Raw genomic sequence first — 1,092,678 nt, forward strand, 5'->3', positions numbered from 1 at the left:
ATTTTCCCTCCTACAAGGACATTTGTTAAGACAAATGATTTTAAAGAGTTTCCACAACAAAAATTGTGCTTGTTGTTAAAGAAAAAATATTAAAATAACTCGTTGTTCCAACATTTCTAATTAAAGGTATCATCTATCAAATCCTAACAAAGGCATAAACCTGACTCCGACGACCTGCTCTGTTCTTTTGAGCCTTATATGAAAGATGTTATGATAACCAGATAAAATTCGGGTTTATAGGTTAAGATAACTTAAAAATACAACTTTATTATGATGTATTTGATTTGATACTATTTCAGTTATAGGATACAATATTTACACTTGCATTGTCTTTTACCACTGTTGATCGAAAGATGGACGATAAGAAGGTTTATAAAAAGGGGTGATAACGGTTTGATGATGATGTTTTTCTCTCATGTATATCGAATATCTATGTTTGTCTGGTCTCAGCTTCGAATCTGATTTGAATGATTAATGTTGTTGTTATAAACTTTTTCTAGGCATTCAGTGACACGGGTTGGTATTCCTTTTATTCGTTTATTTGATGAGATTTGAGGTCGTTTCTCTTGAGAACTTGATTTTCAGTGGTTTTTAAGCTCAAAAAAGCCGGCGTGTGGCGCGATATTTGTTGAGTTTGCGGGGCAACTAGGCGGGGATCAATCTGGTTTTACGTTATGCCATTAAGTACCTTGTGTTAGGTATATATTTTAGGTGCGTCGTGGTCGCCCGCACTAAATTAATGCTGGCTAAACTTTTCTTTCATGCTATCCATGCGTGTGTACACATAGATGTGGTTAAAAACCTTCATTGGCAGGACAGCTTCTTACAACTCTTTTTTAAAAGTTGTGGCACGTGTTTCAACAGTGTTGACAGTCAAGCCTGTTTATCCTAGACGCACGTTATTAGCAATGGCTTCTATATTAGAAGAGAAATCATCCGTAGTTTCCTTTGGGGGGTATCAAAAAGTATTTTCTCATGACAGTGTTGAGACAAAAACGAAAATGTTTTTTGCAATTTTTCTTCCACCAAAGGCAGAAAGTGAAAAGTGTCCTGTATTGTATTGGCTGTCTGGATTAACCTGCAATGAACAGAATTTTATCACTAAAGCAGGTGCTCAAAGAGTTGCATCCGAGCTTGGTCTGATAATAGTTTGTCCTGATACAAGTCCTCGTGGGTGTTCCATTCCAGGAGAAGACGACTCATGGGATTTTGGAACAGGTGCAGGTTTTTATGTTGATGCAACTGAAGAAAAATGGAAAAACAATTACAGAATGTATTCATATGTAACCAAGGAGTTGACAGAAATAGTGGAAAACAATTTCCCTGCTGTAAAAGGAAAGCAGTCCATATTTGGCCATAGCATGGGAGGGCATGGAGCACTCGTTTGTGGTTTAAAGCATCCAGGAAAGTACTTATCGATTTCTGCTTTTGCACCTATTTGCAATCCCATGAACTGCCCTTGGGGTATCAAAGCATTTAATGGATATCTTGGAGAAAATAAACAGTCATGGAAGGAATATGATGCATGTGAACTTGCTGCAAACTATTCAGGACCTGAGATCAGGATCATGTGTGACCAGGGAACAGAGGATGGATTTCTAAAGCAAGATCAGCTTTTGCCAGATAACCTTGTTGCTGCCTGTAGCGAGAACGATAAAATCCATTGTGTGTCAAGACTTCAGAAAGGTTATGATCACAGCTATTATTTCATTGCAACATTTGTTGAAGAGCATATACGCTTTCATGCAGAAACTCTGTTAAAATAAAACAAAACAAATAAGTGCAGGCGAATCATTCTCGCTTTTTATTTTCAAAAAACATTGGATACAAGAAGTAGTTAATGTTTGTTCTTTTATATGTTTTATTTAGAAATGTTTTTTTAATTTATATAAAATGGTTGTGTGTGTTTATGTGGTGTCCTTGTTTTTGTATTGTTTATTTTATAATAAGTGCTGCAAATAATTTATTTTTGAAATTTGAGTTAAATTTTAAACTTACTATTGCAGTAAGATTGTTGTTTTCCATTAACACCATTTGTATTTGATTCTTTATGTGCACTATTGTATATAATATCATCCACTTTATTTTTAAAAAATTAATGAGTGGGCTTGAGTGTTTTACCATAAAATAAAACTGTTAATTCATAAAACAAAAAAATACATTAGAATTTGGCACAGCAAGCCATGAGGAAAGAATCACATGCATATGTCATATTAAAATTTAGAGAGAATTATATATTAGATATTATAAAAATTGCATAAAACTTGTACCCTGACTTATAATTTGTTGTTAGCCTTCTTAGATTACCTTGAGTTGATTTGTGAAACTTATTTTTGTGAGGTCTATAAAAATAGTCATGGAAATATTTTGCAAAGTTTTTTTTGCAAATTAACCATTTTACGGTTTGTTGTGAATAATTAATTTTAAAAATATAGTATTTTTTCGCAATCTAATTTATTTCAGATCTATTTCCTGAGATAAGGTATGAAGGCCAGGAAAATGTGTGCAATTATTTTTACAGTCTATTGGTAGGAAACATCAAGTAGTTTTTTATCTACCATTGCTAAATCATATGAAGCTGATGACATTTTCTGTTTTTGTATTTTAGAGAAAAAATAAAAGTAAGCATGGAGGAGATTATTGCTAACATAGATGACATACGTTTTGATATTGAAATTGCCCTGGAAGAACAATTGGGAATTCAACCATTGCCTTTTCCAGGCATGGATAGTAAGCATTTTATGCTATGTTTATGAGCAGATAGTGAGGACTTTACCAAGTAATAAATGTCTGAGTTTGTTAGTGTTCTGCATTTTAGCATGTTTGTTTTTTTAAAAAAATAAGGTTAAAGTTTTTTTATCACTTTCTTCCATATTTTAGAATCGGGTTCAGCAATATGCGATTTCTTTATTTCACACAGATGCCACAGAGGACAGTTGTGTCCTTTGCGTCACGTGAGTGGAAATCAGATGGTTGTGTGTAAACATTGGTTAAGGGGCTTGTGCAAAAAGGGAGATGATTGTGAATTTTTGCACAAATATGATATGGAAAAAATGCCAGAATGCTACTTTTTTATAAAATATGGTAAGAAATTTGTGTGTTTAAAATTAGTGGTATTTCTTTTTGCCATTAAGGTATTTCTTTTTGCCATAAATTATCAAGACATAATGTATTTCATACTTTTTAAGATTTTCCTTTTTTTTAACCTTTTGACGGTGACACACTGTTAAAACACCTACATTTTTTTCAGAATTTGTGTTTGTATTAAATTTTGTATACATGGACATATATAATTGTTTTAAGTAAACGTTATTTCAACTTAGAGTGTTGCTTCAAAATCTTTCCCACTTGAATGAAGCTGATTTGATAATGCTTAGTTAAAAACTTTAATTCTACCAGGTCAGTGCAGCAATAAAGAGTGTCCATTTCTACATTTAAATCCAGCCGATAAAATAAAGGATTGTCCTTGGTATGATCGTGGTTTCTGCAAACATGGTAAACAAACTGCTTGTGTACATCTTTCATATTGATTGAAAAAATGTGTTACAGTCTGAGTGTTACTTATTTTGTAAGCGCAATACATTAAGCATATTTGGGGTACTACTTAGTACTATTTGGGGTATGTTTTCCAAAAAATACTGCATTGTTTTAAGCATAGAATTATTATGTAGGAGACATAAAATATTTCTGAAATTGAAATTCACACATTAATGCTAGCTAAATCAATTTTTTAAAAGATAGAAAAATAATTTTGCAAGAATTGTAAGTTGTTGCTTAAGGGCTTACATTAGGTGTATGCTTAGTGTTTTTAATTAGTTCTTGTTTTTAGGTCCACATTGTAAAAATAGACATGTGCGAAGAATTATGTGTGTTAATTATTTGTGTGGATTTTGTCCAGATGGTAAAAAATGCAAATTTTCACAGTAAGTGCTCTCTTCTCCACAACATGCTCTCTATAAAACAGATAGCCTTTTTGTTAATGCTCTGCTTTTGTGAAAATCCACAAATAAAATTACTGTGGCAAAAAAATGGAATCTGATTTGATTTTATATGTATTCATTGATTTCATAAATTAAACCAAAGCATGATACTAATTATTGTTGTTTTGATTATTAATTATTTTTTAGTCCTCGATTTGAAGTTCAAATGGTGGAAGACCGCAAACCATTTGCTCATATAGTCTGTCATGCTTGTGGTGAACAAGGTCATAAGTCGACACATTGTGCAGTAGCTCGAAGACTAGCTGCAGAAGCAGCAATGCGGGTGAGTGTTAAACATAAACTTCGAATCTATGATGTTTTTTTGGAGGTGTTTCTTGGTGTGTGTGTCACAATTAAGCAATGTTGATGTTTAACTTAGCTTTTGTTGCTTGTAATGTTGTCTCAGTGTAAACAGTCTTGCGTCGAATTACGTTTTGTTTATCTAAGGCTTCCTATAAAGCAGAGTTTAGCTGGTAAAGTTTTTCTATAATTCAGAGGTTGAAAAAAGTGTTTAAAGAAAGGTGTTTTAATAAATAAATACTTCACTACAGACTTTTGAATGTACACGTTATGTGTACACACCTCTGTAATGTGTTCTCAAAAGTCACGAGTTTATCAGTTCGAAGTATTCAGCTGCATTCCTGAAACGTTTCCTGAAATGTACCCAATATATAAGATTGCTAAGTGGCACTTATACCAAGCTTGTTTTTAACAGCTTGACTTTGTTTGAGGAACATTGCGGCTATGTTTCGACAAGCGAGATATTTTGATATGTGGCGTGTTTATTTCTAGGGAGAGACCGTCCCAGATTTTCAAAGTTCGACGGAAGCAGCAAGTGAAACGACGAACGATGCAAAGCAGTTTCCACCTCCAATTTCGTATCCTGCTGGTATACCTCGTGAACGAAGTGATGGTCAGCCATACCCACAACCTGTTGTTGTGCAACAACCACATCCTTCAGCCGGCGCTGCGTTCGTTCCATTTGGAAAACGTCCTCTGGAGTTTGTAACGTGTTTTAAGGTAAATGCTACCCAATGCTTTAAGCGAATGCTACTTATAAAATTCTGGCGTTTTAAATTAAGATGTATTGTGTATTTTACTACGTGTTAATACAATCCAGTTATGTTTTTGGTTTGTTTTAGTGTCGTGGTAAAGGACATTACGCAAATAGGGTAAGTTTATTTGTGTTTCTTAAAATATGAAAAGAAAAACCTCAGCTTAAAGTACTTTCGTAATAGGTATCGAGTGATGATAGTCTGTTTAATCAAATGCTGTTATCATATTGCTCTAGAAAGTGTATAAAAAGTTGGGACAATGCAATGTAAATTGTAAAAGTTAACTCCATCTTGAAGTTACTGTTTGCAATGTAATAGCCTCTACTGAAGATGTGTTTGTTTTTTAGTGTCCGTTCACCGCAATTCAGCGATCTGCGGGTGTTCCGCAAGGACCCCCGCAAAACTTTAACAGACATCCGCACCCGCAATTTAATAACCAATCAAATTACCCAAACCCGCATTTCAACCAACATCGTCCACCAAACCATAATATAAATCAACCGGTGAGTAGTCAGTAAGCGTAATCGACAACTTCATGCAAAATGCTTCTCTCGTCTGGGGTATGAAAACAAAGGCGATAAAAATTTAGTGTTTTTTATGCTAGCTTGTAATATATTGTTTATAAAAATTTGGAAAGAAGATTAAATATTCGATATCTGATGAGTTTTACTTGGTATTGTTTGGTTTAAAATCTCTTTCCTTACGCTTCCTCAAAGTTGTCACACCTCAAAACTCCTCTTAAAGTGGATTTTCCAATACGTCTTCTCAAATCTCAGTTTTACGACGTGTAAAGTTTTTAATCTTTCGAAAAATATTATCATGTATAGAATAATGTTGAGTCATAAATTAATTAATCGCGGCCTAAAATCAACATAAGCGTTTGCGTTTTTTTGAGGAAATGTTGGATTTGCTAGTTTTAGTATTTTGTAAGTAGTACACAGACTTATAGTCAAAGTTAGGATCATATTCACGTTCCACACCATTCAATTTTATATGTTCTTTATTTGACATCCAAGAGTGTTATTTTGTCCGACCAATATTCCATAATGGCTGATTTTGTCGACCTTGATGGTACAAAGTACATAATCCATTTCGTGGGCAGAATATAATGAATAGTGAATAAAAAAGAGACCTAACCAAAAATAAAAAAAATTAGAAATATTACTTTACGGGGAGTTTTCTCATATTTAGTAGCTGTATTCGACAGTCGACGGTACAGAAACCAAAACAGCTGGCGTTTTATAAGAAACAAGTTTTCATTAAACTGATAATTAATTAATAACTATATAATTGAGAATCATACAACTTCTTAATAATTTCTAAATTTTTCACATTAAAAAAAAGATTTAAAAAAGGATTTTATAAAAAAGATTTCTGGAAGTATATAAACTGTGGATATCGGCCCACATTTTGCTTCTAATGTTATTTGATATTTGGTGTAGCCTTTACATGGACACAAAATGACTTTATGCGAGCTGCACATGTTAGTTTCATTTTGGGTAAATTGTGTATGCATGAATATTTTGAGAGCGAAATGAAATCAACACCTAAATGACTTTCAACTAAAGAAGAGGATGAAACTCTCGTTCCCCACCCTCTTCGCCCACACGCGCCTCCCTCCCGCCCAAATGAAACTAACATGTAAAGGCTGCATGCAAAAAAAGCCAAAAACCTGTTAATGAAAAACGTACTGCGAATTTTCGTTCTCATATATTACGTAAGACTCATTTTATATAGGCTAAGACGTGATGTCTCTGTCATGTGTTGCATATACACTTCTTTTATTTCACTTCAGTCCAACTTCGACGAACTCAAAATCCATGGCGTGTAACAAGATCTAAAAAAAGATAAAAAAGAGTAATACAAGAACATAAATAATTCTATTTGGTCAAAACTTAAAGACATGTTGCGTCTGTGTAACAAATTCACGATTTACAGCGATGTTTGGAGTAAACGAGACAGGCAGTTATAATGTCTGGGTAATCAAGTCTTGTTCGTTGGATGTTTTTCACACTTCTCGTCAACTATCTACAGTACAACTTCCAATTGAATTAGGATAAGACAACCTGCTAATTTTGTCCCGCTTATTCTGAGTTCATATATGCTAAATAAAACAAGAAAAGACTGAACTTGCCTTTGTAACTATCGAGTTGATCCACCTCTTTACTTGACGAGGATGTCTGAGAAACATTTTTCTGTAAAAAAAATTAAATGGAGAGAAAAAAATGCTAAAAAAACTTGTGGTTTTTGAAAAATTTGCAAAAGTTTATTCTTGTAAAACTTTCCAATTAGAAATGGTCTCTAAGAATATCGCTGCCATAGGACAAAAATTATAACAAAATCATAAAAACTAGTCGAAATATAAGTCTGCCAACATAGTTAACAGAGGACAAATAAACAATGAAAAATATTTTTTATTTCCATCAACCGACTTCTAATTTCGTAGAACTGCGGTTTGCCGAACCTCGCCTTTAAATAAATACTACTAAAATTGTAAAATTCAAATCACCACATTGCGGGCAACAAACACTAAACTGCTCCAGTTCATAGAGCTTAAAAATTTACCAGCAGTGGCATCGATGACAAAAAAATAAAATCATCCGTATATACCTTTAACTTTGGCGGTGGAATATTTAACAACCCGCATATTTCATTACGAATAGGTCGAAGACTGTCCACAGGATTGTCCCTAAACCAACCAACAAAATTAATTTAAGTTGAAATGTTTAACACGGAAGTTTAACATACTTTTAAGAAACACATCTCTTCGCACGTGCAAGCCTCGCAATAACAGGCTTGTACGGATAAAGAAAATATGTTTTATCGAGCTTTTTTTTAGTACTAGCATTGGAAATTGAGCGTTATTAACTCAATAGTCATGCTTCTTTCACTGCTAAACGCGGTGCTAAAATGACATTTATTAAAGCTTACAAGTGAGTTTCACATAAAAGAGCTTACAAAATTGTCTATGAATCTTTTTATTTTTTTAATATTCTTGACTGGTTCTTGAGATTTGGACTAAAAAGTTTCACTGCTTATCCACGACATTATGAACTATGTTTTTTTGACCATTCAGTTTGGCGGTATGAACATTTTACGTGAATTTTAATATTTAGTTGCTATAATTATGCTCAATAACAACAATTACGTGTTTTACAGCTAGTTGATGACGTCATAACTTCGCATATTTGGCAAAAATTTGAAGACAAGATCTCGAGAAACAAAAAAAAAAAATTCAAAAAAAACTAAAACATTTCTAGAGAACTTTCAAAGATCTGTTACATGAGCTCAACTTGATTTTTCGCAGGAGGTAAGCTTTCAACTTGCCAAACCAATTCTCAGTCGTATTATTAAACAACAGAATGGCGGAGGACGTACACCCTTCCTCACTTTATGTCTATATTAAAAGAAAAGGCTTCAAAAAGCAAATTTAACCAACGACAAACTTCTACGCACCAAGCTACGTCCGTTAGTTTAATTGTAACTTCATCAGCGCATTCTGCAGGTAAGATGTCATCATACGTCAAAAAGGTGGTATAAAGTTGCTCTGCTGTGGCTTTACGAATCTAACAAAAAATTTATCTTCTTTTTATGTTTTATAAATGCTATAGAAAGAACGTCAGCAAATTATCTACTTTGTGGGAGACCCGGAATAAAGCTGTGTTCCGTCATTCCGAACAAACAAAATACGGGCATTAACATAGACATTTATAATTCCCGATATTTCGTTCAATTTTATCCGCCAGTAATTACTTGCTCAGTCTGAAATAAATAATTTTAAACAACCAAAGTATTACTATGGAGAAATGGCATATATCGAGGTGGCGTTAAATACACATACAAAATTCTAGCCTGTTTAACTTTAAGGAGCAGGTCACGTGAAGCCTTTAAAACTGGAAAGTTACATGCTTGCACGTAAAAACGTTTAAGCTTCTTATATCTATCTCTCTGGTTAGAAAACTGCTTCATACTTCCTGAGACAAAAAGTAAAACATCAAAACATTAAATTTGATTAGTCGGACAACAAGCAAGCTCTTGACAGGTTAAACTCGTTTCTACTTTCTTGGATGAATTGACTTTTTTGCCAAACATACCCAGGGTGCAAGTACAGGTACACAACGCTTTCTCGCGCTGGAGGAATAGCAGATAGTGACGATGATCCATCACCCCATGATCAACCCTATGACGGACAAATCACGTGAATTAAAAAAAATACTTACTCGAGGGTATTTGTGGCAGAGATACATCATGACATGTTGTAACGATTTTGTGCGCACATCACCTTCAAATTGAAGCAGTCCGCAAAATCTAAACAAATATTTATCAGTTTAAAATAAGTATTATCGCAAAAAAATTATTGTAAAACTTTAGCAGAATATGAGATTAAAATCGGTTTTACCAGGATGTAAACCAGCGTTCTCAGAAGCCAGAAAACTTTCCAAATTGGAATTTATCCTGAATTTCCCAACTCACTATATTTACTTAAAAAAAGGCAATTATAACCCATTTTATAGAAGTTGTGAAGATATAAGTTTTATTGCCTAAAAACCATCTTGGTAAAATTCCCATTTGGCCCCTATTTCACCTTTCTAGATCACACACGGATTATGGAAAGGCCTTTATTGTTGATTTCTTGGGAAAAGCATAAAGGAGAATGAATTTTTTATGGGGAAATCCTTTTTTTAACTCCATCGCTTTTAATTGAACAGAGGGGTTGAAAAAAACACGAAGCAAAATTCACGCGGTCGGAAACATTACAAAACAAGCATACATATTAATACTGGCCAAAATTTTTTTCACTTCTCCACAAGACTTCATTTCGTCTTTGATTGACAACAACAACTTGAGTGGAAACTTTTGACTAAACAAAAATGCGACAGTTTAAGCAAGACACGTCTCGAATACCTCAAACAATAATTTTCTAACACTTCGTCACCAAGCGACAAAATTTTCAACATTTAACACTAAGTTTAAATACGTAAAAAGAGAAAATTGAAATTTCACGGGTGTGAAAGCTCTTTTTCAGACATCAAAATTTAAAGAATACCTTTTTTGTATATCATTATAAAGTTCTAAACTTCCAGATGAAAGAATTATATCCAACATTCTCAACATCGGTATCACAACTCTAATATAAAAGCAAAATACAGTCATGAGGTGGAAAAACATCGCCAACTAATAAAAAAAGAGGAAAGTTTAAAATCGAAAGTGAAAGAAAGATATACCTGTCATCTTTTGAATGTGTTTGGAATATTTTCAACAAATTCTCTGTAATCACATCGAGATCAGTTTCGCTAAAATATATATATATATTAAAATCAATATATGCCATATAAAAATAAATAAGGAGTGCCTATGGTCCTATGGTAGAAGATCTGAGTTGTCACACAATTTTCGTTACAAAACGAAAGTATTTTTGAGGATGATAAGGAAAAAGGACATGTTCCCAAACTATTTTTTCGTTTAAAGAAGCTAGTTTTAAATTAAAAAACTTTGCAGTATTTCACAGAAGGTGTGGCCAACCTGAATCTATAGTTCAAAATTATGTGGGTGTGAGGTTTGTATTTCAGGGCAGGGATTGTCGTCAATTTAACTAACCTCTCTTGATACTTGGTTAAAAAGGCTAACAAGTAATCTGATGAATGCCGCACCTATAAGAAAAATTTGAATTTCAAATTGACTTACGAAGTGTAACAGCTCTTTCGCAGCAAGAAAGTGTTAAGCTGTTTATCAAAAGCCTTATCTCGTAATATTAACCTTTTAGACAAGCCTGGCAATTATTGTGCCGTCATGCAAGGTCAAATCTGTTCGCCCCAATGACTTGAGTAGAAATTATCACTTCAGCTACATGCACTTACCAAAGATTCTGTGAGACCACCAGCACTTATTGTTAGTCCAAGAAGGATCGAATACTGATATGTTTTCAAGTGCAGTAATCTTGTGATAGCTTCAAAACCTTCATCAGGCGCCAACCAATTTAACGAACTCAACATCGAGCTACAAATTAAATTAAATATATTTATTTAAATGTTTTATTAGACTAAAAGGTAATTTACACATTTTTTATCTGTGATTAATAAACAACGCAGAGATTTCCGATGAATAGTTTTTTTAGTAAAAGTAACCGTTAGATTCAGACATCATTATAATAGACACGGTAAGCAACTAAACACGAAGGGTAAAATATCAAACAAAGAATTTTGCTATAACTTCAAACAATAAAATTGCTATCAACAAACCGAAACAAAGAAATTGCAAGCTACAAGCCCGGACATAGTACTTTGTACAAAATAGTTGCATGTTGAAGACCCTCCCCACAAGCAATTATATGAGTTTCTATAACATACACCCACTTTTGGTTCGATACAAAATTTTAAACAATTCTAAATTTTACTGACGTCAGCAGTTTTCATTTTCCGATATTCCTGACATTACAGACACCACAGCTAGCGAATTTTCAACGTTACCTAGCCTACCCATCTGCAATAGTAGAGATTTTGCAGTCCACTGAATGCGAAGTAATGGTCAGGTGAAATAAATAAATGTGCATGATGCAGGAGTATATGCAACATTAAATCCACCCCCCCCCCCCCCCCCAACATTTCTGAAGAGTATTGACTTACTTTGGTAGCAACTGTGTCAATTCTTCTTTGTGCTTTATATATGGTATTTCAGGACTAAAAAGTAAAACACAAACGTTAAAAACAAAAAATATAAACGTGCAAAATCCAACAACAACATTTTTTCAGATCAAAAAATGTATCCGGGTTTGACAACACTTGATCTTTTTAGAGTTACGTTCTTCACGACTTGACTTTATAAAGTACGACATTAAATAAAGCATGTCGAAGTTTATTGTAGGAGAATCTTTAGCGTCAGATAAGACCTGTGGCACTGCACTGTTTTATAACTTTTCTGAATAAGTCCGTCCTGTTCCGTTATTAGATTATTCCGTTATTCGTGTTATTCGATTCTTCAGCAAGACATAAACCTTGATGTCATTCATCATCTATTAAAAGACAAACATACCTATGGTGGATGAACTGCAACAAAAGTTTTCCAGCTTGAACACGAGTGCGATCGATTTTTTCTGATGCTTGCTGCACAAGACAACACATTATCTTCTCACAACTACATAAAAAGACAGTATAATCGTTGACAATAATATCCCAATGATAACAAGTTAAAAATTAATACCAAATTGTGTGGAGTACACTGTGTTGTCATCCGAGAAGTACACAACTCAAACAATTTATTAACGTCAAGTAGAAAAAATGCAGTAATTAAAAACATGTCTGACTGAATGAGTATATTAAACCTGCACATACATATCAGGCGTAAAATGCTCCGTTTTCTCTTCGACCAACATGTAGGTGAGTTCAACCAGGGCTGTCATTGATGCTTCTCGCACCCTGAATAAACACATTAGTAGAAAGTTGAAACAAGTACGGCTTTTATAGTCGTATTTTTCATATTTTAAGCTCAAAGAAAAGCTAAGGTTAAGGCCAGAGTTTTTGCTAGTTACATGAGAAGCCACTCTCACACTGGAATATGACCACGCCTTCAAGGAAAGAGTCAAGTACTTGTTGCCTAGCCTAACATCTGAGTCTTGATCAACAAAAGTATAAAATTAGTAGGAGCGGTTGCACAGAATATTCGTGACAAAAACAAATCTCTCATGTCTTCGAATCTCTAGCAAGTATAAGGAATAATGTATGAAATACTAAACTAGGTACCAGGCTCCCACATCACCACGACTGTCCATCGTGTAATCTTTTAAACCATCGAAAAAACAATCGTACATATCTTGAATTTTTAATTTCTCATATGTTACACCAACAGTTTTACATATCCTTAAAAAGAAATTGACATACCATTATAACAATTCTTCATGAGTTAATTTAGAAACACTGATGCTAAACTAAAGACTGGGTAAAAATTCCAACTGTGGCAAAAACAGTGTTTTAACGTCACCTTCAAATAACAAACGCAAACGAGATGCAAAGACAGTATAGCTTTGTCGCTCATCTTTTCCATTTTGTGCCAATCTTTACATTTAGTGCGTCTTATTGAAACTAAACTGCACAGGACCTAACTAACTCAAAATTCACCACCAATTCATAATAAAGTTAACGGTTACACGATATGACATAAACTTTAAAAAAGGGGCACCACAATCAACCAGTTACAACCGTTCAATCGGGGTGATGTAATCGAAAAACAAAATTTATGCTTACTTTAACAATGCTTCAACTGCATTCCACCTTGCTTCAGCATAAATACCAGCATTTGATTTGTTTTCACTAACTTTACAAGTTTCAATCAATTCTTTTACAACCTGAACATAGTGAACAAAATAAGTCATTTTGTGGAAACAGGTTTTTAAGCTCACAAAAGAAGCTTTCTAAAGAAAAAGCTGTCAGAATTTATTTTTTAGGTATAAAAAAACCCCGAGAGTTCTGACTCACTTCTGAGAATGTTGATTCGATCATAAAATTTGGTAATACACCAAGTGCTTGTGCAAAGCCCATTCTAAATATAAACCGAATCAAAAAAGTGATTTCTGGTAGATTACATATGTGACAGATAACCAAAACAAAAATACTCAGCATAATATCTTACCTGTCAAATTTTAAAGGAGCTTTTAACTTCGAGCAAAAGCTTTGAACAAGAATATCTAAACACAAATTAATATAAACTTTATTCATACCTTATATAAAAGTCATTAGCAAACTAGAATCTCTTTTGACATATGGTGGAGAAATCTCTTTACATATGGTGCAGGTTAAAATGTGTGTTTGTTTTTACCTATCTTAAAATGCGTAGATGACGTCATATACTGCTGGCAGAAGGGCGGCAATGCAGTGATAGCAGTATACTAAATGAACAATATAGGAAACACGGTTTGTGGTACAAAGATGTAATTTATATATTTCCCCTTAAAAGTATCGTTCCTAAACAATAAAGATAAAGAACAAAGAAAAATAAGGAAGAAAAAAAATATGGTTCTTACCCGTACAGTGGGTGCAGTATGTGAAATTGTATCAACTATCACAAACAGCCAGTCGTCTAAATATTAAAAATGAATTGAAAAGAATTTCCTTAAAATCTGACAAGTCAGAAGTTAAATTTACAGCAGAAAGTTGAGTTATATACAATTTAAATACAATTCTCTTTGCAGCGTCATTGGTTGTTCACAACACTCAAGAAACTTCAAAAATTATAAAATAAGGTTTCCTTCATACAAACAACGCTGGTGTGTACAGCTTATGAGACCTCAATGAAGGATTAGCGCTTAACATAATTGCTAAACATATTAAAACTTTGTAATAACTTTTTTTCTCACATAAAAAAATATAGAAAGAATCAATAAATTAGTTTTTGACGACAAAAAGATAGAAGTATCAAGCATCAAGAGTCAAATTTTGCTGATTTCTGATCCTAAGGGTACAATATTTTGCTGCTTTTATTAAAAGATGAGCAATCCTTGCATGAAAATAAATTTAAAGATGAACTTTTACCCCTGGAAACCAATTTGTATAAATAAACAAGATCTCACCTAACACAGATGTATCATTTATCTTAACATCTGAAGATGCAATCTTTTCAATCAATCTACAAACTAAAAACGGAGAAAACATTAGAAGCATACCAACCTCACCTACGTGTGACAACCAAACAAGTACCTCAGAACAGTGTACTGTAACTTAACAGTATGCCTGTAAGAGATGTGTATATTTCACAGGTGTACTGCTAAGTTATGGTGAAAAAAAATACAGCATGTGATAGTCAAAAATTGTAAAGTATGGAAATAGCTACGCCGAAATCATACCTGCTTTTCTCATTAATTCACCACCATAACCCCTAAAATAGAAAATATAAACCATCATGTTATGCAGTACCAGTTGCAATCACGTTAGGTGATACTATCTGCATTAGTCAAAAATGCATAGAAATTCACTTGTGGATATTTATAGCTACCATCTTTGGCGCAGAAAGAGTTATTATAAATTCTCGCAGACAAGACAGGACAGGACAGGATAATGAAAGAGGATAATAATACAGGCGACTAGACAGTGTAAATTACAGAACACCGAATAACTAACCCAGGCACAACAAAGATACAACTGAAAGAAATATTTTACCTAAACTGATTTGTCCTTTTCAACTAAAAAAAAAATCACAAATAGAACATAACATATTTTGTTTATTCATTTGGATGCACATCTAGCTTATTTTTACTGGTCCACTCCCTTGTGCTAATTTTCAATACATTCATCAAAGAAAAAAAAACAGAAAAAGAATTTTGCAAATGAGACGTTAAAGGGACAAATTTTAAATTGGTAAAAAAAAGCAGTACATACTGCAGCATAATCGTTAAAGTACCTTACTGACCAAGCCCATCACTTCATTCAAAATGGAATCATTTAACACAAGGGGTATATTTGTCCTAAAACAAACATGAATGAATTAGTATTAAAAGTCTTGCTTCGAACTTTGTTGTCAGAATCAAATATTATAATATGAACACCATTCCTTAACTCCCAAACTTGGCTTATTATTTGATAATTGTCATTTAAAGCTTTCACTAAGCATTCCTCAAAATTTTTATATCAGTCAATAGTGAAGCATTTTTTCTTGTTTCATACTTTGTTCGCGATTCTTCAGACAACGCATGAACAACTTCACCAACTGCTAAGATGGCGCCATGTTTCGTGCAGATATCAATCGATTGCATTTGATTAATTAGCAATGGTAGAGCTAAATGATCAAAAATATGCGTGCTGTTAAGTTACTTAATCAATTACAGTTGTATTTTTTAACAAGAATTTTATCATGCTTCGTTTTTTTTATAACACACAACTTCATTTAAACTTGCAACATGTTACTAGGTATGATAACATTTTCATAAGATAGGAGGTGTATTTATAAAGATTTGACAATTTTTACCAGTAATAATTTGTGAAAACTTGTGCAAGAAGGATGTGATGCGGTATGGTGTGTTTACTGATTGGAAAGTTAAAATTTAAAAAAAATTGCTACTCTTTTTATACAGTCAAATTAAAATTTCATAATATTCAAAAATTTTCAACCTCTTTGTAAATTGGCTATATAGTTTTTATGTAAAACTAAAATTATTTAAGTGGTAAGTTACGTATTAAATCTTTATATTTTTTAATTAGATTTTTTAAGGGTCTTTTTTTGCAGGATTACTATTATCAAAAAAGGCCATTTTTCCAGGACTATTTTCTAGAAAGACTGTTTTCCCACATTTTCCAGAACTTAATCATTTTTTTCAAATTTCTAGGAATTTACAGGAGACGACACTGTAGATTGGTAAGCATTTCACAATGTTCTATTGAGAGCACTCGAAATCATTTTCCAAATGTTTATGGAATGTGAGCATACAATCTCGTGTCTCTCCAGGTCTCCAATTATTGTGGCTATATCATCTATAATGATCTTTCCCTTAATTTAATTTTAAGACCAAGGTTACTTAGCCTTTTGCTATACCCTAATTAAAAGAATGTGTATACTTGTTATAACTTTGCCAGAGACTACATCAACATAATAGTTGATATTTTTTCATTTTGTATTAGAAGTACTCACAAACAACACACCTGTTTCCAACATATACACTGGTGCTACAGCAGTCAAATTATGTAATGCATGTGATGTAAGTTCGCGGATCGCACTAAACATACCGAAAAATACATTTTTTTTCAAGAAGAATATTTCTAAAAACAAGAATGTCTTGGAATTGACGTAGATGAGGATGTATTGAATCCAGCATACCTATCCCAATGGGAAATTTTAACTGCAACGAGATGATCTATCAAAGCTTGTGTGTACTCGGGAAACTCAGCAACAAACACGCTACAAAGAAGATTTTATGTTAATTGGCACAAATACAAAACACTATGGTTAAATAGTTAGAATATTTTTATGTACCCATTTATCAATTAAATTCGCAGTGCTTGAAGTCGCGTTTCTGTTAAATGGTTATTTTATATAGTTTTACAATGAATTGTATATCATTATTTTTTATCAGCAGGTCCATTACCTGATAAAGGATTGCATTAGAGTACAGTCCTTTCCCGATCAAAAGATTGTTCAAGTGTACATTAAAACTGATTTTCAGTCAAAAGCTTGCATGTCTGATCACAATAACTTATTACCAAAACCAATCCAATCAAACATGGATTATCTTCATAAAATATTTTTATACGACATAGAATGTCTATGACTAGAGAAATCAACTTAGTGTAATCATACCTTAAACTAATGTAGCAATTTGTGCGGTTACTGACAGTAAAATAATCTGCAGTAGTCACAATATCGATACCATGAGGAAAGGAGCCCTAAACAAATAAAATTACTTTAGCAACTTAATGATCCCTGTCTGTGTAACATACTTGATGTAAAATATAATCTTTAATTTCCTATTTTTTCTAATATAAACAAATAGCACATTATACTTTAATGTTTCATGCTAAATAAGAAGATTTCTTTGTATTTTTTGATTTAGAACGAAGTAGAACAATCCAACATAACACTACCTGTCGGCCAACATTTTCTTGGAATGCAGCCTGTAAAAATAATAAGCGAATGCAACACATAATTGGCTTGAATATCAAAGCATAATAGATACAACTTATACAACTTAACTAACAAAGAAATATCATTCTTCATTAAATGCAGACAGAAAAGCTACACATTCCACATTCAAAATTCTAAATAAATCTCATTTTATCATGTGGTTCACTATATTTAAGGTTAACTTACAGAGGCAGCTCTACGGCAGTTTATCTCTCGATCAAATATAGTAACAAGAAGTAATGCTCTAAATTAAAACAAAATATTATTTTTAAACTCAATAAATGGCGGTTCAAAATACTTACACAAAAAAGAAAAAGAATCTTTCACCTACCTAGCGATATCCAACACAAAAGGTTTGATTTGATGTGGGTCGTATGCTCGCGCAAATGACCAGCATACATAACAGGCTGCATCACGAACATGTGAACCTATGTTTAAATAATATGCATATGGGTTAAATGAAGGTATATGTCATTTAAAGTTAAATATATGCAATTAAGGGAATTTATCGTCCTCGTGTGCTTTACTTTGTATTGGTCTCTAAAGGCTTTTAAATTAAACTTTTGATTTACAAAACGTCAACACTTAATAATACGAGAATAGTATTCAAATGCATTAATTTCTTTAATTTTACTAGTTAAAAGAAAAAAAATTTCAGGATATTTTAGAAAAAATCAATTTCAGACAAAATAGGACATTTTTGGAGATCACCCAAAAATTTCTTTTTTTAGGTTTCAGGGATTGGTGGCAGCGCTGTGCATAACTCTTAAAATTTCTTATTTTTTAACTTTTCGGAGACCTTAACTTTAAAAAATATAGGTTAATGAACTTTTAGAATGTTCTCATCATACCTACGCTATATGATCCTCTTCGTTCATCATATGTTAATGCTTTCAATACAATAGGAACAACTAAAAAAATAGAAAACAACATCGGCTCCAATTTCAAAATCAATAAACTAAGCATCTTCAACTTTTTTGCCTTCCACGGATACCATTAAGAAAACACTTTACAAATTAAAAAAAATAAGTTTTCTTCAATAAAAGATTAATAGGAAACTTAACAAAATCTTTACTTCTGAAAGTGTTTACTTATTTAAATCCAGTGGAATTTTGGCGAGCTATCCAAATTGCACACACACCCTTTTCAAGGAGCTGTCTACAAGTATGACTTTATTTGTGTGGAATTCCCTACTTCTCAAACAGTTAAACACTTCAAATATTTGAAGCATATACCTTCAGGCAAGCGACTTGGCAGCAAAAGTCCTCTTCGACCAAGTTCCGCTAATGCAAGACAACCTAAAATAAATTTATATCAAATTAAAACGACCTATATTATAATATTCACTGTTAACCTGCAAGTGAATTTAACCGCACCTATAATAATAATAACTAAATTTCATTACTTTATGCTAAGAAGCAGTCAAAGATGAATTTTACATGTGTAACGACTAATTATTCCTTAAAAGAACAAAAATAATTACCTCCATGCCAGGCTCCATCAAGTTCAGAAAACCTGTAAGTTTGAAAACAATTAAAATATGCACAACAAAGTAAAGAAGTTTGATCTCAATGGGAAATCTACATTTGTCAAGTATAGACAATACCATATTGTTTAAAAATAACAAAAACTAGCCGTACGTAAAAAGTTCTAACAAGGAACCAACAACTTCATCAGCAAGTTCTTCTGGTAAACGCCCAGTTATGCGGCCAACTCTATAAGGAAAAAAAAAAGAAAAAGAAATAATCTAATGCGATTGTTATTAACTTAAAAAAAAGGGAAAAAATAGGAAAATAAAGTTCACCCTTTTGCAGCTGACCATCGAACTATGGTGTCCTTATCTTTTAAACCTGTCATCAAAAATTCTACAACAACAACGAAACAATGACATTTTGATAACAACACTAAAAATATAAACAACTGGAGAAAATTTTCACTTAAACAACAACTAACACAACTTGTTGCAAAGACCTCGATATGTTCCTTCAGAAAGAAATTTTATAAAATCATTAAGGGCTACCTAACACAGATTCAACTTCTTCTGGAATGTCAAACTCCTAAAACAATTAAAATTGCAACATATCAATTTCAGGTCACACTTTTCTAAAAGAAAGTTATTGCTCACAGGTAAATTGCATTACAAATCATAAAACATAAACAAGGGAGACACATATTTCAAAGAGTTCAACGTTTTTGAAAAAATCTCTATAATAATAGCCATTGTCTGTGTGTCCACGCGTAATTATGGTACTTCAGCAACGATGGTTTGCGAATTTATTGAAAAAGTTGGGTTCTGTTCATTTTATTTTATTATTTAATATAAGAATGGGATCTTTCCGTCTCTGTATTTTCAATATAAACCTTGTGTTATTTTAATAAGTATTACCCAAACTTTCAGCAATCCCATTTTAAAGGAGGTTTGTAGGTTGTTTTTTTTGCACTTCATATGCGATATGTTGTGTCTAGCTTTTTGCATTATGTTTATGTTACCAGCAAACTGTCACAGTGGCAACATAAACAAAACTCTTATAAATTAGAATGTGCTAAATAGCAAATATCCAGTGAGTATAATATAGAGATACAATGCAGCATTTTCAAAAACACATATACACCATTGTTCATTTGGAGCCCTAATACTAAAATACGATTTCATTGTCACAAGTTCTACAGGACAATTGTTGAAAATACAAAACAATTTTCATAAAGACGTTCATCATTATAATTGCTCAAACTGCTTATTTTAGCCTGCTCAATTTATACTCACAGCCTTCACACACACCTGAAGCAAAAATGGCATGATGTTCACTGACAAGATTGTTTGCGGTTTCTGTCATTTAGGGTGCTTTGATATTGCATGAAAAAAGATAATTATTGCTGGCGTGTATTATTTATAGTGACTGACTTGTTTTTTTTATATACAGAATACAAAGACTTTTTACAAAACAGAATGTCAAAAACTCCATCGCAAGCTACTGATATTATTGGTGGTTGACTGTTGAAAATCGTGGAAATGAGGCTATCACAGCAAAGTCGATTAAAATATATTACATTTGTTATTTTTTATTTAAAGATTTTTTTGTCTGGTTTGTTAAGCATGACCTGGATTTGATTGACAGACAGACAGCCAACAGCTATTGTTGTAGAGAATTAAATCATAGCAAATACAACTACAAACTTCTTCGTTAGTGTTTTTCTTTCCTTCATCTTTTTCTTCTACCTACAAAAGTTAAAAAGACAAACAAGTCAAATATTATTAATTAAACAGGACGATCTGAAACTTACATTAAGAATAGAATTTTTTTTTTCAATTCAGGGGGAAAAATTTTCGGACGAGATTAATAAAGTCAAAAAATTTATGGGTAAGTTTTTTGAACAAATTTAAATCAAATTTTTAAAGTAATGATCACAAAAAGAAGGCTGAATTTATTTATAGTGCCCATATATTCAATCACGATCTAAAAAAGGGTCTACAGAATCTAACTTTATAGATAGAGCCTGAGCTAAATGTGAAAATAACGAAAATAATAATTACATTATGTATAATTACTATGCACTGCTTTTTTTTTAAAAAAATTAAAAAAACCAAAATTTTCGGACAAGAAAAAATACGAAATTTTTTCGTCCAGAAATTTTCGTTCCTAATGTAGTTTGCATACTTTTTAAAAATGGAAACCATCAACCAATACTTACTGTAGGCACAGTTCCCAATTGTAGATTTTCCCCCAATGATCGGCTTCCTCTCATGTATCTAAAACAAAGTATTATGATGAGAAAAATTTTTTGATATGCTGTTATGTGATTTTAAATTAAACAAGAATTTTTGTGAACAAGCCGTTCAGTAAAAAAACTATTTTTTATAATACTGCTAATCAGATGCATGTTTTCTTGTTTAATTTTAAATGGAAAATTTATTAAATCAACTAATGACACACTTACATGGTGTCTAGCAAATCAAATTCAGAGTCATTAATTGTGACTTTTTAGGATTGCTTGATTTTTCTGGGTCTTAGATGGCGATTTTTACTCTTAAAAACTTCATAACATAATAATTTTGGACCAATCCCTTTGTATTTATTAATTTGAACTTTTCTACTCCTATGCGTCTTCAATAACACACATTAACTTCAAGATTTAAACTAAGGGAAAATTATTTATACAAAGTTGTTTAAGATGGGTCCAGTAAAAAAAATTTTAGAGCAAGTTATTCTTTTCACATCATATAAAACTATAATAATGGAAATAAAAAAGACAACTTTTATAATACAAAAAAAATCATATTTATGTAGTTGGAAAAAGGGAACAGGTAAAGTTGTGTTGTTTATGGTGTATTCTTTTTAAAAAAAAAAGAAAAAGTAAAATGCATGGATATAGTTAGAAAACCGTACAGCCTTATTCAATTTTTGAATGCAAATCTTTAACATTTTTATTTTGAAACATATAGCCAACTTTTTCAAAGCATCTACTGCATCTCACTATAACTTTAAAGCGATAATATTCATCCTGATATTTGGAGCAACAAAATAAATTAACGTTAAAGAAAAAACATTTTAAGCTAAATGGATGTTGCTGAGTCAAAATTTTGGACTTAAATATTTACTGGACCACTTCTTCACCAGTAAGTTATATTACCCATAATACTGTGATAACCTTTCGTATGGAAAATCTGTGGAGCTAAGGGAGAGTTATTCAGAAGGTCCATCAGATCTTATAGTAAGATTAAATAAACGAGGTTAAACATGTTACTGGCATAAAATCTGATTGCTGTCTTGAATATGATTAAATCAAAGCATTTTTGATATCATCATGAGGTCTGGTAAATGACTGATATATCAAAAAAGGGGACTCATAGGAAATGATTCTCTTTTTGTAAACAAACAATGTCTGTAAGATTTTGTAGAATTTAGAGTTATAATATTGGATTTGTTGCTTTATCAGAGAATAAGTTGATAGAGGCATGCATGGGAGTATAGCCACAGTAAAACCCCTATAGCAATGCCCTAGTTTCGAACATAGATAAAGTTAATAGACAAAATTTTTTCAGGACTAAAAATTTTGTAGAACTTGAAACACCAGTCAAAATAACGAACATATACTGTTGATGAGTCTTAAGGGAGATTAGCACTTAAACGATTTTGAATGACGTCATTAACCATTTTAGTTAGCGCATTAATATAAGAATATGTTAAAAAGGTTTTAATAATAACTTATTTGGGTGTGGCAGATAAGATTTAGGCTTATTGGTAAAACTCATGCAGTTTGGGATAAAAAAATCATAAGAAAGTTACCACAACAATCCCTGTTTTTAATAAATAAATAACTTTTATAAAAAAAACCTACCTCCACGACACTACGCGAGGAGCCAAAAACACCAGGCCGACTCTCTAAAAAAATTTAGTTTAAACTTTTTTAGTAAACAAAGAAATGAAGAAAAATTTATTAATAATGTAAGAGGGAAAAGTTTTGTTTAGCTGCTTATCATAATTTTACCTGCACAAGTTTAACAGCCAACTTTCTGATCAAAGTGTTTTGGATATCCAGAACTTCCAATTGTTCAACAAAGTTAAAAATTCTTGATGCTGAAAAACAATTTTTTTATACAAGCAATACAAAGGAATTCAGCAAAAAACATTTTAAACTAGAAAAAAATAGTGTCAATGTAGTAGAAATTTATCACTGCCTTGTATAACAATAACATGATTCACAATCCTACCATGTGGCAATAAGTCTTCTCTTCTGCCGTGTTTAAAAATCAAAGCCTAAACAATTAAAAAAATACTTGCTTTAACATCTCTACAAAATATTTTTATAAAAAATTTCATTTCCAGCAAATAAATTACCAATCTTATACAGTTTATCAGGGCATTACCGTAGTGAATAAAGTTGAAATCCTACCTAAGCCAGCATGACTGCAAAAAAAACAAGGTAGGCAAACTTTAATTTAGCATTTGTAAAGTTTCTTCCATAGGAGTAGCTTGTTAATATGAAAATATAAATGTTTACGATGAAAAAAAAAACAAGGAAAATTCCAAATGCGTTTCAGCATAAATCATAGCGCAAATTTGAAGATGCATTTTTTAATATAATTGCACATTTAAAGTTTTCTTTGTTGAAACATTAACAGCGTGTTAATGAAATGAAAAACGGTAAAATATTTGCTTGTTAATTTGTCATTAAACATAAAACAAGTTTTGAAATACTGTTTAGAAGGTAAGTTTAGGTTTTTGAATTATGTCCTGTTCTTAAATTCTTTCACTGCTTCACTTTCAGTTTACAATAAAAGAAGTTTCAGTAGGCATTACTGGCAGATACTGGTTTCACAATAATCGAATGCAGACTGATTGATTATTGTTGAGTATTGATTATTGTTCCTCATCCTCATCCAGGTAATAAATTATGACATACAGTAACAAGTACAATATTTTTACACAAAAATATGTTTTAAAACTTACCAGAGTTGCTAGCACGCCAGTGATTGTATGCATTCCTATCATTGTACTTTCTAAGATATTTAAACAAATAAACACTAGTAATATTTACAAAAAGATTAATCTCATCTTCTGTAAAACAGAAAGGTATGTGGATTGTGCTTACTGTCTGCTGTAGGAAGTACATCCAATGCCCAATTGAAAAATTCAGGTAATTTAACTGATTTTACATCAGGTCTAGTTAAAAACCTAAGTAAATGAGAAAAACAATAATACAACAAAAACAGATATAGTTAGTTTTTACATATTTATTATATATTTATATATTTATTGAAGCTTCCTATGGACTCGCTTACAAAATCACTGATAGGGTGAAGAAGATTGCAATTACAGATGACAATTAGTTGCTTACAAATGATGAGAATCACAGTATTTTTCAATATTTTAAATACAGGCAAAATACTGAATTTAAGGCTAAATCTTCTTAAATTATAAAAGGATTTTTAAGGGGATTCTCTTTCACCCACTTTTCACCAGCATTTGAGTTCATTTTTAACCTTTTAAACTTTTTGTTCAATAAATGATGTCATTACATGATTTGCAGAAGTCCTAAACTAAACTTTTTTAATTATCTTTGTAAAGTAAACTTAACAGGCTTTTTAGGAAGCTTTTTGGTTTGCCCTGGGTGTGATGGATGGCAATAAATATGACATTCTCTAGCCTTATATAGCACTTGAATATGTAACATCATACTTTGCAGTAAGATAAGCAGCTGCATCTTTAGACTTGTCGAAAACATTTAAATAAGGCTGAAATAAAAAGAAAATTAAACAAATTACACTCTAACACACTCATATAAATTGAATGAAAAAATAACAATGCATCACCTATTTGATAATAGTGAGAATTTGAAGTTCATAATCCATAGTTTATATATACTCATTACACATGTAAAGCTCTGTTCAGAAACACCACATGCTTAATGATGGATACCATATCACATATGATTCGATACATTATCTTCTTATATTTCTCAAAACTTTAACCCTATTCGGTCCGGGGTTTTTCGAACATATTATGACCGTGGGGGAGGACTTTCCGTAGGCTTGTCCAAATTGAATCAAACTTAGCACACTTATAGTACGTCACAAAATGGCAGCAGTAAATTTTTGCTTGCGCACATTTTCTGTGACGTTAATAAAAGCTTGAAATTTGTTTAAAATGCTTCTACTGCTTAAAATTCAATTACTTTAGTTAAGACCAAATTTTCACATTCTATTGAAGTTTTCTAAAGCTAAATAAATGTTATTTCACTTATTTTTCGGTTTTTACATAGATTGCATGGAAAAATGTCAAAAAGTGCCCGAAAATTCGTTTTTTCGGATTTTCAGGTAAAATCCGAAAAAATCGGCAAATTGGATTAATGACGTGTCTAAAACATGCAAAATGATTCTTCTTGCTAAAACAAAGTTATGTTGTAAGTTTCAAGTTCTAAGGATAATCCTAACAAGACTTTTTCCCTATTATAAGGGTTTCATCGAGATTTTTAGGGGTAGTTTCGAGTAATAGCCAATATTAAAGCTTATGACAGGTATGGGACCTAAAAATTTGGCATGCAGGTGTTTAATAGATAATTATTGAAACTCAGTTAGTATTGTAGCAATGCAACATAGCGTTAGGAAGTTTTTAAAAAAAATAATAGCGTTGATTAAGGCCAACATAAATAGTCCATGCCAAAATAGGGACATAAAACAGGCTTCAACAAGATTCCCATACTCACTAGTGCACTTTTCAATACTCTATTAAGAACAGATTCATCATCACTAACACTTGCACCATCAAGCTTTTTCAAATCAAACGGGATGATACAAACAATTGCAAGCCAGAGGAGCAATATGTAACGAGTTTCCCAAGTCTGTATAAGAAATATTAGAATAATGATAAACATTAAAGGATCATAACCCATGTGCGAAAAAACAGATATTACTGCACAACATCTTGTGTATATCCCAGAGGTTAAAAAAAAACTCCCTTATTATATTTACCAATAAATATAACAAGACTGATTTCAACCCTTGTACATGTAACTAAGAGAGATGCGTTTTTTTTTTAAAAAAAAATTCAAATCATACTTTGATTTACCTGGTATTCTGTAGGTGACTGTTCATGCAACAACTTTAAAACGAATTCAAGATCAGAAACATCGTGGGAAAACAATCTAATGATTTGTTTATAACCACGAACCTACAACACAAAAGACGTATGTATATATAGCACACAAATATATTATTATAAAACTAACTAGTTAATAAGGCCCGTGAAAAAATCCACTTAGGCTGAAGGAAAAAATAGGTTATTTTAGGTCTTTTGCTAATGTCAGCAGTGCATTAATGAAAAAATTGGCGAAATTTATCTGTTTCCTGTGTGCAGTATTTGGAACACTGAGGAAAAAAGTGTATCGTATCATGTGCTATTGATGAACAGTTAAAAAGATATAAAGGTTTAAAAATTTTGCTTAACAGGCTTTTTATAGGTCAATCTGATAATGTTTAAGGAGAAGGAGGCTTGCCAGTATTTTTACTATTCTAATAACAAAACTTAACAGCTCGATTATTCACTTTTGTTTTTACACCACATTGAAAACATTAGAAACAAAATAAGTACCTTTGTAAATAGATAGAGATATCTGAATGCTTGATGAAATGCTGCTTGTTGTGTTGATGATGACTTCACAATATCAAGTAATTTCGTCACAAACTGCTCTAAAAATGTATATAATTAACACATTAAATTTTTATCCTTGCAAACCTAAGTATTTGTATTTTTAGAACTTGGTTTACCTAGAAAAGGATCAAGAAGATGTGGTTGCTCCTGGTATTCATCCAGTATAACTAAAATTTAGAAAAAATGAATCAAAACATCAAAACAAGCATATCGGGAAAATGAATTAGCTATAATACTAACCAAGAGTGAATAATTCAAAATTTGCTATTATATCGGGACCAGAATTTACAGCAGGAACTTTTTTTAAGGGAAAAATAATGGAGGGGATGCATGACAATTCGTAAATGGAAAACATTTTATTTCTCATAAAATTTTTATACACGATTGCTCAGATATTTACTTTTTTTAAAATTTTTGTGTGATTTCTCTTAATTTCTTCAAAAGATTCCTCCAACTCTGTTTAAATGACATTTTCTGTTTGTTACTTTGTCTACTATAACCATATTGAATACCATTCCATATTAAATTTATCATGGTGCTGTGAATATAAAATCTTAGTCTGATCTGCAACATCCCCCATTTAAGGGATCACAGCCCCTAAAATTAGCGTCGGCATTCAGCACTGCCAACGTGATTGCCGACGTAAAATGAGAAAATACCGTAGTTGCGTCGACAAAAAAATTGCCGACGTAATTTTGTTGTGAAATTTTTAAAAACAACAACTCATTTTCAACATCCACGAAGAAAAAAATTAACAAAGAATTAATTTTTATTTTGGCGGACTTTTAAGAACATGTGATCATGTATATTTCTATCGTACCTGCTCACTTATTATAACCTGGTTTCTACTACTATTTTTTTTGAAAAACAAACTTTTCAACTGATCGCATGTTATTCTTTGTAATATTAAAGCCTTTGTGGTGAATTTTTACATCACATTTTCTCTGTCGTAATATGAAAACTGGCATACATTTTTCTCGTGTTCCTTATCCTAAAAGAAACCAGGTCTCAACATGGGAATGCAAACAGGAATCCACACAGTATTCGGCGGGTGGTTTATTTCATTCGAAATTAAACGGATGGAATAATTTCCTGAATTCACGAAAATAAAATAAAAAAGTAAACATGGTGAAAAAGAAAACGGTTCTTTCGTGGAATTTTCCTGAGTTAGGGTTTGAATCTGAAAATGACTCTAATGAAATTGCTAAAGTGCTTTGCAAAGTTTGTAGATGTCATTATCAAAACAACAAAAATAATGAAAATTTGAAAGGAACTGTGGCAAGCAGAATCAAATAATGTTAATTGTGATATTGTTTGAGCTTCCCCCACTCATTGCGACTGAAGAATAATTACACTCGATTTTCAGTAAGTTACAGTACAGTCCAGATGTAAGCGTACGCGTATGCTCAACTTGCAAAAATAATTGCTTTCATTAAAAAAACAATCGGATAGCGAGTTCCTTTCAAATTGCGCGAAAGTAATTGCTTCGTGTAAAAAACAAAAGCATAGCAAGAAACATTGTTTAAAAACAATACTCTGCGCGAAAATAAATTAAACACGAAGGCCATTGAATTTTTATTTTTTTTAACAACGAAACTATTTATAGTAACGCGATTTTAAACTCGATTTATTTAAAAAACACAAGCTCTTTTAAAAAACAACAAATCCAATGAACTAAATATTTTAAAAAAAAATAATGCTATTTTTAAAACTTTTAGTAATATTTCTTTATCGTCGAAACATATTTTAACATGCGAAGCTTTCCTATCGCCGTTCTTCGTTCTTTAACTTTCTAAAAAATCATTTCTATCGCCGCTCTTCGTTATTAAACTTTTAAACTGTGATATAACGAAGCTTTTCTATCGCCGTTCTTCGTTCTTAAACTTTTAAAATGCGATCTAAAAAAACATTTCTGTCGACGTTTTTCGTTTTTAAACTTTTAAAATGCAATCTAAAAAAACATTTCTATCCCCGTTTTTCGTTTTTAAACTTTTAAAATGCGATCTAAAAAAACATTTCTATCGCCGTTTTTCGTTCTTAAACTTCTAAAACACGATCTAAAGGTCATTATCACTAAAATTATTCACGTTACAGAAATACCGTGATGCCATTTGATTCGTAATAACAGTAATCAAAAAATTGTATATCGTATTAAAATGAAGTCCGGTAGCCCACACGACACAGCAGGCAATAAGTCAGCCCTGCCCTCGGTTTTGTGAGGAGAGATGTTCTGCGAAGACTCTATAAATTGAGTCTCCTGTACAGTTTTGCTTTATGGTGAACTGTGCCGGTGACAAGCATTTTCGAAACATGTCACCGGCGACTTCTGCGATATACAACTTATTGAATGCCCTGACCTTCAGTTCGTAAATAGCACGTGCACAACTTTCTAATGAGTTCGTCTCGAAACATATAAAAAGCCAGTTGGCAGTGAACTATTAACTTAACGAAGTACATCATCGGGAAAGTAGGTCATGGGACTTGTAGTCCGTTTCCATTTGTCATCGTCTTAGGAAATCAATACATTGAATTTATGTGAGGTCTAGCCCCAATACAAGGTGAATGACGAAAGTTTTTGCCAGCTTAAAAATTTTACTACGAAAAAAAAAATCCGACGCAATGCTGACGCAAATCAGTTGAAATGTATCTCACGTCGGCAGTTTTATTGCCAACATAAAAAAATTCTAATTTTAAGGGCTGGATCATCCCTTAAATGGGGGATGCGTAAACTGGGATAAAAAGGGGCAGGTAATAGCGAAAAATTTAAATACGTATTTTGCCAAATCATCTAAATCATGTCAAATCATCCAAAAAAATTAAAAAAGGCACCTTAGATATTATATGCTTAATACAATGGCTTAAACCTTTTAGCTAGAAGCCACAGGAAACCTTGGTTGTTTGCATGAACCTCACTGTGTTTGGCACATGTATCATAACCTCAGTGTCTGTTTTTCCAGCCTGAATAAACAATTTTAGTTGCTGCTAATAAAAATAAACCCAGTTTTTATCTGCTTGTGGTTTTAAAAACTAAATATTATTTTTTTAAAAAGAGAAAAAATTGAACAGGAATACTTTTTCTTTTATTTTCAGTTTTTAATAACGTTGGGGTAAATTGTTTTTTCTCCTTGTTATTTATATGCAAATACCCAGTAACAATTTATTTTTTCTGACCAGTAGTAATGTTAAATTACTACTGGTCAGCAAAAAATAAATCCATGCACAAAGACATGAAATCAACCTGGCCTTTTTGTAACATTAAAAAAGCATAACAAAGGAGGGTGTTCTGATAACATAAAAAACACACAGAATCTTTTTAGCAAGAGTGGTTTCATATGCATTCAATATAGTATTTTGCCATATGAATTAGAATTATCAAAACGGAGGAGAGTGTTATGACAAGCATATATTCTAGTGTTTAGTGGGAAACAAAGCTGCGGAGAGCAGTTTCTAGAGGGCACTATTAAAAACGGTCACTGCAAACCGCAACATCAATGTCCACAAGTGAGCTAGTTAGTGTCATAAACTCAAATTTTTATTTGCTTAGTAATATTTTTAAATGGCACAATGCAAGCAAACCTGTCAATCTTTCCAAATCAGTTTCAAGCAGGATGTCGTCATTATGAATTTTCAAAGTTTGGTCAATAATTTTGTGGACTTCATCCGTCTCTTTAAAACGTTCTAATATATGCGTTGATATATTTTCTGTCATACTATAAAAAAATAGAAACCAATCATAACAAGCCCTTCTTGTTCTTATTAGTTGCGGGTAGTTCCACAAAAGGGTACATCAACATCAGCATCATTTCCACTACAATATTTTGTATCATTAGAAAGTCTGAAGTCTCAAGAAGAAAAACATCAAGTAATTTTATGCTATTTCTGTTCAAATGTGAATCTTGAAATACTGTACTCTAAGCAAAAAAAAAAACAAAATTTAATGATTTGTTTTTGCTTAGAAAGCTTTGGTTTTAACTCTCACACTTTATGCGAGAGAGTAGCATTCCATTCTCCTTGGTGACATGAACTGTATATAAAAATAAATTTATTTTTACCAAAAAGCATCTTAGGTTTGGACTTATAGTTTTTAGACACTCAGTCATTCAGTTTTTTCTTGTTCTTTCTTCTCTTTATATTGTAAACTCTCTCAGTTATAAAGTCATGCATTTTTACAGCCCAGAGGGATTACAATGCAAGTAATAAAAGACTATTAGTTTTTTTATTACTGTAATTTGAGAATACTGTGTCCCTAGGAGATCAGTTACAATTTTTGTATATAATTTATTTATGTGATGGGGCCCCTATTTCAGAGCTCACCCAAAAAATTAATGTTTATGTCTTGTTCCTGAACACTTGGAGAACGTTCTCTCTTTGACAACTCCATGCGTTCAGGAAGTGAATGCATGGAGTTGTCTGTTAGAGCGCAGACCCTAATTGGGTCTGTGTTAGCTCAAAAAGAGCATTAAATATTCTAGTACTCCCCATCTAACCCATTGCCTGTCCTGGAAATAATAAACATATCACTCAATATTTTTGGGAAGGCTTTTTTGCCAATTTGTTGACCAAGGGAAGTGTGAACCTGTTTTTTGAAGCTCCTCTTGTTTGATGATTTTTTGTTAAAAGCAGTTTTGAGCGCAAGTAATCAGGAGCAATGTGATTTATGGCTGTGAAAACTAATATGGCATCGTTTTTGATGATTAAATTATTCAATGAATATTCCCTCTCTTTCACAAGGAAGGTACAGACACATTTTAATAATTTTTCAAGTTTTCCTAATCTACCTTGGGTGGTACAAACCAATGCAGAGGAGCAGTAGTTAAAATATGGCATGAAAAGTGCATTAATAAAAAAGGTTTTTTGAGTGAGGTGTTAAACAGGATGCAATAGTTCTAATTTTATAATATTTAATTATTTCTATATGTCATTGACGTGCTCTTCCTATTGCATTTTTTGGTTAAATGTTACCCCAAGATATTTAACTTTTGTGCTCCTCTTCAAAGGAATACCCTTATAGTCGTACTTACTAAAACAGGAAACGACCACAAAAGAGCAGAAACCACCAAAAACCACCAGGAATCGAGCAGGAAACAAACAGAAACGACCAGAAACCAGCAGTTAACAAATAATAAAACCTATGTTCTCTCTCTGTGACCCATGGAGGACTCACCAGAGTAAGTTGGCACTTTACTCTGCAATATTTATTTTAACAAATAATAACCCCCAGGTTGTTTTAAATTTGGCTGAAAGCTTCGTTTTCATGTAACTTGTAAATTTGTGGCGCCGTAGATTAGTGGTTATAGCTCTCGTACTCTGTGCGGGAGACCGGGGTTCGATTCCTCTTGATTCAACATGGGCGAGTGAATGTTACCATAGCCCCTGGTTAACCCAAGCCATGTGAGGGAAATTGGGAAGATGGCACACTGTGTGGGCCGTTGGATGTTGCCGGGAGTTGTCTAGTAGAGCGCAGGCTCTAATTGGGTCTGCGTAGCTCAAAATGAGCATTAAATACTCTAGGACTCTCCATCTACGCCATGGCCCCTCCTGGAAATAATAGACAGGGTATATCCCTTGATATTTGTGAGGCTAGCCATGTAAAATATGCACATCTATCTATCTATCTAACCAACTACACAATTTTCTCGTGACTCAGCGAAAAAAGTTTCGTGTGGAAGAAAAAAGAAAGAAAAAAATGTCTAGACATTTAAAAATCATTCTTGAAAAAACTTCTAAATTTGTTTAGTTTTTTTTCAATATAAAATAGTTGTTGCTCGCGATATGCATGATCCATGTCATTTTTAGTTGTCTACTTAAACCGGTAATAGGGCAGGAATGTTGAAGATATCATACCAGCTCGTCACCAGGGCTCTTCTATGCTTATGTGTCGGCATATCATAGGCGTAGAAGAGCCCTGAAGATAATTATCTATATATGTATCAAACCCAGACATAGAAAAATCAAAAGAAAAGTTTATAAATTTCCAGACATGCGTGAAACAAAAATTTTCTTTATGTCACCATTCATTCTTTTCAAATTTTCCTCTGCCGCGCAGATTGTTATTTTCCAGCGGTTATTTTTGTGTGGTTTGAAAAGGTGATATCAAATGCGTGAACGTGTAACCATTAAACTAAATAAGAAGAAAGTTGTTAAGAGGACCCTGGATAAGTAGAACTTTCACTAATTTGGGACAAAACTTCTCACTCAGTTAAACCTCCATACTAAATCCAAGCAAAAATACTTCGCTTAAGAGAAAAGACCCTGGATAAGCAGGACCTTTTTTTACGGTCCCTTGAGCAAAAAACTTCGGCTAAGTCACACATCAATGCAATGGCTTCCCAGAAAAAAACAAAAAATGAATGAAACTTGGGCGCATAATCAAGCATTTTGGTAATCTTTTTCGCCTGTCATATAGCCATTTGCTCTTGTATTTTGGTTGTATTTTGAGCTTTTTGATGGTTTACTGGTCGTTTCTGGTCGTTTCTGGTCGTTTACTGCTCGTTCCTGCTTGTTTTCTGCTCGTTTCTGGTCGTTTTCAGTCGTTTCCTGTTTTAGTAAGTACGCCATATAGTTGATAGATTTGTTTTCAACTTTTTTTATGGCTGTGGTTGCCGAAAAAGATTGTTTCAGATTTATCCGTATTAATAGTCATTTTGTTATTATTTAGCCAGAGGTTAACTTGCGAAAGTTCTAACTCGACCTGGGAGACAAGGGTATTCAAGTTTTTATGGGACGAAATAATTACTGTATATATCATCTGCATATAGATGGTGGTATTTTGAATTGATAACAGATTTTAAGTCATCAATATACAAAAGAGCAGGGGAGGGAGCAACACAGATCCCTGCGGCACCCCAAAAGCATCTTCATGAAACAGATCTGATCCTGTGTCATTTACAAGAGTCATCTGCATTCGGCCTGTTACGTAGGACTCGAACCAGTCAAAGCCAGCATCTCTGATGTCAAACCACCATAGTTTTTTAATAAAATTTTATGTTCAATGTACATCAACATACATTTAACTGATCATACATTTATAGACTTGGCCAACTGACTGACTAGAATATTAAGGGATTATGTTATGGTTTGGATCAGCAAAAAATAAATCTTTAGCATAATTATTTGCTGACATCAAACAAATATTTAGAAGGATCAGGCCAGGGGAAATAAAATGGATTAAAACCTCGCTCAGGTTCTTATACCCATTGGATAACAAGAACCTGATGAATTGATGAATGAACTTGGATTCCAAGATTGTCAGAAACTCATCTCTTCCTAAAGAAGATCCCCCAAATTGTGGGCATGAATGCGAATGAACGTATGTGTAAATCGAATGCCAAGTATACAGGTTTTAACACATATACTTAGCTAACTACCTTTGGCTATTACTTTCTCACTTTCTTTTTTTTGGGGTGGTGGGGCAGTAATCTTGGTGGGATGGATTTCTACATAAAGGCTGTTGTTTAGATGGGCAGAAATATCAGCAATTTTTGTAACCTTTGTGGTCCGTCTTGGCACTTGGAAACATTTGGCAGGGTATCTTATCCCTTGAAATGAATGAGATAACCACAAAATATGTATCACTGCTGTGAGCCTCTCGTCTCTGTTTCGAAGGTCAAGTTCTCCGGACATTTCGGGCCACGTGACCCGGCCTCTGCCAGGGTCTTTTACCTGTTCCGCGTCATAACGGTTCTGAGCAAAAGTTCCTGGGAACGAGATTGCAAGCAAACAAGGAATTACCCACCAGGGGAGAAAACTCCTTTTGCTTTTGATTTTTCTTTCTTGCAGACTGCAAAAAATAATGCAACTGCTATTCAAATTGTTTTTTTTTATGTTTTCATTTTATGTCTGTATTTTCTATATGTCTATATACAAGAAGGAAAATAGAGAGAACACATCTAATTGGCGGACAGATTTTTCAGTAGACTGACAACTGTATTATATGGACGAGTTTTATCGTGACGTATTGTTGCTTTTATGCTCCAGACCTCTTACATAAACATAAGAGAGAAACTCATCTAATTATCTTGGCAACAAATCTGTCTATGTCAGCATTCTTTGGCCAATCATAACATCCCGAAGTTATTTTCGTGTTTAAAAAGACAGATTATAAATCTGAAAGTAAGAAAAAATATACTATTAGTTTCAAATGCTATATCCACAACCTCGTTTCCAGAGCTGCTTTTTAATGACAGCCAACAAAATATTATTTACGTTGGGTCAAATGTTATAAAGAGACAACGGGCCCTGAAATTAAGGTTGTTCATATTAAACCCGATCATCTTTTTTGTATTCTTTGTTTCAGTTTACAAATGTGTATTTTTAACTTTTACTGTTTTATAATCAATACATCTTCATTGGAGATAAGATTTAAAAGATTGTATAAAGCTTCTCTAAAGTGCAGGTTTTTTTATCTTTAACCTATCTCAAACAAATTTAAGATATCTTGCAAGTTTGCAGGGCTGGTCATGCCATCTCCAAATTTTTTGTCGATCATTTAATGGTTAACATCGGTTAAGCCCTGTGCAGAGGTTGCTTTACCAATTTTGTAAGGTCAAAATGTATGCTACGTTCTAAGACAGTCCGCTGCACTTCATATTTTTCCTCTCAAGAGAGGGATTTTCACGAAGTGAATTGAACGGAAAAAATGTTATTAACAAGTGTTTTATAATAAAGTCCTTGGCTCGCGGAAGTGTACTGTATAAATTGTTCGACTCTTCTGCTTTGCTGAAAAAAGTGCTGCGCTTTGTAAGATCGTTACAAAAAGTAGAATTACACGTTTTTTATAAGAACCTATTTTATAAAACTTCAGGTCTTCGCCAAAAAGTAGTATTTCCAACGTTTTATTTTTCTTTATGCGTTTTTTCTTGCAATAAGATAATTTGAGTACCGTCTACAACTCGTCCCAAAGGCTCTTCTACGCCTTTGATTTCTGACGGGCCGGCTTTATACTAATACAAAGTTGTCCCGTTAGAATATCATAGGCGTAGAAGAGCCTTAGGGACAAAGCTGTAACGTCTGTTCTTTTAAAAATATGTAGACCAAAAAAGCGTGCTGTGATTGGATTGTCATTCTTAGTAAGCAAAAATGTACAACTTTAAGGCAAAAAAACTATATTAACTTTTATTCTACTATTTTTGTGCCCAGCTCTGCTTTTGACCGCGTTACAAGAAGTTCATGTTTTTAACTTGGAATAAATTTCGAGGTCTGGGATTCGTGTCTTCACAGTGAAACAACGCTTTCGTCAGACCTGTTAATATAAGCGCAGTACCAAGTTACAAATTTAGACGTTCTTGCATGTAAAAACACGTGTACAAACTGGGAACAATTTCCAATCCCCAAAACAATCGATTACTTTAAAGAGGTTTAAAAAAAGTTGAGAATTTAACATGACTGAAGACACAAAATCACGAGACATAAGACTCTGGACAAATATTGACTTTGAATTACCAGATATTTTACCTCGATGTCTATACATAGAAAAAACACCAGTTGCCAAAAATAAAATTCTTTGGCATATGTCTTTATCTTGCCAATAAATCTTCTTTTAGTGTCGCATGACATGCATGCAAAATAAAACTCTACTGCCGACTGAAATCTAGACTTCAGTTTCTCCCGGATTAATGTTTCAAACTATCTCTAACGAAGGCGTGGTAGTGTGTTATCGTAAATTCCGTTAGCTTACATATTAATTCGAGCAAGATTTCACAACAACAAAAACTTGAATTCCGTTACGCTTATGCCTGCTTGACAATTTCCTAATTAAAAATTAACGACAAGTTCCATATTAGGGTGTTTATAAAAGTAAAATTTCAAATTATAAATTCTCCACCACGGGATTTATTTGTTATCTTGTTATGAACTTGTTCTTTTGTTGCTGGAAACCATGAAGGAGAGCAGGAAACGTAACGGTAAGTGATCAAGGGAGTAACGTTCTTTCAACATAAACAAACGGTTGAGGCTTACTTGTCAATTTCAGAGAACAAAAGAAGCCACTGACGTATTGTCGTTATGTTATGATTATTCGTGTCAGCGAACCCAGTAGACTGTATCGTAGTGTCGTCAGAAGAATAAAAACAATGCCTTATTAAGAATTGATCATCCCTTTTCTTTATAAACATAAATATCTTTTATCTTATATTCCATATTTGGTCAAAAAATGCTACAACGCGTTCACCAGACAATTGCTTTAAAATCAGGGATGAGCTTCAACGATTCATTCAAGGTTAAGCTTTGAACAGAACGTACACAAATCACTTAAGTTTATCTTCTAAACTAAATTTTTTGAAAAATGGCTGATGATGATGTTGCTGCTCTCGTCGTAGACAATGGATCTGGTATGTGCAAAGCTGGATTTGCCGGAGATGATGCTCCAAGAGCTGTCTTTCCCTCAATCGTCGGACGACCCCGTCATCAGGGAGTCATGGTTGGTATGGGACAAAAAGATTCATATGTTGGAGATGAAGCTCAAAGCAAACGTGGTATCCTTACCTTAAAATACCCAATCGAACACGGAATCGTCACTAACTGGGATGATATGGAGAAAGTAAGTTTTCTTCTGTTGCAAGAAAGTTTTTTGAGACATTTGACAACGCCTACTTTTCACAGTTTTGTCAAGAAAAAGTTTAACCAGAAAAATAGGATATAAAAAAAAGTAGGAGTGTTTTGGAAATACTTTACAAAGATTATAAAATAAAAATAATGTCAAACTTCTTTTCAGATCTGGCATCACACTTTCTACAACGAACTTCGCGTTGCACCAGAAGAACATCCAGTCCTTCTTACTGAAGCGCCATTGAATCCAAAAGCCAACAGAGAAAAAATGACACAGGTAAGAAAATGCCAAAACTCCTCTAGTGAAAACGCCCACAATAGTGAACGCCCTTTCATGTTGGCTACGCCAATGGTTGACGAGTAAAATAATTTTTCTTGTTTAGATCATGTTTGAAACCTTTAACTCACCAGCTATGTATGTTGCCATCCAAGCTGTCTTATCCTTGTACGCTTCTGGTCGTACCACTGGTATTGTCCTCGATTCTGGTGATGGTGTCTCCCACACTGTCCCAATCTATGAAGGTTACGCCCTTCCCCATGCCATCATCCGTTTGGATTTGGCTGGACGTGATTTGACCGACTACATGATGAAAATCTTAACCGAACGTGGTTACTCATTCACCACCACTGCCGAACGTGAAATCGTTCGTGACATCAAAGAAAAACTCGCCTACGTCGCCTTGGACTTTGAACAAGAAATGCAAACCGCTGCCAGCAGCTCAAGCTTGGAAAAGTCGTACGAATTACCTGATGGACAAGTCATCACCATTGGCAACGAACGATTCAGATGCCCAGAAACTCTCTTCCAACCATCCTTCATCGGTATGGAATCTGCTGGTATTCACGAGACCACTTACAACTCCATCATGAAATGTGACGTCGACATCCGTAAAGATTTGTACGCCAACACTGTCTTGTCTGGTGGTACGACTATGTTCCCTGGTATTGCTGATCGTATGCAGAAAGAAATCTCTGCTCTCGCACCACCAACAATGAAAATCAAAATCATTGCTCCACCAGAGCGAAAATACTCTGTATGGATTGGAGGATCCATCTTGGCTTCTCTCTCCACCTTCCAACAGATGTGGATCTCCAAACAAGAATATGATGAATCTGGTCCATCCATTGTCCACCGAAAATGCTTCTAAATTATCACGTTATTTTTTTACTAATTTATTTATTCTCTTAGGAATATCTTTCAAATTTGTCTACGTTCTGTGTAAATCGTATTGAATGTAAATACACATAAATGTTCTGTCAATTAGACTTATCTGTTCTGTCCACAACCGAACAAACCGAAACCGAAATTTTAATAATAAAATCAAGGATAAAACTACCCCAACAGAAATAAAATTTTAAATTATTTGCATCTCTTAGATGAATGGAACTAATTATTCCTCATTCTTCTAAATCCACCCCGCCCCGAAAAGATTGCTGCTCTCAGGCCTGCAAGATGGTCAGTGCGAACCTTAATTCTACGGAATAGTAAATTACCCACAACTCTAACGCGCATTAAAAAATACGCTCGTGCGTTTTAAGGGGGCAACGGAAAGGCTGTTGGTTTTCGACTTTACTGACTAACACGAAAGTCAAGCTTGAGGCGGCGAAGAACAAATGTCTATTTTTCCAGCATGTATGTAAATTACAGACTCAAATAAAGATATATCTAGAATTTTTATCTTCTCCAGCCTCGGTCATGTTTTCATCCAGAATGAGTCTAGTTGAAATATTTCTTTGTATTATACGTTTCAGAAAAAATAGGTGCATTTGTGAGCATTTCAACCTGTTCGTAGCCCCTTAAATAACAACGTTTGGAAAATCATGAAGCCCTTAGTATATCAACTTCATTACCACGCCCTCTTAACTTTTTTTCATCAAGTAAAAAAACAAGGAGACTCAACTTTAGTTTTTAAATGTTTTACCTCATTAAAATTTACTTCAGACAATTATTAATTCCCAACCTCTTTCCCAAAGCTCTGAAAGGATGCCGTTAGAATAATCTCGATCCCAGCACCTTTTGTCTCTTTAGCATATCGGACGGCGAGGCGTTTTTGTCAGACCTGTCAATAAGCGCAGCACCGATGAGAGGCAACAAATCCTGGGACGAGGCTGGGGAACATTATTATTAATTTCTAATTTTTTTTTCAATTTTTTGCTTAAAATATTATTGGTTGTTTCGTCAAGATGACACTGCAAGGATATCTTATATCAACTTGTCAAGCAACGATATATGTAAAAAATGATGGCTTCAAGCCGTTGTAATATTTTTATAGGGTCGTATTTATAGGGTCGTATTTCTGTACTAGGAAGCAGTATTTTGGTCCCGCTTAACTTTGTTCTCGAGTACAAATTCGACTTTCATAGCTAGCGCATCTCATAAATAATCTCAAATTGTCGCTTCTAAAATATAATCTAAATGTGTAGTTTACGAAAAATATCTCCTAATACCGGCAATAATTAAGAAGTATAAAACGCAATTTCCCAACAATAACATCATTGTTTTTCGTCATTTAAATATTTACAAAATTAAAAATGTATAAATTATAATGCAGAGTAAATACATGTATGCTCAAGCGCTGCCAGAAGGATTGTGAATAATAACTTTAGAAAGTTTTTACTATTGTACATCATACATCAAAACAGCCACACCTGCTGCTGCACGTGCTGATCCCATGGGAACGGATTCTGTCCATTTGTCAGCTGTAGGATCATAATACTCAACAGTGTTCAAATACGATGGACCATCAATTCCACCAATCGCGTAGATGTATCCGCCGTACGTCACCATACGAAGTCCGTCACGACAAGTGTTCATGGGACTCACAGATCGCCACTCGTTCATGCGCGGATCGTACATATCTACTGCGTCCAATCGCTTTGTACCGTCAAATCCACCTGTAAAACGAATGTGCAAAATTATTCGTAGAAAAAAAATTTATAAAAAAATATTTGTCAACGGAGGAGAATTTCATCCCTTTTTCTCAAAAAATATTTCTGATGAAGGTGTATAAAAAACTTTATTAGGAAAAATAAGATCCCGTGTGATATGCAACACCCGCGACCCCTACATTCAAACCCGATATCTAAAAAGCTTTTTTTTAATTGAGCAAATTTAGAATACCAAATACACTCCCCTTGCTCTCCCTCTGGAAAAAAGCGTTCTTTGAAATTACTCTGCACAATACGTGTTTATATAAATTTCCTTTTATAAAAGAAATCTGAGCTTTAAATAGCATATGCGATATTGTTTAACGACTTTGCTGTGGCGGCGAATTCCCGTGGATTCTTCTTGTTTTTATAATTCTTTTTTCTCTAACAACCGTCATCTCACGCGGAAGTTTCCACTTCACAAGCAAGAATATTCTAAGATGGCTTTTAAGAGGTTTTCAAAAGTCATTAGACATGAATTAAAACAGCGAATTTTCGCTTACTTGGTTTCTATTAATGACTATTAGAAAGTAATTACTTAAAAAATCGCATATATAAAATACGCCGTCAATTTCTCAACGTTAGATTTTACTTATTTTATCAACGTAGCCAGAAAATCTGCGAGTCAGACTAAAGTAAACTTACCAGCCACATAGAGTATTTCGTCGAGTACAGCACAGCCAACACCAGCACGAGGAGAGCTCATCGGTGTAATGTAACTCCATCTGTTGGTGAGAGGATCGAAGCACTCACAAGAATCTAAGAACGTCGTGCCGTCGTTTCCACCAATGGCAAAAAGACGATTATTTAATGCAGCCACGCCTAAAGGGGGATTTTCACGAAGCGAATTAAAAGGCGAATTCAAGCTTTTTAATTTTCACAAAATAAATTAGGCGCCAAATTCATTGTTCACATTAGTTAACCGCGTTCTAATTGGTCAAAAACTACCAGGGAAACCTTTGCCCGCGAAAAAGTAGGAACTGTTTCTACTTTTCAGCGAAGCGAATATTTCGATTTTTATTTTTTTTTTTTTTTTTAGATTGGTTGTCTGCAGCAAGTTTGATGTTTCGGAACAAACAAAAACTCGAACATTCACTATAGCTACATTTACACAATGAAAATTATTTAAAACATTCGAAAAACCAACCAATCTCATGGAGTTTACTCTGAAAGTTCGAGCGCGAACGTTTAGAGATTCCAGTAATAACTTTTAGTTCCAAAAATCACGAAAAGTTAACTTCAGAATATAAAACGTCCAAAAACAAATTTTTTAAAGCGTCATGTTTTATCTTTGCTTGCGTTCAAACAGAAATATCACTGGCTTTGAATTATAGACCAGTGCAGTATATACTTCGACAAACAACAATTACTATTCTACCTGGAAAGCTTCGAGTTATGTTGATTGGTGCTACATATTCCCAGCGTTCATTCGTAGGATCAAACCGTTCAACAGTCCCCAAACAAAATCTTCCATCATATCCACCTAATGCGTAGATAGCACTGCCCAGTACACCAGTACCTGCACCTGATCGACACGTCTGAAAGTACACACGAAAACCATATATGAAAAAGGTAAATTGTTCCTTCATTCTTAAAGTGCTAGGTATGATTTAATTTATAACTTTAGAACGTTTGTGAAGTGCGCACATGTTCACATTAGTATAAATGCATTGCACAAACGTTCATAATTTCCTTATAGAAATGGCAGGTTACCTGATATCAAGGCGATCAACAGATATTTAAAAATGCAGAGTAATTCAAAAAGGTTTCCAACACATTTTCACATTTTTCAACAACATGGAGCAAACAAACAGGTGCGACACTCAAGAGACCGTTAAAATTCGTCTTACTTAGCGAATGTCTTACTTAACTGAATCTCCCCATCAATTGGGACTTTTTTAAAATATCCCACTCATTGAGATTTTTTGAACTGTAATAAATACGTTGTATTTTTCGTGAATTAATTTTGAAATTAATTTTTCGTTTTTTGCCAACTTTTAACATCCCTTCACAGTCCGTGGCTTTTACACAGCAATAAAAAAGCTTTTTCAACTCAGTTAGCAGTGTCAGGCAACAGTGTGTTTTTCTCTATACGATTTTTATTATTCGAATTTCATTTATTTAGTTTCATTTATTTTTGCTTTTTCTGGGAAGCCATTGCATTGGTGCCCCTTTTAATCAAGTTTTTCGCTTAAGAAACGTAAAAAAGGGTCCTTTTTAACGAAAGTCCCACCTATCCGGGTCTCACTTAAAGTGAAGTATTTTTGTTTGGATTTAGTAAGAAATTTAAGGAATTGAGAAATTTGGTTCCAATTAGCGAAAGCCCCACTTATCTGGGTTCTGACTTAACGCGAGTATCCTGTGGTGTAACGCGAGAAATCACTCAACTTCAACAACAATTCCAAAACAAGCCTGAAAAACTATCCAGTATCGAAAAACCGTTTCTTCTGCACAGATTCCTTCAGAATTTTCGCTATGTCCTTGGTGGTAGTAATTTAGCACGTCAAATTTCATTACATGAAAAGATTTGCTTCTGTCGCACGAAAATGATGCACAAAAATGTTGCGCGAAAAATTAATAGTAATATAATACAGTACGAACCTGCAATGTGGTGGTCTCCTGCCATTTATTTTTCTCAGGAGAGTAAACTTCAACAGAACTCAGTCTATTCACTCCGTCCGAACCTGCTATTGCATACAACTTATTACCCAGACCACACACACCATGTTGTTGTCGACGTCGTTTTAAAGCTGCAATTTCTCGCCATTCATTGTCAAACATGCTAAAAAGAAATGAATTTACCACGTGAAATAATTAACTCGAATCCGCCTACTTTGCTGTTAACCATCTGTAACATAGCTAAGGTATGTCCAAAAGGAAGGAGGCGAAATGATGAAATGCCATTGCAAGACAGAAGTAATTTGATTCTATCGTTGTTTTTGTCTTCGCATTGTTTTTTTTTTTAATTAACGCACATTCTGATTCAAGCTTAATCTCCTGCCTATTTTACACGTCTTAAGTACCCACCCAAAGTTACATCACTTTGAGCACTGTTCAACAGCATGCAGCTTTAAGATAGGTATTGAGCACTGTTCAACTGTATGCAGCTTTAAGATAGGTATTGAGCACTGTTCAACTGTATGCAGCTTTAAGATAGGTATTGAGCACTGTTCAACAGTATGCAGCTTTAAGATAGGTATTGAGCACTGTTCAACTGTATGCATCTTTAAAATAGGTATTGAGCACTGTTCAACTGTATGCAGCTTTAAGATAGGTATTGAGCACTGTTCAACTGTATGCAGCTTTAAGATAGGTATTGAGCACTGTTCAACCCTATGCATCTTTAAGATAGGTATTGAGCACTGTTTAACTGTATGCATCTTTAAAATAGGTATTGAGCACTGTTTAAAAGTATGCAGCTTTAAGATAGGTATTGAGCACTGTTCAACTGTATGCAGCTTTAAGATAGGTATTGAGCACTGTTCAACTGTATGCAGCTTTAAGATAGGTATTGAGCACTGTTCAACTGTATGCAGCTTTAAGATAGGTATTGAGCACTGTTCAACTGTATGCAGCTTTAAGATAGGTATTGAGCACTGTTCAACAGTATGCAGCTTTAAGATAGGTATTGAGCACTGTTCAACTGTATGCATCTTTAAAATAGGTATTGAGCACTGTTCAACAGTATGCAGCTTTAAGATAGGTATTGAGCACTGTTCAACAGTATGCAGCTTTAAGATAGGTATTGAGCACTGTTTAACTGTATGCAGCTTTAAGATAGGTATTGAGCACTGTTCAACTGTATGCAGCTTTAAGATAGGTATTGAGCACTGTTTAACTGTATGCAGCTTTAAGATAGGTATTGAGCACTGTTTAACTGTATGCAGCTTTAAGATATTTAAGATAGGTTTCCTGCTTTAGCTATCTTATTTAGAATGGTTAAGCTATGAGAGTTTGATTAAGATTTTGTTCAGCAAAATAAAACCGCCTTATCAAGGTGTCTTCTTAAACTCTCTCGGTATTGTTACAGAATAAGATTTTTATAGTAATAATAAGTGTCATGAAAGATTTGTAAAATTAATTATTTTTTTCAAGTTTCACCCCAAATATTCATTTTTTCCCTGTTTCTGAGGCAAGAGGTGTTACGTTTTTTTAGTTGTTGTATATTCGGGTATATTAATACAAAATGAACTTTTATACAATAGAATAGATTTGGATTTTTAGAGCGCTGTAAAAGGTATTTCTTAAACTATTTATTTGAAATATATAATTGGAGCGTTTTTACGAAACATTTAAAACTAAGGACAAGACTACAGTTTTTTAATCTGTAGTCTCAAAATCTATCTAGCTTTTCGCTATTTTTCCAAACCTCTTTTTTCTTCTAATTTCTTCTTTTAGCATTTTAAAGTAAGATCCCTTACTTAGCCTTATTAGAAGTGGAGTATAACGTTACAATTTTATATATAAAAGCTAATACTGTGGAATTAAAAATCCTAAATCCTACTTTGCAAATTCTCTGGCTTTAATGTCACAAAAGAGTCAGAACTACCTGGCAAAATTTTGCCTTAATTTACTTTATTTTATATTAATTAAATTATGATGAAAAATAATTAAATTCTTTTTAGTTCGTCTGATTCTTTACAACTTTTATGTCTATTCCCAAAATAACACAGACCTACCTGAAGCATTCTGCTTTGTTTATTATTGCTTCCCCTGCTTCTTTTCCTCCAACCACGTAAAGCAAACCAGCAGTTGAATGTCTTGATACTGTTCTAGGTGATCGCAAATTTGCATGATTTTCTGGATGCAAGTAATAGTTTTTAGCCTCATCAAGCAAGTCTCTGGACCTGAAGTCGTTTTTTATTAAAGGTTCTTTATCTACATGTTGTGTTAGAAAATGTTTTTGTAATAATGGTAACCTAGTTGCAGCCAGTAAGTCATGTAAATAGTCTTTGCGTTTTGCTGGGTCGTGTTTGACCCATTTTATAACACAATTATATACTTGCTCTTCACATTTCACATTCACTTTGTTGCTTGAAATTATGTCTCTTAGAACATCAAAAGGCATGGACACAAATTCTTCGGAATTTATTACATCCATAAAGTGTCTCTTAATAAATGCATCAACAACTTCTAAAAACCACGTACAATTGTGCAAATTGACAAATTTTCGAATTCCAACACAATTCACTGGATCTAACTGTTCTTCTAAAAAAGTACATGCAAGTTTTCGCACCTCACTAAACTGCAGTAAGGTGGCATGTTCTAGTATCGATTCTACATTTTCAATGTTTACATTTAAATTGCCTGTGTAAACAAAGTCGATAATGAGTTCTATAATATCTTCTTTGACATCTTTCAAAACAATAGTTTTTTCTGCACTTTCTTTTAAATCTCCATTAAACATTGCCAGAAAATATGGACTGCACGCAGCTAATACCGAACGATGGGCGGGATATTTTTTATCATTAACCTGCAAATTCACATCACAAAGTTTTGTGTTTTCTTTTCGATGTCGATTCATTAGGTAGAGTATTTTCGAACTATGTGTGTGAGTTGGCGAGTCCAGTTCTGGTATGTTTGAGGTTGACGACATGGTGAGCATTGTGGAAATGGTGTAAATACTTAGCTCTAGAATTTGAAAAAAAAGGAAACAGGTTATGTTAATACCTTATTTTGTTAGGATTTCTAACCAATTCTAACATAGCATATTGTAAATTCTAGCAAGATTTTAAATTCAGGAAGAGTTACAACAGAAAATTAGAAAATGCCGCACATGCCACATACAAGAAAGTCATGAAACAAGGTTTTCTATTATAGCACAAATCAACCAATTTAAGGCTTTTCTCCTGTGTACACATGTTAAAATAACATGTTTAAGAACATCAGAGAATGCAAAAGGCAAGACAAATACATAAATTTCATAAAAACTAACATTTTTTTACCAAATCAATTTTTTTCAATTTATTTTCAATATTACTTACTTTCTTATAGACACCATGTTAAAAGAACTGTTGCAGAACTTGAAAACAAAAAAAAGTGAACAGAAAAAAATAATTTGAAATAAAGACGGAAATCGTGCAGAATAAAATTTTGTCTTTGAAATAAAATTTATCTTTCAAGCAACTACACAACCCCTGTTAATCGCACGAAAAGAACTCCATTTAGATGCAAAAGAAGGGCTTTTCCTCACAAATATTTACACAGTGGAAATAGAAAATCTGTAATAAGCTCAACCTTTCTATTTTGATTTTAACGCAACAGTTTAAATTTGAATGATTAGGAAAAAAGGGAGGAAACACAGCTGTATTTAAAACTTTTTCACCTTATTGTTTAATGTTTTCTTATTCTTTTACCTCCTTTTAAAATTTTTAATATTGAATTCCTTTTTAGTAAATCAATATTAAACAACCTTGTTTCCATATCTCTGATTATTTTACTTTTACACACTGTGTTTGATCACAGTTATTCTTCATAGATTTCTTTTTATTATAGATGTTCTTTTTTCTTTGACATGACACAAATCTATTTCAAGATAAAGAAAAAAAAAAATTTGTTCTAAAGATATATAAAAATAAACAAACATCACAAAGGTATCCTTTCTAATTCCACTTGTAAATATTTTAGCAAGTAAATAATAAAGTTTTCATTTACAGCCTTAATCCAAAGTTTACATCAACAGCTACTGAAAATGATTCCTGCGTCATATCCGTCAATAAACTTATCATATAATTTTAAACACCTGTCTAAGTCGAATAAAAACAACAACAACATCTATAACACATCTTGTTTTTAAACTCTGCAAAAAAACCACACAAAAAAATAATCAAACCACAAGAAAATTCAGGCCAGTTAACTGATAATATCTTGGATAAAATAAATGAATGTGGTGAATATTGAATAATTATTTGTGATTGTTTTCTAATAAAAAGTTGAAATTTAATACACCCACAAATATGTTTACAATTTTTTTTTAAAATACGATATAAAAAACAACAACAATGCACAACCACAAAAAAGATAACAACAACAACACAAATAAAAACAACAACAAAAACACAATAATAAGAACAACATGAAATTTGTTTTTGCTTATAAAAATATATACCACCATTTAGAAGAAAATAAAACCTTCACAAAAAACAACTTTAAGATTTATACACATCATAATACAGATATTTGACAAAAAATGTGTCCATTAAAAATAAATAAAAAAAAACTATAAATAATCAAAAGTAGTATCACATAGTTCTTGACATAGAATATGTACACTTGTTATCAGAGACAAATCTAAACGTGTGCATATCTGCAAAACACAAGCATCAAAAACATTTGGTCTACAGGTCACTGAACTGTTTAATAGAAAATTCTAGTTTGTTACTAGGGGGGAATCAAAACTTACATTTTAAAGCAAGCAAGGATGTGGAGGGATTTAAGGTTGGTTTGATCAATAAAAAAAAATTGTTTAGTAACTGTATTTAAACAGCTGCCTTTACTGTTTACTGTTCACTGGAAAAGATCATAACAATGACGAAAAGTAAAAAAACAATATGTACAAAAAGAAACACAGCATAACACATATAATCCTTATATGTTTACACCATCAATTAGCACAGCGGATCCTGCTGAAGCACGTGGCAATATCATTGGAACTGTTTCTGTCCACACATTAGTAGTTGGATCATAATACTCCGCAGTGTTCAAAAAACAAGAGTCGTCTATTCCACCAATAGCATAAATGTAACCGCCATACGAAATAAGCGATAGACCATCTCTTTTCTGATTCATTGGACTGACTTCAGTCCATTTATTCATCCGTGGCTCATACATTTCAACTAAGTTTAGGCAGTCAACACCGTCAAAACCTCCTGGAATAATAATAATAAAAACCATGAAAATCATGTACAATGTACTAAAAATAGGACACACTTTATGAAAATCAGTGTCATAGTCAGAGGTGTGCATTAATGTGAAAACAATTTATGTTTTTCAATTTTTATTTAAATTTTTTTTAAAAAAAAAACACTTTTTCTATTTAGGATGTTTGTGTTAAAAACCTTTGAATACATTAACCTTGATCAAAATTATTTCATTAACATTACAAAATTAAGTTTTAAATCCGGTTTCTTAAAAGCTTATACCTGTAAACTTGATGTCAATTTAAGTAGTTAGTTCAATACTTAAGCTTTAGACCAATAAAAAGAAAATTAATTATACCAGCCACATAAAGCATTCCATTCAGTACAGCACAACCCAGTCCAGCACGTGGAAATTTCATTGGTGCAATGTACCTCCATTTATTCATGAGAGGGTCAAAACACTCGCATGTGTCCAAGAATGCTGCACCATCATTTCCACCAATAGTATAAAGGCAGTTTCCAAGGGTAGATATGGCTACAAAAAAACATAATTGTGTTTTCTTAAAAAAAAATTGAACTTGCACTTATTGTATTAACATAAATTTAGTGCGTAAATTTTTATCAGCTAAAATTTAACTGTTCTGTATTTTAGGTTTTGCAAGTGCTACAAAAGTGGACATGGACCTACAAATATTTGCTTGCCAAGTGATTCGTCTATTGATCAGGAACACAGAGGAAATAAGATTCTCAAAATTTTTAGGCCATTTTAAACAAATTTCTGTGGCCTGTGTTTGAAATTATATAAATCATGAAATTAGTGTTGCATCTACTTTGATTTATTAGGTATTTTTTTGTAGTCCACAAGTGCTATAGATTTTGTCCTATTTTTAATAGTTCAAAAACCGCTTTCGCACCTTTTTTGTTGAAAATCAACAAATTACTGCCACTTTTAAGGCCCAAATTTGGTTACCCATTATTCAAGAATAAATGATGACATTGGGTAGTGAAGTGTTCACTTTTGTTGAAAAAAAACATTGCTCAGTTCCAGGCCTTTTTTCTGGAATAGAAAACATTAAAAACAAAAAAAGAACAAAAGAAGAAATTACTTGGAAAGCTCCTTGCTACATTCATAGACGCCACAAAATCCCAACGTTGAACAACTGGATCAAACCTTTCCACAGAATTTAAACAAGATCTGCCATCATATCCTCCAGCAACAAATATTGCGTCACGAAGTGCACTTCCAACTGCACCAGATCTACATGTCTTAAAAACAATTGTTGGTTTGACTTTCGGAAAATGCAAGTTTACCCATGTTGTTAAGTTTGAGGGCAAAATGACTAATTTTAATTATGGCATTTGGCAATGTGAGAGTGTGTTAAGATAAAGGTAGTATACAAGATTTAATAATATTGTTGATTACCTGTAAAGAAGAGCATTCTTTCCACTTGTTTTTTGTAGGAGAATAAACTTCAACAGAATCCAGTCTGTTTACACCATCAGAACCAGCAATGGCATAAAGCTTTTTATTTAGTGTACAAACACTTAGCTGCTGTCGATTCTTCCTTAGATTTGCCACCTCACTCCATTTATCATTAAACAAACTATGATTAAAAATTTTTTTTATTATCATACACTCCCAAAAAGCAAACTTCTGAACCAAGTGTTTGAAAAAGCAAAAGTGGTAGAATTTACTGCTACAAATAATATAAAATATATAATATGGTCGAATCATTAAAAAAAGTTTTTGTTTGGAAGTTAAAGAAGAATGTAAGGATAGTTTGACACATTAGCAACAAAACAAGATCCTATAGTGAAAAGGAATTATAACTACAAAGCCTTGATATAGTTCTTTTTAAATGTCCTTTTTGAGTTTACCTTAACCCCAACTTTAAAGGAAACTTTCTGAAAATTTATAAAAAACCCTTGTGTCATACTTTAAAAATTCTTCTTAGCATGAGCTCTTCCAATCTATTATTTTAATTTTTTAATTTTCTCTATATTTTTCATATTAGCAGTTGGAAGGACCTCGAATTCATCCTTATGGTTTTTAAAATTGTACCTCTTATAAGAAAAACTGAGGCATATAAATAGCATCATTCGCAACCTAATTAACGTTTGTCGTAATACAAATGATAATATATAAATGTACCTGTAGGCTTCAACCTTGTTTAAAATTGTTGAAACATCTTTCTTTCCACCAATGGCATATAATCGCCCACATGTAGAATGCCGGGGTATTGTTCGTAGAGATCTTAACTTTGCATGTTTTTCTGGTTGTAAGTGGTAATTCTTAGCTTCATCAAGCAAATCTCTGCATTTCGGATCATTCTTAATCAGTGGCATCTGATCAACAACATCCATTAAAAATTGTTTTTCCAGCAATGAAAGTCTAGTTGCAGCTAAGAGTTCTGAAAGTTTTGGTTCACGTTTAATAGGATCATGTTTTATCCATTTTAAAACGCAATTGTACACTCTTTCCTCACAATCTACATTCAGTTTTTCACTTAAAAGAATTTCTTTTAAAACGCTAAAAGGTATCGATGTAAATTCGTCCGAATTTAACACCTGTAAAAAATGTTTTTTCATAAAATTGTCCACCGTGCAAATAAATTTTTTACAGTGATGTAAATGCACAAATTTACGGATACCAACACAATTCTCTGGATCAAGCTGTTGTTCTAAAAAGTTACAAGCCAACAATCTCACTTCACTAAACTGCAGTAGCGTAGCATGTTCCAAGATTGATTCCACATTTTCAATATTTACATTTAAATTTCCAGTATAAACAAAGTCAATTATGAGTTCTATAATATCTTCTTTGACATCTTTTAAAACAATAGTTTTTTCTGCACTTTCTTTCATATCACCGTTAAACATAGCTAAAAAGTATGGACTACACGCAGCTAATACAGAGCGATGGGTAGGATATTTCTTCTTGTTAACCTGCAAAACCACATCGCAAAGTTTTGTGTTTTCTTTTCGATGTTGATTCATCAAGTAGAGTATCTTTGCACTATGTGCCTCATTATATGTCTCACACTCTGGTAATTCGGAATCTGATCTCATAGTCAACATGATGGATAACAAAATCCAGCTTCTTTTTGTTATGTTTTGCCCTGATTGAAAAAAATAATGTGACAGACTCAACTAAGCTGAATTTTCTGAGCAGAATGATTTTGATTTGTTCACAAAATATTTTGCTGATTTATAGTAAATTGAATTAGTTCTGTGTATATAATTGACTAAGCACACACCACTTTAAGTTTCAATAATTACCAAAAAAACAGCAATTTTAATAAAAATCGAATTGTATAAAAAATCCACGTTAACAAAAAATCATATCAAGTGCTTGTTCCTCCACAGCGTCAATAATAAGTAATTACCTGCAATTTCAACTTCCACTATCACAATTAATTGCTAAATGTTAACAAAAAATGTTAGTTTCACTTTCCAAAGCAATGACGAAGGAGGTTAGTAAAAATAAATAAAAATAAATCACACATCTTTTTTTGACAGAAAGAAACATAAACATAATATCATCCACACTCATAAAAACAAATTCTAAACAATATTCTGCTCGCTGGAATAAATTAGATCAAAGATAGAGTCACACAAATCTCGATTCTTTGATGTAAAACCATAAAAGGTCACATGATTTAACATTTAAATACAAATACAGGAAGTAATGGATAGTCATAATAGCATCTAATCAATTGCAATAATTTTTCTTTTGTCTTTTTATAAAGATAAAATAGCCAAAATTTATAATTAAAGTTTTTTAACAATAAAGTTTAAACAAAATTATAAAGCTGTCCATTCTGAATATGTTTTGTTAAAATCAATCAGCTTTATTTAAAAAACACTTGTCACATGTTGAGACAAAAAAAGTAAACAAAAACCAAAAAAAAGAATAAGAATATGTTTTATACATAGAGCATAATAAAACAAATAATTTTGTGCTATGCCTCAAAATCCTTACAAAACAAATTTTGTTTTATCAGTGTTCAAATATTAAAAGTAAGCCATGGACAAACTATCTTCTCTAAATTTTATCCCTAAATCTTAAGGTTGTAGAATTCATCCTAAGGCTTTTCTTTTCTTTTGGTTTTAATGTTAACTTAATCCCTTCATTTCTTTCTAGTCATACTCAGCATAATAAAACAGTTCGATTTTGATGACAAAGTAGACAAATAGCTATTTTTTCTAAGTGTTATCAAATTCTCTTTTAAGGTCACATTTTATAGTTATCTAGCATTAGAATTTCTTGTCTTTAAAAAATAAGTTTGTGCTTTTGTAACAAACATTGGTTTGAAAGCTTTAAAAAGAAATCAATTTGTATTTTGTTAATTTGTTTCTCCTCATCTGAAACTTCAAGTCACCATTTTGTTAATTTAATACAGCAATTTTACATCAAAAAATACCATTAGCATCAAAGAAACAAGAGTTACCTTGTTTCGAAAATAAAGTTTTTTACCAGACAGAATACAAATCTACTCTGCATAACAACTGAAAACACAGCATAAATAAGTAAAGCTCTCAATGTTACAAGGTCATACTTTAAAAATACTTTTATTACACAAAAACTTTTTGTAATAAATCAAACTTCTACAATCTTTTTTCAGTAATTTTGGCATGTCATTTTCTTGATTTGAGCAAGTTCTCAATAAAGTACTCCCCAGCTTTGTAAGACGAACGAACCAATGGTCCACTGGCTGTGTAACCAAAACCCAACTCTCTCCCCAACTCCTCCCATTCTTTAAATTGCTTGGGGTGGACATATTCTTGCACTTTTGCATGTCTTTTGGTGGGCTGCATATATTGACCGATTGTAAGGCAATCCACATCAATTTCACGTAAGTCCTTCATAGTCTGTGCAACTTCTTCTGGTTTTTCACCAAATCCAACCATAATACTTGATTTCGTCAAAATTGTGGGAAATTTTGTTTTCACATATTTTAGCACAGCCATACTTTGTTTATAATTAGCTCGAGGGTCTCTAACAAACCACTGTAGACTTTCTACAGTTTCAATGTTATGTGCGTATACATCTAGTCCTGATTTAGCAACACGAGAAACACATTCCATGTCTCCTGCAAAATCTGGAGTTAAACATTCAACAAGTAAAGTAGGGTTCAGTCTTTTAATTTCCTCAACTGTTTGTGCAAAGTGATCTGCGCCACCATCTGCCATGTCATCACGATCTACTGACGTCAAAACAATATAATTTAAATTCCAGCTGGCAATAGCCTTTGCCGTGTTGAGTGGTTCCATAGGATCTGGAGGTGGTGGTCTACGTGAAGTTTTTACAGAACAAAATCTACAACCTCTTGTACAGGTGTCACCTACAAATCAACATGGGATATGACAGATAGAAAACAGAAGGAATAATTAACATTTGTTCATAACCTATTCTGTGGTATAAGAGATGTTGTTGTATTTAGAAGGAAAATGTAGCACTTAGTCTTCTAAACTGAATCATGTCACCTCATGACAAATGAGTTATAATCTCTATTCTAAATGAGCACAAAGTATAGCTACATATAACTTTGGTGACGTACATCAACATTGACAAACATGCCAAAAACATGCAGTAGAGATGCAAGTAATGGGGAAATTTATCTTTTTATTGAATAACGGTAGAGAAGCTCTTCATAAGTAATAACCAAGGTTAGCCCTCTGAATAAACATCATTCAACACTTACCATTAAATTTACAGCAGTAAAGTTTTGCTATCACATCGTTTTTATGCAAAACTATGTGATAAATAAAATTTTTTTGGGGCTTTTATAGACTTCATTTTTGATCTTACTTAATCTTTCAAATGAATGAATTATGAAGATATTTGTAGATCGAATAACATGACTTTTAAAACTGCTGTCCTAGAAAAAAATTTACAACATCTGTTTTTCTATTGGATGCTGTTGTAGAGATATCTGCAACATCTTTTTCTTAATTCAGAGGGCTGCATGGTGTATAACAAAAGACAGTAAGGCTAATTTATGGGAGATTAACATAATAGGGGAGGGTGTGATAAAATGGTTGTTTTTTTTGGAAATTTTGATACATTTTGGTACATTAAAAAAACTCAAATAAATTAAAATTTTCTTATTTATTCTTAGCAAGAAACCATTTTGGTAACCGAATCCATTAAAATTAATAGCTTTCCCCAGCTCTTTTTTACCCCACCCTCCCCTAATCAACTTATGGCTGCAAAGATTATATACACAACAGAATAAGAAAAAAGGATTTGTTACGATAATAATTCACAGAAAATCTATTCAATCTACATATTCTATGCAACCTTCTACATTACTTACTCTTTTTTAATTAGAAATAATTTTTGGACATAACTTTGCGATTTAAAACATGTTAGAATTTGGTTTTAATATACCGCCTTTGTATTAAAAAATCAAAGCATATATTCCAAACTTTGATTTCTAAATAAATTGTACAAAGAATTCACAGGGCTACAGATATAAAATCATACCTAAAATCATAATGGTGGCTGTAGCTGTTCCTTCTTTACCACCCCAACACTCACCAATATTTGGACATTTAGCTTCCTCACACACTGTGGCTAAATTCAATGATCTCAAAGTACCTTTTAACTTTTTATAATCTTGTCCAATTGGTATTTCAGTTTTTAACCAAGGAGGTAAACGCAGTCGTTTTCCTCCCACACTTCGGACAAGATTTTCTTGTTGCACACTCTCAGATATAAAATCTCCAAGACTTGGTCCATCACGTATATAGTTTTTTTTGTCGGTGGGTACTGCAGAATAACACCTGATATTTGATAATATCAGTGGTCGTAATTTGGTTAATTGAATTGATTTCATTTTTTTATATGCTCCTAAAAAATAAATCAAATTAATATACACACAAAATTCCTGCATAATTTAAAAAGTGTGATTTTAATATTAATTCTCAAAATAGTTCATATTCCAGAAAATTTCCAATTTACATATATAAACCAAGTACAAATTATTTTTGCAGTGTTAAAATAAAATAAAAATACGAATTTGTACATCCTGAGGTAACAAACTTGAACTAGGATTCTTTTTGATTCAGATCAAACTGGGCCGACAGGCAAAGTTCAGTGCAGATTATAAAAGTTTAAGCAGTTTTTTAAGGCTGATTTTCACCCCTCGAAATTAAACTTTTCAGCTACTGTGATATTAATTTCATAGCTATTGCAATGCTATACATTATATATATATCTAAAAAAGAAGTATTTATATTCAAACAAAATTTTAATTGTGACAACTTCATAAGATACAAAAAAAAAATTAAAAAAGAAGAATTCAAAGACTTGAGTATAAGTTTGGTAGCTGTATAAGAACAAGTCAAGTTAAAAAACTTGTTCTAACCTTTTTATAACTAGATTAGGTTAAACCCCGGCACCTGCACAAAGTGTGAGAATTATAACCACTAAACTACGGCTACAATTGTCTTGGACTCTATATTATGATGCTTAAGTTGCCAAGTGCAAGTAGTGGTGTCTTTTGTGGATAGATAGATATTCTTTGTGTAACGAGTGTTTACATTTTTAGTTAAAAATAATTTAACAGTTTTGTTTTTCAGGTAATGTATACAGTTAAAAAAGAGTTGCATACAGTTCAAAAATGAGTAAAAACAAATATATACATGCTATGTGATCAAATAATCTTTCTGGAGGTTCACTAGTGTTGGTTGTGGAAAAAAGCTTGACACAGAGAAAACCATAGAATTAGCAGGGCTAGAAAGCCTACAGTGCTGATCCCGAGTAAAGCTACACATTTTCGAGAGTAAGAGTACAAAAATTAAGCAGTGAGAGGGCGAGTAATTCACTCCCTAGTACAACGCGAGTATAACTAAAATGATATTACTCGCATTTTTCTTAATCATACTCTCAAAGATAATTATATTTTTACTCGCGAGAGTACTCACGTAAGCACAGCTTTTAAAGTCAAAGTAATACATGCGTGAACATATTTAAGTTTTGTAAACTTTAAATTCACAGCGATGTTTTAGCTTCTTCTCATCTTCTTTTATGTTTTTTAAACAATCTACGGCGATATTTTCGCTTCACACGATAGTGTTTTAATGGTTTTTAAACCATCTACAACAATGTTTAAGCTTTCTACGATTGTGTTTTGATAATTTCTAAACGATCTACGGCAATGTTTTTCGTTTCTACGATCGTGTCTTGAGAATTTAAAAATCATAAAAATTGGAAGATTACATACTGTAATAAATATTTATGAGAGTTTCTTTTGAGACAAAATACGTCATTTTAGCTAGCTAACATACCGACAGCACAACTAAGCTTTGAAGTAAGTGAATTCATATGTTTTTTATACTGTAAATGCTCATCTAGGATAACACCCATATATTTGGTATAACTACTTGGAAGAATTTTCTGTCCACTTATTTTAAAAATAGGGTGTTTACTAATTGTTTTCTTGGGGATTTAAATATAATGAGCTTAGTCTTAATAGCATTTAAATTTCTTCCAGGATTTGTTTCATTGAAGAAGACTTGTGTCATCTGCAAAATGGAAAATTCTGAGTGAAAAATTGAAGAGTGCAGATCATTTATTTAAATTAAAAACAACAGGGGACCAAGGACAGACCCTTGTGGAACACTGTGTTTGATTAAGCATTTATGTTTTGGTTTTTTTACCTGTTTAGATAAGATTTAATCCAATTTTTTGCAATTCCTCTGATACCATAGTATTTGTAGTAAGTAGAATAAGGTACGGAGCTTTCACTAACAGTCAACTTTAGCACATAGTCATTTTTAGCACATTTTTACCTGCATCCTCTGGCCGCGTTTCAAAGCTTTTCTTCCAAAAGCTGTCCGGCTAAAAAATAAACATAAAAAAAATAAATGCTGATCAAGCGAGACAAATTACTGGGCGCCATTCTGCCAACAAATATTTTGTCTTTCTATCCAGAGCCCTCTTGTGTTTTTTCTGCGCTCCGCCGTTGAGATTAATAAAAAATTTTGCACCCGACCAGGCTCGTATATTATCGCATGATTTTCTTATTTTGCTCCTGATTTTCTGTAGCTAGCTGATTGTAAGTTGTAACTCTTTTCCCTGCTCACGAGAAGATTCTACTATTATGTTATTATGTCATTACTTTTATTGTATCTATATAAGTGGTAAAGTGGTAAAGTTGAACGATGCAGTAGCTATTATAGCTATAGCTAGCTAGCTAAATAGATAGATAGATAGATAGATAGATAGATGTGCATATTTTACATGGCTAGCCTCACAAATATCGAGGGATATACCCTGTCTATTATTTCCAGGAGGGGACATGGCGTAGATGGAGAGTCCTAGAGTATTTAATGCTCATTTTGAGCTATGCAGACCCAATTAGAGCCCGCGCTCTACTAGACAACTCCCGGCAACATCTAACGGCCCACACAGTGTGCCATCTTCCCAATTTCCCTCACATGGCTTGGGTTAACCCGGGGCTATGGTAACATTCACTCGCCCATGTTAAATCGCCGTCAAGAGGAATCGAACCCCAGTCTCCCGCACAGAGTACGAGAGCTATAACCACTAATCTACGGCGCCACAATAAATGTGCATATTTTACATATGTCTGGCCCCACAAGTAGTTCAGAGATATAACCCTCTTTATTAGTTTCTGAAAGTGCCATGGTTTAAATGGAGAGTCCTGAAGTGTTTAATCCTTATGTTGACATGCAGTTTACTATACCAATCAGGGTAAACACCTATTTAGCTAGTCTAACCAGGCGAACAAAATTTTTTGTTGTAAATCATTGCGTTTCGCACTACAGAAATTTTGACCAATTATCGTCTTATTTGCATTGCGCATTAGGAACTTATAGCCCAAACCTTCGTGTGGCAATATTTGTTGTTTTAAATAATGGATTTCAGCCATGGCGCCGTAGATTAGTGGTTATATCTCTCGTACTCTGTGCGGGAGACTGGGGTTTGATTCCTCTTGACAGCGATTCAACACGGGCGAGTGAATGTTACCATAGCCCTGGGTTAACCCAAGCCATGTGAGGGAAATTGGGAAGATGGCACACTGTGTGGGCTGTTAAATGTTGCAGGGAGTTGTCTAGTAGAGCGTGGGCTCTAATTGGGTCTGCGTAGCTCAAAATGAGATTTAAATACTCTAGGACTCTCCATCTAAGCCATGGCTCCTCCTGGAAATAATAGACAGGGTATATCCCTCGATATTTGTGAGGCTAGCCATGTAAAATAAGCACATCTATCTATCTATCTATCTATCTATCTATCTATCTATCTATCTATCTATCTATCTATCTATCTATCTATCATCCATGCCACAGGAAAAGAAATATGGCGGACGAAAACATGGTATTGTTTGACAAAGATTTTAGCGTTTTAAGTTATCCAGAACGAGGTAAAGTCCCTATCATGCAGTGTGTAATATGAGCACAAGGTAAAGTCCCACAACGCATACGCAGTATCATGACAAATCTCGAAGCAATCTACTGACTTCGTTGAAATGCGTATATAAGAAAGGGGTTGGTTTAAGAATGCAATCAGCAAACTATATAACACCGTGTTGGCACCAGTAGCAGCAACTTGTGACGCTTTTTGCCGATCGACTACAGAGTGTGCGAAATACCGTTGCCTTCTACTACAACAAGAAAAAAGAAAAAATTTCGGGAAGGGATAACGCTTCACGACGAGGTCAAACAGGAAGCAAGGGAAGACTATATGGAGGACATCCAGGGGGACAGTATGTTGGAAAATCGAAATAGAGTAAAAAAATGGCGGTTTAAAAACCATTTAAATAGCCCTCTTACTAACACAATTATGGAAAAAATTGAACCCCACATAGAAATGCGTGTTAAGGTTGTGTACAGCTTCAGCTGTGATATTTAACTAAGGGCTCCATGTTCCTGTCAAGTATAGCGAAAATCCAAGCGTTCATTGAAGAATGCGAGACGAAGCGCCTTGATAAGGAGGATGGTGAGTCTTAGTGTAAGGCTTATTTACCACCTGCCAGGACCACCGAGACCCCAGGAGCATACGAGCGCAAAATTGTCTTTGATCACGTACAGATCAGGGTGATAAGCATGCATGAACCTCTTCTGGGATGCGGCCCTCTCCCAGATTGGTTACGAAAAAAAGAGGTTCATCTACGCCATGGATGGGAAAAAAGATCGAACAGACAACTTATGCTTCTGGAGTAGCTTAGCAGTAAGAGAGAGGGTCGACAAAGTACGGGGAACAGACTGTCTAACAGAAACAGCTCTTGCCTTACAGTACTGTGAAAAGGTTTGTAAACATTGTGGTTTGTGTTCATTTCATGTTACGCACGAACCACAATAGCCCACGATACGCATTTTTTTTAAAATCGTTGACCTCACGATCATGTTTCGTGGACTATACATGAACAAAAATTAAATATAACATTGTGGCTTCCACGATAGATAACTACTATTGTAAAACAACAAAGACTGTATTAGTTTATCAATTAAATTAAAAACTGACTGAAAAAAATAAATTAACACTTTTTTGTTTTAATTAAACATATATACCTTACTGTCGCTAACGCTTTATTACTTGGTGAAACAGGTCTAATATTATCTATTGTAAAACAACAAAGACTGTATTAGTTTATCAATTAAATTAAAAACTGACTGAAAAAAATAAATTAACACTTTTTTGTTTTAATTAAACATATATACCTTACTGTCGCTAACGCTTTATTACTTGGTGAAACAGGTCTAATATTATCTGGCGATTTCAGGTTATTATACATTTTTTTTAAAACAGCAAGGTTAGTATTTTTTTCCACTTTCTTTCACGCCAGGACTTCAACCCTGGGGGGGGGATTTGATTTTTTTAAAGTTTTTTATAAGAGTTTTTTCGTAACCCTTTCTCAGCCTTAAATTTTCTTATTTGTTTTCTTTCAAAATATTAAAATTTTTGAATAGATTGTTAAAATTATACTATTAAAAATCTGTTACTAAAAAGTAAAATAATAGATTCAAAAATAATGTGGCATTGAACTTATGAACTATTTTTTTATAACAGCAAAATATCAGGTTTTACCTTCATAAAAGTCCATGTGGCTTCTGTTATTGAATAATTAATTATTAATGATGTGCAGTTTCGAAGCATTTTCTGTACAAATAAAATAGACCAAAATGACCTTTTGATCATTAGAAAAATGTTTGAAAATAGTATTTCTTTCATGAATTTTAGACTCATATTGCACGTGATTTTAGGCTGAGCTTGTTCTTATAAATAATTTTTATTAAGAAATAATGTGTCTAATTTTACGTTCATAAAAAGTTCACCTAGCTTCGTTATTGCATAATTAGTTATTAATTATGTGAAGTTTTAAAGCATTTTCTGCACAAATAAAATTAGAAATAAATTGCTTTGCATTGAAGGGTGCTAAAGAAATCAAAGTTTTGATGTTTTCAGACTTGGAAGGTGCAAGTGCAATTTTTTTAAGAATATATATTTTTTTTAAAAAGTGTATAAAATACAATGTAGTTATAATTTTAAAAAACTAAAAGAAATATTAATTTTTTTGTTAATTCGTCTTCCGAACTCGTTAATGGCATCCTTGCATTTTTTCCATTAATCGATTTCTTCACTGGCGTTGCTTGGGTACATCTCAAATACATAATCTCTTATTCGATTCAATTTGTCTACATCCAGTTTTTCTTTTCCTCTTGTGCCTCTACAGTTTCTCTGTGTCAATTTCTGAAGAGTGAAAAGCTTAGTGGCTAAAAGCTTCACAAAATTAGGGATTGATTTGCTTGAAAAGATATTTTATGAAATTCTGCGAACCTGAATTTTCTGCTTGTGTAGCAGATTCCTCAACTGTGGTATCCACAGGATCACAAATTGGTGTTGATGAAGATCGTGAAGCAGAATTACTAAACGATATCTGTTTTGGTTTTATATTGAAACACTTCGGTGGAAAAGAAAATACAACCTTGGTGGCATCCAAGACTGCAATTTTCCAAAACATATGTTCTTGAGTTGCCATCATTTTATGTATTAGTGTTTGCATATATACTTGGTTGGCATTCAATACTGCTACGTTTTCTTTTAATTCCTCACACTTTTGTGTTAAGCTTGCTATTGTAGCAGTTGGAATAACCTATAATCATCATCATCATCATCATTCTCGGCTTAAAGTCCGTTTTCCATGCTAACATGGGTTGGACGGGGTATATTAATGACCCTCTTCCAATCTGATCTAGACTGTGTTAGATCTAAACTCTGTATCAAGTCTGTCCTTATAACCTCCTGCCAAGTCTTTCTCGGTCTGCCCATGGGCTTTGCCCCAGGAACTATAGCGCGTGGCCTTGTGGTTATGGAGTTCGCTTCGCAATCACAAGGTCCGTGGTTCGGTCCACAGCACCTGAGTATGGTAAAGGGTGGTCTAGACATGGCCAAAAACGTAGGTACAAACAAAACAAGCTTGATTTCTTGGCATTTTATGACAAAAGAGTGGTACATGACGTAGGATACGTATCTCTCCGCTTGCAGTTTGAATAAAAAATGGAAGTGTGTTTGTATATTGCTGTAATACTACCTTATGCCCTGATGGCTTTTTGTTTTTTCCGTTATCGTCGTACAATAAAGAGAATGACAGAGCTTGCACAAGTATTTGACACCTCTGCAGAGGCCTTCGAACATGTTGATAAACCCATCGATAAGAGGCAGGTCTTAAAAAATGCTCTGCGCAAAGGCAAGGGATATCTATTGCAGAAAAAAATTACTGGGGGAGGGGGGGTTGTAGACAAGGCTGATAATGGAACCATCGAGAAGGTACACGCCGAGTATGTACAACGTGAGCTTCCAGAGAAGGGAGAGAAAACGGCTAAGGCTTTACCTACCCACGTGGTCTCATTGTATGCGAACCTGATTGGAAATTATGTGGATATCGACAGCGTCGATGACCTCCAAAGAGACATTGAAGATGACCCCATAATCCGAGATGCCATGACAGACCTGGGTATTCTTGTGTACTGCACCGTTGGTAGGTGTTTAGCGCCTATCTTGGTGGTGGGGCATACTTCCCGGCTTATAAGCAAAAAAAGAGGATGAGGCGGAAACTAAGAAGGATCCTTAAGAATCAGGCGGTATAATTTCTTATAAGATACTTATAAGAAATGAGTGAAGAAGCTAATCAAGTCATAACCAAGAAGAACGAAGGTCGTGTTGCTGCAGGCAAAAAACTTGCAGAAAGGAGTCGTATCAACAAGGAAAACTTACAAAAGAAATTGGGTAACAGTTCTTCAGCAGATGATCAGGAACTTACCTCAGGTCCTCACAAGTCAATTGACAACGTTTACCTTTACGGGGTGGGGGAGCTGGCTGTACTCGCCATAGGGGTCAGCGTCTATTTTAAATTTGGGGGAAAGGAAAAGCCCACAGCTCGGCCTGAGGTCCAACAGGACAAGCCTAAAATCAACATTTTTAGGATGCATTAGATTTTCCAAAAAAAAATGTATTAATAAATGACGAGTAAAGCAAACATAACCCCCCACGAAACACACGTCATTGATTCTCTATGGGAATTTGTCAGGCTGGTATTGTATACGATCCTAATAGCCTTAGGTGGAAATAAGACCCTAGGAGTTTCTAGGCCAGGGGCTAAAATGGATCTGGAGGATGGTTTAAAGCTTGCTGGCTATATGACAAGAGCAATACTAATCGACGACTATGCGATAAAATACCATATAATAAGTCAATATGGAGGGAACCAAGAAATGCCCGAAGTGTAAACACTTTCTTTCTTTGGACAATTTCAGGATCAAAGGAAATGGTCAACAGACAAAAAGGTGCATCAAATGCTTGAATGTAGTCAAGGCGTCACGGGAACGCACAAAGTGCCCCCATCAAAGGAAGAGGTCAATGTGTAAAGAATGCGGGGGTGGTGGTATCTGGGAGCATGAAAAGGTAAGATCCCAGTGCAAAGATTGTGGAGGTGGTGGTATCTGTGACCATAAAAAACGGAGATCAAGGTGTAAAGACTGTGGAGGTGACCTCCCTATACTATCTATTCTAAGGCATAAACACGATCCTCCAGCTCTTGAATTAATTGTTCCTTCTCCTTTAACAATTCTGCTGCTAATGCCAACGTCATAATGGGTAAAGAGATACCAACGCCGGCCAATAATATCATGGCTACCGCATTTCCAAACATATCGAATTTTGAATCACAGTTATTGCGCATTTATTAGTAGCATTTTTTTTTGAATTTTTATCTTACAACCTTGTTGTAAGATAATCTTGGTTTCAAACCAGGAATTTCTTTTGTGTCAAGTCACCCCCAAATCTTCTGAGGAGTCTCCAGTCTTGGGCAGGCACACACAGCGACATTTCGTACCCGCTGTCATACACCTTTCGCTCCTCCACAAAGCCAGCAGCACGCATCTCCACAAAAGTAGCCCTCGTACACGTACTCACCTTTGTGTTCGCTCCTATAAGTAGCCATGTTTTCTTTGACATGAAAAAAGCCAGATTTTGTTGTATGTTTTATACTCACCTGTGGTGGGTTATATCTCATGGGGCAACTGACATCTAATTTGTCACCCAGTTCTACAGAGCACCAGTAACAGAGTACCATTTTATTGATCTTCAATAAGGTCCAAGAATTTTACCTACATATGGGACACATGTTGTGACGCATGTCTTGCATTTTGAACTTGCTTGGTACAAGCCTTAGCAGACATAGATGCCACTCAACGGCTTTGTTGCACATGTCCTGAGTCTTGAATTGATCCGGAATAAACCAGAACATCTTGTTGTCCTTTATGAGAGCTTTGCTGCACATGTCCTGTGTCTTGAACTGATGGTATAAACTTGAGCATCAAGGAGTCTTTCTTAACAGCCTTGTTACACACGTCCTGCGTTTTGAACTGGTCTGGTGTATACTTGAACCGACTCATCTTTTCCCTGTTCACAAAATTCAACCTTAAAAGATGGACGTTTGTCACATTGTTGCACCAGTTACCTAAGACCACAACTTTTCGTGGTCTGCCTTTTTATCCTCTAAAAAGCACCAATCTATGACCCTGTCACGATGCCAGGCCATCAGAAGCAGCTCCTCCTTAATCCTAGCCTTCTCGGCTTTCCTCTGGCAGTAGGCCTTGAGCACCTCAGGATCGATGGAGCTACTACTACACATGTCCCGGGTAACAAACCAATCCGGGACGTATATGAGCATTGTAGGATCCTCTTCAACAGCTTTGTTGCACATGTCCTATGTTTTGAACTGGTTGGGCATGTACTCTAACATGTCGAGATCCTTCTCAACAACCTTGTTCCACATATCCTGCGTCATAAAGCGGTCCGGCACATGCTTAAGTGTATAGGGATTCTCTTCAACAGCCTTGTTACACATGTCCTGCATCTTGAGCCGGTGTGGTACATATTTGAGCACCTCAGGCTCATCTTCAGCAGCTTTGAGGCACATGTCCTGTGTCTTAAACTGGTGTGGTACATATTTGAGCACCAGGGGATCCTCTTCAACCAATTTTTCCACATGTCTTGCTTCCTGAACCAACTCATGTTTATCACTACAACCCTCTTTTTTCTCTCCTTGGTTTGGTCGGTATGTTGGATGCTACTGCGCATGTGTTGTGGGACTTTACCTCGTGCGCATTTGCTGCATTCTTTGATTTGCATGACTCGACACCGCATGATAGGGATTTTATCTCATTCTGCATGACTAAGCATCTCATGCGTTGATGATCAGCGGATTTTTGCTGATGATCAGCAGATTTTATGGTAATGAAAAGCTGTGACATCACAAGCAAAATTGTGTATGATATTTTTTATGATAGTTTGACCGTAGATTTTGGTTGCTTGCGCGAACATATGGAGACACGATTGACAATTTGAGAATCATGGTTGCGTAGACTATCCATTCTGAACAAAGAGTTTTTTTGCGATTTTTTCTTAGGAATATGTGACAAGCCAATAAATATTGTAAAGTCTTAACTAGGTTACATATGGCCTAACTAGGCTACAATGAGTCGCCTAAATAGGTGGTATGCCCTAATTAGCCTATCGTTGCCTAATTAAGTGTTAACCCTGACTGTATACACCAGACAACTCTGTGCACAACATTCAATCAATAACTAAAAAACCTTCACAGTGGTGTGCAATCTCTGTCTTGTGGCGCCATACCTTAGTGGTTATGTTCTGCCAAGATTATGAACGCTGACCGGATTATGTATGACAGCTGCCTGGTTTATAAACAGAGCAGGAAATACATAATCAGGGCAACATAATGCACAGTCTAATATCATTTGTTACTGAAAAAAGACCAATCATTTGTCATCCCATCTGACAAGCAAATTTAGTAACTTTTTATCAATTCCCAATTCCCACAAAACAAATAATTTAGGTCATCCCCAGAATTCAATTCCTATGAGAATAATTAGTCAACGTTTTATTCACAAAAGTTCAAAGGAAATGCCAATCATAGCCTGCCTGGCCATCAGTGTTTATAATCCAGTTACCATGACATAATCTCGGAAAAAAACATATTCAGGCCCAGCTCGTGAAATTAGCCAAAAAAAGACATAGTCATTTGCAGCAGCAATTCCTCGGCAATAATTTGCCGATGCAAGAGAGCGTCTGCAATTTTAAAAATATTATTTTTTGAAGCTTTAGCCAAAAATACCCGTCAGCAATATATTGCCAACGACATAGTCGTGTGCAGCAGCAATTTCTCGGCAATAATTTGCCCATGCGACAGAGTGAAGCGTCAGCAATTTTGAAAATATTATTTTTTGAAGCTCCTTTAATCTTACATCAGGAGAGGCATGCAATCGCACGTGCACGCCTTGGCTCACTACTTAATCGTTTCAGATGTGTGAATAATCGCACGCCTGAAAAATAGAGTTTTTAAAATCAACGTAGAAATTCCATTTTGTAGTGTGCGATGGCATCCCTCAAAATAATTTTTGGAGCCATGTCAAACAAAATTTCCACCACATTTCGTCGGACAAAACGTCCAATAGATTTCCGTCTTGGTTGAAAACTTTTAGTCTCAGAGTTATTGAATACTCCTGGTCCTTTAAATCTTCGAGCAAGCCTATTCATAACCAACCTGACCATCCTAGCTAAATCTCAGACTCCTGACTTAGTTAAAAGAACTACGTAGACATAAATACAGCCATGCGAGTCTTAACTAATGCGGAGGCGAACTTCGAAGGAGCATGGATAAATTAAGTCTGTTTAACTGCACTTACAGATTTAATTGCAGATAATTTCTTCATTTGACAAAGCAATTGGAAACCATAGCAGGTCCGAATTTAAGGTTACTGTAAAGGAAACAAAATGTATGGTAATTTACACAAATCAAAAAATTTCAAATTTTCAGATGGTGTTTAATTAACCCGAATTCTCAACAACTGAGAGAGCAAAAAAGAAATAATAAAATGTCATTACACTTATTTTATCTTTTGTCTAAAATGCTCAAAAAGGTTGCTGAAAAGGGTTATCTGTCAATTTTTGTAACAATATGTGATTTGTCATTCTGAGGAGAAGATTAAAGATCTTAAAAATTTTGACATGTTTGTTCTAAACCATATATCCACAAGTTATTCTGAAGGCTTTAAAAAATTATTTTAAGAATTAAGGTTAACAAGGGATTTTTTAGCGACAGACATTAACGGAGGAAAAATTTACGCAATCAATAAATTAACAGGGTTTTAATTGTTATTTACTTGCATCGTTATTTTCATTTAATAAGGTATTAGAGCCTCTAATATGGCATGTTACGACCATATAGCTCTCCTACACATAAATCATGTGGTTCTAGGTTCCCAAGAAGTCATATCTTCAGAAAGCCATGGGTTAACTTGCTATTTACACCATCAGTTCTTCATAAATTAGGGCTGAATTTTTCACAATTTTTTCTTATACCATCCAAAATGTGTTCACAAAAGTACTAATGTATAAGCAAAATAGTCCACAAGAGCATTGTTTAAATATGCTTTTATTGCTGGCATTGATTTGCTGGTTGTTACATAGGATAATAGTTTTCACCAATTTTTTTATCGTATAATATTTTAATAGTTTCTAAGGTAAATAAGAAAATTAAGTTTATTACTGTTTTATTTATAATTTAATTCTATGTGAATACTAAAGAAATTCAAAAGCTATTTCACTTGATGTGGAATAAAATGACCATTCATCTGTCCATATATTTTATTTGTTGGCATGATCACACTGAGTTACAAACTAGTTCCCTAACGTATTAAATACTGAATACAAAAAAAATAAAATAAAGTAAATGGAACAATAAGAATAATTAAAACAATTTCAAAGGCATCGATTTAATAGTGTTATTAAGAATAGGTCGGTCATGTTCTATAAGAAGACTCTCCATCAGAGTGAGTTTAAAGTCATTCGACTCAGTAGTTCGATAGAAAAGTTCTAAAATATGGCAGGAGAGTGATCAGCTGTCAAAACATGATCAAATACAGCGGTGGTCTGGGGACCACCTTTGATACGTTTTCCAGTAAGAGCAGTGTCAATATTTAACGGAACTGCTCCTGTACAACCTATTTCACTTGCTTATTTTTGTTTTGAAATATTCTTTAATAAACTAGTTTTGTGTGCAGTAAATCGGTCACTTTGTGTGTGAGCGTGCGTGCATGTGATCACATGTGTCTCGTGACCAGGCCTCTATATAACATTAGAATAAAGTATATTTATTAGACACCCTTTGGTGCTTAATGGAGAAGGACATATATATTAAAATGTTTCCTAAGGGTGTGCATAGTTGAGATGGATGGTTGACAGAGTGCATTATGGTACTTATTGTGTGTTTCTATTTCAGAAAATTGTATTTGATGTTCCAAATGTGTGCATGACTGAAGAATGCCGCCTATGTGGAGACAAGCTTGTCCAAATATCCCAAGTTTTCCAAATCCCAGGGCTGCTATCCTAAATTTTGTTAAAGGTGTTTGGGGTAAGTCACAAACTGTTTTTAGAATGTGTTTACACATCAATTTTTATAAACTCTTACTTGTCAATACAGTATTATCAGTCATGCATTTATTGTAATAGATTAAGAACCTCTATTTTTGATTATCCCAACAAATCACATTCTAGGTTAGAGGGAACATAATTTGTGCATGGTGTTTTGTGAGCGATTTTTAAATTTGAGATATATTTATTGTATTTGTAAAGTTAAATTTTTTTTAGATGTGTCTTGATTATTTATTGTATATATACTGCTTCTTGTACTGTGAAGAAATGGATTTTACATGCCACTTATATCCAGGAGTTACTGATTTTTAATTTAACTAGTGAATACTGTGTTTTTATAGGACGTGGAAACACTACACTTAGTACAGCCATTTATTCAACCGATATGAAGGTTAAATTACTTCCAGCATTGCAAGACAACTACATGTACATGATTATAGATGAGGAAACAAAAGAAGCCGCCATAATAGATCCTGTGGAGCCTGAGAAATGTGTATCTGCTGTGCGAGAGGAAAACGTTAAATTGACACATATTTTAACAACCCATCACCACTGGTATAGTCCTATTTATTTAATGCAGAAAAGCTTGAATTTATGGGACTAAACTTTACGTTTTATTTCAATATCTCATCAATAGTTGCATTTTGTCTGTTTATTGTCCGAAAATCACTTTGTTTTCAGGATATGGAAATGAACATATTGCAGTTAAAAACTTTGTGCTTATGAATAAGGTTATGACAGATGGTTCTCTTTACTTTTCCACTAGTGTTTCACAGAGCCCTTTCGTTCCCCTTGTGTTAAATGTGATGTCTTAAAAGTACACATTGTATTCTGTCTTTTAAAGCTAAAAAGCATAAAATTTTAAAAATACTATAGATGACATTTTAATGTTTTTTAAATAAATTTTCGGTTATTGCCAGTTTTGCCATATTTTCAATTGTTTCACATTAAATGTTAAAAAATAATGTGTTATTAGGGATCATGCTGGTGGCAATGAGGAGTTGTGCAAGCTAATTAAAAATCTGACAGTTTGTGGAGGAGATGATAGAATAGGTGCTTTGAATAAAAAGGTTGAGGATGGTGACAAGCTGAAGGTTCGTAAAAATATTTTTTGCAACACTTGTGCATTGAAAACACAATTTTAATTTTAAATTGCTTCATAAAAATGCTGTTTTGTTTATGAGTTTATTAAATCTGCTGCTGAGCCATACATTTTCACATGATATCCATAAAATTGAGAATTCTAAACCAACTGAACCATGAAAAACATTAACAGCTGAGGATGTGTGTGAAGAAATAGTATTTTAATTTGTAATAAAATTTTGCCTAACAACACCTCTTACACCTCTTTTGTAGAGAGAGAAAATCTCTTTTCTTATTTGGTCTTTGGTCTTCTTTTTGGTGCGTTACCAATCATTTTTTTAAACGGTATATACAGTCCACTGCAGTCTTTATTAAAATCCCACCACTTGAGATATCTTAAAAAAGAGACAACTGAGACAAGGAGAATTACCTTCACTATTAACTTCTTGTTGTGTACATTGCCAAATAGATAGTCCAAAAATTTCCTCTAAGCAACTAAACTTTTTTGTTTTTTAGATTGGAAATTTAAATGTCACTTGCATCTTTACACCATGTCATACAATGGGTCATATCTGTTATCTAGTTGAAAGTGGAAGTAGTGTCCCAGCCCTTTTTACAGGTGTGCATTTTATGTAATAGAAGTTTCGTACCAGGAGAGGGTTTATTTACATTTGATTTTATTGCCAAAAATATTAAATTCTTGGATGTCAGCAACCTGAAACCTGTCTTTTTCTTCATTAACAATGACATTATTACAAACTAATTTACGTCATTTTTGTATTTCTTTATTGACTCCAAATTTTAAATGTTGTTTCTTCACCAGCATACCCTTTTTATACTCTATATATTAATGCTAAATTAACTTACGAAGGATTTTAAGTTTCTGAATATTATGATTGTCAAATGGGTCTGTTTTTTCTCATTATGATGCTGTCCAAATAGTTAAATGATTTATACAAATTTCCTTGTTTCTTAATGATATGGGCCTTAAGTAAAAAATGATTTTGACTTATTTGTTAATTGCTCGGTCAATAAAAATTTTCAGTTCAAAATGTGTCGTTTTACAGCCATGTGATTTTTTTCAGCTTCTGTTTTTATATAAATTTAGGGTTGACCAAACAAGAGTTTTCTTCCTAATTCATATTCTTTTAACATATTCTTGTTTTTCTTAAAAGAGTCTTGCGTTAAAATCGGAATGAGGATCCAAATCTGTTAGAACATTTTCAACACACATGAGAATTCCTCAACCCTTTTGTTAATTCCTCACGGAACTCCTGCACAATGTATACAAACTTTCGAGTGATGTATGTTTTAGATGACTGCTCAAAGAGCGCTGTTTACTCACTTTAGACAACATTAAGACACCAGTTTGTATTTGGAAAAGTCTGTTATTTAACACACCTTATTCAATACAATAAGCAATTGAAGTGTTTCGTGTGACAGCTGAATGACACAACAGTTACGAGAATATTTGACTCCAAATCAACTCATTATTTCTTTTCTTTACTTCTACGGAAGGTTTTTAAAACGAAAAGTGTGACATGATGAGAATGATTTTTGTTTAAAAAAATTAAATTGATCCACTATTTGTTGTCAACAGATGGTAAAAAAAACGCATCACTGAAACTCATTTTGCTGCACTAAGTAGATAAGCTTATCTGGATCAGATAGAGTAATCAAAACATGGCCTCAACTGCAAAAAAAGTTGTATCAGTAAAAGTTTAGTTAAAGCTTTCGTGTTTTCAAGAGATATGCATTTAAATAAACTTACGCTCTGAAGATGTCTTTTTTAAGATATTTATTATTATTTCAATTATTTACCCAGGGCAGGCTTTTTAGTTCTGGTGCTTTTTTCAAAATGCAAATTTTAAGAAGACGGGTATAAGCCTGTGTTCTATAATGCGAAGTTATAGGGTAATAAATAAGTACTTGATTGTTAGACTAAAAGAGATTCTGATCTCATGTTCCAACCTGTTTTTAGGGGATACACTTTTTGTGGGAGGATGCGGTCGATTTTTTGAAGGAACTCCACAACAGATGCATGAAGCTTTGATTGAAAAATTGAGAAAACTTCCAGAAAGTACAGTAAGTGAAGCCAGTAATTGAAATTTTTATTTCTATGGACAGCCTTCCTCAATTCTTGGTATGTAATGATACTTCCCTTAAAGTTAAAAGTAGAATTGACGCTTTCATAAAATCTCTGTGTTTTTGTCAAAAATGCTTATCCTTAGGAAGTACAGAGAGGGCAGGCCAAAGTACTAAAACTTAAAAACAAAAGAATATTTTAATAGATTTTCACTTCCTCTAAAGGTTGTACAATCGTTTTAAATTTAAACTTAATTTTTATGATTTGATTTTTACTACGCCGCAATATAAATTACGGAGTTAAGTCGACTTGTGTTTTGGCGCCACATTAAACAATGAATTCGATTGTCAGCAAAATAAAAAGAATGTTTGAAAAACGTAAAATTTTTCGTTTTTAATGAACACTGGAAATAAGTGTTAAAAGGTGTTAAAATTAACCTTACGTAGTTAAAAATTGATTTTCTTTTTTCATATCTTTCTTTCTGTCATCTACTCAGTGCTCAGTGCTGAGATCAGTCTTGGTGTGTATCCAGCTTTTAATATATTTTTCATTAAGCACCTCACTGGCCCAAACCAGCAAAACATAGTTTGACGAAATTCTATTTGTGAAAATTAGAGCTATTAAAGAATTTGATTTCTGGGTAACCTGCTAAAATCAGGAAAAAACATTACAAGTGAAATTTTAATAACTCATTACCACTTTAAATCCATCGTCAGCTTCATGTTTTTCTTTCTTTAGAATGTGTACTGTGGACACGAATATACGGTGAAAAATTTACAGTTTGCATTGCATGTCGAACCTGACAATAAAAACATCCAGGACAAACTTGAGTGGGCCAAGGTAATTTCGAACTACTACAGTCGTTCTCGGTACCTCAATAGTTGGGTATCTCAAGAACTCGGTATATTGAATACTTTGAACCTCAAATTCTCGGTATCTCTAATTCTCGGTATTTTAAACACTTGTCATCTCGATAGCTCAGTATCTTAAAATCTTGGTATCTCAAATGCTCGACATCTCAAATACTCGGTTATACCGTTTATTTATTACGCTACCTTAGAATCGTCGTGATCGAAACTTGCCGACAATTCCGTCGACAATCGGCGAAGAGAAATTGTACAACCCCTTCTTGCGAACAGAGTAAGTATTTTTTTTTGCTTGTTATTTGTTTCTATAGTCGAACGCTCATTGGTCAAGTATACATGTGAGATGTTTCTAGCTACTGTCAATATTGGGGAGAATAATAATTACAACTATTAGTCCGTTATATAGTAATATTGGGGGCCAAATTAGTTTTATACCAAGTATAGACGCCATTTACCAAGTATAGACGCAATATACCAAGTAAAGACGCAATTTACCAAGTATAGACGCAATATGCCAAGTAAAGACGCAATTTACCAAGTATAGACGCAATATACCAAGTAAAGACGCAATTTACCAAGTATAGACGCAATATAACAAGTATAGACTCAGTATACCAAGTATAGACGCAATATAACAAGTATAGACTCAGTATACCAAGTATAGACGCAATATACCAAGTAAAGACGCAATTTACCAAGTATAGACGCAATATACCAAGTAAAGACGCAATTTACCAAGTATAGACGCAATATAACAAGTATAGACTCAGTATACCAAGTATAGACGCAATATACCAAGTAAAGACGCAATTTACCAAGTATAGACGCAATATACCAAGTATAGACACAGTATACCAAGTATAGACTCAGTATACCAAGTATAGACGCAATTTACCAAGTATAGACGCAATATTGGTACATTACCGTATATACCGTGTATACAAGGTACAAACGACACTGTACTAAGTAAAAAAGGCACACAATGCAACTACAAGCTGATTGTTTGCGAACTAGGTGGATTTTTCTCAGTTTTATTTTCAAACGTGTACAGTTATATTCTTGCAGGTCGCTAAAATAGAGAAAAAAAGAAACTCCTTTCGTTGCTCCTCTAATCGCCCATCATGCCATAGATATATCATGACTATAATTTGTGCAGGTTAAATGTTGCCTCGCTTATTATTGATGCAGGTGAAATGTTGCCTCGTTTATTATTGATGCAGGTGAAATGTTACCTCGCTCATTATTGATGCAGGTGAAATATTGCATCGGTAGAAATAAGATAAACTTCTTTTTTAGCCAACCAGTGGTTCAACAACATGTGCAAATGACAGATCCGATCGATGTAATGGGAGCCATACGAAAGGATAAAGATAACTTTAAACCAAAATAGACTGTTCAAGAATATTTATTTGGTATTGGAAATATACTTCTCTGTCGGCGATATACTCAAATCAAATACGCATTTTTTTATTTTAGTATTTTGATGTAGTGTGTTTGTTAGCGTGTCGTTTTTTGTTTGTTTATTTGTTTTTCTTATGTTGTTTTTCTATATTTTATTTCAATGTAATTTTTTGTTTTTTAGTGTTATTTATATTTGGGTACACAGTAGAAAGGTGATTAGTTAGAAGTCATTTTTTTAATGTTTTAGCAAGCATGTTGAGTATATACCTGGTATGTTATTGATATTTAATGATTATACCACCTCATATACACACCACGTGTATATATACATTTTATGACTCCTGCAATATGTGTACGATATATATGTTATCATGCAAAATATTTGCCTTAAGGCTATATCTTATTGTTGACAAAGCCAAGTATGATGATTCGTAATGCAAGCTATTGTTTAGGTAACAGTGATATCACTGTGAAAAGGATGCACTGAATTTTCTATCGATATGGCGCGTCATTGTACTGGCAATGATGTCATTTTGAACGTAAAGTACAATATTCTGACTTATTAGTTTCCATCTCCAGTTTTATTTCGACGTTGATTTATTATTGTTTTCAACTTAATTTTGTTAGATCGTAGAATATTTTACGTCCGACTGATATTATTGTAACAATTATATGTGTGAATTACGCGCTAAATTGATAATGTGGCTTTTTACTTGTATATTTTGCAACGGTTTGTTCTCTACTGAGAATGGTTTTCCCAATTGGATTTTCGATCATGACGGGCGAGTATCATCCGATTGAAACAGTGTAAATCAGTGTAAAGTGTGAATCTGTAACATAATGTGCGGTACAAACATGCTACACTACGTGTGAAAGTTTGTTAACGGCGGAAGCAGATATTGCGCGGTAAAAACTCACTACATTACGTGTAAAGGTTTGTTAACGGCGCAAGCCGGCATCTTACCGAATGAATTATTACAAGCTCGTGAGCTTGTATTAAAACGCAACTGTGTCCTACAAGAATGGAAATTTTTGCCTCTCTGAGCACCGACCGGGAGTCGTCGTGTGTTCGAATCTCATCTTGGTAACTATTTTTACTTTTTTTTTCTTTTTTCTTTTTTAAAAAGATAAGACAAGTGTTCAAAACACTTGTTTAACTAACTAGTAAATAAAGGTGTTTCCACCAAACTTTTTAAAAGTGAATGTAGGCAGAATTAACTGAATTAATGAATTTCGCAAATTTTGGGGTTTATGGGTTTGTGGTCTTTCTTCTTCCTGTCAGTCGGTTCACCCAAGACGGACCCATCGAAAATTAAAAGTTCGAGGAATTTTCCGTTCAGGAAGGTCTCACAAATCAATTTTGAAAAATAAGTGTGTAACAAATATTATTGCGTATCTGAATAGTAAAATATGTCGTGTCTAACTTCGTAACAAAAATTGTAAACTTTATTCGCGAGGTTGTTTGCGTATATCATACGTCTTGTTAATAATGGTGTATTGAAGTCACGATTATGTTATTGCACAGTGGTACTGTTTCATTTTAGGATGTTGATTTCTCGAAAATGTAATGGTTATTAATGCGTCTGAAAAACACCAAATTGGTAGAATTTATATATCTTTATGTTTACCAAACGATATTTAGTTACTTTACGAAAAGAAATGCTTTTTTTTCCTAACAAAATTAATCAACGTGCTGATTTGGCGCAGTAATAAATAGCTTGTTCACCTTAAAGATGCAAAAGTTTAACGGAACGTATCGCTACTTCATCTCCCGACTATGAACAGACTTTTAATGCGCACGTTCAAGCAGGGTGGGAGGAGTAAAGTGAAAAAATTGCGTAGGAGGGAATATGGTGAACACGGCTGCAGACATTCTCGTCCGCATGGTTTCTTTGTCCCTGAGCCGTTATCATGGTGCTGTTATTATTAAAGTTAGGCTGTATGGTAAGCAGAAAGGATGTGTCATTAAATCAAAATATTTGCTTTACTCCATTGTCGTCAAAAATATCACCAAATATATAACAGCCCCGTTTTCCAACTCAGTTGCTAAAATTCACTACGAAAGTGTTTGCGAACCTTGTCCACAGGCTTATTTGCACCTCCTGGCCCTCTTGTTTAAGAGCGTTGATAAGGGGTTGGTGACAGGATATGATGACTTTTACGTTACCGGGAGTTTTGCACGTTATATGTGTGGGAACGAGTTTGTAGCAAGAAGAGCAAGTTATTGTGTTTTGGGGTTAAGTAACCCTCGTACGCAAACCTAAATTTTATATCAGCAGATTAAAAGACAAAAATTCAATCTAAATCTGAATTTGAATCTGGTTCTTTGTAGATAGACCGCCGCAATTATATACATGGAGTTTGGGTAAATAACAACTTCGTCCCCAAAGCTTGTTAGGTTTTTAAGGTCCGTTTTAATACAAACACCCTAACATGTCCAGGTAACGAGGTTAATCTGATAAGGTATCTGAGCAAATTGCGAAAATTTCTTATTAGTATATTTATCATATTATGTTTATGAACTTAGAAGTAAGTATTCTAAAGTTTTTGAACGGTTTTGAATAAAAAATCAATGTTCAAACCACTCTCGACCCTAGAGCTCTTTGAGATAAACTCGGTTTTAATCTCAAAGAGCTCTGGGGACGAGGATGTGTACAAACATGCTAGAACACAAGGGTTCGTAGTTTCGTTTTTCGTAAACACGTCAGTTAGTACTGCACAACAGACATGCTGTTATTTTTCCACCGTATGCTTTATTCGCTCAGTATGAGCAATGGTTGTGGTCACACTTCCTTTGAGTGTATAAATTATTTAACTGTAGGCGGTACTAACTAAACTGTCATTTATGACCTTCACTGGATATCTTACAGCGATTCTCGTGCTTCTTTCGTTACAATCTTGTGAAATGATAACTACCTTCCGCTAATATCATCACAGTATATGTGGTTCTATTTTAGGGTGTCCATTACGTGGCGTGTAGATTACGGTCTCTGATATCCGCTTTTTGCGAGAAAAACCGTTGCTTTCTTTATAATTCGAAGACAAGAATACGCCACTGTATCTATTCCGAACATTGTGGACAATTATAGCAAGTGTCACTATTAGCACAATAAATCCAACAATCAACCCGACAGCTATCCAGATGACCGTCTTTTTACTCAATGTCGAATTATCTCTAGACATTTTTTCAGACTGAAAAAAATAGAATATAATAAATAAAATCTTGCAAATAAATAAATAAATAAAAAAGTTTAAAAAGTCAGAACCTACATTTGCAACGACTGGTATATTTGTATTTTTCGGATTGTTATTGGGATCAATCGGACCACTGATACTGACAGCCGGATCTAGTTAACAAGTAGATATAAAAAATACTACACGAAACAAACATGCAAAAATACATGTGTTTGTTGCCACATCTCATATAAACAATACCAACATTACTTCTACTACATAAACACAACAACAAAAACGTACCTGGATTTCCGCGAGTATTTTTGTTTTTAAGTTTCTTCACTGGGCATCCAATCTTCACTTTACCGAATAATTTAAATCGATTACTTTTTGTTCGAGTGGCTTTATACACTATGTCGAGCTGTAAAATGTAAAACGATGCAATGTAAAGCAAGTTATGACATCATCTATTCCATTGGATTTAATTTCAAGGAAAAGCTCATTTTACCGCGGATTTCGCGAAATTAATATTTTCCGCTTCTTCCCAATTTTCGCCAATTTCCTTGTCTCTTTTAATTCGTAGTTATCGCTGGCTGATGTTTACAAATTGTCTCAGCTTCCAAAGTAATTTAAGCTTTATGAAATACAGCTTATAAAAAGCGTATAAAAAAAACAAACTGAAAAAAACGAGAGAAAAAGTCAACTTACACCATTGTAAAAAACATGTTGTAGACACCCGTTAAAATTCTTTAGGCTTTTCGAGTTGACGGTATTTAAAGTTTCAACTTTTGGATGACCACCCATGTACAAAACATCACGCAGATCAAACTTTCGAAAAGCACCGGGTGTGTTCGCTTTTGTTGTGTATCTAAACAAATTTCATCATTTATTTCACACAAAAAATCGTAAAATGTTAATGTTTGACTCGATTTGTCTCGATTCCGTCCTCTTTGTAGAGAATAAGTTAACCCTCTTTAACGCCATTTTGTTTTGTGGCACAACTGTACGTTTCGCTAGCGTGGGAGGTCGTTACGTATAAACCAGGTGACCAGGCAATAAGATTGTATGATAAAAGCTTCAAAATAACTAAAAATATAGGGTGGCCAAAACTTTCTTTTTTATATGAAGATCCCACAATGCATTGGAAATTGTAGATAGGGATGTGGTCTCAGTGCTAAACATCTATTCTTCTTTAAAATAAATAAGAATGCCTGGGTACAACTTTGTAACGTTGTCTAAAGTCGAGCTATATAAAAACTGAGTTTTAAAAGGCGTGGCGAATTCATGCTTGAAGGAGAGGGGCGGAAATTCAAAATTAAAGTCTCGGATCACAGATCTTTGTTGTTGTTGAAATTCAAAAGTTGTTTACGCGAACCCCTCCCCCCTGGTATCAGCCATCCCGGTTTTGCCTCCCAGTTTTGTCCCCCCCGTTTCGCCCCTTCTGGTTTCGCCCCCGCATTTTCGGACCCTGTATGAAATGTAATGTATGTTATAGTATCTAAATTTCCGTCAATAAATTGAAATCTAACAAAACTTACTTCCTATCAACGATTAAATCCAACTGCCTCCCTTTACGAAGAAACTCAATCAAATGCCAATCTCCATCACTGAAGTCAATATTATTCACCTTCATAGTGTAGACTCCTGGATAAAAAATATATAAAAATAATCAAGTTATATAGTTATTATATATATTTTTTGAATAGAAATTTTTAATTTGCCACGTCACATGTAAAATTTTTTATCCCTTTGTTGTGCAATGAAGTGGTTGGCCCTGAATTCTAAAAAAGGTCTGAGCACAAAATTGGATCGCTTTTATGTTTTTTTATGACCGCTTGGGCATATCAAGTAAAAGCACACCACTTCAATTAATCTCGTCCCCATGGTCTTGTCGCCCCTGACCCGTTATTACGGACTGGCTAACAATTTCCGACTTCATCAACAAGACAAAATACCCTTGGAACGATTTCTTATACTAAATCCTTCAAACTGTCTGGGTTAATTGAAAACATGGGGTACCCAATTGGGATAATGTTTAGGTTGATAGTTTTATTTTACAGATCAGTTAATTATGCGCTTTCCTCTGCCGCTGACCAGTTTTGCAGATGGAAACTGTGCCATTAGATTTGCACTGAATGGTTTCTATAACCGGTAATTTCACATGCAAATAACTTGAAAAAAATGCTTTTGATATGCAAGCTTCTTATGACAAATCTTCTCGCTATAATGTCCTCTTGTCAATGACCAAGTAACATGAAGATGAGGCTAGCAACTTTTTTCAAATGTAAATAACTTCCTTTTTCCCGGCAAGGTTCTTGTGTCAAATTTTTGTCTTTACAATGGTCAAACAACATGAAAAAAAGGCTATAGATGTTAAAGAGTTTCACCACGCCACATGCAATGTACAGTCCAACTTCTATGCTCTGAAAAATTGGTTGCATTAATACAGACAGCGGCTCAGTTTTGCAAAGGCATCTGGTCTGCAAATTATTACGTAAAAATGGCGGAGCTACGCCTTTAACAAATTTGCGCTAAATTCGACATGTTAAGCAAGCAAAAAGCCGTAGTATTGGAGTAAAATTGAATATATAGTGTATATTTACATATGCTTTAAATATCAAAATTATCTTCTCCAATCACTACCCCAAATGCTACCCCAAATTGGGGTACCCCATGTTTTTAATTAATCCAAAATGTTTTGGTTGTTTACTTTAGTTGGAAAGTTAACCAAATTGATATTAAAAACTGACCTCCTCCTAAATTCATGCTCAATCTGATTGTTGTGGAATGAAGTTCAATCATGAAATGATCTTTCCCACTCTTTGCTGCAAATATGACGCCGTCAGGGTGCGTGGTTTTAAAACGTAGCTTAATATCGTTTTGAAATGTTGAGGTTAACGGTCCAGCCACACTTATGCTGACATATTCTTTCCCCTTGAAGTGCAGCGAGTCTGACTCTAAAATGAATTTTAAAACATAAAACTAGTCGGAGAAAGAACAAGAGCAACAACAAAAACAACAAAAACAACATTGAAGACGACGACAACGACAACAAAAACAACATTAACAAAATTGACGACTACGAAAACAACGACAACAACATTGACGACTACGACAACAACCACGACAACGACAACAACAACGAAAACAGCAACGACAACGACAACTACAACGAAAACAACAACGAAAACGAGAACAAAAACAGTAACAATTTTTCACGTTTTTGTTCTTGGTATAGTCATTCATAGACAAGCAATCAGATATTACCTTGGGTACAGTTTTTTCCGTGATAGCCAGTTCCGATGCAATTGCACTTTGCTGTTGTAAACCGGTTTACACATTTTCCTTGATTCGGGCATACTTTGTTTTTGCAAGCGTCTAGACAACCATTCTGTACGCCATCTGATGCCTCAATTTTATTTTTACCAAACGCATCTGCTGAACCAGATTTAAATCTAATGTCTTCTATACAACCAATAAACCTGCTTTATTTGAATAGAAAAAACAAAATGAGCATATAGAATTCAAGCGTAAGTGTTAGTCGAGGTTAGTGATCGCAGCTTCGTCCGCCATCTTTAGTTTGAGTTAAAAAGAAAATAAGAAAGGCAAGGAAGTTAAACATTTTTAAAATTATATGAATAGGTGCGTGTGTAAAGAAGTGATTATGTTAAAAGATAGAATGATAGTTAAACTTTTGATAAAATGAAAGACTGATAGTAAATTTTTAATACAAGATCGGAGAAAGGATACAAGCCAGCTAACAAAGCATGGAAACAATGCAAGGAAATATATTACTACAAGAAAATGTGGAATCCAAAAAAATCCATTTTAGAGATTGTTTACAAATGACGTCATTTATTTTTAAACCCCTCTGTCCCTCCTCCCCTCCGTTTAACTGCTTTAATTTTGCTTTACTCCCTGAGTTCACCTCTTGTTTTGAAAAAAGACCCCAAGGTTAAGCATAGAAACTTTTAAACGTAACGCCAAAGATAGTAACACGGAAGGATATTTACACGCTACTGATCACACGCTAGCGAAACCTTTTAAACTACTGCCCCCTAATGATTGACGTCATTTGTAAATATTGCTTGAGTTAAAAATTAGTCAAGTTAGTAAAATTAATATTGTGAGAGTGTAAAAATAAAAAAAATATTAACTGCGTTATAAATAACAAAACATTAATGTACATCAAAAAACAGGGTTATTATAAATTCAAAAATAGTGATCTCTGTGCAACTCATACCGCTAGTGCTCAATGGAAATATTAGGCGTAGATAATTTTGACAAAAATGAGGCATGATGATGAAGAGTGCTTACAAATATATTTCTGAAAATTTTACGTCGAATTGGAGTGATTTAAATTAAACATATTAATACGTTTGTACCAAGTCTTTTAATTTTCTTTCCCAGAGCAAAATGTTCGAATGTTTATCGAATGTTAATTAAAAGAATTAGTTTAGAGTTCTTAATATTTATGTTTCATGATTCGAATTTTACATGTATATGTCTCTCAAAAGATTATTTTAACCTCGATGACGTTATTCTTAATTAACCAACTTTAATCGATATATGCATAATTTAACAAAATAGAATAGACAACATGCATAATTAAGAAATTAATTATTAAATGTATTACTTTGTTTGAGTTAGTGAACATGACAACACAGTTACGGATTGCAAATATATAATAATGTCATGCTAATGACGTCATGGAATATTTTAGAAAGCAAAATTTTTCATTTTTACGCCGCCGCAACATCGCCATAGTTTAACGCGGATTGTATTTTAACATCGGTCCTTCATTAGCTATAGTATTGATTAATGTTATTTCATTCGTATGCTCTCCGACTTAGAGGGAGGGGGTGGAGCTATACTCCCCCCCCCTTACTTTTTAAATACGTGGCGTATAAAGTCGGTGAAGACCGATGCAAAGAAAGAACGGTGATTGACTATAACCTATCTAAAACGGGTGATAAGCATTTGATTCATCAATTCAAAATGTATTTTAGGGTTACAGTTAATCTAAACGCTTAATAGTGGACCAAAAGCCACGGAAATTTTCCCGCCATTTTCGTGTATATATTTTGTGTCTTCTTAATACACTTCGTGCATGCGCGCACTGCATGTGTTTGACCCACAAACAGACAAAACAAAATTATATAATTACCTCCCACAAACAGACACACTCTTCGTAGTAGTATAATATACTAGTCCATAAGGTCCGTGAAAAAATTCACTTAGGCAAAAAAGAAATAAAAAAAGATCCGTCATTTGAATTTCGATGACGTCAGTAGTGACCTGTCGATGCACAAAAAAAACTTTTTTTCACAATTTTATTGCCACTGTTGTGTAGAGCTTGAAACGCTGATCAATATATTTTATAGGTTGTATTATAGAACTTAGCTTGTGGAAAAATCCACGAGAATAGGTTCGTCATACATAGTTTCCGCGCATCACTATTTTATACATCTTGGTTGTCTATAAAGTTGCCCGCAATGGACAGCATACAGGTATTTTTACAACAGGTAAAAAAATTATTAAACAAATGAAGCTAACTAAAAGAGAAACAAACTAAGAATGAAATTACCTTGGCAACGCCCTCACTCTTTTGTCCACCACATCCGCCGCCATTTGTTTTGAAATGCCGCCAAAAAATACGCCTGAATTAAGTTCCAATTTATCATGTTCTCCATCATTAATCAACATGACCTCGTCATCCTTATCTAAAACCAACTTTGTTTCTCTTCCCGTTCTGTGAATCTCAACATGGTGCCATTTTAAATCATGCAGATTTTTTCCAATTTGGCCCGACTTCTTTGATTTATAATCTTCCGCGCCCATCTGGACGGTAAGAGATAATTTTCCACTATTTAACTTGACAACAATGAAGCTTTCTACAGAGTTCGACGACTTGCTGTTGTCACTGTACAGCAGTAGTCCGTAATGATTATATGTTTTGAATTTAAACTTTACCACACCAGTGTCAGAGGCGTCCCAGTGCTCGTACTGTATGTAAGACGCAGCACGGTTTACAAACGTGTAAGTTAAACAAGTGTTGAACATATACAACAAAAAAAGAATCTGAAGCTGGTACATTGTGTATTTGTTATGACTAAAATTACAAGAAATATCACAGTGAATAATGACAGTCAACTTATAACTTTTCATTCTCTGATGTTACAAAGCCTAATGGAGTGCATGATTCTCTATTAAAGGAAGAAACACAGGATTTTAACTGTATTTCATCTTTCAACACAAGTCTTACCTAATGAAAGAATAGTTTTAAGAGGGAAAAAAATTGTCACGTTCGTCATTGAGATTTGCACAATGTATAGTCTCATGCTTCTTATATTTTGGCATTGCAATAAAATTTGTCGGTCAGCTTGTGAAAACAGCTATAACGAAAAAGCCTGGGAGTAGAAAAGCCTGGTAAATGTCCACGTAGTAAAAATAAACTTTTACGTCTATTCCACATCAAGCAATTCCTTTTAAAAAGCAACATACCCAACAACATACCGGAAATAAAGCTACAGTTACCGACAATTTACCGACAATATAGCTACAATTACCGACAATTTACCGACAATAAAGCTACAGTTACCGATTACCGAAAATATAAGCAGCAAAGACCACTTTCAACCTTGATGTTGATGTGGTAAACAAAAGTGAGTAAAGTTTTAAATGTGTAAATAAAGATTGAATAAGAAGGATGACTTATTTAAAGGAGAAAAATGTAGAAATTGTAGAAGTCCTTTCAGCCAAAGATTACACAAAAAACTTGAAATTTATGACTGGAAGAATTTTATTACCTCTGTGTAAGCCACTTCAGTGAGTTTGTGCTAAATAAAAAAATCTACAACTCCCTAACCTATTTATATTTAATATAAAAATGAAATGAATAAAATAGATAGAATTATGGAAAGAAAGCATCAAAACATTCCGTCGTGAAAAGTGTGAACATTTTAGACATGTACAGATCACACTATACCATACATCTTTGTTCTGTTGTGTTTGTGAACAGTGTTTGCAGACTGTTCCTTCTCACTCTCTTCTTTTAACATGTATTCAGAAAATAAAAAAAAAAATATGTATAAAAAATATATATATATATATATATATATACTCCCGTTTGAGAACTTGAAAATATGGAGTTGTAAAATATTTAAGACTCGTCTCAATACGGTATACACTGTCGCGTATTCATTCGCTTTTCTCATACTCTTCATCGTAGGTGATTTTCTAAAAATAGATTTCTAAATATGACTGAACATACCAAAAGGGTTTTGACAAGGGGAATAAAACCCAACCATGGCCTCGTCCTCAATAGACGAACAATAGAAAATGAAGGCGGAACATTTTCTGTGATAAAAAAGTACCTTATTTATGCAAGGATTTTGATCCAAATAAGGAAAAAAAAAATTAAGTTAAATGCAGGAAAAAACATAACATTTTGTTTTTGTTTCTTAAATTAGCGTTAGGTAGACTCGATGAGTCTTTAGATTGCATTTTAGTCTTTCCTTCCTTCTCCTCCTTCTCATAATCCTTCTTTTTCTTCTTCTTCTTTTTCTTCTTCTTTCCACCATAAGGTAAATTCTTGTTTCATAGGAGAGGAGCGCACATTTTTAAAATGCGCAAATGCAACAAGGAATGAACGAAACCATTATTTGAAACTAAGGATAAAGTTAGATAGAAGAAGTGATGTTAAATATTTAAACTGTCCGCTATTTTATTGGCCTCAATATTTTATTTACAGCTTGTATACTTTTTTTCTATTCACATTTCTACACAAAAACTATATCCTATCTCCAGGTTGTCACACATGTATCAAATATATATATTTTCCCATGTTTTCACATATATTTTGTTCTCTTTTGAACTAAAGATAATGCGGAAATAATTAAAAAAGTATGCATGTGAAAAAGTTGTATTGTGTCTACATATCTCTCTTTTTTCTTCTGTCTTCTATTTCTTTAGCTTAAAAAATATAAACATTCGTCTTTTTTTCTATACTTCTCTTGTAAAAGAACAATTAAGGCTAAAATTGCAAAAAAAAATAGGAAAAACTTAGTTCAAGAATTTTTATAGGGGTCATTATAGATCAGGCTCAGTTCTCTCTACATTGACATGACGTTGCATCAAGGTCGATTTTTTCTTCATGATAACATTGATGAGAAAAACTTAGTGCAGTAGTAATAATCGAACTCGACCATAACAATAAGAAAATACTTTCCCAATGATGTAGTTATGATGTTTCGATCTCTGATGCTTAACAATGTACAATACAATACACTAACGTCAACTCGGTATATATAAAATTCCAAAAAACTCCTCAAACGCTTTCCGAAACAAACAAATTTCTATAAAACTACTAGCAATGAAATTGAATTGCTATCCAGAGCAAGCCTTCTCATGATTATATGTGGATATTTTATGTATGTTTATATGTATAAGCGTTTATCAGTTCATTACGAATCTAATCGACATCCAATTTTGTAGATTATGACAATTACATGACGTAAGACTCACATACAAGGTGTGACAATTAAAATTTTAATTTCTTTTTTGTTGTGCTAAGCTTTTATACAGTTTTAAGTCTGCCCTTAGCTTTTAAAATACAAAAACTTTGTTCACAGGACTTGTTCATTTTTAGTCTAAGTAAAAGAGCATGAGGTCAAGACTGAATATCAATCTTGTAACAGAGATCTTATCATTTTTTGTTATTACTGTCACTTTATGTTCCAGCTACAGATTGTGCACATCGCAACAATTTGATAAAACATTTTGGGCCAATGGTTTACTGATTCGATAAAAATATAATTCAGCAGGATAAAATCATCATCGATAGTACATTCATTGGATAAAACCATCAGTCGATGGTTGTATTGATTGGATTAAATCTTCAGTCGTTATTGGATTGATTGGATGAAGTCATCAGTCGTTGGTACACACATTGTGTAAAATCATCAGTCGATGGTACACTGATTGGATGAAATCAGCAGTCGATGATGCACTGATTGGATGAAATCAGCAGTCGATAAAACATTGGTTGGACAAAACCAATTATTTTTTGTTTGTTTTTGTTTATTTTTTTTGTTACTCTTTCCCTTAAGTTTGTTTGTTTGCTTGTTTGTATTTTGTAACAGTGCAACCACATTTCTTATGAAAAGTGTTGTCAAAGCATCCCTGCAGTTATGATTCTTAATCCATTTTTAATCGGATATACTAAATCGGATTGGAAAAAGTTTGTTTTGAAGAATTTAAATTAAAGAAGTTGTACAAATATGCATTTTACAGCTTCCAAATTAACGTCTTGAGACAGTACAATGTACAATTAAAACCTTGTTTACACGATAAAGGAACCGAAAATGATAAAATTTAACAATACAGTTTCTAACTGGTATCAGTATCCTTCATGTTGAATGTTTATTTGTCGGGTGTGTGGTTCGAATATTAATCCAATTTTTTTTCCTGTTGAAGTTAAGTAATATAAAATAAAAAGTCACCAATTGTTATCAAAAGTTGATAACAGGAATAGTTTCAAATGTTATACTGCATATCATGTGCTAAAATACATACATATTTAAAGACATGATGTCATCTGCATTTCTAAAGCGTTGCGCATGCGTCGGATTAGGCTGAGATAAAAAGCAGACCAGAATAAATATATGCTGGAAAAGCTAGACTTTTAATGAGAAGAAGTTGGAATTTAGAGGATAAGACTTGCATGATAAGACAACGTCGTCTACTTACTTTTTTCAATGTATCTTTAACTTGAGTATATATCTTATCTATCTATCTAAATTTCTCACTGGGAGTAAAAAATATATTAGCTAGTTGATTTTGTCGGGCGAGGGGATTTTACGTGGTTAACCTGTTTTCAGAATGAGAATATTAAAACAAACGAAATATATCATCGCACTCGTGACAAATATTCAAGTCATGCACATGCATCTTGATGTGAAAATCTCTTCTTTAACAGTCCGGTTGCCTAGAACTCAAACTAATTGCTTCTACGCGGGAGGCCTTATGATTAACGACCCGCCAGTAGAATCTGAAACCACTGAAGGTTGACCGCTAAGACGATATAAAACCCAACACACACCAAAACGTTGGTACTCACAATACTCGTGTTGGCGTCGTTATGCACATGGAACACGTCTTGTTTTGGTAAGATACAATTAGTTTATGTTGTCATGCCAACAAATCGGTTCCGTAATTACTATCATATTTGTGCCGCCTTTATAATTCATGTCTGCCTTCACCACAGTTTCAGTTTTCGTCACACCGTACAATTGCGGTTCGTGTGTCACATAACTCACAAATGACAGGTCATCAATTCTTTTGTAAAAAAATAAATAAATAAAATGCAGCACAATTTCTGATACACACAAAAGGCCTTCATCTCAGGACAAAAAATTGTGAAAACGAAATTAAACAACGCAGAACGAACTATCTAAAATCAACAAAATTAAAACAGTTCGGTAAATTCCAGATACGCTGCACTGTGAAGAGATGGTATAGCATGACAATGCACAGGTCTGTAGCAACGCCCCTTGAGCAAGGCACCTTTTTCGCCCTTTTTATGTTACTATTTGACTTTTTTTATTTTAAGTGAAATAGTGTAAACTTACGCAAAAATAAGCACGCGCGAAAATAAGCACGCGCGAAAATAAACGCGCGCGAAAATAAATACGCGCGGAAGTAAATACGCGCGGAAATGAACACGCTCGAAAATAAGTGCGAATAAGCGTATTACATGCTTATTTTAATAAGAATACGAAAATTTAACTACACTGGTAATATTTTCATGTCTCTATCATTGTAAACAAAAGAGCTATTGTTTTTAACCTGAAATCATAGCTTGATATTCTTATAAACCATATTCTTATTTATACATTTATACATGCATTTTATATATTTCTTTAGAAATATATAAAATACACTAGTCGTTAGCCCGTGGAAAAATCCACGGGGTCGCCCGTCCTTTAAATTAACCCGTTGCAACAAAGTGGAGAGAAATATATCGCATTTGGTATTGGTGCGCATTTTAAAAATTTCGTGTTTCCGTTACGGGACACGGTTTTCGCGGACACACAGACAGACAGACGACGGCTATTATTAAAGAGATGTTTTAGTTTCACAAGCCTAGAACTTCTAAAACTAAAACTTCGAGTTAAACTTCCAACTTTCTGCCAGATTTTTTATCAAAGAGTTTACATTACCTGCAATCCGAAACTAATTTGAAATTTCGAAAGCGTTCACCGCTAAATCGTGATATCTCCTTTAGTCTGAATGCGCCTCGTTGTTGTGGAGTTACTTTATAAAAAAGAAGAACGATAGCGCGGCACTTAGACTTTTTAATAACTATTTTTCTTTCTTTGGTGAGATAAAATATTTTGGTTTAGAATTTTAATTTTCCAGTAACTAGCAATTTTGTTAATTTGTTATGAAGAATTTTAATCAACTATAACACGCCTTCACGCATTTTTTACTTTTTTGAAAAACAACATTACATTGCAAAATTTTAGCAGCGTTATAAATGTTAAATTACAACCACTGTCGATTAAATTTCCGTAAGATATTAAACTCTGAAAATACCAACCTCGATCCCAGGACTTCAATTTAGAATTATACTTCATTGATTATCATAACGGCTGCTCTGAGTCAACAGCTATACGTTGGCCTTTATCTGTAGTATTTTGAGAACATTTACAGTAAACCCCCTTCAACATAAACTTAACACTAACAAGAGTGAGCGTTAAAAAAAGATATAAAATATATTTAGAATTGAGTAAAGAAATGTGTTAATCCAACCTCGTCCCCAGGGCTCTTTTTCACTTTTTGATCCCATTTTCAAAAAGAACCCTGGCGACGAGGTTAGTGATAATCCACAGCAACAAAAAAGAAAAAGAAAAAAAGCTATACCCTTAAACCACTGTATCGTTCTTTACGAAGTTCTGCAATTTGATAAAGTTGAAAGCCATAGAACAAGTTATTGGTCATGCTTGATGTACGGAAATAGAATCATCGAAATTGACTCCGATATATCTGACAACTGTTCTAAGTTAACATCACTAACAAGTTCAAAAGATAATCCAAAGAAAAACAAGATGGTAGCCTGAGAACAACGTGCGTTACTTTCTAAGAAATTCCAGATGTATTTGGTTGTCACATTTTCATATTTATACAAACCTCGAACATGTTAAAATTATTAGAAACAAAGAAATATAAAAATAATTAGTTGTAAATTTGTGTACAGTCTAATTAATCAAATCAAACAAAATATTAAAAAAGCAAATGTTTACCGAAGCTTGCAACAAGAAGTTTGAATAACGCCAGATGTACAGTGTCTACACACACGCACTATGTGAATGCTTTCATAGAAGATTCCCTGTCCCCCCCAACAAAACTTGTCTGAGGTCTTAGTTGTTTCACGAACTCAATCAGAAGTTATTTAGGGCCCTCATTAAGGGCGGATCTCCACGGGACGAGTTTTACGACGATCGTCATAAATACTTGAATTTGATTGGTCGCGATTTTCGCCATGACGAAAAGTTGAATTTGTTTCTACTTTTCGTCACAAAAATCGTCGCGAATATCGTCCAGTGGAGATTCGGCTTAAAAGTAACACCAAAAAAATTGATTTTGTAAGCAAGTACTGCTTATTCAAGATCTTCGTTAAAAAAGTCGTCCTTAGTTCTATAAAACAAGCTACTATACCAATCTAACGAGAGGATCTTGGTTGTTGTCAATATTACAGTATGCATTGCCACACTTCTGTGTTTATTTCTTATCATGAATTAACCCTTTGATGATTTCGTCCAAGATTAACCGTGCTAGTGATATAAAAATTTATACTATTCCTGCATGCTTTGTGTTGTAAGAAAAGCAAGTGGAAACCAACCTTTATCTTACTCCTTAAAGTTCTTCACTCATTCTGTACTCATTTTCACGCGTATTAATTACGCGCAGAGAAAAAGATCTTTCTCGTGTTTATATTAGTTTAAATTATTTTACAAATAAAAAGAGAGAAAGTAAATTTTACAGTTTTAAGCAAAACATAGGTGCGTTCAAAACGTTCACAAACAATTTTGCTCCTTAAAAAAAGTATATTTTGTTGCAAAACGTCATTTTTGATTCTTTTCTGTATTAAAGCGCAGGAATTATTACGCGCGAAAATTATATTGCGCTAAAATTAGCACGAATACTATAGTAAATAATAACTAAACTAATTATTACGTACGTTGTGAATTATAAAACCACACCTTCGTCACGAGGTCAAGTTACGAGGTCTTTCACACCTCGTAACTTTACAACCTGCTCCTTTAACTGCAGTGCCATGATAGGGCAAAAGCTTAGGGGTAACAAAATTGTATTAGGGTAACCTTTCCCTCGCAATCCATCCTTCTAGTACTAAATTGTCTAACCACCACTCTCTTCTCGTCGTCCAATGCTTTTTCTAATAAGTCAGCCGCATACCAGAAGTGGAAAGATGAGACATTACCATGATACCTATTTTGAATTTTTCGAAATGCTTCATCAATGTTTCTTTATATGGTTTAGCGATAATTTTCTGGAATGTTAGTGCACGTGATTTGTGTTTTCAATACATACATCAACACTAATAACAAAACTTCTAAATTTGAAGTTATTAAAAAATTCTATCTCAGCGGTGGTCAATATTTGAAATTCTGTCTCAGTGGTGGTCATTATAATTACATAGCGGAACACAAATCTTGGCAAAAATAAACAATGTATCTAACATGATGCGTAAGATTTGTCATATTGAAAAAATGACATGTCATAAAGTCATGTTTCCAAACGTGTCAAACCTAGTGAGCAGGTCATGAACAGGTGACAGAAGCTGGGAGCATAATAAACGTTCCGCAGAAACAAAAAGAACTAAAATCAAATCTAACTTTTCCTTCTTACCAGATTCCTTTTTTGTTCTGCATCATACAGATATAAAATGTGAAACGTAGAGGCCTGAGAAGTAAATTGACCTTTGTTTCCATGGTTACTATCGTACGCTTAGCGTGTTACATACTTCTGCTGCTTTTAAGGCGAATCTAAGAAATAAAATATCATATTTGTTTAAATGACGAGTCTTCTAAAGATTTTTCGAGATTGCAAAAATAGAAAAAAGCTCTGGGAAGGAGGCTGACGAATACTTTAGGCGCCTTGGTCATGTACGTGTAACCATGGCAACCTATAGGCATAACACCATATTACTTCAGGAAGTAAATATTTCATGATTGCCACATATTTAAATTTTGTTTCACATATTCACATTACATTCTATTCTTATCCTTTAAAACCACTAACAGTAATGTACAGAAATTGCACCTGTTTAAAAGATAATGACCTGGTTAGTTGAGCAAAATCATTTAGCTCGATCACTCATAAGTAAAAAGGTATGTTAATCAGGTAAAAAGTAAGTAAGTGAGTTTTTGAATGAAATGAACTTTAAGATGTGGCATTATAAAGATCTTTACTTTCGGTAGACTTGTATGAAATGGGAGATAAGTTTATATTTTGGTAAAGGTATTCGACAACTTTAAAAGAAATAAAATATAATAATAAAAGGATACAACCCCGTCCCCGGGGCATCTTGTATCTTTTCGGACAAAAATGAGACAACAGGCTCTGGGAACGGGATTGAAAGAGGATATGCTAATTCAACTTTCTAACAAAGAAGTCAAAATAAGTTTAAGGAATTATGTTTAAAATGAGGTCTGATCTGATCATTTACTAAGAAATTAATTGAGGCTCAACAGAATCCTCATAAAAATGGCGAATCAAAGACTGCTGTTGTCTCGCCTACCTTGCTCCAGTTCAGTGTAATACAAGTTTGTCAACACAATGTAAAAATTAACACTTAGTTTGTTTCTTTTTTTCGGTATCAAGAGGAAAAAAAATCCTGGGGCCGAGGTTAGTTAAAACACATTGCTAGGTTAACAAGAAAATTGACTTATGATTCAATCCAACAGAAGTATTCTTTATTTGCTGCTGTAATAAGAAAACTAAAATAAAAATATTCCGCCATCAATATTGTTTTCAAGTTTCCACTAAAATAGGACAGCATGAGTGATTATAAGAGGAAGAAATAAAAAGAAAATGTACAATTGTTTTTCCGTCTCTTTTTTTGTATTGTAAAATATTTCCTGTTACCAACATGGTTGCAAGCTTTTTTAGCCACTTCGTGCGCAGTCTCCGGACGTAGGCACAGTTTCCATAACTACAAATTTCGTATGTAGCAGTAGATTATAAAGTACTGACCGTATACAAAGTCGTTGGACAGAAAAAAATTTAAATTGTTTATCATTGCGAACGGTAAGCATATTAAGATTTTTTTTTAGGTTCAAAATGTGTTTATAATTTCCTTTTTTTTTTTGAGTTTACAACCACAAAAAATACGACTTTATAACCATAATGTTCTTTTCCAAAAAATATTAATGTAAAGTTGACACACATCATTTCATAATCCTATTCTAGCGACGAAAATTACTCACCCTTCATAAAAATTCGACGTAGCTCTGAGCCTTAATATATTTTTACATGTTTTTTCTTGCATGTAAAAACATGTATTGCCTAATGATAACGATGTTGGAACAACTAAGTTCCCAGCTTTCCAGTATGCGTATGTACTATTCAGTAATTAATAATTCCCTGGGCAAGAGCATTCTCGACCCCAGAGCTCTTTGAGATAAACCTCGAGGTTTTAATCTCAAAGAACTCTGGGGACGAAAATGGGGAATTGATATTATATGGTAATGACTTAAGAGTTGATATTTTCCCACGCTATGTTTACCTCAGCAAGTAATTCAGTTAATGAGAGTAATCTTTTAATTAGTAAAGGAGCTACAAATTGCTTTCGAAAGCTCTCCTTACATACACACATCGCTGTATACAGCTCTTCTTCCCTGTATACAGCCCTGTACTCAGCTATCATCCCTAAACATACTTCTCTATCCCTAAAAACGGCTCCTTAATCACAACTCTGCATCCCTGCATAGTTTTAAAAAAACTCAAAGTGCAGTGTTAATTTTCTTCGTCTTAATTTAATTTAATGTAAGTCAGTAAATGAATGCCTACTACGAAATGTTTAAAAGATCACTTGTACTCTCCACCACACATTGAAAACCATCAAATGTAAATTTTACTTAAAGTCAGTTGAGCAGCGTTGGTCAGAAAACTCCATACTTTTCTAATGACAAAAGATGCGAAAAATGGAAAACGTTGGTATACATTATCACCTCATCAAAAACTTGCTCCCAACTTCTCATATATTTGCTTATAAACGTAAACGCTGGCTAGGTGGAGGTTGCATCGAAGGAAGCGAGACTGTTTGAAAGTTTGTTAAACTTCTCCACAGGTATATAATTATTTTGATTACATAAATATTGACAGGAGATTAATTCGATTAATTAAATGTTTCTCTTTGACCTCACCCTTAGGAGATAGTTGAAAGCTTACATATTATTTATCACTGAAACAATTATTTCCAAGGAGGAGGGTGCACATTTGTTTACATTTTTTTATCAAACTTCTGCCGGGTGTTATTAGTAAAAAAACACCTGCTGAAAGAAATTCATAAGAACTGTACGAATGTACAATCAAAGAAATTTTAAAAAGGTAAAATCAAGTAATTTTCTCAAATTAATAATCGCAATTAATTTTATTCATCCTTGGCGTATAAATGATATCTCATATCAATAAGCAGTTTTAATAACCTTTCATGTCTCAACGCACCTAACAACTTATTCGTGGTTATTCGGATCATATGTTTTATTTCCATGCACCCTTGCTGTGCGAAAACAAACCCTTTAATACTCCTGCATTACGTCATCACCAACTTTTTCCATGTCAACAACTAAAACTTTATGTTATTGTCTAGGAGGGGCCAGGTGACGAAGTATTAATATTAAATAAATAAAATTGTAACTAATTAAAGAGGTCGATACTAAAAATATTTCTCATCCCTAAGTTCCTTAGCAAAAGGTAGAACAAATTACCTAATTTCGGAAATATTTATTTCCTCAATTGCGAGCTGAAAGTCACAGTCAAACCCTTCACAAAGACGAGCTAGAATATTATAATGCTCTAAAACATTTCAGGTTTGTCATGATGATTTGATAGAATATCCTTATTTAAAGAGGAAAGAACTATTATGAAATTTTGGATGACGCCATAATTATTATAATTTATGAAATTCGGGAGAGGTGTATTATTGTACATTTATTGGAGGGAGGTGCAAGGAAACCCAGCCAACCTGGCGTTTCAGACCACTCCGTGGAAAAGAACGTGATAAGTATTATAACAGGGAAGAAAGTAAAAGAGAAACGTTAGGCCAGCCGAATCACTTTGTCCCTCCTCCCAAAGACAAGGGTAAGGTTTTTTTTGACGTTTTAACTTTTTACATCTGATAAAAATACCGCCTTTACGCAAGTCTCTAATGACCAATAGTCGATAAAAAGAAAAGGGGAGTACCCCTTAGGCTTCCACGACCCTTTGCAACCATTTCTCTATTATTTATTTTTGAGACATTTATTTAAAAGTCATTTCACAGAATTTATTTCAAGAGCTTTTTTCTGTAACCCAACAAACAAGCAAACAAACAAACTCATTCCCGCGTCATTTACTGCAACAGTATTTGTTTAAACGCTCAGAAATTATTTGACTGACTAACTTAACCGGCTCGTTTATAGGCCTTCACGCTGAACATTGAAGCCTGCTTCATCTTTCTCTGTTCGTGTCTAAGTAACATCAATTTTTAACCTTTACTCAAATATCTTCTGCAGTGGTTAATATAAATTCAACCGGACCACACTGTTTTTTTTACTCCTCGGTCAATTCACAGAAACAGACAATCTCAAACCCAGAGTCTATAGTGTTAACTTCGTGTAAGAGACGCTGCAAATCCTGGGTTTAAGGTTAAAAAGAAGGAAGCAAATCAAAACGATAAAAAAATTGATGACGTCACACAGAATGTTCACGATAAATATTTATCTCTAATCTTATCATAATTTTCGTAAAAGGAGGAAATATAAAAAATATGTACGAAGAAAAAGAACACAAAATATACTCATTTTTTCCCGTGTGTAAAATAGTTAGTTTAATCTTGAGCATGATTATTTTGATACAAAGAGCAGGAAAACAACAACAACAACAATAACAATAACAATAACAACAACAATAACAATAACAACAACATCATCCTCAACAACAAAAACAACAACACCATTAAAAAACAACCTAAAAACAACAACGACAAAAAGAACATTTTTTACCCAACTCCATTTCAGTAGTTCATGTCTGATAAAATATGTAGAAGACGAATTCATACAACGTTGCGAATTTTCTTTATAAACTTTATTCTCGACGACGAGGCTTGCGGAAAAAATATATTGAAAGAAAACATGTATTGAAAAAGATTAATTGTGATTCGCGAATTGTTCCATCTTGAAAGCAAAATTCCTTCTTTCGAAATCTTCATTTTCTTTTTCTTTGTGCTAAGATGTAATCGCATTAGTGAAAAATAGATAAATCAGGAGATAACAGTTCCCTTCAGACGCAAACATAAAAAAATAAAATAAAGAACGCCTTAAAACTTCATTTTATGAATTCCAAATTGGGGACAACAAACACAGGGCGAACTAATGATTTTATTACGCTGTTCTAATTGCTCGGTCCTAACCACCCTCGTCCCCAGGGTTTATCCCTACCGAAATCGACCAACACACGGGTCACCTTGTTCCCAGGGCATTTTGATGAAGTTGACCGTAGTAACCGCTCAGAGGCCACAAGACCCTGGGGACGAGGTTGAAAAACTGCTTCACTTGACAAAAAAAGAAAATATTGATTAATTTCAAACAGACGCTATTGTATAAATATATTCTGCTGTAAATCCTGATGATGAGTCATGATGAGCAGAATATGGTTTATTATAAATGGCGCCATGTCTGTGTTGTCAAAAAAAGAACAATCTTAAAGCTTTGGGCTTTCGTTATTTTGTGCATTTCCAACACAAAGTATCGATTTGACAGCCATTTTTAATAGAATACCGTATCTCTATAATAATAGCCGTCGTCTGTCTGTCTCTGCGCGGACCCCCCGCTGAGTTAGAAAATAATGTTACAGAAACACGAAATCAAATGCAAAATATTTTTATCCACTTTGTTGCGACGGGTAAATATAAAGGACGGCCAAACCCGTGAACTTTTCCACGGGCAACGACTAGTTTTTATAATAATAACCGTATTTCGTCTGTCTGTCTGTCTCTGCGCGGACCCCCCGCTGAGTTAGAAAAAGCTGTTACGGAAACACGAATATCAAATTCGAGACATTTTTATTTACTTTGTTGCGACGGGTAAATATAAAGGATAGGCAACCCGTGGATTTTTCCACGGGCTAACGACTAGTCTATATTATAATACCCGTATACGTCTGTCTGTCTGTCACGCAAAATGGTAGCTTAGCTACGCAAGTAGCGAGACATACGCGATGTGGTATAAAAAGGATGGGCGAACCCGTGGATTTATCCACGGGTTAACGACTAGTAGAATAGAATTGTCTTAAATTTATTTGTAATTTAATCCTTTTTACACATCATAATTCAGTGACCTCCCAAATATTCCCGTCTCTTATAGTAGTAGTAGTATATATTCGCCGACAACAGCATATACAAAAAATGTAGTCATATAAGTTAACAATATGACAGAAGCAAGCAGAAGACATATTTTGTCTTATCATCAAGCCCCTTAAAAAGCGAGCAAATCTATGGTCAATTAGAAGGGTAAAGTAAAAAAAAGAAAGATTAGGCTATTTTGAACTAGCAGAGGTTTTTGATGTCTTGATTTAGAAGAAATTTTTTTAACTGATTTTTAAAGGAGTCAATAGTTTTAGTCGTTGTAAATAAGGTATCGTTACGGATAATTATTGTTCCGTCCAATAAATCGATTTTTTTATGTTGTTTGTCATGTGTTTTGGAGATTTGACTTTTTATTTTGTATGTCTTACTCTTGCCATTGACATTTTATATCTAGTAGCGATTTAAATACAAAGATTGATTTATTTTGAAGAACCCAGCGTTTATGTATAGATAGCGTTTTAAGACACGGGGTGTTCACACCAATTTCTTTTTCTGTCAACCTCGTACCCAGAACTATTTGCCTTTCAACTGCGCTTTCTGAGCTTGCTTTTCCCGTTACTGATACGTTTTGGCGGTAAAATATACATTGCTTTTTGTGTTGTTTTTTTCAAATACGAAAGCCTTCAAACTCTATAAAACAAACCACGTCCTCACTTCTATGCCTACAATATGGTGATGAGACGGCTCCACAATATTATTGAACCATCTCGGCAGCATATCCATGCATATAAAAGACGCAAATGAAGAGCCCTGGGGATGTAAATGTCTAGGAATTTTATAACTTTTTTTCCATTTTATTGATACCTTTATATATCGTGTAGGACTTTAAGCTAATCGAATGTTATGTGCAGGTGTGTATGTGAGCAATCTCATGTCTTTCATGATGGTTAGCGAGAGCTGTATTGATTTTTCATTAAATTATTTTTTTTCAACTTTATTAAATTTAATTTTTTAAGTCTAAACAGTTTTATAAAAACATACATTGGTAGCCTTGGTACTAATTTGCTGAATATTACATACAAAAGCTTATCGGTTGAGCAGAACAGACAGGAATAGTTGGTAAGGAGGTTGTTTACACAGCAGGTGTTCGAGTTAAAACAGCTGAAGCGTGAACGTTCGAATGTTTTTACGAAATGCCGAAAATGATGCAAACGATTGTTTCACAAGATATTCGTAACGCCGGAACTCAAAATTATCGACAGGTTCGATGGATAGAGGATATTTGCAGCAATTTGCAAAAAATTCTTCGTACACATTAACATTATGAATTAGTTAGCAAGAAAATTCGATCAAAAGCGAAGTTATAAACGAATATTAACTGAAAAATGGCAAGGTTTTCGATTCGACAGAGTTTATCCTCGAAGATTTTTATATTTTTAATGTGCGGAATCTTCATAGTCATCCGGAGTAACTACGTTTATAACAAACCTCGTTACGATGAAACCAAACAAACATCACGAAAAATACTTGGAAGTTTTGATGCAGAAAACTGTAAACATTCGACAGGCGCAGTGGAAGAGTTTCCATCTGATTTATTCACGCAGGAACAACGTATCCGTGGAGGAGTGTTAGTGCACATCATCGTCATGTTTTACATGTTCGGATTACTTGCTGTCGTATGCGACGATTATTTCGTGTTGTCACTATACCACATCTGTTCACGGTTAAATCTGGATAGAGATGTAGCTGGTGCTACCTTTATGGCCATTGGTTCTTCGGCTCCGACTTTGTTTATCGCGATCGTGTCCATATTTTTTACAGAAAGCGCAGGTGATGTCGGTTTAGGAACAGTCGTTGGTTCAACAATATTTAACACGTTGTTTATCGTTTCTATATGTTCCATGGCAACGACGATACCAATGTCGGTAACATGTTGGCCGTTAATGCGTGATTCGTTTGTGTATACACTTGGTACCCTGACGCTTGTATTTACAGTGCGCGACAGACAGGTGCACTGGTACGAAGCAATTATTTTCGTATTTATTTATCTATTTTACATCCTTATAATGTGTTACAATAAAACCCTGGGAACCTTTTTTACTAATTTGTCTGATACATTTTGTGGGACGTGCGGCGAAATCGAAGAAGACGACGACACAGACGCTATTCTTATTGAAACTAATAATGACTTAAGTGAAGGAAGATTAAAAGCAAAGGCTGGTGTCGATAAAAATAAATCGAAAGACAGTTCAGCCAGCGAGTCGTATAATGAAAAAGACATCATCCTTGCTCAATTTGAACATAAACAAAATTCACCACTTGATATACCAGACGGTATTTTACCGAAAATAACTTGGTTACTTGGATTCCCTGTGATGATTTTGTTTTATATCACCATACCTCCATGCTGCAAACAAAGATGGTCGGAATGGTTTCTCGTCACCTTCGCAATGTCCGTAATGTGGATGGGAGCGCTGTCTTACATTTTAGTATGGATGGTTTGCGTTATCGGGGATACATTCGGGATTCCCGATTGCATCATGGGTATGACGTTTTTAGCCGCCGGATCTAGCATTCCCGACGTCATGGCATCTGTTATCGTTGCTCGTCAAGGCATGGCCGATATGGCATTGTCTAACGCTATTGGAAGTAACGTCTTTGACATGTTATGTCTTGGTATCCCATGGTTACTAAAAACAACCATAATGGAGCCTGGCAGCTTTGTTGAGATTCAAAGTCAGAGTATTATGATTTCAGCTCTCCTCCTTATAGGCTCTATTGTGTTTACAGTAATTGCAATTCATTTGAATAATTGGAAACTGGACATGAAAATCGGGATTCTGTTTTTAATAGTATATATTGTTTTTATCACCATAGCAACTTTATTAGAATTTTTAGCCTGTCCTTGTCAAATTGAAGATTTTTTACCTTAAATTACTTCTTTAGAACCGAAAATAAATACTATTAATTGTATATTTTTTCATTTATTTAGTTATTTAAGTCATTGTCTTAAAATTCATATGGCGATAGTAAAGTGTTTAAAATTTATATGGCGAAAGGACCAACCACAAGTGTTTGAAATTCTGCTGGTGTCTCTGATTTCTTGTCATCCTAAAACCTCACTTTTAATGAAAGTAGTAGGTGTAAAAAAATGGAAATAATATTAAAACTATCTGACCCTCAAAACCCCCTCTTTGAACCCATGCCGTAAGTTTTTGTTCAAGTAAGTCTTTGGTTTACACGTCTCATCACTTTAGCTCACTACGGGGGCATAAACCTCGCAAACAGAAACTTTCGCAAAATGTAAAAATTCGCAAAATTTTTGCGTTTTGCGACCACAAACTTTCGCGAATGAGCCTTAATTAAAATTTTCGCAAACATAAACCTCCACGAATCAATAATTTTCAAGATTTTTGGGAGAATCAATTTCCAAAATTACGAGAAATTTCCTTAGAAATTTAAATCTGGTCACCCATGAGCTAGTTAAAACATCTTTTAAGATCAGTAAAGTCATTAAGACAACGTATCAACTTAACATGAGTTATTTTTTTTCGGGTTACAACTTTCGCGAATGAGCCATGTCAGAAGTTTTTGCGAACATGAAATTTTGCGAATTAGTCTAAAATTCGCGAAAGTTTTTGTTTTCGAAGGTTTCTTCCACTAAAGTAGTATGCACAACGCTAAATCCAAGAAGGACGAACAAAAAGAGCTAAGTAGTGTTCATTATCTTAAACAAAAATTACTTGATAAATTTCTGCAGGTTGACTTTGTACACTATATTCCAAATCCATCTGAGTGATAACTTTCATCGTCGGATGACGCAAGAAGGTCATTGTACTCGTCTTCCGTTAAATCAGTTTTATACTGTTGCTCGCGCGTGGAATTCACGTCGGAACCCTTGTGAGTAGTGTTACAATGTTTTGTCTTTTTACCATCCTTCAACGACGTATTCACTAACGGATTAGACGTCTCTGTAAAGTCAATTTTTGAACTGCCCGGCTTTGCTGATTGGTTGATCGAGCGCGTGGTTAAATTCGATTGGTCGGATGCGTTAGGTAATTGGTTAGATATAATTTCCTCATCTTCTGATCTAAATTCTTTGTTTATGTCTATATCTGACAGTTCTTCACCTGATAGTTCTGTTAAACTACCCTTTGAGCCTTTTTGTCTCGATAAACCAAACCGACGTATGGCTTCCGCTTTACTCATATTACTGGATGACAAAGACTTCATGTTGGCAGTAGCCTTCGTGTTAGCGGGTACATCAAAAGAGTCTTGCTGTTTTTCTATTTCCAAAGTTTGTTTATTTCTTGTTTTACTTTCAGCCTCGTTCACAGGTTTCACAAGCTTTGTCTCGATGTCTTTTTTCTTAACAACTGGCCGTTTCAATTTGCAAGTAAAAGACGTTTCTGAATTTGTCTCGACGCCTTGCTCAGCCAGCTGATTTACAACTCTTGAGCGTCTAAAAGGTTCGTTAAGAACTTTGTGCAGCTTTTGAGCCTGAAAAAACACACAAATAGTTAGTTGGTCTAGAATAAATTACAAACTCCATTATTTCATAATGTCTCAACATTCCTGACAAGGTCCTTTTATGGCATAATTTTTAAAGTAATTATCAGTTGACAAAGTTACTCGCAGATAAAATTTGGACTTATTTCCTTCTTGGAGATGTTCTTGGAGATTTGATAAATGTCCTACTTTTTAAATATTATCTCCCAACATTTCGGGGGGGGGGGGGGGGGGGGGTAATATTTCAAGGTTCTTGTTCTTGACATATTTACGATATTTCATAGTTCAATTCATTCAAACCCAGAAAAGATTCTGTAAATGTCGTTTTAAGGATACGTTGTTAAAACGCATCAGGTGTACAGGAAAGACAGTAGGACCATTCTTAATAGAGATTGTCAACACAGATATGTGATAATAATATCTCTACTACATGGTCACGCCATCTGGATAAAATATCAGCGTGTGTTGTTAGCACTTTGTCACAAATTGGTGCAGTGGGTTTACAGTTTAAGTCCTTTTTACTACAATATATTCCGACGACCAGTGTTGTATAAAAAAACGATGGCTGAGTGATGCAATGACAAATTTTATGTTTCTTGAGTTAAAGAGGAAATTGTTATCATATATTTGCGAGAGAAAACTCTTTCACAAAAATCCAGATTATTTTTCTTTTACATAATATCGACATACGATAGGACGTTTAAATATCCACAAAAGGCAGAAACAACAGAGCGTTTTATGCAGATCGTTACATAACAACTTTACCTTTTGCGGGCCGAAACCAGGACAGAGTCCAATCTCTTCTTTAGTTGCATTTACAATATTTCTGAATGACTGAAAAAAAGAAAAATCCAATGTTTTTAAAAAAAAGGAAAGAGATTCATTCTTTTACTTTCTCAAAGCCTATAGAAGAAGCACATGGAATAGGTAAAAAATCTGACTTACACCAAATGAGGACAACAAGGTGATGACGTCAGTCTTATTTATAGATTTAATAGTTGTTAGGACATCTTGCATCTATAAAAAAATCAATCCATCAATAAACATATCTCCCTCCTTGAAAAGTGCAACCAAATCAATCCACCGAGAAATCGCCTCTATAAGTTCATGGTGTCAAGACCTTCTTAAGTTAACACAAGACTGTAAAAACGTCATTTATGTCTTAATAAAGTTTCAGAGTGAAAAACGCGATCAGTAGTTTTGCAAGAAGGTCGAAATAAAATGAGGACTTTTAAGGTTTTAAAGGACTTTAATTTTTTCGTTAAAATATGAAACCAAGGCAGCAAGGAGTTGTTATAAACACAAGTAAGTAGGTAGCGGGGAGATTTTATTGTCCTTGGGGATTCCATCCTAATGTTTAGCTCTTCCTCCCCTCTGACTGTAACTATGTTACATTATATTAAGGGAAATACGTAAAGCACTCTAGCTTGCTTGCCTAACTATCATACAACATGGTTAGCTGTCAGTAGTTGGTACCAAATGGGCTGACAACAGTACATTTAAAGTGAGCCGGAGTGGAGACTCGAACCTGAAACCTTGTGATTACAAGTCGAATGCGCTACCACTACACCATCTCTGCATGTGACACAATGAGAGCATACCTTTGCAATGAAATCCGATTCCACTCTTTCTTGTAACACATCTGGTGGCTTATGTTCATATGATTTGTATGTTTCAAGGTATCTTCCCGCTTCTTCAGAACTTTAAACAGAAGAACAAAATTAGAAATTTATTTTCAAACAAACATTCGCATTTCTTTTATCGCCAATTCATCTCGTTCGACACGAACATTTTCGCTTGCTTTGCCCCGCCTTCCCGGTGTCATTTCTACGGTTTTTTCACAGAATTTAAATTGGAGATTTGTAAAATATTTTTATAATTGTCTTGTATTTTGTCACAAACAAAATAAAATGTGTCGAATTATACTAAAAAGTCATAATAATAAAGCAAAAAAAAAAATGAATTACAATCTTTAAAATAATTCACACATGCAATTAAGATTCAGAGCAGTGAATAGAAAAAGATTGTTTACATCATGTTCATATTAAGTCTGTAATCATTAAGCTTCATCTGAAAAAGTAGGCACATTAGAAATCAAAACAAAATATTTCAGTTTAAAAGTAAGCAGCCTTAAAAAAAACAATAGCCTCTGACATCTTCCAATTCCCCTCATCAGAAAGAAAATATTGATGTTGTGCAGCTACTGAAAAGTTTCAGGTTCACAACTTTTCGTACAAAACAAAATATAACTATGAGTAGCAACTTATTTGTCTTGTCAAGAGAGCCTTACCTCCATGCCAAAATAAGAGTACAATCTGCTAGTATCGCCATTTTTCCCAACTCTTTAAGACAATGCTTTGTATTTTGCTAAAAAAATAGCAAGCATGTAATGTAAACATTACATAGGGATTTCAGAATGAAATTTTTTCGCTACAGATTTGGAGTTGCAAGAAAAAATTATCACAACAATTGTCATAACTCACAATGTCAACTTGCACCAATAAAACACGTAATGAATATCTCTTTCCAAGCTGTTTCAATCGTTCGTGAATGTAATCAGGATTCAAGTTGTGATACCGCAAACTAAGAAGCAAAATTGTACCAACAAGGTAAATGTAATCAGATTTTAAATCCCTTCTTGTGTCTTCTTCATAATTTATAGCTTTCCCGGCTTACTTGCCAGGCCAGCCATGTTAAAAAAAGAGAATTGTTCTTTTAGACACAAAATATGCTACGTAGTTCCTTCTAATTTTTGAGCTTTGTTTAAACACTTTTTTTTAGTAAAAATTTGATACATTTTCATACACTAAAACCACAATAAAAGGATAACAACGAAACATAAACAAAGATGGTTCAAGGTCACATATACGAAACCATCAAAAAAAACAAACGGAAAGACAGGAACTTTAAAACTTAAAGACAGGAACTTTCAACATTACTTTTCAAAGTCTTGTTTTTTTAATTCAGCTATTCCTTTGCAGATACATAGCTTGTATAAGCGAAAGAAAATTACCACTGTATATCAACAACTTACCTTAGAAACAAAACACAGCTGGTTAGTCCAATTTCATAGTCTGGAATAATATTTCCAAATTCATAGGGTATATTTCGGACATGTTTTAATATTGGGTTACCACGCTAAAATTGAAATTACCACGCTAAAAGTGTAATTTTGATTGTACAGATGTCATTATTAAAGGTTATAACTTAGCATGCCTGTCAATCATCAGTTTTCCACAACCATTTTGGGGTTAAAAGAACCTGTGTGCAATTGCATTGTTCAAATTTTTAACCTTGCTTGTATTGTTTCATTATATACATATACAGTAGCCAATTCTCATTGTACAAGCATAGTGCCCTGAGCCACAACTATTTCTGGTTATTCCTTTTGCCTAATTTTGGAAACAAAAATGTTTAGTGTTAATAAAAAGATAAAACAAGAAAATCATCAATGTGGAAAAATTATGTTTCAAGAACTCTAGAGTCAATTCGGGTAAGTTAGTGTTGGCATTTATTTTTCATTTGTAGCAAAAATTTTAATTCTCCTAATTCAGCCACTCTAAAGGTGTCTTCATACCTGGGTAGGGGTAAAACCACGATTATATTTTCTACCATTCTGTTTTATAAGTTAGGTTGTAAGCTATAGTGTACCACAAACACAATTCGTTAAGAACACAAAAAGATTACCTGCTTTGAATTTACAATGATAGCATTCTTGTTCTTTGGTATAACTTTCCTATAAAGGTGTATAATAGTGAATAGTTCTTTATTTTTCAACCATGTTTTTAAAAATTGATATAAAACTATCTATGGCATATAAATCTCTCGTTATATTTCCTAACTACAGAATTTTTTATCAGCTTAAAATAAAGCTACAGGAAATGTTTAGCGAATACAGGACACAAAATATGTCCACATACTCGGGAATTTGTGGCTCTGGTGGCAACTGAAACAAATCAGAGTTCTTTAAAAAAGAAAATGTTTGGGCAAATGTCTTTCCAACTTTACGTGTTGCATGTGTTGCTGCTGCATGGGATTGAACTCCTTGTGATGTCTCCTCCACATTGTTCAGACAAACATTTTCAGATGACGACACTGGAACTGTCTGCAACTTTTCTTGAGCATTTTCTTGCAAAGAAACTTGGTTAGTTGAGTGTTCAACAGTCTGTACTTTAGTAGGTGTTTTTTGTTTGTATTTTTTAAATAACGAAACACCATCCATCTTTTTACTACTACCTTCTTCTTCATCACTTAGATTAGCAAGATTAAACTTTCTTTTGGATGCCATATTCTTAACATTCCTGTGTAGTTCTAAATTAATAAATATCTACACCTGAAAAAAATTAAAATATAAAATAAATGTAAAACAGAATAAACTTTCCTGAGAATAACATTTCTTGATTTTTTGGGCTTTTTGCAAATGCTTTAATTGCAATTGGCGCCATTCGCAAAAATGAATTCTTGTGAATTTTCGTTAAATCTGTCATTCACAAAATTATTTTTTTTCAATACCAAATTTTTGCAAATGCCTTAATTGCAATTGGCGCCATTCGCAAAAATGAATTCTTGTGAATCTTCGTTAAATCTGTCTTCGCAAAATTATTTTTTTCAATACGTAGTTTTAAGAAAAATGTTGTTACAAGTATTGTGTTTACGTAAATTCGCTAATTTTTGACCCTGACAACATCATGTTAATATTATATCAAAATGAGAAAGCATTAGTTCTAGTGAAAAAATGTCATGAATCATCAGCAAATTTTCTCAACCTGTAAATATGAATCCTTTTGAAATAAAAATAATGCACGTTTACTTAATTTTTTGTATGATAAACATTTTTATTTCGGTTTGCAGCAAGAAAGCAACTGTTTTAGCTATAACAGTCAGTAATCATTAAGGCAGGCCTGACATAATATAAAACAGGGTCACGTACCAGCTGGATCTAATTTGAAAACTTTAAGAAAAATATTTGTATTTTTAAAGTTTGTACTGCCAGTTGAGGCAACAAGAAAAACAGTATTTAAAAAGCTATTTTTATTTTCTAATTTGCCGTTCCCAACAAAAAATAACACTATTTAATTTCCGAGACAGGGAAGACTCAAGAGATTTGACAAGTAGGGTACCATCTTAGTTAGTGCAGCATGTATCATCAATAAATTTCACAATTTCTCTTCCAAAATAAATCCTTTTGAAATAAAAATCATACATTATGTGTGGCATGTTGAACTATCAGTAAATTTCACAACGAACCCGCATGTTGAATAAAAATGAACATCATGCACATGTATTTATTTTTTTGTTTATTACCTTAGCTATATATGCGAGAACATTGATGCAGAATTATTTTTTATATTTTTTATATATTTTTTTTAAGAAAAACAATTGTTTGTAAAGAATTGTTGTGGTAAAAAGGCATCTGGTTTGCCTATGACAGTCAGTATTTGCACAAAATATTATAATAATTCCTGGCTTAGCTAAAACTCATAAAAATCATACGTAATGAAAATGAAAAAAGCTAGGTTGTCAAAACTAAGACTCCCAGCAACCGCTACGGGGTCCAATGCCTTATTTTCGAGAAAACAATAGTATAGCTGTTCTACATAGCACTTAACACTTGAAAGTTTAAAGCCAGCTTCTGGGGAATTATCCGAGGCGTCAAATATTGCATGATACTTTTTAACCAATTACCAATTACAACCAATTACAGGTACACATTTTTAGGGTAGCCAATTTGATTTAAGGAAAAAAAACGCCGTTTACGCATACATATGCAGTAAATTTCTTGAAAAATCTCTGTTTGCTAACTTTAAATCGGACAGCTTTACTTTACTTCATATACTTGTAGTTTTTGTTTAGTCGAACCTTCTTCTGTTAGATTTTGACCGTGAAAAGCCTGTGTTTGCCCTCAAATAAAAATGGTAGCTACCACATGAAGAAGAGGCAAGAGGGCAGACGAGGTGGCCTAATCTCTAAGTGACAGTCATGTTATGCAACACAAATTTAATTATTGTTTAGTACAAAACCAGTTTATGGCATTTTAGGTAAGTTTTACTGACATGTTGATGAACTTAACTCTATATAATACACTTAGGATAGAAGATAGCTAGCTAGCTAGTTTATTTAGCTAGATAGTTTGCTAGCTATATGTAGCTATAGCTTTCATTTAAATAAGGCAAAACACTGCTAAAAATAAGTAAGGTTAACTATTTAATATATAATTCACGACAAAAAACTTCAACAATTTACTGAAAAGAAATAGATAGCTATAGCTTAGCTGGAATCCCTTTGTAGATCGCCATATGCTATGGAAAAATGGCTGACGTCTGAACTGTGCGAAATCGAAAGTGAAAACTAGCGTATAGCAGTTCTGCCCGGATTATGAACGCTGGCCAGATTATGGCACCTTTTGCCCCCCTGTTTATAAGGATTCGCAATTTACGTCGAGACGTTTTTTTCGCTATGCCTAGTTTTCAATGGTGTTTTATCTTCCGGAGAAAAATTACACCGATACTATTTTTCTCTCGCCATGCCTAATTTCATGGTGAACTTCATGGTGAAGTAGGGGAGTTTTCTTGTGGAAGGGTGGGGAATTCAATCTGTGACAATATTTCGTCAATGTTTTATGCACAAAAGTGCCAATCACAGACTGCCTGGCCAGTCATTATATGCCAGCGTTCATAATCCGGTCACCACAACAAAATCCAGGGCAAAAAACATAATCGGGCCATGCGTACATAATCCGGCCGTCCTGTTTATAAGCAGGCTTCGGTCACATTAAAAGATCTTTAATTTTTGTAAACAAAACAAACCCCCTTCGTTGGCAACACCATGTGCTTTTGAATTTTTACATCAGGTTAGCTACACAAATTTTGAGTATTTTTATCCTTCCTTTACTATGGTTTACTACAGCTACAATTTTTTTATTTCATAGGTTACACTTGCGAGAGCAATGGTTGCATTCAATGGTTTAAAACTTTGCATTAAATCCAGAAATTTTCTCCCATTGCTAAGAAGAAGTGAAGTTGCATGTTTGTTATTACAGACCAGAAAAACACACCATCAGCTGCCTTGTTACAAAGCTGAAAAATCAGCAGTTGGCTTTGACAATTATGAGGATGAATTAAAACAGTTCAAGCTCGAAGTACCTGAATACTTTAATTTTGCTAAAGACGTTTTAGGAGAATGGTGCAAAAAGGAGAAGGTCAGAAAAACACATAATTGTCAATTGTTATACTTTATCTTTCCATACAGGTGGACAGAAAATATGTATATACACCACAAGAAGTTAATTCAAAAATAAGGCTTGCAGAAATTGGTGGAACTTTTTTTTGAAATTGGAAAAGCATAGTAGTAGAAAAAGATTAATGATCTTGTTACTCTAAAAAAAATTATAACTTTTATAATTTACTATTCTGCTCCATGTATTTGCCTACATAAAAAACATGTTTTTTGTTTTGCACACCTGCCAAAAGGATGCTGAATTTTATAAAGTGAAAAAAATTGATGAGTTAAGCCCTGTAACTTGTGGTTATAACTCTTGTACTGTATGCAGGAGACTAGGGTTTAATTCCTCTTGACAGCGCTTCAATATAGGCAAATGACTATTACCATGCCCCTAGATTAACCAAAGCCATGTGAGGAAAATTGGGGACATGGCACACTGTGTGGGCCAATGAATGTTGCAGGAAGTTGTCTGGCAGAACGCAGATCCTAATTGGGTCTGTGTAGCTCAAATTGAGCTATCACTCCTCCTGGAAATAATTGACCCTTGATATTTGTGAGTTAAGCCATGTAAAATATGCACATCGTTCTTTAACAGATATACTAAATTGTTAATAGATAATTGCCTAAAAAAGTTGGACTGGTGAGTCGTAGTGATAAAAAAATTATAAAAGTTAAATTTTTTTTTGGAACAGTGACAGGTATAACTTTCATCATCTACATGACTCATAAAAAACTCAGACTAAACCTTAGACACCAGCATTGTTAGGTGTTGGATTATAAAGCTAAGAGTATTTTTAGAAAAATCAGGGTTTTATCATATTATCATATTATCAGAATTTATTGTTTACTGCTCCCACCTGTGTGTGAGCAAAGGTGCCTCAACTGGACACAGATAATGACTAAAATTTGCAGCCAAATTTATTTACAACTTTGTGCACAGACTTTTTTATGAATGCTTGAGACGAGGTCTATATATTCGGCTTAGGAATATTGTAAAATCAAAGCAATTCTGTGTCGTAATAAGTTTTTATTCATTTATCTTTTTAAATTTGTATTTAATAAAATAAGGCTACTAAAGTTCTACTCCAAAGTTCAAATTTAGCCCTGTTTTCGTATTATTGAATTTGTTGCAGAAATTGGGGTTCTTGTTACATTTAATTGTTTGACATATATATATATTTTTTTTAAATTTTAAATTTAGAGTGGTATTCGAAATGCTGTCCCACCTGCATTCTGGTGGGTTGATGATTTTGGCAATGAACTGCAATGGGGTTTTGAAGAGTTATTGCAAAAGTCTAACCAGTAAGTTGTCATGACAAATTTCTTAAGAATTTTTAACTTGTTATGTAAAGTTATATTAGAAAATTCACTAAATAAATCATTTTGTCTAATCGATGCTTCACAAAGTTAATGGATTATGGCTAAATAGTTGCACTGTCATTTAAAATAACCACCTGAAAACATCAATATTTTGGACTATCTAACTAAAATAAAATAAAAATTAACTAACCAGGACTGTCATTGGATTGAATAGGCATGTTTGTGATAAACACTTGTTGTACCTGTATGGTTGGCAGAAGGGTAATTACCCCCCCCCCCCCATTTTTAAAACAACCCCTATTATTAGGAAATCCACCCTTTTTGAAAGTAACCCTCCTAATGAGGTCAAGCTATTTTCTTTATCCTGTAACAAATCAGAAAGCATTTTTGTTGTTGCTGTTAGTGTTAAAAAAAAACTATATATGGAACCTACCAAAAAGTAATGTTAAATAGTTCAGCAAATTGATTGTGAGAAAAAGTTCTAGCAAATCAAATTTGCTTTTGTTAATTCCATTTGTCTGCCTTTCATAGCCACCAATTGTAACTGATTTTTTTTCCAATTTCAGAACTTCCCTTTAATATCTCTAATGCATGGATAAGTCTTCCGTAATTTTGAATATTGCCACATGCTTAGTTTGCTGAGTTTATTAAATCTTTTAAAATGTCAACTTAAATGATTTTTATCTAGAAGGTTTTGAGAGGCAGAAACATGAATTTAGACATATCAATAAATAAACAAGATTTAACTTTCAAAAGAAAGAAATAGAAACTGGCTGCTAATTAAAACAATACAAAAAATTAGCAATTAGTAGCCCTAAGTAGCATGAATAAGGTTAAAATCAGTTAGGATTGTTTCAAATATATGTTTTAGAGGCTAGGTGATAATGCTCAACTTTTTTCTCATAATGTTGTACATGCAATGAGTTACAAATTCATCAAGGTTTGGATTCAAAATATTTTTAAATACAGATAACTATTTAATGTATTAATCTCAATGGATTTTGTACTGATTAACAAGTTTGTAAAGACAGAAAAGTAACTAAATCCAAATGTTGTTGTCCGTGAAATTAAAATTTTATAAAAATTAATCCAAGTAAAGTAGTAAGCAGTAGGTAGGAAAGTATAAGTGATAACATAATTGAGGCTGAAACAAATTTAATGCTACCGAACAAATATTTAGTTTGAACTGGAATGCCATGGTGGTAATAATTGATACTTACGAGGGACCAGGGTGTAAAATGATGTTGGATTAACCAGTCTTATGATATGACTTGACATATGATATGACATCATAATTTATGCAGCATAATTAAATCTGAAGTTTTTAAATGCGAATATCTTGAGAACAAAAAAGAGCTTTTTAAAAAATTTAAACAGACTTGTTAATCAACTTTTTAAGCTATATAATATTTATAATTTTTAGATTATCAAACATTCTTTCTGATTTCTGTGATGTCAAAAAAGGTGATTGTGTCATCGTGATTTTACCAAGATTACCAGAGTGGTGGCTTGTCAATATAGCCTGTTTACAAACCGGTTAGTTGGTTTGATTGGTTAAGCACTACTGTATGTTTTTGATTCTTTTGATTTTTTTTAAATTGTTCAAATTTTTTTAGACTACAATTAATAAAGACTAAAAATCACAAAAAAATTTAGAACGGATGTTTCAGCTACTCAATTTTATGAAAAATTTAACAGCTGAACAGTTATACTGTTTACTTCCATAACACACGTTGAGCACAAAAATACAAAATTAATTACAAGCATTATGAATAACTATTTGCATATTCATAAATGGACCGACTCATTATCAAACCTTTTTGAGGTACTGAACTAGACCAGTGCCAAAGTGGTACCTATCATTGTACATGACAGCTTGAAGGTTTATCAAAGTCACCACAAATAAAATGAGCTAAATATTTATTAAGCTCTATTTATATCTTAAAAAATTTATAATAAGGTTCATAAAGAAGGTACATGTGTGATTCTATTTTGATAAATATGTTTTGTTTAAAAACCACATTTCGTTCACTGCTAACACGCTACCATTTTGTAACATTTGCAAGATTCATTATCTGCCTCTTCGTGGTGACATGCCATTTACTTAAAAATCTACCTTACATTTTATTTTCAATATTGTACGTTCAGGCAATCACCGCAAGTAAGAAATGGTTAACAATGAAATTTTGTTGCCTAAACCAAGCACAAACCAAGTTTCACAGTATACCTGAAACATAAGTAAAGAACGTACATTAGTTAACTGTTATTTAAACCATATTATGACAGTACAGTGTACTCACATGTATAATATTTTTACATAGGTGCCATAATAAGTCCTGGGACTATATCTTTAACAGCAAATGATATACGCAATCGTCTACAAACATCAAAAGCAAAATGCATTATAAGCATACCTGAAGTAGCAGAACTTGTTGATGAGGTTTGTACATAGTTTAATTCCACATTGTTTATGTTGGAAATGCAGTACTTGTTTTGTTGAAATTCTAAAGCGATTTGGGAAGATTACTTTTAGTTTTTAACTTTAAAACTATACCATTAGCACAAATTGTTAAATAGCATGCATTGTTATTGCACAATCTGTCTTTTTTATTCTATTTTTTATTCTATTTTTTATTCTATTTTTTGTTCTATTTTTTATTCTATTTTATTGATATTATGTTAATATTTATAGCATATTTTCCCACTAAGTTTCTTGAGTCACCAAGATAAATGCAAGTGAAATTAGATTACTAATTTTAATCCATAATGAAAGTTTTGTTTTAGACAATGTAGAATGCCAAATAAAGGAAATAACCTGTTTTAATGTACTAAGGGTACAATAATGATATCGTTATTCTCAACAAAAAGTTATCGCCAAAGCATATTTTTACATCACATTAGGCCAAGAATTAACACTTATAGTTACCAAGTATTTTCTAAATACTCCTTCCGAAAACACTTTCCTTCAGTAAGCACCCGTTAACAAAGGAGTTGTTAAAATTTAATCCACGCAATTTTAAATACCGTAATTCTTCCGATAAACGCCTGGGCCATTTGTTCAATTTTTTGATTTCAGGGTGGGCTTTTTTTTTGTTGATGGTATACATATTCTTTACATAATATCTACATCATTATTATTATTATCATTATTATCATCCATATCTTCTTTCCATAATTCATATGAGTATTTATGAAGATCCTTATTGGTAAAACCCAACATTTGCATCATATTTTGAACAAAGGCTCCTTTTAAGGGGTTTATGAGTTAATCAATAACGGTGTCTAAAAGTAGCCGTAATCATTTCATTACGTTTCTTTTATATTTATTGTTTTGAACTGTTTTTATAGGTAGCCCACACTGTACCGTACTTAAAAAGTAAACTTATTGTTGATCCAGTTGATAAGTACAGGTGTGTTCACTGTAAGGTTTATTATTTTACTTCTTGTTTTGTATGACGAGGTGTTGTTTGAAAGAAGAAATTTCCAAAATAATGTTTAGACACAAGTGGTTACCTCTCAAACAGTTAATGAAGGATGCGTCAACTACATACACTGTAATAATTTTTTTTTGATTTTTCGATATCTTTTTGTAACAATACAATTACCTTTTTAAAACTGTCTTTCCACATGAAAAAGCTTACGAAAATATTGCAATAAAATCAGCACTCTCAAAATCAAACATTTTTACTTTGTTCATATTTTTTGTATTTTCAAGAATTTTCAGATTCTGAGGACCATCTTGAAGTATTTTGGTTACTCTACTCTGAAAAATTATTTGTCAGACAAATTTAAACAAGTTTTTTTTACTGATTTTGCAAAATCGGCTTTATCATTCTCAACTATTAGCATAATATAGTCATCTTCCGAAAATATTTTATCTTTCCCTTGCTTGCTAATTGCTGTGGGAATACATTATTTTGTTTTGGTTTTTGATTTACAATTTTATTTGCCATATTTTCCAGACTTTTTGTGGATTTATGCTATTTGGATTAAATAATTTTAAAAAAGATCTCTGCTGTATCTGCTAAGTAAAAATTCACAAAGTTAAATCGAGGTAAAATGGATTTAACTTTGTGACTTTCTGATAGTATGTTTCATAATCATAATGTTTCATAATAAACATTTTTACAACAGTAAAATAGTTATATATATTTACAGTGTTTAGAGACAAGAAGTGATGATCCAATGTCTTGGTTTTTTACGAGTGGTACAACTGGATATCCTAAGATGACAGAGCATAGTCATGTTAGTTATGGCTTGGCACACAAGTTGACAGGAAAGTAAGTACAGATACAGAAATATTTTGGTTGCAGGTTCACAATTCTATCACATAATGTGTACAGTAAAGAAGAAAATGACGTTGTTCATTTGTTGTGGTCTGCAACCAAAAACTTTGATACAAAGAGAATATTAGTGTGTGGTTTGTTATTGTTTGCAGAGTAATTTATGACTTGACATTTCAGGTCCTTTCCACTTCATTACCACAAAATATTTTTTATCCTTGTTTTATTGTTAGGTATTGGTTAGATCTGGAATCAAATGATGTTATGTGGAATGTATCAGACACAGGCTGGGCAAAATCTGCTTATTCGTCATTTTTCGCTCCATGGTGGCAAGGATCATGTGTTTTCGTCCATCACACACCACGGTTTGATATAAGAAAAACATTAGAAATCATGCAGAAGTATCCCATTAGTGTTGTATGTTTGCCGCCAACAGCATATCGCATGATGATACAAGAGGATCTATCAAGCTACACATTCAAAGGTATTGTTTATTGTGTAACGTTTTGTATCCTTTCGTACAGAAAGCAGAATGTTTTAAATGATTGTGCCTTTACAACAGATTACATGGTTTGTTTGCAGTTTACAATTGTTTATATCTAAATAGCAGACAGGACTAGGAAAACATTATGCAAAAATTTAATTTAAATCTGACTTCTTTTTATTCGATATATCTTACATCTCCTGTTAATTTGACTTTTTTTTGTGGTAAGCTATTTTTTATACATCTCCACTTTGTGCAATAGCTCTTCGTCACTGTGTATCTGCTGGTGAACCATTAAATCCAGATGTAATTGAGAAATGGAGTGAAAAAACTGGATTAGTGATAAGAGAAGGTTATGGACAAACAGAAATGGTAATTATCAATTTTACTATAATATATACAGTAAGTTTACACGCAAGAATTTTACAGGCAACTCCAATTGTTATTTAGTTCCTTATAACCTATTTGTTTTAACCTGTTCAACTTAATGTGTATTTTTCAGGAAGTATGTTTAAATTCGTTAAGTTGATTTATTGTGGCAGTAGTGAACTCAACACACTTCCAACTTTCGCCGACTGTTTAAACGTTAGACTTTTCTCATAGTTTATAACTGGGAAGGTTGCTAAGTGAGCAAAATGTGTAAAGGAAACAGATGCCTAATATTTGTTTAGAAGGTTCTTAATTTTTGGCCTAATTTGATGACATACCCTTGGCAACTGGGTTGCTTTGAAAAACGTGTGTGAAATTGTAGAACTACTGCACAAGGTGGGCTGCTGGTAAATATTCAAGTTATAATCTAATCGTTCATATAAATAACGCAATCGTTGCGTCCACCAAACTTTTATGTTATTGTTTCATCGGTGTGACAGGATTTTCGTAGAAGTAGATGCATGCTACTTAGCTAAATCAAACTGATTATATTTTTAAGAAAAGAAAAAAAATCTCCCTCACTCGATTCCATCGACAATGTATGAACAATAACAAGCATTGTTGAGCATTTCTATTTTGTGATGTTTTCAAAATTTGGAATATTCGACACTGACTGTTTTATAAATGTGGTAACGTGCTTATATACACAAAGTTTTATACAATTTTTGCAAACTGTCGTTTTGCAAGGGGTATAAACGTGTTTTCTGCTTTAAGACACTGAGTTGTGGAATATTTCGATGTCTGGATGTAAAACCTGGTTCTATGGGAAAACCCGTTCCTGGTTACGACATACAGGTACGCCACATTTTTGTGCTAATTAAATTCAGCAGTATGTTTCGTCAACAAGAAATATATTTAAACAGTTTTTTCTTTTCTTTTCTCTTGAAGATAATTTATTAAATTTTTGTAGGAGTTTCTAATGTTGAATAAGTTCCATTAAAAGAGCTTAAATAATTTTGGTGTAACCCAGTCTGGGAAATATATTGTATTTAAAACTTGTATGGCCACTCTTTTATGGTAAACCTGTAATATAGATTATCGATAAAGATGGTGAAATGGTTGGTACAAATATGGAAGGAGATGTAGCTGTGAATTGTGCGCCACAACGCCCAGTTGGTTTGTTTACAAAATATGTGGTAAGAAGTTGTTGAAATACCAAACCATATCTACCTCGAAACAATTGGTAAAAATGTTTTATTAAAACTGATTATGAAAGAGGCTTTCGTAGTTCGTCGCGTAGAATTGAATGACATGTTTTGCTACCATTTTGCAACAAAAAGAATCAAAAATAGGTTTTCACATGCCGAACTTTTTGCTTTTGGTTTGGCATCTTGCCAATAGTTTTTTTTATTAATCTTTTCTTTTTGATGAAAAGCAGCTGCCTGTAAACGTTTTGTGATTGAAACACACCGAATGATTAGTAGTGACTTCGATTAAGATGCGAGTCGTAGTTTCAATTTGTGTTTTTTTAGAATGATGAAGAGAGGACGGCTGCTGCATTTCGGGGAAATTTTTACCTCACAGGTTTCGTGTTTTTTTCTCACTGCTAGAATAATTTTGTGTGATGAATTTATAAAGTTTAGACAACATTTCTGTATGTGTTACAAGGTGATCGAGGCTACAAAGATGAAGATGGTTATGTGTGGTTCGTTGGTCGCTCAGATGACGTCATCATCTCTGCGGGGTAGGAGTTTCTTACTAGAAAAGCAAGTGAGATAGAATTTTATCTTGCGTTTTTTTTTCAAGAGACGCAATGCGAAGTGGAAGTTTAAGTGGAAAAGAAATAGTTTTCAAAGTTCACTACTTGAGTTCTGTGCATCATAAATATAAAAATTATCTATCTTTCTTGCAGTTATCGTATTGGTCCGTTTGAGGTGGAAAGCGCATTGATTGAGCATCCAGGTGTTGCCGAGTCAGCAGTTATAAGCAGTCCATGTGAGACAAGGGGAGCGGTACGTATTTTCCTTGGAAAAAGTATCGTGATTCTATTTGGGAGAGTCACCATTGAAATAGTCTGTTTATAAATTCAGTTAAACACAACCTTCAACCGGAAGGACATTTAAATGAAATTTATGCCGTAGACAGCAAAATTGTTTTTTTCGAACTTTGAATTCCAATTGGATGATTAAGACAGCGTGTGTTTACAAAGACCAGTATTTAGGTATTATTCGTCTCCTCTGTAGGTTGTTAAAGCTGTTATTGTATTAACGCCTTGTCATCAGAAGAAAGATAAAATAGCACTAACGAAGGAGATACAAAATCATGTGAAAACACTGACTGCTCCTTATAAATATCCACGAAAGGTAATAGTATATATTTACGTGTAATTTTAAACGGATGCTCTAAACACGGTATTTGTCAGACTCTGAAAATCTTAACATCACACTAGGTGATCTTGAAAACTGTGAAAACTAAACTATTTTGTTTTAGGAATTTTTTCGAGTATGTTTTACGAGTATTTTGCATAACTCGTTATGTTTCATGGCTGTGTGTTTCGAAGCCGTGAAATATCGAACCCCGTTGAACGACACAGAAGTTGGATCTTTATTTTGCTAGATATGGGAGTTTCCCCCCTTGCTGCACAACAATAAACACATTTGTTAAATTATTATTTTAGATCGATTTTGTTGATTCTCTTCCAAAAACAATAAGCGGTAAAATTCGTCGAGTTGAATTGCGTGAAAAAGAATGGTCGAAAAATGCCGAAACGAAAGAGTAACGAAAACACGAAAGTACTTAACGATACGAAACATAAAACATGTTCGGTTAACAGAAAGACCAATGCTTACGAACACTGTGGGTACTTATTAGGGCCGTCGACATTACAATTGAAGTAGAGGGGCTGTATTTTTATTAAAATATCAGGAAACAATGAATTATTTTTTTATTTTCGTTTTTTATATTATAATATAATTTTAATGCAGACATCACATCACTTTGAAAGCTACCATTTTTTAACACGTTGTTAGTGTTTTAGTATTTAAAGAAAATAAAAATATGTGGTTATTATTTGTAGAAAACTTACTCACTTCCCTAGCTCATATATTATAAATTTTTTTACATAATAATTTCGCCACTTCTGTTTCTTAAGAAAAGCTACGGGAATAAAGTGTACTCATGCAAATTGAAATTCATGCAAGTGTAAAAATTTACGCAGGGGGTATTTTTTATTACACGTAAGGTTCCCGTCAGCGTTTTTGCCAGTATTTGTTGTCATCTCTCCCTTTTTTCTTCGCATAGCTTGTCACTTGTTGTATTTTTTGTAGATATGTTGTATTTTAGATAGATGATAATTTGAGTATGTTTTCTCCACGGTTGATTTCGCGTCGGCACAATAAAATTTTAAAAGACGCAAATTGAGAATTGACTTCTATAAAGCACTGGATTCAACTTAAACCAGCGTGAAAATTTTACCTCAGGAAGATTGCGTTTTCGTCGAATACACGCACGGCGAAATCAATTCATACAACCTCGTTCCCAGCTTTTTTTAGCATAAAGTTACAAGGTATATGCAAGTAGCTAGAATTCGTTGTTACTTTTTTCTTGGTAACCTAGCTAAAAGTTTTACATCAGTCCCGTCCTCTTGTATTAAAAAATCGAAAAAAACCCACACCTTCAACCATAAGAAACAAAAGTAAAGATCATGTGACATGAAACACAAGCTACAATGAAATCTGAAAGTGGACAACCTCTAAAGCGGACATCTTAGGACGTACAAAAAACTTTGTTCTGGACAATTTCATAATAAACATTTTTTGCAGGTCCTACACGGTTATTTCCCCCTGAATTTACTTTTATAAAGCGGACAAAAATTTTTTTTGACTAGAATATCTTCTTGTCTAACACCTGTCCACAATGCTTTCGTGGTACTACCAAAAATGCCCAAAATATCTCTATTTAGTAAAATCTTTTCAGACGAAATTGTCTTTTGAAAAATGTTTCTTTGTCTAGCTGGTAAAGGGTAATATGGGCATGGATTTCCAGTGTTAAAGTAGAACAAAATAATCTAAAGCGGACAAAATCTTTGGTCTCTTAAGTGTCCGCTTTAAAGAGGTTTTTCTATAGTTACAACCTAATATGGAGGGCCCTAATAACTTAATTTAAATAAAAAATATATCCACACCTAGGGAGAGCTGTTGCTGATCCCTTCACACCCTATTTAAGACCTCGGAACATAATCCTTCCCTTTCATGAAAATTACCACCCACCCTACGTTACATAGAGTAGATTAGTTTAATTATTTGTATCTACGGGGGAGTGCGTATTTTCAATCGGATGATATTTCCACTTCTCATTAATTCCTCGAGAGAATTATAATTGAGACGCTTTTTAAAGTGACGAATGGAATAAATTGGAAGCGTTTATCAGACAAATACAAATAACACAGTAATGAGATGTAGAAAACATTTGTAAATAAATAAAAAAATAAAATGAGTTTAACCCTTTTACCATGCAACTTACTTCGAAAAGACATAACTGTCTCACCGGGAGAACAAATAGCTGTACTACAAAACGCGAATGAAGAGCGAAGATTACACGAATGTTTACACGATATCGATACGATAAAGAATCAAGAAAAACGATTAATGAATCGGGATATACGGATAGCGGCCGTCCAAATGCAACGTTTGCTTAAAGTAATCGCATCAACACAAACATACAGTGAAAAAATCTGTAAAAAAAAGGAGCTCAAAAAATTCGAACTAGAATATCAACAAAATGTTCAAAACGTAAACAAACGTTTAAGACAACGAGCACAATCAGCACCTGCTCGTTACCCTTCGATAAAAAAACATGTAACTAAAACAGACATTGAACGTCCAAAAACAGCACAGATGACTAAAATGAGGAACCACAATGATACGTCCTTTTCGCATAATGGAAAACTTCAATGCAGGGACTATTTGACACCCGCAACAACACCAGACACACCGTCACGTGGTCGGAAGCTTGGGTGGAGCGCTGTTGAGTCGTCATGCAGCGAAAAACAAGTCGATCATGTAATACCAAGGCATGCAGGTTGTTTACAACGTAAGGACTCAAAATCGATGTTTATCGTGCAAAATAACCATAGTGTGAACGATTTTTATATAGATAGAGGAAAATTTACTATAGTGGAATCGACAACATCAGCCGTTTCGAATCATACTTCAACACAAGGTTCAAGCACGTGCGAGACCGAGAAGAATGCCAACCCGTCTAATAGAGAGCTGCTTGATAATGGATATTCCAGTAAAATTAAAAATGGTCTTGATATTTCCATGGTGATAAGTGTACATGTAACACAACGCCAAACCAAACAACAGTCCAATGTTTCTGTGGTAAACAAGGTTAAAATGTCACGTGATAAAAAGATAATCGAGACAAAAGATCATTTGCAAGCAAAAGGTGAAAAAAAACTAAATAAAACACCCAGCCATTTAGCAGCAAGTGTTTCGAAGCAAAAAATTTCAAAGCGTGACAAAAAATCTGAGCTTTCTGAGAGACAGATGAAGAGTGAATCAGGGAAATGTTTTGTAAAAAAAAATAACGAAAAAGAGCAACGGTGGATATCAGGTCATACAAGAGCGAAACAAAAATTTAAAAAGTGTTTGCACACGAATAAACGTGTTGAACAATCTACTTGCCAAGCCTAAAATATCGAGTAAAATTAATACAACACATGAAGAATCACAGAAAACAAAATCCGCCATTTTGTGTTGTAAAGAATCCGTTAAAATTGATGGCAAACTTTGTAGAGCTGAACGAGATTTGCAACAAGTTAAAAATTCTCTTTCATCGACTTACCTTTCAAAGGATGTTTCGTATAGTGAGACTGAAGAAGAAAAAGAAAACGAACAAGAAGAACATGTTTACAAGAATATGGAAAACTTCTTATACTTACGAAAAACAAAGAAACACAATGTTGTTGGTAGCATTACTTGAAGTTTAGTTTTATGGTATATTTCTAATGTTTGAACTTACTACGTAAGATACGTGAAAAACATAGACAAGTTCAGCATAGACAGTTTGACCACTAATTCTCAAAACTTAAATTTAAAAACTTTTGTTTAACAAAAACGAAAAATTTCAATGAGAAAAAAAAGTTCTTAAACGTAACAACTAAAAACCCGAGCCTAAACAACAAATAGATTCAGGAAAATTATTTTCCAGAATTTTCTCTAACTTCGTGCAACCCTCATATTTCACTTCCGAGAGTTTTAACGAGTTTTCAGAAGCAGTGGCCAGCCTGTATAGAAAACGAGGATCGCTATTAACAAAAGACAAATCTCAACATATAAAAAATTTGTTCATAGAAAATTATTTACAAAATGAAGTTCAATATAATTAAGATACTACCAGCTTTATATTTTTAAACAGAAAAAAGTCCGACAAAAAGACAGACCCGATAAGAGGACGAGTTTGAAGCTATGCTACATTTCCATTCATAAAAAAAACCGCAAAAATTTCGAATCGCCTACCTATTTTATCTAAGATTGTCACACGGGATTTCGGCTGCTATTTTGACTTAGTGAAAAAAAACACTGAGAACAATTTTTTGCTTGCGAAAATAGGAACCCTTTCCTGCTCCGCAACCCTTTATATTTATATAGCGAAAGGCAGTGTAGTTTACGGGCCGCCCCTGTTTTACATTACTGATTAACTCATTCAAAATTACGTAATCTCAAAAGAATTTAGTAATATATCTAAGTGAAAAAAAATATATGGAAGGAGATTATTATTATGTTAAGAGGGCTGGACCAGAGCATTAATGAAGCGTAACAAATCTCGATAACCAATATCGTTCGAAGATCTTGCCTCGATCGTCATTTTAAACCGCGCCTAAAATATAACGAAGGAAATTTAACTTACCCTATTCGATTCAGGGGAGGGGATGGTGTTAAAAAGCTACTCTCTCACAATTATTTTGGAATGACCTCTACAATTTGTTGACTTTTCATTATTTTTATTTAGCTTTGGGATAGTCAAGGAATTTTTGTCATTTTTTGTGGTAATACAAAGTCTCCTTTGCCACTCCCTACCTCAGCTTTTAGAGATCTCAAAAAGGCAGGCCTGGATAGTGTTAAGTGAAAATTGGAAAAATGTTTTCTACAAACAAAATACCCTTTGATATGGTTCAAAATTTAAGAAATAAAATGTTTAACAGCTATCATTTATAATTTAGAGAATTATATATGTTTTTACTTTTATCTTACATAAAAATAACCTGAAAAAAACGAAACGAGATAAAATACATCGTCTTATTAGTAACAACTTGTTAAGGTCGGTTTAACTACAGTGAATCCTGATGAATATTATTTTTAAGCGCCTTAGCGCCTAGATTGAACGTAAAAAGTACCTGTAGCGGTTATTACGTTGCCACTCAAACGCCTGTTAGACGTCAACTGTTAAATCAGAAGTGTTAATAATTTTTGCAGGCGGGCTAATCAAGGTTTACGTTAAGATCGAAGAAAACCGACATATATACATCCTACATGTTTTCTCCATACTTTTGAATTAGACGCCCAGTGAAAACCGACCTTAATTGGGGCGTTTAACATACAGATACTGATAAACGTCAGTTAGACGGCTAGTGGTAATCGACCGACAAAATCATTCTGCGAGACTCACTTATGAGTCTGTTATGATGACAGCCAAAGTAAATTAAGTTTAACACTTCAAAATTAAAAACTTTTTTTTAAAAAAAATGTTACCAATAATTCTTTATCAGCTTGTCCATGTTGAGTTGCAAGTCGCCATAAATTTTGAGCTAGTTTGACCATGGTTGGGGAGCTTAATCGACCATGACTAAGTATTCTAAAAACAATGTAAGAATTAATAGGATGTGTGACCATTCTTTTTGCAACTTATAAAAGTAAAAAAAAAAGCAAAACATTTAGAAGAAAATTAATTTGCGCAAAGCGCGACAAAAGGAGTCAAACTAAACCAGAAGACGAAGTGGGAGATAAATGCTGGAAACAAATAGCAAGCGATTGAGATAAAAATAAACTTATTCTAAGCATACGTATTTACCTGTTAAAAAAAGCTGTTGCCAAAAATGATTGCTTCTTTAAATTCTATAACAAAAGAAAAGTTAAATACAGAAAGCACCCCATTTATCCACTTACACGCTTTTCGCGGATTTTTCGTTAAATTAGCGAAATTATAACCGCGAAATATTAATAAAGCTTCCACTCGCCAAAATTAATACCAGCAAAAATAAGTAGAAAAATAGAACGCTAAAACTCAAATTATTTTTATGAAACTTTTTTCAACTCGCCAAAATATCTACTTGCAAAAATTAGTACCATTATGAGTTTAGAAAGGTTAACGACGGAGAAAAAAGGTCGAAATAAAGAACATTAGAATAAATTCGATTTAGCACAAGCAAACAAACGAACGAAGAATTATTTCGACTACCTTATTTCCCATATCTTTTAACTGTTCAAAAATTTCCTTCACGATTGTCTCGATCATACTTGTAATCTCGTTAATAAATTTTTGTCCGGAACCGTACAACTTGTCGTTTGAATCCACTGAAATAAGAATAGCACATTAAGTTAATACACTGGACTTGTTCAAATAGAATGAAATAAAATTAAAAATTTATACCTTTGTATACTTGATATATGTATAATTCCTATTATTAAAAAGAAATGTATAAAAAGATTGTTATACTTTATTCCAAGAAAATTTAGCGCGGATTTAAATTGGTGCAGCAAGATTTTTTGTTTTAAATTAGGCGCGGATGCGTAAGAAATATTATATTAGGCGCGGATTTGGTGCAACTAGAAAGATTTATAAGGAAATACAAACAATATAAAAATGTAAAACATATCTTCTTACTTGAAAAATAAAATAACAAAAAATTGATACAAAGACTGCAGGTTTGTGTCTATCATATATTTTGTAAATAAAAGTAAGTTGTTGGGTCGGGGTTATCAAGTCATTCATCAAACATGGTACATTCGGAATCAACGCCATTTTCGTTGTGATTTTGCATTTAATTTGGCGCAGCGAGCAATTAAATTTAGTGCGGATAATTTGGCGATTTCTGCCATTTCGCCCAAAAAATTCTTAGTGCCAAATTGTTTTTTAGAATAAGGTAAAAAAATTTAAAGTCGTTTAAGAATACCTAAATCGTCCAGGTAGTAGAAAATGGCGAAACATTGTGAAAAAATGTACTATTACATATCTTCTACTTGTCTGAAAAAGTTTTGAAACTATGCGTAAAGTTTAAGAATATTCACCCCAACTATTTAGTTATAATTTAAAACATTAACAACGTAATTTAAAAATGCAACTAAAAAATGCAATTAAAAACAACCCCCGGCACGTCTTTCAGATTTTTTGTTTCAACCTGTTTATTTATGACGCATTTTAAAACTTTTAAGTAAAACAACATTACGTACTGGGATACGACAGTTTAAAAGACAGACCGATTTTAAAAAACCTTTTTAGCTAAAGAAAACCTACTTGGCAAGCAGCTGATAAAACACAGACTGCGTTCAAATAAACCCTTGTCTTTGCGTCAGTGCTGTCATCCCAGGCATAGTCTTGCAAAACATTGAGTAAGCCGCGGAATAAATACAACACCTCGTGGTCAGGGTGGTCCTGAAATTACACATAAAAAGATAAACAAACTCCCACACTTATGGGATGGCGTTACTCTAATTAACGTTGACTTATTTTTTTAGCTATGGTGGCTGTTTAGAACGAGGTAAAATGTTTTTTTCTAAACAATTGGACCGGTTGATTTATCAATGTGTATTCCTTTTTATTTACAAAGCACAAGGTTACAAAGCTTCGATTAGATACCGTTGATAAAAAAATTTAATAATCATTTAAATAATAGAGAAAGATTAAAACCGTTCAAAGACCTCTTGGAATTCAGTATTTAAAAAATCCGCCCATAAAAAGAATAAGTTAAGGAACATACTGAAAAACAAAAAAATGATATTCAAAATTCTGTTAATCGAGTTACGTATATTAAACAACGCACAAAGATACACAAACAACTTATACTACAACACTCGTGCAATACAAGTTCGCACACAATCATAACATAGACGATAAAAGAAGATTCCAAAAGCACACATAAAAAAAACTATTATATTTCTCTCACCGGAACGATAAGAAGAGTCGATAGCAAGCTGTTAATATATTCAACAAAATATTGTTGTGATGCTCGAGCCTTGTTATCCAGTTCTAAATGTCGTGAAAAGAAAACCTAAAATAACTACATCTCTTTTTCGATTCCCTTAACCTTCACTACGAACGCAAACACAATAGCGTGCAACTACGGTTAAAAAACGGGTGGTGTGGTTATACCGTGTTTAAATGGTTTTTAGAGGTACTTTTCACACTTTGTTACCACAAAAAACAACAACAAAACGCAATTACTGGAATGCTAAGTTGAAAAGTTAGGCGTAGTGAAAAGGCATACATCGTCTTCACAGAAAAACAAAAATAGGGTGAAACAATTTTATCAACCTATTGCGGTTAAACAATCTGGGGTATAATCCTGCCCGGTTATAGCGCCTTTAAATGCACCTGTTAATCGGTTTTTAGGGGTATTTTTAACTATTGGATGTTAAAAAGAACAGCAAAACGCAACAACCAGAATGTTTAAGTTAAAAAGTTTGGCGTAGTGAAAACACACAAAAAGCGTCTTTCACAGAAACAATTTCACCAACCTATTGTTTTAGGTACGTCGGGTAATAAGTTGATCGCAGCTCGAAAGAATGCATCCGCTGAAATAAAAAGACACATATTTCAATAGATGCGATTTGATGAAGCAATTTATGTTCGGGGATCGAAATTTTTCTAATCTGCTGGGTCAATGTGACGTCAGGCAGGAGAAGAAACAGAAGTATATACTTTATAAAAAATAGGTTTGCCAAACAGAAGAAAAGTGAAAAATATGTTAAACTATTATTTTTAATTGCTGAGTGGCTAAATTATTTTACACATTACAGCCCCGTAGCTTTAAAATTAGGAAAGGGGTTTATTGCCCTCTCTGCCCCCGACCTGAATTATGAACCCAAAAGGTGGGAATGAAATTTAATAGGATAAAAACCTTGTCCTATGGCTTGATTGGCCAACGCGGTTTGTCCACAGAGCAGGTAGAGCTTCAGCCTTGTGAAAATGTCAGTCATTGAAGGGATTGTGATAAACGAGTACGCCATACAAGCCTATGAATGAAACAAAAAAAGATGAAGTGCCACGAAGAGAAATAGGAGAAGAAAACTACTTCCGTGGCCATGGTTTTACTTACCCTAACAAAAGCTGCGGTTTTCCTAGTGTGGTTACATTTGACTATAAACTTGGTATTCATTGTCAACAGATTCACGCTCTGAAAAAAAAGGCTAAAATTAAAGCTTTCAAAATCTGAGAAAATTTTGACAAGTAGGAAGTTTCGGAGGAAAAAGCTTGTTTTATAGCTCACGACTGAAAAAAACAAAGCAGTATAATATTTCAGTGTAGTCCTGCTGCAAAATCAACTTTTTTCTTAAATAATTGCAGGTTTACTGCAAAACCGCTTAAAACTCGCCATTCATTTCTGATGTTATGTAAGAGGCAGCACGAAATAATTTAAACTTAAAACTGAGCCGATCTATTTAACGTGCCTATATATACAAGTACGAAGGTTTAAATTAAATAAAAATACAATCCGATATAAATATGTTGCTTCTTCACAGAACACAAAATAGCAGGTGAATAAGAGAAGGCATATCAAATAAGACGTTCGAACAATATATAAGTTAATACTCCTCAAAAAAAACAAGACAGAAAAAATGGGGGATGAATAAAACTTAGTCTTCTGTTTACAGAGTATAGGTTAAATTCCCCGTGGTAGTGGTAGATTGGGTACGAGTTGTATCCGTCGGACAAAATATTGAGAGCAGATATTTATGATTTAATTACAGCAACAAGAACAATATTATTTCACACTTGTAAGACATTAACTTTTCATGAAGATCCTGCCAAGTAATCCATAAAGCTAAAACAAAGCTAGCACGAAATTTAAACCGATCTGTTTTTTCATTTAACAAGATGGCAAAAATAGTAGCTGTGTTGGTTTTAACTTTGTTTGTGCAATGTTACCACGCCTCGCCTCACTGGAAGAGAAACAGTCGCCCTCTTGTAAAGAAAAGTGACATTTCGTTACGTGCCGGGGCTGTCAATACGTGGCCACTTCACAAACGCCAGTTAACTCATGAAACGGATGATCAATTTCAGAGTCAAGACAACCACGACAAGATACACCACTCAGCAAACCTGGAAAAACGAGATTTTTCAAATTCTCCTCACATACACAAGCGACAAGTCCTGCAGAAGAAAACACGTGGATACCCTTTGGTAAACAAGCGACAAAACAAGCTCGGGGAACCTTTCCCAGACCACTTCATGGAAGAGAACAACGAATCAGATGAACTTCAACGCCGTATTTTTGGGAACGATATAGAGGACCAGACAACAACTTCACCGTTCATAAGGAAAGGGAAACGAATTCTCGACACAACATTCCGAGACGGTCAAAAATACATGCTCCATCAAGATGTTGAAGGCGAATCACAAATACGTCAACGCCGTATTTTTGTACCTCTTCAAGTTCAAATTACAACATCAGCACCAAGCGCATATTAAATGGACATATCAAATACGCAAGAGTATTACATATAATAGCTTGCATAAAAAATACACAAATTGCAGATTTTTTTGTTTTTGTTTGTCATACCCTCTACCGTATAAGCTAGACTAAGCACACATTTCCAGCATTCACATTTTTCACCTTTTTTTAAGACGGAATCATTTAAAAATAGCTACTAAAGGCCGGTTTTCACTAGACGATTTTAGCATGATCATTTCATCAGTATTTTCGTGGAACATGCTTAAAGTCGGCTAGTGAATATGACCACTTTAAGCCACTCAGTTTACCTGTACCAACATCACCAAAACAACATCTAGATTTGAAAACATGGCGCGAGCTTCCACATAGAATGTAAGCTGGCGTTCGAAATCTCGTCCGAACGAAACCTAAAAATAATGTCAACAATCGAAAGGAACAAAAAATATTACGCTTAACATACTTCACCCTCCACAATTTTTACTTCTCTACTATTTTTACTTAAGTTTTTAACTAAATGTTGATGCCCTGCACTTTAACATAACAGGCGGTAATATGCACATAGCCAAAGAGAAGCATTTGAACAGCAACTGGACTTTTAGATTCTGCGCTTATAAGGAAAACATTAGAGCTCGTTAAAAGCCACGCCCAAAAAAACTAATCACCGCAAGGTGGTCGTAAGGAAGAATGTAATAACATATTTTTAAAATAAGTATATAGAATACTTACTGTTCGTAAGAAGCCAGATATCAAATTCCCCATCACACGGCGATCATCGTCGAGCGTGATTGCACTAAAACAAACAAGTAAACAACACGTGTTCAGATTGTGTAAATAACAACAATTATTTTTCGTAATTTTTCAATAGTGTGTAAAGCATCTCACAAGTAGACTGAATGTGAATTGTGTAAGCCAAAATGGTAATGCAAGTACCGCTTCTTGAAAAACGGAGATTATAATGGCACGTTACTTACACTATTAACCCCCGTCCAGCCCTCTCAAATATAGCGTTGTAGCTATAACTGACTATGGTAACCAAACTTCTGCTTCTTTGTTTACTTCCTTATTTATATTTTTCTTGTTTAGTTCTTTTTTACATATATACAAATTTTAAATATATTTATTTTGATGTTTAAGCTACCTAAATTCTCCACAAAGTAAACTAAGGTCCATTCCCACAAGTAGTTATATAGGACATTTCTACACTACGTCGTTCATGCAATAAGGGCTTGCCAAAGTTCACTTGTTCACAGCGGACTTAGAACTTAGTTTATTTTGTTAGATCCAAGCTCCGAAAACGTGTTAATTGATGCTCCTTTTTCTTAAATTTAAACCCTGACACAATGTTAAGTCTACTAACCCAACCTAAACATTAAAATGACTTCTAATTTTAACAAATATTCGCATTTACTGTTCAGAAGATTTATATTTTCTATTCGCGAAAAGTTTTTTCGCGAAATATACCTTTCATATTTCTTCGGCAAAATTCACAATTTTCGAACCCCTGAAACCGCGAAAAATTTTTTCACAAAAATTTATTATTGGGTAATTTTCTTCCCTTAAGGTATTATTAAAATCTGTCATATCTTATCGGCCTTCTTAAAATGCCTAAAATTCTGAAACTAAGGAAATATAACTATTAAATTGGTCTAAAAACGTCCCATTAACATTCAAATTATAAAAATATTTTCGTACTCAAGTTTTTTTTAATTTTTATAAAAAAGTCTATGAAAGAGGCCCAGGAGAGACCTAATCACGACTATATGAGGAGCACGGTTGACTGTTGAAATTTTTAGTCTGTCTTTTATGTATTATGTTCACCGTTGACTAATGTTTGAGAAAAAATACTTCACTGAAAAGGCAGTGACCAACCACAAAAGCGCAAAGGCAGTTATCCTGAAGATTACATTCGACATAGGACGCCAAGTCCCAGCCAGTTGACAATACACCATTTCGATACATACCTGACAGAGTCATGCATTGTTTTGCATATTGAAAACAGAGAATTGATCAGAACAGGATCAGACAGTTCTTTTGCTGTTCTAAAAAATAAATAAGTAAAAAAATCAATATCCAGAACCAAAGCACGACAGTTGTGAGAAGAGATACTTTTTTGTGTGGTGGTGGTGTTTTAAGGATTGACTATTTTTTCGTACCTGTTATATGCTTCCATAATGGTGCGAGAGGCTTCCACTTTAACAGATTCTTTTTGAAACATGTCAAAAAATGGCAAAAAGTTATCCTGAAAATAAACACAGCAACCTTTTTTAATCTCACAGTTGCTTTAACACCTACTGAGTAGATTCTGGGTTGTTTAAAGGGCGTCCGAAAAGCCCGACACGACTAAAATAGTTCCCATTTTGGGATTTTGTTTTTAAGGACTTTATCTTATTTTTAACACTGAGAAAACAGTACATTTGTTTGCATGCATGCCCTTTTATAGATCTAAAGTTATGACAACTGAAAATATTGGCAATTTGGCGAGACAAATATGAAATCATAATTTATGCAAATAATGAAAAATTTCGTAACATGGATATCTAGAATGCCACACAGAGCTTTTTAAATTTATTAAGTTCCAACTATAACAGTTGAACATCATTGTCATCTTGCACTCCCTTAAATGACAGCACTCTTAAGTGGATAGTTTTTTTTCAGAAACAAATTATGTAATTGTATCTTCGAGTGGAAAGTGGAAATGTTTTCACGCAGAAACGAGAACCAAACATTTATATCCACAAAATTGGAGACCAACTAAAACACCATGGGAATATTACTTCCCGCTATAATTCCCTCCATATTTTAACCAGGGAAGTTGTCTTACTATGGTAAAAATAACCTACCATTGCAAGCACATTGCTAAATTCGTCTTTCGAAACAACTTTCGTCAAAATAGATAGAAGCTAAAAAAAGGGCAAACGTTGAAGCATGGAGGTATAAAAGAATCGTATAAGTGATGAAAATAAGTATGTAAACAACATCTGGCCATTTAGTTTATCATGTTTTCTTTGTGGTGACGAATAATAAAAAAAAAGACTTTATTCAAAAATTAAGTTTATTTGACAAATTTATTTACATGTTAAAAAAAGTGATTTTCAGGACATTTCAGAACTTTTCAGGATATATTTTGTCATTTAACAGCACAATTTTTTTGACATTTTAGGACGATTCTTGCACCAAACAGCTAATCATGACAAATTTCTAGGAATTCCATGACTTATGAAAAAAAATTAATACATACTTCTTTTTGATGAAATTTTTGAAAGGCTTGTAAAAAGATTATTATAATTAGATATACAACAATTTTGATAACTTTTTATATTCCTGTCGAAAGTCCAGGCACTTTTCAGGATGTTCGGGGACAACTAATTTTTTCCAGTCCTGTGGTCAGCATATATTAAAACTGAAGTCTGTCAATATAAAAAAGGATAACAAATTCACCTGTGGGTAAAAATTTTCGAAGGCGCGGTCAGGTGTTATATGTTTCACAATATTTCCTAAAAGTGTGTTCACTTCATGGCACGTAAAATTCTTCACTGGGTATTCGATCCATACTTCAGCACATGAGATATACTCCTGTACAAACAACATAAAAAAACATAAGGGAAGGTTTAATGTAGAGACAGAAAAGAACCTTTAGTTCGTACGTTCAGTTCTACACAGAAAGGTTGATTCAAACACTTCCTTTTCTTAAATCTTTCCATAAATTCTGTTTCTCAAGATACGTAAGAGCACATTAAGGCATAAGTTAATATCGGTTAGTACCACAAATCTCAAAAGGAGTTGTGCTTTTCAAAAATATCACAGCTTACTGAAGGTTCTTTTAATTTGGTCACAACTTTCCAGACTTCATTCAAAATGGTTAACTTAATATCATCAGGAGGATCTTCCATTGCAAGACTTGTACCAAGAGATCTGTACAAGAGATACTAAAGAAAAAAAATATGTATTACATATTTCTTTATAAGCATAATGCCTATTTAAATATATGCTGAGCCTTTTTTTAATCATACTGATGTGTTTTCACTTGTGTTTTTTAATTTAACTAGTGTTATAATTAGACCTAGTCTTTCACAGCCAATTTAACACCACTACATTACACTGGCTGAATGTGGCCTTGTGTAATTTTACCTTAAGTTTTGTGGCTACTCCTTTAAAGCTAAAATAATTTCTTTATTAAGCCAACGGAAGCATACTCTAAGCCTGATTGTGTTTTTTTTGCATATGTATATCCCAGTCTAAATTTGAATTTATTGTCAACAACTTTATATTGCAGCATCTTCGAAGATGGGTTTTATTAGAGTGATCAGTAAATTTAGAAAAAAATAAAGCTGTACAAATCTACAAGCGGTTTTGCGATAAAGTCAAGAACGAGAAAATCTACAAATTTACCTTTGGAAATCCAGAGTCTTCAGTGTCTTTTATCAAGTTGCTAAATTCCATGGCTCTATAATAAAAGCAACAAAATGTCTTTCAATGTTAATGTCTGAAAAAGCACTGCTCCTTCAGTTAAACTTGAATTACCAGAGAAGAAAACATTCTATTAATACTTAACAAATCATCAAGAAATAAACACTGTTAGGTTGTCTAATATTAAGCCCAAAACTGCTTACCTTGATGCAATGTACTTTGGATCAAATGCTGACATCACAGAGTTCAGGATTAAAGCACTAAAAACAACAGCGTCTTTTATAATATAAAAAATAGAAAAAAATAACAAATTATGAAGTTATTTTATTACCTGTTGCATGTGTTACATTTTGTGAGAATTTCTGTCAGCGCCGTCTAGAAGGGAAAAGCGAACAATAAGAATATTATACCCAACCAACCTATGTTGCTTGTAAATTAATCAATCTTGAATTGATATTCAACTTGTGGCTGTAAAAAAAGTGTACTTCATCTGTGACAGAAGGGAAACTGTATGTTACCTGTCTACACAGTTATACACGAAACTCAAATCTTAAATAAACTTACATCGGAAGCTTTATATGCAATACACTGCAGTAGCCAATCCAAAGCTGGCGGGAATAACTGTAGATAAGTTGGCATGCCTAAGAATAAAAAAATATTGTACTAAGGTATGAAGAGGTTAGAAATAAATGAATCACCCTATTTAATAAACATACTTAGGCCTTGAGCTGCAAGCTTGTTCTGTACAACACCTTCCTTTAACTAAAAATAACATGGCATTATAACAAACAAAAAAATTGAATAACTTGACAACAACTTCGCAAACACATTATTTATATACATTCTTTGGTTTGGCTTTGCTTGGTTTTTTTTAAAAAAAAACTCAAGTGAGGGAACAGTTTCTTCAGTTGACTTCCACCACAAAAAGATAGGTGTGCATAATTTTGGGCATATTGTAGGATAACAAAGTGTATCCAAGTTCCTTTAAAGTTCATCAATCGTTGACTCTAAGCAAAATAGCTGTTGTTGGTGTGTAAAGTAAGTCACTGGATATATGACACACACACATTTTTACTGTAAGCACAGAAATATGATTGAGTATCTAAAACAACTTCAATTTTCAAAATTGACTTTCTTTCAAAGTTTTTTTTTAAAGTTTCCTAAAAAGTTACATTCTGTTTCTTATAACAAACAAATGGTTAATTTTCATAAATTGTATGACGTAAAATGGCATTGATGTGCTAAGTTGTACAAAACATATTTCTTAAAGTAATATACCCTTAATTTTAGTAACTTTTTCATAAACATTTCAGGAAAAAGTTTGTGCCTGATAATGAAAACAAACATTGACTAAAACCTGTTTATAAGATGACAAGTAGTCAAACCAACATGGCTTTAAATGATCTTTAAACTGTGGAGCTACAATTATACCAACCTAAACATAAGTAATTCTTAAAAAATGTTACATCATAAAATTTATACTTTATACATTTTCATACAAATTTACAGTCAATGAAGGCATTCAGAATTTTTATTCTTGTTGTCACCATTAACCAACAGTAATTCAAATTCTCTCAAGGCGGTAATTAATGAAAATGTGACCCACAAATTCGACATGCAAATACTCACATCAACAATTTAAGCAGAGGAAAAATTGTCAAAGAAATTACAAGAGTTATTTAAACAAATGACATACTCTGCATAAGTAAGCTCGCGCATACACAGCTACTAATGGATCAGCAATTCCTCGTATCTGGTGTGTCAATCGCATTAACGCTTGCGAATACTCCCTATCAAACAAAACTTTCACTGTTAGATGATCAGATCACTGTGAAACTATAGTGCTGAAGCTCATTTCCATTTGACTAGTGCAAAAAGCTCTTGAGCTTTTTTGTTAGCGCTTTGACACTTGGAAAAATCTTTTATTTTTGCATGCGCTAATGCACTCAAATGAGAATGACCCTTAATTAAGAAGCTTAAATTCCAGGTTTAGAGAACAAAATTCCAGGTAATTTTTTAATTCCAAATATTGTGTTGTTCACTTAGACCATATGAAGAAGGAATCAATAGTAAAAAAAATTTATAAACAGAAAAAATAGTACCCTGTAGTTAGAAAACTGTAACACTTCAAGATGGCCATCTCGACATATCTGAAAAACTTTTGTTAAAGATAATAATATTCACCAATCAATTTTACAGTGCATCTTAATATACAGCATCAATACAGATATGTCTATGTGATTTTTGTTGATTGTAACAAAATTCTAATAACTGCCATCAATTTATGGAAAAAAATCAAAAGACAGATCCTTTCTTTATCTACATAATTTAGTTTGACCTAAGATATTTGTTTTTATTTGGTTCAAAGCAGGCCAAAGAATATTTATTCCTTCGTAAAAATAGCTCTAAACATAGTAAATTTATTGATATTTAACAAGAACTTTCTTTAACAAAAAAATGCTAGTGTGCTGTTGATAGAAAATACAGAATGCCAAACATTATGAGAAGTTAACCAATACAACACATTTTAAGGCTCGATGTGTTCTTTTTGACATACATGTATCAAAACATTCTTGAAGAAGCTCAAACATTGTTCACGAGCAGCTTAAGATTACGAAAAGATACAATCTTGGGATGAGTTCTCGAATTGATGCTACTTTATAAAACCAATTGCGGCATGTTTCTTTTGCTGATTCTGGTACTTCTTCTGGTGTAAAATTTTCTGGAAGTGGTCGTGGAGTATTACTACCAGCAGTGTATGTAACAGATTTTCCATGAATTCGCTCAAACACAAGCTTGCCTAAAACAAAAGAGATAACATAAAACAAAAAAACATAAATGAAATCATGAGCAAAATGCCTAAACAAAAAGAAACTCAAATTTGCACACCACTTACCAAAATTGTCCAGAATATCAGTTATCAACACAAATTTACTTGGATAAAATTGCAAGACAGCTGTGTCACCCAACAGCTTTGAACACTAAATGAAAAATAATAACAAATTAAAAGATCAGATTTACATCAACCTGTTGGCATAAATTTTACTGATTGGATTGATATCACATTGTGTTTCTTGTCTTATCTATATTTTTACTAAGATAATTGTTTTGTATTGACATTCACTAAGATATGGCATACCTGAATTCCAATTTTTAAAGCTTTCACTCTTTGGTCTAATCCCCAAGCAGATAATAATGTCTAAAATAGATAAGAGTGAAAAAAAATATTGGGTCACTTAAACTAATGCGCTGTTCTAAGCCTGACTTTAAACTGCTCCATCGAAATAGTAAACAATACCATGATAAAATAAGGTATTTTTATTTAAATTTAAACATACAACCATTTTGTTTTCTGTCCACTGACAGAAAAACCTAAATTGAGAGGCTCAGATAGCCTTTTTGGCAGTTTCACAAAAAATTGTTTATAAGCTTTTGCCCAAAATCTAGCCATCTCCAAGCTTAAAAAGCTTCATTGTTGCCTTATATTACCATAAAACTGTCAAAAACATTTTATTTTGCTATGTAACTGGCAAAAGCTTTCATACAAAAAAATGCTGTATTAGCGCTTTTGTATTAAGTCTAAACATGACCATAGTTCCTTTTAAAATTGTTCCCACTGAGAAAGTCTGACACTCAAGGTTTAATTTGGTGGAAACATAAAAGGTGTGCACATACCTTCCGCTGTTTTATTTGTTTGTTTGTCTTAAAAAAAAAAATTACAAACACTTACTGAGTTAAGTTCTTCAATACGATTAACATATTCGGTTTGACTAAGATTTAACATCTCTTGGATAGAACCCTAAAATAAAAACAACTTTAGAAAACGTTTAAGCAAGGAACTCACCTAAACTCACTATTATCATTTTATATTTATAAATGTTAACCCTAATTTCTTTTCTAAGATAGCTGCAAAAGATCAAAATTTTATGCTTTGTGTTTGGTTACTGAATCAAGTGAAAGACATGTTCTCATCAAAATATTTTTTTCGAAAACTTAATTTATTTAAAATCTAAAAATTTGAGGTTTAAAAAATATAATGTAACATAGTTATAAATTATCGAGAAAAAAATTATTAAAATTTAAGTTAAAAAAAGTTTAACCTCCTCAAAATCATCAAGTTGTTCAAGCCGGGTTTTCAATTTATCTGTTGTTGATGTCTGTTGTTTTACCACAACTAAAGAAAAAAGGGATAGGTTGTATGGCATTTCTTTATGTTAACATTGCTGTATGTTTGAAATAAAAGCTGGCTATAGGCGAATTAAATATAGCAAAGTTGTTAATTTTCTGACTATAAAATGATATACAAAGACATGCTTTTACGGAAATCCTTCAGCAATTCTAATTCACGTAAAAATAGCAATTTGCATCAGCAAATTTTCATTGACATGAAAGAAATTGAATTCTATTTACAACTTAATGATGCATTGATTATAAAAAACTTGAGAATGGTCCCAGTATTGAAAGTTTCTTAAGAACTTCATAATTTTAGTATATGCAATTTCTTGTGGGCTTTTTCAAAAGCCCACAAGAAAAGGGAAGACTGGATTAAAAAGTAAAAAATTTTTTTTTAAAAAATTTTATTCCCATAACAACAGCATTAAACTTTTATAAACAATTAAAATTTCAAGTACAACTTTGTTATAAACCAAAGAAAAAACATTGACAAGATATACTGTACACCTTTCATTTAAAATATAGAACTTTTTAATTCTGCTTTAGTTCGAGATTGCCATTAATATGGACTTACGTTTTTCTCTATCACTGCCAGAAAGAAAGCTCTAAAATAACAACAACAAAAATATTATCAGAATCTGTAGTAAAAAGATACTGCCTAATTTTGTACTACATGTACTGTGAAATACGAAGCACAATGTCAAAAGTACACAGACCAAGCTTTTGAGATCTGTGCCCTTGACAAAGAGCATTCTATTTGTGATGCTCTCTAGGAAAATCGACCACTTCTCTTTTTGTATTAAAAATTACGAAATACGGAAATTTCGTATTTAAAAATACGGATGTCGTATTTTAAAACACGCATATTTTTTAAAATACGAATTTTCGTATTTTTAAAAATACGCAATTCTATTTTTGAAAAATACGAAATACGAATGAATGTATGAAATGATGAGTTGTTGAATAAACTGAATAGAACAATTACTCAATTTTACAAGTTTGTTTTTAATAGGTTTTTAATTGGCTCAATGATTTCGCAGGGACGTTTTTCTTCACTTTAGAATGAAATACGGCAACTTTAGAGCTTTGTAGAGAAGTTTTCTCGTCACTTTAGAATGTTATATGAAAACTTTAAAGCTTCGTAGGAACGTTTTCTTGTCATTTTAGAAAGAAATATGGCAACTTTAGAGCTTTGCAGGGACGTTTTCTTGTCATTTTAGAATGAAATACGGCTACTTTAGAGCTTTGCAGAGAAGTTTTCTCGTCACTTTAGAATGTTATATGAAAACTTTAAAGCTTCGCAGGGAGGTTTTCTCGTCATTTTAGAAGGAAATATGGCAACTTTAGAGCTTTGCAGGGACGTTTTCTTGTCATTTTAGAATGAAATACGGCTACTTTAGAGCTTTGCAGAGAAGTTTTCTCGTCACTTTAGAATGATATACGAAAACTTTAAAGCTTCGCAGGGACGTTTTCTCGTCATTTTAGAATGAAATACGGCAACTTAAGAGTTTAGCAAGGATGTTTTCTCATCATTTTAGAATAAAGTACGGGAACTTAAAAGCTTCCCAGGGACGTTTTCTCGTCATTTTAGAATAAAATATGGCAACTTAAGAGCTTCGCAGGGACGTTTTCTCGGCATTTTAGAATGAAATACGACAACTTTAAAACGTCATATATACGCTTTCATGTCATTACGATTATGGTTACGGCAACTTTTTAATAAAAGACAAGTTTATATTTTACAAGTTAAATTGGTTTTTAAATAGTTCATTTATTTCAAAATCTGTTTCAATAATATAAAACATTTACTTTTTCTCATAAAACGATTATGAGATAATGTAAAAAAAGATAATGAAACGATTCCTATATGATGAAAATTGAGACGATGCCTTCCATTTTTTATGTTTTCGAATTATATATCTACAGCATATTTTTAGAAATGCGTATTTTTAATACAAATTGCATGTTTAAAAATACGCATATTTTTAAATAAGAATTTCGTATTTATGAAAATACGAAATTTTTTTGAAAATAAGAAAATACGGTTTTCAAAAAAATATGCGTATTTTTAAATATGCAATTCGAATTTCCAAAAATACGAAATACGAAATTCTATTGTTTTAAAAATACAAACTAAAAATAGAAGCGGTCGATTTTCCTAGAGAGCATCACATTTGACAGTACGATGTCAAAAACTGGTCATTTTTTAATGTAACAAAAAATTTGAAGCCAATTTATGTTTAATTTGTTCTTCCCAAGTCACTGAGGAAGGAACTAAAACTTGTTCAATTTTGATACTATTTCAGATTAAGATCGTTCGATTTTAAACTATTGTAAGTACAAAAAACATATTCAAATGTATGTATTTTAATTAAAACAAAAAGACACTAGTACTATTATAAAAAGTACCTTCCTAAAACTGATTAGTATGGCTCCAGACAAAGCCCTGTTTTGATAAACCGTAAGCCAATCAAATCATTGGATTTTTTCATCCTAATTGAGTTTTTTGTATCAGACAGATAATAAAAATCATAAAAAAACACTTCAAAATTTCACAATTCAAACACAACAAAATTGTTGACATACTGTTGAAATGGACAACTTCTCAGATGTAGTGTACTTGGATAAAATGCCACTTCTTTTGGTTGACCATGGTTCAAATGTGCTATCAATGTAACCTTCTGTATCACCGAATTTTTTGCCGGAGTCAACACTTCCCTGAACATAATAAACATTAGACACAATTTGATAAAATGATTGTACAACAAAAGCATAGACCATCTATATTTAAAGTTTGTTCATTATATAGCACTGCATTTAGGATTTCATTGGTAATGATACTGTGTTTCACTATAAATAAAATTCTCTTGGTGTAAAAAGTATTAATTTTCCCTTTTCTACTAGAAATGATAGTGAGTTTGCAAGGAGGAAAAGAATTATATGCAATGCAATCAAGTTAAAACCACTCAGCATGGCAAACACAACACGTTTTGATATTTTCACAAATAAAGTAAGAAACTGTTTTTTTGCAAGATATCCATGCATTCACTGCATTCCACTTTTTCAAATGAGGCTATCAATGAACTATTTTTAAATATTGTTAAAATAATTGGACACTGTGTGGTAATTGTAAAAAACAGAATCAAATCTAAAATTATATACAATTATTTTAAACAAATATTAAAAATAAGCCTACTTTCTTTTTTCTTCCAAAACTTGGTACATCTTCTCCTCTTGCCAACAATGATAATGGATCGGTCCCGTCTAAACCTTCTGGACTGGCAAACAATGACAGAGGATCTGAGGGTGTTTGTTTTTCAAGTTTTTCAGATGTTGAAGAGCGAATGTTAGTTCCAGATACATTCTAAAAGGTTTTAAAAATTTATTCTGTAAAGGCTTTTCAAATAATATTTATTGCTAGTTACCTTGACGACGTTAAAAAAACAATCTTAAAATAGTAATATAGGCATTGTAGCATTTTTAAATAAAACGCCACCCTTTATCAATCTCTTTTTTATATCAATGTGATGCAAAAACCAAATCTTATACAATAACCTCTCCGCCACCTTTTAATTTAAAAATCTTAAGAGCTTTTTCAAAAAACAAAAAGTTAAAGACACAAAAATAGTATATAAGATAAAAGAACAAGTTAATCATTGTTACAAAGGTGTAGGATTTTTAATTTATGTTATTGTATAAAATGTTTCTGTCACACTTACTAATTTTTGCATTTCGAACATAATTCTATTAGTATTTCAATATTTTTACATATCCAGAGCTAATACAATCAATTTAAACACGGTTATACCGATTTTGGGGAATCCAATTTGAGCCCCCAAAATAGAGAGATGAAAACTGCCTTACTTCTCCTAATGATGAATAGGGAAAAAATGTGACGGTAACGGTCCTAGGCTTTGTAGGTTTACTTTAAAATAATGAATTTAACAAATTGAGTTTCTCGTTTTTTGAAAGACAATTTAGGGGATTACCGACGCCTAAAGTAATTTTTTTGGATTAACCCCTGATATCATATCATAATTTTTTTCAAGTGGAGTTATACTACCGTCATAAAATAATATCAATGGTAAAGAATGTTTTTGATTAAAAGGTCAATATGTTTACGCTTTTCTTTTTTCATAAGCATTTTGTTTATTAAGGAAATTAGGAAATGAGAAAAACAAAAAAATATAAAATAAAGTTGTCAGCCTTCAAAATGATGGTTGGACATCAAACATTGTTGGACACAGTGCCAGCATGTCATTAGTAAACTTTTTATTTCAACAAAGAATCTTTCTTTTCATTTCCCTCTTTAGCATATGATTGAATTAGAACTTGTTTCGCCCCTAATTAGGCAAAGAAAACCTTTTTCAGAGAATGTCAAACATGGTGGTCATCTGCTTTTTCTCAGAAAAAATAGATTTTTGTGTTTACATAAGCTAAAAACATACACTGCGAAATTGTTTCTTTATTTTTATAAGTTTGGTGCATTTCGGGCTTCTGGTTAATTGTTGAAATCGAGCTATCAAACATTTTTACCTTTACCACTGTACCTCTAAGCGGATGCTCACTTGTCTCTGCATAGTTACTCCTAAATTTCTTTCTTTCCAATTCATAATCTCGTTTTCTGAAAACCCTGAAATGCAAAAAGAAATAATTTATGCCATACTTTTTATATTATATAGGAATTTAATTAGGAAAAAAAACTGCTTAAAATCCAACTACTTTGATTCTAGATCTAATTTTATCATTACGTTTGATGTTTTTGATGGCTAAATAAAAATTATTATAGATGATAAATATTTTTAGTTGAAACAGGAAATAGATTTGCAGGTCCATAAAAAGCACAAGATCTGAATGGCTATACACGTCAATTCCTAATGGTTTGGTAAAAAATCTTCATAGACTGCCCTTTACAATGGATGACCAAAAAAAGAAGTATTGAGCAAGAGTGTTTTTTATAAAAATGGCTTATGCAGCAAGATTTAGTATAGTGCAAAATAACAATGAAAAATAAATTTGCATGTGTGTTACAGCGCACAATCTTTTGCTAATGCTTGCGTACTTTTCCAAAAGCATTAATATTTAATATACACAATATTTGCAAAATTAAAAAATGCAAAAATTACTGTTATTTTTTTATTTTCACACAAATTTGATTATGGTTACTAAAAGTTTCTTGATGGCACGTGGTTGCAATTCAATGAGAAGCTATCATACAAATACATACTAAATGGCAGACTAAAAAAATTTTTCACTGAAAATATGCATCAGTTGATTATGTTGAACTTTGAACTGTCATACGATATGATAAATTCCCAGATGCAATTAACTGTGCATGGCATGAAGAAGTTTATTTACGATTTATTTTGTTGTATTTTATATAAATTTAGACTTTTTCATTTAGTCAAATTCAAGTTTTCAAGTTTCAACCTTATTCAAATTAACTCAATTTCCAACTCGGCCATATTTGTGGCAAGCTGGTAATTAATTATATCTTATATTCAACTTGTAATAATGTATGCACTTTGTGTTCAGGCTCTTTTTTCAATCAACTAAATTATTTTATTTATTATTCAATTGTTGCAAACACAAAGCAAATTGGTGCATTTTCTCTTCAACTGGTTTGGGTCTGCCTTAACCTTACACACCATTGGCACCTAAAAATGTTTTTATTACATTTGCTTGTAAAATACTTTGATTTCTAATTCCGGCCAATATATTTGTGTTTATACTCACCAGTCAGCTCTTTCGACAGTTCCCATTTTACAGCGTTACCATAGAATGTCTTACTCTAAGAAAAAGAATTAAAGTAATTAATATGGAAGGAATACACCAAAAAATAATTTTCACCCATAGGAGATAACTTGCTCTATTGGATTTTACATGACAACAATTATTTTGCGAATTGCGTGTAAATTTTTATCTGGAATGTCTAGTAGGTTAAAAAACAGATTTTTTAAACGGCAAAATTGTTGTCCCTTGCTATGTACATGTACTCACAAAAGCAATTTTTAGAATACTTAATACTTCTTTTTACTTATTTCAGCATTTTTTTTGAGAAAATGTCATAGAAAAAGATTTTTCATTTTGACTTTCTGGATTTGGAGAAAGCTTTCAATAAAGTACCAATATCAAGTTATTTGGTGATTCTATGCACAGCAATGCTAGAAGTCACATTAGATGGTGTGTGGCCTTGTGGCTATGGAGTTTACTTCATAATCACATGGTCCGTGGTTCGGTCTACAGCGTTGGCATGTTTAGCAAATGTCTTTATCACAGCTACAGGGCAACCCATGCCATGTGAGGGAAATTGGGTAGGTACTGCCGGGGTATACTTAATGTATACATTCCAAACAGAGGACCCAAATTGATAACTGTGTTTTCGACATTGAAATAGCTATCCTGTATAAATAATCAGAATAATAATCAGAATAATAAAAACAAAGCAAAAAATTTGACATATATATCAGCGCTTAAAATAATGGCCGGTCAACAGTCACTGACCGCCGAATTTTGTTAATTGACAGTCAGGATCACGTTACGAGCGGTCAGACTGACCGGCGATCGATTCTTTGCTTCGCAAAAAAAAAATATTTATCTACTATTAAGAATAGATAATAATCTAAATATCTCGCTTCACATTTATTTACCATTGATTCATACACATTTTTTCATATAGACAATTGAGCAGCGTTTTCAATCACGCACCAAAAACACTTTAGTCACTTCAATAATGCTCACCTGGAATGTCTGTATTGTTTGTATAAAGTAATTATTTACTATACTAAAAATCAAAGAAAAAAATTACTTAAATTTCAGAATTTGAATGTAAAACATGTGCGTTTAAAAATGAATTATTTTTAGAAATTGAATACGTTACATTGCGTAATAACACCTGTTGTTCTTTTCGAATGTTACTGGCTTTTTATGTTTCGAGATGAATTTATTAGATTGTATATCGCAGAAGTTGCCGGTGGCATGCTTCGAAAATGCTTGTCACAGACAGAGCTTAACATGAAGCAAAACTGTACAGAAGACTCAATTGTTAGAGTCTTCCCAGAACATCTCTTCTCACAAAACTGAGGGCAGGGCTGACTTATTGTCTGCTGTGTCGTGTAGGAGACAGAACTTCTGGACTTCTTTTCAATACGATATACATTTTTTTATCGATTATTATTACTAAACATATTTGATTTCTCTTTCCCCTTTTAAAAAGATTTTTTAAACTTTATTCAACATGTTTTTTCTTTGGTATTACATTACGAGAACATTCGTCCGAAAGCTGTATTAAGGTACAGGACACCTAACCTCTCCCATGTTCTGGTTATATTTAACTTGCAGGGGTGCGCACTCTTCTCGCAGTATTCTCTGTGACGATGAAGGTCGGACTGACTTGTGGCATGGTTCCAAATGGTCTTCCGTCTTTCGTTCGAGTTTCTGTGTAATGCACCAGCCGAGCATAATAGTGTCAGCATGAAGAAAAGGGATCGACTTTAATGTTCTCTATACCTTACGTTCTTCATAAAAACACCGACCGTTTTTGATTGTGGCATTCATTCAAATTTCACAACAAAATAACGCCAGCAATTTTTTTGCCAATGCAACTGCAACGGCAGTGCCGAATGCGACACTAACTAACTGTGCAACCTAGTTCCCAGGCAGCTCGCTTTTATGAGCGCGAGGGAACCAAAGTTCACTAATTATCGTTCATTGTGTATTCACTTGACGAAGTACACCAATGTGAAGGTAGGTCAATGGGACTTGTATTTCATCAGGGAGGACGGTCAGTATGACCGCAGTGATCAAATATTTATTTTAGGCGCTGTATATAAAGGGTCCTGTACTTATACTCATATGTTGTGTTTTGGTTTATAAGTCCTTCCAGCTTTAATGAGGTACAACGATGGCAAGGTAGAGAATCTCTCAGAAAATTACTGTCCAACTAGACAGCAATCTTGACTGAGTAACAAATTCAAGAAAGACTTTACCAAAGATATAAGCACAGACTTAATGCAAAGGAATTTAAGTAAGTAAGTTATATTTGCCATCATTATAAAATCGTTAAAAATATTTACAGAGAAAAAGAAATTGAAAACAAATAAATAAAATAATAAACTATATATAATATTAAAATGTATCATAAAAAATATAAAAAAAATTAAATGCAATTTTCCTGAGTGTTGATATGTTTGATGGCTGGATAACACAAAACAAGCCAAGGCGAGATTTCCATTGTGGTCCATTTCTACCCTTATAGAAAAAAAGATAAGCATAACGAAAACGAAAGGATTATCAAAAGATCATATGAATTTAATTCACAAAATCATCTGAGTCCCTTCTCGTTATAACATCAAAATAGTGCTTTTTTAGGTTGTGTTTAAAACTGTTTGTAGTACTAGATCTTTTAAGACCCTCAGGAAGAGTATTCCATAAGGAGGGTCCAAGGTAGGAAAGACACTGTTGACCTTGGGATGTTTTTACACAAGATTGTTCAAGCCTCTGGAATGATGAACGAGTCGAAGCTCTTCTATGACTTGATGGAATAAATACATCAGACATGTACAGAGGACATTTTTTCTGAAAAAATTTATATGCATGATTGTTTACGCATACTTTAAACCTTTCGCCAACTGGTAGCCAATTTATTTCCTTAAAATCCGTAGCACCTACATGTGATCTGCTACTTTTTTGTAAATAGAAGCGAACACATTTGATTTGAGCAACCTGGAGCTTCTTTTTTAAAACTTTTGTCAGGTTTGGATACCACACAGTACTGGCATAGTCGAAATGTGGTAGAGTTACAAAGAAGTCGTCGCAGATCCTTGTTCAAAAATGAGCTTTGACGATAAAGAAATTTAATTTTGCCATTAATTTTGTTAATCACATGTAAGGCCATTGACTCACCAGACAGTGATTGGTCAAAGATGCAACCAAGATATTCAACTTTCGTATGCTGCTTGATTTCTACTCCATTGTAGGAAATATTAAGTTTTTAATTTGAGTTTATAACATGGTCAAGTAATTTTTGCAATGATGTGAAAATAATCAATCAAAATTCTGTTAGTTTCTTTTTCTTTATTAATTTATCAAACCACCTTAAAATGTATAATGGAGCTAAATGAACATTTAGCTCATGTTAATTGTGGTGACTGCAGTAATGTCTCGGTTGCCTTGTACTTACTAATGTTCTTAGGATCACATATAAGGAAACTTTACTTGAAACAATATTGGTCAATACAGGATGGGAGACTTGCCTCGCCTACCAGCTTTAAGATGCCTCGCTTATTAGGACAGGCCTATAAATACCTGTATATTACCCATTTCAAGTTTGGCTCTGCAAACAACCAGTTAGAGCTAAAGATTCCCACCCGCCCTCCCTATACTATTCATAATGCTGTGTAGGGTTTGCCAAACTAACAACATTTTTGTTTTGTTTTATGTGATGTCACTCGGTCAACCAATGCGGAGTATCATTGCCTCATCACCACATAGCGTTCGTCACCGCAACCATTGTTAAAGACACAGTTATCCGAGTTCAGTATATGACTGGTTTAAAATGGCTTATCGCTCACGCATCAACAAAGATGGAGACACTTGCTCTAGCTGCACGGTTTCCTTGAACAACTATTTGGCTAGCAGTGTTGTCAAGGTTTTAGTCCAGCAGTGGGAGCAAGAGTCCTGGCTAATTACACATTGCGCGTTTTAACTGATGGGGATGTCGGGCTTCCTAAGTCAGCCAGAAGTTTGGACAGATACACGTGTGTGGCCTGTTGATTATATCATTACTTGATATTATTACTGTATGCTATTATTAATTTATAATATTATTATTAATTATATTGAAGAATAGAAGAGAATAATGAGATGTGAGGAAGTAATGCCGTGGGAGACATTCACAATTGCAGTGCAGCCAAGATGTGCATGTCGTTGTGAGTGTGTCATACCATTAAAGTGCATTATGACGAAGAGAATAATGAGATATGCCGTGGTAGACATTCAAGCTTGTCGTACCATTGAAGTGCATATGTAATGCCGTGGGAGACATTCAAGCTTGTCGTTCCATTGAAGTGCATTATGATGAAATGATGATGAAATGCCGTGGTAGACATTCAAGCTTGTCGTACCATTGAAGTGCATTGTGACAGGAGAATAATGAGATATGCCGTGGGAGACATTCAAGCTTGTCGTACCATTGAAGTGCATATGATGAAATTAATGCCGTGGGGGACATTCAAGCTTGTCCTACCATTGAAGTGCATTATGATGAAATGCCGTGGGGGACACTCACAATGGAGTGCAGCCTAGATTGCATGTCATTGGGAGTGGGTCATACCATTGAAGTGCATTATGATGAAGAGAAGAACGAGATATGTCATGGGAGACACTCACAACGGAGTGCAGCCAAGATGTACGTGTCATTGTGAGTGTCTCATACCATTTAAGTGCATATGCTGGGGTTAGTGCTGTTTTTGTATCTGCACATGTATCTGTCCTGCCTGTTATTGTTTAATCTTATTGCCTGGCATCCCAATCCATGCCCCAAATATACAATTGCGTTCCAATGCGAAGGATGTTGTATAAATTTATTTCATAATACAATGTTCTCTACTATTATGATGTGTTTTCACTGAGGAACCCGGACAATTAATGTTTGGTTAATTACTAAGTTCGAAAGCTGCCAGTCAGTTAAGTAAAAAATTTTACCAAAGATTCAAAACTCTTGTCACAGAAGTAAGCAATCTACTTTGTCCTATATGTTGAAATTAATAGCAAATAATTATACTAAATAAACATTGAAATTTATGTCAAATGTTTTAAACATTATATAAACTTAATGGCCAAATGCACCTTGGTTCTGCAAGTGGTAGTTAGCGAAGAATGAGGTAGTGGAGTTAATTTGTGGAAAAACAACAAGCATGGAATATTTTTTGTCGCTCTAGTTATTTGACACAGAATGTCAAAAATTGTGATCTGAAAAAAGGTCAGTCGGTTGATTCAAATATCAGAATATGATGAAAGAATATGTGAAAAAAGTATATATATTGATTCGATTTGTAAGTCTACTGCTTATGGTACGTCATCCTGCGTGTACCCCAGTAAGGACATTGTGTGTCAAGCTCAGGTGTATGTTAGGACATACCGTAAATTAACAATAAGACGGTTCAGGAAAGGAAAGGTACAATGGGTAGTTGTTAACTAAAAGAGTGAATATGCTGTGCTGCCTTCATCAGCATTTGTTTTGTGGTGTGTGCGTACTCATTAGATAAGGGCAATTTTATACGAGTAGTTTTAAAAAAGACATAAAGGAAACAACAAATGTTGTAATAAAAAAGAGAGAAAGGAAACAATGAAGTTATAAAAAAGAGAGAGAAAAGAAAACAAGGAACAGTTGTAAATAATTGCGAGAAGGAAAAAATTGTGAGAAGGTAACAACAAGAAGTTGTTGAAAACAAATACGCTTTATGACAAATTCATTAAATGAAATACATTTGTCTTTCTAATACTGTGTTTTTTCTGGAAACATTAGCAATTAAACAGAAAGTTTTTTTTTTCATTTTCTGCGAAATTTAATATTTGATCATCTGTGAAAGTAAAATCCTGCAAAATCCATATAACTTGGTCAACTAAAAAAAATTAAATGAGCTAGAGAAAATACAATAATTTTATTGTTTTTTGTAATAACAAATTTCTCACTGGCAAAACTTTTCTCCAGAGGTCATGAGGGATGCAAATGAGTGTAAAAACTTTGAGTGTATTTCAAAATTTGTGGGAAAAAACACTCAAAAATTCACTCAAAAAAACCCACATCAATTTTAAAAATAAAAAAAAAATTTTAGCTGAAAGGGAAGCAGCCATGTTTTATCAACAATTTGTATCAACATAACTTGGTCTATCAGCAATGTGATGCTGATGAAAAAACATGCCTTTTATAGCATCCTTTAATCTAGCTATTCTGATTGCTTGTGAATACGTTAAAATAAGTTAACACAAACATATGATGCAAAGCAAACAGATGGAATGCGAGCAGGCAGATGATCATCCAAAAACTTGAACAACAAAAACAATACGTTTAGTGTAATTTTTACACGGAAGCAAATATTGCTTACTAAGCTATTTTATGCGCATGCGTTGAAGAAAACGAAAGATCAAAACATTACCAGTGGTCAGTCTACATTCACAGCAATTCAACTTATGTTTAGAACTTACACTAAGTGAGTGTGATCAATGATCAAAACATTCTCCTGCAAAACTGATTACGGGAAAATTACCCACACTTCAAAAAATCCAACACATATCAAAAAGAGTATCAAAATATTCCATTTGTTTTTATTATTTTTATTATGTAAATGTTTCTTAGTAGCTGTTAACTCATGAATCTTGCAGCCAATGGAGCTGATCCTGCGGGAGAACTTCTTTTTTCCAATTTTAACCAGGATAAAACGTAAGTGAGAAAATATTATCTAGCTAGCAAGGTTACAAAATGTTATTCTTTTTCTTCCTAACTTTCTACATTTTGAAACTTGTGAAAACAAAGCAATACCAAAGAAAGATTTACCTAAATATTCTGTGTAATTTAAATAGCTTACAGTCACACAGACACACACTATAGCACTTGTCCCAATATAGATTAGTAGTGAATGTTTACAAAGAGGGTGCTGATAAGCCACAATCGCCCCAGATATAAGGGCGAGTTTCCCGAACTAGCCTGGAGCATTTCCAAAATGCAATTCCTTGTAACATGCCCTTGGATAAAGGAGTTGATAAAGTTTATATATAAGTTATTTTTAAAGTAAACTTTATCAAAAACCGTTAAAACAGTTCTTTTAAGAAATTCGGTACCACATAGTAAGTTTACTTTAATTTTATAGTTTTTTGGATCATATCGGTGTCTGTTTTTTTTGTTTTTTGAAAAATTGTTCAGGCCTATGCAGGTTTTTTCGGGTGATTACTTGAAATTTTTTTCAAAATGCCGAACTTGTCCGAAAAAGCATGCACTTTTTACGACGTATGCAGCTTATCGGCACCCTCGTATGTTTGCAAAGATCCATATATATTTTACATTCTGACAGGCAAGAAAAGAAGAAGGACAGACTTTCCTTTCTTGCCTGTCAGGATGCATGCGCAATAGACCAAATTAGCTAAAATATTTTTAGGAATATAAGTTTGAAAATGCATTGGAATTGTTTATCTCAACTATTTTAAGCTAGCCTAGCATATGGACCTATATATATATATGATAGATAGATAGATAGATGTGCATATTTTACATGGCTAGCCTCACAAATATCGAGGGATATACCCTGTCTATTATTTCCAGGAGGGGCCATGGCGTAGATGGAGAGTCCTAGAGTATTTAATGCTCATTTTGAGCTACGCAGACCCAATTAGAGCCCGCGCTCTACTAGACAACTCCCGGCAACATCCAACGGCCCACACAGTGTGCCATCCCAATAGGGATCTGTGGGGAGGTAATAAAATATTTTTCCTAAAGTATTCTCCAGCCTGTCTAGTTTTTTATTATTATTATTATTATTATTATTATTATTATTATTATTATTATTATTTTGTTTTTAAAAAATATATATAAAATATGAGAATGTTAGAAAAAAAAGAAAGAAAAGAAAATAAGAATCAAATAGCAGATTATGGACAGAAAATTAGCAAAAATGGGAATTAGAAAAAATTTGAGTTTAGGATTCAAACTAAGGTAATAGACCTAGAATTCACTTTGTTTCAAAAACTTTTTAGAATTTTTCATACTCTTTTCTTCCCTGATATTAGAGAAGAGACTATTAAAAATTAAAGCTCCTTGATAATACGTAAGCTTGCGACCAGCTTCCGTCTTGATGCTAGGTAAGACTAATTTAGATCTATTTCCTCTGGTGTTAATCGAATGGCTAACCAATGTATAATTGCTGTCAACAGTAATATCATTAACGGCTTTGAACACCTCAATTGCTACTTTCCGTTTTCTTTGAGTGACGAATGTTGACCAATTCTTGCGGGTTTTGATGATGTGCTTAGCTCTTCTCAGCAAGGACTCAAATTTTCCAATCCATGTTTTATTCATTCCACCAAATATGCCGTAGCAGTAGAAGAACAGTGGATGGATTATTAAGTTAAAGATGGTTTCAGCAACATTTGGAGAAATTTTGTAACATATTTTATATAAAAGTTTGATGCATGAGGTTATACACTTGTATGTTTTTTTAAGGTGATGGTTCATGTTAAGGTGAGTATCCAGTTGAATCCCAAGGTATTCGTAATAATCTGGTTGGTTTATATCATTTTGATCAATCACAATACTGACAGAGGCTTGTGGTTTTCAGGACGCAAAGACAATAAATTCTGTTTTGCCCTTTTTTGGATTAAGAATTAGGCAATTTTTCTTCATCCAATCGTGAATGATATTTGCATCCAAATTTATACAATGTTCAATTTCATCTAACGACTTGCTTGATGAATATTGACCGTGTCAATACTCATCAATACTCGACAGTGTTTCAATTGGCACGGTAAGTCATTGATAAGAAGAATAAATAGCAATGGACCCAGGATGGAACCTTGGGGTACACCATACGTCATATTTTCAGGATCTGAATATGCTCCATCAATAAAACAGTTTGACTTTGTTTAAAAAGATAACTGCTTAACCAATCAATTTCAGTGCTAGTAATACTATAAAAAGACAGTTTCTGGAGAAGGCAGCCATGGTTTATGGTATCAAAGGCCTTTCTGAAATCCATGAATAGAGCTCTGGTTGTCTTACTTTTATCCATATTGTATCTTATATCGTCAACAGTGATTTAACCGCTTCACGTGTAGATCTTTTTTGTTGAAAACCATATTGGTGCTCACTCAATAGATCTTGATTTTCTAAATAATCGGCTAGCTGGTCGTAGACGATTCGTTCGATTACTTTAGACAACACCTTTAGTACGGAAATGGGTCAGTAGTTATCTATGTTTGAGCGATCGACAGATTTATGCAATAGTATTATTTTTGCAGATTTTTCACAGGTTGGAAATGTGCCAGTTTCCAAACTCTTGTTTATCAAGAACATGACAGGTGCAGCTAGTTTGTTTGAGATGTCTTTAATTATTCTACTGGGGATAGTGTCAATACCAGCAGCTTTAGCCGTTTTAACCGATTTTAGTACTCTATTCACCTGATTAATTGTCACTGGTTGGAATTTAAATGATACATTCCTTTTATTAATCATGCACATATAATTACGTATGTTGAACAGTTTCCAAGTAAAGTTGGTTATTGATGATTTCATGAGACTTGAACCAACTTTGGTGAAAAAAGAGCAAAAATTGTTCGCAATTGATTGAATATTGGATGTTACTGTACTATTGATTACGAATGTTTTGCTTGGACTTGACGAATCTTTAGCAGGATAGCACGACTTAATTTGTTTCCAAAAATCTCTTGGATTTGCTGAAGATTCTTTCAGAACAGCACGAACGTGGTTTGCCTTTGCAACACGAATGCGATTGGTTACAGAGTTTCAGTAAGATTTATAACTTTCCCAATCTCCAGTAGAATTTGATCGTTTAAAACGGCGATGATGATAATCACCTGTATTCATTAAGTTTCTGATTTCTCTGGTTATCCAGGGGTTGGATTTTCCACATACAGTTTTTTCTTTTAGTGGCGCATGTTTATTGATTGCGGTTGATAAGTAGTATTTGAATAAGTTCCATGCTTGGTTTAAGTCAGTGACAGTTAAACATTTCTCCCATGACACGTTGCGAATTTCATTCTTTAGATCTTCTTTGTTGTATTTTAAATAATCACGTGCTTTGATGTTCTTTTGAAGATAGCGTTTACAGTTAGCTTTTCGGCTGATTCCGATTAGGCAGTAATTGCTGAGAGAGTTAGTACACCAAAGAGTCGTTTATTTTTGATTTATCGGTTGTAAAAATTAAATCAATTAGTGATCTACTTTATTTTGAAATGCGTGTAGGCGATTTAATGACCTGACTGTAGTTATACAGTTTAACCAGATCTTTTATGTTAGAGTGTACTCTTGGGAGATTGTAATCACAATTATTATCAAACTTTGAGATAAAGTTTTTATCAAGAAACTTTAAGGAATCCGAGGTGGTTGATAAGCTGATCAGATTAACAAAGATTTTGATTTCAGAATAAATAATTCTATCTACAAAAACTCAATTCCATTGATCTCTAAATCACACCTGCGATATTGTAAATCTTCCTAAATATAAAAAGAAACACCACCATCACGACCATTCTCGCGATCCTTTCTCTCAAGTACATACCCCGGGATAAGTAGCTCTGAATTCAATGCAGTGTCGTTTGTGTGTGTCTCAGAAAACTAACAATATGAAAACAGTTTTTCGCATTGGACAAGAAAGATTTTATGATATTCAACTTTCCGCAGATCCCATTTATGTTTTGATGTAGAAATGTCATGCCTCTCTTTGCAATGAAGTCTGACATAACAGGATCAAAGGTATACAGAATTTTCGGTTCATCTGGTGGGATACATTCGCTGCAGTAAAATTTCTCTATGTTTTCATCTATTCTGTCTGTAAGGCATTTAAGATGGAAAATATTTCCACAGGAACAGCATTTCTCAGAGGTTTGATTTCTTCTAATACTTTCACCACAACCATAACAAGAAATACCATAATTAAAAACCATAAACAAAACAGCAAGTAGCATTATCGAACGCACGTCTGCCCATGCTGCCGTCTTGAATCGTATCTAAGAAATAACAATATAGACGTTTGTTTGGTAATTAATTAATGATCACAAAGATATCATGTCAAAGCCTTCTTGCCAGTAAAAAGAGAAAGTTACTGAGAAAGATTAAATCAGGGAATTAAGATGTTTACATAATTTGGACAGTTTAGCTATATCTTCTCTGTTATATAAGAACTGAGTTTACCAATTTTATCAACAGGGTTATTTTCACTTTATATTATTGATTGGCACAGTCTATTGTTTATATTAATTGGCTGTGCATATGCATGGTATCATGAACAAACTTTGTTAAAAGGGTTAGTTCGGGAATAATTGGTGCAAGTTTGGGAATTACCAGGCGGAAGGCGCAAAAATTTTTCGCACAAGTTTAAAATCCGGGCGTTTTTGTTGAGTCTGCATCTTCGGTCAGATCAGTCTGTATTTAATTTTAAGATCAAAAGATGATTTACTTCAAAAAAGCATTTGGAAGTGTTGGTTAACAGTGTACTGCTTGCATTCACTGGGTAAACAACATGTGTTATGATATAACTCATCTATTAAATCGTCACCAACTGAAATTGTCAATAAACATGATAAGTTTCTATGTGGTATAGCTATATACTACTATTTTGAGATCCTTTGTTTAGTGGTTTTTCCTGAAAACACACGCAACTCTTTTCACATTATGTATGGAAATAACGATGTTTGCAGAAATATCCTTAGTTTGTGTCATCAGACTGGTAAGTTGGAATAAGGGAGAAATTTTACCAACCACTTACAATCTTCTTGTTTTATTAGATGTTTGCGATGTATGTGCATTGAAAACAAACTATATACACCCCAACCCTCACACTTAATCGCAAAGCTGGTTTCTCCATGTATACTTGTGATAATGTCCCTTAGAGTTTTGTAATAACATAATGCAGCTGTATTTGGAAACCAGTTTTTTTCTTGGTAAACAAGTCAGTTGATGTGGGTCAAAAAATGAGAAAACTTGGAATGTCTTAGGTATTAAATCTAAAATGTTTCGTACTATGCTGTTAGTTATTAGAAAATAAGATCCGTTAATTTTAAAGGTAAAGACCAGGATACATTTGTTATTATCATTAAATATATTCTATTATACAGTTATAATTTTCCTACAATATACTTTTAATTTTGTGGTAATATCATTATATCTTCATTTAATTTCATATAATTGTTGCCACAACTACGCTAGCAGATATTATTAAAATCAAACTCGTTTGATTTTACTCAAATGCAGCAATTTATGAGGTTATGGCGCTCATGCCAGATGTAAAAATTATACATATTATAGCTATATTATGAGAAATTATAAGAAATTATAACCATATTTTAAACATATTTTAAGAAATTATATTGATATTATAAGGTATATTTCAGTGATATTATACTCAGTACTATACTATATATTCAGTGATATAAGGGTTTCAGACCCTTAATTCTACTTTGTTGTTTAAACAGATAAAAGGTATATGTGTGACAAGGCCTCCAGTGTGTGGAGTTTGCTGATTAGAGAGAGATGTGCATAATTTACAGGGCTAGCCTAACAAATATTGAGGGATATACCCTGTCTATTATTTACAGGAAGGGTCATGGCTTGAATAGGTAGTCCTAGAGTATGTACTGCTCATTTTGAGTTACTTGCGTAACTTAAAATGAGCATTACATACATACCAAAGTAGGGTCCACTCTCTACCAGACAACTCCCCGCAATATCCAACAACCAAACAGTGTGTCGTCTCCCCAAACTTTCTTAACATGGCTTAGGTTAACTGAGGGCTATAGTAATATTTACTTGGCTATATTGAAGTGTGAGAGGCCAGGGTTATAATCACTAAGCTACAGTGCCACTTAAAAATTGTTAAATCGTCCTCTAGTTATTTAAATCTTTAAATTTATCGTAATTTAAATAATTTTGGACCAAAGCATATAGATATAACTAACACTGTTCAGGAAGTGTCATTTTAGAAGTGTCAAACTTCTTTTTCATTGTACAGTCATTAAAAACAAGGCTTCATGTTAAATTGAGAACACTATGAATTTGTTCCTATAAACTGTTTGAATGCATAAACTGCTGATGTAAGTAGTCAGTTTGCTAAAGTGGTCTGTTATATTTAGAAACTAAATTTGAGGCTAAATAACATGAAAACAGATGGGAATAACTAATGGCATCTTTCCTGGTGTAACCAGGAACCACCTGCACCAACTCCAAAAAGCTGGTCCTAAGTGATTTTGATATGGGCTAATTGGCTAGTAAAATTAAAAAAACAGCCATGCTAATTAAATTTTCTATACATGTTTTTAAAAAGGGCAAATTCTCAGTCATATAAGGCTTGTATTTTATTTATAAATGTTGACAACATATAACATTTATTACAAGCCACCATATTTTGTTTCAGAACAAGGAAAGCACAACCATACAAAACTATGAGTTGCCATATTCTATTGGAAAATAACAAAGCATGGTTGTACAAAGCTTATAAATATTTTTTATAATATGACGACAATTGATACAAAGCTTAAAAATCTGTAACTTATACAACATATATCCCTGAGAAATAACAACGTAATAACAATAGTAAGACTAAAATTTTACTGATTTTTTTCCTAAAAAACATATCAAGCATCGGGAAATATCTTTTAAATATGGATTTTTTTATAGAATTAATTCGACACTTTAAACTGCCATTTTTTATAGTTTAAGGTGGTACCTTCTATGGTACAGCTCAGGCCATTCCTTGAGACAAGTGTGATCGCACGCGCACTCCCCCTGCACACTCGTAAAAGGATTTACGAGTGCTTTTTATCGCACTTGTGAATTTTTTCTTTTTCTAAAATATTATATAGCGATGAAAAAGGCTATTATGCTGATTACATAACATTCATTTCTTTGTGATTGATTTGTTTAAAAAGAGAACATTAAAGTTGGCCCCTTTCCTTGCATGCCAACACTCTTATGCTCGGCTGGTGCATTACACTGAGACTCGAACGAAAGACGGAAGACCATTTGGAACCATGCCACTAGTCAGTCCGACCTTCATCGTCACAGAATACTGCGAGAAGAGTGCCCACCCATGCAAGTTAAATATGAGATATCTAAAATATCTAGAAATATATTTAATGCCAAAAACATCTAGCAAATCTGCCAAAACATCATCTTGTTCAACAGTGTTTCAACCTTGCACTTGTGGTTAATACGTTTTACAAAATTCATTTCTATACAGCTTAAATAACATATAACGTTGCGGTCAACAAAAAATAGTTAAGTGTGAATCACACCTGCAAATATTAACATCGCACTTGTAAATTTTGCTTACGAGTGCGATTTTTCGCACACCATAGCACTCGTAATTTTTTTAGTGGGTGCTTTTTGTAGCTCTGGCATAGTTTTATTCAAGAAATGGCCTGCAGCTCTATCCATAATACACCCAAGCTCCAATCTGTTTTTACAAATATTTAGACAGTTCTTAATTCATAATGTTAGCACAACTTGTTAATAATCATTTTTAAGCACCAAAGTTTAAAATTACACATCCTTTTAATTTTAATTGAGGATGTTGTTGTTTACAGGTGACTGTCTGCAACAGTCACCTGTCTTAAATATGCAAATCTATTGTCGCACTCCTAGCATGGTATTTGATTTTAAATCAGTACACCAAACTGGACTTTCCAGTGCTTAAAATCTAAGGACCTAAAATGCTGGCTAAACCAATTTTTTTAAAAAAAACGAAAAAAAATTATTGTGGACAAATATTGTAAAATGACCAGTATTTAAACATAGATAAATGCATCATAAAGGTGGAAACTTTCATTGTACTTAGATAAAAAAAGTATGACATTTTGTTTGAATAAAAGCACACATTTTACCAATTATACAACATTGACACTTCAAAGTTTGTTTTATAATGCTAACATTTTAACAGGAGTTTTGTAATAAAAAATGTGACATTATATTTTTTTCTTCACAATACTTTAGTTAACCCACAAATGCTTTATGCAAATATAAATTATACAATCTGGATAAACAAATTTTTTTCCTTGCTTGAATTTCAGTGATTTTACGCTTGTGGAAGGCAGGATTAAGTGCTGGTTGACCGTTTGTTTTTGTATCCTGATATTTGAATTCTTAAATTTCGGCAGTTAGTGACCATTGACCAGCTGTTTTGTATTGTTTCAGAAATGTTGTGGTACTTACCTACACATTTTACGTTCCAGATAAGCCACATGTTACACTACACACACAATTTTTGTAAAACCAAATTGTTTCTATCAATTTTTCTTTTTTCAGCATTTTTCGTGGCATGCAATGTTTAAAAATTAGACCATAATAATCTTGTCACAAATGTTGGATACAGTTTAATCAGTCACCAGAAACAAACAATCGTATCAAAGTGAATTTTTCTTTGTAATAATGTGTTATATATTTCCATTATGTAAATTAATAACAATATTGCTTGCAAACATATATATCAGTATCACAAAACATTTTGTCAACAATTAAGACCAAATTATCTTATAAATTTGTTTTGCTAGGCAATACATTTACCACCAAAACATAGGTACAGGGCTAAACATTATAAACCAGTAGTTTCTTTTCAAAACAAAGTCTAAAAAGAGAATTTACAGTTACAGTTGTTAAATTTCAAATATGTAACATTCTGAATAAAATTCTTGCAATGCAGGTTTATTAATCATAGAAGGTGTCAAAATTATGCTAAATGGGAGCATAAGTATTTTTCAGCACAAAAAATGTTATGCAGCATACCTATTATACACACTAGAAGCTGATATCAAATAAGGATGTATAGATTTAAAGGAAAAGAAACTTTGCTTGCTAAATTCTTCTTCTCATCAAGAGAGTTACGGAATATATGCTCTTATATGTAAATATACATCTTTAGTAGTTTGTGCTTAATTTCTAACAACCTTACATTTTGTGTCAAGTTGCTCTATTTATGTTTCAGGTCTCTTGCTGTTGGATCTCGATTTGGATATAAATTATTCTCTCTAAACACCATTGAAAGACTAGAAGAAATTCATGAATATGGTATGTGTTCTACTTTCGTTCGATTTTGTCGGATGTCTCATCTACAAATCAGAAATTCTTGACATATATCATGCTTATTTGTGATATTCTTAGTCTTCACTTTTCTTCAGATAAGGGAGATGTGTGCATAGTTGAGCGACTTTTTTCCAGTAGCCTGGTAGCTATTGTTAATTTGTCTGCACCAAGAAAATTAAAAGTTTGTCATTTCAAGGTAGGTTGAAATTAGTTTCTGTTTTTCTAACACAGAGTATAATAGATTCCACTTAATCCCAAATTCTATTAATTCACTTAAATTATATTTCAGACCAGGAATTTTTGAGAATCTTGTAATCTTAAAAAATGATGCAAACAAACTGGGGCTTAACTACATTGACGCAAAAAAAGTTAATTTACAACATCTCTTTTTAATTATAGTAATCTTACCTTATTTTGAAGTATCATTTAATATCATCAAAAAAGCGAACCATTTTTTCAAAATCCCTTCGGTTTTAAAAAGCTCAGTAAAAAGCGCTAAATTCAGCAAACAAATCGTAAATCAACCCTTTAGGCATTTACCAAGATAGCACTCTACAATATGATCAATAACTTTGACTACATCATCGTTATCCGTAACAAATAGTTTTGTATTAGAGTGTCTTTCAAAATTGTACGTGAACACAGAGAGTAGTACATGAAATTGATTTTGTATATCCTGGCATGCTAAAAAAACAGTAAGGTAACCTACTTAACATGTTAGCTTGAAATTTTGATAATAATAATAAGCGTCCCATTAACATGTGTTTTGTGGTGTTTTTTAAAAAAAATAGTTTACAAACTTTCTTTTTGTAGCCAGCTTATTTGGACAGCAAAGTCCAAATACAATTCTACTGTAATGTTTTTGGGTTTTTTAAAAATACAAGCATTTAATATAACATATGTTTTTCTGTTTATTTAGAAAGGAACTGAAATATGCAACTACAGTTACCCAAATACAATACTTGCTGTTCGTTTGAACAGAATGGTAAATTCTTATTTATGCTAAACTAATTTAAAATTACACATAGTTTGCACATTTTTTACCATCACACATTTTTTCCTGTGTCAATTTTCACAATAAAAAATGTTTTTATCTTTCAGAGGCTTCTGGTGGTTTTAGAAGAAAGCTTGTATATACATAATATTAGAGATATGAAGGTAATCTTGTTTCTGTTTTCACAAACCTTTTGTTTATCACTTATAATTTTTATTCTTTATTTCTTTCTTACCCTGCCCCTTTGTAAACAATTAAACATTGCATATCTAGAAAAAATTCAATAAATGTTCCTGGCTGTTCTATTCTCATTTTTTTAAATCAAATGTCATCTCTTAATGAACAAAGCTCGGAATGAGCACATATCATCACTTGGCGAGTACGTAGCAGCCAGAAGTACATGTTACTTTTATAGAAATAGCGTTCTTACTTGCTTGTGGTTGGGGTCATTAAAATTCGATCCTTTCTCCCAATATATTATGTATATGGTTGCAGATGTTCCAAATGTTTTTCTAAGTTTCCCATGAATTATCACACAGGTTCTTCATACGATACGTGATACTCCACCAAATTCTAATGGTGAGTATACTATTCTTGTTAGAACACTTCATGAAACATTCGACTGTGAGATAACAGGTATAAAAAATATATCTTTTTTGTTTTTTGTAGGTTTGTGTGCTTTATCTGATAATTCTGAAAATTGTTATGTTGCTTATCCTGGTAACAGTCAGGTAAAGATATCCTGTTTATTCATTAATTTGTCCTCCCAAATCACTGACTCATTTTTTACCAGTTTTCTTTGCAATCATGGCAATGATACAACTTATTTTTAGATTGGAGAAGTTCAAATATTCGATGGAGTCAATCTGGTATGTTAAAATTGATGCGCTATGCATTCCTCATATAGGCTTTCCCCTTGATTATTCTTTTGTGGACTGTTTTGCTGTGACGTTATTCGAAATACATTAGAAAATACATTAGAAAATACATTAGAAATACGCAGACTCGAAACTGCTGATAGTAAAATAGATTTCATAGATCTGCAAATTTTGCTTATTTTACCAAAGTATAAAATATGATAGAAGATGATTTTTACTTTAATGTGTATCTTTTTGAGTTTTTTAAACTACAACACTGCATTTCTCAATGCTGTAACGCAATTCTTCAAAGTTCAAGAATAACTACACTGTTAATTCTAAGCACATCCAATAGTTTTTTTGAAACATATATATACTGGTTTAAAAAATTAAATGGGTAATCTTCAATATTTTGCTTCCTTTAATATAGCATGATTTCATGATTTTAGCATCATTTACCTTTTTTTTACATATTTTCCTACTTTTTTTGGCATCATATGGAATCTTCATGTAATAAGTACACATCAAATTTCTTAATTAAATGTCCTTCCAAGGTTGAAAATTAAATAATTGAAATAAAAACTGATTGAAGCATTACAGTAGAATTACTTTGACCAAACCCTTGGCAAGTACGGAGCAGTAAATATAGCATGTGTATTTTATATACATGCTATGTTTACTGCTCAGTCATGTGTTTTTTTATTTGGATGGCTTCATTAACCGTTATCCTCTTCCCTGAACAGGCATATAGTTATTATTGCCAAGTTTTAAGCTACCCAGTCTCCATTAAAGTTGAGTAAGGTATTTTTGTTGTTCTAGCGTGCTGTTACGATGATTGCTGCACATGACACTCCAGTGGCAGCAATAACATTCAACACCAATGCTACTCTTCTTGCTACAGCTTCTGAAAAGGTGAGAAAATGACCTATACCTTCCCAGGTATGACGTTGAGGCTCTTATTCCTTCGGGCGATTGCTTTAAAATTACCTGAAACTCCAGCCTAAAGTAAATTTGCAAAGTTTAAGAAATGTGGACGGGTAGTGGTGTATCTTTTTTTCTGCTGTGTCTTAGTTCATATTCGAACATCTTATGCCAGTGACTATGAAAATTTAAAATAAGCTCTACTGTTGAGCAATCAACAATTACAATAAGATTGATGTCTTGAGCTGTCTTAATGGTTTGTGTGCTTGCGTACTTGCGTAACCTTTTGAGTTGGGACTCCCTTAACAAACTCAAAGTTTATAAAGTGTATATTTCAATGGATAAGTTTTTAAGTTTAACTTTTTAGGGAACTGTTATTCGCGTTTTTTCTATACCCGAAGGGATTAAATTATTTGAATTTCGAAGAGGAATGAAAAGGTAGTTTGGTTTGTTTATTACGTTTTTAATTAATATTTTGTTTATATATTATTTTTTATGTAAGACACAGGTTCAGCCTTGATGTTTCTTAACTTTCGAAGATGATAATGAGTCTAACCTCTGTTTTACACATTTAAAAACGCTATTCAACAAAAGCTCTATCAATCCATCAATATACCTATATAATTGTTGAAATTCCCTATAATCTCGATATTGCATTAAAAAGATGTCTCTTGTATATAAAAAAACGTATGCAATGTCATTCCATAATTCGTTAGTCTCCACCTATCGGACTTCTCTTACCTAACTTTTGACCTTTCTCCTACAAATAGGTGATCCGAAATGTAATGTCAGTCTGCAAATAACTGTCTTTTCTTTTGAAGAGAACACAGCTATTTCATAGTAAATAAATTTCCTCTTGATTTTAGGTGTGCACAAATCAACTCATTATCCTTCAGTCACGACTCTCTCTTTTTGGCTTCTTCAAGTAACACGGAAACTGTCCATGTGTTTAAACTGGAAACTGATACAGACAAGTATGTAGATGTGGTTATTGAGTGCTAATCGTCACAGACCTCGTCAGCTGTTTTACAACATCGTCACTCATAAATAGAATTTGTGTTAACCTTATACGACTAGATATGTTTCCTGAAAAATCACAATTAAGACTTGCCATATGCATCTTTAGAAGATATTTTTTACTGTTTTTCCAACGCGCAATATTAAAAAGATGAAGATTAAGGAGAGAGTTGACGCTACTGGCACCTAAATGGGCTCATAAACGCATGGCAAGTATTTTAGCATTAAATTTTCATTCTTTTTTTACAGAAATAATAAAGACGAAACGCAAAGTCAATCTTGGATGGGATATTTCGGCAAAGCATTAATGACACCAGCGAGTTATCTTCCGTCACAAGTTACAGAAGTGTTTACTCAAGGAAGAGCATTTGCTGTGGCTAAACTGCCGCGTGCCGGTAATTATATTCACGATTTTCATAGCATAAAACTACTAGCTGTGTAGAAAATTTAACAGACAGTACACTTTTGTAAGCTTCGGGCAAGTCCAGGCCAGACTGACACTTAGAACTTTCAAAACCTGAACTTTATGGTTGCAATGGCTGAAGGCGAAAGTGTAACACATATTCGCTTCAAATAAAAACCCGCTTGTTACTTATGTTTTTTAAAATGCTTAATTGAAAGCTTGTTAAGCCTCTTCAAAGAGGATAGAGTTTTTTCAAACAATGTCTAATATTTGGTATCGTTTTTGCCTTAATGTGCTTTTAGGTAAAAGCACATTAAGGCACAAGGGTGAAAAGAAGGCTGAAATTTGGTTATTAGGGGCCAAATAATTCTTTAGATTTCACTGCAGTGAAGTCATTCGCATATTTTTATGTTTTTTAGGTGAACGGAATGTTTGTGCACTTGCAGTTATAAGCAAGTTACCAAGAATTCTGGTGGCTAGTGCGGATGGTTACTTGTATATATATAACCTGGATCCCACTGACGGTCAGGAGTGCCCGCTGTTGAGACAATTTCCGTAAGATTTGTTGTTGTTGTTGTAAGAATGTGCAATCATGTGCATATTTTTTTTCAAAATGACAGAACAGCATCGCCTGACGAATGTTCCGCAGCGGAAAGGTTTCGCGGGCTCTGCTTGGCAGATCTGTAAGGCAGATGACGAACGTTGAAAATGCGCTAATCGCAGTTACTGCGATTTCTGCGTTATAGAACAATCAACGCGACAGCCCGCGAAGGTCCAGGAAATCAAGTAAATAGGCCTCGCTGACGTCAGCAAGAATTATCACAGATTTAGGTTTCGTTTCCGTTGTGAATATAGACAAGTGAACAAGTTCAATTGCGCAAGTCTAATATGAAATAGCCGTATATATGGTTTGTCGGAATGATCTTAAAAAAAGAAAGAATAATTTTTATTTAATAATTTTTAAACAGGACTGCAGAACATCTGTATTCACGCAACTTGTTGTAATGAACGCTGAAGAAAATCGCTTCTTATAATATCTTAATTTTTCTTCTCGAGCTATTGTTCAACTGTATGTTTAAAAAGTAGAGAGAGAAAGAGAGAAATAAGGAGGTACGAAGATTAAACTAGATTGTCGCATTTTTATATCGTCCTTTTTTTGCGTTCCGACAAGTATGTATGTCTACAAATGCAGATCGAAAGTGCCTGTTAAAAAATTATGCCTTATTGGTTATTTAACTTATTGGTATTCCAGTATTTTTTTTTTTTTTTTTATAACGAGTATATAACAAGTCGATACTCTGTTTTTCTAAGGTTGATACCCGACGAAGATGATACGTTAAAATTACAGGTAAAAATATCTCATTAACATTTTATTTTATAAAATCTGAAAGAAAACTGAAACAAATGTCGTTAGTTTTCGAAACTGTTAACTAATGTAAACAAAGATTTTCTCGTGATTTCGCTATACTGTCAAAGATAACAAAATGCCATATAAGGAGAACAAAAGAATACCATATAAGGAATTGAATCATCTACTAATACGACATTACGAGTAACTTATGTTAATTTTGCTATTATACTTCTTCATTTATTCTCGTGTAGGAGGGTGAAAGATTTTCTGCTGGCCTTGCAGTGTCGTCGCCTACGCGCACTCCATCGCCTGGTACAAATTCGCCGTTAAAAGCCACCGTCACAGACAATGAGCAAAATTTAAGACTTGTTGATGACAATGAATATCCGCCATTAAATGTGCTGAATGAATAACGGCGAGGGAGACCTGTATCAATTAAATGCGGAGGAGATTTGTGTCACTTCTGCGGATATATATCGAGATGTTTTTGCATTTTTGTTCGAAAAATTTTCTGTATCAGTTTCTAATAGCAGGTTTAAATGTCTTAAGATGAAAGTCTATTTTTCTAATTATCGTTACAAAAAAGAAGAATATGAACAGGTTGGGAACAGCTTGAATATCTTCCTTCACCTAAACCCTTACCATTGTCTTCAACATAGGAAGGACGTGATTAGGGAAATCCGCAAGTTAAATGTTTATATAATATGCAAATCTTAACTCGTGCATGTTTTGCAGGAAAATATATAAGACAAATAATGTATTTTATTGACTCGTATATTTTATTGTTGTCAATAAATATTTTTAATTTATATTTACGTTGTTTTTTATTTTTTCCCAAAATTGTTAAATATTTCGCCCGGGCAACATATCTAATTGTTTAACTAAATAGTTGTTATTATGAGCTGCCTTTACGCACTGGAAGAAAAATCTAGTCAACACTGTTCAGGGGGAAGGGAAGCAGAGTCTACAAATGCTTTGTCCATGATTGAACGTCTTGTATTGGTACAAGTATTAAAATTTAATAGCGAAGAATTGTTTTCAAAGTGCGAAAAAATTTTCCCCCGAATTTTTTGACAATACAGTGGAAAAAAGGTGCAAAAAAAGCCTTATAGAGGTATCCGTTTTTTAGAGATTGTATCCAAAAATCACTTTCAGACCAAAATTTTGCCGAAAACATTTTTTTGTTTATATACGTTTTTCTTTGTTCCATTCATTTTAAATTAAGGGAATAAGACATATAATTTGTTGAATTGTATTATTCAAACGCTCTACTGTTATACAAACAAAAAAATATCAACTTAACAATTATAACACTGTATTTTATAACCTACTCGAAGAAATCTCGGATTGAAGTTTACTTTCTTTTTTTGTATATAAATTTGGAATTCCTCCAATTTTTTGTAACTGTTCGCTTTGCACAGAGCTTTTTCAAGGGAAAATCTTATTTGGTGCGAAAAAATGTCCGTTTTATAAAGTGTCTGCCTTATTAGAGATTTTGTTGTGACATTTTCACCCGAAATCGGTCAGTTCAAAGGAATACTTTAGAGAGATTCCACTGTACCATAAAATGTAAAAATCAAACCATAGCGCACGCCCCCGAACGTGACAAAAGGTTGCACCCGGGGACAAGGTTAACGGAAACGAACAAAACTTGTTTCATGTATATTATCACGAGCAGGAAAAAACAAATCGCAAGCAGCTAATCCATTGAATTCTAATCTCTTCTATTTCTTCCTGCTGCTAGTTTCTCACTGTTTTTCTTTTCCAGCCTATAACCCGATTTTTTCATGCTGACTGGGTGACCTTATTTAGATTCACGACCTGTGGTTTCTGATCTAATTTTGATTGTATTTGTAGCTGGCTATGGGGGAAACCTTTGTTTTGTGGTTTAAGGCTAGCTTTTTTGGCATGTAAATACAAATGAAGGATATATGTCAAGTATAGCTATGTATATTATATTAGTCAGGTAATATTTAAATTACCTTTTTTCCGTTTAGCTAGGTGAAAGTGCAAGTATTTTTCTTTTTATCAATATGTGATTTCAAAATTAAAAAAATCATGTCTGTGGAAACCTGATGTGTGAAGCTTTACAGAATGACTTCCTCTACGAAGAAATAATAAAGGTTATTTCCAAAAACACGATTTTAAAATTAGGATACCGTATTTAATTTTCTATTGTGTGGGACAAGTTGGATTTTTACCCTCTTATCAGAGGGGGAGAAGCATACAAAACTTGCCAACCATTAAAGCTGGATTGTAGAAAGCAAAAACATTGTTGTACACTGTTAAAAAAACATCAAAAGAGGATTGTATAGAGCAAAATCAAAAGTCTTGTAAATTATAAATTATGCACATTTATAATTTTTAGTTTGATTGCATAGGTACCTGTGTGAGAAGATAATGCAAAATTTTTTTATTTTTTTTAAAGAAAAAATAAACGTTTGTAAAGAACTTTTGTTTTACTTTGCCATACAAAAGTATCTTATCTCGCTCTAACAGTCAGTAATAATTGAAGTGTTAATTTAATTCATAATAATATTCCTGTTTGTTTTATTATGAATACAAATTTATTGAACTATTGCATGAATACATGAGGTGTACTAATATGTTCACATGTGTCTACAAGGAAAATACAATGTATATACAATGTGTACCTGTAAGCAAACTATGAGGTACACAAAGCATGTGTACCAAGATTTTAATTTTTGAAGCCCTGTCATGTATTTAAAGACCAGGTTCTACTTATGACAAGTGTTAAAGCCATCAGGTCTACCTTATTTTATATTACTTTAAGGGTTGTCATATTTCTTTCTATTGTGGCAAAACCTAAATGATGTGTGTCAGTCTTTCTCAGAAGAGGCATGCGATCGCACGCGCAAGCCTTGGCACACGCCTAAATCGTTTTAGGGGTGTGATTAATCGCACGCCTGAAAAATAAATATTGAGTTTTCAAAATCAACCTATAAAATCCATTTTGTAGCGTGCGATGGCAGTCCTCGAAATAATTTTTGGAGACTCGTCAGACAAAACGTCTGATAGATTTCCGTATTGGTCGGACACTTTTAGATCTCAGAAATTATTGAATAGTCCTGGTCCTTTTAATCCACGAGCAAGCCTATTCATAGCCAACCTGACTATCCTAGCTAATTCACCGACTCCTGACTTAGTTAAAAGAACTACGTAGACATAAATCTCTTTTGCCTGGCCCCTTCGTCGTTGGTAACCAGGTCTTACCAAGAAATCCAGCTATGCGGTTCTTAACTAATGCGGAGGTGAACGCCGACGGAGCACGGATGAAGCAAGTCTGCAAAACCAGGCGGAATAGACATTTTATCATGGATTTAATGGTAGATAATTTCTTTATTTGACAAAACAATTGGAAACCATAGCAGGTCCGAATTTAATGGATTTTTTCTTTATGCCTGTAAAAACGAAACCCACATGCAGTATAATTTTTTTTCTGTAAAAATTTTGTCAAGGTGTAGCTGAACTTTCTGAATGAATTTTGAAGTTTTATTTAGGCCGCGTGGATAATGATTTTTTTAATTTGAAAACAAAGCATATTTTTGCCTATTTGCTTGTGATGACTTTAAAAAAAACAGTAAATATAGAAATGACAGTATAGTCATGCATACTATTTCAGACATGTAGAAAAGGAAGTTAAGATTGAGAGAGTCGCTATACCAGTGTCTACTTGATCATCGTGTTTGGGGTTCACGATTTAAAGCGTCCCTCACTTTTCTACCGCCAAATGAATGCGCAACAAAAATAACCTCGGAGCCTGTAACGAATGCGTAACATTCTTTGTACATGCGTTTTACATCGCACGCGTTACTTGATGTACACGTGCGAATCTACGCACATCTACTCAAATATTCCTGAAAAAGACTGGTGTGTATAGCTGGTGTGTCCACTCCTAATGTGTTCTTTTATAGTACTTTATGTTGTTTAGTAAAATGCAGATGAAAAAACAGTAATAGAATAATGAACATTTTGGCAACACTTCTTTGTTTCTATCTCTTTATCAATATTGTGTCATCATCACAGTGTCCTCCAAACAAAGATGAACCTAATAAGGCATCAAAGCATGTTCAAAATGTCTCAGCTACGTAAGAGTTCTTCTTTTTTCACTTTATTGTGATAGTTATGAGATATAATATATATATATATATATAGTTATATGTCAACAGTGTTTTTTTTTCCAAATAAATTAAATTATGCTCTAAAAAACTCGGATATATATCACCTTTATTTGAAAATCTTTCAAAGTGATTGTTTTATGCCTACCCTTTGTAGCAATATTTAATCATATTTTTGTTAAAATTAAATCTTTTTTTGGTGAAAAATTGAAATGTATGTTCAAATTCAGACCTTTAAAAACAGTTTATTTTTTTAAAAACTATCCCATCCTTAAAGCTATTCAATTTTTAAGCGCTGTCCTAGAGATGGATGTGCATATTTTACATGGCTAGCCTCACAAATATACCCTGTCTATTATTTCCAGAAGAGGCCGTGGCTTTGATGGGGAGTCCTAGGGTATTTAATGCTCTCTTTGAGCTACGCAAACTCAATTAGGGTCATCAGCACTCTGCCAGACAACTCCCTGCAACATCCAATGGCCCACACAGTGTGCCTTCCCAATTTCCCTCACATGACTTTGGTTAACCTGGGGCTATGGTAATATTCAATTGCCCTTATTGAATTGCCGTCAATTGCCTCTTGTAGGCCTTAATGATAATGGTAATAATAATAATAGTAATAATGGTAATTAACCTCTGTTTGTCAAAAGAATAAGAATTTTGGCTCTTTTTTAAGGCCCTGTTTGATGTGTTAAAAGGGGTTGCAAGTGTAAATAGTTTTTATGATAACAAAATTTGTTCGCAAATACTAAATTGCAGATTTGCAGGTAATGTCTGAAGTACCCAGGGGAGATAGACAGGAATAGAGACAACATATATTTAGAACAAGTGTAAGTCTTTCTTTCAAATTTCAAAGAGAAATACTGAGGCTTTGTCTACCATTATTTACTCCCCAAAAAAACTGTTTTTACGGAACCGAATAATATAAACATTCGAATGTTACGACGCGGGAAAATATAGTTATATACATCATCACTCTGAACAATTAATTCTCAGTCCTTAACTTATATATCTAATTCGTAGTCGTCCAAGTGTTTTGGTGCCCATCTTTCATGGTGACTTCTTCGAGGTGCATCTCCTATTTGGAACTGGTTCTTCTGGGTCGATGTTTTGTGTATCCTCGTACGGAGTGTCCTCCTGTTGGTCCTGGTGGAAGTTGTTCTGAATTGAAGGTTGATGATACGGTTTGACATAGTCCTTATGTTGACGAATAATTTTGCTGGGTCAGTGGGTTGCAGAGGTATAACCCTCTTCCATCGATTGCAATAACGATGTACGGATTTCTCTCGAAGAGTGTTTCGTACTTGGATTGATGAGAACTTGGTCTCCGATATCATAGGTGGTGGCTTTTCTCCTGACAGACTCATTTCTCTGGTCCTTCCTTGCCTGTTGTTGTTTCCAATCGTGCCTTTGAGCTTCGGCAATTTATTGGTTGCTGTTTGTCGTATGTGGGAAGTCGTGGTGGTAGCCATGATGGAAGAGCATGTTGCCTAGTGAGCAGCAGTAGCTAAGTGAGGTGTAGATCGGTAACCGAGGAGAAGGTCATTCAAAGCGGTAGTTTTATTCTGACCTGAATCGTTAGCGATCTTCATTGCTTTACAGAGTGGACGCATGAAGGTTTCAGCAGGTTTGCCTTAGCGTGATATTGGAATACTTTGGTGTGTTGGATGCTGTTCTTTGTTGAAATATTGGCAAATTCCTGGCTGTTAAACGGTGGGCCGTTATCGGTACGGTGGCGTTCAGGATTTCCATAGCTCATGTAGATATCATTAAGCACATTGAGTTCGGGTGCTGCTTTAGTTGAATTCACAATCTTAACAGCAGGAAAACGGGTGAAACTATCCTGTACCAATAAGATATGTCTCTTGTCATGCATCAGCCGAAAAGATCAATTTTGGCGTCTTCCTATGCTGTTTCAGGTAGAGGCCTTGACTGTAGTGGTCCCTTAGTCGTTTTCCATGTAAATAGTTAGCAGCAGTTGCACTCATTAACCTTGGCGGTGACCTTTTTGTTGTGCAAGGGGAACCAGAAGTGACTTCGAAGGCGTTGTTTCATGCGAATTAGGTCTTAGATCTTTTCCCTTTTGAGGATTAGACCTTTGTCTGAAACAGTGATCTCGTCGAAGACTTGTCAATAGGGCATAAGGGAGGTGGTTGGTTTTGGTCTATATCCTTTGCTGATGGCATCTTTCAACTGTTGAAGGCATGGATCGTTCTCTGTTGCTTCAATTATCGTCTCCATTGACACTGACTCAGTGTAGGGTGAATACTGCAAAAACCAAACAGTTTTCTCGAGTTCTTATGTCTCCTTCTTCCACGACGTTGGCAGTCTAGAGAAAGCTTTAGAATGGTGGGATAAGTAATCAGCTGGGTTTTTCTTACCCCGCAACCATAATACATTGTAAGAAATATCTTGGTGGTGCAGTTTAATACGGTCAGTTCTAACTAATCCCTTTCCTCTGTTCGCAAAAATACTGATCAAGGGTTTTTGATCTGTGAATATTTTCACAGTTGGCCCTCCTACGAGGTATAGTTGCAAAAGCGTCGAAGCGCAAAGTCAAGCTTGGCATAGCAACGTTCAACGGGAAAGAGGTTGAGCGGCTGCCAAAAGCAATGGGCTTAGATGTAGCTGGATCATTGTCCTGTGTGATGATAGCTGAAATACCTGTGATATACGCATTCGTAAAGAGATATGTATTAAGAGAAAGGTCAAAGAATTTTAAGAGAGTCTCTTAACAAAGGGCCCCTTTTATTAGTTATAATTCTTCTTGACATTCTTTGGACCATACAAACCTCAGCTTTTTCTTTGTTAATGCTCTCATGTGGACGTTCTTCTTGGGCAGGTATGAATTTTGTATGGGACTGGATCATACATAAGAATGAAACAACTTCATCTTTTGAAGGTGGTGGTTCTGCATCTTTCAAGGCATCAACTTTAAATGGGTCTGGTCGACTCATCTTTTGATATAATTATGCCCCAAAATGGGACTTCTGGCTTGGCGAATATACACTTGCCTGGGTTCAGTGTTAGTCCCTTTTGTGAAAGCCTTTTCAGAACTGCATCAATCTACAGCAATGATTACGTGATTGTGTAGAACGTGGGTCTCAGGTATGCCTGCAAATATCGGTTGCAGTGCTCAGTGGAGTTCACCCAAAGCTGGCTTTGTACCCATGGTCAAACGTTTGTATCGCATCAGCTTTCCATTGGCATGGAACTCTGTGATGTAGTGACTCTGGGGTGCGATTTTGAGCTGGTGGAATGCAGCTTTAAAATCGAGTTTGGTGAAAGAGTTGGGCTCTAATATCTTCTTCTCTTGGTATTGGAACATTGGTGTCAAGAATGCCTTGATTTGCGTTGCGCATATCCACGGTCACTCTGATTCCACCGTCGTCCTTAGGGCAAGTACGAAATTGGATACCCATGGAGCCGGGCCGTCGTGTTCTTTAATAATTCCTTGCTCTTTCATTCTCTCAATCTTGTTTTTGAATCTCTGACACAGGTGGAATGGTATGGGACAGGGCTTTTCAGCTACTGGTTGAACATCCTCATCAATGTGGAGCTGTACTTGATGGTCCTTCAGCAACCAGATTCCATTAAATACATTTTTGTGTGCAGAGACAACTTAGGAAAGTCGCTCATTTTTTTCGACCTCTGCACAGATCAAGTCGATTTCGATATTTGTTTTGGTTAAGGGTTGAACTTGATTATCTCTAGATCTTCGGCTGCTATACCACTTAACAAGAATTCCACCTTCTGCTTGACAACATAGATTCCGTTGTTTTCCGCCCCTTCACCACACATAATCGTACCCTGGTAAAGTCCAACACATGTAATGGACCTGAAACAGTATTGCTTTATTTTCATTTTGGTATTTGAGAGTGGTAGGTTACATCAGCAAGTTCTCTGGACACTGATATTGGCTCCTGTGTCAGCAAAAGCTTCTACTGTCTACTCGTTAATTATTAACTGAACCTGGTATCACGGTTTGTCTTATATTGTTATGTTTCCTAGCCTGGCCCACTCGACGGCAGGAACATGTTTCCTGGACATGTGTTTTGTACTGGCAGTCTCCTCCTCAGACTCACTTGAGGTGGTATAAGTCTCAGTCTTTGAGCTTGATGCAGAGCTTGGTGAATGGCTGTGATCCTCAACACGGTTGGTATGCTTGTCTCGTCCTTTGCAGGCTTTCGATCCTTTAAAATGCCCTTTCTTTCCACATTTGAAGCAAAAAATCTGTCTCGCAGGGCAGGACCTTCCTCCATCATAGGATGTTGATGAACATTTAGGGCAGGTAGGTTTGGATGGTTTACCTTGCTTTAGCTGGTAATCTTGTTTGCTCCTTGATTGGCAACCTCTAAACTTCTGCCATTTAGGATCAGTTCCTGCAACCCCCATTACTGTTTCAATGCATTTTTTCAAATCTCATCATTGGACATTCCAACAATAATTTGGTGTCGAACGAGTATGTCCTGTACTGTGCAAGCATCACCACATTTAAACTCACACAACGCAGCTTCGTGTTTAACTATATGTTGACGTGTTTTTGGTTGGCTTATACCGTTTTTTCAAAGTGTCAACCATTCCTTTAAAAGTCATGTTACTCCTTTCCTCAGAAAATATCTCCTCCTTAGTATGTGATGTGTTGTTGATGTTGAAAGAGCTCAGGTGCCTTGGTTTTATTTAAGACAAAATTGTGAAAATATTTAATGTGTCTAAATGGAAAATTGCCAATATTATTAAAGATTACGTTGATCGTTATGGGCAAACAACAGAAGAACCACTTGTGTCTGGGTTTGCAAATTAAAGGGGATTACAGTTTGTAAAATTATGTAATTTTTGTGACATCTTGAGGGTCATCATTCCCTGATCCAATGGAAATTTCTTTTTTGCATTAATAAAAAATCAAATAAGGCAGTCGCAATTTAATTAGTTGTTTTACAGGCAAAATTGATAGTAGCTTAGAGTCAGTCAGTCGGCGAAATAAAAATAATTTTATCGAGAATGTATGGTCGGAACAACAACAAAAAAATAATAAATAACAACAACGGAAGAGGGTTACGACAAGCTTTTTTTATGTGTTTTCGCATAACGCACATGGTTTATATTTTTAGTTGCGAAGGAAAAATCATAATTTGGCTAACTAAAAAAATGTAACTAGTTCTTCAGGTAAAAAGATAAAAATATTTGAAAGTAATTCAGAATATACTTGTGTTGTTTTGAAAGTTATGCAGCAAGTTATACTTCTCCCACTTAAATTAGTAAAACAAACAATTTTAGTTTTCTTTGTTTTTTGCGCAGTTTTATAGGAAAGCTAAATTTAAGTGTGAATTCCTTTTGCGGACTATGGTTTAGTTGATAATATTTGAAATTTTTCACAGCGTTAAAATCATTTTTTTAAAATTCTTAACGGAGGTGTTATGAAAATCGTATTCTATCTTGTTTTATTTATTTTTCCTAAATGCTATTGACTGAAAGTCTTGGTGTATTACTGCTTAGCTAGCGTAATTTAAACATATATAATAATCATAACGAAGGAGGGTGTTACAACAATAATAATCTGACTTGCTATTCACTTGTATTATAACTAATTTAGCTAAAGTAGCTATTTTTCATTAAAAATCATATAAAAAATTAAAATTCTACATAACTATTTTTGTGATAATAAAATTAGCGTATCCCGCATTTTAGTTTTATCACAACAAATTACCATAAACAAAGATTCAATTTCAAGTGGCCTTACCGATGCTGATCCTAAAGTAACGTTATTGATTCACCTTGTTTAGTATAATTGAGATTGATATTCAATCAACAAAAATAACATTAATTATCTTCTATGCTTATAATATTTTCACAAGATGGTATGAGAAAATGTTTGTTTTTTCTTTAAAACTTTTTTGCTTCATATTATTATTTTTTTTGGGTGGAAATTAGGGCCCGTAGAACAACTAATTAAGTTGGATTCGCCTAAACACAAAGCATTGATATTGAAATAATTTGGCTGAAACTGTAAAAGCGTTATTTTAAATTTGAGTTGATTGTGACGTAGAAAATGTCTCAGTTTGCAATGAAATAGTAATCTTCATGGAACCAATCAAAATAGTTTTATTGCTGGTTGATCTATACACTTGAATTCAATAATTGAATGATTGTGGAGAGGTGTGTGAAAAAATTAATAAACAGGTAAAATAATCCTTTAAGTGACTCAATAATAATTTCACTGTCAGTCTCGCTGACAATAACAATCTCATTAAATAGCTACAGCACTATTCTATTTTATGCTCTATCTTGTACTACAGAAGAAAGTAAGGCAAATCTAACAGGTTTCTCATATGTACTTTAAGCTTTTGAACTGGCACAAAAGATCATACAATTTGTGACTTATAAATCTTTTCCTGTTCTCCAGCTAATGCATTCGTCTCTCAAAACCTACTTGGCAAAGTCAGCTAAAGATTTTGTTTTTTTATTCATCAAAGCATTCAATAATAAAATGATTTAAATTCAATGATTTGATATGTTTGATAGAAATCTTGGATTTACAGGGAACTTGTGTTGGGAGAGCTGTTTCAGCATTTGGGAGAGTAAAAATTCCATTTTTTCACTGTGAAAATTCAATTTTTTTGGTCCACATGACACTTTTGACCATCCTCTATAAGACTCTCAAGGAAATTCCAATTACAGCCTAATGGCCCTAATTGAGAATTTCTAGCTAACACCCTGGCTGTAAATGCTTTTAGCCTGTCATTCTTGTTATGGAAAATGGAAATCCCAGTTGATGAAATTTTCTATAACATAGTTGTTTTACCTAAAAAGATTGAATTTGAACCAGAAAACATGATTGAATATTGCTAGAAAATTCCATGAAATTAACTAGCCATGAAATTAACCCAGTTTTTAAAACTTGTGTTAATATAATAACTGGTAATTAAATGCAGTATTAATTTAAAGACTGGTAATTTTATGACTCGTCAATTAAAATACTGTTAATTTGGTGACTTTTTTATAATATATAAAAGCCCCAAAAACATAAAAATACAATTTTTTTTACAAATTTTCTACTATGTCCTCCTCATCAGACGATAGCTCAACAGTGTTCTCTTTTTCAGCAATCTTTTTTAAAATAACTTTTGTATCATCTTTATACTCTGAACCAAGTGGAAAATTAATTGAAAGCACTATCTATCACTGATCGTGACGTGACAAACATTGATGTTGATCTTCAAAAGTAGAACATGAGAAACTCATGAAGAGCATCTACAAGTTTTTCCAAACTGAAAAAGGTTGTAACATCATCACTGCTGGTTGTAGGGCTGCTGGGATAACAGAAACAATAAAAAGCGCCAGAGAAGCAAGTAGCTAGATCAACATGGACCCATTTTTGTAAAATTACAAGTTCATTTCATACGAAAAAATTTACTTACTGTTAAAAAATGTTTTTCCTGCTCAAATTTTTTTTTCTCTTTTTTTTCAAATTTGCATTTTGAAAACAACCTTGCTCAACCGCGTTAATTAAATGCCTTTTTTTTCAAACTAATTTAATTGAACTGCGTTAATTTCTTGACTCGTTAATTTAATAGAATAAGGTATATAACATTTCATTTACATCAAAATTCACTTGTCTCTTATGATTAAATTTTAGAGTATACCATTCTTAGTTAAAAATAGCTACATCATTGGCATTCCGACATGTAGTGTAATAGCTTTGCTTACTGCCAGGCAATATAAACAATTACACTTCATTTTTTTTATTTTTGTGTGAGAGGATTTTGTTATTTACCATGGTTGTTTTTGCCTTTAGATAATACGAGGCTTTATTTGTTTTGATAAATTTCACCTTAGTTGCAGCCAACCATACAGCAAACTGGTAAAAATAAGTTATATCTCAACGTATTATACTAGGTGTTGGAGTTGGAAATGGTTTACATGCAAAAAGACAAGGTTAGTAGATGTTCAGATGGTCACCAAATTTATTTTTACAACATTTTTTTACCCTATTCAAACCAGGGTATTTCCGTCCCTTCTCCATAATATTTGATAAACTTTTCAAATTGGAATTAAATTTAGGTTACTTATAGTAAATCATAAAAGGACCAAATTGACAGCAATAATTTTTTGTTTATGTCAGCAATTTCTATTGCTGATTGAATCCACTTGATGATTATTCCCCTCAATCAAATAAAGTTATGTTTCATGTTCTAAGGGTAATCCTAATGAAATTGTAATTTCATAGAAATTTAGGAGGTCGTTTTGAGTAACTGCCAATATCTAAGGTTCTGAGAGGTACTTAAAAATTTGGCTTGTATGTGTCAAATAAATAAATATAGAAACTCATAGCCATGCAGCATAGCAAAAAAATATAACTGGCAGAATAGGGCTTTAAGTAGAAAGTGGAAAATTAGTTATTTAATCCATATAGCATTTATGTCCATGACAAATAAACATGAATTACTGTGCACCTTGTTTAGTAAGCAGGGTGATTCAGAATAAGTACTACCCACCCAAATGCATGTCAATTAAAAAATATAGCAACTAATGGAGGACTTTTCATTTCCCAAGATTTTACCATGCATGTATTAGGCCAAGTATAAAACAAACAAAAATTAAAAGATACAGATAACAATAAATGAGTAAAATCACATATTAAAAAAAGCCAAAAGATTTTCCAAGTGTATAATCTCATGTTTTTTGTTGTTCTAATGTTCAAAAATAAGAAAAAAATGTATTACCTTTTTTGGATTCTATATAGGACCAGCTACAGAACTGTTAAAAAAACTTTTTATAAAGAGATACCGTACATCTACAGAGAATGTGTGAAGAACTACATTCTGAATGACACCAAAATGTGTATTCGTAAGTAATTTTATATTATCTGTGGTAATTATCCTCTGTACCTTTAATAATTTTGTAGTGACCAGATTCGTATTTTGTTTATTTGAATGTTTACTATAATATCTTGTTATCTTTTCTTTTCTTTTTTAAAAGTACGGTGTCACCTTTCAAATCAGAGATTATTTGTTACTTTTGTCTTTTTTCAGGCTCTTTATAATTTATCTGGTGTCTTTTTATTAGTATTGTTTAATGTTTTTGGAGGTGACCTATATAATCAAGGTGAAATATGGAGTAAAACTTTATTGTTTTTTCACCATAAAAAAATAATACAGATTGAAGAAGCTAACAAGGAACAAATAAAAAATTTGCCAACTTAATTGTGACACCATTGTTGAATAGCCTATATTATAGTATAAATACATGCTTTTTGTTGTAACACTCTCCTCCATTATATTTGAATGATTTTCATCCTTGTTGTTTGGGGAAATTGCTAAACTGATAAGAACAGTGACTGGAAGGATGCCGAAAATGAACCAGTAGCTCCAGTGTGTATGCCATGTATACCAGAGACAAGTAACATACTTTGTTGGGCATTGAAAGATCATAAAATAAAGCCAGTGTTTCCATCTAAAAACATCTGAAAGACAAAATACGTCTAGAGAGTCAATATAATATTATCTACAAAACCCTGTGTAAGATTGTGATGCTGTTTATGTTGGTGAATCATGTGCAAGAGTACAAAAGAGGCTTACGCAACGCAGATACAGACAAAAATGAGATTGCGGACATAGCTGGAAGAATGATCATGTTATTGACTGGGACAATAAAACCGAGAGTCTGGTTGGACAGCAAGAAAAGTCAAAGAAACCATAATAGTATAGACAAAAAAACTCACATCAATACTCAAATCAACTTCCAGAAATATGGTTACCAGCATTTCGGAAAACGAATATTTAAAGAAAAGTGCACAATGGTTCGGGACAAAGGTAACAAAAAGCGAATTTTAGAAAAAGAAACGTAACATAAAGCGAACTTTTAGAAAAAAAGAAAAGATTTTAAGTCTGTTTTGATAACGAAGCGTGTGGTACTGTAGATATACGATAGTTCTGTGAACCAGAATTAATGCCTCAGGATAATTCTTTGATGAATCGGTGGAATCATCTCATTCTCAACATAAAGTCCATCTCTTTTCCATGGATACAAACTTTAACCAGGGATGATCTCTTCCACTTATTTTACGTGTTGATTTTTGGGATTTTTCTCTCCTTGGAGGACATATTTTAAATTATCGTTACTCTATGGCAGGATGAAATTTGTTTTATGAATGATGAACAGAATTTTTTCTTCTCTTTTAAATATTATATTTATAAACAATAAAAATTATGTCAACAAAAAGATATCTTTTTTTCTCCCCTAATAGTTGTTATCATACGCAATTTTATTTTTATGCAACACTTTTGAATAGTAAAAGATAGTAAAAGATATGTCTATTGAAAGAACTCTTATGTGCACAAATGTTTATTTCAAACGAATGAACACAGTGTTAAAAATATTAATAACGATCAGACATTTTTTAAGTTTGTTAAAAAAATTTTTGACCAATGCTCAGAAAATGATGTCTGGATGTTATTTCCGTAACTGTAACAGCAGTGAAGGTAATTTTTTCAAGTCATTGAAAGACCATCAAAATAAAAAGTTATAATTTCATAATTTTTTGTAAATACTTGCATGTGGAAAAACTTCTTTTTAAAATTATTTAGCGTAAGTTTTTCTCATGCTATTTCGAAAGAACGGTGGAAGTATAAAACTTTTAGGGTTATTTTAATATCTGTCCTTCGTTATGTAAAAATTTACTTTTGTATCAAAATATATTTGCTTGTGTATGGCTGGGGTCTTTAAAATATTAAAAAAATCTTCACAACAGAGGAGTGTTTGTAATTTTCGCCTTTTTGTAAGTATTTCTATACAGTGGACTATTTTAAGTGTATTCTTGCCGACATTAAAGTATAAGCATGTTTTTTTAACAGTAAGAAAAATTTAAATATCTCATTGAGGAGACTGTTTTAACAAATTATGCCTATGACACATAGCGAGAAGGTGGTACTAGGGATCCCAGTTCTGTAGAATTTTTTCATTAGAAATATTTCTAAAAGACTAGAATAATATCTTGACATATGAAAAAGGCGAAACCTCCATTCCCAGTTTGCATTTATAGCTATACCTGTAGTGTACTATAACTTCCTAGAGCCATATTTCTGCTTGGTGTAGTTGAAAAAATATATATAAAACTTTTTAAATGTTTTTCATATTCATGCAAGGACTTGATTAAAACCGAAATGGTTAGAGCAGAGTTTTTCTTAGCAGGGAGATCTAGCGTAATTTTTTTTATCACCTGGAAACTGGAAGAGTACCAATTTTAACATTGTCTAATCAAGGAAGGCTTATTTCTAACTAGGCCAAGTTTTTCTTAAAATTCGAACTAACAGAAAACAAAAATCCAGCTCTTGTTGAGTCGACAGAAGTACTATACTTTAAAGTTTACAGAAAACAACAACAAAAGTATTAAGTTTGAAAATCAAGAAAATACCTAGATGAGCGAGCATGATCTTTTTTACCATCAGGAAATCAGCATAATACAGTGCTGAACTCAATTTTATATCCGCAGAGAAAGCTTAGTTAAATATGTTAACCAATGAAAGAATAATGCGCTAAATGGGCTGGAAAGGAAAAATATAGAAAACAAGATTAATTCTAGCTTGACATTATTCTTTATAAAAATACTAACTGAATTTTCCAGTAAGGCATTCTTTTATTAATGTTTTTATTTTTTTCCTAAAACCCGCCTGACTAAGCCAGCTAAAATTTCATTTATTTATTATTTATTTGTCGAGTGTGCAACAATAAAGCGTGAATTAAAAATAAATTTATGAAGATTAGATATGTTTGCACATAAGGACTTGAAAAATAGCAGGCAAGCTATAAAACACCATAATGATGCAAAGTCTTTGATCAGGGAGAATTAATGCTGGAATAGCTGTTTGCGAACATCTATGACCAAAAAAATTGAAACTTTTTTCCAGGTGGCACCATGCGGCATCTTCCAGAAAATTCTTGTGGAAATTCTTTGTTAGGACATAGCAGAGACAGTGCAGCTAGGCTGGCAGTCCAAAACTTATCCAGGCTAAAGCCTAAATCCTCGTTTTGACAGATTTTTTTCTGAGAACGAGGCTAAAATGAGTATTAAGCAAATAGGAATCCTAACAGTGCAACAAATTGTTTTATTATCCAATAAACAATACTTTATTTAATGTTATCGAAAGTTAAAGCTCATGCAGTTTAGCATAATGAAGATCGTCTTATAATGCGCCATCTTTGATGTTATTAACGTTTTCCTGTAATAATTAAGTAACTTCCTTCTGTACAATTTTTCAAGCACGTAGAAAACTTTGTTCAGCAGAACTAATTAATTATTCATGAATTTTAATTTAAAGAGGAATTGTTGAGGCTGAATATTTCTGGTGGAAGATAATGTATTATAGCTCTAAAATTGTGACAAGTGTGTTATAAAAGAAGAAATTAGAATATGTAGTCTGAAAATAACCTTTCGTAATTGATTATGTAAAAGAAAATTTGCTGTCACCTTTAAAGATAATTTCCAAGTTGTATTCAACCTTGCTGTTGTTCTTATTTTGTTTTTATTGTTCATCAGTTTTCAGTTTTATTAGAGAAATGAAGTAAGTTAAGTTAGCTATAATTTACAGTTATAGTAATAATAAAAAATTGAATTTTAAAATTTTAGAATATTCAATGATTTGTTCTCCCATGTTACTCAGTCCTCTTCAAAGTTCGGTACTTTTTCAGATTATTGCTAATGGCAGAAATCTTTAAGCCACAGGGCTTCTTGTTTTCCAATTTAAAAGCACTTCTCGTCAATGATCCAAACAGTTCTCTTCTGCATTTTCCCACTTCTCTTCTGTATTTCAGCGCTCTTCTACACTTAACACTTCCCTGCATGTGGTCAGAAACTTTCTCTTAACAACTAAATTTAAAAATCTGGTCCTCAATTTTACACCCATGGTCTGTATATATTTTGTTTGCAACAATAAAGAAATAAGAATAATGACCAGCCTGGTTAAAATTTTGGTGTTCTTATGAGAAACGTGTGTATGAAAGAAGATAAATGAATGCCTTAAACAGATACCCCAATGTTTTTTATTCACCCTCATCTCAAGGGGCCCCTAGGATGAGGGTGGTTGGTCAAAACATAAGTTATCAAAATCCAGCTCAATCAATATTTCGGACCAGAATTGGGTCTGGGAATTTTTTAAGTTCGTGGAAGAGGAGTGTTTCTCACTTTGGAAGAGAAGTGTTTCGAACAGAAGGGAAGATTTCAGAGGAATATAGAGAAGTGTTTTGACGGAGAAGAGAAGTGTTTTTATTAAGAAGAGAAGTGAGGCATAGGGGCCATCGTACATAGCAGCTACATTAGTGAATTTCTATCCAACGCTCTGTCACTAAGAATGCTTGTGCCTGTTACTATTTTGTGCTTTTTTTTGTAACGGAGAGATAACAAGTTGATTATCACTTCTTTGTCCAGGAGACCAATGGTTCACATAAATTGGTTTGTTATTTCATTTCTACTTTCAAGGATACATAATTTATGATGAGACTCTTATAAATAGAAAATAGAAAATGTTGCTAAAAAAACAATAACAGCAATTTCTTTGCATTCAATATGCCATGTAAAAACAACAAGACTGGATCTAGTAAGAAAAATGACATTGCAAACTGCAGCACTTTGCAAACTGCAGCAAAGAAGACATTAAGTCAGTTTGGTAAGAAACCTACCCAATTCTATTTGTTTTAATTATATTTTATAAGCATGATCAAAAATATTAACAATCAAATTGTTCATTGTGCGATAGAGAATATTTGCCAGAATTTTTTCTCACTGCAACCTTATCAGCTTGAGCTAGTATTATCATTAAATGAACAAGAAAATGCTTTTACTATCAATTACACTGATACAAACAAAGAGGTCACACAGACTAGTTTCGTTGAACCATAAATGAACCATAAATGATCGATTAAGCCCCGGGCCTTATTTGTCAAAATGGGTTTTAGGGAAGGGGGCTTATTCAGGAGGGGGGTTAAATGGGAGTGGGCTTATAAAATTATGCAAAAATCTAGTGTGCTATTTTAATAAACACAACATATCTTTCTAAAAGTACAATAATAAAAACAAACACTAATCGATCTCAATAAAATGGTTGGAAAGAGAAAAAGGGAGGTCGGACTTGTTGTTCCAGCAAAGTATGTATTAATACCTCAACCTGCGAAATAAATACCATTTAATTTATTGTTTATAGTAGTATTTTCTCAGTCCCTATGTCAACTATGTTTAAATTACTGTGAATTCAAATAAGCCCTCCTGGGGGCTTATTTGTCAAAATGGGTTTTGGGAAGGGGGCTTTTTCAGGGGGGGGGGAGGGTTGGGAGTAGGGGCTTAAACGATCATTTACAGTAATGGAGGTTGTGAACCAATATCAACGAAATCGAAGAAAAACTTTTTGAAGGAAAATTTATGAAAACCAAATGTAAGAAGTAAATGCTTTTTTACCAAAAATAATATTTTGTTACCAATAACGATCATGATGTATTTCTTGAACAATCAATCAGTCTTCATAAAAAAGTTTGGCATTTTGAAACTATTTTTAATGCATTGGCACTTCCCCGTTGATAAGTAGTTTATATTTGACAAAAGGTTTACATAAAAAGGAATCGATGAAGGAGACATAAGGTCATCCTTTTTTTAATTCTATTGTGTGATGGACCTCACATTGAGAATTTGCATACTAAATTCAGGGGATAATAAAAAAAAATTTTCTGTTAGGAAGTGTCAAAGAAACTGGGATTTTAAAACTGTGTTCCTATACAAACCAGTATTAACAACTCAGTAATCAGTTTATCTGTTAGCTTAATCTAGCAAAATATTATTAAAGTGTTTACCTCCTGTCAAAAATTAGATTCTTATTTGTGCAAAACTAAAATACAAAACTGTGCTCTTAGTTTTGAGAGAAGATAATCATAAAATGCGAACAGGATGAAAATAGAAAAATTAATAAATTTAAATATGGATTAAAATATGGAAAGGACAAATGAGTGAAATAACATAATAAAGGAAAAGCGAACATAAATTATGCCATGACATAGGTTTGATGACCCGTAAATATATACAAATACATAAAAATCTTACCGTAATATCCCTCTGGAAACAATTGTCAGTGACGTGTTTTAAGTAGGTGTAAAGCCCAGATTCTTTTGGTAAAGTCCCTTTCTTTCTGATTGCTTGCACCCATTTTTTAGGAAGTATTTTGTTTGACTTTTTTCAAGGTGTCTTATAAAACTGAACTCTTTGTCAAACGAGAAGCTACTTGTACAACCAAATGCTGAACAACTTGGCATATTCAGCGTAAAATAAAATTGCTAGTATACATCATCATCATCATCATCATCATCATCATTCTCGGCTTAACGTCCGTTTTCCATGCTAGCATGGGTTGGACGGGGTATATTAATGACCCTTTTCCAATCTGATCTAGACTGTGTTAGATCTAAACTCAACTTCCTCTGTATCAAGTCTGTCCTTATAACCTCCTGCCAAGTCTTTCTCGGTCTGCCTCTGGGCTTTGCCCCAGGAACTATCAAGTCTCTACACTTTCTTACCCAATTATCCTCCTCCATTCTTTCCAAGTGCCCCAGCCAATTCAATCTTCTTATCTGGATAACATCTTTAATTCTACGGAGACTTAGCCTGCTTCTTAGCTCATCTGAACTCTTTCTGTCTCTCAGACTGGCATTACACATCCACCTAACCATTCTCATATCATTCTTTTCTAAACGGTCAAGATCTTCCTGCTTCACTGCCCATGTCTCACTACCGTACAACATAACACTTCTTACACAGGCCTCATACAACCTACCTTTTACCTCAATTGACAGGACTCTGCTAGTCAATAAAGGAAGTAACTCTCTAAACTTTTTCCAAGCAGAACCTATCCTGCAAGTAACACTTCTTCCAACACCCCCTTCACTGCCCAACATATCACCTAAGTAACAGAAGTTCTTAACTATCTCTAACGAGCCACTGTTGTACATCATTAAAGCTGGAAATACTTCATTCTCTATAATCTCACCTTTGCAACGCTTGCATACAAACTGTATGCCAGCTCTTAACCTTCCACTAATACTACTGCACTTCTTATGTACCCAATGCTTGCAAGTCTGACAAAAAATTGAGTTACTACCAACCCCTTTCCTGCAAACTCCACAAGGCCACTTTCCAACTACAAGGTCACACTTGGCTGCAATGCTACTTATCATGACTTTAGACTTTGCCGTGTTTACCTTCAGCCCTTTCTCTTCTAGTCCTTTCTTCCACTTCTCAAACTTTTCAACTAATTCTTCCATCGACTCTGCTATGAGAACCAAATCATCTGCATACAATAACTCCCATGGACAACCTGTTCTGAACTCCATCGACAGCGCTTCTAAGACTAGAATAAACAACAAAGGACTAAGTACAGAACCCTGATGTACACCAACATTCACACTAAATTCATCACTAAGTGAATCGTTAATCTTGACACGACTTCTAGCATTGCTGTACATAGACTGAACCATCGTAACTAGCCACTCATCCACACCTAATTTTCTCATAGCCCACCAAATAACTTTACGTGGCACTCTATCAAAAGCTTTCTCTAAATCTACAAAGGCAAAATAGAGATTCTTTCTCTTTTCTAAATACTTTTCCTGAAGCTGTCTGAGTAAAAATATTGCATCTGTAGTGCCACGCCCTGGAACAAAACCAAATTGCATCCTATCTATATTAATTCTTTCTCTAAGTAACCTATCAATCACTCTTTCAATAACTTTCATTACTTGATCAACCAACTTCAAACCTCTATAGTTACCCCTTTCTAATGCATCACCCTTGCCCTTGAAACAGTTCACTATTACACTCGACTGCCACTCACTCGGAATAGCACCATCCTTTATAATCTGGTTAGCAAGACTTGTAATAAGCTCAACTCCAAAATATCCAGAAGCTTTTACCATCTCTGCAACAATACCTGATACTCCTGCAGCCTTGCCAATCTTCAATTTCCTAATAGCCTCCACTACCCATTCTGTCTTGATCTGCATAGCTGGCCCTTCTACGACATCATCATCAGACAAATTATCCTCGTCCCAATCAAACTCAGTGTTAAGCAACCTCTGATAATGATTCTTCCAAGCTACCCTTTTCTCCTCCTCTGTGCTAGCCAAAACACCTTCATCATTACGTATACACTTCTCACCTACAATATCTTGATTAGTCTTCTTCATTTGCTTTGCTATCTTGAATACCTCATTGCGCTGGTCTTCCCTTCTTAACACATCTGCAAATCTGTTTCTCTCTGCTTCTGATTTTGCCTTATACACTGCTGTACGAGCGTGACGCTTAGCTTCTAAGTAAATATTTTTACTACCACCTGACTTCCACTCTTTCCAAAGTTTCCTCTTTTCCTTTATACACTGGTCAACCTCATTATTCCACCACCAGGTCTGTCTATGTCTAGCTGGTCCTTTCGTCCACCCACAGGTATCATCAGAAGCTTCTAGAAGACAATTCTTCAAAGTAGTCCAAGTACTTTCAACATTGTCACTATCACATTGACTATTGTAGGCTAACTGCTGAACTTTTGCACTAAATTGTCTTGCTACAATCTCTTCCTTCAGCTTCCAGACTTTTCGACGGGGCCTGTACTTTCCCTTGGCTTCTTTGACACTCTTCAAGATAATATCACAAACCAGCAACCTATGCTGGGAAACACACTCTTCCCCCGATATAACTTTCACGTCCTTCACCACTTTCTTGTCTGACTTTCTAACCAAAAAGTAATCTATCTGTGTCTTACAACCACCTGACTCATATGTTATCAGCCTACTCTGTCTCTTACTGAATGATGTGTTGCAAACCACCATGTCCGTTGCCATTCCAAACTCAAGCAATCTCTCCCCCTCCTTATTTCTGCTCCCAAATCCATAGCCTCCATGCACACCTCTATAACCTTCAGATGACTTCCCAACATGACCATTAAAGTCGCCGCCCACCATGACAAGTTCAGTGTCTCCAAACTTTGATGTGACTGCTATTAACTCATCATAAAACTTATCTTTATCTTCCTCACTGAGTCCACACTGTGGAGCATAAACTGACAGAAAAGTGACAATCCTATTACCTATCAAAAACTTTATCACTATAATACGACTATTAACACGCATAACATCTATTACTTTTTCTACCCACTTCTTCGCAACGAATATGCCAACTCCTCCATATCCATCACTATTACCAATCCAAAAAAGCTTATACCTTGCCCTCCTACCTTCCACAAATCTCACTGAAGCTCCTCTCCACCTAACTTCCTGAACACAACACATATCAACAGATCTACGTTCTAACATTTCAACTACTTCACCTGCTCTACCTCTCAGAGTACCAACATTTACACTAGCCATCCTCAACCTAGTGTTATCTACCTTGTGATGTGATAGCTGGGTAACGGTCTGACGATGCTCACATCTGACATCTGTCCTACCGTGCGCGACACCTTCACTCCTTAGAGTTCCAGCCCCGTTTACGCAGTTTGTCTGATTAACTATTCTTACGGCCATTAATAAAGAGTTTTGGCATTGTTTTACAGCTGGATGCCCTTCCTAGCGCCAACCGTTCACAGACCGGACTGGGTGTTTTTTAAAGTGACACCATCACTATGTGGCATTTCATGGGACTTCCACAATCGCCCCTTTAAACTAAGGTATGGTGGAGGACGTTCAACTCCTCTCTTGTCTCTTAAGGAGACCCTTCACCCTAATATATATATGATATATAATATATATATCACCCTAATATAATATACAAACGATTACAAAAATTCCTAGCTCAAATAAACCAGCTGTTACATAATTGTTACAGAATTCAGGTATCATTTTATTAAGCGATCTAAAGGCCAAGGAGGAGGTGTAGCCATTTATATCTCTGAAAACTAAAGTACAAAAGGTGAATAGATCTTGAATCTAAAGATATTGAATGTATCTGGATGGAAATTTTTCAACAAAAGGCGAAACGTTTTCTGGTTTGTTGCGTGTGCAGACCCCCTGATTCTTCACTTTACAACCTCAAAACATTCAATAAAGTGTTTAAAAACTATTCTCCAAAAAGTTAACGAGATAAGTAAAGAGACACTGATCTTGGGAGAAATGAATATCAATTATCTTGAGAAAGCAGATCATGGAGATTTGAAAGCATAATTAACGTTGCAGGCTTTAAACAAATGATAAAAAATCCCACTAGAGTTACATCAGAAACAAGTACCCTAATTGACATTATTTTAACCAACAGGCAAGCAACATTATCATTTACTGATGTGATACCGCTTTCCTTAAGTGACCATGATTGTATTGGGTGCGTACAGAATTTTAATCACGTAAAATATGAACTGAAGACCATCAACATTATAAATTATTCGAAATACGATTCAACAACATTAGTAAGGAAATTGGTTCACAAGAGTGGGGATATTTCTATGGAATGAACAACATTACTGAAGCATGGATTTACATGAAGCAAACTTTAGTTAGTGTCATAAATAAGCACGCTAGATTTCAGTACCATCATAATCTGAAAACGAAAATTACAAAAAAATTTCCTTGCAACAATGCTAGCAAAATTGCGACGATCAATGATGTAGCCGATAAAAAAGCTATGGCAAATAACTTTTGTCAGTGTTTCTCCACTATTGCATTTACATTAAGACAAAAATCGCAACCATCGCGGGACTTTATATGGTGAAAATCTGCAAAACTCAACATGATGACATTCCCCCTGGGATGTTAAAAGATGCTGCAAGTTTAGTATCTAAATTGTTATCTTATCAATTTATCCTTACAAACAGCTATAGTACCTGCAGAGTGGAAGATAGCAAAAGTGAATCCTGTACACAAAAGTGGTTCCACTTTGAATTTGGACAATTATAGACTAATTTGGATCTTGCCAGTGTTGTCAACAATTCTAGAACGAACTGTTCATAAACAACTTACAGATTATTTGGAAAGCAATAAGTTACTCTCTAAAAATCAACATGGCTATCGGCGAAAGAGATCCACTGAGCAAGCCACAATATTATTAACTGATAGTATTCGAAAGGAAGCAGACTGCGGAAATTTGGTTGGCATGTTAAATGTAGATCTGTCCAAAGCCTTCGAAACACTTTCTCATTGTATTTTATTGTACAAGCTGAAATGTTACGGTATGACTGGGATTAAACATCAATGGTTGTCAGATTACAGGAATCTCATCTGAAGAACATTCTGTAACATGTGGTGTACCGCCCTTGTTATTTTCAATTTTTTTTTAATGATCTCGAGGACTACCTCATTCATTCATATGTAATCAATGTTGCTGATGATACAGTGCTATTCATCAGATAGAAAATTCAAAATTATTGGAAACAAATTAAATACTGACCTAGATGCACTATCAAGTTATCTAATGGAAAACGAACTAGTTATTAATTTGGAGATAAATAAAACTGTATCTATGGTATTATTGAAGATATTATTTCGGTTTGTCTGTTCAGTATTCATATTACTGTGGAACTTTATCATTTCTTGAACATGATAGTTTAGTAGGCGACGTTTCAGGAGATCCTTCTCCCATCATCGGGCAAAGTAAAATGATGTTGAGCATGTTTTTATATAATTGCAGAGGATCAAAATTCATAAAAATTAACCAATCAGAAACAAGCTGATAATTACAGTTAATTACGGTAATTAACATTTTCGGACCTAGATGTAAGTAACTACTTCTTCTGTAGGGCTGGTAACCAAATCTCAGGAAGTTGATACGAGATGCTCTTTATGTGTTTGTTACGTTCTACACTGTTGATGATTTCTTTAATCTTCCTGGCCGTTGTTCTGGATTCTCTGTCAATGATTTTCTTCTCATCCCAATTAAACTGATGACTTCTGCTCCAGCTGTGGTCCGCAATTTCGTTTTTCTTTACATCTCCGTTTCTCACGCACGCATATGTTCTTGTACTCGTTGCTTAACCTTTCTTTTTGTTTTGCCTATGTACACTGCATCACAATCTTTACACAGGATTTCGTAAACAACATTGCATTGTTCTTCCAGGTTTATTTTGTCTTTTGATTTAGACAAAGTGCTTCTTAGGGTGTCTTTTGAGTTAAGAATGCTTTGATCTTGTGTTGCCTTAAAACTCGACGAAAGATCTCGCTAGTACCTGGTACGAAGGGTAGGAATGCTGATGCGATAAATTCCTCTGATGTTTCCCTATTGTCTCCATTGCATCTTCTCTTCATTTTATTTTCTACTTGTGTGATGACTTTATGACTGTATCCATTTGCGATTAATGCATTTCTCACACGTCGAATTTCTTCTTTCCTCTCCTGTTTGTCACTGACTACGCTGTTGGCACGATTCAGTAATGAAGATATGACACTTTCTTTGCAAGATTTCTGATGGTTTGATTCGAAGTTAAGATACTGGTCAGTGTGTGTTGGTTTACGATACACTGAAACTGAAATAGAACCATTCTTGCGTCTATGGTGTTTGGTACTGCAAAACGATTAAGTCCTGACGAATTGAATCTTGTTTATCAAAGCACTAAAATTAACTCTACGATGACGTAGACCAAAACCTAAACATGGGTGAGAACATACAAGAAATTGTCATTCAAATTACGATTATTGGAAGCATTGAAACCCTGCTTAAGGAAAAGAGCCGTAACAAAATTTATCACGGAGTAATTTTACCAACGTTAATGTTTAATTGTGTTGTTGATTTGAACTTTTCCAGAACACGACTCTATCTACTGAGTTCGATTGATCGAAGAGTAGAAGTCACTTTGGGTGAGGAGCAGACTTGCGTTATTGATGAAATATCAAGCATGCAGTCCTTCTTGTAAAGAAATGTTTAGATTGTAATATTTGTGAAGGTCTAGAGTGTTATTTTAAATTTAATATCCATTGTCAAAATACTCGTCAAAACTCTACAATGTTATCTATTCCTAAAGTAAAACTCGTGCTCGCAAAATCTGGCTTTTTCTCTATGGGTGTAAAAATTTTCAATACACTGCCCATAGAGATACAGCAAACAGACTCATTCGCAGACTTTAGGAATAGAGTCATCATCATCATCATCATTCTCGGCTTAACGTCCGTTTTCCATGCTAGCATGGGTTGGACGGGGTATATTAATGACCCTCTTCCAATCTGATCTAGACTGTGTTAGATCTAAACTCAACTTCCTCTCTATCAAGTCTGTCCTTATAACCTCCTGCCAAGTCTTTCTCGGTCTGCCTCTGGGCTTTGGCCCAGGAACTATCAAGTCTCTACACTTTCTTACCCAATTATCCTCCTCCATTCTTTCCAAGTGCCCCAGCCAATTCAATCTTCTTATCTGGATAACATCTTTAATTCTACAGAGACTTAGCCTGTTTCTTAGCTCATCTGAACTCTTTCTGTCTCTCAGACTGGCATTACACATCCACCTAACCATTCTCATATCATTCCTTTCTAAACGGTCAAGATCTTCCTGCTTCACTGCCCATGTCTCACTACCGTACAACATAACACTTCTTACACAGGCCTCATACAACCTACCTCAGTCATTTTAATTGCAAATAAATTTTATTATTTTATTTTTTCAGCGATAATTATACTAATCTCTATGTTTGTCCCTTGAGTCATCTTGAACACTCCTATCTTCTAGTCTTTCAAGAGTGGTATTCAATTTTTTGTTTTTCTATGTTATTTGTTTCAGTCGCATGTATGTTTTACCTGACTTTTTACATAATTTTTTATTATATATATATATATTTTTATTTTTTTTGGTTTTATTATCAGGACGCTCAATAATAGTAGTAATTTATTACTGAGGTGTAAATCCTGTGTAAATACTCATAATAAATAAATAAATATCAGAAACTATGATGTTTGGTCAAAAATACTTTGGCATCATTTTATCATGTCTAAAACCATAACATATCATACATAACATACAAGTTTTAAGTCAGTATATAAATTTTTACAGAAATTATCGAACTTTTATTTAAAAGTACAGTCTCTTAATACTGGTGAAATTAAAATTGCTGAGTTGATATTTATTGCGTGTTTAGGGTTTAGCATTCCCTCGTCTTCTTTCATGAAAATAACAAAATGCAAAAATTTGAGCAAAAAGGTAAGGACTAGAAGGTTGTTATGGGGTAATTTCAGACCAACTTAATAAAATTGCATCACCTGTATTTCTTGAGTTCAAGAATTTTGCATTTTATTATTTTAAGAGTGACAAGACTTCTCAATAAAAAATAACAGATTTGACCAAACAATAAGGAAATCATTGGCTGTCTCATTGTGACAGATTTTTATAGGAAAGCTAAAAAATAAATGTGCCCAAGTTATTTTCAAGTTATTTGGCCTCATAGGTAAAAGTACAATGCAATGGCTTCGCTAATTTTAAAAATGCTATTAACTGAAGTGAAAATGCATTGACGTCAAACTATAGTTTTCCTATTAATATTGAAGATACTAGCCGGTGAACCGGCGTTAAACGCTGGTTAAGCCACAAGAGCATATATGTCATAAATCAAGTGGAGCGCACACAATGTTATGGTGTTTTGGGTCTAGTATATTTGTCAAAATATAACTTTACTACAAATTTAGCTGAAATGAAAACACAATTTACAACCTGTTTTTACCTCGTCAGCCAACCTCTTTTATTTTTAGAAAATATTCCTTACAGGCTGAGCCCTTTGGTACAGGTAAACAATGTCGCACATCCATATAGGTATAATACCTTTTGCCAAAAAAACTGTATCGCAACTTCGGTTTAATAGAAACACAGAAATCAGACCGTCGTTAACAATGGCTGACAACTTTATCCAGGTAAACCATGTGGCACCTCTGCTATAGGCGTAATATAGACGTAATACCCTTATCGCACCTGGGTTTAAAAAAAATAAGAAACAACCTTTTGTTCTAAATCAATTACTCGTTTTTTTGATGTGGTAATTATACAGTTTTTAACCTGTTTTTACCCTGTTAAAGCAAAAACAATTGTGCAACATTGTTTAATTTTGCAGTGATGGTTCCTGTGTACGTTCACAAATTAATCGTAAAACCGGGCAGAGCGCTTAGTACATGTAAACCCTGTTGCATATCCATATAGGTCTATATAAAAACACAGTTTGTTACCCCATCTAGCTTAAACAATCACCCAGCAATTGTATTTTGTTTAATAAGTTTTATGACATTAATAAAAGTTTTATAGCATAACCTTACAGCATTTAGCATAAGAATATTAATTAAAAATTTTGGTGTAGCCAAACTGCATTTGGCTATTTTCACTTTTTAGCCAGATCTAAATATACAGTTAGTTAGACAGCAAAAAGAAAAAGGAACCTAACATAAGGCAAACTTTTAGAAAAAAAGAAGATTTTAATCAATTTATTGCTTTTCTCTAGGTCCATAAAAAAGTTAATTACTTTAATTGCTGTGATCTGATTGGTTGATTTCCATCCTCTAATTATCTCCTCAACTAATAAATAGTCAAAGATGATTAAGATAATTAGCAGTATATAACAGCTGTAGCTGTCGAAATGTGGCGTAACTGTCGAAATGTGGCCTCATTTGTTTATGCAATGATATTTTATTATTAAATTTTTCTGACTGGGGCCTGGGTTTTCTTACAAGCGTAAGCGTACCATATTTCTTTATAACTTTTTTAAAAACTTGATTTTTAATTTCAAATCATAAAGTAACGATTTGCGAGTTTTTTAAGTGAATTTGTCTTGCAAACAAAAAGAACTTATTTGTAAATTAAGATTCGCAGCCCCTGAATTTGAACCGCACATGGTGGGTACTCCTACATAATAAAATTATGGTCTCTTGAGTGTTTCTGAACCTTCAGTTTTTTTTACAGTTGTTTTCTCCTTGATTGTTTTCTCATTCTCGTTTTTTGTCCAGTTTTTTGAGAAATTGGAATTTAAAAAAAATGGGTGCCAGGTATGACAAAGTTTTGCTTTTTATTTTAGCATATTGTCGTACTTGTAAACATGGAAAATGTGTTGCACCTTATGCATGTCAGTGTTATGATGGATATATTGGAAATGGCTGTGAAGCAGGCAAGTATATAATTTAATCAGTGGGTTTATGTTACATCTATTTTACAATTCTTTGTGTATGATCAGGGGAGTTTTAGAATTAGTTGCAGTACATTGTACTGCATTAATATGCAGTACAATCTAATACAAAGCTACAGTAGAATTTTCTCAATATTCAGCTTTCTATAACTCAAATTTTTGTGATTCAATTAACTTTTGTAATTCTAGCCTTTTAGGCCAATTGATTCGACTTAACATTGTTTTTGATGAGCAGGCACATTTGCTCTTTCATATGTTATGTTATGTTATATTTTTATAAAAAATATTTTGTGCCCATTCATTTATTTATGGGCCAAAAACTTTAAAAAGAAGAAAACTTTCTAAAAGTTAAATAATCCTCTAGTTGAACTTTTATAGTTTCTCCATTTTTCTCCAAAATTGCAGACTGCAGAAAAGGAAACATTTTGCAGATGTGATCTGTTGCCATTGATTGTTGATGACTATTAATGAAAAAATTAGGTTCGCAATTTTAACATAGATTGACTAACAAACACAGGATTTGGATTCACAAATTAAGAATTTCAATGTGCTAATTCAAACCCTGTATATACGTGTGGTCATATATGCATAAATATTACTGTTTCGGTAATGGAATTTAAAAAGGCTATGTTTCAAAGACTTACAGTTCTTGTTTTTAGTGTGTCCTGTGAACAAGTATGGTACAAACTGCACTCTTTCATGTAAATGCACAAACAATGCAATTTGCAGCAACATTGACGGTTCTTGTAATTGTACGGCTGGTTGGAAGGGTGAATTCTGTAAAACTCCATGTGATAGAAAATCCTTTGGTTATTATTGTAAACAAAACTGCACATGTAAAAACGATGCAACTTGTAATCCTGTGACAGGTCAATGTACATGCAAGAGAGGCTACATAGGAAAAGAGTGAGTTTAATTTTTATTTCCTTTTGCATAATATACTTGAGGTCCTCCAAGCCCCCTGTTAAAAACATTTCTTTGTTTATCACATTTTGTCGGATTGAAAGAAAAAGTTTTTTTATGACAGCTAGCCCACTCTCTATTTCAATCTAGAATTGTCTAGAATTGTGTTTAAAAAACCATTAAACTGAATAAAATGTCTACTGAATCAAAACAAAAAGGTTTTATTAAAATTGGGTCTTTTTTTATAAAATACAAAATTCATGCCAAAATCAATCTCGTATTGAAAGACATACAAAATTATAATAACAAGTCTTAATAAGATAGGCAAAAAGAGAGTTGTGATAAGAAAACTTGAGCAAACAATGGGGGCAGCAATTGACAAATTTAAGCAATGCAATTTTTAATTGCACCTAAACCTTAGCAAAATTGGAAGTCTATAACTAACTGAGGGACAACAGCAGAGACCTGCGAAGAACAGCAACAAGCCATTTATCTCGCTGTCTGTCTGTCTATCTGTAAGTTTTTTTGTAGGAAGGGTAGCATATGAGATATATAAAGTATAGGAAGCAGAAAAAGTTTAACACAACATTTTGAGGAAAAAAATTTTGTAATATGAAAACTGGAAATGGTAATCATAACAAAGTAATTTAGAAAAAAAAGGTTTCAGGAAGTTTCAAGAAGGCATATTGTCAAAAAACTACTGTTCTTTACTAGTTGTGAAAAGACATGTCCACCAGGAAAATATGATAATAACTGTCAGCGAAATTGCGCATGTCATAATGGTGCTACGTGTCGCTTTTATGATGGTGTTTGTAATTGTACTGCTGGTTGGGAGGTAAGTCTTTGTTTATACATGTTACAAGCTTTTTATCACTGAAAACCACGTGTCAAAAATAAGTATATTGTGGGTTATGTGATTCTTATTAATTTAGATAGTACATAGCGAAAGTAAGTTATAGTCCCCTTTTTCTAAAAACTAGAGATTAAATTGATTGAAAGTTTTGACCGTCTCTTGTTAGGACTAATCATGAATGAAAATTTCACCAAATATATACATTTTTTACGAATATTTTAGAAATTAGTCGATTTAGTAGAAAATGAAAGGGAATTAACAAAAAACACACTAAAAATGTTATTTTGCTTGTAATTTAACATTTACAACTTAATAAATTATCATGAAATTTTGTGGTTATTCATTTTTGCGAATGATATGTTGGAAAATATAGTGTAGATACTTAACTTCTTTAACTTGGCCAAACATCTTTTCATTTTAACACTTTCCAATTTCACTTCTTTTCGATAAACCACCAACAGGGATAACATAATAAATTTTGAAAAGAATTTTTATTTCACAGCTCAGAACATAATACTTCGAATATTAAATGAACACTATCTTTTTGATAGTTTATGAAATCCGTGAAGAATACAATAACATTGGGATTTTCCTTCATTTTCTCATTTTATTACATATTGATTTATTTTTGATTAAATAAGCACTTTTCTCATCTACAGACCATTTTGATCATTGAATAAGACCACAGAGTTTATTTATGCAGTAGTTTTATATTTCAAACTAAAACATTATACATTGTCCTTCCGTAAGAATGAGTAGCTAGCCCATATATATGTTTATTTTTTTTTTGTTTACAATCTCAGGGTGCATCGTGCAGTCTACCATGTAAAAATGGATTTTATGGAAGTGGGTGCTCGAGAGAATGTGGATGTTCTAATTCTGATTCATGTAACCCGTTTAATGGATCCTGTAATTGTGTGCCTGGTTTTTTTGGTGAAAAGTGAGAATCCATTTTCCTTCTTTATATCAAATTTAAGAAAAACCACGATACTTACAAGAGTATAATCTGTTAAAATTCACCTAAGACAATATCGGAAAGGAATCTAAATAAAAAAGTCAGGAATATACCCTTTAAACTTCTAATAAACAAAAATACACATTTTTAGCTAATTTTATTAATTTTTTCTCATACTTAATTAAATATAATATTTTTAGATGCCAATCTCCTTGTAATAATACATATGGTAAACATTGTTCTTACCCATGCGAGTGTAACACAAGCAATACTGATAGTTGCGATAATGTTGATGGTACATGTAACTGTAAACCAAACTGGAATGGTGCAACATGTTCAAATCCTTGCAGCACAACTGTGGGCAATGCTGAGGGTAACCAAACAACTTTGGAACCCTGTCAGAAAGTCTGTAATTGTACAGTAGGACAAGGCAAGTGCCAAAAGACAACAGGATTATGTCTGTGAGTATTTTTATATAAAATTTAAAATAAAAAAATTTCTTTAAAAGCTATCTGTTGCTATAAAAAACGACAAACAGATCAGCAGTTGTTTATAACCAAAACATTTTTAAAGCAAACTCTGTGCTAAGGCTAAGTGCGTTAAAAATATTTTGATGGTGCTTTGAATAAATAAAAGAAATACAGACCAGACCAGGTCAATTATTCTGTAAAGTTGCCATGGTCACAACACCCTGGCACCATTCTTATCCTTGTAGCTTTTATCAAATCAGCATTTTTTTTTTGTTTGCTACATATTTGATCTTCTTGTTTCAATGTTTATTTAAGAACCCTTGTTGTGCGTTCTTTAGTCGGGCTCACATTACCTTGTGGCTTCTGCGATAAATTTAATTTACGATAAAACTCCACAAAGTTGAATTTATCTTTTAGACTGACAGCTTTAAAATTGGCAACTTTAAAACACTTAATGTGTTTTAAGGATTTTAGAATACAAGGTTTTAGTCAATATGTTGTTTGAGTGTCGCTTGTTTTCTAAAATTTAAATACTCCTTTCCTGTTTTTATGATTGATTCAGTTGGTGTTTTCTGTTTCCTTGGAACAAAAAAATTAATTTATTCTCTGCCAACATATTTAAAAATCCACAACCGTAAAACTATAAACTTTAAAATACCTGTCCAGTGTGAGGAGGTGGGCTTATATTCTGTTGTTTCCCTTAACTTTTAAAAGGCTTTCCTAAATGAGTGAAAAGAAGAAGATTAGAATTTGTTAAAATACCCGCACATGCTTATTCAAGTTCACTTCTGCAATTTTGAATTTTTAATTAACTTGTTCACCCAGATCAGGTCTTTGGTTATGTTAATTAGTATTATTGGTGATGAAATTTGAATAGTGCTCGTTTGTATATTATAAAAATACTTTATAAGTGAACAGCCAGACCACAAACCAACTCTTTACACTGTATGTAGTATCCCATCATGCTTGAAATTTATAAAAAAAATATTCATACTGACCTGTAAATAATTAATTTTTTTATTAATTCTGTTTTCACTGGCTTATAAATTTACGTATTTTTATAGCTGTCATCCAGGATATACTGGCACTCATTGCGAAATGAAATGTAAGTCTGGAACATTTGGAGTAAATTGTAAAAAGAAATGCAATTGTGCTCATGCAAAGTCTTGTAACATCACAACTGGTTATTGTAATTGTAAAGCAGGATGGACAGGACAAAAATGTAATACAACATGTGATTATGGTTTATTTGGTGAAAATTGTCAACAGTCGTGTAGTTGTAGTATTCATGGAATATGTGATCGTCTCAATGGTACATGTGCATGTAACGATGAGTACCAAAATAAAAATTGTTCTTTTAGTGAGTATGTTTCTTTCTATAAAGTGAATAGATGTAAACCAACTTTTTTAACCACCAACAACCTTTGTTGTTCCATATCGTTGATTATCAGAGTGTCTTAACTTTTTTTCGGTTCTTTTAGTTAAATGTTGAAATTTAAGGCGCTGACTGGAATTATCAGGATTTTTTCATATACATTTCATTGGTTGATTTTTTTATTGTTTTTACTCCTTGACGAAGAAATCCTTTATATGTTTTACTACTTTCACAATAATAATTTAGCACAACACTTTCTTCATTCAGAATGCTCAGATAATGATGTCACAAAATGGAAATTTGGTTTAGGATGTACCAAAGCATGTTTGTGCAATCAAACTAACACTGAAAGGTTAAAGACTCAATCACTTTTTATTTATTTTTCTTGTATATTATTTTATGATGTTATATTCGTTTGTTTAACAATATATAACTATGTAATTCAATTTTCTTTTAGTTGTCACGGTATGTCAGGCAAATGTACCTGTAAAACTGGCTGGGCCCCACCCTACTGCCACAAAAAACAATGTATGTTTTATTTGTTGATATGCCTGGCTAAAATTAGTTCAATGTGTTTTGAATTTAATTTTATTTGTCTTGTTGTAGCATGTAACGGGACTCACTATGGTAAAGATTGTTCAGAACGTTGTAACTGCGACCTAAATCATGGTGTTTGTGATTCTGTAACAGGTGCATGCACTTGTAAGAGTGGCTACTATGGAACTGATTGTCGATTACGTACGTATATACATGTCAATTTTTTTGCTTCATGGATTCATTTAATGTTTGATATTGGTAGTGCACTTGCAAAAAGTGAACTGCGGACATATTTTTAACGTAGCGAGAGTTAAGGGTAAAGCTCCATTCAACTATGACACACATTTTTAAACTCACTATACCATCGAAACAATGTTCTAGTTAGCTACAACGTTGCTTTTTTTCTAAATATGTGCAGTGTTTTTTAAAGGTCTAACAATGCCTACTTTTTTAAAAAAAAGTTTTAAAAAAATTGTTATATCTTTCAACTGTAACTATTCAACACTTTTTCTCTAAAAGTATTAAAAAATGAATTTATACAAAAAGTTATCAGTATCCTAAGAATATGACCATTTTGAAATTTGTTTGCATCCTAAATGGAATATGAAACAACGTACTTTTGTCGTATCATTGATTTAAATCAGGTTTCATTCTTTTGTCCACGAAATGTACTTGTCTGTTTGTCACTTGAATTTGCTGCTTAAATAATAGCACCTTAGGGATAATTATTACACTAGTTATCATTTTCAGATCTTTCAATTTAGACTGTGATAAAAACAGGTCAGGATGATTTTGCCTTAAAAAGCCAAAAATCATCCTGTTTATTGAGTATTCCCATAAAATAAATCGTGTGTGTCCCTTGAGTTCTCTTTGAAGTAAAAAATACAAATTTAGTTAAGCCGCACAAATATTTTAGTATATCGAGAAGGAGATTAGACACATTTTGTTGTTTTTGGCACCCTTTTTTTATAACAATTTCTTTTTTCTTTTGGGATTAGAATGTGCTACTGGTTATTATGGCCAAGACTGCGCATCAACATGCACGTGTCAAAATAACGCTGTTTGTAATCATGTGAATGGCAAATGTAACTGTTCAGAAGGATTTATGGGAGCTGCCTGCGACATACGTAAGTAACCTGGGGTATTCTGCTACCAGACGTAACATTTTGTCGGTATCAGAAATACTTGATTTAATACTTTCATTAATATGCCTGTTGTGAACAGCTAACTGTAGCACAAAATGAAATTTATATAGTTTAAAAAAGTAATTAAATTTTTAGTCACGAAAAACATAAATTTCTAGGGAAACGCTTTTTTTAAGATACAAAATAAAATATATCCAATAAATGAGAATAATTTTTAAAAAATTTTTGCTATCAAATCATCAACAACCTGTAGTCTTTTTTTTCTTTTTGACTGTTCATGGGTGAAACCTTCACTAACACAAGTTACTCTCATAATAATTTCGTTGAATAATATTTCAGAATACATATAAATGCAGAAATATTTTGTTTTTCTTAGCATGTAAAGAAGGTTATTATGGACGAAGATGCGAATCGCAGTGCCATTGTCAAAATGAAGCCACGTGTGACAGGTTTACTGGTAAATGTCATTGTCGCAAGCATGGGTGGACTGGAGACAAATGCAATACTGGTAAGAGACTTATTTGTGTGGTTAAAAGTAGGGTGACTTAATTTCGGTTGATTTAAACCATATATTCGGATAAAGTACTTTTTTACCGCCATTATGTCCTAAAATTAAAATTATTTTACTGTGGATTTTTGAGTAAGCGATGGTGTGTTTGGTAAACCCTGCATAGCGGTTAGAAATTCAAGTTAAAACAGCTAATCAGACCGCTTAGAATTGTTTTCTGATTCTTTTGAATAAATTAAAATTAAGAAATAAATATGTAAACAAAGTTAAAAAAGGAAATTTGTACCTTTCGAAAATGTTTTCTGTATAATGCTGTATAACCCTTGTCATAAGGTGTTCAAGCAGAAGTTTTTTGTGAGTTTAAAAATTAAGATTAAAAAAAATTAAGTTTATTAACAAACATAAACTCTTTGCTGTCAAGTTTAAGTTTGCTTGAATGGTCACAATTACTAAGTAATTCTAATAGTTTTGGCATAGTTTAACCTTTTTTAAAAGCTTATCGACATTCCAATAAATCAGAGCATGCCACAATAGTTTACCGAACGTTAAATATTCTCAATTTTTTTTTTACCAAGGAACAAGAATTTATAATTAAAATATTGCTTTGGGTCTTCTAAATTAGGCTGAAAATGGCTGCAAGATGACAAAAAAAATAAGCGAATGGCGCAAGACTACTGATATTTTGTACTGATTTTTTTTTCAAATTTTTTTCTGAGGAAAAAGCAGGGAAATACAGTAAAATTTGATTGTTGATTGTGTGAAAGTTCTAATGTTGCAACTCTAGTTTTTATTGTACTGTATAATAATAATGAATAAAATATAAAAACAGTTACAGGATATATTAAAAAAAATTTTAAAAAAAATAAAAAAAAAGTTTAAAATATAAGGACATATTTTTTTTGCGTGGCAAATTTTTTCGGTTGCAAAATTATGGAAATCACATAAATGAGCATTTCTGGAGCTGTGATAGTCTTTTTGCTACAAAATTTACGTTGCAGATGTATTTTCATAGCATGATTCGACACAAACAAAGTTATTTTTCAGAATATGAGCATGATTGGAGTGAATTGTCATTTTACGAAAAAGCTCTTGCAGGTGCTCATTAATGCTAAAATACTTAAATTAGTGATTTGGACTCGTAAAATAAGAGTTACTGATGGGAAATTTGAAAGAGGAGCAAGTTTGAACAAATTTTAGAGTAGATATTAAGTAAAGTAGTCTTCGTAACAAAATTCATTTTTTACTGAACAATAAATCCGATACATACAATTTATTAACATTTTAAATAGTGTGAAGTGTAATATAACAGAGCAATTTTGGAGCAAATAGTCATTAATGATAATACGCTTTATGTTTTTGCACAAATTAACATACACACATAGGATTATAGATATTCAAATACCCGAAAAAATGAACAGCTTGAAGATTAGTTTAACATAGCTCAACTGTTGCTCTTTTTCACACATCCGAGTTAAAATAAACTTTAGAATTATAATAATAACAACATTCCTAATTATTGAATTAAAGGTATACTACGAATGGAGAAATAGCAGTCGTGTTTAATTCATTCATGCAAAATAGTGTGATAACCTTTGGAACAGAACAGTGAGTTTTTATTTCACCTAGAGTTAGTAACTCTAGGTGAAATAAAAACTCACTTTGCAAAGAACTTTTGAAAATAGTTAAAATTGTCCAATCTAGTGACTATATTACTCCATATTTGCTCATTTTTTATATGCTTTGGTTACAATCTGGAAGATTAAGTCATGAAAAGCGCTTTCTGCCATATTATAATAATAAATATTTTATAAAATAATTGATTACGTGTTGTATTAACACCAAGCCAAAGTGGTAGTTTTAAAATGACTATTTTGCTCCAAATGTGCTCGTTTTTTTATAAAAAAAGGTAATTATTTTTTAAATCAAGCTATTTGTAACCGCAGGAATCATTTTTGTATCTGTAAAAAACGAATTTTTGTAAGATACTATTCCATTACAGTTAGTCGCTAAATTTATTGCTAGGGACTATTAGCTCCAAACTTGCTCTTTTTTTCATATATTTTTTTGTAATCCAAAGCAGTAGTAATACCTAATAAACCTATATCAATAAAAGTATTTAGAAAAATTGGGATTAAAATGGAAAAAAATGGAAAGATTTTTTACCTCAAATCTTATGAAAGACTTTTTTGCTCCAGTCTTGCTCCGGATAAGAATGACTTAATACTCCAAAACAAAAGATTGTTTTAAGAAGGGAAAAAACAGGACATAATTTCAACATTTTTCTAATTAGGTCCATATTTTGAAAAAGTTGTACGCTACAAGTTATATTTCTCAAGTCACGTCAAACTTATTTATCTAAAATCTTGCTTTTTTTGCCACGCAAAAAAAATGTGTCCATAAAAACATATAGTGACATAGCCATAAAAGCCAACTCGCATAAAATGACACAATTTTTCTTCAATTTCTTAATGTAAAATTGGTGAAACATCAAACAGAATTTAATTGCGACATTGGACATAGAATTAAATGATCTCCTTACACTACTCAATTATCACGTTCTTTGGACGTTTTACCAGTCTTTTTGTAACAATTTCTGAAATCTATCTTTTCAGCTTGTCCGAATTGGAGTTATGGTTTAAATTGTCTTCTTCGTTGCTCGTGTCCAAAAAACAACACTGACTCTTGTAATCGAACGAATGGTAACTGTGTGTGCAAGTCTGGATTCAATGGGACAGACTGCTCAGAAAGTATATTTATTCATTCAGTTATTCATTCATTCATTCATTCATGTATTCATTCAGTTATTCATTCATTCGTTCATTCAGTTATTCATTCATTCATTCATTCAGTTATTCAGTAATGTCAACTTCACAATGTAATATCGAGATAAGATCATTAACAGAGATTCTGACGTTAAATTTCTATTGTTTCACCCCTTTCAACCCTATCTTCGAGCCTGGGGGATGAGACTAGACATAACATTCCGACCAAAATAGTGGTAAAGTTTTTAGTTCTTATGGTGACATCGTCATTTTTCGAAAGTATTGACTTTTCACCAACATTTTCTTCAACACTCTGCAAATCATTTAAATTTTTAGATTTTTATTTACACAATGTTTTTAGTAGGTTTGCCATGTATAGATGTCTTCCATATGAGGTTTTAAAGACTTTAAAGAATCGAAAAAAATATATCAGTCTAAATTTCTATTGTTTCACCCCTTTCAACCCTATCTTCGAGCCTGGGGGATGAGACTAGACATAACATTCCGACCAAAATAGTGGTAAAGTTTTTAGTTCTTATGGTGACATCGTCATTTTTCGAAAGTATTGACTTTTCACCAACATTTTCTTCAACACTCTGCAAATCATTTAAATTTTTAGATTTTTATTTACACAATGTTTTTAGTAGGTTTGCCATGTATAGATGTCTTCCATATGAGGTTTTAAAGACTTTAAAGAATCGAAAAAAATATATCAGTCTTCCATTTCGTAATTCTGCTGAAATTTTTTTCCCTCCTTTTGCACTTGTAACCAGTAAGAATACATTATTTTGGTTTCTAGTTTGCATTGGTGGTTATTGGGGTTCAGGATGTGTTTACAAATGTGGTTGTCATGAGCAAAATAGCAACATATCGAAAGACTGTGATGTTCAGTCTGGTCAGTGCGCTTGTCTCAAAGGTTTTCGTGGACGCACATGTGATAAACGTAAGTGTCATAGTGTTTTTATCAATACCTGTGAATAATTCTAAATGTTGGCTACCTGTGAATTTAATTGAATTATGAACTTCAAGGTGTTTTAATTAACAAAAGCAGAAAATTTGACGAAATTGAGAAAAGATAAAGAAATGCTTTGATGCGATTAAAGGCGAAAATGAAAGTTTCCCTTAATTGATTTTCCCATGCCGTTAAAGCAGGAGTTGGTTCGTAGAGTCCGTAGAAAATTAATCTCTAAAATCTCAAGATAACAATAAAATATTAGAAATTTAGCTATCAGTCTTAAATTCTTCTGATCTTTTACCTGTATCATTATTCACTTTAGTGTAAAAACAATTCACGTATATATTTCTTTCTATTAATCATAAGTTTGTACACAAGTACTCTTTGGGAGTAAAACTTTTTAGAAATCTCAATTCTCCTTGGATTTTGTTCTCAAAGTACGGTAGAATTCTATCGTTTTGTTCAAGAGTTGTTATCCCAAAATTATTCACCTATTTGCTTCAATTCCACAATTTAAATTTAAATATGCTCGTTTAAAATTTTGTAGGCCTTTGTTTTCATAACTGTTTGGACCAAACTTCATTCTTCTTTAACCAATGGAAGAAAGTTGTTAAATTTGTAACTGTAGGATGTAGTAAATGTCACATGTAGACAACGTCATGTTTTAACCTCTTCTTTCATCTTTATTCTGTTTTGTTTTAGCTTGCAATGGTACTCACTTCGGTGATGGTTGTTTAAACAAATGTCCATGCAATGGAACACATGCGACTGGTCTTTGTCATCATGTCACTGGTCAATGCAGGTGTCAAGCTGGCTATACTGGATTCCTTTGTAATGAAAGTAGGTGCTATACTTTGTTGCAGAAAACAAAAATTGTGTTATGAACAAGTTGAACATGAGAATACACTAATGAGATACTAGTTTTTTTTGTTTTTTGTTTTGTTATTTAATATATATATATTTATATATTTAAGATTTTATTGTTGATAACATTTGAGTTTATTTTATATCATTTTGTACAGATTGAAGAGCCATTGTAGTATATAAACACCCTGAAATACATTTTACTTCTGATGTGATTGTTTCAGGAAGTCATAGATGTCATTTTTAGATGTCACTATTGCATATTTTTGATTCAATCTTTGATAATCACAGTAAAACACCGCTATATAGGGACTATTTTCATACTTTTTTTTTTATATCTTTCTTACAAATAAGTCTCCTTTTTATTTTAGCATGTCCAGTGAACAAGTACGGTGTCGGTTGTGAGTTTGTTTGTTCATGTGATGATTGTGATCCGGTGGATGGTTGTGCAGGTAAACTTTTCTTTGAAAGCTATAAAACAAATTTATTGAGAAGGGTGGTTAACGCTTCTTGTTTGGTTACCAAGCTTGCTATCTGTTTTTCTCCACGTGAGACTAAGATACTAGTTCGAGCTATCAAAAAGATATTGAGTAGTGGAGATATTACGTACTAGTTTTTTAAAGCTGACAACTAACTTTCGTTGTTGTTGTTTTTCAGCTAAACGGTCCAGCAATCAGATTGTGAGTGTTTACGTCCCTGCAGGTGTGGTATGTTTGGTTGTGTTAGTTCTTCTCATCGCAGCTTTCATTCTATGGAAACGACGTAGTACAAAGAAAGATAAACTGAATGATAAGAAGTTTAATCAAAGGTAACGTTCATATTTCTTTAGCATAGCCGAGGTGATTTTTTTTAATGTCGGTGGTAACATGGGTTCGTTATTGTCTCTTTAGCGTTACTAAGAAGGAGTTGATGAAGAATGAATTTCAATTAAAGGGAGCTAGTAAGTACTGTTGTATGGGTTGCGAGGTAGTTATGCGTGGTGTACTTCTGTGGTATTTATCTGACTTATGGTAGTTTTCAGTGTATAAGTTCAAAATATATTTTTGTTTTGTCTAGCAAACACAACATATGATGGTAATGATGGAACCTACCAAGATGTCAATCACCACAAACCTAATCCTATTTACGAATCAAATGTTGACAATCTACAAAATCCAATCTATTCCTCCACACAGGATCCACAAAGCCAGTATGATACGTTGTTTAAGAAGAAACAGTTGGAGAAAAACTCTTCCGGATATGCCCACCTTGGAACTACAGCGTCCAAAGCAGAGAATAATTATGACAGCTTGCATGACAGCTCACATGACAGACCCACATCAACGCAGTCCAATGATCTGTACAATCAGCTAAACTTTCAGCAGCATGGTCATGATAATGTCCATGCTAATCTAATTTACGGGTCAGTTGATACAGGTGCAAACCATTCTTCGTATGATTCGTTGTCTAGAAACCAACAGCCGAACGCAGCTACCGTTGACCCATGTTATGATCACATTGGTAATCAGACATTAGCCAATCAAAATAGTTCATATGATAGCCTCAACCAATCAAACTTAAAGAAAATCTCTCTACCAAAAGAATCAGAATACGCAGTAGCAAACGTCGGAATGTACAACAGCTTATCAAATAACGTCAAAGCTACATCGCCGTCGGATATTTTTGCTGCGGACGAGGAATATAATACTTTGCATAACACACAGGGTAACCAAAAGCGACAACAAACCTATGATCACCTTGCGCAAACATCAGAATATGAAATCCCCAACGCACAGAAAAGCGCGGGAGATGTTTCTGCACGATCGTCGAACAAGATTGGAAAGAAAGAAAAGAAAAAAGATGAAAGGGGGAAGGGTAAAAATAAAACGAAAGAAAAGAAGGAGAAACAAGGTGGTCGTTTAAGATATTCTAGTCTGGATGAAGAGAAGAATGATGATAATGATAAGTAAGTTACTTTCTTTGCATCAAGTTCTGTTAAACTTCAGTAAGTTTTTACCTACAACCTTGCCAAAATTGTGGAGACACTTTTCAATATTCCAATTATTTACACACTTTCACCCCACCCCTTATACAATGTTGCCTTCATGTTTTTTTGAAGACTGAAGTTTGCTGCCATGACTCTCCAACATCGTTTAAAGGGAAGATGGGATAAAAAGAATCGTAATTCTGCATTTATTGCGTTTTCTGCCATTGATTATCATTTTTTTGCATTTTTTTCAACTACTTTTAGCAACCAATACAGCTGCTCTGCTGGAGTTGTCATGATTGCTTGAAATTGTTTTTTTTTTTCTGCGTGACTCTGAATGTTGTTTTAATGTGTTTAGTGGATACTATGAGAAGCTTTATTATGTTTTTAACCTAAATGTGTATGTTAATTTAATTTGTTTTCTTTTAGTATGTATGCAGTTGTAGAGAAGAAGAAATGAAAATATTCAATTGGCTGGCCAATCTAACGTTATTAATTGTATTGTTAAAAAATATTTTGTTCACAAAACGTCGTTGTTTCGATGATTTAGTCTTCTTATCTACAAGTTATCTGCCTTTTTCCTGAAATTCTAGTTAAATATATATAGTTTATAATTCTAGTCTTTTCAACTATATATATTCTATATTATATATTTTATATAGATGTATTATATAAACTATATATATATATATATATATAGGGACTACGAAACGGCTGTTGGTTTTCGACTTTAGTGACTTACACGAAAGTCGAGCTAATGGCGGTGAAAAAATTTCTGATCACTGAAAAACATCTTAATCTTAAATAAGTTGGAAAGTCACAAAAGTCAGCAGGAATAAAAAAAATCGTTTTTTTTGTCAAATGTTAAACTTCTCCAACAAACATTAACTTTATTTTTCACAACCATGATTATAATAATATATATTTAATAATATATTTTCTGACAAATCCAGGTAATGTGGGTGAATATTTAGTAAAGTGGGAGTCACGTGGGTGGGTTGATAGGGTTGAACAAGTGGTTACATGTAATAAAGTTAAATTCCTGTTATTATTTATTTTCTATAAAATTTAAGAATTCACAAACGATTTAATAATATAAAGTAAAAAACGAATAGAATAAAAAAAAGAAGACAGAATTAGCAGAGTCAAAATCTTTGTTCACAAAATATTTTCCTATTTTCGTTAAAAATAAGTTTAGAGAGTTTTTTTATTAAAAAATTTTTTTTATATAATTTTTTCTCTAAATAGAATTGAAGATTTAAGCATTTTATATTTTTCTACATCAATGTTCTGATATTGTTTTTTATTTGTAAATTTTTAGATACATAATTTTTGTATATCTGATTGGTTGAAGTAGTTTATAATTTTTTCTATTTTTATATAATTATTTTTGTTGTTTTGTTTTATAATATATATATATTTTTATAAGGTTATTTGTTACAACTAAATATATACTTACTTCTACAGATTACTGTTGTGAAAATATTTTTTCGTTGACGACCTGATAATTTACAGACCGTGAATTTACAAACCGTGTATCAAATGAGACATTTTTCTGCTGTCTATCAATCCTATTATTTTGAAAAACATTAAAGAAAAATCTTCTGAGTCAAATCTTCTATTTTTTGTATTTAAAGTTCAAATCATGAAATAAAAATGTATATTGAATACTCTTTCTTCTATAAATTTTACTTGATCCATTTTATTTCCATTTTTTATGCTAAAATTTATTTTTAAAGAAAAAGTTGAAGAATTTATGACGTAATCATAAGAATGCTGAGCAAAGCATTTTATCTACATTGTTCATGCATGTCAGATTGAGTGCAAGAAGAAAGGGATTGTTTTATGTAATTAATAATGTAATTTAAAAATGTCTTTTTTTTGTTTTGTTTTCCTCTTCAGGGTTGAAAATGTTTGTTAAGTCACGGTTGTCAATCATGCGAATTTTTTTTTTAATTTTTAATTTTTTTTCCATTCTATCAAAATCAATAAAATTTGTAACTTTCCCAACAATGCTTGAAAGTAATCAAGCAAACATATTTTTAAACATTCAGTCCATGATATTAATTGCCCTATAATATGAGTTCCACCTCAAAGTATGTTCTATTGACGGGACAGGTGTGCATTGGGTTGAAATTGTAGTAGGTGGCGATTCAACTTTTTAGGAGAGTAATTTTGTATATGTTGTAATGTCGTCATCCATGTATGTAAATCATGTACAAAAATAACTCTAAGTTTATGACCTTTTTTTTAAATCTCTTTTTTCTCAAATTATTTTAAAACATTTTTGTTGAGTCAGCAATTATCTACGGATTTATGTCAGAAATATTTATGGTCGGAATTTTTAAATGTGACGGAAATTATAGTCTAATGGCGACCTTATGACGTTTCGAAATGTGCGTTTTTTTAGTATAGTATAGATGCATGTTGATGTACGAACATTATTGTAAAAATTTTAATTTTAGGCTTAAAAATGTATCAAATAACATTCTGCGCATGCGTGAGTCAATTTATGAAGAAAGCATTTTCGTCTGGAATTCACGTTAGAGTAGGGGCGTTGACATCAAAACAAAATGAAAGAAGTTTCACATCGATTACGTCACGCGTACCAAACATAATATTATCAAGAACAATCTCGTCTCGATTATTCCATACAAATTCTAAAAGAAACTATGAAAATGTGAGAAAATTTCTACCCAGGGTTTTATTTTCAAGAACTGCAACATGGGCTACACCACGTGTTAAAAATACATTTATAAATACACATTTGGATAGGATTAGTTCTTCTCACAGATTGCTGCAGAGAAGGTACATCAACACACCTGTACTTAGTTTTCAACACCGCACTGTTTTGTTATATCTGACGTCTGCTGCTGTACTTGCTGTCGGTTTGTCGTATGCTGCCGTACCCTTGTACAGGCTTTATTGTCAGGTAATACTTCTTTTAATAAAAAAATTTATTTTATTAGACTTAATTTTGTTATAAAGAAATATTTACGGTAATCCAGCCTTGAATGTGAGCATTTTAATAAAGATTATTAGATAAATGGCCTATTATGTGTTGTCTTTTTGGTTGCGTAGCAACAAGTATTTTTCTTCTTGTTCATTGCGTTTATATCGAGTCGAGTTGAGGTGCAGTTACTTCACGTTCGCTATCACATAACACTTTAAATTCAGTGAAGCTACAAGGCTTCTTTTTAAAAAAAACTACAGATGCTTAAACATTAAAAAACTTTTAATTGCTAAATTGTTGCATGCATGCACACTATTAAGTTAATTCATTTTTACGAAGTTTAATTTTTGCGACTTTTATACCTTTTCGCGAAAATTCATCTGAAATAATTGGAAATGAGTTTTGCGCTAAACTTTGCAAAACTTTCGGAAAAAGTAGTTCTTCTCGCTAATTTTTTTTCCGGAATTGGAAAAATAAATGGCCAGTCTTTGTGATATGAGCAAATTCAATTAAAATGCTACCTTATCTCAATAAGTAGGACTGAAATGAATTTGCCCTATAAAATTCTAAACGTTCGTGAAAATAATTCTTGTGAAAAACCTTAAATTAGTTCATTCTCGAAGAAAAATATTCGCGAATTATTTCGACAAAATTGCGAAATTTATCTTTTTTTGATAAGTAAATACGTCGAAAATTAATCAACTGTCTTGTCGTCGGTTTGTTACAGGCGTCAGGTTATGGCGGGACGACAAAAAAAGCTGTAGATGTCGGCGACAAAATCATGGATATGAAACGAGTTGAAGATATAATGATAACTATTCGATTCGAAGCTGGCACAAATAAAACGCTACAATGGAAGTTTAAACCACAACAAAAAGAAGTCAAGGTAGGTTGTTTGTGCGTATGACTTTAAGATAATATGCTGATATATAGGAATAAAGATCCTAAAGTCAGGGTTCCCACGCCCCCTCATAACCCCTCAAATTTAAAAGGTCTCCTCAATTTTCCTCAAAAGTATCTTAAATTTTTTCAAATTAAGGTTTTCTCAAATCTCCTCAAAAGCGTTTTGACAATTATTGACATTAGCGAATTTTTAATTTATATTTTTTTATCTTTTATGCACTCTACGCTCAATTTTTAAGCTCCAGTTTGTTTTCTGTACACATTCTACATCCACGGAATTAATTTTCCGCGGAGCAAGTAGTGTGTATGAATAAAATCCATATTTTCTTACGTACAACCAGTTAATACTGCATCTGATCCTTTTTTTTGTTATCCAGCTTGTACCGGGAGAGACAGCGCTGGCATTTTATACTGCTGAGAATTTAACTGACCGTCCAATTATTGGGATTGCCACGTACAATGTTGTCCCGTTTGACGCTGGACAGTACTTTAATAAAATACAGGTTTGTCTCGTTATCTCGAACTGTTTAATCAAACGAACGGTTATTTGTAATGCATTCATCGAGAAACAAGGCACAGATATTTTGGCCAAGCAAAGCTCAAATCTTATAGTGTTATCGCCTGTTTTGAGATTATACTATTTACATAATTGGCCTGGCTTAAAAAAATTTTCCACCTCTGCAATTACGACTTAAAAGTTGAAGCCAATGTATAATTCACCTTAAGAAAATGTTAATTTATGTGCTGTCCATTGGCGTGTATTGTTGTTTTATAGAATTTTACCCATAAATGAATTCATTAATTCCGCCTAATATCGAAATCTGTTTAATTCGCAAAGTGAACATAGGAAGAGAATTTTGCTGTTAAATTGAAATATTAAGTGTTACTTTATTCTAGTGCTTCTGTTTTGAAGAGCAACAGTTGAATCCGCATGAAGAGGTAGACATAATTTCGACTATACGTTTTGTTTTGTTTTATGTCGAGGCTAAGATTTTTCTAAGAACGTGTTAAGACATGCACAGGCTAAATTCCTGGAATTACTAACAAATAATTATTTCTCAACAGTTTTGTATTCCTGTTTTTACTAAGACATGTATGTTTTTACAATTTCATAAATTTAAAATCTATTCTATAAAACCTTATCCTCAATGTAAATCTGACCGCATATTTTTCGAAAAATAACATTCGACGATCAAAACTTGTAACACATCCAGCCTCAGCTGAGACATAGACGTTCTTACAAAAAATGTAAAACCTTTTCTCGGTAAACGGTTGCGCAAACACATATCATAGCTCCTTTATTTGTATTGGAATAACAAAAATTATTTCTAACATGCGCATGCGCAGAAGACACATTTTCTTTTTTCTTTTGTGCATTATATTTTATTAATTTTTGTCTCTAGGTTGACATGCCTGTTTTCTTTTACATCGATCCGGAATTTGTTGAAGATCCGAAAATGGCGAAGTATGATGAAATAATATTATCTTACGTTTTCTTTGAATCGAAAGATACCGACTCACCCATTCCTCGGCCGTATGGTGTTTCTTGAAACGATTCTGAAACCAGACAGATATTATCCAAAAATCGAACAACTATGCACCTTTCAAGCGTATAATAATGACGGTAATGTTTGCTGCATGTCATCTCCCTGCACCTCTGCTGATAACAAGCGTATTTATTGATTGTTTGTGGAATCTGAGTAACGGATGCGAGACAAAATATTTGTGATGACAAAACATGTACGATTTTATGAAACCACGATCGATGAAAATTAAAAAAAGTTCAGTTCCAGTTGCGTTTTTCCCAGTTCTTGTTAAAATTTTATTTCCCATGTTCAATTCTTTGTTTCGCTAAGTCTTTTTTGATATTTTAAGACACTGTGGAGAAGAACATACATTTACGAAGTATTTATCATCAACCTTGAACAGGGTCAAGTCAATGGGAGAAAGTGGGAGTTGGGCAGGTACCCCATCCACTCCTTCCAAAAAATAAAGAACCTGCAAAAAGTCTTCTTTGACTAAACATCATATATTTTCGTTGTTTTTTTTTAAGTAATTTTATGCTGTAGTCCTACAATTTGGAGTGCGATCTAAAGGATTGAAATTTTAAAAAATATTTATGGTGTGACATAGTGGAATCGCCTTAGTTTCACGTTAGTAATCGATAAAGGATCCATAAATTTTATCATTTTGGAAAACTGGCTACGCCTCTGAACGATGTCACTGCCACAGTGGTTACACTTGCTATTAGTGATGCATTTAAAAGTAAAGCTTAAATATCCCATCATGCCTTACCTTCATGACAGTTTAATCCTGAAATTTTGAAAAATGACGTCATTAATGTGCAGGGACGAAATTTTATTTCTAACAAACACAATACAAAATTTTTAATTAAAAAAGGGTACAAAATCGCTTTTTCTTTATCAAAGTTTACAAAGTCAAGAATTTACGTAAAAATAGCATAAAAATGTTTTGTGTGATCAGCTTTACTAAGTCAATTTTATGGAATTTGTAATACTGTAACACGTTTTTTATTTACTGTTTCGCCATACTGACGGGCCATGTGGTTGATAATATCGCTGAAGCATGAGTCCTTAAATTCAATATAGAAAGGGTTGGAAAGTGCTGCTATAGGTTAGTAGTGTACTATTGCGATGAGAGCGAACGTGAGGATCGAGCCAATTAAGAATAACCAAAACAACGCTCGATCATAAATCTCTGCGGCATAGATCGACCGCACAGCTAATCGGTTTGATTTTGCTCCATCATATTCTCCATCATTTAAGAATTTAATTTCGCCAAGTATATCTTTCACTTTTGGACTTAGCTCGACGTTTCGTTTCCGCACTTTTTCCGTCTCCAATTTAGTGCGGTGGTAGTTCTGCAAAATCATATTGACAGACGATAGTTGAATGGTTTCTACTTGATTCTCATCGCTCGGATTCTCTTCATAAATTCCTTCACTAATCAGCGTAGATTTCCACAAGCTCTTTGGTAAATATCTTTTCTCGAGGAAACCAGGTATCCAAGTTAAATAAGCGTCTCCTCGGTGAAATAAGAGGAGGATGTAGATGCTTCCAAATATGGAAAGACATACCTCACAAATAAGGATGTTATAAATCTTTGTTATGGTGGATGTCTCGCTAGAGCGAGGTAGAGACCCTGATGTGACATGCAGCATCACTACGTATGTGAGCGCAATGGTTATACCCAATGCGATGCGCTCACCTGATTGAGGAGGTATCCAGTGTCCGGCCAGCATGCACACGACGAGAAAGACGCAGGGAAGGAGCAAGTTGAATTGATAGTAGAGAGGTTTTCGTTTTAGATGCAAATGAACTTTCAACAAAGAAAATGGATGTTCACAGCATGGGTATTTCACATTAAGTGTTTCTTGTCTCGCTGACTCGATGTCCCATTCACCACTTGGAACGTACTGCGATGTTGTGATTGGTAGCGTGCTAGCTTCGCATATTACTTTGCTCGAATCCTCTGTCCACGGACCGAATTCGATCACACAGTGTTGTTGATCATAAGGAAAGTCAACCACCTCAAATATGCATGAACTTTTAAAAGCAATAGGCGTTAACCAGGTTGTTGTTCCGTCATGTTTTAACGTCACTTGCGTCTTAATGTCGTGCGAAGACCATGCTTTTCCTGAACCAGTGTTGGTGTTCACACTAAATAGTAAGTCCTAATAAGTAGGCGTTTGCACAAGAAAATATTGCAATAAGTGGGCGTTTACACTAGAAAATTTGATAGAAAATTTGATAAATTTGATAAAGAGTCATGCTATGGAATTTCATGCCAATAGGATGGTGTTTACATGCAATACCAAATGTGGAACACAAGGTATTGATGAAACGTGGTCCGCGAACCTGTTTTTTGAAGTTGATGGAGAGAGCAGGGGGTGGGGGGAGAGAAAATTAAAAAGACATTCCCAGTTCGTTGTTGTTGTTGATGTTTAAAAGTCATTCTCCCCCCCCCCCCCCTCCACCCCCACCTGAACCTGTTTTTGAAGTTGGTGGAGGGAGCTCCCTCCACCAACTTCAAAAACAGGTTCGCAAACTAAACCCAGTGTCTTCAATTGAAGAGACTAACAGTTTTAAAAATCAATAAGCAAATCACCTTGTGTAAATTACAATTTCTGGTGTCCAGCCCTCCACCTCGTCAATGTTGATCGTCTGCAGACCATTATAATCTTGTGGATTCCAAAATAACAACGAGTTGTTCCATTGCTACAAAAACGGTGACGTATTTATAGTTCGTACGAACAGGATGGTATATTTCCAAGCAAATGCGTAAACGATGTCAAATTAAGGTTAATAATTTTGTTACATAAGCACTGACAAAAGCTGATGGTTACAACTTAAAGGTAAGTCTCAAGCAGCACCTTAATGAGGTTACTGAAAATAAGTTTGCAGTATTTTGGAGTGTTATATTGACCGCTCTCCTCCTCCCTGTACGTACTCTCAGTCTCGCTAAATGCTGCATGACTTGCACAAATTTAACGTTGAGAGATCAAAATATCATTGTAACAATTTCTGTCGTACATTAAGGTGTATATATGCCCCAATAGTTAGATTAATTATAAAACTGATAAAAAATACGTATCGTAAAACCACTGTGGAGTTTTTGTTAAAAATAAACTCAACAACATAAACTTCGATCCCAGTCTCCGTTGTCTTAAAAACACAACTACTCTTTACTTACCTTTCGTAAAAATCCTGTAAGTACCAACGTTTGAGAAGTTGTGGACTGAAAGAAATAAAATAATATTAATCAGCATACTTTTGCGCTTTTTGAATGGTTACTTCTATTGTTATTTGCTCACGTGATAGTCGTCGGGAAATCTTTTCTTATTAAATGCTATGAACGCGAATGGTTTTACTCACCCGAACAATCATAATTAATTCGCTACTAATTAAAAGGGTAAGATGTGACCATTTTGATTTTTAGGGGTTAGCCCTGATCCATTCTTTTGTGCCTAATTTTTCATATGAGTAATGATATGAAAAAACATGAATTTTGATACCCTCGAAGAAAGCTTACTCGATAGATAGGTTAACAAACTTTTATAAGACACTGAACATAACACGTTCAAAGTCTGAAATAAATAAACTATTTTGTAAAAAGACGTTTTAAGAACCTGCTAAGCAAAACTTGAGAATATTATTTAGGATGAAAATAATCTTTACGAAGCCACTTTTTTTTACATTTGTCTCTGGACTTCTTGTATCGTTATCGATATTTAAAAACACAGCAGTGCATTGTGGGTATCACTTACCACGTCAATCAACTGTGCTATTTCCAATCCGACAATGATTTTCATTGGATTGCTCACGTTTGTCACCGGACGACCTTGATAAGCTTTCGTTTCAAGTAAATCATCACGCAGTCTGCTTTCTGGAGATGAGATACCTACAGGAACAAGACATTTTGGCTCAAGAGCATGAAAAACAAGAATTCTGTTCCTGTCATATTATAATATTTATGTGTTACCCTACCTGAAGTTTTTACAACAAACTGCACGATATAAACAAAAAAGAGAACTTGCTGCCACTTCTTCATTTCTACTGTTATATACTGTATCAATACATAATATAAGCGGATATAAAAATAAATATAGTAAAAATAAAAAATAAATCAATTTTCCTTTCTGAACCAAGATCGAATTCCAGGCATTAAGTATGTCGAAAAACATTTTGTAGCAAGACATATATGTGGGTAGCGACTTTTAGTAAGACAAACACGAAGCGAGTTGTAAAAAAAATTAGAATGAAAAAAGCTCAATGATAACATTAAGATTTCTTAAACCAATTTTCACAACAGACATATACCGCGTTCAGTCACAGGTTGGACAATGTTGGACAAATAAATTTATCATTACACATACAACGATTGAAGAAAAGAAAACATTTCTTCATAAAATATTCCCGAACTAAATGCTCACACAGCTTTATTTCTCCAACGCAAATACAGTGAAATAGAGATTTTATGCATCCCAAACGGTTGTATTCTTAAATAATTTTGTCCGTATCACTAGCTCTCACGTTTATTTCAAAACATAATACTCTCTTTTTTTCAGGAACGAACAATTCATCTAAAAAATGGTATATAATCTCCGTAGGATACTTTTAACAGCGGAAGAAAGTTTGAATAACGTCTTGCTGGTTTTATTTTATCTCTGTCTATTTCTTTTGTTTTATATATCATTTATATTATTTTCTCATGACAGAATTTTATGACAATTTATGACATTCTAAAATTATCTGATTGTTGACACACCAGGTGCTCAAGTCGCAATACAAAACCTAAAAAAATTATTTATACTTTTAAATCTGCGCAACTTTTTTTCGACTAAAACAGCTTCTTACCTTTTAAGACTTCAAACTCGTTTCCATTTGACTGCACTAAACTTGCGGGTTCATTTTTAGTAGAAAATTAGAGATTTTATCATTCAACTTTTGTAACGTACGTCAGTAACAGCAATATACATTCTGTGTCGTACGTCAAAAAGTCAGCATATATATTTAGACCGTGTTCACACGCTGTGGATAGAGATATATTAATTGGTAGAATTCATTTTTAACAAATGATCAGTTTTTAACAAAAATTTGGAATTAACAAAAAGGCTGTACCTGAAAAAGTTTATTTCAATCAACCAATGCAGTGCAAGTTATTTCGCGCCAAAAAAGAGAAAAACAGGGACTGGGACGAGATTGAATACAGCCTATTTCTTTCAATAACGCTGCTTTTAGCGTGGTTTATGTACACATTTTTAAAGATAAAAATGTTAAAAAAATATTCTTTGAAGAAAAGAGAGAAAAGAAATGAAGAAAGAAACAGTGCTAAAGTCATTCTTTTCTGCAAGACGAATGCATTTTATTGCGTCTTACTTGCCATCCTTCTCCATGTTTTTATTGCCTGATATAAAAGCTGCTGGAACTTATAAGAAGCCCTGGGATTTCGAGGCTGCTCACAAACCTGGATTTATGACTTTTCATATTACTATGTATAGACTTTATTACCGACATTTCATGCAGTGCAATAAAAAACATGTAATTACGAAATAAGGCTTTATTGTTTTGAGATGTTTAAAATTGAATGGATGATCTCGTAATTAAGTTTTTTATATTCGTTCGTTCGTTCGTTCGTTCGTTCGTTCGTTCGTTCGTTCGTTCGTTCGTTCGTTCGTTCGTTCGTTCGTTCGTTCGTTCGTTCGTTCGTTCGTTCGTTCGTTCGTTCGTTCGTTCGTTCGTTCGTTCGTTCGTTCGTTCGTTCGTTCGTTCGTTCGTTCGTTCGTTCGTTCGTTCGTTCGTTCGTTCGTTCGTTCGTTCGTTGTATGCGACAACAAAATTAGAGTCGTTTAGAGAAAAACATGGTTGACACAAAGCAAGCAAGATCACACAACAAACAACAGCAACGACGTCGTTTATCGTGTCCGTTGCGTCATTTTACGTCAGGAGGTGGTGCTGTCGTATATATTTTGACGAGCGATTAGATAGAAGTCAGATCATAAGCCGTGCTACTCATAAACGACGTTGTTCAATCGAAAACCCTTGCTTTTCGTCTTGTTTTTTAGAACTTTTGAGAAAAACGGTTCCTTTTTTGTATAAAGTGTCTGTCAAATTGACATGTGAGTTTCCTTTCACAAACAACGTCAAAGGTTTTTTTTCTTTTAACTTTTAACTAAATATTAATTTATTTCATCTTATCTTGTTTTTATTTACAACGGAAACAAAACTCATAAACAGTCTGCTCTTTTCTATTTTAACGAAATTTCAAAACAATTTCTACGTTCAAAAATAAACCAAAAAAAAAAGTTTAGCTGAAAAATAAATTTTAGTGAACAGTTGAAAAAATATTGAAGAAGAAAATGAAAATGTTCTTATTTTCTTCAATGCTGTTATTAGCAGGGTGTTTTGTGCTCCCGACTGGAGGTAAGCATTTAAGTGATCTATTAAGCTCACAATTAAGAAAAGGGCGTTAGTTCTGGAATAGAGTGTTAGTTTGGGCGGGTCATTTGCGTTGGGGTGCTTTTGTCGGTTGACACAACACGGTACAAATTAAATCATCGGTAACATAAAACAAAGAAATACAGATGAATATAAGTTAAATATGTTAAACGAAACGAAAATTTCCCCTTTTTATTATTCGCAATTGCAAAACTGTGACTGTTTCGTTCTCATATTTGTTGCCATACAGTTATTAAAGTCAATTTTCAATCATGCATCAGTGCCATGGATTAAATGGTCATCTTCATCTCTGGGAACGTGATTGTTGAACGGTGGACCGATTTCTTAAAAATACCGTTCATTTGTTCTCTACTATAGCTGCATCACCGTCAGCCGAGCAAGCTCTGTTGAAATCCATCATAACAGAAGAAAGAAAATCTCACGCACGGCCTATACTTAACTCAAGTGACGTCATGGAATATTCTATCGGTCTGGAAATAACTCAGATATTGGACGTGGTAAGTAAGCTACTCAAATAGTTAGGGTTTTACAGTTTTGATAAAATACCATAGATTACGAACTTGCAAAAACAGGATCTGCTTTAATCTAAATTTAAGCTTTGAAAATGGAAGAAAATTTTATTCGATAACAGTGTTAGTTAATTTTTAATTTGACATAATTTTAATCCAAACAGAAGAATAATTGGCGAAATAACCAATCGCAGCAGTTTGTTCAAAGTTAATTTATGAACAAGAGTTATATCATCTGTATAAATTTTTTTATAACGACATGAGGACGGCGTTATATGATATTAGCACAGCATGACACAGTCCGTACATTATAGATAGGATTGATAAGGGAAACAAACAAAAAACACGGCTTTTCTATTTCAAAGCAAGTCAGAAGAAAATATATTGGGCATATTGTAATGCGGCCTGTTTTTAAATAAATGATTTATATACCTCATTGTTCAAATATTTTTCTCAGCCCTTCTTATTATATTTTTATTCCAGCTTAACTTCGTTTCTAGGCTCATGTTTAATGACGAGGTTGTTTATTTGCAAATATAGAATCAATTTTCACTTATTTTCATTTTAGTCCACTGAAAGACAAGTGATGCACGTGACAGGTTTCTTGCGACAGGTATGTCCTATTCTGACACTGCAAAATATCGTGGGCACAAATATTTGCGAATTTTTTTTCACTACTTTCGCGCGTTGAAAAAAATAGATATTTGCAAATAAAGGAATCTAAATATGATCAGCAGAATATGATCACAGGGTATACAATGTTACGAATACATAATTCTTCGCGAAACTATATTTCTGAGATGTGTAATAAAAATAGCATCGCTCTTTGCAACTATTAAAATCCTCCATTATGGCCCTTCCTTAGGCGCCTTCTGGTCAAAAAGATGCTTTCTCCCAAAATATAATCTATTGACGCAATCCAAAACTTTTTTGACTAGTTTAAGTTTGACGAGTTCCCGCACTGAAAGATAGCACCATTGATCGTGCTTACAAAATTACAAGTAGTTGTATAAGAAAGTATTAATGACTTGATTATTGTAAGTATTATATTTCTGTGTAAGCATATTTTTCTTCCAGCAATGGAAAAATGAATTAATAGAATGGAATCCTGATAATTATTCGAACATAACAGCCGTCAATGTTGATATGCACCACGTGTGGCATCCTGAAACAGTTCTTTACAATGGGTAGGTTAGTAAAGTTTAAAAAAGGTTAACAAAAAACATTAAAAGTACATTTTGTTGAGTATTCGCTTTAAATTTTGCGGTCACCATGTTTGTTATCTCAAAATATTCTTAGATGAAAATCTGAATATCTGACTGATGCAAACTTAATTTTTCGTCAGGACTTTTCATTTTTACCATTTGAAAATCTCATCACTTAGGATGAAGAATGTATTAAATCATTTTCTTTTGTTTGTTATTGTTGTTGCAAAAATAAAACATGTTTGATCAACTGCGTTCCCAGGGCATTGCCTTTGTGAGACGCTCCGTAATAACGGCTCAGACGCCAAGAGATCCTAGGAACGAGTTTAATCCTAGATAGAACTATTCATTATTGATGGATGGAAGACGCAAAACATCATTAGTGCAGTGTTGTATTTGCTTAAAAAAATCATACGAACTCTGAAAAATGTTATACCAAAATTTCAAAATTCCAAAAAAATGTAGTATATACTACCTCAACCCAAGGATTCTTTGTCTCGTTTTTTTATACCGGAACGGGGAGATCAAAAAACCTGGGGTGGAGGTAGCATTTTGGCAAATTTCGTCGCTCCGTTTAAAATTAAAAACTGGTAGGCGAGTTAACATTCGAGTTAGAAACAAGAAAGCCGTTAATCGCTCAAGTGTATGTAGGTATCCGAGAAGTGGGTAACAAAATTAAAGAGGATCTACTGGACAAGAATTAGAATTATTATGTTTCTAGAAAAAAGAAGTTGCGTTTCAAGCATTATATTAAAACAAATTACAATAAATTTAGAAAAAGAGACACATGGATTTATCCCGCTACTATATGTTTTTTTTCAAGTAACTATCTCTTTTTCAGTATCGGCAAGGTTAGCAGTCACGATGAAACTTCAGAAGAATGGACCACACATGATATCAAAACAAAAATCAACATTAAACGTGATGGTATCAACTCTTGGTTGTCGCCCCTCACGTTAAAAAGTAGTTGCAATTTCGACGTGTCAAACCTGCCGCATGACGCGCAACGCTGCGTCATCACGCTGGGTCCATGGACCGATTCAAGCAAAATCCGATGTTATTCAAACAATCTCTCGGTCATCACAACAGACTTTAAAAAGAATGTGGAGTGGAAGATTGTATCAGCGAGTCAAACTATTGTTGATACATACTACGAGTGCTGTGAAAAACCTTTCTCGCTTCTGCAGGTCGAACTGTTACTTGAACGAAAACCTCTTTTCTATCATTTCAATTTTATTCTTCCATGTACATTTCTTATAGCAACGATTTTGATCAGCCACTGGGTACCTCCTCAAAGTGGCGAGCGCATCGTGCTTTGCATAACAGTAGGACTTGCATGTTACTTTATGCTAAACCTTATTACTTCACGTGTGCTACCACGTACAAGCGAGGTATCCATGATTTACAAAGTTTATGTTTTGCTCATTAGCACAGTATTGTTCTCCACCTTAGCGACTTGTTTGGTTTTGATCATGTACCACACTCCGGATTTACATCATACCTGGCTACCGACTGTGGTGGAGAAAAGATACTTACCAAGAGAACTCTGGTTATCGAGTTTAATTGCTGACGGGATAATCGAGGAAGACCAAAACAAATCGAAAAATAGAGGAGAAGACAAAATGGAGGGAGTAATGCTAATTGCTCGAAATGTAAAAGAGAAATATGGAGCAAATTTTATCTTTGATCCACTGCGTGCTAAATCTTTCGACAAAGTGCAGAAAACAAAGAAAGTGGGCAAGCAAAAAATCCTAAAGGAAGTTCAGTTTTTGAATGACACAGTTTACGAAGAAGAGCGAAAAAAGCGCGTTCAAAATCGATCTGAACATATCACCAGGCTGGTTGATCGAAGCATATTTTGGGTATTACTAGTTGTCTCGCTTACCACAGTCTGTTTGACCACCTTGCCCAGTTATTTTTAACAAACGGTCCTTGCATAAAAACAAAGAACAAGGAAAAAGAAACAAACATACAAGATACTTATTCTAATTTTTTTGTAAACACCGGTAACTACGGTAGTTACGGTCTTCTTAGCCGTCACACCGAAAAGTAGAAGTACATTCGCTGCCAAGAAAAATTATAAAAAATTAAAGAATGTATCTTCGCAAACGCTTTTCCATTTTCATAATAAAACATTTTTGAAATTTGAAACTTAAGATTAAATAAAAAAGTCCCGGGTATGAGTCTGCGTACGAAGTGGTTTTATTGCGTTAGATGGCTATGTGCTTACTTATATAATAAGACTTATCTTGTAATGATAAGTATCTGTTACATAACACCAAATGTTTATCAACAAATCTGTCGTAGAATGTAATATTTTTCATTTTCCCATTACTTGTTATTTAATGAAAGTAATAATGTTTATCTCACACATAAATAAACCAGTGTCTTCACAATCTCCGACATTGAATGTGATTTATTTTCTCCAATACAACCAGTAAATAGTTGGAAATAATTTTTGTCAATTTAAATCTGACTTTATTATTGCGAGTTATTATTTCTAACCTAAAAATGGCGAGTTTGTCTACTTGTTATCTCTATAAACACTATGCTTTTAACCACTTTTTATCTCCACTATAAACAGCCAGTAGTCATACTTCTGGTTCTGTACAGTGCTTCTGCAGATAAAGCATTTCTGTTCACTTGTAGAGACTTTAAAAATTCTAATGCAACAGTATCAGCCCACGAAGTTGGACTTGTACCTTGGAAGAAACCACAATGTCCGCCATATTCTGTGGTAAGCAACATACAGCAATCCGATATTTGAAAAAACGGAACCGGAATACATTGATCGGGGATCACGGGATCATCTTTCGCATGAATAAATAAAATCGGCACTGTTACTTTATTTAAGTAAGCCAATGGATTGTTATATTCGAGATATGTTTTTATGGAGTCATAATGGTTGCTTCTGGCGTGAATTTCACCTTGGAGATCAACGATAGTTTTACTTACTTTAGCTTGCGAAAAGTCAACTTCCGTTCCCAGCAAATGTTGCTTTAAAAATATAGATTTAAGTTTCTCCGTGATGATATAATTGTATGGCTGTTTCATTGCATGCTCGTCTAACTGACTCTCACACCCAAATGTTGAGGAGACACACACAGCGCCCGACACCATGCTTTTGCGTCCTTCGTTACCAAGGTAACTGATTAGGTTACCAGACTCCATGGAAAATCCAAGAGCATAAATGTCACTGAATGGATTTTGGTTTTTAATGTATTCAAGTACTTCCCGAATATCCGATATATCGCAATAGGTGACGACTTTTGGTGTCGTTAACGGCGTCTTTGAGTAGCCGCGACGATTAAAAAATACCGGTTTAAACCCCATTCTGACGGCTTGACGACACAGGTCGAAATAATCATGAACATTGGTATTAATAGCGCTTGGTAATATTAACAACATTGGTTTTTCTTGTGGTCGAATCGACTTTCGACGAGATTTTTTTCTTAATGATTTTAATTTGTCAACATTTATCCAGTCCAAAGAAATAATTCCCTGGTCTTTCATTTCAATGTATTCCCTAACCACATTCAATTTCGCTTCTCGTCGGAAATTTAAAAATGTTTTTAACCACGTTTGAAAATGGTGTGTTGGTGCCCAAAAGGTTGGGATGAAAGGATATTTTAAAGTTTTGCATCCTTTCACTAACTCTCTGTGAACATCAGTGTCTTTGTAATAGAGGACAGGTGATTTGATGTAATAATGTACACGAAATTCGTTGAATACATACAAACACGCGCTGACGAATGATATAATCAGGACCAGCTCAATCATCATGATGCAACCTCTGATTTATTTATTTATTTTTACGTTCTAAAAATAAAAAGGAAATGCTTTCGCTCTAGTAAATTTAGCGGGAACACAAATAGCATCGGAAACAAATTCAAAATGGCAGATTTCAATCATTTAAAAAGATTACTGCACTTTTGACATCAATTAAAAGTTTAATACAAAATCTAAAAATAATTTATAAAAACTGTTTTAACACTCAAGAAAAATTTCAGCCTAGCTACGATTTGAGAAACCACAAAAGTAAGCGACCACAAATAACAGATTCTGACAAAAATTTTGAAAAAAAACAATCAGCTAGACGTATCCAAAAATTCTTTCAGATATTCACGCTTCACTGCATACTAAAATTTATAACGTTCTTCAATAATCCAAAAAACAAATACGAAATCTGAAACGTCTATTCATAAAATGACAACATACTTATTCACATACGAACGAGCTTCAGAGAAATGGCCAGCTTGCTATAAAAAATACATAATACTCAACAACGCTTTTCAACACATCAAATCTCGAGACATCAACAAATAATAATAAACTAACCGATGCTACATATTTTTACTCTCTCGGAAACCATCGAAAACAAAGAGCGTTGAGGATTTTGTTATTTCACAATCGATTATGTAATCTCGTATTAAGGTGAAGTTTTTCATCATCAAGGAAACATTAACTCTGACGGATGATCTATAACATTGCCTACGCCACTTCCTATCTAGGCTTTTTTTAAATTTCATGTGCACTATTTCGTTTCTAGACTACCTAAATGCGAATACATTACTTTAGGTTAATGTACCGTAGCTACTTCGTTTCCAGACTAATATACAGCGAGTAAAAGTTCAACATCTTTACCAGGGAATAACGCTAACGCCTCCTCGGCATTAAATATAAGAGACTGGGTCTGAGATCAAGGTTGTTCTATGCACACTATCTAGTTCTAATGTTTTACACGATTACTTTTGCATGTTTGTTTACAATTATTACTGAGACGTAAGAAAGAAATGAGATTTTTTTAGAAATCAGGACAAACCCTGCAGTGATGTTCTTCTAAATATCTAGTCATATAAATAAAAAATCGAGACAAAATATCTTGCCATGAGGTTGTGTCGATATGCTCGAAATACTTTGAAGTTATTTACAAGTACTCACCTCTCTGAAACAGGGACTCCCGTTTAGTTCGTATAAGCAACTAACTTGATTTCAAAATCATCAATGTGGCAATAATTTTTAATTTTTTATCTTTATAATTACTTTATTTAGTTAATCAAATATTGTGAGTAATATAAGATGTTGGCTGTGATAAAAGATATTTATGTTTCATCACTCAGCAAGATTATTTACAGCGCTTAAAAAACACTTCAATTCGAGTGGCACTTGTAATAAGTATCCCGTTTTAACTGTTCCTCTTCCAGTAGGGACATATTTTGAAATTATATTTTTTATGTGAGTGATTCACAGAGAGGCTGAATGCCCGCATAAAAAGGCATGTTATTTTGGGCAACAAATTTTATTTTTCTGTTATTCCCAATATATTTCCACTTAGCGATACTTTTGATTGCTTTTAAAATGACTGAGAAAAACTTAACGTGTTAATGCTTGCAACGGCGCGACGACAAAGTTTTGACGACAAAACATACTTGAATTTAACTTGACGTTACGACGTGTAAGATAAGAAATTTCTGTTTTTATCTCAACTATATCTGCAGAGCTTGTTAGGCATTATTGTTTAGGTTTCGCTCGAATATAAAACCAAAACTGATGGAGCAAGGTCGGCCGGTACTTTTGACCTCAGGGTTTCTATTCTTGCCATACGACATCAACACGAGTCACTATCCGTTAATTAAAGTGGCCCACATTAATTTACTTAATTTTTTGATTATGAACTATGATCATCCAATTAAGTTTTGATTGGGAAAATATAATTAATGTAGAATATCTAACGTTATTGTAGTATTTAGTTAATTATTCTTTTTACGAACGACCTCTTAGCGTTCTTTGACAAATGTTCTCGGTCAAAGAATTAATGCAGTGTAAGAACGAGACTTTGGGATGAGGTTATACGCGCATTTTGACATTTCTCGCCACAAAGAAGCAACTCTTAAAATTTTAACGAACGAACGAACGAACGAACGAACGAACGAACGAACGAACGAACGAACGAACGAACGAACGAACGAACGAACGAACGAACGAACGAACGAACGAACGAACGAACGAACGAACGAACGAACGAACGAACGAACGAACGAACGAACGAACGAACGAACGAACGAACGAACGAACGAACGAACGAACGAACGAACGAACGAACGAACGAACGAACGAACGAAACTAGGAGGAGGGAAAAGTCTATTTTAAAAATAATAAAAGAGTAATACGAAATGCTACAAACTAAACTTTATACAAACAAAATCGTTTAAACTCTTCTAAAAAGACTGCACAGCCTGGATCGTGTTTTCTTCGTTTAATAAGTTATTCTACTTGATGCGTGTGTTCCACAATGTTACAGCTGGTATAGAAAAATATGTTACCAAAATAATAAACAACTGTCTTTTCTTAATTCATCTTATAACTAAAATTTAGATAGGTAATGCCAACAAGATGCTGGCGTGGTTTCAAAGTTTTACAATTATATACGCATGACGTATTAGAGAAATTTAAAATGGCGTACACCTTTTTTTCTCTGCAAGTAAGAAAAATATTGCGGCGAGGCTGTACATACAAAGGTCTGTCGATCAACATTTCCTTCTTTGGAATAAAATTTTAGAAGTCTCAAATAAACAGTACAAGATTAATATTTTAAAACTTTTTCCGATTTCGTAACTTTGACAGCTAAAACTAACAGAAAAAATTCTCAGTTGTAAAAATAATCTCTTTTTTGTTGTTTTTTGAGAAATGGTTTGCTAAGGGATTATATTTTTGACGTGCTTCTGTCTGGTAAGATTCTAAAGATCTAAGAACAATTTCCTGATCAGTTTTTTTGAATTGCATACGTTTTAGACCAGGTGATCCACCATCCAACATAATACACTTCCCATAATTATCAAGAGACAGTAATAATGATAAAATTGAAACAGATGATGTTACAACCGACACACAACACGTCTTCTTAACGATGTCCCAACTAACACTTGGCATACAGAATTATCTCAACAGAGTTCTAGCCGGCAAATGACGTCTTTTTTAAAGCGCGGCACGCAACACCTTTAACGGTGTTTATACGACACACTAACGTCACTGTAACCGTGAACAATCTTTTAAACGAATATTTGGCTGATACCAGATTGAATTTTAGCCGACTTATCTACCTAACTACCCACCTTCTAAGTTGAGACGTTGGTGCTGCCTTTGCAAAACAACAAGTCAACTATTGTCTTCAAGTTTTGTTTAGAACTGGAATTATTTCGCGGGAAATAAAGAAGCAAAGTTGATACGTGCTTTTATTGATTGATTTATTTCTTAACTTAACCAAGGCATACGGTTATTAGTAGGCCTTTTTCGCATAAAAACTTACCTTCTTATCCAAAGGTCTTTCTTCGTCTGCTTGAAACATATGTTCGTATTGAAAAAAAAAAAAAATTCTTTTTGATCACCAAGAGTAAATTAATATTTAACCATAAAAACCTAAAATAAATTTTAGTTTACGTATATAATATATACTTTTGTTTATTTTTCTCTTTCTTTATTATTTAATATTTAAATGCGTTTTAATTCTCTCCAAGTGGAAGCGTTAAAAATAAAACTTAAAAGGATCAGACAAAAAAAATCTGTTTAAGTTTTTAAAAAAAAGCTATTACTATTCCATCCCTTTTAACAGAAGAAAAAAAAGAAGGAAAAGAACACGTACCACCGCGGGAAAAAGGGTGGGTTCCACAAATACATACGGTTAAAGGAACACCATAAAAGAATTTAAATTCTAGACAGAAGAAAAAACTTTTTGCTTTTTGTGTATAATCTTTAATAGAATTTTATATTTTTTTGTTTATTTTTCTTATCAATTGTTTCCATTGTATACATTACTTTAAATATTATCAGAAAGAATTAACAGTGTCATTTTACATGGACACAAATAACGTATTTGACATTTTTGAAGGCGATTTAGTCAAATAAACACCAACGCTTTTTATAAATAACTTTAAAAGCCAACCTCGACCAGGGCTCTTTTACGGGAAGGGGTTTTTGTAACACGGAGCTTTCGCGTCAGAATATTACGAGGGAAATATCACATGGGGACGAGGTTGTTCAACTCTATTAACACAGGGCTTTTCTAGTCTAACGACACTGGGGGCAGATGCGTAAGGTGCCCGCGGGCCATTAGTCTATAACTAATTTTGCCTAGGTAAACTTGTAGAAAGTCTAAATACAAACAGATTCCAAGGTAAAATTAAATTGATGACGTCATTGGGATCAGAAATGACGTTACATATGCCTAAAATTGGTCATTCTACAGATTTTGCAATACATTTGAATTTATCAAGTATTTTTGAAGACACGGCTTTAATTTTTGGCAGATTTGTCCACTAAATCACGTCATTGGGATACTTGTACGAAAGTTTCTCATTTTTTAACGAGAAATGTAAAAACATTTCTTCTCTCTAAAATATTGATGTTTGTCATTAAACTTAGTACAAGGATAGAATATGACTTTGATAGTTCTTCCAGGTAAGAAAAACAATGTTATGACGTTATTTGGATCAGAGATGACGTCATTTCAATGGAACGATATTTCCTTCAGATCTGGTCTGTATTTTAGCCCTCTGACAGATATATCTCCTTAGCAACACCTTAGTAACAACCTAATAACAGGCATGTAATAAATTACTTTTTTAACTAATACAACATCCTACGACATTCATACGAGAGCATGACTGCACATTTTAAAATGTACGAAAAAATTACCCCTGTCCGTGCAGTATAAAATTTTTGATTGCACGTCCCAATATAAGTTGGAAAAAGTCACAAAACTTCATCACTCAATTACATGCAGAAAAAAAGTTAAGCTCACTCAAATAGGCCGCGGGCACTTTGTGCCCCTTCCTCCCCCCCCCGCACTCCAGTTGCTAATAGGGTTAAAAAGGAGATACAAACAAAGAAAAGTATTTTTCTTGTTTCTTTTTGCTACTTTAGTCTGGTTTCTTACACTATAGGTTGCCTATCACGTGACCGCACCCTTGGAATGCGGAGATGCAACGAAATAGTTATCCAGCTGTATGTATTATAAACCTTTTTTAAAAAAAAAATATAAACATCAATTCTCACCTGAACACTGATCGTCAAAAATATACTCATTTTTTACTGCGATATAAAACATGTAAACAGTTTTGCTCATTGAAAAACTTTTACAACTTAAGTCATAAATGTAATGCGGTGTTATAACTGCCTTGGACACCTGGATGTGTCATTGAGACATTTTGAAAGAAGGTTTACTCATAAACAAGTCTTTGTTGAGATCGAACGTGACATGTGAAGTTCCGACATGTAAAAAATATAGTCATCTTTGACATCAGTGTAAATCCGCTCTCATTAAAATTGTAAGGTTTGGTTCTTTGTGGTAAATATGTTAAAATGCATGAACCTCATTCCCAGGACTTTTTTCTATAGATAATTGGTATACTGAGAAAAAGTTTGCAATTTCTGCTGCAAAACAAAACATTTAGCTAATTAAGTTGACTTAGGTACCAATTATAAATGACTCATAGAAGGTAATGTACCGTCCTAAAAAAACTATATTTTTTAACAGGGCTCTTTGAACAGTTTGATACGTTTTTTCAATATTTTTTAATTTTCAAACATACTTTAAAAGCAGGACGTCTTGCGAGAAAAAAAACGCATAAACTTTGCCAGAGACCATGGTGTTTGTAAATTTTGGGAAATAAAATTTTAATAGCGATTTTTCTTTATTTCATTTTCAAGTGAAACACAATTCAAGATGATTGTTGAAAACGTAATTTAAAATTTTGGATGCATTTTTAGATTTTAATAAATTCAAATACTACTAAACACGTCAATCTTATCTTGAAATAAATTTCTACTCGTGTAAGTGGGTATGTCTCAATATTGGACCTCTAATGATACGATTAATAATAAGAAAAAACGTGGAGGCTTTCTTATATGGCCATTAATTTAAAATCTAAAGAGACTAAAGATACGAATGAAAACTGGTTACTTTTGTTGAAACTGGCAGGACAACTTTTTCTATCTTTTTAACGTGCAATGTGAAAAAAAATAGACTGGAAAAAGCTTTCGGGCGCCGCCCGTTGATTTGTTTGCTTAATTTAAATACAAATTTACAACTGATGCAATGTGTAATTTCAAAGTTGCAAGTTATTTTCTATCAACACCTACCGAGGAGAAGAAAAGTCTGGGAAATATTTGACTTGCTTGTAAAAACCACTTTTCTTAATTTTTTTCGAACAAGATACATAAAAATGTTTACACGTGCAAGAACTACAGTTGTCTCGCTTTCTTGGCAACTGTCATATCTCTGATTTGCGTCATTCTACTGAAAAGTTCTAACGTGACACTAGCCAGGAATGCTGGGATCGAGTCACCGTTGTGTAAATAATCCTTTTGCAGTTCCGTCCATTCACGTGCATATGCCGTCTCGATCATCCCAGTCTCGGAGACACCTTCTTTATTTTTGGCGCACTAAAAACAACGAGGTTTTGACAGCTAATTAGAACAAAAGCCTACACGAAAAGTACAAAACGACAACGACACAACAACAACAACAACAACAACAACAACAACAACAACAACAACAACAACAACAACAACAACAACAACAACAATAATAACAACAACACAACGACAACACTTTTGGCATTTTGGTTAGCCAAACTGAAGTTAGTTGCCATTTCTCTTCCAGAAAACTCAAAACAGTACTTTATGGCGATTAGTTTTAACACAAAAAGTAAAATCTTCTCCATACATGTGAAAAAACATCTGGGATTTTTTTTCTCTTTTTTTTGTACTCAGGCTTGTCGTATAACTTATTACATTGCGAGATAGGCGAAGTAAAAAAGAGTGAAAAATTTGTACTGCCAAATGTGTCTAAACCTATTCAAAAACAGAACAACAAAGGAACAAACAATAAAACAAACAAACAAACAACTCACTGTAAATAAAAAGAAATCATCAGGCTGCTCGGCGTATATACTTTGCACGCGATATCGCTCGTCACTAACAGCTTTGAAGCTGAACCCGAATATGTAAAAGACAGCCTCACGAAATTCTTTTGCTGTTTTCGTGAATTGCTAGAATAAAAAATTGTTAGAAGAGCTTGTTTGTTATATCGTTAAACCAAGCAAGTATCCCTTTCAATAAATCCATTGTTTTGATTATCCTGATTGTATTTTTATAGGACTTCTAGGTTTTTGTCATCCTTAACCACGATAGTACAATTTTTTGAATTAAGCACACTTGGGAAAGACAGACAGGCTAGGCAGGTTAGGTTCTCCAATATTGTTTGGATAAGTGAGACTTCTTACCTCAGTTAACCGCTTAATTTTTAGTTTTTCTGCTTCCAACTGCTTCCGAGCTTCTACAAATTAAAAATGTTAATTGTTATCACATACATAATATAACTTGTTTAATGCAGATGTTTTTGAACTGCAAAACCTGACCTTGGTTTTAAAAAAAGAGGCATAGAGCAGGTCAAGAAAAAAGGTAAAGAACTGTTAGAATTGAGTTTAAAAAATTCTTTTGATGGCAATTCTTATTTCGGAAACGATTTCAGATCAGTTCAAGTGCAAAACACATACCTTCTACCGGCTTGGAATTTTTTATTAACTTTGAAACGTTCAAAGATTCATCTGCGTCTTTTTGGTTACTCTCCTGTTCTGTTTGAAGCTTTACAACTTTCTTACGCAATTTTTCATTCTCCAATTTGACGTTTTCTAACTCGCGAAAATACGCCTCGCGTGCGAGTTGGATGGGATTTTTTTTCACTTGTAGCACTTTCGTTTTAAACGGATCATAATCGCCCTAGAATGTACAACAGCGATGATTAAAGATGAAATAGTTAGAGAAGATACAGTAAAGCGTACCGTCAAAACAGCCAGCCGTTAGTGTAACCCATCCTTGTATAATAATCTACAATAAAAACAAAAACAAAAAAAAGGTTCAATAAACAAAAAAATTAATTTAAAAATACCTGTAGTTCTTTCTTTTCCAATCTTATTTCTAATATTTCTTTTTCTTCTTTTAATTTCGCGACTTGTGCTTCCAGTTGCGTCCTGTACAAAGATGGTGGAGACAAAAGATTGACGGTTACATACAACTTAAGATAGCACATCAATATGAAAGTAAAAAATTCAACCCAACATACTTGATTGTTCGTATCTCCACATCTTCTTTTACACTCACAGAAGGAGGGGAACCTTCTGTTTTCAACCTATCGTGTTCCAATTGCAACTAAGAATTATAAGGAATTATAAAAAGCAGGAAAAAATTTGAACAGAACAGGTGTAATAGATTTCTCATTTAACTTAGCTAACTGATTTTCAGTACAGATTTTCCGCGAATTTCAATTTATTTCCTGCAATTTAGCGAATTTTAACGGCCGCAAGAGGCTCTTAATTTGCGAAAATTTATTCTCGAAAAACTCTTTTTGGCAAACAATTTACGTAAATTTTAATTTTTTAAAATGCTCTTTACACAAAAAGTAAAGCACTGTTCTGGAGAATATATTTAAAAAAATTCGCAATTTTCATCAATCACAGAAGAAGTTTTTGAAATCAACCAACAGCAAAAAATAATTCCTGCAAAAATCGAAATCTGTTTTGCGATTCGCGAAAACTAGCATATTTAAGATGAACAACGATTTTAAATGAAAAACAAATAAAAAACAAACAAACAAAAAATAAACAAGAAGCCCTGGGGGCTCTAAGAATTTCCGCTCGCTACCAAAATATTTGATGAAAACCTGCTAATTCGTTGTGTTATTGTGCTAAACATTCGAGGAGGTTTGGTGCATGAACCTCTGAAGATAAAGCACACAAGTGACATTATATCTTACAACAAACGCAAACAAAACGAAACGTGTCATAATAAACTGACATTTTAAAATAAATTGCTAACAAAAAATACAGCCTATCATTCATGGTTGAAAGTCTTGCGATTGAAACTTTTATGATCTTAAACGGCATTTAGTTGACAAAAAATCAAAATTTTGCTGTGACCATCATTTTCAGCACACTTTTTTTATTAACTGTGCCAATTTTTGTCGAAAATAAAGCAGTTTTAATTTTTGGTTAAATTTTGGCCTAAAATGACATTTAGGTGACAAAAAATCAAACTTTTGTACCATCATCATTTTCAGCATACTTTATTTATTAACTGTGCCAGATTTAGCCGAAAATGAAGTGGTTTTAATTTTTGTACCAATTTTGGCCTAAAATGACATTTAAGGTGGCAAAAAACCAAAATTTTGATGTCACCATCATATTCAGCATACTTTATTTTTTAACTGTGCCAGATTTAACCAAAAATGAAGTGGTTTTAATTTTTGGATCAATTTTGGCCTAAAATGGCATTTAGGTGACAAAAATCAAAATTTCGATGTCACCATTATGTTCAGCATACTTTTTTTGTTAACTTTGCCAGTTTTTGTTGAAAATGAAGTAGTTTTAATTTTTGGACTAATTTTGTCCTAAAATGACATTTAAGGTGGCAAAAAATCAAAATTATTATGTCACCATTATGTTCAGCATACTTTTTTTGTTAACTGTGCCAAATTTGTCGAAAACAAATACTAATTTTGTCCTGAAACGTCATTTAGATGAGTTCCCAGTAGTTAGGGACATTGGGTACGAAGTTTACATCTGTGACGGAGGAACGTGTAATCCCAGGGTCGATTTTTTCTCAAAAAATGCTCCAAAAGAAAAAAACGACGGTTTTAAAGAATTTCCTACGCCTTCGGGCGCGGAAATTCAAAAAACAAACAAACAAAATGAAGAAATAAATAAACAACAACGACAAAACAATTCTACCTGCAGAAGTGATGTTTTCTGCGTGCTACATTCTTTTCTTGATGCTAAAAGCTCAGACTGCAAAACAAAAGTGAGAAAGAAGGTTGAAAAGAGCACGTTTTATAAACAGAACCATAAATTTAACTTTCGAAATTAGCCAGAAAAAACAAAATGTGAAAAGAAACATACACCACAAGGTGTCACAGCTATCTACTGAGAGTATTAAAGCACACCAACGCCCCCTTGTTCAAACGCCCCCTTGTTCAAACGCCCCCTTGTTCAAACGCCCCCTTGTTCAAACGCCATATCTCAATGTAAGAGGAGTGTTTATATGAGACATTACAGTCCGTTTAAAAAAGTTGTAAAAGAGCTACCTCTAACTTTTCGATTTGGTTTTCGTATTCTTTTATTCTTTCTTCAGCCTGAAAAATAAAATTAAGGAGAAGTTCTACCAAATTTCAAGAATCCAAGTGTACGTTTTCTATAATGTTCCCGATAGCTCAGGTACAAATTTAGGTCAAAACTAAGTAATTGGCCAGCCTAAAAATTTGAAAAGTTAGACACCTAACGCTTATATCTAAATAAACACCTAAAGCTGAAATTTTGTAAAATTTAAATATTACACAAATAAAAACTGGAGTTGCTTATAAAACCGTCCGTGTGCAGGAGGCTTAAACAGGAGGACATATTTTTTATTATGTCATATCAAACTTAAAGAAGACGAATATAAATTATCTAGCCGATCTTACCTCTTTTACACGAATCTTACTTTGGCTGCCATCTTCGTTTTCGTAACTGGACAGTACACGTCGAAGTCCATCTCTGTCTGACGACACTAATGTAAACCGTCTTTGTAATTTTTGGCATCTGTCTTCCAACTGCTCATTTTTATCCTAAAATAAAAACGATAGCTTTTGATTGTGTCTTATCTCTTTCACGAAAGTGTAAATACATGTTTAAGGTTTGAATGGTTGTATCTCGAGACTGGATAGCGGAAAACAGGTTCATTGTGGGTACATTTGAAGTTGTTTAGGAGATCTCTTGATTCCTTTTTTCGACTGTATTAAATTTTTCATTAAAATTAAAAAAAAATTGCTCAAAAACAAAACAACAACATAAAAACAACAACAAAAATAGAACGGAGACTTTTGACAAGGTTTGTTTATTAAAACTATAAAAACAACAACAAAAACAACGAAAACAACAACAACAACATCAACAATTTACCTGTAACTGCATTGAAACTTCATGCAACTTTGAGCACTCATCATATTTGCTTGATAGTGTTGTGTCTTTTATCGAAACACTGGTTAAAAAAATAACACAAAATAAGTATGTTCACACACTGTACTGAGTGCAACATGGTGTATATATTTGAAGGTTCTTCAAACTTTGCAGAAGATTATTTTACGAGCCCTTGTGGAGCAAAACATCTAGTTCAGCATTAGCACGAAGAATATTCTTTAATAAAACGGTTTTCAAAACATACAAACACTTAAAAGCGTTGTTCGAAACTTCAAGGGAAAAAAATCAATTTTTCAAAACAAACAGTGTGATGCTCTCCAGGAAAATCGACAATTTCTCTTTTCGTATTAAAAAATACAAAATGCGGAAATTTCGTATTAACAAAAAAGAATTTCGTATTTTAAAATATTCGCATTTTTAAAAACACATACGGAAATACGAATTTTGTATTTTTTAAAAATAGAAAATACGAAATTCTATTTTTAAATATAGAATTTCGTATCTTTAAAAATGTTACTTGTATCAAGTGAGTGGTTAATTATTTATATAGAAAAATTACTTTTCCTCATTTTAAAATAATATACGGCAACTTTGGACCTTCACAGGGACATTTTTTTATTACTTTTAGAATGATATACGGCAACTTTAAAGCTTCACACGGACATTTTTTCATTACTTTAGAATGAAATACGGCAAACTTAGAGCTTCACAGGGACATTTCTCGTCATAATCCTATCAATCAGTTTCAACCTTTTTTACAAAAACGTTTCATAGTTTTTTCATAGTTAATTATATTATAATTTCAATTCGTATCAAAGATAAAACGATCTCGGAGACTATCCCTAACCAGTCATTAATTTTTTATCTACAGCGTATTTTTAGAAATACGCGTATTTTTAAAAACGCAATTCGTATTTTTAAAAATACGAAATACGGAATTGTATTGTTTTCAAAATACCAATTAAAAATAGAAAAGTTATAGAACAATTATTAAAGCGAAGTCTATATATTTAACTTTTAAGAATTTTGACGGCATGTTTACAAACAGTTTTTATGTTTTACGCTATGTTGTTTCTTTGAGCTTTTGTTAAGTGTTACCTGTTTCCCGCCAATTTCTTATCACCATTTTAACCTATTTAATGCATTTATCTTCTACTTAATTAAATGAAAACACAACACTTTGTTGGCTTCGTCAGTTCCCGCCGTTATAAGAAGTTTTTTAATATTTTGCACTCCAAATTTGAGAATTTCACTTTCACATCGGAAGTATGATTTATATTATAGGAACAACGGTACATAGGTAAGGTATATTGGTATATAAGTAATCCTGCACATTATCTTCCCCAGTGCTGCAAAAATGATGGATCGAGTGGGATATGATTGGTCTGTTAGTACTTAAGCTCCGGTTGGGCATCATTCGGTGATATCTCGTTGGTACGTATTAGTAGAAAGGTATGTCGCAAGGAGGACATACGCCTCGACCTCGTGGAATGTTGCAAGGAGGTAGTATCCTCACCTCGTCTACTACATGTGCTAGGGAAATACCTCGATGGCGCAGTCGGTAGAGCAGCGCCTGGCAAGCGAGAGGTCGTGGGTTCAACTCCCACTCGATCAGGATTACTTAAACTAATCTAATTTTTACTTTTATTTTTTTAAAACTTTAATCAACGACCCCACCAATTATATTATGAGATTTGTGGACAGAAGTAAGCTTTGAGGTTACACCAAATTTACGTTAGCATATAAAAATTATAATGTCAGGTTATGTCCAAGTGTTGGGGACTATTTTAAGAATAGCTCTTGTCTAAAATAATCCTAACTTATTCAGAAAGCTTCAACTGCTACAAAATACACTTTATACATGACTATATTAGAACATGGCACATATATAAGTAAAAGCTACCTTGCTTCCAGTTCCCCTTGTTTTTCTATCATAGACAGTTGACTCTTTTGCAGTTCGGCTATCATTCTAGTCAATTCTGTAGGTGACCTTAAGAAACAAAGCTAAATCATAACATAGTAATGAACATCCAGTTTGGATATTTAGAAATAAGGTTAAACATGTTGCAGTGTTTCAGGTCCTGCAACACAGAGACACAAGAAAACCTCCTAGGTAGAAAATAAGGTCATTTAAAAAAGACTCCAAAAATAGCACTGCTGTGAATTTACCTATAGAAAGTTAAATATGTAAAAGTGAAGATAAAACATCTTTTAGGGTGATAATTTATAAATAGGCAAAAGTTTTTTCAGATATTTTTATATTGAAGAAAACGACTCCGGTTGAGAAAATTCAAACCTTCAGACAATTTTTTCTACGCAAAGAAAAAAACAACACTTGCTTTGCCCCACATTTTTGTCATTAAGAGAATTTAAACCTTGTTTCTGGTTTTTGAAATATATATTACACCCAAACACTCACTGTGACAGTTTAACTAAAAAATGTATACCTTGGTCTGACGTCATCACCAAATACATCATAGGATTCCCACTTTTGCAACTTTGTTCTTAATTTCTACAAACGAAAAAATTACCATCGAAAAAAGTTCAGCGCCATCAAATAGTAGAGGCTTAATATCTGAATGTGCCATGTTTTATTATGAACACAGTAGAGAAAACTTATAGAGAACGTTAGCCAGTGGAAAATTTAAGGGTTCAGCGGTCCTCATAATTTCACCTATCGTACATTGCATCAATAAAACTACTCCGACAGGGGTTTAAAATAAATACATAAAGCTGCACGGGTGAGGGGGAGGGGGCATTTTAATAATAATAATAGCCATACAGAATATGGCTATTATTATAGAGATAATCTTGTTGCAAAGTAAAGGCTAATTTAACAGCACAGGCAAAAAAAATATTTTATGCCAAAATATTTTCTAACGATTATTATTATTATTATTATTATTATTATTATTATTAGCAAACTATAAAACACGAAACAACAAATAAATAAATTTCAACCAGAATAAAATTTTGTAACATAACTAGCTCAATAAGAAATACCTCATTCTCATATTCTAAGTTATTCAACTTTTCAATTTGTTGTTCAGAACGTTTCAGCTTCGAAGTAAGGTAGGTAACTTTCTCTTGAAGAATTAAAGCATTGTCTGCAGCGTCTCTAAGAATGGGGAAAAAAGAATTTATCCAATCTGCATGTTGGTCTACTATTTTGTGACTACGATTCTGGAGGTTAGAAACCGTTCACAAATTAGGTCATCAATTGTTTAGGACTTTCTGACTTCCCGCCTTTCCCTGTAATCACGCAAAATCACTTTGTAGATATTCCTTCATAATTAACTCAGTGTCTTCTTAAAAACAATGTAAGAATGAGTAGAGTATTTTCTTATAAAAAATTTTTTATAGCTATTTTGAACTCTTTGAATTATACAATAAAAAAAACACAGGCATGGGTTTAAAATACTACTGTTACCCAAACCTATTATTAAGCACCTGAATAGTATTCCATTAAACAAAATAAAATCTTGCTAAGACAAGATTTTAGTTCAGTTATTGTACTTTTTTAACGCCTCCCGATAATCAACAGCTACTTGATAATGTGATGTGTGAACTGTCCCCTTGATCAAGCTTGATGGTTACAATTCCAGTTTGTTTTTTAATTTTAAAAAATTAATGATCCACTTCAAAGGTTCTTTACTTCTTTTCTTTTTAATAATTCACGTATCTTGTTACCTGTACAATTTATTGTCTTCAAGTAGATTTTTGTTGTGTTTTTGAAGTTCCCGAAACTTTGCAAATTCTGCTTGATTTCTCTGCATAAGGAGTGAACTTTCATCTACACGTGACAATTTTTCTTCTAATACCTAAGAAAATTGGTGACCAGTAAATGGTGTGTGGAACAAATTATTGATTTACGATATACTAGTAAGGCCCATGAAAAAATATATAGCTTTAAACTTATAATTACACCACTGCAATGGCTTTACTAAGTTTAATAATAATACCTTTGATGTAAATTTTTTAAATGATTTATGGCTTTTTAGTAACTGATAAACAAACTTAGACTTTTCGAAATCATTCATTTTTAGAAAAAATTTATCTTGTTAAATTTCAGCCCGGTTCAGTATTTTCAATCACAGACAAACTTAGCCAATTGATATAAAAGATATAATTTTTGATTTTGCAATTCTAAAATTAATTGCTACACCTGTTTCTCAATAATTAGCAACTGTGTCTCACAGCACAAACAAGAACAATCCCTTTAAAAGGGTTAAATTAAAAAAAGTGAAAATTTTAACAAGGTGATCATAACACACATTGTATTATTTCAACGATTTATACCTTTACTTTGTGTTCAGCTGTTTCACATCGATGTTTTAGTTGATTATAATCTGCAATGAGTTCACTCGCTTCTGAATGACGGCTGTAAAAGATGTTCCCATTATGTTTAATCTCTTATTCATGTTAGGTTTTAATAAAACCATATTCCACAACATCTTTTTTTGTTACAAGTCTTTTTAAGGTTCAGTTTCCATTATAATCAAGATTAACATAAGTTAAAACTGAGTACGAAAAGATCTACTATGGTTTCTTTAAAAATACTGTAATGGTTCAGACCATTTAAATTGGATATAAAATAATAGAAATATGAAATCTAATTTCTTTTCCAGGTAGTCATAAATCTACATTTTTGTTTCTCACTAAGGGGCTTGTTCATACGGAAGCGGGCGACTGGCTCGGCTGGGCAGAATCTTGCAACTATCAAGTAACATATATAAAATTAAAAATGTGTTCATATGGCAATCAGGCCATTCTGCTGTGCCAAGATCTTGCTTGTCTTTAACGAGATCTCAGCTAGGCAGAATAAAACATTTTACATATGAACAGGCCAGCGAGCTGACTCATTTTATTCTTGAGCATGATCAAGATTATTTTATATATCTGTAAAAAGCATGTTTTTACCAAATATATTAAAGGGTTTAACTTTTTTGTCATTTATATAACTGAATGAGATGACTGGATGAGAACATTAAAATATAAAAATACTTTAGAAGAATATCCTTAAATTTATCGTTGTTTTGACAAAAAAAAGGCATTATTTGTGGCATTCTTATGGATTATATATTTTTAAAGAATTCCATGCAATTTTAATTTCCCTTAGAACGTGATATAAAATATATAAACAAATTTTTGTGACTTTCTTTAGCCTACCTAACCGGTACAGCTTGCCTCATGAACGTAACAAAATATCAGCCTACCTACTAACCGAGCTAGCCTGGTTAACCGGGCAACTTGCCTTATATGCACAGTCCCTGAAACTTCCAAAACTTGCGTCAGTTTTTTCAGCATTACCATAGCAACAATGCTTTGACACATTTTTTTAAAAATATAATAATTTTAGGGATTTAGCATTATAAAATAATTTTACAATAAAATTCAAATTGTTTGCTGATCTCCAGACGAAAAAAAAGTGTAGAAATTAATAAGTTTAAAATTAGCATATTAATTTTAATATATATTTAATTCAAATCCTGAAATCAATTCATTTTGTGTTTACCTGGTATACATTTCAAGTTGAGTTTCGGCTTCACCCTTGTAATTTCTCAGTTTGATTAGTTCTCTCTCTTGCCTGCAGAAAAAACAGAAAATGGAAAAAAATGAATAATGACATGTTTCAAGTTTCAAAAAACCCTGTATCAAATAGGCTTAAACAATAAGTACACGTGAGTTTATCCACTTGTTGCATATTTTACAATAATAAAAGAATGTGTAAAACACAGAAAATAAAATTTATGCGCATTATATATTTTTTAAAATCTGCAAAATTTATGTTAAGCAGGCAAAAAAAATGACTTGCGAATGGCTATTTGCAGGCTGTTAATTCGAACACTTTTGTAATTTATGTTACATTACATAGCAGCATATTGTTCTCGTAAGTTTTTATGTTTTATTTACTTCCTAATTATTTTTAATGGAAAAAGTAGTATATTTATGATAAATAAAAACTATAAAATAATATGCAATAAAAAACATAAATAAATAATAAAACGTGATGCAGAAAAAATGACAAATAAATAAATTTTAGCATTGTGATGATTTAATTAACCACTAGTGCATCGATTTTTTTGCTAAGAGTTTTTAATTAATTTTTAATGTTTATGCATATGAAGCAACTAAACTGTGCTTTGAAAAACCATTTCTTCTTTTTTATTCTTATATTTTTCTCTTATTGCACAATAAGAAAAAAATAAGAAAAATATAACAAAGATTGCACAATTATTTATTATGTACCAAAACAAATGATTGCTAGTGTGAGCTTATATATTCTTAAAAAAAGTCGGCAATTACATCGGCAAATGCGAGTGTTGTTGAGAAATATTAAGGCTGGCTATGTAAATATTCTTTACAAAATATCCACTTTTTTCTGGATTTCCATTGAGTGACTGTCTTAAGCAGGCTTGACGTGAAATTATAAACTATAAATTTCCTTACTTCAAAGTCTTCTCTCTCAACTCTGAAATGTTTTTACTGGAGGATACTTGCAACTAAGAAGTGACAAAAAGAACAATTTAGTAAGGTGTGGGCACATACAGAAAATGTTAAAACTTTACTTTGCTTACATTTCCAATTTGTGTCGTCATATTTAATCTTTCAAGTTGCCATTTTTTTTGTTCTTCTTCATAAAGTTGCTTTAATTCATTAAATTTCTTTTGAAGTTGCGACAGGTCCTCAACAGTTGTATCTTTTTCATTGACAATATGACGAAATCTGTAAAAAGGAGAAAATTGTTATATATTTAATGATCACTCACAAATTCCAGTAATGTTACTTCTGCGTTTTAGGCTTACACAAGGTTGCTTTGAAACCAGGACGGCTAATTAATGTATAAAAACCAGGACGGCTAATTAATGTATAAAAACCATTTATTGTTTATTAACAATAACTGTAGGTATAAAATGTAAGATTTATTCGCGTCAGTGATGTCTGATTTTTTGTTTGCTTTGTTAACACAGCATTTGCCTCAACACTCATTTAAAAAACCTGGGTGATAATATGAACATTTTTTCATTTAACAAAATATCATATACATTTAGGTTATATATAGATTTTGGATTAAAACTAAACACCTGTGAACAAACTGATAATGAATAATTTTTTTGTAAAACAAACCCTGACAGACTTGATTGAAAGGAATTTGAGTTGAGATCAAAAACAGTCCAAATCATAATTAAAGAGGGTTATTAATATACCCTGTCCAACCCATGGAAAACAGATATTAAGTCGAGTTTAATGATGATAAATTCGCAATTTGTAAATTCATATAATCTAAAAGTAAGTCTTTTGGCGATAAAATAAACTATGTTCTACAAAATTAAAATATCAGTAGAACAGAAGTTTGTTTTGAAGCAAAATCAACACAAGATTCTTTTATAAAATGTAATAAATACCTGTGAAAATTGTGTTTTCTTGACTTTTCTTTGTGCAATATTTTTGCGTGCTTACATGCAAAACTTAGAAGAATGAGCTGACTAGGTCAAAAGGTTTTAAACTCTTATCTGCAAAAGGATTTAGTATAAAAGCAAGGTATAAGTGCTTATCAATTAAATTATGGATGTTAATATATAAAGGGAGGGGGGGCGGCTATTCTGTAACACTTTTTTTAGAGTTCTGATATATTTAAAGTTGATTTGAAAACCGTCATACTTTCTCCTTAATGCATCACACTGTCCTTGTTCTGTCAGCATTTTATTGGTATTTAAGTTTCGTTCTTTCTCTGCTTCAATTTCTTTTCTTTTTTGATCCATTTTTAACGACTCAATCTCACTTTCCAACTTTGCGGCTTTGCTTTTGGCCAATATCATATCTGCCTTTTCACTATTAGTTAGAGTTTTGTAATCTTCATGAATACTTCGTTTTCTCTGAGAACTGGAGGATAGATTGTGAGGAGAGTCTGTAGTAAACGAATGTGATGAATTTCGGCTCCTACTCATGCTTAAGTGTTGACGAACATGTGGATATTGAGGCTGTCCAAGAAAACTTTTCAAGCCATTCATCATTTTAACAACAGCAGTGTTATCCTCGGGGCTCCTGGAAAAATCCATTGTATATATATATGTAATCTAAAAACAACAAATCATAAAAATAGCATGTTAAAATTTATTAAATAAAATGCAGTCAAAACAAAAGAGCTTCTGGAACTGGGATTGATAAAAAAATACCCCCAAAAATTAGTTCTTATGATAAAAATCTGAAATTGCCAGATTAATGAAATGTAAAATTGTATGCATGAACTTCTTAGGGATAAATTTAGATTGGATATATGGTCAAATTATTTTTTTGATGCTACACACGTTTGGTGTTTAAATAGCATTGTAATGTCACACAACATTCACTTGCTACAAATATCTGTATCCATTTTTCTTTCTTCTCATTCTTGAAAATGAATGGTCATGTTAAGCAGACAAACAAGAAGGTACCCATATCTAAATTAAACTTTTAGTTTGAATGTTGTTACAATACAAGCCTAGCAATTGATTCTCTAGTGTATATGGTATAGAAAATATACAGCCTAAAGCCTAGACTAAAAAATGTGTAATTAGTTATTATGTACAATAAACAAAGTGCAAAGTGGGAATCTAGCCTAGTTCCAGGGTTTTTTAAGGATAACGCAAACAAATTTCTTACACCAAACATCTAATTTATTAATTTACTTTGCAATTTGATTACAATTTTTGTGTTGGCATGGATTATGTGTATGCAAGAAATTGGATAAAAAAGCATATTTTTGCTTTTGACAAGTGAAAGGATGCCATGTTTTAATTTCGGCTTACTCTTGGCAACCTAATTACCAGGACTTTTAATTCCAGACTACACGCAATAGGCTAAATATGCTTATACCAAGGCGTCATAGCTTAATGAAGCTAAACACAGTTTAGTCCATGTTATTGCAGTTTCCAATACTTGATAGTTTCTAGGCAAATGCATCAATAGGTGTACATAAGGGAGGCCATTTCTTGAATAAAACTATGCCAGAGCTACAAAAATCACTCGCTAAAAAAATTAGTGCTATGGTGTGCAAAAAATTGCACTCGTAAGCAAAATTTACAAGTGCGATGTGAATATTTGCTAGTGTGATTCACATTTAACTATTTTTTGTTTACCACAACGTTATATGTTATTTAAGCTGTATAGAAATGAATTTTGTGAAACGTATTAACCACGAGTGCAAAGTTGAAACAACATTGATGTGTTGGCAGATATGCTATATGTTTTTCGCATTAAATATATTTCTAGACATTTTTTATTTCTCTTTCCCCTTTTAAAAAGATTTTTTAAGCTTTATTGAACATGTTTTTTCTTTGGTATTACATCATTCGTCCAAAAGCTGTATTAAGGTGGCGCCGTAGATTAGTGGTTATAGCTCGTCGCCACACTATGTTGGAACAATAACAGGTTATCTACAATCGAACTAGTTCATTGAGGATACATAATGTTGTAGAGCAGTCAGGGAAATCCTCTTAATTAAGCTGTACAGCTTAATTTGGATGTCAGCTTAATTAGGATGTATCATACAGCTTAATTAGGTGACATACATCTAAATTAGGAGATAGAAAAAGTTTTTCCCCGATTTCTCGAGAAATGTAAATTTTAGCAGAATCACCGCCGCAGCTCTTTCATTATCAGTTTGACCACTACATTATAAAAAAAGAATGGTATCTCCAGCACCCCGGGTTCAAAAGATATGGATAAAGAATGTTAGAAATCGCGAGCCCGGCGTCAAATAACGCGCCGGTCATGTAGTTTCATTTTAACTTGTTCGAATTCATAATGGCAGCAACCCAAGTCCGGTGTAAATTAAAACAACGGTTCATCGTAGCGATAGTCTATTTAAGCTGTACTGCATCCTAGTTAGGATGCACGTCACGTGATACAGCCTATTTAAGCGGACATTTTTAAAACTTCAAATTTAGCGGATCTCTGGGGTGCTACGAAAAAACTAATGTATTGGAGATGTTTATATGCACGTAAATATTGGATTTATTGAGTTAGATAGATGCTAAAATTCAGTTAAATGTGGCGCCGTAGATTTTGTGGCGCCGTAGATTTGTGGCGCCGTAGATTAGTGGTTATAGCTCTCGTACTCTGTGCGGGAGACCGGGGTTCGATTCCTCTTGACGGCGATTTAACATGGGCGAGTGAATGTTACCATAGCCCCGGGTTAACCCAAGCCATGTGAGGGAAATTGGGAAGATGGCACACTGTGTGGGCCGTTGGATGTTGCCGGGAGTTGTCTAGTAGAGCGCGGGCTCTAATTGGGTCTGCGTAGCTCAAAATGAGCATTAAATACTCTAGGACTCTCCATCTACGCCATGGCCCCTCCTGGAAATAATAGACAGGGTATATCCCTTGATATTTGTGAGGCTAGCCATGTAAAATATGCACATCTATCTATCTAAAAGTATAGTGAATTAAGTACAGGTGTGAGGAGATGAATGAGGGTGCCCCACGCGAGCAGGAAATATGACTGGGGAAATAACAGGATGGGGATGCGGCGCTGACAGTCTGGAAAATGCATTTCAAAGTATTTCAAGTAAAATAAAAAGTTGTACCCAAGAATATCAGTTCAAAACTTTTGTGGCCTAATTATATAACTTAAAATCATAGTTATATTAGTCACAAAATACAATGATGACATTAAACAGTTAAAAACAAGTGACAAAACAAAGTCAGCGATGAGAATACAGCTTTATGCATAAATGCAGGATCGTGTCTGAATGTGTTTTGGTCCAGAATACGGTTGCCGCCAAATAAACGAGACATTAATACCGCGCTGGTTATTATAGCGAATTTAGAAGGAAATGCAATACAGAAAGTGCTACAGACTTATTATATATTATAAATTATTTTATTTTGAATTTTAAATTTTTGCTAAATAAATTTACTTTTACATTCACTTTTCTAAGATTTATGTTTTTATAAATAAAAAAATGCTGCATCAGATGTAAAGCAGAATAGAAACCAGTTCACGGCAATTAGCTTTCGTTTTTCGATATGCTAATCCAAATTAGCATTTGTACTAAACACCAGACTTTGATATTAATCAACAATAAAAGCACGCCGGGTATACTGGCCTACTTAATAAGTACAAAATGTTTGAGTAATCGAGTTAACAAAACAAAAACAAAACAATGTGCTTTTTACTCTTTGAATTACATACAAGAATACCACTGGGATTATAATACTTCACTGCTTATCTCGTCATAATTGTTAATCAGTTCATGTTGATGTCAGGTATCTATCTGAAGAAACATGAGTACTACCGTTGAAATAGTAAGTTCTAAGCGAAGCAAATCTTTCACAAACTCAAAACTACTTGGAAACAATTTGTCTACCAAAGCCATTTTAGCTCAGACGGAAAATGGTAACAGTGATGATAGTGGTGTTGACGAGAACGAAGTGTTTGACAGTCATTCAAAAGGCGATGAAAAAAAGAAAATTGATGTTTACAAAAACAAAAGGCCAGTTTTGTCTAGATCCAAACGTGGAAGCATTTGGAGTTTATTCAAAGTAGGAAATAGTAAAAGTTGGACTTTGCCACATAATGAAGGTATTGATGACAATTTTTACAATGAAGCAGAACATAGACGCCTTCAAAAGACCAAAAGTCTACCAGCTATGTTGCCCTCAAAACTTTCATTATATGACACATCATCAAAAACATCAGATCTTGGTGATTCAATTCCATCTACACCTGTTTCAACTATCAGTAGTACTGGCCAAGTGGAAACACCAGGTCTTGTTGGTTTACATAACCTTGGAAATTCATGTTACTTTAACTCAGTTTTGCAATGTCTAGCTCATATTGATATAATTGGCGAGTATTATGCCACTGATCATTTTTGGGAAGATATCACATCCACAACTATTAAAAGGGGTGACAAAAAATATAAGTTAGTAAAATCAGAACAGATCGTAAATAATAATAACAATAAACATGGTCAACTATCATATGTATTGTCACAAATGATAAAAAGTTTATGGCAGAATGAACTGTACAGTATTGATCTGGTTCAACAGTTTCATCATATGATTGGATATTATGGAAAGCAATATCAAGGTGGAGAGCAGCAGGATGCACTTGAATTTTTGATGTGGCTTATTGACAAAGTACATGAAGAAAGTACGATAGCACCAAAAGCAAAGCAAAAAGATTTAAAGCATTTAAATGTTAAAGTATGTATAAATTTTTTTTCTATATTGTTTGTTTGTCTTGTTTTCGTTGTTATTTTTTTTATTTTAAATTTTTTTGGTTTATGTTTAATTATTACATTTTCTTCTTTCAATATTTGCTTTTATTTGTATTATGAGTAGTAGTATAGCAGTAGTATTCTGGCTATAGGAAAAATTAGGAAGTAAGATTTAAGATCAAACTGTAAATATTTTTTTTACAAAAATAAAGTAAAATAAAGTAACTTCTTAACTTTTTTCTTTTACTCTCTATGTTATAAAAACCCTTTGGAAGAAAGGGGTAGTCTTGGTTAGAGAATTACTAAAAAAATACTTGGATGTGGGTTTTCAAATTTCTTATAAAACATTTCTTAATTTTTTTCTGTTGGTATGTACAATTTTTTTATTTTTCATATTTTTTGCTTCATAAGGGGAATATTATATTGATTATATTCAGCAAATCGTTGTTATGCAATTATTATCTTTTATTCTTTTTAATTTGACTTAATTTCAGTTACAATAAATCTAAGTAAATTAAGCTAATTTAATTAGAAGAAAGTTTTGTTGATTAAAAATCGCAGTGAATGTGACCAATTAAAAATCATGGCTAATTTTCCAAATTACAGCTTTTTATTGCTTTGTTTTTGTATATCTGCTTTTTTGTCTATTTGACTAATTTAGTCCAATCATTTATTAAGAAATGTGTAAGTTTTGTCCTTTGATTTGTAAGTTGTTATGACATCCATAAAACTTCATTAACAATGGAATCTTATTATTAAAAACATAATACCTTCCTTTTATGAGAAAGGAACTAAAGAGAATTTCGGATTATTGTTTATTAATGTTGTTATTTAGTTCAAAGCACACTAGGTGTGTTAACTTAGGTTATTAATTTTGTTATTCTTTTGTTTTGTTTTAACTCCCTCAGTCATTTAAAGTATTTCTATATTATAAAAAATCTGATATCAGATTCCATGGAAATGTGTATTTTAATAAGTACAGTGTAGCTGGCACATTTAAAATGATTATGAAACAGTTAAAGTTACAACATCCAGTTAGTCCTCCCTTATTTCAAATTATTTGCTGTTCACATTTGTGCCTGGAGCACAACATAGAATATGTCAAACACTTTGTCATCAGTTTTCAAAACAAAAAAAAGCCATCTTTTCGATAGAAAATAAATAAGGCTAAATTGTAACAGAATTACCGCTAAACCTGCTACAAATTTACCTGATCTTAGAAAAAAGTTTTTCCAAAGTTTTTTCATAAAAGTTATACCTTTGTATGAAATCAAATTACACTAATTATTCAACCTACCAATAGATTTTACAAGTTGCTCATCATATATATTCCTGTCATTGAATTTTTCTTCCTTAGCATTTCTATTTTTCCGTATTCAGCACAGGATAGCAATTTGGCTACCATTTTAAACAAAATAGGGATGCTTATATAGGAGATATAAAAGTAAAAGTATGGATATGTTTTTGAATGACAAATCTTTTTTTACACTACAGAAAAAGAAACATCAAAGTGAGCATGAACAAGCTGTTATAGCTTTCGCTTCATACACAAAGTATCATCAGAGCTACATTCAAGGGTTGTTTCTCTCTCAGTATCGATCAACAATAACATGTCCAAATTGCTCCAAGCAGTCTTCCACATTTGATCCATACACCTGTGTATCCTTGTCAATTCCACAACGAAAAACACAAGCTTTGTATGTTACCGTCGTATACAAGAATGCTTCCTTGAAACCTCTAAAGATTGCATTTAACATTGATAGAAAAACTTTAATTGGTGTGTTAAAACAGAAAATAAAAGAAAGAGTCAAATTAGAAAAATTCAGTTTAGTTGAATTGCTGTATAATGGCACACCAAAAATTCTCCAAGATAGCAGTCCTGTTAAAATTTTGTCCAAACAGGAATATTCTGTGTATGCTGTGGAGATTGGTGATGAAGTTCATATGCCTGCAGGGACAAATTTGGAAGAGGAAACCAATCGTTTTGTTCTTGTAGTCAGCAATGTCGAAATTCTCGGTACCGAACATAGAAGGTATGTATGTCAATAATGTTACTTTAGGGAAGTTAAATTTTAAAAACATTTGACTTCATTCTGAATTTAGTAAACATAGAATCTGCAAAATTTATTTTGATAAAATTTTGATAAAATAATTGCATGAGCTTTTAAATTTTTATACCTTTGATTTTTTTTGAAAAAAAAAAATCAATTCTCAGTTATTCCTGCGATTTTTATTTCTGTTTTTTATTTTAAGGTTTGGAACTCCCATTACTATCAATACAACCAAGGATATTTCTTTTAAACAAATACAAGTATTAATCCGAAAAAATCTTGCCGAAGAAGTGAGAAACGTGCTGAAAAAGACGGTTAGTTTCTATTGTTGTTTTCTCAATTCTATTCAGCATGGCGTTTCTATTCAAGAAAAAAAACAATGTTTTTCAGCGACAATTATTTAGAAATTATTTATCTTTCTGTTGGATTACATCCTTGTCCTCATGGTTTGTTGCCTGAAGTCTAGGCCGCTTACTTGACGGCCGACCTCAAAGTCAAAAAGGCAAGAACCCCTGGGGACTAGGCTGGTTCTATCACGTACTCTTATTATTTCTTTGTTCTTGTTGTCAAAATTACGCCTTTGCGATGGTAAAATTAGCCAAAATTCGTTATTAAAATTCATTATTAAAATGTTTTTATGTCAGCATACTCATCCGTAAATTAATTGGCTGGGTAGAATGTGCGGTGCAATTGATCCATTAAATTCACTAGGGTTTGGTGTGAAGTTCAAATTAATATGCATTTCTCTAGCAACGGTCAATTGTCATTGTGTTCTATAGCGCCATCTTTTAAAAAACTGAATAACTTGCGTAGATTAGATAGAGTCACATGCTTATCAACAACAATAAATAAATCCATACAAAAGCTTGTCATAGTTTCCGTTGCTGTTATGTTGTGAATAATATTTTGAATTGGATTACGCGTTTGGATTACGCATGAAACTTTCGCGCCATTAAAAAAGCCATGTTGAATTTTATTCAATAAATCAATAAATAAAATTTAAGACGTATCTATGTGATAGAATTATTGGAAACACTTTGTAAACATCACCCTGAATATGCACAACAAATTGAAAAGATTTTGTATAATTTTTAATCTATTTTAGATCAAAGAGCACCAAGTTAGACTTGGCATTCGCATCATCAACCCGCATGAAGCTAGTCAATCTTTTGTTAACAATAACTGCGAGTTTCCGCTGAAAACAGATGCCGTAAAACGGTACACTACATTCTCCATAAGTGCAAATATTACCTATTACATATATTTTGTCCCCTTTCTATTTATGCGTTTTTGATATGTTTTAGAGCGTTGGTGACCGACCTCAAAGAACAGGTTGAATATTTATACCTCGTAGCTGAGTGGGAACCAGTCCCCTCTGGATGGTGAGTGACCCACTTTTAATGACGTGGCGCTAATCGTGATAAAGAAATAATTAAGTTTGATAAAATATCTAAGTTATTACGAAAAGTATTACCTTTTAAGTGAACACATTTCATCATCTTAAGATAGGAATTTGAAAATAATTGGCCTAATTAAAATCGATTTCTTTGAAAGATCTGTCTTGATTACACGCCCTCTGTTAATTAAGGATACATTAAGAAGAAAATTAACGCAAATTTTAAAAACTGTACAAATATATATCAATTTAAAATCGGAAATCACGAGTGAGAAACATGGAAAATATCGTATATATTATTTTAATAGCTAAGCCTTTATATTGCTCAAAAAGGACAACATTGTTGGCTCATAAAAGAGTGTATTTAAAGCAAAAACATGACCTTATTTTTTTGTTTACAATTTTAGGTATGTCAGTAAGGTTAATATTACGCTACCCAAAGACGACGCATCATGTAGAGAAGTTCGCGCCAAATTTTCAACACCATATACAGTCAGTTTAGAGGACTGTTTAAATCTTCAAACAGAAGAGGAGAAAGTAGGTTGAGATGTCTGCAAACGCCTCTCCCCTACTGCTTTTGTTGACCCTTTCCTGCTCTTTTTCTTGTCCCTCCCTCCCTTCCCCTGCTCTTTCGTTGACCTCTCATAATATGTTTGAAAGCTTATCTATTACTTCAATCACACGAAGCATTCTTTCTAAACCACCATTTAACAATGTTATTCGAAGCATCAATATGAGGTCATTATTTTAATTGTTAAGGTTCTGTCTAATAAACAATATTGGGTATTATTTTTTTTATATATTGCATATTTAATGCTTCCGTTTTATTGAACTATACTTTTAAATTGCTTAACTGTACACGGATATAAAAGGTCCATTATTTTTTCACGCGATATGGTATAATTTTCACCTATGCACGCTATAAAAATGTATAAACGGAATACTGAATATCGTAACTCAATTCTTCAATGCAAATTGAATCCAGTACACTTTGTTTATCATGTGCAAAGTAGAGTACAGAATCTTCATGCTCCTGAAAGAAGTTGATTAGCAGCGGTGGTCATGTTTGATAGTTCCAATTACTGTGTACAGTTCTAATAAGCTCCCTCATCCTAGATCGTACAGTTCTAATTAAAAACCCTAATCCTAGATCGTACAGTTCTAATAAAAGCCCTCGCAGCTTCCTAAATATAAGAGTATTTTCTGGAGTCTTGTATAAATCTATTTTCCTATTTCAGCTTGATGACGTATGGCAATGTCCATCTTGCCGCACAGAACAACGTGGTGTGACCAAGAAGCTTACTTTGTGGTCACTACCTGATGTTCTGGTGCTGCATTTAAAACGATTTGACCAGGTAAGAATACTCATTTAAATTCTTCGGACAGTTTTGTTTTGTAGGAGTACAAACTGCAACAATTCGACTCGCTCACCCTTGTATCCGACACTTCTACATAAAGGACCACACCAGTATTTCATTGTGGTCGCGGATCCTTAATTTTAATTTTTTGGAAAACATGGCCTTTATTTGTTGATTTTGTAGTTGACCCTAAGTTTTAATAACTCCAGTGTAATTTCTTGCATGTGTTGTTTTCAGTTGCACGAGTTTCACGACAAAATCTCCACGCTGGTTAAATTTCCTGTGGAAGGTTTAAACATGTCTTCTCACGCAGCTACCTCAAGCAGCAAACTTCTAAACAGCAAACAATATTTGAAACACAGCGCACGATTGAATTATCAGCCACCTCCTCAAACAGAGGCTGAGTGCATGTATGATTTAAAAGCTGTGTGCAACCATATTGGATCGAAACTGAATAGTGGTCACTACACAGCGATGACGTACAATTCTGTGAATGGATTTTGGTACTCATTTGACGATAGACACGTCCGTCAAATCAGCGAGAAAAATATTGTAACATCGGGAGCTTATTTGTTATTTTATCAAAGACGGGACTTGAGTTCACGCATTCCAAGTAACATTTACTTATCTGTTTCGAAATCAATGCATTCACCGCTTGAACATTGGTCCTATAAAATGCCTAGACCGCACCAACTTGGTTTGCATCCCATAACAAGAGAGGACAATAATGTGTATTAAGTGTAACGGTTAACCTGCCGTGAAATAGTAGATTTGTTGGTGACAGGCAACAAATATCGAACTTTTTTTTTATTAAAGTTAAAAAAAAAAATTTAAGTACGTATTTTTTAACTTATTTTTAAAATAATTTTTGTAATTTTTATTATCATTAAAGCGTTTTTGTAAAAAGGATAAAAGTGACTTTTTATGGTTATCCAACCAATCAATAATAATGAGAACGGAAATTTTTATCCAATCTTTCGTCGTTAAACAAGAAGTAACACAATGGTGAAAAAAAATATTAAAAGTTTCAATATTTTGTTTTTGTAAATTTTTTATTATATATCTATATATTTATATTGCATTAAATATTTTGATATCATTTTGTACTTATATAATTTTTCCTATTTATCGAAGTTGTGTTTTTTATGAAATGCACATAATAATTTTCACGCAGTTGAAAAAAAACTGATGATTATTTACATTATTTATAACAGAGGATCAACTAGAAACCTTGGAATGGGAGATTAAGACTATTTCAAGGAACAAACGTATCGACCTAACTTGCAGAAAAACGTGGAAACCGTTACGTAGAAACCTTGACAGCGTGCAAAATAAAACGTGCCTAACATGATAATGATCAACCTCGTCCTCAGGGCATTTTGTAAATTTCTATTTCGATATGTCGTGGACCTGAGGATTTATCTTCGGCGACGTTTCTAAAGATCCTTCTCTGATCATTGGGCGATGCTAATGAGACTGTGTGATTGTATCTTTCTGTTGACATGAGCAAGAAATGCTTTTGACCTATGCGAGTAACTTCGCTTGGATTAAGGTGATGATTTCGCAAGCTGCGTCAGCCTCTTGTTCTGCAAAATATCAGCAGTGGTTGCACAACATATTGACAACCCACATGTGTTACTCAATGATAATGTTCGCATTAACCGTCAAATGTTGACCCCACCCCTTATTCGCGCATAATCGTTTGAACAACAACAACAACCATAGAAAAAATTGCAAATAGCAAAAGTCATTTTTTCTTTAATATTTTTTTAAAAATATAATAAAAATACATAAAAATATGTTAGTTTCAATATTAGATATTGCCATTCCAAAAAAAACAAGTACAATAGAGTTTAACCAGAAACATAAATTTTTATTTTTACAATACTCATAACATTCAAAAAATGAACAAAATATAATGAAGACAAACATTCTCTAAATTATAAAAGAAACGGAACTGCTTGCAGCTGAACTGCTTGCAGCTAAGATTTAGTTGCAATTTTATATTTTTCATAAGCGAAAAAATAAGTTGACAACAAAGAAACTACATTATTCGCGACGTTTCGGATGCTCACACACCCATTTTCAAGCAATCAAAAACGTACAATGTTCTCCTAAATGTATACAAGTTTAACAGCAACCATAGTTACATATTAAATACTAATTGTATAAATACAATGGAGCAGATCTAATGTTGTTATTCAACTGGGGACTATCCCGCATTATGAACAAACTCTCTTTAATCTCTAGCAAATACCGGTTGTTACCCCTAGAGAGTATACTAAAAGAGAGTGTAAAAAAAGAGTGTAAAAAAATCACACGTAAAAATAAAATGGTCGAACCATAGAGTAGTAGACACCAGATTTTCGCGGTATTATTCCTGTTAAAGAAACATCTGTATTGCGGCCACTCCGTGTCTACCAAAAAGATTCGACTGATTTACATAACCTCCAATATACAATCTGAATCAAATTTGTTTTAGGGATAAATCAAACGTCATAAACAATGTTTTATACTTTTCGATTTTTACGGGCTAAGTCTCTGCTTAGCTTGCCCAACGTCGTGTCTAACAGATCATGTGTGTACTGCGCATGCTCGCCTGTAAAGATTAACGCTGGCCTCGATACCAGGGCTCTGCTGTTTGTTCGACCAAAATGCAAACCTAAACGAAAGAATAAACTTTTACTGTTTTCAAACAACAACATCAAGGGAGACCATTCTCACGGTATTGGCACACAATATTAACGATGATGGGGACGTAAAGACAGTTTTGCGTTATGTTTCACAGTTATGTTTGCTTTAGGAACAAATTATGTCGAATGTTATATTGACATTCCCTAGATCCCATCTACTTCATTCGTACAATTTTGGCACGGATAATATTAGGCGATATCGGATATGTTCTTAAATTGACAAATTATTTGCTCTGCATCAATAGTCATTTTCTATGCCATCTTTAAAATTTTTCTGTAGTTGCCAAATTTAATTAAAGAATATTTAAATTCTAGTCAGTGTGAAAATCCACGGGTTCGAACGTTTTTTTACTGCATTGCCTGCGTCTCGCTACTTGTGGTACCATTTTTCGTGACAGACACACATCTCCAGTTTTAACGGAGAAATTTCAAAAAATCGCATGAATTCGAATAAAATTCATCTGCTCCTTTTACGAATATGTTAGATAAGGTACTTGGATCCATAGAAAGGCGGTTGTTAACAGTGAAATATCGAGTATTTTTAAGAGAAGCTAATTTTGCTATAATGTCCGAAGCGAAGAATAGAGTGGTGACACTATTTAACAGGTAGCACATCTTACCAGCATTGAGGAACATCAACTCTGCTTCTTTGCTAACCAACTCATCAAGAAAGGTCACTGCGCATAATGTTCCATGACAGTGAATAGATTCAATCAAATCCGGGTAAGATTCCTGCAAATGAAAAAAAAAAAATTCAATCAGGTAAGGTATTAATACACAAAGCATATCTAACACGTCAACAGGCTGCATATTTATGGAATAATTAAGTGTATGAAAGATCGGTTATTAGTGACGTCCCTGGCAAAGGGGTGTGGTCAGTAGAACTCCGCAAAATAAGACACGCCGAATTACGAATCACATTTGCATCACCATTACCTCCAACATTTTGCAGTTTGTAGCCAGTACAAGAGAAGCTTCGTGGGTACGTTCAAATAAATTGTCTTCACATATTGTGCGCAATATAGTCTCCAACAATACCAAGTTGGCCGGTTCGTCTGTTGAACCGCATATCGTTGAGAATGACTGAAACAACAATACTAGTCGTGTTAAAGTTTAAAGTTCTATCCAAACCTTCAACAATAACATCAAGTACACACCCACAGGGTGTCTAGCGAAATTACTAAATTAATTAAAATGTGTCAACATAAAAAAGATTAGCAAGAAACTACCGTTATAATTCAAGTAAATTTATAGTTACGAAATATCTCATTGAAACCTGTGATAAAAAATCTGAAATCATGAAAAAATCGGTGTTTTGTACTCCAAATAGTCTCTTACAATAGCTTTGGCAAACTGGTTACTACAAAATGTTCAAGATGTTTTAAAAATTTAATCTTAATTTCAGTCTTCTTACGGCCACTTATTCAAATTAAGAAATTTTGATAAACACCCTAAATAAACTTTTTCTTGGATTTGAAAAATGTTTCTGACATTTTCGGGCGTAATTTCATACTTATTAGATGCTTGAATAATATTAAAAAATCTAACCTATTTACAAGAATATTGACAAATTGTAAAAAAATGATTCGAATTCTTTAACAGATCCTTGCTGATATTTCAGAAAGTCAAAATAGATTGACCATAAACCTGCAATTCCTGAGATCTCACACTTTACATTTTGAAAATCCCAGACAGAGTGGAAATCCTGAATATGGAAATAAGTATCAAGTGACTTGATGAAATGAAAAGTTATTTACCTGGTTCGGATGAAAATCAGGACGAAAATAAAATCCAGACATCATCATCTTCTTACCAAACACTACAACATCTGGTGATTTTGTCAAATTCCAATGTTGATGAGCCCTGGATAGAAAAATAACAATAAAAACGTGTTGTTGGATAATACTATAAAGTCAAAGTTTCTGTGCCTACATTTGCATACATAAGAAAATCTGAGGACAAGCTGGGCGGGTATGATTATTAAATTTTCATTCTTGGGCTCGAAAAATATGCTTCCGTTGTGCTGATTTCAAAAATTTTATGTTTATTTAATAATATGCTTAAGCCTACATATGATCATAAACATTATGCTATAACAAAATGTACTAATAGTCGATTGCTTGTGAATAAATCCTTTATTTACCGTACTTTGTGTCTCACTACTGCGGTTACCATTTTGCGTGACATACAGACATATTTGGGTATTATAATATAGATCTTAATCAGAGCTAAAGACCATGGGATAAGTTAAGCTGCTAGAAAACGTTACCTCAACCATACCTTCCGAAATTTATCAGGCCAAATGAAATAATCCTAAACAACCCTACAATTTCATTTCATGTTTCATTTTTGTATTTATTATTTTTTATTTATTATTTATTTTTTTCTATTTAGCATATTTGATTTCTGTCAAAATGGGAAACATTTTTTTCTTTAAATCTTCAATGAAGTGCTAAAAAGCATGATAGAATAATTTGCAAACATAACAGCTTAAATTCTTTGGGTTCTGCATACCTTTATGACATCTACATGACAGAGGCAAGTAACTTACCAAAATTTTCCAGTAACACCTAAACCTGTATCAACTTCATTCACAATGAAAGCCACATCAAACTAAAAGTTATACATACATTTATTGGAAACATTATGAACTATAGTGAAAACCAAACAAAAAACCAAACAAACACACGAAATAACAAGCTACTTTACCTCTTCACATATTGTTCGAAGACAGTTGTAAAATTCTGGTGAAACGTCACCTGCAAATTGATAATTATTATAACACAACAGAATGTCCCGATTCAACACAGGGCATGATATATAATGTTGCCTTAATAACACAGCGAGGTCATAAAACATTAAAAAGTAATTATTTCGTTTCACTATAAACTTTTTCATAAGCAGTAAGGTAACTTGAAATATGGTGATTCTCTCCAAGTATCTATAAGCCTTAACATGTTCATTTTATATTTGTTAGCATTTTTTACTGACACTTTAAGATTATGTTTTAAGGTATGGTTGACATATGTGTAAAGTAGGGTTGTAATCTATACCAAGTTGTACCTTCACAAAGCAAGGTTGGGTCAACAACAAAAGCAGCTGCATGCTTTAATTGATTAGCACAATCTTTGATTGTTTCAAAACACTAAAAACAAAAAATGATTTTTCAAACAAGTATAAACAACGGTGTCGTAATAATTCAGGTAAGTTTAAAAGCCCAACAAAACAATTATTAAACACAAGTAGAGCTCTATCTATAGATACAAGTCACATCTAACCTTTTCTAAACATTGGCTTTCTTCTGCTCTGTTGTACATAATGTATTCATCAAATGGATATTTTAATTTTGGAAATGGAACGTACATCATATGGAAGGGTACTAAGAAATTTAAATAAGAAAAACATTCAAGATTGTCCGTCTTTCGTTCTTACCAGACATGAGCAATTGCTGCAAATGTCCATTGCATATTGGAGTGTACATTTTATTTTTCGCATTTTTCTTCAGTTATATAAACAAAAGCACACTGGCTACTCTTTTTTACAGGGTCAAATTGGAGAAGAATCAAGAACTTTGATGAGAATTTTTAGATTTTTTGAGAAGAAAATACGTTTTATTACCAAATTGAGGATATTTTCAGATTTTTCTGCAGAAATTAAAAATATTTGAGGAGATAAAAGGTAACGCCATGAGTGAAGAACAAATTATATTTGTACACAGGTAGCATTTCTATGCATTTTGAAACAAAAAACGTGGTAAACCGAATTTTTGTCAAAGAAAATTTGAGAAAGTCTTTTTTAAAGGTTTAAAAAGACTTTAAAAGAGATGAGAATTAGGAGTTTTGATGAGGCCTGAGAAGCTTGTATGCTGACCCGAGCTGACAAGTTGACACGAGGTGGCACAAGCAAGCACTTACCTATGGGCAAGTTGTGTGAGGAGCCTTGAAATGCAAGAACAGAAAAACATTTGGCAGATACTCTTTCTTCATGATGAAAACCTTTATATGTTGAATCCCATATTCCTTGATGCAATGCCTAAACGTAATTACAGAAAGCACTCTATACATATATATATGTATTGATTTGTAAAAATGGAGATGCTTTGTGACTCAGGAAATATGTGGGCTCCTAGAAAGTTAATGATTCTTCATACTAGTTGTTAATTTGTGAAAATCGTCGTACATTATATTCCAGGCATCAGAATTTCACCTATTTTACATATTCTGGCCATTGCTATTTCCTGTATTTTTAGCATCATTGGCCTTATTAAACTATTTTGTGAATCCTTGCCACCTGTTTACATAAAGTAATGCAATTTGTTCAGGCAGGGGTAAATATTATAATTATAGGTGCCATTATAATGATGTTTTCGATTATAAAACGCCTAAATTGGTTCATAGGCCAACAGCAATATTATAGAAGATGCAGAAAATTTTTGTAGGATTTTAATGGTACCGAATGGTAGTGTTATCAATGAGGGTGCTGCATTAAAGCTTCCATCTGAGCTATCAAAGACGTGCATACAACAACCACCTAAGATATATCAATCTTATTCTCATGTTGATCTATTCACACTTTTATCGTCTCTGGCATAACCCAACCATGGTTTAAACCCAAGACCTTCCACATGGGAGGCGAAAGCTCTATCACAAAAGCACCAGTTGAAATCAATTAAAGCAAGAACCATTGTTTTCAATACTAACAAAACAAATGATTTTCATACAAAAGGTTGCTAAAAAAAATTTATGACATAAATGCACATTCGCATAAAGTTCAAGAATTCATAGAGTTCATAGAGTTCAAGAATTAAAAATGAAAAATCATACTTGGTATCTAGTTACAGCTGCATTAACTGCATGCATTATGGGATTAGACATGGTATCCACTGTTTGCACACATGATAAACTACTTGGAGCAACCTGCATAGAAATAGTCACTAAGTAATTGTATATGATATTAAAAATGGAATTTCCGCTTTACGACTCTGGTAATACTAATAACTTTTATTTAGTCACAGCCTGTTTTTGCTTTTAATAAAGTTTATAAAATATATTGTCCTTGATTTCTATTTTATTCTGGACGCTTTTGAAATGTTCTTTTTGCCACATTTTTAATTTATGTAAACAACAACTGATAAGTCAATTCAAATAAAGTGTATAAAGGTTGACCTCTGTTACAAAACTAAAGAATTTGTTTATGTTTATGTTTGTACCATGTTAAATTCCCAAAACGAAATAAATAGGTGATTTTTATTAACTTACTGCCAGCAATGTTTGATCCAACAACTGAAAATATCTATCAGGTGGAAATGAATTTGGGCCAAAGTTGGTGTATGCCGTCTAAAAGTAAGAACATTATTGCTACTAACTATAAAGAGTTAAAAAAAAAAATGCCATAGTCAACTAACACTATACAACATTTTCCATGTTATGTAATAGCCTAAATAATAAATTAAAACTATCACACATGCAAATTGTTTTATAAGCATAACCCTTTACACATCAGCATGGCAAGAAAACTTCATAATAATATCCTACGTTTTGATAAACAAAACATACCATTTTAGAAAGTACAAATAGCAAATAGCAGCTAAATGGGTAAGAACTAAAATAAACAGGTTATAAGGAAGGACAGGCTTTTCCAAAAGAGGTGTCTAATAGAATAAACACACAATTAAGATGTGTTATTTATTAATAGCACATGCAAATGTTCAACTTTTTAAAGTTGATAAATGCAGGGCACTTGTGAGCACACCTTAAACATTTGATGTGCGCTTTTTGCTACACATGTAAGAAATGAAAAAGCCTTTTAAACGTAACACTTAAATCAAAAATGTGTCAGGAAAATGCTCTTACCTCACATGTACCCAACTAAAACTAAAAAGTATGATAAATATGTGTATAAAACCCCACCCAAAGTATTCATCTGCTTCAGAAAATTTTACGCAAGTGGTGAGTTATTGTGGCTATTTCTGAAGACTACAAAATATGACTCAATTTTCAATTTCTTGCCATTAAAAACTAAAGTTACATACATGTAATAAACAATGAAACAGGACAAACACAAACAAGAAATAAACAAACACATATAAAATTGACAAAAACACAAATAAATCAAGTTCAAACACAGAACAAATAACTAAAAAAAACATTAAGTATATATAAAAAAAAATAAAAATGAAATAATAGTTTCAAAAAGACGTAAAGTTCAGTTGCAGATGCAAAAAACAAAGCAAATATTTATCGATTCAAAATTCAACTTGTTCCAGAAATAGCCACAATAATTCAGCATGTGAAAATTACTAACATATAAAGAAACAATTTTGTTGCCAATGGCAACAAATTGCCAAAAAACATACTGTCATTTCCAGCGACTGGACGGCGTTGGCTAGGCTGGGATGGTTGTAACCTTGAAAAATTCAAAATTAAACAAAAAACAAAGTAATATCTATTTCTGGCTATTCTTTAATGAGCACTAGCTAAGCATTTGTTAACAGTGTTGCAAAACCAGCTAATGTAAACAAAACCAAAACTTTAATCAACAGAAGATTTTTCATTACTAACCTAGAGGCAGGGATCCGTTCTGTTGATATAAATCCAGTAGTGTATTTTCATAGTTATCAACAACATAATTTCCAACACATTTTGTGTAATCAATTCTTTTCAACTGACTAGTGTTCAGCTAAAACAAACATTTTAAAAATAAAAAATGAAGTTTTAAAACTGTAACTCCTCTTCTTTCACCACCCTTGAATAAAGTATTGATAAACACCATGGAGGCGTAAAATATATTAATAGCTCCATCTCAGTTTTCATTCCTGTGTACCTTAGCCAAGGGCATGTTCAAATTAATCGATGTTGCAACCCATGTTGCAAATTTGAAAAAAAAAGAGATGTTTTTCAAGGATAACTTTTTCAATAACTAATTTTTTACTACACAACTTGATTCAACAAAAAATTTAGGCAACCCAACCTAAAACTGGATAAACACCAAACTACCTTGTTGAATTTTATGTCAAAAGGTTTTTCTCTTTAACATCATAGAGCATTTAAACCTTGGGATATGTTTCATGTTTTTATATTTTATACTGACTATCAGTATGAGATATACTGATACTGATAGTCACCATTGTTGCAGGACACTAGAGTTTCTAAGAAAGAAATCACACCGTTCCTCTTGTGTAATTGTAAATTGAATTTTCTGGGTGCAACTTATTAATATGTTTATAAAATGCCTCTAGATGTACCTTGATTGAATTAATTTTCGCAAGGATTAATTTTTGCGAATTTCGGCCAAATTCGCGAAACTAAGTACACATGAAAAGTTTGAAGTAGCCCAATGTGCAAATTAATTGTCATGAAAATATTGAAAATGGCTTATTCACAAAATTAATCCACACGAAAATTTTGAGAACATCATTTTTGTCTTTATTTTTATTTTATATTTTTTATAGAATTCTGTGGAGACAGGGCATCTAATCAACGTCGAAAGTCATATAGAAGTTGTGATCATTTTTGTTTTTGCCTCATGCTTGCAGTATACATAATTCAGTATTTACAGTCAACAATAAATAGTATAGACAGAAATACTCATTCAATAGTACTTCCTATCAAATTCCAGAAATGTGGTTCTCCGCAATTCAGAAACCGAATATTTAGAAAAAGTGCAAAGTGGTTTAATACAAACATAACAGAAAGCGAACTTTTGGAAAAAGAAAGGATTTTATTCAATCTATTACTTCCATCTAGCTCTGTAAAAAGTTAATTATTTCGCTGTTATCTGATTAGTTGATTTCCATCCTGTAATTATCTCTGCAACTGATAAATAGGCAAGATAATTACAATTAGGCGACTCCAATTTAATTAGTTGTTCTACGGGCGAAGTCGATAGTAGCTTACGGTCGGTTGGTCGGTCGACGAAATAAAAATAATTTTATTGTTTTGAAAGTTGTACACCAAGTTATACTTGCACTGTTTGAAACTTATACAGCAAGTTATTCTTCTCCTACATAGAATAATTAAACAAACAATTTTAGTGTTCTTTAAGGTTTTTTGCGCAGTTTTATAGGAAAATCATAATTTAAGTGCAAATTCTTTTTTCGGACTATGGTTGTTTAGTTGAGACTATATAACGTCTTTCGCAACGGTAAATTATTTTTAAATTCATAACAGAGGAGGGTGTTACGACAAGCGTATTCATCTTGTTTTAATTATTTTTTCTAAATGGTATCGACTAAAGTCTTGCTGCATTACAGTTGAGCTAGCATAATTTTAAACATATTTATTAATCATAACGAAGGAGGGTGTTACAAAAATAATCTGTCTTGTTTTTCACTTGTATTAAAACTATTTTAGCGAAAGTGGCTAATTTTTGTTATAAATCACATAAAAATTTAAACTTCTGCACATTTTAGTTTTATTGCAACAAATTACCATGAACTTCAAGCGCAGAGAATATATTTTTTCATGAGGAAACTATGTTCTATACTAAAAAAGAAAACAATATGCTTGTATTTTGTTGCCCTAAAAGTTTTTTATCTGTGGCACTATCGACACCCAAAATAAATTTCTGGATCAGCCCCTGAGAATATCTATATTATTTAATGACAATGACTGAACAGTGGTAATATTTTTAAAGTTAGAAACCTCATGATAAACACAATAGTATATTTGCGTTAACTCTCTGTTGCAAAGACTACATAAACTTTTTTTAAAAACAATAATTTACACAAGGCTTACAGTATTATCATAAACAAATGAAGTTTTCACATCTGGTCTGGTGATGATGCCATCTTCCTTACAAAAGCCATTATAAACTAAACATAAAGTTTTATGATATATATACATAAAAATGAATTATTTCAAATAATCATTTAAAAATACAATAAAGTTGTATATATATAAAATCAACAACACTTTGTGGTATAAACGTCAAGGAAAAAAACTTACCACTTCTCATTGACAATTTTGAAGCAAATTTAGGAGTAAAATTGAACTGAAAAAGTTTCCTTGTAAGTTTGATTCCTATCATCACAGCAACTTCTACATATATAAAATAGGACAATTAATTCAATCAAAAGATGTTACAATAAAACCGAGTTATCACATTACACTATGTTTTATTACTTATTTTCTTTATATTTTTAAATTTTATAACTTTTGGACAGACAACACTTATTCCATGATCACCGTCGATAAACATTGCATAACTACTGGATGCAAGATTAGTACTGCTTCTGTTCTTTGTTTTATAGCGCTATGTGTAGCTGTTTTTGTGGATGGGTAAAAAACATATGCAAAATTCATGAATTTTATTCTATGACAGACAAAACGACCAAACTAAAACACTCCACTGTAAACAGATGATTATCAGGTGTGCAGAAGTAATCGAAAAACAGGCTAATTTTGTATCTTAAACATTAAGGTAACTCACTAGATCAGAAAAACATGGAATTCGTGTCAAAATCTCTTTTTCTCAACAAGAACAGCATGAGCCACATGCCTTTTTCCTAGTGGCAGAAGTGGTTATCAAAAATCAAGAAAGACATCATGTGAACTATGGTCACTATTAAAAACAAGTGTGGGAATTGATATCTTAGAATGATTTGTGTAGATAAAGTTATCTAACTTTTGCTAAAACTGCAAAAACAAAAATAGGTTATTGCTTGCACTCACGTGTAGACTTCCGGCTAAAGGATCTATATATAAACTCTGCACTTGGAACTTTGCTTCAATTTTCGGGATTGGATACGAAAAGCTTGAGGGAAGCTTTGTTCCATTCAGCTGATGAACTTCCACTAAAATTTTACTCAAAAAGTATAGTCCTGTTGCAAACACAGCTTGGTCCTATCGTCACTATTTGCGAAACCAAAGAAAAATTTAGATGTTTTTTGGCAAACAAAACGCAAGTCCTTCAAGTCCTTCAAGTTTGTTGTTGTTGGTGTTGGCATTTTGCACTAAAATGCAGTGTCCTGCTTTTTTTACATCGACGCGCTTCTTTGGTATGCTGTCTTATTTAACCCGTTTCACTAGTAATTTCTGAGTATTTTAGTCATGAAAAACTACTTGGAAAAATAAACAGGTCAATCCTCCAAAATGGACTTTAGAACTGTGTGTTTTATGTGTGTTATAAAGAAAGATGAACATCTGAGGAACCAAAACAAAGTGTCGTAAAAAATTAAAGACGTAGATATGTTTTAGAAATGGCTCAGTTGTCATTTTCGTTCCCAGAGAAACTTCGAGGTTTATCTCAAAGAGCATGGGGTGAGGTCGAGAATGCCCAGTTGTGTTTGGAGGCTTTACTTGAAAATATTTTAGCCTTGCAAAAATCCAAATTATTTCCCTGTTTCTAATCTAAAGTAATCTTACAATTTTTAATGGGAATTTTTTTTCATTCTTTTAACTGACTTTTAAGATGTCCTCTTCAAACTCGACCAATCAAAAAGCGCAGCGCCGTTGAGAAGCAGATAGTCCTGGTGACGAGGTTCCCTTCTCTTTTCTTTGTTTTACCATGTTGTTACTAATTTCTCACATTTTGTTTCGCAATCTTTTTAGAATACCAAAGCATGCCTCTATACTTTACTCAATTCGTGCAAAAGTTTTCATGAGAAAAAAGAATTAACAAAGATGTTAATCCGATAACCTGATATATTTTTTCTGTCAAATGCGCAACTTAGTTCCCCTGTTAGTTTTTTTGTATTTGCACGAAACATAAAGTTCAGGTCCCGTCTTTTTAACTACAATGAACCTAACAAGTCCTGGGGTTGTCTAGTAAAGGAATAAGACTTTTTTCTGTTTGTTAGATGCTTCAGGTTTTCTAGGTTAGGTTAGGTTATAGGTATATAAATGTTACAGGTTTATCTTGTAATATATACAAAAATGGCAGGAGCAAAAAGAAGGCACAAATTGCCTTATCACTAAGCCCCGTTGTTAAGCAAAAAGAAAGAGAGAGTTAAAATAATACTTAACATAATAAAGCAATGTTATAACTATATGTATTCCATAAAAAGATTAGTTGAATTTACAAAGGTCTATGTGGGAGTGTGAATCTAAAAATATTTACAAATGTCTATAAGATCAGTCGTTAATAATTTTGTTTTTACATTTTTCTTGAAAATATTAAGAGTTGAGTTTGTTTTAATATCATCAGATAAAAATTTATTCCATAGGTATGGTCCCCTATGTCTAATTGAAAACGTGCAAGATTTTAATAAAATCTTTGGCACTTGATAATTATTTTTTGAGAATCTAGTATCATATTTATGTTGTATTAAACTAAATTGGTTAGTAAACAATTTTGGTGTTATGTTTTGTTTCATCTTGTACATGAAAAGTAAAACTTGATGCATATTTCATTGATAAGCCCCAATTTGAAGAAATAAGTGTTGTGTTGGTGCATATCTGTCTAAACCAAAAATTATGCGACAAGCATGTTTTTGCTTATTATACAACTTTTTTAATTTATTTACATTGTTACTTGCCCAGGATATATTACAATACGTTAAGTAGCTGTGTATAAAAGAAAAATATAGGTTCTTTAAGCAATGGAAATTTAAGTATCGTTTGGCCTTATATTATACCCCTAAGTTTTTAGAGATTTTATTTTCAAGGTTTTGTATATGTTTATTACATGTTATAATTCGTCTAAAAGTAAGCCAAGAAATTTAATTGTTTCTTCTCTCTTTATGTTTACGTTATTAATTTTAAGAGCTGGTAGTTTGAGTGGAATATTATCAGTTTTGTAGCGGTTATAGAATAACACATATTTAGTTTTACTTATATTAAGTGAGAGTTTATTTGCTTTAAACCATTCGTTTATATGCGCAAGTTCTTGGTTAGCTGTTTTAAATAAATCGACAATGTTAGTATGGGAGTCAAAAAGATTAGTATCGTCAGCAAATAGAATAAATCTCAACATTTTAGAGGAATTGTGTAAGTCGTTTATGTAGATTAAAAACAGTAAGGGTCCAAGAATGGATCCTTTTGGAACACCACATCTTATTAGTGAAAAGAGGTTTAATTTATTGTCGTATGCTATGCATTGTTTTCGGTTAGTCAAGTAATTTGTAAACCATTTCAAATTGTTGTTTTGCACACCGTAAGATCTTAGTTTGGATAAAAGAATATTATGATTTACAGTATCAAAAGTCTTTGAGAGATCAATGAATATCCCTAGTGTAAACAACCTTTTATTAAAGGATTCCAATAATTCACTTACCAATTCTATGACTGCATGGTCCGTCGAATGGTGCATTTGGAAACCAAATTGTTTGTCATATAAAATATTATTTCGTACTAGATGGTCGTAGAGACGGTTATACATTATTCTTTCAAGAACTTTCGAGAAACATGGCAATACGGAAATAGGTCTATAATTAGTAACATCGGAGTTTTCTCCTGATTTAAATATTGGTGTCACTCTAGCATTTTTTAATTGGTCTTGAAACTGTCTATACTTTAAGGAAAGACTAAGAATATAGAATAGAATAGAGATGGTTCAATAATATCATAACATTTTTTTACAATATTTACACTAATATCGTCAAGACCTGGACTTTTGTTTGGTTGTAATGATGAAAAAGCACTTCGCATTTCTTTTATGGTAAGTTCAGATTCACTCATTAGAGTATTGCAAGTATCTAAGTAAGAGCTGCGTGTTTTGTGGAAGATGGAATTTTAGCAGCTAGTTTTGGTCCAACATTGATAAAAAAATCGTTGAATTTGTTAGCAATTTTATCTTTTTGGAGTGTAAGTTTATTTTCAATTATAATTTGTTTTGGGAATTTCTCAATGTTGTCTTTGATTTTGCCAATTATTTTTTTAATAACGCTCTAGAGGTTTTCTTAGTATTCCCTATTGATTTCGCTATTTGATCTGCATAATAATTCTTTTTTGCTCGCTTTTTAAGTTTTTCAAAAATATTTTTATAGTTCTTGTATTTGTTTTCATTGGTGTAAGTTCTTTTTTTCAAAAACGCTTCATATAGTCGATGCTTCTTTTTAGATGATTTAATGGGACCTTTAGTAAACCATGGGTTTTCTAAAGTGCTTGTTTTTATACTTATTTTTTTTTTAGGAAATGATTTCTCATAAAGATTTATAAACATGCGCAAAAAACATCGTACGCGCCATTTGTATTTTTAGTTTCACTTACCACCTCCCAGTTTGCTTCTAAAAGAGATTGTCGAAACTTTTCTATGGAACATTCATTGATCTCTCGTTTAAAACTTGTCGGGGCAGATAACTTGTCAGGGAGAGACTCATCAGATAGTAAAAGGTCGAGAAATGGTCAGATACATCAGTTTCAATCACTCCAGTTTGATATTCGTTGTTATGAAAAGTTATTTGTGATTACGTTATCAATTATGGTATCAGATTTCAAAGTCACTCTCGTAGGTTTGGTTATTGTTGGAATAAGATTATGTTGAAGGAGCGTATTTACAAAGGTTTTTACTTCATTATTTGATGTATATTCAAGAATGTTTAAACTTAGATCTCCGGCAATGTAAATGTGCTTATTTAAGTGATCTAGTTTAGCGAGGTGTGATTTAAAGTGTCGTTTAAATTCTTTGAAGATTCCAGCAGGTTTTCTATACATAACAGTTACAATTATATTTCTAGTGTTTTTGTTTATAATTTCAACGGTTAATGATTCACAGTCGTCAGTTTATTTAAACTCAAGTTACTTCTTAATTTATGATTAATAGAGTTGTGTATAAAGAGACATGTACCACCACCTGTCCTATTTCCTGAAAGTAAGTTAGTTTTCACCTGTATTTTTGATTTCCGCCGCGTAAGGCGGAATCCTTAAAATCGCCTTGGAAGATAGAGAGATAGGGACCACCTATAGCCTGGACGCGCGGTGTTAAAGTATTTTACCCTGGGCCTGGAAGTTGTTTAATTTCTTAAAAGCCAATAGAAATGCGTTATTTGATTTTTTAGTCAATAAGGTCTCAGATTGTCAGAACCTGATATCGTGGCTTCCTGTGATGCTTTGTCTCGAAGTTCTTCGAGTTTCAGGTCCCACAGGCCAAAGTTTCTTGCCCAAAACAATCGGTTACCGTTCCTCTTGATATGTTTGAAACTCTAAATCAATGTTTTTGCAAACAGGAAGATGCTTTATCCAAAATGCCATTCCGTGGTTTAAAATTAACTCTTATTCAAAATACTTCGGCATTAAATATGGCTTCCTTTAGCCGCACTTATTACCCAGATCCCCGATTTACCCAGATTTTATTGCGGAAGTAGATATTTGGGTAAAACAGGAAAGAAATGTTGAATGATGATGTGTTTTTTTGGAAGAAATTTATTTACATTTTTTACAAAACCATTTCCTTCGTGACAAAGCTTGGATATTCGCAATGTTTGCACATTTATCGTGAAACCACTCCATGCACTTTAAACATTCCACCATTTCATCGTCCGTATTGTATGGCATACGGCAATCGCAATATATTTCTACCAAATTTGTTTTTTCGGCCTTAAAGTTCTCTTTCTTGCGCGTAGCTTACTTGGAAAGGGAGTCATTTGACCAGCATCTAGACATGACAGAAGGTGTGGACGAAGAGAATCATTGCCATATATCTTATCGCATGCGTTTTCACCGAATGCTAATGATGTAGCAAAAGCAATCGAAAACAGGCCGCAGTCAACTCCATTTTTCTGTTGCTGAACAGGCATAACATCGATAACAAGTTCTTCTGATTGGCAGTAAGAAAAGGCGGCAATTTGATTTGCAACATCTACGGAAACGTTTCCACTTGTCAAGCTATCAAAAATTTGGCAATACCTGTAGTCAATTTTGTTGTTGTTGACATTTGCCACGCATATCCAGTGCAAAGAACCAGCATGAAGCAACTGGATGTAATTTTCTTCGTATTTCACGATGTCAAAACTTTGCGTCTTCCCAACAACCGTGTCTTGAAATCCGCCTATGGTTGGGAATTGTGACACCAAAAGACTCTGTGCGATGTTTATTGACTCGTCAGTTAACATTTGTTTGTTAACAATGGCGCTTCTTTCTTCTTTAGAGAAAAGTAACTTCCTTCTTTTCGGCAAAGAAGTGTCACACTCAGACACATGTGTTATCATAACTTCGTCATCTTCAGGAGTGTATTCGTCCTGTGGTAGTTAGATAGATGAGCAGAAAATGGTCAGACTAAAACGGCAAAACGAGTAATGGAAAAATAAATGCGCTTACTTTGAAGTATGGGAAAAAGGCGATGTCACGAATTATGATTTTTGCTGGACAACCAAGTTTTTTCGAATTTTGAACCATAAACCGAGCCTTACTGTATACCTTGCGATGTGTTTGAGAATCCTATAGATAAGAAAAAGGTTATTATTTTTCCTTTCTTTTTCCTTTTCAGATTTCAAAGCAAAGGTAAAACATACTTTTCCTTTGATTTTTTCATCCTGTATTTTCTTCTTTTTCAATATGCCATGATCTACGCCGTGCGTGCAATCTAGCGACTTTTTTCCAACAATCACAAAAGGAGTTCCGAACCAAAGGATTTGTTGGGGTGACTCCTTGTTCTTGATATCTTCGAAGAGAATCTTGTGATTTCTTAAATTAATATCTAAAAAATTAAGTTGGTAACACACACAAAGATTTTCTTTTTTAAAGAAGACTACTGCTTTTTGTTTCTCTTGGTCAAAAGATCAATTTTTTTTATTATAACTTAAAACTCACCAGCAACTCCGAATGATTTATCTTTTTGATAAACAGAGAAATGGGATAATGATTTTATCTCGAGATTTCTAACTGCTACATCGACATCTTCCATGGATTCGAATATATATTTCTGTTTTTCTTTACAATCTACGAAGTATCCGGTGGAAAAAAATTTTCGATTTTGATTTACTTCTAGCTTTTATTTTTTCTTTATGATATCCAAGAATAATAAAAAAAACTTTGACAACTTATCATCTAGATTTTCATTATTCGTTTTATTTATTTCCATTATTGAACGATGATTACAGTTCGAAAGGTTTTATTTTAGTTGAAAACTACAACGGTATACAAAATCTCAAAAACACGTGCGTGTGCCTCCAGCAGGCTTTTTCCGCGAACTCCTGCTAAATGCGCACCCAATGCATTTCGGTGTATTACGCAACAAAACGTCATATTTGAATGACGTAATTCTAATAATAATTTAAATTTAAAACCACGGAATGGCATTTTGGATAAAGCATCTTCCTGCAAAACAGGGTCGGTTTGGTTGATGAGACTTCTCAGGTAAAAAATGCTGTATGTTCTAGCTAGTTTGTTACTTAGCTATGTTAAAGTGATTTACATTTGCGATTCTTCAGAGTGTTTAAAGCTCTTACTTAAGCTACGCATTTCCCTAGCATTTCTGTCCAACTATAAAATGGCCTTCCTTATATGTAGTTAGGGATCAAACCCATTACCTGACTTAACAGTTTAGATAGATAGATAGATGTGCATATTGTACATGGCTAGCCTCACAAATATCGAGGGATATACCCTGTCTATTATTTCCAGGAGGGGCCATGGCGTAGATGGAGAGTCCTAGAGTATTTAATGCTCATTTTGAGCTACGCAGACCCAATTAAAGCCTGCGCTCTACTAGACAACTCCCGACAACATCCAACGGCCCACACAGTGTGCCATCTTCCCAATTTCCCTCACATGGCTTGGGTTAACCCGGGGCTATGGTAACATTCACTCGCCCATGTTGAATCGCTGTCACAGAGTACGAGAGCTATAACCACTAATCTACGGCGCCACATTGGGTTTGGGAACCAAAACTGATGATTAATAGCCTAAAAGGTGCAGTAGTTTTCAGGAAAGTTTGACCGATTTAAGCTACATTTGCATGTCATGTAGCTAACTAGCTACAGACTGTATTGCATATAAAGTTTCACATAAAGAGCGTAAAATAAATGTTTTCTTATATTTAACACGACCATCGTTATAATGCAGTATCAGCAGCAGATCAGAATTACAAACTTTGACAAGCAAATCTACAGTGCAATTTTCTGATAATATTCTTCATGAACTTTATGAAAAGGGCTGTGTACTTTTGTATTAAGATAACAAGTCCTTTATTAATTGCTATTTTGTTTTGTACACAAATACTCAAAAAACATTTTTATAAATTTGAATCCTAAATCGAACATTTTTTCTTACATATTTTGGCCTATGGACTACATTGTGTTACATTGTGTTACAAGCAAAACATTTTGCTCCATAAAAAACCTGACATACGAGCTTAATTTGTATGTAAGTGTGTCGTCACTTACATAAATAAGGTTATGAATAAAAATTCTCCCTGATGTGCACAAAAACATGTGAATGTAGCTTTAAAAAGCATCAAGCATACTGTACATATTTACTATATTATCCAGTTTCCCTGTTATTCAAGTAATCCTGCCTTTTTTGCCATGGATTGTAAAAAATATTTTCAAAATTAGCATACACTATCTGTGGAAGAAATTTTTGTGAAACTTTTTTTTGCAGAACTTTGGGCCAAATCTGCAAAAATGTTCCACAGAAATTTTAGAAATCAGTCAAATACGGTTCTAAAAAATTATTCTGCAAAATTTTCCATTTCAGCTAGCCGCAACAATTAAAAAAATTTTTATTTCTCCATACTTTGATTTCTTTAGGATCTAAGTTATTAAGTTCTATGTTGCTCATTTGTAAATGCCCTAACTTCTGAATACTATGTTAGACAAAATACTGATTTTGCCTCTGCTAAAATAATTAAACTTTAGGCAACCAAAAATTAATACTGCACATTTCGCATATATTCTGCAAATTGAAGCATTTTTGTGTACCACTCACCCACAAAAATAAGTTTCAGGAAAATTTATTGTGCAAATAATTTGTACCCTTGGTAAGTTTAGGCTGTTACAACAATTTTGAATGCATATTGAAATTGAAAAAAAAAAGTTATAAAGGTATTGCTTATAGCCTGGAAAAGATTTGAGGTAGGTGTTTATACGTCTTATGCTTCATATTTCCAAACTTTGTTAAAAATACCTAAGTTTTGCTAAAAAAAAATACTACACTCAGGTTTTTTACCCAAAAATAATTCAACATATCCGGCCTATATATCCTGCAATATAGGATTCCTGCTAAACCCACCTCTATTTGTTGGTTAAAACACTAATCCAGTGGTGAAGTAATAATAGACTAGAGTAAATATGGTATTCTTGGTCACTGTTGAATATAACATTTTAGGGATGCTTTTAGGCAAGTTTAGGAACTTTCAAAAAAATTAAATATTTATAAAACTTCCAAAATTTGTCTTTGAACACGAGGTATTCTTTTTGGAAAGACAGACATCACAAATACTTGGCGTTTCACAGTATCACCTGATTTTTTTATCAAAACTTCATAAAATGGTGAAATATTTTATTTTATCTTGCATTTATACCTGTCATCTTTAAATATATAGGGCACAGAACAATATCACATTAATGTGCTAAGATTATTTTGAGTTCTTCATATATGTTTTTTTAGTATTTTTCTTTCTTTTTTAGGTCAGCCATAATCTAACACAGCCATTATCAGCATTTCCAAAAAAATGTTGACAGAGTAAACTGCAAACATTAATTTGTGAAAAATGAATCACTAAAACTAATATATATTTATATAATTTATTTTAGTCTTATTTTGGTTAATAGTATTTGAAAATTTTTAGAACTTTCTAGGTAGATCCCGAGTTTTTATACTTTTTATAACTGTGTGTAAATCTGTATATTTTTGTTATTTATTCAGGTGTAATTAAATTGAAGTATATCTAAATTGCGTTATTTGTCGCCCATATTTAATACTTTTCAGACCAGGTTACTTTAACCCCTTTTTTATATAAGAACAATGTTATAAGAACATGAACCTTAGACTCACAATCCCAGACTCAAATCATTGTTTTTACAACTAAAACTACTTAAGAAATGGAATAGTCAAAAAGCCTCAAAAAGCGGTTAAGTCACATAGTTTTGCGCAATTATTCAATCATTTATCCTGTTTTTAAATTGGAAATCTCAGCCTTGGGTCGACCATTGTACGTTTTGCTCTGTGGAAAGTTTCTCTTGACAAGGCGGAAATCTTCAAGCCTTGAGGATTTTTGTTCTCTTTGAATTCCCTTGTGATCAGTCTATCATAAACAATTCGCGAGAATTTTCCGTTTTCCCTCTCTTTTTTCATTTGTACTCTCAATTCCTTTCTTATTTCGTTTGTTGCATCCGAAAAATCCTCATTAATGTAGATGTTCGTGTCCTTTAATCTGTTAGCATTTTTTAATATTAGGGTTTTGTCTTTGTAATTCCCCGTTCCCTCTATACGGCTAATTCGCAATGCATTATGGTAGTTGTATTCCGCGAAAACGTAAACAAACCATTCGTAGTAACAAAAATGGCCGAACAAGTACACTTCATCCTTAATTCTACTCAAAACCAAAGCGATATACAAAATTCTAATCAAGACAACAGTTTTTTTCAAAACTTGGGCTCTCCTGCAAGCATTGGCTCAAACTTTTCATCAAGTTCAAGCTTTTTATTGCAAGCTAAAAGTAAAGGAGGAGGGATAACTTGCTGTGTACCTCTCTGTCAAAACAACTCAAAGAAGAATCCAGACTTATCTTTTTATGTCATTCCTAAAGACTCAGAGCTTCGAAAGAAATGGCTTTTTATGATCAGTAGAAAGGATTTTGTACCTTCTACATCGCATAGAGTTTGCTCTGTTCATTTCACTGGTGGAAAGAAGACATATATGAACAATGTTCCCACAATAGTCCCAAAAACTATCAAACCAACAGCTAGCAAACCAAGAAAAACTCTCAACAGTACAAACTGTAAATTGCAACTATTTTCTCCTGTGAGGGCTACGACAAATGACATTGCTGCAGAATTATCTGTGGAGGAAGAGTTAAAACAAGAGTTGGAAAAATTGAGAGCCGAAATTAGTTGTATGAGAATTCATGAAAAGGAACTTGATCGAACTATTGAAAAACAACAAGCCACTATAAGTGACATAGCATTTTCAATTGACCGGTTTAAACACAATGAAGCACACTTTAAGTTTTATACCGGATTCGAATCTTATAAATTATTCAAAGCAGTTTTAGAATATTTACAACCAGCTGCAAATAAACTAATATATTGGGGTTCAAATACTAACACTGAAAATACAAAAAATATAAACTCTACAAAACGAGGCCGATCACGATCATTGAGCGCAGAAGAAGAATTCTTTATGATACTGGTTCGAATTCGATGTGGACTTTTGTTAGAAGATATGGCTGTTCGATTTAATATGTCGACAAGTCACATAAGCAGAATATTGATTACATGGACAGATTTTTTACATTCACAATTCCGTATGCTTCCAATATGGGCTTCAAAAGAAACAGTACAAAATAGAATGCCGAAATGTTTTCAAAAAAGTTACCCAAATACCCGTGTCATATTAGATTGTACAGAAGTATTTGTGGAAATGCCTACGTCATATCGCACACAGTCCAGTACCTTTTCAAATTACAAACACCATAATACAGCAAAAGGATTAGTCGGAATAGCTCCTGATGGATCAGTGACATTTGTCTCTGATTTGTATGGTGGACGCTTTTCGGATAAACGAATAACAAAAGATAGTGGTATATACGATTTGCTAGAGCCTGGGGATTCTGTGATGGCTGATAGAGGATTTGAGCTCGAGGAAGATTTACCTGATGGAGTAACATTAAATATTCCACCATTTTTAGATGGAAAACCTCAGCTAAGTTTATTAGAGGAAAACGAAACTAGAAGAATAGCATCTGTACGTGTACATGTCGAACGAGCAATCGAACGTATAAAAAATTACCGAATTTTACAAACAGTTTTCAAACTATCAATGGCTGCTGAACTCAATAAGATATGGGTTATTTGTTGTTATTTAGTTAATTTTTTACCACAGTTGGTACCAGATGTAAATACGAATGACTAAAAATTATAAACTTTCGTACACTATATATATATATATACTAGATCATGAAATATAAAGACAAAACAATATTGTGAGGAAACAATTTTATTTACTCACACTGTTGTTCTGTAATGTTGCTGTGCATGAAAGTGAAATAAAAGTGTGTTAGCTCAGGCAAAGTAATTCTGTTCCATTTTTCCTTTTGAAAAACTATTGTTTCCACATGTCGGTCAACTTTTGTATAAACAATAAAATCAATTTCATTGACTTGTGTTACTGCCATCACACCTTGACATTGGTGAAAATAATTATGTCTTTCTTTGAGTTTTGGCTTGCCATTCGATATTTGTAAAAAAAAATTTTTATCTTTGCATGCGTCAGAAATAGAGCAATCCTTTTTTGAATATGGGCACTTCACCTCAATCAATCGAGCATTCCCATTCAAAGTTGTTGCGCCATCAGGACTTGCACCTAACCACGGCCATTTTGGATTAATAACGAAACCACATTTTTCGACTTCAATATTTTTCTCGGTTTGATACCAGTTTAGAGCATTAACTTCATTTTCTAAGCCCCATTTGCAGGCCTCTGATGTAAAGTTTTTATTTTTATTTAGACATTTTTGTAATATGCTTTTTGGATGTATATTTTTTCTTCTATTTATAATAGATCCAAAATTGGATGATGTTATGCGTTTCTTTCTTTCTGTGTACCACATATCACATTTATACTGAGTACATGTGGATTTTTCTATGTCTCGAACTTGTTCGGCATTGACATGAATGAAATTGTTTACAAATGACTTTTGCTCATCTGATAACTCTGCTATTTCTGGTTCAAAGTCAAGAGCCTGCAAAAATAAATTAACTGTCGGACGTAATTCAACTGTTTCACTGTTTGTCTGTTCAAAATTAAATTCTTTTATAGATGTGTCATAAAATGATGATGGTTTATAGTCATTTCCTTGTAATAAATATGCCATTGAAGTTCCTTGCCCTATTTCAAATAAGTCTGTCGCTAATTTTTTGACTTTTTCGGTTGAGGGCTCATGTGCAAACAGTGGTGTAGAACAAAATTTTCTATTTCCTGTGACCAACGGTCTTTTGCGACTTTCATTTGTGTCTTTCGTAAGGTCTGCTTTCTCGAATGCCATTGCAGAAAATTTTATTGGTGCAGAATTTGCACTTTCTCCAGGTACATGCCATTTTTGTAACAAATCTGTGCATGTCTCACCACTTCTTTGACACAGGTGGACATAAACAGAATATTTTTCTCTTTTCATGGAAGCAGCTACAAAACATTTCACAAGAAAAGTTAATTTTTCAGCCATAACATTACTTTTAACTCTCACTTTCTTCACGTAGCTCTCCTTGAATAGTTGGTATCCAAGAATTTTATGCTTTGTAGCACCCTTCGGCTTGCTATCACAGCTATTTCCAAGAACTAAATATTGGTGAATTTTCTCCTGGGTGATCGAAGGCATAGCTGCAAGATCAGTTGACCATTGACTTATATCTTCGTGTGTTCTTTCCTCCACTTCTTCGTCCCTCTCGGCATTTGTTAATTCTTTAAAAACAGGTCTTGGTACCACACAAGAGCTTTGAGAAAAGCTAGGCCCAAGATCTGTAGAGCTTAAAATTATATCTAAATCTGTATCCTTATTTATTACTTCCATTTCGACTTCTTTCACTCCTAAAACCTCACTAACTAACAATATTTAAATGTTTACATCAATAACACGGGTTTTGGATAAGGGAGATAATGATTTTCTTGAGGAGATTTGAAAATTATCACAAACAATAACGGCTTTTTGTTATTATCGCCACAATAAAAAGAATGCTGTTATTTATTTACAAACTCTCGCTTCTGGGAGGGAAAACTGTAGAATACAACTACCATAATGCATTGCGAATTAGCCGTATAGAGGGAACGGGGAATTCAGTAATTTGAATATTATTGTCCGTGGTCTGGCGTTATCTTGTGCTGTATTTTCTTCGATTTCCTCTGAATTCTCTCCCGCTGTTTCACCAATCCCATCTATACGAAGATTGTGTCGACGATTTCTGTCTTCTAGTGTTCGTATTTTGTGTTTCAGTTCTGTTTGTTTTTCTACGTATATTTTTTCTTTTGTTACTCGTTGCTGTTCGTTCGTTTGTTTAATCTCTTCAATCTTTTCGTTTAATGCTTTATCCATGTCCTTTATTTTGTCATCAATTAACCCTTGTGTAAATTCAAGGCTTGTTTTAAATTCACCAACCGTTGATTCCAATTCCTTTTGTTTGTTTTCTATTAGTTCGATTCTTTCGTTAAAACTTTTTACTTGCTGTGTCAGTTTTTCAATTTTTTCAGTTACAATTTTTGCGTTGCCTGTAATTATATTTAACAATGGCTGTTTTTGAATCTGAAACTTTTCTTTCATGAGTTCGGTTATCTCTTCAATTGATGCCATTATGATTAAAAAATTTAAATTAAATTAAATTAATGATTGCAACAAAAATATTTTTAATTTTACTAGAAAAATTCTTCAGCTCAAAAAACACGTCTGCTCTAAATGCCAACGTTTTCGAAAAACATAACATTTGTTTACAATACCGTGATGTACCACAAACGAACTTTATCCCATAAAACGCATAAAACGTCCCATACTAAACAACTTCCTGAGCTTGCCTCGGAAAAAATCAACAAATGAAATAATTTTCAACCATCATGACCGACACACTTTAGAAAACCTTACCAGCCTGAGCATCCCAAATAGGGAAATGCCGTCTCTTCTTTTTTCACTACAATATTCCAAACTAGATCTTTTCCTTCTTTCGACTAAAACGCTGTGTACACGTACGTACCAAACCTCGTTACCGGCAGCGCGTGTTGTTTCTTTTGATTATAAGCCCCCAGCATTTTTTAAGCCCCTCGATTAAGCGCCCATGCAAAAAATCCAAAAATTTAATAAGCGCCCAGGGCGCTTGTTCGGTTTATTACGGTAAAAAATATAAAAACAAGAGATGTGTTTATTACGAAAATAAATAATTGTAATCGGATAAGAAAGATAAACTCCTTTTCAAATTTTGCGTGTATTTTTTGGCAGATCATCCAATCCGTAACGTTTTTTACGTGGAGTTATTTTTGCGAATTTCGTCAATAATAACAAAACTCGCAAAAATTCATTTACACAAAAATAAATCCGAATAATGTAGTCCCGCGTATTATCGGACAAAAAATTAGAAAAACTAGTCTGCTGCTGTTTGAATGAAATGAGCAAGTTTCTCTATATTCCCAATAGGTAAATTACACGGCAAATTTGCCGGCGAAATATATGATATCATGTGCTGTTTTTTTTTTTGTTTTGATGTTTTTTCGAAACAATTCATTCTTCAAAGAGTAAATACAGTTCCATTTTTAGCGGCTGAAAATTTCACTATGTAAATAGAATGCTGAAAAGAATTACAAAAAATAACTATTTCGATTTTTAATGCTCAGGAGTTTCCACAGATTCTTCTCCATGTTCAAAATTTGCATCATCAAGCTCGTACACAGAACCCTTTTTGTCTTTCTGCCTAAGTCACAAAGAGAGAAAGACCTAACGTTTCCATTGCCATCGCTCATCAAAGTATTCTTATTTTTACAAGGTTATACTTATTTTGCAATCTCGGGTTGTGATGTAGCGATTTATTGGTATGCGAGGATGTATTGCTGCACGTAATTTGAGATTACAGACAGTTGCGACTTCAAGTGTATTGGAGGATTAAAATACTAGTAGAAAAAAACACCACAAAATCAATACACACAAATGCATTTTATGACCGGGTTGGTCAGTCACGTATGCAACCAGGTTGGTCAGTTAGTTAATTCAACTGAGTTTGAGTTGTCAGTTGTTTATCCAAACAATTTAGTCGAGCATTTTAACGTCGGTTTTCGTCTTTCGTGGTAGAATTGCGTGATGGAATTACAAAGATCAACGAATTGCGTGCGTGTGTTTCTTATTCGATTAATCCAAAGGTGGATCCTTATCTTGGTTACGTATCTTCCAAATTGACACAGTTAAGTCTATGATATCATGCATATTTCTCTTACATCATGCGAAAACTGGTCTATTACAAAAAAGAAAAAACCCAGGGCATGACCTTGAACACAGGCCTATTTTTCTCTCTACGCCACTACGTTTTATGTGGCCTAAAGGTGGGTTTCGAGATTGAGGGTGCACGCATAATTCTGGTGTAAAAGCTTTACTCATTTTACGATGTTGTATTAAACCAACCTCGTTTTAGATCGTTGATGATGGATTTACCGTAAGAATAAGATGGTATAGCTAAAAAAAATATTGTGCATTGTACAAAATAAATTGTAGTTTGCCCACTTTGAAAATTCTTTGCTACTCAATTTGTACGAGGCCAAATATAAAGAACAAAAAAAACAAATGCAATCTTACGTTACGTTGGTCATACACCGGCCGTTTTCTAGTCAATCTCTTTTCAAAAAGCGGACACCTAATTAGCGGACACTCTAATTAGCGGGAAATATTTTCTGAACCATAGAGCAAATGTGGCTTCTTTCTCTCTTCAATTAGCGGACAATTCAATAAAATCAAAAACAAGCAAAGAAAAATAGACAAAAATGAATAGTTTTTCTAACATTTATTTCAAACATTTTGCAACATTTGTGTCCAGCTTCTCCCCAATTTTCTTTACAACCACTTTATCAGCTTTTCATGGTTGATAGAACTAAGCGTTTAGAGAGGAAAGAGAAACTCTCTCCTCCATTAAGAAGAGACCAAAGACCGTCAACAATTAATTAAAAATTTCAAAATATAATCTTTAATCACTTATCCATCATTTGTTAAAATTTGTTTGAAAGACTTTTAAAGATCTGTGAAGATTGAAAGTTTGGTTTGTTATCATTATGTTAATATTAAAATATTATCATTTGTTATTTTTCCTTTGTGATACAAAAATCGGCTTTAATTTCTAATTTGCGGCTTAAAATGTTAGACTTTCCAAAAGGCGGACACTTCAAATTAGCGGACACTTTAGTTGATGGTGTCCGCTAATTGGAGAGTACACTATAGTCACAAAATTTAAATCCGTGGCACATATTCTAAAAAAATTCTATTTCGTCTTAACAAATTTTCTTCGTTTGTTTTAACTCAGCTTTCCACCACCAACAAGTCAGGAGTACAGCTATCTTATGAAGCGCCGATCCGAACAAAAAAGCGCCAGCAAAAAACAAAACACGCTGCACTATATTCATTCCTCTCAAGAATGGATACACCCAGAAGTTACCACGATATGCTACCCACAGAATCCACATCAGATAAGTAGCTGCGTACAATACCCAACCGATGCATCCTTTGAAAAAACTGACGCTTGGCTTATGAAAGGTAATCAAGGTTTCCAACAACGATGTTACAATCGGTCCCGTATGAATGGCTTGATTGTAAAATCCATAAGGGTGCATATATTTTCTTTTGAAGGCTGGTAACATTAAATCTGGTTCGATTGCGTATATCCCCCAAAATAAAATGCTAACGGTAAGAGATACTGGAAAAAGTACACCGAGAAATATATAATCGAGTATCTCTCGGCTACGGTTTTTTTGGTTTCGTTGAAGCTTTTCTTTGTTGACAACTAAGTCTTTCAAATCCACCAGAGTGGCGTAACCGAAGTAGAAAATCGATAAAAAAATATTCAACACTGTCAGGTACTTGTATCTACCACCATAGATAAGATTGGATCCCGGTATGACAATCGGATTGTATTCTGTGTACACATAGAATGTGAAAGTAGAGAAGTGGTACAACAACTGTAACGCGATTTTAGACGCCATCTTTAAATCTCGTTTTCAATGTTTGTCTAGTAAAAAAAATGTAATTTGATGCTTCGTCGATAATTCTTGCTGGACATTAGTGTTTGTAAACATACCTACTGGATTTATATTTCTATTTGACAATTTTATAGTTAGTTAAAAATACTTTAAGTGCAGAACTTCAAGAAAATATTTCTTTAAGCGTGTTATAAACACGATTTTTTAACATAGAAACGCCTACACTTTATGTTCTTATTTTTTGAACTTTACCAGAATGAAATCATTGTTTGTATAATTCATAAATATAAAACTGAAGGAAATATTAAAATTATACGTTGAAACGCATGGTTCAGTAGAGAAAACAGATAATTATTATTGTGGAAAGTTTAATCATTCCTTGAACATGGTAGTTTAAAAAAACTAACTAGATGTTTTAACAAAAAATGGGAAATAGTTAGACTGACAGATGGTGATGAAGAGTTTTAGGATTGGATGAAATAGATAGTGTGGAAGTTTTGTTGTTTTAAAACAATGTCTATTCGTGCAAAAAGAAAATTAGTAATCGTGGACCCCCATTTTTTTTTGTTCTTAATCTATATGAAGATGGAAATTCAGGCTTAGCACGTTCATAATATGTTCTTAACTTTTTACAGAATCTCAACCTCAACGTTCTTATAAACTAGGTTCTTATTAAAAAACGTGTATTAGCGAATTAATTTAATCTCAGTTTCAATTTTTTGTTTTGATAATGAAAGAATACGATTTTAGGTTCAATCCTTAAAATTCTTAAGGTTAACTTTTGGTGATTGGCAAAAGTTAATACCATGAAATTTTCTACAACATCCATTCCTTAATGCTTATGCAAATGCAAAAGTTTCACAAATAAATGAATAAAAGTTTCTATCCGCAGAAGTTTTTACATTTAGTGTATTTATATGAAAGAAATACTGTAAGTCCTAAGTAGGATAGAATGTTTCCATGCAATAATTCGAGCATAATAAGTACCGGTGAAAAAATCTTTTTTTTAAGCCGCTAGTAAGACGATTAAAGTAAAAGAAGAAATATTGTGTTTTAGCAAAAAAGCACATCCACTAAAATAGTTGGTAAGCACATCCACTAAAATAGTTAATTAGATATACTCTCGGGTATTCAAAAAGCACGTAAATATTTTCTCAGAGAATCATAAAAGTATGCGCAGTAACATGTTCGTTTGCAAGTGTTAATTAGTCTTAGCAACAGATCCGCCAAAACTTCTTCTCCAGAAATTCTAACATAATTCTAATTATCACTTCATGTAACTTTAGTCAATATATTAAACCTTACAAGACAACGCCAGATAACTTTATGACTTCAAACTGACCATAAAAATTGTTATCGAAAGTAATAAAACTTTGACATCGGCTCTAACGCTACTTTGAATTTTGTATCATACACTGATCACATGCCACCCTCCTTCGCTCTTATACATGTCACCCTCCCTTACATTTCTTGCTTGGAACACTCCCACACACTTCTTCCCTTCTCACCCTCCTTCACTCTTTATGACATGTTAAACTTCTTCCACTCTTCATAATGTCACCCTTTTTATGTCACTCTCCATCGCATTAAAATACGAGAACATAAAACACAAGACAACAAAATAAATTCACTTGAAAAATTTTTTTACGCAATTAAAGTAAGGTTTGACAAAAATAATTAAAAAATTAAATTTATTCATTCTGATCTATATATCTTGTCTCTATGTAGCTAGTTTAAACCAAAATGAAAATGCAACTTTTGTATAACTGCCACGAATAAAATGAAAATATGTTGCACAACAAATGCTGTAGAAACTCTTTACATCTCTACAGAAGTAGCACAACGAAGTCGTGTAACTGTTACCCCGGACTTCTCCACAGCAGTTGCACAACAAAGTGGTTGCTTTCTGATTGGTAACCAAGCTTAACAGAGACGGTCTGGACACCAGATTGTCCTTCCATCAATCCTTTTTCTTCTCGCTCTCATCTTTTGTTTTGGCCATCTCCAATTCGCACATGAACCAACATAGCGATAAAAATACACCAGTTGCTAATAGCAACATAATAATAACATGAATATTGAAGTTTGTAGCCACCATCATCATCAATAAAACTATAATCAAAAGAAGAAAAACCAAGCATGTGAAGGTTCGCACCGAGTTGTTTATTCCTGGCGTAAAGATGGAGTCAATGATTTCTTGAAGCATTGTGACTGGTTTTTCCAAACAACGTTTTGTAAAAAAATTCGTTGGGGTGTTTACCGGAGCATCTAAACCAGTTTTAACCAATTAGATCAAGCGTCATGTAATGTTGGTAATTACACTAAAAATAAAGACATTTATTTTGTATTAATAATACCAACAACTTGATGCGGTCACAAGAATGTCCACCATGTTTGGAGGTCATAATTTCAACTTTTAATGTCAGTAAAAAATACTTATGTGCGAATTAAGAAAATATGGAATATAAGCACAAATAATGATTAATATTTCAACGATATTTCTTTCTCTAGTCTCCAGTTTAGATAATGATTTCACCCGAACTTAATGCACCTAATTTACCGATTTCGTCAAATAAAGTTCATGGTTATAACCGAACAAGCAATATCTTCCACTGAACATAGTCAAATATATAGCCTACATACCCATTTATATAGTCTACATATAGTATGCACGTGTATATATATATACAACACAGAAAAATTATTTTGAGTTGCCTGAAGATTTTAAAAATTCATAGGTTTCCCTAAATTTAACAAAGCTATCTCAAGCCTGTGCCATTATCTCGTGGTAATATTAAGGTCTAGTTTTCACGCGCACATATTAAGGGCTAGTTTACACGCGCACATACTTGGCGTTGAGATTTATCATCTGATTCTCCTAGTTAACACGCCCATACGATGATCTGTTTCAATTAATTGGCATGCAACCAAAGAAATAAAAATTAAAGTGAAAAGTGAAAAAAAAAAATATGGTCTTGTCCCAACTCGAGTCAAGTGGATTCTCAGTTTGAACTAAACTCAGTTCAGTATAAAATATGTCCGGTCATTTATTTGCGAGAGCCATTGTGCTGGAAAGACTTTGTTAAATCTTAACATAATAAGTTTCATATTTTATTACTAACAGCAGATAGGTATCTTTTTTGTAAGAAACAATATTTACTGCAAACACAAAACTTATATACCATACAACATTTCATTCACGAGTCACAAAAAAATAAAGAATTTTCTTAAGATGATAATAGTTAAGAAATTTTCTTTTTTTAACAAGAACAAGATCCAAATTTTAAAACCTCTCGTTAAACCAGTATATTTGCTTACTATTCGTGTCCATTCTCATAAAAAACACAACGATTTCATTAAACGCACGTCCTTTCATGACCAAAGTGAGCATCAGCTTGCGTCACATTTAAACTTTCTTTATCCCTTTCATGAAAATTACTTTCTTGTTGTTTAATGTTATTAGTTATTAGTGCAACGTTATCTCTCTCAACTTTCTTTATTTCCATGACAGTAGGATCGGTCTTCTTGCTCTCTGTAGATACTAAATTGATTGCGTTTTTCTCGACTGTCGTCATACTTTCAGGTACTGAATTGGTTGGGTTTTTCTGGACTGTCGTCATAACTTCAGGTACTGAATTGGTTGGGTTTTTCACGACTGCCGTCATACCTTCAGGTACTGAATTGATTGCGTTTTTTTCGACTGTCCTCATAACTTCAGGTACTGAATTGGTTAGGTTCTTCTCGACTGTCGTCATAACTTCGGGTACTAAGCTGATTGGGTTTTTCTCGACGGTCCTCATATCTTCAGGTACTGAATTGATTGGGTTCTTCTCGACTGCCCTCTCATCTTCTTGATTTATGCCTACAACATCCTCACTTAAAACCTTTGATACCAAAGGTTCAGATTTTTCCGGTTCCGGTAAAGTGCTATCGCACACTTCCATATCTTCTACGATCGATGCATTATTCTCGGCAACCGTATCATTAAGTTTAATCTTGTATGATTTTCGCTCTCTTTTTTCGTCCATTTTTTTCTCCTGTATGTGAGGCGACTGGTGCTGCAAACCGTTTGACGGCATAGTTTGCATGCGATGACGAGCACGCAGATACGCAGCATGACCAGATATTTTTAAGGCTGGTCCCAATTTTAATCCCGTGAATTCCATTAAAGCTTCACGAGTCATTAGCAGAAATGATTTCCCGTCGATCTCCTAAATAATACAAGTATTGATAAACGAAATATAATAGAATTTATAAGAAATTTGGACTTTAAGAGGGGCACATATTAGAATTTTCAGACGACACTTATTGGACCTTTAGAAATTTAGGCCTCTAGTATAATGCTTTCTGAAAATTTAGGCTTTAGATGGGCTAAAATAACTATATATAGGTTTCAATGTTTTAAAAAACTATCTGTTTCTTAAACTTGTGTGAACACTAAGTTGCTGTTAAAAAAATCTTTTACCTCGTTCTTCAGCACATTAGCATATAAAGCGCAATCTGTTTCGCTCAAAAACCGATACACATCATCTGATGACCACAGTTCAGGGTTCGTAGGGAGTTCAGGTAATTTTAACAATGGTTCATGCAAGAAGTTCACTCGATTTTGCAATTGTTGCTGTTCTGAAATAAATAAACAAAATTATTTTTATTTCCTCGTCATTAAACAGAATAGACATTTCTGTGTTTAAAACACGTTAATATGAGTCCTGTGTTCTCCTCCATGTATAGTCTAGATAATACAAATTTTCCTACCAAGTTTCCTTGACATGACATAGGTTGGGCCGTAGCTTTGGTAATGGCACTTACGAAATATGCTCACGTTGTGAACTGAACCACCGACTTCGTCATTAGGAACTGAACCACCCTATATGCACTGGCTTGTGTAACATGTAAAAACACGGGCTAACTGATCACTCCCAATGATAGAGTAACAAATAGTAAGGCTAGGCGAAGCTATTTAATAAGGACACTGATTTCTTTTGATATCCAGTGTAAACACATATAAAAATTGCAGGACGATGCGTCAAGGGAAGTGGACCTATAGATGATACCTTTACAGGACGGTTCGCATATCACATGCAACATAAAAGACTTGCATACTTACTTTTGTAGAAGGTTTCAGTGAGTACTCTATTTGCCAGTGTGATAGGATTAACAGAAGAAGACGGAGTTAAAGGATTGACTTGTATCATTTGAAGTTTCGATCTTGCAACATGTTCTTGCTTTGTAGTTAACTTGGTTGCTATGGTGATAATGCGATCATGGTCAGCTTAAGCTGTATATCACGAAGTACATTTTTCTTTTTCGGCAAAATACACTCACAAGAAAAATCAAAATGGCAAACACTAATCCTGCAACTTTAGGTGTTTTAGCACATGCTTACAATTTACACCCCTGATATACGCAAGGACTACGTCTGGCCCGCCGGACTATACAGCCTGACCTATATTTTACACCTTCAAATTTCTTTTAGTTCTATCAGTTAATTAATATATTTTTTCAATTGTTTCAATATTTCACTAGTTAACTGTAAAAAAAATATATTTCATCCCCATGTTTCTTAAAATCGAAATTTTACAGACACACTTTTACGGTAACCGACCTGGAGGTCTTCCTCTTCTTTTCTTCGCTCTAGCATCCATATTTTCGTTGTCTTGGTTTTGTGAAGTTAAAGGTGACGAATCTACAGACATCGACTGCGCATGACTTTTACTAACTAGTGGCAGGCCTAAATTGTTCCTCTTTACACCTGCAGTTTGATGTGGAGTTGTTACTTGCTGTTGGACACCCACGTTGGGCGGAACCATCCGTAATTGATTGTTGATAATAGACATAATTTCTCCCTGATTCTCTGTCTTGACACGACTGCGACCACTCTCCTCCCTCTTAATGCTTTCATTATGCGCACTGTTAAAAGTGTGAGTGTCTTTGGAATCAGCGCGACTCGCCGGTGATGGGCTTTGCGGCATAACAGCATTGCTCACCACTGGACTCATGTTACTGCCAAACTGATATCTGAGAGTTTTTAATGGAACAGTCGTCGCTGCCGTAGGAGTGGATGCCCCGTTGGGGAAATTCCCTTGTTGCGTACCTTGTATACGCACAGTAGTGAACGAGGAATTTTGAGCTTTGGAAGGAACGTTTTTTTCAAGGTTTTGTATTAAATGTTGAGGTATGAGAACGGGTTTACCATTCGCGTCTTTTATTTGTTGATTTTGTTGATACAACACAACTGGCTGACCTGGCCCACTTTGCAGAGAGTTGACAGGTACATACACGAATTTATCTTTTGTGGATGTTTGTATCGGTATATACGTCATTGTCACGGTAACCGTTGTCGTGGCTACAAATAAAAAGAAATAACACTTTATGTTTTTGTTGTATTAGCAGACGCAAATTACACATTGGGTTTTTACACAATTTCTTAAGATAAATAAGAAATATGATGAATAGGCCTGCAAAAGTGTATTACTTCTATCAATGGTACCTACACAGGCTAAACACTGAATTTATTAACCTAGACCCCAGTGTTGTAGAAAACAGTGAAAATAAAATTAACACTTTAACAATCGGACAATGACAACTATATAAATTAGTGAATTTCATGATTATTTTTTTCTTTTTCTTCTCATTAAATATTTTGCCTGCTTCGGTCATCGAGCTTCTTTCTTTCTTTCTCGACTTAATGAAAACGTTATTCAGACTGATACAAGGCTGTTTTCGTATTACCGCTATGGTTTCGTAGATAGCAAATCGAAAAATGGCTAAAAGATGAAAATGGCCAAAATAAGAAGAAAATGGTGGTCAGTTACTTAGTAACACTTTTTGTTGATTTTTCGGTAACCACTACACAAAAACTGCAAACCATACTTTATTCCATGATTTTGCCTCACGTGACTCAATTTTTTTAATTTTTCTAATATATTTTTTTAACCATATAATCAAGATATAAAAAGCGCCGTCTGATTAAATTTTTCTGTAAAATGAAAACAAGAACTGAAAATTTCGTAAGAGTATGAGGCATACATGAAGTCTTACCCGCCGTTGACGTCACAACACCCGAGGTTCGTCCCTGTGGAGTAGGACTGTCAGGCGTTGGGGTACGCACAAACTGATAAGTCGTCGGCTTATTACGTGGTATCATATTTACTTGGTTGTGCTGACCAATCTGATATGTTGGTGGAATTCGAGGTAGATTTATGTTTTGATTGCCAACTAAATGAAATGCCTTTCCGCTTTGAACAATCTTAGGGTGGTTCATGTTGGTCACTTGTGCAGGACTAACAACGCTACTGGTAGGGTTATTTGCTTGCATGTTACTATTCACAAATTCAAAACCTGGAGAAGGAACCAGTGAAGGAGGACTGGATAGTGCCATCGACCTAGAGGGTACAGTGGGTGGAGGGCGCAGTGCTGGTGGACTATGTAACGGACTACGTGGTGATACACCAGGAGCATGAACACTGAGATGACGGTTCGATTGATTAGAAGGATGCGGAGGATAGTAAACAGTTTGTTTGGTTGCGTAACCGTGAGATGTATCAACGATCTGTTGCTTGAGTGGACCGCCGTCTTGAGCAGGCTTAAACTCGACGTATTTTACCCTAGCATTGCCGTGATGAACTTTGTGCACATGGATTTGTTGAGGTTTTTCTCCCGTTGGACGTGAAGTATGATGTTCACTTCCGTAGGTGTTCATCGTTTGAACACGCGAATACGGTGTTGCATAGCTTCTAGCAGCGTCGTGGTAAGGAGGAGGATCTTTCACAATAGGGTTGTGCATCGAGAATATGCCGTGATTTTCGTGTCCCGGCTGACGGATGTTTTGTCCGTCTGACGTTTGGTCATAATGGGATTCAGTGCTATCATAAGGAAGAGATTTTTTCACCAATATCTGCTGACATGCCTGGCCACTGCTTTTCACAATAGAAATCTGTGATGTTTGATTGAGAGAAGTATTCGCCGGTTCGTCAATATCCGAAACGAGACTAGTCTTCGCCACGTTTGCCATCATCTGAGTTACACCACTTGGAGGACTGGTGACTACTGTTTGGGGATGATGTTGGAAGATTCCTGAGGAGGCATTGACAGGTGCACGGGGAGACGAGACAGCATTTTCCTTTGTCATAACCATGTACGTCAAATTGCTTCCACTCGATGGAAGAAAAAACTGAGTTCCATGAGGGAACCTATTTTGAGGGTTCAAATTGCCACCGTCTGAAGGTGGCTGCACAACTATACGTGGCGTTCCAGGTGTAGGTGGCTTCGGGGTAGTAACCACTGGTAGTTGGTACAGTACTTGCAAATTACCAGGAGGAAGAGCGTTAAGAACTGGTGGCTTGCTACTGGTCACGACAGAGGAGCGGGAAGGCATTGATACTGGACTAGTGACCTAAATAAATTAAACAGAGGAAGTAAAACGGAAATCACGATTTGTTGTTGCTTTCAGAAGAATATATAAAACAAACTTTAACCATACTTACTGTACGTTTCTCAACAGCTCCATCATTTTTTGTTTCTAAGAGAAAAAAAAAGAAAAGGCCTACAAGTCTGTATGCACCAGTCTCGATAACGTCAAGATACCACCGCATATCTTAACAACAAAATATAAATAAAACGGCTTACGTGTTGACTTTCTGCAGTTAGCCGTACAATCTCTCTGGTCGATGCCGAGAAAAAACTCACAACAGTTTAAACGTTTTGTCAAACGTTTTAAAAAACGCATCACTTTTCTTCGAGTGTTGTAACGAAACAAACCCTGTAATAAATACAGATCATAACAATAAGTCACTTTTCGAAAAGGTAGCGATACACACAAGATAAAAACAACTTAAGACAGAAAAAATATAAATTTGCATCCCTTCGAAATCCAAGGTCGTTGTTCCAGAGCAAAAAACAACAGAAAACATTGGAGTAAAAAAAACACATTAGTAAAAAAGTTACATGTAAAGATCCCTTTTTTCTTCCTTAAGATACTTCAATACCTCAACGTAATATACGAATATTTAAAACTAGAAGCTTGCAAGACAGTGACATCTGATCACCATGACTTACCTTTTTGACAACCTTATTCTTTGCTTTATTAAAAATTCTCACGCCAAAGCCAGCTTCAATAATTTCCAACAACTTCTCTTTGCTCAACGATACTTCAATCAGCCGCTCAATCAAACTCTTTAACGTCTGGGCAGGTCGTTCGAGATGCGTGGACTCGCTTATCTTTGCCACTTTAGCTGGATCCAGGTAAATTCCGGGATAACACGTCTTGTTAAAATAAATCTTAATATCTGGTGAAGGTAGATTATCATCTTCTACAACAAAATTAAAATAAAGTTTAACTCATTCTATACAAAGTTCAGCTCATTCTATACAAATTTCAGCTCATTCGATACAAATTTCAGCTCATTCTATACAAAGTTCAGCTCATTCGATACAAATTTCAGCTCATTCCATACAAAGTTCAGCTCATTCTATACAAAGTTCAGCTTATTCTGAACAAAGTTAACAAGAAAAACATTCAGTCTGCAGGCATGGTCGGTCATTTGTTAGAACACTACTTCCATTTGACAGTTTCAGAAACTTTTATTAATAACATGCAATCCCAAAGAAATGAAATATCACGCTCATTCCTATTAAATAGGCGCGATTTAAACAACTTGATGTTATAAATTACAGGGTATTTATTAGAAAGAAGTTATATTTACCTTTTCCGCTTTCATCATGAACTTCCCTGAAACATAGAAAGTTTAAAATCAAGTAATGAAATCTAAAAACGCCAAGATACGTTGCAACACATGCTTGCAGTAATTGGATTTTGCACAGGAGCGTACTCACTAATAAAAAATGTTGTGAGCTTTTTGTGATATAGTGGAAAATACAGTTAAATGAAAACAAGCAGTAAAAGCATTCTTTAATCATGAATCTTATTCCTTCAGTGTTCTGGATACTCTCTGGTATTCCCGATACATTTCAGTCTTGTTGAAAAGCGAGCCATGTACTTATTTCTGGACTTGATTCTTGTATATTTATTTTACTTTCTTTTAATCTCTCGTCGACATTAAATTTTTTGACGTCATTCTACAATTTGAAACTTTCTTTTTTTTCTTCCTTTTTCTTCAACTTATCAAGTAGATTACATTTTTACATGGTCAGTCATTTTCAGAAAACGAAGTGTATTCCAGCTTTAAAAAGTATCCGTTCTAACTCTGCATGTCATATCAAGAAACAAATAATTTTACTTAAGATCGTCATACCCTGGACTTCGTACGGTTAAGGAAAGAAAGTTAACATTTTTAACCACAAATATGGCGGTGCTTTAAATGAACGGATCCCTTTGTGCCAGCTGTAACAGTGTTTTAGTACAGACACTTACTTTGTTTTATCGGAACTTTCCATAGAATCGTGCTCTTGTGAAGCTACTGAACTATTCGAAGCTATAGAACTTCTGTTGTTGCAGCGAATATTTTTACAGAACACACAAACATCTCCTTTGTGTGGATACGCTAACATGTTGCAAGCACTCGAGAAAAGACGGCCGTTCTTTATCATCTTACCATGGCGAAAGTTAGGTGGGGTGTTATCGGCTTTCGGTACAATTTGAATTCCCTTGCACAACTTGGCGTTCCTGCTGAGTTTGATCGATGCTCGAAACTCAGCCATGGTGGTGATTTGCTGAAGTGGAGGTTGACAGGGAGAAGTTTCGAAACAGAATGAAAAATTCGACGCAAGGAAGTCGCTTTTGCTAACGTCACATGATATAACCAAAACATTCGAGTTTGCTTTTGCTTTAGAAGTTTCAAACAGCTGTCGTGTGTCTTCAGGGAGGATGTAGTGATCACCGATACCCATGTATATTACAAGCTTGTCCTCATGTAGCAGCACTGGTAGACCTTCTGACTGAACAAAACTGACAGCATTTTTCACAAAGATTTGATCGCCCACTTTTTCTTTACTCTTTTTTAAGTTTCGAATGCCATTACTGGACATGCCACAGTCAAGGCAAAAACATGAAGTTAATAAATACAGTCATTGCACACAAAAATAATAGTCAATTAAACCAAGCGTTGACAACTTTCATGGAAGGGAACACGAGAATAATAATTTTAGTGTCTTATTGAGACATGAATGCGATAGACAGTGATGACTAATTTTAGTGCAGGAAACTTTCGCGAATAAGCCATAATAAAAGATTTTGCGAAAACAAACTCTCTCGAATCACCAAAAAATCACCGAAGTCGTAAAATTTCAAGGGTTGAACCTGAAAACGTATTATTTTATTATCAAAGCATAACATTGAAATTGAAATATACCATTTTTTCCCGCCATTTTTTTATTTTTAGGAGTGTCTTTATTTTTTAAGTTATTAAGGAGCTTCTAGGAAGTGTGGCTAGTGAAGAGGATACACAAACTTTCCATCAACAGATCTTCTTACAGTGCAAACACCAGGAAAGAGTTTGTAAATCAACGCAAACCAGCGGGGTGATAATTTGATGTTTGTGTTTTTTACAAAGTTGTCCACCAAATCAGGCTTCACAATGCAATGTGCATCACTTGAAGTATACTCAAAATTGTTCAGTAACCTGAATAAAACAAAGCAGGTTTTCTTTATAAATATGCAGACAGAGAGATATTTGTTTGCAGAATAGATGAGACAGTCTTCTATAAAGGTGGGCCAGAATGTTAAGGCTTAGTATACACTGTTAACATAGCAATGGCTTGCTTTAGGATCAAATCGAGTTTATTGCATCAAATCACAGAGGTAAAATACACAATGTGAATGTAATTTACAAGTAGTGCAATTATTGTTAGAGCTGCATTAATGCATAAGATAAATCAAAGTGTCGGGGATTCTTATTTTATTTAGTATTTTAATTATTGAAATAACACTTAGGATGCACTGGGTATTTCTTTTCTATATTCCCCCTATTTCATTTTAATATTGGTGCTTTTCATCGTTTATTTAAAAGTTACACTCTGACTTGCTTAAACATTTATTCGTTAAATGTTAAAGTGATATTACAGAAATTCAGGTCAAAAGTTGTGTTTAGATGCAGAAAGCCATAATCTTTGATGGTATCTAAGTTTTCCTGATTTTTTCAAACTTGGATTTTCCTGATTTTACGTGAGTCGAGTATAAATTTACAAACATTTTTCTTACCAAACAACAAACTTCTCCATGTCATGTTTTTGTTTGTCATTATTTAAAGGGCTTTTTGGAGAAAAGGGTACATCCAAATCCATGTCTGCTGCAGTTGGTTCCATACTGTGACAATCCGATTCCCTACAAAACGTCAAACATTTAGACACAACACCAATCAAAACATATAGATAAGGGAGCTTTCTTACATTTTTGTTTCTTTTGATGACATTGACGATAAGTTTGGTATGGGTGGTGGTTGTACCAATGATGGAGAGGCTAGAGAATGGTGTGTTGTCGAAACAGATGCATCTCCTTCATCATGGTTAGATGCTGCTACAAAAAATAGGCAGAAAGATTAGGTTCACCAAACAATAAGCATGCTGCATTTCCACTATCTAGACAATAAAGACAACCTACTTATTACTGGTGATATTGGCACAGTTAATTCCTGGAATGAAGTGAATGATGCTGAACTGATATCATCATGGCTAAAACATAAAATTGAATATTCTGCTAATGTAAATATTATCAAGAACAATAATTGACAATACCAAAGCAGTATAACATGCTTGTACAACTATCAAGTTGTAAGCATTTATTTTTCTTTAAAATTTCAAAACAACAAAACTCTCGCCGAGCAAGCTTCAGTAACTTTTCGCAAGGGTCAACCACCTTAGGGCGTTAATGGTATATTTGGACTGCACACAACGTTAAAAAAGGAGAATGTACCTTCATCATTTCCCTTTTACAGATTTATTTTTGGGGTTTGAATCACAAATTCTTCCAATAAAATATGCCTGATTGGTCCTTCCATGGTAAAAGACGGGCAAATAAGCACAGATGGCATATCTATCAATAAATAATTACCGTTTTTTCTTTTTAACTTCAGGTGGAGGCTTTTGAAAGTTAACTAGAAAAATCAACAATGGCTACAAATCATCGAAAATATTTACATGGAAAGATGTTTATATCCATAGAAAAGTGTTTAGATAATTCTATGGCAGCTTTATAATGTTGAAAAAAATTTTAATGAGAATTAATAATTATAGGTCAACCTTTATGTTTGAAAAATATAACCAACTAGTTCAAATTTAATAACATTCTTTAAGATTGTTTACAAAAAGTTTGAGGATATTTTTCTCTTTTATGAGACATCACGTAGTGGCATTATGGTAGCAAAATTGAACACTATAAATTAAAGGCAAACCTAGGCTCTGATGAATGCAGGCACTAGGGGATATGCTGTGCAAAATCAGTGAAGTTTAAATACATGTACCATTCTTTAAGCCTTCAATTAACAAAAGAAAAACACCTTTGCACTCATATTTATTGTATAAATTTCATCTCCACAAGAAAACTTGTATTCACAGCGATTCCTTAATTTGCCTCGATTATAGGTTACAATTGTTTGCCTTGATTATTGTATTTATAATTGCGCCTGGCAAGAATATAGTTCTATATCTTATCCCTACTTATCAGAAACACATATGAAGCAAATAAAGTTAATTTTTGATAGAACTTACTTGGACCATATGGAGTTAGCAACACAATTTCTGTACGTTCACACCAGCCAACTGGAAAGACATCTGTTGCACATTTGTCAATGAACTTTTTTCTGTTTGTACCATCAAAAGACAACATTGCAACACGTCCAAACACTTCGGCAACTGTTGCAATCCGTACAACATTACTATCCATTGCTTCTACTTTATAACCTATTTTCAATGGATTTAACTTGTTTCTCTAAAGGGAACATGAAACACTGTGGTGCTATTGGAAACTGTATATTTCTATGTACTTCAGATAAAACAAAACTTTACATCTTGTGGTTTTTACATGGTTCTTACTTACACCATGCTGTCATAAAAAAACTAACTTTCAACTATAACTGGTCATTTCCAACACCACAAAAATATCTAACTTTTCCAACTGGATTGGTGATTTCCACCAAAAAAAAAACAACATTTCTAACCTTTCCACCATGACTGGTCATTTCCACCAAATTATCCAGTCTTCTAATCATCTTTAAATCTTGTGAAGAATCTTTTGCTAAAAAAATAATATAAATAAACATGCCTTTTTGGCTAATACAGTTTTCATTTTCAAAAATTATTTTCATTTTTAAAATTATACCCAACTTATGGTATGGCTAAATCATTTTCATCCTTTTTAAAACTATCAGTGTGGATTCTACTAAACCTTTTTCTCACATTTAGTATGTCTCGATGTTGAATTTCATTAGAACAACACATAGTGTACTATTAATGCTCCTTATGTTGTATTCCTCATATTTTTTTGCATTTGTGAACTATTCCGAGATTGGTTGCTGGAAGCAATCAAAAATAAACAGGTTGTTTTGCATTATCATTAGGGACTAACACGGACAAAAATGGGATCAATTCGAAACAGACAGATTGAATTCATTAAAAAGCCCATAAACCCCAATATTTCTTTAACTGTTTGTTAAAAGCAAATAATCTTATACAATTCCTTATCAGCGTTTTATGTTTTGCTGAAGTCATCAAAATTCAAAAGACATCTTTTCCACTGTTCTTCTGCCTTGGTGGATTTCGTATTTCCAAGTTGTTAATTTCAACCTAAAGTCAACTATTTTTGTGTTCTTTTCTACAAAAAACTTTCAATGTTTGTATAAAAATTTTGATTATCAAAATTATCTTTTAAATTTTTATGTATGAGGCATTTCAGGAAAGCAAGCAAGTTAATACTCACGAGGAATAAATAGTTCTAATCCTCTGGACTCACACCAACCGACAGGATATACATTTGGACAATCAGCATAGCCATAAAACATATAGCTTGGTAAACCAGGTAAAGGGTCACTTGATACCAAAAAGTAGTATGGACCAAGTGATTTTGTAATTGTACCAGGAACAATAAGATCAGATCTTTTTGGGTGTATAACTTCGACTTTGTTGCCATGCAAGTAAGGATGACAACGCAATTGTCTTCTTAACTCAGGCTACACGAATATAAAATTATGATTAACTTCTGGAGCACAATGAAAAAATTAAACTCAAATTCTTTTAAAACACAATCATGATGGAATAAACCTTTCATGGGCGATGTAAAGAAAGCTTCATGCGACAATTTTAATGTTTGTTTATTTCTTAATATTGTAACTTTAATATTAGTATAACTCCAATTAATACCTTTCTAAATAAACTCATCGGAGCAGCCAGAGCACCAGTAAGAGTTCTGGTTAGAAATGCTTTCCATTCTGCTGACGTGCCATCAATACCTACGTAAAAAAAGTCAAACTTAATTAAAACCTTATTTATCGAGTGTAGCCCTTTATAAATGATTGTGTGAAATATTTACATGTTAATTTATTATAAGACAAAATTATAAAGTCAAAATGTTTTTTTTAAAGTTTGTAGTTTTTATATCTGCAAATAGTTCAATTAATATTATTAACTTCTTATAAGTAAAGTTGCGTGCACAAGCAAAAAAAAATTAGAATAGAACAGGCAGTTCGAAAGTGGTTTTAACAGAAAATCAGTGTTCTTATTTTCCGCGCAGTTAGCTCTAGAAGTGTGTCTGAGAGTTAGCGAGGAAGGGGAAAAATAAATTGAAGATTTTAATCCTCATCAGAGTATTCAAGCATTGTATAACCAGGAAGTCCACAGGGTATCTGCTGCTAACCACACAAGTACCCAGTCAAACGAAAGAAGACTGGTGATAATTAGTGAGGAAGTGGAAAGGCATTGCTTTAGATATCGCTAAACATACTATTTCAGTTTTTGTTTTTTTCAGTCAAGCACACACTTACACAAAAATTTAAACAATCTTTGTTTTCCTTAAACTTTGTTTTATCACATCGAAACAAAGAAAATAAGAAACAGCATTTACTAAAAGACCCACAAACATATTATTTGTGAAAACAACTTTAATTAGTATACTGTATTTGACTTGCCTTGTAATGTCACAAAAACTGGTTAAGAACCTCTGAAACAATAATTACATTTTGAATATTTTCTTCTATAAAAATGGACTTCTTTCATTTTTGCAACATTATTTCGGCTATGGGAGACAATAAAATTAAAACTGAGAGAGTCGCTAGCTCAGACGCTCTGTTTTCGTTTTTGAGGTCCACAAGTTTAAACGTCCCCCATTTGTCTCCAATATAATAACACAGGAAAAAGTAAAGCTCGCAGGTCACAAAAAAATACAAATTCTTGTTGAACAAGTAGCTACTAGTGAACAAGCCAATGGTAATTGATCTACAGTGTTCATAGGCCACATCTAGATGGTGGTTCACTTCGTTACAGAGTGTTGAAAATTTTGTAAACCGATTTTACTTTTCTATTTCAAACCCCGGCTACCACCTTCACAGAACAGTCACTCCAAAGTCACTCAGGTAAAAATAACCACAATGTGACTGTCCTGTACTCATATGTTTAATGCCTAATTATAAAAAATAAGTAGAAATTCGATCCTATGGATTATTCTGTAAAACAGATGCATGTAAAACACACATAAGAAATTTTGATGTATGTCCTACCTTTAGGTGGCTGAAGAGGGTAGCCTTTACTAGCACACCAACCAATTGGAAATAACTCCTCAGCTTGGAAGTTACACCAGAAGTCGTATTTTGATTCAGCACCAAAGCCATCATAACGTATGCGAAGTCGATGTCCAATAATTTTTATTACTGTTGCGACACAGTAATTAACTGGATTATTTATATCAATAGCTTCGAGTTTCATTCCTGGTTCCAGTCCATCGACATTCTCTGTGATCTAAAGAGGAAATAAATAAATAAACAATGATTTTAATTAGAGTCAGACAAGTTAGAAGACATGTGATTACAAACACTTTACATTTTTTCTCCTTCCCCAAAGTGGCACAGACTTTTATGCAATGTAGTTTCATATGTAATAGTTTGAAACCTAATCAGCACCAATGTTATTCAATCTCATTTGGCAAGAAGTACACAATTCAACTTGTTTTTTTTTGTTTACTTGCAACCCTTTCATTAATGTCATTGCCTTGCTTTTTAGTTATTATCATATGGAAAATTTCACAAAGGATATTTGTTTATAGCTATTTTGTAAATTTTTGGCAGCTTGTTAGCATTAAGTAACAAAATAATTTATGAGGTTGTTACTATGATTGTAGGTGCGATTAGAATGGCGTTTTCAGTAACAAAACCCCTTAAGTCGGCTCACAGACAGTCAGTAAGTATTCACATCTGAAATAGTTTGCCATTGTAAAATTTAATCCAGAAAATCAATTCTAATCACCCAAGTAATGATTGTAACTGGTTGCATGTTTGACCTACCTGAAAGAAAGAAGATGGTGGAGCAGCTTTTTCCTTGATAACTTCAAGATAATAGCTTAAATCTTTACCGGAAAAAGATCCTAGATTAAAAAAAACATGCAATTAATAACCTCATTTATAATAACCTCTATTGTGCGAAAGTGATGCATTACCTTTTCCTTCACTAGTACCAGAATCAGCCGAATCGTTTGGAACCTAAAATTAGTTAATATGATTTGACATTGGTATTGTACTCTTGCAGGAAAAAATATAAAGCAACAAAGGCATCTGATACCAGCCAGGTTGTAGTATAGTGGACAATAAACCTCCATTCTATATTTTCTTAGCTGTTCTGTAACCTTGGTTTAACCCAATGGTAAAGATTTTGTCCCACTGGTAAAGATTTTGTGAGCAATAAATCTATTGGAACAGGTCTAAATTTTTTCGATAAACAACAACGATAAGCAAAATGGAAAGTTACAAATCAATCTTTAAGAATATACATGGATCAATACCACTAGCACCATCTTAAGGATTTTCTTAATGTTTCCCATTTTGTTTCCATTAACCTTATGTTAAAAAAGTTCATATCTATATCCTTTTACAAATCAAAAATTCTAACATAGAAAGAATTATGCAAAATAAATAAATGTCAAAATCTTGTCACATAAATACATTTAGAAAAGGGAAGAAAGGTGATTTTTCAAAAACTAAAAAGGAGCTATCGATCACCTTCTATTCTCTTTAAATGAGAAAACGCATTTGAACCAAATTTACAAACATTGAGAAGATAAGACTTACCACTTTGTTGGTTTCTATGCAGACTTTAGAACAATGGATGGCACTCTTCTTTGCTAATCTTGAAATAATCCCCTTGCAATATTTACACATTGCATATTTAAATTGTAATTCATTATCTTCTTCATCAGATTGCTGTAAAGTATTGGTTGCATTATCTTCAATATTGTTTAAAGGAACAGTCTTAAAAACAAAGTGATTAAATGTGTTAAAAGATTGGATATCATAAAACAATGACCCCATTTATACAGGGCCACGCCCATCAAGTATCTATTTTTTCTTCAAACAGACCAAATTGTTGACAAATTTGTTAGAGGTTGGTAGAGTACTTGTTGTGTCGTTTAAAGAACTAAAGGAGATATAAAATAAAACAAGGATGGCACCTTGTTTCAAGGTGTTTTGCATCTTTATAATGGAAGAAAAACAGTGAAAAATTCCTTAGAACACGAGTGACAAAAATCAATTATCAAAACGAAATTGTTCTTTCTTCACTGTAAAAAAGCCTGCTGGCAAGGAAACAATTTAAACTTTAAAGAATATAATGCTATAAAATACTGTCTGGACTGTACCGCAAAATATCGTTTAAAGTCTAAGTGTTGACCAAGCTGAAAAAAAGTTCATCCTTCTAACAATAATGTAATTTACTACTTTCATTTATTCAAGATAGCAAAAAATTGTGTTGATCAGAAGCTTGCTATTATTAAACATGAAAATGTGTGAAGTGAAGTTTAGTTACAATGAATGTTGAAGTAAATTCTCAACTACTTAGCTAAGGACAATAATTAGGATGTTGTGGGGTTTTACAATTTTTGTGTTAACTGGGTAACTAAAAATTGTTGTTGTTTCTTTCATACGAAATGTTTTTATAGATTAAGTAAAAGTGAATAAAAATGCTTCCTGAAATTTGTTTACATTTTAAGCCATTTCTAATTTTAGGCCTAAGAACCTGTATGCCCTGTTGTAAAATCCATATGTTTAACAAAGTTAAGTAAAAAATCTTCATGCGCACAAAATTCTAAGAGAATTAATAGTATGTAGTACAAAACAAAACAATCATTTCCAAGGTCAGAACTCAATTTTAGAAATCACAAATATAGAATTCTATTTGCTGATCCAGCTTGAAGTAAAAGGAGTAGTGGGTGAAAAGAAATATTTAGAGTCATCATACACTTAACATTTTTTGCCAGTTTTAATTTTTGATAAAATTACATCAAACAAACCAATAGGGTGAAAATAATATACCAACCTGTGTCTGATCTTCCCTTTCCTCCATCTTTCATAACGTTCCCTGAAAATTAAATATATATATATATATATATATATATACTACTTATTTAAGTTCGTTTTAAATGAAATCTCGTGGAGATAACCACTCAAAAACATAATCTTGTGGAGATATCAACTCAAAAACATTTAAAATTTATTCTATGTTTCTGATCACAAAATAATTTGTTGTCAGTTTCATTTTAAAGATGCAAACAAATAAAACTTTTAAACGAAATTGACAACTATAATAACAACGGTAATTGCATGTGACTTTACTTGTATAACAATTTATAACAAAGCTCCCGTCATGGTAATCTTAAATTCGCAGCCAATAGAATTCCTAACTAATGAAATCACTTTATTTTAACACATGATTTGTTTTAGCCAAACAGCGAAATTCATTGTTCTTTTTGTCGAAACATTTTGTTGTTAATACCAAAATTTTAAATGAATTTGAAAAAGCACACAAAAGACAGAATAAAATTGAAAGTTTAGCAAAAGTGATATGTTACCGCAGCTGTTTCTTTAGAAAAAACAACACATCCACTTTGCCTGTTACAGACACACGGAACTGGCGTATTATTATAGATATATATATATATGGTTGTTTGTGAAATTAATTCTTGTGCAATTTTTGTCTACTTTGTGTGTTTTACATAAAAAAAAGAAAATACAGTGTAAAGTTCATTGTAATTATAATAAAGGCTCTCCTGGAAACAATTGACAAGATATATTCCTTGAGATTATCGAAGTTACGGTGGCAGTAATTTTTTTAGCTGCTCAAACAGCTGCATTTAACAAAGATGTCTGAAAGTTTAACATAAAAACCCAATAAAGAACTATATGTAAAATGTTTAAAAATTCTGTTATGTGCCTTTGCTCTTAGGAAATCATTTTGTTACTTCCTTCTGCACAATTTTAGAAGCATAGAGCATGATACTATATTTTGCAGAATTAAATAATTATTTAAGACATGTTACCTTAAAGAGCAATTGTTGAAACTGAATATTATTGGTGAACAATAGTATTACGACTAAAAAACATGGACAAATGGTCTGAAAACAGTATGCATTCTGAAAATAACCCTTATAAATTATGTGATTTTTTTAACCACAAAATATCTATATTATAATGCCCATATACGTCTGTCTGTCTGTCACGCAAAATGGTAGCTTAGCTGCGCAATAGCGAGAAGAACGCAATGCGGTATAAAAAGGACGGGCGAACCCGTGGATTTGCCACCGGCTAACGACTATGTATATAAATCACTAATACTTTCCTTTCCACTGGAAACACTTCATGGTTGTATGTACCCAACTTCAGAGTATGATCTATCATAATACCTATCTCACTGGCACTAGAACTCAGAATATGCAGCAAATATTTCGTAGATTTTTTAAAAAAATATTGCCCTCCGCCACATGTCCTCTATGTTAATTTTTTCAAGAATTTTTCCTAAATAACGCTTCTACTTTTTGATTAATTAAATTGATACATGAGCAATGTTTCCAAGCAGGCAATATAGCTACTTCTGTGGAAATTCAGTAAGTTTTGAAGCTATTTTAATCATAAAATTGGCCCTAGAAATGTAAATTTTACATTGAAATAAATATAACATGCAATTGAGACGAAAGATGGCACTAGGAAGTTTAACTAGCTGATTTGCTTTGTTTTATCTATTTGTCCTGTTTACTTTTATAACCATAAAGTAAATAATTTTGAGTAGAGCTGCCAAATCTACACCAGAGCTGTTTTTTGAAATAAAAATATTATCTCATTGTGAATAATATCAGAACATTCTGGCCATCTCAAAACTTGCATGTTGGTAGTGGTGATAACTGCCACAACTGTCACACCCAATGCAATGTTGGTCCTTAAATACAGCTATGTTGCTATTGCTTAAATTAAAAATAAAGATGTACCTAAAGTAAAGGAAACACCTTGTTTATAGCTAGCTAGTAGCTGGTTTGGATTATTTGTAATTGATGGATAATCCTATGTAAGAGGAATAAAAGGCCAAAGCTAGCTACACGCTTTTTCTTTAGCTTGTAAATGTTACTAAGATTGTCAGGCTTAAATATCAGGTTAAAAACAATATTTCTTTTGTTTAGAACAATAGAGATATAAGAACAATGACCATCCTGGTTAGAATTTTAATGTTTTTAATCATAAAGCGTGTAGCTAGCTATAAATTCTTATTCTGAATTTAAAAATCTTGCGTCGTGGTTGCCATATTTTCTTACTCCCGCTTGAAATTTGCAGCCGTCAACACTTTTTCTTAAATATGCAAATTATTCATTGCTTAATTTATGCCATAAAATCTGAAAAGAAATTAATTATGCATGATACCCACAGCATTGTTCAAAACATTAAAGATGCTGTCGAACACGACTAATAAAAAGCGACAATAAACGAAGCTGGCTCCTTCTAAAATAAACACAACTTTAACATACAAAAATAATGTTCTTTGGCTGTACCATCAAATTTCTGGTAAACTAAAATTTTGCAGAGATTTAAACAAAAGTTTAGACACTATTTTGTGCGTAGAGTCCCCACAATTTCTCCATTACTAGCTAGCTAGCTATTATTCTTTTATATACACCAGCCTCAGGTTGTCCCAAATATTGCTTAAAGAAAGTAATTTGTGTAAATTGCACATCCGTAAAAACTTTATTACAAATTTGTAAACTCTATTTACGTTATAAAAACATAAAAGAATTCATACGCCCTAGTTTCGTTTCACTAAACAAAACACATGATATTATCGACTCAATGGATTTATTTTGTCTTGAATTGCCAAACAAAAATGGCTTGCCTTTTTAACGATATAAAATTTTAAAAACAGAATATTTTTTTTTACCTGAACGTATACTTACCGTTTGTTTACAAGGTATAAGAAATCTTGACTAAAAGTAAAACGTATGTATTGTAATATAATTTGCAAGCTCGTTGTCAAGTAAATTTGTAACTCAAAGAAGTAGCCACACTTATCATCACGAGCAAAAAGTAATACGCAATGCGCATGCGTAAAATATTAATCTGCAAATTCAAGTTGATTTCTGATTGGTGCAATTCAACAAGAATATATATATGTTTGATAAATGGAACGGCGTGTTGTGATTTTTGTGAAAAGCGATCGTATGCGTTTGTTTACGTTCCACGGCTGTACAGCCAAGATGGCGACCTTCTTCTTGTATAACTACGAAAAAATATAACCACGTTTTTCCGTCAGAAAATGTTTTAAATTGTCAATTTCTTTAAACTTTCCCAACATTTTTAAAGTTGAGTTAGCTTATGACGTTTAAGTAAGTAAAAATGTATTCTAAATAAATACTAAAGTTATGGCTTAATATACATGAAAACAACCACAGGGGAAGAAAGCAAGTTTATCACACGTAGCTAGCTAGAGAAAGTAATTCACAAACTTTTGCTATGCATATCCGCAAGCACTCTGTTAAAGGTTAAGAATTCTAGTCGAGTTTAAAAAAACTTTATTTTAAACATCTTTTTTTTTTACTAAGAGATAACTTAGAAATCTTAAAAGTGTACGTAACGTTAGTACGTCTTTTAGATTTTTACCTCTCTCTCCCTCTCCCCCTGGTCCTAACCTGGTGCGTCTTTAAATTCACAAGAACTCGCCCCTGACAAGTTTGTAGACGACAAATCAGTTTTGTACTTGTTTTTATTCCCCAAAAAATTGATGTCGCGGGTCACTCCCTAATTTTTTCAATGTATGAGTCACCGCTAATTATGCATGTACAGAAACTGAAATAACAAAAATATTTGTTATGGATGTTGTTGTTGGTCGAAAGATTTGCATAGGAACTGTAAGGAGCAGCTAAGCAAGATAGATACATAGATAGACAGATTTTTCATGGCTAGCCTCACTAACAACGAGGAATATACCCTGTCTATTATTTCCAAGAGGGGCCATGGCTTAGATGGAGAGTCCTAGAGTATTTAATGCTCATTTTGACCTACACAGGCCCAATTAGGGGCCTCGCTCTACTATACAACTCCCGGCAACATCCAACGGCCCACACATGGAGCCATCTTCCCAATCTCCCTCACATGGCTTGGGTTAACTCATGGCTATGGTAACATTCACTTGCCCATGTTGAATCGCCGTCAAGAGGAATCGAACCCCGGTCTCCCGCACGGAATACGAGAGCTATAACCACTAATCTACGGCTTCACAAGCAAGCGAGTCGAAGCAGCTGGGGACAAACGCTGCAGGCCAACCAAGTGTGGTTGAGGGTTATAAACCCCAAGAAATGTTCTATGATATGTGAAGAGACCTTGAAACACTTCAAAATAAGTCTCAGTCAATGGATGACTGGTACCTTTTGATGATCATTAGTAATTTTCATAAAAATCATTTGGGGACTACAGTGTTCTCTTCAATTAACGGACACTCTGAAAGGCGGACACAATATAATTAGCGGACACTTTGGTCATAAACCAGCCGTTTTCTAGTCAAACTCTCATAAAAAACTTTTCAAAAAGCGGACACTTAATTAGCGGACACTCTAATTAACGGGCAATGTTTTTTGCACCAAAGAGCAAATATGGCTTCTTTTCCTTTCCAATTAGCGGATAGTTTAAAAAATCAAAAGCGGGCAAAAAAAAATAGAAAAAAATGAATAGTTTTTCTAACATTTACTTCAAACATTTTACAACTTTAGTGTCTAGCTTGCTTTTAATCTCGTCAATTTTCTTTATTAACCACTTTATCCGCTTGTCATGGCCATAAAAGCGATATATAACAGGAACCTCTACACCATAGCTACCTCCACGATTCAGTCGCTTCCCAATGACTTTAGCCGTGATGACAGTGTTTGGAACCTTTGAAAACATTAAGCATATTACTAAAATATTATGTCTAATATTATCATTTGTTATTTTTCCTCCTCCTCTTATTTTTCCAAAAGGCGGACACTGCCAACTAGCAGACACTTTGGTCATACACCGATGGTGTTCGCTAATTGGAGAGTATGTATACTCTCAAATTAGCGGACACCACCTACTTATAAAGTAAAGGAAAGTGCTTATAACATGAAACTTTCTTGTAAGATTTCCTATACCCCAAACGCCACCCTCGTCTCCAGGGTTTTTTCATATGAGAGAAGTCAGCGAAAAATCCACCACAGCTTCCGTCCTTTTATTTACCGCATTTCATGTGTGTCGCTAACTGCGGTTACCAGAAATTATACAGGTATTTCAATATAGATCTTATAAAAATAAAGAATTCTAAATTTGCGATTTTGTGCAGCGAAAGTGCGCATAAGTTTGATATATACACTAGGGATGTGATGTCATTGTGATGTAAAAATATAAATAAAAGCATGAGGTATCAGTCCAACTTTCGACATCTAAATTATTAGAGAAGAAGGTAGGGGCTCCCTTTTTGCGCAGGGGACTGCCGTGTGTTGGGGAAGTATTTTTTTTAATATTTGCTATGGTGCATTATCGGTGAATTATAAAGTTTAAAATCTCACACTAGCATGGCATTATTCGATAAATTATTAAATTTAGGGGGTTGAAAAATAAGGAAATTTAGTTATGCCAGGTAAGAGAAATTTTGTCCTAATGAAAACCTAAAAAGCCCTGAAGACTATGCATGTGCTTGATGCTGCTTGTTACTCGAAGATTCTTGAATGTCCAATTGTGTCCTGAGAATTTTAAACTGTTCCACCTTTGTCACATCTGGTCAAAAGGGACTGGTAACAAAGTAGCTGTTCTTGTATATAATAAGATAGAAGATTAGGAACAATTTTGTGCTGGAGAAAAAAAAATAAAAAACTAGCTAAACGTGTGTCATCCAGGGATCTTTGGTAAAAAACTTGTAGGGAGACTTTTCCTCTCAACGGTACACAATCAGATAAAAACAACTTAAGTACCATACCTTTTATCTTTTCTATTTATATAGAAACAAGTTCGATTAGTAACCAAAGAATTTTAAAGTTTATTAAAAGTCAATATGTGTACTTTTAAAAACACACTTTATGTTGTATGTAAAAAATGAAATACAGTCGATGAAAAGTATGAGACAGATGGTGGATGTAGGTATCCGCTTTTGATGAAAGAATATGCTGCATATGAAGACTAAAAACTAGTACCATAACTTCCCATTTCTTTTTTTTTTCATTCTTATTTAAGAACAAACTATAGTCAAAGTCTTCTTATCCTTTGTTTCAACCCACTTTGTGTTAAAAACATGCTTTTGTGTTGTTTTTTAATACTATTTTTACTGTTCCATCTTTGTGTCTTATAATCTTTAATCAATCCGAAGGAGCAGAACATTTACAACATAAACTCTTCAGACATCATCTAGAATGATGTATTGACGTATTATAAATTCTCACTGCTGGTTTTGATAAATAAAGAAAATGAGTAATGTTCTTTTACCTCACTTTTATCACGCCCACCTCCCCCTATGCTACAGTCACTATTTTATAAGAGCAAGCCTTATACGATGCTTTTAAAGAACCTTCCTGGTTTTAACCCTCCACCTTGATGCAAAAAACCCTTTGTATTTTTTTTTAATAAATTTGCGGGTCTGTAGGTAGAATGGGCAATGATAGTGTCTACCTGCATGACATTCCTTTATTGCTTTGACCTTTGCATACTCACACAAATCTGTACAAACAAGTTTTATAAAAACACTCAAAACTAAAATTTTCTTAAAACATGAATGGCTTTTAAGAGTATAGCTAAAACACTGTTCACTGCTCCGTGTCATTAAAGATATAATGAAAGCAAACCCGGGTCCTATACAAAGAATTGAACAGTTATGTGGTCACTATAAGTTTTTTTCATCTGCAAGCCTCAAAAAGATTTTGCAGGCCTTTTAAAAAGATATTTTTGTGATTCATATGTACCTCGCATTCAGTCTCAGTAAAACAATACAAGAAATCTGAAAACGAGGTTGCTTTGTTTACATTTATACTGTATGTATTTCTTCTTGATCAAGCTAAGTTTGATTTGTTTTAGTTGTTAACGAGAAACATGTTGTTGCCAGTTCCTGAATAATGTCAAACAAACCAGCGAATCCATTATACATCAGTTGTCATGGGAACCACGTTACATACGCAAGAAAACATGGCGGCGAACATGTTCAACATATATCGCAGCATTCCAAGCTGTTTCCAAAATTAACGAAATCAACGCCTGAAGTAAGTTTTTTGAAGAAAGAAGACCGAACTTTGTGCCCAAATAATAAAAATCTTCTACTGAACAAAACTATTTGTCATCGTCAAACAGCCAGGCGATCTCAGCCAATCACGTTCAAAGCTATTGACAAGCAAAACACCGTGAAGCACTCCAACTTTGTGCGGATTATATCGCAGCTGCGAAACTTACAAAGTGAACAATGCTCTCCTTCTTTCCGACATTCCTCATCTCCGGTATTTAAACCATTGGCAGTTTCACCTACACCCTCCACCTCAGTAGTTGAAAAGAATGAAAAGAAGCGATCATCGAGGAATTCCAATGTTACTTTACCAGACATAGGTAAAAGAAATTCTTTGAAACATCAATATAATTTACACGAAACAGTCCACAGCCCTCGTTGTTTTCCAACAGTTGTCGTATTACCTCCTTGACAAAGAACAATCCGTGTTCGTACTTTTCATAACAAAACTACCTTTATTCTTGCAAAAAATTCCTGTGCCCTAGCATTATAATCCGATGACACGGTCGCATTTTAAAGATCTGAACTGACGATTTTTTTGGAGCAAATGATGTTTGATTTCAACAATGTCTGTCTTAACTTTTTGATTAAAAGCTTTTAAAGCCACTTTGTTAGCAGGCCTCTGGTAATCAGTGCGATATTACAGCACAGACCCCTTTTTTTAATTCTTATTTTTGTAATTGGCAAGAATAAAAATGGAGATCCCCCATGTGAGATTCTTTCTTTCTCCTCCGAGTGCTCTAAAATTATCGCCTTTAAAATGTTTGGAATTTTCGAGCAAAGCAGTTTTGTTAAATCGCGTGCCGAAAGTTAATTTATGTTGCTGTGGTTAAACATATTAAAATTGACATCAATAAACCAAGTCGTACCAAACGCAAGAAAAAGTTCATAAGTAAGAATATTATAAGTTTATTTATTTACAAATTATTTTTAAATACAGTATGATGTGCAAACACGGAGAGAATTCTTAAATATTATTTGATGCGTAACCACAATGTCAAAAAGACAAATTTTCAGTCACGTGATTAAATAAATATGTAATCATAGTAACAATGTCATGAGGAAAACTAATCAATATGATTGGTTGAAAATAATTACGTGATCATCACGTGATGAAAGAAAGGTTGTGATATAAAAGTAATTATTGATGATATAAAAAAACACTGCGCCAAAATCTAGAAAATAATTCTTGTAAGAAAAAAGAAAAAAAGTTGGATAATATGAAACACTCTCATAGTATGAAGCGTGAAATTTGTTTTTTATAATTATGTTTTTGGTTCATACAGGTATAAAAAAGGTAAATAAAGTGACAAAACCACATTACCAGAAGACAACATAAACAAACTTTATTCAGAAACACTCAACTAAAAAACAAACATTAGGGCTTCGCTACGTCTAGCTAACTGTATAAAATTAAAGTATAAAAATAAATGAATTATCGAGTTTTCATTGCGCACCGGAACCAAATTTGTTTCCGCTTCCTACATCTAAGTTTATACTAGACGTTAACCCAACAAACTTCCACCGGGTTTAGCCTGGTATACAGATGATGATCCTAGAGACTCACTCATTATAAACAAACGGTAACAAATTTTGGTGTCCGAGTACATAAAGCACGCTGAAAATAAATTATATATAAACCAGACTTTATTTTACAAAATTATCTCAATGCCCAGTTTACACGTCTTAGTATCAAGTGTAAAAAGAGCTTACTAACAAAAAGAATTGCAGGGATTAAATATTAAGATTGATATAAAATAAATTATTTTTTTATTTACGTCGAAGCAGTAAGAATTTGGTTCATGGTGTCATCGTCTGATTTGGCGATTAAAAAACTTAACTTGGCCCCAGCCTTCTTAATCAATTCCATGGCCCTAAAAGAACAAACATAGGTAAGCTACAAACATCGAAAAAAATTCTAACCAGAAATGCGTAACTTATCGGAAAAAAATTGTCGGAAAATATTGTCGGAAAGAAAAAAATACGTCGAACAAAATATTCGTCACCAAGAGAAAATGTCGTCACATTTTTCCATTTTTGAAATTTTTGAAATTTTTTTGTTGCTTTTTTTGATTGGTAAAAACACTTATTACATCTCTACACTAACGTTCGACGAAATATTCGTCAGCCGTAAAAATTTTGCACGACACTTTTCGACCCAAAAGCATATAACACTATCTGCATTAAAATCTGCGCGATAAGTTGTGATAATCGAGACAATAAAAAACAGTCTTAAGTAAGCTACATACCGACTGTAGTCTGATCCAACCAATGATGTGCCGTTTACAGCGAGTATCTGATCACCGATTCGCAACCTCGTTTCCTATAAAAACACAGAGGTGTATTCTTTACCTAGGGTAGCCTCTTAAGTTTCAATGGTCTTGCTATCAATAAGGGTACTACGAAAAGGGTCCTAGTACATTAAAGCTTCCACTTGAGCTACAGAAGTGGTGCAAGCACAATAGCCGCTCAACTAGACAACCGTCTAACATGTCAATCCTATTCTCATGCTGAACGTTAGCACAAAGACCTTCCACAATGGAGGCGGACGCTCTACCACAAAGCCACCAGTCTAATGATGTATTTTTGCACAAAAAACATTTGTTTCTCCTTGCTTGAATTCAATTTGAGATTAAATCAAAATTTGCGTTTTGCGCTATAAAATTAATATATATGTATTGTCGAAAGATTTTACTAAAATATTATGGTCTTCATAACTTTTAGCTAGGAGACCCAGTACAATATAATTAATTCTCGTACTTTTAAGAAAATGCAACCGCTTTGATCTCGAAAACATAAACTTCGGCGACTGTTCTTAAACTTAGCGTATTCGCCTGGAGTAAAATGGCGGAAATCACACTGAACTAGCCATCGGATCGCCATCGCCATCGCGAAACCAGCGCAACCTTTTCAAATTCAGGATCGATTGCCCTACATAGATCTGTTGTTTGTAATCTGATTCGAGCCTGAACCCAACTTGTTCAGCACTTTTAAAGACATTTTACTTAAAAAACATAGACTCACCTCTGAGGCAGGGGTATTCGGAACGATAGTACGCACGTATATTCCATTGTTTTTCAAAGAAGTAAACTACAAAAACATAAAAGGAAAACATGCTAGAGATGCACAACATAAGCCAAATATTGCTGTATTTTTTTTAAGAGATATAACATGTGACCACTTTCGGCTGGGCCTTCAGAAACAAACTATTACGAAAACTCTCAGAATTTAAAAAAATCTTTAAAAGAGTTTTACTGCAGTTTTTTATTGTTATATACTTAAGGAACATAATTCGTGAAAAATAAAACATGTAAATAAAGAGAACGTCCACATACCATTCCATCGATCAAACCCAGACCCAAGCCCCTCTCACCGCGTGTCAAATCCACAACAAACACATCGTCGTCGCCGTTTAAATTTCCTGACAAGTCGCGATCAACATCTTCGTCGTCGGACGTCACATCATTAGCGTTGATCAGTACACGCGCTTGTTTGATGAGATCGTCGACACCGTGGACGTTTTTATCTGTCTGTTCTGATTTCTGGCTTGTTTCAGATTTGTTACTCTTTGAAGAGATCGTTACCGTGGTTGATTTCTTCGACTGTACTTGAATTGATTTTATCGAACCCACTTGTGCTTGCGGATTGCTTGTGGTGCGAATAATCCCATTCACAGCAATAGCGTTCTTTTCTCGCTCCTTTTTAGCCGCTGATTCAACATATTCCATGTCAATGTTACTTCGTGACCGAACCTTTTTTGACTTTTTCGTCGGTTTCGCTGATTCAGTTGCGACAACTTCTGTCACTACTATTATTTCCTCCTCTAAAACACAAAAAAGTATTTCTGAAGTTTAGAAATACACGTCAATACAAAACCTTCAAAATGAGTTTGTAGAGCAGCAAAAGTAAACATAGAAAGATAAAAAACGAGATAAAATCCTATAAAAAATGGGTAAGAAAACGTGAAATTGTAATGGCGTGTGGTCTTAGAGTTATGAAATTCGCTTTGTAATCACAAGGTCCGTGGTCCGGTGCACAGCGCGGGCATGTTTAGCAAGTGTATTTAGCACAGCTGCGGGCTAACCCATTCCACGTGAGTGAAATTGGGTAGGCAATACTGGTGTATACTTAATGTATACAATTAGAACACAGGACCCACATTGATAACAGTGTTTCCAACACACTGAAGTGGCTATATCCTGTATAAATATTCGGAACAATAATTATAACAACAATAAGTAGTCGTGTTAATTTTAAGGTAAAAACAATAAAGCTGAAACAGACCTGTGCTAAGCTTAGGTTCGGCGCTTTTGTTGAATCTTTCGTTAATCATGATCAAGTATCGTGAAAATTCTTCGCTGTTAGGTGCATTGTTTAAATCAAGCACAAAATTGGTCGACGGCAACATCAATGGCGGATGAGTGGCGAAACTTTCTAAAATTTCCGCTGAAATAAAATAACACAAATAAGTAATTGCGTTACAAACCACGTGACCATCACGTGATTCATCATAATTGCATCAATAATTGTCGACATGAAAAACCGTGAAATGGTATTCAAAATTAGGCCGTTTTTTGAATTTTTCTTCCAGTTGTAACTTAACCGTTGTAAAAAATGTTCTCCTGAAAAAAAAATTGACATGGCATAAAAACACTTACAAGATCTAAGAGCAGGTTCCACTTCTTCCGGAGGAGGGTACCAGCTTCTTGGTTTAGGCTTGCCACCAAGTTGATACTCATTCAATAACTGTTGTAGCTGTGCAGGATTCAGCGCGGAGAAGTCCATTCGCATTTGCTTCCAGTCAAACTAAATAAAGGGATTAACAATAAGAAGCGTACTTTTCTTGGATGGTTCAACATTTTAAACATAGGATGGCTGGCTACTCAGAATTTTTGAATAATAATTTTTCACAAAGTAAGAGAAACACCCACCTGCATTATCTGAACTTTAGGTGTTGATAACAAATCAACAGCAGCTAAAAACCTTGACATATGTTGCTCAAATGGTTTTGCCAATCCATTGCTTTGTGCCCAATCTTCTAAAACATCCAAGTTGCCGCGCATTTGCACTCCTTTTGTCCAACGCAAGAACTTCCCCCCGGGTGCTTTTTCCATGAGTGTGTTGAACAGCGAAGCATTTGAGAAGAAGAACAGGTAGGCAAAGAGCTGTGAAATGATTTGTGGATGCACTTGATACTCCTTCGCTGTTTCAAAAATGCTGTTAAAAATATTGACAATTTTTTCAATGGCAGGATGAACTGATTGTTGCTTGTTGTCGTTTTCATTTTCTGCTTCTTCAGCTTGAAATGGATTGATATCAATAATGGAAGGCAGAGCTACATATAACACCTAAACAAAAAATCTTTAATATAATGCTCGCCATATGCGTTCGTGTGTTTAATAAGTAATTTCACGCATCTAAATTGTTTGTAAGATTTCTTTTTGTCAAATATTTTGTTTTGCCATTTTAGTCTTTCCATAGCCTTTTGGAAATTTATAATGTCATCCCAAATTTAAAGCTTAATTTTCCAGTTTCCACTGCTACAATCAATTGCACAAAATTGTATGTTCTTGTATAATATTATGTAACCGCGATGTATAAGATATTGTGACTTTTAAGGTCACAAGTTTTTTTAAATCAAATTAGTTTCATTTGACGAAACTAGTAGCAGTTGCTTATTGAATCAATTTTAAAAGAAATTAAAAGCAGATCCCAACATCTCTGCACCCACTACATTTTATATATCTTGCAATTCACAACCATTCCTCAGTTATAAACATTACCTGGAACGTAAAAATTATTTATCATAGTTTTTCAATGTTATGACAAAACTCTCACCTTGGTTAAATGATACACTGTCTGTTGAAAAGTAAACATGATGACTTCTTCAAGGACGGTCAATAACTCTTCATCGGCAGTGAGAAGAGCTTCCTTACTCGTCGTCACTTTCTCTTGTGGTAGCAAATAGTCAGTTAGGTTACATTGGAGAAAATGTAACATTTCCAAAGCACTGGCCATCCAAAAAAGAACTGGTTTCAATTCAGGTAAAACACGGTCCAAAAGACGGGCAGGATCTTCCTCTCTAAATATAAAAATTAACATGTAAAGTAAAATATGCGTTCGTTTATAGCCATTCAGCTTCTTTTTTGCTTTGTTCCAAAAATTACCAATTATTGAGTTCAGCCTGGTTATTTTTCTTCAATCTATTTCAACCTGCCTCTAAAATTGCAAATTCAGTTTGTTGCAGCCTTTTTGTCTATTTTTTTAACCATCAAAGTTTTTCGCTTTCAAGTTTTCTTGCGATAATATTTGCCACTTTCTAAAGTCTCTTTTAAGCACAAACCCTGAAGGAAAATCCGTAAAATTAAAATTCAGCCTAAATTAAAAAAGACAACTATTTAATTTCAAGAATATTAACATACGAATCACTTAGTTGTATATAATTAACAACAAGAATATTATCCTCTGCTTTAAATAAGCGAAAGTTTGGTTAAAAAAATGCAACTTACTTTACAGAACTTTGTTTTCCAATTTCCTTGGTTTTTTCCTGAAAGAAAGTAATAAAAGTTTTTAAAATAATATAAAATATCAGCCTAACTTCAGCTTGTGGCTATTTGCATTAGGTCAGTGAGATGGTATGGCACCACTGCTTGTGACGTAATAAAGCATGTTTATTTTGGGCCACCTGTCTTCTGATTAGCCTGAAAATTTATATGTAGAAACACATGATAAGTCAATGCAGAATATGTAGCTTATGATAACGAATGTGTTTATTTTGTAACTTGTAATTGCCTGCTTATAATCATAATGTGAAGAGAATGGAGCTTTAGAATTCAAAAAGGAAGAAAATAATGTTACATTATGAAAAAATACCAACTATAGAGGACACAGATGAGAATTGTTACTTTCAAATAAAAACATACATTTGCCATGGGTGAACAATGTATAATTATTTAGCAATATAGTGCTGCTGTGTAAGCTATTCGAAATTTGCATGGCCTACATGTTGACCTTTCCTTAATATTCAACAACTGTGGTTAATGTAACTGGTGTGGTATACATTTCACAATTTATTGCTTTTGATGTACATACACACTTTTAGAGATTTTGTCCAATTGTTAAGTGGAAAATGCTGTCAAACAGAAACCAACCTTTAACATGCATGGTCAGTCATGTGATGTGTGCATATTAGGAGCAAGATTTTTCACAAAATTTTTTTCTTTTTTTTTTAAATATCATTTGGCATAATAAAACCTAAATATTTGGTTGAGCCTGGCATTTCTTTTAAGGTTTGGTGTGATACAAAAACAAAATATGTCATGTTTGTACCTATATTTTCGTAAGCACAATAAAATGCAGTACTGCATCATATATACGGAAATTCTTTTATTGTGAGTAAATAAGCCTTTTTCCTAACGCACTAAAGAACTTTTGTAATTTTGTCTTTCAAACTGTTGTAAGTATAAGTTTCTTAATGTTGTGGGTTTTCTCAGGATGCTGTTATTTATCAAATTTTGAGCTTTTTCCTAAGTTATGAAAACAAGAAATAGAGCATGTTTCACATTTTCCAAAGCCTTCGTACAGAAGAAAAACACCAACAGAGAAACACATACAGTTGGTGGTTACATGTGATTAGCAATAAGATAAACAATTACCGTATAAATACAAACAAAAATTTTGCTTTAAAATGAATGAGCATGAAATTTCACGTAATTTATTTGAATTGCCAATCAAATTGAAATGCATTGGGAGTTTCAAATGCAACATTATAATTTCAGAAAGAAAAAAAATCAAACAACTATAAATTTAAAATGCACTGAAGCGAACAGAAAACATTATTGAGTTTTTCCTTTAAGAAATTTTCTCTTAAAATGCATTTACACTATCTGGTACCTTGTACCTCCCTCATTCCTCATGATAACAGAAAAAAAGTATAAAAATTCCCTTTCTAACTTAAAAATCTAATCTAAGAATTTTTCAATTTCCTATTTATTCCAATCCACTCAACCCCTTTCTATTTTCTGCGTATAGAAAGTATAAAAATTTGCAACAAAAATTTAATTTATCCTGTTTTTTAAAATAAAAAAAAAATTATTAAACCATGGCAAATTCACACATTCTGCATTGAGTTAATTTTTCGCATTTATTTCATGTTTATTTAAAAGTAATATTTACTTTTCTGTATTTATTATTTACCAATACTTATAATAACTGTGCCAAACAACGAAGATAAAACAAGGATAATTTAATGCAGAACCAAAGTCAAGATATTTTTGTCATCATGAAATGAACACAATAGTTGTTAGCACAAATTTAAAAATTTGCATAAATTTGAAAAAAACTTATTACTTACCCACGCAATACCTTGGAGTCCACTTGAAATTTTTAATAGAAGTTTCCGTGTTTGGATTTCAGTGAAAGTGGCAGCGGAGTGTTCAATTGCCATCATAAAGAAGTATGCAGGTGTTAATTTAAAACCTAAAAACAACAATGTGCCTAAATCTCTATGGATCTCTAAACATGCATATTTTTAGCAGATGGCAGAAAATAATACTCTTTTGTAGACATAATTTATTGTAATTCTACCTCCTGTTGGTTCATCTGCAATATCAATGATGGTGTGAAGCAGTTCCTCTTCATCTTTTATTGCATATGCCAGCTGCAACTTACTTTTATTAACTTGCTTACGAGGAGCAAGATTTGTATGTCCTTTCGAGAGAAATGCATCATCAGAAGACACATCTGAATCTTCATCACTACCCTCTGTGTTTTCTGAAAAAATAGGGGCTTCAATCAGCTCAACTTGGACAGCTTTATCGTCTGAAGGAGCTTGATCAGTTCTTGTTTTATTTGGTATTGCATAAAGATCTTTCACATCCCCTAAAACTGATGATGAGTTAGCTGCATTTCTTAAGGTATCTACCCAAGTTAAAGAAAATGCAGGCTTGTTTAATTGGGTTGGATCTTTGAAAATAAACAAGTACTGCTTTCCAAAGCCGATTAAATAGCCAGGTTTAACCAATGTTGTAGAGGAGATCTGTGCACCATTTATAGTGATGTCTGCACCATTGGCAGGCTCAATAAATACTAAAAAGTTTATTTCATCCAAGTTTGTTTCAGCTGGTTCTTCTTCTAATTTTACTTTTTTATAAATCCAACAATGAGGAAGAAGAATATCAGAAGCATGTAGAGATATATTGCATTGTTTTTCTTCTCCTTCCATATAGGGACCAACTATGACAGTTGGATCATCTAACTTATGAATAAGAACATCTGAAGCATCTTTACATCCATGAATAAGCAGCAAATATGGTGTGTAAAGCGGTGCCATGTTTTGGTCCTGGCCAACCTGGCGGCTTGATATCCTATCACTTTTTGAATGAGGAGACAATGGTGCAGGTTTAAATTCTGACTTTTCAGTATTCGGAGAGGTGTGTGCAGCTCCATCACCACCACTTACAACACTTGAGTGATCAGAGTCATCAAACAGGCTAGTCTCAGAGTTACTACGGCCCATTCTGTCAGCAGTATTAATGAAAAAACAAGAGCTTTCCACATCAATTCTCCTTCTTAACTCAAATCGCCTTGATCTACCATTAGTTGGTTTCCATAAAGATTGCAAAACCAGAGGTTTCTCATTTTCATGAATAGCACGAACATACTCAGTTGTCCACTGTGGCTGCTCTTCATTAATGCTTTCAGTTTTCTTAGTTTTACTCTGTTTTTTACTCCCTTTTGTGGATGTGGCACTTTCAGATAATGTAAATTGGCCCACAACATCACAAAGGACATAGTCTTTAGGATTACCATCTTCAAACCCATACTTTTCCAGTGCCATTCTAACTACTTCCTGTGATGTGGATATTGTTGACACCCTGACTGCCTTGTAATTCGAACCTTTTGAAACATGATCACCAAAAACTTTTAGAATACCAGGTGTTAATTTATTTGTGGATAATTCAGTGCGACCCAATGTTCCATCTTTGTTTATATCTTTTTTCCTTTGTCCTTTCAACATATTGGAGAATGATTTGCTTCTTTTTTCTGCTGGTTTTTCTTTGTTTGATTTTCTGCTTTTCTTTTTCTTTTTATCTATGGATGTTTTGATGTCTAATTGGGGTGGATTATTATCTTGCTCAAAAAAGATAGAAGAATTAGAAAATGACAATTTTCTGTTTGTTTTTTCTTCAGTCAACTCACTTTCAGTAATTTCCTCAATGTTGTGGTAGGAATAAGGATGATTTGTGTCAGGATTTTCAAATTCTGGTGTTGCTTCAACACTTGCTTCAACACTTTCTGTCACAGTTTCTGTGATGGGGAGGAATTTGTTGTCATATAAGGTATTGCTTTGGGTAATTTCAGCATCAGTTATATCTAGGAACGAATCTGGTAAGGAATAATCTGGAGCAGAAACTTCTGCTGCAACAATTTCGGGTTCAACTGGAATTGGTGAATTTACACGATCTTTGGTTGAATGATTTTCGGGATTAACTAATATAGATGATCCAACATTAATTTCCCCCTTAGTGTTAGTCAATTTTTCACTCTCTAAGGGATCAGAAAAGCATACCGACTTTTCTTCTTTTTCAAGATGGGGTGCTGCAACTGTAAGAAGCGTTTTTGGAGAAGTTGTATCTTCGTATTCGTCGGGTGATTTATCTTCTTCAGAAAAGGGAGAAGACTCTACAGTATTTGCATTAACATCTATAATATCAGCTTCGAAAATTTCACCACCATTGACATGACTTAATTCATCCTCACTACTCAGTAATTCATTATCATTATCAAGGTTTTTAACATTTTTATCTTTACGCTTTTTAGATTTTTTCTCTGAGTTAGACTTATTCTTTTTCTTGTCCGTCTTTTCACTAGGATCCTTTTTGTGAACACCACCAACACTAAAACTAAACAACTTCTTCTTTTTTTCTGATTTAGTTACACCGTTCTGATGTGAAATTATTGCTCCTGGATCCTCTATGTTGTGTTCGTTGTGATTGCTTATGTGGTCCAAGTCTTCAATTTTATTCTGAAGAACAAAGCGTGGCACATTTCTGGTACTAATGGCACGAGCTAATGGACACTCTTTTAGTTGCAACAATGTCACTTGTTCTAAACAAAAACGTAAAGCATAGCAAAATTACACAAATTAATATATGGCTAGCTAGTTAAAAAATAGCTGGCTGACTACATAGCTTTCCAGAACAAGCCTGTTAGAATGGTTTTTGACTGAGTAGTGAACTAAACCACTTAAAAACATGCGTGTTCAAGTGTCACATATGATTGTTTAAAATGACAAGTTTTGAAGTGATTGGCAATTGATAAACAAAAATCAAAGCACAGCGACTCGTTTTAGATTTTTGAACGACTAATTGCTACTATTTCTAAAATTGTTTTTAAGTCACGTGATAATAACAACACACCCCCACGGTGCTTGGAAGTCTTATAAAAGACAATTTCTAAAGTTACTAATAAAATAAATTTATTTTTTTGCATATATTAAGAAATTGTGCAATATCTTTTTTTATTGCTGACAGTTTATCATTCAAATCGTACACAACTTACCACCATCGCTGATCTCGTAGAGAGAATATTGTTTATCTTCCTGTAGACTAAATTTTTCTACTAGCTTTGGTATTAACTCTCCTACGGTTGTTTTGTTTGTAAGTTGAACAGCTTTTGTCAGTTCACTCTCACCATCCACGATATAATAAAAACGTAAAGCTCCTTCAAAATCCAACTCCTACAAAAAATAACAATAACGATAATAAGTCAGCGTCTATTAACTTGTTTCGTCATTATTTAAGTAGAATTTTTATAATCAAAATTTTATTCTCAGTTTATTTCTAAGGAGCAAGTTTGAATAACTAAATAACCGAACATACACGGGAAGATACAGTTTTGTACATTTTCACCCCAATGGCCTTTTCTTTCCCGTCTAAGGTACAGGCAAAGCGATGGAAAGCTTATTTTCTGTCAATATATTTCACAAAACAAACGAGAATTGTTTAGTTCGGGAGACGAGATTTACCATATATGGTAGTAAAGTACATATATGTATCCTGTTGAGTGTGATTAAAATGCTTTTTATGTTTCTTGTTTGCACAGAAAAAGCTATTTAGTAGCTATTACGTTTGGATAACGGTGCATCCTAATTTACACGTGGTTAAAGTTTTCTACATACGCACACCTAGAAACTAGACAAAGTCGGATGCAACCCAGCTTATTATCATTGTTGCCTGTATATTATGATTTTTGTCTCTATTAAAGTGTCTAAAGTCGTAATTAAATTTAAAAAAATATTATACCTAAATGCTTAAACCTTGATTTACCCTTCAACTACTCTCGTAATCCAGGTATTTTTGCTTTTTCAAAATAAGAAAAGAGTTCGAATTTTTTCTCGCTATCTTTTCCCTCATAATAAAAAAGCAAAAATCCTCTGGGGACGAGAGTTCACTTTTTAACAGTGACATTAAAGCTTGAACTATTTTTTGTGCTGATAATCCAACAATTGAACATCAATTGAAACGACTTGGTTCTTGTATTATGTACTTACTTACCTCGATAAGAATAAAGTGATCTCTTAAAACGCCATAAAAACTTTGACACGATCGATTAAATTACTTCACATTTATATTTTTAAAGACAAACAGAACTTATAAATAAATATTTTTCTCTATTTGAAGATCTTTATCTCAATAACGCGCATACCAAAACATCGTAATTGCGCAATTGTGTTACTGCTATTATTATTGTCCATTTTATCGCTTTTGCTCTTTTTTTAATAAACACCCGAGCTAACTATACGGGGAGATATTAAGTACCAGAACGAAATTGTTTTAAATTTCTGCAAAAAAAACAAACAATAAACATCCACCGATCTCGTTCCCTGGGCTTCTTTTGTGTCGAAATTTAATATAAAAAACCTAGCAAGCTCTGGAAACGAGTTTCAACATGTACCTGATTGAGTCGTTTCGTTTATGAGTATCTGTATAGTAGTTTGAAACTTGACAGTATTTATACATTCTTGTTTTGTAAATTTTTGGCAACTGCACTGAGTAATTTCGAAGTTGTTTTATAGACTGTTTCTTGCTAGACATACTCGTAAATAAATAAACTTTAAGATTTATCTTAAAGAGGTTTGGGAACGAGAATGGGAAAATCAAAACTTAAATCTAATGCGTCTAACGCTTGCATCTATTAGGGTGTCCTTCGAAAGTCGAATAATTATAAATAACCTGAAATTCTGAATCTTGAAACTTCACAGGTAAATATCCTTCATTCAGAATCATCGGGATTTCTTCGTTTGCATCGTATTCCTTCCAAGACTTTGTTCTCTGCAGTTTCTGTTGCAACGGGTATTCCACCTCCATGTTTCAACACCGATTTCACAATTTCACAAGTTTTTAGTTAATTTACAAGCACTCTAAAAAGCAAAAACAGGTAGACTGTGTCTTTTAGATTTCTTTTATTCGTGTCGGAAACAAACGTCATATGAAAGTGATCAGCTTATATCTTTAAAGTTTCTCAAGCCTGCTTAAAACGTCCATCAAGAATATCTACCACGTATAATCTTGAATATTTTTTGACAATTTAGCCAAACTCTTCGAGGGAGTTTCTTGTTAAAGAAAATTATTATGAGGACAACTAAATTCTTTCTGCTTTTCGCGTTGTAACTATTACAACATTAGAGACCTTCGAAAGTAATGAGAATTTTTTTAACAATCACATTAATCATAACAGACGTTTAAAAATTTAACAAACGCAAATCCATAGCGGATAGAAAATGATTGGAGCGATAAGCTAATAAATCGTTGTAAAACACTCCGACATAAAGATTCTCACATAAAATAACATTCAAATGTAATTGGGCAAATAACTTTCGCCCAACTTTTATCTGCTACAACAAGAAAATTAATACGTTAACCCAAGGTTATCTTATTTTCAACATTCAACATTAACTATGAACCAACAAAATGTTGGATGTTATCTGAGAAGAGTAGATAGACTGTTAATATGGTTCTGTGATGTGGATGACTGGCAAACCACGTTCCCAGGTCTTTTTGTTTTTTCAAATCCAACTTTCACTTTTCATTTCCATTCTGTCAGCATAAGGCATATAAGAGTCATGGTAGCGAGGTTGCTCTTTACTTTTGGTTATCCCTATCAAACGGAAGTTTGATATAGATAAACCCTAGAAAAGACTCCAATAAATTTTGCATAACAAATACAAAAAATGTTAAGAGAGTTTCCAACCCCATATTCCTGAGGACATTTTACCTGACTGATGATAAACTCAACATAGGATCCGTGTTGAAGACTGAGGAAAAAAGTTCCTGGGAACGAGGATGATTCTAACACATCAAAAAATTATGTACGTTGTGAAAATTGTAAATTAACACTGCATCTATTTTGTAAGCAGTTTTCAATTCTCTATAAAATCATTTAAACCAAACTTGATGCTGAAGGCACTCTGGTTTAACATTATAGCATAATTTTACCATAATATGGTAAAAGAAGAAGATGTACCACACAACAATAATCTGTACTTTTTGCACCGTCAAACCAAGATCCGAGGAATAACATCTGAGTAAGCATGAAAAATACTGGTTAAAACCTTTTTTAGATGATGACGAGTTTTATCCAACCATCAAAAGTATATATATATCTATCCATGGGAAAATCTCTTACCCATTAAGATATCCTTTATTACCAAAATTCAATAAGTTGCATGCATTGGAAAATAAAACCTTCGTTGATGTTCTAACATGCAAGGGCTTTGTAGGTCGTTTGAAGAAATATAAACTTTATATCAATCCCGGTGGAGAGCTATGTTTTTATTGCAAATCTTTGGGATCAGATAAAAAGCAGGATCTAAATTAATACCGCTTTGGTAGTGGAAAGTAAATGAGGAAAAAAAGTATTGTTTTTGAACAGCAAGTAACGTATTTATGAAAAAATTCTAATATTCTAAAGAATACCAATTTTTATACGCATGATAATACTGTTGTTTCTCAAAGCACATTGTCCACTTTGTTTTAAGGCATTCCTTCGTGTATGATCCATCACAAATTATTTTACCATGATGCATATTATGAAGGATATTTTGATATCCGCTAAGCACCATGCAATGAAGAATTAAGCTTAATTATTATTGGCTGATTGCTAAGCTCGGCCTCAAAAGAAAACGGCCGGGAGATTTCATTTAAACAGAAAGCCATTAAAACAACGGTTGTATTGAAGTAAAGGCCATAACATATTCCGAAGAAAATTACTGAAACACTTAGATCAAGAAAAAAACAAATTTTTTCTTTTTGATAAATGTATTTATGATAAACGCAGAAGATATACAACTAATAAAGGTTAAACAATACGTCTCAAAAAACACGTCATCGGCACGTCACTAGCACGTCGTTTCGTTAAAACGTGTTATTACCAGCTAGATTGATACTTGATGGGTCAAACGGCGTCCCTTTAAACGGCGAACCTTCAGCGTCCCAAGCTTCTTTTAGTAAATCATGCGTTTTCTAAATATAGATTGTAGTAACAGGAAAATCATGACAAGTCAATTACTAACTAGATTACTGTCCACACCAGATTAAAGTGATTACTTCCTTATTACATGTATAAACATATTTTATGTACTATTGTGGTTTTTTATAAAATTTATAGGAATAATTGAGCATAAAAATGAACCACAAACGAGGTGTTCTGTTTGATAAACTTATCGTAACAGATATTCGATAGAAAGGAGAGTGAAATAGTTTTAGTCAAGAACTACGAAAAAAATATATATATTTTAGTATTTAATGTATTGATAACAATTGGTTTCATAGCAAAATGCTTTCGTAATTCCCCCACAACATCAATAAATTTTCGTCATATGTAAGATTTGATCATTTTTCAAGCAGACGTTTTTTATGAATCGACCGAATGTATAATATGGGCAGTGAGAATCAAACGACGATTAATTTTCTTCAATTTATTTTTTCTCCCCAACAAATCGTTCTAATAATCATCCCTCTTACGAAAAAATATTTTCAGTGACTCTTTTTGACATTTTGGTTTTTAAATATCTTAATCGCGAGCTAGCAACTGCTAACACCTAATATACGAGTGTTGTTTTTTTTAATGTAAATTACAAAGCAACTAAAACAACAAAACGATGGAATACTACAGAGTGTCCCCCCTTTGTGGATTCGTTTCTGGTAATTAATGCTATAACGCAAAGACGAACCTGTTCGTCACTGGTTGGTTTGCCCATCATCTTCTGCTGTTGATCATACATCACTTTTCGAATATCAGCTTGTGTTTGCGTGTCGAACTCGTGAACATGTTGCGTCGTATCGATGTCTTCACGCGCGATTTCTGCGTCACCCACTATCACTGCCGTCCACCATTTTTGCTGTGCTTTTTCTAAATTGATTGAGATTTGTTCGCCCGGTGTAAGGCTCCACAAGCTGTCTTCGCAAATAATGCGGTTGGTAAGATCACCTTCTATTAACAAGTTGTCTTTTAACTTGCAATCTAAAGAGAAACATAAACTGGTTGAATTGCAACTCAACGAAAATACAACGAAAATTCATCAAAAATTTAAGGAAAACCCAACGAAATTCAACACAAATTCAACGAAAATACAACGGCAACTCAACAAAAATCCATCAAAATTCAAGGAGTAATTAATTATATACTGCAAAAACTAAATGCTTGCGTGTTAAAAATCTGTGCACAAAGACGTTGATGACGATAGATAATCTCGTCTTCTAGATTGCTTATCGATTCGTGAAAGCGCTAGCTACATGTCAAAAAGAGAAAAGAAGTCATGGGAACGAGATTTGCTGAATGTTCAACGTCCGAGGCAACACTTCGGTAATTTTCGAACTGTCGAACGTAGCATCGTAAGCTAGGTTTCTTTAACTTTAACGACTTCACCAGGGTGACCGCTAATAAAATGAGAACATAAGTAAGAATGTTAAGGAGAATTAAGGAGACAAATTGACATTTTTTAAGGATATTTTGCTGCGAACGAGAATAAAAAAATAAAAAAATAAGGATAATTAAGGAGAAAAATAATTTTAGTTCTCTATCTTCAATGTTACATACTATGTTCTATGATAAGAAAATTATACATATTATACATATAAATTATGCCCTGAAAGAGAGAAAATATAGAATTTCAGGTAACAGAGAAATGTCTTATTTCACTGGTGATGAACAATCGATGAACACATTTGCAAAAAAGTTACGATCAGAAAAATTAAGAAGAAAATAAGGAGAATAGCTAAAACTTCAATTTTTTTAAGTATGTTTAAGTACTTTTAAGTAGATTTTCTTTTTCTAAGGTTATTTAAGGAATATAAGGAGGAGTGGTCACCCTGTTTACGGGAACACTTTACCGGAAACATCTCAACTTTTGAGGTCGTCACTGTACCTAACGAATTTTTTATTTGGGTCACTTTTGGACCTCAAACAGAAGCAGGCACTAAAAGACCAAATGAGCATTCAGTATGTTATTGTTAAATTTTGTGTTGTTGCGATGTTATGGTACCAGAAATGTTCTCCACATAGCGTAAACTCCAACTGTTGGCTTACAGATCGTCAACGTATAAATGTCTGACTTATGTTTAGTCAAATGCACAAACCTGAGGTCGAAAGCAATCTGAAGTTTCGTCTAATTAGATCAAAACACGGGATTAAAACACGGGATTAAAACACGGTATCAAGACACGGGATCAAGACACGGGATCAAGACACGGGATCAAGACACGGGATCAAAACACGGGATCAAAACACGGGGTCAAAACACGGGATTAAAACACGGGATTAAAAACAGAAAAAATCTTTACAAAAGAGAAGATTTTCCTAAAAAACACAACCTCAATAAAATTCTTGTGCAAATTAAAATTTCACTTATATTTTTCTCACTAATTTAATTTTTGCGCACCTGCGCTTAGCGAACAATTAAATTCGAAGGGGGCGTAGGCTTAGGACACTCTTACAGGTAGTGGCATATAAAAAAAATCTTGATGAGCATTTAAACCTTCGTTTTTAATGGCTGATTAGCGCTCAAAAGCTTCATTAATACATAGTCACAAGAGAGAGTACCTGACCTAGAACGGGTGGTCCGAAAGTAAGGGGACTGAATGTTGTAAAATGGCTGCAGCGAAGGAAGATTTCCTTTATGGTGAAGACCTTAATGCTATATTGGAGGCTATAGATGAAGACATTTTGCTAAGTAATTCAGATTTTGACGTGGAACTAACCATACCGGAGGAGGACACAAAAGTCACCTTTAGCTGTAGTTTGTGTCCTAAAGTTTGTGTTTCTAAAAGAGGATTAACACGCCACACCAACGCGAAACATAGTGACCACGACAAAGGTGACTCTGCAGGATCGGGTGATAGAGATTTCAAGGAAGCTGAGAAGATGTTACATCCACTGTATTTTAAAAAATATATGGAAGAAGCTGTTTCAAAATTGGCTGGTGATGAATGTTACCCATCAGAAATCACCAATGAATTTAAAATGTTCAAAGTTGGTGGCCTTGACAATGTTTTACCGTCTTATGCTCTTGTGAAAGACCTTATAAAATCGTTCGATGGGGATGCTGAAAAGTTTTATCCGTTGTTTTATAAGAATATTTTGGATATAGAGCATCCCTTTGGTTCAAGCTTGAGTCGCAACTGTAGCGTACTGTTGGGATTTGAATTAGCAAATCTAGTTTTGTGTCACTTGTCTGGTTCAACATACAAAGACGATCTTCCGCAAGTGTCAAATAAGTCATCATACACCTTTTCAGAGAAAGAACTATCTGTGATATCTTATCTTGGTGGATATGTCTTCAGTACCATGTATCGTCGTATACGCTTCTCGTCAAGAAAGACCTCACAACACATATACCACCAACAATATCTAGCTATCCTGTTGGCAGGAAAATCTGAGGACACACAAGATATACCACAAAACAAATTAGTCAATGCTAGGAACCGTGGTGGCTTATGGAAGGTTAAAAAGGAAGTGGTTTTAATATTTACATCTGCTGAAGAACTTTTTCGTTCATACACCAGCAAAAGCTGCAGCAAAATTGACAGTAAAGAAATAGTTTCTTGTCTGATGAAGAATTTTGATGTTAAGTCTAATTTCAACAAAATTCTGCAGCTTTGCACTGAGTCGTTGAATAAAGAGGTTTCTTTGAACTTGTTAGAAGATCTGCTTTTGTTGTTTGTCAAAGTAAGAACTTTTTCTTATGTCAAAGATAAACAGCAATTACACAAAATAGCATCTGATGCTAAGAAATCAAAATCACTGCGCACTGAGCTGAAGAAAAAGACATCCTCACTGGATCAAGGTCATTATTAAAATGGCTATCACATAAAAAACAGCTATTTTTATAGCTACACATTTATAAAAAATCATTATGCTGGCATAGCTATAGCTAGTGAGCTAGCTGTAGTTTCCGATCTTGAATTTCTGATGTTTTCACAATTTTTTTTAAATATATACTATACTAAAAATTGTAGCTAGTATGAATATGATCATAACTATGTCCAGGTCAAATTCTGAGAGTCATAAAGGATCAAGCAATACTTGCTCCTTATTCAACTAAGTTTTTATGGTTGAAAAAACCTTCACTGGCATTTTGTTTAATTATGCTACCGGGGGTACTACTTGATAAAAAAAATATCATCCAACTGTAATCAGGAAAATTTATGTTAAGTAGGAAATAAAATATGATTTATCTTCCAATGCTAAAACCGTAGAGATGGTCGACAATATTTTTCGAAAAAAAACATGATATACTTTTCAAACAAAATAAATTCAATAACATGCAATCCAGAGAATGAATGAATACGGTTTGTTGTAATTGACTTTCATCTGAATGTATTGTGAATTTTTTGGAGATGGTGTGTTTGTTGAAGTACAATGTTTGGGAAATGGATGAATCGGTAACCCCAGGACAATTTTGATATTTCGAAATCTCTCTGATCAAGTTTGATAAAGTGATATTTCGGACTGATCGTTTATAAAGTTTATAAATATTGTGATGGTCAGGAAGACTCCAAGTGTATCCACGGATAGTGAATGATAATGAGTCATTAACATATATTTCCAACTTAGGATTGACATGAATATTGTCACATGCCTAAAATTTTACTGCATCAGCAGCAGATATATCCAAATTCTAACCACAAGGAAGCTTAAGCATTTTGGCTCGATTTACAAAATTCTCGAACGATTGATAGCATATATGGGTGGTCGGTTCCACTGTTATATTTAACTTTTTCTCTGCAATATTTTTTGCTGAAGGTCGTGGTTTGACTGATGTGCTGTAAAAGAGTAAACACAAACATTATATACTTGACTGATGTGACATGTTTTGTAAATGTAAATATAGCTATAGTTATATATATATATATATATATATATATATATATATATATATATATATATATATATATATATATATATATATATATATATATATATACCTTGAAGCAGGAATACTTTTCTCTGGAAAATTCAATGTTGGTATGGAACCAGGAGTGTTTTTCCTTTATCATCTAGAAGAAAGTATAATATATGCATTATTATCACAGTCGTGATTATTATATGTAAAATATCCTTTTTCTGTAGTTGAAATATCTGAAAGTGTATTGAATCACACTTACGTTGTACTATCTGGCTTTGTAGAAAATGCTTCTCACAAATATACAGATTACGTTTATCTATTTGTGCTCTCAACTGTTTATCAATAACGCGATCTTTGATTATCACAGCGACTAGCTTGTCTCTCCAGGATGCGTTGTACTCGTCATTCGCTTGAGTAATTTTGAAAATAGAAATTCCACTTGTTCTACGGGAGCTAGAGCAACCACACACTGAACAATTAGCTCCAACCATAGTTTATAATACCAAAAATCCAGGTAAACTTCTGCAAAGTACCTAGCATACAAAGCTTCCCGCCTGTTTTTGAATTTTTGGTCCCCCTAAAAGTAGACTGGGCACTAGAAAATTTTTGAACGCGAGTCAGATACCGGAGTGGAGCTCAATCACGGCAGTACCCAGACTATCTCTCTTTCTTATGACTATGATTAATATTATTATTTTACATCCCTTATCCCAATAAAATGTCGAAATTTACTTATACTAAAACTTTGGCCTAAATGCAAATCAAAATCGGTGTAGCTTCACAAATAAAGTTTTCATTTTGCTATTTGATATTGAAATACTATAGATCTAAACTAATACTGCAAAAGAATCAAAATAAAATTTATTATTAAACAGCGGTTTTGATCCTGATTCTACTTATTATATTTATTCAGTCATACTGCAAGGATAGTATGGGTGTTTGGCATAGCTTACAATAAAATGTAATTTTTACTATTTTTTTTCATAATGCTTTGTTTCTAAACTATAATTATAAATTTTACGTTCCGTCCATCACCACACACCACTATTTTTTTTGGTTCCTTGATTCTCTGCCTCTTCGTGTCCGCATCTGCTTTAATTTATTTTCAATATTGTGATTTGGCTGGTCATCATGAGTAAGAAATGGTATGGCAAAATCTATGCGGACTAAACCAACCTACAAAGCTCATCAAACTTTCATTGATTCAACCTTGATCAAATTACAATTCTTAACCATGTTTCCGAAATGGTCATTTTTCGCGTAAAATCGTGCGTATCGGAATTTAAATTAAAAGCACGCAAAACCATTTATGTGAAAGAACTAATTTTTACAGCTCACACAAAATCTAAATATTTTTTCTTCTTTAAGATATGTCAACTTAAACGATTGTGATCCACAGACACATCAATCATATGTCAAACATCAACTTTCGTTTTACAGTACAAACAATAAGCACAGCTTTGTCGATTTCATTACAAAACAGCACATGCGCCACACAGCCGCAACAGATTACACAGTGAATTTTAGGGGCGACATATATAACCAATCCCCCCTAAACTTAATCCACTGTGATATGTATAAGCACAAACGGGCAAACAAAACCCTTACCAGCAGGGAGATTTTTTTTCAGCCTCACTTTCAAATGTTCTGGTTTAATATCAATAGAGAGGTCTTTTGATTTCTTCACAAAACTTGGTACTGGTATCAGGATGTCGACATCGGATATGGATTGAGACCAGGTGTACCGATCAGTTTTTCCACCATTAAAACAATCATTTGAGTTTGATGGATTGCTGGAATAAAAACATGCCGTTAAAGAAGAGAATTGAGTACAAAAACAAGAAATTGGATACAGTAGTTTTGCAAGGAACTTTTGATTTCACCGGTGTTACTTCGATATCAGTTAGGGTACAATTTTTTACTTGCTTTGCTTTTGCTCTAGTTTGTAAATTACGTTTTTACATGAATTAATAAAATGGGAAACATAATTTTTAAAATCTTGACGTTACTTTTCTTTCTGAAGATCCTTAGTTAGCTTCTCTACAGCTTTATCTAGTTCGGCTATGTTAGCTTTTTTTTCGGTGACCTTCCTTCTAAAAGCATTTGCTTTAAGTAAAAAGTTCATGTTCTCAGATTTCTCAGCTTTGTAGCAGAGTTTTTCAATATCCGTGTTTAGTGCATTGATGAATGAGATTAATCTTTTCTTATGGTTTTTAACATTGTTGATTTCGTCTGTTATTGACTTTCTTTTGTTTGATTTCTTGTCTTCGTTGACTTTTCTTTTTTGGTCTTCCAGATGTGTTCCGTATCTTTGTCTGGCAGCTTTACAACTTTTCAACAGACCATTACTCAATTGATACTAATGCAAATCCACATTGTATGATTGTAGGTGGTCATATATATTTGGCTAACAATAGATTTCTCTTGAAGATTCTCAATCAACAGTTCTTTATTGATAATCCCCGTTCAGCAGCAGATTGACTGTGTGATAATGTGAAGATCACTTTACAGATGGCCCATAACGCTTTTTGATCTTTGAAATACGGCCTTAGGAATTCATCCACTCTTGATTTGCTGAAATCAAATTGCACAAACTCTTCCTTAGTAGGTGCGTCGAGCGATGACAAGAATTTCTCAAGCTCTTCTTTTGCCGAATCTGCCACAGAAGGCAACACATGATCAACCTGATGAAGCTTTGCAACCAGAGATATAAACTGACTTGTAGCTTTCTGTTGGTTCTGTACCATATTGACTGGTGATAATGAGGAGGAGCATCGAACGATAAGATACTTCAAGGGACTTCTTTCTTGTAGCTTCAATATCAGATTAGTTAGAAAAGCCACACAATCTTTTCGGAACCGATGTTTTGCCCTATCTGTTATCTCTTTTGACCGCAAGATAGCCTTTACAGCTGTGCCTGTGTTCACCATGTCAACTGGCAATCGATTCTGGACCTCCTCAACATCAATGTTAATAAGTTTACGAGGATTATTCGCTTCATTCATAACCTCCTTACGAATAAAAAGGTTCAAGATTTTTCTAGTCATTCCCTCAAGCACATCACTCAAGAAAGGAACCATAGGATTATCTGATTGGAAAGCAACCAAGTAACATTTCAGGGTCGTTGCAATATTCTTGAAAAAGGTAAACTTTGCGACCATAAGTTTTTCCTTATAAGCAGCCAAAAGAACATCATAGGATTTGCACTTTGGCCGTTTGCTTTTGCTGAGACTCTCCCAATAAGACATAACTTTGACAACATTGTCCCACAATTCAATTGCTCTTGCTGCTACGTCCTCGTTCTCAATCCATCTTGTGGCGCAAAATCTGTGAATTAAATCAATATTACCAAATTGTTGTTGTTAAGTCTGTTGAACTGTGTCAGTTACTATGAAACCAAAGGTTTTCATGTCTGTTAAATCTGTTGAGCTGTCAGTTTAGGTTACTATGAAAACAAATGTTGTCATGTCTGGAATCTGTTCAACAAACCTTAACGGGAATACATCAGATTTGGTTTCCCGGATGTAAATATCCCTTCTAGCTGGAGAGTTGTGAAATATTTGCCACATAGCTTTAAGTATCTTCTTGATATTCCAAGGTATTGCTTCTACGCAAGTGCAGAATGTACCATGAATAACATGAAGACCACAGCTCCCTTTGTCAAGTTGCTTTGGTATCTCCGATTCATCATCATCATCATCATCATCATCATCATCATCATCATCATCATCATCATCATCATCATCATCATCATCATCATCATCATCATCATCATCATCATCATCATCATCATCATCATCATCATCATCATCATCATCATCATCATCATCATCATCATCATCATCATCATCATCATCATCATCATCATCATCATCATCATCATCATCATCATCATCATCATCATCATCATCATCATCATCATCATCATCATCATCATCATCATCATCATCATCATCATCATCATCATCATCATCATCATCATCATCATCATCATCATCATCATCATCATCATCATCATCATCATCATCATCATCATCATCATCATCATCATCATCATCATCATCATCATCATCATCATCATCATCATCATCATCATCATCATCATCATCATCATCATCATCATCATCATCATCATCATCATCATCATCATCATCATCATCATCATCATCATCATCATCATCATCATCATCATCATCATCATCATCATCATCATCATCATCATCATCATCATCATCATCATCATCATCATCATCATCATCATCATCATCATCATCATCATCATCATCATCATCATCATCATCATCATCATCATCATCATCATCATCATCATCATCATCATCATCATCATCATCATCATCATCATCATCATCATCATCATCATCATCATCATCATCATCATCATCATCATCATCATCATCATCATCATCATCATCATCATCATCATCATCATCATCATCATCATCATCATCATCATCATCATCATCATCATCATCATCATCATCATCATCATCATCATCATCATCATCATCATCATCATCATCATCATCATCATCATCATCATCATCATCATCATCATCATCATCATCATCATCATCATCATCATCATCATCATCATCATCATCATCATCATCATCATCATCATCATCATCATCATCATCATCATCATCATCATCATCATCATCATCATCATCATCATCATCATCATCATCATCATCATCATCATCATCATCATCATCATCATCATCATCATCATCATCATCATCATCATCATCATCATCATCATCATCATCATCATCATCATCATCATCATCATCATCATCATCATCATCATCATCATCATCATCATCATCATCATCATCATCATCATCATCATCATCATCATCATCATCATCATCATCATCATCATCATCATCATCATCATCATCATCATCATCATCATCATCATCATCATCATCATCATCATCATCATCATCATCATCATCATCATCATCATCATCATCATCATCATCATCATCATCATCATCATCATCATCATCATCATCATCATCATCATCATCATCATCATCATCATCATCATCATCATCATCATCATCATCATCATCATCATCATCATCATCATCATCATCATCATCATCATCATCATCATCATCATCATCATCATCATCATCATCATCATCATCATCATCATCATCATCATCATCATCATCATCATTGAAGAAACATTGAAGAAACATTGATTGAAAACAATTTTACCACGCAGATTACATCAATATAAGTTATCATTGCTTGTAAACTAAGCAGTCAAATGACAATGTATAATAAAACAAATTTATAGTATAATAAAACTAAACACAACTATGTTATATTGCAACAAAGCTTGACAATGAAACTGTTCAAAAAATCGAAATTAAGTTTTCTTGAAATTTATGCTACAAAATATAAACTGCAAAAATATTTAGCCAGTCAAAAACTTAGGTTGTTAAGGAAAAAAAGTTCCATGACTTTTCCATGACTTTTTCATGAAAATCCTGTTTTCCATGACTTTTTCCAGACCAAATAAAATTCCATGACTTTTCCATGATTTCCAGAAATTCCATGACTTGTGGCCACCCTGTTGATACCCATAAACTTAAGTAAAGGTCAGAATTTGTCACCACGATCTAGCACGTTAACCCCCCCAGCCCTTGACTAATATGACAATGGTAAGCATCCAGCTAAGTTCTAATTCAACTTTTTTAATAAACAACGATTCTGGTTCTCACAGCAATACAATGACTTTGATGACTAATTTTTTTGAAAACAGATACAGTTGAATGTCTAACATAACAGATATACCTTATTTTCTAACCTTTGTGAAGCAGCTTCAGTAAAGTCAGTTTCTGAAGATTCCAACGAGGACGTCTTTCGCTCAGTCTTCTGTTCAGTGTTAACTTCCACCTCATGAGCTACATTTGGTATCTCTGTTGGTATGGAAGTGGATGATGTTTGTATCGACTGTTTCGGAGGAGGCCTTGCTGCCTATAAATTGAGTTGTGGAAATAAACACCAGAACTAAAATTATTATTTTAAGAGAATGAGATTCTGTGCAGGCGAGTCCTGCTTGACTATGAGTCCAATATGTCTTCCTTTTCGCATTTAGTGTTTCATTTTAAAGATCATTGGTAACAAAAATATTGATTTTGGAGTACCGTAAATCCTCTAATAAATGCTCCATTCTTTTTAACGCCTCCTATTTTTAAGCTCTCCCTAATTAATGTCCCTCATCCTCTAGATAATGCGCCCTTTAATTAACCCCCCCCCCCCTTAAAAGGGGAGTTTATAGGGGAAATATTACCAAGCATATCATAAAGATCCTACAGGTAAGGACAAAAGAAAAACAAATCATTTCAAAATGTGTGCGTCATTTTTTTTGCTCTGTTTTTGCTATATAATTCCTCATACAATGAATGGAAACTTTTTGTATATCTTTCTGGTTTTGTGATAAATTCAGAGTTGGTTCTTTTTTCTTGTTTAACTGCTCGTTTAATACTGAAGAAGTCCGTTTACAAGAGGTATAACAGTCAAATTTTGCAGGAAAACTAATGCAATCTCCATTTACCGCTTTCCAATGACAGTAGAATTTATGAAATTTGCTGGATCAGCATTTAAGAACACATCAAACTTGATAACTCCAAAGAGACGTGTTCAACCAAATTGCTTTCTTCATTTTCTTTCTTTGGTAAATCGTGATTGAAAATTTATCATACTCTCTAGCTATATCTCTTGAGTCTGGTTTTCATTCAAAACAGGTCCCAATTTTTTCTGTGTAAAAGCACGAATTTACTGTGAGGTTTATCTACCCGTGCCATCTCTGGATAGAGAAATTTGTTTATGATTTTTTTCCAAAAATTTGAACTTGCAGAGTAATCTAACAATAAGAAAATAACACCAGAGCAATAAATCGCTCCGCAAAGGTTACAATGATTTAAACTGGGTGAGCAATCTGAATAAATAGAATATGTTATCACAAGTTTTTTTTATTTATTTTATTTTTTAAATATTTTTCGGTTCTTTTTTACTGTAAATAATAAGAAAGAGAACATTGATTTTCATGTGTGATGAATTGATATTGCTCAGTCAGAAAAACATTTTTTGGAATTGGGGAAGCAATTAATGGTTCAGCTAGTTTCTCATTTCTTAGAATTGGGTGAGCCTTTGCGTGAGCAAGAGCAATTGTCCTCCCCAAGCCTGCTAACATTCGAATACTTAAATTAGAACAAGCAAAGCAAAGCAAAATAACATTTCATTCCCTCTCTTGAACCAAACAACATGGCTAATTTTTTAAAGAAACGTCCCACAATTTAAAGAAACGTAACTTTTATCCTATGAAATTAAAAGAGCAAGTTATAAAATTTGCAAAATCAAATTCAAACAAAAGTGTGGCAATAAATCCCACATTGACAATTGACATAAGTCACGAATTGATAAGATGTGTGGCGAAGATAACACTCTGAAAGATTTGTTTGGTGCAAGTCGTGGTTGGTTGGAGAAATTCACTTGTGCAGGTAAGCACAAATTGCCAACATTTGGGAAGATCTTTGTTTCAGTTCAACCCTCGTTTAAATAAATTCTTTAATCCTAAAAGTGATAAACGCTAAAACATGTTACAATTTTTTTTAGAGGAACAACAACAGCTCAAAAGGATCCATCCCAGCAGATTGGTGGCTTTTGTTATAGCTTTGGCTATGAAAACCCTTCTGATATCTTTGCAATGGATGAAACACCTGTTTGGGCTGATATGGTGAGCAGTACCACAGTTAATAAAACTGGGTAGAAAGATGTTATACTGAAAACTATTGCCCTAAAAAAGTTCGAGTCAGTGTGTGCCTTACTACCAAAGCAGATGACGCCATTTATTGTCTTTGTTGGTGCCAAACAGGAAACAGCTGCATTGAACAAAGAATTCAAAACAAAATGTGTCGTGGCATCATCTGCTGATGGTTGAATGAATGGACAACTTACAATAGAGTGGTGTAAGGAAGTAATCAGATTGTTCTCATTTTGAAAAAAAACTCATATGACTGATGAGGCTAAAGTGTCAATGAAGGACATGAAAGTTGAAAGTGCTCTTGTACCAGGCAGATGTAGAAAATACATTCAGATCCCAGACTTTTACTTGAATAAATCCTTGAAAGGTTACGTCTCTGAAATGTATGATGAGTGATTCGCTAATGGCAACAATATACCGTGCCAGAAAACGTGAAGCCAGGCCCCAGGAGCATAGTTGTTGAATGGACATGAAAATAAAAAATATATCCAAGGATCTCATTGATCAAGATGAATGAGGTAAAGATGGCACAATTCACTGTATCAAACAAAATCAATCCTGTGCAGCAAGTAAAGATCTTTAAAACGTCAAACAAACTTGATCAATGATTATGGAAGTCAACCCATTATTGACCCTCTTGACAAAGACTAAAATGAGAATGATGTTGTTAATGTTTTGTAAAGTCATGGTTTCTTTTTTAAACTCCTTTCTCTAATTAACGCCTTCTCTTAGAATCGAAAAATCAAATAAACACCCTGGGTGTTTATTAGAGGATTTGTGGTAATATAATTAGTTGTAACAAGTTCGGGTGACTAACAATTCAATAAGTATAAAATTCTGTTTTGTCAAATGTTGGGTCCACAAAATACACATAAGTGGTAAAAATCATATTTTCTAATAATCAAACACCCCCTATATCCAAATTGGTATAATAAATTTGCTGCCTTGATGCACAGAGCTGACCACCAGGCTCATTAACTAATATTTATATATACAATATCATTCTTAACAAACAATAACAAGATGTATGATATACGTAAACAACCTCACAAATAAAGTTTACAAAAAGCTGTCTATCAAATTGTGATTTTCGTTCCGAAGTTAGACACAACATATTTTGCTATTCAAATGGGCAATAACATTTGTTACGCACTACGCAGTTATTTTTCAAAATTGATTTGACATCTACATCTACTTGAACGGAAAATTCCTCGAAATTTCAATTTTCGTTGGGTCAGTCTGGGGTAAACTGAATGGCAGGAACAAGAAAGACCATAAGTCCCACATAAAATTTGCGAAATTCAGTAATTCAGCACCCCCACCTCCAAAAAAAAACGGGGTATAAAAAGTCCTCAGTGAGAATTTTGATTGTTTGAAAAAAGAATTAGCTACAGTTAAAAAATATATTACCAGAACCGTCACAAACAGCATACTTCGATAAAAAGAATCTTGCACTCATGGCGCGGAGACAAATAACAGGAAATCAGAGAATTGTTTTTTTGGAGTGTTTCCGAAATCATATTTCTCTATGTTGGCGTGTCAAAGAATTTTGTTCTCGTCATTATTTATATATGGTGGAGTGTCTTCTTATTCTCTTACGTGTTGTTGTGGAAATTCTATTTTTCACAGACCATCTTCCTGGACCCTAATTCTGCCTACATTCACTTTTGAAAACTTTGGTGGAAAAACCTTTACTTTCCAGTTAGTTAAATAAAGCTTTTGAACCATTATCTTATCTTTTTAAAAAATGAACAAAAAGCAGGCGCTATCTCGCTATTAAGAATGCACAACTATGAAACATCCACAATGCGACCCAATTCTACAATTTCTGCTAACAAAAATACAGCCTATCATTCACGGTTAAAGTGGCGCGATTGAAACGTTTATGGTCTTAAACGGCATTTTAGGTAACAAAAAATCAAAGTTTTGATGTCACCATCATGTTCAGCATACTTTTTTATTAACTTTGCCAAATTTTGTCTAAAATAAAGTAGTTTTAATTTTTGGACCAATTTTGGCCTAAAATGACATTTAGGTGACAAAAATCAAAATTATGTTTGATAAAAGCTCATGAGCTTGTAACAATGATTATAAAAATGATAGTATTTCTGAGCCCATATAGTCACTTATATAATGTTACGGCAACTTAACGGTAGGGAGTAAGGGGCAGGTTTACTGACAACAAGTGGCTTTAATAACATTTATTCCACACTTTCGCAACACTACAAACAAAAACAAAAAAAAGTTACAAACTACTCATAAAATAACAGAAATTAAACCTAACTACAAAGTGCCTGATGCGGAACAGCCAATACAATATAAAGAAGAAATAACACATACGAAAAAACATATATACTTACTAAAACACAAAAATCCCAATACTTCACCTTTACAATAGCACACACACAGCAGAGATAATTCACACTAACGAACAAGAAACTTATGCACACAAATTACGACAAATACACGACACCCAAAAGACAAAACACAAGAAAAACGTTGCATACAATAAACAAAGGCGAAGCGAATACATAAAACACATAACAAAACACTAAGAAGGAGAAGTGTTCCTTCGTAGAGTCTGAGGCCTACTCGCACTCAATGCGGGAACATATTATAATACCTGTATACGTCTGTCAAGCAAAATGGTATAGCAAAAAGCAAGATGCACAAATTTGGTATAAAAGACAGGGGAACACGTGGATTTTCCCACATGCCACCGTATAGTTAAAAATGATTTTAAAAACAATCATTTAAAAAAAAAAATACACGTAATTTTTATATATATTTTTTGACATTTTTGACATTGATAACATCTTGGTGTGCAATTTTTTCTTCCTGCATCAATATACCAAACTGTCAATCGAAAGTTTTGTACAAGTGATATTGCATTTTAAGACACATAAACAGGGGTGTGGGGGCGTGGGGGCGTCAAAGTGTGATCACAAGCACACAAACTTTTTATAATTAAAGGTTTCAAGCTTTTCCCTACATAATAATACATATTCTAGACTAATTTTACTGAATCTGATATTATAGTTTTCAATTTTTAAAGGTCAGTTTCACATGAAGAAAGGTAAAATTCTAGTTAGTCTATACATACCTCTTTTTTGTCTTCCTTGTGATGGAGTGGATCATTTTGCAGTACAATTTGTTGATATTTATCGAAGATCTAAAACATAATACATTTGTTTATGAATGAGATAGTTAATTTGCACGTATAGTTTGCATATTCTGCTTTAGGAAAAGACATAAAGCTGGAATTTTTGTTATCCCGATAATAATACAGAGACTGAATGAAATGAATGAATGAATGAATGAATGAATGAAATGAATGAATGAATGAATGAAATAAACATATATTTCAGTTTACTAGGAGATAAATATACATTATTAATTAAAACTTTTGCCCTAGTAAACCCCGGAAACTGCCAAAGTTAGCAGAGCTCGAAGTATGACAGCCACCGTGGACAATACAAAACACACAACTTACACAGACAACACTACAAAACAAGACAGACAAGCGAAAAAATGTGAAAAATATTGCAATTGCAAATCCCAAGAAAAAAGTGGTGTGAAAGTGATTGTGAACAATAGTAATTTTAGGTATATATAAATTAAACATAATTAGACAACAATGTATGCTTTATTAGAGATTTAAGTCTATGCAAAGGGAGATCTAAAAGTCTTATTTCAGGTAAGGTATTCTGACAACTAGACCATGATAGGACACTTTGATGCCTAATGGATTTCAAACCAAATGCAGAAGTACGAACAGCACGCAAATTTATAAGGCCTAGGCTGTTAGCACGAGTATTATGAGAGTGAGAGAAGTCAATTGAAAAGGTACCAATCAGAGGAACAGGTAGATTGTTGTGAAATAAATTATAAATAAATAATACATTTTGCAGTTTCACAGTATCTGTGAATTTAAGGATGCCTAAATCTTTATAATATTGGTTTGCATTTGTTCTATGGTTGGCAAAACTCATAAGACGTAAAGCACAATTTTGAAGGACAGTGATTCGGTTCACTTGTAAACTTATGGACTGACCCCAGACTTGGGTGCAATAATTTAGATTTGAGTGGAAAAGAGCATTATAAACTGACAGAAGAACATCCATTGGCACATAATGTCTTATTTTTGCAATGATTCCATTAACCTTTTTCAATTTGGTTGCAACTGAATTAATCTGGGACTTCCATCCTAGGTTAGAATCAAGCAGTACACCAAGATATTTTATAGTTTCACTAGGAAAAACCTTTTGACCACCAATAGAAAGCTTAACTTCACAGTTAAAGGGTTTAGAGGGATGTCTAAAGAGTATATATTCCGTTTTACTAGCATTAAGAGATATTTTGTTAGCACTGAGTCAGTGCCAGAGGAATCTAAGATCAAGATTGACTTTTTTGACGAGGGATTTCAATGAGGGATTAAAATGCAGCAAGTTTGTATCGTCAGCAAAGTGATGAACTAGGGAAAATTTTATTGCTTCGTGTAAGTCATTAATATAGAGCAAGAAAAGAAGTGCGCCAAGTACAGATCCTTGAGGAACACCATGCTTCATAAATACCTTATTTGAGAAAATACCTTTAATGGAGACAAACTGATCACGGTCAGAAAGATAGGATTTTAATAAATTTAAGACATTACCTCTAACGCCATAATGAAACAATTTTTTCAATAAGATTTCATGGTCAACAGTATCGAAAGCTTTTTGGAGATCTACGAAAATTCCACAAACATAATTACCTTTGTCTAGGTTGTCAGCAATTTTTTGAATCATGTTAAGCAAGGTTTGTGAAGTGGAATAGTTTTTTCTAAAGCCAAACTGTTGTGAATATAGGACCTTGTTTTTGTTAAGGAACTTATAAAGTCTATCATGAATCAGTTTTTCAAAAATTTTGTCAATATTTGATAACAATGAGATTGGTCTATAGTTTGTGCAGTCGAGTTTGGATTCTTTCTTGTGAATAGGGATGACTTTAGTTAATTTAAGTTGAGTTGGAAAAACACCTAAGGTAAATGAGAGATTAATAATTTTAGATAAGGGACAAGCAATTTCATTTTTAATAAGACTCAAAACATTATAAGGAATACTTGATGGACCACTGGACTTTTTAGAGTTTATAGTAGATAAATATTTCAAAATCTCCTCTGGAGTGGTGGGTGACAGGAACATTGAATTGGGTACACTGTTTTTTAGAAACTGATTAAAGTTTTTAGGTGTGTGAGGAATTTTCTTGCGAAGGTTTGTTGCGACAGAAGAAAAAAAGTTGTTGAAAGTATTGGCTACAGTTAAGGGATCTGTGGTTATAGATTTATTAATGTTAAGTGAGATTAAATTACATTCATTGCGACTACTAGAAGAGATTAAGGACCTTATACCTTTCCAAATGTTACCAATATTCTGGATGTTTTTTTTTGAAATAATCAGAATAGTAATTCTTCTTACTGGTTCGACACAAGGATACAATCCTATTACGATATCTTTTATATCTTTCTTGGATGTTAGACTTAATGATAGGGTTTTTTGCACACATGAAAGATTTATAAAGTTTGTCACGGATTTTCATGGATTTTAGAATACCTTTGGTTATCCAAGGATTTTGTGGTTCAGTTTTTCATTTTGTTGATAATATAGTTTTATATGGAACATGGATATCCAAAATGTCCTCAATGGCTTTGAAGAAATTGTTAAAAGATGTGTTTACATCTTTATCACCTGTACAAAGTACATTTTCCCAATTTAATGCAGAGACTTCATTTGAGAAATTGGTTTCGTTAAATTTAGACCAGTCTCTCACTTTCAGTTTTTGTGGCTTAGACTTTTCATTAGTTCCATTGATAATAAGGAACTGAGGCAAGTGATCAGAGATGCATGTTATAACATTACCAGAAATAGTGTTCAATTCATCAAGGGTAGTGAAAATATTATCTATGATAGTTTGACTTGACTCAGTCACTCTAGTAGGCAGGACGATATGAGGAAGAAGTCCAAAAGAATTAATAATATCTAAGAAATTTGTTGCATGAGTATTAGTATTTACTTGCATAATATCGATGTTGAAGTCACCCATCAGTATCAGAGATTTTTTTTCAAGCGAGATTTTTTCCAGGAGAGGCATTAAAATATCACTGTTAAAGATCTCAACAGGCATTTTAGGATGTCTGTAGATACAACCTACAACAACATTTTTTCGGTTTTTGCGAATGACTTCAATAAATTTAGATTCTACTTTAAGTGACCTATAGGCAAGTTTATCTAGATCAACACGAGTGGTATAATAAAGACTGTTGGATACATAAAGTAATGCTCCCCCCTTTTCTCCATCACATGGAGTGTGCTCAATTGTATAATTTGAAAGTGAAACATTACTTGGGATGATTTTATCTTGGAATTTTGTTTCAGTTATACCAATGATATTGAAAGCAAATTCAAGGTTTTGGAGGAGAGCTTTAAGCTCATCAAAATGCAGACTCAGAGATGCTATATTCATGTGAAAAAAAGAAAGAGCTTTCATGTTGTCCAAGTTTAATGATGTAAATTCGTCTGTATCATAGTACCTACAGTTGACACCCTCAACACCCATATTTTCTTGTACAGTCTCGTAAAAGTTATTGAGATCATTCAAGCGGGACAAAAAAGATTTTAGTTTAGTATTTTTTGCAGAACTGGAATTTGAAAAGTCAGGAGGAGAGGTAGTACTCATGTTAGTAGAGTCGTCAGAAAAAACATTTCCTGGGGGAAGAGCATTTCTAAGGCATTTTTGACAGGCCCAGTTAAATGGTGAGTCTTGGAGCAGAATATATTCACTAGCTGTAATGTTGTTACATTTGGTATGAGACCATAATTTGCAGAGATCACAAAATACTGCAGTATGGTTGTCATTCACTGATTTTCCACACACACTACAAGGGAAAGGGATTGCAAGGCACATTTTTCACACACAAACTAGACACAAAAATAAACAAAAACAAAATAATGTTAGCTAGCTAGACACAAGGGAATAGCAATACAAAACAATACTAATCTGTGTTAGAATGGACGGATTGATGGCATCATTAAAAAACCTTTAAACCTCAGTATCTCTTTATAACCGTTTGACAAAATTTTCTTTATCAGCTCTATACAACAAAGATAATGGCAAACAAGTTTATAGTTTTCACATACGGACAGATCATTGCTAACATATCAGAATTGTAGTTTTTTCACTGGCTTTCAGTCTTTTTCAGGAATATTTGAGTGGATGTGCGATGATTCTGAGTGTAAATCAAGTAAGATGTGCGATGTAAAACGTATGTTCAAAGAATGTTACGCATGGGATACGGGCTCTGGGGTTATTTATGTTGCACATTCATTTTCCAGTAGAAAAGTGGGGGACGTTTTAAATTGTGAACTCCAAGCACGATGATCAAGTGTCTACTGGTATAGCGACTCCCTCAATCTTAACTTCCTTTTCTACATGTCCAAATAGTATGCATGACTATACTGTCATTTTTATATTTATTGTTTATTTTTCAGGTCACAAGCAAATAGGCAAAAATATGCTTTGTTTTCAAATTAAAAAAAATCTTTATCCACGTGGCCTAAATAAAAATTTAAAATTCATTCAGAAAGTTCAGCTACATTTTAACAAAATTTTCACAGAAAAAAAATTACACTGCACGTGGGTTTCGTTTTTACAGACATGAGAAAAAATCCATTAAATTTGCACCTGCTTTGGTTTCCAATTTGTTTGTCAAATAAAGAATTATCTACAATTAAATCCATGATAAAATGTCTATTCTGCCTGTAAGTGCAGTTTTGCAAACTTGCTCCATCTGTGCTTCGTCAACGTTCACCTTCGCATTAGTTAAGAACCGCATGGCTGAATTTCTTGGTAAGACCTGGTTACCAACGACGAAGGGGCCAGGCAAAGTTCTTTTAACTAAGTCAGAAGTCGGTGAATTAGCTAGGATGGTCAGGTTGGCTGTGAATAGGCTTGCATTGTGGATTAAAAGGACCAGGACTATTCAATAATTTCTGAGATTCAAAAGTGTCCGACCAAGACCGAAATCTATCGGACGATTTGTCTGATGACTTCCAAAATTTATTTTGAGGGCTGCCATCGCACGCTACAAAATGGATTTTATAGGTTGATTTTGATAACTCAATATTTATTTTTCAGGTGTGCGATTAATCACACGCCTGAAACACCTTTCCTGAAAAAAGACTGGGCTTTACTAGTAGTACCATAAATATATTTTCCTATTTTTTACAGTAGTAGTAAAACCCAATCAATTAAAGAAGATTAAATATAAGCAATGATAAGGGTTGAAATCATTTTGACTTGATACTTCATAATTACAATAATTTGAAAAAAACGAAACACAATGATTTGCGCATGCAATGGTTCTCATGTTTCGAGCTGTACTTCCCAGATACAAGATACACAGCACATGGCAAGCACATATGACTATTGCCTGACGGATAATGATGGAGCAATAGTCACCGGCCATAGAAAGTCAACATTAAATACTTATACCTTTTACAAGTGAAAAAACACTTCTGAAATGCATAACTATACAGCAAAGCAAAAAGTGAATAACTGCACAAAAACTCTCGGCAGACAACCAATAAACGTTTCATTGAGCTTTAACTGTATCATTTAGAGTTTCATTTTACCGTGTTTGTGGGTAAATTTCACAATGCAGAAACCCCGTTTCCATTTCTCCAGAGTGATGAATCTTTAAAATTTTTATATTCCTGTTTTAAAATTTTACATAAAATAATGGCTTAGATGGAGAGTCCTAGAGTATTTAATGCTTATTTTGAGCTACCCAAACCCAATTAGTAGGGCCCAGGCTCTACACTACAACACCCGGCAACATCCAACGACCCACAAACAGTGTGCCATCTCCCCAAATCCCCTACATGTTGAATCGCCGTCAAGAGGAATCGAACCCCGGTCTCCCGCACAGAGAGCGAAAGCTATAACCACTAATCTATTGCGCCATGAACAAATTGACAAATTGGCAAAAAGTTTTACCCTGCTTTAAGCAAATATTTTTCTTTTGAATGAGTTTCTTTGGTTATTGAGGTTTGTTTTTAACATTGTTACCTACCTACCAAAACTCATGCGCATGCCTATTGTTCTGAACGCAAAATTTAAACATTTTACTAGCTATGCAAGGGTAGTTGTCTAACCTTTAACACTGTTTTTCTTGCAACACCAGGTGGAAAGCCTAGTTTATCATCCTTTTTGTGCATAAGACGAAAAAAATCTGTTCTTCGAGCTAAGAAATCAAATATTGCTTCAAGAAAAGGCTCTATTTTTCCACAATTTTGAAGAATTCCCAAAAAGACATCGTCAAATTTGTGCATTTGATCCATCGTAATGACATCTGCCATTATGAATTTATGGAAATCGGATAATTAAACCTATACTCCAAAATCTAGATTTATTTACTTGGATTATAATTGCAGTATGATGTGCAACGCTGGTGTGTTTCGCTTCGTTTAAAGGCAATACTCTAAAACAACCTTCCCTTTACAACATCACTGAGGTGCGAGTATAGAAAATGTCTACCTGATTATTTTAACCTTCTTATATCTAGAACATTCTTTGTAAACATCTTTACTTTATTTGCTGGCATTATTTTTAAATGCATTAGTATACGACTTCTGATTTCATTTTTGCACAAGTCATAGTTCTTGGTAGTCTGTCGTTACACAGATTTCAGGCCGTTAGCTACTTTCAATTTACGTATACGCTGTTATTTTTTTGCGTAAAAAACACCTGGATAACAATTCATTACAAAATCTCTTACTTCATGCGAAATGTATATTACCATAAAGTTATATTAAAGTTAAATTATATTGTTATTCTTAGGCTAAAAGATGGGGCGCCGTCCAGCCAGATGGTATGTATCTTTAGTTTTATAATAACTTCTGTTTTTTAAAGTGTGACATTCTAATATCACTCTCAACCTAAAAAAAAATGTAAAAATACTGGAACTAGAAAATTAAGCTTATTAGCGTATGATCCGCCAACTCCGTGAAAAAAACACATTTAACGTCCTTATATCCATATCGTCAACATATCGGTTATTTCAAACTTTTATTATCGTAGCGCTATCTGTCGCGGACCGTTCATGGGGTATGACAAGAAAAAAAATACATTTATTTGTGGACAAATAAGCCGGATCCGACATGTACTATCATCCGGTAATGCCGTGATGGATCCTTCAACTCCGTGAAATTTGAAAAACACGTTTGCTTTCTGATGAGGACCCTCAGAAAAGTTATATATAACATGACCATGATTATAATCAATTAACTGAGATAACAATATACATCAAAAATGAACACCGTCGCGCTTCACTTGAAAATCACAAAAAGGTGTAGCCAGCTGAACCTGCCGCCAAATTTTTGTCATGCGCGAGTTCCGACACCCCTAAAATGATTAAGTGGTAGTATCAAACCCCCCTGAATCGAATTCATTCATTAAAAATGGTAGACAGAGCTGTGGTAAGTTGTAGGCTTCGAAAGCAGTTTCGTGGAGTTATCGGATTCGTCCGTCATATTGATTTTTCCCTGCAGCGTGAATAGCTGAAATCCATTATTAAAAACAACAAATAGTGCCACACAAGGTTTGGGCCATAAGTTACCAATCTGCGATGCAAATAAGACGATAATTGGTCAAAATTATCTGCAAAGTGGACAGATTTAATTCAAATAAATATTGTATTGCGAAACACAATGATTTCGAAGTATTTACAACAGAAAGTTTATGTTCGCTTAGTTAGACTACGAGAAGCCTAATTAAACTACATCAAGTTGCCTAACTAAACGACTCGCCTAATTAGGTCACGCCACCTAATTAGGTGTTTATCCTGACTGTTTTCATTTTTTACGCACAAATAATTTTGTTATATGTGCGGGTCAAAAAAATGTTGTAAACCTTGTTCTGGTATCATATTTGTTGATATTTTTATGTTAATTTTTATAATTCCTTCTCTTTTTTCATCTTACTTTCATTTCCATTTCTTTATTTCAAAAGCTCACCAAGGTCAACAATATTGTACCTCAGTTTATTGTTGGCCACCTGCATGATATTTACCACCGCATGATAAATCATTATCCTTATTGTCATAAATTACCCAAGGAATATCTAAAACGCCTTTTAAAATTTTTTGAGCATCACTGCATGAAAATTTTATGTTCTCTGAAAATTTTATATTCAGTGCTAAGTTGAGTCCAAACCAAAACGTATGGTTTTTTGTCATGTAATGTTCTCTAAGAATACATTGTGATACATAATTAAAGGATTTCTTGTAAAGTGTTTTTTATGTCTTCCAAGACCAGTTTGCATGCAAAAAATATTACATTTTTTTATGCATAGCCACAGAAGGTGTTTTTTAATATCTTTGTTCTTATTAGTCATAAATTTCCAAAGGAAAATCAAAAAAGCCTTTAGGAATGTTTCGAGCACATTACTGCATTGACATTTTGTTTTTTGCTCTATTTCATCAAATTTTTGACCAACTTTAACACTGCTCCCCTTGCACTTGCTTCATGGACATTAATTCCAGGGCTGTTGGCCTTACTTATTTTTGTCTGTGTAAACAGAAAATAAAATTTTCACAGGGAATGCAATGAGAAAGTTGTGATGGCTTTAATTATTATATTGTAATAAGGGAATTGTTTTTTAAAATAACCTTCAAACAATGTTTTCCACAGTAAAATGAGCACAGGCTCTCCTAATGGTGCAGAGGCAAAATAATAAAAATTTTCTAAAAATAAATCTGTGCTGCGGTAACGATAAACTGAAGTACCAATTCATTCAGCCCAACAGTTAATTGGGCATTAATGGTGACATAACCTAATTGTCAATGGGTATTGCTTAAGTGGCTATTGCTGTCTGTTTAGTCTCTTACTACTACTGGGACAGAAAATGTAAAGACCAGAACAGACTGTCATGATTAAGGAACCAATAAAACCATAAATGACCCCTAAAGCACGAAAATTCTCAAAATCTAATTTATATTTTGAATCTATGGTCACTAAGTAATTTGATCAACAATTTTCATAAGTAATTTGTTGTCCATGCGGGGTTTGACAAATTATTTTTTCTTGTGTTAGTATTCTTGCACGAAATTTATATTTATTACGTTTGTTGATGGCTACATATAGAACTCTGGAATAGTGTTTCTTCTTACCATTTAATTGCCCTCTTAGCAAATGATTTAGGCAATTTAATGGTAATATCAAAACAAAGAATTATAAAAATTTAGGATTACAGGAAGGGTTTAAATAGGTGTTTAAATGTGTTTTTAGCACATTTTCTTTAAAGTGCCATATGTTAAACTTAAATGATTTCTAATTTTTTGCATTTTAGTTACCGTTACTGTAAAAACAAACCATATCCCAAGTCAAGATTTTGTCGTGGTGTACCAGGTAATGCAAAAGTGTAGTTGGCGTAGTTCTCAAGGATTAAGTGATTTTTAAAATTCGACAGGGTGTAATCTAGAAATGTGAAAAATAACCTTTGAATCCAAATTAAGAATTTTATTAGGGGTCTTTCAGATGGTGTCGAAAAAGATGTAACGTTTAAATAAAATATGTGTATGATAATTTGAGTTAATGAATTGGGAAATGGAAAACACTAGATTACACTCTGTATTTGAATAAAGACTTTAAACACCGATTGATGTTAAAATGCAGTAAAAATAATGCATAGCCAAATTCTCTTCATTATGTATTAATTGCATGAAGGGCCAGACACTATGCAATAATAATTTGTAATGCTAAACAGGGGTTGTGACATGTTAAAATACACTCCTTTATGTTGATGGTTATTTAAGATGTTGTGTTTTATTGACCATTATGCATTAGAACAAGTTAGTGTTTACTTTATTTGCGAGGTGTGATGAACATCATACTTCAGGTCCGTGTTTTTGACTTGAATGATAATAATGAAGTTCTGATCTGTGCCTTTTCCTCAGGTCCCATCTGTTAGCATCAAATGATCAATGATGTTTTGATGTACAATAACTAAGCAGATTTTCAATTTAAAATAGAATGCTAACTATGTGCACTTTCACAGTAACATGGTAGGCAACACTTCCTGAAATATAAAATAACCTAAAAAATTGACACCATCTTAGAAGTTTCCAAATAGCCTAAAATTTGGAATCAAAATATCTCCCAAAATTGTTCATGGTCACATCCATTATATTTCTCAAATAGTAATTTCTTTCAGTATATGTGGCCAAAATAGAACATTTTTTGACATTCAAGTCCCTTTAAGGTTACTGTAAAGGAAAAACTCACTTGATGTAGCAGTCTCAACAAAACCCTTATAATTTAACAATACTTTTATATTTTTTCTTCTTTTTTGTTTCTGAATGCTTGATGAAAGACTTTTTTGATGGTGTTATTTCCGGGTAATGTTAATTTTCCAAAAAAGAAAATGTAATGAAATAAACACACCATTTTTTTCACTGTACGATTTAAAATGGCTTCTTTTTCTGAACGCCTGATAAAGATGATAGAAGTGCGAACTTTTTGTTTATGCGTGCACACATTCAGAATTATTAATAGACAGAAGTCAGGGTTACAAGAGACAGCTCATATATATACTGCTTAACTTTGATTTTTTTAATGATTTTTTATATGACAACATTTATATATTTATCGATGGTGAAAGTAAACTATCTAAAAAATATTATTATGCATATGTTTATACGGGAGTACCATATCATTCATAATATTTACAAAAAATATGCTTAACTCATTTTGCACATATTTTCTCGAAGGTGTGAAGGATATAACACTTCTGAAAAGGCTTTTTCCAGAAAAAAAAGGGATGTTCCAAATATTTTCATGGAATATAAAATATGTTATTCGAAAGAAATTTTTTTTTCTATATGTCATGAGCTTTTTGCAAAAAACCTAAAATTGTTTCCTTTACAGTAAAAATATTTAAAAAAACAACGTTTAAGAGATTGAGTGGGATGCTTTAGTGTTACAAAAAAGTGTTTGTGAGATTTGGTATATTTGCCAGATGTGATGAACATCGAACTTCAGGTCCGTGTTTTTGACTTGAATGATACTAATGAAGTTCTGATCTGTGCTTTTCAGTAAAGTATTGAATTCGAAACATCAATTTTATATACCTCATTAATTATTATTATTTGCAAAAAATAACAAAAAAATGAAGTACGAAGTTAAACCGTATAATATAATCAAACTAAAACATACAGTTTTGTGTTGTTTTTAATGTTCTCACACAACATTGCAGTGTATTCTCTTATACTGTTAATGATGCATGATTGCAGGATTCCTTGTAAGATGTTTTCTTCACATCTTCCAAGGCCAGTCATCATGCTAAAGCATAAGCCAGACTCTAGTTATAAGCTTTTAGTATTGTTTATGCTTATTATACTGGGTAAAGCGTACAATTAAAAATATTAAAAGTATTGTGTTTTTTATGGATGCATAGCTGCAGGATTCCCTTGAAGATAATTTTCAACACCTTTAAGGGCCAGTCTCTATGCTAAAGCATAAGTTGTCTTCTAGTAAAAACATATGTTAATGATGTGTTTTAGCACTAGTTTAACGTACATATCCATAACTTCCTTTTTTTTTTTTAATCTTCTAAAAAACCATTAATTTTTTTTAGACTCCAAAATCAGAATTTTTGATTTGGGTAAAAAAAAGACGCCAGTTGATGACTTTCCTAAGTCCGTCAATCTTGTGTCAGATGAATACGAACAGTTGTCTGCCGAGGGGTTAGAAGCTGCTCGTATCTGTGCTAACAAGTACATGATCAAATTTGCTGGTAAAGACTCTTTCCACATTCGTATCCGAGTCCACCCATACCATATTGTTCGCATCAATAAAATGTTGTCGTGTGCTGGAGCTGATAGGCTTCAAACTGGAATGAGAGGTGCTTTTGGTAAGCCACAAGGAACAGTAGCACGTGTGAACATAGGGCAACCTTTAATATCTATCAGATGTAAAGATGCACATGAAGCCACTGCAATTGAAGCATTGAGAAGAGCTAAGTTTAAGTTTCCAGGTCGTCAAAAGGTAATGTTAACTACAATTTTATTATCGTTTTTTTTAAATTGCAAGACAGCTAGGTGCATACATATATATAACTGAGGATAAGAATTTATTTAAAGGTGTAAATTAGTTAGGGTTAAGTTGTATATGCAAGTGACAGGGTATTGATTGATATCAAACAGATTTTGTAGATATGATGAGCTTAACACTTCAGGTCCGTGTTTTTGAATAGAATGATACTGATGAAGTTCTGATCTGCAGTTTAATGTTCCTATTTAATTTTTTTCAATGATTTACAAGTGAAGGTTTTGACTTGTACAACAAAAGTGAAACAAGTAGTGTTTCACTTACGTCTACTGAAATGATTTTGTAATATATTTATCATTTACACTATGGTAAACTTAAATTTCTAGATCTTTGTCTCCAAAAAATGGGGATTTACAAAATGGGACCGCGAAGAATATCTTGAGCGTCGACGAGATGGGTCTATCAAACCAGACGGTACAAATGTTCAATATTACCCGAACAAAGGAAAATTGAAGGACTGGAAGTGGAGGGAGAGTCGTTGTTAAATAATTTGTAGTAAGACGTGGTACAAATAAAATTAACAGAACAGCCTTAACTTCGTATTCTTTGTCTTTTCTTCTAGTTTACTGTTTGATGCTGAAATAATATTGTCCATGAAGGGTAGCTTTTTATTCGGAATCTTTTTCTTTTACCAGCGTTCCGATGCAGCAGGGGATGCTAACAAAGAATCTTTTTAAAAAAAGAAAAGGCTATTGTTAAAAAAATAACAAACATAAAAAATCATCACACCGTTATAAGAGGGTTAACCCGAGGTTCATTTAAAAACAAGCTGATGAAAAAGAACGAGATCGTAAAGTTAAAATTTCGTAGAAGCAGAAGCTAGATCATTTTATTATGTAAGGCTATATTTCTAGAAAATAATTGGCTGTTTGGACAGCTAAAAAAGAGATACTGCCACCTTAAAGGCCAATGCCGTGCAGCAGCATTTTACCACTGTTTTTCTGCGTCATAAATATTGACGAATCTCAAATCGTACAGCAACGTAAATCTTCTGTTTACATCAGTTATGTTTGACAACAGTATGCAAGCAAAAAACATTTTCGGATGAAATGGTTTCAAAGTGCGATAAAGTATGGGAACCGACCTTTATTTATAAAATAAAGTGCACACAATCAAAAATGCATTATATAACAGAATACAGTATTCTCTCCAATTGTCTGTTTTCTGGTCAAAGTCTCAAAAAACTCTAATTAGCAGACAAATTTTTTAGCACGAAGTGGCAACTTTAGGCGTTCTCTCCAATTAGCGCACAGTCCTAAGAATAAGGGAGCAGCATAAACACTTTAAAAATTTAGAAGCAATGTTGGCTTCTACAGCCTCAATTTTCTTCGCAAACCAGTCAATCAACTTTAGTTGTCCATAAAACTTATAACTGCTATTTCCAGACCATAATAACCGTCTTTCTACAAACCTTAGCTGTAATCGATTCGATTCGCAGAGTTCTGGGGAACGCGACACGCATTATACGCACCCGTCATGATCAGAGGTCTGATCGGGGTGAAGCATTCTCTGTTGAGAATAAAATACGGATGTGCTATGATAAATACTCACCTATATGTATACACACCATCCGGATAATCTGAGTTCATCGTTAACATATTGCTGCACGTAGTGTAGTGGGTTCGTCTGTGGCTCCAGTTCTGGGGACCGCTGATAGAATCCCGCTCGCTGCTTGGCAGTATGTTAGTGATGAACAAAGTAGTTCTTCTTCAATATGACTTACACGCATTATACTCGCCCGTCATGATCAAAGGTCTGATCGGGGTGAAGCATTTTCTGTTAAGAATGAAATGCGGATGTGGTATGATAAATACTAACCTATATGTAATCATATTTGTGTTACCAAATAAAAAGTTCTTATGGACAATAAACTAAAATTTTAGAATGAGTAAATGAATGATCGATTGTTTTTCAAAAAAATCCTTCAAATGCTAAGACGTTACTTCTGACACAATCCAAAACTGCTTTTCCAACTGTTGTTACTAAAGCTGTTTTTACACGATCAAATTTATATGATTTTATTTTCGTCTCGCAGTTCAGTAAAAAAAAGAGATAAAAGGCGCTGGGGACGAGTTTGATGATCATATAGTATATGTCATATAAAATTTGATGGTGTAAAAGCGGCTAAATGAAAAAAGTGAAGATGAAAAAGATATCATCGATGAGGAGTTCAAAGAACTTTTCAGAGTGAGTTTAGTAGAAAACTGTGTGATAGAATATCCCTGTAAAGAAACTATAGTTGATGTAGAAGAGGTTTCATCTGGATGAGAGTGATAACGATTTTGATGACGTTGAAGAGAAGACATGCATGCATGAGGCGCTGACCATGATTGATAGATTAATAAACTTAAAAGATTTTATTATAGAAGGAAGAATTTCTTTATCCTCACCTAAAGAGTCATAACTTAAAACAACAATCTATTAAAAAATTTCAAGTAAAGTTTTTTAAAAAAATCTTTTCCTTATTTTAGTTGATATTGTGATGTTGATATTTGTTTGTTATTTTTTTAAAAAAATTATATTACGTTCAATTTAGTTGTTTTCTTCTTTTTTCGTGTCTAAGTCCAGCACGCTAATTTTTTATGTTTACGTTTTAACATTTCGTATACAAAACTTTTAACATTTTGTATACAAAATCGTGTTTTCTTCAAATTTCGAGCTTACGTTGCAAAACTTACCAAAAGGCGAACACCTCTAATTAGCGCACACTTTGTTTATGCACCAACGGTGTCCGCTAATTAGAGAGAACTGGTCGTTAACCCGAGAAAAAACCCACGGGTTTGCCCGTCCTTTTTATACCACATTGCGTGCGTCTCGCTACTTGCGTAGCTAAGCTACCATTATATATTATTATATATTACAATATTGATACTGTATATGACATGTTACTAACAATTTCGTCCAGAAATGAAAAAAAAACTAGGTTTATTCTAGGTCGTTGGAAACGACACTACTTTTTTACATTAAATGTTCTCTAGATGATGAAAATTTGTTACTTTTACAGAGGGTTTTTTCCTTGCATGGCTAGCAGAAATATCAAACGGGGTTAAATCATTACACCTCTTCTGAGAATTTGATTACAGGTAAAGTAAATGTGGTGGGTACCTCAGACAAGTTAAATGTTTTGTTTATCTCAATAAGGGGGAGAAGTGGAATTAAGCGCAAAGGCTACAAAAAAATTTGAGAATTTAGTAAGAGAAATCCGGGGGCAACGTTGACCCCAAAATTTCTTAGGTTTTTATGCTTGGACAGCCTAACAAGTGCTCTAGAGGGTGAACAAATCTCAAAATAGCGATCATCATAATTCAGTCGTAAATATATATATTTTTTGATTCAAAGAAATAAAGACGAGAAATCACAGTAACAACACAGAACAGTATGAACAGCACCAAAGTCTGCTAAAGAACGTTACAAAATCAAAAAATATGTCTCTGAAAATGGGAACGCTGCTGCTTTAAGACATTTTAAATCCAAAGACTTAAAGGAAGTACCGTGCTCACTTTTAAATCAAAATATCAAATCCAGGTTTTGATGCGAAAATTCTAAAGTTGTTGAAATTATCAAGAAGCAGTGAGCTGTTATAAATTATAGGTATTGCAACAGCAATGTTGAAAGTATAAACCACCAAATTCGTACAAGACCATGGACGCAGAGTCTCTTCCGTCGAATGGGGTTTGTACAAAGATTCACAACAACTGGGAAAGTTGAAATATCAGAGGGTGTTAAAAGCAAAGCTTCTTTTCTTTATTTATGAGATCGTTCTACTAGTTGAGAACCATGACCCATCAATAGTTTTGAACCTCGCCCAAACACCCCATTGAAGTACGTTCGTTGTGGAAAAACTACACTCGCGAGAATATCGTACAGTAAATATCAGATAAAGCATGAAAATATCAACATTTGCGTTTACGCGTGATAGTCGATTTCTGCCCATGCCAGCTCATCTACTATGGAAAAACCGAACGGAGTATCCCAAAAATGGAGTTTCCCTAAGGCTTCTCTCTGATTACAAAATTTAGCAACGAAAGGGAGTGCCTCAAATTGATGTGAAAGATCATTATTTCGTAATTCAATAATGAACGAAGGAGAATTGGATTGCAAATGAAACATTCACTTCTGATCATATGCATTTAAGGGATAGACAACCCGAGACGTCAGAGATCTCCTTAAGCTACCTTACATTTATTTTCAATATCGTCCATTAAGCCAATCAAATAAGCAACAAAACTTTGCTGCCTGAACCAAACACTCATACCTTGCTTCGCAGTTATGACTGAATTATAACATATGTTTACAAAAAATAGATTTCATTTTGTAAATTGACCCGGAGAGAAACAAAGGGCATAAATCAAAAGTCGAAAAAATCTCCTTTTTATGTGTTGCGGATGCTTCAAGCGATGGAGAATAAAAAGTTTTACATTTCTAACAACTTGTTGCATAAGAATTATAATAAACTAGTCGTTAACCCGTGGAATAATCTCAACACAAGTTAGTTCAAAAAGAAACAAAACTAGTATCCGCATTAGTTACACGAAAAAAAAACACAACCTGACAAATTTGTTACATTTTCTATTTGCAGAGTATTTGCAGCTAACTTCTTAATACGTTCATTAAGTCGAAAGCCATATCTAGTCATAACGAAACAGGAATGCACCATTTCTCAAATATTTTATACAAACTACATATCATTATTCAAACTTCCACTTCCATTAATTAGACTATCTGTTCCCTTTTGGGAAATATTTCCTCGTAAACCGGGAAAATCTTTCAGCACGATTTCAGGTCCAAATCCTGCTGAAAAACTAATTCAAGAACTTAATTGTGTTAACATGAAAATAATATTTATCCCCTTACTACAGTCTCGGGTGCGCATGATCGAGATCTCAGTATAAACAGACGTTTCCTCGGCAGGCGGAATAAATATATTCGGCATAATTTTTAACATAAACCAGAGATTCTAATAAAAAAAATGTCTCGTACTTTCCCAACTTGGGTAAACGTTTTCTAACCCATGCCATATGAAGAAAACGTAAAATTATATCATGCTAAAACTTTTCCTGCTAACCAAGAAAATATTTTCTATATGAACATTTCATCCCAAAGTCGGATCTTCGTTTAACAAATCGCGGATGGGTTATTTGCACCCATTTCGCCCAGCGAAAACCCGACTTTCCGATTTGTTTTTTCTTTATCTTGTACATGTTATATAATATTTCTCCAAAACAAAATGATAATAAAATAAAATTTGTAAAAACTCACAATGCAAAATTTTATCTGCATTCTCTAATTAAAATGAAAGTACATGGTCAAACATACTATTTGCACAGTTAAAAATTTAAAAAAGAAGTTCTAACAAGTATGTAAAAACAATGAATGCGGTAAGCATTATCTCTTTTCAGATTCACAGCCAACCGAGAACCTTCAATTTAAAGTCAGCATAATTATATTCCGGCTATAACTGCTGACGTCAGCATAAATTCTTTAAATTTTTTGACTCGCTTTAATATTTTGCGTAAACGCCAACTTGGGTGGTTTTCAATGGAATATTTGTTTCGTACGACAATAACAGAAAACATTTCTCGTGGATCAGATGGGTATCAGGTCCCTCTTAGCTGAAACACCTGAAACAAAAAAAAAGTATTTAAACTGAAAACGTATACATAACTAATCCTATGCGTGCGTCACTTTAGGCTGGAGACAAAAACTATTTACAAAGAAGTGCGCGGTAACAGAAGCATGTTGTTTCTTAGAACATCATGACACATGGATTTAGTAGCAGTCAATGTTGGAAAAAAAAGATATAGGCGTAAAAGCGTTGGAAAATTCAAAAATTCAAAAAAAAATAGATCGAATCATACAAGCAGTACCTTGGGGTTAAAATTCGTCGGGACCATTTCTTCTGCTGATGCATTTTGTGAATCTGTAATGTCTTTGGATACAATGCACAGGTATTCGCCTTGCTCGTCTGGTCCATAGTTATAATTACTTCCTATGTTTAACAACTAAACAGAAAGACATCACTTGAGTTGTTCAAATTTCAAAAAGTCTTGCATATATATAAGAATATATATGCAAATATATATAATATAAATATATAAGAAACTAGTCGATAAAGCCCGTGGAGAAATCCACTTAGGCAGAAGGAAAATGAAAAAATAGGTTGTTTTAATTTTTTTGCTGACGACAGCAGTGCAGATACAAAAAAAATAGCGAAATTTAGTTTATTCGTTGCCTGTAATATGTAGAGCTTAAACTTCTGATCAAGAAGATGTATATAATCATGTGCTTTTGATGAGTGGTTAATGAGATATAAGGGTTTAAAAATTTTGCTGACGTGAGCAAAGACCTGCTAAGATACTGTTGCCTTCAACGCATAGATCTTGAAACCCTGATCAAGAAAATGTATAGGTTCATGTATCTTATGTGTAGGATCATGTATTTTTGACAAACGGTTGCAGAGTTATTGGGGTTTAAAGGTTTTCTGATGACGTCATTAACCTGTCCATTCCAAAACGGATTTAGAGACCCAGGTTTAGGAAACTTACCCAAATTGGTCCTAGGTGGTCCCTAGTTATCCACGTGGTGAAAAATCATTGACGTCACCACCTCGTTTCCAAGTTATTTGGCCTCAAAGTTTTAGGTGCACTGTAATGGCTTCATCAATTTAATATAAGATATTGACGTTAAAGTAGTATTATTGACGTCGCGCCAAACGTCAGAAAATTTAACATATTAGACATGCATTTTTCGGTTACTTCAAAGAAAATTTCGGCGAGATCAAAGGAAAACGAACATATCCACTTTGCCTGGACACACACCGAACTGGCGTATTATTATATAAGAGAATTCGCCTTTTGGACAAAGGAGTCAGAATAAAACTTTTTTTGTTCAAAAGAAGTCTGTTAACACAATTTGATAAAAAACTACCCTCCTTAGTTAATTAAGTTTTATTCTTAGACCCGTAATAAGGGGTTAACCCTTTTTACCTGTCTAAGAATAAAAATCCACCCACTTTAATTTATTAACACCTTTCACAACTACCGATTTAAAATTATTATCAGACACCTTCCCTTTCTTCAATAAGCCTCCTCCCACAATTAGGTTCGCTCCGTCCTAAACGCCCACCTTAAAAATCCCCGTTACAATAAAGAAGAACAAAAACAGACAAAAGAACCTTTACCTGCTCAAATCTCCATCCATCTGACATGTTCGATATTGTGTGTGCTAGTTCCTCCTCTTGACACTGCAAAACTCTATATACATGTTTCATACCAGCCTAGAGAAAAAATAAGTTTTATATGTATAAAAGCACCACCCACGCCTATCAATAAGGGGAGAGTGATCACTCTTGCTGAATTTTGAGAAATGAGCCATAAATTGCTCCCTCAATTCCACAAAATTTTGTCTGGCTGACCAATATCACTTCATCTCACATGGAAATCCATGTTATCTTTCTTATTATTTGCATTAACTAAAATATATAAAAAAGCCAAGATAAAATACATAAAAAAAGATTTTGTAAAAAGTATACATTTATAAACTTATTCTATTTATTCAGATTGCTCGCCCAGTCTAAATTACTGTAACTTTATGCGAGCGATTTATTGCTTGGATGTTATTTTCTTATTGAGGCTTGACCAGCCTTAAGTCAAGTCTACAAACCAAAATGTTGACACGGATGATCTATGCTTACCACTGTATTCACTTTCAGTCTTTCTCGAAGTTGATGAACTAGCGACTTTAAATTATAAAATTCTGCTTCAGCCAAAACACCTGAAATAAATGTGCAGGAAACTCAAATCAATATTTGCCCTTTAAGAAAGCAAACTTCAGTAGCATAGACGGACTGTTTTTATTGAGGCTTTTAAAATAAACAAAAATTAGTAAAAGACATTGAATTTCATTTTCTCTTTAGCATTATTTTTACATTTCTAATATCTATCATGACGTGTTGAGAAGTAATTTTCTTAATAATTTTAAAATGGGCAAAAAACAAACTTGATTTTCAAAATGATTAAAGAACGGGGCAAAGACTGCCCAATATTAGGAAACTAGCTGAATAAAATAAAATTTATTGAATATATATTCTTTAAAACTTTAAAAATTTTGGGGCCTTTTCGTGCAACTAGACAACACAGAAAATATACCTCTAATCAAGGTAATTGGCACAAACAGCCATATCAATAAAAAAGAATGAGGAAAACAGTTCATCACTGACCTTCCACAGATAAACCTTGATCGATTATAATTTTACCATGACGTAAGTAATTTAGTATGGGACTAAAATACTTTGGATCACGATCAATCAGATAAGCATTGTTTTCATCCTAAAAATTAATTATTTTTTTGAATAGATAATTGGTTGCTGTTCTGTTTATAATATTAACAAGTTTTTGATTTTTACAATAGTATTTATTCCTGTGTAATTACAAATATCTATTGTTACTTTTATCTCATCTCTCTAATAATACAGAGAGTGTGTGTGTCTGTGACAGGCAAAGTGGGTGTGTATAATCATATTCCTTTGATATTGCCAAAAAAATTATGTCTAATTTGTTAATCTTTCTGATGTTACAGTGCAACGCAATAACATAAATATAACGTCAATATTTTAATTTAAATTAGTGAAGCCACTACAGTGCACTTTGAGGTCAAATAACTTGGAAACGAGGTGGTGACATCAGTTATTTTTCACCGCGTTGGTAACTAGGGACCACCTGAGATCAATTTTGGTATATTTTCCAAACTTAGGTCCCTGAATCCTTTTCTTAATGGACAGGTTGATGACTTTATCAAAAAACCTTTAAACTCTCTGCAACAGTTTGTCAAAGATTCATGATTCTATATATTTCCTTGATCAGCGTTTTAAAATATATACGATGAAGGCAATGGGTATATAAAATATTTCAAGTTTTGACGGATCTATTCTTGCTGAGGTCAGTTAAATTTTAAACCCTTATATCTCCTAAGGCATTCGTCAAAAACATATGATCCTATACATTATTTTGACCAGCATTTCAACCTCTACACACTACAGACAAAGAATGAACAAATTTCGTCAATTTTTTTACCTGCACTGCACTGCTGACGTTAGTAAAACATCTAAAACAATCCATTTTATATTGTCCTTTTTCTAATTGCATCAGAAAAATTTTTAAACCCTGATATCTCATTAACCGTTCATCGAAAGCACATGACCATTACATCATATATATGCATTTTCTTAATCAGTGCTTTAAGCTCTACACAATAGAGGCAACTTGAAAACAGGATTCTATTTTTTTTTTGTGGATGGATTGCTGACGTCATCAAAATTTTTATCTTGCCTCAGTGGATTTTTCCACAGGCTTTATCGATTATACATGAATTGCATGTGTCGGTCTGTGACAGACAAGTGGATGTGATCATATTTTTTTTGAAGTAGCCAAAAAGCATGTCTAATTTGTTAAGCATGTTCTAGCACAATAACAGCACATTAGACTAACGTCAATAGCATTTATAAAATAACTAAAGTCATTGCATTGCACTTTTGGGTTTAAGACAGAATATCTTAGAAACGACAAATGGAAATAACCAGTGTCATTTCCACATGTGTAACCGGGGAGTACCTGGGGTCACACTTATATGCTACTTTTGTGGAAAAAAATTAAAGTTGTACATTTACAAAACTCAGCGGCGAAATAAATTAAAAGGAAAAAGAAGTGACATAAGTTAACATAAGTAACATAAGTAAGAAACATTTGACGATTTACTGGTCTGATTGACTTTATATTATATTTCACTAAAATGAGAATTTGTTTGTCATTTAACACCAGTTTTGAGGGTTTCTTTTATTTTCAAACCATGGCTGGCATTAACTGAAGCGCAATGATAAGTGTACAATGGCTACGTTGAGATCAAGGGATAATACATTGTTTCCTATTTTAGGCTATTCACAAACAAAAGGTTTTAGTTTGGTGACTTTATGCTTTTTGTCACATCTAACCTTGGAACAAGACGTCATAACTGTTGTAAACTTTGTAAACAATGACATAAAAATGCTTTTGATTAAAGAAACTTAAATTTTAATGCATTTGATGCAAATACAATGAAATATGTTAATCGTCTCTTTGACTAAATTCTTCTCACTTATTTCATGATTTAGACACTTTATGTTAGACACAGGCCTGGTTGTAGGCAGTCGAGTGACACAACACTCGCCTTAAAACTTAAACCGTAGATGTGTTACGGATACTGTGCATCTTAACTGGCTAGGGAGGGTGATTCATATTTTTCGTAATTTAAGGTATATGTTAACACATCTTACATCAAAAGAACTTGTCAAATGTATCTCACTTATATTGTTATAATGAAAGTGCGACATCAAACGAAAAAATCATTCGAAACTTTTGAGAAAGTGTTTTAAATTTTAGAAAATTATCTATATTATTAGAAAAAAAATTATCACATATTGTCTGTAACAATGATGTTCAGAAGATTCTTTTTTTGATATTTTATAATTTTATTATCTGTTTTTATATTAGCAATCACAACGTGTATAATAAAATTAGTTGCAGTAATGGGGAGGTAGTTGCACGTATATATATACTTTATTCGTTGTAATTTTTTAATATTTAAAGTGGTCACCTGTTGCTTGAGAGTAGCTAAACTAAAAAAACAAACAAAAAATTATCATTTAAATTTAATTTTGACATTTTTCATTATTAAGCCCAGAGGCAGACCGAGAAAGACTTGACAGGAGGTTATAAGGACAGATTTGATACAAAGGAAGTTGAGTTTAGATCTAACACAGTCTAGATCAGATTGGAAGGGGGTCATTAATATACCCCATCCAACCCATGTTAGCTAGATAGATAGATAGATAGATAGATGTGCATATTTTACATGGCTAGCCTCACAAATATCGAGGGATATACATCCAACAGCCCACACAGTTTGCCATCTTCCCAATTTCCCTCACATGGCTTGGGTTAACCCGGGGCTATGGTAACATTCACTCGCCCATGTTGAATCGCCGTCAAGAGGAATCGAACCCCGGTCTCCCCCACAGAGTACGAGAGCTATAACCACTAATCTACGGCGCCATAAAGCATGGAAAACGGACGTTAAGCCGAGAATGATGATGATTTCAACGGCAATTAAAAATTAAATCCTGGGCACTAGGTTGCGAAATATATATTTCAATAACACATAGAAATGATACCTGCTATACACTGTTACTTTACCAGAAGCAAATCATTTCAATATGCTCAAAGTGATTGCAAAGATATAAAAATATTAGCATAGCATTGAACACAGAAGAGTTGTTTTTAGAGAGGGCATGAGAATTTTAATTAAGGAGAAATAATTAAATTGCATAAGGGAAGTAAGGTTACATGATCACATAATAATGTGCAGATTTTATCCATGTAAGCACATCCTCCTTTTTAAACTCCTATCTAAAAAATTGTGGCTAAAAGTGACTATAAAGTTAGCTAACTATGTAGTCATTTAGATTATTGCTAGATTATTGTTAGTTGTTTAAGAACTATAGCTGCAACGAGCTAGCTATTGCTAGCTAAATGAAATTAACAATGCAAAATTTTTATTAAACTTTGTTGTTGCACCTTCAACTTTGATTTAATATGTCTTTTACCTTATCCGAAGGCAGGTCGGGATCTTCTGTCGCTAATCTGGCTAAAAAACTTTCAGGTTCTTTAGTTAAACTTGTTTTTGTAGTTAGAAAAGTTATTCCACCGACATTTAATTTTATCCAACTACGTGAAGTGCATCCATTTCCTGCCATTTTGTGCCTTACTTCTTCTTTTCGTTCGCCTTTAAAAGCCGTGGGCTTACCTACATAACAAAGGTACATGGATACATTTTTGAAAATATTTTTTGTCAAAAAAGGTTTTATCTGCTGTAGGTTGACCGCGGATAGTAAACAATTTTATTCTGACCCATATTGAAATTCATTCACGGTGAATACGGACGTTCTTTTGTCGTGGGTGAATGAAAAGTTGGTGAGAAAGAGACTAGAGATAGCTAAAACCAAAAGGAGTCCATCATGGCAAAACATCACCCTGATTTAATATTTTGCCGTAAACAACCTGGTGTTGGTAAGTTGACAAAATTAAAGATTATAGAAAAAAGACAAAGGTCACGTTCAGGTCTCTCATACGAAAAATGTGTATTCCCAAATTTTACCTAGGATTTGAGAAGGGTGTTAATCCTGCTTTTACAGGCCATTAAGGTATTATTTATTTCACAAGGCAGGGTGTTAATTCTTATGAGGTACTAATTCGATGAGAATACCTGCATTCAAAATATGTCAGATTGGTGTATTTTCAGGGAATAGAAACGAGGGTGCCGATAAGCCGCATACGCCGTAAAAAGTGCGGGTGTTTTCGGGCGAGTTCGGCGTTTTAAAAAAATTCAGGTATTTGCCCAAAAAACCCGCATAGTCCCAAACAATGCCTGAAAGAAAAAATTTTTCACTATAAATGACTCTCGAAGAATTATTTAAAAAAGTATAAAAATTATACTTATATATAAACTATATAAAACTATATGGTAGCTAAGTTCTTAAAAGAACTGTTATTTACGGTTTTGACAAGATTTACTTGATAAATAACTTATATATAAACTTTCTTACCTCCATTTTCTTCAAGCGCGTTCTTTGAATTGTCGTCCGCCATGTTTATGTTACAAGGTGTTGCATTTCGGGAATGATTCGGTCGTGTTTGGAAAAGTGCGGGCCGTTTCGGCGGACAACCGTCAATTTAATTCGAAAAGTTGCCCAAACTCGCCCTTATATATGCAGGTATTTTGGCTTATTGGCACCCTCTTGAAATAGACCATTTCGGAGATTATGTGCCATTATGGATTTTCGAAGCCCGGTGTTGCAAGTTGAACTATGAAACCTATATGCCATAGTAGAAAACTCTCTTAAAACACACAAAAAGAAACAAGTTTTGTATACACTCTTAGCGTGTTTAGGTCTTCGTAATGTTTTTATCTAAGTAACAGGGGATAACACCAGAGAACATTTATTTAGCTTTGGTCTATTGATGAATTAGAAATAGCAATTAAATACACATGTAGGATTTTTTGTTTTGGATTTTATAAGAGTTGTTTATTGAATAAATGATATAGAAAACAGTCTTCCACTACCATTGCTCGACATTAAAAGAATAAGTTATACATGGAAATAAATGTTAAAATAAATGTTGTTTTGGGTTGATTCGGATTTCTTCAGGCAAAATTTTAATTTTTTTAAAATATGCCGGAAGTCCTCTGACAGCCCCCATAGTTTTTGTGGCGTTTCCAGCGAGTCAGAAAAATGCGAACGTTTAAGGACGAGTTTTGCGTTTTGGAAAGAAATCAAGTTTCACCTGAAAAAACCCCTCATGGATCAATGTTTGAGATATAAAAAAATGGAGATGCAGATGGACAGATAAATTGTTGTAGGACGACCTTTTTTTTTCAAAAGAAGTTATTTTTTAACAAGTTGCCATAGCAAAGTCCATTCTCAAACAAGAGATTTTCTTAAATAGATAACAAGTCATATTAACCCTTTCCCTCCCATGGGCCCGCAGAGCGAGTCCTAAAAAACCCCTTTAATTCCCTGAGGTCTTTAAAATATGCCAGTCTCTGCCGTCTTACGGGCGGTAAAATAGCGTGTTCTGTACAGCAATGGAAAATAGAAAAATTTGTTGAACAGGAACTGAAAACCCTCTCAAATTATGAATATCTTACAGAGGCTATTGTATTTTGAAAATTGTTAGAAAATGACCCAGTGCTTTATCCAAACAAGTCCTTTCAACTGTATCATACTGTTTTTGAGTACTCGAAGGAGTAACTTTGTTGTGGAAAGTTATTTATATACCATCATAACATGTTCTACGTGTTAGTGATAGCATGGAAACCAGACTCCTGAGCTAAAGAATGAGTCAAAAAGTCTGAAAGGAAATTTGGGTTTAAGTTGAATATTTTTATCCTTATCACGCTTTCTTTTTGTTACAGTCAATCTGACTGTTTCCATGGAACCGCTCAAAATCTTTGATAAGTGTGAAACAGCTTTAGCTATTGTCATCAACTTTTCAGAGAAAGTCCCTAATATATAGACTAGTCATATGCAGTTGTAATATATTTAAATATGCTTTCTAAGGTATAATTATTTTCTTTTAAAAATCAAAAAAAGGAAAAAAAAGATTTTTTTAATCCTGCAATTTTTGGTCAGATGATGTTGAAAATATTTTAGGAAAATTTTTCCACATATTTTCTGAACTGACTATCTATCACAAAAAAAGGGTGAAAATTTGAGACAATTTGACCCAGGGGTCAGGTTTTTATTAGGTGTTGAGTGTTGATGGTCAATAATGCTGTTTTTTACCCGAGGAAACATGAGGGATTTCCATAGGAGGGAAAGGGTTAAAGCCCACCTTTGCTCCAGTAGATTGCCTTATTACCCTTATAATATATGGCCGCTTTGCTGATTTTGAAAAAAAGATGTATAAAGAATAATTGCTAAAAACTAAACATTGTGTTTTTTCTGACGGAAACACTCCACACTTCCCAACACATTTAATGATTGATGTGTTACAGCCTGCAAAAAAATTAGGTAACTCCCTCGACATGGTAGATCCTGGGAAAGTCAAAAGACAGTGTATATATATAATTTTAAAATGAATGTTTTTCCACTTTTCACGTTTTTTTAAATTACATCAAGATATTTCTTAAAAGAAAAAATCTAAATCTGGCAAAATCTAAGTAAATACATCAGCACGAAACTTGGACAATCTGAATTCTTTAAAAATGAGAAGTGAATGTTGATGTTAAGTGAACATAGCCATTGAACCAACTTAGCGAAAGAGTCAAAAGACAAGTAGCCAACAATTATTTTTTTAAGTTCTGAAAACAGAACAATATAATGATGGAGAGTCCCTCCTAAGGATAGGTGACTATGGGTGCAGGCCTTGGCATGAGTTTTAGTTGCGAGTGTGACAAATTGCACGCACAAATGGCCCTGGACGTGTGATGGCGTGCAGTTTTTTTTAAAATTGTTTTAACGTTTCTGAACTTCATGTTTTTCTTCCACCAGGCTTTCTCGGGTTCTTCAAAATATGTTACTTATTATTAAAATCCACATCAACTTGTTCCTGAGAAAAAGTCACTAGCTAACAAAAAGAATAATATTAGAGCACATCATCACCCTGGCATCGCCACCTGCCGCCATCTTTAAATTAAACTTTGGGAATTCGGTTCCATATAATTCAATAATTTTTTGACCAAAGCAAACCATGTTTATATGTAATACTGAGCAGATAAATTTTATAAAAATTGAAACGATAATTTCTATGATCCCGTCTTCATGTTCTTTAAACGATCTAATGCCATCTTTTCGTTTTCTGCGATCCCGTTTTTATGATTTTTAAACGATCTACGACGATCTTTTGGCTTTCTACAATGCTGTTTCCATCATTTTTAAATGATCTACGGCGATGCAACAAAATGCAACGCAACAAAATTAATAAAACTTAGGATTCATGAAAATGGCAAATTACTTTATTTGTTTTAATCTTCGTCAAGTAGGTTGAATTTGATCAACCGAAACTAATATTTGAAAACTACTACTTTTAGCCACATGCACAAAAATCAAGGCATGTGAGTATCAAAACAGTGTTCTCAAAATAGAAATAAAAAAACAGGTAGCAGTGCGCAAGATACAAAGCTATTATAAAAAGTTTTAGTATGATCGCTTTGATTTACATTCTTCGCATAAACATGATTTTGCATTAAACACAAAACACTTTACGAGTGTTAATTCATTTTTTAAAAATATCTTTTAACAGATAGTTAACACTTTTAAACAATACCATGCATGTTACATGTAAGAACAAAAGGATTCATGAAATCGTATTGTTATGACTCGTGCACAACGATTACCATAGAAAAAAAATAAGTTCATCATGTAAACAAAAGATATGCGAAGGTTCCTTATGTAGACATAAGATCGTTATATGACGTTGTAAAACTCTTGTACATGTAAAGTTAGATTTAAGCTGTACTATACCCTGTTTTAAATTAATTTCTCGTATGTAAATTATTTTTCGTGGTGCAGTTAAAACTGCAGTTAAAAAAAGATTAAGAAATAACAATGCAAGGTAAATAAGGAAATCACTTTGAATGTTATACGATTTTGTGTGTGTGCTCAATCGCATACCTCTCATGGCAAGGCCTGTGGATGAGGCGTAAATGAAGTTACCTTATTGTTCAAAACATCTTTGCTTTTTTAACTTCAACGTGAGTTTTTGCTAGTTTAGTTTTTTTTTTCAGATATTGTATTTTTTTTTATGAACATTTGCTACTTTATAGGACCTATCTAATGTCGTCATTACCCCTGATGTCACCAATTTTAAAAACAGAACACTGATGTGTCACTTTAGCAAATAAATATTTTTGATTCTTGCTTCCACAAAAACATTTTTTATTAACTTTTCCCTTGTATTCTTCAAAAAAAATTTTATCTCTGCTTTGTTTCCTCAAAAAATTATTTTTTTAATGTGTCATATATCAAAAGATGATGATAATCATCCATCATCATTCTCAGCTTAACTTCCAGTTTCCATGCTAGCTTTGTTTGGATGGGGTATTTTAATGACTCTTCCAATCTGATCTAGACTGTGTTAGATCTAAATTCAAATTTGTCTGCATTCCTTAAATGAATTAGACAAATGCTATCATTTTGAAAATATTAAAAAAGGAAGTTAGGGTGGAGAGATTTCCTATGTTCAAAGACTCATTTATCGTGTTTGGGGTTAATAATCTCAAATGTTCCCCAATTTTCTGTTGCAGAAGCATAAATTTAAATACTTTTTGCAGTCAACAAGTTATACAGAAGACTAAGGAAATAACTGACGTCCTGAACTTCTTGCAAAAATGCATTGGTTGGTTAGTTAGATTGTTTGCGTAGGTCTTCTGATCAGCAAAAATAAATTTGTTTCCAGTACCGTGAAACAATTTGCTGCATTGCTAGAAACTTAGCAGCAATGTTATTACTGAGAAAAAGTTGATATGCAAGTGGTCCCGTTAAAGCTTTATTTGTGGGGATTTCTTCATCGAAAGTCATTCTTTTCCCTCACCCAAAAATGGTACTACGTGACATTTAAACAAGTTTGCAAACAACTCAGTTTTACACCGACCTGAAAAAAGACAATTTTTAAAGTAAACAGGGTTGTGCGATTCTTTAGCTAAATATTTTTTTGTGTTGGTAGGATAAGTGTTTTTGTCACTTTCAAGTTTTCATAGGGTTACAAGATACACTGGTGCTGTGCTAAGATTAAATGTTTTTTTCAAATAAATGCACAGTTTTTCTTAAATTGATTTAAAGACACTTTTTATGGGATATGTAACTTATGCACACTCTATAGCCTATAGACAACCCTGATTAAAAATATTTTTTGTTGTTTAAGTATACAACTTCGTTTTGTGTGATTCAATTTTCTATGTTCATTTTAGCTATTGGAAGGCTTTGTGAAAAAGGTGCGTAAAATGCTTTTGTGTGTTAGTATATTTTGTTTGCTTTTTTTCTGTTTGTTTGTTTGTTTGTTTGTTAGTTTATCTGTTTGTTTGTTTTGTTTGTCCATTTAGCTTGATAGTTTGTCTTCTTTTTTGTTTTTAGATGATGGCAAATGTGTAATATGTGATTCATACGTGCGTCCTTGCACTTTGGTTCGAATCTGTGACGAATGTAATTATGGCTCATACCAGGGACGTTGTGTTATATGTGGTGGTCCAGGAGTATCAGATGCGTATTATTGTAAAGAATGCACTGTGCAGGAAAAAGATGTAAGTTATAGTGCAGAGAAGATTTAGCATAATTGAGGAATTCTCCATAGTACACTAAAAAGTTTTCACAAGTCGTTTTGTCATCAATTTGCATGAGAAGCATTTTGAACAGAGAATCTTTAGTAGATGTTTTTTCTGGGTAATTTTTCTGCTTTTACCGAGAAGCTATATCAAGCTTCAAATATTTAAAAAAAATCACAATTTGTGTCCCCACGGACATGGGGGCAGGGGTGTCAAAAAGCACACAGGCATGGAAAAGGAGGGAGAGGGGGTAAAAAAATTGTCAGGCGGACGTCCTTTTATGGATGGCCTCATATATGAAAACAAAATTTATCAATTCATTCTAAAATAAAGATGATTTTGATAGATTTTATTCTGGGTGTAATTCTTTTGTTAAAATAACCGATGCTGAATGATCACGATATGAATTGTATTATAAAGCTTTTTTTCTGGATTTTTAAGAAAACTATTTCATTTTTTACCACTCGCCAAATTAAATCCACAGCATCCTCAGTTAAAGTATTTTTTGTCTATTTTATTATTAGCGAGATGGCTGTCCGAAAATTGTAAACTTGGGAAGCTCGAAAACGGACTTGTTTTACGAAAGAAAGAAATACGGCTTTAAGAAACGCTAATCAAAATGAAACTCCTGTCAAAAGATGATCTCGATGATGGTACTGTATTTTGATGAATGGATACGTCAGTAGTGAAATAAAGAGAATTGGGAATATGAAGAGACGGAACGTGAAATTTTTATGTTTTTTGTAAATATTTCTACCTTTTTCACATTAAGAATGTCTTCTTTCGCGAATCTGATTTTTTTTATTTTTTGTTTTCTTTGGAAAAGAAAACATTCTTTATTCTTATATGGAATTAAGTGAGTATTCTAAAAAAGGTGGTGTTGGTTGATCTAAACAGTAGGACGGTTGCATCCGTTTTTATAAAAGTTAGAATCCGCTAAGGAGAATGTAAGGCATATGGAGGATCAACTAGCTCTGAAAATGGATTAAGCTTAAAATTCATTACTCCTTATTTCCGTCAAAAAGTTTAAAAATTTTTTTTCCTACAAAATCTTTTCCATTATCCAAAGAATTTTTTGATTTTTATCAAAATGTGTAAGCCGTCTTCACAGATAATATGATAGTAGATAAAACACCAACAACGCTCATTTTGGCGAAGAAGGATTTTTTACTTTATGTTGATAAATTTTCGCGAGGATTAATTATGCGAATTCTTTCTTTATTCGCGAAAATTTGTTTGCACGAAATTACTAAAAATGACTGAAATTAACTTTGCGAAACGTTTGGAAATAAAAAATAATTTTTTTTCTTTAGTTTCTCTCCGTAATTATTTTTGTGATAGGTAAAAAAATGGCTCTGAGATATGAGCAATCTCGATTAAACCTGCTTTATCTCAACGAATAAAATAAAATTAAACTATAATAAATTAAACGTACACAAGTGAAAATAATAGTTCGCGAAACGTGATTTAACAGAAACTATCAAGCGTGACATGAGATATCTTAATAACTTGGTTATTGTTTCATGTAAAGGATCTCCTTTGTACAATCGATCAAAATATTTAGCTTTCAATCTTACAATTGCAAAGAGTGATCACTGTAACAGGATAAGGGGAGAAAATTTTTCGAGAAAAAATTTACGGGAAGAAATTTTGCGAATTTTGCTTAATTTGCTCATTCGCGAAAATTAAGTATAATAATAGCTTTTTTGAAAATATATACAAAATATATACAAAAAATGTCTTGTAATTTTTAGAAATATTCACATTTGTTGTTCCAAAGATTTTGAAGATAGTGTTTCTTATGCCAACTCGTAAATAAAATTTGGGGTTAAAAAAATTGGGAGTTTAATTGATAAACAATAAATAATAACTTTCCCCTTTTTTATGGGAAGTTTTCTCGTCTTTCTTAGTTGTTGTTTCCTGTTTCCTGTTACATCTTTGCTGCCATAAAAACAATGTTGTTATTATTTTTAAATTGCGTAGCCAAATGTATTTTCTGTTTACGGCAGCCATTTTATTCTGAATATCTCTTCTCTCCAGCGGAAAATTGATTTCCAATAAGTAAGAACAATATATAAGAACAATGCTCCTGAGCTTACTACGTTCGAGGGGATAATGCAGTCGTATGGAAACCTACCTTAAGGCATGTGAATCGTAAGACGAAGTGTATCGTTTGATGTACACAAATAAACCAATAAATGACACGTTACATCTCGTATCATCAGAGAGTTCTTGTTAAATGATGAAAATGAGAATAAAACACGTATCGTAAAAGAAAACTGAATCTCCACAATAGTTTGGGAATTTATTTATTTGACGATATTTTCTACACGCAAACTGACTTTTTCCGTGCTTTGCGAAAAGAAAAACAAAGAAGTAACTAAAATCGCGTCCTTGAGGCTCTTCCACGCCTATGATATTTTGACGGGACGGCTGGGAGAAACTATTGTTTTTAATTTTAAAAGAATCAGAGCGCCGCTCTCGATCAAGCCTTTTTTGAGAAGAGTGATCAAGTTTCAAATTCTCCGTTACTATAGTGTCTTACTTCATTCTTTGGAAATCTGGCTTTGACACGATGTCGAGTAAAATTTAAAAACAAATTATTAACTATTTTGTAAAAATAGCATGTAAAAACAACCTCGTTTCCACTCCTAGGACGTAAAAATAGGTGGTGGGACTAAGTTATATTTATTTGCAAGCTAGAGAATTCTCATATTAAAAAGAATTGATAAAAAGGGGCTGGCCAAGGTCGAAAAAATGTGTGAAAGATTAATGCTTATTTTACCAAGCTTTGTGGTAGCTGATATATATATCCAAATGTGTAAAACTACAGATTTATCAACCGCAGATCACGCTCTGATAGTTTGGGAAAGATTTGTGGATGACGTCTCCTTAATAATTAAAAAAGGAAATATAGATGCAGTTCAGAAACGTAACAAATAATTTACATCCGAAAATGCAATTTACAATGGAATGCGAGAAGAATGGTACGTTTACTTTCTTAGACAGTCTTCCTGCAAAACGGTAGTAACTCAACCGCAAACTAAACTCATGCTGATCAATATTTCAACTACACATCTCATCAAAATTCCTGCAAAGAAAGTGTAGTGTCCTCAGAACAGTCAATGTAGACAACAAAGAAAATGACAGACAGAGTTAACTCACTTTAAATACCTTACCTGCAAAATTTTCTCAAAGTAATAAATTAGTGGATGGGTATCCGACCCATTAACCAATTATTTTGAGAAAATTTTAGATCAAGCTTGTTCCAGTCGGACACTTACTAACACTAAAACGCACTAATATTTATGCTTGGTAAGATAATTAAGTAGTAATAACAAAAAAAACGTGTAAAAAGCTTAGGGATTCTTGCTTACACGTTTTTTTTATAAGAGACATGTTTATAAGAAACCTACATGTAGAATCTTCAAAAATTAGGAAACTTTTACTACTACATTCTATGTCTATTTCTGAAATAAGAAACTTATTTCTAACTAATTCTTACAATTAATTGAAGAAGATGTTACAATCATCACTGGGGAGAGACTTTGAAATGCTTTATTTTTTTATTTTAAAAACCAACTAGTCCAAAGACTAAAAAAACTGTTAGAAATAGCTATTTATTTGATATGAGAAGCCCAAACTAAGAAAATTTAGAAACTAAATAAGAAATTTTTGGAACTAAAAACAGGGAATTTCCGCCTACAAATAAGAAACTTTTAGAACTAGGCCCTTGGCCAGGTTAGCCGTTTAAGCGCTAGCGGCCTTGACATCAAGCAATAAATCCTAGGAACGAGAACGAAATTAAGAAGGTGCGGAGACAAGATTGTCCATTTTTTGTTTTTTTTCTGAAACTGATAGAAATATCTTCCTTCTCTTGACAATCAATAAACTCAAAAGAAAAATCGATCGGGGATTGCAGTCTGTACCGTTATCCAATATTAAACTGGATGAAGGTACGCGTCTCGAATTTCTAGACGGAGAAGGAACAGAACAGGCATCACACAAAACAAAGAAAGGGTAACCATGATTTTATAATTAGGTACAAGTTTATAAAATACGCATCTTGGTCACTGTGCTACCTTTTTCAAACAATTAAGTTGTATATTCCTTTATGTTTGCCTGAACTTCCTGTTTTCTCTATTTCTGTTAAGAAATAAAGTTAGCAGCCAGATAGCTAGCCTAGCTAGCTAGTCATTTATTATACTTTGAAGTAAAACAAAAGAAGGTAGCTGTAGTCAATAAAGGCACAGGTGAAAGGTACTGTTACCTGATTAGAATATTGCACAAATCTTGATCTCCGTTATTGTAATTCTATGAGTATATGACCCACAAAATTAACAAACTATGTCTAAAGAAGGCTTTTCATCTTAAAGACGAAATTTTAAGTAAAAATGACATTTTTTAAAATTGTATAATAAATCACGAATGGACCTTGTATCTAAAGGAAGTGTAAGGAACATTGTATATGAGTTGCAAATAATTTATTTTTGGAAAAAATATGTTTTTAACTTTTACGAGTTATAAAATTTAAAATTTTTGATAGACATTTAATGCTTCTCAGTGAGATAGTAAACTTTGATTTACTATTGGCATAGAGATTTCCTTATTCAGGGTTGGATATCAATGTTGCCGTCCAGTTATGTTGTTGTAAATATTGTCCTAGGTTACACAGTGAACATGAAAATAACCTAGTAGAGTTAAGAAATAACTATTACCAAATACATCAGAAGCTGTTTTGACAGTATTTAGATTACAAGTGAACTATTCAAATGTTTATGCACAAGCTGAAATAATATGAATAACATTTTTATTTCCTGTGGTAGTATATATATATTATGAATATTGGTGGTAACAATGCACACAGCAATGGCTTGCTTTTCGCTGGATTCAATCAAGATCAAGGTATGTTTTATTGTTTATTCAATTTATTTTTTTTACCTTTTGTGTTTTTGATGCTTCTTAAGAAGTTGTTAGGTATTATAAAAGGTCCTGCATTTAGTTTAAAATATTATGTATAGTAATTCATCATTCCTACCTAATATAGGATGTTTTGCATGTGGTATGAATGATGGTTTCCGTGTGTATAATTGTGATCCTGTAAAGGAGAAGGAAAGGCAGGGTATGTTATGATTAAATTTATCAAGAAACAGAAACAGAAAATATGTTGTTTGATGACTTAAGTGCTAAAAAAATAATTTTGCTGAACAAGAACATTTTTGATTAGATGATATTACATAGAAATAGGGGCTTTTAGTTAATCTCTCACCTTGTTGATTAATGATAAAGTTTTTGATTTGTTTTCTGACTCTTATCTGTCTTCGTAACTACAAAACTATTTTTTTGAGAAAAAACTAATGCTTTATATAAATCGTCTAATTAAAATTAATTTGCATATACAAATTGTGTCACTTTTACTAACCTTACTGGATTTAATGTCATTGTTTCCTAGACTTTAATGATTGTGGCATTGCCCATGTAGAAATGTTGTTTCGATGCAATTATTTAGCTTTGGTTGGTGGAGGTAGCAGTCCCAAATTTCCTCCCAATGAAGGTGATTATTAACAAGTTTTTGTGTCCATACGAATACATAGATCCACAATGTCCTCACTGCAGTGCTGCAAGCATACAAAAAGCAGCAATTCTAATGATAAATTTTACATTTCAGTAAAAATTTGGGATGATCTGACAAAGAAGTGTGTCATTTCATTGGATTTCTCCAGCGATGTCAAGGGTGTAAAACTTAGGAGGGATTGGTAACTACTTTTATAAATTATTTATCTCTTTAGTAATAACCGTTGCCTGTCTGTTTCTGTACAACATGATAATGCAAGCAGCGAGACACACGAAATGCGCTATGTAAAGAGCAGGCAAACCTTTTTGTCTGTCCCTGCGTTTTTTAGTAATCCTACAGATGCTTGAAATACAAGCACTTAATTCTTATATTTGCTATATTTTATATTTGCTACAAGCGAATATCATTCAAATTATCCATCTAAATATAACATATAAAATAACAGTAACTCGTGAAGTCAGGTTTTTTACATAATAATAATTTTAAACCGATTTTGTTATTGCCTCAAATGTTTCAAACTTTCAAGTTAAATTAGATTTTATTTCCAAAATTTAAAAATAGATTACATTAAAGCAAGTAGTGTGATAAATATTTTTAGGAAAACTACGGTAAATGATGTAAAGCAAATTTCTAAATCTGCATTGATATATTAAAATCATTAGATTGCTGTAATTTCCTGCAACCTTCCCTTTTTTAAAAACAATGTTCTTATTCTCCCTGTACAGTTCTTTAAATTTGTAAACTTTCACAGCTGAGTTCTTTTATTTACAAACAGGAGATCAATAGTTCTTTTGCTTAATTTTATTTGTAAAAAAGTATGAGTTCAAAACAATTTCATTTCACCATAATTTTATTACTATTTTAATAAATCAGTAATTAAATCTTCCAGAAATAAATAGCTCAACAGACTTGAACCTGAAACATATTACAAAATCATATAAAACCAAAAAAAATTTAAATTCGGAACTTACGTATCACTACACTAGACTTGTATTGCTTGGTATTCACTAGTCTCATAAAAAAACAGCAAAATTTTAAATTTTCATGTTTCGTTAATTCTTGCATATATTTATTGATAATGTTAAGTACTTTATTTTTTTCAGGATTGTGGTTGTGTTGGATACCATGATCAAAGTTTACACCTTTACAAGAAACCCACAACAACTACACGTGTTTGAAACTTGTCCTAACCCGAAAGGTATTGTAGTAAAACAAACATGAAAATGTTATTAACGGACGTAAAGTTTATTTGTTTACACTTTATTATTACTTGACGACGACATCAATACTAGTTATGTTTCCAAATCCATGTGGGTTTTATGTTGAAAACAAACCTATTAGCCTGGTGTCTAGCTGGTTATTTACTCCTTTTAGTACTTACTTGTTGTTTACATATTATAAAATAACAGTTGGCAACAACAAAAACTTTTTAGGACTTATATATTACTATATTTTTTGTTTTAGGTCTATGTGTTCTGTGTCCAAGTAGCAGTAATTCCTTGTTGGCGTTTCCAGGTCGAAAGCCTGGCCATGTGCAAGTCGTAGACCTGTCAAGTACAGAAAAACCACCTAGCGAAATAGATGCTCACGAAGCAGTGCTTAGTTGCATGTCACTAAATTTAAACGGAACCAGACTCGCCACAGCTTCTGAAAAGGTTAAATTTTTGTCATTTTTTTTTAATGCATACTATTTGTAATGTGTTTGTTTCTTAAAAGCCTGTAGTGAGTTTCATTTTTTTATATGTACCCATCAGTCTGATAAAAATCTCCACTGGTTGTGTTGCGTTAAGAAACATACCAACATTGAGTTGCATTAAAATTTAAACCTGTCTGTTGAAATATGTTGGCAGGAATGAAGAAGTACACGGAAGGAATTTTTATTATTTTTCTCGTACAGGGTACATTGATTCGTGTATTCGACACAGCCACCAATCAGCAACTTCACGAATTACGACGAGGGGCTGGAAATGCGAACATATACTGGTGGGTATTTTCTTTTTAAAATGGTGTTCGGAAATACGTTTAGTTTAGTTATTGTAGAGCTTGTATCAGCTGTGAGGTATCGTGGAATAATGCGGATAATATTTTATATTAACTTATTTCACAATAGAAACTTTCTTGTTTTATGGCATTTAAATTTCGGCATGAATTATAATTGTTATAAATATCAAAAACATTTTTCTGTATATATGTATTTTATGAAACGGAAAAGCTTTAGTTTTTGTGTGAAAAGAGGCGTTTCAAGCCTAAATATATATATATATGTTTTTATTTTTTTTGTCAGTATTAACTTTAATCACGACTCATCTTTACTCTGCGTATCAAGTGATCATGGAACTGTTCATATTTTCGCTGTCGAGGATCCAAGAAGAAACAAAACGTCCAGGTAAGCATCATTTTTTTTTCTATCAAGTATTAGATTTTTTCTGAATGGAGTTACAAAAATAAGTCCTTGATGTGATTACTGTCTATTCGGTGCTGTTTCTTCGTTGCATTTTGTCTACATCAATAAAAATTACTTTTAGCTTGTCATCATCGTTACTACCAAAGTACTTTAGTTCGAAGTGGAGCTTTTCCAGATTTCAAGTTCCCAGCTCGTCACATTGTATTTGTGCGTTTGGCGCAGACAAAAACTCCGTCGTTGGTAAGTTAAAACTTAACTTTCCAAACGTACATCTCTGTACACAAAATTTGGTTGTGTTCTCCTCCTACAATCAGGTTACTAAGAAGATTAGTTATGAAACATTCCCCTTCATTACACCTAGGAGTTTTACCTTTGTTCAGGAGTAAGTAAGTAAGTAAGTAAATACATTTATTTAATTGTCTAGAGTATAAATAATGCAATAATCTAACCTAACAGGAGAGCTAGTCAAATAGATAAATCTAATCAAAAACTAGCCCCCCTGTCAACAAAAAAAATAAGATAGACATATATATATATACGTGGTAGAAATAAATTAGAAGACAAAGACAAAACAAACAAAAAAAACACAAGAAAAACAAACAAAAAATCAATAAATGAAATAAGATAAACAAAAATTAAACAAAATTAAATAAAAAAATATAGCTATATATATACAAAAAATGAATAACTAATTAAACTTAAATTTAAATTTAAGTGTAGCAAATAAATTATTAGTTTATATGTATTCCTTATAAGTATTTACTTAACAATTGATTTGTAATTATTTTTTTGCACTGGTTTTTGGATAGTGATGACAGCTTTTTATCACTGTGTTGGTTATTAATTGTATTCCAGCAACGGATTGATTGATATTTTATACTATAAATTCCATACCAAGTGGTACTAACATTTGGAAGTATTAGGTTATTGTTTGATGCATTTCTGGTATTATGGGTATGAGTATTTGCAACCAGAGTGAAAATGCCTTGCAGGGGTTTAGGCAAATTTTTATGATAATGATCATACGCAAATAAAAAGTCTTTCAGGAACCTGAAAATATGGCAAATACCCTTAAACGTGTTCACAAAGAATGGCAGACGCTATTCTAGTGCACTCCATCGTCGCACATGAATTTTTTAGAATTAATTATTCGTTGTTTTTTTTTTTATAGTGATATGTGCTGACGGAAGTTATTACAAATTTATTTTTAACAACAAGGGGGAGTGCACGCGTGACTCGTACCACGACTTTCTTCAAATGACGGATAACGATTAAGCGATAATTGCGCGGGAAACTTTCAACGTCTTTGGGACTCGAATGGATGGTTGCTATATCGATCTGTTGTGGTTTTTGGCAATACGCCTTTGGGCTGAAACAGTCAGATTTTTAATCATGTTAACTTGAATCAGATAGCAAGTTTGGTTATCTGTAATACTTCGGAAATTGAGGAAGTCCCAGGATGCATTCGTTTCTTAAGTGTACACTTTACGCGAATTGTCTATCCATTTTCTAGCTGCTTTAACCTACTTTTCAATTAGAAAGCGAAGCATAACTACAAATAGTCCTCCCTGTTCTAACTGACTACTCCAGGGTAGTGTAGTCAAATTCCTTTTCTCTGAATAACACGCTTGCGTTACACCAGAAAGTTCAGAATAAAATTTTGCAGAATATATTTTAGCAGAGATATGTAAATATTTTTTATATCTTACCGCATTTATTTTAATTTTTTTTTGTCATATCGTAAATAAAAACTTAAATATAACAAGCTTAACGTTTCTCTTTCCTGGTGCGTTTCTAGTGAAACTAAAAGAGTGAATGGTCACGTGACCGAAACAAAATAAAACAAGGAAGCCAAGCACCAAGCCTTGTTCTTCCCCTTATCCCCCCATCCTTCGTAGCATGGGCCCTGAAAAGTAGGACGTTGCATTCACGACCCAAGTCGTCATAAAAAACTGAAAAATCAAAATCGATGCCACGAATACGTATTTGCATCTACGAAATTATTATGACTGGCATTAAATTTACAGACTCTTCTCTAGGGTTGGCTATTGGTTATTATTAAAATATAGTCGTTAGCCCGTTGAAAAATCCATGGGTTCGCCCGTCCTTTATATTTACCCGTTGCAACAACGTGGATAAAAATATATCGCATTTGATATTCGTGTTTCCGTAACATCATTTTTTAACTCAGCGGGGGGTCCGCGCAGAGACAGACAGACGACGGCTATTATTATAGAGATTGAGGCGACGAACTAAAGTCGAAGTAAAATGTAATACGATCCCTAGGATTTTCGGCTCGGGAGGGCCGCGCTGATAGGGCGCAGAGGTTTGTCCATAGAGTTTTTTTAAAGTAAAATAGCTAGTTGAACAATTTATGCGATGACCAGCTCTAGAAAGGGATGGGCTGAGTTACAGTGCCGTTATCGGAAAGGAGGGTAAAATAAAATGGAGGTCACAAATACGAATTCGTAGTATCGATTTTGTCAAATATCTAAAAAATACAATTATACTTACCCTTAAAGGGTGGAACTCATGGTCGAAAATATTTTTACCCCTTGTTACCCCTTGATCATCGCAAATACAGTGCTGATCTCTAGAGACGGGGACTACACATATCGCGACTAAAACTCCGAGTGTTGGCGGCAAAACTTTTGCGACAAATTGAAGTGAACACGGATTGTTTTCGACCCTCCTGCCGCCTCATCACCAACGGCCCTGCTTCTTTCTCGCAACAGGCGGCGTTTACTTAATAAATAACCGTGGTCGGACGTATTAACATTGATTGCCAAGAAAATATTTATTATTTTTATCGTGTGTGTGAAGCTCTGACTTTAAGAATTAAAATGCCTTTCATTTGGTAAACATGAATGAAATGAAAGAGATCACATGAGGTATGTATTTTATGTAATTAAATGGAACGATATAAACATCACGTGTTTGTCAGCATCTACCTAGCTGGGCGTTTGTTATAAATTAGAACGAAACAACAGAAGGCCAAATCAGTTTCTACTGTTCTACGAATAGAATGTCATCTCTCAATCAGTCGTGGCTTTTGGTGTTGATTTTTTCATGCCTTGCTGCAACAGTCTTTTCTGCTCCAGAGGAATGCAAACAAGGACCCAGTAAATGGTGCTTGAATGCTGAAACTGCTAAAAAATGTGGTGCAATAAGTTTTTGCTTGTTTGAGAAAGAGTTTTACAACAACAAGATCAAGTTTGTACCCGATCAACATAAAAAACAACAACATGATGAGTCTGGTTTCAAACTAGATGCCCCTCCAGTCAATGTTACCTTGTATTATGAATCTTTGTGCCCAGACTGCAAAGAAGTTTGGCAGTATCAGTTATTTCCAACCTTTCAAAAGTTAGCTTCCAGTGGAATTTTGAATGTGTACCTTGTTCCCTATGGAAATGCACAGGAGAGACAATATGGAAATCAGTGGATATTTTATTGCCAGCATGGACAAGCTGAATGCATCGGTAAACTTATTTGAAATTATAAGTTTGAGATTATGAGTGCACACCCAGTTTTAATTACATTATGTGTCTTTTGACTTATTTGTTTGATCAACAATGGATAATATCAAGACATTTTGACACATTTATGAACTGATCTTTTGTTATAACGTCTGATGTTTTGTTTGTTCTCAGCATAGTTCTTTTAATATGAAAACATTTTTGTTGGCAGATTGTGTCTCGTCAATCAATTTATTTTTTAAGCATACTCTTTGCATGTTTTAGGTAATTTAATAGAAACATGTGCTTTACACCATTATCCTGATCAAAACGTGTACATGCCCTTTCTTCATTGCGTTGAATATTATGGCCCAACAGCAACGAATGCAAGATATTGTGCCAGTCTTCAAAAAATGGACTATAATGTGATATCTTCTTGTGCAGCTGGCACTGAAGGTAATCAACTACAGCACCAAATGGCTGTGAAAACGGAGACTTTAAGTCCACCGCACCAGTATGTTCCTTGGTTTACCATGAATGGATATCACAGTTACACAATACAACAACAGCTGTCGTCAAATATGTTAGCCTATGTGTGCAATTCATATACTGGCACAAAACCTGCAGCTTGCTCACAAAAAAAGAAAATCGGTGCTTGTTATCGAAACCAATGATAACTTTTTTTAACTTAAGACTTTTTTTACATTGTTTATTCACATAGGATTTACACTTGTGTAATTGTTTTGGAAGGATTATTATTTATTTTAATTTTTGTGATATAATTTTTTTAAATAAATGCATTCATCTTGTTGTCAGTAATCTTTTTCTAAATAGACATAAAGTCATAGTATTTATAGCCTAGTTAACTAAGCTTTCTTCAAGGACATCAAAAAGTTCAATTTCCCTCGTACGAAAGCTTAGACGCAAGCAAATGTGTTACAGCAAATCTGTAAAGTTCAAATCCACAAATTCATGCAGAATACTTTCCCAAAGATAAACTAAAATCAACTAATGAGCAGAAAGCCAGTGCAGTCACATCCTATCCTCCTTTTAAAGAACAATAAAAGTAACCAATCAAAAAGCGCGGTCAGTATTTCGCCTCAACTATAAATGTTTGTATATAAAGTGTTAACTTGAGATTAAAAGTAATGTATGCCACAAGATTGTACTAAAGATGTTAATGAAAGCTTACTTTTTTTTTCAAAAAAGCTGCACGGTTGCGATAAAACATCTAAATGGGATATGTCCATGAAATCAGACAACTGAAAGTTAACAAGCGCTGTCAATGAGAAAAAAAAACATAGCATTATCATATTATTTCATATTTTATTTGCATGTTGGCATGAATTTTGTCTTGAAAAATTTTCTTTTAAAAAATAAGATGCAAAAAAATAATTTTTTGAGGAAACAACTTTTTTCTCATTATGTTTGAGCAATTCATGGTAAGAGCACATTGTAATGCTTTTTTTGTTCTAGCATGTCGACAAAACTGGCACTAAAAAGTATGCAGTTGCTGACGCAAGAGCAGGCAACAAGTAAAGTAAGAAAACAAGATGCAAACAGAAAAAAGAAAAAGAAGAAAACTACATCACAATGTATAGGTGGTGTATTTTAGTATTTTGTTTAAAACTGAACTCTCTTTTTATTATAAAAATTATAATCTGCTCTTTTCTCTCCATTAAAAGGTTTGCAATTTGCGTACAACCGTAATCTTTTAAGTTTTTAGAATGATAATGGCACTCGTTTTGTTACATCTATAGCTGCACTTTTATCATTGGCTTTGTATTATTTTTATCATAAATACACAAGGCCAATCAAGATTTAACTTTTAAATTATTTTATTGATTAACGTCAATCTTTTTCTTCTGTTATTTTTTAGTTAACGGCGATGTCTTTCATAAGAATCTGGCCTTCTTAATTGCTCAAGAAAGAAAGAAAGACGCACATCAGAGTAAAGGACTTGTTGATACTGATCTGGTTAGTAATTTGTACACACATTTTTTTTCAACTTGTAATCATATATCCGTTACACGTTTATATGTATTTTTATGTTTTTTTTTGGCTTATTAAAGCATGTTAAAGCAATGGTAATACATTTTTGTTTTACTACACCTTTTTAGCCATACGAAAATTTAGCTTAATTTACCGTGTGCTTAATTTAAAAATCAATATTTAATGAGAAAAGCTGCAAAATTTATTTTTTTAATCAGAGCTGCCACCAAATCAAGAAAATCAGGGGTATTGAATTTGATCAGAGGAAAATTGGGAAATCAGAATTTTTATTCTTTATGTATTATATGCTTTTCTAGTTACTAAATCCTAACCATTAAAATAAAGAATAGAACACTACATAAAGCTCAATAAATCATAGAAATTTGTTAGTTGCCATGAGCCATGAAAAGAAATGATTTTTTTTTCTCTTTGAATCAGGGACAACATTAGTTTTTACTTTTAAATTAAAGATAGAATAAATAACAATGCAACAATGTGAATGTCGGATGATTTAGATATTACGCCATGTAAAAAGAAATTCTCGGGCGTCGTTATCAAGCCAACAAAAATGCGAAAAAGCAAACACGGAACACTACGATCCAGATTTAGACTTCGAAGACACTGGACTTTTCAACGATGATGATGATGATGATGATGATGATTACGACAACAGGAAGGGAAAGAAATCAATAAAGCGTGTTACTTTTAAGCGAAAAAAATGAGCAAAAACAGATATCCTATAATGCAGAAGGGCAGATATGATGAAGCTTATGAGCTGGCGAGTTGTGTAATACTTGCTTATAAAAACTGGTGGCGCAAACAACTGTGACTTTCAATTAACTATTCACACAATTGTACGCTGTATTGTACGCGATAGTGATAGATTCCATCCTAAGGTCGTAAATGACACCTATCATTTCTGGCGCAAAATCAGTGTAACGGCTTTGTGACCTACTGATCTAGATTATAAACACATATCCTCTGCGCAAATCTCTTACACATTCATCATGACCGATCCTATACTCTGTTTCATCAGACCCGCATCCTAAGCTGTTCACATGAAAACCTTTGTATATCTCGAAAAAATATCTCAGCAAAAAAGATTTCAGGGTATTCCCACAAGTAGATACGCATATACTTCGAATATAAAACACCGGATTTTTAACTTGTCTAAGTTTACTTGTCCACGCTTATAGCGGACTTAGGACTTAGGATATTAGGTTTTCTGGTTAGTCCTTTTTAGGTTCCAATGAACTTAATATTTTCTGACGACCCATTTTCCGAAATTCAAATCCTTTCGCACACGGTGGGGATCTTACGTGAGCTCACGAAGACTGCGTCGAATGCAAGAAAAGCGCAAAAATTCTTGTTTGCTCGCTTCCGGATGGAGAAGAACCCTTTCGTGTAAAGCAGGACACATTATGCATCGCCTCTTTTCAACGCAACTGGTCACTTCCGCAGACGGTGGGCATTCTAGGTGTAAATGGCGAATCAGTGGTGGAGACAAAGCGCTCGTTGCGGCACTGGCCCTTACTCTCACGACGACAACGGACACTTGTCTTAGTTCGGCTATGAATATGAAAACTGTTTAAGTGGCACAAGGGAAAGGCGAGATGGGGACCAAAATGCCGTAACCACAAGCAATCGATAACGTTAAAGAAGCACGCGATGGTTGCCGCTCTTGTTGGCTTAGCTTTGCGCAGTGGCATTACCATAGCCAATGAGGTTTAACCGAGGCGTGGTGATTGCTAATTGAAAACTTTTCCCAATATCCCGCATGACGGCGTGAAACATCGCCGGCGTTGCAATATTTGGAGGTTCCCACTGGGACCATGCCTAAAAATAGAAATCTGCTGAGCTCACGAAGACTGCGTCGAATGCAAGAAAAGCGCAAAAATTCTTGTTTGCTCGCTTCCGGATGGAGAAGAACCCTTTCGTGTAAAGCAGGACACATTATGCATCGCCTCTTTTCAACGCAACTGGTCACTTCCGCAGACGGTGGGCATTCTAGGTGTAAATGGCGAATCAGTGGTGGAGACAAAGCGCTCGTTGCGGCACTGGCCCTTACTCTCACGACGACAACGGACACTTGTCTTAGTTCGGCTATGAATATGAAAACTGTTTAAGTGGCACAAGGGAAAGGCGAGATGGGGACCAAAATGCCGTAACCACAAGCAATCGATAACGTTAAAGAAGCACGCGATGGTTGCCGCTCTTGTTGGCTTAGCTTTGCGCAGTGGCATTACCATAGCCAATGAGGTTTAACCGAGGCGTGGTGATTGCTAATTGAAAACTTTTCCCAATATCCCGCATGACGGCGTGAAACATCGCCGGCGTTGCAATATTTGGAGGTTCCCACTGGGACCATGCCTAAAAATAGAAATCTGCTGAGCTCACGAAGACTGCGTCGAATGCAAGAAAAGCGCAAAAATTCTTGTTTGCTCGCTTCCGGATGGAGAAGAACCCTTTCGTGTAAAGCAGGACACATTATGCATCGCCTCTTTTCAACGCAACTGGTCACTTCCGCAGACGGTGGGCATTCTAGGTGTAAATGGCGAATCAGTGGTGGAGACAAAGCGCTCGTTGCGGCACTGGCCCTTACTCTCACGACGACAACGGACACTTGTCTTAGTTCGGCTATGAATATGAAAACTGTTTAAGTGGCACAAGGGAAAGGCGAGATGGGGACCAAAATGCCGTAACCACAAGCAATCGATAACGTTAAAGAAGCACGCGATGGTTGCCGCTCTTGTTGGCTTAGCTTTGCGCAGTGGCATTACCATAGCCAATGAGGTTTAACCGAGGCGTGGTGATTGCTAATTGAAAACTTTTCCCAATATCCCGCATGACGGCGTGAAACATCGCCGGCGTTGCAATATTTGGAGGTTCCCACTGGGACCATGCCTAAAAATAGAAATCTGCTGAGCTCACGAAGACTGCGTCGAATGCAAGAAAAGCGCAAAAATTCTTGTTTGCTCGCTTCCGGATGGAGAAGAACCCTTTCGTGTAAAGCAGGACACATTATGCATCGCCTCTTTTCAACGCAACTGGTCACTTCCGCAGACGGTGGGCATTCTAGGTGTAAATGGCGAATCAGTGGTGGAGACAAAGCGCTCGTTGCGGCACTGGCCCTTACTCTCACGACGACAACGGACACTTGTCTTAGTTCGGCTATGAATATGAAAACTGTTTAAGTGGCACAAGGGAAAGGCGAGATGGGGACCAAAATGCCGTAACCACAAGCAATCGATAACGTTAAAGAAGCACGCGATGGTTGCCGCTCTTGTTGGCTTAGCTTTGCGCAGTGGCATTACCATAGCCAATGAGGTTTAACCGAGGCGTGGTGATTGCTAATTGAAAACTTTTCCCAATATCCCGCATGACGGCGTGAAACATCGCCGGCGTTGCAATATTTGGAGGTTCCCACTGGGACCATGCCTAAAAATAGAAATCTGCTGAGCTCACGAAGACTGCGTCGAATGCAAGAAAAGCGCAAAAATTCTTGTTTGCTCGCTTCCGGATGGAGAAGAACCCTTTCGTGTAAAGCAGGACACATTATGCATCGCCTCTTTTCAACGCAACTGGTCACTTCCGCAGACGGTGGGCATTCTAGGTGTAAATGGCGAATCAGTGGTGGAGACAAAGCGCTCGTTGCGGCACTGGCCCTTACTCTCACGACGACAACGGACACTTGTCTTAGTTCGGCTATGAATATGAAAACTGTTTAAGTGGCACAAGGGAAAGGCGAGATGGGGACCAAAATGCCGTAACCACAAGCAATCGATAACGTTAAAGAAGCACGCGATGGTTGCCGCTCTTGTTGGCTTAGCTTTGCGCAGTGGCATTACCATAGCCAATGAGGTTTAACCGAGGCGTGGTGATTGCTAATTGAAAACTTTTCCCAATATCCCGCATGACGGCGTGAAACATCGCCGGCGTTGCAATATTTGGAGGTTCCCACTGGGACCATGCCTAAAAATAGAAATCTGCTGAGCTCACGAAGACTGCGTCGAATGCAAGAAAAGCGCAAAAATTCTTGTTTGCTCGCTTCCGGATGGAGAAGAACCCTTTCGTGTAAAGCAGGACACATTATGCATCGCCTCTTTTCAACGCAACTGGTCACTTCCGCAGACGGTGGGCATTCTAGGTGTAAATGGCGAATCAGTGGTGGAGACAAAGCGCTCGTTGCGGCACTGGCCCTTACTCTCACGACGACAACGGACACTTGTCTTAGTTCGGCTATGAATATGAAAACTGTTTAAGTGGCACAAGGGAAAGGCGAGATGGGGACCAAAATGCCGTAACCACAAGCAATCGATAACGTTAAAGAAGCACGCGATGGTTGCCGCTCTTGTTGGCTTAGCTTTGCGCAGTGGCATTACCATAGCCAATGAGGTTTAACCGAGGCGTGGTGATTGCTAATTGAAAACTTTTCCCAATATCCCGCATGACGGCGTGAAACATCGCCGGCGTTGCAATATTTGGAGGTTCCCACTGGGACCATGCCTAAAAATAGAAATCTGCTGAGCTCACGAAGACTGCGTCGAATGCAAGAAAAGCGCAAAAATTCTTGTTTGCTCGCTTCCGGATGGAGAAGAACCCTTTCGTGTAAAGCAGGACACATTATGCATCGCCTCTTTTCAACGCAACTGGTCACTTCCGCAGACGGTGGGCATTCTAGGTGTAAATGGCGAATCAGTGGTGGAGACAAAGCGCTCGTTGCGGCACTGGCCCTTACTCTCACGACGACAACGGACACTTGTCTTAGTTCGGCTATGAATATGAAAACTGTTTAAGTGGCACAAGGGAAAGGCGAGATGGGGACCAAAATGCCGTAACCACAAGCAATCGATAACGTTAAAGAAGCACGCGATGGTTGCCGCTCTTGTTGGCTTAGCTTTGCGCAGTGGCATTACCATAGCCAATGAGGTTTAACCGAGGCGTGGTGATTGCTAATTGAAAACTTTTCCCAATATCCCGCATGACGGCGTGAAACATCGCCGGCGTTGCAATATTTGGAGGTTCCCACTGGGACCATGCCTAAAAATAGAAATCTGCTGAGCTCACGAAGACTGCGTCGAATGCAAGAAAAGCGCAAAAATTCTTGTTTGCTCGCTTCCGGATGGAGAAGAACCCTTTCGTGTAAAGCAGGACACATTATGCATCGCCTCTTTTCAACGCAACTGGTCACTTCCGCAGACGGTGGGCATTCTAGGTGTAAATGGCGAATCAGTGGTGGAGACAAAGCGCTCGTTGCGGCACTGGCCCTTACTCTCACGACGACAACGGACACTTGTCTTAGTTCGGCTATGAATATGAAAACTGTTTAAGTGGCACAAGGGAAAGGCGAGATGGGGACCAAAATGCCGTAACCACAAGCAATCGATAACGTTAAAGAAGCACGCGATGGTTGCCGCTCTTGTTGGCTTAGCTTTGCGCAGTGGCATTACCATAGCCAATGAGGTTTAACCGAGGCGTGGTGATTGCTAATTGAAAACTTTTCCCAATATCCCGCATGACGGCGTGAAACATCGCCGGCGTTGCAATATTTGGAGGTTCCCACTGGGACCATGCCTAAAAATAGAAATCTGCTGAGCTCACGAAGACTGCGTCGAATGCAAGAAAAGCGCAAAAATTCTTGTTTGCTCGCTTCCGGATGGAGAAGAACCCTTTCGTGTAAAGCAGGACACATTATGCATCGCCTCTTTTCAACGCAACTGGTCACTTCCGCAGACGGTGGGCATTCTAGGTGTAAATGGCGAATCAGTGGTGGAGACAAAGCGCTCGTTGCGGCACTGGCCCTTACTCTCACGACGACAACGGACACTTGTCTTAGTTCGGCTATGAATATGAAAACTGTTTAAGTGGCACAAGGGAAAGGCGAGATGGGGACCAAAATGCCGTAACCACAAGCAATCGATAACGTTAAAGAAGCACGCGATGGTTGCCGCTCTTGTTGGCTTAGCTTTGCGCAGTGGCATTACCATAGCCAATGAGGTTTAACCGAGGCGTGGTGATTGCTAATTGAAAACTTTTCCCAATATCCCGCATGACGGCGTGAAACATCGCCGGCGTTGCAATATTTGGAGGTTCCCACTGGGACCATGCCTAAAAATAGAAATCTGCTGAGCTCACGAAGACTGCGTCGAATGCAAGAAAAGCGCAAAAATTCTTGTTTGCTCGCTTCCGGATGGAGAAGAACCCTTTCGTGTAAAGCAGGACACATTATGCATCGCCTCTTTTCAACGCAACTGGTCACTTCCGCAGACGGTGGGCATTCTAGGTGTAAATGGCGAATCAGTGGTGGAGACAAAGCGCTCGTTGCGGCACTGGCCCTTACTCTCACGACGACAACGGACACTTGTCTTAGTTCGGCTATGAATATGAAAACTGTTTAAGTGGCACAAGGGAAAGGCGAGATGGGGACCAAAATGCCGTAACCACAAGCAATCGATAACGTTAAAGAAGCACGCGATGGTTGCCGCTCTTGTTGGCTTAGCTTTGCGCAGTGGCATTACCATAGCCAATGAGGTTTAACCGAGGCGTGGTGATTGCTAATTGAAAACTTTTCCCAATATCCCGCATGACGGCGTGAAACATCGCCGGCGTTGCAATATTTGGAGGTTCCCACTGGGACCATGCCTAAAAATAGAAATCTGCTGAGCTCACGAAGACTGCGTCGAATGCAAGAAAAGCGCAAAAATTCTTGTTTGCTCGCTTCCGGATGGAGAAGAACCCTTTCGTGTAAAGCAGGACACATTATGCATCGCCTCTTTTCAACGCAACTGGTCACTTCCGCAGACGGTGGGCATTCTAGGTGTAAATGGCGAATCAGTGGTGGAGACAAAGCGCTCGTTGCGGCACTGGCCCTTACTCTCACGACGACAACGGACACTTGTCTTAGTTCGGCTATGAATATGAAAACTGTTTAAGTGGCACAAGGGAAAGGCGAGATGGGGACCAAAATGCCGTAACCACAAGCAATCGATAACGTTAAAGAAGCACGCGATGGTTGCCGCTCTTGTTGGCTTAGCTTTGCGCAGTGGCATTACCATAGCCAATGAGGTTTAACCGAGGCGTGGTGATTGCTAATTGAAAACTTTTCCCAATATCCCGCATGACGGCGTGAAACATCGCCGGCGTTGCAATATTTGGAGGTTCCCACTGGGACCATGCCTAAAAATAGAAATCTGCTGAGCTCACGAAGACTGCGTCGAATGCAAGAAAAGCGCAAAAATTCTTGTTTGCTCGCTTCCGGATGGAGAAGAACCCTTTCGTGTAAAGCAGGACACATTATGCATCGCCTCTTTTCAACGCAACTGGTCACTTCCGCAGACGGTGGGCATTCTAGGTGTAAATGGCGAATCAGTGGTGGAGACAAAGCGCTCGTTGCGGCACTGGCCCTTACTCTCACGACGACAACGGACACTTGTCTTAGTTCGGCTATGAATATGAAAACTGTTTAAGTGGCACAAGGGAAAGGCGAGATGGGGACCAAAATGCCGTAACCACAAGCAATCGATAACGTTAAAGAAGCACGCGATGGTTGCCGCTCTTGTTGGCTTAGCTTTGCGCAGTGGCATTACCATAGCCAATGAGGTTTAACCGAGGCGTGGTGATTGCTAATTGAAAACTTTTCCCAATATCCCGCATGACGGCGTGAAACATCGCCGGCGTTGCAATATTTGGAGGTTCCCACTGGGACCATGCCTAAAAATAGAAATCTGCTGAGCTCACGAAGACTGCGTCGAATGCAAGAAAAGCGCAAAAATTCTTGTTTGCTCGCTTCCGGATGGAGAAGAACCCTTTCGTGTAAAGCAGGACACATTATGCATCGCCTCTTTTCAACGCAACTGGTCACTTCCGCAGACGGTGGGCATTCTAGGTGTAAATGGCGAATCAGTGGTGGAGACAAAGCGCTCGTTGCGGCACTGGCCCTTACTCTCACGACGACAACGGACACTTGTCTTAGTTCGGCTATGAATATGAAAACTGTTTAAGTGGCACAAGGGAAAGGCGAGATGGGGACCAAAATGCCGTAACCACAAGCAATCGATAACGTTAAAGAAGCACGCGATGGTTGCCGCTCTTGTTGGCTTAGCTTTGCGCAGTGGCATTACCATAGCCAATGAGGTTTAACCGAGGCGTGGTGATTGCTAATTGAAAACTTTTCCCAATATCCCGCATGACGGCGTGAAACATCGCCGGCGTTGCAATATTTGGAGGTTCCCACTGGGACCATGCCTAAAAATAGAAATCTGCTGAGCTCACGAAGACTGCGTCGAATGCAAGAAAAGCGCAAAAATTCTTGTTTGCTCGCTTCCGGATGGAGAAGAACCCTTTCGTGTAAAGCAGGACACATTATGCATCGCCTCTTTTCAACGCAACTGGTCACTTCCGCAGACGGTGGGCATTCTAGGTGTAAATGGCGAATCAGTGGTGGAGACAAAGCGCTCGTTGCGGCACTGGCCCTTACTCTCACGACGACAACGGACACTTGTCTTAGTTCGGCTATGAATATGAAAACTGTTTAAGTGGCACAAGGGAAAGGCGAGATGGGGACCAAAATGCCGTAACCACAAGCAATCGATAACGTTAAAGAAGCACGCGATGGTTGCCGCTCTTGTTGGCTTAGCTTTGCGCAGTGGCATTACCATAGCCAATGAGGTTTAACCGAGGCGTGGTGATTGCTAATTGAAAACTTTTCCCAATATCCCGCATGACGGCGTGAAACATCGCCGGCGTTGCAATATTTGGAGGTTCCCACTGGGACCATGCCTAAAAATAGAAATCTGCTGAGCTCACGAAGACTGCGTCGAATGCAAGAAAAGCGCAAAAATTCTTGTTTGCTCGCTTCCGGATGGAGAAGAACCCTTTCGTGTAAAGCAGGACACATTATGCATCGCCTCTTTTCAACGCAACTGGTCACTTCCGCAGACGGTGGGCATTCTAGGTGTAAATGGCGAATCAGTGGTGGAGACAAAGCGCTCGTTGCGGCACTGGCCCTTACTCTCACGACGACAACGGACACTTGTCTTAGTTCGGCTATGAATATGAAAACTGTTTAAGTGGCACAAGGGAAAGGCGAGATGGGGACCAAAATGCCGTAACCACAAGCAATCGATAACGTTAAAGAAGCACGCGATGGTTGCCGCTCTTGTTGGCTTAGCTTTGCGCAGTGGCATTACCATAGCCAATGAGGTTTAACCGAGGCGTGGTGATTGCTAATTGAAAACTTTTCCCAATATCCCGCATGACGGCGTGAAACATCGCCGGCGTTGCAATATTTGGAGGTTCCCACTGGGACCATGCCTAAAAATAGAAATCTGCTGAGCTCACGAAGACTGCGTCGAATGCAAGAAAAGCGCAAAAATTCTTGTTTGCTCGCTTCCGGATGGAGAAGAACCCTTTCGTGTAAAGCAGGACACATTATGCATCGCCTCTTTTCAACGCAACTGGTCACTTCCGCAGACGGTGGGCATTCTAGGTGTAAATGGCGAATCAGTGGTGGAGACAAAGCGCTCGTTGCGGCACTGGCCCTTACTCTCACGACGACAACGGACACTTGTCTTAGTTCGGCTATGAATATGAAAACTGTTTAAGTGGCACAAGGGAAAGGCGAGATGGGGACCAAAATGCCGTAACCACAAGCAATCGATAACGTTAAAGAAGCACGCGATGGTTGCCGCTCTTGTTGGCTTAGCTTTGCGCAGTGGCATTACCATAGCCAATGAGGTTTAACCGAGGCGTGGTGATTGCTAATTGAAAACTTTTCCCAATATCCCGCATGACGGCGTGAAACATCGCCGGCGTTGCAATATTTGGAGGTTCCCACTGGGACCATGCCTAAAAATAGAAATCTGCTGAGCTCACGAAGACTGCGTCGAATGCAAGAAAAGCGCAAAAATTCTTGTTTGCTCGCTTCCGGATGGAGAAGAACCCTTTCGTGTAAAGCAGGACACATTATGCATCGCCTCTTTTCAACGCAACTGGTCACTTCCGCAGACGGTGGGCATTCTAGGTGTAAATGGCGAATCAGTGGTGGAGACAAAGCGCTCGTTGCGGCACTGGCCCTTACTCTCACGACGACAACGGACACTTGTCTTAGTTCGGCTATGAATATGAAAACTGTTTAAGTGGCACAAGGGAAAGGCGAGATGGGGACCAAAATGCCGTAACCACAAGCAATCGATAACGTTAAAGAAGCACGCGATGGTTGCCGCTCTTGTTGGCTTAGCTTTGCGCAGTGGCATTACCATAGCCAATGAGGTTTAACCGACGCGTGGTGATTGCTAATTGAAAACTTTTCCCAATATCCCGCATGACGGCGTGAAACATCGCCGGCGTTGCAATATTTGGAGGTTCCCACTGGGACCATGCCTAAAAATAGAAATCTGCTGAGCTCACGAAGACTGCGTCGAATGCAAGAAAAGCGCAAAAATTCTTGTTTGCTCGCTTCCGGATGGAGAAGAACCCTTTCGTGTAAAGCAGGACACATTATGCATCGCCTCTTTTCAACGCAACTGGTCACTTCCGCAGACGGTGGGCATTCTAGGTGTAAATGGCGAATCAGTGGTGGAGACAAAGCGCTCGTTGCGGCACTGGCCCTTACTCTCACGACGACAACGGACACTTGTCTTAGTTCGGCTATGAATATGAAAACTGTTTAAGTGGCACAAGGGAAAGGCGAGATGGGGACCAAAATGCCGTAACCACAAGCAATCGATAACGTTAAAGAAGCACGCGATGGTTGCCGCTCTTGTTGGCTTAGCTTTGCGCAGTGGCATTACCATAGCCAATGAGGTTTAACCGAGGCGTGGTGATTGCTAATTGAAAACTTTTCCCAATATCCCGCATGACGGCGTGAAACATCGCCGGCGTTGCAATATTTGGAGGTTCCCACTGGGACCATGCCTAAAAATAGAAATCTGCTGAGCTCACGAAGACTGCGTCGAATGCAAGAAAAGCGCAAAAATTCTTGTTTGCTCGCTTCCGGATGGAGAAGAACCCTTTCGTGTAAAGCAGGACACATTATGCATCGCCTCTTTTCAACGCAACTGGTCACTTCCGCAGACGGTGGGCATTCTAGGTGTAAATGGCGAATCAGTGGTGGAGACAAAGCGCTCGTTGCGGCACTGGCCCTTACTCTCACGACGACAACGGACACTTGTCTTAGTTCGGCTATGAATATGAAAACTGTTTAAGTGGCACAAGGGAAAGGCGAGATGGGGACCAAAATGCCGTAACCACAAGCAATCGATAACGTTAAAGAAGCACGCGATGGTTGCCGCTCTTGTTGGCTTAGCTTTGCGCAGTGGCATTACCATAGCCAATGAGGTTTAACCGAGGCGTGGTGATTGCTAATTGAAAACTTTTCCCAATATCCCGCATGACGGCGTGAAACATCGCCGGCGTTGCAATATTTGGAGGTTCCCACTGGGACCATGCCTAAAAATAGAAATCTGCTGAGCTCACGAAGACTGCGTCGAATGCAAGAAAAGCGCAAAAATTCTTGTTTGCTCGCTTCCGGATGGAGAAGAACCCTTTCGTGTAAAGCAGGACACATTATGCATCGCCTCTTTTCAACGCAACTGGTCACTTCCGCAGACGGTGGGCATTCTAGGTGTAAATGGCGAATCAGTGGTGGAGACAAAGCGCTCGTTGCGGCACTGGCCCTTACTCTCACGACGACAACGGACACTTGTCTTAGTTCGGCTATGAATATGAAAACTGTTTAAGTGGCACAAGGGAAAGGCGAGATGGGGACCAAAATGCCGTAACCACAAGCAATCGATAACGTTAAAGAAGCACGCGATGGTTGCCGCTCTTGTTGGCTTAGCTTTGCGCAGTGGCATTACCATAGCCAATGAGGTTTAACCGAGGCGTGGTGATTGCTAATTGAAAACTTTTCCCAATATCCCGCATGACGGCGTGAAACATCGCCGGCGTTGCAATATTTGGAGGTTCCCACTGGGACCATGCCTAAAAATAGAAATCTGCTGAGCTCACGAAGACTGCGTCGAATGCAAGAAAAGCGCAAAAATTCTTGTTTGCTCGCTTCCGGATGGAGAAGAACCCTTTCGTGTAAAGCAGGACACATTATGCATCGCCTCTTTTCAACGCAACTGGTCACTTCCGCAGACGGTGGGCATTCTAGGTGTAAATGGCGAATCAGTGGTGGAGACAAAGCGCTCGTTGCGGCACTGGCCCTTACTCTCACGACGACAACGGACACTTGTCTTAGTTCGGCTATGAATATGAAAACTGTTTAAGTGGCACAAGGGAAAGGCGAGATGGGGACCAAAATGCCGTAACCACAAGCAATCGATAACGTTAAAGAAGCACGCGATGGTTGCCGCTCTTGTTGGCTTAGCTTTGCGCAGTGGCATTACCATAGCCAATGAGGTTTAACCGAGGCGTGGTGATTGCTAATTGAAAACTTTTCCCAATATCCCGCATGACGGCGTGAAACATCGCCGGCGTTGCAATATTTGGAGGTTCCCACTGGGACCATGCCTAAAAATAGAAATCTGCTGAGCTCACGAAGACTGCGTCGAATGCAAGAAAAGCGCAAAAATTCTTGTTTGCTCGCTTCCGGATGGAGAAGAACCCTTTCGTGTAAAGCAGGACACATTATGCATCGCCTCTTTTCAACGCAACTGGTCACTTCCGCAGACGGTGGGCATTCTAGGTGTAAATGGCGAATCAGTGGTGGAGACAAAGCGCTCGTTGCGGCACTGGCCCTTACTCTCACGACGACAACGGACACTTGTCTTAGTTCGGCTATGAATATGAAAACTGTTTAAGTGGCACAAGGGAAAGGCGAGATGGGGACCAAAATGCCGTAACCACAAGCAATCGATAACGTTAAAGAAGCACGCGATGGTTGCCGCTCTTGTTGGCTTAGCTTTGCGCAGTGGCATTACCATAGCCAATGAGGTTTAACCGAGGCGTGGTGATTGCTAATTGAAAACTTTTCCCAATATCCCGCATGACGGCGTGAAACATCGCCGGCGTTGCAATATTTGGAGGTTCCCACTGGGACCATGCCTAAAAATAGAAATCTGCTGAGCTCACGAAGACTGCGTCGAATGCAAGAAAAGCGCAAAAATTCTTGTTTGCTCGCTTCCGGATGGAGAAGAACCCTTTTGTGTAAAGCAGGACACATTATGCATCGCCTCTTTTCAACGCAACTGGTCACTTCCGCAGACGGTGGGCATTCTAGGTGTAAATGGCGAATCAGTGGTGGAGACAAAGCGCTCGTTGCGGCACTGGCCCTTACTCTCACGACGACAACGGACACTTGTCTTAGTTCGGCTATGAATATGAAAACTGTTTAAGTGGCACAAGGGAAAGGCGAGATGGGGACCAAAATGCCGTAACCACAAGCAATCGATAACGTTAAAGAAGCACGCGATGGTTGCCGCTCTTGTTGGCTTAGCTTTGCGCAGTGGCATTACCATAGCCAATGAGGTTTAACCGAGGCGTGGTGATTGCTAATTGAAAACTTTTCCCAATATCCCGCATGACGGCGTGAAACATCGCCGGCGTTGCAATATTTGGAGGTTCCCACTGGGACCATGCCTAAAAATAGAAATCTGCTGAGCTCACGAAGACTGCGTCGAATGCAAGAAAAGCGCAAAAATTCTTGTTTGCTCGCTTCCGGATGGAGAAGAACCCTTTCGTGTAAAGCAGGACACATTATGCATCGCCTCTTTTCAACGCAACTGGTCACTTCCGCAGACGGTGGGCATTCTAGGTGTAAATGGCGAATCAGTGGTGGAGACAAAGCGCTCGTTGCGGCACTGGCCCTTACTCTCACGACGACAACGGACACTTGTCTTAGTTCGGCTATGAATATGAAAACTGTTTAAGTGGCACAAGGGAAAGGCGAGATGGGGACCAAAATGCCGTAACCACAAGCAATCGATAACGTTAAAGAAGCACGCGATGGTTGCCGCTCTTGTTGGCTTAGCTTTGCGCAGTGGCATTACCATAGCCAATGAGGTTTAACCGAGGCGTGGTGATTGCTAATTGAAAACTTTTCCCAATATCCCGCATGACGGCGTGAAACATCGCCGGCGTTGCAATATTTGGAGGTTCCCACTGGGACCATGCCTAAAAATAGAAATCTGCTGAGCTCACGAAGACTGCGTCGAATGCAAGAAAAGCGCAAAAATTCTTGTTTGCTCGCTTCCGGATGGAGAAGAACCCTTTCGTGTAAAGCAGGACACATTATGCATCGCCTCTTTTCAACGCAACTGGTCACTTCCGCAGACGGTGGGCATTCTAGGTGTAAATGGCGAATCAGTGGTGGAGACAAAGCGCTCGTTGCGGCACTGGCCCTTACTCTCACGACGACAACGGACACTTGTCTTAGTTCGGCTATGAATATGAAAACTGTTTAAGTGGCACAAGGGAAAGGCGAGATGGGGACCAAAATGCCGTAACCACAAGCAATCGATAACGTTAAAGAAGCACGCGATGGTTGCCGCTCTTGTTGGCTTAGCTTTGCGCAGTGGCATTACCATAGCCAATGAGGTTTAACCGAGGCGTGGTGATTGCTAATTGAAAACTTTTCCCAATATCCCGCATGACGGCGTGAAACATCGCCGGCGTTGCAATATTTGGAGGTTCCCACTGGGACCATGCCTAAAAATAGAAATCTGCTGAGCTCACGAAGACTGCGTCGAATGCAAGAAAAGCGCAAAAATTCTTGTTTGCTCGCTTCCGGATGGAGAAGAACCCTTTCGTGTAAAGCAGGACACATTATGCATCGCCTCTTTTCAACGCAACTGGTCACTTCCGCAGACGGTGGGCATTCTAGGTGTAAATGGCGAATCAGTGGTGGAGACAAAGCGCTCGTTGCGGCACTGGCCCTTACTCTCACGACGACAACGGACACTTGTCTTAGTTCGGCTATGAATATGAAAACTGTTTAAGTGGCACAAGGGAAAGGCGAGATGGGGACCAAAATGCCGTAACCACAAGCAATCGATAACGTTAAAGAAGCACGCGATGGTTGCCGCTCTTGTTGGCTTAGCTTTGCGCAGTGGCATTACCATAGCCAATGAGGTTTAACCGAGGCGTGGTGATTGCTAATTGAAAACTTTTCCCAATATCCCGCATGACGGCGTGAAACATCGCCGGCGTTGCAATATTTGGAGGTTCCCACTGGGACCATGCCTAAAAATAGAAATCTGCTGAGCTCACGAAGACTGCGTCGAATGCAAGAAAAGCGCAAAAATTCTTGTTTGCTCGCTTCCGGATGGAGAAGAACCCTTTCGTGTAAAGCAGGACACATTATGCATCGCCTCTTTTCAACGCAACTGGTCACTTCCGCAGACGGTGGGCATTCTAGGTGTAAATGGCGAATCAGTGGTGGAGACAAAGCGCTCGTTGCGGCACTGGCCCTTACTCTCACGACGACAACGGACACTTGTCTTAGTTCGGCTATGAATATGAAAACTGTTTAAGTGGCACAAGGGAAAGGCGAGATGGGGACCAAAATGCCGTAACCACAAGCAATCGATAACGTTAAAGAAGCACGCGATGGTTGCCGCTCTTGTTGGCTTAGCTTTGCGCAGTGGCATTACCATAGCCAATGAGGTTTAACCGAGGCGTGGTGATTGCTAATTGAAAACTTTTCCCAATATCCCGCATGACGGCGTGAAACATCGCCGGCGTTGCAATATTTGGAGGTTCCCACTGGGACCATGCCTAAAAATAGAAATCTGCTGAGCTCACGAAGACTGCGTCGAATGCAAGAAAAGCGCAAAAATTCTTGTTTGCTCGCTTCCGGATGGAGAAGAACCCTTTCGTGTAAAGCAGGACACATTATGCATCGCCTCTTTTCAACGCAACTGGTCACTTCCGCAGACGGTGGGCATTCTAGGTGTAAATGGCGAATCAGTGGTGGAGACAAAGCGCTCGTTGCGGCACTGGCCCTTACTCTCACGACGACAACGGACACTTGTCTTAGTTCGGCTATGAATATGAAAACTGTTTAAGTGGCACAAGGGAAAGGCGAGATGGGGACCAAAATGCCGTAACCACAAGCAATCGATAACGTTAAAGAAGCACGCGATGGTTGCCGCTCTTGTTGGCTTAGCTTTGCGCAGTGGCATTACCATAGCCAATGAGGTTTAACCGAGGCGTGGTGATTGCTAATTGAAAACTTTTCCCAATATCCCGCATGACGGCGTGAAACATCGCCGGCGTTGCAATATTTGGAGGTTCCCACTGGGACCATGCCTAAAAATAGAAATCTGCTGAGCTCACGAAGACTGCGTCGAATGCAAGAAAAGCGCAAAAATTCTTGTTTGCTCGCTTCCGGATGGAGAAGAACCCTTTCGTGTAAAGCAGGACACATTATGCATCGCCTCTTTTCAACGCAACTGGTCACTTCCGCAGACGGTGGGCATTCTAGGTGTAAATGGCGAATCAGTGGTGGAGACAAAGCGCTCGTTGCGGCACTGGCCCTTACTCTCACGACGACAACGGACACTTGTCTTAGTTCGGCTATGAATATGAAAACTGTTTAAGTGGCACAAGGGAAAGGCGAGATGGGGACCAAAATGCCGTAACCACAAGCAATCGATAACGTTAAAGAAGCACGCGATGGTTGCCGCTCTTGTTGGCTTAGCTTTGCGCAGTGGCATTACCATAGCCAATGAGGTTTAACCGAGGCGTGGTGATTGCTAATTGAAAACTTTTCCCAATATCCCGCATGACGGCGTGAAACATCGCCGGCGTTGCAATATTTGGAGGTTCCCACTGGGACCATGCCTAAAAATAGAAATCTGCTGAGCTCACGAAGACTGCGTCGAATGCAAGAAAAGCGCAAAAATTCTTGTTTGCTCGCTTCCGGATGGAGAAGAACCCTTTCGTGTAAAGCAGGACACATTATGCATCGCCTCTTTTCAACGCAACTGGTCACTTCCGCAGACGGTGGGCATTCTAGGTGTAAATGGCGAATCAGTGGTGGAGACAAAGCGCTCGTTGCGGCACTGGCCCTTACTCTCACGACGACAACGGACACTTGTCTTAGTTCGGCTATGAATATGAAAACTGTTTAAGTGGCACAAGGGAAAGGCGAGATGGGGACCAAAATGCCGTAACCACAAGCAATCGATAACGTTAAAGAAGCACGCGATGGTTGCCGCTCTTGTTGGCTTAGCTTTGCGCAGTGGCATTACCATAGCCAATGAGGTTTAACCGAGGCGTGGTGATTGCTAATTGAAAACTTTTCCCAATATCCCGCATGACGGCGTGAAACATCGCCGGCGTTGCAATATTTGGAGGTTCCCACTGGGACCATGCCTAAAAATAGAAATCTGCTGAGCTCACGAAGACTGCGTCGAATGCAAGAAAAGCGCAAAAATTCTTGTTTGCTCGCTTCCGGATGGAGAAGAACCCTTTCGTGTAAAGCAGGACACATTATGCATCGCCTCTTTTCAACGCAACTGGTCACTTCCGCAGACGGTGGGCATTCTAGGTGTAAATGGCGAATCAGTGGTGGAGACAAAGCGCTCGTTGCGGCACTGGCCCTTACTCTCACGACGACAACGGACACTTGTCTTAGTTCGGCTATGAATATGAAAACTGTTTAAGTGGCACAAGGGAAAGGCGAGATGGGGACCAAAATGCCGTAACCACAAGCAATCGATAACGTTAAAGAAGCACGCGATGGTTGCCGCTCTTGTTGGCTTAGCTTTGCGCAGTGGCATTACCATAGCCAATGAGGTTTAACCGAGGCGTGGTGATTGCTAATTGAAAACTTTTCCCAATATCCCGCATGACGGCGTGAAACATCGCCGGCGTTGCAATATTTGGAGGTTCCCACTGGGACCATGCCTAAAAATAGAAATCTGCTGAGCTCACGAAGACTGCGTCGAATGCAAGAAAAGCGCAAAAATTCTTGTTTGCTCGCTTCCGGATGGAGAAGAACCCTTTCGTGTAAAGCAGGACACATTATGCATCGCCTCTTTTCAACGCAACTGGTCACTTCCGCAGACGGTGGGCATTCTAGGTGTAAATGGCGAATCAGTGGTGGAGACAAAGCGCTCGTTGCGGCACTGGCCCTTACTCTCACGACGACAACGGACACTTGTCTTAGTTCGGCTATGAATATGAAAACTGTTTAAGTGGCACAAGGGAAAGGCGAGATGGGGACCAAAATGCCGTAACCACAAGCAATCGATAACGTTAAAGAAGCACGCGATGGTTGCCGCTCTTGTTGGCTTAGCTTTGCGCAGTGGCATTACCATAGCCAATGAGGTTTAACCGAGGCGTGGTGATTGCTAATTGAAAACTTTTCCCAATATCCCGCATGACGGCGTGAAACATCGCCGGCGTTGCAATATTTGGAGGTTCCCACTGGGACCATGCCTAAAAATAGAAATCTGCTGAGCTCACGAAGACTGCGTCGAATGCAAGAAAAGCGCAAAAATTCTTGTTTGCTCGCTTCCGGATGGAGAAGAACCCTTTCGTGTAAAGCAGGACACATTATGCATCGCCTCTTTTCAACGCAACTGGTCACTTCCGCAGACGGTGGGCATTCTAGGTGTAAATGGCGAATCAGTGGTGGAGACAAAGCGCTCGTTGCGGCACTGGCCCTTACTCTCACGACGACAACGGACACTTGTCTTAGTTCGGCTATGAATATGAAAACTGTTTAAGTGGCACAAGGGAAAGGCGAGATGGGGACCAAAATGCCGTAACCACAAGCAATCGATAACGTTAAAGAAGCACGCGATGGTTGCCGCTCTTGTTGGCTTAGCTTTGCGCAGTGGCATTACCATAGCCAATGAGGTTTAACCGAGGCGTGGTGATTGCTAATTGAAAACTTTTCCCAATATCCCGCATGACGGCGTGAAACATCGCCGGCGTTGCAATATTTGGAGGTTCCCACTGGGACCATGCCTAAAAATAGAAATCTGCTGAGCTCACGAAGACTGCGTCGAATGCAAGAAAAGCGCAAAAATTCTTGTTTGCTCGCTTCCGGATGGAGAAGAACCCTTTCGTGTAAAGCAGGACACATTATGCATCGCCTCTTTTCAACGCAACTGGTCACTTCCGCAGACGGTGGGCATTCTAGGTGTAAATGGCGAATCAGTGGTGGAGACAAAGCGCTCGTTGCGGCACTGGCCCTTACTCTCACGACGACAACGGACACTTGTCTTAGTTCGGCTATGAATATGAAAACTGTTTAAGTGGCACAAGGGAAAGGCGAGATGGGGACCAAAATGCCGTAACCACAAGCAATCGATAACGTTAAAGAAGCACGCGATGGTTGCCGCTCTTGTTGGCTTAGCTTTGCGCAGTGGCATTACCATAGCCAATGAGGTTTAACCGAGGCGTGGTGATTGCTAATTGAAAACTTTTCCCAATATCCCGCATGACGGCGTGAAACATCGCCGGCGTTGCAATATTTGGAGGTTCCCACTGGGACCATGCCTAAAAATAGAAATCTGCTGAGCTCACGAAGACTGCGTCGAATGCAAGAAAAGCGCAAAAATTCTTGTTTGCTCGCTTCCGGATGGAGAAGAACCCTTTCGTGTAAAGCAGGACACATTATGCATCGCCTCTTTTCAACGCAACTGGTCACTTCCGCAGACGGTGGGCATTCTAGGTGTAAATGGCGAATCAGTGGTGGAGACAAAGCGCTCGTTGCGGCACTGGCCCTTACTCTCACGACGACAACGGACACTTGTCTTAGTTCGGCTATGAATATGAAAACTGTTTAAGTGGCACAAGGGAAAGGCGAGATGGGGACCAAAATGCCGTAACCACAAGCAATCGATAACGTTAAAGAAGCACGCGATGGTTGCCGCTCTTGTTGGCTTAGCTTTGCGCAGTGGCATTACCATAGCCAATGAGGTTTAACCGAGGCGTGGTGATTGCTAATTGAAAACTTTTCCCAATATCCCGCATGACGGCGTGAAACATCGCCGGCGTTGCAATATTTGGAGGTTCCCACTGGGACCATGCCTAAAAATAGAAATCTGCTGAGCTCACGAAGACTGCGTCGAATGCAAGAAAAGCGCAAAAATTCTTGTTTGCTCGCTTCCGGATGGAGAAGAACCCTTTCGTGTAAAGCAGGACACATTATGCATCGCCTCTTTTCAACGCAACTGGTCACTTCCGCAGACGGTGGGCATTCTAGGTGTAAATGGCGAATCAGTGGTGGAGACAAAGCGCTCGTTGCGGCACTGGCCCTTACTCTCACGACGACAACGGACACTTGTCTTAGTTCGGCTATGAATATGAAAACTGTTTAAGTGGCACAAGGGAAAGGCGAGATGGGGACCAAAATGCCGTAACCACAAGCAATCGATAACGTTAAAGAAGCACGCGATGGTTGCCGCTCTTGTTGGCTTAGCTTTGCGCAGTGGCATTACCATAGCCAATGAGGTTTAACCGAGGCGTGGTGATTGCTAATTGAAAACTTTTCCCAATATCCCGCATGACGGCGTGAAACATCGCCGGCGTTGCAATATTTGGAGGTTCCCACTGGGACCATGCCTAAAAATAGAAATCTGCTGAGCTCACGAAGACTGCGTCGAATGCAAGAAAAGCGCAAAAATTCTTGTTTGCTCGCTTCCGGATGGAGAAGAACCCTTTCGTGTAAAGCAGGACACATTATGCATCGCCTCTTTTCAACGCAACTGGTCACTTCCGCAGACGGTGGGCATTCTAGGTGTAAATGGCGAATCAGTGGTGGAGACAAAGCGCTCGTTGCGGCACTGGCCCTTACTCTCACGACGACAACGGACACTTGTCTTAGTTCGGCTATGAATATGAAAACTGTTTAAGTGGCACAAGGGAAAGGCGAGATGGGGACCAAAATGCCGTAACCACAAGCAATCGATAACGTTAAAGAAGCACGCGATGGTTGCCGCTCTTGTTGGCTTAGCTTTGCGCAGTGGCATTACCATAGCCAATGAGGTTTAACCGAGGCGTGGTGATTGCTAATTGAAAACTTTTCCCAATATCCCGCATGACGGCGTGAAACATCGCCGGCGTTGCAATATTTGGAGGTTCCCACTGGGACCATGCCTAAAAATAGAAATCTGCTGAGCTCACGAAGACTGCGTCGAATGCAAGAAAAGCGCAAAAATTCTTGTTTGCTCGCTTCCGGATGGAGAAGAACCCTTTCGTGTAAAGCAGGACACATTATGCATCGCCTCTTTTCAACGCAACTGGTCACTTCCGCAGACGGTGGGCATTCTAGGTGTAAATGGCGAATCAGTGGTGGAGACAAAGCGCTCGTTGCGGCACTGGCCCTTACTCTCACGACGACAACGGACACTTGTCTTAGTTCGGCTATGAATATGAAAACTGTTTAAGTGGCACAAGGGAAAGGCGAGATGGGGACCAAAATGCCGTAACCACAAGCAATCGATAACGTTAAAGAAGCACGCGATGGTTGCCGCTCTTGTTGGCTTAGCTTTGCGCAGTGGCATTACCATAGCCAATGAGGTTTAACCGAGGCGTGGTGATTGCTAATTGAAAACTTTTCCCAATATCCCGCATGACGGCGTGAAACATCGCCGGCGTTGCAATATTTGGAGGTTCCCACTGGGACCATGCCTAAAAATAGAAATCTGCTGAGCTCACGAAGACTGCGTCGAATGCAAGAAAAGCGCAAAAAGTCTTGTTTGCTCGCTTCCGGATGGAGAAGAACCCTTTCGTGTAAAGCAGGACACATTATGCATCGCCTCTTTTCAACGCAACTGGTCACTTCCGCAGACGGTGGGCATTCTAGGTGTAAATGGCGAATCAGTGGTGGAGACAAAGCGCTCGTTGCGGCACTGGCCCTTACTCTCACGACGACAACGGACACTTGTCTTAGTTCGGCTATGAATATGAAAACTGTTTAAGTGGCACAAGGGAAAGGCGAGATGGGGACCAAAATGCCGTAACCACAAGCAATCGATAACGTTAAAGAAGCACGCGATGGTTGCCGCTCTTGTTGGCTTAGCTTTGCGCAGTGGCATTACCATAGCCAATGAGGTTTAACCGAGGCGTGGTGATTGCTAATTGAAAACTTTTCCCAATATCCCGCATGACGGCGTGAAACATCGCCGGCGTTGCAATATTTGGAGGTTCCCACTGGGACCATGCCTAAAAATAGAAATCTGCTGAGCTCACGAAGACTGCGTCGAATGCAAGAAAAGCGCAAAAATTCTTGTTTGCTCGCTTCCGGATGGAGAAGAACCCTTTCGTGTAAAGCAGGACACATTATGCATCGCCTCTTTTCAACGCAACTGGTCACTTCCGCAGACGGTGGGCATTCTAGGTGTAAATGGCGAATCAGTGGTGGAGACAAAGCGCTCGTTGCGGCACTGGCCCTTACTCTCACGACGACAACGGACACTTGTCTTAGTTCGGCTATGAATATGAAAACTGTTTAAGTGGCACAAGGGAAAGGCGAGATGGGGACCAAAATGCCGTAACCACAAGCAATCGATAACGTTAAAGAAGCACGCGATGGTTGCCGCTCTTGTTGGCTTAGCTTTGCGCAGTGGCATTACCATAGCCAATGAGGTTTAACCGAGGCGTGGTGATTGCTAATTGAAAACTTTTCCCAATATCCCGCATGACGGCGTGAAACATCGCCGGCGTTGCAATATTTGGAGGTTCCCACTGGGACCATGCCTAAAAATAGAAATCTGCTGAGCTCACGAAGACTGCGTCGAATGCAAGAAAAGCGCAAAAATTCTTGTTTGCTCGCTTCCGGATGGAGAAGAACCCTTTCGTGTAAAGCAGGACACATTATGCATCGCCTCTTTTCAACGCAACTGGTCACTTCCGCAGACGGTGGGCATTCTAGGTGTAAATGGCGAATCAGTGGTGGAGACAAAGCGCTCGTTGCGGCACTGGCCCTTACTCTCACGACGACAACGGACACTTGTCTTAGTTCGGCTATGAATATGAAAACTGTTTAAGTGGCACAAGGGAAAGGCGAGATGGGGACCAAAATGCCGTAACCACAAGCAATCGATAACGTTAAAGAAGCACGCGATGGTTGCCGCTCTTGTTGGCTTAGCTTTGCGCAGTGGCATTACCATAGCCAATGAGGTTTAACCGAGGCGTGGTGATTGCTAATTGAAAACTTTTCCCAATATCCCGCATGACGGCGTGAAACATCGCCGGCGTTGCAATATTTGGAGGTTCCCACTGGGACCATGCCTAAAAATAGAAATCTGCTGAGCTCACGAAGACTGCGTCGAATGCAAGAAAAGCGCAAAAATTCTTGTTTGCTCGCTTCCGGATGGAGAAGAACCCTTTCGTGTAAAGCAGGACACATTATGCATCGCCTCTTTTCAACGCAACTGGTCACTTCCGCAGACGGTGGGCATTCTAGGTGTAAATGGCGAATCAGTGGTGGAGACAAAGCGCTCGTTGCGGCACTGGCCCTTACTCTCACGACGACAACGGACACTTGTCTTAGTTCGGCTATGAATATGAAAACTGTTTAAGTGGCACAAGGGAAAGGCGAGATGGGGACCAAAATGCCGTAACCACAAGCAATCGATAACGTTAAAGAAGCACGCGATGGTTGCCGCTCTTGTTGGCTTAGCTTTGCGCAGTGGCATTACCATAGCCAATGAGGTTTAACCGAGGCGTGGTGATTGCTAATTGAAAACTTTTCCCAATATCCCGCATGACGGCGTGAAACATCGCCGGCGTTGCAATATTTGGAGGTTCCCACTGGGACCATGCCTAAAAATAGAAATCTGCTGAGCTCACGAAGACTGCGTCGAATGCAAGAAAAGCGCAAAAATTCTTGTTTGCTCGCTTCCGGATGGAGAAGAACCCTTTCGTGTAAAGCAGGACACATTATGCATCGCCTCTTTTCAACGCAACTGGTCACTTCCGCAGACGGTGGGCATTCTAGGTGTAAATGGCGAATCAGTGGTGGAGACAAAGCGCTCGTTGCGGCACTGGCCCTTACTCTCACGACGACAACGGACACTTGTCTTAGTTCGGCTATGAATATGAAAACTGTTTAAGTGGCACAAGGGAAAGGCGAGATGGGGACCAAAATGCCGTAACCACAAGCAATCGATAACGTTAAAGAAGCACGCGATGGTTGCCGCTCTTGTTGGCTTAGCTTTGCGCAGTGGCATTACCATAGCCAATGAGGTTTAACCGAGGCGTGGTGATTGCTAATTGAAAACTTTTCCCAATATCCCGCATGACGGCGTGAAACATCGCCGGCGTTGCAATATTTGGAGGTTCCCACTGGGACCATGCCTAAAAATAGAAATCTGCTGAGCTCACGAAGACTGCGTCGAATGCAAGAAAAGCGCAAAAATTCTTGTTTGCTCGCTTCCGGATGGAGAAGAACCCTTTCGTGTAAAGCAGGACACATTATGCATCGCCTCTTTTCAACGCAACTGGTCACTTCCGCAGACGGTGGGCATTCTAGGTGTAAATGGCGAATCAGTGGTGGAGACAAAGCGCTCGTTGCGGCACTGGCCCTTACTCTCACGACGACAACGGACACTTGTCTTAGTTCGGCTATGAATATGAAAACTGTTTAAGTGGCACAAGGGAAAGGCGAGATGGGGACCAAAATGCCGTAACCACAAGCAATCGATAACGTTAAAGAAGCACGCGATGGTTGCCGCTCTTGTTGGCTTAGCTTTGCGCAGTGGCATTACCATAGCCAATGAGGTTTAACCGAGGCGTGGTGATTGCTAATTGAAAACTTTTCCCAATATCCCGCATGACGGCGTGAAACATCGCCGGCGTTGCAATATTTGGAGGTTCCCACTGGGACCATGCCTAAAAATAGAAATCTGCTGAGCTCACGAAGACTGCGTCGAATGCAAGAAAAGCGCAAAAATTCTTGTTTGCTAGCTTCCGGATGGAGAAGAACCCTTTCGTGTAAAGCAGGACACATTATGCATCGCCTCTTTTCAACGCAACTGGTCACTTCCGCAGACGGTGGGCATTCTAGGTGTAAATGGCGAATCAGTGGTGGAGACAAAGCGCTCGTTGCGGCACTGGCCCTTACTCTCACGACGACAACGGACACTTGTCTTAGTTCGGCTATGAATATGAAAACTGTTTAAGTGGCACAAGGGAAAGGCGAGATGGGGACCAAAATGCCGTAACCACAAGCAATCGATAACGTTAAAGAAGCACGCGATGGTTGCCGCTCTTGTTGGCTTAGCTTTGCGCAGTGGCATTACCATAGCCAATGAGGTTTAACCGAGGCGTGGTGATTGCTAATTGAAAACTTTTCCCAATATCCCGCATGACGGCGTGAAACATCGCCGGCGTTGCAATATTTGGAGGTTCCCACTGGGACCATGCCTAAAAATAGAAATCTGCTGAGCTCACGAAGACTGCGTCGAATGCAAGAAAAGCGCAAAAATTCTTGTTTGCTCGCTTCCGGATGGAGAAGAACCCTTTCGTGTAAAGCAGGACACATTATGCATCGCCTCTTTTCAACGCAACTGGTCACTTCCGCAGACGGTGGGCATTCTAGGTGTAAATGGCGAATCAGTGGTGGAGACAAAGCGCTCGTTGCGGCACTGGCCCTTACTCTCACGACGACAACGGACACTTGTCTTAGTTCGGCTATGAATATGAAAACTGTTTAAGTGGCACAAGGGAAAGGCGAGATGGGGACCAAAATGCCGTAACCACAAGCAATCGATAACGTTAAAGAAGCACGCGATGGTTGCCGCTCTTGTTGGCTTAGCTTTGCGCAGTGGCATTACCATAGCCAATGAGGTTTAACCGAGGCGTGGTGATTGCTAATTGAAAACTTTTCCCAATATCCCGCATGACGGCGTGAAACATCGCCGGCGTTGCAATATTTGGAGGTTCCCACTGGGACCATGCCTAAAAATAGAAATCTGCTGAGCTCACGAAGACTGCGTCGAATGCAAGAAAAGCGCAAAAATTCTTGTTTGCTCGCTTCCGGATGGAGAAGAACCCTTTCGTGTAAAGCAGGACACATTATGCATCGCCTCTTTTCAACGCAACTGGTCACTTCCGCAGACGGTGGGCATTCTAGGTGTAAATGGCGAATCAGTGGTGGAGACAAAGCGCTCGTTGCGGCACTGGCCCTTACTCTCACGACGACAACGGACACTTGTCTTAGTTCGGCTATGAATATGAAAACTGTTTAAGTGGCACAAGGGAAAGGCGAGATGGGGACCAAAATGCCGTAACCACAAGCAATCGATAACGTTAAAGAAGCACGCGATGGTTGCCGCTCTTGTTGGCTTAGCTTTGCGCAGTGGCATTACCATAGCCAATGAGGTTTAACCGAGGCGTGGTGATTGCTAATTGAAAACTTTTCCCAATATCCCGCATGACGGCGTGAAACATCGCCGGCGTTGCAATATTTGGAGGTTCCCACTGGGACCATGCCTAAAAATAGAAATCTGCTGAGCTCACGAAGACTGCGTCGAATGCAAGAAAAGCGCAAAAATTCTTGTTTGCTCGCTTCCGAATGGAGAAGAACCCTTTCGTGTAAAGCAGGACACATTATGCATCGCCTCTTTTCAACGCAACTGGTCACTTCCGCAGACGGTGGGCATTCTAGGTGTAAATGGCGAATCAGTGGTGGAGACAAAGCGCTCGTTGCGGCACTGGCCCTTACTCTCACGACGACAACGGACACTTGTCTTAGTTCGGCTATGAATATGAAAACTGTTTAAGTGGCACAAGGGAAAGGCGAGATGGGGACCAAAATGCCGTAACCACAAGCAATCGATAACGTTAAAGAAGCACGCGATGGTTGCCGCTCTTGTTGGCTTAGCTTTGCGCAGTGGCATTACCATAGCCAATGAGGTTTAACCGAGGCGTGGTGATTGCTAATTGAAAACTTTTCCCAATATCCCGCATGACGGCGTGAAACATCGCCGGCGTTGCAATATTTGGAGGTTCCCACTGGGACCATGCCTAAAAATAGAAATCTGCTGAGCTCACGAAGACTGCGTCGAATGCAAGAAAAGCGCAAAAATTCTTGTTTGCTCGCTTCCGGATGGAGAAGAACCCTTTCGTGTAAAGCAGGACACATTATGCATCGCCTCTTTTCAACGCAACTGGTCACTTCCGCAGACGGTGGGCATTCTAGGTGTAAATGGCGAATCAGTGGTGGAGACAAAGCGCTCGTTGCGGCACTGGCCCTTACTCTCACGACGACAACGGACACTTGTCTTAGTTCGGCTATGAATATGAAAACTGTTTAAGTGGCACAAGGGAAAGGCGAGATGGGGACCAAAATGCCGTAACCACAAGCAATCGATAACGTTAAAGAAGCACGCGATGGTTGCCGCTCTTGTTGGCTTAGCTTTGCGCAGTGGCATTACCATAGCCAATGAGGTTTAACCGAGGCGTGGTGATTGCTAATTGAAAACTTTTCCCAATATCCCGCATGACGGCGTGAAACATCGCCGGCGTTGCAATATTTGGAGGTTCCCACTGGGACCATGCCTAAAAATAGAAATCTGCTGAGCTCACGAAGACTGCGTCGAATGCAAGAAAAGCGCAAAAATTCTTGTTTGCTCGCTTCCGGATGGAGAAGAACCCTTTCGTGTAAAGCAGGACACATTATGCATCGCCTCTTTTCAACGCAACTGGTCACTTCCGCAGACGGTGGGCATTCTAGGTGTAAATGGCGAATCAGTGGTGGAGACAAAGCGCTCGTTGCGGCACTGGCCCTTACTCTCACGACGACAACGGACACTTGTCTTAGTTCGGCTATGAATATGAAAACTGTTTAAGTGGCACAAGGGAAAGGCGAGATGGGGACCAAAATGCCGTAACCACAAGCAATCGATAACGTTAAAGAAGCACGCGATGGTTGCCGCTCTTGTTGGCTTAGCTTTGCGCAGTGGCATTACCATAGCCAATGAGGTTTAACCAAGGCGTGGTGATTGCTAATTGAAAACTTTTCCCAATATCCCGCATGACGGCGTGAAACATCGCCGGCGTTGCAATATTTGGAGGTTCCCACTGGGACCATGCCTAAAAATAGAAATCTGCTGAGCTCACGAAGACTGCGTCGAATGCAAGAAAAGCGCAAAAATTCTTGTTTGCTCGCTTCCGGATGGAGAAGAACCCTTTCGTGTAAAGCAGGACACATTATGCATCGCCTCTTTTCAACGCAACTGGTCACTTCCGCAGACGGTGGGCATTCTAGGTGTAAATGGCGAATCAGTGGTGGAGACAAAGCGCTCGTTGCGGCACTGGCCCTTACTCTCACGACGACAACGGACACTTGTCTTAGTTCGGCTATGAATATGAAAACTGTTTAAGTGGCACAAGGGAAAGGCGAGATGGGGACCAAAATGCCGTAACCACAAGCAATCGATAACGTTAAAGAAGCACGCGATGGTTGCCGCTCTTGTTGGCTTAGCTTTGCGCAGTGGCATTACCATAGCCAATGAGGTTTAACCGAGGCGTGGTGATTGCTAATTGAAAACTTTTCCCAATATCCCGCATGACGGCGTGAAACATCGCCGGCGTTGCAATATTTGGAGGTTCCCACTGGGACCATGCCTAAAAATAGAAATCTGCTGAGCTCACGAAGACTGCGTCGAATGCAAGAAAAGCGCAAAAATTCTTGTTTGCTCGCTTCCGGATGGAGAAGAACCCTTTCGTGTAAAGCAGGACACATTATGCATCGCCTCTTTTCAACGCAACTGGTCACTTCCGCAGACGGTGGGCATTCTAGGTGTAAATGGCGAATCAGTGGTGGAGACAAAGCGCTCGTTGCGGCACTGGCCCTTACTCTCACGACGACAACGGACACTTGTCTTAGTTCGGCTATGAATATGAAAACTGTTTAAGTGGCACAAGGGAAAGGCGAGATGGGGACCAAAATGCCGTAACCACAAGCAATCGATAACGTTAAAGAAGCACGCGATGGTTGCCGCTCTTGTTGGCTTAGCTTTGCGCAGTGGCATTACCATAGCCAATGAGGTTTAACCGAGGCGTGGTGATTGCTAATTGAAAACTTTTCCCAATATCCCGCATGACGGCGTGAAACATCGCCGGCGTTGCAATATTTGGAGGTTCCCACTGGGACCATGCCTAAAAATAGAAATCTGCTGAGCTCACGAAGACTGCGTCGAATGCAAGAAAAGCGCAAAAATTCTTGTTTGCTCGCTTCCGGATGGAGAAGAACCCTTTCGTGTAAAGCAGGACACATTATGCATCGCCTCTTTTCAACGCAACTGGTCACTTCCGCAGACGGTGGGCATTCTAGGTGTAAATGGCGAATCAGTGGTGGAGACAAAGCGCTCGTTGCGGCACTGGCCCTTACTCTCACGACGACAACGGACACTTGTCTTAGTTCGGCTATGAATATGAAAACTGTTTAAGTGGCACAAGGGAAAGGCGAGATGGGGACCAAAATGCCGTAACCACAAGCAATCGATAACGTTAAAGAAGCACGCGATGGTTGCCGCTCTTGTTGGCTTAGCTTTGCGCAGTGGCATTACCATAGCCAATGAGGTTTAACCGAGGCGTGGTGATTGCTAATTGAAAACTTTTCCCAATATCCCGCATGACGGCGTGAAACATCGCCGGCGTTGCAATATTTGGAGGTTCCCACTGGGACCATGCCTAAAAATAGAAATCTGCTGAGCTCACGAAGACTGCGTCGAATGCAAGAAAAGCGCAAAAATTCTTGTTTGCTCGCTTCCGGATGGAGAAGAACCCTTTCGTGTAAAGCAGGACACATTATGCATCGCCTCTTTTCAACGCAACTGGTCACTTCCGCAGACGGTGGGCATTCTAGGTGTAAATGGCGAATCAGTGGTGGAGACAAAGCGCTCGTTGCGGCACTGGCCCTTACTCTCACGACGACAACGGACACTTGTCTTAGTTCGGCTATGAATATGAAAACTGTTTAAGTGGCACAAGGGAAAGGCGAGATGGGGACCAAAATGCCGTAACCACAAGCAATCGATAACGTTAAAGAAGCACGCGATGGTTGCCGCTCTTGTTGGCTTAGCTTTGCGCAGTGGCATTACCATAGCCAATGAGGTTTAACCGAGGCGTGGTGATTGCTAATTGAAAACTTTTCCCAATATCCCGCATGACGGCGTGAAACATCGCCGGCGTTGCAATATTTGGAGGTTCCCACTGGGACCATGCCTAAAAATAGAAATCTGCTGAGCTCACGAAGACTGCGTCGAATGCAAGAAAAGCGCAAAAATTCTTGTTTGCTCGCTTCCGGATGGAGAAGAACCCTTTCGTGTAAAGCAGGACACATTATGCATCGCCTCTTTTCAACGCAACTGGTCACTTCCGCAGACGGTGGGCATTCTAGGTGTAAATGGCGAATCAGTGGTGGAGACAAAGCGCTCGTTGCGGCACTGGCCCTTACTCTCACGACGACAACGGACACTTGTCTTAGTTCGGCTATGAATATGAAAACTGTTTAAGTGGCACAAGGGAAAGGCGAGATGGGGACCAAAATGCCGTAACCACAAGCAATCGATAACGTTAAAGAAGCACGCGATGGTTGCCGCTCTTGTTGGCTTAGCTTTGCGCAGTGGCATTACCATAGCCAATGAGGTTTAACCGAGGCGTGGTGATTGCTAATTGAAAACTTTTCCCAATATCCCGCATGACGGCGTGAAACATCGCCGGCGTTGCAATATTTGGAGGTTCCCACTGGGACCATGCCTAAAAATAGAAATCTGCTGAGCTCACGAAGACTGCGTCGAATGCAAGAAAAGCGCAAAAATTCTTGTTTGCTCGCTTCCGGATGGAGAAGAACCCTTTCGTGTAAAGCAGGACACATTATGCATCGCCTCTTTTTAACGCAACTGGTCACTTCCGCAGACGGTGGGCATTCTAGGTGTAAATGGCGAATCAGTGGTGGAGACAAAGCGCTCGTTGCGGCACTGGCCCTTACTCTCACGACGACAACGGACACTTGTCTTAGTTCGGCTATGAATATGAAAACTGTTTAAGTGGCACAAGGGAAAGGCGAGATGGGGACCAAAATGCCGTAACCACAAGCAATCGATAACGTTAAAGAAGCACGCGATGGTTGCCGCTCTTGTTGGCTTAGCTTTGCGCAGTGGCATTACCATAGCCAATGAGGTTTAACCGAGGCGTGGTGATTGCTAATTGAAAACTTTTCCCAATATCCCGCATGACGGCGTGAAACATCGCCGGCGTTGCAATATTTGGAGGTTCCCACTGGGACCATGCCTAAAAATAGAAATCTGCTGAGCTCACGAAGACTGCGTCGAATGCAAGAAAAGCGCAAAAATTCTTGTTTGCTCGCTTCCGGATGGAGAAGAACCCTTTCGTGTAAAGCAGGACACATTATGCATCGCCTCTTTTCAACGCAACTGGTCACTTCCGCAGACGGTGGGCATTCTAGGTGTAAATGGCGAATCAGTGGTGGAGACAAAGCGCTCGTTGCGGCACTGGCCCTTACTCTCACGACGACAACGGACACTTGTCTTAGTTCGGCTATGAATATGAAAACTGTTTAAGTGGCACAAGGGAAAGGCGAGATGGGGACCAAAATGCCGTAACCACAAGCAATCGATAACGTTAAAGAAGCACGCGATGGTTGCCGCTCTTGTTGGCTTAGCTTTGCGCAGTGGCATTACCATAGCCAATGAGGTTTAACCGAGGCGTGGTGATTGCTAATTGAAAACTTTTCCCAATATCCCGCATGACGGCGTGAAACATCGCCGGCGTTGCAATATTTGGAGGTTCCCACTGGGACCATGCCTAAAAATAGAAATCTGCTGAGCTCACGAAGACTGCGTCGAATGCAAGAAAAGCGCAAAAATTCTTGTTTGCTCGCTTCCGGATGGAGAAGAACCCTTTCGTGTAAAGCAGGACACATTATGCATCGCCTCTTTTCAACGCAACTGGTCACTTCCGCAGACGGTGGGCATTCTAGGTGTAAATGGCGAATCAGTGGTGGAGACAAAGCGCTCGTTGCGGCACTGGCCCTTACTCTCACGACGACAACGGACACTTGTCTTAGTTCGGCTATGAATATGAAAACTGTTTAAGTGGCACAAGGGAAAGGCGAGATGGGGACCAAAATGCCGTAACCACAAGCAATCGATAACGTTAAAGAAGCACGCGATGGTTGCCGCTCTTGTTGGCTTAGCTTTGCGCAGTGGCATTACCATAGCCAATGAGGTTTAACCGAGGCGTGGTGATTGCTAATTGAAAACTTTTCCCAATATCCCGCATGACGGCGTGAAACATCGCCGGCGTTGCAATATTTGGAGGTTCCCACTGGGACCATGCCTAAAAATAGAAATCTGCTGAGCTCACGAAGACTGCGTCGAATGCAAGAAAAGCGCAAAAATTCTTGTTTGCTCGCTTCCGGATGGAGAAGAACCCTTTCGTGTAAAGCAGGACACATTATGCATCGCCTCTTTTCAACGCAACTGGTCACTTCCGCAGACGGTGGGCATTCTAGGTGTAAATGGCGAATCAGTGGTGGAGACAAAGCGCTCGTTGCGGCACTGGCCCTTACTCTCACGACGACAACGGACACTTGTCTTAGTTCGGCTATGAATATGAAAACTGTTTAAGTGGCACAAGGGAAAGGCGAGATGGGGACCAAAATGCCGTAACCACAAGCAATCGATAACGTTAAAGAAGCACGCGATGGTTGCCGCTCTTGTTGGCTTAGCTTTGCGCAGTGGCATTACCATAGCCAATGAGGTTTAACCGAGGCGTGGTGATTGCTAATTGAAAACTTTTCCCAATATCCCGCATGACGGCGTGAAACATCGCCGGCGTTGCAATATTTGGAGGTTCCCACTGGGACCATGCCTAAAAATAGAAATCTGCTGAGCTCACGAAGACTGCGTCGAATGCAAGAAAAGCGCAAAAATTCTTGTTTGCTCGCTTCCGGATGGAGAAGAACCCTTTCGTGTAAAGCAGGACACATTATGCATCGCCTCTTTTCAACGCAACTGGTCACTTCCGCAGACGGTGGGCATTCTAGGTGTAAATGGCGAATCAGTGGTGGAGACAAAGCGCTCGTTGCGGCACTGGCCCTTACTCTCACGACGACAACGGACACTTGTCTTAGTTCGGCTATGAATATGAAAACTGTTTAAGTGGCACAAGGGAAAGGCGAGATGGGGACCAAAATGCCGTAACCACAAGCAATCGATAACGTTAAAGAAGCACGCGATGGTTGCCGCTCTTGTTGGCTTAGCTTTGCGCAGTGGCATTACCATAGCCAATGAGGTTTAACCGAGGCGTGGTGATTGCTAATTGAAAACTTTTCCCAATATCCCGCATGACGGCGTGAAACATCGCCGGCGTTGCAATATTTGGAGGTTCCCACTGGGACCATGCCTAAAAATAGAAATCTGCTGAGCTCACGAAGACTGCGTCGAATGCAAGAAAAGCGCAAAAATTCTTGTTTGCTCGCTTCCGGATGGAGAAGAACCCTTTCATGTAAAGCAGGACACATTATGCATCGCCTCTTTTCAACGCAACTGGTCACTTCCGCAGACGGTGGGCATTCTAGGTGTAAATGGCGAATCAGTGGTGGAGACAAAGCGCTCGTTGCGGCACTGGCCCTTACTCTCACGACGACAACGGACACTTGTCTTAGTTCGGCTATGAATATGAAAACTGTTTAAGTGGCACAAGGGAAAGGCGAGATGGGGACCAAAATGCCGTAACCACAAGCAATCGATAACGTTAAAGAAGCACGCGATGGTTGCCGCTCTTGTTGGCCTAGCTTTGCGCAGTGGCATTACCATAGCCAATGAGGTTTAACCGAGGCGTGGTGATTGCTAATTGAAAACTTTTCCCAATATCCCGCATGACGGCGTGAAACATCGCCGGCGTTGCAATATTTGGAGGTTCCCACTGGGACCATGCCTAAAAATAGAAATCTGCTGAGCTCACGAAGACTGCGTCGAATGCAAGAAAAGCGCAAAAATTCTTGTTTGCTCGCTTCCGGATGGAGAAGAACCCTTTCGTGTAAAGCAGGACACATTATGCATCGCCTCTTTTCAACGCAACTGGTCACTTCCGCAGACGGTGGGCATTCTAGGTGTAAATGGCGAATCAGTGGTGGAGACAAAGCGCTCGTTGCGGCACTGGCCCTTACTCTCACGACGACAACGGACACTTGTCTTAGTTCGGCTATGAATATGAAAACTGTTTAAGTGGCACAAGGGAAAGGCGAGATGGGGACCAAAATGCCGTAACCACAAGCAATCGATAACGTTAAAGAAGCACGCGATGGTTGCCGCTCTTGTTAGCTTAGCTTTGCGCAGTGGCATTACCATAGCCAATGAGGTTTAACCGAGGCGTGGTGATTGCTAATTGAAAACTTTTCCCAATATCCCGCATGACGGCGTGAAACATCGCCGGCGTTGCAATATTTGGAGGTTCCCACTGGGACCATGCCTAAAAATAGAAATCTGCTGAGCTCACGAAGACTGCGTCGAATGCAAGAAAAGCGCAAAAATTCTTGTTTGCTCGCTTCCGGATGGAGAAGAACCCTTTCGTGTAAAGCAGGACACATTATGCATCGCCTCTTTTCAACGCAACTGGTCACTTCCGCAGACGGTGGGCATTCTAGGTGTAAATGGCGAATCAGTGGTGGAGACAAAGCGCTCGTTGCGGCACTGGCCCTTACTCTCACGACGACAACGGACACTTGTCTTAGTTCGGCTATGAATATGAAAACTGTTTAAGTGGCACAAGGGAAAGGCGAGATGGGGACCAAAATGCCGTAACCACAAGCAATCGATAACGTTAAAGAAGCACGCGATGGTTGCCGCTCTTGTTGGCTTAGCTTTGCGCAGTGGCATTACCATAGCCAATGAGGTTTAACCGAGGCGTGGTGATTGCTAATTGAAAACTTTTCCCAATATCCCGCATGACGGCGTGAAACATCGCCGGCGTTGCAATATTTGGAGGTTCCCACTGGGACCATGCCTAAAAATAGAAATCTGCTGAGCTCACGAAGACTGCGTCGAATGCGAGAAAAGCGCAAAAATTCTTGTTTGCTCGCTTCCGGATGGAGAAGAACCCTTTCGTGTAAAGCAGGACACATTATGCATCGCCTCTTTTCAACGCAACTGGTCACTTCCGCAGACGGTGGGCATTCTAGGTGTAAATGGCGAATCAGTGGTGGAGACAAAGCGCTCGTTGCGGCACTGGCCCTTACTCTCACGACGACAACGGACACTTGTCTTAGTTCGGCTATGAATATGAAAACTGTTTAAGTGGCACAAGGGAAAGGCGAGATGGGGACCAAAATGCCGTAACCACAAGCAATCGATAACGTTAAAGAAGCACGCGATGGTTGCCGCTCTTGTTGGCTTAGCTTTGCGCAGTGGCATTACCATAGCCAATGAGGTTTAACCGAGGCGTGGTGATTGCTAATTGAAAACTTTTCCCAATATCCCGCATGACGGCGTGAAACATCGCCGGCGTTGCAATATTTGGAGGTTCCCACTGGGACCATGCCTAAAAATAGAAATCTGCTGAGCTCACGAAGACTGCGTCGAATGCAAGAAAAGCGCAAAAATTCTTGTTTGCTCGCTTCCGGATGGAGAAGAACCCTTTCGTGTAAAGCAGGACACATTATGCATCGCCTCTTTTCAACGCAACTGGTCACTTCCGCAGACGGTGGGCATTCTAGGTGTAAATGGCGAATCAGTGGTGGAGACAAAGCGCTCGTTGCGGCACTGGCCCTTACTCTCACGACGACAACGGACACTTGTCTTAGTTCGGCTATGAATATGAAAACTGTTTAAGTGGCACAAGGGAAAGGCGAGATGGGGACCAAAATGCCGTAACCACAAGCAATCGATAACGTTAAAGAAGCACGCGATGGTTGCCGCTCTTGTTGGCTTAGCTTTGCGCAGTGGCATTACCATAGCCAATGAGGTTTAACCGAGGCGTGGTGATTGCTAATTGAAAACTTTTCCCAATATCCCGCATGACGGCGTGAAACATCGCCGGCGTTGCAATATTTGGAGGTTCCCACTGGGACCATGCCTAAAAATAGAAATCTGCTGAGCTCACGAAGACTGCGTCGAATGCAAGAAAAGCGCAAAAATTCTTGTTTGCTCGCTTCCGGATGGAGAAGAACCCTTTCGTGTAAAGCAGGACACATTATGCATCGCCTCTTTTCAACGCAACTGGTCACTTCCGCAGACGGTGGGCATTCTAGGTGTAAATGGCGAATCAGTGGTGGAGACAAAGCGCTCGTTGCGGCACTGGCCCTTACTCTCACGACGACAACGGACACTTGTCTTAGTTCGGCTATGAATATGAAAACTGTTTAAGTGGCACAAGGGAAAGGCGAGATGGGGACCAAAATGCCGTAACCACAAGCAATCGATAACGTTAAAGAAGCACGCGATGGTTGCCGCTCTTGTTGGCTTAGCTTTGCGCAGTGGCATTACCATAGCCAATGAGATTTAACCGAGGCGTGGTGATTGCTAATTGAAAACTTTTCCCAATATCCCGCATGACGGCGTGAAACATCGCCGGCGTTGCAATATTTGGAGGTTCCCACTGGGACCATGCCTAAAAATAGAAATCTGCTGAGCTCACGAAGACTGCGTCGAATGCAAGAAAAGCGCAAAAATTCTTGTTTGCTCGCTTCCGGATGGAGAAGAACCCTTTCGTGTAAAGCAGGACACATTATGCATCGCCTCTTTTCAACGCAACTGGTCACTTCCGCAGACGGTGGGCATTCTAGGTGTAAATGGCGAATCAGTGGTGGAGACAAAGCGCTCGTTGCGGCACTGGCCCTTACTCTCACGACGACAACGGACACTTGTCTTAGTTCGGCTATGAATATGAAAACTGTTTAAGTGGCACAAGGGAAAGGCGAGATGGGGACCAAAATGCCGTAACCACAAGCAATCGATAACGTTAAAGAAGCACGCGATGGTTGCCGCTCTTGTTGGCTTAGCTTTGCGCAGTGGCATTACCATAGCCAATGAGGTTTAACCGAGGCGTGGTGATTGCTAATTGAAAACTTTTCCCAATATCCCGCATGACGGCGTGAAACATCGCCGGCGTTGCAATATTTGGAGGTTCCCACTGGGACCATGCCTAAAAATAGAAATCTGCTGAGCTCACGAAGACTGCGTCGAATGCAAGAAAAGCGCAAAAATTCTTGTTTGCTCGCTTCCGGATGGAGAAGAACCCTTTCGTGTAAAGCAGGACACATTATGCATCGCCTCTTTTCAACGCAACTGGTCACTTCCGCAGACGGTGGGCATTCTAGGTGTAAATGGCGAATCAGTGGTGGAGACAAAGCGCTCGTTGCGGCACTGGCCCTTACTCTCACGACGACAACGGACACTTGTCTTAGTTCGGCTATGAATATGAAAACTGTTTAAGTGGCACAAGGGAAAGGCGAGATGGGGACCAAAATGCCGTAACCACAAGCAATCGATAACGTTAAAGAAGCACGCGATGGTTGCCGCTCTTGTTGGCTTAGCTTTGCGCAGTGGCATTACCATAGCCAATGAGGTTTAACCGAGGCGTGGTGATTGCTAATTGAAAACTTTTCCCAATATCCCGCATGACGGCGTGAAACATCGCCGGCGTTGCAATATTTGGAGGTTCCCACTGGGACCATGCCTAAAAATAGAAATCTGCTGAGCTCACGAAGACTGCGTCGAATGCAAGAAAAGCGCAAAAATTCTTGTTTGCTCGCTTCCGGATGGAGAAGAACCCTTTCATGTAAAGCAGGACACATTATGCATCGCCTCTTTTCAACGCAACTGGTCACTTCCGCAGACGGTGGGCATTCTAGGTGTAAATGGCGAATCAGTGGTGGAGACAAAGCGCTCGTTGCGGCACTGGCCCTTACTCTCACGACGACAACGGACACTTGTCTTAGTTCGGCTATGAATATGAAAACTGTTTAAGTGGCACAAGGGAAAGGCGAGATGGGGACCAAAATGCCGTAACCACAAGCAATCGATAACGTTAAAGAAGCACGCGATGGTTGCCGCTCTTGTTGGCCTAGCTTTGCGCAGTGGCATTACCATAGCCAATGAGGTTTAACCGAGGCGTGGTGATTGCTAATTGAAAACTTTTCCCAATATCCCGCATGACGGCGTGAAACATCGCCGGCGTTGCAATATTTGGAGGTTCCCACTGGGACCATGCCTAAAAATAGAAATCTGCTGAGCTCACGAAGACTGCGTCGAATGCAAGAAAAGCGCAAAAATTCTTGTTTGCTCGCTTCCGGATGGAGAAGAACCCTTTCGTGTAAAGCAGGACACATTATGCATCGCCTCTTTTCAACGCAACTGGTCACTTCCGCAGACGGTGGGCATTCTAGGTGTAAATGGCGAATCAGTGGTGGAGACAAAGCGCTCGTTGCGGCACTGGCCCTTACTCTCACGACGACAACGGACACTTGTCTTAGTTCGGCTATGAATATGAAAACTGTTTAAGTGGCACAAGGGAAAGGCGAGATGGGGACCAAAATGCCGTAACCACAAGCAATCGATAACGTTAAAGAAGCACGCGATGGTTGCCGCTCTTGTTAGCTTAGCTTTGCGCAGTGGCATTACCATAGCCAATGAGGTTTAACCGAGGCGTGGTGATTGCTAATTGAAAACTTTTCCCAATATCCCGCATGACGGCGTGAAACATCGCCGGCGTTGCAATATTTGGAGGTTCCCACTGGGACCATGCCTAAAAATAGAAATCTGCTGAGCTCACGAAGACTGCGTCGAATGCAAGAAAAGCGCAAAAATTCTTGTTTGCTCGCTTCCGGATGGAGAAGAACCCTTTCGTGTAAAGCAGGACACATTATGCATCGCCTCTTTTCAACGCAACTGGTCACTTCCGCAGACGGTGGGCATTCTAGGTGTAAATGGCGAATCAGTGGTGGAGACAAAGCGCTCGTTGCGGCACTGGCCCTTACTCTCACGACGACAACGGACACTTGTCTTAGTTCGGCTATGAATATGAAAACTGTTTAAGTGGCACAAGGGAAAGGCGAGATGGGGACCAAAATGCCGTAACCACAAGCAATCGATAACGTTAAAGAAGCACGCGATGGTTGCCGCTCTTGTTGGCTTAGCTTTGCGCAGTGGCATTACCATAGCCAATGAGGTTTAACCGAGGCGTGGTGATTGCTAATTGAAAACGTTTCCCAATATCCCGCATGACGGCGTGAAACATCGCCGGCGTTGCAATATTTGGAGGTTCCCACTGGGACCATGCCTAAAAATAGAAATCTGCTGAGCTCACGAAGACTGCGTCGAATGCAAGAAAAGCGCAAAAATTCTTGTTTGCTCGCTTCCGGATGGAGAAGAACCCTTTCGTGTAAAGCAGGACACATTATGCATCGCCTCTTTTCAACGCAACTGGTCACTTCCGCAGACGGTGGGCATTCTAGGTGTAAATGGCGAATCAGTGGTGGAGACAAAGCGCTCGTTGCGGCACCGGCCCTTACTCTCACGACGACAACGGACACTTGTCTTAGTTCGGCTATGAATATGAAAACTGTTTAAGTGGCACAAGGGAAAGGCGAGATGGGGACCAAAATGCCGTAACCACAAGCAATCGATAACGTTAAAGAAGCACGCGATGGTTGCCGCTCTTGTTGGCTTAGCTTTGCGCAGTGGCATTACCATAGCCAATGAGGTTTAACCGAGGCGTGGTGATTGCTAATTGAAAACTTTTCCCAATATCCCGCATGACGGCGTGAAACATCGCCGGCGTTGCAATATTTGGAGGTTCCCACTGGGACCATGCCTAAAAATAGAAATCTGCTGAGCTCACGAAGACTGCGTCGAATGCAAGAAAAGCGCAAAAATTCTTGTTTGCTCGCTTCCGGATGGAGAAGAACCCTTTCGTGTAAAGCAGGACACATTATGCATCGCCTCTTTTCAACGCAACTGGTCACTTCCGCAGACGGTGGGCATTCTAGGTGTAAATGGCGAATCAGTGGTGGAGACAAAGCGCTCGTTGCGGCACCGGCCCTTACTCTCACGACGACAACGGACACTTGTCTTAGTTCGGCTATGAATATGAAAACTGTTTAAGTGGCACAAGGGAAAGGCGAGATGGGGACCAAAATGCCGTAACCACAAGCAATCGATAACGTTAAAGAAGCACGCGATGGTTGCCGCTCTTGTTGGCTTAGCTTTGCGCAGTGGCATTACCATAGCCAATGAGGTTTAACCGAGGCGTGGTGATTGCTAATTGAAAACTTTTCCCAATATCCCGCATGACGGCGTGAAACATCGCCGGCGTTGCAATATTTGGAGGTTCCCACTGGGACCATGCCTAAAAATAGAAATCTGCTGAGCTCACGAAGACTGCGTCGAATGCAAGAAAAGCGCAAAAATTCTTGTTTGCTCGCTTCCGGATGGAGAAGAACCCTTTCGTGTAAAGCAGGACACATTATGCATCGCCTCTTTTCAACGCAACTGGTCACTTCCGCAGACGGTGGGCATTCTAGGTGTAAATGGCGAATCAGTGGTGGAGACAAAGCGCTCGTTGCGGCACCGGCCCTTACTCTCACGACGACAACGGACACTTGTCTTAGTTCGGCTATGAATATGAAAACTGTTTAAGTGGCACAAGGGAAAGGCGAGATGGGGACCAAAATGCCGTAACCACAAGCAATCGATAACGTTAAAGAAGCACGCGATGGTTGCCGCTCTTGTTGGCTTAGCTTTGCGCAGTGGCATTACCATAGCCAATGAGGTTTAACCGAGGCGTGGTGATTGCTAATTGAAAACTTTTCCCAATATCCCGCATGACGGCGTGAAACATCGCCGGCGTTGCAATATTTGGAGGTTCCCACTGGGACCATGCCTAAAAATAGAAATCTGCTGAGCTCACGAAGACTGCGTCGAATGCAAGAAAAGCGCAAAAATTCTTGTTTGCTCGCTTCCGGATGGAGAAGAACCCTTTCGTGTAAAGCAGGACACATTATGCATCGCCTCTTTTCAACGCAACTGGTCACTTCCGCAGACGGTGGGCATTCTAGGTGTAAATGGCGAATCAGTGGTGGAGACAAAGCGCTCGTTGCGGCACCGGCCCTTACTCTCACGACGACAACGGACACTTGTCTTAGTTCGGCTATGAATATGAAAACTGTTTAAGTGGCACAAGGGAAAGGCGAGATGGGGACCAAAATGCCGTAACCACAAGCAATCGATAACGTTAAAGAAGCACGCGATGGTTGCCGCTCTTGTTGGCTTAGCTTTGCGCAGTGGCATTACCATAGCCAATGAGGTTTAACCGAGGCGTGGTGATTGCTAATTGAAAACTTTTCCCAATATCCCGCATGACGGCGTGAAACATCGCCGGCGTTGCAATATTTGGAGGTTCCCACTGGGACCATGCCTAAAAATAGAAATCTGCTGAGCTCACGAAGACTGCGTCGAATGCAAGAAAAGCGCAAAAATTCTTGTTTGCTCGCTTCCGGATGGAGAAGAACCCTTTCGTGTAAAGCAGGACACATTATGCATCGCCTCTTTTCAACGCAACTGGTCACTTCCGCAGACGGTGGGCATTCTAGGTGTAAATGGCGAATCAGTGGTGGAGACAAAGCGCTCGTTGCGGCACCGGCCCTTACTCTCACGACGACAACGGACACTTGTCTTAGTTCGGCTATGAATATGAAAACTGTTTAAGTGGCACAAGGGAAAGGCGAGATGGGGACCAAAATGCCGTAACCACAAGCAATCGATAACGTTAAAGAAGCACGCGATGGTTGCCGCTCTTGTTGGCTTAGCTTTGCGCAGTGGCATTACCATAGCCAATGAGGTTTAACCGAGGCGTGGTGATTGCTAATTGAAAACTTTTCCCAATATCCCGCATGACGGCGTGAAACATCGCCGGCGTTGCAATATTTGGAGGTTCCCACTGGGACCATGCCTAAAAATAGAAATCTGCTGAGCTCACGAAGACTGCGTCGAATGCAAGAAAAGCGCAAAAATTCTTGTTTGCTCGCTTCCGGATGGAGAAGAACCCTTTCGTGTAAAGCAGGACACATTATGCATCGCCTCTTTTCAACGCAACTGGTCACTTCCGCAGACGGTGGGCATTCTAGGTGTAAATGGCGAATCAGTGGTGGAGACAAAGCGCTCGTTGCGGCACTGGCCCTTACTCTCACGACGACAACGGACACTTGTCTTAGTTCGGCTATGAATATGAAAACTGTTTAAGTGGCACAAGGGAAAGGCGAGATGGGGACCAAAATGCCGTAACCACAAGCAATCGATAACGTTAAAGAAGCACGCGATGGTTGCCGCTCTTGTTGGCTTAGCTTTGCGCAGTGGCATTACCATAGCCAATGAGGTTTAACCGAGGCGTGGTGATTGCTAATTGAAAACTTTTCCCAATATCCCGCATGACGGCGTGAAACATCGCCGGCGTTGCAATATTTGGAGGTTCCCACTGGGACCATGCCTAAAAATAGAAATCTGCTGAGCTCACGAAGACTGCGTCGAATGCAAGAAAAGCGCAAAAATTCTTGTTTGCTCGCTTCCGGATGGAGAAGAACCCTTTCGTGTAAAGCAGGACACATTATGCATCGCCTCTTTTCAACGCAACTGGTCACTTCCGCAGACGGTGGGCATTCTAGGTGTAAATGGCGAATCAGTGGTGGAGACAAAGCGCTCGTTGCGGCACTGGCCCTTACTCTCACGACGACAACGGACACTTGTCTTAGTTCGGCTATGAATATGAAAACTGTTTAAGTGGCACAAGGGAAAGGCGAGATGGGGACCAAAATGCCGTAACCACAAGCAATCGATAACGTTAAAGAAGCACGCGATGGTTGCCGCTCTTGTTGGCTTAGCTTTGCGCAGTGGCATTACCATAGCCAATGAGGTTTAACCGAGGCGTGGTGATTGCTAATTGAAAACTTTTCCCAATATCCCGCATGACGGCGTGAAACATCGCCGGCGTTGCAATATTTGGAGGTTCCCACTGGGACCATGCCTAAAAATAGAAATCTGCTGAGCTCACGAAGACTGCGTCGAATGCAAGAAAAGCGCAAAAATTCTTGTTTGCTCGCTTCCGGATGGAGAAGAACCCTTTCGTGTAAAGCAGGACACATTATGCATCGCCTCTTTTCAACGCAACTGGTCACTTCCGCAGACGGTGGGCATTCTAGGTGTAAATGGCGAATCAGTGGTGGAGACAAAGCGCTCGTTGCGGCACTGGCCCTTACTCTCACGACGACAACGGACACTTGTCTTAGTTCGGCTATGAATATGAAAACTGTTTAAGTGGCACAAGGGAAAGGCGAGATGGGGACCAAAATGCCGTAACCACAAGCAATCGATAACGTTAAAGAAGCACGCGATGGTTGCCGCTCTTGTTGGCTTAGCTTTGCGCAGTGGCATTACCATAGCCAATGAGGTTTAACCGAGGCGTGGTGATTGCTAATTGAAAACTTTTCCCAATATCCCGCATGACGGCGTGAAACATCGCCGGCGTTGCAATATTTGGAGGTTCCCACTGGGACCATGCCTAAAAATAGAAATCTGCTGAGCTCACGAAGACTGCGTCGAATGCAAGAAAAGCGCAAAAATTCTTGTTTGCTCGCTTCCGGATGGAGAAGAACCCTTTCGTGTAAAGCAGGACACATTATGCATCGCCTCTTTTCAACGCAACTGGTCACTTCCGCAGACGGTGGGCATTCTAGGTGTAAATGGCGAATCAGTGGTGGAGACAAAGCGCTCGTTGCGGCACTGGCCCTTACTCTCACGACGACAACGGACACTTGTCTTAGTTCGGCTATGAATATGAAAACTGTTTAAGTGGCACAAGGGAAAGGCGAGATGGGGACCAAAATGCCGTAACCACAAGCAATCGATAACGTTAAAGAAGCACGCGATGGTTGCCGCTCTTGTTGGCTTAGCTTTGCGCAGTGGCATTACCATAGCCAATGAGGTTTAACCGAGGCGTGGTGATTGCTAATTGAAAACTTTTCCCAATATCCCGCATGACGGCGTGAAACATCGCCGGCGTTGCAATATTTGGAGGTTCCCACTGGGACCATGCCTAAAAATAGAAATCTGCTGAGCTCACGAAGACTGCGTCGAATGCAAGAAATGCGCAAAAATTCTTGTTTGCTCGCTTCCGGATGGAGAAGAACCCTTTCGTGTAAAGCAGGACACATTATGCATCGCCTCTTTTCAACGCAACTGGTCACTTCCGCAGACGGTGGGCATTCTAGGTGTAAATGGCGAATCAGTGGTGGAGACAAAGCGCTCGTTGCGGCACCGGCCCTTACTCTCACGACGACAACGGACACTTGTCTTAGTTCGGCTATGAATATGAAAACTGTTTAAGTGGCACAAGGGAAAGGCGAGATGGGGACCAAAATGCCGTAACCACAAGCAATCGATAACGTTAAAGAAGCACGCGATGGTTGCCGCTCTTGTTGGCTTAGCTTTGCGCAGTGGCATTACCATAGCCAATGAGGTTTAACCGAGGCGTGGTGATTGCTAATTGAAAACTTTTCCCAATATCCCGCATGACGGCGTGAAACATCGCCGGCGTTGCAATATTTGGAGGTTCCCACTGGGACCATGCCTAAAAATAGAAATCTGCTGAGCTCACGAAGACTGCGTCGAATGCAAGAAAAGCGCAAAAATTCTTGTTTGCTCGCTTCCGGATGGAGAAGAACCCTTTCGTGTAAAGCAGGACACATTATGCATCGCCTCTTTTCAACGCAACTGGTCACTTCCGCAGACGGTGGGCATTCTAGGTGTAAATGGCGAATCAGTGGTGGAGACAAAGCGCTCGTTGCGGCACCGGCCCTTACTCTCACGACGACAACGGACACTTGTCTTAGTTCGGCTATGAATATGAAAACTGTTTAAGTGGCACAAGGGAAAGGCGAGATGGGGACCAAAATGCCGTAACCACAAGCAATCGATAACGTTAAAGAAGCACGCGATGGTTGCCGCTCTTGTTGGCTTAGCTTTGCGCAGTGGCATTACCATAGCCAATGAGGTTTAACCGAGGCGTGGTGATTGCTAATTGAAAACTTTTCCCAATATCCCGCATGACGGCGTGAAACATCGCCGGCGTTGCAATATTTGGAGGTTCCCACTGGGACCATGCCTAAAAATAGAAATCTGCTGAGCTCACGAAGACTGCGTCGAATGCAAGAAAAGCGCAAAAATTCTTGTTTGCTCGCTTCCGGATGGAGAAGAACCCTTTCGTGTAAAGCAGGACACATTATGCATCGCCTCTTTTCAACGCAACTGGTCACTTCCGCAGACGGTGGGCATTCTAGGTGTAAATGGCGAATCAGTGGTGGAGACAAAGCGCTCGTTGCGGCACCGGCCCTTACTCTCACGACGACAACGGACACTTGTCTTAGTTCGGCTATGAATATGAAAACTGTTTAAGTGGCACAAGGGAAAGGCGAGATGGGGACCAAAATGCCGTAACCACAAGCAATCGATAACGTTAAAGAAGCACGCGATGGTTGCCGCTCTTGTTGGCTTAGCTTTGCGCAGTGGCATTACCATAGCCAATGAGGTTTAACCGAGGCGTGGTGATTGCTAATTGAAAACTTTTCCCAATATCCCGCATGACGGCGTGAAACATCGCCGGCGTTGCAATATTTGGAGGTTCCCACTGGGACCATGCCTAAAAATAGAAATCTGCTGAGCTCACGAAGACTGCGTCGAATGCAAGAAAAGCGCAAAAATTCTTGTTTGCTCGCTTCCGGATGGAGAAGAACCCTTTCGTGTAAAGCAGGACACATTATGCATCGCCTCTTTTCAACGCAACTGGTCACTTCCGCAGACGGTGGGCATTCTAGGTGTAAATGGCGAATCAGTGGTGGAGACAAAGCGCTCGTTGCGGCACTGGCCCTTACTCTCACGACGACAACGGACACTTGTCTTAGTTCGGCTATGAATATGAAAACTGTTTAAGTGGCACAAGGGAAAGGCGAGATGGGGACCAAAATGCCGTAACCACAAGCAATCGATAACGTTAAAGAAGCACGCGATGGTTGCCGCTCTTGTTGGCTTAGCTTTGCGCAGTGGCATTACCATAGCCAATGAGGTTTAACCGAGGCGTGGTGATTGCTAATTGAAAACTTTTCCCAATATCCCGCATGACGGCGTGAAACATCGCCGGCGTTGCAATATTTGGAGGTTCCCACTGGGACCATGCCTAAAAATAGAAATCTGCTGAGCTCACGAAGACTGCGTCGAATGCAAGAAAAGCGCAAAAATTCTTGTTTGCTCGCTTCCGGATGGAGAAGAACCCTTTCGTGTAAAGCAGGACACATTATGCATCGCCTCTTTTCAACGCAACTGGTCACTTCCGCAGACGGTGGGCATTCTAGGTGTAAATGGCGAATCAGTGGTGGAGACAAAGCGCTCGTTGCGGCACTGGCCCTTACTCTCACGACGACAACGGACACTTGTCTTAGTTCGGCTATGAATATGAAAACTGTTTAAGTGGCACAAGGGAAAGGCGAGATGGGGACCAAAATGCCGTAACCACAAGCAATCGATAACGTTAAAGAAGCACGCGATGGTTGCCGCTCTTGTTGGCTTAGCTTTGCGCAGTGGCATTACCATAGCCAATGAGGTTTAACCGAGGCGTGGTGATTGCTAATTGAAAACTTTTCCCAATATCCCGCATGACGGCGTGAAACATCGCCGGCGTTGCAATATTTGGAGGTTCCCACTGGGACCATGCCTAAAAATAGAAATCTGCTGAGCTCACGAAGACTGCGTCGAATGCAAGAAAAGCGCAAAAATTCTTGTTTGCTCGCTTCCGGATGGAGAAGAACCCTTTCGTGTAAAGCAGGACACATTATGCATCGCCTCTTTTCAACGCAACTGGTCACTTCCGCAGACGGTGGGCATTCTAGGTGTAAATGGCGAATCAGTGGTGGAGACAAAGCGCTCGTTGCGGCACTGGCCCTTACTCTCACGACGACAACGGACACTTGTCTTAGTTCGGCTATGAATATGAAAACTGTTTAAGTGGCACAAGGGAAAGGCGAGATGGGGACCAAAATGCCGTAACCACAAGCAATCGATAACGTTAAAGAAGCACGCGATGGTTGCCGCTCTTGTTGGCTTAGCTTTGCGCAGTGGCATTACCATAGTCAATGAGGTTTAACCGAGGCGTGGTGATTGCTAATTGAAAACTTTTCCCAATATCCCGCATGACGGCGTGAAACATCGCCGGCGTTGCAATATTTGGAGGTTCCCACTGGGACCATGCCTAAAAATAGAAATCTGCTGAGCTCACGAAGACTGCGTCGAATGCAAGAAAAGCGCAAAAATTCTTGTTTGCTCGCTTCCGGACGGAGAAGAACCCTTTCGTGTAAAGCAGGACACATTATGCATCGCCTCTTTTCAACGCAACTGGTCACTTCCGCAGACGGTGGGCATTCTAGGTGTAAATGGCGAATCAGTGGTGGAGACAAAGCGCTCGTTGCGGCACTGGCCCTTACTCTCACGACGACAACGGACACTTGTCTTAGTTCGGCTATGAATATGAAAACTGTTTAAGTGGCACAAGGGAAAGGCGAGATGGGGACCAAAATGCCGTAACCACAAGCAATCGATAACGTTAAAGAAGCACGCGATGGTTGCCGCTCTTGTTGGCTTAGCTTTGCGCAGTGGCATTACCATAGCCAATGAGGTTTAACCGAGGCGTGGTGATTGCTAATTGAAAACTTTTCCCAATATCCCGCATGACGGCGTGAAACATCGTCGGCGTTGCAATATTTGGAGGTTCCCACTGGGACCATGCCTAAAAATAGAAATCTGCTGAGCTCACGAAGACTGCGTCGAATGCAAGAAAAGCGCAAAAATTCTTGTTTGCTCGCTTCCGGATGGAGAAGAACCCTTTCGTGTAAAGCAGGACACATTATGCATCGCCTCTTTTCAACGCAACTGGTCACTTCCGCAGACGGTGGGCATTCTAGGTGTAAATGGCGAATCAGTGGTGGAGACAAAGCGCTCGTTGCGGCACCGGCCCTTACTCTCACGACGACAACGGACACTTGTCTTAGTTCGGCTATGAATATGAAAACTGTTTAAGTGGCACAAGGGAAAGGCGAGATGGGGACCAAAATGCCGTAACCACAAGCAATCGATAACGTTAAAGAAGCACGCGATGGTTGCCGCTCTTGTTGGCTTAGCTTTGCGCAGTGGCATTACCATAGCCAATGAGGTTTAACCGAGGCGTGGTGATTGCTAATTGAAAACTTTTCCCAATATCCCGCATGACGGCGTGAAACATCGCCGGCGTTGCAATATTTGGAGGTTCCCACTGGGACCATGCCTAAAAATAGAAATCTGCTGAGCTCACGAAGACTGCGTCGAATGCAAGAAAAGCGCAAAAATTCTTGTTTGCTCGCTTCCGGATGGAGAAGAACCCTTTCGTGTAAAGCAGGAAACATTATGCATCGCCTCTTTTCAACGCAACTGGTCACTTCCGCAGACGGTGGGCATTCTAGGTGTAAATGGCGAATCAGTGGTGGAGACAAAGCGCTCGTTGCGGCACCGGCCCTTACTCTCACGACGACAACGGACACTTGTCTTAGTTCGGCTATGAATATGAAAACTGTTTAAGTGGCACAAGGGAAAGGCGAGATGGGGACCAAAATGCCGTAACCACAAGCAATCGATAACGTTAAAGAAGCACGCGATGGTTGCCGCTCTTGTTGGCTTAGCTTTGCGCAGTGGCATTACCATAGCCAATGAGGTTTAACCGAGGCGTGGTGATTGCTAATTGAAAACTTTTCCCAATATCCCGCATGACGGCGTGAAACATCGCCGGCGTTGCAATATTTGGAGGTTCCCACTGGGACCATGCCTAAAAATAGAAATCTGCTGAGCTCACGAAGACTGCGTCGAATGCAAGAAAAGCGCAAAAATTCTTGTTTGCTCGCTTCCGGATGGAGAAGAACCCTTTCGTGTAAAGCAGGACACATTATGCATCGCCTCTTTTCAACGCAACTGGTCACTTCCGCAGACGGTGGGCATTCTAGGTGTAAATGGCGAATCAGTGGTGGAGACAAAGCGCTCGTTGCGGCACCGGCCCTTACTCTCACGACGACAACGGACACTTGTCTTAGTTCGGCTATGAATATGAAAACTGTTTAAGTGGCACAAGGGAAAGGCGAGATGGGGACCAAAATGCCGTAACCACAAGCAATCGATAACGTTAAAGAAGCACGCGATGGTTGCCGCTCTTGTTGGCTTAGCTTTGCGCAGTGGCATTACCATAGCCAATGAGGTTTAACCGAGGCGTGGTGATTGCTAATTGAAAACTTTTCCCAATATCCCGCATGACGGCGTGAAACATCGCTGGCGTTGCAATATTTGGAGGTTCCCACTGGGACCATGCCTAAAAATAGAAATCTGCTGAGCTCACGAAGACTGCGTCGAATGCAAGAAAAGCGCAAAAATTCTTGTTTGCTCGCTTCCGGATGGAGAAGAACCCTTTCGTGTAAAGCAGGACACATTATGCATCGCCTCTTTTCAGCGCAACTGGTCACTTCCGCAGACGGTGGGCATTCTAGGTGTAAATGGCGAATCAGTGGTGGAGACAAAGCGCTCGTTGCGGCACTGGCCCTTACTCTCACGACGACAACGGACACTTGTCTTAGTTCGGCTATGAATATGAAAACTGTTTAAGTGGCACAAGGGAAAGGCGAGATGGGGACCAAAATGCCGTAACCACAAGCAATCGATAACGTTAAAGAAGCACGCGATGGTTGCCGCTCTTGTTGGCTTAGCTTTGCGCAGTGGCATTACCATAGCCAATGAGGTTTAACCGAGGCGTGGTGATTGCTAATTGAAAACTTTTCCCAATATCCCGCATGACGGCGTGAAACATCGCCGGCGTTGCAATATTTGGAGGTTCCCACTGGGACCATGCCTAAAAATAGAAATCTGCTGAGCTCACGAAGACTGCGTCGAATGCAAGAAAAGCGCAAAAATTCTTGTTTGCTCGCTTCCGGATGGAGAAGAACCCTTTCGTGTAAAGCAGGACACATTATGCATCGCCTCTTTTCAGCGCAACTGGTCACTTCCGCAGACGGTGGGCATTCTAGGTGTAAATGGCGAATCAGTGGTGGAGACAAAGCGCTCGTTGCGGCACTGGCCCTTACTCTCACGACGACAACGGACACTTGTCTTAGTTCGGCTATGAATATGAAAACTGTTTAAGTGGCACAAGGGAAAGGCGAGATGGGGACCAAAATGCCGTAACCACAAGCAATCGATAACGTTAAAGAAGCACGCGATGGTTGCCGCTCTTGTTGGCTTAGCTTTGCGCAGTGGCATTACCATAGCCAATGAGGTTTAACCGAGGCGTGGTGATTGCTAATTGAAAACTTTTCCCAATATCCCGCATGACGGCGTGAAACATCGCCGGCGTTGCAATATTTGGAGGTTCCCACTGGGACCATGCCTAAAAATAGAAATCTGCTGAGCTCACGAAGACTGCGTCGAATGCAAGAAAAGCGCAAAAATTCTTGTTTGCTCGCTTCCGGATGGAGAAGAACCCTTTCGTGTAAAGCAGGACACATTATGCATCGCCTCTTTTCAACGCAACTGGTCACTTCCGCAGACGGTGGGCATTCTAGGTGTAAATGGCGAATCAGTGGTGGAGACAAAGCGCTCGTTGCGGCACTGGCCCTTACTCTCACGACGACAACGGACACTTGTCTTAGTTCGGCTATGAATATGAAAACTGTTTAAGTGGCACAAGGGAAAGGCGAGATGGGGACCAAAATGCCGTAACCACAAGCAATCGATAACGTTAAAGAAGCACGCGATGGTTGCCGCTCTTGTTGGCTTAGCTTTGCGCAGTGGCATTACCATAGCCAATGAGGTTTAACCGAGGCGTGGTGATTGCTAATTGAAAACTTTTCCCAATATCCCGCATGACGGCGTGAAACATCGCCGGCGTTGCAATATTTGGAGGTTCCCACTGGGACCATGCCTAAAAATAGAAATCTGCTGAGCTCACGAAGACTGCGTCGAATGCAAGAAAAGCGCAAAAATTCTTGTTTGCTCGCTTCCGGATGGAGAAGAACCCTTTCGTGTAAAGCAGGACACATTATGCATCGCCTCTTTTCAACGCAACTGGTCACTTCCGCAGACGGTGGGCATTCTAGGTGTAAATGGCGAATCAGTGGTGGAGACAAAGCGCTCGTTGCGGCACCGGCCCTTACTCTCACGACGACAACGGACACTTGTCTTAGTTCGGCTATGAATATGAAAACTGTTTAAGTGGCACAAGGGAAAGGCGAGATGGGGACCAAAATGCCGTAACCACAAGCAATCGATAACGTTAAAGAAGCACGCGATGGTTGCCGCTCTTGTTGGCTTAGCTTTGCGCAGTGGCATTACCATAGCCAATGAGGTTTAACCGAGGCGTGGTGATTGCTAATTGAAAACTTTTCCCAATATCCCGCATGACGGCGTGAAACATCGCCGGCGTTGCAATATTTGGAGGTTCCCACTGGGACCATGCCTAAAAATAGAAATCTGCTGAGCTCACGAAGACTGCGTCGAATGCAAGAAAAGCGCAAAAATTCTTGTTTGCTCGCTTCCGGATGGAGAAGAACCCTTTCGTGTAAAGCAGGACACATTATGCATCGCCTCTTTTCAACGCAACTGGTCACTTCCGCAGACGGTGGGCATTCTAGGTGTAAATGGCGAATCAGTGGTGGAGACAAAGCGCTCGTTGCGGCACCGGCCCTTACTCTCACGACGACAACGGACACTTGTCTTAGTTCGGCTATGAATATGAAAACTGTTTAAGTGGCACAAGGGAAAGGCGAGATGGGGACCAAAATGCCGTAACCACAAGCAATCGATAACGTTAAAGAAGCACGCGATGGTTGCCGCTCTTGTTGGCTTAGCTTTGCGCAGTGGCATTACCATAGCCAATGAGGTTTAACCGAGGCGTGGTGATTGCTAATTGAAAACTTTTCCCAATATCCCGCATGACGGCGTGAAACATCGCCGGCGTTGCAATATTTGGAGGTTCCCACTGGGACCATGCCTAAAAATAGAAATCTGCTGAGCTCACGAAGACTGCGTCGAATGCAAGAAAAGCGCAAAAATTCTTGTTTGCTCGCTTCCGGATGGAGAAGAACCCTTTCGTGTAAAGCAGGACACATTATGCATCGCCTCTTTTCAACGCAACTGGTCACTTCCGCAGACGGTGGGCATTCTAGGTGTAAATGGCGAATCAGTGGTGGAGACAAAGCGCTCGTTGCGGCACCGGCCCTTACTCTCACGACGACAACGGACACTTGTCTTAGTTCGGCTATGAATATGAAAACTGTTTAAGTGGCACAAGGGAAAGGCGAGATGGGGACCAAAATGCCGTAACCACAAGCAATCGATAACGTTAAAGAAGCACGCGATGGTTGCCGCTCTTGTTGGCTTAGCTTTGCGCAGTGGCATTACCATAGCCAATGAGGTTTAACCGAGGCGTGGTGATTGCTAATTGAAAACTTTTCCCAATATCCCGCATGACGGCGTGAAACATCGCCGGCGTTGCAATATTTGGAGGTTCCCACTGGGACCATGCCTAAAAATAGAAATCTGCTGAGCTCACGAAGACTGCGTCGAATGCAAGAAAAGCGCAAAAATTCTTGTTTGCTCGCTTCCGGATGGAGAAGAACCCTTTCGTGTAAAGCAGGACACATTATGCATCGCCTCTTTTCAACGCAACTGGTCACTTCCGCAGACGGTGGGCATTCTAGGTGTAAATGGCGAATCAGTGGTGGAGACAAAGCGCTCGTTGCGGCACCGGCCCTTACTCTCACGACGACAACGGACACTTGTCTTAGTTCGGCTATGAATATGAAAACTGTTTAAGTGGCACAAGGGAAAGGCGAGATGGGGACCAAAATGCCGTAACCACAAGCAATCGATAACGTTAAAGAAGCACGCGATGGTTGCCGCTCTTGTTGGCTTAGCTTTGCGCAGTGGCATTACCATAGCCAATGAGGTTTAACCGAGGCGTGGTGATTGCTAATTGAAAACTTTTCCCAATATCCCGCATGACGGCGTGAAACATCGCCGGCGTTGCAATATTTGGAGGTTCCCACTGGGACCATGCCTAAAAATAGAAATCTGCTGAGCTCACGAAGACTGCGTCGAATGCAAGAAAAGCGCAAAAATTCTTGTTTGCTCGCTTCCGGATGGAGAAGAACCCTTTCGTGTAAAGCAGGACACATTATGCATCGCCTCTTTTCAACGCAACTGGTCACTTCCGCAGACGGTGGGCATTCTAGGTGTAAATGGCGAATCAGTGGTGGAGACAAAGCGCTCGTTGCGGCACCGGCCCTTACTCTCACGACGACAACGGACACTTGTCTTAGTTCGGCTATGAATATGAAAACTGTTTAAGTGGCACAAGGGAAAGGCGAGATGGGGACCAAAATGCCGTAACCACAAGCAATCGATAACGTTAAAGAAGCACGCGATGGTTGCCGCTCTTGTTGGCTTAGCTTTGCGCAGTGGCATTACCATAGCCAATGAGGTTTAACCGAGGCGTGGTGATTGCTAATTGAAAACTTTTCCCAATATCCCGCATGACGGCGTGAAACATCGCCGGCGTTGCAATATTTGGAGGTTCCCACTGGGACCATGCCTAAAAATAGAAATCTGCTGAGCTCACGAAGACTGCGTCGAATGCAAGAAAAGCGCAAAAATTCTTGTTTGCTCGCTTCCGGATGGAGAAGAACCCTTTCGTGTAAAGCAGGACACATTATGCATCGCCTCTTTTCAACGCAACTGGTCACTTCCGCAGACGGTGGGCATTCTAGGTGTAAATGGCGAATCAGTGGTGGAGACAAAGCGCTCGTTGCGGCACCGGCCCTTACTCTCACGACGACAACGGACACTTGTCTTAGTTCGGCTATGAATATGAAAACTGTTTAAGTGGCACAAGGGAAAGGCGAGATGGGGACCAAAATGCCGTCACCACAAGCAATCGATAACGTTAAAGAAGCACGCGATGGTTGCCGCTCTTGTTGGCTTAGCTTTGCGCAGTGGCATTACCATAGCCAATGAGGTTTAACCGAGGCGTGGTGATTGCTAATTGAAAACTTTTCCCAATATCCCGCATGACGGCGTGAAACATCGCCGGCGTTGCAATATTTGGAGGTTCCCACTGGGACCATGCCTAAAAATAGAAATCTGCTGAGCTCACGAAGACTGCGTCGAATGCAAGAAAAGCGCAAAAATTCTTGTTTGCTCGCTTCCGGATGGAGAAGAACCCTTTCGTGTAAAGCAGGACACATTATGCATCGCCTCTTTTCAACGCAACTGGTCACTTCCGCAGACGGTGGGCATTCTAGGTGTAAATGGCGAATCAGTGGTGGAGACAAAGCGCTCGTTGCGGCACCGGCCCTTACTCTCACGACGACAACGGACACTTGTCTTAGTTCGGCTATGAATATGAAAACTGTTTAAGTGGCACAAGGGAAAGGCGAGATGGGGACCAAAATGCCGTAACCACAAGCAATCGATAACGTTAAAGAAGCACGCGATGGTTGCCGCTCTTGTTGGCTTAGCTTTGCGCAGTGGCATTACCATAGCCAATGAGGTTTAACCGAGGCGTGGTGATTGCTAATTGAAAACTTTTCCCAATATCCCGCATGACGGCGTGAAACATCGCCGGCGTTGCAATATTTGGAGGTTCCCACTGGGACCATGCCTAAAAATAGAAATCTGCTGAGCTCACGAAGACTGCGTCGAATGCAAGAAAAGCGCAAAAATTCTTGTTTGCTCGCTTCCGGATGGAGAAGAACCCTTTCGTGTAAAGCAGGACACATTATGCATCGCCTCTTTTCAACGCAACTGGTCACTTCCGCAGACGGTGGGCATTCTAGGTGTAAATGGCGAATCAGTGGTGGAGACAAAGCGCTCGTTGCGGCACCGGCCCTTACTCTCACGACGACAACGGACACTTGTCTTAGTTCGGCTATGAATATGAAAACTGTTTAAGTGGCACAAGGGAAAGGCGAGATGGGGACCAAAATGCCGTAACCACAAGCAATCGATAACGTTAAAGAAGCACGCGATGGTTGCCGCTCTTGTTGGCTTAGCTTTGCGCAGTGGCATTACCATAGCCAATGAGGTTTAACCGAGGCGTGGTGATTGCTAATTGAAAACTTTTCCCAATATCCCGCATGACGGCGTGAAACATCGCCGGCGTTGCAATATTTGGAGGTTCCCACTGGGACCATGCCTAAAAATAGAAATCTGCTGAGCTCACGAAGACTGCGTCGAATGCAAGAAAAGCGCAAAAATTCTTGTTTGCTCGCTTCCGGATGGAGAAGAACCCTTTCGTGTAAAGCAGGACACATTATGCATCGCCTCTTTTCAACGCAACTGGTCACTTCCGCAGACGGTGGGCATTCTAGGTGTAAATGGCGAATCAGTGGTGGAGACAAAGCGCTCGTTGCGGCACCGGCCCTTACTCTCACGACGACAACGGACACTTGTCTTAGTTCGGCTATGAATATGAAAACTGTTTAAGTGGCACAAGGGAAAGGCGAGATGGGGACCAAAATGCCGTAACCACAAGCAATCGATAACGTTAAAGAAGCACGCGATGATTGCCGCTCTTGTTGGCTTAGCTTTGCGCAGTGGCATTACCATAGCCAATGAGGTTTAACCGAGGCGTGGTGATTGCTAATTGAAAACTTTTCCCAATATCCCGCATGACGGCGTGAAACATCGCCGGCGTTGCAATATTTGGAGGTTCCCACTGGGACCATGCCTAAAAATAGAAATCTGCTGAGCTCACGAAGACTGCGTCGAATGCACGAAAAGCGCAAAAATTCTTGTTTGCTCGCTTCCGGATGGAGAAGAACCCTTTCGTGTAAAGCAGGACACATTATGCATCGCCTCTTTTCAACGCAACTGGTCACTTCCGCAGACGGTGGGCATTCTAGGTGTAAATGGCGAATCAGTGGTGGAGACAAAGCGCTCGTTGCGGCACTGGCCCTTACTCTCACGACGACAACGGACACTTGTCTTAGTTCGGCTATGAATATGAAAACTGTTTAAGTGGCACAAGGGAAAGGCGAGATGGGGACCAAAATGCCGTAACCACAAGCAATCGATAACGTTAAAGAAGCACGCGATGGTTGCCGCTCTTGTTGGCTTAGCTTTGCGCAGTGGCATTACCATAGCCAATGAGGTTTAACCGAGGCGTGGTGATTGCTAATTGAAAACTTTTCCCAATATCCCGCATGACGGCGTGAAACATCGCCGGCGTTGCAATATTTGGAGGTTCCCACTGGGACCATGCCTAAAAATAGAAATCTGCTGAGCTCACGAAGACTGCGTCGAATGCAAGAAAAGCGCAAAAATTCTTGTTTGCTCGCTTCCGGATGGAGAAGAACCCTTTCGTGTAAAGCAGGACACATTATGCATCGCCTCTTTTCAACGCAACTGGTCACTTCCGCAGACGGTGGGCATTCTAGGTGTAAATGGCGAATCAGTGGTGGAGACAAAGCGCTCGTTGTGGCACCGGCCCTTACTCTCACGACGACAACGGACACTTGTCTTAGTTCGGCTATGAATATGAAAACTGTTTAAGTGGCACAAGGGAAACGCGAGATGGGGACCAAAATGCCGTAACCACAAGCAATCGATAACGTTAAAGAAGCACGCGATGGTTGCCGCTCTTGTTGGCTTAGCTTTGCGCAGTGGCATTACCATAGCCAATGAGGTTTAACCGAGGCGTGGTGATTGCTAATTGAAAACTTTTCCCAATATCCCGCATGACGGCGTGAAACATCGCCGGCGTTGCAATATTTGGAGGTTCCCACTGGGACCATGCCTAAAAATAGAAATCTGCTGAGCTCACGAAGACTGCGTCGAATGCAAGAAAAGCGCAAAAATTCTTGTTTGCTCGCTTCCGGATGGAGAAGAACCCTTTCGTGTAAAGCAGGACACATTATGCATCGCCTCTTTTCAACGCAACTGGTCACTTCCGCAGACGGTGGGCATTCTAGGTGTAAATGGCGAATCAGTGGTGGAGACAAAGCGCTCGTTGCGGCACCGGCCCTTACTCTCACGACGACAACGGACACTTGTCTTAGTTCGGCTATGAATATGAAAACTGTTTAAGTGGCACAAGGGAAAGGCGAGATGGGGACCAAAATGCCGTAACCACAAGCAATCGATAACGTTAAAGAAGCACGCGATGGTTGCCGCTCTTGTTGGCTTAGCTTTGCGCAGTGGCATTACCATAGCCAATGAGGTTTAACCGAGGCGTGGTGATTGCTAATTGAAAACTTTTCCCAATATCCCGCATGACGGCGTGAAACATCGCCGGCGTTGCAATATTTGGAGGTTCCCACTGGGACCATGCCTAAAAATAGAAATCTGCTGAGCTCACGAAGACTGCGTCGAATGCAAGAAAAGCGCAAAAATTCTTGTTTGCTCGCTTCCGGATGGAGAAGAACCCTTTCGTGTAAAGCAGGACACATTATGCATCGCCTCTTTTCAACGCAACTGGTCACTTCCGCAGACGGTGGGCATTCTAGGTGTAAATGGCGAATCAGTGGTGGAGACAAAGCGCTCGTTGCGGCACTGGCCCTTACTCTCACGACGACAACGGACACTTGTCTTAGTTCGGCTATGAATATGAAAACTGTTTAAGTGGCACAAGGAAAAGGCGAGATGGGGACCAAAATGCCGTAACCACAAGCAATCGATAACGTTAAAGAAGCACGCGATGGTTGCCGCTCTTGTTGGCTTAGCTTTGCGCAGTGGCATTACCATAGCCAATGAGGTTTAACCGAGGCGTGGTGATTGCTAATTGAAAACTTTTCCCAATATCCCGCATGACGGCGTGAAACATCGCCGGCGTTGCAATATTTGGAGGTTCCCACTGGGACCATGCCTAAAAATAGAAATCTGCTGAGCTCACGAAGACTGCGTCGAATGCAAGAAAAGCGCAAAAATTCTTGTTTGCTCGCTTCCGGATGGAGAAGAACCCTTTCGTGTAAAGCAGGACACATTATGCATCGCCTCTTTTCAACGCAACTGGTCACTTCCGCAGACGGTGGGCATTCTAGGTGTAAATGGCGAATCAGTGGTGGAGACAAAGCGCTCGTTGCGGCACTGGCCCTTACTCTCACGACGACAACGGACACTTGTCTTAGTTCGGCTATGAATATGAAAACTGTTTAAGTGGCACAAGGGAAAGGCGAGATGGGGACCAAAATGCCGTAACCACAAGCAATCGATAACGTTAAAGAAGCACGCGATGGTTGCCGCTCTTGTTGGCTTAGCTTTGCGCAGTGGCATTACCATAGCCAATGAGGTTTAACCGAGGCGTGGTGATTGCTAATTGAAAACTTTTCCCAATATCCCGCATGACGGCGTGAAACATCGCTGGCGTTGCAATATTTGGAGGTTCCCACTGGGACCATGCCTAAAAATAGAAATCTGCTGAGCTCACGAAGACTGCGTCGAATGCAAGAAAAGCGCAAAAATTCTTGTTTGCTCGCTTCCGGATGGAGAAGAACCCTTTCGTGTAAAGCAGAACACATTATGCATCGCCTCTTTTCAACGCAACTGGTCACTTCCGCAGACGGTGGGCATTCTAGGTGTAAATGGCGAATCAGTGGTGGAGACAAAGCGCTCGTTGCGGCACCGGCCCTTACTCTCACGACGACAACGGACACTTGTCTTAGTTCGGCTATGAATATGAAAACTGTTTAAGTGGCACAAGGGAAAGGCGAGATGGGGACCAAAATGCCGTAACCACAAGCAATCGATAACGTTAAAGAAGCACGCGATGGTTGCCGCTCTTGTTGGCTTAGCTTTGCGCAGTGGCATTACCATAGCCAATGAGGTTTAACCGAGGCGTGGTGATTGCTAATTGAAAACTTTTCCCAATATCCCGCATGACGGCGTGAAACATCGCCGGCGTTGCAATATTTGGAGGTTCCCACTGGGACCATGCCTAAAAATAGAAATCTGCTGAGCTCACGAAGACTGCGTCGAATGCAAGAAAAGCGCAAAAATTCTTGTTTGCTCGCTTCCGGATGGAGAAGAACCCTTTCGTGTAAAGCAGGACACATTATGCATCGCCTCTTTTCAACGCAACTGGTCACTTCCGCAGACGGTGGGCATTCTAGGTGTAAATGGCGAATCAGTGGTGGAGACAAAGCGCTCGTTGCGGCACTGGCCCTTACTCTCACGACGACAACGGACACTTGTCTTAGTTCGGCTATGAATATGAAAACTGTTTAAGTGGCAAAAGGGAAAGGCGAGATGGGGACCAAAATGCCGTAACCACAAGCAATCGATAACGTTAAAGAAGCACGCGATGGTTGCCGCTCTTGTTGGCTTAGCTTTGCGCAGTGGCATTACCATAGCCAATGAGGTTTAACCGAGGCGTGGTGATTGCTAATTGAAAACTTTTTCCAATATCCCGCATGACGGCGTGAAACATCGCCGGCGTTGCAATATTTGGAGGTTCCCACTGGGACCATGCCTAAAAATAGAAATCTGCTGAGCTCACGAAGACTGCGTCGAATGCAAGAAAAGCGCAAAAATTCTTGTTTGCTCGCTTCCGGATGGAGAAGAACCCTTTCGTGTAAAGCAGGACACATTATGCATCGCCTCTTTTCAACGCAACTGGTCACTTCCGCAGACGGTGGGCATTCTAGGTGTAAATGGCGAATCAGTGGTGGAGACAAAGCGCTCGTTGCGGCACTGGCCCTTACTCTCACGACGACAACGGACACTTGTCTTAGTTCGGCTATGAATATGAAAACTGTTTAAGTGGCACAAGGGAAAGGCGAGATGGGGACCAAAATGCCGTAACCACAAGCAATCGATAACGTTAAAGAAGCACGCGATGGTTGCCGCTCTTGTTGGCTTAGCTTTGCGCAGTGGCATTACCATAGCCAATGAGGTTTAACCGAGGCGTGGTGATTGCTAATTGAAAACTTTTCCCAATATCCCGCATGACGGCGTGAAACATCGCCGGCGTTGCAATATTTGGAGGTTCCCACTGGGACCATGCCTAAAAATAGAAATCTGCTGAGCTCACGAAGACTGCGTCGAATGCAAGAAAAGCGCAAAAATTCTTGTTTGCTCGCTTCCGGATGGAGAAGAACCCTTTCGTGTAAAGCAGGACACATTATGCATCGCCTCTTTTCAACGCAACTGGTCACTTCCGCAGACGGTGGGCATTCTAGGTGTAAATGGCGAATCAGTGGTGGAGACAAAGCGCTCGTTGCGGCACTGGCCCTTACTCTCACGACGACAACGGACACTTGTCTTAGTTCGGCTATGAATATGAAAACTGTTTAAGTGGCACAAGGGAAAGGCGAGATGGGGACCAAAATGCCGTAACCACAAGCAATCGATAACGTTAAAGAAGCACGCGATGGTTGCCGCTCTTGTTGGCTTAGCTTTGCGCAGTGGCATTACCATAGCCAATGAGGTTTAACCGAGGCGTGGTGATTGCTAATTGAAAACTTTTCCCAATATCCCGCATGACGGCGTGAAACATCGCCGGCGTTGCAATATTTGGAGGTTCCCACTGGGACCATGCCTAAAAATAGAAATCTGCTGAGCTCACGAAGACTGCGTCGAATGCAAGAAAAGCGCAAAAATTCTTGTTTGCTCGCTTCCGGATGGAGAAGAACCCTTTCGTGTAAAGCAGGACACATTATGCATCGCCTCTTTTCAACGCAACTGGTCACTTCCGCAGACGGTGGGCATTCTAGGTGTAAATGGCGAATCAGTGGTGGAGACAAAGCGCTCGTTGCGGCACTGGCCCTTACTCTCACGACGACAACGGACACTTGTCTTAGTTCGGCTATGAATATGAAAACTGTTTAAGTGGCACAAGGGAAAGGCGAGATGGGGACCAAAATGCTGTAACCACAAGCAATCGATAACGTTAAAGAAGCACGCGATGGTTGCCGCTCTTGTTGGCTTAGCTTTGCGCAGTGGCATTACCATAGCCAATGAGGTTTAACCGAGGCGTGGTGATTGCTAATTGAAAACTTTTCCCAACATCCCGCATGACGGCGTGAAACATCGCCGGCGTTGCAATATTTGGAGGTTCCCACTGGGACCATGCCTAAAAATAGAAATCTGCTGAGCTCACGAAGACTGCGTCGAATGCAAGAAAAGCGCAAAAATTCTTGTTTGCTCGCTTCCGGATGGAGAAGAACCCTTTCGTGTAAAGCAGGACACATTATGCATCGCCTCTTTTCAACGCAACTGGTCACTTCCGCAGACGGTGGGCATTCTAGGTGTAAATGGCGAATCAGTGGTGGAGACAAAGCGCTCGTTGCGGCACTGGCCCTTACTCTCACGACGACAACGGACACTTGTCTTAGTTCGGCTATGAATATGAAAACTGTTTAAGTGGCACAAGGGAAAGGCGAGATAGGGACCAAAATGCCGTAACCACAAGCAATCGATAACGTTAAAGAAGCACGCGATGGTTGCCGCTCTTGTTGGCTTAGCTTTGCGCAGTGGCATTACCATAGCCAATGAGGTTTAACCGAGGCGTGGTGATTGCTAATTGAAAACTTTTCCCAATATCCCGCATGACGGCGTGAAACATCGCCGGCGTTGCAATATTTGGAGGTTCCCACTGGGACCATGCCTAAAAATAGAAATCTGCTGAGCTCACGAAGACTGCGTCGAATGCAAGAAAAGCGCAAAAATTCTTGTTTGCTCGCTTCCGGATGGAGAAGAACCCTTTCGTGTAAAGCAGGACACATTATGCATCGCCTCTTTTCAACGCAACTGGTCACTTCCGCAGACGGTGGGCATTCTAGGTGTAAATGGCGAATCAGTGGTGGAGACAAAGCGCTCGTTGCGGCACTGGCCCTTACTCTCACGACGACAACGGACACTTGTCGTAGTTCGGCTATGAATATGAAAACTGTTTAAGTGGCACAAGGGAAAGGCGAGATGGGGACCAAAATGCCGTAACCACAAGCAATCGATAACGTTAAAGAAGCACGCGATGGTTGCCGCTCTTGTTGGCTTAGCTTTGCGCAGTGGCATTACCATAGCCAATGAGGTTTAACCGAGGCGTGGTGATTGCTAATTGAAAACTTTTCCCAATATCCCGCATGACGGCGTGAAACATCGCCGGCGTTGCAATATTTGGAGGTTCCCACTGGGACCATGCCTAAAAATAGAAATCTGCTGAGCTCACGAAGACTGCGTCGAATGCAAGAAAAGCGCAAAAATTCTTGTTTGCTCGCTTCCGGATGGAGAAGAACCCTTTCGTGTAAAGCAGGACACATTATGCATCGCCTCTTTTCAACGCAACTGGTCACTTCCGCAGACGGTGGGCATTCTAGGTGTAAATGGCGAATCAGTGGTGGAGACAAAGCGCTCGTTGCGGCACTGGCCCTTACTCTCACGACGACAACGGACACTTGTCTTAGTTCGGCTATGAATATGAAAACTGTTTAAGTGGCACAAGGGAAAGGCGAGATGGGGACCAAAATGCCGTAACCACAAGCAATCGATAACGTTAAAGAAGCACGCGATGGTTGCCGCTCTTGTTGGATTAGCTTTGCGCAGTGGCATTACCATAGCCAATGAGGTTTAACCGAGGCGTGGTGATTGCTAATTGAAAACTTTTCCCAATATCCCGCATGACGGCGTGAAACATCGCCGGCGTTGCAATATTTGGAGGTTCCCACTGGGACCATGCCTAAAAATAGAAATCTGCTGAGCTCACGAAGACTGCGTCGAATGCAAGAAAAGCGCAAAAATTCTTGTTTGCTCGCTTCCGGATGGAGAAGAACCCTTTCGTGTAAAGCAGGACACATTATGCATCGCCTCTTTTCAACGCAACTGGTCACTTCCGCAGACGGTGGGCATTCTAGGTGTAAATGGCGAATCAGTGGTGGAGACAAAGCGCTCGTTGCGGCACTGGCCCTTACTCTCACGACGACAACGGACACTTGTCGTAGTTCGGCTATGAATATGAAAACTGTTTAAGTGGCACAAGGGAAAGGCGAGATGGGGACCAAAATGCCGTAACCACAAGCAATCGATAACGTTAAAGAAGCACGCGATGGTTGCCGCTCTTGTTGGCTTAGCTTTGCGCAGTGGCATTACCATAGCCAATGAGGTTTAACCGAGGCGTGGTGATTGCTAATTGAAAACTTTTCCCAATATCCCGCATGACGGCGTGAAACATCGCCGGCGTTGCAATATTTGGAGGTTCCCACTGGGACCATGCCTAAAAATAGAAATCTGCTGAGCTCACGAAGACTGCGTCGAATGCAAGAAAAGCGCAAAAATTCTTGTTTGCTCGCTTCCGGATGGAGAAGAACCCTTTCGTGTAAAGCAGGACACATTATGCATCGCCTCTTTTCAACGCAACTGGTCACTTCCGCAGACGGTGGGCATTCTAGGTGTAAATGGCGAATCAGTGGTGGAGACAAAGCGCTCGTTGCGGCACTGGCCCTTACTCTCACGACGACAACGGACACTTGTCTTAGTTCGGCTATGAATATGAAAACTGTTTAAGTGGCACAAGGGAAAGGCGAGATGGGGACCAAAATGCCGTAACCACAAGCAATCGATAACGTTAAAGAAGCACGCGATGGTTGCCGCTCTTGTTGGCTTAGCTTTGCGCAGTGGCATTACCATAGCCAATGAGGTTTAACCGAGGCGTGGTGATTGCTAATTGAAAACTTTTCCCAATATCCCGCATGACGGCGTGAAACATCGCCGGCGTTGCAATATTTGGAGGTTCCCACTGGGACCATGCCTAAAAATAGAAATCTGCTGAGCTCACGAAGACTGCGTCGAATGCAAGAAAAGCGCAAAAATTCTTGTTTGCTCGCTTCCGGATGGAGAAGAACCCTTTCGTGCAAAGCAGGACACATTATGCATCGCCTCTTTTCAACGCAACTGGTCACTTCCGCAGACGGTGGGCATTCTAGGTGTAAATGGCGAATCAGTGGTGGAGACAAAGCGCTCGTTGCGGCACTGGCCCTTACTCTCACGACGACAACGGACACTTGTCTTAGTTCGGCTATGAATATGAAAACTGTTTAAGTGGCACAAGGGGAAGGCGAGATGGGGACCAAAATGCCGTAACCACAAGCAATCGATAACGTTAAAGAAGCACGCGATGGTTGCCGCTCTTGTTGGCTTAGCTTTGCGCAGTGGCATTACCATAGCCAATGAGGTTTAACCGAGGCGTGGTGATTGCTAATTGAAAACTTTTCCCAATATCCCGCATGACGGCGTGAAACATCGCCGGCGTTGCAATATTTGGAGGTTCCCACTGGGACCATGCCTAAAAATAGAAATCTGCTGAGCTCACGAAGACTGCGTCGAATGCAAGAAAAGCGCAAAAATTCTTGTTTGCTCGCTTCCGGATGGAGAAGAACCCTTTCGTGTAAAGCAGGACACATTATGCATCGCCTCTTTTCAACGCAACTGGTCACTTCCGCAGACGGTGGGCATTCTAGGTGTAAATGGCGAATCAGTGGTGGAGACAAAGCGCTCGTTGCGGCACTGGCCCTTACTCTCACGACGACAACGGACACTTGTCTTAGTTCGGCTATGAATATGAAAACTGTTTAAGTGGCACAAGGGAAAGGCGAGATGGGGACCAAAATGCCGTAACCACAAGCAATCGATAACGTTAAAGAAGCACGCGATGGTTGCCGCTCTTGTTGGCTTAGCTTTGCGCAGTGGCATTACCATAGCCAATGAGGTTTAACCGAGGCGTGGTGATTGCTAATTGAAAACTTTTCCCAATATCCCGCATGACGGCGTGAAACATCGCCGGCGTTGCAATATTTGGAGGTTCCCACTGGGACCATGCCTAAAAATAGAAATCTGCTGAGCTCACGAAGACTGCGTCGAATGCAAGAAAAGCGCAAAAATTCTTGTTTGCTCGCTTCCGGATGGAGAAGAACCCTTTCGTGTAAAGCAGGACACATTATGCATCGCCTCTTTTCAACGCAACTGGTCACTTCCGCAGACGGTGGGCATTCTAGGTGTAAATGGCGAATCAGTGGTGGAGACAAAGCGCTCGTTGCGGCACTGGCCCTTACTCTCACGACGACAACGGACACTTGTCTTAGTTCGGCTATGAATATGAAAACTGTTTAAGTGGCACAAGGGGAAGGCGAGATGGGGACCAAAATGCCGTAACCACAAGCAATCGATAACGTTAAAGAAGCACGCGATGGTTGCCGCTCTTGTTGGCTTAGCTTTGCGCAGTGGCATTACCATAGCCAATGAGGTTTAACCGAGGCGTGGTGATTGCTAATTGAAAACTTTTCCCAATATCCCGCATGACGGCGTGAAACATCGCCGGCGTTGCAATATTTGGAGGTTCCCACTGGGACCATGCCTAAAAATAGAAATCTGCTGAGCTCACGAAGACTGCGTCGAATGCAAGAAAAGCGCAAAAATTCTTGTTTGCTCGCTTCCGGATGGAGAAGAACCCTTTCGTGTAAAGCAGGACACATTATGCATCGCCTCTTTTCAACGCAACTGGTCACTTCCGCAGACGGTGGGCATTCTAGGTGTAAATGGCGAATCAGTGGTGGAGACAAAGCGCTCGTTGCGGCACTGGCCCTTACTCTCACGACGACAACGGACACTTGTCTTAGTTCGGCTATGAATATGAAAACTGTTTAAGTGGCACAAGGGAAAGGCGAGATGGGGACCAAAATGCCGTAACCACAAGCAATCGATAACGTTAAAGAAGCACGCGATGGTTGCCGCTCTTGTTGGCTTAGCTTTGCGCAGTGGCATTACCATAGCCAATGAGGTTTAACCGAGGCGTGGTGATTGCTAATTGAAAACTTTTCCCAATATCCCGCATGACGGCGTGAAACATCGCCGGCGTTGCAATATTTGGAGGTTCCCACTGGGACCATGCCTAAAAATAGAAATCTGCTGAGCTCACGAAGACTGCGTCGAATGCAAGAAAAGCGCAAAAATTCTTGTTTGCTCGCTTCCGGATGGAGAAGAACCCTTTCGTGTAAAGCAGGACACATTATGCATCGCCTCTTTTCAACGCAACTGGTCACTTCCGCAGACGGTGGGCATTCTAGGTGTAAATGGCGAATCAGTGGTGGAGACAAAGCGCTCGTTGCGGCACTGGCCCTTACTCTCACGACGACAACGGACACTTGTCTTAGTTCGGCTATGAATATGAAAACTGTTTAAGTGGCACAAGGGAAAGGCGAGATGGGGACCAAAATGCCGTAACCACAAGCAATCGATAACGTTAAAGAAGCACGCGATGGTTGCCGCTCTTGTTGGCTTAGCTTTGCGCAGTGGCATTACCATAGCCAATGAGGTTTAACCGAGGCGTGGTGATTGCTAATTGAAAACTTTTCCCAATATCCCGCATGACGGCGTGAAACATCGCCGGCGTTGCAATATTTGGAGGTTCCCACTGGGACCATGCCTAAAAATAGAAATCTGCTGAGCTCACGAAGACTGCGTCGAATGCAAGAAAAGCGCAAAAATTCTTGTTTGCTCGCTTCCGGATGGAGAAGAACCCTTTCGTGTAAAGCAGGACACATTATGCATCGCCTCTTTTCAACGCAACTGGTCACTTCCGCAGACGGTGGGCATTCTAGGTGTAAATGGCGAATCAGTGGTGGAGACAAAGCGCTCGTTGCGGCACCGGCCCTTACTCTCACGACGACAACGGACACTTGTCTTAGTTCGGCTATGAATATGAAAACTGTTTAAGTGGCACAAGGGAAAGGCGAGATGGGGACCAAAATGCCGTAACCACAAGCAATCGATAACGTTAAAGAAGCACGCGATGGTTGCCGCTCTTGTTGGCTTAGCTTTGCGCAGTGGCATTACCATAGCCAATGAGGTTTAACCGAGGCGTGGTGATTGCTAATTGAAAACTTTTCCCAATATCCCGCATGACGGCGTGAAACATCGCCGGCGTTGCAATATTTGGAGGTTCCCACTGGGACCATGCCTAAAAATAGAAATCTGCTGAGCTCACGAAGACTGCGTCGAATGCAAGAAAAGCGCAAAAATTCTTGTTTGCTCGCTTCCGGATGGAGAAGAACCCTTTCGTGTAAAGCAGGACACATTATGCATCGCCTCTTTTCAACGCAACTGGTCACTTCCGCAGACGGTGGGCATTCTAGGTGTAAATGGCGAATCAGTGGTGGAGACAAAGCGCTCGTTGCGGCACCGGCCCTTACTCTCACGACGACAACGGACACTTGTCTTAGTTCGGCTATGAATATGAAAACTGTTTAAGTGGCACAAGGGAAAGGCGAGATGGGGACCAAAATGCCGTAACCACAAGCAATCGATAACGTTAAAGAAGCACGCGATGGTTGCCGCTCTTGTTGGCTTAGCTTTGCGCAGTGGCATTACCATAGCCAATGAGGTTTAACCGAGGCGTGGTGATTGCTAATTGAAAACTTTTCCCAATATCCCGCATGACGGCGTGAAACATCGCCGGCGTTGCAATATTTGGAGGTTCCCACTGGGACCATGCCTAAAAATAGAAATCTGCTGAGCTCACGAAGACTGCGTCGAATGCAAGAAAAGCGCAAAAATTCTTGTTTGCTCGCTTCCGGATGGAGAAGAACCCTTTCGTGTAAAGCAGGACACATTATGCATCGCCTCTTTTCAACGCAACTGGTCACTTCCGCAGACGGTGGGCATTCTAGGTGTAAATGGCGAATCAGTGGTGGAGACAAAGCGCTCGTTGCGGCACTGGCCCTTACTCTCACGACGACAACGGACACTTGTCTTAGTTCGGCTATGAATATGAAAACTGTTTAAGTGGCACAAGGGAAAGGCGAGATGGGGACCAAAATGCCGTAACCACAAGCAATCGATAACGTTAAAGAAGCACGCGATGGTTGCCGCTCTTGTTGGCTTAGCTTTGCGCAGTGGCATTACCATAGCCAATGAGGTTTAACCGAGGCGTGGTGATTGCTAATTGAAAACTTTTCCCAATATCCCGCATGACGGCGTGAAACATCGCCGGCGTTGCAATATTTGGAGGTTCCCACTGGGACCATGCCTAAAAATAGAAATCTGCTGAGCTCACGAAGACTGCGTCGAATGCAAGAAAAGCGCAATAATTCTTGTTTGCTCGCTTCCGGATGGAGAAGAACCCTTTCGTGTAAAGCAGGACACATTATGCATCGCCTCTTTTCAACGCAACTGGTCACTTCCGCAGACGGTGGGCATTCTAGGTGTAAATGGCGAATCAGTGGTGGAGACAAAGCGCTCGTTGCGGCACCGGCCCTTACTCTCACGACGACAACGGACACTTGTCTTAGTTCGGCTATGAATATGAAAACTGTTTAAGTGGCACAAGGGAAAGGCGAGATGGGGACCAAAATGCCGTAACCACAAGCAATCGATAACGTTAAAGAAGCACGCGATGGTTGCCGCTCTTGTTGGCTTAGCTTTGCGCAGTGGCATTACCATAGCCAATGAGGTTTAACCGAGGCGTGGTGATTGCTAATTGAAAACTTTTCCCAATATCCCGCATGACGGCGTGAAACATCGCCGGCGTTGCAATATTTGGAGGTTCCCACTGGGACCATGCCTAAAAATAGAAATCTGCTGAGCTCACGAAGACTGCGTCGAATGCAAGAAAAGCGCAAAAATTCTTGTTTGCTCGCTTCCGGATGGAGAAGAACCCTTTCGTGTAAAGCAGGACACATTATGCATCGCCTCTTTTCAACGCAACTGGTCACTTCCGCAGACGGTGGGCATTCTAGGTGTAAATGGCGAATCAGTGGTGGAGACAAAGCGCTCGTTGCGGCACCGGCCCTTACTCTCACGACGACAACGGACACTTGTCTTAGTTCGGCTATGAATATGAAAACTGTTTAAGTGGCACAAGGGAAAGGCGAGATGGGGACCAAAATGCCGTAACCACAAGCAATCGATAACGTTAAAGAAGCACGCGATGGTTGCCGCTCTTGTTGGCTTAGCTTTGCGCAGTGGCATTACCATAGCCAATGAGGTTTAACCGAGGCGTGGTGATTGCTAATTGAAAACTTTTCCCAATATCCCGCATGACGGCGTGAAACATCGCTGGCGTTGCAATATTTGGAGGTTCCCACTGGGACCATGCCTAAAAATAGAAATCTGCTGAGCTCACGAAGACTGCGTCGAATGCAAGAAAAGCGCAAAAATTCTTGTTTGCTCGCTTCCGGATGGAGAAGAACCCTTTCGTGTAAAGCAGGACACATTATGCATCGCCTCTTTTCAACGCAACTGGTCACTTCCGCAGACGGTGGGCATTCTAGGTGTAAATGGCGAATCAGTGGTGGAGACAAAGCGCTCGTTGCGGCACCGGCCCTTACTCTCACGACGACAACGGACACTTGTCTTAGTTCGGCTATGAATATGAAAACTGTTTAAGTGGCACAAGGGAAAGGCGAGATGGGGACCAAAATGCCGTAACCACAAGCAATCGATAACGTTAAAGAAGCACGCGATGGTTGCCGCTCTTGTTGGCTTAGCTTTGCGCAGTGGCATTACCATAGCCAATGAGGTTTAACCGAGGCGTGGTGATTGCTAATTGAAAACTTTTCCCAATATCCCGCATGACGGCGTGAAACATCGCCGGCGTTGCAATATTTGGAGGTTCCCACTGGGACCATGCCTAAAAATAGAAATCTGCTGAGCTCACGAAGACTGCGTCGAATCCAAGAAAAGCGCAAAAATTCTTGTTTGCTCGCTTCCGGATGGAGAAGAACCCTTTCGTGTAAAGCAGGACACATTATGCATCGCCTCTTTTCAGCGCAACTGGTCACTTCCGCAGACGGTGGGCATTCTAGGTGTAAATGGCGAATCAGTGGTGGAGACAAAGCGCTCGTTGCGGCACTGGCCCTTACTCTCACGACGACAACGGACACTTGTCTTAGTTCGGCTATGAATATGAAAACTGTTTAAGTGGCACAAGGGAAAGGCGAGATGGGGACCAAAATGCCGTAACCACAAGCAATCGATAACGTTAAAGAAGCACGCGATGGTTGCCGCTCTTGTTGGCTTAGCTTTGCGCAGTGGCATTACCATAGCCAATGAGGTTTAACCGAGGCGTGGTGATTGCTAATTGAAAACTTTTCCCAATATCCCGCATGACGGCGTGAAACATCGCCGGCGTTGCAATATTTGGAGGTTCCCACTGGGACCATGCCTAAAAATAGAAATCTGCTGAGCTCACGAAGACTGCGTCGAATGCAAGAAAAGCGCAAAAATTCTTGTTTGCTCGCTTCCGGATGGAGAAGAACCCTTTCGTGTAAAGCAGGACACATTATGCATCGCCTCTTTTCAACGCAACTGGTCACTTCCGCAGACGGTGGGCATTCTAGGTGTAAATGGCGAATCAGTGGTGGAGACAAAGCGCTCGTTGCGGCACTGGCCCTTACTCTCACGACGACAACGGACACTTGTCTTAGTTCGGCTATGAATATGAAAACTGTTTAAGTGGCACAAGGGAAAGGCGAGATGGGGACCAAAATGCCGTAACCACAAGCAATCGATAACGTTAAAGAAGCACGCGATGGTTGCCGCTCTTGTTGGCTTAGCTTTGCGCAGTGGCATTACCATAGCCAATGAGGTTTAACCGAGGCGTGGTGATTGCTAATTGAAAACTTTTCCCAATATCCCGCATGACGGCGTGAAACATCGCCGGCGTTGCAATATTTGGAGGTTCCCACTGGGACCATGCCTAAAAATAGAAATCTGCTGAGCTCACGAAGACTGCGTCGAATGCAAGAAAAGCGCAAAAATTCTTGTTTGCTCGCTTCCGGATGGAGAAGAACCCTTTCGTGTAAAGCAGGACACATTATGCATCGCCTCTTTTCAACGCAACTGGTCACTTCCGCAGACGGTGGGCATTCTAGGTGTAAATGGCGAATCAGTGGTGGAGACAAAGCGCTCGTTGCGGCACTGGCCCTTACTCTCACGACGACAACGGACACTTGTCTTAGTTCGGCTATGAATATGAAAACTGTTTAAGTGGCACAAGGGAAAGGCGAGATGGGGACCAAAATGCCGTAACCACAAGCAATCGATAACGTTAAAGAAGCACGCGATGGTTGCCGCTCTTGTTGGCTTAGCTTTGCGCAGTGGCATTACCATAGCCAATGAGGTTTAACCGAGGCGTGGTGATTGCTAATTGAAAACTTTTCCCAATATCCCGCATGACGGCGTGAAACATCGCCGGCGTTGCAATATTTGGAGGTTCCCACTGGGACCATGCCTAAAAATAGAAATCTGCTGAGCTCACGAAGACTGCGTCGAATGCAAGAAAAGCGCAAAAATTCTTGTTTGCTCGCTTCCGGATGGAGAAGAACCCTTTCGTGTAAAGCAGGACACATTATGCATCGCCTCTTTTCAACGCAACTGGTCACTTCCGCAGACGGTGGGCATTCTAGGTGTAAATGGCGAATCAGTGGTGGAGACAAAGCGCTCGTTGCGGCACTGGCCCTTACTCTCACGACGACAACGGACACTTGTCTTAGTTCGGCTATGAATATGAAAACTGTTTAAGTGGCACAAGGGAAAGGCGAGATGGGGACCAAAATGCCGTAAACACAAGCAATCGATAACGTTAAAGAAGCACGCGATGGTTGCCGCTCTTGTTGGCTTAGCTTTGCGCAGTGGCATTACCATAGCCAATGAGGTTTAACCGAGGCGTGGTGATTGCTAATTGAAAACTTTTCCCAATATCCCGCATGACGGCGTGAAACATCGCCGGCGTTGCAATATTTGGAGGTTCCCACTGGGACCATGCCTAAAAATAGAAATCTGCTGAGCTCACGAAGACTGCGTCGAATGCAAGAAAAGCGCAAAAATTCTTGTTTGCTCGCTTCCGGATGGAGAAGAACCCTTTCGTGTAAAGCAGGACACATTATGCATCGCCTCTTTTCAACGCAACTGGTCACTTCCGCAGACGGTGGGCATTCTAGGTGTAAATGGCGAATCAGTGGTGGAGACAAAGCGCTCGTTGCGGCACTGGCCCTTACTCTCACGACGACAACGGACACTTGTCTTAGTTCGGCTATGAATATGAAAACTGTTTAAGTGGCACAAGGGAAAGGCGAGATGGGGACCAAAATGCCGTAACCACAAGCAATCGATAACGTTAAAGAAGCACGCGATGGTTGCCGCTCTTGTTGGCTTAGCTTTGCGCAGTGGCATTACCATAGCCAATGAGGTTTAACCGAGGCGTGGTGATTGCTAATTGAAAACCTTTCCCAATATCCCGCATGACGGCGTGAAACATCGCCGGCGTTGCAATATTTGGAGGTTCCCACTGGGACCATGCCTAAAAATAGAAATCTGCTGAGCTCACGAAGACTGCGTCGAATGCAAGAAAAGCGCAAAAATTCTTGTTTGCTCGCTTCCGGATGGAGAAGAACCCTTTCGTGTAAAGCAGGACACATTATGCATCGCCTCTTTTCAACGCAACTGGTCACTTCCGCAGACGGTGGGCATTCTAGGTGTAAATGGCGAATCAGTGGTGGAGACAAAGCGCTCGTTGCGGCACTGGCCCTTACTCTCACGACGACAACGGACACTTGTCTTAGTTCGGCTATGAATATGAAAACTGTTTAAGTGGCACAAGGGAAAGGCGAGATGGGGACCAAAATGCCGTAACCACAAGCAATCGATATCGTTAAAGAAGCACGCGATGGTTGCCGCTCTTGTTGGCTTAGCTTTGCGCAGTGGCATTACCATAGCCAATGAGGTTTAACCGAGGCGTGGTGATTGCTAATTGAAAACTTTTCCCAATATCCCGCATGACGGCGTGAAACATCGCCGGCGTTGCAATATTTGGAGGTTCCCACTGGGACCATGCCTAAAAATAGAAATCTGCTGAGCTCACGAAGACTGCGTCGAATGCAAGAAAAGCGCAAAAATTCTTGTTTGCTCGCTTCCGGATGGAGAAGAACCCTTTCGTGTAAAGCAGGACACATTATGCATCGCCTCTTTTCAACGCAACTGGTCACTTCCGCAGACGGTGGGCATTCTAGGTGTAAATGGCGAATCAGTGGTGGAGACAAAGCGCTCGTTGCGGCACTGGCCCTTACTCTCACGACGACAACGGACACTTGTCTTAGTTCGGCTATGAATATGAAAACTGTTTAAGTGGCACAAGGGAAAGGCGAGATGGGGACCAAAATGCCGTAACCACAAGCAATCGATAACGTTAAAGAAGCACGCGATGGTTGCCGCTCTTGTTGGCTTAGCTTTGCGCAGTGGCATTACCATAGCCAATGAGGTTTAACCGAGGCGTGGTGATTGCTAATTGAAAACTTTTCCCAATATCCCGCATGACGGCGTGAAACATCGCCGGCGTTGCAATATTTGGAGGTTCCCACTGGGACCATGCCTAAAAATAGAAATCTGCTGAGCTCACGAAGACTGCGTCGAATGCAAGAAAAGCGCAAAAATTCTTGTTTGCTCGCTTCCGGATGGAGAAGAACCCTTTCGTGTAAAGCAGGACACATTATGCATCGCCTCTTTTCAACGCAACTGGTCACTTCCGCAGACGGTGGGCATTCTAGGTGTAAATGGCGAATCAGTGGTGGAGACAAAGCGCTCGTTGCGGCACTGGCCCTTACTCTCACGACGACAACGGACACTTGTCTTAGTTCGGCTATGAATATGAAAACTGTTTAAGTGGCACAAGGGAAAGGCGAGATGGGGACCAAAATGCCGTAACCACAAGCAATCGATAACGTTAAAGAAGCACGCGATGGTTGCCGCTCTTGTTGGCTTAGCTTTGCGCAGTGGCATTACCATAGCCAATGAGGTTTAACCGAGGCGTGGTGATTGCTAATTGAAAACTTTTCCCAATATCCCGCATGACGGCGTGAAACATCGCCGGCGTTGCAATATTTGGAGGTTCCCACTGGGACCATGCCTAAAAATAGAAATCTGCTGAGCTCACGAAGACTGCGTCGAATGCAAGAAAAGCGCAAAAATTCTTGTTTGCTCGCTTCCGGATGGAGAAGAACCCTTTCGTGTAAAGCAGGACACATTATGCATCGCCTCTTTTCAACGCAACTGGTCACTTCCGCAGACGGTGGGCATTCTAGGTGTAAATGGCGAATCAGTGGTGGAGACAAAGCGCTCGTTGCGGCACTGGCCCTTACTCTCACGACGACAACAGACACTTGTCTTAGTTCGGCTATGAATATGAAAACTGTTTAAGTGGCACAAGGGAAAGGCGAGATGGGGACCAAAATGCCGTAACCACAAGCAATCGATAACGTTAAAGAAGCACGCGATGGTTGCTGCTCTTGTTGGCTTAGCTTTGCGCAGTGGCATTACCATAGCCAATGAGGTTTAACCGAGGCGTGGTGATTGCTAATTGAAAACTTTTCCCAATATCCCGCATGACGGCGTGAAACATCGCCGGCGTTGCAATATTTGGAGGTTCCCACTGGGACCATGCCTAAAAATAGAAATCTGCTGAGCTCACGAAGACTGCGTCGAATGCAAGAAAAGCGCAAAAATTCTTGTTTGCTCGCTTCCGGATGGAGAAGAACCCTTTCGTGTAAAGCAGGACACATTATGCATCGCCTCTTTTCAACGCAACTGGTCACTTCCGCAGACGGTGGGCATTCTAGGTGTAAATGGCGAATCAGTGGTGGAGACAAAGCGCTCGTTGCGGCACCGGCCCTTACTCTCACGACGACAACGGACACTTGTCTTAGTTCGGCTATGAATATGAAAACTGTTTAAGTGGCACAAGGGAAAGGCGAGATGGGGACCAAAATGCCGTAACCACAAGCAATCGATAACGTTAAAGAAGCACGCGATGGTTGCCGCTCTTGTTGGCTTAGCTTTGCGCAGTGGCATTACCATAGCCAATGAGGTTTAACCGAGGCGTGGTGATTGCTAATTGAAAACTTTTCCCAATATCCCGCATGACGGCGTGAAACATCGCCGGCGTTGCAATATTTGGAGGTTCCCACTGGGACCATGCCTAAAAATAGAAATCTGCTGAGCTCACGAAGACTGCGTCGAATGCAAGAAAAGCGCAAAAATTCTTGTTTGCTCGCTTCCGGATGGAGAAGAACCCTTTCGTGTAAAGCAGGACACATTATGCATCGCCTCTTTTCAACGCAACTGGTCACTTCCGCAGACGGTGGGCATTCTAGGTGTAAATGGCGAATCAGTGGTGGAGACAAAGCGCTCGTTGCGGCACTGGCCCTTACTCTCACGACGACAACGGACACTTGTCTTAGTTCGGCTATGAATATGAAAACTGTTTAAGTGGCACAAGGGAAAGGCGAGATGGGGACCAAAATGCCGTAACCACAAGCAATCGATAACGTTAAAGAAGCACGCGATGGTTGCCGCTCTTGTTGGCTTAGCTTTGCGCAGTGGCATTACCATAGCCAATGAGGTTTAACCGAGGCGTGGTGATTGCTAATTGAAAACTTTTCCCAATATCCCGCATGACGGCGTGAAACATCGCCGGCGTTGCAATATTTGGAGGTTCCCACTGGGACCATGCCTAAAAATAGAAATCTGCTGAGCTCACGAAGACTGCGTCGAATGCAAGAAAAGCGCAAAAATTCTTGTTTGCTCGCTTCCGGATGGAGAAGAACCCTTTCGTGTAAAGCAGGACACATTATGCATCGCCTCTTTTCAACGCAACTGGTCACTTCCGCAGACGGTGGGCATTCTAGGTGTAAATGGCGAATCAGTGGTGGAGACAAAGCGCTCGTTGCGGCACTGGCCCTTACTCTCACGACGACAACGGACACTTGTCTTAGTTCGGCTATGAATATGAAAACTGTTTAAGTGGCACAAGGGAAAGGCGAGATGGGGACCAAAATGCCGTAACCACAAGCAATCGATAACGTTAAAGAAGCACGCGATGGTTGCCGCTCTTGTTGGCTTAGCTTTGCGCAGTGGCATTACCATAGCCAATGAGGTTTAACCGAGGCGTGGTGATTGCTAATTGAAAACTTTTCCCAATATCCCGCATGACGGCGTGAAACATCGCCGGCGTTGCAATATTTGGAGGTTCCCACTGGGACCATGCCTAAAAATAGAAATCTGCTGAGCTCACGAAGACTGCGTCGAATGCAAGAAAAGCGCAAAAATTCTTGTTTGCTCGCTTCCGGATGGAGAAGAACCCTTTCGTGTAAAGCAGGACACATTATGCATCGCCTCTTTTCAACGCAACTGGTCACTTCCGCAGACGGTGGGCATTCTAGGTGTAAATGGCGAATCAGTGGTGGAGACAAAGCGCTCGTTGCGGCACTGGCCCTTACTCTCACGACGACAACAGACACTTGTCTTAGTTCGGCTATGAATATGAAAACTGTTTAAGTGGCACAAGGGAAAGGCGAGATGGGGACCAAAATGCCGTAACCACAAGCAATCGATAACGTTAAAGAAGCACGCGATGGTTGCTGCTCTTGTTGGCTTAGCTTTGCGCAGTGGCATTACCATAGCCAATGAGGTTTAACCGAGGCGTGGTGATTGCTAATTGAAAACTTTTCCCAATATCCCGCATGACGGCGTGAAACATCGCCGGCGTTGCAATATTTGGAGGTTCCCACTGGGACCATGCCTAAAAATAGAAATCTGCTGAGCTCACGAAGACTGCGTCGAATGCAAGAAAAGCGCAAAAATTCTTGTTTGCTCGCTTCCGGATGGAGAAGAACCCTTTCGTGTAAAGCAGGACACATTATGCATCGCCTCTTTTCAACGCAACTGGTCACTTCCGCAGACGGTGGGCATTCTAGGTGTAAATGGCGAATCAGTGGTGGAGACAAAGCGCTCGTTGCGGCACCGGCCCTTACTCTCACGACGACAACGGACACTTGTCTTAGTTCGGCTATGAATATGAAAACTGTTTAAGTGGCACAAGGGAAAGGCGAGATGGGGACCAAAATGCCGTAACCACAAGCAATCGATAACGTTAAAGAAGCACGCGATGGTTGCCGCTCTTGTTGGCTTAGCTTTGCGCAGTGGCATTACCATAGCCAATGAGGCTTAACCGAGGCGTGGTGATTGCGAATTGAAAACTTTTCCCAATATCCCGCATGACGGCGTGAAACATCGCCGGCGTTGCAATATTTGGAGGTTCCCACTGGGACCATGCCTAAAAATAGAAATCTGCTGAGCTCACGAAGACTGCGTCGAATGCAAGAAAAGCGCAAAAATTCTTGTTTGCTCGCTTCCGGATGGAGAAGAACCCTTTCGTGTAAAGCAGGACACATTATGCATCGCCTCTTTTCAACGCAACTGGTCACTTCCGCAGACGGTGGGCATTCTAGGTGTAAATGGCGAATCAGTGGTGGAGACAAAGCGCTCGTTGCGGCACCGGCCCTTACTCTCACGACGACAACGGACACTTGTCTTAGTTCGGCTATGAATATGAAAACTGTTTAAGTGGCACAAGGGAAAGGCGAGATGGGGACCAAAATGCCGTAACCACAAGCAATCGATAACGTTAAAGAAGCACGCGATGGTTGCCGCTCTTGTTGGCTTAGCTTTGCGCAGTGGCATTACCATAGCCAATGAGGTTTAACCGAGGCGTGGTGATTGCTAATTGAAAACTTTTCCCAATATCCCGCATGACGGCGTGAAACATCGCCGGCGTTGCAATATTTGGAGGTTCCCACTGGGACCATGCCTAAAAATAGAAATCTGCTGAGCTCACGAAGACTGCGTCGAATGCAAGAAAAGCGCAAAAATTCTTGTTTGCTCGCTTCCGGATGGAGAAGAACCCTTTCGTGTAAAGCAGGACACATTATGCATCGCCTCTTTTCAACGCAACTGGTCACTTCCGCAGACGGTGGGCATTCTAGGTGTAAATGGCGAATCAGTGGTGGAGACAAAGCGCTCGTTGCGGCACTGGCCCTTACTCTCACGACGACAACGGACACTTGTCTTAGTTCGGCTATGAATATGAAAACTGTTTAAGTGGCACAAGGGAAAGGCGAGATGGGGACCAAAATGCCGTAACCACAAGCAATCGATAACGTTAAAGAAGCACGCGATGGTTGCCGCTCTTGTTGGCTTAGCTTTGCGCAGTGGCATTACCATAGCCAATGAGGTTTAACCGAGGCGTGGTGATTGCTAATTGAAAACTTTTCCCAATATCCCGCATGACGGCGTGAAACATCGCCGGCGTTGCAATATTTGGAGGTTCCCACTGGGACCATGCCTAAAAATAGAAATCTGCTGAGCTCACGAAGACTGCGTCGAATGCAAGAAAAGCGCAAAAATTCTTGTTTGCTCGCTTCCGGATGGAGAAGAACCCTTTCGTGTAAAGCAGGACACATTATGCATCGCCTCTTTTCAACGCAACTGGTCACTTCCGCAGACGGTGGGCATTCTAGGTGTAAATGGCGAATCAGTGGTGGAGACAAAGCGCTCGTTGCGGCACTGGCCCTTACTCTCACGACGACAACGGACACTTGTCTTAGTTCGGCTATGAATATGAAAACTGTTTAAGTGGCACAAGGGAAAGGCGAGATGGGGACCAAAATGCCGTAACCACAAGCAATCGATAACGTTAAAGAAGCACGCGATGGTTGCCGCTCTTGTTGGCTTAGCTTTGCGCAGTGGCATTACCATAGCCAATGAGGTTTAACCGAGGCGTGGTGATTGCTAATTGAAAACTTTTCCCAATATCCCGCATGACGGCGTGAAACATCGCCGGCGTTGCAATATTTGGAGGTTCCCACTGGGACCATGCCTAAAAATAGAAATCTGCTGAGCTCACGAAGACTGCGTCGAATGCAAGAAAAGCGCAAAAATTCTTGTTTGCTCGCTTCCGGATGGAGAAGAACCCTTTCGTGTAAAGCAGGACACATTATGCATCGCCTCTTTTCAACGCAACTGGTCACTTCCGCAGACGGTGGGCATTCTAGGTGTAAATGGCGAATCAGTGGTGGAGACAAAGCGCTCGTTGCGGCACTGGCCCTTACTCTCACGACGACAACGGACACTTGTCTTAGTTCGGCTATGAATATGAAAACTGTTTAAGTGGCACAAGGGAAAGGCGAGATGGGGACCAAAATGCCGTAACCACAAGCAATCGATAACGTTAAAGAAGCACGCGATGGTTGCCGCTCTTGTTGGCTTAGCTTTGCGCAGTGGCATTACCATAGCCAATGAGGTTTAACCGAGGCGTGGTGATTGCTAATTGAAAACTTTTCCCAATATCCCGCATGACGGCGTGAAACATCGCCGGCGTTGCAATATTTGGAGGTTCCCACTGGGACCATGCCTAAAAATAGAAATCTGCTGAGCTCACGAAGACTGCGTCGAATGCAAGAAAAGCGCAAAAATTCTTGTTTGCTCGCTTCCGGATGGAGAAGAACCCTTTCGTGTAAAGCAGGACACATTATGCATCGCCTCTTTTCAACGCAACTGGTCACTTCCGCAGACGGTGGGCATTCTAGGTGTAAATGGCGAATCAGTGGTGGAGACAAAGCGCTCGTTGCGGCACTGGCCCTTACTCTCACGACGACAACGGACACTTGTCTTAGTTCGGCTATGAATATGAAAACTGTTTAAGTGGCACAAGGGAAAGGCGAGATGGGGACCAAAATGCCGTAACCACAAGCAATCGATAACGTTAAAGAAGCACGCGATGGTTGCTGCTCTTGTTGGCTTAGCTTTGCGCAGTGGCATTACCATAGCCAATGAGGTTTAACCGAGGCGTGGTGATTGCTAATTGAAAACTTTTCCCAATATCCCGCATGACGGCGTGAAACATCGCCGGCGTTGCAATATTTGGAGGTTCCCACTGGGACCATGCCTAAAAATAGAAATCTGCTGAGCTCACGAAGACTGCGTCGAATGCAAGAAAAGCGCAAAAATTCTTGTTTGCTCGCTTCCGGATGGAGAAGAACCCTTTCGTGTAAAGCAGGACACATTATGCATCGCCTCTTTTCAACGCAACTGGTCACTTCCGCAGACGGTGGGCATTCTAGGTGTAAATGGCGAATCAGTGGTGGAGACAAAGCGCTCGTTGCGGCACCGGCCCTTACTCTCACGACGACAACGGACACTTGTCTTAGTTCGGCTATGAATATGAAAACTGTTTAAGTGGCACAAGGGAAAGGCGAGATGGGGACCAAAATGCCGTAACCACAAGCAATCGATAACGTTAAAGAAGCACGCGATGGTTGCCGCTCTTGTTGGCTTAGCTTTGCGCAGTGGCATTACCATAGCCAATGAGGTTTAACCGAGGCGTGGTGATTGCTAATTGAAAACTTTTCCCAATATCCCGCATGACGGCGTGAAACATCGCCGGCGTTGCAATATTTGGAGGTTCCCACTGGGACCATGCCTAAAAATAGAAATCTGCTGAGCTCACGAAGACTGCGTCGAATGCAAGAAAAGCGCAAAAATTCTTGTTTGCTCGCTTCCGGATGGAGAAGAACCCTTTCGTGTAAAGCAGGACACATTATGCATCGCCTCTTTTCAACGCAACTGGTCACTTCCGCAGACGGTGGGCATTCTAGGTGTAAATGGCGAATCAGTGGTGGAGACAAAGCGCTCGTTGCGGCACTGGCCCTTACTCTCACGACGACAACGGACACTTGTCTTAGTTCGGCTATGAATATGAAAACTGTTTAAGTGGCACAAGGGAAAGGCGAGATGGGGACCAAAATGCCGTAACCACAAGCAATCGATAACGTTAAAGAAGCACGCGATGGTTGCCGTTCTTGTTGGGTTAGCTTTGCGCAGTGGCACTGCCATAGCCAATGAGGTTTAACCGAGGCGTGGTGATTGCTAATTGAAAACTTTTCCCAATATCCCGCATGACGGCGTGAAACATCGCCGGCGTTGTAATATTTGGAGGTTCTCACTGGGACCATGCCTAAAAATAGAAATCTGCTGAGCTCACGAAGACTGCGTCGAATGCAAGAAAAGCGCAAAAATTCTTGTTTGCTCGCTTCCGGATGGAGAAGAACCCTTTCGTGTAAAGCAGGACACATTATGCATCGCCTCTTTTCAACGCAACTGGTCACTTCCGCAGACGGTGGGCATTCTAGGTGTAAATGGCGAATCAGTGGTGGAGACAAAGCGCTCGTTGCGGCACTGGCCCTTACTCTCACGACGACAACGGACACTTGTCTTAGTTCGGCTATGAATATGAAAACTGTTTAAGTGGCACAAGGGAAAGGCGAGATGGGGACCAAAATGCCGTAACCACAAGCAATCGATAACGTTAAAGAAGCACGCGATGGTTGCCGTTCTTGTTGGCTTAGCTTTGCGCAGTGGCATTACCATAGCCAATGAGGTTTAACCGAGGCGTGGTGATTGCTAATTGAAAACTTTTCCCAATATCCCGCATGACGGCGTGAAACATCGCCGGCGTTGCAATATTTGGAGGTTCCCACTGGGACCATGCCTAAAATTAGAAATCTGCTGAGCTCACGAAGACTGCGTCGAATGCAAGAAAAGCGCAAAAATTCTTGTTTGCTCGCTTCCGGATGGAGAAGAACCCTTTCGTGTAAAGCAGGACACATTATGCATCGCCTCTTTTCAACGCAACTGGTCACTTCCGCAGACGGTGGGCATTCTAGGTGTAAATGGCGAATCAGTGGTGGAGACAAAGCGCTCGTTGCGGCACTGGCCCTTACTCTCACGACGACAACGGACACTTGTCTTAGTTCGGCTATGAATATGAAAACTGTTTAAGTGGCACAAGGGAAAGGTGAGATGGGGACCAAAATGCCGTAACCACAAGCAATCGATAACGTTAAAGAAGCACGCGATGGTTGCCGTTCTTGTTGGGTTAGATTTGCGCAGTGGCATTACCATAGCCAATGAGGTTTAACCGAGGCGTGGTGATTGCTAATTGAAAACTTTTCCCAATATCCCGCATGACGGCGTGAAACATCGCCGGCGTTGCAATATTTGGAGGTTCCCACTGGGACCATGCCTAAAAATAGAAATCTGCTGAGCTCACGAAGACTGCGTCGAATGCAAGAAAAGCGCAAAAATTCTTGTTTGCTCGCTTCCGGATGGAGAAGAACCCTTTCGTGTAAAGCAGGACACATTATGCATCGCCTCTTTTCAACGCAACTGGTCACTTCCGCAGACGGTGGGCATTCTAGGTGTAAATGGCGAATCAGTGGTGGAGACAAAGCGCTCGTTGCGGCACTGGCCCTTACTCTCACGACGACAACGGACACTTGTCTTAGTTCGGCTATGAATATGAAAACTGTTTAAGTGGCACAAGGGAAAGGCGAGATGGGGACCAAAATGCCGTAACCACAAGCAATCGATAACGTTAAAGAAGCACGCGATGGTTGCCGCTCTTGTTGGCTTAGCTTTGCGCAGTGGCATTACCATAGCCAATGAGGTTTAACCGAGGCGTGGTGATTGCTAATTGAAAACTTTTCCCAATATCCCGCATGACGGCGTGAAACATCGCCGGCGTTGCAATATTTGGAGGTTCCCACTGGGACCATGCCTAAAAATAGAAATCTGCTGAGCTCACGAAGACTGCGTCGAATGCAAGAAAAGCGCAAAAATTCTTGTTTGCTCGCTTCCGGATGGAGAAGAACCCTTTCGTGTAAAGCAGGACACATTATGCATCGCCTCTTTTCAACGCAACTGGTCACTTCCGCAGACGGTGGGCATTCTAGGTGTAAATGGCGAATCAGTGGTGGAGACAAAGCGCTCGTTGCGGCACTGGCCCTTACTCTCACGACGACAACGGACACTTGTCTTAGTTCGGCTATGAATATGAAAACTGTTTAAGTGGCACAAGGGAAAGGCGAGATGGGGACCAAAATGCCGTAACCACAAGCAATCGATAACGTTAAAGAAGCACGCGATGGTTGCCGCTCTTGTTGGCTTAGCTTTGCGCAGTGGCATTACCATAGCCAATGAGGTTTAACCGAGGCGTGGTGATTGCTAATTGAAAACTTTTCCCAATATCCCGCATGACGGCGTGAAACATCGCCGGCGTTGCAATATTTGGAGGTTCCCACTGGGACCATGCCTAAAAATAGAAATCTGCTGAGCTCACGAAGACTGCGTCGAATGCAAGAAAAGCGCAAAAATTCTTGTTTGCTCGCTTCCGGATGGAGAAGAACCCTTTCGTGTAAAGCAGGACACATTATGCATCGCCTCTTTTCAACGCAACTGGTCACTTCCGCAGACGGTGGGCATTCTAGGTGTAAATGGCGAATCAGTGGTGGAGACAAAGCGCTCGTTGCGGCACTGGCCCTTACTCTCACGACGACAACGGACACTTGTCTTAGTTCGGCTATGAATATGAAAACTGTTTAAGTGGCACAAGGGAAAGGCGAGATGGGGACCAAAATGCCGTAACCACAAGCAATCGATAACGTTAAAGAAGCACGCGATGGTTGCCGCTCTTGTTGGCTTAGCTTTGCGCAGTGGCATTACCATAGCCAATGAGGTTTAACCGAGGCGTGGTGATTGCTAATTGAAAACTTTTCCCAATATCCCGCATGACGGCGTGAAACATCGCCGGCGTTGCAATATTTGGAGGTTCCCACTGGGACCATGCCTAAAAATAGAAATCTGCTGAGCTCACGAAGACTGCGTCGAATGCAAGAAAAGCGCAAAAATTCTTGTTTGCTCGCTTCCGGATGGAGAAGAACCCTTTCGTGTAAAGCAGGACACATTATGCATCGCCTCTTTTCAACGCAACTGGTCACTTCCGCAGACGGTGGGCATTCTAGGTGTAAATGGCGAATCAGTGGTGGAGACAAAGCGCTCGTTGCGGCACTGGCCCTTACTCTCACGACGACAACGGACACTTGTCTTAGTTCGGCTATGAATATGAAAACTGTTTAAGTGGCACAAGGGAAAGGCGAGATGGGGACCAAAATGCCGTAACCACAAGCAATCGATAACGTTAAAGAAGCACGCGATGGTTGCCGCTCTTGTTGGCTTAGCTTTGCGCAGTGGCATTACCATAGCCAATGAGGTTTAACCGAGGCGTGGTGATTGCTAATTGAAAACTTTTCCCAATATCCCGCATGACGGCGTGAAACATCGCCGGCGTTGCAATATTTGGAGGTTCCCACTGGGACCATGCCTAAAAATAGAAATCTGCTGAGCTCACGAAGACTGCGTCGAATGCAAGAAAAGCGCAAAAATTCTTGTTTGCTCGCTTCCGGATGGAGAAGAACCCTTTCGTGTAAAGCAGGACACATTATGCATCGCCTCTTTTCAACGCAACTGGTCACTTCCGCAGACGGTGGGCATTCTAGGTGTAAATGGCGAATCAGTGGTGGAGACAAAGCGCTCGTTGCGGCACTGGCCCTTACTCTCACGACGACAACGGACACTTGTCTTAGTTCGGCTATGAATATGAAAACTGTTTAAGTTGCACAAGGGAAAGGCGAGATGGGGACCAAAATGCCGTAACCACAAGCAATCGATAACGTTAAAGAAGCACGCGATGGTTGCCGCTCTTGTTGGCTTAGCTTTGCGCAGTGGCATTACCATAGCCAATGAGGTTTAACCGAGGCGTGGTGATTGCTAATTGAAAACCTTTCCCAATATCCCGCATGACGGCGTGAAACATCGCCGGCGTTGCAATATTTGGAGATTCCCACTGGGACCATGCCTAAAAATAGAAATCTGCTGAGCTCACGAAGACTGCGTCGAATGCAAGAAAAGCGCAAAAATTCTTGTTTGCTCGCTTCCGGATGGAGAAGAACCCTTTCGTGTAAAGCAGGACACATTATGCATCGCCTCTTTTCAACGCAACTGGTCACTTCCGCAGACGGTGGGCATTCTAGGTGTAAATGGCGAATCAGTGGTGGAGACAAAGCGCTCGTTGCGGCACTGGCCCTTACTCTCACGACGACAACGGACACTTGTCTTAGTTCGGCTATGAATATGAAAACTGTTTAAGTGGCACAAGGGAAAGGCGAGATGGGGACCAAAATGCCGTAACCACAAGCAATCGATAACGTTAAAGAAGCACGCGATGGTTGCCGCTCTTGTTGGCTTAGCTTTGCGCAGTGGCATTACCATAGCCAATGAGGTTTAACCGAGGCGTGGTGATTGCTAATTGAAAACTTTTCCCAATATCCCGCATGACGGCGTGAAACATCGCCGGCGTTGCAATATTTGGAGGTTCCCACTGGGACCATGCCTAAAAATAGAAATCTGCTGAGCTCACGAAGACTGCGTCGAATGCAAGAAAAGCGCAAAAATTCTTGTTTGCTCGCTTCCGGATGGAGAAGAACCCTTTCGTGTAAAGCAGGACACATTATGCATCGCCTCTTTTCAACGCAACTGGTCACTTCCGCAGACGGTGGGCATTCTAGGTGTAAATGGCGAATCAGTGGTGGAGACAAAGCGCTCGTTGCGGCACTGGCCCTTACTCTCACGACGACAACGGACACTTGTCTTAGTTCGGCTATGAATATGAAAACTGTTTAAGTGGCACAAGGGAAAGGCGAGATGGGGACCAAAATGCCGTAACCACAAGCAATCGATAACGTTAAAGAAGCACGCGATGGTTGCCGCTCTTGTTGGCTTAGCTTTGCGCAGTGGCATTACCATAGCCAATGAGGTTTAACCGAGGCGTGGTGATTGCTAATTGAAAACTTTTCCCAATATCCCGCATGACGGCGTGAAACATCGCCGGCGTTGCAATATTTGGAGGTTCCCACTGGGACCATGCCTAAAAATAGAAATCTGCTGAGCTCACGAAGACTGCGTCGAATGCAAGAAAAGCGCAAAAATTCTTGTTTGCTCGCTTCCGGATGGAGAAGAACCCTTTCGTGTAAAGCAGGACACATTATGCATCGCCTCTTTTCAACGCAACTGGTCACTTCCGCAGACGGTGGGCATTCTAGGTGTAAATGGCGAATCAGTGGTGGAGACAAAGCGCTCGTTGCGGCACTGGCCCTTACTCTCACGACGACAACGGACACTTGTCTTAGTTCGGCTATGAATATGAAAACTGTTTAAGTGGCACAAGGGAAAGGCGAGATGGGGACCAAAATGCCGTAACCACAAGCAATCGATAACGTTAAAGAAGCACGCGATGGTTGCCGCTCTTGTTGGCTTAGCTTTGCGCAGTGGCATTACCATAGCCAATGAGGTTTAACCGAGGCGTGGTGATTGCTAATTGAAAACTTTTCCCAATATCCCGCATGACGGCGTGAAACATCGCCGGCGTTGCAATATTTGGAGGTTCCCACTGGGACCATGCCTAAAAATAGAAATCTGCTGAGCTCACGAAGACTGCGTCGAATGCAAGAAAAGCGCAAAAATTCTTGTTTGCTCGCTTCCGGATGGAGAAGAACCCTTTCGTGTAAAGCAGGACACATTATGCATCGCCTCTTTTCAACGCAACTGGTCACTTCCGCAGACGGTGGGCATTCTAGGTGTAAATGGCGAATCAGTGGTGGAGACAAAGCGCTCGTTGCGGCACTGGCCCTTACTCTCACGACGACAACGGACACTTGTCTTAGTTCGGCTATGAATATGAAAACTGTTTAAGTGGCACAAGGGAAAGGCGAGATGGGGACCAAAATGCCGTAACCACAAGCAATCGATAACGTTAAAGAAGCACGCGATGGTTGCCGCTCTTGTTGGCTTAGCTTTGCGCAGTGGCATTACCATAGCCAATGAGGTTTAACCGAGGCGTGGTGATTGCTAATTGAAAACTTTTCCCAATATCCCGCATGACGGCGTGAAACATCGCCGGCGTTGCAATATTTGGAGGTTCCCACTGGGACCATGCCTAAAAATAGAAATCTGCTGAGCTCACGAAGACTGCGTCGAATGCAAGAAAAGCGCAAAAATTCTTGTTTGCTCGCTTCCGGATGGAGAAGAACCCTTTCGTGTAAAGCAGGACACATTATGCATCGCCTCTTTTCAACGCAACTGGTCACTTCCGCAGACGGTGGGCATTCTAGGTGTAAATGGCGAATCAGTGGTGGAGACAAAGCGCTCGTTGCGGCACTGGCCCTTACTCTCACGACGACAACGGACACTTGTCTTAGTTCGGCTATGAATATGAAAACTGTTTAAGTGGCACAAGGGAAAGGCGAGATGGGGACCAAAATGCCGTAACCACAAGCAATCGATAACGTTAAAGAAGCACGCGATGGTTGCCGCTCTTGTTGGCTTAGCTTTGCGCAGTGGCATTACCATAGCCAATGAGGTTTAACCGAGGCGTGGTGATTGCTAATTGAAAACTTTTCCCCAATATCCCGCATGACGGCGTGAAACATCGCCGGCGTTGCAATATTTGGAGGTTCCCACTGGGACCATGCCTAAAATTAGAAATCTGCTGAGCTCACGAAGACTGCGTCGAATGCAAGAAAAGCGCAAAAATTCTTGTTTGCTCGCTTCCGGATGGAGAAGAACCCTTTCGTGTAAAGCAGGACACATTATGCATCGCCTCTTTTCAACGCAACTGGTCACTTCCGCAGACGGTGGGCATTCTAGGTGTAAATGGCGAATCAGTGGTGGAGACAAAGCGCTCGTTGCGGCACTGGCCCTTACTCTCACGACGACAACGGACACTTGTCTTAGTTCGGCTATGAATATGAAAACTGTTTAAGTGGCACAAGGGAAAGGCGAGATGGGGACCAAAATGCCGTAACCACAAGCAATCGATAACGTTAAAGAAGCACGCGATGGTTGCCGCTCTTGTTGGCTTAGCTTTGCGCAGTGGCATTACCATAGCCAATGAGGTTTAACCGAGGCGTGGTGATTGCTAATTGAAAACTTTTCCCAATATCCCGCATGACGGCGTGAAACATCGCCGGCGTTGCAATATTTGGAGATTCCCACTGGGACCATGCCTAAAAATAGAAATCTGCTGAGCTCACGAAGACTGCGTCGAATGCAAGAAAGGCGCAAAAATTCTTGTTTGCTCGCTTCCGGATGGAGAAGAACCCTTTCGTGTAAAGCAGGACACATTATGCATCGCCTCTTTTCAACGCAACTGGTCACTTCCGCAGACGGTGGGCATTCTAAGTGTAAATGGCGAATCAGTGGTGGAGACAAAGCGCTCGTTGCGGCACTGGCCCTTACTCTCACGACGACAACGGACACTTGTCTTAGTTCGGCTATGAATATGAAAACTGTTTAAGTGGCACAAGGGAAAGGCGAGATGGGGACCAAAATGCCGTAACCACAAGCAATCGATAACGTTAAAGAAGCACGCGATGGTTGCCGCTCTTGTTGGCTTAGCTTTGCGCAGTGGCATTACCATAGCCAATGAGGTTTAACCGAGGCGTGGTGATTGCTAATTGAAAACTTTTCCCAATATCCCGCATGACGGCGTGAAACATCGCCGGCGTTGCAATATTTGGAGGTTCCCACTGGGACCATGCCTAAAAATAGAAATCTGCTGAGCTCACGAAGACTGCGTCGAATGCAAGAAAAGCGCAAAAATTCTTGTTTGCTCGCTTCCGGATGGAGAAGAACCCTTTCGTGTAAAGCAGGACACATTATGCATCGCCTCTTTTCAACGCAACTGGTCACTTCCGCAGACGGTGGGCATTCTAGGTGTAAATGGCGAATCAGTGGTGGAGACAAAGCGCTCGTTGCGGCACTGGCCCTTACTCTCACGACGACAACGGACACTTGTCTTAGTTCGGCTATGAATATGAAAACTGTTTAAGTGGCACAAGGGAAAGGCGAGATGGGGACCAAAATGCCGTAACCACAAGCAATCGATAACGTTAAAGAAGCACGCGATGGTTGCCGTTCTTGTTGGGTTAGCTTTGCGCAGTGGCATTACCATAGCCAATGAGGTTTAACCGAGGCGTGGTGATTGCTAATTGAAAACTTTTCCCACTATCCCGCATGACGGCGTGAAACATCGCCGGCGTTGCAATATTTGGAGGTTCCCACTGGGACCATGCCTAAAAATAGAAATCTGCTGAGCTCACGAAGACTGCGTCGAATGCAAGAAAAGCGCAAAAATTCTTGTTTGCTCGCTTCCGGATGGAGAAGAACCCTTTCGTGTAAAGCAGGACACATTATGCATCGCCTCTTTTCAACGCAACTGGTCACTTCCGCAGACGGTGGGCATTCTAGGTGTAAATGGCGAATCAGTGGTGGAGACAAAGCGCTCGTTGCGGCACTGGCCCTTACTCTCACGACGACAACGGACACTTGTCTTAGTTCGGCTATGAATATGAAAACTGTTTAAGTGGCACAAGGGAAAGGCGAGATGGGGACCAAAATGCCGTAACCACAAGCAATCGATAACGTTAAAGAAGCACGCGATGGTTGCCGCTCTTGTTGGCTTAGCTTTGCGCAGTGGCATTACCATAGCCAATGAGGTTTAACCGAGGCGTGGTGATTGCTAATTGAAAACTTTTCCCAATATCCCGCATGACGGCGTGAAACATCGCCGGCGTTGCAATATTTGGAGGTTCCCACTGGGACCATGCCTAAAAATAGAAATCTGCTGAGCTCACGAAGACTGCGTCGAATGCAAGAAAAGCGCAAAAATTCTTGTTTGCTCGCTTCCGGATGGAGAAGAACCCTTTCGTGTAAAGCAGGACACATTATGCATCGCCTCTTTTCAACGCAACTGGTCACTTCCGCAGACGGTGGGCATTCTAGGTGTAAATGGCGAATCAGTGGTGGAGACAAAGCGCTCGTTGCGGCACTGGCCCTTACTCTCACGACGACAACGGACACTTGTCTTAGTTCGGCTATGAATATGAAAACTGTTTAAGTGGCACAAGGGAAAGGCGAGATGGGGACCAAAATGCCGTAACCACAAGCAATCGATAACGTTAAAGAAGCACGCGATGGTTGCCGCTCTTGTTGGCTTAGCTTTGCGCAGTGGCATTACCATAGCCAATGAGGTTTAACCGAGGCGTGGTGATTGCTAATTGAAAACTTTTCCCAATATCCCGCATGACGGCGTGAAACATCGCCGGCGTTGCAATATTTGGAGGTTCCCACTGGGACCATGCCTAAAAATAGAAATCTGCTGAGCTCACGAAGACTGCGTCGAATGCAAGAAAAGCGCAAAAATTCTTGTTTGCTCGCTTCCGGATGGAGAAGAACCCTTTCGTGTAAAGCAGGACACATTATGCATCGCCTCTTTTCAACGCAACTGGTCACTTCCGCAGACGGTGGGCATTCTAGGTGTAAATGGCGAATCAGTGGTGGAGACAAAGCGCTCGTTGCGGCACTGGCCCTTACTCTCACGACGACAACGGACACTTGTCTTAGTTCGGCTATGAATATGAAAACTGTTTAAGTGGCACAAGGGAAAGGCGAGATGGGGACCAAAATGCCGTAACCACAAGCAATCGATAACGTTAAAGAAGCACGCGATGGTTGCCGCTCTTGTTGGCTTAGCTTTGCGCAGTGGCATTACCATAGCCAATGAGGTTTAACCGAGGCGTGGTGATTGCTAATTGAAAACTTTTCCCCAATATCCCGCATGACGGCGTGAAACATCGCCGGCGTTGCAATATTTGGAGGTTCCCACTGGGACCATGCCTAAAAATAGAAATCTGCTGAGCTCACGAAGACTGCGTCGAATGCAAGAAAAGCGCAAAAATTCTTGTTTGCTCGCTTCCGGATGGAGAAGAACCCTTTCGTGTAAAGCAGGACACATTATGCATCGCCTCTTTTCAACGCAACTGGTCACTTCCGCAGACGGTGGGCATTCTAGGTGTAAATGGCGAATCAGTGGTGGAGACAAAGCGCTCGTTGCGGCACTGGCCCTTACTCTCACGACGACAACGGACACTTGTCTTAGTTCGGCTATGAATATGAAAACTGTTTAAGTGGCACAAGGAAAAGGCGAGATGGGGACCAAAATGCCGTAACCACAAGCAATCGATAACGTTAAAGAAGCACGCGATGGTTGCCGCTCTTGTTGGCTTAGCTTTGCGCAGTGGCATTACCATAGCCAATGAGGTTTAACCGAGGCGTGGTGATTGCTAATTGAAAACTTTTCCCAATATCCCGCATGACGGCGTGAAACATCGCCGGCGTTGCAATATTTGGAGGTTCCCACTGGGACCATGCCTAAAAATAGAAATCTGCTGAGCTCACGAAGACTGCGTCGAATGCAAGAAAAGCGCAAAAATTCTTGTTTGCTCGCTTCCGGATGGAGAAGAACCCTTTCGTGTAAAGCAGGACACATTATGCATCGCCTCTTTTCAACGCAACTGGTCACTTCCGCAGACGGTGGGCATTCTAGGTGTAAATGGCGAATCAGTGGTGGAGACAAAGCGCTCGTTGCGGCACTGGCCCTTACTCTCACGACGACAACGGACACTTGTCTTAGTTCGGCTATGAATATGAAAACTGTTTAAGTGGCACAAGGGAAAGGCGAGATGGGGACCAAAATGCCGTAACCACAAGCAATCGATAACGTTAAAGAAGCACGCGATGGTTGCCGCTCTTGTTGGCTTAGCTTTGCGCAGTGGCATTACCATAGCCAATGAGGTTTAACCGAGGCGTGGTGATTGCTAATTGAAAACTTTTCCCAATATCCCGCATGACGGCGTGAAACATCGCCGGCGTTGCAATATTTGGAGGTTCCCACTGGGACCATGCCTAAAAATAGAAATCTGCTGAGCTCACGAAGACTGCGTCGAATGCAAGAAAAGCGCAAAAATTCTTGTTTGCTCGCTTCCGGATGGAGAAGAACCCTTTCGTGTAAAGCAGGACACATTATGCATCGCCTCTTTTCAACGCAACTGGTCACTTCCGCAGACGGTGGGCATTCTAGGTGTAAATGGCGAATCAGTGGTGGAGACAAAGCGCTCGTTGCGGCACTGGCCCTTACTCTCACGACGACAACGGACACTTGTCTTAGTTCGGCTATGAATATGAAAACTGTTTAAGTGGCACAAGGGAAAGGCGAGATGGGGACCAAAATGCCGTAACCACAAGCAATCGATAACGTTAAAGAAGCACGCGATGGTTGCCGCTCTTGTTGGCTTAGCTTTGCGCAGTGGCATTACCATAGCCAATGAGGTTTAACCGAGGCGTGGTGATTGCTAATTGAAAACTTTTCCCAATATCCCGCATGACGGCGTGAAACATCGCCGGCGTTGCAATATTTGGAGGTTCCCACTGGGACCATGCCTAAAAATAGAAATCTGCTGAGCTCACGAAGACTGCGTCGAATGCAAGAAAAGCGCAAAAATTCTTGTTTGCTCGCTTCCGGATGGAGAAGAACCCTTTCGTGTAAAGCAGGACACATTATGCATCGCCTCTTTTCAACGCAACTGGTCGCTTCCGCAGACGGTGGGCATTCTAGGTGTAAATGGCGAATCAGTGGTGGAGACAAAGCGCTCGTTGCGGCACTGGCCCTTACTCTCACGACGACAACGGACACTTGTCTTAGTTCGGCTATGAATATGAAAACTGTTTAAGTGGCACAAGGGAAAGGCGAGATGGGGACCAAAATGCCGTAACCACAAGCAATCGATAACGTTAAAGAAGCACGCGATGGTTGCCGCTCTTGTTGGGTTAGCTTTGCGCAGTGGCATTACCATAGCCAATGAGGTTTAACCGAGGCGTGGTGATTGCTAATTGAAAACTTTTCCCAATATCCCGCATGACGGCGTGAAACATCGCTGGCGTTGCAATATTTGGAGGTTCCCACTTGGACCATGCCTAAAAATAGAAATCTGCTGAGCTCACGAAGACTGCGTCGAATGCAAGAAAAGCGCAAAAATTCTTGTTTGCTCGCTTCCGGATGGAGAAGAACCCTTTCGTGTAAAGCAGGACACATTATGCATCGCCTCTTTTCAACGCAACTGGTCACTTACGCAGACGGTGGGCATTCTAGGTGTAAATGGCGAATCAGTGGTGGAGACAAAGCGCTCGTTGCGGCACTGGCCCTTACTCTCACGACGACAACGGACACTTGTCTTAGTTCGGCTATGAATATGAAAACTGTTTAAGTGGCACAAGGGAAAGGCGAGATGGGGACCAAAATGCCGTAACCACAAGCAATCGATAACGTTAAAGAAGCACGCGATGGTTGCCGCTCTTGTTGGCTTAGCTTTGCGCAGTGGCATTACCATAGCCAATGAGGTTTAACCGAGGCGTGGTGATTGCTAATTGAAAACTTTTCCCAATATCCCGCATGACGGCGTGAAACATCGCCGGCGTTGCAATATTTGGAGGTTCCCACTGGGACCATGCCTAAAAATAGAAATCTGCTGAGCTCACGAAGACTGCGTCGAATGCAAGAAAAGCGCAAAAATTCTTGTTTGCTCGCTTCCGGATGGAGAAGAACCCTTTCGTGTAAAGCAGGACACATTATGCATCGCCTCTTTTCAACGCAACTGGTCACTTCCGCAGACGGTGGGCATTCTAGGTGTAAATGGCGAATCAGTGGTGGAGACAAAGCGCTCGTTGCGGCACTGGCCCTTACTCTCACGACGACAACGGACACTTGTCTTAGTTCGGCTATGAATATGAAAACTGTTTAAGTGGCACAAGGGAAAGGCGAGATGGGGACCAAAATGCCGTAACCACAAGCAATCGATAACGTTAAAGAAGCACGCGATGGTTGCCGCTCTTGTTGTCTTAGCTTTGCGCAGTGGCATTACCATAGCCAATGAGGTTTAACCGAGGCGTGGTGATTGCTAATTGAAAACTTTTCCCAATATCCCGCATGACGGCGTGAAACATCGCCGGCGTTGCAATATTTGGAGGTTCCCACTGGGACCATGCCTAAAAATAGAAATCTGCTGAGCTCACGAAGACTGCGTCGAATGCAAGAAAAGCGCAAAAATTCTTGTTTGCTCGCTTCCGGATGGAGAAGAACCCTTTCGTGTAAAGCAGGACACATTATGCATCGCCTCTTTTCAACGCAACTGGTCACTTCCGCAGACGGTGGGCATTCTAGGTGTAAATGGCGAATCAGTGGTGGAGACAAAGCGCTCGTTGCGGCACTGGCCCTTACTCTCACGACGACAACGGACACTTGTCTTAGTTCGGCTATGAATATGAAAACTGTTTAAGTGGCACAAGGGAAAGGCGAGATGGGGACCAAAATGCCGTAACCACAAGCAATCGATAACGTTAAAGAAGCACGCGATGGTTGCCGCTCTTGTTGGCTTAGCTTTGCGCAGTGGCATTACCATAGCCAATGAGGTTTAACCGAGGCGTGGTGATTGCTAATTGAAAACTTTTCCCAATATCCCGCATGACGGCGTGAAACATCGCCGGCGTTGCAATATTTGGAGGTTCCCACTGGGACCATGCCTAAAAATAGAAATCTGCTGAGCTCACGAAGACTGCGTCGAATGCAAGAAAAGCGCAAAAATTCTTGTTTGCTCGCTTCCGGATGGAGAAGAACCCTTTCGTGTAAAGCAGGACACATTATGCATCGCCTCTTTTCAACGCAACTGGTCACTTCCGCAGACGGTGGGCATTCTAGGTGTAAATGGCGAATCAGTGGTGGAGACAAAGCGCTCGTTGCGGCACCGGCCCTTACTCTCACGACGACAACGGACACTTGTCTTAGTTCGGCTATGAATATGAAAACTGTTTAAGTGGCACAAGGGAAAGGCGAGATGGGGACCAAAATGCCGTAACCACAAGCAATCGATAACGTTAAAGAAGCACGCGATGGTTGCCGCTCTTGTTGGCTTAGATTTGCGCAGTGGCATTACCATAGCCAATGAGGTTTAACCGAGGCGTGGTGATTGCTAATTGAAAACTTTTCCCAATATCCCGCATGACGGCGTGAAACATCGCCGGCGTTGCAATATTTGGAGGTTCCCACTGGGACCATGCCTAAAAATAGAAATCTGCTGAGCTCACGAAGACTGCGTCGAATGCAAGAAAAGCGCAAAAATTCTTGTTTGCTCGCTTCCGGATGGAGAAGAACCCTTTCGTGTAAAGCAGGACACATTATGCATCGCCTCTTTTCAACGCAACTGGTCACTTCCGCAGACGGTGGGCATTCTAGGTGTAAATGGCGAATCAGTGGTGGAGACAAAGCGCTCGTTGCGGCACCGGCCCTTACTCTCACGACGACAACGGACACTTGTCTTAGTTCGGCTATGAATATGAAAACTGTTTAAGTGGCACAAGGGAAAGGCGAGATGGGGACCAAAATGCCGTAACCACAAGCAATCGATAACGTTAAAGAAGCACGCGATGGTTGCCGCTCTTGTTGGCTTAGCTTTGCGCAGTGGCATTACCATAGCCAATGAGGTTTAACCGAGGCGTGGTGATTGCTAATTGAAAACTTTTCCCAATATCCCGCATGACGGCGTGAAACATCGCTGGCGTTGCAATATTTGGAGGTTCCCACTGGGACCATGCCTAAAAATAGAAATCTGCTGAGCTCACGAAGACTGCGTCGAATGCAAGAAAAGCGCAAAAATTCTTGTTTGCTCGCTTCCGGATGGAGAAGAACCCTTTCGTGTAAAGCAGGACACATTATGCATCGCCTCTTTTCAACGCAACTGGTCACTTCCGCAGACGGTGGGCATTCTAGGTGTAAATGGCGAATCAGTGGTGGAGACAAAGCGCTCGTTGCGGCACCGGCCCTTACTCTCACGACGACAACGGACACTTGTCTTAGTTCGGCTATGAATATGAAAACTGTTTAAGTGGCACAAGGGAAAGGCGAGATGGGGACCAAAATGCCGTAACCACAAGCAATCGATAACGTTAAAGAAGCACGCGATGGTTGCCGCTCTTGTTGGCTTAGCTTTGCGCAGTGGCATTACCATAGCCAATGAGGTTTAACCGAGGCGTGGTGATTGCTAATTGAAAACTTTTCCCAATATCCCGCATGACGGCGTGAAACATCGCCGGCGTTGCAATATTTGGAGGTTCCCACTGGGACCATGCCTAAAAATAGAAATCTGCTGAGCTCACGAAGACTGCGTCGAATGCAAGAACAGCGCAAAAATTCTTGTTTGCTCGCTTCCGGATGGAGAAGAACCCTTTCGTGTAAAGCAGGACACATTATGCATCGCCTCTTTTCAGCGCAACTGGTCACTTCCGCAGACGGTGGGCATTCTAGGTGTAAATGGCGAATCAGTGGTGGAGACAAAGCGCTCGTTGCGGCACTGGCCCTTACTCTCACGACGACAACGGACACTTGTCTTAGTTCGGCTATGAATATGAAAACTGTTTAAGTGGCACAAGGGAAAGGCGAGATGGGGACCAAAATGCCGTAACCACAAGCAATCGATAACGTTAAAGAAGCACGCGATGGTTGCCGCTCTTGTTGGCTTAGCTTTGCGCAGTGGCATTACCATAGCCAATGAGGTTTAACCGAGGCGTGGTGATTGCTAATTGAAAACTTTTCCCAATATCCCGCATGACGGCGTGAAACATCGCCGGCGTTGCAATATTTGGAGGTTCCCACTGGGACCATGCCTAAAAATAGAAATCTGCTGAGCTCACGAAGACTGCGTCGAATGCAAGAAAAGCGCAAAAATTCTTGTTTGCTCGCTTCCGGATGGAGAAGAACCCTTTCGTGTAAAGCAGGACACATTATGCATCGCCTCTTTTCAACGCAACTGGTCACTTCCGCAGACGGTGGGCATTCTAGGTGTAAATGGCGAATCAGTGGTGGAGACAAAGCGCTCGTTGCGGCACTGGCCCTTACTCTCACGACGACAACGGACACTTGTCTTAGTTCGGCTATGAATATGAAAACTGTTTAAGTGGCACAAGGGAAAGGCGAGATGGGGACCAAAATGCCGTAACCACAAGCAATCGATAACGTTAAAGAAGCACGCGATGGTTGCCGCTCTTGTTGGCTTAGCTTTGCGCAGTGGCATTACCATAGCCAATGAGGTTTAACCGAGGCGTGGTGATTGCTAATTGAAAACTTTTCCCAATATCCCGCATGACGGCGTGAAACATCGCCGGCGTTGCAATATTTGGAGGTTCCCACTGGGACCATGCCTAAAAATAGAAATCTGCTGAGCTCACGAAGACTGCGTCGAATGCAAGAAAAGCGCAAAAATTCTTGTTTGCTCGCTTCCGGATGGAGAAGAACCCTTTCGTGTAAAGCAGGACACATTATGCATCGCCTCTTTTCAACGCAACTGGTCACTTCCGCAGACGGTGGGCATTCTAGGTGTAAATGGCGAATCAGTGGTGGAGACAAAGCGCTCGTTGCGGCACTGGCCCTTACTCTCACGACGACAACGGACACTTGTCTTAGTTCGGCTATGAATATGAAAACTGTTTAAGTGGCACAAGGGAAAGGCGAGATGGGGACCAAAATGCTGTAACCACAAGCAATCGATAACGTTAAAGAAGCACGCGATGGTTGCCGCTCTCGTTGGCTTAGCTTTGCGCAGTGGCATTACCATAGCCAATGAGGTTTAACCGAGGCGTGGTGATTGCTAATTGAAAACTTTTCCCAATATCCCGCATGACGGCGTGAAACATCGCCGGCGTTGCAATATTTGGAGGTTCCCACTGGGACCATGCCTAAAAATAGAAATCTGCTGAGCTCACGAAGACTGCGTCGAATGCAAGAAAAGCGCAAAAATTCTTGTTTGCTCGCTTCCGGATGGAGAAGAACCCTTTCGTGTAAAGCAGGACACATTATGCATCGCCTCTTTTCAACGCAACTGGTCACTTCCGCAGACGGTGGGCATTCTAGGTGTAAATGGCGAATCAGTGGTGGAGACAAAGCGCTCGTTGCGGCACTGGCCCTTACTCTCACGACGACAACGGACACTTGTCTTAGTTCGGCTATGAATATGAAAACTGTTTAAGTGGCACAAGGGAAAGGCGAGATGGGGACCAAAATGCCGTAACCACAAGCAATCGATAACGTTAGAGAAGCACGCGATGGTTGCCGCTCTCGTTGGCTTAGCTTTGCGCAGTGGCATTACCATAGCCAATGAGGTTTAACCGAGGCGTGGTGATTGCTAATTGAAAACTTTTCCCAATATCCCGCATGACGGCGTGAAACATCGCCGGCGTTGCAATATTTGGAGGTTCCCACTGGGACCATGCCTAAAAATAGAAATCTGCTGAGCTCACGAAGACTGCGTCGAATGCAAGAAAAGCGCAAAAATTCTTGTTTGCTCGCTTCCGGATGGAGAAGAACCCTTTCGTGTAAAGCAGGACACATTATGCATCGCCTCTTTTCAACGCAACTGGTCACTTCCGCAGACGGTGGGCATTCTAGGTGTAAATGGCGAATCAGTGGTGGAGACAAAGCGCTCGTTGCGGCACTGGCCCTTACTCTCACGGCGACAACGGACACTTGTCGTAGTTCGGCTATGAATATGAAAACTGTTTAAGTGGCACAAGGGAAAGGCGAGATGGGGACCAAAATGCCGTAACCACAAGCAATCGATAACGTTAAAGAAGCACGCGATGGTTGCCGCTCTTGTTGGCTTAGCTTTGCGCAGTGGCATTACCATAGCCAATGAGGTTTAACCGAGGCGTGGTGATTGCTAATTGAAAACTTTTCCCAATATCCCGCATGACGGCGTGAAACATCGCCGGCGTTGCAATATTTGGAGGTTCCCACTGGGACCATGCCTAAAAATAGAAATCTGCTGAGCTCACGAAGACTGCGTCGAATGCAAGAAAAGCGCAAAAATTCTTGTTTGCTCGCTTCCGGATGGAGAAGAACCCTTTCGTGTAAAGCAGGACACATTATGCATCGCCTCTTTTCAACGCAACTGGTCACTTCCGCAGACGGTGGGCATTCTAGGTGTAAATGGCGAATCAGTGGTGGAGACAAAGCGCTCGTTGCGGCACTGGCCCTTACTCTCACGACGACAACGGACACTTGTCTTAGTTCGGCTATGAATATGAAAACTGTTTAAGTGGCACAAGGGAAAGGCGAGATGGGGACCAAAATGCCGTAACCACAAGCAATCGATAACGTTAAAGAAGCACGCGATGGTTGCCGCTCTTGTTGGATTAGCTTTGCGCAGTGGCATTACCATAGCCAATGAGGTTTAACCGAGGCGTGGTGATTGCTAATTGAAAACTTTTCCCAATATCCCGCATGACGGCGTGAAACATCGCCGGCGTTGCAATATTTGGAGGTTCCCACTGGGACCATGCCTAAAAATAGAAATCTGCTGAGCTCACGAAGACTGCGTCGAATGCAAGAAAAGCGCAAAAATTCTTGTTTGCTCGCTTCCGGATGGAGAAGAACCCTTTCGTGTAAAGCAGGACACATTATGCATCGCCTCTTTTCAACGCAACTGGTCACTTCCGCAGACGGTGGGCATTCTAGGTGTAAATGGCGAATCAGTGGTGGAGACAAAGCGCTCGTTGCGGCACTGGCCCTTACTCTCACGACGACAACGGACACTTGTCTTAGTTCGGCTATGAATATGAAAACTGTTTAAGTGGCACAAGGGAAAGGCGAGATGGGGACCAAAATGCCGTAACCACAAGCAATCGATAACGTTAAAGAAGCACGCGATGGTTGCCGCTCTTGTTGGCTTAGCTTTGCGCAGTGGCATTACCATAGCCAATGAGGTTTAACCGAGGCGTGGTGATTGCTAATTGAAAACTTGTCCCAATATCCCGCATGACGGCGTGAAACATCGCCGGCGTTGCAATATTTGGAGGTTCCCACTGGGACCATGCCTAAAAATAGAAATCTGCTGAGCTCACGAAGACTGCGTGGAATGCAAGAAAAGCGCAAAAATTCTTGTTTGCTCGCTTCCGGATGGAGAAGAACCCTTTCGTGTAAAGCAGGACACATTATGCATCGCCTCTTTTCAACGCAACTGGTCACTTCCGCAGACGGTGGGCATTCTAGGTGTAAATGGCGAATCAGTGGTGGAGACAAAGCGCTCGTTGCGGCACTGGCCCTTACTCTCACGACGACAACGGACACTTGTCTTAGTTCGGCTATGAATATGAAAACTGTTTAAGTGGCACAAGGGAAAGGCGAGATGGGGACCAAAATGCCGTAACCACAAGCAATCGATAACGTTAAAGAAGCACGCGATGGTTGCCGCTCTTGTTGGCTTAGCTTTGCGCAGTGGCATTACCATAGCCAATGAGGTTTAACCGAGGCGTGGTGATTGCTAATTGAAAACTTTTCCCAATATCCCGCATGACGGCGTGAAACATCGCCGGCGTTGCAATATTTGGAGGTTCCCACTGGGACCATGCCTAAAAATAGAAATCTGCTGAGCTCACGAAGACTGCGTCGAATGCAAGAAAAGCGCAAAAATTCTTGTTTGCTCGCTTCCGGATGGAGAAGAACCCTTTCGTGTAAAGCAGGACACATTATGCATCGCCTCTTTTCAACGCAACTGGTCACTTCCGCAGACGGTGGGCATTCTAGGTGTAAATGGCGAATCAGTGGTGGAGACAAAGCGCTCGTTGCGGCACTGGCCCTTACTCTCACGACGACAACGGACACTTGTCTTAGTTCGGCTATGAATATGAAAACTGTTTAAGTGGCACAAGGGAAAGGCGAGATGGGGACCAAAATGCCGTAACCACAAGCAATCGATAACGTTAAAGAAGCACGCGATGGTTGCCGCTCTTGTTGGCTTAGCTTTGCGCAGTGGCATTACCATAGCCAATGAGGTTTAACCGAGGCGTGGTGATTGCTAATTGAAAACTTTTCCCAATATCCCGCATGACGGCGTGAAACATCGCCGGCGTTGCAATATTTGGAGGTTCCCACTGGGACCATGCCTAAAAATAGAAATCTGCTGAGCTCACGAAGACTGCGTCGAATGCAAGAAAAGCGCAAAAATTCTTGTTTGCTCGCTTCCGGATGGAGAAGAACCCTTTCGTGTAAAGCAGGACACATTATGCATCGCCTCTTTTCAACGCAACTGGTCACTTCCGCAGACGGTGGGCATTCTAGGTGTAAATGGCGAATCAGTGGTGGAGACAAAGCGCTCGTTGCGGCACTGGCCCTTACTCTCACGACGACAACGGACACTTGTCTTAGTTCGGCTATGAATATGAAAACTGTTTAAGTGGCACAAGGGAAAGGCGAGATGGGGACCAAAATGCCGTAACCACAAGCAATCGATAACGTTAAAGAAGCACGCGATGGTTGCCGCTCTTGTTGGCTTAGCTTTGCGCAGTGGCATTACCATAGCCAATGAGGTTTAACCGAGGCGTGGTGATTGCTAATTGAAAACTTTTCCCAATATCCCGCATGACGGCGTGAAACATCGCCGGCGTTGCAATATTTGGAGGTTCCCACTGGGACCATGCCTAAAAATAGAAATCTGCTGAGCTCACGAAGACTGCGTCGAATGCAAGAAAAGCGCAAAAATTCTTGTTTGCTCGCTTCCGGATGGAGAAGAACCCTTTCGTGTAAAGCAGGACACATTATGCATCGCCTCTTTTCAACGCAACTGGTCACTTCCGCAGACGGTGGGCATTCTAGGTGTAAATGGCGAATCAGTGGTGGAGACAAAGCGCTCGTTGCGGCACTGGCCCTTACTCTCACGACGACAACGGACACTTGTCTTAGTTCGGCTATGAATATGAAAACTGTTTAAGTGGCACAAGGGAAAGGCGAGATGGGGACCAAAATGCCGTAACCACAAGCAATCGATAACGTTAAAGAAGCACGCGATGGTTGCCGCTCTTGTTGGCTTAGCTTTGCGCAGTGGCATTACCATAGCCAATGAGGTTTAACCGAGGCGTGGTGATTGCTAATTGAAAACTTTTCCCAATATCCCGCATGACGGCGTGAAACATCGCCGGCGTTGCAATATTTGGAGGTTCCCACTGGGACCATGCCTAAAAATAGAAATCTGCTGAGCTCACGAAGACTGCGTCGAATGCAAGAAAAGCGCAAAAATTCTTGTTTGCTCGCTTCCGGATGGAGAAGAACCCTTTCGTGTAAAGCAGGACACATTATGCATCGCCTCTTTTCAACGCAACTGGTCACTTCCGCAGACGGTGGGCATTCTAGGTGTAAATGGCGAATCAGTGGTGGAGACAAAGCGCTCGTTGCGGCACTGGCCCTTACTCTCACGACGACAACGGACACTTGTCTTAGTTCGGCTATGAATATGAAAACTGTTTAAGTGGCACAAGGGAAAGGCGAGATGGGGACCAAAATGCCGTAACCACAAGCAATCGATAACGTTAAAGAAGCACGCGATGGTTGCCGCTCTTGTTGGCTTAGCTTTGCGCAGTGGCATTACCATAGCCAATGAGGTTTAACCGAGGCGTGGTGATTGCTAATTGAAAACTTTTCCCAATATCCCGCATGACGGCGTGAAACATCGCCGGCGTTGCAATATTTGGAGGTTCCCACTGGGACCATGCCTAAAAATAGAAATCTGCTGAGCTCACGAAGACTGCGTCGAATGCAAGAAAAGCGCAAAAATTCTTGTTTGCTCGCTTCCGGATGGAGAAGAACCCTTTCGTGTAAAGCAGGACACATTATGCATCGCCTCTTTTCAACGCAACTGGTCACTTCCGCAGACGGTGGGCATTCTAGGTGTAAATGGCGAATCAGTGGTGGAGACAAAGCGCTCGTTGCGGCACCGGCCCTTACTCTCACGACGACAACGGACACTTGTCTTAGTTCGGCTATGAATATGAAAACTGTTTAAGTGGCACAAGGGAAAGGCGAGATGGGGACCAAAATGCCGTAACCACAAGCAATCGATAACGTTAAAGAAGCACGCGATGGTTGCCGCTCTTGTTGGCTTAGCTTTGCGCAGTGGCATTACCATAGCCAATGAGGTTTAACCGAGGCGTGGTGATTGCTAATTGAAAACTTTTCCCAATATCCCGCATGACGGCGTGAAACATCGCCGGCGTTGCAATATTTGGAGGTTCCCACTGGGACCATGCCTAAAAATAGAAATCTGCTGAGCTCACGAAGACTGCGTCGAATGCAAGAAAAGCGCAAAAATTCTTGTTTGCTCGCTTCCGGATGGAGAAGAACCCTTTCGTGTAAAGCAGGACACATTATGCATCGCCTCTTTTCAACGCAACTGGTCACTTCCGCAGACAGTGGGCATTCTAGGTGTAAATGGCGAATCAGTGGTGGAGACAAAGCGCTCGTTGCGGCACTGGCCCTTACTCTCACGACGACAACGGACACTTGTCTTAGTTCGGCTATGAATATGAAAACTGTTTAAGTGGCACAAGGGAAAGGCGAGATGGGGACCAAAATGCCGTAACCACAAGCAATCGATAACGTTAAAGAAGCACGCGATGGTTGCCGCTCTTGTTGGCTTAGCTTTGCGCAGTGGCATTACCATAGCCAATGAGGTTTAACCGAGGCGTGGTGATTGCTAATTGAAAACTTTTCCCAATATCCCGCATGACGGCGTGAAACATCGCCGGCGTTGCAATATTTGGAGGTTCCCACTGGGACCATGCCTAAAAATAGAAATCTGCTGAGCTCACGAAGACTGCGTCGAATGCAAGAAAAGCGCAAAAATTCTTGTTTGCTCGCCTCCGGATGGAGAAGAACCCTTTCGTGTAAAGCAGGACACATTATGCATCGCCTCTTTTCAACGCAACTGGTCACTTCCGCAGACGGTGGGCATTCTAGGTGTAAATGGCGAATCAGTGGTGGAGACAAAGCGCTCGTTGCGGCACTGGCCCTTACTCTCACGACGACAACGGACACTTGTCTTAGTTCGGCTATGAATATGAAAACTGTTTAAGTGGCACAAGGGAAAGGCGAGATGGGGACCAAAATGCCGTAACCACAAGCAATCGATAACGTTAAAGAAGCACGCGATGGTTGCCGCTCTTGTTGGCTTAGCTTTGCGCAGTGGCATTACCATAGCCAATGAGGTTTAACCGAGGCGTGGTGATTGCTAATTGAAAACTTTTCCCAATATCCCGCATGACGGCGTGAAACATCGCCGGCGTTGCAATATTTGGAGGTTCCCACTGGGACCATGCCTAAAAATAGAAATCTGCTGAGCTCACGAAGACTGCGTCGAATGCAAGAAAAGCGCAAAAATTCTTGTTTGCTCGCTTCCGGATGGAGAAGAACCCTTTCGTGTAAAGCAGGACACATTATGCATCGCCTCTTTTCAACGCAACTGGTCACTTCCGCAGACGGTGGGCATTCTAGGTGTAAATGGCGAATCAGTGGTGGAGACAAAGCGCTCGTTGCGGCACCGGCCCTTACTCTCACGACGACAACGGACACTTGTCTTAGTTCGGCTATGAATATGAAAACTGTTTAAGTGGCACAAGGGAAAGGCGAGATGGGGACCAAAATGCCGTAACCACAAGCAATCGATAACGTTAAAGAAGCACGCGATGGTTGCCGCTCTTGTTGGCTTAGCTTTGCGCAGTGGCATTACCATAGCCAATGAGGTTTAACCGAGGCGTGGTGATTGCTAATTGAAAACTTTTCCCAATATCCCGCATGACGGCGTGAAACATCGCCGGCGTTGCAATATTTGGAGGTTCCCACTGGGACCATGCCTAAAAATAGAAATCTGCTGAGCTCACGAAGACTGCGTCGAATGCAAGAAAAGCGCAAAAATTCTTGTTTGCTCGCTTCCGGATGGAGAAGAACCCTTTCGTGTAAAGCAGGACACATTATGCATCGCCTCTATTCAACGCAACTGGTCACTTCCGCAGACGGTGGGCATTCTAGGTGTAAATGGCGAATCAGTGGTGGAGACAAAGCGCTCGTTGCGGCACCGGCCCTTACTCTCACGACGACAACGGACACTTGTCTTAGTTCGGCTATGAATATGAAAACTGTTTAAGTGGCACAAGGGAAAGGCGAGATGGGGACCAAAATGCCGTAACCACAAGCAATCGATAACGTTAAAGAAGCACGCGATGGTTGCCGCTCTTGTTGGCTTAGCTTTGCGCAGTGGCATTACCATAGCCAATGAGGTTTAACCGAGGCGTGGTGATTGCTAATTGAAAACTTTTCCCAATATCCCGCATGACGGCGTGAAACATCGCTGGCGTTGCAATATTTGGAGGTTCCCACTGGGACCATGCCTAAAAATAGAAATCTGCTGAGCTCACGAAGACTGCGTCGAATGCAAGAAAAGCGCAAAAATTCTTGTTTGCTCGCTTCCGGATGGAGAAGAACCCTTTCGTGTAAAGCAGGACACATTATGCATCGCCTCTTTTCAACGCAACTGGTCACTTCCGCAGACGGTGGGCATTCTAGGTGTAAATGGCGAATCAGTGGTGGAGACAAAGCGCTCGTTGCGGCACCGGCCCTTACTCTCACGACGACAACGGACACTTGTCTTAGTTCGGCTATGAATATGAAAACTGTTTAAGTGGCACAAGGGAAAGGCGAGATGGGGACCAAAATGCCGTAACCACAAGCAATCGATAACGTTAAAGAAGCACGCGATGGTTGCCGCTCTTGTTGGCTTAGCTTTGCGCAGTGGCATTACCATAGCCAATGAGGTTTAACCGAGGCGTGGTGATTGCTAATTGAAAACTTTTCCCAATATCCCGCATGACGGCGTGAAACATCGCCGGCGTTGCAATATTTGGAGGTTCCCACTGGGACCATGCCTAAAAATAGAAATCTGCTGAGCTCACGAAGACTGCGTGGAATGCAAGAAAAGCGCAAAAATTCTTGTTTGCTCGCTTCCGGATGGAGAAGAACCCTTTCGTGTAAAGCAGGACACATTATGCATCGCCTCTTTTCAGCGCAACTGGTCACTTCCGCAGACGGTGGGCATTCTAGGTGTAAATGGCGAATCAGTGGTGGAGACAAAGCGCTCGTTGCGGCACTGGCCCTTACTCTCACGACGACAACGGACACTTGTCTTAGTTCGGCTATGAATATGAAAACTGTTTAAGTGGCACAAGGGAAAGGCGAGATGGGGACCAAAATGCCGTAACCACAAGCAATCGATAACGTTAAAGAAGCACGCGATGGTTGCCGCTCTTGTTGGCTTAGCTTTGCGCAGTGGCATTACCATAGCCAATGAGGTTTAACCGAGGCGTGGTGATTGCTAATTGAAAACTTTTCCCAATATCCCGCATGACGGCGTGAAACATCGCCGGCGTTGCAATATTTGGAGGTTCCCACTGGGACCATGCCTAAAAATAGAAATCTGCTGAGCTCACGAAGACTGCGTCGAATGCAAGAAAAGCGCAAAAATTCTTGTTTGCTCGCTTCCGGATGGAGAAGAACCCTTTCGTGTAAAGCAGGACACATTATGCATCGCCTCTTTTCAACGCAACTGGTCACTTCCGCAGACGGTGGGCATTCTAGGTGTAAATGGCGAATCAGTGGTGGAGACAAAGCGCTCGTTGCGGCACTGGCCCTTACTCTCACGACGACAACGGACACTTGTCTTAGTTCGGCTATGAATATGAAAACTGTTTAAGTGGCACAAGGGAAAGGCGAGATGGGGACCAAAATGCCGTAACCACAAGCAATCGATAACGTTAAAGAAGCACGCGATGGTTGCCGCTCTTGTTGGCTTAGCTTTGCGCAGTGGCATTACCATAGCCAATGAGGTTTAACCGAGGCGTGGTGATTGCTAATTGAAAACTTTTCCCAATATCCCGCATGACGGCGTGAAACATCGCCGGCGTTGCAATATTTGGAGGTTCCCACTGGGACCATGCCTAAAAATAGAAATCTGCTGAGCTCACGAAGACTGCGTCGAATGCAAGAAAAGCGCAAAAATTCTTGTTTGCTCGCTTCCGGATGGAGAAGAACCCTTTCGTGTAAAGCAGGACACATTATGCATCGCCTCTTTTCAACGCAACTGGTCACTTCCGCAGACGGTGGGCATTCTAGGTGTAAATGGCGAATCAGTGGTGGAGACAAAGCGCTCGTTGCGGCACTGGCCCTTACTCTCACGACGACAACGGACACTTGTCTTAGTTCGGCTATGAATATGAAAACTGTTTAAGTGGCACAAGGGAAAGGCGAGATGGGGACCAAAATGCCGTAACCACAAGCAATCGATAACGTTAAAGAAGCACGCGATGGTTGCCGCTCTTGTTGGCTTAGCTTTGCGCAGTGGCATTACCATAGCCAATGAGGTTTAACCGAGGCGTGGTGATTGCTAATTGAAAACTTTTCCCAATATCCCGCATGACGGCGTGAAACATCGCCGGCGTTGCAATATTTGGAGGTTCCCACTGGGACCATGCCTAAAAATAGAAATCTGCTGAGCTCACGAAGACTGCGTCGAATGCAAGAAAAGCGCAAAAATTCTTGTTTGCTCGCTTCCGGATGGAGAAGAACCCTTTCGTGTAAAGCAGGACACATTATGCATCGCCTCTTTTCAACGCAACTGGTCACTTCCGCAGACGGTGGGCATTCTAGGTGTAAATGGCGAATCAGTGGTGGAGACAAAGCGCTCGTTGCGGCACTGGCCCTTACTCTCACGACGACAACGGACACTTGTCTTAGTTCGGCTATGAATATGAAAACTGTTTAAGTGGCACAAGGGAAAGGCGAGATGGGGACCAAAATGCCGTAACCACAAGCAATCGATAACGTTAAAGAAGCACGCGATGGTTGCCGCTCTTGTTGGCTTAGCTTTGCGCAGTGGCATTACCATAGCCAATGTGGTTTAACCAAGGCGTGGTGATTGCTAATTGAAAACTTTTCCCAATATCCCGCATGACGGCGTGAAACATCGCCGGCGTTGCAATATTTGGAGGTTCCCACTGGGACCATGCCTAAAAATAGAAATCTGCTGAGCTCACGAAGACTGCGTCGAATGCAAGAAAAGCGCAAAAATTCTTGTTTGCTCGCTTCCGGATGGAGAAGAACCCTTTCGTGTAAAGCAGGACACATTATGCATCGCCTCTTTTCAACGCAACTGGTCACTTCCGCAGACGGTGGGCATTCTAGGTGTAAATGGCGAATCAGTGGTGGAGACAAAGCGCTCGTTGCGGCACTGGCCCTTACTCTCACGACGACAACGGACACTTGTCTTAGTTCGGCTATGAATATGAAAACTGTTTAAGTGGCACAAGGGAAAGGCGAGATGGGGACCAAAATGCCGTAACCACAAGCAATCGATAACGTTAAAGAAGCACGCGATGGTTGCCGCTCTTGTTGGCTTAGCTTTGCGCAGTGGCATTACCATAGCCAATGAGGTTTAACCGAGGCGTGGTGATTGCTAATTGAAAACTTTTCCCAATATCCCGCATGACGGCGTGAAACATCGCCGGCGTTGCAATATTTGGAGGTTCCCACTGGGACCATGCCTAAAAATAGAAATCTGCTGAGCTCACGAAGACTGCGTCGAATGCAAGAAAAGCGCAAAAATTCTTGTTTGCCCGCTTCCGGATGGAGAAGAACCCTTTCGTGTAAAGCAGGACACATTATGCATCGCCTATTTTCAACGCAACTGGTCACTTCCGCAGACGGTGGGCATTCTAGGTGTAAATGGCGAATCAGTGGTGGAGACAAAGCGCTCGTTGCGGCACCGGCCCTTACTCTCACGACGACAACGGACACTTGTCTTAGTTCGGCTATGAATATGAAAACTGTTTAAGTGGCACAAGGGAAAGGCGAGATGGGGACCAAAATGCCGTAACCACAAGCAATCGATAACGTTAAAGAAGCACGCGATGGTTGCCGCTCTTGTTGGCTTAGCTTTGCGCAGTGGCATTACCATAGCCAATGAGGTTTAACCGAGGCGTGGTGATTGCTAATTGAAAACTTTTCCCAATATCCCGCATGACGGCGTGAAACATCGCCGGCGTTGCAATATTTGGAGGTTCCCACTGGGACCATGCCTAAAAATAGAAATCTGCTGAGCTCACGAAGACTGCGTCGAATGCAAGAAAAGCGCAAAAATTCTTGTTTGCTCGCTTCCGGATGGAGAAGAACCCTTTCGTGTAAAGCAGGACACATTATGCATCGCCTCTTTTCAACGCAACTGGTCACTTCCGCAGACGGTGGGCATTCTAGGTGTAAATGGCGAATCAGTGGTGGAGACAAAGCGCTCGTTGCGGCACTGGCCCTTACTCTCACGACGACAACGGACACTTGTCTTAGTTCGGCTATGAATATGAAAACTGTTTAAGTGGCACAAGGGAAAGGCGAGATGGGGACCAAAATGCCGTAACCACAAGCAATCGATAACGTTAAAGAAGCACGCGATGGTTGCCGCTCTTGTTGGCTTAGCTTTGCGCAGTGGCATTACCATAGCCAATGAGGTTTAACCGAGGCGTGGTGATTGCTAATTGAAAACTTTTCCCAATATCCCGCATGACGGCGTGAAACATCGCCGGCGTTGCAATATTTGGAGGTTCCCACTGGGACCATGCCTAAAAATAGAAATCTGCTGAGCTCACGAAGACTGCGTCGAATGCAAGAAAAGCGCAAAAATTCTTGTTTGCTCGCTTCCGGATGGAGAAGAACCCTTTCGTGTAAAGCAGGACACATTATGCATCGCCTCTTTTCAACGCAACTGGTCACTTCCGCAGACGGTGGGCATTCTAGGTGTAAATGGCGAATCAGTGGTGGAGACAAAGCGCTCGTTGCGGCACCGGCCCTTACTCTCACGACGACAACGGACACTTGTCTTAGTTCGGCTATGAATATGAAAACTGTTTAAGTGGCACAAGGGAAAGGCGAGATGGGGACCAAAATGCCGTAACCACAAGCAATCGATAACGTTAAAGAAGCACGCGATGGTTGCCGCTCTTGTTGGCTTAGCTTTGCGCAGTGGCATTACCATAGCCAATGAGGTTTAACCGAGGCGTGGTGATTGCTAATTGAAAACTTTTCCCAATATCCCGCATGACGGCGTGAAACATCGCCGGCGTTGCAATATTTGGAGGTTCCCACTGGGACCATGCCTAAAAATAGAAATCTGCTGAGCTCACGAAGACTGCGTCGAATGCAAGAAAAGCGCAAAAATTCTTGTTTGCTCGCTTCCGGATGGAGAAGAACCCTTTCGTGTAAAGCAGGACACATTATGCATCGCCTCTTTTCAACGCAACTGGTCACTTCCGCAGACGGTGGGCATTCTAGGTGTAAATGGCGAATCAGTGGTGGAGACAAAGCGCTCGTTGCGGCACTGGCCCTTACTCTCACGACGACAACGGACACTTGTCTTAGTTCGGCTATGAATATGAAAACTGTTTAAGTGGCACAAGGGAAAGGCGAGATGGGGACCAAAATGCCGTAACCACAAGCAATCGATAACGTTAAAGAAGCACGCGATGGTTGCCGCTCTTGTTGGCTTAGCTTTGCGCAGTGGCATTACCATAGCCAATGAGGTTTAACCGAGGCGTGGTGATTGCTAATTGAAAACTTTTCCCAATATCCCGCATGACGGCGTGAAACATCGCCGGCGTTGCAATATTTGGAGGTTCCCACTGGGACCATGCCTAAAAATAGAAATCTGCTGAGCTCACGAAGACTGCGTCGAATGCAAGAAAAGCGCAAAAATTCTTGTTTGCTCGCTTCCGGATGGAGAAGAACCCTTTCGTGTAAAGCAGGACACATTATGCATCGCCTCTTTTCAACGCAACTGGTCACTTCCGCAGACGGTGGGCATTCTAGGTGTAAATGGCGAATCAGTGGTGGAGACAAAGCGCTCGTTGCGGCACCGGCCCTTACTCTCACGACGACAACGGACACTTGTCTTAGTTCGGCTATGAATATGAAAACTGTTTAAGTGGCACAAGGGAAAGGCGAGATGGGGACCAAAATGCCGTAACCACAAGCAATCGATAACGTTAAAGAAGCACGCGATGGTTGCCGCTCTTGTTGGCTTAGCTTTGCGCAGTGGCATTACCATAGCCAATGAGGTTTAACCGAGGCGTGGTGATTGCTAATTGAAAACTTTTCCCAATATCCCGCATGACGGCGTGAAACATCGCCGGCGTTGCAATATTTGGAGGTTCCCACTGGGACCATGCCTAAAAATAGAAATCTGCTGAGCTCACGAAGACTGCGTCGAATGCAAGAAAAGCGCAAAAATTCTTGTTTGCTCGCTTCCGGATGGAGAAGAACCCTTTCGTGTAAAGCAGGACACATTATGCATCGCCTCTTTTCAACGCAACTGGTCACTTCCGCAGACGGTGGGCATTCTAGGTGTAAATGGCGAATCAGTGGTGGAGACAAAGCGCTCGTTGCGGCACCGGCCCTTACTCTCACGACGACAACGGACACTTGTCTTAGTTCGGCTATGAATATGAAAACTGTTTAAGTGGCACAAGGGAAAGGCGAGATGGGGACCAAAATGCCGTAACCACAAGCAATCGATAACGTTAAAGAAGCACGCGATGGTTGCCGCTCTTGTTGGCTTAGCTTTGCGCAGTGGCATTACCATAGCCAATGAGGTTTAACCGAGGCGTGGTGATTGCTAATTGAAAACTTTTCCCAATATCCCGCATGACGGCGTGAAACATCGCCGGCGTTGCAATATTTGGAGGTTCCCACTGGGACCATGCCTAAAAATAGAAATCTGCTGAGCTCACGAAGACTGCGTCGAATGCAAGAAAAGCGCAAAAATTCTTGTTTGCTCGCTTCCGGATGGAGAAGAACCCTTTCGTGTAAAGCAGGACACATTATGCATCGCCTCTTTTCAACGCAACTGGTCACTTCCGCAGACGGTGGGCATTCTAGGTGTAAATGGCGAATCAGTGGTGGAGACAAAGCGCTCGTTGCGGCACCGGCCCTTACTCTCACGACGACAACGGACACTTGTCTTAGTTCGGCTATGAATATGAAAACTGTTTAAGTGGCACAAGGGAAAGGCGAGATGGGGACCAAAATGCCGTAACCACAAGCAATCGATAACGTTAAAGAAGCACGCGATGGTTGCCGCTCTTGTTGGCTTAGCTTTGCGCAGTGGCATTACCATAGCCAATGAGGTTTAACCGAGGCGTGGTGATTGCTAATTGAAAACTTTTCCCAATATCCCGCATGACGGCGTGAAACATCGCCGGCGTTGCAATATTTGGAGGTTCCCACTGGGACCATGCCTAAAAATAGAAATCTGCTGAGCTCACGAAGACTGCGTCGAATGCAAGAAAAGCGCAAAAATTCTTGTTTGCTCGCTTCCGGATGGAGAAGAACCCTTTCGTGTAAAGCAGGACACATTATGCATCGCCTCTTTTCAACTCAACTGGTCACTTCCGCAGACGGTGGGCATTCTAGGTGTAAATGGCGAATCAGTGGTGGAGACAAAGCGCTCGTTGCGGCACCGGCCCTTACTCTCACGACGACAACGGACACTTGTCTTAGTTCGGCTATGAATATGAAAACTGTTTAAGTGGCACAAGGGAAAGGCGAGATGGGGACCAAAATGCCGTAACCACAAGCAATCGATAACGTTAAAGAAGCACGCGATGGTTGCCGCTCTTGTTGGCTTAGCTTTGCGCAGTGGCATTACCATAGCCAATGAGGTTTAACCGAGGCGTGGTGATTGCTAATTGAAAACTTTTCCCAATATCCCGCATGACGGCGTGAAACATCGCCGGCGTTGCAATATTTGGAGGTTCCCACTGGGACCATGCCTAAAAATAGAAATCTGCTGAGCTCACGAAGACTGCGTCGAATGCAAGAAAAGCGCAAAAATTCTTGTTTGCTCGCTTCCGGATGGAGAAGAACCCTTTCGTGTAAAGCAGGACACATTATGCATCGCCTCTTTTCAACGCAACTGGTCACTTCCGCAGACGGTGGGCATTCTAGGTGTAAATGGCGAATCAGTGGTGGAGACAAAGCGCTCGTTGCGGCACTGGCCCTTACTCTCACGACGACAACGGACACTTGTCTTAGTTCGGCTATGAATATGAAAACTGTTTAAGTGGCACAAGGGAAAGGCGAGATGGGGACCAAAATGCCGTAACCACAAGCAATCGATAACGTTAAAGAAGCACGCGATGGTTGCCGCTCTTGTTGGCTTAGCTTTGCGCAGTGGCATTACCATAGCCAATGAGGTTTAACCGAGGCGTGGTGATTGCTAATTGAAAACTTTTCCCAATATCCCGCATGACGGCGTGAAACATCGCCGGCGTTGCAATATTTGGAGGTTCCCACTGGGACCATGCCTAAAAATAGAAATCTGCTGAGCTCACGAAGACTGCGTTGAATGCAAGAAAAGCGCAAAAATTCTTGTTTGCTCGCTTCCGGATGGAGAAGAACCCTTTCGTGTAAAGCAGGACACATTATGCATCGCCTCTTTTCAACGCAACTGGTCACTTCCGCAGACGGTGGGCATTCTAGGTGTAAATGGCGAATCAGTAGTGGAGACAAAGCGCTCGTTGCGGCACTGGCCCTTACTCTCACGACGACAACGGACACTTGTCTTAGTTCGGCTATGAATATGAAAACTGTTTAAGTGGCACAAGGGAAAGGCGAGATGGGGACCAAAATGCCGTAACCACAAGCAATCGATAACGTTAAAGAAGCACGCGATGGTTGCCGTTCTTGTTGGGTTAGCTTTGCGCAGTGGCATTACCATAGCCAATGAGGTTTAACCGAGGCGTGGTGATTGCAAATTGAAAACTTTTCCCAATATCCCGCATGACGGCGTGAAACATCGCCGGCGTTGCAATATTTGGAGGTTCCCACTGGGACCATGCCTAAAAATAGAAATCTGCTGAGCTCACGAAGACTGCGTCGAATGCAAGAAAAGCGCAAAAATTCTTGTTTGCTCGCTTCCGGATGGAGAAGAACCCTTTCGTGTAAAGCAGGACACATTATGCATCGCCTCTTTTCAACGCAACTGGTCACTTCCGCAGACGGTGGGCATTCTAGGTGTAAATGGCGAATCAGTGGTGGAGACAAAGCGCTCGTTGCGGCACTGGCCCTTACTCTCACGACGACAACGGACACTTGTCTTAGTTCGGCTATGAATATGAAAACTGTTTAAGTGGCACAAGGGAAAGGCGAGATGGGGACCAAAATGCCGTAACCACAAGCAATCGATAACGTTAAAGAAGCACGCGATGGTTGCCGTTCTTGTTGGGTTAGCTTTGCGCAGTGGCATTACCATAGCCAATGAGGTTTAACCGAGGCGTGGTGATTGCTAATTGAAAACTTTTCCCAATATCCCGCATGACGGCGTGAAACATCGCCGGCGTTGTAATATTTGGAGGTTCTCACTGGGACCATGCCTAAAAATAGAAATCTGCTGAGCTCACGAAGACTGCGTCGAATGCAAGAAAAGCGCAAAAATTCTTGTTTGCTCGCTTCCGGATGGAGAAGAACCCTTTCGTGTAAAGCAGGACACATTATGCATCGCCTCTTTTCAACGCAACTGGTCACTTCCGCAGACGGTGGGCATTCTAGGTGTAAATGGCGAATCAGTGGTGGAGACAAAGCGCTCGTTGCGGCACTGGCCCTTACTCTCACGACGACAACGGACACTTGTCTTAGTTCGGCTATGAATATGAAAACTGTTTAAGTGGCACAAGGGAAAGGCGAGATGGGGACCAAAATGCCGTAACCACAAGCAATCGATAACGTTAAAGAAGCACGCGATGGTTGCCGTTCCTGTTGGCTTAGCTTTGCGCAGTGGCATTACCATAGCCAATGAGGTTTAACCGAGGCGTGGTGATTGCTAATTGAAAACTTTTCCCAATATCCCGCATGACGGCGTGAAACATCGCCGGCGTTGCAATATTTGGAGGTTCCCACTGGGACCATGCCTAAAATTAGAAATCTGCTGAGCTCACGAAGACTGCGTCGAATGCAAGAAAAGCGCAAAAATTCTTGTTTGCTCGCTTCCGGATGGAGAAGAACCCTTTCGTGTAAAGCAGGACACATTATGCATCGCCTCTTTTCAACGCAACTGGTCTCTTCCGCAGACGGTGGGCATTCTAGGTGTAAATGGCGAATCAGTGGTGGAGACAAAGCGCTCGTTGCGGCACTGGCCCTTACTCTCACGACGACAACGGACACTTGTCTTAGTTCGGCTATGAATATGAAAACTGTTTAAGTGGCACAAGGGAAAGGTGAGATGGGGACCAAAATGCCGTAACCACAAGCAATCGATAACGTTAAAGAAGCACGCGATGGTTGCCGTTCTTGTTGGGTTAGATTTGCGCAGTGGCATTACCATAGCCAATGAGGTTTAACCGAGGCGTGGTGATTGCTAATTGAAAACTTTTCCCAATATCCCGCATGACGGCGTGAAACATCGCCGGCGTTGCAATATTTGGAGGTTCCCACTGGGACCATGCCTAAAAATAGAAATCTGCTGAGCTCACGAAGACTGCGTCGAATGCAAGAAAAGCGCAAAAATTCTTGTTTGCTCGCTTCCGGATGGAGAAGAACCCTTTCGTGTAAAGCAGGACACATTATGCATCGCCTCTTTTCAACGCAACTGGTCACTTCCGCAGACGGTGGGCATTCTAGGTGTAAATGGCGAATCAGTGGTGGAGACAAAGCGCTCGTTGCGGCACTGGCCTTTACTCTCACGACGACAACGGACACTTGTCTTAGTTCGGCTATGAATATGAAAACTGTTTAAGTGGCACAAGGGAAAGGCGAGATGGGGACCAAAATGCCGTAACCACAAGCAATCGATAACGTTAAAGAAGCACGCGATGGTTGCCGCTCTTGTTGGCTTAGCTTTGCGCAGTGGCATTACCATAGCCAATGAGGTTTAACCGAGGCGTGGTGATTGCTAATTGAAAACTTTTCCCAATATCCCGCATGACGGCGTGAAACATCGCCGGCGTTGCAATATTTGGAGGTTCCCACTGGGACCATGCCTAAAAATAGAAATCTGCTGAGCTCACGAAGACTGCGTCGAATGCAAGAAAAGCGCAAAAATTCTTGTTTGCTCGCTTCCGGATGGAGAAGAACCCTTTCGTGTAAAGCAGGACACATTATGCATCGCCTCTTTTCAACGCAACTGGTCACTTCCGCAGACGGTGGGCATTCTAGGTGTAAATGGCGAATCAGTGGTGGAGACAAAGCGCTCGTTGCGGCACTGGCCCTTCCTCTCACGACGACAACGGACACTTGTCTTAGTTCGGCTATGAATATGAAAACTGTTTAAGTGGCACAAGGGAAAGGCGAGATGGGGACCAAAATGCCGTAACCACAAGCAATCGATAACGTTAAAGAAGCACGCGATGGTTGCCGCTCTTGTTGGCTTAGCTTTGCGCAGTGGCATTACCATAGCCAATGAGGTTTAACCGAGGCGTGGTGATTGCTAATTGAAAACTTTTCCCAATATCCCGCATGACGGCGTGAAACATCGCCGGCGTTGCAATATTTGGAGGTTCCCACTGGGACCATGCCTAAAAATAGAAATCTGCTGAGCTCACGAAGACTGCGTCGAATGCAAGAAAAGCGCAAAAATTCTTGTTTGCTCGCTTCCGGATGGAGAAGAACCCTTTCGTGTAAAGCAGGACACATTATGCATCGCCTCTTTTCAACGCAACTGGTCACTTCCGCAGACGGTGGGCATTCTAGGTGTAAATGGCGAATCAGTGGTGGAGACAAAGCGCTCGTTGCGGCACTGGCCCTTACTCTCACGACGACAACGGACACTTGTCTTAGTTCGGCTATGAATATGAAAACTGTTTAAGTGGCACAAGGGAAAGGCGAGATGGGGACCAAAATGCCGTAACCACAAGCAATCGATAACGTTAAAGAAGCACGCGATGGTTGCCGCTCTTGTTGGCTTAGCTTTGCGCAGTGGCATTACCATAGCCAATGAGGTTTAACCGAGGCGTGGTGATTGCTAATTGAAAACTTTTCCCAATATCCCGCATGACGGCGTGAAACATCGCCGGCGTTGCAATATTTGGAGGTTCCCACTGGGACCATGCCTAAAAATAGAAATCTGCTGAGCTCACGAAGACTGCGTCGAATGCAAGAAAAGCGCAAAAATTCTTGTTTGCTCGCTTCCGGATGGAGAAGAACCCTTTCGTGTAAAGCAGGACACATTATGCATCGCCTCTTTTCAACGCAACTGGTCACTTCCGCAGACGGTGGGCATTCTAGGTGTAAATGGCGAATCAGTGGTGGAGACAAAGCGCTCGTTGCGGCACCGGCCCTTACTCTCACGACGACAACGGACACTTGTCTTAGTTCGGCTATGAATATGAAAACTGTTTAAGTGGCACAAGGGAAAGGCGAGATGGGGACCAAAATGCCGTAACCACAAGCAATCGATAACGTTAAAGAAGCACGCGATGGTTGCCGCTCTTGTTGGCTTAGCTTTGCGCAGTGGCATTACCATAGCCAATGAGGTTTAACCAAGGCGTGGTGATTGCTAATTGAAAACTTTTCCCAATATCCCGCATGACGGCGTGAAACATCGCCGGCGTTGCAATATTTGGAGGTTCCCACTGGGACCATGCCTAAAAATAGAAATCTGCTGAGCTCACGAAGACTGCGTGGAATGCAAGAAAAGCGCAAAAATTCTTGTTTGCTCGCTTCCGGATGGAGAAGAACCCTTTCGTGTAAAGCAGGACACATTATGCATCGCCTCTTTTCAGCGCAACTGGTCACTTCCGCAGACGGTGGGCATTCTAGGTGTAAATGGCGAATCAGTGGTGGAGACAAAGCGCTCGTTGCGGCACTGGCCCTTACTCTCACGACGACAACGGACACTTGTCTTAGTTCGGCTATGAATATGAAAACTGTTTAAGTGGCACAAGGGAAAGGCGAGATGGGGACCAAAATGCCGTAACCACAAGCAATCGATAACGTTAAAGAAGCACGCGATGGTTGCCGCTCTTGTTGGCTTAGCTTTGCGCAGTGGCATTACCATAGCCAATGAGGTTTAACCGAGGCGTGGTGATTGCTAATTGAAAACTTTTCCCAATATCCCGCATGACGGCGTGAAACATCGCCGGCGTTGCAATATTTGGAGGTTCCCACTGGGACCATGCCTAAAAATAGAAATCTGCTGAGCTCACGAAGACTGCGTCGAATGCAAGAAAAGCGCAAAAATTCTTGTTTGCCCGCTTCCGGATGGAGAAGAACCCTTTCGTGTAAAGCAGGACACATTATGCATCGCCTCTTTTCAACGCAACTGGTCACTTCCGCAGACGGTGGGCATTCTAGGTGTAAATGGCGAATCAGTGGTGGAAACAAAGCGCTCGTTGCGGCACCGGCCCTTACTCTCACGACGAAAACGGACAATTGTCTTAGTTCGGCTATGAATATGAAAACTGTTTAAGTGGCACAAGGGAAAGGCGAGATGGGGACCAAAATGCCGTAACCACAAGCAATCGATAACGTTAAAGAAGCACGCGATGGTTGCCGCTCTTGTTGGCTTAGCTTTGCGCAGTGGCATTACCATAGCCAATGAGGTTTAACCGAGGCGTGGTGATTGCTAATTGAAAACTTTTCCCAATATCCCGCATGACGGCGTGAAACATCGCCGGCGTTGCAATATTTGGAGGTTCCCACTGGGACCATGCCTAAAAATAGAAATCTGCTGAGCTCACGAAGACTGCGTCGAATGCAAGAAAAGCGCAAAAATTCTTGTTTGCTCGCTTCCGGATGGAGAAGAACCCTTTCGTGTAAAGCAGGACACATTATGCATCGCCTCTTTTCAACGCAACTGGTCACTTCCGCAGACGGTGGGCATTCTAGGTGTAAATGGCGAATCAGTGGTGGAGACAAAGCGCTCGTTGCGGCACTGGCCCTTACTCTCACGACGACAACGGACACTTGTCTTAGTTCGGCTATGAATATGAAAACTGTTTAAGTGGCACAAGGGAAAGGCGAGATGGGGACCAAAATGCCGTAACCACAAGCAATCGATAACGTTAAAGAAGCACGCGATGGTTGCCGCTCTTGTTGGCTTAGCTTTGCGCAGTGGCATTACCATAGCCAATGAGGTTTAACCGAGGCGTGGTGATTGCTAATTGAAAACTTTTCCCAATATCCCGCATGACGGCGTGAAACATCGCCGGCGTTGCAATATTTGGAGGTTCCCACTGGGACCATGCCTAAAAATAGAAATCTGCTGAGCTCACGAAGACTGCGTCGAATGCAAGAAAAGCGCAAAAATTCTTGTTTGCTCGCTTCCGGATGGAGAAGAACCCTTTCGTGTAAAGCAGGACACATTATGCATCGCCTCTTTTCAACGCAACTGGTCACTTCCGCAGACGGTGGGCATTCTAGGTGTAAATGGCGAATCAGTGGTGGAGACAAAGCGCTCGTTGCGGCACCGGCCCTTACTCTCACGACGACAACGGACACTTGTCTTAGTTCGGCTATGAATATGAAAACTGTTTAAGTGGCACAAGGGAAAGGCGAGATGGGGACCAAAATGCCGTAACCACAAGCAATCGATAACGTTAAAGAAGCACGCGATGGTTGCCGCTCTTGTTGGCTTAGCTTTGCGCAGTGGCATTACCATAGCCAATGAGGTTTAACCGAGGCGTGGTGATTGCTAATTGAAAACTTTTCCCAATATCCCGCATGACGGCGTGAAACATCGCCGGCGTTGCAATATTTGGAGGTTCCCACTGGGACCATGCCTAAAAATAGAAATCTGCTGAGCTCACGAAGACTGCGTCGAATGCAAGAAAAGCGCAAAAAGTCTTGTTTGCTCGCTTCCGGATGGAGAAGAACCCTTTCGTGTAAAGCAGGACACATTATGCATCGCCTCTTTTCAACGCAACTGGTCACTTCCGCAGACGGTGGGCATTCTAGGTGTAAATGGCGAATCAGTGGTGGAGACAAAGCGCTCGTTGCGGCACCGGCCCTTACTCTCACGACGACAACGGACACTTGTCTTAGTTCGGCTATGAATATGAAAACTGTTTAAGTGGCACAAGGGAAAGGCGAGATGGGGACCAAAATGCCGTAACCACAAGCAATCGATAACGTTAAAGAAGCACGCGATGGTTGCCGCTCTTGTTGGCTTAGCTTTGCGCAGTGGCATTACCATAGCCAATGAGGTTTAACCGAGGCGTGGTGATTGCTAATTGAAAACTTTTCCCAATATCCCGCATGACGGCGTGAAACATCGCCGGCGTTGCAATATTTGGAGGTTCCCACTGGGACCATGCCTAAAAATAGAAATCTGCTGAGCTCACGAAGACTGCGTCGAATGCAAGAAAAGCGCAAAAATTCTTGTTTGCTCGCTTCCGGATGGAGAAGAACCCTTTCGTGTAAAGCAGGACACATTATGCATCGCCTCTTTTCAACGCAACTGGTCACTTCCGCAGACGGTGGGCATTCTAGGTGTAAATGGCGAATCAGTGGTGGAGACAAAGCGCTCGTTGCGGCACCGGCCCTTACTCTCACGACGACAACGGACACTTGTCTTAGTTCGGCTATGAATATGAAAACTGTTTAAGTGGCACAAGGGAAAGGCGAGATGGGGACCAAAATGCCGTAACCACAAGCAATCGATAACGTTAAAGAAGCACGCGATGGTTGCCGCTCTTGTTGGCTTAGCTTTGCGCAGTGGCATTACCATAGCCAATGAGGTTTAACCGAGGCGTGGTGATTGCTAATTGAAAACTTTTCCCAATATCCCGCATGACGGCGTGAAACATCGCCGGCGTTGCAATATTTGGAGGTTCCCACTGGGACCATGCCTAAAAATAGAAATCTGCTGAGCTCACGAAGACTGCGTCGAATGCAAGAAAAGCGCAAAAATTCTTGTTTGCTCGCTTCCGGATGGAGAAGAACCCTTTCGTGTAAAGCAGGACACATTATGCATCGCCTCTTTTCAACGCAACTGGTCACTTCCGCAGACGGTGGGCATTCTAGGTGTAAATGGCGAATCAGTGGTGGAGACAAAGCGCTCGTTGCGGCACCGGCCCTTACTCTCACGACGACAACGGACACTTGTCTTAGTTCGGCTATGAATATGAAAACTGTTTAAGTGGCACAAGGGAAAGGCGAGATGGGGACCAAAATGCCGTAACCACAAGCAATCGATAACGTTAAAGAAGCACGCGATGGTTGCCGCTCTTGTTGGCTTAGCTTTGCGCAGTGGCATTACCATAGCCAATGAGGTTTAACCGAGGCGTGGTGATTGCTAATTGAAAACTTTTCCCAATATCCCGCATGACGGCGTGAAACATCGCCGGCGTTGCAATATTTGGAGGTTCCCACTGGGACCATGCCTAAAAATAGAAATCTGCTGAGCTCACGAAGACTGCGTCGAATGCAAGAAAAGCGCAAAAATTCTTGTTTGCTCGCTTCCGGATGGAGAAGAACCCTTTCGTGTAAAGCAGGACACATTATGCATCGCCTCTTTTCAACGCAACTGGTCACTTCCGCAGACGGTGGGCATTCTAGGTGTAAATGGCGAATCAGTGGTGGAGACAAAGCGCTCGTTGCGGCACTGGCCCTTACTCTCACGACGACAACGGACACTTGTCTTAGTTCGGCTATGAATATGAAAACTGTTTAAGTGGCACAAGGGAAAGGCGAGATGGGGACCAAAATGCCGTAACCACAAGCAATCGATAACGTTAAAGAAGCACGCGATGGTTGCCGCTCTTGTTGGCTTAGCTTTGCGCAGTGGCATTACCATAGCCAATGAGGTTTAACCGAGGCGTGGTGATTGCTAATTGAAAACTTTTCCCAATATCCCGCATGACGGCGTGAAACATCGCCGGCGTTGCAATATTTGGAGGTTCCCACTGGGACCATGCCTAAAAATAGAAATCTGCTGAGCTCACGAAGACTGCGTCGAATGCAAGAAAAGCGCAAAAATTCTTGTTTGCTCGCTTCCGGATGGAGAAGAACCCTTTCGTGTAAAGCAGGACACATTATGCATCGCCTCTTTTCAACGCAACTGGTCACTTCCGCAGACGGTGGGCATTCTAGGTGTAAATGGCGAATCAGTGGTGGAGACAAAGCGCTCGTTGCGGCACTGGCCCTTACTCTCACGACGACAACGGACACTTGTCTTAGTTCGGCTATGAATATGAAAACTGTTTAAGTGGCACAAGGGAAAGGCGAGATGGGGACCAAAATGCCGTAACCACAAGCAATCGATAACGTTAAAGAAGCACGCGATGGTTGCCGTTCTTGTTGGGTTAGCTTTGCGCAGTGGCATTACCATAGCCAATGAGGTTTAACCGAGGCGTGGTGATTGCAAATTGAAAACTTTTCCCAATATCCCGCATGACGGCGTGAAACATCGCCGGCGTTGCAATATTTGGAGGTTCCCACTGGGACCATGCCTAAAAATAGAAATCTGCTGAGCTCACGAAGACTGCGTCGAATGCAAGAAAAGCGCAAAAATTCTTGTTTGCTCGCTTCCGGATGGAGAAGAACCCTTTCGTGTAAAGCAGGACACATTATGCATCGCCTCTTTTCAACGCAACTGGTCACTTCCGCAGACGGTGGGCATTCTAGGTGTAAATGGCGAATCAGTGGTGGAGACAAAGCGCTCGTTGCGGCACTGGCCCTTACTCTCACGACGACAACGGACACTTGTCTTAGTTCGGCTATGAATATGAAAACTGTTTAAGTGGCACAAGGGAAAGGCGAGATGGGGACCAAAATGCCGTAACCACAAGCAATCGATAACGTTAAAGAAGCACGCGATGGTTGCCGTTCTTGTTGGGTTAGCTTTGCGCAGTGGCATTACCATAGCCAATGAGGTTTAACCGAGGCGTGGTGATTGCTAATTGAAAACTTTTCCCAATATCCCGCATGACGGCGTGAAACATCGCCGGCGTTGTAATATTTGGAGGTTCTCACTGGGACCATGCCTAAAAATAGAAATCTGCTGAGCTCACGAAGACTGCGTCGAATGCAAGAAAAGCGCAAAAATTCTTGTTTGCTCGCTTCCGGATGGAGAAGAACCCTTTCGTGTAAAGCAGGACACATCATGCATCGCCTCTTTTCAACGCAACTGGTCACTTCCGCAGACGGGGGGCATTCTAGGTGTAAATGGCGAATCAGTGGTGGAGACAAAGCGCTCGTTGCGGCACTGGCCCTTACTCTCACGACGACAACGGACACTTGTCTTAGTTCGGCTATGAATATGAAAACTGTTTAAGTGGCACAAGGGAAAGGCGAGATGGGGACCAAAATGCCGTAACCACAAGCAATCGATAACGTTAAAGAAGCACGCGATGGTTGCCGTTCCTGTTGGCTTAGCTTTGCGCAGTGGCATTACCATAGCCAATGAGGTTTAACCGAGGCGTGGTGATTGCTAATTGAAAACTTTTCCCAATATCCCGCATGACGGCGTGAAACATCGCCGGCGTTGCAATATTTGGAGGTTCCCACTGGGACCATGCCTAAAATTAGAAATCTGCTGAGCTCACGAAGACTGCGTCGAATGCAAGAAAAGCGCAAAAATTCTTGTTTGCTCGCTTCCGGATGGAGAAGAACCCTTTCGTGTAAAGCAGGACACATCATGCATCGCCTCTTTTCAACGCAACTGGTCACTTCCGCAGACGGTGGGCAGTCTAGGTGTAAATGGCGAATCAGTGGTGGAGACAAAGCGCTCGTTGCGGCACTGGCCCTTACTCTCACGACGACAACGGACACTTGTCTTAGTTCGGCTATGAATATGAAAACTGTTTAAGTGGCACAAGGGAAAGGTGAGATGGGGACCAAAATGCCGTAACCACAAGCAATCGATAACGTTAAAGAAGCACGCGATGGTTGCCGTTCTTGTTGGGTTAGATTTGCGCAGTGGCATTACCATAGCCAATGAGGTTTAACCGAGGCGTGGTGATTGCTAATTGAAAACTTTTCCCAATATCCCGCATGACGGCGTGAAACATCGCCGGCGTTGCAATATTTGGAGGTTCCCACTGGGACCATGCCTAAAAATAGAAATCTGCTGAGCTCACGAAGACTGCGTCGAATGCAAGAAAAGCGCAAAAATTCTTGTTTGCTCGCTTCCGGATGGAGAAGAACCCTTTCGTGTAAAGCAGGACACATTATGCATCGCCTCTTTTCAACGCAACTGGTCACTTCCGCAGACGGTGGGCATTCTAGGTGTAAATGGCGAATCAGTGGTGGAGACAAAGCGCTCGTTGCGGCACTGGCCTTTACTCTCACGACGACAACGGACACTTGTCTTAGTTCGGCTATGAATATGAAAACTGTTTAAGTGGCACAAGGGAAAGGCGAGATGGGGACCAAAATGCCGTAACCACAAGCAATCGATAACGTTAAAGAAGCACGCGATGGTTGCCGCTCTTGTTGGCTTAGCTTTGCGCAGTGGCATTACCATAGCCAATGAGGTTTAACCGAGGCGTGGTGATTGCTAATTGAAAACTTTTCCCAATATCCCGCATGACGGCGTGAAACATCGCCGGCGTTGCAATATTTGGAGGTTCCCACTGGGACCATGCCTAAAAATAGAAATCTGCTGAGCTCACGAAGACTGCGTCGAATGCAAGAAAAGCGCAAAAATTCTTGTTTGCTCGCTTCCGGATGGAGAAGAACCCTTTCGTGTAAAGCAGGACACATTATGCATCGCCTCTTTTCAACGCAACTGGTCACTTCCGCAGACGGTGGGCATTCTAGGTGTAAATGGCGAATCAGTGGTGGAGACAAAGCGCTCGTTGCGGCACTGGCCCTTCCTCTCACGACGACAACGGACACTTGTCTTAGTTCGGCTATGAATATGAAAACTGTTTAAGTGGCACAAGGGAAAGGCGAGATGGGGACCAAAATGCCGTAACCACAAGCAATCGATAACGTTAAAGAAGCACGCGATGGTTGCCGCTCTTGTTGGCTTAGCTTTGCGCAGTGGCATTACCATAGCCAATGAGGTTTAACCGAGGCGTGGTGATTGCTAATTGAAAACTTTTCCCAATATCCCGCATGACGGCGTGAAACATCGCCGGCGTTGCAATATTTGGAGGTTCCCACTGGGACCATGCCTAAAAATAGAAATCTGCTGAGCTCACGAAGACTGCGTCGAATGCAAGAAAAGCGCAAAAATTCTTGTTTGCTCGCTTCCGGATGGAGAAGAACCCTTTCGTGTAAAGCAGGACACATTATGCATCGCCTCTTTTCAACGCAACTGGTCACTTCCGCAGACGGTGGGCATTCTAGGTGTAAATGGCGAATCAGTGGTGGAGACAAAGCGCTCGTTGCGGCACTGGCCCTTACTCTCACGACGACAACGGACACTTGTCTTAGTTCGGCTATGAATATGAAAACTGTTTAAGTGGCACAAGGGAAAGGCGAGATGGGGACCAAAATGCCGTAACCACAAGCAATCGATAACGTTAAAGAAGCACGCGATGGTTGCCGCTCTTGTTGGCTTAGCTTTGCGCAGTGGCATTACCATAGCCAATGAGGTTTAACCGAGGCGTGGTGATTGCTAATTGAAAACTTTTCCCAATATCCCGCATGACGGCGTGAAACATCGCCGGCGTTGCAATATTTGGAGGTTCCCACTGGGACCATGCCTAAAAATAGAAATCTGCTGAGCTCACGAAGACTGCGTCGAATGCAAGAAAAGCGCAAAAATTCTTGTTTGCTCGCTTCCGGATGGAGAAGAACCCTTTCGTGTAAAGCAGGACACATTATGCATCGCCTCTTTTCAACGCAACTGGTCACTTCCGCAGACGGTGGGCATTCTAGGTGTAAATGGCGAATCAGTGGTGGAGACAAAGCGCTCGTTGCGGCACTGGCCCTTACTCTCACGACGACAACGGACACTTGTCTTAGTTCGGCTATGAATATGAAAACTGTTTAAGTGGCACAAGGGAAAGGCGAGATGGGGACCAAAATGCCGTAACCACAAGCAATCGATAACGTTAAAGAAGCACGCGATGGTTGCCGCTCTTGTTGGCTTAGCTTTGCGCAGTGGCATTACCATAGCCAATGAGGTTTAACCGAGGCGTGGTGATTGCTAATTGAAAACTTTTCCCAATATCCCGCATGACGGCGTGAAACATCGCCGGCGTTGCAATATTTGGAGGTTCCCACTGGGACCATGCCTAAAAATAGAAATCTGCTGAGCTCACGAAGACTGCGTCGAATGCAAGAAAAGCGCAAAAAGTCTTGTTTGCTCGCTTCCGGATGGAGAAGAACCCTTTCGTGTAAAGCAGGACACATTATGCATCGCCTCTTTTCAACGCAACTGGTCACTTCCGCAGACGGTGGGCATTCTAGGTGTAAATGGCGAATCAGTGGTGGAGACAAAGCGCTCGTTGCGGCACCGGCCCTTACTCTCACGACGACAACGGACACTTGTCTTAGTTCGGCTATGAATATGAAAACTGTTTAAGTGGCACAAGGGAAAGGCGAGATGGGGACCAAAATGCCGTAACCACAAGCAATCGATAACGTTAAAGAAGCACGCGATGGTTGCCGCTCTTGTTGGCTTAGCTTTGCGCAGTGGCATTACCATAGCCAATGAGGTTTAACCGAGGCGTGGTGATTGCTAATTGAAAACTTTTCCCAATATCCCGCATGACGGCGTGAAACATCGCCGGCGTTGCAATATTTGGAGGTTCCCACTGGGACCATGCCTAAAAATAGAAATCTGCTGAGCTCACGAAGACTGCGTCGAATGCAAGAAAAGCGCAAAAATTCTTGTTTGCTCGCTTCCGGATGGAGAAGAACCCTTTCGTGTAAAGCAGGACACATTATGCATCGCCTCTTTTCAACGCAACTGGTCACTTCCGCAGACGGTGGGCATTCTAGGTGTAAATGGCGAATCAGTGGTGGAGACAAAGCGCTCGTTGCGGCACTGGCCCTTACTCTCACGACGACAACGGACACTTGTCTTAGTTCGGCTATGAATATGAAAACTGTTTAAGTGGCACAAGGGAAAGGCGAGATGGGGACCAAAATGCCGTAACCACAAGCAATCGATAACGTTAAAGAAGCACGCGATGGTTGCCGCTCTTGTTGGCTTAGCTTTGCGCAGTGGCATTACCATAGCCAATGAGGTTTAACCGAGGCGTGGTGATTGCTAATTGAAAACTTTTCCCAATATCCCGCATGACGGCGTGAAACATCGCCGGCGTTGCAATATTTGGAGGTTCCCACTGGGACCATGCCTAAAAATAGAAATCTGCTGAGCTCACGAAGACTGCGTCGAATGCAAGAAAAGCGCAAAAAGTCTTGTTTGCTCGCTTCCGGATGGAGAAGAACCCTTTCGTGTAAAGCAGGACACATTATGCATCGCCTCTTTTCAACGCAACTGGTCACTTCCGCAGACGGTGGGCATTCTAGGTGTAAATGGCGAATCAGTGGTGGAGACAAAGCGCTCGTTGCGGCACCGGCCCTTACTCTCACGACGACAACGGACACTTGTCTTAGTTCGGCTATGAATATGAAAACTGTTTAAGTGGCACAAGGGAAAGGCGAGATGGGGACCAAAATGCCGTAACCACAAGCAATCGATAACGTTAAAGAAGCACGCGATGGTTGCCGCTCTTGTTGGCTTAGCTTTGCGCAGTGGCATTACCATAGCCAATGAGGTTTAACCGAGGCGTGGTGATTGCTAATTGAAAACTTTTCCCAATATCCCGCATGACGGCGTGAAACATCGCCGGCGTTGCAATATTTGGAGGTTCCCACTGGGACCATGCCTAAAAATAGAAATCTGCTGAGCTCACGAAGACTGCGTCGAATGCAAGAAAAGCGCAAAAATTCTTGTTTGCTCGCTTCCGGATGGAGAAGAACCCTTTCGTGTAAAGCAGGACACATTATGCATCGCCTCTTTTCAACGCAACTGGTCACTTCCGCAGACGGTGGGCATTCTAGGTGTAAATGGCGAATCAGTGGTGGAGACAAAGCGCTCGTTGCGGCACCGGCCCTTACTCTCACGACGACAACGGACACTTGTCTTAGTTCGGCTATGAATATGAAAACTGTTTAAGTGGCACAAGGGAAAGGCGAGATGGGGACCAAAATGCCGTAACCACAAGCAATCGATAACGTTAAAGAAGCACGCGATGGTTGCCGCTCTTGTTGGCTTAGCTTTGCGCAGTGGCATTACCATAGCCAATGAGGTTTAACCGAGGCGTGGTGATTGCTAATTGAAAACTTTTCCCAATATCCCGCATGACGGCGTGAAACATCGCCGGCGTTGCAATATTTGGAGGTTCCCACTGGGACCATGCCTAAAAATAGAAATCTGCTGAGCTCACGAAGACTGCGTCGAATGCAAGAAAAGCGCAAAAATTCTTGTTTGCTCGCTTCCGGATGGAGAAGAACCCTTTCGTGTAAAGCAGGACACATTATGCATCGCCTCTTTTCAACGCAACTGGTCACTTCCGCAGACGGTGGGCATTCTAGGTGTAAATGGCGAATCAGTGGTGGAGACAAAGCGCTCGTTGCGGCACCGGCCCTTACTCTCACGACGACAACGGACACTTGTCTTAGTTCGGCTATGAATATGAAAACTGTTTAAGTGGCACAAGGGAAAGGCGAGATGGGGACCAAAATGCCGTAACCACAAGCAATCGATAACGTTAAAGAAGCACGCGATGGTTGCCGCTCTTGTTGGCTTAGCTTTGCGCAGTGGCATTACCATAGCCAATGAGGTTTAACCGAGGCGTGGTGATTGCTAATTGAAAACTTTTCCCAATATCCCGCATGACGGCGTGAAACATCGCCGGCGTTGCAATATTTGGAGGTTCCCACTGGGACCATGCCTAAAAATAGAAATCTGCTGAGCTCACGAAGACTGCGTCGAATGCAAGAAAAGCGCAAAAATTCTTGTTTGCTCGCTTCCGGATGGAGAAGAACCCTTTCGTGTAAAGCAGGACACATTATGCATCGCCTCTTTTCAACGCAACTGGTCACTTCCGCAGACGGTGGGCATTCTAGGTGTAAATGGCGAATCAGTGGTGGAGACAAAGCGCTCGTTGCGGCACTGGCCCTTACTCTCACGACGACAACGGACACTTGTCTTAGTTCGGCTATGAATATGAAAACTGTTTAAGTGGCACAAGGGAAAGGCGAGATGGGGACCAAAATGCCGTAACCACAAGCAATCGATAACGTTAAAGAAGCACGCGATGGTTGCCGCTCTTGTTGGCTTAGCTTTGCGCAGTGGCATTACCATAGCCAATGAGGTTTAACCGAGGCGTGGTGATTGCTAATTGAAAACTTTTCCCAATATCCCGCATGACGGCGTGAAACATCGCCGGCGTTGCAATATTTGGAGGTTCCCACTGGGACCATGCCTAAAAATAGAAATCTGCTGAGCTCACGAAGACTGCGTCGAATGCAAGAAAAGCGCAAAAATTCTTGTTTGCTCGCTTCCGGATGGAGAAGAACCCTTTCGTGTAAAGCAGGACACATTATGCATCGCCTCTTTTCAACGCAACTGGTCACTTCCGCAGACGGTGGGCATTCTAGGTGTAAATGGCGAATCAGTGGTGGAGACAAAGCGCTCGTTGCGGCACTGGCCCTTACTCTCACGACGACAACGGACACTTGTCTTAGTTCGGCTATGAATATGAAAACTGTTTAAGTGGCACAAGGGAAAGGCGAGATGGGGACCAAAATGCCGTAACCACAAGCAATCGATAACGTTAAAGAAGCACGCGATGGTTGCCGTTCTTGTTGGGTTAGCTTTGCGCAGTGGCATTACCATAGCCAATGAGGTTTAACCGAGGCGTGGTGATTGCAAATTGAAAACTTTTCCCAATATCCCGCATGACGGCGTGAAACATCGCCGGCGTTGCAATATTTGGAGGTTCCCACTGGGACCATGCCTAAAAATAGAAATCTGCTGAGCTCACGAAGACTGCGTCGAATGCAAGAAAAGCGCAAAAATTCTTGTTTGCTCGCTTCCGGATGGAGAAGAACCCTTTCGTGTAAAGCAGGACACATTATGCATCGCCTCTTTTCAACGCAACTGGTCACTTCCGCAGACGGTGGGCATTCTAGGTGTAAATGGCGAATCAGTGGTGGAGACAAAGCGCTCGTTGCGGCACTGGCCCTTACTCTCACGACGACAACGGACACTTGTCTTAGTTCGGCTATGAATATGAAAACTGTTTAAGTGGCACAAGGGAAAGGCGAGATGGGGACCAAAATGCCGTAACCACAAGCAATCGATAACGTTAAAGAAGCACGCGATGGTTGCCGTTCTTGTTGGGTTAGCTTTGCGCAGTGGCATTACCATAGCCAATGAGGTTTAACCGAGGCGTGGTGATTGCTAATTGAAAACTTTTCCCAATATCCCGCATGACGGCGTGAAACATCGCCGGCGTTGTAATATTTGGAGGTTCTCACTGGGACCATGCCTAAAAATAGAAATCTGCTGAGCTCACGAAGACTGCGTCGAATGCAAGAAAAGCGCAAAAATTCTTGTTTGCTCGCTTCCGGATGGAGAAGAACCCTTTCGTGTAAAGCAGGACACATCATGCATCGCCTCTTTTCAACGCAACTGGTCACTTCCGCAGACGGTGGGCATTCTAGGTGTAAATGGCGAATCAGTGGTGGAGACAAAGCGCTCGTTGCGGCACTGGCCCTTACTCTCACGACGACAACGGACACTTGTCTTAGTTCGGCTATGAATATGAAAACTGTTTAAGTGGCACAAGGGAAAGGCGAGATGGGGACCAAAATGCCGTAACCACAAGCAATCGATAACGTTAAAGAAGCACGCGATGGTTGCCGTTCCTGTTGGCTTAGCTTTGCGCAGTGGCATTACCATAGCCAATGAGGTTTAACCGAGGCGTGGTGATTGCTAATTGAAAACTTTTCCCAATATCCCGCATGACGGCGTGAAACATCGCCGGCGTTGCAATATTTGGAGGTTCCCACTGGGACCATGCCTAAAATTAGAAATCTGCTGAGCTCACGAAGACTGCGTCGAATGCAAGAAAAGCGCAAAAATTCTTGTTTGCTCGCTTCCGGATGGAGAAGAACCCTTTCGTGTAAAGCAGGACACATTATGCATCGCCTCTTTTCAACGCAACTGGTCTCTTCCGCAGACGGTGGGCATTCTAGGTGTAAATGGCGAATCAGTGGTGGAGACAAAGCGCTCGTTGCGGCACTGGCCCTTACTCTCACGACGACAACGGACACTTGTCTTAGTTCTGCTATGAATATGAAAACTGTTTAAGTGGCACAAGGGAAAGGTGAGATGGGGACCAAAATGCCGTAACCACAAGCAATCGATAACGTTAAAGAAGCACGCGATGGTTGCCGTTCTTGTTGGGTTAGATTTGCGCAGTGGCATTACCATAGCCAATGAGGTTTAACCGAGGCGTGGTGATTGCTAATTGAAAACTTTTCCCAATATCCCGCATGACGGCGTGAAACATCGCCGGCGTTGCAATATTTGGAGGTTCCCACTGGGACCATGCCTAAAAATAGAAATCTGCTGAGCTCACGAAGACTGCGTCGAATGCAAGAAAAGCGCAAAAATTCTTGTTTGCTCGCTTCCGGATGGAGAAGAACCCTTTCGTGTAAAGCAGGACACATTATGCATCGCCTCTTTTCAACGCAACTGGTCACTTCCGCAGACGGTGGGCATTCTAGGTGTAAATGGCGAATCAGTGGTGGAGACAAAGCGCTCGTTGCGGCACTGGCCTTTACTCTCACGACGACAACGGACACTTGTCTTAGTTCGGCTATGAATATGAAAACTGTTTAAGTGGCACAAGGGAAAGGCGAGATGGGGACCAAAATGCCGTAACCACAAGCAATCGATAACGTTAAAGAAGCACGCGATGGTTGCCGCTCTTGTTGGCTTAGCTTTGCGCAGTGGCATTACCATAGCCAATGAGGTTTAACCGAGGCGTGGTGATTGCTAATTGAAAACTTTTCCCAATATCCCGCATGACGGCGTGAAACATCGCCGGCGTTGCAATATTTGGAGGTTCCCACTGGGACCATGCCTAAAAATAGAAATCTGCTGAGCTCACGAAGACTGCGTCGAATGCAAGAAAAGCGCAAAAATTCTTGTTTGCTCGCTTCCGGATGGAGAAGAACCCTTTCGTGTAAAGCAGGACACATTATGCATCGCCTCTTTTCAACGCAACTGGTCACTTCCGCAGACGGTGGGCATTCTAGGTGTAAATGGCGAATCAGTGGTGGAGACAAAGCGCTCGTTGCGGCACTGGCCCTTACTCTCACGACGACAACGGACACTTGTCTTAGTTCGGCTATGAATATGAAAACTGTTTAAGTGGCACAACGGAAAGGCGAGATGGGGACCAAAATGCCGTAACCACAAGCAATCGATAACGTTAAAGAAGCACGCGATGGTTGCCGCTCTTGTTGGCTTAGCTTTGCGCAGTGGCATTACCATAGCCAATGAGGTTTAACCGAGGCGTGGTGATTGCTAATTGAAAACTTTTCCCAATATCCCGCATGACGGCGTGAAACATCGCCGGCGTTGCAATATTTGGAGGTTCCCACTGGGACCATGCCTAAAAATAGAAATCTGCTGAGCTCACGAAGACTGCGTCGAATGCAAGAAAAGCGCAAAAATTCTTGTTTGCTCGCTTCCGGATGGAGAAGAACCCTTTCGTGTAAAGCAGGACACATTATGCATCGCCTCTTTTCAACGCAACTGGTCACTTCCGCAGACGGTGGGCATTCTAGGTGTAAATGGCGAATCAGTGGTGGAGACAAAGCGCTCGTTGCGGCACTGGCCCTTACTCTCACGACGACAACGGACACTTGTCTTAGTTCGGCTATGAATATGAAAACTGTTTAAGTGGCACAAGGGAAAGGCGAGATGGGGACCAAAATGCCGTAACCACAAGCAATCGATAACGTTAAAGAAGCACGCGATGGTTGCCGCTCTTGTTGGCTTAGCTTTGCGCAGTGGCATTACCATAGCCAATGAGGTTTAACCGAGGCGTGGTGATTGCTAATTGAAAACTTTTCCCAATATCCCGCATGACGGCGTGAAACATCGCCGGCGTTGTAATATTTGGAGGTTCTCACTGGGACCATGCCTAAAAATAGAAATCTGCTGAGCTCACGAAGACTGCGTCGAATGCAAGAAAAGCGCAAAAATTCTTGTTTGCTCGCTTCCGGATGGAGAAGAACCCTTTCGTGTAAAGCAGGACACATCATGCATCGCCTCTTTTCAACGCAACTGGTCACTTCCGCAGACGGTGGGCATTCTAGGTGTAAATGGCGAATCAGTGGTGGAGACAAAGCGCTCGTTGCGGCACTGGCCCTTACTCTCACGACGACAACGGACACTTGTCTTAGTTCGGCTATGAATATGAAAACTGTTTAAGTGGCACAAGGGAAAGGCGAGATGGGGACCAAAATGCCGTAACCACAAGCAATCGATAACGTTAAAGAAGCACGCGATGGTTGCCGTTCCTGTTGGCTTAGCTTTGCGCAGTGGCATTACCATAGCCAATGAGGTTTAACCGAGGCGTGGTGATTGCTAATTGAAAACTTTTCCCAATATCCCGCATGACGGCGTGAAACATCGCCGGCGTTGCAATATTTGGAGGTTCCCACTGGGACCATGCCTAAAATTAGAAATCTGCTGAGCTCACGAAGACTGCGTCGAATGCAAGAAAAGCGCAAAAATTCTTGTTTGCTCGCTTCCGGATGGAGAAGAACCCTTTCGTGTAAAGCAGGACACATTATGCATCGCCTCTTTTCAACGCAACTGGTCTCTTCCGCAGACGGTGGGCATTCTAGGTGTAAATGGCGAATCAGTGGTGGAGACAAAGCGCTCGTTGCGGCACTGGCCCTTACTCTCACGACGACAACGGACACTTGTCTTAGTTCTGCTATGAATATGAAAACTGTTTAAGTGGCACAAGGGAAAGGTGAGATGGGGACCAAAATGCCGTAACCACAAGCAATCGATAACGTTAAAGAAGCACGCGATGGTTGCCGTTCTTGTTGGGTTAGATTTGCGCAGTGGCATTACCATAGCCAATGAGGTTTAACCGAGGCGTGGTGATTGCTAATTGAAAACTTTTCCCAATATCCCGCATGACGGCGTGAAACATCGCCGGCGTTGCAATATTTGGAGGTTCCCACTGGGACCATGCCTAAAAATAGAAATCTGCTGAGCTCACGAAGACTGCGTCGAATGCAAGAAAAGCGCAAAAATTCTTGTTTGCTCGCTTCCGGATGGAGAAGAACCCTTTCGTGTAAAGCAGGACACATTATGCATCGCCTCTTTTCAACGCAACTGGTCACTTCCGCAGACGGTGGGCATTCTAGGTGTAAATGGCGAATCAGTGGTGGAGACAAAGCGCTCGTTGCGGCACTGGCCTTTACTCTCACGACGACAACGGACACTTGTCTTAGTTCGGCTATGAATATGAAAACTGTTTAAGTGGCACAAGGGAAAGGCGAGATGGGGACCAAAATGCCGTAACCACAAGCAATCGATAACGTTAAAGAAGCACGCGATGGTTGCCGCTCTTGTTGGCTTAGCTTTGCGCAGTGGCATTACCATAGCCAATGAGGTTTAACCGAGGCGTGGTGATTGCTAATTGAAAACTTTTCCCAATATCCCGCATGACGGCGTGAAACATCGCCGGCGTTGCAATATTTGGAGGTTCCCACTGGGACCATGCCTAAAAATAGAAATCTGCTGAGCTCACGAAGACTGCGTCGAATGCAAGAAAAGCGCAAAAATTCTTGTTTGCTCGCTTCCGGATGGAGAAGAACCCTTTCGTGTAAAGCAGGACACATTATGCATCGCCTCTTTTCAACGCAACTGGTCACTTCCGCAGACGGTGGGCATTCTAGGTGTAAATGGCGAATCAGTGGTGGAGACAAAGCGCTCGTTGCGGCACTGGCCCTTACTCTCACGACGACAACGGACACTTGTCTTAGTTCGGCTATGAATATGAAAACTGTTTAAGTGGCACAACGGAAAGGCGAGATGGGGACCAAAATGCCGTAACCACAAGCAATCGATAACGTTAAAGAAGCACGCGATGGTTGCCGCTCTTGTTGGCTTAGCTTTGCGCAGTGGCATTACCATAGCCAATGAGGTTTAACCGAGGCGTGGTGATTGCTAATTGAAAACTTTTCCCAATATCCCGCATGACGGCGTGAAACATCGCCGGCGTTGCAATATTTGGAGGTTCCCACTGGGACCATGCCTAAAAATAGAAATCTGCTGAGCTCACGAAGACTGCGTCGAATGCAAGAAAAGCGCAAAAATTCTTGTTTGCTCGCTTCCGGATGGAGAAGAACCCTTTCGTGTAAAGCAGGACACATTATGCATCGCCTCTTTTCAACGCAACTGGTCACTTCCGCAGACGGTGGGCATTCTAGGTGTAAATGGCGAATCAGTGGTGGAGACAAAGCGCTCGTTGCGGCACTGGCCCTTACTCTCACGACGACAACGGACACTTGTCTTAGTTCGGCTATGAATATGAAAACTGTTTAAGTGGCACAAGGGAAAGGCGAGATGGGGACCAAAATGCCGTAACCACAAGCAATCGATAACGTTAAAGAAGCACGCGATGGTTGCCGCTCTTGTTGGCTTAGCTTTGCGCAGTGGCATTACCATAGCCAATGAGGTTTAACCGAGGCGTGGTGATTGCTAATTGAAAACTTTTCCCAATATCCCGCATGACGGCGTGAAACATCGCCGGCGTTGCAATATTTGGAGGTTCCCACTGGGACCATGCCTAAAAATAGAAATCTGCTGAGCTCACGAAGACTGCGTCGAATGCAAGAAAAGCGCAAAAATTCTTGTTTGCTCGCTTCCGGATGGAGAAGAACCCTTTCGTGTAAAGCAGGACACATTATGCATCGCCTCTTTTCAACGCAACTGGTCACTTCCGCAGACGGTGGGCATTCTAGGTGTAAATGGCGAATCAGTGGTGGAGACAAAGCGCTCGTTGCGGCACTGGCCCTTACTCTCACGACGACAACGGACACTTGTCTTAGTTCGGCTATGAATATGAAAACTGTTTAAGTGGCACAAGGGAAAGGCGAGATGGGGACCAAAATGCCGTAACCACAAGCAATCGATAACGTTAAAGAAGCACGCGATGGTTGCCGCTCTTGTTGGCTTAGCTTTGCGCAGTGGCATTACCATAGCCAATGAGGTTTAACCGAGGCGTGGTGATTGCTAATTGAAAACTTTTCCCAATATCCCGCATGACGGCGTGAAACATCGCCGGCGTTGCAATATTTGGAGGTTCCCACTGGGACCATGCCTAAAAATAGAAATCTGCTGAGCTCACGAAGACTGCGTCGAATGCAAGAAAAGCGCAAAAATTCTTGTTTGCTCGCTTCCGGATGGAGAAGAACCCTTTCGTGTAAAGCAGGACACTTTATGCATCGCCTCTTTTCAACGCAACTGGTCACTTCCGCAGACGGTGGGCATTCTAGGTGTAAATGGCGAATCAGTGGTGGAGACAAAGCGCTCGTTGCGGCACTGGCCCTTACTCTCACGACGACAACGGACACTTGTCTTAGTTCGGCTATGAATATGAAAACTGTTTAAGTGGCACAAGGGAAAGGCGAGATGGGGACCAAAATGCCGTAACCACAAGCAATCGATAACGTTAAAGAAGCACGCGATGGTTGCCGCTCTTGTTGGCTTAGCTTTGCGCAGTGGCATTACCATAGCCAATGAGGTTTAACCGAGGCGTGGTGATTGCTAATTGAAAACTTTTCCCAATATCCCGCATGACGGCGTGAAACATCGCCGGCGTTGCAATATTTGGAGGTTCCCACTGGGACCATGCCTAAAAATAGAAATCTGCTGAGCTCACGAAGACTGCGTCGAATGCAAGAAAAGCGCAAAAATTCTTGTTTGCTCGCTTCCGGATGGAGAAGAACCCTTTCGTGTAAAGCAGGACACATTATGCATCGCCTCTTTTCAACGCAACTGGTCACTTCCGCAGACGGTGGGCATTCTAGGTGTAAATGGCGAATCAGTGGTGGAGACAAAGCGCTCGTTGCGGCACTGGCCCTTACTCTCACGACGACAACGGACACTTGTCTTAGTTCGGCTATGAATATGAAAACTGTTTAAGTGGCACAAGGGAAAGGCGAGATGGGGACCAAAATGCCGTAACCACAAGCAATCGATAACGTTAAAGAAGCACGCGATGGTTGCCGCTCTTGTTGGCTTAGCTTTGCGCAGTGGCATTACCATAGCCAATGAGGTTTAACCGAGGCGTGGTGATTGCTAATTGAAAACTTTTCCCAATATCCCGCATGACGGCGTGAAACATCGCCGGCGTTGCAATATTTGGAGGTTCCCACTGGGACCATGCCTAAAAATAGAAATCTGCTGAGCTCACGAAGACTGCGTCGAATGCAAGAAAAGCGCAAAAATTCTTGTTTGCTCGCTTCCGGATGGAGAAGAACCCTTTCGTGTAAAGCAGGACACATTATGCATCGCCTCTTTTCAACGCAACTGGTCACTTCCGCAGACGGTGGGCATTCTAGGTGTAAATGGCGAATCAGTGGTGGAGACAAAGCGCTCGTTGCGGCACTGGCCCTTACTCTCACGACGACAACGGACACTTGTCTTAGTTCGGCTATGAATATGAAAACTGTTTAAGTGGCACAAGGGAAAGGCGAGATGGGGACCAAAATGCCGTAACCACAAGCAATCGATAACGTTAAAGAAGCACGCGATGGTTGCCGCTCTTGTTGGCTTAGCTTTGCGCAGTGGCATTACCATAGCCAATGAGGTTTAACCGAGGCGTGGTGATTGCTAATTGAAAACTTTTCCCCAATATCCCGCATGACGGCGTGAAACATCGCCGGCGTTGCAATATTTGGAGGTTCCCACTGGGACCATGCCTAAAAATAGAAATCTGCTGAGCTCACGAAGACTGCGTCGAATGCAAGAAAAGCGCAAAAATTCTTGTTTGCTCGCTTCCGGATGGAGAAGAACCCTTTCGTGTAAAGCAGGACACATTATGCATCGCCTCTTTTCAACGCAACTGGTCACTTCCGCAGACGGTGGGCATTCTAGGTGTAAATGGCGAATCAGTGGTGGAGACAAAGCGCTCGTTGCGGCACTGGCCCTTACTCTCACGACGACAACGGACACTTGTGTTAGTTCGGCTATGAATATGAAAACTGTTTAAGTGGCACAAGGGAAAGGCGAGATGGGGACCAAAATGCCGTAACCACAAGCAATCGATAACGTTAAAGAAGCACGCGATGGTTGCCGCTCTTGTTGGCTTAGCTTTGCGCAGTGGCATTACCATAGCCAATGAGGTTTAACCGAGGCGTGGTGATTGCTAATTGAAAACTTTTCCCAATATCCCGCATGACGGCGTGAAACATCGCCGGCGTTGCAATATTTGGAGGTTCCCACTGGGACCATGCCTAAAAATAGAAATCTGCTGAGCTCACGAAGACTGCGTCGAATGCAAGAAAAGCGCAAAAATTCTTGTTTGCTCGCTTCCGGATGGAGAAGAACCCTTTCGTGTAAAGCAGGACACATTATGCATCGCCTCTTTTCAACGCAACTGGTCGCTTCCGCAGACGGTGGGCATTCTAGGTGTAAATGGCGAATCAGTGGTGGAGACAAAGCGCTCGTTGCGGCACTGGCCCTTACTCTCACGACGACAACGGACACTTGTCTTAGTTCGGCTATGAATATGAAAACTGTTTAAGTGGCACAAGGGAAAGGCGAGATGGGGACCAAAATGCCGTAACCACAAGCAATCGATAACGTTAAAGAAGCACGCGATGGTTGCCGCTCTTGTTGGCTTAGCTTTGCGCAGTGGCATTACCATAGCCAATGAGGTTTAACCGAGGCGTGGTGATTGCTAATTGAAAACTTTTCCCAATATCCCGCATGACGGCGTGAAACATCGCCGGCGTTGCAATATTTGGAGGTTCCCACTGGGACCATGCCTAAAAATAGAAATCTGCTGAGCTCACGAAGACTGCGTCGAATGCAAGAAAAGCGCAAAAATTCTTGTTTGCTCGCTTCCGGATGGAGAAGAACCCTTTCGTGTAAAGCAGGACACATTATGCATCGCCTCTTTTCAACGCAACTGGTCACTTCCGCAGACGGTGGGCATTCTAGGTGTAAATGGCGAATCAGTGGTGGAGACAAAGCGCTCGTTGCGGCACTGGCCCTTACTCTCACGACGACAACGGACACTTGTCTTAGTTCGGCTATGAATATGAAAACTGTTTAAGTGGCACAAGGGAAAGGCGAGATGGGGACCAAAATGCCGTAACCACAAGCAATCGATAACGTTAAAGAAGCACGCGATGGTTGCCGCTCTTGTTGGCTTAGCTTTGCGCAGTGGCATTACCATAGCCAATGAGGTTTAACCGAGGCGTGGTGATTGCTAATTGAAAACTTTTCCCAATATCCCGCATGACGGCGTGAAACATCGCCGGCGTTGCAATATTTGGAGGTTCCCACTGGGACCATGCCTAAAAATAGAAATCTGCTGAGCTCACGAAGACTGCGTCGAATGCAAGAAAAGCGCAAAAATTCTTGTTTGCTCCTTTCCGGATGGAGAAGAACCCTTTCGTGTAAAGCAGGACACATTATGCATCGCCTCTTTTCAACGCAACTGGTCGCTTCCGCAGACGGTGGGCATTCTAGGTGTAAATGGCGAATCAGTGGTGGAGACAAAGCGCTCGTTGCGGCACTGGCCCTTACTCTCACGACGACAACGGACACTTGTCTTAGTTCGGCTATGAATATGAAAACTGTTTAAGTGGCACAAGGGAAAGGCGAGATGGGGACCAAAATGCCGTAACCACAAGCAATCGATAACGTTAAAGAAGCACGCGATGGTTGCCGCTCTTGTTGGCTTAGCTTTGCGCAGTGGCATTACCATAGCCAATGAGGTTTAACCGAGGCGTGGTGATTGCTAATTGAAAACTTTTCCCAATATCCCGCATGACGGCGTGAAACATCGCCGGCGTTGCAATATTTGGAGGTTCCCACTGGGACCATGCCTAAAAATAGAAATCTGCTGAGCTCACGAAGACTGCGTCGAATGCAAGAAAAGCGCAAAAATTCTTGTTTGCTCGCTTCCGGATGGAGAAGAACCCTTTCGTGTAAAGCAGGACACATTATGCATCGCCTCTTTTCAACGCAACTGGTCACTTCCGCAGACGGTGGGCATTCTAGGTGTAAATGGCGAATCAGTGGTGGAGACAAAGCGCTCGTTGCGGCACTGGCCCTTACTCTCACGACGACAACGGACACTTGTCTTAGTTCGGCTATGAATATGAAAACTGTTTAAGTGGCACAAGGGAAAGGTGAGATGGGGACCAAAATGCCGTAACCACAAGCAATCGATAACGTTAAAGAAGCACGCGATGGTTGCCGTTCTTGTTGGGTTAGCTTTGCGCAGTGGCATTACCATAGCCAATGAGGTTTAACCGAGGCGTGGTGATTGCTAATTGAAAACTTTTCCCACTATCCCGCATGACGGCGTGAAACATCGCCGGCGTTGCAATATTTGAAGGTTCCCACTGGGACCATGCCTAAAAATAGAAATCTGCTGAGCTCACGAAGACTGAGTCGAATGCAAGAAAAGCGCAAAAATTCTTGTTTGCTCGCTTCCGGATGGAGAAGAACCCTTTCGTGTAAAGCAGGACACATTATGCATCGCCTCTTTTCAACGCAACTGGTCACTTCCGCAGACGGTGGGCATTCTAGGTGTAAATGGCGAATCAGTGGTGGAGACAAAGCGCTCGTTGCGGCACTGGCCCTTACTCTCACGACGACAACGGACACTTGTCTTAGTTCGGCTATGAATATGAAAACTGTTTAAGTGGCACAAGGGAAAGGCGAGATGGGGACCAAAATGCCGTAACCACAAGCAATCGATAACGTTAAAGAAGCACGCGATGGTTGCCGTTCTTGTTGGGTTAGCTTTGCGCAGTGGCATTACCATAGCCAATGAGGTTTAACCGAGGCGTGGTGATTGCTAATTGAAAACTTTACCCAATATCCCGCATGACGGCGTGAAACATCGCCGGCGTTGTAATATTTGGAGGTTCTCACTGGGACCATGCCTAAAAATAGAAATCTGCTGAGCTCACGAAGACTGCGTCGAATGCAAGAAAAGCGCAAAAATTCTTGTTTGCTCGCTTCCGGATGGAGAAGAACCCTTTCGTGTAAAGCAGGACACATTATGCATCGCCTCTTTTCAACGCAACTGGTCACTTCCGCAGACGGTGGGCATTCTAGGTGTAAATGGCGAATCAGTGGTGGAGACAAAGCGCTCGTTGCGGCACTGGCCCTTACTCTCACGACGACAACGGACACTTGTCTTAGTTCGGCTATGAATATGAAAACTGTTTAAGTGGCACAAGGGAAAGGCGAGATGGGGACCAAAATGCCGTAACCACAAGCAATCGATAACGTTAAAGAAGCACGCGATGGTTGCCGCTCTTGTTGGCTTAGCTTTGCGCAGTGGCATTACCATAGCCAATGAGGTTTAACCGAGGCGTGGTGATTGCTAATTGAAAACTTTTCCCAATATCCCGCATGACGGCGTGAAACATCGCCGGCGTTGCAATATTTGGAGGTTCCCACTGGGACCATGCCTAAAAATAGAAATCTGCTGAGCTCACGAAGACTGCGTCGAATGCAAGAAAAGCGCAAAAATTCTTGTTTGCTCGCTTCCGGATGGAGAAGAACCCTTTCGTGTAAAGCAGGACACATTATGTATCGCCTCTTTTCAACGCAACTGGTCACTTCCGCAGACGGTGGGCATTCTAGGTGTAAATGGCGAATCAGTGGTGGAGACAAAGCGCTCGTTGCGGCACTGGCCCTTACTCTCACGACGACAACGGACACTTGTCTTAGTTCGGCTATGAATATGAAAACTGTTTAAGTGGCACAAGGGAAAGGCGAGATGGGGACCAAAATGCCGTAACCACAAGCAATCGATAACGTTAAAGAAGCACGCGATGGTTGCCGCTCTTGTTGGCTTAGCTTTGCGCAGTGGCATTATCATAGCCAATGAGGTTTAACCGAGGCGTGGTGATTGCTAATTGAAAACTTTTCCCAATATCCCGCATGACGGCGTGAAACATCGCCGGCGTTGCAATATTTGGAGGTTCCCACTGGGACCATGCCTAAAAATAGAAATCTGCTGAGCTCACGAAGACTGCGTCGAATGCAAGAAAAGCGCAAAAATTCTTGTTTGCTCGCTTCCGGATGGAGAAGAACCCTTTCGTGTAAAGCAGGACACATTATGCATCGCCTCTTTTCAACGCAACTGGTCACTTCCGCAGACGGTGGGCATTCTAGGTGTAAATGGCGAATCAGTGGTGGAGACAAAGCGCTCGTTGCGGCACTGGCCCTTACTCTCACGACGACAACGGACACTTGTCTTAGTTCGGCTATGAATATGAAAACTGTTTAAGTGGCACAAGGGAAAGGCGAGATGGGGACCAAAATGCCGTAACCACAAGCAATCGATAACGTTAAAGAAGCACGCGATGGTTGCCGCTCTTGTTGGCTTAGCTTTGCGCAGTGGCATTACCATAGCCAATGAGGTTTAACCGAGGCGTGGTGATTGCTAATTGAAAACTTTTCCCAATATCCCGCATGACGGCGTGAAACATCGCCGGCGTTGCAATATTTGGAGGTTCCCACTGGGACCATGCCTAAAAATAGAAATCTGCTGAGCTCACGAAGACTGCGTCGAATGCAAGAAAAGCGCAAAAATTCTTGTTTGCTCGCTTCCGGATGGAGAAGAACCCTTTCGTGTAAAGCAGGACACATTATGCATCGCCTCTTTTCAACGCAACTGGTCACTTCCGCAGACGGTGGGCATTCTAGGTGTAAATGGCGAATCAGTGGTGGAGACAAAGCGCTCGTTGCGGCACTGGCCCTTACTCTCACGACGACAACGGACACTTGTCTTAGTTCGGCTATGAATATGAAAACTGTTTAAGTGGCACAAGGGAAAGGCGAGATGGGGACCAAAATGCCGTAACCACAAGCAATCGATAACGTTAAAGAAGCACGCGATGGTTGCCGCTCTTGTTGGCTTAGCTTTGCGCAGTGGCATTACCATAGCCAATGAGGTTTAACCGAGGCGTGGTGATTGCTAATTGAAAACTTTTCCCAATATCCCGCATGACGGCGTGAAACATCGCCGGCGTTGCAATATTTGGAGGTTCCCACTGGGACCATGCCTAAAAATAGAAATCTGCTGAGCTCACGAAGACTGCGTCGAATGCAAGAAAAGCGCAAAAATTCTTGTTTGCTCGCTTCCGGATGGAGAAGAACCCTTTCGTGTAAAGCAGGACACATTATGCATCGCCTCTTTTCAACGCAACTGGTCACTTCCGCAGACGGTGGGCATTCTAGGTGTAAATGGCGAATCAGTGGTGGAGACAAAGCGCTCGTTGCGGCACTGGCCCTTACTCTCACGACGACAACGGACACTTGTCTTAGTTCGGCTATGAATATGAAAACTGTTTAAGTGGCACAAGGGAAAGGCGAGATGGGGACCAAAATGCCGTAACCACAAGCAATCGATAACGTTAAAGAAGCACGCGATGGTTGCCGCTCTTGTTGGCTTAGCTTTGCGCAGTGGCATTACCATAGCCAATGAGGTTTAACCGAGGCGTGGTGATTGCTAATTGAAAACTTTTCCCAATATCCCGCATGACGGCGTGAAACATCGCCGGCGTTGCAATATTTGGAGGTTCCCACTGGGACCATGCCTAAAAATAGAAATCTGCTGAGCTCACGAAGACTGCGTCGAATGCAAGAAAAGCGCAAAAATTCTTGTTTGCTCGCTTCCGGATGGAGAAGAACCCTTTCGTGTAAAGCAGGACACATTATGCATCGCCTCTTTTCAACGCAACTGGTCACTTCCGCAGACGGTGGGCATTCTAGGTGTAAATGGCGAATCAGTGGTGGAGACAAAGCGCTCGTTGCGGCACTGGCCCTTACTCTCACGACGACAACGGACACTTGTCTTAGTTCGGCTATGAATATGAAAACTGTTTAAGTGGCACAAGGGAAAGGCGAGATGGGGACCAAAATGCCGTAACCACAAGCAATCGATAACGTTAAAGAAGCACGCGATGGTTGCCGCTCTTGTTGGCTTAGCTTTGCGCAGTGGCATTACCATAGCCAATGAGGTTTAACCGAGGCGTGGTGATTGCTAATTGAAAACTTTTCCCAATATCCCGCATGACGGCGTGAAACATCGCCGGCGTTGCAATATTTGGAGGTTCCCACTGGGACCATGCCTAAAAATAGAAATCTGCTGAGCTCACGAAGACTGCGTCGAATGCAAGAAAAGCGCAAAAATTCTTGTTTGCTCGCTTCCGGATGGAGAAGAACCCTTTCGTGTAAAGCAGGACACATTATGCATCGCCTCTTTTCAACGCAACTGGTCACTTCCGCAGACGGTGGGCATTCTAGGTGTAAATGGCGAATCAGTGGTGGAGACAAAGCGCTCGTTGCGGCACTGGCCCTTACTCTCACGACGACAACGGACACTTGTCTTAGTTCGGCTATGAATATGAAAACTGTTTAAGTGGCACAAGGGAAAGGCGAGATGGGGACCAAAATGCCGTAACCACAAGCAATCGATAACGTTAAAGAAGCACGCGATGGTTGCCGCTCTTGTTGGCTTAGCTTTGCGCAGTGGCATTACCATAGCCAATGAGGTTTAACCGAGGCGTGGTGATTGCTAATTGAAAACTTTTCCCAATATCCCGCATGACGGCGTGAAACATCGCCGGCGTTGCAATATTTGGAGGTTCCCACTGGGACCATGCCTAAAAATAGAAATCTGCTGAGCTCACGAAGACTGCGTCGAATGCAAGAAAAGCGCAAAAATTCTTGTTTGCTCGCTTCCGGATGGAGAAGAACCCTTTCGTGTAAAGCAGGACACATTATGCATCGCCTCTTTTCAACGCAACTGGTCACTTCCGCAGACGGTGGGCATTCTAGGTGTAAATGGCGAATCAGTGGTGGAGACAAAGCGCTCGTTGCGGCACTGGCCCTTACTCTCACGACGACAACGGACACTTGTCTTAGTTCGGCTATGAATATGAAAACTGTTTAAGTGGCACAAGGGAAAGGCGAGATGGGGACCAAAATGCCGTAACCACAAGCAATCGATAACGTTAAAGAAGCACGCGATGGTTGCCGCTCTTGTTGGCTTAGCTTTGCGCAGTGGCATTACCATAGCCAATGAGGTTTAACCGAGGCGTGGTGATTGCTAATTGAAAACTTTTCCCAATATCCCGCATGACGGCGTGAAACATCGCCGGCGTTGCAATATTTGGAGGTTCCCACTGGGACCATGCCTAAAAATAGAAATCTGCTGAGCTCACGAAGACTGCGTCGAATGCAAGAAAAGCGCAAAAATTCTTGTTTGCTCGCTTCCGGATGGAGAAGAACCCTTTCGTGTAAAGCAGGACACATTATGCATCGCCTCTTTTCAACGCAACTGGTCACTTCCGCAGACGGTGGGCATTCTAGGTGTAAATGGCGAATCAGTGGTGGAGACAAAGCGCTCGTTGCGGCACTGGCCCTTACTCTCACGACGACAACGGACACTTGTCTTAGTTCGGCTATGAATATGAAAACTGTTTAAGTGGCACAAGGGAAAGGCGAGATGGGGACCAAAATGCCGTAACCACAAGCAATCGATAACGTTAAAGAAGCACGCGATGGTTGCCGCTCTTGTTGGCTTAGCTTTGCGCAGTGGCATTACCATAGCCAATGAGGTTTAACCGAGGCGTGGTGATTGCTAATTGAAAACTTTTCCCAATATCCCGCATGACGGCGTGAAACATCGCCGGCGTTGCAATATTTGGAGGTTCCCACTGGGACCATGCCTAAAAATAGAAATCTGCTGAGCTCACGAAGACTGCGTCGAATGCAAGAAAAGCGCAAAAATTCTTGTTTGCTCGCTTCCGGATGGAGAAGAACCCTTTCGTGTAAAGCAGGACACATTATGCATCGCCTCTTTTCAACGCAACTGGTCACTTCCGCAGACGGTGGGCATTCTAGGTGTAAATGGCGAATCAGTGGTGGAGACAAAGCGCTCGTTGCGGCACTGGCCCTTACTCTCACGACGACAACGGACACTTGTCTTAGTTCGGCTATGAATATGAAAACTGTTTAAGTGGCACAAGGGAAAGGCGAGATGGGGACCAAAATGCCGTAACCACAAGCAATCGATAACGTTAAAGAAGCACGCGATGGTTGCCGCTCTTGTTGGCTTAGCTTTGCGCAGTGGCATTACCATAGCCAATGAGGTTTAACCGAGGCGTGGTGATTGCTAATTGAAAACTTTTCCCAATATCCCGCATGACGGCGTGAAACATCGCCGGCGTTGCAATATTTGGAGGTTCCCACTGGGACCATGCCTAAAAATAGAAATCTGCTGAGCTCACGAAGACTGCGTCGAATGCAAGAATAGCGCAAAAATTCTTGTTTGCTCGCTTCCGGATGGAGAAGAACCCTTTCGTGTAAAGCAGGACACATTATGCATCGCCTCTTTTCAACGCAACTGGTCACTTCCGCAGACGGTGGGCATTCTAGGTGTAAATGGCGAATCAGTGGTGGAGACAAAGCGCTCGTTGCGGCACTGGCCCTTACTCTCACGACGACAACGGACACTTGTCTTAGTTCGGCTATGAATATGAAAACTGTTTAAGTGGCACAAGGGAAAGGCGAGATGGGGACCAAAATACCGTAACCACAAGCATTCGATAACGTTAAAGAAGCACGCGATGGTTGCCGCTCTTGTTGGCTTAGCTTTGCGCAGTGGCATTACCATAGCCAATGAGGTTTAACCAAGGCGTGGTGATTGCTAATTGAAAACTTTTCCCAATATCCCGCATGACGGCGTGAAACATCGCCGGCGTTGCAATATTTGGAGGTTCCCACTGGGACCATGCCTAAAAATAGAAATCTGCTGAGCTCACGAAGACTGCGTCGAATGCAAGAAAAGCGCAAAAATTCTTGTTTGCTCGCTTCCGGATGGAGAAGAACCCTTTCGTGTAAAGCAGGACACATTATGCATCGCCTCTTTTCAACGCAACTAGTCACTTCCGCAGACGGTGGGCATTCTAGGTGTAAATGGCGAATCAGTGGTGGACACAAAGCGCTCGTTGCGGCACTGGCCCTTACTCTCACGACGACAACGGACACTTGTCTTAGTTCGGCTATGAATATGAAAACTGTTTAAGTGGCACAAGGGAAAGGCGAGATGGGGACCAAAATGCCGTAACCACAAGCAATCGATAACGTTAAAGAAGCACGCGATGGTTGCCGCTCTTGTTGGCTTAGCTTTGCGCAGTGGCATTACCATAGCCAATGAGGTTTAACCGAGGCGTGGTGATTGCTAATTGAAAACTTTTCCCAATATCCCGCATGACGGCGTGAAACATCGCCGGCGTTGCAATATTTGGAGGTTCCCACTGGGACCATGCCTAAAAATAGAAATCTGCTGAGCTCACGAAGACTGCGTCGAATGCAAGAAAAGCGCAAAAATTCTTGTTTGCTCGCTTCCGGATGGAGAAGAACCCTTTCGTGTAAAGCAGGACACATTATGCATCGCCTCTTTTCAACGCAACTGGTCGCTTCCGCAGACGGTGGGCATTCTAGGTGTAAATGGCGAATCAGTGGTGGAGACAAAGCGCTCGTTGCGGCACTGGCCCTTACTCTCACGACGACAACGGACACTTGTCTTAGTTCGGCTATGAATATGAAAACTGTTTAAGTGGCACAAGGGAAAGGCGAGATGGGGACCAAAATGCCGTAACCACAAGCAATCGATAACGTTAAAGAAGCACGCGATGGTTGCCGCTCTTGTTGGCTTAGCTTTGCGCAGTGGCATTACCATAGCCAATGAGGTTTAACCGAGGCGTGGTGATTGCTAATTGAAAACTTTTCCCAATATCCCGCATGACGGCGTGAAACATCGCCGGCGTTGCAATATTTGGAGGTTCCCACTGGGACCATGCCTAAAAATAGAAATCTGCTGAGCTCACGAAGACTGCGTCGAATGCAAGAAAAGCGCAAAAATTCTTGTTTGCTCGCTTCCGGATGGAGAAGAACCCTTTCGTGTAAAGCAGGACACATTATGCATCGCCTCTTTTCAACGCAACTGGTCACTTCCGCAGACGGTGGGCATTCTAGGTGTAAATGGCGAATCAGTGGTGGAGACAAAGCGCTCGTTGCGGCACTGGCCCTTACTCTCACGACGACAACGGACACTTGTCTTAGTTCGGCTATGAATATGAAAACTGTTTAAGTGGCACAAGGGAAAGGTGAGATGGGGACCAAAATGCCGTAACCACAAGCAATCGATAACGTTAAAGAAGCACGCGATGGTTGCCGTTCTTGTTGGGTTAGCTTTGCGCAGTGGCATTACCATAGCCAATGAGGTTTAACCGAGGCGTGGTGATTGCTAATTGAAAACTTTTCCCACTATCCCGCATGACGGCGTGAAACATCGCCGGCGTTGCAATATTTGAAGGTTCCCACTGGGACCATGCCTAAAAATAGAAATCTGCTGAGCTCACGAAGACTGCGTCGAATGCAAGAAAAGCGCAAAAATTCTTGTTTGCTCGCTTCCGGATGGAGAAGAACCCTTTCGTGTAAAGCAGGACACATTATGCATCGCCTCTTTTCAACGCAACTGGTCACTTCCGCAGACGGTGGGCATTCTAGGTGTAAATGGCGAATCAGTGGTGGAGACAAAGCGCTCGTTGCGGCACTGGCCCTTACTCTCACGACGACAACGGACACTTGTCTTAGTTCGGCTATGAATATGAAAACTGTTTAAGTGGCACAAGGGAAAGGCGAGATGGGGACCAAAATGCCGTAACCACAAGCAATCGATAACGTTAAAGAAGCACGCGATGGTTGCCGTTCTTGTTGGGTTAGCTTTGCGCAGTGGCATTACCATAGCCAATGAGGTTTAACCGAGGCGTGGTGATTGCTAATTGAAAACTTTACCCAATATCCCGCATGACGGCGTGAAACATCGCCGGCGTTGTAATATTTGGAGGTTCTCACTGGGACCATGCCTAAAAATAGAAATCTGCTGAGCTCACGAAGACTGCGTCGAATGCAAGAAAAGCGCAAAAATTCTTGTTTGCTCGCTTCCGGATGGAGAAGAACCCTTTCGTGTAAAGCAGGACACATTATGCATCGCCTCTTTTCAACGCAACTGGTCACTTCCGCAGACGGTGGGCATTCTAGGTGTAAATGGCGAATCAGTGGTGGAGACAAAGCGCTCGTTGCGGCACTGGCCCTTACTCTCACGACGACAACGGACACTTGTCTTAGTTCGGCTATGAATATGAAAACTGTTTAAGTGGCACAAGGGAAAGGCGAGATGGGGACCAAAATGCCGTAACCACAAGCAATCGATAACGTTAAAGAAGCACGCGATGGTTGCCGCTCTTGTTGGCTTAGCTTTGCGCAGTGGCATTACCATAGCCAATGAGGTTTAACGGAGGCGTGGTGATTGCTAATTGAAAACTTTTCCCAATATCCCGCATGACGGCGTGAAACATCGCCGGCGTTGCAATATTTGGAGGTTCCCACTGGGACCATGCCTAAAAATAGAAATCTGCTGAGCTCACGAAGACTGCGTCGAATGCAAGAAAAGCGCAAAAATTCTTGTTTGCTCGCTTCCGGATGGAGAAGAACCCTTTCGTGTAAAGCAGGACACATTATGCATCGCCTCTTTTCAACGCAACTAGTCACTTCCGCAGACGGTGGGCATTCTAGGTGTAAATGGCGAATCAGTGGTGGAGACAAAGCGCTCGTTGCGGCACTGGCCCTTACTCTCACGACGACAACGGACACTTGTCTTAGTTCGGCTATGAATATGAAAACTGTTTAAGTGGCACAAGGGAAAGGCGAGATGGGGACCAAAATGCCGTAACCACAAGCAATCGATAACGTTAAAGAAGCACGCGATGGTTGCCGCTCTTGTTGGCTTAGCTTTGCGCAGTGGCATTACCATAGCCAATGAGGTTTAACCGAGGCGTGGTGATTGCTAATTGAAAACTTTTCCCAATATCCCGCATGACGGCGTGAAACATCGCCGGCGTTGCAATATTTGGAGGTTCCCACTGGGACCATGCCTAAAAATAGAAATCTGCTGAGCTCACGAAGACTGCGTCGAATGCAAGAAAAGCGCAAAAATTCTTGTTTGCTCGCTTCCGGATGGAGAAGAACCCTTTCGTGTAAAGCAGGACACATTATGCATCGCCTCTTTTCAACGCAACTGGTCACTTCCGCAGACGGTGGGCATTCTAGGTGTAAATGGCGAATCAGTGGTGGAGACAAAGCGCTCGTTGCGGCACTGGCCCTTACTCTCACGACGACAACGGACACTTGTCTTAGTTCGGCTATGAATATGAAAACTGTTTAAGTGGCACAAGGGAAAGGCGAGATGGGGACCAAAATGCCGTAACCACAAGCAATCGATAACGTTAAAGAAGCACGCGATGGTTGCCGCTCTTGTTGGCTTAGCTTTGCGCAGTGGCATTACCATAGCCAATGAGGTTTAACCGAGGCGTGGTGATTGCTAATTGAAAACTTTTCCCAATATCCCGCATGACGGCGTGAAACATCGCCGGCGTTGCAATATTTGGAGGTTCCCACTGGGACCATGCCTATAAATAGAAATCTGCTGAGCTCACGAAGACTGCGTCGAATGCAAGAAAAGCGCAAAAATTCTTGTTTGCTCGCTTCCGGATGGAGAAGAACCCTTTCGTGTAAAGCAGGACACATTATGCATCGCCTCTTTTCAACGCAACTGGTCACTTCCGCAGACGGTGGGCATTCTAGGTGTAAATGGCGAATCAGTGGTGGAGACAAAGCGCTCGTTGCGGCACTGGCCCTTACTCTCACGACGACAACGGACACTTGTCTTAGTTCGGCTATGAATATGAAAACTGTTTAAGTGGCACAAGGGAAAGGCGAGATGGGAACCAAAATGCCGTAACCACAAGCAATCGATAACGTTAAAGAAGCACGCGATGGTTGCCGTTCTTGTTGGGTTAGCTTTGCGCAGTGGCATTACCATAGCCAATGAGGTTTAACCGAGGCGTGGTGATTGCTAATTGAAAACTTTTCCCAATATCCCGCATGACGGCGTGAAACATCGCCGGCGTTGCAATATTTGGAGGTTCCCACTGGGACCATGCCTAAAAATAGAAATCTGCTGAGCTCACGAAGACTGCGTCGAATGCAAGAAAAGCGCAAAAATTCTTGTTTGCTCGCTTCCGGATGGAGAAGAACCCTTTCGTGTAAAGCAGGACACATTATGCATCGCCTCTTTTCAACGCAACTGGTCACTTCCGCAGACGGTGGGCATTCTAGGTGTAAATGGCGAATCAGTGGTGGAGACAAAGCGCTCGTTGCGGCACTGGCCCTTACTCTCACGACGACAACGGACACTTGTCTTAGTTCGGCTATGAATATGAAAACTGTTTAAGTGGCACAAGGGAAAGGCGAGATGGGGACCAAAATGCCGTAACCACAAGCAATCGATAACGTTAAAGAAGCACGCGATGGTTGCCGCTCTTGTTGGCTTAGCTTTGCGCAGTGGCATTACCATAGCCAATGAGGTTTAACCGAGGCGTGGTGATTGCTAATTGAAAACTTTTCCCAATATCCCGCATGACGGCGTGAAACATCGCCGGCGTTGCAATATTTGGAGGTTCCCACTGGGACCATGCCTAAAAATAGAAATCTGCTGAGCTCACGAAGACTGCGTCGAATGCAAGAAAAGCGCAAAAATTCTTGTTTGCTCGCTTCCGGATGGAGAAGAACCCTTTCGTGTAAAGCAGGACACATTATGCATCGCCTCTTTTCAACGCAACTGGTCGCTTCCGCAGACGGTGGGCATTCTAGGTGTAAATGGCGAATCAGTGGTGGAGACAAAGCGCTCGTTGCGGCACTGGCCCTTACTCTCACGACGACAACGGACACTTGTCTTAGTTCGGCTATGAATATGAAAACTGTTTAAGTGGCACAAGGGAAAGGCGAGATGGGGACCAAAATGCCGTAACCACAAGCAATCGATAACGTTAAAGAAGCACGCGATGGTTGCCGCTCTTGTTGGGTTAGCTTTGCGCAGTGGCATTACCATAGCCAATGAGGTTTAACCGAGGCGTGGTGATTGCTAATTGAAAACTTTTCCCAATATCCCGCATGACGGCGTGAGACATCGCTGGCGTTGCAATATTTGGAGGTTCCCACTTGGACCATGCCTAAAAATAGAAATCTGCTGAGCTCACGAAGACTGCGTCGAATGCAAGAAAAGCGCAAAAATTCTTGTTTGCTCGCTTCCGGATGGAGAAGAACCCTTTCGTGTAAAGCAGGACACATTATGCATCGCCTCTTTTCAACGCAACTGGTCACTTCCGCAGACGGTGGGCATTCTAGGTGTAAATGGCGAATCAGTGGTGGAGACAAAGCGCTCGTTGCGGCACTGGCCCTTACTCTCACGACGACAACGGACACTTGTCTTAGTTCGGCTATGAATATGAAAACTGTTTAAGTGGCACAAGGGAAAGGCGAGATGGGGACCAAAATGCCGTAACCACAAGCAATCGATAACGTTAAAGAAGCACGCGATGGTTGCCGCTCTTGTTGGCTTAGCTTTGCGCAGTGGCATTACCATAGCCAATGAGGTTTAACCAAGGCGTGGTGATTGCTAATTGAAAACTTTTCCCAATATCCCGCATGACGGCGTGAAACATCGCCGGCGTTGCAATATTTGGAGGTTCCCACTGGGACCATGCCTAAAAATAGAAATCTGCTGAGCTCACGAAGACTGCGTCGAATGCAAGAAAAGCGCAAAAATTCTTGTTTGCTCGCTTCCGGATGGAGAAGAACCCTTTCGTGTAAAGCAGGACACATTATGCATCGCCTCTTTTCAACGCAACTGGTCACTTCCGCAGACGGTGGGCATTCTAGGTGTAAATGGCGAATCAGTGGTGGAGACAAAGCGCTCGTTGCGGCACTGGCCCTTACTCTCACGACGACAACGGACACTTGTCTTAGTTCGGCTATGAATATGAAAACTGTTTAAGTGGCACAAGGGAAAGGCGAGATGGGGACCAAAATGCCGTAACCACAAGCAATCGATAACGTTAAAGAAGCACGCGATGGTTGCCGCTCTTGTTGGCTTAGCTTTGCGCAGTGGCATTACCATAGCCAATGAGGTTTAACCGAGGCGTGGTGATTGCTAATTGAAAACTTTTCCCAATATCCCGCATGACGGCGTGAAACATCGCCGGCGTTGCAATATTTGGAGGTTCCCACTGGGACCATGCCTAAAAATAGAAATCTGCTGAGCTCACGAAGACTGCGTCGAATGCAAGAAAAGCGCAAAAATTCTTGTTTGCTCGCTTCCGGATGGAGAAGAACCCTTTCGTGTAAAGCAGGACACATTATGCATCGCCTCTTTTCAACGCAACTGGTCACTTCCGCAGACGGTGGGCATTCTAGGTGTAAATGGCGAATCAGTGGTGGAGACAAAGCGCTCGTTGCGGCACTGGCCCTTACTCTCACGACGACAACGGACACTTGTCTTAGTTCGGCTATGAATATGAAAACTGTTTAAGTGGCACAAGGGAAAGGCGAGATGGGGACCAAAATGCCGTAACCACAAGCAATCGATAACGTTAAAGAAGCACGCGATGGTTGCCGCTCTTGTTGGGTTAGCTTTGCGCAGTGGCATTACCATAGCCAATGAGGTTTAACCGAGGCGTGGTGATTGCTAATTGAAAACTTTTCCCAATATCCCGCATGACGGCGTGAAACATCGCCGGCGTTGCAATATTTGGAGGTTCCCACTGGGACCATGCCTAAAAATAGAAATCTGCTGAGCTCACGAAGACTGCGTCGAATGCAAGAAAAGCGCAAAAATTCTTGTTTGCTCGCTTCCGGATGGAGAAGAACCCTTTCGTGTAAAGCAGGACACATTATGCACCGCCTCTTTTCAACGCAACTGGTCACTTCCGCAGACGGTGGGCATTCTAGGTGTAAATGGCGAATCAGTGGTGGAGACAAAGCGCTCGTTGCGGCACTGGCCCTTACTCTCACGACGACAACGGACACTTGTCTTAGTTCGGCTATGAATATGAAAACTGTTTAAGTGGCACAAGGGAAAGGCGAGATGGGGACCAAAATGCCGTAACCACAAGCATTCGATAACGTTAAAGAAGCACGCGATGGTTGCCGCTCTTGTTGGCTTAGCTTTGCGCAGTGGCATTACCATAGCCAATGAGGTTTAACCGAGGCGTGGTGATTGCTAATTGAAAACTTTTCCCAATATCCCGCATGACGGCGTGAAACATCGCCGGCGTTGCAATATTTGGAGGTTCCCACTGGGACCATGCCTAAAAATAGAAATCTGCTGAGCTCACGAAGACTGCGTCGAATGCAAGAAAAGCGCAAAAATTCTTGTTTGCTCGCTTCCGGATGGAGAAGAACCCTTTCGTGTAAAGCAGGACACATTATGCATCGCCTCTTTTCAACGCAACTGGTCACTTCCGCAGACGGTGGGCATTCTAGGTGTAAATGGCGAATCAGTGGTGGAGACAAAGCGCTCGTTGCGGCACTGGCCCTTACTCTCACGACGACAACGGACACTTGTCTTAGTTCGGCTATGAATATGAAAACTGTTTAAGTGGCACAAGGGAAAGGCGAGATGGGGACCAAAATGCCGTAACCACAAGCAATCGATAACGTTAAAGAAGCACGCGATGGTTGCCGCTCTTGTTGGCTTAGCTTTGCGCAGTGGCATTACCATAGCCAATGAGGTTTAACCGAGGCGTGGTGATTGCTAATTGAAAACTTTTCCCAATATCCCGCATGACGGCGTGAAACATCGCCGGCGTTGCAATATTTGGAGGTTCCCACTGGGACCATGCCTAAAAATAGAAATCTGCTGAGCTCACGAAGACTGCGTCGAATGCAAGAAAAGCGCAAAAATTCTTGTTTGCTCGCTTCCGGATGGAGAAGAACCCTTTCGTGTAAAGCAGGACACATTATGCATCGCCTCTTTTCAACGCAACTGGTCGCTTCCGCAGACGGTGGGCATTCTAGGTGTAAATGGCGAATCAGTGGTGGAGACAAAGCGCTCGTTGCGGCACTGGCCCTTACTCTCACGACGACAACGGACACTTGTCTTAGTTCGGCTATGAATATGAAAACTGTTTAAGTGGCACAAGGGAAAGGCGAGATGGGGACCAAAATGCCGTAACCACAAGCAATCGATAACGTTAAAGAAGCACGCGATGGTTGCCGCTCTTGTTGGGTTAGCTTTGCGCAGTGGCATTACCATAGCCAATGAGGTTTAACCGAGGCGTGGTGATTGCTAATTGAAAACTTTTCCCAATATCCCGCATGACGGCGTGAGACATCGCTGGCGTTGCAATATTTGGAGGTTCCCACTTGGACCATGCCTAAAAATAGAAATCTGCTGAGCTCACGAAGACTGCGTCGAATGCAAGAAAAGCGCAAAAATTCTTGTTTGCTCGCTTCCGGATGGAGAAGAACCCTTTCGTGTAAAGCAGGACACATTATGCATCGCCTCTTTTCAACGCAACTGGTCACTTCCGCAGACGGTGGGCATTCTAGGTGTAAATGGCGAATCAGTGGTGGAGACAAAGCGCTCGTTGCGGCACTGGCCCTTACTCTCACGACGACAACGGACACTTGTCTTAGTTCGGCTATGAATATGAAAACTGTTTAAGTGGCACAAGGGAAAGGCGAGATGGGGACCAAAATGCCGTAACCACAAGCAATCGATAACGTTAAAGAAGCACGCGATGGTTGCCGCTCTTGTTGGCTTAGCTTTGCGCAGTGGCATTACCATAGCCAATGAGGTTTAACCGAGGCGTGGTGATTGCTAATTGAAAACTTTTCCCAATATCCCGCATGACGGCGTGAAACATCGCCGGCGTTGCAATATTTGGAGGTTCCCACTGGGACCATGCCTAAAAATAGAAATCTGCTGAGCTCACGAAGACTGCGTCGAATGCAAGAAAAGCGCAAAAATTCTTGTTTGCTCGCTTCCGGATGGAGAAGAACCCTTTCGTGTAAAGCAGGACACATTATGCATCGCCTCTTTTCAACGCAACTGGTCACTTCCGCAGACGGTGGGCATTCTAGGTGTAAATGGCGAATCAGTGGTGGAGACAAAGCGCTCGTTGCGGCACTGGCCCTTACTCTCACGACGACAACGGACACTTGTCTTAGTTCGGCTATGAATATGAAAACTGTTTAAGTGGCACAAGGGAAAGGCGAGATGGGGACCAAAATGCCGTAACCACAAGCAATCGATAACGTTAAAGAAGCACGCGATGGTTGCCGCTCTTGTTGGGTTAGCTTTGCGCAGTGGCATTACCATAGCCAATGAGGTTTAACCGAGGCGTGGTGATTGCTAATTGAAAACTTTTCCCAATATCCCGCATGACGGCGTGAAACATCGCCGGCGTTGCAATATTTGGAGGTTCCCACTGGGACCATGCCTAAAAATAGAAATCTGCTGAGCTCACGAAGACTGCGTCGAATGCAAGAAAAGCGCAAAAATTCTTGTTTGCTCGCTTCCGGATGGAGAAGAACCCTTTCGTGTAAAGCAGGACACATTATGCATCGCCTCTTTTCAACGCAACTGGTCACTTCCGCAGACGGTGGGCATTCTAGGTGTAAATGGCGAATCAGTGGTGGAGACAAAGCGCTCGTTGCGGCACTGGCCCTTACTCTCACGACGACAACGGACACTTGTCTTAGTTCGGCTATGAATATGAAAACTGTTTAAGTGGCACAAGGGAAAGGCGAGATGGGGACCAAAATGCCGTAACCACAAGCAATCGATAACGTTAAAGAAGCACGCGATGGTTGCCGCTCTTGTTGGCTTAGCTTTGCGCAGTGGCATTACCATAGCCAATGAGGTTTAAGCGAGGCGTGGTGATTGCTAATTGAAAACTTTTCCCAATATCCCGCATGACGGCGTGAAACATCGCCGGCGTTGCAATATTTGGAGGTTCCCACTGGGACCATGCCTAAAAATAGAAATCTGCTGAGCTCACGAAGACTGCGTCGAATGCAAGAAAAGCGCAAAAATTCTTGTTTGCTCGCTTCCGGATGGAGAAGAACCCTTTCGTGTAAAGCAGGACACATTATGCATCGCCTCTTTTCAACGCAACTGGTCACTTCCGCAGACGGTGGGCATTCTAGGTGTAAATGGCGAATCAGTGGTGGAGACAAAGCGCTCGTTGCGGCACTGGCCCTTACTCTCACGACGACAACGGACACTTGTCTTAGTTCGGCTATGAATATGAAAACTGTTTAAGTGGCACAAGGGAAAGGCGAGATGGGGACCAAAATGCCGTAACCACAAGCAATCGATAACGTTAAAGAAGCACGCGATGGTTGCCGCTCTTGTTGGCTTAGCTTTGCGCAGTGGCATTACCATAGCCAATGAGGTTTAACCGAGGCGTGGTGATTGCTAATTGAAAACTTTTCCCAATATCCCGCATGACGGCGTGAAACATCGCCGGCGTTGCAATATTTGGAGGTTCCCACTGGGACCATGCCTAAAAATAGAAATCTGCTGAGCTCACGAAGACTGCGTCGAATGCAAGAAAAGCGCAAAAATTCTTGTTTGCTCGCTTCCGGATGGAGAAGAACCCTTTCGTGTAAAGCAGGACACATTATGCATCGCCTCTTTTCAACGCAACTGGTCACTTCCGCAGACGGTGGGCATTCTAGGTGTAAATGGCGAATCAGTGGTGGAGACAAAGCGCTCGTTGCGGCACTGGCCCTTACTCTCACGACGACAACGGACACTTGTCTTAGTTCGGCTATGAATATGAAAACTGTTTAAGTGGCACAAGGGAAAGGCGAGATGGGGACCAAAATGCCGTAACCACAAGCAATCGATAACGTTAAAGAAGCACGCGATGGTTGCCGCTCTTGTTGGCTTAGCTTTGCGCAGTGGCATTACCATAGCCAATGAGGTTTAACCAAGGCGTGGTGATTGCTAATTGAAAACCTTTCCCAATATCCCGCATGACGGCGTGAAACATCGCCGGCGTTGCAATATTTGGAGGTTCCCACTGGGACCATGCCTAAAAATAGAAATCTGCTGAGCTCACGAAGACTGCGTCGAATGCAAGAAAAGCGCAAAAATTCTTGTTTGCTCGCTTCCGGATGGAGAAGAACCCTTTCGTGTAAAGCAGGACACATTATGCATCGCCTCTTTTCAACGCAACTGGTCACTTCCGCAGACGGTGGGCATTCTAGGTGTAAATGGCGAATCAGTGGTGGAGACAAAGCGCTCGTTGCGGCACTGGCCCTTACTCTCACGACGACAACGGACACTTGTCTTAGTTCGGCTATGAATATGAAAACTGTTTAAGGGCACAAGGGAAAGGCGAGATGGGGACCAAAATGCCGTAACCACAAGCAATCGATAACGTTAAAGAAGCACGCGATGGTTGCCGTTCTTGTTGGGTTAGCTTTGCGCAGTGGCATTACCATAGCCAATGAGGTTTAACCGAGGCGTGGTGATTGCTAATTGAAAACTTTTCCCAATATCCCGCATGACGGCGTGAAACATCGCCGGCGTTGCAATATTTGGAGGTTCCCACTGGGACCATGCCTAAAAATAGAAATCTGCTGAGCTCACGAAGACTGCGTCGAATGCAAGAAAAGCGCAAAAATTCTTGTTTGCTCGCTTCCGGATGGAGAAGAACCCTTTCGTGTAAAGCAGGACACATTATGCATCGCCTCTTTTCAACGCAACTGGTCACTTCCGCAGACGGTGGGCATTCTAGGTGTAAATGGCGAATCAGTGGTGGAGACAAAGCGCTCGTTGCGGCACTGGCCCTTACTCTCACGACGACAACGGACACTTGTCTTAGTTCGGCTATGAATATGAAAACTGTTTAAGTGGCACAAGGGAAAGGCGAGATGGGGACCAAAATGCCGTAACCACAAGCAATCGATAACGTTAAAGAAGCACGCGATGGTTGCCGCTCTTGTTGGCTTAGCTTTGCGCAGTGGCATTACCATAGCCAATGAGGTTTAACCAAGGCGTGGTGATTGCTAATTGAAAACGTTTCCCAATATCCCGCATGACGGCGTGAAACATCGCCGGCGTTGCAATATTTGGAGGTTCCCACTGGGACCATGCCTAAAAATAGAAATCTGCTGAGCTCACGAAGACTGCGTCGAATGCAAGAAAAGCGCAAAAATTCTTGTTTGCTCGCTTCCGGATGGAGAAGAACCCTTTCGTGTAAAGCAGGACACATTATGCATCGCCTCTTTTCAACGCAACTGGTCACTTCCGCAGACGGTGGGCATTCTAGGTGTAAATGGCGAATCAGTGGTGGAGACAAAGCGCTCGTTGCGGCACTGGCCCTTACTCTCACGACGACAACGGACACTTGTCTTAGTTCGGCTATGAATATGAAAACTGTTTAAGTGGCACAAGGGAAAGGCGAGATGGGGACCAAAATGCCGTAACCACAAGCAATCGATAACGTTAAAGAAGCACGCAATGGTTGCCGTTCTTGTTGGGTTAGCTTTGCGCAGTGGCATTACCATAGCCAATGAGGTTTAACCGAGGCGTGGTGATTGCTAATTGAAAACTTTTCCCAATATCCCGCATGACGGCGTGAAACATCGCCGGCGTTGCAATATTTGGAGGTTCTCACTGGGACCATGCCTAAAAATAGAAATCTGCTGCGCTCACGAAGACTGCGTCGAATGCAAGAAAAGCGCAAAAATTCTTGTTTGCTCGCTTCCGGATGGAGAAGAACCCTTTCGTGTAAAGCAGGACACATTATGCATCGCCTCTTTTCAACGCAACTGGTCACTTCCGCAGACGGTGGGCATTCTAGGTGTAAATGGCGAATCAGTGGTGGAGACAAAGCGCTCGTTGCGGCACTGGCCCTTACTCTCACGACGACAACGGACACTTGTCTTAGTTCGGCTATGAATATGAAAACTGTTTAAGTGGCACAAGGGAAAGGCGAGATGGGGACCAAAATGCCGTAACCACAAGCAATCGATAACGTTAAAGAAGCACGCGATGGTTGCCGCTCTTGTTGGCTTAGCTTTGCGCAGTGGCATTACCATAGCCAATGAGGTTTAACCGAGGCGTGGTGATTGCTAATTGAAAACTTTTCCCAATATCCCGCATGACGGCGTGAAACATCGCCGGCGTTGCAATATTTGGAGGTTCCCACTGGGACCATGCCTAAAAATAGAAATCTGCTGAGCTCACGAAGACTGCGTCGAATGCAAGAAAAGCGCAAAAATTCTTGTTTGCTCGCTTCCGGATGGAGAAGAACCCTTTCGTGTAAAGCAGGACACATTATGCATCGCCTCTTTTCAACGCAACTGGTCACTTCCGCAGACGGTGGGCATTCTAGGTGTAAATGGCGAATCAGTGGTGGAGACAAAGCGCTCGTTGCGGCACTGGCCCTTACTCTCACGACGACAACGGACACTTGTCTTAGTTCGGCTATGAATATGAAAACTGTTTAAGTGGCACAAGGGAAAGGCGAGATGGGGACCAAAATGCCGTAACCACAAGCAATCGATAACGTTAAAGAAGCACGCGATGGTTGCCGCTCTTGTTGGCTTAGCTTTGCGCAGTGGCATTACCATAGCCAATGAGGTTTAACCGAGGCGTGGTGATTGCTAATTGAAAACTTTTCCCAATATCCCGCATGACGGCGTGAAACATCGCCGGCGTTGCAATATTTGGAGGTTCCCACTGGGACCATGCCTAAAAATAGAAATCTGCTGAGCTCACGAAGACTGCGTCGAATGCAAGAAAAGCGCAAAAATTCTTGTTTGCTCGCTTCCGGATGGAGAAGAACCCTTTCGTGTAAAGCAGGACACATTATGCATCGCCTCTTTTCAACGCAACTGGTCACTTCCGCAGACGGTGGGCATTCTAGGTGTAAATGGCGAATCAGTGGTGGAGACAAAGCGCTCGTTGCGGCACTGGCCCTTACTCTCACGACGACAACGGACACTTGTCTTAGTTCGGCTATGAATATGAAAACTGTTTAAGTGGCACAAGGGAAAGGCGAGATGGGGACCAAAATGCCGTAACCACAAGCAATCGATAACGTTAAAGAAGCACGCGATGGTTGCCGCTCTTGTTGGCTTAGCTTTGCGCAGTGGCATTACCATAGCCAATGAGGTTTAACCGAGGCGTGGTGATTGCTAATTGAAAACTTTTCCCAATATCCCGCATGACGGCGTGAAACATCGCCGGCGTTGCAATATTTGGAGGTTCCCACTGGGACCATGCCTAAAAATAGAAATCTGCTGAGCTCACGAAGACTGCGTCGAATGCAAGAAAAGCGCAAAAATTCTTGTTTGCTCGCTTCCGGATGGAGAAGAACCCTTTCGTGTAAAGCAGGACACATTATGCATCGCCTCTTTTCAACGCAACTGGTCACTTCCGCAGACGGTGGGCATTCTAGGTGTAAATGGCGAATCAGTGGTGGAGACAAAGCGCTCGTTGCGGCACTGGCCCTTACTGTCACGACGACAACGGACACTTGTCTTAGTTCGGCTATGAATATGAAAACTGTTTAAGTGGCACAAGGGAAAGGCGAGATGGGGACCAAAATGCCGTAACCACAAGCAATCGATAACGTTAAAGAAGCACACGATGGTTGCCGCTCTTGTTGGGTTAGCTTTGCGCAGTGGCATTACCATAGCCAATGAGGTTTAACCGAGGCGTGGTGATTGCTAATTGAAAACTTTTCCCAATATCCCGCATGACGGCGTGAAACATCGCCGGCGTTGCAATATTTGGAGGTTCCCACTGGGACCATGCCTAAAAATAGAAATCTGCTGAGCTCACGAAGACTGCGTCGAATGCAAGAAAAGCGCAAAAATTCTTGTTTGCTCGCTTCCGGATGGAGAAGAACCCTTTCGTGTAAAGCAGGACACATTATGCATCGCCTCTTTTCAACGCAACTGGTCACTTCCGCAGACGGTGGGCATTCTAGGTGTAAATGGCGAATCAGTGGTGGAGACAAAGCGCTCGTTGCGGCACTGGCCCTTACTCTCACGACGACAACGGACACTTGTCTTAGTTCGGCTATGAATATGAAAACTGTTTAAGTGGCACAAGGGAAAGGCGAGATGGGGACCAAAATGCCGTAACCACAAGCAATCGATAACGTTAAAGAAGCACGCGATGGTTGCCGCTCTTGTTGGCTTAGCTTTGCGCAGTGGCATTACCATAGCCAATGAGGTTTAACCGAGGCGTGGTGATTGCTAATTGAAAACTTTTCCCAATATCCCGCATGACGGCGTGAAACATCGCCGGCGTTGCAATATTTGGAGGTTCCCACTGGGACCATGCCTAAAAATAGAAATCTGCTGAGCTCACGAAGACTGCGTCGAATGCAAGAAAAGCGCAAAAATTCTTGTTTGCTCGCTTCCGGATGGAGAAGAACCCTTTCATGTAAAGCAGGACACATTATGTATCGCCTCTTTTCAACGCAACTGGTCGCTTCCGCAGACGGTGGGCATTCTAGGTGTAAATGGCGAATCAGTGGTGGAGACAAAGCGCTCGTTGCGGCACTGGCCCTTACTCTCACGACGACAACGGACACTTGTCTTAGTTCGGCTATGAATATGAAAACTGTTTAAGTGGCACAAGGGAAAGGCGAGATGGGGACCAAAATGCCGTAACCACAAGCAATCGATAACGTTAAAGAAGCACGCGATGGTTGCCGCTCTTGTTGGGTTAGCTTTGCGCAGTGGCATTACCATAGCCAATGAGGTTTAACCGAGGCGTGGTGATTGCTAATTGAAAACTTTTCCCAATATCCCGCATGACGGCGTGAAACATCGCTGGCGTTGCAATATTTGGAGGTTCCCACTTGGACCATGCCTAAAAATAGAAATCTGCTGAGCTCACGAAGACTGCGTCGAATGCAAGAAAAGCGCAAAAATTCTTGTTTGCTCGCTTCCGGATGGAGAAGAACCCTTTCGTGTAAAGCAGGACACATTATGCATCGCCTCTTTTCAACGCAACTGGTCACTTCCGCAGACGGTGGGCATTCTAGGTGTAAATGGCGAATCAGTGGTGGAGACAAAGCGCTCGTTGCGGCACTGGCCCTTACTCTCACGACGACAACGGACACTTGTCTTAGTTCGGCTATGAATATGAAAACTGTTTAAGTGGCACAAGGGAAAGGCGAGATGGGGACCAAAATGCCGTAACCACAAGCAATCGATAACGTTAAAGAAGCACGCGATGGTTGCCGCTCTTGTTGGCTTAGCTTTGCGCAGTGGCATTACCATAGCCAATGAGGTTTAACCGAGGCGTGGTGATTGCTAATTGAAAACTTTTCCCAATATCCCGCATGACGGCGTGAAACATCGCCGGCGTTGCAATATTTGGAGGTTCCCACTGGGACCATGCCTAAAAATAGAAATCTGCTGAGCTCACGAAGACTGCGTCGAATGCAAGAAAAGCGCAAAAATTCTTGTTTGCTCGCTTCCGGATGGAGAAGAACCCTTTCGTGTAAAGCAGGACACATTATGCATCGCCTCTTTTCAACGCAACTGGTCACTTCCGCAGACGGTGGGCATTCTAGGTGTAAATGGCGAATCAGTGGTGGAGACAAAGCGCTCGTTGCGGCACTGGCCCTTACTCTCACGACGACAACGGACACTTGTCTTAGTTCGGCTATGAATATGAAAACTGTTTAAGTGGCACAAGGGAAAGGCGAGATGGGGACCAAAATGCCGTAACCACAAGCAATCGATAACGTTAAAGAAGCACGCGATGGTTGCCGCTCTTGTTGGCTTAGCTTTGCGCAGTGGCATTACCATAGCCAATGAGGTTTAACCGAGGCGTGGTGATTGCTAATTGAAAACTTTTCCCAATATCCCGCATGACGGCGTGAAACATCGCCGGCGTTGCAATATTTGGAGGTTCCCACTGGGACCATGCCTAAAAATAGAAATCTGCTGAGCTCACGAAGACTGCGTCGAATGCAAGAAAAGCGCAAAAATTCTTGTTTGCTCGCTTCCGGATGGAGAAGAACCCTTTCGTGTAAAGCAGGACACATTATGCATCGCCTCTTTTCAACGCAACTGGTCACTTCCGCAGACGGTGGGCATTCTAGGTGTAAATGGCGAATCAGTGGTGGAGACAAAGCGCTCGTTGCGGCACTGGCCCTTACTCTCACGACGACAACGGACACTTGTGTTAGTTCGGCTATGAATATGAAAACTGTTTAAGTGGCACAAGGGAAAGGCGAGATGGGGACCAAAATGCCGTAACCACAAGCAATCGATAACGTTAAAGAAGCACGCGATGGTTGCCGCTCTTGTTGGCTTAGCTTTGCGCAGTGGCATTACCATAGCCAATGAGGTTTAACCGAGGCGTGGTGATTGCTAATTGAAAACTTTTCCCAATATCCCGCATGACGGCGTGAAACATCGCCGGCGTTGCAATATTTGGAGGTTCCCACTGGGACCATGCCTAAAAATAGAAATCTGCTGAGCTCACGAAGACTGCGTCGAATGCAAGAAAAGCGCAAAAATTCTTGTTTGCTCGCTTCCGGATGGAGAAGAACCCTTTCGTGTAAAGCAGGACACATTATGCATCGCCTCTTTTCAACGCAACTGGTCACTTCCGCAGACGGTGGGCATTCTAGGTGTAAATGGCGAATCAGTGGTGGAGACAAAGCGCTCGTTGCGGCACTGGCCCTTACTCTCACGACGACAACGGACACTTGTCTTAGTTCGGCTATGAATATGAAAACTGTTTAAGTGGCACAAGGGAAAGGCGAGATGGGGACCAAAATGCCGTAACCACAAGCAATCGATAACGTTAAAAAAGCACGCGATGGTTGCCGTTCTTGTTGGGTTAGCTTTGCGCAGTGGCATTACCATAGCCAATGAGGTTTAACCGAGGCGTGGTGATTGCTAATTGAAAACTTTTCCCAATATCCCGCATGACGGCGTGAAACATCGCCGGCGTTGTAATATTTGGAGGTTCTCACTGGGACCATGCCTAAAAATAGAAATCTGCTGAGCTCACGAAGACTGCGTCGAATGCAGGAAAAGCGCAAAAATTCTTGTTTGCTCGCTTCCGGATGGAGAAGAACCCTTTCGTGTAAAGCAGGACACATTATGCATCGCCTCTTTTCAACGCAACTGGTCACTTCCGCAGACGGTGGGCATTCTAGGTGTAAATGGCGAATCAGTGGTGGAGACAAAGCGCTCGTTGCGGCACTGGCCCTTACTCTCACGACGACAACGGACACTTGTCTTAGTTCGGCTATGAATATGAAAACTGTTTAAGTGGCACAAGGGAAAGGCGAGATGGGGACCAAAATGCCGTAACCACAAGCAATCGATAACGTTAAAGAAGCACGCGATGGTTGCCGTTCTTGTTGGGTTAGCTTTGCGCAGTGGCATTACCATAGCCAATGAGGTTTAACCGAGGCGTGGTGATTGCTAATTGAAAACTTTTCCCAATATCCCGCATGACGGCGTGAAACATCGCCGGCGTTGCAATATTTGGAGGTTCCCACTGGGACCATGCCTAAAAATAGAAATCTGCTGAGCTCACGAAGACTGCGTCGAATGCAAGAAAAGCGCAAAAATTCTTGTTTGCTCGCTTCCGGATGGAGAAGAACCCTTTCGTGTAAAGCAGGACACATTATGCATCGCCTCTTTTCAACGCAACTGGTCACTTCCGCAGACGGTGGGCATTCTAGGTGTAAATGGCGAATCAGTGGTGGAGACAAAGCGCTCGTTGCGGCACTGGCCCTTACTCTCACGACGACAACGGACACTTGTCTTAGTTCGGCTATGAATATGAAAACTGTTTAAGTGGCACAAGGGAAAGGCGAGATGGGGACCAAAATGCCGTAACCACAAGCAATCGATAACGTTAAAGAAGCACGCGATGGTTGCCGCTCTTGTTGGCTTAGCTTTGCGCAGTGGCATTACCATAGCCAATGAGGTTTAACCGAGGCGTGGTGATTGCTAATTGAAAACTTTTCCCAATATCCCGCATGACGGCGTGAAACATCGCCGGCGTTGCAATATTTGGAGGTTCCCACTGGGACCATGCCTAAAAATAGAAATCTGCTGAGCTCACGAAGACTGCGTCGAATGCAAGAAAAGCGCAAAAATTCTTGTTTGCTCGCTTCCGGATGGAGAAGAACCCTTTCGTGTAAAGCAGGACACATTATGCATCGCCTCTTTTCAACGCAACTGGTCACTTCCGCAGACGGTGGGCATTCTAGGTGTAAATGGCGAATCAGTGGTGGAGACAAAGCGCTCGTTGCGGCACTGGCCCTTACTCTCACGACGACAACGGACACTTGTCTTAGTTCGGCTATGAATATGAAAACTGTTTAAGTGGCACAAGGGAAAGGCGAGATGGGGACCAAAATGCCGTAACCACAAGCAATCGATAACGTTAAAGAAGCACGCGATGGTTGCCGCTCTTGTTGGCTTAGCTTTGCGCAGTGGCATTAACATAGCCAATGAGGTTTAACCGAGGCGTGGTGATTGCTAATTGAAAACTTTTCCCAATATCCCGCATGACGGCGTGAAACATCGCCGGCGTTGCAATATTTGGAGGTTCCCACTGGGACCATGCCTAAAAATAGAAATCTGCTGAGCTCACGAAGACTGCGTCGAATGCAAGAAAAGCGCAAAAATTCTTGTTTGCTCGCTTCCGGATGGAGAAGAACCCTTTCGTGTAAAGCAGGACACATTATGCATCGCCTCTTTTCAACGCAACTGGTCACTTCCGCAGACGGTGGGCATTCTAGGTGTAAATGGCGAATCAGTGGTGGAGACAAAGCGCTCGTTGCGGCACTGGCCCTTACTCTCACGACGACAACGGACACTTGTCTTAGTTCGGCTATGAATATGAAAACTGTTTAAGTGGCACAAGGGAAAGGCGAGATGGGGACCAAAATGCCGTAACCACAAGCAATCGATAACGTTAAAGAAGCACGCGATGGTTGCCGCTCTTGTTGGCTTAGCTTTGCGCAGTGGCATTACCATAGCCAATGAGGTTTAACCGAGGCGTGGTGATTGCTAATTGAAAACTTTTCCCAATATCCCGCATGACGGCGTGAAACATCGCCGGCGTTGCAATATTTGGAGGTTCCCACTGGGACCATGCCTAAAAATAGAAATCTGCTGAGCTCACGAAGACTGCGTCGAATGCAAGAAAAGCGCAAAAATTCTTGTTTGCTCGCTTCCGGATGGAGAAGAACCCTTTCGTGTAAAGCAGGACACATTATGCATCGCCTCTTTTCAACGCAACTGGTCACTTCCGCAGACGGTGGGCATTCTAGGTGTAAATGGCGAATCAGTGGTGGAGACAAAGCGCTCGTTGCGGCACTGGCCCTTACTCTCACGACGACAACGGACACTTGTCTTAGTTCGGCTATGAATATGAAAACTGTTTAAGTGGCACAAGGGAAAGGCGAGATGGGGACCAAAATGCCGTAACCACAAGCAATCGATAACGTTAAAGAAGCACGCGATGGTTGCCGCTCTTGTTGGCTTAGCTTTGCGCAGTGGCATTACCATAGCCAATGAGGTTTAACCGAGGCGTGGTGATTGCTAATTGAAAACTTTTCCCAATATCCCGCATGACGGCGTGAAACATCGCCGGCGTTGCAATATTTGGAGGTTCCCACTGGGACCATGCCTAAAAATAGAAATCTGCTGAGCTCACGAAGACTGCGTCGAATGCAAGAAAAGCGCAAAAATTCTTGTTTGCTCGCTTCCGGATGGAGAAGAACCCTTTCGTGTAAAGCAGGACACATTATGCATCGCCTCTTTTCAACGCAACTGGTCACTTCCGCAGACGGTGGGCATTCTAGGTGTAAATGGCGAATCAGTGGTGGAGACAAAGCGCTCGTTGCGGCACTGGCCCTTACTCTCACGACGACAACGGACACTTGTCTTAGTTCGGCTATGAATATGAAAACTGTTTAAGTGGCACAAGGGAAAGGCGAGATGGGGACCAAAATGCCGTAACCACAAGCAATCGATAACGTTAAAGAAGCACGCGATGGTTGCCGCTCTTGTTGGCTTAGCTTTGCGCAGTGGTATTACCATAGCCAATGAGGTTTAACCGAGGCGTGGTGATTGCTAATGGAAAACTTTTCCCAATATCCCGCATGACGGCGTGAAACATCGCCGGCGTTGCAATATTTGGAGGTTCCCACTGGGACCATGCCTAAAAATAGAAATCTGCTGAGCTCACGAAGACTGCGTCGAATGCAAGAAAAGCGCAAAAATTCTTGTTTGCTCGCTTCCGGATGGAGAAGAACTCTTTCGTGTAAAGCAGGACACATTATGCATCGCCTCTTTTCAACGCAACTGGTCACTTCCGCAGACGGTGGGCATTCTAGGTGTAAATGGCGAATCAGTGGTGGAGACAAAGCGCTCGTTGCGGCACTGGCCCTTACTCTCACGACGACAACGGACACTTGTCTTAGTTCGGCTATGAATATGAAAACTGTTTAAGTGGCACAAGGGAAAGGCGAGATGGGGACCAAAATGCCGTAACCACAAGCAATCGATAACGTTAAAGAAGCACGCGATGGTTGCCGCTCTTGTTGGCTTAGCTTTGCGCAGTGGCATTACCATAGCCAATGAGGTTTAACCGAGGCGTGGTGATTGCTAATTGAAAACTTTTCCCAATATCCCGCATGACGGCGTGAAACATCGCCGGCGTTGCAATATTTGGAGGTTCCCACTGGGACCATGCCTAAAAATAGAAATCTGCTGAGCTCACGAAGACTGCGTCGAATGCAAGAAAAGCGCAAAAATTCTTGTTTGCTCGCTTCCGGATGGAGAAGAACCCTTTCGTGTAAAGCAGGACACATTATGCATCGCCTCTTTTCAACGCAACTGGTCACTTCCGCAGACGGTGGGCATTCTAGGTGTAAATGGCGAATCAGTGGTGGAGACAAAGCGCTCGTTGCGGCACTGGCCCTTACTCTCACGACGACAACGGACACTTGTCTTAGTTCGGCTATGAATATGAAAACTGTTTAAGTGGCACAAGGGAAAGGCGAGATGGGGACCAAAATGCCGTAACCACAAGCAATCGATAACGTTAAAGAAGCACGCGATGGTTGCCGTTCTTGTTGGGTTAGCTTTGCGCAGTGGCATTACCATAGCCAATGAGGTTTAACCGAGGCGTGGTGATTGCTAATTGAAAACTTTTCCCAATATCCCGCATGACGGCGTGAAACATCGCCGGCGTTGCAATATTTGGAGGTTCCCACTGGGACCATGCCTAAAAATAGAAATCTGCTGAGCTCACGAAGACTGCGTCGAATGCAAGAAAAGCGCAAAAATTCTTGTTTGCTCGATTCCGGATGGAGAAGAACCCTTTCGTGTAAAGCAGGACACATTATGCATCGCCTCTTTTCAACGCAACTGGTCACTTCCGCAGACGGTGGGCATTCTAGGTGTAAATGGCGAATCAGTGGTGGAGACAAAGCGCTCGTTGCGGCACTGGCCCTTACTCTCACGACGACAACGGACACTTGTCTTAGTTCGGCTATGAATATGAAAACTGTTTAAGTGGCACAAGGGAAAGGCGAGATGGGGACCAAAATGCCGTAACCACAAGCAATCGATAACGTTAAAGAAGCACGCGATGGTTGCCGTTCTTGTTGGGTTAGCTTTGCGCAGTGGCATTACCATAGCCAATGAGGTTTAACCGAGGCGTGGTGATTGCTAATTGAAACCTTTTTCCAATATCCCGCATGACGGCGTGAAACATCGCCGGCGTTGTAATATTTGGAGGTTCTCACTGGGACCATGCCTAAAAATAGAAATCTGCTGAGCTCACGAAGACTGCGTCGAATGCAGGAAAAGCGCAAAAATTCTTGTTTGCTCGCTTCCGGATGGAGAAGAACCCTTTCGTGTAAAGCAGGACACATTATGCATCGCCTCTTTTCAACGCAACTGGTCACTTCCGCAGAAGGTGGGCATTCTAGGTGTAAATGGCGAATCAGTGGTGGAGACAAAGCGCTCGTTGCGGCACTGGCCCTTTCTCTCACGACGACAACGGACACTTGTCTTAGTTCGGCTATGAATATGAAAACTGTTTAAGTGGCACAAGGGAAAGGCGAGATGGGGACCAAAATGCCGTAACCACAAGCAATCGATAACGTTAAAGAAGCACGCGATGGTTGCCGTTCTTGTTGGGTTAGCTTTGCGCAGTGGCATTACCATAGCCAATGAGGTTTAACCGAGGCGTGGTGATTGCTAATTGAAAACTTTTCCCAATATCCCGCATGACGGCGTGAAACATCGCCGGCGTTGCAATATTTGGAGGTTCCCACTGGGACCATGCCTAAAAATAGAAATCTGCTGAGCTCACGAAGACTGCGTCGAATGCAAGAAAAGCGCAAAAATTCTTGTTTGCTCGCTTCCAGATGGAGAAGAACCCTTTCGTGTAAAGCAGGACACATTATGCATCGCCTCTTTTGAACGCAACTGGTCACTTCCGCAGACGGTGGGCATTCTAGGTGTAAATGGCGAATCAGTGGTGGAGACAAAGCGCTCGTTGCGGCACTGGCCCTTACTCTCACGACGACAACGGACACTTGTCTTAGTTCGGCTATGAATATGAAAACTGTTTAAGTGGCACAAGGGAAAGGCGAGATGGGGACCAAAATGCCGTAACCACAAGCAATCGATAACGTTAAAGAAGCACGCGATGGTTGCCGCTCTTGTTGGCTTAGCTTTGCGCAGTGGCATTACCATAGCCAATGAGGTTTAACCGAGGCGTGGTGATTGCTAATTGAAAACTTTTCCCAATATCCCGCATGACGGCGTGAAACATCGCCGGCGTTGCAATATTTGGAGGTTCCCACTGGGACCATGCCTAAAAATAGAAATCTGCTGAGCTCACGAAGACTGCGTCGAATGCAAGAAAGGCGCAAAAATTCTTGTTTGCTCGCTTCCGGATGGAGAAAACCCTTTCGTGTAAAGCAGGACACATTATGCATCGCCTCTTTTCAACGCAACTGGTCACTTCCGCAGACGGTGGGCATTCTAGGTGTAAATGGCGAATCAGTGGTGGAGACAAAGCGCTCGTTGCGGCACTGGCCCTTACTCTCACGACGACAACGGACACTTGTCTTAGTTCGGCTATGAATATGAAAACTGTTTAAGTGGCACAAGGGAAAGGCGAGATGGGGACCAAAATGCCGTAACCACAAGCAATCGATAACGTTAAAGAAGCACGCGATGGTTGCCGCTCTTGTTGGCTTAGCTTTGCGCAGTGGCATTACCATAGCCAATGAGGTTTAACCGAGGCGTGGTGATTGCTAATTGAAAACTTTTCCCAATATCCCGCATGACGGCGTGAAACATCGCCGGCGTTGCAATATTTGGAGGTTCCCACTGGGACCATGCCTAAAAATAGAAATCTGCTGAGCTCACGAAGACTGCGTCGAATGCAAGAAAAGCGCAAAAATTCTTGTTTGCTCGCTTCCGAATGGAAAAGAACCCTTTCGTGTAAAGCAGGACACATTATGCATCGCCTCTTTTCAACGCAACTGGTCACTTCCGCAGACGGTGGGCATTCTAGGTGTAAATGGCGAATCAGTGGTGGAGACAAAGCGCTCGTTGCGGCACTGGCCCTTACTCTCACGACGACAACGGACACTTGTCTTAGTTCGGCTATGAATATGAAAACTGTTTAAGTGGCACAAGGGAAAGGCGAGATGGGGACCAAAATGCCGTAACCACAAGCAATCGATAACGTTAAAGAAGCACGCGATGGTTGCCGCTCTTGTTGGCTTAGCTTTGCGCAGTGGCATTACCATAGCCAATGAGGTTTAACCGAGGCGTGGTGATTGCTAATTGAAAACTTTTCCCAATAGCCCGCATGACGGCGTGAAACATCGCCGGCGTTGCAATATTTGGAGGTTCCCACTGGGACCATGCCTAAAAATAGAAATCTGCTGAGCTCACGAAGACTGCGTCGAATGCAAGAAAAGCGCAAAAATTCTTGTTTGCTCGCTTCCGGATGGAGAAGAACCCTTTCGTGTAAAGCAGGACACATTATGCATCGCCTCTTTTCAACGCAACTGGTCACTTCCGCAGACGGTGGGCATTCTAGGTGTAAATGGCGAATCAGTGGTGGAGACAAAGCGCTCGTTGCGGCACTGGCCCTTACTCTCACGACGACAACGGACACTTGTCTTAGTTCGGCTATGAATATGAAAACTGTTTAAGTGGCACAAGGGAAAGGCGAGATGGGGACCAAAATGCCGTAACCACAAGCAATCGATAACGTTAAAGAAGCACGCGATGGTTGCCGTTCTTGTTGGGTTAGCTTTGCGCAGTGGCATTACCATAGCCAATGAGGTTTAACCGAGGCGTGGTGATTGCTAATTGAAAACTTTTCCCAATATCCCGCATGACGGCGTGAAACATCGCCGGCGTTGCAATATTTGGAGGTTCCCACTGGGACCATGCCTAAAAATAGAAATCTGCTGAGCTCACGAAGACTGCGTCGAATGCAAGAAAAGCGCAAAAATTCTTGTTTGCTCGCTTCCGGATGGAGAAGAACCCTTTCGTGTAAAGCAGGACACATTATGCATCGCTTCTTTTCAACGCAACTGGTCACTTCCGCAGACGGTGGGCATTCTAGGTGTAAATGGCGAATCAGTGGTGGAGACAAAGCGCTCGTTGCGGCACTGGCCCTTACTCTCACGACGACAACGGACACTTGTCTTAGTTCGGCTATGAATATGAAAACTGTTTAAGTGGCACAAGGGAAAGGCGAGATGGGGACCAAAATGCCGTAACCACAAGCAATCGATAACGTTAAAGAAGCACGCGATGGTTGCCGTTCTTGTTGGGTTAGCTTTGCGCAGTGGCATTACCATAGCCAATGAGGTTTAACCGAGGCGTGGTCATTGCTAATTGAAAACTTTTCCCAATATCCCGCATGACGGCGTGAAACATCGCCGGCGTTGTAATATTTGGAGGTTCTCACTGGGACCATGCCTAAAAATAGAAATCTGCTGAGCTCACGAAGACTGCGTCGAATGCAGGAAAAGCGCAAAAATTCTTGTTTGCTCGCTTCCGGATGGAGAAGAACCCTTTCGTGTAAAGCAGGACACATTATGCATCGCCTCTTTTCAACGCAACTGGTCACTTCCGCAGACGGTGGGCATTCTAGGTGTAAATGGCGAATCAGTGGTGGAGACAAAGCGCTCGTTGCGGCACTGGCCCTTACTCTCACGACGACAACGGACACTTGTCTTAGTTCGGCTATGAATATGAAAACTGTTTAAGTGGCACAAGGGAAAGGCGAGATGGGGACCAAAATGCCGTAACCACAAGCAATCGATAACGTTAAAGAAGCACGCGATGGTTGCCGCTCTTGTTGGCTTAGCTTTGCGCAGTGGCATTACCATAGCCAATGAGGTTTAACCGAGGCGTGGTGATTGCTAATTGAAAACTTTTCCCAATATCCCGCATGACGGCGTGAAACATCGCCGGCGTTGCAATATTTGGAGGTTCCCACTGGGACCATGCCTAAAAATAGAAATCTGCTGAGCTCACGAAGACTGCGTCGAATGCAAGAAAAGCGCAAAAATTCTTGTTTGCTCGCTTCCGGATGGAGAAGAACCCTTTCGTGTAAAGCAGGACACATTATGCATCGCCTCTTTTCAACGCAACTGGTCACTTCCGCAGACGGTGGGCATTCTAGGTGTAAATGGCGAATCAGTGGTGGAGACAAAGCGCTCGTTGCGGCACTGGCCCTTACTCTCACGACGACAACGGACACTTGTCTTAGTTCGGCTATGAATATGAAAACTGTTTAAGTGGCACAAGGGAAAGGCGAGATGGGGACCAAAATGCCGTAACCACAAGCAATCGATAACGTTAAAGAAGCACGCGATGGTTGCCGTTCTTGTTGGGTTAGCTTTGCGCAGTGGCATTACCATAGCCAATGAGGTTTAACCAAGGCGTGGTGATTGCTAATTGAAAACTTTTCCCAATATCCCGCATGACGGCGTGAAACATCGCCGGCGTTGCAATATTTGGAGGTTCCCACTGGGACCATGCCTAAAAATAGAAATCTGCTGAGCTCACGAAGACTGCGTCGAATGCAAGAAAAGCGCAAAAATTCTTGTTTGCTCGATTCCGGATGGAGAAGAACCCTTTCGTGTAAAGCAGGACACATTATGCATCGCCTCTTTTCAACGCAACTGGTCACTTCCGCAGACGGTGGGCATTCTAGGTGTAAATGGCGAATCAGTGGTGGAGACAAAGCGCTCGTTGCGGCACTGGCCCTTACTCTCACGACGACAACGGACACTTGTCTTAGTTCGGCTATGAATATGAAAACTGTTTAAGTGGCACAAGGGAAAGGCGAGATGGGGACCAAAATGCCGTAACCACAAGCAATCGATAACGTTAAAGAAGCACGCGATGGTTGCCGTTCTTGTTGGGTTAGCTTTGCGCAGTGGCATTACCATAGCCAATGAGGTTTAACCGAGGCGTGGTGATTGCTAATTGAAAACTTTTCCCAATATCCCGCATAACGGCGTGAAACATCGCCGGCGTTGTAATATTTGGAGGTTCTCACTGGGACCATGCCTAAAAATAGAAGTCTGCTGAGCTCACGAAGACTGCGTCGAATGCAGGAAAAGCGCAAAAATTCTTGTTTGCTCGCTTCCGGATGGAGAAGAACCCTTTCGTGTAAAGCAGGACACATTATGCATCGCCTCTTTTCAACGCAACTGGTCACTTCCGCAGACGGTGGGCATTCTAGGTGTAAATGGCGAATCAGTGGTGGAGACAAAGCGCTCGTTGCGGCACTGGCCCTTACTCTCACGACGACAACGGACACTTGTCTTAGTTCGGCTATGAATATGAAAACTGTTTAAGTGGCACAAGGGAAAGGCGAGATGGGGACCAAAATGCCGTAACCACAAGCAATCGATAACGTTAAAGAAGCACGCGATGGTTGCCGTTCTTGCTGGGTTAGCTTTGCGCAGTGGCATTACCATAGCCAATGAGGTTTAACCGAGGCGTGGTGATTGCTAATTGAAAACTTTTCCCAATATCCCGCATGACGGCGTGAAACATCGCCGGCGTTGAATAATTTGGAGGTTCCCACTGGGACCATGCCTAAAAATAGAAATCTGCTGAGCTCACGAAGACTGCGTCGAATGCAAGAAAAGCGCAAAAATTCTTGTTTGCTCGCTTCCGGATGGAGAAGAACCCTTTCGTGTAAAGCAGGACACATTATGCATCGCCTCTTTTCAACGCAACTGGTCACTTCCGCAGACGGTGGGCATTCTAGGTGTAAATGGCGAATCAGTGGTGGAGACAAAGCGCTCGTTGCGGCACTGGCCCTTACTCTCACGACGACAACGGACACTTGTCTTAGTTCGGCTATGAATATGAAAACTGTTTAAGTGGCACAAGGGAAAGGCGAGATGGGGACCAAAATGCCGTAACCACAAGCAATCGATAACGTTAAAGAAGCACGCGATGGTTGCCGCTCTTGTTGGCTTAGCTTTGCGCAGTGGCATTACCATAGCCAATGAGGTTTAACCGAGGCGTGGTGATTGCTAATTGAAAACTTTTCCCAATATCCCGCATGACGGCGTGAAACATCGCCGGCGTTGCAATATTTGGAGGTTCCCACTGGGACCATGCCTAAAAATAGAAATCTGCTGAGCTCACGAAGACTGCGTCGAATGCAAGAAAAGCGCAAAAATTCTTGTTTGCTCGCTTCCGGATGGAGAAGAACCCTTTCGTGTAAAGCAGGACACATTATGCATCGCCTCTTTTCAACGCAACTGGTCACTTCCGCAGACGGTGGGCATTCTAGGTGTAAATGGCGAATCAGTGGTGGAGACAAAGCGCTCGTTGCGGCACTGGCCCTTACTCTCACGACGACAACGGACACTTGTCTTAGTTCGGCTATGAATATGAAAACTGTTTAAGTGGCACAAGGGAAAGGCGAGATGGGGACCAAAATGCCGTAACCACAAGCAATCGATAACGTTAAAGAAGCACGCGATGGTTGCCGCTCTTGTTGGCTTAGCTTTGCGCAGTGGCATTACCATAGCCAATGAGGTTTAACCGAGGCGTGGTCATTGCTAATTGAAAACTTTTCCCAATATCCCGCATGACGGCGTGAAACATCGCCGGCGTTGCAATATTTGGAGGTTCCCACTGGGACCATGCCTAAAAATAGAAATCTGCTGAGCTCACGAAGACTGCGTCGAATGCAAGAAAAGCGCAAAAATTCTTGTTTGCTCGCTTCCGGATGGAGAAGAACCCTTTCGTGTAAAGCAGGACACATTATGCATCGCCTCTTTTCAACGCAACTGGTCACTTCCGCAGACGGTGGGCATTCTAGGTGTAAATGGCGAATCAGTGGTGGAGACAAAGCGCTCGTTGCGGCACTGACCCTTACTCTCACGACGACAACGGACACTTGTCTTAGTTCGGCTATGAATATGAAAACTGTTTAAGTGGCACAAGGGAAAGGCGAGATGGGGACCAAAATGCCGTAACCACAAGCAATCGATAACGTTAAAGAAGCACGCGATGGTTGCCGCTCTTGTTGGCTTAGCTTTGCGCAGTGGCATTACCATAGCCAATGAGGTTTAACCGAGGCGTGGTGATTGCTAATTGAAAACTTTTCCCAATATCCCGCATGACGGCGTGAAACATCGCCGGCGTTGCAATATTTGGAGGTTCCCACTGGGACCATGCCTAAAAATAGAAATCTGCTGAGCTCACGAAGACTGCGTCGAATGCAAGAAAAGCGCAAAAATTCTTGTTTGCTCGCTTCCGGATGGAGAAGAACCCTTTCGTGTAAAGCAGGACACATTATGCATCGCCTCTTTTCAACGCAACTGGTCACTTCCGCAGACGGTGGGCATTCTAGGTGTAAATGGCGAATCAGTGGTGGAGACAAAGCGCTCGTTGCGGCACTGGCCCTTACTCTCACGACGACAACGGACACTTGTCTTAGTTCGGCTATGAATATGAAAACTGTTTAAGTGGCACAAGGGAAAGGCGAGATGGGGACCAAAATGCTGTAACCACAAGCAATCGATAACGTTAAAGAAGCACGCGATGGTTGCCGTTCTTGTTGGGTTAGCTTTGCGCAGTGGCATTACCATAGCCAATGAGGTTTAACCGAGGCGTGGTGATTGCTAATTGAAAACTTTTCCCAATATCCCGCATGACGGCGTGAAACATCGCCGGCGTTGCAATATTTGGAGGTTCCCACTGGGACCATGCCTAAAAATAGAAATCTGCTGAGCTCACGAAGACTGCGTCGAATGCAAGAAAAGCGCAAAAATTCTTGTTTGCTCGCTTCCGGATGGAGAAGAACCCTTTCGTGTAAAGCAGGACACATTATGCATCGCCTCTTTTCAACGCAACTGGTCACTTCCGCAGACGGTGGGCATTCTAGGTGTAAATGGCGAATCAGTGGTGGAGACAAAGCGCTCGTTGCGGCACTGGCCCTTACTCTCACGACGACAACGGACACTTGTCTTAGTTCGGCTATGAATATGAAAACTGTTTAAGTGGCACAAGGGAAAGGCGAGATGGGGACCAAAATGCCGTAACCACAAGCAATCGATAACGTTAAAGAAGCACGCGATGGTTGCTGTTCTTGTTGGGTTAGCTTTGCGCAGTGGCATTACCATAGCCAATGAGGTTTAACCGAGGCGTGGTCATTGCTAATTGAAAACTTTTCCCAATATCCCGCATGACGGCGTGAAACATCGCCGGCGTTGTAATATTTGGAGGTTCTCACTGGGACCATGCCTAAAAATAGAAATCTGCTGAGCTCACGAAGACTGCGTCGAATGCAGGAAAAGCGCAAAAATTCTTGTTTGCTCGCTTCCGGATGGAGAAGAACCCTTTCGTGTAAAGCAGGACACATTATGCATCGCCTCTTTTCAACGCAACTGGTCACTTCCGCAGACGGTGGGCATTCTAGGTGTAAATGGCGAATCAGTGGTGGAGACAAAGCGCTCGTTGCGGACTGGCCCTTACTCTCACGACGACAACGGACACTTGTCTTAGTTCGGCTATGAATATGAAAACTGTTTAAGTGGCACAAGGGAAAGGCGAGATGGGGACCAAAATGCCGTAACCACAAGCAATCGATAACGTTAAAGAAGCACGCGATGGTTGCCGTTCTTGTTGGGTTAGCTTTGCGCAGTGGCATTACCATAGCCAATGAGGTTTAACCGAGGCGTGGTGATTGCTAATTGAAAACTTTTCCCAATATCCCGCATGACGGCGTGAAACATCGCCGGCGTTGCAATATTTGGAGGTTCCCACTGGGACCATGCCTAAAAATAGAAATCTGCTGAGCTCACGAAGACTGCGTGGAATGCAAGAAAAGCGCAAAAATTCTTGTTTGCTCGCTTCCGGATGGAGAAGAACCCTTTCGTGTAAAGCAGGACACATTATGCATCGCCTCTTTTCAACGCAACTGGTCACTTCCGCAGACGGTGGGCATTCTAGGTGTAAATGGCGAATCAGTGGTGGAGACAAAGCGCTCGTTGCGGCACTGGCCCTTACTCTCACGACGACAACGGACACTTGTCTTAGTTCGGCTATGAATATGAAAACTGTTTAAGTGGCACAAGGGAAAGGCGAGATGGGGACCAAAATGCCGTAACCACAAGCAATCGATAACGTTAAAGAAGCACGCGATGGTTGCCGCTCTTGTTGGGTTAGCTTTGCGCAGTGGCATTACCATAGCCAATGAGGTTTAACCGAGGCGTGGTGATTGCTAATTGAAAACTTTTCCCAATATCCCGCATGACGGCGTGAAACATCGCCGGCGTTGCAATATTTGGAGGTTCCCACTGGGACCATGCCTAAAAATAGAAATCTGCTGAGCTCACGAAGACTGCGTCGAATGCAAGAAAAGCGCAAAAATTCTTGTTTGCTCGCTTCCGGATGGAGAAGAACCCTTTCGTGTAAAGCAGGACACATTATGCATCGCCTCTTTTCAACGCAACTGGTCACTTCCGCAGACGGTGGGCATTCTAGGTGTAAATGGCGAATCAGTGGTGGAGACAAAGCGCTCGTTGCAGCACTGGCCCTTACTCTCACGACGACAACGGACACTTGTCTTAGTTCGGCTATGAATATGAAAACTGTTTAAGTGGCACAAGGGAAAGGCGAGATGGGGACCAAAATGCCGTAACCACAAGCAATCGATAACGTTAAAGAAGCACGCGATGGTTGCCGCTCTTGTTGGCTTAGCTTTGCGCAGTGGCATTACCATAGCCAATGAGGTTTAACCGAGGCGTGGTGATTGCTAATTGAAAACTTTTCCCAATATCCCGCATGACGGCGTGAAACATCGCCGGCGTTGCAATATTTGGAGGTTCCCACTGGGACCATGCCTAAAAATAGAAATCTGCTGAGCTCACGAAGACTGCGTCGAATGCAAGAAAAGCGCAAAAATTCTTGTTTGCTCGCTTCCGGATGGAGAAGAACCCTTTCGTGTAAAGCAGGACACATTATGCATCGCCTCTTTTCAACGCAACTGGTCACTTCCGCAGACGGTGGGCATTCTAGGTGTAAATGGCGAATCAGTGGTGGAGACAAAGCGCTCGTTGCGGCACTGGCCCTTACTCTCACGACGACAACGGACACTTGTCTTAGTTCGGCTATGAATATGAAAACTGTTTAAGTGGCACAAGGGAAAGGCGAGATGGGGACCAAAATGCCGTAACCACAAGCAATCGATAACGTTAAAGAAGCACGCGATGGTTGCCGTTCTTGTTGGGTTAGCTTTGCGCAGTGGCATTACCATAGCCAATGAGGTTTAACCGAGGCGTGGTGATTGCTAATTGAAAACTTTTCCCAATATCCCGCATGACGGCGTGAAACATCGCCGGCGTTGCAATATTTGGAGGTTCCCACTGGGACCATGCCTAAAAATAGAAATCTGCTGAGCTCACGAAGACTGCGTCGAATGCAAGAAAAGCGCAAAAATTCTTGTTTGCTCGCTTCCGGATGGAGAAGAACCCTTTCGTGTAAAGCAGGACACATTATGCATCGCCTCTTTTCAACGCAACTGGTCACTTCCGCAGACGGTGGGCATTCTAGGTGTAAATGGCGAATCAGTGGTGGAGACAAAGCGCTCGTTGCGGCACTGGCCCTTACTCTCACGACGACAACGGACACTTGTCTTAGTTCGGCTATGAATATGAAAACTGTTTAAGTGGCACAAGGGAAAGGCGAGATGGGGACCAAAATGCCGTAACCACAAGCAATCGATAACGTTAAAGAAGCACGCGATGGTTGCCGTTCTTGTTGGGTTAGCTTTGCGCAGTGGCATTACCATAGCCAATGAGGTTTAACCGAGGCGTGGTCATTGCTAATTGAAAACTTTTCCCAATATCCCGCATGACGGCGTGAAACATCGCCGGCGTTGCAATATTTGGAGGTTCCCACTGGGACCATGCCTAAAAATAGAAATCTGCTGAGCTCACGAAGACTGCGTCGAATGCAAGAAAAGCGCAAAAATTCTTGTTTGCTCGCTTCCGGATGGAGAAGAACCCTTTCGTGTAAAGCAGGACACATTATGCATCGCCTCTTTTCAACGCAACTGGTCACTTCCGCAGACGGTGGGCATTCTAGGTGTAAATGGCGAATCAGTGGTGGAGACAAAGCGCTCGTTGCGGCACTGGCCCTTACTCTCACGACGACAACGGACACTTGTCTTAGTTCGGCTATGAATATGAAAACTGTTTAAGTGGCACAAGGGAAAGGCGAGATGGGGACCAAAATGCCGTAACCACAAGCAATCGATAACGTTAAAGAAGCACGCGATGGTTGCCGCTCTTGTTGGGTTAGCTTTGCGCAGTGGCATTACCATAGCCAATGAGGTTTAACCGAGGCGTGGTGATTGCTAATTGAAAACTTTTCCCAATATCCCGCATGACGGCGTGAAACATCGCCGGCGTTGCAATATTTGGAGGTTCCCACTGGGACCATGCCTAAAAATAGAAATCTGCTGAGCTCACGAAGACTGCGTCGAATGCAAGAAAAGCGCAAAAATTCTTGTTTGCTCGCTTCCGGATGGAGAAGAACCCTTTCGTGTAAAGCAGGACACATTATGCATCGCCTCTTTTCAACGCAACTGGTCACTTCCGCAGACGGTGGGCATTCTAGGTGTAAATGGCGAATCAGTGGTGGAGACAAAGCGCTCGTTGCGGCACTGGCCCTTACTCTCACGACGACAACGGACACTTGTCTTAGTTCGGCTATGAATATGAAAACTGTTTAAGTGGCACAAGGGAAGGGCGAGATGGGGACCAAAATGCCGTAACCACAAGCAATCGATAACGTTAAAGAAGCACGCGATGGTTGCCGTTCTTTTTGGGTTAGCTTTGCGCAGTGGCATTACCATAGCCAATGAGGTTTAACCGAGGCGTGGTGATTGCTAATTGAAAACTTTTCCCAATATCCCGCATGACGGCGTGAAACATCGCCGGCGTTGCAATATTTGGAGGTTCCCACTGGGACCATGCCTAAAAATAGAAATCTGCTGAGCTCACGAAGACTGCGTCGAATGCAAGAAAAGCGCAAAAATTCTTGTTTGCTCGCTTCCGAATGAAGAAGAACCCTTTCGTGTAAAGCAGGACACATTATGCATCGCCTCTTTTCAACGCAACTGGTCACTTCCGCAGACGGTGGGCATTCTAGGTGTAAATGGCGAATCAGTGGTGGAGACAAAGCGCTCGTTGCGGCACTGGCCCTTACTCTCACGACGACAACGGACACTTGTCTTAGTTCGGCTATGAATATGAAAACTGTTTAAGTGGCACAAGGGAAAGGCGAGATGGGGACCAAAATGCGTAACCACAAGCAATCGATAACGTTAAAGAAGCACGCGATGGTTGCCGTTCTTGTTGGGTTAGCTTTGCGCAGTGGCATTACCATAGCCAATGAGGTTTAACCGAGGCGTGGTGATTGCTAATTGAAAACTTTTCCCAATATCCCGCATGACGGCGTGAAACATCGCCGGCGTTGTAATATTTGGAGGTTCTCACTGGGACCATGCCTAAAAATAGAAATCTGCTGAGCTCACGAAGACTGCGTCGAATGCAGGAAAAGCGCAAAAATTCTTGTTTGCTCGCTTCCGGATGGAGAAGAACCCTTTCGTGTAAAGCAGGACACATTATGCATCGCCTCTTTTCAACGCAACTGGTCACTTCCGCAGACGGTGGGCATTCTAGGTGTAAATGGCGAATCAGTGGTGGAGACAAAGCGCTCGTTGCGGCACTGGCCCTTACTCTCACGACGACAACGGACACTTGTCTTAGTTCGGCTATGAATATGAAAACTGTTTAAGTGGCACAAGGGAAAGGCGAGATGGGGACCAAAATGCCGTAACCACAAGCAATCGATAACGTTAAAGAAGCACGCGATGGTTGCCGTTCTTGTTGGGTTAGCTTTGCGCAGTGGCATTACCATAGCCAATGAGGTTTAACCGAGGCGTGGTGATTGCTAATTGAAAACTTTTCCCAATATCCCGCACGACGGCGTGAAACATCGCCGGCGTTGCAATATTTGGAGGTTCCCACTGGGACCATGCCTAAAAATAGAAATCTGCTGAGCTCACGAAGACTGCGTCGAATGCAAGAAAAGCGCAAAAATTCTTGTTTGCTCGCTTCCGGATGGAGAAGAACCCTTTCGTGTAAAGCAGGACACATTATGCATCGCCTCTTTTCAACGCAACTGGTCACTTCCGCAGACGGTGGGCATTCTAGGTGTAAATGGCGAATCAGTGGTGGAGACAAAGCGCTCGTTGCGGCACCGGCCCTTACTCTCACGACGACAACGGACACTTGTCTTAGTTCGGCTATGAATATGAAAACTGTTTAAGTGGCACAAGGGAAAGGCGAGATGGGGACCAAAATGCCGTAACCACAAGCAATCGATAACGTTAAAGAAGCACGCGATGGTTGCCGCTCTTGTTGGCTTAGCTTTGCGCAGTGGCATTACCATAGCCAATGAGGTTTAACCGAGGCGTGGTGATTGCTAATTGAAAACTTTTCCCAATATCCCGCATGACGGCGTGAAACATCGCCGGCGTTGCAATATTTGGAGGTTCCCACTGGGACCATGCCTAAAAATAGAAATCTGCTGAGCTCACGAAGACTGCGTCGAATGCAAGAAAAGCGCAAAAATTCTTGTTTGCTCGCTTCCGGATGGAGAAGAACCCTTTCGTGTAAAGCAGGACACATTATGCATCGCCTCTTTTCAACGCAACTGGTCACTTCCGCAGACGGTGGGCATTCTAGGTGTAAATGGCGAATCAGTGGTGGAGACAAAGCGCTCGTTGCGGCACTGGCCCTTACTCTCACGACGACAACGGACACTTGTCTTAGTTCGGCTATGAATATGAAAACTGTTTAAGTGGCACAAGGGAAAGGCGAGATGGGGACCAAAATGCCGTAACCACAAGCAATCGATAACGTTAAAGAAGCACGCGATGGTTGCCGCTCTTGTTGGCTTAGCTTTGCGCAGTGGCATTACCATAGCCAATGAGGTTTAACCGAGGCGTGGTGATTGCTAATTGAAAACTTTTCCCAATATCCCGCATGACGGCGTGAAACATCGCCGGCGTTGCAATATTTGGAGGTTCCCACTGGGACCATGCCTAAAAATAGAAATCTGCTGAGCTCACGAAGACTGCGTCGAATGCAAGAAAAGCGCAAAAATTCTTGTTTGCTCGCTTCCGGATGGAGAAGAACCCTTTCGTGTAAAGCAGGACACATTATGCATCGCCTCTTTTCAACGCAACTGGTCACTTCCGCAGACGGTGGGCATTCTAGGTGTAAATGGCGAATCAGTGGTGGAGACAAAGCGCTCGTTGCGGCACTGGCCCTTACTCTCACGACGACAACGGACACTTGTCTTAGTTCGGCTATGAATATGAAAACTGTTTAAGTGGCACAAGGGAAAGGCGAGATGGGGACCAAAATGCCGTAACCACAAGCAATCGATAACGTTAAAGAAGCACGCGATGGTTGCCGTTCTTGTTGGGTTAGCTTTGCGCAGTGGCATTACCATAGCCAATGAGGTTTAACCGAGGCGTGGTGATTGCTAATTGAAAACTTTTCCCAATATCCCGCATGACGGCGTGAAACATCGCCGGCGTTGCAATATTTGGAGGTTCCCACTGGGACCATGCCTAAAAATAGAAATCTGCTGAGCTCACGAAGACTGCGTCGAATGCAAGAAAAGCGCAAAAATTCTTGTTTGCTCGCTTCCGGATGGAGAAGAACCCTTTCGTGTAAAGCAGGACACATTATGCATCGCCTCTTTTCAACGCAACTGGTCACTTCCGCAGACGGTGGGCATTCTAGGTGTAAATGGCGAATCAGTGGTGGAGACAAAGCGCTCGTTGCGGCACTGGCCCTTACTCTCACGACGACAACGGACACTTGTCTTAGTTCGGCTATGAATATGAAAACTGTTTAAGTGGCACAAGGGAAAGGCGAGATGGGGACCAAAATGCCGTAACCACAAGCAATCGATAACGTTAAAGAAGCACGCGATGGTTGCCGCTCTTGTTGGCTTAGCTTTGCGCAGTGGCATTACCATAGCCAATGAGGTTTAACCGAGGCGTGGTGATTGCTAATTGAAAACTTTTCCCAATATCCCGCATGACGGCGTGAAACATCGCCGGCGTTGCAATATTTGGAGGTTCCCACTGGGACCATGCCTAAAAATAGAAATCTGCTGAGCTCACGAAGACTGCGTCGAATGCAAGAAAAGCGCAAAAATTCTTGTTTGCTCGCTTCCGGATGGAGAAGAACCCTTTCGTGTAAAGCAGGACACATTATGCATCGCCTCTTTTCAACGCAACTGGTCGCTTCCGCAGACGGTGGGCATTCTAGGTGTAAATGGCGAATCAGTGGTGGAGACAAAGCGCTCGTTGCGGCACTGGCCCTTACTCTCACGACGACAACGGACACTTGTCTTAGTTCGGCTATGAATATGAAAACTGTTTAAGTGGCACAAGGGAAAGGCGAGATGGGGACCAAAATGCCGTAACCACAAGCAATCGATAACGTTAAAGAAGCACGCGATGGTTGCCGTTCTTGTTGGGTTAGCTTTGCGCAGTGGCATTACCATAGCCAATGAGGTTTAACCGAGGCGTGGTGATTGCTAATTGAAAACTTTTCCCAATATCCCGCATGACGGCGTGAAACATCGCCGGCGTTGCAATATTTGGAGGTTCCCACTTGGACCATGCCTAAAAATAGAAATCTGCTGAGCTCACGAAGACTGCGTCGAATGCAAGAAAAGCGCAAAAATTCTTGTTTGCTCGCTTCCGGATGGAGAAGAACCCTTTCGTGTAAAGCAGGACACATTATGCATCGCCTCTTTTCAACGCAACTGGTCACTTCCGCAGACGGTGGGCATTCTAGGTGTAAATGGCGAATCAGTGGTGGAGACAAAGCGCTCGTTGCGGCACTGGCCCTTACTCTCACGACGACAACGGACACTTGTCTTAGTTCGGCTATGAATATGAAAACTGTTTAAGTGGCACAAGGGAAAGGCGAGATGGGGACCAAAATGCCGTAACCACAAGCAATCGATAACGTTAAAGAAGCACGCGATGGTTGCCGTTCTTGTTGGGTTAGCTTTGCGCAGTGGCATTACCATAGCCAATGAGGTTTAACCGAGGCGTGGTGATTGCTAATTGAAAACTTTTCCCAATATCCCGCATGACGGCGTGAAACATCGCCGGCGTTGCAATATTTGGAGGTACCCACTGGGACCATGCCTAAAAATAGAAATCTGCTGAGCTCACGAAGACTGCGTCGAATGCAAGAAAAGCGCAAAAATTCTTGTTTGCTCGCTCCGGATGGAGAAGAACCCTTTCGTGTAAAGCAGGACACATTATGCATCGCCTCTTTTCAACGCAACTGGTCACTTCCGCAGACGGTGGGCATTCTAGGTGTAAATGGCGAATCAGTGGTGGAGACAAAGCGCTCGTTGCGGCACTGGCCCTTACTCTCACGACGACAACAGACACTTGTCTTAGTTCGGCTATGAATATGAAAACTGTTTAAGTGGCACAAGGGAAAGGCGAGATGGGGACCAAAATGCCGTAACCACAAGCAATCGATAACGTTAAAGAAGCACGCGATGGTTGCCGCTCTTGTTGGGTTAGCTTTGCGCAGTGGCATTACCATAGCCAATGAGGTTTAACCGAGGCGTGGTGATTGCTAATTGAAAACTTTTCCCAATATCCCGCATGACGGCGTGAAACATCGCCGGCGTTGCAATATTTGGAGGTTCCCACTGGGACCATGCCTAAAAATAGAAATCTGCTGAGCTCACGAAGACTGCGTCGAATGCAAGAAAAGCGCAAAAATTCTTGTTTGCTCGCTTCCGGATGGAGAAGAACCTTTTCGTGTAAAGCAGGACACATTATGCATCGCCTCTTTTCAACGCAACTGGTCACTTCCGCAGACGGTGGGCATTCTAGGTGTAAATGGCGAATCAGTGGTGGAGACAAAGCGCTCGTTGCGGCACTGGCCCTTACTCTCACGACGACAACGGACACTTGTCTTAGTTCGGCTATGAATATGAAAACTGTTTAAGTGGCACAAGGGAAAGGCGAGATGGGGACCAAAATGCCGTAACCACAAGCAATCGATAACGTTAAAGAAGCACGCGATGATTGCCGTTCTTGTTGGGTTAGCTTTGCGCAGTGGCATTACCATAGCCAATGAGGTTTAACCGAGGCGTGGTGATTGCTAATTGAAAACTTTTCCCAATATCCCGCATGACGGCGTGAAACATCGCCGGCGTTGCAATATTTGGAGGTTCCCACTGGGACCATGCCTAAAAATAGAAATCTGCTGAGCTCACGAAGACTGCGTCGAATGCAAGAAAAGCGCAAAAATTCTTGTTTGCTCGCTTCCGGATGGAGAAGAACCCTTTCGTGTAAAGCAGGACACATTATGCATCGCCTCTTTTCAACGCAACTGGTCACTTCCGCAGACGGTGGGCATTCTAGGTGTAAATGACGAATCAGTGGTGGAGACAAAGCGCTCGTTGCGGCACTGGCCCTTACTCTCACGACGACAACGGACACTTGTCTTAGTTTGGCTATGAATATGAAAACTGTTTAAGTGGCACAAGGGAAAGGCGAGATGGGGACCAAAATGCCGTAACCACAAGCAATCGATAACGTTAAAGAAGCACGCGATGGTTGCCGTTCTTGTTGGGTTAGCTTTGCGCAGTGGCATTACCATAGCCAATGAGGTTTAACCGAGGCGTGGTGATTGCTAATTGAAAACTTTTCCCAATATCCCGCATGACGGCGTGAAACATCGCCGGCGTTGCAATATTTGGAGGTTCCCACTGGGACCATGCCTAAAAATAGAAATCTGCTGAGCTCACGAAGACTGCGTTGAATGCAAGAAAAGTGCAAAAATTCTTGTTTGCTCGCTTCCGAATGGAGAAGAACCCTTTCGTGTAAAGCAGGACACATTATGCATCGCCTCTTTTCAACGCAACTGGTCACTTCCGCAGACGGTGGGCATTGTAGGTGTAAATGGCGAATCAGTGGTGGAGACAAAGCGCTCGTTGCTGCACTGGCCCTTACTCTCACGACGACAACTGACACTTGTCTTAGTTCGGCTATGAATATGAAAACTGTTTAAGTGGCACAAGGGAAAGGCGAGATGGGGACCAAAATGCCGTAACCACAAGCAATCGATAACGTTAAAGAAGCACGCGATGGTTGCCGCTCTTGTTGGGTTAGCTTTGCGCAGTGGCATTACCATAGCCAATGAGGTTTAACCGAGGCGTGGTGATTGCTAATTGAAAACTTTTCCCAATATCCCGCATGACGGCGTGAAACATCGCAGGCGTTGCAATATTTGGAGGTTCCCACTGGGACCATGCCTAAAAATGGAAATCTGCTGAGCTCACGAAGACTGCGTCGAATGCAAGAAAAGCGCAAAAATTCTTGTTTGCTCGCTTCCGGATGGAGAAGAACCCTTTCGTGTAAAGCAGGACGCATTATGCATCGCCTCTTTTCAACGCAACTGGTCACTTCCGCAGACGGTGGGCATTCTAGGTGTAAATGGCGAATCAGTGGTGGAGACAAAGCGCTCGTTGCGGCACTGGCCCTTACTCTCACGACGACAACGGACACTTGTCTTAGTTCGGCTATGAATATGAAAACTGTTTAAGTGGCACAAGGGAAAGGCGAGATGGGGACCAAAATGCCGTAACCACAAGCAATCGATAACGTTAAAGAAGCACGCGATGGTTGCCGTTCTTGTTGGGTTAGCTTTGCGCAGTGGCATTACCATAGCCAATGAGGTTTAACCGAGGCGTGGTGATTGCTAATTGAAAACTTTTCCCAATATCCCGCATGACGGCGTGAAACATCGCCGGCGTTGCAATATTTGGAGGTTCCCACTGGGACCATGCCTAAAAATAGAAATCTGCTGAGCTCACGAAGACTGCGTCGAATGCAAGAAAAGCGCAAAAATTCTTGTTTGCTCGCTTCCGGATGGAGAAGAACCCTTTCGTGTAAAGCAGGACACATTATGCATCGCCTCTTTTCAACGCAACTGGTCACTTCCGCAGACGGTGGGCATTCTAGGTGTAAATGACGAATCAGTGGTGGAGACAAAGCGCTCGTTGCGGCACTGGCCCTTACTCTCACGACGACAACGGACACTTGTCTTAGTTCGGCTATGAATATGAAAACTGTTTAAGTGGCACAAGGGAAAGGCGAGATGGGGACCAAAATGCCGTAACCACAAGCAATCGATAACGTTAAAGAAGCACGCGATGGTTGCCGTTCTTGTTGAGTTAGCTTTGCGCAGTGGCATTACCATAGCCAATGAGGTTTAACCGAGGCGTGGTGATTGCTAATTGAAAACTTTTCCCAATATCCCGCATGACGGCGTGAAACATCGCCGGCGTTGCAATATTTGGAGGTTCCCACTGGGACCATGCCTAAAAATAGAAATCTGCTGAGCTCACGAAGACTGCGTCGAATGCAAGAAAAGCGCAAAAATTCTTGTTTGCTCGCTTCCGAATGAAGGAGAACCCTTTCGTGTAAAGCAGGACACATTATGCATCGCCTCTTTTCAACGCAACTGGTCACTTCCGCAGACGGTGGGCATTCTAGGTGTAAATGGCGAATCAGTGGTGGAGACAAAGCGCTCGTTGCGGCACTGGCCCTTACTCTCACGACGACAACGGACACTTGTCTTAGTTCGGCTATGAATATGAAAACTGTTTAAGTGGCACAAGGGAAAGGCGAGATGGGGACCAAAATGCCGTAACCACAAGCAATCGATAACGTTAAAGAAGCACGCGATGGTTGCCGCTCTTGTTGGGTTAGCTTTGCGCAGTGGCATTACCATAGCCAATGAGGTTTAACCGAGGCGTGGTGATTGCTAATTGAAAACTTTTCCCAATATCCCGCATGACGGCGTGAAACATCGCCAGCGTTGCAATATTTGGAGGTTCCCACTGGGACCATGCCTAAAAATGGAAATCTGCTGAGCTCACGAAGACTGCGTCGAATGCAAGAAAAGCGCAAAAATTCTTGTTTGCTCGCTTCCGGATGGAGAAGAACCCTTTCGTGTAAAGCAGGACACATTATGCATCGCCTCTTTTCAACGCAACTGGTCACTTCCGCAGACGGTGGGCATTCTAGGTGTAAATGGCGAATCAGTGGTGGAGACAAAGCGCTCGTTGCGGCACTGGCCCTTACTCTCACGACGACAACGGACACTTGTCTTAGTTCGGCTATGAATATGAAAACTGTTTAAGTGGCACAAGGGAAAGGCGAGATGGGGACCAAAATGCCGTAACCACAAGCAATCGATAACGTTAAAGAAGCACGCGATGGTTGCCGCTCTTGTTGGGTTAGCTTTGCGCAGTGGCATTACCATAGCCAATGAGGTTTAACCGAGGCGTGGTGATTGCTAATTGAAAACTTTTCCCAATATCCCGCATGACGGCGTGAAACATCGCCGGCGTTGCAATATTTGGAGGTTCCCACTGGGACCATGCCTAAAATAAAGAAATCTGCTGAGCTCAGGAAGACTGCGTCGAATGCAAGAAAAGCGCAAAAATTCTTGTTTGCTCGCTTCCGGATGGAGAAGAACCCTTTCGTGTAAAGCAGGACACATTATGCATCGCCTCTTTTCAACGCAACTGGTCACTTCCGCAGACGGTGGGCATTCTAGGTGTAAATGGCGAATCAGTGGTGGAGACAAAGCGCTCGTTGCGGCACTGGCCCTTACTCTCACGACGACAACGGACACTTGTCTTAGTTCGGCTATGAATATGAAAACTGTTTAAGTGGCACAAGGGAAAGGCGAGATGGGGACCAAAATGCCGTAACCACAAGCAATCGATAACGTTAAAGAAGCACGCGATGGTTGCCGTTCTTGTTGGGTTAGCTTTGCGCAGTGGCATTACCATAGCCAATGAGGTTTAACCGAGGCGTGGTGATTGCTAATTGAAAACTTTTCCCAATATCCCGCATGACGGCGTGAAACATCGCCGGCGTTGCAATATTTGGAGGTTCCCACTGGGACCATGCCTAAAAATAGAAATCTGCTGAGCTCACGAAGACTGCGTCGAATGCAAGAAAAGCGCAAAAATTCTTGTTTGCTCGCTTCCGGATGGAGAAGAACCCTTTCGTGTAAAGCAGGACACATTATGCATCGCCTCTTTTCAACGCAACTGGTCACTTCCGCAGACGGTGGGCATTCTAGGTGTAAATGGCGAATCAGTGGTGGAGACAAAGCGCTCGTTGCGGCACTGGCCCTTACTCTCACGACGACAACGGACACTTGTCTTAGTTCGGCTATGAATATGAAAACTGTTTAAGTGGCACAAGGGAAAGGCGAGATGGGGACCAAAATGCCGTAACCACAAGCAATCGATAACGTTAAAGAAGCACGCAATGGTTGCCGCTCTTGTTGGGTTAGCTTTGCGCAGTGGCATTACCATAGCCAATGAGGTTTAACCGAGGCGTGGTGATTGCTAATTGAAAACTTTTCCCAATATCCCGCATGACGGCGTGAAACATCGCCGGCGTTGCAATATTTGGAGGTTCCCACTGGGACCATGCCTAAAAATAGAAATCTGCTGAGCTCACGAAGACTGCGTCGAATGCAAGAAAAGCGCAAAAATTCTTGTTTGCTCGCTTCCGGATGGAGAAGAACCCTTTCGTGTAAAGCAGGACACATTATGCATCGCCTCTTTTCAACGCAACTGGTCGCTTCCGCAGACGGTGGGCATTCTAGGTGTAAATGGCGAATCAGTGGTGGAGACAAAGCGCTCGTTGCGGCACTGGCCCTTACTCTCACGACGACAACGGACACTTGTCTTAGTTCGGCTATGAATATGAAAACTGTTTAAGTGGCACAAGGGAAAGGCGAGATGGGGACCAAAATGCCGTAACCACAAGCAATCGATAACGTTAAAGAAGCACGCGATGGTTGCCGTTCTTGTTGGGTTAGCTTTGCGCAGTGGCATTACCATAGCCAATGAGGTTTAACCGAGGCGTGGTGATTGCTAATTGAAAACTTTTCCCAATATCCCGCATGACGGCGTGAAACATCGCCGGCGTTGCAATATTTGGAGGTTCCCACTTGGACCATGCCTAAAAATAGAAATCTGCTGAGCTCACGAAGACTGCGTCGAATGCAAGAAAAGCGCAAAAATTCTTGTTTGCTCGCTTCCGGATGGAGAAGAACCCTTTCGTGTAAAGCAGGACACATTATGCATCGCCTCTTTTCAACGCAACTGGTCACTTCCGCAGACGGTGGGCATTCTAGGTGTAAATGGCGAATCAGTGGTGGAGACAAAGCGCTCGTTGCGGCACTGGCCCTTACTCTCACGACGACAACGGACACTTGTCTTAGTTCGGCTATGAATATGAAAACTGTTTAAGTGGCACAAGGGAAAGGCGAGATGGGGACCAAAATGCCGTAACCACAAGCAATCGATAACGTTAAAGAAGCACGCGATGGTTGCCGCTCTTGTTGGGTTAGCTTTGCGCAGTGGCATTACCATAGCCAATGAGGTTTAACCGAGGCGTGGTGATTGCTAATTGAAAACTTTTCCCAATATCCCGCATGACGGCGTGAAACATCGCCGGCGTTGCAATATTTGGAGGTTCCCACTGGGACCATGCCTAAAAATAGAAATCTGCTGAGCTCACGAAGACTGCGTCGAATGCAAGAAAAGCGCAAAAATTCTTGTTTGCTCGCTTCCGGATGGAGAAGAACCCTTTCGTGTAAAGCATGACACATTATGCATCGCCTCTTTTCAACGCAACTGGTCACTTCCGCAGACGGTGGGCATTCTAGGTGTAAATGGCGAATCAGTGGTGGAGACAAAGCGCTCGTTGCGGCACTGGCCCTTACTCTCACGACGACAACGGACACTTGTCTTAGTTCGGCTATGAATATGAAAACTGTTTAAGTGGCACAAGGGAAAGGCGAGATGGGGACCAAAATGCCGTAACCACAAGCAATCGATAACGTTAAAGAAGCACGCGATGGTTGCCGTTCTTGTTGGGTTAGCTTTGCGCAGTGGCATTACCATAGCCAATGAGGTTTAACCGAGGCGTGGTGATTGCTAATTGAAAACTTTTCCCAATATCCCGCATGACGGCGTGAAACATCGCCGGCGTTGCAATATTTGGAGGTTCCCACTGGGACCATGCCTAAAAATAGAAATCTGCTGAGCTCACGAAGACTGCGTCGAATGCAAGAAAAGCGCAAAAATTCTTGTTTGCTCGCTTCCGGATGGAGAAGAACCCTTTCGTGTAAAGCAGGACACATTATGCATCGCCTCTTTTCAACGCAACTGGTCACTTCCGCAGACGGTGGGCATTCTAGGTGTAAATGACGAATCAGTGGTGGAGACAAAGCGCTCGTTGCGGCACTGGCCCTTACTCTCACGACGACAACGGACACTTGTCTTAGTTCGGCTATGAATATGAAAACTGTTTAAGTGGCACAAGGGAAAGGCGAGATGGGGACCAAAATGCCGTAACTACAAGCAATCGATAACGTTAAAGAAGCACGCGATGGTTGCCGCTCTTGTTGGGTTAGCTTTGCGCAGTGGCATTACCATAGCCAATGAGGTTTAACCGAGGCGTGGTGATTGCTAATTGAAAACTTTTCCCAATATCCCGCATGACGGCGTGAAACATCGCCGGCGTTGCAATATTTGGAGGTTCCCACTGGGACCATGCCTAAAAATAGAAATCTGCTGAGCTCACGAAGACTGCGTCGAATGCAAGAAAAGCGCAAAAATTCTTGTTTGCTCGCTTCCGGATGGAGAAGAACCCTTTCGTGTAAAGCAGGACACATTATGCATCGCCTCTTTTCAACGCAACTGGTCACTTCCGCAGACGGTGGGCATTCTAGGTGTAAATGGCGAATCAGTGGTGGAGACAAAGCGCTCGTTGCGGCACTGGCCCTTACTCTCACGACGACAACGGACACTTGTCTTAGTTCGGCTATGAATATGAAAACTGTTTAAGTGGCACAAGGGAAAGGCGAGATGGGGACCAAAATGCCGTAACCACAAGCAATCGATAACGTTAAAGAAGCACGCGATGGTTGCCGTTCTTGTTGGGTTAGCTTTGCGCAGTGGCATTACCATAGCCAATGAGGTTTAACCGAGGCGTGGTGATTGCTAATTGAAAACTTTTCCCAATATCCCGCATGACGGCGTGAAACATCGCCGGCGTTGCAATATTTGGAGGTTCCCACTGGGACCATGCCTAAAAATAGAAATCTGCTGAGCTCACGAAGACTGCGTCGAATGCAAGAAAAGCGCAAAAATTCTTGTTTGCTCGCTTCCGGATGGAGAAGAACCCTTTCGTGTAAAGCAGGACACATTATGCATCGCCTCTTTTCAACGCAACTGGTCACTTCCGCAGACGGTGGGCATTCTAGGTGTAAATGACGAATCAGTGGTGGAGACAAAGCGCTCGTTGCGGCACTGGCCCTTACTCTCACGACGACAACGGACACTTGTCTTAGTTCGGCTATGAATATGAAAACTGTTTAAGTGGCACAAGGGAAAGGCGAGATGGGGACCAAAATGCCGTAACCACAAGCAATCGATAACGTTAAAGAAGCACGCGATGGTTGCCGTTCTTGTTGGGTTAGCTTTGCGCAGTGGCATTACCATAGCCAATGAGGTTTAACCGAGGCGTGGTGATTGCTAATTGAAAACTTTTCCCAATATCCCGCATGACGGCGTGAAACATCGCCGGCGTTGCAATATTTGGAGGTTCCCACTGGGACCATGCCTAAAAATAGAAATCTGCTGAGCTCACGAAGACTGCGTCGAATGCAAGAAAAGCGCAAAAATTCTTGTTTGCTCGCTTCCGAATGGAGAAGAACCCTTTCGTGTAAAGCAGGACACATTATGCATCGCCTCTTTTCAACGCAACTGGTCACTTCCGCAGACGGTGGGCATTCTAGGTGTAAATGGCGAATCAGTGGTGGAGACAAAGCGCTCGTTGCGGCACTGGCCCTTACTCTCACGACGACAACGGACACTTGTCTTAGTTCGGCTATGAATATGAAAACTGTTTAAGTGGCACAAGGGAAAGGCGAGATGGGGACCAAAATGCCGTAACCACAAGCAATCGATAACGTTAAAGAAGCACGCGATGGTTGCCGCTCTTGTTGGGTTAGCTTTGCGCAGTGGCATTACCATAGCCAATGAGGTTTAACCGAGGCGTGGTGATTGCTAATTGAAAACTTTTCCCAATATCCCGCATGACGGCGTGAAACATCGCCGGCGTTGCAATATTTGGAGCTTCCCACTGGGACCATGCCTAAAAATGGAAATCTGCTGAGCTCACGAAGACTGCGTCGAATGCAAGAAAAGCGCAAAAATTCTTGTTTGCTCGCTTCCGGATGGAGAAGAACCCTTTCGTGTAAAGCAGGACACATTATGCATCGCCTCTTTTCAACGCAACTGGTCACTTCCGCAGACGGTGGGCATTCTAGGTGTAAATGGCGAATCAGTGGTGGAGACAAAGCGCTCGTTGCGGCACTGGCCCTTACTCTCACGACGACAACGGACACTTGTCTTAGTTCGGCTATGAATATGAAAACTGTTTAAGTGGCACAAGGGAAAGGCGAGATGGGGACCAAAATGCCGTAACCACAAGCAATCGATAACGTTAAAGAAGCACGCGATGGTTGCCGCTCTTGTTGGGTTAGCTTTGCGCAGTGGCATTACCATAGCCAATGAGGTTTAACCGAGGCGTGGTGATTGCTAATTGAAAACTTTTCCCAATATCCCGCATGACGGCGTGAAACATCGCCGGCGTTGCAATATTTGGAGGTTCCCACTGGGACCATGCCTAAAAATAGAAATCTGCTGAGCTCACGAAGACTGCGTCGAATGCAAGAAAAGCGCAAAAATTCTTGTTTGCTCGCTTCCGGATGGAGAAGAACCCTTTCGTGTAAAGCAGAACACATTATGCATCGCCTCTTTTCGACGCAACTGGTCGCTTCCGCAGACGGTGGGCATTCTAGGTGTAAATGGCGAATCAGTGGTGGAGACAAAGCGCTCGTTGCGGCACTGGCCCTTACTCTCACGACGACAACGGACACTTGTCTTAGTTCGGCTATGAATATGAAAACTGTTTAAGTGGCACAAGGGAAAGGCGAGATGGGGACCAAAATGCCGTAACCACAAGCAATCGATAACGTTAAAGAAGCACGCGATGGTTGCCGTTCTTGTTGGGTTAGCTTTGCGCAGTGGCATTACCATAGCCAATGAGGTTTAACCGAGGCGTGGTGATTGCTAATTGAAAACTTTTCCCAATATCCCGCATGACGGCGTGAAACATCGCCGGCGTTGCAATATTTGGAGGTTCCCACTTGGAGCATGCCTAAAAATAGAAATCTGCTGAGCTCACGAAGACTGCGTCGAATGCAAGAAAAGCGCAAAAATTCTTGTTTGCTCGCTTCCGGATGGAGAAGAACCCTTTCGTGTAAAGCAGGACACATTATGCATCGCCTCTTTTCAACGCAACTGGTCACTTCCGCAGACGGTGGGCATTCTAGGTGTGAATGGCGAATCAGTGGTGGAGACAATGCGCTCGTTGCGGCACTGGCCCTTACTCTCACGACGACAACGGACACTTGTCTTAGTTCGGCTATGAATATGAAAACTGTTTAAGTGGCACAAGGGAAAGGCGAGATGGGGACCGAAATGCCGTAACCACAAGCAATCGATAACGTTAAAGAAGCACGCGATGGTTGCCGTTCTTGTTGGGTTAGCTTTGCGCAGTGGCATTACCATAGCCAATGAGGTTTAACCGAGGCGTGGTGATTGCTAATTGAAAACTTTTCCCAATATCCCGCATGACGGCGTGAAACATCGCCGGCGTTGCAATATTTGGAGGTACCCACTGGGACCATGCCTAAAAATAGAAATCTGCTGAGCTCACGAAGACTGCGTCGAATGCAAGAAAAGCGCAAAAATTCTTGTTTGCTCGCTTCCGGATGGAGAAGAACCCTTTCGTGTAAAGCAGGACACATTATGCATCGCCTCTTTTCAACGCAACTGGTCACTTCCGCAGACGGTGGGCATTCTAGGTGTAAATGGCGAATCAGTGGTGGAGACAAAGCGCTCGTTGCGGCACTGGCCCTTACTCTCACGACGACAACGGACACTTGTCTTAGTTCGGCTATGAATATGAAAACTGTTTAAGTGGCACAAGGGAAAGGCGAGATGGGGACCAAAATGCCGTAACCACAAGCAATCGATAACGTTAAAGAAGCACGCGATGGTTGCCGCTCTTGTTGGGTTAGCTTTGCGCAGTGGCATTACCATAGCCAATGAGGTTTAACCGAGGCGTGGTGATTGCTAATTGAAAACTTTTCCCAATATCCCGCATGACGGCGTGAAACATCGCCGGCGTTGCAATATTTGGAGGTTCCCACTGGGACCATGCCTAAAAATAGAAATCTGCTGAGCTCACGAAGACTGCGTCGAATGCAAGAAAAGCGCAAAAATTCTTGTTTGCTCGCTTCCGGATGGAGAAGAACCCTTTCGTGTAAAGCAGAACACATTATGCATCGCCTCTTTTCGACGCAACTGGTCGCTTCCGCAGACGGTGGGCATTCTAGGTGTAAATGGCGAATCAGTGGTGGAGACAAAGCGCTCGTTGCGGCACTGGCCCTTACTCTCACGACGACAACGGACACTTGTCTTAGTTCGGCTATGAATATGAAAACTGTTTAAGTGGCACAAGGGAAAGGCGAGATGGGGACCAAAATGCCGTAACCACAAGCAATCGATAACGTTAAAGAAGCACGCGATGGTTGCCGTTCTTGTTGGGTTAGCTTTGCGCAGTGGCATTACCATAGCCAATGAGGTTTAACCGAGGCGTGGTGATTGCTAATTGAAAACTTTTCCCAATATCCCGCATGACGGCGTGAAACATCGCCGGCGTTGCAATATTTGGAGGTTCCCACTTGGACCATGCCTAAAAATAGAAATCTGCTGAGCTCACGAAGACTGCGTCGAATGCAAGAAAAGCGCAAAAATTCTTGTTTGCTCGCTTCCGGATGGAGAAGAACCCTTTCGTGTAAAGCAGGACACATTATGCATCGCCTCTTTTCAACGCAACTGGTCACTTCCGCAGACGGTGGGCATTCTAGGTGTAAATGGCGAATCAGTGGTGGAGACAAAGCGCTCGTTGCGGCACTGGCCCTTACTCTCACGACGACAACGGACACTTGTCTTAGTTCGGCTATGAATATGAAAACTGTTTAAGTGGCACAAGGGAAAGGCGAGATGGGGACCAAAATGCCGTAACCACAAGCAATCGATAACGTTAAAGAAGCACGCGATGGTTGCCGTTCTTGTTGGGTTAGCTTTGCGCAGTGGCATTACCATAGCCAATGAGGTTTAACCGAGGCGTGGTGATTGCTAATTGAAAACTTTTCCCAATATCCCGCATGACGGCGTGAAACATCGCCGGCGTTGCAATATTTGGAGGTACCCACTGGGACCATGCCTAAAAATAGAAATCTGCTGAGCTCACGAAGACTGCGTCGAATGCAAGAAAAGCGCAAAAATTCTTGTTTGCTCGCTTCCGGATGGAGAAGAACCCTTTCGTGTAAAGCAGGACACATTATGCATCGCCTCTTTTCAACGCAACTGGTCACTTCCGCAGACGGTGGGCATTCTAGGTGTAAATGGCGAATCAGTGGTGGAGACAAAGCGCTCGTTGCGGCACTGGCCCTTACTCTCACGACGACAACGGACACTTGTCTTAGTTCGGCTATGAATATGAAAACTGTTTAAGTGGCACAAGGGAAAGGCGAGATGGGGACCAAAATGCCGTAACCACAAGCAATCGATAACGTTAAAGAAGCACGCGATGGTTGCCGTTCTTGTTGGGTTAGCTTTGCGCAGTGGCATTACCATAGCCAATGAGGTTTAACCGAGGCGTGGTGATTGCTAATTGAAAACTTTTCCCAATATCCCGCATGACGGCGTGAAACATCGCCGGCGTTGCAATATTTGGAGGTTCCCACTGGGACCATGCCTAAAAATAGAAATCTGCTGAGCTCACGAAGACTGCGTCGAATGCAAGAAAAGCGCAAAAATTCTTGTTTGCTCGCTTCCGGATGGAGAAGAACCCTTTCGTGTAAAGCAGGACACATTATGCATCGCCTCTTTTCAACGCAACTGGTCACTTCCGCAGACGGTGGGCATTCTAGGTGTAAATGACGAATCAGTGGTGGAGACAAAGCGCTCGTTGCGGCACTGGCCCTTACTCTCACGACGACAACGGACACTTGTCTTAGTTCGGCTATGAATATGAAAAATGTTTAAGTGGCACAAGGGAAAGGCGAGATGGGGACCAAAATGCCGTAACCACAAGCAATCGATAACGTTAAAGAAGCACGCGATGGTTGCCGTTCTTGTTGGGTTAGCTTTGCGCAGTGGCATTACCATAGCCAATGAGGTTTAACCGAGGCGTGGTGATTGCTAATTGAAAACTCTTCCCAATATCCCGCATGACGGCGTGAAACATCGCCGGCGTTGCAATATTTGGAGGTTCCCACTGGGACCATGCCTAAAAATAGAAATCTGCTGAGCTCACGAAGACTGCGTCGAATGCAAGAAAAGCGCAAAAATTCTTGTTTGCTCGCTTCCGAATGGAGAAGAACCCTTTCGTGTAAAGCAGGACACATTATGCATCGCCTCTTTTCAACGCAACTGGTCACTTCCGCAGACGGTGGGCATTCTAGGTGTAAATGGCGAATCAGTGGTGGAGACAAAGCGCTCGTTGCGGCACTGGCCCTTACTCTCACGACGACAACGGACACTTGTCTTAGTTCGGCTATGAATATGAAAACTGTTTAAGTGGCACAAGGGAAAGGCGAGATGGGGACCAAAATGCCGTAACCACAAGCAATCGATAACGTTAAAGAAGCACGCGATGGTTGCCGCTCTTGTTGGGTTAGCTTTGCGCAGTGGCATTACCATAGCCAATGAGGTTTAACCGAGGCGTGGTGATTGCTAATTGAAAACTTTTCCCAATATCCCGCATGACGGCGTGAAACATCGCCGGCGTTGCAATATTTGGAGGTTCCCACTGGGACCATGCCTAAAAATGGAAATCTGCTGAGCTCACGAAGACTGCGTCGAATGCAAGAAAAGCGCAAAAATTCTTGTTTGCTCGCTTCCGGATGGAGAAGAACCCTTTCGTGTAAAGCAGGACACATTATGCATCGCCTCTTTTCAACGCAACTGGTCACTTCCGCAGACGGTGGGCATTCTAGGTGTAAATGGCGAATCAGTGGTGGAGACAAAGCGCTCGTTGCGGCACTGGCCCTTACTCTCACGACGACAACGGACACTTGTCTTAGTTCGGCTATGAATATGAAAACTGTTTAAGTGGCACAAGGGAAAGGCGAGATGGGGACCAAAATGCCGTAACCACAAGCAATCGATAACGTTAAAGAAGCACGCGATGGTTGCCGCTCTTGTTGGGTTAGCTTTGCGCAGTGGCATTACCATAGCCAATGAGGTTTAACCGAGGCGTGGTGATTGCTAATTGAAAACTTTTCCCAATATCCCGCATGACGGCGTGAAACATCGCCGGCGTTGCAATATTTGGAGGTTCCCACTGGGACCATGCCTAAAAATAGAAATCTGCTGAGCTCACGAAGACTGCGTCGAATGCAAGAAAAGCGCAAAAATTCTTGTTTGCTCGCTTCCGGATGGAGAAGAACCCTTTCGTGTAAAGCAGGACACATTATGCATCGCCTCTTTTCAACGCAACTGGTCACTTCCGCAGACGGTGGGCATTCTAGGTGTAAATGGCGAATCAGTGGTGGAGACAAAGCGCTCGTTGCGGCACTGGCCCTTACTCTCACGACGACAACGGACACTTGTCTTAGTTCGGCTATGAATATGAAAACTGTTTAAGTGGCACAAGGGAAAGGCGAGATGGGGACCAAAATGCCGTAACCACAAGCAATCGATAACGTTAAAGAAGCACGCGATGGTTGCCGCTCTTGTTGGGTTAGCTTTGCGCAGTGGCATTACCATAGCCAATGAGGTTTAACCGAGGCGTGGTGATTGCTAATTGAAAACTTTTTCCAATATCCCGCATGACGGCGTGAAACATCGCCGGCGTTGCAATATTTGGAGGTTCCCACTGGGACCATGCCTAAAAATGGAAATCTGCTGAGCTCACGAAGACTGCGTCGAATGCAAGAAAAGCGCAAAAATTCTTGTTTGCTCGCTTCCGGATGGAGAAGAACCCTTTCGTGTAAAGCAGGACACATTATGCATCGCCTCTTTTCAACGCAACTGGTCACTTCCGCAGACGGTGAGCATTCTAGGTGTAAATGGCGAATCAGTGGTGGAGACAAAGCGCTCGTTGCGGCACTGGCCCTTACTCTCACGACGACAACGGACACTTGTCTTAGTTCGGCTATGAATATGAAAACTGTTTAAGTGGCACAAGGGAAAGGCGAGATGGGGACCAAAATGCCGTAACCACAAGCAATCGATAACGTTAAAGAAGCACGCGATGGTTGCCGCTCTTGTTGGGTTAGCTTTGCGCAGTGGCATTACCATAGCCAATGAGGTTTAACCGAGGCGTGGTGATTGCTAATTGAAAACTTTTCCCAATATCCCGCATGACGGCGTGAAACATCGCCGGCGTTGCAATATTTGGAGGTTCCCACTGGGACCATGCCTAAAAATAGAAATCTGCTGAGCTCACGAAGACTGCGTCGAATGCAAGAAAAGCGCAAAAATTCTTGTTTGCTCGCTTCCGGATGGAGAAGAACCCTTTCGTGTAAAGCGGGACACATTATGCATCGCCTCTTTTCAACGCAACTGGTCACTTCCGCAGACGGTGGGCATTCTAGGTGTAAATGGCGAATCAGTGGTGGAGACAAAGCGCTCGTTGCGGCACTGGCCCTTACTCTCACGACGACAACGGACACTTGTCTTAGTTCGGCTATGAATATGAAAACTGTTTAAGTGGCACAAGGGAAAGGCGAGATGGGGACCAAAATGCCGTAACCACAAGCAATCGATAACGTTAAAGAAGCACGCGATGGTTGCCGCTCTTGTTGGGTTAGCTTTGCGCAGTGGCATTACCATAGCCAATGAGGTTTAACCGAGGCGTGGTGATTGCTAATTGAAAACTTTTCCCAATATCCCGCATGACGGCGTGGAACATCGCCGGCGTTGCAATATTTGGAGGTTCCCACTGGGACCATGCCTAAAAATGGAAATCTGCTGAGCTCACGAAGACTGTGTCGAATGCAAGAAAAGCGCAAAAATTCTTGTTTGCTCGCTTCCGGATGGAGAAGAACCCTTTCGTGTAAAGCAGGACACATTATGCATCGCCTCTTTTCAACGCAACTGGTCACTTCCGCAGACGGTGGGCATTCTAGGTGTAAATGGCGAATCAGTGGTGGAGACAAAGCGCTCGTTGCGGCACTGGCCCTTACTCTCACGACGACAACGGACACTTGTCTTAGTTCGGCTATGAATATGAAAACTGTTTAAGTGGCACAAGGGAAAGGCGAGATGGGGACCAAAATGCCGTAACCACAAGCAATCGATAACGTTAAAGAAGCACGCGATGGTTGCCGCTCTTGTTGGGTTAGCTTTGCGCAGTGGCATTACCATAGCCAATGAGGTTTAACCGAGGCGTGGTGATTGCTAATTGAAAACTTTTCCCAATATCCCGCATGACGGCGTGAAACATCGCCGGCGTTGCAATATTTGGAGGTTCCCACTGGGACCATGCCTAAAAATGGAAATCTGCTGAGCTCACGAAGACTGTGTCGAATGCAAGAAAAGCGCAAAAATTCTTGTTTGCTCGCTTCCGGATGGAGAAGAACCCTTTCGTGTAAAGCAGGACACATTATGCATCGCCTCTTTTCAACGCAACTGGTCACTTCCGCAGACGGTGGGCATTCTAGGTGTAAATGGCGAATCAGTGGTGGAGACAAAGCGCTCGTTGCGGCACTGGCCCTTACTCTCACGACGACAACGGACACTTGTCTTAGTTCGGCTATGAATATGAAATCTGTTTAAGTAGCACAAGGGAAAGGCGAGATGGGGACCAAAATGCCGTCACCACAAGCAATCGATAACGTTAAAGAAGCACGCGATGGTTGCCGCTCTTGTTGGGTTAGCTTTGCGCAGTAGCATTACCATAGCCAATGAGGTTTAACCGAGGCGTGGTGATTGCTAATTGAAAACTTTTCCCAATATCCCGCATGACGGCGTGAAACATCGCCGGCGTTGCAATATTTGGAGGTTCCCACTGGGACCATGCCTAAAAATAGAAATCTGCTGAGCTCACGAAGACTGCGTCGAATGCAAGAAAAGCGCAAAAATTCTTGTTTGCTCGCTTCCGGATGGAGAAGAACCCTTTCGTGTAAAGCAGGACACATTATGCATCGCCTCTTTTCAACGCAACTGGTCACTTCCGCAGACGGTGGGCATTCTAGGTGTAAATGGCGAATCAGTGGTGGAGACAAAGCGCTCGTTGCGGCACTGGCCCTTACTCTCACGACGACAACGGACACTTGTCTTAGTTCGGCTATGAATATGAAAACTGTTTAAGTGGCACAAGGGAAAGGCGAGATGGGGACCAAAATGCCGTAACCACAAGCAATCGATAACGTTAAAGAAGCACGCGATGGTTGCCGCTCTTGTTGGGTTAGCTTTGCGCAGTGGCATTACCATAGCCAATGAGGTTTAACCGAGGCGTGGTGATTGCTAATTGAAAACTTTTCCCAATATCCCGCATGACGGCGTGAAACATCGCCGGCGTTGCAATATTTGGAGGTTCCCACTGGGACCATGCCTAAAAATAGAAATCTGCTGAGCTCACGAAGACTGCGTCGAATGCAAGAAAAGCGCAAAAATTCTTGTTTGCTCGCTTCCGGATGGAGAAGAACCCTTTCGTGTAAAGCAGGACACATTATGCATCGCCTCTTTTCAACGCAACTGGTCACTTCCGCAGACGGTGGGCATTCTAGGTGTAAATGGCGAATCAGTGGTGGAGACAAAGCGCTCGTTGCGGCACTGGCCCTTACTCTCACGACGACAACGGACACTTGTCTTAGTTCGGCTATGAATATGAAAACTGTTTAAGTGGCACAAGGGAAAGGCGAGATGGGGACCAAAATGCCGTAACCACAAGCAATCGATAACGTTAAAGAAGCACGCGATGGTTGCCGTTCTTGTTGGGTTAGCTTTGCGCAGTGGCATTACCATAGCCAATGAGGTTTAACCGAGGCGTGGTGATTGCTAATTGAAAACTTTTCCCAATATTCCGCATGACGGCGTGAAACATTGCCGGCGTTGCAATATTTGGAGGTTCTAACTGGGACCATGCCTAAAAATAGAAATCTGCTGAGCTCACGAAGACTGCGTCGAATGCAGGAAAAGCGCAAAAATTCTTGTTTGCTCGCTTCCGGATGGAGAAGAACCCTTTTGTGTAAAGCAGGACACATTATGCATCGCCTCTTTTCAACGCAACTGGTCACTTCCGCAGACGGTGGGCATTCTAGGTGTAAATGGCGAATCAGTGGTGGAGACAAAGCGCTCGTTGCGGCACTGGCCCTTACTCTCACGACGACAACGGACACTTGTCTTAGTTCGGCTATGAATATGAAAACTGTTTAAGTGGCACAAGGGAAAGGCGAGATGGGGACCAAAATGCCGTAACCACAAGCAATCGATAACGTTAAAGAAGCACGCGATGGTTGCCGCTCTTGTTGGGTTAGCTTTGCGCAGTGGCATTACCATAGCCAATGAGGTTTAACCGAGGCGTGGTGATTGCTAATTGAAAACTTTTCCCAATATCCCGCATGACGGCGTGAAACATCGCCGGCGTTGCAATATTTGGAGGTTCCCACTGGGACCATGCCTAAAAATAGAAATCTGCTGAGCTCACGAAGACTGCGTCGAATGCAAGAAAAGCGCAGAAATTCTTGTTTGCTCGCTTCCGGATGGAGAAGAACCCTTTCGTGTAAAGCAGGACACATTATGCATCGCCTCTTTTCAACGCAACTGGTCACTTCCGCAGACGGTGGGCATTCTAGGTGTAAATGGCGAATCAGTGGTGGAGACAAAGCGCTCGTTGCGGCACTGGCCCTTACTCTCACGACGACAACGGACACTTGTCTTAGTTCGGCTATGAATATGAAAACTGTTTAAGTGGCACAAGGGAAAGGCGAGATGGGGACCAAAATGCCGTAACCACAAGCAATCGATAACGTTAAAGAAGCACGCGATGGTTGCCGTTCTTGTTGGGTTAGCTTTGCGCAGTGGCATTACCATAGCCAATGAGGTTTAACCGAGGCGTGGTGATTGCTAATTGAAAACTTTTCCCAATATTCCGCATGACGGCGTGAAACATCGCCGGCGTTGCAATATTTGGAGGTTCTCACTGGGACCATGCCTAAAAATAGAAATCTGCTGAGCTCACGAAGACTGCGTCGAATGCAGGAAAAGCGCAAAAATTCTTGTTTGCTCGCTTCCGGATGGAGAAGAACCCTTTCGTGTAAAGCAGGACACATTATGCATCGCCTCTTTTCAACGCAACTGGTCACTTCCGCAGACGGTGGGCATTCTAGGTGTAAATGGCGAATCAGTGGTGGAGACAAAGCGCTCGTTGCGGCACTGGCCCTTACTCTCACGACGACAACGGACACTTGTCTTAGTTCGGCTATGAATATGAAAACTGTTTAAGTGGCACAAGGGAAAGGCAAGATGGGGACCAAAATGCTGTAACCACAAGCAATCGATAACGTTAAAGAAGCACGCGATGGTTGCCGTTCTTGTTGGGTTAGCTTTGCGCAGTGGCATTACCATAGCCAATGAGGTTTAACCGAGGCGTGGTGATTGCTAATTGAAAACTTTTTCCAATATCCCGCATGACGGCGTGAAACATCGCCGGCGTTGCAATATTTGGAGGTTCCCACTGGGACCATGCCTAAAAATAGAAATCTGCTGAGCTCACGAAGACTGCGTCGAATGCAAGAAAAGCGCAAAAATTCTTGTTTGCTCGCTTCCGGATGGAGAAGAACCCTTTCGTGTAAAGCAAGACACATTATGCATCGCCTCTTTTCAACGCAACTGGTCACTTCCGCAGACGGTGGGCATTCTAGGTGTAAATGGCGAATCAGTAGTGGAGACAAAGCGCTCGTTGCGGCACTGGCCCTTACTCTCACGACGACAACAGACACTTGTCTTAGTTCGGCTATGAATATGAAAACTGTTTAAGTGGCACAAGGGAAAGGCGAGATGGGGACCAAAATGCCGTAACCACAAGCAATCGATAACGTTAAAGAAGCACGCGATGGTTGCCGCTCTTGTTGGGTTAGCTTTGCGCAGTGGCATTACCATAGCCAATGAGGTTTAACCGAGGCGTGGTGATTGCTAATTGAAAACTTTTCCCAATATCCCGCATGACGGCGTGAAACATCGCCGGCGTTGCAATATTTGGAGGTTCCCACTGGGACCATGCCTAAAAATAGAAATCTGCTGAGCTCACGAAGACTGCGTCGAATGCAAGAAAAGCGCAAAAATTCTTGTTTGCTCGCTTCCGGATGGAGAAGAACCCCTTCGTGTAAAGCAGGACACATTATGCATCGCCTCTTTTCAATGCAACTGGTCACTTCCGCAGACGGTGGGCATTCTAGGTGTAAATGGCGAATCAGTGGTGGAGACAAAGCGCTCGTTGCGGCACTGGCCCTTACTCTCACGACGACAACGGACACTTGTCTTAGTTCGGCTATGAATATGAAAACTGTTTAAGTGGCACAAGGGAAAGGCGAGATGGGGACCAAAATGCCGTAACCACAAGCAATCGATAACGTTAAAGAAGCACGCGATGGTTGCCGCTCTTGTTGGGTTAGCTTTGCGCAGTGGCATTACCATAGCCAATGAGGTTTAACCGAGGCGTGGTGATTGCTAATTGAAAACTTTTCTCAATATCCCGCATGACGGCGTGAAACATCGCCGGCGTTGCAATATTTGGAGGTTCCCACTGGGACCATGCCTAAAAATAGAAATCTGCTGAGCTCACGAAGACTGCGTCGAATGCAACAAAAAGCGCAAAAATTCTTGTTTGCTCGCTTCCGGATGGAGAAGAACCCTTTCGTGTAAAGCAGGACACATTATGCATCGCCTCTTTTCAACGCAACTGGTCACTTCCGCAGACGGTGGGCATTCTAGGTGTAAATGGCGAATCAGTGGTGGAGACAAAGCGCTCGTTGCGGCACTGGCCCTTACTCTCACGACGACAACGGACACTTGTCTTAGTTCGGCTATGAATATGAAAACTGTTTAAGTGGCACAAGGGAAAGGCGAGATGGGGACCAAAATGCCGTAACCACAAGCAATCGATAACGTTAAAGAAGCACGCGATGGTTGCCGTTCTTGTTGGGTTAGCTTTGCGCAGTGGCATTACCATAGCCAATAAGGTTTAACCGAGGCGTGGTGATTGCTAATTGAAAACTTTTCCCAATATCCCGAATGACGGCGTGAAACATCGCCGGCGTTGCAATATTTGGAGGTTCCCACTGGGACCATGCCTAAAAATAGAAATCTGCTGAGCTCACGAAGACTGCGTCGAATGCAAGAAAAGCGCAAAAATTCTTGTTTGCTCGCTTCCGGATGGAGAAGAACCCTTTCGTGTAAAGCAGGACACATTATGCATCGCCTCTTTTCAACGCAACTGGTCACTTCCGCAGACGGTGGGCATTCTAGGTGTAAATGGCGAATCAGTGGTGGAGACAAAGCGCTCGTTGCGGCACTGGCCCTTACTCTCACGACGACAACGGACACTTGTCTTAGTTCGGCTATGAATATGAAAACTGTTTAAGTGGCACAAGGGAAAGGTGAGATGGGGACCAAAATGCCGTAACCACAAGCAATCGATAACGTTAAAGAAGCACGCGATGGTTGCCGTTCTTGTTGGGTTAGATTTGCGCAGTGGCATTACCATAGCCAATGAGGTTTAACCGAGGCGTGGTGATTGCTAATTGAAAACTTTTCCCAATATCCCGCATGACGGCGTGAAACATCGCCGGCGTTGCAATATTTGGAGGTTCCCACTGGGACCATGCCTAAAAATAGAAATCTGCTGAGCTCACGAAGACTGCGTCGAATGCAAGAAAAGCGCAAAAATTCTTGTTTGCTCGCTTCCGGATGGAGAAGAACCCTTTCGTGTAAAGCAGGACACATTATGCATCGCCTCTTTTCAACGCAACTGGTCACTCCCGCAGACGGTGGGCATTCTAGGTGTAAATGGCGAATCAGTGGTGGAGACAAAGCGCTCGTTGCGGCACTGGCCCTTACTCTCACGACGACAACGGACACTTGTCTTAGTTCGGCTATGAATATGAAAACTGTTTAAGTGGCACAAGGGAAAGGCGAGATGGGGACCAAAATGCCGTAACCACAAGCAATCGATAACGTTAAAGAAGCACGCGATGGTTGCCGTTCTTGTTGGGTTAGCTTTGCGCAGTGGCATTACCATAGCCAATGAGGTTTAACCGAGGCGTGGTGATTGCTAATTGAAAACTTTTCCCAATATCTCGCATGACGGCGTGAAACATCGCCGGCGTTGCAATATTTGGAGGTTCCCACTGGGACCATGCCTAAAAATAGAAATCTGCTGAGCTCACGAAGACTGCGTCGAATGCAAGAAAAGCGCAAAAATTCTTGTTTGCTCGCTTCCGGATGGAGAAGAACCCTTTCGTGTAAAGCAGGACACATTATGCATCGCCTCTTTTCAACGCAACTGGTCACTTCCGCAGACGGTGGGCATTCTAGGTGTAAATGACGAATCAGTGGTGGAGACAAAGCGCTCGTTGCGGCACTGGCCCTTACTCTCACGACGACAACGGACACTTGTCTTAGTTCGGCTATGAATATGAAAACTGTTTAAGTGGCACAAGGGAAAGGCGAGATGGGGACCAAAATGCCGTAACCACAAGCAATCGATAACGTTAAAGAAGCACGCGATGGTTGCCGTTCTTGTTGGGTTAGCATTGCGCAGTGGCATTACCATAGCCAATGAGGTTTAACCGAGGCGTGGTGATTGCTAATTGAAAACTTTTCCCAATATCCCGCATGACGGCGTGAAACATCGCCGGCGTTGCAATATTTGGAGGTTCCCACTGGGACCATGCCTAAAAATAGAAATCTGCTGAGCTCACGAAGACTGCGTCGAATGCAAGAAAAGCGCAAAAATTCTTGTTTGCTCGCTTCCGAATGGAGAAGAACCCTTTCGTGTAAAGCAGGACACATTATGCATCGCCTCTTTTCAACGCAACTGGTCACTTCCGCAGACGGTGGGCATTCTAGGTGTAAATGGCGAATCAGTGGTGGAGACAAAGCGCTCGTTGCGGCACTGGCCCTTACTCTCACGACGACAACGGACACTTGTCTTAGTTCGGCTATGAATATGAAAACTGTTTAAGTGGCACAAGGGAAAGGCGAGATGGGGACCAAAATGCCGTAACCACAAGCAATCGATAACGTTAAAGAAGCACGCGATGGTTGCCGTTCTTGTTGGGTTAGCTTTGCGCAGTGGCATTACCATAGCCAATGAGGTTTAACCGAGGCGTGGTGATTGCTAATTGAAAACTTTTCCCAATATCCCGCATGACGGCGTGAAACATCGCCGGCGTTGCAATATTTGGAGGTTCCCACTGGGACCATGCCTAAAAATAGAAATCTGCTGAGCTCACGAAGACTGCGTTGAATGCAAGAAAAGCGCAAGAATTCGTGTTTGCTCGCTTCCGAATGGAGAAGAACCCTTTCGTGTAAAGCAGGACACATTATGCATCGCCTCTTTTCAACGCAACTGGTCACTTCCGCAGACGGTGGGCATTCTAGGTGTAAATGGCGAATCAGTGGTGGAGACAAAGCGCTCGTTGCGGCACTGGCCCTTACTCTCACGACGACAACGGACACTTGTCTTAGTTCGGCTATGAATATGAAAACTGTTTAAGTTGCACAAGGGAAAGGCGAGATGGGGACCAAAATGCCGTAACCACAAGCAATCGATAACGTTAAAGAAGCACGCGATGGTTGCCGTTCTTGTTGGGTTAGCTTTGCGCAGTGGCATTACCATAGCCAATGAGGTTTAACCGAGGCGTGGTGTTTGCTAATTGAAAACTTTTCCCAATATCCCGCATGACGGCGTGAAACATCGCCGGCGTTGCAATATTTGGAGGTTCCCACTGGGACCATGCCTAAAAATAGAAATCTGCTGAGCTCACGAAGACTGCGTCGAATGCAAGAAAAGCGCAAAAATTCTTGTTTGCTCGCTTCCGAATGGAGAAGAACCCTTTCGTGTAAAGCAGGACACATTATGCATCGCCTCTTTTCAACGCAACTGGTCACTTCCGCAGACGGTGGGCATTCTAGGTGTAAATGGCGAATCAGTGGTGGAGACAAAGCGCTCGTTGCGGCACTGGCCCTTACTCTCACGACGACAACGGACACTTGTCTTAGTTCGGCTATGAATATGAAAACTGTTTAAGTGGCACAAGGGAAAGGCGAGATGGGGACCAAAATGCCGTTACCACAAGCAATCGATAACGTTAAAGAAGCACGCGATGGTTGCCGTTCTTGTTGGGTTAGCTTTGCGCAGTGGCATTACCATAGCCAATGAGGTTTAACCGAGGCGTGGTGATTGCTAATTGAAAACTTTTCCCAATATCCCGCATGACGGCGTGAAACATCGCCGGCGTTGCAATATTTGGAGGTTCCCACTGGGACCATGCCTAAAAATAGAAATCTGCTGAGCTCACGAAGACTGCGTCGAATGCAAGAAAAGCGCAAAAATTCTTGTTTGCTCGCTTCCGAATGGAGAAGAACCCTTTCGTGTAAAGCAGGACACATTATGCATCGCCTCTTTTCAACGCAACTGGTCACTTCCGCAGACGGTGGGCATTCTAGGTGTAAATGGCGAATCAGTGGTGGAGACAAAGCGCTCGTTGCGGCACTGGCCCTTACTCTCACGACGACAACGGACACTTGTCTTAGTTCGGCTATGAATATGAAAACTGTTTAAGTGGCACAAGGGAAAGGCGAGATGGGGACCAAAATGCCGTAACCACAAGCAATCGATAACGTTAAAGAAGCACGCGATGGTTGCCGTTCTTGTTGGGTTAGCTTTGCGCAGTGGCATTACCATAGCCAATGAGGTTTAACCGAGGCGTGGTGATTGCTAATTGAAAACTTTTCCCAATATCCCGCATGACGGCGTGAAACATCGCCGGCGTTGCAATATTTGGAGGTTCCCACTGGGACCATGCCTAAAAATAGTAATCTGCTGAGCTCACGAAGACTGCGTCGAATGCAAGAAAAGCGCAAAAATTCTTGTTTGCTCGCTTCCGGATGGAGAAGAACCCTTTCGTGTAAAGCAGGACACATTATGCATCGCCTCTTTTCAACGCAACTGGTCACTTCCGCAGACGGTGGGCATTCTAGGTGTAAATGGCGAATCAGTGGTGGAGACAAAGCGCTCGTTGCGGCACTGGCCCTTACTCTCACGACGACAACGGACACTTGTCTTAGTTCGGCTATGAATATGAAAACTGTTTAAGTGGCACAAGGGAAAGGCGAGATGGGGACCAAAATGCCGTAACCACAAGCAATCGATAACGTTAAAGAAGCACGCGATGGTTGCCGTTCTTGTTGGGTTAGCTTTGCGCAGTGGCATTACCATAGCCAATGAGGTTTAACCGAGGCGTGGTGATTGCTAATTGAAAACTTTTCCCAATATCCCGCATGACGGCGTGAAACATCGCCGGCGTTGCAATATTTGGAGGTTCCCACTGGGACCATGCCTAAAAATAGAAATCTGCTGAGCTCACGAAGACTGCGTCGAATGCAAGAAAAGCGCAAAAATTCTTGTTTGCTCGCTTCCGGATGGAGAAGAACCCTTTCGTGTAAAGCAGGACACATTATGCATCGCCTCTTTTCAACGCTACTGGTCACTTCCACAGACGGTGGGCATTCTAGGTGTAAATGACGAATCAGTGGTGGAGACAAAGCGCTCGTTGCGGCACTGGCCCTTACTCTCACGACGACAACGGACACTTGTCTTAGTTCGGCTATGAATATGAAAACTGTTTAAGTGGCACAAGGGAAAGGCGAGATGGGGACCAAAATGCCGTAACCACAAGCAATCGATAACGTTAAAGAAGCACGCGATGGTTGCCGTTCTTGTTGGGTTAGCTTTGCGCAGTGGCATTACCATAGCCAATGAGGTTTAACCGAGGCGTGGTGATTGCTAATTGAAAACTTTTCCCAATATCCCGCATGACGGCGTGAAACATCGCCGGCGTTGCAATATTTGGAGGTTCCCACTGGGACCATGCCTAAAAATAGAAATCTGCTGAGCTCACGAAGACTGCGTCGAATGCAAGAAAAGCGCAAAAATTCTTGTTTGCTCGCTTCCGAATGGAGAAGAACCCTTTCGTGTAAAGCAGGACACATTATGCATCGCCTCTTTTCAACGCAACTGGTCACTTCCGCAGACGGTGGGCATTCTAGGTGTAAATGGCGAATCAGTGGTGGAGACAAAGCGCTCGTTGCGGCACTGGCCCTTACTCTCACGACGACAACGGACACTTGTCTTAGTTCGGCTATGAATATGAAAACTGTTTAAGTGGCACAAGGGAAAGGCGAGATGGGGACCAAAATGCCGTAACCACAAGCAATCGATAACGTTAAAGAAGCACGCGATGGTTGCCGTTCTTGTTGGATTAGCTTTGCGCAGTGGCATTACCATAGCCAATGAGGTTTAACCGAGGCGTGGTGATTGCTAATTGAAATCTTTTCCCAATATCCCGCATGACGGCGTGAAACATCGCCGGCGTTGCAATATTTGGAGGTTCCCATTGGGACCATGCCTAAAAATAGAAATCTGCTGAGCTCACGAAGACTGCGTCGAATGCAAGAAAAGCGCAAGAATTCGTGTTTGCTCGCTTCCGAATGGAGAAGAACCCTTTCGTGTAAAGCAGGACACATTATGCATCGCCTCTTTTCAACGCAACTGGTCACTTCCGCAGACGGTGGGCATTCTAGGTGTAAATGGCGAATCAGTGGTGGAGACAAAGCGCTCGTTGCGGCACTGGCCCTTACTCTCACGACGACAACGGACACTTGTCTTAGTTCGGCTATGAATATGAAAACTGTTTAAGTTGCACAAGGGAAAGGCGAGATGGGGACCAAAATGCCGTAACCACAAGCAATCGATAACGTTAAAGAAGCACGCGATGGTTGCCGTTCTTGTTGGGTTAGCTTTGCGCAGTGGCATTACCATAGCCAATGAGGTTTAACCGAGGCGTGGTGATTGCTAATTGAAAACTTTTCCCAATATCCCGCATGACGGCGTGAAACATCGCCGGCGTTGCAATATTTGGAGGTTCCCACTGGGACCATGCCTAAAAATAGAAATCTGCTGAGCTCACGAAGACTGCGTCGAATGCAAGAAAAGCGCAAAAATTCTTGTTTGCTCGCTTCCGAATGGAAAAGAACCCTTTCGTGTAAAGCAGGACACATTATGCATCGCCTCTTTTCAACGCAACTGGTCACTTCCGCAGACGGTGGGCATTCTAGGTGTAAATGGCGAATCAGTGGTGGAGACAAAGCGCTCGTTGCGGCACTGGCCCTTACTCTCACGACGACAACGGACACTTGTCTTAGTTCGGCTATGAATATGAAAACTGTTTAAGTGGCACAAGGGAAAGGCGAGATGGGGACCAAAATGCCGTAACCACAAGCAATCGATAACGTTAAAGAAGCACGCGATGGTTGCCGTTCTTGTTGGGTTAGCTTTGCGCAGTGGCATTACCATAGCCAATGAGGTTTAACCGAGGCGTGGTGATTGCTAATTGAAAACTTTTCCCAATATCCCGCATGACGGCGTGAAACATCGCCGGCGTTGCAATATTTGGAGGTTCCCACTGGGACCATGCCTAAAAATAGAAATCTGCTGAGCTCACGAAGACTGCGTCGAATGCAAGAAAAGCGCAAAAATTCTTGTTTGCTCGCTTCCGAATGGAGAAGAACCCTTTCGTGTAAAGCAGGACACATTATGCATCGCCTCTTTTCAACGCAACTGGTCACTTCCGCAGACGGTGGGCATTCTAGGTGTAAATGGCGAATCAGTGGTGGAGACAAAGCGCTCGTTGCGGCACTGGCCCTTACTCTCACGACGACAACGGACACTTGTCTTAGTTCGGCTATGAATATGAAAACTGTTTAAGTGGCACAAGGGAAAGGCGAGATGGGGACCAAAATGCCGTAACCACAAGCAATCGATAACGTTAAAGAAGCACGCGATGGTTGCCGTTCTTGTTGGGTTAGCTTTGCGCAGTGGCATTACCATAGCCAATGAGGTTTAACCGAGGCGTGGTGATTGCTAATTGAAAACTTTTCCCAATATCCCGCATGACGGCGTGAAACATCGCCGGCGTTGCAATATTTGGAGGTTCTCACTGGGACCATGCCTAAAAATAGAAATCTGCTGAGCTCACGAAGACTGCGTCGAATGCAGGAAAAGCGCAAAAATTCTTGTTTGCTCGCTTCCGGATGGAGAAGAACCCTTTCGCGTAAAGCAGGACACATTATGCATCGCCTCTTTTCAACGCAACTGGTCACTTCTGCAGACGGTGGGCATTCTAGGTGTAAATGGCGAATCAGTGGTGGAGACAAAGCGCTCCTTGCGGCACTGGCCCTTACTCTCACGACGACAACGGACACTTGTCTTAGTTCGGCTATGAATATGAAAACTGTTTAAGTGGCACAAGGGAAAGGCGAGATGGGGACCAAAATGCCGTAACCACAAGCAATCGATAACGTTAAAGAAGCACGCGATGGTTGCCGTTCTTGTTGGGTTAGCTTTGCGCAGTGGCATTACCATAGCCAATGAGGTTTAACCGAGGCGTGGTGATTGCTAATTGAAAACTTTTCCCAATATCCCGCATGACGGCGTGAAACATCGCCGGCGTTGCAATATTTGGAGGTTCCCACTGGGACCATGCCTAAAAATAGAAATCTGCTGAGCTCACGAAGACTGCGTCGAATGCAAGAAAAGCGCAAAAATTCTTGTTTGCTCGCTTCCGGATGGAGAAGAACCCTTTCGTGTAAAGCAGGACACATTATGCATCGCCTCTTTTCAACGCAACTGGTCACTTCCGCAGACGGTGGGCATTCTAGGTGTAAATGGCGAATCAGTGGTGGAGACAAAGCGCTCGTTGCGGCACTGGCCCTTACTCTCACGACGACAACGGACACTTGTCTTAGTTCGGCTATGAATATGAAAACTGTTTAAGTGGCACAAGGGAAAGGCGAGATGGGGACCAAAATGCCGTAACCACAAGCAATCGATAACGTTAAAGAAGCACGCGATGGTTGCCGTTCTTGTTGGGTTAGCTTTGCGCAGTGGCATTACCATAGCCAATGAGGTTTAACCGAGGCGTGGTGATTGCTATTTAAAAACTTTTCCCAATATCCCGCATGACGGCGTGAAACATCGCCGGCGTTGCAATATTTGGAGGTTCCCACTGGGACCATGCCTAAAAATAGAAATCTGCTGAGCTCACGAAGACTGCGTCGAATGCAAGAAAAGCGCAAAAATTCTTGTTTGCTCGCTTCCGAATGGAGAAGAACCCTTTCGTGTAAAGCAGGACACATTATGCATCGCCTCTTTTCAACGCAACTGGTCACTTCCGCAGACGGTGGGCATTCTAGGTGTAAATGGCGAATCAGTGGTGGAGACAAAGCGCTCGTTGCGGCACTGGCCCTTACTCTCACGACGACAACGGACACTTGTCTTAGTTCGGCTATGAATATGAAAACTGTTTAAGTGGCACAAGGGAAAGGCGAGATGGGGACCAAAATGCCGTAACCACAAGCAATCGATAACGTTAAAGAAGCACGCGATGGTTGCCGTTCTTGTTGGGTTAGCTTTGCGCAGTGGCATTACCATAGCCAATGAGGTTTAACCGAGGCGTGGTGATTGCTAATTGAAAACTTTTCCCAATATCCCGCATGACGGCGTGAAACATCGCCGGCGTTGCAATATTTGGAGGTTCCCACTGGGACCATGCCTAAAAATAGAAATCTGCTGAGCTCACGAAGACTGCGTCGAATGCAAGAAAAGCGCAAAAATTCTTGTTTGCTCGCTTCCGAATGAAGAAGAACCCTTTCGTGTAAAGCAGGACACATTATGCATCGCCTCTTTTCAACGCAACTGGTCACTTCCGCAGACGGTGGGCATTCTAGGTGTAAATGGCGAATCAGTGGTGGAGACAAAGCGCTCGTTGCGGCACTGGCCCTTACTCTCACGACGACAACGGACACTTGTCTTAGTTCGGCTATGAATATGAAAACTGTTTAAGTGGCACAAGGGAAAGGCGAGATGGGGACCAAAATGCCGTAACCACAAGCAATCGATAACGTTAAAGAAGCACGCGATGGTTGCCGTTCTTGTTGGGTTAGCTTTGCGCAGTGGCATTACCATAGCCAATGAGGTTTAACCGAGGCGTGGTGATTGCTAATTGAAAACTTTTCCCAATATCCCGCATGACGGCGTGAAACATCGCCGGCGTTGCAATATTTGGAGGTTCCCACTGGGACCATGCCTAAAAATAGAAATCTTGCTGAGCTCACGAAGACTGCGTCGAATGCAAGAAAAGCGCAAAAATTCTTGTTTGCTCGCTTCCGAATGGAGAAGAACCCTTTCGTGTAAAGCAGGACACATTATGCATCGCCTCTTTTCAACGCAACTGGTCACTTCCGCAGACGGCGGGCATTCTAGGTGTAAATGGCGAATCAGTGGTGGAGACAAAGCGCTCGTTGCGGCACTGGCCCTTACTCTCACGACGACAACGGACACTTGTCTTAGTTCGGCTATGAATATGAAAACTGTTTAAGTGGCACAAGGGAAAGGCGAGATGGGGACCAAAATGCCGTAACCACAAGCAATCGATAACGTTAAAGAAGCACGCGATGGTTGCCGTTCTTGTTGGGTTGGCTTTGCGCAGTGGCATTACCATAGCCAATGAGGTTTAACCGAGGCGTGGTGATTGCTAATTGAAAACTTTTCCCAATATCCCGCATGACGGCGTGAAACATCGCCGGCGTTGCAATATTTGGAGGTTCTCACTGGGACCATGCCTAAAAATAGAAATCTGCTGAGCTCACGAAGACTGCGTCGAATGCAGGAAAAGCGCAAAAATTCTTGTTTGCTCGCTTCCGGATGGAGAAGAATCCTTTCGCGTAAAGCAGGACACATTATGCATCGCCTCTTTTCAACGCAACTGGTCACTTCTGCAGACGGTGGGCATTCTAGGTGTAAATGGCGAATCAGTGGTGGAGACAAAGCGCTCGTTGCGGCACTGGCCCTTACTCTCACGACGACAACGGACACTTGTCTTAGTTCGGCTATGAATATGAAAACTGTTTAAGTGGCACAAGGGAAAGGCGAGATGGGGACCAAAATGCCGTAACCACAAGCAATCGATAACGTTAAAGAAGCACGCGATGGTTGCCGCTCTTGTTGGCTTAGCTTTGCGCAGTGGCATTACCATAGCCAATGAGGTTTAACCGAGGCGTGGTGATTGCTAATTGAAAACTTTTCCCAATATCCCGCATGACGGCGTGAAACATCGCCGGCGTTGCAATATTTGGAGGTTCCCACTGGGACCATGCCTAAAAATAGAAATCTGCTGAGCTCACGAAGACTGCGTCGAATGCAAGAAAAGCGCAAAAATTCTTGTTTGCTCGCTTCCGGATGGAGAAGAACCCTTTCGTGTAAAGCAGGACACATTATGCATCGCCTCTTTTCAACGCAACTGGTCACTTCCGCAGACGGTGGGCATTCTAGGTGTAAATGGCGAATCAGTGGTGGAGACAAAGCGCTCGTTGCGGCACTGGCCCTTACTCTCACGACGACAACGGACACTTGTCTTAGTTCGGCTATGAATATGAAAACTGTTTAAGTGGCACAAGGGAAAGGCGAGATGGGGACCAAAATGCCGTAACCACAAGCAATCGATAACGTTAAAGAAGCACGCGATGGTTGCCGTTCTTGTTGGGTTAGCTTTGCGCAGTGGCATTACCATAGCCAATGAGGTTTAACCGAGGCGTGGTGATTGCTATTTAAAAACTTTTCCCAATATCCCGCATGACGGCGTGAAACATCGCCGGCGTTGCAATATTTGGAGGTTCCCACTGGGACCATGCCTAAAAATAGAAATCTGCTGAGCTCACGAAGACTGCGTCGAATGCAAGAAAAGCGCAAAAATTCTTGTTTGCTCGCTTCCGAATGGAGAAGAACCCTTTCGTGTAAAGCAGGACACATTATGCATCGCCTCTTTTCAACGCAACTGGTCACTTCCGCAGACGGTGGGCATTCTAGGTGTAAATGGCGAATCAGTGGTGGAGACAAAGCGCTCGTTGCGGCACTGGCCCTTACTCTCACGACGACAACGGACACTTGTCTTAGTTCGGCTATGAATATGAAAACTGTTTAAGTGGCACAAGGGAAAGGCGAGATGGGGACCAAAATGCCGTAACCACAAGCAATCGATAACGTTAAAGAAGCACGCGATGGTTGCCGTTCTTGTTGGGTTAGCTTTGCGCAGTGGCATTACCATAGCCAATGAAGTTTAACCGAGGCGTGGTGATTGCTATTTAAAAACGTTTCCCAATATCCCGCATGACGGCGTGAAACATCGCCGGCGTTGCAATATTTGGAGGTTCCCACTGGGACCATGCCTAAAAATAGAAATCTGCTGAGCTCACGAAGACTGCGTCGAATGCAAGAAAAGCGCAAAAATTCTTGTTTGCTCGCTTCCGAATGGAGAAGAACCCTTTCGTGTAAAGCAGGACACATTATGCATCGCCTCTTTTCAACGCAACTGGTCACTTCCGCAGACGGTGGGCATTCTAGGTGTAAATGGCGAATCAGTGGTGGAGACAAAGCGCTCGTTGCGGCACTGGCCCTTACTCTCACGACGACAACGGACACTTGTCTTAGTTCGGCTATGAATATGAAAACTGTTTAAGTGGCACAAGGGAAAGGCGAGATGGGGACCAAAATGCCGTAACCACAAGCAATCGATAACGTTAAAGAAGCACGCGATGGTTGCCGTTCTTGTTGTGTTAGCTTTGCGCAGTGGCATTACCATAGCCAATGAGGTTTAACCGAGGCGTGGTGATTGCTAATTGAAAACTTTTCCCAATATCCCGCATGACGGCGTGAAACATCGCCGGTGTTGCAATATTTGGAGGTTCCCACTGGGACCATGCCTAAAAATAGAAATCTGCTGAGCTCACGAAGACTGCGTCGAATGCAAGAAAAGCGCAAAAATTCTTGTTTGCTCGCTTCCGAATGGAGAAGAACCCTTTCGTGTAAAGCAGGACACATTATGCATCGCCTCTTTTCAACGCAATTGGTCACTTCCGCAGACGGTGGGCATTCTAGGTGTAAATGGCGAATCAGTGGTGGAGACAAAGCGCTCGTTGCGGCACTGGCCCTTACTCTCACGACGACAACGGACACTTGTCTTAGTTCGGCTATGAAAATGAAAACTGTTTAAGTGGCACAAGGGAAAGGCGAGATGGGGACCAAAATGCCGTAACCACAAGCAATCGATAACGTTAAAGAAGCACGCGATGGTTGCCGTTCTTGTTGGGTTAGCTTTGCGCAGTGGCATTACCATAGCCAATGAGGTTTAACCGAGGCGTGGTGATTGCTAATTGAAAACTTTTCCCAATATCCCGCATGACGGCGTGAAACATCGCCGGCGTTGCAATATTTGGAGGTTCCCACTGGGACCATGCCTAAAAATAGAAATCTGCTGAGCTCACGAAGACTGCGTCGAATGCAAGAAAAGCGCAAAAATTCTTGTTTGCTCGCTTCCGAATGGAGAAGAACCCTTTCGTGTAAAGCAGGACACATTATGCATCGCCTCTTTTCAACGCAACTGGTCACTTCCGCAGACGGTGGGCATTCTAGGTGTAAATGGCGAATCAGTGGTGGAGACAAAGCGCTCGTTGCGGCACTGGCCCTTACTCTCACGACGACAACGGACACTTGTCTTAGTTCGGCTATGAATATGAAAACTGTTTAAGTGGCACAAGGGAAAGGCGAGATGGGGACCAAAATGCCGTAACCACAAGCAATCGATAACGTTAAAGAAGCACGCGATGGTTGCCGTTCTTGTTGGGTTAGCTTTGCGCAGTGGCATTACCATAGCCAATGAGGTTTAACCGAGGCGTGGTGATTGCTAATTGAAAACTTTTCCCAATATCCCGCATGACGGCGTGAAACATCGCCGGCGTTGCAATATTTGGAGGTTCCCACTGGGACCATGCCTAAAAATAGAAATCTGCTGAGCTCACGAAGACTGCGTCGAATGCAAGAAAAGCGCAAAAATTCTTGTTTGCTCGCTTCCGAATGGAAAAGAACCCTTTCGTGTAAAGCAGGACACATTATGCATCGCCTCTTTTCAACGCAACTGGTCACTTCCGCAGACGGTGGGCATTCTAGGTGTAAATGGCGAATCAGTGGTGGAGACAAAGCGCTCGTTGCGGCACTGGCCCTTACTCTCACGACGACAACGGACACTTGTCTTAGTTCGGCTATGAATATGAAAACTGTTTAAGTGGCACAAGGGAAAGGCGAGATGGGGACCAAAATGCCGTAACCACAAGCAATCGATAACGTTAAAGAAGCACGCGATGGTTGCCGTTCTTGTTGGGTTAGCTTTGCGCAGTGGCATTACCATAGCCAATGAGGTTTAACCGAGGCGTGGTGATTGCTAATTGAAAACTTTTCCCAATATCCCGCATGACGGCGTGAAACATCGCCGGCGTTGCAATATTTGGAGGTTCCCACTGGGACCATGCCTAAAAATAGAAATCTGCTGAGCTCACGAAGACTGCGTCGAATGCAAGAAAAGCGCAAAATTTCTTGTTTGCTCGCTTCCGAATGGAGAAGAACCCTTTCGTGTAAAGCAGGACACATTATGCATCGCCTCTTTTCAACGCAACTGGTCACTTCCGCAGACGGTGGGCATTCTAGGTGTAAATGGCGAATCAGTGGTGGAGACAAAGCGCTCGTTGCGGCACTGGCCCTTACTCTCACGACGACAACGGACACTTGTCTTAGTTCGGCTATGAATATGAAAACTGTTTAAGTGGCACAAGGGAAAGGCGAGATGGGGACCAAAATGCCGTAACCACAACCAATCGATAACGTTAAAGAAGCACGCGATGGTTGCCGTTCTTGTTGGGTTAGGTTTGCGCAGTGGCATTACCATAGCCAATGAGGTTTAACCGAGGCGTGGTGATTGCTAATTGAAAACTTTTCCCAATATCCCGCATGACGGCGTGAAACATCGCCGGCGTTGCAATATTTGGAGGTTCCCACTGGGACCATGCCTAAAAATAGAAATCTGCTGAGCTCACGAAGACTGCGTCGAATGCAAGAAAAGCGCAAAAGTTCTTGTTTGCTCGCTTCCGAATGGAGAAGAACCCTTTCGTGTAAAGCAGGACACATTATGCATCGCCTCTTTTCAACGCAACTGGTCACTTCCGCAGACGGTGGGCATTCTAGGTGTAAATGGCGAATCAGTGGTGGAGACAAAGCGCTCGTTGCGGCACTGGCCCTTACTCTCACGACGACAACGGACACTTGTCTTAGTTCGGCTATGAATATGAAAACTGTTTAAGTGGCACAAGGGAAAGGCGAGATGGGGACCAAAATGCCGTAACCACAAGCAATCGATAACGTTAAAGAAGCACGCGATGGTTGCCGTTCTTGTTGGGTTAGCTTTGCGCAGTGGCATTACCATAGCCAATGAGGTTTAACCGAGGCGTGGTGATTGCTAATTGAAAACTTTTCCCAATATCCCGCATGACGGCGTGAAACATCGCCGGCGTTGCAATATTTGGAGGTTCCCACTGGGACCATGCCTAAAAATAGAAATCTGCTGAGCTCACGAAGACTGCGTCGAATGCAAGAAAAGCGCAAAAATTCTTGTTTTCTCGCTTCCGAATGGAGAAGAACCCTTTCGTGTAAAGCAGGACACATTATGCATCGCCTCTTTTCAACGCAACTGGTCACTTCCGCAGACGGTGGGCATTCTAGGTGTAAATGGCGAATCAGTGGTGGAGACAAAGCGCTTGTTGCGGCACTGGCCCTTACTCTCACGACGACAACGGACACTTGTCTTAGTTCGGCTATGAATATGAAAACTGTTTAAGCGGCACAAGGGAAAGGCGAGATGGAGACCAAAATGCCGTAACCACAAGCAATCGATAACGTTAAAGAAGCACGCGATGGTTGCCGTTCTTGTTGGGTTAGTTTTGCGCAGTGGCATTACCATAGCCAATGAGGTTTAACCGAGGCGTGGTGATTGCTAATTGAAAACTTTTTCCAATATCCCGCATGACGGCGTGAAACATCGCCGGCGTTGCAATATTTGGAGGTTCCCACTGGGACCATGCCTAAAAATAGAAATCTGCTGAGCTCACGAAGACTGCGTCGAATGCAAGAAAAGCGCAAAAATTCTTGTTTGCTCGCTTCCGAATGGAGAAGAACCCTTTCGTGTAAAGCAGGACACATTATGCATCGCCTCTTTTCAACGCAACTGGTCACTTCCGCAGACGGTGGGCATTCTAGGTGTAAATGGCGAATCAGTGGTGGAGACAAAGCGCTCGTTGCGGCACTGGCCCTTACTCTCACGACGACAACGGACACTTGTCTTAGTTCGGCTATGAATATGAAAACTGTTTAAGTGGCACAAGGGAAAGGCGAGATGGGGACCAAAATGCCGTAACCACAAGCAATCGATAACGTTAAAGAAGCACGCGATGGTTGCCGCTCTTGTTGGGTTAGCTTTGCGCAGTGGCATTACCATAGCCAATGAGGTTTAACCGACGCGTGGTGATTGCTAATTGAAAACTTTTCCCAATATCCCGCATGACGGCGTGAAACATCGCCGGCGTTGCAATATTTGGAGGTTCCCACTGGGACCATGCCTAAAAATAGAAATCTGCTGAGCTCACGAAGACTGCGTCGAATGCAAGAAAAGCGCAAAATTTCTTGTTTGCTCGCTTCCGAATGGAGAAGAACCCTTTCGTGTAAAGCAGGACACATTATGCATCGCCTCTTTTCAACGCAACTGGTCACTTCCGCAGACGGTGGGCATTCTAGGTGTAAATGGCGAATCAGTGGTGGAGACAAAGCGCTCGTTGCGGCACCGGCCCTTACTCTCACGACGACAACGGACACTTGTCTTAGTTCGGCTATGAATATGAAAACTGTTTAAGTGGCACAAGGGAAAGGCGAGATGGGGACCAAAATGCCGTAACCACAAGCAATCGATAACGTTAAAGAAGCACGCGATGGTTGCCGTTCTTGTTGGGTTAGCTTTGCGCAGTGGCATTACCATAGCCAATGAGGTTTAACCGAGGCGTGGTGATTGCTAATTGAAAACTTTTCCCAATATCCCGCATGACGGCGTGAAACATCGCCGGCGTTGCAATATTTGGAGGTTCCCACTGGGACCATGCCTAAAAATAGAAATCTGCTGAGCTCACGAAGACTGCGTCGAATGCAACAAAAAGCGCAAAAATTCTTGTTTGCTCGCTTCCGAATGGAAAAGAACCCTTTCGTGTAAAGCAGGACTTATTATGCATCGCCTCTTTTCAACGCAACTGGTCACTTCCGCAGACGGTGGGCATTCTAGGTGTAAATGGCGAATCAGTGGTGGAGACAAAGCGCTCGTTGCGGCACTGGCCCTTACTCTCACGACGACAACGGACACTTGTCTTAGTTCGGCTATGAATATGAAAACTGTTTAAGTGGCACAAGGGAAAGGCGAGATGGGGACCAAAATGCCGTAACCACAAGCAATCGATAACGTTAAAGAAGCACGCGATGGTTGCCGTTCTTGTTGGGTTAGCTTTGCGCAGTGGCATTACCATAGCCAATGAGGTTTAACCGAGGCGTGGTGATTGCTAATTGAAAACTTTTCCCAATATCACGCATGACGGCGTGAAACATCGCCGGCGTTGCAATATTTGGAGGTTCCCACTGGGACCATGCCTAAAAATAGAAATCTGCTGAGCTCACGAAGACTGCGTCGAATGCAAGAAAAGCGCAAAAATTCTTGTTTGCTCGCTTCCGAATGGAGAAGAACCCTTTCGTGTAAAGCAGGACACATTATGCATCGCCTTTTTTCAACGCAACTGGTCACTTCCGCAGACGGTGGGCATTCTAGGTGTAAATGGCGAATCAGTGGTGGAGACAAAGCGTTCGTTGCGGCACTGGCCCTTACTCTCACGACGACAACGGACACTTGTCTTAGTTCGGCTATGAATATGAAAACTGTTTAAGTGGCACAAGGGAAAGGCGAGATGGGGACCAAAATGCCGTAACCACAAGCAATCGATAACGTTAAGGAAGCACGCGATGGTTGCCGTTCTTGTAGGGTTAGCTTTGCGCAGTGGCATTACCATAGCCAATGAGGTTTAACCGAGGCGTGGTGATTGCTAATTGAAAACTTTTCCCAATATCCCGCATGACGGCGTGAAACATCGCCAGCGTTGCAATATTTGCAGGTTCCCACTGGGACCTTGCCTAAAAATAGAAATCTGCTGAGCTCACGAAGACTGCGTCGAATGCAAGAAAAGCGCAAAAATTCTTGTTTGCTCGCTTCCGAATGGAGAAGAACCCTTTCGTGTAAAGCAGGACACATTATGCATCGCCTCTTTTCAACGCAACTGGTCACTTCCGCAGACGGTGGGCATTCTAGGTGTAAATGGCGAATCAGTGGTGGAGACAAAGCGCTCGTTGCGGCACTGGCCCTTACCCTCACGACGACAACGGACACTTGTCTTAGTTCGGCTATGAATATGAAAACTGTTTAAGTGGCACAAGGGAAAGGCGAGATGGGGACCAAAATGCCGTAACCACAAGCAATCGATAACGTTAAAGAAACACGCGATGGTTGCCGTTCTTGTTGGGTTAGCTTTGCGCAGTGGCATTACCATAGCCAATGAGGTTTAACCGAGGCGTGGTGATTGCTAATTGAAAACTTTTCCCAATATCCCGCATGACGGCGTGAAACATCGCCGGCGTTGCAATATTTGGAGGTTCCCACTGGGACCATGCCTAAAAATAGAAATCTGCTGAGCTCACGAAGACTGCGTCGAATGCAAGAAAAGCGCAAAAATTCTTGTTTGCTCGCTTCCGAATGGAGAAGAACCCTTTCGTGTAAAGCAGGACACATTATGCATCGCCTCTTTTCAACGCAACTGGTCACTTCCGCAGACGGTGGGCATTCTAGGTGTAAATGGCGAATCAGTGGTGGAGACAAAGCGCTCGTTGCGGCACTGGGCCTTACTCTCACGACGACAACGGACACTTGTCTTAGTTCGGCTATGAATATGAAAACTGTTTAAGTGGCACAAGGGAAAGGCGAGATGGGGACCAAAATGCCGTAACCACAAGCAATCGATAACGTTAAAGAAGCACGCGATGGTTGCCGTTCTTGTTGGGTTAGCTTTGCGCAGTGGCATTACCATAGCCAATGAGGTTTAAGCGAGGCGTGGTGATTGCTAATTGAAAACTTTTTCCAATATCCCGCATGACGGCGTGAAACATCGCCGGCGTTGCAATATTTGGAGGTTCCCACTGGGACCATGCCTAAAAATAGAAATCTGCTGAGCTCACGAAGACTGCGTCGAATGCAAGAAAAGCGCAAAAATTCTTGTTTGCTCGCTTCCGAATGGAGAAGAACCCTTTCGTGTAAAGCAGGACACATTATGCATCGCCTCTTTTCAACGCAACTGGTCACTTCCGCAGACGGTGGGCATTCTAGGTGTAAATGGCGAATCAGTGGTGGAGACAAAGCGCTCGTTGCGGCACTGGGCCTTACTCTCACGACGACAACGGACACTTGTCTTAGTTCGGCTATGAATATGAAAACTGTTTAAGTGGCACAAGGGAAAGGCGAGATGGGGACCAAAATGCCGTAACCACAAGCAATCGATAACGTTAAAGAAGCACGCGATGGTTGCCGTTCTTGTTGGGTTAGCTTTGCGCAGTGGCATTACCATAGCCAATGAGGTTTAAGCGAGGCGTGGTGATTGCTAATTGAAAACTTTTTCCAATATCCCGCATGACGGCGTGAAACATCGCCGGCGTTGCAATATTTGGAGGTTCCCACTGGGACCATGCCTAAAAATAGAAATCTGCTGAGCTCCCGAAGACTGCGTCGAATGCAAGAAAAGCGCAAAAATTCTTGTTTGCTCGCTTCCGAATGGAGAAGAACCCTTTCGTGTAAAGCAGGACACATCATGCATCGCCTCTTTTCAACGCAACTGGTCACTTCCGCAGACGGTGGGCATTCTAGGTGTAAATGGCGAATCAGTGGTGGAGACAAAGCGCTCGTTGCGGCACTGGCCCTTACTCTCACGACGACAACGGACACTTGTCTTAGTTCGGCTATGAATATGAAAACTGTTTAAGTGGCACAAGGGAAAGGCGAGATGGGGACCAAAATGCCGTAACCACAAGCAATCGATAACGTTAAAGAAGCACGCGATGGTTGCCGTTCTTGTTGGGTTAGCTTTGCGCAGTGGCCTTACCATAGCCAATGAGGTTTAACCGAGGCGTGGTGATTGCTAATTGAAAACTTTTCCCAATATCCCGCATGACGGCGTGAAACATCGCCGGCGTTGCAATATTTGGAGGTTCCCACTGGGACCATGCCTAAAAATAGAAATCTGCTGAGCTCACGAAGACTGCGTCGAATGCAAGAAAAGCGCAAAAATTCTTGTTTGCTCGCTTCCGAATGGAGAAGAACCCTTTCGTGTAAAGCAGGACACATTATGCATCGCCTCTTTTCAACGCAACTGGTCACTTCCGCAGACGGTGGGCATTCTAGGTGTAAATGGCGAATCAGTGGTGGAGACAAAGCGCTCGTTGCGGCACTGGCCCTTACTCTCACGACGACAACGGACACTTGTCTTAGTTCGGCTATGAATATGAAAACTGTTTAAGTGGCACAAGGGAAAGGCGAGATGGGGACCAAAATGCCGTAACCACAAGCAATCGATAACGTTAAAGAAGCACGCGATCGTTGCCGTTCTTGTTGGGTTAGCTTTGCGCAGTGGCATTACCATAGCCAATGAGGTTTAACCGAAGCGTGGTGATTGCTAATTGAAAACTTTTCCCAATATCCCGCATGACGGCGTGAAACATCGCCGGCGTTGCAATATTTGGAGGTTCCCACTGGGACCATGCCTAAAAATAGAAATCTGCTGAGCTCACGAAGACTGCGTCGAATGCAAGAAAAGCGCAAAAATTCTTGTTTGCTCGCTTCCGAATGGAGAAGAACCCTTTCGTGTAAAGCAGGACACATTATGCATCGCCTCTTTTCAACGCAACTGGTCACTTCCGCAGACGGTGGGCATTCTAGGTGTAAATGGCGAATCAGTGGTGGAGACAAAGCGCTCGTTGCGGCACTGGCCCTTACTCTCACGACGACAACGGACACTTGTCTTAGTTCGGCTATGAATATGAAAACTGTTTAAGTGGCACAAGGGAAAGGCGAGATGGGGACCAAAATGCCGTAACCACAAGCAATCGATAACGTTAAAGAAGCACGCGATGGTTGCCGTTCTTGTTGGGTTAGCTTTGCGCAGTGGCACTACCATAGCCAATGAGGTTTAACCGAGGCGTGGTGATTGCTAATTGAAAACTTTTCCCAATATCCCGCATGACGGCGTGAAACATCGCCGGCGTTGCAATATTTGGAGGTTCCCACTGGGACCATGCCTAAAAATAGAAATCTGCTGAGCTCACGAAGACTGCGTCGAATGCAAGAAAAGCGCAAAAATTCTTGTTTGCTCGCTTCCGAATGGAGAAGAACCCTTTCGTGTAAAGCAGGACACATTATGCATCGCCTCTTTTCAACGCAACTGGTCACTTCCGCAGACGGTGGGCATTCTAGGTGTAAATGGCGAATCAGTGGTGGAGACAAAGCGCTCGTTGCGGCACTGGCCCTTACTCTCACGACGACAACGGACACTTGTTTTAGTTCGGCTATGAATATGAAAACTGTTTAAGTGGCACAAGGGAAAGGCGAGATGGGGACCAAAATGCCGTAACCACAAGCAATCGATAACGTTAAAGAAGCACGCGATGGTTGCCGTTCTTGTTGGGTTAGCTTTGCGCAGTGGCATTACCATAGCCAATGAGGTTTAACCGAGGCGTGGTGATTGCTAATTGAAAACTTTTCCCAATATCCCGCATGACGGCGTGAAACATCGCCGGCGTTGCAATATTTGGAGGTTCCCACTGGGACCATGCCTAAAAATAGAAATCTGCTGAGCTCACGAAGACTGCGTCGAATGCAAGAAAAGCGCAAAAATTCTTGTTTGCTCGCTTCCGAATGGAGAAGAACCCTTTCGTGTAAAGCAGGACACATTATGCATCGCCTCTTTTCAACGCAACTGGTCACTTCCGCAGACGGTGGGCATTCTAGGTGTAAATGGCGAATCAGTGGTGGAGACAAAGCGCTCGTTGCGGCACTGGCCCTTACTCTCACGACGACAACGGACACTTGTCTTAGTTCGACTATGAATATGAAAACTGTTTAAGTGGCACAAGGGAAAGGCGAGATGGGGACCAAAATGCCGTAACCACAAGCAATCGATAACGTTAAAGAAGCACGCGATGGTTGCCGTTCTTGTTGGTTTAGCTTTGCGCAGTGGCATTACCATAGCCAATGACGTTTAACCGAGGCGTGGTGATTGCTAATTGAAAACTTTTCCCAATATCCCGCATGACGGCGTGAAACATCGCCGGCGTTGCAATATTTGGAGGTTCCCACTGGGACCATGCCTAAAAATAGAAATCTGCTGAGCTCACGAAGACTGCGTCGAATGCAAGAAAAGCGCAAAAATTCTTGTTTGCTCGCTTCCGAATGGAGAAGAACCCTTTCGTGTAAAGCAGGACACATTATGCATCGCCTCTTTTCAACGCAACTGGTCACTTCCGCAGACGGTGGGCATTCTAGGTGTAAATGGCGAATCAGTGGTGGAGACAAAGCGCTCGTTGCGGCACTGGCCCTTACTCTCACGACGACAACGGACACTTGTCTTAGTTCGGCTATGAATATGAAAACTGTTTAAGTGGCACAAGGGAAAGGCGAGATGGGGACCAAAATGCCGTAACCACAAGCAATCGATAACGTTAAAGAAGCACGCGATGGTTGCCGTTCTTGTTGGGTTAGCTTTGCGCAGTGGCATTACCATAGCCAATGAGGTTTAACCGAGGCGTGGTGATTGCTAATTGAAAACTTTTCCCAATATCCCGCATGACGGCGTGAAACATCGCCGGCGTTGCAATATTTGGAGGTTCCCACTGGGACCATGCCTAAAAATAGAAATCTGCTGAGCTCACGAAGACTGCGTCGAATGCAAGAAAAGCGCAAAAATTCTTGTTCGCTCGCTTCCGAATGGAGAAGAACCCTTTCGTGTAAAGCAGGACACATTATGCATCGCCTCTTTTCAACGCAACTGGTCACTTCCGCAGACGGTGGGCATTCTAGGTGTAAATGGCGAATCAGTGGTGGAGACAAAGCGCTCGTTGCGGCACTGGCCCTTACTCTCACGACGACAACGGACACTTGTCTTAGTTCGGCTATGAATATGAAAACTGTTTAAGTGGCACAAGGGAAAGGCGAGATGGGGACCAAAATGCCGTAACCACAAGCAATCGATAACGTTAAAGAAGCACGCGATGGTTGCCGTTCTTGTTGGGTTAGCTTTGCGCAGTGGCATTACCATAGCCAATGAGGTTTAACCGAGGCGTGGTGATTGCTAATTGAAAACTTTTCCCAATATCCCGCATGACGGCGTGAAACATCGCCGGCGTTGCAATATTTGGAGGTTCCCACTGGGACCATGCCTAAAAATAGAAATCTGCTGAGCTCACGAAGACTGCGTCGAATGCAAGAAAAGCGCAAAAATTCTTGTTTGCTCGCTTCCGGATGGAGAAGAACCCTTTCGTGTAAAGCAGGACACATTATGCATCGCCTCTTTTCAACGCAACTGGTCACTTCCGCAGACGGTGGGCATTCTAGGTGTAAATGGCGAATCAGTGGTGGAGACAAAGCGCTCGTTGCGGCACTGGCCCTTACTCTCACGACGACAACGGACACTTGTCTTAGTTCGGCTATGAATATGAAAACTGTTTAAGTGGCACAAGGGAAAGGCGAGATGGGGACCAAAATGCCGTAACCACAAGCAATCGATAACGTTAAAGAAGCACGCGATGGTTGCCCTTCTTGTTGGGTTAGCTTTGCGCAGTGGCATTACCATAGCCAATGAGGTTTAACCGAGGCGTGGTGATTGCTAATTGAAAACTTTTCCCAATATCCCGCATGACGGCGTGAAACATCGCCGGCGTTGCAATATTTGGAGGTTCCCACTGGGACCATGCCTAAAAATAGAAATCTGCTGAGCTCACGAAGACTGCGTCGAATGCAAGAAAAGCGCAAAAATTCTTGTTTGCTCGCTTCCGAATGGAGAAGAACCCTTTCGTGTAAAGCAGGACACATTATGCATCGCCTCTTTTCAACGCAACTGGTCACTTCCGCAGACGGTGGGCATTCTAGGTGTAAATGGCGAATCAGTGGTGGAGACAAAGCGCTCGTTGCGGCACTGGCCCTTACTCTCACGACGACAACGGACACTTGTCTTGTTCGACTATGAATATGAAAACTGTTTAAGTGGCACAAGGGAAAGGCGAGATGGGGACCAAAATGCCGTAACCACAAGCAATCGATAACGTTAAAGAAGCACGCGATGGTTGCCGTTCTTGTTGGGTTAGCTTTGCGCAGTGGCATTACCATAGCCAATGAGGTTTAAGCGAGGCGTGGTGATTGCTAATTGAAAACTTTTCCCAATATCCCGCATGACGGCGTGAAACATCGCCGGCGTTGCAATATTTGGAGGTTCCCACTGGGACCATGCCTAAAAATAGAAATCTGCTGAGCTCACGAAGACTGCGTCGAATGCAAGAAAAGCGCAAAAATTCTTGTTTGCTCGCTTCCGAATGGAGAAAAACCCTTTCGTGTAAAGCAGGACACATTATGCATCGCCTCTTTTCAACGCAACTGGTCACTTCCGCAGACGGTGGGCATTCTAGGTGTAAATGGCGAATCAGTGGTGGAGACAAAGCGCTCGTTGCGGCACTGGCCCTTACTCTCACGACGACAACGGACACTTGTCTTAGTTCGGCTATGAATATGAAAACTGTTTAAGTGGCACAAGGGAAAGGCGAGATGGGGACCAAAATGCCGTAACCACAAGCAATCGATAACGTTAAAGAAGCACGCGATGGTTGCCGTTCTTGTTGGTTTAGCTTTGCGCAGTGGCATTACCATAGCCAATGAGGTTTAACCGAGGCGTGGTGATTGTTAATTGAAAACTTTTCCCAATATCCCGCATGACGGCGTGAAACATCGCCGGCGTTGCAATATTTGGAGGTTCCCACTGGGACCATGCCTAAAAATAGAAATCTGCTGAGCTCACGAAGACTGCGTCGAATGCAAGAAAAGCGCAAAAATTCTTGTTTGCTCGCTTCCGAATGGAGAAGAACCCTTTCGTGTAAAGCAGGACACATTATGCATCGCCTCTTTTCAACGCAACTGGTCACTTCCGCAGACGGTGGGCATTCTAGGTGTAAATGGCGAATCAGTGGTGGAGACAAAGCGCTCGTTGCGGCACTGGCCCTTACTCTCACGACGACAACGGACACTTGTCTTAGTTCGGCTATGAATATGAAAACTGTTTAAGTGGCACAAGGGAAAGGCGAGATGGGGACCAAAATGCCGTAACCACAAGCAATCGATAACGTTAAAGAAGCACGCGATGGTTGCCGTTCTTGTTGGGTTAGCTTTGCGCAGTGGCATTACCATAGCCAATGAGGTTTAACCGAGGCGTGGTGATTGCTAATTGAAAACTTTTCCCAATATCCCGCATGACGGCGTGAAACATCGCCGGCGTTGCAATATTTGGAGGTTCCCACTGGGACCATGCCTAAAAATAGAAATCTGCTGAGCTCACGAAGACTGCGTCGAATGCAAGAAAAGCGCAAAAATTCTTGTTTGCTCGCTTCCGAATGGAGAAGAACCCTTTCGTGTAAAGCAGGACACATTATGCATCGCCTCTTTTCAACGCAACTGGTCACTTCCGCAGACGGTGGGCATTCTAGGTGTAAATGGCGAATCAGTGGTGGAGACAAAGCGCTCGTTGCGGCACTGGCCCTTACTCTCACGACGACAACGGACACTTGTCTTAGTTCGGCTATGAATATGAAAACTGTTTAAGTGGCACAAGGGAAAGGCGAGATGGGGACCAAAATGCCGTAACCACAAGCAATCGATAACGTTAAAGAAGCACGCGATGGTTGCCGTTCTTGTTGGGTTAGCTTTGCGCAGTGGCATTACCATAGCCAATGAGGTTTAACCGAGGCGTGGTGATTGCTAATTGAAAACTTTTCCCAATATCCCGCATGACGGCGTGAAACATCGCCGGCGTTGCAATATTTGGAGGTTCCCACTGGGACCATGCCTAAAAATAGAAATCTGCTGAGCTCACGAAGACTGCGTCGAATGCAAGAAAAGCGCAAAAATTCTTGTTTGCTCGCTTCCGGATGGAGAAGAACCCTTTCGTGTAAAGCAGGACACATTATGCATCGCCTCTTTTCAACGCAACTGGTCACTTCCGCAGACGGTGGGCATTCTAGGTGTAAATGGCGAATCAGTAGTGGAGACAAAGCGCTCGTTGCGGCACTGGTCCTTACTCTCACGACGACAACGGACACTTGTCTTAGTTCGGCTATGAATATGAAAACTGTTTAAGTGGCACAAGGGAAAGGCGAGATGGGGACCAAAATGCCGTAACCACAAGCAATCGATAACGTTAAAGAAGCACGCGATGGTTGCCGTTCTTGTTGGGTTAGCTTTGCGCAGTGGCATTACCATAGCCAATGAGGTTTAACCGAGGCGTGGTGATTGCTAATTGAAAACTTTTCCCAATATCCCGCATGACGGCGTGAAACATCGCCGGCGTTGCAATATTTGGAGGTTCCCACTGGGACCATGCCTAAAAATAGAAATCTGCTGAGCTCACGAAGACTGCGTCGAATGCAAGAAAAGCGCAAAAATTCTTGTTTGCTCGCTTCCGAATGGAGAAGAACCCTTTCGTGTAAAGCAGGACACATTATGCATCGCCTCTTTTCAACGCAACTGGTCACTTCCGCAGACGGTGGGCATTCTAGGTGTAAATGGCGAATCAGTGGTGGAGACAAAGCGCTCGTTGCGGCACTGGCCCTTACTCTCACGACGACAACGGACACTTGTCTTAGTTCGGCTATGAATATGAAAACTGTTTAAGTGGCACAAGGGAAAGGCGAGATGGGGACCAAAATGCCGTAACCACAAGCAATCGATAACGTTAAAGAAGCACGCGATGGTTGCCGTTCTTGTTGGGTTAGCTTTGCGCAGTGGCATTACCATAGCCAATGAGGTTTAACCGAGGCGTGGTGATTGCTAATTGAAAACTTTTCCCAATATCCCGCATGACGGCGTGAAACATCGCCGGCGTTGCAATATTTGGAGGTTCGCACTGGGACCATGCCTAAAAATAGAAATCTGCTGAGCACACGAAGACTGCGTCGAATGCAAGAAAAGCGCAAAAATTCTTGTTTGCTCGCTTCCGGATGGAGAAGAACCCTTTCGTGTAAAGCAGGACACATTATGCATCGCCTCTTTTCAACGCAACTGGTCACTTCCGCAGACGGTGGGCATTCTAGGTGTAAATGGCGAATCAGTGGTGGAGACAAAGCGCTCGTTGCGGCACTGGCCCTTACTCTCACGACGACAACGGACACTTGTCTTAGTTCGGCTATGAATATGAAAACTGTTTAAGTGGCACAAGGGAAAGGCGAGATGGGGACCAAAATGCCGTAACCACAAGCAATCGATAACGTTAAAGAAGCACGCGATGGTTGCCGTTCTTGTTGGGTTAGCTTTGCGCAGTGGCGTTACAATAGCCAATGAGGTTTAACCGAGGCGTGGTGATTGCTAATTGAAAACTTTTCCCAATATCCCGCATGACGGCGTGAAACATCGCCGGCGTTGCAATATTTGGAGGTTCTCACTGGTACCATGCCTAAAAATAGAAATCTGCTGAGCTCACGAAGACTGCGTCGAATGCAGGAAAAGCGCAAAAATTCTTGTTTGCTCGCTTCCGGATGGAGAAGAACCCTTTCGTGTAAAGCAGGACACATTATGCATCGCCTCTTTTCAACGCAACTGGTCACTTCCGCAGACGGTGGGCATTCTAGGTGTAAATGGCGAATCAGTGGTGGAGACAAAGCGCTCGTTGCGGCACTGGCCCTTACTCTCACGACGACAACGGACACTTGTCTTAGTTCGGCTATGAATATGAAAACTGTTTAAGTGGCACAAGGGAAAGGCGAGATGGGGACCAAAATGCCGTAACCACAAGCAATCGATAACGTTAAAGAAGCACGCGATGGTTGCCGTTCTTGTTGGGTTAGCTTTGCGCAGTGGCATTACCATAGCCAATGAGGTTTAACCGAGGCGTGGTGATTGCTAATTGAAAACTTTTCCCAATATCCCGCATGACGGCGTGAAACATCGCCGGCGTTGCAATATTTGGAGGTTCCCACTGGGACCATGCCTAAAAATACAAATCTGCTGAGCTCACGAAGACTGCGTCGAATGCAAGAAAAGCGCAAAAATTCTTGTTTGCTCGCTTCCGAATGGAGAAGAACCCTTTCGTGTAAAGCAGGACACATTATGCATCGCCTCTTTTCAACGCAACTGGTCACTTCCGCAGACGGTGGGCATTCTAGGTGTAAATGGCGAATCAGTGGTGGAGACAAAGCGCTCGTTGCGGCACTGGCCCTTACTCTCACGACGACAACGGACACTTGTCTTAGTTCGGCTATGAATATGAAAACTGTTTAAGTGGCACAAGGGAAAGGCGAGATGGGGACCAAAATGCCGTAACCACAAGCAATCGATAACGTTAAAGAAGCACGCGATGGTTGCCGCTCTTGTTGGCTTAGCTTTGCGCAGTGGCATTACCATAGCCAATGAGGTTTAACCGAGGCGTGGTGATTGCTAATTGAAAACTTTTCCCAATATCCCGCATGACGGCGTGAAACATCGCCGGCGTTGCAATATTTGGAGGTTCCCACTGGGACCATGCCTAAAAATAGAAATCTGCTGAGCTCACGAAGACTGCGTCGAATGCAAGAAAAGCGCAAAAATTCTTGTTTGCTCGCTTTCGAATGGAAAAGAACCCTTTCGTGTAAAGCAGGACACATTATGCATCGCCTCTTTTCAACGCAACTGGTCACTTCCGCAGACGGTGGGCATTCTAGGTGTAAATGGCGAATCAGTTGTGGAGACAAAGCGCTCGTTGCGGCACTGGCCCTTACTCTCACGACGACAACGGACACTTGTCTTAGTTCGGCTATGAATATGAAAACTGTTTAAGTGGCACAAGGGAAAGGCGAGATGGGGACCAAAATGCCGTAACCACAAGCAATCGATAACGTTAAAGAAGCACGCGATGGTTGCCGTTCTTGTTGGGTTAGCTTTGCGCAGTGGCATTACCATAGCCAATGAGGTTTAACCGAGGCGTGGTGATTGCTAATTGAAAACTTTTCCCAATATCCCGCATGACGGCGTGAAACATCGCCGGCGTTGCAATATTTGGAGGTTCCCACTGGGACCATGCCTAAAAATACAAATCTGCTGAGCTCACGAAGACTGCGTCGAATGCAAGAAAAGCGCAAAAATTCTTGTTTGCTCGCTTCCGAATGGAGAAGAACCCTTTCGTGTAAAGCAGGACACATTATGCATCGCCTCTTTTCAACGCAACTGGTCACTTCCGCAGACGGTGGGCATTCTAGGTGTAAATGGCGAATCAGTGGTGGAGACAAAGCGCTCGTTGCGGCACTGGCCCTTACTCTCACGACGACAACGGACACTTGTCTTAGTTCGGCTATGAATATGAAAACTGTTTAAGTGGCACAAGGGAAAGGCGAGATGGGGACCAAAATGCCGTAACCACAAGCAATCGATAACGTTAAAGAAGCACGCGATGGTTGCCGTTCTTGTTGGGTTAGCTTTGCGCAGTGGCATTACCATAGCCAATGAGGTTTAACCGAGGCGTGGTGATTGCTAATTGAAAACTTTTCCCAATATCCCGCATGACGGCGTGAAACATCGCCGGCGTTGCAATATTTGGAGGTTCCCACTGGGACCATGCCTAAAAATAGAAATCTGCTGAGCTCACGAAGACTGCGTCGAATGCAAGAAAAGCGCAAAAATTCTTGTTTGCTCGCTTCCGAATGGAGAAGAACCCTTTCGTGTAAAGCAGGACACATTATGCATCGCCTCTTTTCAACGCAACTGGTCACTTCCGCAGACGGTGGGCATTCTAGGTGTAAATGGCGAATCAGTGGTGGAGACAAAGCGCTCGTTGCGGCACTGGCCCTTACTCTCACGACGACAACGGACACTTGTCTTAGTTCGGCTATGAATATGAAAACTGTTTAAGTGGCACAAGGGAAAGGCGAGATGGGGACCAAAATGCCGTAACCACAAGCAATCGATAACGTTAAAGAAGCACGCGATGGTTGCCGTTCTTGTTGGGTTAGCTTTGCGCAGTGGCATTACCATAGCCAATGAGGTTTAACCGAGGCGTGGTGATTGCTAATTGAAAACTTTTCCCAATATCCCGCATGACGGCGTGAAACATCGCCGGCGTTGCAATATTTGGAGGTTCCCACTGGGACCATGCCTAAAAATAGAAATCTGCTGAGCTCACGAAGACTGCGTCGAATGCAAGAAAAGCGCAAAAATTCTTGTTTGCTCGCTTCCGAATGGAGAAGAACCCTTTCGTGTAAAGCAGGACACATTATGCATCGCCTCTTTTCAACGCAACTGGTCACTTCCGCAGACGGTGGGCATTCTAGGTGTAAATGGCGAATCAGTGGTGGAGACAAAGCGCTCGTTGCGGCACTGGCCCTTACTCTCACGATGACAACGGACACTTGTCTTAGTTCGGCTATGAATATGAAAACTGTTTAAGTGGCACAAGGGAAAGGCGAGATGGGGACCAAAATGCCGTAACCACAAGCAATCGATAACGTTAAAGAAGCACGCGATGGTTGCCGTTCTTGTTGGGTTAGCTTTGCGCAGTGGCATTACCATAGCCAATGAGGTTTAACCGAGGCGTGGTGATTGCTAATTGAAAACTTTTCCCAATATCCCGCATGACGGCGTGAAACATCGCCGGCGTTGCAATATTTGGAGGTTCCCACTGGGACCATGCCTAAAAATAGAAATCTGCTGAGCTCACGAAGACTGCGTCGAATGCAAGAAAAGCGCAAAAATTCTTGTTTGCTCGCTTCCGAATGGAGAAGAACCCTTTCGTGTAAAGCAGGACACATTATGCATCGCCTCTTTTCAACGCAACTGGTCACTTCCGCAGACGGTGGGCATTCTAGGTGTAAATGGCGCATCAGTGGTGGAGACAAAGCGCTCGTTGCGGCACTGGCCCTTACTCTCACGACGACAACGGACACTTGTCTTAGTTCGGCTATGAATATGAAAACTGTTTAAGTGGCACAAGGGAAAGGCGAGATGGGGACCAAAATGCCGTAACCACAAGCAATCGATAACGTTAAAGAAGCACGCGATGGTTGCCGTTCTTGTTGGGTTAGCTTTGCGCAGTGGCATTACCATAGCCAATGAGGTTTAACCCAGGCGTGGTGATTGCTAATTGAAAACTTTTCCCAATATCCCGCATGACGGCGTGAAACATCGCCGGCGTTGCAATATTTGGAGGTTCTCACTGGGACCATGCCTAAAAATAGAAATCTGCTGAGCTCACGAAGACTGCGTTGAATGTAAGAAAAGCGCAAAAATTCTTGTTTGCTCGCTTCCGAATGGAGAAGAACCCTTTCGTGTAAAGCAGGACACATTATGCATCGCCTCTTTTCAACGCAACTGGTCACTTCCGCAGACGGTGGGCATTCTAGGTGTAAATGGCGAATCAGTGGTGGAGGCAAAGCGCTCGTTGCGGCACTGGCCCTTACTCTCACGACGACAACGGACACTTGTCTTAGTTCGGCTATGAATATGAAAACTGTTTAAGTGGCACAAGGGAAAGGCGAGATGGGGACCAAAATGCCGTAACCACAAGCAATCGATAACGTTAAAGAAGCACGCGATGGTTGCCGCTCTTGTTGGCTTAGCTTTGCGCAGTGGCATTACCATAGCCAATGAGGTTTAACCGAGGCGTGGTGATTGCTAATTGAAAACTTTTCCCAATATCCCGCATGACGGCGTGAAACATCGCCGGCGTTGCAATATTTGGAGGTTCCCACTGGGACCATGCCTAAAAATAGAAATCTTGCTGAGCTCACGAAGACTGCGTCGAATGCAAGAAAAGCGCAAAAATTCTTGTTTGCTCGCTTCCGAATGGAGAAGAACCCTTTCGTGTAAAGCAGGACACATTATGCATCGCCTCTTTTCAACGCAACTGGTCACTTCCGCAGACGGTGGGCATTCTAGGTGTAAATGGCGAATCAGTGGTGGAGACAAAGCGCTCGTTGCGGCACCGGCCCTTACTCTCACGACGACAACGGACACTTGTCTTAGTTCGGCTATGAATATGAAAACTGTTTAAGTGGCACAAGGGAAAGGCGAGATGGGGACCAAAATGCCGTAACCACAAGCAATCGATAACGTTAAAGAAGCACGCGATGGTTGCCGTTCTTGTTGGGTTAGCTTTGCGCAGTGGCATTACCATAGCCAATGAGGTTTAACCGAGGCGTGATGATTCCTAATTGAAAACTTTTCCCAATATCCCGCATGACGGCGTGAAACATCGCCGGCGTTGCAATATTTGGAGGTTCCCACTGGGACCATGCCTAAAAATAGAAATCTTGCTGAGCTCACGAAGACTGCGTCGAATGCAAGAAAAGCGCAAAAATTCTTGTTTGCTCGCTTCCGAATGGAGAAGAACCCTTTCGTGTAAAGCAGGACACATTATGCATCGCCTCTTTTCAACGCAACTGGTCACTTCCGCAGACGGTGGGCATTCTAGGTGTAAATGGCGAATCAGTGGTGGAGACAAAGCGCTCGTTGCGGCACTGGCCCTTACTCTCACGATGACAACGGACACTTGTCTTAGTTCGGCTATGAATATGAAAACTGTTTAAGTGGCACAAGGGAAAGGCGAGACGGGGACCAAAATGCCGTAACCACAAGCAATCGATAACGTTAAAGAAGCACGCGATGGTTGCCGTTCTTGTTGGGTTAGCTTTGCGCAGTGGCATTACCATAGCCAATGAGGTTTAACCGAGGCGTGGTGATTGCTAATTGAAAACTTTTCCCAATATCCCGCATGACGGCGTGAAACATCGCCGGCGTTGCAATATTTGGAGGTTCCCACTGGGACCATGCCTAAAAATAGAAATCTTGCTGAGCTCACGAAGACTGCGTCGAATGCAAGAAAAGCGCAAAAATTCTTGTTTGCTCGCTTCCGAATGGAGAAGAACCCTTTCGTGTAAAGCAGGACACATTATGCATCGCCTCTTTTCAACGCAACTGGTCACTTCCGCAGACGGTGGGCATTCTAGGTGTAAATGGCGAATCAGTGGTGGAGACAAAGCGCTCGTTGCGGCACTGGCCCTTACTCTCACGACGACAACGGACACTTGTCTTAGTTCGGCTATGAATATGAAAACTGTTTAAGTGGCACAAGGGAAAGGCGAGATGGGGACCAAAATGCCGTAACCACAAGCAATCGATAACGTTAAAGAAGCACGCGATGGTTGCCGTTCTTGTTGGGTTAGCTTTGCGCAGTGGCATTACCATAGCCAATGAAGTTTAACCGAGGCGTGGTGATTGCTAATTGAAAACTTTTCCCAATATCCCGCATGACGGCGTGAAACATCGCCGGCGTTGCAATATTTGGAGGTTCCCACTGGGACCATGCCTAAAAATAGAAATCTTGCTGAGCTCACGAAGACTGCGTCGAATGCAAGAAAAGCGCAAAAATTCTTGTTTGCTCGCTTCCGAATGGAGAAGAACCCTTTCGTGTAAAGCAGGACACATTATGCATCGCCTCTTTTCAACGCAACTGGTCACTTCCGCAGACGGTGGGCATTCTAGGTGTAAATGGCGAATCAGTGGTGGAGACAAAGCGCTCGTTGCGGCACTGGCCCTTACTCTCACGACGACAACGGACACTTGTCTTAGTTCGGCTATGAATATGAAAACTGTTTAAGTGGCACAAGGGAAAGGCAAGATGGGGACCAAAATGCCGTAACCACAAGCAATCGATAACGTTAAGAAAGCACGCGATGGTTGCCGTTCTTGTTGGGTTAGCTTTGCGCAGTGGCATTACCATAGCCAATGAGGTTTAACCGAGGCGTGGTGATTGCTAATTGAAAACTTTTCCCAATATCCCGCATGACGGCGTGAAACATCGCCGGCGTTGCAATATTTGGAGGTTCCCACTGGGACCATGCCTAAAAATAGAAATCTTGCTGAGCTCACGAAGACTGCGTCGAATGCAAGAAAAGCGCAAAAATTCTTGTTTGCTCGCTTCCGAATGGAGAAGAACCCTTTCGTGTAAAGCAGGACACATTATGCATCGCCTCTTTTCAACGCAACTGGTCACTTCCGCAGACGGTGGGCATTCTAGGTGTAAATGGCGAATCAGTGGTGGAGACAAAGCGCTCGTTGCGGCACCGGCCCTTACTCTCACGACGACAACGGACACTTGTCTTAGTTCGGCTATGAATATGAAAACTGTTTAAGTGGCACAAGGGAAAGGCGAGATGGGGACCAAAATGCCGTAACCACAAGCAATCGATAACGTTAAAGAAGCACGCGATGGTTGCCGTTCTTGTTGGGTTAGCTTTGCGCAGTGGCATTACCATAGCCAATGAGGTTTAACCGAGGCGTGATGATTCCTAATTGAAAACTTTTCCCAATATCCCGCATGACGGCGTGAAACATCGCCGGCGTTGCAATATTTGGAGGTTCCCACTGGGACCATGCCTAAAAATAGAAATCTTGCTGAGCTCACGAAGACTGCGTCGAATGCAAGAAAAGCGCAAAAATTCTTGTTTGCTCGCTTCCGAATGGAGAAGAACCCTTTCGTGTAAAGCAGGACACATTATGCATCGCCTCTTTTCAACGCAACTGGTCACTTCCGCAGACGGTGGGCATTCTAGGTGTAAATGGCGAATCAGTGGTGGAGACAAAGCGCTCGTTGCGGCACTGGCCCTTACTCTCACGACGACAACGGACACTTGTCTTAGTTCGGCTATGAATATGAAAACTGTTTAAGTGGCACAAGGGAAAGGCGAGACGGGGACCAAAATGCCGTAACCACAAGCAATCGATAACGTTAAAGAAGCACGCGATGGTTGCCGTTCTTGTTGGGTTAGCTTTGCGCAGTGGCATTACCATAGCCAATGAGGTTTAACCGAGGCGTGGTGATTGCTAATTGAAAACTTTTCCCAATATCCCGCATGACGGCGTGAAACATCGCCGGCGTTGCAATATTTGGAGGTTCCCACTGGGACCATGCCTAAAAATAGAAATCTTGCTGAGCTCACGAAGACTGCGTCGAATGCAAGAAAAGCGCAAAAATTCTTGTTTGCTCGCTTCCGAATGGAGAAGAACCCTTTCGTGTAAAGCAGGACACATTATGCATCGCCTCTTTTCAACGCAACTGGTCACTTCCGCAGACGGTGGGCATTCTAGGTGTAAATGGCGAATCAGTGGTGGAGACAAAGCGCTCGTTGCGGCACTGGCCCTTACTCTCACGACGACAACGGACACTTGTCTTAGTTCGGCTATGAATATGAAAACTGTTTAAGTGGCACAAGGGAAAGGCGAGATGGGGACCAAAATGCCGTAACCACAAGCAATCGATAACGTTAAAGAAGCACGCGATGGTTGCCGTTCTTGTTGGGTTAGCTTTGCGCAGTGGCATTACCATAGCCAATGAAGTTTAACCGAGGCGTGGTGATTGCTAATTGAAAACTTTTCCCAATATCCCGCATGACGGCGTGAAACATCGCCGGCGTTGCAATATTTGGAGGTTCCCACTGGGACCATGCCTAAAAATAGAAATCTTGCTGAGCTCACGAAGACTGCGTCGAATGCAAGAAAAGCGCAAAAATTCTTGTTTGCTCGCTTCCGAATGGAGAAGAACCCTTTCGTGTAAAGCAGGACACATTATGCATCGCCTCTTTTCAACGCAACTGGTCACTTCCGCAGACGGTGGGCATTCTAGGTGTAAATGGCGAATCAGTGGTGGAGACAAAGCGCTCGTTGCGGCACTGGCCCTTACTCTCACGACGACAACGGACACTTGTCTTAGTTCGGCTATGAATATGAAAACTGTTTAAGTGGCACAAGGGAAAGGCAAGATGGGGACCAAAATGCCGTAACCACAAGCAATCGATAACGTTAAGAAAGCACGCGATGGTTGCCGTTCTTGTTGGGTTAGCTTTGCGCAGTGGCATTACCATAGCCAATGAGGTTTAACCGAGGCGTGGTGATTGCTAATTGAAAACTTTTCCCAATATCCCGCATGACGGCGTGAAACATCGCCGGCGTTGCAATATTTGGAGGTTCCCACTGGGACCATGCCTAAAAATAGAAATCTTGCTGAGCTCACGAAGACTGCGTCGAATGCAAGAAAAGCGCAAAAATTCTTGTTTGCTCGCTTCCGAATGGAGAAGAACCCTTTCGTGTAAAGCAGGACACATTATGCATCGCCTCTTTTCAACGCAACTGGTCATTTCCGCAGACGGTGGGCATTCTAGGTGTAAATGACGAATCAGTGGTGGAGACAAAGCGCCCGTTGCGGCACTGGCCCTTACTCTCACGACGACAACGGACACTTGTCTTAGTTCGGCTATGAATATGAAAACTGTTTAAGTGGCACAAGGGAAAGGCGAGATGGGGACCAAAATGCCGTAACCACAAGCAATCGATAACGTTAAAGAAGCACGCGATGGTTGCCGTTCTTGTTGGGTTAGCTTTGCGCAGTGGCATTACCATAGCCAATGAGGTTTAACCGAGGCGTGGTGATTGCTAATTGAAAACTTTTCCCAATATCCCGCATGACGGCGTGAAACATCGCCGGCGTTGCAATATTTGGAGGTTCCCACTGGGACCATGCCTAAAAATAGAAATCTTGCTGAGCTCACGAAGACTGCGTCGAATGCAAGAAAAGCGCAAAAATGCTTGTTTGCTCGCTTCCGAATGGAGAAGAACCCTTTCGTGTAAAGCAGGACACATTATGCATCGCCTCTTTTCAACGCAACTGGTCACTTCCGCAGACGGTGGGCATTCTAGGTGTAAATGGCGAATCAGTGGTGGAGACAAAGCGCTCGTTGCGGCACTGGCCCTTACTCTCACGACGACAACGGACACTTGTCTTAGTTCGGCTATGAATATGAAAACTGTTTAAGTGGCACAAGGGAAAGGCGAGATGGGGACCAAAATGCCGTAACCACAAGCAATCGATAACGTTAAAGAAGCACGCGATGGTTGCCGTTCTTGTTGGGTTAGCTTTGCGCAGTGGCATTACCATAGCCAATGAGGTTTAACCGAGGCGTGATGATTGCTAATTGAAAACTTTTCCCAATATCCCGCATGACGGCGTGAAACATCGCCGGCGTTGAAATATTTGGAGGTTCCCACTGGGACCATGCCTAAAAATAGAAATCTTGCTGAGCTCACGAAGACTGCGTCGAATGCAAGAAAAGCGCAAAAATTCTTGTTTGCTCGCTTCCGAATGGAGAAGAACCCTTTCGTGTAAAGCAGGACACATTATGCATCGCCTCTTTTCAACGCAACTGGTCACTTCCGCAGACGGTGGGCATTCTAGGTGTAAATGGCGAATCAGTGGTGGAGACAAAGCGCTCGTTGCGGCACTGGCCCTTACTCTCACGACGACAACGGACACTTGTCTTAGTTCGGCTATGAATATGAAAACTGTTTAAGTGGCACAAGGGAAAGGCAAGATGGGGACCAAAATGCCGTAACCACAAGCAATCGATAACGTTAAGAAAGCACGCGATGGTTGCCGTTCTTGTTGGGTTAGCTTTGCGCAGTGGCATTACCATAGCCAATGAGGTTTAACCGAGGCGTGGTGATTGCTAATTGAAAACTTTTCCCAATATCCCGCATGACGGCGTGAAACATCGCCGGCGTTGCAATATTTGGAGGTTCCCACTGGGACCATGCCTAAAAATAGAAATCTTGCTGAGCTCACGAAGACTGCGTCGAATGCAAGAAAAGCGCAAAAATTCTTGTTTGCTCGCTTCCGAATGGAGAAGAACCCTTTCGTGTAAAGCAGGACACATTATGCATCGCCTCTTTTCAACGCAACTGGTCATTTCCGCAGACGGTGGGCATTCTAGGTGTAAATGACGAATCAGTGGTGGAGACAAAGCGCCCGTTGCGGCACTGGCCCTTACTCTCACGACGACAACGGACACTTGTCTTAGTTCGGCTATGAATATGAAAACTGTTTAAGTGGCACAAGGGAAAGGCGAGATGGGGACCAAAATGCCGTAACCACAAGCAATCGATAACGTTAAAGAAGCACGCGATGGTTGCCGTTCTTGTTGGGTTAGCTTTGCGCAGTGGCATTACCATAGCCAATGAGGTTTAACCGAGGCGTGGTGATTGCTAATTGAAAACTTTTCCCAATATCCCGCATGACGGCGTGAAACATCGCCGGCGTTGCAATATTTGGAGGTTCCCACTGGGACCATGCCTAAAAATAGAAATCTTGCTGAGCTCACGAAGACTGCGTCGAATGCAAGAAAAGCGCAAAAATGCTTGTTTGCTCGCTTCCGAATGGAGAAGAACCCTTTCGTGTAAAGCAGGACACATTATGCATCGCCTCTTTTCAACGCAACTGGTCACTTCCGCAGACGGTGGGCATTCTAGGTGTAAATGGCGAATCAGTGGTGGAGACAAAGCGCTCGTTGCGGCACTGGCCCTTACTCTCACGACGACAACGGACACTTGTCTTAGTTCGGCTATGAATATGAAAACTGTTTAAGTGGCACAAGGGAAAGGCGAGATGGGGACCAAAATGCCGTAACCACAAGCAATCGATAACGTTAAAGAAGCACGCGATGGTTGCCGTTCTTGTTGGGTTAGCTTTGCGCAGTGGCATTACCATAGCCAATGAGGTTTAACCGAGGCGTGATGATTGCTAATTGAAAACTTTTCCCAATATCCCGCATGACGGCGTGAAACATCGCCGGCGTTGAAATATTTGGAGGTTCCCACTGGGACCATGCCTAAAAATAGAAATCTTGCTGAGCTCACGAAGACTGCGTCGAATGCAAGAAAAGCGCAAAAATTCTTGTTTGCTCGCTTCCGAATGGAGAAGAACCCTTTCGTGTAAAGCAGGACACATTATGCATCGCCTCTTTTCAACGCAACTGGTCACTTCCGCAGACGGTGGGCATTCTAGGTGTAAATGGCGAATCAGTGGTGGAGACAAAGCGCTCGTTGCGGCACTGGCCCTTACTCTCACGACGACAACGGACACTTGTCTTAGTTCGGCTATGAATATGAAAACTGTTTAAGTGGCACAAGGGAAAGGCGAGATGGTGACCAAAATGCTGTAACCACAAGCAATCGATAACGTTAAAGAAGCACGCGATGGTTGCCGTTCTTGTTGGGTTAGCTTTGCGCAGTGGCATTACCATAGCCAATGAGGTTTAACCGAGGCGTGGTGATTGCTAATTGAAAACTTTTCCCAATATCCAGCATGACGGCGTGAAACATCGCCGGCGTTGCAATATTTGGAGGTTCCCACTGGGACCATGCCTAAAAATAGAAATCTTGCTGAGCTCACGAAGACTGCGTCGAATGCAAGAAAAGCGCAAAAATTCTTGTTTGCTCGCTTCCGAATGGAGAAGAACCCTTTCGTGTAAAGCAGGACACATTATGCATCGCCTCTTTTCAACGCAACCGGTCACTTCCGCAGACGGTGGGCATTCTAGGTGTAAATGGCGAATCAGTGGTGGAGACAAATCGCTCGTTGCGGCACTGGCCCTTACTCTCACGACGACAACGGACACTTGTCTTAGTTCGGCTATGAATATGAAAACTGTTTAAGTGGCACAAGGGAAAGGCGAGATGGGGACCAAAATGCCGTAACCACAAGCAATCGATAACGTTAAAGAAGCACGCGATGGTTGCCGTTCTTGTTGGGTTAGCTTTGCGCAGTGGCATTACCATAGCCAATGAGGTTTAACCGAGGCGTGGTGATTGCTAATTGAAAACTTTTCCCAATATCCCGCATGACGGCGTGAAACATCGCCGGCGTTGCAATATTTGGAGGTTCCCACTGGGACCATGCCTAAAAATAGAAATCTGCTGAGCTCACGAAGACTGCGTCGAATGCAAGAAAAGCGCAAAAATTCTTGTTTGCTCGCTTCCGAATGGAGAAGAACCCTTTCGTGTAAAGCAGGACACATTATGCATCGCCTCTTTTCAACGCAACTGGTCACTTCCGCACACGGTGGGCATTCTAGGTGTAAATGGCGAATCAGTGGTGGAGACAAAGCGCTCGTTGCGGCACTGGCCCTTACTCTCACGACGACAACGGACACTTGTCTTAGTTCGGCTATGAATATGAAAACTGTTTAAGTGGCACAAGGGAAAGGCGAGATGGGGACCAAAATGCCGTAACCACAAGCAATCGATAACGTTAAAGAAGCACGCGATGGTTGCCGTTCTTGTTGGGTTAGCTTTGCGCAGTGGCATTACCATAGCCAATGAGGTTTAACCGAGGCGTGGTGATTGCTAATTGAAAACTTTTCCCAATATCCCGCATGACGGCGTGAAACATCGCCGGCGTTGCAATATTTGGAGGTTCCCACTGGGACCATGCCTAAAAATAGAAATCTGCTGAGCTCACGAAGACTGCGTCGAATGCAAGAAAAGCGCAAAAATTCTTGTTTGCTCGCTTCCGAATGGAGAAGAACCCTTTCGTGTAAAACAGGACACATTATGCATCGCCTCTTTTCAACGCAACTGGTCACTTCCGCAGACGGTGGCCATTCTAGGTGTAAATGGCGAATCAGTGGTGGAGACAAAGCGCTCGTTGCGGCACTGGCCCTTACTCTCACGACGACAACGGACACTTGTCTTAGTTCGGCTATGAATATGAAAACTGTTTAAGTGGCACTAGGGAAAGGCGAGATGGGGACCAAAATGCCGTAACCACAAGCAATCGATAACGTTAAAGAAGCACGCGATGGTTGCCGTTCTTGTTGGGTTAGCTTTGCGCAGTGGCATTACCATAGCCAATGAGGTTTAACCGAGGCGTGGTGATTGCTAATTGAAAACTTTTCCCAATATCCCGCATGACGGCGTGAAACATCGCCGGCGTTGCAATATTTGGAGGTTCCCACTGGGACCATGCCTAAAAATAGAAATCTTGCTGAGCTCACGAAGACTGCGTCGAATGCAAGAAAAGCGCAAAAATTCTTGTTTGCTCGCTTCCGAATGGAGAAGAACCCTTTCGTGTAAAGCAGGACACATTATGCATCGCCTCTTTTCAACGCAACTGGTCACTTCCGCAGACGGCGGGCATTCTAGGTGTAAATGGCGAATCAGTGGTGGAGACAAAGCGCTCGTTGCGGCACTGGCCCTTACTCTCACGACGACAACGGACACTTGTCTTAGTTCGGCTATGAATATGAAAACTGTTTAAGTGGCACAAGGGAAAGGCGAGATGGGGACCAAAATGCCGTAACCACAAGCAATCGATAACGTTAAAGAAGCACGCGATGGTTGCCGTTCTTGTTGGGTTAGCTTTGCGCAGTGGCATTACCATAGCCAATGAGGTTTAACCGAGGCGTGGTGATTGCTAATTGAAAACTTTTCCCAATATCCCGCATGACGGCGTGAAACATCGCCGGCGTTGCAATATTTGGAGGTTCCCACTGGGACCATGCCTAAAAATAGAAATCTGCTGAGCTCACGAAGACTGCGTCGAATGCAAGAAAAGCGCAAAAATTCTTGTTTGCTCGCTTCCGAATGGAGAAGAACCCTTTCGTGTAAAGCAGCACACATTATGCATCGCCTCTTTTCAACGCAACTGGTCACTTCCGCAGACGGTGGGCATTCTAGGTGTAAATGGCGAATCAGTGGTGGAGACAAAGCGCTCGTTGCGGCACTGGCCCTTACTCTCACGACGACAACGGACACTTGTCTTAGTTCGGCTATGAATATGAAAACTGTTTAAGTGGCACAAGGGAAAGGCGAGATGGGGACCAAAATGCCGTAACCACAAGCAATCGATAACGTTAAATAAGCACGCGATGGTTGCTGTTCTTGTTGGGTTAGCTTTGCGCAGTGGCATTACCATAGCCAATGAGGTTTAACCGAGGCGTGGTGATTGCTAATTGAAAACTTTTCCCAATATCCCGCATGACGGCGTGAAACATCGCCGGCGTTGCAATATTTGGAGGTTCCCACTGGGACCATGCCTTAAAATAGAAATCTTGCTGAGCTCACGAAGACTGCGTCGAATGCAAGAAAAGCGCAAAAATTCTTGTTTGCTCGCTTCCGAATGGAGAAGAACCCTTTCGTGTAAAGCAGGACACATTATGCATCGCCTCTTTTCAACGCAACTGGTCACTTCCGCAGACGGTGGGCATTCTAGGTGTAAATGGCGAATCAGTGGTGGAGACAAAGCGCTCGTTGCGGCACTGGCCCTTACTCTCACGACGACAACGGACACTTGTCTTAGTTCGGCTATGAATATGAAAACTGTTTAAGTGGCACAAGGGAAAGGCGAGATGGGGACCAAAATGCCGTAACCACAAGCAATCGATAACGTTAAAGAAGCACGCGATGGTTGCCGTTCTTGTTGGGTTAGCTTTGCGCAGTGGCATTACCATATCCAATGAGGTTTAACCGAGGCGTGGTGATTGCTAATTGAAAACTTTTCCCAATATCCCGCATGACGGCGTGAAACATCGCCGGCGTTGCAATATTTGGAGGTTCCCACTGGGACCATGCCTAAAAATAGAAATCTGCTGAGCTCACGAAGACTGCGTCGAATGCAAGAAAAGCGCAAAAATTCTTGTTTGCTCGCTTCCGAATGGAGAAGAACCCTTTCGTGTAAAGCAGGACACATTATGCATCGCCTCTTTTCAACGCAACTGGTCACTTCCGCAGACGGTGGGCATTCTAGGTGTAAATGGCGAATCAGTGGTGGAGACAAAGCGCTCGTTGCGGCACTGGCCCTTACTCTCACGACGACAACGGACACTTGTCTTAGTTCGGCTATGAATATGAAAACTGTTTAAGTGGCACAAGGGAAAGGCGAGATGGGGACCAAAATGCCGTAACCACAAGCAATCGATAACGTTAAAGAAGCACGCGATGGTTGCCGTTCTTGTTGGGTTAGCTTTGCGCAGTGGCATTACCATAGCCAATGAGGTTTAACCGAGGCGTGGTGATTGCTAATTGAAAACGTTTCCCAATATCCCGCATGACGGCGTGAAACATCGCCGGCGTTGCAATATTTGGAGGTTCCCACTGGGACCATGCCTAAAAATAGAAATCTGCTGAGCTCACGAAGACTGCGTCGAATGCAAGAAAAGCGCAAAAATTCTTGTTTGCTCGCTTCCGAATGGAGAAGAACCCTTTCGTGTAAAGCAGGACACATTATGCATCGCCTCTTTTCAACGCAACTGGTCACTTCCGCAGACGGTGGGCATTCTAGGTGTAAATGGCGAATCAGTGGTGGAGACAAAGCGCTCGTTGCGGCACTGGCACTTACTCTCACGACGACAACGGACACTTGTCTTAGTTCGGCTATGAATATGAAAACTGTTTAAGTGGCACAAAGGAAAGGCGAGATGGGGACCAAAATGCCGTAACCACAAGCAATCGATAACGTTAAAGAAGCACGCGATGGTTGCCGTTCTTGTTGGGTTACCTTTGCGCAGTGGCATTACCATAGCCAATGAGGTTTAACCGAGGCGTGGTGATTGCTAATTGAAAACTTTTCCCAATATCCCGCATGACGGCGTGAAACATCGCCGGCGTTGCAATATTTGGAGGTTCCCACTGGGACCATGCCTAAAAATAGAAATCTGCTGAGCTCACGAAGTCTGCGTCGAATGCAAGAAAAGCGCAAAAATTCTTGTTTGCTCGCTTCCGAATGGAGAAGAACCCTTTCGTGTAAAGCAGGACACATTATGCATCGCCTCTTTTCAACGCAACTGGTCACTTCCGCAGACGGTGGGCATTCTAGGTGTAAATGGCGAATCAGTGGTGGAGACAAAGCGCTCGTTGCGGCACTGGCCCTTACTCTCACGACGACAACGGACACTTGTCTTAGTTCGGCTATGAATATGAAAACTGTTTAAGTGGCACAAGGGAAAGGCGAGATGGGGACCAAAATGCCGTAACCACAAGCAATCGATAACGTTAAAGAAGCACGCGATGGTTGCTGTTCTTGTTGGGTTAGCTTTGCGCAGTGGCATTACCATAGCCAATGAGGTTTAACCGAGGCGTGGTGATTGCTAATTGAAAACTTTTCCCAATATCCCGCATGACGGCGTGAAACATCACCGGCGTTGCAATATTTGGAGGTTCCCACTGGGACCATGCCTAAAAATAGAAATCTTGCTGAGCTCACGAAGACTGCGTCGAATGCAAGAAAAGCGCAAAAATTCTTGTTTGCTCGCTTCCGAATGCAGAAGAACCCTTTCGTGTAAAGCAGGACACATTATGCATCGCCTCTTTTCAACGCAACTGGTCACTTCCGCAGACGGCGGGCATTCTAGGTGTAAATGGCGAATCAGTGGTGGAGACAAAGCGCTCGTTGCGGCACTGGCCCTTACTCTCTCGACGACAACGGACACTTGTCTTAGTTCGGCTATGAATATGAAAACTGTTTAAGTGGCACAAGGGAAAGACGAGATGGGGACCAAAATGCCGTAACCACAAGCAATCGATAACGTTAAAGAAGCACGCGATGGTTGCCGTTCTTGTTGGGTTAGCTTTGCGCAGTGGCATTACCATAGCCAATGAGGTTTAACCGAGGCGTGGTGATTGCTAATTGAAAACTTTTCCCAATATCCCGCATGACGGCGTGAAACATCGCCGGCGTTGCAATATTTGGAGGTTCCCACTGGGACCATGCCTAAAAATAGAAATCTGCTGAGCTCACGAAGACTGCGTCAAATGCAAGAAAAGCGCAAAAATTCTTGTTTGCTCGCTTCCGAATGAAGAAGAACCCTTTCGTGTAAAGCAGGACACATTATGCATCGCCTCTTTTCAACGCAACTGGTCACTTCCGCAGACGGTGGGCATTCTAGGTGTAAATGGCGAATCAGTGGTGGAGACAAAGCGCTCGTTGCGGCACTGGCCCTTACTCTCACGACGACAACGGACACTTGTCTTAGTTCGGCTATGAATATGAAAACTGTTTAAGTGGCACAAGGGAAAGGCGAGATGGGGACCAAAATGCCGTAACCACAAGCAATCGATAACGTTAAAGAAGCACGCGATGGTTGCCGTTCTTGTTGGGTTAGCTTTGCGCAGTGGCATTACCATAGCCAATGAGGTTTAACCGAGGCGTGGTGATTGCTAATTGAAAACTTTTCCCAATATCCCGCATGACGGCGTGAAACATCGCCGGCGTTGCAATATTTGGAGGTTCCCACTGGGACCATGCCTAAAAATAGAAATCTTGCTGAGCTCACGAAGACTGCGTCGAATGCAAGAAAAGCGCAAAAATTCTTGTTTGCTCGCTTCCGAATGGAGAAGAACCCTTTCGTGTAAAGCAGGACACATTATGCATCGCCTCTTTTCAACGCAACTGGTCACTTCCGCAGACGGCGGGCATTCTAGGTGTAAATGGCGAATCAGTGGTGGAGACAAAGCGCTCGTTGCGGCACTGGCCCTTACTCTCACGACGACAACGGACACTTGTCTTAGTTCGGCTATGAATATGAAAACTGTTTAAGTGGCACAAGGGAAAGGCGAGATGGGGACCAAAATGCCGTAACCACAAGCAATCGATAACGTTAAAGAAGCACGCGATGGTTGCCGTTCTTGTTGGGTTAGCTTTGCGCAGTGGCATTACCATAGCCAATGAGGTTTAACCGAGGCGTGGTGATTGCTAATTGAAAACTTTTCCCAATATCCCGCATGACGGCGTGAAACATCGCCGGCGTTGCAATATTTGGAGGTTCCCACTGGGACCATGCCTAAAAATAGAAATCTGCTGAGCTCACGAAGACTGCGTCGAATGCAAGAAAAGCGCAAAAATTCTTGTTTGCTCGCTTCCGAATGGAGAAGAACCCTTTCGTGTAAAGCAGGACACATTATGCATCGCCTCTTTTCAACGCAACTGGTCACTTCCGCAGACGGTGGGCATTCTAGGTGTAAATGGCGAATCAGTGGTGGAGACAAAGCGCTCGTTGCGGCACTGGCCCTTACTCTCACGACGACAACGGACACTTGTCTTAGTTCGGCTATGAATATGAAAACTGTTTAAGTGGCACAAGGGAAAGGCGAGATGGGGACCAAAATGCCGTAACCACAAGCAATCGATAACGTTAAAGAAGCACGCGATGGTTGCCGTTCTTGTTGGGTTAGCTTTGCGCAGTGGCATTACCATAGCCAATGAGGTTTAACCGAGGCGTGGTGATTGCTAATTGAAAACGTTTCCCAATATCCCGCATGACGGCGTGAAACATCGCCGGCGTTGCAATATTTGGAGGTTCCCACTTGGACCATGCCTAAAAATAGAAATCTGCTGAGCTCACGAAGACTGCGTCGAATGCAAGAAAAGCGCAAAAATTCTTGTTTGCTCGCTTCCGAATGGAGAAGAACCCTTTCGTGTAAAGCAGGACACATTATGCATCGCCTCTTTTCAACGCAACTGGTCACTTCCGCAGACGGTGGGCATTCTAGGTGTAAATGGCGAATCAGTGGTGGAGACAAAGCGCTCGTTGCGGCACTGGCACTTACTCTCACGACGACAACGGACACTTGTCTTAGTTCGGCTATGAATATGAAAACTGTTTAAGTGGCACAAGGGAAAGGCGAGATGGGGACCAAAATGCCGTAACCACAAGCAATCGATAACGTTAAAGAAGCACGCGATGGTTGCTGTTCTTGTTGGGTTAGCTTTGCGCAGTGGCATTACCATAGCCAATGAGGTTTAACCGAGGCGTGGTGATTGCTAATTGAAAACTTTTCCCAATATCCCGCATGACGGCGTGAAACATCGCCGGCGTTGCAATATTTGGAGGTTCCCACTGGGACCATGCCTAAAAATAGAAATCTTGCTGAGCTCACGAAGACTGCGTCGAATGCAAGAAAAGCGCAAAAATTCTTGTTTGCTCGCTTCCGAATGGAGAAGAACCCTTTCGTGTAAAGCAGGACACATTATGCATCGCCTCTTTTCAACGCAACTGGTCACTTCCGCAGACGGCGGGCATTCTAGGTGTAAATGGCGAATCAGTGGTGGAGACAAAGCGCTCGTTGCGGCACTGGCCCTTACTCTCACGACGACAACGGACACTTGTCTTAGTTCGGCTATGAATATGAAAACTGTTTAAGTGGCACAAGGGAAAGGCGAGATGGGGACCAAAATGCCGTAACCACAAGCAATCGATAACGTTAAAGAAGCACGCGATGGTTGCCGTTCTTGTTGGGTTAGCTTTGCGCAGTGGCATTACCATAGCCAATGAGGTTTAACCGAGGCGTGGTGATTGCTAATTGAAAACTTTTCCCAATATCCCGCATGACGGCGTGAAACATCGCCGGCGTTGCAATATTTGGAGGTTCCCACTGGGACCATGCCTAAAAATAGAAATCTGCTGAGCTCACGAACACTGCGTCGAATGCAAGAAAAGCGCAAAAATTCTTGTTTGCTCGCTTCCGAATGGAGAAGAACCCTTTCGTGTAAAGCAGGACACATTATGCATCGCCTCTTTTCAACGCAACTGGTCACTTCCGCAGACGGTGGGCATTCTAGGTGTAAATGGCGAATCAGTGGTGGAGACAAAGCGCTCGTTGCGGCACTGGCCCTTACTCTCACGACGACAACGGACACTTGTCTTAGTTCGGCTATGAATATGAAAACTGTTTAAGTGGCACAAGGGAAAGGCGAGATGGGGACCAAAATGCCGTAACCACAAGCAATCGATAACGTTAAAGAAGCACGCGATGGTTGCCGTTCTTGTTGGGTTAGCTTTGCGCAGTGGCATTACCATAGCCAATGAGGTTTAACCGAGGCGTGGTGATTGCTAATTGAAAACTTTTCCCAATATCCCGCATGACGGCGTGAAACATCGCCGGCGTTGCAATATTTGGAGGTTCCCACTGGGACCATGCCTAAAAATAGAAATCTGCTGAGCTCACGAAGACTGCGTCGAATGCAAGAAAAGCGCAAAAATTCTTGTTTGCTCGCTTCCGAATGGAGAAGAACCCTTTCGTGTAAAGCAGGACACATTATGCATCGCCTCTTTTCAACGCAACTGGTCACTTCCGCAGACGGTGGGCATTCTAGGTGTAAATGGCGAATCAGTGGTGGAGACAAAGCGCTCGTTGCGGCACTGGCCCTTACTCTCACGACGACAACGGACACTTGTCTTAGTTCGGCTATGAATATGAAAACTGTTTAAGTGGCACAAGGGAAAGGCGAGATGGGGACCAAAATGCCGTAACCACAAGCAATCGATAACGTTAAAGAAGCACGCGATGGTTGCCGTTCTTGTTGGGTTAGCTTTGCGCAGTGGCATTACCATAGCCAATGAGGTTTAACCGAGGCGTGGTGATTGCTAATTGAAAACTTTTCCCAATATCCCGCATGACGGCGTGAAACATCGCCGGCGTTGCAATATTTGGAGGTTCCCACTGGGACCATGCCTAATAATAGAAATCTGCTGAGCTCACGAAGACTGCGTCGAATGAAAGAAAAGCGCAAAAATTCTTGTTTGCTCGCTTCCGAATGGAGAAGAACCCTTTCGTGTAAAGCAGGACACATTATGCATCGCCTCTTTTCAACGCAACTGGTCACTTCCGCAGACGGTGGGCATTCTAGGTGTAAATGGCGAATCAGTGGTGGAGACAAAGCGCTCGTTGCGGCACTGGCCCTTACTCTCACGACGACAACGGACACTTGTCTTAGTTCGGCTATGTATATGAAAACTGTTTAAGTGGCACAAGGGAAAGGCGAGATGGGGACCAAAATGCCGTAACCACAAGCAATCGATAACGTTAAAGAAGCACGCGATGGTTGCCGTTCTTGTTGGGTTACCTTTGCGCAGTGGCAGTACCATAGCCAATGAGGTTTAACCGAGGCGTGGTGATTGCTAATTGAAATCTTTTCCCAATATCCCGCATGACGGCGTGAAACATCGCCGGCGTTGCAATATTTGGAGGTTCCCACTGGGACCATGCCTAAAAATAGAAATCTGCTGAGCTCACGAAGACTGCGTCGAATGCAAGAAAAGCGCAAAAATTCTTGTTTGCTCGCTTCCGAATGGAGAAGAACCCTTTCGTGTAAAGCAGGACACATTATGCATCGCCTCTTTTCAACGCAACTGGTCACTTCCGCAGACGGTGGGAATTCTAGGTGTAAATGGCGAATCAGTGGTGGAGACAAAGCGGTCGTTGCGGCACTGGCCCTTACTCTCACGACGACAACCGACACTTGTCTTAGTTCGGCTATGAATGTGAAAACTGTTTAAGTGGCACAAGGGAAAGGCGAGATGGGGACCAAAATGCCGTAACCACAAGCAATCGATAACGTTAAAGAAGCACGCAATGGTTGCCGTTCTTGTTGGGTTAGCTTTGCGCAGTGGCATTACCATAGCCAATGAGGTTTAACCGAGGCGTGGTGATTGCTAATTGAAAACGTTTCCCAATATCCCGCATGACGGCGTGAAACATCGCCGGCGTTGCAATATTTGGAGGTTCCCACTGGGACCATGCCTAAAAATGGAAATCTGCTGAGCTCACAAAGACTGCGTCGAATGCAAGAAAAGCGCAAAAATTCCTGTTTGCTCGCTTCCAAATGGAGAAGAACCCTTTCGTGTAAAGCAGGACACATTATGCATCGCCTCTTTTCAACGCAACTGGTCACTTCCGCAGACGGTGGGCATTCTAGGTGTAAATGGCGAATCAGTGGTGGAGACAAAGCGCTCGTTGCGGCACTGGCCCTTACTCTCACGACGACAACGGACACTTGTCTTAGTTCGGCTATGAATATGAAAACTGTTTAAGTGGCACAAGGGAAAGGCGAGATGGGGACCAAAATGCCGTAACCACAAGCAATCGATAACGTTAAAGAAGCACGCGATGGTTGCCGTTCTTGTTGGGTTAGCTTTGCGCAGTGGCATTACCATAGCCAATGAGGTTTAACCGAGGCGTGGTGATTGCTAATTGAAAACTTTTCCCAATGTCCCGCATGACGGCGTGAAACATCGCCGGCGTTGCAATATTTGGAGGTTCCCACTGGGACCATGCCTAAAAATAGAAATCTGCTGAGCTCACGAACACTGCGTCGAATGCAAGAAAAGCGCAAAAATTCTTGTTTGCTCGCTTCCGAATGGAGAAGAACCCTTTCGTGTAAAGCAGGACACATTATGCATCGCCTCTTTTCAACGCAACTGGTCACTTCCGCAGACGGTGGGCATTCTAGGTGTAAATGGCGAATCAGTGGTGGAGACAAAGCGCTCGTTGCGGCACTGGCCCTTACTCTCACGACGACAACGGACACTTGTCTTAGTTCGGCTATGAATATGAAAACTGTTTAAGTGGCACAAGGGAAAGGCGAGATGGGGACCAAAATGCCGTAACCACAAGCAATCGATAACGTTAAAGAAGCACGCGATGGTTGCCGTTCTTGTTGGGTTAGCTTTGCGCAGTGGCATTACCATAGCCAATGAGGTTTAACCGAGGCGTGGTGATTGCTAATTGAAAACTTTTCCCAATATCCCGCATGACGGCGTGAAACATCGCCGGCGTTGCAATATTTGGAGGTTCCCACTGGGACCATGCCTAAAAATAGAAATCTGCTGAGCTCACGAAGACTGCGTCGAATGCAAGAAAAGCGCAAAAATTCTTGTTTGCTCGCTTCCGAATGGAGAAGAACCCTTTCGTGTAAAGCAGGACACATTATGCATCGCCTCTTTTCAACGCAACTGGTCACTTCCGCAGACGGTGGGCATTCTAGGTGTAAATGGCGAATCAGTGGTGGAGACAAAGCGCTCGTTGCGGCACTGGCCCTTACTCTCACGACGACAACGGACACTTGTCTTAGTTCGGCTATGAATATGAAAACTGTTTAAGTGGCAGAAGGGAAAGGCGAGATGGGGACCAAAATGCCGTAACCACAAGCAATCGATAACGTTAAAGAAGCACGCGATGGTTGCCGTTCTTGTTGGGTTACCTTTGCGCAGTGGCAGTACCATAGCCAATGAGGTTTAACCGAGGCGTGGTGATTGCTAATTGAAATCTTTTCCCAATATCCCGCATGACGGCGTGAAACATCGCCGGCGTTGCAATATTTGGAGGTTCCCACTGGGACCATGCCTAAAAATAGAAATCTGCTGAGCTCACGAAGACTGCGTCGAATGCAAGAAAAGCGCAAAAATTCTTGTTTGCTCGCTTCCGAATGGAGAAGAACCCTTTCGTGTAAAGCAGGACACATTATGCATCGCCTCTTTTCAACGCAACTGGTCACTTCCGCAGACGGTGGGCATTCTAGGTGTAAATGGCGAATCAGTGGTGGAGACAAAGCGCTCGTTGCGGCACTGGCCCTTACTCTCACGACGACAACGGACACTTGTCTTAGTTCGGCTATGAATATGAAAACTGTTTAAGTGGCACAAGGGAAAGGCGAGATGGGGACCAAAATGCCGTAACCACAAGCAATCGATAACGTTAAAGAAGCACGCGATGGTTGCCGTTCTTGTTGGGTTAGCTTTGCGCAGTAGCATTACCATAGCCAATGAGGTTTAACCGAGGCGTGGTGATTGCTAATTGAAAACGTTTCCCAATATCCCGCATGACGGCGTGAAACATCGCCGGCGTTGCAATATTTGGAGGTTCCCACTGGGACCATGCCTAAAAATGGAAATCTGCTGAGCTCACGAAGACTGCGTCGAATGCAAGAAAAGCGCAAAAATTCTTGTTTGCTCGCTTCCAAATGGAGAAGAACCCTTTCGTGTAAAGCAGGACACATTATGCATCGCCTCTTTTCAACGCAACTGGTCACTTCCGCAGACGGTGGGCATTCTAGGTGTAAATGGCGAATCAGTGGTGGAGACAAAGCGCTCGTTGCGGCACTGGCCCTTACTCTCACGACGACAACGGACACTTGTCTTAGTTCGGCTATGAATATGAAAACTGTTTAAGTGGCACAAGGGAAAGGCGAGATGGGGACCAAAATGCCGTAACCACAAGCAATCGATAACGTTAAAGAAGCACGCGATGGTTGCCGTTCTTGTTGGGTTAGCTTTGCGCAGTGGCATTACCATAGCCAATGAGGTTTAACCGAGGCGTGGTGATTGTTAATTGAAATCTTTTCCCAATATCCCGCATGACGGCGTGAAACATCGCCGGCGTTGCAATATTTGGAGGTTCCCACTGGGACCATGCCTAAAAATAGAAATCTGCTGAGCTCACGAAGACTGCGTCGAATGCAAGAAAAGCGCAAAAATTCTTGTTTGCCCGCTTCCGAATGGAGAAGAACCCTTTCGTGTAAAGCAGGACACATTATGCATCGCCTCTTTTCAACGCAACTGGTCACTTCCGCAGACGGTGGGCATTCTAGGTGTAAATGGCGAATCAGTGGTGGAGACAAAGTGCTCGTTGTGGCACTGGCCCTTACTCTCACGACGACAACGGACACTTGTCTTAGTTCGGCTATGAATATAAAAACTGTTTAAGTGGCACAAGGGAAAGGCGAGATGGGGACCAAACTGCCGTAACCACAAGCAATCGATAACGTTAAAGAAGCACGCGATGGTTGCCGTTCTTGTTGGGTTAGCTTTGCGCAGTGGCATTACCATAGCCAGTGAGGTTTAACCGAGGCGTGGTGATTGCTAATTGAAAACCTTTCCCAATATCCCGCATGACGGCGTGAAACATCGCCGGCGTTGCAATATTTGGAGGTTCCCACTGGGACCATGCATAAAAATAGAAATCTGCTGAGCTCACGAAGACTGGGTCGAATGCAAGAAAAGCGCAAAAATTCTTGTTTGCTCGCTTCCGAATGGAGAAGAACCCTTTCGTGTAAAGCAGGACACATTATGCATCGCCTCTTTTCAACGCAACTGGTCACTTCCGCAGACGGTGGGCATTCTAGTTGTAAATGGCGAATCAGTGGTGAAGACAAAGCGCTCGTTGCGGCACTGGCCCTTACTCTCACGACGACAACGGACACTTGTCTTAGTTCGGCTATGAATATGAAAACTGTTTAAGTGGCACAAGGGAAAGGCGAGATGGGGACCAAAATGCCGTAACAACAAGCAATCGATAACGTTAAAGAAGCACGCGATGGTTGCCGTTCCTGTTGGGTTAGCTTTGCGCAGTGGCATTACCATAGCCAATGAGGTTTAACCGAGGCGTGGTGATTGCTAATTGAAAACTTTTTCCAATATCCCGCATAACGGCGTGAAACATCGCCGGCGTTGCAATATTTGGAGGTTCCCACTGGGACCATGCATAAAAATAGAAATCTGCTGAGCTCACGAAGACTGCGTCGAATGCAAGAAAAGCGCAAAAATTCTTGTTTGCTCGCTTCCGAACGGAGAAGAACCCTTTCGTGCAAAGCAGGACACATTATGCATCGCCTCTTTTCAACGCAACTGGTCACTTCTGCAGACGGTGGGCATTCTAGGTGTAAATGGCGAATCAGTGGTGGAGACAAAGCGCTCGTTGCGGCACTGGCCCTTACTCTCACGACGACAACGGACACTTGTCTTAGTTCGGCTATGAATATGAAAACTGTTTAAGTGGCACAAGGGAATGGCGAGATAGGGACCAAAATGCCGTAACCACAAGTAATCGATAACGTTAAAGAAGCACGCGATGGTTGCCGTTCTTGTTGGGTTAGCTTTGCGCAGTGGCATTACCATAGCCAATGAGGTTTAACCGAGGCGTGGTGATTGCTAATTGAAAACTTTTCCCAATATCCCGCATGACGGCGTGAAACATCGCCGGCGTTGCAATATTTGGAGGTTCCCACTGGGACCATGCCTAAAAATAGAAATCTGCTGAGCTCATGAAGACTGCGTCGAATGCAAGAAAAGCGCAAAAATTCTTGTTTGCTCGCTTCCGAATGGAGAAGAACCCTTTCGTGTAAAGCAGGACACATTATGCATCGCCTCTTTTTAACGCAACTGGTCACTTCCGCAGACGGTGGGCATTCTTGGTGTAAATGGCGAATCAGTGGTGGAGACAAAGCGCTCGTTGCGGCACTGGCCCTTACTCTCACGACGACAACGGACACTTGTCTTAGTTCGGCTATGAATATGAAAACTGTTTAAGTGGCACAAGGGAAAGGCGAGATGGGGACCAAAATGCCGTAACCACAAGCAATCGATAACGTTAAAGAAGCACGCGATGGTTGCCGTTCTTGTTGGGTTAGCTTTGCGCAGTGGCATTACCATAGCCAGTGAGGTTTAACCGAAGCGTGGTGATTGCTAATTGAAAACTTTTCCCAATATCCCGCATGACGGCGTGAAACATCGCCGGCGTTGCAATATTTTGAGGTTCCCACTGGGACCATGCGTAAAAATAGAAATCTGCTGAGCTCACGAAGACTGCGTCGAATGCAAGAAAAGCGCAAAAATTCTTGTTTGCTCGCTTCCGAATGGAGAAAAACCCTTTCGTGTAAAGCAGGACACATTATGCATCGCCTCTTTTCAACGCAACTGGTCACTTCCGCAGACGGTGGGCATTCTAGTTGTAAATAGCGAATCAGTGGTGAAGACAAAGCGCTCGTTGCGGCACTGGCCCTTACTCTCACGACGACAACGGACACTTGTCTTAGTTCGGCTATGAATATGAAAACTGTTTAAGTGGCACAAGGGAAAGGCGAGATGGGGACCAAAATGCCGTAACAACAAGCAATCGATAACGTTAAAGAAGCACGCGATGGTTGCCGTTCCTGTTGGGTTAGCTTTGCGAAGTGGCATTACCATAGCCAATGAGGTTTAACCGAGGCGTGGTGATTGCTAATTGAAAACTTTTCCCAATATCCCGCATGCCGTTGTCAAACATCGCCGGCGTTGCAATACTTGGAGGTTCCCACTGGGACCATGCCTAAAAATAGAAATCTGCTGAGCTCACGAAGACTGCGTCGAATGCAAGAAAAGCGCAAAAATTCTTGTTTGCTCGCTTCCGAATGGAGAAGAACCCTTTCGTGTAAAGCAGGACACATTATGCATCGCCTCTTTTCTACGCAACTGGTCGCTTCCGCAGACGGTGGGCATTCTAGGTGTAAATGGCGAATCAGTGGTGGAGACAAAGCGCTCGTTTCGGCACTGGCCCTTACTCTCACGACGACAACGGACACTTGTCTTAGTTCGGCTATGAATATGAAAACTGTTTAAGTGGCACAAGGGAAAGGCGAGATGGGGACCAAAATGCCGTAACCACAAGCAATCGATAACGTTAAAGAAGCACGCGATGGTTGCCGTTCTTGTTGGGTTAGTTTTGCGCAGTGGCATTACCATAGCCAATGAGGTTTAACCGAGGCGTGGTGATTGCTAATTGAAAACTTTTCCCAATATCCCGCATGACGGCGTGAAACATCGCCGGCGTTGCAATACTTGGAGGTTCCCACTGGGACCATGCCTAAAAATAGAAATCTGCTGAGCTCACGAAGACTGCGTCGAATGCAAGAAAAGCGCAAAAATTCTTGTTTGTTCGCTTCCGAAAGGAGAAGAACCCTATCGCCTCTTTTCAACGCAACTGGTCGCTTCCGCAGACGGTGGGCATTCTAGGTGTAAATGGCGAATCAGTGGTGGAGACAAAGCGCTCGTTGCGGCACTGGCCCTTACTCTCACGACGACAACGGACACTTGTCTTAGTTCGGCTATGAATATGAAAACTGTTTAAGTGGCACAAGGGAAAGGCGAGATGGGGACCAAATGCCGTAACCACAAGCAATTGATAATGTTAAAGAAGCACGCGATGGTTGCCGTTCTTGTTGGGTTAGCTTTGCGCAGTGGCATTACCATAGCCAATGAGGTTTAACCGAGGCGTGGTGATTGCTAATTGAAAACTTTTCCCAATATCCTGCATGACCGCGTGAAACATCGCCGGCGTTGCAATATTTGGAGGTTCCCACTGGGACCATGCCCAAAAATAGAAATCTGCTGAGCTCACGAAGACTGCGTCGAATGCAAGAAAAGCGCAAAAATTCTTGTTTGCTCGCTTCCGAACGGAGAAGAACCCTTTCGGGTAAAGCAGGACACATTATGCATCGCCTCTTTTCAACGCAACTGGTCACTTCCGCAGACGGTGGGAATTTTAGGTGTAAATGGCGAATCAGTGGTGGAGACAAAGCGCTCGTTGCGGCACTGGCCCTTACTCTCACGACGACAACGGACACTTGTCTTAGTTCGGCTATGAATATGAAAACTGTTTAGGTGGCACAAGGGAAAGGTGAGATGGGGACCAAAATGCCGTAACCACAAGCAATCAATAACGTTAAAGAAGCACGCGATGGTTGCCGTTCTTGTTGGGTTAGCTTTGCGCAGTGGCATTACCATAGCCAATGAGGTTTAACCGAGGCGTGGTGATTGCTAATTGAAAACTTTTCCCAATATCCCGCATGCCGGCGTCAAACATCGCCGGCGTTGCAATATTTGGAGGTTCCCACTGGGACCATGCCTAAAAATAGAATTCTGCTGAGCTCACGAAGACTGTGTCGAATGCAAGAAAAGCGCAAAAATTCTTGTTTGCTCGCTTCCGAATGGAGAAGAACCCTTTCGTGTAAAGCAGGACACATTATGCATCGCCTCTTTTCAACGCAACTGGTCGCTTCCGCAGACGGTGGGCATTCTAGGTGTAAATGGCGAATCAGTGGTGGAGACAAAGCGCTCGTTGCGGCACTGGCCCTTACTCTCACGACGACAACGGACACTTGTCTTAGTTCGGCTATGAATATGAAAACTGTTTAAGTGGCACAAGGGAAAGGCGAGATGGGGACCAAAATGCCGTAACCACAAGCAATCGATAACGTTAAAGAAGCACGCGATGGTTGCCGTTCTTGTTGGGTTAGCTTTGCGCAGTGGCATTACCATAGCCAATGAGGTTTAACCGAGGCGTGGTGATTGCTAATTGAAAACTTTTCCCAATATCCCGCATGACGGCGTGAAACATCGCCGGCGTTGCAATATTTGGAGGTTCCCACTGGGACCATGCCTAAAAATAGAAATCTGCTGAGCTCACGAAGACTTTGTCGAATGCAAGAAAAACGCAAAAATTCTTGTTTGCTCGCTTCCGAATGGAGAAGAACCCTATCGCCTCTTTTCAACGCAACTGGTCGCTTCCGCAGACGGTGGGCATTCTAAGTGTAAATGGCGAATCAGTGGTGGAGACAAAGCGCTCGTTGCGGCACTGGCCCTTACTCTCACGACGACAACGGACACTTGTCTTAGTTCGGCTATGAATATGAAAACTGTTTAAGTGGCACAAGGGAAAGGCGAGATGGGGACCAAAATGCCGTAACCACAAGCAATTGATAATGTTAAAGAAGCACGCGATGGTTGCCGTTCTTGTTGGGTTAGCTTTGCGCAGTGGCATTACCATAGCCAATGAGGTTTAACCGAGGCGTGGTGATTGCTAATTGAAAACTTTTCCCAATAACCTGCATGACCGCGTGAAACATCGCCGGCGTTGCAATATTTGGAGGTTCCCACTGGGACCATGCCTAAAAATAGAAATCTGCTGAGCTCACGAAGACTGCGTCGAATGCAAGAAAAGCGCAAAAATTCTTGTTTGCTCGCTTCCGAACGGAGAAGAACCCTTTCGGGTAAAGCAGGACACATTATGCATCGCCTCTTTTCAACGCAACTGGTCACTTCCGCAGACGGTGGGAATTTTAGGTGTAACTGGCGAATCAGTGGTGGAGACAAAGCGCTCGTTGCGGCACTGGCCCTTACTCTCACGACGACAACAGACACTTGTCTTAGTTCGGCTATGAATATGAAAACTGTTTAGGTGGCACAAGGGAAAGGCGAGATGGGGACCAAAATGCCGTAACCACAAGCAATCGATAACGTTAAAGAAGCACGCGATGGTTGCCGTTCTTGTTGTGTTAGCTTTGCGCAGTGGCATTACCATAGCCAATGAGGTTTAACCGAGGCGTGGTGATTGCTAATTGAAAACTTTTCCCAATATCCGCATGCCGGCGTCAAACATCGCCGGCGTTGCAATATTTGGAGGTTCCCACTGGGACCATGCCTAAAAATAGAATTCTGCTGAGCTCACGAAGACTGTGTCGAATGCAAGAAAAGCGCAAAAATTCTTGTTTGCTCGCTTCCGAATGGAGAAGAACCCTTTCGTGTAAAGCAGGACACATTATGCATCGCCTCTTTTCAACGCAACTGGTCGATTCCGCAGACGGTGGGCATTCTAGGTGTAAATGGCGAATCAGTGGTGGAGACAAAGCGCTCGTTGCGGCACTGGCCCTTACTCTCACGACGACAACGGACACTTGTCTTAGTTCGGCTATGAATATGAAAACTGTTTAAGTGGCACAAGGGAAAGGCGAGATGGGGACCAAAATGCCGTAACCACAAGCAATCGATAACGTTAAAGAAGCACGCGATGGTTGCCGTTCTTGTTGGGTTAGCTTTGCGCAGTGGCATTACCATAGCCAATGAGGTTTAACCGAGGCGTGGTGATTGCTAATTGAAAACTTTTCCCAATATCCCGCATGCCGTTGTCAAACATCGCCGGCGTTGCAATATTTGGAGGTTCCCACTGGGACCATGCCTAAAAATAGAATTCTGCTGAGCTCACAAAGACTGTGTCGAATGCAAGAAAAGCGCAAAAATTCTTGTTTGCTCGCTTCCGAATGGAGAAGAACCCTTTCGTGTAAAGCAGGACACATTATGCATCGCCTCTTTTCAACGCAACTGATCACTTCCGCAGACGGTGGGCATTCTAGGTGTAAATGGCGAATCAGTGGTGGAGACAAAGCGCTCGTTGCGGCACTGGCCCTTACTCTCACGACGACAACGGACACTTGTCTTAGTTCGGCTATGAATATGAAAACTGTTTAAGTTGCACAAGGGAAAGGCGAGATGGGGACCAAAATGACGTAACCACAAGCAATCGATAACGTTAAAGAAGCACGCGATGGTTGCCGTTCTTGTTGGGTTAGCTTTGCGCAGTGGCATTACCATAGCCAATGAGGTTTAACCGAGGCGTGGTGATTGCTAATTGAAAACTTTTCCCAATATCCCGCATGACGGCGTGAAACATCGCCGGCGTTGCAATATTTGGAGGTTTCCACTGGGACCATGCCTAAAAATAGAAATCTGTTGAGCTCACGAAGACTGCGTCGAATGCAAGAAAAGCGCAAAAATTCTTGTTTGCTCGCTTTCGAATGGAGAAGAACCCTTTCGTGTAAAGCAGGACACATTATGCATCGCCTCTTTTCAACGCAACTGGTTACTTCCGCAGACGGTGGGCATTCTAGTTGTAAATGGCGAATCACTGGTGAAGACAAAGCGCTCGTTGCGGCACTGGCCCTTACTCTCACGACGACAACGGACACTTGTCTTAGTTCGGCTATGAATATGAAAACTGTTTAAGTGGCACAAGGGAAAGGCGAGATGGGGACCAAAATGCCGTAACCACAAGCAATCGATAACGTTAAAGAAGCACCCGATGGTTGCCGTTCTTGTTGGGTTAGCTTTGCGCAGTGGCATTACCATAGCCAATGAGGTTTAACCGAGGCGTGGTGATTGCTAATTGAAAACTTTTCCCAATATCCGCATGCCGGCGTCAAACATCGCCGGCGTTGCAATATTTGGAGGTTCCCACTGGGACCATGCCTAAAAATAGAATTCTGCTGAGCTCACGAAGACTGTGTCGAATGCAAGAAAAGCGCAAAAATTCTTGTTTGCTCGCTTCCGAATGGAGAAGAACCCTTTCGTGTAAAGCAGGACACATTATGCATCGCCTCTTTTCAACGCAACTGGTCGATTCCGCAGACGGTGGGCATTCTAGGTGTAAATGGCGAATCAGTGGTGGAGACAAAGCGCTCGTTGCGGCACTGGCCCTTACTCTCACGACGACAACGGACACTTGTCTTAGTTCGGCTATGAATATGAAAACTGTTTAAGTGGCACAAGGGAAAGGCGAGATGGGGACCAAAATGCCGTAACCACAAGCAATCGATAACGTTAAAGAAGCACGCGATGGTTGCCGTTCTTGTTGGGTTAGATTTGCGCAGTGGCATTACCATAGCCAATGAGGTTTAACCGAGGCGTGGTGATTGCTAATTGAAAACTTTTCCCAATATCCCGCATGCCGTTGTCAAACATCGCCGGCGTTGCAATATTTGGAGGTTCCCACTGGGACCATGCCTAAAAATAGAATTCTGCTGAGCTCACAAAGACTGTGTCGAATGCAAGAAAAGCGCAAAAATTCTTGTTTGCTCGCTTCCGAATGGAGAAGAACCCTTTCGTGTAAAGCAGGACACATTATGCATCGCCTCTTTTCAACGCAACTGATCACTTCCGCAGACGGTGGGCATTCTAGGTGTAAATGGCGAATCAGTGGTGGAGACAAAGCGCTCGTTGCGGCACTGGCCCTTACTCTCACGACGACAACGGACACTTGTCTTAGTTCGGCTATGAATATGAAAACTGTTTAAGTTGCACAAGGGAAAGGCGAGATGGGGACCAAAATGACGTAACCACAAGCAATCGATAACGTTAAAGAAGCACGCGATGGTTGCCGTTCTTGTTGGGTTAGCTTTGCGCAGTGGCATTACCATAGCCAATGAGGTTTAACCGAGGCGTGGTGATTGCTAATTGAAAACTTTTCCCAATATCCCGCATGACGGCGTGAAACATCGCCGGCGTTGCAATATTTGGAGGTTCCCACTGGGACCATGCCTAAAAATGGAAATCTGCTGAGCTCACGAAGACTGCGTCGAATGCAAGAAAAGCGCAAAAATTCTTGTTTGCTCGCTTCCGAATGGAGAAGAACCCTTTCGTGTAAAGCAGGACACATTATGCATCGCCTCTTTTTAACGCAACAGGTGACTTCTGGAGACGTTGGGCATGCTAGGTGTAAATGTCGAATCAGTAGTGGAGACAAAGCGCTCGTTGCGGCACTGGCCCTTACTCTCACGACGACAACGGACACTTGTCTTAGTTCGGCTATGAATATGAAAACTCTTTAAGTGTCACAAGGGAAAGGCGAGACGGGGACCAAAATGCCGTAACCACAAGCAATCGATAACGTTAAAGAAGCACGCGATGGTTTCCATTCTTGTTGTGTTAGCTTTGCGCAGTGACATTACCATAGCCAATGAGGTTTAACCGAGGCGTGGTGATTGCTAATTGAAAACTTTTCCCAATATCCCGCATGACGGCGTGAAACATCGCCGGCGTTGCAATATTTGGAGGTTCTCACTGGGACCATGCCTAAAAATAGAAATCTGCTGAGCTCACGAAGACCGCGTCGAATGCAAGAAAAGCGCAAAAATTCTTGTTTGCTCGCTTGAAAACAGTATCCGTCGCCTTTTTTTAACGCAACTGAGACAAAGCGATTGTTGTGCCGCTGGTCCTTACTCTCACGATAATAATGGACACTTGTGCTAATTCAGCTGTATAGAAGATGTGGTATTTTTGTACGGTATTTTGGGCACCCTTGTTTGCTTGTAAGTATGAAGTAAAAAAATTGCTTGATGTATTGGGAAAGTGGTTCTTCGTATAAGAATGTTAAGGTGGGTATTGTATGTCAATAGAAAAGGTGTAAGCGTGTTAATAAAAGCAAAGCTCAGAGTATTCCTTGCACGCATGGTGATGAAAGCTTCTTTAGTCAAATTTGTGGTTTTAAAAATTGATGACATTTTATATCAGTATTGTCACCAGAAAAAATTATTAGCATAAAATAACTAATTTCTGTTAAATTTCTTTTTTAAATTTTGCTCTCACCTTTTCCTTCTGCTTCGTCGTCCATTGCAATGATAATAAAGCTGGAGAGCGAAGAGTTCTCACTTTGGCAATTTTCTATTGCAAAGTTTTCGATTGAAGGATGTAGTTTCAAGTTACTAACATTTTGTATCGCAAGCTGTGTTTTATTTTCAGCGAGCTTCTTGTTTTGTTTGTCTTTGACAGAGTTATTTACATCAGAAGTTTTCGATTTCTGCGTTTCCTCCGCCACTATAATAAATGAAGAGTCCCCGCTTTGTAGTGTTGCTTCGTCTTCCCCTAAAAGGTTACTTTCGTCCGTACTTTTCTCGCCCACTGACGTGCTTTGAACAGTATCATTGATTACTTCATTATCACTTCCGTCAATGCGTTCAAAAACCATTTGTGATTTCAGTAGGTCGGTTTGCCATTTTAGTAAAGGCTGAGTTGTTTCATTTAATCTGTTAATTGTTTGCACGTTGAAATGCCTATTTTCAATTACGTTAAATTCCTTTCTTGGTGTTAAAGTACTTGATACTCTTTTATTTGAATACGGGCTAGCGCTTTTCGGTATTAAATACGCATTAGGTTTTAGATGGCGATTTGAAGTTGAGTTTAACTTTATTCTGTCAGGGCAAGAGTATTTACGTGTATTGTTTTTAATTCTATTATTTATTGTATTCGTCAAACGTTTTTTAGGGTGCTCCTTTTTCTCCATGGTAATAACAGTGTCACTTGGACAGGGTGTTTTCTGTTTAACCTATACAAAAGCAAAGGGAAATAAAGAACTGCGACTACAAGAGAAAGGAGAAGGAGGAGGAGAAGGAGAAGGAGAAGGAGGAGAAGGAGGAGAAGGAGAAGGAAAAGGAAAAGGAGAAGGAAAAGGAGAAGGAGAAGGAGAAGGAGAAGGAGAAGGAGAAGGAGAAGGAGAAGGAGAAGGAGAAGGAGAAGGAGAAGGAGAAGGAGAAGGAGAAGGAGAAGGAGAAGGAGAAGGAGAAGGAGAAGGAGAAGGAGAAGGAGAAGGAGAAGGAGAAGGAGAAGGAGAAGGAGAAGGAGAAGGAGAAGGAGAAGGAGAAGGAGAAGGAGAAGGAGAAGGAGAAGGAGAAGGAGAAGGAGAAGGAGAAGGAGAAGGAGAAGGTACCCACCACATTGTGCCACTTGGAAAATACATTTTTCTTCTCACTTTTTGTGGAATGTTCTTTCCTTTTCGGACTCTCCTTACCAACTTTTTTTTTCATGAGTTTGTCTTGTGGTACTTGCAAGTGCTTCATCAGGACGGCTATGACGATATTTACTAACACAAACTGTGCAAATAAAACAAAGCTGACAAAGAAAAGAGGCGATATGTATCTAGATGTGCAGCAATTTTGCTTGCATTCGATTGAATCGTCACAGCTCGAACGCAGTGTATCCTAGAGGAAAATCACCATTAAGAAAACATCATATAAAGGCAAGAAATATAATATTACTTACAAAGTATTTTAATTGTTAAAACTGGTTAAAATAATTGTCGCATTTAGAATTTAGAAATTTTAGTCTTCAACATTAGTGCTAGTTACTGTCTGCTTTTACAATCTTTGAAGACATCGTACCTGTTGTTTCCCCTTTTAGGAATTTAGCATTTGTAAATATACATTTAAGAACTGTCTTTTGTTATAAGTAAGAAAGTCTATTATTAGCAAATTTGCATGTTAGACTTTTTTGAATCTTAGTAACCATTAAAAGTTATAAAAACATCAGGTCTACTCTTTAAAACGATAGATAAATATGAATAATACCCAGACTAGTTAGAGTTTGGATATGGTTATAAAAAAGCTTGTATAGTGGCAGTCTTACCTTAAGAATACCACTCCAGTTATCACCTGTTGCAATGCGAAATAATGTTAACATGCTGCTTCCTAAGCTTTTGAAATTCGCGTGTCTTCCCATACCTGAGCATGGATATCGATTGTTACATTCTAAAATGCAATTAATGTAATTACTTCTGAGTTGTGATTATTATTGCTAGTTGAGTTTAAAGATTATAATAAGGTTGTTAAAAAGACATACCAAGAGTACCAAATAATTGAATGCCAAGACAACTGTAGACAAAGAAGAGTAAAGAAAACAACAAGCCTAAATTTGTGACCTAAAAAAGAATAGTTTTCCTTGTAAAGGTAATCTAGGTGAGTAGGTCAGAGATACAGACAATAGATGCTCATAGTAAGGCTAATTTTGCGTTGAGAATAACGGACATGCACACTTATTTCTGCAGGAAATAAATTCAAAACATTGGTGAAATAATTTTAAAAAAAGAATATAGGTAAAAATGATTAATGTCAGTGCTTTCTGGGTCTTGTGTTTCAATAAAGTCTTCACCTCATGTGGTGCTTTATTTGTTACCTACAAATATGTATGCATGTCTACACAAAATTGCAAATTTTTGTAAACCTTTGTGAGCACTGGCAAGCCATCTATAGGGAGAATCCTAGACGCAAAAAGTTACCTGTGGAATAGTATCAGCTACATGATCCAAAAGAAAACGAAGTCCTTTAGCAACCCTTAACAACTTCAAAGCTATAATTAAAGAAAAATAAGGTTTTAGCACGATGCGGAGATGTTTTTGATTCATTATGCATGCTCGAATCTTTAGATACATGTACAAAGGAATGTTTAGATCGCTGCTTGGATTAATACCTCTCACAACACGGAGCATCCGCATTGCTTTTACTGCGGCAGGGTTGACATGTAGCATTTCCATGTCCAAGTTCTCTAATACTATGCCCACAATTGATACCACTACGATTAGCATGTCAAAACAATACCATCTAGACAGAAGCAGAAACCACAATGTTAAACTGGCCGAGCATTTAATGAAAAAAGAAATATGAAAAATAATTTACTTTTCTTTAAAATATCTTTTTGGTCCAAAAGCAGTGATTAAAAAAGCAGCCTCAAGAACGTAAATGGCTGTAAAGATTAAGTTACTCATCTCCAGTATGTCGTGAAAGGTCTATAATAGAATAGTTTGTGGGGTTACCTAACACCCCAAACATATCAGAGTAGCAAATGTATTATTGATTTTATGACTTAATTTTATTTTTATGATTGGTTCTGAAACATGCGATTGTGTCACACAGCAGGATTACAAAATCTAGTCCGCATACTTCATACTAGAAATTTCCCTAAAATAATTATATACAAGATGACCCATTGGGTTATTTTTTTTATCTACACTTACCTTCGACATTCGATAATGTTCTAAGGACATGAAAAACACGTTAGTGAATATGATGATAGCGATGCCTACATCCCAGAACGTATGTGTACATAACTTATAAATCCATTTTCGTGCAGGAGTATAGTTGTGCCAATAAGTGTTACCTAAAATTCAGGATCAACTTAATATACTAAAACACTCATTCTAGACATACAGCCAAACTTACTCAGCTTTCTTTCATTTTTAATACAGAAAATGGGCGAACAATTTAAACCATGAAGAAAGTGTAGTAACTACTAACTATTTTGAATAAGCCTTGCTTTCCATTTGTCAATTATTGTTTTCGTTTTCTCCTTATTGCTTTGTAACTCTTGACATCTTTGAAAATTTTCTACAACTACACCAACAATCATATTTAAGACTAAGAATCCACCAATCAACAAGAAGGAGATAAAATAGATCAATCGCCATGGAGAATAATTGACTTGCGGCTAAATGAAGTAGTGACATCAGTAAAAAGCATGTAAAACATACGAAAGTATATTTCGATGGCTGAGTGTCTACATGTTGCAGTTACAGCTTTTGATTAACTAGAAAATACATGCCTTTGCAGCTTCTTTCTCAAAAAGTAAATTTAACAGACCAAAAATCACAAAAAGGCAAAAATTACCTCCAAATTAACGCCTTTTGCATCAATTCCTCTTCTCATAATATCCACCCAACCATCCTTGGTGCTGACGACGAATAACGCCATCAATGCCTAAAATGATTTAAGACATTTATATAGTTATGCACAATGAGGATGCCTTACCCATTCAACACAAAGTTTGGCGTACTATAACAAAACTATTTGCACAAATAATGATGAAAGAGCATTAGGTAAAAATAATTTTCGGAAGGAAGATGCATTTTAAATGACCACACAACAATATATCGTTACACAATGGAATAAAGTAGAACTGAATAGAGCTTCTAAGAAATTAAATACTTGTACAACACGACAATAGTATGTTTAAAAAAATAGAAATGATGTTAACCTCAAAAAGATTATCGAAGTTGTACTGATGGTTAACCCAATAGCCTTTAGGATTCTGCGTACATTCTGTTTTGTTGGTCACTTTCTCTGAGTCAATACCAAAACAGTAATAGAACTTTCCTTTAAGAAGCTAAAAATAATTGAGATTTTTACAAACTTAACGCTCTGGTTTTTTTTTAAGAAAAAGGAATTTGGCTTCAGCTGAGTTGTTGTTCTTTTTTATATGCTTATTCTGAAATTGTTCTCATATTTCCAGTGTTTTTCATTTATTTTTCTTTGGGATTGCGATGTATATATTACAGCAATATTGATTAAAGCTTAGAACATTATTTAAAAGAAATATATGAATTTAAGAAATAAATCTCTACAGCTACAATAATCATGTTAATAATGCTATTTATTTGGACTTTTTATCCCATATTTAAAATCACAGGAAATTTTGGAAATCGTTCAACAAGCAACTAACTTCATCTAACACTTAGGATGCAAAATCTTAGGACCTTGACTGGCTGTGATGAAGATTGTTTCATAAGCAAGCATCGCAAAAACTGCAACTATCGCTTTTCGACGTGTTTACCTGGGCTGTGCATCAGCAGTTTGCCAACTGCAGTTTTGAGCAGGTCTTCATATTATGTCCGGAATAGTAGAAAAAAATTTTAAATAGATATTGTTTTAAAACTATCAAAGACAAACGATAGTTCTATAAGAATGTTCACTCCAGACTAATTTTTTAACTTTTTTGTAAGAAGCTTTGTTTGTTTTGTTATAACTGTCATAAAAGTCTATATTTTCGTATCATATGCCATATTTAGTTGGCTCAGCAATTTGATATAGAAAAGTATTTTCAGGAGTAAACCTATCCTGAAACACTTTTTACAAGGATAATAATTCGGCTTATTTTTTTCAGTTTATGCCGATATGGCAAAAGGACATTAATTTACGAACATTACTTCTATTAAAAACATTGAAAAACATATTTCTTGTTGTTAAAACAACTTCTTTCTGTTAACTAAACCTAAACTGTCCTCACCTGAACTCCTAATATACCAAACACGAGGAAAAATATTCCTGCAATAAGAATTGTGTTTCCTATCGGCTTCAACGAATACAATAACGTTTGAACAACCAATTTCAATCCGGGTGCTTTACGAATCATTCTAAATGTAAAAGCATACAAGCTTTGATATAACGGAGCATAAAACACTGCATGCAATCGATTCAATAAAAGCATAATTAATGACTTCTTAAAAAGCTATGATATGTTACTTTAGACTTGAAAGGCGTAATGCTTACGATAATAATACCAGTATAGTACTAAAAATGGCTTCCATTTTGCCTCTGGTGCTAACAATACATGAAATAATGAGAAATGTAAGAATTATATCTAACAGGTGCCATGGATATTTCTACGGGTTAACATTTAGTCTCTTAAATATTCACCTGACCTTAAAGGTCTTAATGCACGAGTCGCTCTCAATACGCGTATTCCTTTAATGATTTCTAACGTGTGGGAGCTGTTGAAGCACAACGTTACTATTAATTCAGTAACAGAAGCAAAAACAAGGATTCCATCTAACACGTTCCAACCATTGCGCACGTAAGAATCTTTGCCAACTGCAAAACCAATTGCAATGACCTAAGATAACAAACAAAGTGAAGATAGGCGTATTTTTCCAAGTTGTTTAAATACATGCGCCTACCGTTTACAGAAGAAAGTTAACAAAAAGACAAAAGTGTCACAATCCTAGCCAAATCTGTTGAGAGAAGACCGCCCACTTGTCAAAAGTGATTTTGCATTGTTAACCGTGAGCTTAGCATTTCCTTTTTTGAGATTTTTCTGCTTGTCTTTATGTGCATATTCGCGACGCAGTCTTGTTAGAAGGTGCAGATTGCGATTTTCAGATTGTGAATGATTTCAATGTGGTTTATGTACTTGTTGCTGGTCACTTTACGCTCTTGTATGAACATTTAAGACCAATATATAGTATGATGATAAGCTGTTTACAGTGTGTAAAGATTTGGCGAAAAATAATATAGAAATAAAAAATTGACGACAGATTAACGCGTTGTGTTACCTTCATCATCATCTCACAAAAGAATATCCACGTCAAAATAAACTGCGAGGTGTCAATCACATACCGAAGCTAAATAATAACCGAAGCGAATAATAGGGTATTTAGAATCGCAATAGACACTGACCCGTGGATAAATGCAAGGGTTTGTTTTCTTTTTATGTTGCATTGAGTGCGTACACGTCTGTCTGTCACGTAAAATTACAGACAAACAGACAAATCAAAAGGGGTATACGGCCACTATAACATAGACATCGAATAATATAGATATTGATTGTGAGAGCGAAAAGCAGTTTCTAGCATTTTTAAAAATCCCGGGAGACGCTTTTTTGGACATAGTGAATTTAATGTACCCTGTTAAGTTGGTAATGCATAAAACAAAGAACATATTGAATAACACTTTTCTCAAAGGTAAAATTTTCAAGAAAATGCCGATTCCATAATTGTTAAATACACTAATTATACGACGAAAAGAAAAAGGGAGAACTTTATAAATGAGCTTTTTCCCCACCTGTCCATTTGGATCTAATGTGGGATGTTCTAAAGCTAGCATTACACAACTGTATATAATTAGCAGAAGAATAAACCAATCAAAGTATTTTGATTCTGCGATCTTGGCTACAGCGCATCGAAATCTAAAAGGTTAAGTATTTGAAATAGTAATTAAAAATAACAAACACTTCATTAGGAAAATTACAAATAGGTGGAAGGCTACGTTACACTTTATTTTTTGATTTAAATTTTGTGAATATCTGTTTACCTGTTTTCCTCTGAAAAAATATACAAGGACCATGTCTTTCTATGGGTCATGCATTGAGGTGGATGACAGGTTTTCGTATCCTTTACTAGAAACTTGATACATGCAAAGAAAAAAGATATTAAACACAATATGGGAAAAACATACAACAATAACGTGTCAGCATCAACACAAAGAGATTGTCTTCTTAGTGGCAGTGATAAAGCATAAATTACAAAGATTAAATTAATGAACCCAACACACGCCGTTAAATTTCATTCAGAAAGAAGCCTTTTTTATGACAGAAACAGCCCGACTGTTAACACATTTCCAGCCACCAAAAAAATTGTCTGAAATAGTTTTCGTATAGACGCATAATTTTTGCATTTTTACACAACTAATATCGCGAATGATAAAGACTGTAACAATATTTATAATATTTTATTTCAACTTTGCGGAATCTAGTTACACTAGTTATGGCAGAGTACAATATGATATATATTCTTCCGGTTCCGAGCTTTCAGGCGAGGAATACAAAAATAGCAATATTAGAACGAGGAAAATATGTGTCATATTGTACAAGGCTTCACTGCAATAACTAGTTTATCATTAATGCACAAAAATCCTAAAGCACAGTTGCAAATGAATCAAAAAACCGAAGGAAATGGTAATCTTGTTTTTAAAAATCTCTTGTTGTAAATTTCAATCTGGAACGCGGGAATAATTACAACTTATCTAATACAATAGACAGCGCAGCGGAGTCAAATATAAACAAAGCGAGACTTAATAATTACGATATTTGATTTTACCGCGCTGAATATCTGTTTTATCATGCATCATTGGAAAGGAATCTTTATCTAAAGCGGCAAACCTCTTCATACTTTATTTTGTTTTGTTTTTGTTTTTGTCTTTTTCGTTGTTCTTGTTGTTCTAAAACGTTCGCGCTTCAGTTATTTCCAGCTCTCCATCTGATTGCTTATCCTTTGTGTACTACTATCGAGAACAATATAAGATGGAGTGCGATATAGATATAGATATCTGCTGAGATATTCGACTCTCAGCTAACGACTACACGAATATCCAAAAATATTCTGTCAGCCGCTCCTGCCTGAGGTGCATGATAATAAAAGTTAATTTAGATTGTGTAGATTGCTTGTTTTAAAAATTATAGAGATGTTTAATAGCCAAAGTCGAAGAAAATCGTGATTAATAACCCATATTTGCATGTCACAGACAGATGAAATACTTCTTTTACCTATAGAAGAGTTGTATTTTTATAACATTCGAAAATATTTCGAAACTTTAATGTTTTCTGTTGAACACTTGTTGTTTTTTCTGTCACTTTCCAGACTCCTGAATACTCTCCATAGTCATGTTTTTACATGTAAAGTAATATACTGTATTTAAGTTTTTTCTTTTATCCAGTCAAGTTGGAGATATTTTTTCGTGCTAATGATAACAAGGTTTACACAAAATGACGAGTTTTCATGGAATTTAATTTTAAAATGAAATTTTTTGACAATTGAATAGCTTTCATAAAAGTACCTGCTCATCAAGGGATAATGTTGAGTCATCCCAGTCTGTTCTCCATTCAACCGTTTCTTCCTCATCCTCATAATGTTTTGTTGACCGAACTGATAGCAACACCGGGTCGTTTTTCTTCGGTTTTTCTCGAGCACAGTCAACATGTAAGATACCATCATCTTCATCTAAGTTACTTCCGGTGTTACCCTTTGTGGTTGCAAATAAATTTTTAAGGTGACCAATGTTAACCACGCCCAAAGTGCGTCTTCGATTTTCAAATCTGCAGCTGCTTGCTAGCTGGATAGCACCAATGCCTGTTTTATTCTAGATAAAGGAATCCTGGATATGTTATTTCTGTGCATGATACCCTGTTTACAAATTTGAACTGGTTTATAGTTAATTTGATAAAAATATTTCTGATATGATAGAAAAAACCTTTACTTCCAATCCTTTGAAATTGCCCTCGATGTGACTTTTAAAGTAATTTAATGAACGGATTACTATACAAGATACTTTATAACCTTTTCTTTTGTGAATTTAGTTATCTTGAATGAAAATGAAGAAACACAAACCAAATAAAGTAAAGGGTGAAGCCATTTTGCTTTTATTAATAGCAAAAAATTTTTTTCGACACCTCATATGATGAGTCAAATAAAAAGGTTGTAAAGCTTGAGAAATATAATGGCCCGTGTCTGGCATAAAATGTAAACAAAAAGCTACTTACAGGTGTGCTAATATCAGGCATACTTGCAGTTCGCTTCATTGCTTTTTTACTCTTCTGTCTCACTAACGTTTCAAGGTGGCGCGCCATTCGTCTTTTTTCCTAAGTTTAACTTCATTTATTAGAACAGTAATTTACTTTCTAATCGCTTACTCCTTAGGTTAGCAGATTCCAAAATATTCAGCATTTCGTAACGTACTGTCTAAAATCCATAGAAATTTGACTCAGGGATGCTACAGAACTTTGCTTCAATATTTAAATTCTCAAAAAATAAAAATTACACTGATTCGTACCAAAGGTGTTGTGAAACCTTCCACTAGAATAGCAACAAGTAAATTCAATAACACGTAGTATCCAATTGTCATCAGTGAAATGAAATATAGGGTGGCCCATGTACTGGTTGCACGAATGCCATCATACATAACTAAGTTCCAGTCTTCTTGTGTTAAAATCTATATAGAGAATGAAGTAGAAACTCACTATTAATTTGTTAAAGAAAGTTATGCGAAGATACTGCTGACACATGTTTCGTTGATCATTAATAATATTGTGTTTGTATACAACTGCTAGGTAGATTACTTGAATATCTGACTTCAACTTTGAACTGCTTTTCATTCCGTACTTTATTTCAGTCACACTGAGAATCAAAGTGTGTGACTTAGGCAGCAAAATTTTGCTTTACCATTTTTACTCGTCATGAATGGCAAGATATTTACAAGATATTTACAGTAAAATCTAAGGTAGTTAGTTACTTAATTAAAGCACATGCAACCACGAAGAGTCAAATAATTAAAGGCATAAATCTAAAATGGGCATGGGAAAATCTGGGTTAATAAACAAAACATACTTTTATTTTATTTTATCGTAAGTCGCCTTTGTAATGCTATTTAGCTATACTTTTTTTACCTTATTTTACGCTTACAAACAAACATAAATAAATAAATAAATAAATAGCCATTCCTACCTGAAATACCGTCACCATCGCCCATAGAAACGTATCAAAATTTGATCTTGATGTTACCATGTTACCGACTCTATTTTGAAACGCGAATTTCCCGCCAAATATATTCATTCCCAAAATGGCGAATGTAAACATGAAGAGGAACAACAAAGCGAAAAATGTCATCACAGATGAAGTGGTACGCAATATTACTGCGATTTGATGTCTGATTGGATGGATGAGTCGAAATATTCGCAACAGGCGTAATGAACGAAATACTGTGAAGTTACCGGTACTGCCAGATTCAATCACCAATTCAACAATACTAAAATTATAACAACACGTCACCTCTGTCTCGTTTACCAGCAGTAACTATATTTTTGGTGATTTAAAGTCAGAGTTAATTTAGGCATATTTTAAAATTAGCACACTCGTGATAAAAATGAAGTTTGTGATGAAAAGAAGGGTTACGACCGCATAAATATAAAAGGTTTCGTTTTTTTCTTGTGAACTTTATCCTTTTATTTTCCTTGGATTATTTTTCTCTTTTATGTCACACGAATACTAATGGAAAATGATATTGAACTGTAAATGCGTCCAAAGTCAAAACGATGACAACGTTAATATGTACGAAAATCAGTTCAGTTAATTGGATTGGGTAAACGCTTTTTTGCTTAAATATAGTTATTTGCGTACTGCGTTGTATTAAAAATATGTACACATAAATAATTCTTATCTAGTGAACCAGGTATAGACGTTGGAACAGTACGTTGCATTCTTTATCTTCAGGATAAAATGTTGATTATTGTCAATACCTAAAACAAAGCACTTTCAACTGACTTTGAACAAACTAAGTTATGATAATATATATACCTTAGAACAACGATGAGACAGTCAAAACAATTGAAAGCTAACTTGAAATAAGCTCTCAGTCCGACACCTATTATTTTCAAAACCATTTCCATTGTAAATATCCAAATAAAAACAACATTCAACACTTCTAATGTCTTTGTCATTTTTGTTGGCTAAAACAAATGAAAATAAAATAAATAGGAACGAAGGAAGGAAGATATATAGGATGGTATTACAAGATTTGAAAGGCGATCTTTAAGGTGATGGAAAATGTGCTAAGTATTATGTAAGAAGAGTTATGAACTTCACTAAATGAGATATTTATATTGTTGCTGTTGATGTCAATTAACTTTTTATCTTTGCAACTACGTCATAGAGCCCAGAATTCTTTCCAATTAAAAAAAATGTTCAAGACAAAGATAGAGAAATTCGATTTTGTATTAATGTATAATCTTGGCCTTGCCTATATTTATAACTTGATGCTGTTATTAGATTCTGTCCTGAAAATAAACTTGACAATATCAAAGAAATATTATAGAAGTTAGCATGCTGGCGTACCTGGTTATGATGCTCAACAGCCATGCACAATGTGTTCAGAATAATCACCAACATTATAAAGAGAGAAGCCTTTGAACTTTCAGATATTCTTTTGCAGAAGGAGCGAAATTTTTGCAAGTTTGTTTGTTCAACTGAGACATAGTATTTATCACAGTTTTGCAAGTCAAACATGGAGCCATAGCAAAATTCACTGCTGCTTTCAAAATCAGTGTCAGCATTGCTCATTCTGGACAGTTTTCTCGTGCAAGATTTGAGAGTTGAAGTGCTTGCATGTTGTGATTTAGATGTGAAATCAGTACCTATATAAAAAAATATTAATTTAGACTTAAAAACAGGAGACACGGTTCCTTCTTTCACAGAACAGCTTACAGATACTTTGAAGGGATAAATAGTACTGGACCTTGAATAATTACAAACTTCTGTAACTAAAAAATGACGATTTTTATCAAAGGTTGCAACGGAGGTAAGAAATTAATAAAGGAACTAAAGAAAGGAAAATTTTACTATCACAATTTGTAAGAAAGAGATAGAAATAGTCTTTTTTTGACATTTTTGAATTAATATGTGTCGCGAATTTACTAAAAGAAAACAAGATCAGTAAAAAATACTTATTCGCATCACTTTTGTATGATACCACGCCTTTATGACTTAGTAACCGTAACTGAATGACATCGGGCCTTTATGACTTGGTAACGGTAACTGAATGAAACCGGACCTTTGTGACTTAGTAACGGTAACTTAATGATACCGGGCCCTTTATGACTTGATCTTGACTTAAATGATCACGAAATCATCACTTTAGAAGTAAATAAATTACCTAAGTATGAGTTGGTGTGTAGGAAACTACCATTTGACGAATTAATTTTTAAGGACAACGACGTCTGTGAGATGATCGAATTACAACTAGATCTGTTTACTTTCACTTCAGACACAGATTCTGCATGAACTGAAATGGTATTGGACGTCATGCTTGTTGATCTAACTTTATGGTTTGGAGTAAGGTAATTCTTTCCAGGTGTATTTTCTTTGTTCTTTGGGTACATAAAGTTGTTATTCTCAGATGGAACATCAATCATACCATTTTGAATTGAGACAACATCGCCGCCCTGATTGTTTTTATTGTGAACACTTAAAGGAAAGCTGACTAAAGTTGGAAAAGAATCAGGACAAGACATACTTCTACCACGTTGAGGTTTTTCTGATTTTGGTGAAGAAGCTAGAAAATGAGATCAATGTTTCAAAATTAAATCACTGCAATTTTGGCCATCGTTATATATACCATTATGGTTTTTAATCTTAAAACTCTAACGTAGAGTCGGCAGTAGGTATTATCATCATATCAAGACATTGACTGTTCGTGAATAAGTTCTACGGCCTGTTTGCATATTCAACTTTGGTATTATATAGAAATGATCAAACGGCTTACCGCCATCGTCGCTGATAAACGAGATTTGAATATTTGGAGGCTTTAACGCAGGCGTAGAATCTTCATCAGAGTTTAGATGTGATTTGCACTGATCACAATAGGATGGTCTTTGGTGAAGATGGACATGTTGATGGATATAATGCACGCTTCGAAACTAAAGAGTTATAAGAGCAATCTCACAGCAATTAATTCAGTATGATTTGGTATTTAAATTGATGTTGTTAGTCTTTTTTATCTTGATTTATTTTTTTAATTCCTTTTAAATTCTAGTAGCTATTGCTAGTGCAGTGGAAAATTACCTTAATGATTGTGTAAGATGATTTAAATGTATAAAGTGAATGTATTTTTATGCGTATATAGCGACATTTTCTGTTGCTTGTTGCTCATTAAGTAGTGGTAAGAAAAACTGGGAATTGTTTTTACATCAATTTATGAAGACTAGACATTTTTTAACTTCCCTGTTCCTGACTAGATACAACAAAAAAACAACAACTAGAGAAATAGTCCAATTAGTGCATGTTTTCCGAATTCGTTATTATGATGTGGAGAAGACTGGTCAGTATAAGTCAAAAACACATATCATACTTGTCTATGTTAGAATTAAACAAGAAAAGCCAATAACAAGCTTTCTTGCTATATCAGTTTTGCTTATCAAATAAGAGTTAAGTTGTTGATACAAGCAAAAGCTGCTTCTACTCACGCTGTTGGTGAAACAACGACATTGTCTTAACCACTGCCACACGTTTCGCAGATCAGAATACAAAGATAGTTGTGAGCTGGTCATCATACGTTGTTGTTTCATCAAACGAGTTTCTCTTCGCTTTGTTTCTGAGAACTGCATAGTAATAACAACAAGTGCCAAATTCACCAAAAAGAAAGATCCAATCTAGGTGGTAAAACAATGACGTGCTATAAACTTCAAAATGATGACGAATAGGTGATTAATAAGCTTAATATGCTGGTGAGATTCACTCTAACATGTGATTTGTCAAATTATATTGCCAAAAGGAACAGAAATTAAATTAACTTGTCTATTGGCAATTCGTTAATTTCTGTCGGATAAACTCACAGCGCTTCATATAACGTGGCGGGGAGTGGAGATAAAACTTTGTAAAAGCGAATGTGCTAACTACTAAATCTCCTTAATTTCAGTCCGATCAGTCGAATCGCTACATTGTGCTAAAGAAGGCCGAAATAGCCATGCACGGGTGCATGATAGTATAAAAGAGTTTCTTTGCATGAAACAAAGACATCCGTCATAAATATATGTCACATTGCAACCTCACTTAAATAAAGACTCCAGAAACAGCATGTTCGATTATATTGTATATGATAAGAATTTGATCTTTTTTTCTTTTTATTTGGATGTTGCTTGATCGTAACATTTTTTACTATTTCTATTCTTTGTTTTAGACTAATTTTTAAAGCTTAGTTTAAAAATATTTGTAACAAAAATATGTGTAACAAAGAAACTTTTATTCACTTTATTATCTTCTATATTTACAGAAGCATTTTGTATGTTTGTCTGATGGTACGGGAACACGAAGTATTTGTGCATAAAATTACAAAGAAGACATAAGGCAAACAATCAGTATGTTTTACAATACGAGATTCTCTCTCCATGACTAAACGTTTTTCACAAATCTTATGTACTTATCTATTGCTGATCTATTACCTTTTGTTTCAGCCCATCAGGCAAATCCTGTCTACTCAGTGGAAAACGATATCAAATTAAAATAAGTACTTACAATTATAAGGGTGACAAAATATATCCATGTCCAAAAACTATACGCATCTTGAATCAAGTACATCAAATCGCTCCAACCTTCCAACGTGACAACCTTTAAAAAGCAAAGTTGAAATGTCACCGTCCTCATCTACTTTATATAAACGCAAAACAGCACGACTAAAATTGCAAAGAAATTTCGGAACAGCGGCATTGACAGTTCTGTTATAATTAACTGCCCCTCCCCCTTTTTCCCTTCCCCCCCTCCCTCCCCACCCCTCAAATAAACACCACCACCACCACCACCACCACCAACAACAACATTTTTTATGATTGATAAGTGTACCAACTGCTATTGCAATAATATCGCATATTTAACATTTTTTGACCTAGAAACTACGAGCCTATGTTCAGAAATCCATTAAGAGATTTCTAGAATAAACAAGCGCGGTAAATTTTACAGAACTTCTGGAATTATACCACTGCGGAGTTTCTTATAAGGAATCCTGGGAAAGAATGTCACAGAGCCAACGGAACCTGGATGCCGCCAGGGAATTGGCGAGGGCTCTATCCATTTTCCAGACATAATTAATATAGCTGGAAATAATGCTTTCACTATTCTAACACATTTTATTTAAGAGCGTTTTAGCCAATCTGACATTCTAAAATTTCAGAAATTTTCAAAGGCAGCCCCAATCGCAAAAACGTTAGACCACTTAAAGTTTTAACATATGTTGGTACATAAACATTGCAGTTACTACAACTAGCTGTAGTACCAACATAATCATTGTAGTCACTATAATTAGCTGTTGTACTAACGTTTTCATTATAGCCGCTACAACTAGCTGTAGTACCAACATAATCATTGTAGTCACTACAATTAGCTGTTATACTAACGTTTTCATTATAGCCGCTACAACTAGCTGTTGTACCAACGTGTATGGCTTCAACAAATAATGCAGTAAACACAATGAATTAATGACAAAAATTATTCCAAAATTCTTACTTGATAAATAAACACAAAGGCCATTGCGATATTGTCAAATGATATGCTACCATAATAGGGATTAGGTCCTTCTTGTTTGCAAGTCCTGTAGTACCGGTGTGCATCCAAACATGTCGTATTTGTAGCATTATTATAGATACTGTGCGTTTTGTAATGTGCCTAAAAGTAAATTTGTTTATAGTTTAGTTTTAATTTATTTTGAGTATCCATGACTATATATTAAACAAACGTGTAAAGTAATTTACAAGCAAATAAACTGTTACCTAAGGTTTAAACTTCATTAAAAATTAAAAAGCTATAGATGATTCAGTTCTAGTTTTGTTCTAATCGAATGATTTTGAATTTAGATCTAGATGTAAATGTATTCTTTGATCCGCCTTCTATTTTTCTGTCATATTTTTATTTTATTTTTTTAATCTTTAAAGCACATCCATCATCCTTATTTTGCTGTTGACCATCTTTAAACTTATTGTCAGCAAAAATAAAAGAACCACTTTGATTGGTCATTTATTTCTCAGCGTTCGAAAATCCTTGGCGCGAAAGTTTTAAATATTTAATTTGCACGCCGAGCGTTTCATCCACTGCTGTTTGTTCCATTTGTGCTTAACTTAGAAACATTACGACATCAAAATATATTTTGTGCTACCAATCCGCCCGTATGTTTAGATTTCGTTAAATGAAAATCAGACTATAGCTAACATAGAGTAACATAGAGAAGAAAAATCAAAAAACAAACGAAATACCTGACAAAGATTGTAGTCATATTTACTGGGAACATCATTGCAAGATCTTGTTCCATGATCTTGTTCAAGATGGCAAATGAAATCGATTGATGCCGCAGGTAGGAAATAGGCTGGATACGCAACACTGAAACCAAAAGAGGTCGTACATTGGTGGTTTGTCATGTGTTATTAAAATTATTCCACATATGCCAAACAAGAAATACATTGATATAACGCACATCAGAAGATAATCAGAAGATAATCAGAAGAACGCATAAAGCAACGATATATTGGTAACGATAAAGTCCTTTGTAAGTAAGTACCTCATTTTACGTAAAAACATCAGAACGAAGATATCTCGTTTGAGAATTAAAAAAGACAATTTCACTATTGATCAAACCATTTTAACAATACGTAGAAGTTCTTCTTACCTGTTGTTCGTCTTGTTAAAATCTTCTTCTGACATGAAGCACCTATTTCTTAGTTTTCCTTGAAACATTTGAACACCCATGATACCAAAACACGAAAAGACAAGAAAAGCAAGTATCAAAACGTTCGCTAGCATTGGAACAGTGTCCATAAGAAGGGTTACCAGAATACGGATACCTATATAAATATAAAAAATCGAAATAACATAGCGGAATTGGCGTTTTATGTCGTAACAGAACTGAAAAAAAACGTATTGTTCGAAGGCTCAACTTGGTACGATATCTGAAAGAAATAAAATTCTGGAATTAAAAAAAAATACAAAGAGGAAATTCGCAATCTGTTAATCCCAGCAGTGCTTCTGTTATAGTATGCTATTGTGGCTAAATATTTTTCCCCAAAACAGGGGAAGATTATTAGTGCCCATGTCCCCAGGATAGCAAGCATTGTGTATAATATAACAGATCTTTAGAATCTTATTTTTCAGGAAGGAAAGAAGGCTATTATTGTAGCAATGCTGGCTGAATTACAGCTTGATTTTTAAACTCACCTTCATGTTATCTATATTATAATACTCGTATACGTCTGTCTTTCACACAAAATATTACCGCAAGTAGCGAGACGAACGCGATGCGGTATAAAAAAGAAGGGCGAACTTGTGAATTTTTCCACGGCCCACTAACTAATCTTATCAAATATCCGCGCGAATGAAGAAAAAGATATTAAATTAATTTTTCGCCTTGTGTTTGTGTCCAGTTCGCTTATAATAATATATTTGTAATTAACCAATGAGATTGAAGAATTAAGTTGAAGAAGAGACTCTCCCCTATAATGCTAATCATAAATTTGTGTGAAAAGTACTTTCAGGAGCACCACAAAACTTTTGGAAAAAATCTAGAAGCTTCTTTCATTACTGTAAAGATTCCATCTTTAAAGTAATCCACTAGACTCAAAAAAACTTTTGGTTCGCAAAGTTGTAACTTAATTATAATTTTGCGTTTAACTTTTATAATTACTAATTACTTTTAAACTGTGTTTATCTACAATGTAAGATATTATATATACGCTTTTAGCACTGAGGATGATTTAACTTCGAAAAGCTGCTGCATGATTTTAAACAATAGTTGTTTCAATTTTAATCCTTGCTTTTGAAACTTCTCATAATGGTATTCGTGAATGTACTTCTAACTTACAAAAGGGTTTCTTTTCATCAACAACTATAGTCTTAAAAAACTTTAAAGACATTTCCGATAAGATAGCTACGAATTTTCAACGTTAAAGGGACTACGGAATGGCTGTTGGTTTTCGACTTTAATGGCTTACACGAAAGTCGAGCTGATGGCGGCGAAAAACAAACTGGCTATGTTTCCAATATGTGTGTAATTTACAGACTCGAACATATAGATATATTTAGAATTTTTATCTTCCCCAGCCTTGGTCATGTTTTCATCCAGAATGAGTCTCGCTGAAATATTTCTTTGTAATATACTTTTCGAAGAAAAATATTGAACCAGCGAGCAAAGTGCTGGTCTGTTTATTGCGTAAAACGCGTTTGCCGGATTTTTCATATGTGCGCGAGATATACGGAATGTGAGGAGTTTAACCGGTTCGGTTTAATAATCAACGACTTACTTGGAACACGATTGATGGCTCTAAGTGGTCGAAGAACTCTTCCTAAGCGAACTATCGTGAGAAAGCTTCCACGATGGCTTACACTCATGTCAACAATTCTAAAATAACGTAAACATATAGGTCTATGGAGAAGTTGGTTTTAGATTATGAGATATACATCATTCTTTAGCTTTCTTTAGCTCTATTTTGATACGTGTGTAATTTTCAAGTTTTATCCAATCTCACTAAAACAGGTTTTAATTGATTATTTTCACGACGAAATTCGTTCAAATGTAGCACATATACATGTAACTTTATAACTAAGCTGAAATAACGCATAACCGAATGAACGTTTTAAGAGGGATACAAATATTTCATTTATTCCTTGCTTTATTTTTCAAATAAAACAGTCATGTCATCTGAAACGAATTGAAAAGCCAAGGTGATCACAAATGGTTTTGGCAATTTAGCAGTCAGAAACAAAGAACACAGTTCCTAGCCTAATCTGGACAAAAAGGATATTGTATGCTAGTCTTGATGTCACTTTGATAATAGGAAGATTATGTCTTGAAGATGTTTTTTCCGAAGTGAAAAGCAGACAGGATTAAATTTCTTACCCAGTGATGACAATTAGAAAATCAAGGATGTTCCATTTATCTCTTAAATATCCTCTTCTTCCGCAAATTCCCAAAGCTGTCATTTTAACTAACATTTCTACTACAAAGAAGGCAAATACGAAATATTCTAATTTTTCCAATACTTGGCATAGCTGCGTCTGACAATGGCGATCAAGTGGATTGTACAACGCCAACATGATGCAATTGGAGATGATAACAAAAATCACAATACGTTCGAACCATCTGTAAAGAGAATTTAAAAATCATACAAAGGCAATGTTATTTTATTAACAACAACAAAAAAAATGTAAGTACAGCGTCCATATTATAAAATTGAAGCACTCTCCTTTTTATGTGTTCAAGGGCCATCGAGGAGGCAACTAGACTATAATAAAAGAGAAACGAGTCTTCTTAAAGTTGTTCCGTGCATTATTTTTTTATGGGAAGTTTTATCTCTTTAAACACATTCGAAATATTTCTGTAACAAAACCTTTCATTCGCCTCTTTTTACTGTTTGAGAATACTTAAAGTTGTCCAACGGAACACGTAATAAACATTCTTAATCCTCCAAATGGATCGTATATATATAAAACTAAAGTAATTAAAAAAGATTGAACCATGCTTTTCTGAAAAAATTACCTCATTAAAAACAAAACTACAATCAGTTGGATTTAATCATGAATGAATATCAAAATATACAGGAAGAAATAAAACGTATAGTAGAATAGTCTTCCTCAAGACAAAACAAAAACAAAACAAAGAAGGAGGAGGAAGAAATCATTAAAAAAATAAAAGAAATAACCTGAACCCCTTCCCTAATAAAAACAAGAAACAAAAAAGACAAAAACAAAAAAGAAATAAACAACCACATCCCAAAACAGCAAAACAAACAACAACAAAAACAACATCAAAAACAACATCAAAAACAACATCAAAAACAAAAACAAAAAAACAGAACAAAAAATTATACCTCCATTTGACAAACTCGATTAAACGTTTTCTTACAGCATTGTCAACTGGAAGAAAGAACCAGGAAAAATCTTCAGCCATTGTTTCTTCCTGATGTATGAATCATTCACATACAAGCGTCAACATTAAAAAAGGTTTCAAAATGTTATATATACTTCAACTTTTTCTGTTTTTATTATTTATTACTCTTATCTACTACTTTCCGTATTCCTGGCACTGATTTCTATCCATTTGGTATGCGGTTGTGATATTTGTTGCATAATTATACTAAAAAAAATATGCAAAAAGTTACACATGACGGACAATAACAGCAGTACTTCGAACTAAAAAGATTTTAAAATTGAAAAGAAGAAGAAGAAGAAGAAGAAGAAGAAGAAGAAGAAGAAGAAGAAGAAGAAGAAGAAGAAGAAGAAGAAGAAGAAGAAGAAGAAGAAGAAGAAGAAGAAGAAGAAGAAGAAGAAGAAGAAGAAGAAGAAGAAGAAGAAGAAGAAGAAGAAGAAGAAGAAGAAGAAGAAGAAGAAGAAGAAGAAGAAGAAGAAGAAGAAGAAAAAGAAGAAGAAGAAGAAGAAGAAGAAGAAGAAGAAGAAGAAGAAGAAGAAGAAGAATGAGGAAACAAGAATCTTGATTTCTATTTTTTGATGAATAAAACCATTTGAGTGAAAGATTACTATAAAAATAATAAATAATCTATCACACACTAAGAAAAAATATTAAATTTTAATGTTTGCACATTTAAGATATCGTTTACGTCGTATTGTGAAAACTAACAAAAATTACGAGAGTAATATTACAATATTTCACTAGTGTGATAAGTGAATCCTGCTCAGTGTTTCATTCATTATACGTTGCCATATGAACATTTCAAAAATAATGTATTCTTCCTCCTATAAAGTTTTTATATTTTATAGCTTCTCCTTACAGCCTTCGTTCTTCTGTCTGTTTTGTTTTTACTTTTTTCATTGAAAAAATAAAGAAAAGAAGAACTATTTAATTAAATGTTTAAGCAAAGAAAAAGAATAAAAAAAGATTTCATTAAAAAGTTAAATTTTACTCCCACTTTTAATAATAAAATTGATGCTAAGAAAAACACGACAGCGTTCACCTCTTGAGTTATTATCTTTAATTTTCATAATTTATAAATCTATAAATTTTTCTCGGTTCAAGTGTAATTCGACACACGTATTCTGTTATATCTTCACAATTTCCTTTTCTATAATATCACTTCTACGCCACATCAAAAATATATTCTTAAACCGCGAATATTACAAGTTTTTTGAATAAGAAACCTTTTAAGGGAAGTTTCTTGTTTTGTTTTTTTATTAAATTTCAACTTTTCTTTGAGTTTTCTTAACAAAGCATATGTGGTTGACAGTTTTTAAGAATCTCAAACCAGCCCTGATTTGCATAATTTCAAGCCTAAAGTTTTTGCTTAGAGTAACAAAATGGTTACACCCTCTCTTATTATTATTTCGAAAGTCTTTATTTGTTAATGCGCAGGAGAAAGGCCACAATTTTAGAATTCTTTCCTGCGTCAATTTCCTGAAATACATGGTTTTTAAAATTTGGGAATTTTGATGTTTTGAGATTAACATCATTTTCAGCATCAGTAAATTGGTGTGTGTATAAATTTTCAACTTAATCCGACATGGGAAAGTGCTGTTTTGGTGGCATCATTGTTACGGTGAAAGCCGTCTTAATTTTCGACTTGTACTAATAAGCCTCATATTCGAGCAAAGGTTAATTAGTACAAAATTAAAAAAACTGTTGTAGCAGGTTGTTTGTTTGATGTATGAATATAAAAATTTCACGATTTATCAATTCTTATGTGAGGATTTCGGAAATTACATTCATTTTCTTTAAAAAAGTTGAGAAAGAGCTGCGGCACATCAAAGCAAGTAAATTCGGGAAAGGTGTATTACTTTTCTTATTAAATAACGTGCGTATTAAAATTTATACATTTATAATGTCATTCTTAACATAATTCTCTTTTTTTACTTCATAAAGGGACTTCTTTTTTCTTGTGTTTTGCTTTTCAAAACCTTAAAGCTTCTTCTCCACCTTTTGCTTCCTGGTACGTTCGAGCTATTCAAAAATAATAATAAATTCCTAGCTAACTGCAATAAAAATAGATTTCCTGAAACTACTATTTAACATCCATAGGGTACCCTAGCCAATGTAAGTTTATATTACATTTTATTGGATAATAACATGGGTAAGAATTTTCGACATTTTTAAGTAATTATTTTCTGTTTTACTTGTTTTTGGTGCTGACGTAAGCCAAAATTCGATTGCTTCACGGCCGCTAATTGTGTCGAATTACTTCTTTCCACTATAAATAATTAAAGTTAAGGCTTCCAACTGAATTTCAAGAATTTTGGGGTATGAAAGTTGTTAAATGGATGATTAATGACAGTTGCTTTACATCAATTGGATGAACAATAACAATATCTCTCACAATATGTATGATTACAAACTGTCTAACACTTTGTGTGTTCATATCATTGCAAGTTGAAACAAGACGCACTTATGGGCGTATTTGACGTTCATATGGCGTAGCATTGTATGCCGTAACGTAAAAATAGTGCAAAAAAAGCGGAAATAAAAACGGGGTGTATTAAAAATATAATTGAGTGGTAGGATAAATTTATTCATACTACTTTTTTTTGCTTTTGTTTCCTTAAAACAAAGGGCGTTATTTGCAATCTACTAATGACGCAATTTTTGTATTATTTAGCACCGATGGATTAAACCCAATTAAAGGTGAATTCTGTGTTAGAATTAGGAGTTACGCTGCGAAAACTCCGATGTGGGGATTCCCCAACTAGAATAGGGCTAAACTTGATAAAAGAGATATATCAAGAACATTAAAAATATAATTGCTTTCGACAGAACAATAAAACGGGAAAGTGCTAAGCTAAAATTTACTGATCTTATCAACAATTAACAGAATAATAAAGTTTAATAAAAAAAAAAAAAAAAAACAGAGTGTAAAATGCTTAAAAATGTTTCTTTAACAAATTAACTCCAAATTTTCCCGATATTGTCTTTTACTTTATTTCTGAGAAATCCTGATTATTTGTAAAACATAATAACTTCCATTTGGATTAAGGTTGCCGCTTAAAATTATAACTTTATTTTGTCAAGAACATATAGTTTGGACACGCAACCGTTTCGATTTCCCGATTTTATCGGATCTTACCTGAGAATCGGAAAAATCGGATGTTTATACGATATTTGTCATTTAAATTCTACTGAATAAGTAAAAATCAAATTTTGAAGAACCTGCATTTGGATTTGGGAAATTTCAAACAGACTGTTAAAAGTTTTTTTTCAACTTAGGAATATGAATTTCAAGCCGACAATACTTCAGACAAATTTGACCAACCATTATACCAACCATTTTGTTTCTTGTACAATTGTGCCAGATTGATTCCATTTCCAGAAAGCGTTTCAGAAGTTATGGAAGGGTAAACATTATTATTTGTATAAGAGAAAGCAATATTATTATTTGTAGTAGTAATAAATAGTTTTTAGGTAAATTTAAAAAAATATATTTGTGCAACAAACCTATACTCTCATGCTAATTCATCTATTATAACACAAACCCGCATGTGGCTGTGGTAAAACAACATAGTAACATCTCGAATAATATGAGATTTGAAATGATAAATTATAAATATGTACTCTGAAGTTGTGCATTTGCTGCTTACGTCAGCATCACATTTGTTTTTCTAATCTTTCCACACTTCGTGGGACCTGACTTGGATTATTCCATAACTCAGGCATGTTAAAAGTGCAACTAGCGCATTCTAATATCTGCTTAACATACTAGGTTTGTACAGAAAAGAAAATGGACTTTTTTACCTTCCAGACTGCGGAGTATTGGAGAATTGATGCTGTTGTGTTATTTTTTTGGTTACCAATTGTGGTTCCAATATATTTTCAGCAAGTTTGTCGCTTGATAAGAACATTTAAACAGGAAAAGTTTTAAGAACTTTAAATTTTGTTTTGCCTAATATTTATAGATACAAAGCTACAGTAACACAAAGCTGCATAGTTAGATATAAACCAAACAGAAAGAATATCATGGCGAAATAATAGAATAGGAGAGAATATGATTAACGAAATATTTATACAAGATTAGGATTTTTAGAATTTTTTGTAGAATCGCAAAAAAAAGGATAATCGAAAGAAAAAAAAAATGTGCTCTTGTTAATTCAAATCACAAGCGCTGGCAATAGAACTTGAAATAATACTGTAGTCAAGTGTAGTCATGATAATACGCTATTATAGACAACTTATATGTTGAAAAAAGATTTTCTTAAAAAAAAATGACCAAACATGAGGATATAAATAATATATATATAACATTCGAGGTTCCATTAGTGTATTTTTACCTCCGTATTGGCCTGTTGAATTGATTCTTTCTTTAAAATGAAGGCGCATTAATACTAAAGTTGTGTTGACATTTGCAAAACTTTTTTTTACAAACAAATCAACTCTAGCTAGGCTGATGTCTGCAAATTTTGCGGACCGCTGATTGTACGAAAAATTATATTAGAATCATTTTTTTATTATGCCTCGTTTAACCAAACTAAAATGTAAATTGAAAAAAAATATTAGTTTTATGCCTTTATTAGACAAAAATGAAATGTTTTTCTAAGGGATCTATTTTATCTGTGCAGAAATAATCGTACAAGGTGCTTTTAATAACACCAGCAATTACCCTCTTTTCTTGTAACACTTAAACAGACGTCGAGGCTTCTGACGTACTCTACTTTCCTTAAATATAACAAATATAAACCTGTTTATAATTTCTAGTCAGCAAAAATATAAGTCCTTAGTTGTTAGTTCGTAAAATAATTCTCACAGTGGATCGCTCGTAGTACATATTTCTCACATCGCTCTTTCGTGAATATTGACATGAAGTAAGCAATTTGCTTGGACGGGGGCTATGCCAAAAAAGAGCGCAATATAATAAAACAAAAAAGGATAAAATAAATAAAAACTACCACACAACGTAACTTTTAACAAATTCAAAAATTACTAACAATGTAGATTGGTGGTTATTTTATAAAAGCTAATTCGCAAATTGATTTATTAAATCATATTTTTTTTTCATTGAGACATTTCAATGTCCAATCTTCCAGAGATAAGTTAATATGCAGCAACGCGTTAAAATATATCGAGTTCCTGGCAGAAATATTTCGAGTTTTTTTCATGAATGTGTTTTGCGTTATAAACAAACGTAGTCTGGGTATTATTAATATACCAGACCTTAGTCCGTAGAAATTCGCCAGCGCAGCAAAGGCAATAAAAATATATCGCATTTGCTAGTTGCAGCTGAAAGATTTCGTACATGGTTAGTACGACCCAATTTTGGCTGACCGACAAAATGCGGCTGTTACTATAGAGACTAGTCGAAAGACACAGCGTCGGAACGCCTGGTTAATCCAAAAGCAATAGAGCGTTAAACGCCAGGGTGAGCGCTTTTAAGTCTAGGTAAATCGTGCCGCACATCAAGTTGAAGCGCTGTAGTTAAGGTGTGTAATATGTAGTAAATGCCAATTTTAGGATTGTTCTGCACATGGAAAACTAATTTTAAGATTTATATACAGCTAAACGACGTGACAGTAAATTCAACAAAAAACAAAACAGTAAGAAAAAATAAATAAAACATATTCACCGTTATTACATTAGATCGTTCACAAAGAATGCCGTTATCGCTATTCACTTCACTGATAAGAACATTGAGGGGAAGGGTCCTGAAATGAACCAGCAGCTGCAGTGTGTATGTCATATATACAAGGGACAAGTCATATACTTCGTCGGGCATTAAATAAAGCCAGTGTTTCAATCTAAGAACACGCTACGTATTATACTGTCGCATCTGAAAGACAAAATATGTCTAGAGAGTCAATGTAATATTTTGTACAAAGCTCGTGTAAGGAATGTGATGCTGTTTATGTTAAACGAATGCGCAAACAACGTGTGAGCACAAAAGAGCCCTACGCAACGTGATTAAGACGAAAATAAGATTGCAAACCATAGCTGAAGGAATGAACAAATCATTGACTGGGACAATAAAAAGATCATAGACTGAGAGTCTGGTTGGACAGGAAGAAAAGTGAAAGAAACCATAAATAGTATTGTTTGAAATACTCATATCAATAGTATTTCCTATCAACTTCCAGAATAACGTTTACCCGTACTTCGAAAAGCGAATACTTAGAAAAAGCGCAAAAATGGTTCGAGACTAACCTAACAGAAAGAAAAAGGAATGTAACATAAAGCGAACTTTAGAGAGGGAAGATTTTAATCAATCTATTGCTCCCATTCAGGTCCGGAGAAAAAAAGAAGTTAATTTCTCTGATCGGATTAGCTGGTCTCGATCCTTTAATTATATTCTCAAGTATAAACAGCCAAAGATGATTACGATCATTCCTCGTCAATGATAGCTGTAGCTGTCGAAATTGGCTAAAAAAAACTCGCTTGTTCATGATATAATAATATCTTTTTTATTTAAACATCTAAACAGATAATAAATGTTAAAACTCCCCGTGTATTTAAACAGGGGGAGGGGTCTAGGGGGGCTGAGGACCTGCAGGCTATCTCACTAAATAATGCGATTTTTTAGTCTCAAGTCCAAGGTATAACCGTTTTACGTGTTTTAGGCCTCTAAAAATGAGTTGGCTTCCTGGGGCTTCGCCCCTGGACCACACCAGGTGGCTTGTAGCGCCTCCCGGACCCCAGCTGTTTTGGCAATTCTCTTCGCAAGTTGATTGTCACTAAAATCTCAAAATCTCTCACTATGCCTAAGCCCCCCTCCAGCCCTTGTAAATAAAACACAATAAAGTAATTAAAATTAAATAGATCAAGCCCATGCTTTTTTAATGACTTTGCGGAAAAAAAACAAAAGAGCTGTTGATGTACTATATTGAGCACAGACAGACAAAATGAGGGTATTATTAATATACAAATTTGTACTTTCAGGAACAAACAAAAACAAAAAAGCTCTCGCTGTTGAGGTAGCATGTTAAGCACGAACAGAGGGGATTATTAATATACAGATTCGTATTTTCAGTAACAAACGAAACCATATGTATTATCTAAGACAACATATGATGGACACGGCTGGTACAAAAATAGAATTAGGAACAGGAAACTATAGCTTTATTTAGTAAAACATATGGTCATTGTGATGATGTCAGAAATCTGCAATCTGTGAAAAACGTGATCACTGAACATTATTAGTTGTGGCTTTCAGCGTTTGGATTCAATATGGTTTATTAGGATTATCATTAGACCTGACATTTATCAAAACAACAATTGATCTTAGCGCTTGTAGCAAATAAAAACATACTGAAGACGTGTTGATAATAGATAGCTTCAGGTATTTTAGCCTTGAAAACGTTTGGGAAGTAAAATTAGATGACACTGTTAACCAGAAAAAAGTCTTCATTTTTTATTCCTCAGTAATATTTCTCCCGAAAAATGCAATCACAAAAAGTTTGTTTGAAATCGGATTCACAATAATAGATCCCCACTCCGGTGCACTTAAAATGCAGTGTTGTCAGCCCGTTTAGTGCTTTCTACTGACCGCTTGTGTGGTCGGCTTGTGTGGCAAGGAAGAATGTTAGAACAATGCTATACGTATCTCTGGTGGTAATGTAACATAGTTGCAGTTGGAGGGGAGGAAGAGTCAACCGTCAGTATGGAATCCCCAAGGACGTTAAAACTCCCCGCTACTTACTTGCTTACTTACTTACTTACTTAGATCCAACAAATAGGTATATTTGAGGGGACCCTATTGACAAAAATTAATCAAATATTAACTTAAAATTGTTGAATTTATTTAAAAATAAATACAGTATTTATTTTTTGATCCAGCGTCTCTGAGAAAGTCATGAATTTCATTAATACTTAACCGTAATCTTGTAGAGGCGGGTAAAATCTGTCCACCCGCTGCTCAAAAAGCATGTATGTTGAAGATCGGCCAGTTCGAACTGAGATTTGGTGACTTGGTATCATCCGCCAACAGAATTATGCAAAAAAACACGACGAAATGGCTTTTTGTGAAATTTTTAGAATTCTGAGTTCTCATGTTCACAAACAAAAAAACTATTCTTTGAACAATTGTGGTTTTGTCCCGTTTTAACATATTTTGCAACACCCGCCATATTGAATTCTATGTTTAGAATCACGAACAACGGTTTTCAAATTAGTAAAGACAAAGGCTGTTCTAAAATTCTGCAAGATTTGGTTGCTGAAGGCAAATGGCAAGATGTCGAGAGCGGGTAGATTTAGCCTGACACAGACTCCAAAATGAAAAGGGTTAAGGAAATTAATTTCTGCAGGAATACGAAATTTCGCATTTTTTACAGTTTTGCAAGAATTAGTTCCCATAAAAACCATTAAGCAGCTGGTACATAAAAGTACGTTAAACAAACAAAAATATTGTATATATTCATTTTTTTAGTTTTGTTGCAGAAAATTTTATTCTCAAAAAATATCTAAATGGAATAAATGTATTTGTTATGATTCATATATTTGTACGACCTGAACAAAAAACTAGCCGTGATCGGTTACGTGACGAATTTGATTGGCCGTAAGAACTCGCATAATTAAAACGCGCCCGGCGAGTTATATCAGAGGCAATATTATGTGGCGAGAAAAAATCGACCTACGAGAACTTTAAAAATGATGGTTGTTGCTGCGTTGTCGAAGGTATTGTGTTCGGTTTAGTGTTAGTCTTCTGAATAGGGATTTAAAATAAAAAACAGATATTATTTTTGATAATAAAACGTAAACAAAAATTATTCCAAGTTCCAAGTATAAATTACTTGGAACCTGTATTCTGAAGATTTATTCTGAAATGCTAGGTCATTAAAAATCATTGTTACCAACCAAGCTTTTGTTCTGTAATATAAACTTCATTTCTTATTATTTATGACCCTAACTCCACTTAGGATTTAGTCAAGAGAACTCTACCCTCGCTATGTTTCTTCACGCGAGCTCAAACCACTAAGGACAGGTTTTAGAATCTAAAGCTGTCCAGAAATTATTCTACCCTTTTCATTACTCCCTCGCTTTTTTCCATAGCTACGAATGAAAATTATTTTTCACAATCTGGATGTGAAATCTGACAATATTTATAATCTCGTTCTATTAAGCTGTTAAGTATTTTCGTAACCTGCTGATAAAAATGATACATCTTTTCCAAACTTAAAAGATCATTGTAGTTACCAAGATAACTTTTCTTGTATATTTTATTCATAATAATATGTATAATTTTTCTGTCACTCTAACAAAAAAATTCTTCCCTCTTAAGTTCCGACTTTATTGGTCGCATAAATATAAAGTATGACGCGTTTGCATAATCTGGCCATATATTGGCTAAAAACGCTTAATGATGCAATGGTATTTTTGCCGTTTTCTGTTATATCAGAAAGGCAAAAAAAAAATCTGGGGATGATAGTCATATAGAGATAATACACAACTTCCGCCCCCTTTCCCCGTTCTTAAACAAGCGCTCACTCCTGCGCTTTAGGAAACGGGTGCTTAATCTTTTCAGGCAAAACGACAGTTAATTTTGATTCTAATAATTTGATTTTCTGCAATGTAGTTTTGTCTTCAGAAAAATGAAGAAGCACTAAAATAGTCCTACTCTTTCGTTTATAGTACGGAACAAGAAAGGTCAACATTCCTCTCCAGTTGTCCATTGTCCGATTGCTGTGTTTCCGCAACTTTCAAATAGGACTCCCTTTCGCATGATCCTCGTTGACAGCAGTATCAATAGGAATTGAACAGTTATCATTGGTAAAAAAATAAATACATAAATGTTAGTACTTACATCGTCAAAGGAGGAGAGTCAAAACAACAGCATTTTTCTTGATTTTTAAAAAACTAATTAACTAACCAGGAGATCTACATTCAAGTTTGCTGATTTATAATTATTTGTGTGTCACGCTTGATCAATTTTTCCACGTGAGTCAAATAAGATTGTAGGTTTTCTCACGAGAATTTTAAATCTTTTTCACGCCAATGTAGTGTTATATGTTCTTAATGCGAACTTATGTCACTTAACAAGTGTACATATTTTCTCCATTTGTTTAAATTAATGTTATCTATCTTGAGTTTTTTGTTTCTTTTGATGTTCTTCTCTTTCACTTACAAAACATCTATATTTTTTTGTTATTTTCATCTTTTTATTAAATAGGTCTTTTTATTCGACTTTCATTTGTAAAAGATAAATTATGTATATTTTTATCTTTTTTTTTGCGTATGAAATAAAAGATATAGGATAAGACGAATGCAAATATTGTTGTTTTTTGTAGTAAATTGGTTTGTTAGTCCATGAATGACATACCAGACACACAACATGACAAAATTTAATTCCAGTCCAGGGTGTGACTATCAAGTCGACTTAAGGTTGCGATTACGTCATGTGTCAGGTATTTATGGAAAACATATTTCTTTTTTTGACATTGGATGTAAACTGATACCGTTAGGATTAAAGTTAATCTTTTGAAAGTAGAAAAACTGTGATCATTCTTTAATTTATATTATAATACCCGTATACGTCTGTCCATCAGTCGTGCTATCCGGCAAAGAAGTGTCAGAAAGGCACCTAAACGGCCATTATGGAGCAACCCAAGTGAGTATTCTAAGCCCTTGTTACTGGGAAGAGATTACTGCCTAGTAGTTTCTTTATTACTCAATCTGCATTCCTCAAAAAATTGAGTGAAAATAATATTGTTTATTTTAAAGTCCTCTGTTACTTTGCATGATATCGCTTGATGTGCTATTTTTGAAGCATTAAATTTAATGAAGTTTTTTCCCTTCTTTATGGCATTTGTCTTCGAAACGGTGAAAACCATATTTAAAGCCGCATTTAGGCCTGTTTGCTTACATAACATGCTACATGAAGCATTAAGCGCGAGCCAAAATGTCAATTAAAGCGACATGGAATCGAGGACGGAGAGAAAGCTTTCTTCATCAAACCGTTTCTTGGCTCACGTTTAATGTTATATACAGCGTGTATACCTTATCATATTTCTAAAAAAGATGAACTATCACTGAAATAGATTTTTTCAGATAACGTGTTAAGCAGCTGAACTTTCATTCTCTCATCAACAGCGGTTGTGAAAAGTTGATTGTTAACCCTCTTACCATCGTGGGGGAGAGGGGGGGATGAGGGCTTATAGTGCTCTGGTATAACTTTTGTTTCGCTTAGAATTAGGTACTATAATTTCCATAACTTTTATTGAGGATTATTATGAAAAAGAATTTTTTCGGGGAAAAATTATTGCATTTCCGTACAGATTTTTTGGAAGTGCTATAAGTGTTGAAGATGTCGTGTTGATTTTAAAAATTATATGTTACATGTATGTTGGTTACCAGGTGGGTTACTGAGGTGTTGCTAAGAGGATGTCCTAGTGATAAAATACTAGTCAGATTTAAAAGAGATGGCGATCTAGCTTTCATTACTTCTAGCATCTTTAAATACAATGTTATACATACAACAAGCATAATGACAAGAGCATCAATATTTTGGGAAAATCTCTTGATGACGTCATTTTTGCTTCCTATGACGTTATCAAATTAATTTATTATTAACCTGTTTGTAATAAAACTTTCCACAAGCGTAAGTAGTTCCGGATTTATAGCCCTCCCCCCTTGGTGTTACTTTAGACTAAGAAAAATGCGGTGTTAACAGAGTTGACCGGATGGCCATAGATTTCTTTGTCGACCTCTACAGCTGTAAGCATGATCTTTTCTGGGCTGTTTATTGTATCTTAGCGAAATTCCGTGGTAAACATTAGCAGCCGTGCTAAAAATACTGGCGCTATAACGCTCTGCTTTTTTAGCCGTTCAAATCGGAAAATGTGGCAAACTCTTCGATGTTTTTTTAAAACTTTCTTAAATCCCTGGAAGAGTTGAAATAAAAAAAATCATAAACTAATTCATGTATTTCATCATATCAGTTTTTTCGATGGAAATGTGTTGTTAGAGAATTCTAGAAATTACCCCCACGTGAATTTGTATTATTTTCTAATTCATTGCATTCAATCGAAAATAACTTGATTTATTAACTCTGTATAACCTTCGTATATGTGATACAAGTGTAGTAAATGAGACTAGGTAGTTATACAGTCGGAATATAAAATTTACAAAAGAATTACAAGAAATATATAATTATTTTACTCAAGAAATCTCACACTAAGGCGGAAGGGCGGGTGTGCAAAACAAACTAACGATGTGTTATATTTTCCCGCTCATTCTGCCCTCTTATTTCCTTGGTCACATGCCAAAGCAAAGTGTACATTGACTGTATCTTAACATACCCGGTTGTCAGACTTGGTAGTATATGTCGTTGCAGAGACAGAAGTTTCAAATTCCTAAACTAGCAGAAACCGAGAGCAGTGAACTTAGACAATCTTTAACATATCCGTCCTTGACCCTGTCAAATCTCCATCTTAAATAATCTGTATTTAATCTCGTAGTTTGCTGCAGCAGTTGCACCACCAGATCTTAAGTTATGCAATCCAAAGTCTTTCGGATTAAGTCCGATGTGTTTCACAGCGTCTAAAGCATTTTTTCTAGCGGTTGTGTAACTTATTGGTTTATTCAACTTACGCAGTTTGTAGACGTTGAGAGACTTAAAAATACAAGACTGCCCTGGATGTAAATTCATCTGAATCTTCCGCAATTTTGCACTGATCGAAATATTTTCGTAGCAACATAACAGCACATAAATTAGTCCTGCCAAAAACAACCAATGTCCGTCTCTGTATAAGTCAGTTTTGCTTTCCTCTAAAACCACCATAACTAATAACAATCATAACAATAGCCCTGAAATTCGTTAAGTTGAACTTATGTAAACAAAATAGATGATAAATCATTTTTATGTGATCAGACGTTATTGATTCTTTCTTCATTCTTGGTTTCGAACACAGCCTCCTACCTGCTTTTAGCACCATTTTGCAGAAACTTGAATCACAGGGATATGTATCCAATAACGAATGCAGATGTTTAATTGCGTTATACGAACTTTCTCTAGCAGACACGGATGATTGAATTAATCCAGATTGGATTAACGATACCAGGTAAGAGAGATGTAAATTGGCTTTACGGGAAGTGCTTTAATTTCTAGGAACTGGCAGCGCCATCTCTCGAATGGACGTTGATAATTACAATATTTCTTACTCGTGTTCTTTGCTCGCGATGCTTCCCACATAGCAGGTAGAAATTGTGATAAAGAACGTAAGTCTTTATCACAATATCTATCCTAATTTCGGTAATTTCTAGAAAAACTGATAAAAGTAAAGAAAAATAATAAGTTATAACTTCTGGCACTCTGTGTCTTTTTAGTTTATTACCCTATGCCTTTAACTTCTGGCAGCCTGTGCTGTTTTGAACTTCCGGCATCCTTTACTGAGTCGTATTTTGATTTACATAACTTCCAATTTCCCCCTTTGTGCTTTTTCTTATCAATGGCGCCCTGTGCCTATTGTTTGATGTTCGATCACCTATACCGTGTAGGATTCCTTTATAACTATCGCGTCCTAAAATACTGAATCCTGAAACGCCACGCTGAGCCAGTTGAAAGTATTGGTTTAAATTTTTCCATTGTTCTGAGACATGCCTGAAAATTGGCTGATTTCCATAGTGGAATTACTAACACTCCTTTAACTTTTTCTATTTCAATTTTGTCAATCGTTTTAGAAATGCAACTTACAGGAGGTACTATTGTATTCATGCTCCGAAGAATAACAAAATGCATCTGCGCCTAAAGTTCTCGGACATAGAAATTTCAAATAGAATCTATCATTCTTTTTCATTTGAAAAGTAGCAAAACAATCAATTGTAAAAGGTCCTCATTTTGCGCTGACTACCTGGAAACATTCTGGACTAGTCTCCCAATTATCGTAATCAATAATATTTGAAATTTTATCAGCGTTTTGTTAAGGGATATGGGTATCTAGTTGGTTATAAGATTGATATCATAAGCTCATGATAATTTAATTATCTTTAATGAAATTCTTCGTAATTCAGTTTTACTACTCCCAGATGAAATTGTTTTAGAAGCTGCGTAATTATCAGTAAACCATACCACAGGCTTGTACTAAAGTAGTTCTTTAAATGACTCTATCCCAAACTCTATAGCTTTCATTTCTCGTCAAGTAGAACATTCTATGACTTTTTGCGGATATTATTGCTCCTATTGCCACATCGCTAGCGTCAGAAAATATTTTAAAAGTTTTCTTATCTAAACACCGGCATTAAAGCAATCGAAAATTATCTCTTAAAAACATAATCTCCTTAATTGCCTCTGAGAAATCGAATATATTGAAGATAGCATTCCATGACGTCCTGTTTTCTTTGACTCCATTGATTTCTCTTGTCATTGAGCAAATAATGTCACCCAAAACAAATTTTGGAGAAACAATTTTGCCTGCAATTTTAGCTAATTTTCCTGCAGAGATATGCGGGTGTGTGGTTGCGTTCGAGATACTTTTAAATAAAGAAAAAACTTTTTTCACAGACTTGGACAATGTTTGTATCACAATTAAAAGTGAATCTAAGCCATGTTAGATTTTTGGTGGGTTTCCAACACCTCTTCTGTTTGTTAACTGCAAATCCTGCCTTATACAGTGTAACTCTCACTAAACAAGCATTTTTATAACATTCTGGATACAAAGGCTCAGCCCAGCGCCGTTGTCCAAATAAATGTTAATTTTAACACCCTTGTTATGCCAAAAATATACTAAAGGGCGAAGTAATTTCGTAAAGTTGTATGGAGCTGTTGACAAACCAAACGGCAATAGAGTGAAAACAAAATATTTGATTTTCCTATTAATTTTCCACTGAAAACCTAAGTACGCCTGATGTTCTTCATAAATATCTAGATGATGATAACCTTTTTTAAGGTCAAAATTAGAAGAAAATTTTCCCTTTTTCGTAAATTCTTTAAATGACTGCCAGTCATCGAACTTGTCCTTTTAAGATGTGAATTAACATATCTAAGATCCAAAATAAGTCGTTTTTTCCCGTGGAATTATAGCTAACAGAGAGAGGGGATTCACAACTTTTGATGCAATTAAAGTTTCTAGTACAGAACCTGATTCTAAAAGGGCTGTAATTTCTTCAGTGACAAAGTGTTCCTCGTTCAATGATGATTTTTTATTTAAAAACTGGGTCTTAACTGGATATTTTAAAAATTGAAGTTTATACCCATGTTTAACACTTTCTAAAAATCCTAATTCGGAGAGAGAGGGGGAGAGGGAGGGGGGAGAGGGAGGGGGAGAGGGAGGGAGAGAGGGAGGGGGAGAGGGAGGGGGGAGAGGGAGTGGGAGAAGGATTTCTCCGATATCCTGATATCTCAAAACAGTTAAAGACGCAGACTTTTGATTAAAGTATATACCTCGGTTGCAATTTATTGATTAAATTAATTTCTTTGATTTTGGCCTGTCGCAAAACGTTTTTTCACGCAGAATCGAACCTTATTTAAAAAATTTTTTCAGCAAGATTGTCCCAAAATCGCCAATTGCTAAAGTTTCCACTCGCAAAAGTTTTTTCGCTTAAATTGTTTTCTTTTTTACTTTCAACAGTTAACCTTGTGTCATTATTTTGTCTCTGTTCATTTCTTTGTATTTTTCGATTAACAATATCTTAATTTCGAATTATAACCTGCTTATAAAAAAACATGGAAATAACACTCACATAAAATAGTTTGTGTTCTTAAGCAATTGTAGCCGACAAGGGGATAGTTACTGGATCTGACGCAAGGGCATGTTTTGCCTGTTGCTGTTTTGACAAAATTGTTTCTACAATATTAAAAGTTTTGGGATATAGGGGTGGATTTGGATGACATTTGGTGAAGACATCACGGAGAAGATCACGGTGATGTATTTACATGTGGGTCATGCATTCAGATTAGTCTTTTGGAAAGAGGCTGACACAAGAGCTGACTCCAACTCTCTCCATAACATTTGACAAGCTTTCTAAAAGTAAATCAAACAAATGTTATGAAAGGAGAAAATTAGCTGCAATATATTTTTGCTGATGTCATCGAAAGCTTGACATTTGTCCAAAATACCACTATCTACTAAAAAGTTTAATACTTAGTTCTAGAGAGACATTTTAAATTCTGTTTAAAGTTTCTCATAGCAAAATAAAAGTTATTTGTGCAAGAACGCCCCAAATTCGATTTTTCCAAATTTTGGGTAAAATCTAAACAAATCGGAAAATCAGATGTATGACGCGTCTAAAATTTAATACTGAAGTCTTTCAATCAGATTTTATCAGTAATTTACAATATAGTAACAAACACGGATTACTTTTAGAGACATTATTGTTATTCAAGTTCGGCATTTAAAAGATCTAATAATGAATATTGTCCAAATGTACGACCTTGAGGCAAATAACATTGAGTCTTTTTGTGCACTCTAGGTTTTGTAATTGTGGCGAAAATAGGTTGCGATTCAGTTGGTCCGTCTGTCTTTGTACTCATTGTAGCAGTGATGTTAGGTTCTGATTGAGAGAGCGCATCTGTTTCTGTGCTCGTAACGGTGACAGAATTAGCTTGCAATTTAAATGGGCTGTTTGTGTTGGTGGTCACTTTATAGGGTTTGATTGTTTTTGCACCCTCAGTGGTAGCAGCAACGGGAGGAGCCGTGGCTTTTATAAGTTTCCTCAACTTCTTTCGTTTTCTTTCTTTCTTCCGATTCTTTATATTCCTTATTAATTTTGTCTTATTTTTTTGAAATCTGGTTCTTGGAAAAGTTACACGATCATTTTCGAGTATTCTTTCTTGTAATGGTAATAATTCCGTTTCTACAGAATTTCTATCTTGTGTCGCACGATCTGATAAGGGATGCAACCAGCATGCGAGAGGGCAGAATAAAATGAAAAAAAAGACGAAATACGACATCTCCATTTGTATTCAACAATTGGGTTCCTGCTAGCTTCTCTTCAGATATATTTGCTTTGCTTCAACGTTTACAGTTTATTAGCAAAACAAGGGAAAACAAACAATATTCCGTCTTTATTTCATCAAGAAAATCATATAAATATTTTACAACTTCTTAATCTGTTTGATGTAATAAAAATTCTGTGTGCGTTAAATATTCTGCTGCTTTGCCTTCAAAATGAAGAAACTAAAGCAGTTCCAAGTCGAACATTTTAAAACAGATTGGAACATTAATAAAAATTTCTTACATGGGTTCATTTACATAGGATTATGATAAACTATTAAATAAAGTTTTTATTTTGTTCTTTCAAGAACTACTTCTTTTTCAACAAATCAAAAAACAATATAGCAATACTATAAGCAGCTTTAATTTTCTAAATGTTGCAAAGATGAAACAGCAAGCCGTACATACAATACCATAATAATGGTTATTTATTCTATTTTCAATATCCTTCTTTTTCCTTATTTATTTGTTTTCAATTATTTGTGCAAACGTGCATATCATTTTTCAAAACAGCTATAAAAAAGATTATAGCATGGTTTACGTTCAATGTAGCCAGCATTTGCAATTTACAACAAAAATAAACAGAACATGCTGTTTCTGAAAGTTAAGGTTTGGCACGGAATAGATCAATCCATCTTCTGGTAAAATCTTTAGTAAGATTTTGTCACTATAAATTAGACAGCAATTGGGTCACGAAGTTCCAAAAGAGAAGTTTTTACTGCTACAATATATTGTATGCAATATTGTATAATTTTATAAAAGAGGGATACTATTTGTTTACACTTTTCTTTTAATAAGGCTTAAATGTGCACCATGTAAACTTTGAAGTCACAATATATTGTTCGTTGTGGTTCAATCCTGTACGATATTTTTGCTTGTGTAAGCACATTTTCTGTGACGTCATAAAAGCTTCAATTTTGCCACCTTCTTCTTTTATATTCTGTTTGAAGTTTCTGAAAGCTAAATAAAAGTTATTTCACATATGTTCCAGTTTTTACATATATGGCATAAAAGTTTTCAAAAATTGCCGGAAAATCTGTTTTTTTTTGGGGGGGAAGGAGTAAAATATCAAAGCCTCTAAAGGGCATGGGACCTAAAAATTTGTCATGCAGGTGTCCAATACATAAATATTGAAACCCAGTAAGTCTCATAGCCATGAAACATAGCCTTAAGGAGTTACTAAAATGAAAACCGTTAGGGTTAGGGTTAACCCTATCTGGTATGGGCTCTTTTGGCCTTTGAAAGTATGGAGGGGGCATAAAGTGCCTGCGGGCTGTAACTTTTGTTCAGTTTAGTTTTAGGTGACGAAACTTAGCACAAGGAAGCCTCAATATGTTGTGACTTAAGTAGTTACATAATATTTGGGTTGACATGTCAACCCAAATATTATGTAACTACTTAAGTCATAAGTACTACTTAAGTCTACTACAACTACTTAAGTCTTAAGTCATAACTACTTAAGTCATTATAGGAAGTGATGACGTCATAATAAGACAATAGTCGAAGGAAATGTCTTTCTTGGAAATTCGCGTTTTTTTATTTTTTTAAAAACTATTTGCAATCATTTAAAAAAAATATAGGAATGTAAGAAATTATTAGGAACATTTACAGGTGTCAAGAACACAAAGGATTTCTCTAAGGAAAAATGAAAATCAAATTCCAAATATGCCATTTGTACTTGGCCACGATATGTAAAAATATGCTGGTGGAGCATAATCAATCACTGGCCAAAAATAAAAGTAGGACATTTATTGGCCTTAGAAGAATTATTTGTTCAAAAACCTTACTTGTTTGTTCATATTTGGTCAAGATTTAGAAGTTTTGTTACAAAAGCCTTATCAGCCTCATTTAAATTGCTCAAATTCTGAAACCTAGAAAGTATAGCTAATACAAAATCATTCTTTATTTCTATCCTCAAGTATATAGGTGAATAGAAATAAAATTTGTGATATGACGAATTTGTAAGAGCTTTCTTCATTTAAAAGGCAGTGCCAAAAAAAGCACAATATTGGTTACATTCAAGTGCCTCACTTATTGTACATTCCATGGGGCTGGTTAATATATCAAATAAGCTCATCATATTTACCTACCTATATACATGAGCTCCAATGTTTACATTTTAAAGATTCTTGTGCATGGCCAAAAAATCAGAAAATCGGCAGGCAAAAAAATGCAGACCTTAGGTGAAGAAAGTCAAATTATGGTTAAAAACTTTTTTACTGTTTGTGTTCTAAATCTAAACTATATGCAAGTTATATATATACTTTAATTTCATTTTCAAAATATGTCTCTACCTGAAAAAAAAAGTTTGGAATAGACTGGCACACGGCTTTCCGTCTGCAATTTTTGCCTGTCGCCGATTTGTGGAAGAGGTTTAGGAATTATAAACAACACACGTCACGATGAAAGTCAGCTGCAAAATTTTTAGCCAACAAAATGTTTCTCAGAAATGTAACAGATAATTTAGCTAATTTGCCCACATTAAGATTTAAGGAGAACACAGCCGGCTTGTCATCACAATTATAAAAAAAAAACTCAAACATTGACTAACAACATTTAGTTTTGTATCCAAGTAGGGTAATGACTTTAACAACATCGATATATGTGGCTACTAACTATTAGGTAAATATTCACGTAATTTAGACGGTACAACCCTCTAGCTAGCTAGCTACCAGTAGTTCTGCAGGATAAGACAAACACCGCATATATATTAATTTAATTATCGAGATAAATTTGCTTCATATCATGTTGAACTAAAAATGGTATCTTTTTTAATATATTTCTCAAAAACTAGCTTCTTTAAAGTCAGTGCTAAACCTTAGCTAGTATTTTTATCCACTCTACAAAATAAATCGACCGCCATATTTGTTGTACTCTTGTTTACATAAAACTCCCGCACGGGGCAGAAATAAATTTTTGCAGGGCAAGAACTGTTCATAAATTATTTTTTTGGTATAATTATCTTAAATTATAAGCGATCATGCGACCAGCCTGTTCCAGGGCCTTTTCGCCGCTATCAACTTTTCAACAAGGCAAAATGCCCTGGGAACGAGGTTGAAAACTTTAGTGTTAGTAGCTGTCATGGATGAAACTTGGTATTTCTATGCGCATTTATGTCAGTAACTACTCAATCAAGACAATTTTGATTGAGATGTGACAGAATGACCTAGGACGTCATCATATGACAATGGAAACAGAGAATAGGAAGATAGAAATATTCCGGTCTGTAAATTACCAATATTCCGCTCTGCAAATTACACAGCATGTACGTCGATACTGTATGATGACTTTTCGTCACTATCACATACATAATCACATATTTATACAACTGGTGAGTTTGGAAAACATTTATTTTGGCACTACATCAAAATTTGATATGACGACCTGCCAATAACGGACAAAGTGACATTGACAGGACAATTTTTAGATTACTGTGGAAAGTTTATCATTTCTTGAACATGATAGTTTAGTAGGCGACGTTTCGGGAGATCCTTCTTCCATCATCGGGCTAAGTAAAATGATGTTGCGCATGTATTTATATAATTGCAGAGGATCGAAGTTCATAAAAATTAACCAATCAGAAACGAGCTGATAATTACAGTTAATTACGGTAATTAATATTCTCGGACCTGGATGTAGGTAACTACTTCTTCTGTAGGGCTTGTAACCAAATCTCAGGAAGTTGATACGAGATGTTGTTTATGTGTTTGTTACGTTCTACATTGTTAATGGTTTCTTTAATCTTCCTGGCAGTTGTTCTGGATTCTCTGTCAATGATTTTCTTCTCATCCCAATTAAACTGATGACTTCTGCTCCAGCTGTGGTCCGCAATTTCGTTTTTCTTCACATCTCCGTTTCTCACTGCGCGCATATGTTCTTGTACTCGTTGCTTAAACTTTCTTTTTGTTTCGCCTATATACACTGCATCACAACCTTTATACGGGATTTCGTAAACAACATTGCTTTGTTCTTCCAGGTTTATTTTGTCTTTTGGTTTAGACAAAGTGCTTCTTAGGGTGTCTTTAGAGGAAAGAATGCATTTGATCTTGTGTTGCCTTAAAACTCGACGAAGGATCTCGCTGGTACCTGGTACGAAGGCTAGGAATGCTGATGCGATAAATTCCTCTGATGTTTCCTTGTTGTCTCCGTTGCATCTTCTCTTCATTTTATTTTCTACTTGCGTGATAACGTTATGACTGTATCCATTTGCGATTAATGCATTTCTTACACGTCGAATTTCTATTTTGCTCTACTGTTTGTCACTGACTACGCTGTTTGTACGATTCAGTAATGAAGATATGACACTTTCTTTGCAAGATTTCTGATGGTTTGATTGAAAGTTAAGGTACTGGTCAGTGTGTGTTGGTTTACGATACACTGAAACTGAAATGGAACCATTCTTGCGTTTGACCAAAGTGTCCAGGAAAGCGATACTTCCATCGTGTACAAGCTCAACAGTGAATTTGATTTGTCGATGTAGGCCGTTGATGTGTTCAAGGAACTCTTCTAGATGAGATCTTTTGATTATGGCGAATACGTCGTCAACAAATCTTTTCCAAACCTTTGGACGTCTGTCTGATGTGACTAATGCTGTTGTCTCGTGTGCTTTCATGTATATTTCTGCGACTACTGATGATGCAGGGCCTCCCATCGCAACTCCGTCTGTTTGAGTGTAGAAGTTCTTATTAAACAGATACCATGTTTTGGTTAGAACAAGTTCGACCAAACGCAGAAAATCCGGTACTGGAATCTTTGTCTTTTCACCGAATGCAGCATTGTTTTCGATTAGGTCTTTAAGGATGTTTAAGGTGTCTTTTATGGAAACATTTGTGTAGAGTGATGTGACATCAAATGATACATTGCATTCGTCGTCTGCTATCTTTATTTCTCTGATGTATTCCGAAAATTCTTTTGAGTTTTTGCTGTGGTCACTTGCTGTGAATTTGCTGAGGATGGAAGCAACAAATTTTGATAGGTTGTGTAACAGTGTTCCAGTGCAGGAGACTATTGGTCAAATTGGATTTCCCTGTTTATGAAAATTAATCGCTAATTTTATTTTGTTTAAAAGTTTTCATTGATTGTTCGTGTATATTTAATAAAATTAGCAGCAAATCATATTGTGATCAGAAACATACAATTTAATAAATTTTACATGTTTTTAAATGGATCCTTTTCCCCAGGCTTTATAATGAAGTTGCCAACAAACCGCTTTGTAAAAAAAAGCAAAATAATTTTTCAGAAAAAAAGTAAAGGCTTTTAATAACTTGTATTATATAAAAGTCTCATCCACGTAATGGAACGTACCAATCGCAATGGTCACTCATTTAGATTGAGTTCCTATCTGTTTTCCAGGCTTTTTTGTATTGGTGGCGATTGTAGCATGGTACGTGTTCACGGTTTTAGTGCCCGTCTTTGGGCTTCTAAGCGGGAACGAATTAGCAATTCAGAAGATCTGTCTAAATAGACTGCATCTTAGATGGTAGGTTCGGGTTATGATGGTTGTAATATCTGGCTTTTACTCTTTATTTACTCTTCTCTTTATTTTATGCTGCTATCTTAAATCCTTTTTGCTTTCTTCGAAATCTTACGATCATTATTTTCTTCAGGTTCCTTGCATTCCTTGACTTTTATTTGTTGGTGGGATTAAAACACTATTTTGGATCATTTATTTTCCTTTATGTTAGGTAATAATTTCACGGAATTTCTATCTTGAGTTATATCATCTGTGATAAGGGATGCAACCAACATAGGAACTGGCAGAACAAACTATGAAATGAGGATAACGTGTTAACTTTGTTTTTAACAATCGGATATGCGTGCTTTTCTAGATGTTCCCACTGATATTCTTGGTTTTTTACCACATTTATAATTTACAATAAATTAAGCAATGCAACGCCCGTCTTTATTTGATCAAGGAAACGACATAAATTTTTTACAGCTGCTTCTTCTATTATGTATAATAAAATACTCGTATAATAATTTACATTGCAATTTCATCACGCCTTCCTAAATTTTTCTTGTTATTAATTGTGAATAGTCATTTTCTTTTCATCAAATGGTCCTCAATATAACCGTTCAAGGGGAGGAGATAAAACTGTTTTATGAAACACCTATAAATAAAAGACCGCTCAAAACATGGACTGAATTATTATTTGAATTCACAGAAAAAGATATGAAATTAAAAATATTGAAAACTCTTCACTAAAAAATAAGTTATAGAAATATAAACATTAACTTCTCTCGTTATTAGAGCATTTTTTGTACACCTTCGGTAGAAATTTTTGTTTAGTTTCGTTTGTGTTCATCGTTGTGAGGACAGTCGGGTAACAAAAAGAGCTATTTTTTCGTCCACTGGTGTAATTACAAATTTAAAATGGTTATTTCACGCAACAGCACCACTCTTATTTGACTGGGCACCATATGACAGTTACCTGTTAAAGAAAGTATCTACACATTTGTATTTTTGAAAAAAAGAAAAATAAAAGCGAAAATAAAAGGAAATTTAAGAAAATAAATTAAGAAGAAGTGAAAAAAAGTCAATCGCAAAGTGTGTGTTTATTAAAAAACTATCAAGCCTTAAGTATCTTTTTTGGAGGACTTTCTTTAGCGAAATCTGCCAAATGCAGCATGAATTAAAAAGAAAAAAGATTTATTTTCGCAGTTTCTCAGGACTCTTTCAAATAACATAACATGATAAATGTAGAAGCCGTCCTTAGATTTCAAATATTATTGTTAACATTTCTAAATAGAAACGTACAAAAACGATAAAGTTGAGAAAATGAAGCCTTTGCGAAGTTGTTTATAAACGTCTTATTGGTAAATCCATTCTGTTGAGATCTCCTATACAAGACATTACCTGCAGATCTTAAGGGCAATGATTACTGGAGTTAAAAGAAATATTTGCCTTGTATTTATCTATTTAAGATATCTACACCAGATAAATATCAAACTAAAACCATATCGAAATTACATCTGACACCAGAATCATTAAAAAGTGCTTCACATTAGTTCCGCCTGTTCGTTTTTTATCATTCAGTGAGTTAGTTCGCGAAATCATCCAGCAGAGAAAACAGAGAAGGGAGTTCACCTAGGGCCTTCTCGTTTGGTTTCAGCAAATGACTGCATTTCTCCATCCCGAACTTCCCAGTATATTTTAAGTTGCCGTACTACAACTTAACAACTAATTTCAATTCTTTTCTATCTCGAAATGATCCAAATGTGTGATCAAACCGAATGGTTTTTCTTGTTAAATGTAAAGGGGTGAGAACTGCAATCCATAAGTGAAATATCTAACAATAATTTTCTCTATGTTCGATATATATTTCTTTATTATTGTTATTATTATTATATACCTCTTCTTGACTATTTCTTTCCGTGCGCATATGTTTTTTTTACAAAGACAATATAAAACAGATATATATATATATATCAAGAAAAAATTTGGGCAAGGCAATAAAGTTCGTGCCGCAGACACATGAAACAGTAAACACGACATATTTTTAGACTTTGTTGCGACTAACAAACTTCTGATGCTTAGACCTAATTTTCTCTTTTTTATTCTTTTCGTAGAAGTTATTATTTCATTATGATTGAAACATATTTTTACGAAGAATATACACTAGAATCGAAATAAATAAAAAATTTTACCCCTGAAAAATGCATCTCAAAGTTCATGAACTTTGCGATTTTCGAATTTACAAGACACTGTATTTTTGTGTCGTGGCAGAAGCTGCCTTCCTTTGACTAAACTTAGGGGCTGTTCATATGGGAATTATTTTCTCGTGAACCGAGTAAATGTTCAGCATGATATCAAGTCGAGATGTCGGGTTGTTAACAAACTTTTAACAAATTTAGTTGCGTCTATATAAAAAAAACATTTACCCGTTCTGGTAATAAAGAATCGAAGAATAAAAATAGAAACTTATCAAATAGTATTTTTTCACCCGAAGAAAGGTTTCCCGCCATATGACCAAGAAAAGTAAAAATTATATCATGCTGAAATACTTCTCTGCTAACCGAGGAAATATTTCCCATATGAACAGCCCCTAAATTCGAATTTATTAATTCGAGCTAAGAAATGAAATATAGGCGGAAATATTTCATAAATTTATTGCATACTAAACTAAAAAAAATAAATACATTTTTCGAATTGACAGTGTTGATACAATACTAAAAAAATACTTAAAAAAATACTTAAAAAAATACTTAAAAAAATACTTAAAAAAATACTTAAAAAAATACTTAAAAAATACTTAAAAAAATACTTAAAAAAATACTTAAAAAAAAACTTAAGAAAATACTTAAAAAATACTTAAAAAAATACTTAAAAAAATACTTAAAAAATACTTAAAAAAATACTTAAAAAAATACTTAAAAAAATACTTAAAAAAATACTTAAAAAAATATTTAAAAAAATACTTAAAAAAATACTTAAAAAAATACTTAAAAAAATACTTAAAAAAATACTTAAGAAAATACTTAAGAAAATACTTAAAAAAATACTTAAAAAAATACTTAAAAAAATACTTAAAAAAATACTTAAAAAAATACTTAAAAAATACTTAAAAAAATACTTAAAAAATACTTAAAAAAATACTTAAAAAAATACTTAAAAAAATACTTAAAAAAATACTTAAAAAAATACTTAAAAAAATACTTAAAAAAATACTTAAAAAAATACTTAAAAAAATACTTAAAAAAATACTTAAAAAAATACTTAAAAAAATACTTAAAAAATACTTAAAAAAATACTTAAAAAATACTTAAAAAAATACTTAAAAAAATACTTAAAAAATACTTAAAAAATACTTAAAAAAATACTTAAAAAAATACTTAAAAAAATACTTAAAAAAATACTTAAAAAAATACTTAAAAAAATACTTAAAAAAATACTTAAAAAAATACTTAAAAAAATACTTAAAAAAATACTTAAAAAAATACTTAAAAAAATACTTAAAAAAATACTTAAAAAAATACTTAAAAAAATACTTAAAAAAATACTTAAAAAATACTTAAAAAAATACTTAAAAAAATACTTAAAAAAATACTTAAAAAAATACTTAAAAAAATATTTAAAAAAATACTTAAAAAAATACTTAAAAAAATACTTAAAAAAATACTTAAAAAAATACTTAAGAAAATACTTAAGAAAATACTTAAAAAAATACTTAAAAAAATACTTAAAAAAATACTTAAAAAAATACTTAAAAAAATACTTAAAAAATACTTAAAAAAATACTTAAAAAATACTTAAAAAAATACTTAAAAAAATACTTAAAAAAATACTTAAAAAAATACTTAAAAAAATACTTAAAAAAATACTTAAAAAAATACTTAAAAAAATACTTAAAAAAATACTTAAAAAAATACTTAAAAAAATACTTAAAAAAATACTTAAAAAATACTTAAAAAAATACTTAAAAAATACTTAAAAAAATACTTAAAAAAATACTTAAAAAATACTTAAAAAATACTTAAAAAAATACTTAAAAAAATACTTAAAAAAATACTTAAAAAAATACTTAAAAAAATACTTAAAAAAATACTTAAAAAAATACTTAAAAAAATACTTAAAAAAATACTTAAAAAAATACTTAAAAAAATACTTAAAAAAATACTTAAAAAAATACTTAAAAAAATACTTAAAAAAATACTTAAAAAAATACTTAAGAAAATACTTAAGAAAATAGTTAAATATTTTATTTTTGATCTCCTATCAAAAATATTGTTTTTATGATTAAATAAAGAAAACAAAAACATTGACTTTAACAAAAAGAACTGGAATTTTAATTGTTACAACGTTACGTATAACTTATAGATTATTTCGAACGTTTTTCAAGTAGATCTTCCCGCACCATGCTTAATTGTTTTTACCCAGGACTCGATACTTCTCTAGAAATTCAAATCAGCAAAACATTTTTCAAATTTATTCCTGTGAGTTATTGCTGAGGTCTATCAATCAATCAATGGTTTATCTCCTTGCTAGATGGAAATGTCTTCCCCTTTAGATCTCCCGGTATTATACTGCAAAAAAGGGCTGCGACAAAACAACAAACTGTTCGTTACATTGTAGCTCAGTTGTTGACTAAATTACCCACATCAATTAAAATTGCCGGTACAACACGTTAAAATATTTGTCTAAAGATGAAGAAGTTGCCATACTTAAATTGCTCATGTCTTAAAGCTTCATATATTTTCGCAGTAGGGTATATAGCTGTTGTGTTAGCAGATTATAGCGATTCTATCTATAGTCTTTTGGTTCTGTGTTGCTCAAGAATGAAACTGCGTGATGCCAATTTTGAGCAACTTATCGTAATATTACTGTGGAAAGTTTATCAGTTCTGGAACATGATAGTTTAGTAGGCGTAGTAGTAGTTTCGGGAGATCATAGCTATGAATACTGAACAGACAAACCGAAATAATATCTTCAATAACATATCGTAAATTTGTAAGTATAATACGCATGCGCCGAAATAAATCAGAATTATTAAATAATAAAAACGAAAGAATATCGAATATAAAGAAAATTATTGTCAATGCTCGCTTACTGTTTAAATAAATAGCAAGCCAATTGAAAAAGAAGCGTCATTTAAATTTTGATGACGTCAGAAACCCATCTGCAAAAAATTAGAACCTGTTTTCACGTTGCCTCTATTGTGTATAGCTTAAAGCGCTGATTAAGAAAATGTATATGATCGTGTGGTTTTGAAGACCGGTTAATGAGATATAAGGGCTTAAATATTTTTTTAAGAATTTGTATACCTGTTGCCTCCATCGTATAGATCTTGAAACGCTGATCAAGAAAATGTATAGGATCATGTACTTTTCATAAACGGTTGCAGGGTTATTAGGGTTTGTTTGACATTGCATAAAGTGATTACGTTTGATTAAGTTGAAAACCTTTATTATTTCAATCAGAAGTGTCAAAAACATCAAATTTATATCTGCAAAATCATTTATTCGGTTATATACTATCCTGTTCCCCAAAAATATGCAAAAAGTGTAAAAAATTAACCGGTTAAGAATACAAATTTTTTTCTTAGTATGATGATCTGTAGTGACCTTTACCAACCATTTTAAACGTGAATGTCAAAAAAGAATAAGGAGTAAATTTGAATCAACAAAGATATTATTTTGGAAAACAGAGTGTATATATGGTCCGTCCTCACAAAAGTTTACACAAAATGTAAAACAGATTTGTTTTTGAGGAGCATATCCAAATCAACGAAAATCAGTTTATTTAGCAAGTCTTATACTGCCATTGCTCACAAATCTTCCACATAAAAATTATGAAACACATCAAATTATAGAAAAATCAGGCATTTCATCATACAATATAAAAAACAAAAGAGCACAGTCTCCGTATTATTATAGACGTTATTAGTCAGATATTGTTTCACGATTCTGTGAGCGACTAAACAATGTAAGGGGCGTAATGGAAAGGTAGTGTAGGTTATTATTGTGTGTTTCTTAATTTGATTAAATTTTTAGCAGCTGTAAAATATTTCTTTCGTTTCCTTAGTAAAATGGAGACTCGATATCGTTCGAGCGCTATAAGTACAGTAACGAGGCAAACATATCAGTACGCCATGTTCTGAAGAAAAGCACGCAGGGATTCCATTGTGGTAGAAGAACAAGGATGTCGTACTTCATCTTAACTTTTGTTATATTCTGTCCTTTTGTATGCTGGTCATATCCCTTATCTGCTGATGTAACCCAAAATGAACATTTCGTTAAAGTGGAATTATTACCATCGCAAGAAAGAATGATGCAAACTGCACATATAACGTTTCCCAGAAGCACATCAAATGATGAAAGTCAAATGAAGAGTCTAAAGACTTTAAAGAAAAAGAAGAAAATAAAAAGAAAGCATAAATTAAAGAAAATAAAAAAGGCGAAAAAAAAAAGAAAGAAGATGAAAAACACACTTAATCAAGTACAAGCTAACTCAGCCACATTTTCCAATACAGGGACAGGCGAGATGTCTCAATCGCAACCTTACGGTGCTGCCATTATAAATACAAACACAGATGGATCAACTGAATTGTCATCTATTTCTCCCACAAATGGAAACGTGGAGGCAAGCGAACTATTCCAATCGCTACCGTACGGTGTTGCCATTACAAGTACAAACACAGATGGATCATCTGAATTGTCATCTATTTCTCCCACAAATGGAAACGTGGAGGCAAGCGAACTATCCCAGTCGCTACCGTACGGTGCTGCCATTACAAATACAAATACAGATGGATCAACTGAATTGTCATCTATTTCTCCCTCAAATGGAAACATGGAAGCAAGCGAACTATCCCAATCGCTACCGTACGGTGCTGCTATTACAAATACAAATACAGATGGATCAACTGAATTGTCAGCTATTTCTGCCTCAAATGGAAACATGGAGGCAAGCGAATTATCTCAATCAATTCAAACCACCATCGCCACTACAAAATTTACGACGGAATCTCATGCTCCAGGTGATACATTTATAGATATTCCATTTATGGATATGCTTAATCTTGATCTTTAATGATTGTTAATTCGTCTCTCGAATGTGTGTTTTTTTTTTCAAAACGTCAATGTTGTAATTTACAAACAAAATTTAAATTTAGTTCTAAACTTAAAGTTAACTCTTCTTCTTTTTTTTATTAAAAGTTCAAACTACTATTGACAACGCCCTAAACTCTACGACAGGGGAGTACGCAGAATCATAATCGACTGCGTCTGTGACCCCTGTTACACTGCTAAATGATTTTTATTTATTTATCTATGATTTATGGATATGTTTCCCGAAATCTAAAGTAATAAAACATCCCTTATTGGGGCTTAGACTATTGTCTGTTTTTAACAACCGGTAATAAACTGTGGAAAACCCAGTTTCTATTTTCGCATGCATCACCCTGATCCGATTCTCTTTAATATCATCTTAAATATTTTAATAAGAAGAAATTAACTGGCTTACATTTTGGTGACGTTAGAATTCTATTTTTATTTTTACCAGAAAAAGTTACATCAACCATTTTTGCTTTGCTTTCTCCCTATAGTCAATTTTCGCTTCTCAATACTTTAACCATACTTTCTTGTTATCACCACTCTAATTGTGTTAAGGTTTGAAACAATAGCTTTTTCAGCTATAATTTTTTAACATTTCCATGAACTTATACAGAGATTTTAGTGTTTTATCAACTAGCCATTGGCGCATGGGTACTCATATATAATAACGGTACGCAAAGGTCACGCTCGCCAATAACGGCTGCATTTTTGTGCAACTTTTTGGTTGTTGCAAGGTACCTCGCGCCTCACAGATGTGCAGACCTGCATTTAAGTTTTCTTATCTCACCAAAAATGTAAAGAAGTAAAAAATTTTGTACACACAAAGGTCATGCGACAATTTTTAGTATGCGCCCTAGGTAAATATCGCGGGGATTTGTCGTGTCCGGTGGCATTTGACAGCCCTATCATATAGGCATTTTTAATTATATTCGATCCGGCCCCCTCCTGCCGATTTTTTTATTAACTCTTTCTTGCTATGCAGCACAAATAAAACACTAACTGATTTTCTATAGTTATCTGTTACTCACATGCATGCTACATATTTAGTTCTCATACCTCTTAAAATCTTATATGTTAGCCATTATTCAAAACCACCCGAAATTTTTATAAAATTGAGATAATATGAGATAAGATAACATAAGAAAAAAAGAAAAGAAAATAAGAAAAGAGAAGGTTTTTTACAGGATATTTATTCTTCGTTTTAAAGCTTGAATCCAATCGTTTGTTTTTCATTTTTCCCGAAAGGTTAAACAGGTTGGCCTGCTCCTGGTGTTGCATCACATGCGGCTGATACTCAAGCACAGTTCCCACATTGTTACAGAATCATACTTACTGTGCAGCTGCTAAAAAAGAAGGTTTAGGTAAAAAAATCTAGATCGCCATAATAAGTTTTAGGATTTAGATAAAAACAACTTCAGCGAAATGTCCAATCAACAAAAAGAAATCCAGCATGGTTTTTTGTACAGCCATCACAATCTAAACTACAGACGCTTGGGAGAGAGTGTTTCTATCACTCAGGTTGGTTAAGTTTGTTTACCTTTTGTCTTTCGAAGACAAGGCGTAAAGAAACTTTAGGAAAGTCATCGATTTTTATTTCGCCCAATCACGTTGCACTATTTCAATTTTGAAATCAAAAAAAAATTACAGTTTCTGCGGGACGGGAAGAGAAATAGAAAGAACTTTGATGGAACTACAATCCCGGTTAAATATATTGGCAGTAAGCTACAGAAAGTGCAGTATAATCCTTTTCTACCCCCTCTTCAATGTTTGGAAACGTGTTAGCACGACTTTTGAACATTGATAAAGGGGGCTTTGTACTTATCCTGCTCTTGTTACACATGTAAAAAGGGTTTACTGCCATTATTTTTGACCGAAATTGTCTGAATTTCAAGAAAAAAAATGAAAAGACTTTTCCTTCCTAGAGAAGGTCATAAAGGTATCTGTAACCCGAATTTGTTACACCCACACGTAGAATTGAACCTAGTTTCTTTGACACTACTATTATTTAACGAATCCAGTAAAATGATAAGAAAAATTAAGGGCCAAATTTGAAGAAAACAAAAGTGAAATCAAATAATACTCAACACCAGAAATAAGCTCTTATTCTAGCCTAAAATAAAGTATAAAATAAAGCAAAAAACCTAACATAGAATGGCAAACAATATAAAGAGCGATGAGAAGCTTGAGAACAAAGACAGTTGCAGAACGTATATTTCAACCTACTCAACACAGATCTAAGTGTTGTTCCAAATTAAAAGACGTTCACTGACATCTTATTAGAAGCATTTTCCATAGGGACGTCTAAGGCTAATGTTGAACACTAGGCTACTTGTACAGAAGATCATGCAGATGGTAAGCATTACCACTACCACATGGCATTGAAACTGAGTGAAACTCGTCATTGGCACCCCTTTTATCAGCACATTTACAAGACACGTAAGATTTCTGTAAACTTCTTATCCAAAAACTATGGTACTTGGCTGCATACCGTTATATTTGCAAATATAAAGCATTTAACTCGGTTTTGCACAGCACAAATCACCCAAACTTAAAGAATGCCAAATAACCAGCGTCAAAACGGAGTTTCACTCGGCTTTCCCAAAACTCAAAGAAACGCCAGCGTTCGGAGCGTCTAGTACAAAAACCGGAAGCTTCAGCTAAGCGACGCTTATCTAACAGTGATGTTGCCAAGTTTCTTGTTAAAAACGACATAAAAGGTGACACTCAGCTCATGTCAGTGGCAAACCAGAGACAAGCTGAAAATGATCTAGACTTATTCAATTTTATCTTGAACAAGTCTTCAAAGTTACTCTAAGAACTCATTTCTGTAACTTGAAAAATATACAGTGCCCCTAAAGCGATCGAGCGACAGAGAAAATGTAGACTTGACGTTGTGGTAGAAAAATTAAACACAGCCTGCGTAGACGGCTGCAACGGCACTTGGGTGGTGTGTGCAAGGCAAGTGTTGAGAAACAATAGAATCAATAAATACGTTTTTGCTGATGCCCTGAGGGAATGTCTGAAGCGCGGTCACAAGAAAAATAACAATATCCTGTTAACAGGACCAAAAAATTGTGGAAAATCATTTTGTTGAACCCTGCAGAACTAATTTTAAATTGTTTTAATAATCCTGCAAGCAGCAAGTACGCATGGCCTCGATAGATGAGAAATCGCCTACCATAATGATTTTAGTTGGTCAGCGGAATTGATCGCACTGAACGAATTTCTCTTCCTGTTGGAAAGTCTGAACCGTTCACCAACCAAGGCCTAAAAACCAATTTGCCACTGATATGGTTATACCAATACTTGCTATATTACCCCACAGCAAGCAGGTTTCGATCCACGGTGAGTTATGAGTTGGTTGAATCTTTAACCTGTCACTGTTCATTTCTCTAACAGAGTGGGTGTTTAAAGAGAGAATATTTTTCATCTTAAGTAAAATATAATTTTTATAAAACGAATTTAAATATTGCCCGGTCATTTATTTTTTGTGCGCATATATATTTAGTAAATTCACTCTTCCAGAAGAGGATGTTTTTTCTTACGATCTCTTTCGCTTTTCCTTTATGCAATATCACAGTTTTTTATTTCTTTCATAATTCCCACGACAATACACGGGATAAATATTTGCTAAAAATAGTATTTCTTACTTTATAAGTTATACAGAAAAAAGGGAGGAATAAAAGGTATATTTATATGTTCAGATTACAAGATGGATTTGGTAACGGGTATTTTTAGGAGTGTGAGCAGTGTAGATACATGATATGAAAGCTTCAAAAAAGAGGTTATTCATCTGCTCCTTAAAATAGTTCACACAGAATAATTATTTTGTTGTACACGGAAAGCATATCAAAGTAATATTAACGCAGAAATAATATAAGTAGTATTTAATAAACGATAAAGTTAATATAAATCACTAATAGTAAAGACATTGTCGAGAATAAAAATAAGAATAAAAATGGGATCCTTTAAGTTGGGCTTTGTTTTGTTGTGGTGTTACGCATATGCAATACCTCATTTGGATGACAATGGTGGAAGTAGTTGGGCGGCACCAGAAAACAACAAAGCAGAAAAGAAAAATATTGAGGAAGATAATATGGTGCAAGGTATAAGACATGTAGATGATACAAATGCAGAAAATAACGAAGATGACAGTATTCAGCGAAGAATTACGTTTCAAACTTACGGTAATTTTAGCGCACTGGATGGATTTTATTATTATTATGACGACGAAGAAGAAGAAGAAGAAGAAGAAGAAGAAGGCGGTAATTGATAATGTTTGTGTTGTCAACAATTTTGTTAATAGAAGTTTTAACATATTATAAAACGTGATTATTTTATAAAATACAACCCAAAAAATTCTTATTTTGGATTTTCCCTATTGGACATATACCATATTGGAAGAAATACCATTGCTTCAATTTTCTTTCATACTTGGCATGATGTGAGTTAGAGATAAGAAATTTCTCCCCGCTCCATGTTCTAACAATTGTTTCTACGATTTAGATAGTACAATTAAAAGCGAAAGTCAGTTGCATCTAATGTTTTATCAGGATAATATATTTGTTTTGCGTCGATTCATCAGGCAAACAAATACAATGTAGCATAACATATTGCAATCCACTAAAAAATCACACGACGCACAACTACGAAATTTCTCATTTACTAAATTGAACAATTGCTGAGAAAAAAAGTGTTCCCACCTGATACGGAAATAGAATTATAGCATATTTTCAAAAATCAAGAGGTTCTACGATACAAAAAATTGTTATAAACAGTAAATTGTGCTGTAAATACAATTTACAAAACCCGCCCTCGTTTACCGGGTTTGTTAGCCTTCTTCTATATGTAGTTATTTTGTGCGGTTGAAAACTAAAGGCTGGAGTGTCAATTTTAACTTCGCGTCGATAGTTCGCTGGAAAAAATTCATGGAAAATAATTCTGCGAACTCTATGCACCCCTTCATATGGGTTTTTGTCGTACTCTGATATTCCTTGCCGAGAAACGAGTACAATTTTCATTATATTATATTTCAACTTTACTGTGCAAAAAGCTTATATTTCTTCTGATTGGTTTACCAAAATGTTTTGCAAAGCGAGAGGTTTTCGGTAAGTTTTATTCAAAGGTTTTTATCAAGTAAAATATAATTTTTATAAAACAAATTTAAATATTGCCCGGTCATTTATTTTTTGTGCGCATATATATTTAGTAAATTCACTCTTCTTTCCTGTTTTTTTTCCTTTTGATATAGAAGAAGACGTCGAAAAATATCTTTTATCGCTGACCGGTTTTTGAAATATGATTGGCTTTCTCATTTTTACATAATTATGACGATTTCTTAGTCAGCACTTCTTTTTAGTCAAGATTAATATGGCGCATAGAGACGTAACTTAGTTTTTAAAACAAAAAAATCAAGCCAGCCAAATTTTATGAGAGCGTAGTATCGTCTTCAGTATAAGTTTTATACTGCCACTTAGCTGCATTTAACTAACATGAACAATAGCTTATTGTAGCTACAGCTATATAACTCTTTGGTTATTCTTACTTTAGCTTAGCTGCTACTATAGCTAGGTAGCTACAACCCAAGTTGCGACTTAGTAACAATCAGGTGGGGAAACAAAACACAAAGAACAAAAAAATGATGGATAGTATAAACAGCACCTCTAAACAACTGAGCATACACCTTAAATTAAGCATAAATAGCTGTAACAAGCTAAGTAGTTAATCTATGGTGTACCTTTGCACTATATGATTTTACATGGCTCAGAAAAGTAACTTGATATTTACAAACAAATTTCACGGTCCTCAAAATACAAAGTATTGATTAACGCTCATGAACAAAAATTATGACAACATACAACAACATTCACGTCAATATTCACAATGTTTTTGCCAGCCCTGTCGTCCAAAAGTGCCGGAGACCATGTTCCTCGGCAACAACAAAGACGCTATAATGAAGAAGAACTACTTTATTATCACTAACATACTGCCAAGCAGTGAGCGGGATTCGATCCGCTGTTCCCAGAAGTGGGAGCCGCAGACCGACCCACTACACTACGTGCGCCAATATGTTAGTGATTGACTCAGATAGTTTATCCAGATGGTGTGTAACAAAGACGGTCACGAACAACTTGGGCCAGTTGGTTGAATGAAATATGCATCGCAACCTTCCGATTAGCTTTTTTACTAGCATCGCGAAAATTTAGCAACATTAGGTAAACCCCAACGTGCTGGTATCAGAAGAACGTACACATTGTGACAAAGTGTTTGATTGAAGCAGCAACTTGCATTTAAAGTAACACATTGCTACTTTGGGTACATCTTCGCTTCCCTTAATGGGCTCTCGTGACCCACACGCAAAAGTTATATCCGCCAACAAATTGAATGCACCGCAAATTTTAATTTACTTTAGTTCAATTCACCTTGAAGCGCCTTTAATGGGCGGCCATAATAGGGTACTAGATAAAGTATCTAAAAATATTTAACTATATACAATCACGGGATATCATAAAGTTGGTGGCGAATGCATGGGTCGATTGCAAAATAGCTGAAAAATAATTTTTAAAAAGGTTTTATCTATATATTTTAAACCATTAAGCATCAACATTTGGTTTTTACAAAAGTATATCGAAAATTAAGGCCATTGCCGTTTTTTTACAGCGCAGAAAAGTTAAATCTTTACTTTGTGTCCTTCCTTAATCTTTGCCTGCATGCAATGTTCAACAATTTCAATAATGTGTTAAGATAGTGCTGCCAGTTCCTTCTGTGGTATAATAACTTTGTTAAGAAGTTTCAATCTAAAGGTTAGCCTTTAGATTGAAACTTTTAATAAAGTTAAATAACAATAGCCATTTTGTGACTGTAGGTAGTGGACTGAACTGTTAGATGATCCTCCTGTATATTAAACACCTGTTCTTTAAATCAACCTTCATGTTATAAATTAACAATAGCTATAGGTACAATCTTGTACAAAATATTGAGGTAAAGGCAGTTCTTTCGTCATTTCTCAAATATAAAAAAATTCATCAATTTTGCACAGTTCAATAATTTTGCACACACGTAGACCAGGCCAGTAGCGTTTAAAGTTTTCTAGTTGCATTCTCCAGCACGTTTGTACACCAAAATAGTCCACATGGTAACTTCAGCAACAGTTACCACCTTTAAGAAGTTTTAACTAAAAACCTAAGCTCTAATTCCATTCTGAGCCTTGACAAGTGAAGTTTTAAAGTTTTAAACGGGTAAATCTAATATAGAAGTAGCCTCCGCAATTAGTAGCGAACTTCCAAATTAGTTAACTAGTCTCAACGTATTTTTACCAAGGTGGTAGGTAACTGATGTATCTAGACCTACTACTGACAAGGTCTAACACAAGAACAACCGAAAAATGTTGACTTACTGTTGTGAAAATAGAAGAAAGGGTTTATCAAATAAAAAGATCTAAAATCAAGTTCAGTCGAAGGAAAACCACAACATTTTTATAGAGCCTACTTTCTAATTACATTCTTAACTGACAAACGGGTATGGTGGCAATATATTTACTTCGCTGACTGTGCAAATTTATGATTTACTAATTTTCCGTTGAAAGGTAAATGATCGTACAGGGACGATTTAAATTTTTGTTCGAAATTTTTCGAACAAAACGTGGCGTGGCGCGAAATTAGACTGTTAACAAGTTAATTTTTAGTGAGAAGGAATGAGAAAAAAATGCTTGTTTTTCATCTTCAATGTGTATTTAAAATAAATATTCTTTGAATGATTATTTTAAGTTTTTAAATAATACAGAAATGTGGGTATTTCATGTATCCTTTATTACCGACTATTAAAAAAATGTGATTTAACTATATTATATGATTGATGACTTCAAATTTTATTTATTAGAATGTTTACAGTCACACTTTTTTTAAAGAATAACATTTATTTGTTTTTTTAGTTTGCAAGAAAAATCTTTGCGAAATGGTGTTAGTAACTTTTTTGCTGAAAATAGTTCTAGCAAAAGGCTGTCGTATGATTCACAAATCTCCCCAAATTATTAATTGATTTGGGCGCAAAGCAGCTGTTGCTAACAACTAACATTCTCTATGCTCACTGGCAAATAGACTAGCTATACTACCAAGCTACCTAGCCAGGCAGGTTAATTTCCAAATAAAGTACGACTGAACTCTCCAGTAGAAATAAATAACTCATTTTTGCAGTCGGAAAACTCGATGTTAAATTTACAAAAATTTTGCGTTAAATTTCAGGTTGCTTATCTTGATATTGATATTGGTATTTACTTATCAAATGTACTTTCTTTTAAAAAATAACTAAAGATGTTGCCAAAAAGAAATTAAGCTGACAACAATACACCAATCGTACTCTTCTGTGGTGCATGGCCTTGCGGTTATTGAGTTTGCTTTGTAATTACGGTCCATGGTTTGGTAAACAGCGCGGGCATGTTTAGCAAGTGCATTTACGACAGTCCATGCCATGTGGAGGAAATTGCGTACATAGTGCCGGTGTACACTTAATGTATACATTTTTAAGGCAGGACCCACATTAAAAACAGTGTTTTAACAGTGTAGTGGCTATATCCTGCATTTTTGAGGACATTTCAGTCCGCGAACAATTTTTTCGTTACCATAATTTCTTTTACTCCATTTACATTCACTTTGTATAATATTTAGCTACTTTTTTAATACGCAAAAACGATTTCTATACAAATGTGTGTTTATAAGAGTAATTAAAACCAAAATAAGAAATGCCAGTGAGATTGAGTACCACTCAATACTGAAGAAAAACATTCCAGCCAATGGTTGCGCGATTACACCGGATACAGAAAAACAAAAATAGTTTATTCCCTGTCCTGTTGCCTTTAAATGTATGGGAAGGTGCGAACCAATGACTGAAGTAATCAAGACATTCGAAGCAACCCATAGGAATGTGTAGGAATACACACCAGCACATACCACTAGATAGCAAACATATTTTCTTGTTATAATGGTAGTGATGGCAACTCCAGTCATCAAGATAACTTGAACCAAGAGCATGATGATCGTGAGTACCAATTCGTTCATGTAGCTAGTAATCAGTGGAATGGCAAATAATATCAAAATTTTGGCAAGAAAAGATGCGAGGATTACTAAGCTACCGCATTTTGTGGGACAGCTGAAACATTCGGATAATATTGACTGAGTGAATATACTAAATGAAAAGAATGTTCCTGTCACTAATATTTGCAAGATAAACATTAATAAAAGGAAATAATTGCTCAAGAAATAGCTAAAATGACTCCAATTGAATTTTGGCTTTCTTTCATCCGTAGTGTCTTGGAAAGTGACATCTCTCAGTGCGATGTGAACAACTAAAAAAACGATTATACACGCCGACGCACATATCAATGGTGGTGCAGTAGCTGCGTTAATATTAACACTTCCAATCTGAGAGTTCAAATCAGGTAACGCCCAAAAATTAAGCAAAGAACCAATGGTAGTAGCCAGTGAATCAAATATTTGACTGAAAGATAATTCTTTCGTTACTTTAGAAGCATCTCTTGAAATTTCAGCATACACAAGCACTGAGGAAGAAGGAAAAAATCCAGAAATGATTTGGCCTGCTATAGCTACTGTTGGTGTGTTGGCGCATGCGTATATGATATAGCCAGATATTGAGCAGAAAGTAAGGAAGGAAAATATAACTTTAAACTGTCTGGTCCGATCGTAAAGTAATCCAACAATCAAGGAGCCTAAGAAAGTTGAGCATGTAAATGCACCTGAATTGATACCCATGTAGTAGGTAGCCATATTCTCGTCTTTTAGCATGCTAAAATATTTTAAATTGATGGTCGGTATCATCAACCCGAAGTCAAAACCTCTCAAAAATAATATGGCTGCTAGAGCAACACGTTTCCTTGAGACGTCTGACATTTTCTCGTTCTTTCTTTTTTGCCAATGATGATATCATGAAAAGTATAACTCTAAAGTATTTTTGTCACGTTGTCATACGCTTGTCACATCTCACTTTGCTGCACTATCGCTCAGAAATATTATTTGTTAGAAAGAATAAATAAGACATTTGAATTAAAGTTATCAATATTATCTTTCCTTACTATAGAGAGTAATTAGAGAAAATTAAAAAAATAAACTAAATTAATTGTTGGTTGCTCAGTGGTTTAGAAAAGCGGCATTTGTGATGTTAGCAAGATGATGATCGGAAATGGAGTTTATTTCCGCCTCTGTGAAGGAGTGTGCATAATAAGCATGCAGAGTAGGATAGGGGCAGGATTTAAAAAAAAAGATTAAGGAAGGTGTTCTTTCTGTATTTTACTCAAATGATTGCGTCATTGCATGAAATTATCCAGTTATCGATGATGGTTTCTTTCGAGCATACAAAAGGATAAAATATGATTTTGCAAATAGTTTAGATGCTTTTATTACGTAACACACGACCCAGTGGGCACGGGAACGTTTTTTTAACGTCCAAATAACGTCATTTCGATCGTTATGTGCCCACTGGGGACATGTCTCAAAATATTTTTCATTTGTCGTTTGTTCGCACTTGCAATTACGGGTAAGAAAATCCTGACCATTGTCAGATTTTCTATGAACAAAATATCCACATGAGAGCAACATGTAAATCGCGAGCGTGCCAGCACAAGCTGCATACAAACCGCCACGAACCATCACAAAATATATAAAAGCAACAAGATCAACCAACAGCTACAAAAGCACATGCGAGCCACTGTGAACCACATTGCTTTTTTCAGAAGATCTTCGCAAGAGAAACATGCGCAGATGTATTAAAATTAGCCATTGAGTTATGGAATAAAATGAAATGACAACATATGCAGATTTTTCAATCTTAACCTTCTTTTGCGAGCTTTATCTCGCAAAACTTTCAAAATCTTCTAGCATAAACTATATGGGGTCATTTACATAAAAATAAGTTGTTGCATTGTTTGTTCACAACGATAGGGTAAAAAAAGGTCTTTCGTATAATTTCTTGCTTTGACGCCAAACAATTTTTTTTTTCATTTTAGCAGAGAGTTTGAAAAACTTCGAAATAGTAAATCGCGAATACTTTCCAGTCCGTGGATGCGCTAAAGTTTATCCAAACAATTTCGCGAGTTTTTATACTGTCTATGATTGTAGTAAATGCTTTTCGGCATGTTAAAATGAAAATCAAAACTTCTGATTAGAATCTTTTTGCTTTTTTCTAGTTTAACATATTCACATTAGGAAATAGATGAATTGAAAAAAGAACAGGTGAAAACTGCAACATGTATGAATATGTTGGTGTTAATTTTCATGCGTGTTACTTAAAGCTAAACGCAAGGAAAAAAAAATCGCTTCAATTTGCAGTAAGCTTATTTACCAACTGGTGGCCTTGTTGGATGGTCTTGGTTTTGCAGACACCGAGTCATGCCAGAGACTATAAAAGTGTGACTCGATCATTTCTGCTTAACGTTCAGCATAAGAAAAAATTGATATCTTAGGTGGTTGTCTAGTTGAGCGGTTGTTGTGCTTGCACGGCTTTCGTAGTTCAAATGGGAGCTTTAAATGCATCCTGGGTAAATAGTAGTGATAATAACAATAAGTGCAAAGTGATGGTCCGAGTCTAAATTTATCATAAAATAAGAACAATTCCGGATGTGTCTCTTGCAATATTCTCTCTCAAATATATGCGGTCTTCATAACAACAATTTTATACCAACAGGACTCTTAGATAATGCCGAAAATTAAGACTAGTTTCCCTATTCAGAACAAATCAGGCTGAAGAAGGTCTCGACAAATAAGAAAGGAGGCCTATAAACTCTTTTATTAACATTTTTTTTGCATCCGCTGAACTAGATCGTTTCTAAGAGAAAGTCCATCACAACTCTTACATGTTGCCAATATAATATATATTAACAAATTATATTAACAAATTTGCAAAATAATTATTCAGTTCTTTAATAATTCAACGTTTTTTACAATGTGAGAAAATGTGAGAACGGAAAAAATATATTCCACAATTCTTTAAAAAGTGAATTTAGGTGGAAGGGAAACAAAAATGGGATGCTTCATGGTAACTATTGTTTTGTTGCAGTGCTACGCATATTCCCTACCTCAAACAGAAAATAATGATGTGAGGAATCAAATGATATCACAAAGCAATACGGACTTAATAAGAGACTTAACCGTTCCACATCCCTTTTCAACTTATGGAGAATACAAAAACATATGCAAGCTGATTGAAATAGGTTATTATAAAGACGATGATGATGAATTTGATTGCGATACATAACATTTTTACAAGAGAATGTTTTAGAGAACCTAAAGTTGTAATAATATTAGTCAGACGTAAAATCGGGTGTCGCAATCTATCCATACAGGTGAATGAATTCAATATTTGATTACAGCAAATCAAATAAACCAAACTAATTTATTAAAAATAAACTTTGAAATGTAATTGTGTACGCTCAAACATTTTGTACTGTTGTTTAAATTCTTAGTACTGTTACCACAGGGGAGGGGTGTAATCAAACGCTGAAATTGTTTGACTTTTTCTAACTGGAAAATCTTTGTACTTCGCGGAGGTATTACAGGGTGCAACTTTTTGTAAATTTTAATGAGTGCTACATGTCTGAGCGTTGTAACATAATCTATCGGTAAATATTATTTAACACAAGTCTGTTCGTTACCAAGTGTTTACAAGGGGATCCTAGAGATAACATACAGACCAGATAATGAAGGCTGTATCATCAGTTATGCATAAGAAATCTAAATTTATTGATAAATTGTGAGAATGGCTGAGTTTAGTCATGTGTGATGTCTTTCCTGATGTCCATGATGTCTTTGACTTAATTCTTCACCTAGAATCCGTTTGTATTAAAACAATAATTTATTACCGAAGCATAAGCAACTTTAAATTTACTTTATGCCCCTTAGGGCATAAAGTAAATTTAGTTACCTGTTAGGTAATTGAATGTAATTGAGAATAAGGAAATGACAACCGCTTGTAACTTTGTATTTATACGTTCAAACCGAAATATAAAATCAATAATAAATATAAGTTAAATGTGGAGTTGTACCCTACACTTCCCTCTCAATGCTACAGAAACTAAATAATAGAATAGCATTAAATAATAACAAGAGGAGTTGAGGCTTTAGAAATTTTTACAGCTACACGGCAAGAGATTGAATTGGTGGAGCTAGTTGTAGTAAAGAAGATCTAATCAGGTAATCCCCACTGACTTTAATCACAAAAAAAATTGGCATCACCACCAACCATTTATTTTTGTTTAAAGTCTAAAAATACGAATGTTATAATATTCTTATTTGGAAACCTTACATGAAAACTTTTTAAAATCCAAATATTCTAGTTTCAAGGACAACTGCGTTACTTAATGTGGTTCAAGAAAAAGTCCTGATTGAATATTGGTGTACGCACCGTCTAGCAATTAAAATCTACTTACCCAATCGGCTCACAATAGCCAGATGAAAATACGTGTTCGCAAAAAAATGATGACGTCAGGGTAAGATTGGTGATACCTGCACTAAAACGTTGTTTAAGGTGGTGAAATGCCACCCAAAGCACAGATGTTAACGAGTGTATCTCTGTCAGCCAGGAAAAACGACACATTAGACTACTCATCAACCTTGAATTAGAAAATTAGTTTGCAGTCTCTTCCTGATCTTCAAAAAACTTTAATAACTCGTTTTTAGTATGCGAAATTGCTATACTTACTGAGTTGTTTTTATTTATCTATTAGAGCAGTCAAATTTTTAGGTCCCAGACCACCCAAATATTTAGATTTTCGCGCCATTACTTTAAAATCACCCTTACATTTCTATTAATCAGGAAAGTATAATATCTTCCGTTATGATTGTTCTTACAATTTTTTTTTTCTTTTTTGACGCAAAAATCGGGAAAAATCGGACTTTCAGAAAATTTTTGGCATTGTAAACTATCACGCATGCGCAAAAAGCTATTGCGCATGCGTACAAAGGTATGGTGCATGTGCAACTCAAAACCCCATGTAAATACCGGTTTTAAATCTTATTTCGGGTAAATCTCATGTCGAATTTAGAAAAAAAGAGTTAAAAGAAAAAACATTCGGACCGAATAGGGTTAATCAACATTAAGAACATTAAAAGATCTGTTTACTAAAAAATCGGTTGACTGACTATAATACATAAGTCCCAGGACAACAATCCTAAAAGGAAATGAAAATAAAAAGAAAAACCAATGTTCTAAATTTATGTATAAGTTAACTCTTTTATATTTACACAAGAAATAAAATGAAAAAAGAAATGGGCCAGCCATTTTTCTATGTTTAAATTTTCGCATATAATTCTATGTTTTTAAATATAACAAGAACTGTTTTCTTCTGCTTTGAGCATATTCTCGGAATTTTATTTAAGCTGTGTCTTTCTCGTCGCGTTAATTTAAGAAGGCAATCTCTGCTTCTGTTTTTTCTGCCGTTATGACGTAGCCGTTCGCGTAATTCTTGACAGATTTCTATCTTCGTACGATGCGGAAACTTCAGTATTGCTGTTCTTCGAAGTGTTTCGATTTATTTCAGCGCATATAACTTGTAGCTAAAACAAAAAGTCTAGTTCTAGCTTTATCATTACACAATACTCATGGTTATCATCCGCCCGTAAAGAATTTTCTCTGTCGAATAACTTTAGATATTTGATATCGAAAATCGGAATTATTGATAACATATTATTATTATCCTCTGCTTTTTTTATTTGAGAAAGAACTCTATTTTTATAAAACGCTCCAAGGAGAAGAATGGCGGGGGAAATGGTTTTAATCATAATATTTTTGAACGCCTTAAAAAAACTAATTGTATGGTTTCAAATTATTAAATTGTTAAAGTTTTTGTTATGGATTTACCATGAAAATTGTTTCATAAAGAATTGCTCGAGGTATGTTATCTTAACGTAGATGAGAAAAAAGTGGTTCAATTCGGTGAAATCGGATATCGAAATTATAATGTTCGATATCCATTTCTACCTCATCAAATGTCTGTTTAATATCCTTCTTACTCAAAACAATGTTGGAAGCTTAACCCTATTATACCTGAGCTTTTTTAGCCCTTGTAACCCTGGGGGGGGGAGCGCACAAAGTGCCCGCGGGTCATAAATCCTGAACCACTTGCGCTTAAGTGATGAAACTTGGCTCAATTGGAGAATGTCTTAGTACAAACTCAATCCAGGTAAAAAAATAATTTGATTACGTCATAGGGATTAGAAATGACGTCACACATGTGAAAAATGGTCATTTTCCCAATTTTTCAGTACGTTTTAATTTCTCGCGTGTTACTAATGATATGGCGTTGATTCTTGGTAGATTTGTGGAATGAATACCAAAATATGTGTTTCACACGAAAAATAATTTTAATGACCGCATTGGGATAAAAAATGACGTCATTTCGGCAAAAAATGTCTTATTTTAACCATAAAGATAAAAAGACCCATTCTACCAGAAATATTGATGCTCATGTCATTAAACTTGGCACATATGTAGAACAGGACATTTGAAGATAATCGAGGTAAGGAAAACAATAAAATGACGTCATTGGGATCCCAAATGACGTCAATATGCTGGATCGATATTTCCTTCAAATTTGGTCTGCTTTTTGTCCCTAGTAACTATATCTCACCTTAGCAACACCTTGGTTACCACTTAGTAACCAACATACATGTAATAAATAATTATATACCCAATGCAACATCTTATAACATTCTTACATGAATGTCAACGGTTTTCAAAGTTCCAAAAAAATTACCATTGCCCAAAAAAGCAATACCCTCACCAAAGTACAAAATTATTTGAAAAATTATTTTTTCATCAGAAGCAATAGTAAAAGTTAGGAATAGTCACAAAATTTTAGCACTTAATCACATGTGTATCTAAAGTTATGCCTAGTCAAAAAGGCCGCGGGCACTTTGTGCCTCCCCCAGGTATAATAGGGTTAAAAAGGAAATTCCATTCGAAAAGAGAAATAACATAACAAAAACACGACAGAATTAGTTTCAATTATTTTTTCCCCTGTCATAATTAGCCCTCTACACTCTACTCCGTCACAATTAGCAAGTCATAACGAACATGGAATTCCGGATGCAGACAACGTTGTTACTATGACTTTAGGAGAAATTCGAACCGTTTTGAATCTAATTATATAATTAGCTACGATAGTGGACAAAATTAATGAAAAAAGGCAACTGCCTATGTTTTAATAACTTTAATTCCTTTTTCATACACGGACGAAAGGATGAAATGGTCACAACCTTGCATTTGGCAGGCTGCAGAATAGCTACTTCCTAGCACGTGTAGGTCAGGTAGAGAGCGTTTAAATATTACATTCTATACTACACCCACACAACGAATGAATCCAAAAGAAGGTCTACGAAGGTCACGAATTTTAATTATCCAGGATTGCAAATATTTAAACGTGTCCTAATGACATTATTTTAAAGATACATGGAAAGATGTTATAAGACGGTAATATGAAAGAGAGGTAAACGAATCAGAGAAAGAAAAAGAAATAACGAATAATAATGTCTTTAAGGATAATATTACCTCATCGAGTGTGATGGTTTGGTCCTCTTCTTCTTGACTTGATGCAGTATGAACTTGTCTGTTTCTATCATTCCCTAAAACAGCGAGATTTTGCTTTATATCAAGAAGGTTCTACTTGGAGCATGTTTAGTCGTTTTAAAGTTAACTATCATGATAAATTCCTACTTTTGAATGTACATGTTACAAATATAACTATCGTACTACTCAGTTCTAATATCCTAACACAATCAGCAGATGCTAAAGAGAGATTGTTGTTAGTATAAGGCGGGAATTACGCACGAGAAATTCAAATATTACAGGTTCCATAACGAGGAGTGAATTGCTAGAGGGGGAAACGCAGCAGGTAAAACTCCCGCATAGATGTTCCAAAATAAGATGCATTTAGCAATAACAATTATATTGGCAACATGGACATAACTTTTACTAAATTTAAGAAAATGGTAAAATGAAATCATTGTTAGACTTCAAGACTGAAACAAAGAATGCAATTACTTAAATGAGGTTTTTAGTTCGAACCAAGTAATTTTTTGCTTACCAGCAGGTATCCCAAGAGAGTTAGTGTCAACATAATTGTTTAATGATGTCCTGCAGCCTGGAGTATTTACTGGTGTGCTAGGCATAGAAGAGAAACTGACAGGTGAGCCATGCATTCTCCTGATTTGAAGATGGATATTGTTATTACTCAATGGTGAACCAGGAAGACTCCTCATTTGTGGATAGGTATTGTGATTTATCGGTGAGCCAGGGAGACTTCTCGTTTGTAGACGGATGTCTGAATTTATGGATACACCAGGAGCTAATTCGTTAAGGTTGGTACCATCTATGGTTATTGTTGGTTGTGTTCTCTTGGTTGCCTATAGTAAACACGGACACTGCAGAAATACCTAGCAACGCAATTAGTTCCTAGACAGGATATATGGTAAAAGTCAGTGTAATCGTTAAGGGCTCACACAAGTCACACATTTCCCTTTTACACCTATTGTATTCATCGATAACCAAATATTTTAGCAGTCAAACTGAACTACCATCGTATAGTTCAGTTTGTTCCAAATAACTAGGACTGGTTAACTGGTTAATTTGGACAGGAAGAACACTCAGCTTTAAGCGTTTATGTTCAATTGACATTATTCTGAGTGGGTGCCCTGCTTAAGTAAGACGTTTACTTTAGAAAAACATTTGAGTTAGTGTAAACAAATCTGAATGAAAAATATTGGTTAACATATCTTTATTTTTGCAATCCAAAACTCATAAAACCACAAGAAAGTATAAACTTACTTTTTCTTTCCTTTTGTAGCTAAAAAAGTAAATATAAAAGTTTAGATAGATACAGATAATCTGCAGCAATTAATATAGATTATTTACAACAGGTGGTAGAATAAATTGCATTTATGCTATACATCCAAATGTACAACTCATTTTTTCCAAAGTTTTTTGTATTCTCTTTTAAAATAATCATAACCCAGACCCAAGAATTAAAATTCTATTCTTACCAGAATAAATTACATAAAATAATATGAATTTACAGAAATATATATGTAAATAACAAAGTTTGCGAAGAAAGCACATCCACTGAATGAGATTTCGAGTACATTTCCTGCCCTCTTTCTTATATTATACTTTTTCTTTTAACAACGCACAGAATTTTAACTTGATTTTATTTCAAAAAGACAAATTATATATCCGTGACCATCAAAAGCCATTTAATCTTTGGTTTACCTTACATGCCTCATTTTTAAAAGGAGGTTCAGATACAAAAAATTATCAAACGGTTGTTGCACGTGGTATATTTGCTGCAGAATTGTTTTGAATTTTGTTTACTAATACTTGGCAAATCAAAACAAATCAAATTCCAGAAAGGTCCATTCTCATAATTTACTATCGCACTCAATGTAAAAATATTTCTCACCATTTAAAAGTCACGAATGACAACACCATTACAATCAGGAACAGCACTGACAGTGAAATTGCTAAGATTTGCCATAGGCTGAAGCTATCATCAGTACTACCTTCAGGCACATTTTGATTGTCTTTATTTTCACCTGCAAAAAGAAAAGTTATTGTTTGTACTCACGCAATCCAAAAATAGCCTCTTTAAATTTAGATTTTGACATGCGATTTCTGGAATTCTTTTCCCGTACAAAAAATAGTAGCCCTTGTACCGAATATCTGCGAATGAAGTTTTAGTATTTTTCATATTATTCCTGTGTTAAAGTTACATTAACAGTTAAGAAGTCTCCGGCTAGTTGATAAGTTTGATGTACATAAATCTAACTTTAGAGCTGTTCTGAAATTCTGGTAGGTAGTTTTAACAAATTAGTCTCCCTTAAACCACCTTCCTGCGACATAAACTATTAACATTTATTTTATTTAACTTTAGGGCAGTGTAATAGTTCTTGAAGCAGTGTGAATGCGTTTCTAGTATTGGATTAATAGTTACTACCATTTAATCGTATATTTCAGGGTACCCACTACAAACTCACTTGTGAGCATAGAAAGTGTTTTTACCTTTCATCTACATTACCACAAACCACACAAATATTATCATGAAGTGTAATTAGGCAGGAACCATTTAGCAAACAAATTCATGCATCAATTCGCCAATTAATCCGGTTATAATAATATTTACTTACATTGTGTTCTCAGAAAAATGGCGACGGCCTAGCAAAATTGTTGATGTCAGCGAAAATTTGTCTTGGTCAATCATTTTGTTTGATATCATGTTTCCTTAACTTAGCTTACGCTATATACAAATTACTTAGCTGTGGTTACTCCACGGTTTTTTAAGAATATTTGATGCCCAAAAAAATCCAATATAAATGCGTAAGAAAAATTTTTGAAGTTTTTGGCTTAAACGTTACTAAATCCTCTTTTAGTATTAGAACATGCGTTCTTATACGAAATGGAATTTTGAATCTTACCATCTGCAGTCTTGACAACAAGAACAGTGAATCTTTTATTGTAAGTCACCGTTTTTAATCATCATTTAGTCGGTGATTTGTGACAGCATGCGTGAAACCAAAAAACTTTCTAATAAAAGTGAAAGTATGACCAATTTGGTAATTAAGGACAATCTACCTGACCAACGCGAGCTGTCTTATGACAGAAGGGAAGTAAATTCTGTGTCATTTCAACCAACAACCGTCACGTAAGGACACGGGAATGTCATCAAGGAACCACACAAGTGACTATTACAGAAGGTTTAATGTTCATTCAGTCCGATTAAAATCCTACGTAAGTTGTGCGTGTTATGAAGAAATTTGTGGCGTAATTAAGCAGCCATTAAAGATAAAATGGAAACCAACGCATTGCATCAGTAATGTCTTGTTAAAAAAATTAGGCAACAAAAAACAATGGAAAGCCAATTTTTAAATAAAAATGACGCACCAGGACAAAGGGGACCATATCCTTTGATGGCTATTGCAGCCATCAAAGGATATGGTCCCCTTTGTTTTATAAGGAAATTAATTACATGAAAACGCGCTATCGATATCATGTAACCTTATACATAGTGGGTATAACTTTATTAAAGTTTATTTCCTGGTCTACGAACTTACCACCTTCTTATTATATGAAGGGAGGATCATGAGAGGATCAGGGCTTTTCATTTTTTGAATCTCTAATCTAAAACTAAAAAATAATCCATTTTTCACAAGAATCAATGTTAATTTTATTATCGTTTCAAGATCAGAGGTGGAGGGATGAAGAAAGAGGTAGCATTTGACATTCCTTCATTCATTTATTACAAACCTGTAATGATTTTCTATACATTTAATATTTGACATGTATAAAGTAGCTTTGATATATGTTAGTTTGCACATATGTTTCTTAAAAACGAGATAGTGTATTGCGCTAACCACAGGAAGCAGAGCACCGAGTTGAGATCAGAGTTCAAATTTTATTGAGATGTAGATTCTTGCAATCTTTGTCAATTCCGATTCATGTACGAAAAGTTAAAAAATGATTTATGAGATTATCTATACTTAAAAATTTACAAGAAGGATCGATTCCTTCACAGCTTTCCCACAGAATTTGTACCAAAACGTTAAATATGTTAAGCATATTAGTCAAAACATTAGTATTTCATGAGTTGGTTTGCATAGTGGCAAAACTACTTGGGAAAATAGGAAAGAATCTCAAACTTTCCCAGTAACATACAAATATATTATACGTAATACAAAGGAAGTCATAGTGTATTTTCAACTAGATTTAAGACCTAATTTTTCTTCCGGAAAGCATCTTTTAAAGCATAACTTCTCACAAAAAATAACTTTCACTCAGCAAATATCTTAAAACTTACAGCACAGTCTTTTAAAGATTTAGTAAATCGACAGCTAAAACTTACCAACGGAAAACAAACAAGATATGACGGCATTATTTGGTTTAAAAGCTGCGATATGATTCGGTAAACAGCGACAAACATTTTGGTAGAAATACGTATTTTTAATCCTGTCACATTCCTCTTTACTTTGAATATTCGGTATCACAATAGCTCCAACTGAATTCAATGGTTTAGAATAAACACCAATAAAAATCAAGACAAAAACAATACATCTTGTCTTCATCATAGCTTTGTTGTATATGATTCGAAAAAATTTACAAGCTTCTCAATTAACTTTATATTGTGGGGAACTTCAAAGAGCTAATGACTTTTTAATTAGTAATTTTTCATCTATAATTGTTTTGGGTTAATAATCATTACAGTTTCGTTTATATTTATAATCAAGTCGAAAAAAATTACACTTTTTGTGTTTTCTTGTTTTGTCTGTCATTGTCTTCTAACTCCCTTGTTAACTAACGTCAGTAAAAAGTTTTGTTATTGTTGTTCTCGACATTCGGATATATTATATTTAATTAAAAAAAATTATTTCATAATTAGTTTTACACTTTTGATTATAAGGGATGTTTGCCCACTCTCTGTCATTATACAAAATGTGCGAAAAATCATTAACCTTGTTTCATGTTTCCTTAGAATTGAAAGAAACTTACGTAATAACGAACACGAAAACCATAATAAACTGGCAATTATGGAAAAAAAAACAGTTTAGTTCTATAGAATTGTTTGAATTGCATTCAGTTAATAGTTATTTCTGGACATTCTTGTTTTAAGCTTAAATAGGTTTGCGAGGTTGCATCTATTTATATATTTTTGCTTTTTTTACTATATATGTATTTCTCATTTCTGCGTTCTACTGTCCATCTGCAGCTTTTAATTACAAAAAATTCTGCAGGAAGTCAAAAATGATTTTTTTAACCATATTTCCGCTCCTGTTCTTTCATATTTTACGTTGATGTGAAATCTTGAGTATAATGAACAAAACGCGATAAAGTTTTTATTAATTGTAAACAAATTGCACACAAAGATAAAAATGCTTGCATATTCTATAGAGTTACCATTGTGTGGATTAAAAAAAGTATGAGAGCTATAGCGATATCTTTGTTTTCCTTCTGGGAGAACGTATTTTACTAAAATTATAGAAATAATTTTAGGTATTTCAGCTAAAGTTCAAAAAAACGACTAACAGATATTGGAATGAACTTCTCTAGCACCCTTCGTCCTTCCCCAACGCCCACGATAACATGCTTGCACGAATTGAGAAAAAAGCAGTGTATTCAAGGTAGCTAATTATCAATTTAACACTTCGGTATACACTAAGTACCTGATAAACGTGGGTTGTCATTTTAAGGAGCGATAAAAAATACTTGATTGCGTTATTGTTTAAGGTATGTAACATCAATCAGTAAAAGATTAGACGCAATTTTCATTCATTCAAAAGATAGAAAGAAGTTCAAGTTCCTTTTTGAATTCATTTAAAATAAGTTTGAGTACATTAAGAACTAAAATTTTTGGCGGATATTGTTTCGGCGGAAAAACTTTCGGACGAAGTTTAAGAAATTTTAAAAATAATTAGAACAGAAAATAACACAAAACAAAAAAGAAGGCTAGAAGTATTTATAGTGTGCTTATCTTTAACCAAGGTCTAAAAAAGGGTCTTCAGGATCCAATTTTATAGATAAAGCCTCGACCAAATGTAAAAATAACAAAAATAATAAGTTCAAAGCCTGCATTTTTTATTGATTTTATAAAAAAATTAGAAAAACCAAAATTTTCCGACGGAAAAAAAAACCCGAAAGTTTTTCCGTCCAAGAATGTTGGTTCCTAATATAGTTAGGATATATATATATGTAAATGTCCATAAATGTAAATGTACAACCAGAACTTTGAAAACGTTTGACATATTCTGTCTTTTATTACTCTCTGTACGTGGTTGCTATAGCTATGCGAACTTGATTCTGCAAATAATACACAAACATCACGTGCGGTGGTGGTGGGTCTCTAAACAATGCAATTGAGTATTATTTTTCTGAATGGTAAAAAATTAAGAGTGTGGTACCCCCCTCCCCACCCTCCTTTTGACAACAAGTACATAAAATAGCCTTGCTTAAGTGTATAAAAAGAGGTGTATTTAATTATATTTAGAATTTGTGGAAGAAGAAGAAGACGCTAGGCTGTTCTATAATCTCAAAATTTTATGCCATTTTGTTGCTTTTCTAGCAACAAAATACGCCCTGTGGTAAAAGAATATTATAATGACGATCCGTTTGAGAGATCATTTATTGGCCGACTCTGTTTATCAAGGAATGTCAACTGAAAAAGGCAACTTAGAAGACAAGATTTTTTTTACAAAATTTTTCCAAGCAAAACGTGACAAACATTTCAATAAATTTTTCCATAAGGAATCTAATACCTGTCGTCTTTCCGATATTAAAAAAGTCGTAGCACAGATACACGAAATATTTATGTACGAAAAGTACCACATGGAATTTTCGCGGATTTTTCGCACGGAATAACGTCCACCAAGAATTTGGAATATAAAGGTTGTTTGGTCAATTTAATCAATTTCAACTAGCTATCATTACTAGTGCAGGAATGAATTTTTGTTAAAACAGAATAGGCGATTAAGAGATCTCTTTGAGCATTTTTATCTTGCAGACAAACATATAAAAACATTAACGAGTCGAGCTTCTTTTTGCACCGCTAACACATTGCCTTGCAGCGACCAGCTTTCCTTGTGCGGTCCCCAGAACTGGAGGCCGCAGACGAGTCCGCTAAACTACGTGCAACTAAATCTACTCGCCGGTCTTGGTCAGGGGTTCGATCGACGTGAACTATTTTCTGTACAGAATAGACAAATGGTGGGAATACCACGTAAACTTTTGATAAGTACCTTTTAAAGTGTGTATGTTTTTTTCATTTTTTAAAATTTTTTTTTTCCATTTTTGTCATTTGACAAGACGCTTGCGTGCTTGATAGCATGGATATCATGTGTAACAAGTCTCTTCAATCTTTGCGTCATACTTCGTCGTATCATAAACAACATCGATACGCGGAACAATAATTATTGCTGAGTCGTGTTTTAATTTAATAGAATTATTAAGCTTAATTAAACTTATTTCTTTTGTCCCATTCGTACAGGCGGAAAATTTCTTTACAAATTTGAACAACTTTGCGCTTTTTATTGCGACAGAGGTCATATTTCGAAAGTATTAGGCGTTTAAATTGGGTGTAAAAGGTCTCAGCATACTGTAGCAGGATCACTCAACTAAACAATGCTCATAGTCACGTGATCTGCTGCCAAGAGTTAGAAATTCAAAAATTGATACAGAGTTTTATTTATTTACAATTACACATACTACTCAGGTTCACAAGTGGTTATTGCTGTGGAAACATGCGTTGTGTTTGTGCACATTCCTCAAAAAAAAAAAAAAAATAATAGCTGAGTCATTCTGTGCTTATCAACCTATGTAATCGTATATTACCCTTAAACTAGTCGTTAGCCCGTGGAGAAATCCTCTTCCTTTTTATACTTGCGCAGCTAAGCTACCGTTTTGCGTGACAGACGGACAGACGTATACGGGTATTATAATATAGACTAGTCGTTGCCCGTGGAAAAATCCACGGGGTCGCCCGTCCCTTATATTTACCCGTCGAAACAAAGTGGATGAAAATACATTGCATTTGATATTTGTGTTTCCTTAACATCATTATCTAACTCAACGGGGGGGGGGGGGGGGGGGGGCGTCCGTGCAGAGACAGACAGACGGAATACGGCTATTATAATAGAGATTTATTCAAATATAGGTAAAGAATTCTCCAGTCGATTTATTAATAGATTGATTCTTTATAGCAACGCCATAAACGACTGACAGTGGATTATTCCACTCAGCAAATGCAGAAATAATTTTTTCCCCTAATGAAAATTTTCCGTGGAATGGACATCAACAGAATAAAAACGTAAATTGTCGTCTATATTCCCACTTCACTTTAACGCGCTTTTTGTACAGAAAATTGTGAAATTGGGAACGAAAAATAATTTTTTAAATCAAATGTCAAGCATGTTTGACTTTTCTGTTTCATTCTGCGAAATGTTGTCATGAATAGACAGACAACCATAAGTCTTGTAATGTTCTCATAAGTAAGAAAAAAATAAACATGCAAATTTAATCACCATATCGAACCGATCTTATTTTCCCAGTCGTTGCAATACTCGGTGACATTATCCTCCATATAATTGTTAAGTTTTAAATTTCAATGGTATCAAAGGTAAATAAAAATCAGAGCGAAAAATCAAACGCTTTTTGATGGAGTTTTATGTTCAATCATATCTTGTATTTTAAATTTTTGACTCTTTGTCATCCCGTGGACATAACCTTCTGTTGAAGAACATGTTACTGTTTAAACAGAACATTTTTACACGATAAATAATGTAAATTCTTATTAAAATTACCTTTAACGTGTGAGTGCACACACAAAGGTATGATATTATGAAGTGCTTTCAATTCAACAAAACTTTATTTTGATTTGATAATAGCAAGATTATATGATTTCCTTTATAATGGTAGAAAATTATTGAGAAAAAAAGACCCCTTTTCTACAAAGGAGACCTTTTTTCAAAACTACTAGGATTATTGTTTCCCTGGGTTTTTTTTGGGATCACAAAACATAGATCTAAAAACGATTTTTTAGGACTCTATAATTTTTTTTTGATGATGGGAAAATTAAAAAGAAGTAATTATTTTTTCTATGTAAAGAAGTTTAAACTATCAATACACCACCTTTTTTTTTCTATATGCTATATAAATAGGAATTCTATATATATATTCTAAATTTCTAACAATTTGTCTTGAAATGAACAGCTCGTGCCTGCAAACATTTTCGTATCAAGCAGAGCGTGCCTCTGTTTTTGCAACATATAAATACCAATCCATCTAACAAAAAGAACTATTCACAGAATTGTATTTCGGGAAATACGTTCTTTTTCTGCCACCAAGTTCGGTTAGCTAAATTTTCTATCGTCAACCTTTTTTTAATTAGATGTATCATTGATGACAGAAGTGAAAGGTAAGAGAGGAAACCTACTGTTAACAACATAACCACAAATACTTGATAAATTTTTTGCAACTGGTTGAATTCTGGCGCGCTTTACACTTGAATATTTTCTATGTATTCTACTATAAAAGGCCATAAAAGAAGATGATCAATTAAACTTTGCAATTAATTAAAGTGTCATTTTAATGGGCAGAACTGACATAACCTCATTTTATAAAACAAGATTAATTTTTTGTGTTAAGAAAATATCGTAAAATAAAGGATCTATCAGAAGTGTATTTTACAATTTGTTTCGTCAGTAGTGGGTTCTAGAGACTTCTCCATTAATATTGCAGCTTAGAGATTGTCCACTATGGGTGTCTGCTGTAAATTTCACTGTCAAAACCCCTTTCTAGAGATTCTCAACATCAACGTCGTGGCAACTAAAGTCGTTTCAAACTACTGAAGAAAGGGTAGCTTGTAGAAAGGGTGAGTCGTTGCAATTCACCTAATTGTGAATATATGGTTCGTTTTGAAGCCCCATCTAAACTTATAAACTCTGTTATCAAATTACCTGAAGTGAAAAACTGAGTGTTTATTAGCTACGACATTTCGAGGGTGCTCCTTGATTGTCCAAGAAAACTAAATAATGCAACACAAGACTAAAAATTGTCACCACAACAATGTTTTTGCAACTTTTTTTAAATATCGAGGCGGTGGGTGAGGGAGAAGGTAAATTCACTGTTTGGGTTTTCCGGCTTTTATTAACTTATTATTTATTCTTTAGCAACATAGCGGTGAAATACTCTAACGGAATTTTGAAGATCAAAATGGAGGAAAAGTGATTTTTAACAACACTTTGTTTCCCTTCATAATGCATTGCACTTGTGTGCAGTTATGTAATGATTAGAACATTATTAAATTATTCATAGTCTCCGAACCTAAAGGTTCTCAATTACAAATGAGACTCCTATATTTGAATTTTCAAAACAAATCCATATCAGCCATTTTGAATTTTTTGAAGAAAACTTTTTGTAGGGATTCTTGTAGGGAAATTAAATTTCAGAAAGTGTATACTTTACATGACTTAATAATAATCAAGTTTGCAAAGTAGTAATTTACGAAAATTACAAATTTAATGCATGATGCGAAAGAGGAAGAAAAAAGAAACAGATTAAACAAACAGAGAACAGAGAAACAAAACTTTTAAAAAATAAGTAATGTATAAAAGAGAGTTTGTAAAACGTTGGAACTAAAGTTTACAAAATGCGGGGTGGAAAAGATACATTAATGGTTCAAAAAATAAACAAAAACATTTAAAGCCAGTTAAAAAAAATCTACCTCACCTTCAAGACGAGATTTACTTAAAAGGCAATCATATCCTGCGAAATATTTTTAATGCTCTTTTAACTATTTAATATTCTCTCTATTTTTTTTAAACGCTTTGCTTTTGACTTTTTGAATTCAAACTTCTTTTTTGATAGCGTTTTTTGAAGTTGTCGAATGCTTTTCTTGCAGCTTCTCCTAGAAAAGAAGTTAAATTTTGGTGTTGTTGTTTGTGGTAGCTATTTTAATCTACTTAGTCATCTATCCAAAATTCTCTTCATCGCTACTCAATGTAGCTACAGATACATATTAAGCGAGGGAAGGAGTTCTATGTGTAAAAATATTTGTCGAAAATAAGAAAATTAAGACAATAATCACCATTCTCCACGAAATTAACGCCTCGGCAACTTCTTTCCTCGCGTTCTCCACCGCTACTTTCTCCTTATAGCCTTTTTGCGTTTTGTCATAAAGAATTTTGTATTCCCTTACTTTCTCACAAAGTAATTCCTCTTGATTCAAGTTTAAATGCATTTTTTTACTAAGAGTTTCTCACAAATAATATTTTTCTCTATGTAGTTGTGTGCTAGCGTATTGAAAATTTTTCCACTTTGAGCACATTTAAATCATTCTGAATGGCGGTGTCTTTGATCGTTAAACGCGAAGAACAAATTTGTTTGATATTTGCGTTTAGTAAATTTTGGCGTTCAAGTGCGTGTAAGTGCGTATAAGTGCGTCTAGTGAGTGTCCCCACTGTGCTTAAGAATCATAAACGCACTTATACACACTAAACGCGCAGTGAGGACTAAGCTTAAAGGTATGCCAACAAGTCTAATCCTGGATATTTACAACAAATACCTTCCTAAATAGATCATAGTAGGGAGGATGTACCCATTTATGATTCTGGGTGACAGTATATTGTTTCCAGGAATTTGGAGATTTAAGAAAATAATTCATAAAAACTAACCAACAAGCTGATAATTACGGTTAATTGCGGTGATTGAAATTTTCGGACCTGGATGGAGATAACTACTTCTTCTGTAGGGCTGGTAACCATATCTCAGGAAGTTAATACGAAGTGCTGCTTATGTGTTTGTCACGTTCTACATTGTTGATGGTTTCTTTTTTTTCCCTAGCCGTTGTTCTGGATTCTCTGTCAATGATTTTCTTCTCATCCCAATTAAACTAATGACTTCTGCGGAACCTGTGGTCCTCAATTTCGTTTTTCTTCACATCTAAGTTTCTCACTCCGCGCATATGCTCTTGAACTCAATGCTTGAATTTTTTCCTTGTTTCGTCTCTATATACTGCATCGCAATTTTTACACTGGATTTCGTGAACAAGATTGTTTTGTTCTTTCAGGTTATTTTTTGGTGTTTCGTAGGGTGTCTTTAGAGTTAACAATGCTTTTGATCTTGTGTTGCTTAAAACTCGACGAAGGATCTCGCTGATAGCTGGTACATATGGTGGGAATCCTGATGTGAAAAATTCATTTGATGTTTTCCTGTTTTCTCGGTTGCATCTTCTATTCATTTTATGGACGTGTGCAAAAAGTTCCTACATCAACAACTATACTCAACGTTCGATCATGTTTGTTTGTTCGAAACGCTATCGATGAGAAAGCATGCCGAAACTTTGAAAAGTACTTTCAGTGTATAAATCACGAAGAAGCACCAAGAAATAATAACTGTTTGACCCGATTTGATCAAACGTTACGCTCGAGTCAACTAAATTATCTTTTTATTTTTCTGGTGATGTATTGTACAATTCTTTACCTCGTGATTTACGGATGATAAATTGTTATAGCGATTTTAAAAGAGAAGTTACTTTATATTTTACATAATTTTTCTTTTTAACGTTTTTATTGTTTATAATATTTTCTAATTCTTTACTTATACATTCATTTTAATTACTACCGGAAGCATATTGATAAGAGGTTTGTTACATTTATTGTAAATATTTCTAAATTGCTTATCCTGTAAAAACATTCGTTAAATAATTAAAATAAATTATTTTCTACTTGCAAGATGGTTATTATGAGAACATTTGTGTAGAGTGATGTGACATCAAATGATACCATGTATTTGTCGCCTGCTATCTCTGTTTTTCTGATGTATTCCGAGAATTATTTTGAGTTCTTGCTGTGGTCACTGGCTGCAAATTTGCTGAGGATCGAAGCAACAAATTTTGTTAAGTTGTCTAACAGTGTTCCAGTGCAAGAGGTCAAACTGGATTTACCTGTTTATGAATTTTAGCACTCCGTAAAATCGACCCCCCCCCCCCAAAAAAAAAAAAAGAAAAAAAAAGAAACAGAACAAAGCAAGTTATAATATGTTTTTACACACTCATTCTAATTAATTATAAATAGTTAAAAAACACACGTAAGATGAACAAGTTATAAAGAGACGCAGTGAGAAAAACTCAGGACAGAATAAGGTTAAGGTCCATATATTAATAGTTAAAATATTACAACAAATATCTACATGCTTTAAATAGTAAAGATGTAAAAAATTAATCTAATATTTTTTTCTTTCCGCGTTTATTCTTCTTGTCGGGAAAAAAATTCAAGTTTACCTCAATGTAACAACTTCCTTTCGGTTTCATTGCATACCAAACATAGTAGACTTGAAAAGCGGGTTAAGACCAAATTTGGTTAAGATAAACATAATACCGTTATTCAGTGGCGTTTTATTAATTGTCCACTCATATTATAAAAAGTCGAAAGTTTGCCTGATGTGAACTCCTAAAAAATATTTTAAAATCTAAATTTTAATTGGTATTGAATTTGTATCCTTTTATTGCAATAAACTACCCTCACATTGTACTTTAAATCTCAATAGCGACTTCACAAAACAAAAGCGGGGTTTATCAGCAACGACGTTGCGAATAACTTTTTATGAAAGCCCGCCATATAACAAACGCATCGAAAATTGATTACGAAAAATTAAACGAAAGTGATAACGAGAAATCAAACAAAGAAACCAGTCTTTAAAGATAGCTCTTTTTGCATGCTTTTACCACTAGTATTTTTATGACATTTAGACGTTCTACCTCAAAATGGTTCATTTTGAGTCGAAGGTTAAACATCAACTCTGATTTCGACGGTTTGGCGTGATCTACTGATGCGCCTTAAAAAGTCAATAATATTTACTCCGTCGTAGATGGCCCCGTTATTTTTTCTAGGGTCAAAAATTAATCAATAGCAATATCAGAAGAATGTTGAAGATGCATTACGGTCAATGTATAACATTTATTTAACTTTTTTTGAAGCAAAATCTTTAACTTTAATTTCAGGAAGGTGGTATTTTGTTTGTTGTGGAGGTTTCAGTAGAAACGAACGGTTGTTTCTTTATGAGAAAATCTACCTGAGGTGTTAAAATGAAAAAAACAATGATCTATTTTTATTGATCAAAATTCTCTCAAATAGTTCAATCTCAGTTTTGTTCTAACGGAAGTAAAAATTCTCACATCTCGCAATAAAAAAAATTAAAGTTATGAAACCTCCGAAAAACACGTGACATATATCACCTTCTGGCGTTATCAAGTTAACACATAGGAAAGCTTTTTTCACGATAGTAGCCCTGAGAAAAATTTGGGTGTAAAATTTTCACAGTTAGGTTATTTTTGCTACGGTTGCGAGTTTATCTTTATCAAAATAAAACCATAACAGCTCAGTTTTCACAGTAGTGATAAATTATTTATCAAATTCTTCTTTCTTTTATAAGTCCCTGCGCAAGCATGTGACACAACAGGATAGCGTGTACATTAAGTGATCGGTGACGAGGAAACTTTACGTATTTGTCACAAAGCGGACAAAGAATTTATAAACTGTAATGCAGATAGATGCCACTATACAAATCAAATAAAGCAATAACATTAAGGTGAGCATATTGATTGTTTGTTTGTTTGTTTGTTTGTTTTTTTTCTTTGCGGCAAATGAAATTAATTTTAAGATCATAAAAAATTATTATTCTTTCAAACAATATATCCACTGGTTGTGAAAAAAAAAGCAATCAAGGTTATCTATTGTTTATACAGGAACGATAATTTATTATTAGAAGCAATTTTATTCGGCATCATATCTATTTCACCTCTTTACCCTCTTCTCCCAGGTAGAAGGTTCTTTGACACCTCTTTAAAAGCTCTTTTCATGTTGTTGCACAATATTTGTTCACCTTTTGAACACTTCGTAAAAACAAAAACTTTTTTTTAGAATGGAGAACCTAAATTTAACATTAGCTAACGACACAAAACTATTTCAGTGTTATGATGCGGTAACAGATGATGTTAATGGACCCAAATTGTTAGATAAAGTCATCCTATTTTGCATTTTTGGTATAACAGCATGTTTTATCACCATACTCAACGCTTACATGTTCAATATTTTAAGAAAGAAGGACAGAAAACGTGCAAATGTACAATTTATGATTTTAACTATCTCCGACTTAACAAATGGAGCAATTTCCATGCCAATTGTGATGTTGAAGTTTATCGATTTTGGTGATAGTGCCAATTGCAAAATACGAGCATTTGTGCAATTTGCCTACCTTTTCCCCCTGATATATTCATGGTTAATTACCGTTGGAATATCTATGGACAGATTGGTTGTGGTGCTGATGCCAAGGCTGCACGAAGACATAGTCGGTCGACTTAATTTAATATATCGTGTTGTTTGTTTGTTTTTTTGTTTTACCGCGTCTATAAAAACCGGATACTTTTACTGGAAAGATGGCAACAAGCCACTTACTATTTCTGAATATGAAGGAATGTCAATAAATGATAGGGAGTCAGCACAAAGTAGCACACTTCAATTTTTCGGCGAAATAGTCGTTGTTGTTGCGATCTGTGTATTGCAGTTAGTGCTTATAGTCAACGTCAACCGTAAAGCAAACGCAATGAAGCAAAGTCGACAAAGCGCAAACAGTTACAATCAAAAGGTGACAAACACTGTCAGTCTGTTAATTTTCTTCACAGTCATATCCACCATTCCAAGGCTAATCATCCATGGTTTGGAACTGTACAATCGTTCAATGGCAGATAAAAGAAGTCGTGCTGGATACTATGTTGTGCATGCTTCTGTATTATCTATACATTTAAATTCTTTGTTTAGTGCTGTAATTTTGCTGTTAAGGACATCCACATTTAAAACTCCCAATAACAATAAGAGTGTCGCCAGGACAACTAACACCAATATTCAATCGAGTCGTTAAGTAATCAGAATTTTTGCCGTGTAAATGGATTTTAAGACGCTTCACTTCGAACAAAAACTATTTGAAAGGCACACAATTTTTGATTTTAAGGGATTTAACTGTATAAAAGATATTTTCTGCTTGAGCTGGCCTTTAAAAAATTCATCCATAGCAAAAAAAACTTTAAAAAAAAGGTTAAAATGCGAGATAGATTTTTGCGAAATAAATGTGACGCAATTCTAAATTTTGTTTGGCTGAAGCATTAAAAAGGCATAAAGAAAGAAAAAGTATTTTTCTTTAATTCTATATCTTTAATTTTTTATAAATCGTTTTCCCTTCTGAACTCTTTAATAACATCAAATGTGACATCTGTCCCTTCCATCACCCGTGTGTTTCAATTTGTCGCCGATTATTTTATTTTGACATTGATCCAATGCAAACAAATCCTGCCCAACAAGCAAAATAACACTGAAAGAACAAACAAAAAAATCTGTGCAACAAAACTTAATGCCCAGAATTTGTTGACATAAAGAAAAAAAGAAAGAAAAAAGAGAAGTCTGTTACTTTAGGCTGGTATATTTGCGTAAATAATTATAACGAGTAGTAATACTATTATTAAGTTGGAAATTTGAAAGAACTTTCCAGCGAATTCAGTTTTACCAATGGACAATTTGGAGGCTATCGCGGAATTAATTTTGTGTAAAAAACTAAGTATCGCGAACACCGCGGAAATTTTTCTCACGTTGTTTTCTACGGTTTTCTTTTGTAAGTAAATAAAAATGACTTAGGCTTTGTTAATGTACTTAACTTATCGTAATTGGAGAAAATATGTCTGAAAATAACAGCTTTTTTTGAAATTGTCAAAAATGAATCCTTTTAATATTATAAAAAACCATCAGCTTCTAGTTATTCTTATTGTAACAATCCCTACTCCGACTATGAAATGATGTTATGGTGGAAGGATCTACAATGTTTGATTTCTTTCTATACAAAGTAATTCTATATAATGCCAAAATAAATAAAAATCTTTTTGGTAACATTTAAGCGCACCCCTGTCCACCAGGGTTTTTTCTCTTCTTGATATAAGAAATGACGTCTTGTATTTTTTTGCATATTTATTACAGCTTCTTTCTTAAGTCAGCACTTTTTCAGGTCAAGATTAAAATGGTGCATTGAGCCGAGGTCAACAAAACTTGTTATAAAGCTAGTTAAATTTTTAAAAAATGTTTTGGTTTTGCTTTGTTGGATTTATTAAAATATCACTGGAAGGCATAAAAAAGTAGGCCACTGATATAAGACAATAAAGTATATGTGGCTAGCTAACAAGGCTTTTAACATGTTTAGCACGTAGTAGGTGATCATAAACCCAATGTAAACGTGCTGATGATAGCTAGCTTTATTTTTTTAGCTTGGTATTTTGTTTACATATAGCTGTTAGCTAGCTAGCCAAACGTTTTTGTGGTAAAGTTTGCAAATTTAGAGAGGTTTAGAAATCTTGTTTCTTTGTTCCTGAATTAAATTTCTCCCAAAGACTTCCTATATTTCCTTGAAATCGATTTACAAAATCACATCATATTGGCACACATCATACACATCATATTGGCTAAGGAACATTATTAACATACACAAACTATGTAATTTAATTATTTTATTTAACTATTGTGGAAAGTTTACTTCTCCAAACAGAATAGCTTAGTAGGCGAGGTTTCGGGAATTCCTTCTCCCATTATCGCGCATACTAAAATGATGTTGAACATCTATTTAGATAATTGAAGAGGATCAAAATCTCTTTAATAATAGCCGTATTTTGCCTGTCTGTCCGCGAAAACCGCGTCCCGTAACGGAATCACGAAATTTTTAAAATGCGCACCAATACCAAATGCGATATATTTTTACCGACTATGTTTTGACCGCTCGCGCGTAGTATACCAATCACGACGCCTAATTCCTTTAAAATAAATTTTCGCGACCAGAAAGAATCCAAGATCTTTGCGGAACAAAGGCCATTTTGATTTTGATAATGGTCGTGTGTGTGGTCAGTGTGTGAGGTTTGTAGGCCTGTTTGACTTTTTTTATCTTCCAAAAGCTTTATATATTTGTAACATTTGTTTTCTGTTTGTTTTCAATGTTAGGATAAATATATTGTCTATATATAACTATATTGTTTTTTAGCAATGTACAGATCTTAAACGCGCCAGTTTTAGGATGTTTTGCTAGGAACGAAGATTAGCTAGCAAGCTAGAGCCTCACTTATTGCTATTCTATTTGGTATAACCAACATATATTTTTTTGGTGAGGCTGTGGCTATTTAGTTAGCTCCTTAAAAAGTGAAAGTATAAGAATGCAGTTTGGCTACAACAATATTCTTAAGCAATAATTTTTATGCTAAATGCAGTTAGGTAGCTACATCTTTTATTATTTTCCTGAACACTTTTTCTGCAAATAAAATGGTTGAGCAATTGTTTTAACTGGACAGGTAACAACAAGCTGCTCCCTGTGTTTTTATTTAAGCCATATTTGCAATAAAGTTTTTTTGGAAAAGGGTATTACGCCTATATGTCTGTTCAACTATGTTTAACTGTACTAAGCGCTTAGCCCAGTGTTAACAACAGACTTTTTTTCTGTAACGTTGTTCACATGTACCAAGGGGTCAGCCTACTGTGACAATTAATTTTTAAACTTTCTCGGTAATCACGCCGGTACGGTTGTGCAACACGGTTTACCCGGAATAACTGCTCAGCCCGGTTTTAACAATGCACTGTTTCCTGCTTGTTTTTATTGAAACAGAACCTGCGATAAAGTTTTTTCAACAGGGTATTATCCCTACACGCCTGTGCAACACCGTTTAACTACACTAAGCCGTCAGCCCGGTGTCACAATTAATCTTTTTACTTTTACAGGAACTTTTATTCCGCAATATAAAATAATATTGACCGACTGTTGTTGCTATGGCGGGGTAACATTGGTTTTACCTTAAGTTATTTTTGAAAAAATATGTTAAAGTCACAACACTATAATGGTGTATGCGCTTCACTTGATTTACGACATACTGTATACCAGTGCTAAAGCGCTCCACCTGATCGTGCGCAACAGTTTATGACTACTAGTAATTGTTCCACCGGTGTGTTCAAAGCTGTTTGCCTGTACTAGGCGTTCAACCTGGTTGCACAAATAATTTTGAATTTACACTTACTTATTCTGCAAAATAAAATAATATTGACCGATTGTTTTTGCTATGACGGTGTGACAACGGTTTGTAAACTGTGTTTTTATTTCAGCTTTTGTTGCAGGAAAGTTGTTTTTTTAAAAAATATGTTACAGTCGCAACACTACAATGCTGTATGCGCTTCACTTATTTTAGGATATACTGTATACCTGCACTAAAGCGCTCCATCTCATTGTGTGGCACAGTTTACGACTCTTATTAAGCGCTCCACAGAATGTTCAACGCCGGGTCACACCTTCACTTGTGGCTTACCCTGGCGTTTCGACACGGGGTTTCCCGGCTAGTCTATATTATAATGCCCGTATACGTCTGTCTGTCTGTCATGCGAAATGGTAGCTTAGCTGCGCAAGTAGCGAAACGCACGCAATGCGGTATAAAAAGGACGGGTGACCCCGTGGATTTTTCTACGGGCTAACGACCAGTTTACAAAAATTAACTTATCAGGAAGCTTTTAATTGAAATAACTTACGGAAATTAACATTTTCAGACCTAGAAGGAGATAATTATTTTATCTGTAGGGCTGGCAACCAAATCTACGACATGCTGTTTATGTGTTTGTCACGTTCAACGCTGTTGATGGTTTCTTTTATCTTCCTAGCCGTTGTTCTGGATTCTCTGTTTTCCTCTCCCTTTTTCTCCCTTTTCTCCCTGTTCTCCTCTCCCTCCCTGACGATTTACGCTGTTGGCATGATTCAGTAATAAAGACATTACTCTTTCTTTGCAAGATTTTTGATGTTTTGATTCGAAGTTACAATACTGGTCAGTGTGTTTTAGTTTACGATACACTATGCCATTGTTGCGTGTGACCAAAGTGTCAAAGAAAGCGATGGTTCCATCTTTTTTAAGCTTAACAGTGAATTTAGTTTGTCGATAAAAGCCGTTGATGCGTTCAAGGAACTCTTCTTGATGGGATCTTTTCAGATGAGATCATTCTGTTATATAAAAGAGCAGAACTATTAAGGGATATATTTTAGGTGAATTAGTTTTACGAGAACTATATTTTTGCATAGTTTAGCAATTTATTAAATCTGGATTAAAATAACTCTTTAATTTAATACCCTAACAAGTATGAGTCTATGCACTAAAAAGGATTATGTCAAGGGTGCCCAAAAAGTGGGCTGCTAAAAATACTTTCAAAACTATACTTCTTGCCAAAAATAAAATTGAAATAAAGGCTTGAAACCTGGCATGACATGGTCTTAGGCTGTTTTGAAAGAAAATTGAGACCACAACATATTTTCATTATTATGATAAATTCCGAGGTCCTGTTTAACAATTTTCAGGGAGACCGATAAACGATTTTTGACAATTATATAAATTTTGACAGTATATCTCTTTTGACATGTGCGTAAAATATTAAAAGCATTTTTCATGATTGAAATATGTTAGAGTCTAAGTGCTATGTTAGGACCTAAATAAAAATTTGTACCATGTTTGATTGGTGCAGTTGTTGAAAAATTCAGGGATTTCTCAGACACACCTAATATCCCCACTTCCCCAGGTTTGATAATAACATTCTCCTTTCTAAAGTAAATTCATCAATTACAAGTTAGTATTTGATAACCTTCTGCAAGTAGTGTCGTCAGTATCATACGTATTTTGAGGATTTCTTTTTGTGAATCGGATTTCCAACAAATATTGCAAGTCTTTGGGAGAATTTCAATTCAGGAACAAAGAAACAAAGTTTCTAATTGTACGGCTTAATGCGCCATTTTAATCTTGACCTAAAAAAGTGCTGAAAAAGGAAAAACAATATTATTCCAACATGCGGTCAACGATGCCAGGGTATTTTTTGCCGTTATCTCTTATATCAAGAAGACAAAAAAGCCCTGGGGACAAGGGTGCACTTTTACGTTAGGATTTTTATTTTGGCATTTATATAGAATAAAATTATATAGAACGAATTAAAAAACATTGAGGATCCTTCTACCCTACTACGTCATTGCAATATAAGAATAGGAATCCTATGTTATAATACGCTTGTGTGAGTGGCTATGTTAGTCAACGGCGCAGGAATCAAGGTTCACTTTCTTTTTGCTGATTCATTGTTTTCCCAAAACAAGGCGTTACGCTAAAAATCACAAAACGGGCGTTTATTTGCTGCTTATTTTAAAGTCGTAACGAGACCGTTATTGTTAAAATGATTTTGGGTTCACCCCCGTCTTGTTATTCGCATGCCGCATTTCACGGAAACAAGTTGTTTATCAACTGAAAAGAGCAGACAGAAGCAAAGAAGGCTGTCTCTTTTTAATAAATTTTGAACTATTGTTCTAAAAATTAATCTAATGAACCAATCATGCTAATGTTTTCCATCACCAGGGGCGGATTTAGACTTCGGCCACTTCGGTACTCGCCTAAGGAGAAATTTTGCCAATGAGAAAATCATGTGTATCTGAATGTAGAAATTGATTTGAAGCAACGCATAATTTTAATAAGATTCTTTTGCGCCCAGGATCCGAGGTAATATTTTTATCTCCACTCAGGAGTGTTTGCCGAGGCTCGGCTCTCCTTCGATGTGCTTTGCCGAAGTACTATGGTTCTTACGGTAGTCGAACTACATTTTGCTGAATTTGTTTTTCTTGATTCCTTTGTTTTCTGCGGTAAAAACAGTCGACTTCGGCGGCCGCCGAAGTGTGGACTTTTGGACTCTCTTTAAAACAAAAGAATTATGACGTCGAGAAGAATTTCGCGGTGTGGACTTTGGACCCTCTTTAACAAGAAGTAGTCGAAATTTACGGTGAAAGAAAGATTGGTATTAGGAGATGGGTGCGTAAGAATAATTTACTCTTCCTATTGTTATTGCCTCTCGGTAGCCTGTCTGTTTAATGGGTTCGGCGAACTTCGGCGAGCACTGAACGGAAAGAAAGTTGAGGAATCGTTTTGTATTGACTTGCAGCAAGTAAACGGAAGTTTTGAATATATGATTGCGGAATGAAGTTAAGCAATGCTGCTAAGAAGAAACATTACTGGAAAATATCTATTCTCTGTGTTGCATAACTTGCAAAAACGCGCAACATTAAGAAGGTGATCTACTGTTGTTTAGAGTATCTGGTAGAAAGATGAATTTAGGTGTTAAACGATTTTTTAGCCGTTTCAATTTTTCGATCTCCATTTGAACATGTTTCCTTACACACTCTGCAAAAAAGGTCAGAATTAGGAATATTCTAAAAATATGTCCAAGTTTGATTGTTCGTTCTAAAAAATTTGTATGATGTACAAAATTAGATTAGAAATTTACTTTTTCATTACATTTCATGTAAACTGGGCTTCTTTATTCGTCCAAAGAAAAAATAGACCCGTTACGCGCACCAGAATTTGTTGTTAAATTATAATAAACTGTATTTCATCAGGCCATAGCCATGCTCACAAAATTTATGTGTCAAAACGTTTAGGCTTAAAATTTAGGTTGAAACAAAAAAGCACTATTCTTACATAAAACAACGTGTTTCTTCTAAAAAAGAAATTACATAAACTATAAAATTAGTTTTACTGGTGCTAATGTTTCTAACACTACAGGCTGGGTGACTCAGTGTTGTTGTCGTTATTATAAACATAGCAAAATGTGAACAAACTTAAGTCATTGTTTACATATGTTACGTTAGGATCGTTTAAAATATTTTCGATTCTTAAATTCGAAAACGCTGCATTGTTACCACGCACAATCGTATGAAATCGTGGGAACGTTGTCAAACCTGATTTTTATATGCTGGAATGTGTGCTTATACCTATTAAATTTTGCAAAAGTTTCGCCGAATACTTTTTTTAACTTTATACAAGAAAAAACCTAGAAAAAAATGGCATCCGAAAGGCCTCGTAACATCATCGAAAATTTTTTCTATCATATTATTTATTTAAAACTATGTTTAAAGCATGTTATTCTGATTATTATTATTACATTATTATGCTTCAACCTGAACACAATGGAAAGAACAGCGTCCCGAACTTCTGACAAAATGTTACTATTTGTCTCCATAATCACCCGAAAGGTACAATATTTGGCGGTTATTTAATTTCGTGATTTTGAGAAAATTAGCGAATTTAAATAATAGCGAAAATATCAAAATCTTAACATCGCGAAATTAAATACCTGCGTAACTTTATACCTGCCAAATTTTATATTCGCGAAATTTTATACTTGCAAATTTCCCTTAGCCTTTCCCCTGGCCTCCCTAAAATCTACATACAGAGAATAATGCAGTACAAATGTTTTCTCTTTCAGTCTAATACCATTATATAAGGAAGTCATTTGAATTTAGAAAGTCACGCCTGCCAATAAAAAGGCATATTATTTGTTTGACTGAAAAAAACTTATCAAAGTCATTTTGAAACCTCAAGATGTCTTTTTTTTTCTCCTACTGTTTTGTGGTACATTTTTTGAAAAAATAAATAATTAACTATCCAGAAAATATGGTGAAATCTAAATTTCACCAAATTAACTACCCCAAAAAGATGTGAAACACCAAAATTCGAGAAAATAAATAAAATACCCGTGAAATGTAAGTTTTTTGGGATTGCAAAATTAAATACCTGCGAAATTTCATATATTTAGGTAAGTGGATTTTTCTACGAGTTAATATTTTTGTTGATAATCTGTGCAAACGTTGGTGCAAGAGGACGGTATGTAAATGACAGAAATAACTGATTTTAGTTGAAATACAGTTTATATGTTGCAAATTATGAAAATTTGCAATGTAGGGGTAAAGGGTAGAAGTAATTTAATTTTGTAATTTCATAATTTATGATGAACATTTGTTGAAAAAGACAATAGGCAATATTATCGAAAAAACTAATTTTTGTATGCCGTATATCCTCTAATAAACGCGCGTTTTTGACGCCCCCTCTAATTAACGCCCCCCATCATCTCGAAAAATTGATCAAACGCTTGCCTTGCCTGGTTGCTGTATGCAAAAGATTAAATAGCTGAGTTTGGCAGGATATGTTACAAACTGAAGATTGTCGGAATTTTCAACAACCTTTTTTTTCCAACTTAACAATGTTGGAGTTTTTATTGTCTGGTTTTTTCCTGGTGTCCATCTGTCATGGAAAAAGCAAGTATATAGTCTTAGCATATTTTTGCGTAACTTTTGTTAACACATTTAATCTTGATGGATATTTAGCATTTCTATTTTATTATTATTTTTTTTTGTTACACCTGCTGATATTTTTAGAGGCATGCATAGAATAACGCAGATCGTGGCTTTTAAAAATTCAAATTACTGTGTTGAATTTTTTGTTTGGTAATCCTTACATAAATTCAATGATAAATATAGTGGATTCTTCTACGGGTAGACGGCTAGTTATTACAATAAAAATGTTGTCTTTCATTTAATTAGAAGCTGATGATTTCTCTATAATAATAGCCGTATTCCGTTTGTCTGTTCGTGCGTCAAAAGCGACTTGTGTTAACCACGCACGAAATTGCGCGCAGCTCTCTGATCTTTTCGCTACGCTATTATAAAGTTTTATTCTTATTTTGTATTTTGCGTAGTCCAAAAGTTTCATTCAAAAAGTTTTTTTATACAAAATTCATGGTTAATTAACTTTTATTGTTCCTTCGATGCAGTTTCTTTGTTATAAATAACTACACGGACAAACAAAGTTGCGGACAATTACTATTGCGTTGTCTATTTCATTAAAGAAGTTTTAATTATTCGCGCCTTTGAAAGGAAATTAACAAAAACAAGTTTTTGATAATAGAAGAACAATAAATTTTAGAAGAATTTAGTAAGTGATTTTTTGTTTCTTCTAGACATGAATTTGAATAATATGTAAAATTTTGTTTCATCTTCAACCATTTTTATTTTTTTTGAAACAATAAAGCTGAATGTGCTTAAGTTTTTCGCCGAAACTGAACAACAAGTGTAAGAGAATGTCAATTTTGGTTTTTTAAAAGCTATTTGCAAGAAAGGCCTCTTTTTTATCCTCAATCAGGTCGTAAAAATGCGTCAGTTATTGTTAAATATATGAATTTTACGAAAAAGCGGCGTAACACTACTTCCGATAATCTATACTATAAAAGAAGGTGTAGTTTACACTGCTGTCGTGCCTATAAGTGTATATTTCCAGGAACCATGGCTACCACAGAGTAATCTCACAACAAGTGTGCGAAATAATTATATAACAGGTGCGCGAAATAATTACGGGTTCAAATCCACGGGTTCAACTACTAGTTTCATAATATTACACCGATTTATTTTTGACAATTCCAATTAAGATAAGTTAAGTAAAATAACAAAACTAAGTGATTTTTATTTACTTACAAAAGAACCCGTAGAAAACAACGTGAGAGAAATTTCCGCGGTGTTCGCGATATTTAGTTTTTTTACACAAAATTAATTCCGCGATATCCTCCAAATTGTCAATTGGAAAAACTAAATCCGCGGGAAAGTTATTTTAAAATTTCAACTTTTAATTAGTTGTATTGTTCGTTCTATTGTTTCACGCAAACATACCAATCTATTGTAACAGATTCCGTCTTGTTGCAGCTCAAGCAGAAAATGTCTTTCATACAACTAAATCCCTTACACTCAAAAATTGTGTGGTTTCCAAATAATTGTTTGTTCGAAGTAAAGTGTCTTATAATCAATTTACACTGCACACTTTTGAGTAATTAAAAACTTGGTTTAACATTGGTTTTGGTTATCCTTTAGACAGTTTTATTGTGTTCGCAGATTTAAATGTGGATGTTCTTAGCAGCAAAATTACGGCACTGAACAATGAATTTAAGTGTATAGCTAATACAGAAGCATGCACAACATAGTATCCAGCTCGACTACTTTTATCTACCATTGAACGATTGTATAGTTCCAAACCATGGATGATTAGCCTTGGAATGGTGGATATGACTGTGAAGAGAATTAATAGACTGACAGTGTTTGTCACTTGTTGATTGTAACTGTTTGCACTTTGTCGACTTTGCTTCATCGTATTTGCCTTGCGGTTGACGTTAATTATAAGCACTAACTGCAATACACAGATCGCAAAAACGACGACTATTTCGCCCAAAAATTGATGTGTACTACTTTTGAATGACTCTCGTTTATTTACTGACTCTCCTTTATATTCAGAAATAGAAATTGGCTTGTTTCCCTCTTCCCAGTAAAAGTATCCGGTTTTTATAGACACAGTAACACAAAAAAGCAGACAAACAACACGATATAGTAAATTAAGTCGACCGACTATGTCTTCGTGCAGCCTTGGCATCAGCACCACAACCAATCTGTCCATAGATATTTCAACGGTTATTAACCATGAATATATCAGGGGGAAAAGGTAGGCAAATTGCACGAATGCTTGTATTTTGCATTTGGCACTATCACCAAAATCGATAAATATCAACATCACAATTGGCATGGAAATTGCTCCATTTGTTAAGTCGGAGATAGTTAAAATCATAAATTGTACATTTGCACGTTTTCTGTCCTTCTTTCTTAAAATATTGAACATGTAAGCATTGAGTATGGTGATAAAACATGCTGTTATACCAAAAATGCAAAATAGGATGACTTTATCTACCAATTTGTGTCCATTAACATCATCTGTTACCACCTCATAACAATGAAATAGTTTCGTGTCGTTAGCTAATGTTAAATTTAGGTTCTCCATTCTAAAAAAGAAGTTTTTGTTTTTACGAAGTGTTTAAAAGGTAAACAGGTATTGTGCAACAACATGAAAAGAGCTTTTAAAGAGGTGTCAAAGAACCTTCTACCTGGGAGAAGACGGTAAAGGTGTAAAATGGATCCGATACCGAATACAATTGCTCCTAATAATAAAGTACCCTTCCTGTATAAACATTAGCTAACCTTGGTTGTTTTTTGTTCACAACGAGTGCCCAAATTGTTTGAAAGAATGATAAATTTTTATTATCTCAACGATGATTGCATTTGTTACAACAGTTAGTGATCTAACATAAAGGTTATTTTATTTACAAAGTCTCTATCTGTTAAGAGACAAAATCAAAGAATGAAAATTAGCGAGATTAAAAGCATTTGTTACAAAGGTAGTTAGATCTAACATTTCTTCATCTAACGTGTGTATTATAAAACAAAAAAAGTTTTCTCAATAAAGACAATGAATACTGTTCTTGAAAGTTGGAAATAAATTCAATAATCTCCTATTTTCTTTTTATGCAAATTGACGCTGGAAAGTTTTGTTAACAGCGAAGTAAAAAGATCATGTTTCAAATGCAAGCCACAAAGGTTGTTTTGCAAGACTATATGATGTCGTGTGTAAAATAGTAGTTGTATTGGTATTTTGTGGTACAGATGCGTGGATAAATGACACGCAGAATATATTCGAGGAGTGAAACCGCTGATTTTTAACGAGTTAACCATCAGTAAATATTATAATCTTCTTCAACTGTACACATTGATACATGTATGCTCAGACCTCTCCTTTATTCCCATTAAGCATGCTTTATGGGTGCAGTCTAATAAATGCGGTTTACACAAACAAACAAACAAACAAACAAACAAACAAACAAAAAAACAAACAAATAAACAAACAATCAATCAATCAATAAGCTCACCTTAATGTTACTGCTTTATTTGATTTCGTGTAGTGGCATCTATCTGCATTACAGTTTATAAATTCTTTGTCCGCTTTGTGACAAATACGTAAATTTTCATCGTCACCGATCACTTAAGGTACACGTTATCATATTGTGTCACATGCTTGCGGAGGGATTTTATAAACGAAATAAGCATTGGATGAATAATTTATTAGTACTGATAAAACTTCATGTTATGGTTTTATTTTAATGAAGATAAACTCGCAACCAGCCTTCCTACAACCGAGAAAGTATTATTGACATTTTCATGCGCGTTAGTTGATCAAATTCAAAAGTTGCCTACAACCTTTGGCTTAAAATAAACCGTCAGATTCGAAGTTGCCTGAACTATTTTGAGGTTGTGTGTGCTCTTGTTTCGTGAAGTCGCTTTTGGGATTCAGAATACAACGCGTTGGTAGTTGATTATAGTCTTTCGAATTTTTAAAAGAAGTGGACCAAAAGATTTGATTACAAATTCCAAATCTATAAAGCGCGCCTTTTTAACGGTATTTTGTTTATTTTAAATAAATGGTCTTAACCTACTTGTCAAGTGTACTATATTTAGTATGCAATAAAACCAAAAAAAAGTTGTTACATTGAGGTAAACTTGAATAAATTTCATTCCCGATTAACCGGGAAAGAAAACAAAAATATTAGAGTAATTTTTACATCTGTATTATTTAAGTTGGATAGTAGTTGTAATAGTTTAAATATTAATATATGTACTTTTAACCCTATTGTGTTTTTTTATTGCGTTCCTTTATAACTTGTTTAACTTTCGTTTTAAACTGTTTATAATTAATTAGACTGACGAGTGTGTAAATAATGCATATTTTAACTTCCTTTGTTCTCCTCTATATTTGGGTTCTGCGTCAATTTTGTTTTTGTTTTTCTTTACTATCACCCAGAAGTGTAACATTAATAAAAAATCACTGAGACGCTTTTGAACAAAAACTTTATTTTTTTGGAATTACACATATTGTGAGTTTTTAATTTTTCATTGAGTTTTTTTACTGTTTAATAATTCAAATTTTGGCATTGTAAGACTAAATTAAATTTATTTTAAATGTAATTTAATTCTATTCTGCTCTACTTTTTTTTCGCTACCTAAACTTGTGTTTTTGAAATATTTATAATTAATCAGAATGGCGCGTGTGTATATAATATATTATAATTCGCTTTGTTCTGCTCTATAGTTGGATTTTTGCATAATTTTTCTATTCGCTTTTGCTTTCTCTTACAGTCACCAAGAATGATTGAGACTCCTCTAAACTAAAACTTTATTATCTGAAATTACGCACGTAGACAATTTTTACTTTCTAAAGGAATTTCCTTATTACTCTTTATATTGTTCAAGAACGCAATTCGTTAAGTTAACCTCTTCTAAAACTTGCACACTGGACGTGTCTAAGGAATTTACGAATCCACTTGAAATGTCGAAAAATATAATATTAAAGCTTACACTGTATTTTGATTTCATAATGTAATAAAAAATATATGGGGAACATTTCACATTTCAAATAATAATGATTATACGCATATTTCATTAAATAAATTGGATTTATGTCTATTTTCTGCACGAGTCATATTCTTCATCAAAATAATGATAATGATAATAATATAATAATACTAGTCGTTAACCTGTGGAAAAATCGACGGGGTCGCCCGTCGCGTTCGCTAGTCCTTTAAATTTACCCGTCGCAACAAAGTGGATAAAAATATATCGCATTTGATATTCATGCGCATTTTAAAGATTTCGTGTTTCCGTTACAAGACGCCGCTTTCGCGGACACACAGACTGACGACGTCTATTATTAAAGAGATAATTCAGTCATACTGCGAAACAAAGTATGATGAGTTAAAGGATGTAAAATTTCATTGCTTCGTTGATAGGTGGCTGAACAAACGATATTGAAAATAAAATGTAACGCAGCCTTTTATTTAAAGCAAGTGTGACCACGAAGAGGCAGATAGTCAAGACATAATTATAAAAAATGGCGGCGTGTTGGCGAATATGGTATACAAAGGAAACATATCGATGAAATAAAAACATTTATTTTGTCGTAAGCTATTCTATATGGCCTTTGCAATTTCATTTAACTTTGGTAAAGCCTTTTATTTAAGCCTTAGATTTTAGTTTCTTTGGAAAAAACGAAAATTTGTAAAATATTTATATCTAATCGAAGTTTAAAGTTTAAAAATAATAATGCCTTATACACCTGTCTCGTGAAATGGTAGCCGCAGTAGAGCGACCACGAAATGCGGTAAATATTGGACAAGCAAACCTGTAGATTTATCTTTTTGCAGAAAGTCATTCAGAAAGTTACTGGTAATTTAGTTTTGACTTAATGTATGTAATCCCATCACGTTATTCGTTTTCACAAAGGATTTGTTTCGACAAATCTTCTGGTCCTTTTTACCCCCACGTGTTCTACAACTCAACTCCGGGAATTAAAAGTTGTTTTTGCCTGTGTTACTTCGAATACGAGAATTCATTTTCGGTGAACCCACTACCATTATTTTGTTGTCTACATAAAAATCTTGAGTAGATATAGCTATAGCTGACATGAAAGATCCAGCAAAGGTATAATGAAGCACTGTAACTTTCGTTGTCTGACTCTAAATGCAGTAGCTAGCTATGTTTATACAGTAATGAGATTCCACACTTTGCAACCTTTCAGCTGCTTTTTAACGAAACGAAAATGTTTTTCCACCAATGACGCGTAGCTTTCAGCTCCATACAATAGTAATGTATAGTTAATTAGCTGAGGTGAAAGGTGAAAAGGTGAAAAATTAGGTGAAAGTATATTAACTGTTCAATTATAGGGTAGGTAATTTCACGATAAAATAGTGAACTTCTTTGTAGAGTAACTTTAGGAAATTTTAAGAAACTTTATAGACGACACCTGATAATCTTGGAAAACTAATATTTGTAACCAGTATCTTAATACTCGCTTGTAGATATTTTCGCGACTTGGAAAAAATTATCCACATTCCGTCGGTATAAATTTTGTGGACAACTTTTTGTGAAACATTTTGCCGGTATTTATTTTTGTGAAACTCAAATAAAAAAATGTTATATGTCAAATGGTTAAATTTTAAATTTTCAACTATTTACGCAACCAAGCTTGAGTTATTCTTTTGGAGTCAGTGTTCCATTTTCTACATCATGTTAAATAGAATTTCACTCTTTCACTTTGTAGCAAAAGCGAATAATAGGGATTTCTTTTCACAGGTATTATTTTTTCGCGATTGATTTATACCGCGATTAATATTTACTGGGTACATAATTTCGCAAATTCGTGTGAAACTAAATAACTATATATTTTTTGAAAGCCAATTCAATCATACTATAACCTTTATGAAAAAATCCCAAAAGAAGAAAAAAATGATACAAATTCACCCCTCCAGCTTTCCTTGGTAAAATTTTTGTTGATTAAAAAATATGTGATTGCAAAGCTCTTATTCAGCTCTACAAAAGTTTGGTTTTTTGAAAAAAGCACGTTGTTTGAAAAATATATATTTTGTGTTAAATTGGTTGTTTTATGACTGATTTTTTCAAGCATTGTATAGTGATAAGTTTTCCTTTCTTTATGCGTTAAACTTTTTCGTATCGAAGTATCATGAGCTGCACATTCACCATAACCTTGTGCGCATGCGCAATAACAGCTTTGGTCAGATCATGTTTACATGAATATTTTGAGAGAAATGAAATTAAAAGAATCACTAAAATGAGTTTCATTTCGCCTGAAATTACTCTCATTTTTCCTTTATAAACATTTATCAAGACTACACAAGAAACAGAAATAAAAATCTCCCCTTTAGGAAGTTACCGTAACTTTTAGGTGAATCAAAACAGGTGGTCTATCTATCATGACTATAATCACAGGCTAAATATAATAAAACACTCTTAAAAATATCTTATATTTTATCAAAAATTGCCATTTTTACACCAGTATACCTTCTTTTCCTCTTGCAAATTTTACGTTCGTGCAGTGATTTATTTCACAACAAGCAACATCTTTCGCGCAACCTAAGACGAAATTAAAGGAGGGATTTGTACATAGCGGTATTTCAAATACAGTTTTCACAAAAACTATTTCCAATGTTCAACCTTGTTACCAGTACCCTTTCCTCTTCTCTCTGGTGTTAGGGTAGTAGAATAGTGAAAAAGGATTGTTTCCTGTGTGGTGTGGGTTTTTGTTTGTTTTTGCGAGAGATTTTTGTTTGGTATGCTCAGAAAACGACAGACTATATAAAGTTATCTGTAAGCCGAATCTTAACAAGCGAAAAAAAAATCCAGCAATTTTCTTTTCGCTTTCCGTGGATCAGACGTTGGACACATTAAATTAACTCAATTTTTCTAGTGTTTTGAGAACCTTTTAGGGACAGCATGACTGGTAAAACTTCTAAGCTTTCTTGTTTTGTTTTACATTTCAAACGTGTATATTTAAACACCTCGCCTTAGATACCTTTCCTTAAACTAATTTATATTAAGCAATTTTGGCAGGAAGGAGCTTTGTGGACAAAAAGCGAAAAGAAGTAATCGTGGCGGGAGTTTAAGTTAGGTGATGAGATCAGATGCACTTTAGAAAGTCAGTTGTCAACAAATACTGAAATCCCTTTTCAGAATTTTAAAATGACGAACGTCGAAAAAATATTAACTAAGCAGGAATTTTATTAACGCGGATATAATCAATTACAGCTCCAAGTATATATTTGGATGTGTGATTGTTATTTTTGCCCCTATGTTGATGTAAATCAAATGTATAAAACTTAAATAGTAAGTTTTTAAAACAAGTTAAAAAGTCCCAAAAGTTTATTAGCCATTGTCTATAGAAGTAATTTGACACAACTGGGACCTTTGAAACGTTCCTGGAAGAAGTTTTGTTCTTTCTGCTGCCGTGATGTTCTGGACGTTTCACCTAGACTTGCGCGCTCAACTTCAACTCCAACGCTCAATTACTTGTGATTTAACTCGGTGTTTACCCAGCTTTGTGGTGAGGCGATCCATGGGGCGATGTTGCATGTCTTTTAACGGCAACCAGGTTATTAGCATCACTGATGTTTAGCTCGGTTCTAAGTTTAATATCAAGAGGGGTTTTTAAGTCAAATCTGTTTAGTTGATAAAGCATATACACAGATCAGAAAACGCCCCTAATAAAACCGTAAATATGTTCAGTCTTGTTGAAGCGTAATCACTTAACATGTACGTTTCTGTGACTCACTGTGGAGTTTTAATAGCTCTCCTTCGTCGTTAAGAAATACATTCTTCCCCGTTTCTGATTGGTTGAACCGAATAGAAACTTTATTTTCGATTTTTCTGCGATGTGGTGCATCATATTTCTTCCAAATTTCAGCAACAGGGTTTAACCTGTTAAACAGTTATTTAAGGTGGCAAAACCACGTCTAAACTCTTAGGAGACGGATTGCAAGGATGTCCAGTCAAACAAAAACCTCCGCCCAGTTGGATTGCTAAGACTTCTGATGTTTACAAGAACCATTACTTCACCAATTACTGCACAAATTTAAAAATGCTAATGATTCTTCGGCCCAAAAAAAAGCGTACTGGTATAAATATGATTAATAACGAGAGATTAAGTTAAATTTTAATAAAGAAAGCTTAATAGTTCTACTTAGTGGGGATACTTTCTTTCCTTTCATTTTGTTGGAGTGAAACCCATTTTAAACAAATATAATATTTTTTACGCGAACAATGGTCATGTTTTATCAGCATATATTAGCAGCCTTGCTGATTATCGAATGTGTTGGAACGATATTCATAGAAAGAAAATTATACGGAGATGTCATAACAAATGTAAGTAAAGATGAATGTAAGATAAGTGAAAACACAGAATGGGAAAAAGATATATGTACATGTGGAAGAGGATATGAAACAGCAATTGTTGTGGAGAATAAGGTGAAATGTAAAAACAGAAGTGAAATTTTAAAATCATATGGTAAGTACAACTTTGTATCTTACTTCTATTTAGAAATCACTTTTATAAATGTTAATATTATGCCCATTTAGGTTCCTCACGCTGTACCATATATGGCCATAATACAGATAAAACCATGATTGTTGTTGCTCGTTATGATGGTGTTTTTATTCTAAACAAGAAACAGAAAATATTAGAAAAGTGTCCAGGGAAACACGGTACCAAAATTGAATTATTATATCCGCAAAAACAAGTCATTTCTATCAACTGGAGTTTTCATTCTTCAAACGATTATCCGTACGTAAGTGAAGTTACAAACCCTTTGTTATTAACACGCTTTTCTTATGTCTCTGTCCGGCGACTTGTTTGTGTGCAGTCATTGTAATCAATTGGGTTTGTTATTTTTTTTGGACTTCTAAGTGATTTATTATTAAAAAAGAAATCTTACAACTCAGCCATAACAAATTTATTTAGTATTTGCTTCTCCATAACAAATTTCTTTAGTATATGCTGGTGGGGTGGGGTGGGGTGCTGGTGGTTATTTTTTTTTCCCATTCCCAAATTACAATTATATACCCTGTTAAAATAAAATAATTTCATAAGCTAAGAATTTCGCTATGGTATTTTAATGTGCCACCGGAACAGTAAAGCCACGGGAAATTAATTGATCATTGTTGTCACTGTTTCGTTTAAAAGATTTTATTTGCGTTTTAAGGTAACTTTCCATACGCCTCGAGAACGTTTTTTTACAAGCATGCGCAATGAAGTAGAAAGACCGCTGATTCGACGTACTAACTTTTTTAGTGCGTATTTTTTCTCTCGAGTTTTTTAACCAATGAAATTCAAAGAAATGTAAACAAGTAGCCAATCCATTTATTTATGAAAATTAGTAGCAAAAACAGCATGCGTTTTTATTAAAGTAGCAACATCAGAAATAAGTGTTTAGTGTTAGTAGAGCAGAGAGACCTGTTAGTTTTAAACTAAAAGTTATGAATTTTAAAGATTCCTTTTAAATTTTCCTGACAAACCCAAAAATTAACTACTTGTTGGGGGAACATTGGTAGTTAAATTCATAACCTAACGTTATAATAACTGTTCCCTCTTTCCTGAAAAAGTTTCCTCATCTTTTTAAGTTGTTGTTTTCTCTTACGTCTTCTTTTCTCGCTGCCATAAAACATCCTTTCTCTTAAGCGGGAAATTGATTTCCATTAAGTTAGAACTCAAGAGCAAAGTGCTCCTGAGCTTTTTCTACTAGAGCGGAAAATGCAGTCGTATGAAAACCTACCTTTATTTCATGAAATTAACAACAAATCGTTTGGCGACAAGTTTAACAGATTTTAAATTATTATTTTAAGTTATTCTAAGTAGACACTTCCACGTGTTAGAATAACTAGTTTCTGGATAGTATCATTAGACTATTTATTTATAACCATGGAAAGGTTTTTTAAAATTTAAATTTCTTTTTATTGCAAAATAGTTTTTAGTTAATTTCATTTAAAAGCTGCAAATAAAACGTTTTAAACGAAATCAACAACATCAATAACAAATGTTTAACTACCCGTGACGTTGCTTTCAAATGGTTTAAAAACTCTTCACAGGAAATTAGAATACAATATCAAAATTCTTTGCTCAAATTAGTTCATTTTATCACGTGATTTGTTCTGACCAATTAAAAAAAGTAAACAAAACTTTTTAAAAATACACAACATTTTTATAAAGAATGTTTTATACGCGTGTTTAAGAAAAATTGTAGAAAATATATTCGACTTTGCTGATGCCAGATGGATATAGCTTTCGTATTAATATCATAGGTGAAGTTAAAATTGGGAACGGCCAAATACGCTGGTTACTTAATCAGAATAAACAATATCTGCAACGGAATTTGCATTGTAGCAAAAGTTACTGGAAGAGGTATTTTTCGATCATATCGCTTTCTCGTTCTTCTTTTTATGGAACTAGTGGGACTCCGGGAAGAAGCAAAAACATTTTGTGAGAAGACAAAAACATGTCGTTGCATGTATGAAAGGCTTAAAGGTACTGTCCGATTAGAAATCAACTAAAATTTCGACAAAAAATTCTTATTTGGAACTAATTTCTATAAAATAATTAAATAATTATTTGTTTTCTTTTCTAACACCAACTGAACAATATCTCATTCTTGTTTACAAAAAAAGCATGCGGTCTCTCGCTTCGATTGTTTATATGAATGGCGGATGATAGGCACTAAAGCGAGGCTGAAATAATATGTCGCGTGTGACGTATTTACCTGGAGCGCGCCGAACTGACCAAAATAGATAAAACGTGGGCCAGGGCTGATATTTTATTATATGTTTAAAAATTTTGGTAATTTTACCCCCTGAATTGTGAAAGACCGCTTTTTATGAATTATTCATATGGAATTAAAAAATCGAAGGCGAGAGATGTGTCTAGACCTTAAAGTAAACACACACTGTGCTAATTCTGTACGAACCTAAGTAAGAAGCTTTCGCTAATAAAACTTGAAGTTCAATATGACTTTAGCCTTAGGGTTGCATAGTTGTTTCAGCTACTCTAACGACAACCAATCAATAATTAAAAATTAGTTTCCTCTTCACTAGATGTCCCGCCACAGAGAGACTAGACTCAGATCGCACATTCAGTAAGGTTGAGAGGCAAAATAATGTCGTGGTGCGCTGTTGTGAATTGCACTAACAACAGTCGAAAAAAACAGGATAAAATTTTTTTTTCGCTGCTCAAGGATCCAAAAAAAAATCTTCCGTATAAGGAAAAACCAAAAGTCAGAGAAATATCTGAACGGAGGAAAAAAAAGGATGTTCAGGAGGTGGGTGGGGGCTGGTAACTAGGTGGTCGTTCGAAACCCTCTGTCATGGAGTGCCAACAAAGATGTTCACAGCGTACTCTTCAATAAAACCACCGCTCGGAATTCTTCGTGTTCCGTAATACATTTTTTATCTGAAAAATATTACAATATTACTCAATCACACTCGCATCTAAGAATTACTCATGAAGGAGTAGAAACTTTTATACCATGTAATTGAAAATATTTAATAGAGTCCAGTCTTTTTCAGGAGAGGCGTGCGATCGCACGCGCACGCCTTGGCACACGCCTAAATCGTTTCAGGCGTGTGATTAATCGCACGCCTGAAAAATAAATATTGAGTTTTCAAAGTCAACCTATAAAATCCATTTTGTAGCGTGCGATGGCAGCCCTCGAAATAATTTTTGGACAGTCGTCAGACAAAACGTCCGATAGATTTCCGTATTGGTCGGACACTTTTAGATCTCAGAAATTATTGAATAGTCCTGGTCCTTTTAATCCACGAGCAAGCCTTATCATAGCCAACCTGACCATCCTAGCTAATTCACCGACTCCTGACTTAGTTAAAAGAACTACGTAGTCATAAATCTCTTTTGCCTGGCCCCTTCGTCGTTGGTAACCAGGTCTTACACAAGAAATCCAGCCATGCGGTTCTTAACTAATGCGGAGGTGAACGCCGACGGAGCACGGATGAAGCAAGTCTGCAAAACTGCACTTACAGGCGGAATAGACATTTTATCATGGATTTAATTGTAGATAATTTCTTCATTTGACAAAATAATTGGAAACCATAGCAGGTCCGAATTTAATGTATTTTTTCTTTATACCTGTAAAACCGAAACCCACGGGCGGTATAAATTTTTTTCTGTAAAAATTTTGTTAAAGTGTAGCTGAACTTTTTGAATGAATTTTGAAGTTTTATTTAAGCCACGTGGATAAAGATTTTTTTTAATTTGAAAACAAAGCATATTTTTGCCTATTTGCTTGTGAAAAATAAACAATAAATGTAAAAATGACAGTATAGTCATGCATACTATTTCGGACATGTAGAAAAGGAAGTTAAGATTGAGAGAGTCGCTATACCAGTAGACGCTCGATCATCGTGTTTGGGGTTCACGATTTAAACGTCCCCCACTTTTCTGCCGCAAAATGAATGCGCAACAAAAATAACCTCGGAGCCCGTATCGCAGGCGTAACATTGTTTGCACGTGCGTTTTACATTGCACGAGTTACTTGATTTACACGTGCGAATCATCGCACACCTACTCAAATATTCCTGAAAAAGACTGAGAGTCTGTCTCGTGACAGCAAAAACATTCTACACTTCAGAGGGCATCCTCTCACATTTAGGAGTAGGAGCAACAAGGTTTCCAATGTTATGTTCGTCTACGTCTTGAAAAGTCGGAACTAGCTCATCATTCGCTGTTCTTTCCGGCTCGAATTGAAATCCTAGAACCTGCGAATTACTTTCATTCATTTCTATCTTCATGAAGAACTTTTTTAAACAAAGGAAAAAAATTATAAATAAACATCTAGTCGTTCGATGCGCAAGTCGGGGGGGGGGGGGGGTCGCCTAATAAGAAGCCAGGTAACTACGTCACAAGCAAAAATGTGCTGAATAATGAATTGACACAGTCCTTTTGCCGCGTTCGAAAGTTCGTGAAGATGGTAGGCTAGTGCAGCAAGATCAAAACAAACAAACGATGGTGCTAAGTATTGGATAAATTTTTGTTGTTTAAGAGTGCAATCTTCGTTATTTTTGATACTTAATAAAACAAAAGAAAAGATATTGTTTTTTAATCGGACAGTACCTTTAACTCAATGCATCAAAATCTAACTTTTGTCAAATTTTCATTTGTATGTTAGCTTACACTTTGCCAACAAACTATCCATCCACCAAAACTGTGACGCAGTTTCGGTATAACTCTATTAACTTGAATATTACAATGTTGTTAATCAACATTTTTCCAGATGTAATTATTTTCATCATCCTTTCAATTATGATTGTCTTCATAAGGGGGTGGCATTTTCTTTTTCTTTCAGAACAGAAAAAGAATACAAAATTTAAAAAAATCTTTTATTTCCAATTAAACATATTACAACCGGTAGGGATAATAAATGCAGAATCAGGATATGTGGAATTACAAATATAGCAAGTAAGTGAAAACAAAATTCATCTAGTAAAATGAAATTTGTTACACACACACATATATATACTTTTTTCTGCAAAAACACACGTGTGAAATTATAACTTCAATTTCATTGTTATTACTTTGTATGTTAGCTTACACTTTGTCAAGAAACTATCCATCCACCAAAGCTGTCACGCAGTCTCCGTATAACTCCATTAACTTGAGTAATGAAATGCTGTTACTCAGTACTTTTCCAGATGTAATTATTTTCATCATTCTTTCAATTATGATTGTTTTCATAACAAGGTAGCTTGTTCTATTTCTGTCTGTCTGTCTGTCTGTCTGTCTGTCTGTCTGTCTGTCTGTCTGTCTGTCTGTCTGTCTGTCTGTCTGTCTGTCTGTCTGTCTGTCTGTCTGTCTGTCTGTCTGTCTGTCTGTCTGTCTGTCTGTCTGTCTGTCTGTCTGTCTGTCTGTCTGTCTGTCTGTCTGTCTGTCTGTCTGTCTGTCTGTCTGTCTGTCTGTCTGTCTGTCTGTCTGTCTGTCTGTCTGTCTGTCTGTCTGTCTGTCTGTCTGTCTGTCTGTCTGTCTGTCTGTCTGTCTGTCTGTCTGTCTGTCTGTCTGTCTGTCTGTCTGTCTGTCTGTCTGTCTGTCTGTCTGTCTGTCTGTCTGTCTGTCTGTCTGTCTGTCTGTCTGTCTGTCTGTCTGTCTGTCTGTCTGTCTGTCTGTCTGTCTGTCTGTCTGTCTGTCTGTCTGTCTGTCTGTCTGTCTGTCTGTCTGTCTGTCTGTCTGTCTGTCTGTCTGTCTGTCTGTCTGTCTGTCTGTCTGTCTGTCTGTCTGTCTGTCTGTCTGTCTGTCTGTCTGTCTGTCTGTCTGTCTGTCTGTCTGTCTGTCTGTCTGTCTGTCTGTCTGTCTGTCTGTCTGTCTGTCTGTCTGTCTGTCTGTCTGTCTGTCTGTCTGTCTGTCTGTCTGTCTGTCTGTCTGTCTGTCTGTCTGTCTGTCTGTCTGTCTGTCTGTCTGTCTGTCTGTCTGTCTGTCTGTCTGTCTTTAATTTTCATATTAAAATTCCTGTTTAGATTGCATCAGAGAGCAAAGGTAAATTAGCACAAATTAGATTGCTTTGTACAGTTGCTTAAAATCGTCGTAAGGGTACAAGGTGAAACACATAGATAAGTTTAACAACACACTCTATGCCATATGATATAAGTACAAGATTAAAAAATGGATTTCAAGTGCGTATCAATGTCAATAAATGTAGATACATAACTAACATGAATTTAATAAAAACAAAAATCAATTGGAATTTTTCCTACATTTTCTTGTGTGTCACCTTTTTCGAACAAAAAAAGAACAAAAATTTGTTAAAATTCTTTTTATTTGCAATCAAACTGTTTCCCTTTATATCTTTAGAAAAAGAAAAACATATTACAACCGGTAGGGATAATAAATGCAGAATCAGGATATGCGGAATTGCAAATATAGCAAGTAAGTGAACATAACGCGCAAAAAAACACGTGTGAAATTAAAACCGAAAAAATTTACGTGTGAATACTCAATTTCGAGATATGGGAATATGGGATATATTTTTAAAGTTGTGATATTTTTTAAGTTGTGCTCGTCTACAATAGACGAAATAAAAAAAAATCTTTGTTTACATATATGATGAGAGCCTAATTTCCAAAATATCTTTTCTTTAAAACTTTTCTCTTACTACCCAGACTTATTGCGCGAACATATGTTACATGTAAAATATAAGATATTTATGTCTCTTCTCTTAGCCAATTAGTTGGAAATATTTTGCAGCTAATGATAATTAAGAATATTATTATTTACGTAAAATTTATGCCAAAAATGATAAAAATGATCAAGCTGGGTTCATACAGCCATATATTTTGACAAAACAAGTAAATGGATGCCTTACTTGATGCAAAATGCATAATTATTGAAAAACACACACTGAAAATACGACATTGTAATTTCCGTCATGTAAGAAGTGGAAGGTTAACAATGAAGAGCAATAAAAACAACCAATCAAATAACTTAAATAAATACTCTTGCCTAATATGTTGATAGTTCGTTCTTTGGGGAATAATGTTGAAAAATGAATCCAGATACTTGCACAGTTTTGTTGCAACATTTTTGTACAGTGCTGTTTCCCGTTAGGTAAAGTTTTGCACACAGCTTCTCCAGTCATCATTTATCTTAGTAATGTGAATTAAAACTTCTTTAACACGATATTCGGTCCGATATTTCCTTGTCAGAGGATTAATTAGCTAGTTGTTCCCTTTAATTCCGGTCTAGACAACGGTAATTATAGCATGTTTTGGCACGAAACAGAACACCCTTAAATGTAGTATATCATGGTCTATCTGAAATTGGAGGGTAATAACTTACGATCAAAAATGTAAGCGGGAATTTAAGAAGTGTTTTGATATGTTAAGCTTGACAAATTACCGTATTTCTTGATATATTATAGGAGATACGGATAAACAAGAAGGAATTACAAAAGTAACAAATGTTTGAAGAAAAATATTAGTTAAAAAAAATATGAAATTTATTATCTTCTGATTACCATAAAAGAAATTGTTGTGTATATGTTGAATAAAATATTGCTTTGTATTTGTGACGAGGTTATTGTTCCCGTAACACTATTCTTTAAAGTTCCATAAAGTATCACGTTCTCTACTTGTATCGATTTTCCTGCCTTTGTGCGTACTCACAACGAGAAGTCAAACCAAGCGGTGGCATTGTGTATTTTAAAGAGAAAATTGACTTTTAAAGTGCTTCCATCAATTTTTAGTCTGTACACAAGAGATAACTACAATGTACGTATAAGTTTATATTTTGTATTTTCCATGTACATTTTTATATTTCATTTTTGATATACTTTTTTTTATGCTTTGTTGTAACTTCCAACTCACGTAAATCATGTCCACCAACTTAACATGATTGGTAAAAGTATAGTTATTGCAGATTTTTCTTCTCGTGTCTAGTCTGCCGCACCAAATTAGAAGTATTTTCGTATATCTTTGTCAAATTATCATAAACAATGCCTGATAATAATGACCCGCTCGTTTAAGCTCTAAATAAAAAAGTCTCATACACTATACGAGAAGATATACTTCATACGTTCTCCTATTTACTTCGTTATATGCTAACCCTTTTATTTCTGTTTACAGAAAGAAAAACAAAACGCATAGAAAGCATATTTCTGACGCAAGGACAGTACAATATTCTCTCGTCTCTTTTTTACATTTATACATGTGGCATTTCGTTTAGGCTCATATAAAATGTAACTTATATGATGTCACTTCCTGCATCATTATTTAATTCTTTGTTTATATCGTTAAATTATATCGACTAGGGACAATATTTTACAATTTCCTTTCTAAACGCATTCACGTAAACCTTTTTGGGGATTTTACTATTGAGATAAAACTCTGAGATTCTGAGATCAGATGGACTTTACAGTCTATATTACCAGACATACTGTATAACGTACCTAATCTGTAGCAAACAAATTGGTTTTACACAAATGCGACCAAAAATTTAAGACAAAACCTTGCTGACTCATTCCTCTTCTAATTGGGATGTCTGCTACAGACAGATTTACCTGTGATAGTTTTCCAAATTCTAAACAGAACACACATGTAGTTTTTGTTAAGTGAGTGTGACCAGTAACGGCTCTGACGGCTTAGCAAATAAAATCATGTGTCTATATTGTGACTGATTTCGTGTTAAGAGCCGCATGAAAAATTTACGCACGGAATAAGAATTGTAATATACCTCTTCTTAATATTATTAATACACTAGTCGATTAGGCCCGTTGAGAAATCCACTTAGGCAGAAGGACAATGGAAAAATAGGTTGTTTTTATTTTATGCTGACGTCAGCAGTTTATATAAAAAAATTGACGAAAATTGTTTTTCCCCTTCTTGTAATATGTGGAGGTTGAAACGCTAATCAAAATAATGTAAAGGATGTTTTCGACGAACGCAAGATATAAGGATTTAAAAATTTTGCTGACGTCAGCATAGATCCGCAAAAACACAAAAAAATTTAGAATTTTATATACCTGACGCCTTCATCGTATATTTCTTGAAACGCTGATTAAGAAAATTTATAGGATCATGTATCTTTGACAAACGGTTGCAGAGATATTGGGGTTTAAATGTTTTTTGATGACATCCATTCCGAAACGGATTCGGGGACTCAGGTTTGGGAAACTTACCCAAATTGGTCCTAGGTGGTCCCTAGTAGCCCACGCGATGAAAAATCACTGACGTCACCACCTCGTTTCCAAGATATTTGCCTTTAAAGTTTAGCTGCACTGTAATGGCTTCATTAATTATGAGATATTGACGTTAAAGTAGTGATATTGACGTCGCGCCGTAACGTCAGAAAATTCAACATTTGAGACATAACTTTTTTTGGCGACATCAAAGGAAAATGAACACATCCACTTTGCCTGTTACAGACACACAGACACACTCTCTGTATTATTATGTAAGACTAGTCGATAGGGCCCGTGGAGAAATCCACTTTGGCAAAAGGACAATGGAAAAATAGGTTCTTTCAGATGTTTTTCTGATGTCAACAGTGCATATACAAAAAAAATGTTTTTAAAATCTTACACAAAATGTCAAATATCAAATCGCATTAAATCCTCCACACAAATCTTACACAAAATAAAAAAGCTTGCAAGGTGCAAAATCTAGTTGATAAAAAGTTACAACAACGACACTCACAACATCGACACTCACAACACCAATACTCACAAAATTGACAGTAAGAACACGGATAATAACAATGTCAGAAATAACGCATCTCACACATGTACATCTTATAAGTGATTATATGTTGAGAACCCTAAGTATTTTAATCTCAAAAAAAGGCAAAAAATAAGTTTTTTACGCATTTTAAATATTGTCTTTCCCTTAAAAGCTTATACAAAAATATGAAAAAGCATTAGTTTGGAAAACATCAAATTTAAATCTAGAAAAATCAGTCATTTCGGTTGCATACCATCCTCTCCCACAAAAATTACACAAAATGTAAAAATCAACCAGTTAAGAGCACAAAATTTTCCCTTTTAGTTCCGTACTGCACTTTACCAACAATTTTAAACCTAAATGTCAAAAATTCAATGAGCAAAGAGTAAGTTGAATCGACAAACATCATTATATGTAGAGCTTGAAACACTAATCAGAATAATGTATAGAATCATGTACAACACCAACAATAATAATAAAGTGTCAAAAAACATCAAATTTATATTTGCAAAATCATTTATTCGATTACATACTATCCTGTTCCCTAAAAATATACACAAATTGTAAAAATTATCAGGTTAAGAACACAAAAAATTTTTCCTTAGTATGATGATCTGTAGTGACCTTTACCAACCATTTTAAATGTAAATGTCAAAAATGAATAAGGAGTAAATTTGAATCAACAAAGATATTATGTTTGAAAAACAGAGTGTATATATGGTCCGTCCTCACAAAAGTTAAGACAAAATGAAAAACAGATCGGTTTTTGAGGAGCACACCCAAATCAACAAAAATCAGTTCACTTAGCATGTTTTATATTGGCATTGTCCATAAATCTTCCACAAAAAGGTTATGAAACACATCAAATTATAGAAAAATCAGGCTTTTCATAAAATATATAAAACAAAAAAGTTTTAGTCAAAACAATTAGTAATTTATCATCATCACCAAAGTTATTACCTCAGTTTTATAATTTTTAACAAGAACGTGAAACCATGGAATTTTCTTCCAGCAAAAATGACATCACATACAGTTTAGTTCTCCCCAACAAAAGTTTATAATACAAACTATGAAAAAGCCATTAGCTTACACAACAGCCTTCAGTGGAGGCCAATTCCTTTCAGTATATACATGCAATATATATATCCTTCAGTATATATATGCATGTGGTCTTTTTCCCACAATTTTAAAAAGTTTGCAACAAAAACAAAAACACGAACAACCATACTAGCCTCTCATCAATTAAAATAAAATCATAAACCTACGTAAATTTCCAATCAAATGTCTACAACCCTCTGTATAAATAACCCGACATTTTACATGTAGGCTGTAGGCTGACAAAAGTTTAACAGGATACAAAGAAACAAAACAATAAAAATTAATTTAACATACACGCTTTAGATTTAAATTTATTGCACTTGTCATATTGAACGTGGTCCTCTGTGAAAATGTGAAAAGAATTATACTCTATTGGCATAAAAATACATCACACTATCCTGCAAAAGTTCAAGTCTTTGAAAAATTTTGTAGGTAGCTAGGTAGCTTGTTACATCATAATTCGTGCTCATAAAAGAAGAGAAGTTTGGAAACTAAGGTAGCTAGCTATAGATAATTAAAAAATAGGAATAACAATATAAGTCATAAGTTAGAGCTAGCCATGCATGGGATGAGAGGGGTTGGCATTGGAGGCTAACATTAGCTAGCTAAAAGTAGCTAAAACCCCCAGTTAAATATACTTAAACTGGGAACATTTAGCTAAACTAAAGCTAGCTATTTATGCTGTGAGCAGTGAGTTCAACAAACCAAAGTTTTCCATTTGTTAGTCAGCTAACAGCTTTATGTAGCATTTTGAATTTTAGAACAAACACATTAGTTACGCGCCCAGCGGACACATTAATTATGCAACAAAGTATAAACAAATATGGTGGCTAGGTTAAAAGCGGTAAAATAAAAAACTTTAAGAATTTAAGGCTTTTAAATGGCTTTTCCTGAAAAATGCGAGTCTGCTTGCTCCAGCGACATAAAGACTAAACGTCTAAAAACAACAAAGTTCTTGCTGTTTGTGATTTCAAATCCACTTTAAACTCTAGCTTTTTCTATTTTTTACTTCTAACTTAACTACCTTACTTCTAGCTCTAGCAACCACTTCTCATTTCACTTCTTGGACCTTTCTTTCTCTGAATTACTTTTTGCACTTTTTTTAAGACGAAGGGACCGTTCTTGTTGCTGTTTTCGTTGCTTTTTTCGGTGTCGAGGGACACCATTTTTGTAAAGAAGGCCGTTACATTTATTTCAGCAAATCGAGTTGCTCCATTTTGGTCACGTGATGTAAACAAAGTAAACCCGCTAGCTAAATGGGTATAACTTTTTCGGAGACTTCAAAGGAAATTTCGGCAACATCAAAGGAAAATAAAGACATCCACTTTGCCTGTCACAGACAGACGGACACACTCTTCGTATTATTATAAGAGATAAGAATATCAGGCTGGAATTCAACAACAATAGGTTTTTTGTATAAAACAATAGAGAAGTCTATTGTATAAAACAATAGAAAAGTAAGAATAATGACCAGTCTAGCTAGATTTTAGGATTCTTATAAAATAATGTCTATATCGTTTGTGCGCACTTTAAAAAAGTCGTTTTACGGACGCCTAAAAATCAAAGGCAGTATCTTTTGTCGCCTTTGCTTCCCCGAGCAAATCTCCGTGAAGTTTTCTATGATTTAACGGACTTGTAGCTCATGCGTCGGAACAACAGAAACAACAAAAACTTTTATCATGATATATCAGAACAACAACGACACAAACTTTGGAAGGTATTCTCACAAATTACGAAGCTCGCTAGTTGCACATTCGCGTAAATTTATTGACGCGCCAATTAGCAAAAAATGAGAATAAATTTGATACGGTTTGTTCAGAAGATAACTTTATTTCTTTTTTGATTAAAAAGTATACCTTTTTGACTGCTTTGTGTTTAGTTTATAAAACACACAAAAAAACAAAAACAAAATTTTCATAGGCGGGAATTGGCACTGGTAGCTTTAGGCGTAGGCTATTTGACCAATTGCAACATACGAACGATAATTCTAGAACTTCAATAAAAAGAATCGCGATGATATCAAGAAGTTCGTAAAATATGAAGTAGCGCCTGTAATAATTAAAAAAGTTTGCTACAGTAGTAATGTTGTAATCATTGTATGGTTCCACACTTGACACATTTGAGTTTTTTTGGTTCTTTAAAATCCAATTAGAATAAAAAGACTTCCGCAATGTTGTTCAGTCAAAAATGTCTTCATTATACATTTTAGGAGATAAAAATGCTAAGCCCGTCAAAAGTTGTCTGGAATAAAACATGCTTTCAGGAATGTTATTAAGGATATTTTCAAAGATTGAAAAAAAACACGTTTACTGAAAAACTGTTCACCAATGAGTAACTGTGAAACAGGAAATACTTTGAGCAAGAAATAGAAGACAGACCTGACCTAAACCATCTTTTTTGTTTGAATAATTGTCTGTTGTATGTTACAATCTCGACCACAATGTCATTGGTATAGTTTGTCAACTTTACTAGTTTTTAATTATGATTAAAAACATTTCTTAGTAATCAAATTCTAGAAACCAGAGATTTGCATTCCGCCAGAACTGTTAATAAGTCCGTTGTTAGAGCAATTGTATTTACTGGTTTTATTACACGCATTTAAAAGGTTTTACCGCAAGAGGCCAAAAGCAGAAATTGTGTTAAAAAGGCTGATTCTAACGTCGTTAGTCATGTTTCTGTAGTTTCATATACAAGTTTAACTTAATAGAAGCGTTTTATTTCACGTCTAGAAATGTTTTTGTGTCAAATATTTTTGTTAATTTCCGCATAAACAGGACGTTTAGTTGCTTGATATTCTTCTAACTTTTCTTGAGCATATGTTGCATCATGGTATTCCGGTTCGGTTTCAAAGTATACCGGTTCAGACGGTCGTTGATGTGGTTTATCTTTAATAATCGGTCTTTCGTACACATGCGATGCCTATAAAAGAAAAGTTAAATAAAGAAATCAAAACTTAAGAAGTATTACATTACAACTTGTATGTATGGAAACACCACAATAGGGATTTGTGTGTATGAACCAAAGAAAATGTACACAATTTAAAAAAAAGCAGTTGATAACAAGTAGATTAATGTCATTAAGGTCAGGCATTATATTGCTGGAGCCTTTTCTGCTCACAAGTTTCCTAGATGGTTGTTTTTGCGCCTGATTATCTTAACAACACAGTACTAGGAATGTAAACCAGCTCCTTGACACTGTATATGTTACTTCTGAGAAGACGTTGGGCATAGCTCTACTGGGAAAATTGCCAGGTAGACGTAAGTGATCATAGCATCAATTTACTGCCTGAAGTTTGCTAGGCAAGTTGCTTAATTTTTGATCAAATCTTAAACATAGACTCAACAACTGGGTTGCTTATAAAATATTAGTTACTTAACATTTACAAGGCGTTTAAAACATTTTATTTTTTGATAGCCTTTCGTAAAGTTTTTGTTTCCTTATTGAAAATATAGCTAGCCAGTTAAATACCACAACCTATCACTTTGTCCCAAAAAGGTACTTGACTTAAAAAATATAAATGCTAGACAGTTGACTAGGTAGCCGGCTAAAATCTTAGTCAAAATACATTGAGACAAGACAGCTAATTTCAAAGTTCACCACCTCAAGTAATTACGTAGGCTATTTCTATATCAGATTTACACATTTTGAACTTGCCAATGATCAGAGTGGTTTTAGGAGTGAGATTCTAAAGTTATTTAGTTAAGTCCAATCTCTTAAAATGTGCCATTTTTGCACGAATTTCGAGGCCACCATGGGCTCCGAAGTGGAATATTTCCGTGGGCGGGCGTGCTAGAGAATGCGACTAGCGACTTATCAAGGCTGTCTGCCTGACCTACGTGTGTGCAAAAGTAGCGACTCTGCAGCCTGCCGGCTGCAGAGCATTGACACTTTTGTCCATATTTCAAATATGAGAAAAAAACTGCCCTTGTCTGAATATTTTTGTCTAAGATTGTATATATCAGTATATCTCAGCAGAATCAGCTTCATCTATTCACACTTTACCACATTATTTTGATAAATAACTCAATAAATAATACTTTTGAAAAGATTTCATCACTATAAAAATATATTTTTCAGAAATGAATAAATAATCACTTGGTTTGAAATAAAACTTAGTGAAGCAAAGCGTTGGAAAACATAAACAACCAGCATTCATCGTCCTCGCCATGTGCATGAAGATTCAATCAAACTGCTTTTACTAGCCGCAGAAGATGTACTAGTAACACCAAATCATTCACTATTTATAGTAACCAATATACTGGTTATGAAAAACATGCTAGCCGTCAAGTAAGCGCTAGCAGCTCAGACAACAGGCAATAAACCCTGGGGACAAGGATGTAATGTCCAAAGATTTTCGGTGAAACACCATGAAAATTTTGCGTTTTTTCTGAAATTTCTTTGCATCTAAGGGTTAAATTATAGAATTGTTAAGAAATTATCGTTGCAGTTCAAGATTTGCTGATAGAAAACGCGCGTGCGAAAAGAAAAGACTGTCAAACGAGGAAACGTTTTTCACAAAAAGTATAAAAAGACAAAAAGATTGCGAACACTTACGTTTTATTAATGTTTTCGTTCTTAAAATTCAATGCATTTTGAAACAATTTTACCATCCATTTAAACAAAATATCTCAGCTGGTATTTTTTGATTTAATACTCTCGTTAGAGTGCGCACACTTTTAATATGATTAAAGTAATTCACTGAATATGTCCAGATGAAAACATAATCCAAGCGGACACCAGCCTTTGGAGATTAAAAAGTTCAGAGGAACAAAAGTTTTTAACAAAACTTACCGTCTGGTTTGTTGTATCACTGGACATTATGACATCTAAAAAAAATTGCACATACCATAATTATGCTGGCAATATCATTATAGTGAAACAGAAAATTACTTTAGAAACGCGACTCTCGGTATTTCTAACTCACTTAAGGGATAGAAAAGTTCAAGCTCATTGAGTTTCGAGTTATCAAGATGCAAAAACACCCTAAACTACTGAGTTTATAAACGATACGATAAGTTGAAAGTAAGATTTAGTGCTGTATAGAGTAATTAACTGAAGCCAATAGTTTAGAAAAATTACCTGCATATCGACAATAATCACGTCTGTATTATTTTTTATAAAAGAAAATTGCACAAGTTCATTTAGTACACATAACATTCCGCCTGCAACGGTGTTAAACACGCTAATGCATTAATTTATTCTAGGTGAAGGGCATCTTTGTCATGCTACTATCTGTATCGGAGAAGTCCGTCGCGGATTTCTTTAAAACCTTTTAAAACATTTGAAAAAGTCAAAGTTTGACAGAACAACAAATTGTTGTTAGTTTTAGTTATTTGGGATTATCAAGGTTAGAAGATTGAATTAACGAAGGAAAACTGTCTATTCTTTTTTTATTTAATGTTGCTATTGGAGGATCTTTTCCGAAATGTATATGAATCTTAATCCTGAGGCTCCAAAAATTTTGACAGGACGGGGTCGATAATAACAAAAGTATAAAAAATTTGATCCATTTTGTGTGATCTCTTACATACAGACTATGCAGACACATCGTTTTTACGGTAACGAACAATTTGTTTAAAAAATCCGCAATTTAATTTGCTTCCATGCTCTTACTTACTTGCAGCAGTTGAAGTGACGTATTCATATTCTGGATTTCCCATCTCCATTGGTTGTGGTTTATGTTTCTTCCCGTCCTAAAGTGAAATAGTAAAAAGATAACAATTACTAAGAAATAGCAAAAATTACTGGACGATGATGGTGTAAATTACAAAAAATAAATTTGTAATGTAACCAATATTACTTACCTTTGTTTTTCTATACCGTCTAAAATAAACAAATATCGTCTTAAAGAGTGTAAAATTTTTATGCTTCATTTGTGTTGACCACTCTCTCATATGTTAATGACAGTTTTAGTGCGCTTATATATTTACATTTGAATCCGCTCTGTTCGTTAAACCCCTTATCTTCCTTACTCTCAGATTTAGCTGGTTAGGGGTTGCAAAGACTCTATTGCCCTACTGTTCTGAATGAATTTTTCTCCTTGATTAATACCTTTGCTCTAAAATGCAGTACTTTTAAAAGTACGCCTAGGTCAGCTGGTCGTATCTTAGATGTCTTAGCTTATTTGAAGGAGGTATTCAAGTCTACAGTTGCTTCTTCTATTATTAAACGGAAAATATGAAGGAGGATTAAGCATAACATATAGGTAAAAAAAAAACAATTTCTAAGCGTCATCGTGGCTTGTCATTTGGAAATGTAACAGGGTGAGTGGATCACTGAGAATTCATGAATTTTATTTGACAGTTAAGGAATTTAAACCCAATCAGAAAATAAACCAGTGTAACCTTGTTGTAATCACGATGCCCAATACCACAAGAATGAGAATCAATGCTGCAATTATTATACCAACTAATAATGGTATATCAATAGAGCTGCTATTTTCTTCACTTCGTGCAGAAGTTATGTTTGTTGTTGTTGATACGGCTGTTTTTACTGATGTTTTCTGAGTTGTTAATGTTGTTTTTGTTGTTGTTGTTGATTGCTTTGTTGTTCGGCTAATTTCAACTAAAGAAAATGACAGAATATTTAACGTCGTGCTATGACATTTGAAATTTGTAAGGTTGAGGTTCATTTTTATCAGTGAATTAATTCGGAACATTACCTTCTTTGTCAAACTTTGCAACAATACACATTCCCTTGCACACATTGTTAAGTCTGAACAGGTAACCAGCATATTTTTCTTTATTCCAGTTTGTAATTGTGATCTAACGTAACGCAAGTGAGTCGTTATATACCACACCGACATATCGATATAAAGTCCTTATTCTCTCCGAAGTCTTTCCAAAGCAATTACAATTACAATCCAGGAAAAGTATACGCTTGCTCTCAAATTATTCTATGTCAATCGAACAGTCAGTCAGTTAAAATTGATTTAAAGGAGAAAGCCTAAAATTATCTAGAGAAGGGCTGCCTTATTGAATTTTTAAAGATGCTGTTTTTAAATAAAACATAGTAGTTATTTTTAATTTTGACTGTTAGTCTTGAAGCATTTTGCTATAAATACCCTAAGTCTTTCCACAACAATTACAATTGCAATACAGGGCAGTAATGGTGCACAAGGTCGTTTATCCACAGTCGATTTATTTGAAACACTATTGCAATGTCATTTTGGTTACGTGTTTTTTTAATCGAATTTACGAAAAAAGTATTTTTCGAGAATGAAATTATACTTGTTGACTGCACGGGATATATAAAATAGGTTATTTTTACTAAGCAATCCTCGCCATGCAAGTCTAGCCTTGAATATTATCATTTTTAGTGATAATAAGCCAAAAGGTAAACAAGTAAAATGTTTAATAAAGATTAACTCCCGCGAAAAAGTTAACCTCACATGAAAAAGTTTTGAAAATTGTCTGTGAATATTTTTTTTTTTTTTTAAATCTTACTAGTTCTCGATATAAAGATATAAACGATTCGCTGATTATACGAAAATATAACAATAGCTCTAAAACATGTCCTTGACGTCATTGACCATCAATGTATAAATATCTTATATATTAATTCCCTTGCGTGAGTAAAACTGTGAGTCCACGACACGGATATCACGGGTCACTTTCTTATGACGTGGCTGTACGCTAAAATTTAACTAAAAAGATTAGGGATGTACTTCATAGATATCGCACATAAGGTGTAAATATATAACCCGCTGCTAATAACGATATAAATATATATACCCTTATGCCAAAAAACTCTATGTTAGCATATATATATAGGTATCGCTACATATGAAACGGTATTAGATATTCACAAAGCATACGGACTGTTAAATGAAGCTCCCAGCATAAAACGGAAATTGTGTTTACGAAAAAGATGGCTGTTCTTTTTGAGTATTCTCTACTCTTTCATTCAAAATAAATCTTTAAAAAAACATTTAAAGAAGAGCATGGTTTTATAAATTAATCATAGCAAGGTTCTGTAAGGTTTTTTCATGTTTTATTTTCAGTTTTGATTATATTATTGTTGCCAGACATGTTTTATAGCTAGCATCATAAAAAGCCAACCACCACTAACAACTAGCTAGCTAGCTAGGAATATATATATATATGTAGCCATGTTCTTTATACCTAGCTAAGTCTCCAGTTTATATTTAAGTGACTAGCTATTAGCTGCTGTAGCTAGCTAATGCTAGCTTTAAACTAAAGATTCCCAGTATATATATTCCCACAAAACACATCAAACGTTATTAACCCTGAAAATTTTAAACAATTTTCCTGGTTTTTTTTTGGTTTGCGAAGTTCTTTTCCTCCAAAAATTCTGAAAATAAAGTTCAGAAATTACTTATTTTTAAAATGTAAATTTAATTTGTTTCAAATTGTGGGCAAAAACCTTAATCAGCATGCTAAAAGAACTGACTTTTCTTAATTTAGAATTACTAAACACAATCATTTTCTTACATTTAGTGTAAACTTTTGTGCGTATGGCTTATATTTAATACACCAAAAGAGCTACTTTGTTGATTTCAATTTTATACTCTTTGTAAGCTATTTTTTTCTTCTTTTTGACATTTCTGTTTTACCACTCAATTTTTACATTTTATAAGTTATTTGGAACAGAATGGTATGAAATAGACCAAAATACCTGATCTTAGTTGTTTTTAATTTACAGGCTGTGTCTGTGAAACTTTAAGGGGAACATTTGGTGGAAGACAATGGCATGACATATACTGATAGAACTGTTTTTTGTTGTGTTAGATGTTATATCTGAACCTTTTTGACATTTTATGTTAATTTTGCGAGGAAGGACCATATATATATACACAGAAGAAGAATTCAATTTTACACCTTGCAAGCTTTGTATAAATTCTTACTGGGGAGGACTCCGTGCAATATATCGAAATGACTGATCCTTCTCGATTTAAATTTGATGTGTTCTAAATCGTATATAGTTTTGGAAATTTTGTGTAAGATTTAATGGGTAAGGGCTAGATGCAATATGTCAAAAAAACTTTTTTTGTTGAATCAGAAGCACTCCCTACAACCATTCTTTTTTTTACAGTTTGTGAAGCTTTTGTGAGGAAATAGTGTATGCAATATTATCGAAATAACTGATTTTTGTTGCAAACTGTTTTTCTTTGGCATTTTGGATTAAAATATTGTTTTAGAGGGCATATGCAGTAGATATATGTACTGAAATAGTTAAATTTTGCAAACTTTGATTTTGTTGTTACCTCTCATTTTTTACATTTTGATTAAACTTTTGTGGGAGACCGTCGGTATGCGAAGGACCAAAATAAGAGATTTTAGTATTATTTAGAATTTGTATTTTGTGTTGCAAAATTGGTGCAAAAATTGACATAAAATGAACTTATATATAGAATGATTGCTGTTGTTTAACATGACTCATTATGACTTATATATATATTTTATGAAAATTTGTGACAGAATATTATGTGAGATTTGAAATTTTGTTTACTTTATTGATGGTAAAACAGCATGCAAATTGCTAAAAGGACTTTATTAATTTTAGATTTAAACACCGTTTTTTTGTTGGCATTTTGTCTAAAGTTTGGTGAGGAAGGACTGTATGCAATATATCAAATAATGTTTTATTGCATTATTTGTCCTTGCAAATCCCTTTTTTTACACCTTAGATAAAAAATTCTGTCAGAGGCACAATTTATTGTTTATTATTAATTTATTGTTTCACACTGTGTGTCAACCTTTGGCAGGGTTTGCAATAAACTAACTGATTTTAACATATACAATGAGAGAGATTTGTGTTTGACATTGATCAGCTTTTTTGTATATATGTGGCGTTTTAGGTGATTTAAATTTTATGGGTGAGATGTATGTTGAAATGCTTTTGGAAACTTCTTTCCGAATAATTTTCGCATTTGTCAGATGGTCAGAGCAAGTAATTTTAGTAGATTTAGATTTTAAATGTCACATAAATACTGCAGTTGTTGAAAACCTTTAATTTTTTTGGTCATTTATATAATAATGCAGATGTAAGATGCGCACTGCTGTATTGTTTGTTTTTTGATGGACATATATCTGCTACATAAATTAAATGGAATACAGTGGATTCTTCCACGGGAAACATCTAGTATATATTATTAACCATATACGCCTTAGCAATACTTTTAAGCACAACATCTCACTCAGAACCAATCATACATTTTTTTAAAAAATATACAACTTCCTAGACAACTTTCCAAGGTTATTTGTATCCTGTTTTTTTTTTCACGAAAGATAAGCATTACCAAAACATTTGAACTAAACCAAAAAGTGTTGTACATAAACAATGTCAATGCAGAAAATGTATCAATACAGTAAAATAATCAAAGACTTACTTACAAGCGGCGGCGAATCTTTAGAGTTAAAAAGAGTCCAATTTGCAGGAATTTCCTTCTTTTCTGGGTATATTAAATCAATTCCAGAACGTATTGACTTGCAGTGTTTCAAAACTTTGTTTTGTTTGTCGTTTAAGAAAAAATCGGAGGTATTACGAACGGCAACAATCCTGGTTTCATATGTATTATGTCCAAAAATCGTACAATCTGACGAATCTTAACGAAAATATGAAGCATCGTGTTACATTTGCGCTACGAAAAAAAAAGAACTTCATACAACTGTTGTGCTTACCGAAAAATTTTAGGATGTCACTCCTGTTTTTACATTGGATTATTCCTTTTATAACAATTGCAGTTTCATATTCCGTGATACACACACATTTTTCGTTAATCCATTTTTTAGTATTATCTTCCGCACAGTCATCGAAGCTAATGCCTGTAATGACATCTCCACCCAATTTTCGTTCAATGAATAACATTTCAGTATATGACAAAACTAAAAGCACGCATAAATATTTATAAACCATTTTATGTATCTTCTTGATAGAAGTGATATCATAGTTGTAAAATACAAGCTACTGTCCAACAACATGGGCAACTAAAAAGTATCGCGGTTTGAAAGAATCATTAAACATTTTTAATGGCATTTTTATGAACTGTAGTTATTAAAGTAATTACTTTAAACCGACAAACGACACGATGAAACGTCATATCACATTCATCATTGGTTATGTAATCATGTGGTCCTGTTTTTGCCACTACCTTTTAATGATAGCAGAAAATGCATTAAAACGTCTTTTCTACACCAATAGGGATATGTTTCTTCTTTCAAGGCTGTGAGACAGTATAAATGAGAGATTGGCAATGAGCTCAAAAAGAAGAGGCCCATAATAGCCAGCATTAATTTTGCAGTTACGCAGTAAAATGTAATAACAGTTAAAAAAAAATTCTGCTGACATAGTTTTAAAAGTCTTGTAATCAATTTGTCAAAGCAGTTCCAATCATGTGTCATTTTTTTTTTTTTAGATAAATAGAGATAGTTATTTGGACATTCAACATTTACTATCGTATTTGTATGTCGTATGATCAACTGCTACTTGCTTATTGTATTCATTATTTTAGGCACATAGTTGTATTTTGAGCAATTTACAAGCTTCTGATGACGTCACTGCTATTTTGTTCTTGTTTGACATACTATAAATGCGCCTAGTTTGATGGAATTTAGAAAAGCTGATCACAAGTTGTGGTGGAGGGAGGCGGAATCCCCCCATATTTATAGGCCTCAAAATAGTCCAGTATATTTGGAATTAAGTGCAACTTACAAAGTGTGTTTTTATGTTTGAAACCAACGCGATGGCTTCGATCACGCATGTTACCAGTTGTCACTGTTGCTTGAAAAATTATCTGGTTTGCCAGATATGAAAGATGTAGTTGCTTTTTTATGATCCAGAATACAAATTAGGAAGATTGGGTTTTATAACAATATTAATATTACTAGTTATTTAAACCCGTGGAATAATCCACTTAAATTTGTTGTGCTTCTTATCACAAAAAAGTTTGTTGATAGTTTTATTAAGAAGGCTGAAAAAGAAACGTTTTAAGCGAAATCCCGTGGAGTTATCCACTCATAAACATTTAAAATTTATTCTATGTTTCTTATCACAAAATCATTTGTTGTCAGTTTCATTTGAAAGACGCAACACTTTTGACCGAAATTGACAACTATAATAACAACGTTAATTACCTGTGACTTTACTCGTATAACAATTTATAACAAAGCTCCCGTTAAGGTAAATTTAATTTCGCATGCAATAAAATTCCTAACTAATGAAATCACTTTATTTTATCACATGATTTGTTTTAGCCTAGCATTGCTCTTTTCGTCAAAACATTTTGTTGTTAATTCCATTTAAGCGGGAATAGATAAAACCAATATTAAGGGAATAATAAAAATTAATTACCTGTGACTTTTGTGTAATAAAGTTTTACATCATTACACAAAAGTTTTTATGAGAACAATAAAATAAATTAACCATGACTTTCTTAAAACAAAAATTTTAAATCAATTTGAAAAAGCACACAAAAGACAGAATAAAAATAAAGTTTAGCAAAAGTGACATGTTACCGCAGCTGTTTCTTTAGTAAAAACAATACATCCACTTTGCCTGTCACAGAGACACGGAACTGGCGTATTATTATATAGATAAATATTATAAATCAGTCAAAAAGTGAGTTGACCAGGGCCAAGCAGAAATCTAATTTTTTAATTAATTTAAAGCGAAGCAAGTAGCTAATTTGTTTACAGAAATATGAACAAGGAAATGTAAATAAGATTTTTAATTTATATTTAGAAAGTTTATGGATAGAATCTGTTTTTAGTCAGAGTCTTTTGGTGTAGTGTGAGATATCTTTTCTACGGGATGAAAATGAGTTTCAACTTTTCTTATTACAGAAAAAAAATGAAATGGACAATAAGTAGCTATAATGAGTATCTATCATTTTTAAGATTATATTACAACGTTATGTTCTACGCTTTCAACCATGTCTCTCTCCAGTGACATGTAAATACAAGTTTCTTGAGACAAACATTTTTGTTGTTCTTGAAGAAAATGTTTCTGTGTTATCTATTTTTGTTTATTTTTGCATAAACAGGACGTTTCGCTGCAAGATATTCTTCTAACTTTTCTTGAGCATATATTGCATCATCATATTCTGGTTCTGTTTCAACGTATATTGGTTCAGGTTGGTCTTTTTGGAGTCGTTCTTTAGTTTTCGGAATTTCATAAACGGGTGAATATGTCGCCTATGGAAAGAAAGTTAAAAAAAAGACTGAAAACTCTCTAGAAAATCGCAAGATTTGGTGCAGTAAGAAAGTACACCCTAAGTACTTAAAAGTGATACCATTATGTCTTTGTGAGAATAATTTCTACAAAGCATTCGTTCTTTTATGTCCCTCTACTAGTAAAGTAGCTTGCTAAGCAGGAAAAGTGTTTAAATACGAACTTAAGAATGGTAAAGAATACCAAAAATACATATTTGAAAAGAAAAAATTGTAGTAACTACCATCAGTGTGAGAGATTTCGACGAATATGATTGAGTTTACAATGGTGGTGGTTTATAGTATTCAGAGCTAGACTTAAGTGAAGGCAAAACTTACTCAGTTATTTGTCACTTACTGCAGCTAACTTGGTAACAAATTATTAAAATACAACTTACTGTTTGGTTTGTTGTATCAGTGCATATCATGTGGTCTAAAAGATTATACACAATGTATATATTACGATGATCATTGTAGTATATGGCAATAATTTTCGCAAAGCCTTTTTTAGGCGTACAGTTCTTTCTTATTATTCAATGACTCGAAAAATTCCAGGCGAGAATTCAATTTAGCAAGCGCCTGGAAATACTTAAATATTACCGTTCAAGTACCTTTAAACAAATTTCAAATGTTTATTTTCTCTCAAGTTGGAGCGTTTTTTTTCATATATTTTGACTTAAATCTTTAACTCTGTAATGGGGACCTTTCTTCAAATTCTTTAACGTATATCAATAAAATGAGATGATGTGGACTTAAGTGTTTGTAAAATAGGGACCACCAAAATTGTGGAAATAACTAGTAGTGAAAATTTTGAAAACATATTATTAGAAATTGACTGTATATAAACAAATGTGCAAAGTATAGGAATTATAAAAAAGATTAACGGTCACATTAAAAAAATAGTCTTAGATTTGCTTCGTTTCTACGTTCTTACTTACTTGCAGCGGCTGAAGTGAAACATTCATAACGTGGGTTTTCCATCTCCAATGGTTTTGACTTGTTCTTAGTCTTTAGTGAACATAAAAAGAATGACAAGAATAATTGGATAACGTTCATTAGATAAACTAAAATATGTACTAACAATATTTATTTACCTTTGTTTTTTTATGCCGTCTAAAAAAGAAAAAAATATTTTAGGTTTTAAAGTTCTTGTATCAAAATTGAAACAAAACACAAACAAAAATTATCCCATGTTTTGATCGATCCAATACCCTTGTATATATAAGTGTATTTCTCGAGTTATAACACTACACATGTTTCGTTCAACTGTTACTTGGATTACGTAGAAAAAGGTGTTGAAAAGATTCTATCAGTTTTTAAATACTAACTTTACTTCTGCTTAATATTTTGACTATAATGAATGATATAATTTCTTTAGAATAATTCTTTTTATCTGTTATATAGTATTATAGCAAACTATCCGTGATCTCGTATTTTCTAGTTCTTACATATTTCATGCTATTTTTCTCAATTTAGGCTTAATATTTTTGTTGTTATTTAGTTGAAACACTGTGTGTGGATGCACTGGAAACCAAAGAATAGAGCAAAAGTTAAGTCCTCGTGCTAATGTATAGGTTAACGACACTTATATAATTGACTGGATTATGAGTTATTCGGTGTTACCTTGTTATAACCGCGATACCCAATACCACAAGAATGAGAATCAATGCTGCGATTACTATACCAACTAATAATGGTATGTCAATGAAGGTGCTGTTGTGTTCACCTTGCATTGAAGTTAAGTTTGTTGTTGTTGATACGTCTGTTTTTATTGATGATAATCTACTTGATGTTTTTTGTTTTGGTACTGTTATTGTTGTTGTCGTTGCTTTTATTGCTGTTGTGGTTGTTGTTGTTGGTGTTGTGGTAGTTGTGGTTGTTGTTGTTGTTGTGGTTGTTATTGTTGTTTTTGTTATTGTTGTTGTTGCTGTTGTTTTTGTTGTTGATTGCTTTGCTGCTTCGTCAATATATACTGAAAATAGACACACACACAGAGAGAATCGTGACAATGTGCGATAGACAGAGAGAGAGAACATTGTGACAACGTGAAATGTGCAGAGAGAGAACATTGTGACAACGTGCAATGTGCAGAGAGAGAGAAAATTGTGACAACGTGCAATAGACACACAGAGAGAGAACATTGTGATAACGTGCAATGTGCAGAGAGAGAACATTGTGACAACATGTAATAGACAGAGAGAGAGAACATTGTGATAACGTGCAATGTGCAGAGAGAGAACATTGTGACAACGTGCAATAGACAGAGAGAGAGAACATTGTGACAACGTGCAATAGACAGAGAGAGAGAACATGGTGACAACGTGCAATAGACACAGAGAGAGAGAACATTGTGACAACATGTAATAGACAGAGAGAGAGAACATTGTGACAACGTGCAATGTGCAGAGAGAGAACATTGTGACAACGTGCAATAGACACAGAGAGAGAAAGAACATGGTGACAACGTGCAATAGACACAGAGAGAGAGAACATTGTGACAACATGTAATAGACAGAGAGAGAGAACATTGTGACAACGTGCAATGTGCAGAGAGAGAACATTGTGACAACGTGCAGTAGACACAGAGAGAGAGAGAACATTGTGACAACGTGCAATAGACACAGAGAGAGAGAGAACATTGTGACAACGTGCAATAGACACAGAGAGAGAGAACATTGTGACAACATGTAATAGACACAGAGAGAGAGAACATTGTGACAACGTGCAATAGACACAGAGAGAGAAAATTGTGACAACGTGCAATAGACACAGAGAGAGAGAACATTGTGACAACGTGCAATAGACACACAGAGAGAGAACATTGTGATAACGTGCAATGTGCAGAGAGAGAACATTGTGACAACGTGCAATATACAGAGAGAGAGAAAATTGTGACAACGTGCAATAGACAGAGAGAGAGAGAACATTGTGACAATGTGCAATAGACGGAGAGAGAGAACATTGTGACAACGTGCAATAGACACAGAGAGAGAACATCGTGATAACGTGCAATGTGTAGAGAGAGAACATTGTGACAACGTGCAATAGACACAGAGAGAGAGAACATTGTGACAACGTGCAATAGACACACAGAGAGAGAACATTGTGACAACGTGCAATGTGCAGAGAGAGAACATTGTGACAATGTGCAATAGACACACAGAGAGAGAGAACATTGTGACAACGTGCAATAGACACACAGAGAGAGAGAACATTGTGACAACGTGCAATAGACACACAGAGAGAGAACATTGTGACAACGTGCAATGTGCAGAGAGAGAACATTGTGACAATGTGCAATAGACACACAGAGAGAGAGAACATTGTGACAACGTGCAATAGGATTTTAAATGTTAGGAATCAAGGAAGGAATCGTCACCTTCCATACATCTTTCAGAATCAGTTCAATCAATAAATTTATTTTAGACAGTACCTTCTCCGGTAAATTTTGCAACAACACATATTCCATTGCACACGTTGTTAAGCCTAAACAAATAACCAGCATATTTTTTCTTGTTCCAGTTTTCGATTTGTATCTATTTTAGAAAATATGAAAATTAATATTTAATAATAATTAATAATAATTTTATGTCACATTAACCTAGCTCTATAGAAAGTTCTTTTAATTCTTGTAAAATCTCACGAAAACTAAAGCATGCCTCTATTTGCACAACGTCTGTCTAGCTGTTAGACGGTTAATTAAACAAATCAAAAATGAAAATGATATTGTCGGTCCAAAGCCCTTGAAACATTAGTCAGTAATTAAAAATAACTAGTCGTTAGCCCGTGGAAAAATCCACGGGTTCGCCCGTCCTTTTTATACCCCATTACGTGCGTCTCGCTACCTGCGCAGCTAAGGTACCATTTTGCGTCACAGACAGACGGACGGAGGGACGGACAGAAGTATATGGGTATTATAATATAAATTATATTTGGCTTCGATCGATCAAAGAAGCTCGTGGGTTTATTAATAGTAATAGTAATATCACAATTTAATTACCAGCGCTCTGGAACGTTATAACTGATAGCTATTTTCAACAGGTTTATACGGGAAATCCGCTACGCTGATTGGCTAAAAAGCCTTCACTACGGATTTTATACAGCACGGTATAGCTTTTACCTCATAGCAACCAAAATGGTTACTATAAATGTAAACAAATAACTTCTCTTACAGTAAATCCACAACCTCGCATCACACCACCAGGAATACAGCAAGGAATGTTGATAATTTTTAATCCACTGTGTTTTTAATATCAACATTTATCGCAACAGTGAGAAACAAGCAAAACGACGTCGAATTCAAAAAACGTTTAGGGTGGTTACTATAAAATAAGTTATAATGGAAAGGACTGTCTTTTCGATATAAATATATTTTGACGCTCAACGATAAACCAAATAGCTGAATAGCGAGCACTCCTACAAGCGCCTTTTCGGTCGCGTATGTTTCTCAAGGGTCACGTGCATGGATGGTAGCACCGACAATTATGGAGCTTGACTCGTCCTCCAAGGACAAAAGTCTTGCGACAAAAAGGCTATAAGAGGGCGAAGCCGTCAGTTTCTCAGCAGAATAACTGAAGAGCAGAATATTGATTTGGGAAGCGGGAGGTACCAGCATTAGGTCGTACTAATACCAGAAGCGATAGAAGAAGTATGGGTGTTTTGGTCTTGAGAAATCTTCATTCTCCTGGTTTCCGAAGTTAAATTGCAAAAAACTTGTTTAAAGATTATTTCATGGACATTCTTTACTTGTGGATTGACAAAAGGTGTACGCCAGCAATATTTTGACCTGAAAAGAACCAAACAACTAAGACCTTAAGTCTAATTGATGACGAGTCTAATTGATGACGAGTTCACTTTGGAGGGTGCGTCGTTAAGACAGCTTTCTGAACGCTTGTGGAACACCACATTTAACATTCAGAACTGTCATATATTGTCTTAGGACGCCCTAAAGTATCATCTAGCAATTGGAAAGAATTAAATATCGACGGAGGGGTAGAAAAGCTGTCTAAAAATGCAAAAATGGTTGCTATGGGCGTTGCTATGCAGTTATAATTGCGGTTGGTTGAAAAAAGTGCCGGATTGCGCAATAAAAACTGAAATTTGTCATAGACACAACTTACCACGGTATCCAAAGATAAATTTGCTGTCTGAAAACGGGTTAAACAAAATTATTGAAATTCGGCCATTTATTTCCATAGTAACAACCTTAAAAAATCTATATATGGATAGTCGAATGTTTCGGTTGTTTGTGTACATATATTTTGAAAAGTTGATACAATGAAATTCAAATCGAACGTTTTCTTTATCAAAACCTGTTTCTTTTTATTCTCGTTACAAGTAAATCTTTAGAAAATAATCCTGGTTTTTACAAGCTCAAACATAATAACTATCAGTTAATAAAAACTATACTTTTGACCTCGGGCTGGTGATATTTCTCGGCATAGATAAAGCAGTTTATATTGTCTTAAATATTGATCTTTAGTGTCGATGGATGGTTGCAACTTGGAGGAAAAAAGGTAGCAATAACATAACGTTGTGTGTGTCTATTCTGAATTTTTACCTTTTAACTGTTTCTATCTGTTTTACTATTTTACTTTTAGCCTGAAGATGATATAAGTATATCAAAAAATATCACAAATATAGGACGTCGTTGTTAGCTTGACCTGTCGTCAACGCTACAATGTTTTTGCCTTGACTTTATTTACCTTTATTTTACCGAGACTTCCCCAACATGATTTATTTAACGATTTTTCTTATAATAATACAGAAGCTTTAAGTAAGAGGATTGAGGCTCAGCGAAAAAATGTAAAGGGATCTTGAGTAATATCGAGGATAACAAGGCCTAAGGACGAGGTTGTCGCAGGAAAAAATTTTTGCTTTACTAAAATCACCGCGGAATATTAATACTTACCTTTCACGGTCAAACCTTTTAAGAAGTTTCCGCGGAAAAAACTTTTGCGTTTTACGAACGTCAGCGCATAAACAAAAAAAAATTAAATCAATTAATTAGACTACCGTGTTGAATGCTAAACTTTCTTTCTTTAAGGTATTTTTGAGTCTGATTTAGGCAACCTGTGTATAAATTTTCGAAAAATAATCCCTCGAATGTGAAAGAAGAAAGATTTCTAACGCTTAAATATCTTACTAATGCCTTGTTTCATTAGTTTCGTGAAGAGTTTCCGACTGCAAAAATAACTTAATTTTTATATATTTAAACCTCTCAATTGCAAAAATATTTTCCGCACAATGTCCCTTTTTATACGACTTGTAAAACTTTCCCTGGATTTAAAAACTGCGTTATACCTCTCAGAAGACTGCGATCATACATATCATGTCTCTGAGAGCTACCCGATAAACTGCTTGATATACTTTTATGAAGGACATTTTTCTTATTTTTAAAAACTTTTATTTTAAAAAAGACCCATCAGAAAACACAATGTTAAAAATCTAGAAGTTGTAAGATTTAAAACAACTACGTTTGCGCTCTTTGGGGCCAAAAATTTGGAACGATTCACCGTTTCGTATCAAAATCACTAAAAATTAAATTGATTTTAAGAAAAATATTAAACTCTGGAATGGCAAGTTTTGTCTTTGCAACTTGTATAAAAAATAGTTCCGTGTAAATAAATTTACTTATTACATACGCATTCTCTTTTATAGTCGGTTTTGATTAGTTGTTGTATTTATTAAAAACTAATGTATATTATATATCTGACTTTAAACTAATTAAACCAAAAAAAACAAAAATTTTAACGGTAGAAATTTCCGCGGGCAGAATCTTTTGAGTGAGAATAACAAATTTCGCAAAGTTAATTTTCGCGAATTCTCATCTGGAAGAAATTTTATAGAAAAAACTTTTGCCAATTTTCCAAAATCTTCATTTTTGGGAACAAAAACTTTCGCAAATGACAACGGGGAGGCTTATTTTTAATTTTGTGATGACACTTCCTCCGTTAACTAAAAAAGAAAATCAAGAGGAAGAAAAAAAGTCAACTTCAGATCAAGATTCTGGAAATGGGAGTAGAGATACTCGTGAAATGTTTCTGAGCGGCAAAAAGAGAAGAGAGTCCAGCAGGAAAATTGTATTGTTATCAAGTAATTCTTGATATAAGAAAACAATCAAATATTATATAGAAAAAAATCAGCAAACCACTGTCTCACTTTTCTCTTAGCTTTTTGTCTTGAAATTTGAAACTTCTGATACAAAGATATTTAAACCCTTCCGTTTATTGATTTTTAGCTGATTTTTCCACATAGAGTTGGGCTTTGGAGCCATTTTTCAAGCTGGTTATTTTTTTCGTTGTGATTCTATTCTACCCTTGTCCTCAAAGCCCTCGTTATTTAAGAGTTTTCGGCTTTTAAAACTTTAAAAAAACTTGTCGTAGGCTCATTTAAACTTGATCAAACTTGACACACTTATAGTATGTCACAAAACGAACAATATGGCGTCTATCTATCTATCTATCTATCTATCTATCTATCTATCTATCTATCTATCTATCTATCTATCTATCTATCTATCTATCTATCTATCTATCTATCTATCTATCTATCTATCTATCTATCTATCTATCTATCTATCTATCTATCTATCTATCTATCTATCTATCTATCTATCTATCTATCTATCTATCTATCTATCTATCTATCTATCTATCTATCTATCTATCTATCTATCTATCTATCTATCTATCTATCTATCTATCTATCTATCTATCTATCTATCTATCTATCTATCTATCTATCTATCTATCTATCTATCTATCTATCTATCTATCTATCTATCTATCTATCTATCTATCTATCTATCTATCTATCTATCTATCTATCTATCTATCTATCTATCTATCTATCTATCTATCTATCTATCTATCTATCTATCTATCTATCTATCTATCTATCTATCTATCGGTTCTAAGGTTTCATAGAGATTTTAAGGGGTAGTTTCGAGTAATAGCCAATATCACAGCCTCTGAGAAGCATGGGACCTGAAATTTTCTCATGCAGGTGTCTAATAGATAAATACAGAAACTTAGTAAGTATTATAGCCATGCAACGGAGCGTTAAGTTATTAAGAAAACACCGCCGGTCATAATATGTTCGAAAAACCCGGACCGAATTGGGTTAAGATTCTGGTCCTGAAACCTCGTGAAACAAGTAGATTATTTGGCGGTCGTCGAAGCTTGAGTTAAGTATGCAATTTTTCAGGCAAAATAAAGTTGTGTTCTCAGGTTTCGATATATTATCTATATCTGCAAAGCTCAACTTATTTTTGGTGGAGAGGCAACTTTGAAGTTGTTGGTAATTGTTGTGACGATAAAAAGAATCCTCTCATTCAACTGTTGTTTTCTTGATCATATTTACATATATTCTTGGAACCACTCAACATTGCAACATAAATGAAACTAATGAATCACTACAACCAAAAAAATAAGAAATTTACTAACGTGTGGATGACGTTGTGGGCGATAATACCAAGTAACAGGAATAACTTTCTTCTTTGGATATATTAAATCAATTCCAGATCTAGCTGACCGCAAACAGTTTTGCAATTTCTTTGGTTCATCTTTTAAGAAGAAAGTCTCTTGAACCATAGAAATTTTGGTTTTAGATGTATAGTATCCAAAAATTGTGCATCTTGACGAATCTAAACGGACGTACTGCAACATTTAAACCATAGATGACTTAATAGTTCCGCCCAATGTAACCACTGCATGATCAGCTTTGTTACATTTTAAATATTACATTTAAAAGAAAACTCTTGTTTTACGAAAATACAAAATGTCATGTCGTAACAATACTTACCGAATAATTTTAATATGTCACTTCGTTTTTTACATTTAACTTTTCCCTTCTCAACAACTGCTGTTTCATATCCACTTTTACACTTGCAATAACCGTAACCGTAACCCCATTTCCATTGTGTATTCTCACGTTCTAGACATTCATCGCGACTAATATCTGCTATGATGTCTCCACGGAAATTCCTTTGAATGTATAACACTTCAACACATGTGACAGTTAGCAAAACACCAAATATGCGGTTGTAAAACATTTTATAGTATTTTTTGTCGTAAGAAACACAAGCCACAAACCAAGAAAATAAACAAACTGAAAGTATCACAGCTTAATATTTAGCCATTAACTTTTATGATAAATTTTTTATGAACTTTCAATCTCTTATAATAATACGGAGCTTCTGTCTGTGACTTTTGCGAAGTGGATAAAATTTCTTTGATAAAGTCTATAAAACATCGCCTATAAATTTGTTCTGTAAATTAGCAAACTTTGACGTTAAAGCAATATTGACGTCAAAGGAAAGTATATTAAGATTAGTAAAGCCAATGCATTGCACTTTGAAAATTAAGGCTTAATAACTTGGAAACGGGTGGAAATAACTGACGTCATCTCCTGCGTGGGTAACTAGGGACCACCTGGGACCAAGTTGGGTAAGTTTTCCAAACCTGGGTCACCAAATCCGTTTCGGAATAGACGGGTAAATGACATCATAAAAAAACCTTTAAGCCCTAATATCTCTGCATCCGTTTGTCTCAAGTACACGATCCTATACATTTTCTTTATCAGCGTTTCAAGATCTATACGATGAAGGCAATAGGTACACAAATTTCTTGAAAATAAATTTTTGGGTTTGACAGGCCATTGCTGACGTCAACAAAATTTTTAACACCTTATATCTCCTTAGGCTTTTGTCGAATACATATGATCCTATACATTATTGTGATCAGCGTTTTAACCTTTACACGTTATAGGCAACGAATAAACTAAACTTGGCCAATTTTTTTGTACCTGCACTGTTGACGTCAGCAAAAAATCTGAAACAACCTATTTTTCCATTGTCCTTCTGCCTAAGTGGATTTCTCCACGGGCTTTATCGACTAGTATTAAAATAAGTTAGCTGATAAGAAATCTTTTGACATCAATAGTTATCGGCTTAAAGAATTGTAAGAGTAATAATAATACTTCAAATAATGAAGAGCATGCCATCATTATTATATTGTTTCTTTATATACTGTCATGAACAAATGCTAAGAAGCAAAGTTAAATAAAAACTAAAAAATGCCGTACAAACCTTTCCATACACCTCTTGTCGATGGAGTTAATTGTTAAATTACAGCATACAATTGGGGAGAGGAAGGGAGGGTAGATATTACGCTTTTATAAAGAGAGAGAACAGTGGTGTGAACACTCGGAAAAAAACAGCATAGAATTCAATTTTAATTTCCTTAAATTATGATCTGCTGCAATTGAAGACAGAAAAAAATCACTTATAATATCGACTTTGTCTTTAGTCTTTTATTTTAACATTTTCTCATTTTTTTTAAACCAAAGGCTGGAAAAAGTTCTTAGAATGAGGTTTATTTTTAACAATAAAATAATTATTTAGACTTTATTTAGAAATCTGTCGTTCTTTCGTTCGTTCATTTACAAGAATTGTTCATTTTCACTCTCCAATGATGTAGTTGTTAGGAATCAAGTATTTTTTTTCTTTTGAGGTATAGATCACTGCTGATGACACATTTGGCCAGATAATAGTGTAAATAATTTGGCGTAAAAGTTTTGGGTCAAAAATTTTAATTAAGGGAAGATATTGAGACATGTTTGTTGAGCAAAAAAGCTCTATCTATTTTTCATTATTTGTTTACAATCTTAATATTTTTTCGGCATCTTACAAGTAAGTAGATGCTGGAAATTTGAAGTATATAAAAATTACTCAACAATATCGGAGTATTTTTCGTCGTCTTCTCTCATATCAAAAAGACAGAAAACCATGGGGATAAGGGTGATTGAATACTTTCATTTCTTTAATTAATAATTGGAGGAAATAAATTATTCTATTTTCACAATTTTTATTTCGCGATAAAAATTAGAGGAAAATTCGACCTTGTCGCACTCACTAAATGAAAGAAAAACAAAGAATAGTGAAAAGAGGTTTGCGTTAAAAATTAAAGGACATTAAATTAAGTAAATTTCGAAAAAAAGAGTATTAATTACGTTACGGACGTTAAGGACACGATAAATTAGGAAAATTACGGTAGTCAATGTATGCATACTTAGATGAGTTTCAAGCTAATAATTTTAATCTGAAGTTATGTTGCTGGATTTTAATGAAATTGGGTATCAGGGTGTGTGACCATGGCTAAATAGTAAGTTAACCAGGTAATATGGGCTATACTTGCACGATCCCATATAAAAAGGGAAAATTGCGTACGGACCTGACCTGTTTTGGACCCGTTGTGTACAATCCCTCCAGATGTTTGGTTTAACAGCTGATGTTTCGACTGCCAGGTAATAGCTGCTCTGCCGGTTGCGTAATATCTGTTCTGCGAATTTCTGTTTGTGACATTAACGATTATGATGTTAGCGCTCAGTCGGACCTTGGAGAAAAGAATACGGAAGGAGAAACAACTCTTTTAATTCTATTGAAACACTGCGTGAGGTTCTAGCAGGTGTCTGTATAGAAACTTAATTTGAAATTTTGGCGGTTGTGTGACTAAATTATTCGTGAATAACAATTCGCAACTATGATTGGTTATAAAAACAATTAGATAATTTGATGATGAGTTTGATAATATTATCAAAACAAGAAGCCATATTGAAATCGGTAAAATTTCTTTTGTTCTTATGTTAACATAATTAGCGAAGAAGCACATGCTCGACACTTTTGTAAACAAAAAGAAAAAGTTTATATCTCGTTTTAAAACGACGTTCTGTTATAAAAAGTTATTTCTTTAGTTAGAATAAACAATAATCCAGCACACATTTTGTCGGCACTCATCCGGCGCATATCTATCTATATTGTTTTTCATGATCAAAGTGGTATACTCAAGCCTGCAAAAATAGGTTAATATCATGGTTAAACGCTTATTTCCAAACGTATTGTTGAACTTTTTAGCAGCAATGTTCACCGTCTTATATTAGGCACACTTTCCATACAATAATCACGTGCCTGCAGCGTGTTACAGTCAGATTTCAATAGAAAAAAGTTAGCCCCTATTAAAGGAGAAAATGGAATTTGATCATTTTTTTGCGAAAAAGACTGGGTCGAGCACCTCACGCACTGATTCTTTTGAAATTAAAAACAATAGCGCGTAAACACCCCTATCGAGAAGGATTATTTTATGACCTGCAAATTTGAAGATCTAAAGTTACTAGAACTGAAAATAAAAGTAAACGCCGTATTTCCCGACTTCCTTGATCACACATTCCCGGTTAAGAAGCGGGCCATCGCTAAGTAATCGTTTTCAGTCGTGGGTAAAAAGACGGCCTTGTTTTCTATGAGCACTGCGGCGGAGTTTGTTAAATTATTTTTGAATTCGAAAAATTAGAGGTAAACAAAAAACAACCATTAGGAATCGTAGGTATATCTCTTTTCTTATGGCCATAATTATGATAATTAATGTTTCTCGTGCGCTTTTCCATTTATTAAGATGAATGTCCAGGTTTATTGCATAATTTTTGGCAAACTCCAAACGGGGAGTGCCTGAAGTGATAAATAATATGAAAGGGTAAAAAGGGAAATTCCGAAAACAAAATGTACAGACAATACCTTCTCACTAAGAAAGCAACTATCTGTTTGAACAAAAAAGCACTATAAAAATTTAAAGCAAAAGAGAAGCGAAGATGTCTTCGAAAACAACGTCAAGTGGCAGCTAGGTGTTGCAAAGAAGCCTGACTTGAGTAAGTTAAAACGTTTAATTTATTTAAAATAAAACAGAAACTTTGATCGATTTATCTTTGAACTTTGTTGATATATATACAAAAAGCATTAGGATGGAAATGGAGCTACACATGTTGCTTAAATTTTGGGTGATCTAGCAAGCACGTGGTCGATTTTGCCGTGCGTTTATGATTGTGTGAATCGTGAAATGAGAAACTAGGGTTAGTGTGCTATTTCAGTAAAACATTTAAACATGTTCGGATTTTCAGTTTTCAATAAAGTTTTCAGGATAATGTTTTTTTATCTATATCTTATTTTTATCTATATAAGTTTTTACAATAAAATAGGAACCTCAAAATGGGCCTTTTTGATATAATGCTAAACCTGGTACATGTTATGGTACATCTTATGAAAAATAAAGGCACTTACAGAGGGAAATAGAGATGTATCAAAGAAGGGATAAAAACACGTCTGCCATTTCTGTGTAAATATATATCTTCGCGAGTTCGACTATGCAACACATAACGACTCGTCTTCGGTATTCCTCCTCTCCTCTATATACACGTAGAAAATACATATACGTTGCTAAATACGCCAGTGAATCTAAGCTGAATACGATATCTATGCTGAATACGATGTCCTGGCACGACGAACCTAGCAATAATGAAAGCACGGGAGCAAGCAAATGCAAGCCAGAGGTAGTTGGACTAGAAAAATCTCATTATTTAGAAGAACAACAAACTGTTTTGGGCAGATTTAAAAGCGTATTTTAATAACTGATAACATCAACTTTTCTATGCAATGATGTCTTTTCACGTTTTTATAACTTGTTTTGTTAAAGAAAAGAAAAAAGGAAAGAAAGTTACAAAACCTTCTCCTAAACTTTTTATAATTCTTTATTTAATAAATACTTTGCTTTACTTCAAGGCAAATGTTTCTGTGTTATCTATTTTGTTTATTTTTGCATAAACAGGACGTTTTGCTGCAAGATATTCTTCTAACTTTTCCTGAGCATATATTGCATCATCGTATTCTGGTTCTGTTTCAAAGTATACCGGTTCAGGTTGGTCTTTTTTGGGTAGTTCTTTAGTTTTCGGAATGTCATACATTGGTGAATATGTCGCCTATGAGAGAGGAACGCTTGAAATTTGAAAGTGCTACATTAGTAATACTAACATTGTAAATTCTAATTTTTTTTTATCATCAATTAAAAAACTATTTACATTTAACTACAAGATGTTTCACATTTCACATTTTATTTTTTATTGTTATTTTATAAGAATGCAGATTCTAACAAAAGGAAACTTGGACCCTTAAACAGTTTACAAGCATTTACTGCAATTGTAGACTAGTTAAGCAAGTTTTAATGCTGAAACATTTCGATTCTTTCTTGAAAAAATTTCTGTTTTAATAAAATAAATTTTCACGATAATCAACTTCTGGCCTTTTCGCGAAATTTTGCGTTTGCCATTGCCACCGTTTGCGAAAATATGTTATTCTAAATATTTTGTCAATCTCTTCAATCGCGAAATTGTTTTAGCAAAACCTGGGGTAATAAGTTATTATATTTACGTAAATAAATAAATATTTTGCCTCGCTCGCACTTTGTTTAAATGTCTTAACCACAAAATGATTTCCTTTTTTAATGTGCCACTGTGTCACTTGCAGAAGTCGAGAATCGTCAGACTTTGTACCAGGTTTCTGAGAAACCTTATGTAAAGGATAAAGATGATAATTCTTCCAATGAATCTGATTAGGACATAGAAATTTATGTTGATGAAGGACGAAATACCTTACAACTAATTAATAAAAACGTAAAATTGTGCTCAAATAAGAACATTGAACGTGCAAATTATGTCTTTTTAAATCTTAGTAATTTTCCATTTGCGAAAATAAATTCGCGCGAAATTTGTCGAAACATTCCGACTTAGAACTTAAGTTCTCCCGAAATCTTAATAATTGCACAATATCGAATCACAAAATTCCGAAACTTATTTATTACGAAAATTAATCATCGTGAACGTTTCTTAGGTTGGATGAAATGTAAGTATGTAACAAAAACATAAAAAAAACTACAACCAGATAGTTTGGTTATAATAAGATAAATTGAGAAAAAAATTATTAAGAAACCTACCGTCTGATGTATCGTGTCGCTGGATATCAAGCTCTCTAAGAAATAACGCACATAGTATGTATGACTAACATAGTGACCCGACGTTAAACGTCAGATTGGGCCGTTTTGGTACAGTTATATGGTGCGTTGCAAATTCAGTGGACTGCTTACAACTTGATAAAGTATTTAAGATGTTATGTTTTTTAAAATCCGTACGTAGGGAAATGAGCAAAAGGTGATTAAATTATGTCGAAGTGAGAAAATATTACTAGAAACTTCTTGCTGACTTTTTTTGCCTACCATTTTGTTACCAATAAGGTCACTTTTCACAACCTCTGCTGAAGTAAAAGCACAGGCAACATGTCATTAACTAGTCGCAGCAAAATTGATACTAAATATTTATATTTTGCGAAAAAGGTTTATCGTGACAGGGTTGCGTCTTACTACATGTAAACCATGCTGCACGTACGTGTGGAGTCCTTACAGCAATGTGCCGTTTCCCCACTTCGGTTTAAATAAAACCACAGGCAATATCCATTTGTTGCCCTAAACCAGCTAAAACATTGTAATTTTATTTTGAAATGAAAACACATTCCACACCCTGTTGTCACCAAATAGCATTTTCATTTTGCAGAATAAAAAAGTTTTCGTTTAGTTTACATCCTGTCGTTAAAAATTTGTAAAGAAAAATAAACCCTGAGTTGTGCGCGGAATGCCTTTAATTTAATCATTAAACTTTTTCAAATAGCTTGTCCAAAAGTTACAGAAAAAAGGAACTTAGATTTATAGATATGTAGATAATGTTGAATATCATCAATTGGAGTTTTAGCTAGAGGTGGCCAGGTAGCCTTAACTCTAGTTTAACTTAGCAAAAATTAAAGTGATGAAGATAACACAAAAACACACGAAGAAGTGATAATAATAAGGATAGCTAGAATAAAAACCTTGACAGCATAAATGTAGCTAACTAACTGGAGTACTCCTCACCACGATGTGCGTTTATGGCTAACAACTTTATTAAATTTCATGCCTACATACGAAATTAAAATACGAAGTAAAGAGAATAAAGAAGTCAACAACAATACTCCAGAAACATCCAAGTCCTCGTTCAAAATGATGGCGTGTCATTGGTTAACATTTAACCGCCGCGACAACAAAGATATAACAAATCACAAAAAGGTTTAAAGCTGTCGATAGAACAAAATATATTTCGCAGGCTTCTCATTGGTTTATTCATACGCACTGCGAAAGGTTTTTAGAATTTGATGAAAAACGCCGCAAGACGCCATTTTATTTTTAAAGATGGAAGAAGGGGGCGGGGGGGGGGGGGGAGGGGGGGTGCGTTTAGAGAACGTGACCGAATTTTGCTAAACTAACCCCCTGTTTTTTCCACTTTTTCTGATCATTATCGTTTTTGCCCTGACGGACACACAACGCATATACAGGCTAGTTTTTAATAATATTTTTAAACATAAAAAAAATGAAAGCTTTAATTTTAAGACAATTCTTTACGGTTATCTACTTTTAGAGGACTTTGCCAGCCAAATTTCTTTGCTTACATGCTCTTACTTACTTGCAGCTGTTGATATGACATAATCATATTCTGGATTTGCCATCACTGGTGGCTGTGGATTTTTTTTCTCCTTGATCTAGAATGAGAAAATAGAAGTGAGTAGTTGCTAAAAAGGAGGCAGGGACATAACAGATATTTAAGAAACGATGTCATATTTTACCTTTGGTCTTCTACATTGTCTAAAATGTAAAAAACAAAATAACTAACAAGGGAATTATTTTGATGTTCTTTAGTGAATGTTGTACTTTGGGAAAAGAGTGACAACGCTTAGAGCGACCACAACTTATGCATATTTATGGGTTTTATTTTCGTGTAAATCTATTTTAACTTAGCTTGCTAGACCCAAGGCCCTATCTTTTAGTTCTCCTATCTGAAAGTTCCGCAGGGCTCGGGGTGGTAGAGAGCCCTTTTTTAAAATACCTTACCAGAACAAGTGAAATATTTTTAAAATCCACTTTGCTTTAGCTTTTTAATAATACCAATCTGTCTGCGTTTCCCTCTTGTAGAACACTTTCGTTAACATTAATTTGATTTTAACTGCGAGAAGGCTTGGGTTAACCCAAGGACGGCCTGAAACAATTGCCAATTGGGTCTATATGGTAGCGTGTTATTCAAGATTTGATATAAATAAGGTAAACTGCAATGTGGCACAAAACTACGTGAAACAGTTTTATAACCCATATTACTTTAGATTTCGAGGTACCTATCCTTGAGTGTGGTTAGTATTACACATTGTGGGAAAAGGTACAAGCATTAGAGTATTTTATGAGGGCTATATGACAATACTTTGATGTTATTGTTTTACACATTATAAAGCTTATTATTCAAATGATTTGGGCATTCCTTTCAAGTTGTTATTAACTTACCTTATGGCAAATATGATGCTTAATACCACAAGAATGAGAATCAATGCTGCGATTACTATACCAACTAATAATGGTATATCAATGGAGCTGCTGTTGTGTTTGTCAGTCACAAAAGTTGAATTTTTTGTTGTTTTTAGCGCTGTTGTTGTTGTTGTTGTTGTTGTTGTTGTTGTTGTTGTTGTTGTTGTTTTTGTTGTTGTTGTTGTGTTAATAAGTACTACAAAATGAAATAAAAATGAGAAAACACGAATAGGTTTTTACTTTTTTGTTAAGGTTAGAAAGAGAATTTTCAAACAAATACCTGATTTATTAAATTTCGCAACAATGCATATTTCATTACACACACCATTAATTCTGAACAAGTAACCAGAATATTTATGGTCGATACTTTTAAATTTCACCTATGGTGGAAGAAAAGCAACAGCATTTGCCACAAACATTTATGGTTTCCAGATACCTGTTGTATTTTCTTCTTCTTTAATTCCTTTACAAAAGTAATGACACTGACGAAGTTAGTAAAATTTTTCAGAATAAATTTTGCGGGATTGGTAATATTTATTAAGAGATATTAAAATAGCGATACTATTTTTGCAAGAGAAATACTGCTGTACCAGTGAGACACCAAACGGAAATTTTAAAAATTGAATTAAACTAAACGGTTTTACAAAACTGACGGCAAAGCCATGTCTCTTTCCAAGAACTGTAATAGCATGCGAACTGTTGAACAAGATGGAAAGTGAAAAATAATTGATAATACAAATTAATCAGAACTTCACATACACGTCAATACATCTTAGGAACACTCCACTAAAAGAAGGGTAAAATAATACTATTATAAGGTTTAGACTTTCTTATACTTTTTGCAGATGGTTCGCCCCTTTTTTTTCCCACCCTCAAGTGTCGTCGGCCGTAACAGAGACTTAAGAAAAGCGTGTTAATAACAAAGGGTTTGTAACTTCACTTACATACGGATAATCGTTTGAAGAATGAAAAGTCCAGTTCATAGAAATGACTTTTTTTTGTGGATATATTAATTCAATTTTGGTACCGTGTTTCCCTGGACACTTTTCTAATATTTTCTGTTTCTTTTTTAGGACAAAAACACCATCATAACGAACAACAACAATCCTGGTTCCATCTGTATTATGTCCAAATACGGTACAGCGTGAGGAACCTAAATGGGCATAATATTAACATTGTTAAAAGTGATTTCTAAATAGAAGTAAGATACAAACTTGTACTTACCATATGATTTTAAAATTTCACTTCTGTTTTTACATTTAACCTTATTCTCCACAACAATTGCTGTTTCATATCCTCTTTCACATGTACATATATCTTTTTCCCATTCTGTGTTTTCACTAATCTTACATTCATCTTTACTTATATTTGTAATGACATCTCCGTATAATTTTCTTTCTATGAATAACGTCTCAACACATGTGACAGTTAGCAAAACAACAAATATATGTTGGTGGAACATTTTTACAGTCTTTCTTACTAAAGTGACACAAGAGACAAGCAAAGAGAATAAATAAACTGAAAGTAACTAGCACAGTTTTAATTTTGTGGATAAATTTTTAAACCGTTCTTAAAATGACAGTTTTATGAACTTTCGCTATTAAGATAATTACTATAAGCCGATAACGAAACTTCTGACGATAGCTAAGAACATTGATCCGGAGTATGACATCATTTAAGACCCTCATTATCTCGTTATATATTGTCATTAAGAAATGATTTTTTACAAACAATAAAATACAAAATATCGAAGTCTTTCACAGCCTCTCACACTAAATGTTTGTAGTGTCGACGCGTCCTCGACTAGTACTTATGTACTAAGTTATCGTTTACAGATGCTTTCTGATTCCCATATTTACAATATTCTTTCAAATTGATTATTTTCATTTTACTGTAGGCATGTGGCCATAAAACGCCTGTCAAAATTCTCTTTTGCCCCAATTGAATGTTGTGTCTGGTTGTCCAAAAAATGTCGATTTAGTTGGAATATTTGAAACTACATAAATTCAGCAAGAGTAGGGTGCAGTATTAGTAATTGTTTTGACACGGGAAAGGCGTCCCCGATGTCAGCAAGATACAAGATGGACTAGTGACGAGGTTGGGGAAATTATTATATCTTTATAATGAATTAAACCGTTTCAGGATGGGTCCATTTAAGAGGGTGAATTGTGGCCACACTTGCTTTTTGCTCTTTGATTGATTTGAATTCGGGATTTGCTCTGTCACATTTGTTTGCGTGTAAGTTTTCGTATGAAAAAAGCAGAATTTAGATATCCTCAAAGAAAGCTTAGTTTAATAGTTTAGTTAGTTAATGACTTTATTTCAAAAAATGTATTTTTCGAATTTACTTAAATTTTTGAGTTCTTGTTGCTAAGAAATATAGTTGAGTTTTTGACTTTTTGTAGTGATGTGTTGTGGAAAACAAAGATGGACGTTAGAAACAGAAAAAGTTCCTTATATTTTTAAGAAAGTTTATCAGTTCTTGTTACGCATATTTTTTGTCTTTTTGCTCTAGTGTATATTTGTTATTTTTCTATTCTATATTTTTATATTAAACCTCTTTATTTTCTCTATTTTAGTTGCTATGAATTTCACATCCATACTTGTGATTTCATGTCTAAGAGTAGTTCGCAGATCAACTAAAACTTCATACAACTTTTATTGTACATTAATTTACGTTGCAACAACTGAATGAACTTCAAACGTACTGTTGGGTAACAAAAGAAAGTAAGTCAGTACTACAGATAAACCAAGACACTTGTTTTGTATTATAGTGTACAAATAGCGAGGAAGTATGTATAGCGCTATGTAAGTCCTTGCATGCGATTTTATCTTTCACTCTATCCTACTTAGTAACCAATTTTTGGAGTGACTGACTGACAGTTGTCTACAGAAAAAGTGTATTAGCAGTAAAATCTAGAAAAAAATATGTTTTAAGGGAAAATCGTTGAAACTTTCTCTAAACTTAGTCGAAGGCGTTCGAATTTTAGTATGGAAATATGTTGTTTTTATCTGGTGTCGCCATTTTTATTCCTTGTTAATAAAAAAAGTTAATAAAAACAACAGATTTCTTACAAACTTGTCAGCTCTATTGTTTTTATACAAGCAATCTTCTTCTCTGTCTTCAAGCAATTCCAGTTTTGGTGTTTTGTGTTTTTTAACTAGCTTTTATAAAGATTTAGCAAGAACAGTTTTCTTTCTTTCAATGATGATTGTAGCATTGCGCTGGCTAAAAACTTTTCCTCTTCTTTGTTTTCATCGAAGCAACATCTTCACAAAAGGTCACTTTGTTTAAAAGGAAACTTTCATCGCTCTGTTGTTGTAAACAGTACTATCTTCATCGAGCATTAATTGTGCTTTCAACTTATCACCCTCTGTCTTCTTTTTCAAGCAAGATTTCAATTTCTCATTTTCGTCTTCCTTCACCATGGCTATGGCTTTTCAATCATGTTGATCCTCCTCCACAGGGTATCCCTATTCTTTTACACACCTCCACTGGTGTTACAACTTAATCCTTATGTTCATGTAGGATTTAATACGCAATGTAAAGAAACTTTCCATAGATGCATTTCATTGTAAGAAGTATTACTTTCGCTCAGCTTTTTCGCCTTTTCAATATTGGCAAGTATATTTGACATGTCGTCATACGTTATATGACGAACTCGTTCTTCATCATCATATGACGAACTCGTTCTTATTTTTCGTCTAATTAGTTGCTCGTCGCAAACAGTATCTACCTCTTTCAATATCGTCAACATATTCAGGCGACCAATCCTTTTCAACATCTTTATTTATGTTTATTGTAAAACGGACCTCTTGCTTAGAATATTGACATCATAAAATTTGTAACCAACTTTACTAAACGTAAAGTCAATTAGACGAAATTTGCGAGCGTAAAGACACATCAAGCATGAAGAATGCACACTGGTCCTCAGATTTCCGTGCGCATCTGTCCGCCTGCTAGCACGAAGTAACTGAATTAGTCGACGGTAGGTCTAAAATAATGCTGCGCGTAACCATTTCAATCACAATACTACTATTATCATGGAGACTAGTTGTTTCGGGTGTAATATATTTTCAAAAAATAACTTTCCTGCGACTTTAGCTAAAATATAAACACAGTTTACAACCTCATCATAGCAAAAACAGTTGGCCAATATATTTTCATTTTGCAGAATAAGATCCCGTGAAAGTTCAAAAATAATCGTGACACCAGGATGAGCGCTTAGTAAAGATAAACCATGTCACACAGTATCTGGAGTGCTAAATACACCTTTAAAAAATTATTGGAGCTTCGATTTAAATAAGAACACAGGAAACAGTCCGTTTTTAACACAAGGCCGAGCGCTTAGTACAGGTAAACCGTGTTGTATTTCCGTAAATGCATAATCTCCTTTTCCATAAATGTTGCTGTAGATAAACTGTATTTGACTACTTTAACTTTTCAGCCAAAGGTAGTTAAAGAGCTAGCTAGATAGGCACAACCCAAACATAAACATAAATAATGTTGGCTAGGATAAAAAGCTCTTATACTAAACTGAATAAAAACTTTAAAAGAATAAGAATAAATAATGCTGGCTATAGCTAGCTAGCTGGCTTTACCATGATGTTGCCTTGACATCTACGTTTGTAGCCAAAATCTTTGTTTAGGAATCTGATTTGTTGAGGATTTCTTGTGTAAACATACAGAAAATAAACATTTTTATTGAAACAAAGTATTTGTTAAAGAAAACCGCAAAATAAGATCTTCAAACCTGACAAAATCACTTCCAAATCAAAATGGCTTTCGTTAGCGCATTCTAATCGTAGCATGTTTTTCGGTTTTTTTTCGGATTATGCCGTGATTCTGAAATTAAAATTCTTAAAACCAAAACAAAGTGCGTATAGTGCGGGAATTTTCCAAAACAAAGCAACGCGCGACCATTTTGAACACATAGGCTACGGCTATTATTAAAGAGACTAGTTGTTGGCCCGTATATTTATCCGCGGATTCGCCTATCCTTTAGATACCATACTTCATGTCTCTCGTTACTTGTGGTATCATTTAATGCACGAACAGACAGAAGAAAATTGCCTTATATGAGAAACATTGATATATTACACTTAAGCGATTCTTAATAACGGATGGTGCTGTTCAAATTTGCGCAAACTGTTATTTTGTAAGTAAGTAAGCAAGCAACGCAAAGTGTACCGTTCTTGGGGATTGCATTCTAACGGCTTTTCTCTTCCCCCTCTTTGACTGTAACTGTGTCACTAATGGACAAGCTGGTTCGCGGTCAGTAGATGGCTCCAGATGTGCTGACAACTACTTTTAAAAAAGGGGGCCGGAGTGGGGACCCGAACCTAAAAACTTAGTCAACTACAATTACACTATCACCTTTGAACTCTATTAAACATATGGATGAATTACTTGCGCTGCAGTGAACCTATTTGTGAATTTGAGTGTGTTGCTCCTTTTTACCTATAAACGAATGTATGTAGTAAACAGAAGTGTCTCATGAAAGGTACTAATTTCTGTAAAAGTTGTCATATTTTCAATACTTCACTCAGGCTAATCTCTGGATGCTGTAACATACGTAAAAGGATGTTTTGCTGAAATTCTTTTTCTGTTGAACACTGCGATTCGTGTAAATGTTTCTTCACCCTATTCAATCCGGGGGTTTTCAAACATATCATGACCAGGGGGAGGGGGGAGTCCCTTTTTACCTACCTTAATGACTTTTCAAAGGCTTGTCCAAATTTAATTCAACTTCGCATACTTATAGTACGTCACAAAAGGAACAAAATGGCGGCAATATATTTTTACTTGCGTGAGCACATTTTCTGTGACGTCATCGAAAGCTTGAAATTTGTATAAAATGCCACTATCTGCTTAAAATCCATTTAGTTCTAGAGCGAATTTTTACATATCTGTTTGAAGTTTCTGGAAGCTAAATAAATGTTATTTAATATATTTTTCGGTTTTTACATAGATCACATGAAAAGTTGCAAAATTATTGCCTAAAAATCCTTTTTTCTGATTTTAGGGTAAAATCCAAAAAATCAGAAAATCAGATTAATCGCGTGTCCAAAACATGCAAAATGATTCTTCTTGGTAAAACAAAGTTGTGTTGTAAGTTTCAAGTTCTAAGAATAATCCTAACAAAATTTATTATATTTCCCCATTAAAAGAATTTCAAAGATTTTTAGGGGTAGTTTCGAGCAATAGCCAATATCAAAGCCTCTAAAAGATATTGGACCTGAAAATAAAATTTGGGAAGCGGGTGCCTAATAGAGCATTATTAAAACTCAGTAAGTAACCATGCAACATAATATTAAGGAGTTTTGAAAAAAAATGTCAACGTAGGGGGGGATCCGAATAGGGTTTAATTTTATTCGTCAGGTTCAGCGATGCGGTTGATGATCACTACCTACCTTATTTTAATTTAAGGTGCTCTACAATTATTTCAAATTATTGAGTATAACGAACATTATATAATGATGCAAAGGTATCTGGCATGTTTACACAACTATCAAAAACATTAATTGAATATATTCAGTTACCTCACTTATCTCAAGTACATAAATTGGGTTGAAATTAAAAAAAATGTGTTTTTAAAACCATTACAATGAACCCAAAAAACATGCCTGAAATATGATAATTTGAATTCAAAAATGATTTCAATCAAAAAGTATCCCTGAATAGACCAAAGCGTCTCTAAACACTAACAGATTTGTGCAAGAAAATTTTAGTAAAAATTTAACGACATTAAACAGTCATAAAGGGTGACAAAAATTAAAAATAATATTTAGGACATTTAGGATATATTTGTTTTGTTTTGATTTTTATATAAATATCTAAATTTCAGAGCAGGCTGGATGTTTAACACGAAAAACAAAATGTTTCATTTGTACCCTTTCAGAAATAATTGTTTCTAAATTATTGTAGACTAGCATTATTTTCTTCTTATGATCTATAAAGGCTGACTACATTATAAGTTTATGAAACATTTCATAAGCAGCTACATTAAAACAAGGTTGCCAAAATTGTTAGAATTTTGTAAAAAAAGATCTTTTACCAACTATTACATATTGGACAAATCAGATAACAGAAAATTTTGAGAAATAACACACTTTTTTTTCCGATGCGCAAGACATAGGAAATAAGGATGCCTTTCCGTTACCAAGAAAAGTGGCACCTGAAAAAAGATATATTTTCGCGCATGCGTCTGGATGGTAATGTTTAAAAAGATGGTGTCATATTTAAGAAGGTAACGATGCACGTCTCAACACAGAATTCAATGTAATTATGTATAAATCAGAGTAAAAAGTTTATGTCCGTAACGAACAGCTATTTTTTTCTCATTTATAACCAACAATCAGAAAAACAGCTACTTTGAAAAAATCTTTTAAAAATTATTATGGTATCTTCCATCTGCAAATGTCATCTTTTTCGTCGCCTGTTATTATTTATAACGTGACCACCAAAAACATCATGTGATAAGATTCGTTGACTTGTAAGTAGAGTTTTAGTCTGGGTCAAATGAGATGGAATCTAAATCCGCATCATTGAACTAACAGTATGACATTGGTATCAACTAAACCGTGTATGTTGATCTGTTCAACTGTATCTGATGGCTGATGTTATCTGTTTATTGGTTTTAACGCAGGCGAAAACATTAAAGTTAAAAGAAATTTCGACACGCGATGTTGGAGCTGAAACACCACTTTCTATATAGATTCAAATTAATATATAATCTAAAGTCAGACAGGTAACAGTCTAATGACTCAATCAATGGCTAACATGACACAACCGAATGGTAAAGCTCTTGCAAGACACAGCGAGTCACCGAGCGCTACATAGGTCCTCCCAAGTCAGAATAGGAAATCCTGCTCTCCTAGACAGTAAATTCTGTGCGCATAAAAATACGAAATACTTACATATTGTACTGCACAAAAATCCAGTCGGAAAATTTTTTCAGCCAATCAAAATGCTCAAATTCTGTCAAAATATCTCATATTAAAGATATTTGGGCATTTTATCACAACAACAATCAGAAACGGACAGTCCGATTTGTTGATTAACCAACTGACAGAAAAGATAAATTTGATAGGATTAGAAGAGATGTCCAGACAATAATAAAACAGTGGTAAAAAGATTTTTACTCTTTTGTCTTAAATTAATACTTTGTGAAGGATGACTTATTTATTTAACTTTAATAAATTCATCAGAACTCCCCCTTGTTTGCAATCTATACAAACTAATGTAAGATTTCTTTCAAGATTATGGAACATAAAGAATTTTTGCAAGAACAAAGTCGTGACCACCATTAGTGAAAAGGGAGTTATTAAAGTTATTTCATTCAATCGTTTTATTGTCGTACAATCATAAACTTGGTCATAAATTTAACAATATAATAAAAAATTTTGTGATACAAATTTTCCCAATTAAACTACAGAAGTTGTGCAAACTCAGCAATTGCTCAACGAGACAACCGTCTAAGATATCAATCCTATTTCCATGCTGAGCGCTAAGCAGAAATGATCGATTTACTCAGTTATAGACTCTGGCATGACTCGGCCGAGGTTTGAACCCAAGACCTCCCGCACTGAAAGCGAACGCTTTTCAATTCAAACAATAATTAATACGAAACTTCTAATATTACAGCTGCTAAGAATTAAAAACATTACTGTCATCATCGCTCCATGCAATTTCTATGACGCGAATAATAATAAAATTAACATCAAATAATCCGAATTTGTTAACACTCAATGAAATTTTATCGCGCTTGACACAAACATAAGGTGAGGAATATTTTCATCAAGTGCATTGTGGGTGGGAAATGGAAGACAATCAGTTTATTTGTGGAATTTTATGGTACGCTACACATCTGTCATATCTACATATATACAAAGACGTTGATTAAATTTTTAAAACTTGTGTTTATACTAATTGCTATACAAAATCTCGTCACTCATATGTATAAAAAAAAATTTAGCCACACTTTCTAAACCTTTACTTTGACGATGCTGGTATATACTTGTTCAAACTCAAAACACGATGTAGAATTGGTTCATCATAGTTCTGCAGGACAAGCAGTTTTTCTTTTTGCTGCTTCAGTGACTTCTCATATCTTCTTCTCCATTTTCTTAATAGCCTTTTTCGTTGATGTGTTTTTCTCACAATAATGGTTTTTTCGTCCAGATACAATCTTTCTGAATATAGTTCATTGTGAACAGCCTCCTGGCCAAATATAAGATACTTCTTATCGTAGTCTAACTGTTGACATAAACATGGTGAATTTGACCACAGATTAATCATTTCATATCGCTTCATGAATGTTTTTCCTAAAAATATAAATTGGCGCGAGCTCTAATAATTGTGATATTTAAAAACGTCTTTTGAATTTAGAAACTAGAAATCTTCAGATAAATTTAAGTTCACATAGCTGTCTGGAAAGAAGCATATAGTGAATGATGTAGCGGCTATCACTGTTGTTGACTTCTTATAATTTCACGCCTAAATTCTGCAATGTCTAGTCTTAATCCACTAAGCGCTTCAGGCTGGGTAAATTTGTAAAATATTTGACTGGTTGAATATAAGGACTTATCTGTTACTGCTGTTTGGTAGGATGTAAAAGATGTATGGAAAAAATCATTTAATTTTTTTTTATCTCAACTCACCTGATTTGAACACTTTCAAAATTTTGAACCGCAGCTTTAATTTTCCATTAGCTGTTTTCGTTTTAGACATGTATTGTGCCTGGATTGCTAAAACAATAAATGAAACAAAATAAAATAATAATACAGAATTAAAAGGAGATATTTCGTTATATCCTGTTTGGGGTAGTACCAGAGAATAGTTTAAAACTTATGGTTACAAATGTCAACCTGTCTTACCATAATGCGTATCTACAAACTGCTTGTAGCGACGTAATTTGTTCTTTTGTGGACAGGCTGGACACTTTTTCTCTTGCACATCAGTTTGAGAATCAACATACTCTATAAAGAAAAAAAATATGTTCATGTTAACATTAATGTTTTATGCTCTTAAATCTTAAGGAAGCATTTGGTGGCTCTATTTTCTATTTTTAGATTGAAATCACGCGCAAATGATAAAACTTTTTATACCACACCCTTTGTAGTAATTTATAAGCAGGACGATAGCCTATTTCATTTGATAATTGATTTTTAATTTGCTTGTCAACATTTCAAATCCCAAAGTTTGAGGCTAGTTTGGGTAAATAAACTCAATGTGTTCAAATAAGACGGAAGTGTTTATTCGTTTCCGTATTCATCGTTTGGTGTTAACTAGTTAAAATTGATAGAAATAAACTTCTGTGCTTTGCCGAAATATTTTGTAATTTTTAATTTGCACTCAATTATTTCAAGTTTTGTATCGAGAACGGAAATGTCGATATGCTTTATTATTTCCTTCACTTGACATTTTTATGCCACGTGTTGTATTTAAGTTTGGCGTGCTCATGTGAAAACATATTTTCTAAATAATTCCTTTTATTTTTTTATTGTTTTTCTCTGTTTTAATTATGTAACAACATACATTTCTCTCTTTTGATCCGCTCAAGATTTGACGTCACTGTGAAAAGTAAATATTGAGAGATCATTACAATGAATTGTTATCTGTTTCATCTCTGAACGTGTGATGTGTGTTGTTATAAAATCAAATTGGTAGCCAGTAAGAAATACATCAAAATTTGCCTGTTGTTCGTATATCGTATTTGCTCTTTCGTGCATATATATTTCGTGTATTCGTAGCACGACTATTTTGTTTTGTGAGATGTGACATGAAAGTTATTCACTTAACAGACGAATAGTTTAGACTATTTTTGTTGTTGTTTTTTCTTGGAAACCTTATCAAGACATTAAGGTTAGGCGAGACGACAATTTTTATTGCCTCGTTTATTTGAAACATAATCAGGAAGTTTTGTATTAGTTAACTACGAACAGTCGAGCATAAAACATTGGCACAAAATTGAACTTCCAGGTCTTTTAAAAAGGGTATATAAATTGCGGGTTATGTTTACAGGTTTTGATCGAAGTTGAAACCAACATTTAGTTTTTGATAAACCATGAAAAATCGTTGCTTCACATTGCAAAAAAAATTATTCTTTCTTTTTTTTTGACTTCCCAACTTCATACAAAAAAATAATAAAAACAAAGAAAGAAAGTTATTGTCACTTAGGAATAAAAATAGAAAGGACAAGAGCTCGCGTGTCGAGTAATTCTAAACTCGTCTTTGAGAGTGTGCTTTGATGTGGTCTGCTGAAGTGGATTTGTCGTCAAAGAAAATCTTGCAGACGTCTATGTTGAAGATGATGCTTGTCACTGACCTTCACATGATAGAAATCAACTTTAAAGCATTTTTCCTATCCCCCTTTAAACATTGAATGAAAGTTATAGATGTTAGTTGCCACATCATCCCTTCAACCCACCCACCCATCCACCTCTCCACATTTACATTTTTCAGTGAAGAAAATAACGAATCTAAAGTTTTCTTGAACACATTTTCGTGACATCTTTTTTGAGCCAAAAAAACGGGGGTAAAATTTTTTTCGTATTGCGTTAAACTAACCACTGAACGTAATTTGAAATTTAAAAAGTTTCATTAAAAGTCAAACTAATGTTGACATTAAACATAACCTGACCCTCAAAAATGTGATATACGTAAATGAATTATTAATGGTAGACAGAGCTGTGCCCATCCAACGGTAGCATTTTATCTGCTATGGTAACATTTGAACACACAAAGGAAAGTGTTTTCTAGCAACCAATATCTGCAAAGCAACACAGAACAAGCGAGGCGTCTGCCTCAATAAAGAATATTACAAACATCCGATACAAACAATAGAATCCACCAAAAATTTAACTATGTAATTATTACGCGAGCTCTTCTTTTTATTCATAATATGATGAATATTTATTTTTTCTTTTATTATAGAAGCTTAATCGCGGAATTTTTTTAAATTTTTTTAAGTCATGTTTTGAAATACTTCTGTAGAAGTACATTGTGGTCATCTTTCAAAATAACTGATCTTTTAATTTACAAGACACACTCCCTGAGTCATGCGGAGAGTTTGCAATGTAGGCGTTTATATCTGATATTGGTTTTGTTTATCTCATCCTACGCTTTAAAAAAACAAAAAAGCAAACAGCCTTACTTTTTCGTGTGACTATTGATTTCGGTTTGATGCAGACTTTGGTCTCATAATCAGGGAGATTATCGCAACTCAACTCAGTTGGCCAGTCAATCTGTAATTTCTTCATAGCTTTTTCACATTTATGCTGCACGTTTTGGCAAACAGATTTACACGGTAGAACTCTTTCGGGATGATTTTTAAAACAAACTGGATTGAACATGGTACATACGAAAAATAACAATTCACTCCAGCACTTTTCGCCTTTAAAAAACTGCAAATAGCGGACTATTTCCGACTGTCTGGTGTTGGTGAGATACATACGTTCTGGAAGTCTGGTGCTGTTGTAACCAAGTGTCTGACAAACAGGTATCGTCAGTGGTTGACATTTTGATGGTCGTGGATAAAAATAATCCGGCATTGGATACTGCTTCAACAAAACATACGAAGCAAAACACATTGAGAATTGTAACCATAGTAACACCAGCTTTAAACCAAGCATTTTGAGTTGCATTTTCTACTGGTAATAAGTTTTTTATAAAATGTTAACAATGTATCTGGTCCTTCACTGTTCTCGCAGAAACTTTAAATACTTTTTTCCTTTCCTTTCTTTTCTATAATCTCTTTACAACAATAAAATACTTTTTATAATAATACACTTGAGATCACTTCGTTAAGTTCTTCAAGCAATATGATGTAATCGACACGATGGTTCAGTTTATTGTGTCACTCTTCGTGCAGTAACAAGTTTATTTATGTCACAATAACCAATCAGCGGTAAGGAGCAATCAATTTCTACTCATAAAAATGCTTTATCGGTAACATCATAATTAGGCAAGTATGTTAACGACCTAGGGGGTTAAGAGGAAAAGAAATTCGTTAACTCACGCTTGCCAATTCATTACCTATCTGATAGCAGCAAACACAAAAGGCGGATGTGATATACTGTATTCTCGTTACAAAAAAAACGCAGGAAATGTTTGAAAGTTTTGGGTCCTTATTAATGCCATTATTGTCAATTAAGACAAGTTATAATGGTATAATTCTTCTTCTTAATTTTTCACAGATGTCATTCTTGTGGTCGGAGATTGAAATTTCTGCAGTTAAGAGAGTACAAGCCAGAGGGGTAATTTCTTTGGATTAGAGCGTAATTAGGACTTTCTAACAAGATGGATAGTTGATATTATCAAATTAGTATCACTGAGTATCACAGATTAACTAATTCATTAGCAATATAATACTTCACCCTCCCTGTATTGAACTGCATACTTGTGTTGCGCCTATCGCTAATTATTTTTGAAACAGTGGGAAAATTTACTTAATTACATTTTAATTAGTACTAATCAGAAGAAAATATTTTCATCAGGCATTTTCTAAATGCTTTTACTTTATATAGAGTTGTTCGTATTAGTTTGTCCGATTTAATTTAATTTTTATATATTATAATTCTTCTGTAGATTATAAGATGATAATTCTTTCAATTTTAACTAGCAACCAAGACATTCGATAAAAATTAGAATGCCACACAAAGGCAGCTAAGTGTAAAACACTCATAAAAAAATCCACGTTTCGTCCATCGTTAAGTTTTGGTTTTCGGATTATCAACCTTCGTATATACATCCGGCATTGCCATTCAATGTAATCTTAGCATGAGTAGCTGTTGGGCTACCATTTTTAACAAAATACGGGTGTCAAAAAGGTTAACTAGCTTAAAGAGCGATCGTTGAATGTCAGATTGCGTACTAACGTACGGGCAAGGCATAGAAATCATTCCAAAAAAGGCTTTTCCAAAACACCAAATAAAAACATAGGGTACAACCTATCTTAACATCGTCTCAACAAAAACAGTCACATGACATTTTTTATTTGCGAAATAAGTTCGTTAGGGTGCTCTAAAAGTGTAATTTTACTTAAACAAAAACGCAATGTTTGTTTCAAATCCAGTGAAGCGCTTATAATGACGCAGTATTTCTGATGTAATATGTTTTTCAAAGAATGATCTTCCTCCAAGTTTGACGTTGTTACCCTGTCATAGCAAAAACACAACCTCGTCCCAGGGCTATTTTTCTCTTTGTTTGTTTAAACTAATGATGGGGCCATCATTTTCGAAAATTAAATTTAACTGCTAATTAACTTCAGATAAGAACGACTATATTTACTTTTGCGCGCCAACAACTTTGGTAGAAAAAAATGCGTTTAAATTTGAAAAAAAAGTTGCATTTTCTGGTCTTATAATTATCCTGCCTTAATCTGCAGTCAACAAATCAAATCGAACTAGTCGTTGCCCGTGGAAAAGTCTACGGGTTCGCCCGTCCTTTATATTTACCCGTCGCAACAAAGTGGATAAAAATATATCGCATTTGATATTCGTGTTTCCGCTGAACATGATTCTCTAACTCAGCGTGGGGGTCCGCGCAGATACAGACAGACGACGGCTATTATTATAGAGATAGACTCAATTAAATATTTTCAAGCTCAAAATTTTTTTATATATTATCACGCACTGTATATTTAAAAACTTATTTTTACTTTATTACAATCGATAATTTTCAACTTTTCAACTTGGATTTGACAATGTCAAAATGAGGCGTTTGATGGCCAAAAATAGAAGTGTTTTAAATGTCGTCCTTTGAAAAGAATTTTGTGTTAAGTATTTTTACCGGAAGACAAAGTTTGTGAGAACATTCGTTTTGTTTTGAATTTATGTCCATAATTTAAATTTTACGATCGTTTAAGCTTCGATAATATTTTTCGCTACAGCAACCTCGATCCCAGGGCCTGTAGCGTTTTTTGATATGAGGATGAATACCAAAAAACGCTACAGGCCCTGGATTCGAGGTTGCTGTTTCTTCTGCATTTCTGTATTGTGTGCAACACAATTTTGTTTTATATAAGAACGAGTTTATAGAAAAATTTGGGGCAGAATGCGCCAAAGTTAGGAACATATTCAGAACATGCCTACCTCGACAGAAGTGGTAAAAGCAGATAGAAAAGGAAGAAAAGGATTTCTCACCTTCATGTCTTATTGTTGGATCAACCTCGTGCCCATTGCAATCGGAAAAAATTCCTGGGGACGAGATTGTTGCTAGACTAAGCATTAGTAAAAAAGCATTTTCGCTATTATTTAAAAATTTTGTACTTTTATGGAATTTGATTTTTTTAGTACTAAAATATTTCCTTATCACAAAAAATTTCCGTCGCTTTTGTGTGATAATTCTTTTTTGGCACAATACATTAACTCCATAAAAGTATGACATTGTCAACATCGAAAGTTGAGGCTCTATCATCAATTCTTATTGTAAGTAAGACTTTTAATCATCACCACCGCAGATTTGCTCGATAACGTATTTATGCAAAAGGTTTTTGTCTCTTTCTATCTAACAACAGAATTATCTGAGATGACATGATTATCAAGTTGACCCAAAAATACGTAACAAGATCGCATTCAAACTTAATTCTAATGACGACAGCACGCCATTAACAACAAAAACCTGAGGTGATTCGGTTAATCCTTGAAATAATACTAACCTCGTCCCCAGGATGTGTTTTTGTTAAAGGCGTAACCTAAAAATCCTGGAAAGAATGTTGCACCTAACAGAAAAATAGAAAAATCCTTAGACAGAAGAGTTAGCTTATTAAGAAGAGTGATTATTGTGTTTCAATGACAAAATTTCAACAGCATACATCCATTAAATTCTGCATCGAACAACCTGATTTCCAGACCTTTCTGCTTTTTCTTACCACTGCATTTAAGATGTTGTTATCAAAACTTTCATCTATTTATTAAGTTTCAACGGATTACGTTTTATCAACAAAACCTGCACGTTACATTTGTTTGAACTTTCCACAAGAATTGTGTGAACTTTCCACTCTATTAGGTGCTACAATACTAAAAGAACAAAAAATAAATAAATAAATAAATAAAATGTGTTATTATTATTTCGATGGAATTTGTTAAAGTCTGTGCAGAATGGGATTATATGTGAGATGTATGTAATGACGCGTGCTATGTACACACAAACAGTTGGGATTTCATCATACGGACACTTTTTAAAATTCCCTAACAACCCACCCCCACCACCCTTCTCAGCCAGCCCCATCTCTTCCTTGAAAGAGTGTTTTTGGTAAGTTTGCAAATTGCAAATTCATGCAAATTCATGCAAATTTTTATGTTAGGTCATTTTGTAAGTCACAATGCGTGGTTATCTTCTCCAGGTTTAATTCATACAGCTTTTGAGGTCACAATGATGTTAATGATGAATCATTTATAATTTCCAAGTGCTTCTGATGTGCAGCAATCAGTTTTATGATGAGTTATGGAAGCTGTTTGTGGGAGCTTAATGATGAAAATCAGTGGAGATTGATTGATAGTTTATTTGTTTTGTGCACTATGAAGTCACGTTTCCAAAAATGTGACACGAACATGGAAAATTACTCACGTGTAACAGTTTTCACTCACTACTAGTATTTAGTCTCGTGTGTATAAAATAATGTTATTAGCTATCCAGCTTTTCACTCATTACAGCGCTTGCAGGTATTTACCAGGAAGAGATGTATTTGTTATGCTATGAAATCTTCCATTTAGCAATGCATATAGCACCACATATATATATATACTTCCCTTAGTAATTTTTGTTCGCTTAGAATAACACCTCCGTTTCCTGCTATCAATCATGGACCTGCAAAATATCGTTTTTAGTGTATTCAAAGCTTTCATTTTAGCTATGAATTTGCATAATACAGACGTATAGTATATGTCCCTGTCCGAAGTACTGTTTTATTTAATGACCTTCCTTACTAGAAACATCTATCATACAACAAGGCTGCAAGCAGGTCAATTAATCTAATTTTTCAACGATCACTTCGCATGTTGTTATGACAAACAACAAAGCATATTATATACAAAAGCTGCAGGTAGAGAATCTATCGTAATCCTTTGGAAATTAAGCTTAAGTTTTTTTTAATCTCCGACATAATCCGTCGACTTATAGATATAGCAGTTGCGACAGCAGTCGGAAGTAGCTGTAACAGATAGGATGAACAAATTATTGTGATATTTGTTCATTTGATTTGTGAGAGAAAAGTACGCACCAAAAGAGAAGTTATAAAATCCAAGTTCCAAATGTTTTAGATTTGTTCTTTTCTTATGGCAAGAAAAAATTGACAGGAAAATTCTTTGATTCTGCAGGGTAGATTGAGTTACTAAAAAAACGAGATATCCATAGACGACGCATTTGCTTATTGATTGTGTGTAAAACTAACATCTTTTGTAGCTCAATCCTGCTAATCATAATTCCACCAATTAATGCGTCATTTAAGAAATATACAAATTAGTTCTCCGCAACATTTAGAATGTTGAAATTACTTTTATAGTTTGTATGTATTTCCTGACGATGTTATGGAATGATAGCCGCTCTGTCAAACTAACATTTTATGATATGGTTTTATCTTGATCAGGGGGTTGTGTTGTAAAACTTTTAATACGTCATTTAAATTTCCTCGCCAACGCAGGGATAGAAGGATGACGAGAAAAGTGTTCAAAAGAAGCCTTAGATTTATCACTAGTCTGGATAATTATCACTAGCCTGGATATTTATCACTAGCCTGGATATTTATCACTAGTCTGGATATTATCACTAGCCTGGATATTTATCACTAGACTGGATATTTATCACAACGCTGGATATTTATCACTAGTTGAATTTTCGCAACCTGGTGTAACAGCGGAATGACACCTTAATGCCATGAACCAAGGTTGCGCTACAATAGCCAAGTACAATCTTAAAAAAAAGCAGTACAAATAATCTGTCTTGCAAACACTTATTTTTTAAGAAAACGTATTCAAATAATCATGACATTCATCTTAAAACTCCACACTGTCAGTGTGGACAAAGAAAACGGGCTACCATATTTGGGTTTTGCTATTACCAACGATTTTTGATTTCGATGGAATTTAAAGGTAATGTTGTAAGCTCCTTTCTATCCACCTACTAACCGCGCACAGGTTTGTGTGAAAGCCAAAAAAATGCCATACGTATCACTGGCAGTATGTAACATAGTTTATTCCATGAAGTTAACGAAACATAACTAACGATCGCGAAATCATTAAGAATGCCTATAACAACTTATAAAAATGAATTTTATTAACACGATTTAGCTGAACTGACGTTAAAAAAGTATTTAAAAGAACGCGCATCAGGATAAAAAATATAATTTTAGGGTATGGTTACATGTAAGAGGGGCAAATACGCGAAAAAAAATTTGAATTACATGGTCAACTTACCACAGGGTGAAAAGCGAGTATGTTCACCCCAGGGTTGAAAGTAAAGCTTTTCATGAAATCACTTACGTAGAACATGCGAGCAGAATTTCCTCGACAACGTTTTCAACAAATAGTAAAATATATAAACACGTGAGCAATAGAAAAACATTCCTTCAGCATAGTTTTGCATTTTGCATTTTGTTAATACACCTAATACGTACGCTTTTTGCCCGGGGCAATGTGATTACATGCAGAAATCATGAATTTCCGCCCGGGGTGAAAGCTCACTCCTATGCTAGAGACAGGGTGAAATCACCCCGAGGTGAAATCACCTCAGCAAACGCATATGACTACTAAGTACAATCTGAACAAGCATGGGGTTGGTTTTACCCCGAGGTGAAATTGTGCATGGGGTCCGGGGTTTTCGCCCCCCCCCCCCTCAATAACTTTTCATAGGCTTGTTCAAATTGAATAAAACTTTGGCACATTTATAGTACGTCACAAAAGAAACAATATCGCTGCAATAAATTTTTGCTTGCGTCAGCACATTTTTGTGACGTCATCAAAAGCTTGAAAATTTACTACAATCATTGACAAAGCATTTATTTATTTATTTATTCGCGAATATTTAAAGTTAAGTAAAGAGTTTCTAAATACATATTTACAAAATATTTTACATAAAGAAACTGTTATCAGTGTTTGTCCTGTTATAGGCTTAGAAATAAAACATAAACAGTATAAAGGTAGAAAAGAATAAAATAGTAAATTAAAGGGTAAAATAGGTAAGAATACTGAAAAAACATACGAATAAGATCTGGAAAAAGACAGTGAATTATGGAAAATAACTCCAGATAAACTAAGGAAAAATTAAGTTGTGAAATGACAAAACAACGCGGATAATTTCGAATGTAGCTGGAAGGCGTGCTAAAAAATGCCACTGGCTTACGTGTGCACAAAGGTAGCGACATTGGCGGTTGCAGATTAGTGAGTATTTTTTGATTTCACCCTTTAGTCGTGTTTGAAAATTGACGAAAAACTGTCTTTGTTTCATTAGTTTTTTTCACGATTGAAGTAACTTTTCAACCTCGTTCCCAGGGCATTTTGCCTTGTTGATGAAGTTGATAGCGGCAACGGCTCAGGCGCCACAAGATCCTAGGGACGAAGATGGTAACCTTTATAACATCCTTGATATTTTCGGCACACTTTAATAAGGGGCATTTAGTTGACGCGACTTTTCCTGGAGTAAGGTGGTTACAGCCAGAGGGCAGGAAGAGACAACAATAATGCTACTTTGAATTTAGATTTCCAGTTTAACGAAATTGGTTGAAGCAGTTGATGCTGACTGACAAACAAGAATCCTTCCTACTTTTGTTTTTAGAGATTACGACTATATTTCTATAACATCAGGAATGAAGTGGAGTTTGTTCCCTAGGTTAACCCTACTAATGCCGGGGCGGGTAAATGCAACCCGCCCCCGGCGCCCAGGCTTTTGAGTTATAAACAATAGGTTTAGAGTAATACAAAAATAAAAAATTACCAGGTTGGTTAAAATTTTGATTTTCTTATGTAAAAAGCTTGAAGTGAACTCCAGTGACTTTCAACAATTTTAGGGGTTTTGGAAGAATTTAGTAGGTTCACATCAGAAAACAGTCAAAAACATATAAAAAACGTCTCGAATTTTCAAGAAATTTTGAAAATAGACATTAAAACTTTTGTTAACAAACACACGAGTTCGTTTTTAATACGAATTCGTAATAATAAAAACTTTAAAGAAAAAAAAAGTCAAAATTTTAGGCTATTTGGTAGATTTTACAATCTTTATTTTTACGTGAAGAGATTTTAGGAAGTGTGACCACTTCGTTAAATTCAGTTTCCAAAGCAAAATGGATAAACATGAGAGACCGATCTTATGATCATGTTTTTTTTTTTTTTTTCTTTTTTTGAGCATTGTGGAAGGACTAAATAAAATATTAAACCTCTAGAAAAAATTTTGGGTTCAAAATGGCTGCTGAATTGTTGCTTTGTGCTAGATATGCACGAAATAGCGTTACCCGGAATACATATAACGGGCAAACCGATTGATTTTTCTAAATGGTACACAAAATAGCGTTGTGAGAAATATGTATGGCAGGCGAATTCCCAAAGATTTTTACACGGGCAACTTAAATTAATAGTCAGTTGTTGGAACAATTTTCTTTCTGCAACGTGGCTATTTTTAGATATTTTGTCGAAATATCACGCCAGTCTTGTCTCTTTCTCTTACTGATGTTGGATTCACGTAGCGAAAATTATTTCAACCAATGACAGCTTTTAGACAACATGTGATGTTTGTGAGAAACTTTGGTAAGGGCATTTCTTAATTATTGTAGTTACCAAGAAAATAAACACGTTAAAATATGACACTAAAACTATATATACATTTGTACGCATGTTCTACTAACTCTAAAACCTATCTTCCAATATTACAGTTAACATATTATATAACTTTGGAGTAAGAATACTACATCTAAAACTATGTGTTAATAAATAAATGTATACCCCACCTAACAAAACTAAGACCTAGGACAAACGACGACAAAAAATTGATATAGGGAAAATTGGTGGTATAGTTTGGGCAAAATTTATGCAGCTTACCGCGAAGGTGAAAAAAAAAATTTTTTTATAAAGAATGCTACAAACATGTTGGACATGTTTGAAGAGCGAGGAATGGTGAGGAGAATAAAATGTCACGTGAACAAAAATCACTTACATAGAATAAAAAAAATTGTTACTAAATATTTACATATAATTTGAAAACACGAATTAAATAAATAAAAAAATTAGATATAAAACCACATAACGTTGTGAAATTCTGGTCCGGTAATTTAAGTAAAAAAAGAAAGAAAAAATATGTGGATTGTAAACAAGAACGCGTATAGCTAAACATCTTGCGAGATAAATGGCGGAAATATTTTCTCTTTGCCACATTCTATTAAAAGTAGAAGCTGCAGTTGGGGATGGAAAAGTTCTCTTTGACGTCACATCCAAATGCAAGAAGGGCTGCAGAAAGTTTGCGGATATCTTTCGTCGGAAAAACAGACTTGCTTTAAAAATATCATAGCAAATATTTTAAAAATATGGAAAATTAAATTACAAACCACCGCCCACCGTATGCTGGGCGAGGCAAAAAATTCAAAATTCAAAACACACTCGAATTTCACATTGCAGTACTTCAATAACCAAAAAGAGAGGGGCGTGTCTTGTGATCCACCGTTGTTGTCGCCTGCGAAGACCTTTTTCATTAAAAGTTGCTAAAAACTACAGGCAACTAACGAACGCGCTGAGAAAATAAATAAATAAAATGTAACGAGAAATAAAAATAATATTAAACTGTCACACTTATTATGCTAAAAATAGATATATATATATATTTATATATACATACACTCACATACTATGTAGTCAAAAATAACCACGTTAAAAGAATGTACAATTCGCTATACAAAGCAGCACATGTGGAGGAGAGCAACTAAGACATCAAGAAGGAAATCAGTAAATAAACGAGACAAAAAATATGTCAGTTTAAATCATCGAGAGAAGAAGACAACTGGATGATTTAAAGATACGTTGGATAGTAAAAGTTGAGCGTAAACGCATTCGCAGACAGTTTGTTTTCACACAATGAAATGAAGCAACACATTTTCTCACAATTTACATCTTACGCCACTGTGAAATCACTTAGTGGTAACAAACCACATTTACCATGGACTTCAACACTTTAGTTAAAAAACTCGTAGTTTTTCAGAGAAAAACATTATTTCGGAGGCACCTGGCCAGCGAGATTACTTGTAAAATTTTGTCTTTGCTGACACGAGCGACAGGTGGACATCATTTCACGTGTGCACTGGTAACGATGAGAAGTCCAATGGATGCGTTGGCAATCAATTGAACAATAGTTCGTGTTCCAGCAACAATGATAGAAAGCCTACAACAAAAGAAACAGTAGATGGTTGAACACATGTATGCTCCGCATCTCCCTCAAAGGAAGATTTTTTGGCTAAACTTTCGCTTCTTTACTAGCAAAGCCAATGTACTTTTTACGCTTTTTCTATCACAACATATAAAAACTTACTTCTAAAGAATTAAAAGGATAAGAAACAATGAAAGCAAAAAACTTATTGTTAATTTTTCATGAGGTTTTTTTTTCGTGATTTAACCCGATGTTTAAAATGTTTTCCTGAAAAAATTATTTTATATAAAAATCTGTTAGTTGGTATGTAGGAGCACTATGTCATTCTTGTTCTTATCACATGATATGGAACTAAAAAGCAACAGCACAGACAGCAAAAACAAATACACAACCAATATACACAACCAATATCAAACATTCCTTACGCTGACCCAATCTGCAAAGACCTACACTAAACAATATTTTGCGTAGAACGGTAAAATCAAGGAACAACTAATTAAACATATTGGCCTGTTAAGAAAAAAATCAAATCTACTTTGATTGGTTATAAGCAATAAATTTCACTAGCCAAACTAAATGCTTATACCATTCGATTCAAATATTCCGCACTGCGGAGAAGGACGTTCGGATCGCTTTTACCTCTTTTGTGCAGTTGGAACACCACGATTTCTTCTTTGCAGCTGCTACCATACGTTCCGTGTCCATCTGTACACGCCTCATGTTTTCTTGCAACGCCCGTTTCGTCATTTCGGCTTCGATCTTCAGCTTTCGTACGGTCTCCTCTATCGCGTGGTTGTGTTTTATCTCCGCTTGTGATTTGTACAACTCCAAGTTGCGTTGCATTTCTTCACGATCGCGTTGACTTATCGATTTCGCTTTCCCTTCAAGTTGTGCCCGCTCTGGTGAGCAAAAATTATAATAAAATGATAACGTGCAAATGAAAGAAATGAAGTGCGATTTGCGCCTAAAATATCGCGCCTTTTTATTTTCACAAAATTTAAATGCTTAAAACTGTTGCTGACACCTTTCTACGTTATTTCAATTCTAGTGACGACATCTTTTAGAGTTAAATACCGTTTTTGTAAAGTTTGCATAACGTTGTTAGTGACATAAAAACCTTGGTGACTTTAGAGAAAACAAAACACAATCTTTCATGCCCACCTCATCATTTTTCTTGCCTACCTCAGTTCTTTTCTCGCCTACCTAAGTTCTTTTCTTACCTTTCTCTACAGCCTCTTGTACTCTAGCTTCAGCAAGTTGTCTTTCATCGACAAGAGCTTCATTTAATCGTACTTGGAATTCCATCTCGTTTCTTTTTCTTTCCTCTTCAACCGCCGCATCTAAATCATCCTGCTTCTTTAATTGCATATCACTTTTAAGTTTCTCAATACTCATTTCCTGACCTTTATCGAGTTGTTCTTGTAATCGTTTGCTCTTTTGTTTTTCTGCCGCTAAATCAACACGGGTGGACTCAAGTTCGGCCTGAGCATTTTCGTATTCGTTTTTTACTTGATCGAGCGACTTTTCCAACTGTCGCACACGTTCTTGTAGTTTTTCAATCATTTTATAGTCGTCTGTCATTTTTATTTGCTTCGCTAGTTGCATGTCCGCACTGTCATCATGGCTACTAATATTGTCATTTATGTCAGCTCTGTTAAGCGAGACTTTCACTTCTCTGGTGGTAGACTTAATTCTTTGCTGCCGCTTTTTATATTCCAGCAGTTTAGCTTCTTGTAGTTCTCGGAATTTTTTCTCTGCTTTTAACTTGCGCGGTTTTACTTTTTGGTCACCTCTATCGCGCTTGTTCTTCCCTTCTTTCGATTTGTTTTTATCTTTTTTCTTTTTCCGCTTGGCTGATTTGTACTCCGTCACACTATCGTTATCGTCGTCGTCGTCTTCCATCTCTTCTTCCTCCTCTTCGTCGGCTAGTTCTTCGTCATCTTCGTCTTCTTTGTCGTATTTATGTCGCTTCCTTTGAACGTGAGTAAAAGATTCTTCCTCTTCGTCGTCAATTTCTTCTTCAGTTGCCGTATCATCGGAATTACTTATTGTATTCTAAATCGACAGTAACAAATACATTGTTATTTTCTCACTTTTTTTAACAACTTGTATGGTTTTAAACCAATGAACATTTAAAACCAACTTGAAAAATATTCCCCAAATGTACCAATATTCCCATATTCTTCTATTTTCAATTGTGAGAATAAACGAACTAAAAAAAAACGTTTGCCACCTTAGCTTGCTTTCTCGCTTTAGCCAAAAGACGCAAGTATAACTTTAACTCATTCTCTGATTGCACCAATGCTTTCGATCGCTTTTTGTTAGCTGGCTTATCTTCCATTGACCAAATATTACGAACTGGAATCCAAGCTCTGAAAGAATAAAGAAACTAAAAGGAACCTTAAGCGACGAAATTTTGGTGGAAAAATATATGGCGGAAAGAAATTTTGTCGCGATAAAAATAAATCACTATTGGCGGGAATTTAGTGTGATGGGAGTAAAAATAAATCACTTTCGGTGGGAATTTAGTGTGGCGGGAGCGAAAATAAATCAGTTTTGGCGGGAATTTAGTGTGGCGGGAGCGAAAATAAATCAGTTTTGGCTGGAATTTAGTGTGATGGGTGTAAAAATAAATTACTTTCGGTGGGAATTTAGTGTGGCGGGAGCGAAAATAAATCAGTTTTGGCGAGAATTAAGTGTGGTGGGAGCGAAAATAAATCATTTTTGGCGGGAATTTTTTTGTACAATTTGGACAACAGCATTAGTACTCTACAATAACAATCACAAACTTATATAAAAGGAAGTCACTCGCCGTCAAATACTAAAATCTACTTCCTAAAAAATCTTTTTCTTACTGATCAAAATTGACAATATTGGCAGAACTTAAATTTAGATGACGGCTAAATAACAAATAAATTGGCGGGTTTTTGTCAAAACTGCTAAATTTTCCCCCAAAAATTCGTTGCTCGAGGCAGTATAAAGTAGAATAAGTGACAGAAATAAAGGGAAAAGAAAAAGTTAAATAAAATTATATAGCAAAAACATAGCAGTAGTACCTCTGGTATGGTGCGCCAAAAAATCTGACGTCGACCATTGTATTATCTTCATTTTCGCGTAGCAACTAGAAATATATATAAAAAATTATAAAAAAAAAACACAGTTCACTTCTATGTTAACATGTTAGTGGTTAGAAAATATGTTTACAAAAAACATAAATTCGCAATTTCGCGAAAAATTAACAAACTAAATGAATTAATTTCTGCGTCCATGTAACCAGGGTTCCCACTCATTTTACAATCATATTTTTTTAGGAGTGTTAGGAGGCGTAAAAACTCTGGTAACGTAGAATTTTCCTGTTTTCATGTGGAATTTCGTAAAAGCTAATTTCGCAGTTGATTGCTTGATCGAATAATCTTATAGGAATTTTATTTCTTCACATCAAAAAAGGTCTGGAACCTTAAAAATATCTTACAAACGTTTCTAACATAAGAGTGATCTCTCAGGGCGTTTATTTTGTCTAAAGGCCATGTGAAAGTTTCCCAGGCATGATTTACAGCATGCTAAAATTCATAAATTAGGGAAATACAAAAAATTTCCTTCTAAACCTTGTCGAACTTTGCAAAACTCTGTTTCTTAAAATTAGTCTGAAAGGCAGTATGGCATTTTTTAGAGACTTCAATTAATATTTACAAACATATCAATAATTACCTTTGCTGGCCATGGTGGATCGCTTCCAAGTTTCGCATAAACAATTCGGTGTGGAGGTTTCTACACAAGTAAATACACAGCAAAAATAACAAAAACAGCAATAAAAAATAAGAAATTCCAGTACAAGAAGAAAAAGACATACGCAACACCTGATTTGTAACTAATGTTGCGCTTTGGGTTTGATTCGAATTGACGGCTTGAAATGGCCTTTTTAAGCAGCCTTTACATATTTGTCAGGGGCGAAATGAGCATTTCATTAGTCCTTTGTTAGTTTTCAGAAATGCATATATACAGGGTTTCAGGAGAAATGAAAGTCATTTCGGATTTTATTTTATGTTGCCCTTAAAATACTTATGTCATGGAGTAAAACTATCACACATGTTTAAAAAGTTGTGATGGAATGTGCACAACACACATATAAAAACAAAATTTCGGTCATGTAAATGATAATAGGACAGTTGAGCAGATCCTTCTTTCAGAATTGCACAGCTTATAAAACAAACATAAAACAAACGTACACATGGCAAACAGAACCAATCATGCATGCGTTCATTTGAACGAATGTAGCACTCGGAGCAGATGTCAATTTGACTTAACTAAAAAACAATAAGCGATCTCTAATGCCATGGAAAACAGGTGCAACACAACTGTTTACATAAATAAAATAAATAATAAATATAAGTTGTAAGTCATGACAGTCCTGGTATGTGTATATAAATATAAATAGAGGAAAGCTGCAAGTAAAATGGAGATCAATATATTATAGGCCATTTTATCTTGCGTTAGAAAGCACAATACAAAACACATTGCGTTTTTTAAAACTTTAGGTCTCTTAAGTAATTAAAAGTATATAATAAACTTTATATTTGGAGAATGCTTTTTTTAAAAAAAAAACAATTCAACCTTTTTGTAGTGGAAAAGTCTTGTATTTTTGGAAAAAGGTAGAGTAATTGACAATTTTTTTTTGGGAGGGGGGCGGCGTGGGGATGGCGGCCCTGAAATCACTTGATCTTGTGACGAATTCAGTCTACGTTTAAACTTACACATTTTATATATTCTTTCAAAATAGCAACTAAGATTACGTGTACTGAAAGGGTCAAAGGTTTTTTGCCATTGTGGCGTTTCTGGTGTTTTTGCTAAAATTTGTGTGATTTTTCAAGGTTTTCCACTCTTTTAATATGTACCTAAATATAGCATTATCATTGGACAAACATGTTGACAAAATGGTCTAATCTAGTATTTACTACTAGCATACCTCATTTTGTCCATCTAAAACTACCATTCGAGCTAAGTTTGTGATTTTATTTTCACCTATGGAGAAAGAAAATATAAATTTGCCAAAGTGGTTAAATTTTGTCTATATACCTGTTTATGACTACGAGATTAAAAACCTTTAGCTCTACATTTTCAATAGCAGCTTACCTCCATAGAATATAACGGCATTGTGAAATAGCCATTCGATTTCATAGTGAAATTTAGCAAGACTGTCAAATTCTCGTCTACGAACTTTCTGCATGAATAAAAAAAATTGTTGATTAATAAAAAAAGTCAAAATTACTATGCATAACACAGACTCTGTTGAAAGAGATTATAAAAAATAAGTTGCATACGATGGAATGTCTCTTATTAAAAAACTGAATTCAGTCACTGGTTATTGGAGAAACAAACAAACAAAAAAAGAACCAATTTCTGCAATTTTTTAAGAGTTTTCTGACATTTTTGGAACTCTCTAGAAATTTTGCCAGGAATATTTCTAGATACTGCAAAAGTTAGGCCATGCGAAAATATTTAAAAAAAAACTTAATTGCAAAGTTTACCCCCTCAAAATATGTTAAAACTATTCGCGGATATTTATATTACAAAATTTTGTTTATAAAAATTTCACCCTTTCTGCTTAAGGTTCCCATAGTAATAATAGTCAAACAACTCTTTGAACTGATTCATGTGGTTTTTGTCATTGATGGTGTTTTATAAAAACTTTACATACTATTTCAGGACCTTTTTTACACAAAAATTTTTCGAAGGGGTCAATTGCGACATTTATTTCCCTTGACTTTGGTAAAATTATTAAACTTGATTTGTTTCTTTTAAACCATATAATCAATAAAGACCTTCACCTAAAAGCCTTCAGTTTCAAGCACAGCAATACTATTGTTTAGACCTTAAGCTTACCTTCTCAAGCTCGATAAGATTTGTGTCTTTGTAAATAAATAATTTGAACGTCGGTTCTTCTTCTTCTGTAGGACTGGTCCACAATTCCTCACACTGTATAAAATTACTTAAATAACTTTTTTGCATAAATGCAAACATCTGTTTACATTTAAATTCTTTTAAATTCAAATCTTGAATTCAGAATTACTACTCTATGACTATAAGGAAATCACTTCAACGTAGTAAACACAGTCAGAAAGATATAAACACACGAAGACAATAGTTAAAAGAACTGAAAAAAAGTTGCTACAATTGCATTCAGAATATATACATCAGGAATCTACATAAATTAGATCTGCAATTAGATATTTCTATCAACATTGTATATAACTTCTTTTTCTTCTGCTTGTCCTTTTAACTTATTCACTTAATTTTGTTATTAAGATAATCAAGCCAGAGTACCTTGCTTTTCATGCGCTCAACTGTAAAACCCAACATAGTAGCCAATTCCTGTAGTTCCTTTTTTCCATATTGCTTAGTTGATTCAAGATCCTAAAAAAATTTTGCTAAATGCATTTCTCTCACAAAAAACAAACCTTTGGTAGCCTTGTAAAAGAAAGTTGAGCAAAGAAAGTACACCATAGGATAGGCTGGTCAATCAGATGTTTAAATCAATTTCGGAAAGATAATTAAAAGTTAGAGGCTAAATTTGCCAATCAATCCCCTTTCCCAAACAGTAAAAAGCAATGTTTTCAAAACAAAACAGAAAACATTTTTTCGTTGATGTTATCAAAAGTAACATGGGTGACAACTATAACGAATCTTACCTTGCAGCAGTAGCAAACAAAATCTTCTGAAATATCTTCAACAGTGACTTCAGCACATTTTTTATGGATAACACGAGGACAACGTGAACATAGAAAAACTTCTCCTTCTCGATGACAAACCCAACAATACCAATCGTGTCCGTCATCTTCATAGTTCTGTAAAACAATCACATAAAGGTGGCTTTCAGAAACATATAAACTGTTTATAAAGAACACTGTTTTGGGGGTAAGGCTTTGTTAGCCTATGTTCTGTATGCAAAAGATATAATACAGCCTTTTATTAACTGAGGTTATTGTTCAATATTTAATATGATAAATTTAACCCTGAGGCACACAAAACGTTGCTTTTTTATTTTTTAAGGAAATTTACATTTTAAACATCTGCGAAAATAAATTCATGTGAATAGACTGAACTTAGCTACAAAAATTTTAAGTCATTTCTGACAGTAAAGCAAAGGGCAATCAGCAATTAATTATCTTACCACACCTCATAGACTCAAAACAGTCATTTTATCACACCCCACAGAAAAATATTTTTCATGAAACTGCATTGGTCCTCACCCACTTTAGTCTAATTCAAAATGCAGTCCTGTTTACAAAATGGAGAACTCAATTTTACATGTTTCTTCCATTTATATATTTATCAAGGCTGGTGATATCAAGGTTGCTGATATATAGATAAGTTGTGTGCGCGTCCTGAAAGTAACACAGAATATATATCAGATTGAAAATGCAATTAAACTGTTTTTTCTCAATTACTATTTTCTCTGTTCAACAGTGAATGTTTTAGTGTCAGTCTTTTAATTCACATATACCATTGCGGTTTGTTTGTTTGTAATTTTTGCTAGTGCATTTGTGTACGCATGTAAATTATTTTCAGTGCGAAATTAAAACATTATATATGTCAGTAAAAATGAACAACACAAGTCATAACCAGTCGTAGACCCGCAGAAAAATCCATGGAAAAAAAATGGAAAAACTCAAATGAATTCCTCCTTACTACCTACTCTTGCACCTATAATATTTGGTTCACAGGGGGCTTTATAATATACAGATATTATATACACCTCTTTTAAATAACGTACAATACAATGCTTTCACATGCAAAGAAAGCATTTAGATTTTGAGCTTATTTGAGTTAGCTATAGATAGCTAGCTAGCTAATTGGTTTAGAATGTATGTCTGGCTGCAGGTCACGGGTAGGATTGGTAAAATATACAAATATATTATCGCACAATTACCACCAATATGGACTCTGATGATAATAAAATTGATCTTTATTGATAATTCTGAACGAATCTACCACACAAACCTCGTAAAAATTCTCCAGACTGGGCACTCTGTATGAGGCTTTCACCTCGCCATTGCTACTCTTTCCACGCTGTGCAGATGAGTTGCTTTCTAATATAACACCATCATGAACTGAATTTTTTAGCTGCATCTCAAGCCTCGACCGGGTTATCTGGACCTTGTCTATGGCCAGTGCACGAAAAATACGTTCACAAATTGGCGCCTGCTTCTGTTCACATGTCTTTTTTATAGCAAAATGTAATTTCCTAGCAACCCGTGGATCGGAAGCCCTTCTCACTTCGGGTTCAACCATTATTCTAAGTGTATAAGTGAAAAAATAATAGAGGTAACAATAACTTTCAATTCTTCAGCATGTTTTTCTTTCCAGTACCGAAGATGAGCATGTAGCTTGGGCATTTGCACTTTGTTTACGATTTGAGTTCTGACCGATATCGAGGCTGATGGAAGATGGCGACTCCTACCGCCGCACGGGATATGTATGAAAACCGCGGGAGTTTTCCAGACGGACATGCTTTTATTTCAAAAATACAATTAAAAAATGCAGTCCGCCGGAATTTGAGTTGTTAAGTTTTCATTAAAGGGGCTACGAAACGGTTGTTCGTTTTTGACCTTAGTGACTTACATGACAGTCGGGCTAATGGTGGTAAAAAAGTTTATGATCAGTAAAGACTAAATCAACATAGAACAATTAACAAGACAAATCATCTTGCTTTAAATGTAATGTTATGGGTATCCAAATATGAGTGAGAATGACAAAAAAAATTCCCTACATATATTAAATATCCATGATTTATTCGATATAACCACCTAACTTAACGGTAAAAAAAGTCGCTAAAAAAATTAGTCGGCAAAAATATAAAGTCGGCAAAATATTAGTCACTTGAACAAAATTTAGTCAATTTTTGCCAACTAAATTTTTGAATTTAGTCACTAATAAAGAATAATTGTATAAACTGATAAAAATTAGCAACAAGAAAGAAAAAACGGCAAAGTTGTGGTTGGAAAAAAAGTCGGAAAAAAGTTACGTCGGAAAAAAAATGTCAGCAAAAAAGTGTGGTCAGTATTAAAAAAGTCGGCAAACATTTTAGTCAGCAAAAAATATTAGTCACCTAGCGAAAATTTAATCACCTTTTGCCAACTTTTTTGTTACCAATAAGGTACCTTGCTTTTAACTCAAGTTTTCTATAAAACTTAACTTTTCGAACTAGCTAGCTATGTCATTAAAAAATTTGCATCGAAACATTCAAGTTCAAAGGAACAACAATGATTTTAAAATCTTTTTAGAGGTATTTATTACCTTCTTAAAGCTAGTACCTAGCATTTTTTAACAAACAAAGCTACCCGCGTAGTCTCTGTTAAAACAAACTTTCGACACTTACTGTTATTTAGTACATTCAAAGACCGTAGCTTATTTTACCGCCAAAAAAAACACTAAAGGAAAATTTTTCTTTTCCTAGAAAATAAAAATAAATAAGTAGCAAATTTATTATAAAAAAAATTAATTACTATTAAAGTTGTATAGACGTCTATGTGGTTTTAAAGTGTGTATGATTTCTTGCACATTGACCTTTTGAGTGGTCCGTTTATTACGAATGATACGGCCTACGACTTAAAAGTAACTTTACTCCGGTAGAAAACCCAGATTTACGCTAAAACTGATTTTTGTGTTCGTTGTATTTTTGAGAATTACAAAACCTTCTTTCAAAAGTACCCAACAAGCTCTTCACTTGCTGCTTGCAATAAAAATTTTGAAAGCCAGCTCACTCTCCAATTAAAATTAATGGCTTTATCAAAACTTAAGCCAAGCAGGCGCAAGTATTTCTATTTTTTAATCTTCTTGTCAGGGGATATCTGCCCAGGTGCTGTTAGGTATCCCTGTTTTTCATGCTTAAAATCTGTGGCAAAAACACACAAAGCAATTTCGTGTGACGAGTGTGGACTATGGGCTCATAGAAAATATGAGACTATATCGGATAAAAAATATCAAAAATATATGAAGACTCCTGAAGATAAACTGTTTTGTGTGTGCAGTCCTCGTCTTTCTCGTAATTTGCCGTTTGCTAATGAGGAGTCATTTGGTGAGGAAATTCCGGACAACATCAAAATTACTATTGATGAAAACTTTGATTTTGAGGTAATCAGAAATGGGAAGGACTAAAAAATGGCCCACCTCAACATTAATGGTCTGTCATTCAAACTAGACCGTGTTAAACTTCTGCTACATCAAACAAAACTTGATGTATTCTCCATCTGTGAAAACAAAATTGATGACACCATCACTGACAATGATGTTAAAATTGAAGGCTATGTTTATTATAGGAATGATCGGAATAGACGAGATGGGAGTGTTTTGATTTTTGTAAATGAAAACTTGGATAGCCACCTTTTGAAGCACCTATACTGCAAAAATGTTGAATCACTATGGGTGAAAGTGTTCCTGAAAAAAAATAAACCTACTTACGTGTGTGCGGTTTACAGGCCACCTGGAGGTACTGATTTGCAGAGTACTGAAGACCTGTGTACTCATTTTCAAACTGCCAAAAGAAAAAGAAGTTTTTATCTTGGGAGATTTTAACAAGTAACATGCTTTCAAAATATGCTCTTTCCTCCAAAATAAAGGAATTATGCTCCACTCAACATATTATGGAGCCAACTCGTGTTACTGAAAATGGCAGCACTCTTATAGACTTGATACTTTTTAACATTTCTTGTATTTCTAAAAATTGATGTCATGGATTAATTCATCAGCGATCACAGCTTAGTTTATGTGATCAGAAAATTTAAAAGGCTAAGATTTGAACCTAAAACTATCAAAAACTTTAGTGAAGAGGCTTTTCTAAAGGACCTCAGTAATTTAGACTGGTCATATTTTGATTATTATGATGACCTTAATAAAGCATACGAGAAACTGAATAAAAATGTTAAAACAGTGGCTGACAAACATGTTCCTTAAAACACAAATTTTCCGGCCGTGTTTAGGCATGGGTCACTGATGAATTAATTAATAGCCATCAAAGAAAGAGACTTCTTAAAACGGAAAGCATCAAAAACAAAATCTATCATAGACTAGGAAGCTTTCAAACATAAGGTCGACTCAAAAACGAGTACTATAATGACGTTTTGTAGGACTTTCAAAAACGGCCAAAACAACCTTGGAAAGCCTTAAAAAAAACTGGTTTCTGATAAGTCAGGCAATATTGCCTCAATAAAACGAGTAGTCCAAAACGATGGTACAGAAACATCCCACCCGAAAGAAATTTCCAACACATTTAATTCATTTTTTGTCACTGTTGGTGCCAAACTGACCTCAAAATTTTCTTCCAGCACTACTAATGTTAATCCACCAGTTAACAGGCGCGATTTTCGATGGGCTCCTATTGAGACCAAAAGTGTCGAAAAAATAATTAGTTCACTAAAACTTAGGCTTGGACGGAATTGTTTCACGACTGCTAAAACCAGGTTCGTCGGTTTTAGGTATTTATTTATCAAAACTTTTCAACAAATCTTTATTTACTGGTTATGTACCTAAATGTTGGAAGAATAAAAAAGGCCTACTTTTAAAAGTGCGGCAATAAAACAGATCCTACTAATTATCCAATCTCCATCTTGCCAATTCCTATGAAAATTTTTAAAAAGTAAATGCATGAACAAATTTCTCATTTTATTTCTGAGCACAACTAGCACAAATAACAGACAGTCCGGGTTTCGAAAACTAGTCGATGTTTCTGATTTTATTCTTACAGAGCTAGACCAACAAAACTTTGTTTGTGCTGTACTCATTGACCTTGAAAAATCTTTTGACACTGTGATCATGAAATTTTGTTAAAAAAGCTATGGTGTTTTGGCATCAGAGATGCTGCATTGGACTAGTTCAAGTCTACTTAACGGGTCGAGTGAAGCGGACTCCACCCTCGTCCCCAGGGTTTTTTGCTTTCTTGATATGAGAAAAAGACAAAAAAACCTGGGGATGAGAATGCAGCTGACTTTTGTAAACGACACCAGATCAGATCTGCTTCATAAAGACGCTATATATATATATATATATATATATATATATATATATATATATATATATATATATATATATATATATATATATATATATATATATATATATATATATATATATATATATATATATATATATATATATATATATATATATATATATATATATATATATATATATATATATATATATATATATATATATATATATATATATATATATATATATATATATATATATATATATATATATATATATATATATATATATATATATATATAGTGTATTAAATTCCATATCCTCTGTATTCTGTTTTGGGGTCATTATTTGCCTAGAGACTTTGATAAGCTTGTGGAAGGAGTAAGGTAGCAGGTACACAGGGACGCCTACTGGTTGCGAGATTAGTCAGCTTCACAAAAATCAGTCACACTAAGTAATATTAGTATTTATTTTCATTTTGATATAAACTTATTTCTCTAATAAAATATGCAATACATTAAAAAATTTATGTTGAAATAAATAAAGATAAATAAAACAAACGCAAATATACGAAAAAGAAGTTCTGGTTAACAAGAAATTTTGGACTGCGCCAAAACTTCTTGTTAATCAAAACGCTAGTAACAACTACACAGGTTTTTTTCGTTTGACAGTAAAATGAAGTACTAGCAAAATGGAGTATTATACGGAGTCAAAACAAATAGGGGGAGGGGGTGCTTAGAAGGGCCCACTATGTAGGAGTCTAAATGCAGTTCTAAGCGATGTTGTTATTTATTTGGCAAGTTAGTTAAAAATACATTTACCACTCAAAGGCGTTTGGTCGAAACTTTAAACATTCTTGAAGTCCCATTGATGTCTGTAAATGTAATTTACATTGATTGACATCAGCATTTAGTGATTAGAATTTTTCTAAAGTTAAAAAGCAGAACCACTAGAAGTAGGGTATTACAGTAGGCTTAGATTTTAAGATAGTAGGACGCTCGCTAGGCAAGATCGTCAGAAGTTTTCTTTTTCATCTATCCGCCTTAGCTTTTTTCTTACAGGCCATAGCACTCCACAAACGCACATCCACAAAACGGACAAGTGTCTATGTTTAACAAGACGCTATCTACAGTGAGTTCGCCAGAAAGGTACTTATTTGCAACAGTTTTTCTACAACCCATACACGTTCGATAACTTGCCTCTGTTAGTAATCGCAATGTTAACCTACAACGTGGAAATTTATGATTGTTTGCACAAACGCCTGACCTAGCTGAGTTTAAAACAGTGTCAGAGTCGCAATAAGGGCACTTCTCCCGAGGTCTACTCCAGCGACGGTACACGAAGTTATGTGACGAAGCACTATGGCTGATATGCACCCCCTTAGAACACTGTTGGGCGTGGCCTATTTTCACATCGGAATCTGCTGTGCTGCTTTCACTATTGTTTTCCGGTAGTATGTCATCGATAGTTTCGCTTTTGATAACATCTTGCTCGACACCGTCAATTTTCTTATCATCTTCTTTAAGTCGCGCGAGTTCTTTCAAAGAATCGTCATCTTGAAGTAAGGTAAAACATTTCGTAGACAGTTCGTGACTATCTGATGAGGTATCTATTTGTAGCAACCAATCAGCAATCAACAACAACGTCAGGTGACCTGAAGTGGAGAACAAAGAAGTACACACCTAAATGCGGGAATTCGTCCGTCGGTACTTGCAGCTACCATTATGTTTTACCATTCTTAAGATTTACTCAGCTTACTCAATACTTGCTAGCTTTAATAGAAATAAGTTTCGCTAGTTAAGATAATTAACCAATCCTGAGCGGATCTAAACAGCTCCAATCGAAACATCTCTACTACATGGAGGAGACCATCTAATTGTTATAGGGATTTAATTGACTCTTGCGGAGGTCAAGTGGAGAAATTGCTAATTGCATTAAAACATTTTCGGATTGGTGATTTCAGCAGTACCTGGTGAAGATTTCTTATTGACTCCAGTTGAGTATTTTTTTAAATTTTATGGAAGTGATGATTTTCTCAAGTTCGGTTAAGATGTTTATCTATCAAGGCATCTTACTTATGTGAAGTATTCACGGACACCGAGACAGTGCTTACTGTACACACCAGAAATTGATGTCGATAAAATAAAGTGCTATTTTCTTACCACAATACGACTGCTTCAACCAACCACTTTCTAACAGTTGAACACACTTTAATAACATCTCCTTAAAAAATAAAAGTTCTATCTTCTGCTCGATTTTTCGTATAACAGGATCATCAAATTCCATCGACAACATATTCGTGCTCACTTCTTCCCTGGTGATTGATGTATCCCTAACACGAAGAAAATATAAATTACAATATGAAAATATAAACGTTAGTTTGTTCTCTAAAAAATTATTTTCAATTTGGCCTTCTTTTGAGATAAAAAAATAATTATTTGAGGAAAAAGGCTATAAACGCACCAAAACTACCTAACAAAATGCTGAATGGAAAAAGTACTTTTAAAACGTATAAGAACTGGAAAATTTTGTTACAAAAAATTTTATGACTCATTGACATAGGCTAACTTTGACACTAAGAGCATCGACACCTGGAAAACTGGACTTTTTTTAAAGATCTCTTTGCGGCATTGACTAAAAATTTATCAAAGGAAAATATGTAGCACTAATAAGGTATTGATCCTAAAATTCAGGATTTACTCATCCAGACACCAACCTTAAGCCTGTCTGTCTCATGTAACGCAACTGATTAAAATACAAGTAAATTTGTAATTCTTTTATCTCCTTCTCGTATGTATCAGGCTCATCACAGTATTTGTGCAGAGACGGTGGCAGTAAGAAGTCCTCTGCAGCAGACACAGAAAAATACTCTCGAACAACCATGTCTAAATTGAGTGTTTTGTTGATAAGTTGTTCAGCAATGGCTTCTGGTGACATGAATGGAAGAAAGGATACCTCAAAATAAAAATTACGAAATAGTACCCTGGTTTGACGTTATGTAGACACACTTTTTATAATGAACTACACTTGTCAGCTTTGAAAAGTTATCTTATACCTCCATTTGTTTGACAAAGGTACTTTGGTGTAACAGTAAACGAGATGCGCATGAAACCCTAGCCAACATTGTCATATTTGGTTCAGCAGAAATTCCCAAACATCGAAAGCCACGCAACACATTATTATCACAGAACGGCAAACTTTCGTTGTCTACAAAACAAAATTGAGAATCAAGTAACCTACTTTACAGGTCATAAATTTTTTTAAGGATTTTCAGATCTGCAAATTATAAATGTTTGCTAGCTTTCAAATTTGTAAACTGTCCTAATGCCAAAATTCATCTTAAATTATTTTGACAATTAATATTTTCCATAAAAAAAGTATCAATGACTGAAAAACAATTTTATGTCATTCAAAAATATGGAAATTTAGCAGCATTGAGCATGGTTTACATGTTATTTCCTCAAAGAGTAAACAATGTTAACAATAAATCGCTTTTCATGACTTTCATGATTTCTTTCACAAAACCTTATGTCATATTTGTTTGCCAGCTAAGCCAAGAATGCTAATTGGTTCAAATGTGTAACGAAAGAAGGACAAAGGTTAAGCATGCTCTTAAGCTCTGAAGCTATAGAAATGTTGAGGGTTTATAGCAAGTTACAAACGACCTAAAGAAGAAAATGTTCAAATGTTTCATCATTTCCGTAAGCCACAAAGGGTATATGAATTTTTTTCCTAGATTCGATAATTTCACAGACCTGTATTTAACCTTAATTTTTTATTTTTTAACTATTTAACCTGTTCATACCTATGTCAAAATATTGCGTCGCTCCACCACTCGCTGTCAACACATACTTGTCAGACAGGCACTGCAGGGATGTGATTGGTGATGTATGACAACTGGGTGCTAACTCACATGACAAACACAGCAGAGAGCCATCCTCTTGTTTCGTAGTTTTAAACACAACAATATCAGCCCCTTTAGTAGCTACGAGTCGAAGAACAGAATCCTACAACATACAGAACATATTTAACACTGCTGCTATTTAAAAGACTTTGAGCTAAAAGGTTACTGAGAAAAAAAGATGACAATCACAGAGATTAATAGACTTTCAATGTCTGTTATATACATTTTATTTAATTTTTTGCATGATAACAAATGTAGTATTTATACATACTTTAGGTGAAATCCATTCAGTGAATAATACATTTAACATATCTTTTTCCTCCCAAATTTTTGATGTGTGGACACACTCACAACAATATTGTCCATTTTGAACAGAGATCCTTAGGTGGTACGCATTTATACAACCATTAGAGAATCCAACAGCAAGGTAAGCTACACAAATAACAATCAGAAAATGATACTGTTATTGATAAAATGAACTTAAACTAAACAGGATTCGTTCAAGAAATTTGCATCCTGTTTTACTTATTTTTTGTTTCTAGTACCTTTGTTAGCGATGTTCTAAGAAATAATACAAGCTGCACACCTATTTTTATTTAAAGTTCTTTCTTATCCTCATTCAAAGACTGAGTTATGTTTTCTTCTAAAAACAAACATCCTACCATCAGCTGATCCACTTTGGTGCCATGATAGACTAGTTGGCCAACCTGACTCGGTCTGCCAACCTTCTAGCCTTTCAATCTTGCTTTGACTTTTATCTTGTAAATTAAACGTTATTAACCATACATGTAACAGCCCAGATAGACTAGCTGTGACAAAAAAGAGTTTAGTGTGTTCACATTTTACATAAGTTTGAAAATAACTTGAGTAATATATATTATCTGGATTCTTGTTTGTGCAGCAGTGATGACAATACCACGAAACAGGACACCAACACACCACTGACGTAAACAACATATGTGACTTCTTAGAAAACACAGAACACAAATCAACATGCTCTTGCTTAGTTTTCGAGTCACTACACTTATTGCCGTCATTATTTTTAGTTTCAATATCATGCCAGTCAGTCTCCAAGAAGTATTGCTTTAAGGAATCAGTTACAGCAATACAAGGAGCCCAAATTCCAGTTATTACTTCGATACATTGTATGTAAACGGACCCATTGACACCTAAAGTGGCCATGCAGCATCTGAAAAAACAAAAGAATTTTAACAATCTCTTATAATAATACGGAGACTGTGTATGATGTAACAAGCTAGCTAACTACCTACAAAATCTTTCACAGACTTGAACTTTTGCAGGATAGTAGGATGTATAATTATTTTCACATTTCCTGTAAACTTTACAAGGGGAGTCAAGCAATATGACAAGTGGGATAATTTTTTTCAGAATTTAAAACGTTATTAAGTTATTTTTTATTTTTTTGTTTCTGACATCCTGTTAAACTTTTGTCAGCCTACACGTAAAATTCCAGGTTATTTTTACAGGAGGTTGTAGACATTTGATTGGCAATTTGCATGAGTTTATGACTTTACTTTAATCTATTAGAGAATGGCATGGTTGATCATGTTTTTGTTTATGTTGCAAACTGCTGTTTTTTAAAATTTTGCATAAACTATTGTGGGGAAAAGACCACATGCAATATACTGAAAGAACAAATTCACTTTTTGTTAAGAATTTAAAAATTGTAGTAATAAAACTTTGTTTGGTGATAATGTAACAATTACTAATTTTTCTGACTAAAACTTTTTTGTTTTATATATTGTATGAAATGCTTCATTTTTCTATAATTTGATGTGTTTCATAACCTTTTTGTGGAAAATTTACGGACAATGGCAATATAGGACATGCTAAAAGAACTGATTTTTGTTGATTTGGATGTGCTCCTCAAAAACTAATCTGTTTTACATTTTGTGTAAACTTTTTTGAGGGCGGACCGTATGTATTCCAAAAATAATATCTTTGTTCATTCAAAATTTACTCCTTTTTTTTACGTTTAAAATGGTTGGTAAAGGTCACTACAGATCATCATACTAAGAAAAAATTTTGTGTTCTTAACCGGTTATATAATTTTTACATTGTGTGCATATTTTTGGGGAACAGGATAGTATGTAACCGATTTTTGAGATATAAATTTGATTTTTTTTTTTGACACTTTTGATTAAAATATTAAAGCTTTTCAACGTAATCGAAAGTAATCACCTTATAAGATGTAAATATTTGAGATGTGTCATTTCTGACTTTATTATTATTGTTAGTGTTGTACATGATTCTATACATTATTTTGATCAGCGTTTTAAGCTTTACACATTGGAAGCAATGTGTAAACAAATTTCAGGAAAAATTTTTTGTGTATTAACGGGTCCTGACAGACGTCATCAAAATACAAGCTATGATTCTCTTTTCCAATGCACTCCTGCCTAAGTCGATTTTACAGTGTAAGTTTCTAAAGAATTTTTTTTTCCGTACTTTACTTCCGGACTTTACTTACACTTATATCTCCTTATGCGTGCACCTAAAACTTTGAGGCCAAATAACTTAGAAACGAGGTGGTGACGTCAATGATTTTTCACCGCGTGGGTAACTAGGGACACTTAGGACCAATTTGGGTAATTTTCCAAAACTTGGGTCCCCAAATCCGTTTCGGAATGGACGTGTTGATGACGTCATCAAAAAACCTTCAAACCTTATATCTCTTCAACCGTTTCTCAAAAGTACATGATCCTATACAATTTTTGCGCTTTGACTGGTCCTTGCTGACGCCAGCAAAAATTTAAAACCCTTACACCTCCTTAGGCGTTCGTCAAAAACATATCATCATATACATTTTCTTGATCAGCGCTTTAAGCTCTACACAATAAAGGCAGCGTGGAAACAAGGTTCTAATTTTTTTTGGTGAATGGGTTGCTGACGTCATCAGAATTAAAATAGCGCTTTTTTTTAAATTTTATCCTACCTTGGTGGATATTTCCACGGGCTTTATCAACTAGTTATATATATTGCAAAGTATCATGAAATGCGGTAATAACTAACATAATGTTAACATTAATGATAGAAATCACTAACGCAATGCAGCATTAAAAAGTAAAAATTCTACTTTTTTGCAACACATTTATTTTACACATAGAATAGTTAATGGACATGTTTATGGCCTATCTCTTCTATCTTTTTTTTTTTTGACATTAAAATCATGTGTTACCTAATTTGTTGTAGTTAAAAGTAGCAAATTATTATTATCTCTTTTTTTTTCGCACAGATAATATTAATACTGAGATATTAAATATATTAAACATGACATGTGGATAGGTAGGTCTACAGATATAAACCTTTACTTTAAGGACTCAAAAATGATAAAAAAGTAACAAATAAAAAAATCAGAAATGATACAAATGCTTCCTGTGCTCTTATAATGCCTCTACCAGTTTGGAAAGCATTCTGGCAGAAAAGGGCATCTTCAGGAAACCTAATTACTGATTTTTGCAGTTGTATAAAGAATATAGTAGTTAACACTGTCTATTAAAATTAAATTCGTTATTTCTCTCCAGAAACTTCCTTTTACTAAAATCTCGATTATGCTTTGAATACCAAATAAATGGTTATTTTTTCCAATATGTTAATTCATTCATTGAAATAGGGCTCTTTTCTAAAAAGGGGTCAACTATTAAAGCTTAGAAGCTTTAATAGTCATACTATTTCCAAAACTTACCCAACACACTAGTGAAATTTAGTCAATTTAACACCTCTAGCATGTAAGGCACTGAAAGGAAAAAAGAAATGTACCCTAGTGAATATTCAATTTATATTTTGCTGGTTTTGGAGCATTTAAAATGAGAATCTCTTGCAAAAAAAAGACAGAAATATTGTAGACATGGCTCAATGAAGATCAGAGATTTTGGTGTAAAAACAGAATATAGCTTGGTGAAAGTAATAAAAAACTTGTTGAGTCAAAACTAGTTAAAACCTTGACTTTCTGAAAAAGGTTCTGCATATTTATGACATAAACATTATAATTTTAAACTTTATCCTGATCTTTTTTTCTGCAACAAAACTATGAATAAATTTCATAACCGAAGCTAACCCCTCACTCCGTTGGAAAGAACACGTCAGTAATAAAGAAAGATCAGAACCATCGAAACATTTGGTTTTGAACACTGATCATCTAATTAATTGGAGAATTTTAAGCAAAACCTCTACAGACAATAGAAAACGGAGGATTTTAGAAGTGTTTTTTATCATGTCGTCTAATCCATTCCTTAACAACCAAAAAGATATTAAAAGTTTGTATTTATTTACGTATCGTGTGATGTAAACTCTATAGGTTCATTATATAGGTTCATTCGTTTTAGTTTTCTAATCTCTTAGGAAAGTTTTATTCTCGCATGGGTTATATATTTTGTCAATAATTATGAAATTTTAATGATGTATTTAAAGTAGATGATTTTAATTTTTGTATATACCTGAGATGTTACTATGTAACAAAAAGCTTTGTTAAAAATAAAATATTTTTAACATATCCGTGTTCTATGTTATATGTTATTACTTGAAAAATAAAATCAAAGCTAAATAGTATTCAAAAAGCCATATATTTGCATCTTTTTCATAACTTATGATAAAATAAATTTCATTTTTTATGTTCCTATTTTATAAAAAGTTTTGCTTATCAACAACAATTTTTTCATTACCACCACGATGCAACTTTTTATATTTGTGCCTCGATTATCTGCCTTTTCATGGTCGTACATGCTTTAATTAAAAAGTACCTTACATTTTAATTGTAATATTGCTCGTTCAGTTATTCCTAATAACTGAGAAATGGTAGGGCATGGTGGTGCCTAAACCAAACACTCATACTATACTTTGCAGTATGACTGAATAAATATGTCCTGATGGAATATGGGTTGTATTCATCTTATCTTATTATATTAGTTAAAAAAAACAATTACTGACCTGCCATCTTTGGAACAACCAGGGGGAGACCATTTAAAGGAGCAATAACTTTCAATATTTGGTGACACATCCTCTCGTTGTAATATTGTTTTATCCAAAAGATAGGCTTGACGTTGTTTAAAATCGCTTTTAAGTAAGGCTTTGGCACTGACACCACCATCATCATATTTACATCTTTTTAAATTTGAAACTATGCTTGATTCAAATTTTAATCCTAAAGATATGCCCACCTTCTTTCGAATATTTGAATTGGTTACCGTCTAACAAATTTGGTCAAGAAAAACATTAGATAAAGGCAGTAGCGGCATCTGTTTGCACAAATCAAAATTTTGATGGAAATTTGACCTTACAAATATCTAAAAATCAATAATTTGCAATTAAGCAACTGCTTGCTATGCACCTGTCTGTCCGTGTGGCAAAATGTTATAGCTATAAGCATAGGCGAAACAACTAGTGTATATATATTTGTAAGAACTCAAAATTTTTAATAATTTTTTGTATCAATCTACATAATAATACAAAAGTTGTGTTCGTCTGTGATGCAAAAGTTATGTCTCATTTGTTAATATTTCTGACGTTACAGCATGACATCAATTCCTTTTGACTGACTTCAATGTACTAATCTTGATGAACCCATTGCATTGCATTTAATAACTTGAAGCCAAATAACTTGGAAACGAGGTGGTGATTTCAGTCATTTTTCACAGCATTGATAACTAGGGATAACCTGGGACAAAATTGGGTAAGTTTACAAAATTGGGTAAGTTTACCAAACCTAGGTGCCCAAATTTGTTTTGGATGGGAAGGTTGATAACGTCATCAAAAACTTTTAAACCCCAATATCTCTTGCATTTCAAGAGATATTGGGGTTTAATTATAAATTTCATTATTTTCTTACAAAAGACAATTATTTTTTTACAAAGACATTCAAAATAAATAATATAAAAACTAGCATATATAAAAAATAACCAAATGATTTTAGAAGAAAACCTAAATTTCAAAAAATATTTTGGCCATTTGATAATTTATATATAAATAGTCACTTTTATTTTTCAAAAATTTTATCAAGCCTATCAAAACAAAATAAAAAATGAAAAACCATAACAAATATATTATTCAGCTCGATCTTAAACCTATTATCCACAAGAGTTACTTGGTTTTGTAAATTGAACTTATTGTATACATAAAAAAAAAAAAAAAAAAGTTTTATCCCTTTTTAACAGAAAAAAATTTTTTTTTTGAGGGAACTGTACAAAGTAGTCCACCAAAATCGGATTGTAAGATGTAAATATTTGCGGTTTCTGCCACATAAACTTCACAATTTTTTCTCATTTTAGTCAACAGACGTAATAGCGCATTTTCAAGAAATAACTTATCTCCTTATCTGAAAACTCTGTATCTAAAAGTCCCTGCAATATTGTATATCAACGTAAATGCATTGGAATACCTATTTTTGAATTTTGATGTCTTTCTTAACCTGAAATTAATTTTGGATGAGGTGAACTTAACTTCTTTCTTAAATAAATACGAGGAAAAGATTTGCAAATACAGCATTAAATTCACGAATTGTGACCTACTAACTAAACTCTGAATATTTTCTCTCACCCATTAAAGTCTTTATAATTTAAATGTTATTGTGATGTGGTTTTAAACTTACAATTGAACTTAAAGGGTTAAATGGAACCATTTTATCTTATTCCATAAGGCACATTAAGTTTTTTTTCCAAAGTCTAATTTTTTTTCTTTGCGTAAGCATATTTCACAAGGGTGGGGATAAGCCTGATCCACCGTAAAAAGTGCGGGCGTTTTCAGGCGAGTTACGAGGCTGCCAATAAGCCACATACGGCGTAAAAACTGCGGGCGTTTTCGGGCGAGTTTGGCGTTTTGAAAAAAATCAAGTTTTTGCCTGAAAACCCCTGAATAGACCCGAACAATGCCCAAAGAAGAAAAGAAAACAGACACTAATGATTCAAAAAACTATAAAAATTAAAATAAACTTACTATGTGGTAGTGAAGTTCTTAAAAGAACTGTTTTTGATAGTTTAAAATAAGATTTACTTGATAAATAACTTATATATAAACTTTATAAGTCCTTTATCTTCAGGCGCCTTCTTCCAACTATCGTCCTCATGGTATGTTTACAAGGAATTGCATTTCGGGAATGTTCCGGGCGAGTTGCGGAAAGTGTGGGCGGTTTCCAGGCGACAACCGCCAATTTAATTCGAAAAGTTGCCCGAACTCGACGTTATATATGCGGGTGTTTGCGGCTTATCGGCACCCTCTTGGCGAGTTTAGTGTTTTCATAAAAATAAGTATTCACCCGAAAAACCAGCATAGACCCGAACAATGCCCTAAAAAAGTGCCTTGTTCCAACTGTTGTCTGCATGGTATGTTACAAGAAACTGCATTTTGTAATGCCCTGGGTGAGTTCAAGAAAGTGCGGGCGGTTTCGGAGGACAACCGTCAATTTAATTCAAAAAGTCGCCCAAACTTGCCCTTAAATGTGCATTCTATATATATGAATAGCTGGTAATTACGTTTTAGATTATGCAATACAACAACAAATACGTACACGTCAGAATAGTTTTTAGGCAATCAGAATGCAATGTGAGTTTAATTAATCAAATAATCTTTTAGTGCTAAAATTTTTCAGAAGAGAAGGAGAGAAGGATACTAAAACGTAAATGTTGCTATTTGTTAATACAGCAAGCCTGCCATCTTTGCTCCAACTAATAGAATTGTACCATGAGCTTCCGTTACTGTACGTCAGGCAGTGTAATGAAGGATCTTTTTCTTCCACATCTGTAAGTGCTTCTTCACCCTTTACGTTCATCTCCTCCGCCATCTTTGCTCTTCTCGCGCGGTCAGAAATGCCGTGCTTGCTACATGTACATTTTGCCTGGGGGTGTATTTTCATTATACTTGAAGTAATACCTTAATTTAATCTATTTTTTAGTACAATTCATTTTTACATTAAAAGAGGTATAAAAGTAACTAATGTACCCCCGGTAATATTTGTACCAACTTATGCTGTATACATTGGTTCGATCCTTCTTGCCCTCTTTTTTTTAATTAATATTTCTAATCAGGCAGTCACACTGTTTACTTTTATATAAAAGAGAAATTTTCTAATTTGGATGTAAATTTCTGCTCTCGTAACATGTTTTATATGAACTGGTAAACATGGAGTTTGTATTCGACCAATGTGTCTGGGGATTACATTTTCATATGGTTTTTATCTTTATATAATTTTGGTTCAATAAATTCCTTTCAAAAATTAATGACATTACATTTTAAAAATCAGTCCCACCATAAACAAAAACTAATACGTTTTTCGTTGTTAAAAAATAAAAAGTCAGAACCAACTTAAGTTATTGACTATCAGTTTCCCGGCCATCGTGCAAAACGTTTACTAGGGCCGTAGTATGGACCATCGCAACATCAGCGAATTGGTTGGTGAAATACTTCTAGTCAAAGCAGTGAGCTCTGTATTTTTTTATTTTATAAATTTGTCTTTAGCTAGCTAGTTGAAGTTTTTACTCGGATTACTATACCTAGCAGTTAAGATGTCTACTGCTTCCTTTAAAGACCAAGGAACGAAAAGTAAAATTCTTAGGGAGCGTTCTGTTTCGGAATCAAAAGATGGAAATTGTGTACTTTGTGTTGAAAAAGCTTCATATTTTGCTGTGGGGGTGTGCGATCATCCGATTTGTTATAAATGTTCAGCCCGAATGAGGGTACTTTCAAACCAGTTTTATTGTGCGGCATGCAGGGCTGAGATGGATCAGGTATGTGAAAATATATGCAGTAGTGTATTTTTTCTTTGATTTGTCAGTTTTTTTGCGCCCTGCTTAGCGGGATATCGCCGCTAAGATTCAGAATAAATCTTGGAAGGCTCAGGGGGGTTTTGTAGATAAATGTTATCGGAATTGATGACCAGAGCAATAATGCTCGTGAATGACAAAGAATTTTTAGGCCACAAACAAATTTTTAAAATTTCTTAATCCTTAGCAGATTTTTTTTTTTAAAACTTCAGACTCCCTTCCCCCTTAGCAGCGATATCCCGCTAACTGGGCCCAAAAATTTTTTTGAAGGCCCCCTTTAATTAGCACTTCCTGTTTAAACCCACTGAATTTATCTTATCCATTTACATTTGAATGATTTATGGCAGTATCTTAATTGATTTACACTTGAAAACTTTACAGCAGTATCAACTCACTGGGGAATAATACTTAATCCAGTGGTTGATCTGCTGTAAAATATATCAATAGGCCAATATGCTGCAAAAGTGGGTTTGCCCATATACAGCCAGGGTTTACATGTACCTTCAAAACTTATTTACGGCTATGATGAAGAGCTATCGTCTAGTCTTCATAAGTACAGGTATGTTCAGGCCTCGTCAGGAATGCCGTGCGATCGCACGCGCACACACCCACACATGCCATGTTTGAATGTTCCTATGCGATCTTCGCACGCCAAAAAAACATTAAATACCTCAGGTGTGCACTAATCACACACTAAAATAAATAATGTTCTGTTCAATGAATGCGCACAGGAATAATATAAAGTGCCGATCGTGAGTGAAGCTACACATCTTTGAGAGTATGAGTACAAATAAATGTGAGAAAAATAACTCAGAGTGAGAGTACAATGCGAGTGCAAGTAAAATAAATAAGAGTAATCAATAATTAAACTACTCGCAAGTAAATCTTTAAAAAAATATATCATGTTACTTGCGAGTTATATTAAAGAAAAACAGAGACATTAATTTTAATTCACCATTTAAATTTTTTTTTAATTTAGCTGCTCTTTTGAAATTAATAATAAATTTTAAAATTCAACTTTTCCGTCTTTTACTTCTTTAAATGCTTTCGCTAATTTCGTTATATGAAATCACTTCCAGCATGTTCTTTCGCAGAAATCACTTCCAGCATGTTCTTTCGCAAGCACAGAGTCAGCATGATATCTAATTATAGTTATGGTGATCAATTGCCACATGCAGACTTTGCTTTCTTATTATTTTTCAACAAACATTCCTTAACAACTCAGACAACAATCTGTATAGTTTTAAAACATCGCCAAATAAACAGGACGTCACAAAGCTTGTTATTGTTTTGTTTAGGGGGGAATGTTTTAAGATCGAAGCAAAATAATAACGTGAGGGATTTTTTATAAAAAAACAGTTTAATATTTAATGATATATTTTTTTTGAAAAATATAAAAAAAAAAAATATTTACCTCTAAAAAAATATTTACAAAAAAGTTATTAACTGAAAGAGTTTTATGACTGTAACTTGCATGTTTTATAATTTTTCTTTGTTCTGTTGCTACGTCGTATACTTTTTTTCTTCAAAAATAATGAATAATGAACGCATCACACATTTTAGTTTCGTCACAACAAATTACCAGCTTTTTATAACATGGCAAAAATTAGTGTTGCTGTATGCGAGTTCTATGATTATTTGAAAAAAAAATGGAACAAAAATGAGCACACGCCATTGAAGATTATGCCGTGCGAACAACGCATGCCTCAAAATTATTAAGAAGTATCATGACGTGCGAAGCTCGCACTCCAGCATTTTTCTTCCTGACGAGGCCTGTATGTTCGTACACCAATATGGCCATTTGTCACCTGTACGGCACAAATAGACCCTGGGTGAACAGAGAAAACAACCAAAATCGCCCATTCACGGCCATTTCGCCCTAAACCGGCCACCAATTATTTTTCTTAATAGACACTCTAATCTGGTCATCATAGTATAATCTGCAATAGACAGTACAGGATCTTTCCCCGATCGAGTGAGTGCGCAACCACCCGATCGGAAGAGACTTACCTGAATCAGGTGAGTATTTTTCTTGCTTAAAATTGCTTTTTAAAGTCATAAACTTATTTTGCGCTGTTTCACTGATAAAAAAAATCACCGTGCCGTTCCAATGCTATTGATGATTTCTTAAGTTGGATTGACTACATGGTGGATATTTTCAGTCTAGGTTGCACATGTTGTGCCTCTGAAGCTTATTTTAGTTGTCTTATAGACATGTGCTTGGAATTAGTTTAGTAAGAAGCCAGTATAGCAAGCTATATAGAGAAAAATGTGCATATTTTTTATCATATCTGACACAAAGTATAGTAGAGAAATATTGATATCTTTAACATAGCTAGTTAGCTGTCTCTAGAGATTAAGCTGACTAGATGTTAGGCAAGAACTAAGTCTCTCCCAAGCAAATTTGATTTGTTTATGTATTTAGCTAGCTAAAAATTTACCGCCAGTTATGACTCACTCAATCGGGTGGTCATGAAAAATTGCTGCCAGTGCCGACTCACTCAATCGAGTGGTTAACTCAATCGGGGGACACTCACCCGATCAGGGAAAGATCCCGTACTGATAGAGGGAATTAAACGTTCTTATATGCCAACTGTTAACGCTCCCAAAATGCTTCAAATTCATTTCCGGTCCCCTAAACCCTGTTAGCTTAGTTTGTGACCCGCCCGGGGTCTATTTTTAACACGGGACCCACCCTGTGATTGTTTCATCACGATTAAAGATAGGAAAATGAAGAATGTCAAAGAAAACAATAACAACAGGTTGTTTATTACAATATTTATTATTAAAATGAAACTTTACATTGTTTAAAGCATTAAATCCACCTAAATGTATGTGGCCGTTTGGGCGCCATTTTTTTAACATGGAAATGTCTTGGGTCTATTATTTCCAATCCTTTAAGGGGGATAGAAAACTGTTAACAGGGTGGCTAAAGGACAGCACCATGTATGTAATTCGCACAGAGTTGATTGAATTTTCTCTATTCACAACTTTTCATGAGAGTTTCAAGAATTTTTGAAAAAAATAGAAACCAACATTGACAAATTAAGTGGTTGAATTGATAGACTTTAGTTTTTTTGAAGCTAAAAGATTAAGTGTTTCAAACAAGAAATTAACCTATAGCATTGTAATAAATAAATGAAGGTTATATGTACATAATTTATAATCCCTGGCCGTAGTTGGTGCTGTAACAAATAATTTTCCTGGTGAAAATGCCACGTATTACAACTTTCGATTGAGGGGAAACACGGACTTTTCAACCTCTCACAAGTATGTATCTAAGTTAAACTAAAGCTAAATTGGCAAAACTCTCCTAACTACAAATTGAAGGCTTAAAGTAGGAAAACAAAGCTACGAAAAGTTCAAAGAGTTTGCTTCGTAATCACAATGTCCATGATTTTGTTCATAGCGCAGGCATGTTTGGGCCATGTGAAGGGAGATTGGGTGAACAATGCTGTAGTGTCTGTATTCTGTATAAATATTTGGAATCATAATAATAACTCTAACAAAATGTTTTTCCACTTTAGGTTGTCTTCTGCAAAAATGTTAGAAGATTTACGGACTTCAAGGTAGAAGATATGATGCAAAAATCAAAGTATGGAATTCGATTTGAAAATAAAACAGTTAAAGATGCGTACGAGGCTTTGGTATCTAACGCTTGCACTGAATGTGGCGAAAAAGAGTCTCCTTTTGGTTCTCTTAAAGACTTAAAGAGTCACATTAGAAAGGTGCATGAGAAACAATTCTGTCAAATCTGTATCGACAACTTAAGCTTGTTTTCAAGAGAATTGAAATTGTACACAAAGAGGGACTTAGTTCATCATCGCAAAGAAGGTGACAAAGATGAACGTTCACATCGTGGTCATCCTGAATGCAAGTTTTGTGATGACCGCTTTTTTGATAACGATGCTCTTTTACTGCACTTGCGTAAAAACCACTTTTGGTGTCATTTTTGTGAACATGATGGCAAGCAGGATTATTATGATGTTTATCGAGATCTAAGAAAGCACTTTTCATCTGCACACTATTTATGTGATGAAGGTAAGTGCTGGATCATGTATTTTCTTTTCGCAAAATCAATAGAAGTGACTTATCACCTTAAAATGACCAAGTTGAATTTATCATTTTTCAAAATTTATACTTTTATTGTTTGTTTTTAAGAATAGGAAATTGTCTTAAGGTAAATGTAGCCTTTGTGAATGAGAAACAGTACAGCTATATAATCGTTATCTTCCAAGCCACTTTGTCATGTTTTATTTCTTATTACCGAGAAAAACAAATTAAAATACTTGTCTTCGAATTACTGGAGAAGTTGAAAAACATGAATTCTTAACACACTAGAAGCCATAAAGCTTTTTCCAGAGATTATATTGAAGTCAAAACACTTTGACAGTTAGACCATTGTTTGAAGTGTAGCATTAAGTTCATTCCAGCTGCTAGCTCTACTCCATGTCGGTAAACATCATGTGCATAAAATCCCAGTTACAATTTTAAATGTTCGAATTTAATCTCAGGAAAACATTGTTTTTAACTTGCTTTATATTTTCCACCAGCTTATAATTTGTGTGACTCTTTTATTAGGCAACTGTTTCAATGAAAAGTTTACGTCGGTTTTTCGTGACAAGATTGACTACCAAGCGCATAAACTTGCAGCGCACGGTAAAAAGTTGAGTAAACTGGAAGCGAAAGAAGCAAGAAAGATTGACATCGACTACAAGTAAGCTGTCATTCTGGGAATAAAATTTTAACCACAAAATGAGTGTATATAAGTTTCAATCCTGCTTTACTTTCTAAGCATTCGAGTGTATGCTTTACTTTTTTAATAATTTTCCCCTTTTTTGTCCTTAATGGCTTAAATTATGGAAAATTAATATCACCAGAAAATACAGTTTATATAAATTCTTTTTTAGGATGTACTCGCTGTTTTTATGAGAATAGTGTGTTTACGTTGCGGCCTCCTTGTTCTTATATAATGTTTTAATAAAATAAAGGAGAAATAATGTGAGAAAACTGTATAATAAAAAACAAAAAAAACAAAGTTAACCTGCATAGGCTCCTTTTTACTGGGGAAAAGGGTAAGGGCGGTGCAGCTCCAACCCACCCCTCTATATTTTGCTTTTCTGTTTATGGAGGAGTACATTGGTTTAGTCGTTTTTTTCCATGGAACATCAAAAATTGGTATTTACGTCTGCTGGTTTATTTAAAAATCTAAAATTGTACTATTATGTTATGTACTAGTCTTTTTTATATGGCGCTTTCTATATGTCGCACAATTAAATATCTCGCAAACACAGTTGTCCTGACAGCTATTATGTACTAAACAAGGCAGTTGTTAATGACAAAAAGATTTACAAGATTTCCATGTAAACTGGATTTACAATAAGCTCCCAAAAATTTTACCGCGAGGGTTTTTATATACAGTGGGGAAGTAGTTGTAGAATTATTATATTAACATTATTTTCTCTTTTAGCTTTCGCGGTCGTCAACAACAATCAGGTGTTGTAAATGGTTCCGATTACGAAGATGTTCGAAAGGAAGAACACAGCAAACGCCGAGGAGCAGGTGGAGCGAGGCATCGATATCATCGCGATCATCGAGGCACTTTGAATTATTATGACTACGAGAACGTTGAAAAGGACAGAAGGGAGTTTCAGGGAAAAACAAGAAGACATGAAGCTGAAGAAGTCAATAATAGGTATGTGTTAGCAAGTACCTTTTAATTTGTATGTGTGAGCAAGTACCCTCATCTTAGTGCGTGTGAACAAGTACCTATTTATTAGTACGTGTGAACAAGTACCTATTTATTAGAACGTGCGAAGAAGTACCTTTTTATTAGTAAGCCTGAACAAACACCCTTAAGGGTGTAAGTAAGGTTTGCCATGCCTTTTTCGTCATTTTCAATTATAAAAATGGTAGGCGAGTGTGACCAGCATATTTATTGAAATGTAAACAGTGCTACTTTGTGCTTCGATAGCCTAGAATATTTAAGAAGCTAACATTTCGCGGAAGAAAAATTAGCAATATTTTTAAAACTTTATCTTACAAATTTTTGGCCGTCTTTTTAGCCGAAATTTTCCTCGCCAAAGTTTTCGATTTAAAGTATCTGACAACGAGCAAGATTTTTTAGGTCAATTTCGCAGTTCATTCATGTAGTCTTTTTCAGCTGAGAATGGTCGAGCGAACAGCTGCTTGTTAGCGCATGTACTAAAATATCTTCTTTAACATAACAGAATCTTTAGTTAGTTATATTTTGTCAATGCTTTCTGTCAATGACTTCTATACCTTGAGGTTTCTCTGTCCTCTCCCTTGCATATTTGGCATGTAGGCACCGCTTTACAGTATAAAATAAATGGGATAGGCTGGGATAGAGAATGCGCTTGCAAAGATTTAAAACTTGGTAAAACTTGGTACTTGTGTTTTTTCACTTTTTTTTATCTCATTTTTTATCTCATTTTTTATCTCATTTTATATCGCGTTTTTAACAACAAAATATTCTACTTTATTAGAGACTTACAACACGTTGGTATGGCTGCTGCCGCTGCATCTCTCAGCTCTTCTGAACCCGACATTCATAACCGCTTACGTGAAGTAAGTATGAACGATAGCGATGACGACGTCATTGGATTGTCGGAACGTCTTGACAAACCGTCTGAACCACGGCGAAGTCGAAAGCAGGAGAAACCAAGAGACGTGCAAGAAGCTGATCAACATCCTACCGAAGATTTGTCTGCGATAATGAGAGATAAACCAAAGGCTGAAGTTAGTCCTCCTAAAGAGCCAGTGCATCGCCCTGTGGTGCCGAAAAATGAGGATTTTCCTTCTCTACCCGGTGCTAATAATATCCAGCAATCAATTCAAAAGAAGCGCGAGGAAGCCTTTCCAGCTTTAGGTCCACCTATGAAGGTTAAACAACCACCGAAAAGTCGGGCGCCTACCCACGCTAACAAGGGATGGACGGAAAGCATAAATGGTATCCCAATAAAAACGAAGAAGAAGGGGAAGACGAAATCATGGAGCCAACAGTCAGGTCGTTCAAAAGTCAGTTCAGAAGCAGACTTTCCCTCTCTGTCTTCCAGCAAACCAAGTAGTAATAACGAAAGCGATTTAAACTTTAGAAAACCACCCGGTTTTAGTGTCGAAGAAAAAGCAGAAAAAACTGCATCAAACGGTCTCAGTAAAAGTGAAGGTTTGAAAAAAGACCCTACCTCGGTAAAAGTGAAGACACCACCAGGATTACAAACACCTCCAACGAAAAAACAGTCGACAAAATCAGAACCCCCTGGTCTTAGAAAACAGTCCGACAAACCTTTAGTTCAGAAGGAAACTGCAAAGAGTCAACCACCTGGTTTTGAGAAACAATCTAATAAACCGTCAGCTAAAAAAGAAACTGCAAAAAGTCAACCACCTGGTCTTCAAAAACAGCATGATGAGCATTCCCTTCGAATGGAACGAAACATGCGTTTACTAGCTATGTTGCAAGCTTACTTAGATGATTTTAACCTGAGCGTCTTCAAAACCCTGTCCGGCGAATTTCGTCGTGAACTCAAAAATGCGGAAGAGTATTACATAGGAATTAGAGAGTTGTTAGGTGAAAACTTGAAGTACGTGTTTTCCGAGTTAGTCGCGTTATTGCCTGATGAGAAGAAGCAGCAGCAATTACTGCTGGTGCATAACAACGCAAAGGTACTGGCAAAGCAGTGGAAGGAGGTACAGGAGAGTGCACCTCCTACTAGTTACGACCCCCCAGCAGTATGGGGTGCGGCTAATGTTAATAAAGAACCGGTTGAAATTGCAATGAGTCGTTGTGGCGAATGTGGGCAAACATTTCCGAAGGATAAAGCTTTGGAGCACATGGAAAGTCACAGTGAAGATTTTCCGGCTTTACCAACTGACGTGAAGAAAAAAAGAACGCGTAATTTTGCGCCAATCAATAATAGTTATCGACAAATTAGGGTGGAAAACGCATGGGGTAAATAAACTGCCTTGTTTTTGTTTGCGACTGATGTGAAAAGATTTCTTTTGTGCTTATTTACCCAGAGAAACGTTTTGAGCAATATCCCAAAAAATTATTTTTCGGTAAATTTTAAAAATGAATTAAAGCGCGAGAGTATTTTCAAACTGAACGGATGACTGACCAATTAAATCGTATTGTTAATTTTCTAAATTAAATCCACAGCCTCTTATACTCCTGCCTCATTATTTGTTTGGTACTGTGCGTACTCTGCTCCTGTATGTGGACCTTAATTTGAATCTCTTACCTTAACTTTCACCCTTTTCGTTAAGATTTCAGAGGTCTGTGTCATTCACGTACGTAATTGTTGTCCATAGAACGTCTTATAAACTGAATTGGCAATGTGCATTTCAACCAAAATCACACGATTTATACCCTTAATCCCCTCCCTCCCTAATGTCAGCCGGTATTTCGCGTACTTATTTTTTCACGTGTGTTTCTCTTCATCCTTTAATTTTATTTGTTGAGGTGGTTATACTGATGCTAAATTTTGTGTGCAAGGTAATTTATCACCTTTTAACAGGAACGAATCAGCGGGAACGTTTGGCGAAACAAAGAAAATGCGAACTAAGGGAAAACAGATTTGGTCTAAAATTCATGATTAATTCCCTATTTTTCATAATTTTTTTTTAAGACACACATCTGGCAATATCTTGTTTTCTATTTTACTACTTCTCTTACTTGTTCATAATTTTTATCTAAATTTGGGATAAAATAAAAAATGAATTTCGCCATGTCAAAAAGAACCTGCTCACAATTCTTGGGTAGTATTTTTCTACCCGTTTACTAAAAGATTTAAGTATAAAGGAGAAGTGTTACTTTTTTTTGTTATGTAAATTCTAAATTGAGATTTTTGTTATCAGCAAGTGTTTATCTGCTATTTTATATATATTTCTATATTTAGTAAATTTAAAGATAAAATAGTTACTATTTATTACGCATGTACGAGTTGGGAAAAAATACGAATTTGACAAATGAACTTGAAATTCTATATATTTTTTGTATTTTGTATATTACCAAGATTTTGTGAGAGCCTTTCAGGGTGAAATCTTGATGGCACTTTCGCTACGATCGATAAATCTAATCTATAAATCTAAATCTTTGCAAATACTCTTAACATTCCGATCCGGTTAAAAATGACAAGTAAGCATTTTCGGCTAAAAATCGTCTAGTAGAACCTGGGTATTCTAAAGAGCTAAATGCTTGAAAAATGTTTGTTAATTTTTGCAAATTCTTGAGGACAAGCAAGGATTTTAGAGACAGAAATATGTGACATGTTTAACCTAACTTATGGAAAGATACCAGTGAACTGTTATCGCAATATGAATACAAGGGTAACTCGTTTGAGAAGCTTGCAAAGTTTTTACTACAGTTGTGAATCTTGATAGGATGTGTGGAAAGCAAAAAGTCATACCTAGTGACAAACACTGGGGACAAGGCATGGGACTTGCTTACAGTTTAAACGAGTGTGAACGAGCGAAATATTTTAAAGATCGTTTAGATTCTGAATATGCGCACGAAAAAAATATTTTTTTTTGCCGCAATATATAAAAAAAACGAACAACTAATTTAACGCGTTTTCTAATTAACGGTAATGGCTATACTTAATTTATATCCTCTAATTTTTGGGCATCTGATTAGGAAATCTGAATTATACATTTAAATCCACTTTCGGAATTGCGTTTCAGAATTCAGCTTTTGGTCCGTAAATCTATGTAAAATGTAAACATGGCGGACAAGTACTGGTGTGCTTGCAGGACTGAATTTCCAGGCATAGAACGTACGTTCTGTGTCCGCTGTGAAAAGAAAAGAAATTTAAACAAAGAAGTTATACCACTTTCAAGTGCAAGCATGCATCATCCTTCCACAAATGAACCACTTACCTTTTCTAACTTTGTGGACCAGAAGAAAGAGGAAAGAAGGGAAAATATTTAAAACAAAGGGATGACCATGTGACAATAGACGTTGGTTTCATGAATGACAAGGAAACTCTGTAGAATGTTCGTGGATCAAGACTTCCAATTAATATTGCAAATGACATGACTGCAAACCCGGTGATTGAAATCGCAGTCAAAAAACACTCTGATCATGATCAGTATTTTGTTTCATACAAAGAGTATACTTTAGTTTGCCCTGACAGCAGGGCTTTTTTCTTTAGTGTGTACACACTGAAATTCAGCAGTTCAAAAATCGTATGAACACAATTGGCAATTTGGGAAATCAAGTTTGGAACAACAGAAAGGTTTTTGAACTTGTTCTTTCGACAAAAAGAGACAGTATTACATGGACAGTTTTTAAAGATCTTTTCACATACATTTTCTCTCCTACTGGTTCCAACAAGAACTTTCTAGTAAAAGTACAATTAATTTGGTTTTCCAGCTACTAGAGTGTGCCGGGAGTTGCGAATGCTATGGGAATTCCATTCTAAGTCACGTGATTTAATTGTGCCTGTAAAAACTTGTGATAAACCAAACACTTTCTATATGAGGATGGAGGCCTAATATTATATCTCCACTGAATATGTCCTTGAAATAGTCAATAACCCAACCGTTAACAGTATTTGCACCGAGAGTGCGCTGAATGAGCGCACCCTTTCACATTTTTATGCGGCTTTTTATGAAAAATTAAGCGATCCGCATGAGCTTCGCAGACTTTTACTATTTTTTTAGGGCGGTTAAGACCGGCAAATTTATGTTTTGCGGCCATTATGGGGCCAATGTCAAAAAATGCGCAAAAGCGAAAAATAAAATATTTTAAATTGTGTTATATTTTCAGTCTTATTGATATCAATGTTGATTGTCCAAAAAGTACAAATTAAATCCTCGTCTAAAATGCGATCACCACTTCTCTATTCCCTGATTTGATTGTGATGACCCATACTTATGCGCATCCGTACTCTGAAGCATATAACATTGAATTCATGCCATTGTTCTGTTTTGTGTACTTGTTCTTGCGTCTGTTCTAAGTAGTTTTATGGTAAAACCAATCTCTACTGCTACTGAATTTGTATAAAAATTAGCTGAAACGATGGGGTTGTTATTACTTCGACATACTTTAAGCCAAATAATGCAACGTGAGTAGCCATCCTCAAAGCCATGTAACGGTAACCAATACGGCTTGAGCTTATCGTACCCGTCGGCATGCCAAACGTCATTTGGTTCATTGGAAAAATAAGCGCGACGGAACAACCTTCGAGATCGACGTTGCTCATTGCCTACTTTAAGGGCAGAAATTTTCGCGATGACAAAAAATCGCGAAATTTCGCGAAGTTATAGTTTTCGCGAATTCCACTTCGGGAAAAAAAATTTACAAAAAAAACTTTCGCGAATTTTCCAAAATCTTCATTTTTGGGAACTAAAAATTCGCGAATGACAATTTGTTCACAATATATTTGTATATATACTGAACCTGTGGAAGAAAAACTGATGGGGAACTTAATTTCAATTTTGTGATGACACTTCCTCCGTTAACTAGCATGCTTGCCACACCGTTGAAGAAAAAAAAAGTGAAAGAAAAAGTCAACTTCGGATCAAGATTCTGGAAATGGGAGTAGAGATACTCGTGAAATGTTTTTGAGCGGCAAAAAAAGAAGAGAGTCCAGAAAGAAAATTGCATTGTTATCGAGTAATTCTTGATATTAGAAAACAATCAAATATTATATAGAAAAAATTCAGCAAATTATTGTCGTTTTTTGTCTTGAAATTTCTGATACGAAGATATTCAAACCCTTCCGTTTTTCGATTTTTATCCATTTTTAGAGTTAGAGTTTTGGAGCCATTTTTCGGGCTGGTTATTTTTTTCGTTGTGATTCTATTATTTCTACCCTTGTCCTCGGAGCCCTCGTTATTTAAGAGTTTTCGGCTTTTAAAACTTGAAAAAGAAAGAATTGATTTCGATTGTCAGTGCAAAATATAACGTTTAATGAATAAAAACGCAACATTTTTGTCTTCTTCCTTTAGTATTTTCATGACCATATCTCTTGGGACTGTCATGTGATAAGTAGTACGAAGCATATTCCACATACTTCGATATCCTTTCATACGTGAAGGGTCATTTTATTCATTTGTTATAATACAACGAACGGCTGCTTCAGTTGGTGGCGAAATATCATTTTCTCTTAGTCCACTCTAAGTCTACGTGTTATGGTACTTAAAAACTGAATTATAGTTTCGTAACAATTTCCTTGACCAACGTAGTAGGAAATAATTATTGTTTTACTTTTTTCATCCAAGAGTTATTACCCTTGCAAATGCACTCCTTCTTGTTCCACATATGCTACAGAATATGTGATCTGTTTGTATAATATTACCAGAATCACCACAAAACATAGTTTTCAATTTACCTACTTCCATGTGCTTTTGACACCATTATGAATCTAAGCCGATTTTAAAACCTGATTTCAAAACTTGATCACAATTTTAAAACCTGATTTTAAAACTTGATTTCAAAACCCGATTTTAAAATCCGATTTCAAAAACTGATTTCAAAACCCGATTTCGAAAAGTAGATATGGAAGTATAATGTCCCTACAACAGTAGATTTGGAAACTGGTTCTGAAATAAATGTCGATTTCTAAAATAAATCTCGATTTTGAAAATAAATAAGGTTTAACCCTCCTCGGCTTCCATAGTAATCTAATATTGTTTTTTGCCTCGATTGAGCTTAATAAATTTTGGAATAACCATACTATTATTTATTTCTCTAATTTGACAATCTTGTTGTATCGGAAGAAAGATGTTTAGCCGTTTATGTGAATAGTTCAGTCCACGTTTCTGTTTAGGAACTTTCTTTTTACTTAAAAAGAGAGAGGTCTGAAAATCATTAGCATTTTTCAGTCTTATCACTACGACACAACAATACAATAATCATTTCAAGAATCAATAAATTAAATAACCTGAGAGCCTGAATCTTATATCCTCTGTGAACAACTGATGTGATAAAAGAAACCAAAGTTGTAGCATGCACAGTCGTTTATGATATAAGGCACACCACTCTGTGTAAAAATCACGTATAAAGATTCGCAACAAATACTTTAGAAGCATAACAAGTTGAAACAAAAATGACGACATTCGTCTTAAATCGTCTTAGGAGACTTCCTCGTAAGAAATCATGAGACACGTGGATAGCACGCTTCTACCTATAAATTGATAAAAGCGAGGGGGTTTCAAGTCATTCTCAGCGCCTCTTTGGATTTCCCACTAGAACAATGTGCTACGAAGAATGGAAATGAATTATCTGTCTCATATCAGTCTGTCGAGTTGCTTAGCGGTTGCTTAGCTGTTGAGCCAAATCTCTGTATGAGCCCTTAGCAACTTGATTGCTTATAAAAATTTGTAATAATAACCAAAAATCGGTACGTTTTTGCACAAAAATAAGTATATTATGACGATTAGGAAAAAGCGTCCTAAAGATATGCGATAAACATAAAGGTATTGATAATAACCAGTAAAATATTGATAACGCATCTAAATAAACAAAAGTCATGGCATTGCTCAGTTTGAGAAATAGCTTAAACAGAGAAGTTTTGTACTGAAAATTGTGAGTATTGACGTGCCCCTTACGTGACTTGCTGCTTAAATAAAAGGAACATGAGATGGTTAACTGTATGGCATCATTATTTACTGTAACAGCCCAATTAAGGTTGACATCTTAAATCCATTACAAATATGCTCCTAACGGGACCCGGACAAAGAATACATAAATATTCTAGTCTATTATGTATATCCTTCTAATAATAACCGTCTGTCTGTCTGTCTGTCTGTCTGTCTGTCTGTCTGTCTGTCTGTCTGTCTGTCTGTCTGTCTGTCTGTCTGTCTGTCTGTCTGTCTGTCTGTCTGTCTGTCTGTCTGTCTGTCTGTCTGTCTGTCTGTCTGTCTGTCTGTCTGTCTGTCTGTCTGTCTGTCTGTCTGTCTGTCTGTCTGTCTGTCTGTCTGTCTGTCTGTCTGTCTGTCTGTCTGTCTGTCTGTCTGTCTGTCTGTCTGTCTGTCTGTCTGTCTGTCTGTCTGTCTGTCTGTCTGTCTGTCTGTCTGTCTGTCTGTCTGTCTGTCTGTCTGTCTGTCTGTCTGTCTGTCTGTCTGTCTGTCTGTCTGTCTGTCTGTCTGTCTGTCTGTCTGTCTGTCTGTCTGTCTGTCTGTCTGTCTGTCTGTCTGTCTGTCTGTCTGTCTGTCTGTCTGTCTGTCTGTCTGTCTGTCTGTCTGTCTGTCTGTCTGTCTGTCTGTCTGTCTGTCTGTCTGTCTGTCTGTCTGTCTGTCTGTCTGTCTGTCTGTCTGTCTGTCTGTCTGTCTGTCTGTCTGTCTGTCTGTCTGTCTGTCTGTCTGTCTGTCTGTCTGTCTGTCTGTCTGTCTGTCTGTCTGTCTGTCTGTCTGTCTGTCTGTCTGTCTGTCTGTCTGTCTGTCTGTCTGTCTGTCTGTCTGTCTGTCTGTCTGTCTGTCTGTCTGTCTGTCTGTCTGTCTGTCTGTCTGTCTGTCTGTCTGTCTGTCTGTCTGTCTGTCTGTCTGTCTGTCTGTCTGTCTGTCTGTCTGTCTGTCTGTCTGTTATGGAAACACGGTATGCGATATATAAAGGACGGGGGACCCCATAGATTTTTCCACGGGTCGACGACAACTATTCTCTGTTCGGATTCTAAAATCTGAGTCGGTTGAAATTTCTGTTGTCCTTGAATTGAAATTTCTTGTTAAGCAGCGATGCGATTATTTACATAAGACCAACAAGCTGCAATAAAGCACAGACCAACAACAAGTGCTAGAATAATACAAAGTAAATATGAATGGTTGCAAGTCTGTACGCAGATAAAGTGCTACAAATAACAACAACATCCAGCAATAGCAACAACATAACAGTATAGTAAACTAATTGTAAAAAATCGAACCTTTTCCTAAAATGGTGGACAAACTTTTCTAAGAAAGGTAGGGTTTTCATATTTAAGTCGTAAGGGTTAAATTCCCAATAAGACAGACGTCACAAATATCTGCCATTACAGTCGTTTGAGCCCCTAAAGATAGTTTCGGTCGGTAAGCAAATAAAAAAACCCAAAAAAATTAAAACAGAATGTGTTCAACTATTAAGTCACAAATACGCGCCATTAAGCTATTAACGATAACCTGGGTGCCTCGTTCAAATGGAGCTTTGTGCCTCATTTTAAATTAGTTTACAGGATCCTTGACACTCAATGCCAACAATTTAAAACAGAAGACAACAATAATGGCGGTTCATATATTTCTTATATATATTTCGCAATCATAAATTATAATTGTAGGTCAGGTTGAGACTGTGAAGCATAATCCGACTCAAAAGTAACGATTTTATTACAAATAAGAATTTATTACCATAAAATTTAACACGTTATTGACTGTCGGTTGGGGGAACCAAACAGAGAATCTTTGCAATGTTCGCTAACGTTAAAGTTAAAAAACAAAATATCACTACTTTTTACTACAATTGTTATGACCAACAGCTCGATAGCTAAAAACCTTACTCAGCTAGAAAACAGAGATACCATGTCAGTATTATGCTTTCTTCAAATATTGAATTGATTGACTGATGTATAGTCTAGCTACTTAGCACTTACTGACCAGTTAGCTACATCCCTAGCTAGCCAGTTATGAAAAAAATGAAGTGCATTATTCTAAACAAAATGCCGATATACACGGACATCATAAGATTACATACCCGAAACAGATAGCTAAAACTTCGAAATAATAACAGTCTTTAAAAATGTTTTCTTCGTGCTCTTTCACATAGTTTCAAAGAAAGCTGTGGATATGTTTCTGACGTATCAGTACATACTAACCAGAGGACGTCATAACACCGACTTGTCGTTGAACGCTCGGCAGAGCGTTCAAAAAACCCCACAAATTGTGTCACACATTCCGGTGGAGTACTTTAGTACAGGCATGCAGTATGTCGTGAGTCAAGTGAAGCGCATACACCATTATAGTTTGCGCGTGTAACATATTATTCAAAAATTAAATCTACCGCAATGATAGTTAAAATAAAAAAAGTTTATAAACCGTCGTTACCCTGTCATTGCACAAGCAATTGGTCAACACAATTTTGTTTTAAGGAATAAGTTTCCGTGAGAGTTCAAGCTCAGTCTATACTTTTGAGTTTTAAGTGAGGGTAATATTTCTCAGTATAGATAGATAAAACAGTTTTTATTATATTATTGGAGCTAAAACTTTAGAAATATTAGTGCTTACCAGTAGTTGATAAATAAATAGAGAGACATCGCTGAAACTAATAAAATTGATAAAAAACATTTTTGCTTTAAAATTCCAGAAATTAAATTTATTAAAACAACTTTATAAGAGTATATTATTAAGGAAGGACCGTAAATTATGAATCGAAATAAAGACTTCAAATAATTTAAAAGGCCATGTGGCCTTTATATGTGTGCCTGGTCGGTGTAATCTGCGGAACGCATAAAACTGCGGACTTTACGGGACCAATATAATACAATGTCCTTGAAACAGAAAGAACTTTCTTTCTGTTTAACTTTTAGGCATGAAATAATAAAGTTGGTTCACAGATATTGATTAGTTCACAGATATCAAATAAATCAAGGACAAATCATTTCAAGCATATAACTTTTCTTCAAACGGGAAACGCAAAAGAAGTTATAATAAATACACGTTAATAATTCTATCACATATATATATATTTTATGTTTTATGCCTTAACTTTAATTTTCTCTTCTTCTTCTTTTGTTGCATACATGACAGCAATCTTCTAGACGTGGTTGAACTGTCTCGACATAACGCGTTAGATCTTCAGGCTGGATATATAACTTTAGAGTAACTGAAGTTATTCTCATTTCAAATTGAATTTTATTCCAGTCGAGGTGACAATTGTGACGCTTTTTACTTTTATTTTTACTTTTGATGAAGTTTGTTGGCTTGTATTTGATGTCAACTGCGTGGTTTTGTTTTTTGCTGAAATGAAACAAAATGAAAAATAATTTCGATGTCTAATCGAAATGTTTTCTCAACCTTAAAATGAAAGTAACGGAAATTTTATACTTGCGACTTAAGGTGAATTAGTATCCTGTGAGGATCATTACCCACTTTAGAAAAGTATAGCTAAGAGTTATTTAGAATATAAAGTATGGCGCGATGCCAGCTTGATTTTAGATGATATAAAAAAAGATGAAATGATCTATTCTAATTAGAAGTACAAAGGTAAATGTCAAAAAGCCAATACCTAAATAAAACAAATTAACGGGTCCGTTATGCAAAATTGTTTTTCCTGTTTCAGTTATGGCACATTTTTAGCAAATATGTTACTTACAGCTGAATTTAAATGTAGCTGTCTTCATCTTGTTTCCTTAAGCTGTACCCACCTTTTGTTAGTAAATGTTTTTTACCAAACATCAAACAAACGACTTTATACAATTTCTTCTTATCACAACCGAAAGTACTGAGTGGGTACAGGAAAGTACCTCCACAGCCTTATATCATAAACACAGATTCGTTTATCACACTAATACATATGCAAATAAAACTAATTAAAAATGAGTATATGCACGAACACAAGATTTTGGGAATAATTACGTGTACTCAGACACATATTATAAAGTCCTACCGTGTTTCTTTATAGCCATTGACATGACCTGCTTTTTTGCTCTGCTGACATCATTTTTGCTCACTTCAAATATTTTCTGAGTAAAGAATAACTGTTTTTATTTAACATTCACAAAAATGAATAAGTTTTTTTAAAAAAACGAAAAATAAATTATTCTCTTATGATTTTAGAGCTTTCAGAAGATTAAAACCTTAACCCTATTCGGTCCGGGGTTTTTCGAACATACTATGACCGGGGGGGGGGGGGGGGGGGGGGGGCGGATTCCGCCCCCCCTCAATAACTTTTCATAGGGTTGTTCAAATTGAATCAAACTTGGCACACTTATAGTACGTCATAAAAGAAACAAAATGGCGCCAAAAAAAATTTGCTTGCGTCAGCACATTTTCTGTGACGTCATCAAAAGCTTGAAAATTGTTAAAAATGCCACTATCTGCTTAAAATATAATTACTCTTGTTCTAGAGCGAATTTTTACATTCTGTTTGAAGTTTCTGAAAGCTAAATAAAAGTTATTTAACATATCTTCCGGTTTTTACATGGATCGGATGAAAAATTGCCAAAAATTGCCCAAAAATCCGTTTTTTTCCGATTTTCGGGTAAAATCCGACAAAATCGGGAAATCGGATTAGTCACGTGTTCAAATTATTCAAAATAATTCTTCTTGATGAAACAAAGTTGTGTTGCAAGTTTCAAGTTCTAAGGATAATCGTAACAGGAGTTATTATATTTTCCCCATTATAAGGATTTCATAGAGATTTTTAGGGGTAGTTTCGAGTAATGGCCAATATCAAAGCCTCTGAAAGGTATGGGACCTAAAAAATTAGCATGCAGGTGTCTAATAAATAAATGTTGAAACTCAGTAAGTATCATAGCCATATAACAAAGCAATCAGGAGTTATTAAAAAAAAAACCGTCAGGGGGGGCGGAATCCGCTCCCCCCCCCGGACCGAATAGGGTTAAGCTGATTTACACGATCCGTTTAAATATAAACTTGACGGTTAACTTGTAGGGGAAATTTTGTGGAAAGGTTTCTTGTTCATACGTAATTCGTTTAAACGTACAGCATGCTTCAAAATTCTTTCGAATCGTGGTAGGCAGAATGAAAAGACGTGTCGCTATAGCGACCGTTTTAAAAACAAGAATGAGAAAAAGAAAATAATCCATTCCGATAAAACCTTCGGTAAAACTAAGGGAAAATCTGGCTGTAACATCCACATTACTACTCGAATTTTGAAAAGAACATCAGTTTGAATACGAAAATTTTTGATCCAGACGTACAAAGAGTTATCCATACAAAAGCTTGCTGCAACAATTCGTTTTTTAGCAACTTTCCTTCACGCTATTTCTCGATAAAATCACTCCATAATTTTATTTTCTTTCTTTGCTGATGCAATTCTTCTCTTTATTTTTCCCTTGATTGATTATACTATCTATCTTGTTTTCAACTTGCACAATATTTCAAAAGTGATACATAACATTTAATGTTAATAACAATAGATTCACGAAATTTCAATAGAGAAAGATCATCCGTTTAATCAAAAAAGATGAACACGTCCATCTTTCCAAATTACGGATAGGTGAAAGTTAGCAAGTCAAGATGTTTCATTTTCTTTAACGATCCGTTTTGTCCTATAACTCATCCGCCAGGTTTAAAACTTCTATTTCAACAGATCCTGTTTTCAGCCTTATGATTACGCAAAAAACCATATTAGAATCATATAAATGTATTTTTGTGGTGTTTTGCCTTGGTATGTATACCATTAAAATTTTTCGTTTATATACCATTGAATTCCCCTACTTCTGACCGCTATCCCCAGTACAGATTGAATTCATTTCTTGTGCTACTCAGTAAAATAAGTATTTTGTTAGTGAGTTTATCGCAGGCTATTGACATGGGTTTACTTGTTTTTATTGTTAAAAGTTAAAATATAATCTGTTTAGCCACACTCGCGTTTGAATCATGTATATGACTCTACAATAAATATCAACAAACAGACGACCGGAGTTTCGAGATATGGTGATGTCATCATTTCCATTAAATCTATTGATGATAAACAATAGGTGATTTCATATAAATCCCACTCAGAGATTTTAAATTATAATATATCTCGATATGATGATATATTATACGATTCGGTATGGTATAGTATTCCTTCCTCCTTTTAAACCGAAATGTTGTTCTGACGCAATTTTTAGCTAAAATCAATTTTACCCGATTTTAAATCAACGAAAGGAGAAAAGCTTGCTTGGATAAAGTGAGAAAAAGTACTTTTATAGGATTGCATATTAATAAAAAACAATTTTATTAATTACAGATACGATTCGCAATAAAGTATATACGGATATAGCATTGTCGTGAAAATAAGAATATTATAGACATTATTTTTTTTATCGTCTGGTCATATAGGGCATGCGTGACATGTTCTTTATTCTAGAAAACTAAACAGAACTTATAAAAACATCTGTTCAACATAACGCAAGTTTTATCATTGTTTTTAATTAATGTCTCTCTCCAAATGAGAAAACTGTTTCCTTCTGCAATTTTCATAACAAACACCTTACGTCGATTGCTTTAAATTGCTTACACGTAACTGTGTCATTGTTTATGAAGGTACCATGAAGTAGTTCTGTAAATGCAGGACTTGCTATGCGATACAATTCTAGCATTGTTTATGGGAACTAACAATCTATGAAGTCTATTTAGTGTAACGTCCTATCACTGCTCCAAAGAATAGTTTGAATAATGTTTTTCAAAGTGCAATGATTTGGGTAGGAAAATATATAATTTGTTACTAAAGTAAATGTGTATAAAAATTATATTGAGTAAATGTTCAGGCCACATCTGTTTAGTGTAAAATACGGTCTAATTTAAACATCTAAAAACAAATTAATTCTGACAAAACAGATGAATAGCTAGATTTGTATAAATATTAACAAAAGCGGGAGACGATTTTTTGTACAGGTAATTCCAAATCTAAAATGTCAACCATTTGATAAGTAATTAATAAACAAAGAAACATTATCAAACCATTTTAATCTCTACGTTTTGATTTTTGTTTTATGTTATGTTATATTTTTACTTTAGTTCTGTTTCTGAGGAAAAATTAATTCTAAATAGGCAGAGACCGTACTCTACTCTTTTCTCTTCGCGAGTGAGATTTAACTTCATGGCTTTGAAGGCTTCATGCCAGTCATAGATGTTCAGGACTCTTGACACTTTTGACACTGTTGAGTACAGGTATTTCACACATATCGTACCATCCTTGTTATTATTATAAGTTCCTGCGCATCTTGTGGTTTAAAAAGTTTCTTTCCAAGGACCTTCTTAAACAACTCAACAAAGGCTGTAAAAGGATGTTGATATTTAGTCGCAGCACGCTTTATATCTACATCATTACCTTGCAAGAGTCCCGTGGCATTCGAATTGAACTCGGCCGCGTTATCACATTGAAAGGACTTTGGCATAGCGTAGAGATCCTACTTTGGAGATAACTGATCATCTCACAATATCTGCAGCTGCTAGAGACGTGGATTCCACTTTGTAAAGTGCCTCGACAAGGTATTTACGAGCTATATCGCCAACGATATTTATGCTTACGCTGACATCAAACCTACCCACTAATTTAAAACCCTCATCCAATACAATTTTTATCCAATCTCAACCTTCCATCCTCTCGTCCAATCTTTAATGGTCTGGTCTGGATTATAATATGTTCCATAGGTGTTCAACTTCATCTAGAGTTGCCACATTCATCATCTTCTTATTCAACTACGCCTTGGCATCTTCCTTCCTCTTGGACAACTGAGTGTGGTTCAAGTAATGTGCAGCAGCCATCGGGGAAACGAGAAATTTATCGGATGCGCAATACACAAGGATCCCTATATCCGCCATAGAACACAGTCGTCCAAACTGAGATCATTGGAACAACGTGCGGAGCAGAATGTCAGAGAAGAACTGCCGTCCATCAAAGACATCGTCAAGAAGAAAATAATAATTTATGTATGAAAGTGCTTAGATAATGACGTTTGTCTAAACTTTCAATGTTATTTCGAGATTCAGAGTCGCACAATGAATGTATGGAATAACGAAAAGTTAATAAACCCCCCAAAATGTAAGCTTGAATTTGAAAAAAGTCTTTTTACCATATGGGAGCAAAATTTTATTGTGGTCTCGCAATCAAGGGTAGAGGCGAAAGTGATGCCAATATTTTTTATGAATATATAAATAAACTATTTATTCAGGTTGTTCTAATAAGCTTGCTATTGGATTTTTCTTGCTACTGTATTTTCTTTTTCACTTTTTTAATGCTTTATGCTTTTTGAGTTTCAATATTTCTGTGCTGTCCTCTTAGTTCTTTTGATTTGTCATACTTTTGTCTTTTGTTCTTGTGTCTAAAGTTTTTGTTTTCACGCACGCACATACACTTATAGAGGACGCATATTGATAGCAGTCATTTTGTAAATAACTGAATTGTATCCTCTTAAAATATTAATATTAATAATACGTCTTTTCAACCGCCTCGTACACTTCTTTGGTAAGAGGTGTCCCTTTTCGGAGGGCATCTCTTAATGCTTCTCCTTGGTGCTCATAGCTTCGGCAGGTAGATCTACCACATCAAACATTTCCACGAGTAAAGACATCTTATTTACAGCATGCCGGTATCGTAAAAATCAGAGCAATAGCAACGCGTAAAGAAGAGCTTTAGCTATGCTTAGGCATACTTCCAAGCTTGTTGGAAAAACAAAACAAGCTTTTTCATACTTATTGTTGTCGTTTATGCACATTTAACTTAGAGGGTTTTGATTCAACTGCCAGTAACTTTTGATACTTCATACAGAAACTCTTTTCGTGCTACACTTTAATTAAGCCATTTTTATAAGTGGAAACTTCCCGAAGCACAGACATTATTTCCCGACATATGTCACAATTATACACCTTCAGCCTTACCTTGATTATTAGGCGTGTGATAAGCCACGCATCACCACGCACAACATTTTTGCATTTACACAAAAAGTTCTCGCTTATTCAGAAATGCGTAAATATCTTTGAATAGATGAGGTGCATCCGTCTGATCTTATTTTTTATATTTACGGGAAGTGAGTCCTATTCTTTTTGCTTCGAGCATAGTGCCCACAGGTTAGTGTTCAGATCAGATTCGCCTGTACGAGCCTATTGTCATCAGATTGGTTTAGCGACAGTTATTTCAACATTTCAGTGTAGACTTGATGCTTGATCTACTGGACCGTTACCTGGCAAGTGTGAAGTTTCGTGACATATAGAATAACAAAAGTTTAATTAGTCTTTTACTCAATGTTCGTAATGTTTTGTTATTGTATTGTTGAGTCATTTGTTTTTTTACGTTGATCTTGTATTATGTATTGTAAATACAATTATATGTACGCTATAGCTTAACAATCTTTTTATAAATAAGCGTATTTTGTAAAGTGTAGTTTACATGCGATGAGACATACAATGATGAGAAAAGTGCTTTGCTGTTAAAATTGGTCTCAATCCATATGAAACTTTACTCAAAAATCAGTTTGACCAACAAACTTCTATCGTTTTAGGCCAGCTGGTAAGCTTCTGTTTTATTTATTCATTCGTTTGGTAGTGGCTAGGCTATTTTGTAGTTCAATTTACATCGCATCGTAAAATTAATTTGCTTATTTATTAGTTTAATTATTAATTTGTAGTTTGAACCTGATCTCAAAATTCAATGTTACAAATGCCCACCTATTCACTTTTTTGTTGGTGCAACATTCAGCTAGCGTGTACATCAACACCTTCCACCACGCATCACTTGCAGTCGTCCGAAGGTAATGGACTTTTCCGTGATGCATTTTTTCACACCCTTCGCTTTTAGATGACTGTGCTTCTGCGTAAGACTTTTGCACAATTTTGCAGTGCCACGAAGTCTGTCATGATTTTTTTTCGCCACCATCAAATTTACAACATTCTTGTCAAAATGTCAAATTATCTTGTCAAATTATCAATGAGATAGAATCTAATTGTATAGATGGTATTCCTAAGAAAGATTTGAAACATCTTCTTACTCTAGCGACTACCGAGTCTATTTTTGTTTTCAACGGCGTATATTATAAGCAAATTGACGGTGTGGCCATGGGGTCTCCGTTAGGGCCTACACTGGCCAATATTTTTATGTGTCATTATGAAAACATTTGGCTTAAAAATTGTCCGTCTGAATTTAAGCCGATCTATTATAGGCGATATGTTGATGATATTTTTGTTTTATTTGAATCACGTGAGCATGTTCAATATTTTTATGAATATATTAATTCTAGGCACCAGAATATTAAATTCACGTTTGAAGAAGAATGTGATAAGGTTTTTCCATTCTTGGACGTTTGCGTCATGCGTGAAGGTGATTCTTTTGTCACCAACGTATATAGGAAACCAACATTTAGTGGAGTTTATACTAACTTTTCTAGTTTCATACCCATGGAATATAAACACGGCTTGATTTTTTCTTTACTTTATCGTTGTTACCATCTGTGTTCAGATCTTAATAAATTTCATGTAGAAATATCTCAGTTGCAGACTATTCTTGGAAGGAATGGATACCCTTCAAAGGTTTTTGAATTCTGTCTCAGAATTTTCAATAGCAGAAATTACGAACCGAAGGAACAAGTGTCCCTTGCTCCTAAGAAAGAGTTAGTCCTTGTTTTACCTTTTTTAGGAAAGATTACCTTACAAATTAGAACACGTTTGCACCGTTTGTTTAAGCAGAAACTGGCACATTGTAATGTTAAACTGATATTTTTTTCTAAGAGGAGGCTACGTAGCTGCTTTGCCTTTAAGGACAGAATACCTGAATCGTTACGCTCCGGACTCGTTTACTGTTTTAAGTGTAGTGGCTGCAACGCCACTTATTATGGCAAAACAAAACGCCATTTTAAAGTCCGTATGTCCGAGCATTTAGGTATTTCTGCACTTACAGGTAAACGCGTTAAACTTGGTCCGCAGGCCAGTGCCGTTCTCGAACATTTAATGTTTTGCAATTACTCTCCAGCATCGTTTCACAACTTCTCAGTACTTGCGGAAGAGTCTAAAGATTTTAAACTTACTCTGATGGAGAGCTTATTAATTGAGCGTGACCGTCCCATTTTAAATAACACGGTAAAATCTATGCCTTTAGAATTATTATAATAGCTCTATTTTCTTCCTATTATATCCTATTATGTTTAGTATTTTTATCTCTAACTTGTAAAATAAAATTTAGAAGCAGTGTTAACATGCCAACCTGGGCGTTGGCGAAAGCTTGCTGAAAGATATATTTGGATATGTCGTAGATTTTGTCGTTCTTATTTTTTAATATCTTAAAAAACTGCTCTACCAACTAACATTCTTGTCCTTACCAATCGGAAGCTGCCATGCGTTTCTCTTTCTGTATACGCTTGTATCGAAGCGCGTCTCTACATCGGCAACTATATCGTTGCAGAAGTCTTCCGTATGTATGTGGCATACGCAGCTGTCTTAAACCATATAGCAGAGTTTCTTTTCCAAGATACACAGGCTCCAGCACTTTGATCTCTGTTTTGATCGACCCCCATGAGATGCTTGCTGAATCAAGGACACCTTTAAATTTCGGCTACGTTACCAGCCAAATGTACGTCTTCTCACTCGTCACTAGTTTCATGTTACAATGGCATCACATTTTCCATAGTCTTCCCAAAGACAGAGACGTTCATAAGCTTAGAAAAGACTTTCTTGAACTCATTTGCAATTTGCTTCGCCGTAAATCTATCGGTCTTAGGGACTGATTTGAAGTCTTGTGTTGGCAGTTCCTGAGTCATGGCCCACCCAAAGAGGTTGTTGGCATCGAATTACTGCAGATACGAGGATTCTTTGGTTTCAGTATACTCATTACACATATACTTGTTGTTGGCCGTGACACAGCGATGTACTGCTTGTGTGATTCCTCCACAAATATTCTTTTCAATCATATGGAGCATGTCAAGAGCACTAATTTTATTCCCGTATAATTAGGTGCTGCTTTCTAGGCCGAGGAAATGTAGAAGTGTACAGGATCCAGCTTATAGCTTGTTTCTGTCGACTCTAGATTTCTTCCTGTCGTTGGTATGACTTCTCTTAGAGATAGCGAAATGTGATTAGTAATTTTAAACTATTAATGAATTCTTATAACATGTTATTATAACCAAAACAAACTACGACTGGGTTTTTATTAGATAAGCTTTCGGCTTGAACTATAACCATGATAAAGCTTGTCTAATAAAAAACCCGTTGTAATTTGTTCTGGTTTTAGTTACATTGAAGTGGGTACCGTTTACCATGTTGTTATCTGTTCTATGTTATCAAAGACAATTTTATTCCTACATATACGTAGAAAGACATTCGAGGACTAAAATATGCTTTTTTTGCAGCAAAATCTAAAAATCAGAAGTCAGAACCACATTTTTTTAAAATTACTAAGGGTTGCTCGACGTTGTCCATCGTATTGGCTAATGCTGAATCTTGTAAACACGACAAAACTGAACTTCACGGTTTGAAGCTAAGGAATCATGACTTGGAACTAAAGATAATGCTAAGAAATGCCATCAGTAGTGCCAGGGAAAGGAGAGGAAGTTTTGAACTTTTTTTCTTAACCAGATTTACAAGAATTTAAGGCACTCCACAAGGAAAATTAAAGAACAGAAACATACGTAATATACAGCTAAAAAACTGTGATGTAACATTCCTCTTACGTTTTGACTTTTGACCCAGCTAAAAATCTCATTATTGTGCTTTCATACTTAGTCTAGCTAGCTAAAACGGAAAAGTTTAATATTTAAACTTGACCATACTTTACTTAGTGTTAACTAATAAATGCTATTGAAGATATTATTTCGGTTTGTCTGTTGAGTATTCATTTTACTTTGCCCGATGATGGGAGAAGGATCTCCCGAAACGTCGCCTAATAAACTATCATGTTCAAGAAATGATAAACTTTCCACAGTAATAATAAATGCTAGTTTATTCCTAAATATAGCTATGGGCTAGCTAAGCTACCTAAGAACAGCATCAAACAACGTTGAGGCTGTTATCTTTTGTAAACATCCCCAGTGGTAAGCCTGTATAAGTACCAAATTTTATGTGTACATTCCTTGTGCTAATGAGTGTAATCCAATTACCCTGTACATAGAAACTGTGAAAAAACCGTGCTTTGCTATTTCCCGTAACCTGTACTGAGATTTGCTTGTGATATATATTAGAATTAAGTGTGTTTAATTTTTTTAGATATGTATTTTGTTGCGTTATGTAAGGTTTGTGTGTATGTGTGTGTACGCCTCGTGACGTTTCGCTGCAGTTGATAGTGATTTTTAATAACTACTTTTTTTGTTTGCATGTTGCCTATTGAGCACAAGCGTTTGTGTTTTATTTATATTGTTGCTTGTTTACTTAGCTTAAGGCGCGTTTGTATTCTCCCGGTTATAGTTTAATTTATTTTATTTTGCGAATAAATTTCTTATTTTGGTTTCCAGACGTTGGAAATATATAACTTAAAACGCGTTTAAAAATTTTGTTATACCCTTATAGACCTGTGTAGTGACAACGACTCCTTGCAGGGTCATCGAATGGCTTTGTGCAGATGTTGCATCCTCCCGCCTGGTTGTGCACTTTCTTTAACACCTTTGTGAGCCCCATTATCGGCTGCTAAGGAAAGGTACCGTACGACTTATTCACCTCATCTTTCAGATGATCCACGGTGTTTCTGACACAGTCGCTGCCATGGCGAACCTTCAGCAGATCCGGTACATTTCCGTAAGCAAATCTGTTATAGGTGCACCAGCCAGAGGGTATGTGCTTAATCAGCGTTTTACTCTGTCTGCAATCTTCTTCTACCGAGATGAGTAGGCTTTCAGTGTTTGCGCATATAGAAAACGGCACTCTAAACTAACTCTGGTTATCGTGCTATTTCAAACATTTTTCACTCTCCTTTGGCATTGCAACGTTGACTGCCTCGTGAACCATACAGTACACATAATGATTGTTTTTCGTATCAGTTGTGTAAAAGGCGTACAAATAGCTAAGACAGAAATGCATATTGGTTTTGTATTCTTAGAGTTCTTGCTGTCTAACAACCTTGACAAGGTTTTTTGATGATGGTGTAGTACGTCGCCGTCTGTGATGAGAAGTACGCTTACCTGTTTACTACGCATTAAGTTGTGGTCTGATTGTCGCAGGGTATCGATGCTATTTTCCGTGGCGCTCTCTACGTTTACCGAGCGGTTCTCTTCCGATATTTTCATGGTTTAGTGCAGCAATAACGGCCTATTTTAAGCATTCTTTATCTTCTCTCCTAGGGTTGGTGATAGCCTTCTTTCCAGAGGTCCAGGCAGGTTGCTCTATGTATGAGACCCTCTTGTGATTCCCCTACCATCACAGTCTACATCTGTGCGCAGGATCCCGTCTATGGTAAATCCGCCTTGTGGTAGAGCTGGATTCTCTACGTTTCTGGATGTGCGCGAACATAGTATACAGTACATTATCTACAATACTACCCTGAAAAACGGAGGTTAGATTGCTGTTTAAGACCTTGCCTATCGTGTTCCCCCTCACGCTGAAAGGCTAACACCATATGTTATTAATAAGTTATTTTTAAGTTTTTGTAAGAAAAAATATGCAGAAGCTTTCTTAGAAAGATTTGTCCTCAAATTGATAAAGGATTGTGACTCAGAAATTTTGCCCTGATATTTATAAGGATTGTTGAACAAGGTCAGCACCAACAAAAGGAAAGCAAAAAGTCTTACCTTGGATTTCATTATATTCACTATAGCCGCAAACATTTCCGTTTTGATTGTGCTTGAGCGATACAATAACATAATTTCATTCTTTGATGGCTGATAAGACATCAAATTCATAATTTGCCTTTCACTAAAATAGTCACGGACGGGCAATAAAATAACCAATATTTTAATAACTAACCTTTCATTTGAAAAAAAACTTGGTTGTATGAGTTTCACAATGTTGTGCCTTCTGTGAATTTATTCCCATTCAGTCATTGACTCTCCGAGCATCGATTTACCAACATATGAAGTTGCCTATCAGTCACAAGAGAAATTTAATCAACTTTTGCATTGATCATTCATTTTCTATGATTGCGGAACAGTTAAGGAAACTTTTTCGAAAAAACCTTTCAAAATGTCTATAGCATTTTCAGTTATTTTAAAGGATGGAATTTCTGCAGGCTATTTTTTTTTAACAATTTTGCTCAATGAGAAAGAAATGCGTCCTAGACTCGATTATGATATTTAAATAATAATGTGAAGCACTTGGTAAAATGAAAAAAATGTCACATTTATTAACGAAAATGAATAAAAAGGAGACGTCAAAAACATGACCCTGCTATGAATTTAAGCCAGGACTGCAACTCACAAAATTAACAACATGTAACATTATCTTTTATTTGTTGTTCAGTGTTTTCTTTACTCAATATAAAAGTGATTTATATGTATACTAGTCGATAAGGCCCGTAGAGAAATCCACTTAGGCAGATGGACAATGGAAAAATAGGTTGTTTTAGATGTTTTGATGACGTCAGCAGTGCAAATACAAAATAAATATATTTTTTTAGAATTTTGTATACCTGTTGCCTTCATCGTATAGATCTTGAAATGCTGATCAAGAAAATGTATATGATCATGTATCTTTGACAAACGGTTGCAGAGATGTCACGGTTTTTTGATGACGTCATCAAACCGTCCATTCCGAAACGGATTCGGGGACCCAGGTTTGAAAAACTTACCCAGATTGGTCCCAGGTTGTCCCTAGTTACCCACGCGGTGAAAAAACATTGACGTCACCACCTCGTTTCCAAGTTATTTGGCCTCAAAGTTTTAAGTGCATTGTAATGGCTTCACTAATCTTAATTAACTTTCCTTTGACGTCAATACTATTTTATCGGTAAAGTTTGGTAAATTACAGAACAATTTTATAGGCGATGTTTTATAGAATTTGTTAAAGAAAATTTTGAAGAATGTAATCCACTTTGCAAAAGTGACAGACAGACACACGGAACTGGCGTATTATTATATAGATGTGATGTGACTTGACCACGTTGTAATTAATAGCGGGTAATTATTAAATAAATCACATTGGATACAGTCACTAATGTTTCTTGTCATAAAAACATGCAACTTTTGATTTAAGTTTAATTTTTTATATATGAGAATACGTTTATCTGTTCGAAATATCATTTTACTAACTTTTCTTGCGTCCAATTAAACCGTTAACGGGAAAAGTCTTTTTATAAATATGAATGTAATATTAAAGATGAACCACGAAAAAAAAAATTCTATCAATAAAAGTTGAAATTTTGCTTATCTGATCATTCACGTAAGATGTCTTTTCTTAGCTGCCATTTGAAGTATTTTTCTCCACTTTTCTGTCTGTCAACTAAACTGCTTAATCAACAACAGGGTTTTTTCCACCAGTTTGTATTTTTAGATCTTTCAATATTTCTCAACGACTAATTTAGGAAAAATCATAGTAGTTAGTAGTTACGTGGTAGTCGGGTGGGAACATTGGAGAGATGTAACTAACAATGCTGACAGTATATAACAATTATCTGTAATTAACTGCAATTATCAGCACTTACTTAATCATACTTGACTTTAACTTTAAAATTGTCAGTCGAATTAGTATTTCGTTTTACTGTGTGGTTATAGAAACTCGTCGCAAAGATATTTAGAATAAACTTTGTGTGTCTTTTTCAACTGATACATGTAGTTTTCTCTTTTTAGTTACTTGAAATTATGTTCCTTCGACGTCCAGTAATAATATGTTACAGAAACATCAGAAAGATGTTACATATTTTATTTAAGAAGCAGTTGGGTTTTACAAATACCACTATTGGTTTTATACTGTACGGATGTGGAGATTTGACAGGACAGCTATGTATCGAAAAGCAAAAAAAAATTAATTACCAGAGATTATTTGCTTGTGCTTTATGGGGTGGTACAATCTCAAGTCTAAGTCATTTTTTATTTAAGACGTTGCATTACATTCCGTACTTCAAACATTATTCTCATCGTCAATCAGTATTTTTATTCTTAACTATTTGTCCATTGGAAGATGGTGTGTATTATGCTGCCACCGGATTTGTTGAAGGTCAAGACACGAGTTACATCAAAGAAGAAATCAAAGCCAAGTTTTTGCCTACTTTGTGCACTGACGTTTTCGCATACTATCCCTTCTTATACGTAAATGTTCGATTTGTCCCATACCATTTGAAAGTGACGGCCAATAATGTTTACTCCTTTGGATGGAGCATATTTTTATCGTATATGAAGCATGATGTCGACAATCAGTTACATCAGCAAATTTTGGAAAATAATTAAATTCTGATGTCCATATTCTCTCGCCAAGCGGACATTACCTTTATATCTATCCTCCGGACTTAACCCTATTTGGTGTGGGCTTTTTTGACCCTTGTAAGTATGGCCGCGGGGGGGGGGGGGCATAAAGTGGCCGCGGGGGGGGGGGGGGGGGCTTAAAGTGCCCGCGGGCTGTAACTTTTGTTTGGTTTTAAGTGACGAAGCCTGGCACAAAGAAGCATCAATATATTGTGACTCAATTAGTGTCAAAATATGTGGGTTGACACGTCATCACAGGAAGTGATGACGTCACAATGAGACAATGGTCAAAGGAATTGTCTTTCTTGGAAATTCTCGTTTTTTTATCTTTTTTAAAACTATTTACAGTACTAGTCATTAAGGTTATTGTAAAGGAAAAAACTCGATGAGTAGTCTCAGAAAAACCCTTATAATTTATCAATACTTTTATATTTTTTTTTTACTTTTTTGTTTCTGAATGTTTGATGAAAGACTATTTTGATGGTGTTATTTTCGTGAGATGTTAATTTTCCAAACAGAAAATATAATGAATTAAACACACACCATTTTTTTTCACCGTACGTTCTAAAACGGCTTCTTTTTCCGAACGCGTGGTCGCAGACTTCTCGTTTTTGCACTATTACATTCAGCATAAATTAAATTCAAAAAGGTTCCCGGTTTTTTTCTTGTAACAACGTCGTTATGAAATTATTTGTTATTATATATAATCATTAAAAAAAATGCATATTATTTTCTTTCTATCGTCATAATTCGCTAATCAGTAATTTATACAAAAAAATCCGGGAACCTTTTGTGCATAATTTATTCAGCTTTCCATTACCGAAAATTTCAATGAGCCAATAGGAAGCTTTCGGAAAAAGAGACCACAAACGGAAAGGCATGTATGCAAATATTTACTAACGAGATATTTGTTTTTAAAGATTTTCGTAGGTGTTATGAAAATGTGCGAACTGAGTATGCAGAAAGATGATGAAAGTGTGAACTTTTTCTTTATGCTGAATATGCGTGCACGCGTTCAGAATTATTAACAGACAGAAGTCAGGGTTACAAGAGAAAGCTTATATGCATACTCCTTAACTTTGATTTTTTTTATTATGCATATATTTATACGGTAGTCTCTTATCATGCATAATGTTTAAAAAAAAATGCTCAACCCATTTTGCACATATTTTCTCGAGGGTGTGAAGGATATAACACCTCTGAAAAGGCTTTTTCCAGAAAAAAGGGATGTTCCAAATATTTTCATGGAATATAAAATGTGTCATTCGAATGAGAATTTTCTTTCTATATGTCATGAATTTTTTGCAAAAAACCTAGAAAAAAATTTGTTTTCTTTACAGTAACCTTAAAAAAAGTAATATAAAAAATGACTAAATTACATATGACGTCATCATATGATGTCATAGGTAATTTATTGTCACTTTCACATACATAATCACATATTTATACAACTGGTTAGTTTGGAAAACATTTATTTTTAGCATTGCAGCAAAAGTTGATATGACCACCTGTCAATAAAGGACAAAGTGACATTGACAGGACAATGTTTGAAAAAATTTTTTTTCATTTTCTGAAAGTCCATTAAAAGTTAGGAAAAGTCACAAAATTTCAAGAAATTTCATCCAGTATTTAAAAAGATATGAGAGTGTAAAAATACCGCGGTCATTTTATGTCCCCAATTTCACGCCCGAGGTGTAATCAAATATTTTGCATGTTTCTAGGGGAAGATTATTCAGATGTTTTTTTTTCAAATAATTGTCGTGTGTTTTTGGTTTGCATGGTAGACGTAATAGTTTCTTAGCCGGACTTTTTTCAACAAGAAGCTTTAATAGCGGCTTAGGAAAACGTTTCAGACAATTGCAAAACAATGAGAAACAATCAACATTTTGTGAACAAAAGCAAATTATTTTGGAGCTTTTGCAATAGAAATTATGTAAAAGTAAAAAGCGAAGCAAGCAGCTGGTGGCTATGTGGTATAGTGCAAAAGTCGTAAGTTCATAGCCTGGCTGGTTTATTTCAAAGACTGTGTTAATCTTTTTGTCATTACGTTGCTCATCGATAAATTAATCGAAATTTTAATAAGAAATTGAAAGAACCGTATATCAATCGTATATCAACATCAACATATATCAATAAAGTCAGTAAATTGTTGAGTTTTGACGCTAGATTTGATGCTTTATTCAAAAACATAAACAGGGTATAGCGGCTGTAAATTCCCTTCACTCAGCTCTTTCATACCCTAAGCAACGTTATGACGTCAAAATCGAAATAAATTCGAAACAAGTTCAAACGAAAAACTAATTTATTATGGCGCAGGGGAAGTTACCACCTCGGTAACTTCCCCTAAGCCGAACAATTTTTACCACTGTATTTTGGTTGTGTCTTGAAGCTTTTAGTCGTTTGCTGGTCCTTTTCTGGTTGACTAAGTTGGAAAAACTTCCTCCTACGATTTTTTTAGGAATGCTGATAGTGGCTGTTTTGGTAATACCTGACCTGAAAAAAAAAACATTTGTAAAAATTAAACAAGAATACAGTTTTAACACACGTTGAATTAAGACCAGATCGTTATTCAACTATGGTTTCTTTAAATCTTTACTACAGCTACGGTCAATCCATGCCATGTGGGGAAATCTGGGTAGGTAATGTCGGTGTATACTTAATGTTTACATTCTGAACACAGGACCAGTAACAGTGTTTCAAAAACTGAAGTGACTATATCACCCACGCTTTACAATTTCTTCTGTGGATGCAGGCATTTGTATCACCTAGTGAATGAAACCGCAGTTTTGTATTTCAGTTATTTTGTCGAGATATTTCCTGTTTCGCGCTGTTTTAGCTTTTCTGTCGTTCAAAAAATACCGCATAAGTTCTCTGGAAGACGAGTCAGCCTTGCGAAAATGCGCTTTACTCAATCCATACACGTGACCCTTGAGGAACAAAAGCGGTCAAAAAGGCGCTTGAAATAACGCATGTTATTCAGTTATTTGGTTAGGCGTCAAGCAGCAAAATGTCATATTTTTCCTATACTTCTCCTAACAACGGGTAACCATGCCAACCAATCAATTAAATTTTTAACTTAATTTAGTCTTACTTTCACATAATGTATATATCCTCATCAATTATCTTCAGAAAAGACAATCCTCTGGGACATAGTTTTTTTCTAGGGGAATTGCCTTAAGTCTTAAACTCCTGAATTTCCGAGTTGTATGCCAGGCTTTTGAACACAGGATTTAGGTAAGTTCATGTAGTGTTGTAAGATAAAACATACTTTATAATCAAAAATTTGTTATTTTAATTGGTAAAATTTCAGGCGGGATTAACATGCCAAACTGGCCCAAAAAGCTCCTTTAATACTTGCGCTGTACATACAGACTTAAAAGAAAACGTATATCAACCGTATATTAATATCAACATATATCAACAAAGTCAGTAAACTGCTGAGTTCAAGTTTGTTGCTTTATTTGAATTTAAGTCGAAGGAATCACAAACGGGTCTGTGAAACCCCTTCACTCAACCCAGAACAACCTTTTGACGAATCCGACTCCGAAATAAGTTTAGATGAAAAACAAATTAAATAAACTATTAACTAGGATTGAGAAATATAACGACGGGGATTCCGATGACGAGCCGTAGATTAGTAACCATGCGGTATTTGCTAAGATTGAGGCTATGCAATATGAGTTCGATAACAGAGTAAAATTAAAACATATATTTTAGGCAGATTTCCACGATGCAAACTGGTTGCAAACTTTCAGGCGGAATACGCAGTTGCTCTTGCTTCGCTGAAATTCATCACATGCTTTCGATTTTTTGTGGAAATCAAAACTATAATTTTCTGAAAGAAGATTATTGCGCAGTAGCATTTGATTCTAAGTTTTAACGTCCACAATTTCTAAACGTCCACAATTTTTAAATGCCCACAATTTTTAAATGTCCACAGTACTTCAAATAAAGCAAACACAAAACAACAATTAAAATGTCCATTCCTGACTATTGTTTTCCAATACGCTGTTCTTTTTTAGCAATGGAAACGCAGATTTCTACAATAAAAGACAACAACACAATGCCCTAAAAGCAAAGTTGATCAACATCGATGTCTAAGAAATTGAATAAAAGAAATAACTGTCGGGTGAAAGCGACGCATTGCACGATCTGCACGTTCTGATTAGCCGAAAATTAAAAAATCATTTCAAATGTGGGAATTTGTTTGTGTTTGTATGCTTATTCCACTGCCTAAAAGATTACGTTCGTGGAAGCAACGGTACAGCTGTTAAAATGGCCGTATAGTTACGCTGGCTTAGATTGTTTGCTTTGACAGCATGTAAGATCCGCAAAAAACTGACTGATCGGCTATTTATAAGAGTCGGGGCTCGTGATTGATTAATTACGCGCTAGCAAAAAAACAAAAATCAATAAAAATTCTGCGGGGATTTTCGGAAATAAACCATTTTTAACAGAAAGAATGCGGATATTATTAATATAGAGGATACCTTATGTTGATTTATTTTATTAGTACAAAAAGTTGTATTCACAATTCACACAGCTAATCAACGCCAAAGATTTTAGTCTTTTAAGAGAATAAACAAATTACTCTTTTTTTGTCGGCAGCCCAAATAGATTATCAAGGAAGCTAAAAGTAAGTGTTATAATTCTCCTAAACAACAAACTTTGTACATCTGTGGTAAAAATGCTATTCATAGTGTTAAATTCTTTCTATTAATTCATTCCATTTTAGTAGAAAGTAAATAAATATATATAAAGCAATGCGCGTTAGGGTTAAAAATTATTTCGGTTATTTTTTTTATACAAACGTTGCAGTGTGGATATCCTACAGTTAAATAGCAAAGATAAAAAAGATAAGAAGCCTCGGGGCTTGAAGGCTACTGCTATTACCAACATAGTCAAACCAGAGTTTCAAAAAACTTCGAATATAGTATGGGCATTAAAAACCAAGGAATATAGGAGGTAATATTGAATATCTCGAAATCATAAAACTAAAATATATTATTTACAATTTTCTGGTATTTAGTTAGTCTAATAGCTATTATCAAAGTCAGTTTTTTAGTCTAGTAATACAAGCTAGAAAAAATTTCACAATGTTGATTGTCAGCAAAATGTAACCTAGATTAGCTAGTTAGCATTGCCCTCCTCGGTTTGATTTCACTAAACTAGCTAGGCAAAACCAGCTATGTCTCAGATCTAGCAACCAACAAGATTTCCAACACACAGCGTAAAGTTTTGCAGACGTTATGGCTATATTTGAAGAATGCAGTGTTTGTAGCAGACCATGCCAAAATCATGTTAAAACTGTATTTGTATTAGTTAAAATTAAAAACAAAGCATTCCTATTGGTTTTTTAAAAACTCGCAATTTTTAAGCCGCGGATGAATGGACAAGCAATCCGACGCTCCAGCCTTTGCGTAGTCTTCATCTACATACATCAGGCGATTTTAAAGATTCCGCCACACGTAGGAAATAAAGAATGAAAAACCCGATAAAATAACAAAGTTATAAGCTCGGCGTATAAGGGAATAAGTGAAGTGAGTTGAAAAGGAAAAACCCTAATAAAAATTAAAAATTTATTGTTTAATAAAAAGCGGAAGTTATGTATTAAATTTTTCAAAATAAAATGTCGCTTTAAAAATAGCCGTTTTAATGTTACTTAATCACCAGATTTCTCCTTTTTTGACACAGTAGAAATTTATGACTAAATTTAACCAGAGCATTGTCAGCAACGTTACCACGAGTCATTGGACAGAATAATTTGTGTTTTCTAATAGTTTTATCATTAAATCTAAAATCGCGTATTGTTGGGTTGTCCTTCCTTGCTTGCTGACCGTTGACGTCCATAATTATTCGCCTGACAAAATATTTCTTTTCTTGCGGAGTTGACAGTGATCTATTGATGTCGTCTTAACTCTACCATGATAAAAACATACTGACTTTTGCATTTTTAGTAAACTTTCCTGTGCGATTCTCAATTAACTGGAGCTTCAAAACATTGGAGAAACACATCGATCGATAAACAGATAAATCGATCGTCATTAGCCGCCAATAAAGACAGCATCTCTTATTCGAACATAATTTAGCTGTTCCGGCTGCTTCTGGGGGAACGAGTGAGAAATTTTTTGACTATTGAGCTCAAAACTGTGAAGTTCACTTAAAATCCATAACAAAGAATGACGATAACTTTATAGGATCGTACGACAATTTGGGAAGCTAATGTAAACTTGGAGGAAAGAATACGGAAGGAGAAACAACTCTTTTAATTCTATTGAAACACTGCGTGAGGTTCTAGCAGGTGTCTGTATAGAAACTTAATTTGAAATTTTGGCGGTTGTGTGACTAAATTATTCGTGAATAACAATTCGCAACTATGATTGGTTATAAAAACAATTAGATAATTTGACGATGAATTTGATAATATTATCAAAACAAGAAGCCATACTGAAATCGGTAAAATTTCTTTTGTTCTTATGTTAACATAATTAGCGAAGAAGCACATGCTCGACACTTTTGTAAACAAATAGAAAAAGTTTATATCTCGTTTTAAAACGACGTTCTGTTATAAGAAGTTATTTCTTTAGTTAGAATAAACATTAATCCAGCACACATTTTGTCGGCACTTGTCCGGCGCATATCTATCTATATTGTTTTTCATGATCAAAGTGGTATACTCAAGCCTGCAAAAATAGGTTAATATCATGGTTAAACGCTTATTTCCAAACGTATTGTTGAAGTTTTTAACAGCAATGTTTACCGACTTATATTAGGCACACTTTCCATACATCACTTGCCTGTAGCGTATTACTGTCAGATTTCAATAGAAAAAAGTTAGCCCCTATTAAAGGAGAATATGGAATTTGATCATTTTTTTGCGAAAAAGACTCGGTCGAGCACCTCACGCACTGATTCTTTTGAAATTAAAAACAATAGAAAATTCAATACATTTAAAGCGTACAGAAATGAAGTTGTTTCTCCTTCCGTATTCTTTCCTTCAAGATGTAAACAACAGTCCCGATCTTCGTAAAAAATATCTACAACGTTGTTTAATTTGAGAAACGTGTCTTGGTACCACATATATCAAGTGCAACGACCAGAACCAGAATTGGCGGGACGATTTCTTGCCGTTTTTATCAAATAAAGAGGATCTGAAACGAAGAGATTCATTGTTCTGTATGTGATGTTCGGGTTTAGGTATTCATCACTTGCCCAATGCACTCTGAATAACTTACGATTTATCTATCAAAAGTTGCACCAACCACTTTCACGTTACAACTCAGCTTACAAATTGAGACTGTTTCCCAAAATAAAGGGAACATTAGGCTGGGTGTGGCACCATTTGTAGTGAAATTTGCTAACCTGATTTTAAATAGATTAGCGATTTTACGTAACTGGAACATAAGAAAATGACTGACCAAATCATCAACTTTTTGCAGTGTTGCATAATTCAAAGTATTACCCAAGTCGATATAACCAATCAGTTCTCCGCTGTGCTTATCCCATACCAGATTTTCCTATATTTTCATTCCATCAAATTTTCTCTATCACTGAAGTCCTTTACTGAACGTTGAATTTCTTGGATTATCTGCTTGTTGGAGCCACGGTTCGGGCGAATGTAATTTTTACAATCGCACAATCGTCGACGACTGGGCAAACCACAAAGCCAGTGCCTGTTTTTTCATCATGCCTGATTTCATCATACATTACTGGTGACATCGATGCTAACGGAAGACATTAACATTGGATAATAACGAACACTATTTTTAGAAGTTGCTATGTATTTTTGGTGTTCGTCCTAAAAAGTTTAATAAATGGCGATAAGTTGAATTCGTCAGCATTGGACATTATTGATGCTAAAACAGAATTAAGTTTAGACTTTGTTGAAATTGATGCTGCTTCGTTTCGTAACTCTTGCGACTTTAATTCCTTATTTTCTGAATTTAATGTCTTATTTTTCCCACAATTAACTTGCATCGCCAACAAAATCGATTAGGTGCAGTAGAAAAAAATGGTGCATGTAGATTTGCTGAAGTGTTCAAAGTTGATTGCGACCTGTTTAGTGCTTTTGTGCCTTTTTGTTGTTGTGTTGAACACGATTAACAGATACTATCTCCATTATTCAATATCAATTCTTGGCAACGATATTAATTTGTCTGTTGTAGTGGTCCTTCATCCGAGAAAACTCAAACTTTCTTGAGATCACATGCATAGTGACATGAATAGAAGAAAACAGGAAAGAGTCAGTGATCCCCCCGGACAAAAGTTTTATGATTTAAATATTTTTAAGGTTTGATAATGTTATATTTTTTATTGATCGTCTGTACATTTTCTCTATGTATATATCATGATCATCAAGTATAATCCATGGATATACTTTCAAACTGTACACAATGACGGACCTTGGGTATGTAAAGGTAGTCGGATGGACGTACTTAATTTTTAACCAAAATTCCTATGTCAAAAAATTATATTGCTTAACACAAAAACCTTCTCGAGTTCTTTCGTCAAATACGTTGAGTTGAATTTATGTCGATATACACATTAGATACATACATGCATATATTATATATAGCTCACCGTTTAATCCCAAATGATATGGCGCAATACATAAGAAACTGCCTGATTATCCTTGACACTTGACATGATGTTTCATCAGGGGACACAAAGTTTAATTATTATTACCATAAGAATAGTACCATATACCCCTAATTAAATCTCGGCGCACTTAGAAGCACTTTCACTTTTGCTTGCATAGGGGGTAAATATGTCATCGTAAAAAGCATAATACAACCCACCCCCCCCCCCCCCCCCCCCCCCCCCACTGTATAGTAAATGGAGAATATGTCCTGTGAAAAACCTTGAATAACATGAACAAATATACTTACAAATATACTTCGTCGTACAATAATTTTTCGCAACAAAAAATAAAATAATAAACAACATATTTGCTCTTAAAGATTTATTATCAAAGTCATAAAACACCCAAAAAATAAAAATTTCAGAAAAAATGTGCAACTACCCTAATTAATTAATTATGACGACTTGTAAAGGGATGCCATGCCCAACGGTCAGTCATGAATTCTTGTAGCGCGGTGTTGTAAAAACATGTGCGGTGTTTTAAGGTAGAAAGTTTTTTCCGCTAAATCTTAGCTCTCAGGTAAGTTGGATAGGGGAAGTTATTGTGCCTAATCCTGTGAGTTTTCAAATGTCAAGCAACTTTAAAGTAAAATGAAGTGGCTGCTCCTTTTAAGTGAGTGATTTTAGCTTAAAAGAATGGTTTATTTCAAAAGACCTCCTAATGTCCTATTTTCTGGTTGATTTTGTTTATCGATGGAAACTGTTGCAAAATGTTTTCGCTACAATAGGTAAAAGCTGGTTTTCTAATGTTTGGCAGAGTGTTTTTTTAGCTAAAAGTATGTAAATAAAAAATGTGTAGAACTTTCTTATTTTTGCACTAGTAAAATAACAGATTCGATAATTTATGAAATTTTTATATCGTAGTTATAAAAAAATGTAATTTATATTTATAAAATAAATTTAATGTTGTTTTTTGCTGAGTTTCATTCTGTTTGTTCCTTTTACAAACGCTTTCGTAAAAGCAGTACTCCCATTTGGCTGGTCACCAGAAGTCTATCGAAATATGCTCTCCAGCGTGAAGATGGACATATGGTATACAAAATCTGTATTTCTTTTTTATAGAAACTCCTGGAGGATTATAAAGCGTGCGGAAAATTTTGACCTTATAAACGGGGTATATTTATCCACTTGAGCTTCTGATATAGTCAAAAGTTTAGACATTACTTGCAAATTAATCAATTTTTAATCCCAAAATCTGCCAATCCCAATTTTTTTTAAAAAAACTAGTTTGAATAAGATGTAAAATTTTTAGAACCACAACTGTTTTTTCCCGACAAAACTTCTTGAAATTTAATTGTTTGGTTCCGCAAAAGGCAGACAAAGCAAATGCAATAAAGTTAAACCACAAAAGTTTCTTCCCTTGATAAGCTGCATTTAACACAAGAAAGAGTAACCATCAAATAAACCATCAAACCAGGAGATCTGATGTAAAAAGGCTGGCTTAAATCACAAGTAAATGTACAACTGTGCCACACATTCAGGTAGAGCGCTTTACAGTCTGTCGTATACCGAGTGAAGTGCACACAGTGTTATAGCATTTTGAGTGTAATTTGTTTTTTAAAAAATAACTGTCCCACAACATTAATTGAAATAAAAGCAACGCTACACAAACTGTTATTACCCCTACAGAAAACAACTCGTCGTTACCCCGTCCAGCTAAAAAAAATGACTTATTGATTTTACTTTGCGGTATAAGTTTTCAAGACAGTAACCAAGGTGTAGTTAACTGCATTTAGTATCAAAAGAATTATTGTTTACGACGTTTGTTGTAGCCACAAAGTATTTATCCACTTTCGGAGGTAGCTAAAGAGCTAGCTAGAGAGCCACAACCTCAAAATAAATAATTAATAATATACCAAACTTTAAAAGAATAGGAAAAAATAAGGCTAGCTATAGCTGGTTGGCCTTAACAGGATGCTGCCTTAAAATCTACGTTTGTAGCCAAAATCTTAAATTTGGTTTGTTTAAGATATTTTCATTGTAAAAACATACAGAAAATGAATATTTCTATATAAGAAGTATTTAGAAAAGATAAAGGTCAAAAGGAGACTTTTTGAGACCTTATTCTTCGGTTTCTGCTGTGATTCCGAAAATCAAGCTGCGGGGAACCAAAACAAAATCCGTAAAAATCAGGTTTTGCCAGGATTTTCCCAAAAAAAGCAGTTTCTACCAAAACAAAGACGTTCTTACAAAAAGATGTCGTAATTAAATAATTTATGGTCCCAGGGAAAAAGTACTTAAACATTTTTGTCCACAGGTCAACAGCATTGACCCTAGGCTTTAATTTTTTTTATTAAAGGTTAGCACCCACTTTAAAACAACTTAATTTGAAAACACTCATACAACATTAGTATCTAAGCCATGTATCTCTTTTTGCCTGGTTTACATTTATAAGAGAGGACTAAGATGAAACAAACAAGTTTAAAAAAGTTACTTCCATGACAGTCCAATCGCCATCTTGAATAAGATAATAAGCGTGAATTGGCAAACTTCAAAGTAATTTTGACGTCATTACGTTGCTTGCCGGCAAAATGTTCAAAATTTTAATAGTGAACTCTGAGGGAAATTTTTCGTAAATACCATTTCAGCAAAATTCGGAGTTTTCACCTTGGCATCCTTCGTCTTCTAACAAAACTTTGCTTGATACACTTTTGAAAACATAGTATTTATTCCGTCATCTGCTAACTTTATTTACTGAAAAATTTAGACAATTTATCCCGATTGGGGAAGCTATGATTGTTGACTTCCAGGGGATAGTTAACCAAACCAAGAAGCTTCATATTTTCATTACATAGCCATCTTTAAGCCATTTAAAAAAACTGATCAATTAAGTAAATCGTCTCTTTGTTTACTAAGTCAGTAAATTGAAATAGACACTGGAACCTCCATAATGACTTTGTATATTCTCATGCAAGTTAAGCCATATGGCAGCCAAATAGTTGTTCACAGAAGTAGTATTGTTGACATTGAAAAAAAGAAAGTACAAATGAATAATCAGTACGGATGCAACTCTAGACTCTCTCATAACGTGGCGCATATTTTCTAAATTTAAGTGAAAAACCTTTTCCGTGTTTTATTTTCATGAAGTTATTCTCTAAATTATATTGTTGTACATCCAGAGGATTTTATTCATCACAAAATGAGCGTTTTAGAATATAAAGTCAGAAAAAACAGCTTAAATCGAACAGAAATGTTTAAAATAAGGACAAAATATGTACAGTGGTTAGTCACCAAGCGACAAAGTTTGAAACAAAATATACACAAAAAACATAAATGCTTTAGTTCGTTAAAATAACAGACAACTTTGCTCTTTTTTCGGTTGCTTAAAGCATCGAAAAACGAAAAGGAAGTCAATGCAATTTTTTTTCGCCAAAACAGATTTACAGCAAATTTTACTTATTTGACCATTCTCCAAATTATGCTCACGCCAACAATGTGATTACAGTAAATAAAATGTTCCTGCTAAGGCTTTTTAAATGGTATCTATTTGAAGGTTTGGTGTTTCTCATTTAATTCCCCCCACTGTGTTAGGCATGTGTGTATGCATGTGTGTATGTATGCATGCATGACTATGATTGAATGAATGAATGAATAAAAATACAATTTTCTTAATTATCTTCCAAACTATGGTGCATGATGGCGTTTTACAACCGTCAAAACTTGTTGCGTAGAAGATATTGTTGGTTGTTTCATTTGACAACCAACGTCTTAATAGTTACGAATGAAAAACGTGTAATTGATTGAACTCATACTTACAAGACTGTGACCTTGAAAGCAAAACAATTTATTTTCGTTGCAGTAAAGTGTAATTAACAATAAATGGCCCTTGTAGTGAGTATATGCAGAAGGAATAGACGAGTGATTCCGCTAAAAATAATAGAAATACATCTATCTTGTCGTGAAATTTAAAGATTTCACAAATGGTCTTCACCTCTGTCCTCAAGCAAACTTGAGGACAGCCAAACACCTTTTGGTACGACGTTACGTCCGTTGCCATGGTGACTTATCCTTTATTATGCTCCATTGTGGGGTTGTATAGTCCCAAAAAACCTTGCATGGATAAGGTTAAAGCTGTTAACACGGTTTCCGTTGTCTCTTTCATAATACATTAGGAAAGAATATTTTCGGACGGAAACACTTTCGAATTTTCTTTGGCCGTAAATTTTTACGTCTGATATTTATGTCTGCCGAAAGTTATACCGTCCGAAAATTTTGTTTTATTTAATTTGTTTAAAAAAGGACTAGTGTATAGAAACTATCTATAGGGTAATCAGAAAATCAATTAAAACTGCGGTTTTTAAACGTTTGACAAAGCTGGCATTAACGAGGCTCCATCTATAATCCTGAAGACTCTTCTTAGATCTTGGTTAAATATATGTACAATATAAATTTCACTCGTCTATTCCTTCTGCATATACTCACTACAAGGGCCATTTATTGTTAATTACACTTTACTGCAACGAAAATAAATTGTTTTGCTTTCAAGATCACAGTCTTGTAAGTATGAGTTCAATCAATTACACGTTTTTCATTCGTAACTATTAAGACGTTGGTTGTCAAATGAAACAACCAACAATATCTTCTACGCAACAAGTTTTGACGGTTGTAAAACGCCATCATGCACCATAGTTTGGAAGATAATTAAGAAAATTGTATTTTTATTCATTCATTCATTCAATCATAGTCATGCATGCATGCATGCATGCATGCATGCATGCATACATACATACATACATGTTGGCGTGAGCATAATTTGGCGAATGGTCAAATAAGTAAAATTTGCTGTAAATCTGTTTTGGCGAATAAAAATTGCATTGACTTCCCTTTCGTTTTTCGATGCTTTAAGCAACCGAAAAAAGAGCAAAGTTGTCTGTTATTTTAATGAACTAAAGCATTTATGTTTTTTGTGTACATTTTGTTTCAAACTTTGTCGCTTGGTGACTAACCACTGTACATATTTTGTCCTTATTTTAAACATTTCTGTTCGATTTAAGCTGTTTTTTCTGACTTTATATTCTGAAACGCTCATTTTGTGATGAATAAAATCCTCTGGATGTACAACAATATAATTTAGAGAATAACTTCATGAAAATAAAACACGGAAAAGATATTTCACTTAAATTTAGAAAATACGCGCCACGTTATGAGAGAGTCTAGAGTTGCATCCGTACTGATTATTCATTTGACGATTTACTTAATTGATCAGTTTTTTTAAATGGCTTAAAGATGGCTATGTAATGAAAATATGAAGCTTCTTGGTTTGGTTAACTTTCCCCTGGAAGTCAACAATCATAGCTTCCCCAATCGGGATAAATTGTCTAAATTTTTCAGTAAATAAAGTTAGCAGATGACGGAATAAATACTATATTTTCAAAAGTGTATCAAGCAAAGTTTTGTTAGAAGACGAAGGTTGCCAAGGTGAAAACTCCGAATTTTGCTGAAATGGTATTTACGAAAAATTTCCCTCAGAGTTCACTATTAAAATTTTGAACATTTTGCCGGCAAGCAACGTAATGACGTCAAAATTACTTTGAAGTTTGCCAATTCACGCTTATTATCTTATTCAAGATGGCGGTTGGACTGTCATGGAAGTAACTTTTTTAAACTTGTTTAATCCATCTTAGTCCTCTCTTATAAATGTAAACCAGGCAAAAAGAGATACATGGCTTAGATACTAATGTTGCATGAGTGTTTTCAAATTAAGTTGTTTTGAAGTGGGTGCTAACCTTTAATAAAAAAAATTAAAGCCTATGGTCAATGCTGTTGACCTGTGGACAAAAATGTTTAAGTACTTTTTCTCTGGGCCATAAATTATTTAATTACGACATCTTTTTGTAAGATCGTCTTTGTTTTGGTAGAAACTGCTTTTTTAAAAGCTAATTAACCTTTTCTTAAAAGTTTTAAATTTCGATACGACTACAGGTATCTAACCTTCATTATCAGATGTTGCTAATTCATTATTCTTTCGTAACTTGTTTTGATGAACACTGGTCCCTTTTTCTTGATTAATCATTCAGCCTTTGTAAGGCTGTAACGCATGTACCAAGTTGCTAATAAACAAATCAAACTGGTGGGAGATGTTACTTTATCTATACTAAAAAGAAGGTAAAATTTTAGCTATATAGAGGTGATAAATAGAATTATTCTTTACAGTGAACATTCATACACACACATTAATACACGTAAGCACATCGAAAGTTATGTCTTGACGTACCACAAACCATTGCGCATCTGTTGATTTATGTAAACGCGATGTACCGCAATACATTGCGCATCTTTTGATTTATGGAAATGCAATGTATCTCAATACATTGCGGATCTATTTATTTCTGGAAACGCCATGTACCACAATACATTGCGGATCTGTTGATTTATGGAAAGGCAATGTACAACAATACATTTTGCATCTATTTATTTTTGGAAACGCCATGTACCACAATGCATTGCGCATCTGTTGATTTATTTACAATTTACTTGATAGTAGATGATGCAAATTTGAATCTAAATTTGAGAGTATAACTGATGTGGATAATCAAGATTGTTATCACGGTTGCATCTAAATACTTAAATAAATTAAATACTTAATACTCAAATTATTTTTAAATATTGGGACGTTAGTGACTTAATAATTAAAATTTTTCGGTAATTCGTGGAAGATTCAAAAATTAATTATGCATCGATACAGCATATAACATTGAAGACACGAGCACTTCAATTAGCTGAAATACCAAAATATTTATTCATAAAAAAGGAAAATTTTAAATATAAATTACAGTGCTATTTCATAGAGGGTTTTCTTTCTTTTTTCCAATTTCAATCTGCTTTATGTTGTCTGCAAGATCAATAAATATTCAAAGATTTGATATATAAAGTTTTTTTTCTGCGCCACTATTATAAAAAATCGAAAAAGAAAATATAAGCTACAATCCGGCCATTGAAACATGTTCTTTTGCATGCAAAAACGTGATGTTTAATACGTATAAAGTTCCAAATTGAAATGCAACATACTATGCAAATATCAGAATTCAAATATCTCCTTTAATTTACCATAGAAGAAAATATAAATCCCTTAATAAATAATTTGGGACATTTTCAGCTTATTTTTATTTTTATTTTTTTTTTTTTTTGGGGGGGGGGGGGGGGGGAATCACATTGTGTCGTCGTAGAAGCACAGGTTTAAAGACTCATCCGAAAAAGTCGAAATCAAGTGGCTGAATTATAGTACATCATAAAAGATTGTTTTATTCACAGCATTGTGTAAAAAATAAATTACCTTAAAAAGCAAGAAATAGGCATGGGGGCTGATTTGTGGTTTTCTTTCAAAAGCTACCATACTTTCCTAAACCCAAAAAAGGATTAGCAAATAAAAAAACAAACTAAAGCAGTTCTAAAAATTCTAATTTGACGCTTGAATAAAAACAAACTACTTGAGTGCCAAACCTTACAAAAACATCTGCACTTTATACATCATTTTCAACTTATAAGCTCCATTAAAGTAAAAATTGAAAATATCAGTAAATTGTAACCTGGTGGTTGCTAAAGAATCTACCTGTAGCTAAAGCAGGCTTTCTAAACAAAATCCTGAGAATATTTACTCCTTGGCATTTAATTAAAAAATTTTGAATACATTTAGTATTTAGCATGTTTATTTCACCTCCATGACCCATACTTACTTTTATAGTTAAATTTCTTGTTTGCAACAAAATGAAAACGAAAATACTTTCTTGGTGCTAAACCTTTAAATATAATACACTGCTTAAAAAATCTATAGTGGTATCATGCAAATATAATGCAATTTTTCTTCTCATATACTAATTACAGATTTAATTACAAAACATTGTTAAGAACGTGCTTCCTAGAATTGTGAAAACTTGTCCGCTTAATTATTTAGTCGACAACACTGTAAATTAATTAGGCCGAGTTATTTCGGCTGTATTTATACGCAAAAACATGCTTGCTTTCAAAGGGTAAAGATTACCGATTCACCCTATTCGGTAAACTGTACATGATAGAACCGTGTTCCGCTGTAAAACGGAGATTGATAAATATCGCAGCTCAGCTATGCGCTGTGGCTGCAGAGCTAACGGAGAACGATGATAACCGCTTGCGGTTGTTATTCCAGCAATAACCGTGAGGTGGTTTCGAAATTTCAATCAATATGGCGTCGTCAATACGGTCTGATTCTGATATTTCAGAATCATTCTCTCAGGAAATGTTTGAAGGTGATGTTTCTTTATTCTTTGTTTTCTCATTGAAATAGGTTGCAAAATCAAGAGATAAGCTAACGGACTTTGTCTTTACTATCTCAAGCTTAGGACAAACATGCCTAAAAAGGTTTTTGAGATGGTGCTTGTGTGCTAAGCTAACTAGCTAATAGAGACTTATAATAGCTAGAGTAGGCTTACACCCCACCATAACATGGTGCCTGCTTCCGACTCTCAACCAACACAGCATCACACTATGTGGTAGTCTGTCCTCTCTTTATCTTTTTACATATTGAAGCAACATGTTGTAGCTCCCGACAGCAACATTAAAAAATTTTCCCATCATCAATTAATGGGGGTTGGTGTGGGTTGTGTTTGCATGGGGAGGGGGGTATGGGGGGAGGACAAGAGAAGTTTGGTGGGTGAAAGGACAAGAAAAGAGTATAACTATAGTTTGTCAGTGCCAGTAGTATATAGATGAGTTGCAATGTTTAGCGTATAATCCGCCAACTCCGTGAAAAAAACACATTTAACGTCCTTATATCCATATCGTCAACATATCGGTTATTTGAAACTTTTATTATCGTAGCGCTATCTGTCGTGGACCGTTCGGGGGGTATGACAAGAAAAAAAATACATTTAATTGTGGACAAATAAGCCGGATCCGACATGTACTATCATCCGATAATGCCGTGATGGATCCTTCAACTCCGTGAAATTTGAAAAACACGTTTGCTTTCTGATGACTAGCAAAAATATTTTAAAAATTAAAATATTCATTTGAAAACATTCTCGAATCATTGGAACCTCAGTAAAGGTATATATAACATGACCATAATTATAATCAATTAACTGAGATAACAATATATATATATATATCTATACCATTTTCTGATACAGCTGTAATAACCCGTGAATATTTACTAGGACAAATGCAGCAATGATCATCTTGTAATTTGTCAGTAAAACTACACACCAACATTTCGAAGTGCGGCTACAATAAAAACAAAAACACCATAATGAAATAAAGAATAAGGAATAAACAAGAAATGTTTGTATATAAACAAGATATTTTCCATTCAGTTACGTATAAATCCACCAACTTATAACTAAACCATAAAATCTACTTCAACCATACTCCACAAAGAACATAAATAGATAGACTACCATAGAGAGTCAGGGAAAGCCTCTAAACGCGGGATCCTGCAAACACAGCATTTCTCAAAATGACAATCAAGTAATATGTGCTAAAAAAAACCATCAGGTGGAGTCAAAGTATATATGTGGATTTCTCTTACTTTTTTACTAGGTGTGTTAAACAGAATCTGAAGTGCTGACCAAAGACCTCTTTTCTCATTTCTCATGTTAATCGTTGCATAGCTATATATACCATGATTGCAGGATCCTGCGTTTAGTGATTTTCCCTGACTGATAGAGCTGTTTCGCTAAGGGTTTACTTCCTTTTCTCAAGGTGTGTAGTGGTTAATAGTAACCTTTTCAAAATGCAAAGTTGGTAGACCATGAAAGCATAGAGAAATGGTCTACAGATAGCTAATAGATAGCTATAGCAAGCTGGAGTACCTTTAAAATTATAGCATCATGAAACACCATATTTTTGTGATGAAGATCTGCACAATCTTGACAATACGTAGAGAGGGGACCACAAGTTTTGCACCAAATAACATCATTTAGAAAAATATTACATTTAATACACTTCTGTTCAAGTAAAATTTTGTATTTTGTAGCATAATTGCCACAGATATCTGCTGATTTGACAGAATTCCAAGAGCAAAGCTCCTTCCCCTTATTTTTTTCATAGCAACTACTTTTTCTCTTCACAACATCTCCATTCAATAAAAATTGTCACACATTATTTTCTTCGCAGTTGAATTGTTGTTGTTGTGAAGGCAAAGTGTTGATCTTGTGGCTGTTTGTGTGTGATGCATTTGCAGTATTAGCATTATCAGTAGTGCTGTTGTTGTCGTTGTTGGCGGTTGCTGACGACATTGTGGACAAGCTACTGCTGCCTGCCTGGAATGATTTGAACAAACTTTTTGTAGATCCTTTTTCAGAGTTGTTCGAATGATCCGAGAACCTTTCCTTTTAGATTTTCCAAAAGGCATTATTATTCAAATTTAAACAAAAAAAGCCACCAGGAGCCAGCCAAGCAAGAAATTCTAGGAACTTTGTATTAGACCACTATTCAATACTTTACACAGCGCACCAACAACCAGTAGTGCAGCGCAAACGATACCTATCGCTCCGCTTCCTCTCTGGAGCTACAGCGCACAGCTGAGCTATGATATTCATCGATCTCCGTTTTACAGCGGAGCACGGTATCTATCATGTACAGTTTACCGAATAGGGTGACCGATTCCTATTCTTTAAAATGTTCGTGAAAATCAATACGAATCAATAAGAATTAAATAAATAAAAAAGACACATGGCTTTTTTTGTAAGGGATTCAATTATTATATTTTTTTCTATTTAAGAAATACTTCCTATTTGAAATTAATTAATTACGCTGTCAATGACACCAAATATTCGTAGATTTAATTTCAGCAAAATATAACGAAAAATGAAATTAAACTTACACAACGAATAACGTGAAATTATGACGCCTTAACTTGTGCAAAGTATGATATATTTTCTCAGGATCTATTTATCTACGATATTTATTGCAAAATTTAAAAAGAAAATAATACAATAAGAACAGATTTCCTTTTAGTTCAATGAAGCAACATCAGTTAAATATCAAATCGCGGTACATTTGCTTGAGTGTCTCTTCTATCATGTTCTTCCCAATACTCTTCCTTTAACTTCGAAAGTAATCTTTCATCGACGTAATGTATCTTTTTTTGTGATTTTCCAGGATGACCGTACCTTTTGTGATATTCACGCTGCTTGATACATATTTCTCTTTCATCTGATATATTTGAGACCCACTCATAACATTCGTACTGGCTCTCCAGGGAGTATCCTTGGGGAGGTGAAACTCTCTGACTTTTATCTGACAAAGAAAATTTTCGACACATGTCTTCCAACTTACTGTTGTGCTGTGTTACAAACTCCTCGTACTTAGAATCAGGGCCAGAGTATAGGGTTGTCAGTACCAAGATCAATATCTTTTCTTTTGGATCAACAATGAAGAACTTGGTTTGCTCTTTAATTGGGTAGAAAAAATACCCGTGATCTTTATCCATAATAGGATAATCCTTGGTACTATTTAGGTTTGAATCGTGGTTCTCTTGATTAACTTAATAACACAGTGTTTTCTCATCACCTTCTACCTTGATTTCCAAACCAAACTGTGTTTCCTGTTGTGTTGGTCGATATTTTTCTTGTATTCTTGTGGCAACATCCTCAGAATAGTTCTTGTCTGTCTTACGTCCAAACAGTTCAACGCATTGGTAGTCACCCGAAAGCTTCCAAGCCGGTTCACCCAAAACACGAGTAGATACAGAACATATAGCACCATTTTCCTTACAAATTTTCGCTTTACAAAGGGCTGCTAGAAGCTGTTCTTCTAATTTCGGAATATTTTGAAACTTCATTTCATCCTCTAATGATTGATTATAGGTTTTAATTCGGCGATAACTTCCCCTTTATTCAAAAGTAAGCTTGTCGTCATCGTTCATACCTACAAAGAAAACTAACCTGTTCTCCTTCAAAAGCAATTCCAACTTATCCCTTGCCCCCTTCACATTACTTTCAATTCCCCTAACAGTCATTTTATTCTGTTCCTTTTCTTCAACTATCTCCACATTATATTTATCCTTTAGCTTTTAGAACAGTTCATCGTCTCCCTTTTTCTTTTTCCATTTCCCAAGAAACACATTTTCTTCGTATGGATTTGTTTCGTCGTGACTTTCCTCATCTGTTGGTTCATTCATATTCTGTTCTTTTAAGCAAGAATTTTTTTAAAGAATAAAAAAAGTTTTTCTCAATTAATTAAAACCTAACTACCGATGTGACACTAACATGCAACTTTTATACATAGCAAGACATTATGTGAATGTGCAATGCCATATAGACACTGTCTAGGAATGCATAAATGAAGTTTAAAGAGTCTTACGTTTTACTAAAATAACATTACCGAGAAAGGAACTTAGGTCTCGAAACCTTTTGATCATTAGGAAAATAAGTATTTTATTAAAATACCAATAAGGTGCCCAGAATTCGCTAGACTTGTGGATATAGCCTTTCCAAAATGGTAACGCCTGGGGTAACGAGTCTATATTATATAATTTCGCAGAGTGTGCCATAACACCTTTACTTCATTGCAACACTATCTACAAGATTTATTAAAAATAAAAGCATAAAAAAGAGAAAATATTCCCACATACCACTTGATATATCTGTCCGTCTTGTTGTTTCAGGAGCAACTAACGATATTAAATTTGATATCGTTCAAAAACAGCTCATTCTTAAATTAATAAATTATGTTGGTAAAAAATCAGTAGGTCATTTTTTCAAGCAGTCACGGTCAATGCCACATTATAACTTTTTAAAGATCAGGAAAATGTATTATTTAGATAATTTTCTAAAAATTTAGCTGGCTAATTAAACGAAAGAAGAGAAGGCGGCCTCAACGCAGCTCCCTTTAATTATATTCTGTTTGAACTCCGCGCGTCTTATCAACAAGATGATCGCCAACGAAAACATTTACTTGCAAAAAAAAAGCGAAAAAATTTATTCCACCTTTTTTTCTATGTTATGAGCAGTACCTTGTCGTGGTTGATTTGGTAGAATTACACAGATATTTCAGTCACAAAAGTAAAATAAATAGATAGAAAGTCAATAAAAGCAGAAATCACCTTGACATCAAAAAATCAACAAAAGTTTCTTAGTTAATGACCTGTTTTTTAAAGACTCTCCACATTGGGTTTCCACAAACGATCACTTAAGGAAAATAACAAATAGTTTCTATCAACAAAAAATTCGCGGTATCAGATGTTTAAAAACATGCTGGCAGTATATGTTAGGTCTTTGCGTAGTTTTTACAGCTAGATTCACACAATCTCTGCTTAATTAAAAAGATAAGAATATTTATATTTGCATCACAATTAATTTTTTATTACTTTATAGCCTTTTAGTCAAAACGTAAGGTCAATTAATTTGTGTCGGTAAAATACAAGTATACGACAATTTAAATGGCAAGACAACTTACTTTCCGAACAAGGTTTTTTAATTTGCGGTTTGCAGACTCGAATTTATTTAATTTGCACTTGCTTTCACCGACCTGAGGACAAAGTGTTTCATAGTCTTTCATAAGAACGTATACGTATCGTTCGTCAAAATATAAAATGACTTAAATAATTTCATACGTGTCCATCCAAGCTATTGCGGTTCTTTTCGATGTAAAAACACGCTATATATCGTAATTACGCAGTTAAAATTTGAATTTCGTCGTAAATTAAAACGCAATAATCTAGAGAAAAAAGCTAGTTATTCTTAACATTCTAAACCTTTTTTTTATAGTCTGTGTCAACGTACTTTAAAAAGAACGACACAACTCGTAGCACTGAAAGAAATTATATTTAAAAAATATGGGTATTTTTAACAAATTTAACTTCTGATAATGTTGCAGAAAAAATTCTGTTGTAAGCAAAACATTCCATTTTTTCTGGAGATTTTACAACTGCACGAGGTTTGATATTCATGAAAACCTATCAAAAGTTGGAAAGGAGTGAAACCACGAACCAAACAGGGTTAGGGTATCTGCTTTCAGTGCAGAAACAGTAATATATATATAGCGGTATTTTCCCCCTTTCCAACGTTTTAACTGAAAAAAAACTACGAAAAGCAAAACTTATCTAAAATTCAAACAATTTTTATTCCTAATAGTTCACAACCAAGACCATATTCCTTAATGTCACTTCAACTAGAAAATAAAAATAGTCACATACAAGGCGTTCGGAACATTTTTTTTACTATAAATATTGGTTCAAATCAGCGACCATTAGTTTAGTAGTGGGCGGAAATCCAGGCAAATCTAAGGGTCGACAGTTCATATTTCGCTTGGTCTAAGTTTTTACTTTTGCCGATAGATATTGCCTCCGCTATATAAATATTTGTCATGTGGCTTGCATTCACAAACAAGTGACAAGTTGGCAGTTAAATAGCCACATATGTGATAATACGTTATTTAGCAGAACAATTTTAATTATTTATGCAGGGGAAAACGGTATAAGTTATTCAGAAGTTCTATATAGATTTATATTTTGTCATCGCAAAGCATTGCTATTAACAAAAAATCTACACAGCTTGTGAAGCGAAGTTTCGAAGCACTAAAATAAAAAGGATTCCAATTTTTTCATTGAAAAGTGAGACTTTGTTCAACTAACTAGTATCACTTAAATAGTAACAAAAAAGTACATTCGTTAGTTAACTAAGAGTTACAATTTGTTGGTAACATACCAAAATATATTAATTCCATCCGAGAAATAAACAATTTACTGATTTCATTACAGGGGTCATGAAATGCTTCCTAGAATTTAAGTTGATAGCTAAATTTAAAGTTGATAGCTAAATAAAATATCATGCTCAAAAATCCGTGCAAAATAGGCGCGTGAAGAAGAGCCGTGCCTAATTGTAATTTTTTAGTCATAAAACATCTCATAAAACGGGAAAATGTTGATAAATAATGAAATTAATATTTTAATATGACCCGTTAGTTTTAATATTCGTGTACTATGTATAAATTATGTATATTACAATTTGTGTCCTCCCACTTACAATAGATATGCCATTAATTTTTGGGAGTTGTTTCGTCAAACGTCAAAATTAATGAAAAAGAAGAAAGCATTGTCCAATTCAGCTTCAGCAGTGTCACCTAAATGTCATAAGGCAAATGAAGATCCATTTCTAAAAGAGCCTCTTCAAAAACGGAAGCGATATTATCCTCATTCCATTTCCTTCCTTTCAACTCGGCATCTAATTTTTCATTGACATACCTGATTTGTGTGTACGGCTTTTTGCTATTTCTTCCATAACCTCCAAATATTGGTTCCGCTTCCATAATATGTACTTTGTTTCCATCTGTTAACTCCCAAACCGATTTGTACACTACGTAGTGATTTTTTAGGGAATATCCTTCAGGAAGCATCGGATTATCTTCCAAGCGAATTCGGTGAAAATATTCTTTTAATTTTTCTTCGTGCTCTCTCACAAAACTTTCATAGTCAGAATAAGGACCGTGTACGGTTATTCGTACCTTGATCAATCTCTTGCCAGGGTGAACAATGTGGAAATAGTGTTGTTCTTGTTTAGTTGGATAAAAAAAATACCCAGGACCTTTTTCAATTCTTGTGTAGCCCTTTTCTTCTCCTTCGGGTAAATGTGGTGTTCCAACTTGACCCTCTTGGCTCATCGCATTTATTCGATAGGTTAGTATTTCCTCAATTTTGTGGTGCTTGATCTCTAGGTGGGTAATTTTTTCCTGGCATAGTTTCCTGGTGTGGTCAAATTTTTTTAATTTTTGGACGTAATCTTCTGAAATATGGTTATCAAAAACGCGCATTCCTCGCAATTCAAAGCATGTGAACCGGCCTTCATTATTCCACGAAGGTTTTCCAACTTTAATACTAACAGAACACGTATTTCTAGAACATTCATCAGTCAGAACTTTACATTTGCGAAAGACAGTTAACAGCTCATCTTTTAACCCATGAATGTTTTCAAATTTCAAATCCATTTTTAACGATGGGCGAAATCTTGCAATCTCAATGGGACCAAAATTCTTTGATCTAAGAGCAAGCTTGTCTCCATCCCTCATGCCAACAAAGAAAACAGAGTTCTCGGCCCATTTATAAATTATATGTTTTTCGAAACAAAAAGATAAAGAAAGTTTCAAAATTTCAGTCTATGTATCAAAAACTTAAGAGCGGCCAGTCTCAAATTTCCTAGTTTAATTAGGTGTGTATCGTTCTACTATATTCAAGAATGAAATTAAAATGTCAATAATCACATTTTCATCTCCTTAATCTAAAATTGATGAAAGATATATATTTATTATTACATAAAAATTATGGCATCAACACCACTATACATACCGTTTTAACGTTGTTCCTTGGTCCGTAACAGAAATCAACATTAATTTCTTATCATCTTATCAATTTAATATCAGACCATTAATAGCTTTGTAAATTATGCAAGTAAATCAAGCAAATCAAGCAAGATATTTTTATATGTTGACAGGGTCGATAATACGTTATTACTTATTCATGGTGAATAAAATTTAAAACCTAAAAATATACCTTTTTCTTTTCAACAATTACAGAAAAGGCGGTCTTATGGCTGTGGACACAGATTCGTTTGTATTCAATTCCAACAATGGATTATTCTCTTTGAAATAGGCGCATTTTATTGATACGATGGCGGCCAACAAAACGATAAAGTTAAATGGCGGAACATTTTAAAAAAACTCATTGCTTTTCTTTCTGTGTTATTAACAGCACTAGGGTAGCGAAATACACAACTTCCTCGATAGAGTCTTTGTTGCACTTAGAACTGAACTATAAAGATCATTTAAGAAATTAAAGAACTATTCTTTTTATAATTGTTCAGTTTTTTGATGTCAAAACGAGAAGAAAGCGTCAAATCGTACCTTGCTGAAAAAGTTTTTTTGTTTGTTATAGATACTTGTCGAAATAGCATTTTAAAGCCAACTAAGCGTTGTTTGGTTTCGCGTTGTTTGTTCCTAGATAAAACGCAAATCGTTTATTTAAAACTAGTCGATTAGGCCCGTGGAAAAATCCACTTAGGCAGAAAAACAATTGAAAAGTTCTGTCATTTGAATTTTGATGACATCAGCAAATATTTCAGTATATTGAATATGCCTTTTACTAAAAAAAATAATATGAAAATGCATAAAAAGAAAGTATATAAGTCATAATTTAACAAAAAAGTTCTTAAAATCAAACACAAAATATCAAATGTCAAATCGCATGAAATCCTCCCAACAAAACTTCAGACAAAATATGAAAAACAACGGCGTGCAAGGTGTAAAATCTAGTTAGTAGAAAGTTACAACATTGACAGTCACAACCCAGACAGTTACGACAACAATAAAAATAATGTCAGAAATAACACATATCTCAAATATGTATACATCTTATTATGTGATTATGTTGAAAACCTTCAATATTTTAATCTGAAGTGTCGAAAAGAAAGGCTTGCAACAGTAAGCACAGATCTATGAAATAATAAGGACCGTGTACGGTTATTCGTACCTTGATCAATCTCTTGCCAGGGTGAACAATGTGGAAATAGTGTTGTTCTTGTTTAGTTGGATAAAAAAAATACCCAGGACCTTTTTCAATTCTTGTGTAGCCCTTTTCTTCTCCTTCGGGTAAATGTGGTGTTCCAACTTGACCCTCTTGGCTCATCGCATTTATTCGATAGGTTAGTATTTCCTCAATTTTGTGGTGCTTGATCTCTAGGTGGGTAATTTTTTCCTGGCATAGTTTCCTGGTGTGGTCAAATTTTTTTAATTTTTGGACGTAATCTTCTGAAATATGGTTATCAAAAACGCGCATTCCTCGCAATTCAAAGCATGTGAACCGGCCTTCATTATTCCACGAAGGTTTTCCAACTTTAATACTAACAGAACACGTATTTCTAGAACATTCATCAGTCAGAACTTTACATTTGCGAAAGACAGTTAACAGCTCATCTTTTAACCCATGAATGTTTTCAAATTTCAAATCCATTTTTAACGATGGGCGAAATCTTGCAATCTCAATGGGACCAAAATTCTTTGATCTAAGAGCAAGCTTGTCTCCATCCCTCATGCCAACAAAGAAAACAGAGTTCTCGGCCCATTTATAAATTATATGTTTTTCGAAACAAAAAGATAAAGAAAGTTTCAAAATTTCAGTCTATGTATCAAAAACTTAAGAGCGGCCAGTCTCAAATTTCCTAGTTTAATTAGGTGTGTATCGTTCTACTATATTCAAGAATGAAATTAAAATGTCAATAATCACATTTTCATCTCCTTAATCTAAAATTGATGAAAGATATATATTTATTATTACATAAAAATTATGGCATCAACACCACTATACATACCGTTTTAACGTTGTTCCTTGGTCCGTAACAGAAATCAACATTAATTTCTTATCATCTTATCAATTTAATATCAGACCATTAATAGCTTTGTAAATTATGCAAGTAAATCAAGCAAATCAAGCAAGATATTTTTATATGTTGACAGGGTCGATAATACGTTATTACTTATTCATGGTGAATAAAATTTAAAACCTAAAAATATACCTTTTTCTTTTCAACAATTACAGAAAAGGCGGTCTTATGGCTGTGGACACAGATTCGTTTGTATTCAATTCCAACAATGGATTATTCTCTTTGAAATAGGCGCATTTTATTGATACGATGGCGGCCAACAAAACGATAAAGTTAAATGGCGGAACATTTTAAAAAAACTCATTGCTTTTCTTTCTGTGTTATTAACAGCACTAGGGTAGCGAAATACACAACTTCCTCGATAGAGTCTTTGTTGCACTTAGAACTGAACTATAAAGATCATTTAAGAAATTAAAGAACTATTCTTTTTATAATTGTTCAGTTTTTTGATGTCAAAACGAGAAGAAAGCGTCAAATCGTACCTTGCTGAAAAAGTTTTTTTGTTTGTTATAGATACTTGTCGAAATAGCATTTTAAAGCCAACTAAGCGTTGTTTGGTTTCGCGTTGTTTGTTCCTAGATAAAACGCAAATCGTTTATTTAAAACTAGTCGATTAGGCCCGTGGAAAAATCCACTTAGGCAGAAAAACAATTGAAAAGTTCTGTCATTTGAATTTTGATGACATCAGCAAATATTTCAGTATATTGAATATGCCTTTTACTAAAAAAAATAATATGAAAATGCATAAAAAGAAAGTATATAAGTCATAATTTAACAAAAAAGTTCTTAAAATCAAACACAAAATATCAAATGTCAAATCGCATGAAATCCTCCCAACAAAACTTCAGACAAAATATGAAAAACAACGGCGTGCAAGGTGTAAAATCTAGTTAGTAGAAAGTTACAACATTGACAGTCACAACCCAGACAGTTACGACAACAATAAAAATAATGTCAGAAATAACACATATCTCAAATATGTATACATCTTATTATGTGATTATGTTGAAAACCTTCAATATTTTAATCTGAAGTGTCGAAAAGAAAGGCTTGCAACAGTAAGCACAGATCTATGAAATAAGTTCTTTACGCATTTTAAACATTGTCTTTTCCCTAAATGCTTATACAACAATACAACCTGAACAATATCAAAAAGCCAAACTTAAACAAACACAAAACACCTAAACACAAAAAGTTAAACTTTGAAAAATCATTTATTCGGTTGCATACCATCCTCTCCCGCAAAAATATGCACAAAATGTAAAAATTAACCGGTTAACAAAACAATTTTTTGTCTAATGATCCGTACTGACTTTACCTAACATTTTAACCTGAAATGTCGAAAAAGCAATGAGCAAGGAGTAAATTTCAAATCAACAAAAACCATTATTTTGAAATCATTGTATATATATATGGTCCTTCCTCACAAAAGTTTACAATAAATGTAGAACACAAAGGTTTATGAGGAGCAAATCAAAATATGAACAAAAATCAGTTCAATTGGCATGTTCTATATTGTCTTCAGCCATAAAATCTTCCACAAAATTGATATGAAACCCATCAAATTCAACTCAGAAAAAGCAGTCATTTAAGTGCATACAAAAATACAACTTGTAGAATATCAAATTATTATTTTTAGTATATATAATTGCATATGGTCCTCCCTCACAACAGTTAAATTTTTGCACTAAATTTGCAACACAAAATACAAATTCTAAATAATTCCTATGGTTTTCCTCAAAAGTTTAATCAAAATATAAAAGATGAGAGGTGAACGACAAAACCAAAGTTTGCAGAATTTAATTATTTTGGTATATATATGTCTATTGATATATGCCCTTTATAACAATATTTCAATCCAAAATATGAAAAAGAAAAACAGTTTGCAACAAAATCAGTTATTCTGATGATATGGCATACACTTTTTCTCCACAAAAGTGTAAGAAAATGGTTGTAGGAAATACTTCTGATTCAACAAAAATCAGTATTTGCATCTTGTACTCATTAAATATCAAAAAACTGTGATTTGGAACGCATCAAATTTATAAATAGAGAGGGATCAGTCATTTCGGTATGTTGTACAGAGTCCTGCCCGGTAAGAATTTATACAAAATATAAAAAAAACACAAGTTTTTTCGGTGTTGTACTCCCTTAAAAAAGTTGAAACTTTTCTTAATTGAGACAAAATGCCATAAACAAAAACATTTTAGTCAGAACATCTAGAACAACCAAAATCACTACACTTAAGGTACCAGAATTACTACATGTTTAATAAAAATCGTTTCGTCATATTGCATGTAATCGATGTATATAAGTTTAGTTACACAAAATGTGAAAAATACATTATTTGCATACACAAATTGTGAAAAATACATTATTTGCTTAAAAACAGTCCTTAAACTCTTCTTAAATATTATGTAATACTTTTTTAAAAGTTATTGTGGCTTGTTAATTTAAGCTTAAAATGTCAATTAAAATAAGTTACAGTCACATTCTTAGCAAAGACCACTAAGATTAGCTTACATGTAAAAAGCAACATAAAACTGAAGCTAACATAAGGTAGCTACAGCAGCTAATAGCTGGTCAGTTAAATATAAACTGGAGACTTAGCTAGGTATAAAGAACATGGCTACATATTTATAAATTCCTAGCTACCTAGTTAGCTAGTTGTTGTTGTTGTGGTTGATGCTAGCTAACAAACATGTCTCGCATCAATAATATCATCAAAACTTTAAAAAACATAAACAAACCTTCAGAAACCTTTCTATACTTCATTTATATACCATGCCCCTTTTTAAATGCTTTTGTAAAGATTTATTTTGAAGGCAAGAGAAGACAAATGCTTAAAAAGGACAGTCATCTTTTTTGCAAACACAATTTCCGTTACTTTGTGCTAGAACTTCATTTAACAAACCACACAAAACTCGCGGCTTTTCACGACAAAGAAGACATATTTTTTTCGGCAACATCAAAGATTTTTTCGGCAACATCAAAGGAAAATGACGATATCAACTTTGCCTGTTACAGACACACAAACAGACACACTCTCCGTATTATTATAAGAGATAAGCTATTTACACTACAGTGGAGCATCACCAGTGTATGCAACAATAAAAAAGCTCTTACATTGTTTATAAAAGATTGCATTTTACCTTGACAAGGTGAAGTTAACGCATCAATGATTAAACCATTGCAAAGCGTTATATTTTCATGTAGTAGTATTTTAACAAGCCAATGCTTGTCTCTCATTTTCAGTTATTTTAAATAGTCCCGTTTTCGAAAGTAATTTTCCCTTTCTTTTTCAGGAATAAGGAAAGAGCAACAGGTAGGGCTTTGGATTTATTACGTAAAATGGTTATAACCTTACAATAAAGCCCAGAGTTCTATCCGTATAACCTTCCGATACTTTCAATTTTAAATCTCAAGGTTAGGATGGTCCCGAGTTATTGCTGATAGATTGCGTACTTTGGTCTTGTTGGCTTGGTAAGAACTTCAAATTCTGTCTAAGAATCTTTTTATTTTTTTGAAAAATTTTGATCGGCTTACAAGTTTTGATAATTATGGTAATTAATGCATGACATCATGAATTAGAAAAAATGAGGTACTGATTTAAGGGTTTATCAAGGTATGTGGTGATGTAAATATGTTTTCACCCATCCAGCTTGATATTTTAAACATGTTTACATAAATATCAATACTTTGTTACCCTGATTATCATTCATACCAGTAATTATTTCTGGGTATCTAATTTATGATGTCATAATTGCGCATAAATAGCTAATTTTCCAAGACTTATATCTCCCCAAGCAAGATAGATTATTTTGAAAGTATATACTTAGTAATTTTAGATTATCATTATTTTAAGTAACATAAGTGGTATCATATCACGAAAAACATTTTGTTAACTGCGGCTATCATTGACAGACAAAGATCGAAATCATTTTTGCTATTTATTTGTTGCTTGGATATTTAAGTAGGGGACATTCGGAACTAAGGAAAACTAGCCAATTAAATTAATTCAACTTACGGACCTAGATGGAAATAATAGATTGATTGACATCTTTTTTGTTTGTAAAAAACGTTTTTTAAACATCTTGATGTTTCCTGTACAGCTAAAAGACTCATTCAAGTGACTGGTTCTGGTGCAGAAGGCAAATGCATTGTTATTGGCTCAAAATTGCCACGTTCAAGCTTTTACTTAACTACAGCAATTTCCACGTGAAATCCTCAGTCATGGGTTTGCTGAATAAAGATTATCGTAATTGGTAATAGGCAGGACGCTCACGTAATCAATAAAGAAAGGGTTGCGAGCGGGGGACAGGGTCCCCTAGGTTCGCAAGCGAAAATTTGTAGCGACTCTTATTCTAAAAAGATGAGACAAAAAGTACATAGAGCTGCCTTTTCTTGAGTGTACAAAGAGTGTACACCTGTTATTTTCAAAATAGCTACATACATATCATATACTCATTATTACCTGTTTATTGTACATGGAAGATAATTAACTATTTTTCCTGGCACTGTCCAGGATTTGAACCTGGATCTCTCAATTTTATGAGTGTCATAGCTAGACCAACAGGGCATATATTTATAGGAAAAACTTTACAAGTGCATATTATTTACATAGCCTAGTAAACATTTTTAGTAGATATCAAAATTCAAATTATTTTTATTATTCACTAGCCAAGGGACCTGGCATTAAAATGCGTGGTTAAGTGCCGGGTGCCCAAATGAACACATGATAGTCTCAGCACACTATGCTTTGGAGTTTATGATGCTATAAGTCATTTTAATAATGTACAAAATTATAGACAAAAAGCTGCCCTTGACACCATGGAAATTCTTAACATGGATCCCGGTTTTTATATGAAGAAATTATGTGACAATGTTAATCGAAAACAATAATGCGTCGTCGCCACAAGAGAAGCGTAGAAAGATCCCCCGGCATTCCAAAAAGACGGAAAACAAGAAAGTTGTCGAAAAAGAAGGAATAGCTGGAGGTTTTTAAATGATTTTTAGGACCGTAAAGTTTTATTTTAATTCAGTATTACGATATTAGCTTAATTTTTTACTGTTCTATTTTTTTAACAATTTTAGCCAATTTTCGCTTGTTCACCTGATCGGTCGGGCTGTTATTTCAGACTTGCTAATCCGTTTGTCTTCAAATTTTCACAGTTTGTTCTTGAATGTTTACTCTATGACCGAAACTGTATTTTAAGGCATTTTAGCTACAGACATAACTTTTTGGAGAGAATTCACTGCAGATTTTTTGAAAAATATTTGTACCACGAACGGACTTTAATACAATAATAACTGATTACCCCGGTCTGTACCACAAAATATCGCCCAAGGTCTAAGTGCCGACCGAGCTTGAGAGGTCGGTGCAATGACTGAGGGCGATATTTTCGGTACAGCACGGGGTATTTGTTAACCGTCAGGAATTTTAGTTTAGTGTTCTTATAATATAATTCACCAGCACTACTTTTGTCAACACTCGAGGTCAAAATTCGTCCTGCCTAAAAACAAAAATTCTATTTAGAATTCGAAAGTCCATAAAGAATAAAACTTTGTAAACAAAACATTACCATGTTCGACACGTACAGAAAAATGTGTAAAGTTGAATGCAGAGATTTTTTTAACGAGCTAGGTAGCCAAGAAAAACATGGCCTTCAACGAGCTTCATATTGACTCGGTAACCACAGAGCTAAAGGAACGAATCTGAAAATGAGAGGAGACGTATTTGTTATGATTTCGTCGCCCTGTATTTAGTATTTTTAATAAAACTGGCTATCAGCTTCGTTTTTTATGGACAATGTAGCTAGTTAACTAGCCATGTTGAAGAAGCATCCAGACAGAATGTTGTTGAATCTGGTTATTTTAACTGTTAAACTTGACATTATTGTTGTTTCTATCCCATGAAAATGTTTTTATCGATAAATGTATTGTAATAATCATTTCCAATGCTTCTTAAAACTTGTTATTCGTGCTTGTTCACATTATAAGCTACCATTTTTCTTGACGACGGGCAATACCGCAAAATATGCGCCCGTCGTCAAAAGCACTAAGCCAATCAGAATGCCTAAAAACCCGTATTGCCCGCTTGAAAAATCCAGACGGTAACAATAAGAAATATCACATGCTGTAACATAGAGGCAATACAAATAATGTTAGGTCATAGATCAGGATATATTTAAAGTTCTTGTTAATTTTTAAACCATTTTGACTTTTCGTCTTGAAATTATTACCCGACCGGTTTTGCCTATTGAGCGGTCATAAATTGCCACTGTGAGACCGCCATTATGGATCTTTTTGGATTGTTGACTGTTTCAGTTTTCTTACTGTTATGCATCAGTTAAGTGTGAAAAACCATAAGAAAAGTGTAGTTTTAAGAAACATTGCTTGATTATAGTGAATCCACCTGGGTTATTTGAAATTGGATTTTTTTAGTGTAGAAATTCGATGGTCGATGTGGGTCAATTTACGATCCAATTGCCTTTCGTGTAAAATGACGGTGAGTTCGAGAATATTGAAAAAGTTCAGTTTTGGAAACATTGACAAACACTGAGAATAGAACCCCAGCGATTTCTGTTCTGTTAACCCAAGTAATTTCGATTCATGTGCTAGACTAAGCAGACTATTATTTCTTTTGAATGATCGTAACTGTTTTAACACGTAACTGTTTAAACTTTATACTAGTTCAAGGCGCTTCATTTTTTTAAAAATAGCGTTAACAACTAAATTGTACAGATTTTTGTTGATAGAAAAGAGGTTTTGGAAAAGCTCATTGGTACTTTCTTTCTCCTCAATGACTTCTTCTGAGAAATAAAGCAAGACTAAAATTTACACCATATAAGCAATAAAACTATAGTAATGAAAATAAAAGATATATAATTACTAAAACTAGCTAAATATTAAACTTAAGGGCTAAATTTGCTTTCAGAACCTAATACAGCATTTCTTTGAAAGAACGCACAAAAACAAACAAAAATTACAATTATATATTTCTCTTTGGGTGTCCCTACTTTCCATTGGAGCATTCGAAGTATTGTATGTAGAGAAAGGTTGTTGTGTGAGTAAAGGGATGGCCTAAAAAATTAGAGCGGTATAAGAAAACCCTGTTTCTTAAACCGCTTTGGGTCCAGAACGATCCAAAATGGATCTGAAAAATGTTGAAAAACATTGAACTTTTCCTGGATCGATCCAGCTAGATCGAAGTTTAAGCCAATGAAGAATGGGTATTTGTCTGGTCATATGACTTTGAATTAATAAAGACTGCCACTATAGCGCTTATTCGAAAAAACGTCTATATTGAGAGAAGGAAGTTTAATTGTTAAGTAATGAAAAACCATGAAAAAATCTCGAACAGAATTTTAAATGGACATGACAACAGTCTCATCGAATATTCAGCTTCTCAATCTGAACAGCCTGTACAAACTGCTATTTAAGAGAAGCAACAAGAGGATGCCGCTTTAAATGATGCAAAAGTTAGAGAACAACTTGTTGACATTATTCAGGCACATCCAGTCTTATGGAACAGAAGCTTGATGCCTTTTAAAGATCTCAATAAAAAAGAGGGCGCATGGAAGGAGATTATGTACTACAAACATTCCATCACTCCTTCTCTCCCCTAGACCCAGCCTGTCCGTGGTTGCAGACGATGAGATTTCAGACGATTCTTCATTTGCATCACCACCATACAAATATATGAGTAGTAGTGCAAGCAAAAGTCGAAGTGGACACATTGAATAAAAAAAGAATAAAAAAAGGACGAAACAAATATGATTTTAATTCAGACTATAGATAAACATTTATCAAGTGTTCCACCAAATCCGCTATCAAATGCCGAAGTGGATGATGACAGGTTATTTTAGTTTAGTCAAGACATTAAAAGGACTTGACGTTTGGCTAAAATATTTGAAATTCAATTCCAGGATTGACTTTTACTTATTTTACATGTTTTTTACTATTGTATACACCATACATACTTATAACCGTAATAAAACAGTGTCAAGTCATCCACCCTCAGAGCTTCTCACATTATTCCTCTAGCTACCTTCCCTAAGAAAGCTATTTCTTGTATCATCAGTAAACCCACGTGGTGAGTGCAAATTTCTATCGTCTATTAACATTTAAACGCACCAGGGGTCCTTAAGGACCCCCTATAGAAAAAACGCCCTGTAGGGCGTATTTAACACCTGATTTAGCCGATTTTGCCCACAGATAGTCTTGAAGTATCATAATAACCGTCTCTGCAAAATGGATTGGTTTAGACCAAAATAAATTTTAAATTTTTTTGAGATTTGTTAAAAATAAAGTATGGCGACTGAAAAAAGTTAGAATTTCTTTTGGATATTCTGATGACGATTCAGACACCTCTTCTATTGCTGAAGAGAGCTCCGAGGACTGGTTCATTGATTATTTAACTGTAGATCCTTGTGACAGAAATGCAGAAGACCAAGAATTTGATCAGGTAAGGCACAATACACACCCCATGAGGCTGCCCAGGGTGATTGACATAGGTGGTGACAGTTACAATCTATGTGTGTAAGTTTTGAAAGTGTAATCTTGAGTATATTACATGGCTTTCTGCTCCCCACTCCATATGTCATTTCATAAAATTTAATGGGCATTAAATTTTTTGTAGAATTTGTCGTCCGCAGCAGCCAACATCACCATCTGGAAGTGAAAGTGAAAGTGGAACTACACCAGCACAAGAAGCAGTAACTATCACCTTTTGTTTGACACTGATATTCCAACTATTCAAGCAGAAAGTAGCAAAACCATCAGAACTACCCCAACTGTGGAAACCCAAGCTGTATCTATAATAACCGTCGAATAACCGCACGATCTTCACGACGAACAACGACAACTGCTACAACCGTACCACAGACATCGACAATATTCATTCCGGCCGTGAAAGTATCTAGAAAGACTGCACAACCTTTTGTTCTGACATATAACTATGGAAAAATTCCATACAAGAAGTGGATTTGATATGATTGATGTACATACATTCTTTTACATTGAACTTATAGACGTATCTGGACCAATGTTGATATACATATACCAGTGCAAACATTATGTTTGGTTATTCCTCAACCGTATCTCAGTATAACTGAGCTGCAGTTATAATTAGTTAGTATATACAGAAAATGTATGCTTTTGTGGGTTTGTTATGAGATTTTTAGTGTTTATTACGACTGCATTAACGTCTTCTGATCTTTTTCAATATTTTGGTAAAAATGACCGCAAAATAAAAATGGCTTCTCTGAAGGATTTGTTGAAAATGGTATGAGGATTTTTAGTTTTTTCGCATAGTTATATACTTTGTAATGTATGTATGAAGTTTTCAGGCATGTTAACGAGTTATATTGCTGATATAGCCTTCAAAAGCTCATTTTTTTAACTTGTTGCTTTAAAAATATCCGCCATTTTGAATTTTTGGCACACGGGTCAATGGAGCCAAAATTAATTTTTCTAACAACTAATAGCGGAATTACATACAAAAATTTATTGGCATTCAGAAAATGTATAGTTTTAAAACAGTTAATTTTGGCTCTAATGGCACTGGCTTTAGGGTAGTGTGAATTTTTGAAAAAAACAACAAAAGAAAGTGTGCGTTTAAGTGTTATAGAGCTGTGCAGAACTACCGCTGCCTTGATTACTTCAGTGATACTTTCTACTTTCCCAACTGTTGATCTACGAAGTATGCGAAACCTAGAAGCACAATTTCAAAATGTATTTTCAATGACTCTTCGAGCTCGTGATAAACAATAATTGAAAATACGTTTTTGATCTGTCAAAACGTTACGTGTAAATGGCTTTAGTTTTCTAGAAATATAAAGGGATATCGTGTTGTAGTATCACCAGGTAGATGTGTTGATTGCATGTCCTATATTTTCATTCAAGAAAACTCCGCCGTCCTTTTGACGCTCACTGTCACCAATATCAGCAAGCAAAATTTGTAATCAGTATCACAAATTGCCATTAAAACAATGCTGTGAGTTTTCTTGTAGTTGAAAAAAGAAGAAGCAGCTCGGACAGGGGCTTGCATGACAACATGCTTGCCATCAATAGCACCCACCCAGCTGGGAAATTGTCACAATTTTTCAAACCTACGAACAATTTCTGTCCACTGTTTCTGTGTTGCTGTATATTTTAAATAGCCTGCTTTCAAAAGTTTTTTCCAAATTGGTCCACATGTCTCGCTGACTATTCTATCAACTGTAGGAAGGCCAACACGATCACTATTGGCGATGTTAGTTTTAGCATCACCAGTCCATAGATACTTAGTGTAATACATAAGCGTTCATCTGCTGATATATTCTCTCCTCGTAATGATGATTCTGTTATGAGTGGAGCAACGTATGATAAAAGTTTCTCGCACTTTTGTGGCAACATTCAAAATTGTTGAAAAAAGTACTCGTGATCACAAAAAATCTCATGTCTTGAACAAGTAAATTGTATTCTCCTTTTTGTTTACGCTTTTTCAAAAGTTGACGTACCCAAAAAATCTTTTTATATTGTAGTTTTCTTCGTCTTCTCTGTATATATTTTCTAACCAGTGAAGTGAACTATGAAACTAAACTATGCACGAATATTCTGAGCAGCCATATTGTATACGTCAGAAAAAGTGTGCGCGAAAAAACGTATGTACGCCAAGATTCTGTTTCATGAGTAGGAATTTAGAAACGAAAACGACCGCAATCAAGTTCGCCTCTATCCGGTCCGATCCAACTAAGTGGAAAGCAGCCTTAAGGAATGTGACAAGCGTATGATAATAAACTTCGTGCGGTGATTAGTGATGTTAATAAGGGAAGCGACAAGAAATGTGTTTTCTTTAAGCTACAGAAGACGTGATTGTATGGGTAATAATAATTGATAGTTCAGGTGCTGGAGACGTGCATCACGCGCTTCCAAGGTTAACCTGGAGGAATAGAAATGTAGGCTGACGACCGCGCTAGCGTGTATAGACAGCGCAAACAGTCATTAAAAAGTGCACAAAGCTTCATTATAGAATGGGAAAAGGATAAGGTAAAGGTACTCTAACACCCTTTCTTTTCGTGTATACGGACTCTCAAAACGCGGGTCCACCGAAGTTTAGCCGTGCGGTAGTAAATGATATACTAAAACAGTGTCTGGGGCCAAAGCTGGCTGTATTTGCTGGAGTAACAAATTTGGCAAACGAACATGGTACGCAGACTACGCAGCCAGTAGAGTTCGTGCAGGGCAAAATGTGCAAGGAAAAGCGGGCAAACTGAAAGTAAAACACCCAAAGATTATGTGTCAAAAAATATCGGAGCAATTCTGAAACTCGAAAAAACGAGCAAAAACATAAGAAGTGGATAACAAAAATTGATGAAATAACAAATTTTGTATTGATAGGCTGTTCAGTCACGTGACAATTCTTGCCGTCAAAAAAATCTCGGCGCGGCGGAAATTGAGAACTTCAAAATTTTTAAAGGTGAGCGTATGGGCACCTTAGCATTTGGGTACTTTTCTTGCACTAAACCAATTTAGGCCGGTTTATGTTGGGTACCTATGCAAAGGTAGATGATTTTCTGAGGTAAACAAAGATGAAAATCCCGGTTTCTGTTTGAGGAAGTAAAAAAATCAGGTAAATAAAAACTTCATATTTTGAGAAAAAGTACTAGATTTTAACTATTTTTTGATTTTCACTCAGGGAAACACTCTTCAATGACACTTTTGTAAGCTTGTATAAGAGTTTTTACAACAACGCAATGTTTTAGCAAAGAAAACAAAGTTTTTTTTCTTTATCCTTTTTTTTTTTGTGGGTGCCCCTTTTTGTCTCCATTTCTAGAATATACTAAATAAAGTTTGAAAGCTAGTTAGTTATAGTTATTTAGTTGGTTAGTTAGTTAGTTAGTTAGTTAATAAAAGCTAAACCATGTGCCAAGTACAGGTGTTTATTTTGTTGATTTTAGCCAACAGTTAAGAAGTTACTGCTCAGATATAATTTTACACTCAAAATTAAGCATTGTAAAATTATGTTAAATACAGTCTAGCTAGCTAGCTAGGTTGTTATGACTTGCTCTAATACAACTTTTTATCCTTTCTTACATTGTGTTTTGAAGGAAGAAAAATCCTAGCCAGAAAAGCACGCACATTTAATGCTAGCTAGCTAACACTAGCAAAGTTCAGTATGATACAGACTTGTGTATGGCCACCATGGCCTAAATATATGGTTACGATATGCAGGTATCGTTTATTTATACAGTAACAATTCATATTAAAGTTTTTCCTTACTCTGTTATGCAAAGTGCTTTTATTTTATTTCAGTGTAATTATTAGTGTTAGATGATCAAGTAAGTTATAATTTTATTGAAAATCCAGAGCTATTAGTGGGTAGAACAATTCAGCACCGTGTTTCTGAAGAGGACAGCGAGGAAGTTTTTTGGTGTAAAGGAGATGTTGTTAAAATTAGTAAACTTACCAGTGTTTTAAAGAAAACTGAATATGAAATTCGTTATGATAACGAGCCTGATAATATTTGGTCTTTCCCCTTGCTTATAGATTTGGAAAAAGGAGATCTTTTTGTTATTTAGTTACGATTTATTTAGTGATAGATTATTTCCAGTATTTTCAAGTCATTTAGTAGTGGTGATTGTTATGAGCCCTGCATGTTAAGAGTTCTTTCAATGTTTTTGTTTTTTAGTGGTAGGAAAAACATTTTCTTTGATTATGCAGTAATAAACATTTTTGTTTTAATTTTCATAGGTTGTGGTTGCTTTTTCACTTATGTTGGGGTCTGGTCTGCAAATTGGAGATATAACGAAACAGCACAATATATTTTGCTAGCAATTATATATTTTATTTTATCCAATTATTCATATGTATTTGATGAGTTTTCACCATTTTGGTCTTCACTTCTTACTTCTGTGAATCATAATAAATCTAGTCTGTAAAATGTGATTCTGATAACTGAGCACACAATAATTTTTTTCCAAGTTGCAGTAATATTATTTATTAACTAAATTATTTATATTTGCACATGTAGTCAATGATTTTTCACGATTTTGGTCTTTTTTTGTCAAGTCTGTAAATTACACTAAATCTGGTCTGTAAAATATACATTTCGAGTTTTAACATGGTACTTTATATATATAATTTATTTTGATAAGTAGTGATCATACTATTATGTCTCTTTAATAATATTCGCAATTTTTATATGATCGTTTTTGCTATTTTGGACATATTTTGCGCCTGGTCTGGAAATTACAAAGAATCTGGTCCGTAAAATGTACTTCTTGAAGGATCACGTGATACCTCATAATTTATTTTTAAACTAAGTGGTATTTAAAGTAGCCTAGTTATGAATTTGCGTGTGTTTTATTGACGATTTCCTGTTATATTCCTAAAATTTATGACCATATTTGGTAATGTAATTTTGCGCATGCGCAATAGCATTTAGTAAAATATACGACCTAATCATATAGTACTTATCTTTCTCTGTATTTATAACAAATTTTAGCTTAACTCGATAATTTTTTAGCGAACTATGCTGATCTGCATCATACCATCATTTTGACCTTTTTCAGAGCACCAAAAAACGCCTATTGGGGCCGAAAATATTGCCAGTGTTTATATGGAGGAATGCGCAGGAATTTGTCTAATTTTTTACTCCAATTAGGTATCTTCAAATCTTCATAACTTTGGAACGAAAAATGTTAGAAGGGTGAGTGACCCCTCGTTGGAAAGCACAATAATAGCTCTTTTACGTTAACATATAAAACCGCAATATCGTTGTTTCCAAGAAGTTTCATAACGGTTTTTTCGTATTATTGTCTACCTCGCTGATATTTGTCCAGCAAAACAAACGTTATTTTTAAACAGTAGATGTTTAGACTTTGCAATATTCCGCCATTATTGTTACGTCATTGTTCATTTTTACCAACACGATAAAAGATGTTTTGCATCACATTTTTTTAAATCGATTGGTAAGAAAGATGTATGTGCCAATGAAAGGGATCCATACCGGAGATTCCAAGGGAGACAACGTGTTGGGAGAGGGGCTAAAAAGAGCGGGGGCTTTTTCTTGCAGAAGATGTGGTAATCTATCTGTTCCACCATGATAATTAGTGAGAAAGTGTATAAGGGACACTTAAAAACACTGTGAAGAACAAAGATTTAAGTAAAATAACAGCTACACTAAGATACACATCTTTCCTTGCAATAATATAAAAAAATTACCTCCACATGGTATCCAGTGCCATCTTTAGATATCGCAAACAAGGCGCACCAAATGCATGCAAATTGGCTGACTAAAACCAAGTTTTGCGTCGTTAAAATTCACATCAATCTCTTCTACCCAATTTTTAGAATGTCAAAACAGCTTCCTTGGGAAGATATGCAGTTCTGTTTAGGTTGATTATGAGATAACAAAACAGGAAGCTGTAGTGATTCGACTAGTCTAATGATTTTTATTTTAAGTGGTAGAGGTTAAACCCTCTAAAAAGAATGTTAATCAGACAATTTTTACATTTTCACATAAAACAACACATACACAGAAGATTTATTTAAATCGGATGGTGCAACTCTAACAACTGCTTTATCGTCACGTATTAACCATGAGCCACAGCTGCGATCTTTAATGAATGCCCAATAGTGACCTGCTCCTAGGGTACCCGAATATTTAATAGTGGCAGCTAACGAATATTTGTTGTTAAATGATATGTCATCCGTTGGCTGAGAGCGAACTCTAAAAATGTCGTCATTTGAAGCAAGGCAGGTAACAAATTTGTTATTTTTTAGGGTTCTTCCATCAAGAAACGTAAATCTCTTCAGTTGGATAATTAGAATGTCTCCACACTGGGTGAAAACCGTTTCGCTTGTACTGTCTTGATAAGAAGAGCACTGCGGGCAAAGCCACCTGTCATTTCCAGACAAATTTTCGGGCTGCAAAAAACAATTAATTGATTGATTGTGAGATAACAAAACAGCAAGCTGTAATGATGGAACTAGTCTACTGACTCTTTTGTTTTTGAATTGTAGAGGTTACACCCTCTAGAGATCTACATTCAGTGCAAGATCTCCCTTTTTACAAGGATAGTCTGCAGAATCAAGGTAATTGAACTAAAGACCCTCTATAAACATTACATCACAAACACCTACTGACAGTTACAAATTACTATACGACATAGAAAGAAACAAATAAATATAAAACTATAAATACAAAACTATAAAAAAGAGCAGACAGCCACCCATGCCCCAGGACTTGTGAACCTGGCCGTAGTTTTCCACATGTGTTACGGGATCCCAACACTCAGCCTTACACAGGTGATTGACGCTTCGGACCAGGTCTATGTAAGGACCAGCCTGAAGTTACTGGGGTAAATTGCGTGGGCGTAAATCCACGAAGACCCGAAAAAGAAATTTCAAACCCCCTTGCAAAGCTTCTTATAACAATAACTGTGGGTACATCAGGATCGTTAACCCTGTAGACAAAGTGAACAAACTTGGTCTCCCTAATGGACTGGGGTTAAAAGTGGGGCCGTCACACCCAAAGACAAAACAGTTTGTCAAACCCCTTTGCTTAGCTTTTTTTAATTACTCTGTAAGAGAGTGGGGAGTGAGCAAACTCCTGAATTACTGAATACTTTTCGTAGGAAAACAACAACTACTACGGACGAAGCTACTCCTGTTACGAAAATAATTTACACAGCGGTGGCAAGCCACCGCAATGATGAACTTAACCTGTTAGGTCTTTGGAAATAAGCTAGAGGTTGTACTCCTCTAGAGAACATGCCTCAAAAAGCACAATTCTCCCTTTTTACAAGGAATTAATTAAAAAAAAAATATAAAAAAAAATAAAGAGGACACAACACATTTGAAAAGATGAACAGAACTTTAACTAAGGGCAGGTAGGTTTCGACCCATATTTCTGAACCTAAGTACCCTGGATGTCTAGCTGGGTCACCTCGAAGAGGTCCGCGGCGGTCATCAGCAGAAACTAGACATTCCTATCTTCCTAAAATAAACTTTGATCACTTTCTGTTTAACGTTGCTATTCTTTGTTTTTAACTCAGGTAATAAGTGGAGTCGTTACTCTCCAAAGACAAGATCATGTGTGATAAACTCCCCCTGCTATTTGTTTTAACTGGGGTAATAAATGGGGTCGTCACTCTCCAAAGACAAGACCTAGTATGATCAAACCCCCTTGCTAACTTAATTTTTATTTGATTTTGTTTTTTTTTATTTTTGACTTTGGTAATAAGTGGAGTCGTCACTCTCCAAAGACAAGACTGAGTGTAGTCAAGCCCCCTTACTGACTCATTCTGGTTAAAATATTCTTACCTCAGCTCTTCTAAAAAGAAAACATATGACTCGTGACTGTTAATAAGGCGGTCATCACAGAAAATTACTGCTCTATCGTTGCAATGTATCCACCTGTGAACCATTTGGTCGAAGGCTATGGTTGTGTAGTGACCATTATTTAAGTTTCCGCAATGGTTGATAATAGCCCTTAATTGAAAATTTTTACGAAATTTCACTTCTCCATCTACGGTAAAAGGTATGGAAGGGTACCAGGGTAAGCAGTAATACGAGAGGCAATTTTTGACACAAGGTCGTTGACACTGGCAACGTTTTAGCTGTAAAATGAGATGGGAACCGCACGACACTACCTCTTTTTCATTGATGATGAGGTGACAAAACAGCTAGCTGTAATGATATTTCTTGTCTAATGACAGCTGGTTCTACTATAGTTAGAGGTTGCAACCCTCTAGAGATTTTTCAAAAAAGCAAAATCCCCCTTTTTGCAAGGATTTCCTAAAAACATTGACCGTAAAAGGCAGAAAAATACAACAGCGACAGAACACAACACTAAAAAATAAATATTAATAGAGCAGTTTGATGAGCGTTGCAAACATGGCAGAAGTAGGCATTGGTATCTGACAACTCCTCGCTTTCGAAGAAATTATCTAAGGAAGATTGTAACGTAGGGTGCAGAGAAAGTTGGATGCATGGTGCTATAACTTCTGAGGAGCTGGTAATATGACATGAATTGCAAGTGGTTGATGTCTTGATGCCAATACTAAAAAGACTTCCAAGAAATGGAAAGTCTAATGACAGACCAGGTAGGAGATATTCAAGAACCGAACGGGGACGTCGTGCTGAGCAAAGATATTAAATGCACTTCCCTTTGCAGCTGAGATATGATGTTTCATAGCACGCAAAAAATGGGAGGGATCAACTGGACTTCTAGAAACAGCCAAGCTTTGAAGAACACCTACAAATGCTTCGCCTAACTTTGAGGTTGTTTTGCTGACAGAAATGGCTTCTTTAACTTTTGGAAGGTTATAAAAACATTGCAAAATGGAGTTTGCATAAAATGTGTTTCCCAAGCTTTTTAGACCGCTATTCCTAAAATCAGGGTTAGATGGCAATGCGACTGTTATGTTGGAAGACCTTGTAGCAAGTTTTCGGGTTTTTTGATTGTAAAAGATTTTGTGACTTGCGGAAGATTTCTCAGGGGTTTTTGATTTCTTACATTCCATATCTGTAACAGAAGAAACTTCAGGAATGATTGGGGCCTTTTCAGGCTCAACCCAAGTGGTAGAATTTCGAGACATCCAGATGTAAAAAGAAGCACTCATGGAGGTAAAAGTTAGGGATTTTAATAGGGAACGTAAAGGCTTGTTACGGAAACCAAGGCGACGAAAACAGGTCCTTACTGATTCTGAACAGAAACCCCTTTCACCCAACTCAATGGCAAAGAAATGCACGATCCATCCATTGTTTTTCATAGCATAACAAAGTGAAGAATATTTGTTAAGCTTTCGTTTGTGCCAATATTCCGTGTTCTCTTCACATGGACAAGTCAGTTCTACCATAATTACAGTTTTGGAAGAACTGGATATTAATAACACGTCGGGGCGTAGTTGTGTTATTGCAATGTATGGTGGAACAACTAAAACGAAATCTAAATCTGACAGTATTTTCCAATCGGAAGCAAGGTGAAGAAGGCCTGGACACTTTGTATGTCTCTTCTTAGATGGTGATTGACCGGCCGGAATGAAATTAATTTTGTTGCATTTAGAAACCTTAAGAGGTTCATATGATACCAAAAACTCTTTTAATGCCTTAACCAAAATTATTAAAACCGAGTCATAACGGTATGTGTATCTACCCTGCGTAAGGGAGGTCCTACAGGCACCCAATATGTGAGAGACATTTGAGGATGGTTTCTTGCACAGAGTGCAACTGGAGAGGGAAGGGTGTCGTAGGTTGCTCCTATACAAAAGGAAGTTAGACATTGTGGCAGTGAAAGTTTGTTTTCGGCATCATTTAGAAATTCTTGTATTAGAGCAGAATCAGAGAAGGATGAGTTTATTGTTCTGCTAAAAACCTAATTGGATTAGAATGAATTGATGGAATTTTTTCGCTGCCAACTGTAAACGGTGAACTTTGGACGACTTTTCCCTTATCAATAACAATGCTGCGTGATTTAGAAGGTCTAAACGACATGCCTACCCAATCAAGAGCTGTTGTACACCTGTTTAATAAATTTTGAGTACTTGGAATTGACGTGGACATTAAGAACATATCATCCATAAAAGCTTTTATTGGGGGTTGGTCTGGGATTTTGTTTTTATTACCTTCAGTATCAATAAGGCTGGGGGTAACACACACATATTCAATAATAACGTTTATAGCTGGAAGAAATAATATAATGGAAAGTGTACAGCCAATAAAAATTCCCCTACAGTGTTGATGCCAACTGGAAGGAACAGAAGCCAAAAAAGACTTACTCCACAGGCTGTCGTAGTATAGCTGTATGAGCCCTATCTAGGATTCTGGTACACCATAGCGTCTGAGAGCCATAAAAATCAGCTTGTGTGGAACTGAAGGGTACGCATTAGCAATATCAAGCCATATGGCTGAAAGTGAAGAATGTTGTGCCTTCGCATTCTTAAGTGTGGACCAAACAAGAGACATGTGTCCCCAGCAACCCGGAACTTTTTCCATACAACCTTTTTGAATGGAAGTATTAATGAAGTTGTTTTTCTTTATAATATGCGATTCTAACCGCTTGGAAATCAAACTAAAAAAGAGCTTTTCTTCAACATTCAGAAGAACTATGGGGCGAAAATCCTTTATGTTGGATGGACAAGGTGTGTTGTTTTTAGGTATATAAACTTCTGATGCAATTCTCCATTGCACAGGAATAAAAGAGTTCTTTAGACAAGCTTGCAAAAAGTTAAACAGAAACGATGCAATATGAGGACAATTCTTATATACTTTGTCAGGAAATTGGTTCAGCCCAGGAGAAGAAGCATTTCTACGAGAATGTAGGACAGCTTGGAAATCCTTGAACTTTAGCTTGGAAGAATCGAAAGCTGAGACTAGATTTGGTGGTGAAGGCAATCCAGGGAGATCTGAAAGAGTTATATGGCGTGAAGGATCGTTCAAGGTTGAATGTTTGTGGGAATCCATTTCGTACTGGGCAACTTCAAGTTTTATTGAACATTTAGGATCTAAAATATTTTTTCCAGCCTGATAAGGATTCTTAGAGAAAGCCCGGCATGCATTCGAGATTTTCCATCGTCTTTTCCTATTCCACTCACCTCTCCGAAGTAACCTTAACTTAGCCATTATATCATCTAAAAGGTTTTGCATGTTGCTTTTCTCAACTGGGTCAGATGTGTTCTTAAGAGTTCGGAGTAGATTGTTCTTCTCGTTCACCAAACTGATGCTGCGTAAAGCTCTCCTGTTCAAACCTGATGGGTTGTGCTGGGGAAGTGACCTTACACAAAACAGGTGAGTAACAGGTGGGTAAGAGCCTAGAAGATTGTGGAAAACTGCATCATCAAGGGAATTCCACAATTTTGTGTCAATTGACTTCGGTCAAGCAATAGGTTGTTTCCATTTCATAGTGCTAAGATGGTCAGGTTCCGTTGATTGCTGAGAAAGAACACTGTGGGAGTTATCCGGGTTAGCTTTCAGCAGCCGAGACTTTTCAGTCGAATCAACAGCTAGCACATCTTGCAAAACAACTTTACACGGTTTTAATGTCCAATGCTTAGTGGAAGGAAGTAACGAAGAATCACAGGTAGCAGGAAGGACAGAGGAGTTAGTAATAACGACATCGATATCCGGAGGGGTAGTCCTAATACGGTCAGGGTCTACATCGTTGGGGGTGTCATTGTTTGAAAAATTTAACTTTGTTGTAGACCATAAAAATCCCACGGGCCAGCCTAAGCTTGGTGCGAGCGACAGATAACAATTGGGTTGGGGCTGCCAAATTTTACGCGGGCTCAGCATGTTTTTCATGCCATCCCAAGACTCTACCTATTGACCCCTTGCGTGTCAGTACTATCTGTCTATTGCTGAATACTTAACTTATAACTGACTGACAATAAGAAGTGTGATGTTATATGCAACAGAAAAATAACAGAAAAATAACACACATACATACACACACAAAACAAAATAAGCAAAAGCATAAAAAGTAAGGGTCTAGTCTTTCCCAGTGTCAATCTGTCTTTCCAGATTGTGATTCGTTATTATCCTTTCGGACAGTAGCAATAAGAAAATAATTTACAACGAGGTGGCAAGCCACCGCAATGATGAACTCAACCTGTTAGGTCTTTGGAATTAAGCTAGAGGTTGTACTCCTCTAGAGAACATGCCTCAAAAAGCACAAGTCTCCCTTTTTACAAGGAATTAATTAAAAAAAATATCAAAAAAATAAAAAGGACACAACGGACTTTATCAGAAAATAATATACATACAAGATTTGTAAAAATCTGTTAAAATGTTTTAAAATGAAGTAACAATGAACTCATTAAAAAGCTATGTGCTATACAATTGCTAAAAGAACTAACAGTTCGGGAGTTGACACGAAAAGGGAAACCACTACCCATCTGGGAAACAGTTTCCCATAACACAGTAGTCAGGTTTCCCGTATGGGAAACCATTTCCTAAACCTAGTTTTGAGAAACCGTTTCCTATTTCGGTATTGGTTTCCCGTTTCAAAAAATGTTAATTTTAAAATGCGTTTTCAAAAAATCAACTAAGATAATAATAAAAGATTCTTTTATTAAGGGTTATCATATTTTCAAAATCACTCCACATAATGATGTTAAAATGGAAGTGGAAAAAGAAGCAGATAATGAATTTGAGCCTTTTGCTGTGATAGTGAAAATGCCGAATTTAGAAAACATCATTCCAGAGCTTCATCGAGAAGTCACACGATGTGAAAAGACAGGACACGGCCAGAATAAGTAATGCGAAATACCGCAGGCAAAGTGGTTGGGAGAATTCCTGCAAACCTTGGGAACCGTTTTTGTGATCTGGAGAGAGTGTCTTTAAAAATAGTTTGGTGAGTTTTTATTTTACTTTTTAACCTCGTTCCTGGTGTATTTTGTCAGTTACCAAGACTGTGTAGTTGTATAGTGAAATAAAAAAATCTTTATTCTTTTAGCGAGACTGAAGATTGCACGGAATTCGCAGAAATTGTAGTTTACTCAAAATCGTAATTTATGTTTGTCTATTTAAAAAATACATTGTCGTTTCGTTGTTTATTTACCGTGTGTTTCGTGTATTAAGTGTCCCATTAAGAGACCATCTCTTCACTTATGAAACTTATCGTTGTCCTTCAGGATAGCCAACCGGTAGTTCTTAACATTATTTTATTTTAATAGAAAAAAGTAAATTATAGAAGTATCCTTTAAAAGAAAATGTAACTGTGCGAATCACATAGAAAATTACAGCAATTTAATAGACTATAAGTCGGGAAAGAGAGTTAAAAAAGTCATTGTTGAAGACTTATTGAGGCCTGATGTGCTTCCGCCGAATAAAGGACGACACATTTGTGAAGACTGTTTAAAGCGAAATGCCACTGAATGTGACGAAGAAGTGGAAAGCAGTGAAAATATGGACGATGCTGAGATAAAAAATGTGAATAACTCTGAAAGCCATGATAGAGCGACAGAAAAGCTAATAGAAGAAGTTATTACTTTAATTTAGAATGACGTTAAGGATATTTCGTTACGAGAATCGTGTAAATCAATAGATGAACTGACTGAATCATCAAGGGAATTCCACAATTTTGTATCAATTGACTTCGGTCAAGCAATAGGTTGTTTCCATTTCATAGTGCTAAGATGGTCAGGTTCTGTTGATTGCTGAGAAAGAACACTGTGGGAGTTATCCGGGTTAGCTTTCAGCAGCCGAGACTTTTCAGTGGAATCAACAGCTAGCACATCTTGCATAACAACTTTACACGGTTTTAATGTCCAATGCTTAGTGGAAGGAAGTAACGAAGAATCACAGGTAGCAGGAAGGACAGAGGAGTTAGTAATAACGAAATCGATATCCAGAGGGGTAGTCCTAATACGGTCAGGGTCTACATCGTTGGGGGTATCATTGTTTGAAAAATTTAACTTTGTTGTAGACCATAAAAATTCCACGAGCCAGCCTAAGCTTGGTGGGAGCGACAGAAAACAATTAGGTTGGGCTCAGCAGGCATGTTTTTCATGCCATCCCACGACTCTACCTATTGACCCCTTGCGTGTCAGTACTATCTGTCTATTGCTGAATACTTCACTTATAACTGGTGACTGACAATAGGGAGTGTGATGTTATATGCAACAGAAAAATAACAGAAAAATAACACACATACATACACACACAAAACAAAATAAGCAAAAGAATATAAAGTAAGGGTCTAGTCTTTCCCAGTGTCAATCTGTCTTTCCAGATTGTCATTCGTTATTATCCTTTCGGACAGTAGCAATAAGAAAATAATTTACAACGAGGTGGCAAGCCACCGCAATGATGAACTCAACCTGTTAGGTCTTTGGAAATAAGCTAGAGGTTGTACTCCTCTAGAGAACATGCCTCAAAAAGCACAAGTCTCCCTTTTTACAAGGACTTAATTAAAAAAAAATATAAAAAAAAATAAAAAGGACACAACGGACTTTATCAGAAAATAATATACATACAAGATTTGTAAAAATCTGTTAAAATGTTTTAAAATGAAGTAACAATGAACTCATTAAAAAGCTATGTGCTATACAATTGCTAAAAGAACTAACAGTTCGGGAGTTGACACGAAAAGGGAAACCACTACCCATCTGGGAAACAGTTTCCCATAACACAGTAGTCAGGTTTCCCGTATGGGAAACCATTTCCTAAACCTAGTTTTGAGAAACCGTTTCCTATTTCAGTATTGGTTTCCCGTTTCAAAAAATGTTAATTTTAAAATGCGTTTTCAAAAAATCAACTAAGATAATAATAAAAGATTCTTTTATTAAGGGTTATCATATTTTCAAAATCACTCCACATAATGATGTTAAAATGGAAGTGGAAAAAGAAGCAGATAATGAATTTGAGCCTTTTGCTGTGATAGTGAAAATGCCGAATTTAGAAAACATCATTCCAGAGCTTCATCGAGAAGTCACACGATCTGAAAAGACAGGACACGGCCAGAATAAGTAATGCGAAATAAGTGGTTGGGAGAATTCCTGCAAACCTTGGGAAACGTTTTTGTGATCTGGAGAGAGTGTCTTTAAAAATAGTTTGGTGAGTTTTTATTTTACTTTTTAACCTCGTTCCTGGTGTATTTTGTCAGTTACCAAGACGGTGTAGTTGTATAGTGAAATAAAAAAATCTTTATTCTTTTAGCGAGACTGAAGATTGCACGGAATTCGCAGAAATTGTAGTTTACTCAAAATCGTAATTTATGTTTGTCTATTTAAAAAATACATTGTCGTTTCGTTGTTTATTTACTGTGTGTTTCGTGTATTAAGTGTCCCATTAAGAGACCATCTCTTCACTTATGAAACTTATCGTTCTCCTTCAGGATAGCCAACCGGTAGTTCTTAACATTATTTTTTTATTTTAATAGAAAAAAGTAAATTATAGAAGTATCCCTTAAAAGAAAATGTAACTGGGCGAATCACATAGAAAATTACAGCAATTTAATTGACTATAAGTCGGGAAAGAGAGTTAAAAAAGTCATTGTTGAAGACTTATTGAGGCCTGATGTGCTTCCGCCGAATAAAGGACGACACATTTGTGAAGACTGTTTAAAGCGAAATGCCACTGAATGTGACGAAGAAGTGGAAAGCAGTGAAAATATGGACGATGCTGAGATAAAAAATGTGAATAACTCTGAAAGCCATGATAGAGCGACAGAAAAGCTAATAGAAGAAGTTATTACTTTAATTTAGAATGACGTTAAGGATATTTCGTTACGAGAATCGTGTAAATCAATAGACGAACTGACTGAATCATCAAGGGAATTCCACAATTTTGTATCAATTGACTTCGGTCAAGCAATAGGTTGTTTCCATTTCATAGTGCTAAGATGGTCAGGTTCTGTTGATTGCTGAGAAAGAACACTGTGGGAGTTATCCGGGTTAGCTTTCAGCAGCCGAGACTTTTCAGTGGAATCAACAGCTAGCACATCTTGCATAACAACTTTACACGGTTTTAATGTCCAATGCTTAGTGGAAGGAAGTAACGAAGAATCACAGGTAGCAGGAAGGACAGAGGAGTTAGTAATAACGAAATCGATATCCAGAGGGGTAGTCCTAATACGGTCAGGGTCTACATCGTTGGGGGTATCATTGTTTGAAAAATTTAACTTTGTTGTAGACCATAAAAATTCCACGAGCCAGCCTAAGCTTGGTGGGAGCGACAGAAAACAATTAGGTTGGGCTCAGCAGGCATGTTTTTCATGCCATCCCACGACTCTACCTATTGACCCCTTGCGTGTCAGTACTATCTGTCTATTGCTGAATACTTCACTTATAACTGGTGACTGACAATAGGGAGTGTGATGTTATATGCAACAGAAAAATAACAGAAAAATAACACACATACATACACACACAAAACAAAATAAGCAAAAGAATATAAAGTAAGGGTCTAGTCTTTCCCAGTGTCAATCTGTCTTTCCAGATTGTCATTCGTTATTATCCTTTCGGACAGTAGCAATAAGAAAATAATTTACAACGAGGTGGCAAGCCACCGCAATGATGAACTCAACCTGTTAGGTCTTTGGAAATAAGCTAGAGGTTGTACTCCTCTAGAGAACATGCCTCAAAAAGCACAAGTCTCCCTTTTTACAAGGACTTAATTAAAAAAAAATATAAAAAAAAATAAAAAGGACACAACGGACTTTATCAGAAAATAATATACATACAAGATTTGTAAAAATCTGTTAAAATGTTTTAAAATGAAGTAACAATGAACTCATTAAAAAGCTATGTGCTATACAATTGCTAAAAGAACTAACAGTTCGGGAGTTGACACGAAAAGGGAAACCACTACCCATCTGGGAAACAGTTTCCCATAACACAGTAGTCAGGTTTCCCGTATGGGAAACCATTTCCTAAACCTAGTTTTGAGAAACCGTTTCCTATTTCAGTATTGGTTTCCCGTTTCAAAAAATGTTAATTTTAAAATGCGTTTTCAAAAAATCAACTAAGATAATAATAAAAGATTCTTTTATTAAGGGTTATCATATTTTCAAAATCACTCCACATAATGATGTTAAAATGGAAGTGGAAAAAGAAGCAGATAATGAATTTGAGCCTTTTGCTGTGATAGTGAAAATGCCGAATTTAGAAAACATCATTCCAGAGCTTCATCGAGAAGTCACACGATCTGAAAAGACAGGACACGGCCAGAATAAGTAATGCGAAATAAGTGGTTGGGAGAATTCCTGCAAACCTTGGGAAACGTTTTTGTGATCTGGAGAGAGTGTCTTTAAAAATAGTTTGGTGAGTTTTTATTTTACTTTTTAACCTCGTTCCTGGTGTATTTTGTCAGTTACCAAGACGGTGTAGTTGTATAGTGAAATAAAAAAATCTTTATTCTTTTAGCGAGACTGAAGATTGCACGGAATTCGCAGAAATTGTAGTTTACTCAAAATCGTAATTTATGTTTGTCTATTTAAAAAATACATTGTCGTTTCGTTGTTTATTTACTGTGTGTTTCGTGTATTAAGTGTCCCATTAAGAGACCATCTCTTCACTTATGAAACTCATCGTTCTCCTTCAGGATAGCCAACCGGTAGTTCTTAACATTATTTTTTTATTTTAATAGAAAAAAGTAAATTATAGAAGTATCCCTTAAAAGAAAATGTAACTGGGCGAATCACATAGAAAATTACAGCAATTTAATTGACTATAAGTCGGGAAAGAGAGTTAAAAAAGTCATTGTTGAAGACTTATTGAGGCCTGATGTGCTTCCGCCGAATAAAGGACGACACATTTGTGAAGACTGTTTAAAGCGAAATGCCACTGAATGTGACGAAGAAGTGGAAAGCAGTGAAAATATGGACGATGCTGAGATAAAAAATGTGAATAACTCTGAAAGCCATGATAGAGCGACAGAAAAGCTAATAGAAGAAGTTATTACTTTAATTTAGAATGACGTTAAGGATATTTCGTTACGAGAATCGTGTAAATCAATAGACGAACTGACTGAATATGACGCGAAAAAATGGCTCTTAAATCGATCACTGAAGTTAGTAACTGTTCTTTCCAAATTACTAAACTTAAGCCTTGTTTCCAACTCGTCAACTTCAAAAATTGCAGAATGCATTGAAATGATTTACGGTTTTCATAAAAAACGTTTAGTTTTACCAATCTCACTTCGTAAAAACTTGCTGACATACAGTCTATCCAACAGTAAATTGTTAGTAAACTTGAACAGCGATTTCATGCCAGCAGGTTCCTATTGGCATATTTCGAAGTGGTTTAATGATCATGGAAGGTATCCAGTCAAATTTCCTGAAGGAGTTGTTTGGGGTTGTATTTGATAACGAACAGTTCGCCGGAAAAAAATTACGGAGTAAGGGCAGACCGCGGGTCCGTTTCTGTTAGTGTTAGTGCAAGTAAAGCTTACCTATGCATAAACCCATCCGATTTACAAGAACAAGAAAAACTAAAACCAACTCATTGGTTATTTGATGAATTGTCTGAGAAAGAGAAGAATCTCCTATCTTCGCCAAATGAGAAGTGCAGCGGTTGTTATCAAAAAACCCGGAACCAATTGATCGAAGATCGGTTGCAAACAGTATTCGACAAACAAATAATGAATGCCATTGAAGAAAAAAGAGCATATACGGACAATATCGATACTCTAGTAAAAACAAAGAACGAAGTTAATTCTGAAAAGAAATGCATCGATTGCAATGCATAGACTCTGCACAAATTGTTCCGGATAGCTGCGAAAGGAAAAGTTCTCCATACGCGAGGTTGAATTAATATCAACTCATATTTATCCATACAAACATTTTTTATTCCCTAACGAGTCCAATAATGTAAAAACGATTGTTGGAGAACCTGATATGTTAAATCCTAATGGCTTCGAAAATATTGCTATTATCCTCAGAAATATTGGTATGCGTGCTGGAATACATAAGTAAGTTGTGGATGGGAAACGACAGTGGCTGTACGTTGAAAACGATGGTGCAATATATCGTATCATAATCAAACTAATAAAGAACGTCTTACAATGTCCGAAGTGTAAAGTTTCCATTTATAAGGAGGAAAATTTTGAGGATCATGCTTGTTATGTTTTATTAAATATTGAACCAGAACACGAATTTGATTGGATCGTTTTGATTACCGGTGTACTCCATTACGAAATGAATAGCGCACGATCATTTATGCAATTAAATTGGTCAATCTTTATGGAAAATATTGCAACAGAGCTCGGATTTACAAGTGACAATGCGTTAAAATATATACGCAAAGGTAGCCATCATCACAAACTTTGGTAAATATTAGAAGTTACGTACTTAGCATATGTACGATACTGTTTAACAAACACTTTGCCAATGACGTCTCAAGCTTATTGGTTATACGTTGCAGATGTAAAAGACCCAAATTACATATATATGCAACAAATGATTTTTACATTTTTGCACGCCTTGATGCTTCTGCAAAGGTAGTCGTAGTGGTTCCTCAACAGCAATATCAAAAGCCAAAAACCGACTCAAGCTTTTATTCTTCGGACAAAATCATCCTACGTACAGGGAAATCGTGTATTATGAAGAAACACGGAACATCAGACTTCCCAATGCGGTTAAAAAATTACTGGATGAATCCTTGACTACCAGTAGAATTGGAAATAAAGGTCATTACCAGGGGGGATGCATTGCTGAAGGAGATTAATAAAGCAGCCAAACAATGGGTGATTGGTGTTCCAACACATCTTTAGTGGCAAAGAAGTTTCAGAAACTTGGACAAGTTATCTTCCGTTAGTTATCATATATCTTTGAATACTTTAACGTGAAACATAAATAAAATATACAAATGTATAACAAATATAAAATATATGGAACAAATTACAAATGCAATGAAATGTAAATATCTCTATGTACAGTTAAAAACAAAACATTATAAAAGGGAATTAGGCTGTAATAAACTTTCTAAATGTAACATAAACGTTGTGATATACTAAAATTTGTTTCTTGGGCTGATCAAATTTTCTTTCAAGGCAATTATTTTCTGCATAAATTTTGTGCATTCAAAATTCTTAAATACTACAACATTTCCTTCTAGATCCGGAAAGCAACTTTGAAAGATGCTGGCATGAATTGAGAGAGTACTATTAGTGTTAAGAGCGGCAGAGTGGAGCTTGGTAATGAATACATGCAAATAAGAGTTTTGCTACGACAAAACCAATACCTAATAAGCCCATTCAAAACAAAACGTCATGTTAGTTTAGATGATTTAGAATTAGCCAATGACTTAGTTCATTTCACAACTAATGCACATGACAATTACACAAATTATCTGTCAACAGAAGGACAAAATAATAAACATAACATGCTGTATGTAACAAAAAATAATAAACAACCTGATAAAGTAATTAGAGCAATGTCGAAAAAACAAATTCAGGTTAAAATATACAAGTTATTTGAAAAAATGAATCTCAACGAATGCACGTTATATTTAGAGTATTTCAAAAAGGTAGTGAAAAATAAAGCAAAGCAAACATGTATAGAGTTCTATCTTGAATTTGTAAAAGAAACTTAAAATGTAAGCACTTTTTTACAAAAAAATAAACACAAAGAAAAAGAGCCTTCCATAATACACATAGTGAGAATAATTCCCTATGTGTTATAAAAAGTAACAGTTGTTTTCTTTAGTCTAAAATCTATAGCCTAAATAAAATTAAAAATAGAAAAAAATAAAATTCTAAAATATATTAGCTAGCTATACCATCATAAACAGAATCGGCAGAGTCAGTACATTCTTGATCAGTGACTACCAATCCTTTATTTTCAACAGTTTCAAGAGAGTCAATCTCCGCCGAACTTAAATCTTTTAGTTGTGATTGCGAGAAAGGTGTCGGAGGCATTGGTACTTGACAGACATTTGTTTGTTGTTTTGGCCATAGCCGCAATAAAAATTCTGCTCAGTGGTAGCATCGGTTGCAGACGACGGAGTATTTGTACTTATAAGATACCGTATCCCAATGGTTGATAATAGCCCTTAATTGAAAATTTTTAACATATAGAATAAGAAAATAATTTACAAAGAGGTGGCAAGCCACCGCAATGATGAACTCAACCTGTTAGGTCTTTGGAAATAAGCTAGAGGTTGTACTCCTCTGGAGACAATGACTCTAAAAGCACAATTCTCCCTTTTTACAAGGAATTAATTAAAAAATATATATAAAAAAAATAAAAAGGACACAACACATTTGAAAAGATGCACAGAACTTTAACCAAGGGCAGATAGGTTTCGTGACCAATCATTTATTAAATGTTTTTGCACACGTTTTATGCGTCTCCAATCATGGAAACCAATAAGGCCTCTATGGATTACGTAAAAAGATGCTCCCGAGCTTCTCTCAAAAAGTGGAACTCATTCAACTTTTTCAACGCGTATTTCTTCTCTCAAGCTTTTCGGCCAATGAAATTCAAGAAAAATGTAAACATTGCGTAATCCTTTCAGTGACATAAAATTTGGCGCAATTCCTTTTCATAACAAGTTTAAGGAAATATCAAGATGGCAGAGAGATGTACTTTTGAAAGCTCACAAGAAAAACTTAACAATCTTGCCCGATTGGCTAAATTTTATAATTGCCCACAAACTAACGAAGCCAGTATACCAGAAGGAGAAATATTGAACGAGGATGTACAGAGACGAAGCAAAGACTTTGTAACCAGAGGTTATAATTACTTCTACAACAACAGAATCAACAGTCATCACGACAAGATGAGGATGATATTATAACTGACTTTTCACAAGCATCAGGAGAAAACACTTTGGCCAATTATGACGTTGAAATCTTCATAAACGAGATGGAAGGTTTCCCATGCTTATGGAATACTTCAACCAGGTCACACCATGACCAAAACATGAGAAAGACAGCATGGCAACAACTGGCAACAAAGTTTGAAAAACGAGGTTAGAGTATTTTCGTACATTGAACACTCGATAAAAACCCTAAGCAGACACAGAAAAAATTATCAACAATTATTGCATTAGGTTAGCTACCTATATTTTTAAATGCTGTTTTCCAATCAAACTATATAGCTAAACTTAAAGATTTATTTATTTTAGTTGAATTCCTGAAAGCGCAGTGGAAAAACCTGTATAATAACCTAAAACGATGCTTGGTAAGGCGTGCAGAATTGACACAATCTGGTGCAGCAGCACATACATTGCCGAAATGTAAATATTTCTCACAGTTGCAGTTCGTACAAGACGAAGACATGAATAAAGAGACTTCCAGTAATGTTTCTATGCCCCCACCTTCACCAATCACAAGTGATGGCATGATGAGCCCTAGTTCAAGCCTTTCGAAAAATCATGAAGAAGAAAACTTGGATAGTACTAGTAACTCTGTTGAACCTATTCCAAAGAAGCCACGACAAAGTCAGAGAAATAAAAGACCCCGCGTACAAGCTGCAACTGAAATAGACGTTCAATTTTTAAAAACATTGGAGGACATAAATTCAACGACTAGGGCTGCCCTACTTCTAAATGATGCAGAAGACGACAAAGATATGATTTTTGCCAAAAGTATGCCAACGCCAACGTTAAGAAAGTTAGCAGCTCGAAAGAATAAAATTGCTAAGCTTAAAATTCAAACATTGTTGTTTGAGCTGGAGTTTGATGAAACTGCATGATTTTAAGAATATCTTTTTTTAACATATATTCTATATTTTCAACGTTTTTACTTGTATATATATTACACACTTTTTAGATGGTAGAAGTTACATTATGGGAAATATTTTTATAAAAGAGAGGTTACCTTCTTGTGTTATATGTTGGTTCTTTAATTGGCTTTTCTCTCCTTACTTCAGACATGTCTAAAAATCACTTTAAAAATAATTTAAGAGCGAATATGTCGATTTTATAGGAATCACTAAACCAAAAAGCATAATCGTTATTAAAAGTGTGTATCATATTTCAAAAAAAAAAATTCACTTATATATATAGTTATATATTTCCATATTTTATATTTTTTTTCTTGTATGTAGTTATATATAGTTGCAAATATTTTTGCTGGTTTGTACTTTACTTGTTTTTTTTTTTGCAGTCATACTTCCAAGTCAAACGGGTCTATCGTTCTGGATACATAGTCCCACTGCCAACTTACAGCTCCTTCTTGTGTGTTAAAATAATCTTTATATTCTTTGCGCACATCCTTTGCACTTTTCGTATAGCTGTTTGATCGCGTAGTACCAATGTGTAAAAAGCCAGTATATCCATTGGTTTCATTCCTCCAGTCTTCAAGCTGTGAGTCCGCGCCATTTTCAGTATCCACAAATCCTGGTGGACAGTACCTGTACTCACCATGGTTTTCTTGGCTTTTCATTAAAAAGTTGTGTAGAGCAACTACTGCTTTTGTTATTAAATTCACAGTTTCAACCTGTACAATAATGGGACGTCTAAAAATGCGAAACCTTGCTTCTGATATGCCAAAACAATGTTCAATTATTCTTCTGGCCCTTAATAAACGGTAGTTAAATATTTTCTTTTTAATGCAAGAGGCCAGACGAGCGAATGGTTTTAGCATATGTGGTTTTAATTGAAAGGCATAATCAGTCACAAAAACATATGGATATAGCTTATTTCCTGCATCTTTTATTTTAGCTGGGGCTCTAGAAACAAACTCAATTAATAGATCACTATTAATTGAGTTTGTTTCTAGAGCCTGGGCAAGTTTGCTGTTTTTATACACTCCTCCATCGCTTTGACGTCCAGCATCACCAATGTCTATGAACGTAAATTTGTAACATGCGTTGCATATGTGTTTTTTTGTAATTAAAGTAGTCTGAACCACTTCAGGCTGGTGCTTGCATTACTACATGCTTGCCATCTATTGCCCCTAAACAATGTGGAAAGTTCCATCGGTCTTTGAACTCGTTCGCTATCTCTTTCCACTTGCTTTCTGTGTCAGGAACATCTAAAAATCCATGGCTCTGCAATTGATTCCATATTGCTCCGCACATTTTTCGCGTATAATGCGACTGACAGTTGGAGGGCTGACTCTATAGCTACTTCCAATTGTAATCTGAGCATCTCCTGTAGTTAAATACCGCAATGTAATGCATAAACGCTCGCTAGGACTTGTAACATTCCTGATTTTAGACGACTTGACGATGACAGGGGCTATCCAAGAGAGTAGCTGTTCAAACCTTGCTGGTGTCATTCGAAACGATTTAAAGAAATATTAACTATCAAATAAAAATAAATCTTTAACTTAAACATTGTACAACCCTTTGGTCCTTCTTTCCTGGAAAAGTCTCCTTATCCACATTCTTTTCTGTTTATGTTTTCGAGTTCTGCTTCTTTTTACACGGTGCCACATCAATAAAGTTGTAATTAATTTTAAATTTTGTAATAACACATATCTTCTGTTTACGGTAGCCATTTTAATCTGAATGAGCACGTTTTCTCTTGAGCGGGAAGTTAATTTCCATCCACGTCAAACCGGAGAGAAAAAAGCTCGCAAGCTTTTTGCGGAGAGTAGCGGAGTGCGCGCTAGCGCACGGAGCGTAGCGAAGCCCATTTCCTCATTAAATAAGCCAAATATAAGTGAAAAGTAAGCACGGTGGAGAGTATATAGGATTTCTATACGATTTCGTCCGTATACATCAAATTTATAAAAAATTCTGCCATTTTATCAGTGTTGCCCAGTAATTTTATCTGGTCATTTGTTGGTAAATTTTCGTAAATATCTGATTGAGCGAGACAACGTGTTTTAGCACGGCGATGGAGTTTTTGTTGTGTTTTAAAGATGGTGCTAAACGTAGTCAGCCAGCTAGAAGCGAAATGATGATATTTTTCAAGAAAGAAGTGGTTATGATCACTGTTTTTTAAAGGTTGTGAAAACCCCTTACATACACATAAAGCTATCTAGCACAACAGTAGCAGCTAAGCTAGCATAAAACTACCAATTTAACTAGCATAAAAATGCCTATTAAGTTTTCTCTTATGCTAGATGATTAAAAGATAGCATCATAAGAGAATTCTCAAAAATCCGTCCTAAGACTTTAGGACAGATTTTTGAGCTAGCTAGCTGCTACTGCACACAGTGAGTGATGTCCATCACATAACTACTTTGTAGTTTTATCCAGCTCCACAAAATGTGTTGGCTCTTGACAAATTTTTTAAATGTATATAAAGAATGACTAAAAAAACTTAGCAAAATCAACAAAAGAACATCGCTAATTTTTCCACATATAATACTTCCTGTCAATGTTTATATAGACATTGACATGGTCACATGTTACCGACACCAAAGGTAATTTTTTTCAAGATTGGATGACAGAGAAGCGTTGGGGAGAGGGCAGGGGGAGGAGAGTCATATGATTGTGGAGCTAGCTAGAAATTAAGAGGCATCACCAAACACCCAGAGGAGTAAATATTTAGCTACCACTGGGGAATCACGGTGCTGGATGCAATTTTTGTTTAACATGTAAATTTGTAGTCGTCGGATTCTAAACAAAATGTAGACCCATAGACTATTTGGCGTTCCAAACAGACTACTCTTTCGCCAATACAGCAACAGGATCATGTGTCTTCAAATTAATTTTATACACTAGTGCAAGTCATGTTATAGAAACTGTAATTATTTCTATATATATATATATATATATATATCAGGATTAACACCAACATCCATATTTTCTAGTAAAATTTTTTTTTAATTTCTAAGGAGTCGTTCTTGTGCAATCATTAACATGTCCTGAAAATCTTCAAACATCTATATAATAACAGAAAAAATAACATAGAAACATAGAAAATCTTCAAATATATATAAACATTGAACAACATTGAGCTTTTATTTGAATTTATAGTTATGCATTTTATTGAGTGTATATATACATCTTTTTTTTTTTGAATTAAGACTTCTTTTGTTATTTTTCCTATGTTAGGATAAAACTTTGTTAGGATGTATATTTACATGAAAAAAGAACCTTGTTTCTACTTTTCAGCTGAGCAAACTTTTCGAAGCAAAATAACACAAATAAAAATGTGCATGCTCAGATACATTTCGCCTGCAAATTTGCCTTCCAATTCGCATTAGAAAAATCCTTCGTAACGTTTTGTAGCATCTTCTGATTTGTTTTGTTCTAAATAAAATGTGTCACTGACCCATATAGAATATTGTGTCCAGAATAGACTGTGTTTTTGCTAATAAAGAAGCCCCATCTCTTATAATAATACGGAGAGTGTGTCTGTTTGTGTGTCTGTAACAGGCAAAGTTGATATCGTCATTTTCCTTTGATGTTGCCGAAAAAAAATCTTTGATGTTGCCGAAAAAATATGTCTTCTTTGTCGTGAAAAGCCGCGAGTTTTGTGTGGTTTGTTAAATGAAGTTCTAGCACAAAGTAACGGAAATTGTGTTTGCAAAAAAGATGGCTGTCCTTTTTAAGCATTTGTCTTCTCTTGCCTTCAAAATAAATCTTTACAAAAGCATTTAAAAAGGGGCATGGTATATAAATGAAGTATAGAAAGGTTTCTGAAGGTTTGTTTATGTTTTTTAAAGTTTTGATGATATTATTGATGCGAGACATGTTTGTTAGCTAGCATCAACCACAACAACAACAACTAGCTAGCTAGGTAGCAAGGAATTTATAAATATGTAGCCATGTTCTTTATACCTAGCTAAGTCTCCAGTTTATATTTACCTGACCAGCTATTAGCTGCTGTAGCTACCTTATGTTAGCTTCAGTTTTATGTTGCTTTTTACATGTAAGCTAATCTTAGTGGTCTTTGCTAAGAATGTGACTGTAACTTATTTTAATTGACATTTTAAGCTTAAATTAACAAGCCACAATAACTTTTAAAAAAGTATTACATAATATTTAAGAAGAGTTTAAGGACTGTTTTTAAGCAAATAATGTATTTTTCACAATTTGTGTATGCAAATAATGTATTTTTCACATTTTGTGTAACTAAACTTATATACATCGGTTACATGCAATATGACGAAACGATTTTTATTAAACATGTAGTAATTCTGGTACCTTAAGTGTAGTGATTTTGGTTGTTCTAGATGTTCTGACTAAAATGTTTTTGTTTATGGCATTTTGTCTCAATTAAGAAAAGTTTCAACTTTTTTGAGGGAGTACAACACCGAAAAAACTTGTGTTTTTTTTATATTTTGTATAAATTCTTACCGGGCAGGACTCTGTACAACATACCGAAATGACTGATCCCTCTCTATTTATAAATTTGATGCGTTCCAAATCACAGTTTTTTGAAATTTTGGGTAATATTTAATGAGTACAAGATGCAAATACTGATTTTTGTTGAATCAGAAGTATTTCCTACAACGATTCTTTTTTTACACTTTTGTGGAGAAAAAGTGTATGCAATATCATCAGAATAACTGATTTTGTTGCAAACTGTTTTTCTTTTTCACATTTTGGATTGAAATATTGTTATAAAGGGCATATATCAATAGACATATATATACCAAAATAATTAAATTCTGCAAACTTTGATTTTGTCGTTCACCTCTCATCTTTTATATTTTGATTAAACTTTTGAGGAAAACCATAGGAATTATTTAGAATTTGTATTTTGTGTTGCAAATTTAGTGCAAAAATTTAACTGTTGTGAGGGAGGACCATATGCAATTATTTATAAAAATAATAATTTGATATTCTACAAGTTGTATTTTTGTATGCACTTAAATGACTGCTTTTTCTGAGTTGAATTTGATGGGTTTCATATCTATTTTGTGGAAGATTTTATGGCTGAAGACAATATAGAACATGCCAATTGAACTGATTTTTGTTCATATTTTGATTTGCTCCTCATAAACATAATTGTAAACTTTTGTGAGGAAGGACCATATATATATACAATGTTTTCAAAATAATGATTTTTGTTGATTTGAAATTTACTCCTTGCTCATTGCTTTTTCGACATTTCAGGTTAAAATGTTTGGTAAAGTCAGTACGGATCATTAGACAAAAAATTGTTTTGTTAACCGGTTAATTTTTACATTTTGTGCATATTTTTGCGGGAGAGGATGGTATGCAACCGAATAAATGATTTTTCAAAGTTTAACTTTTTGTTTTTAGGTGTTTTGTGTTTGTTTAAGTTTGGCTTTTTGATATTGTTCAGGTTGTATTGTTGTATAAGCATTTAGGGAAAAGACAATGTTTAAAACGGGTAAAGAACTTATTTCATAGATCTGTGCTTACTGTTGCAAGCCTTTCTTTTCGACACTTCAGATTAAAATATTGAAGGTTTTCAACATAATCACATAATAAGATGTATACATATTTGAGATATGTGTTATTTCTGACATTATTATTATTGTTGTCGTAACTGTCTGGGTTGTGACTGTCAATGTTGTAACTTTCTACTAACTAGATTTTACACCTTGCACGCCGTTGTTTTTCATATTTTGTCTGAAGTTTTGTTGGGAGGATTTCATGCGATTTGACATTTGATATTTTGTGTTAGATTTTAGGAACTTTTTTGTTAAATTATGACTTATATACTTTCTTTTTATGCATTTTCAGATTATTTTTTTTAGTAAAAGGCATATTCAATATACTGAAATATTTGCTGATGTCATCAAAATTCAAATGACAGAACTTTTCAATTGTTTTTCTGCCTAAGTGGATTTTTCCACGGGCCTAATCGACTAGTGACATATAAAAATTTGTGAGTAAAAATTCTCCATATATAAAGCCTCAGAAAACAGTATAGTCACTGTAGTTTGATGTAACCCTCATCCTCCTCTCTCTAGAGATGAAGTAGAAGAAGAGGAAGAAGTGACTGACGTCGGTCGTCCACGACAGGCGTGAAGCTACAACTTCAAAAGTTAACATAAGTAACATATGGTGTGCAGAGAGTACAAAGTTTTAACTCATTTTGGTTATATATTTTTATATTTTGATTAGTTTTTTGCTGTTGTGGTTAATATTGCAGTTCTAAGACACTTGTATAAAGAAAACTAAATTTTGATGTTCTTATATATCAGACTTTCTGTACATGTGTGGCTATAATGTGCAACTATAGAAGTATATATGCATTCATGCCCTGTTGGTCTAATGGCTATGACACTCTTATAAATGAGAGATCCAAGTTCGAATCCTGGACAGGGCTAGGAAAAACATTAATTATGTTGCACATATATTACAGTATTAAGGATATTATATTCTGTATACTATGATGTATATATATATATTCTGATTTTTACCCTGACTTTTTACCTTTGCCGCAGGGATCTGTGTTGGGCCCCTGCTTTTTCTTTTGTATATTGATGACTTAAAATCTGTCATCAATTCAAACCACCACCACCTATATGCAGATAATACAATAATTATTTCATCCCATAAAAACTTGGATACCCTTGTCTCGCAGGTCGAGTTAGAACCTTCGCAAGTCGACCTCTGGCTGAATAATAACAAAATTAGAGCCAGTTGAAAAAAGTTGAGAACAAAACTATCAACTATATCTGTATTCCTTTTATATTTCTTAGTTCATTGTGTTTTTCTCTGTTTTTTCTCTGTCTTAGAAATACATATACGTGTGGCATTTCCACAATTGTCTTATTTTTTAGGAGTTATCAGCAGAGAAATTGGATTTGTAGTGGGACGCCTACCGGGACTTTTGTTCCCAAAATAAGACTTTGGGAGCTTTTATAAGCTCCCAAAATTACAAATCCTGGAAGACGTCTGGTGGCTCACGCACCTTTACACAGGAGGATGATATGCGGGAGCGGGCGAAGTTGAAGAGGAAGAACGGTGGAAGAGGGAGAGGAGGAGGATATAGGTGGTAAAAAAAAATGCAAAAACTTGCTGTTCTTAATTCATTCCTCTCAACCCATCCCCAGACTTTTCTTCTTTTAAAAATTTTCTTTTGCACAACAGTATGCGCTTTTAATATTTTGACGTAGTATATAGTTATATAAACATATATAGTTATATAGATAGACAGCAAGCATAACTTTAGGTTATAAAATTCTTTATTAAGCTATTATAAAACAATTTGCGTTTTGTCATATTATTTGTGTCTTGCAAGCATAACTTTGGGTTATAAAATTCTTTATTAAGCTATTATAAAACAATTTGCGTTTTGTCATATTATTTGTGTCTTGCGTTTTTGTTCCAAGATTCTGCATATAATGTGCGTAATTACCTTATTCCATGAAATTACCCAGTTATGATTTTACACGCTTTTTTATAAGGATATAATTATAAGAATATTGAGGCTGAGAAATGGGTTAAAATTAGAAATATCCTAAGAATATACCCAGGCTCAATTTCTTGTTTTAGATATGAAAATTTGTGTGATGCGCAGATTTTGATTAGAGGTTTATTTCTTATACTATATGTTTATTTTCTTGTCGGATCACATGTCGTTTTCACTTTGTTTAATCACTTTCCACCATTTTTTTAACCATCTTTAAGCATATTAAGGGTAATACATACTTTCCGGTGAAGAATATTTTTAAGAATATTTGAGGCTGAGATTTGTCAAAAAGCTGAGGCTGAAACGAAAAAACAATATTCTTATAAAAAAAGCGTGTAAACCGGTTTTTCGAAATTCGTGTTAATTTAAAGACTTTTAATTTCATGACTCGTTGATTAAAATACTGTAAATTGCTGACTTTTTTTACAATAAATAAAATCGCCTGTTACGGTAATTTTCGCTCCGTGTGATGTAGCATATTCTCAAATTCGCGTTAATTAAATGTAATTTGCGTTAATTTCTTGACTCGTTAATTTCATGGAATAATAAAGAATAAAGTGGTAGTTTGTTCTGATAATATTCGTTCCGTGAAAATCTGGCTAATCGAGACAGCTTTATTTTATGCTGTTTCCAGTAGACATTGGTCTCCAACGAGTACGACGAATCCGGTTCTGTTTCTTACGCCCGATAGACATTTAATAGAAAAATACCGAGTTCTGATTCGTCAGATTGGATCACGTGGTTAAATTTTGTATCCGGGCTTTGGGTACTTAAAGTTCCCGCTTAAGTTATTTTATACACCCTCTTGAAATTTGAAATTTCATGTGCGAGTTTTCATGAAAGTTTCTTGACCACAAGCCTTGGATTGTTGGATAAGTTATTATTTGATAATTACTTTGGATAGTTTTTGAAACTTCTGTGTTTCGTTTATTTTTTTGTTTGTCTGCTTTTGAATAGCTTCTCTTGCCGACTGGTTGGGGAGGTCACAAGTTGGATAAACTTTATATAGTTTATTTGTAAAGTTATTTTTTGGTTTATTTTGTTTGCCTGCTTGGATAACTTCATTTCTAGAAGTTAGTTGCATAGCTGGCTGAGTTAATTTAGATTATTTTTTAAACTTTTGTGTTCTGTGCAATTTCTGTGCTTGATTGGTTAACTCGTTTTGCCTGAAGTTAGCTAGCTACCTAAAAATCATGATATCGGTTCAAGCATATCGTTCCACCATTGGTGCTTTTTATACCGCAGCTGCTAGTCACTGCCATAACAATACAGTAACAAATCATAATCACCACAAGTATTCAAATTATAAAATGGTTTTTGACACTACTGGCCAAGACTATTTTTGCTTTTTAAGAACTTTCATTTTAATGAGTTTTGTGTGCCTGCTAATCTGTAATATTAACCTTGCATCGATAAAATTACTGCTGTTGTTATCTGGTGACGTTGAAATTAATCCCGGGCCTGTTACCAATAATGATATTGACTTCCAGATTGCATGTCAGGAATCATATGCCACGTATCTTTTCAACAACTCAAATTCTGCCAATCAAATAGTTGCACATGCTAGAAGTATTGTTTTTAGCACGGCGATGCAGATGGAGTTTTCGGACACATAACGCCTCAAACTCAATCTAAGCCATATCGCAACTGACGGAAGGGCTTGTTTTGTTCAAGAAAGCGAAAAAAGAAAGGGTATGTAGTGAACCCTTTCTTATTCTCACTCACACCTAAGGCTAGGTAGCATTAAACTACTGACTGAGCTGGAATAATAGTAGAACTTAAATAGCTAGCTAGAGCTACTTTAATTGAAGAGCTAGCTAGCTAATAGCATAAAAAAGATCAAACAATATCATAATGGCTAGTATAAAACTAGCTAGCTACAAAGAAATAGATTTTCTGGCTATAGCTAGCTATAGCTCTACATATACTACACAGTGAGTGAGATAATACACTCAATCATAGTGCCGTGTTCAATTTTTAATCTTTAACAGAAACTTTTTCCATTAAATATTGCGGGGGATTTTTGCTTAGAGAAGGTAAAAACAGGTTATAAACTGTATTTTTATTTTTAAATGTTACAAAATTTTCCACAAAGTATATAAAATTGTTTTAGCTGCATAGGATAAGAACAGGTTGTTAACTGTTTGTTTGTTTGAACTGAAGTTAGGATAGTTTTTTAGAAATGGATATTGTGCCGAAACGTATGTGCGAAACAGTATACCTGTACAAATCACTCAGCCCTGTGTTAACAACAAGCTGTTACCTGTGTTTCTATTTAACAGAAGTTTAAGCTAATCTTTTGTTTGAAATGGTATTAAACCTATATGGATGTGCAACATACCTGTACTAAGCACTCACCCCGGATTGAAATTCACTTTTTAAGTTTTGCCAGAAACATTTTGAAAAAATTCGCTAAGATGGGAACAACATATAAACTGTATTTTTGCAAAAAAGTTATTATTTAAACAATATATTACACCTGAGACATCTTACTGTTATGTGTGCTTCACATAATTTATCATATATATACTGCATGTACTAAAGCGCTCCACATGAATTAATGGGTTAGTTTCTTGACTCGTTAATTTCATGGAATAAGGTAGTTTGTTCTGATAATAGTCGTTCCTTTACATTGGGAAAATTTTCTATAAACATACTTAGTTTCACCTCAAGTTTTGGGATTAAGCCTGAAATACACGATCCTTTAAAACAAAAGGTGAACCTGGATAATGGATAATGGATGGATAATGACCAATCTTTTTAAAAGCTTAGTTAATTAGACATAAGCGTAAACATTTCATATATGTAATTAACAAAATTACATCATTATTACGCCCTGTTGGTCTAATGGCTATGACACTCTTGCAAACGAGAGATGCAGGACAGACAAAATTGATGACACCATCACTGACAATGACGTTAAAATTGATGGCTATGTTTGTTATAGGAATGATCGGAATAGACGAGGTGGGGGTGTTCTAATTTTTGTTAATGAAAACTTGGATAGCCACCTTTTGAAACACCTTTACTTCGAAAATGTTGAATCACTATGGGTGAAAGTGTGCCTGAAAAAAACTAAACCTATTTACGTGTGTGGGGTTTACAGGCCACCTGGAGGTAGTGATTTGCAGAGTACCGAAAACCTGTGTACTCATTTTAAACAGTGTTTTAACAAGCTCCCAGAAGAGAAAGAAGTTTTTATCTTGGGAGATTTTAACTGTAACATGCTTTCAAAATATGCTCTTTCCTCCAAAATAAAGGAACTATGCTCCACTCTTTTCCTAAAACAACATATTACGGAGCCAACTCGTGTTACTGAAAATAGTAGCACTCTTAAAGACTTGATACTTTCTAACAGTTCTTGTATTTCTAAAACTGGTGTCATGGATTTAGGCATCAGTGATCACAATTTAGTTTATGTGATCAGAAAATTCAAAAGGCCAAAATTTGAACCTAAAACATGCAAGGTTCGTAGCTACAAGAACTTCAGTGAAGAGAATTTTCTGAAGGACCTCAGGAATTTAGACTCGTCATATTTTAATAATTATGATGACCTTGATAAAGCATGTGAGAAACTGAATAAAAATGTTAAAACAGTGGCTGACAAACATGCCCCTTTCAAAACACATAGATTTTCTGGCAGTGTTGAGGCATGGGTCACTGATGAATTAATAATAGCCATCAAAGAAAAAGATTTCTTGAAACGGAAAGCATCAAAAACAAAATCCATCATAGACTGGGAAGCTTTCAAACAAAAAAGGAACCAGGTAATAGGTCTCAAAAATCGACTCAAAAACGAGTACTATAATGACGTTTTGCAGGACTTTCAAAAACGGCCAAAACAACTTTGGAAAACCCTAAAAAAACTGGTTCCTGATAAGTCAGGCAATACTACCTCGATAAAACTAGTAGTCCAAAACGATAGTACAGAAACTTCTCACCCAAAATAAAATTCCAACACATTCAACTTATTTTTTGTCAGTGTTGGTGCCAAACTAGCCTCTAAATTTTCTTCTGACACTACTAATGTTAATCCACCTGTTAGCGGACACGATTTTCGGTGGGCTCGTATTGAGACCAAAAGTGTCGAAAAAATAATTAGATCACTAAAACTTAATAAAGCTACAGGCTTGGACGGAATTGGTTCACGACTGCTAAAAGCAGGTTCGTCAGTTTTAAGTATTTATTTATCAAGTCTTTTCAACAAATCTTTATTTACTGGTTATGTACCTAAATGTTGGAAGACTAAAAGGGTCTCGCCTATTTTTAAAAGTGGCAATAAAACAGATCCTACTAATTATCGGCCTATCTCCATTTTGCCAATTCCTATGAAAATTTTTGAAAAGTTAGTGCATGAGCAAATGTCTCATTTTATTTCTGAGCACAACTTCCTGAATGACAGACAGTCCGGATTTCGAAAACTCTTTTCCACAGAAACTGCAGTAGTCGATGTCTCTGATTTTATTCTTACTGAGCTCGACCAACATAACTTTGTTTGTGCTGTGCTCATTGACCCTAAAAAAGCTTTTGACACTGTTGATCATAAAATTTTGTTAAAAAAACTATGGTGTTTTGGCATCAGAGATGCTGCCTTTGACTGGTTCGAGTCCTATTTAACGGGCCGAATGCAGCTGACTCTTGTAAACGACACAGGATCAGATCTGCTTCATGAAGACGCTTTTGGGGTGCCGCAGGGATCTGTGTTGGGGCCCCTGCTCTTTCTTTTGTATATTGATGACTTAAAATCTGTCATCAATTCAAACTATCACCATCTATATGCAGATGATACAATAATTATTTCGTCTCATAAAAACTTGGATACCCTTGTCTCCCAGGTCGAGTTAGAACTTTCGCAAGTCGACCTCTGGCTGAATAATAACAAAATGACTATTAATACGGACAAAACTGAAACAATCTTTTTCGGCAACCACAGCCAGTTAAAAAAAGTTGAGAACAAATCTATCAACTATATGGGTACTCCTTTGAAGAGGAGCGAAAACGTTAAATATCTTGGGGTAACATTTGATCAAAAAATGCAATGGGAAAAGCACATTAATGACATAAATAGAAAAATACTAATTAAATATTCTAAAATTAGAACCATTGCATCCTGTTTAACACCTCACATAAAAAACCTTTTAATTAATGCACTAGTCATGCCATATTTCAACTACTGCTCCTCGACATGGGCTTGTGCCACCCAAGGTAGATTGGGAAAACTAGAAAAACGATTAAAATGTGTCCGTACCTTTCTTGGGAAAGAGAGGGAATATTCAATGAATAATTTACTCATCAAAAACGATGCCATATTAGTTTTCAAAGCCATGAATCACATTGCTCCTGATTACATGCGCTCAAAATTCCTTTTGACAAAAAAACTGTCATAATCATCAAACAAGAGGAGCTTCAAAAAACAGGTTCACACTTCCCTTGGTCAACACGGAATTTGGCAAAAAAGCCTTCCCATTTAGAGCTGCAAAAGTGTGGAATAATCTTCCAGACCAAGTGACCTGTGATGGAAGTCTGCTTTCGTTTGAGACTTCCATCTCTAATGTATTTGGCAAATTCTAATGGAGATCACTTTTTAACTTTTTAATTTTTGTTTTTTATTCTTTTTCTTTTCAATTTTCACAGATTATAAATGTTACTATGTTTGATTGAGCTGAGGCAGTCTAAGGTTTATTATTTTTTGTTTCTTTTTTGTTCTAGTGGCCCCCAGTGGAAACAATCCACTAACTATAGGTTTTTGTGATTTTCTGGGCCAGCCACTTTAAATATTTATTATTATTATTATTATTATTATTAAAACAATTATCTTGCACCTACAACAACCAGGTTGTATTATAGTGGCACATAATTCTGCTAAGATGATTCACTGTACATTGACCTTATATAAATGTAATACTTTACATTGAGTATATCTTTGAGTTGTAGGGGGAGAGAGTTTCTATTAACGTGCCTGCCCCTGCCTTGCCGTCCCCTTGCCATTGCCTACCCTTCCTATGCCTTTTCTGTTGCCTGCCTTCTATGGCCTTGCCTGTGCGTCCCATGCCTTGCCTACCCCTGCCTTGCTGATTCCTCTTCCTTTTTCCTTGCCTACTTTGCCGTGCATTGCCGTGCCCTTTTCTTGCCGTGCTTAATGCCTTTGCCTGCCATTCCCATGCCTTTTTTGGTGCCTGCCTACTATGCCCTTGCCTACCCCTGCCTTGCTGATTCCTCTTCCTCTTTCCTTGGCTGCCTTTGCCGTGCCTTTGCCGTGCTTAATGCCTTTGCCTTGGCAACCTCTCCGCTACACTTTCTATACTAGTTTTTTTTACATTTATTAATAATATATTAACATAAACCAACCTAGAATTTACAATATAAAACACAAATGACTAAAGACATTATACGTGGAAAGATAACACTTTGAACATTGAAAGGGTGACATTACAATTCTATACTAGTTCCGCTCAAGCGGAAAATGCAGTCGTATGGAAACTTACCTTAAGCGATAGAAAAAATCGTGTAGCAAACATATTTTTGTTAAAGAACTAAGTACTAGAAATCTCTTTATTGATGACGTGCAAACTTGAAATTGCTGTCCACTTTAATCTAATGGTGTTTTGCCTGATCTTCTCAAAATTGCCAAAGTGATAGGCATGTTCAAAAAGGGCTCTCTACTGGATTGTCCTAACTATCGTCCTATTTCTCTTTTATGTAATGTGGATAAGATATTTGCAATCATATTTAAACGACGTTATAACTTTATTTAGCACAATAATATTTTATTTTTACGTCAGTTTGGGTTTTTTAAATATTTTTCCACATCTCATGCACTTTTTTCCCTCGACCAAGGAAACTGCATGTGCCCTATTTATTGACCTTGAAAAAGCATTCGATACGGTTGGCAACATACTTCTTCGTAAACTCTAACATTATGGCATTCGTGGAAATTCATTGGAAGTCTTTTCATCTTACCTCTCAAATTAAAAACAAATTGTCTCCCTTTCTGGTATTTCATCTTGCTCCAACATTATTAAACATGGTGTTTCTCAGATTCGGTTCTTGGTCCTCTTCTCTTCTTAATTTATATAAATGACTTTTTTCATGCTATTAAATTTTAGGAGGTCAATCATTTTGCTGATGATACCAACTTGTTACGCGTCAATAAAAATCTTAAACATTGACGCCATAGATTAGTGGTTATAGCTCTCGTAGTCTGTGAGGGAGACCGGGGTTCGATTCCTCTTGACAACGATTTAATATGGGCAAGTGAATGTTACCATACCCCTGGGCTAACCCAAGCCATGTGAGGGAAATTGGGGAGATGGCACACTGTGTGGGCTGTTGGATGTTGCCAGGAGTTTTCTAGCAGAGCGCAGGCCCTAATTGGGTCTGCGTAGCTCAAAACGAGCATTAAAACTTTAGGACTCCCCATCTAAGCCATGGCCATTCCTGGAAATAATAGACAGGGTATATCCCTCGATATTAGTCAGGCTAGCCATGTAAAATATGCACATCTATCCAGCTAACTATCTACAAAAGTAGGCCCGGCGGAAGCACTGCAAAGTTCATGCTGTGGTAGCGAGCACTGTAAAATAAAATTTTTTAGCCTATTTACGAGGCTACATTGGTTTAAAATGTAACAATTACATATAGTGTATATTACATTGCGTATAAAGAAGAGTCTTCAAATGAAACTATAATTTTAAAATTTGACGAATGCCTTCGTAGATACGGTTAAAGTTTGAGATACAAAAGCATCATTGCTTATATTTCAAATACATGCGACAAACATCTCCCTATATTCCTCCAGAAAATAAGAATTTACTCAATTTATGCATAGATAGCAAGCTATTTTTAATTAAAATTTCTATTTTGAAAATGAAAATACAAAACTAACGTACAGATTGTCCGTAAAAAAGCAGAATGATTTGAACTGATCGAAAACATCGCCTAATCTATACAATTTTATTTTCTTTTATGAAAGAATTTGCAATTCAATTTGACATTAAAAAGTGCTTAAATTTAAAAACATCAGCATCTTGTAATACTTGTTTGTGTTCCTCTTCTAAAGAACAAAAAACAATTTTTACTTAACCAACATGCAAGTCAATAGGGGACTTTTGTAAGGCACTTTCGCAGTCGCAGCAGCTTGTAGGTGACGACAGGTGTTTTTCCCCCAGTGTTCATCACACCAGGAGAGCACAACTGAAACACAAATTTCCAGTTGTGGCGATATCCTTGTTATTCAGTTACTTAGGTATGCCTCAGTTAAAGGTTCTTCTTTCAAAGATACAAGATCGGTGAACTGTCTGCCTACGAAACACCACAAGCTAATCGTGCTTTTTCACCCTACTGATGAAATTTCCTTTAGCAACAAGTACAGATTAGTCGCCACCATTAACCATTCAGGTACCTTAAAAGCCGTACATTACTGGGCCTTTATTAAACATTAACGAAACACTTGGCTTAAGTACAAGGACCGCTGCGTTTCAGAAGTCAATCCATCTCACTGAAACAATTCATCCTGTTAAATACTGTTTTTTAACAGGGCTTAACTTTTTCCAGGGAATAAATTTCCCTAGGGGTTCTAATTTAGCCCAGCTAATCCTTGTCTAGTTCCTGCTGAAGACTGTTCGCAGACCTCTTTTGAGGTGACTTAGCTAGACATTTTGGGTACCTTGGTTCAGGAATATGATTTGAAACCCTTGTACCCTTTACAGAAGTCCTGTCCTACTATCTCTGTCTGTTTGTTTGCTCCATTTTTGTGCCAATTATCTCCTTGGAAGATTTGTGTTCCTTTAAATGAGCCTATTCTTTAGAGGAGCAAAACCTCTAGAATTTAAATTTTAAGACTTAGCTGGTTGAGTTTAACATTGTGCGCGCACTTTGTAATTTTCACTCTGCTGCCCTGAGTCATTATAGAAGCTTTGCAAGGGGGATTGATATTCTTATCTTGTCTCCGTGGTTTGATGCCCAGGCACGTCATGACAGGCTGGCACTGTCATTAGGTTGACCTACCGCAAAGACTTAGTTTGAGCGCCGTTAACACGTGTAAAGCTACAGCCAGGTTCACAAGTCCTGGCACACAGATCGTTGCCTGCTTTAGTTTACATTTGATCTGTTAGGAATTATTCTAAGATTTATCCGGTTAAGGATAGTTTTGTCATAATAAGTTTTATTAATGTGCCTATTAATTCAGTTTAAATTGCCTAATTATTTTGTTTGTTGCCTTTTTATGTTTTTTTTATTAGTGTTTTGTGCTTTGCCACTGTTTTACCGTCCTGTTAAATGGTCAATGTATTTTTTCTGAGAGAATCCTTGTTAAAAGGGAGGGTTTTGCTATTATGCAGATTCTTCAGAGAGTTCTATAATATCTAACCTGTCGTCATTAGACAAGCTATATCACAACAGCCAGCTGTTTTGTCACTTCATCATCATTGCACGTTTTTGAGTATCAAACTTTGTGACCAAACAGGTTTTTAAATTTTGAACTGTGGCATATGTTAACACTTTTGAGTAACTCATATCGTTCCGCTTTTTTCCAGACACCCTATATATAAACGAAAAACTAAAATAGTAGCTAAAAAGTACTTGTGTTTCTTTTGTTTTTACAAGAACATGTGCTTTTCTTTTGTCAGTTTCTTGAAATTTACCGAAAATTAAAAGACGGTGCTCCACTCACAAAAATATTATCAACATCAACAAGATCTAACACATCAGTTCGATCTTTATGTACGTGTAACATCAAGATATGATTCTGACGTTTTTGGGTCATTGTACATTTTAGCACGGCTCAGTGCACTAAACGACCGTTCACTTGTGGCATATGTCGCTGGGCAAACCAGAATTAACTTTGCGAGACGAAATACTTCAGAGAAAAGTGTTTTTGCCAACATGAAGACTTATCAAATACTTTACCACATCAGTGAAATTTACATCTGAAGTAATTTTGGGAAAGTCTTCCTCGAACATTGTTAACTGTGACTTCAAAAGAGATCCATCGAAATCGTTGTTGTAAAATTGTAGCAACTCCAACTTGGTAGAAAACTGCTGTTTTCTGGCAGCTCTAAGAATAAGCTCTTGCAACGCAGCATGTTTTTGATAATCTTCTTGGTTGAATCTTTCTTTGATGCAATTCTCAACATTATTTAGGGATTCATAATAGTGCTTGCTGTAGAGATCTTTTGGTTTATCAAGTTGAGTTGACTTGGCAGGTCCATGACCATTAAAATCTTCTAACCTCTTCAGAGCACCGCATTTTCTTGGAAGTTTCAGTTCATGCACATCCAATGATTTGGCTTTCAAGCGGACATTCTCCCAGAAAAGAAATTTTCCTGGCTTCTCAATTTTTTCAATACTTTGATAGTCAAATTTGCACATTCTTGACCCTGTATAGCTGATAAAGTAGAACTTTAAAGCGTTTAACTTCAATTGTTACTATGAGACAAGATAAGTTCTCCCAAATAAACACCAAAAACATAGTCGAATGTTCTCATGCAAGCATCAACACCCCGGATGCGAGCTTTCATTTTGGTATCTAACAATTATTAACAGCCCACTCCCAAAGTTTCTTTAGATATGTGTAATTACTCAATATGCTTTCTAAGGATTTGGCACGAACTGTCAAGCTAGTTGGACATAACAACCGTTATAGTTTAAATTCGCTTTTCGTTGAAGTTGATGGTTACAGCTTCCTTCTTGATGGCATCAAGTTTGGCGTCTCTCTTTGGTGATTTTTTTAAGCAGCTTTTGTGATTTCAAATGTCGTTTTGAGAGCATCCTTCATCACTTTACTGTTCTTTATTGCGTCACCTACTGCCAAGTTGATTGAGTGTGTGTAGCAATGGGTAAATAAAGCTTTCTTTCTTATTTTTTTTTATATTTTTTTTAATTCCTTGTAAAAAGGGAGAATTGTGCTTTTAGAGGCATATTCTCTAGAGGAGTACAACCTCTAGCTTGTTTCCAAAGACCTAACAGGTTGAGTTCATCATTGCGGTGGCTTGCCACCTCTTTGTAAATTATTTTCTTTTATTATATCAACTAATATGTACTTATTACTAAAGAATATCTGCATCTTTTAAAACAATATATTGATACGCTTATGTAAGTTGTTTTCTTTTTTCAATTTCCTCGTGAAGCATCACTTTTGGCTCGCCATTTTGTTTAAATAATTCAGCATGACTGAGAGGCTAAAGACACATGTTTCCCCTGACGTAGCACAATGGTGAGAAAATCAAAACAATACGCGCTGGCCCGTTAAAGGATAAACCGGAACAAAAAATCTTATTGGCTTATTTTATTTTCGTTTATTTTTTTTTAAGTCAGTTAGTACCCCCGTGTAGCATGTATTCGGGAATGTGTTATAAATAATTTATTAGATTTCACAGGTTCTGTTATTATTCGCTAAAAGCTCTTCGCTGAATATAAAATTTAAAGATCAAAATGTAAAAGAGGCTGCTTCAGCGCGACATTATGGAATTTCCCCTCGAAAGCAAACTAAAGAACATTTTTGTTTCTTTTTGTGAAACAACTCTGAACGGAGGAAGGTCGAAAAACTTGCTGTTAGTATGGCGTACTGTTTGGCAGACTTTGTAAAAACAACATTAAATCAACCAAAGATAAATATTTACCCTTAAACCCAGTGTATCGTCCATCTACACTAGGATACTCCTTCCTAATCTTACAAACTGCACACGCTGGTATGACACGTCGTACACCTCGCCCAAGTTTGTTGTGGATAAACTAGCAAAACTGTCGATAAGCACTGTAACGGTACGTCCTAAATTTTTTTAGCAAAATAAGTTAAGTCAATCATCGAATTTTTAGTAACGCATGAAAGATTAAATCCTATTTGGTACATCGTCACGCTCAAGTAAACCGCGACTTTTCCGGTCATGTAGCGAGACTAACGCTGTCCATAACACATCTTTCAACAACATGATGTAGTTAAAATGTGGATGCTGTGTGATGCCTTCCTGATCTTAAAATAATTATCATGAAGTTAGAAAAAAGTCTGGAAATATAAAAAAATAAATCGCTACCATTAAGATTGATATAACACATCTTTCAACAACATAATGTAGTTAAAATGTGGATGCTGTGTGATGCATTCCTGATCTTAAAATAATTATCATGAAGTTACAAAAAAGTCTGGAAGTATAAAAAAAATCGCTACCATTAAGATTGAAATATTATATGGCATCGATGTCAACACAGCAAACACACTCTTTCTCTGTCTGCATCCTCTCACATTTACCACAACGACACCAATCAGTAACAGGCTTGCACAATCTAGGATTTTGCTGAGGATGGAAGCCTGATCATCAAAAGCGTCATTAGAAACCCGCCTAGGCTGTGAAGCTCTGATCTTTCTGGTTCATACTGAAATCCTAATACCGTGAAATTTTATGTCTTAATATGACAAACTTGAATATGACAAATTTATTCTTCTTTCTAATTTATTAAATAAACTTTTAATAACTTACTTCGTATTCTTTTATTTTTCGTCTTATTACTTCCCGGTTTTGTTTATTCATCCATACTCCAGCACAATCATAAGCTGTTCTTCCAAATTCATCTTTGATCGTCACATCAATATTTTCATGACGCAACAAAACTTCAACGCATGACATGTCAGCATTCCTTGCAGCACGATTCCTTGCAGCACGTTGTAATGGTGTCCAGTTGTAAACATCTAGACGGTTGATGTTTGTTAGATCATGTCGACATGAAATATCTAATATTGTGTGACGACCATGAAATCCAGCCCAATGATAACTGTTGTATTTCCATCTATCTTCCACCCCAACATCACTCCCATGTGAGATGAGAATGTCTACAATTGATGTATTGTTGGTGAAACATACTGTCCACAACAATAGTGTGAGTCCATCTCTCATGTGAACGATGTTTGATTGAATGGGTAGTAATTGTTTCAGTTTGTCGATATCATTAAAACTATCCTCCGGTTAAGGCCTTTACGGATGGCACATTTTTAATGTCTTCAAGTGTCCCTCAAACTCAGAACTTGTTGGATCGTTGTGTAACAGCCCTTCATTGGGATGGAATGGACTTTAGACCTTCAAAATCACGAAGCATTGTTATAGCTAATGGAAAAGTTTTAGATCAGTCTCCTTTTTGTGTCCTGCAAGAACCAATCCCATCTATTCACACAAACCCAATTAAGTTTCTTAGCCGGTTGATAAATTCAACATTGTCAGATTCACCTGTTGTCCAACAGGTTATTGTTAAAGTTGTAGAGCAAGTCAAGCTCATAGATAATTCTTCCCATGGAGGCATTCACGAAGTGTGGTTTTTGCATCATCTTCTAATTCCCCGAATATGATGGCCTTTTTTAGTTTACGAAGTTCCGATGTCTCGTATTGTTTCACTAGAACAAAGTTTTTTTTTCTTCATAAGAAAGTGGCTAAGACTCCATAACTCTATTTCTAACATAAGTTTGTATTCCGCTTCATCGCCATGCCCTTTAGCTTTAAAAAGTCTATCCTATGTACTAAAATGTGCTAAGATCAGTGGTCATCTTCTCCTGCGAGATTCGGCTGATCCTCTAGTCTCGGACTCTCCTCCAGACTTAAAGGCTGAACACTGAAAGGTAGATGAAACAGTAAAATCAGCAGAAAGTCAACTCGAGTTCAAGAAAATACTTGGTTTCCGCCAGCGACCCCACTTATTACCCCAGTCAACCCTTGTTTTATATGTCAATAGATTGCACAGATTGAAGAACATTTGATGACAGCAGAGGATTCCAGGGCCTCCTGATGACCACTTAGTGGACCTCGGATTAGAAATGCCCCGCCTGGAATCCTGACACCCCTTGGTTGAAGCTTTGGGGCGAAACCGTTTGGTGTCGAGGTTGGGATTGTGCAATCTGTGTTGTGTGTGTGTGTTTTTTTCACTGATATTGTGTATCCTGCGAAAAGGAAGTTTAACTGTTTCGTTGGCAGTAACTTTGGAGGAACAAAACCTTAATGATTTAATCCTAAAACTTAACAGGTTGATTATTTCATTGTGCCTTGCTGCAATGTTAAAAATTTTCTTGGTGGAGCAGGCTTGGGACTGGTAATCTATAAGAGTGTCTAACCAATTGGTACCCATTCTTACAGCAAACTTGTACCAGATGTTGTGCAGGACAAAGAGGAAGACATCTATTATGCTCGAGCCGTTCAGCTTTATGTCCAAGGTAACTGGACTAAGTGCTGCTCGTTTATTAAATACGATCTTTCTTGGAAGAACCTACTGTCTCTGCCGCAAAGTTTGTCTTCGTTTTGCATCGGCGCAACCTATGACACGCTTCCTTCTCCTACAAATCTTGTCAAGTGGGGAATCCAAAATGACAAAAGTTGCACCCTATGTAAAAAACCCTCTTGTAACGTCTCGCACTTTTTAGGCGCTTGTAAATTAGCCCTTTCACAAGGTAGGTTTACGTACCGCCAAGATACTGTTCTAAGTGTGCTAGTGACACCTATTCAGAAGTTCGTATCCAATTATGAGCCAGCAAAACCATCTAGATGTCATAAAATATCCTTTGTTCCAGCTGGTAAACGTCTTCCCACCAAAAAGCGTTCAAAAATTCAAGGAATCCTTCACCTTGCCTCTGATTGGAGATTATTGTCTGACTTAGATTCAACCTTAATAGTACCACCTTATCTTGCTGTAACTTAACTCCGTCCGGACATACTTTTAACTTCTGCCATGACCCAAACTGTAATTATCCTTGAATTAACTTGCCCATGCAAAGAGAACATTGAGACTTGGCATGGATTTAAGGCTGATAAATACTTGTCACTTTGTTCCGTCATGAGATTAAACAATTGGTCTGCTTTTTCATTTCAAATACATAGCCACTGAAATAACACATGGTTGCTTTTTCTTTCTCTATAAATGTATTGTGTGTAGAGCAGGATGGTACTATATCGTTTTCAAAAGTGGATCCATTTAAATGGGCTAGTATAGGGTTTCCTTTTTTAAAAGCAACAAGTTGACATCCGTTAGTTGTATGTATTGTATTGTGTAGAGAGGGTTGTTTGGTTCAATTACCTTGAATCTACAGGCTATCCAAGCAAAAAGGGAGATGTTGCACTGCGTTTTGATCTTTGGAGGGTGTAACCTCTACAATTTTTACTTAAGGGTCGTTACACCAGCTCCATCATCACAGCTTGCTGTCCGTGAAAAAAATTATCTGCAACAATAACACACTAGTAAAACTTTTCAGCATCACCATTATATGAGATTATTGGTCCTTTTATGAAACTGTAAGTGTGATCAACTTTGTCAAGGTCACCAACTTTCTGGCATATTTCACAAGTAAAAGTAGCAGCAGAGTCAACAAAAGATGCATGCGATTTTTTAAGAGAATCCCTAGAGTCAAACTTCTGTTGTCCTTCTAAAATATCATTATCGGTCCCTGCGAAAATTGCACCCAAGTCTTCCCCACTGAATCAATATAGAAAGAGTTGCGGAGAGGTTGCCAAGGCAAAGGTATTAAGCACGGCAAGGAAAGGGCAAAGGCAGGCAAGGAAACAGGAAGAGGAATCAGGAAGGCAGGGGTGGGTAAGGCATGGTAGGCACAGGCATGGGAGGCACAGGCAAGGACATAGTAGGCAGGCACCAGAAAAGGCATAGGAAGGGTAGGCAAAGAAAGGCACGGTCAGTGCTGGCAAGGAAATGGAACGGCAAGGCAGGGGTGCATGACTTTAATAGAAAATATCCACCTTACAACTCAAAGATTGTGTATACTCAATATATCTAAGATAAGTATCATATTAGTCCAGGAGTATAGAAAGTATTTAGGTGCAAATATTTCAAATTCAATATCTCAAAAAAAGTCTCAAATTTATCTCAGGTCAATATACAGTGAATCATGTTAGCAGAATTATGTGCCATTACAAGTATTTAAACAATCGGTCATAACGCCATATGATTTTTTGATAAATCTGAGATTAACTTGATTCCAATGACAACAACATTAAAAAGTCAAGATATGGAAATAATCATAGAAGTCCACGAGAAAGGCAAAAAAAATTTAAAAAACGCCTTTTTTAGTTTCTTGTGCCTACCAGGTATGTCAACACAAAACTTTTTACCATAATGTGATAGATCTATTACAAAAAACAAAGCACTTTTATGCTCTATAAATGAAAGTGATAAATGTATGCAACTCCCCCCCTCTACAACTCAAAGATTACCTATTATATGAAAGCCTGGTTGTTGTAGGTGCAAGATAATTATGTTTTTCCTAGCCCTGTCCAGGATTCGAACCTGGATTTCTCATTTGCATGAGTGTCATAGCCATTAGACCAGCAGGGCATATATATATATATATACAAAACTTTACAGGTGAACATTATATACACTTAGGAATTTACAGCACACAGCCTAGTTAATTAACCTTTTGAGAAATGCTGGTTAAGCCACAAGTAACTGTGTTACCTGGCGTAAAACGCTTGGTGGAACAGTTAATACAAATTGAAAACTGTACCACACATTCAGGTGGAGCGCCTTAGTACAGATGTGCAGTATATCGTAAATCGAGTGAAACACACAACATTTAAGGTGTTTCGGGTGTAATTATATTTATCCTTTAGCTTGAATAAAAACACAATTTACATATTGTGCCATGTCATAGCGAAAACAGTCAGCAAACCTTTTTTATTTTTCACAAAATGTTCCCGGTAAAACTTAAAATATATGTACTTTAATCTGTGGTGCGCCATTAGTATAGGTAAAAAAACCCTTTCAAAAAAACTTTAGCACAACTTCTGTTAAATAGAAACACAGGTAATAGCTTGTCGTTAACACTAGGCTGAGTGATTAGTACAGATATACTGTGGCGCACATATACGTTTCGACATAATATCCCTTTCCGAAAAATATCCTAACTTTGGTTCAAATAAACAGACAGTAAACACCCTGTTGTTATCCTACACAGCTAAAACAGTCATTCAGCAATTTTATTTTGCGGAAAAGTTTTTGTAACATTTAAAAATAAAAACACAGTTTAAAGGGGAACTCCAGTAAAAATCACTTTTTTCTTTTTTGTTTTATACGTACTCAGAAAAGCATAAGAAATCAAAAAAAACTTACTTCACTTGTTTTCCTTATTTAAAATCGTTGTACTAGCCTTCGCATATTCAATTTTTTTCTTATAAAAAAACAGACAGGCGCGATTTCATTTAGGACTGGACCCGATTATAAACAATGACATCACATCGTGCAGAAAGTTTAAGCGAGCGCAGAGAACGTTCATGTTAAGACCTCTGGCTTACATTTAAATCGCTTTTTGTATGTAAATTACGTTTAAATCTTTAAAAAATGGTTAGTTGCTCTGCGTTTGGATGTACCAATCGATCAGAAAAGTGTAAAGAAGTCAGTTTTCACAGAATCCCGTCTGTGAAAAAGAAAGAACTCAGACAAAAATGGCTAAACAAAATACGTCGTACAGGTGATCTACCAAGCGATCGAAGTTTTTATATTTGTTCGTCGCACTTCACAGATAGTTCTTTTAAAAGGGATCTCCAGGTAATAATCTTCCATATTAAAATATTGCCACTTCGTAAAAATGCCATTTTAGCTAGTCAACGCGATCAAAGTTTCTCATTTCTTCTTCATTTCATTATTTGTACTTATATCCACAACACAACCAAATAACGTTTTCTACATATTTATATTATAAAAGAACATTATACCAATTTCCAATACAAAGTTATCTAGTTAGACATGTATCTTTCGTAGCGCTCGTAAGTTTCTATTCTTTGTTTTTCAAAAAAGAAGCTTTTTGATGGAAGGACCTGCCGAATATTTTCAGGGGGTAAATGTGCCCATTTTATTAGCATCATTTCATCGGCGCTACTTCTAATCTTTGTTTATTTAGGCTGAACTTACTGGTATCAAAAGAAAGAGACAGCTGACCGAGGATGCTGTTCCAACAATTTTTTCTTTTAGTAAGCCTGAAAATTCAAGAGAATCGACATCAAAAAGATTGGAAACTTTCGCTAAAAAACAAGTGTTTTTTTAAAATTTATGCTATTGCCAAAATGTGAGTTGTGCCTGTCTTTTTTCTTGGAAGTTATTCTGATCATTTTTTTTCTAGTGTGTTGCAAAGGCTTTAAGTGTGGAGGATGATGTTGACCTTGAAGTATACGCTGAACAAGAAATAATTTCATTGGTTAAGGAACAAGGCGTTAGTGCAATTGTGGAAACGGTAGAGAAATCGGTTGGTGCCAATACTTTTACCAGGTCCGTTAGAACACAATGTGATCCCTTAGAGGCAATTCATCCTGAGATACAACCAACGAAGGATGTTTTAAAAGTGAAATTTACTCTTCCGCACGGACGATGTAAGTCTACTAACACCGACCTATCCTTTCCTCCGCAAGCTGACGTGACATTCTTGCTGAATGCAAATATGGAAAGTGATCATGATATCGTCTCTGGTGATGAGTGCCCTTCTGATGATTCTTTATACTCACCGCAATTACAAATTCACATCGACGACAGTTATGATGAAAATATCTGCGAAGAAGAGTCTTTTGACACTGCTGAATGTAACCCAGGGCTCAAAAGCGACGCACAATTTCTTGTTTTCTGGTCTTGTCTGTTGACATTATTTCAAGTTTGTTTCACGTGTTTACAAAAAACGTGCATTACTCGTGTGGTAAAACGTGGAACTCTTATCATTGTTACTAGTATTTGTCCAAATAAACATGTTTTCAGCTGGCAGTCTCAACCTATCGTAAATGGAAGAGCAGCAGGGAACTTATTACTTTCTGCAGCCATATTGTATTCCGGAAACACATACGCCCGCATTGCCGAAATGATGAGTATTTTGAGGCTTCAGTTTATCTCTAAGTCCACCTTCTATGATATTCAAAGGTCCGTTCTTTTTCCAAAATTAAACACTTTTTATAAAAAATATCGAAATAACATTTATTCTGAGTGCGCTGCGAAAGAAGGGAATTTGATTGGTGATGGGCGAAGTGACTCTCCAGGTTACAGTGCAAAGTATGGTACGTACACTCTAATGAGCGTAGACATCAATAAAATCATCGACTTTCAAGTTGTTCATGTTAGAACTGCAGGGAATTCTAGTCGAATGGAGAAGTGGGGATTAGTAACGCTACTAAATAAGCTGCGTGACCACAAAGTGACAGTTTCAGCATTAACAACAGATCGCCATGTTCAAATCCGCGCATTCATGAAGAAAGAACATCCTGAGATAAACCACCAGTTCGACGTTTGGCACTTTGGAAAAAGCTTGAAAAAAAGCTTGACTGCTGCTGCGAAGCGCAAAGAATGTCTTGAGCTGATACCTTGGATCAAATCCATTATAAATCATTTATGGTGGTGCTGCGCTTCATGCGACAAAAATGAAAACGTTTTACGTGAAAGGTGGCTTAGCATTCTTTATCATATTCGTGGAATCCACTCTTGGCAAGGCAATGAATATTTCCATGAATGTGCGCACCCCACATTAGACCAGCAACGCAAATGGTTAAAGTTGAATTCACCTGCATATGAAGCAGTGGAGACTATTGTGCAAAATAAAAAAACTCTTGCCGACATGAACTATTTGGCGCACTTTTGCCATACGGGAAGCCTAGAGGTATTCCATTCTTTGCTTACCAAATATTGCTCGAAACGTATTCATTTCAGCATGGAAGGTATGGTCGCGCGCACGCAGCTGGCTGTCCTTGATTTTAACTCGGGGACTAATTGTGAACAGGCTGTTACCAAAAAAGGAGTACTCCGCTATAAACAAGTCTTTTCACGAGTAACACAATCCTGGGTCGTAAAAAAAATTACCGAGAAGAAAGAAAAGGCGTATTTAGCGGAATTAATGACGGCTAATTTGGAACCAATCGACAACGAAAAAGATAAGTTACCACAAACAGGAGAAATTGCTGAAAGAATAACAGAGGTTGAAAAACCCGACAAAAGCGATGCCATTAAAGCCACCAGGACAAGATTTAAAACGTGACTTTTTTATTTTTTTATTTTTATTCAACTTTCTTTGAATAAAACATATTTTTCATCTTCTGCCGGATATTTTCTTCGAATTGCCCATACTACACAAGAAGGAATCACTCTTCTCACCCCTTTTCCCAATCGACTGTGTATCCACCAAGTGAACTGTTTATAACCAGCGTAACGATAAGATCTATATAGAAAAATAAGGGAGGCATTATTGTCAGTTTTTTACCTTCTTTTTCTCGGACAAAAGAAGGGCTTGGAAACGAGGTTGAGCTACTTACTCATTTTTTAATTCTAAAGTGTCTCCTCTCAAATCATGCAATGCAGATAACGCAGTTTCTAAAACAGCTTTTGTCAAAACAACCACTTGAAAATCAGCAGCTTCTGTAACGCATTTATGACCTATGATAAGAGTGATTTTCAATTATACAATATTTATACCCCCGTTTTACTAACTTATCATTTCCACACGAACCTTATTCGATCTTTCGATCACGCATTTCAATGTTCTCCATCACGGAGAAAATGTAACATTACATAAGATTTCTTTGCATTTGTGTGCAAAAAAAAGCGCATGCGGAGGAATTAGATTGTTGAACCGTGAAATAAAAATAAATTGGCTTGTGAAGTAAAAAAAAAGTGATGAAAGATTATTTTATTGAAGCAAAAGATAAAGTTTTTGACGAAAAGAATGTAAAAGAAAAGCGATGAAATATATTTTTTATTTGTTTAAAAAGGAAAATTTCGCTTAGAAAAAAATTATATTTGCAGTATATATCCTACCTACCTTGGAAAAACTCATCAGGAATTTCGTTTGACTCGACACAGCACACGCTTTCAGTATCGGTTTCCATTGCTCTACAATTTCCACATTCACACCAATTTGCATTACCCGTACGTGGCTCTGCATCAGTAAAAGAAACCTCGTCATTTTCTACACCGTTACTAACTTCTTCCTCGTCAGACACAAGAGGTTCAAATTCGTATGGCTGTAGCTTTGTAAAGTCTTTTTCATGAAGAGAATTATCCGATTCTGAGCTTTCTAAGTTATATTCTTCGTCATTATTACAAGACATCTTATCAACGAACAATGTAAACAGTAAGTAAACAAAACTTTTAGAAGGCGTGCTGCTGAGCTCACGGACTTTTTGCACGATGTGACGTATGCTAATTTATTCGGACCTAGTCCTCTCGACTTTACGCGACCTTGCAAATTTATTTGAAATTGAAGATGTTTACGGACGCGATTAAGGTATAAATACAGATTTTTAACGATTGTAAAAGGTTTATTTTGACATATTTATGTATTGTCTTATAAAAATAACATTTTTTTCAAATATTTTTTTTCCACTGGAGTGCCCCTTTAAAACCTGTTATTACACTCCTAAAGCAAAAAGAATCCTGCAATAGTTTATGGGAAAAGTTCTTGTGCAAGATCAAACATTAATCGTGAAATCGGATAGCCGTAATACATTTTTCCAAAAAACTTTACTGCAACTTCGGTTACCCTGCATGACAAAAAAAATTCTTATTTCCAACTGAGCAGAAACTTTAAAATAATAGTAATTAATTAGACTAGTGAGAAATTAAATAAGAAATACATGTTTCAATACATGTTGATGATTGCACGAGAACAGCTTGTCAGAATTTAAAAAGCCTCTTAACAGAAAACGTAGACGTTGATGTTAAAGTTAGAATTTAAAACGCCTGGGTAATAACAAATGCAGATGTTGAAAAATTAAATAATAAAACAGGTATGTTGCACATCCATATAGGTTTAATACCATTTCAAACCAGACATAATCAACATTCAATGTGGCACAGTTTACAAAACGTATAAATCGCGCCAGGTGTTATAGTTACTTGTGACTAAACCAGATTAGCTTAAACTTCTGTTAAATAGAAACACAGGTAACAGCTTGTTGTTAACACAGGGCTGAGTGATTTGTACAGGTAGCTTTACTGTTTCGCACATACATTTCGGCACAATACCCATTTCTAAAAAACTATCCTAACTTCAGTTAGTTCAAACAGACAGTTAACAACCTGTTCTTATCCTACGCAGCTAAAACAATTTTATATACTTTGTGGAAAATTTTGTAACATTTAAAAATAAAAATACAGTTTATAACCTGTTTTTACCTTCTCTAAGCAAAAAAACCCCGCAATATTTAATGGAAAAAGTTGGACGATTGTGGATTGTGGCTAGAACAAGCTATGTAATGGGACATTCCTAATCAGGAGTAGAATTATATCACTTACTGTGTCATAGTATAGGTAGTGTATGGTAGCTACCTGATAGAAAATATGTCGAAAATAATTTTCTATGCTAGCTTGTGTAGCTGATTTTATAGGTAAAGTAGCTAATTTTATGCTAGCTTTGTAGCTAGTTTTATGCTAGCTGTATATGTTATATGTTTGCTCTATTTTATGCCAGCTAGCTTAAAAAGTCTTAGAAATCTTTAAATCTATTTAAGTTCTATTATTATTTCAGCTCAGTCGGTAGTTTTGTGCTAGCTAGCCTTAGGTGTAAGTGAGAATAAGAAAGGGTTCGTTACATGTAAAAAATAGTTAGCCTTTCTTCCTTTTCTTGAACAATACGATATAGCTTTAGATTAACGAAAGTTTGAGTTTTAACAAACAACAAACACTCCTTCGCCGTGCTATAAACAAGTTGTCTCGCTTACTAAAAAATGTACTAGAGAATGACCATATTAAATTGCTGGATTACTGTGATCCTTTGGACGAAATTTTAATATTTCCATAGTAACCATGATAATTTGGATGTATAGGGACGCAATCCTATATACTCTCCACCGTACTTACATTTCCTTTATATTTGGCTTATATAATGAGGAAATAGGCTCCGTGCGCTGACGCGCACTCCGCTTCTCTCCGCAAAAAGTCAATTTTCTTCTAAAAATTACTCGTTTGTTACCAAACCCAATAAAAGTCCATCTTCACCCACCTTTGCAATGCCAAAACCCACGGAACACCATAACTTTAGCTAGAACTTAAACAAAAGGTAAGCGTCGCCCACACTAGTTTGATAAACAAGGCCATCACATGCCATGCAAACTATATTTTGCAAGCATTAACAGTTCTTTCAAGACTTTGATCTCAATTACCATCAGAGTCCTCTTTCCCATCTCCAGTAAAGTCTATAGTCCTAAATATACTGAGTGGCTCTTGTTCACCAATTGATCCTTCTATTTTCTTGCGAGCGGTGCAAAATACAATCTATGCTTTTAACAATAACGGATTTGATTCAATCACCAATAGGATGTGCTTCAGTTAGTTCAGGTTGTTTTCTTTCCGCTGCTAGCATTTTTACAGGGAACACGCGCTTTTCCAGCCCCTTTTACAAAACTTGTTAGTTCTTCCTTCTTCTTTGTAAGATAGAATGCCTAAAGCAAACAATGTGTCTTTTTCTGCCAATCCCATTTATTAAAAATCTTTATCTCCACAAATTCTAACAGCATCTTCATCTATTTATTATTTTATATTTTTAAGTATCAGTGTCATAAAAATAAACTTGTCGTCTTGAAATTTAAATGTGTTAAATCTGTGTGTTGCAATCATAAGCATATTATATAATCTAGTCTGTACTTTAGTACAAAAATAAACAGAATCGTAGGTAAAGCCATATTAAATCATTTAAACAAAACTAAATTCTTCTTTAAACTCTCCTTTGGTCATCCTGCAACATCGCTGCCATTTTTAATCATTTTATAAACAATATCAGATTCAGGATTTCTACACCAGCATTCAGTAAGATCCCTATGTAACCATCGAAGACACGTGACCCTGAACTACTCTATCATGGGATTTAAAAAGAGTTCGGGGCGACTTGACAGTTATACCAAGTGGTGACAGTTATAAGTGTTGAGTCGACAGTTATAACACGCAGCGACAGTTATTAGTGTTGAGTCAACGATCATAAGGCGTGGCAATTCATTTTTTTGAATTTTTTTTCGAAAACTCGAACACCCATAACTTAATTAACCCAATTTTTTATTTATTTATTTATTTATTTATTTATTTATTTATTTCTTCTTTTCTTTTTTTTGACAAATCAAAACACCCCTAAAACCATTTTTTTAAGAATGGTCCAATTTTTGACTGGATTATTCCGATTAGTTTTCTGTATACTCCTTCGTCTTCTAGTTTTCTTTATTTGGCCTCACACATTCACAATTTTCATTTACGGATTGTAAGTCATCCTTTAACATCTTTTTCCTAGAACTTTTTAACTTTGTTTGGTTCACAGCATTTTGCCTTTTATACTTCAGTGTTTCAAATTTACAATTTCCATCCAAACAAATTAGCACATCTTCCAACGATTTGATCTCAGCATCAAAAGCTTCTTCAATTTTTGCTTTTCTTGTTACTTCAGCTTTTTCTGATACAGCTGACTTAGTTTTAGGAGGGACCATTCCCATTCCAACGAATCAATAACTTGATTATGACTTGGCTTCTTTTTATTGACCAGAAGTAAAACATCTTCGAAGAAATGACACAGTTTAAGTCGTGGCATGTTTACATAGTCTGGGAACGAATTGTTTTACTGCCGTGTCTTAAATCAGTCGCATTATAATTCAAAGCGTTGACCACAGCAGCATTATCTTGTTACATAATTTCTCATTAGTTGCTGCAAAAATCGTAAGATCTTCTGCAATTACACCTGACTTAATGGGTGGAACATTATCAACGTAAATATCAGGTTTTATTTTTTAAAAAGCATTTTAATATAAAAGTAGTTTTTCCACTCCCCGTTTGTCCTAAATTTTATGTCAGACAGCCCAACTATCGTCCAACTCTCTTGTAACAAAGACATTCAAATACATCTTTCTGTTCTTTCGGTTTCTCACCAACTGCCACATGAAGTGTATCATCATAAGATGTCGTATTTTATGAAAATAACTTCGCCATCGTCCGTAAAAATGTTCTAGCCTTATAAGAGGGATCTGCCATTGGATAGTAAAATATAAAATAGCGCACTTTGTGTTTTGCGGATTGTATCTTATTTCGAAAGTAATTTTATTTCAACGTTATACCATTTTCTAACTGGTGATTGATTTGTTTATTTTTTCCACTTGTGACAACGCACAGCCAACTACAATATTCATTTATTCTTGATTTCTAACCCTAGTTATTTTTAAATCAAAAAATATCTGTTGTTGCGTCCAGATGTCTTGGTTCTACTGATATATTAGAACAGTCTTTATCCTTATTCTCGATCTTATGATATTTGAAATCTTCCACATGCCTAGCGTTTACTTCAAATGTGGTAATTGTTTCTCGTCCGAAGGTATAGAAATGCCGGGCCAAACAACTCTTATGATTTTGCATTTGCTGACGAATAACTTCATAAACCCCTGCCACCGCTACTTACTTTTAAATGGGCACAATTGATTACCTTTGTATTTGTCTAAATCCACTAAATTAGCATATTTGATAGTCTTTTAATCGTTCTGTTCATTCTATATTATATTCCTCATTCAGCCTGTAGATTTTGTCGAGCAACTGCAATTTCCTGTTCCTTCTTATTATGGATTTTCTATCTCCCATGTATTGAATATATCAAAGTCGCTTTTACATCACTCACCGCATTTACCTTCCATTGTGAAACAAAGTGGCTCCAAGTCCTTGTGACCATGAAATAAAGACATGAACTCATCCGAAAAGTAGTTGGATTTGTCATTTAACTTTCTGATCTTCACCTACTTTTGCATCTTTTTGTAGTTAACATTCCCAGCAGCCAGCATCCTATAACAATACGTTTACAGTAAGCAAAGAACCAAAATTCGATAATACATAATTTCATATATTATTATGACATACTAGTCGATAAGGCCCGTGGAAAAATCCACTTAGGCAGGATAACAGAGAAAAATAACCGTCATTTCAATTTTGATGACGTCAGCAGAGACATGTCAGAACACAAAACATTTTTTTTCAGAAATGTGTATGCCTGTTGCCTTCATCGTATAGATCTTGAAACGCTGATCAAAAAAATGTATAGGATCGTGTATTTTTGACAAACGGTTGCAGAGATATTAGGGTTTGAAGGTTTTTTGATGACGTCATCAACCCGTCCATTCCCGAAACGGATTCAGGGACCCAGGTTTGGGAAACTTACCCAAATTGGTCAAAGGTGGTCCCTAGTTACCTACGCAGGAGATGACGTCAGTTATTTCCACCCGTTTCCAAGTTATTTAGCCTTAAATTTAAAAGGCAATGCAATGGCTTCACTAATCTTAATATACTTTCCTTTGACGTCAATATTGCTTTAACGTCAAAGTTTGGTAATTTACAGAACAAATTTATAGACGATGTTTTATAGACTTTATCAAAGAAATTTTATCCACTTTGCAAAAGTCACAGACAGACAGAACTGGCGTATTATTATATAGACTAGTAGATAGGCCCGTGGAAAAATCCACTCAGGCAGAAGAACAATGAAAAATTAGAAGATTTTAGGAATTTTGATGACGTCAGCAGTGTCCTGTTCATCTACATAAAAATTGAATGCGTTTTTGATAGTTGGAAAGGCCTGTGGAAAAATGACAAAAAAGCAGTAAAAATAAGGATAACTTACGAAAACGATAATGTTACGAAAAAGAAAACTTGGGATTTTGTTTTCCATAAACCTCCATAAACCTAAAAAATAATAAATTATGATGATAATACTTTCCTATTTTTGTTTCCTGTAAAAAGATAATTCAATGGTTACATACAGATCGTATAATATTAATATATTGGTAAGTAAGTTACCTGCAGTTGATGCTTCTTGAGTCTTTTCAATACCAAAAATATGTGATGCAATTTTAACATGGCATGCCCTGACTTTAAGTTCACGAATTATCTCCTTAAAAAGAAAATAATCCACCTAACGAAGCGCGCCACGGGAAGGCAAGTCATGGGCTTTGCGCTTCAACCTAAAAAAGAAAAAGAAAAGTACGTAGTGTGCTTTTGTACTAAAGAGAGTTAATAAGGTAAGTTTTGGGCAATATGACCAATTCCAGTAGCTTGTGAGCCCCCAATACCAGTGAATGTTGAAGTGAATATTGAATACATAATATAGATAACATTAACAGTTTTTTATAAGAACAAAATGTTTGAACATGAAAAACAATATGAGTAAATATACAACCATTGAAAATGCTATTAATTTAATGAAAAGTGAAAAGGGTGGTTTTGTCAATAAAATACTCAATCTTGTAATTCAATTCTATATTTACAACAGATTAAAAACAGAAAAGATAAACTAAACTAACCGATTAGTCTACTTACTTACAAACAAACAGACAAACAGCCAACAAACCAACCGACGAACACACTAACTAACCAAACAAACAACTTACAAATAACTCACTAACTAACAAACAACTAACTAACAAACAACTTACTAACAAACAACTTACTAACAAACAACTAACAAATTAAGTAACTAAAGTCAGAGTTTAAAATTCCAAGCAACTTTTAAGAGTAAAAAGATATATGTAAATATAGACTATTTAGAGCTCAAATTTTCTATTTACTTAAAAGTTACTGACAAAGTGCCTCCATTAAATTGTAAATTGAATTGGTTTAATGAGCTGTTTAAAGTGTTGGCGTTGGTGTTATTGTTGGTGGTGGTGGTAGCATTGGTTGAGGAGTTGGTATTTTTATTGAAGGAAGTTTTTTTGGTATTTTGACGCCATTTAAAATTTGGTCTATCCTGGCCCCCATTAGCTTTCCAAAATTTAAAAGCTTTGTTTGATTTGGGGCCAGGATGTTCCTGCCGATATAGTTTGAAGGCTTTTCTGGACAAATTCACTAAAATAAATTAGCTGTGTTTTTAGAATTAATATCATCCGAAAATTGTAAGTAATTAGTTAGTAATTAATTATCGATTGTGCTAAATTATCGATTGTGCTAACAAAAGCAGTTGCAAAAAATAAAAAAATTATAATAATAACATTTACCTGCTTTTTGTTTATTTTCTTTGTTCATATTCTCATCTATAACCACAATATACACAATAGTAGTAATTAGGCATATTTGAATTATTCTCATTAGAACCATTCATTATTTTGTGATACATGTTACGAAAATAATAAAAAGTCAATTTCAATAAAATATTAATATTAATAACATTTACCTGTTTTTTTTCTATGCTGTTATGTTCAACTTCGACAACATCATCACTCTCATCTATAGAATGTGTGGAATAGTTATAATTAAACAGTAGAAAAAAAAATTACAAAAAAAGATATTTTATAAATTTAATTATTACCATCACTTTTCATCAGGACTTCCTCGTTAACCTCATCACTAATGTTACATGCCATTTTTTATTAAATTTTACTCTGATAACCTGCATTAAGAACAAATATTAATTAAGAAAAGAGTGGGTGAGATTAACTTAAAGCTGCACAAACAAATTGTTCTCACAACAAAAATATATGAAATACTTGAAAAATTGCAAATTGTTGAACAAATGAATAAAATATGTGATCAATAGTTGATAATATTAAAGCTTCAATACAGAAAACATTTCATGAAAATCTTGCATATTAATTACTTAATTATTTATATTATTGTTGCAAATTCTTATTCCTATCTTGGCTTTTAGTTCATGAATTACATACACATTTTTTTACATGCAATTCACTTAACAGGGTGCAGCACGTGAAGGTAAGCCTTTGCACCCCACCTAAAAAGAAAAGGGAGGATAAAATGTTCTTAATGTTGATACTTTTAATAAAATATGATATAAATTAAGGAAAAAAAATAAGTTGTCCTGATCTTTACGTTGTCTTCAGCCTTTAAAGGTAGTGTCTGCTACAAAATAAAAACTTTTATATTAACTGATATAGATATACAAATAAAGAAATGACATACCTTTTTTTTTTATTAATCTCTGGAAATACATATAAACAAAACTTTTTTACTTGGCCATGTCGAAGCACAGCTAGAGACGTTCTGAATAACATGCGCGAAAAAAGGCCTGGTAAAAATAATTATGCGTAATTATGCATTTGACGTCAGTGATTGGTTGATTTGAAAGACCGAACATGCGAAAACGCGACAAACGCGACAAGCCCCCCTGAAAATAAAAACTTTTCCTTTTTTTTTTTTCAGGCGGGAGAAGGTATAAAAATATTCTTCAAATCATTTATAGGTCTTTAAAACTAGGCGGTTTTAATTTTAAATAATGGCGCAATCTAGACTATCCAATAAACCGAACGTTATAGGGTTTCAGTATGAGCCCTAGAGAGCGCCTGGCGCAAATGAAATGCCCGAATTTAATGACTCATCTGACGAGGATGAAGAAAGTGCGAAACCTCCAAGAAGTACCTTGAATAAGGACAAGTGGTGCTTATGTAAAAACTGCGAGGTTATGCCATCGCAGCAAGAATGCATTTGTTGTCATGAAATTGACGAGATAAAGTACGCCCATCTGAACGGTAAGAACAGTTACATCTTGTTTCCAGCCTACTTTTTTGTCTCTAAGGAGGGGGCGGCAGAGACACTGGAAACGCATGACTAGTATAAATGTTTTTATAATAATCGACGTTCCTATATTTTATTATAGACAAACATTGCTTACTTGACCATCCTGACTTTGTTCCAGTCGTGCTCTTGAAAAACAACCTTTGGACGGCGTTAGTGGGCTTGCACGATAGAGGAAGTCGTGGTTTATCAAGCAGAAATAATGTTTCCAACAGGTATTAATATTACAACATGTATTTATGCGATGGCCGTAACTGGAGTAGATGACTATTTGCTGTTATGTTTAGATCTTATAGATACGCTGCTTATCGGCAGTTTTGTTGGTTTATCCACACCAGATTAGGAAGAAGTGTACGTCGAGTGATCCCAGCTTGTGTAGTAACGATGATTCGTCAAGAATACCCGAGCCCTGATGGAAAGTACGTGGGTTTTTGTGAAGTGACAGGAGTCTCAGAGGTGGACTTTTCTTGGAGTGGAGACAATTAAATTTTGTTTTTAAATATAACCGTTAAGTGTAACATATATAAAAGAGAAGACGGCTATGAAATATTTGTTGCTCAGAATTAATATCTTATTGCGGCCTTTTATGTTTTAAAAAAAACGTTTGTATTCTGTTTTCGTACTAACTATTTACAACTTTATACGCTTGTATTTTATCGAATTTGATATAATTTCTTCTCTATCTGGTCTTGCGACAGGAGCAATTTTCTTGTCGTATTGACGTTTTTTTCTCTTCGATGCGCTGGCTTTACTTCCATATGATGCACGCAAAATTATTTTTTGAATTATGTAAAATAGATATCCTATTTCTTTTTCCTCTTTAACTGGTTTAGCCACAAATCGTTTGGTTGGTTTAGAGTACGCAATTTGAAACAGCGGTGTTGCTGTACCTTCATCATCCACCTGATATTTCTGTGAACGAAACATAAAATTTAACACTCTATTAACATATCTTGTAGAGAAGATTTAAGTATTTTTTTACCTGTTCCCTTTTACAATTATTATTATGGTCGAGGATTGCTAATTGTGTTCCAGCGATCATTTTTTCCATTCCGAAGAACGAACTTTTTGGAAGATATCTAATCTTCAAGGAAGGAAAAACTTCGAACATGGTCGTGCGAATTTATTCGTTCATTTGCTCTAGATCTGTGACGAGTGTTTTTTGCGTAACAATATGGATCAATGCATTGTGCGCAGGGGATCCCATTTGAAACCATTCTTTTTGCCGCTTATCCTCGTCCGTTAACTTCTCGTGTTCGCATTCTTTATAAATTGAATTTTGTGGAAATGTGTGTTTATTTGCAGTATGATGGACGACTGACACAAATCTTTCAGCCAATTCTTTCCCGTCCCCTTTACACGTAGCGATGGACCAATATAAGTGGTTAACCACTGCTGGAGCCCATCGTGCAAGAAGCTTAAAATCTGAAACAACAACAAAAACATTAAAATATTCCAGTTCGCAGCTTGATGTGAATATAGGCAAGTGGTGTTACGTTTGTTACCTTTCTTTTTGGATGCCTTTATCATTTTTTTCAAAATTCCTTTACCAATGTGCCAAGGGTCAAACTGGTGGATGATGTGTTTAAACCTTGGATCAGTTTGCATCAATTTTTAATGGAAACATGGCGGTCTGTCGATATAACGCGGATCTTAACATCCAGATCGCTTTGGATGGTATTTATGCAACGCAGAAACCCTTCTTTTTCCATCGCTTGGGAACTTGTTACCTCCTAGACAAATATTTCTATTTTAAATTAACACCGTTGCTAACTACTAAAAATATGTATTGAAAGACAAAGTATACTATACCGTTACATGAACTATGCTATAATTTGGTACTTTGTTGGTGAACGTGTCGATTGCAGATACGGTACTATACGATGCATTATGACCTGGTGTGTCGCATTGTCCATCAACCGCAAGCTCTAAACTTCGATTGGCTTCCGTAATTTCTGTTACTTGCTGTTGTTGTTCCTTTCGCCAAGCATGGTCAATTTGCGGAAAGATGTAATTGCCTCGATGTTCAAAATACATCTGTTTCGACAGGAATTGTACTTTTAAAAGCTTTGCAAACTTATGTAATTTTGGGTAGCTTCTTCCTGCTAGTTCTGCCGCTGCAGCAATTAAAAGATTTCCAGCTCCCTTTGTTCCATTGAGCATGGGTTGCGATGACCACTTATAGCTACATCCTAAATAGATTAAAAACCTTTCTCACATAAAAGAAAAAATGTTACGAACATTCAGCCGCACAGGTGATTTATACCTACTTTTAGCACATGTTAAGTTTAACATTAGTTGACTCCCCGTGTTTTTTGTTTCTCTTGTTAATGACGAATTGATTGTCGCTCCACATTTTAAACAGTATTTTACCAGTTGCAGTAACTGTGATTCGTACACAAGAAAAACCTTTTGTTTGTGAAGAGGTTTTGTTGCTGATAATGATGGTGTGCTTTCAGAATTATCATCATCGAATTCTGATTCTGTGTTGTCATCGGGCGAATCGATAGCTGCGAAATCGGGATCTTTTTTCGCAGTTCTAAATATGCAACGTTTAAAAAATAAATTTGCATAAAAAAGACTACTTTTATTACTTCTGGTTTATAAAATAACTTTTCACCTTTCAAGAGAGTTTTTCAGCCATTCGTCATCGTTCACATCAATTTCTTTGTTTTTTTCGAGAGGGTCTGAAACTGCTGATTCTTCAGCAATCTGCGTTTTTAAGTTAAAAGACAAAGAAACTCCAAGGACCTCCAAGAATCTTTCCAACTCTTCTATGTTGTTCAACTGAAACGTACCGTGAATACTATTCATCCTTTCTGTACTTTCAACATCTTCATCCTCGTCTATTTCGTCATCACTGCTTACCACGTCCATGCTTTGATCTTGGTTCTTTTCGGCATCTAAAAGTAAATCATATTTTAACGGTTTAACTAAATACTTCACGCTTCTTAAGTAAAACTTAAGTGAAACTGTTTACAAACCCTTGAGTTCTTATTACGAAAAAGTTGATATTAATTTTACCATCATTAACACTCGAGCACTGGTTCGTAATTTGCGTTGCTCTGTTACAGCGCCTCGTGGGCAGTGTTTGGGTTTGGGCGTGAATGTCTGGCCTAAAATCCATTTGATTTCCATAGTCCCGAACTTTTGGTGACGGCACCTGTGTTCCAAAATCTCTTGTTTTCCTTTTTTCTGTTTGTATCCCAATCGAGTATGTCGAGGGTAAAGGTTCGCAGGACGCGCAAGGTTCATCATGTGGCAATTCATCCCTCGTTATAGCGTTTTCGATAACCTTGAATTGGATTACATATAAAATAAAATAATTCTACAAAATACCACTTAAAAATGAGCCTAGGAATTATTTTAAGAACCGTATGTACCTCTTTTAAACTTTTTTTTCAACTCTTTTCTTGGAAGTTTGCCTTTCCTTAGGTTGCGGTTTGTGTGGGAAAATTGTTGGCAAAGATCCCGGTACCAATTTCCTTTTTGCCGTTCTCTCGGTATAAAACAATTCATTTTGAAGGCTCCAGCTTTTATCGAAACAGTTCTCCGTAAAGTGATCAGAACATAAGAGAACTTTTTTCGGCAATTCTGTTCTGTTTATAGCTTTTACCCAGGCATTTCGTACATTTCGATCTCCTGGTAGACGAAAAAAACTTTTCTTTGTCGCGTTTACTATTATTGCTGCAACCGAACGCTGAGCACCAAGACATGTTCGTTCTTAAACTGATAATTTTGGGACATATCTTTGCTTATGATAAACTGTCTAGCAACTTCGTATCCACGTTTTTTTTAGTGTTTTTTATAACAGTTCCGTCCCGACCGGATAGATGTTTGGTCTGTGCTTAAAGTGTGTGTTCATACTAGCATAATCTTCAACGTTTCGCATTGTTTAAAACCCACGGCATTCAAAAATGTTTAAGAAAAAATAAAAATAAAATTATTCTATTGCTTGTTTATGTATGACATTACATTACATACTTTGACAGATAAATTTACTTATTTCCGTTAAATAAATTTAAGGATTCATGTTATTAATTTGTGATTTCTATTTTTGCAGTCTGTCAATAGCCTTTCACGATCCAAAAATACTTATCGCAGACGATACATTTTTTATTCGAAAGCGTCTGGCTCGTAGCCGGGGGTTAATTTTTAAATCTTCGGCATTACAAATTAAATTTGTTCTTCATACATTCCCCATGTTTTCGGTCCCGATTTTGAACCTGGACACTGACGTAGGCGGGGACATATTAGAAAAGCCTCGCATTCATGCGCGGTCGTGTTTACAATATGGCGAACTAATGTAGCTACACGAGGAGGAAACTCTCAAATTTAAAAGAACAACATTGCACTGGTACTTTGTATTTATTAAATTTTAACCTGAAATTCGTTAATAATAACATGTTTTCTTTATGTAAACTAACTTTAAATTTTGTAGCAGCCACTACCTTTAAGGATTGTAATTAATAGAGCAATTTTGTACATCACCTAAAAACAAAACGTTAAGATGTATTTAAAAAAATGGTCAAAAAAAATTAAGGTTAAATAATTACCTTTAAATTGTGCGAGATTTTCATTTGGGAGGTTATCATAAAACCATTACGATGGAGTATTTACAGAGTCTGTTATTTAGAATTTAAGTTAAGGCTATTATGAACATGCACGAAATGAAAAGTTGCATTAGCAATGCCAAAAAATTAAATATTATGTTATTGAAAGAATGCAGGTAATGAGTAATTAAAAATATAAAGATTGAAATAACTTTCGCAATTTAGCCTAAAATCTGGAAATTGCTGAATTTTGTTTCTCTAAAGATTCTACGTTTAAATAAGTACTTCTAGTTTATTTAATGAGACATCACCTTAACAGTTATACATACGCTATCAGTAAAAAAATGATAACCAACTGTAGGTATGAGACATTAGTGTCTTTAAATGAACTTTTTGATAATATTTAAAAGTAACAGAATCATAAGTACTCCTAGTTCATTTAATGAGACATCACCTTAACAGTTATACATACGCTATCAGTAAAAAAATGATAACCAACTGTAGGTATGTAACATTAGTGTCTTTAAAATGAACTTTTTAACAATATTCAAAATTAACAGAATTATGTGAGAACTTGTGATTCTGGTAATTTTAAATATTATTTATGTGAGAACTTGACGGTAAACAATATTTTGAGAGTAACATTTCCCATTAAAAAACCCTTGCTTGGATGGGGGAACAATACTTACTCTAACATCATCAAATGCCCTTGCTCTAGAAAAAGCAACATACAACTGACCATGAGAAAAACAAGGCCTGCGCAACAATATACCAACCTTTTCAAAGGTTTGACCTTGTGCCTTGTTTATTGTCATAGCATAAGAAAGCCTTAGTGGAAGCTGTCTGCGACGCAAAACAAAAGGCATACCTGTATCCGAAGGTGCAAGTTGCACCCTTGGAATAAGTACCCTATCTCCAATAGCATTGCCAGTGAGTACTTTAGCATCGACACAGTTGTCGTAAAGATATCTTACAGTTAGGCGAGTGCCATTACATAAGCCTTTATTTATGTTTATGTTTCTTAATAACATAACAATGGCACCCGATTTTAATTTAAGACAATGAGGAGGCATACCTGAAGGTGTGATACTATTTAAAAATTCCACCGGATATTGATTCCGTTCCTCCTCATCATCACACACAACATCATCTGCACTAAAATAAATTTTTTCTTCACCCGGCAACAACTCCAACACCTGATCATTAATTATAAGTGAATCATCATTTGTAGGTGTTAGTATTACAGATGATGCCATATTTTCTGGGTGAAAATCCCTAAACAAAGTATTAACAATACATTGATTTTGTTGTAACACACAATTGGATGGCACTTCAATTGCACCTTGAAACGGTGGTTGTTCCCGAACTGGTAAAACACCTTTTCCAAGTTGCAGAAGCCATGCAGCAAATTCTTGTTCTCCTGGCCTCGTTCTCATGTTGTGAGTTAATTTAAATTCTGTAACCAAGTGCCATAGTGGAGAACTTTTTAGGCACATGTCAACAATTTCAGTTGGTTTTCCTTTTCTGACAACAGGCAATAATTGTGAAAAATCACCACCTAAAAGAACAACTTTACCTCCAAATGGAAGTTCGCTATTGCAAATGTCTCGAAGAAGACGATCTATTGCATGGAAAGCATGCTTGGGAATCATGGAAGATTCATCAAGTAAAAAGAGATTTTTTTGCCGTAGCTCAACAGCATAAGCAGACACCGGAGTTCTGCATGTACTGTTTTCCAAAATAGGAACTGGTAACTGAAATAACTTATGTATAGTGGTACCGTTTTTTAAAAGAGTTGCTGCTATACCAGTAAATGCAGCAGTTCCAGCTTGAAAACCTCTACCTGAAATTTCGGAAATAAGGTAATTATAAGTAAAGGTTTTACCACTGCCACCAGCACCCTCTAAATAAAACAAACGGTTATTTTGGGCTGTATTGTTAGCAACATTTAAAACCGCTTCTATAACTGCATCAGCCAGTGCTGTCTGTTCTTCAGTAAGTTGAGCCCTCAGTTGAGAAGCTCTTTCAGCCTCCAAAGCTACATCAATGTTTTCAGCTGGAGGTATTTCATCTAAACTTGGAAGATTAAAATCAGTAAGAGATTTACCAGATTGTCTAAGTACAGAATGAATATCTTGAAGCACCCTGTACTCAGCTTGATCCTCGTTCATTTGGCGAAGATAATCCTCACACATAGAACCCTTGTACCTTGTCCACAAAGTAAAAGGATCAGAAGGTTCACAGTGGATAAGTATTATTTCAAACAATTGTCTTAATTGCCGAGGCATCTAAAAGTTGACAGCCTCCTTCAAAGTATTGTTCCATTCGGTATCATCTTGCAGTAGTCCACGCAATAAACAGGTTTCACGAAATGTCTCAGCGACATTACCATCCACAGTTCTTAAATCTTCATAAGATGTTGCACCACACGTATGTAATAATAGCATACGTATATAAATAAAAAAGCTCACCTGCGCGAGGACTCACACTATACATTCTAGAGACAATTTTAAGGTTAAAGTTTCGCTTTGGTGTCCAAATTTTCCTGTCGTTATTGAAAACGAAATGAAGAGGAATGTCTGGATACAAATATTGGCGAGCATTGTGATTCTCTCCATTTAGCACAAACCAAGCTGTTAATTTAGTGGCTTGATTTGCAGCTCTGTTCACAGCTTCTTCAACCTGGTCTGGCTGAAAATAAACAATATGATTATTAGGCAAGTGCACTGGCAGTCTATGGACAACATGAGATTGCTGATGCATTTTAAATTCAAAAAGGCGCCATATTGCTTCTGGCGCACTGACATACCTAGCGTCTAAAAACGTCTGTACCTCATCGTGATCAATACGTTCATTGATCTCAATGTTGGCACAATCATGACCCTTATAAATATATTTATAAAGGTATTTAACAGATTTAACAGACATGCAAGCCTCTAAGTTTATATGTGCATTGTATTTCTTGGAGAGCCATGGATTGTAGGGAACAACCCATCGATTATCTACATCAACATTATTGACATTGATATGTATTCCATTATTACGACGTCTATACAATGGATATCCATCAACGTCTGCAACGGTAGACCCTAAAAAAATTTTCGGAAAGTTTTTTGTGCAAACACCATCCTCCATACACCTAGAATTAGGATTCAGATAGCCACATGGTCCATGAATCATACACGACCGAATAATTTCAAACAGCTCAGGTTGTTCCTGTTGATTAGGAATTTCGGCTGAAATAACACTGTCTATGTCATCTGCATCCCGAAGTTTATCATTGGGATCTAAATGAAGTAACAAATGACAATGAGGTAAACCCCTCTTTTGAAATTCTATAACATAAACATGTGATACAGTTTTACCTAAAACACCCCTTTCAGTAACATCTTTTAGGAGTTCATTTAGTTTCAATTTAAAAACTCGAGAAACTAAATCAGGCCGATCATGTGCACGTTGGCCTGCAAACAAATTTTCTGTATTCTCACGCCATTTTGGATTGCATGTAAAAGTCGGAAACAATCTGGTTTTTCAAATTTACCAATGACAGCCATAGCATCTTGATAGTTTTGAGCCATGGCACGTGGACTTCCTTGAAAACTTGAAGGAAGGACAACAATACGTCCTGGTTGAAGGTCTCGCTCTTCAGCTCGTGCATTCAAGTGGTCAGCTAAACCTTCATAACTGTCAACACGCAGGTTTGTTTGATTCGCACGAATGTAATTTAAGTTGTTACCCTCAACTTTAACATAAGAATCCACACAATACTGTTGAAATAATTTCTTACCATAATGAATCGGGCTAAAATTTTCCCGAACAGCTACACGGTAAGTATAATACTGCAACATTGTAGTAGCATTTCGAGTACGGGTTGCACGTTCGGCAACATGGGGTATCCCATAATACCAACCTGGTTCACCCCTTGGAAAAAATAGAGGATAAACCATCGGCTCTAAATTTGCAGATAACGTAGAAATATTTCGCAAATTGCCTCCACGTGGGTAGGTAACAATATCCCTGTTTCCAGGAGGAGCTCCATCTTGGCCAACAAAAACTGCAGCTACTTCGTCATAATGTGGCAAGTTATATCGCCTTCGATCACTGCCAACTCTCATGCACATGCGTACTTCTGATGGAACACGGTTTTCAGCTGCTGCCTGAGCTATTTCATCAGCTTCAACTTCAGCCATGTACCTGTATGCAGCAGCAAAAGGACTAACTCTGTTCATTATATCCTGAACAGTTTGCATCACGTGTTCTCTACAGCCATTATTTTCAGGACGTGCCATTCTCTCATTGAGTGCTCTACCTGCTTCATAAATATAAAGTTGGTTAAAAACAGGAGTTTGTCCCTCAGGAGGGTGAAGATCCCCAACACGATGCCATATTTGACCGCAGATACGAAAGCATGGTGGCCCACGGCCAGGGGGAGGTCAAATATTTTGCTCCAAAGGAAGCAAACGAAACTGCACTATTATACTTACGTATATTCATTTGAAAGTTCCGTGCCTGAGCAGTATCATTATTTGTTAACAGTTCCTTAGCTGTTCAGGGTATGGTGACAAATTATCAAGTGCAACTTTACCATTATGGCAGCATTTGAAACACTCTTCATTTTCAAACTTTATAGCTTGACAATACTCACAATTTTTATCCATAACACCTAAATAATAAACATTAGGCAAAACATGTTGACGTGCAACATTATAGTATGGGGCATTTCTGCGAGCACGAATAGCAACGTTTCATTGTGCATTTGCTCGTCTTCTATTTGCAACCTGCGAAACGCTTTGCCTTTGTCGAGCAATAGTTTGCCTTGTAGCATCCCGAGCACGTCTATTGGTAGCCTGATCATTATGTGCTTGACGTGCGATAGTATGTCTTTCAGCATCACGTGCACGTCTATTGGAAGTCTGCTCATTACATTCAGCACTACGACTTGCTGCTTGCCTAACTGAATCACTCTGATTCCTATTGTTAACTTGATTAACTGTTTCGGAATGGCGTAAAGACGCAACATATTGTGCATGTCCACGCCTAGCTAAAGACACATCATCAATCATTGATGTACGTGGTATGACATTTACCTGTGGCAGTTCAATATGTTGAGGAAGATCTGGTATCTGACCCATAATGAGACCTATTAACCTTTGATTATTTTCTGGGCGCTGAAACACAAACCTACCTGCATTATTGAAAAGCCTAAAACCACGTACACAGTTGTTACTGTTACTTTTACTCCTTGCAAAATGTCCCCTTTTACATTTAAATTAAAATATTGAGAAATTATCAATACAAACAAAAACATTGAATTGCATGTGGCCCTTTTCTTGTAGCTAAAGTTTACAGAAAATTATACTGTAAATTATTTTGCCATTATAATTTGTATTCAAAAAAGAAGAGAAGTTTGACTACTAAGGTAGGGATAGAGTCTTAAAGATGTGGATAGAGATAAGCTAAGACACCCAGTTAAATATAGTTAAACTGGGGAGGCTTAGGTAGGTATATAGCTATTTGTAGTAAAACACACACATAATATATATATATATATATAAGGAGAAAAAATAGCAATATAAGTGAGTTCAACAAACCAAGCTTTCCGTTTGGTCAGCAGATTTGTTTGGTAGCCAGCTAACAGCTTTGTGTAGCATTTTGAATTTTAGGACAAACACATTAGTTACGCACCAAGGTATACATTAATTATGCAAAAAAAAGTAAACAAACATGGTAGTTTATTGTTATAAAAAACGCAGTAAAATAAAAAACTTGAGGTTTTCAAGTGTCTTTTTTATGGAAAATGCGAGTCTGCTTGACAACTTAAAGTGTGATATATAGGACAGTAAGATGTAGCTGCATGAATGAAAATAAAAATAGCTACCCTTTAAAAGCTTAACAAAGATAAATTTGAAATTTCTTACTTTTTTGTACTCTTTTCTTACTTTGTTGTAGCTCGGTCGTCGTCTTATTGTCAACCAAAAATAAACTCTGTTGTAAATCGTCGTGTTTTATTCTTGACAAAAAAAATCTCTAGCTGGATATATATACTCCTTAGTCGTAATAAGTAGTAAAGAAATTAGGTGACTTACTAAATATGTATAATAATTTCTTTTTCACTGTACGTAAGCTAGCTTAAAACTTCTTTTACGCTTAAACCAAAACTTGCAACTGAATGTTGTAAAAGCAACCTACTTCATTTCCCTTTCTAAATCTGAAAAAAAAATTTACTGGCTGGTTTGATCGTCAAGGGAAACTTGCATTTTTCGGCAAATGAAATTTATTTATTTTGATCACGTGATTTTATTTAACAAATGAAATTGATTTATTTTGATCACATGATTTAAAATGTAAACAAACAAAATGTCGCGGCTTTTATCGGCAAAAGAGATATGTATTTTCGGCTAACTTCAAAGGAAAATGACCACATCAACTTTGCCTGTCCACAGACAGACGGACACACTTCCGTATTATTATAAGAGATTAGGCCCGTGGAAAAATCCACTTAGGCAGAAAAAAAAATAAATGGAAAAGAAAACAATCATTTGAATTTTGATGAAGTCTGCAAGTATCAAAAAAAAAAATTAGAACCTTGTTTTTTACGTTGCCTCTATTATGTAGAACTTAAACTGTTGATTAAGAAAATGTATAATAAACATGTGGTTTTGATGAGCGGTTAATAAGATATAAGGGTTTAAAATTTTGCTATTTCTAAATATTTAGAAAGTGGTTTACCCGTTGCTTCTATTGTCTGGAGTAAGAAATGCTGATCAAAATAATGTATAGATTCATGTGCTTTTGACAAAGGCCTCAGATGATATCAGATTTTTAAAATTATGCAAACCTTAGCAAAGTTCCTGCTATCGTTTAGGTCTTAAAACGCTGATCAAGAAAATTTATATAATCGACTTTGCAAAACAGACAGGTAGACAGACAGAACCTTCATATTAATAATATAGTTATTAAAAATATATTGAACAACTTATCTTCGAAATTTTATGATGTATAAGATGCCATGCCCTGACTTTCAGTTTGTGATTTATCTCCATAAAAAAGAAAAGTCACTTAACAAAGCGCGCCACGGGAAGGCAAGTCATGGGGCTTTGCGCTTCAACCTAAAACGAAAAAAAAAGACATGTTGCATAAACTTTTGCAAAAGTAAATATTAGTCAACATTAGTACACTTGTGACGGAATATTGGAACTTAAAATCTCTTTGAACATGTGTCTTGACTTTCAGTTCAAGATTAGCATATTTATAGAGCTATATTCTTAAACGAAATATTTATGTAAGTTTCAGCTAATGCATGAATAATGAATGTTTTTGGCAATAACATTTTATATTCACATCAGACGTCAATTTCATTTGCAAACGCCAACAAAAATTACACATCTAATCATTAGAGATTTCAATCAAAAAACAAAAGTTCCTCAGTTTGGATGAAAAAATTGTAGTTGCAAAAATAACTTTGGTAAAAATGTCTTAATAATAGTAAATAAACACACGTTCGAATATGATAACGTATATTTCTTAACACGTGATGAACAGAAATGTTTTTTGTTTTTTTTGACTAACGCGTCTTCCTAAACACTGCTTTATTCGTTTGTGCTTATTACATTCTTTCTTCAAAAACGTATGCAGGCGTTCAATAATATCAACCGTTTTAAGAAATTAATGAAATATAAATAATACCATTATTTGATTTGTAAAAATAAGAATTTATTGAAAACAAACAACTGCTAATTGTTAACCTCTTTCGAAACTACCTTCAGCACCCGGAACAAAAAATGCGTAGTCTTAGAATTAGAAAGCAAACATAGAATAAAATGTCTTATAGGCAATAAAACAATTTAATTAAGTTAAAATAAATAACTATTAAACAATAAATTAATAAATAAATAATCAATAAATTAATAAATAAATAAATAGAGTATGTACGAAATTTAATGCATGTGAATGTTACAATTAATATATTTCGCATTGAGGTGCGTATGTTTATTTTGGTTTTTTTTATTTTTTTTATCTTTTTTGAATTTTCGCCATTGGAATGTGGCAGAATCCTGACCCCCGTGTCGTACCCACCATTGGAAAGAGTTTCTTGACCGAGGGCCAGGATTCTCCTTTCTATATGCTAAATAAGCCGCAAACGTCAACTCTAAAAAGAAAGATAAAGTTAGTATCATTTTTAATATCGTTACCTAATTACTAAGAGAAATCATGTTTTTTAAAATGTACCGGTAAAATTTAAAAAGTAAGAAGAAGTTGAAAAAGAAAGAAGTTAAGGTACTGGAAAAAATGCTTTATACATCTTTACCTTTGTTTGTGGCATCCTTCACAATATCAGTACCTAATTAAGAAGGGAAATTATATAAGTTTTATAAAATTGATATTTGTCCCAGTACTTTTATTTGCTCGAATGTAATTTAAATTATTACCTTCAACTTTAACATAAGAATCAACACAATACTGCTGAAACAATTTCTTACCATAATGAATCGGGCTGAAATACTCCCGAGCAGCTAAACGGTAAGTATAATACTGCAACATTGTAGTAGTGTTGCGAGTACGGGTTGCACGTACAGCAACATGAGGTATCCTATTATGCCAACCTGGTTCACCCCTTGGAAAAAAAAGAGGATACACCATTGGCTCCAAGTTTGCAGACATTGTGGAAATATTCTGTAAATCACCTCCACGCGGATAGATAACAACATCCCTGTTTCCAGGAGGTGCTCCATCTTGGCCAACAAATACTGCTGCAACTTCATCATGATGTGGCAAGTTGTAGCGCCTTCGGTCATTGCCAACTCTCAAGTACATACGTACTTCAGATGGACCACGGTTTTGTGCTGCTGCCTGATTTAATTCTTCAGCTTCAACTTCAGCCATATACCTATAGGCTGCAGCAAACGGGCTTACTCTGTCCATGACATCTTGAACAGTTTGCATCACATCTTCACGACAGCCATTATTTTCTTGGCGTGCCATTCTTTCGTTGAGTGCCCTACCTGCTTCATAAATATAAAGTTGGTTGAAAACAGGGGTTTGTCCTTCAGGAAGGTGAAGGCCCCCAACACGATGCCATATTTGACTACAGATACGAAAGCATGGTGGTCCTCGGCCAGGTGGGGGGCGAAGGTTTGCTCCAAAAGAAGCAAATGCAACGGCACTATTATACTTACGTATATTTGCCTGAAAGTTTTTTGCCTGAACAGTATCTGTATTTGTTAATAAATCCCTAAGCTGCTGAGGGTAAGGAGACAAATTATCTAATGCAATTTTACCAGTGTGACAACATTTAAAACAATTTTCATTTTCAAACTTTAAAGCTTGACAATACTCACACTCTTTGTCCATAGCACCTAAAAAATATAAATTAGGCAATATATTTTGACGTGCAATGTTATAATATGGTGCATTTCGGCGAGCACGAACAGCAGCATGCCTTTGGATATCTGCCTGACGTCTATTTACTACCTGTTCAACATTTTGCCTTTGTCGAACAACATGCCTCTCAGCATTTCGACGTCGTCTATTGGCAGCCTGCTCACCATTTTCTCCTTGACATGAAACATCATGTCGTTCAGCATCCTGAGCACGTCTATTGGCAGACTGCTCATTACTTTCAGCAATACGCACAGATGCAACACATTGTGCATGTCTATGCCTAGCTAAAGACACATCATCAAAAATTGATGCACGTGGTATGACATTCACCTGAACTTCATGTGGCAGTTCAACATGTTGAGGAGTATCTGACATCTGCTGGCCCATAATGATACTTACTAAACTTTGACTATTTTCAGGGCGTTGCAACACAAACCTGCCAGCATTATTAAAAAGCCTAAAACCACGTACAGGGTTGTTACTGTTACTGCTCTCTAATGGGTTAGACATTATAGAGAAAAATACACAACCTAGCTAGCTAGCTAGTAGGAACCACAAATTCTAAAAAATAAATAAGAAATAAGGCAGCTAAAATTTCATTTACTAAACTAAACATAGCTAGTTAGTTAGTTATTAGCTAATACAGTAGTGCAAATTGGGAAACGTTTCCCCAAGGGAATAAACTTTATATAATAAATGAAGGGGTAATCAAAAGAAAGATGTAACTCTGCAAGCAACCAAACCAAACATTGGGCAAGTGAAAATTGGTCTCCTTTTTCTCCTCCTCAGATCTTAATATGGCTACATGCTTTTCCTTTATAAGAAACATTTTTAAGGTATAAAATTGAGCCTAGGGTCAACAGAATTTTGGAATAATTTCTATAAAATTTATGAGAAACCTGAAGACTGGAATGCAAGAAGTTTGTTATAAAAAACGTTTGACAGGTAACCTGAAGAATGTAAAAAACACCGCAAGGCAAGGGATGTAATGTAAAATAATGGGGAAAATAGTGAAAAGAAAGATTCACCTGGGACCCAAATTGGTCCTAGGTGGTCCCTAGTTACCCACGCAGCAGTGCATATACAAAAAAATGTTTTCAAAATCTTACACAAAATGTCAAATGTCAAATCGTATTAAATCCTCCACACAAATCTTACACAACATAAAAAAGCTTGCAAGGTGTAAGTCTAGTTGATAAAAAGTTAAAACAACGACACTCACAACATCGATACTACAACACCAAACCCATAAACTGACAGTAACAACACCGACAGCCACAACACTGATAATAACAATGTCAGAAACAACGCATCTTAAATATGTTCATCTAAGATATTATGTTGAAAACCCTTAGTATTTTATTCTGAAATGTCAAGAAGGAGTTCTGCAAGAGTTGCACAAATTAACAAAAATAAGTTTTTAAGATTTCGGATGTATATCAGAAGTCTTATTAAAACGAGCGGTCTTTTCCTTCTTTTTCTTCTTCTCCGCCCGACAATTGCGAAAAATGGCGGTCTGTCGTAGTTGTCATGGTGAACACAAACTTGTCCCTAGGTTTATGTAACGAAGCGCTGGGAACAAGTTTTATTAAAGGGAGTTGTAAACTCCTATTGGAGTATACTTTCATTAACGCTCATCAAAATTATAAAAAACGTATTATGAATAATTTCGTATGATAGGAAAATTTTTTTGAAAACTCAAACTGCATTTTCAAGAATAAATATAATTTTTATTCTGAAATTCAAATCTCGCGTTGCCCCCTGTATTATTATTAATTTGTTCCCGCAATCAATAGATCCAGCAACCTATCTATCTTGCCATGTTATTTTTTTTTCCAACCTAAAGGTGAAAGAAGTATATAATAATAGCCGTATTTTGTGTGTTCAAAAGGGTTACCGATATTCCTTTGATCTTTCCGCGAATTTTTAGAAACCAGGGGGTTCTTTAATTGGAAATGTTATGATTTATCAAAAAAAATTACAGAAATTAATTTATTTCCTTACATAATTTAATTAATTTAATTGATAAACTTCTAATTTAAAAAGCAAATTAAGTGATTAAAATGAATTCATTATTTAAATGCGACATTTTTAATAATAATTTACCCCCGTGACCTTAATCGCCGATTCCGCTCAGGAGCCACAGAAAACAAATAGGATGGTTTTACTGACAGTTTAACTGACTTTGTTTTGACCGCTCGCACGTGTATACCAATCAAAACGCCTGATTCTTTGAAAAACCAATCAAGACTTTCGCGGCCTAGACATGCCAACGAAGAAACATGATGGCCATTTTAGTTTTTAGAAGAAGGTCAGTTCAGTGCTGTTTGTAAGTCTGTTTCACCTTTTTGTCTTCTATAAGCTTTTTATTTTCGTAATATTGGTTTTTTGTATGTTCTAAAATGTTAAGATAAATATATTGTCATGTTTTTAGTCACGTACAGATCTTAAACGCACTAGTTTTTGTATTTTTGGCTAGGAACGAAGATTGAGGCTAGCTAGTTAGAACCTTACTTATTCCACCATTTATTTTTGTGTTGAGACTGTAGCCATTTAGCTAGCTCCTATCTTTGGCTAGAAGTGAGAGTATAAAAATGCAGTTTGGCTACAACAATATTCTTAAACAATAAGTGTTATGCTATAAATGCAGTTAGCTAGGTTATTTTTTCCTGAAAACTTTTTGTGAAAATAAAATGACTGACAGATTGTTTTAGCTGAACCGGTAATGAGCTGTTCCCTGTGTTTTCATTAAAACCGAAGTTGCAATGAAGTTTTTTTGGAAAGGGGTATTACTCCTATACGCCTGTTCAACTCTGTTTAACTATACTAAGCGGTTAGCCCAGTGTTAACAACAGACTGTTGTTTTTGGTAAAGGCTGTTACGCCCATGCGCATTTACAACTTGGTTTACCTGTACTAAGGGGTCAACCCAATTTGACATTCATTTTCAAACTTTCTCGGTAATCCCACCTGTACGGATGTGCAACAATGTTTACCTGGACTAACCGCACAGCCCTATTGTGTTTTTTTAAACAGAGTCTGTGAGAAAGTTTTTTCCAAAGGCGTATTATTCCTATATGCCTGTGCAACACGCTTTAACTGTAGTAAGCGCTTAGCCCAGTGTCACGATAAATTCTTTACCTTTCACAAAAACTTATTCCGCAAAATGAAATAATATTGACTGATTGTTTTTGCTATGATGGGGTAGCGACTGTTAAACTGTGTTTTTATTTCAGCTATCGTTGCGGGGAATTTTTTTTTGAAAAGTATGTTACAGTCGCAAGACTATAATGGTGTATGCGCTTCACTTAATTTACGAAGTACTGTATACCTGTACTAAAGCGCTCCACCTGATCGTGTGGCACAGTTTACGGCTCTTATTAAGCGCTCCACAGAGTGTTCAACGTCAGGTCACACCTTGACTTTGGCTTACCCCGGCGTTTTTACACTGGGGTAAGCCAAACGCTAGACACGCTTAAGTGGTATAAATTCTCTAATATTACCCGACTTCAGCGGGTTACGTATACCTCTATCTTTTTCCAGGGGTCTGTATAGTTTGCCCCAAACTGACCATTAAATTGAAATTATTGCATTGAGAATTGATATACATACTAATGGAAATAAACATACCAATTAGGAAACTGCATATTGTATGTAAACATATTGACGATATCAGATACCAAACATTCATATAGTTGTTTGAAATTTTATCTAGCTAGAATAGAACTAGCTACATGATAACATAGGTACGGATATATTATTGATAACTATGAAACTAGTTCTTTAAATTATTCCGTCATATTATAGTGAATATTTCTGTGAAATATAGTTTAGTTGACTTAGTCACAGTTTATTATGAACACTTTAGAAGCTTATTGTGCACAAGAAAGTTTCAATCAGGCCAATGTAGAATATGGTAACAGTGCTGGAACTTAATGTGTCACAAATGCGTTATATGCCATAGTTTGTTCAGCTATATTCAAGGCCTTTTTATGGGCAACTTGGGTTTTAGACTACATATTAGATAATGGTGATGATTTCTATAAGTCTTTGGGTGCTACCGGTGCTATTGCATTTGATGAACTACTTAACTTCATTAAGATTGACGGCGTCCATTTGCATGCGATGCTTCTGGATAGCATACGCGGTGAACTAACATTGTCTCACAACAATTTTTTGAAATTCACAGAAGGCCAACAGGGAATAATGTTCATGACAGATGGTTTACCACATCAATTCTATGTAATAAATCACACTTCTTTTTGATTCTCATAGCCGAGAAAGTGACGGTTCTTTCACTGTTACTGAAATTCAAAAAGATTTCTGATCTTGAAAACTATGTCAAGGATATTTACTTGTGACAGCAGAACAAAATTTCCCTTTATTACCAAATACAACCTGTAAAAGTTGACTTGACTGAATTGCAGTCAGCAGAGATCTCTACATCTATTCATGCAAAAAAAGGCGAGAAAAATATGTAAATCGGGCAATGAAAAAACAAAAATTAAGAGAAAAGAGCATTATGCAGCTCAACATGAAAGTATCAAATTGAAAAGAAAAGTGCAATATGTAGCTGATCATGGAAATATTAAATTAAAACGGAAAGAGCTCTATGTAACTGATCGCAAAAATATTATATCAAAACAGAAGGAGTACTATGCAGCTGAGCATGAAAATATCAAATTGAAACGGAAAGAGTTCTATGTAGCTGATCACGAAAATAATAAATTAAAACAGAAAGGGCTGCTGAAAATATCAAATTCAAGAAAAGAGAGACATAGAATTGAACGAGATAGTGTACTGATAGAGAAAAGAAAATTTCCCTTATCCCTTAAAAGGTACCAGGAAAACAAAATTGCTAGTAATGCCATTGATGGACTAATAGTCAAGTTCAAAAATATGATTAAAGAAAGCCCATATTATATTTGTGTGTATGTAACAGGTGCTTATACAAACAATCTGTTTCAAAATTCACGGAAGAAAATTACAATATTGCGTCTTTGATAGGTTTTAAATTTTCCTTAGTTACGAGCTATGATGGACTATATTATGTCTGTCAAACTTGTCATAAGAAATTGAAATCTAAGAAACCCCAAATACCATGCCAGGCTGTATCAAATTAGCTTCAGATTTTTGATTTTTCTCTAGGTTTCCCATCTCTGAGAAAACTTGAAGGAGTTTTGATTGCACAAAAATTATTGTTCAAAAAGGTTGCAATAATGCCAAAAGAACAATGTCCAGAACTCAAAGGAACTATCTGGTGGAAAATACTGATATATGTGATGTCCCCGCAAGACCGACTGACAGCAATGGATTGATTCTGTTAAAACTAAAGAGAAAACTGATGTAAAATGGTCATGTTTACTTCGAACCTGTACGACCACAAGTATTGAGTGATGTGTTGGAGTACCTTAACTGAGTAACCCTCTGTATCAGAACACTTCATTTAATATGAATGAAATACCATTGGAGTTATTAAATTTTGATAAAAACGCTCAGGTTGAAATAATTGTAGATAAGGGATCGGAAAATGTACAAAAAGGGTATGAAGAGGAGGAAGAAAAGCCATCAGATCAGTACAAAGTAGCTGCTAATGAAACTGTCATGATCTCGAAAATTCCACATGCAGTTGATGATGATGTGTTGGTTGTGGGTCCAGGTGAAGGAAAAAAACCATTATCCATCATCAGTGATAAAATTTGTGAAGAACTCGCACATTCTCACTTGTTTCCTATTGGTAAATTTGGTTATAATGTGGAACGACTTACAAAGCTGAGTCCTACTAAGTATTTTAACCAGCGTTTAATCAATTATTCGCAAAAATTTGAATCTGATGTTGACTATATATTTTATGCCCATCATGTAATACAGCAACTTAACTTAAAAAACAGGATAAATATTGCCATGAAAAAATTGTGTGTTAGTAATTTAACTGCTGGTATGTTCAGGACAAATTTCAAGGAAACTGTTAACTTTGATAGCTAATGATGAGGCCTTTAACTTTATGATTACTATCAAAGGTACACCTGCTTACTGGAAAAAATTTCTTCATGAAGTTTTTGCTATGGTAAAACAATTCGGAACACCAACATATTTCCTGTTCTGACCTGCGTTGGAACGAACTTGTTTTCATAATATCAAAACTCAATGGTTATAATCTCACAAAAGATGATTTTGAGAATATGGGCTACATGGAGCAGTGTAGAATTTTGAACATGAACCCTGTTTTGGTAGCACGAAATTTTCAATACCCAGTGGAAGTTTTTTTCAAAGAAATCGTTCTCGATGGACCCCTTGGTAAAGTTGAGTATCGTGATTCGTGTAGAATTTCAAGTTAGAGGTAGTCCCCATGTTCATGTATTTTTATGGATTGGTGATGCACCAGTATTAACAAAAAAAACAAGGGAAGAGTGCATCAGCTTTGTTGATAATGTTATAAGAGCAGATCTTCCAGACCCTGAGACAGAACCAGAGTTATTTAGTGCTGTAAAATTGTTCTAGATTCATTCCCATTCTAAAACTTGTCGAAAGTTTAAGAATAGTGTATGTCTGTTTAATTTTGGACCTTTTTTCACAGATCGAACAATATTATCCGAACCTCTTAGTGATAAAATGCCTTCTGTGTACAGGGAAGATATATTATCAAAGAGAGAAGAAATATTGAGCAAAGTCAAGTATTATATAAATTGCAACCTTTTTCCTAAGAAAAGAAATATCATTGATCCTCAAAGTGAGAATTTTGAATCTCCAGATAGCATACCTGCCATACTGAAAAGTTTAGATATTTCAGAGAGTAAATACTGTAACGCCCTTTCTATATCATCAGACTCGGATTTCATTTGCGGCGCCCTCCTAATTCGTGTTTATCAGTGAGAATTCTTGCATGGCAAGCAAACATTGACTTGCAGCCTGTTTTTAATCACATAATGTGTAAGTATCTTTCCAAATCAGAAGATGTGCGTGCAATGAAGCTAGCATGGTCAGAGACACGTGAAAATAGCGACACCAAATATGAACTAATGATTAAAATTGCAAATGCATTTTTAAATCATAGGGAATGCTCTGTTCAAGAAGCAGTGTATCATTTAATGCCTTAATTGTGGCTTCGAAAAACATTTCCTAAAGTAACCTTTGCAATTTACCAGAAAACCGGTTTAGAATGTGCAAAAGTAAGACAACTTGAAAAACTACCTGATGTTGATATAATTAAAACAAACATGCTTGATCGTTATTTAATCAGACCTGATACTACTTTGAAAAATGGTAAATATGCTGCTTTTGAATAAAATGTGCTATGCAGAATTTTTAGCATTTTATTATTTAGACACCACAAAATCTTAAAAATAGGTGACAACGATAACCAACCTATCATTTTGAATGATGAGTCCATGGAAATTAAACACATTCCTTCTACGTATCCATCACCGATACCTCTCATGAATTGTAAACAAAAACTTAGGTGCAGTAAGGTTCGTGCTTGTGTTGGATCATATACACCCAACCGACACACTCAGCCAGAAAAGTATGCTTATCACTTGTTTTTATAATATCATTTTCGTTTTGAATCTGATTTACTTGATGGTACTTACACGGAGAAGCTTAACCATCCAGGAATTTTTAAAATATTGTCAATGTGAACAAATAAAAGTTAGAACCATATGATGAAATTGTTGACAAAGCTTTTGCAGCCTGTAGAGCTGACATTTGCACTAATCAGGATCCATTTGCACAACAGGAAAATGAAGAAGTTGACTTCTTAGCATCAAGGGAGCAAAATGACACAGAAAATGAAACTGAACCAACTTGTTCCAACTTATCGTCTCTACCTAAAGACAGTTTTGTTGTGGCATCAGGCCAGGAGATTAATAGAGATCTGATATCTTAATGCTAAGCAACGTGATGTATGTGAAACAGTGATCACTTGGGCAAGAAAATTTTTAAAAAATCGTAACTGCATTTCACCTACTGATGTTAAACCTCTGTCTATATTTTTAACTGGTGGAAGGTGGATGTGGAACACAAAATTATTAATGTACAAAGGTGAAAATGCAGAAAAGCAAAGAGTCTGTCTTGTAGCTCCAACAGGTGTGGCTGCTGTAAACATTGGAGGTACAAGAGTACATTCATGTTTTGGAATTCATGGGAATAATTATGTCCCCTTTAGTGATAAAATGCGAAGTCATTTACGAAACAAGTTAGCAGACGTGTGTATTATCATAATTAATGAAATTTCGATGGTTTCAAACACCCTACTTGTCAATATCCACTAAAGAGTAATAGAAATATTTGGAGGACCAAGTCGGATTCCATTTGCTGGAAAAAGCATGATAGTATGCGGTGATATTTATCAACTTCCCCCGGTCATGGGAAAACGTGTTTACTCAAATGCTGGATTTCTTGTAAGTATAATTAAGTTACGGCCCTTTCAAATTAGCTGAACTTACAAAAGTCATGCTACAGAAGGGCGATGATGTTTTTTATTGATCTGTTAAACAATATAAGAACTGCAAATCTCATACCAGAGGATAAAATCAGTAAGAATGCTCACAATTATCCTGTTGATGCCCTTCAATTATTTGCAGAAAATGTGCTTGTTCTAAAACATAATGAAAATATGCTTTGTGCTACATGCTGTTGATGAAGTACCAACTAATGCACCATCTCATATTATTGATGAAGCTTTGAATAGAAGTCAAACAAATACTGGTGGTCTTGCGAGACAGTTGTTTCTTAAAATTGCTGCACTACAAATCTAGATATTGATGATGGATTAATCAACGGGTGTATAGGTACTGTTTTCACACATTGTATCATGATAATTATGTTTAAAAAATATATATGAAATTTGACAATACTCGAACTGGTGTTTTCAGAATATCAAAAGAACACTATGCAAGGTTGCACAAGTTGTACCAATTGGAAGGACTAATACTGATATTCATGTGGTAAAATGAAACCTTTCATCAACGGGTATCAAAAGAACTCAGTTTCCACTGTTGCTTTCTTGGGCTTGCACTGTCCATAAAGTTCAAGGGATAAGTTTACCCAAGGCTGTTATTACTACAGCTTGCTGTTTTGTTATCTCATAATCATTTGATTTATTCAAACAAACTCAAATCAATCCAGGCCAAATGTATGTTGCTATAAGTCGCGTCACATCTTTAGCTGGATTGTATTTAACATGTGAATTTAAACAAAAGGCAATCAAGGCAGATAAACATTTATCTGTTGAATATGAAATGACCTTTGTGAGCGTTTGAAGCAGCAGGGTTTTCATATTTTGTTAGGAGATTTTAATGTTGATTATTTCAATACAGGTTCACATCGACTTGCAGAAGTATTAAGTAACTATACTATAGTTGTGTAATAGAAACTCATATTAACGGTTCTCTTCTTGAACATGTTTATATTAATAATAATGTATTTGACCATGCAGAAATTGAAACTGTAGTAAAATGTATTTATTTTTCAGATCATGATGCTGTGAAGATCAGGCTGACCTGTAAATAAATATAACAAAGGGAAGCAAATTATGAAATGACCATGTGTAAGAAAGGAAATGAGCAATTAGCGAAGAAGATGGAATAATTTAAAAGTAACTGCAATATGTAGATAGCCACAATGGCATCAGCGGGAGGTGGGAGGGTTCCTTTTTTATTTGCATGTGCATTTTTTCATGGGAATTTTCAGACTCAAAGCGTGTTGTTTACAGTAATAAAATAAAATAATAAATTTATTAACTGATTACAAAAGAGCAAAAGAGAGTTTCTTATGCAAAACATGTACTTGTTCAATATCTTGAATTATCTGTAATTTTTGTATATATTGATATAATACGGAAATATTTTTTCATTCATATGATTTCACTTTTTTTAAATAAGTTATTGGATATACAAATACATATTGCATTTAATGAGCTTTCATTTTCAGTGTAGTTCTGAAATTTTTAACTCAAGAGATAGTATTATTGCGACTTTTTCCTTTTCTTCTAAATTAATTTAATGCACTTTTTGTTTGTTATTTCATTTATTTTATGTCTATTTTAAGAGCAGTCGTTTTGGATTATGGGTTGAAAGTAGAGTTGAATTGCAGGTTATGCCATGTAACAGAATGAAGATTCAACTGAGAAATTGATGTGGTGATATGGTATTTCCTCCAAACCCTATGCTGCTGTGTGGCGCAAGCGCAATGTTATTAATAATGAATGAACCGTGTACAGACACTATTGGATACATAAACTGTTAGTTCGGGATATATAATTTTCTTCACTTAACAAATATTCTTTGAAATCAAAGCGTCAAAGGAAAAAATCAAAGGAAACCTGGACCAGCTATTGTGGAGAATATTTGTTGTTTTTTCAACTCTACTGCATTTCTATGTGAGAATAATGTTTACTTCATTTTACATTTAAGGTGCACACATATTTTCAAAACTACCCATTCTCAATGTCTGCTATCTATCTTAAAGTTGAATCATGTACTTTCGCATTTAATTTGTGCACCTATTTATGTAATAGATGCGGCAAGGTTTTCGACTAAGACCGATGTGTGATGTTTTCAGAGTCGTAATGTCAACTTTCAGATGTTTTTGTTATTATTCCACGTACAATGTCTCTTGTTCTTCATGGTTAGTTATTGTAAATATTTTGGCAATATATGCATTTTCTTAATTAATTGAACATTTTATGTTTATTTCTTTACGAATTTTTGTATTTTGTGATATAGTGCAATGTTGTAAAATTTGTAGATGTGTCTTAGGTGGTGAAAAAACCTTCTGTTGAAAACAGCGAGGAACTGCATGCTTAACTAGATATGGTGATTAATATGATGACTAAAAGGCATGTGCATACCACAAGATGTGATAAACAATAAAATGATTTCATGTTTACGGTTTCATTTCCATAATACAATATCAAATTAGTACCATACACTGAGCAATTTTTTTCGTTTTTAGTGCACATGTGCACTTTTGGGGAGATCACATTGGCAAGAAGACGCTAACTTTACGATAACAAAAAGCACCATGACAAAATTATTTAGTCATCTTGTAAAGTTTAACACGATGCTAAACAAGCAGAATTCTTCAATATTGTATTCCTTTTATCCCTCGGAGAAGAAAAACATGGAGCCTATATCCCTGCTCGCTTTACGTACCATTAGTATTCTACAACTGTTGAATCCGGATATAACTTCGACCGGTATAATTTAAATATTATGGTATTATAAGAACACTTACAGTGCTTTCTCGTTACTTAAGACCGATAACACAGCGGTATAGTGTGGAGCCTATCACAATGTATTGCGAATGATTGTTTCACAGCCATTTGCCACACAGAAAACTAAAATAATATACATTAGTTTGCTTCCGCCTAACTGGACAGTATTGACTCCCCACTTGCGACCTATTTCACCAACCTCGAATAGCACATTCTTAAGAACATTGACTGTACGCCAATGTTGATACATACAACTACATAAACTAAACCGCAACAATGACATTTTTACGAAAACTCTATTTTCTAATCGTTAATAAAACAACTATAGTCAATAATTTGCTTTTTTATCCATTGTGCATTGTTACGTGGTTAGATATTACGACCACCTGCTTGTAAGTGTTTTGACCCGTTCTCTTTGCTCACGGGCACCTTCGCACGTATTTTTTTTCGCGCAAGTTTAAGATAGTCTTTTTTATTATTGTTTTTTTACCGCTTTGGGCTACCTAAACTAATGACCTTCGCTTTGTCCAAAAAGTAACGCGTTGGTTTGTTCTATCCTGTATCTCACACACTGCATGAAACATTTTGCAAGTTCAAGAATGTGAACACCTATTTATTTGAAATGACGGAACAACATTGAAGAAGCTCTGTACAAAACAGTCTTCAATATGCACATTTGAACGTCATGTTTTGAGACTACCTCTGCTATTCGCTACGGTCTATCAACTTTTTTCTGGCACTATCCCAATTTTTAAGTGATAACCAGACCTCTACATTAGCATAACATGAATCGTCGAGCCGGGAGAACACTAACCCCCAAATTCTAATTTTTTCGTCTTGGTCTACACGAAGAGATCCCGCAATATTAATAAACCGTAGCGAAAACTCATGTTCTATAATGAGTAGGCTAGGTTAATAACTTTAGGGAAACCCTACACAAACCGCGCTTCTATTTAACACTGGGTGATGCAGCAATGAGAATAACGCGTCAACAGGAAAGCTGCGTTTATTACACTTTTAATCCGCATGCTCGAACTACTCAGCTTGCTGAGAATTTCTGTACGAAATTCGAAAGACGTAGTAGACTAAGAGGAACGCCGTGAAATTCGGGTCTTGGACGATAGTTTGATACGGAACACGTCTTTCCCGAGTTTATTTTGAGATTTTTTTCTCTCAAATTTTGACACAAAACCGTTTGCATATTCTTATATGTTGGTTGATGCTGAAAATTTCATAATTATACATCAAGTAAATAACCTGTTAAACCTGTTTATTTATATTTATACTAATAAATTTTTCATGAAATTGAGTCTTATTAGTATAAACGAAGAAATAAAGAGGCTTTCACCATAAAAGTAACCTCTTCAAAACAGGTGTTCCTGTCGCTGTTTGAAGTTCACATTTTTTTCATAGTCTAAAATCATGTGTCCGAATACAACTAATGAATTTGTTTGAAGTATTTGTCATACTTGAAAAATCATGTAACTCGAAAAAGGTGTAACCCATTCTCTGCGTTCTCATGGTCTTTTCAATTTTTGTAGTTAAGCGTAAACGCTCAGCTGGGACCTGCGAACAATAACAACGAGCTGCATGCAGACGAAGACTTGCTGTCGCTGACTGCGAGTACCAGCTATTCAAATCGACGCAAGAATAACGGTTGCGAGTCTCCTTAGGGATGAAAGGCTTCGTTCTTCGACCTAGCGTATTCGCACAAGAGTCAAAATGGCAATTTGGTTCACGGTAACAGTACCCTGTACCCTATATTACTCCGTAATATACGGATATTAAAAGAATACGAAACATCTGGGGGTACTCTAAACGAACAATGGATATATGAACAATTGTGACTCAGCCGCGTGACCACAAGGGAATTACCACTTAAGGGGGATTTTCACGAAGCGAATTGAACGGCGAATTCGCTTTTTAATTTTCACGACAAAATAAATTAGGCACCAAATTCATTGTTTACATTAGTTAACGGCGTTCTGATTGGTCAAAAACTAGCCGCGAAAAAGGAGGAACTGTTTCTACTTTTCAGTGAAGCGAATATTTCGATGCAAAATCAAAGCAAACAAAACTGCGCATGCTCAGATACAATTTGCTGTTCAATTTGCTTCGTGAAAACCCCCCTTTACGCTCAATTTACTCCTGAAAAAAGTAAAGTTTTGTAACTTATCACAGTTGCTTTCTGGCTGGTTAAAGACTTAACAGGGATAAATGAGAAGGTAGTCACTCATCTAGCAAAAAATCAAAACCGGTAGGCCTTTTGCATCTTGCCACTGACTGGTTATTTCTTTCAGATTTAAATGGTGAACTCATTTTTCCTGGTCATATTGCCATAACATCGCTTAGACCAGATCTTGTCCTGTATTCCAACAACAGCAAACGTGTTATTTTAATTGAACTTACATGCCCTTGTGAGGAAAGCATGGAAACCTGCCACTCCAAAAAGCTCTCTAAATACATCCCTTTGATAAATATCATCGAGCATAATGGATGGCACGTAAATCTGTTCGCGATCGAAGTGGGTGCACGTGGATATTGCTCTCGGTCAGTTGCAATTTGTTTAAAAAGATTGGCTTTCCAAGCCGTCCGGAAATTAGGCGACATTTGTATGAAAGCATCCTTCTGCATTTGGCTAGCCAGGAACTCAATTACGTGGAACCAAGGCAGCTGCAATCTTGTGCCAGGCTCAACATCTGTGCCTACCCCTCTATTGCCAAAGGTTACAAGCCCGCAGCAACAACAACAGCATCAACAGCGAAGGCCAACTGTGGATAAAAGTCACTCACACCCGGACCCAGAACCGCCTACCAACAGCACTCCAGCAAAACCAACTCATGCTAGTCTGATTAATAAAGGGAATACATGCTATGCTAATTCTATCCTGCAAGCATTATCTGTAACTCCTGCACTTTGGTCACAAAGTGCATCGGAGTCCTCTTTTGTTTCCCCCCTGGCCAAGTCCGTCTTGCTGACTATGTCTCTGTTGTCTAAATCCACCTCAGTTGTAGACCCTTCCGCCTTTCTCCGAGCGTTACAACGTAAGATGTCTAATGCTTGGAACAACCCATTCAATATTAACACACAGCAAGATGTTCCTGAGATTCTACCTCATGTATTAAACGAGTTGACAGGGCCATCAGTTATCGCTAACAATATTATTACCAACAAAGCAACTACAACAATATCTTGTAATTCATGGCTCTTGTCTTCCAGTAGGGAGGAAAGTATGTCCATTCTGCCACTCCCTGTTTCAAACAACATAACAGGCTCCATTAAAGCTTTTTTGCAACCAGAATATATGTCTGGAAATGACAGATGGATGTGCCCACAGTGCTCTTCCCTTCAAGACAGTACCCGGGAAACTGTCTTCACCCAGTGTGGAGATATACTGATCATCCAACTGAAAAGGTTTAACTGTATCCAAGGAAGATCTGTGAAAAATAATAAATTTGTTTCTTGCCTCGCCCAAGGTCACGACACCCTAAAAGTTTATTCCCATCCTGCGGAGGATATATCATTCACAAACCAGTATAAATTAACCGCCACTATTAATCATTCAGGCACACGGGCGGCTGGTCACTACTGGGCTTTCATAAGAGATCAGGGTGTTGATACATGGATAAAATGTGATGATAGGGCAGTGATTAGTGTCAAGCCATCTGATCTAGATAACTCCACAGTGTTTGTGTTATTTTTGTCAAAATTTAAATAGTGTGAATTCGCACTAAAACGGGAGTACATTATATCAAAAGGGGGAGGGATCTCTTTTTCCTAGCGGTTTGAAATTACCCCTGCTGTGTGTTTTACATACAGTTTACCGTTATTCACGAGTTCGCTCACTCGCCGCTTTCCTAGAAAGCAATTATAAGAAGCTTAGCAAGGGGGCTTGGCAATTGCCTTGTCTTTGGGTTTAACGACCCCACTTATAACCCCAGTTCTGTAGGGAAGCTAAGTTGGCTCACTTAGTCTACAGGGTTAACGATCCTGCTATACCTGATGTTACGAAGAAGCTATATAAGGGGTTTTCATTTCTATCTTTCTTGTTTCCGTGACTTTACATCCACGTTCATTACTCCACTGTCTTCAGGCTGGTCCTGACTTACGGCTGGTCCGAAGCAAATGGCTGGTCCAAAGCGACAACTACCCGTGTAAGGCTGAGTGTTGGGATCCCGTAACACATGTGGAAAGCTACTGCCAGGTTCACAAGTCCTGGCGCTCGGGCGGTTGTCTACTCATATTTATAATTTAATATTTATTTATTTATTTTTATAGTAAATTCTTTGTTGTATTGTTGTCGTTATGTCTGTCTTCTGTTTTCATGTTGTCAGTTTTTGTGTACCGACCGTTAGTTGTACGTATTGTATTGTGTAGAGAGGGTTGTTTGGTTCAATTACCTTGAATCTACAGATTATCCTTGCAAAAAGGGAGATCTTGCATTGCGTTTTGATCTTTAGAGGGTGTAACCTCAAAATCAAAGACAATATGGGTTTATGAACAAAGTAGATGAGATAAAAAAAACTTTACAATTACACTATTCAGCAAAAGTGTCAACTTTATGATATATGACAGCATAGTGATAATAAATGAACTGAAAACAAAATAGCACTGTCACCCAGTGACATAGTTTGATAATATTTTGGATGCGTGGTTAAAAATCCAAAACCAATGATCTACAAATACTGTCGTAATTGTGGTGTGTACATAGTTATTTCTTCACCATCATTCAAAACCAATGTAACCACAACCTGAGAAAAAAGTGATGACAACTTTGAAGAAGCTCGGCATTTGAACAGCTGGAAAAATCATTTCCAAGCTTGCTATCTTCTTGAACCACACTGTGACATCGAAGGCACTTGAAGGATTTTTGGCTGACAGAAACGCTGGAAACAGGGAAGCTCATCTTTGTGCTCAAAGCAAAAGGAGGTGAAAGCCTTTCTATTTTGGAAGAAGATGGTATTATGTTTGTCTGGGTCGGTGAAGAGAGAATCAATTCTTGGAACTTTCGGACAACAGTATTCTGGATTTCATAAACACTACTTTGCTTCAACTTAACAATTTTGTCATTCCCAATCGAGAACAGAATAACTCCGGAGTTATCATTCCCAAAAATATCCATTTTTTTAGATGAGCCATGTATTGCCGAAACATTGTGGAAACTGCAGCATTATGCATCTACGTATCCGAAAACTGTGACAATTCGCCGATCATAACCTTTTTCTTTAATATTTTTTATCTTTGCAACACCGGCAACATCATGTTTCATTTCCTTGTGAGTCGAGCCAACCGAGCTGACTGTTTCAAATTGAGTGTAACGGTTCACCTCTATATCTTGCAAATTTTTGTCTTTTAAATTTGCTTTTCGTTTCACACTGGTCAATTCCACTGCTTTTTTTTTGCGATGCAGAAGTTTTAAATTTCTCACGCAAATCCATGCGAAAAGATACACCTTTGTGAGTGACTCCTTCTGTTTGTGCTGTAAAGTTGTAATACTCAGTTTTTCCAAACTTTGCTATTTTAACTGGACTCAACTCATGGATGTGACACGTTATATCTATAAAGAAGTTAAGTGAAATGGGTAATGAAATAGGAAGGTTCAATATTCAATGAACCTAAATTGTTTCTATTTGTCAATGTTTTTTAGATACTTAGTTAGGAGAAAGTGCCACAAGTCCCTGTTTTATATATTCGTCCATTTCGCTGCCAAGTCACGAAGAACTTTACACAAGAAATTGACCTATTCCAATTGCCACGGCTCAACGTTATCAAGCTAGGTAGGTTGAACTAATAACGTAAATTCGTCGTTTACCGTGGCAACATGAATATGGATTTGGGACTTTATGGATCTGCTATGTAAACGTTGGACTTTATACTTTAAAGAAAGAAATTCTTGATCACCTTATGGCCGAATGAGCTTTCGTGGTCGGTTTTTTTTTGGTTTTTTTTAGAATTTTATGGATGAAAAAGCAGAATAAATTGTAAAATCAGTGAAGATATCACAAGTTCTTATCCAGGGTCGAGGCTTGAAGTCCAATCTTCACCCAATGGCATATAATTTCTAGCCATTATATTCGACTCAGTCACTGCTAAGCAATAGACTTGCATTTCAACGATTTATATTTCTTTTTCAAACAATGTACTAAAACAACCATATTATATTAAAAAGAAACATCTCTAAGTATTTATACGGTGTATATACGGACTTTTATAAGCTTATGCTCCAAAGAATACTCACTGTTATTGTCTCTTTCTTTTTCTGTGGAGGGGTCCTTACTCTTTTTTTTCTCTGGTGTGGAGTCTAAAAAAAGGTGAGTTGGTGAGCTTTATTTGTATTGCTTAGGCGCATAAATAGACTTCTACTAGCTGAGCTAGCAAGATCTTTGTGAAGTAGCTACATACACACGAACCTTCAAATTTGGATACTTTCCTTGTACGGAGAGGAGGAGAGATTGAATAATTAAAAGACGGATTAAAACAGTTACTCAACAAAAATGTAGTTAATAAAAACACGTGTTTTCTTTTTTCAAGGAACCTTTCATAAAAAAATAAAATACTTTAAACACTGACAGAGGGGGCTCTGGATAGGTTTTTTGGCAGATCATCGACAACACCATATAGCTTTTCAACGTTGATTTTTAATTTTAAAAGAACAAAAAACAGCGCGTCTCTTACTTGATTTACTACTCTGTTTACGTGTTGCATGCATTTTCTTTGAATTCATGTTGGAAAAGAGCGGATAGAACTAGTTTCAAGAATTTTATGGTCCAGTGTCACAGTAAGTCTCTCTTTTGTCGCTTGAAAATACCCTCTTCGTTTTGTCTTTCAATTTGCATGTACGATATACAAATTTATTCTCGACGAGGATTTGAATTTGAAAATCACACTTTGTATATACTGCAATATTGTTCTGCACATTTTTGTCTATCGAATGAATTTATAAATGAACTTTCCCATGCTCCCCTTGTTTTACTTAGTCACCAGGCTATGTACCAATAGTCCCGTTTTCCCAAACAATCGGCACCGGGTTTCGCCTGGAAGGTCTATTTATTCACTTTCGTTGAAATTTCTCGCCTCAAATGTGTATTCGAAAAAAATTCAAAGCTTGCTAAGTTCCCATTATATCAGAAAACAACAGTTATCAACTGTTCACCTAAGAGTGCCGAATAGAAATAGGAATTATCAGATTCCGAAATTTTTCAGCCTGCAAGGGCTTTTCATTTACACATTTTAATTACCGTCTTAAAAGCTTATACAAAAATATGAAACAGCAATAGTTTGGAAAACATCAAATTTAAATCTAGAAAGATCAGTCATTTCTGCTGCATACCATCCACACAAAAATTTTACTTCGTTGAAAACCTTTAATATTTCAATCAAAAGTGTCAAAAAACATCAAATTTATATCTGGAAAATCAATTATTTGATTGCATACAAAATTATACACCAGATGTAAAAATTAACAGGTTAAGAACGAGAATTTTTTTTCTTAGTATGATAATCTGTAGTGACCTTTACCAACCATTTTAAACGTAAATGTCAAAAAAGAATAATTTTGGAAACATAGTGTATATATATACGGTCCGTCTTCGCAAAAGTTTACACAAAATGTTAAACGAATCAGTTTTTGAGGAGCACATCAAAATCAACAAAAATCAGTTCATTTAGCATGTTCTATATAATGCCATTGCCCATAAATCTTCCACAAAAAGTTTATGTAACACATCAAAATATAAAAAAATCAGGCATTATAAAAAATATAAAAAAGAAAAACGGTTTAGTCAGAACAATTAGTAATTTTTTCATCATTGTTATACCATAGTTATAAAATTCTTAACAAAAACGTAGATCTTTCTTCCATCAATTCCATAAAAATTTGTTATTTCAGTATATTGCATGTGGTGTTTTTTCCCACAAAAGTTTACACAAAATTTTAAAAAGCAGCAGTTTGCAACACAAACAAAAACACACACAACCTCTCGTTCTCTCATAAAGTACAATAAAGTCAAAAACCCATGCAAATTTCCAATCTAATGTCTACAACTGTTAAAATAACCTGACATTTTACATGTAGGCTGACAAAAGTTAAACAGCATGTCAGAAACAAAACCATAAAAAAAAACTTAACACACACGCTTTAAATTCGGTAAAAAACATTATTCCACTTGTGATTTTGCATGTGGTCCCTTTGTTAAGTTACAGGAAATGCGAAAAAAAAAAATAAAAATACATCTGCAAAAGTTCAAGTCTTTAAAGATTTTGTACGTAGCTGGCTAGCTAGCTAGCTCGTTACATCATAACTATATTAAAAAAGAGGAATAACAATATAATTCATAGGTTAGAGCTAGCCATGGGATGAGAAGCAGGCATTGGAGGCTAACATTAGCTAGCTAACAGTAGCTAAGGCCCCCACTTAAATATACTTAAACTGGGAACACTATAGCTAAAACTAAAGCTAGCTATTTATGCTTAGTAAAACACATATAAAGAGAACAATAGTTATGCAAAAGTAATCACATTACAGAGAGCAGGAAGTTCAACAAGCCCAAAGTTTTTTCGTTTGTAAGTCATCTAACAGCAGCTTTATGTAACATTTTGAATTTTGGGGCAAACACATTAGTTACGCGCTAGGGGATGCATAAATTATTTAATAAAAGGTAAACAAATATGGTGGCTAGGTTTTTTTTTAAAAGGCGGTAAAATTTAAAACTTAAAGAACATGAGGCTTTTCTTGGAAAATTCAAGTCTGCTTGCTCCAGTGACATAAAAACTAAACGTCTGAAAACAATAAATTCCCTACTATTTGTGAATCCACTTCAAACTCTAACCTTTAATATCAACTTCTAACTTTACTACTTTACTTCTAGCTCCAGCAACCACTTCTTACTTCAGTTCTTGGATTTTTCTTTCTCTGAATTGCTTTTTGCACCTTTTTCAAGACGAAGGGACCGTTCTTTTGTTGTTGCTTTTTCGGCGTCGAGGGACACCATTTTTCGAAAGAAAGCCGTAAAATTTGTTTCAGCAATTCAAGCTGCTCCATTGTGATCACGTGATGTAAACAAAGTAAACCCGCTATCAAAATGGATGCAACTTTTTCGGAGACTTCAAAGGAAATCTTGGCAACATGAAAGGAAAATAAAGACATCCACTTTGCCTGTCACAGACAGACGGACACACACTCTCCGTATTACTCTCTGAGAATTTTCTGCGTGTTAAGAACGAACGTAACAGGTGACGTATGTAATGTACTCTAGCAATACAATTACTCTTTTGTTTTTTCTTATTTCGCAATTCCTTCTTTTTTTTTTCTTCTTTAAATATAAAAAGCGCGCATTTTTTATTATAAGACTCACCAGCAAAAAGATAACTAACGTGTTGTCGTAAAAATGACAGAAAAAGAAATATTTTATTCTTTTTGGTGGTTAAATAAGCAATGGTCTGTGAAATATATTTAATATCAGTAAAATTGTGAGTTTGTTTTAACAAGGAAACAAAGATAACATCATACAAACATAACATAAAAATGCTATGTTAGGCTTGGTTCTCACCTCGAAAATAAAGAGCACTAAATAGCGATAAAAATTGAGCACTAACGAGCACTCGAAAATAAGCGTCTGTTTTAAAGTGATTCACACTATAAGAAAACAATTCAAACTCTATTTCGTTATTTCGAAATCTGGTTCGGTACAAAATATTTCTGCGCGAATGTCGGCACCTATGGTCTCAAAAGAAAAGAATGAAACGAGCACTAGAATTTTCGTGCTGTTATCAAATTTTTTTGATAACAGCACTAAGCCTTAGTGCTCTTAAAACAGCACTAATGAGCGACAATGACCATTAAGGAGCGTTGAAAATGATCCTCACTTATTAAAAAACACGTGATATCGCCCGTTAGTGTTCTTTAGTGCTAGGTGAGAACCAAGCTTCTGTTATTTCAACCCCTTTGAACCCCTTAACCAAAGGTTTCGCATTCAAATAATATTTCCCTTTTAGAAGCACTATTTTAAACATGTTGTAACTAAAATGTTCTCGTAATTGTTTTCAAATATGATTGTTATTTATATTTATATAAAGTCGTCCATGCATCTGCCAAAAGATATCTAGACCTGTATTACTGGGTACATTAATTCATGCCCAAGCAAGTAAAAAAGAAACAGTAGAATTAAATAAGAACAGTTGCAGTAACGTTTAAACTGTGGCAAAAAAACCCGGTTAAATTTGATTGTGAGAAATATGATTAAATGTGTTAACATTTTTTGAACGTTTCATGCTAGCATGTTAATAAGATTATCTTCATGAACGCCACTAATGATAGTTATCTGTAGGCAATCATAAAACGGAGTTAAAAAGGACGGGTCAATTAAAAAACACTTATTGGGTACGTCGCTATGACTAACACTTCATCGCAGCTTTTTTTGCGATCGGAGGAGGTAAACATCACACTTTTATAAGAGTTTATTAATGAGAAAACACGTTTTTTCGTGATAACTTTTCTTGCCGCGTTTTGTTTTTAATGAAAAGTACACATCATTGTATCTTATTATTATTAACGTTTCCTGAAAATTTGAAATAAATTGATACGACGGAAGTTAAAAAACTGGAGAAATCGCGCTTTCGTCTCTAACAAACTCTCATAAAAACACGATTTTTACCTCCTTTTTTTCGATATTGTAAAACGATGGAGAGCCGTAGGGACGCATGTACAATTGAATTATCGTAAAGGTGTATTAAATAAGATCTTTGGATTGTACGTACATAGAAACGTAATTAAGTTGAAGCTATCAACTATCTATCTGTCAGAAATATTTGATAAAAGGGAGACAAACATACGATGATATAACGTAGAAAGAGAGCTGAATGGAAATGTATTAGACAATTGTATACATTTTTAATTCGTTCTTTTGTGGATGAAGCAAAGGTTAGTAATCGAAGTAAAAAACTGATTAAACGTTTATCCAGAGAACGCTAGCTAGCCAAAGAAAAGCAGGTGTGTTGTTTAAAGTATCTGGTACAAAAATGAATTTAGGTCTATAACGATTTTTTAGCTGTTTTAACTTTTTAAGCACCTTTTTTAAAAAACTGTACTCTGCAAAATGGGTCAGATGTTAAAAACATCCTTCGAATGTCCGACCTCGATATATTTGTTCCAAATATAAAAAAAAATTGCCGATAGCTATAACAACTTATATATAGCTTTATTTTATTAAAGCAAAAAGCCTTGGTAAAAGCATTGATAATAGTATATGAAGAATATTGAGGTTAGTATTTGTCAATAAAATTAAGAACATCGAGGCTAAAACGAAATAAACACTAGAAAACGCGAGAAAACTTTATACAAACTGTAAAATAAGTTTTTTCCGTTGTCATTGCTTTTCACGGTACAAAGTGGATGACCCAGTCAGTGTTTACATTTCGTTACGATTGTTTAAAAAAATTCTATCTTTTAATTCGAAAACGCTGCATTGTTATTATGCATGGCACGTTTGCGCTGTTTTCTTGATATATAATATCAAACTAACTGATTTTCTTGATTATAAGTTTGGGTCTGTAGGGAAATCTGTACTTTTAATATTTTGGATTGAAATATTGCGGTAGATATACAATATACCGAAATGATTTAAGTTTTTATATTTCTCCTTTTAACATGTTGTCAACTATTGATTTTATTTATTTTGAGAAAAAAATTGGTGCTCTGCTTCAGCATTGAAAGAGTTTTGTTTATATTTTTTAGGGTTATGATTGGCTAATTTTAAACAAGAGCATTTTTACAATCGCACAAGTAGGATCTGTTTCTACTTTTTTTTGCGAGCTATCGCTGTACAATAACCCAATCACCGATTTAAATAACAACTGCGCATGCCCATATAGATTTTTTGTCTTAAAAATATGCGCAAGCGTGAAAAAAGTGTTAATGGGAATCCACATTTAGTCACCTTCGATATTATTGGAAATTTTGCATTTTTATTTTATTTTCATTTTTTTTTTTTTTTGTAGCACCTGCTTATAGTTTTAAACGTTTTGTTTCAGCGCGTAGTACAAGCAAGACACACGCAATACGGTATAAAATGGACGGATAAACAACTGGTCTCTATAATAATAGTCGTACTCCGTCTGTATGTTTGTGCGCAGGAAAAGCAGTGGTGTTAAGGAAACACAGAATGTCATAAATAAAGGACGGGCGAACACGTGGATTTTTCCACGCGGCACCGACTAACACTCATCTGTCACGCACAATTGTAGCGGCGGCCTTTTTATCTTGCTATATCCTTAAAAGACTGGGGGTTTGAAATATTTCATTTTGGTATAGTAATCTGTTTATTTTTATTCATTAATAAAAAAACAATTAATATTTTTTAGAATACACATATTTTTTATTAAAAACAAAACAAAAACAATTTAAACATCGTTAAAGAGCACTAACGCCATTTTAATTACAAAACACGATTTACGTACGCTTTAAATTTCCAGCAATGACGTTGTGCATTTATTCGTGCATTCATTTTAATATTTGTAGGTCGTTTTATGAACTTTTAGCTTTCTTAAAACTTTTTGCTCTGCATTTTACACGTTTTGTATGTTGAAATAAATATTGTCACGTGTTCTAGCTATGTATAAATCTTAAAAAAAATGAGTTTTTAAGATGTTGGCTACAAACGTAGATTTTGAGGGAACATGGCTAAGTCCTAACCAAAAGTACAAAAACAATTAATTTATTTACAAAAACTTTATTAAAAACTTTAAGGAAAAAGTAATCTGGAAATACAAAAAACAAACGTTTGTAAGGAGTAAGTCCTATTTAACAAAAAAGTTCTTAAAATCTTACACAAAATGTCAAATGTCAAATCACATAAAATAAAATAACACATAAAGAACAACGGCTTGCAAGGCGTAAAATCTAGTTGGCAGAAAGTTACAACATTGCCAGTCACAACACCGTAAGCACAGATCTATGAAAATAAGTTCTTTGTGCATTTTAAACTTTGATTTTTTTCCAACAACAATATCGAAAGCTATAATTTGAACATTGAAATAAAATTTTAAAAAAAATATTTATTCGGTTGCATACTATCCTCTCCCGCAGAAATCTGCACAAAATGTATAAATTAACCGTTTCACAAAACATTTTTTTTTTTGCCTAATGCTCCTCAATGTCCTTTACCAAACATTTTAAACTGAAGTTCAAAAAAGGATTAAGCAAAGAGTAAATTTCAAATCAACAAAAGTCATACTAAATGTAGAACAAAAGGTTTCTGAGGAGCAAATTAAAATATGAACAAAAATCAGTTCAATGGACATGTTCTACATTGTCTTCACCCATAAAATCTTCCACAAAATCAAATTCAACTACAGAAAAAGCAGTCATTTCAGTGCATACAAAAAAATACAATTCGAAAAGTGTAGAATATCAAATTATTTCTTCTATTATATCTACTTGCATCACGAAAGTTAAACATAAAATGTCAAAAAAAGAACAGTTTCAATTCGAACATTCAGTAATTTTTTACCATCACCAAACACTTATTCGCACAAAAATTTTGTGAAATTCTTAGAAAATTAAAACGTGTAACTGTGGAATTTTCTTCCAGCAAAACATCACAAACAGTTGGTTTAAAGTTTAAAAAAATTTATAACACGAAATTTAAAACAAATCAACTTACACAACAGCTCACTGTGGACCCTGATTGTTTAAAAATTTGTTCTTTCAGTTCGAAACACGAACAATATAAACGGACAACCATACTATCATTTTCTGAGAATTTTTAACCACAAATGTCAAAACCCACATAAATTTCCTCCAAAATGCCAACAACCTTTGTAAAAATATCAACCATCACCCTTTTAAAAGTATATAACCTGATAATTTGCATGCTGGTTCACAAAAGTTTAACAGGATCTCACCAACAAAACAATAAAACTAACTTCAATTAATGCCCAGCCTTTATGTTTTCTACAAAATCGTCATTTTAAAGTAAAGTTTACAGGAAACGCGAGAAAAATTATTCCTCTTACTATCCTAAAAGTTCAATACGTCTTTAAAAGAATTCGTGTGAAACAAACTCGTCTAAACGTGTGTTTATACTCAGACCAGCTAATAAATTGTCTATTTTTCAACAACTGATGTAACTACTTAACCACAAGTTTAAAATTTTGTTGGTCTGCTATGTATAGTTAGCAGACACATCACACATGTGGGAAATTTAGCCACACACGTCACATGTAAACTAGCTAGAAAAATGTAACATTTCGATACAAAAATCGGGTCTGGAAACACCACAAGAATTGTTTTTATTTGTTTGGGAAAATAACGTCCTTGTTAGAAATTGTATTATTTGCTAACTATTTTTTGGTTTACGTCAAAGCAATAAACGAGTGTGTCGATGTTGGTAATATGTCGTTCAAAAGCCACATAATCGTCATGTCCATGAATAAGAGGAGACGCAATTAACGCATGTACAAAGAAGATCTAGAGGGTGATTGAGGCCGATATTTCATCTGCGAAGCATAAGGGTTTGTAAACAGAATATCTAAATGTATTCATTCCTTCCAAAAGTGCGCATGGTTTTTTCTTTTTGCTGCGAGTTTCTTCAATTAGTTTTATGGTTAATTTCGTATTTGTTGTGAAGGTATGATTAGATTGTTGAAAATATTTACCGTAAGGTGATATTGTATACTCTGCTATGTTTTGGCATTTACTTGCAACATTTTATTGTCGGCTCAAACATGGTTGACTATTTCTAACTCTTTAAACCCGTATATTTTTTATTAATTTGAAATCATGTTTAATTTTACTATCTCCTTCGTGTATTTAAAGTTTCCTTATCTTTATTTGGCTAGCATAGGTGGTTTCTTAAAAATTTCTTTTAAGTAACAATGAATTAGCAAGGTGTTTTATTTTTTTTAATAATTCTATAATAATTCTAAACATTTACCTTTGTTGGTTCATATGTTGCTGCAAACTTTTTTCGTTTAGATACTGTCTTTGATTTATTTTTTGGAGTTTTTTTTTCAGGAACTTAAGGCGTGATTTATTTGGTGTTTAACATAAAAAATATTAAAGTTCCTGTAGGTAGGCTTTTTCAACATCTACTCTATTATAATAGTAAGTCTTTCTTTGTGGAACTCTCATAATATTGGTAGCTACTACCATAATTTGTAAAATATTTGAAGGAATGTTTTTAAAATTTTATAGAACTTTACCCCTCTAAACAAGACTTTTATTTATTTACTATATTTCGCGAGTTGGAATAGAAACTTAAAATTCTACTCGTGCTTGTTAAAAAAATAAATGTAATGCCGAATCGATGTATTTAAATTCATTAATGTTCCATTCGTTAGCGAAGTAAAAGTTCACATAAACATGTTAACGAATTATTCCTTCACATGTTTTACATGCGGCGTCATCTGCAGCACGCATTATTAGAAAGCAAAAAGATTGGTTCTTGTGTCATGTGTTTAATTTCATTTTTTTTTCTTTCTTTCTTTCTTAAATTATTTTTCTTTTATGTTATATTTTGCAAAATAGTTTTACGACTAAAGCGATACAAAACCGTTCAAGTAAGATAACCGTCTTGATTATGAGTAATTACTTTTTTATAATGAGTTTATTTTTAATTGCTTTTTAATTTATTTTTTTTAATGACTCACTGCACATAATTTTCTAACCACTATCAGTTTGACTCTCGTGTAACTAACATCAGGAATCAGTAGTTGGTTTTGTAACCCCTTTAAAACTAAAACAAAAGTGTCTTTGTTTCTTTAAAACAGGCATGTTAACAGGAAGAGAAATTAGGTTTTAAAGATTATCATTGGTGAAAGAACAATTTGGCCTCATATTAAAGATCTCTGAAAGAAGATTTATTATTAACATCATTAAAATGCAAATTTCTAGACAGCTTTTTAGTAACTTTCATATGAAATGAACTGTATTTTTCAGAGAGCTAAGCTTAAGCTGTTAAAACTTATAGTTGAATTTGTGTTTCAGAAAAATTTGTATTTTATTTTGGCGGAGTAAATTGTATATGACAAAAAATATCAAAAAACATTTGATATCTAATGTTTGTAGCACATTTTCATTTTTTGCAGTGAGAGCCAGAAGAATATAGGCATAAGCGTAACCATAATCACTTACTTTTTATGAACCGTCCAATATTGGTAATAAATCGCTAAATCCTGTTTGTAGGAACAAACACGCGTAAATTGATCGCTAAATGACACTTGTAATGAGATTAGGTAAACAAAACTCGTAAATTTTTTGAATATATTCCTGACTAATGTAGCAAGCATATTTATTTTACCACCAGGAAATGGGAATAGTTAAGGTGCGAAAGGTTGCGCGTGGCCTTCTTGTTATGGAGTTCGCTTCATAATCACAAGGTCTGTGGTTCGGTCCACAGCGCGGGCATGTTAAGCAAGTGCATTTACCACAGCAACCCATGCCATGTGAGGGCAATTGGATAGGTTTTGCCGGTTTATACTTAAGGTATGCATTTCTAACACAGGACCCACATTAATAACAGTGTTTCCAACAATAAAGTCGCTATATTCTGTATAAATATTCGGAATAACAATAATAATACTTTCCGAGCTGTTTGATTGATTAATTCTAATAATCTTTGCTCACGTGGTCATTATCGAAAAATCCTTTGTTTTGGCGCAAATGGTCCCCCTCACTCAAACACTGACACTGCACATTAGGCTGACTACGCTATTTCTATACGTCCTTTATACTTTTTTGGAGTAATAACATATCAAACCCCCCAAAAAAAATTTTCCATAGTTATTTCACCAGTGGCAACTTAAATCAATAAGAACTCTAACGCAAATGAAGACCGCATACTTTAGCACGTATTCCATGATTGTCACTATCAGGTGTGGTTAAATTTTACAATCGTTTAATCATAATTGTACCTATTACTACTAGGACGATTAACTTGAAAACGGATCTTATTCAAGAATTTTTTGTAATCTGTTCGTAACGGAAAGTAGTTGTAAATGTCACAAAAACAGTATTTATTTATTTCTCTGTAAAAAGTGTAAAATAAAAAAAAATTATTCATAAGCAGGTGTGTTCTTTCTAAACCTAGATGTTTAGAATCGTCTCATGGGTATATCAAGACAAAAAATTCTAGAGAATGTTTATTGTTCTGGGACCTGAAAGCCAATTTTGAAACTCAAGATCAATGAATTATAAAATGTTGTGTGCATGCATAACAACTTCCATTTAATGTTTATGGGAATTAAAGTGAAATGATAGTTTTTTGTGACCGCCTTTTTTTATAATTTGTGCTATGGACGTCTATTTTGTATTTGTTCACATTTTTATGGTAGCATTTTAATAATTTTTACTTAGTGGGTACCTTATTTTGTCAGCATTAACTACGAAGTGAACTCTATGTTAGCTTCACCAGAGGTACGGATATGGGAATAATAAGGAATCATCAATATTTTGGTGCTGTCGTTGCAGAATTGCGATCTATTTAACTTAAGTAAAACTTAAGCTTTAGTACTATGTTATTAAAATATTTTTATCTTTTTCATTATTTATTGTTTATTATTAGTTTGTATATGTAATCGCACCTTAAAATTACGAGTTCGATTATTTCCAATTGCACGAGTAAACGTTCGATTACGAGCTAATCAAACAATGAACTATTTTTGTACGAGTAGCACAGGATGTCAATTTCGATGTTTTGATTTTTTTATTACCCGATTTATAATTAGTTCGATTCGTTGTGAAGATATCTTTTTTTGACTTATCATAAAACGCAAGAAAATAAATATTTATGGGTATGAATCCAAAAGCAACAGTAATTATTTTAAACGACAAGTAAAAGCTTTAGAAAAAATATTTTTTTCTATATCGAATGTTTTTATTCTCTTGTTCAGATTTAATGAGCCTTATTGTTTTATAACCTTTTTATTACCTTGCTGTTTTTTTATTATAGTTCGATAGTAATTATAACATTATATATATTTTTTAAATTATCAGCGCTCCTTAAAGAGTGCAGTTAAGATTAAGAAATAATTGCACTGCGCAGATGCAATTACGATATAATTTGCACTGTAGAAGAAGCCAAACAAGAAAAACAAGTCATCATGTGAGATTATACCTGTTATTAATTATATTTTGTAAAATTACCAACTTGTGCAGAATTATGATGCTCTAACCTTTCACTTTTTAATAGAATGAGTGAGAATGAATGAATGAATGAATAAATGAAGCAGTGATGTTACAAACACGACACATTGGAATAATTTCTTGAATAACTTAGTGCATGTGAGAACGTCAATTAAATTGTTTAAATAGTTTTCTGCTACCTTATTTATTAACTTTGCGCAAATAGTTTATTGTCTAAAAGAGCCTGTATACATACAACTATCAGTTTAATTGTTTGGCTGTAATTGAAACTAGTAATACAACTTTTTCTGTGAGTAAATAACGGATTAATCGCACGGGACGTTAAAATTCATGTTGACAGGGGACGCTTATTTCGTAGGGGCGCTTATTTATATATTATTAGGGAAGAAAATTATCCAAACTTTATACTCATAATTTTTATGAATAAAAAATAGAAATACAAACAAAAAGAAAAGAAATATAACAGTAATAATGTATCTTTTATGAAATTTCAATAATGTAATCTTCATCTTCATTAGCAATACTCATAGTAAATATCGTTGTTCTTTGAATTAGCGCCCCTTTTCTCAAAAAAACGAAGAAGGGGCGCTTATTTAGGAAGAGACTTTTATTAACAATTTTTTTCCTCGCTCATTGGCCACGGGGTGGTTAGTCTGGCAATTACGGTAATGCGTCATGTCGAAAAGATTTTGATAGCAGGTGTAAATAAATAAAATGGTTTCGCAAGACAGATTTTTGTTATGGGAGAAAAAACGGAATTCAACGTACATTGTGTTTTTGGTTTTGTACTTCTTAATGGGCTTAGAACTTGGATGTGTTAATGCAACGCTATGGATTTATGTATCAACTGTTGTAAAACCCAACAATCCTGAATTATTTTACGGGTTAATTGTTGGATGCTTTTTCGCACCGCCCATATTATTCTCACCCGTTTTGTCGCGTTTTGCTGACAAAACTAGACGAGTGAAGCTTTGCTTGATATCAGTGATTTATTTGTCAATAGCCGGGAGCATTTTATACACCATTCACACATCTCCCTTGTTTCCGTTGTTTGGAAGATTTTTGAGCGGGTTTACCATGGCAGTGACACCACTTATGGTTTCAGAAGTTGCAAGATCATACCCTAAAGAAAAGGTGTCACAAAAATTGATGATGATTAATGGTAGTCGTTTAATAGGTTACGCCTGCGGGCCATGCATTTCTATATTTTGTTTCAAAACAGATTTTTGGATTGGAAGTATTCACATAACGTATGCCAATGTTATTGGACCTATTCTCTTTGTTATTTGCTGCATAATACTGGTTGTTGTATTAATTTTTACGCATGATTTATCAAGAGAATATGACATGAAAGCAGAATCCATGGAGAGAAAGAATATACCTTCTGCATCAGCATTCAGCACAACAAAAAAGATTTTTCAAACTAAAGACACTCTCCTAATGATCATTATCTGCATATTTTTTGGGATAATGGACCAAATAAATTTCCGTATATTACCCATGATTGTTATCACAAGATTAAACTTCAGTTATTCAGTTCTAAATATTCTGTTAATGGGTGTTGCGTTCGCCAACATGGTTCTTGTTGCATTTCTACTATCTTGGAGAATTTCAAACAAAGAGGTGTATTATACTGGTATTATAAGTTTGATGTCTGTAATTCTGACATCTTTGCTGTTATTACTGCTCTACTATCGAGTTGGACACGTTACTGGATGGTATGTGATGTTGATTGCCAACCTTCTTTGCAACGTAGTGTTTTTTCTTTCCGATCAAACATTTGCAGTGATTGTGTGCGCAAAATTGGCTCATTCATGCAATCAAGGATTCTTGGAAGGTGTTCGTTTGTTTTCTATACAAAGTGGACGAGTTGTTGGAGCTATATGCATAGGAATGTATTACAGCCACATGAAGTTTTTTTATCCTTCAACGACAGCATTGTCAATTATGCTCTTGACATTGTTGATATTGCGAAGAAAAACTCTTTCGAATCCCGTGCCAGTTATATAACTCTCAAGTTGTCGTACAAATAATTAATGATGTATATATGTAAGGTAATATACACTAGTATCATTAAATATGTTTTCAAAACCATGCCGTTATTAACAAATATTGGAACAGGTTCTCAATAGTAATAACAATGCTAAGAGAACTTATTTTCCTTTCATTTATTTTCTTTAAGTCTTGCGGGTTAATTCAAAGCATGAGTATTACAATTGGGGTAGTGTTTGGGATGGTTGGTTAGAGCAGTGGTTGGGGTAGCTTTTTTGATATTTGAAGCGTATATTTTGTGAATATTCCTTACAGATTTAAAACGGCTTTTAGCTCACTTGACATATTGAATTTCGACCCAGTTATCAAAAAAAAAGGTCAATATTTACCTTTTGTTTTCAACGTGTAGCGCCGCCACATCTAATTTTGTATAATAATTTGCAGACCACATGCTTTACGCCGCTAAATATTTCTTTTGAAACTGAGCCGCTGTGTGAAGTTAATCACTGTGGATACAAAGACAAGCAATGTTATATCACGGGGTGATTCTATAGTATGGTTACCAGGTGTACAATACAACCAATTTTTGATAGCCGTAAAGTTCGATTGTACGTGGTGTGATATAGTGAAACCCCCACAGAAGATTTGCCATACGAACCTTGCATAGAGAGAGCCTTGTTTCAAAGTTTTTATATTTAAAATTTTGGACGGTAAAGGAGAACACAGATGATTTTGGTTTGTTGAACAACATATCACCGCAAACCCTACTGCAAACACTACCTGAATTGGGGTACTCTATGGTTCTAATTAAACTGTAAAAAAATAGATCATATTGCATGTGAAGAATATGTTTTTTTTGATAAAACAATAGAATTTTTTTATATTAATGCGCATTATAACTGTTCATAAAAAATACAATTTGTTTTTCTGCATCTTGGTTTGTTTTCCTTTTCTAGAAAATACACACATAAGTCAAGCAGTTAAAATATAAAAAAATATGAGGTTAATATTTTGAGAAAAGAAGTTTTATACTGGTTACCAGTGAAGGGTCATATCCCCCCCAAAAAAAAAATTTAATAAATAAATAAATAAAAAATTTTCATTTGCAATTATTCTAATGTAAGTAATACGAATTTTCCATTCTTCCTATACCATATTCTTACTCACATTGTTGTGTACAAACGTCCCGATAAGTGTTAGGGGAAGTCTGAAAAATAAGACATTTTTAAACAAAAAGATGAAGTTATCACAAATCAAGGACGTCAATAATTGGTTGACAAATTCAATTATTTACAAATTTATACCAGAATAATAGATAAAAAGAAGGGGAAACATTGTATTGATATCTATTTTAATCCACAATACAAATTTTTTAGAAAACGAAAAGGTCATAAACGACCTACAAAACTTCAAAATAGTCTACTAAGCACGCCGTCATTGCTGAAACTTTGAAGCGTACGGGGCTGATAATTAAAGTGGCGTTCATATTTTACGATTTTTTCTTGTTTTTGATAACACGTGTATTTTTTAAAAAAATGTTTACCATAACTATTTCTTTTTTCAATTAATTAAAAAGAAAAAGCATACTAGGGGCCGGTTTTCATACAACTGCATTTATCGCACAGTCGTAAAAAGCGCTGTGACTTTTAATATATGCATGCACATTATCAGAATAATGCCGCTGATCTCACGCTTTTGCATGCGCAGGGTCGATTGAAAAAATTTGCACAGGCTCTACTTTTTGAGCGCTACATTTTGCGCTTCAACTTAACAGCCAATCAAAACGTAGAAATCTACGTGACTTACGAAAGAATTTTTAATTAGGTCATATCAAGATGGCTAGCAACAACGTAAAGATCTCGCTTCTGTGTTAAATTTTTATCAACACCAAATGGATGTAGAGAATCAGAATATATATATCAATCAAGTAAACAAGATGAAGAACAAAATAACATGAATGTGGAGGCCCTTAAAAAAGTACTCGTGACAAAATTAAATCCTTAATCAAAACGTTGTGTAGGCCTTTAGTTCTTCTTTCTATGAAAAGTCGTATCACGCACATGTTTTTCTTACGTATTTTTTACGACGTTGTTTATTTCTACACCATAAAAAATCTTAGAATTTTCAGCAATAAATTCGTCTGTTGAGAGCAGCCATTTTTTGCAAAAAACAACAAATTAGAAAATCAACTCGATTTAATGTTTTATCTTTTTACTAGTAACAATTTGTTACTATCGCTTGGAAACGTTGTCTACTGTTACCTAACTCAAAGTTCCAGGAAAAAAACACAACTTTAGAAGTAAAAAGAAGAGAAAACGGTAGGACTTTCATTGTAGAAGCTTGTTATATGTTTTTCCTTGGTAAATGGCAATTTCAAGTCCCGAATAATTTTTTTTTTCTTTTTAGTAAAATGTCACCCTCTTTACCAAGTGTTCCAACAACAATCAAACAAGTTTCACAAAAACTTAAGTATTTATTAAAAATAAAAAAAGTATATTAAAATGTTTTATGTTTTTCCAGTGAAATAATTATATAAAAAAATTCTAATCCCTAAATTCATTGATAACGAGTGTACGCTGGCGAGGGGAAGTGGTAACGAGCAAGTAAACAGCAACGCTCATTTCTGCAAAACCTCCAATACAGCCCACTATAAAACTCCATCCCAGAACATAATTATTGAGCTGTAATTTGTCCTTCATTTCCTGTGGATATATGGAAACAGTTGCTACCATGCACAGAGAAGAAACAATGGGCAACAAAGCAACATAACGCAATTTTATCTTTTCCCAAAAAATACCAATAATGCTCAAAAAGATAGTTACTTCTGAAAATATGCACGCAAATAATGATAGCGTCTGCATTGCTCCTAAAGAATACGTAGTTTCACTACCAAACGTCTTGCATTCCTTTGCGTCGCATTTCAACCACAATCCTGACATTTCTTTATCTTTGAAATTATTTACAATCCAGCAAGTGGTTGTAGTAGCTACCACCATACAAATAAATGATGCAATGGTGCAAAGAACCAACAACGCGTGTTCTAACTTCATTACTTAGCTATTACAGAAATAAAAACGTGTAGAAGATAGATAAATAGTTCATTTTCAAGTACTTTTGTTAAATGTCGAACTGTGTTTAAATCAAATCACGAGTTTTTGTGTAAATAATAGCTGGTAAAAACTATTTCACCTATGGTAATTCTAAGTAGAAATTAGACACACAAAATAACTTAAAAGTTAGTTAATGTCACAGACAAGTTTTGATCAAGATAATTAACACTCGTAATGATGCAGAAGCTTAAAAAACATTCGGCATATGTGAAAAGAATGATTTTGGGATAAATAGAAGGTTTTTACCAAATTGTAGATGTATTGACTACAACTTTTACAACAAAAGCCTATATGATGTGTAACCAAAGATTACTGCATAAATGAATGACGCAGTTAGGGATGTGAAGCAAACTTGCTCAAATACACTACTCGTTATGCAGTATAAAATATGTCAGTAAAAAAGCATATGAGTCGTTCACCAATCAATAGCTACAATGTTTAAATTATCTTTTATAAGATTTAAAAATTCATTCTTTCCCATTTAAACTAATACATTCTATTAATATTTACCACTCTAGGTTATATTTTAATTCATATCTAAATTTTTATGATCAATTTCCTTGTATACGGGCAGACTCCAACACATTCGTCATTTTGTACTCAAAATACGACTTTGATGCTACTTTTCTTTTCTTTTGACGGAATAACTTGATTCTACATTTTTCTACACCGTAATTACAAAGTCTTCTGACTTTAGTTTTCGTGATAAGACTCTCTATTATGAACACAAGCATTCTTTGTTATCAGATTACAACAAACATAACGATAGTGGAAAGTTATTTGTTTTTTTAAATCATCAAAATAAACCGAATTAGGAGGATATTGGTTTTGCGGAATAAAAAAAATAATTTGTCGTCTACCGGCGTATTCAAAAATGTATAATTCCGGACGTATTTTATTCACAGATTTATAATTTCCGACGTATTTTTTAAAAAGAGGGTCGACTTTCAAATTTCGTCCCACAAACAATTGTAAACACTGTTAAAAAGGTATGTGTACGGCAAACCAGAGTTAAGATTTACGAGTTCATGTTATTTGTTTAATTTCCTGTAATGAATTTTGTTGACGTCAGCACGTCCTGTTTTCTTGATTTTTCTAACCTTTACATGCATTCGCTCGTTGCTCACAATCAACGCTGTTTGCCTGGCCTTTACATCTGTTTATTTGGAGCTAAAAATCAGCCTTTTTCAATCTTATTCAGTATTAAGTCTAAAATTGTAGCTCGTGTTTAAACGGGAAATAAATACTATTTATAGGCCGAACTAAAGAGAAATATTTTCTTTATACATCTGTGCAGTATTGTTTTTGTCACGTTTTTAAAAATTTGTTGTTCCACGAAACAAAAGTAAAAGTCGATAATATTTTAACTTTCTTTACTTTTCCGAATAGACAAGCCAATCAAAATTTTTGGTTATTTTTTTATCTGTTGTGCGAACGCATAAAATAAAGACAATGCGATTTTTAAAGCAAGACACTTATACAAGCAGCAGGAAAAGCAAAAACAAAATGAAAGAAAACAATGCCAAAAGTTTTCCATGACAATGAAATTGTGTGAAGCACTACAATCATTGGTTGCTGCAAATAATTCCCTTAATCTCTGTAACAATAGGCAATGCTCTTTGTGTAGAAGTGTGTCATAATAGCACAAAAGTAGGAAACACTGAGCCCAAATTTTATACAAATTGTACACAAAGGCTTTATATTGGTGAACAAACGAAAGAACAAACTACATTTTGTATACAGTACGCAGGAGGTAAGTTATTTAAAATGTTGAAAACAAAACGAATTTTAACATTCGGTCAACAGCAGGGTTTCAAAAACAGATAGATCTTTAAGATTTCTCAATTATGAATTGGTTCTGACGCTTCTTTCCATGATTGTATGTGTACTAAAAAACAAACAAGTTCTAAAAAACAAACAAGAAAGGTTACAAAGCATTTAAAATCAAATCAAGACTGTCTGCAAACGAATAGGAAAACTCATTTATGCCATTTTGAAAAAAACCATTGGTTCTATGGTAATTTTCTGCAAAATGCAAAATATAATGCCCCTAAAAGAACAGTATGAAAAAAGACGCATCATATATTGTAATCCAAAAAACTTGATCCAGCGGTCAACAACTCTTGCGTGCGTTTAATTCTTTCATTAGATTAATGCCACAAAAACTATTTTCCAAGTTACAGTTGCTATAAGTTGAGGTGAGAAAAATAAAAACGTGAACAGAAACTCACAATCGCAACAATGAACTATTTTTTTGTTAAAATGATATAAATGTTTTTATTTATGACGAGAAACCGTAGCGCTTGTCCCATATAAGCGCAACTTTTTTTCACGTTTTCTCAAATTTTCTGCTACATTAAGTTTAAGACACACACGTCCAGATGTCTACGATTATCTTGTGGCAAAAGCTTCATTTGTAACTCTGCAAAAATCCTTGACACTTCATTTCTGTCCCGTTTCCGAATAATAAAACTTTTCGAATTATGAAAGCAAAGGTACAAAAAGATACTTTTTAGTGGAGTGTTTTATTATCTTAAAGATGCTATAATCATTGGCGGAATGGAAAAAACTGCGTCTCCGCACAATGAAAATCGTTTACTAAGGTAAACTCTTTTTTCATTTTTTTCTTTGTTGTTAATCTTAAAATTCTTCGACTGACATCTTTACGATCGTTGTGATATGCAAGGCAAAGTAAGCAATCAAATTTCAATGTATTTATTGTTCTGTTTCGCTCTATTTTGTTTTACAATCCCGTTTAAAACATGTACTTTTTTTGAACTGGCTTCGAAAAAACAACAGGCGTTCATACACAACGTTAGGAGCAGCGTCACTTTTTTACTGTGTTTTATATTAATTGTTTTCGCATCGTGTTTGATATGGCATTTATAAAATAACGATAACTTTGTCTTGATATATTTCTGAAAACAAATAGGGGGAATAGTTGGAGATTGGATTCGGTTTTCGAACTCTGTGACAAATTAAAATAACTTACAAAACTTATTTCTTCCGAATAATACAAGAAAACATAAAACGAAATGATGAAGATCTTATCTTAATTCAGTCTTAAGTCATTTAAAACCACATTCTTGTACAAAGTGTGTGTATTATAATTTAACTTCAGAAAAAATTTTATTGACGATATGTATTATACCATTGGTTGCAACTAAGTTTGGCGTAGTCACGTTGGAGTTGTATTCAATTATACGAAACATCTTTCCTTTGCGATCGGCTTGAATATGCAGAGTTGTAAAATGACGGTTTCTATACTCCAGTGTTTTTATTCTTTTTTTTCTTGACTTTGAAATTTGCGTTGTGAAAAACGGTTTCGGAATTATATGACGCAGCAAAATTTCATTCATTCGTCGATTAGTGTCAGTCGAAAATTGATTTCCAAGTTGATTAAAAAAAACCTTCATTGCGCGGTTTGTGGGCGCAAATAATGTATAAAACCTTGAACCGTCTATTACAGAATTATACAGCGTCTCATTTGTGTTTCGGAAGAACTTTAGAAAGATTCTTAACTTTTTTGTTGCTCTGAACAGTTCGCTGACTTTCTTCGTTGGAGGGAGAAGAACACGATCAACAATATGTATGATTCCATTCAGTGCCAAATTATCAGGATGTAATACAATTCCATCTTGAACCGTGGTCACCTGTGAAATTCAAATATAGAATGAGCAGAAAATGTCTCAATTTTATAAAAAACTACATGCTTACAGGAGAGCAGCCAACCACAAGCAATCAGCAAAGACACACTTGTACTTTATTTACATGAACTCGATATTTAATGTGTATTTATAGATAGCCTATATTGCATGTAATAAATTCAAACGCAATTTCAAGTATGGGCAGCAGCAGACATAGTGAGGTGAGAGGGACGGGGAGGTCGTATCTGTACTAATATAACTTTAGTTATAGATAAGGTATATGTTTGAAATCATAAGACTTTTTCCATGAAGACGTGTAAAGTTTTATTTCCATCAATGACACAAAAGTGGATTCTCTACATTTTGTCGGAACTGGTCAGAGAAATGTTGTACTTTTTTTAAAAAAAAATTCTAATACTTCTAACATGGAGTGTATGAAGAAACACCATATTAGAAGAAAGTACTGACCTGGTTTCCATCAACATGTAACTTTAGTGACTGTTGAGTTGCTTTGTGAATCGCTGTCGAACTGAGCACAGTTTGAAGTGGAAAGTTCTCACTGACATGCTTTCCCTTCACAACATGAAATCTCATTAGCGTCATGAGATATTCTTTATCATGTTTTAAACGACTACTGACGTCAGAAGGGAGTTTTGTGAAGGCTTCGTCGGTTGGTGCAAATAACGTATATGCATGAAGAATGTTTGAGAATGGATACATATGATTGGTGGATATAAGATTGTGCAGAAAAGTGTGGCAGTTTAATGCACTGAGTGTTTCCAGAACTTTTAGATCTAAATATATATCCGGTAAATATTACACAAATCCTTAAGAATAATACACTACGCCAAACTGATTGGGTTTTTTACAATTTCTCTTCCTCCAAAAGCTTTGTGTTAGATCATACCAGCATTGTTTGCGATAACTTTGTGTTAACAAGGAAGAGCGCAATTCACAAAACAGACTTGTCATTTTTTATAAAAATGTTGCAAAACGACGCCAAGGATGTTTCCCACCTAATCAAATCCAAGCCTTAAATCTTATATATTTTCTTCTTAGGAAAATACTGACGTCTAATGTTGTTTATATAGTGAGTGTAAAGGTTAAAACAAGAGAACAGAATTTGAAGAAAATGACATACTTATTTCTGGAAGGATTGTATCTGTTATGCCGTATATCCAACCGTCGTTTACTGTAGTTGTTGTCAACACAGCTGCTCCATTGACATACGACGCCTGTGTGTTGTACATATCTTGATATAACTGGACTGTACGGCCTACACTGTTAATGTATCTACTCCAGCCTTTGTCAGAAAACAACCGTTGCCTGCACATAGGACGCGTAATGACATGACTTCGTATGAATGTCTAAACGACCGGATATACATAAACGTGGCACAAGGTAAAATTTCGTTATTGATGAAGATTATAGTTCTTACCCTAGCTTCAGTATCATTTGAGAATATATTTTTTACGTAGGTGCCTGGCAAATGTACGAAGGCTGTATCAAGAGGCGCAAAAAATGTAGCTCCAAATGGAAATTGAAAGTGTATTATTTGCTTTTTCATTAAGCTGTACATGACATGATGGTTGCCGCTCTGTTTTAGATACTCGATCAAAGAAAGGGATGGAATCTGTAGACTGCTTAATATTATGTAAACAATATTATGATCAGTTTGAATCTCTTCCAGTATTTTGACGCCATGAATCCACAAGGTTACCTTTTTTGCAAATCTATCGTAAATTTTGTTCATGAATACTGTGCAACGATTAATACCAGTTAAACTCATTCCATCACGGATTAGATTGCTTGGTAGCTTTTTATCAAAAACATAACAACCAAAATTTTTATTTAAATTCCTAATCGTTTCAGTATTTGATTGGTTTTGATAGTTAGAGTTGAACGGAACAAACAAAGTATATTCGCCTCTGCCATACAGGCCTGAGTATAAACCCTCTTTAAGCATGGCAATATAAAACGCATTAAAACCACGTGCTCTAAGGACAGCTGCTAGCGTTACTTTGTGATAAGGATATGCACCTCTCGCAGGCAGTTCATGATTATATTGCGCCAATACACATCCGGTTAAAATTAAACAAAGGATGAAAAGCGTCATAAGAAACATCTCATTGGCTACTTGTTTTAATAAACTAAAACATGAAATAACTCTTCGTATATTCAAATAACTTTTACTGAAGCTGGAAGCTAATTAGTCTTCACGTTTCACAGCCATCGTATATATAGATATTCTTGTGTGAAACTTCGGTTGCATGATGGCCTCTTGTGTTATGAAAACAAATACTACGCGCAGTAATATTTTTCAAACCTTCCCGTGTTGTGTTTTTTTTGTAATGCTAGAGTATCTCATTCACAGTATCTATATTTGCAATCAGTGTTTTTATGTTTACCAACGACTTTCATACACGCCTAAGAATAATATTGCACTGACAAAAGTGTTAGTTTTTCGATATATAAACTTTGTTTATGTATCGAAAGCTAATCTGTTCGTATATTAAATTTTCATGGTACTAAGTTTGCAGCGTTTGTTAGCGTGTTTACAAACATAAACGAAATCAAACAAAATTTTTAGTGTAGCGTTTAACTCATTAAAACATTTTGCATAAGTAAACAGAACGTATTAACCTACGATTATGAAGCGAAACAATGTATACACAATGAAAATGCAAACATATTTCCCTGTGAGGATAATTAAGATTTATTTGGGCGTTAAGGGGCACAAATTTAAGTTTTAAGCCTAAGGAACTTTTCCGAAAAACAATGAACATTTTATTATAATTCCGTTCTGGGTTTTTCAATGTAACGGTTTCTTCTCTATAATAATAGCCTTCGTCTGTCTGTCTCTTCGCGGATCCCCCACTGAGTTAGAAAATGATGTTACGGAAACACGAATATCAAATGCCATATATTTTTATCCACTTTGTTGCGACGGTTAAATATAAAGGATGGGCTTACCCGTGGTTTTTTCCACGGACAACGACTAGTCTCTTTAATAATAGTCGTATTTTGTCTGTCTCTGCGCGGACCCCCCGCTGAGTTAGACAATGGTGTTACGGAAACACGAATATCAAATGCGATATATCTTTATCCACTTTGTCGCGACGGGTAAATTTAAAGGACGGGCGACCCCGTGGATTTTTCCACGGGTTAACGGCTAGTCTTTTTAATAATAGCCGTCTTTCTGTTCGTGTGTCAATAGCGACTTGTGTTAACCACGCACGAAATGCAAGTCTGCTAGTGCAGGGATGAAAAACTCGTCGGGTCCCCACTGGCACAGGGACGATCTCTCGCTAAAATAAAAGATCAAGCATAAACTCAAGCTCTTTAGAATCCTTAGCAACAATTTTCACGCTCCCCCGAAAGAAGTTCAAAATTTAGCAAGAAGATCGGAGCAGCTCACTGCTGGAGAAAGAAAGCAAGTTTCTTAACTGTTGGCTTTAACTTTTTGCTTCGCGAATGCTTTTAAAAATATTATTTGTGTTTCAACAAGATTACATTTTTTTTTAAAACTACTTTCTAGCCATTTTTTCTGCTTTCTTTTTTGTTTACCTAACAGACAAGCTATAGCTAGCTACCCAGCCACTTAAAGCTTTGTATTAGTTTTGTTGGTTATTTATATGTTTCCACAAGTTAAGATAAATATAATGCCACGTTTTCTAGCCTTATAAAAATCTTAGACAAACCAGTTTTATGATTTTGGCTACAAACGTAGATTATAACAGATTATAACGGAGCATGAAATCCAGCTAGCTAGCTAAGTGGCTAGTCTTACTTATTTCTATTATTTTTAATTTTTGACTAAAAAGTAGCCAAATACAGTTTGGCTACAACAAAATTGTTATATTTCTTATGCTAAATACAGGTAGGTAACCTCTTTTATAACTGTTATAAAAACTTTTTCCGCAAAATAAAATTGCTGAGTAATTTTTTTGACTGGACACGCTAACGACTGGGTGCTGTGGCCTCCACAAAAACAATACCTGTTTTGACATTAGCTGTATATATCTTGTGTTTTCCCCTGCAAAAAATTGCATGCTTGTCTAACTTGTTTTTTGCAAAGCTATTACAAAGCTTCGTTATTTTTATCTATGAAATTACGTTTTTACTTTATATTTTACACATAACAGCTCGTAATGGAATAGAGGTGTGGAGATTATAAAGCACGATGAACAATATTGAGCTCTTCCTAAAACAATTTAATCATAATTCAAACATTCAATTCTAATCCTTTTTATTCTAAATTCACGAACAAAAGCTGTTGTTTGAAAAGCATTAATGTTTGTTGGTAACCAGGAAAATGCCCGTTTAAAAGATGTTTTCTAATACGACTTTTACCGCAAAAACAGTCGGAACCAAACTGTACTGAATTTTGATTAACGGGGACTGTTTTGGAGGAAAGACTGTTTTTCGCTGTTACTAACAAAACTGTTACTGTTAAGAGTTGTCATTTGGAAAATAATTTTTAATAAAATGCCGATTATATCATAAACCACATATCATAGTCGCTCTTAATATTGCACAAACCCTTCCACACTTTTTGTACTTGTGTAAAGAGCCACTTGCTACGCCCACAGAAACTAGCAAATCACACTGAAAAATGTCTGATAAAATAAAAACTAATCCCAAAATCAATTTTTGAAATGTCTTAACCGTGTATTAATATCCAGCAATGTATTGATACACATGAACCTAACACTCTGCCACAGTTTATCACCTTGTGTGAAGTGCGGCTTTCTAAAGATTCATTATTTTGGTTATAGTTTCCGCGATTTTTTTTAAAACCTTTGAAGCGAAAGTCCACTTCAATCTTTTAGCACGTTGGTTCAAGGCGCACCCACTGGAGTGCTCAATATTGCGCAATATTTAGGAACACTTTCGCACGCGCTGATCGCACGAAAACAGTACTCTTGGTGAAAAAGCTGAAAGCTGAATTATTTTTTGTGTTGCATTTATTATTATATTCCCTAAGTGTGTTACCTACTCTACAATACGGTTACAAAGAGTACCTGCAGAAGTAGAATTGGTTAATAACATACACAGGTCATAATAAAGCCATGATTAATTCGAAAATACGCAATACTCTGTACACTATTGTAGTATTTTAAAGGGGTTATGAAAGGGTATTTCGTAGTATAAAGAGAAAATACAAAAGAGTATATCATTTATGTAGGTCCTATTAGTAGGATGCCATTTTCTAGTCTAGTACAATAACCGCAGCCGACATAACATAATACAAATAAAACTACGAAAGTCGGTTAATACAACTATACCAAAAAATCATTGATGTAAGCTATTAAAAGATGCGACATTCACGGAAATTGCGTATCTAACTAAAAAAACTCAACTAGAAAAACAATGAATTGGCACGTGATTTTGATAAATTATCTTTTATCACATTACAAAGTGTATGCGACAACTGCAGGAAGCAACGTTCCAAAAACTAAGACAGTAGAGCTGAATAGAATTCCAGATGAACTGGTAGCAGGAAGGCCATTACAAAGATCTGTTTGACAGCATTTTTTCACCTAAAATGTAATTAAAAATGACAATTATCACATTCTCGGCTTCTATGCATCTAGTTAGAAAGTGTTTCCAAAAGTTAGAGGAACGAGAAAAACTAACGTAAAAAGTGTATTTTTGCAGTGGGAAAAAAAGGAATTTGAATTTTGTTCTTTGGAAATAAATCTTAAAAAATTGAGGTAGAGGCTCCTTTGAGCAGCTTTCTTGGGGTGTTATGAAATATGTTGATGTGTCAATATCATAGTTTTAGTCAAATAGTTCTTGTTTTGTAGCAAAATTATAAAGCGTTTCACAAAATGCCGAAAATTATTCCAGGTCGAGGGCTTCCAGACATAGTAGTAGTGCCTGAATGTAAACAAAAAATTGTAAGAAAAAAAAAATGGTGTCCTAATCGTGAACTAGCGCACAAACTTCGTGAGATTTAGAACAATGTTTAAAAAAGTAATTTTCAATGGTTATTTACCTTGCAATCATCATGAAATCCAGTTGAACATGACTGTGCACATCTCCCATTTGATCTTGTACATTGCCCTTCCTGTACACGTCTACCTAGGAGACTGTATTCAATTGTTACGCAAGCATCATCAGCACCCATGCAGGTGTCTTTAGAGACAAGGTGTGCGCCTTGTACGGTGCTGAATATATTGCATTTCAGACAATTTCCTATGGAACAAAATTTTATCTTATCAATATTAGTTACTGGGAATAATTTTTCTTTGTAGGCTAAGAATATAATACAAGAATAGTAATAAAAGGTTGGCACGTTATCCAATATCTTATCCTATCTGAAACAGATAAAACGATACAATGTCTTGTTGTTGCGAGAAAATTACCACAAGGAAGGACTTTATATGTATAATTTATGCTTGCTCGGTAACAAAGAAATTCAGATAACAAGGTTTTAAATAAGAAACATTGATGGCTTTGTAAATACTCGAACAGATAGAAAAAAGATTCTAGGTGATTCAAGCCGTATTTTTGAGAAAGATGAGATGGAACATTTTTCTAAAACATTTAGCGAATTTGATGACCCGTAGAATTTGTCTATAAGTGCGTATTTATTAATGCATCGCCAAGGCATGCACATTCATAAAGGCTATAGTACATTATTACGTATTCCTGTGCCAGCTTTTGAAACAAATGTAGATTCATTTTAAGATGGTACGGCTGAAGAAGAGTGGTTTTAACCCAAAACTTAGCACGCAGTAGAATACAATAAAGACCAATAATTATTATGCTCAGTCCAAAATAGGTAATGATGCATCATAGTATGCAACAACTTGTGAACAATAGAAGGCGAAAGTTTGAAAAAAGAGCTTGTGTTTAAAATTTTTCGAAAAAACAATAAAATGCATAACAAGGTTATCCCTAAGGTATTAAAACATGCCACGTTTAATTTAAACTGGCATATATTACAATTCCGAACTAACCAAATTTTCTAGCCAGTTAAAATAAAAGAAAAAATAATAAATGTTTCCAGGCGCTTTCCAATAAAATTGCAAAAAATATAACCAACTTTGCTTGCTAAACAGAAAACCAGCCATACTGTCAAAGGATTATTATATATGACATTGGGTGTTCGATTTACAAACAATAGAGAAATTTGACAAATAATTAAAAAAGGTAAAAAAAATTTTTTTTTCTTACCATTGTAGATAACAGCCAGAAAGACACTCACAAATAAAAATGGTTTCATAATGACAATTCAAATTCTAATTCCTTCGTAAATTAATTTTGTCCGAAGAGAGTTGTTTTAAATATGTCATTATTACGGAAGCGAAACAACAACTCATAAGTGACCTGATGACTCATGATCCATTTATTAACTTTGTTACTTTTTAAATTTCCTTTTTTGTATGTTTTTCATGGATGAGAATACGAAGGTCAATTGCTCTGTCTGACCTTTTTACTTTCTACACGACACATAGAAAAATTTTAAAGGGAATTTAGGGTGATAGTAAAATTTACTTTGATTTCGTGATAGTATGACTGCTTACAATTCAAACCAAATTAGGAGTCAAGTATGATACTGTCCAATATATGGATCTAGGAGACAAAGAGAAAACAGTTTCATTAAGACAAACCGACAGTCAGAACAAATTTGCAAAACTGCAAGCGGGACTTGATTTAAAGGTTTAGTAATTCTGTATAAGCAATGAAGAACGTCTTGGTCTTTTCTAACGGTTTGAGCTAGCCTTTCTGCTGACACGGTTAGGGTGAAAGAGTCTTGTTTAGAGACTGAGATTTTTAGAAATAAAATTTCATATTTTATACAAGGCTCATGGAGCGGCCCCAATGTAAGCTAAATTGTATAAATAAAAGACACCTTTTTCAGACGTCTTAAAAACGTCTAGTAGATCTTCATTCGTTATGAACTAGAAAGAACATGACACCTTGAACGTGTCAACTTCTTTTATTTGATCAAGAATGATGAGAACACATCAAGCTTTAAAACCAACTATTACATTAAAAAGTGTAAAGAAAATGACCACACAAAGCATAAACGCCGACGTCATCCTTCTATACTGATAAGGAATTGACTAAACTAACATAAAAATACCCTATGTTGTGAAAATGAATATAGAGCAAACGAAACTATATTTCACTAGCCAGGTGGACCAACAATTGTTACCCTCCGTTAAATATCCTGTGGAGCAATTAATACGAACATAAACTGTGCCGCACATTCAGATGGTGCGCTCTAGTACAGATATGCAGATGTCGCAAATCGAGTGAATCGCACACAACATTATGGTGTTTCCGGGTATAGTATTTTTTTCAAATAAACACTTTCCTGCACATTTAGCTGAAATGAAAACACAGTTTACAGCCCTTTATTACTCGTCATAACTAAAACAGTTGGCCAAGCTTTTTATATTTTTTGGAAAATGTTTTCGATGAAAGTTCAACAATGAATGTTATTCCGCGCTGAGCGCCTGGTGCAGGTAAACAATGTCACACATCCATATAGGTATAAATACCCTTTTCCAAAAAAGCCTTTATTGCAACTGCGGTTGAGTAGAAACAGAGGAAAAAGCCCGTCGTAACACTGGGCCAAACGCTTATTACAGGACACCTTGTCACACATCTGTATAGGCATATTACCCGGTTCAAAAAACTATATCCTAACTTCAGTTTAAATAAAAACATAGTGTGCAGCAAAAACAATCACTCAAAAAATTTATTTTGTGAAAAAGGTTTTGTAGAATTCAAAAATTAAACACAGTTTACAATCTATTTTTACCCTGCTGAAGCGAACACAATGGTGCAACATTGTTTTGTGGAAAAAGTTCCCGTGAAACTTTAAAAATTAATCGTGACAGCGGGCGGAGCGCTTAGTACAGGTAAACCGTCTTTCATTCTGTTTAGGCGTAATACCCTTTATTGCAACTTCGGTTTCAATAAAAAATACAGGAAGAAGCCTACTGTTACCTCACCCAGCTTAAATGATAACTAAGCAATTTTATTTGTAGAATAAATTTTCATGACAGTAATAAAAGGTATAGCTGCATTTGGATAGTTTTACTTTTAAGCCAGGTCTAAATAAACAGTAAGTTGCATAACCACAAACTAATTTTGGTTAGGATAAGAAGCTCTTATACCCAACTTCAGAAGATAAGCAATAAATAAGGTTAGCTAGATAACTTGACCGAGCTGGACTTGTTCTGTGTTGCCATGTTCCGTGATAATCACGTTTGTGGTTAAAATCTTAAAATTCGTTTTTTTAGATTTATACATAGCTAGAAAACATGACAATATTTTTAACTTAACATTAAAAACATATGGAAATGCACAATACAAAGTTTTTAGAAAACTAAAAGGTCAAAAATCGTCCTACAAACCTTTAAAACGGCCACCATTACATTAGATAGTCTACCTGCAGGGTTTTTAATTAAATTCTGTTAGTGAAGAAAAGGATTTTTTTAATTTTTTTATTGATAACACATCAATTTTTTAAAGAATTTATAACTATTCATTTTAATCAATGAATAAAAACAGATAACATACAAATATATAAAAATAAAATATTTCAAACCCTCGGTTTTTCAAAGACTTAACAAGGTCAGAGCAGCCGCCGCTACCATTTTGCGTGATAGCCAGACAGATGACAGACGTATACGGATTATAATTGCAGCAAAAAGTTGTGAACGCAGTTATTCAATTTGTTTTTTCCATAAGCATGTGCTGTTTACACGTGAACGTCCACTCAATTACTCAATGGATATTATTTTTTTATTTATCTTTAACATCTTGAAACGAATTTTGTGGTGTAAAACAATCTTACATAAACACAACAAAGCCATCTTAAAAAGATTCGGAAATGAATTTATTTTATAATGATAATAGTAATATAATAATAAATGTTATTTAAAAATCGTTTTGAATTCGTAAGTTATGTTAACTTAAAAATTATATGTTATTAAACGAATTTTTTAAAGGATCTTGGAGACGATCCATACATAACGTTATGTAGACTAATTTATCCATTCTATGAAGACTTCTTACATACGAATACTAATGTGTTCTTTAGCACAGCGATACAGGCGTGGGGTTTAGTCAGTTTTGGTTTGAGTTAGAATAAATTAAATTGATTAGTATGGTAAGTTAAGCTATTCAAACTGATGACGAAATACTTGTTTCACGCGTGTCTTATTGGCATTCACTCAGCACTTGTGAAAAATCACATAGGTAGGTATCAGCTAAAATCTACAGTTACCAACTACGAACATGCTGTGTTGATATATCATTGTCAAGAGTGAATGGTTTAGCTTCTCTTCATGCATGCATGGGTTGAAATTCCTGGTCATGAACATTGTTAAAACTTGTACTGCATTTGTTTGACACGCTAGAACAGGAACCTTTGTGTAGTGTATAGAGCAAAGGAATTTTGTTGTTCTCTCTTTTTAATTTTGTTTTGCATGTTAGATATTTTCGGATCGCTTGCACAAACAAAATTATCAAAGCTTAAGACGCGCTATTTACCTCGTGGGTGTATTTTTTATTCATTAGCTAAGCCTGAATTAGACTGTCATAATCCAAATTTGCGGTCATCCATAACTGATAAAACAACAACTTGATACATCTTCTAAGTCAATTTTTTTCCCTCACAATCTAACGTGATTGATATCTGAAGCTGCTACATGGCGTAACATTGTCTTGAATGAATGGATGACAAAATATGACCTTAACTTATACTAATTTATCCCAAGGCCAATTTTACCATCAGATAACATTCTTACGTATATGTTGTACTTAAGTTTGCAGTAGTATGTATGGACACATGGGATTTTTCTTTATATTTTGTACATTGTATCATCTGATATTGATTTTGATCACAAAATCGTTCTAATCTTATTGGCACTCTGCAATCGCTGTACATTGATAAAACATTTTTTAGTCACTTGAAGTATTTTTAACTTTTAATTTAAATTGAACAAAAGACTTGCTATTTATTTTTCAACTAATTTTAACAGTTTAGTTGTTAGTTCAGGAGCTTGTAGTTTTAAAACCAACCAACACAAGTTTTTGGAGGAAACTTAAGCAACAAGGTTGTCACAGTCAATACCTGTATAATATTTTTAAATTTTGTTTAAAGCCTTTTTAACACCCACAATGAGTAATTAACAACATGCATCTCTTATAATAATACGGAGAGTGTGTCTGTGTGTCTGTGTGTCCGTAACAGGCGGAGTGGAGCTAGAAGTAAAGAAAGTTAGAAGTAGAAAATAAAGGTTTGATTAAAATATTAAAGGATTTAAACGTAATTATAAGATGTAAATACTTGAGATGTGTCATTTCTGACTTTATTATTATTGTTGGTGTTGTACGTGATTCTATATATTATTTTGATCAGCATTTCAATTTCTACACATTGGAAGCAACGTGTAAACAAATTTCAGGAAAAAAATATTGTGTATTGACGGATCCTGGCAGATGTCATCAAAATACAATTGTCGACTCTCTTTTCCAAATTAGCTACTCCTGCCTAATTGGATTTTACAGTGCAAATTTCTGAAGAAATTTTTTATTTGTACTTTAGAGGATTTTACTAACTTTACTGACGTCAGCACTTTAAATATCGCAACAAGTATTCGCAAACGCATAAGGATGCATAATAAAAGTTTTAAAAACACATGTTAAAAGTTTAATTTATAAAGTAGCACGAAGCTTTTCGTTGCTGAGTTACATTTTCAACTCACTTGAAAATGTAACTCAGTTACGAAAAGCTTCGTGCTACTTTATAAATTAAAATTTAACATGTGTTTTTAAAACTTTTCTTATTTATTTGTTGGCTGATTTATCATAATGCATAAGGGTGCGTTTGCGAATACTTATTTTTATCAGTGTTTTAATCTGCACGCATTACAGGCAACAGATAAACTACATTCCGCGAATTTTATTTGTATGCACTGCTGACGTTAGCAAAATCTACAAAACAATGTAATCCTCTGCCTTAGTGGATTCTTCCACGGGCCTTACTAGACTAGTCTCTTATAATAATAAGTGAATGTGTTCATTTTCCTTTAATGTTGCAGAAAAATGCATGTCTAATATGTTAAGTTTTCTGACGTTACGGCGCGACTTCAATAGCACTACTTCAACGTCAATATCTATATAATAATACGCTAAGTGTGTCCGTCTGTCTGTGACAGGCAAAGTTGATATCGTCATTTTCCTTTGATGTTGCTGAAATTTCCTTTGAAGTCACCGAAAAAATTATGTCCATTTTGCTGGCGGGTTTACTTTGTTTACTTCACGTGATCAAAATGGAGCAACTTGATTTGCTGAAATAAATTTAACGGCTTTCTTTACAAAAATGGTATCCCTTGACACCGAAAAAAAACAACAACAAAAGAACGGTCCCTCTGTCTTGAAAAAAGTAATTCAGAGAAAGAAGAGTCCAAGAAGTGAAGTAAGAAGTGGTAGTTAGAGCTAGAAGTAAAGTAGTAAAGTTAGAATTAGAAAATAAAAGCTGGAGTTTGAAGTGGATTTAAAATCAATAATAGTAAGAACTTTGATGTATTCAGACGTTTAGTTTTTATGTCACTGGAACAAGCAGACTTCCAAGAAAAGCCTCAAATTCTTGAAGTTTTATATTTTACCGCTTTTTTAAAAAAAAACCTAGCCACCATATTTGTTTATGTTTTTGTTGCATAATTAATGTATCCCCTGGCGCGTAACTAATGTGTTTGTCCTAAAATTCAAAATGCTGCATAAAGCTGTTAGCTAACTAACAAACGGAAAACTTTGGTTTGTTGAACTTACTGCTTATTGTAATGTTATTATTTTTACATTACTATTGTTTCTCTTTATGTGTGTTTTACTAAGCATAAATAGCTAGCTTTAGTTATAGCTAAGTGTTCCCAGTTTAGATATATTTAACTGGGGGTCTTAGCTACTGTTAGCTAGCTAATTTAGCCTCTCCAAGTCCTGCTCTCTTATCGCATGGCTAGCTCTAACCTATGAATTATGTTGTTATTCCTTTTTTTTAATATGTATAGCTAACTTAGTTCACCTATCTTAAAATCTTTCAAAGACTTAAACTTTGGACAGGATAGTAGGATGTATTTTTCTAAGAGTATAATTATTTTCACATTTCCTGTAAACTTTACAAGGGGACCCAAGCAATTTTTTTCAGAATTTAAAGCATGTGTGTTAAGTTATTTTTTATTGTTTTGTTTCTGACATCCTGTTAAACTTTTGTCAGCCTACATGTAAAATTCCAGGTTATTTTTACAGGGGGTTGTAGACATTTGATTGGCAATTTTACGTGGGGTTATGACTTTATTTTAATTTATGAGAGGATGGTATGGTTGTTTGTGTTTTTGTTTATGTTGCAAACTGCTGCTTTTTAAAATTTTGTGTAAACTTTTGTGGGAAAAAGACCACATGCAATATACTGAAAGAACAAATTCACGTTTTTGTTAACATTTTTGTTAAGAATTTTAAAATTGTAATAATAACTGTGTTTGGTGATAATGAAAACTTCTTTGTTTTTAATATTATATGAAATGCCTGATTTTTCTATGATTTGATGTGTTTCATAACCTTTTTGTGGAAGATTTATGGGCAATGGCAATATAGGACATGCTAAAAATAGACTGATTTTTGTTGATTTGGTAGTGCTCCTCAAAAACAAATCTGTTTTACATTTTGTGTAAACTTTTGTGAGGACAGACCGTATATACACTCTGTTTTCCAAAAATAATATCTTTGTTGATTCAAATTTACTCCTTATTCATTTTTGACATTCACTTTTAAAATATTTGGTAAAGGTCACTACAGATCATCGTACTCAGGAAAGATTTTTTGTATTCTTAACCTGTTCATTTTTACAATTTGTGTATATTTTTTGGGAACAGGATAGTATGTAATCGAAGAAATGATTTTCCAGATATAAATTTTATGTTTTTTGACACTTTGATTGAATTATTAAAGGTTTTTCACAAAGTAGAGATGTGTTATTTCTGACTTTATTATTTGTTGGTGTTGTACATGATTCTATACATTATTTTGATTATTGTTTCAAGCTCTACACATAATGATCTTTGTTGATTCAAGTTTATTCTTTGCTCATTGATTTTTTGACATTTAGGTTTAAAATTGCTGGTAAAGGGCAGTACGGAACCAAAAGTGAAAAATTTTGTGTTTTTAACTGGTTGATTTTTACATTTTGTGTAAATTTTTGTGGTAGAGGATGGTATATAACCGAAATGACTGATTTTTCTAGATTTAAATTTGATGTTTTCCAAACTATGGCTTTTTCATATTTTTGTATAAGCTTCTAAGGGAAAGACAATATATAAAATGTGAGTGTCGATGTTGTCAGTGTCGATGTTGTAACTTTTTATCAACTAGATTTTACACCTTGCAAGCTGTTTTTTTTATTTTGCGTAAGATTCGAGGATTTAATGCGATTTGATATTTGGCATTTTGTGTAAGATTTTAAGGAAATTTATTTTTATATGCACTGCTGACGTCAGAAAAACATCTAAAGCAACCTATTTTTCATAGGACTTTGGCCTAGGTGGATTTTTCCACGGGCCTTATCGTCTAGTCTATATAATAATACGCCAGTTCCGTGTCTCTGTGACAGGCAAAGTGGATGTGTTCATTTTCCTTTGATGTTGCCGAAAAATGCATGTCTAATATGCTAAAAGTTCTGACATTACGGCGCGACGTCAATAACACTACTTTAACGTCAATATCCTATAGTAAATTAATGAAGCCATTACAGTGCACTTAAAATTTCGAGGCCAAATAACTTGAAAACGAGGTGGTGACGTCAATGATTTTTCACCGCGTGGGTAACTAGGGACCACCTAGGACCAATTTGGGTGATTTTTCAAAACATATGTCCCAGAATCCGTTTCGGAATGCACGGGTTGATGACGTCATCAAACAACCTTCAAACCCTAATATCTCTGCAGCCTTTTGTCAAAAGTACATGATCCTATACATTTTCTTGATCAGCGTTTCAAGATCTATACGATGAAGGCAACAGGTATACTAATTTCTTAATAAAAAATTTGAGGGGTCTAGACGGGTCAGTGCTGACGTCAGCAAATTTTTTAAACCTTTATATCTTAATAATCATTTATCAAAAGCACGTGATTACATACATTTTCTTGATCAGCGCTTTAAACTCCGCACAATAGAGGCAACGTAAAAACAAGGCTCTAATTTTTTTGCAGATGGGTTGGTGACGTCATCACAATTCATATGACGCTTATTTATCAATTTTATCCTGCCTCAGTGGATTTTTCCACGGGCTTTATCGACTAGTCAATATATATTAAATTAATGAAGCCATTACAGTGCACCTAAAATTTTGAGGGTAAATAACTTGGAAACGAGGTGGTGACGTCAATGATTTTTTACCGCGTGGGTAACTAGGGACCACCTAGGACCAATTTGGGTAAGTTTCCTAAACCTGGGTTACCAAATCCGTTTTGGAACGGACGGGTTGATGACGCCATCTAAAAACCTTCAAAACTTAATATCTCCGCAACCGTTTGTAAAAAGTACCTATACATCCTATACATCCTATACATTTTCTTGATCAGCGTTTCAAGATCTATACGATGAAGGCAACAGGTATACAAATTTCTAACAAAAAAATTTCGGTTTGGACGGGGCCATTGCTGACGTCAGCAAAATTTTTAAACCCTTATATCTCATTAATCGCTCATCAAAAGCACATGATCATATACATTTTCTTGATCAGCAGTTTAAGCTCTACATATTATAGGCAACAAATAAACTAATTTTTGCCAATTTTTTTTTGTGTCTGCACTGCTGTTGTCAGCAAAAAAATTAAAACAACCTATTTTTTCATTTTCCTTCTGCCTAAGTGGATTTCTCCACGGGCTTTATTGACTAGTATGGTTATAAACGTCTTTAGTACATATTACTTAATATAAACACATCTCTTAAATTGCAGATATCATGGATTTATCTATTCCAATAATCGATATATCTTGTATCACAAAAACTTCTAAGCAAGTGCAGGACACATTGGATAAAAGCATCACTTCGATAGCTAAAAGTCTTCTAGAAGCATTTAAAAAGTATGGATTTGTGTATATCAAGGGTCACAACATTCCTCAACAATTAATCAAAAGTATCAATGGTCATTCAAGAGATTTTTTTAACCTTCCCGAGGTAGACAAGCACTCTCACCTTTATAAACACACCAAATTAAACTTCTGCTATATACCTAGCAAATGTGAAGTTTTTGACACTTCATCAGAAATTGATTTAAAAGAAGTTTTCGATTTTATCCCTACAGATGATTCGAAATTGAGGAGCACATTACCAAAATTATTTTATGAAAAGCTGGAAGAGACTTTTATTTTGTGTAAAAACCTCTCAATTCAGTTGTTTGATTTGCTGAACTTGGCTTTTATTTCAAAAGAGCGGTCATCTCTTCTTAAGAACTACCATAGCAACATAGGTGACATTGACAAAAACTTGTCTACTCTAAGATGTCTCAGTTACCCATCATTGTCTGAAGATGTGAAGAAAGGCGCTGGTCAGTATCGGTGCAGCGAGCATTCTGATTACGGATCTTTGACCTTGCTTTTTCAAGATGATACAGGAGGATTACAGGTATGTTTCAAGATGCGTTGTTTTTATTGTCTCAGTCGTTGTGTTTTAAAGGAATATAGGAATAGTATATTATATAAGGTTTTTTATAGTTCTATTAAGGTAAAACTAGCTATTACGATCAATTTTGCTTACAATTAATTGTGGAATTTTATGACAACTTATAACGAACAATCTTCCATTTTTCTCAAGCAAGGATTTTTAATTATCAAGTTTTCTGCAGTATGCTTGCCAGATTTAAAAATGTTACCTTATGCACTGTGGTTTTAGCTTGGAGAGGGTTGAGGTAAGTTTTTTTTGTGTTTTTGTTGATTTTGTTAAACGTTGTTGCTTGAATAATAATGTTTACAAGGTAAAGTATGGTTGCACTAATCGCTATACCAGGATGTGCAGTACAGAATTCCTGCACGAAAGTGCTTAGCCTTGCATTCAATGCCAGTTAACCTGAGTTAGTTGTAGTAGATTATATAAGATCCCCGGTTTTTTCTAGGTCGAAACGGAGAATAGTTGTTTCATTGACGTTCCACCAATCAAAGACACTATTGTAGTAAATGCTGCTGATCTTCTTGAACGTTGGACAGATGGCGAAGTAAAAAGTGCCAGACATCGTGTTATATTTGTAGATAATAACAAACAAAGGCAATGTATTGCATTTTTTTGTCAACCAAACAATAATGTAACTGTTGAACCATTAACTGGTTGTTCATCAAAGTATATGCCTGTGAACACCTTGGAATATTTGAATAGCAAGTTTAACATTACATACCGAGAATAAGCATATATGTATGTATATGCCAATGTTAAATGCATGCCATAATAGTTCTACCTGTATGTTAAGAAAGAGTTAATATCACAATCAACATCTCTTCTTTGCATTGCATACGTAGTATTGACATTGCATTATCGAAGTTTCATTCAAAACTAGGGCGCCAGTCACATACGTTTTATCTTTTAACCTTGTTATTCTTCTTTCTTTAATTATCTTTGTTTCGTATTTGTTTTATAACAACTATATATACATTCATGCTATCCACCATCTTTTGAGAATTTTAATATTCTAACAGGTGAGTCTAATAATTTTAAAGTCACGCTGAAGGAGAGTCTGTCCATTGAGCGAGATTGATCATTTCTTAATAAGTCAGTTATTTCTATTCCTCTAGAGCTATTTTGACACAATTTTTTATACGAGTCCTTCATTTAATTATTAATTTTTATTTTATTTTATAAAGCGATAAATTTTTATAACGCAATGTGTGTGGTCATGCTCGCATTAAGTGGGCGAAAGTTAACATAACATTGTCGAATAAATAATAGTCGTTTTTTTTCTTTTTTTCTCCAAGATACTTATATATATATTATGTAACATTGATATATACACATTGTTATGTTGCGTTATATTGTGTCATTACTAAACACTGGCTGATGTGAGTGTATTTTATTCCCAGTCATTATGAGATAAAGAAGGAAATATTAATTATAATTCTGAATAGTGAAACCCACATTAAGGAAAAGCTGCGTTGTAGAAGATAGACATCATATATCTACTGCTTTATCTATCTCTCTTGAGTTTCATTGGTTCAGAGGATTCGAGTTTCCATAAAAAAATTTTTTTTGAACGTTTATTCCCGGTCTATCACAAAAATTCAACACAGTTTTGCATTTTGCGGATTGTGCTGATAAATGTTTATATTCAAAACGCAGTTATTTATGTGTGCACCATCAAACATGAATTTAATATTATCAACATTTCTTGATGATGAAATAGATATATCTTTTTAGAATTTTGCAAATGATGTTGTTTACTGCGGTTGCTTGAACTGATTAGGTCTGAATTGTTCTTACCGTGTGATAAGATTTTAAACTGTCAATGTTTTGTTACCACTTAATCGATAAACGTGAATTGGATAGAAAATTGGATAAAAAGTCACACCGTGCTCTATAAAGCCCGTTATTGAGGATTTTTGGCCTATTACCGTTTCAGATTTCCTGTATAAACCGATTAAAAAAAGCTAATTAACATCTCTGTTGAGTCTCATTAATACATCCACGACAGCCATAATGTTTTACATGTGCCAAATTATCGCGACATGCTAGAAAAATTTTTTTAAATTCTACCTGTTGTGATATATTTAAAGTACAGGAAATGACATGTTAATATGAAATGCTATGTAATTACTAATTCCTTGATTTTCGGGCACATTGCTTTAAAATCAGGAAGAAATAGGCGAAACATTTTTTATCTATGTCAGGCTTTAAAAAATAGTCTTTGATATGATAAAGCCACAACAGATTATATCGAGAAGATGAACTTTTTAAATTGTCTAATTAATCTCACTGAAAATATTGTTTTGGTGAATAAGAAAATTAAATATGTCATTAAATAATAATTAAATATGTTTCGAATTTCTTGCAAACAGTATGTTTTAGATTCTGTATTCACTCTAATGTTCATGTTTCCAATATCTATTAAGTTCTTTTTTTAAAAAAAAATTATTAAATTATTTCTTGCAATTTTTTTGTACACCCTCAGTAGTTTGTATATTATAGTTCTAAGATTAAAAAAAGCTCGGCTCTGCTAACAAAGAAGCACAATTTTTATCATTTCTTCTAAAGTGTCTCAAACCCTAAACTGCTACTGATAAATTTTACTTCTTTATTTTTATGATCTTTTTTTGTGGATGATACTTCAATAGAAAAATTACTCAATCTTGATGAAAATCTTACTTGGAGAAAATGGCATCCTTTTTAAAGCAAAATTTGTGCTAGATCAGAATTGTTTAAAAAACATATATTCTTCTTTCATTCACTGCTATCTAAATTATGCAAATATTGCGTGGTGCAGCACCAACGTTACAAAATTGACAAAATCATGCAATCAGAATTATTTTCAATGTTGACAGATACACTCACTCCAGAGAAAATCTCAATGTACTAAATGTATACCAACTAAACATTTATCATTTTTATATATCAATTTTTATGTTTAAGCTTGAGAACAATATGTTACCAAGAGTATTTAAAAACATATTTCGAAAGATACAACATAAATATCCATCCAGATTTTCAATTAACGGTTTTTTTTAACCTAGGATTAATTATACAATCCCAAAGTTCTCTATAACTAGCAGGGGACCTAAATTGTGGAATACGTTTCTTGATAACGACATAAAAGCTGTTTTATCACTTAACGAATTCAAACATAAACTAAAACATAAACTATTGACTACTGACAATCTATATTTATTTTGGAACACACGACAGTTACAACGTACGACACATATAACACAACTCCCCATCATCTTCAATGCTAACCTTTTATATAGGTTGGAGGCTTAGTGATGAGGCTATTATATTTTTTCTCCTGTCTCTTTTTAACCACTTTAGCTAACCTTTTAAGCATATACAATCATATCTCTAGATTATACGATATAAAAGCTTAAGATTTGTGTCTTATTTTTACGAAAATTGTAAGTTCTTCAACGGCAAAAAAGATGCTTAAAAAAATAATGTTAGGACAAACTAAAAAAGCTAGTTGACGTAAGCAACTTGTTTTTACAAGTTGATGGGGTCTGGAAACATCCACTGACAATGTCATTTGCTTTTGACATTGTCATTTGCTTAAAGGAAACTTTTAATATTTCTGTTTGAGTTTGTGAACTTGAAAAAGGAAGAAATTTTTTTATAAAAGAATGAATGTAGCTATTGTATATTTTTGTAAATTGATTTTGCATACAAGTGATAACTAAAGACGTTACAGAAATACATAATTAAGAAAAAAATTATTTCAGTGCATTGACCAACTTGCTTATTCAACATGTTTTTAATAATTTTGATTTCTTCTCCTTTGTAAGTTAAAGCACAAATCCTTTAAACACAAATGTCAAAAAAGCAATGAGCAAGAAGTAAGTTTGAAATCAATAAAGATCATTAATTTATAAACATTGTATACGCTTCCACACAAAAGTTTTCACAAAATGTAAAAAAGGAAAGGTTTCTCAATAGCAAATCCAAATTAACAAAAATGAGTTCATTTGGCATGTTCTATATTGTCTTCACCCATAAAATCTCCCACAAAAAGGTTACAAAACACATCAAATCATAAAAATCGGTGAGCGCAGTAGATACAGTCCTTGCCTATTAGATTACAAAATGTAAAAAATACAACTTGGAAGGTGTAACATATTATTTATACCATAGAGATATAATAAAAGACAAAGAGACACAACGGCTATTCATGGTATTGTACTAAGGCGCGTCCCTAGAGCAGGTGGTGCATTCATGAAAATATAAAGTTCCCGAAGCTGGATTTTTTCCTCTCATCCAATCATGTCCCAATCAGGGTTAATAAATGTTTGCAAAACAATATTTATTACCAATATTTTGTAATAATTAACTGCACGTGTTAGCATAATTTAGACTCGTTAAAACGATTTTGCAGTTGCTCGGAAAATTACAGCAAAGAAAATCGTCGTGAAACAAATATTTCAGCAAGGCCCCGAAAGAAAAATGTAAACAAATGCCAATAAAAAGCATTTTTTTATATATAGGTAGAAAGGATTTTTACCACATATAAATGTAAATTTAGTACTAAATAAGCTCAAAGATTTTGATAAATATTTCATTAAGCCCTCTTTTAGCCAAGCAGAGTTAGACAGCTTTTAATTGATCTGTTGTTGTGGACCAAATGCTATAACATAACATATAAACAAGTAGATTTTGTAGAAAGAGTGTCCAGTCAATTATTATTTTCCCTGACTGACATTAAAATCCCCTGTTTTTTCTATGCCAAATATACTTATAGCTTAAAAACAATAAGGCTGAGAATGGCTGAAAAATAAGAACACGATAAAACATAGAGAGAGCTGCGAAGTTTTACCGATAAGACTTCTTAAAAACACATACACACACACTCAAAAACATGGGAAACATCTTTCAAGGAAAATCTATTACCGAATTAATTGTTACTAGTATTTGAAACGCGTATATGCTTATAAACGTAATTTTACACTGCAAATACTGGCAAGATACGTACAACAAAATAAGTTTAAAATGCTTAAAATATAGAAATATAAGAACAAATTTCTAGTTAAACATGTCAAAAACACCTTAAGGTAAAGCTAAAGATAAAAAAGTGTATATCAAGCTTTGCTACAGTACATTCTAATAAAATGTTTATAAGAACAAGGTATATATATACTTATATACGGTATGACTTGTGGATTTTTTTTAAAAAATCAGTAGCTTGGATTGCATACACATACGTACTTGTGTTAAATACATCGTGATTCGACACTTCCATACAACGTTCCCGGTAATGCTGATCTGGTTTTCTAACGCTGTATATTGCTGATCAAGATTTTCTACCTCCATACTGAGATCGTAAAACGTGTGTTTGAAATGAAAATTGTGTGAAACTTTTGGTAATTAATTTTCAGTGCATATTTTCATTGTCTGATATAAAAGCAGTTGAGTTCAGAGCTTACATCACTTGAATGTGGTCTAAGTGCTAGCAAGTGAGAACTGATAGTTCATAGAGAAATCGTTCATTGGCTAGCAGTAGTCATTTAAATTCTATGTAATTAGCCTATTCGCAGTTATAGCTAGCTATAGCTATACCCTCCATGACATGTTTAGAGCAGCTCCTGAAACCTAAATAGAAATAAGATGGTAGATTGCTAAAGCTGTTTTGTTATAACTTTTACATACGATAACCATAGCCATAACTCGCTTTTTTACAAAAACGTAGTATAACACACCGAGTGTGTTTAAAGGGACACTTTATCAACACAGAATATTTACAGTTGAATATTGGCTTTAAACTTTGGTTAGCCATCGTCTTTCACTTAGGTTATTACTAAATGAAGAATAAACCCTTACCTTCGTACATCTATGAAGGGTTCGTATTCCGCTCATTATTTCTGGAAAAAAACACAATTGTATTTTCTATATGTACGACAACAACAAACATGGCTGCTTGACCTTCAAACATCTTCTCCAACTGATTTTCTTGAAAATTGTACAGGTAAATTATTTCGAAGGCGAGGGTAACCCCTGAGAACCTTTTAACCAATTAACTTTGGCGGAATTCAGTGGAAAACCTTATTATTTTCTTAATCTTTTACAAATAAAATTGTTGGGATTCTATTTTGAAAGAATCGGTAATTATTCGTTTTGCGAGTGCCGCACAAAATGAGCTGAAACATAGTGACGCGCCTTCTCCGCTTGTTTGTCTTAACAATAGGAATTTGAATAGAGAATTATCGTGTTGTGTCTCTTTCTCTTTTAATAATATCTCTATGCTGTACCGGAAGACGTGCCTGTACAGTGGTGGATACCATCGGATAAGTAAAAATATCCTAAAGCAGTAATGACAACAAAAATACAAGAGAATGTCGAGAAAAAAGGTTTTTCATCAACACTATATGATCCTATATTAAGTCATGATCAACAGAATCTATCTAAGAGAACGAATGATCTCGGACATTCATTTAAAGAGAAAGACATTCGAATTGGTTTTGATCGTGTTATTCATCATAGTGGAATACTTTGAAATATTAACCACATTAATGCATTCAGGCAAACTACATGAATTTGAACATTCTCAGATAAAGCTTCCCAACGAATTAATTCCTGTGGATCGTGACAACATTCCATAAAATTGGTGAATAATATCATATAGCTGATTACCCGTGGAAGAATCCACTCAATCTCTTACTAAACAGATGTAAGGGATACCAAACAAAAACATACAACACAGTATTTTGAATTTTCAAAACTGACATTTCAACCCCGACCCCGGGCTCTTTGTCTCTTTTATAACAGGATGGCAAAAAGAGATAAAAGCCCTAGGATCGAGGTTGTTCAGAATCTGCATTATTTTATAAGCAGATTGTTTATAACCTCTGAAACAAAAAGTCAAAATTAAATTGATAAAATAAAAATGAAAATTGTCTAAAAAATTGAAGGTGTTTAACAATCGTTACGTAAAAAGCGAAATACACTAAAACCATATACTTCCCTTGCCGTTCCAGAAGTACACCAGGAAAAAGAAAGGATACCAAAAATTAAAAAAAAATCCAACATTTTTCGTTAAGTCATGCAAAATCAGCTCTTTAATCTATATTGCATACGGGAACACTTCCAAAGTTATACTCAAAATATAAGAAATTAATAGTTGACAACACATAAAAGAGAAATATACTTGAATCATTTGGTATATTATATATCTACTGAAATATTTCAATCCAAAATACTAAAAGAACACTTTGCCTTACAGACCTAAACTTGATATTTTATGCGTGATTAAAAAAGATCACACATAAAATCAAAAAAGATAACAATGCAGCGTTTTCGAATTTAAGAATCGAATATATTTCAAACTATCGCAACGTAACAGATGTAAACAATGATTTAAGTTTAGGATTTAGGTTTAGTTTTTTTAAAACGACATCAACACTGAATTACACAGTTTGTAGTGTTAAAAACAGTAATAACAGAAAAATTACTTTTTACAGTTTAAGTAAATTCTTCTCTATGATACACACGTTGTGTGTTTTCGTTTCAACGTGTTGGTGTTCTCAACCTTTTTGACAAATGCTATTCTTATTATCTCAATATGTTCTTAACATGACTATGGCCTGAAAATATGCAATGCCTTATTAAAATAAATCCTGCTATAAGTTACTATAGCTAGCCAATGGCAATTTCTAGATTGAATGGTCCATTGCTTGGACAGAAAAAAATTCAGTTCGTTCGATATACAATAAAAACAAGTAAACTTCTAATCAATTTTTTGCGTCATACAAATGTTCATATTTAAACTACCAAGCTCAGACATATTCTTAGGATATTCTAAACTTCTGACCCATTTTTCAGAGTATATTTTTACAAAATAAGTGCTTAAAGAAAATATTATCCGGCTTAAGAAACAACAACAAACTTAATATTTAAGAAAAAAAAGCAGCTCTGAAAGAAACACCTAAAAAATCGTTATACACCCAAATTCATTTCTCTATTAAATAATTTAAACAACACACCCCTGCTTTTCTTTCTTTTTAAGTAGTTGGCTAGCTAGGGTTCTCTGAATAAAAGTCCAACCAGTTTTTTACTTCGATAACTAAATTTCTCTTCATTCCAAAGAGAAAGAATTGAGAATGTATAGCTACAATTTTCTAATGCATTTCCAAACAATTCTTTTTGTGATGTTATCGTACGTTTTTCTTCGTTTTAAAAAATATTTCTGACCACACCCTTATTTACTTCGTTCGACAACAACAGCTTGTTTTTTACATTTTAAATTTGAATTACATATCATAGTCATATTCGAATGCGATACAACCTCGGTCCTAGAACACAAAAATGTAAAATATAGAAAAACATATAAGCTTAAAGCTAACCTCATTATGGAGTAAACATTGGCATGCTTTGTTTGAAATAACTTTTTTCATGATTAACTTAAAAAACAGACAACCTTTTTGTTTTCTTTTTTCAGTTGATAAACAACACATGGTAAACCGGGGGTATAATGTAATTATTTCAACCGAAACGACCGAGAACGGCGCTGTAGCATAAGTGACAAATGGACCCCCTGTTTTCTTATTTAGCGGCTTACCTATTTTTTTAGTAAATTTTAGCGTTCGACCACGCCATAAGAAAGTGACCCGTGAGTTGCGTGTCGTGGACTCACTATTTTACTCAGGCAAGGTAATTAATATATAAGATACAGAAATAATCTTTTTTGAAAATATATATATCTTCGTTGAGAATAGTGATAACTCACAAGAACTAGAAAGAAACACAGTTGGTCAGGATAAAAACACATTACGGCAAAGAATATGAAAGTTTTGCAGGGAATAAGTTCTTTGAATACATGATTCATAACACCAAAAGGAATGTAATAGTACGAGATACTAGCCTGGTTATTCAACCTTATTTATTTTGGCTTGGTGCTAGTCCGGAGAGTTTAGTTCAAGATATTTCTGAGAAACCAGCTTTACTTGAAACGAAATATCTGTACACAAAAAGAAATTTGTATCCTAGAGAACTGCTTGAAGATGAAAAGTTTTATGTTGTTCAAAAAGAAGGTGTTCTATATTTGAAAATAGGAGCATCAAATTGGTTATTTTACTCAAATTCAGCTAGCTATGGGTTTGGCACAAAACCGCAATGTTATTTTGTTGTATGTAAGGGATTGCTAATTTTAAAAATTGAATTTGAAGAAAAATATTTTACAGAATTGGATACAGATAGTATATAATACTGTATACTAATAAATAGGGTATACCGCAAGGGAAGAAATTTTTGCAACCAATTACTGCATGAAATTATTTTTGAATCTTAATTTTCGTAAGGCAACCACGAAAAATGCGTGAAAATAATAGCGAACTTCAAATATTCTTAGTGATTCGTAAAAAGCGTTAAAATTTACTTATATTGACGGTTTCATTTGGAATTTTTTTCCTGTGGTATGTCTGATATAATATTATACTACATGCACATGTGCACATATAATATATGCTATTAATTAATAGACAGATCTTTTTTAATCAAAGTTTACATCATAAAATACATGACACTGTCCAAACCTGGTTAATGGAGGTATGTAATGTTAAAGGAATCTCCTTTTGTAGCTATTTGAACTTTTTGACTCGTTGAATTGCACGTCCAACATGAATACGAACAGATGCAATAGTCTGACTTTTAACAACATCTCTCTCAAAAAAATGATCTTTTTTCTAAGGAAAGAAAGTATATTCAAGTGGACACGTAGTGAGTTTAGCTGATCAGCAATTGTAATCTGCCATCAAACTATCTTCTTTATCCCAGAGTTATTCGGTAAGAATACCTGACCTAGCTACAATTTCTTTGTCAGAAATTGAACCTTCATGTAACTGACAGCTAAAGGTGATTGCACCTGATGGTTTTATTCTAAGTAGATCCTTGCATGTTATATGGTTCTTATAGCGTAAATACAAAGCACGGTCATTCAGTTCCGCCTGCATGCGGGAAACTCATTCTGCGCATGCACTAACTCTTGAGATCTCAGGACGCAAAATTACCGTGATTATGATGACGCCATAATCTCGACATACCTGACTTAACTTGCAAAATTACAAGGCATGGTGCTAATATATTGTTTACTTTGTATTTTATTATATTAAATGTGGCCAAGGCTATAAACAACAAAAACCACGGGTTTGCTTTTGTTGTGGTAACGTAAAAAAAAGGGTTCCTTTATCCGACAAATTTGCAGAATTCCCATATTTTACCAAAATTTGAGAGAGAACTACAGTGTTTTACCCAGTATATATAATTTGAAAAGCTACAGGATTTATCTTTCCGCTGTAAACAACGTTATTCTGCTTACATTTTTTTACTAAAAGTGTTTTAAGCATTTTTTACAGTAAGAGGATTTGGCTGGTTGCTAGTTTACTTAAATATTAACAAACATGTCCGACAGGACGACATGTAAAAGATCCTAGATTATCAAAAAGGTTATATTAATCCAATTATTACATTAAACAGATTATTTGATTACTCTGGTGAAGTGTGCACAAATATAAGTATGAAATTGTGGGAGATCAAGACCACCTAAATCAATGTATGTTAAGTAGACATAAATGCTACGCTAAGTTGTTAAGTAGACATAAATGCTACGAAAGGAAAAAAAAGGCAGCAATCCCAAGAAAGATATAGCAGATTGATATAGGTGTCATCTTTATTTCAATAGCACATGGGTTAATTTTTGGCGGAAAAATATGTAACCCTTAAAGTTAAATGGAATAAGAACATGTTTTATAAACAATCCAAGGCTATCTTACTGGCAATTTTGGAATTATATTTAGCTAGCTGGCTGTTAATTGGACTGTGAAAAACTAAACCAAATAAGCCTTATGAATTCTTTGAACAATGTCATATTAAATGTCATATTTCGAACTCATGCCGAAAAGTCTCACATAAAGATAAAAATAATCTAAGTTACAATATAATTTGTGTATCTCATTTAGTAAACATAAAAATAAAAACTGTACATTAACATAATTCTTTAAATAAGTCTTCCAATAAGAACCATATAATGTGCATAGTAGTTGTGTTTGCAACAAAAAGTATCCCAAACAATTGAAACCATACAAGGAGTAATCCATAAAAACTTTAACAGGTTGTTACGCCACATAGAAACTAAAATAATATGACAGTGGATTTTTAATATTAACATTTAGATACACAACACATTACTTTAACAGGACAAATTTTAACTAAAAATAAAAATATTTTGCCTTGGATTTTCTTTTCTTTTTTTTCATAGACATAATATCATGAATGTTAAACTTGTGCAGGTAAAAAAGATGTGCATATAAATTGTATAGGAGAAAAAATAGAAGTAAAATCAATTTATTTAACGCAAAATAGATTTACTTTAAGGAAAGAAATTTTCGCGGGGACAAATTTTCGTGAGGATAAAATATCGCGAAAATTCGCTAAGTTAATTTTCGCAAATTCTACTTCTGGAAGAATTTATAGAGAAAAACTTTCGCGAATTTTCCAAAATCTTTATTTTTGGGAACAAAAACTTTTGCGAAGAACAATGAATTTCAATGAAAAAAAAATCGATTTCAAATCGGATATCTTTCCAATGAAATAACAAAACTACTGTACTCTTCTCTTCGTTTTTTTGTTATTATTATTATTATTATTATTATTATTAAACATATATTTGGCATCCATAATTTACAAATGGTTCTTCTGCCTACAAAAAAAATAAAAACTATAAAAATCTATAAAATCTATAAGATCAGTAAAAAAATATATTGAATCTAAGTGCATAATGAAATAAATGGGCTCACAGAGTACGAAATGGTGCCGGTAGAGTAAGTAGACACATTGAACAAGAAAAAAAAAAAGAAGAGACTAATTAAAAATAAATAAATTGATGGCACCGATGTAAGGACACACAAAAAAGGTAGAACTATAATGAAAAGATGGGGGGAAATAGGTAGCCTACATGCATAGAGTTATCTTATATATTAATTCCCTTGCGTGAGTAAAACTGTGAGTCCACGACACGGAAATCACGGGTCACTTTCTTATGACGTGGCTGTACGCTAAAATTTAACTAAAAAGATTAGGGATGTACTTCATAGAAATCGCACATAAGGTGTAAATATATAACCCGCTGCTAATAACGATATGAATATATATACCCTTATGCCAAAAAACTCTATGTTAGCATATATATATAGGTATCGCTACATATGAAACGGTATTAGATATTCACAAAGCATACGGACTGTTAAATGAAGTTCCTAGCATAAAACGGAAATTGTGTTTACGAAAAAGATGGCTGTTCTTTTTGAGTATTCTCTACTCTTTCATTCAAAATAAATCTTTAAAAAAACATTTGAAGAAGAGCATGGTTTTATAAATTAATCATAGCAAGGTTCTGTAAGGTTTTTTCATGTTTTATTTTCAGTTTTGATTATATTATTGTTGCCACACATGTTTTATAGCTAGCATCATAAAAAGCCAACCACCACCAACAACTAGCTAGCTAGCTAGCTAGGAATATATATATATATATGTAGCCATGTTCTTTATACCTAGCTAAGTCTCCAGTTTATATTTAAGTGACTAGCTATTAGCTGCTGTAGCTAGCTAATGCTAGCTTTAAACTAAAGATTCCCAGTATATATATTCCCACAAAACACATCTAACGTTATTAACCCTGAAAATTTTAAACATTTTCCTGGGTTTTTTTTGGTTTGCGAAGTTCTTTTCCTCCAAATATTCTGAAAATAAAGTTCAGAAATTACTTATTTTTAAAATGTAAATTTAATTTGTTTCAAATTGTGGGCAAAAACCTTAATCAGCATGCTAAAAGAACTGACTTTTCTTAATTTAAAATTACTAAACACAACCATTTTCTTACATTTAGTGTAAACTTTTGTGCGTATGGCTTATATTTAATACACCAAAAGAGCTACTTTGTTGATTTCAATTTTATACTCTTTGTAAGCTATTTTTTTCTTCTTTTTGACATTTCTGTTTTACCACTCAATTTTTACATGTTATAAGTTATTTGGAACAGAATGGTATGAAATAGACCAAAATACCTGATCTTAGTTGTTTTTAATTTACAGGCTGTGTCTGTGAAACCTTAAGGGGAACATTTGGTGGAAGACAATGGCATGACATATACTGATAACTGATTTTTGTTGTGTTAGATGTTATATCTGAACCTTTTTGACATTTTATGTTAATTTTGCGAGGAAGGACCATATATATATACACAGAAGAAGAATTCAATTTTACACCTTGCAAGCTTTGTTTTTCTATATTTTGTATAAATTCTTACTGGGGAGGACTCCGTGCAATATATCGAAATGACTGATCCTTCTCGATTTAAATTTGATGTGTTCTAAATCGTATATGGTTTTGGAAATTTTGTGTAAGATTTAATGGGTAAGGGCTAGATGCAATATGTCAAAAAAAATTTTTTTGTTGAATCAGAAGCACTCCCTACAACCATTCTTTTTTTTACAGTTTGTGAAGCTTTTGTGAGGAAAGAGTGTATGCAATATTATCGAAATAACTGATTTTTGTTGCAAACTGTTTTTCTTTGGCATTTTGGATTAAAATATTGTTTTAGAGGGCATATGCAGTAGATATATGTACTGAAATAGTTAAATTTTGCAAACTTTGATTTTGTCGTTACCTCTCATTTTTTACATTTTGATTAAACTTTTGTGGGAGACCTTCGGTATGCGAAGGACCAAAATAAGAGATTTTAGTATTATTTAGAATTTGTATTTTGTGTTGCAAAATTGGTGCAAAAATTGACATAAAATGAACTTATATACAGCTGTTGTTTAACATGACTCATTATGACTTATATATATATTTTATGAAAATTTGTGACAGAATACTATGTGAGATTTGAAATTTTGTTTACTTTATTGATGGTAAAACAGCATGCAAATTGCTAAAAGGACTTTATTAATTTTAGATTTAAACACCGTTATTTTGTTGGCATTTTGTCTAAAGTTTGGTGAGGAAGGACTGTATGCAATATATCAAATAATGTTTTATTGCATTGTAATTTGTCCTTGCAAATCCCTTTTTTTCACCTTAGATAAAAAAATTCTGTCAGAGGCACAATTTATTGTTTATTTTTCACATTGTGTGTCAACCTTTGGCAGGGTTTGCAATAAACTAACTGATTTTAACATATACAATGAGAGAGATTTGTGTTTGACATTGATCAGCTTTTTTGTATATATGTGGCGTTTTGAGTGATTTAAATTTTATGGGTGAGATGTATGTTGAAAACTTCTTTCCGAATAATTTTCGCATTTGTCAGATGGTCAGAGCAAGTAATTTTAGTAGATTTAGATTTTAAATGTCACATAAATACTGCAGTTGTTGAAAACCTTTAATTTTTTTGGTCATTTATATAATAATGCAGATGTAAGATGCGCACTGCTGTATTGTTTGATTTTTGATGGACATATATCTGCTACATAAATTAAATGGAATACAGTGGATTCTTCCACGGGAAACAGCTAGTTCACATTATTTGGATAAATGTTTGCACAAAGCACTATCGTGTAAAAATAATTTGACTTTTTTGATAAATTCTTTATGGTTGACAACGGAACGAATATTGCCAGGAAGATCATTAAACAACGCTGATGAGCAATCCATAAACGTTTTTCGGAATGTGTCGCTTTGTAGTTTATTTTTGTTTTCTGCATCAGATCGCAGGCTTCGACCATTTTTGTACCATTTCAGTGTAAGGTATTCAGGTGAGCATTCGTCATACAACACCTTGTGTGCCAGTTTTAGTATCGATAAATTTACACGCTCTTGCACTGGCAGCCATTTCAGTATTACTAACACATCGTTAGTGGAAGCATATCTCTGAAGAACAAAGCTGGCAGCGACATTTAGAACTCTTTGTAACCTTTTCATTTGATATTGTGGAATATTATTATAGACAAGATTTCCGTAGTCTATCTTTGATAATATCAGTGCTTCAGCGAGATTCTTTCTCACGTGAAAAGGTGCCAAACGTTTCAATCGCTTTAATGTCGAAATCGTAGCGTATGATGATCTAATGATGTTATTCACATGTGTAGACCACGTCATATGTTCATCGAATGTTATGCCCAGTATTTTGAGAGAGGATACCCGCTCAATCTCAGCACCATTACTATGGAATTTGAATAAGTTACTGAAGTTTAAATTGTTTATACAGCTTAACTGGCTTGTCGAGTACATAATTGATTTTGTCTTTATGGAATTAAACATCAGATTGTTTATCTTTGACCATGTTGTTATTTGGTTAATGTCACTTTGAAGCTTTGCTGTTGCGATATCCATTTCTTTTAGTTTGAAGTGTATGTAAAGATTTGTGTCATCTGCGTACTGGATAGAATTACACGACGAATTCAACGATAGGTCAGAGACATAGATGTTGAACAAGATCGGACCAAGAATAGATCCCTGGGGAACACCGTATTTGATCAGCAAGGTGTCCGATTTTTTGTCATCAATTTGCACAAACTGCTGGCGATTTGACAAATAGTTAGAGATCAAATTGATGAATGCAGGAGACATTTGGAGTTTCTTCAACTTATTAATCAGAACGTCATATTTCACAGTATCAAATGCTTTGGAGTAATCTGCTGACACTGATAAAGTTACTTCACCTCTTTGCATAGCCTTCAAAATGTCGTCCTTTAATTTTAAGAGTATCGTGATGCACGAGTGACCTTTGCGAAAACCAGATTGAGTTGAAGCATAAATGTTATATCTATCAATGAAGTCACAAAGCTGTGATAAAATGACTTTCTCATATACTTTCGACAGTACAGGAAGTATTGATATTGGACAAAAATCTTCTAGTTGTGAAGCACCTGGAACTTTAGGTACCGGACAGATACGTGATTTCTTCCAGCATGTTGGAAATACGTTTGCATCGATGCAGTTATTCAAAATCTTTGTTAGGACTGGCGACAATTGGGCTGCGACTGGTTTTATGAATTTCGCTGGTATGTTATCACCACCAGTAGAGCAATCACTTCTCAATGAATTCAAATGTTTGAGAACATCCTCTTGGGTAGCGTGACGAAGGTCAAATAAATCCATTGCCGGTACAGCCTCATCATTCATGGTGGGAGAAATGTTTAACTCATTTGTATTGCTTAACTTTATTGCAATGGAATTGAAATAATCATTGATGGTATCGGGATTCTGCCTGATTTGTTTGAACTGTGGTTTAATAATAGTTCTTATGGTTTTCCATACTTCCTTTGAACGGTTACTTGATAAAGCCTTTTGATAGAAGGTTCTTCTAGAGTGTTTGATAGCCTTCTTCAATTTATTTCTCGTTTCAACATACTCATGTTTAGCCTCTCTGTCATCACAAGATTTTAATTCACTACGAAGTTCATCAAGTTTCAGTTTCGACGATACAATGGATGGGTCCTTCATCCAGGGAGCTGGTGGTCGTGTAAATTTACACCTTTTCAAAGGAGCATGGCTATTAATGCAGGACAGTATGAGTTCATTCATAACATACAGTTGATCTTCTTTTTTTGTCTTGAAATTTGAAATTTCTGATATGAAGAAATTCAAACTCTTCCGTTATTCGATTTTTTTTAGCTGATTTCCCCACATTAAGTCGAGCTTTGAAGCCATTATAGAGTTAGAGCTTTAGAGTCATTTTTTGGGCTGATTATTTTTTCGTTGTGATTCTCTACCCTTGTCCTCGGAGCCCCCGTTATTTAGGAGTTTTCGGCCTTTAAAAGTTGGAGAAAAACTATCGCGATTTTAAGAAAAAGTTGATTTCAGGTTAAGTGTGAATGGAATGTAAATGCCTAAAACATCGCTCTTTTTTCTTCGCGAAACTTTCTCCCCATGAAACTTTCTCCCTATAAAGAGGATACATTTTTTCTATAAGAAAAAGTTTTATAAGAAACTGAGCAATAAAAACCTCAAAATCTTAAGAAAATCCCAACTGTGTTAAGATCTAATTTTTGGAGACCTTGATATTTAGATTTACACAATAATTTTTTTTATTCCAATAAAAATAAAAGATGTTTCAAATGGAATACATAAAATTGTAAAACTAAGAAAAGGATTATGAAAATTTCAGCCCATATTCAGCACTTTGCTAAGAACATTTAGTCAAAAAAATGTTTTCTTATACAAAAACGTGTATGCATATATATACTTTTTTGTAAAATTCACTGTTAGAATCCTAACAGATTCGTAGTATGTTTTAGTACTGCATTAAGAAGTAAAATTTTTGGCGGAATATGTTTCGGCGGAATAACTTTTGGACACAATATTTTATTTCCACAGAAAAAAAAAATTTTCTTTTAAAGGAATTTTAAACAAATTTCAAACTAATGATTACGGAAAATGATGCACAAAGAAGAATAGAAGCATTTATAGTGTACATATATTCAATTAAGATCTAAAAAAGGGTCTTCAGGATCCAACTTTATAGCTAGAACCTCAGCTAAATGTAAAAATAACGAAAATAATAAGTTCAAAACCTGCATTTTTTAATCGTTTTCTGATTACCTTATATATAATTTCTATGCACTGGTCCTTTTTTTAAAAAAATTAGACAAACAAAATTTTTAGACAAAAATCTTTCCACAGACAAATAAAAAAATCTAAAATTTTTTTCGTCCGAAACTCTTTTTAAAATCTTTATTCATATTTTCCACAAAATGGTCTGAAAAAGTATTTTTAATGCATATTATTAAGTAGGTATTTTAGCAAGAAACAAATTAATTTTTCAATGATACTTTGAGAAATATTTTCCCTAATAATGATAACCTTTTGTAAAAAATATACTTATTAACAATTACTCAAATTTTTTTCCAAAAAAGCCCACAGATCAAAAGGTTCCACAAAACCATTTTTTCCACAATTAGCGCGAAAGAAAGGGGGGGGGGGAGCAATTCCTAGGACTCGTGAATATGAAATTTAGGTGAGAATAGAATAACACGTCATACTTGGTGATAAACAATTGTAAATGCAATAAAATAGTTCTCTTCACACAATATTTGTCATACAACACAGTGTACAACTACACTCTTATTGTCTACTTTACTTTCAGGCTACCATGGTTATGCACACAGTTGTATATCTATACACAGTAACTTAGTCCTAATAATAATGGGTTGCTAGGAGAGCAGAGGGCTAGCTTTGAAAAGATGCAAAGCATGGAAAGAATTAATTTGTTCTTTTAGCTAACTCTACCTCCAGCTAAAAAACGAACAAAAAAAATACAGTTTTCTAAGAAAAAGCATTCATATCAGTAACTTTCGTTAGTCAGTAATAACAAAATTACAAAATTGACTTTGAAGGCAAAAAATGTAAGCACCACGACGTTGATTTCGTCTGGTAATACAATGTTTAAAATTAATAAACATCTATATAATAATACGCTAAGTGTGTCTGTGAAAGACAGGCAAAGTGGATGTGCTGTTTTTTCTAAAGAAGCAGCCGCGGTAACATGTCACTTTTGCTAAACTTTTATTTTTATTCTGTGTTTTGTGTGCTTTTTCAAATTGATTTAAAATTTTTGTTTTTAAAAAGTCACGGTTAATTTATTTTATTGTTCTCATAATATATTTAATTTATTCCCGCTTGAATGAATTAACAACAAGATGTTTTGACGAAAAAAGCAATGAATTTCGCTGTTTTTTTTATTCGGTATATGTATTTGATTTTTCAACGCGAGACTCAATACTAGTAACTATGAATAGTCTTGGAAAACTTTAGAATGTTAGTTTTAGGCATTTTTATATGCTCGTTTTGCCCTTATCAGAAAAACATACGTTCTTAAAAATAAAATGTTCGTTTTCTTGCTTTTCGCCATACAAACCAACAATTTTTTTTGTCTTCGCTGACATGTTATCAAACATAAAATTAAAACAAACGCTTTGTAGTCATGAAAGTCCGCTTTTGTTCAAAATCAGTAGAGCATACAATTTCTAAAACAATATTTATTGAGCATGCGACGACGTCTACCATCTTGTAAAAGTTACAAAATATCTTGCGAATTTTGCGCACGCACACTCTGAATGAACGTGAGAGAAGATGGTTTCTTGCAGAACATTTTTGTGCAGTCAATAATATATTTGGTGCTAGGAAATGTTTTTAAAGCTCTCTAGCATAGTGTCCATTATCATACTATTGTTGGCCATATCGGTACAGAGCCCAGTGAGAATATAGCATGACACTGTGGATTTTGGAAGTTGCAAAAGCCAAGCTGTATGTCTCAAACTAAATCCACCTCTGAGCCAACTCAAATATAAAAAAAGCTCATCTTTTAGGTTCAATTTTATTGGAGGTCCCTTTTTTCCAGCCGCTTTATTAGATGTTGTTGATGTAGGGGACTGTAACACTTCTTTGAGATCAGCTTTCTTTAATTTTAAATCACACATTCTCATGTTAACGCAATTCTCTCCAGGGTTTAAAAATTTGCCAAAACTCTCAGTTGATAAACCAGTTTCTGAACGAAAGAGTGTTTCATTTTTCACTATGTTGTTGTATGTGTATGACTTTTCGAGTAATTCATTCTTGAGGTCTTGTATTTCCCTTTTTAGTGAAATATTCTCATCAGTTAACTCTAAAAGTTGTTGTTTTAAATTATTTATCTCATTCACTTTCTCGTCTTCGTTATCACTACTCGCATTGCAATCATTACTACCCACACGGGTAACTCTGTTGATGCTGAATTTCTGGGAGATCGTCGAAGGGAAGTTACAGGAGTCCTTGTTTTTAACGAAGGAACAGCATTTTTTGCAACGTCTTTTGAGTAACACCAAGTGATAATTTGGTATTGTAGGGTTTAAAATGGAATTCACATATCCTCGTGTAGGATGTAATTTTGAAATTATCACAAACTCCTTTTCTCCTACATTGAGTCACGATACGTTTTCACGTCTGTTTTTCTGTGGAAAATTTAAAAAAAGCGATTCCTGTCTTTTCATTATCTTGCAAATTGCATTACCACAGTTTGAAATACAAGAAGAAACTTTCTCCTTTTTTTGTCACTTTTACTGGTCTTGAAATTGATGAACTTGTATAATTTTCTTTACTCAATTATTTTACATACTATTTTCAAGATCGCACCACAAACTAAAAAAAAATCTTAAAGCTCAAAAAACCTGTTTTTAAAAAAGATGAACTGTTTTTGAGCATAAAATAAATATACAGCAAAGATAAAATTTCACATTTTTGTATGTTTTCATGTTGGAAAAGTGTAAACAACTCTTCGTGAGTATTCACTTCCACTTTCGCTTTCTCGCACGCATTTGTTTACATTTTTGTGCAGCTCTGCCTCGTTTTAATGTTTAAAAAAACAAGACGTATGATATACGCAAACAACCTCGCGAATAATGTTTACAAAAAGCTGTCTATCAAATTAGGATTTTTGTTACGAAGTTAGACACGACATATTTTACTATTCAGATACGCAATAATATTTGTTACACACTTATTTTTCAAAATTGATTTGTGAGACCTTCCTGAACGGAGAATTCCTCGAACTTTTAATTTTCGATGGGTCCGTCTTGGGTGAACCGACTGACAGGAAGAAGAAAGACCACAAACCCCAAAATTTGCGAAATTCATTAATTCAGTTAATTCTGCCTACATTCACTTTTAAAACGTTTGGTGGAAACACCTTTATTTACTAGTTAGTTAAACAAGTGTTTTGAACACTTGTCTTATCTTTTTAAAAAAGAAAAAAGAAAAATAGTTACCAAGATGAGATTCGAACACACGACGACTCCCGTGTCGGTGCTCAGAGAGGCAAAAATTTCCATTCTTGTAGGACACATTTGCGTTTTAATACAAGCTCACGAGCTTGTAACAAGCTCACGAGCTTGTAATAATCGGAATTCCTGTATAAGTTGTTATCATTCTGAATTTTGATACAATCGTTCGTCTTCTGTTTTGATTTCTATAAATGGAATGTAAGTTCCATCAGCTTCGCGGTATTTATCGCGGATTGCCCATAAAGCAGACCGAGCGGGCACACGATGGTTATATAACGTTGATTCGACTTTAAGTTCTGGCCGCGACGTCGCAACCCTAAATTCCACGTCTTTTCAACGTTAGGTTCGCAATGTCGATGCGACCAACGTAAATCTAACGTCTTTTCAACGATGGTATGACTTTTCAAACACTTTTTTCAAATCAGTTATGTACCCGTCAATAAAGAAATCTGTAATACATGTTTTTCCTAAAATGAGAAATTTAAAATCACACGCAAAATCATTAAAAGCACGTCTCATTATTCCGTTTCTTCATTAGAACACATCTTCGGTATTCTATTCTTATGATCCCTCATTCATTGTTTCTTTACGGGCAATCTTCATTGAATTTTTAAATTGACGTGGTTTTTCTTTTCATGTTAGCAGTAATCGTTTCATTACTCCTAAACAAACAAGGTGCATATAATCTGATGCATTTGATTCCAACTTCTAATAGGATCGTTTTTTCGTGTTGGTGAGTGCCCATGCCCAAACCATTTTTAAAAGATTCATCATCCCGCAAATCCCAGTACAAGTCATGGAATACCATCCTTGAAGATACAATTTCCTTGTTTACCATGCAACGGTCACGGTCACGTGCGGGAGTATTACAAACAAACGCCAGTACTTTGACAATTAAAATGCGACCTTCATATTCATAGTCATTTTCTGTAAGAAACTTATACTCTGCAAGAAAGTCACACATGAACTCCTGTATTTTACTATTACCAACATGTTCTTCAACAATGAATGATGGTATTTTACACAATAAAGGCCAAGTTTGTAAACTCGATCACTTGTACAGTAGAATTCCATACACATTCACAACCAAGGAAATCGTGTGATTGTCAAAACTATTCTGTGGATTTGTCAAAACCGCCAAATCTGCCAAATTTTCTTTCTGCCAAATTTGTTCCCTTAACCCTATTCGGTCTAGAGGGCGGATTCCGCCCTCTGACTGTTTTTTTAATAACTCCTTAACGCTATACTGCATGGCTATGATACTTACTGAGTTTCAATATTTATCTATTAAACACCTGCATGCTAAATTTTTGGGTCCAATGCGCTTCAGAGGCTTTGATATTGGCTATTACTCGAAACTACCCCTAAAAATCTCTATGAAACCCTTATAATGGAGAAAATAAAATAACTCTTGTTAGGATTATCCTTAGAACTTGAAATGCACAACACAACTTTGCCTCATCAGGGAGAATCATTTCCCATGTTTTGGACACGTGATTAATCCGATTTCCCGATTTTTTTGGATTTTACCCGAAAATAAGAAAACCGGTTTTTCGGGTAATTTTTGGCAACTTTTCATGCGATCTCTGCAAAAATTGGAAAGTATGGTAAATACCTTTTATGTAGCAATCAGAAAATTTAAACAGAATGTAAAAATCCGTTCTAGAACTAAAGTAATTGAATTTTGCGCAGCTGGTGGGATTTTGAACAAATTTCAAGCTTTTGATGCCGTCGGAGAAAATGTGCTGACACAAGCAAAAATTTATTGCCGTCATTTTGTTCCTTTTGTGACGTACTATAAGTGTGCCAAGTTTGATTCAATTTGAACAAGGCTATCGAAAGTTATTGAGGGAAGCGGGTCTTGATATGTTCGAAGAACCCCGAACCGAATAGGGTTAAAAGGTATAAGTATGAATTATATAAAAATAAAGTTATATATATTGTTAAATTCGAACAAATATTAAGTCGATTTAGAGAAACGTTTTTGCACGGGAAGTAGAGCAAAACTTTTGTAAGTTCAAGTTAAATTCAAGTTAAATGTCACCAAAAGTTTGCTGACGTGAATCAAAAACTGGTGTTAACATGTCAGCAATAGCTAAATTTTTGCTGACATGGTTTTTCTTAGAAATGATGTAAAAACGAAACTTTGATCTTGTTTTTATAGCTAGCTAGTACTCTCTTAGTCAGTAAAAAAATATTTTCTTAAATACTAATGTTATGAGAGTTTTAGATTAAGTTCTGGAAGACACCTAAGAATAATTTACAAGGTATACACCTTAAAATTAGTGAGAAAATTATCTGAACTATATTCTTCTCAAGTCGTTAGTATAAAAAGCAAAAACATTGTGAAAAATGTAGCTAAAGCACATGCAAAATAACAAGAAAGCACATAAACACACAGCAAGCCATAACTAGTATAAAAAATACAATTTTGCCCTTTACCTACCGTCTGATATTTCATTTTGACGTGGAAAGCAAGCGCGAATGTTTTAAGAAAAAAAAGTTAGATAATCAAACATGTTTCCAGGGACCCCGGAAATGACGTTGGTGACTATTTACCATTTTAAAAATGGTAGAAAAAGGTCTTCATCATAGAGTTACTTCTTATCACACTTTTGTGATATAAATAATAGGCTGTACCAAGAAGAGTTTAAAAGACTAAGAAGAGTCTGGAAGATAACGTAGTTCATAAACCAAGTGTCTATCGTACCTTTCATATCTTTCATGCTTTGTAGTTCCAGGTTGAATAGAGTATGTGAGACAGCTTGCAACCATATTAGCTTTGCCAAAATTAATAACCTTGGGAATGCTTTTATGAATAACTGTATTGCCAGCCTTAATTACATAATGCAGGATTATTTTGAGTAAAGCCAAATAAATGATTTCAAAATTGCCCTGGATATGCCTCGGAACATTATGGGATTAAAGGAACAAATAGCTTTTTGCAAGAATTGGAGAAGCTACCCATGCGCCTATATGAAACTTTCAAAATAACTGCATTACAAGGTTTGTTTCGTTTAACAATCCATACGGGAAATTAGGATGACTACCAATTTTCAACATCTATTGCTTTCTTAAAGTTATGTGAGTTGCAGACTTTATCTGCTGCCACTATACCACTGAGAAGCTTCAACTCCGAAAACTTACCAGATTCAAAGTAGCTGCTAGATGTACTGGTCCATTGAATATGTTTTCCTCAAAGTGATGCTAATACCGTTTGTCTTGCATAGCAACAATAGTAGTTTCTTTTTCTCTGATTGTTGAAGTTTTATAATAGCACATTTGAGGTTTGCACAAGGTAATGTTCTTTTATCTCTATGTTTGAGCTTATTTTTATAAATCAACACATCGGCTTTCAAGTTCTCCATTATATTTTCCTTTTAAGCTAGCAATACTGCTGAAGCAAATGTTTTAACTTTCTTTCGTCGTATTTTTTTTCGCACTACGTCTTGTCTTTAAAGTACCTAGCTAGATAACAGTAGTAGATCCTTCCATCTTCCTTCATCCAACGGACTTACCTTATTTGTGTGTATAAACATCTTTCTACCAAAACATCACTTCCAAGTGAGCGCATTTTAATATCGGCAAAGATGATCAAACATCACGATATTAAACTTCGTATATCACTGAAAAATGCATAAGATAAACTTAAATATGTTAAAGTATAATCATATTATATACCTTAATGGTACTAATTTTTGCAGGTATTAATTTTCGTGTTTTTCCTAAAATATTCTTTAATTAATAACGGCTAAAAAATCAAGAATATCAATAATTCGTGAAATATTTTTCTCAGAGAGAGAAAGAGGGCAATTTTATTCACACAAGTGAAAAATGGAACACTATTGCCAAAATAAAAGATTATCAAATTCGAAATAAAAGATTATTAATTCTGTGAATGTTTTAATGAGAAAATGCTTTTTTTATAATATTTGATAAACATTTAGCCATTCAGTTTGATATTTTGAATATATTTATATGAATGGTAAAATATTTAGTTATCATGATGGTTTATCAATTATTTTGGCAATTGTTTTAACCAACCTAAAATAGATTAAATATTCCACCAACGCGCTTTAATGTACACTTACAGGACATCAACTCAACTTCGCGAATTTTAGAAAAATTTGCAGAAATGGATTATTTTTATCCCATGAATATTTAACATTGCCCTAACGTTGCTGTAACGTTGTAAAGTTAGCGCTGTTTCTGACGTTCTCAGATAAGTCGTGAACCAAGTTTCTTTTCGGATTCTACACTACAATGTAACCCAACTTTTCGGGTATGCACATGTGCATAAGAATAGTATAAGTGCACCTGTTGTATCCTCGGCCAAGCCTCGGTCTTTAGTTGCGTGGAAAGCATCGCAAACTTTAAACAGTATGTTGAATCCTGAAGAACTCGATACACGTATCCAACAGCTGGCGGAAGATACACTTTAACATCACCAAGAGCAAACATTGGAAGCTGCTACCTCTGTTGCTGAAACAATTGCTTCAAGTTTCTTAGACAGCCAAAAGTCAAAGATTGATAAAGCGTTGTAATCTCAAAAGAAATTGGCCAGCGTCAATCTAAAAGGCAAAGGAAATCAACACCAATTTAACTTTTGCCAAAACGTTATGGACAAATTGATAAGGCAGCGGACAGTTTGCCGGATAAGGACATCGAAAAAGCGCAAAAATTCATTAAGTTAGCAGACAAAAGATTGGGCAACGGTTAATGAATATTTAAGTGACAACTTAGCGTCTGATTCAGAAGACGAAAAACTTATAAATCGAGCAATCCGTTCTGCCAATGCTTAAAGCAAAAAGCGTAAAAAATTACAGCTACGCATTTTCCCCAACGAATGAACTTTGATTGTAGTAGACCAGCATCCCAATATCAAACGTATTTTGGTCCAAGGTATTCTGGAACAAGAGAAAGTCCTCGCCTAAGCGAAAAAATTGTATGCTGGGGCTGTGGTAGACTGGGTCATTATTCCGCACATTGTCCTTTTTTATGAAGCAACAATACGATGGTAGCACAAGTCACTCATAACGAATTGAAGAGAGATGATCATTGGAACTTATCAAAGAGGTACAAAGGAGATGATCATATGTTTTTGTTAATAACAGGTTTGTGTCAATGTATTATTCAACTCGTTTTTAGTTCTATTAAGAAATTAGTACGTGCAGACGTAATAACCGTAAAATTATTTAGTGAAGGAAATGCTCCATGAAGGAGTAAATGATCTTTAACTTCTGTAGACTGAACAGACTTAACAGGTTTACCCGTTAAGGAAGATATGCCCATATGTTCCGAAGCTTTAACTTTTAATTTTCTTTCTTGTTTCTTATTATGAAAAACCTGTCGACATTTGAGCTTCAGAACATATGGGCACATCCTTCTTAAACAAAAACTGGTCATGCCACACAGTGCACGAAATCTTTAAATACAGTATGTAACGGACGACGAACCCGTGGTTTTATGCACGCACCACTATGGTTCCCCATTGCTCCTATCTAAAATAAGTAAATAAATACCAAAACAATTCAATTTTAAATCGAACTCATTTAAATTTCAAATCAAAATGGAAATCAAATCAAAATAAATTAACTTCGTTTAAATTCGATTTAAAAGTAAAAGTTACATTAATTTTAATCGCCTTTGTTTTTAACATTGGCCCATCGCTGCCACGCGAAAATGAAATTAAATTTTACTTGGTTTTGGTACACGTTATATATGATAAATAAAAAGGGCGGCTTCTTGTGCATGCTCGGGTGAGTTAAGGCATGTCCTGTAGCCTGAATATTTAACTGCGTCCATTTCCCAGCAATAATAAAAAAAGTGTTTTTTTTAACGATTTATCTTACAGAGTTCAGCTCAAATATAAAAATACAAATGTACCAAATTTATAACAAGACATACTGAGGCCAAAAATTCCGTCGAAAAATTTGACAGAAAGTGTCTGTGTGTCTACGGAACCGATGAAACGAAAACAATGCTCGGTACAGATATTCTTGAAAACTCGATATAGTCACGAGTCTGGCAAATATAAATGTCGGTTAAAATATGTACGTTGAATGTCCGCAAATAAAATTTTCTGGGTTTCTCCGAATTTTTCCAACATTATGAAACTGCTTAACCGAAAATCTTTAAAAGAAGCCGAGAATGTACTGCAAATTTAAAATGGTGACAAAGAAATACTAATTTCGCGGGAATTTAGTGCGGATGCAAAAGCTCTGCTTTTTAGTGCGGCTGGCGATTAATTTTAAACGGCTGAGGTTTTTCAATGTGGATTTAATAGATCGTGTATATTAAATTTAAACACAAAACACACAATCAAGCGATCGAAGTGGAACATTTGTACATTTTGAAACTGTGCTTAAACACATTGATATCGAAAAAAAACTTTTTAAGAAGACTAGCTATACGCGACTTTGCAAACCATATTGATTAATCGAATTCGATAATGCAAATTGGATGAAAATATTGCCAAGTCTAATTACATATTTTTAAGACATTTATTCGGAGATATGCTTGGAATTGTCGGAATTATCGAAATATTTGTGCGCCCGATCTGTGATCAACTTTGCCTAAACGAAAACCAGTTTGAATCTGAAGAAGAAAACAGTGTTCAATGTGATCTGTGTAGTGCTCGACTTTATTAGGGATGTAGTGGTTTTAATAAAAACACTGACTTGACAAAAGATTTTGTGTGTTTATTTTGTCAGTAGTATATACAAAGTTCATATAAACCTTTTACAGCGTATAATCCTTTTGACAGTCTGTATATAAACGTTTTTACAGTATATATTAACTCTGATTTTTTACGACTTGAGCAAACTTATTCTGTTTTACTTTAAACAAAACCTCAATTCGCAAAACTAAAATCTGCAAATTTTTTTAAAAAGTTTTGCATTTTTCTTCTAACACAAACAATTTATTTGACTGAGCAAGTATACATGGGTAAATATTATAAATTTACTTTTCATCATATCATGCAAGTTCATAAAATTAATCATAACAGAACAAGCAGTGTCTATATCATCTATTGTCAGCTCATGTTTAAGAATGCGGAAACTTTTCATCCTACCAATAGCTTGCTCAACGTAAATTCTAACATTAGCAATTTTTGAGGTTTCTTTTACGTCTTTTGATGTCATATACATTGATAAAATGCCAATACGTCTTTTATTGCAAAATCCCTGTCTGCCATAACCTGATTTCTAGGCTGTAATTCCTTCAAAAACCCACTGTCATTTACAATAAAAATATCAATTGCTCTACCACCATAACAATTTGAGAGATAGGATATTGATCATTTGGTGTTATACCAACTAAATATTTTACTGTTGAGTGGTGTTTATAATTAGACCAACAGGTAGCAGCTATGTCAAAACCAGATGGAGTTTCAATGAAAAGCTCTGAACAGTCAACAATGATAAAATAATAGGGGTTGTATTATCTGAAGGCAGATTTTGCTTAATTAAGTTACGATCAGGCCAATGTATAAGCCATTTCATTTCAAGCAATATTAATCTGATCCATGTTGTAAGTACTGAACTGACACCCGATGTTGAAACCATAAAGCGGTGTGCAAAATCATCAGTTAGTAGGGCTTGTCAAAAGCGCATCATAACTAAAAGAAATTCTTGCTGCAATGTCAAGGATCTTACTGAAACGTTTTGTAGATCCCTTGGCGATGACAAATCTTTTGCAGTATTTTTTATTCATTTGCAGTAGTGCATTACAGAGGCCTTTTTTGAGAGATTATATAATATCATTTCAAATGTATTTGCATCTTGAAATCCAGTGAAAAAATTAACATCCGAGTTTCTTGTTTAATCGGCGAAAATCATAGCTTATCGTATGTGGTTAGAGCACTGGGTTGATTTATCATTGTCCCGATAATTTTGTGAAATTTCACCAATATCATTCTCCTATCCAACTTCTTTTGGTACGACAATTTTCTTCTTTTTTGAGGGGAAGGTTTTTCAGCACTTCGACTGTCCATAAACATTGTTGGAATGGGTGATGCAAACGTTAGCTTCCCATATGTAAAATGAATCGAACAAAAAACTTTAATAATTGAAACAATAAAATTCAACAACCTTCTCTCCACTTCTTTAACCCAAAATTATCTTTTTTATCTTTTGGAAAGTAGTGGAATTTAAGCTCTTTAACATGGTTTCTTTTCACTTGTTTATCAGAATACCTCGAATCGTTTTTACAGCCACAAACGCAACAACGGTAGATGGATATATCATCTATATTGTATATTTTTTATCTAAATTAAAAAAAATGATTATTACCTAATAAAAAAGTCGCCCAGAACACTTAAATAACAACTACAGTAAACAAAAGCACAGCTAATCGCCACTGTTTTGATCGCTATGTTTGTTTTGTTTCTCCTGATTACCCAAGATGCTTTGCACAACCGCAAACGGGCTTATTCTTATATTCTTATATTCTAATTTCTAATCTTAAAATCATCATTTGTTAGCTATTCCTATACTATTGTGTAGAAAGAGTGTATTATAGCTTAGTATATGAGTGCCATATTTTGTATAGCTAGTTAGTTATAACGGATGAAAGAGGAATACAATCAAAGCTCAACAAAGATAATTTGTATAATGTTGAGCAGTAAACATACTTCTTCTGTCGGTCTTTAGCTAGCTATCTACTACTTCTAGCCAGCATGTTGCTCAAACCTTTTTAAACTATTCAGCCCGGACCTCCTAAAGTATCCTAAGTTAAAGCCGAACATCTTCTAATCAGTCTTGCGTTCTTTGACTTTGCAATTTCAAGAATATTTTAGGAAAATAAGATATATATACGCTTCTTGCCCTTTATTCTTGTCCAAAAGATGTTAAGGGGACATATTACTCTTCACCGACAAAGAAAACGCGGGCAAAACCGAACTTCTATCGAAATTTCCCAACTATTTTTGGACGCGCCTTAACTCACCCGATTGGGAAAATGATATCAATCTTGAAGAAGCATTAAAGAAACTTGTTAGGCAAAATTTACCTCGGTGTGATATATTGAACTACATGCGGAGAGAATTCGGTCATTATAATTGGAGCGCCACTTCAACACATACTATTCGGATACAACGGTAACTGTTGAAAAGGTGCAATAAGTTGTCAAAGATAGATAAGTTGGAAGGACCTGGAAGACTTCTAGGATATCGAGCCATGCAACAAAAGGTTCGAAAAAAACACCTCTTAAATGTAACAAGAGCACTGGTGTACAATTTTCCACCGGAGGAACTTGTAAATAGGCGACCAGGTCAAAAGAGAAAAAGGAGAAGGGTAAATTTGTTACAAAAGGCATAAAGTGGGTATGGTCATTAGATGGTCATGATAAACTGATGGGGTATCACAATTGGACATTCCTATTGGCAGTGTATGGGTGCAGTGATACAGCTAGCTGTAAATTCTTTGGTTTTGTGTATGAGATTCGAATTCTAAACTAGAATTGATCGGTAAATGGTATTTAAAGCACTTATGTAAATCAAACATCATCCCTGCATATATTTGCATCGACGAGGAAACAGAAACTGGCGTTATGGCAACAATGCAATCATGCTTGAGAAGAAAATGCGAGGACCTTGACGATCCCACTGAATCAGTGTGCTAGGGACCATCAACTTCAAATTAATTAAGTCATTTTTGATGGTGCAGTACTGCTAAATTTCTTTTTCAAACACCTAATTGGTATCCTTGTTTTTAGATTGACCGGTGGTGGAAAGAGCTCCACGAGAGACTCGAATAGTATTTCAAAGATGGATTATGATCTAAATAATGAAGCAGGTAGGTATGTAGAAAAATGTATTCAGAAGAAAATATAACAGCATGATAAAAAATGTTCTAGAAATAGAAATAAAAAACAATCACTATTATATACTCTTTCTGGAGTATTATGAAGTACGTCATGATACCAGTTATCCAAAGGGAATTGGACGAATTTCGAGAAACCGTGTGGAATACTCATCGCATAAGGAAACAAGAAATACCATTTTGCCTGATGGTATACCAATCCACACATACGATTTTCCTCAATAATATGACTTATTGGAATGTGCTTTTATTTTTTGATGATTGATTTTAAAATACCTTAACAGTACTTCTTCCTGCTTTTCTTCAAATAGGGTATATAATATTTTAGCCTAGGCTGTCCTTAATTAATTGTTGGTTTGCCGCTGTCCGACTCGTAGTTTTGTTGCAGGGTCGGTCGGTCAGTAGATTATTTTGGTTACGTTTTTTACGGGTTTTTTGATGTTAGGCAAAATTTGCAGCCAAAGCATGCATTTAAACAGCTTTCCATGACATTTAGGCCTTTCCGTTATTTATTTCAAATCGTCAAGGCTACTTTCTAAATATCGTTTGATGACAAACTTTTTTTCACCTTTTGATCCACTCATCTTACCAAAATATGCTGCTTTAAACCCACCAGTAGCAAATGGATTTTATTCAACAGTTACGCAATGCTTTTCTGACATTGTTTTTATAAAAAAATCACACATTTTCACTTGTTCACTACTGCTGTTATATTTGGTTATCACTTTACCCAGTTTCATCATCGTAGAAACATTTAAACTTTTGGCTACAGAAATCGACTTTGCTGGAAGTTAAGACTTGAGGCAAAGACTGATGAACTTGTTGTGAAAGAATTGATACTTAGTTTTTACGTTCCTGTTCCAGTTGTTGCACTTGGGGTGGTCTGTGATTCATTGTGGTCTTTGATGAATCTGATGTCAATGACTTGTTAATGACTGACATTTGGAAGATGACTCATTTTAGTACAGGATGGTTACTTGCTAATATGTCACAAGTCATACCAGCTGGTAATCTGTCTTTAAAATGTTAGTTAAAGGCTTGTTTGATGCTTGGCATGGTTACTTCTTCAAATGCGAATTCCACGAATTCTTGAGGGCAGTTCGTTCGTATTTACTTCGCCTAATCGCTAGTGTTACTTTCTAGGCGCTGTTCGTTAGTTGTTAATATGTGACTTCCAGCTGACTCATAGGACTAAGTTCTCTTACTTTTACAATCTTTATTAAACTTCTGCCATTGCTAGTGTTTTTCTTTTCGTTTTCTGTCAGCCATATTGTAAAAGATTTGTTTCCTGATTTCGTCTTCGAATTCTAGAAAACATAATCAAATAAGTGCAGCCGTTGTTTTTTAGTCTTATTTACAAGCAAGACTACGTTATCTCTAGTGTGCATTCTAAGATGGCAGTGTAAACACGACCGTACGAACGTAATGTTCCTGTTCTCTTTTATTTTTGCTTATATCATTTAAGTTGTTTCTAATATTGTTGTTAACTTTTATATTTTTTATATCATCCTTACATTATGCCCTTTAGTACTGTTTTGTGTTGCTATTCCCTTGACTCCGTCCCTTATAAGCCTAAAACTTCACACTTAACTGGGTTAGTTATTTGTTTTCTTGAGTTTTATTGTTTGTTTGATCTCCCTTATGCCCTTAGGCTCTAACAAATTTTTCTGCTCCATCTGCAATAAGTTAGTTAGGAATAATTCTAAAGCTATATTCTGTAATTTTTGTGACTCATGGGTCCACCCGAGCTGTAATGAATTAAGCTCTAAAGATTTTAAATACCTCGCTAATTTGAATGACAGTGACATTTGGTCTTCTTTCAAATGCAACTCTAAAATCTTACCTTTTTGTTCTGAAAATTCTCAAGGTTATTCTAAAACTCCTCTGAATCCTATTTTGTCTGATTTTAAATCTTTCCTTACCAATTGAATTCTTTCTCCCCTGACACCAGCACTGACAACGATGAGTTACCGGATTGGACAATTTTCTGTAAGTACTATGATCATGATGAATTTATAGCACTCCCAAAAAGCTTTAATTCTTCCTTAAAACCTTTTTTTATTTTTATATTAATGTTGTTTCTCTTTCTCAACATATTGATGAACTAGATGACCTAACCCATTCTTTAGATTACCCATTCAGTGTTGTCGGTCTTTCTGAAACAAGAGTCTAGAATCATTCTCCTATTCCATCGTTTGATGGATACTCAACTTTTTTAACACCAGCAGAGGGTTTAACAGGTGGGAAAACCTTTTTTGTTTCAAAAAAATTTAATTGTATTTCTCGAGATGAATATCTAGTCTCTGCTATTCTCCAAAACTACTTGAGCCAACTTTTGTTGAAATTTCCAAGAAAAAATCTGACATCATAATTGGTTGTATTTACAAGCACCCTTCCTTATCCCTAAAAGAATTTAATTCCTTTTTAACGCCAATCTTTAGTAAAACTAACCTTGAAAACAAAACTTTAATTCTTATGGGAGATTTCAACATTGATCTTTTGAAAGTAGAAGAGGACCCCCAAATTGCCTTATTTCTTGACCTTGTAAAATCAAATTTAATTCAACCTCATATTACTCTCCCAAGTCGCATAACTCCAGCTTGAAAAACACTAATCGACAACATATACATGTATGTCCAATCATAAAACTATTTCGGGAAACCTAATATCAAGCTTCTCTGATCACCAACCACGACTTCTACTATTATATTCTGATTATCAGACCAGTAAAATTAACACCAAACAACACTATGGAGACTGGAAAATTTTTGATGAAGCCGGCTTCAAGGAAAAGTCATCCAGTAAAAATTGGGATCAGGTTTTTGATTTTAACGATGTAATTTTAATTCTTTTAACACATTTTTTGATAATAATTTAAATACTTTTGCTCCCCTTAAATTGATGACTAAAAAACAAATCAAAACTAAATCTAAGCCGTGGATTACTGCAGGAATAAGGGAGGCTATATCAAAGCGAAATAATCTATTAAAAACTTTTATTAAAAAACAAACCTAATCCAGAAAGCTAACATCCATAATCAATACAAGCAGTACAGAAACCGTATAGTCGATTTAATTCGTAACAGTAAAAAAGAAACATTTCACAAGATACTTTGAAATAAATTTAAACAACACTAAAGTTATCTGAAAAGGAATAAATAATATTTTAAACAAAGTAAACATCAAAAATAATAACAACAACTCTCTCTTAACCCTATTATACCGGGGGGGGGGGGGGGGGCACAAAGTGCCCGCGGCCTTTTTGACTAGGCATAACTTTAGATACACATGTGATTAAGTGCTAAAATTTTGTGACTATTCCTAACTTTTATTATTGCTTCTGATGAAAAAAAAATTTTTCGAATAATTTTGTACTTTGGTGGGGGTATTGCTTTTTTGGGCAATGGTAATTTTTTTGGAATAAGATGTTGTATTGGGTATATAATTATTTATTACATGTATGTTGGTTACTAAGTGGTAACCAAGGTGTTGCTAATGTGATATATGGTTACTAGGGACAAAAAGCAAACCAGATTTGAAGGAAATATTGATCCAGGAAATTGACGTCATTTCGGATCCCAATGACGTCATTATATTGTTTTCCTTACCTCGATTATCTTTAAATGTCCTGTTCTACATGTATGCCAAGTTTAATGACATGAGCATCAATATTTCTGGTAAAACGGGTCTTTTTATCTTTAACGTTAAAATAAGAATTATTTTTGCCGAAATGACGTCATTTTTTATCCCAAGGATGCATTAAAAGTACTTTTTTATGTGAAACACATATTTGGGTATTCATTCCACAAATCTACCAAGAATCAAGGCTATATCATTAGTAACAGGCGAGAAATTAAAACGTACTGAAAAATTGGGAAAAAAACCGATTTTCACATTTCTAATCTCTATGACGTCATCAAATTACTTTTTTTACATAGATTGAGTTTGTACTAAGACATTCTCCAATTGAGCCAAGTTTCATCACTTAAGCACAAGTGGTTCAGGATTTATGGCCCGCGGGCACTTTTTGCCCCCCCAGGGTTACAAGGGCCAAAAAAGCTCAGGTATAACAGGGTTAAGATTATCGATTAACAAATTAACGATCCCCTTCTCATTTCTAATAGTTTTAATAAACATTCTACAAATATTGCTCATAAAGTAAGAAATAAAATGAATACCCACTACAAATAAGCACTTTTCTAGCTACCTCAAAAATAGCAACCCTAATTCGTTTTTCTTTTCGCCAGTAGACACTGAAGAAATCGTAAAAGTAATAAAAACCCTAAACATCAGTAAATCAAATGACCCAAATAGTATCCCATCTAAACTATTGGTCAATGTAGTCAACGAAATCTCACCTGCATTAACTAAAATAATCAACATTTCTTTTTAAACAGGCACATATCCTGACATTCTTAAAGCAGTTAAAGTCATTCCTATTTATAAAAAAGGCTCGCCACTAGAGGTTAATAATTATAGACCAATATCTTTGCTCTCTGATGTTGATAAAATTTACGAAAAAATTGTTCACTCCCGTTTCATCTCATTTCTTTATAAACATATAATAAACAATAATAAACAATTTGGCTTCAGAAATAAACACTGAACGAACCATGCCTTAGTCATTCTAATTGAAAACATTTTTCTTGTGGAATCTTTATAGACCTTCGAAAAGCCTTTGATACCGTTGACAACAACATACTATTGGGTAAAATGCAACACTATGGCATTCGTGGACTAGCAAACTCCTGGATAAATCTTATCATACTAACCGAAGACGAATTTGTTTTTATTTCTGGGAATAACTCTTCCGGACTAAAAATTTTTCATGGGGTGCCCCAGGGATCGGTCCTTGGACCACTACTCTTCTTGATTTATATTAATGACCTCCTAAACGGAATTTACTATAGTGATGTTTTTCTCTTTGCAGATGAAACCAGTCTATTATGCTCTAGTCCCAATTTGAAAACCACTAAGAGAAGAGTAAATATTGATCTAAAACTTCTATGCCACTGGTTAAATGCAAATAAAATTGCACTTAACGTTGCCAAAACCGAGGTTATTCTTTTCAGGCATCCCAATAAGTCAATAGACTAAAACTAAGTGGCAAAAAACTATCCTTTTCCACTTGTGTTAAGTATCTTGGGGTTATTATCGAATCTTACTTAAATTGGTCATTTCATACAAAAAACCTAGCTACCAAACTATCCAGAAGTAATGGAGCAATTTCCAAACTCCGTCACTATGTTCCCTTAAAGATACTCCTCTCTGTATACTACTCTTTATTTTTTTCTCACGCTTCTTATTCCTCCCAAGTTTGGTGTCTAACCCATAACATCCATACTGATCGAATCTTTAAACTTCAAAAAATAGCGGTAAGACTCATCACCTTCGCTGACTTTAATCAACCCTCCAAACCTCTACTGAAGCAACTTAACCTTCTTGATATTTTTGATACCACCCAAAATCTGTAATCCTGAACAAAACTTCTCCACTTCACATAAATAGTCTACTTACAATACAATACTTACAATACCTCTTCTATTAAACTTTTAGAAAAACCTCTTGTTAGAACTTTTTCTTTTGGTACCAATTCTACTTTATATCAATGTATACTAGCCTGGAACCTTTTTCAATCTCTTTTCACTAGACAAGACCTTTCTTCACTATCATTATCTAGAATCAAATCACTCTGCAAAAATTCCCTCCTCAATAAATATTCCTAACTAACTTAGACCCTTTTCTACTTTTTGCAAACGGATAAAAAACCAGTTACAGTGTATAGTTAATTTTCTTAAATAAAATAAACAAAAAGTTATATTTGTTTATTTATAATGGAAAATTCTAAATATATAATGGTGGCCATCTTCTTACATTAGTTATTTAACTAGTGTGATGGTCTCCAGCTTGTTTAAAGTTTTAGTAATTTGTCTAGTTAAAGTTCCTTTTTCAATAGAACATTTTGTTTTTGTAATTAGTTATGTTCTCAGCAAACAAATTCTCAATTACTTACTAAAGTATAGCGTGGTTTACTATTAGTCATTTCTCAAAACATCAAAACATCGGCATTACAGGTCATATCTCAAAATATCAAAACATTGGCAGCGATGGGCCAAACAATGAAATGAATTCAATTAAATTAAAAAGCAAAGTTGATTTAAAATGAAATTGATAATGCGTGTGGCAGCGATTGGCCAATATCAAAATTAAATTTATTTCCATTTTGTTTACAAAGCGATTTGATTCATTTTGATTATCATTTGAAAGTAAACGAGTGTCAATATGAAAATGAAGTAATAGCAAAAACACGATGGCAGCCATGGGCCACCATAGACAACTGACTATTTCTTATAATTTAAGCACTTTGCGATACATATTTCCACTTGAAAGTCGCCGTTACCGCTTCGAGCTAAAAAAAATTTAATCTCGTAAAGTTATTACTACTACATAATTTCTGCATTGTTTGTTTGTCAGTTGTTTTTTTTGTTTATTTGTTTGTTTTAATATTTAGTATTGTTAGTTAATGCTCCAAGGTTATAACTTCTAAATAACAGCAATTCTTATAACAAAATGGTAAACATACTGTGAAGTTTTGAGTAAATACAGAATAAATTACCTTAACTGTACCAATTTCATTTCAACCCATTTATACGGTCATAAGCAAATGTTTCGTAACTTACCATGATGCTACACGAAGAATCAACAGTGTTTTGCATCAATGTGATTAGGTATGGATATAGTGTTTGTGCTGCACTGCAACACCTGATTAAGTCGGTATCATTTACGCCTTCTGACGTAAACTGGACTAAAAGGAATGTCAAATGAGAACGATGACGTAGAGTAATTAACAAAAGTACTGTTTCATAGACACAAGGATTCCTCTTTAATTTGTGGTTAATTACATGTAAAAAAAGCAATTAGATAGAAGAAGTTAGTTAAAATAAAGTTGGATTAACATTTAAAATGTTTATTCTAAATATAGCCTGTAATTACTATTTTGCATTTTTTGAAACTGATTAGAGCATGTATGTGACCACCTTACGTAAAGGATAAAATAACATTAGTTAGGTGGGTGTACCGTTCGAAAACTTGAGTTCAAACAATTGGGAGGGGCAATGTGAAACACATTATTTCATTGGTCGACGTTGTTAAAACTGCTTAAAAATTTACGACTTAAAATCAATTTATTATCAGACCGCTTTTATAAATTTTAAACATCCTCAAAATAAGATATGGTTCAAGCCATCCGGTTGCATATTATAATAAGTTAATAGCGTTTGCTTTATTTTGCAAAATATTGGCCATTACAGCCTAAATGCACTATTATCTAGCAACATTTTAATTTTAACATTTTTGAGAGATTTTGAATGATAAACGGTAATGAGCAAATTGAGTCTTCTCCCCCTAGGTGAAAATTTTTTCATGATATGAGACCTAATAAAACTATCAATTTTTACGCTTAAAGCTTATTATAAAAATAATATATTTGTTCCTTAACTTAATCCATGTGATGAGCATAAAAAAATTCTAAGGCGTTTTTCAAGGTACTGTTATTTTTGATCGCTAACATCTTGAACAAAGAAATAACATTTGAATAAGATGGCGATTTATATAACAAAGCAAAAATGTTTTGTAACCACATTTCATGCCCGTCTCTGTCTGTTTTTTTAAAAGTGGTGCGTAAGCACACCGCAGGAATAATAATGCTCTTATGTTACTGCGTCATACAAGTTTTTTGTAGAGTATTTCAGATGTAATGTTATTGTGTTTCTTTTCTATATCACCATGACTATTAGTTTAATTGATCATTAGCAGCAGTGTTCTTTTGTTATATTAATTATGTTTAATAACATCATGGTTCATTAAATGTGATAAAGTTTAAATTTCTCGCGGTTTTAAACTGTGTCACAACATACCATAGAACACGTAAATTTGCTTAAATAAGAAAACGACCTAGTCGCAATGACGTCATATGATCTGAATCAAAGTTTCTGAATAACATGTGCAACATAAGAAGATTGTCAAAGCTATAAAACGCGTTTTGTCTGACCTGTCTCGTCTATAAAACGCGTTTTGTCTGACCTGTCTCGTCTATAAAACGCGTTTTGTCTGACCTGTCATGTCTATAAAACGCGTTTTGTCTGACCTGTCTCATCTATAAAACGCGTTTTGTCTGACCTGTCTCGTATATAAAACGCGTTTTGTCTGACCTGTCTCATCTATAAAACTCGTTTTGTTTGACCTGTCTCTCATCTATAAAACGCGTTCTTTCTGACCTGTCTCGTCTATAAAATGCGTTTTGTCTGTCCTGTCTCAGCCACAACCGCCTTTTGTCGGTCCTGTCTCAACTACAACCCGCCTTTCGTTAGTCCTGTCTCAACTATAAAAAGCGTTTTGTTGGTCTATTATTATCTACTAGCCAAATTCCCGAGGATTGATCGTCCTGATATTTTTAAGCATATGGTTGTTTATTTTATTTTCATTGTGAAATGTTCAATGATTAAATTGATATCTTTCCTGGAAAAATGCTTGCTTGATGTTTTTAATGCAATGTAAAAATATTTCCGATATTTGATGTAATTTTTTGTGACAATCAAGAAGGATGCTTGATAGAAAAAAAGAAAATTTTGGTGTATAGTTAAAAAAGAAAAAAGCAAGCTTGTGTATTTCAACCATATTGTAGAAAATACGTTTTTAAGAACCGTGAGCCTGAAACTATGACTTCTTTTAACCGCTAACTGGTCAAATATTAAGAAAAATATTTAAATAACAATATGACACCCCTATAATGTTTCTTAAAAAACATTATAGGGGTGTCATAATCGGATCAGGCTCTGTAAATCTTTAGAAAATCATCCTTAGAGTTAAAAACGATTAAGGTTCAACCAAGAGGAATATTTTTTATATGAAAATTTAATGTTGTCTAAAATTCTGCGTGAAAAACAATTTTTGACTGGAAAAATTCAATGTGAAAGATACTCATACCAAACGCACTTTAATAGCAGGCTTCCAAAGTATCAACTAAATCCGTCCTAGTGGAACTCTTACAAATCTGAAGCAAAGTCATCAAACAAAAAATTGATATCTTCTAATTTTATTCTATATTCTGGATTATAATTCCACGGAGAGCCTAAAAGGCTTCAATTTTCAAGCAAGACACCAACTAAAGCGTATTTCAAACAATTGATAAGACAGTCCTTAATCTACACAGATGTCCCCACAATGGTCAGACTATATTTAGATCATGGAATTTAGTACATCAAAGCACAAGATCAGATAATACATGAGCTCCGTTAATAACTTAATTTCTTCTAATACGCTATGAAAAGTTGCTAAGGTTACGCTTCATAACATTATTATGCGCCTCTTATTCAAAATTTAATATACAGTACATTGATAGCATTTCATGACGTCATTATCGACATGCTGACGCACAGTCTTTTCTGTTAATTATTTGAGTGCAAAAATAGCCAGAGTTAAATATGCATATACGTGAATTAATTTTTTTAATATTACTTAATGTCAGGCTTAATCAGGCATAATGTAAAGGTAATTAGGCGAGATAATTTCAGGACTCGACAGACTTACAAAGTGAAACTATTCACGGCTTTTTTATCCTGCATAAATAAAAAAAGAAAATGAATTATTGAAGATTTTTTCTAACATAATGTTATTACGAACTTTCCCTCCGTGTCCAGGCTTTTGTGTTGTTCAAAAAAACAAAATCAACTGCGTCTTATGGACCCTTATAAACGATTTTATGTATTCCAATAACGTCTTGTGAAATAAGCTGGTGTCGATATAGACCGAATTCATGTAATTAAATTGAGAAACTCCACACCCTGAACAAAAAAATCTCAACTGTCGTTTGTAAATGAAAAGTCATTGCATCTGAATTCTTTCACAACGTTTTTTGTAAAATGTTTTGATCTGGTCATGAAAATTTTAATTGCGCACTTAATTATCTTTAAAAATCCATGACAACAGGAATAATTAGCTGGGTTTTTATACTTGTCATTAGTTTATTTTTATTATGGTTGCTTGCAGCGGGTTTGTGCATTATTGTGATAAACGTAGCAAAGATAAGAGGTGCAGCACATATGCAGTAACATGCAACAACAACCAGAGCGTATAAGGTAAGCTTATTCTCGGCTGTTGTTATTCAAGTGCAACATAACTGATGAATCTTTAGTAGTTAATTGCAAATTCAGAACTATGGCAGCCTGTTTCAAACAAATTTTTTAAAGTGGATTTCTCTAAAATTGCATTTTCTGTAAGGTTTGACAACTTGTTTAATCCTGTTACAGAAGTTCTGTCCACGATATTGTCATGATTTCATTATACAAGTTAAGCCATCTTTGGAAGCAATTTTTTACTAAACTTTTGGAACAGGGCACCTTAAAAATATTTTTTCATTTTTGAGACAATTTTGCTTTTGTTGCACAAGCAGTACTGGACCTACAATGCTGCTATTAAAGTTCCAGTACTTGGCCAAAAACGTTTTAAAAAGCAGAATATAGAAGATCAATCCTTCTATACTCTGATTTTTAAAAAGTTTTTGAAGTTTCTAAAACTTTACTTATTCTGCAGGTCGTAAATGATCAATGTAGAAAGTAAAAGGCATGATCAATTCTGTAATGTCATTTTTACAAAATGTATAAATATGTAAATATAAAACAATGTACATAATATACAGTGTGTTATCGAACTTGTTGTTTTGTTTGTTGTTCATATTTCGATATTATTTATCAAAAACAATATAAATTTAAAATGGTAGAGTAACTGTGCCACGTTGTTATAAAATATAATTGACATTTCAGTTGAAACAACTTAAACAATTTATCAACGAGATAACAGTTCTAAAGATAAGAAGTTCGTTCCTATACCTTAGGTTACGTAACTTGTTCATTTGCCATTTTTTGCACTTTTGCTTTATCTTTCGATTACAGAAAATAAATACTTGCAAGTTAAAGTCACGCAAAAACAGCAAAAACGGGACAAAGCATTTACAAGTATAAAAGTAAATTCACTCAAAAGCATGTTTTTTAAACATAACTTTTCCTTGAAGTTTACTAAACAAAATAATACTAAATGTAATACAGCTTATGAGTATCATACAACCTATAGCCAGCAAGAGGAATGTTGTAAAGTTAAAATATGTCCCATATTTGCAAACTTTCAAACAACAGTTTTTAAAAATGGATCACTGTGCTGTGGAGATTAAAGGGGTTAATAATTGACGTTTCCTCTGGTAAGGCAAGTAGTAAGTTGAACCAATGCACATATGGTTAACTGTTTCATATGACATAAAGTGGACATGTATGGCAAAGGAGACGAGCATACATATTTTCGCATTAAATATTTGCTTTCAAGTCCGAATTTTTAAACTGAAATTGCATTAATTCTATAAAATTTTAAGGATTAAAAGTGAGGTAATATTTGAATTTTAAATCGTTATATAATTATTATTATTATTCCTGAATATTTACCAAGATATATACACCTCAGTTAATAACTTGCCTTTGGTTTACATAGAAATACAATTGATATAAAATAAAATATTAGTAAAAAGGTTAAAGCAGAAAGAAAGATGAGAAGAAATAAAAAAAGTTGAAAAAATAGTAAATAAAGATGCTTGTTAGTACTAAAATGACTAGGATGATTTCGAAAAAAATTGGAGTTGTTCGAACTCATCCTAGTATTTCTAATTTCTTTTGGGAAAAAGTTGTATAACTTTACTTCCATAACAAAAAACCATTAAAATTGAAAATATTGATTGTGTGATCATGCTCGCAGAGAGCAAGCATAAACTTGTCACAAAATGTAGTGTAAGGTGTTGGTATGGTAATAGTTTGGACTGCCTTCGCAGCATCTAATATTAGTTGCTTTTTAAGTCTTTTTAGCGGAGAGGAAGAAATAGTACACTAAGTTTAAAAGAAGCTTTTTTGGCCTTTGCATCAAATCTTCTACCAAGATTTAAGTTTTTATCAATGGTGGCCCTAAGGTATTTATAACAATTAGTACTATCTATATCTTTTTACCTTAGAAAAAGTGAAATTCTGGAAAAAACACTAATAATCTTTTAGCTGTTCCATGGAGCATACATACTGTCTTGTTTTCTCAAGGTTGATAACAAGGTTTTTTCTTTGAAAAAGTAAGCTCTATTTTGCAAATCTTCATTTAACCTTTCTCAAATTCATAGTGATGAGTAAGTTCGAAAATCTTAGGAGCTTTAATTGTAAAAGGAGTTATTAAACTTTAGGAGTGTGAATTACTGTGTAAGTTAAAACAAAAACATATAGCTTAAATGGTGGCTAAAAATATATTTTTTAGCCACTATTAGCCAACAAATACTTTTTTTTAGCTAGTAAAACTCAAGAAACTTTAATTTCACAAATTGTTTTCAACATTAACGTAAAGTGCAAGTCAATAAAATTTGACGTCTCACCTTGCTGTAGAATTAAAAAAACAAGTAATGCTCAAATCAAGGTTAAAATTACCAATTATTTGGTGTGAAAGTGAAAACCTTTCGACCTCTTGTGCATTCGTAGTTAGAAACCTTATGGAAGATATGTTGGGAGTTCAAGTTGTGATAAAATTCAAGAAAACTTTTGGTTTGGAAATAAATTCGCAACAGGGATTAAGATATCTGTGTAACTAAATGGTTAAACTTGTTTAAAAATTAGAGCACACATTAGGATATATTTTATGAAACCTATCAAGCTTTGAATATGTATTACCTGTTAGAAAACTTTTGGAAGATATGTTTGGATATGTGAAAGTAAAAAAGACTAGTTTGAAGATAAAAAAAATTGTAGCTTAAGGTTGTTGTGGAAATCAAGAAAGTGTTTGGAATTTAGATTTAGTAAAAATAAAAAAGCTCAAACTGTGTTCGAAAGCAAGACAATCTTCCTGTTCTTAGGAGCTCAAGTTATGTATAGAGTGAAGAAATGTAGAAGCTCAAATTGCAGTGGCAGTTAAAAATAAAAACTCTAAGCCATGATGCTTATAGTAGAATTATGTAACGTTTGGTGTTCCATTTGAGGTGGGGATTAAAAGACATCTATAGACTAAATTATAGTTAAAGTTAAGACACATTTAAGGCTTCTATACACCTTTACTGAATTTCATAAAGTATAATAATTATGGCGTCATCTAAAATTTTATAATGTTTTTATGAACTTCAAATAAGGATATTCAGAGAGAATACCAAATTATCATGATAAAACTGAAGTTTTTAGAGCAATATAATATTTTGGTTAAATTTTATTTAGATTTAAAGAAAATAATTACTTTGTAAACGAGGTTATTCTTAGAAAAGCTCGGCTATATGAAGGGTTCGACCGTAACTTTAAGCTCGCAATTGAGGCACTTAACGAACAGAAATATTTACGAAATTAGGTAATATGTTCTACCTTTTGCTAACGAACTTAGGGAAAAGAATCATTTTTATTGTCGACCTCTTTAATTGAGTTTGGCATAATTAGGAAATTCGGGAAAGGTCTGTTATAGTCGAGAGTACAAATAATTCGTGCTCAAATTACCACAGCTTTTTTTGTTAAAAAATGGATGTGCTGTTCAATATCCACATTTGAACCAAACTTGATAAATCAAAACAACTTTTTTTAACCTTCAGCAGAATCTTAGGCTGAATTTTTTCATAAATTAGGTTACTATAAAAAATGAATGTTTGTGTAATATCGTTTCATATTGGGTCTTCTTCAAGGGAGTGCATGTCTTAACAAAATGGTATTACACATAATTAAGTTAATTACGTATCGCGTACATGTTTTGATTAGTGGTTGTGTCAATCATTCTGAGCTGAACGTTTTAATTCTTAAACACAACTCGTTTGCAAGACGGCGGGGAAAATATGGATATATGATTGAGTCGTAAGGTTTGTAGTAACATTATATTAATCTTCTTTTTCATTTGTTTCTTATTATTATTATTTCTTTTTGTTTTCCTCACAAGAGCGTCTCTCCACAACTTTTTTCCGCTGCATGGTAAAAGAAGTATATGCAAGGTTAAATATATGACATGTATAACCTTTTACCGCCGATACTAAAAATATACTATGCGGTGTTAAGGCCCTTTTAGACAACATCAAGTTTACTAAAAATAGAATACTGAACAGAATAGTTATAGTGTATTGAACCGAGAATTATTGTTAATTATTACCAGAAGCAAAAACATTTAGTTCAGCTACGAATAAAATCTAAAATCAAAGATCAAAAAATAACAACATCCGATAGTACATATGGCACCAAATTGTGCAGCTTGTACAGAATTATCATGTTGTAAAATTTCACTTTTGAATAGAAAGAGTGAGAATGAATGAATGAAGTTTTAACGTAAATAACTCAACAGATGAGGAATAATTTATTGAATAACTCCTAGTGTATAAACTAAATTAAACTAAATTATTACAAATTGTTTCTGTTACCATATTTATAACTTTATAGCTAAGTTTATCGTCAAAAAGGGCTTTTAGAAAGTCATCAAAAAGGAAATAATAATGATCAACAAAAAGAATAAAAACAAATGAATTGCTAGATACATATCAAAATATTTTTGAAGTTTGCAGGTGCATAGATCTCCAAAATCTTGGAAAGTTTTTAAAACAAGATTTTAAAGATCTACGCATGCATTACTTTTTGCTGATTATTTAGTTAGTGGCTATTGGGATGAGTTTGTACGATACCATTCTTTTGAAATCTAATATATAATCTAATCTTTAGGCTCTTGTACTCAATGTACTCTTTGTGTGGAGAGTAATTCTACCAGATAAATGAATAAACAAGTTGTAACCTGTATAACAGCAAAAATCACCATCAATATCATTCTGCATATGCCATCCCTAGAAATAATGCTTTCCATTTATCACGCTCCATTTTCATTAAATTGATTAAGTAAATATTTATCTTTAGAAAGAGCGTGTCAGGTGCCAGGAAGGAGTCGTCAAGTAAATGTGCTGGATGTCTAAAACGAATCAGAAGCCGGTTTCTTGTACAAGCACTTGATAAAATCTGGCATGAACGATGTCTAAAGTGTGATGTCTGTAACGAAATATTGTACAGTTTTGGTGAAAACAAGCTGTACTATAGACAGGAGATAAAACTTTGCAAACTGGATTATATGAGGTAATCATAAAAGCAGGACAATTCGTCCAGGCTTAAAATTCAAATTTCTTATTTTTGTGATTAAATTTGATTTTCACACATATCACGAAATACTCCGCTGACACTTTTTTGCATCAGTCGTTAGTTAAAAACTAATCAAAAACCTAACTATCAAGAAGAAATTTTAAATACATTCTGAAAAGCTAACATTTGACGCCCTGTAACAATGCCACGACTGCAATGTCTGATAAAAAGATAATAGTGAAGATACACTATTTTTATATCAGAATTTTTTTATAGAAACCATCAAGGCCAAATCTCCAAAAGTTCAAGAACCGAATATCAGACATCAAGTTCTTTAGTGAAATTGAAATAATCTGAAATGTTCATTATCTTGCCGTGTCTGTGTATCTCATATCAACCTTTTCCTTATTTGGTCAATTATGTTTTTGCATTCTATAGCAGTGTTGTAACGTATTAGTCCATTTTTTGAGCAAGTACTTAAGAATCACTTTTAAGAAATATTTAATGTCAATTTTCTAAGTTTTTCTTGATACTCCTGTATCAAGAAAAAACATAAACGATTCATATAAAAAAGTGTGCAATACATTTGTCTATTTTCCCTTTAGTTTCTTAGTTCCTGGTTCACAATTTATATGCAAACACTAAGGGAATTTGATGCAATAGCTGAATAGTCTTTGATATTGGTATTCTGTTTACTGCCAGAATAAAGCAAAAAAACCGCGAAATTCCTGGTTTTAAATTACATTTTTGTCTGACAATTATTTACACGTGTTCTTTTCATTGTTTTGTAAAGCTACTGACAAGAAGGAAAAGCATGTGCAAAAAAGAGGGGATTGGGACAGACTAAAAAAGCAATGCACGGCGAAATAATAGGTTGCAGAGCTCAAAAGGTTGTTTAACAAGTCTCTTAAAGTTCTCTTTTTTGTTCTCAAGATAGTCACGTTCCCTGCGAGTTTTATCTTCTCACAAAAACATATTATCACAAAAACAAAATATCGCTGTACGCCTGCCATTATTTGCTAGCTACATTTCATGACAATTAACAATTTAACCGAGGATAAGTTTATCTGAATTCTTTTCATATATCTATATTTACTTTTGTTATATATATTTAGGCTCTTTGTGCCTGGTGGGCAATGTTCTATTTGTGAAGATCCAATCCCATCGACTGAGAAGGTAATCAAGTATAAGAACAATATAAACTATCACGTGTCTTGTTTCAATTGTGTGATCTGCAAATACAAATTTGCTGCAGGAGATATTGCCCACATACCCAAGCCGAACATTATACTATGTAGTGAGCACCAGGTTGAAGACGTACAAAAATTAGAAAGTGTTTTAAAAGAAAAACAAATAAATAAAATAAAGGCAATAACAACCACACTTACAGAGGCAAGCGTCTTGACAACACAAAATACGACAACAGCGGCGATGGCGGCAATATCTGACGAACTTTATTGACCTCGATGATAGATGGTTTAATTTTCCCCTGATATTAGTTAAAGAAGATGACTTAAACCGATTTTAATGCTGAATGCCTGAAGAAGAAACATCGCTTAAAAAAATCTATTTTAAAAGGTGCATTGCAGCAAGTTGTGAGGAAAGCTACAAATTTTGGTCATGGCTTTGTAATTACATTGCTTTTAATGTACTCTTCACCGTGATACCACCACATGGAAAAGTATGCTAAAAATGTCCACTCGGAAAACCATGTCGTTTCTTTATTTTACAATAAGTTTAAAAGTCAATGCACAATTTTTTTCATTAAACACATTTTGCATATTTTATTGATGTTGAACTGTATCATCTGATTTCTTTGCTACCAGCTAACACACACTGAAAGCAAAATGCAATGGAATTATTCAGAAACGGATACAGAATAATTTAAGGTCAAACTTTCAAAAGAGAATTTCGTAAAAAACTTTATATTTCAGCATGCTAAAAATACAATATAGAGATCTACTCCCTGACTCTGTTCCTGCTAGTCTAAGCCTTAAATTCTGCATTCTTATACTTTCCAGCATTGCACTAAATTGTTTTTTAAACCTACAAGTAAATATTATTTTCTTCTAGGTCTTTGTTATGACGCTATTTATTGACTTGTAGCACCATAAAATTTCGGTCACAACATATTTAGTATTATATACGCTGTTCTTATTTTAGTTGGGATATTGTTCTCAAATGGGAACTTTATTAAATTATGCTGACATTAAAAATATATGTAAGTAAGTTTAGTAATCTATTTATAATTATACAGGCTATATGTTTTTTTATAATCATGACATTTATAAGCATCCGTAGGCCTAAACTTGTTAATTTTGTAAGCATAAGCTAAAGGTTATGTGAAGCCTAAGAAAAGGTTGTAAATATTTTTTGTTTTTTGTTTCGTGAGCAGTTTTTTTTTCTTTATGTCTGAATTAACTACTATGTAGTGAGTATTTAAGTTATAATAATTACTGATCTTAAATATTTATTTATCGGCATAATTTGAGTCTGATCATAAGCATATTCCAAAAACTTTGTTTGCCATTAAGCATAACCTAAGCATATTTTCAGCCTAAAAAAGTATTTTTATAAGTATCCTTAAGCCTCGTTTTGGAAGTTTAATTGCTCATAAAAAAACATATTCCCCGTTTTCTTAGTTAAAAAATTACATGTAATGTTTGGCCGATCCAAATCTTACAAAGTTATTTCCTCAATAATGTATGATGTAACCTGCATCAAACTGTAATTCAAATGATAACAGACATGCGCGTTTCTACTTCGAAAATAAACAAAAAAAGCTGACGTATTACGACATTTTTAGTACAAAAATCGCTAAAATTTTCTTCCATTGTCATAATGTTTTAAACAGATCGTAGTTCGCTAAATATACGAAAAAAAATGTTCTTTTTAGTTTAGTATTAGTGTTACGAGCGTCGCGTTTCTTGAGTGGTTGTTCGTATTTATGTAAGCAAAGTATGTGTTGTTGTACACATTACGGCTGCAAAAAAACACGCATACATGTTTTGTGGGAAGTTTGTTTAACTTGTTTTGTTTTCATTTGCTTTTGTTTACAATAAAGCATGCATAATTTATATCTAATAAAATTTCCTTACAACGAGGGATGCATAATTTATTCCTTGCTAATTAGAGCAGTGACGAAGGTAATTAGACAAAATGCGACCATTGACGTAACATAATGAGGCACTTAATGTGATCAATGTATAAAGAGATTACCGTTACTGTGAAACCAGACGCAAATAAACCAAACGAACGTCAAATGAAGCACTGATAATGTACAATCGTTTTAAAAGATGCATTATATGTTAGACGAGCAGTTATTAAATGTAGTTAGTAAAATGTCACCACGTCACCACTACATCTGTTAAATGAAATGGCACCAAAATGAATGTATTTTGAAAAGTAGGAAAATAAATATGTATACATAGTCATATAAAAATATTTCTATAACAACCTGAGTTCTAAAAATTGGTAGGAATATAAAAAATAGTATTGCAAATAATATATAAAATACAAAACTGAGCTAGGTAAAAACAAAATGGTGGCGTCCTTATGTACTTTTTCCCCCGAGAACTATTCCTGACCATAAGTTGGAAAGATACACAAAACAGAAATTAAGTATCCACAAGAAAATAATAAGATATGTTTCAAAATTTATTCAAAGAAATATTCTGCATAACCTAAAGTTTGGAAATGACTGACTACACGGACGCCATTTCACAACAGATGTAAGTTTGAAAGCATTTTTTTGCCATGACCGACCCGTACTAAATATTATCATCCGCATTATATGAATTTCATCATTGAACCAAAGATATCTTCCAAATGAAGGTATATTTCTTTTGTTTAGCATTTTATTTTTATGTAGGAATAAGGACGGATCCCCGTGTTAGCTGGACAAGTTTTCTTCATAATTCCTGAAAACGGATGTCAAGATGTTTTGGTCACGTGAATAAAGGGCCTAGCATAAGATCGTGCTGTGTCCGCTGCGGAAAGGGTCAAAAGCTGGGACTCACCGCATAATTGTACTTTAGGGTCGACAAACTTGTCTCAGATTTTATGTATTTTAGCTGTAGGATTGATAATCGAGGCATTTGAGAACAATGACTCTGTCGCATATTTGCGATTTTTATTTTGTCATACATTTCCGATTTTTTGTATTGAAACAGGATAATTTTAATTTAGTGTCAACAACGTCGTCTCAGATTCTATATATTTTAGCCAAAGAATTAATTAGTATATAAAGGGTTGCGGAGCGCTAATACGTCCCTATGTTCCCAGCGAAAAATTTACATTATACTCCATGACAAATTTGGAGAGAACTTTTATCTGCTACAATAAACAATTTAAAGAAGATCTTAAAAGAAGTTCCTCGAGTAAAATGCGATCTCGACCCCAGAGCTTCTTTTTTACTTGTTGTCGCGGCACTAGCCACATATTAGATTGCGAAAATTAAGCCTTTGGAAAAGCTATATAACTTTTCTGGGAAAAGATAATTACAATATGAATGCGTTCTCAGAGCGAAAAAACAGCAAATATTTTGCTGTCTTTTCTTATAAGTTTCTATAATTTCTTCAACTTTTCCGTTTCCGAGGTTTTTTCTGCTTGTTTAACAAAAAATCTACCAAAATCGGAGAACGAAAATCCGAATACGCACTTAGTAAAAAACGTTGAAAACATGTTCATACAATACAAAAATAAAGGTTAACTGAGCAATTTTACTTGTACTCTCATAGAGCATTCTGACTTTTGGCCTGCATTGCAGCGTCTTTAAATGTGAAAAAAACTTGAATGAATCAAACCAAAGCATTTTCAGCAGCTTTTTTCTTGTTGTTTTAATTTACGTCACAAGAACCGTGCCTGCATTTTATTCACATTCACAAAACATTAAGAACAAAATCATCCTTTTTAGGCTTGAATATTCTCCGAGTTAAATAAATAAAACTGAATAAACAGGAGGTGTTTAACTTTTACAATAACAAATTTAGAGTTTCTCTCCCCCTAACAACTGATGTTGCTGTTTAAAAAAACAACGGTCACCGTTTTGTTTAGGTTACGCAATCTGTAAAATTGATAACGAAGAAAGAAAAAGTAGATTCGGACAATGCGTTTACAGAAAACGTTCAAGTTAATGCGCTTTATGTGTAAAAAGGATTTTTTTATCTTCACTGTTTTATTTGCATCACAAAAGTTGAAAGAAAATCGTTAAAAATCTCAATTCAGTTATTTAGCTAATCCATACTTATCAGAAATTACAAAAAGCTGTAGACCAAATTATAAAGGATAATTGTCCTTCAGGGTCGATAGCCTCGTCTCAGATTCTATATCTTTTAGCCGAAGAATTAATGCACGAGTCATTTGAAAGTGACGAGTGTTTCATATATTTGCGATTGTCCGTATTGATACAGGATAAATGTACTTTAGTGTCGACAACCTCGTCTCAGATTTCATATATGTTAGCCGAAGAATTAATAAGTGAGGTATTTGAAATTGACGAGACTGTTATATATTTGCAATTTTTTGTATTGGGACAGAATAATTGTACCAGTACTAGTCAACAAATGATTTAAACCTGCGTTGCATTTGTTGACATGATTCATGTTTGATAATACTACTTTTAGGTAATTTTTCTGCCTTAACGAAAAATGTTGTTTCTGAGACCACATTAGTAGTTTTTCACAATAATGCAGAGACTAAACAATGAAGAATTCCCAATTGCGATGTAAACGATCTTTTTTGTCCGTTGTTCGTTTTCTTAAACTATCTTCTGTGTAGCCCAATTTATCCTCTTTCTTAACACGTGTAGAAATTTCCATAACAACCTACCGTAATTAGTTATGGCGGCCAGCTGTTTTTGCAGGGTTCGACCTGTAGCAGTTAATAAAAACAGAAATGTAAAACAAGGAAGAAATATCAAACCTTTTTTTTAATTTCAATGTTTACGATTTCTAAGTACGTATTAAAATATAAGGCGGAATTTTCAATTCATGCTAACAATCAAGATTACTAGAGAGGCGGGATAATAGAGTAAATACAGTATTTGCAAAATAATATTTTTGTTTTGTGTTAGCACGAGTTATCAAGCGTGACAACAAAAGTAAAAATGTACAATTGTGTAAGTCTTCAGCCATAAATACTTGATAATGTAACTGAGATTACAAAAAGCTTCGTGAAAATAAATTGTTTTTTAAACAAGTGTTTTATTGATTTTTGATAATGTACAATTAAAATTTTTATTAAAACAATTAAAATTCGTGTCTTTCCCTTAAAACTGGAGCATGCTGCACAGTGCGTAATTACTTCATCGCTATAATATTTCAGCAGGGAACTGTAAACAACAAAAATTATTTTCGGTCCTAACAAAGAGTGGAGACAATATAAATATGGTGTTTGACTCCAAAACTGAAACGTACAATAGTTTTTTGTCGCATTATTGTGTTGAATATCATAGCTATGCATACGAGTAGAAGGAAAAAATACAAGAATATTTCTCTGCGTATACTCTATATCTTCTATATTTTATAGAAGCATTTTTTCAAGATAAAAGGGTTATCATCAAGCGTCTTTCAGCCAGTATTACAATAATAACTTCGCATGCCTTCCTCAATTACCAAATTTATATTTCTTTATGGCATAAAAACATATTTACCGAAGCGTAACTTATTAGTTTAACTTAACTTTTCGCTTTTATTATAACTACCCAGTAAGGAAATAATAATGACATTGTATCTTGTTCAGGTAGGGAATTAATACCACGGTTACTGATATCCCTCGACATTTTGAAAAAAATAAATAATTAACCAGAACAATTTTCCACGTTTTGTCGAGATAAGCCACGTTGAGCGAGAGAGAAGAGTTTCTAAAGTGAAAAAAAAACAACAACAACAAAAAAAACATTGGCTAGGTAGGAGTTTGTGGTAGCTGATAGTAAGTTGTGTTTTTACTGCTTCATTTACCTGATTCAAAGAACGCTGCATTTGTATAAAACTTATTTATAAAATGACAAAAGAAACTTAAGAAGCAAGAAAAGAAAATATGTCAAATCGAACGTTATTTTACAATCTTTGTAAGTTATAACTTGCTGTATAACTTTTTTAGTTTGTTTTACCACCATTTTATGGAGATGTGGAACGAGCAATTGCGGAAACCCAGTAGATGGAATCAGGGATTCTGGATTTCTGTATGTGATTTTTTTATACTTTCTAATATATTACGTATCGTCTGCAGTGAATTCGAACGCGCACGCAAAACTGCAAACTACAAGGCTAACATATACTTAAGAATATAAAGTATACACTTATTGTGTGAAATTTTTTTCAGCGCATTTATTTTCTCGCACCCATCCATTGGGGCAGTAACATTTGATATTAAAAGGAGATCGCCACAAAGCAAACATCTTATATAAGAATAGGACTGGGGCAAACGCTTAAGTAGGAGATCTTGTAAATAAATTTAGTCATAAGGAAATCGTTAAGAGAAATGGGTCAGAAATTAAAGCATAAGTCAAGATACAAACATGGTATTGACGGTATTTTCTTAAATGAAATGCTTAAGAAGGAATGCTAAATAGACCACTTGCTTTTTTACTATTAATAAGAGAACGGCAATCAAGAACGTTGATCAGTAGCTATAATTAAGGGGTAAGAGAAAAGGTTGTTGACGGGCTTGGTGATTTGGAGGTATGTATGACAATGGGTGAAAAAATTCTTGTAAAAATTATATTTTTTGCTTGATCTACGAAAAGTGACAATATTTGCTTCTATATTTTACTATGTAACATGTAGAACAGACTTGGATTTTTACTTTTAAAAATTGTGCATGTAGTTAATCAGGTTTTCTGAAGGAAGTGAGAATACCATTTGCCATTCACTTTTTATAATTGAATTATTTTTTAAATTTACTGGGTGTTTTTCAAAAGAGCAGTCTTTAAAAGCAGTCTTTGTAGCTATAAAATTATAAAAAATGTCAAAATATTTAGATGGGTTATATCATCAAGACCTAATAAGTTATCCCAGTCAACATAAAAAAAAAATTGTTTAGGTCAAACTTTTTTCCGATCAGAGGCTTGCTAACAATGGACATCAGAAAATTGTTATCAAAATTCTGTAAATCCATACGAGGAAGTCCACTTTTTTTTATAATTGAATTATTCTTTAAATTTACTGGGTGTTTTTCAAAAAGAGCAGTCTTTAAGAGCAGTATCTATCAAATTATAAACAATATCAAAATATTTAAAAGGGTTATTATCAAGACCTAATCAGTTTGGCCTAAACAATTTTTTTTTATGTTGACTGGGATAACTTATTAGGTCTTGATAATAAACCTTCTAAATATTTTGATATTGTTTATAATTTGATAGATACTGCTCTTAAAGACTGAAAAGGCTTGTTAAGAATGTAAATCAGAAAATTATTTGTGTAAATCCATATGAGGAAGTCTGTGAGGTCAACAAAATAAGATTCTAATTCGGATTTATATCCGAGGTCTTGGTCAGGACGGACAAACTAATTATGCTTTTTTGAAATATATAACAGATTTTAGTAGGTGTGTGATTAAAGGTTATCCTTCAAAGTCACAGTTTATAATGGGTGATGGATTTGAAACCAGTTTCTGTGATTCCTATTACACTGAAATATCCAAGCTCAAGAGACTATTTAGTTCATTAAAATGCTTAGAAAAAGAAGTTATATTCAGATTAATATGGAAAAACACATCAAATTGAATTTTAAAAAGCATATTATAAGCATTTCAATAATCCAAGGCAGTCCAACCATTACATTTTATGTGTGCCCACAGATCACATATATCACGCAAAACGAACCGGTGAGTTCAGATGACAGATCCGTGTCAAATCCCGAAAGGATAAATTATCATAACTGAAATGCTAGACAGCTACTTAAAAAAAGTACAAAACTTCCCAAAACTATTTTGAGAAAAACAGAAACACAAACAAAAAATAAAGTGCAATGAAATTGTTTCAAAATTAAAGCCAAAATAATAAGAAAACGTAAAGTAGGAGTAGTCATGTACAGATAGTCATGTACAGGTAGTCATGTAAAGGTAGTCATGTACAGGTAGTCATGTACAGGTAGTCATGTACAGGTAGTCATGTACAGGCAGTCATGTACAGGTAGTCATGTACAGATAGTCATGTACAGGTAGTCATGTACGGGTAGTCATGTACAGGTGGTCATGTACAGGTGGTCATGTACAGGTGGTCATGTACAGGTGGTCATGTACAGGTGGTCATGTACAGGTGGTCATGTACAGGTGGTCATGTACAGGTGGTCATGTACAGGTAGTCATGTACAGGTAGTCATGTACAGGTAGTCATGTACAGGTAGTCATGTACAGGTAGTCATGTACAGGTAGTCATGTACAGGTAGTCATGTACAGATAGTCATGTACATTTAAAATACATACTTAAGAAACAGGATTAACGATACAAGTGGAGACAAGCTTTGGTCGCCATTTTGATTTTAATGAAGATTGAGAAAAACAAATAAATAGCATTATATTTAAGTTGGCAAATCAGTAAACTTTAAAATATTTACTTAGGTCCGATAATTGTTTCTCTTTGAATTTACTGGACCGTCAATAGATAACGGATGAAATCATTATATACCCAAAATCGTGTTTTTGATATAAATTTTATCGCTATAAATACCCATCTTTTTAAGATCAACTTGTCTGAAATCTTTTTACTTATGCCAGAAGCTTACCAGCAAACTTTCTGTTTACGAAGCGAACGATTTTTTTTGGATTTTTTATCGCTCTATTGCTAGAATTTACAATTCCGCAGTTTAAATATTTATAATTTATATGTAAATATTTTTATATTTATATCTTTATATTCGAGGTCTTTGTTGCTGACAACATCGGATTCCATGAATCTCGTCTAAGAGTATTAATTCTTTCGTGATGTTGATTTAAAGATCTTTAAGGATTTTACTCTTAATATTATCAACTTCTACTTTTAGGGAGTCATAGTTCTTTCTCATTCGGCTAAGCAGAATAGCCTGATTTAAAGTAATATCGTTGTGCAAAAATAGCTTTAAAACCTTTCAAGCACGTAGCTAACTATAAAGCTAGGACAAACGTCTGTCTTTTAGTGCTGTCCTATGAAAATCTATTTGTGAGCAGGTACAATAAAAACATTGCGTCCTTTATATCTTGTAATTTTCGGGTAATTTGTACTAAATCTGTCTTTTTGAATTTATTTAATTTATTGCTGCGTAAGAAAATACGCTAAGAAGATAAAAAATGCCAGAACTCAAATGGAACAGCACTTATTTCAAAACTGGCAGTTGAATGTTCAACGAATTTTCTGTTTTAGCATCTGATACACTTCTGTTTAACAATACTCGGAAGCCGTTTTCTCCCCAAGTGCACTATGGAGCTTGCACAAACCAAGTAATGCCGGATCTTTATCTCCTGTGCATGTTTCATAAGGTTTCGTAAAACGCAGAATGATACGCAACTTAACATCTACGTGAACTCAATTAGTACATAATGTGCACAGAAATAAAAGAAGCGGTGAAATTTATGTTTGTTTACCCTATCAGAAAATGTGCTCTTTATTTTCGTTAACGTAACTGGTGACGTATGACAGCAACATATTTCCGTCATTGCATAATTGTACATCCGTTTGTTTGACCTGCATGAAAATACATCCTTGCATCATTTCTAATCATTGAACCAAGACGATTTTTCCCTACCAACTTTGTGACTGGACTTTATACTGATACGCTGTCTACGAAAAGGATTTCTATTACTATAACATTATATAGAACATCAGCTACTTGAACTTGTTTCACTTATAGTTTTTATTTTCCATTTTGCTGAAAAAATGGTCCGAAGTGGGGTACATCCAAATAGCAATTTCGACACTTAATGTGAAATGATATTTAGATTAAACAAAGTTGTAGGCTTCTAGACCTAAAAATGTAACATTCAGCTATGAGTTAGTGTCATAACCATAAGCATGTACAAAAAAGCTTTTTAGAAAACGGCAGGAGTTGGCCATTAAATACCATGTAACCTTGTTCTGAAGATTTAGACAAGCACATAATTTTTTTTTACATAAACTATATTTTAAATGGTAAATTACATATTAGCTTCTTTGATGCTGAGTCGTAACGTAATTCTTTTATCTTAATCCGAAAAGTAATCTGTGTGAAAAATTACGAGCTGGCCTAAAATTCGGCTTTCTAAAAGAGATGTATTTTTATCTCTGAAAGAGTGCGAAAATTTCGCAAACAAGTGGAAGTACTAACGTCATTTCTTGCATTAGTAACTAGGGAAAACCTGTCACTAACATAGCACTAATCCATTCCAAGCTCTACTTTTAGAGGCAATGGTAAACAAATTTCGCCAAACTATTTATATATGCACTAATGACAACAGCAAAACACATAAAGACAACCTATTTTTCCCAATAAATACTTTTTTAAAGCAAAGAAAGAATTGATAATGCATAAATTGAAATAATTTTTTCCCGCTCTGCCTTGCTCTGAAACAAAAAGTAAATTACTATGCACAGATTTGACACGGACGTTAGCAAGGATAATAAAGCCTTGTATCTCCTTAACTATTCGCCAAAAAGAAATTGTTCTATGCATTCTCTGCATCAGTGTTTCAAGCAACACATATGACATTAGGCAAAGATAATCAAACAATAACAGACATGTGACAAGTTAATTTTTTTATCCCCAAACATTTACGTGTACACTTTTTCGGGTTACTAGGGCAAAGAGTGGTTATTGTCTTTGAGTCGATGATTCAATTGTTGTGGCAAAGGTTTTCATGTTTTACATTCCCATCGGGTGAAAGCTGCTACAGATATTTATTTACATGTGCAAATGGTAAAAAACCTTTACGCCCTAAAACGCCCACAATCAGGAAAAATACACATTTGCCTTTTCGTATTGTGCCTTCATTGCTTCTTTTTGTTTTTTTTTAACATTGCTATAAACCAAGCATTTCTCATGAGAAATTTTTTAATCATCTTCGGTAATAAGATCTTTTAAAAAAGTGTCATTAAAAGAAATCTGGTATACAACATAGACAAAGCTTTTTAAATGCAGTCTGCGCGTCTTCTTTTTGTTTGATTGCTTTACCGTTCATGGATGTTTCACTTTTTAAAGAAGGTTAAAGGTGAGAAGAGATCACTGTTTGAAGAATGTGCTGTTTCTTATGCTGATTAACGAATAAAACAATTTTTCGAATTATGAACAGTTTAAGAACGTATCAATCAACTACCAATTTCTGTGAAAGCTTTTGTTGTCGGACAATAAACTGGCTTGATGTGAGTGTTCTGTGTTGTTGGATGCACACACTTTTATCAAAAGCAAATCGGTTTTAAGTCCTGTCTGCCGAATGATAAATTTGCGAAATAATTAAGACTCCCTCAAGTCACTATTTTTCCGCTTACACAACATTTGATGACGATATTTGAATAGTGTATTGGTGTTAGATAATCAATTCTCAGTTACTCTGATGACGTTTTAACGTTTTACCGTTGACAAATGGTTTTGGCACGCTCTGTGATAAACATCAGCAAGTAACGGAGTGGTTCTACACAAGATGAAAAATTTTTGTCTGTCTGGAAGAAAAAGTTTATGTGTTTATTTTTGGAAAAAAGATGTATATACTATTTTAAAGGCAAAGTGATTAATCTAAATCTAAAGTTATTTATTAGTTGAGAGTACTTCGTGTTGTTCTATCATGCTCCTCAAACGTACTCTACAAAATTAATGAGCTATCTACGTTTATTTGTTCTTTCGACTGTAGTAAACAAACTGTTTTTTACAAAAAAGTGAATAGCATCCATGAACTAGAATAATGGCAATCTGATAAGAGTTAGATCGTGTATGTTGCATTGAAGAGTGCAGCGAACATTAAATAAAAAATTGATTGATGCGCGGACTGCAATTCACAAACATGTGAAGTAAAAAGCGAGAAAACGAGTTACAAATCTACAGTGTATTTTTCTATTTTGTTAGTTATTTAGAAATTTGCAAAGCCGTTGCCTCCATTGTGTAGAGCTTAAAATACTGATGAAAAATAATTATATAGGAGCATTAGCTAGCTTTTCACAACCGGTTGAAGAGATATTGGATTCAACCCGTCTGCTCCGACGAAACGAGTGGATTGACACAACCTTGAAGTGAAAAGTGCATAATTAAGCTATCGACGTTAGATAATGCTATTGACGTCGTGACGCTTAATTTGTCTATTCTTTGAGACGTACATTTTTCGGCTACATTGAAGGGGAATAAACACATCCACAAGTGTATCTTATTATATAAAATATTCACTTTTACGTTTCATTCATATTTCAAGTTTATGCAGTAAAATGTACATGACATTTTCGGTAATGATAAATATACTTTAAAATCTCGCCCCTAACGGACTGTCAAGACAGTTTAAAACAATAGCTTTATAGCAGCTGCAAATTTTAAGTTACTTGTCGCATTCAGTGACATTTCACAAAGGAAACATAACAAATGATCAAAGAACTTAGTTTCTGGGTGGCTTCGTTTTCGAGCTATGTATGCAGAAAGTTAACGGTCAAATCCTCATGAATTTTTGACTGAGCTAAAATTTTGTAGCGCAGCATTAGAAATTTTAATTTATTTGAAGTGCACTTTGCTAGTGTTTTAAAAGTGAAAAAAAGTTAATATAAAGTGAGGTGTGTGCATGACATCATTAAGAATAAGTCTTGCTGCGGAACGGAACGGCCATGTGTGAAGACCTAGTTTTGACGTTAAGAAAGGTGAAAAAAAGTTGAATTTCTTTTAAATAGAAATCATATACAAGATGCGTATTAGAGTGAGAATTATCATATGGTTAGAGTTTTTCGCGCACTTAGGCATAATGGGAGATTTTGAGATTTTAGTGACAATCAATGAGCAAATCGAGTTGCTGAAACAACAGGGGTCCAAAACCCCTGGAAGCCGACGCATTTGAAGAGTCCTAAAACACGTAAATAGACACTTATTGGCAGAAAATAAAATTATTATTATTAAGCAAAAAAGTTGGGGGCTGAAGCTCCCAGCCCTCCTAGTGGCGCCGCCCCTGGAATTGATATTTAAGTGCCGATATCTAAATAATATTATAAATTGAATAATCAAAAATCAGACTATATTAATTTATTTTATATATATATATTAATTCGCTTTCATCCTATGGCATTTTAGTATATTATAATGTGAGCCAATTAAATTGACGTTTCAGTGCAGAACCTTCTTCAGACCATCTTTTCTTATGTGCACTGTCTTTATGTATATATATGTACAATTTTTTTAAAAGTGTTTCATTATCATAAATTAAACACCCTCCTCCATGTTAAGTCCATCCGGGTGGAGAGTCTTAATTTATACATCCAAAACTGCTCTTTCCTCAGCGCTGAAGCTCCATCCGTTTTACCGATTGCCGTAATTTCAC

General features: G+C 37.2%; 58 protein-coding genes, 2 long non-coding RNA genes and 501 other non-coding genes across 576 annotated transcripts; 528 read left to right on the plus strand and 33 right to left on the minus strand.

Moving 5' to 3' along the window:
* Positions 1-384: 384 nt before the first annotated feature.
* On the plus strand, positions 385-2,457 carry LOC130648360 (S-formylglutathione hydrolase-like). The gene has a single exon (XM_057454382.1). The coding sequence runs from the start codon at positions 789-791 to the stop codon at positions 1,764-1,766; it is 978 nt and encodes a 325-aa protein (XP_057310365.1). The 5' UTR covers positions 385-788; the 3' UTR covers positions 1,767-2,457.
* A 122-nt stretch (positions 2,458-2,579) lies between these two features.
* Positions 2,580-5,690, plus strand: LOC130648359 (cleavage and polyadenylation specificity factor subunit 4-like). Its single transcript, XM_057454381.1, has 8 exons — positions 2,580-2,730; positions 2,881-3,084; positions 3,400-3,495; positions 3,830-3,923; positions 4,128-4,263; positions 4,773-5,000; positions 5,123-5,152; positions 5,383-5,690. Exons 1-8 carry the CDS (start codon positions 2,628-2,630, stop codon positions 5,551-5,553), a joined length of 1,062 nt encoding a protein of 353 aa, XP_057310364.1. The 5' UTR covers positions 2,580-2,627; the 3' UTR covers positions 5,554-5,690.
* A 1,040-nt stretch (positions 5,691-6,730) lies between these two features.
* Positions 6,731-34,394, minus strand: LOC130648358 (tubulin-specific chaperone D-like). 3 transcript variants are annotated; one of them, XM_057454379.1, is made up of 50 exons: positions 34,273-34,394; positions 30,361-30,494; positions 26,901-26,951; positions 26,725-26,822; positions 26,203-26,304; positions 25,841-25,975; positions 24,814-24,869; positions 24,227-24,309; positions 24,085-24,134; positions 23,346-23,391; positions 23,123-23,211; positions 22,973-23,016; positions 21,326-21,383; positions 20,811-20,852; positions 19,656-19,692; positions 19,440-19,500; positions 19,276-19,350; positions 19,119-19,150; positions 18,871-18,933; positions 18,487-18,546; positions 17,967-18,063; positions 17,822-17,879; positions 17,596-17,625; positions 17,312-17,397; positions 16,832-16,912; positions 16,657-16,730; positions 15,685-15,796; positions 15,422-15,485; positions 15,181-15,203; positions 14,868-14,899; positions 14,595-14,657; positions 14,049-14,104; positions 13,844-13,913; positions 13,658-13,712; positions 13,504-13,567; positions 13,273-13,373; positions 12,772-12,888; positions 12,364-12,447; positions 12,065-12,166; positions 11,659-11,712; positions 10,894-11,032; positions 10,634-10,686; positions 10,261-10,329; positions 10,083-10,163; positions 9,807-9,896; positions 9,256-9,343; positions 8,492-8,601; positions 7,646-7,724; positions 7,170-7,230; positions 6,731-6,872 (listed from the first exon to the last, which is right to left on the minus strand). In XM_057454379.1, the coding sequence occupies exons 2-50, from the start codon at positions 30,491-30,493 to the stop codon at positions 6,847-6,849; spliced, it is 3,534 nt and encodes a 1,177-aa protein (XP_057310362.1). In that variant the 5' UTR covers position 30,494; positions 34,273-34,394; the 3' UTR covers positions 6,731-6,846. The 3 variants fall into 3 exon arrangements, with proteins under 3 accessions (XP_057310362.1, XP_057310361.1, XP_057310363.1); XM_057454378.1 differs by having other exon boundaries at positions 34,152-34,386; XM_057454380.1 differs by lacking the exon at positions 34,273-34,394 and having other exon boundaries at positions 30,361-30,874.
* Positions 34,395-36,980: 2,586 nt separating this feature from the next.
* LOC130649112 (actin, non-muscle 6.2) lies at positions 36,981-38,590 on the plus strand. The gene is made up of 3 exons (XM_057455330.1): positions 36,981-37,321; positions 37,496-37,606; positions 37,713-38,590. The coding sequence occupies exons 1-3, from the start codon at positions 37,067-37,069 to the stop codon at positions 38,475-38,477; spliced, it is 1,131 nt and encodes a 376-aa protein (XP_057311313.1). The 5' UTR covers positions 36,981-37,066; the 3' UTR covers positions 38,478-38,590.
* On the minus strand, positions 37,025-45,888 carry LOC130649111 (kelch-like protein 20). Its single transcript, XM_057455329.1, has 5 exons — positions 44,937-45,888; positions 42,859-43,039; positions 41,636-41,795; positions 40,903-41,079; positions 37,025-40,224 (listed from the first exon to the last, which is right to left on the minus strand). The coding sequence occupies exons 1-5, from the start codon at positions 45,860-45,862 to the stop codon at positions 39,947-39,949; spliced, it is 1,722 nt and encodes a 573-aa protein (XP_057311312.1). The 5' UTR covers positions 45,863-45,888; the 3' UTR covers positions 37,025-39,946.
* Positions 45,889-46,842: 954 nt separating this feature from the next.
* On the minus strand, positions 46,843-51,647 carry LOC130649110 (kelch-like protein 20). Its single transcript, XM_057455328.1, has 6 exons — positions 51,503-51,647; positions 50,269-51,235; positions 49,540-49,720; positions 49,223-49,382; positions 48,475-48,651; positions 46,843-48,125 (listed from the first exon to the last, which is right to left on the minus strand). The coding sequence occupies exons 2-6, from the start codon at positions 51,192-51,194 to the stop codon at positions 47,845-47,847; spliced, it is 1,725 nt and encodes a 574-aa protein (XP_057311311.1). The 5' UTR covers positions 51,195-51,235; positions 51,503-51,647; the 3' UTR covers positions 46,843-47,844.
* A 901-nt stretch (positions 51,648-52,548) lies between these two features.
* LOC130649113 (lipoyl synthase, mitochondrial-like) lies at positions 52,549-56,930 on the minus strand. Its single transcript, XM_057455331.1, has 3 exons — positions 56,784-56,930; positions 54,607-54,972; positions 52,549-53,461 (listed from the first exon to the last, which is right to left on the minus strand). Exons 2-3 carry the CDS (start codon positions 54,956-54,958, stop codon positions 52,755-52,757), a joined length of 1,059 nt encoding a protein of 352 aa, XP_057311314.1. The 5' UTR covers positions 54,959-54,972; positions 56,784-56,930; the 3' UTR covers positions 52,549-52,754.
* A 129-nt stretch (positions 56,931-57,059) lies between these two features.
* LOC130649114 (hydroxyacylglutathione hydrolase, mitochondrial-like) lies at positions 57,060-74,236 on the plus strand. Its single transcript, XM_057455332.1, has 9 exons — positions 57,060-57,181; positions 67,949-68,080; positions 68,442-68,655; positions 69,077-69,194; positions 69,700-69,802; positions 71,165-71,268; positions 72,008-72,109; positions 72,330-72,409; positions 73,432-74,236. The coding sequence occupies exons 2-9, from the start codon at positions 67,990-67,992 to the stop codon at positions 73,523-73,525; spliced, it is 906 nt and encodes a 301-aa protein (XP_057311315.1). The 5' UTR covers positions 57,060-57,181; positions 67,949-67,989; the 3' UTR covers positions 73,526-74,236.
* Positions 74,237-76,012: 1,776 nt separating this feature from the next.
* Positions 76,013-83,801, minus strand: LOC130649109 (neurexin-3-like). Of its 2 annotated transcripts, none has more exons than XM_057455326.1 (8): positions 82,298-83,801; positions 79,978-80,195; positions 79,461-79,667; positions 78,249-78,354; positions 77,419-77,578; positions 77,014-77,131; positions 76,807-76,883; positions 76,013-76,728 (listed from the first exon to the last, which is right to left on the minus strand). In XM_057455326.1, exons 1-8 carry the CDS (start codon positions 82,876-82,878, stop codon positions 76,468-76,470), a joined length of 1,728 nt encoding a protein of 575 aa, XP_057311309.1. In that variant the 5' UTR covers positions 82,879-83,801; the 3' UTR covers positions 76,013-76,467. The 2 variants fall into 2 exon arrangements, with proteins under 2 accessions (XP_057311309.1, XP_057311310.1); XM_057455327.1 differs by having other exon boundaries at positions 79,978-80,192; positions 82,298-83,800.
* A 998-nt stretch (positions 83,802-84,799) lies between these two features.
* On the plus strand, positions 84,800-85,890 carry LOC130649115 (uncharacterized). The gene is made up of 2 exons (XR_008983004.1): positions 84,800-85,243; positions 85,453-85,890. It is a non-coding gene; the product is annotated as an uncharacterized LOC130649115 (long non-coding RNA).
* An 11,074-nt stretch (positions 85,891-96,964) lies between these two features.
* Positions 96,965-99,347, plus strand: LOC130649061 (sodium/potassium/calcium exchanger 3-like). Its single transcript, XM_057455254.1, has one exon. The coding sequence runs from the start codon at positions 97,687-97,689 to the stop codon at positions 99,232-99,234; it is 1,548 nt and encodes a 515-aa protein (XP_057311237.1). The 5' UTR covers positions 96,965-97,686; the 3' UTR covers positions 99,235-99,347.
* Positions 99,348-100,006: 659 nt separating this feature from the next.
* On the minus strand, positions 100,007-105,143 carry LOC130649060 (uncharacterized). Its single transcript, XM_057455253.1, has 9 exons — positions 104,731-105,143; positions 104,498-104,546; positions 103,845-103,948; positions 103,294-103,393; positions 103,101-103,177; positions 102,412-102,511; positions 101,756-101,827; positions 101,576-101,644; positions 100,007-100,801 (listed from the first exon to the last, which is right to left on the minus strand). The coding sequence occupies exons 1-9, from the start codon at positions 105,096-105,098 to the stop codon at positions 100,076-100,078; spliced, it is 1,665 nt and encodes a 554-aa protein (XP_057311236.1). The 5' UTR covers positions 105,099-105,143; the 3' UTR covers positions 100,007-100,075.
* A 2,361-nt stretch (positions 105,144-107,504) lies between these two features.
* Positions 107,505-117,903, plus strand: LOC130649093 (acyl-coenzyme A synthetase ACSM3, mitochondrial-like). Its single transcript, XM_057455293.1, has 17 exons — positions 107,505-107,660; positions 107,739-108,008; positions 109,233-109,333; positions 110,775-110,887; positions 111,673-111,791; positions 112,700-112,761; positions 112,851-112,905; positions 113,510-113,631; positions 113,868-114,118; positions 114,381-114,490; positions 115,262-115,342; positions 115,582-115,683; positions 116,020-116,071; positions 116,156-116,231; positions 116,400-116,499; positions 116,731-116,850; positions 117,165-117,903. The coding sequence occupies exons 2-17, from the start codon at positions 107,757-107,759 to the stop codon at positions 117,264-117,266; spliced, it is 1,818 nt and encodes a 605-aa protein (XP_057311276.1). The 5' UTR covers positions 107,505-107,660; positions 107,739-107,756; the 3' UTR covers positions 117,267-117,903.
* A 2,914-nt stretch (positions 117,904-120,817) lies between these two features.
* On the minus strand, positions 120,818-142,564 carry LOC130648816 (VPS35 endosomal protein-sorting factor-like). Of its 2 annotated transcripts, none has more exons than XM_057454916.1 (36): positions 142,482-142,564; positions 141,477-141,531; positions 140,277-140,373; positions 138,937-139,104; positions 138,327-138,458; positions 136,315-136,345; positions 135,668-135,741; positions 135,298-135,366; positions 134,707-134,766; positions 134,464-134,548; positions 134,193-134,367; positions 133,670-133,717; positions 133,264-133,357; positions 132,925-133,002; positions 132,284-132,329; positions 132,132-132,208; positions 131,899-131,942; positions 131,771-131,827; positions 131,550-131,604; positions 130,970-131,086; positions 130,599-130,733; positions 130,001-130,060; positions 129,314-129,399; positions 129,122-129,199; positions 127,887-127,950; positions 127,469-127,567; positions 125,805-125,882; positions 125,607-125,721; positions 125,224-125,280; positions 124,653-124,735; positions 124,004-124,141; positions 123,140-123,167; positions 122,948-123,063; positions 122,561-122,604; positions 122,242-122,344; positions 120,818-121,369 (listed from the first exon to the last, which is right to left on the minus strand). In XM_057454916.1, the coding sequence occupies exons 2-36, from the start codon at positions 141,500-141,502 to the stop codon at positions 121,274-121,276; spliced, it is 2,913 nt and encodes a 970-aa protein (XP_057310899.1). In that variant the 5' UTR covers positions 141,503-141,531; positions 142,482-142,564; the 3' UTR covers positions 120,818-121,273. The 2 variants fall into 2 exon arrangements, with proteins under 2 accessions (XP_057310899.1, XP_057310900.1); XM_057454917.1 differs by lacking the exon at positions 142,482-142,564 and adding an exon at positions 142,391-142,409.
* Positions 142,565-147,968: 5,404 nt separating this feature from the next.
* LOC130648819 (WD repeat domain phosphoinositide-interacting protein 2-like) lies at positions 147,969-163,894 on the plus strand. The gene is made up of 15 exons (XM_057454921.1): positions 147,969-148,182; positions 157,445-157,527; positions 157,638-157,738; positions 158,462-158,527; positions 158,644-158,700; positions 159,076-159,115; positions 159,206-159,267; positions 159,370-159,405; positions 160,213-160,305; positions 160,682-160,752; positions 161,181-161,288; positions 161,581-161,726; positions 162,154-162,289; positions 163,046-163,082; positions 163,337-163,894. Exons 1-15 carry the CDS (start codon positions 148,112-148,114, stop codon positions 163,496-163,498), a joined length of 1,269 nt encoding a protein of 422 aa, XP_057310904.1. The 5' UTR covers positions 147,969-148,111; the 3' UTR covers positions 163,499-163,894.
* Positions 163,895-166,007: 2,113 nt separating this feature from the next.
* On the plus strand, positions 166,008-206,739 carry LOC130648815 (multiple epidermal growth factor-like domains protein 10). The gene is made up of 22 exons (XM_057454915.1): positions 166,008-167,194; positions 175,061-175,159; positions 175,968-176,071; positions 192,211-192,300; positions 192,978-193,224; positions 193,936-194,056; positions 194,878-195,014; positions 195,230-195,490; positions 196,564-196,859; positions 197,142-197,226; positions 197,332-197,402; positions 197,481-197,612; positions 198,410-198,538; positions 198,933-199,064; positions 201,677-201,811; positions 202,626-202,769; positions 203,484-203,621; positions 204,017-204,097; positions 204,303-204,453; positions 204,536-204,585; positions 204,702-205,590; positions 206,041-206,739. The coding sequence occupies exons 1-22, from the start codon at positions 167,070-167,072 to the stop codon at positions 206,069-206,071; spliced, it is 3,648 nt and encodes a 1,215-aa protein (XP_057310898.1). The 5' UTR covers positions 166,008-167,069; the 3' UTR covers positions 206,072-206,739.
* Positions 206,740-207,263: 524 nt separating this feature from the next.
* Positions 207,264-211,617, plus strand: LOC130648821 (cytochrome c oxidase assembly protein COX11, mitochondrial-like). Its single transcript, XM_057454923.1, has 5 exons — positions 207,264-208,543; positions 209,292-209,450; positions 209,845-209,970; positions 210,365-210,406; positions 210,871-211,617. Exons 1-5 carry the CDS (start codon positions 208,085-208,087, stop codon positions 211,015-211,017), a joined length of 933 nt encoding a protein of 310 aa, XP_057310906.1. The 5' UTR covers positions 207,264-208,084; the 3' UTR covers positions 211,018-211,617.
* A 50-nt stretch (positions 211,618-211,667) lies between these two features.
* LOC130648817 (neuronal acetylcholine receptor subunit alpha-2-like) lies at positions 211,668-221,563 on the plus strand. Of its 2 annotated transcripts, none has more exons than XM_057454919.1 (5): positions 211,668-211,732; positions 217,804-217,943; positions 218,524-218,568; positions 219,033-219,142; positions 220,002-221,563. In XM_057454919.1, the coding sequence occupies exons 2-5, from the start codon at positions 217,899-217,901 to the stop codon at positions 221,080-221,082; spliced, it is 1,281 nt and encodes a 426-aa protein (XP_057310902.1). In that variant the 5' UTR covers positions 211,668-211,732; positions 217,804-217,898; the 3' UTR covers positions 221,083-221,563. The 2 variants fall into 2 exon arrangements, with proteins under 2 accessions (XP_057310902.1, XP_057310901.1); XM_057454918.1 differs by lacking the exon at positions 211,668-211,732 and adding an exon at positions 217,284-217,410.
* Positions 211,828-215,315, minus strand: LOC130648818 (neuronal acetylcholine receptor subunit alpha-6-like). The gene is made up of 5 exons (XM_057454920.1): positions 214,975-215,315; positions 214,755-214,888; positions 214,181-214,225; positions 213,596-213,705; positions 211,828-213,147 (listed from the first exon to the last, which is right to left on the minus strand). The coding sequence occupies exons 1-5, from the start codon at positions 215,036-215,038 to the stop codon at positions 212,103-212,105; spliced, it is 1,398 nt and encodes a 465-aa protein (XP_057310903.1). The 5' UTR covers positions 215,039-215,315; the 3' UTR covers positions 211,828-212,102.
* Positions 221,347-226,549, minus strand: LOC130648820 (protein ABHD15-like). Its single transcript, XM_057454922.1, has 2 exons — positions 226,467-226,549; positions 221,347-222,979 (listed from the first exon to the last, which is right to left on the minus strand). The coding sequence occupies exon 2, from the start codon at positions 222,941-222,943 to the stop codon at positions 221,735-221,737; it is 1,209 nt and encodes a 402-aa protein (XP_057310905.1). The 5' UTR covers positions 222,944-222,979; positions 226,467-226,549; the 3' UTR covers positions 221,347-221,734.
* Positions 226,550-229,187: 2,638 nt separating this feature from the next.
* Positions 229,188-242,315, minus strand: LOC130649365 (mitotic spindle assembly checkpoint protein MAD1-like). The gene is made up of 19 exons (XM_057455628.1): positions 241,831-242,315; positions 240,747-240,894; positions 240,619-240,671; positions 239,684-239,755; positions 238,468-238,549; positions 237,859-237,989; positions 237,172-237,286; positions 236,616-236,680; positions 236,072-236,158; positions 234,151-234,229; positions 233,673-233,816; positions 233,298-233,345; positions 232,945-233,001; positions 231,282-231,367; positions 231,108-231,189; positions 230,716-230,938; positions 230,443-230,495; positions 230,071-230,208; positions 229,188-229,600 (listed from the first exon to the last, which is right to left on the minus strand). Exons 1-19 carry the CDS (start codon positions 242,226-242,228, stop codon positions 229,400-229,402), a joined length of 2,262 nt encoding a protein of 753 aa, XP_057311611.1. The 5' UTR covers positions 242,229-242,315; the 3' UTR covers positions 229,188-229,399.
* A 3,027-nt stretch (positions 242,316-245,342) lies between these two features.
* On the plus strand, positions 245,343-251,994 carry LOC130649366 (ubiquitin carboxyl-terminal hydrolase 15-like). Its single transcript, XM_057455630.1, has 8 exons — positions 245,343-246,360; positions 247,869-248,407; positions 248,628-248,739; positions 249,531-249,643; positions 249,730-249,807; positions 250,229-250,358; positions 251,060-251,176; positions 251,417-251,994. Exons 1-8 carry the CDS (start codon positions 245,437-245,439, stop codon positions 251,915-251,917), a joined length of 2,514 nt encoding a protein of 837 aa, XP_057311613.1. The 5' UTR covers positions 245,343-245,436; the 3' UTR covers positions 251,918-251,994.
* Positions 251,995-252,917: 923 nt separating this feature from the next.
* LOC130649368 (probable 4-aminobutyrate aminotransferase, mitochondrial) lies at positions 252,918-263,808 on the minus strand. The gene is made up of 16 exons (XM_057455634.1): positions 263,544-263,808; positions 262,818-262,910; positions 262,608-262,684; positions 260,433-260,550; positions 260,228-260,277; positions 259,131-259,208; positions 258,696-258,788; positions 257,787-257,904; positions 257,151-257,251; positions 256,936-257,017; positions 256,582-256,631; positions 256,424-256,485; positions 255,630-255,735; positions 254,809-254,955; positions 254,493-254,604; positions 252,918-253,841 (listed from the first exon to the last, which is right to left on the minus strand). Exons 2-16 carry the CDS (start codon positions 262,897-262,899, stop codon positions 253,690-253,692), a joined length of 1,428 nt encoding a protein of 475 aa, XP_057311617.1. The 5' UTR covers positions 262,900-262,910; positions 263,544-263,808; the 3' UTR covers positions 252,918-253,689.
* Positions 263,809-270,062: 6,254 nt separating this feature from the next.
* Positions 270,063-275,487, plus strand: LOC130649367 (uncharacterized). Of its 3 annotated transcripts, none has more exons than XM_057455633.1 (2): positions 270,063-270,104; positions 272,378-275,487. In XM_057455633.1, the coding sequence occupies exon 2, from the start codon at positions 273,201-273,203 to the stop codon at positions 274,821-274,823; it is 1,623 nt and encodes a 540-aa protein (XP_057311616.1). In that variant the 5' UTR covers positions 270,063-270,104; positions 272,378-273,200; the 3' UTR covers positions 274,824-275,487. The 3 variants fall into 3 exon arrangements, with proteins under 3 accessions (XP_057311616.1, XP_057311614.1, XP_057311615.1); XM_057455631.1 differs by lacking the exon at positions 270,063-270,104 and adding an exon at positions 270,117-271,822; XM_057455632.1 differs by lacking the exon at positions 270,063-270,104 and adding an exon at positions 271,829-272,239.
* Positions 275,488-279,414: 3,927 nt separating this feature from the next.
* Positions 279,415-282,064, minus strand: LOC130649659 (androgen-induced gene 1 protein-like). Its single transcript, XM_057455996.1, has 2 exons — positions 281,925-282,064; positions 279,415-280,648 (listed from the first exon to the last, which is right to left on the minus strand). Exon 2 carries the CDS (start codon positions 280,620-280,622, stop codon positions 279,915-279,917), a length of 708 nt encoding a protein of 235 aa, XP_057311979.1. The 5' UTR covers positions 280,623-280,648; positions 281,925-282,064; the 3' UTR covers positions 279,415-279,914.
* A 736-nt stretch (positions 282,065-282,800) lies between these two features.
* LOC130649658 (uncharacterized) lies at positions 282,801-303,134 on the minus strand. Of its 5 annotated transcripts, XM_057455992.1 has the most exons (26): positions 302,980-303,134; positions 300,084-300,125; positions 298,841-299,020; positions 298,213-298,255; positions 298,061-298,140; positions 297,281-297,518; positions 295,929-296,017; positions 295,489-295,738; positions 294,731-294,807; positions 294,282-294,501; positions 293,626-293,668; positions 293,176-293,246; positions 292,965-293,091; positions 292,777-292,899; positions 292,022-292,198; positions 290,992-291,597; positions 290,324-290,349; positions 289,677-289,930; positions 289,248-289,380; positions 289,106-289,140; positions 287,661-289,014; positions 286,225-286,965; positions 285,727-285,864; positions 285,085-285,242; positions 283,938-284,830; positions 282,801-282,940 (listed from the first exon to the last, which is right to left on the minus strand). In XM_057455992.1, exons 2-25 carry the CDS (start codon positions 300,108-300,110, stop codon positions 283,976-283,978), a joined length of 6,045 nt encoding a protein of 2,014 aa, XP_057311975.1. In that variant the 5' UTR covers positions 300,111-300,125; positions 302,980-303,134; the 3' UTR covers positions 282,801-282,940; positions 283,938-283,975. The 5 variants fall into 5 exon arrangements, with proteins under 5 accessions (XP_057311975.1, XP_057311978.1, XP_057311973.1 ...); XM_057455995.1 differs by lacking the exon at positions 282,801-282,940 and having other exon boundaries at positions 283,205-284,830; positions 292,965-293,088; XM_057455990.1 differs by lacking the exon at positions 282,801-282,940 and having other exon boundaries at positions 283,205-284,830.
* A 2,984-nt stretch (positions 303,135-306,118) lies between these two features.
* On the plus strand, positions 306,119-308,004 carry LOC130648754 (uncharacterized). The gene is made up of 2 exons (XM_057454838.1): positions 306,119-306,165; positions 307,097-308,004. The coding sequence occupies exon 2, from the start codon at positions 307,135-307,137 to the stop codon at positions 307,705-307,707; it is 573 nt and encodes a 190-aa protein (XP_057310821.1). The 5' UTR covers positions 306,119-306,165; positions 307,097-307,134; the 3' UTR covers positions 307,708-308,004.
* Positions 308,005-308,188: 184 nt separating this feature from the next.
* Positions 308,189-320,682, minus strand: LOC130648753 (ras-associating and dilute domain-containing protein-like). Its single transcript, XM_057454836.1, has 13 exons — positions 320,531-320,682; positions 318,858-319,035; positions 315,882-318,404; positions 315,649-315,773; positions 313,805-313,842; positions 313,134-313,377; positions 312,227-312,643; positions 311,954-312,101; positions 311,580-311,741; positions 310,631-311,118; positions 310,320-310,385; positions 309,545-309,618; positions 308,189-309,169 (listed from the first exon to the last, which is right to left on the minus strand). The coding sequence occupies exons 1-13, from the start codon at positions 320,663-320,665 to the stop codon at positions 309,070-309,072; spliced, it is 4,698 nt and encodes a 1,565-aa protein (XP_057310819.1). The 5' UTR covers positions 320,666-320,682; the 3' UTR covers positions 308,189-309,069.
* Positions 320,683-322,583: 1,901 nt separating this feature from the next.
* LOC130648354 (nudC domain-containing protein 3-like) lies at positions 322,584-344,931 on the minus strand. The gene is made up of 6 exons (XM_057454373.1): positions 344,701-344,931; positions 338,613-338,681; positions 333,551-333,720; positions 329,311-329,495; positions 323,530-323,819; positions 322,584-322,819 (listed from the first exon to the last, which is right to left on the minus strand). The coding sequence occupies exons 1-6, from the start codon at positions 344,902-344,904 to the stop codon at positions 322,712-322,714; spliced, it is 1,026 nt and encodes a 341-aa protein (XP_057310356.1). The 5' UTR covers positions 344,905-344,931; the 3' UTR covers positions 322,584-322,711.
* On the minus strand, positions 325,638-329,304 carry LOC130648356 (uncharacterized). Its single transcript, XR_008982948.1, has 2 exons — positions 327,782-329,304; positions 325,638-327,619 (listed from the first exon to the last, which is right to left on the minus strand). It is a non-coding gene; the product is annotated as an uncharacterized LOC130648356 (long non-coding RNA).
* A 51-nt stretch (positions 344,932-344,982) lies between the features above and the next one.
* On the plus strand, positions 344,983-351,182 carry LOC130648355 (60S ribosomal protein L10-like). The gene is made up of 5 exons (XM_057454374.1): positions 344,983-345,059; positions 345,386-345,416; positions 347,894-347,952; positions 350,180-350,589; positions 350,979-351,182. Exons 2-5 carry the CDS (start codon positions 345,394-345,396, stop codon positions 351,135-351,137), a joined length of 651 nt encoding a protein of 216 aa, XP_057310357.1. The 5' UTR covers positions 344,983-345,059; positions 345,386-345,393; the 3' UTR covers positions 351,138-351,182.
* Positions 348,417-348,486, plus strand: LOC130650091 (small nucleolar RNA SNORD18). Its single transcript, XR_008983493.1, has one exon. It is a non-coding gene; the product is annotated as a small nucleolar RNA SNORD18 (small nucleolar RNA).
* Positions 349,559-349,628, plus strand: LOC130650090 (small nucleolar RNA SNORD18). The gene has a single exon (XR_008983492.1). It is a non-coding gene; the product is annotated as a small nucleolar RNA SNORD18 (small nucleolar RNA).
* LOC130650089 (small nucleolar RNA SNORD18) lies at positions 350,754-350,823 on the plus strand. The gene has a single exon (XR_008983491.1). It is a non-coding gene; the product is annotated as a small nucleolar RNA SNORD18 (small nucleolar RNA).
* A 4,369-nt stretch (positions 351,183-355,551) lies between the features above and the next one.
* On the minus strand, positions 355,552-362,483 carry LOC130648714 (BTB/POZ domain-containing protein KCTD5-like). The gene is made up of 6 exons (XM_057454786.1): positions 362,288-362,483; positions 358,871-358,979; positions 358,346-358,425; positions 357,833-357,928; positions 356,520-356,654; positions 355,552-356,273 (listed from the first exon to the last, which is right to left on the minus strand). The coding sequence occupies exons 1-6, from the start codon at positions 362,435-362,437 to the stop codon at positions 356,250-356,252; spliced, it is 594 nt and encodes a 197-aa protein (XP_057310769.1). The 5' UTR covers positions 362,438-362,483; the 3' UTR covers positions 355,552-356,249.
* Positions 362,484-362,588: 105 nt separating this feature from the next.
* Positions 362,589-369,292, plus strand: LOC130648715 (PHD finger-like domain-containing protein 5A). Its single transcript, XM_057454788.1, has 4 exons — positions 362,589-362,750; positions 368,152-368,175; positions 368,315-368,481; positions 369,027-369,292. Exons 1-4 carry the CDS (start codon positions 362,699-362,701, stop codon positions 369,114-369,116), a joined length of 333 nt encoding a protein of 110 aa, XP_057310771.1. The 5' UTR covers positions 362,589-362,698; the 3' UTR covers positions 369,117-369,292.
* Positions 369,293-373,135: 3,843 nt separating this feature from the next.
* On the plus strand, positions 373,136-378,246 carry LOC130648713 (WD repeat domain phosphoinositide-interacting protein 3-like). The gene is made up of 10 exons (XM_057454785.1): positions 373,136-373,407; positions 373,550-373,624; positions 373,955-374,056; positions 374,171-374,258; positions 375,181-375,275; positions 375,542-375,732; positions 375,975-376,060; positions 376,362-376,463; positions 376,603-376,721; positions 377,653-378,246. Exons 1-10 carry the CDS (start codon positions 373,341-373,343, stop codon positions 377,754-377,756), a joined length of 1,029 nt encoding a protein of 342 aa, XP_057310768.1. The 5' UTR covers positions 373,136-373,340; the 3' UTR covers positions 377,757-378,246.
* A 984-nt stretch (positions 378,247-379,230) lies between these two features.
* LOC130649050 (uncharacterized) lies at positions 379,231-382,936 on the plus strand. The gene is made up of 4 exons (XM_057455244.1): positions 379,231-379,372; positions 381,413-381,537; positions 381,816-381,913; positions 382,444-382,936. The coding sequence occupies exons 1-4, from the start codon at positions 379,368-379,370 to the stop codon at positions 382,648-382,650; spliced, it is 435 nt and encodes a 144-aa protein (XP_057311227.1). The 5' UTR covers positions 379,231-379,367; the 3' UTR covers positions 382,651-382,936.
* On the plus strand, positions 379,367-380,746 carry LOC130649049 (gamma-interferon-inducible lysosomal thiol reductase-like). Its single transcript, XM_057455243.1, has 2 exons — positions 379,367-379,960; positions 380,222-380,746. Exons 1-2 carry the CDS (start codon positions 379,507-379,509, stop codon positions 380,608-380,610), a joined length of 843 nt encoding a protein of 280 aa, XP_057311226.1. The 5' UTR covers positions 379,367-379,506; the 3' UTR covers positions 380,611-380,746.
* Positions 382,937-383,619: 683 nt separating the features above from the next.
* Positions 383,620-383,758, plus strand: LOC130650158 (U4 spliceosomal RNA). The gene has a single exon (XR_008983558.1). It is a non-coding gene; the product is annotated as a U4 spliceosomal RNA (small nuclear RNA).
* A 395-nt stretch (positions 383,759-384,153) lies between these two features.
* Positions 384,154-384,292, plus strand: LOC130650171 (U4 spliceosomal RNA). The gene has a single exon (XR_008983570.1). It is a non-coding gene; the product is annotated as a U4 spliceosomal RNA (small nuclear RNA).
* A 395-nt stretch (positions 384,293-384,687) lies between these two features.
* Positions 384,688-384,826, plus strand: LOC130650182 (U4 spliceosomal RNA). Its single transcript, XR_008983581.1, has one exon. It is a non-coding gene; the product is annotated as a U4 spliceosomal RNA (small nuclear RNA).
* Positions 384,827-385,221: 395 nt separating this feature from the next.
* On the plus strand, positions 385,222-385,360 carry LOC130650194 (U4 spliceosomal RNA). Its single transcript, XR_008983592.1, has one exon. It is a non-coding gene; the product is annotated as a U4 spliceosomal RNA (small nuclear RNA).
* A 395-nt stretch (positions 385,361-385,755) lies between these two features.
* LOC130650207 (U4 spliceosomal RNA) lies at positions 385,756-385,894 on the plus strand. Its single transcript, XR_008983603.1, has one exon. It is a non-coding gene; the product is annotated as a U4 spliceosomal RNA (small nuclear RNA).
* A 395-nt stretch (positions 385,895-386,289) lies between these two features.
* LOC130650219 (U4 spliceosomal RNA) lies at positions 386,290-386,428 on the plus strand. The gene has a single exon (XR_008983615.1). It is a non-coding gene; the product is annotated as a U4 spliceosomal RNA (small nuclear RNA).
* Positions 386,429-386,823: 395 nt separating this feature from the next.
* Positions 386,824-386,962, plus strand: LOC130650231 (U4 spliceosomal RNA). Its single transcript, XR_008983627.1, has one exon. It is a non-coding gene; the product is annotated as a U4 spliceosomal RNA (small nuclear RNA).
* Positions 386,963-387,357: 395 nt separating this feature from the next.
* On the plus strand, positions 387,358-387,496 carry LOC130650243 (U4 spliceosomal RNA). The gene has a single exon (XR_008983639.1). It is a non-coding gene; the product is annotated as a U4 spliceosomal RNA (small nuclear RNA).
* Positions 387,497-387,891: 395 nt separating this feature from the next.
* Positions 387,892-388,030, plus strand: LOC130650254 (U4 spliceosomal RNA). The gene has a single exon (XR_008983650.1). It is a non-coding gene; the product is annotated as a U4 spliceosomal RNA (small nuclear RNA).
* A 395-nt stretch (positions 388,031-388,425) lies between these two features.
* On the plus strand, positions 388,426-388,564 carry LOC130650266 (U4 spliceosomal RNA). Its single transcript, XR_008983661.1, has one exon. It is a non-coding gene; the product is annotated as a U4 spliceosomal RNA (small nuclear RNA).
* Positions 388,565-388,959: 395 nt separating this feature from the next.
* LOC130650277 (U4 spliceosomal RNA) lies at positions 388,960-389,098 on the plus strand. The gene has a single exon (XR_008983672.1). It is a non-coding gene; the product is annotated as a U4 spliceosomal RNA (small nuclear RNA).
* Positions 389,099-389,493: 395 nt separating this feature from the next.
* LOC130650289 (U4 spliceosomal RNA) lies at positions 389,494-389,632 on the plus strand. Its single transcript, XR_008983684.1, has one exon. It is a non-coding gene; the product is annotated as a U4 spliceosomal RNA (small nuclear RNA).
* A 395-nt stretch (positions 389,633-390,027) lies between these two features.
* Positions 390,028-390,166, plus strand: LOC130650301 (U4 spliceosomal RNA). Its single transcript, XR_008983695.1, has one exon. It is a non-coding gene; the product is annotated as a U4 spliceosomal RNA (small nuclear RNA).
* A 395-nt stretch (positions 390,167-390,561) lies between these two features.
* Positions 390,562-390,700, plus strand: LOC130650314 (U4 spliceosomal RNA). The gene has a single exon (XR_008983707.1). It is a non-coding gene; the product is annotated as a U4 spliceosomal RNA (small nuclear RNA).
* A 395-nt stretch (positions 390,701-391,095) lies between these two features.
* On the plus strand, positions 391,096-391,234 carry LOC130650325 (U4 spliceosomal RNA). Its single transcript, XR_008983718.1, has one exon. It is a non-coding gene; the product is annotated as a U4 spliceosomal RNA (small nuclear RNA).
* Positions 391,235-391,629: 395 nt separating this feature from the next.
* Positions 391,630-391,768, plus strand: LOC130650337 (U4 spliceosomal RNA). The gene has a single exon (XR_008983730.1). It is a non-coding gene; the product is annotated as a U4 spliceosomal RNA (small nuclear RNA).
* A 395-nt stretch (positions 391,769-392,163) lies between these two features.
* LOC130650036 (U4 spliceosomal RNA) lies at positions 392,164-392,302 on the plus strand. Its single transcript, XR_008983442.1, has one exon. It is a non-coding gene; the product is annotated as a U4 spliceosomal RNA (small nuclear RNA).
* A 395-nt stretch (positions 392,303-392,697) lies between these two features.
* LOC130650348 (U4 spliceosomal RNA) lies at positions 392,698-392,836 on the plus strand. Its single transcript, XR_008983741.1, has one exon. It is a non-coding gene; the product is annotated as a U4 spliceosomal RNA (small nuclear RNA).
* Positions 392,837-393,231: 395 nt separating this feature from the next.
* LOC130650361 (U4 spliceosomal RNA) lies at positions 393,232-393,370 on the plus strand. Its single transcript, XR_008983752.1, has one exon. It is a non-coding gene; the product is annotated as a U4 spliceosomal RNA (small nuclear RNA).
* A 395-nt stretch (positions 393,371-393,765) lies between these two features.
* On the plus strand, positions 393,766-393,904 carry LOC130650372 (U4 spliceosomal RNA). Its single transcript, XR_008983763.1, has one exon. It is a non-coding gene; the product is annotated as a U4 spliceosomal RNA (small nuclear RNA).
* Positions 393,905-394,299: 395 nt separating this feature from the next.
* LOC130650384 (U4 spliceosomal RNA) lies at positions 394,300-394,438 on the plus strand. Its single transcript, XR_008983774.1, has one exon. It is a non-coding gene; the product is annotated as a U4 spliceosomal RNA (small nuclear RNA).
* A 395-nt stretch (positions 394,439-394,833) lies between these two features.
* LOC130650396 (U4 spliceosomal RNA) lies at positions 394,834-394,972 on the plus strand. Its single transcript, XR_008983785.1, has one exon. It is a non-coding gene; the product is annotated as a U4 spliceosomal RNA (small nuclear RNA).
* Positions 394,973-395,367: 395 nt separating this feature from the next.
* On the plus strand, positions 395,368-395,506 carry LOC130650409 (U4 spliceosomal RNA). Its single transcript, XR_008983797.1, has one exon. It is a non-coding gene; the product is annotated as a U4 spliceosomal RNA (small nuclear RNA).
* A 395-nt stretch (positions 395,507-395,901) lies between these two features.
* LOC130650420 (U4 spliceosomal RNA) lies at positions 395,902-396,040 on the plus strand. Its single transcript, XR_008983808.1, has one exon. It is a non-coding gene; the product is annotated as a U4 spliceosomal RNA (small nuclear RNA).
* Positions 396,041-396,435: 395 nt separating this feature from the next.
* On the plus strand, positions 396,436-396,574 carry LOC130650432 (U4 spliceosomal RNA). The gene has a single exon (XR_008983819.1). It is a non-coding gene; the product is annotated as a U4 spliceosomal RNA (small nuclear RNA).
* A 395-nt stretch (positions 396,575-396,969) lies between these two features.
* Positions 396,970-397,108, plus strand: LOC130650444 (U4 spliceosomal RNA). The gene has a single exon (XR_008983830.1). It is a non-coding gene; the product is annotated as a U4 spliceosomal RNA (small nuclear RNA).
* A 395-nt stretch (positions 397,109-397,503) lies between these two features.
* Positions 397,504-397,642, plus strand: LOC130650456 (U4 spliceosomal RNA). The gene has a single exon (XR_008983843.1). It is a non-coding gene; the product is annotated as a U4 spliceosomal RNA (small nuclear RNA).
* Positions 397,643-398,037: 395 nt separating this feature from the next.
* On the plus strand, positions 398,038-398,176 carry LOC130650468 (U4 spliceosomal RNA). Its single transcript, XR_008983855.1, has one exon. It is a non-coding gene; the product is annotated as a U4 spliceosomal RNA (small nuclear RNA).
* Positions 398,177-398,571: 395 nt separating this feature from the next.
* LOC130650480 (U4 spliceosomal RNA) lies at positions 398,572-398,710 on the plus strand. Its single transcript, XR_008983867.1, has one exon. It is a non-coding gene; the product is annotated as a U4 spliceosomal RNA (small nuclear RNA).
* A 395-nt stretch (positions 398,711-399,105) lies between these two features.
* LOC130650492 (U4 spliceosomal RNA) lies at positions 399,106-399,244 on the plus strand. Its single transcript, XR_008983879.1, has one exon. It is a non-coding gene; the product is annotated as a U4 spliceosomal RNA (small nuclear RNA).
* Positions 399,245-399,639: 395 nt separating this feature from the next.
* On the plus strand, positions 399,640-399,778 carry LOC130650504 (U4 spliceosomal RNA). The gene has a single exon (XR_008983891.1). It is a non-coding gene; the product is annotated as a U4 spliceosomal RNA (small nuclear RNA).
* A 395-nt stretch (positions 399,779-400,173) lies between these two features.
* On the plus strand, positions 400,174-400,312 carry LOC130650516 (U4 spliceosomal RNA). Its single transcript, XR_008983903.1, has one exon. It is a non-coding gene; the product is annotated as a U4 spliceosomal RNA (small nuclear RNA).
* Positions 400,313-400,707: 395 nt separating this feature from the next.
* LOC130650531 (U4 spliceosomal RNA) lies at positions 400,708-400,846 on the plus strand. The gene has a single exon (XR_008983916.1). It is a non-coding gene; the product is annotated as a U4 spliceosomal RNA (small nuclear RNA).
* A 395-nt stretch (positions 400,847-401,241) lies between these two features.
* LOC130650543 (U4 spliceosomal RNA) lies at positions 401,242-401,380 on the plus strand. The gene has a single exon (XR_008983928.1). It is a non-coding gene; the product is annotated as a U4 spliceosomal RNA (small nuclear RNA).
* Positions 401,381-401,775: 395 nt separating this feature from the next.
* On the plus strand, positions 401,776-401,914 carry LOC130650555 (U4 spliceosomal RNA). The gene has a single exon (XR_008983940.1). It is a non-coding gene; the product is annotated as a U4 spliceosomal RNA (small nuclear RNA).
* A 395-nt stretch (positions 401,915-402,309) lies between these two features.
* On the plus strand, positions 402,310-402,448 carry LOC130650567 (U4 spliceosomal RNA). Its single transcript, XR_008983953.1, has one exon. It is a non-coding gene; the product is annotated as a U4 spliceosomal RNA (small nuclear RNA).
* A 395-nt stretch (positions 402,449-402,843) lies between these two features.
* LOC130650579 (U4 spliceosomal RNA) lies at positions 402,844-402,982 on the plus strand. Its single transcript, XR_008983965.1, has one exon. It is a non-coding gene; the product is annotated as a U4 spliceosomal RNA (small nuclear RNA).
* A 395-nt stretch (positions 402,983-403,377) lies between these two features.
* LOC130649667 (U4 spliceosomal RNA) lies at positions 403,378-403,516 on the plus strand. Its single transcript, XR_008983091.1, has one exon. It is a non-coding gene; the product is annotated as a U4 spliceosomal RNA (small nuclear RNA).
* A 395-nt stretch (positions 403,517-403,911) lies between these two features.
* Positions 403,912-404,050, plus strand: LOC130649678 (U4 spliceosomal RNA). Its single transcript, XR_008983102.1, has one exon. It is a non-coding gene; the product is annotated as a U4 spliceosomal RNA (small nuclear RNA).
* Positions 404,051-404,445: 395 nt separating this feature from the next.
* LOC130649690 (U4 spliceosomal RNA) lies at positions 404,446-404,584 on the plus strand. The gene has a single exon (XR_008983113.1). It is a non-coding gene; the product is annotated as a U4 spliceosomal RNA (small nuclear RNA).
* A 395-nt stretch (positions 404,585-404,979) lies between these two features.
* LOC130649701 (U4 spliceosomal RNA) lies at positions 404,980-405,118 on the plus strand. The gene has a single exon (XR_008983124.1). It is a non-coding gene; the product is annotated as a U4 spliceosomal RNA (small nuclear RNA).
* A 395-nt stretch (positions 405,119-405,513) lies between these two features.
* On the plus strand, positions 405,514-405,652 carry LOC130649713 (U4 spliceosomal RNA). The gene has a single exon (XR_008983135.1). It is a non-coding gene; the product is annotated as a U4 spliceosomal RNA (small nuclear RNA).
* A 395-nt stretch (positions 405,653-406,047) lies between these two features.
* Positions 406,048-406,186, plus strand: LOC130649725 (U4 spliceosomal RNA). The gene has a single exon (XR_008983147.1). It is a non-coding gene; the product is annotated as a U4 spliceosomal RNA (small nuclear RNA).
* Positions 406,187-406,581: 395 nt separating this feature from the next.
* LOC130649737 (U4 spliceosomal RNA) lies at positions 406,582-406,720 on the plus strand. Its single transcript, XR_008983158.1, has one exon. It is a non-coding gene; the product is annotated as a U4 spliceosomal RNA (small nuclear RNA).
* Positions 406,721-407,115: 395 nt separating this feature from the next.
* LOC130649748 (U4 spliceosomal RNA) lies at positions 407,116-407,254 on the plus strand. The gene has a single exon (XR_008983169.1). It is a non-coding gene; the product is annotated as a U4 spliceosomal RNA (small nuclear RNA).
* A 395-nt stretch (positions 407,255-407,649) lies between these two features.
* On the plus strand, positions 407,650-407,788 carry LOC130649759 (U4 spliceosomal RNA). The gene has a single exon (XR_008983180.1). It is a non-coding gene; the product is annotated as a U4 spliceosomal RNA (small nuclear RNA).
* Positions 407,789-408,183: 395 nt separating this feature from the next.
* LOC130649770 (U4 spliceosomal RNA) lies at positions 408,184-408,322 on the plus strand. Its single transcript, XR_008983191.1, has one exon. It is a non-coding gene; the product is annotated as a U4 spliceosomal RNA (small nuclear RNA).
* Positions 408,323-408,717: 395 nt separating this feature from the next.
* Positions 408,718-408,856, plus strand: LOC130649783 (U4 spliceosomal RNA). The gene has a single exon (XR_008983202.1). It is a non-coding gene; the product is annotated as a U4 spliceosomal RNA (small nuclear RNA).
* A 395-nt stretch (positions 408,857-409,251) lies between these two features.
* LOC130649794 (U4 spliceosomal RNA) lies at positions 409,252-409,390 on the plus strand. The gene has a single exon (XR_008983213.1). It is a non-coding gene; the product is annotated as a U4 spliceosomal RNA (small nuclear RNA).
* A 395-nt stretch (positions 409,391-409,785) lies between these two features.
* Positions 409,786-409,924, plus strand: LOC130649965 (U4 spliceosomal RNA). The gene has a single exon (XR_008983375.1). It is a non-coding gene; the product is annotated as a U4 spliceosomal RNA (small nuclear RNA).
* A 395-nt stretch (positions 409,925-410,319) lies between these two features.
* LOC130649806 (U4 spliceosomal RNA) lies at positions 410,320-410,458 on the plus strand. Its single transcript, XR_008983224.1, has one exon. It is a non-coding gene; the product is annotated as a U4 spliceosomal RNA (small nuclear RNA).
* Positions 410,459-410,853: 395 nt separating this feature from the next.
* Positions 410,854-410,992, plus strand: LOC130649818 (U4 spliceosomal RNA). The gene has a single exon (XR_008983235.1). It is a non-coding gene; the product is annotated as a U4 spliceosomal RNA (small nuclear RNA).
* Positions 410,993-411,387: 395 nt separating this feature from the next.
* Positions 411,388-411,526, plus strand: LOC130649829 (U4 spliceosomal RNA). Its single transcript, XR_008983246.1, has one exon. It is a non-coding gene; the product is annotated as a U4 spliceosomal RNA (small nuclear RNA).
* Positions 411,527-411,921: 395 nt separating this feature from the next.
* On the plus strand, positions 411,922-412,060 carry LOC130649842 (U4 spliceosomal RNA). The gene has a single exon (XR_008983258.1). It is a non-coding gene; the product is annotated as a U4 spliceosomal RNA (small nuclear RNA).
* Positions 412,061-412,455: 395 nt separating this feature from the next.
* LOC130649853 (U4 spliceosomal RNA) lies at positions 412,456-412,594 on the plus strand. Its single transcript, XR_008983269.1, has one exon. It is a non-coding gene; the product is annotated as a U4 spliceosomal RNA (small nuclear RNA).
* A 395-nt stretch (positions 412,595-412,989) lies between these two features.
* Positions 412,990-413,128, plus strand: LOC130649864 (U4 spliceosomal RNA). The gene has a single exon (XR_008983280.1). It is a non-coding gene; the product is annotated as a U4 spliceosomal RNA (small nuclear RNA).
* Positions 413,129-413,523: 395 nt separating this feature from the next.
* LOC130649875 (U4 spliceosomal RNA) lies at positions 413,524-413,662 on the plus strand. Its single transcript, XR_008983291.1, has one exon. It is a non-coding gene; the product is annotated as a U4 spliceosomal RNA (small nuclear RNA).
* Positions 413,663-414,057: 395 nt separating this feature from the next.
* On the plus strand, positions 414,058-414,196 carry LOC130649888 (U4 spliceosomal RNA). The gene has a single exon (XR_008983302.1). It is a non-coding gene; the product is annotated as a U4 spliceosomal RNA (small nuclear RNA).
* A 395-nt stretch (positions 414,197-414,591) lies between these two features.
* LOC130649900 (U4 spliceosomal RNA) lies at positions 414,592-414,730 on the plus strand. The gene has a single exon (XR_008983313.1). It is a non-coding gene; the product is annotated as a U4 spliceosomal RNA (small nuclear RNA).
* Positions 414,731-415,125: 395 nt separating this feature from the next.
* On the plus strand, positions 415,126-415,264 carry LOC130649911 (U4 spliceosomal RNA). Its single transcript, XR_008983324.1, has one exon. It is a non-coding gene; the product is annotated as a U4 spliceosomal RNA (small nuclear RNA).
* A 395-nt stretch (positions 415,265-415,659) lies between these two features.
* LOC130649922 (U4 spliceosomal RNA) lies at positions 415,660-415,798 on the plus strand. The gene has a single exon (XR_008983335.1). It is a non-coding gene; the product is annotated as a U4 spliceosomal RNA (small nuclear RNA).
* Positions 415,799-416,193: 395 nt separating this feature from the next.
* Positions 416,194-416,332, plus strand: LOC130649934 (U4 spliceosomal RNA). The gene has a single exon (XR_008983346.1). It is a non-coding gene; the product is annotated as a U4 spliceosomal RNA (small nuclear RNA).
* A 395-nt stretch (positions 416,333-416,727) lies between these two features.
* On the plus strand, positions 416,728-416,866 carry LOC130649946 (U4 spliceosomal RNA). Its single transcript, XR_008983357.1, has one exon. It is a non-coding gene; the product is annotated as a U4 spliceosomal RNA (small nuclear RNA).
* A 395-nt stretch (positions 416,867-417,261) lies between these two features.
* LOC130649958 (U4 spliceosomal RNA) lies at positions 417,262-417,400 on the plus strand. The gene has a single exon (XR_008983369.1). It is a non-coding gene; the product is annotated as a U4 spliceosomal RNA (small nuclear RNA).
* A 395-nt stretch (positions 417,401-417,795) lies between these two features.
* LOC130649970 (U4 spliceosomal RNA) lies at positions 417,796-417,934 on the plus strand. The gene has a single exon (XR_008983380.1). It is a non-coding gene; the product is annotated as a U4 spliceosomal RNA (small nuclear RNA).
* A 395-nt stretch (positions 417,935-418,329) lies between these two features.
* LOC130650028 (U4 spliceosomal RNA) lies at positions 418,330-418,468 on the plus strand. The gene has a single exon (XR_008983434.1). It is a non-coding gene; the product is annotated as a U4 spliceosomal RNA (small nuclear RNA).
* Positions 418,469-418,863: 395 nt separating this feature from the next.
* Positions 418,864-419,002, plus strand: LOC130649982 (U4 spliceosomal RNA). The gene has a single exon (XR_008983391.1). It is a non-coding gene; the product is annotated as a U4 spliceosomal RNA (small nuclear RNA).
* Positions 419,003-419,397: 395 nt separating this feature from the next.
* LOC130649994 (U4 spliceosomal RNA) lies at positions 419,398-419,536 on the plus strand. The gene has a single exon (XR_008983402.1). It is a non-coding gene; the product is annotated as a U4 spliceosomal RNA (small nuclear RNA).
* Positions 419,537-419,931: 395 nt separating this feature from the next.
* On the plus strand, positions 419,932-420,070 carry LOC130650005 (U4 spliceosomal RNA). The gene has a single exon (XR_008983413.1). It is a non-coding gene; the product is annotated as a U4 spliceosomal RNA (small nuclear RNA).
* A 395-nt stretch (positions 420,071-420,465) lies between these two features.
* On the plus strand, positions 420,466-420,604 carry LOC130650017 (U4 spliceosomal RNA). Its single transcript, XR_008983424.1, has one exon. It is a non-coding gene; the product is annotated as a U4 spliceosomal RNA (small nuclear RNA).
* Positions 420,605-420,999: 395 nt separating this feature from the next.
* LOC130649944 (U4 spliceosomal RNA) lies at positions 421,000-421,138 on the plus strand. Its single transcript, XR_008983356.1, has one exon. It is a non-coding gene; the product is annotated as a U4 spliceosomal RNA (small nuclear RNA).
* Positions 421,139-421,533: 395 nt separating this feature from the next.
* LOC130650029 (U4 spliceosomal RNA) lies at positions 421,534-421,672 on the plus strand. The gene has a single exon (XR_008983435.1). It is a non-coding gene; the product is annotated as a U4 spliceosomal RNA (small nuclear RNA).
* Positions 421,673-422,067: 395 nt separating this feature from the next.
* LOC130650040 (U4 spliceosomal RNA) lies at positions 422,068-422,206 on the plus strand. Its single transcript, XR_008983446.1, has one exon. It is a non-coding gene; the product is annotated as a U4 spliceosomal RNA (small nuclear RNA).
* Positions 422,207-422,601: 395 nt separating this feature from the next.
* LOC130650052 (U4 spliceosomal RNA) lies at positions 422,602-422,740 on the plus strand. Its single transcript, XR_008983457.1, has one exon. It is a non-coding gene; the product is annotated as a U4 spliceosomal RNA (small nuclear RNA).
* Positions 422,741-423,135: 395 nt separating this feature from the next.
* Positions 423,136-423,274, plus strand: LOC130650064 (U4 spliceosomal RNA). The gene has a single exon (XR_008983468.1). It is a non-coding gene; the product is annotated as a U4 spliceosomal RNA (small nuclear RNA).
* Positions 423,275-423,669: 395 nt separating this feature from the next.
* LOC130650077 (U4 spliceosomal RNA) lies at positions 423,670-423,808 on the plus strand. The gene has a single exon (XR_008983480.1). It is a non-coding gene; the product is annotated as a U4 spliceosomal RNA (small nuclear RNA).
* A 395-nt stretch (positions 423,809-424,203) lies between these two features.
* LOC130650088 (U4 spliceosomal RNA) lies at positions 424,204-424,342 on the plus strand. The gene has a single exon (XR_008983490.1). It is a non-coding gene; the product is annotated as a U4 spliceosomal RNA (small nuclear RNA).
* A 395-nt stretch (positions 424,343-424,737) lies between these two features.
* Positions 424,738-424,876, plus strand: LOC130650092 (U4 spliceosomal RNA). The gene has a single exon (XR_008983494.1). It is a non-coding gene; the product is annotated as a U4 spliceosomal RNA (small nuclear RNA).
* Positions 424,877-425,271: 395 nt separating this feature from the next.
* Positions 425,272-425,410, plus strand: LOC130650093 (U4 spliceosomal RNA). Its single transcript, XR_008983495.1, has one exon. It is a non-coding gene; the product is annotated as a U4 spliceosomal RNA (small nuclear RNA).
* A 395-nt stretch (positions 425,411-425,805) lies between these two features.
* Positions 425,806-425,944, plus strand: LOC130650094 (U4 spliceosomal RNA). Its single transcript, XR_008983496.1, has one exon. It is a non-coding gene; the product is annotated as a U4 spliceosomal RNA (small nuclear RNA).
* A 395-nt stretch (positions 425,945-426,339) lies between these two features.
* Positions 426,340-426,478, plus strand: LOC130650095 (U4 spliceosomal RNA). The gene has a single exon (XR_008983497.1). It is a non-coding gene; the product is annotated as a U4 spliceosomal RNA (small nuclear RNA).
* Positions 426,479-426,873: 395 nt separating this feature from the next.
* Positions 426,874-427,012, plus strand: LOC130650096 (U4 spliceosomal RNA). Its single transcript, XR_008983498.1, has one exon. It is a non-coding gene; the product is annotated as a U4 spliceosomal RNA (small nuclear RNA).
* A 395-nt stretch (positions 427,013-427,407) lies between these two features.
* On the plus strand, positions 427,408-427,546 carry LOC130650097 (U4 spliceosomal RNA). Its single transcript, XR_008983499.1, has one exon. It is a non-coding gene; the product is annotated as a U4 spliceosomal RNA (small nuclear RNA).
* Positions 427,547-427,941: 395 nt separating this feature from the next.
* Positions 427,942-428,080, plus strand: LOC130650098 (U4 spliceosomal RNA). The gene has a single exon (XR_008983500.1). It is a non-coding gene; the product is annotated as a U4 spliceosomal RNA (small nuclear RNA).
* A 395-nt stretch (positions 428,081-428,475) lies between these two features.
* LOC130650099 (U4 spliceosomal RNA) lies at positions 428,476-428,614 on the plus strand. Its single transcript, XR_008983501.1, has one exon. It is a non-coding gene; the product is annotated as a U4 spliceosomal RNA (small nuclear RNA).
* Positions 428,615-429,009: 395 nt separating this feature from the next.
* LOC130649899 (U4 spliceosomal RNA) lies at positions 429,010-429,148 on the plus strand. Its single transcript, XR_008983312.1, has one exon. It is a non-coding gene; the product is annotated as a U4 spliceosomal RNA (small nuclear RNA).
* Positions 429,149-429,543: 395 nt separating this feature from the next.
* On the plus strand, positions 429,544-429,682 carry LOC130649870 (U4 spliceosomal RNA). The gene has a single exon (XR_008983286.1). It is a non-coding gene; the product is annotated as a U4 spliceosomal RNA (small nuclear RNA).
* Positions 429,683-430,077: 395 nt separating this feature from the next.
* Positions 430,078-430,216, plus strand: LOC130650101 (U4 spliceosomal RNA). Its single transcript, XR_008983503.1, has one exon. It is a non-coding gene; the product is annotated as a U4 spliceosomal RNA (small nuclear RNA).
* Positions 430,217-430,611: 395 nt separating this feature from the next.
* LOC130650102 (U4 spliceosomal RNA) lies at positions 430,612-430,750 on the plus strand. Its single transcript, XR_008983504.1, has one exon. It is a non-coding gene; the product is annotated as a U4 spliceosomal RNA (small nuclear RNA).
* A 395-nt stretch (positions 430,751-431,145) lies between these two features.
* LOC130649860 (U4 spliceosomal RNA) lies at positions 431,146-431,284 on the plus strand. The gene has a single exon (XR_008983276.1). It is a non-coding gene; the product is annotated as a U4 spliceosomal RNA (small nuclear RNA).
* A 395-nt stretch (positions 431,285-431,679) lies between these two features.
* LOC130650103 (U4 spliceosomal RNA) lies at positions 431,680-431,818 on the plus strand. The gene has a single exon (XR_008983505.1). It is a non-coding gene; the product is annotated as a U4 spliceosomal RNA (small nuclear RNA).
* Positions 431,819-432,213: 395 nt separating this feature from the next.
* LOC130650104 (U4 spliceosomal RNA) lies at positions 432,214-432,352 on the plus strand. The gene has a single exon (XR_008983506.1). It is a non-coding gene; the product is annotated as a U4 spliceosomal RNA (small nuclear RNA).
* A 395-nt stretch (positions 432,353-432,747) lies between these two features.
* Positions 432,748-432,886, plus strand: LOC130650105 (U4 spliceosomal RNA). Its single transcript, XR_008983507.1, has one exon. It is a non-coding gene; the product is annotated as a U4 spliceosomal RNA (small nuclear RNA).
* A 395-nt stretch (positions 432,887-433,281) lies between these two features.
* LOC130650106 (U4 spliceosomal RNA) lies at positions 433,282-433,420 on the plus strand. Its single transcript, XR_008983508.1, has one exon. It is a non-coding gene; the product is annotated as a U4 spliceosomal RNA (small nuclear RNA).
* Positions 433,421-433,815: 395 nt separating this feature from the next.
* LOC130650107 (U4 spliceosomal RNA) lies at positions 433,816-433,954 on the plus strand. The gene has a single exon (XR_008983509.1). It is a non-coding gene; the product is annotated as a U4 spliceosomal RNA (small nuclear RNA).
* Positions 433,955-434,349: 395 nt separating this feature from the next.
* Positions 434,350-434,488, plus strand: LOC130650108 (U4 spliceosomal RNA). The gene has a single exon (XR_008983511.1). It is a non-coding gene; the product is annotated as a U4 spliceosomal RNA (small nuclear RNA).
* Positions 434,489-434,883: 395 nt separating this feature from the next.
* LOC130650109 (U4 spliceosomal RNA) lies at positions 434,884-435,022 on the plus strand. The gene has a single exon (XR_008983512.1). It is a non-coding gene; the product is annotated as a U4 spliceosomal RNA (small nuclear RNA).
* A 395-nt stretch (positions 435,023-435,417) lies between these two features.
* Positions 435,418-435,556, plus strand: LOC130650110 (U4 spliceosomal RNA). Its single transcript, XR_008983513.1, has one exon. It is a non-coding gene; the product is annotated as a U4 spliceosomal RNA (small nuclear RNA).
* Positions 435,557-435,951: 395 nt separating this feature from the next.
* LOC130650112 (U4 spliceosomal RNA) lies at positions 435,952-436,090 on the plus strand. The gene has a single exon (XR_008983515.1). It is a non-coding gene; the product is annotated as a U4 spliceosomal RNA (small nuclear RNA).
* Positions 436,091-436,485: 395 nt separating this feature from the next.
* LOC130650113 (U4 spliceosomal RNA) lies at positions 436,486-436,624 on the plus strand. The gene has a single exon (XR_008983516.1). It is a non-coding gene; the product is annotated as a U4 spliceosomal RNA (small nuclear RNA).
* Positions 436,625-437,019: 395 nt separating this feature from the next.
* On the plus strand, positions 437,020-437,158 carry LOC130650115 (U4 spliceosomal RNA). The gene has a single exon (XR_008983517.1). It is a non-coding gene; the product is annotated as a U4 spliceosomal RNA (small nuclear RNA).
* A 395-nt stretch (positions 437,159-437,553) lies between these two features.
* On the plus strand, positions 437,554-437,692 carry LOC130650116 (U4 spliceosomal RNA). Its single transcript, XR_008983518.1, has one exon. It is a non-coding gene; the product is annotated as a U4 spliceosomal RNA (small nuclear RNA).
* Positions 437,693-438,087: 395 nt separating this feature from the next.
* On the plus strand, positions 438,088-438,226 carry LOC130650117 (U4 spliceosomal RNA). The gene has a single exon (XR_008983519.1). It is a non-coding gene; the product is annotated as a U4 spliceosomal RNA (small nuclear RNA).
* A 395-nt stretch (positions 438,227-438,621) lies between these two features.
* On the plus strand, positions 438,622-438,760 carry LOC130650118 (U4 spliceosomal RNA). The gene has a single exon (XR_008983520.1). It is a non-coding gene; the product is annotated as a U4 spliceosomal RNA (small nuclear RNA).
* Positions 438,761-439,155: 395 nt separating this feature from the next.
* On the plus strand, positions 439,156-439,294 carry LOC130650119 (U4 spliceosomal RNA). Its single transcript, XR_008983521.1, has one exon. It is a non-coding gene; the product is annotated as a U4 spliceosomal RNA (small nuclear RNA).
* A 395-nt stretch (positions 439,295-439,689) lies between these two features.
* On the plus strand, positions 439,690-439,828 carry LOC130650120 (U4 spliceosomal RNA). The gene has a single exon (XR_008983522.1). It is a non-coding gene; the product is annotated as a U4 spliceosomal RNA (small nuclear RNA).
* Positions 439,829-440,223: 395 nt separating this feature from the next.
* On the plus strand, positions 440,224-440,362 carry LOC130649861 (U4 spliceosomal RNA). The gene has a single exon (XR_008983277.1). It is a non-coding gene; the product is annotated as a U4 spliceosomal RNA (small nuclear RNA).
* Positions 440,363-440,757: 395 nt separating this feature from the next.
* Positions 440,758-440,896, plus strand: LOC130650121 (U4 spliceosomal RNA). Its single transcript, XR_008983523.1, has one exon. It is a non-coding gene; the product is annotated as a U4 spliceosomal RNA (small nuclear RNA).
* Positions 440,897-441,291: 395 nt separating this feature from the next.
* On the plus strand, positions 441,292-441,430 carry LOC130649837 (U4 spliceosomal RNA). Its single transcript, XR_008983253.1, has one exon. It is a non-coding gene; the product is annotated as a U4 spliceosomal RNA (small nuclear RNA).
* Positions 441,431-441,825: 395 nt separating this feature from the next.
* LOC130650122 (U4 spliceosomal RNA) lies at positions 441,826-441,964 on the plus strand. Its single transcript, XR_008983524.1, has one exon. It is a non-coding gene; the product is annotated as a U4 spliceosomal RNA (small nuclear RNA).
* A 395-nt stretch (positions 441,965-442,359) lies between these two features.
* On the plus strand, positions 442,360-442,498 carry LOC130650124 (U4 spliceosomal RNA). Its single transcript, XR_008983526.1, has one exon. It is a non-coding gene; the product is annotated as a U4 spliceosomal RNA (small nuclear RNA).
* A 395-nt stretch (positions 442,499-442,893) lies between these two features.
* On the plus strand, positions 442,894-443,032 carry LOC130649827 (U4 spliceosomal RNA). The gene has a single exon (XR_008983244.1). It is a non-coding gene; the product is annotated as a U4 spliceosomal RNA (small nuclear RNA).
* Positions 443,033-443,427: 395 nt separating this feature from the next.
* On the plus strand, positions 443,428-443,566 carry LOC130650125 (U4 spliceosomal RNA). Its single transcript, XR_008983527.1, has one exon. It is a non-coding gene; the product is annotated as a U4 spliceosomal RNA (small nuclear RNA).
* A 395-nt stretch (positions 443,567-443,961) lies between these two features.
* Positions 443,962-444,100, plus strand: LOC130650126 (U4 spliceosomal RNA). The gene has a single exon (XR_008983528.1). It is a non-coding gene; the product is annotated as a U4 spliceosomal RNA (small nuclear RNA).
* A 395-nt stretch (positions 444,101-444,495) lies between these two features.
* LOC130650127 (U4 spliceosomal RNA) lies at positions 444,496-444,634 on the plus strand. The gene has a single exon (XR_008983529.1). It is a non-coding gene; the product is annotated as a U4 spliceosomal RNA (small nuclear RNA).
* A 395-nt stretch (positions 444,635-445,029) lies between these two features.
* On the plus strand, positions 445,030-445,168 carry LOC130650128 (U4 spliceosomal RNA). Its single transcript, XR_008983530.1, has one exon. It is a non-coding gene; the product is annotated as a U4 spliceosomal RNA (small nuclear RNA).
* A 395-nt stretch (positions 445,169-445,563) lies between these two features.
* On the plus strand, positions 445,564-445,702 carry LOC130650129 (U4 spliceosomal RNA). The gene has a single exon (XR_008983531.1). It is a non-coding gene; the product is annotated as a U4 spliceosomal RNA (small nuclear RNA).
* A 395-nt stretch (positions 445,703-446,097) lies between these two features.
* On the plus strand, positions 446,098-446,236 carry LOC130650131 (U4 spliceosomal RNA). Its single transcript, XR_008983532.1, has one exon. It is a non-coding gene; the product is annotated as a U4 spliceosomal RNA (small nuclear RNA).
* Positions 446,237-446,631: 395 nt separating this feature from the next.
* Positions 446,632-446,770, plus strand: LOC130650132 (U4 spliceosomal RNA). Its single transcript, XR_008983533.1, has one exon. It is a non-coding gene; the product is annotated as a U4 spliceosomal RNA (small nuclear RNA).
* A 395-nt stretch (positions 446,771-447,165) lies between these two features.
* LOC130650133 (U4 spliceosomal RNA) lies at positions 447,166-447,304 on the plus strand. The gene has a single exon (XR_008983534.1). It is a non-coding gene; the product is annotated as a U4 spliceosomal RNA (small nuclear RNA).
* Positions 447,305-447,699: 395 nt separating this feature from the next.
* Positions 447,700-447,838, plus strand: LOC130650134 (U4 spliceosomal RNA). Its single transcript, XR_008983535.1, has one exon. It is a non-coding gene; the product is annotated as a U4 spliceosomal RNA (small nuclear RNA).
* A 395-nt stretch (positions 447,839-448,233) lies between these two features.
* Positions 448,234-448,372, plus strand: LOC130650136 (U4 spliceosomal RNA). The gene has a single exon (XR_008983537.1). It is a non-coding gene; the product is annotated as a U4 spliceosomal RNA (small nuclear RNA).
* Positions 448,373-448,767: 395 nt separating this feature from the next.
* On the plus strand, positions 448,768-448,906 carry LOC130650137 (U4 spliceosomal RNA). The gene has a single exon (XR_008983538.1). It is a non-coding gene; the product is annotated as a U4 spliceosomal RNA (small nuclear RNA).
* A 395-nt stretch (positions 448,907-449,301) lies between these two features.
* Positions 449,302-449,440, plus strand: LOC130650138 (U4 spliceosomal RNA). Its single transcript, XR_008983539.1, has one exon. It is a non-coding gene; the product is annotated as a U4 spliceosomal RNA (small nuclear RNA).
* Positions 449,441-449,835: 395 nt separating this feature from the next.
* Positions 449,836-449,974, plus strand: LOC130650139 (U4 spliceosomal RNA). The gene has a single exon (XR_008983540.1). It is a non-coding gene; the product is annotated as a U4 spliceosomal RNA (small nuclear RNA).
* Positions 449,975-450,369: 395 nt separating this feature from the next.
* Positions 450,370-450,508, plus strand: LOC130650140 (U4 spliceosomal RNA). Its single transcript, XR_008983541.1, has one exon. It is a non-coding gene; the product is annotated as a U4 spliceosomal RNA (small nuclear RNA).
* Positions 450,509-450,903: 395 nt separating this feature from the next.
* LOC130649862 (U4 spliceosomal RNA) lies at positions 450,904-451,042 on the plus strand. Its single transcript, XR_008983278.1, has one exon. It is a non-coding gene; the product is annotated as a U4 spliceosomal RNA (small nuclear RNA).
* Positions 451,043-451,437: 395 nt separating this feature from the next.
* On the plus strand, positions 451,438-451,576 carry LOC130650141 (U4 spliceosomal RNA). Its single transcript, XR_008983542.1, has one exon. It is a non-coding gene; the product is annotated as a U4 spliceosomal RNA (small nuclear RNA).
* Positions 451,577-451,971: 395 nt separating this feature from the next.
* Positions 451,972-452,110, plus strand: LOC130650142 (U4 spliceosomal RNA). The gene has a single exon (XR_008983543.1). It is a non-coding gene; the product is annotated as a U4 spliceosomal RNA (small nuclear RNA).
* A 395-nt stretch (positions 452,111-452,505) lies between these two features.
* Positions 452,506-452,644, plus strand: LOC130650143 (U4 spliceosomal RNA). The gene has a single exon (XR_008983544.1). It is a non-coding gene; the product is annotated as a U4 spliceosomal RNA (small nuclear RNA).
* A 395-nt stretch (positions 452,645-453,039) lies between these two features.
* On the plus strand, positions 453,040-453,178 carry LOC130650144 (U4 spliceosomal RNA). The gene has a single exon (XR_008983545.1). It is a non-coding gene; the product is annotated as a U4 spliceosomal RNA (small nuclear RNA).
* A 395-nt stretch (positions 453,179-453,573) lies between these two features.
* On the plus strand, positions 453,574-453,712 carry LOC130650145 (U4 spliceosomal RNA). Its single transcript, XR_008983546.1, has one exon. It is a non-coding gene; the product is annotated as a U4 spliceosomal RNA (small nuclear RNA).
* Positions 453,713-454,107: 395 nt separating this feature from the next.
* On the plus strand, positions 454,108-454,246 carry LOC130649927 (U4 spliceosomal RNA). The gene has a single exon (XR_008983340.1). It is a non-coding gene; the product is annotated as a U4 spliceosomal RNA (small nuclear RNA).
* A 395-nt stretch (positions 454,247-454,641) lies between these two features.
* Positions 454,642-454,780, plus strand: LOC130650148 (U4 spliceosomal RNA). Its single transcript, XR_008983548.1, has one exon. It is a non-coding gene; the product is annotated as a U4 spliceosomal RNA (small nuclear RNA).
* A 395-nt stretch (positions 454,781-455,175) lies between these two features.
* LOC130650149 (U4 spliceosomal RNA) lies at positions 455,176-455,314 on the plus strand. The gene has a single exon (XR_008983549.1). It is a non-coding gene; the product is annotated as a U4 spliceosomal RNA (small nuclear RNA).
* Positions 455,315-455,709: 395 nt separating this feature from the next.
* Positions 455,710-455,848, plus strand: LOC130650150 (U4 spliceosomal RNA). The gene has a single exon (XR_008983550.1). It is a non-coding gene; the product is annotated as a U4 spliceosomal RNA (small nuclear RNA).
* A 395-nt stretch (positions 455,849-456,243) lies between these two features.
* Positions 456,244-456,382, plus strand: LOC130650151 (U4 spliceosomal RNA). The gene has a single exon (XR_008983551.1). It is a non-coding gene; the product is annotated as a U4 spliceosomal RNA (small nuclear RNA).
* A 395-nt stretch (positions 456,383-456,777) lies between these two features.
* LOC130650152 (U4 spliceosomal RNA) lies at positions 456,778-456,916 on the plus strand. The gene has a single exon (XR_008983552.1). It is a non-coding gene; the product is annotated as a U4 spliceosomal RNA (small nuclear RNA).
* A 395-nt stretch (positions 456,917-457,311) lies between these two features.
* LOC130650153 (U4 spliceosomal RNA) lies at positions 457,312-457,450 on the plus strand. The gene has a single exon (XR_008983553.1). It is a non-coding gene; the product is annotated as a U4 spliceosomal RNA (small nuclear RNA).
* A 395-nt stretch (positions 457,451-457,845) lies between these two features.
* Positions 457,846-457,984, plus strand: LOC130650154 (U4 spliceosomal RNA). The gene has a single exon (XR_008983554.1). It is a non-coding gene; the product is annotated as a U4 spliceosomal RNA (small nuclear RNA).
* A 395-nt stretch (positions 457,985-458,379) lies between these two features.
* Positions 458,380-458,518, plus strand: LOC130650155 (U4 spliceosomal RNA). Its single transcript, XR_008983555.1, has one exon. It is a non-coding gene; the product is annotated as a U4 spliceosomal RNA (small nuclear RNA).
* Positions 458,519-458,913: 395 nt separating this feature from the next.
* On the plus strand, positions 458,914-459,052 carry LOC130650048 (U4 spliceosomal RNA). The gene has a single exon (XR_008983453.1). It is a non-coding gene; the product is annotated as a U4 spliceosomal RNA (small nuclear RNA).
* Positions 459,053-459,447: 395 nt separating this feature from the next.
* Positions 459,448-459,586, plus strand: LOC130650156 (U4 spliceosomal RNA). Its single transcript, XR_008983556.1, has one exon. It is a non-coding gene; the product is annotated as a U4 spliceosomal RNA (small nuclear RNA).
* Positions 459,587-459,981: 395 nt separating this feature from the next.
* LOC130650157 (U4 spliceosomal RNA) lies at positions 459,982-460,120 on the plus strand. The gene has a single exon (XR_008983557.1). It is a non-coding gene; the product is annotated as a U4 spliceosomal RNA (small nuclear RNA).
* A 395-nt stretch (positions 460,121-460,515) lies between these two features.
* LOC130650159 (U4 spliceosomal RNA) lies at positions 460,516-460,654 on the plus strand. Its single transcript, XR_008983559.1, has one exon. It is a non-coding gene; the product is annotated as a U4 spliceosomal RNA (small nuclear RNA).
* A 395-nt stretch (positions 460,655-461,049) lies between these two features.
* Positions 461,050-461,188, plus strand: LOC130650160 (U4 spliceosomal RNA). Its single transcript, XR_008983560.1, has one exon. It is a non-coding gene; the product is annotated as a U4 spliceosomal RNA (small nuclear RNA).
* A 395-nt stretch (positions 461,189-461,583) lies between these two features.
* LOC130650161 (U4 spliceosomal RNA) lies at positions 461,584-461,722 on the plus strand. Its single transcript, XR_008983561.1, has one exon. It is a non-coding gene; the product is annotated as a U4 spliceosomal RNA (small nuclear RNA).
* A 395-nt stretch (positions 461,723-462,117) lies between these two features.
* LOC130650163 (U4 spliceosomal RNA) lies at positions 462,118-462,256 on the plus strand. Its single transcript, XR_008983562.1, has one exon. It is a non-coding gene; the product is annotated as a U4 spliceosomal RNA (small nuclear RNA).
* A 395-nt stretch (positions 462,257-462,651) lies between these two features.
* On the plus strand, positions 462,652-462,790 carry LOC130650055 (U4 spliceosomal RNA). The gene has a single exon (XR_008983460.1). It is a non-coding gene; the product is annotated as a U4 spliceosomal RNA (small nuclear RNA).
* A 395-nt stretch (positions 462,791-463,185) lies between these two features.
* On the plus strand, positions 463,186-463,324 carry LOC130650164 (U4 spliceosomal RNA). The gene has a single exon (XR_008983563.1). It is a non-coding gene; the product is annotated as a U4 spliceosomal RNA (small nuclear RNA).
* A 395-nt stretch (positions 463,325-463,719) lies between these two features.
* Positions 463,720-463,858, plus strand: LOC130649917 (U4 spliceosomal RNA). Its single transcript, XR_008983330.1, has one exon. It is a non-coding gene; the product is annotated as a U4 spliceosomal RNA (small nuclear RNA).
* Positions 463,859-464,253: 395 nt separating this feature from the next.
* Positions 464,254-464,392, plus strand: LOC130650166 (U4 spliceosomal RNA). Its single transcript, XR_008983565.1, has one exon. It is a non-coding gene; the product is annotated as a U4 spliceosomal RNA (small nuclear RNA).
* A 395-nt stretch (positions 464,393-464,787) lies between these two features.
* Positions 464,788-464,926, plus strand: LOC130650167 (U4 spliceosomal RNA). Its single transcript, XR_008983566.1, has one exon. It is a non-coding gene; the product is annotated as a U4 spliceosomal RNA (small nuclear RNA).
* Positions 464,927-465,321: 395 nt separating this feature from the next.
* Positions 465,322-465,460, plus strand: LOC130650168 (U4 spliceosomal RNA). The gene has a single exon (XR_008983567.1). It is a non-coding gene; the product is annotated as a U4 spliceosomal RNA (small nuclear RNA).
* A 395-nt stretch (positions 465,461-465,855) lies between these two features.
* On the plus strand, positions 465,856-465,994 carry LOC130650169 (U4 spliceosomal RNA). The gene has a single exon (XR_008983568.1). It is a non-coding gene; the product is annotated as a U4 spliceosomal RNA (small nuclear RNA).
* A 395-nt stretch (positions 465,995-466,389) lies between these two features.
* Positions 466,390-466,528, plus strand: LOC130649915 (U4 spliceosomal RNA). The gene has a single exon (XR_008983328.1). It is a non-coding gene; the product is annotated as a U4 spliceosomal RNA (small nuclear RNA).
* A 395-nt stretch (positions 466,529-466,923) lies between these two features.
* On the plus strand, positions 466,924-467,062 carry LOC130650170 (U4 spliceosomal RNA). The gene has a single exon (XR_008983569.1). It is a non-coding gene; the product is annotated as a U4 spliceosomal RNA (small nuclear RNA).
* Positions 467,063-467,457: 395 nt separating this feature from the next.
* Positions 467,458-467,596, plus strand: LOC130650172 (U4 spliceosomal RNA). Its single transcript, XR_008983571.1, has one exon. It is a non-coding gene; the product is annotated as a U4 spliceosomal RNA (small nuclear RNA).
* Positions 467,597-467,991: 395 nt separating this feature from the next.
* LOC130650173 (U4 spliceosomal RNA) lies at positions 467,992-468,130 on the plus strand. The gene has a single exon (XR_008983572.1). It is a non-coding gene; the product is annotated as a U4 spliceosomal RNA (small nuclear RNA).
* Positions 468,131-468,525: 395 nt separating this feature from the next.
* On the plus strand, positions 468,526-468,664 carry LOC130650174 (U4 spliceosomal RNA). Its single transcript, XR_008983573.1, has one exon. It is a non-coding gene; the product is annotated as a U4 spliceosomal RNA (small nuclear RNA).
* A 395-nt stretch (positions 468,665-469,059) lies between these two features.
* Positions 469,060-469,199, plus strand: LOC130649887 (U4 spliceosomal RNA). Its single transcript, XR_008983301.1, has one exon. It is a non-coding gene; the product is annotated as a U4 spliceosomal RNA (small nuclear RNA).
* A 395-nt stretch (positions 469,200-469,594) lies between these two features.
* LOC130650111 (U4 spliceosomal RNA) lies at positions 469,595-469,733 on the plus strand. Its single transcript, XR_008983514.1, has one exon. It is a non-coding gene; the product is annotated as a U4 spliceosomal RNA (small nuclear RNA).
* Positions 469,734-470,128: 395 nt separating this feature from the next.
* LOC130650175 (U4 spliceosomal RNA) lies at positions 470,129-470,267 on the plus strand. Its single transcript, XR_008983574.1, has one exon. It is a non-coding gene; the product is annotated as a U4 spliceosomal RNA (small nuclear RNA).
* A 395-nt stretch (positions 470,268-470,662) lies between these two features.
* LOC130649930 (U4 spliceosomal RNA) lies at positions 470,663-470,801 on the plus strand. Its single transcript, XR_008983342.1, has one exon. It is a non-coding gene; the product is annotated as a U4 spliceosomal RNA (small nuclear RNA).
* Positions 470,802-471,196: 395 nt separating this feature from the next.
* On the plus strand, positions 471,197-471,335 carry LOC130650176 (U4 spliceosomal RNA). Its single transcript, XR_008983575.1, has one exon. It is a non-coding gene; the product is annotated as a U4 spliceosomal RNA (small nuclear RNA).
* A 395-nt stretch (positions 471,336-471,730) lies between these two features.
* On the plus strand, positions 471,731-471,869 carry LOC130650177 (U4 spliceosomal RNA). Its single transcript, XR_008983576.1, has one exon. It is a non-coding gene; the product is annotated as a U4 spliceosomal RNA (small nuclear RNA).
* Positions 471,870-472,264: 395 nt separating this feature from the next.
* Positions 472,265-472,404, plus strand: LOC130649889 (U4 spliceosomal RNA). Its single transcript, XR_008983303.1, has one exon. It is a non-coding gene; the product is annotated as a U4 spliceosomal RNA (small nuclear RNA).
* A 395-nt stretch (positions 472,405-472,799) lies between these two features.
* Positions 472,800-472,938, plus strand: LOC130650178 (U4 spliceosomal RNA). Its single transcript, XR_008983577.1, has one exon. It is a non-coding gene; the product is annotated as a U4 spliceosomal RNA (small nuclear RNA).
* A 395-nt stretch (positions 472,939-473,333) lies between these two features.
* On the plus strand, positions 473,334-473,472 carry LOC130650179 (U4 spliceosomal RNA). Its single transcript, XR_008983578.1, has one exon. It is a non-coding gene; the product is annotated as a U4 spliceosomal RNA (small nuclear RNA).
* A 395-nt stretch (positions 473,473-473,867) lies between these two features.
* LOC130650180 (U4 spliceosomal RNA) lies at positions 473,868-474,006 on the plus strand. The gene has a single exon (XR_008983579.1). It is a non-coding gene; the product is annotated as a U4 spliceosomal RNA (small nuclear RNA).
* A 395-nt stretch (positions 474,007-474,401) lies between these two features.
* LOC130650016 (U4 spliceosomal RNA) lies at positions 474,402-474,540 on the plus strand. The gene has a single exon (XR_008983423.1). It is a non-coding gene; the product is annotated as a U4 spliceosomal RNA (small nuclear RNA).
* A 395-nt stretch (positions 474,541-474,935) lies between these two features.
* LOC130650181 (U4 spliceosomal RNA) lies at positions 474,936-475,074 on the plus strand. The gene has a single exon (XR_008983580.1). It is a non-coding gene; the product is annotated as a U4 spliceosomal RNA (small nuclear RNA).
* Positions 475,075-475,469: 395 nt separating this feature from the next.
* Positions 475,470-475,608, plus strand: LOC130650183 (U4 spliceosomal RNA). The gene has a single exon (XR_008983582.1). It is a non-coding gene; the product is annotated as a U4 spliceosomal RNA (small nuclear RNA).
* A 395-nt stretch (positions 475,609-476,003) lies between these two features.
* Positions 476,004-476,142, plus strand: LOC130650184 (U4 spliceosomal RNA). The gene has a single exon (XR_008983583.1). It is a non-coding gene; the product is annotated as a U4 spliceosomal RNA (small nuclear RNA).
* A 395-nt stretch (positions 476,143-476,537) lies between these two features.
* Positions 476,538-476,676, plus strand: LOC130649918 (U4 spliceosomal RNA). Its single transcript, XR_008983331.1, has one exon. It is a non-coding gene; the product is annotated as a U4 spliceosomal RNA (small nuclear RNA).
* Positions 476,677-477,071: 395 nt separating this feature from the next.
* On the plus strand, positions 477,072-477,210 carry LOC130649863 (U4 spliceosomal RNA). The gene has a single exon (XR_008983279.1). It is a non-coding gene; the product is annotated as a U4 spliceosomal RNA (small nuclear RNA).
* Positions 477,211-477,605: 395 nt separating this feature from the next.
* On the plus strand, positions 477,606-477,744 carry LOC130650185 (U4 spliceosomal RNA). The gene has a single exon (XR_008983584.1). It is a non-coding gene; the product is annotated as a U4 spliceosomal RNA (small nuclear RNA).
* A 395-nt stretch (positions 477,745-478,139) lies between these two features.
* Positions 478,140-478,278, plus strand: LOC130650186 (U4 spliceosomal RNA). The gene has a single exon (XR_008983585.1). It is a non-coding gene; the product is annotated as a U4 spliceosomal RNA (small nuclear RNA).
* Positions 478,279-478,673: 395 nt separating this feature from the next.
* Positions 478,674-478,812, plus strand: LOC130650187 (U4 spliceosomal RNA). Its single transcript, XR_008983586.1, has one exon. It is a non-coding gene; the product is annotated as a U4 spliceosomal RNA (small nuclear RNA).
* Positions 478,813-479,207: 395 nt separating this feature from the next.
* LOC130650189 (U4 spliceosomal RNA) lies at positions 479,208-479,346 on the plus strand. The gene has a single exon (XR_008983587.1). It is a non-coding gene; the product is annotated as a U4 spliceosomal RNA (small nuclear RNA).
* A 395-nt stretch (positions 479,347-479,741) lies between these two features.
* LOC130650190 (U4 spliceosomal RNA) lies at positions 479,742-479,880 on the plus strand. Its single transcript, XR_008983588.1, has one exon. It is a non-coding gene; the product is annotated as a U4 spliceosomal RNA (small nuclear RNA).
* Positions 479,881-480,275: 395 nt separating this feature from the next.
* Positions 480,276-480,414, plus strand: LOC130650191 (U4 spliceosomal RNA). The gene has a single exon (XR_008983589.1). It is a non-coding gene; the product is annotated as a U4 spliceosomal RNA (small nuclear RNA).
* Positions 480,415-480,809: 395 nt separating this feature from the next.
* LOC130650192 (U4 spliceosomal RNA) lies at positions 480,810-480,948 on the plus strand. The gene has a single exon (XR_008983590.1). It is a non-coding gene; the product is annotated as a U4 spliceosomal RNA (small nuclear RNA).
* Positions 480,949-481,343: 395 nt separating this feature from the next.
* LOC130649879 (U4 spliceosomal RNA) lies at positions 481,344-481,482 on the plus strand. The gene has a single exon (XR_008983294.1). It is a non-coding gene; the product is annotated as a U4 spliceosomal RNA (small nuclear RNA).
* Positions 481,483-481,877: 395 nt separating this feature from the next.
* LOC130650193 (U4 spliceosomal RNA) lies at positions 481,878-482,016 on the plus strand. Its single transcript, XR_008983591.1, has one exon. It is a non-coding gene; the product is annotated as a U4 spliceosomal RNA (small nuclear RNA).
* A 395-nt stretch (positions 482,017-482,411) lies between these two features.
* LOC130650195 (U4 spliceosomal RNA) lies at positions 482,412-482,550 on the plus strand. The gene has a single exon (XR_008983593.1). It is a non-coding gene; the product is annotated as a U4 spliceosomal RNA (small nuclear RNA).
* A 395-nt stretch (positions 482,551-482,945) lies between these two features.
* On the plus strand, positions 482,946-483,084 carry LOC130650196 (U4 spliceosomal RNA). The gene has a single exon (XR_008983594.1). It is a non-coding gene; the product is annotated as a U4 spliceosomal RNA (small nuclear RNA).
* Positions 483,085-483,479: 395 nt separating this feature from the next.
* LOC130650197 (U4 spliceosomal RNA) lies at positions 483,480-483,618 on the plus strand. The gene has a single exon (XR_008983595.1). It is a non-coding gene; the product is annotated as a U4 spliceosomal RNA (small nuclear RNA).
* A 395-nt stretch (positions 483,619-484,013) lies between these two features.
* On the plus strand, positions 484,014-484,152 carry LOC130650198 (U4 spliceosomal RNA). The gene has a single exon (XR_008983596.1). It is a non-coding gene; the product is annotated as a U4 spliceosomal RNA (small nuclear RNA).
* Positions 484,153-484,547: 395 nt separating this feature from the next.
* On the plus strand, positions 484,548-484,686 carry LOC130650200 (U4 spliceosomal RNA). Its single transcript, XR_008983597.1, has one exon. It is a non-coding gene; the product is annotated as a U4 spliceosomal RNA (small nuclear RNA).
* Positions 484,687-485,081: 395 nt separating this feature from the next.
* Positions 485,082-485,220, plus strand: LOC130650201 (U4 spliceosomal RNA). The gene has a single exon (XR_008983598.1). It is a non-coding gene; the product is annotated as a U4 spliceosomal RNA (small nuclear RNA).
* Positions 485,221-485,615: 395 nt separating this feature from the next.
* On the plus strand, positions 485,616-485,754 carry LOC130650202 (U4 spliceosomal RNA). The gene has a single exon (XR_008983599.1). It is a non-coding gene; the product is annotated as a U4 spliceosomal RNA (small nuclear RNA).
* Positions 485,755-486,149: 395 nt separating this feature from the next.
* Positions 486,150-486,288, plus strand: LOC130650203 (U4 spliceosomal RNA). Its single transcript, XR_008983600.1, has one exon. It is a non-coding gene; the product is annotated as a U4 spliceosomal RNA (small nuclear RNA).
* Positions 486,289-486,683: 395 nt separating this feature from the next.
* LOC130649865 (U4 spliceosomal RNA) lies at positions 486,684-486,822 on the plus strand. The gene has a single exon (XR_008983281.1). It is a non-coding gene; the product is annotated as a U4 spliceosomal RNA (small nuclear RNA).
* A 395-nt stretch (positions 486,823-487,217) lies between these two features.
* LOC130650204 (U4 spliceosomal RNA) lies at positions 487,218-487,356 on the plus strand. Its single transcript, XR_008983601.1, has one exon. It is a non-coding gene; the product is annotated as a U4 spliceosomal RNA (small nuclear RNA).
* A 395-nt stretch (positions 487,357-487,751) lies between these two features.
* On the plus strand, positions 487,752-487,890 carry LOC130650206 (U4 spliceosomal RNA). The gene has a single exon (XR_008983602.1). It is a non-coding gene; the product is annotated as a U4 spliceosomal RNA (small nuclear RNA).
* A 395-nt stretch (positions 487,891-488,285) lies between these two features.
* Positions 488,286-488,424, plus strand: LOC130650208 (U4 spliceosomal RNA). Its single transcript, XR_008983604.1, has one exon. It is a non-coding gene; the product is annotated as a U4 spliceosomal RNA (small nuclear RNA).
* Positions 488,425-488,819: 395 nt separating this feature from the next.
* Positions 488,820-488,958, plus strand: LOC130650209 (U4 spliceosomal RNA). Its single transcript, XR_008983605.1, has one exon. It is a non-coding gene; the product is annotated as a U4 spliceosomal RNA (small nuclear RNA).
* A 395-nt stretch (positions 488,959-489,353) lies between these two features.
* Positions 489,354-489,492, plus strand: LOC130650066 (U4 spliceosomal RNA). Its single transcript, XR_008983470.1, has one exon. It is a non-coding gene; the product is annotated as a U4 spliceosomal RNA (small nuclear RNA).
* Positions 489,493-489,887: 395 nt separating this feature from the next.
* Positions 489,888-490,026, plus strand: LOC130650210 (U4 spliceosomal RNA). Its single transcript, XR_008983607.1, has one exon. It is a non-coding gene; the product is annotated as a U4 spliceosomal RNA (small nuclear RNA).
* Positions 490,027-490,421: 395 nt separating this feature from the next.
* LOC130650211 (U4 spliceosomal RNA) lies at positions 490,422-490,560 on the plus strand. The gene has a single exon (XR_008983608.1). It is a non-coding gene; the product is annotated as a U4 spliceosomal RNA (small nuclear RNA).
* A 395-nt stretch (positions 490,561-490,955) lies between these two features.
* On the plus strand, positions 490,956-491,094 carry LOC130650212 (U4 spliceosomal RNA). Its single transcript, XR_008983609.1, has one exon. It is a non-coding gene; the product is annotated as a U4 spliceosomal RNA (small nuclear RNA).
* A 395-nt stretch (positions 491,095-491,489) lies between these two features.
* Positions 491,490-491,628, plus strand: LOC130650213 (U4 spliceosomal RNA). Its single transcript, XR_008983610.1, has one exon. It is a non-coding gene; the product is annotated as a U4 spliceosomal RNA (small nuclear RNA).
* A 395-nt stretch (positions 491,629-492,023) lies between these two features.
* On the plus strand, positions 492,024-492,162 carry LOC130650214 (U4 spliceosomal RNA). The gene has a single exon (XR_008983611.1). It is a non-coding gene; the product is annotated as a U4 spliceosomal RNA (small nuclear RNA).
* A 395-nt stretch (positions 492,163-492,557) lies between these two features.
* Positions 492,558-492,696, plus strand: LOC130650215 (U4 spliceosomal RNA). Its single transcript, XR_008983612.1, has one exon. It is a non-coding gene; the product is annotated as a U4 spliceosomal RNA (small nuclear RNA).
* Positions 492,697-493,091: 395 nt separating this feature from the next.
* On the plus strand, positions 493,092-493,230 carry LOC130650217 (U4 spliceosomal RNA). The gene has a single exon (XR_008983613.1). It is a non-coding gene; the product is annotated as a U4 spliceosomal RNA (small nuclear RNA).
* A 395-nt stretch (positions 493,231-493,625) lies between these two features.
* On the plus strand, positions 493,626-493,764 carry LOC130650218 (U4 spliceosomal RNA). Its single transcript, XR_008983614.1, has one exon. It is a non-coding gene; the product is annotated as a U4 spliceosomal RNA (small nuclear RNA).
* A 395-nt stretch (positions 493,765-494,159) lies between these two features.
* On the plus strand, positions 494,160-494,298 carry LOC130650220 (U4 spliceosomal RNA). Its single transcript, XR_008983616.1, has one exon. It is a non-coding gene; the product is annotated as a U4 spliceosomal RNA (small nuclear RNA).
* Positions 494,299-494,693: 395 nt separating this feature from the next.
* Positions 494,694-494,832, plus strand: LOC130650221 (U4 spliceosomal RNA). Its single transcript, XR_008983618.1, has one exon. It is a non-coding gene; the product is annotated as a U4 spliceosomal RNA (small nuclear RNA).
* Positions 494,833-495,227: 395 nt separating this feature from the next.
* LOC130649949 (U4 spliceosomal RNA) lies at positions 495,228-495,366 on the plus strand. The gene has a single exon (XR_008983360.1). It is a non-coding gene; the product is annotated as a U4 spliceosomal RNA (small nuclear RNA).
* A 395-nt stretch (positions 495,367-495,761) lies between these two features.
* Positions 495,762-495,900, plus strand: LOC130649980 (U4 spliceosomal RNA). The gene has a single exon (XR_008983389.1). It is a non-coding gene; the product is annotated as a U4 spliceosomal RNA (small nuclear RNA).
* A 395-nt stretch (positions 495,901-496,295) lies between these two features.
* On the plus strand, positions 496,296-496,434 carry LOC130650222 (U4 spliceosomal RNA). Its single transcript, XR_008983619.1, has one exon. It is a non-coding gene; the product is annotated as a U4 spliceosomal RNA (small nuclear RNA).
* A 395-nt stretch (positions 496,435-496,829) lies between these two features.
* Positions 496,830-496,968, plus strand: LOC130649919 (U4 spliceosomal RNA). The gene has a single exon (XR_008983332.1). It is a non-coding gene; the product is annotated as a U4 spliceosomal RNA (small nuclear RNA).
* Positions 496,969-497,363: 395 nt separating this feature from the next.
* Positions 497,364-497,502, plus strand: LOC130650223 (U4 spliceosomal RNA). The gene has a single exon (XR_008983620.1). It is a non-coding gene; the product is annotated as a U4 spliceosomal RNA (small nuclear RNA).
* Positions 497,503-497,897: 395 nt separating this feature from the next.
* Positions 497,898-498,036, plus strand: LOC130650224 (U4 spliceosomal RNA). The gene has a single exon (XR_008983621.1). It is a non-coding gene; the product is annotated as a U4 spliceosomal RNA (small nuclear RNA).
* Positions 498,037-498,431: 395 nt separating this feature from the next.
* Positions 498,432-498,570, plus strand: LOC130650225 (U4 spliceosomal RNA). Its single transcript, XR_008983622.1, has one exon. It is a non-coding gene; the product is annotated as a U4 spliceosomal RNA (small nuclear RNA).
* A 395-nt stretch (positions 498,571-498,965) lies between these two features.
* Positions 498,966-499,104, plus strand: LOC130649966 (U4 spliceosomal RNA). The gene has a single exon (XR_008983376.1). It is a non-coding gene; the product is annotated as a U4 spliceosomal RNA (small nuclear RNA).
* Positions 499,105-499,499: 395 nt separating this feature from the next.
* On the plus strand, positions 499,500-499,638 carry LOC130650226 (U4 spliceosomal RNA). Its single transcript, XR_008983623.1, has one exon. It is a non-coding gene; the product is annotated as a U4 spliceosomal RNA (small nuclear RNA).
* Positions 499,639-500,033: 395 nt separating this feature from the next.
* LOC130650228 (U4 spliceosomal RNA) lies at positions 500,034-500,172 on the plus strand. Its single transcript, XR_008983624.1, has one exon. It is a non-coding gene; the product is annotated as a U4 spliceosomal RNA (small nuclear RNA).
* A 395-nt stretch (positions 500,173-500,567) lies between these two features.
* LOC130650229 (U4 spliceosomal RNA) lies at positions 500,568-500,706 on the plus strand. The gene has a single exon (XR_008983625.1). It is a non-coding gene; the product is annotated as a U4 spliceosomal RNA (small nuclear RNA).
* A 395-nt stretch (positions 500,707-501,101) lies between these two features.
* Positions 501,102-501,240, plus strand: LOC130650230 (U4 spliceosomal RNA). The gene has a single exon (XR_008983626.1). It is a non-coding gene; the product is annotated as a U4 spliceosomal RNA (small nuclear RNA).
* Positions 501,241-501,635: 395 nt separating this feature from the next.
* On the plus strand, positions 501,636-501,774 carry LOC130650232 (U4 spliceosomal RNA). The gene has a single exon (XR_008983629.1). It is a non-coding gene; the product is annotated as a U4 spliceosomal RNA (small nuclear RNA).
* A 395-nt stretch (positions 501,775-502,169) lies between these two features.
* On the plus strand, positions 502,170-502,308 carry LOC130650233 (U4 spliceosomal RNA). The gene has a single exon (XR_008983630.1). It is a non-coding gene; the product is annotated as a U4 spliceosomal RNA (small nuclear RNA).
* A 395-nt stretch (positions 502,309-502,703) lies between these two features.
* On the plus strand, positions 502,704-502,842 carry LOC130650234 (U4 spliceosomal RNA). Its single transcript, XR_008983631.1, has one exon. It is a non-coding gene; the product is annotated as a U4 spliceosomal RNA (small nuclear RNA).
* A 395-nt stretch (positions 502,843-503,237) lies between these two features.
* On the plus strand, positions 503,238-503,376 carry LOC130650235 (U4 spliceosomal RNA). Its single transcript, XR_008983632.1, has one exon. It is a non-coding gene; the product is annotated as a U4 spliceosomal RNA (small nuclear RNA).
* Positions 503,377-503,771: 395 nt separating this feature from the next.
* LOC130649950 (U4 spliceosomal RNA) lies at positions 503,772-503,910 on the plus strand. The gene has a single exon (XR_008983361.1). It is a non-coding gene; the product is annotated as a U4 spliceosomal RNA (small nuclear RNA).
* Positions 503,911-504,305: 395 nt separating this feature from the next.
* LOC130649981 (U4 spliceosomal RNA) lies at positions 504,306-504,444 on the plus strand. Its single transcript, XR_008983390.1, has one exon. It is a non-coding gene; the product is annotated as a U4 spliceosomal RNA (small nuclear RNA).
* Positions 504,445-504,839: 395 nt separating this feature from the next.
* On the plus strand, positions 504,840-504,978 carry LOC130650236 (U4 spliceosomal RNA). The gene has a single exon (XR_008983633.1). It is a non-coding gene; the product is annotated as a U4 spliceosomal RNA (small nuclear RNA).
* A 395-nt stretch (positions 504,979-505,373) lies between these two features.
* LOC130649920 (U4 spliceosomal RNA) lies at positions 505,374-505,512 on the plus strand. Its single transcript, XR_008983333.1, has one exon. It is a non-coding gene; the product is annotated as a U4 spliceosomal RNA (small nuclear RNA).
* Positions 505,513-505,907: 395 nt separating this feature from the next.
* Positions 505,908-506,046, plus strand: LOC130650237 (U4 spliceosomal RNA). The gene has a single exon (XR_008983634.1). It is a non-coding gene; the product is annotated as a U4 spliceosomal RNA (small nuclear RNA).
* Positions 506,047-506,441: 395 nt separating this feature from the next.
* Positions 506,442-506,580, plus strand: LOC130650239 (U4 spliceosomal RNA). Its single transcript, XR_008983635.1, has one exon. It is a non-coding gene; the product is annotated as a U4 spliceosomal RNA (small nuclear RNA).
* Positions 506,581-506,975: 395 nt separating this feature from the next.
* Positions 506,976-507,114, plus strand: LOC130650240 (U4 spliceosomal RNA). Its single transcript, XR_008983636.1, has one exon. It is a non-coding gene; the product is annotated as a U4 spliceosomal RNA (small nuclear RNA).
* A 395-nt stretch (positions 507,115-507,509) lies between these two features.
* Positions 507,510-507,648, plus strand: LOC130650241 (U4 spliceosomal RNA). Its single transcript, XR_008983637.1, has one exon. It is a non-coding gene; the product is annotated as a U4 spliceosomal RNA (small nuclear RNA).
* Positions 507,649-508,043: 395 nt separating this feature from the next.
* Positions 508,044-508,182, plus strand: LOC130650242 (U4 spliceosomal RNA). Its single transcript, XR_008983638.1, has one exon. It is a non-coding gene; the product is annotated as a U4 spliceosomal RNA (small nuclear RNA).
* A 395-nt stretch (positions 508,183-508,577) lies between these two features.
* Positions 508,578-508,716, plus strand: LOC130650244 (U4 spliceosomal RNA). The gene has a single exon (XR_008983640.1). It is a non-coding gene; the product is annotated as a U4 spliceosomal RNA (small nuclear RNA).
* A 395-nt stretch (positions 508,717-509,111) lies between these two features.
* Positions 509,112-509,250, plus strand: LOC130650245 (U4 spliceosomal RNA). The gene has a single exon (XR_008983641.1). It is a non-coding gene; the product is annotated as a U4 spliceosomal RNA (small nuclear RNA).
* Positions 509,251-509,645: 395 nt separating this feature from the next.
* Positions 509,646-509,784, plus strand: LOC130650246 (U4 spliceosomal RNA). Its single transcript, XR_008983642.1, has one exon. It is a non-coding gene; the product is annotated as a U4 spliceosomal RNA (small nuclear RNA).
* Positions 509,785-510,179: 395 nt separating this feature from the next.
* LOC130650247 (U4 spliceosomal RNA) lies at positions 510,180-510,318 on the plus strand. The gene has a single exon (XR_008983643.1). It is a non-coding gene; the product is annotated as a U4 spliceosomal RNA (small nuclear RNA).
* Positions 510,319-510,713: 395 nt separating this feature from the next.
* Positions 510,714-510,852, plus strand: LOC130650248 (U4 spliceosomal RNA). Its single transcript, XR_008983644.1, has one exon. It is a non-coding gene; the product is annotated as a U4 spliceosomal RNA (small nuclear RNA).
* Positions 510,853-511,247: 395 nt separating this feature from the next.
* LOC130649951 (U4 spliceosomal RNA) lies at positions 511,248-511,386 on the plus strand. The gene has a single exon (XR_008983362.1). It is a non-coding gene; the product is annotated as a U4 spliceosomal RNA (small nuclear RNA).
* A 395-nt stretch (positions 511,387-511,781) lies between these two features.
* LOC130649983 (U4 spliceosomal RNA) lies at positions 511,782-511,920 on the plus strand. The gene has a single exon (XR_008983392.1). It is a non-coding gene; the product is annotated as a U4 spliceosomal RNA (small nuclear RNA).
* A 395-nt stretch (positions 511,921-512,315) lies between these two features.
* LOC130650249 (U4 spliceosomal RNA) lies at positions 512,316-512,454 on the plus strand. The gene has a single exon (XR_008983645.1). It is a non-coding gene; the product is annotated as a U4 spliceosomal RNA (small nuclear RNA).
* A 395-nt stretch (positions 512,455-512,849) lies between these two features.
* LOC130649921 (U4 spliceosomal RNA) lies at positions 512,850-512,988 on the plus strand. The gene has a single exon (XR_008983334.1). It is a non-coding gene; the product is annotated as a U4 spliceosomal RNA (small nuclear RNA).
* A 395-nt stretch (positions 512,989-513,383) lies between these two features.
* Positions 513,384-513,522, plus strand: LOC130650250 (U4 spliceosomal RNA). Its single transcript, XR_008983646.1, has one exon. It is a non-coding gene; the product is annotated as a U4 spliceosomal RNA (small nuclear RNA).
* A 395-nt stretch (positions 513,523-513,917) lies between these two features.
* Positions 513,918-514,056, plus strand: LOC130650251 (U4 spliceosomal RNA). Its single transcript, XR_008983647.1, has one exon. It is a non-coding gene; the product is annotated as a U4 spliceosomal RNA (small nuclear RNA).
* A 395-nt stretch (positions 514,057-514,451) lies between these two features.
* LOC130649984 (U4 spliceosomal RNA) lies at positions 514,452-514,590 on the plus strand. Its single transcript, XR_008983393.1, has one exon. It is a non-coding gene; the product is annotated as a U4 spliceosomal RNA (small nuclear RNA).
* Positions 514,591-514,985: 395 nt separating this feature from the next.
* LOC130650252 (U4 spliceosomal RNA) lies at positions 514,986-515,124 on the plus strand. Its single transcript, XR_008983648.1, has one exon. It is a non-coding gene; the product is annotated as a U4 spliceosomal RNA (small nuclear RNA).
* A 395-nt stretch (positions 515,125-515,519) lies between these two features.
* LOC130649923 (U4 spliceosomal RNA) lies at positions 515,520-515,658 on the plus strand. Its single transcript, XR_008983336.1, has one exon. It is a non-coding gene; the product is annotated as a U4 spliceosomal RNA (small nuclear RNA).
* Positions 515,659-516,053: 395 nt separating this feature from the next.
* LOC130650253 (U4 spliceosomal RNA) lies at positions 516,054-516,192 on the plus strand. Its single transcript, XR_008983649.1, has one exon. It is a non-coding gene; the product is annotated as a U4 spliceosomal RNA (small nuclear RNA).
* A 395-nt stretch (positions 516,193-516,587) lies between these two features.
* Positions 516,588-516,726, plus strand: LOC130650255 (U4 spliceosomal RNA). Its single transcript, XR_008983651.1, has one exon. It is a non-coding gene; the product is annotated as a U4 spliceosomal RNA (small nuclear RNA).
* A 395-nt stretch (positions 516,727-517,121) lies between these two features.
* On the plus strand, positions 517,122-517,260 carry LOC130650256 (U4 spliceosomal RNA). Its single transcript, XR_008983652.1, has one exon. It is a non-coding gene; the product is annotated as a U4 spliceosomal RNA (small nuclear RNA).
* Positions 517,261-517,655: 395 nt separating this feature from the next.
* LOC130650257 (U4 spliceosomal RNA) lies at positions 517,656-517,794 on the plus strand. Its single transcript, XR_008983653.1, has one exon. It is a non-coding gene; the product is annotated as a U4 spliceosomal RNA (small nuclear RNA).
* A 395-nt stretch (positions 517,795-518,189) lies between these two features.
* LOC130650258 (U4 spliceosomal RNA) lies at positions 518,190-518,328 on the plus strand. Its single transcript, XR_008983654.1, has one exon. It is a non-coding gene; the product is annotated as a U4 spliceosomal RNA (small nuclear RNA).
* A 395-nt stretch (positions 518,329-518,723) lies between these two features.
* Positions 518,724-518,862, plus strand: LOC130650259 (U4 spliceosomal RNA). Its single transcript, XR_008983655.1, has one exon. It is a non-coding gene; the product is annotated as a U4 spliceosomal RNA (small nuclear RNA).
* A 395-nt stretch (positions 518,863-519,257) lies between these two features.
* LOC130649890 (U4 spliceosomal RNA) lies at positions 519,258-519,397 on the plus strand. Its single transcript, XR_008983304.1, has one exon. It is a non-coding gene; the product is annotated as a U4 spliceosomal RNA (small nuclear RNA).
* Positions 519,398-519,792: 395 nt separating this feature from the next.
* On the plus strand, positions 519,793-519,931 carry LOC130650260 (U4 spliceosomal RNA). Its single transcript, XR_008983656.1, has one exon. It is a non-coding gene; the product is annotated as a U4 spliceosomal RNA (small nuclear RNA).
* A 395-nt stretch (positions 519,932-520,326) lies between these two features.
* On the plus strand, positions 520,327-520,465 carry LOC130650261 (U4 spliceosomal RNA). Its single transcript, XR_008983657.1, has one exon. It is a non-coding gene; the product is annotated as a U4 spliceosomal RNA (small nuclear RNA).
* Positions 520,466-520,860: 395 nt separating this feature from the next.
* Positions 520,861-520,999, plus strand: LOC130650262 (U4 spliceosomal RNA). Its single transcript, XR_008983658.1, has one exon. It is a non-coding gene; the product is annotated as a U4 spliceosomal RNA (small nuclear RNA).
* A 395-nt stretch (positions 521,000-521,394) lies between these two features.
* On the plus strand, positions 521,395-521,533 carry LOC130650263 (U4 spliceosomal RNA). Its single transcript, XR_008983659.1, has one exon. It is a non-coding gene; the product is annotated as a U4 spliceosomal RNA (small nuclear RNA).
* A 395-nt stretch (positions 521,534-521,928) lies between these two features.
* LOC130649940 (U4 spliceosomal RNA) lies at positions 521,929-522,067 on the plus strand. Its single transcript, XR_008983352.1, has one exon. It is a non-coding gene; the product is annotated as a U4 spliceosomal RNA (small nuclear RNA).
* A 395-nt stretch (positions 522,068-522,462) lies between these two features.
* LOC130649992 (U4 spliceosomal RNA) lies at positions 522,463-522,601 on the plus strand. The gene has a single exon (XR_008983401.1). It is a non-coding gene; the product is annotated as a U4 spliceosomal RNA (small nuclear RNA).
* Positions 522,602-522,996: 395 nt separating this feature from the next.
* Positions 522,997-523,135, plus strand: LOC130650265 (U4 spliceosomal RNA). Its single transcript, XR_008983660.1, has one exon. It is a non-coding gene; the product is annotated as a U4 spliceosomal RNA (small nuclear RNA).
* A 395-nt stretch (positions 523,136-523,530) lies between these two features.
* LOC130649901 (U4 spliceosomal RNA) lies at positions 523,531-523,669 on the plus strand. The gene has a single exon (XR_008983314.1). It is a non-coding gene; the product is annotated as a U4 spliceosomal RNA (small nuclear RNA).
* Positions 523,670-524,064: 395 nt separating this feature from the next.
* LOC130650267 (U4 spliceosomal RNA) lies at positions 524,065-524,203 on the plus strand. Its single transcript, XR_008983662.1, has one exon. It is a non-coding gene; the product is annotated as a U4 spliceosomal RNA (small nuclear RNA).
* Positions 524,204-524,598: 395 nt separating this feature from the next.
* On the plus strand, positions 524,599-524,737 carry LOC130650268 (U4 spliceosomal RNA). Its single transcript, XR_008983663.1, has one exon. It is a non-coding gene; the product is annotated as a U4 spliceosomal RNA (small nuclear RNA).
* A 395-nt stretch (positions 524,738-525,132) lies between these two features.
* LOC130650269 (U4 spliceosomal RNA) lies at positions 525,133-525,271 on the plus strand. The gene has a single exon (XR_008983664.1). It is a non-coding gene; the product is annotated as a U4 spliceosomal RNA (small nuclear RNA).
* Positions 525,272-525,666: 395 nt separating this feature from the next.
* On the plus strand, positions 525,667-525,805 carry LOC130650270 (U4 spliceosomal RNA). Its single transcript, XR_008983665.1, has one exon. It is a non-coding gene; the product is annotated as a U4 spliceosomal RNA (small nuclear RNA).
* A 395-nt stretch (positions 525,806-526,200) lies between these two features.
* On the plus strand, positions 526,201-526,339 carry LOC130650271 (U4 spliceosomal RNA). Its single transcript, XR_008983666.1, has one exon. It is a non-coding gene; the product is annotated as a U4 spliceosomal RNA (small nuclear RNA).
* A 395-nt stretch (positions 526,340-526,734) lies between these two features.
* On the plus strand, positions 526,735-526,873 carry LOC130650272 (U4 spliceosomal RNA). Its single transcript, XR_008983667.1, has one exon. It is a non-coding gene; the product is annotated as a U4 spliceosomal RNA (small nuclear RNA).
* A 395-nt stretch (positions 526,874-527,268) lies between these two features.
* LOC130650273 (U4 spliceosomal RNA) lies at positions 527,269-527,407 on the plus strand. The gene has a single exon (XR_008983668.1). It is a non-coding gene; the product is annotated as a U4 spliceosomal RNA (small nuclear RNA).
* Positions 527,408-527,802: 395 nt separating this feature from the next.
* Positions 527,803-527,941, plus strand: LOC130650274 (U4 spliceosomal RNA). The gene has a single exon (XR_008983669.1). It is a non-coding gene; the product is annotated as a U4 spliceosomal RNA (small nuclear RNA).
* A 395-nt stretch (positions 527,942-528,336) lies between these two features.
* On the plus strand, positions 528,337-528,475 carry LOC130649967 (U4 spliceosomal RNA). The gene has a single exon (XR_008983377.1). It is a non-coding gene; the product is annotated as a U4 spliceosomal RNA (small nuclear RNA).
* Positions 528,476-528,870: 395 nt separating this feature from the next.
* On the plus strand, positions 528,871-529,009 carry LOC130650275 (U4 spliceosomal RNA). Its single transcript, XR_008983670.1, has one exon. It is a non-coding gene; the product is annotated as a U4 spliceosomal RNA (small nuclear RNA).
* Positions 529,010-529,404: 395 nt separating this feature from the next.
* LOC130650276 (U4 spliceosomal RNA) lies at positions 529,405-529,543 on the plus strand. The gene has a single exon (XR_008983671.1). It is a non-coding gene; the product is annotated as a U4 spliceosomal RNA (small nuclear RNA).
* Positions 529,544-529,938: 395 nt separating this feature from the next.
* Positions 529,939-530,077, plus strand: LOC130649941 (U4 spliceosomal RNA). The gene has a single exon (XR_008983353.1). It is a non-coding gene; the product is annotated as a U4 spliceosomal RNA (small nuclear RNA).
* A 395-nt stretch (positions 530,078-530,472) lies between these two features.
* Positions 530,473-530,611, plus strand: LOC130649995 (U4 spliceosomal RNA). The gene has a single exon (XR_008983403.1). It is a non-coding gene; the product is annotated as a U4 spliceosomal RNA (small nuclear RNA).
* A 395-nt stretch (positions 530,612-531,006) lies between these two features.
* Positions 531,007-531,145, plus strand: LOC130650002 (U4 spliceosomal RNA). Its single transcript, XR_008983410.1, has one exon. It is a non-coding gene; the product is annotated as a U4 spliceosomal RNA (small nuclear RNA).
* A 395-nt stretch (positions 531,146-531,540) lies between these two features.
* LOC130650278 (U4 spliceosomal RNA) lies at positions 531,541-531,679 on the plus strand. Its single transcript, XR_008983673.1, has one exon. It is a non-coding gene; the product is annotated as a U4 spliceosomal RNA (small nuclear RNA).
* A 395-nt stretch (positions 531,680-532,074) lies between these two features.
* On the plus strand, positions 532,075-532,213 carry LOC130650279 (U4 spliceosomal RNA). Its single transcript, XR_008983674.1, has one exon. It is a non-coding gene; the product is annotated as a U4 spliceosomal RNA (small nuclear RNA).
* A 395-nt stretch (positions 532,214-532,608) lies between these two features.
* LOC130650280 (U4 spliceosomal RNA) lies at positions 532,609-532,747 on the plus strand. The gene has a single exon (XR_008983675.1). It is a non-coding gene; the product is annotated as a U4 spliceosomal RNA (small nuclear RNA).
* Positions 532,748-533,142: 395 nt separating this feature from the next.
* LOC130650281 (U4 spliceosomal RNA) lies at positions 533,143-533,281 on the plus strand. Its single transcript, XR_008983676.1, has one exon. It is a non-coding gene; the product is annotated as a U4 spliceosomal RNA (small nuclear RNA).
* Positions 533,282-533,676: 395 nt separating this feature from the next.
* LOC130650034 (U4 spliceosomal RNA) lies at positions 533,677-533,815 on the plus strand. The gene has a single exon (XR_008983440.1). It is a non-coding gene; the product is annotated as a U4 spliceosomal RNA (small nuclear RNA).
* A 395-nt stretch (positions 533,816-534,210) lies between these two features.
* On the plus strand, positions 534,211-534,349 carry LOC130649968 (U4 spliceosomal RNA). The gene has a single exon (XR_008983378.1). It is a non-coding gene; the product is annotated as a U4 spliceosomal RNA (small nuclear RNA).
* A 395-nt stretch (positions 534,350-534,744) lies between these two features.
* On the plus strand, positions 534,745-534,883 carry LOC130650282 (U4 spliceosomal RNA). The gene has a single exon (XR_008983677.1). It is a non-coding gene; the product is annotated as a U4 spliceosomal RNA (small nuclear RNA).
* A 395-nt stretch (positions 534,884-535,278) lies between these two features.
* On the plus strand, positions 535,279-535,417 carry LOC130650284 (U4 spliceosomal RNA). The gene has a single exon (XR_008983679.1). It is a non-coding gene; the product is annotated as a U4 spliceosomal RNA (small nuclear RNA).
* Positions 535,418-535,812: 395 nt separating this feature from the next.
* LOC130650285 (U4 spliceosomal RNA) lies at positions 535,813-535,951 on the plus strand. Its single transcript, XR_008983680.1, has one exon. It is a non-coding gene; the product is annotated as a U4 spliceosomal RNA (small nuclear RNA).
* A 395-nt stretch (positions 535,952-536,346) lies between these two features.
* LOC130650286 (U4 spliceosomal RNA) lies at positions 536,347-536,485 on the plus strand. The gene has a single exon (XR_008983681.1). It is a non-coding gene; the product is annotated as a U4 spliceosomal RNA (small nuclear RNA).
* A 395-nt stretch (positions 536,486-536,880) lies between these two features.
* LOC130650035 (U4 spliceosomal RNA) lies at positions 536,881-537,019 on the plus strand. The gene has a single exon (XR_008983441.1). It is a non-coding gene; the product is annotated as a U4 spliceosomal RNA (small nuclear RNA).
* A 395-nt stretch (positions 537,020-537,414) lies between these two features.
* Positions 537,415-537,553, plus strand: LOC130650287 (U4 spliceosomal RNA). The gene has a single exon (XR_008983682.1). It is a non-coding gene; the product is annotated as a U4 spliceosomal RNA (small nuclear RNA).
* Positions 537,554-537,948: 395 nt separating this feature from the next.
* On the plus strand, positions 537,949-538,087 carry LOC130650288 (U4 spliceosomal RNA). The gene has a single exon (XR_008983683.1). It is a non-coding gene; the product is annotated as a U4 spliceosomal RNA (small nuclear RNA).
* Positions 538,088-538,482: 395 nt separating this feature from the next.
* LOC130650053 (U4 spliceosomal RNA) lies at positions 538,483-538,621 on the plus strand. The gene has a single exon (XR_008983458.1). It is a non-coding gene; the product is annotated as a U4 spliceosomal RNA (small nuclear RNA).
* Positions 538,622-539,016: 395 nt separating this feature from the next.
* LOC130650291 (U4 spliceosomal RNA) lies at positions 539,017-539,155 on the plus strand. The gene has a single exon (XR_008983685.1). It is a non-coding gene; the product is annotated as a U4 spliceosomal RNA (small nuclear RNA).
* Positions 539,156-539,550: 395 nt separating this feature from the next.
* Positions 539,551-539,689, plus strand: LOC130650039 (U4 spliceosomal RNA). Its single transcript, XR_008983445.1, has one exon. It is a non-coding gene; the product is annotated as a U4 spliceosomal RNA (small nuclear RNA).
* Positions 539,690-540,083: 394 nt separating this feature from the next.
* LOC130650292 (U4 spliceosomal RNA) lies at positions 540,084-540,222 on the plus strand. The gene has a single exon (XR_008983686.1). It is a non-coding gene; the product is annotated as a U4 spliceosomal RNA (small nuclear RNA).
* Positions 540,223-540,617: 395 nt separating this feature from the next.
* On the plus strand, positions 540,618-540,756 carry LOC130650051 (U4 spliceosomal RNA). Its single transcript, XR_008983456.1, has one exon. It is a non-coding gene; the product is annotated as a U4 spliceosomal RNA (small nuclear RNA).
* A 395-nt stretch (positions 540,757-541,151) lies between these two features.
* LOC130649883 (U4 spliceosomal RNA) lies at positions 541,152-541,290 on the plus strand. The gene has a single exon (XR_008983297.1). It is a non-coding gene; the product is annotated as a U4 spliceosomal RNA (small nuclear RNA).
* A 395-nt stretch (positions 541,291-541,685) lies between these two features.
* LOC130650293 (U4 spliceosomal RNA) lies at positions 541,686-541,824 on the plus strand. Its single transcript, XR_008983687.1, has one exon. It is a non-coding gene; the product is annotated as a U4 spliceosomal RNA (small nuclear RNA).
* A 395-nt stretch (positions 541,825-542,219) lies between these two features.
* LOC130650294 (U4 spliceosomal RNA) lies at positions 542,220-542,358 on the plus strand. Its single transcript, XR_008983688.1, has one exon. It is a non-coding gene; the product is annotated as a U4 spliceosomal RNA (small nuclear RNA).
* A 395-nt stretch (positions 542,359-542,753) lies between these two features.
* Positions 542,754-542,892, plus strand: LOC130650295 (U4 spliceosomal RNA). The gene has a single exon (XR_008983689.1). It is a non-coding gene; the product is annotated as a U4 spliceosomal RNA (small nuclear RNA).
* Positions 542,893-543,287: 395 nt separating this feature from the next.
* Positions 543,288-543,426, plus strand: LOC130650296 (U4 spliceosomal RNA). Its single transcript, XR_008983690.1, has one exon. It is a non-coding gene; the product is annotated as a U4 spliceosomal RNA (small nuclear RNA).
* A 395-nt stretch (positions 543,427-543,821) lies between these two features.
* LOC130650297 (U4 spliceosomal RNA) lies at positions 543,822-543,960 on the plus strand. The gene has a single exon (XR_008983691.1). It is a non-coding gene; the product is annotated as a U4 spliceosomal RNA (small nuclear RNA).
* Positions 543,961-544,355: 395 nt separating this feature from the next.
* Positions 544,356-544,494, plus strand: LOC130650018 (U4 spliceosomal RNA). Its single transcript, XR_008983425.1, has one exon. It is a non-coding gene; the product is annotated as a U4 spliceosomal RNA (small nuclear RNA).
* A 395-nt stretch (positions 544,495-544,889) lies between these two features.
* LOC130650298 (U4 spliceosomal RNA) lies at positions 544,890-545,028 on the plus strand. Its single transcript, XR_008983692.1, has one exon. It is a non-coding gene; the product is annotated as a U4 spliceosomal RNA (small nuclear RNA).
* A 395-nt stretch (positions 545,029-545,423) lies between these two features.
* On the plus strand, positions 545,424-545,562 carry LOC130650299 (U4 spliceosomal RNA). Its single transcript, XR_008983693.1, has one exon. It is a non-coding gene; the product is annotated as a U4 spliceosomal RNA (small nuclear RNA).
* Positions 545,563-545,957: 395 nt separating this feature from the next.
* On the plus strand, positions 545,958-546,096 carry LOC130650300 (U4 spliceosomal RNA). Its single transcript, XR_008983694.1, has one exon. It is a non-coding gene; the product is annotated as a U4 spliceosomal RNA (small nuclear RNA).
* Positions 546,097-546,491: 395 nt separating this feature from the next.
* Positions 546,492-546,630, plus strand: LOC130649985 (U4 spliceosomal RNA). The gene has a single exon (XR_008983394.1). It is a non-coding gene; the product is annotated as a U4 spliceosomal RNA (small nuclear RNA).
* A 395-nt stretch (positions 546,631-547,025) lies between these two features.
* On the plus strand, positions 547,026-547,164 carry LOC130650302 (U4 spliceosomal RNA). Its single transcript, XR_008983696.1, has one exon. It is a non-coding gene; the product is annotated as a U4 spliceosomal RNA (small nuclear RNA).
* A 395-nt stretch (positions 547,165-547,559) lies between these two features.
* On the plus strand, positions 547,560-547,698 carry LOC130650303 (U4 spliceosomal RNA). Its single transcript, XR_008983697.1, has one exon. It is a non-coding gene; the product is annotated as a U4 spliceosomal RNA (small nuclear RNA).
* A 395-nt stretch (positions 547,699-548,093) lies between these two features.
* On the plus strand, positions 548,094-548,232 carry LOC130650010 (U4 spliceosomal RNA). Its single transcript, XR_008983417.1, has one exon. It is a non-coding gene; the product is annotated as a U4 spliceosomal RNA (small nuclear RNA).
* Positions 548,233-548,627: 395 nt separating this feature from the next.
* Positions 548,628-548,766, plus strand: LOC130650304 (U4 spliceosomal RNA). The gene has a single exon (XR_008983698.1). It is a non-coding gene; the product is annotated as a U4 spliceosomal RNA (small nuclear RNA).
* Positions 548,767-549,161: 395 nt separating this feature from the next.
* LOC130650305 (U4 spliceosomal RNA) lies at positions 549,162-549,300 on the plus strand. Its single transcript, XR_008983700.1, has one exon. It is a non-coding gene; the product is annotated as a U4 spliceosomal RNA (small nuclear RNA).
* A 395-nt stretch (positions 549,301-549,695) lies between these two features.
* On the plus strand, positions 549,696-549,834 carry LOC130649996 (U4 spliceosomal RNA). Its single transcript, XR_008983404.1, has one exon. It is a non-coding gene; the product is annotated as a U4 spliceosomal RNA (small nuclear RNA).
* A 395-nt stretch (positions 549,835-550,229) lies between these two features.
* LOC130650307 (U4 spliceosomal RNA) lies at positions 550,230-550,368 on the plus strand. Its single transcript, XR_008983701.1, has one exon. It is a non-coding gene; the product is annotated as a U4 spliceosomal RNA (small nuclear RNA).
* A 395-nt stretch (positions 550,369-550,763) lies between these two features.
* LOC130650308 (U4 spliceosomal RNA) lies at positions 550,764-550,902 on the plus strand. Its single transcript, XR_008983702.1, has one exon. It is a non-coding gene; the product is annotated as a U4 spliceosomal RNA (small nuclear RNA).
* A 395-nt stretch (positions 550,903-551,297) lies between these two features.
* Positions 551,298-551,436, plus strand: LOC130650047 (U4 spliceosomal RNA). The gene has a single exon (XR_008983452.1). It is a non-coding gene; the product is annotated as a U4 spliceosomal RNA (small nuclear RNA).
* A 395-nt stretch (positions 551,437-551,831) lies between these two features.
* Positions 551,832-551,970, plus strand: LOC130650309 (U4 spliceosomal RNA). Its single transcript, XR_008983703.1, has one exon. It is a non-coding gene; the product is annotated as a U4 spliceosomal RNA (small nuclear RNA).
* A 395-nt stretch (positions 551,971-552,365) lies between these two features.
* Positions 552,366-552,504, plus strand: LOC130650310 (U4 spliceosomal RNA). The gene has a single exon (XR_008983704.1). It is a non-coding gene; the product is annotated as a U4 spliceosomal RNA (small nuclear RNA).
* Positions 552,505-552,898: 394 nt separating this feature from the next.
* On the plus strand, positions 552,899-553,037 carry LOC130650311 (U4 spliceosomal RNA). The gene has a single exon (XR_008983705.1). It is a non-coding gene; the product is annotated as a U4 spliceosomal RNA (small nuclear RNA).
* A 395-nt stretch (positions 553,038-553,432) lies between these two features.
* On the plus strand, positions 553,433-553,571 carry LOC130649828 (U4 spliceosomal RNA). The gene has a single exon (XR_008983245.1). It is a non-coding gene; the product is annotated as a U4 spliceosomal RNA (small nuclear RNA).
* A 395-nt stretch (positions 553,572-553,966) lies between these two features.
* LOC130650313 (U4 spliceosomal RNA) lies at positions 553,967-554,105 on the plus strand. Its single transcript, XR_008983706.1, has one exon. It is a non-coding gene; the product is annotated as a U4 spliceosomal RNA (small nuclear RNA).
* A 395-nt stretch (positions 554,106-554,500) lies between these two features.
* On the plus strand, positions 554,501-554,639 carry LOC130649975 (U4 spliceosomal RNA). Its single transcript, XR_008983385.1, has one exon. It is a non-coding gene; the product is annotated as a U4 spliceosomal RNA (small nuclear RNA).
* Positions 554,640-555,034: 395 nt separating this feature from the next.
* On the plus strand, positions 555,035-555,173 carry LOC130650315 (U4 spliceosomal RNA). The gene has a single exon (XR_008983708.1). It is a non-coding gene; the product is annotated as a U4 spliceosomal RNA (small nuclear RNA).
* Positions 555,174-555,568: 395 nt separating this feature from the next.
* Positions 555,569-555,707, plus strand: LOC130649969 (U4 spliceosomal RNA). Its single transcript, XR_008983379.1, has one exon. It is a non-coding gene; the product is annotated as a U4 spliceosomal RNA (small nuclear RNA).
* Positions 555,708-556,102: 395 nt separating this feature from the next.
* LOC130650044 (U4 spliceosomal RNA) lies at positions 556,103-556,241 on the plus strand. The gene has a single exon (XR_008983449.1). It is a non-coding gene; the product is annotated as a U4 spliceosomal RNA (small nuclear RNA).
* Positions 556,242-556,636: 395 nt separating this feature from the next.
* LOC130650079 (U4 spliceosomal RNA) lies at positions 556,637-556,775 on the plus strand. The gene has a single exon (XR_008983482.1). It is a non-coding gene; the product is annotated as a U4 spliceosomal RNA (small nuclear RNA).
* A 395-nt stretch (positions 556,776-557,170) lies between these two features.
* Positions 557,171-557,309, plus strand: LOC130650316 (U4 spliceosomal RNA). Its single transcript, XR_008983709.1, has one exon. It is a non-coding gene; the product is annotated as a U4 spliceosomal RNA (small nuclear RNA).
* Positions 557,310-557,704: 395 nt separating this feature from the next.
* On the plus strand, positions 557,705-557,843 carry LOC130650135 (U4 spliceosomal RNA). Its single transcript, XR_008983536.1, has one exon. It is a non-coding gene; the product is annotated as a U4 spliceosomal RNA (small nuclear RNA).
* Positions 557,844-558,238: 395 nt separating this feature from the next.
* On the plus strand, positions 558,239-558,377 carry LOC130650317 (U4 spliceosomal RNA). The gene has a single exon (XR_008983710.1). It is a non-coding gene; the product is annotated as a U4 spliceosomal RNA (small nuclear RNA).
* A 395-nt stretch (positions 558,378-558,772) lies between these two features.
* Positions 558,773-558,911, plus strand: LOC130650318 (U4 spliceosomal RNA). Its single transcript, XR_008983711.1, has one exon. It is a non-coding gene; the product is annotated as a U4 spliceosomal RNA (small nuclear RNA).
* A 395-nt stretch (positions 558,912-559,306) lies between these two features.
* Positions 559,307-559,445, plus strand: LOC130649976 (U4 spliceosomal RNA). Its single transcript, XR_008983386.1, has one exon. It is a non-coding gene; the product is annotated as a U4 spliceosomal RNA (small nuclear RNA).
* Positions 559,446-559,839: 394 nt separating this feature from the next.
* On the plus strand, positions 559,840-559,978 carry LOC130650319 (U4 spliceosomal RNA). Its single transcript, XR_008983712.1, has one exon. It is a non-coding gene; the product is annotated as a U4 spliceosomal RNA (small nuclear RNA).
* Positions 559,979-560,373: 395 nt separating this feature from the next.
* On the plus strand, positions 560,374-560,512 carry LOC130650320 (U4 spliceosomal RNA). The gene has a single exon (XR_008983713.1). It is a non-coding gene; the product is annotated as a U4 spliceosomal RNA (small nuclear RNA).
* A 395-nt stretch (positions 560,513-560,907) lies between these two features.
* On the plus strand, positions 560,908-561,046 carry LOC130650321 (U4 spliceosomal RNA). The gene has a single exon (XR_008983714.1). It is a non-coding gene; the product is annotated as a U4 spliceosomal RNA (small nuclear RNA).
* Positions 561,047-561,441: 395 nt separating this feature from the next.
* Positions 561,442-561,580, plus strand: LOC130650322 (U4 spliceosomal RNA). The gene has a single exon (XR_008983715.1). It is a non-coding gene; the product is annotated as a U4 spliceosomal RNA (small nuclear RNA).
* Positions 561,581-561,975: 395 nt separating this feature from the next.
* On the plus strand, positions 561,976-562,114 carry LOC130650147 (U4 spliceosomal RNA). The gene has a single exon (XR_008983547.1). It is a non-coding gene; the product is annotated as a U4 spliceosomal RNA (small nuclear RNA).
* A 395-nt stretch (positions 562,115-562,509) lies between these two features.
* Positions 562,510-562,648, plus strand: LOC130650323 (U4 spliceosomal RNA). Its single transcript, XR_008983716.1, has one exon. It is a non-coding gene; the product is annotated as a U4 spliceosomal RNA (small nuclear RNA).
* A 395-nt stretch (positions 562,649-563,043) lies between these two features.
* LOC130650324 (U4 spliceosomal RNA) lies at positions 563,044-563,182 on the plus strand. The gene has a single exon (XR_008983717.1). It is a non-coding gene; the product is annotated as a U4 spliceosomal RNA (small nuclear RNA).
* Positions 563,183-563,576: 394 nt separating this feature from the next.
* On the plus strand, positions 563,577-563,715 carry LOC130649986 (U4 spliceosomal RNA). The gene has a single exon (XR_008983395.1). It is a non-coding gene; the product is annotated as a U4 spliceosomal RNA (small nuclear RNA).
* Positions 563,716-564,110: 395 nt separating this feature from the next.
* LOC130650524 (U4 spliceosomal RNA) lies at positions 564,111-564,249 on the plus strand. Its single transcript, XR_008983910.1, has one exon. It is a non-coding gene; the product is annotated as a U4 spliceosomal RNA (small nuclear RNA).
* Positions 564,250-564,644: 395 nt separating this feature from the next.
* On the plus strand, positions 564,645-564,783 carry LOC130650326 (U4 spliceosomal RNA). Its single transcript, XR_008983719.1, has one exon. It is a non-coding gene; the product is annotated as a U4 spliceosomal RNA (small nuclear RNA).
* Positions 564,784-565,178: 395 nt separating this feature from the next.
* On the plus strand, positions 565,179-565,317 carry LOC130650327 (U4 spliceosomal RNA). Its single transcript, XR_008983721.1, has one exon. It is a non-coding gene; the product is annotated as a U4 spliceosomal RNA (small nuclear RNA).
* A 395-nt stretch (positions 565,318-565,712) lies between these two features.
* On the plus strand, positions 565,713-565,851 carry LOC130650328 (U4 spliceosomal RNA). The gene has a single exon (XR_008983722.1). It is a non-coding gene; the product is annotated as a U4 spliceosomal RNA (small nuclear RNA).
* Positions 565,852-566,246: 395 nt separating this feature from the next.
* On the plus strand, positions 566,247-566,385 carry LOC130650329 (U4 spliceosomal RNA). Its single transcript, XR_008983723.1, has one exon. It is a non-coding gene; the product is annotated as a U4 spliceosomal RNA (small nuclear RNA).
* Positions 566,386-566,780: 395 nt separating this feature from the next.
* LOC130649962 (U4 spliceosomal RNA) lies at positions 566,781-566,919 on the plus strand. Its single transcript, XR_008983372.1, has one exon. It is a non-coding gene; the product is annotated as a U4 spliceosomal RNA (small nuclear RNA).
* Positions 566,920-567,314: 395 nt separating this feature from the next.
* On the plus strand, positions 567,315-567,453 carry LOC130649906 (U4 spliceosomal RNA). Its single transcript, XR_008983319.1, has one exon. It is a non-coding gene; the product is annotated as a U4 spliceosomal RNA (small nuclear RNA).
* A 394-nt stretch (positions 567,454-567,847) lies between these two features.
* LOC130650330 (U4 spliceosomal RNA) lies at positions 567,848-567,986 on the plus strand. The gene has a single exon (XR_008983724.1). It is a non-coding gene; the product is annotated as a U4 spliceosomal RNA (small nuclear RNA).
* Positions 567,987-568,381: 395 nt separating this feature from the next.
* Positions 568,382-568,520, plus strand: LOC130650331 (U4 spliceosomal RNA). The gene has a single exon (XR_008983725.1). It is a non-coding gene; the product is annotated as a U4 spliceosomal RNA (small nuclear RNA).
* A 395-nt stretch (positions 568,521-568,915) lies between these two features.
* LOC130650332 (U4 spliceosomal RNA) lies at positions 568,916-569,054 on the plus strand. The gene has a single exon (XR_008983726.1). It is a non-coding gene; the product is annotated as a U4 spliceosomal RNA (small nuclear RNA).
* Positions 569,055-569,449: 395 nt separating this feature from the next.
* LOC130649954 (U4 spliceosomal RNA) lies at positions 569,450-569,588 on the plus strand. The gene has a single exon (XR_008983365.1). It is a non-coding gene; the product is annotated as a U4 spliceosomal RNA (small nuclear RNA).
* Positions 569,589-569,983: 395 nt separating this feature from the next.
* On the plus strand, positions 569,984-570,122 carry LOC130650334 (U4 spliceosomal RNA). Its single transcript, XR_008983727.1, has one exon. It is a non-coding gene; the product is annotated as a U4 spliceosomal RNA (small nuclear RNA).
* A 395-nt stretch (positions 570,123-570,517) lies between these two features.
* LOC130650335 (U4 spliceosomal RNA) lies at positions 570,518-570,656 on the plus strand. The gene has a single exon (XR_008983728.1). It is a non-coding gene; the product is annotated as a U4 spliceosomal RNA (small nuclear RNA).
* Positions 570,657-571,051: 395 nt separating this feature from the next.
* LOC130649914 (U4 spliceosomal RNA) lies at positions 571,052-571,190 on the plus strand. Its single transcript, XR_008983327.1, has one exon. It is a non-coding gene; the product is annotated as a U4 spliceosomal RNA (small nuclear RNA).
* Positions 571,191-571,585: 395 nt separating this feature from the next.
* LOC130650336 (U4 spliceosomal RNA) lies at positions 571,586-571,724 on the plus strand. The gene has a single exon (XR_008983729.1). It is a non-coding gene; the product is annotated as a U4 spliceosomal RNA (small nuclear RNA).
* A 396-nt stretch (positions 571,725-572,120) lies between these two features.
* Positions 572,121-572,259, plus strand: LOC130650338 (U4 spliceosomal RNA). The gene has a single exon (XR_008983731.1). It is a non-coding gene; the product is annotated as a U4 spliceosomal RNA (small nuclear RNA).
* Positions 572,260-572,654: 395 nt separating this feature from the next.
* Positions 572,655-572,793, plus strand: LOC130650339 (U4 spliceosomal RNA). Its single transcript, XR_008983732.1, has one exon. It is a non-coding gene; the product is annotated as a U4 spliceosomal RNA (small nuclear RNA).
* Positions 572,794-573,188: 395 nt separating this feature from the next.
* LOC130649963 (U4 spliceosomal RNA) lies at positions 573,189-573,327 on the plus strand. The gene has a single exon (XR_008983373.1). It is a non-coding gene; the product is annotated as a U4 spliceosomal RNA (small nuclear RNA).
* A 395-nt stretch (positions 573,328-573,722) lies between these two features.
* Positions 573,723-573,861, plus strand: LOC130650340 (U4 spliceosomal RNA). The gene has a single exon (XR_008983733.1). It is a non-coding gene; the product is annotated as a U4 spliceosomal RNA (small nuclear RNA).
* A 395-nt stretch (positions 573,862-574,256) lies between these two features.
* Positions 574,257-574,395, plus strand: LOC130650341 (U4 spliceosomal RNA). The gene has a single exon (XR_008983734.1). It is a non-coding gene; the product is annotated as a U4 spliceosomal RNA (small nuclear RNA).
* A 395-nt stretch (positions 574,396-574,790) lies between these two features.
* LOC130650342 (U4 spliceosomal RNA) lies at positions 574,791-574,929 on the plus strand. Its single transcript, XR_008983735.1, has one exon. It is a non-coding gene; the product is annotated as a U4 spliceosomal RNA (small nuclear RNA).
* Positions 574,930-575,324: 395 nt separating this feature from the next.
* On the plus strand, positions 575,325-575,463 carry LOC130650343 (U4 spliceosomal RNA). Its single transcript, XR_008983736.1, has one exon. It is a non-coding gene; the product is annotated as a U4 spliceosomal RNA (small nuclear RNA).
* A 395-nt stretch (positions 575,464-575,858) lies between these two features.
* On the plus strand, positions 575,859-575,997 carry LOC130650344 (U4 spliceosomal RNA). Its single transcript, XR_008983737.1, has one exon. It is a non-coding gene; the product is annotated as a U4 spliceosomal RNA (small nuclear RNA).
* A 395-nt stretch (positions 575,998-576,392) lies between these two features.
* LOC130649831 (U4 spliceosomal RNA) lies at positions 576,393-576,531 on the plus strand. The gene has a single exon (XR_008983247.1). It is a non-coding gene; the product is annotated as a U4 spliceosomal RNA (small nuclear RNA).
* A 395-nt stretch (positions 576,532-576,926) lies between these two features.
* On the plus strand, positions 576,927-577,065 carry LOC130650345 (U4 spliceosomal RNA). The gene has a single exon (XR_008983738.1). It is a non-coding gene; the product is annotated as a U4 spliceosomal RNA (small nuclear RNA).
* A 395-nt stretch (positions 577,066-577,460) lies between these two features.
* Positions 577,461-577,600, plus strand: LOC130649935 (U4 spliceosomal RNA). The gene has a single exon (XR_008983347.1). It is a non-coding gene; the product is annotated as a U4 spliceosomal RNA (small nuclear RNA).
* A 394-nt stretch (positions 577,601-577,994) lies between these two features.
* LOC130649907 (U4 spliceosomal RNA) lies at positions 577,995-578,133 on the plus strand. The gene has a single exon (XR_008983320.1). It is a non-coding gene; the product is annotated as a U4 spliceosomal RNA (small nuclear RNA).
* A 395-nt stretch (positions 578,134-578,528) lies between these two features.
* LOC130650346 (U4 spliceosomal RNA) lies at positions 578,529-578,667 on the plus strand. The gene has a single exon (XR_008983739.1). It is a non-coding gene; the product is annotated as a U4 spliceosomal RNA (small nuclear RNA).
* A 395-nt stretch (positions 578,668-579,062) lies between these two features.
* Positions 579,063-579,201, plus strand: LOC130649964 (U4 spliceosomal RNA). Its single transcript, XR_008983374.1, has one exon. It is a non-coding gene; the product is annotated as a U4 spliceosomal RNA (small nuclear RNA).
* Positions 579,202-579,596: 395 nt separating this feature from the next.
* Positions 579,597-579,735, plus strand: LOC130649908 (U4 spliceosomal RNA). Its single transcript, XR_008983321.1, has one exon. It is a non-coding gene; the product is annotated as a U4 spliceosomal RNA (small nuclear RNA).
* Positions 579,736-580,130: 395 nt separating this feature from the next.
* On the plus strand, positions 580,131-580,269 carry LOC130650347 (U4 spliceosomal RNA). The gene has a single exon (XR_008983740.1). It is a non-coding gene; the product is annotated as a U4 spliceosomal RNA (small nuclear RNA).
* A 395-nt stretch (positions 580,270-580,664) lies between these two features.
* On the plus strand, positions 580,665-580,803 carry LOC130649849 (U4 spliceosomal RNA). Its single transcript, XR_008983265.1, has one exon. It is a non-coding gene; the product is annotated as a U4 spliceosomal RNA (small nuclear RNA).
* A 395-nt stretch (positions 580,804-581,198) lies between these two features.
* LOC130650350 (U4 spliceosomal RNA) lies at positions 581,199-581,337 on the plus strand. The gene has a single exon (XR_008983742.1). It is a non-coding gene; the product is annotated as a U4 spliceosomal RNA (small nuclear RNA).
* Positions 581,338-581,732: 395 nt separating this feature from the next.
* Positions 581,733-581,871, plus strand: LOC130650351 (U4 spliceosomal RNA). Its single transcript, XR_008983743.1, has one exon. It is a non-coding gene; the product is annotated as a U4 spliceosomal RNA (small nuclear RNA).
* Positions 581,872-582,266: 395 nt separating this feature from the next.
* LOC130649838 (U4 spliceosomal RNA) lies at positions 582,267-582,405 on the plus strand. Its single transcript, XR_008983254.1, has one exon. It is a non-coding gene; the product is annotated as a U4 spliceosomal RNA (small nuclear RNA).
* A 395-nt stretch (positions 582,406-582,800) lies between these two features.
* On the plus strand, positions 582,801-582,939 carry LOC130650352 (U4 spliceosomal RNA). Its single transcript, XR_008983744.1, has one exon. It is a non-coding gene; the product is annotated as a U4 spliceosomal RNA (small nuclear RNA).
* A 395-nt stretch (positions 582,940-583,334) lies between these two features.
* On the plus strand, positions 583,335-583,473 carry LOC130649843 (U4 spliceosomal RNA). The gene has a single exon (XR_008983259.1). It is a non-coding gene; the product is annotated as a U4 spliceosomal RNA (small nuclear RNA).
* Positions 583,474-583,868: 395 nt separating this feature from the next.
* On the plus strand, positions 583,869-584,007 carry LOC130650353 (U4 spliceosomal RNA). Its single transcript, XR_008983745.1, has one exon. It is a non-coding gene; the product is annotated as a U4 spliceosomal RNA (small nuclear RNA).
* A 395-nt stretch (positions 584,008-584,402) lies between these two features.
* Positions 584,403-584,541, plus strand: LOC130649956 (U4 spliceosomal RNA). Its single transcript, XR_008983367.1, has one exon. It is a non-coding gene; the product is annotated as a U4 spliceosomal RNA (small nuclear RNA).
* A 395-nt stretch (positions 584,542-584,936) lies between these two features.
* LOC130650354 (U4 spliceosomal RNA) lies at positions 584,937-585,075 on the plus strand. Its single transcript, XR_008983746.1, has one exon. It is a non-coding gene; the product is annotated as a U4 spliceosomal RNA (small nuclear RNA).
* A 395-nt stretch (positions 585,076-585,470) lies between these two features.
* LOC130649990 (U4 spliceosomal RNA) lies at positions 585,471-585,609 on the plus strand. Its single transcript, XR_008983399.1, has one exon. It is a non-coding gene; the product is annotated as a U4 spliceosomal RNA (small nuclear RNA).
* Positions 585,610-586,004: 395 nt separating this feature from the next.
* LOC130650355 (U4 spliceosomal RNA) lies at positions 586,005-586,143 on the plus strand. Its single transcript, XR_008983747.1, has one exon. It is a non-coding gene; the product is annotated as a U4 spliceosomal RNA (small nuclear RNA).
* Positions 586,144-586,538: 395 nt separating this feature from the next.
* LOC130649902 (U4 spliceosomal RNA) lies at positions 586,539-586,677 on the plus strand. Its single transcript, XR_008983315.1, has one exon. It is a non-coding gene; the product is annotated as a U4 spliceosomal RNA (small nuclear RNA).
* Positions 586,678-587,072: 395 nt separating this feature from the next.
* Positions 587,073-587,211, plus strand: LOC130649839 (U4 spliceosomal RNA). The gene has a single exon (XR_008983255.1). It is a non-coding gene; the product is annotated as a U4 spliceosomal RNA (small nuclear RNA).
* Positions 587,212-587,606: 395 nt separating this feature from the next.
* Positions 587,607-587,745, plus strand: LOC130650356 (U4 spliceosomal RNA). The gene has a single exon (XR_008983748.1). It is a non-coding gene; the product is annotated as a U4 spliceosomal RNA (small nuclear RNA).
* Positions 587,746-588,140: 395 nt separating this feature from the next.
* LOC130649858 (U4 spliceosomal RNA) lies at positions 588,141-588,279 on the plus strand. The gene has a single exon (XR_008983274.1). It is a non-coding gene; the product is annotated as a U4 spliceosomal RNA (small nuclear RNA).
* A 396-nt stretch (positions 588,280-588,675) lies between these two features.
* LOC130650069 (U4 spliceosomal RNA) lies at positions 588,676-588,814 on the plus strand. Its single transcript, XR_008983473.1, has one exon. It is a non-coding gene; the product is annotated as a U4 spliceosomal RNA (small nuclear RNA).
* Positions 588,815-589,209: 395 nt separating this feature from the next.
* LOC130649924 (U4 spliceosomal RNA) lies at positions 589,210-589,348 on the plus strand. Its single transcript, XR_008983337.1, has one exon. It is a non-coding gene; the product is annotated as a U4 spliceosomal RNA (small nuclear RNA).
* Positions 589,349-589,743: 395 nt separating this feature from the next.
* LOC130649833 (U4 spliceosomal RNA) lies at positions 589,744-589,882 on the plus strand. Its single transcript, XR_008983249.1, has one exon. It is a non-coding gene; the product is annotated as a U4 spliceosomal RNA (small nuclear RNA).
* A 395-nt stretch (positions 589,883-590,277) lies between these two features.
* Positions 590,278-590,416, plus strand: LOC130649873 (U4 spliceosomal RNA). The gene has a single exon (XR_008983289.1). It is a non-coding gene; the product is annotated as a U4 spliceosomal RNA (small nuclear RNA).
* Positions 590,417-590,811: 395 nt separating this feature from the next.
* On the plus strand, positions 590,812-590,950 carry LOC130650357 (U4 spliceosomal RNA). The gene has a single exon (XR_008983749.1). It is a non-coding gene; the product is annotated as a U4 spliceosomal RNA (small nuclear RNA).
* Positions 590,951-591,345: 395 nt separating this feature from the next.
* LOC130649832 (U4 spliceosomal RNA) lies at positions 591,346-591,484 on the plus strand. Its single transcript, XR_008983248.1, has one exon. It is a non-coding gene; the product is annotated as a U4 spliceosomal RNA (small nuclear RNA).
* Positions 591,485-591,879: 395 nt separating this feature from the next.
* LOC130650358 (U4 spliceosomal RNA) lies at positions 591,880-592,018 on the plus strand. Its single transcript, XR_008983750.1, has one exon. It is a non-coding gene; the product is annotated as a U4 spliceosomal RNA (small nuclear RNA).
* Positions 592,019-592,413: 395 nt separating this feature from the next.
* LOC130650359 (U4 spliceosomal RNA) lies at positions 592,414-592,552 on the plus strand. The gene has a single exon (XR_008983751.1). It is a non-coding gene; the product is annotated as a U4 spliceosomal RNA (small nuclear RNA).
* Positions 592,553-592,947: 395 nt separating this feature from the next.
* Positions 592,948-593,086, plus strand: LOC130650362 (U4 spliceosomal RNA). Its single transcript, XR_008983753.1, has one exon. It is a non-coding gene; the product is annotated as a U4 spliceosomal RNA (small nuclear RNA).
* Positions 593,087-593,481: 395 nt separating this feature from the next.
* On the plus strand, positions 593,482-593,620 carry LOC130650363 (U4 spliceosomal RNA). Its single transcript, XR_008983754.1, has one exon. It is a non-coding gene; the product is annotated as a U4 spliceosomal RNA (small nuclear RNA).
* A 395-nt stretch (positions 593,621-594,015) lies between these two features.
* LOC130649859 (U4 spliceosomal RNA) lies at positions 594,016-594,154 on the plus strand. Its single transcript, XR_008983275.1, has one exon. It is a non-coding gene; the product is annotated as a U4 spliceosomal RNA (small nuclear RNA).
* A 395-nt stretch (positions 594,155-594,549) lies between these two features.
* Positions 594,550-594,688, plus strand: LOC130650364 (U4 spliceosomal RNA). Its single transcript, XR_008983755.1, has one exon. It is a non-coding gene; the product is annotated as a U4 spliceosomal RNA (small nuclear RNA).
* A 395-nt stretch (positions 594,689-595,083) lies between these two features.
* LOC130650365 (U4 spliceosomal RNA) lies at positions 595,084-595,222 on the plus strand. Its single transcript, XR_008983756.1, has one exon. It is a non-coding gene; the product is annotated as a U4 spliceosomal RNA (small nuclear RNA).
* Positions 595,223-595,617: 395 nt separating this feature from the next.
* On the plus strand, positions 595,618-595,756 carry LOC130649884 (U4 spliceosomal RNA). Its single transcript, XR_008983298.1, has one exon. It is a non-coding gene; the product is annotated as a U4 spliceosomal RNA (small nuclear RNA).
* A 395-nt stretch (positions 595,757-596,151) lies between these two features.
* LOC130650366 (U4 spliceosomal RNA) lies at positions 596,152-596,290 on the plus strand. The gene has a single exon (XR_008983757.1). It is a non-coding gene; the product is annotated as a U4 spliceosomal RNA (small nuclear RNA).
* Positions 596,291-596,685: 395 nt separating this feature from the next.
* Positions 596,686-596,824, plus strand: LOC130650006 (U4 spliceosomal RNA). Its single transcript, XR_008983414.1, has one exon. It is a non-coding gene; the product is annotated as a U4 spliceosomal RNA (small nuclear RNA).
* Positions 596,825-597,219: 395 nt separating this feature from the next.
* On the plus strand, positions 597,220-597,358 carry LOC130650367 (U4 spliceosomal RNA). Its single transcript, XR_008983758.1, has one exon. It is a non-coding gene; the product is annotated as a U4 spliceosomal RNA (small nuclear RNA).
* A 395-nt stretch (positions 597,359-597,753) lies between these two features.
* Positions 597,754-597,892, plus strand: LOC130650368 (U4 spliceosomal RNA). Its single transcript, XR_008983759.1, has one exon. It is a non-coding gene; the product is annotated as a U4 spliceosomal RNA (small nuclear RNA).
* Positions 597,893-598,288: 396 nt separating this feature from the next.
* On the plus strand, positions 598,289-598,427 carry LOC130649943 (U4 spliceosomal RNA). Its single transcript, XR_008983355.1, has one exon. It is a non-coding gene; the product is annotated as a U4 spliceosomal RNA (small nuclear RNA).
* A 395-nt stretch (positions 598,428-598,822) lies between these two features.
* LOC130650369 (U4 spliceosomal RNA) lies at positions 598,823-598,961 on the plus strand. The gene has a single exon (XR_008983760.1). It is a non-coding gene; the product is annotated as a U4 spliceosomal RNA (small nuclear RNA).
* Positions 598,962-599,356: 395 nt separating this feature from the next.
* Positions 599,357-599,495, plus strand: LOC130650007 (U4 spliceosomal RNA). The gene has a single exon (XR_008983415.1). It is a non-coding gene; the product is annotated as a U4 spliceosomal RNA (small nuclear RNA).
* Positions 599,496-599,890: 395 nt separating this feature from the next.
* LOC130650080 (U4 spliceosomal RNA) lies at positions 599,891-600,029 on the plus strand. The gene has a single exon (XR_008983483.1). It is a non-coding gene; the product is annotated as a U4 spliceosomal RNA (small nuclear RNA).
* Positions 600,030-600,424: 395 nt separating this feature from the next.
* LOC130649880 (U4 spliceosomal RNA) lies at positions 600,425-600,563 on the plus strand. Its single transcript, XR_008983295.1, has one exon. It is a non-coding gene; the product is annotated as a U4 spliceosomal RNA (small nuclear RNA).
* A 395-nt stretch (positions 600,564-600,958) lies between these two features.
* On the plus strand, positions 600,959-601,097 carry LOC130650370 (U4 spliceosomal RNA). Its single transcript, XR_008983761.1, has one exon. It is a non-coding gene; the product is annotated as a U4 spliceosomal RNA (small nuclear RNA).
* A 395-nt stretch (positions 601,098-601,492) lies between these two features.
* LOC130650371 (U4 spliceosomal RNA) lies at positions 601,493-601,631 on the plus strand. The gene has a single exon (XR_008983762.1). It is a non-coding gene; the product is annotated as a U4 spliceosomal RNA (small nuclear RNA).
* A 395-nt stretch (positions 601,632-602,026) lies between these two features.
* On the plus strand, positions 602,027-602,165 carry LOC130650373 (U4 spliceosomal RNA). Its single transcript, XR_008983764.1, has one exon. It is a non-coding gene; the product is annotated as a U4 spliceosomal RNA (small nuclear RNA).
* A 395-nt stretch (positions 602,166-602,560) lies between these two features.
* LOC130649960 (U4 spliceosomal RNA) lies at positions 602,561-602,699 on the plus strand. Its single transcript, XR_008983371.1, has one exon. It is a non-coding gene; the product is annotated as a U4 spliceosomal RNA (small nuclear RNA).
* A 395-nt stretch (positions 602,700-603,094) lies between these two features.
* On the plus strand, positions 603,095-603,233 carry LOC130650374 (U4 spliceosomal RNA). The gene has a single exon (XR_008983765.1). It is a non-coding gene; the product is annotated as a U4 spliceosomal RNA (small nuclear RNA).
* A 395-nt stretch (positions 603,234-603,628) lies between these two features.
* On the plus strand, positions 603,629-603,767 carry LOC130649909 (U4 spliceosomal RNA). Its single transcript, XR_008983322.1, has one exon. It is a non-coding gene; the product is annotated as a U4 spliceosomal RNA (small nuclear RNA).
* Positions 603,768-604,162: 395 nt separating this feature from the next.
* LOC130650037 (U4 spliceosomal RNA) lies at positions 604,163-604,301 on the plus strand. The gene has a single exon (XR_008983443.1). It is a non-coding gene; the product is annotated as a U4 spliceosomal RNA (small nuclear RNA).
* Positions 604,302-604,696: 395 nt separating this feature from the next.
* Positions 604,697-604,835, plus strand: LOC130650375 (U4 spliceosomal RNA). Its single transcript, XR_008983766.1, has one exon. It is a non-coding gene; the product is annotated as a U4 spliceosomal RNA (small nuclear RNA).
* Positions 604,836-605,231: 396 nt separating this feature from the next.
* LOC130649835 (U4 spliceosomal RNA) lies at positions 605,232-605,370 on the plus strand. Its single transcript, XR_008983251.1, has one exon. It is a non-coding gene; the product is annotated as a U4 spliceosomal RNA (small nuclear RNA).
* A 395-nt stretch (positions 605,371-605,765) lies between these two features.
* Positions 605,766-605,904, plus strand: LOC130650001 (U4 spliceosomal RNA). Its single transcript, XR_008983409.1, has one exon. It is a non-coding gene; the product is annotated as a U4 spliceosomal RNA (small nuclear RNA).
* Positions 605,905-606,299: 395 nt separating this feature from the next.
* On the plus strand, positions 606,300-606,438 carry LOC130650377 (U4 spliceosomal RNA). Its single transcript, XR_008983767.1, has one exon. It is a non-coding gene; the product is annotated as a U4 spliceosomal RNA (small nuclear RNA).
* A 395-nt stretch (positions 606,439-606,833) lies between these two features.
* On the plus strand, positions 606,834-606,972 carry LOC130650056 (U4 spliceosomal RNA). The gene has a single exon (XR_008983461.1). It is a non-coding gene; the product is annotated as a U4 spliceosomal RNA (small nuclear RNA).
* Positions 606,973-607,367: 395 nt separating this feature from the next.
* LOC130650058 (U4 spliceosomal RNA) lies at positions 607,368-607,506 on the plus strand. Its single transcript, XR_008983462.1, has one exon. It is a non-coding gene; the product is annotated as a U4 spliceosomal RNA (small nuclear RNA).
* Positions 607,507-607,901: 395 nt separating this feature from the next.
* Positions 607,902-608,040, plus strand: LOC130649897 (U4 spliceosomal RNA). Its single transcript, XR_008983310.1, has one exon. It is a non-coding gene; the product is annotated as a U4 spliceosomal RNA (small nuclear RNA).
* A 395-nt stretch (positions 608,041-608,435) lies between these two features.
* On the plus strand, positions 608,436-608,574 carry LOC130650019 (U4 spliceosomal RNA). Its single transcript, XR_008983426.1, has one exon. It is a non-coding gene; the product is annotated as a U4 spliceosomal RNA (small nuclear RNA).
* Positions 608,575-608,969: 395 nt separating this feature from the next.
* LOC130649846 (U4 spliceosomal RNA) lies at positions 608,970-609,108 on the plus strand. The gene has a single exon (XR_008983262.1). It is a non-coding gene; the product is annotated as a U4 spliceosomal RNA (small nuclear RNA).
* A 395-nt stretch (positions 609,109-609,503) lies between these two features.
* Positions 609,504-609,642, plus strand: LOC130650378 (U4 spliceosomal RNA). The gene has a single exon (XR_008983768.1). It is a non-coding gene; the product is annotated as a U4 spliceosomal RNA (small nuclear RNA).
* A 395-nt stretch (positions 609,643-610,037) lies between these two features.
* Positions 610,038-610,176, plus strand: LOC130650027 (U4 spliceosomal RNA). Its single transcript, XR_008983433.1, has one exon. It is a non-coding gene; the product is annotated as a U4 spliceosomal RNA (small nuclear RNA).
* A 395-nt stretch (positions 610,177-610,571) lies between these two features.
* LOC130650379 (U4 spliceosomal RNA) lies at positions 610,572-610,710 on the plus strand. Its single transcript, XR_008983769.1, has one exon. It is a non-coding gene; the product is annotated as a U4 spliceosomal RNA (small nuclear RNA).
* Positions 610,711-611,105: 395 nt separating this feature from the next.
* Positions 611,106-611,244, plus strand: LOC130650380 (U4 spliceosomal RNA). Its single transcript, XR_008983770.1, has one exon. It is a non-coding gene; the product is annotated as a U4 spliceosomal RNA (small nuclear RNA).
* Positions 611,245-611,639: 395 nt separating this feature from the next.
* Positions 611,640-611,778, plus strand: LOC130650381 (U4 spliceosomal RNA). Its single transcript, XR_008983771.1, has one exon. It is a non-coding gene; the product is annotated as a U4 spliceosomal RNA (small nuclear RNA).
* Positions 611,779-612,172: 394 nt separating this feature from the next.
* Positions 612,173-612,311, plus strand: LOC130650054 (U4 spliceosomal RNA). Its single transcript, XR_008983459.1, has one exon. It is a non-coding gene; the product is annotated as a U4 spliceosomal RNA (small nuclear RNA).
* A 395-nt stretch (positions 612,312-612,706) lies between these two features.
* Positions 612,707-612,845, plus strand: LOC130649955 (U4 spliceosomal RNA). Its single transcript, XR_008983366.1, has one exon. It is a non-coding gene; the product is annotated as a U4 spliceosomal RNA (small nuclear RNA).
* Positions 612,846-613,240: 395 nt separating this feature from the next.
* Positions 613,241-613,379, plus strand: LOC130650382 (U4 spliceosomal RNA). The gene has a single exon (XR_008983772.1). It is a non-coding gene; the product is annotated as a U4 spliceosomal RNA (small nuclear RNA).
* A 395-nt stretch (positions 613,380-613,774) lies between these two features.
* Positions 613,775-613,913, plus strand: LOC130650383 (U4 spliceosomal RNA). Its single transcript, XR_008983773.1, has one exon. It is a non-coding gene; the product is annotated as a U4 spliceosomal RNA (small nuclear RNA).
* A 395-nt stretch (positions 613,914-614,308) lies between these two features.
* LOC130650385 (U4 spliceosomal RNA) lies at positions 614,309-614,447 on the plus strand. Its single transcript, XR_008983775.1, has one exon. It is a non-coding gene; the product is annotated as a U4 spliceosomal RNA (small nuclear RNA).
* A 395-nt stretch (positions 614,448-614,842) lies between these two features.
* LOC130649991 (U4 spliceosomal RNA) lies at positions 614,843-614,981 on the plus strand. Its single transcript, XR_008983400.1, has one exon. It is a non-coding gene; the product is annotated as a U4 spliceosomal RNA (small nuclear RNA).
* A 395-nt stretch (positions 614,982-615,376) lies between these two features.
* Positions 615,377-615,515, plus strand: LOC130650076 (U4 spliceosomal RNA). Its single transcript, XR_008983479.1, has one exon. It is a non-coding gene; the product is annotated as a U4 spliceosomal RNA (small nuclear RNA).
* Positions 615,516-615,910: 395 nt separating this feature from the next.
* On the plus strand, positions 615,911-616,049 carry LOC130650386 (U4 spliceosomal RNA). The gene has a single exon (XR_008983776.1). It is a non-coding gene; the product is annotated as a U4 spliceosomal RNA (small nuclear RNA).
* A 395-nt stretch (positions 616,050-616,444) lies between these two features.
* Positions 616,445-616,583, plus strand: LOC130650387 (U4 spliceosomal RNA). The gene has a single exon (XR_008983777.1). It is a non-coding gene; the product is annotated as a U4 spliceosomal RNA (small nuclear RNA).
* Positions 616,584-616,978: 395 nt separating this feature from the next.
* On the plus strand, positions 616,979-617,117 carry LOC130650388 (U4 spliceosomal RNA). Its single transcript, XR_008983778.1, has one exon. It is a non-coding gene; the product is annotated as a U4 spliceosomal RNA (small nuclear RNA).
* A 395-nt stretch (positions 617,118-617,512) lies between these two features.
* LOC130650389 (U4 spliceosomal RNA) lies at positions 617,513-617,651 on the plus strand. Its single transcript, XR_008983779.1, has one exon. It is a non-coding gene; the product is annotated as a U4 spliceosomal RNA (small nuclear RNA).
* A 395-nt stretch (positions 617,652-618,046) lies between these two features.
* Positions 618,047-618,185, plus strand: LOC130650390 (U4 spliceosomal RNA). Its single transcript, XR_008983780.1, has one exon. It is a non-coding gene; the product is annotated as a U4 spliceosomal RNA (small nuclear RNA).
* A 395-nt stretch (positions 618,186-618,580) lies between these two features.
* On the plus strand, positions 618,581-618,719 carry LOC130650391 (U4 spliceosomal RNA). The gene has a single exon (XR_008983781.1). It is a non-coding gene; the product is annotated as a U4 spliceosomal RNA (small nuclear RNA).
* A 395-nt stretch (positions 618,720-619,114) lies between these two features.
* Positions 619,115-619,253, plus strand: LOC130650038 (U4 spliceosomal RNA). Its single transcript, XR_008983444.1, has one exon. It is a non-coding gene; the product is annotated as a U4 spliceosomal RNA (small nuclear RNA).
* Positions 619,254-619,648: 395 nt separating this feature from the next.
* On the plus strand, positions 619,649-619,787 carry LOC130650393 (U4 spliceosomal RNA). The gene has a single exon (XR_008983782.1). It is a non-coding gene; the product is annotated as a U4 spliceosomal RNA (small nuclear RNA).
* A 396-nt stretch (positions 619,788-620,183) lies between these two features.
* Positions 620,184-620,322, plus strand: LOC130650072 (U4 spliceosomal RNA). The gene has a single exon (XR_008983476.1). It is a non-coding gene; the product is annotated as a U4 spliceosomal RNA (small nuclear RNA).
* Positions 620,323-620,718: 396 nt separating this feature from the next.
* Positions 620,719-620,857, plus strand: LOC130650394 (U4 spliceosomal RNA). The gene has a single exon (XR_008983783.1). It is a non-coding gene; the product is annotated as a U4 spliceosomal RNA (small nuclear RNA).
* A 396-nt stretch (positions 620,858-621,253) lies between these two features.
* On the plus strand, positions 621,254-621,392 carry LOC130649998 (U4 spliceosomal RNA). The gene has a single exon (XR_008983406.1). It is a non-coding gene; the product is annotated as a U4 spliceosomal RNA (small nuclear RNA).
* A 396-nt stretch (positions 621,393-621,788) lies between these two features.
* LOC130650395 (U4 spliceosomal RNA) lies at positions 621,789-621,927 on the plus strand. Its single transcript, XR_008983784.1, has one exon. It is a non-coding gene; the product is annotated as a U4 spliceosomal RNA (small nuclear RNA).
* A 396-nt stretch (positions 621,928-622,323) lies between these two features.
* LOC130650074 (U4 spliceosomal RNA) lies at positions 622,324-622,462 on the plus strand. The gene has a single exon (XR_008983477.1). It is a non-coding gene; the product is annotated as a U4 spliceosomal RNA (small nuclear RNA).
* A 396-nt stretch (positions 622,463-622,858) lies between these two features.
* Positions 622,859-622,997, plus strand: LOC130650397 (U4 spliceosomal RNA). The gene has a single exon (XR_008983786.1). It is a non-coding gene; the product is annotated as a U4 spliceosomal RNA (small nuclear RNA).
* Positions 622,998-623,393: 396 nt separating this feature from the next.
* LOC130649999 (U4 spliceosomal RNA) lies at positions 623,394-623,532 on the plus strand. The gene has a single exon (XR_008983407.1). It is a non-coding gene; the product is annotated as a U4 spliceosomal RNA (small nuclear RNA).
* Positions 623,533-623,928: 396 nt separating this feature from the next.
* Positions 623,929-624,067, plus strand: LOC130650398 (U4 spliceosomal RNA). Its single transcript, XR_008983787.1, has one exon. It is a non-coding gene; the product is annotated as a U4 spliceosomal RNA (small nuclear RNA).
* Positions 624,068-624,463: 396 nt separating this feature from the next.
* Positions 624,464-624,602, plus strand: LOC130650399 (U4 spliceosomal RNA). The gene has a single exon (XR_008983788.1). It is a non-coding gene; the product is annotated as a U4 spliceosomal RNA (small nuclear RNA).
* A 396-nt stretch (positions 624,603-624,998) lies between these two features.
* On the plus strand, positions 624,999-625,137 carry LOC130650062 (U4 spliceosomal RNA). Its single transcript, XR_008983466.1, has one exon. It is a non-coding gene; the product is annotated as a U4 spliceosomal RNA (small nuclear RNA).
* Positions 625,138-625,533: 396 nt separating this feature from the next.
* Positions 625,534-625,672, plus strand: LOC130650400 (U4 spliceosomal RNA). The gene has a single exon (XR_008983789.1). It is a non-coding gene; the product is annotated as a U4 spliceosomal RNA (small nuclear RNA).
* Positions 625,673-626,068: 396 nt separating this feature from the next.
* Positions 626,069-626,207, plus strand: LOC130650401 (U4 spliceosomal RNA). Its single transcript, XR_008983790.1, has one exon. It is a non-coding gene; the product is annotated as a U4 spliceosomal RNA (small nuclear RNA).
* A 396-nt stretch (positions 626,208-626,603) lies between these two features.
* On the plus strand, positions 626,604-626,742 carry LOC130650063 (U4 spliceosomal RNA). The gene has a single exon (XR_008983467.1). It is a non-coding gene; the product is annotated as a U4 spliceosomal RNA (small nuclear RNA).
* Positions 626,743-627,138: 396 nt separating this feature from the next.
* Positions 627,139-627,277, plus strand: LOC130649926 (U4 spliceosomal RNA). Its single transcript, XR_008983339.1, has one exon. It is a non-coding gene; the product is annotated as a U4 spliceosomal RNA (small nuclear RNA).
* Positions 627,278-627,673: 396 nt separating this feature from the next.
* LOC130650403 (U4 spliceosomal RNA) lies at positions 627,674-627,812 on the plus strand. The gene has a single exon (XR_008983792.1). It is a non-coding gene; the product is annotated as a U4 spliceosomal RNA (small nuclear RNA).
* Positions 627,813-628,207: 395 nt separating this feature from the next.
* Positions 628,208-628,346, plus strand: LOC130650404 (U4 spliceosomal RNA). Its single transcript, XR_008983793.1, has one exon. It is a non-coding gene; the product is annotated as a U4 spliceosomal RNA (small nuclear RNA).
* A 395-nt stretch (positions 628,347-628,741) lies between these two features.
* On the plus strand, positions 628,742-628,880 carry LOC130650405 (U4 spliceosomal RNA). The gene has a single exon (XR_008983794.1). It is a non-coding gene; the product is annotated as a U4 spliceosomal RNA (small nuclear RNA).
* Positions 628,881-629,276: 396 nt separating this feature from the next.
* LOC130650406 (U4 spliceosomal RNA) lies at positions 629,277-629,415 on the plus strand. The gene has a single exon (XR_008983795.1). It is a non-coding gene; the product is annotated as a U4 spliceosomal RNA (small nuclear RNA).
* A 395-nt stretch (positions 629,416-629,810) lies between these two features.
* On the plus strand, positions 629,811-629,949 carry LOC130650407 (U4 spliceosomal RNA). Its single transcript, XR_008983796.1, has one exon. It is a non-coding gene; the product is annotated as a U4 spliceosomal RNA (small nuclear RNA).
* Positions 629,950-630,345: 396 nt separating this feature from the next.
* Positions 630,346-630,484, plus strand: LOC130649989 (U4 spliceosomal RNA). The gene has a single exon (XR_008983398.1). It is a non-coding gene; the product is annotated as a U4 spliceosomal RNA (small nuclear RNA).
* Positions 630,485-630,879: 395 nt separating this feature from the next.
* On the plus strand, positions 630,880-631,018 carry LOC130649947 (U4 spliceosomal RNA). Its single transcript, XR_008983358.1, has one exon. It is a non-coding gene; the product is annotated as a U4 spliceosomal RNA (small nuclear RNA).
* Positions 631,019-631,413: 395 nt separating this feature from the next.
* Positions 631,414-631,552, plus strand: LOC130649841 (U4 spliceosomal RNA). Its single transcript, XR_008983257.1, has one exon. It is a non-coding gene; the product is annotated as a U4 spliceosomal RNA (small nuclear RNA).
* Positions 631,553-631,947: 395 nt separating this feature from the next.
* On the plus strand, positions 631,948-632,086 carry LOC130649942 (U4 spliceosomal RNA). The gene has a single exon (XR_008983354.1). It is a non-coding gene; the product is annotated as a U4 spliceosomal RNA (small nuclear RNA).
* Positions 632,087-632,482: 396 nt separating this feature from the next.
* LOC130650410 (U4 spliceosomal RNA) lies at positions 632,483-632,621 on the plus strand. The gene has a single exon (XR_008983798.1). It is a non-coding gene; the product is annotated as a U4 spliceosomal RNA (small nuclear RNA).
* A 395-nt stretch (positions 632,622-633,016) lies between these two features.
* LOC130650411 (U4 spliceosomal RNA) lies at positions 633,017-633,155 on the plus strand. Its single transcript, XR_008983799.1, has one exon. It is a non-coding gene; the product is annotated as a U4 spliceosomal RNA (small nuclear RNA).
* A 396-nt stretch (positions 633,156-633,551) lies between these two features.
* LOC130650412 (U4 spliceosomal RNA) lies at positions 633,552-633,690 on the plus strand. The gene has a single exon (XR_008983800.1). It is a non-coding gene; the product is annotated as a U4 spliceosomal RNA (small nuclear RNA).
* A 395-nt stretch (positions 633,691-634,085) lies between these two features.
* On the plus strand, positions 634,086-634,224 carry LOC130650050 (U4 spliceosomal RNA). The gene has a single exon (XR_008983455.1). It is a non-coding gene; the product is annotated as a U4 spliceosomal RNA (small nuclear RNA).
* Positions 634,225-634,619: 395 nt separating this feature from the next.
* Positions 634,620-634,758, plus strand: LOC130650413 (U4 spliceosomal RNA). Its single transcript, XR_008983801.1, has one exon. It is a non-coding gene; the product is annotated as a U4 spliceosomal RNA (small nuclear RNA).
* A 396-nt stretch (positions 634,759-635,154) lies between these two features.
* LOC130650414 (U4 spliceosomal RNA) lies at positions 635,155-635,293 on the plus strand. The gene has a single exon (XR_008983802.1). It is a non-coding gene; the product is annotated as a U4 spliceosomal RNA (small nuclear RNA).
* Positions 635,294-635,688: 395 nt separating this feature from the next.
* LOC130650415 (U4 spliceosomal RNA) lies at positions 635,689-635,827 on the plus strand. Its single transcript, XR_008983803.1, has one exon. It is a non-coding gene; the product is annotated as a U4 spliceosomal RNA (small nuclear RNA).
* A 395-nt stretch (positions 635,828-636,222) lies between these two features.
* On the plus strand, positions 636,223-636,361 carry LOC130650416 (U4 spliceosomal RNA). The gene has a single exon (XR_008983804.1). It is a non-coding gene; the product is annotated as a U4 spliceosomal RNA (small nuclear RNA).
* A 395-nt stretch (positions 636,362-636,756) lies between these two features.
* On the plus strand, positions 636,757-636,895 carry LOC130649904 (U4 spliceosomal RNA). Its single transcript, XR_008983317.1, has one exon. It is a non-coding gene; the product is annotated as a U4 spliceosomal RNA (small nuclear RNA).
* Positions 636,896-637,290: 395 nt separating this feature from the next.
* LOC130649948 (U4 spliceosomal RNA) lies at positions 637,291-637,429 on the plus strand. The gene has a single exon (XR_008983359.1). It is a non-coding gene; the product is annotated as a U4 spliceosomal RNA (small nuclear RNA).
* Positions 637,430-637,824: 395 nt separating this feature from the next.
* On the plus strand, positions 637,825-637,963 carry LOC130649850 (U4 spliceosomal RNA). The gene has a single exon (XR_008983266.1). It is a non-coding gene; the product is annotated as a U4 spliceosomal RNA (small nuclear RNA).
* A 395-nt stretch (positions 637,964-638,358) lies between these two features.
* LOC130650417 (U4 spliceosomal RNA) lies at positions 638,359-638,497 on the plus strand. Its single transcript, XR_008983805.1, has one exon. It is a non-coding gene; the product is annotated as a U4 spliceosomal RNA (small nuclear RNA).
* Positions 638,498-638,892: 395 nt separating this feature from the next.
* LOC130649905 (U4 spliceosomal RNA) lies at positions 638,893-639,031 on the plus strand. Its single transcript, XR_008983318.1, has one exon. It is a non-coding gene; the product is annotated as a U4 spliceosomal RNA (small nuclear RNA).
* A 395-nt stretch (positions 639,032-639,426) lies between these two features.
* Positions 639,427-639,565, plus strand: LOC130650049 (U4 spliceosomal RNA). The gene has a single exon (XR_008983454.1). It is a non-coding gene; the product is annotated as a U4 spliceosomal RNA (small nuclear RNA).
* A 395-nt stretch (positions 639,566-639,960) lies between these two features.
* Positions 639,961-640,099, plus strand: LOC130650026 (U4 spliceosomal RNA). The gene has a single exon (XR_008983432.1). It is a non-coding gene; the product is annotated as a U4 spliceosomal RNA (small nuclear RNA).
* Positions 640,100-640,494: 395 nt separating this feature from the next.
* On the plus strand, positions 640,495-640,633 carry LOC130649903 (U4 spliceosomal RNA). The gene has a single exon (XR_008983316.1). It is a non-coding gene; the product is annotated as a U4 spliceosomal RNA (small nuclear RNA).
* A 395-nt stretch (positions 640,634-641,028) lies between these two features.
* On the plus strand, positions 641,029-641,167 carry LOC130649939 (U4 spliceosomal RNA). The gene has a single exon (XR_008983351.1). It is a non-coding gene; the product is annotated as a U4 spliceosomal RNA (small nuclear RNA).
* Positions 641,168-641,562: 395 nt separating this feature from the next.
* Positions 641,563-641,701, plus strand: LOC130650418 (U4 spliceosomal RNA). The gene has a single exon (XR_008983806.1). It is a non-coding gene; the product is annotated as a U4 spliceosomal RNA (small nuclear RNA).
* Positions 641,702-642,096: 395 nt separating this feature from the next.
* Positions 642,097-642,235, plus strand: LOC130650065 (U4 spliceosomal RNA). Its single transcript, XR_008983469.1, has one exon. It is a non-coding gene; the product is annotated as a U4 spliceosomal RNA (small nuclear RNA).
* Positions 642,236-642,630: 395 nt separating this feature from the next.
* Positions 642,631-642,769, plus strand: LOC130650078 (U4 spliceosomal RNA). Its single transcript, XR_008983481.1, has one exon. It is a non-coding gene; the product is annotated as a U4 spliceosomal RNA (small nuclear RNA).
* Positions 642,770-643,164: 395 nt separating this feature from the next.
* LOC130650023 (U4 spliceosomal RNA) lies at positions 643,165-643,303 on the plus strand. Its single transcript, XR_008983430.1, has one exon. It is a non-coding gene; the product is annotated as a U4 spliceosomal RNA (small nuclear RNA).
* Positions 643,304-643,671: 368 nt separating this feature from the next.
* LOC130650033 (U4 spliceosomal RNA) lies at positions 643,672-643,810 on the plus strand. The gene has a single exon (XR_008983439.1). It is a non-coding gene; the product is annotated as a U4 spliceosomal RNA (small nuclear RNA).
* Positions 643,811-644,205: 395 nt separating this feature from the next.
* On the plus strand, positions 644,206-644,344 carry LOC130650402 (U4 spliceosomal RNA). The gene has a single exon (XR_008983791.1). It is a non-coding gene; the product is annotated as a U4 spliceosomal RNA (small nuclear RNA).
* A 395-nt stretch (positions 644,345-644,739) lies between these two features.
* Positions 644,740-644,878, plus strand: LOC130650419 (U4 spliceosomal RNA). Its single transcript, XR_008983807.1, has one exon. It is a non-coding gene; the product is annotated as a U4 spliceosomal RNA (small nuclear RNA).
* Positions 644,879-645,247: 369 nt separating this feature from the next.
* On the plus strand, positions 645,248-645,386 carry LOC130650032 (U4 spliceosomal RNA). The gene has a single exon (XR_008983438.1). It is a non-coding gene; the product is annotated as a U4 spliceosomal RNA (small nuclear RNA).
* Positions 645,387-645,781: 395 nt separating this feature from the next.
* LOC130650165 (U4 spliceosomal RNA) lies at positions 645,782-645,919 on the plus strand. The gene has a single exon (XR_008983564.1). It is a non-coding gene; the product is annotated as a U4 spliceosomal RNA (small nuclear RNA).
* Positions 645,920-646,314: 395 nt separating this feature from the next.
* LOC130649988 (U4 spliceosomal RNA) lies at positions 646,315-646,453 on the plus strand. The gene has a single exon (XR_008983397.1). It is a non-coding gene; the product is annotated as a U4 spliceosomal RNA (small nuclear RNA).
* A 395-nt stretch (positions 646,454-646,848) lies between these two features.
* Positions 646,849-646,987, plus strand: LOC130649895 (U4 spliceosomal RNA). Its single transcript, XR_008983308.1, has one exon. It is a non-coding gene; the product is annotated as a U4 spliceosomal RNA (small nuclear RNA).
* A 395-nt stretch (positions 646,988-647,382) lies between these two features.
* Positions 647,383-647,520, plus strand: LOC130650283 (U4 spliceosomal RNA). Its single transcript, XR_008983678.1, has one exon. It is a non-coding gene; the product is annotated as a U4 spliceosomal RNA (small nuclear RNA).
* A 395-nt stretch (positions 647,521-647,915) lies between these two features.
* Positions 647,916-648,054, plus strand: LOC130650043 (U4 spliceosomal RNA). Its single transcript, XR_008983448.1, has one exon. It is a non-coding gene; the product is annotated as a U4 spliceosomal RNA (small nuclear RNA).
* Positions 648,055-648,449: 395 nt separating this feature from the next.
* LOC130650421 (U4 spliceosomal RNA) lies at positions 648,450-648,588 on the plus strand. Its single transcript, XR_008983809.1, has one exon. It is a non-coding gene; the product is annotated as a U4 spliceosomal RNA (small nuclear RNA).
* Positions 648,589-648,983: 395 nt separating this feature from the next.
* LOC130650004 (U4 spliceosomal RNA) lies at positions 648,984-649,122 on the plus strand. The gene has a single exon (XR_008983412.1). It is a non-coding gene; the product is annotated as a U4 spliceosomal RNA (small nuclear RNA).
* Positions 649,123-649,491: 369 nt separating this feature from the next.
* LOC130649121 (voltage-dependent T-type calcium channel subunit alpha-1I-like) lies at positions 649,492-670,018 on the minus strand. The gene is made up of 32 exons (XM_057455337.1): positions 669,760-670,018; positions 668,790-669,032; positions 668,194-668,291; positions 666,567-666,741; positions 666,157-666,280; positions 665,414-665,572; positions 664,430-664,522; positions 663,382-663,567; positions 662,682-662,835; positions 662,073-662,471; positions 661,256-661,554; positions 660,719-660,870; positions 659,870-660,170; positions 659,199-659,357; positions 658,909-659,007; positions 658,206-658,508; positions 656,685-656,776; positions 656,436-656,559; positions 655,928-655,996; positions 655,298-655,488; positions 654,883-655,009; positions 653,854-653,982; positions 653,487-653,576; positions 653,118-653,307; positions 652,838-652,980; positions 652,500-652,609; positions 652,294-652,424; positions 652,103-652,173; positions 651,667-651,745; positions 651,454-651,575; positions 650,763-651,029; positions 649,492-650,377 (listed from the first exon to the last, which is right to left on the minus strand). The coding sequence occupies exons 1-32, from the start codon at positions 669,837-669,839 to the stop codon at positions 649,625-649,627; spliced, it is 5,712 nt and encodes a 1,903-aa protein (XP_057311320.1). The 5' UTR covers positions 669,840-670,018; the 3' UTR covers positions 649,492-649,624.
* Positions 670,019-698,651: 28,633 nt separating this feature from the next.
* On the plus strand, positions 698,652-699,266 carry LOC130648627 (uncharacterized). The gene has a single exon (XM_057454683.1). The coding sequence runs from the start codon at positions 698,652-698,654 to the stop codon at positions 699,264-699,266; it is 615 nt and encodes a 204-aa protein (XP_057310666.1).
* Positions 699,267-713,501: 14,235 nt separating this feature from the next.
* On the minus strand, positions 713,502-720,412 carry LOC130649539 (uncharacterized). Its single transcript, XM_057455833.1, has 6 exons — positions 720,183-720,412; positions 717,747-717,879; positions 717,116-717,134; positions 716,376-716,694; positions 715,841-715,914; positions 713,502-713,847 (listed from the first exon to the last, which is right to left on the minus strand). The coding sequence occupies exons 1-6, from the start codon at positions 720,403-720,405 to the stop codon at positions 713,731-713,733; spliced, it is 885 nt and encodes a 294-aa protein (XP_057311816.1). The 5' UTR covers positions 720,406-720,412; the 3' UTR covers positions 713,502-713,730.
* A 28,103-nt stretch (positions 720,413-748,515) lies between these two features.
* Positions 748,516-757,074, plus strand: LOC130649379 (uncharacterized). The gene is made up of 7 exons (XM_057455649.1): positions 748,516-749,453; positions 749,525-749,733; positions 751,244-751,343; positions 754,535-754,688; positions 755,456-755,474; positions 755,790-755,864; positions 756,856-757,074. The coding sequence occupies exons 1-6, from the start codon at positions 749,210-749,212 to the stop codon at positions 755,859-755,861; spliced, it is 798 nt and encodes a 265-aa protein (XP_057311632.1). The 5' UTR covers positions 748,516-749,209; the 3' UTR covers positions 755,862-755,864; positions 756,856-757,074.
* A 5,828-nt stretch (positions 757,075-762,902) lies between these two features.
* LOC130649307 (uncharacterized) lies at positions 762,903-771,198 on the minus strand. The gene is made up of 8 exons (XM_057455566.1): positions 770,893-771,198; positions 770,605-770,816; positions 766,911-767,013; positions 766,594-766,813; positions 766,054-766,072; positions 765,867-765,942; positions 765,041-765,075; positions 762,903-763,168 (listed from the first exon to the last, which is right to left on the minus strand). Exons 1-8 carry the CDS (start codon positions 771,125-771,127, stop codon positions 762,992-762,994), a joined length of 1,077 nt encoding a protein of 358 aa, XP_057311549.1. The 5' UTR covers positions 771,128-771,198; the 3' UTR covers positions 762,903-762,991.
* Positions 771,199-773,070: 1,872 nt separating this feature from the next.
* Positions 773,071-783,730, minus strand: LOC130649348 (uncharacterized). 2 transcript variants are annotated; one of them, XM_057455611.1, is made up of 8 exons: positions 782,224-783,730; positions 781,866-782,065; positions 776,852-776,954; positions 775,042-775,390; positions 774,513-774,531; positions 774,357-774,426; positions 773,817-773,851; positions 773,071-773,403 (listed from the first exon to the last, which is right to left on the minus strand). In XM_057455611.1, the coding sequence occupies exons 1-8, from the start codon at positions 782,471-782,473 to the stop codon at positions 773,221-773,223; spliced, it is 1,209 nt and encodes a 402-aa protein (XP_057311594.1). In that variant the 5' UTR covers positions 782,474-783,730; the 3' UTR covers positions 773,071-773,220. The 2 variants fall into 2 exon arrangements, with proteins under 2 accessions (XP_057311594.1, XP_057311593.1); XM_057455610.1 differs by lacking the exons at positions 781,866-782,065; positions 782,224-783,730 and having other exon boundaries at positions 775,042-778,636.
* Positions 783,731-786,422: 2,692 nt separating this feature from the next.
* On the minus strand, positions 786,423-792,577 carry LOC130649363 (uncharacterized). Its single transcript, XM_057455626.1, has 8 exons — positions 791,895-792,577; positions 791,615-791,823; positions 790,951-791,050; positions 790,650-790,866; positions 789,944-789,962; positions 789,784-789,859; positions 788,232-788,266; positions 786,423-787,221 (listed from the first exon to the last, which is right to left on the minus strand). Exons 1-8 carry the CDS (start codon positions 792,130-792,132, stop codon positions 787,015-787,017), a joined length of 1,101 nt encoding a protein of 366 aa, XP_057311609.1. The 5' UTR covers positions 792,133-792,577; the 3' UTR covers positions 786,423-787,014.
* A 6,582-nt stretch (positions 792,578-799,159) lies between these two features.
* LOC130649020 (secreted frizzled-related protein 3-like) lies at positions 799,160-803,487 on the minus strand. The gene is made up of 4 exons (XM_057455210.1): positions 802,829-803,487; positions 800,550-800,651; positions 800,334-800,420; positions 799,160-799,997 (listed from the first exon to the last, which is right to left on the minus strand). Exons 1-4 carry the CDS (start codon positions 803,316-803,318, stop codon positions 799,666-799,668), a joined length of 1,011 nt encoding a protein of 336 aa, XP_057311193.1. The 5' UTR covers positions 803,319-803,487; the 3' UTR covers positions 799,160-799,665.
* A 7,976-nt stretch (positions 803,488-811,463) lies between these two features.
* LOC130648985 (zinc finger MYND domain-containing protein 11-like) lies at positions 811,464-821,436 on the minus strand. The gene is made up of 13 exons (XM_057455155.1): positions 821,014-821,436; positions 819,702-819,857; positions 819,337-819,426; positions 818,896-818,988; positions 818,146-818,233; positions 817,979-818,034; positions 817,242-817,319; positions 816,724-816,783; positions 816,072-816,136; positions 815,249-815,387; positions 814,236-815,070; positions 813,655-813,914; positions 811,464-813,030 (listed from the first exon to the last, which is right to left on the minus strand). Exons 1-13 carry the CDS (start codon positions 821,302-821,304, stop codon positions 812,860-812,862), a joined length of 2,382 nt encoding a protein of 793 aa, XP_057311138.1. The 5' UTR covers positions 821,305-821,436; the 3' UTR covers positions 811,464-812,859.
* A 4,014-nt stretch (positions 821,437-825,450) lies between these two features.
* On the minus strand, positions 825,451-836,783 carry LOC130648744 (uncharacterized). Its single transcript, XM_057454824.1, has 9 exons — positions 836,526-836,783; positions 833,852-834,111; positions 829,567-830,093; positions 829,176-829,336; positions 828,806-829,007; positions 828,056-828,207; positions 827,717-827,955; positions 827,163-827,332; positions 825,451-826,654 (listed from the first exon to the last, which is right to left on the minus strand). Exons 1-9 carry the CDS (start codon positions 836,766-836,768, stop codon positions 826,056-826,058), a joined length of 2,553 nt encoding a protein of 850 aa, XP_057310807.1. The 5' UTR covers positions 836,769-836,783; the 3' UTR covers positions 825,451-826,055.
* Positions 836,784-837,258: 475 nt separating this feature from the next.
* Positions 837,259-846,682, plus strand: LOC130648743 (E3 ubiquitin-protein ligase ZNF598-like). 2 transcript variants are annotated; one of them, XM_057454823.1, is made up of 5 exons: positions 837,259-837,330; positions 841,203-841,716; positions 842,257-842,392; positions 843,146-843,370; positions 844,182-846,682. In XM_057454823.1, the coding sequence occupies exons 1-5, from the start codon at positions 837,277-837,279 to the stop codon at positions 845,650-845,652; spliced, it is 2,400 nt and encodes a 799-aa protein (XP_057310806.1). In that variant the 5' UTR covers positions 837,259-837,276; the 3' UTR covers positions 845,653-846,682. The 2 variants fall into 2 exon arrangements, with proteins under 2 accessions (XP_057310806.1, XP_057310805.1); XM_057454822.1 differs by lacking the exon at positions 837,259-837,330 and adding an exon at positions 837,337-837,639 and having other exon boundaries at positions 844,182-846,680.
* A 14,018-nt stretch (positions 846,683-860,700) lies between these two features.
* LOC130649496 (uncharacterized) lies at positions 860,701-868,721 on the plus strand. 2 transcript variants are annotated; one of them, XM_057455779.1, is made up of 3 exons: positions 860,701-860,839; positions 860,958-861,080; positions 861,567-863,259. In XM_057455779.1, exon 3 carries the CDS (start codon positions 861,637-861,639, stop codon positions 862,429-862,431), a length of 795 nt encoding a protein of 264 aa, XP_057311762.1. In that variant the 5' UTR covers positions 860,701-860,839; positions 860,958-861,080; positions 861,567-861,636; the 3' UTR covers positions 862,432-863,259. The 2 variants fall into 2 exon arrangements, with proteins under 2 accessions (XP_057311762.1, XP_057311763.1); XM_057455780.1 differs by lacking the exons at positions 860,958-861,080; positions 861,567-863,259 and adding an exon at positions 868,026-868,721 and having other exon boundaries at positions 860,711-860,839.
* Positions 868,722-927,163: 58,442 nt separating this feature from the next.
* On the minus strand, positions 927,164-928,279 carry LOC130648628 (uncharacterized). The gene is made up of 3 exons (XM_057454684.1): positions 928,078-928,279; positions 927,944-928,033; positions 927,164-927,843 (listed from the first exon to the last, which is right to left on the minus strand). The coding sequence occupies exons 1-3, from the start codon at positions 928,277-928,279 to the stop codon at positions 927,164-927,166; spliced, it is 972 nt and encodes a 323-aa protein (XP_057310667.1).
* A 19,936-nt stretch (positions 928,280-948,215) lies between these two features.
* LOC130649578 (uncharacterized) lies at positions 948,216-955,253 on the plus strand. Its single transcript, XM_057455879.1, has 2 exons — positions 948,216-952,303; positions 952,391-955,253. The coding sequence occupies exon 2, from the start codon at positions 952,706-952,708 to the stop codon at positions 954,275-954,277; it is 1,572 nt and encodes a 523-aa protein (XP_057311862.1). The 5' UTR covers positions 948,216-952,303; positions 952,391-952,705; the 3' UTR covers positions 954,278-955,253.
* LOC130649579 (P2X purinoceptor 7-like) lies at positions 954,301-955,551 on the minus strand. Its single transcript, XM_057455880.1, has 3 exons — positions 955,058-955,551; positions 954,552-954,672; positions 954,301-954,457 (listed from the first exon to the last, which is right to left on the minus strand). The coding sequence occupies exons 1-3, from the start codon at positions 955,344-955,346 to the stop codon at positions 954,301-954,303; spliced, it is 567 nt and encodes a 188-aa protein (XP_057311863.1). The 5' UTR covers positions 955,347-955,551.
* A 7,729-nt stretch (positions 955,552-963,280) lies between these two features.
* LOC130648630 (uncharacterized) lies at positions 963,281-964,257 on the plus strand. The gene is made up of 5 exons (XM_057454685.1): positions 963,281-963,312; positions 963,400-963,409; positions 963,533-963,725; positions 963,854-963,986; positions 964,059-964,257. Exons 1-5 carry the CDS (start codon positions 963,281-963,283, stop codon positions 964,255-964,257), a joined length of 567 nt encoding a protein of 188 aa, XP_057310668.1.
* A 90-nt stretch (positions 964,258-964,347) lies between these two features.
* Positions 964,348-966,701, minus strand: LOC130649581 (uncharacterized). Its single transcript, XM_057455881.1, has 2 exons — positions 966,570-966,701; positions 964,348-965,196 (listed from the first exon to the last, which is right to left on the minus strand). The coding sequence occupies exons 1-2, from the start codon at positions 966,646-966,648 to the stop codon at positions 964,895-964,897; spliced, it is 381 nt and encodes a 126-aa protein (XP_057311864.1). The 5' UTR covers positions 966,649-966,701; the 3' UTR covers positions 964,348-964,894.
* Positions 966,702-967,281: 580 nt separating this feature from the next.
* Positions 967,282-970,612, minus strand: LOC130648631 (ATP-dependent DNA helicase PIF1-like). Its single transcript, XM_057454686.1, has one exon. The coding sequence runs from the start codon at positions 970,610-970,612 to the stop codon at positions 968,927-968,929; it is 1,686 nt and encodes a 561-aa protein (XP_057310669.1). The 3' UTR covers positions 967,282-968,926.
* LOC130648632 (uncharacterized) lies at positions 970,613-973,975 on the minus strand. Its single transcript, XM_057454687.1, has 6 exons — positions 973,916-973,975; positions 973,159-973,492; positions 972,859-972,987; positions 971,866-972,633; positions 970,796-971,785; positions 970,613-970,731 (listed from the first exon to the last, which is right to left on the minus strand). The coding sequence occupies exons 1-6, from the start codon at positions 973,973-973,975 to the stop codon at positions 970,613-970,615; spliced, it is 2,400 nt and encodes a 799-aa protein (XP_057310670.1).
* Positions 973,976-975,428: 1,453 nt separating this feature from the next.
* LOC130648633 (uncharacterized) lies at positions 975,429-978,215 on the minus strand. The gene is made up of 5 exons (XM_057454689.1): positions 976,754-978,215; positions 976,633-976,665; positions 976,282-976,473; positions 976,085-976,114; positions 975,429-975,433 (listed from the first exon to the last, which is right to left on the minus strand). Exons 1-5 carry the CDS (start codon positions 978,213-978,215, stop codon positions 975,429-975,431), a joined length of 1,722 nt encoding a protein of 573 aa, XP_057310672.1.
* A 29,285-nt stretch (positions 978,216-1,007,500) lies between these two features.
* LOC130649011 (uncharacterized) lies at positions 1,007,501-1,009,640 on the plus strand. Its single transcript, XM_057455194.1, has one exon. It carries the CDS (start codon positions 1,007,773-1,007,775, stop codon positions 1,009,066-1,009,068), a length of 1,296 nt encoding a protein of 431 aa, XP_057311177.1. The 5' UTR covers positions 1,007,501-1,007,772; the 3' UTR covers positions 1,009,069-1,009,640.
* A 5,529-nt stretch (positions 1,009,641-1,015,169) lies between these two features.
* Positions 1,015,170-1,018,136, minus strand: LOC130649279 (periostin-like). The gene is made up of 4 exons (XM_057455532.1): positions 1,017,246-1,018,136; positions 1,016,949-1,017,174; positions 1,016,276-1,016,601; positions 1,015,170-1,015,813 (listed from the first exon to the last, which is right to left on the minus strand). The coding sequence occupies exons 1-4, from the start codon at positions 1,017,930-1,017,932 to the stop codon at positions 1,015,265-1,015,267; spliced, it is 1,788 nt and encodes a 595-aa protein (XP_057311515.1). The 5' UTR covers positions 1,017,933-1,018,136; the 3' UTR covers positions 1,015,170-1,015,264.
* Positions 1,018,137-1,020,981: 2,845 nt separating this feature from the next.
* LOC130649089 (uncharacterized) lies at positions 1,020,982-1,023,265 on the minus strand. Its single transcript, XM_057455291.1, has 3 exons — positions 1,022,993-1,023,265; positions 1,021,809-1,022,008; positions 1,020,982-1,021,350 (listed from the first exon to the last, which is right to left on the minus strand). Exons 1-3 carry the CDS (start codon positions 1,023,039-1,023,041, stop codon positions 1,021,222-1,021,224), a joined length of 378 nt encoding a protein of 125 aa, XP_057311274.1. The 5' UTR covers positions 1,023,042-1,023,265; the 3' UTR covers positions 1,020,982-1,021,221.
* A 4,320-nt stretch (positions 1,023,266-1,027,585) lies between these two features.
* On the plus strand, positions 1,027,586-1,033,928 carry LOC130649178 (uncharacterized). 2 transcript variants are annotated; one of them, XR_008983014.1, is made up of 2 exons: positions 1,027,586-1,032,740; positions 1,032,945-1,033,085. XR_008983014.1 is itself a non-coding variant. In XM_057455417.1 (2 exons), the coding sequence occupies exons 1-2, from the start codon at positions 1,031,795-1,031,797 to the stop codon at positions 1,033,227-1,033,229; spliced, it is 948 nt and encodes a 315-aa protein (XP_057311400.1). In that variant the 5' UTR covers positions 1,027,598-1,031,794; the 3' UTR covers positions 1,033,230-1,033,928. The 2 variants fall into 2 exon arrangements, 1 of the variants encoding a protein (XP_057311400.1); XM_057455417.1 differs by having other exon boundaries at positions 1,027,598-1,032,457; positions 1,032,945-1,033,928.
* The last annotated feature ends 58,750 nt before the right edge of the window (positions 1,033,929-1,092,678 follow it).

Source organism: Hydractinia symbiolongicarpus, chromosome 7 (genome assembly GCF_029227915.1).
Source record: "Hydractinia symbiolongicarpus strain clone_291-10 chromosome 7, HSymV2.1, whole genome shotgun sequence".
Taxonomy (NCBI): Eukaryota; Metazoa; Cnidaria; class Hydrozoa; order Anthoathecata; family Hydractiniidae; genus Hydractinia; species Hydractinia symbiolongicarpus.

Bases quoted from the DNA above. Each gene is read 5' to 3' on its own strand.
- LOC130648360 (XM_057454382.1), top strand. From the start codon at position 789: ATGTGGTTAAAAACCTTCATTGGCAGGACAGCTTCTTACAACTCTTTT.
- LOC130648359 (XM_057454381.1), top strand. From the start codon at position 2,628: ATGGAGGAGATTATTGCTAACATAGATGACATACGTTTTGATATTGAA. The intron at 5,001-5,122 runs GTAAATGCTACC...GGTTTGTTTTAG, and splicing joins AGTTTGTAACGTGTTTTAAG to TGTCGTGGTAAAGGACATTA. The intron at 5,153-5,382 runs GTAAGTTTATTT...TTTGTTTTTTAG, and splicing joins AAGGACATTACGCAAATAGG to TGTCCGTTCACCGCAATTCA.
- LOC130648358 (XM_057454379.1), bottom strand. From the start codon at position 30,493: ATGACAGAAAATATATCAACGCATATATTAGAACGTTTTAAAGAGACG. The intron at 24,135-24,226 runs GTAAGCACAATC...TAAATATCTTAG, and splicing joins TGTACTTCCTACAGCAGACA to AAAGTACAATGATAGGAATG. The intron at 14,105-14,594 runs GTGAGATCTTGT...TTTAATATTTAG, and splicing joins AAATGATACATCTGTGTTAG to ACGACTGGCTGTTTGTGATA.
- LOC130649112 (XM_057455330.1), top strand. From the start codon at position 37,067: ATGGCTGATGATGATGTTGCTGCTCTCGTCGTAGACAATGGATCTGGT. The intron at 37,322-37,495 runs GTAAGTTTTCTT...ACTTCTTTTCAG, and splicing joins ACTGGGATGATATGGAGAAA to ATCTGGCATCACACTTTCTA. The intron at 37,607-37,712 runs GTAAGAAAATGC...TTTCTTGTTTAG, and splicing joins ACAGAGAAAAAATGACACAG to ATCATGTTTGAAACCTTTAA.
- LOC130649111 (XM_057455329.1), bottom strand. From the start codon at position 45,862: ATGCTCACCATGTCGTCAACCTCAAACATACCAGAACTGGACTCGCCA. The intron at 41,796-42,858 runs GTTCGTACTGTA...GTGTACTTTCAG, and splicing joins AGGAGACCACCACATTGCAG to ACGTGTCGATCAGGTGCAGG. The intron at 41,080-41,635 runs GTAGAATAGTAA...ATCCCCCTTTAG, and splicing joins CATAACTCGAAGCTTTCCAG to GCGTGGCTGCATTAAATAAT.
- LOC130649110 (XM_057455328.1), bottom strand. From the start codon at position 51,194: ATGTTGACTATGAGATCAGATTCCGAATTACCAGAGTGTGAGACATAT. The intron at 49,721-50,268 runs GTACATTTATAT...TTTTAATCATAG, and splicing joins AACAAGGTTGAAGCCTACAG to TTTGTTTAATGATAAATGGA. The intron at 48,126-48,474 runs GTATAATTAATT...TTATTATTCCAG, and splicing joins TGGAATGCTTTATGTGGCTG to GAGGTTTTGACGGTGTTGAC.
- LOC130649113 (XM_057455331.1), bottom strand. From the start codon at position 54,958: ATGAAATCAATTCAATTAACCAAATTACGACCACTGATATTATCAAAT. The intron at 53,462-54,606 runs GTATGATTTTAT...GTTGATTTGTAG, and splicing joins AGCCACCATTATGATTTTAG to GTGACACCTGTACAAGAGGT.
- LOC130649114 (XM_057455332.1), top strand. From the start codon at position 67,990: ATGCCGCCTATGTGGAGACAAGCTTGTCCAAATATCCCAAGTTTTCCA. The intron at 68,656-69,076 runs GTATAGTCCTAT...ATGTGTTATTAG, and splicing joins TTAACAACCCATCACCACTG to GGATCATGCTGGTGGCAATG. The intron at 71,269-72,007 runs GTAAGTGAAGCC...TTCTTTCTTTAG, and splicing joins GAAAACTTCCAGAAAGTACA to AATGTGTACTGTGGACACGA.
- LOC130649109 (XM_057455326.1), bottom strand. From the start codon at position 82,878: ATGAAAAGTTATAAGTTGACTGTCATTATTCACTGTGATATTTCTTGT. The intron at 79,668-79,977 runs GTAATATCTGAT...AATTCATTTTAG, and splicing joins CGGAAAAAACTGTACCCAAG to AGTCAGACTCGCTGCACTTC. The intron at 76,729-76,806 runs GTAGGTTCTGAC...TATTTTTTTCAG, and splicing joins ATATACCAGTCGTTGCAAAT to TCTGAAAAAATGTCTAGAGA.
- LOC130649061 (XM_057455254.1), top strand. From the start codon at position 97,687: ATGGCAAGGTTTTCGATTCGACAGAGTTTATCCTCGAAGATTTTTATA.
- LOC130649060 (XM_057455253.1), bottom strand. From the start codon at position 105,098: ATGGCATCCAAAAGAAAGTTTAATCTTGCTAATCTAAGTGATGAAGAA. The intron at 103,394-103,844 runs GTAAGTTGTTGA...TTTGCTTCTTAG, and splicing joins AGCTGTGTTTTGTTTCTAAG to TTTGCGGTATCACAACTTGA. The intron at 101,828-102,411 runs GTATGCTCTCAT...ATTTTTTTATAG, and splicing joins AATCGGATTTCATTGCAAAG to ATGCAAGATGTCCTAACAAC.
- LOC130649093 (XM_057455293.1), top strand. From the start codon at position 107,757: ATGGTTGCATTCAATGGTTTAAAACTTTGCATTAAATCCAGAAATTTT. The intron at 113,632-113,867 runs GTAAGTACAGAT...TTTTATTGTTAG, and splicing joins GCACACAAGTTGACAGGAAA to GTATTGGTTAGATCTGGAAT. The intron at 116,851-117,164 runs GTAATAGTATAT...TTATTATTTTAG, and splicing joins CTTATAAATATCCACGAAAG to ATCGATTTTGTTGATTCTCT.
- LOC130648816 (XM_057454916.1), bottom strand. From the start codon at position 141,502: ATGGGAACTGTCGAAAGAGCTGACTG. The intron at 132,330-132,924 runs GTTTTAGTCAAT...TGTTATTTTTAG, and splicing joins ACTTGTCATCTTATAAACAG to TTAAAGGAAGGTGTTGTACA. The intron at 127,568-127,886 runs GTAAGTATTCTA...CATTATTTTTAG, and splicing joins TATCTGGCTTCTTACGAACA to GTTTCGTTCGGACGAGATTT.
- LOC130648819 (XM_057454921.1), top strand. From the start codon at position 148,112: ATGAATCTTGCAGCCAATGGAGCTGATCCTGCGGGAGAACTTCTTTTT. The intron at 161,727-162,153 runs GTAATTATATTC...TATGTTTTTTAG, and splicing joins GGCTAAACTGCCGCGTGCCG to GTGAACGGAATGTTTGTGCA. The intron at 162,290-163,045 runs GTAAGATTTGTT...TGTTTTTCTAAG, and splicing joins CCGCTGTTGAGACAATTTCC to GTTGATACCCGACGAAGATG.
- LOC130648815 (XM_057454915.1), top strand. From the start codon at position 167,070: ATGAACATTTTGGCAACACTTCTTTGTTTCTATCTCTTTATCAATATT. The intron at 192,301-192,977 runs GCAAGTATATAA...TCTTGTTTTTAG, and splicing joins TGGAAATGGCTGTGAAGCAG to TGTGTCCTGTGAACAAGTAT. The intron at 204,098-204,302 runs GTAAACTTTTCT...GTTGTTTTTCAG, and splicing joins TCCGGTGGATGGTTGTGCAG to CTAAACGGTCCAGCAATCAG.
- LOC130648821 (XM_057454923.1), top strand. From the start codon at position 208,085: ATGTATCAAATAACATTCTGCGCATGCGTGAGTCAATTTATGAAGAAA. The intron at 209,971-210,364 runs GTTTGTCTCGTT...ACTTTATTCTAG, and splicing joins AGTACTTTAATAAAATACAG to TGCTTCTGTTTTGAAGAGCA. The intron at 210,407-210,870 runs GTAGACATAATT...TTTTGTCTCTAG, and splicing joins AGTTGAATCCGCATGAAGAG to GTTGACATGCCTGTTTTCTT.
- LOC130648818 (XM_057454920.1), bottom strand. From the start codon at position 215,038: ATGAAGAAGTGGCAGCAAGTTCTCTTTTTTGTTTATATCGTGCAGTTT. The intron at 213,706-214,180 runs GTAAGTAAAGAG...CCGTTTTTGTAG, and splicing joins TTACAGGATTTTTACGAAAG to CAATGGAACAACTCGTTGTT. The intron at 213,148-213,595 runs GTGATTTGCTTA...CTTACTATTTAG, and splicing joins GAAATTGTAATTTACACAAG to TGTGAACACCAACACTGGTT.
- LOC130648817 (XM_057454918.1), top strand. From the start codon at position 217,347: ATGAAAATGTTCTTATTTTCTTCAATGCTGTTATTAGCAGGGTGTTTT. The intron at 217,944-218,523 runs GTAAGTAAGCTA...TTTTCATTTTAG, and splicing joins TAACTCAGATATTGGACGTG to TCCACTGAAAGACAAGTGAT. The intron at 218,569-219,032 runs GTATGTCCTATT...TTTTTCTTCCAG, and splicing joins TGACAGGTTTCTTGCGACAG to CAATGGAAAAATGAATTAAT.
- LOC130648820 (XM_057454922.1), bottom strand. From the start codon at position 222,943: ATGATGATTGAGCTGGTCCTGATTATATCATTCGTCAGCGCGTGTTTG.
- LOC130649365 (XM_057455628.1), bottom strand. From the start codon at position 242,228: ATGGATTTTTCCAGGAGCCCCGAGGATAACACTGCTGTTGTTAAAATG. The intron at 236,681-237,171 runs GTATTTCTTATT...TTTCGTTTGTAG, and splicing joins ACTTAGAATATGAGAATGAG to AAATTAAGAACAAAGTTGCA. The intron at 233,002-233,297 runs GTAGCTCTTTTA...TTTGTTTTGCAG, and splicing joins ACCAAATCGAAAAGTTAGAG to TCTGAGCTTTTAGCATCAAG.
- LOC130649366 (XM_057455630.1), top strand. From the start codon at position 245,437: ATGAGTACTACCGTTGAAATAGTAAGTTCTAAGCGAAGCAAATCTTTC. The intron at 248,408-248,627 runs GTATGTATGTCA...TTTTATTTTAAG, and splicing joins CTCGGTACCGAACATAGAAG to GTTTGGAACTCCCATTACTA. The intron at 249,808-250,228 runs GTGAGTGACCCA...TTACAATTTTAG, and splicing joins GAACCAGTCCCCTCTGGATG to GTATGTCAGTAAGGTTAATA.
- LOC130649368 (XM_057455634.1), bottom strand. From the start codon at position 262,899: ATGATAGGAATCAAACTTACAAGGAAACTTTTTCAGTTCAATTTTACT. The intron at 257,905-258,695 runs GTATGATTTTTC...AATTACGTTTAG, and splicing joins CAGCTGTAACTAGATACCAA to GCATTGCATCAAGGAATATG. The intron at 253,842-254,492 runs GTAAGATGTGCT...TCTTTCGTTTAG, and splicing joins GTTGATGTTCCTCAATGCTG to GTTTGCATTTTGGTCGAACA.
- LOC130649367 (XM_057455633.1), top strand. From the start codon at position 273,201: ATGGTAGTTGTATTCCGCGAAAACGTAAACAAACCATTCGTAGTAACA.
- LOC130649659 (XM_057455996.1), bottom strand. From the start codon at position 280,622: ATGGCGTCTAAAATCGCGTTACAGTTGTTGTACCACTTCTCTACTTTC.
- LOC130649658 (XM_057455992.1), bottom strand. From the start codon at position 300,110: ATGGAGGAAAGGGAAGATCAGACACAG. The intron at 296,018-297,280 runs GTAGGACATACA...TTTTTTACGTAG, and splicing joins CCCTCTTCAGCCACCTAAAG to GTATTGATGGCACGTCAGCA. The intron at 293,092-293,175 runs GTAGGTTGTCTT...TATTTTTTGTAG, and splicing joins GCCAATATCACCAGTAATAA to CAGCATCTAACCATGATGAA.
- LOC130648754 (XM_057454838.1), top strand. From the start codon at position 307,135: ATGTCAAACAAACCAGCGAATCCATTATACATCAGTTGTCATGGGAAC.
- LOC130648753 (XM_057454836.1), bottom strand. From the start codon at position 320,665: ATGGAGGTGGAATACCCGTTGCAACAGAAACTGCAGAGAACAAAGTCT. The intron at 313,378-313,804 runs GTAAGTTGCATT...TTTTATATTTAG, and splicing joins GGAAAACAAAGTTCTGTAAA to AGAGGAAGATCCTGCCCGTC. The intron at 311,119-311,579 runs GTCTGTTTCAGC...TTTGTGTTTTAG, and splicing joins CGAACCTAAGCTTAGCACAG to AGGAGGAAATAATAGTAGTG.
- LOC130648354 (XM_057454373.1), bottom strand. From the start codon at position 344,904: ATGGCAGATGTCATTACGATGGATCAAATGCACAAATTTGACGATGTC. The intron at 329,496-333,550 runs GTTAGAAAATAA...TTTTTATTCCAG, and splicing joins ACTGAAGCTGCTTCACAAAG to CAATCCATCAAACTCAAATG. The intron at 322,820-323,529 runs GTTCGTCTTTGC...ATCTATATTTAG, and splicing joins AACCAACCAGTGACGAACAG to AAAACGCATGATTTACTAAA.
- LOC130648355 (XM_057454374.1), top strand. From the start codon at position 345,394: ATGGGGCGCCGTCCAGCCAGATG. The intron at 345,417-347,893 runs GTATGTATCTTT...TTTGCATTTTAG, and splicing joins GGGCGCCGTCCAGCCAGATG to TTACCGTTACTGTAAAAACA. The intron at 350,590-350,978 runs GTAATGTTAACT...TTAAATTTCTAG, and splicing joins AGTTTCCAGGTCGTCAAAAG to ATCTTTGTCTCCAAAAAATG.
- LOC130648714 (XM_057454786.1), bottom strand. From the start codon at position 362,437: ATGGCAGGAAATGGATGCACTTCACGTAGTTGGATAAAATTAAATGTC. The intron at 356,655-357,832 runs GTAAAGGTTCTT...CTTTCTGTTTAG, and splicing joins ATGGATGGAGATTTGAGCAG to TTGTTAAACATAGGAAGTAA. The intron at 356,274-356,519 runs GTACTGCTTGTA...TTTTTGTTTCAG, and splicing joins CGACGAATTTTAACCCCAAG to GTGTTTCAGCTAAGAGGGAC.
- LOC130648715 (XM_057454788.1), top strand. From the start codon at position 362,699: ATGGCAAAACATCACCCTGATTTAATATTTTGCCGTAAACAACCTGGT. The intron at 362,751-368,151 runs GTAAGTTGACAA...TGTTCATTTTAG, and splicing joins CCGTAAACAACCTGGTGTTG to CTATTGGAAGGCTTTGTGAA. The intron at 368,176-368,314 runs GTGCGTAAAATG...TTTTGTTTTTAG, and splicing joins TGGAAGGCTTTGTGAAAAAG to ATGATGGCAAATGTGTAATA.
- LOC130648713 (XM_057454785.1), top strand. From the start codon at position 373,341: ATGAATATTGGTGGTAACAATGCACACAGCAATGGCTTGCTTTTCGCT. The intron at 374,259-375,180 runs GTAACTACTTTT...TATTTTTTTCAG, and splicing joins GTAAAACTTAGGAGGGATTG to GATTGTGGTTGTGTTGGATA. The intron at 375,733-375,974 runs GTTAAATTTTTG...TTTCTCGTACAG, and splicing joins TCGCCACAGCTTCTGAAAAG to GGTACATTGATTCGTGTATT.
- LOC130649050 (XM_057455244.1), top strand. The intron at 381,538-381,815 runs GTGGTGTATTTT...GTTATTTTTTAG, and splicing joins AACTACATCACAATGTATAG to TTAACGGCGATGTCTTTCAT. The intron at 381,914-382,443 runs GTTAGTAATTTG...CGGATGATTTAG, and splicing joins GACTTGTTGATACTGATCTG to ATATTACGCCATGTAAAAAG.
- LOC130649049 (XM_057455243.1), top strand. From the start codon at position 379,507: ATGTCATCTCTCAATCAGTCGTGGCTTTTGGTGTTGATTTTTTCATGC. The intron at 379,961-380,221 runs GTAAACTTATTT...TGCATGTTTTAG, and splicing joins TGGACAAGCTGAATGCATCG to GTAATTTAATAGAAACATGT.
- LOC130649121 (XM_057455337.1), bottom strand. From the start codon at position 669,839: ATGGCTGAAGATTTTTCCTGGTTCTTTCTTCCAGTTGACAATGCTGTA. The intron at 668,292-668,789 runs GTAAGAAATTTA...ACGTTATTTTAG, and splicing joins TTTCTAATTGTCATCACTGG to AATTGTTGACATGAGTGTAA. The intron at 651,030-651,453 runs GTAAGACTGCCA...ATTTTCCTCTAG, and splicing joins ACTGGAGTGGTATTCTTAAG to GATACACTGCGTTCGAGCTG.
- LOC130648627 (XM_057454683.1), top strand. From the start codon at position 698,652: ATGAAAAACACACTTAATCAAGTACAAGCTAACTCAGCCACATTTTCC.
- LOC130649539 (XM_057455833.1), bottom strand. From the start codon at position 720,405: ATGATGAAGACAAGATGTATTGTTTTTGTCTTGATTTTTATTGGTGTT. The intron at 715,915-716,375 runs GTAAGCAAAAAA...TCGCTGTTTTAG, and splicing joins CTCTCTTGGGATACCTGCTG to GGAATGATAGAAACAGACAA. The intron at 713,848-715,840 runs GTAATATTATCC...TTTTTGTTTTAG, and splicing joins AAACCATCACACTCGATGAG to CTACAAGTTATATGCGCTGA.
- LOC130649379 (XM_057455649.1), top strand. From the start codon at position 749,210: ATGGTCATGTTTTATCAGCATATATTAGCAGCCTTGCTGATTATCGAA. The intron at 749,454-749,524 runs GTAAGTACAACT...ATGCCCATTTAG, and splicing joins TGAAATTTTAAAATCATATG to GTTCCTCACGCTGTACCATA. The intron at 751,344-754,534 runs GTATTTTTCGAT...TTTGTATGTTAG, and splicing joins AGCAAAAGTTACTGGAAGAG to CTTACACTTTGTCAAGAAAC.
- LOC130649307 (XM_057455566.1), bottom strand. From the start codon at position 771,127: ATGGTTTATAAATATTTATGCGTGCTTTTAGTTTTGTCATATACTGAA. The intron at 766,814-766,910 runs GTAATGTTCCGA...CATTTTCTTTAG, and splicing joins TGCAAAGTTTGACAAAGAAG to TTGAAATTAGCCGAACAACA. The intron at 765,076-765,866 runs GTAAGTAAGAGC...AATTTTTTTTAG, and splicing joins CGTCACTTCAACTGCTGCAA to ATGTCATAATGTCCAGTGAT.
- LOC130649348 (XM_057455610.1), bottom strand. From the start codon at position 776,633: ATGTTCTCTCTCTCTGTGTGTCTATTGCACGTTGTCACAATGTTCTCT. The intron at 773,852-774,356 runs GTAAGTAAGAAC...ATAATCTTTTAG, and splicing joins TTTCACTTCAGCCGCTGCAA to ACCACATGATATGCACTGAT. The intron at 773,404-773,816 runs GTAAGTTGTATT...TTCTTTCCATAG, and splicing joins CTGATACAACAAACCAAACA to GCGACATATTCACCCGTTTA.
- LOC130649363 (XM_057455626.1), bottom strand. From the start codon at position 792,132: ATGTTCCACCAACATATATTTGTTGTTTTGCTAACTGTCACATGTGTT. The intron at 788,267-789,783 runs GTAAGTAAGAGC...GTTATTTCTTAG, and splicing joins TGTCATATCAACAGCTGCAA to AGAGCTTGATATCCAGCGAC. The intron at 787,222-788,231 runs GTAGGTTTCTTA...CCTCTCTCATAG, and splicing joins GCGACACGATACATCAGACG to GCGACATATTCACCAATGTA.
- LOC130649020 (XM_057455210.1), bottom strand. From the start codon at position 803,318: ATGCAACTCAAAATGCTTGGTTTAAAGCTGGTGTTACTATGGTTACAA. The intron at 800,652-802,828 runs GTAAGGCTGTTT...TTTTCTTTATAG, and splicing joins ATCAATAGTCACACGAAAAA to AGTATGTTGATTCTCAAACT. The intron at 800,421-800,549 runs GTAAGACAGGTT...TTATTGTTTTAG, and splicing joins GTTTGTAGATACGCATTATG to CAATCCAGGCACAATACATG.
- LOC130648985 (XM_057455155.1), bottom strand. From the start codon at position 821,304: ATGGTTGAACCCGAAGTGAGAAGGGCTTCCGATCCACGGGTTGCTAGG. The intron at 818,035-818,145 runs GTAAGCTGCTAT...CTTTCTCCATAG, and splicing joins TGCCGTTATATTCTATGGAG to GTGAAAATAAAATCACAAAC. The intron at 817,320-817,978 runs GTATGCTAGTAG...ATTGTTTTTTAG, and splicing joins TTTTAGATGGACAAAATGAG to TTAAGTCAAATTGACATCTG.
- LOC130648744 (XM_057454824.1), bottom strand. From the start codon at position 836,768: ATGAAAATACACCCCCAGGCAAAATGTACATGTAGCAAGCACGGCATT. The intron at 830,094-833,851 runs GTCAGTAATTGT...TTGTTTTTTCAG, and splicing joins GGTTGTTCCAAAGATGGCAG to ATGCTGCATGGCCACTTTAG. The intron at 826,655-827,162 runs GTAAGAAAATAG...TCTCCACTTCAG, and splicing joins GTTGAAGCAGTCGTATTGTG to GTCACCTGACGTTGTTGTTG.
- LOC130648743 (XM_057454822.1), top strand. From the start codon at position 837,418: ATGTCTACTGCTTCCTTTAAAGACCAAGGAACGAAAAGTAAAATTCTT. The intron at 837,640-841,202 runs GTATGTGAAAAT...TTTCCACTTTAG, and splicing joins GCAGGGCTGAGATGGATCAG to GTTGTCTTCTGCAAAAATGT. The intron at 841,717-842,256 runs GTAAGTGCTGGA...CTCTTTTATTAG, and splicing joins ACACTATTTATGTGATGAAG to GCAACTGTTTCAATGAAAAG.
- LOC130649496 (XM_057455779.1), top strand. From the start codon at position 861,637: ATGCGTGAAGGTGATTCTTTTGTCACCAACGTATATAGGAAACCAACA.
- LOC130648628 (XM_057454684.1), bottom strand. From the start codon at position 928,279: ATGACACCAGCAAGGTTTGAACAGCTACTCTCTTGGATAGCCCCTGTC. The intron at 928,034-928,077 runs GTGCGGAGCAAT...ATGGATTTTTAG, and splicing joins TCGCATTATACGCGAAAAAT to ATGTTCCTGACACAGAAAGC. The intron at 927,844-927,943 runs GCAAGCATGTAG...TTACGTTCATAG, and splicing joins TTGTTTAGGGGCAATAGATG to ACATTGGTGATGCTGGACGT.
- LOC130649578 (XM_057455879.1), top strand. From the start codon at position 952,706: ATGGAAAGTGATCATGATATCGTCTCTGGTGATGAGTGCCCTTCTGAT.
- LOC130649579 (XM_057455880.1), bottom strand. From the start codon at position 955,346: ATGTCTTGTAATAATGACGAAGAATATAACTTAGAAAGCTCAGAATCG. The intron at 954,673-955,057 runs GTAGGTAGGATA...CTCTTATCATAG, and splicing joins TCCTGATGAGTTTTTCCAAG to GTCATAAATGCGTTACAGAA. The intron at 954,458-954,551 runs GTAAGTAGCTCA...TTTTCTATATAG, and splicing joins ACTTTAGAATTAAAAAATGA to ATCTTATCGTTACGCTGGTT.
- LOC130648630 (XM_057454685.1), top strand. From the start codon at position 963,281: ATGCGTAATTATGCATTTGACGTCAGTGATTG. The intron at 963,726-963,853 runs GTAAGAACAGTT...ATTTTATTATAG, and splicing joins AAAGTACGCCCATCTGAACG to ACAAACATTGCTTACTTGAC. The intron at 963,987-964,058 runs GTATTAATATTA...TGTTATGTTTAG, and splicing joins AGAAATAATGTTTCCAACAG to ATCTTATAGATACGCTGCTT.
- LOC130649581 (XM_057455881.1), bottom strand. From the start codon at position 966,648: ATGGACGTGGTAAGCAGTGATGACGAAATAGACGAGGATGAAGATGTT. The intron at 965,197-966,569 runs GTACGTTTCAGT...TTGTTGTTTCAG, and splicing joins AAGGATGAATAGTATTCACG to ATTTTAAGCTTCTTGCACGA.
- LOC130648631 (XM_057454686.1), bottom strand. From the start codon at position 970,612: ATGCCTCGGCAATTAAGACAATTGTTTGAAATAATACTTATCCACTGT.
- LOC130648632 (XM_057454687.1), bottom strand. From the start codon at position 973,975: ATGCTACACAAAGCTGTTAGCTGGCTACCAAACAAATCTGCTGACCAA. The intron at 973,493-973,915 runs GTTTGTTGAACT...TTTGTGTTTCAG, and splicing joins CTGACCAAACGGAAAGCTTG to CGCCCAGAAAATAATCAAAG. The intron at 971,786-971,865 runs GTAAATTTGAAA...ATTTGTTTGCAG, and splicing joins AGATGCTATGGCTGTCATTG to GCCAACGTGCACATGATCGG.
- LOC130648633 (XM_057454689.1), bottom strand. From the start codon at position 978,215: ATGTCTAACCCATTAGAGAGCAGTAACAGTAACAACCCTGTACGTGGT. The intron at 976,474-976,632 runs GTAAAGATGTAT...CTTTCTTTTTAG, and splicing joins GAAGGATGCCACAAACAAAG to AGTTGACGTTTGCGGCTTAT. The intron at 976,115-976,281 runs GTAACATTCACA...TCTAATTCTAAG, and splicing joins CAATGCGAAATATATTAATT to ACTACGCATTTTTTGTTCCG.
- LOC130649011 (XM_057455194.1), top strand. From the start codon at position 1,007,773: ATGGTTTCGCAAGACAGATTTTTGTTATGGGAGAAAAAACGGAATTCA.
- LOC130649279 (XM_057455532.1), bottom strand. From the start codon at position 1,017,932: ATGTTTCTTATGACGCTTTTCATCCTTTGTTTAATTTTAACCGGATGT. The intron at 1,016,602-1,016,948 runs GTATGTCATTTT...ATATATATTTAG, and splicing joins TACAATCCTTCCAGAAATAA to ATCTAAAAGTTCTGGAAACA. The intron at 1,015,814-1,016,275 runs GTCAGTACTTTC...TGAATTTCACAG, and splicing joins TACATGTTGATGGAAACCAG to GTGACCACGGTTCAAGATGG.
- LOC130649089 (XM_057455291.1), bottom strand. From the start codon at position 1,023,041: ATGAAACCATTTTTATTTGTGAGTGTCTTTCTGGCTGTTATCTACAAT. The intron at 1,022,009-1,022,992 runs GTAAGAAAAAAA...TTTGTTCCATAG, and splicing joins TCTGGCTGTTATCTACAATG to GAAATTGTCTGAAATGCAAT. The intron at 1,021,351-1,021,808 runs GTAAATAACCAT...ATTACATTTTAG, and splicing joins GATTTCATGATGATTGCAAG to GTGAAAAAATGCTGTCAAAC.
- LOC130649178 (XM_057455417.1), top strand. From the start codon at position 1,031,795: ATGGATTTATCTATTCCAATAATCGATATATCTTGTATCACAAAAACT. The intron at 1,032,458-1,032,944 runs GTATGTTTCAAG...GGTTTTTTCTAG, and splicing joins ATGATACAGGAGGATTACAG to GTCGAAACGGAGAATAGTTG.